The sequence below is a fragment of the Acomys russatus genome, chromosome 11 (genome assembly GCF_903995435.1).
Source record: "Acomys russatus chromosome 11, mAcoRus1.1, whole genome shotgun sequence".
In the NCBI taxonomy this organism is placed as follows: Eukaryota; Metazoa; Chordata; class Mammalia; order Rodentia; family Muridae; genus Acomys; species Acomys russatus.
Genome location: NC_067147.1, coordinates 19,070,877 through 20,224,309, shown reverse-complemented (window position 1 = coordinate 20,224,309; position 1,153,433 = coordinate 19,070,877). Strand labels below are relative to the sequence as shown.

The 1,153,433-nt window shown below is 40.7% G+C and overlaps 10 protein-coding genes and 1 non-coding gene across 13 annotated transcripts; 4 read left to right on the top strand and 7 right to left on the bottom strand.

Annotated features, from left to right (window-relative positions):
• Positions 1-141,353: 141,353 nt before the first annotated feature.
• Positions 141,354-141,647, bottom strand: LOC127195164 (cytochrome c oxidase subunit 6C-2-like). Its single transcript, XM_051152586.1, has one exon. It carries the CDS (start codon positions 141,594-141,596, stop codon positions 141,369-141,371), a length of 228 nt encoding a protein of 75 aa, XP_051008543.1. The 5' UTR covers positions 141,597-141,647; the 3' UTR covers positions 141,354-141,368.
• A 64,991-nt stretch (positions 141,648-206,638) lies between these two features.
• Positions 206,639-742,925, top strand: Kcnq5 (potassium voltage-gated channel subfamily Q member 5). Of its 3 annotated transcripts, XM_051152963.1 has the most exons (15): positions 206,639-207,041; positions 556,578-556,668; positions 602,795-602,921; positions 630,534-630,709; positions 630,978-631,103; positions 649,992-650,102; positions 656,964-657,059; positions 667,634-667,728; positions 670,665-670,691; positions 675,418-675,474; positions 679,527-679,747; positions 719,002-719,110; positions 738,470-738,601; positions 739,496-739,622; positions 741,121-742,925. In XM_051152963.1, exons 1-15 carry the CDS (start codon positions 206,647-206,649, stop codon positions 742,081-742,083), a joined length of 2,853 nt encoding a protein of 950 aa, XP_051008920.1. In that variant the 5' UTR covers positions 206,639-206,646; the 3' UTR covers positions 742,084-742,925. The 3 variants fall into 3 exon arrangements, with proteins under 3 accessions (XP_051008920.1, XP_051008918.1, XP_051008919.1); XM_051152961.1 differs by lacking the exon at positions 675,418-675,474; XM_051152962.1 differs by lacking the exons at positions 670,665-670,691; positions 675,418-675,474.
• An 8,145-nt stretch (positions 742,926-751,070) lies between these two features.
• On the bottom strand, positions 751,071-753,148 carry LOC127195163 (KH homology domain-containing protein 1-like). The gene is made up of 3 exons (XM_051152585.1): positions 753,043-753,148; positions 751,512-751,694; positions 751,071-751,209 (listed from the first exon to the last, which is right to left on the bottom strand). Exons 1-3 carry the CDS (start codon positions 753,146-753,148, stop codon positions 751,085-751,087), a joined length of 414 nt encoding a protein of 137 aa, XP_051008542.1. The 3' UTR covers positions 751,071-751,084.
• Positions 753,149-785,781: 32,633 nt separating this feature from the next.
• On the top strand, positions 785,782-802,242 carry LOC127195525 (glutathione S-transferase alpha-3). Its single transcript, XM_051152960.1, has 7 exons — positions 785,782-785,923; positions 789,900-790,006; positions 790,605-790,656; positions 795,234-795,366; positions 796,508-796,649; positions 800,379-800,510; positions 801,875-802,242. Exons 2-7 carry the CDS (start codon positions 789,920-789,922, stop codon positions 801,992-801,994), a joined length of 666 nt encoding a protein of 221 aa, XP_051008917.1. The 5' UTR covers positions 785,782-785,923; positions 789,900-789,919; the 3' UTR covers positions 801,995-802,242.
• A 15,767-nt stretch (positions 802,243-818,009) lies between these two features.
• LOC127195524 (glutathione S-transferase A3) lies at positions 818,010-846,273 on the bottom strand. Its single transcript, XM_051152959.1, has 7 exons — positions 846,130-846,273; positions 830,729-830,835; positions 825,724-825,775; positions 824,634-824,766; positions 823,364-823,505; positions 819,641-819,772; positions 818,010-818,385 (listed from the first exon to the last, which is right to left on the bottom strand). The coding sequence occupies exons 2-7, from the start codon at positions 830,813-830,815 to the stop codon at positions 818,266-818,268; spliced, it is 666 nt and encodes a 221-aa protein (XP_051008916.1). The 5' UTR covers positions 830,816-830,835; positions 846,130-846,273; the 3' UTR covers positions 818,010-818,265.
• A 4,844-nt stretch (positions 846,274-851,117) lies between these two features.
• Tmem14a (transmembrane protein 14A) lies at positions 851,118-866,809 on the bottom strand. The gene is made up of 5 exons (XM_051152958.1): positions 866,639-866,809; positions 861,213-861,298; positions 855,637-855,738; positions 854,811-854,898; positions 851,118-851,602 (listed from the first exon to the last, which is right to left on the bottom strand). Exons 2-5 carry the CDS (start codon positions 861,280-861,282, stop codon positions 851,563-851,565), a joined length of 300 nt encoding a protein of 99 aa, XP_051008915.1. The 5' UTR covers positions 861,283-861,298; positions 866,639-866,809; the 3' UTR covers positions 851,118-851,562.
• Positions 866,810-878,736: 11,927 nt separating this feature from the next.
• LOC127195522 (glutathione S-transferase-like) lies at positions 878,737-892,531 on the bottom strand. Its single transcript, XM_051152957.1, has 6 exons — positions 892,435-892,531; positions 887,552-887,603; positions 885,851-885,983; positions 883,521-883,662; positions 880,816-880,947; positions 878,737-879,141 (listed from the first exon to the last, which is right to left on the bottom strand). Exons 1-6 carry the CDS (start codon positions 892,519-892,521, stop codon positions 878,971-878,973), a joined length of 717 nt encoding a protein of 238 aa, XP_051008914.1. The 5' UTR covers positions 892,522-892,531; the 3' UTR covers positions 878,737-878,970.
• Positions 892,532-951,796: 59,265 nt separating this feature from the next.
• Positions 951,797-951,925, top strand: LOC127196054 (small nucleolar RNA SNORA17). Its single transcript, XR_007831451.1, has one exon. It is a non-coding gene; the product is annotated as a small nucleolar RNA SNORA17 (small nucleolar RNA).
• A 32,210-nt stretch (positions 951,926-984,135) lies between these two features.
• Positions 984,136-1,056,126, top strand: Tram2 (translocation associated membrane protein 2). Its single transcript, XM_051152956.1, has 11 exons — positions 984,136-984,368; positions 1,022,208-1,022,271; positions 1,043,005-1,043,114; positions 1,043,634-1,043,750; positions 1,049,672-1,049,730; positions 1,050,359-1,050,443; positions 1,050,926-1,050,996; positions 1,052,232-1,052,336; positions 1,052,588-1,052,731; positions 1,053,572-1,053,735; positions 1,055,142-1,056,126. The coding sequence occupies exons 1-11, from the start codon at positions 984,249-984,251 to the stop codon at positions 1,055,213-1,055,215; spliced, it is 1,113 nt and encodes a 370-aa protein (XP_051008913.1). The 5' UTR covers positions 984,136-984,248; the 3' UTR covers positions 1,055,216-1,056,126.
• Positions 1,056,127-1,067,265: 11,139 nt separating this feature from the next.
• Efhc1 (EF-hand domain containing 1) lies at positions 1,067,266-1,103,438 on the bottom strand. The gene is made up of 11 exons (XM_051152955.1): positions 1,103,247-1,103,438; positions 1,099,081-1,099,302; positions 1,094,491-1,094,778; positions 1,093,837-1,093,986; positions 1,091,231-1,091,423; positions 1,085,154-1,085,374; positions 1,082,881-1,083,018; positions 1,080,704-1,080,917; positions 1,079,967-1,080,136; positions 1,076,592-1,076,604; positions 1,067,266-1,067,482 (listed from the first exon to the last, which is right to left on the bottom strand). The coding sequence occupies exons 1-11, from the start codon at positions 1,103,307-1,103,309 to the stop codon at positions 1,067,277-1,067,279; spliced, it is 1,878 nt and encodes a 625-aa protein (XP_051008912.1). The 5' UTR covers positions 1,103,310-1,103,438; the 3' UTR covers positions 1,067,266-1,067,276.
• A 17,608-nt stretch (positions 1,103,439-1,121,046) lies between these two features.
• On the bottom strand, positions 1,121,047-1,122,220 carry Paqr8 (progestin and adipoQ receptor family member 8). The gene has a single exon (XM_051152954.1). The coding sequence runs from the start codon at positions 1,122,179-1,122,181 to the stop codon at positions 1,121,117-1,121,119; it is 1,065 nt and encodes a 354-aa protein (XP_051008911.1). The 5' UTR covers positions 1,122,182-1,122,220; the 3' UTR covers positions 1,121,047-1,121,116.
• Positions 1,122,221-1,153,433: the final 31,213 nt, after the last annotated feature.

Sequence of the window (1,153,433 nt, the reverse complement as noted above, 5' to 3'; positions counted from 1 at the left end):
TTTAGTTTTTTTTTCAACTGCACCCTGCAGAGAGGTTCAAACCCATGTAACTATGTCCATTTTTAAATATTTTCCCGGCCTGGAGAGATGGCTCAGAGGTTAAGAGCATTGACTGCTCTTGCAGAGGTCCTGAGTTCAATTCCCAGAAACCACATGGTGGCTCACAACCATCTATAATGTGATCTGATGCCCTCCTCTGGCCTGCAGGTATACACGCATGCAGAGCACTGTATACATAATAATAAATAAATAAAATCTTAAAAAAATATATTTCCCCATGGTTTAGGTTAGTATCTTGTTATAATTCCAAACATCAGTAAGTAAACAATGCCTCTAGGGAAGACATTTCTTCTTAGCATCACACACCGATTTAGCTATAGTGAATTACTATAACTTTGCTGTTGTTTTGCAGAAAGGCTTATATTCAAGATTACTTTTGGTTTTTGTCTTCTGGACAGTTACTTTCCCATTAACATTATTACAGACAGCACTGATTTTACTTGCCATATAATGTTTTCAGAGTCTTTTATAGGCAAGTCATTTCATTGTATATTAATAATATACCAAGAACACAGTGGTGTCAAAACAGAGGGAACACCACATCAAAGAAAATCCAAGAAAACTAGATAGCCCACACTGAACACTGAGTTCCCAAAGATATTTTAGAGCTCTGAGTGCATAAAACACAGACACTGATTGGTATCCAGGAAGCTCAGAATATGGTAACAGAATGAGTCATCTTTGATCTTGATTAAGTGGCTCACATACAGTATGGGATACCCAAAGGCTTACATTTTTATTAAGTTTTCTATTAGTTTGAATGAAAGGTCTTGAAGGATATCTAACAAGGGTTGAGGTTTTGATGGAGAGGTAGAAAAGAAAGGGGGTTTGGGAATGTATGTTTCCACTTCTTCCTTTAGTGTCTATGAGGCTTAGAACAAAGCATTGGACTCTTGTAAGCTCAGGTTAAGAAGTCTATGGACTTAGGGACCCCTCTCACATCTACCTTGCATGTTTGCTATTGAGTTACAGGTAAGGATTCCTATATGTGACTATTTAATGTGGTTGCTTTGTTGTATGCATATAAGACTCTGAAGACTTGGTGATTTTTATTATTATTAGACTTATACTGGATTCTGGAGCAAGGCAAACTTGTGACTTGTGGTGGGGGACTTATGTAAGCACTGGGAAACAAATGGGTCAAGGCTTTTAAACACAGACATCTCTCTTTATGACTGTTTCCCAAAAGCAATAATTTCCATCTCACTCTTTGGAAGTACAAGATGGAGAGATTTTTTTTTTTAAATGACAAGGTCCACTTCAAGACACTGGTGGCTTTTACACAGGGAGTAACTAGAAAATCAAAACACCATCCCCAATTTCCTGTCAGGTATTGTTCATGTCTCCCTGTGACCTACTCTGCTCTGATGCAGACAGAATGCTGTCACTGTGTAGTCTGGAACTTTTTAGATGTCCTTTTAGATTGGAAGGAAAATTATATTTTAAGTTTCTGTGATAGGAAAAGCACAATGCATCTAATTTATTTATGATTCTGCTCTGTCCAGTTCAGTAAGTATGTGTTCTAGGTGTCTACTGGAAAAATAAAACTATGGATTTTTTTACCAGGAGGACCTGTTGTGATTCTGAATCACAACAAGAAATTCACTGTGTCTCCTGAGAAAAGCTCTCTCTGTCTCTCTCTGTCTCTGTCTCTGTCTCTGTCTCTGTCTCTCTCTCTCTCTCTCTCTCTCTCTCTCTCTCTCTCTCTCTCTCTCTCTCTCTCTCTCTCTCTCCTCTCTCTCTCCTCTCTCTCCTCTCTAACATAGAAAAAGCGATAGCAGCAATCCAGTTGCCTTTGGAAGGTTGACAAAGACAAGGGCAATATAATAATAACTGTGGCTGATATTTATTTAGCAAGTTCCATTCTGTCACTTCAAACATAGTTAAGAGTGTTCAGTTCTTATAACAACCCTACATGAAATCTTTTAGAATTACTCATTTTCAGAGAAGAAATGGAGACCTAGCGTCTTTCATAACAGACCTGAGGTCATTGAGTGGAGAGAGAATTCATGCACCCTATACTCACAACCCACATCTCAACCTTGGTGCTCACCCAGCGATATGGCAGGTTCAAGTTCTCATTCACAACACGTTCCAGTGGGCCAGCAGACCTGGTGAGTTTTCAGTGCCTGACTCGTCCCCAAATTTTGCCCGCTTATATCCTCCTTGTCTTTGGCAAAGATAGATAGATGGCTAAATGCTGTGAGACACTTTTTCCATCCACCCCACATTAGGGAACTTATGGCAGACCATCACTGTGAAACAAAGGCTACTAGGTCACCGCGGGGTTATGGATGAGGGTTTACCTAGAGGATCGCGAATGTCTCAGAGGCAGTGGGGCTTATGAAAAAGGTCACCGCCTGTTGGGGTGAAGACCTGAAACGCTCAGCCCCACAGAGCTCTGCATGCAGCTGCAGGAAGCTTCACAGATACCAGAGCCCTCTTGTCCAGCAGGTGTTTACAGTTTTCATAACCTTTGGGGAGGGACCTTGTATATCTTGTTAACTTAAGGGACTTCACGGGTCCCATGAGGCTCCCTCCTCCCTCCTCAACTCAGAGGAGGTTGCTATGCAACAGCTCCGTCATCACATGACAAGAACACAAGATTCTTTATTGCTATCATGACCAAAAGGTACAATACTGTTTTCACAGTGTCCTTCGAGTCTAAGGTTGCATTTTCTATTCCTTGTAAATTTCACACACACACACACACACACACACACACACACACACACACACACACACACACACACCTGGCAACCAAGTCTTGATTCAATAGAATGGTGTACATCTCAGCATTCCTCCCTGACACAGGCTCTCCACTATGCTGGTTCCAGCTGTGGGTACTACTTTTTGTTTTTGTTTTTGAAAATTTCCCTTTCTCTTGGCCATATTTTATTCTTGAGGCTATTTTACTCAACTGTAGGCAAAAAAAAAAAAAAACCCACACACAAACATTGAAACAGAATCCTGCTCAGATAGAGAGGAATTGAAGTTGATGCTGCATCCCTTGATGTCCTTTCTGTTCCATAGCACATTGTGTGGCCAGAGCTACTTCTCTTGAGTACCAGCCAGCTTTATCGATTTCCATTTTTTTTTCTACCACAGGAGATGCCTCACTTCCCTTCTAGGCCTTCTTGATCTAGTCACCCTGACATCCGACCAGATCCATCTACTTCCAGTCGGACCTCATTCTCCTCTGCCATGGTTTTCAGCTTCCTGTTCAAATAGTCTACCTCTCTCAACCAACTTCTTTAACTACTCTTGAGTGTCCCCTAAATACAAAGGATGGAGGAAGAAGCTGGTCAAGTGTGACTTCTTAGTTCAATTCTTTTTTTTTTTTTTTTTTTTTTTTTTTTTTTTTTTTTGGTTTTTCGAGACAGGGTTTCTCTGTGTAGCCTTGGCCATCCTGGACTCACTTTGTAGACCAGGCTGGCCTCGAACTCATAGCGATCCGCCTGCCTCTGCCTTCCCGAGTGCTGGGATTAAAGGCGTGCGCCACCACGCCCGGCTTAGTTCAATTCTTACCTATATTTCAAACCCAGCACTCATTGCACTATTTCCATTGCTACTGACTGAACGTTTACAGGATTCAATCATTTGCTTAATTTTTGTCTCTTTCACGATGCTTAAAAATATTTTCAATCTCCTCAATGGGGTTATAGCCATACATAGGCTTTAAATCTAGGTGCCCTTTATTAATCTGAGTGGATTGTAAATGAACAACAACAGCAGCAACAACAACAAACCACAGAAGAACTCTAACAAATGCTTTGACTTAGCAAATCTCCAATGCAGCTAAAGTCTTCAGCTTCTACTTAGAAAGTGATGATGATTTATTGCTGCCAACTGTGCAGATGCACGTGAGGACACAGAGTTACTTCTACTCTTTGAAAGCGGATGGTGTTGATGCTTCTGGTCTGAGGACAGCGGGGGTGGGATGCAGCAAGAGGGAAAATGTACTCTCAGCTTACAGAAACCCTGTACAAATCCCTTGGTCTTCTACCTTGGTAGAACTTTTTGATGTTTTGTTCCATTTTAATTTTCTGCATTTCTAAGCACAAAATTTACGATTCTTCATATTAGGGATCGGTAACTAAGGGATCCCTGCCATATTTAAAGAAATGTATGTGCTTTCTGAAAGCCTTCCTTCATGCTAACTCCAACCTAAACTTCCACATGCAATAATTTCTTCATTTATTTTATGTTAGCCTAGTCATTGCCAACATACTTTTGTACTGTAAATACTCTGGCTTACTCATTTAATCAAAAGCCCACTTTGTTCATTTTACTTTGTAATTCAGTTTCAACACATCTTTTACAGCACAATTGTTATGAATTTTCAATTTATTTTTACATCTATTTTTATAGCTGCCACTTCTGCAGTATGCAAGTTTTTTTCCCTCTTAGCTTTAAAAACATCGTTTCTGAAAGAAAGCTGTTCTAAAATCTGGCTCTTTCAGCAAACTGAACACCCACACAAGGAAGACAGAATGACAGAAGTTAAAGGTGGAAATGATACACAAGGTCACCTTGCCAGATTTTTAAGCAAATACAAAGATGTATGTGCAGCAATAACTAAATAACATAATTTTCCGTGTTAATCTTAGAAAATATTATTGACCCTTATTTTATACTCTCAGTTATGGGTTTTTTCTCAAAATTATGAGCTCTGTTAATAGTTCACACTTTTGTTTAAAGTCAGCTTGTGTTGGTATGGTGGAATTGTGTGACTACTATATATTTTTTTTCTTTTAAAGAATGATATAACTTTTTGCTGTCTTCAGGAAAAAGGTCCTTGTTCCCTCTGGCTTCATATAACCTAACTCAAAGCCTGGGCTAACTGAAAATAACTCTGATCGCTTGCTTTCCTGCTGTTTGGCAAAGAAGCTAGGCTCACAGTGGAAATCTTGTTCTGGATTTCCTTGTAGCCTCCACAGATGGAGGTGACTGCTGAATCATCTTCAAGATTTTCTCAAACATGTGGCTCTTCAGGAGAACCTCAGCTAAGAATGCCAGACGGGATACCTGTATTTGGTTTCTCAAGGTGCCTTGGGCTTCCCCTGCATGTGGTGGCATTTCCCCAGGCACTGTGTCAAATTAACGATAGAATCGAAATTGTCCTCTATGACCTAACCTCAGAAATTCCATAGACTCATTTTCACCCCACAGACACAATAGACCACTCAGGTAAAATGAGAGAGTGGAAGAGCTGAGGATAAAAGGAAAGGAGGTAGAGATATAGCTCTTAACTCAAATAGGTTAATGTAAGATAGAGATGAGCAATTTTTTGCTGTCATTTTTTTGAAAATTTAACCTAACACAACTAGTTACGTAATTAACCACTTATTATTCAAACTGATTAAAGAACAACATTTTTAGTTTAGATACCACTTTCTAGCTCTTTTCATTCCAAACCACACATAGTGTCACCAAGGAGATCTAGCTAAATGCATAGCTTTTTATGTTACCTATTTTGTCTTAATGCTTCCTAAGCACTTCTTTTAAGATTGGTGCAGTCATTGAAAAGGAAGAGGAAGAAAGGACATTCTAATCCATAATTTGTGCACCCCATCTTTGATCAATGGGTCTAACTGCAGCCTGCAGTGAGTGTGCACTGTTTCGCTACTAGTTTTTTCAGCTTAAATGTCAGACGGTGCCCTTGTGCTTCAGAGCAGTAAAACTCTCGCCACATTCTCTTAAAAAGTATGTTCTGCGCTGGAGAGATGGCTTAGAGGTTAAGAGCGCTGACTGCTCTTCTAGAGTTCCTGAGTTCAATTCCCAGCAACCACATGGTGGCTCACAACCATCTATAATGTGATCTGATGCCCTCTTCTATGTCACAGGTATACATGCAGGCAGAGTACTATATACATAATAATATATAAATAAATCTTTTTTTAAAAGCTAATGTTCTTAGGCCAATGAGATGGCCCAACGGGTAGGAGCTCTTGCCATCGAATCTGATATCTATAATTCTATAGACTATACCAACTTGGAGGAAGGAGAGAATTTCCTTCTACAAGTTATCCTCTGACCTCCACATGCAGACAATGGCTTCTCTCTCTCTCTCTCTCTCTCTCTCTCTCTCTCTCTCTCTCTCACACACACACACACACACACACACACACACACACCAATAAATAAATGTAATGAAATGCTTTTAAAATAGATGATATTCTTGAATCATGATTCTTATATTTTCATGTCTGGAACTGTATCTCCATCTATTATTTAAATATCAATATCAGCACCCACAGATAATTACCCTGCAGAATATGTACATGTTTATTTTACTGTTATGAACTCCACAAAAGACCATAAACCAAATTCCTATCACATGCTTTCTTTAAAAAAAAAAAAGTCAAAAGGATCAATCACATTTCCATTTAAAATTGGCTTTATCCAAATGATACAGGTAATTTTTTCTCTCCACCAAACATAATTTGTACTAACACGATGCAGTGAAAAGGCTGGCTTCTATTAGAAGTATGAAACATACTTGGGAAAGGCATGGTTACTGTCTATGACACATTTGCAACATAACACAAACCTGGTGAATTTATAAATGAACCTAAGACTTGAGAACATCTACTGGAACTTTCTAAGACTATGTTCAGTAGAAGTTGATCAAGCAGTGGTTGACATTAGTCAGGAATATCACTCAGTAATAGTCTGTTACTCTATTCAGTCTCTGAGCCAAACACTCAGTGAAATAGCCAGAATTCTCTTCCCATTTCATTTATGATGCTGAATACATAAATCACATTTTCCTGCGTCTTCAAATATCTTTTGCCCTGTCCTTCAATTTAAATTATTTCCTCTGCCTCACCCTTTCCAATGCAATGGCTTTTGTACACTTCCACATTTCAATATGATCTTTGTAATTTCTGGCATTGAAATCTGTGTGAACTTTCTCCATCTTTTATGCAATAAAAAGTTATTTTTCTTCCTTCATTTCTATATCTCATCCCAAATTTTCATCCTAGGTAAAAATCCTCTGAGGATGTTTCTGCTTACATGTATGTCTCCAGGGACATGTATGTGTACTGACACATACAAAATAAATACTGGGGAAATATTGTGGAACTTCCCTATTGTCTTTTGGGAGATTCAGCATCAGCCCTGACTATGCATTCAAACTGTGTGTGGGAGCTAAGCCGGTAGTGGCTGAGAAGCTTTCCAGCCTGTGTTGGAGGACCTTGCTCTTTAAGATTGCAGTCCTCTAGCCCAGATAACCTTTCTGAGCCTGGTGCCTCCTCCTTTTGTCTATGGGATAGTTGGGTAATGTGCCCCTGCACAGGCAATAGGACCTTTCTGTCTAATGCAAATAAAGAACAACATGAACACCTATCAGAGTACCTGGCTGCTTCCCTTTTCCTATATATTCCCCTCACTCCTGGAATAAAGTTGATCTGCCTCCCCGCAGCTAGTTTCTTTGTGTTCACCACCTTCTGAATCCTGTACCCTGCCTCTGCTCCTCCTGCTTTCATGTGCTGGTGGCCAACAGCCTCCCCACCCCCACAGGGAAGAGGAGACCCATTAGTCTGGGTCTTCGAAAGCTACTGATCAAGGCCAAATTCACCACTGGACACTCAAAGACGACAACGAGAAAGCAGATGAGGAAGCTTCTCCCTTAAAACACAACACAGCAAGATCCTGGGAGGGAAAGGCTCTGCTGGCATCTTCTTTGATCGCTTATGTGTCACCATTCCTTGTAGGACAATGTTTTCAAAGACAGCTCGTGATTTAGGGGACAAAAAATGACCCACAATGAAAATGCCACTGTGCTCATCACAGCCTGTCATCCAGATAAGCATTTGGAAAGTGGATGGACCCTGTTGGTGTTCTCTAATCTTGTTTACAGAATGATATCATTCAGCAATATGTGGCCATGGATGGGATGCAGCTGCCTGATTCTTGCAATAGGCCTCAAACACCCTGGCAAAAGCTTAGCAGCCAGGCACTGAGTAGCATTCCTGCTGTATGCAGAAAGAAGTCAAGCCTTCTTATGCACTCCTGCCCTAATGAAGTTGATTCTTTTTGCTGGGAAAGAACAGTTATTGAACAGCCCACTAGGGAAAAGAATTTCTTAATGGCTCTGCCTTGAACACCAAACTACTACTTTAACTCTATAAAACAAAACCTGAAAAAGTATAAAAGTCAGCATTGCTATTTTTGTGTATTTTCTACTTACCCCTGATAGCTCTTCTTCTTTAATGTCCAATGAATACATAGACATAATTGGATTTAAAAATTACCCTTCAAAGTGACAGGACTAATGTGAGAATATTCTGTCAAAGAGAAAAGGAACATATGATTTGCCTAAGCACGGTTATGATAAAAATGGGAAAGAAAATTAGAAGGAGAGGCGTATCACAGCACACACTTACTCTAATTAAAACTCAAATCAAAGCATTCTGGAAAATGCTAATAGATCTGGCTGATAGGTTTTTTTAGCTTATCATTTGATGTCTAGTGGCAAGGAAGTAGGAATTTAAAAAAGCAATTAGGAGCCTTGAGAATTAGCGGCATTTCAGATGTCTCTTCTCATTTTAAACAATACGTTACATTGCCAACAGGTTTGCCTCAGTGGGAGGTGTTGGGGAGAGCTTTAAAATATTCAGAATTGAATTGCAATTTTAATGCATCTGATGGGACCAGTGCTTCAGAAAACAAATATGGAATTGAGTTACTGGCAACCTCTTGACAATGCGGCAGTGTTTCCATGCTTAAAAAGACCTGCTGTGCTGCCTACCTTGCCTGCGCAATGCTGTCCTCTAAATAGCTGGTTTGTCCCTCAGAGCTGTAGACCTGGACTTCAGGTAGCAGAGGAGGGTCTGCTTTACTGTTGGGTAAACACACAGTCACTCATGGTCTCAAGCATGCACACAGCCTTTCTATGTAAAGTGCTGTATGATAGAGTACAAATTCACATCTTGAGTAGAATAGTCATTACAACGCTTTTCTTCTTAGTATGGAGAACACTTTGGACAAACCTTACAATTAAGAAGGATATAATATTGACTTCTCAAATGTCAAAATTGCCCAAGTTTGTAAACCTGGATAGATTTCTGTGCTTCTGTTTCTAACCTTTAAAGAAAAAGGAAAGAATTCAGGCAAGACTTAAAAGTAATGGATGTCTCATTCGTCTGTCTTAGTGTGATAGAACTTACTTACATGAGGCAGCTACACTGACATAAGACTTTTGGTCACTCCTAATTAAATTTGGCAAATGATAGTGAGCTCTAGCCTGCATCTACAAGATGACTTTAGATCAGCTTTTACAGCCTAGTCTTTTCTTCCAAAACCAGCCTCTTCAGAATACCCAGTATTTATGTAGTGGTTAAGACCTGCAAATAGAAGCCAGGCATCAAACTGCCTTTGACACCACCCTTCTTCAAGACAGTCCTCTTTGGCTGTGAATCTCCATGGATTCATGAACATCTGTGACTGACCACTGTGAAAGCAGCATGGTTAACCATCACAAAATGGCATCTCTTTGCAGTTTCCAAATCAGCCAGTCTTCAGGATATTAGTGCACTCTGGGTTCTCTGAAAAGCTATGGACCCCCCGTTACCCCCCAGTCTAGCCTATCCTTTCCATCAGCTCCAACGCAGTTTCTTTGAAAACAGTTTCTCCCCAGTTGAATTATTCCCTCCAATAAAAACAGTTTTTGTCTTTCTTTTTCCTCAAAGTCAGAAAGGCATTACAATTTGCCTTTGAATTGTGAACTTTCCTAGCCAAATGGAAGCAATCCTATCCCCGACCCATGGCATAAAACTAGAGTAGATTTCCATCATTAATTTAGAGTGAAGCACTCCAAACAAAGGAGATTTCAAGACATGTCTTGGCATGAACTCACAATAGCAGTAGTTACCTGCAGAAGACTAAGGTAGTTAAAATTCTAGCACAGATAGGAGAGGGGCTACTGAGGGAACATGGCTAGTGGAAGAGCTTTTGACAGCTGATGGAAGGAGAGTCACTTTTCTTTGGGGGTATCCTCACTGATAAGTTGCTCCTGACCCAGGGATAGCTTCCCCACTCATGTGAATATATGCAGAACAAACTGTAATCAATGGTTTATTTTTAAAGAGGAAGAGGAAATGAAGTTGGGAAAGATGTATTGGAGCACAAAGAAGATGGAGGTGAGCTATGAAGGGATATGGTTAAGATACAGTGTATACATATATGAAATATCTAAAGAATTTATAAAAGCCTGAGGCTATGAGCATTTACTCATGAATGTGAAAGAGGTCTTGGGGTCTTACCAGTGCCTAGGGAAGTATTAAGAGTCAATAAATACTGGGGGCTTTATTGTCATTGTCCCGGTCCCGCGGGTTTAGTTATTCGGGTTCTCGAAGGGGGTCGCGGCCTGTAAATGAAGAATAGGCGGGAGAGAAGACATGACTCTAGAAAGGTTGTCTTATCAAGAGTCGTTTACTGAAAGCAGGTGTATGCTTTTTAAAGTGTGCTTCAGGAAGGGCGGGGGAAGGAGGGAGAGCAGTGGGAGAGTACAGAATCTTCTGGGGTAGGAACCCCTGGGACAATGTGTGGGGCGGGGGGAGGAGACAGGTGGCCCCGCGGTCCTCTCCCAGAGACCACAGCACATCAGGTGTTTATGTACCATGACTCCTGTGAAAGGCTACAAAGCCACGGTACACTGAGTGTTCCTTTTCTCAGGGCCAAGTTCCCTCTCCTGGGGCCAAGCACGACGTTTGCGGTTTGTCCGTTGCCAGGCAAAATGTTTGATAAGTTCTTTCTGTATAGGCTGGCTGGAAAGGGTCAGCTGGAGTTCAACGCAACCAGGGTCTCTCAGCTCAGCCAGGGTCTCTCGGCTCCCAACATCTCCCCCTTCCCTATTTAATAAGGGCGCAGCACACCACATGCCAAGGAAGGTCTCACACATTCCCAAGAGCACTCACCGTCGGGGTGGCGGAAGGTGAAAACTGGTGCCACATGTGGGCACAGTACTTCGCAGCCCTCCATAGGGTGTTATATGGGCAGTGAACTTAGGAAAAGGAAATGGTCCGATCAAGGCTGGAGCATGTCTCAGAGCCAACCGATAGAGGACCATCTTAGAGGTGCCACTCAGTGCCATCCCGCGTGCAATGGGCAAGCTTCCCTGCGGTGTGCAATGGCCACTGGGTGCACGCAGATATAGGGTGCCTTACAACGTGCAATGGCAACCAGGGCCAGCCGAGTGCAAAGGCCACGCAGAGAGAAGAGAGAGAGACTCACTGCAAGTTAGTTATGTAGGACTTACAGGCAGCCTGCCAGGCCTGGGGGAATGATCTGACCTCTAAGGCAAAAAGGCTCTGCGGTAAGAACTGAGGATGATGGGAAGGGGTTTGATGAGGTTACCAGAAATGCCTGGGGCAGAGTCGAGCCCTCCATTTGGCATCACGTAATGCCTGGAAATGTAGGGGTTGTCTATAGGGCTGCTGTGAAGGCCGTTGGACCTTTGAAGTCTCTGTTTCGGAGGCATTATTTTTAAGATCTTCTGAGGAGAGGCGGTGGTAATGGACCTGTATATTCTTGGTAGCAGAGTCAACCTGGCTTTTAACAAAGGTGGTTAAATGATAGAAGGCCCAAGGCCCAAAAGAAAGGAGGAGGAGGATCCCCAGAAAGGGGCCCAGGAGGCTGGGCAAGAGGGTAGAGAGCCAGGGGGAGGAGAAAACCCAATTTTGATACCAGTCTTCTTGTTTCTCTCTGGCTCGCCGACGTTCCTCCAGGGCCTTGGAAACTTTGTCAAGGCTCTTTTGTGCTAAGCCTGTTTTACTGACATAGAAGCAACATTCCTCTTTAAGAGCAGCACAGAGCCCCCCCTCCTTGAGGAAAAGGAGGTCAAGGCCTCTGCGGTTTTGAAGAACTACCTCTGCAAGGGAATCAAGGGAGTCCTTTACCTCCTGAATCCCATCTCTCATATTAGAAATATCTCTATCAATAATTGTCTGGAGTTCAGCAAAACCTTGTTTGAAGGTCACCAGGGAGGCAATTCCTGTACCTGCCCCCACTGCACCAAGGCCCAAAATAGTGGCTATGGTGAGGGTCGTAATGGGCTCTCTCTTAGATCGGGGGTGGATGGAGACGCCCTTATCTATAAAGTTCAGGAAATCTTCAGGGTTGTGGACAGAGAAGCGAGGGAATAAGAGGACCGTCACACACCAATCACGTTTGTGGATAAATAAAGAGGTAAAGAGAAAAGAGGCCAGGCCTGAAGAGCAGGCAAAATAAGTACCATTAGGGGCCAAGGCGAATTGGAAGGTGGTACTTAATACAAGAGTCTGATTGCAAACTTCCAATAGGTCTCTGGGGGGAAGCATATTTGGGCCCAGAAGGCAAGTGCCGAAACCAGAAATAGATTGAACTGTAATGGAGTTGTCAGGTTTGGACGTGGAAAGGGCGGGAGGTGTCTCATTGGTAAAGGAGGGGGTGGAAAAGAGTGCGATGCCCTCATAGTAAGGGGGGGTGGGGGAGAAACATATCCAACATTCTGGTAAGTGGAGGAGTTAGCACTTTTAAGGGTCTGGATAGAGGCATTAGCGAGATCAATAATGAGTTCTGCAGTACTAGGGGGACCAACAGGGATGGTGGGTTGGAACAGGGTAGGGAAAGAAGAGTGGAGGGTGGCAGAAGGATGAGGGGTTGGCTGTGGCTTAGGTGCAGGAGGCTTAGGGGCGGCTGCTACAGGCTTATGAAGCATATTATTGGGGCCCGCAGAGGCAGCATTTTTATTGGGGACTTCTTTTAAGAGCCTGATTTTAAAGGTTAATCCCATGTCATAACCTATTTTATAAAGGCGTAGGCCCCACTCAAAGCCTCTGTCAGTCCAAATTTGACATTTACCTGGGGTGGTGAAGGAGATGGATAGGGGATTGCACCAACCGAGGGTGGCGGAACGAGCACTATTGCAAAGGTTTTTTAAGTCATCAGGTGTATAGTAATTATTAACTTCAGGGTGTATCCAAGAACTAGTGACAGAGATATAATCCCAGGGGGAGGATGGCTTCCAATAAGTGGTTCCCGATGTCTCACATCCCCAAGAGGCACAAAAGAAATCATTAGAGCCTCCGCACTTGTAATTATTGGTCTGGGGACGATGAGAAGTGCCAGGGCAAACATATAGGCCTCCATTCAGTCCCCAGTACCCTTGTCTTCTTAAAGCCTTATGAAGCAGTATTCGTTCTAAATCATTGCGGCATCCGACATAGTCTCTTCCTCTTATGGGCTATTCGGGAGCCTTAGACTCATATGTGGGCCAAAAAATGTTCTCAGTACCCCAGTCGGGGTTAGCCCCGAGTGCCAGTGCACAGAGGTCTACTTGGAGGACCGGCCAATGGGGCTGAGCTCCCAGGTGGCTACTGGAATTAACGATGTCACCAGCCTGGTTTACAATGACCCATGTGTAATTGAATATCACATAGGGATTATGGTGGGGATGGGAGAGGGGAGTACTTACCACTGGGCTCAGGAGAACGAGGAAGAAGATGAGCAGGGACATTCTAGGAGAGAACGCATTTATTGATCTTTCTCAGGGACTTTCCCTGGAGAGGTCGTTGGGTTAGCCAGTTTGATTAGCCTTTCAGGAAGCCATCGAGCATTTTGTTGAGTCTGGTCATAGACACAGGCATGTCCTTTGCCCCAAATGAGCACAGGGTCTGGTCCATGCCATTGATGAGTCAATGGATCTTTCCATAGTACTTGGGCATAAGTATCGGCAGTTGAAGGATGCCAGAATCTATCAGCAGCCGACTTTCCCTGTCTATCAAGGGTTAAAAAATTAAGGACAAATAAGGCATGATTTAATAAATTTTTATGATTATTATTGATGGGGTATAATATCCCCCCAGAATTTTTGAGTTTTAAAATCATATTTTTTAAGGTTTGATGAGCTCTTTCTACTATGCCTTGTCCTTGGGGATTGTAGGGAATTCCAGTAACATGTTTAATTTGTAATTGGGCGCAAAAGTTTTTAAAGGAGGAGCTAGTATAGCCAGGCCAATTGTCTGTCTTAATAGTGGAGGGCTGGGGCATAACTGTGAGGCAGGAAAGAACATGGCTGATTACATTCTTTGTAGCCTCCCCGGACTGAAGGGTGGCATAAAGGAATCCACTAAAGGTGTCTATAGACACATGGATGTATTTTAGTTTTCCAAAAGGGGCAAAATGGGTAACGTCCATTTGCCACAACTCTCCTGGGGTGAGTCCCCGAGGGTTAACTCCCAGATGTGGCTCAGGGAGGAAGGTAATGTAGTGTTGACACTGACGTACAATCTGTCAGGCCTGTTCCCTGGTAATGGAGAACATTTGTCTCAGGGTTTGAGCATTTAGGTGGTGTAGTTGATGAGCCTGTTGGGCCATTTGAAGGGGGTGCCGTTCTTGGGATAACAGAATTAAGAAGGTGTCTCTGGTGGCTAGGTCGGCCAAATGATTGCCCCTGGCCAAAGGTCCAGGCAGACCGGTATGGGCACGAATATGTCCGACAAAGAAGGAGCATGTCCTTTGCTGGATACTTTTTTGGATTTTAGCAAAGAGGGGGGAAGCATTAGTATCTGGCCGAATAAAGGGCACAGTTTCTAACAAAGGAATGGAGCAAGCGACATAAGCGCTGTCTGTATATAAATCAAAGGGGTGGTCTTGTAGGGTTTGGAACACTTGGAAGACCACAGTCAGTTCCACCAGTTGAGCAGAAGATAGATTAGTCTGAAACCTGGTAGTTTGCCCATCAATAACATAGGCAGCTACACTGGAGGAGGAGCCATCAGTAAAAACTAAGGGGGCTTGTGGGATAGGGGTACTCTTGGTATGTTTAGGAAAAATTAGGGCTTGTTTACTGAGAAATTGGATAAGTTTGTCAGAGGGGAGATGGTTATCAATCTTTCCCTGGAAGGAAAAGCAATTGATGGCCCAGTCATCGGATGTTTGTAGTAGCCATTGGATTTGGGCGGGGCTATAGGGTTGGCTGACTATGTCTGGCTCTTTTCCAAATATTTTAAGGGAACTCTCTCTTCCCAACCTGAGTATTTTGGCCACTAGGAGGGGATATGGGGAAAGGACTTTTGAAGGGGTAGCGGGTAAATGTAACCAGTATAATGGTTTATTTTGCCATAGCAAACCTGTGGGCGAAAAAGTGGTGGGGAGGATCAACAGCCAGAGAGGGGAAGAAGGGGAGTAATATGAAATGGTCTGATTTGAAATAGCAGCCTCAACAACCTGTAAGGATTTTATAGCCTCAGGGGTCAGTTGTCGAGGGGAAGAGGGGTCAGGATCGCCCTGAAGAATAGAAAAAAGGGGCTTAAGATCTCCAGTGGTGAGTTTTAAATAGGGGCGCAACCAGTTAATGTCCCCCAGGAGCTTTTGGAAATTGTTTAGGGTGTGTAAAGAATCTCTTCTAAGTTCCATCTTTTGAGTGAGAATCTTATGAGAATGTAATTCATATCCTAAAAACAAATGAGGGGGCTGAAGCTGAACCTTTTCTGGTGCAATATGGAGCCCAAACTCTTGGAGTCTGGCTACTAGGGAGGACGCAACTCGCAGGAGCTCCTCACCATCCGCTCCTGCCAAAAGGATATCATCCATGTAGCGGATAAGGTAGAGATCAGGATGTTCAAGGCGAAACGGATCTATGGCCTGGGCCACATACTTTTGGCAAAGAGTAGGGCTATTAGCCATACCTTGGGGGAGTACCTTCCACTGGAAGCGAGGGGAGGGCCCTACCCAATTAACAATGGGTAGGCTAAAGGCAAAGTGCTTGCAATCCTCCGGATGTAAAGGGCAAAAGAAGCAGTCCTTAAGATCAATAACAATTTTTGAAAATCCCTTGGGAATGGCGACAGGGGAGGGGAGTCCTGGCTGAAGGGCTCCCATGGGAACCATAGTTTTATTTATTTCTCTAAGGTCTTGTAGTAGATGCCATTTACCCGCCTCTTTCTGGATGACAAAAATGGGGGTGTTCCAAGGAGACGTAGAGGGCTCAATATGGCCTGCGGACAGCTGTTCCTGCACTAACTGCATTGCCGCGGTGAGTTTTTTGGTGGGGAGGGGCCATTGGTCGATCCAGACAGGGGAGTCATTTCTCCAAGTAATCTTATCAGCCTGGAGTGCAGGGGGAGCAATGGCCCTTATAAAAAAGAAGTACGGTAACCCAATCCTGTTCGATCTAGTTTGGGAGTGGTCTGGACAGGGGTTGGGCATCCCTGACTATTTTTGCCCAAGCCCTGACCGGGGAGGAATCCCTGATCTAGCATTTGTTGTGTCACAGTAGGAGAGGGGCTGAAAAGGTAAACTCCCATCTGGGTTAATATATCTCGCCCCCAAAGGTTGACAGGCAGGCCAGGGACGATGAATGGCTGAACACAGCCCGTATTGCCATCAGGATCCTCCCATGTCAGAATCTGGGAGCTTTGGAGGGTGTTGGTGGATACGGCTATACCCTGGAGGTGGGTTAGGGAGGGATGGCACGGCCAAGAGGAAGGCCAGAAGGCCTGAGATAAAACAGTGGAATCTGCTCCTGAATCGAGAATGCCTTCAAAGTATTTGCCATTAAGTTTAAGTTTAAGGTGTGGGCGTTCTTTGGTAATCTTTTGGACCCAATAAATGTCAGAGGATCTGGGAGCAGAGGGCCCCCTGGGCGGCCCCAATGCAGGCATAGAGGTATCGAGAGGAAGGGGTAGGGCCTGAGCAATACGTTGGCCCTGACGGATGGTGAGGGGCCTTCTCGTGGAGGAGGCCAAGATTTTAATCTCCCCAGTGTAATCATTCTCTACAAGGGAGGGGAAAATGGTAATGCCCTGAAGAGCCACAGAGGCATGCCCTAGGATTAAATAATAGGTCTTAGGTGGCGGGGGTCCAAAGACTCCCGTGGAGATGACTTGAACGCCTGAGTCAGGATTTAATATTGTGTAGGCGGAGGCACAGAGGTCCAATCCTGCACTTCCGGGGGAGGTGCGGCAAAGGTTTGTGGCATTTGGGGCAGGGGCTGAGGGGGAGGCAACAGTGGGCTGGATTGTGGCTAGCTGACCCCCGAGGCTGGCAGGAATTGAATGGGTTCTGGGGCCTGGGGCTGGCCCCGCACCCCGTTTCCCGGGCGAGGGGAAAGAAGATTACCCAAGACATTGGTTTTGGAGTGGCAGGTGTTAGCCCAATGTCGGCCATGGCGGCAGACCGCCGTGGGGGATGGGCGGCCCATACCAGTAGCAGCGGGAGGAGTAGGTAAAGGTTTAGATTGGGGGCAATTTTTGGCAAAATGACCTAGCTGTCCGCAGCGGAAGCAGGGCTGATTGTTAGGCGGGGCCCCCGCTACAGCTCCCACAGCAAGGCCGACAGCCTGGGTGACTTTATGGGTAAAGGGATCTACTTCTTGGCAGAGCTGAACCATCTCATCAAGATCTTTACCCTTGTATTTTCCTCTGAGGGCAGCCTTGCAGGCAGAGTTAGAATTTTCATAGGCAAGTTGGTTTAGTAATTTATTTTCATTTTGGCCAGGGCCAAGAGACCTTTCAGTGGCTTCAAGGAGGTGAGCCACAAACTCGCTGTAACTCTCCTGAGCTCCCTGAACAATCTTAGTCAGAGGAGAGAGAACGGATCCCTGGGTGGGAATCGCCCTCCAAGCGGCCATGGCAGCGGAGGAGGACTGAACCAAAAGTCCCAGGGAAAAACCTTTCTGTTTATCATCAAGAGCATATCTGCCTTGTCCAAGAAGCTTATCCAATGTCCACCGTCTGGTGGAAGCACGGCTACTCTGGCTGTTAGACTGTGCTGTGGAGCGGCAGCGGTCTGACCAGTCTGCACGCCAAGAGAGAAATTGGACCCACGTCAATACGGACTGGGTGACAGTAGTCCACTCATTGGGTGTGAGATACCCGCTGCCGCTGAGGCTCTCAAGCAGGGAGAGGGTAAATGGAGCATTGGGACCGTAATTTCTGACGGCAGCATTTAACTTTTCCAATTTTTTGAAAGGGAGTTTGCGATAAACAGTAGGAGCGGGTGCCTGATCATCAGCGTTGCTTTCACTTTCACTGTTTACATTGTCGGAGTCAGATTGCTCCGCCTCGGAGTCAGAATGGAGATTAATGAGGGGAGGAGGGTCCCTGCGAGCGGACCGCTGCGAGGCAGAGGCGGGAGGGGGGAGTCAGGAAGGTGTGGAAGGGGGAGGAGGCAAAAGGCCCGCAGATCCGGAAGCAGAAGGTTGCGGCGGAAGAGTGGGAGGCGGGGCAGTCTCTCGGCCAGACTGGGGGCCGTCTGGGAGCGTGTGACAGGGAAGGCGAGACGGACGGAAGGCGGGTCTGAAAGGGGAGGCGAGTAGAGAACGGAGAGGCTAGAGAGGCGGTTTTGAAGTTGGAGGACTTCCGTAAGGCCTTGGATCGGCTGCGTCAGGCGGGATTTCATAGCGGTGAGTGGAGTGAAAGGCAAAGGGGGCGTGGCAGGCAAAGAGGCAGGTGCGCGGGCCAGCGGAACAGCCGACTCTGGCACAGCCGGAGCTGGAAGGAGAGGAGGAGGAGCGGCGGCGGGGAAGGAGGCACTGATGGGAGGGGGGAGGGTCGGGAGGGGCACGGGAGGCCACTCTTCGGAGTGGTAGCGGGCAGCTTTATCCTCAAGGGTCGCAGGGTCTCTGGGATCTAGGGGGTCGTCACCCTTCTGGGCAAGGAGCACGGCGGGCGGAGCAGAGGGAGAGTTTTTGGTCGCAGGAAAGACAGGGGCACAGAAAGGAGAGCTGCCGCGGTCTGCAGGAGAGAGAGGGTCATCATAGGCGGACGGGAAAGAAGGATAGGAAGGGGTCATAGAAGAAGGAGGCGGCGGCTGGGGAGGGTCCGAAGATGGGTCGACAGGGGAGTCCTGAGGGATATCTATGAAGGTGAAAGGAGAAGAAGCAGGGACAGAGGTGCGAGAGGAGGAACGAGAAGGTGACAGGGAAGACTTGAGACAGTACTCTGCAACAGAAAGGAGTTGTTTGTGTCCAGTCTCCGAATCGGAGGCTTGAATAATATCACGAATGAGACCCCAGTATGAAAAAATGTTGTGTCCTAGGGCCTCATTTCCATCCCTAGTTATGAGGACATTTAAATCACGACCGACTCGCTGCCATTTGTGTGAATCTATGGTCGGCCCATCAATAATGAACCAGGGACATTTCTCATCGACAAAAATGAAAAATTCAACCAAATGTTTCTTTTTAACCCTTATGCCTCTCTCTCTCTGAGTGCGTCTTTGAGGCCTTTGATGAATTCCACCTCTTTAGACAAAGTTTTACCCATTCTGAGAAATTGGACAGATGACTCACCTAATAGTTGAAGCGGCTGGGCGAGCGGCGACAACCATGAAGTCACAGGGGCGATCGCGATCTTAATCTGTCCGTGGGGCGACCCGTACTTCGACAACCACATCTGGGCGCCACTGTCCCCGTCCCGCGGGTTTAGTTATTCGGGTTCTCGAAGGGGGTCGCGGCCTGTAAATGAAGAATAGGCGGGAGAGAAGACACGACTCTAGAAAGGTTGTCTTATCAAGAGTCATTTACTGAAAGCAGGTGTATGATTTTTAAAGTGTGCTTCAGGAAGGGCGGGGGAAGGAGGGAGAGCAGTGGGAGAGTACAGAATCTTCTGGGGTAGGAACCCCTGGGACAATGTGTGGGGCGGGGGGAGGAGACAGGTGGCCCCGCGGTCCTCTCCCAGAGACCACAGCACATCAGGTGTTTATGTACCGTGACTCCTGTGAAAGGCTACAAAGCCACGGTACACTGAGTGTTCCTTTTCTCAGGGCCAAGTTCCCTCTCCTGGGGCCAAGCACGACGTTTGCAGTTTGTCCGTTGCCAGGCAAAATGTTTGATAAGTTCTTTCTGTATAGGCTGGCTGGAAAGGGTCAGCTGGAGTTCAACGCAACCAGGGTCTCTCAGCTCAGCCAGGGTCTCTCGGCTCCCAACAGTCATCATTGGTGTAACCATTAATGAATCTCTGTGCTCTCAAGTAGATACCTCTATATCCAGGTTTACACAGGCCCTTGTAAGTCAGAAAACAATTAGCCAAGAAATTGTGAGAGGGGTGTCGATGAGGATGGGAAGGGGATAGGAAGGGAGTATGGGAGTAAGTGTGATCAGAATGCATTCTATACATGTATGAAATCATCAAAAACATACTTAATAAAAAACTGTGAAAAAAAAGAAAAAAAGAAAAGAAAACAACAACAACAACAAAACCCTGAAAACTAAGTACAATTGTATATGTAATAAAAGAAAAGAAAATAGCTAGGGGATTGCCTCAGTTTCTACCACAAACCTTATAGACTTTGCTGGCTTAATTAAAAGGATTCTTAGACACTATGCACTACTTCCCTCGCTTAGGTCTCTGATAACACATGGCTTTAAGTGATGGCTTCAGTTCTTCACTGTTGCCAAGATTCTGAAATGATGGATCTTTGTACACTTTGGAAATCAAACTCCTTTAGATTAATGCTTGTGAAGCATTGTAATATGGAGACATCTATCCTGCATGAGCTTATACCATAGAAGACAGATTCACATATAAATAATTCAGCCCCATGGTACTCTGTATCCATGGTTATCTGAAGAAAGAAGAAAATAATGGTGTTCTTAAGGAGAATTCTTGGATAGGTTGAATTATTCTTAAGCTTTGATGATGAGTGTGTGAAAAGAATGACCAGCAGGCATCCCTGAGAGGTAATCTGGTGGGTCAAGTGCACGAGACAGTGGGCTGGATAGTAAATGAATGATTGAACAATATGAAGAGAAAGGAATAGCATGAAAACTAAAAGTTGTTTGCTGGGAAACTAAATTGCTGAGATACCAAGCAACTCAATAACATCTTTACATTTTGTCTTCACTTAAGTGACTGAATATTGAATTTTCAAGGCAGATATCAAACTTAGCTTATAAGAAAATCATCAAACCTACAAGCTTCAAGATAATAGGTCCACTTAAAGTATAGAGAAAGAAGGGGAAAATGTTTAACAGCTTGTCCAGTGCTAAAAGCAACTGACACATAGTCCAGTCACATAGCCCATCTGGTTTGCCTCACGTACCCAATATTGAAGGCACTTACTATAAAATGTGTCAACATCTTTGCTAAGCCCAAACTCAAATATCGATGACTTTGATTCTTTTCTTTTCTTTTTTTAAATCCACTTTACATCCTGTTCACTGTCGTGTCCCTCTTCACCTCCCAGCCCCATTCTCCCTCTCTCCCATCTCTTCCTCCCCTTCCCATCCATCCCAGCTGATCAGGTAACATCTGTCCTGAGCTCCTCCTCTTCCTCTGTGGCCTGGCAAGGCAGTCCTGCCATGGGGAAGTGATCAAAAGGCTGGAAACAGAGTCCATATCAGAGACAGCTCCTGTCCTCTTACTAGAGGACCCATTTGAAGCCTGAGTTGCTCATGGACTACATCTTTGTAGGGAGTCTAGGTCCAGTCCATGCAAGGTCCTTGGTTAGTGTTTCAGTCTCAGCAAGCCACTTTGGGCCATGGTTAGTTGGCTCTGCTGGTCTTCTGGTGAAGCTTACAAGAAGACTTTGTTTCTTGAGAATAGAGCAAAGATGAATATTGTGCTGTGTGAATTATATAATGTTAAATAAAGCCCATTTAAAGACAAACTGCCATATTTTAATGGAGTCTGTTTTCTTCATAGGGTCAGATTGTTGGTATAATAACAGCTGTGGGTTTGCTTGCATGAATCAGGGTGAACATGCTTTTGGACATATTTTTTTTACCACATTACAGCAGTCTAGGGATATTTTCAAAGATGTTTTCTTTTGAAATTTACTAATATACTACTTGACCATGAGCTATGAGGCCAGCTGAAAAATTACAAATAAAATGCATGGTATTTTAAAATGCATGGTATTATTCATAATAATAGCTATGATAAGCAGGCTGTAGTCAAGTGCCAACCTCATACAGAACTACATACTGTCCCAATGATGTTATTGTATAGCTAAGCCAAAACAAAATTGCCCTCAGTAAAATCAAGAATCCTTGCCCCAGAGATTTGAGAAATGGCTCAGTGGGTGAAATGCTTGATGTGCAGTCATGAAAATCTCAATTTGGATCCCAAAAGCCCTTCTAGAAAGCCAAGTGAAATAACAGCATCCATTTGTTACCTAAGCCTTGAAGAATAGTGACAGAAACTTGTTAGCCAGACAGCCTAGCTTATCAATGAGAGATAATGTTCAAATATTAAAGTGTAGAGTAATGGAGCAAGATACTCATGATTATCTTGGGACTCCACATGTGCATATATACACACTGTGCACACACATATGTGTGGGTATAGAAATATAAATACATATGTATATATGTATATATAGACATATATATCATACACACATTTGTACCGACACATATTTATACCACATATATGTATGTTCACAGCACACACACATGCAACAAATGCACTGGCATGCATCCATGCAAAACACACACAAACACACACACACACACACACACACACACACACACACACACACACACACTTTTTGATCCAATTTTCAAAGCAAATGTACTCATGAACTTATAGGTGGAACTAGAAGATTTACTCACAGAAATGTTTCTATCCTTACTGAATTGATAAAGTGGAATATAAGTCTCAAAATCTTAATCCCAGCTCACAAACCTCACCATCATTATAAAGTCAGGGGCTATAACACATAACTGTTTGAGGCCTGATGGATTATTCAAGTAAGGCACACCCAGTTTTTGAAAAACTCATGTATTTAAAAATGCCCAAAGCAGTTTCTTAACATCCTGCTGTTAGTCCTTAGAAATTCCCAGGCACTCTTGCAGCCCTCATGTATTGAACACATTCTCCATATAGTGACAGTATTACATTACTAGTGGCTTTCCATAGCACAGGCTTTGTTGAGTTGATGGTACTTAACCTCACAGCAGCATCAGAAATCTCCAAGCCCATGAACCAAATCTGGCCTGCCTCATATTCATGAAGGGATGAGGGGAAATAAAAATAGTTTTTAGACATTTTAATGGTAGGAAAAATATTAAAAGAAGAATGGAATTTTGTGATAAGTGAAAATAATATAAGAGTCACATGCTATATTAGGTCTATATTAAGCTATTATGGGAAAATAGCCAATCCTGCCCATGTATCTTAATTTTTTTTTTAGTTATAACAGTAGAGAGGAATAGTTGGAACAAAGACCCACATGGGCAAAAATATTTGCTCTGGATTTTTATTTGCTGAGCACTGATTTGTAATTCTGCATGAAACAAGCAATCAAGAGTCAATATTTTGAAGTCAAAAGATTTTAGAATTTATATTTGTCTAACTAATGGGAGCAAAAATCAAGTTTTCTTTAAAAAAGATTTTGGGGAGTACAACAGTAATACAAAAATTCTCACTTTGGTACTCAAAAATATGTGATTTTTGAACTGTGCAGAAAATATGGGTAAGCAAAATAATACATGAAAGGCCACAGTGTAGGCCTGAAATCTCTGCCAGGCTTGAGGAAATACCAAGTTACAGAATGCATGCCTGTCTCCCTTTCTTCCTGGCAGCCACATAAAACTGAACTATTTATAGTGGGTCAGGCAGTGGACAAACACTTGATAGCCAAAGAACCACATTGGAGCATATTGAGAACCGTTCTTGGTAGTGGTCAGGGTCATAAAAGGCCAGCATAAATGAAGGAGAATAGAAAACAATCCAATTAAAAGATCATGAAACAAATGTAAGAACATAGGAAAGCATGACATTGCCCTGAATTGCAAAAGTTTGGATTGAAGCTATTCCTGGGGCCTTCATGTTCCCTTTGGAGGACCGCTCCTGGATGTTTACTGTTTCAATCCCAAAGAAGTACCAATGCCTATGTGTATGCAAACAATGTTGTTTGGACCCAGTGGGTTACAACTTTAATAGGGGGACATGAAACTGTGAGGCGTGCTACTTTTCTATTGCTTTAGTTACTCTTCTATTGCTGTGACAAAAAACATGGCCATGGCAACTTATAAAAGAAAGGATTTCATTGGGCCACTGGTTTCCGAGGGTTAGCATCTGTGATAGCAGATCAAAGGCATGGGCACAGGACCATCTAAACGCTCTTTGTTGTACCACAAGCAGGAGGCCGGGAATACACTGGTAATAGTGAGAATTTTTGGAAAGACTGTCCCCAGAGGTACACCTTGTCCTAGTGGGTCACACTCCTAATGTCTCCCAAATAGTACCACCAACAGGGCATCAAGGATTCAAAGACATGAGACTACGGGCATCATTGCCCTTCAAAGTACCACATAGCTTGTGTGTGTGTGTGTGTGTGTGTGTTTGTGTGTGTGTGTGTGTTTGTGTGTGTGCAGTATAATCCAAATAAACAATATATATGTATGAAATTCACAAAGGATGGATTTTTAAAAATCTAATATTAAACAAAAAAAGTACCTTGAGCCTATTTTGACACAGGTAACTAGTTTTTCCAGTTTCTTTCTTGAGATATTTCTCTGACAGGTCTCAGACATTTTCATCAGATGACCAACTAACAATGTTAGACTACTTTATGGACCTGCCGTGGTGTAAAGAGAAGAAGAGAAAGAAGCAACCCTCCAGTGTCTGCTTTCACTCTCTGTTTCACACTGATCCAAAAAGCAAAGCCAGTCTAAATGACCTTGGGCTTCCTCGCAGTTGCTGTTGGCATCATAGTACAAATCAAATGAGCAAATAAAAACCACTGCTTCTCAGAGCTCAGGGAGAGACAGTCATTCACTGTCCTCCAGCGGAACATGCTTCACAAAGGCTTCTGGAGCCCTGTGCATATGCCAATTTTAGCATATTTTAAAATGAGCTTCTAAGATTTATCATTTCCTCTTGAGGTCAAAGGACTAGTTCTGTATAAGGACTTGGTCCTCTAGATGTCTGAATAACAACTCTACAGCAGCACATGAATGTGTGGCAGAGAGGGACGACTGCTTTCCTAGCCCAGCCATGGATGAATTAACTGTCACTGTCTTGTGGCTCCTCATGCTTTGGGTTTGATTGTCCTAACATATGATTCAGCTTACTGCATATGACCAACTTCACCAAGATGTACTTAGACATATTTTGGTATCCCCCATCCTTCTATATTGATTCTTATTTATTGAATTTTGAAAAATGAAAAAAAAACAACTTTGGATAAACACAATATTTTCCATTTTCTGTATTGGTTTATTTTGTTAACCGAAGGCTCACATCTGCTTCTGTCCTGAGTTGAGTCAGGCATCATTCTGAGGTCTTGTTCTAGTTTACACAGTAGTGCCTAGTAACTGAACAACGAGTATACTGTAATTTAGCAATTCACTTTGAGCTGTTGGTTAACTCTTCCTCAAGTGGAACCTTTCAAAAGCTCCATTTTCCACTCCTGTGCCCAGTTAGAGCCATCACTTAAAGCTCCTATTTCACTGTGTGAAGCACTGCTGTTCTGTTGAAATGCAGGGAACTTGACAATCACCACCTGAACTGTAATAAAGCTAAGAAGAGAGGCAATAACTGAGAGACAAAATAAGTGCGGGGAGTTAGCGATCAATGACGAGTGTTCAGATCATTACTTGTTTTCAACAATAATGCTCTGTTGTAAAAACTCATATGCAGAGAACAAACATTAACTTCCATTCTAGTACATGCCAAACTCTCAAATAACCATTTACCTAGAATCTGTTGTCCTAGCGAACTGCTCAACACTATGTTGACAGGTAAAAAAAAAATAATAATAAATGATGCCCGTGGAGAGGCAAAGTGCAAGCTACCAAAAGAAAGTTATTACATAATATCATTTAGTAATCTACTAAAATGTGACAGATAATACGAATGGTTGGCTGGTGACCATTATGCAGTATAAAGGAAAACATAGCACATAGCCATTTAACAACTGTTATAGCCAACTTGAAAGTCAACACAGTTAGAATTAAGAATGTGTCTCAATCAGGCTTGCAATTGCTGCTAGGATCACCAAAGCAATTTGGGGAGAAAAAGCATTAATTTGGCTTAGGTTTCCACATCACAGTTCATCCTCAGAGGAAATCAGGACAGAAACTCAAACAGGACATGAACCTGGGGTCAGGGGCTGATGAGGCGGCCATGGGAAGGTGCTTGTTACTCGGTTGTGCCCCGTGGCTCACTCAGCCTGCTTTCTTTTAGAATTCAGGACAAACCTGTTCAGGGATGGCACCACACACAATAACATAGGCCCTCCCAGATCAGAAAAGAAATGTCCTATCTGCCTGATCTATGGAAGTGTTTTCTTAACTGATGCCTTTCTCTTTGATGCCTCTCTCTGTCAAGTTGACATAAAACTAGCCAGGACAGAATGAGGAGGGGGTAGGTATGACTTTGGATAAGTCACTTAAATTTCCATAATCTTTTTTATCTTTAATCTTCAAAGCAGACATATAAAATGTTGGTCCTTGCAGAGTTGGAGGTAATTATATGCAAGCCTTCAAAACGAGATCAATATATAAACGAGAGATGACTGGGCAATGTGATTTCGGTTAGACATTGCAGGCAGTATGCACAGTCTTGAGCATCTGTTACATACCACGGGCCCTGATTAGGTCTCCTTGGATGTTCTCCCAAATTTATGTAATAACCCTGAGGCTCACATTGTTATACTATGCTTACAAGGCACTTTGCAAGGATATTTTAAAACATCATCATCAACAACAACAACAATAACAACAATAACAAAAGCAGAGCCAATTAAAAAAGCTCACCCAGGTTTGCTTACCATTCTAACTCTATGATGTGGTCCTTTCCTAAGACTCTGTGCTGGGTATCATTCTGCGTTATAACACAGGTAAACACACATCCAGCTCAACTTGTTTTGGAATATGCATGAGGAAGAATAGCACGAGGAAGAAAAACTCTATACCTTTTATGGATCTGTCTTGTTTATTTGTTTTAGATTGGGGTCTGAAGGAAAGAGGCTGGAAAATGGAATGTACAATCTTGGAGCTCAGCAGGCCTATCAGGGACAGGACCTGACTTGGGTCCTGAAAAGCATCTCAGCTCCTACCCAGCCACTGGGCTTTCTAATAGTTCCGGGAAGAGATGAGTGCTTTCCCTAGGGAGAGTACCAGAGTGTGCTGGTTTCAGTATCTTCCTTCTCTCCTGGCTGTTGGTAAGAGAGCCTTGTTTTTATTTAGTCCAGGGACATGAGCAGGTAGAAGGCAGCACTTTCCAGCTTAGCAGGCATTTGAATCTCGCCTAGGCTACTGAGATGGTGTCAGTACTTAGGTGAGACTTCAGGTAATAGACACTAAATAGCGAGGAGGACCAGCATATCACTCTTCCCCTCCCCCTCCTGATTTCCCTCCCCTCCTTCTACCCTCCCTCTCCCATGCCCTTCCATTACTATTGTTTATTTCTTTCTGGAGTTTGGACCTCTTCTTGAATCTTCTGACATAGAGGTTGGCAACAATGTTGAGAGTATGTTGGATTTGTCTTTCGATTTGGATGTTCTTCACTGTGTGCTCTGCAGAATGAATGCTGTGACTCCTGGGGAGAATGTGCATGCTAATGAAGAACAGGGGTACAATGCCAGTGAAGACAAGGACTGAGATGTGGGGAGCAGTCCCTGCCCTTGCTCTGGTGATGTTTGCTGATGTGATACAAACGCCTAGGTGCTCACCAAGTCTACGGACGTCCTCATGAAGCTAAGCAGTTGCATGCTGTAGCTGTGCCCTAGGCTGCCACACTGGGATTTTACCAAGCAGAAATGCAGTGTTAGAAGAAATGTGATGAAATGAGTAAGGAACACAAAATTTATGAGTGAAAACAGAAGAGTCCCTACACAGGGGTTCTTTTTCACAAAGACTAATTACAGAGACATAGCTCAGCCTTAGTTCTATTCTGACTAAATATTGCAGCAGCTGTTGAAAACTACCACTTATAAAAGTGGGATCAGTGGACCTGATATTCATTGGCTTTATCCATTCTTCCATTTTATATTATATATACATTATGTATATGTATGTATATACTGACTGAGTTGGTACAAAGATGAACATATTGAAGTTATGTATTGTAAAATTTCATTTGCATTAAATATTTATTCTCTTCTGATATTTTTGTGTATATGTTTATGTGTATATACTAGTGTCTGCAGGTGCACCAAAAATTAATATCATTCCACATACTCTGGTGCCTCATATTTTACCATGTCCCTTGAATGGGGAGACCTGGTAACACTCAGAGGAAGGATAGCAGGCTACCAAGAAGAGACTTGATACCCTATGAGCATATACAGGGGGAGGAAGTCCCCCTCAGTCACAGTCATAGGGGAGGGGAGGGGAGGGGAGTAAGGGGAAAATGGGAGGGAGGGAGGAATGGGAAGAGACAAGGGAGGGGATAACCATTGAGATGTAATATGAATAAATTAATAAAATAAAATTTTAAAAAAGGATCAATATGTGTTTTAAATTTTCTTTCTCTGATCATATTTTCTTTTTTTTAATTTTTTTATTAATTTATTCTTGTTACATCTCAATGTTTATCCCATCCCTTGTATTCTTCCATTCTTCCCTCCCCCCCCCCCATTTTCCCATTATTCCCCTCCCCTATGACTGTTCCTGAGGGGGATTACCTCCCCCTGTATATGCTCATAGGGTATCAAGTCTCTGATCATAGTTTCATATGAAGGATTTGCTTCCTTAATGAAAAAAAAAAATAGCCAACATCTCTACTGTTAAGCAACTACATTCTTTAAATTCTATGAGAATCATTTTTACTTAGGATTAAAATCAACTATAAAGTTTTTGTTGGAACACAATTGATGAAGAGAAATCACAACATTTCTACTCCTTTGCTGGTTACTAGCCTAGTACATGCTGACTCTTCTGTGAAAGCAAAGTTTCCTAGGAACATTTTTATGTTCTTAATATCTTTATTTTTATTAGCCAGAATTAACATATTCTGTGCTTCTAAATTTTCATCTGCATTTGATACAGTTGGTTGTTTAATATTTCACATTCTCAATATTCAGATGCTCTTTTTCCTTTTTCCCTTCATGTGCTATGCCAGAGACTGGCCATTTAATCACCCTTTCAAGTGAGAGCTTTGAGGTTTCTTGATAAGTTCTCTCATTATGCATCTTAAACATTTTCTATTTCTATTTTATCTTTTTAAAGGAATCCTTTCTTTCATCTTGGGTCAGATGCTCTGAGGATGGGGTAGAGATAAAGAGCCTTGAGACTATGTTGTAATCACACATCATTGATTCCTTTTAGCTAAACAGATGCATTTCTAATTTTTCTATTATATATATTTATCATAGTGCCTTACTTACAAATAACGAGCCAATACGTGTTAATACAGTAGGTGCATTCCACATGGTAGTCACATATGTCTTCCCTATCTCAAAGCCCCAGCACACAATTAATCCATTTTATCTTTCCCTCCAGATTCTCAAACCAGAATATCTGAACCTACTCCTTAAAGTGTGGCTAAAGACAGTAGCTTTCCTAGTAATTTCACTGCTCTACAAGTCTGTAGAGATTAAATTAGAAACAAAATACATGTAAGGCCATTTCAATACTAGTCACCTACTACTGTCTAGTAGCTAGTCTCATCTTTTTATGCATTCACTGAAGAGGTTAAATTATTCTGTTACAAATAGCAGTCTCTGTGAACATCTTTGATGATGTAATGTCCGCCAGGGACCTTGGAAGCTCCTGGAAGATGCACAGACAGGAGTCATACCCTAGGCAAAGACTGCATTTTTCTTATAACTTGTAGAGTGGCTCATGCCACTTACTTGGTTCATGGGCCCAATATGCCTTCCTTTAAGAAATAATCCGTTTCTTAGATGATTTCTACAACACACAATTTTTGGTATAGTGTGATTTCATGAATAATTAGCAAGATTTTTATCAATATAAATTTGGTTGTGTGATAATTATAATACTGATTTGTAATACTCAGAATTTTTATTATATATATATAGCATAATTATATAAAATTATGGAATTTATACAATCTGAACAATCTACTTTGATCATATATTCAATCCCCAAATTGCCATCTATTACTCTCGTCTGTCTTCCAAGCCAGATCACATTGTAATCCAAGCCATGCCTGCATTCCAACAGGATCATACAGACCTAGAAGAAGGCTTGCAACAGCAGCCATGTTGCTGGATTTAAATTCTTCTACAACACACATATAATATCCCAGGGACTTTTATCAATCTTTTTTTAATTTTCAAATAATCTACTTACACATATTGTGTAATGAAAAACTGAAGCTCATAAAAGGTAATGAGCTAATAAATGTAAGAGCAAGAATTGAATCTACATTTACCTGACTTTATTACACATGTCTTGTATGAAAAAATTCTAAGGCAAAATGTTTAAAAGACCCCATCCTTGAATTTAGAGGTTACTAGTTCATTAACTGTTTTATAGAATATTTAAAAACAAAGATCACTATGTGCAGAAAAACATCACATTCAACCTAGTTGTCTATTATATATATATATATATATATATATATATATATATATATATATATATATATATATATATATACGTGTGTGTGTGTGTGTGTGTGTGTGTGTGTGTGTGTGTGTGTAATTTCTTTAAAGGTAGGAATAAATGGAGGATGAGAAAATTAAGTTAGGAGGCCATGTTCTGATTGGTATTGACGTTGGATGTGACTTAACTGTGGTTTCAAGAACATCCAGTTTACTGGAGGGTTGGTATGAGGGTGATGGTGCTACAAGTTGTTACTGAGTTTGCAGGAAGTCAAGGAATGCATGAGAGAAGATTCCTGGAGTATACTCTGAAAGGCAGTTCTCCTTTTTATGGGCAAGAAAGTTGTCAGAGAAGAAACAGGCCTGGTATGATGTGCCCTCACTCTGCTCCTGGAATCAAGGTGCATTCAATCACCTTATACCTCCTTTGAATACCCTATTGTTACTATCAACACCATGGAGTGTTAGAGCTAAAAGGCAGTATTCATGAGCCTATATTATGCCATTTTGACATTCAGTCTCCAAAATGATGCACTAAATAAACCTCTTTTCTTCATAAGTAGTCTGGACCAGATATTTTGTTTTCATGACAAAATCTATGTAATATAGATAGACGTATCTTGTTTCCTAACTAGTAATAATTAACACTTATGCTAGGCCAGCCATTAGGAGATGCCCAACCTGCTGTGAGCTCTAAGTCAATGAATGTAAAATGATATATCAGGAACACTAAGGGGAAATATGTATTAATTTTGTCTCACATATGCTTCTCCCCTGTGCCTCATCTTTCCTCCTCCCTACCTTATCACTCCTTTTCTGTCTGTTCTAATTCAGTCACTAGCAGTTCAAAGAATAACTCTCCACTCATTCCCATTATAAAATACATGACAGTCATAATAAAAAGGGAAAGGATATGTATATTTTCTAGGGACCTGACAGCCTAAAGAATATGTTCTTAGAAATAAAAAAAAAAAAAGACAACATTGAGTTTACACTTATTTTTATGAATTTATACTGCCTTTTCTTTTAATTTCTTGATTGGATTAATTCTAAATGATATACAAGAGTATTGCATAAATATCTCATTTCAGTAAATGTCCCTTGTCTGTAGATAATTGTTCTTAGTGGGTTTTGAGTGCAACTTTTATTTGTAGACAAATAACAGCTTCACACTGCTTCTTACACAACCTAGAGGCATTGGCTTCAACATATGTGTTATCAATGTCGTGATGAGGAATATAAATGTTACTAATGCCATAGGTTAAACATAAGCAGCACCTTTATTATTTTTAATTGATGACGATGCAGACATCAATTATATCAAAGAAGGAGTCAGAGAGAAAATGTTTGATATTATAAGTGACTTTTGCTCTAAGGATATGGGCACCATGCTGGCATAACATGCATCTGCCCCTTTAACATACAGACAAATATATGAGGTAGAGCGACTGGCATATGTGACATAAGCATGTTGTAAGATATAGATATGTATGTAATTTATTAACATGAAATAAAGTCACATGTATGAATACATTTATATTTATAGATAATTCTTTCTACCGTAAGATGGATAAGCAGATACTAACATTTTTCTCTAGAGGTGTGCCTTCTAACTCTTTAAGAGGCAGTGTTTTGAATTATTAAACAGAATGCTTCTCATTCATATTTGAATATCTTATCTGCAAACAGATAAATTGGATGGCACCAATGTTCCACAGGATTTCTCACCTTGTAAACAGAATCTAAGGTTCCTCCTTGTGTCTTTGTTAGCATTACTTAATAAAACATTAGGTATGTAATAGGAAGAGGATCAAAAAACTTAGTTGAGTAAATATGAATAAGAAATTTAGATGGAACATAAAATTACTAGTGATAAACCTCTCTTCCTATTTTCAGTTCTCAAACAGTTAAAGTTGCTCTTCAAAAAATTAATAATTAAGTTTTATTACTCAAAACATGCATTCCTTTCTGTTCAAAAAAAGAATTAACAGTCCCTCTGGATATACATATGAGTGATCATGTGACTGTTATCTTCAATTGAACAAAATTTGATTAGAAGAGACTCATTAAAAAATATACACAACTCAATTTTAGAACCAAATTCTTCAAATTGAAATAAAAAATAAAAAATCCATTGCCTCACATCCACATTGCTAAGGATCAGCATAAGGTTTTCTCTCGCCCCTCTTAGAGAGCTGCTGTGAAAAATAGCTAAATGGGATCCTGACAGTACTTTCCTATTCAAAACAAAAATATAAATGACAGTATTTTCATTACTGCTAATATTGAAAATATTGGTGTCTAAATATTTATACTCTGGAGAAAGATGAAAGTTTGACTGAATTAGGAGGGGACAAAATATAAAACATGTGCTAATCACCAAAATAGATTTTTAGAATTTATGAATCAATCAACATTTAATGTCCTTTGTAGAGTTTCATTTTTTTTTCCTCACTGACATTTAGGGAGAAAGTTACATTGAAAAAAAAAAAACAGAGTGAAACAAATATACCAAGAAAAATGATAAATTTAATAAAAGTCTTAATGAGATGATTCATGAGGCCTCTACTTGCTCCCACCCATGGGTCAGTCAATAAATAATGTACTAGAGAGACCTTGTGTAAATAGTGTGTTGGCACCAGGGGAAGGTAAGATTAAAACTCACTCCTGGAATAAGTCTTGGCAGCTGCACGCCACTGAAGCTGTGAAGTGGTGTGAGTTGCTGCGAAACGGATTCTGTGCAGGACAGCTTGTCCTTTGAGAGTATCAGTGTTGCCACAAACACACGGAAGAACACCGCTTGAAAACAGTAAACGTTTTAAACTCTTAGAAGTATTCCTTGCTTTTGCCCTATGGTGGAAATTTTTACCCTATGGAAACAAAATTACTGCAAGGCAAGGACAGGCTGATGAGAATTAGTGTTTTTTTTTTCTTGGCTGTTTTGAGAATAAGCACAGCCCCAGTTGACATGTTTGGAGTTGTTGGTAAGCCCTGTCAGTTAATAAACACTGGACATCTACAAGGTCAGACTCCCTGTAGGACACAAGACTTAAATCTTAGTGATAATTATTCCAGAAGAATTTGTCTGCTTAGAAAGGCATAATTTCCTTCAGAGTAAGCCATTTCCAAAGCATTAGTCATTATTTCTCATTTTGAAAGGACCATTGAAATCTAACTTTTCCTTGGAACACTTTCATGGTGCTTCAATATTGCAAGCACACCCTATTAACTGCCAACACCTACACAGATAAACTAATTTTAGCACTTTATCTTCTAGATTAAGGAGGAAGATATAGGCCATTGCCTTCCAATTTATGTTTATTCTTGAAACACATATCATCAATTTACTAGTGTATTTGCCTACACATACTATAACACAGGACCAGTCATGTTTATACATATTTCTTTGAGTATATACAAGTAACAAACTATTTCTAATTCTCTGAAGCATTAAAGTTCCAAGGTTTTAGTTTTGATACTTTCAAACAACTGTGCGTATTCATGGCATTCTACTGTAGAATTGATTTGTGTTGCATCTTTCCACCTTCAGGGAACAACTTATTTTGTCCAGTTGAATGCACTTAGAGATTTCTTCTAGTGAACATTAACACATGTTGTATAGCCCCGTAATTCTGATGAAGTGGCTAAAAGATAAGTTCTTGGAAAAAATGGCCACCAAAGAATCTTCAGACTTCTGGAGGATTTCCAAGGAGAACATGGAAAGTAGAATATCAAATACTGGGTCTCCTTGAACTGAGCAATTTCTTGTCCAGATTTCACTCTTCTAGAGACTTATGAAAACATCTGTATTAGCATTATGAACTCAGGTTGTCAAAGGATCAACTCAAGTAACACTTTTCAAAAATAAGTAAATGAAAAATTACAGTGGTTCACATAACTGAAAGTAAAAGAAATGGTTTCCAAAGTAGCTTGGTACACACTGGGGATCACTAAGCCTCTTCTGGCTTCATGCTTTATGTGGGTGGGTTCTTTGATGAAACAACTTGTATATTACATCTCCTTATACTTCAAAACCATGACCATCTGAGAGCTTCATTGCATCTGAGCAGTTGTAATGGTACTGTTTATCAAACCTTCACTCCATCACTGAATACAAGAATCCAACACCCTCTTAGGTATAGATTTTAGTGATATAGTCCACCTTGAAAGCTCAAGATGCAAATTCACTCGTACTGAAGAAAAGGGGGGAAAAGTGAAACTGTAAGCTCAGTCTAAAGTCATTTTCCAGTATCTGGGAACAGAAACCATTCTACCTTCTTCGGGGTCTTACCACCAGCACATTATATCCAACCTCATCTTGTATAATCTCTTATATGTCAAAGATACTTAAAGGTCACATATGTAACTATACCTTTAGAGAGTGATAAGCCACATTCTGATAAAATAAACTTTAGTAAGATTGTTGACTCTACTGTGTTCATTATTAGGGTTTCCTAAACACATTTGTCCATATGGATGAGTACGAATACTTGTAACTTGAACTCAGGATTCAATCTTATTTTTTTCAATTTATGCAGATGTTTATATCAGGATAGTTTATAATTGCATTTGCATGAGCAGAGTCATGATGCTCTTTCCTCCATTCACCAAAAACATTATGCAATGCTACTTTTGATTTCATCAAAAGGAATTTGAAGGTAAAACAACTAGAATATACATTTCGAAATACAAGAAGAGGGAACAGAAGCATATTTCTAGATACAAGCATGTCAAGTAGTGCATAAAATATCGTGTAAAATAGGTAGTGAATTGTCATGGCTTTAAAGGTCCACAGAGCTCCTTTAATCATGAAATTATCAATACACTTACCAACATTTTCTCCATGAATTAAGGCAGCCAGGAAGGCACATTCACATTAGCTCTTTATGAAAGACATTAATTTAAGGACTTTCCACTCATCCAACACACACAACTGCACCTCACCCCAGGCAGATATTTCATGAGGCCTTTATTTATCCTAAGGACTGTTGAACTGCTCATGCTCCTAGTACTCTGCTAAGTGCTAGGATGCAATGATGAGTAAGATGGAAGCTACTGTGATTTCACAGTGCTTTCACTCCACCGAAGAACACAGGCCAATGCTTTGCTATAACACAATTATACTTATTGTACTAAAAATACTTCAGTACAGATGTAAATTAAGTTCATTGTATGTGGGGGTTATTTTTATTGTTTTATGTTCACTCAAACAAGTAAATGAAAATGTAAAAAAGATGCTATTAAGGCTAATTCTTCAAAGAATTCTTATATAGCACTGGTAAAAGTGAAAGTAAATTTGTTCTTCTTTTTATTAATTAATTAATTTATTTATTTTACATCTTGATTGCAGCTTTCCCTCCTTCCTCTCCTTTCAGTCCCTTCTCCTCCCCTTACCTCTATGCTAACCTCCAGTGCTCCCTTTCTCCTCAGAAGAGGCTGAGAAAAAAGTGAGGGTTCCCATGGACTTCAGCCCATGTTGGAATATCAAGTTGTAGTAGGACTAATCACATCTTCTATTATAGGTATGCAATGCAGCCCAGTTAGGGGAAAGAGATCCAGAGGAAGGAAACAGAGACAGAGACAGAGACAGCTCCTGCTCCTGCTGTTGAAGACCAAGCTGCAGAACTGTTATATATGTGCCGAGGGCCTTGGTCCATATTATGTATGCTCTCTGTTTAGTTTCTTGGTGTCTTTGGGCTGCTATATGTCCAGGTTAGTTGTTTCTGTAGGTTTTCTTGTGCCCTTGACCTTTCTGGATCCTTTATTCCTTTGTCCCCTTCTTCCATAGTGTCCCCATGCTCTGCCTAATGTTTGGCTGTGGGTCTCTGCATCTGTTTCCATCAATTGCTGGGTAAAGCCTCTCCTCAGATGACAGTTATGCTTGGCACCTGTATGGGATCATAGGAAAATATCACTAATAGTGTCAGGGATGGGCTCCCTCTCATGGCATGGATCTCAAGCTGAGCCAGTCATTGATTAGGCATACCCTCAGTTTCTGCTCCATCTTGACCTGTATATATCTTATTAGAAGGACAAATTGTGTGCCTAAGCTTTTATGGCTGGGTTGGTGTCCCAGTCCCTTCATTGGAAGTCTTTTCTGGTTACCGGATATCGCATTTCAGGCTCCATGTCCCTCTTTGCTAGGAGTCTTAGCAAGTGTCACTCCATAGATTCCTGGGAGATTCCATTGTCCTAGATTTTTAGTTCTTTCCAGAGATGTGCTCCCTATTCCAGTTCTCCTTTACAGTCTCCTACCATCCTCCCTTCACTTGATCCCTCCTGCTCCCCTCCCAGTCCCTTCCCCAGCCTGGTCCCCCCCCCACCAACGTCTATTCTATTTCCCATTCTCAGTGAGATTTATGTGTCCCTCACTGAGCCCCACTTGTTACTTAGTTTCCTTGGGTTTGTGGATTGTAGTATGACCTGAACTTTATGGTTGCCATCTACTTACAAGTGAGTACATACCATGTTTCTGGGTCTGGATTACTTTGCTCATGATGATTCTTTCTTGTTCCATCCATTTGCTTTCTAATTTCATGATGTCCTTGATTTTAATAACTAAGTGGTATAACTCATTTTCTTTATCCATTCTTCAGTTGAGGGACATCTAGCTTCTTTCCAGTTTCTGGAGATTAGAGATAAAGCAGCTATGAACATAGTTGAGCAAATGTCCCTGCAGTATGGTGGAGCATCTTTTGGGTATATATGTCCAGGAGTGGTTTATCAGGGTCTTGAGGTGGAAAACTTCCCAATTTTCTGAGAAACGTCCAAATTGATTTCCCAAGTGGTTATAAAAGTTTGCACATCCACCAGCAATGTAGAAGTGTTACTCTTGGTCCACATCCTAGCCAGCATGTGCTGTCAATTGAGTTTTTTATATTGGTTATTCTGACAGGTGTAACATGGAATCTCAGTGGTTTTTTGTTTTTGTTTTTGGGTTTTTGTTTTTTTATTTGATTTGCATTTCCTTAACAACTAAGGATGTTGAGCATTTCTTTAAGTGCTTCTTGGCCATTAGAGATTCTTATGTTGATAATTCCCTATTTACCTCTGTACCCCATTTTTTATTTTAATTTGTTATAATTTATTCAGATTACATTCCAATTGCTTTCCTCAACTTGTATCTTCCTGTTTACAGCCTCCCTCCCTTTCTTGCCCTATTCTCCTTCTCTAGACTTCCGACATAGGGGAATTTCCTCCCTCACCATATGACCACAGCCTATCAGGTCTCATCCAGATAGCCTGCTTCCCCTTCCTCTCTGTGCCCACTTGGCCTTCCCACCAAAGGGAAGTGATCAAATTGGAGGCACCAGTCCCTGCTCTCCCCACAACCATGGAGAATGAGCTGTCCATTGGCTATATCTGAACAGGAGTCTAGGTTTACTGCATGCACTGTCCTTGGTTGGTGCAATGGTTTGTGGTGCAGCCCTCTCCCTCCCCCATCCAGACCCAAGGGCCTTGATGGTCTTTCCTCAACTGAAGAATTGATAAACAAACTGTGGTACATTTTCTTTTCTTTTTTTTTTTCAAGTCCAAATCATTTTTTATTAATTTATTCATATTACATCTCAATTGTTAGCCCTTCCCCTGTTTCCTTCCATTCTTCCCTCCCTCCCATTTCTCCCCTTCTCCCCTCCCCTATGTCTGTGACTGAGGGAGACCTCCTCCCCCTATATATGCTCTCAGAATATCAAGTCTCTTCTTGGTAACTAGCTATCCTTCCTCTGAGTGCCACCAGGTCTCCCCATCCGGGGGACATGGTCAGAAAAGGGGCACCAGAGTTCGTGTGAGAGTCAGATCTCACTCTCCACTCAACGGTGGAGAGTGTCATGTTCGTCGGCTAGGTCTTGGTAGTACTACTCAACTACTGAAAACACTGAAAATTTGAAATTTGTAGGCAAGTGGATGGAACTAGTAACAATCATCCTGAGTGAGGTAACCCCCCAGATCCAGAAAGACATGCATGAGATATACTCACTTGACAGTGGATATTAGCCCAACATAGATGTCCTCTGAGAGACTCCCTCCAGTGATTTTGACAGACTCCAGGTGGAGCACTGAGAGCAGTATGGAAGAATGGGTGGAAGTAAGGACCCAGAGGGTTCAGAAACCCCACAAGGAAATCCCTACACCATTTTTAATTGTGTTATTTGGTTGTTCATATCTAGTTTCTTGAGTTATCTACATCTTTTGGATATCAGCCCTGTTGGCTGTAGGGTTGGTGAAGATCTTTTCCCATGCTGTAGGCTGCCATTCTGTCCTACTGATAGTGCCCTTTGCCTTACAGATGCTTTTCAGTTTCATGAGATCCCATTTATTAGTTGTTGATCTTGGTGCCTGTGCTGTTGGTGTTGTATTTAGGAAGATGTCTCTTGGGCCAATGTGTTCAAGGATATTTTCCACTATCTGTTCTTTAAGTTAGTTTATCCAGTTTTATTTTGATATCTTTAATCCATTTGGATTTTACTTTTCTTGCAATGTGGTAAATATGGATCTATTTCTGCTCTGCTACATGATATGCAGACATCCAGTTTGTCGAGCAACCTTTGTTGATGATACTTTCCTTTTTCCATTATATAGTTTTGGCTTCTTTGTCAAATTTCAAGTATCCATAGGTATGTGGGGTTAATTCTTGGTCTTTAATTTCATTCCATTGATCAACCTGTCTGTTTTTATGCCAATATACCATGTGGTTTTTTATTACTGTTGCTCTCTAGTGCAGCTTGAAATCAAGGATTTCTGGGAGTTCTTTTATTGTACCAGATAGTTTTAACTACTATGGGCTTTTAGTATTTTTTATATGAACTTGAGTATTGTTCTTTCAAGGTCTGTAAAAAAGTGTTTTGGAATTTTGATGGGAATTTCCTTGACTCTATATAGATTGCTTTTGATATGATGGTCATTTTTACTATGTTAATCCTACTGATCCATGAGCATGGAAGATCTGTCCATCTTCTGGCATCTTCTTCAACTTATCATATAGGTCTTTTACTTGTTTGGTTAGAGTTGCACCAAAATGCCTTATGTTATTTGTGGCTATTGTGAAGGGTGTTGTTTCCCCCAGTTACTTTCTCAGCTTGTTTATAAGTTGTACATAGGAGAGCTACCGATAATTGTTTTTTGAGTTAATTTTGAACCCAGCCACTTTGCTAAACATGTTTATCAGCATGAGGAGTTTCACAGTAGATTTTTTGGGGGCCACTTATATATATATATATATATTATCATATCATCTGCAAATAGAAATACTTTGACTTCTTCTTTTTCAATTTGTATCCCCTTCATCTCCCTCAGTTGCCTGGTTGTTCTAGTTAGAGTTTTACGTACTATATTCAATAGATATGGAGAGAGTTAACAGCTTCGTATTGTGCCTGATTTTAGTGGAATTGCTTTAAGTTTCTCTCCATTTTATTTGATATTGGCTATCTGCTTGCTGTATAATGCATTTATTATGTTTTGGTATGCACCTTGTATCTCTGATCTCTCCAATACTTTTAAGGTGTTATATTTTGTTAAAGGCTTTTTCAGCATCTAATGAGCTGATTATGTGGTTTTTTTTTCCTTCAGTTTGTTTATATGGTGGATTACATTAATGAATTTTCATATATTGAACAATCCCTGTATTCCTAGGATGAATTCTACTCGATCATGGTGGATGTAATTTGATCCACCACATCGATGGTGAACTATTGACTGTGACCTCATGAAATAAATTTGGCAATGTTCTTCTGTTTCTATTTTTTGGAATAATTTGAGTAGTTTTGGTATTAGCTCTTCTTTGAAAGTCTGCAGTAATCACCTAGGCCCTGGTTTTTTTGCTTATTACTTAACTTCTTTGGGTCTGTGATTTGTAGTATGGTTATCATGTAACATATGGCTAATATCTGTTTATAACATAGTACATACCATGTCTTTCTATGTCTTGATTACCTTGGTCAAGATGATCCTTTTTAGTTTGCCTACAAATTTCATAATTTCCTTGTTTTTAATAGCTGAGTATATTCTGTTGTGTAAATATATCACATTTTCTTTATCCACTCTTTGATTGAGGAACATCTAGGTTGTTTTCAGTTTCTGACTACTATAAATAAAGCTACTGTATATATAGCGGATCAGAATGCCTTTACGGTATGGTTGAGTATCTTTCGGTTATATGCCCAGAAGTGGTATAGTTGGGTCTTAAGGTAGTACTATTTCCAATTTTCTGAGGAAGTGACTAATTTCCAAAGTGTTTGCACAAGTTTTCACTCCTATTAGCAATGAAGAAGTGTTGCCCTTTCTCCACATCTTCACCAACATGCGCTGTCACTTGAATTTTTGATCTTAGCTATTCTGACAGCTATAACATGGAATCTCAGAGTTGTTTTGATTTGCATTTCCCTGATGACTAAGGATGTTTAGCATTTAAGTGCTTTTTTGCCATTCAAGATTCCTCTGTTTAGAATTCTCTGCTTAGCTCTGTACCCCATTTTTAAACTTTTTCCTTTTCTTATTATAATTTATATAGTTTACATTGCAATTGTTATCCCCTCATTTGTATCTTCCTGTTCATCCATCCTCCCTCTTTTGCCCTATTCCCTTCTCCTAGACCTCTAATAGAAGGGGACCTTCTCCCCCACCATATGACCACAGTCTATCAGGTCTCATCCAGATAGCCTGCTTCACCTTCTCTTATGTGCTGCTGGGCCTCCCCACCAAAAGGACGTGATCAAATTGGGGGCACCAGAGTTCATGTCAGATATCAGTCCCCACTCTCACCGCAACTGTGGAGAATGACCTGTCCATTGGCTAGATCTGAACAGGGGGTCTAGGTTTATTGCCTGCATTGTCCGGTTGTTACAACAGTTTGTGCAGAGGCCCCTGGGTTCAGATCTGCCAATCTTGCTATTCCACTTCTGGGCATATACCTGAAAGATGTTCCACCATACAACAAGAACCTTTGCTCAACTATGTTCAAAGCAGCCTTATTCGTAATAGCCAGAATCTAGAAGCAACCTAGACATTCCTCAACTGAAGAATGGATAAAGAAAGTGTGGTACATTCATACAATGAAATACTACTCAGCTATTAAAAACAAGGAAATCTTGACATTTGCAGGCAAATGGATAAAACTAGAAATGATCATCCTGACTGAGGTAACCCAGACCCAGGAAGACATGTATGGTATACACTCACTTATAAGTGGATTTAAACAACATAGATGTCCTCTGCGGGTCTCCACTCAAAGGGACATTAGGACAGATGCTGGAGTGCTACTGGACTCCAGGTATGAGTGGTATGGAAGAATGGGGGTAATAGAAGGGTTCAGAGGGTTGAGGAGCCCTACAAGGAGACCATTAAGGCCAGTGGATCTGTACCTCATTTTTAATTGGATTATTTGGTTTTTTTATGTTTAATTTCTTGATTTCTTTAAATATTTTGGAAATTAGTGGTTTGTTAGATGTAGAGTTGGTAAAGATATTTCCTGTTCTGTAGGCTGCCATTTTGTTCTGCTGACGGTGTCATTTGCCTTACAAAAGCTTCTCAGTTCCATGAGGTCCCATTTATTCATTGTTGATCTGAGAGCCTGAGCTGCTGGTATCACTTAGGAAGTTGTCTCCTATGCCTATCAGTTCAAGGATCTTCCACACTTTCCCTTCTAAGAGATTTGGTGTTTCTGTTTTTATGTTAAGGTCTTTGATCCAGTTAGGTTTGAGTTTTGTGCAGGGTAATAAATATGGGTCGATTTGACTTTTTCTATATGTAGACAACCAGTTGGACCAGGACCATTTGTTGAAGATGCTTTCTGTTTTTCATTATATGGTTTTGGCTTCCTTGTCAAAAATCAAGTGTTGATAGGTGTGTGGGTTTATTTGTGTCTTTTAGTCTATACCATTGATCAACCAGTTGTTTTTACGCTAGTACCATGCAGTTTTTATTACTATTGATCTGTCCTACAGCTTGAAGTAAGGGATGGAGATACCTCCAAAAGTTCATTTATTGTATAGGATTTTTTTTTTTTTTTTTTTTTTAGCTATTCTGGGTTTTTTTTCCATGTGAAGTTGAGAATTGATCTTTCAAGGTCTGTGAAGAATTGTGTTGGCATTTTGATAGGATTTGCATTGAATCTTGGACTTGATTGCTTTTGGTAAGATGGCCAATTTTACTACGTTAATCCTACGGATTTATGAGTATGGGAGTCTTTCCATCTTCTGATATCTTCTTCAATTTATTTTTACAGAGACTTGAAGTTCTTGTAATACAAGTCTTTCACTGGCTTTGTTAGAGTTATACCAAGATACTTTATGTTATTTGTGGCTATTGTGAAGAAGGGTGTTGTTTACTTAATTTTTTTCTTAGGCCATTTATGGTTTGTATACAAGAGGTCTACTGATTTTTTTTTTTTAAATCAATTTTGTATCCAGACACTGTGCTGAAGGTGTTTATCAGCAATCAAAGTTCTCTGGTAGAATTTAGGGGGTCACTTTTATATACTATCATATCATCTGCAAATAGCAATACTTTGACTTTTTCCTTTCCAATTTGTATCCACTTGATCTCCTTTACTTGTCTTATTGCTCTAGTTAGAACTCCAAGTACTATATTAAAGAGATAGGGAAAGAATGGGCAGTCTTATCTCGTCCCTGATTCTGGTGCAATTTCTTTGGGTTTCTTTTGGATGTGGACAGGCTACTGGATCTTTGGAAGTAGCCCACAGTTTTACTCCAGTGGCTGTTTCCCAATTAGACTCACAGGCAGGGAACTAGAGTCGGAGGTGTCTTGCCTATATGACCCCGAATACAAGCAGGTCTCTTCAGGAACCTAGAGTCCTCCTTTTGTTGGGGGAACTCCCAGAGTCAACAGCTCCAGCACTTACTTGCTCTGCTCTGTGATCTCTGAGTTCGAGCTTCCCAGAGACTGATCATTTGGGCTGGGAGCCACTATTTTGGAGTGAGGTCCTGTATGTTCCTGAGATCTGGTCAGTCTCTTTAGGGGAAATGGGCAGAGCCATGGACCAGAAGCTGAGACCATTTCCCTGTTGTACGGTGGCCATAGCCTGGGACTCTGTGCCTCCTGGAACCTGGAACTCTCAGGATGGTTGGAATAGCTGAGAGGCCAGAGGTTGGACTTGCTGCTTCCCAATATCCATAGGCTTTCCTTTCACCTGGGAAACATAGACGCTGGTGTTTTGGCATCCGCAGCACATCTCTTGCTTGCTCTGCGGTCACTGAGATCCTGCTGCTCAGAAACCGTGCATGCTGGATGGCGCCATCTTGGATCTCCCTACAAGTGAGTTTTAAGTATTACAATTCACGGTATCTTTTGATACTTTTTCTACAACAATTTTATTTTTAAAGTGTTGGCTAGTTCTGGTCAGTTTTTGTCAACTTGACACCAACTAGAGTTACCTGGGAAGAGAAAACCTCAGCTGAGGGAATTATACCCATTACACTGACCTGTGGGTTGGCAATTTACGTGGAGGCGCAGTCCACTGTGGAAGGTGTCAGCTCTGAGCAAGTGGTCCTGATCTATGTAGCAAAGCAGGCTGAGCTGACCATATAGAACACGCCTGTGAGAAGATTTTTCTCCATAGTACCTGTTTCTGCTGCTGCTGCTGCTGGAGTCAGTTCCAGCCCTGATTCCCTCAGAAGTCAGTTGTGATCAGGATCTATAAGTTAAATGAACCATTTGTTTTCTTGTGTTGTTTTTGGTCAGTGTTTTTAATCATGCAATAGAAAAACCTAACTAGCACATGGCTGAGAGCCATTAACTGACCATTTGAAACACATAGCTTGCCTAAATATGTGATCCCCTCAGCCAACAGCACCGCTGTATCTTATCAACAGTAAGTTGTCTGTTATGATCCGCTCACACTGAAATCTCAGAAAGCAGCTGAGTAACCTGAAGCAGAAAAACACACCCCTTATGGATGATTCCCACTGCAGTCTTCCATGTTAGCTAAATGCTGAGCTTCCTGGTGTAAAGGAACCAGATATATGATGGTGCTTTGCATCTATCAGATGTAGTTTCTTTACTTTCCAATAAAATACAAAGTTCAATTAAGAGGATAACTTATTTCAAATAGTCTCTGTTTACAATTGTTTATTTACCCTGTCGACGTGTGTGTGTGTGTGTGTGTGTGTGTGTGTGTGTGTGTGTATGTGCATGAATATATGCTACAAAATTCATGTGAAGATGAGAGTACAACTTGAAGGATTTGGTTCTCTCTATTCACCACATAGGTCTTGGGGCTCAAACTCAGACCATCAGGCTTGGCAGTAAACACCCTTATCTTTTGAGCTATCTCACTGACCTGGGAATAATTTTCTTAAAATAAAAATAGTGATAAACATCAATTCAAAATACACACAGGAAACCATTCCAGAACATTAATCCTTTCTTCTCTACTTTTATAAAATTATATTATTGTTGCTAAATTGCAAATATCTATCCAACAGCCATGATGTCTAGGAAGTAAATTACCCAACATTACTAGCAAGAATAGTGAGCACATATCAACTTCTGTGTTCTTTCATGAAAAATAACATTATAATTCATGTGTCAAAATTACAGTGACCCATAAATGAAATATTGCCCCTTATTTTCCTAAATGAAAGGTGATTGTAAATATTAAAAATATTCAGAAACATGAAGCTATTTGTCACTGTTTTTTTCTAAAAACATTAGTTATTTTTTTAAAGCATGTTATAGGAACTACACCAAAATTGACACATTTATTATAGTATGTCTTCACAACTAAGGTTGCCAATACCTTAAATCATGACTTTTAAAAAAGCACACTTATGTAAATAAGTGTTTTGCACTTAAATTATTCATTTTTCAAAATAAAATTTAGCTGCATAGAGATATTTGTCAAAATTAAATTTCTATCTCTATCCTCCTGCTAAGTTTAGTGGCACAGCTGCCATGGAGCCTAAATTTGAACACACAACTTTTATAAGTGGGGCATAGAATGCCACTCCATAAGTAGAATATGGGGTCCTCTTGAAATGTTTCAAGGCCATAAATTCCCTTCCTACATTTCATAGTTCTACTGAAACTGAAAGTTGAGAGTGGTGTGATGAGGATTCCATAAGATATTCATATCCCTATAGATATCTTTCTAAAAGCATTTGATGAATTGGAGAATTACATAAATCAGGAAATTTATTTATTTCACCTTTTAAATATGGTTTGACAGACATGGAGATGCTTTTGCATTAAGAAGACCATCCTACATAAATGACATCAACATACAGGATTAATTGAGTATGCTCATAGGAAAAGCAGGGCAGCAATACTCAATGCTACTTCCAAACTTACGTGGGGGTACCAAAGGTTAGAGCACAAAGAAGATGGTGAGTACAGTGGGGATGTTGAGAGCTGTGCTGGAAGCCGAAGGGAGACTGGCCTCACAAGGCATGTCAGAGCAAGAGTAGCAAGAGAGGAGCATCAGTGAAGTGTGGCAGAGACATGCCCGGTTAGGAAGACAGGACCTGAAGAGATAAAAAGGTGAATTACCAGAGGTGGAAGGCAGGTTTTGTTTTGCTTTATCATCAGAGAAGGGGAGAGTAAGCAGGCAGAGAAGGACAGAAAACCACAGTGAGCCCTGTGATTATTCGGAGACAAGGGATAAGATTCTGAGCTATGAAGAAGGATGGAGACGTGTGCATATCAAAGCGCTCTCCACAGAAACGAAGCCAGTCAGGGTATAACAAGGTAATCCCATCAGCTGATGAGATTATGGAGAGATCTATAGTGTGGTTTCAGTATGAAGGCCAGAAGCTTGCACAAGCAAAGCACTACTACGTTTGGTTACAGTACGAAGACTGTAAAATGAAAAAAACAAAACAAAAACAGAAACAGCTTAAAGATCTAAACTTACAAACAAGCAGAAGGAGACCCCTCCGCTGTGTTTACAGGAGGACCAACATTTTTGTTCTATTGAAGTCTTCTGCTGACTGGCTGAAGTCCATTTACATTATGTACGGCATTATGCTTCCTTTAATCTCACCACCCATGTTTACACTCCGTAGGAGACACCGTCATGGGCTCCCTTAGTATAATACTTAAATAAATATCAGGGTATACATGTCTAAAACCCCTGATACCTAGATCTTGATCACTAAATACTATTTTCCTGAAAACAAGGCATCCTTGGAGAAATAGCTTAATTTAGGAAAGACTTCGAGGTGTCTGAAGAACTTAAAAGAGTTTATTGTGCCATCAAGGGTGGGGGGAGGTAGGACAGATGTAAAAAGGACGCAAAGCCAGATCAAAGAAGCTCCCACTAGCCAAAATCTAGCACAAATAATGGTAGGGACCGATTTTAATACAAAATAAGAACTCCTGAATCTATATTCATGAAAGAAAATCAATTCACTGACAGTTCAATAAAAGAATAGGCATTTACATGATCACAAAGTATGTGTTCACTGAACATGCAATAATTACAGAAGGGAAATGTGTAACTTCTAATGGCGAGTTCCGGCAGACCCTGTTGTGAACAAGTGGTAAGTGGTCACACAAATAAGACAAACAGAATCATAGACTGGCTGATAGAACACAGCAAGGCAAATGCAATATTTACCTCTACAGCATTCTGACAGGAAACAAATGTATAATAAATAAAAACGAAGTGTACTCATATTGAGGGACATTCTAAAAAATAGGTAGTTTCCCTCTTCAACCATGTCAGGACAACGATTTCAAGGAAAACTTGAAGACTTACTACTACACATCAGAGAGAAAAAAACAGATGTAGTGATTTAATGTAACATTTGATTTGGAATGGAATCCCGCTCCTATAAAGGAGACTGTTTGAGTACTTTATATACCAATGATCTGTATGATTATATAAAAACAATACATTTGCATTGATTTTCTGACATTGATGGTAATATAAGGTAATTGCTTTAAGAAATATTCATTTGTGTACTCAGAGTGATCATTTTATTTCCATATGCAGGAGGCAAAGACCTTTGTTCTGCTTTTACGACATTTTTTTCTATATTCAAAACTGCTTAAATACGCTCAATAGTTTAATGTTCTTGCAATTAGAAATATGAGTCTCGTGTCTATTCAGGGTGAAGTGTGTGTGAGTGGTCACTACAACACTTATAAAGTACTGTGTATGAAGTTTTAAATTTTTATTACTCAAAAAGCCTAATCAAGTAGTAGGATTTGAATATATGTAGTCACAGGGGGAGCAGTCCAATTTTTCATCCTGGGAAGAGTCTCTGTATTTTTAGGGACTGTCCCTATATGGTAAACACGCTTGCTCTACAGCAACCATAAAACTGCCTTAGTGATTGTTCACACCTATCTGTTTTATAGCTATTAACGTAAAGTACACTCAGTCCTTAGTTACTATCTCTGAAACTTATATACTCCTGGGCTCTGCTGCCTGGAAACTCGTATCTAACTTGACTACATACCAAGATTTCTTCACTCTCCTCCTACCTCTCCAGAACTTTCTGCTTAAGGCTTTTCTTAGACTCTTTCCTTTCCGACAGCTCTAAAACCCTGATGTCTCTCTGAGCTTCAATTTCAGACCCTGATCAAGTCCCCATTACACTTTTCCCATGACATCTTGTTAAAGTCTTGATCATTACCCTTGTATGGATGACTCTGCATCTGTGTTGCAGACAGTTGCCTTTCTCATGCTCAGACTTAAAAAGCCCACTGCTTAGTAAACACAAAACCAAGGCACATGATATATAACTTTCCTGGTTGCTGTGGTTTTGTTTTGTCAACTTGGCACAAGCTAGAATTATCTGGGAAGATGAACCCCAATTGAGAAAAGGCCTCCACCGCAGTGCCTAAAGCAAGTCTGTGGGGGCATTTTCTCAACTAAAGATTGAGGCTGGCAGGCCTATCCTGAGGGGGCAATGTCATACCTGAGCAGATGGTCCTGATTCATATAAGAAGGCAGTCTGAATAAGTGAGTAAGCAGAGGTCCTTTTTCCCTGGCTTCTCCTTTAATCCCTGATTCAATTTCCTGCCCTGACTTCCCTTAGTGATGTAGTTAGCATTACTTGAGAGATATAAGATGAAATAAACCCTTTCAGCATCAAGTTGCATTTGGTCATGGTGTTTTCTTACAGCAATAGAAATCTTGAGACAAAAATTGGTACTAAGTGCATGGGTTATTGCTTTGACAGATGTGACCATGTTTAGGCGGAGTGGATTTGAAAATCCATTGAGTATTCAGACGTTAATGGACTATTGTAAGAACTTGGAAGATAATGCTGATGATGGAGGTCTGGCGTGTGGAGTTTCAGATGGATGTTTGAGTCTCTTAAAATTCTACTGTGTCCATTCCATATTTTGTATTAAGAATCTGTAGTTCTGTGCACTAATTGACTGTACCACGAGAGCCTAGCATAGCTGTCTTCTGAAAGGCTACACCCAGCAGTGGATCAAAACAAATGCTGAGACCCACAACTGAACACTGGGAGAAGAGTAGGCAGTCTTGTGGTAAAGTGAGGGGATTGATAGAAGGACCTGGAGGGGACAGGAGTTTCACAAGGAGACCAACAGAGCCAACTAACCAGGGCGCAGAGGGGCTTGCAGAGAAGCACACACCAAGGACCATGTATAGACTAAACCTAAGCCCCCTGTACAGAAGCAGCCAATGAGCAGTTCAGACTTCAAGTGGGCCCCTAGTAAGAGGAGCAGCGGCTGTCTCTGACATGTACTAGGTTGAGGTTGCCTACTTTTGATCATCCCACCCTTTGGGGCTGCCTTGCCAGGCCACAGGGAAAGAGGACTTGCTCAGTCCTGATGTAACTTGACCCACTGAGGTGGGTGGGGGCTTCTCTTTTCTGAGGATTAGGGGAGGAGGGATGGATGAAGAGAAAGGGAAAATGGCTATGATCAGGTTGTAAAATTAATAAATCAGTATTTTTTAATCAGCAGTTCTAGTTAGCTGAACCCAAAGAACCAATTGAGAGTAACAAGAGAGCAGAACCACTAAAGGAAAATATTTGCTTTGCTTTGACAATGATACTGAAAAGCTGGGGGTGAAGAACTAGCTGTGATTAAGAAGAAATCAGAGTCATTGAGGTAAAATCTTCTGAGAAGTGTTTACTCAGGGTCAGAAGGGAAAAGCTGTGGTCCACAGGATTCCATGACTGTTTCTTGTAGTAGCACCCAAATTTGGTAATGTGTAAATCTCCTAGGTGGTGCTGGTTTTGAAAGCACGAAGAAGTCAAGGAGAGGAACTGAGGCTTAGCACTGTGAGAGGCCAAATCAGGTCATTGATGAGAGTACAGTCTTAGTTATAATAGAAGGCCCAGGATTATGGGAGTCATGGTGAGGTTTTGAGATGTGGTACTGTGTCAGGGTCAGTGTCCCAGGAGAGAGTGAAGGGGCCGAGAAATTGCCATGGAAACCTCAGCATGATGAAGATTACAGTACTATTGCAAAAACAACAAAATCTGTAAGTGTAAAAGTGGAACTGCAATGAGCCTAAGACACAAGCTATGTGTACTGTACTGTAAAGGACACATCAGGAAGAGAGAGCTACCTTGGCCCTTGGGAATCCTGAATACCATGAATGAATCCAGATGTCTGACACTGACATTTTCATACTGTTGCACTTTTGTTTTGCTTTGATCTAATTATAACTACGCCCAAGCTCTTTTGGAAATAAGAAGGATTTAAGTTATTTTTATTTTATAGGAGCCCATGGTTAAGACACTTTGAAATTTTAGGGAGACTTTCAAATTTTAGGGAGACTTTGAACATTGAAAGAGACTTTGCATGTTTTAAAGAGATTGAACTCTATAAGCATTTGAATTTTTAAACATTATGAGACTTTTAAAAGTCAGAATGTGTTTTATGTTGAGAGAATGATATTAATTTGAAAACTTTAGAGCAAACAAAACAGAGAAGCTTTCAGTCTGACAGGGAAGTGTTTGTGTGTGAACTTGACAAGTGGTAAATTTTTTGTCATTGAATGGTTAGCTTTGTGTCATTGATAAAAGCTACAGCCATTTCAAAAGAAGCGGTCTCAATTAAGAAAATAATTCCACAAGATCCATCTGTAGGCAAGCCCTTGGGGGCATTTTAAAATTTATAATAGGTATGGGGAGGCCCAGTCTTCTGTGGTTAGTGCCAACCTTGGGCAACTGGGCCTGAGCTGTCTAAAAAGCAGGATGAGTAAGCCAAGAGGAGCAAGTCAGGAAGTAGGACTCATTCGTGGCCTTTTTAATTCCTGACTCCAGATTCTTGCCACGAGTTCTGGCCCTGACTTCACTCAGTGATGAAGTTTGACCTAAGGGTTGTAAGATGAAATAAACCCTTTGCTACCCAAGTTGATTTCGGTTATGGTATTTCGTCACTGTAATAGACTACATTAAGAAAATAATTATCCCACCAGCACTCACCTCCTCTACATCTTGTCTCATCTTATTCACTCAGTAACGACATGCTGTTTAAAGGCCAGAAATATTTCTAGCCCCATTTCTTTTCTCTTTCTTCACTTAATGTTATCCTCTTTCAGAGTTTCGTAGATTCTTGTCACTTCCACTAGAGTGAGTTTTATGCTGTATTGTTTACGTCTCCATGGTCAACAGTTATGATTAAACTTAAAGTTCTTCAACAGTTTTGCCCAACGCTCATAATAAAGCTTATTTCCTAACTCTGACTCAAAAAAAGTCTAGGTCATCTTAACCTTCTCCAAATCGCCCATCTTGTCCAGCACCACTCTCCATCTCCAGGAGGTTCCCTCACTGTGTAGCAGCCTCCTTGGTCATCAGACTCACTCTCTTCAGCTCGTGGATCAGCTGTCACACCTGGCTATGTGGCCAGAGCATTCCCGTCACTCCTACCTAGTGCCCTTGCTAATATCACTAAGAGTTTGTTAGGGGTGGGTGTAAGCAGTGTTCTAAGCCACTTGTTTTAATTCTTCCAGCAAGCTCTATTCTTGATCCTTTCCCATTGTTCAGTTTGCCTGACAAAAACAAACAAACAAATAACAAACACCTTCCCATTTTCTAATAAATTAACCTGATTACAAGTAATTGGCCTGTGATGGAGATTTGAAGTTTGGAAGAAATTATACTTCAAAGCAGAAAATGTTACCAGCTTGTCCTGCAGTTTGATTTTTTTTTTTTTTTTTTTTTTTGCTTTCAAATATTATGTTTATTATTAGCATTCTATTTTTTATTTTATTTTTTATTTTTTTATTTTTATTAATTTATTCTTATTACATCTCATGGTTATTCCATCCCTTGTATCCTCCCGTTCCTCCCTCCCTTCCATTTTCCCTTTATTCCCCTCCCCTATGATTGTGACTGAGGGGGACTTCCTCCCCCTTTATATGCTCATAGGGTATCAAGTCTCTTTTTGGTAGCCTGCTATCCTTCCTCTGAGTGCCACCAGGTCTCCCCATCCAGGGGACGTGGTCAAATATGAGGCACCAAAGTACGTGTGGAACTCTCTACTCAACTGTGGAGAATGTTCTGACCATTGGCTAGATCTGGGTAGGGGTTTGAAGTTTACTGCCTGTATTGTCCTTGGCTGGTGCCATAGTTTGAGCAGGACCCCTGGGTCCAAATTTGCCTATCATAATGTTCTTCTTGTAGGATTTTAGGACCCTCTGGATCCTTCTTTACATCCCAATTGTAGCCAGCTCTGTGATCCCCTCCCTCCTCCCTTTTCCCTCCCTCCCCTTGTTCTTAGAAAGAGGAGCCCTCCTCCCCTAATGTCTGAACTCAGCTTACACAGTGTCCTCTGTGCTACCTCTTCCTCTGTGGCCAGGCAAGGCCACCCTGCCAGGGAGAAATTGAACAACATTAGGAGGCCCAAGTCCATGTTAGAAGTAGTCCCTACTCCCCATATTGTGGAACCCACGAGGAGACTGTGCTGTCTATCTACTACATCTGAGAAGAAGGTCTAGATCCACATCCTACATGGACCTTGGTTGGCTCATCATTCTCTGTATTGTAATGTGGTTAACCTGAATTAAGTGGCTAACATCTGCTTATGAGTGAGAGTTCGTCATGTGTGTCTTTATGGTTCTGAGTTACCTCAGGAAGATTGTCTCTAGTTTCATCCATTTGCCTGCAAATTTCAAGATTTCTTTGTTTTTAATAGCTGAATAGTATTCCGTTGTGTAAATGAGCCACAATTTCTTTCTCCATTCTTCATTGGAAGGACATCTAGGTTGTTTCCAGATTCTGGCTATTACGAACAAGGCTGCTATGAACATAGGTGGGCAAATGTCCTTCTTGTACTGTGGACTCTCTTTAGGGTATATGCCCAGGAGTGTTATGTCTGGGTCTTGAGGTAGACTTATTCTCAATTTCCTGAGATGGCACCAGATTGATTTCCAAAGTGGTTGTACAAGTTTGCACTCCCACGAGCAATGGAGGAGTATTCCCCTTTCTTCACATCCCCGCCAGCATGTCACTTGAATTTTTGATCTTAGCCATTCGTATAGGTGTAAGATGGAATCTCAGAGCCGTTTTGATTTGCATTTCCCTGATGACTAGGGATGTTGAGCATTTCTTTAAGTGTTTCTCAGCCACTGGATATTCCTCTGTTGAGTATTCTCTGTTTAGCTCTGCATCTTATTTTTTATTTGGGATATTTGGCTTGGTGGTGTTTAATTTCTTGAGTCCTTTATATATTTTGCATATTAGCCCTTTGTCAGATGTAGGCTTGCTAAAGATCTTTTCCCAGTCTGTAGGATGGCATTTTGTTCTGTTGACTGATTCTTTTGCCTTACAGAAACTTTTCAGTTTAATGAGGTCCCATTTATTAGTTATTGACCTTAGAGCCTGGGCTGTTGGTATTCTGTTCAGGGAGTTGTCTCCTATGTTAATGAGTTCAAGGCTCTTTCCCACCTTTTCTTCTCAGAGATTTAGGGTGTCGGGTTTTAAGTTGAGGTCTTTAATCAATTTGGACATTAGTTTTGTGCACAGTGGTAAATATGGATCTATTTGCATTTTTCTACATGTAGCCATCCAGTTAGATCAGCACCATTTATTGTAGAGACTGCTCTGAGACTGGCTGAGATAGGAATGTCTATGCACAGACAAGGCTTCATGTTGGTCACAGATTCTCTGTGACTTATTATGCAAGGCCATTGTTAGTATGGCATGAAGGAATATTTGCAGATGTCTTACTTCTGTTCGTACACTGAGCAGAGAACCAATCTTAATTGTTCTGTGCATCTCGCACACCTCATACAATTATAATGTGAGAACTGTATAATATTTGGGAAAAATTATGTTTTTAGAACAAAAGAAGAGGACACTGACACTGGATCAGACCTGACAGGATTCATTCCTTTCAGCATGCTGCATGTTGACATCCTGCATTCTCCGTGTTCCATCCCCAGGAGCCTCAGTTCCTGTTACCCATCAGAACAGGACAGCTTCCAGGACAGCATTGTAGAAAGCTTCTGATTCCAATTGGTCCAGCATTTCAGACTGTCCCATATAGAAATCCTATTATTCCTGGAATTCACAACATTTGGAAAATGGGCCACAAATGCTATCCCTGGCTTGCTTAAACATATTCCCCAATTTTTGTTTTTTTTGGCTCCTTCTAAGGTATTATTTGCCCTAAATAAGCCTGAGGAAACCTTAAGAGAATGATGTCTCATTTCCTCTATGGGTAATGGGGTGCGGTTGGGTAGGTTTCTGTTTGCTCTCTTGGTCTACAGATGCGTATTTTCATCAGGAGTAGGTTATAACTTATTATTGCTCTTACACAGAGATAAAACAAGTTTGAATTCAGGGACTCTTTTCCTTTATCTTTCTTTTGTAGGTAAGAAGATAGGAGCTGAAAAGAAAGAAAGGGAGATATAGAAATATAGAGGGAGGATAGAACAAGAGGTAGATTATTGAATCTACTCATTTCAAGGCCTTAATTGTTACTCACAAATAAGGTCATTTTTAGTTCATTCATATAGAATTTTGTATATTGATGCAAAATAAATGTAATTCTGATACATTGGTATAGAATTCAATCTAAGATTATTCTTCACAATATATATATATATATATATATTCCTACTCTAATATGAGTTATTATACCCATCCAACTCAATTATAATACAAGGTTTACTTCCAATACTTTGAAAGTGACGCTGCAGCCTATTTGGGATAATTAAGCAATACAAGACAATTATTGATTGAACAAATCATGGTCATGTCAAATACTGGTCTAATTTTATCACAAGAATATATATCTTAGGTCTAACAGATAGATATGGTTCTATAGATGTATACGGTACAAGAGTTAAATAAGGTCTTCAAAAGCCTGAGAGACATACAGAATATGGCATTTAAAGATGTTTTTATTATTCTAAAGATTCTTTGACAATGAGACAAATTAATTCCTAGCAACACCCAGCCTACCTGAAAGAAGATGATGAGCATTTAAGAACCTCCTTATGGAGTTGGCTTCAAATGTGGGAAAACAGCCACTAGGGAAAATGTCCTTGTTTCTGCCACAGACAGATTTCTGCCTAAAAATGGTCAAGCTTAGATGCAGGTAGAGTCGATGGCCAAACTCTGACAAGACAGGGTAAGCAAGTCCTCAATAGTTCCTGCCTCACAAATATGTCTGTCAGATATATTGGGCTAAAAGACTGAAGTTGATGCTCCAATGTTATAGACAGTGTTGGGTGACTGTTTGGGCAGTAAACTGTCTCAGGTGTTTTTTCATTTTGGAAGCTGCTAACCTGAACTTCAGGTTCATTCAGATTTTTAAGTTTTATTCCTTCTCAAGTCTCTGATGAAATTGAAGACCAGACAATTAAGATGTTTTTAGATCAGTATAGATGTTTTAAGTTAATAGAGATGAGATATGATAGATATTAATATCCATTCAGAAATTTAGACTCAAGAAGATAGGAAAGATGTTTACTTCAAGTTTGCCAAATACAAATAGCCAAATCACTATGAATGTAACATTTATATAAATCCTCATGGTCTCATGGTTCTTCCTGCTGTATGTAGTTTATTGTATTTATATGTAATGATATAAATGTATATGTTAAAAAGGAACATAATAGAAAAATTAAAAAAAAGCACAGACAAAAACCCAAAAATGATCTAATATAGCAAGTTCTCTCCATGTTCCCCACCAGACATTGATCTTCTCAACCAGAAAATATGTATTATATTACAGTCTAGTCTTCACCGATAAGTGTACCCATTTTACTCACTAGGGAAACCTTAGTATAATTTTCTTAAAAGAAGAAAAATTGTTAACCAGTAACCCTGTTTATGCAGAAGACCTTTGTCATGTCCCTCATTCACAAGATTGATTTCTGTCAACAAAGTCCAAAACTGTATTTAGCTATGTGAAATGCCTGGGCAGTTAACTTATTGAAGCCATTTAGACTGAAACATTTAAGCCTCCCACAAAAAAAAAAAAAAAAAAAAAAAAAAAAAAAATCACTTTCAACTGCATCCCAGAGTCTGATTTATTTGGTTGGAACTTTGTCCAAAGCACAGAGATTTATCACTGTTATGTTTCAACTTATTATATTTGGCCCATCATTTCAGCCTGTCAAGCTCTTTAAAATCATGGTGCTGGCATGTAGTCTATTCTTTATCTATGCCACCTTCATGTCATGTCATCTCACTTGACTATATTCTCCATCCTCACATAAGCCACTGAAAATGGCTAACTGGCATCTCCTGATTTCTACTGAATTCAATGAACAAAAAGGAAGATGAAACTACAAAGGGATTCATATAAACACTAGTTACTTTAAATTCTGAGCAAAGGTCTCATGTGCAGATATGCGTCTTCTCATCAGTTCCTACACTACTTATCTTGAGGGATGGGTTGATATGGTGAGAGAGTAAAGCCTCAAATAAGTGGGAGCCCTAAATGTATTTTAATGTACTGAGAGCTAAGATATGGAAAGTGAGAAGCCAAAGATAAAATACGTGAGGAAGGTACTTGGTCTCAAGATAGCATAGATGCATATGAAGACTTGGAATAAATGCCTTTAGGTTTTGTGCCTCAGATTTTTCACTTGCCTTTAAACTAGCACACAACACCTTATATTGAACCTATAGTTGCTTTCTTTGTTCAGATTTATCCTTCCAATCAGAGAGTAAGCTGTGATGTTAGAACTTTCCTCATTGTTCATAAGAACTCCAGTAATTACAACTAGTATAAGTAGTGCTTAAATTTACTCTAATCTCAGAGCATTTCTCTGGTGAACTGAGAACAAAACTACAGAGGGGAATTCCCAATAACAGAAATAATAATCAATAGGTATAGTCACATTTTATTCAGGGGCATTCATTTACTCCCCCTTTTTTAAACAATAAATACAATGTAATCTAAACACAGGTTTTTGTCCTTCTGCTCCTCCAATTTGTCCACCTCTTCTTCCATACAGATCCACTCCTTTTCTGTCTTTCATTAGAAAGAAGAAGCTTCTACCAGCAATGGAGGAGTGTCCCCCTTTCTCCACATCTTCTCCAGCATTTTCTGTCAGTTGAGTTTTTTATCTTAGCCATTCTGACAGGCGTAAGGTGGAACCTGAGAGTTGTTTGATTTGCATTTCCCTGATGAATAAGGACGTTGAACATTTCTTGGTTTTTCTTTTGTTTTTTTAACACATTTTTATTGAAAAATAAAATAATTCATATTACATCTTATTTTCTATCCCATCCCATGCATCCTCCCATTCCTCCATCCCTCCCACTTTCACCCCAATCCCCCTTCCCTATGACTGTGACTGAGGGGGACCTCCTCCCCATGAATATGTTGCTAGGGTATCAAGTCTCTTCTTGGTAGTCTGCTACCCTTCCTCCGAGTGCCCTTGGGCCTCCCCAACAAAGGGACATGGCCAAATATGGGGCACCAGAGATCGTGTGAAAGTCAGTCCCCAGTCTCCACTTAACTGTGGAAAATGTTCTGTCCCTTGGCTAGATCTGGGTAGAACATTGATAGATGAACATTTCTATAAGTGTTTCTAAGCCATTTGATATTCCTCTGTTGATAATTCTGTTTAGCTCTGTACCCCATTTTCAATTGGATTATTTGGTTTAGTGGTGTTTAATTTCTTGAGTTGTTGATCTTAGAGCTTAGCTTGTTGATGTTTTGTTCAGGAAGTTGCCTACTGTGCCAATGAGTTCAAGGCTATTCTCCGTTTTTCTTCTAACATATGTAGTGTGTCTGGTTTTTTGTTGAGGTCTTTAATGCACTTTGAGTTGAGTTTTGTGCAGCATGATAAATATGAATCTCTATATTTTTCTACATGTAGACATAAAGTTAGACCAACACCATTTGTTGAAGATGCTGATTTCTTTTTCAAAGATCAGGTATCTCTAGTTGTGTGGGTTTATTTCTGGGTCCTCAACTCAATTCCATGGATCCACCAATCTGCTTCTGTTCCACTACCAAGCAGTTTTTATTACTGTTGCTTTACAGTACAGTTTGAGAACAAGGATGGAGCTATCTCCATAAGAATTTTTATTGTACAGGATTGGATTAGCTATTTGAGTTTTTTTTTTTTAATATGAAATTGTGAATTGTCTTTCAAGATCTGTAAAGAATTATGTTGGCATTTGGGTGGGAATTGCATTGAGTCTGTAGATTGCTTTTGGTAAGGTGGCCATTTTTACTATGTTAATCCCACAGATCCATGAGCATGGGAGATCTTTCCATCTTCTGTTAGCACCTTCAATTTCTTTCTTCAGAGACTTAAAGTATTTTTCACACAAGTCTTTCATTTGCTTTATTAGAGTTATAGAAAGATATTTAATGTTTTTGTGGCTATTGTAATGGGTGTTGTTTCCCTAATTTAATTTTTAACCTGTTTGTCTTTTGTTTACAAGACAGTTACTTGATTTTTTTTTTTTTTTTAAGTCAAATTTGTATCTGGCCACTTTTCTGAAGATGTTTATCAGCTGTAGGAATTCCTTGGTAGAAATTTGGGGTCACTTATGTATACTACCATATCATCCATGAATGGTGATACTTTGAATTTTTCCTTTTCAATTTGTATCCCCTTTATCTCCATTAGTTTTCTTATAGCTCTAGTTAGGATTTCAAGTACTGTATTGGAGAAAGCAGATGACAGCCTTGTTTTGTCCCTGATTTTAGTGGAATTGATTTTTGTTTTTTCCATCTAGTTTCACATTGGCTAGAGGCTTGCTGTATATTACCTTTACTATGTTTGGGTATGTGCCTTGTTTCCCTGATCTCTGGGAATACACACTTGTACAACCACTTTAGAAATCAATCTGGCACTTTCTTAGAAAATTGGCAATAATGATACCTCAAATACCAGCTATACCACTCTTGGGCATATATCCAAAAGATGCTCTCCTACACAACAAAGACATTTACTCAATTATGTGCATTAGAAGCTTTATTTGTAATTGTCAGAATCGGGAAACAAGCTAGATGCCCCTCAACCAAAGAAACTGTGGTTTATTTTCACAAGTGAATACTAATCAGGTATTAAAAACAAAGAAACCATTAAATTTACAGGCAAATGGATGAAATTAGAAAAGATCATCCTGAATGAGGTAACCCAGACCCAGAAAACATACATGATATGTACTTATAAGCAGATATTAGCCACAAAATACAGTATAACCACACTATAATACACAGACCTAAAGGAGGACTCTAGGGAGGATGCTTAATGCTCATTCAAAAGGGCAACTAGAATAGACACTGGAAGTGATTGAAGAGAGGGAGCAGAATGGGGGCCTACCATAGAGATCCTCTGAAAGACTCCACCCAGAAGGGGATCAGAAGCAAATGCTGAGACTCACAGCCAAACTTTGGGGCAGAGTACAGCGTGACTTAGGGAAGAGTTGGGGGATAGAATGGTTTGAAGATGACAGGAGCTCCACAAATAGAACAACATAGCCATCAAATTTTGGCCCAGGGGGAACCTACAGAGACTGATGCACCAACCAAGGACCATGCATGGCGTGGACCGAGACCATTGTTCAGATGTGGTTAGTAAGCTGCACAGTCTCTATGTGAGCCACATAATACTGGGTGTGGGGGCTTCTGACATGGACCCTGTTGTCCACTCATTGATCATTTCCTCCTGGAGGGGCAGCCATGCCATCCCACAGAGGACGAGGATGCAAGCAGTTCTAATGAGACTTGATAGGCTAGGATCAAATGCTAGAGGAAGAGGGATCCTCCTCTCTAAGTACTAGGTTAAGGGGAGGTGGGGAAAGAGGGAGGAGAGTTGTGACCAGGAGGAGACAAGTGAGGGGATATAATTGGGATGTAAAGTATAAAATTAAATATAAAAAAAGTAATTAAAAAAGAAAGAGTAGGCTTCTAAGAGATAACAATAAAAGATAACAAAATATAAGGTTTTATAAAATAAGGTAAAGTATCATATTGAAATTAGACAAGACAAGCCAACAGAAAAATAAAGCAGAACAAGAACAGGCAGAAGAATAGGAAACCCTCTTGTCTACACTTTCAGGAGCCCCATGAAAATACTAAACTGAAACCTATAGTGTTGAGGCACACAAACATTGATACATGTCCAGGTATATCTAGGCCTACTGCCTAGCATAATCACAGCTGTTTTGTTTTTTAAGTCTCCAATTTGATCATATGATTTAAGTTCAGGTTTCAGGTTCTGCCTGCCTGGGAACTTGAATAGCCTTTTATTTATAATTCAATACTTGTTAAATATTCTGTTTCAATTAATGTTATCTGTTTTAAGTGAACAAAAATTATAATATCTTGCTATGGTCCCTTCTCCCAGAATGATTGGAAACTAGAAAGGCTCCAATCTTATACCCTAGCCAATCAGCTTAAAATGCTTTGGCTAGCTACCTAAATACAATGTACTCAGAACAAAATTGATTCTTCTTGTGTTTAGCTAGTCAAAATGATGGAATGTTGCCCTCCCCTTGCTTCCTTCTTGGTCACCTGTTTATTTATTTTTTTCTTATAAAAGCCTTGCATTAGAAACTGGCCAGCATCACAGTTTGGTTCCCAAGTCTACTGTGTCCCTGACCATCGTCAATCTTGGGGTGTTTCATTCAATAAACCATCCACATCTGACTGAGATTGGTATCTGAGTGTTCTATGTGGCTATTCATATATTACAACAATAGTATATATGTAGAGGACTTGGTTCAGACCCATGTAGGCCCTGTTCTTGCTCCTTCTGTCTCATGAGTTCATATATGTTTTGCTAGGTTGTTTAAGAGGGTCTCATTCTTCTAGAATGTGTTTATCTCCCCTACTAATTCTACCTCCCCTTTCTTGGATTTTTCCTGACCTCTGAGGGGAGGGATTTGATAGAGACAACTCCTTTAGTGTGTGTTCCAAGGTGTCTCTCCTTGCATAATATCTGGTTGTAGGTCTCTGCATTTGTTCCCAACTGCTGCAGGAGGAAGCCTCTCAGACAATGGCTCAACAAGGCATCAGTCTATGAGTATAATGGAATACCATCCGGAGGCATTTTATTGTTTCTTTCCACTCCTCCAGGTTTCCTTACTGCCCCTCAAATCTGTGGAGAGCCCCCAAGGACTGCACCCTAAGATGGCGCCTGGCCCATCTCCAGAGCTGCCTCTGTAGAATACAAACATGTCCTTATTTGGATATAGCCCACTGCCTGCGGTAGTTCCGCCTTCGTGGACCTATGAGGATACGAGACGTGGTGTGAATTGATTGGATGATAGTACGCTTAATTAGTGTGTGTCGGGTGTGGTTCGGGAGAGTTGCTTGCATGAAGAGCTTGAATAAACTGCTTGGAGAAGAACTGGTGGTCATGTCTTTCTTGCTGGCTGAGTGAGGCGCAACAAAATTCAGTTCTATCTCTCCTCTCATTCCCTCCTTTAATCCCATCTCCCTCTACTTCCCACGCAATCCTCCCATACTCATTATCCCTGACACTCCATTCCACTCATAAAATATATTTTATTTCCCCTTCCCAAGAGATTCATGTGCCCCCTACTCCCTTGCTCTGTCATTATCCTCTCTGTGCCTATGGTTTGTAGCTTGGTTTTCATTTATCTAACAGCTAATATCCACTTAGAAGTGAACACATATCATATTCATTTTTCTGGGTCTGTGCTACTTCACTCAGGATGAATTCTTTTAGTTCCATACATTTTCTTGAAAAACTCTTGATGTCATTGTTTTTAACAGTTGAATAACACTATATTGTGTGAATGTTCTACATTGTCTCCATCCATTATTCTGTTGAGATACATCCAATTTGTTTCTAATTTCTGGCTATTATGAATAGAGTGACAACGAACATGGTTGAACAAGTATGCTTTTGGTAGGACGAAGCATCCTTTGGGTGTGTGCCCAAGAATAGTATAGCTGGATCTCGAGGCAGATCAATTTCCATCTTTCTGATGAACTGTGGTACTGATTTCCATAGTTGTTCTACAAGTTTCCACTTCCATCAGCAGTAAAGACTTCCATCAGCTCTACTTCCTTGCAAGCATATGCTGCTACTTGTGCTATTGATCTTTCCCATACTGACAGGAGCAAAAATGGAATGTCAAAGCAGTTTTGATTTTCACTTCCCTGATAGCTAAGGATATTGAACCTCTTTTTGTCTCAGTCATTTGAATTTGCATTATAGAAAATCTCTATTTAGATCTGTACCCTATTTTTAATTAGATTATTTTTTGATATCAATATTCTTGAGATTTTTAAATATATATATATTGGATATTAGCCCTTTACCTGATATAGAGTTGGTAAAAAAATTTTTTTTTTCTTATTCTGTAGGCTTCTGCACTGTTCAAATGACAGTGTTCTTTGTCATGCAGAAGCTTTTTAGTTTTATAAGGTTTACTTAATAATTGTTAATCTTAGTGTCTGTGCTACTGATGTTCTGTTTAGAAAGCAGGCCTCATCAAATTCAAGAAAATTGAAATAACCCCTTGTATATTATCAGACCACCATGGATTAAAATTGGACTTTAAATATAACAGAAACAACAGTAATCCTGAAAACTCATGGAAACTGAACAACTCTCTACTCAATAACCACTGGGTTGGAAAAAAATTAAAGACTTTCTAGATCCAGTGACAATGAAATCACATTATACCCAAACTTATGGGGCACAATAAAATCAGTGCTAAGGGAAAAAAAGTCTTTTCTTGTGCCAATGTGTTCAATGCAATTCCCCACTTTCTCTTTTATCACTTTTAGCATACCTGGTCTTATGTTGAGAACTTTGACCTATCTGGAGTTAAGTTTTGTGTAGGGTGATGCGTATGGATTTATTTTCATCCTTCTACATGCAGCCATCCAGTTTGACTAGCACCATTTGTTAAAGATGGTATCTTTTATCCAGTGTGTATTTATGGCTTCTTTATAGAAGATCAGGTGTCCATAGGTCTATGAATTTATACATAGAACTTAAATTTGATTCCACTCATCAATATGTCTGTTTTTGTGCTGATACTATATTGCTTTTATTCTATAGCTTTGTAATAGGTCTTGAGATCAGGAAAGGTGAGACCTCCCACAGTACTTTTATTGCTCAAAATTGTTTTAGCCAAATTCAAGTATAATTCTTCCTTAGTTAAGAGTTTCACTGTTGTCCTGTGATGGTACTGTGGTGGTAGCTACAATTGATTCTGCTTTGGAGAACTACTAAGTTCTATTTTTAATTTTTATTTTAGTTCAAAGATTACAGTGTAATTAAACAATTTTCCACTTCCTTTTCTTCTTTCAGACTCCACTTATATAAACTTCCTTGTTCTCTTTCAAATTCATGGCTCCCTTCCAAATTCCTCTCCTGCCCAATGTGTGTAATGTATGTTTTCAGGGCTGATCATTTGATATTAGACAAGGAATTGGTGTGCTCATCTCCAGAGAAGACTAATTTCTTGGGGAGTCTAAATTGTAACTCTTTTTCCAATCTCTACTCCCAAGATAGAGTTCTAAGATTGGGTAGCCTAAAGCCAAGGCACGTCTCCTCTTAACCCTGTTATTCTAGCACTAGTGTGTCTGTGCATATGGTACTATTCATTATGAAATCACATGGTGCTTTGTTTCTGTGGGTTTTATGCAGCAGTTAGTTTATTAGGTTCAAATCCTACATCACTTGTTTTATAAATGTTAATGGTTTTGTACATATTTAATAAATGGATGAATGAACAAATGAGAATGAATAGTATGGACTAGATATACAGCATTCTAAAAGCCATAGTATAATTACTTGAATTGCTAATACACCTTGCCTTCCGTAAATACTAGGGGTCAGGCAGAGAGCAACAATGAAATCTAGGCAATCCCCAGATAACTACTTACCAACTTTAAGCATCAATTAGCTTATGTAATCTAGTTGGTAAAAATCACAAATAGTAATTTCAAAGCCTAGTATTTAGGTAAAATTAATGCAAATGGTATTTCTTTATAAAATTGCAGTGGTGTGTTATTATTGTTCATGGACATATGTACACATATAAGCAGTAAATAAATGCACAGCTAGTTCCACAGTGGACAGTTCTATTTGTCATCTTCTGTTACTTCTACATCATCTTTATGGTTATTGAAAAACAGTTAAGATCAATCACATTAAGTTCTATAAGACAGACTATATTTCTATTTAGTATTTTGAAGTTTAATCCAAATGGATTAACATTTATTGGTTTATATTTCTATTTTAATATTCCTGTGTCACTTTTTTCAGAAGGCCTTATTTCTCCTTCAGCAACTCTACCACAAGATACTACAGAAATATACTATAAGTGGAAATAGTCATAGTTCATACATTCATGAACTTGATAAACACAAGAGATGGAATTGTCTTATACTTGAAGAAAATTTGGTCAATAGTGCATTATAATATATCTTAAATCAAAAAGTTCCATTAAAATTATATAAGCTCACTATTTAGAAAAAAAGTCATGAACAAATGAGAGGTTTTAGTGAGCTTGCTATCTGCATTAAAGAGATGAAGAAATATCTGGTGAGTGACTGTAGAGTGAATCCAAACCTACAATGCACATGAAATCTTATGTCTAAACTCTTCTATGAATCTAGTATTCTAGTAAAAAAAAATGCTGCATTAAATTGAGGAACGTTAGACATGGGACCGAAAAAAAAAGAGGGAAGAAAGAATGTGTATATTTGCAATAGTTGACTGACCCTGTGCATGTGTATCTTTCTCCATCCAAGAGAAATATTCTAAAAGGAAACAAAACAAACCAAAACAAGTTCTATGTATGAGAAATGATGACATTTCTTTAAGAATGTTGAAAATTCCCAGAGTACATAACTTATTTAAAGTTTCTCCAGAGCAAGATTCTTGAAAGTAGAATGCTGTCTGCTCTCAGTTACTCAAAGTAAGTGCTTCCTGTCAGCATTGTCAGCGTACATTGAAATACTTGTCAGCTATTCTGGTCCCTGGTTGGTGCTTCAGTCTCCACAAGCCCCTCTGAGCCTTGGTTAGTTAGCTCTATTGATCTTTTGTGGACCTCCTGTCATCTCCAGTTCCTTAATCTATACTCCTACTTTTACTCAAGACTCCCTATGCTTTGCCCAGGGCTTAACTGTGAGTCTCTGAATCTGTTTTGAACCACTGCTGGGTGTACCCTCTCAGAAGACAGCTACGCTAGGCTCCTTTCTGCTAGCATAGCAGAATATCTTTAATAGTGTCAGGGGTTGGCTCTCCCCCATGGGGTGAGTCTCTGGTTGGGCTATGTATTGGTTGGACATTCCCTCAATCTCTGCTCTATCTTTATCCTCATATGTCTTGTAGGCAGGGTAAATTTGACCTAGGCCTCCTACACAGATATAACAGATGGGCAGCTCAGGCTTCAAGTGGGTATGTGGGCATGTAGGTACCCTTTTAAGGGGAGCTGGTTCTGTCTCTGACATGTGCTCTGTTTCCTGCTTTTTGATCACACCCCCTGGTGTGGCTGCCTCACCAGGCCACAAGGGAAGAGGATATGCTGTGCCCAGTCCTGATGCAACTTGATGAGTGTGTGTGTGTATGTGTGTGTGTGTGTGTGTGTGTGTGTGTGTGTGTGTGTGTGTGTATGAATGCCCTTCTTTTCTAAGGAATAAGAGAGGAGAGAGGGTGGAAGATGGAGGGAGGTGGGACTTGTAGGGGATCAAGGGAGCGAAGATCAGGATGTAAAGTGAATAAATAGTAAATAAAATAAAAAAGAAAGAGAAATACTTGTCAGTATCTATAAGATTGTTTGTAGAGATTAATACATTCAAAAATAGAACGATCAAATTCTCCAAATTAAAAGAAGCTACTGATTATCAAGAACCCTTAGTACTGAAAGATATTTATCTGGATTCCTTAATTCAGAAAATATGATAATTTAAAGATATAGAAAAGGTTATGAAACCAGAGAGAGAGAATTGTGTACTAGGTGTGAACACTTTCCTTTTGAAATTTATTTTTACTGGCAACAAATATAATAGACAATGGAGGAGTGATGTCATAAGGAGCTATGAAAAGTATTGTTCAAATTATATATATCTTTGTGATAGATTTCTATGCTCTATAACATGACATAATAAGCCATTTTTTAAAAATTGAGGCATAGGAGGAAGGAGAAATAATCTTAAACCAGTAGCCAACAGAGAAAGAGAAGTCTCTAGATACATACCACGTTTAGAGAACAAAAGAGTACGAGAATCAGAAAGATGGAGTATATATACAACAGGGTAAATTTGTACAGTAAATCATAGCTCACCAATAGAGACTTATATATGCCATATGTTATCATTTGTGACAGTCATAGTACCCTAGGTAAAATATAAAACAAAACAAAACGACGATCGCAATATGATTTGCTAAAAACAATGATGACTCTATCTATTTATCTTTGCACTGTCATGCATAAAATTCTGAAAGATTAAACTCTAAAATTTAAATACCAATATTTTTCTAGGGACCAGTCCAGCAGCTCAGTGGCTGTGCCTAGTATATGTGAGGCCTCCAGTTTGAAACAAAAATTGAAAATATTTTTCACTGGTATTATAGGTGTTTTCTGCTCTAGTACTCATTTCCCAGGGAGCATCTTTCAATTTATGCTCAAGCTACAAATCAATATTTTATGGTTCTTTGGTTTGGTCCTCAAAAGCCTACAAATGTTCCTATAACCTTTTCTTTCTTCTCATGTATACTTAGGCCTCTGCAATGTTGTTTCAATCTGGAGTTCTTTCTCAAATATCTCTTTGGTAGCAAAAGGCAATAGGTGCCTTGTCAATATTTATTCTTCCCATGCCAATTGTATTATTAGTTATTCCTCCAGTCGTTAAATCCTCTCTCCCTTGACTTCTCAGATACTGCATTCTCCTTGATTCCTTCCTACCATTCTGTAGCTATCTTTGTTTCTAGCCTTCCTTCCTTTGATGGTGTTGTTAGTGTTGCCAACATTGCATTGAGCCAAAATTAACTTGCATTCATGTTACTCTCCACACTTCTTCTGGAAGATGCCATGCATTCCTATAAACTGAATGCTCATTTATATATGTTACTAAATGTGGTACCTATACTTTTGTTCAGCTTTCTCTTTTTGTCTCACATTCTTAATGCCAAATCCCCCCCAAAAAATAAGTCCACTTCATGAAAGTGGGTTGATTGCCTTCATCCTTGCCTCCACACAGACCTAACTCCATAGAATCTTCTGTCTCAATTTGGTGGATTTTCCCCCTCTTATTTATTATACATGGTGTTGATATAGCAAAATCATTCTTACTTCTCTGGGGTTGGTTCCACCTCAGCATTTCTATTCCAACTGCCTTTATACAAATCTTTCAACAACTTTTCAAGCCTCTCATAGTTACACAATGACTTTCAAATGACCTCCTATTTCTATCTCATGAACCTCCCATGATATCATAATCCTCATGAGTGATATAGTGACCTTCCTAAAATAAATACTTCCCTTTTCATACACATTTAACATGCCTTGTATTGGTTACTTTTCAGCTAGTGTGCTAAAATGTTGTGATCAAAAGCAACTTACAGAACAATGAGTTGATTTGGGGTTTTTGTTCCAGAGAGATAAGAGTCATGCTTCCATCATGGCTGGAAACATGGCAGCAAGCAGCAGCTATGATGGCTGTGGCAAGAAGCTGAGAGTTCACATCCTCAACTGCAAGTATAAAGCAGAGAAAATAACCAGGAAGTGGGTCAGAGCCCAGTGGCATACTCCTCCAGCAAGGCTATACCATCTAAACCTCCTCAAATGATGACACCAACTTGGAAGCAAATGTGAAAGTACTGGAGGCCATGGAGACCATTTTTCATTCAAATAATCACATCTCATGATAGCCCTTAGTAAAAATTCTGTTAAATACATTATGTCTTCTATCAAGTAAAGATTCACCTTTTCCCACTGACACCTAGATCTTCTATTCATTATGTGATTTCTTATAAATTCTGGAACAAATCAGCTTTCCAAAGTGCCTCCTATTTTTTTCACTGCCACTTAGCTCCTCTTACACATCTTTCTGATGCCAGCTTACTCATTTCTGAGATGGCTTCCATACTGTCTCTGACAACAGCAGACAAAAGCAAATTAAAGGAGGAAGAGTTTATTGGGGCTCAGATTTGCATTTCAGTCCACCATGGTGGGAAAAGTAGAACAGCAGGAGTGGCCCAACACTTATTTGCAAGAGCATAAAGTAACTGGTCATCCCACCTGGGAGCAGAGATAAGACTCTACTGGGTCATAGCCATCAAAATTCGACTCTTTCTAACTCATATCTTCCAATCAGGCACCATACCCCCAAGGTTTCACAAACTCTACGAGCAATTCTATTGTCCTGGGACCAAGTGTTCAAATACAAAAGCCTTGGAGAGACATGTCAGATTCAAACCATAGTACTTTGTGCAATCAAATTTATAGTTTTGTTTATTGGTAAGTTTCTTTTACCAAGTTGTGACAGCTTCATGGAAGAACCTACATTTCTCATTCCTGTTAGATAGAACAAGCATGTTGATTTAGGGGTAAATGAAATGCTGATATAATATGCAATATAATAAAATTTGATGTGTATTTTATTATTTAACATAATATTTAGCTGTATAATAATACAGTTAAGAGAATGGATAGATTTTTAGAAAAAATGAAAAGGAAAGTGTCTCTTGATATCTAAGTTTGAGACATATGAAAAAATATAAGAGTTAAAATTCAAGGCTTCGTGATAGGATTTTTAAAAATTAGCATTCTAATATTAGAAAGTCGAGTATTAAATTTTGTTTAATTAATCAAATTATTAATTACAGGATTCCTGACTATTAAAAGTTCAACCACAAGATAACTAATCCAAGGAGACAATGACTGTCTGGGACTGTGACATGTTAAGAATTAAATAAAAATGTATTATTGTTCTCAACACCTAAATTACATGGTACTTTGCATTAACATGATCTGCTTAGAGAACTTTTCATATGAGAGAGAGAAATTAACTTGCTATTGAGTCATCTGACTTCTGCTTCCCTGTAGTTAATTTTCACCTAACAGTATGTGGTAAAATCAAATGCAGTTTTTAGTTATTCTTGGCTGACATGGTTGCTTAAAAGAAGGCTACCTGCTGAATTGGGAATGAAAAAAGTATTGATTGTATGTAGCAAAATCGATCGGACCTTTTAATGGTTTACATCTGTTTGTTGCCTACAAAGTTTAAACCGGTTGACTGATTTTGATCAAATTTCCTGAACTTCAATTTTAAGCATAAAGATAAAGGCCAATTACAGGAGAAATTTTTTTCAGTATGCAAGGTTTGTCCTCAAGAAACTCTTAGTCTCTATATGAGATGAAAATATTTTTGAGCAAATTTATAAAATAGACTCAATATATATGTCCCCAATGACAGCATATATCTTTCTTTCCAATTTCCCCACTGCATGGTGTCTATTCTGTTCAGTCTCGTGATGAGATACATTTCGAGCCAGAAATTGAAGGTCTATCTTCTGCTGCCTTCAAAAGCATAAGCAACACCGAGAAGAGAAAGATGCATTCAAGGAGGGAGACAGGTTTCCTGCTATGCTGTGAAACACCTCAAGTGCCTTATTTTTGTGTGGGCTGTCATATTTACTTAAGACGTCATCTACTTTTCCATCACTAAATGAATTAATAAAATCTACCTATCTTGTTAACTTGAACATAATATAAGAGTTCTCAATTTCAGAGTAGGGTGCCTATCATATACTTTTTTTTTTTTGACTGTTGCTACTTATGGATATCACTGATTCCCAACAAATAGTGTTTCCATATTAATTGAAACAAAAAGCAAGTCTCTATACTTTTATTTTACTTAATTCCTCTAAAATTTCATTTTATATTACTACCATTACCGCCGCCGCCGCCGCTGCTGCTGCTGCCTTTATTAGTAATTTTGTGAGAACATATCAGATGACCAAACAGACATGGAGAAAATCTTTGGCAACTATACTTCAGTTAAAGGTGACATTAAATACAGAAACCCACATTCCACTCAATATATGGACCAATCAACTGGAAAGTTCTCAAAATAACAGATATAAATGACTAATAAATATTTTCTAAAGTGTCTAACATTTGTAGCCATTGGGGAAATGCAACCCAAAACTACTCTAGAAGCCCATCTGATCCCAGCCAGAATGGCTATCACCAAGAAAAGAAAGGGCAAGTGCTGGCAAGGAGAGATGAAAGGGAACATGTTGAATGTAGAGTATAAACTGGTTTGGCCACTTCAGAAACAAGTGAGGAAGTTTCTCAAAAACTGAATGTGAGTTAACACATAATCTTGCTGTACCACTCTCGGACATATACCCAAGAGACTCTATAGTATACCACAGAGACACTTGTACACCCATATTTACTTCTGTGTTTCACAATAGCAAAGACATAGAATTGGCCCAAATGTTTTTCAACAGCCTAATTAATAATAAAAACATGGCTTATATACACAGTGGACTTTTATTTACCCATAAAGAAAGATGAAATCAAGAAATGTGCAGGAAAATGGATGAAACTAGAAAATATTATACTAAATGAGATAAATAAGACTTCAATAGATGAACTCCACATTTTCTCTCTCATTTGCGGATCCTAACTTGCAGTGTTAATATGATACTGTAATAATGTGGAACTGAGTGTGATAAAGCATAGGAAATTTAAAAGGGGGTCCATGAGAGGCAAAAGAAGTTTCATGAGTTAGGTGTGGGGAGAGTTATGAGACAGAGAGTGACATGAAAGTGCAGAGAGGATACTGTAGGCAAAATGGTACCAGCAGAGAGAGAAGGAAGGAGATGGAGAGGAGCAAGTATCAGGGAAGGGTCAACCAAAATCAAGTACACATCAAACTGTCATAAGGAAATCTGTTACTTTAGATACTACTTCAACACTGAAATAAAATAGAATAAAATGGAAATCATGAAATCATTTCCTTTACCAATAAATAATATTACACAAATTGAATGAAATGTTATTTATATAATCTTTTCTTTTTAATTGAAAGTAGAGTCTTTTTCATAAAAATTATTCTCAGTATAGCTTCCCCTCCCCTAACTCCTCCTAGATCTTCCTCACCTTCCTACACACACAAATCCACAACCTTCCCTATTATTCTCTGAGAAAACAAACAGCCATTTAAAAAATAATAAAATTGATAAAAGAAAGACAAACAAACCCAAAGAGGATAAATCAAAAGAAAATCAACAACAACAACAACAACAAAAACTTAACAACAAAATGAATTGCCAAAGAAAAAGCACAAGAAACTCACATAGATATAGAGATACTTCGGAAAACAAAGAAACAAAAAACATAAAAACACAAAATCAGAAACCATAATATGTAACATCAAGGGTAAGAAAAAAATTGTCCAGTCAAAGCATTATGAGAAAGAAAAAAAAAAATCTTCAAAACCACCATTGAGTTTGTTTTCTTTAGCTAATCTTCTGGACACGGGGTCTGCCCTTAAGAGTTATTTATATACCACTCTTTGATTCATTGGAGAAATGTAGGTTTTTTGTTTGTTTGTTTTTTGTTTTTTTTTTGTTTGTTTGTTTTTGTTTTGTTTTTTACAAGTGGAGGGATAGCTTCTGGATTAGGGAAGAGAATTTGTGTCCACTTTTCTCAGTATTGGGGACTCATTTGGTTCAGACGTGTACAGGCCCTGTGCATGCTGCCACAGTCTCTGTAAGTTCATTAGCCGTGCCATGGATAGAAGTCTCATTTCCTTGGTGATCTCTATTCCCTCTGGTTCTTACGGTCTTCCTGCATCATATTCCACAGGGTTCTCTGAGTCATGCGGGGAATGAATTGATGGAGCAATCCCATTTATGACTGAATGCTCTGCAGCCTCTCACTGCAGATTGCTTGGCTGTGGTTGTCTGTATTTATTCCAATTTTCTGCAAGAGGAAGCTTCCTGGATGATGGATGAACAAGATATTGATGTGTATGTGAGCAGAACATCTTTAGGACTCATTTTCTTGTTACCTTTCGAGCAGAAGTATTTGGTTATTGGTATTTGGTGTTCCCCTAGTCTTGAGATCTTGGCTCCTGAGCCTTGTTGTGGCTGGGTTCCATCTCATAGATTAAGCCTGTGATCCAATCAGATATTGCTTTATTACTCTTACAAGATGTGTATCAGGACACTTTGCATGCAGGCTACCCACTTACATTGAAGTGTCTGCAGTTGAGTTGGTGTTTACCTTTTGTTGGCTATAGTAAGGCACCAGCTCAACTTCCCCATGTTATTGGAGTTGTGTCGGTGTTGCCTTCAGCATCAGGTCTTTACAATCAGTTTGTGGATAATAAGCTTGGCAATAATCTGGGTTGTTTAAGTCTTCCCATAGGGCCCATTTGGCCAGCATCTTGAATTCTATTTCTCCTTCCTAGGGTGATCCAATCTTACTCCTGTTTCTTTATTCTAAACTTAACCTCTGTGGTTATATAGACTGTAGCCTGCTTATTGAAGACCTAGCAGCTAACACACACATATAAATGAATACATACCATATTCGTCTTTTTAAGTCTTGGCTATGCCACTCTGGATGGTTGCTTTTTCTACAGCTCCATTCATTTACCTATGAATTTCATGATTTCATTTTTTTTACAATAGCTGAGTAATACTCCATTGTATAAATTTATTTTTATCTATTCATCCATTAACAGACATCTAATTTGTTTCTAATTTCTAGATATTATAAGTAAAGCATTGATGAATGTGGTTAAACAAGTGTTTCTGTAGTAGGATGTAGTTAGTGTTCTTTGCTTATATGCTGAAGAGTGATATAGCCGAGTCTTACGGTGCATCTATTCCCAGATTCCTAAAGAATCATCACACTGATTTACGTAGTGGCGTGCCAGTTTTTATTCCCACAAGCATTAGATGAGTGTTCCTATTAATCCCACACCAGCATGAGCTGCTGCTCATTTTATTGATCTTGGCCATTCCTACCACTATAAGATGGCATCTCAAAGTACTTTTTATTTGCATATCCCTGACGCTAGGGACTGAATGTTTCTTTAGTGTTTATTCACCTGTTTTTAAAAATAATTTATCCAGATTGTTATCCCCTCACATGTACCTTCCCATTCCCCCTCTTTTGCTCTGCTCCTCTAGACTTCTGACAGAAGAGGACCTCCTCCCCCACCACATGACCACAGCCTATCAGGTCTCATCTGGATAGCCTGCTTCTGAGTGCAGCCAGACCTCCCTATAAAGGGAAAATGGTCAAATAGAGGACACCAGAGTTTATGTCAGAGCCAGTTCCCACTCTCCCCACAACCATGGAGCATGAGCTGCCCACTATCTAGATCTGAATGGGGGGGTCTACATTTCCTGCATGCATTGTCTTTGGTTGGTACAGCAATTTGGGAAGGCACCCCTGAGTCAAGATCCACCAGCCTAGATGGTCCTCTTGTGGGCCTCATGGACCCTCTGGGTCTTTCTATCTCCCCATTCTTCCATCACACTATCACTTGCAGTACAATAGTGTCAGCATCTGTCCTGAACTCCAGTTGAATGAAGACTCTCAGAGGACAACCATGTTGGGCTAATATCCACTTCTAAGTGAGTATATACCATGTGTGTCTTTCTGGGTCTGAGCTACCTCACTCAGGAGGATCATTTCTAGTTCTATCCATTTGCCTGCAAATTTCAAGATTTCTTTGTTTTTAATAGCTGAGTAATATTCCAATGTGTACATTCCAATGGATACATGGAAATATCCATTCTTCAACTGGGGGACATCTAGCTTATTTCCAGACTCTGGCTATTACAAATAAAACTGTTATGAACATAGTTGAGCAAATCTCCTTGTTGTGTGGTGGAGCATCTTTCGGTTATATGCCAAGGAGTGAAATAGCTGGCTCGTGAGGTAGCCCTATTACCAATTTTTTGAGAAAGCACCAGATTGATTTCCAAAGAGGTTGTACAAGTTTGTACTCCCACCAGCAATGAAGGAGTGTTGCCCTTTCTCCACATCTTCACCAGCATGTGCTGTCACTTGAGTTATTGATCTTAGCCATTCTGATGGGTGTAAGATGGAATCTCAGAGTCCTTTTGATTTGCATTTCTCTGATGACTAAGGAAATTGAGCATTTCTTTAAGTGTTTCTCAGCCGTTTGATATTCCTCTGATGAGAATTCTCTGTTTAGCTCCGAACCCCATTTCTTAACTGGGTTATTTTTATTCCATTTTGAGAACACTGTGTAGATCTACACCCCATTTTTAATTGGGTTATTTTTTTTCATGGTGTCCAACTTTTTGAGTATTAATATATTTTAGATACTAGTGCTCTATGGGATGTTTAGTTGGTAAAAATATTTTCCCACTTGGTAGGCTGCCACGTTGTCTAAATACGGTGTCCTTTGCATTACAGAAGCTTTTCAGTTTTATGAGGTCCCATTTATGAATTGTTCTTACTGCCCATGCTGTTGGGTGCTTCTCTCAAAAGGAAGTATTTTCATAGGCCAATTTGTTCAGGGCTATGTCTCACCTTCTCCTCTATCAGTCTCAGTGTATCTGATCTTATGCTGAGATTCTTAATCCCTTTGGAGTTGAGTTTTGTGTAGGATAAGAAGTATGGATCTCTGTGCATTCTTCTACAGAGAGTCGTCCATTTTGACCAGCACCACTTTTTTTTTGAAGATCTTGTCTCTTTTTCTATGTATATTCATGCATTCAATATAAAAAAAAATCAGATGTCCATAGATATATCTGCTTTTATGCCAATACCATGCTGTTTTTATTACTATAGCTCTATAGACCAATTGGATGCTGTGAATCATGATACTTCCAGGAGGTCTTAGATTATTGTGGATTTTTTTTTTTTTAGCTACATGAGGTTTTATTTTTGCGTGTGTTTCTATATGAAGATGAAAATTGTCCTTTCAAGTTCTGTGAAGATTGTGTTGGAATTTTGATGGTGATTTCATTGAGTCTATAAATTGCTTTTGACAGGATATGTATTTTTACTATATTAATAATACTAATCCATGAACCTGAGAAATATTTACATCCTCCTATATCATCTTCAATATCTTACACATTTTATTATACAAGTCTTTTATTGTTTAATTATAATTATCCCACGGTATTTTGTTTGTTTTTTTTTTTATTGCATTTTGAGGCTAGTGTTGTAAGGAGTGTTTCTGTGATTTCTTTCTAGGCCCAATTTATCATTTGTATAGAAGAAAGATACTGATTTTGTGTTGTATCCTGCTACTTCACTGCAATTATTTGTCAGCTATAGGAGTTACCTGATAAAATTTTTAAGTCCAATATGCATATAATCATATCATCTGCAAATAAAGATTCGCTTCCTAATTGTATCTACTTGATCTCCTTCAGTTGTTTTATTGCTGTATCTGACTTCACGTATTATTTTGAGTACGTAGGAAGAGAATAAACAAACCTTGTCTTGTTCCTGATTTTAGAGGAATTTCTTTAAGTTTCTTTCCATTTAATTTAATATTGGCTGTGGACTTGCTCTTGTTTGCCTCTACTATGTTGAAGTACCCTTGTATCCAGGACTTTTATTATGAAGGGGTGCTGCAGTATGTCAACTGCCTTTTTTGCATCTAATGAGATGATTATCTAGATTTTGTCTATCAGTTTATTTATATGGCAGATTGCTTTTATAGATTTCGGTATGTTAAACCATCCCTGCTCCTCTGGGATGAAGCCCACTTGATCATAGTAGATGATATTTTTCATGTGTTCTTGAATACAGTTTTGCAAGTATTTTATTGAGAATTTTGCATTTTTGTTCATAAAGGAATTGGTCTGTAATTCTCTTTCTTTGTTCAGTTTTTGTGTGCCGTAGATATGAGGGTAACTGTGGTCTTATAGAAAGAATTTGGCAGTGTTCCCTCTGTTTCTATTTTCTGGAATAAAATTGTCACTAATTCTCTTTTGAAAGTCTGGTAGAATTCCCTGCAAACACCATCTAGCTCCGAGCTGGTTTTGGTTGGGAGACTATTTTAAAATTCTTTATTTAAATAATTTATTCATATTACATCTAAATTGCTATTCCCTCACTTGTAACTTCTCATTCCCCACTCCCTCCCTCTTCTACACTATTCCCCTCCCCTAGGTCTGTGACAGAAGGATACCTCCTCTCCCACCATATGATCACAGCCTATCCGGTCTCATCCTGGTGGCCTGCTTCCCCTTCCTCTGAGTGCCACCAGACCTCCCCACCAAGAGGAAGTGGTCAAGTAGAGGGAACCAGAGTTCATGTCAGAGTCAGTATCCACACTCCACACAACTGTGGAGAATGTGCTGTCCATTGGATAGATCTGAATAGGGGGGTCTAGGTTTACTTCATGCATTGTCCTAGATTGGGATAGTAGTTTGAGCAGACCCCGCTGGGTCGAGATCCACCAGCCTTGCTGGTCTTCTTGTAGGGTTCCCTCTGAGTCCTTCCATTTCCCCATTATCCCATACTTATCTCACCTGGAGTTCAAATAGGAGATCCCAGTATCTACCCCAATCTCCCACTAAATGAAGACTCTCAGAGGACATCTCTGTTGGGCTAGAGTTCAATTACAAGTGAGTATATTTCTGGGTCTGGGTTAACTCACTCAGGATGATAATTTCTAGTTTCATGCATTTGCCTGCAAATTTCAAGGTTTCCTTGTTTTTTATAGCCGAGTAGCATGCCATAGTGTAAATGTACCACAGTTACTACATCCATTCTTTCATTGAGGGACATCTAAGTTGTTTCCAGATTCTGGTTATTACAAATAAGGCTGCTATGAACATAGTTGAGCAAATCTCCTTGCTGTATAGTAGAGCATCTTTTGGGAATATTCCAAGAAGTGGAAAGCTGTGTCTTGAGGTAGCCCTATTCCCAGTTTTCTGAGAAAGCACCAGATTGGTTTCCAAAGTGATTTTACAAGTTTGTACTCCCACCAGCAATGAAGGAGTGTTGCCCTTTTCCACATCATCACCATCATGTGCTGTCACTTGAGTTTTTTATCTTAGCCATTGTAATAAGTGTAAGATGGAATCTCAGAGTCTTTTTGATTTGCATTTCACCAATGACTAAGGATATTGAGCATTTCTTTAAGTGTTTCTCAGCCATTTGATATTCCTCTGTTGATAATTCTCTGTTTATTTCTGTAAGCCATTTATTAATTGGGTTATTTGGTTTGGTGGTGTTTAATTTTTGAGATCTTTATATATTTTGGATATTAGACCTTTGTCAGATGTAGGCTTGTTGAAGATCTTTTCCCGGTTCGTAGGCTGGTGCTTTGTTCTGTTGACAGTGTTTTCTGCCTTACAGAAGCTTCTCAGCCTCATGAGGTCTCATTTATGAATTGTTGACCTTAAGGCCTGGGCTGTTGGTGTTCTGTTCAGGAAGTTGTCTCCTGCACCAATGAGTTCCAGGCTCTTCTCCACTTTTTTTTTTAAACATAATTGGTGTCTTTGGTTTTATGTTTAGGTCTTTTATCCACTTGGACTTGAGTTTTGTGCATGATGATAACTATGTATCTACTTTCATTTTTCTACATGTAGACATCCAGTTAGACCAACATTATTTGTTGAAGATGCTATCCTCTCTCCATTGAATAGATTTGGTTTCTTTGTCAAAAATCAAGTGTGCATAAATATATGGGTGGATTAATTTCTGTGTCTTCAATTTGATTCTGTTGATCAACCAGTGTATTGTTATGGTAGTACCATGCTGTTTTAATTACTGTTGCTCTATAGTACAGTGTGAGATCAAAGATAGAGACTCTTCTAGAGGATCTTTTATTATATAGGATTGCTTAGCTATTCTGGTTTTTTTTCCATATGAAGTTGATAATTGATCTTTCAATGTCTTTAAAATTTGTGTAGGTATTTTGATAGGGATTGCATTGAATCTGTGAATTGATTTAGGTAAGTTGGCCATTTTTACTATGTTAATTCTGTCAATCAAAGAACAAGGGAGATCTTTCCATCTTCTGATGTCATCTTCAATTTCCTTCTTCAGAGTTTTGAAGTTTTTTTTCAACCAAGTCCTTATCTTGCTTGGTTAGAATTATACCTAGTTACTTTATATTACTTATGGCTATCATGAAAGGTATAATTTCCTGAATTTCTTTCTCAGCATGATTGTCATTTTTATACAGGAGGGCTACTGATTTTTTTTAGTTATTTTTGTATTCAGCCACATTGCTGAAGGTGTTTATCAGATATTAGATTTCTCTCATGGAATTTAGGGGTTCACTTATATACACTATCATATCATCAGCAAATAGGGATAATTTGACTTCATCTTTTCCCATTTGGATGCCTTGATCTCTTTTTGTTGTCAAATTGCTCTAGCTAGAACTTCAAGAACTATATTGAAGAGATTTGGAGAAAGTGGGCAGCCTTGTCTAGTCCCTGACTTTAGTGGAATTTCCTCAAGTTTCTCTCCATTTACTTTGGTGTTGGCTATTGGATTGTTCTATATAGCCTTTATTATGTTTAGGTATTTGCCTTGCATCCCTGATCTCTACAAAACTTTAAACATGAATGGGCATTGGATTATGTCAAATGCTTTTTTGGCATCTAAGGAGATGATCATGCTGATTTTTTCTTTCAGTTTGTTTATATAGTGGACTAATTTCCTGGATTTCTGTATATTGCACCATCACTGCATGCCTGGAATGAAGCCTACTTGGTCCTGGTGAATGATACCTTTGATGTGCTCTTGAATTCAGTTTGTGAGTATTTTATTGAGTATTTTTGCATCAATGTTCATGGGAGAAATTGGTCTGAAAATCTCTTTCTTTGTTGGGCCTTTGTGAGGTTTAGGTATCAAAGTGACTGTGGCCTTATAGAATAAGTTTGGTAATGTTCCATCCATTTCTGTTTTGTAGAGTAGCTTGAAGAGTATTAGCCCTTTTTTGAAGGTCTGGTAGAATTCTGAGTTGAAACTATCTGGTTCTTGGATTTTTTTTTCGGGGGGGGGGGAGAATTTTAATGACTGCTTTTATTTCTATTTCTGTAGGAGAAATAGGAAATTTTAATTTGTTTATCTGATCTTGATTCAACTTTGACAAGTAGAATCGATAAAGAAAATTATCTATTTCCTTTAGATTTTCAAGTTTTGTGCCGCATAAGCCTTATAAGTAGGACCTAATGATTCTTTGTATTTCTTCAGTGTCTGTTGTTATGTCTCCCTTTTCATTTTTTATTTTGTTGATTTGAATAGTGTCTCTCTGCCTTTTAGTTAGTTTGGCTAACAGTTTATCTTGCTGATTTTCTCAAAGAACCAGCTTTTGGTTTTGTTGATTCTTTGTTTCTAATTTATTGATTTCAGCCCTGAGTTTGATTATTTCCAGCCATCTACTCCACTTTGGTGTTTCTATTTCTTTTTTTCTAGGGCTTCCAGATGTGTTGTAAAATTACATATATGAGATGTTTCCAATTTCTTTATGAATACACTCAGTGCTATGAATTTTTCTCTTAGCACTACTTTCAATGTGTCCCATAAATTTGGGTTTGTTGTATCTTCATTTTTATTGGATTTTAAAAATGCCTTCATTTCTTCCTTGACCCAGTTGTCATTGAGTAGAGAGTTGTTTAGTTTCCACGTATATGTAGGCTTTTTGTTATTTCTGTTTCTATCTCTTGTATCTGCTGAGGCTTGCTTTGTGACCTACTATATGATCAAATTTGCAGAATGTTCCATGAGATTTTGAGAAGAAGGTATAATATTTCGTGTTTGGGTGAAAAGTTCTGTATATAATTGTTAGATCCGTTTGTTTCATGACATCGGTCCGTGTCATTATTTCTCTGTTTAATTTCAATTTCATTGACCTATCCTTTAATGAAAGTGGGGTGTTGAAGTCTCCCACTATTAATGTGTGGGGATCGATGTGTGGTTTAAGCTTTGTAATATTTCTTTGATAAATGTAGGTGCCCTTTTATTGGGAACATAGATGTTCAGAATGTTTTTTGTCATCTTAGATGAAGTTCCCTTTGATGACTATAAAGTGTCCTTCCTCATCTCCTTTGATTAATTTTTGTTGAAAGTCTATTTTATTAGATATTAAAATCCTACACCAGCTTGCTTCTTGTGTCCATTTGTTTGGAATACCTTTTTCTAGCCTTTTTACCCTGAGATAATGTCTATCCTTATGGCTGAGATATGTTTCTTGAAAGCAGAAGAATGTTGGGTCTTGTTTATGTATCCATTAAATCTGTGACTTTTTACTGGAGAATGGAGACCATTGATATTGAGAGATATTGATGACCAGTTACCGTTAAATTCCTCCCCCCTCCATTTTTATGTTGTTTGCAGTAGAGTGTTTGTGTGGTTATGTTTTGCAATAGTGAAATTATCTATTTCCTGTGTTACCTTGGTTGTACTTTATCATTTTGGGTTGGAGTTTTCCTTCTGGTTACTTCTGTAAGGCTAGATTTGTGGATAGGTACTATTTGAATTTGTTTTTGTTGTGGAATATCTTGTTTTCTCCATCAATGGTTATTGAAAGTTTCAATGAGTATAGTAGTCTGGCCTGGCATTTGTGGTATTTTAGGATTTGCAGGACCTCTGTGCAGGTTCTTTTGGTTTTTATGTTCTCTGCTGAGAAGTTGGGTGTAATTCTGATAGGTTTGCCATTATAATTTACTTGGATTTTTCCCTTGCCACTTTTGATATATTGTCTTTATTCTATATTATGTGGTGGTAGGATTTTCTTTTCTGGTCTATTATATTCAGTGTTCTATAGTCATCTTGTAAGTTTATATGCATCTCTTTCTTTAAATTGGGGAATTTTTCTTCTATGATTTTGTTGAAAACATTTTCTCGGCCTCTTTCGTCCATTGCTATTATTCTTATGTTTCCTCTTTTCATGGTGTCCTTGATTTCTTGGGTATTTTGTGTAAGGAATTTCTCAGACTTAATATGATGGACAGATCTGGGCCCAGGGGGTCCTGCTCAAACTATGGCACCAGCCAAGGACAATATGTGTAGTAAACTTCTAACCCCTACCTAGATCTAGCCAATGGATGGGACAATTTCACAGTTGAGTGGAGAGTGGGGTCTGACTTTCACACGAACTCTGGTGCCCCATATTTGACCACGTCCCCTTGATGGGGAGACCTGGCGGAACTCAGAGAAAAGATAGCAGCATACCAAGAAGAGACTTGATACCCTATGAGCATATACAGGGGGAGGAGGTTCCCCTCAGTCACAGTCATAGGGAAGGGGAGTAAGGGGAAAATGGGAGGGAGGGAGGAATGGGAGGATACAAGGGATGAGATAACAGTTGAGATGTAATATGAATAAATTAATAAAATATATTTAAATTTTTAAAATTTATCTCATAATATCTGTTTTTATCCCCATTCCATTCAATACTGATTGGTTCAGTTTCCAAGTTTGTAAGCTTTCTGTTCTTGGTATCCAACTTTAATCCATGTTGGTCAGGTAGGATGTAGGGTGCTATTTCAATTTTCTTGTGTCTGTTGACACTTGCCTTATGTCCAATACAGTCTTCCTTCCTCACATCAACCTTTTTTTCTCATTGTCCAAAACCTGAGGCAGGATCTCCCTGGAAACCAATTTCATCTTTTCAAATCAACATGTCTTCAAATCATATGTGATGTTTTAGAATATATAAGGAAATCTAAAAACTGAACAGCAAAAAAGTAAAGAAACACCATGTCAAATGAGAAGTAAATCTAAACAGAGAGTTCTTAAATGAAGACATGCAAAAATTATGTAATGCACCATAAATGTTCAATGTCAAGGAAAGATAAGCTAAAACCACAATGAAATATCATCACATGCCATTATGAATGATTATTATAAAAGGATTTACTGTAGCAGCTGTCAGTGAAGAAGTGGAGAAAAGGAAATATGTCCACACAGTTGATGGAAATTTTGAATTAGGACTCCCTTTAGAAAATACAGTATGCAGTTTTCTTAAAAATAATTAAGAGTAGACGGATAGAGAGATGATTCAGTGGTTAAGAGTTGTTGGTATTATTTCATAGGGCCTTAGATTTGTTACCTGTACCTACAAATTAGCAACTCACAAGCATTTGCTTCTCCATCTTTGAGGGACTCTTGTCTCTCCAGATACCTGAACTCACATGCATATTGCCTACATTCACACACATGTTATTTAAAAATAATAAACATAAATATTAAAAATAATATTCTTCAACAAAAACAAATGATAAATATTTATTGAAAGAAAAAAATGATTACCCTAATTTTATATTAAAGTTTTAGTCAGGCTCACATGCACAGATATTCCATCTTGTATCTTGTACTGTGGAATTCTGCAGAGGCGAACAGGGACTTAAACCTAACTCATTCTTCTGTGTGTCTCCACTCCTTTTATCAACCAGATGAGCTCTGACTCTAAAAGCACATAAAGGCCTGTTTCACGATATGCATAATAATTCATTGCTATATTCCATTCTTATTTCATACTTTAAACTGTGATTACTTTTTCTTTCCATATATTGTATAAGAAATAAATCTAAAATATGTATCTTCTTTAATCCTTAGAGTTAAGTGTTGAGGGAAATCTTGTAAGTTACTTCAGTTTATCTAGATTTAATCTGGTATGATCTGAGGTACTATAAACCAATATCCTTCCTAATTTAATAAGCAACTGCTCATGAATGATTTAGAAAACAAACTCTTTTTTTGTTCATTTTAAACTTTTTTAAAGTTATACAAATGACTTTATGTATTTCATGTAAATGTTTATTGGAAACTATATTTTAATGGTTACTATTAATGTACTTGTAACTGATTTTTTAAAATTACCTTTCCTATTAAGGTTTTCCAGAGAACATTAACAGCATTTTACCCAGCTGGGAGCACTAACTAATTAGAATTTTAAGATACAAATTAATTCAGTGATTTTTCTCTTTTTAAGATATCCCACACATCTTGGCAGGACAAGGTGGGCTACCCTACTGCTTCAGTTTTCTTTTACATATTTTTAGCAATCTATTAAACTTTTATTAGTACTTGTCCAATCTATTTTTCATTATGTTTAACTCTAAAAATTTTCTCTTATCTAAGTTGTACCATAAGTGAGACATTTCTCAAAAAGCTGATGACCAGTTCCCACTTAGGAATGACACTGCTGTATGAAATGAGCCTAGTAAGGTGGAGTTCCTGAAAAGCAGGGGCTGCTGCCTTTTATGGATTAGGGTCTCTGGAGGGCAGGGTCTCTGAGCCACCTTAGGCAGAGCTCTCTGACAAAGCGAATATTTGAGCCCCCTCAAGGCAGATATCTTCGAATTGGCATGGAACAAACCTCAGAAGGTTGGTGAGGCAGTTCTTGGAAGGGTATGAAAATCTCTGAGTCCTTTCTGGGCAAGGATCTAAGAAAGGGGTAATGTCCTACAATTGTGCCCTTGCGTGCGTGCGTGCGTGTGTGTGTGTGTGTGTGTGTGTGTGTGTGTGTGTGTGTGTTTAACAGTTTATAGAGCTGTCATTCACAAATTAGCATTCTATTAATAGATTCAATTTCTTCTTTGCTGCTCTGACTAAACACCAAGAACATAAGCATCTTGGGGGAGGAAATGGTTTGTTTGCTTTACACAAACCTATTTAGTATAGTCCAATGCTGAGACAAGTCAATATAGGGACTCAAGGCAGGAACAGAGGCTGTGGAGGAGTGCTGTTCACTGACTTGTTCCCCATGGCCTGCCCAGTGTGCTTTCTTTTACCTCCCAGGACCACCTACCCATGTTTGGCATCACCCAGAGTTGACTGCCCCCTTCCACATCAATCATTAATAAATGATTTTAAAAATTGCCTCACCAACTTGCCTACTAGCTGGACATTTTCTTAATTGAGACTCTCTCCTTATAGATGACAATGGCTTGTACCAAACTGGAAAAACTAAGGACCAAAAGCAGAGACTATCATTTGTAAGATACCATAAACTTTTCTTTGTGGCGCCATTAAACATGTCACTGAAACAGTTGATCCTATAGATATTTAATTAGCTAATACATTTCACAGGTTGCCACTATAACCGGACCACTACTGTGTAGTCTATGATAGATTGTGGGTACTCACTCAACTATTGAATAATCTATAATTGAATAGGGCTCTTTTTAACTACTGAAATAATGAGTGAATATGTTAATGAATTATTAATACAGACTTCCTACTCATAAGTAGGTGGACCACTTTGGAAGAGTTTGATTACAGAATAATAAAACTTCCGGTTGCTGTCTTTAAAAGTAGAAAGAAACAGGTAATATTAGTTTATGTTACATTTTCACACATACTTTCGTCTCACAGTTGAAAGAACAAAGTGGTTCTCCTTTTTTCCCTCGCTTAAAGAGAATTTTCATGCTAGGCAATAGAGCAGGCAGCTGTTGGTCTGCTTAGGATCTGCACCCAGGTCAGTAGCCCCCTTTGCAGTCCAGTGTTGTCAGATGCTAGGGAGAAAAAGTATTAGTAGGATGATGACAGTGAGCAGTGTATGAATCCTATTCTTTTCCCTTGATTTCTATCTAGTAATACGTTTCCCTGAAAGGAAAAGAAATACATATGCTGTTGTTTGTGCATTACTTGTAGTTCTGGGTTCGCTTTTCCATCTGGACGTGAGACATTGCTGCAGAAAGTGCTCTCTATTTTGACATCCGCTTTATCATCCCGTAGTGACCCAGAAGGTGCAGAAAGTTACCAGCTACAGATCTGAATCTCAGGATGTCTGTGATTTACTAACAGGTGCTTCTTATGAGAACACACACACACACAAAAAGGGTTTTGTCAGAATCAAGTACCCTTGTGTTATTAGCCTCATAACTTTATGATGCTTCTCTGCTTGTGACTCCAGTATCCTTCCACATCCCAAAGATGGACAATAGGTCAAAATCTGTATGCAAGATTCTCAGGAAATGAGTTAGCCTTTGGCACCAAGATCAAATCTGTTCATTGGAAGGAGTATTTTAAAACATTTTGCTTCAAAACTTAATTTAGGACTGGGCTTGCTAGTATTTTATCAACATGACAAGCTACTGTCATCTGAGAGGAAGGAATCTCAATAGAGAAAATTCCTCCACAAGATCCACTGGCAGGCAGGCCTGTGGAAGCAGTTTCTTAATTAATAATTAATTTGATAGGACCTAGCTCATTGTGGGAGTGCTAACTCCAGGTAGCTGGTCCTGAGAGTATAAGAAAGCAGCACTGGCAAGCCATGGAGAGCAAACCAGTAAGGAGTGACCCTTTCTGGCTTCTGTTTCAACTCCTTCCTCCAGGTCCCTTTCCTGGCTTCCTTTGATGATGGACTATGTTATGGACCTGTAAGATGAAATCAACATTTTCCTCCCCAAACCCCTTTTTGTCATAGTGTTGTTATTACAGCAATAGAAACCCCAAGACAGTGGCGAAACAAATTTATTTGCTGGGTGTGTTTTTTATAGTTTAGATTACATTGTTTATGTGATTTTACCAAGAACTATAAAGCACAGAGATGTATGTTACAGTTTGTGTGGCTATTGCTTTCAGACCCTATTCTTTTTTTTTTTTTTTAACCCAAACAGAAAACAACCAATGGTTTATTATGTCAGGGATGCATCAGGATTCTTGGTTTCCACAGAATATTCTTATTCTGAGTCTTTTTGTTGTAGATTTTGCTGGTTATGCTCCTCAGCATCAGCTGAGGTTTCTGACCATGCATGCGTTATATTTTTTTCCTTTTTTATTATTAATTTATTCAAATTACATCTCAGTTGTTAGCCCATCCCTTGTATCCTCCCATTCCTCCCTCCCTCCCCTACCATTGAACCTCTTCAGACCCTATTCTTACTGTTATTTTTCCTTAATGAGGTTCACGGAAGAGGGTTCAGGAAGGTAACTCTTACACAGAGCCAAAAGAGAAGGATAATCTGATTAAGGTGGCTGTAAGTGCTGTTTAATATGTATCGACTTATTTAAAATAAGTCTTTGTTATGAATAAAAATAACAAAGGTATCTAATGTTATAATTCTGTCACCAAGAAGACAAAAATATTAATAAAATTATTCTGTCAAATGAAGGTAATGGGACCTATAAAATGTCTCATATTATGTAAGGGGAAACTAAAAGTGAATTGACTCCAGTGTTTTCCTTTTTGGAGAAAGTGAATGGAGAGACTGTTGAGTCAGGCAGCAAATAGAAGGGAAAAAAAAAGCAAAGTTCTCTTCCTATGCCTGTTTCCCAGGGCTCTGCAGGATACCTGCCAAGACTCTACCCATCAGCCAGGAAACAGGCTGATTCTTTGCATGAGCTAGACCACCCTGGAGGAAAAACACAGACCTGACAATTCCAGCTTTTACATGCATATTGCAAATGTTGCTGGCCTCTGATCCCAGCTACACACAGACCTTCCAAATGAGCACTTTTTCTTACTGCTAGAGTCTCCACGGTCATCAAAATTTCAAGGGAAGCTGTGGTTCCTTCTGTTAATAAATACACCCCCCTAACAAATGGATACACGTACACATCTCAAACAGGAGACTAACCCAACTCAAAGTACTATGGGTTCCCATAGTTCCATTCTCAATGTCACGTTTGCGTTATACATCAATTCAATTCAAACTTTTCAACCTTGAACCTAGATTTTTTCTGTGCTTTCCCCTGTAAAAATCACTTATTCCAATGCTTGTGCAGACACATGCCTTTAGTTCACCTGAGAAGTTGAGATGAGGACAACTTTTCCTTTGCCTGACATAAAATGCATCAATGAAGAGAGTGGAGAGTTCCTTTAGTCATCATGCCCCAGCTGAAGGTGGATGAAAATACTAAAATATAGTAGTCAAGAGTGTTAGGATAGAATTCAGTCACCAGAAGCATGCCCTACTCTCTCTATAAGCTCTCCTCAAGGATATCTGTTTGTGGTCCAGGTAAAAAATATCTATCTAGGTAAAAGTCTATCTGGACAGGGGAGTGCTGGGACAAATCTGAGTCTAACTCACCAAAATTAATATGGATCAAATGAAATAAATAATTAGGCCTGGGTATTTATATATTTATATCATCTCATATATTCTCTTTCCTACTGCCTTCCCCCAAAACCTCTAACCCACCACTAACACCTGATATCACAATGATACACTGTGTATAATCTTCAGTCCTGTAAATTAATAATGACACATCATTATGAACAATTTGTCATGGTTCACATTAGAAATCACTTTTAAGGCTATATTTCCTACATAGATTGATAAGTATGCATACAGTGCATCATTTTCATAGTTTGAATATTTTAAAAATTTTAAAAATCATTTCTTTTTACTTCTTGAGATTAAAATATAATCACAATATTTCTCCCTTGCCGTCCTCCCTTCTCACCCTTCCATAAGTTACTCCTTTCTCTTTGTTAAGTTCATGGTTTCTTTTCTCTTTAATTGTTGCTACATATGTCACATACATATATTTCCTAATATATAAGTACAACCTGTCCAGTCTCTATAATGTTACTTCTATGTGTGCTTTCAGGGCTGACCGTCTGGTATTGGATAACCAATCAGTGTGCTCTCTCTGGGGAAGATTATTTCTCCCGCTTTCAGAGCTCCTTAGTTACTTGTAGTTCCTTGTGTAAATTTGAGGCTTCCTGGGCCTTCCCAGCCCACAGTAGCATGTCTGTTGTGTCCTCCTTGTTCGGCTTACACATAAGCAGTCCTGTTAGTGAAAATTTTAGGTTCAGCTTCTGACATTCATAGGAGACACAATCTTACATAAAACTCCTTGTTCATTTTATTCTTGCAATCTTTGCAAACTTTTCCGACAAGGCTCCCTCAGGCTTAGGTGTAGGGGTTGTATTGTGGGTGTATCCTTTGGGACTGGGCTTCACAACTCAGCAGTCTGATTGTTCGTGTTTTTCTGTAATAATCTCCTTTTTTCCAAAGAAAACTTTCCTCGATGAGGTATAATGACTACGCTTATCTGTGGGCATAAGGACAAATATTTAGAATGCAGCTAGAGATTGTTGTTGGCTAGTAAAGTGGCCGTTACAGGTTCTCCTTCAAGATCCATGACTTCCCACTCTGGGAAGGTGTCTTGTAGTAGGCATGATTTCCCATTTGCTGAACTTGTTTTAAGCTCACTTGTAGAGCTGTGGCAACGTGGTGATAAAAACACCAGGAGAGTTTGTTTCACTTACACTTCCATATCACAGTTCATCATTAAAGGAAGTCAAGGTAGAAACTCGAGCAAAGCAGCAATCTGGAGGCAGGAACTAATGCAGCATCCATGGGCAGTGCTGCTTACAGGCTTGTTACCCACGACTTGCTCAGCCTGGTTTTTATAGCACCCAGAGCCACCAGCCCAGAGGTGTCACTGTCCACAGTGAGCTAGGCCCTAGAACATCAATCATCAATCAAGAAAATACACCTATAGGAATGCCCACAAGCAAATCTGGTAAGGGCATTTTCTCAGTTGAGCTTCTTTCTTCCAAAATGACTTTAGCTTGTGACAAATTGACATAAAACTATCCAGCATATGAAGATGAGGCAGTCTACACTGGCCGGGATTGTCCTATCTTGGACATTCATTGAAAAGTATAGAAGGACCCAGGGGTGGTGCTCAAAAGCCCAGGAACCTTGGCCGGTATTCTGAAAAAGCATGGGGTAAAAAAGAAGAGACCAAAGAATTTATAATTTCAAGCTTTTATAAAAGGATATATTAATTACTCCTTTGTTACATGTGAGTAGGGCAAAGGAAAAAGACTGCTCTCATTAGTCAATATTTTTCTTTTTTGAACACTGGTTTTCACTGCACACATGAAATACACGCAGAGTATGTGGCATGCTGGTACTCTCGCATGTTTTCATAAGTTCTAAAGCAATAGCTCAGTTGCCCTTCTGCTAAATTCAAAAGAAAGCCAGTATCTCTCCAGCTTAGGCAACTGGCTTCCATTCTCTGAACTGATCCCTAGACCCTAAAAGAAATCTTTCTAATCATCTCAAGAGGCTCAGAGGCCTGTGAGCTTTGTATATGGTAACAAGCCTGCAAAGCCAAAAGAATCCTTTGTTGTCTCTAAGGAAACATGCAGTTCTATCTTGGATAAGAAATACAGGCAGTAAACTTTAAACCCCTACCCAGATCTAGCAAATGGACAGAATATTCTCCACAGTTCAGTGGAGAGTGGGGTCTGACTTTCACACGAACTCTAGTGCCTCATATTTGACCATGTCCCCTGGAGGGGAAGACCTGGTGGCACTCAGAGGAGAGACAGCAGGTTACCAAGAAGAGACTTGATACCCTATGAGCATATACAGGAGGAGGAAATCCCCCTCAGGAACAGTCATAGGGGAGGGGAGTAAGGGGAAAATGGGAGGGAAGAATGGGAGGATACAAGGGATGGGATAACAATTGAGATGTAACAAGAATAAATTAATAAAAACTTTAAAAAAAAAAAAGAAAGAAATTGAGTTACCAGTTTAAGTCCAGCCCTGAGAGCCAGGGTAGGACAACGGAAAGCAAAACCAATGTTACTAGAAATTACTTTATTTGTCTGTGTTTACTGCTACGCTTATTTCCTTTGATGAAGTGAGTCAATGACTTTGTACTAAGGCAAAATGATGACTGTGAACACAATGACTCAAAAATAAGAGTTTATCATCCTAAGAGTCAGACACTGAAACTTCACTGTGGGTGTTGTCTGGCAAGAAATGAACTAGGTTTTTTTTTTTTTTCAGTAGATGATGTGACAGTGATTGATAATAGCAAGGAAATATTTATGAAGAAGAATCTCGAGTTCCCATATAACTTTCCCCTTGCATTTCCCCAGGCCTCTTGAGAAAGATATAGTGGTGATTATGAAGAGGAAGCTATTAGCAAGCAGGATATTTAAAGAGAACAGCCTGAAACATGACTTCTTAGGAGAATTGATTACTAATAGCCTTAAAGTTAGAGTGACATTTAGTGCGTTTCAGATGTTACTTTTAAAAGGGAAGTTTCTTTTCCATTTTACATAGAAGAGATCTTATGATCACTTTGTTCATGTAAGCAATCCTACTTCAAAAGAATCAGACAGGCTTAGGACTCAAAGTATTTTGCTCTTGCAAGGGGAACATGAAAGGTTACTCCTGGTCTAAGTGTTTTTCAAGTCTTGGAAAAATTTCTCATTATTTCATTTTGTTCTTTACCAAGTATTTCTCACTTACCAGCTTTCTTAATTCCCAAGGGGTGTTTTATTTTTTTCCTTCAGTTTCCACTTCTGCAGCCCTTGTCAGGGAGAAGTATCATTCTCACCATTGTTGCTTTTTTTTCTGCAGGAGCAGAGAATTCTAAAATCATTTCCGTATACCAGGTGGTGAAGTCTTTTTCAAACTCTAGTGAACTTCTGGTCATAAAAGTTAAGCCATGAAGGATGAGTCGAACCTCATTTGGTAGAGCACTTCCCACAATGCATGAGGCCCCTAGTTTTATCCTCATCACTACATAAACCACAAGTGGCGATGCTCACCTCTAATCCTTTCATTTAGGAGGCGAAGGAGGATCAGGAGTACAAGGCCAGCTTCAACTATCTCGCATGTTCAAGTCCAGCCTGGCTGCAAGAGACTTTATTAAAAAAAAAAGATAAGAAGAAAAACAATGAAGGCAGGATTAGAAGATGTATCCTATAATACTATATAGCTGTTTTTCACATGCCATGTTAATTTTATTCTTTTTCCATTTAGGTCAATGTAGTGTGTGGAGATATGGGGTTTGGGGATGGGGTGCTAGTACATGCTTGCACATGGGTGGACTCGTACATGAAAGTCCTAGTATAATTTCAGGAATCATTTGTGATCTTTCATCCTCCTATTCACGAAGTCAGGTCTCTTAATCAAATGCAGAGCTCATCAATAGGACAGGTCTTGAGAGCCAGCTTGCTCTGGGGAGCTCCACTTCCAAGGCTGGAATTACAGGTGCGGAGCCATGTCTACCAGTTATTCACATGTCTTTTTGGGGATCCAAAAGTGATTCTCACCTTTACAAGCAATCTCTCTACCCTGCAACTTTATTCCTGTAATACACTTTTCAAAAACTCAATTCCTAGTTCAGCTTGGTTACACAAAGTCAAATAATGCTTTAATAACAAATACTATTTCCCCCAATTACCCTATTCCTTGGGTTTCTGCCTTCCCTTTAATTATAACTGTGTAAAATATCCATGGCCCTCTTCCAGGATGCCTGTACACTTCCAGTAACCATTCCTCACAGTGAGTCGACTTAAACTCTGCAAGGGAAAACTAAACCACCTTCTGTAATGAAAACAGCTTACAGTCATGCCACTCACCACAACTCCCTCTCAGCCTTCTCTCTGTTACTTAAACACTCCATCCCAACCCCTCCCACCATACATACACACCATAGAGTAGGTTTTTTAGATCACTAATTATTTCAAACACTTTCTGCAAGGCTTTCCAGAATCCCTTTAAATACCATAAAATGAAAGATTCCTAGTGAATTTTAATCCACAGAAAATTCCACTCTACCACTTGGACTCTTTCTGTAAACCCAGGATAAGCCACAGCAGTTCTTCTGGCAAATGTATCTGCTCCTTACTCATTGAACTCATAATCAATGCAACCAAACAACTCTACCCAAGAGTGATACAGTTTAGCTCTTGAGGTCCAACATACATTCTTTGAATTCAGACCTCTTATATATTTTCATATCTTCATCCCAACATTCTGGGTTCTTTATGTTTTATTCAATTTTTGATCAATGTCTTATTATGTTTCCCTGGCTGATCTTGAATCCCTAGGCTCATGGACTTGCCTCCAGCCTTTCAATTCTCTGAGAGTATGTTTTTGTACCACAACACCCAGCTGTGCTTTCTGCTTTGTTACCCAACATATTAATAATAGTCTCTTGATTTAAAAGGAAATCATTGTGTTAGATTGATAGGCTACTGACATGTTCTACTTGCTGATGCTGTTGAGTAGGACAGTCATTTGCATGTATCTACATACATCCATCCACTTATCTTGACCTCAACCCAGTGGTCTTTCCACTGCTATAACCTGAACTTCATAAAGACCCACACTTGTCAGCTGTTTCCTTTAACTGAGGAAGAAAAGACAAAATTCTATCAATGTTTTAATAATGTTTAACAGACACATCATCACTTCCCCAGAGGAGTGAGGCAGATTAACACAATGTTGGTTTTGCACCAATGAGGTGGCTCAGAGGGTAAAGGCTTTGCCTGCCAACTTGAGCTTGATTCCTGGAAGCCAGGTGAAGCTTAAAAGAGAGAATCAACTCCACAAACATATTCTCTGACTTCCACACACAAGCAATAGAATATATATGTCCCCTACCCGTCACACACACACACACACACACACACACACACACACACACACACACACACACACTCATGATACTAAATAAATTTATCAAAAACAAAATTAATATTATTTTAGGCATGGGGGCATAGCTGCACTTGTGAATCATGTTTTAATGCAGGTTTTATTTTTGTTTGGCATATTTTGTATATATATAGACCTTCCTTGCTGTCCTGTAGTCTTATAAAGAGGAAAATAATGGTGTTTGATGATGAAGAATGTTCTGGGTGGTACATGGGAGTAAAGCCAGACTCAATAAGTTCAAGTTTTAAAGTAAGGGGAAAGTTGCTGGCTCATTGCGAGGAACAATACCAGATAACATGAGGGTAACATTCCAAGTGGACTCAAGATTTATAAAACACAGTCATAGGGGAGGTGAGTAAGGGGAAAACGGGAGGGAGAGAGGAATGGGAGGGTACAAGGGATGGGATAACAACTGAGATGTAATATGACTAAATTAATAAAAATATATATTTTTAAAAAGAATTATAAAACACATTAAAGGCATCTGGAAGCTAGAGATGTAGCTGGATCATAAAACACATGCCGAAGCCCTGGATTTGATGCTCATCAGCACCAAAATGAGTGAATGAATAAAGAAATAGATATATTGCTAATGTAGTAAGTCAAGCTGTTAGTGTGTGGTATTTATGCATAAAGGCCATGTACGTGTCAGAATGAACATGGCGGTACAAGCTTGTAATCCCAGGACCTGCACAGAAGGCTGGATTAGGATCATGAGTTTGAGGACAGTCTGGATTATAGACCAAGACACAATTTAAAAAGACGTCACCAATCTACATCTGTAAAGGAAGATGAAATGTAGACACAATACCACTGCTAAAATCTACTCTGTGTCTGAGAAAACGAAAGGGTATTCTCATCCTAGCCACTGTTTGTCTACTCCCATGACCAGTCTCACCCTCCTAACTCAGCATTGTCTCGTATGCCTCACTTTTATCAACTATAAATACCATCCACACCCTGAGCACATAGTACATGGTTGATAAGCTTACATGATGAACTTTTTAGCAGAGCATAGCGGCTCAGTCGAGAGACTTACTGGGAGGTTGACAGGAGGATCAACCTGATTGGGAAGCCAGCCTCGGCTATCCAGAAAACTTCAAACAAGTCTGGGTTCAGAGTGAGATCTCGTGTAACAATAGCAGCAGCAGCAATAACAATAATAATAACAACACTACAACATGCTCAAGTATCTTACTAAGTTACTTGCACATAGTACTTAGGATATTTGTGTTACTAACTAACGGCTAACCTACCACTTATAAACTTCATGTTAATGAAGGCTGTTCACTCCCTAAACCAAAGGAGTAAACACTGATGTTTACTATTTCAGTATCCTTTACATCTCTTCAAGGAAGGAGCCAAATACTTCTACCTACATGCACCACCAACACAGAAACCAAAGGCCCCTCAATGAGGCTGAAATCCTCCAGTATGAAATTAACTATTTTCCTTACTTATATCTATGTACTAACAATAAATGTTCTTAGTCTTTTCTAGTAAGAATTTTTAAATTTTTTTTATTAATTTATTCTTGTTACATCTCTCTAGTAAGAATTTTGAAAGTTAATTTTAGCTTAAAATCTGACTGTTTTAGTAAAGGAATTTTGATCACAAAGCTTGGCTTCCAGTTATACTTAAAACGTTCTAATTGAAAACTTAATGCCACAATGATTTCAAAAGCAAAATTCAGGATGCAATTATCTGCAGAAACAATAATAATAGCATCCTCAAACCAAGGCATTGTAACAACAAGCCCTGAATGTCAGCTTTCATCATAGCTCACTGCCACTGCCTGCATCTTGTCACCAAATTAAAATGTAATCAAATTTTTAAAAACTGTCATGGCAACATCTGTTCCCAAGTAATAATTTATCAGAGCTGGGGTGTTTAGGATACTAGTCACCCATTGTCTGAAATTAAACTATATATATATCTTACAAGAAATCTTTTTTTTAATTTTATTTTATTAATTTACTCTTCTTACATCTCAATGGTTATCCCATACCTTGTATCCTCCCATTCCTCCCTCCCTCCCATTTTCCCCTTACTCCCCTCCCCTATGACTGTGACTGAGGGGGACTTCCTCCCCCTTTATATGCTCATAGGGAATCAAGTCTCTTCTTGGTAACCTGCTATCTTTCCTCTGAGTGCCACCAGGTCTCCCCCTTCAGGGGACGTGGTCAAATATGAGGCACCAGAGTACATGTGAAAGTCATACCCCACTCTCCACTCAACTGTGGAGAATGTCCTGTCCATTGGCGAGATATGCTTTATTAATAATAGAACCTTAGGACAATCCTAAGCAAATCTAAAAATGAAAGGTCCTTGTTCAGGGGTTTGCATCAAACGATTTGTTTTAAAAAATTGATCATTCAAATGTATAGTGTCACAGTGTAGTAAGGATTCATCAAGGATTTTGAAAAGTCTTCTTAGACTCAACTTTATACACTGAAGACAGTGGTAAATTCAAAAAGAGGGGAAGTCATTCTTTGTTTATGGAGACTAAGAAAACACAAGAGCTTCCAAATGTACCACCATCCTAGCTTTTTAAAAATGTCTCTTATTGGTGCGAGAGAGATGGCTTAGCAGTCAAAAGCACTCACTGCTCTTTTGGAGGAACTGAGTTTGATTCTAAATACCCTGCCAGGCAGCTCACAGACAACTGACGCACCCTTCTGGCTCTGGTGCACAGCGCCACTCATCAGTACATACTCCCACGTAGACACACATACACATAATCAAAAAGAAAAAGGAATTTAAAAACTCCATACTGAATGAGCAGGAACTTTAGCTCTTACTCAATGAAGTTGTTGTTTTGGTGACCCTGGGACGTGCAGAAAGAAGAAAGGCATCCCTTTATCTAATACTCAGTGATGTCCTTGCAGGACCCCATTCGGCCTATCCTTTTCCTAAAGTCACTTTCAGTATGGAACCCAACACTGGATTTTCACAACTTTAAAAGAAATAGCATTTTTTTTTTATTAATTTATTCTTGTTACGTCTCAATGTTTATCCCATCCCTTGTATCCTCCCATTCCTCCCCCCCTATTTTCCCATTATTCCCCTCCCCTATGACTGTTCCTGAGGGGGATTACGTCCCCCTATATATTCTCATAGGGTATCAAGTCTCTTCTTGGCTACTTGCTCTCCTTCCTCTGAGTGCCACCAGGTCTCCCCCTCCAGGGGACATGGTCAAATGTAAGGCACCAGAGTACGTGAGAAAGTCGTATCACACTCTCCACTCAACTGTGGAGAATATTCTGACCATTGGCTAGATCTGGGAAGGGGTTTAAAGTTTACCTCCTGTATTGTCCTTGGCTGGTGCCTTAGTTTGAGCGGGACCCCTGGGCCCAAATCTGCCTATCATATTGTTCTACTTGTAGATTTCTAGGACCCTCTGTATCCTTTTATTTTGCTGTTCTCCCATGCGTCTCTCATTTAGAGTCCCAATAGGATGCCTTCCCCTCTGTCCCAGTTTCCTGGTAAGTGAAGGCTTTTGTGGGACATGCCCCTTGGGCTAGTATGCAGATATAAGTGAGTATATACCATTTGATTCTTTCTGCTTCTGGGTTAACTCACTCATTATGATCATTTCTAGCTCAATCCATTTATCCACAAATTTTGGGAATTCCTTGTTTTTAATAGCTGAGTAGTATTCCATAGTGTATATGTACCACAGTTTCTTTATCCACTCTTCTACTGAGGGACACTTAGGCTGTTTCCATGTTCTGGCTATTATGAATAAGGCTGCTATGAACATGGTTGAGCAAATTTTCTTGCTGTGTGCTGGAGCATCTTCTGGGTATATTCCAAGGAGTGGAATAGCTGGGTCTTGAGGAAGCCCTATTCCCATTTTTCTGAGATAGCACCAGATAGATTTCCAAAGTGGCTGTACTAGTTTGCATTCCCACCAGCAATGAAGGAGTGTTCCTCTCTCCCCACATCCTCACCAGCATGTGGTGTCGCTTGAGTTTTTGATCTTAGCCATTCTGATGGGTGTAAGATGGAATCTCAGAGTTGTTTTGATTTGTATTTCCCTGATGACTAAGGAGGTTGAGCATTTCTTTAAGTGTTTCTCAGCCATTTGATACTCCTCTGTTGAGAATTCTCTGTTTAGTTCCAAGCCCCATTTCTCAATTGGGTTATTCGGTTTGGTGGTGTTTAGTTTCTTGAGTTCTTTATATATTTTGGATATTAGACCTTTGTCAGATGTAGGGTTGGTGAAGATTTTTTCCCAGTCTGTAGGCTGTCGCTTTGTTCTCTTGACAGTGTCTCCTGCCTTACAGAAGCTTCTCAGTCTCATGAGGTCCCATTTATTAATGATTGACATTAAGGCCTGGGCCGTTGGTGTTCTGTTCAGGAAGTTGTCTCCTGTGCCAATATGTTCCAGGCTCTTTCCCACTTTTTCTTCTAAGTGGCTTAGTGTCTCTGGTTTTATGTTGAGGTCTTTAATCCACTTGGATTTGAGTTTTGTGCAAGGTGACAAATATGGGTCCAGTTTCATTTTTTTACACATCGACCTCCAGTTAGACCAGCACCATTTGTTGAAGATGCTATCCTTTTTCCATTGAATGGATTTGGCTTCTTTGTCAAAAATCCACACACATATGGTCACTTGATTTTTGGCATTTTCTTATATATGTGGAGTACGCATGCTGCAGCGCCTGAGCATAGGTCAAAGGACATCTTGCTGCCACAGCTTGCATGAGGTGGTCAGAGGACAACCTCTGGTGCATATGATATGAATTCAAACTAAATCAGCGTTGGTCAATGACGTTGTTTAACCTCGCAAGTCATTTAAATGTTTAGATTCCTGTCCCCTCGTTATCTAAACAGGTGATAATTATAAGGCTGGTGTGAAAAAGGTCATAGTATGAGGAATGAGAGTTAGCAAAATCTGAGTGTATATAAGTAAACATAAACATCATTTATCATTTAGTTAAATAATGTGGGTTGTTTTGTTTTGTTTTTGAGGTTTTCTTGTTTTTGTTTTTGTTGCTGTTCTAGGTCAAGGAGTATAGCTTCATGCCTTTCTATATAATGTGATCTTTCCACGATACACAAGATAGAAGTGAAGAAGAATGTGATATAAAATAAGTTAATCAGAACCCTTAAGGTAACAAGTACAACAGCATCAGGAGCCAGCATGGCCCTGTGAACTGGTTTTAGGGTTATGCTGCCAAGTTCATCAACCACAAGGGAGACAAACTGCCACATTCCATAGTGTGTACTCTTACTGTTCCTTACCATGTTGTGTGTCTTAGATAATCCTATGCACACTGTCCCCGAACATGGGTCTGAAAAGTGAATTGTCTACCCAGATCACTCAGGAAAGAAATACGAATCTGTGGTCTTCTGCTCAGCTCTCTGAGTACTGTGGCCAGTTTCAACTTTTGGAACCTCACTTCCAACTACAAATGATTTGCTTGGAAACTGGCTTTTGTTTCTACAGTCTTCAGCAGTGAGTCGATCTTGCTCAGTGAAATGGGCTTATTACATTTCTCCATTTTCATTGAATTTCAGGAATTCCTTGATTTCTTTCTTTATCTCTTCCCTGACCCAAGTGGCATTAATTAGAGAGTTATTTAGTTTCCATGTATGTGTAGGCTTTTTGTTATTTCTGTTGTGTTGTTGGAGTCCAGCTTTAGGCCATGGTGATCTGATAGGATACAAGGTATTATTTCAATCTTCTTGTATCTGTTGTGGCTTGCTTTGTGACCTACTATGTCATCAATTTTGGAGAAGGTTGCATGGGATGCTGAGAAGAATGTATAATCCTTTGTGTTTGGGTGAAAAGTTTTGTAGATACCTGTTAGATCCATCCGATTCATGACGTTGGTTAATGTCGTTATTTCTCGGCTTAATTTCTGTTTCAGTGACCCATCCTTCAGTGAAATTGGGGTATGTAATCTGGTATGCATGTAGAAAAGAATTTTATTTTTCAAACGACTATTACCAATTTATTTTAAAATTATTTTGTGCATGTGTATGTGTTTGTGTTATGAGTGTGCATGTGTTCACGTGTGTGCAAGGAGGTTTGTAGGGACACACTCAATTAACACATGACTGGAGGCCGGTCTGTGAGTCCAGGGGTCCTCTGATGTATGCCTCCGTAGCATGATTATAGCTATACACGGTCATGCCTACTGTTGTCATATGTGCTGTGAATCAGAGCTTCGGTCCTTAATACTTGCACAACAAACACATTGCCAACGAGACCATTTCCCTAAGCCATAAATTTGCATTTTAAAATTGATTTTCCTTGAAAATGTTTGATAGTTGGAAATCATTTCACTACCCTAAAAGAAGGAGGAGGCTTGATTTTTATGCTAGCCATGAGCTTTTAGCAGGTCCTAAATTGCTTCTAATAAAAATCTCCCTTACTGCTGATCACTTGGATAAGGCTGACAATTTACCAATTATACAGCCACAGCATTGCTTTAGTCAGCATCCTATACTACTATAATCTTGGCTTGGACTGTGAATTTCCTAAATAACCATTATTTGGCTGCATGCCTTTCAATTTACTTGGTTGAGTCCAAACCATGACAATCTTCCCCTCCCCTCCCCCACCCCATACCTTCAACAATCTATGTTCAGAGTGCTATGTCACCCTCGGAAGATTTTTAACTACAGAATACTTGCCTATACAAAGCCTCTGTATACCGAATGAGGATGGGTTTGTAAGAACGTCAGATTATCTTAGGGATATATGTAATGGCATTCACAAGTGCATTTATTAATACTTGATGCACTCATAAAATCGGAGTGAGGGGAAAGCATATGTGGTGAAATGAGCATATGTAACAACTTTGTTCATCACTCAATATGTGTGTGTGTGTGTGTGTTTGTGTGTTTGTGTGTTTGTGTGTGTGTGTGTGTGTGTGCGTGTGGTAATTACTCAACTTGTAAGTGTTAAATCTGAAGAATCTGCTTAGAGAAGAGAAACAATGAAGCAGAGTTAGTGTTCAGTAACAGACAGTAAAATCTATAAAGTTGGTCTTGTTCAATCATAGAAGAAACTACAAATATTTTGTTATCACTTAAGAAAGGAAGAAGGGATAAGGCGTACTATGCAGCCTGGGATGAAGCCCTCTGTTAAGTTCTGTTGCTGCTTCCCATGTACTGTCCACACTGTGAGCAGTTCTGCAAAATAGCAGTAAGTGGCATGAGGCTGTGTTAGTTTCAGAAGAGCAAGATGCAAACACAAATGTTTGTGAGCCATTTGGGCCTTGTGTTGGGACAGGGGAAGTGGACGAGTGTCTAATGAATATCATCTTTACTTCGCAGAACAGGACTGGCACGGGGAATGTGCCTATCTTAAAAGTCTGCATTCTGACTATAAGCTGCCCACAAGGTTAGTTTTCAAATCTGGGCCTAAATAGACACCATCAGCAAGTTTGTAGTTCATCTCCCAGATGTCTTACCATATTAAAATTTGCTTTATGTCCAGATATTTTTGGAAAACCTTCATTCCTTGGCAGCACCCTATGAGATGACTCTAGTTTGATTTTTAAGCCATATGTATTTCCCCAGAATGTTGGCCTTAAACAAATATATTGTAATTATTTTGATATGATATATGGCCACTTTTCAAGGTGCTATATTAAATGAATTAATCATTAAAACCCATTTTGAATCTTCCCTTTTCACAAGTAGGAGACAGCTAGAAATCTGTCATTACCAGATGGAGAGGGGGAGGATATATGTCCAGGGTTGTGAATGCCACCGTAATATCAATGGATGGAAGACTCCAGAAGATGGACTGAGGAGGTGGTCAGTGGTTAAACATTTGCCATGCAAGCATGGGGACCTGAAATGCTGGATGCGGGTGGCAGCTGGTCTCCAATTCCAGCCTCAGAAAATGGAGACAGAGTATCTTAGTGCAAGCTTGCTAGCAAGGTAAGAGACTAGCCACATTGATTTGCCTCAGGTCTGAGAGACCCTGCCTCATGAACAACATGGAAAAGCAAAGATAATTCTGGAACTGGCAGTCTTGGGCATCCATGCATGTACACCCACATGAACATGTTTTCATACACATGCAAACATGAACACACACACACACACACACACACACACACACACACATACACACACAGGGAAAAATAAAGACAAACAAACAAACAAAAACTAAAGAAGTTTCCAAAAGATTTAGTGAAGAAAAGTTGTCATTCTCCAATTTCTACCACTTGTCATTTGGATATAGATTAAAAACTGTTTCCCCGATTATCACCGTGAAACAAGGGGCGGCAATACAATAACAATAACCCGCCCCAATGTGTCATTTTTCTCTCAGGAGAGGAGTACATGTTGGCTTGTCATGTAACTCCACTGTGTTGTCAATCTCTTTACTCTGTAGCATCCTTTCTCTCTTCCAGGACCATCCCTGCCTTTCACACTTGCCAAGGTGTATCCCCAGACTGCCGGCCTTCTGTGGCTCTCCCCCTCCCATTTCCATAGGGTACATCACTGGCCTCTGTCTACATGAATGGCAGCCTTCCTTGGGCAAAAGTCAGTTTATTCTATGCTCACTGTCAAGACCACTAGCCTGAGGTAAAATCTGAACTTTGTCCCGAGAGCTACATCATTGAGGAGAGACTTCTTTGTATTGCTCCAAGTAGAATTTTTACACTTCAAAATTTACACCATTTTCTACTCACAGCTGTGAGTCTTCTCTATTAAGGGGAACTGGAGATAGAGGAGGCTCTTCAACACTGAATTCAGAGCCTGATATGTATGGCTTTCCTTTTCCTTCCCATCTTTTGACTTTTCCCCAGTACTTTGTGATCCCCTGCAGCTCACCGGCATCATGATTCTAAGTGTTCTTTGTGTCCTTTGAACATTTTTTCCCTTGAAATTCTCCATGAAGAACATGAAGGAAAGTGAAACTGATTCAGCTCTCCAGGGGTATCATATTAACACGTAAGCAGAACAGAGAGAAACAAGTAGGAGGTAATGTAGTAATGCCTTCCTTAAAGCTAACTATGAAAATCCACAGCCAAATATATCAGTGCTGATGCATGTCTGTCTGGGCTTCAGACTTCTTGTCTCTCCTATTCTTTCTCATAATTTCCCCAAAGCAGTATTTGCAGCACTTTGCTTTTTGGATCTTAATGTGGCACGCAACTGCTCCTTTCATAGTGCAAAAGGCTCCAAACAGCATCTGGGGAATTGGTCCTGGTTCATAAATATGTTTGCTTTGCTTTTATTGTGTTTAAAAGTTCAAACTTGAGGACTATCAGATAGACAAAATTATGCCAGAGTTAGCACTATTGTACCTTGCTTTTCAGATTTCGTTTATTGACATATTTTAGACCCCTCCCTGCAGATTGTATACACCCTTTGGAAAAAACAAAAAAACCAATTGTCTCTTTCTCTACAGAAATACTTGTATGTTAGGATAGTGAAAATAAGTATCAAACGAAATAAAACCATTGTTTGGAGGGGAAATTATGCATGAGCATAAAATTCAATATAGCATTGACTATAATAATGAAGAATGCTAACATCTGATTACAAAGTCATATGCACAACTAATGCATGATTATCATGCTATACTTGGTCTCAGTGCGTCCCAAGACCTCTATATCTGATGTTTAGATCCATCAAGCACATCACCATGTTCTCCAATGTGCCTCAGTCATGTTCTTTGTTCTCAGTCTTTCCAGTGTTTTAGTCTTAAGGCTTATAGCCTATTGTGCACAATACAACATTTCATTTATTTATCAGACTAGATCATGTCACTATGTATTCTTTATAGAGAGGGAGTCTATCATAATCATAGCTGAATATATAGTGTCCAAAAATATGACCTGCTATCTTTTTTCACAATTTTTTATTTTTATATTTTTACATATACATTTATATTACACACACACACACACACACACACACACACACATATATATATATATATATATATATGAAATAAATTAGATACAGCAAGAAGAACCACAAAACCATCCAGAATTATATAAATGTTACCTTTATAGTGTTTTGGCTATTTGGATTTGCAACCTTGGAGAAAACACCTTTCCTCCTATCTTGGTGAGTCTAAAATTCTGAATGTAAGTCAGTATCTATCATATCTCATCTCTATTAACCTGAAACATCTATCTAGACCTAAAAACACCTTAACCCCTAAACAACCAAGCCTAATTGTTAAACTAACCTACTGTCTTACAGTTTGTGTTTTCTCAATATCTGTCAAAAGATGACTGGGTGATTTGAAGCTTTTCAGCATCTCAGTCTTTTGATTTCTTGCTCTTTATATTTGGCAGCAAGGGAGAGTCATAATAATTACTTTTCAACAAAAATATTTGAGGATACATGTCTATCTTTCTTTTCTTATAGTTTAGAAATCTTACTATGACTTCTGGAACCCTGAGAAGTAAAGCTTAATATGTGTGTTTGCGTACGGAGAGACCAGAACTCCAGCTTGAGCTCTAGGTGCAGTTTCTCCCAAGACAGCTGCCGAGGCAAGCACAAAGAGTGCAGGGAATCAGCTAAAATTGTGCTCACCTCTCAGCTGTGGGTTCATTGGTATGCCAAGTGAAAATGGCCTGGACGTTAAGTTATAAAGCCAACTTGACCAAGGATAGAGTGACAAAAATGTAAATGAATGGAAGATTTTTCAACATTCTAAGTTGTAAAGAAAAAGGCTATTAATAAAAACAGAGGCTGTGGAAATAACAAAGAAAGAGAGAGAGGGAGGGAGGGAGGAAGAGAGAGGAGGGGAGGGAGGGAGGAGAGAGAGAGAGAGAGAGAGAGAGAGAGAGAGAGAGAGAGAGAGAGAGAGAGAGAGAGAGAGAGAGAGAGTAGAACAATATTGGGGTCACATCTAGATGATCTAGATGTGAGACTGTGAGAGTAAGTAACAGTGAGGGAGCCCTAGATCACTAACTGAATTCAAATCTAGGTCTGACTGAGGTCAGAGGATTCTCAGAATGGTGAGCAAAGATTTAGTTTGTACACAAGGTCCCTTTTCACTTGTGTGTGTGTGTGTGTGTGCATGTGAGCCATATGTGAGGCCATATGTTAACAGGAGAACATGAGCCACCTTTATGCTGAAACCAAACCCCACTTCTACATAAGATCAACAAGTGCTTTTAATTCCTGAGGCATCTCCCCAGCTCCTACTGAAGGTTTTGACTTATATTTTCTTATAACCAGAAAGAAGGTGGAAGCTGGCCTTCTTCCCTCACTCCTGGCTGCATTGTTTTACTGTCTGATTGCAAGTTCCCCGCATCCTGTCTCCCAGCCTTAACCTGGGCCTTAGCCTTTGCAGCCTTCTGCTTTTCTTTTTTTCCCCCTCCAGTTCTATCTTATCTTCCTTAATCTCGTTATGTTTTGAATATCATGATGTCAAAATGCTAATAAGATATCTTTAGGTCCTTCTTAGAGAAATCAGGAAGGGGAGTACATACTAGATAAATACGAACCTGTATTTGTAAGGAAAATAAAAAACCTAAGATAGATTGAGAATTCTCATCCCAACAGGACCCAATATCCCTGTCTTTGATATCTTTAAGATTTGTTGGTATAGGATGAGAAAGAGGCAAACTGATTCCTGTTTATCTAAGTGGATTGTGATTCTAATTAATCTAAGCAAGGCAGGAGCATCAATAGGACTCTTCTGGAACTGTGAACAAATCTTCTGGATCCTTTATTTTTGGCCTTTCATCTGAATTCTACCAGAACCCACTGCACTTTGTTTTTTCATCTGTGTATGATCTTGCATACTGTCCACAGCATTCTCATATTTCTCTCACTGGGATGACATAAATAGAGTCCTTTCATAGGGCTTTCAGTCTCAATATGCACCTTCCTGTAGCACTGGATTCCTAGTGGTTGGGGGTTCAGTTAGAGATCTGATGCATGATCTTGGGGTTTCTTCTCCCTTCTCTGTCTTGGCTTGAATTTGCATAGTAGACCAATTATCTACACAACTGAATGTGTGTCTATGCCACTTTAAGAGACTTGAAAACATTTGCCTCGAGGAACATCTTTGAATTGAACATTTCTCCTTTAAGACCTATACATCAATATGGAAGACAGTGCACTGTCCTTCAGTGTGGCAGATTTGATGCATCTTCCTCATTTCCAATGTCCAATTAAAATGCATACCATTTGAGAACATCTCTGCTTCTGAGATTAGGTTTTTCCAAAGGCTGCATAGAGATTGTCCTTGATAATGATATTTTATCACTACCAGTGTGTTTGTAAATAGGACATTGATTTCAATAATTTATAGTTTGAGAATTGGATTCCTTTCTGTGAGTAAGGCATCTTTGCTCAATGACATGATCTAAAATGTATGAAACCCATTTCAGACCTTGATATGCAAGGGGTTTGGGCATCATGCTCACTTCGAAGTTTAATCCTGTCATTTTTATCCAGATCTCTCATCTTTACTATTTACAAGTCTTGATGAACTTCTATTTGTGGTTTCTTTGTGACATATTTACCACAAATCAGAGTTTTAATATTCACAGGTTTCAGTGAAGACCAAACAACATTCCTAAAGGCTGTTCTCAAGAACCGCAAGGCTACAATAATACATACTACGTGCCAGGATGTTTGGGTTGCATACACTTATCGACTTATTGAACTCCCACATAATTCTAGATAATAAAAGCATGCGCTTACAGTACATGTTTTAGAAAACCCCACAGATTTACACGTTTGTAATTGGAGAAGCGAACCTGTTGTTTCCATGTCTTTCCGTCCTTCAACTTTCAATTCGTTTGTACATTTGATTTTGATGTACCTTAACATATTTATATCATATAGTTAAATCACATTTTGGGGGAGGAGGGCTGATGTTTGGACCTCAGGTTTTTTGAAAGCATATATTTTACCATTTGGTTACACCTCAACTCTGAGTTGTTATGAAACAATTAGGTGAGTTTCTTCCTTCTCATTAGAGTTTCTACATTTGATATGTTTCTTTGCTGCATCTTGTCTTTTTATTCTACTGATCCTTTGTAGAAGAAAAAGAGGAAGAAGAAGAAGAAGAAGAAGAAGAAGAAGAAGAAGAAGAAGAAGAAGAAGAAGAAGAAGAAGAAGTCATTCATTATTAGAGAACCGCTAATTAAAACAGCAGGAAGGCACTACTGCATTCTTCTTAGACCTGCTAAAACCCCAAAGCCCATCAACTACATTTGCTAGTGAGGATACTAAAAGGCAGAACTCTCCTGCATTGCTGGTGGTATTAAAAAAATGTAGAGGCACTTTATAAGAAAGTTCAGAGCTTTCTTATACAGCTAAACAGTCTAACAAAATAATACTGCAACCATGATTCCTAGTGCTCACCTAATTGTCTTAAAAAGACTTGTGCCACACAAAACCTGTCAGGTGAATACTTATTCAAGATTTAGTCACAAATACCAAACACGGGAAATGTCCAAGATCTCTTTTAATAGGTGAATAAAGTATGGTATAGCTGGTATTGGAATTTCTAAGGTGTGGATGCTGGAACTTCATTGTCAATGTGACAGTATTAGGAACTGTTAGACAGTATTAAACAGTATTAGGAGAAGAGGCCCTCATGACATGATTACGCTCTGCTAGCAGGAATGTAATTACATCATTATCCACCAAAATGGATGACATATGAGACTTTAGTGCTCTTTCTCCATCTTGTGCATCAGGCTTTCTCCCGTTCCATGCCATGATGCAGCATTAAGGGCCTCATCAGATCTGGTGTCACATTCTTTGACATCCCAGCTTCCAGAATAAAAAGCCAAGTGAACAAATAACTGTTTGTTATTTCCCAGATTTCTGATAGAGCAGCAGCAGCAGCAGCAGCAGCAGCAGCTGAACTAAAGGGCAACATTATTCACATTCTCTCTCTCTCTCTCTCTCTCTCTCTCTCTCTCTCTCTCTCTCTCTCTCTCTCTCTCTCTCTCTTTCTCTCTCTCTGTGTGTGTGCATGTGTGTGTGTTGTGATATGTGTGGATGTGTATGCCCATGAGTTCATAGAGCCCAGAGGAAGAGTTTGGGTGTCCTGGTCTACCACTGTCTACCTCTATTAGTCAGGGTTCTCTAAAGAAAAGAACTGATGTATCCAGTATGTTCATCAAGAGAGGCTTTATTAGCTTGGTTTATACAATCTGTTCTGGGTAGTTTAACAATGCCTATCCCACACTGGGTAAGCAGAGAATCTGGTAATCACTCAGTCCACAGTGCTGGATGTCTCAGATGCATTAATAAGGATCAGACCGCATGAAACATTCTTGGAGAGCTGCTGGTCTTCAGTCTAAATAGGAAACTCAAAGAATATGGTTCAAATATAAGCAAAGGAATGCCATAGTAACAAAATAGACGAACTTCCTGTAAAGAGTGAAGGCAAAACTCAAAGTTTCCTTTTTATCTGGGCCACCATCATTTAGAGTGAGCATGCCCACTTCAAATCATCTGACCAAGAAAGTTCCTCATGCAGTAGAGTGTGCAGTGGCTTATGCTTTACCTCAGATCCAGGCAAATTGACAGACAACATTTACCATAAAAAGGTCCACTCTTTGCCATCTTGATATCCAATCACATCTCCTATGTCATGCATACTTTCCAGATGAAAACAATAACAAGGTCACACTTATTCTTGATACAATGCCATGGTCTAGATGAGATATGCCCCCAGTAGCTCATGTATTGAAACACTTGGTTCCCTTTGGTAGTGCTATCTGAGGAGCCTTTAAGAAGTGGCACTTTCTAGAGAAAGTATGTCACTGGGGTGGGTTTTACAGGTTTATAATGTCTCCCTACTTCCTATTTGGTCATTCTGCTTCTTACATGGATGAAAATGTGAGCTCTTTGTTTCTTATTCTTCCTTCCATACCTTCCCTACAATTATGGATTCCATGTCTCTAGAGCCAAAAGTTAACATAAACCTTTTATTCTTTAAGTTGTTTTGGTCACATTATTTTGAAAAAGCAATGAAGAAGTAACTAATATATTCCCTTAAACACTTGAGACAATGAAGAAATAATTAATATATTCCCCTAAACACTTGAGACAATGAAGAAGTAACTAATATATTCCCTTAAACACTTGAGACAACGTCTTTCTCTGAACTTGGGCATAGGCTATAGTCCCAGTGAGCTTCCTGTCTCTACCAACCACACTTGTGTTACAGGCATTCACAAGACTATACCCATCCCTTTATGTAGGCCTGTAGGTTTGCTGTCTTGGGAGCTATCCTCTTCTGATGAGGAACAGCAACTGAAGCCTTTGGTCCTGGAACATGAAGGATGCAGGATGTCATTGTCTAGCATGCTGAGAGGAATGAATCCTGTCAGGTCTGATTTGATGTTGGTGTCCGATTCTTTTGTTCTGAAAACATATAGTTTCTCACAAGCATTATTCAGTCTTACATTTATGAATGCATAAGGTGTGTGCGATGCACAGAACAATTAAGGCTGGTTCTCTGTTCTCTGTATGCACAGAAAAAAGACATCTGTAAATCTTCATTCATTCCATACAAAGAATGGCATCTACTAACAATTCCCACGGATTCTGTAGCCAATGAGAAGCATTGTCTGTGCATAGACATTCATGTCTCAGCCAGTCTCAGAGTTATTCCCATGTAGTGGGATTAGCAATATAAGTTACCTGCTTATTCTGCAATTTGAAGTCTTCATATCCTGATTATATCCCCCTCCCTTATTCCCTCCCAATCCCCCTCCCTCCCTCATGCCCTTTCCCTCCCTTCTCTAGTTCTCAGAAAGGGGAGCCCCCCTCCTCTAACATCTGACCTCTACCTATCAAGTCTCATCTATACTACCCGTATCTTCTTCCTCTGTGGCCTGGAAAGGTCGCCCCACCAGGGGGTAGTGATCAACCTTGGGAGGCCAGAGTCCGTGTCAGACGTAGTCTCTACCCTCCATATTGTGAGACCCACAAGGAGACTGTGCTGCCTATCGACTACATCTGAGCAGAGGGTCTAGGTCCACATCATGTATGGTCCTTGGTTGGTATATTAGTCTCTGTGCTGCAGTGTAGTTAACCTGTAATATGTGGCTAATATCCACTTATAAGTGAGTATACACCATGTATGTCTTTCTGGGTCTGGGTTACCTCACTTAGGATGATCTTTTCCAGTTCAATCCATTTGCCTGAAATTTTCAAGATATCTTTACTTTTAATAGCTGAGTAGTATTCCATTGTATAAATAAATGTGTCATAGTTTCTTTATACATTCTTCAGTTGAGGGACATCTAGATTGTTTCCAGATTCTGGCTATTACAAATAAGGCTGCTATGAACATAGTAGAGCAAATGTCCATGTTGTATGGCAAAGCATCTAGCGTGGGTTGTGGCACACACAGGTCCGCTCAGCCTGTCTGCTCGGTGTCTTAGCTGGGTCAGGCCAGTAGACTTCAGAAGGGTGGAGAGAGATCCAAGCCGGGAGCTGGAAGCAGAATGGCATCTAATATGGATTGTGGCAGGTGCCTGGACCCAGCTCTGCATTTATGCTCTGCATCACAGATAGGCCAGGTTGGTAAGCAGTTGGTGGACTGAGAAAGAACAGAGCCCAAAGCTGCTCTGGTGGTCCACAGGTCTTTTCCAGATGGCAAGGCTCTGCCTACCTGTTCTATATCCCAGATGGAGTGTGGACAGTGCTGCCAGGACTCAGCTCTGCCTGTCTGTTCCAGATCCAGTAAGTAGCAGACGGTCAGAGAGATCTCAAACCTGCTCGGGTGTCCCACAGTCCTTCTCAAGATGGTGGTTAATGGGTGTTGTGCCCTGGACTTTTCTGTGGGTTAGCTGGGTGACCAGGGGTTGGACACACCCATACTGGCACAATGTGGATCCTTCTCACCTGGGAATCAGCAGCACTGTTTTTGGGTTTTTTGTTTGTTTGTTTGTTTTTGTTTTGTTTGTTTTTTGTTTGGGTTTTTTATTTGTTTTATGTTTTGTTTTGTTTTGTTTGTTTGTAGCTCTCAGTGTAGTCTTTAAGTTGCTATGTAGTCCTGCTTGTCATGCTGATCAGAAGTACTGTGTGATCGGCCCAGCCATCCTGGATCTCATGTCAATATATTTTTAATACTTTGCCATTTTTCTGTATTTTAACTTTATTTGTCAACTTTGAAGATGTTTTTTGTTAAGCATAAAAAGGGACCTTTCCACTTATGTTTGCTTTAAATTTAACCCTCATTTTTCTAGAAGAACTATGTAGTAAGCGTACTGACGTCTAATCCAACTGGGTATGCTTAATCCTCTATGTAGAGCAAAATCTGTGAAGGAAAATGTACACTATTTTCCCCATATGTGTGTTGCCTTGGGGGCGGTGGAGGGAGGATCTGGATTTTAGAACAGGGAGTCCAGAAAGCAAACCTTTTAGATAAAGACACTCTATATTGTGTCCTGTGTTATTCTTCTCCCATTTCTAGCTACCACTGTATGTGAAACTCGTTCTAAGAAATTACATAAAATTTCATAGTAGTCCTGATTTTAGTGACTGTTTACTTCACTGCTGTTTTAAGGTTATAAAAGGTTCCTTCTGCTGAGATGAAACACCATGACCAAACCAGCTTGATGAGAAAAGGGTTTATTTGACATATATATTCTGAACCACAGTCTATTAAGGGGACCATAGACGGGATCTCAAACCAGGCAGGAACCTAAAGGCAGGATCTAATGCAGAGGCCAAGCCGAGCTGTGACTTATTGGCTTGTGTCTTTCTCAGCCAGCTTTCTTATAAAACCCAGAACCACCAGTTCATTCCTATCCCCTCCTACAATGGGTTTGGATCTCCCAGATCAATAACTAACTATGAAAATACCCTACAGGCTTGTCTGCCTACAGCCTGATGTAATGGAACTATTTCTTTTTTAATTTAATTTTATTAATTTATTCATATTACATCTCAATGGTTATCCCTTCCCTTGTATCCTCCCATTCCTCCCTCCCTCCCATTTTCCCCTTACTCCCCTCCCCTATGACTGTGAGTGAGGGGGACCTCCTCCCCCTGTATATGCTCATAGGGTGTCAAGTCTCTTCTTGGTAGCCTGCCGTCCTTCCTCTGAGTGCCACCAGGCCTCCCCATCCAGGGGACGTGGTCAAATATGGGGCACCAGAGTACTTCAAGTTGGGTTCCCTCCTCTCTTATGACTCTAGCTTGTGTCATGTTGATATAAAACTAACCAGGACAACTACACCTCTTCTTTACAATCTTTAAAGAATTTTTCTTATGTCCCAGCTAATACAGCTGATTGCTTAGGAAGTTATATTTTCAGCCAGAGCTTTAAGTGTTTAATAGGAAAAATCCCATTGGGTGCTAATGTATAGTGTCGTTACAAAGAGCACTCCTGTGAGTTTTAGGAACTATTATTTTTGACTTCTGTATTTATATTTACAAATAATTTAAGTGTTAACTAAGTCATAGGGCAGAAAAATTTATTGTACTAGGGCAAAAGGATCTTGGGTTTTCATAAGTCTACTGACATGTATATTTTGTACGACAGAGGGTCCACAATATTGGGAATCTGTTTTCACTGTTTCTCAGGCCACGCCTGGATTTCACATTCTTGTGTGAGGTGATCAAATGTATTGATTATTTATGACAGTATTACCAATTTCCATGAAACAAATATGATGGTACCACATAGGTATAAAAATAGCTCAAATTAAGTAAGGCTGTTAAAGAATAAAATTGTATCTGTTTCAGGAAGGAACACTTGTATTTCTGGGAATTTGTGGATTCAGGGAGTTAAGACTAGAATAAAATGATACAAGCACTTCACAAAAATGAAAAAGGACTCAAGTACCCATCAAATCCAGTCACTTATCTCAAATGAAATAACTCCCCAAATCACTTTCATACAAGAGAATGTGATCAATATAAAATTTCCGAAGAGAACTGTGCTCTAAAATATATGGCTGTAAAACCGGTCACCTCTGGTGATTTTCTGAGCTAGTCCACCTGACATCCTTATTTATTGTCTCTTTGTCACCTCATCTATGATCTCAGCCACCTAAGGAGAAACACCACAGAGAGTCTGTAAGCATATTTTTGACAGTGACAAAAATTCTATCCATGGCCAATAAGAAAATATCACTACTCTAAGAGATAAGATGGCATAATTCTTTTTGCTTTTTCTTGCAGTTGCCGTGGCAAACTATCACACCACCATACTTGGACTTCCCTTTTTAAAGTAGTTTGCTAAACTGTGACTAAGGAAAAAAAAAAAGTTAAGATATCAATAAGAATCCAGCATTTTCTTTGTCTTCCTAGACATGTAAGCTTTCTTTTCCTTCCTTAGGTTATTGTATATAGTGCAATACTTGATGCCAGATGTTAAATCATTCTGCACTTTATTCTCTAACAGGCAGCCTAAATCCTTATTTTGTTCACCTCTTGTCATAACTTTTTTTGTGGGGATCCTAATTTTTTATTGATCAATAATTTCATGCATGCATATAATGTGCTTGATCAAGTCTACCCACATTCTCTCCCCCTCTGACTCCTCCCCCCACGACAATTTGCTCCCAAAGCCACGTGAGTGCTGCCAGTGTGTGCATGTTGTAGGGCTGTCTACTTAGCTACTGAATCATGGGTAACTTCTGAAGGGGGGAGCATTCCTGAGAAGAACTGACTGTCTTCCCTGAAGCCATCAACTCCCAATAGTTCCTCAGTCCAATTTTCTTATCCTTCAGTTTCAGTGGTATTTCTTTGAAAACTCCTTCAGTCTATGCTCCTCTCATGATGAGTCATTGTGAACATCCTATTGCGCCTCAGCATATATATTTATATTTAGCAGTTTGAAGGTCAGTGGTATACTAGTATACACAGATGTTTCTGTAGCATTTTTTTTCTCTTGGCTTCTTTATAGACTTACAAACCTTATTAAATATTGACAACTAAAATTTCTTTTTCATTTCTTTTTTTTTTATTAATTTATTCTTGTTACATCTCAATGGTTATCCCATCCCTTGTATCCTCCCATTCTTCCCTCCCTCCCATTTTCCCCTTACTCCCCTCCCCTATGACTGTGCCTGAGGGGGACTTCCTCCCCCTGTATATGCTCATAGGGTATCAAGTCTCTTCTTGGTAGCCTGCTGTCCTTCCTCTGAGTGCCACCAGGTCTCCCCCTCCAGGGGACATGGTCAAATATGAGGCACCAGAGTACGTGAGAAAGTCATACCCCACTCTCCACTCAACTGTGGAAAATGTCCTGTCCATTGGCTAGATCTGGGTAGGGGTTTTAAAGTTTACGGCCTGTATTGTCCTTGGCTGGTGCTATAGTTTGAGCGGGACCCCTGGGCCCAAATCTACATAAAAGTGGGGAAGAGCCTGGAACATATTGGCACAGGAGACAACTTCCTCAACAGAACACCAACAGCCCAGGCCTTAATGTCAACAATTAATAAATGGGACCTCATGAGACTGAGAAGCTTCTGTAAGGCAGGAGACACTGTCAACAGAACAAAGCGACAGCCTACAGACTGGGAAAAGATCTTCACCAACCCTACATCTGACAAAGGTCTAATATCCAAAATATATAAAGAACTCAAGAAATAAAACACCATCAAACCAAATAACCCAATTGACAAATGGGGCTTGGAACTAAACAGAGAATTCTCAACAGAGGAATATCAAATGGCTGAGAAACACTTAAAGAAATGCTCAACCTCCTTAGTCATCAGGGAAATGCAAATCAAAACAACTCTGAGATTCCATCTTACACCCATCAGAATGGCTAAGATAAAAAAATTCAAGCAACACCACATGCTGGCGAGGATGTGGAGAGAGAGGAACACTTCTTCATTGCTGGTGGGAATGCAAACTAGTACAGCCACTTTGGAAATCTATCTAGTGCTATCTCATTTCATCTTTTAATTTTACTTTTAATTAAAATGTATTCACATTATATCCTGATTGTTATCTCCTTACTCTTATCTTCCCATTCTCACCTTCCATCGTTTTTGTGTCCTATTCTACACCCCTAGACCTCTGGTGGGGGGTGCTCCTTCCCCGTTGTCTGGCCACAGACTGTCAGGTCTCATCAGGATAGTCTGCATCCCCTTTCTAATATAATCTCAGAGTCAAGAGCAATAATGAAGTAGAAATGGAGTCAGAGGTTAGGGTGTAGAACCTAAGAGTTAATAGGGATCCACCTATGCAATGTTTCTAAATCATATCAACTTCCTCTTTTTGTAGTTCAGCACACAAACACACACATGCACACACACACACACACACACACACACACACACACACACACACACTTCAGTATTTTAGCCATTCTAAGGGTAGAATGCACTGGCCTTTACTCTGTTGTGTGGCCATCAGCACTGTACAGTTCCACAGCAATTTTTAGTGATTTTTGTCTCTCTGTGCATGATGTAAGTGAGTACGGTGTATGTGCAAGCATGTGTCCATCCATGTGCTTGAGCAGAAGCCAGAGGAGCGTCTTGGGAACCCTTCTCTATCAGTCTCTATCTTGTTCACTTGAGACATGCTCTCTCACTGAACCTGGATCTAGGCTAGCAGCCAACAAACCCCACTGACTGTCCTGTGTGTGCCCATGACAATTCTGGGCTTGTGCTTTGTGCAGCCACAGCAGGCTTTTATGCAGGTGCTGGGACTCAAGTCCTCATGCATGAGCAGAAGTGCCATTGCCCAGTGGGGCATCTCTCCAGTACTGCAGGGTGTCTCCTATCACGCTGAACTAAAACTGGGTAAGCAGTCTTTCTGCTCCCTCCTCTCCATTTCCTGGCTATCATTTATTTGTTTGATCTCTCTATTAATACATTTCTCTGAGTACGTCTTATGAATATTGTCATCAAATTTTGCATCTTTTATGTCTGATATTTTTAGCATATGTCTTCAAGGTCCATCCCAATTTAAGTATATATCAGAACTTCATTTCTTCTGTGACTTATTAATATTCCATGGTAGGGATATATCATATTTTTATCCGTTCATTAGCTAATGGAGATTTAGACTCTATCCATTTTAAGTTATCATGCATAAATATTATTTTACACATATTTTTGCTTGCCTGCATGACTACATATTTTTATTTTTATTTTGGATATAACCCAGGAGTGAAATTACGGGGGGCATATAGAGATTGTCATTTAACATAACTTTGTGAGGAATTACCAATCTTTTTCATAGCAGTTATACCATGTACAAGGTCAGTGGCAATCCACAAAGTGTCTGATGTCTTTTTGTGCTCATCAACAGTTATTTCCCATAAAAATGTAGTCATCTTGGAGGCTATAAAGTGACATAGAATTGCGGATTATGTTTTTATTCCTCTAATGACATATATCACTCACTGAACATATTTTTTTGTGCTTATTGGCTACCTGTATGCGTTCCTTTCGGTGTTTAAGATGTAATGAGGTGAGGTTGTTGTTTGTTTTCATTGTTTTTATAATGTGTCAATGTTTGCAAGTTTTTATGTGGACACCAAGCTTTTAACAGATACATGACTTGCAAATATTTTCTTACTAATTGTAACTTGCCTTTTGGTACTCTCCCATAATGCACAAAATATTTACATTGTAACAAAGTTGAACTTATCCTCCCCCTGCCCCCAAACTTTTGCATTATAATAAGAAAATTCAAATTCAACGTCACTGTGAAGACTTGCCAGTTGTTTTCGTCTATGGATTTTTGTAGTTTTAGATTCATTTGTCTGCTGTCCTTCCAGACTTTTCCCAGAGATTTCTGTTAATGGGCCCTGTGTTAGCAGCATCATGGAGGTTATTTCTTTTGGATATTTCATCCATGGTTATAGGAGTAGTTGCACTACTGCATTTCTACCCTGAAAGACTTCCATATTAGATAAATAATGAGTCCCTTGTGATAGGTTTCAGGGACTCAACAAGCAGGTCAAAACACATACCCACAATCATCTGTACTGCTTTTCCAATGCACACACTCACACAGGGCATGTGAGCTGTCACCTTCAAGGATACTGATCCAGAAGAAGTGGAGGTAGGCCAGTGGGGATTAAATGTGAGAGACGCAGTTTACAGTTGCCCTTTTGATAACTTATATTGAAATCTAATTAAAATCCACACTCCAAGAATGTTGGTTTATATAGACTTTTCCATGATTTCCAGAATTTTTATGACATAATGGGCTTTTCATGTTTCCTCCTCTGTCGTTTTGGGAGTGTGTAATCTATCATTGCTGAAAATTTTATAACCTTTCCTTGTGTATTAAATTTGTATGATTAAAAATAGAATACATTTTGGGTGCTTTAATCTGTACATTCAGGAAGCAGAGGCGGGTGGGTCTCTGAGAGTTTGATGCCAGCCTGGTCTACATAGTGACTTCCAACACAGACAATGCTGCATAGAGGTCATGTCTTGAAGATCGAGAGAGAGAGAGAGAGAGAGGGGGGGGGGGGAAGGGGAGAGAGAAATAGAGATACAGAGACAGATACAGAGATACAGAGAGATAAAAACATTATTCATTATACTTTAATTGTGTACTTGCTATATTAGAAAAACTGTTCTAAAGATGAATAAAATCCAGGAATAAGATAGTGTTCCAAACCTGTCCTCAGTTTATAATGCTTTTGAAAATGTGTCAAATACCTAGGGACTGGGTTAGCCAATAAGGGCCTAGGAATCAATGTCTGGCTTTGCTAACATAGATGTATTGTTACACATCCACACCATTCCTTTAAGTATCGTCAGTGTCTGCCTTTGAGTTACCACAACTGAACTAAGTAATTCTAACAAAATTTAAAATCTTTATTATCTTGGAACTTTTAGAAAATGTCTTCAGACTCCCACAGTAAGGTATTGCTGCTGAGTTTTCCAAAGAGGGAAAATTGACTCCCTGTTACATATAGAAACAATATACATCATTTTCAGCATCTTATACTTAAAAGAACAAAAGTATTAGGAGTTCTTATTTGGGAACAAGATCTCTTAATACCATGAGAGAAATATTGATAAGTTCCTTTTCCAATTGGCTCTGTCTGAAATTCAATCTCTATCTCTGTGTGTGATTCTGAGATTTTTTTTTTTTTTTTATTCGAGACATGTTATGTCCTGGACTCACTTTGTAAACAAGGCTGTCCTTGAACCCACAGCAATCTGCTTGGCTCTGCCTCCCTGAGTGCTTGGCTGAGATTCTTAATATAGTTTGTACCACACATTATTGTATTTTACATGTGATTCTGTACTGAAAAAAAATCATCTGACTATTGACAAAAGAGTGACCCTTAAGTAATATAGCCTCAGAGGAGATATATTCAAATTTTACAAGGTAGATTTTAACCTAAGTGCCTTAGCATTTCTCTTGCTGCAGTGAAAGACCATGACCAAAAAGAAATCTGCCAAAAAAAAAAAAAAAAAAAAAAAAAAAAAATCAGCCTACACTTCTATATTGTAGTTCATTAAGGAAGCCAGAACAGGAACTCAAATAGGGCTGAAACCCGGGACAGGAGCTGATGCAGAAGCCATGGAAGATTGCTGCTTACTGACTTGCCCAGCCTGCTTTTCTTATAGAACTCAGGGCCACCAGCCCAGGGATGGCACCAATCAAAGGGTGGGCCCTTCCTCATTGATTGCTAGTTGAGGAAAATATCTTACAGCTGGATCTCATGGAGGCATTTCCTCAACTGAGCCTTCTTCCTTTCTCATGACTCTAGCTTGTGTCAAGTTCACACACAAAACCACCAAACCGGCCAGTATGTTTAGGTGAAGAGAATTGTGAAGCAAAATTATTATACTGTTTCTTGAAGATTATTGGGAGAGTAGACTGATGTACCTAAGATTGAAAGATCCAAAAGCGTGTACTTGTGTGTTTTGGGAGCCTTGGGGGGCCTCCCTGAAGGACAACTCAGAAGGCAGCACTTCATACCTAGCTCTGGACTTTTTCCTTGAGCAAGCCTGAGCAGCATCCAGACATGCAGGATACTTCCTTTCTAACTTCCTCTTGCTCTTATGCACGTGTATTTTAATTAACTTACAAAGCACTAAGAATCCACATGGCCTGCTCATGCCTCCTTAGTTTTGGTTAATCGTCCCTCCTGCCTCATATCCCACCATCCTCATCCACATCCCTGGTTACATTGCTCATAAGCCAAATTTCCCATCTGCTCTCTTCCTATGGTCTGCTCTCTCGCCTCTCTTAAGGAAGCCTTTACCCCAATGGCCCTTTTCTATTCTTAGTTATATGGGTACTCTAAGATGAACAGATAAATCTAAATGTTTTAAGCTAAGATGTATGCATTGAGAAGAACACATGGTATACATTTTTTTGAGTTTGGGTTACCTTGCTTGGTACATATTTTTTCTATTTTCATACATTTACCTTGCAAATTTCACAATTTTGTTTTTTTTTAAAGCTACAGAAAACATTGTATATATGTAGCACATTTGTATTATCTATTCAGTTGATGGACACCTAGGCTGGTTACATTTCCAAGCTAATGTAACAAGAGCAGTAAAGAACATGGTTGATCCGGAATCTTTGCAGTAGGTCCTTTGGGTATATGCCCATGAACAATATAGCTGGGTCAAATGGTAGCTCTTTTTTTCTATACAATACTTTTATTTTATTAAAACATAGCTTATTATATATAGGAGGAGGAGGTCTCCCTCAATCACAGACATAGGGGAGGGGAGAAGAGGGAAAGTGGGAGGGAGAGAAGAATGGGAAGAAACAGGGGAAGGGCTAATAATCGAGATGTAATATTAATAAATTAATTTTAAAAAAAGAATGTAAACCCATAAAATTATAATTGAACATTTCAGATTTCTGCTTCAAAATGCCAACATTAGGAGTTTTGCTTTATGTTTCCATCTTTTTATTATTTTTCATTTAAAAAACTTAATGTAGCATATTTTAATCATGTCCTCACTCCTCCCCCGTTTGTCCCAGCCCTCCCTCTGTACCTACCCATCCAACTTTATATTCTTTTTCTCTATTTCTTTAAAACTAACAAAAAAAAAACCCACAAACACAGAAATCAAAATAAATAAACCACCAAAAAATGACTAAACGAACAAAGAAAATGACCTCAAAAAGCAAAATGAGACAAAAACTCTATAAAAATGGCATTGAGCTTGCAAAAAAAAAAAGACATAGCTTATTAAAAATTACAGGAACACAATTTTAGATTTTAGGCAGGCTTGGAAGTGAGTTGTGCCTTAATTCCTTACAGCCAAAATCCCAACACCCCTCGGTCTAGTTTAAATTTTATAAAACGTAATACAATTTTTAAATATTATTTTTAAAGGAGACCTCAACTTTTCTACAAAATTTAAAGTTAGAACTGGATTTGGATATTGAATTAACAAATTATGATCCTGGACACCCAGCTTTTCGAGCATTGTGGAGAAGAGGGCAAAGAAAATGTAAGAGCAGAAAGTAAGGAGAAGGACTGTGAAATGCAATCTTGCAGGCATAGTGCAGCCAAAGCAGGCAGGACTTCACAGCAGCTATGGCTGCCTGCAATAAGCCTGCATAGACTGGCCTTAAAATATCAACAATGAATCTGGGAGGGGCTTACAATATTCCCACCCCTCTCTGCTGAATGATTGGCTGCTGTAGATTGTCTCTCAGAGTAATGTGGTCATGTCTTTGCAGACTGTGTGTTTTGGCAGTGTCAGAGGGCCTTCTTGAAAGACAGCTTATAGGGAGGTATCTCACGGCTGGCACTGGAGTCTTTCTTTAGCAGCCGGTTTTTCAGGAATAGCAGCACCCAGACATGCAGGATACCTACCTCCCTTACAACTTCCTCTTTCTCAAGATACCAGTGAATAGTCCCAAAGCCCAGGTCACACAGATGATCTTGGTTACACTCAAAGGGTTTCCAAAAAAAAAAAAGAAAAAAAAAAGAAAAAAAGAAAAGAAAAGAAAGGAAGGAAGGAAAAGAAAAGGAAAAAGAACTTGTAGGAAGGAGGAGATGGAAATAAGTATAGGGAGGGAGATCAGAGAGAACCGTGGGTTTCAGGTACCAGAATGCACTTTATGCATGCACAAAACTGTCAATAAAGAATTAAATGCAAGTTGCAAAACAAATTATTCTGCTTATCTGTTACTAATGACACGTGCTTCAGGAAATATACATCTTTATTTATGGACAAGAAAATAATATGAAAGCGTTACTGGTGAAAACATAGTAAGTAAGAGATAGTTGTACAAGAAAAGTCATTGTAGCAGCAATTCTCTTCGACATTCTTTTAAGTCATGGAATTTTTCACCTATAAGCATAGAGATTATAGATAAGCATTGAATTCTTATCACCCTAGACAACTAAGATCAACTAGATTTTCTAGGTAGTGCTCTAGAAAATGCTTGAGCTCACCCAACTAAAATCTGAAAAGCAATTATCATACAAATAACTGAGCTATATATTGTCACAAAGCTCTGGGGCATCACTGGTTCATAAAATGGTGGAAACTAATAATCTGCATATTGTTTTCCTTAATCTTAAAGGAACTGTGATTTTATAAAAACAAAATTAAACAGACCTTTACAGTAAGTCTCAAATATTGCCTTCGTATAAAGTAGTGTGCTTTTACAGCTCCTGAGGCTACCACATTGAAGTCATCCTTTAGCACACCCTAAGAACCATACAATATCAAACTAAATCTAAGATGGATGTGCTAAATTCCTGTTGACTTGGAACGTTGTATTCAATGTCTTTAAGCATGCCCCTTCTAGAGGTGCCCCTGGTAATTATTAAAGATGCTGTGTCCCTGAAGGTGGGTCTGTATTGCTTTCCAATCATCTCAGGTGTTAAAATTTTAACTGAAAATTATAGGTGGTGATACTTGTGGAAAAGGAAAGATGGCAAAGCAAATATTATGCAAGCACATGAAAAATTAGCAGGAGACATTAAACAAGGGGCAACAGTCAGTGGCAACATGCGGATGTTATTTTTATGGTGGATCATTGTTTGGCTGTATTTTGAAAACCTCTGGTTAACTGGCAATTCATCTGCTCAAAACCACAAATAATTACAGAAGGACATAATTTAGAAAATATTACTTCTATAATACCTGGCCTCAGGGATTATAAATGCGTTTTTTTTTTCCATAAAGTTTACTTTTGCTTGCTTCACATCTATGCTACACACTTGAAAACACGAGTCATGCCTCTGTGTTCTACTCGGTCAGTGTTTGCTCTGGCTTATTCCTTGTTTTCACCTGGCCTTCCCTGACATGGAAAGTAGCAGTAATTCTAGATGAGGAGGGAGATTTAGAGGCAACAAGACAATTTCAGCAACAATAGATATCTAATGCCGTTGGTGTGGGGTCAGGCTGGAGAGCTAAGACATCTATGGTTTGTTCGTAGATAACATGATCATCTACTCCACAGAGAAGTAAAACTGACTGACTAAAACTCACCTTAACATAAAGCCAAAACCACAGTTCCTTAAAGATTTAAAAACAGAAGCTACTGAGTGACTGGTTATAAGGGGCAGTGACCTTGGGACACACAGAGAAAGCTATGTTAGAGAAAATAGAAGCTAATTTTAATCTGAGGTATATCCTAGATAAACAAATGAAATATTCAGTTAAAAATCAGTGTTTTAGTTGAAGTACAAGTCAACGCACACATCTGTACATGTCCTTTTGCACTTCTAAAGTATGATCAAATGTTTAAAGACGAAGAGAATGATATAATCCTCTTCTAAACCTTTCGGTATTAGGTTAAGAAGTAGCCAGGTACATTTAGTGATTAATAGGTGTAGAAATAAAGTTTTAACACCACAACTTCATGCATAATTATTTCCCTGTGTTATCACTATGCGAAGACCACAGAAACAGAATTTCTTTCTATGGCATCTACTACAAAAGCAGGCATCCTATAGTGTTACAATTATTATCCATTAAATTCTCTGAAAGATTTATAAATCACTAGAAAACTAAAATCTTTGTGATGAAACAAATGCACTGTCAGACACACAAATATTTCTCAAGTATGCTAGAAGTAGATAAAATATAGAATATTAATCCAGTGTTCCATTTAATTTAATTGGATCTGTGTAAATTTGACAGGACCCAGCATTAACTTATGATGTTGTGTGCTATAGTTAACAAATTGGGTATAATTTTATATCTGATAATTTCAATATTGCTACTACATAACACTGAAAGAAGAATAAGAACAGAATGTTTCCTTATATAATTCTTTCATTATATTCTTTAGCAGGATGCATTTAATTCCCTTGGGTCCTAGACCTCACAAGCCAATTTAAAATGCATACGCATGTCAAAGGCATGGTATTCCAGAAACAAAAAGGATATGTTGAATATCTAATTTTGTTTTCTTTAGATGAAATTATAACAATCATAGCATGAATTTATTGACTTCAAGCCATCACACACACACACACACACACACACACACACACACACACACACACACACAAACCCCACAGAGGCATGTATCCTTATTGCAGTCAAAATAAAACAGTAAAAATGCATGTTAAGAGAAGTAGGCATCCAGTGCTTCATGAAATATTTAAGACCTAAACAAGAGTCTGTGTGTAATATAGAAATGCTATTGTTTATCTCCTCTGCTTGCAAAACCTTGCTTTCTCTTAACCACCAGCATCACCCAGTACTTTCTAATTACAATTAAATTCTTAATGCTGTTCTTTGTAGATAGGGCAATATTACCACTAATGTTTTTTTGTTTTTTTCTTTTTTTGTTTTGGCCAGTTCCCCCATCATTCATTTATAAACTTCCTATTTTCTGCCCTCCTCCTGTGACTAAATCAAACCTGTAAAGTCCTGCTGTGCAGTTCTCCTTCATCTTGTATTGAGAAGTGCTCTTCCCTCTGCAGCCCAACATGCAATTAAAAATCCAAACTGCTAATAAGCAGCATGGATTCCTAGGCTGGAGCGCAGGCCATCTGTGCAGCAAGCACCTGAGTGTGAAGAGTGAAGCCTTGTGTGATTGATTCAGAAGCTGAATGTGAACAGAAAGCGTGTGGAATATTATCACACCCCGTACACTCCGAGATGCCAATAAACTCCAGCCCCGCTCAGTACCTTACAGACGGTGCTTCCATCTCTCTTCAGCTTTTTCTCTCCTTTGTTCCTTGTAAGATTGGGCTTCCACGTTCTTGTAGCTCTTACCTGCAAGTTTAGCTTGAATTAAGGGATTTGGGGGGCACCATTGAACTTAATTATGCTGGTTTTGGAATGTCTGGTAAGAGTAGGGTCAGCACCAAAGCAGTATGGAAGGCTAGGAGATGGGGTCACACCTACCCGTGTTCCTATGGAAACTTTGAATATTTGTTTTATGTGGATTGTTATTCACTTTTCAGACATGATACTAAAGGGTACCCCCTCAGATGCTGGGCAAGCATTTGTAGCTTGCACATTGGCAGAACGGGCCAAAAGCTTATGCTGTGACCTGTTTTGAAAATAAAGTATCTTGAAAAAAAAAGACTGGGCATCCAGAGTTGGCAAACAAAAGTACAGGATGTCCCACGTGACAGACATGCTTAAGTTAAACATTCTTTGTTGTCTTCATGAATTTCAGGCAGGCATCTTACCTTTTTATATGCCAGACCTACTTATACAGAAATGCCTATAAGCCCTTTCTAAAAATAATATGGTCTTTCCTATTAGTTAATATGAAAATTTCACACAATTTAAGAGGAGAGATGACCAATGACTGAAAATCCTGTAAACATTACCTCAAGAACTGATATGGAAATTTGCTGGATTTAGTGTATTGGGTAAGCCCACCAGTAAGCCAACATTTTAGACAGGTCTGCTAGCAAATACTTTATACACATGTGTACACATACAGCTCCCAACAAACTCTTCTACTCTTCTTTTGTAGCATGAAATGGGTGTAGCTATGTTGCAATAAAGTTTTAGGCTAGATTTGGTCCATGGGTAACCATCTCTGACCAGTGCTACAGTTGAATTGTATCTATATCATGGTCCTATAACATTTAATGTACCTTGCTGGAAAATCAAACCCACTCATAGGATATATACTTAAAATCTCATACTTTATCAAAATAACAAGATTGTTATAGGGCAGTGGTTCTCTCAACCTGTAGGTCACGACCCTTTGGGGGTCAAGTAACCCTTTCACGGGGGTCACATCTAATATTCTGCATATGAGATATTTACATTACGGTTCATAACAGTGGCAAAATAACATTTATTAAGTAGCAACAAGAATAATTTTATGGTTGGGGGTCACCACAACATGAACTATATTACAGTGTTAGGAAGGCTGAGAACCGCTCTTATAGGGAATGGAGAGCAAATTTTTCAACACTGCTATTGAAGGGTGGTGAAATTTACCCTACAGTCATTATGTGTGTGAAACAACTTGAACTAATTAAATTTAGCATACAATACTGTTACATAGTTCATTCTACAGAGATATGCTCTCGTTTCATCAAATTATAACTTTAAATAAACTACAGACACATTTAAAAAAAAGAGAAGGGAAATAGGGGTCTGGAAATTCAGAGATGGAAATTTTAAACAAGAAAAACAACATTGAAGGAGGCAAGGGCAAAGGCATCTTGTTACCCAAGGGCAGCTGAAAGGCAGATGAATAACAGGATATGGCTAGAAGGATAAATAGTGAAAAGGCAAGGCAAGTCCTTTCCGTGACTCACGCTGAGCGGCCGTGGGGGATCAGAGCTGTTTGAAAATGGACACAGGGAAGGTGAATATGGCACACAAGAAGGGGGGGGTGGAGTGCACGGGGGGGGGGGGGGGGGAGGGAGGTGGAGGCGGCGGCAAACAGAGCCAAGCACCGAGAAAGAAATAAATGGAGTGGTGTCTAGATCTTTGGCAAGATGGGTGGAAAATAGAAGTGAAGATTACTTTTGTTTACGATCCCTCGCCAGCAACCACCCGTTTACAAAAAGAGGGTTAAGGCCAAGATGATGGGTGTACCTGATGATGACAGGCAAGGCATTTTTACTGTAAGTGTGGTTTGCTGTCCCTGGGATTTGGTTTGGTAGGAGAGACGTAGGCATACATATAAAATCAATCATGCATGTGACAGCCAATGATGTTTTTCTATCACTGAAGCAAAGGCTAAATTTGAGACAGATAAAGAAAGGCAAAAGCAAATTGAGTGGAAAAATTACTTTATTAAGTAAATTCTTTCCCCCTTTTCATCAGTTTGATACAATAGTAACTATGGAACTGACTGAAATTAAGTAAAGCAGTTACTGTCATTAGATATCCCCATGGCAAAAGAAATAGACTGCTTAGACTGGAAAGAAAGAACCAATAGTGAATTATAGCAAAATGTGTCCTGGGAGATCAGTGAGGATCTGTTGGAACAGAAATAGAAAAGTCAGACTTTGGAAATGACCAATAATCGCCTTTAGGTAGAATTGGAATATCTGTGAGATAAAATTCTCCCCAAGTTAGGATACAAATTTAGAGGCTGTGGTTGTTTGAATGAGGATGTGTCCCACAGGCTAATAAGCTTAAACATTTGGTAATTACTTGGTGGAAGTATTTGGGAAAGGTTTAAGAAGTGTAGCCTTGTGGTGGGCTTTGAGATTTTGCCATTTCTAGCGCGTACTCTCTCTCTCTCTCTGTCTGTGTCTGTCTCTCTCTGTCTCTCTCTCTCTCTCTCTCTCTCTCTCTCTCTCTCTCTCTCTCTCTCTCTCTGTCTCTCTCTCTCTCTCTCTCTCCAACTTACAAATGAAGATGTGAGCTCTCAGATGCTCCTGCAGCCATGCCTTTCTTTTAAAATTATGGGCACTAATGCTAACACTCTACAGCTATAAGCCCTAAATTAAATGATTTCTTTTTTTATTTTTTAAAGATTTATTATTTATTTTATTTTTTAATTTTAATTTTATTAATTTATTCAGAATACAACTCAGTTGTTATCCCATCACTTGTATCTTCCCATTCTTCTCTCCCTCCTGCTTTGACCCTATTCCCCTCCCTGGGTCTATGACCGAGGGGGACCTCCTCCCCCACTATATGGTCGTAGGCTATCAAATCTCATATTGGTAGCCTGCTTGTTCTTTCTTTGACTACTATCAGGCCTCCCCATCAAGAGGAGGTGGTCAAAAATGGAGTGCCAGAGTTCATGTCAGAGTCAGTCCCTGCTCTCCACATAACTGTGGAGAATGTCCTGTCCATTGGGTAGATCAGAGTAGGGGTTCGATGTTTACTACTTGTATTGTCCTTGGTTAGTGCAATAGTTTGAGCAGACACCCCTGGGCCCTGATCCACCCATCAAGATTTTCTTTTTGTAGGTTTCTAGGACCCTCTGGGTCCTTCTATTTATAAGTTGCCGTGGTCATGGTGTTTGACTACAGCAATAGAAAAGCAATTAAGACAGGAGCAAAACTCCAAGATAGGTTTAGCTACTGCCTGGTTATCATCATGAAAATGGTAACTGAACTCTCTCCCAGAAGAATTAATACACTGTGATCAAAATAACTTAAAAACATCTCTGGCTCCCAGGTAATTTATTTTGGCATTTGTCACACTGAAATATATTAGAAAGTCTCTATTCTAATGAAATTACTGTGTATTCTCAAAGGGAAAAAAATATCTTCGGAGGCATAATCACTAACCTTTGCTGAGCACTTTTCAAGTGTGAGACACTGTGTTGAGTGTTTTGGTATCAGCTTTACAACAATGTGGGGGAAACACTACTATTAATATCTTTGATTTTATATGGAAGCACACAGGTCCTGGAAAGGTTAAGTAATGGTAATGAACAGACTGAAGAAGAAGTACAGATGTTCTACTGAAAGCTGCCTCACGAAGAAGCCAGAGTCTTGTTCACATAGATATGCTAAAGAATTGTCTATGCTCTAACTTTGACACTGTCCCCTAACAACACAAGACAGTAAGGCAGCCATCTTTAACTCATATTTGCACCTGGATCCTGTAGATGAACTGTCCTATTCTGTGTGGCAAGTATATCCTCTCTCTCTCTCTCTCTCTCTCTCTCTCTCTCCCGCCCCCCTCTCTCCCTACTTCTTTTCCCTTCTCTCATTCTTTCTATCTCTCTCATGGGAAGACCTCCAGAAGCTCTTCTTTAGTTATGGTCCTCAAAACTATTAGGCTGTCATATCTGGGAGCTTGGGAGAAAGACAAGCCCTCACTCTTAAATTTAGATTTACTATCTCAGGTTCTTTGGAGTCCATAGAATATACATCTTAACAAGATCCCAGGGTGGATATTAACACAGAAAGGTGTAAAAAACACTAAGTAACATTTCTATGGTGATCATCAATTTTCCTCACCCTGGCAGATCCTTAGGCCTGCTTCCGCACAGTCTCCTGATACCGACAAGCATTTCTCTAGGAAGCCCCATCTAGGCAGTCACTGACAAACTCATCTTGCTAGAGAAAACACATGTTAGCTGTAACTACATTTTGAAAATATTTCCTCTTTATGAAATTATCAATTCCCTGGAAGCCTCACCTCTTCTCATATCCCTGAAGAAGTTGGTGGCATGGAAAATTTCACCTGAAACCAGACATGTTGGAGCACCCAGAAACTGCTGTGCTTGCAGTATACTTTACTGCACGGCAAAAATCATAGCTGAGTCAAAACCAAAACAAATAAAAAAGTCAGCCTAGAACTCAGCTCACTGTAAGATGCTGAGAGCCATGGAAAAAGAAAGTGATAAATCTAATAGAATTATTCTTTTACTTAGCTCTGGACTGTCTCAAAAAATCACCTTCCATGAAAGCTTACTGAATATCCAAAGGATTAAATTTATTATTGACCTGTGCTATAGTCCTAGCCTGCCAAATATCTTTTTAAATTAAAACATAATTATATCACTTCCTTCTCTCCCCATCCTTCTTACTCCTTCTCATGACCTTCCCCTCAACCCTGATCAGGGATGACCACTTGTTATTGGATAATCAATTAAGGGTTTCATCCTTAGGAGAGACTAATCCCCCCTAGTGTGTGTGTGTGTGTGTGTGTGTGTGTGTGTGTGTGTGTGTGTGTGTGTTCAATTGGCAGTAGTTCTTTGTCTAAGCAAGGAGCCTGGTGAGAATTTCCCCATCTTCGTTATCATATTTACTGCTACTGTCATTGATCAGATCCTTTCTAAGCAGCAATATTTAGAAGACACTTCTCCCAGCAGACTCCTTGGTCTGCCAGCTCTTACAATCATTCTGCCCTCTGTTCTCCAAGTCCTAGGTCCAGGAGTTGTGTTGTAGATGGCCCCACTGGGGTCTTTGTTAGCACTGTTATTGCTATGATGAGAAACTATGACCAAAAAGCAACTCGGAGAAGAAAAGGTTAATTGAACTTAGACTTCTGCATGCTGTTTGCCACTGAAAGTAGTCAGGACAAAAGCTCAAACAGGGAAGGAACCTGGATGAAAGAACCTGGATGCAGAGGACATAAAGGGGTGATTCTTACTGGCTTCCTTCACATAGCTTGCTCAGCCTGCTTTCTTATAGAACCTAGGACCAGCCCAGGGGTGGCTCCCCTTACCTTGGGCTAGGCTCTCCCCCATTGATCACTAATTGAGAAAATGCCTTACAGCTGGATCTCATGGAGGCATTGTCTCAACTGAGGCTCCTTGCTCTCTAATGTCTCACATAAAGTTATGTGTGGGTAGATGTATTAGTTTAGTGTGTGGTGGAGGACCTTTTGGGTATGTGCCCAGGAGTGGCATAGCTGGGTCTTGCAGTAGCACTAGCCCCAATTTTCTGAGAAAGCACCATATTGATTTCTGGTGGTTGTACAAGTTTGCACTCCCAACAGCAAAGGAAGAGTGTTTCCCCTTTCTCCACATCCTTGCCAGCATGTGCTGTCACTTGACTTATTTACCTTATCAATTCTGATAAGTGTAAGATGGAATCTCAGAGTAGTTTTGAGGTGCATTTCCCTGATGACTAGGGACACTGAGCATTTAAGTGTTTCTCAGCCATTCGATATTCCTCTGTTGAGAATTTTGTGCTTAGCTCTGTACCACATTTTTTAATTAGAATATTTGGTTTGGTGGTGTTTAGTTTCTTGAGTTCTTTATATAGTTTGGATATTAGCCTTTTGTCAGATGTAGGGTTGATGAAGATCTTTTCCTAGTCTGTAGGCTGTCATTCTGTTCTGTTGACAATGCCATTTGCCTTACAGAAGTTTTTTTTGCTTCATGGGGTCTCATTTATTAATTATTGATCTTTGAGCCTGAGCTATTGGTATTCTTTTCAGGAAGTTGGCTCCTGTACCAATGAGTTCAAGGTTCTTCCCCACTTTTTCTTCTAACAGATTTGGTGTGTCTGGTTTTAAGTTGAGGTATTTAATCCACTTGGACTTGAGTTTTGTGCATGGTGATAAATATGGTTCCGTTTACATTTAGCGAAATCTTGTCATGCTGGTCATCGCTGTGGTTTATCAGCATTCGCAACTGGCTGGGACTATTGTCTGCTTCTGACCCTTTGTAACTTTCATACTACCTTCTGGTACTATGAAAGCTAAACAAGAAGTAAGCCATCAGGTGAAATCTACCTTGAATCTTCAGAGTCATGTGACCTAAGAGCGTGCTGGTTTTGGCGATAGGGCCTCGCCTTCAACTTCTGAAAGGCAACCAAGGGCAACGGGAATAAACTATGTAGTTTTGAGAGTCTCTGACCAACATCTCAGGGGTTTCTTATGCTCAGTCCTGGGGTTTTCAGTAGGTAGGCTATGGCTTTCACAGGGAGCATTGTTTGCACAGGTGGCAGTGCACATAACTACAAAAAGCCGATGTTTTACAGAGACCAAAAGCATACACTGGAGAAAAGACATCTTCAACAAGTGCTACAGCGCGACTGAATGTTCATAGGCAAAAATAAGACAGTAGAATCTACATCTTTCACCCCGAGTAAAAAATGAACTCCAATTGGATCAAAGACCTCAATATGAAACCCGAAATGCTAAAACTGCTAAAGGAAAACATAGGTAGAACCCTGAAAGACATAGGTATGGAAAAGAACTTTCTGAATAAGACTTCATTTGCCTGGGACCTAAGGCCAACGATTGACAAGTAGAACTTTATAAAACTAAAGTTTCAGTAGAGCTAAGTAAACAACCAAGAGAGTGAAGAAGAAACTCAGAGTAGGAAGGAATGCTCTTTAGCTGTACATCTGACAAAGGATTAATATCCAGAGTATACAAAGTACTTTAAAAACAGTCTAGAAGACAAATGGCCCAATTAAAACTGGGATACAGATCCAAACTGAGAGTTCTCAATAGAGGAAATAAAATCTGCTAGGAAATATTTTTTTTTTTAAAGTTCATCATCCTTAGCAATTAGGGACATGTAAATTAAGCACCTTTGAGATTTGACTTTATGCCAGTCAGAATATTTAAGAGCAACGGAATAGATTGAAAATGCTAGTGAAGGTGTGGAGAAAGAGAGACACTCATTCACTGTTCCTGAGTACACAAACATGTGCATTCATTCTGGGCATCAACATGGTAAATCCTCAAAAAGTTGAAAATATACTGACCATGTGACCCAGACATTCCACTCCTTGACATGTGCTCAAAGCCTTGACGTCCTCCTCCACAGACAATCTCTTGCTTGTCGGTATTAATTGCTACTTTATTCACAATAGTTGAGAAATGAAAGCAACCTAAATGTCTTTCAGTAAATGGCAGTCCATAAACAGTATAGATACTATCAAGGTGTAGAGAAAAATAAAATCACAAAATCTGAAGGTAAACAGAATAACCACAGAAACTAGGAGAGTATAAAGGCACTGGTTGGCGCAGGAGCTTGAGGAGGGGCTACTAGATAAAGGTGACGATAAAGGGGAAATGAAAAAAATGAGAAGGCTCTAATTGTTTACCTAAAACTATACACATTGCATATATATACATATATATGCGTGTGTGTGTGACATGATATTTAGACTACTTGAAAAGATGTCATAAGAGCATAAATTATACAAACTATATAAACATAAGCAAGCAATGCATAAAAATCACTGATTTTTTTTCACCTCATAAGATGTAAGTTCTCCCCAAATAGAAGCTTGTGGTCCAGTTAAGAGCAAGCCTTGGTAAATAATCCAGAATTCATGAAGCAAGCTAAGCTTTAGTTCCAGGCACTCAGAACCAGGGACTGTCAGAGATTATAAGCAAACAAAATTTCTCAAAAGTAGTATTGGATCATTCTTATTTTAAAATGTTTTCTCCCTATCCACTAATTTTGCCCGGAATATATGCCCCACTTGTCTGAATATCTCTTTTCCTCCTTGTCTAGCTGTCCTTTCTCCTTGGACTTTTACATCTCTCCTTCTGATCACACAACTTATTTTAGATTTGGCCAGAGTTACTTCAGAAGGCTTTAGTCTGGACAACTCCCACTCAGAACTTAAGTTCATTGTATATATTTGACACAGTAGCAATGGGAGCTTTTTTTTTTTTTTTTTTTTTTTTTTTTTTTTTTTTTTTTTTTTTGACAGATATAACAGGAAAGCAGATGCCAAACATAGTGGCAAGAGCCAGTGTTGAGAATCTCACAGCAGAGATCATAGCATAGGAGCAGGGATGTCGAGTAGGTGACAAGGAGCATAAGGGATGGAAAGCGTCACAGGTCCTAATTATACTGACCTCTTGGTTAGGACATTGTTACCATAGGGTGGGAGGTGGCTTGCTCAGTATCTCACATGCTTTGCACCAGTTAGTGCCTCTAAAAGTGATATTATCGCCACTTGTATGATAAGGAAACAGCTTCAAAGAGACCACACAGTCAGCAGAATATGAATCTGACATTTAAACTAAAGCTGTTTTTGAAAAACCATATGCTTGTCTGATTAACCTTAGTGGTCCTTCATTCTAGCTTGACATTAGAATTGCTTGGAGAGCTATTTAAAACATCAGTGTCTGTATCTTACCCCAAGAGAGCTTATAAATTAGTATCTTTAAAAAGTGAAAATTCCAGTTAAATCTATCCAACATGATGGGGCCCCTCTTGTGAACTGTTGCAGGAAGATGTTCTGTTTCCCTTCCTACCCCTTCTATGGCTTTAGTAATAGCATAAATCAATTAGAAAAGATAACGCTGGCCCTTCGCCACTTCCTAACCTCTAATTCACCTTAGAAAAAAAATCACTTCCTGGCATGAGAATTGGCCATCTGTTGAAACTGCAGTATCGGTGAATCTACCCATTAGTTTCTATTTGGTGGATCCAATTTTTAAATACTCCACCTTCCTGCATTGTTAGACACAGTGAGAATTCCATTCTAGAATCCATGCCCCTGCCTTCCTATAAGCTATCTATTGAATTCCTCCATATTTTGTATGGGATTACCACTGCCTCCCCACTTGATTCACTTTTGTTACTTCAGAGTTCCATCTTCACCCTCCACTTTTATCATAAAGAGTTGCTGAGCTTCTGCGTTTATCTCAGTCTACTCTCACATTATCATGTTCCTCCCTAAGGAGAACTACCACCACTCTTTCAGCACCAGCCTGACTGCTCTCTGTGACCTCAATTCCAATATGCAGCTGCTCATTTGGAATCTAACCATCGGTGTTGCTGCAGATCAAGGGTGACTGGAGCTTAGAGGTGTTGTTGCCCAGGAGCCAGTGTCACTTTCAGTACAGGTCTTGCTCTATTCAATATGTAGGATGCAGAACTAAGAAAGATAGCCTCTTTAGCTCCTGAAGGGAACAAGAACCCACCATGCCTTTGAAGCTTATCTCCTAAGCCCTAGAGCATTAAATCAAAAGATTCCTTAGCATATTATTTTAATGGAATGTCAGGGAAATACAAACTAGAGGAGCTATGCTCTTGAAGTGTTTTTGCCTTCATCTAGTCCCTCTATATATTATTATTGCAAAACACAAACTGAAGGTATGATTGTTATAGCCATGGCTTATTGGCTGTTAACTGCATACTTTTTTTGTACTGGTACAAAATGGTATATAGAAATGGTTTTTTTTTTTACTTTAAATATATTGCTGTAAGACTGGTAAGATGGCTCAGAAAGTAAAGATGTTTGCTGCTAAGACTTGAGTTTCAGGAATCCACATGTTGAAAGGAAAGAACTGGCTTTTACAAGGTGTCGTCTGACTTCCACATGTATGTTGTGGCACACCCATGCACATATTCACTTTTCTCTCTTCAGTAATAAATGAATGACCATGTGAAGCAAATGAAGATTTATGTTAAGAAGTATGATTTATTAGTGACCTACAGTTTTCTCATTTCTGAAATTAGTCTTGTTAAATAAAACATGCCATTCTCAATAATGATGGTTCAATACATATATGCTCTTCATTTATGACAAGTGAATTTCATTAATTTTACTAGACAAACTGTCTAAGTCACTGTTCTATTGCTGTGAAGAGACACCATGACCAAGACAACTCTTATAAAAATAGAGCACTTCATTGGGAGCTTGCTTACTGCACCAACCAAAGACAATACAGGCAGTAAATATTGAACCCCCTACTCAGATCTAGCCAAGAGGCAGAAAATTATCCACAGTCATGTGAAGAGTGGGGACTGACTCTGACATGAACTCTGGTGACCCATATTTGACCACTTCCCCTTTGTGGGGAGGCCTGGTGGCACTCAGAGAAAGAATAAGCAGGCTACCAAGATGAGACTTGATAGGCTATGACCATATGGTGGTGGAGGAGGTCCCCTTTTGTCACAGATAGGGGAGGGGAATAGGGTGAAAGAAGGAGGGAGGGAGGAATGGGAGAAGACAGGCAAGGGGATAAAAGTTGAGATGTAATCTGAATAAATTAATAAAAATGTTAATAAAAATTGCTTAAAGTTTTAGACATTTAGTCTATTTTTATTATGGCTGGTGGCATACAGGCAGGAGCTGAAGCAGCCACTGAGAGCTATATATGCTGATCCACAGGCAGAGAGAGAGAGAGAGAGAGAGAGAGAGAGAGAGAGAGAGAGAGAGAGAGAGAGAGAGAGAAAGCCTAGTGACAAACTTCCTCTAACAAGGGTATGCTTCCTAATCCTTCTAATCCTATGGAAGAGTTCATTGCCCAGCAACTAAACATTCAAATATGTGAGCCTAGGGAAGCCATTCTTATTCAAATTACCACACAAGGTAAAATACTTTAAAAGTTTTTAAAAAGAATTATTTTTTTAAAGATTTTACAGCCTCTAGTTTTAAAATAACATTTTAATTTAAAATGTAATTATATAATTTCCCCCTTTCCCATTTCCCTCTAATCCCTTCCCTCTAACACAGCTGTTCTCAGTCTGTGAGTTACAACCTCTTTGGGCTTCTCAATTCAGATATTCTGTATATAAGATATTTATATTATGATTCATTTTTTTTAAATCTTGTTTTTATTGTTTTTGTTTGTGAGGTTATTTTTTTTTTAATCTAATCACTTTACAGCCTGATCCCAGCCACCTCCTTTGTATCCTCCCAGTCCCAGCCTTATGTCCTCTTCCCCATTTCTACTTTTCCTTCCTCTCAGAGAAGGGGAGGCTACCAATAGACACCAACCCACCATGGCCCCTCAAATCACAGCAGGATTAAGTGTATCCTCTCTCACTAAAGCCAGACAAAGCAGCCTGCAAGGGGAAGAGATCCAAAGGCAGGTGACAGAGTCAGATCTAGCCCTTACTCCCATTGTAGGAGACCTACATGATGACCATGTTTCACATCTGTTACCTATGTATAGGGGATCTAGGTCTGACCCATGCAAGCTCCTTCGCTGGTGGTTCAGTCTCTGTGTGTCGCCAAGAGCCCAAGTCAGTCTATTCTGCAGGTCTTCTTGTGGTGTCTTTGACCCCTCCAGACCCCTCAATCCAACTCCTCCACAAAACTCCCCAAACGCAGCCTACTCTTTGAATATATGAGTCCTCCAATAATGAATGATATCCACTCACTTATAAGTGGCCATTAGCCATAACATACAGGATAACTATGCTACAATCTACAGACCCAAAGAAGCCAAGGAGTGCCCAAGGGAGGATGCTTGAATCTCACTTATAAAGGAAATAAAATAGACATTATGATTCATAACAGTAGCAAAATTACAGTTATGAGGTAGCAACAAATAATTTTATCATTAAGGATATCCACAACTTGAGGAACTATATTTAAAAAGGGTTACAGCATTAGGAAGGTCAAGAACCACTCCTGTAACACCTCCCATGTCTCCTACCCTATTCCTTATCAAACTGATGGCTCTTCTTCCTCCTTCTCCTCCTCCTTCTCCATCTATTTGTCCTCCTCTTCCACCTACTCCTCATCCTCTTCTTCTTTTATTTTTAACACACACACACACACACACACACACACACACACAAACACACACACAAAACCTGCTTAGTCCATTTAGTGTTGCCTGTGTATATATGATTTCAGAACTGACCATTTGGTATTGGAATACCCTAGGAGAGACTAATTCTCCCTACAGAAGACTTTAGTTGTCTGTAACCATTTTTCTAGGAGTGGATCTTGTGAGATTTCCCCCTTCAAGTTAGCAAGTCTATTGGTGTTGTCATTCTTTGGCTCTTATATAGGCAGCCATATTGTCGAGGTATCATGAGTATAGCTGTCCCTGTCATTTTTACAAGGACCAATCTCAAAGTTGACTTCCTGTTTCTATGGCTCTTACAATCTTATTGACACCTCTTCCATGAAATTCCCTAAGCCTTGGGTACAGGAGTTTCACTGTAGATGCGTCCCTTGAGTCTGAGCCCACCATGATAAGTTTTTCTCTGTATTTTAACTATTGTGGGCTTTTTTTGGGTAATGGCCTGAATTTGCTGCATGAAGAAATTTCTTTGATAAGAACTCCATTCTTTTGTAGGTATAAATATGAGTTTTACAATACAGATAATGATTATACGAATCTGGTGAAGTGGTGATGGGAAATTCTTCTCTAAGATCCGTGACCTCACAAGCCCTGGATATTGGCTACATTCTCAGTACCAGGAATATTTCTCTCCTATTGATTTGGCCTTAAGTCCAGTTAAGCATCTGTTGGTTACAGCCAAGCCAGAAGCCAACATTGCGTCTTTAGGAAGATCTTTCCATTCTTGTTATTGTTTGTGATTCGTAGTTGTCATGGATGGATAGGAATATTGATTACTCTCTCCCTTGACAACTTGCCAAAAATCTTCTAGTATTATGAAAAGAAGATCTCAGAAAGGAGCTTTTCTGGTCAGATCCAGCATGAATATTCTAAACTGTAGGGTGTCTTCACCAACAAAACTTTAATACTTTTAATCTCTGGGAGATGATGATGAGCAATAAAAATAGGCTGTAATCCTTTGGGAATATTTTGCCTACTCTGACCAATAACCTGGTCAAAGGTTTCACAAGACTAATACTGTGGTGTTGTGTCAGCCAAAGTGTGTTCAACATGAAGTACTTATAGAAGATATGAAGCTACAAAGGGGCCATTGGAAGGGGAGGATGGAAAGCAGTTACTAATAATGTGGAGAGATAATAAGAAGGGCAAAGAGGTTTAAGCAGGGAGAAGTGAGGGATGGTGAAAATAAGGGGCATGGAGAAACAACCAAAACAAAGTGGGTATGAAAAAGTCATATTGAAATCTATTATCTTGTAATAAAAATTTAAAGTATAATATATTTCTTAGTTACTGTTCTACTGCCATGAGAGAAACTTTCTTATTTAATGTTCTATTGCTATGAAGAGGCACTCTGACCACAGAAATTCTTATGTAAAAAAAAAAAAAAAAAAAAAAAAAACCCATTTAATTGGGGCTGGCCTACAGTTCACAGTCCATTATCATCATGACAGGAAGCACGGCAGCATTCAGGCAGACAGGGTGCTGGAGAGGTAGTTGAGATTGTTGGGAAGCAGAAAGATAGAGTGATATTGGGCCTAGCATGAGCATCTGAGACCTCAAATCCCACACCCAGTGACACACTTCTTCCAACTAGGCCACACCTACTCCAATAGGGCCTTATCTCCTAACATGCCACTCCCTATGAGCCTATAGGGGATCGTACTTGTTGAAATCACCACATTTCCTCTCCCTGGACTCCATAGGCTTATAACCATATCATAGTGCAAACATGCATTTAGTCCAACCTCAAAGACCCCATCCAAAGGCTATCACAGTCAACTCTGTTTAAAAGTCCATAGTTCAAAGTCTCTTCTGCAGCTCATGGCACTTTCTTAACTGTAACCCTTTGTAAAACCAAAATGAAAAAAACAGAGCACATACTTCCAATATACAATGGCACAGAACATACATTACCATTCCAACAGAAAAGAAAGGAACATAGCAAGGAAATACTGGGCCAAAGAAAGATCGAAACCCAGCTGGGCAAACCCCAAACTCTGCATCTCCCTCCATGTCTGATGTCAAATCATTTCAGCTTTATTGATGGCAACAAACTTCTTTCTTATGGGCTGGTTCCACTTCCTGTTAGCAACTTTCCTTGACAAGCATCCCATGACACTTGCATCTGCAATATCTTGGGGTCTCCAAGGCAATTCAGGCTTTGCCTCCACAGCTTCAAACAATGTTCTCTCTCGGGCTCCTTACAGAAACAGTCCTGACATATGCCTTGTCTTAGCAACTTTCCTTTGTCACAAAGGGAGATTTCATAACCCCTTTATTGTATCCTTGATACTAAATTCAGTACCATGTGATTGAATCTGTCAATTTCTGTTACTTTCTGGGCTGGAATATGGCTCCCTCATTCAAATACATTTGCACCAGCTTTTTGTTTTTAATGGCTTCCTTCACTGTCTAAACTTGATGATCCTGGAACTCTCTCTCTAGAGCAGGCCGACCACAAACTCAGAGATCCCCCTGCCTCTGCCTCTAGAATGCTGTGCTTAAGGGTATGTACCACTATGCTGGCCCTAAGGTTTTCTTTAAACTCATTTTCATTTTTCTTTAATTTATTTTCACAAGTTGGAAGCTTAGCTAGGTGGGGTCTTTCTCTGAGGTCACCATTCCATCTACACCAACTAGCATAAGGCTTTTCTTTATTCTGCTATGGTTCACTGTGCCCCTTTCTCCACACACTGTACATTTTGTATTTTCCTTGTTCAGCATGCTCCTTTTCATTATAGATCTGCATAAGACTAATACCACAAGACACAGCTAACACTAAGCTATTTTGAAATAGCTTCTTCCAAAGCTGTTAATCCAAAACTCTTCATTTTAGCCTTAGGCAGATTGTTTGCCCTAGGGCAGAAAGCAGCCACATTCTTCACCAAGATGACACAAGAATGATCCTTAGGCCATATACTAATTTCTTTCTCCTCTGAAACCTCTTGAGCCAGGCCCACACAGTTCAATTTACTCTCGGCACCACTGTCTTCCGTGCTTGTACGAGTATGGCCCATTAGGCCCCACTTGAAACATTCAACTGATTTTTCTAATCCCAAGTCCACATTCCTCCAAACAAAAGCATGACCAGTCCTATCACTACAATACTGCAGTCCCTGGTACCAATGTCTGCCTAGCCAAAGTTCTATTGCTGGGAAAAAGCACAATAACCATGCAATGCAGATATGGTGCTGAAGAAGGAGCCAAGAGTCTACAGATGAATCAGCATGCACCAGGAAGAAAGTGATGCAGGGTCTGTCTTGACACATCTATCATATTTCCTCCAACAAAGCCACAACTACACCAACAAAGCCACACCTCTTAATAGTGTCATTCCTTATGAGCATATAAGGGGCATTTTCATTCAAACCACCACAGAAAACACAAACAAAAAAAACCTCTAGAAGAAATAATTTATTGGGGTCTAATAGTTCCAGACGGATAGAGTCCATAAGGATCACGGCAGGAAACATATTATCATACAGGCTGGCATAGTAATGAGTAATGAAACAATAGCTGAGAGCTTATATCAGACCCACAAGCAAAAAGCAGAAAAAGTATCTCATTGGGAATGTTGTAGGCTTTTGCATCCCCAAAGCTTGCCCCCAATGACATTCCTCCTCCAATAAAGACACACTTCTTAATTTTTCCCGAACTGTTCCACCCACTAGGGACCAAGTATTCACATACATGAGCTTGAGGGGACCATTGTAACACACCCACACCATACTTTACTCTCTAAGAACAGTACAATATTGTAGCATCCCATCTTTTGTTTTCACTAGTCATAAATAAGTAATAATTAGAAGATGCATAAGGTACAACAGCTGAGTCTGTTACTGAAGCCAAATTTTTATATGTGGTACATGCACAGGAGTTTTTTTTTTTCTTAAAATTAAGTAAAACTTATGTGAATGGGTATACCATTTCATTTATAATAAACACCAAATTCTTTGCAATTTATTTTAAGTAAAAAAATCCAATTAGAAAGTAATCATTTCATTACTGAATATATTAACTTTAGCATATTAAAATCATCTCCCCAGTGTTACATTTTTAAATCAATTTCTGTCATTTATTTCTTTGTTTACAAATTAATATTCATACCATGTGTACTGGGCATTATGAATACAATGACGCTAAATAGACTTCTCTCTCTTTGCTTCGAAAATTTAATACAAAACATCATTTTCTCTGTGTGCCTGTAAGGCTTGTAGAAACTTGTCTGTGAACACTAGAACTCTCCAGTACCTTGATTTTTTTTTTTTTTTTTTTTTTTTTTTTTTTTTTTTGCATTTCCATCTCAAGCTAAGCTCTAAACTGAAAGCATCAGACATGATGACATGTCGTCTAATTAATGGCTGAAAAACCTGAGTCAAGAATTGAAATACTTTACATGTCTCAATATTCATCTTGTTTACTGCTTAGTGAGAATGAGCACTTTTCAAGGACAATTCACTGCTAGGGATAATCTTGATGTAAATAATTATATATAAAATTGATGAAATAAGGATGCACTCTCCATGTCCTTGAAAAAAGAAAACTCTGTAAACTGTAAAGTCTCAGGACAACTGCCATTTGCTGAAGCCCTTCATTTGTATTTGTGAGTAACAGTTATAAGAAAGAACCAATATTACCTATTACAGACTAGTTATAGTTAATGTCACAAGTTGAGCATTTCGATGGTGTCTTTCAAGACTTCTATTATCTACTGACTTGACTTCTGCTACTATGATGCTATTAATCCCCCAATAGCCTGTGGACTGCAGAAATGCCAGTGGAGATAGATGCTTTTGCTTTGGTTATCTAGGAATAGGGTTATATTGAAACCAACTGTGTCCTATGTTCCATTCCTTTTTGAAAATATATGTACAGTTATTAATATTGTAGCAACTATGGTTTTATATGAGTATAAGATTGAACAGTAGCAACATAATAAATTAAGTTAATGTGTGTGAAAGTAAAGAGATGAATACTGGTCCCAGTGTATTTATCGACAAGAATCTCATAGTTGTGTGCCAGGGAAATAAAACTTCTGATTATTCAATGGCTCGGACAAAAGAAACCTGAGAAGTGCTATGCTCCTAGTTTATGAAACAGACTACTGGCATGGCTAAAGTGATGGTGTTTTATGGGAGAAGAGGCATATTTAGAGACCATCATCTACTGAAAAACTACTAAGCGAGTGACAGTCTGTATACTGCTTCTGTACCAACCCTGCATCCTAGGCACATCTGTTGAGAAGTCAAAGATCACGAGCCTCTGGGTTTCTTGATATTCTTCACAGCATATTTCTTGGACAATTGGTGGTCATGTGATAGAGTAGCTAAGAGCATTGGACAGCCTAGAATCCTTTTCATATTTTCTATCTGTCAAGAGACCTCAGGAAATAATTTTACCTTTAATATTCTTAGGTTTTTTTTTTCATTTTGAAAGTGAAAATAGCAATATCAAACTGCAAAAGTTGACAGAATGTATTGAGCTGTCCTATGCAAAGAACTTAGCTCTATGTCTTATGGACAATACATATTCACATAGCAGTTAAATTGCAAACATTTTTATATTCTTCACTGATTTTATTTTTTTTAGAAGGTAATATTGTTAGGAGAGGAGAGAATAAGTCTCTTTATCTTAATATTCTAAATTATAGCTTCCTCTCTTCCAGTACTATATTCTTCATTTCTAATAACCTATTAAAGTGTTTATTCCATTCTGAGTACATGAATTTGTACGTTCAAGGGTTTTCATGAAGTTGCTTCTTTGATTTCTGTTACTTTCCTTCTGGCATTTATTTTGTGGAATATATTCAATGGTCAAAGGAAAACTTTAAACACACTTCCTCCGTAAAGTTTTTCTCTCCCTTTCAGAATTATTGGCTTTCTCCCTGGTATTCTTGCAAAACAACATGGTGTTCCTTTTATGATATTTGGTCATTTGTATGCAAATTTCTCCCCTTTGATAGCATATGAGCTCCTTGAGGGAGGAGAGCGCAGCGTACTTGTTCTTATTAGACATAACCAGTAAAAAGAAAGCTTTAAAACATAGGCTTTGGGAAAACAAATACTGAGAATCTTTCTGGCCAACGATGTCGGTTGTATTAGGAAAGACACCAAGAAAAGAAAAGAATGAACAGACATGCTGTTTGATTTTCTGTGGAAATACAGCAGTAAAACACAACCACATGGGAAAGCCCATCGGAGTATCATTCTTTGCAGCAGCAGTTTCAGAGAGTGGTTGAGAAAACATATTTTATTCATGTATTATTTTCAAAGTCTATCCATGTGTAGTTATAAAATATCAGAAAATTGCCTTTTTAATGCCTGTAATTTTTTCTCCTCACATAAAAGAAAGATACCTCCAGTCATTAAAGATAATTCACTAATCAAGACTCTAATGATAATGCTGTATTTTGATGCCACTTCAAAATTCTCAAAATACAGAAATAACATCACTTAAAATGTATATTCCTAAAATACAGGAAAGAAAAACAAATTGTAATTATTATAATGCAGTCACAATCACAGTGTGGTTAATGTCATTGTGACAGACACTTGAATATGTATTCATAATTGCTGGTATAGAAACATACAAGCTTTATATTTTGAGAAACTTAGTTTTAAAACAATTACTTGTGATATTGTCAGTTATACATGCACTTTGCTAATGTAAGTGTGATCTTTTGGGGGAAATATTAAGGAAAAAAATTCTTTGAGAAGGTCAATCAACCGTCCCAAGAAGCTCATGTCCCTTCAGATACTGAAAAAACAGAATGTATAATTTTTTTTTATAATTGTTAATTGTTTATTGGGAGAAAGCACTCCGTAGCCCACATACTCATGTTTCACAGTTCAGGAACACAGGTCAGAGAGGAACTTCCATGGAGCTTCCAGAGAGCTCTCTGCATTCAGAAATCACTTAGCACTCTGAAAGATACCAGCCTTCCTCATCTCTTCAAAATCTTTCATAAAATCATAATTTCTGTAGAAATCTGCATACGCCTTCTTTCTTCGGTCAGCCACGCCAAACTTACAGGAAGCCGCAACTCCCAGGGCCACAATGAATGCGCCCACAATGTGAATCCGCAGACGCCTGGCCAGAAGACCACGCATCTGAGGTTTCGGCAGCACACTGGAACTCATGGTGGTGATTACCTCGCCTCCACACCAACGTCCTTGACTGGTCTCCCAGAAACGGCGACCAGAATGTATAATTTTTAAATACAGCTTCATGTTAAGTCAGACATCCTTCAAGAACAGAGTAATGGATGAATTGCAAGTAGTGACGTGACTAGTTCTCTACTTCCTCTAAAAACAATATTCATGGAACATTTTAAATGAACGTACAAAGCATTCTATAAGTAAAACTGCTTCTTAATTATTATGATTATTATGATGATGACTGTGTTTATGAGTTTTCTAAAACACAAATATTGGCTTTGGAAATTTTAATTAGACTATTAAGTCCAAATTTTTTCATGGCATCTGAAAATAATATTTCAAAAATAACTCCTTATGACTACTGCTTTCTGACAATACTCAAAAAAGTATAACAGGAATATTTGAAAATTTATTTTTTTCATTTTAAGAACAAAGAATAAAGGAAACAAAAACATAAACCTCAAATATGGTCAGTATAAAAACTACCTATATCAATAACCATTTTGAATGCCAATGGTCTAAGAACTCTAACTGCAGGACAGAATTTGCCAATGCATACCAAAAGGAAGACCCAACTAAATGTTCAAAACAAGAAAGCTACTTTACATATAAAATCATATATAAGCTAAAATCAAAGGCAGAGATGGTGATATGATGCTAACACTAATCGTAATATATGTATATGTATATTTCTATCTTAGTGACACTTTTTTGTTGTCAAAAGAAGGTTCAAAAACCCAGGTGAAATCAAATATTGCAGTAATCAGGTGTATTCATTCAACTGTTAACTACTGACTATTGCATCCAAATTACAAAACACATTCTTGACTTTTAGAATTATTTAATTCACACTCTACAAAGCCCAGTAAAATTTAGCAATAAGTCAATAATAGAAAACTGACCCCCAATGCACACTTACAAATAACATATGGGTCATGGGGAAAATCTCAGCAGAAGCTTCAAATTATTTAAAATGTCTGAAAATAAAAAAAAATACCTCAAATTATGAGGGATGCAACGAATGCAATGCTTGGGCAGAAGTTACTAGCACTGAACATGTATTTAAAAAAAAAAAAAAACAAAAAGATTGTTAAAATCAACAATCTAATCTTACCCCTAAGGAAACTAGGAAAGGTACAGTAAATCTAAGCCCAATATGAAGAAAAGAAACAATAAAAATTACATCAGACACAAGAAAAATTGAAACTGTAAAACAGGGAAAAAATAAACTAAACTGAGAACCAGTTAATTTTCAAAGGTCCATAACATAGATAAGCCTCTAGCAAGACAGAGAACACAAGTCAGTAACAAATTAATAGAAATAAAAGTGGGGACACAACTAAAGAGTGTAAACTAATTGTTAATAAGAGAATGCTACAAGCATATCTATGCTCACAGTTTTATAACCTAGATTAAGCTAAGCATCTTCTTGTCAAACTCATACAAGGAAAAAGACAGGACATAAATAGATCTGTACCTAGTATATAAATTAAAGGAATGGATAACAACCTTAAAAAACATAAAGCATTGTATCCACATAGCTTTACCAGTGAATTCTCTTAAAATATAAAGAAGAAATTACAACAATTAACTACAGTCTCATGTTCAAGTCATGGGGCTGCAGAGATGGCTCAGTGGTTAACAGTACAAACTGCTCTTCCAGAGGTCCTGAGTTTGCTTTCCAGTACTCATGTCTCGCCACCACCTGCAAATCTCTGGATTCTATCAACACTAGCACTTGATGCATATGCATATATAAACATACACAGGCGCATTCACACACACACACATAATCAAAAATATTCAAACCTTAACAGCGGAGAAAGATGCAATATTTATTATGCTCATTAGTCTCAGAATGTACAGACAACAGCCTTCACAGATCAAGTGGAGTATGAAACAACAGTGTGACTAAGAGTGATCCATACAGAATGAAAATTACTGTGAAACCTTCAGATGACATAACACGAGCAAATGGTCAGTGTTTGAATCTAATGGATGCAGCCATTCAAGCATTCCATCCTCTGGACATCCCAATGCTCCAATAAATAAACTTCTTCATTATTATAAGGTTTCAATTACTAAAACACGAAGGAAAACTGTTCCAAATTTTATAAAACATGTCAATACAAATTAGAATGTATGGTTTTCATATAAATGTGAGATACTGCTATGAAAGTATATAAAAGCTGTCTATGAACAAAAAAATCAATGTTAAAATTACATTGTGAGTATAAAGGGGAACAGTTAACTTAGAAATATGGTTGATTTTTATTTCCTGTGGCGGACATTAAACTTGTTTTGCCTTTTTCTGTGGTTTAGTTCTATATTATGGTTAAAGATGTCACAATTTACAAAATCCAGAGCTGCAACAAATAGCACCTTGCTGAAGGAAATCACCAAGTCAGCACTAACAGCACTTCTGTCTGAAATTTCTCTAGAAGCACTTCAAGGGATCACAGACATGGCAGTTAACAGCATGGGAACATGGCCAACATGGAGCAAGAAAAAAGCAAGCATGAGCTGGCTTCCTTTTCCTTACACAACACACATTGTGTTATGTGCTCCAAACTTAAAGCAACTGGACAAATTTGCTGGAAGGACAAAATCATAGATCTAAATGGATCAGATTTCAGAGATTTTCCCAACCCTGATCCCTGGAAGAGGCACCATGTGGAGCTGTCCACAGGCTTGCTCAATGTAGTGTGATCTATATGTTTTTCCTACGCTTGTAAATTCTTCCGAGTGGAAAGCACACCGTGTAAAACTTGTGATTTGCAGCAAGCAACTCATCTTGTGGAGGCTCCATTCAGTCAGCAAGTCATTTTTCACGTGGCTTTCTGACTGTGGAGCATTTTTAGAAAGACTTTCATATTGGCTGCTTTGGTAAGTGTTCTTAATACCATCTGCTGCTTGCTTCCAGCTGCTATAGGGAAGTGTTATAGTTTTACAATGGCTTAGGAAATTTGGAGCTGACCCTGTAGCTATTAATTTATAATCTATGTGTGGAAAAGAATAACATCATAATAGATTCTGACAAGGAAAAGTCTTTGAACGTATTGTAGAAATGGTTAGCATGTATGATTAGCACTGTTTTGTTTTGTTTTTTTTTACATTAAAGTATATTTTAATGAGCCCCATTTACTCTGCATTTAGAATGTGTGTGTAAGCAATTCATCTGTTAGGTGATTTAACATCACCTTCATCTCACCTATAGTGAAGGTATTGTCTTTCAGCTTGTTTAAACAAATAATTAACCTCTTGAATCTGGTAGCAGCAAAAATAACTCAGTGGAACTGGTAACGAATTTTATTGAGGGCTAATCGCATAGCTTAATTAATTGAAGGGCTTCTTTTCACTTAAAGAAAGAAATGGTACAGATATAGAAAGACATTAAAAAGCAGAAAAGCCTGTTACTCAGAAGAGACTTTCTCAAGATAGGTAGCAGTCAGTGAGGAGAAAATGCTGCTTTTGACTGGGTTAGTCTGAAGAACAAAGAAACTGGTATTGAAGTTTGCAGCCCTGACACCTCAGCCAACTACACAAACTGAAGACATTGTCTTTAACCCTTACACATCTGTATCCCTTAGATTACTTTTTTTACTTAATCATTATATAACATCTGTGCCGAAAGATCTGGCGAGTGCTTGGGTGTCTATTCAGGCCTTAATCTGTCCTGTTGCCCTCACTCTGAGGGTCATTTCTTAAGATTTGGGAGAGTAGGCATCAAGCAACTTCATTCTTCAGCAGATGTGCTTCTAGTGCTGGCATTGCCTCACCTTCACAGTTCCTTAGACTGTGTGCAAAGAGTTTGGTAATCTCAGTCAAATGTCACCCTGCTTTGACAAATATGATTGAATATGTTCTGTTAAGTTCAGTTTGATCCTTAACAATCTAGTTTATTGTCTAAAATATCTGCCTATTAGAAGATTGACAAATGGCTCAATGGGAAAAAGCTCTGGCCACCAACCCAAAAAATCTGACCTGGATCCTCAGGACCTGCACGGTGAAAAGAGAGAAGCAAATCCTTAAAGTTGCTGTCCTTTGATGAGCTCATGCTTGCCACAGCAGCCGCACACATATATACATATACACACACTCATAATAAAATAATGTAATGTAATTAATAACATTAAAGTATCGTGTGTAAGATAACTGAAAAGGATTGCCTCTGTCTCTTAAATGAGCAACTAGCTTTCCACAAGCCCTTTAATCAACATGGAGAAGCCCCCACGATAGAGATCGTTTCTTTCCTCCATCACTAGAGACCACTCTCCTCTGCCACATCATTGGAATATTCAAGAGTTCTGTTCCCCAGAGTGTCTTAAAACTTTAGCTCTCTAAAAAGTTTTGCTCGATATTGGAAATGAAGCAGACTGTGTAATAATACAAAAGGTGTTTAATTATGTATAAAACAGATCATAGTTGGAAAAATCAAAGGAAATTAGAAGCATTCGAGTGGTGAGAGGGAGCAAGGGTTAATGCAAGCACAAGCAGCAAGCATATCGGGAAAGCACTTACATCAAAGAGACCCTTAAAAATCAGCCGGGTTGCCCTGTCCAGCCTCCATATGGGGCTTTCCCCCTGTCTTATTTACCCTATTTGGGCCTGTCTGGCTCTTGTCTCTTGAAGGTCTGCTCGCTTCTGAAGAGGAAACAGAGGAGGAGTGGATCTAGGGGACAGGAGAGTTTGTGGGGAGCTGAGAGGAGGTGAGTGAGGGAAAACTGTCCTTGGGATGTATTGTATAAGAGAAGATTCTTTTTGAAATAAAAAAATTAAAAATCAGTCATTTCTAAAATAAATGCTATGAAAATGCTTAGATTTATCTTTTTAATTTTATATTTTAGTGTGTGTGTGTGTGTGTGTGTGTGTGTGTGTGTGTGTGTGTGTGTGTGTAGCTCATAAGACAACTTACAGAAGTCAGTTCTATCCTTCTACCACGTGAAACCCAGAGACAGATGCGGGTCATCAAGCTTGTATTTACACTAAGAATACATAATAACATTTGCACAACATAGAAATCCACAGTGTGCAATTCAAGTGTTAAGTACATTCATTTCTAAGAATTCTTGTCATCTACCCTAAGGCTACTAGGAAAAGAGTATTTCGGCTAAAATGTTCTGAAATCTGCTTTGTTTCTAAGACCTCATATTTAGGACTACAAAAATAAGACTATTAAGAATAGGCTGCAGAAATGGCTCTGTAGTTAAGAGTAGCTGCTTTTGTTGAGGACTCAAAATTGGCTGGAGCTACCACACCAAGCAGTTCACCACCTCCTCTTACTTCAGTTCCAGGGGATCTGGAACCCTCTTTAAGCCCCCACTGAAACAGCACACACACACACACATACACACACATACAAATGCCCACCCACACATGCACAGAGTCACTCACATGGAAATTAGGTAAATGTTTAAAAGAAACAATTAGAAAGCTACAGTGTCCTATCCTAAATCTTTCTTTCAAGTTCCTTGCAGTGTCCAAAGCGTTATGCTCTCCTACCACTCTTTTGTATCCAAATAATCTGATAACCTAAGATTTCACGTAGTGTAAACCTCTTTTTTAAGACATATGGATGGGGTGATGCCTTCATCCATGGACAGAGGGCAAACATAACCACATCTGTGCAGTAGGCCAGTCCACCTATTCTTTTTTTTTTTTTTTAAGATTTATTTATTATGTAAACAGTATGCATCAGATCACATTATAGATGGTTGTGAGCCACCATGTGGTTGCTGGGAATTGAACCCATGACCTCTGGAAGAGCAGACAGTGCTCTTAACCGCTGAGCCATCTCTCCAGCCCCACCTATTCTTACTGTCTTATACACATTATTTATTCAAGTGTGTTCACTCGACATTATTCAACCCACCCTTGCTCATGAGAAGGTGATAGTGAACCTGACAGATGACTGCCTCAATCCACCTGGCTCTGACAGATGTCTCTCAAAGATCTTCACCCCCAAATATAAATGTCTGCTTTACAAATCAATATCCAAATAGAACACTGCGTGAGGTCCTGAGGAGACCTTCTCCTACTGTGTTTAAAGTCATGGTCAAGAGTAAATAATTTGCCAGTTGTTTAGGCTTAGTTTTCTTTCTGAGATTTACCCTCATTCTTTAAACTATCCTCCTCAACTGCCTTGATCATGAAATACTTAATATTTTGTATAAATCCTTAAGTACATTACCCCCAAACATTTCTATAACTTATTTCTAGGCTCCATCTTAACACTTCCTTTAGTCTTCCCTTCCTTCCCTGGCCTCCGTATTCTTCTCGTTTCAGAGACCCTCCACCTCCATTGCCTCTGTCAACGCCCTTCTCAAAGTCCTCTCTCGTATTTCAGAAGCTAGGGCAGGGTGTCCTAAAAGCTTTCCAAAGAGAAAAGAGAGAAACACGTCAAGAAACAAATTCATTCCAATGAGGCAAATGCAGATACGTTTTTGAGGAATAAGTATAAAGCAGAAATAAGTTTGGGATTTTTCTGTGATTAAAGAATGGATTGACTCCCCCTCCTGGTGGTACTCAGAGGAAGGATAGCAGGTTACCAAGAAGAGACTTGATACCCTATGAGCATATACAGGGGGAGAAAATCCCCCTCAGGAACAGTCATAGGGGAGGGAAATAAGGGGAAAATGGGAGGGAGGGAAGAATGGGAGGATACAAGGGATGGGATAACCATTGAGATGTAACAAGAATAAATTAATAAAAAAATTTTAAAAAATGGATTGACTATTTTCCAGCCAATAGCGGCCCGATGAAACCAAAGGACCTTGGAGAAACCATAGTGATGTCAGGACCAAAATGCTTCTAGGAGTCTTTTTAGTGTTTTATCAAACATAAAATATAAGCATCTTTCAGCAGCAAAGGGAATACATCAGCAGAAAGATAAGAAGGCAGTCAAAGCAGTCCCATGGCTATTTTAGGTCCATTCATTGTTCAAACCTTACAATTTAACCTGGAGTTTAATATCACAAGAGCACACACTCAATTCTACACTCAAGCACTTGCAGGTCTTGTTTCTCTATCCCTCAGACAGACGGTGGATTTCTAAAGAAAATGTGAGTCTGTGGCAAGACATGCCTTCTCTACCTACTAAATCAAAGATGTCCAACACTAGACACACCAAGAGTGAGATACATCATTTGCACCTCTTATTTTAAAACAGTTATTTATTGTTATTTCATACAAATGGGGGCTTTAGCTTCTTAATAAAAATCTAAAAAAAAACAAGAAGAATACAAGAATGAAAACAAACACCCAAAATCTATATATTCAGTGAGACTAGTAGATAGATATAGTTCAGAATGAAAACACTTATAAGGCTTTCTAAAACTTTAAACTTAAACATTAAAGACTTTTACCAGTAGTACACAAGAATTATAGTCCCTCTATATCTCACCAATAATGAATCTTTTTAATTTGAGCCATTAAAGCATAACATTAATGCTATTTTTGGGTGCCAGATGGAGAAGGATTTTTATGAATTTGAGGTCAGCCTGCTCTACATACTGAGTTCTGGGATAGATAGGGATCCAGGATGAGAATCTGTCTCTAAGATGCATAGGTACAATTTGTATGGCTTTACTAAACAATGCCTTAATTACCACTGTTACTTTTGTACATTTCCCTATCCTCATTTGCTGAGTGAATATATTTTGTGAATTATTTCTTAATTAAGATATATTTTTCATTGTGTTTTATAGATTCAGATTTTGTCCAGCTGGTTGTAGACCATGATTAAATAAATTCTATCATTAATACTTCAGTTAAATAAATAAATGTCAACCTTTGGATATCGTTTCTTTGATTACGAATGGGATCAAACTAATTTTTAATGGTACATTCCAGTCTTACAACAATGTTTACTTGTATGTTTTTCCATTTTTTCCTCTTGAGTGTTATCTCTGTTGTTAACTTGTATGGTTAGTTGTGTATCAAAGGCATGAGTTCTTCCTCAGTTAAAAATACTGTCTTCCACCCTGGGCTTGATTTTAGATGATTTTTAAGTACCTTTCATTGAAAAGAATCTTATATGATAGATGGATATATTCATTATTTTGCCCTTGTGATTGGTATGTTCAGTTTGATGACCTTTTGAGAAACACTTGTTCCCGAATCTCATAGGAAAAGTATCACAACTTCACCCTTATATATTATGGTTCGCTTGTGTCACTTTGGTGCTTCCTACTAAGCCTAGTAGACATGCATGAGGGAGAAATACTCCTTTATTTATTTTTCAATTGTAGTTGCTGTTCTTTTCAGTTTATTTATGTAGTATTTATGTATGTGTATACATGTGTGTGTGCACACGTGTAGTGTGTGGGTGTGCATGCTTGCATGTGTGTGGACACATGTATGTATGCATGTGTGCATGTGTATGTATGTCGATGTGTGTACAACACTTGGTGGCAGGCTCCTTTACTTGATGAGCTATCTCATTGTACCTGTTTCCGTTTTTAAGTGTTCTTTTCCGCTTACGTGCTCCACTGACTTCTTAGTCCAATATCCGTAACGTAACTGTCTAAGCTTCCTATTTGTTACTTTGAGCTGGTTTAATTATTGTATAGCGTTACAAATTATTCATAAGCAGTACAAATCTATGTTATCTTTCAGTATTTTACAACTAGCATTATGTACAACAATCTTATCTTTTAGCCCCTTGTTATTCTTAAATATTCCACAGTAGGAAAATATTTTTAATCCTTAAGCATTTATTTTTAGTGCAGTTTTCATGACAGTAAATATTTCAGAAGACACCAGTACAGCTCTCTCTCTGTTTCAAACTGAAAATATCAGTGTTCTGCTTTCTGGCATTGCTGATGGCTGTTACGGATCTGACTGCGAAGCAAGCTGCCACTTCTTTGCCGGCAATACACATTTATTTACCTATTGCATTTAAACTATTTGTCTTTGTTTTAGATACTTGACATTTTCCCAATTGTACGTATGAATGATTTTTAGCTTGAATTTTATTGTGATAAACTGATTCATATGTAATTGTAAGAAGTAATATAGAGCATGTTTATAGACCCTAGTTGTAGTCAGTTTAAAAGTTTTAGAAACTCAAATGATAATGCCACGAGAAGAATTGACATTGATGTAATCTAACATCTCATTCAGATTTCTCTAGTTTTATGCAATTTTATTAGACATGTTTTTATTAGTCCAGTCAAGAGCTGACACTAAAAACCATGCTTTCCCTTTGCACACTCCTCACTCCTCTGCAATCTCATTGATTTACCAGGACAGATACAAAATTCAGCTGTGTCTAATATTAGTTTATGTTGTATCCCAGCCCTTCTCCATTTTTTCTTATGCTATTCTGAAACATTTATTTTAACCTGACATATTTATTTATTTATTTATTTTGGGTTAAGAAAAAGGGTTTCTTTGTGTAGCCTTGGCTGTCCCGGACTTGTTGGCCTCAAACTCAAAGATATCCATCTCCCTCTGCCTCCCTGAGTGCTGGGATTACAGGTGTGCACCACCACGCCCAGCTGACCAGTGAGTTCTTAACATTATAGTTTTATGACAAGAAAAGATAGCTTCTGTTTTTAAAACAAGTACATTTTTCAGATTTCTAATTCACAAGCTTGCTTGTGAATTACATTACTACTAATTACATTATTTGAAATCTTATTGATTTCATCTATTAGTTACTTTTTAGCTTTGGTGCTTTTCCTTCTGGCTCATTTCTACTGTGAGGGTTTAAATCTTACCATACTACAGATAGAAATTACCAGCTTTGTTATTTTTTGCAATTCTGAGAATTCACATCAGAGCCATGCATAAGATAAGCATTAGGTCTTTCAGTAATCTTCATCCTTAGCTTCAAAACTATTTCTTTGTGAGATGTTTCTTTGTGGTGGCAAATATCCTCTAGGTGAATATGCCTCAAATTTCTGAATGTTCAGAGTTCCCTACATGGTACCTGGTTAGTTCCCTTGCGCTTTACAGAAAAAAATTTAAACATTTTATTTTTCCACTTTCACTCCACATTTAAGATGCTGAAGACCTGCTAAATAGCATTTGTGATCTTTGAGAGTATGAGGCAGGTAAAGAATAGCACCTGTTCAAAAGTTACCTGTATGCATTCGCACGCACTCGTACACAGACACACACACACACACACACACACACACACATCTCTCTCTCTCTCTCTCTCTCTCTCTCATAAGTGTTTCTAAAGACACACTTGTAAATGAGTAGGAGAATTTGGGAAAACATTATGAGATAAAACCAGGCCATACTAGTCTACAAAATTAACCACATAACTATGGAATCTGTGTTTTGTTATTTACTTTTGAGGCTAAAAAAAAAAAAAAAGATGAACAGATTGCCAAAACTTCTTGGCACAAATACAACTAAAACACAGAATGGAACATGGGGGTGAGGGAGAACAGATTTATTTTCCATATTAAGCCCATAAGTTCATTTACTACTGAAGGTTTACGGCAATTGAATTTACAATAATTTACCAGCTGTTTCCTGGGTTTTTTCCCTTTACTTTTAAAATCCACACCTTTGAATTATCTACAAGAGAGTGCAAAAACCAGGGCTATTCCATTTAGGGCATCTTCAGCAGCCTGCTACATTTGGAGAAGGTATGAAATGGAATTTTGGAAGACACATGAGCAAGAATGCAGCCCTGCAGAGGGAAGCTCTTGCCTGGCCCTATAGTTACTTCAAGACAGATAACCACAAGGCTGCAGAAGGTTCTGAATACAACAGATAAGTAGTCCTCAAATAGGACTCCTTGATCAAGCAAGGAGTTAAAATTCTAAGCCTCTTTAAGAGAGGAACCATTATGATGACATTAGTAGGGAAAGGCATTAGGGCTCACATAAAATAAAGGGAGGGAGAAACTTAGGAGTTTGTGTTTGACAATATTCTCATGTAGAGTCTGTAAAGCTAAAACAGCTATGTTAAGTAGTTATAACATCAGGACTAGGCTCCTCTTCTCCTGTGGCCTGGGATTGCTAGGAGGCAATAAAAAAAAACAAGTTTAGGTAGTTATAACATCAGGAGTGAGCTCCTCTGCTTCTCCTGTGGCCTGGGACTGCCAAGGGGGCAGTAATCAAAAAACCCAAGTCACTGAGTCCATGTCAGAGCCCGTCCCAGCTCCCCTTATTAGGAAAATCATATTGGCTATATCTATGTAGGGGACCCAGGTCAAGTCTATGCATGGTCCTTGGTTGGTGCTTTTGTTTCTATAAGCCCCTCTGGACCCTGGTTAGTTGGTTCTGTTGGTCTTCTTGTGGACCTCCTGTCACCTCAAGGTCCTTTTAGCCATCCTCCACATTTTCATAAGACTGCCTACGCTTCACCCAATGTATGGTTGTGAGTCTCCTCATCTCTTTGGATCCACTTCTGGGTACAGCCTCTTAGAGAGGGCATCTATGTTAGTCTCCTGTCTGCAAGCATAGCAGTAGTGTCAGGGGTTGATACTTAGGTCATTTTTCTTTTTCTTGTAGATGTTTCAAATATAATATACTTGATACAATCTCAACTATTCCGCAGGTATATATAAAATATATAAATATGTAATATAAATATAATATATTAACTGTTATGGTAAATGCCTTCTAAACTTTTATTTTTATTTACTTTATCATTATTTTTAGTAGAACTTCTTTATTTTAAGGCACTCAGTGCATCTTGGGAGTGCCTTGTTTAGAAAGGATTCTTTATGCCATGGATAGAGTGATAACTCTCTACCATCACACTAAAGACAAACCACTTTGTGTGTCATTACCCCTTAGTTGTCTCAGTATCTTTTCTTACAACCTTTTTAAAAACCCTCAGTAATAGAAAAATCTCAACTTCTTATGAACTAAGTACATATATATTCTTTGTATTTAGGAGGGTTATTCAGGGTTGTTGATTGATGTGATCATTGCATTTTTCCAATTATTTCTTACGATTGATCAAAGGGATTCTATTTTTTCAGAGATTTGTTGCAGTTACATTTAAATTATGCTGCTTATCATATCCTGTAACTCATTGGAAACAAACAAGAATTATCTTTCACTAGAATTAAATTGAAATTATAAATTAATTAAAAAGAAAGTACTCACTCTTCCAATCCATAAAAACTACCATGTGTCAACTCATTTAGTTAGGTCTTAATTACTGGTCATGTTTATGCCTTCTCCCATTCATAATCTATTAAAAATGTAATTCATTGTTTGTAAGTAAAACTCCTATTTGTCTGATTCCACTTGAGAACTCTCTGAAGCTAATCCCAAAAATTTGATTGAAGTTTTTAGTTTATCCATATGTCTAGCAGTTTTGATAGATCATTCAATCATCCTTTAGCACTGTTTGCAATTTAAAAAATCATACCATCTGTGAAAAATATCAGTTTTGGACTGCAGCCAGGGAATCAGGTAGGCTAACCACAGATCTTCACCTCTCATCTCCACCAAACCTAGTCTCATCCCCAGCTCTGCAGCAGACTACTGCTTCAATCCCCTCTCCCCTGCCCATATCCAGTGGACCACACAGATCTTTTCCTCTTGTCATCTCTCCCTTAACTCATTCTTTATACAAACCTCAAACTTCAGCAGGCACTCACTGGAAACCCACTGGCCTCTCCAGCCAGGAAGCATGCAGGCTAACTGCAGATTGTCACCTTTCCCTTCATACCACCAAGTACAATTCCTAATTCTTGTTGCCAGCTCTTTAGGAGACCTTCTTCTATGGTTCCCTCATTCTCTGAACATCTGGCAATGAAAATTTTAGGAATTCAAACAGGAACCAAAGAGGCAATCCTCACAAACAGAATACAAGGTATGGAAGAAAGAATCCCAGGCACTGAAGACAGGTATTTAAAGGAAAATCAACAAAATAGACAAACCATTAGCCAAACTAACTAAAGAGCAGAGAGACACTATCCAAATCAACAAAAATCAGAAATGAAAAGGGAGATATAACAACAGACACCGACAAAATACAAAGAATCATAAGATCCTACTTCAAAGGCACATATGCCACAAAATTTGAAAATCTAAGGGAAATGGACAATTTTCTTGATTAATTCCACTTGCCAAAATTGAATCAAGATCAGATAAACAAATTTAAACCATCCTATTTCTCCTATAGAAATAGAAGCATCATTGATAGTCTCTCAACCAAAAAAAAAAAAAAAAAAAAAAAAAGCCCAGAGCAAGATGGTTTCAGTGCAGACTTCTACCAGATCTTCAAAGAAGAACTAATACTGATACTCTTCAAGTTACTCCAAAAGATAGAAATGGATGGAACTTTACCAAATTCATTCTGTGAGGCCACAGTCACACAAAGACCCCACAAAGACCCAACAAAAAACAAGAATTTCAGACCAATTTCTCTTATGAACATTGACACAAAAACACTCAATAAAATACTCACAATGAATACAAGAGACTTGAGAAAGAGTAAACTTGACTGTCTGAGTATGCCGGGAGTGCAGGTTAGTAGATTTCCAAATGAAAAGTTGACAGAGACAGTTTTCTACCTGAAAAGTCACCCAAAACTCTCTATAATGTTGGAGTATCTTCTTTACCCTTCTGGCCCAATATATCTGACAGACATATTTGTGAGGCAGGTAGTATTGAGGACTTGTTTACTCTGTCTTGGCAGAGTTTGGCTGTTGACTCTGCCTGCATCCAAGCATGCCCATTTTTTAGGCAGAATTCTGTCTGTGGTAGAAATGAGAAACTTTTGCCTAGTGGCTTGTTTGCCACATTTGAAGCCATCTTGATGCTCTTCATCTTCTTTTAGGTAGGCTGGGTGTTGCCAGGAGTTAACTTGTCTCATTGTCAATGGATCTTTAAAGTAATAAAAACATTTTAAAATGCCATATTCTGCATGTCTCTGGAGTTTTTGAAGACCTTGTCTTTCTATAGAGTCATATCTATCTGCTGTATATAAGATGTATATTCTTGTGATAAAAGTAGACTAGCAATTGAAATGACCATGATTTAATCTACTAACATTTAATTTGTATAACTTATTTCTCCTAAACAGCTTGATAGCACTTTCAAAGCATTGGAAGTAAACCTTGTATTATAATTTAGTTTTATGGGTACAATAACTCATATTAGAGTAGAAATATATATATATATATATGTGGTATACATATATAGAGTAGAAATATATATAACATGTGTGAAGAATCTTACATTTGAATTCTTTTTTTTTTTTTTTTTTTTTTTTTTTTTTTTTTTTTTTTTTTTTTGTTTGTCTGAATTTTTTTTTTTTTTTTATTTTATTTTATTTTTTTATTAATTTATTCTTGTTACATCTCAATGTTTATCCCATCCCTTGTATCCTCCCATTCCTCCCCCCCCCATTTTCCCATTATTCCCCTCCCCTATGACTGTTCCTGAGGGGGATTACGTCCCCCTATATATTCTCATAGGGTATCAAGTCTCTTCTTGGCTACTTGCTGTCCTTCCTCTGAGTGCCACCAGGTCTCCCCCTCCAGGGGACATGGTCAAATGTGAGGCACCAGAGTATGTGAGAAAGTCGTATCACACTCTCCACTCAACTGTGGAGAATATTCTGACCATTGGCTAGATCTGGGAAGGGGTTTAAAGTTTACCTCCTGTATTGTCCTTGGCTGGTGCCTTAGTTTGAGCGGGACCCCTGGGCCCAAATCTGCCTATCATATTGTTCTACTTGTAGATTTCTAGGACCCTCTGGATCCTTTTATTTTGCTGTTCTCCCATGCGTCTCTCATTTAGAGTCCCAATAGGATGCCTTCCCCTCTGTCCCAGTTTCCTGGTAAGTGAAGGCTTTCGTGGGACATGCCCCTTGGGCTAGTATGCAGATATAAGTGAGTATATACCATTTGATTCTTTCTGCTTCTGGGTTAACTCACTCATTATGATCATTTCTAGCTCAATCCATTTATCCACAAATTTCGGGAATTCCTTGTTTTTAATAGCTGAGTAGTATTCCATAGTGTATATGTACCACAGTTTCTTTATCCACTCTTCTACTGAGGGACACTTAGGCTGTTTCCATGTTCTGGCTATTATGAATAAGGCTGCTATGAACATGGTTGAGCAAATTTTCTTGTTGTGTGCTGGAGCATCTTCTGGGTATATTCCAAGGAGTGGAATAGCTGGGTCTTGAGGAAGCCCTATTCCCATTTTTCTGAGATAGCACCAGATAGATTTCCAAAGTGGCTGTACTAGTTTGCATTCCCACCAGCAATGAAGGAGTGTTCCTCTCTCCCCACATCCTCGCCAGCATGTGGTGTCGCTTGAATTTTTGATCTTAGCCATTCTGATGGGTGTAAGATGGAATCTCAGAGTTGTTTTGATTTGCATTTCCCTGATGACTAAGGAGGTTGAGCATTTCTTTAAGTGTTTCTCAGCCATTTGATACTCCTCTGTTGAGAATTCTCTGTTTAGTTCCAAGCCCCATTTCTCAATTGGGTTATTCGGTTTGGTGGTGTTTAATTTCTTGAGTTCTTTATATATTTTGGATATTAGACCTTTGTCAGATGTAGGGTTGGTGAAGATTTTTTCCCAGTCTGTAGGCTGTCGCTTTGTTCTCTTGACAGTGTCTCCTGCCTTACAGAAGCTTCTCAGCCTCATGAGGTCCCATTTATTAATGGTTGACATTAGGGCCTGGGCCGTTGGTGTTCTGTTCAGGAAGTTGTCTCCTGTGCCAATATGTTCCAGGCTCTTTCCCACTTTTTCTTCTAAGTGAGTTAGTGTCTCTGGTTTTATGTTGAGGTCTTTAATCCACTTGGATTTGAGTTTTGTGCAAGGTGACAAATATGGGTCCAGTTTCATTTTTTTACACATAGACCTCCAGTTAGACCAGCACCATTTGTTGAAGATGCTATCCTTTTTCCATTGAATGGATTTGGCTTCTTTGTCAAAAATCAAGTGACCATATGTGTGTGGATTCATATCTGGGTCTTCGATTCGATTCCACTGATCAACCAGCCTGTTGCTGTGCCAGTACCATGCTGTTTTAATTACTATTGCTTTATAGTACAGTTTGAGATCAGGTATGGAGATTCCTCCGGAGCATCTTTTATTGTACAAGATTGTTTTAGCTATTCTGGGTTTTTTTTTTTTCCATATGAAGTTCAGAATTGAACTTTCAATGTCTTTAAAAAATTGTGTAGTTATTTTGATAGGGATTGCATTGAATCTATAGATTGCTTTTGGTAGGATGGCCATTTTTACTATGTTAATTCTCCCGATCCATGAGCAAGGAAGATCACGCCATCTTCTCAGGTCATCTTCAATCTCTTTCTTCAGAGTTTTGAAATTTTTTTCATACAAGTCCTTCACTTGCTTAGTTAGGGTAACTCCTAGATATTTTATATTGCTTGTGGCTAATGTGAAGGGTGTGGTTTTCCTAATTTCTTCCTCTGCAAGCTTGTCATTTGTGTATAGGAAGGCTACAGACTTTTTTGAGTTAATTTTGTATCCAGCCAATTTGCTGAAGGTGTTTATCAGCTTTAGGAGTTCTCTGGTGGAGTTTTGAGGGTCACTTATGTACACTATCATATCATCTGCAAAGAGGGATAATTTGACTTCCTCCTTTTCCATTTGGATCCCCTTGATCTCCTTTTGTTGTCTTATTGCTCTGGCTAGAACTTCGAGTACTATATTGAAGAGATATGGAGAGAGTGGGCAGCCTTGCTTTGTTCCCGATTTGAGAGGAATTTCCTTGAGTATCTCACCATTTACTTTGATTTTGGCTATTGGCTTGCTGTATATAGCCTTTATTATGTTGAGGAAAGTGCCTTGTATCCCCGATCTCTCTAAAACTTTAAACATGAATGGGTGTTGAATTTTATCAAATGCTTTCTCTGCATCCAAGGAGATAATCATGTGGTTTTTTATTTTCAGTTTGTTTATATGATGGATTACATTGATGGATTTCCGTATATTAAACCATCCCTGCATGCCTGGAATGAAGCCTACTTGGTCATGATGAATGATATCTTTGATGTGCTCCTGTATTCGTTTTGCAAGTATTTTATTTAGTATTTTTGCATCTATGTTCATAAGAGAAATTGGTCTGAAATTCTCTTTCTTTGTTGAGTCTTTGTGAGGTTTAGGTATCAATGAGACTATGGCCTCATAGAATGAATTTGGTAATTTTCCATCCATTTCTATCTTTTGGAGTAGCTTGAAGAGTATGGGTATTAGCTCGCCCTTAAAGGTCTGGTAGAATTCTGCACTGAAACCATCTGGCCCTGGGCTTTTTTTGGTTGGGAGACCATCGATGATTGCTTCTATTTCTGTCGGGGAAATGGGACTATTTAACTTGTTTATCTGTTCTTCACTCAACTTTGGCAAGTGAACTTGATCAAGAAAATCGTCCATTTCCCTTAGATTTTCAAATTTTGTGGCGTATATGCCTTCAAAGTAGGATCTTATGATTCTTTGAATTTCTTCAGTGTCTGTTGTTATGTCTCCCTTTTCATTTCTGATTTTGTTGATTTCAATACTGTCTCTCTGCCTTTTAGTTAGTTTGGCTAATGGTCTGTCTATCTTGTTGATTTTCTCAAAGAACCAGCTCTTGGTTTTGTTGATTCTTTGGACTGTTTTCTTAGTTTCTAATTTGTTAATTTCAGCCCTGAGTTTGATAATTTCCAGGCGTCTACTCCTCTTGGGTGTTTCTGCTTCTTTTTTTTCTAGGGCTTCCAGTTGTGTTGTTAAGATGCTTATGTGCGATGTTTCCAATTTCTTTTTAAAGGCACTTAGTGCTATGAATTTTCCTCTTAGCACTGCTTTCAATGTATCCCACAAATTTGGGTATGTTGTTTCTTCATTTTCATTGAATTTCAGAAACTCCTTGATTTCTTCTTTATTTCTTCCCTGACCCAGGTGTCATTTAGCAGAGAGTTGTTTAGTTTCCACAAACGTGTAGGCTTTTTGTTATTTCTGTTGTTGTTGAATTGCAGCCTAAGAGCATGGTGATCTGATAGGATACAAGGTATTATTTCAATCCTCTTGTATCTGTTGAGGCTTGCTTTGTGACCTACGATGTGATCAATTTTGGAGAAGGTTCCATGGGGTGCAGAGAAGAAGGTGTATTCTTTCTTGTTTGGGTGAAAGGTTCTATAGATATCTGTTAGATCCATTTGACCCATGGCATTGGTTAATGATGTTATTTCTCGGCTTAGTTTCTGTTTCAATGACTTATCCTTCAGTGAGAGTGGGTGTTGAAGTCTCCCACTATTATTGTGTGGGGATCGATGTGTGGTTTAAGCTTTTTTAGGAGATCTTTTACATATGTGGGTGCCCTTGTATTGGGAGCATAGATGTTCAGAATTGTGATGTCATCTTGGTTGACTTTACCTTTGATAAGTATGAAGTGTCCTTCCTCATCCCTTTTGATTAATTTTGGTTGAAAGTCTATTTTGTTCGATACTAAAATGGCTACACCTGCTTGCTTCTTGTGACCATTTGCTTGGAATATTTTTTTCCAACCTTTTACCCTGAGGTAATGCCTTTCATTATGGGTGAGATGTGTTTCTTGGATGCAGAAGAATGTTGGGTCTTGTTTATGTACCCATTCGGTTAGTCTGTGTCTTTTTATTGGAGAATTGAGGCCATTGATGTTGAGAGATATTAATGACCAGTGACTGTTAAGAGTCTTAATTTTGATGTTGTTTCCAGTCGAGCGTTTGTGTAGTTGTGTTTTTGCCATGGGATAGTTATCTATTTCCTGGGTAGTTTTGGTTGTAGCTTGACCCTTTGGGATGGAGTTTTCCTTCTAGTACCTTCTGTAAAGCTGGGTTTGTGGATAGGTACTGTTTGAATTTGTTTTGTCATGGAATATTTTGTTTTCTCCATCAATGGTTATTGATAATTTTGCTGGGTAAAGTAGTCTGGCCTGGCATCTGTGTTCTCTTAGGGTTTGCAGGATCTCTGTCCAGGACCTTCTGGCTTTTATGGTCTCTGCTGAGAAGTCAGGTGTAATTCTGATAGGTTTACCATTAAATGTTATTTGGCCCTTTTCCCTTGCAGCTTTTAATATTTTTTCTTTGTTCTGCATGTTTTGTGTTTTGATTATTATGTGGCGGGCAGTTTTTCTTTCTGGTCAATTCTATTTGGTGTTCTGTAGGCCTCTTGTATGTTTATAGGCATCTCTTTCTTTAGATTGGGGAAATTTTCTTCTATGATTTTGTTGAGAATAGTTTCTGGGCCCTGGAGTCTGATGTCTTCTCTTTCTTCAATGCCTATTATCCGCAAATTTCTTCTTTTCATGGTGTCCTTAATTTCTTGGATGTTTTGTGTCAGGAGTTTTCCAGATTTGGCATTTTCTTTAATGGTTGATTCAATATCTGTGATTGTATCTTCTAGCCCTGAGATTCGTTCTTCCATCTCTTGGATTCTGTTAGAAAAGCTCACCTCTGTGTTGCTCGCCTTCTTCTCTGAGGTCTCACGTTCTCGTTTTTCTTCTGTCTGTGTGTTTATCATTGAATCCATTTTCATTTTCAGATCTTGAACTGATTTTTTGATTTCTTTCATCTGATTTTTTGTATATTCCTGAGTTTCTTCCATTGCCTCTTTATAGGTCTTCAGAGCTTGAACCGTTTTAGCTATTTCTTTCATCTGGTTGTTTGCATTTTCCTGCAATTTTCCAGTTCCACTCTATGTGCTTCTTTTATGTCTCTCACCTGTTTGTCTGCGTCTTCCTGCATTTGATTACGAATTTTATTTGTTTCCTCCATTATCATCCTCATTACTAAGGATTTGAGGTCATTTTCTTGTATTTCCGTTGTATTTGAGTTCTCTGGGTGGTTTTCTTTGGGATAGCTGGAAACTGGAGACGCCATGTTGTTTGGGGTTTTTTGCGTATGCTTTTTCGTTGTCCTTTAGACATCTTGCCGTCTTTGTTTTTGTTGGGTAGCTTCCAGAGTTGAATGGAGGGTGTCTGATGATAGATTCACTTGTTTTCTTACGATTTCCCTAGGCTGCGAGCTCAAAGCTTCACTGGTGTGGATGTTAGGAGGTTAGCCCTGTTGTTCTGGTCTCTCACAGCCAGTGATCCTCAGTCCCTCTCTGCTGTGGATCCTGCAATTGTTCTGGGTCTCTGAATGAGCGTTGGGTCAGGCCAAGGTATCCACAGCCTTCTGTGTTCCCTGCCAAGTCCAGCCAGGAGCACTGGGACCGAACCACGGGCAGAACTCAGCTAGATTCTCAGGGCCAGAACCGTCTGCCAAGCTCAGCTAGGGATTTTGGGCCCAAAATGCACACAGGGCCCAGCCAGAATTTTTGGGCTGGGACTACGCACCAAGCTCCACTAGGGCCTTTTGGCCCAAAGTGCGTGCTGTGGTCAGTTATTGACTCAGGGCCCGAACTGACCACCAATCTCAGCCAGGAATTCTGGATTCAAACTGTACACTGTGTCCAACCAGAGTCTTAGAGCTGGTGGAACCGAGAGCTCTGTCCAGCCTGTGCCACAGCAGGAGAACTGCGGCTGCTCTGAGTTAGCGCCAGTAGTGGAACAAGTGCTCCACCCGGACTGTGTCCCCGCAGGGGAGCTGCCGCTGAGCTGAGGTGGTGCCTAGGATGGAACCGAGCACGTCACCAAGCCTGCGCCACAGCAGGAGAACTGCGGCTGCTCTGAGTTAGCGCCAGTGGTGGGACAAGTGCTCCGCCCAGACTGTGTCCCCGCAGGGGAGCTGCCGCTGAGCTGAGGTGGTGCCTAGGATGGAACCGAGCACGTCACCAAGCCTGCGCCACAGCAGGAGAACTGTGGCTGCTCTGAGTTAGCGCCAGTGCTGGAACAAGTGCTCCGCCCGGACTGTGTCCCGCAGGGGAGCTGCCGCTGAGCTGAGGTGGTGCCTAGGATGGAACCGAGCACGTCACCAAGCCTGCGCCACAGCAGGAGAACTGCGGCTGCTCTGAGTTAGCGCCTGTGGTGAAACCAAGTGCTCCTCCCAGACTGTGTCCCCGCAGGGGAGCTGCCGCTGAGCTGAGGTAGTGCCTAGTGTGGAGCAGCGTGCTCAACTACGCCTGCGCCACAGCAGGGGAGCTATGGCCACGCTGAGTTAGTGCCTCAGGCAGAAGTGTTTGCTGGGCCGGGCCAATACCCGGGACTCTGGGGCTGAACTGTCCGCCGAGTCCAATCTGGGTCCAAAGGCTCCACGCGACCCAAATCCTGCCCCGAGTCCCCTCTCCCGCAGCAATTCCCACCAGCCACCACACCAATCGCCTCCACCGGAAGGCTATGAGCTGCAAACCTCAGCCGCCGCTGCTGGTGCCGCTGGTGCTGCCGCCTCTACCGCTGCCGCTCCGATCAGAGAAAAACCACGCTCCTCCCGTGTGCAGGGGCACGCAGGTCCACCGCACCCTGGTCCCTCCGAACCGTGGAGCACTCCCGCTGCCGTGATGTTCGGACCTCGGTGTTCCTGGCTCAGAAATCTGTGCAATTCCCTGAATTGTTCACTGGAGCCTCCAAACGCGGTCCACACTGCTCGCCGCCATCTTGGATCCCCTTACATTTGAATTCTATACGACTGTATCTAGAACTTATTTTGCATCTATATACAAAAATCTATGTCAGTGAATTAAAAATATCTCGTGAGTGACAATTGAGGCATTAAGTTGAGCAGTAGATTCACTAATCTACTTTTTGTTCTATCTTCTCTGTACATTTTTATATTTCCCTTTCTTTCATTTGAACCCCTTTCTCTAAACAGGATGTCAATGTCCAGTATGCTGCAACAATGCATCCTGTCAGGTCTGATCCAGTGTCAGTGCCTGGTTCCTTTGTCCTGAAAGCATATAATTTCTCACAGGCATCATACAGTCCTAAAATTATAAGTGTGTAAAAGGTGTGTGTAATGCATGGAACAATTAAGGCTGTATTTCTGCTCTTTGTATAAGCAGGAAAAGAAGACATTTGCAAATCTTCATTCATGCCCTATGAAGAATGGCATCTAGTAGGAATTCATAGGGGTTCTTTAGTAAAAAGGAATCATTGTCTATGCCTAGACATTCATGTTTCAGCCAGCCTCAGAGCGAGTCCCATATGGTGGGATTAGCAATATAAGTTAACTGCTTGTTCTGCAGTTTAAATTCTTCACATCCTGAATGTAGGCCCCTCCCTCATTCTCTCCCAATACTCCCTCCCTCCCTCCCTCCCTCATCCCCTCTCTCTCCCTCCCCTAGTACTCAGACAGGGGAGGCATCTTCCCCTAATATCTGATCTCAACCTATCAAATCTCATCTGTATTAGCTGTAACCTCTTACAGGCATGGCCATCCTGCCAAGGGGAAGTGATCTAAGTTTGGTGGCCAGAGTGTATGCTTGAAGTAGTCCTTACTCTCCAGATGTGGGATCGACAAGGAGACTGTGCTACTACATCCAAGCAGTGGTTCTAGTTCCACATCATACATGGTCCTTGGTTGATATTTCTGACTCTGTTTTGTAGTGTACTTATCCTGTATTATGTGGCTAATGTCTGATTATGAGTGAGTACATACCATGTGTGTCTTTCTGGGTCTGGGTTACCTCACTCAAGATGATTTTTTACAGTTTCATCCATTTGCCTGCACATTTCAAGATTTCCTTGTTTTTAATAGCTGAATAGTATTTCATTGTGTAAACTTACTACAGTTTTTTTTTTTGTTGTTGTTTTTTCGTTTTTTTGTTTTTTGGTTTTTTACCCATTCTTTGACTGAGGAACATCTAGGTAATTTCCAGGTTTGGCTATTACAAATAAAGCTGCTATGTACATTGTTGAGCAAATGTCCTTGTTGTATGCTGGGGCATAGTTTAGGTATATTCCCAAGAGTTGTATGGCTGAGTCCTGAGGTAAAGTTATTCCCAATTTCTGGAGAAAGGACCAGATTGATTTCCAAAGTGGTTGTACAGGTTTGCACTCCCACCAGCCATGGAGTAGTGTTCCCCTTTCTCCACATCCTCACCAGCATGTGTTGTCAACTAAGTTTTTGATCCTAGTCATTCGGGGAGGTGTAAGATGGAATTTCAGAGTTGTTTTGAGTTGCATTTCCCTGATAATTAGGGATGCTGAGCATTTCTTTAAGTATTTCTTGGCCATTCGATATTCCTCTATAGAATATTCTCTGTTTAGTTCTGTACCCCATTTTTAATTGGATTATTTGGTTTGGTGGTGTTTAATTTCTTCAGTTCTTTATATATTTTGTATATAAGCCCTTTGTCCAATGTTGGGTTAGTGAAGATCTTTTCCCAGTCTGTAGGCTGTCATTTTGTTCTGTTGACAGTGACCTTTGCCTTACAGAACTTTTTTAGTTTCATGAGCTCACATATATTGTTGGTTGATCTTATGGCCTGAGCTGTTGGTGTTCTGTTCTGGAAATTGTCTCTTATGCCGATGAGCTCAAGGCTCTTCCCCGCTTTTTCTCCTAACAGAGTTAGTGTGTCTGGTTTTATGTTGAGGTCGTTAATCCATTTGTACTTCAGTTTTGTGCAGGGTGATAGATATGGATCTAGTTTCATTTTTCTACATTTATCCATCCAGTTAGACCAGGACAATTTGTTGAAGATACTGTCATTTTTCCATTATACATATTTGGCTTTTTTGTCAAAAATCATATGTCCATAGGTATGTGGGTTTATTTTTGGGTCTTCAATTCAATTCTACTGATCAACAAGCTTATTTCTATGCCAGTCCCATGCTGTTTTTTATTACTGTTGCTATATAGTGTAGCCTGAGATCTGGTATAGAGATTACTCAAGAAGATCTTTTTACTGTACAGAATCATTTCAGCTATTCTGGGTTTTCTGGTTTTCCATATGAAGTTGAGAATTGATCTTTCATGATCAGAAAAAAATTGTGTGGGTATTTTGATGGGAATTGCATTTAATCTGTAGATTGCTTTTGGTTAAGATAGCCATTTTTACTATGATGATTCTCCCGATCCATGAGCATGGGAGATCTTTCCATCTTCTGAAATCTTCAAATTCTTTCTTCAGAGATTTGAAGGTTTTTTTCATACAAATCTTTCACTTTCTTGGTTAGAGTTACACCAAGATAGTTGATATCATTTGTGGGTATTTTGAAGGATATTGTTTCCCTATGTTCTTTCTCAGCCTATTTGTCACTTGTATACAGGAGGGCTACTAATTTTTTTTAGTTGATTTTGTATCCAGCCACTTTGCTGAAGGTGTTTATCAGCTGTAGGAGTTTCTTGATAGAATTTTTGGGGTCACATATATAAACTATCATATCATCTGCAAATAGTGATACTTTAACTTCTTCTTTTCTGATTTGTATTCCCTTGATCTCCTTTATTTGTCTTCTTGCTCTAGCTAGGACTTCAAGTGCTATATTGAAAAGATATGGAGAGAGTGGACAGCCTTTTTTATCCCTGATTTCAGTAGTATTGGTTTAGGTTTCTCTCCATTTAGTTTTATGTTGGCTATAGGCTTCCTGTATATTGCCTTTATTACGTTTATGTGTGTGCCTTGTATTCCTGCTTTCTTCGGAACTTTTAACTTGAATGGGTATTGGATTTTGTCAAATGCCTTTTCAGCATTTAAGGAGATGATCATGTGGGTTTTTTTTTCTTTCAGTTTGTTTATACAATGAATTACATTGATGGATGTACATAGAATTAGTTTAGTAATGTTCCTTCTGTTTCTATTTTAGAGAACAGTTTGAAGAGAATTGGTGTTAGCTCTTCTCTGAAGGTTTGGTACAATTATGCTCTGAATCCATCTGGTCCTGGGTATTTTCTTGTTGGGAGACTTTTGATGACTGCCTCTATTTCCATAGGTGTGATAGGACTATTCAATTTGTTTACCTGATCTTGATTCAAATTTGGTAGTTGGTAGCTATCAAGAAAATTGTCCATTTCATTTAGGTTTTTGAATCTTGTGCCACATAGGCTTTTGAAATAAGACCTGATGATTCTCTTGATTTTCTCAGTGTCTGTCATTATCTCTTCCTTTTTATTTTGATTTTGTTGACTTGAATAATCTCCTTCTGCCTTTTTAGTTAGTTTGGCTAAAGGTTTGTTAATCCTGTTGATTTTCTCATAGAACCATCTCTTGGTTGCATTATAATTTCTCTTTATATTTTGTCCCTTACCCAGATGTCATTGAGTTGGGAGTTGTTCAGTTTCCATGAGTTTGTAGGCTTTCAGTAGTTTCTTTGGTTGTTGAGTTCCATCTTTAATCCATGGTGGTCTGATAACATGCAAGGGATTATTTCAATTTCTTGTGTCTGTTGAGGGTTCTTTTGTGGCCAATTATGTGATCAGTTTTGGAGAAGGTTCCATGAGGTGTTGAAAAGATGTAATCTCTTGTGTTTGGGTGAAATGTTCTGTAGATATTAGTTATGTCCACTTGTTTCATGATGTCTATTAGTTTTCTTGTTTCTCCATTTAGTTTCTGTCTTGATGATCTGTCTATTTGTGAGAGTTGTGTGTTGAGGTCTCCCACTATTAATGCATGGTATTCAATGTGTGGCTTAAGTTTTAGTAACATTTCTTTTACAAATGTGGATGCTACTGCATTTGGGGAATAGATATTAAGAATTAAGGAATCATCTTGGTGTATTTTTTCTTTGATGAGGATGTAGTGACCTTCCCTATCCCTTTTTATTAGTTTTGGTTGAAAGACTATTTTGTCAATACTAGAATGGCTACTCCAGTTTGTTTCTTAGGTCTGTTTGCTTGGAATACAGTTTTCCAACCTTTTACTCTGAGGTAATGTTTATCTTTATTCTTGAGGTGTGTTTCCTGCATGCAGCAGGATGATGGATCCTGTTTTTGCATCCATTCTGTCATCCTTGGGAAATGAGGCCATTGATGTTAAGAGATATTAATGACCAGTGTTTGTTAATTCCTTTTGCTTTGATGTTGGTGGTGGTACAGTGTGTCTGTTTTGGATTTGTGGATATGAGTTATTTGTTTCCTGTGTTTTCCTAGGGCTAGTTAGCCTTCTTGGGTTGGAATTTTCCTTCTAGTACCTTCTGTAGGGCTGGATTTATGGTTAGGTACTGATTAAACTTGGTTTTGTCATGGAATATCTTGTTTTCACCATCTATGGTGATTGAAAGTTTTGCTGAGTATAGTAGTCTGGGTTGGTATCTGTGGTCTCTTGATGTTTGTATGACTTTCATCCAGGCCCATCTAGCTTTCATAGTGTCTATTGAGAAGTCAGGTGTAATTCTGATGGGTTTGCTTTTATATGTGACTTGACCTTTTTCTCTTGCAGCTTTTAATATTCTTTCTTTGTTCTATACATTTAAATGTTTTGACTATTTGTGGCAGGAGGATTTTCTTTTCTAGTTGAATCTATTTGGAGTTCTGTAGCCTTCTTGTATGCTAATGGGCATTTCTTTCTTTTTGTTGGGAAAGTTGTTTTCTTCTATGATTTGTTGAAAATGTTTTCTGGGCCTTGGAGCTTGGAGTCTTCTCCTTCTTCTATTTCTATTATTCTTAGATTTGGCCTTTTTATGGTGTTCCAGATTTCTTGAGTTTTTTGTGTCAGGAACTTTTTGTTTTTAACATTTTCTTTGACTGATGTATCGAAAACGTTGATCGTATCTTCCACACTTGAGATTCTATCTTCCATTTCTTGTATTTGGTTGGTGTGGCTTGTGTTTGTAGTTCCTGTTCTTTTCTATGTTTTCCAATTCTAAGATCGCCTTGGCTTATGCTTTCTGTGTTGCTTCTAATTCCCTCTTTAGTTCTTGAATAGTCTCATTCATTTCTTTTTCCCATTTGATTGAATTTTCCTGTAACTCTTTATAGGATTTACTCAATTCATTCATCTCTTTGATCTCTTTGGGTGTATTTTCCTGTATTTCATTAAAGAATTCATTCATTTTCTTCATCTGATTGAGTGTTTCTTCCTGTGTTTCTTTGAGTGATTTATTTTCCTCTTTCAAAGCTTCTATCATTTTCATCACCTCAGATTTAAAGTCTTCTTTTTTCTTTTCATGAGTGTTCATATCTCCAGGGCTTGCTGTGTTAGGATCACTGGTTTCCTGTGTTGTTATATGGCTCTCAGTTTTGTTGCTAGTCTTCTTGAATTGTCCTCAAATCATCTGGTTGTCTCTGGTGTTAGCAGTCATAGGGATTCCTCCAATGAAGTTGCTATCTGTGTCAAAGGTTGGTCAGGCAGATTGAGAGCAAGTAAGAAGAACCCCAAGGCAAAGGTTATTTGCTAGGGCTCCCCAGAGGCCTCCTTAGCATGTTGGACAGTGGGTGTTAGAGCCTGCACCCAGCTCAGCTCAGCTAGGTTCCTTTACTATATTCTAGTTGGGTCTGGCAGGGAAGAATTGAGCTGATATATTTCTAATCCCAAAGTTGTTCAGAAACCCTACAGTGATTTTTGAGATGGCAGGGTTCTGTCTGTCTTCTGTGGTACAGATGGTTCTCTATGCCCCATTTGGGTAAGGCCAATGGAGGGAGATTAGAGCTACAAGCTTCTCATGAAATAGCAGCAAATGTGGCATGTGGTCTGCACAAACCTCTAGTCTGTGACCTAGGTAGATCTAGCCAATAGGCTATAGGTGAGCGTGGTGAGATCAGGGCCAGATGCTGCTAGCAGGATTGTAGTTACTGTGTAATGTGGTCCAAGCTGGGCACTGCTCAGTGGGCTTGCCTTGTGTCGTAGATTTATCTGAGTGGTATGCTCAGGCAGGTATGAATATAAAAACCAAGGCCTAAAGTACTTGTTGGCTTGGCAGCAGGGCATGGGAGAAGGGGAGTCGTGAGAGCTGAGAGCTGCAAATATATCCCACAATTTTTCTGTCTGGGGTCCCACAGGCAGTAGCCAGCAGTGAGTGCTGGAAGCTGCAGAGATTTCCCATAGTTCCTCCCTAGATAGTGGCTAATATGGGCTGTCCTCAGGGATTTTTCCATGGGTTATCTGGGTGGCCAAGGGTCAGAACTACCTGTGCCCCACACAATTTGGATCTCTCTAACCTGAGAATCAGAAACACTGGTGTTTTGTAGTTCTCAGTTTGGTCTTTAGGTCGCTGTACAGTACTGTGTTTCCTGATAATCACATGCAGTGTGGGATTGGTGTCGCCATCTTGGAAATCTTCCTACCTCTGGTTTCTTTTATTGTTGTTGTTTCAGATAGACATATAATTGTAGTGAGGATTTTTGGCTTCTTTTAAAATAAGTCTAATATTGACATATTGGTATAGAATTCAAATTTAAGGTCAGTCTTCATATACATTATAGATATTTCTAATCTAGTATATGGTATTGTACCCATAAAACTCAATTATAATACAAGGTTTACTTTCAATATTTTGAAAGTGCTATTTCAGGCTGTTTAGGATAATTAAGTGATACAAGTTAATTGTTAGTTGGCCAAATCATGGTCATGTCAATTACTATTCTATTTTTATAACAAGAATATAAATCCTAGGTTTTATGGATAGATATGATTCTATAGATAGATAAGGTAAAATATTTTAGATAAGATCTTCCAAAAGCTTAGAGACAAACAGAATATGGCATTTAAACATGTTTTATTATTTCAAAGATACGTTTACAGTGAGACAGGTTAACTCCTGGCAAAACTCAGGTGACACTGAAGAAGATGATGAGCATCAGAGAACCTCCTTATGGAGATGGCAAATGTGGCAAACTAGCCACTGGGCAAAATGTTCTTGTTTCTAGCACAGATAGAATTCTGCCTAAAAATGGGCAAGCTTGGATGCAGACAGAGTCGACCGCCAAACTCTGCCAAGAGAGGATAAGCAAGTCCTCAATAGTTCCTGCCTCAGAAATATGTCTGTTAGATATAGTGAGCCAGAAGGCTGAAGATGATGCTCCAACATTATAGAGAGTTTTGGGTGACTATTAAGGCAGCAAACTGTTTCTGTCATCTTCTCATTTTGAAAGCTGCTAACTTGTACTCCCTATATGCTCAGGTAATTAATTTTAGTCCTTCTCAAGTTTCTGATGGGGTTGATGACAGATTAGTTTTACAATGAAGCTTAGTTGTTTAGAGGTTAAGATGTTTTTAGGTCTAGATAGATGTTTTAAGTTGATAATGGTGGGATATGATAGATATTGATTTACATTCAAAAATTTAGAGTCACCAAATAGGAAAGATATTTTATTCAAGGTTGTCAAATTCAAACAGCCAGAACATTATGAATGTAACATTTTTATAATTCCTGATTGTTTGGTGGTTCTTCTTGTTGTATGTAGTTTATTATATATAAATGTGTAATAAGATAAGTATATATGTAAAAAATAAATAAAAACTAAAAGAACACAGAAATGTTATGTGAATGAGTATTTGTTTTAATCCAGGTGTGGTACATAGGGCTGATTCAGATTATCCATAGCAGCTAACTATGATTTGCCCTGTGCTCTACCAGGGGTGTGATTTTGCCAGCTGCAGAAAAATTCTGCAATTGTATGACATTTGGAGATTTGGGGACTCTTGAGAGGTCATATAATTCAGATCCCCAAGGGTGGCTGCTGCTCCTGCTGCTCCTGCTGCTCCTGCTGCTGTTGCTATTTGCTATTTGCTGGATTTCTGATTGCTGGTTGGAGATACGCTGATGATGAAGATCAAACTCACCCCAAGGAACATGACACCCCTAATCAGCAGGAAGTATTCTAACAATATCAATGCTCTTTTCCCTGCTAACCTTCATTCTCTCCTATCTAGTGTTGGGGGTTTGGAAGGGTAGATAAGAATGGTAGACAAAAGAACCCAATAAATTGACAAAAAGTCCAGCTACATTATAGTATTTTATTTTGCTTTGCTCCAGGTCCACAAATTGACCATAAAATCTCTTTGGGAACTTTTTGTTGATTAACTTTCCCTTTACAGTAACCTCAATCAAAATGCTTTAAAACAGGAAAGTAGTTTTGAAGCAAGCATTTTTACCCTTGAAGTAAGCATACAAGAGAAAAAATAAAAGTTTGTGAAAATCTTACAAATTGTGACAACAAATAGGATACAGAGACACATATAAATGATTGAATTACTATTTATGAGAAATATTTACCTTCAAGATGTGTGAGTTTGTTGTAAATTTTTGTAAATACATCTGTTTCACTGTGAGCAAAGAACATATCTTATTGGACATCATTGCTCTATAACACAATATGGGGTTAACTGTGGAAAACCTACAAAGTTTATTTGAGTGGAGTAGCAACCGATAGTTGATCTATTTTGTTAATTCTGAAAATTGTATGATTCAAGTGTAGCTTTCCCACATTGGTCTTATGTAACTGGTCTTTGAATTACCTACATAAATGTGTTTAAATCTCCCACTCTTGTAGTTTCTGCCTGCCTTTTTTTCCATTTATACATACGACATAATATACATACATACATTTGTGCATATATCATATATATGCATACAAATATGTATTTTAAATAGATATATGGAAATTAATCTTCCTAATAAATTGAAAGTTTTTTCCACTTTGCACTCATCTTTTATCTTCAATATTTTTTTCTAAGATGAGCCCCCAGGCTCAACAAGTCTTTTGATTTTGTTGTTGTTTTTGTTTTTTTCTTTTTCAGTTGAAGCTTAGAAACTCCATCTAATAAATGGATTGTTAGTTACAGTTTACTTTGTTGCAAATCAAATCAGAAAACGCAATAAAAAGCATTTTAAACTCAGATCAATTTCTCCCAAATGACCAAAAACAGTCTAAAACTCACAAAACAAACCACCCAAGATGTTAGCAGTATATAAACTATTGAAAACCCAACTTATCACATTCTTAATGCTTTATTTAATGAACTCAATACTGAGAATACTGGGTCTAGTGTGTGTTCTGTGAGTATTGGATGCAACTTACACAGAATCGAAATTCATAAGAGAAATAGCTTCATTTGTGTAACTGCAGAAGAAAATGAATTAAATATGGTAGTGAAATGACCAGTACATCTCTGAAGTAAAGTGGCCCCTCTCTGTATCCATACCTTTATAACTCCTTCTGAATTCAATTTTCCCCTCAGAAACTTTGACGGCTAAATGTTGAGAAAGTCTTTGCTCTGTTACTACTTCTGTCCAGGGATCAAATGTCTTGCCCTATCTGATATAAGATGTACGTCAAAAGATCTAAGATCAAAGATTCATGATGGAAATTCATCAGAATTCCTTGATGGGAATGTGCAAGCAGGGATTCAAACCAATAAACAATAAAGCAAATAGTAGTAAATCATTATGACTAGCCTTACAAACACCACAGAAATAGAAAAGTTGCTTTACCATGAGGTGTCTGATAACCATGATGTTATTAACCCTTTAAAGAATAAGTCAGAAGCCAAGCATGAGGGTATACACCTTTAATCCCAGCACTCGGGAGGCAAGAGGCAGGCAGATCTCTGTGAGTTTGAGGCCAGCTTGGTCTACAAAGCAAATCCAGGACTGCCACGCCTACACAGGGAAACCCTGTCTCAGAACATGCCACCCTCCAAAATACACAAAAAACAGTAAGGCAGAGTCTGACAGAGAACTTAGCATGTAAAAATCTTAGAAATGAGCACAACATTGTGTCAAGGATATATAAAATGCTACTGTGTATATGTCTATTTATATGCCTAGACTAATGTCCTCTAATTATGTCACAGGTTCCTCTGTGATGTCGTCAAAATATAAAAAGCCATTATGTCTGGTAGAGAGCTGTGTTCATCTTAACTTGTGAACTTGTGTGTGAAACCACACCAACTGTAAAAAGAACACACTGATAGCTACACGCAGATGCTAAGACAAAACATAAATGAACAATGTCAAGAAGAAATTGAGTGATGGGGAAGACTTAACGGAAAGTGCTGTGATTTTTATAAAAATTTATTATATAAAAATAGTGCCTAAAAAAGAGGAAGCAAGGCACAACATAGTGTGAGGTTGTAACTATAGACAGTTAGAAATGAAACTTACCTTTGTATTTGACAAAAATGTCCTATGCTGTTGTTTTTATTTAAATAGACTTTTTAAAAAGCAGGTAACCATCTTAGACAATCTTATCCTTACAATGTTTTGAGGCAGTGAAGACTCGGAGGGGATAGGTTGTCTTGTAAAAGTACTTGAGTTTTTATGACCTGCATATGGCAGGCTCCTATCAATTCTAAGGACATTTCAGTAGACATAAGACAATATTTATGTACTTGATAGGAGATTATTTCAGTAAAACATGTCAATTTTTCTCTTGAAAAAACATATCTATTCTTTGTGCTGGGTTAGGAAGGCAATGGCTTAGTTTACTTCTTATTACAGAGACATGTCTCCTAGGTTGTTAGTAACTTTTGCATTGCAGACTTCATAGACTTTTCTTTTTATCCCCAAAGGTACAAGTGACTGAAATAGTTAATTCTTTTCTTTCCATGTGATTTAAGTCATTAATTCCTTTAGTAATGGCCTTATCTGTTTAGAAAAAAAATCTTATTGAATTAGCCATATAGTCAGAAAGGTCCATTTCTTTTCTGCCTCTGTATAAGATGAATTTGGCTTTTATTTGGCAAAGAGATTTTAAAAATAATATCTGTAGCCCTAAGCATTACTGACAGCTCTTATAGTCTGTGCATCCCGACTTTCTGAGTTGGAGAGTCTAGCCAGGACTCCCAATGCCGTGCTTTGACTCTCTGCAACTCAACAAAGCAAAAGCATTTGTTTGCTTTTCCTAAATCAGGAATTTACAAACCAGTAACAATCCTTTTGACTTTGTGTGTGTGTGTGTGTGTGTGTGTGTGTGTGTGTGTGTGTGTTTCGAGACAGGGTTTCTCCATGTAGCCTTGGCTGTCCTGGCCTCACTTTGTAGACCAGGCTGGTCTCAAACTCACAGTGATCCCCCTGCCTCTGCCTCCTAAGTGCTGGAATTAAAGTGTCACCACTGCCCAGCTTGAATTTAGAGAGTCCAATAAATGCTGCTTATTACATAATTTATTTTAAAAAGGATACTCCATTACCAATTAAAGTAGAGACAATGCACCTATTGGAAAGAAAGTTACTGTTTTTATCTGCTACATCAAGAAACACCCAACGAACTTGGTAGCTCGTTGAAGCCACTCAAGTGGGGATTCTACCAGGGATATGGCAACATCTTTAAAGGTATCCATCATTAAGACTGCAAGTTCACTCTTCCTTCTGCCCTCAGGGCAGCATCTCTTATGAAAGTATCTTTCTTTCCCCCCCTTTTTTATTTAAGTAATTTATTCATATTACATCTCAATTGTTATCCCCTCACTTGTATCTTCCTGTTCCCCCATCCTTCCCCATTTCACCCTATTCTCCTTCCTTAGGTCTTTGACAAAGGGGATCTCCTCCCCCACCATATGATCACAGCCTATCAGGTCTCACCCTGGTAGCCTGCTTACCCTTCCTCTGAGTGCCACTAGGCCTTCCCACCAAGGGGAGGTGGTCAAATAGGGGGCATCAGAGTTCATGTCCAAGCCAGTCCCTGACTCTCCACACAACTGTGGAGAATGTGCTCTCCATTAGCTAGACCTGGATATGGGTTCCAGGTTTACTGCATGCATGGTTTGTACAATAGTTTGAGCAGACCCCCCCTGGGTCCAGATCTACCAACCTTGATGGTCTTCTTGTATGTTTCTAGGATCATCTGGGTCCTTCTATTTCTCAATTCTCCCTTCCTTTCTCACCTGGAGTCCCATTAATAAGTCCCAGCATCTATCCCAATCTCCTGCTAAGTGAAAACTTTCAGGGGACATCCCTCTTGGGATAGTGCCCAATTATAAGTGAATATATATCACGTGTATCTTTCTGTATCTGGGTTAACTCACTCAGGATGATCATTTCTAGTTCCATCCATTTGCCTGCAAATTTCAGGATTTCCTTATTTTTAATAGTTGAGTAGTATTTCCAGTGTAAATGTACCACAATTTTTTTTATCCATTCTTCAACTGAGGGGACATCTAGGTTGTTTCCAGATTCTGGCTATTATGAATAAGGCTGCTATGAACATGGTTGAGCATATGTCCTTGTTGTGTGGTGGAGCATCTTTTGGGTATATTCCAAGTAGTGGAATAGCTGGGTCTTGAGTTATCCCTATTTCCAGTTTTCTGAGAAAACACCAGATTGATTTCCAAAGTGTCTTTCTTTGTAGAAAAGGCGAAGCCCTGTTTCTTAGACTCCTACAGTTAACTGTTATGTCTACTGTCCTGGTCTCACAGCTGTGGCAAACTTGCCCCTTTAGAATCTTCCTTTTCCCCATCTGGGGTGTCTCTGGGGTAGTTAGTAATTACCTGTCTATGGAAGGCTAAAGTTATCAACTGCATTCGTTCTTGTGTCAGCACTCGCTTTTCCTGGGCCTTTTGAAGCGCTTCATTTAGTCTCTGTTGCTGAGAACCCACAACGCACATTTAAGTAATGAGTAGTGTCTTGGGTCCCTGATGTCTCTTTTTGCATCCTCCTCTTAAAATGGCCTGAGCCAATGAAATAAGAACTGAGGATGTTTTTAACAGTTGTTCGCTACAGTAAGCTTCATCATATGCCTACTACCTTCCTTAGGGTATTTCCTGTTAGAGATATTTTCAGAATGGGTGTTGATCTGTACATCCAGAGATAGGCTTGGTTTTTTAGAATTCTGTCCTTGCTTCTATGTTCAACCTTTCAGCTGTCTTGGGAACATCTTTAGGGCAACACTACCATTCTTTAGCACCCTAAAATACCTTCTCTTGTTTCGTGTCCTTTACCCAAAATATATCTCTAATCTATACGTTTTCGTGTATTTTAAGTTGATGCTTCCTTCTTTGTTATGTTCTCTGAAAAAAAAAATTAGTTCTTTTTTTTTTTAATTCATAAAACCACTTTATATTTCCGTGACATGAAAGAAGTATGAGCTAAGCATGTTAACAGTCTTCGAGACATTTTCTTTCCTTACCAACAAACCCCGAGTAACCAATTTGTTAGCGATTTAAGTTCTATTATAACAAGCACTCAGAAACTAATTATGCTTTTTGAAAAATCAATTTCTCATTGAAGATCACCAAATGGCAAGATAAAAGCATGGCATCTCTATCTTTGTTTGGTATCTGTCTCTTTCCTTTTTGTTCCCTGAAAACCTTTTAAGGTAAGCACATTAATTACTAAAGGAACGTTAAAAGCACAGAAATAACTCACCTTCCCAGTCCTTGGATTTACAGACCAGCAGAGCTTAGGACTATCCACAGTAGAAGGAAATCATCATCTGTGAGTGTTTGACTTCACTCTACAGTGCAGCAGGAGCATTCTTCTGAGAACTAGGTCATCCCATCAGACAACAGAGTCTCCTGGGTAGAACAGGAATTGAGACAATGATTTAACATGTAACATTTGATTAATGTTGTCCAGTGATGTTTGCTTCTTGCCCTCTACTATTTCTTTTCTCTGTTTATATTTAAGCTCATGTCAGTTCTACCAAAGATGAACCTGGGGCCATCAGGGTCCTTTATTTGTTCCTCCAAAATGACTATAGTGATTAAATGTCCATTCTTTGACCCTTGTCATCACTCTGTCTCTTTAACTGGCATTTGACAATAGGTGACTGAGCCTGAACTGATGGGGTATCTGGAGCTGAGGCTTTCCTTAAAACTCTAGTTATCCTATGAACTAAAAGGAATCTGGGAAAATTTAACAGATTGAACCTGTGTGAACATCACTTAAAAGCCAATTTAGTACCATGCAAGAAATAAAATATATACATGTAGACAATGCATGCATACACATACATGCACGCACAAACATAGATTTTAAAAAACAGCCTACATATAGAAGAAAGCATACCAATTTGTCTTTTGTAAGTCTGGCTTATTTTGAGTGACATAATTATCTCCAGTTTCACTCACTTTCTTACAAAGGTCATGATTCTATTTTCTTGCTTCTGCTTTTCCTTCTCCCTTTTTCTCCTCCTCCTCCTCCTTTTTTTTTTTTTTTTTTTTTGTGACAGGTCTCTCTGTGTAGACTTGGCTGTCCTGTACTCATTTTGTGGACCAGGATGGCCTTGAACTTACAGAGATCCTCCTGCCTCTGCTTCCCTAAGTGCTGGGGTTACAGGTGTGTGCCACCACTCCCAGCTCCATTTTCTTTTATGACTGAATAAAAGTCTATAATGTATGTATGCCACTGTTCTTTTCCCATTCATCTGCTGATGCACATCTTAGTTATTGTGATGCCCACAGACCCACAAGTGTGGAGCTGTGTAACATGGTAGTTTCAGTTTTTGAGGAATCTCGATACAGATTTCCACAGTGGCTGCAGCAGCCTACTTTCCCACCAGCAATGAATAGGATTTCTCTTTCTCTAGCATAATTCACAGATTTAATCATTCCACTAACTCATTGTATCAAAATTTACAATAAAGACATATTAGTTATTACCTAAATATCAAACAATTGGGAAATGGACAAATAATTATGATAAAAAAACCAATTTAACTACACCACTTGTAAATTTAAGTTAGATTGTTAATCTGATTATTTTTCCATAGCACTAAGCAATCATTAATTCTAAATTTGTCCTTCAAAAAATAACATTTATTTTTCTTAGAAACAATACAATAAGCCTAACATCTCAAAGACAACGAGCATAACCTAATCACTAATAAGGATCAAGTAGACACCTGGTAAAAACTTTTAAATGTCCAACTATGTAGTTAGTTATGAAGACCTGTGTAAAATTCTTTCCCATGTAATGAGCTAAACACCAGAGAAGGAGATGTGCTCATAGAAGAAAAATATCTCTCAATATCATTTTAGGCCAAAGAATTTTTAGTTTATAATTTATCATGAAGCTCAGCTGTATTTTCTATGCTTGCTTTTGTAACTAAAATATGAAGGAAAGGGAAGATATTTATTCACCAATGAATGATCTTATATTAATCAAGAATCACAGAGCAGCCCCTGATATCCACTACATTGCAATATAACTGGGGCATTGATGCTGAGTTCCCAGACAGCATAAGACAACATCAGTCTATTTAGAGGATCCATTAATCAGGCATTGGATATCCCTACAGTCCTAGAGGCTGTTTTTTATCCTGAAACATTCTTATAGACCTGAGTATGCCTCATTGCGTCTCTTGACTGACAACAAGAACAACTGGGTTTTAACCTCCCATGAAACTATTACACTTGAAGTCTATATACAGAACTTTGTGTTTGGAAATTTGTGGAGGCCTTGTCCTCAAAGTATTATATAGTGAGAACTAAAAATGGGGGATTGGGCTGGAGAAATGGCTCAGTAGTTAAGAGTATTTACTGTTCTTTCAGAAGACCCAGCATGCATGTGGTGATTCACAATCATCTATAATTCCAGGCCTGTAAGAACACAGCATCCTCTTCTGACTTTGAAGAAAAGAGGCATAGATGTGGTACATACAGCCTTACAAACAGAAAAACACATATATACATACAATGAAAAGAAATATGTCTAAATCATTTTTAAAATAGGAAATATGTCTCATAAGGAAAAAAAAAGCTTTATGTTATAAATGCAGATTTATAAAGGAGCCCTGAAAAGGAAAGACCAGTAGGATTTCCCATTGTTGAAGGCTGTCATTTCTCACTGATGGTAAGAGCAGCAGCACACATCTCTAGGGAATGTAGGAATTAAGCAGGAATGCCTATAAGATTTAAGGATAAAGAAGAACTACAGAAACGTACATTCTTAAGGTGCTTTTTAAACCAGAATGTGTTGCTTTTGGGGGCAGTTGCTTCTGCTCTTATCCTTGGCAAGGGTAACATTGCCTTGAGTTGCTCTGTTGCAGCATACCTAAAGATCTTGGTTCATCAGTCTGTCTAGTGATGGCCTTCCTTCCTTATGGGTATCTTTTTTTATTGAAAAATAAAATCATTTATATTACATCTCAATTGCTATCCCATCCCATGCATCCTCTCATTCCTCCCTCCCTCCTGCTTTCACCTCATTCCCCTTCCCTATGACTGTGACTGATGGGGACCTCCTCCCCCTGAATATGATACTAGGGTATCAAGTCTCTTCTTGGTAGTGTGCTATCCTCCATCTGAGTGCCATCGGGCCTCCCCATCAAGAGGACATGGCCAAATGTGGGGTGAACTAGAATTGATCATAATGAGTAAGCTAACCCAGAAGCAGAGATACTCAAATGATATATACTCACTTATAACTGGACACTATCCCAAGGCGCATGCCCCATGAAAGTCGTCACTTACCAGTAAAGTGGGATAGAGGTGAGGACATCCTATTGGGACTCTAGATGAGAGAAACGTATGGGTATCTTTAAGGAGATTTCTAGTTTGGTGCTTGAAGCACTCATTAACACTGTAGCCTGTTAAGTCAAGAGTAGACTAGAATAGCTAAAATGGCATAGTCATCAATACTGCTTTTGATGGAGCTTGGATGAGTGCCCAAAAAGAATGTTAACAGTGGCACAGACAGGGTCACAGCACTAATGATAGCCTGAGGAGTTCTTTTACATGGGCCTCTACTCAGCTGAAATGAGAATCTCAGACATGCTGTGTGGAAAGAATGGACCAGGATGAAAGAGATATGAGTTAGTTCAAAATAGGAAGTTGCTTAGGGAAAGAATAAAGCCCACCCAAAGGGCATGAGTATGGGCTTCTCAAGGGGCACTCTTAAGTGCCTTAGAGGTAGATGTATATACTGGTTTGGTAACACTTAAGTTACATTTCAAAGGATTGCTAAGAAAACTTTATCTTCTTTTTTTGTTGTTGTTGCTGTTGTTTTTGTTTGTTTGTTTTCTTAATGCTACCATTTTCTTTATAAATGAGTTTCTCGAGTGGCTGCATTGAGTGACTTGAGTGGGCTGATATTCTGTTAAAATGACACCAGGACCCACAAGGATTGCAGAGAAGAGGTAAGGCATTTCTTCTTTCTCTAAATGAAATTTCTGTTGAGATCACTACAAAAAAACAGTTTTCTAACTGGGAAGAGAGAAAGGTCACGAGCAAATATTAAATGTGTTGGGATCTTTGATTCTCTGCTGGATCATGAAAGGTCCAATTAGAATTGTGAGGTGAGGGGCCCCTCTCTCTTCCCTTTGTGCCACAATTTTCCCTGTTTCTCTGACAAAAATTAATTTTATTACTAAATATTTAAACATGATGACTGATTTAAATGTAACTATTTGGTATTATAGTCCAGTCCTGTTATAATATAATATTGCTATTAATTCACCGAGAATTTCATACGTATTTACAGCGCATTTTCATCATACTCACTACAAACCCCCAACTACTCCTAGACCCATCTTCACCCTCCATCCTATCACTTTGTTTTCTTTTTAATAATTTATTTAATAGCATTTGTGCTGCTCATATATGTGTGTGTGTGTATGTGTGTGTGTGTATGTGTGTGTGTATGGTGTGAAGCCATTCAACATAGTGTGGTTGACTTATCCGGCATTAAATCCCCAAACAAAATAGCTTTTTTTCTTTCTAGTAATCACCAGCTGGCAATGGCTCCTCAACTATTGATATTCCATGCTGTAATGTGGATGGATTTGATCTCACTCAGGCCTTGGGCAGCTAGGCATAGCATCTGTGAGTTCATGGTTGCCATGACCCTGTCATGTCCAGGAGATACTGTTTTCTTCTAGTGTCCTCCAGATCTCTGGATCTTATGGTCTTTGTATCCATTCTGACTGTTTATTGTAGGAAGTATGAAAAAAAAAGTCTCATTTATGGCTGAACAATCCACAGACATGAATTCTTTTGTTCTTTGGATACTTCTAAGATCTGCATTAACCACTATCAACTTCAGAAACATTCTGATGCACTTAGCTGCATTGATCTACAGGTACAGAGAAATACATTTAGTGAGCAGTTGATCTATTTAGTGAAATAATAGGACTAGGTTCCCAGCCATGTAGATAGATTTACAGGGTCATGAATGCATTTCCTTTTTGAACTGGGCCTAAATCAATTAGAAAGTCATTGGATTCTCCCATAACTTCCATGCCATTATTGCACCCATGGGTATATCTTGTCACACTAGTCATTATTATAGGATACAGAGTTCACAACTGAGATAATTGATAACTCTTCTTCCCTAGCAATGTATACAGCATACCTTCTGGTACTGAGAAAGCTAGATGTCAGAAAGAAATCTTCCCATCTCTATTTCTCCATGTCCTATGACCAAAGTATATAGGATCTTACCAACAGGCTCTGGAGGATTACAAAAGGCAATGTCAGTAGCCTGTATTATTTTTTATGTCCCCAATGCACCCATCACCAACAACTCAAGGATAGGGATCCCTCACCTGGTACTGAGCTTTTTATTTTAAAACTTATAACTTCTGGTATAAGTATAATTCCTTGGGTAGGGTAAATGCAATTGAACTCCTTTGCATGGTTTACATTTATATGATGCTTATTAAAAAATAATAGGTTCCACATGGCTTATTCAAACTTTCTTTTTAAATCTATTACTCATTTAAATTTTATACAGTTTTTAATTAATTAAGTTATTTACTTTACATCCCAATAGTAGCTTTCCCTCCTTCCTCTCCTCCCAGAACCTCCTCCTTACTTCCCTTCACCTCCACCACCTCATATTGCCTTCTCCTGAGAAAAGAAGAGGTTTGCACCAGCCTTGCCACATAAACTCGCACTAAGATTCGGTACACCTTCTTCTATTGAGGTTAGATAAGGCAACCCAGTTAGAGCAAAGGGATCCCAAAGCAGGCAACATAGTCAGAGACAGTACCTGCTTCTGTTTTAGGAGTCTCACATGAAGATCCAGTTGCACAACTGTTACATGTGTGTAAAAGAGCCTACCCCTAACCTGTGTATACTTTCTGGTTGGCAGTTCAGTCTCTATAAGCCCCTATGTTCCCAGGTTAGTTGATTCTGTAGGTTTTCTTGTGGTGTCCTTGACCCCTCCGGCTCCTTCAGTCCTTCATCCCCATCTTCCATGGAATTTCCCAAGCTTCGTTTGATGTTTGGCTGTGGGTCTCTGCATCAGTTTCCATAAGTTTCTGTGTGAAGTCTCTCTGATGACAGTTATGGTAGGCTCCTATCTGCAAGTATAGCAGAATATCATTAATAGTTTCAGGGGTGTCCTACCTTTCATGGCCTGGGTCTCAAGCTGAGTCAGTTATTGGTTGGCCCTTCTCCCAAAATCTGCACCAATTTTTATTCTTCCACATCTTGTAGGCAGGAAAAGTTGTGGGTCTAAGATTTTGTGGCTGGGTTGGGGTCCCAATCCCTCCACTGGAAGTGTTGTCTGGTTACAGGAGATGCATAATGGTTCAGCCTCCATATTCCCCATTTCTAGGAGTCTTAACTATGACCACCCTCATAGATTTCTGATCTCAAGTTGCATTACAGAGCAATAGTAATAAAAACCTTGTGGCACTAGCATAAAAGCAGAAGGGTTGATCAATGGAATTGAACTGAAGGACCAGAAGTGAATCCAGACATCTATGGGCACTTGATTTTTGACAAAGAAGCCAAAACTACAAAAGAAAGCATATTCAACAGACTAACTGCATGTCTGCAAATAGACCCACATCTACCACCTTGCAAAAAAGCTCAAGTCTAAGTGGATCAAAGACCTCAACATAAAACCAGATACACTAAATCTGATAGAAGAGAAAGCAGGGAATACCCGTGCATATATTGTTACAGGAGACAACTTCCTGAACAGAACACCAATAACTAAAGTAATAATATCAACAATTAACAAATTGGACCTCATGAACCTGAAATGCTTCTGCAAGGCAAAGTGAACCATCAAAAAGGACAAAACAGAAGCCTACAGAATGGGAAAAGATCTTCACCAACCCTACATCAAACAGAGGGCTGATAGCCAAAATATAAAAAGAATTCAAGAGACTAGATATCAACAAACCAAACCACCCTATTAAAAAAAATGGGATGCACATTGAGACAGAGAATTCTCAACAGAGAAATCTCTAATGGCCAAGACGTACTTAAAGAAATATCCAAAATCCTTAGTAGCCAGGGAAATACAATCCTAGCATTCTTAGTATCAGTTATCCTTTCTTCGCTGCTTCCTCTGCCCTAACTATCCTGTTATAATCGCCAAAATACATATTATTTCAAAAATCAAATGTTATGAGTATTTACCAATACATTTACCACTTTTTCTTCTATCTTTTCTTCGTCATTCATGTGTAACCCTATATTAGATGGAATGCACATTTTAAATTATTTTTAGGTAATATCTTTTGCTTATAACTGATCGCAACTCTAAATTTATTCTCATCAAAACATGTTTTCTTTTTCAGTCTTCACAGTTAGTCTCAGCTATATATGTAATTCTAGATTGGCAGGTGTTTCCTCTTATCACAATGAGAGTATCCCATCTCATTTTCTGGCTTTAATTGATGTTGAGAAATCAACAGTCTAAACACAATTTCTAAATACAGTTGCTTTCTCTCTGGTAGTTTTTTCTGTATCGTTTGTTTCCTCAATTTTTAATTGGTTCTTTGAGAATTGCATACAGTGTATTTTGATCATATTCACTCCTGACATTTTTTCCCAGATCCAGCCCCTTTCTACTCACCCAAGGTTGTGTAATTTTTTTCAAAAAAAAAAAACCCATCACATACATTTTGTGTCACCCATATACTTTTGGATGTGTGATCTTCTTTGGAGTATGGTCTACCTACCAGAAGTGGTAGCCTTTAATGATTACTGACTATCCTAGCAACTAGCAATTTCCAAAAGCTCCTTAGCTTGGGTAGGACTTCATGCCCACTTCCCTTCTCCAGCTGAGATTTTTATCTGACTTGAGCATGTGCAGGCCTGTGCATACCTTAGGAGTTACAGCCCTAGTGGACTCTCTCACTCCTATTCACACACACTTCTCTGTTACTGATGACTGACTTGCTGTGCAGACACACAGTCTACCACTGAGCTATGTAGCCCAAGTCCTTGTTTGTATATTCTGAGATACAGTTTCACTAAGTTGCTTGAACCTACCTTTAACTTATTCAGTTGCCCAGTCAGTCCTTGTGAGCCTCCTGCCTCGTCTTACTTGGTATAACCATTATTTTTATTCCCATATTTTCACTACTGACATTTATATTTTATTGGTTTTCTAATTTATTTGTGTAGTTTTAGCACCTTCACTATATTATAATCCTTTCCTTCAAAAAAGCAAATATCTTGAAATACTAAGTGTAGCTGCTTTATACTCTTAACAAATCTCATGTCTAACATTTTCCCTTTGAAAATCTTTGTTATCATATATTTGTCCCATGTATTGATGATGACATTTTAATTGGAGTAGATTATGTATGTACTTTGATCAGTTTTGCCCTGCTGTCTTGGGTGTTTGTGGTTTTATAACTTGAAGGGTTAACTGAATTTTGGATAGCCTGCTTAAAATGTAGTTTTTCTGAATTCTTGAGAACATAACGAACATGGGACACCTCTAAACTACAATACTACTAATAGTGCTTTTTAAATTACCCAGTTGATATGAATTCAGTCTGCAAATTCTTGTTTTCAGACCTATTAAGAATTATTAGTACAGACACCCTTTCCCATAAATCTAGTCCCACATTATAAGGCAGGCAATTATTCTTCCAATCTTTTCTTATTAGTCTTTTAATTGTGATTTCAGCCACCTAAGGTCCTAAGTAGGGACAATCACTTATTAGACCCTGCCTTGACTAGTTTTGTTTGTTCCTACTGTCTCTCCTCAGACTCAACTCACTGCACAAATTGAATTTTGTGTTCCTCTCAACATTAGTAAATATTTTCTGAGTGATAGTTCGCCTTACCTGTCCTAGTCATCATTTTCATTATGACTTTTCTTCTAAGTTGGTTGGATCAGATTATATTATTTTCCAGAGAGCCTGAAAGAGAGTACTGATTGTACATTAACGTTTTCTTGTTAAGCTGGTCGGTATATGTGTCTGTAGTCACATGACATCTGTGAATAATAACATTTATGATTCCTTCATCATTAAGAATAAATAATTTTCTAAATTTAGCATAGTAATTGTGTCTGAGGATCACATTGTGAATTGTGTCCATTCAACAGTATTTTGGGAGTCTTTTCTATTTTCTGTTTGTGTTGTTATTTCTGGCTCCATAGATGCCCTTCAAGAAAAGAGTCATTCTGAAACCTGTGACCCATACCAGCTCCATATAATGTTTTTCCACTTCCAGAAAAGAGATAAAGGAAACTCAGAATACAAAGACCATATAGGGTCATCAATTCATGGGTTTTTCTTTTGGTTCGCTTTGGGATTGTTTGTATTTGCCTGCTTATCTTTGAAGTTACATTCATTTTTATTTTATGTTTCTATTAGATAATAAGAAACAAAATCATCTGAATGTCTCAAGCAAGGAATACATTTGTGTTAGGATATCACCAAGAATTCTATACTTTCCATCCAGGGAGGAGCAACACAAGATCCCTGTGCATCCAGCACCTCAGCTCATTTATCTGCCATCTTGAGTATGTTACTCCTGTGCCTGATCTCATCTCCAATGAGTTAGTGTCAACTCTGTATCACAGGGCATTTGTGTGTTTTAAATATTTTACCACAGACAGACATATAGGAATAGATTATACATAATTAAAAATTGGCAAAGTTCACTCATTAAAGGCTAAAGTGTGTGCGGAATTTTGAAAAAGCGTCTGACTCTCAGAATCTGAAATATTATTCTCACTATGAAAAATTTAAAAATATAATAAAAGAGTTGAATTTTGGCTGACCCTAAAGAAGACAGGAGTCTAATGGCTGAGGAAATTCTAAAACATCTACGGTCTCTGGAGTAGCTCATGGGTGCTATGGTATTTGAATAGTCTATGCATCAGCAACAATCTTAATCTGTCATTATCCAGGTAAAACTCCCATGAATAAAATGGAATTTACTCCTATATTCTTTTTTCTTTAATAATCTGAGTGTGATTCCAAGAGACTACTGATAGTGGGTGTGATTCTGCCTTGAGATTTGTGTGTATGTGTGTGTGTGTGTGTGTGTGTGTGTGTGCGCGCGCGTGTGTGCGTGTAGATGTCCACAAAGACCTGAAGAGGGTAATGGAAACCCTGATTGTGAGTGACTCAATATAGGCCCTGGGTACCAAATTCATATTTTTTTGGACTAGCAGGCAGAGCTTTGAACTGCTGTGTCACCTTTCCAGTTGATTCTGCCTTGAAACCTCAGGGACCACAAATGTGGAGCTTGGAATCTTACAGTTTACTTCCGTTTGTAGAGGATGTTGATGATGTACCCAGACATGTCAGTCTTTTTTGTGAGTTTATTTGAGGAATTTTCTACCAAAACACTGTGGGGTCTAGATGATGGCATGGAGGAAAACAACACAAGAAATTTTCTATTTAAGAACGAGGTTTGGAAATGAAAAATGTAAGGAAGAAAGCCAAACTCACCCTTCATTTTTCTGCTGAGGTAGTTGACTTTGTGAAGTAGCATTAGTTTTAAGGCCATTTGCTAGATAAGGCATCATGATGTTGAAAACAGTTGCAGTACAACAAAGACCAATTCCAGAAGATACCGATCTCAACTACGACATCAATATTATCAAGTCTATTTTGAATGGTTCAGCGTATTGATCCTAAATACTAAGGATTGAACTTGGTTGTACATTCATCTCCTCAGTAATGCATGTGACCCAATATTTTATGCATAAATACTTGTAAATTAATTAATCAGAGCTGCCTTGTGCTGTTCTTATATACAAACAAAAACTGAAATAAAACTTACCATTAAGAGGATTCCAAGTGACAATGAACTGAGTCAATAACAGACTGAAAAGCTGATGGCTTTTAATAAGTGGTCTTCTACAGATTTTTGCATATTTGACCTGAGTGAGGTCAATGTGCCATTTGAAGACTGAAGTCAAAGAAAATATGGAGTGGATTCAGCAAGGACTCAGTGGCTAGATTGCCTACCATATAAGCATCAAGACCTGAGTCTGGATATCCAGCACCTATGTAACAAACTGGGCATGGCAGCTTCCCACCACTGTGGAAGCAGATGGACAGCTTCCTGGAGTACCCTGATGAGCATAATCAGAGAGCTCCAGGTTCAGTGAGAGATCATGTCTCAAAAAAGAAGATAGAGAGCAACTGAAGAAGACATTTGACTTTGACCCCCAGCTCATACACACACATGAATGCAGACCTGCACTCATGCATGCTTACACACAATGTATGCAAATTTCAAAATGTTCTGTGTGGTGGGCTCACCTTTCTATTTATAGAAAATTCACATATATGTTTATATAGAATATATAAATTTATATGTATAAATTCATAAGCACACATACATATATGTGTATGGTTATAATTCATATTATATACATACATATATCATATACATGCTAACAACATTATATGGATTGAACATATATGTATATATGTGCTCGATAATATAATATTAAAATACATATATATATGATCTCAGGGATGGCCACTTGGTATTGGCTATCTGAAAGCTCCTGCTATCAGCGCTGCTTAGTCACTTGCCATTCTTTGTTTATTGTTAGTTGAGGCCTCTCCAGCTGTCTCCTTTCCATGTTAGCATATGCAATGGTGTCATAGTTGTTTAGGTCTTGTTTAGGTGGCCACTGATGAGACTTCATGTGTATAGCTTATCTGACATTTCTAGGAGACACAATCTCATAGCAAACTTCTTGTTCCTCTGGCTTTTACTTCTTTTTAAAGGGTAGGTAGCTATGGTGGAATGGCCTGTGATGATAATCTTGAAAGGTAAGCAAGCCATCATCTCTGTGGGCTGAAATAGAACCTGATAAAGTAGTCATCTATCAATTAATAGTTCTAGGAATAGACAGATCAAATCCACTAGACGCAATTCTAGCAGGAATTCCCAATCAATAGCACAAGCACAAGTCACCTACCGGCAAAGTTCACCATCAGGATATTCATTATTGGGTACTGCCTCAAAATATTGACCAAAGTATAGCCAGAGGGCTGGAGGGTTGACAGAAAAATGGCATGCCTTTCGTACTAAGGACTAATGCTATAAACAAAGCTTCTTCCTAGCTTCTGTCTAGCACACAGAATTTGTTAGAAACTAATAGACTACTCACAGTAATTATGGGTGACACTATCCTATTGAGCTCCCAAGTTTTCACCAAGAGAAACTGGACTACAGGAGTGAAGCCTTCTTGTAGCAATCAATTCTCTTATGTGTGTTACACCTCTGCACATGTGCATGTCTGTTTGGGGGGTATGTGACTATAAGAGTGGGTGTCTTCTGAAGCCAGAAACAGGGAATCTTCATGGAGCTGGAGAAAAAGGTGGTTGTAAGCAGTCTAATATGGCTGCTGGGAGCTGAACTTGGATCCTGATCAAGAACAGCATAGGCTCCTAACCACTAAGCTATCTCTCCAACCCACTGCACTTATTTTTACAGCTAATGACCTGCTCAGAAACCACAATTAGAGCCAATGAAGAAGAAGAACTCTCATTCAGAAATGCCCCACTGGAGAGTAAGTTAAGTATATTTATAGCATTATCACGGGTTTATGTCTGTTCCATGTATTTGGAGAGTTTTACAGATGTTGAGTTATCAAATGGATGAACAAATGGTGTAATTCATTGTTGATTTTCTATTAATTCCTTATTTCTTTTGATAAAATATATTTCAATTATTTTCCAGTGTGTGCAACTAAAATGATTTGTTTTCCTTACCTTATTTGCTGAGTTTATGGTTGACTATGTGACAGTTCAGCCAATGGGACAATAGGTAGGAATCTCTTGAGAAGACACTTTTTCTAAATAAAGGACAAGTCAATTTTTCTATTATTTCCACTGTTACCAGAATTCTTAGTGTCAGAGCCTTGACCTTGGCAGCTCTGACAGGCTAAGCTTGGCCTTCTGCCTTCAATAGGCCATTTAAACACATAAGTGAGAGGGAAAAGAAAAAAAAAAGATATTTATACAATGTGGTTACATTGGGTTACATTGGAAAGAGTAACAAAGTTCAGTGAACTTTCCAGTTCTATTCCTAGGTCTTGACATGTGGTTTCGATTTAAACAGTAGCCATGAGATACAGCTAGCTAAGTAGTCCTGGTCAAGGTTTGGTCTTGCCTATCATCGTTGTTTGGGCTCCGGTATCTCCTTTAAAGAGTCTGACAGGTTGTCCGAAGTGTAAGAACTCTTTTTCAGGACATAGGCTTGCCCTGAGGAGGGGAAGGAACACTCGATTTTTTCCTTCTCAGAGCATGAATCTTCTGGAGGAATTCCAATGTCTTGGTGTCCATTGCCTCATTAGTCTAATAGTGAGAGGGAAGAGCACAAGTGCCTTTAGAGTAACTTCAGTATCCTTGACAGGATGGAGGTACCATCTAGAAACTACCCTTAGTGTCTGGAGCTACAACAGACAAGTTATGACCATGGATATCAGTGAATCCTGCTTAGAACTCAGAACTGTAAACAGAAAATGGGAGGTCTTCACAGGTCTTCAAGCTTGCCTCCCTGGCTCGTCCTCTCTGCTTAAAGCTAATGGAACACACTCAACACAATGTTTGGAGAGGTCTTTGCATATGAACACATTCTTTTTTAATGTAGAATTAAAATTTTTATTTTATATTATGAGAATTTTGCCTGCATGTATGTTTAGACACCACCAGATATGTGCTGGTTCCAATTGAGGCCAGAAGAATGTGTCAGATCTCCTGGAACTGGAGTTAGGGCAGTCATGTGCTGCCATGCAGGTGCCACGACTCTGTGTAACTTTTGTTCTCTGCAAGAACAAGTACTTTAAACTGCCCAGACTTCTCCCCAATCCCTAACAGATCTATTCATGCTTATAATCTTTAGGATGAAAGCAGCTGTACTTTCCCAGACCCAGAGATCCAGGGATATGAGGTCCAGCTCCATATTGTAAGAAGTGATAATTTCTTTCTGTCTTTTGCTATTTTTTTAATGTGTTAGAGTGCATTAATTGACAAAACTGCATCTTTCAACCATGATGTTCTATAATACACATGCTGTAATCAGATTGTGTTTACATAGCTTCCTGTGTCATAGCTAAAATGAGTGGTCAGTATTTATAAGACTTCCTGTTTCATAGCTAAAGTGAGTGATCAGTATTTAGAAGATTTTTCTATTGTGTTCTTTTCCTCACTCTCCTCCCTGTGTCCTTTAGTAAAACCCCTAAGCAGATAACCTTCTTCTCCTACGAGCTTTTCCAATTTGAGAGGACATGATCATTAATGCTAGAGAATGCCACCCCTTCGAGTCAGCCATGGGTCTAGTCCCTGATTTCCTGGTATTGACTGTACAAGCGAGAGTACTCGTGTTACGTTTCTAGCCTGATTTTCATGCCTTAAAATTGGTAGGCACACAAATGTGTACCTCTCGTATTTACGAAAACTGCAGAAAGTGGAGAGAAGAATATGACTCACTTCTTCCCTCCAAGAGTTAAACTTAAATGAAGACATAATTTAGAATTTCTTCTTTAGTTTAAAATTATCTAAATTTTATTCCAACTCTAATATTGGTTAACTCTGCCAAATGAATGGAGATTCTGTCATAGCAACAGGGAGGGATGCAAGGGTAGAACTCAGATTAGGAACTTAAAAATGTCTAGTGGATGATAAAGAGACTTAGATTATTTATAGTAGTGTCTATAAGTGTTTGTGTAAATTCACTTTAATATTTACTTTAGTTTTAGGGCTATTAAAAACATGATATAATGGTATGAGTTCATAATACTGAATTTGCCACTTAATCATTTTCATTTATTTTCAAAATTAGCATATAGATAACCCTTTCAACAGGTTGTGGTTCCTAATTTTTCTGCTATAATATTCCCCCAAACAAAACTGGAAAGGCATCTTTAAGTGTTTCTTAACATTTATAGATTGACTTCCTGGTCCAAAACACCTTGTATGTATTAAATAATTTAGTTTACTTACCAGTACCTCTATATTGTCTACCAAGTTGAAAATGAAAATTAAACACTGAGACAGGTGCAATGTCACACATCTATAATCCCAGCACTCGGGGAAGCAGAAGCTGGTCAATCTCTGTGAGTTTGAAGCCAGCCTGCTCTATAAAGTGAGTCCAGGGCAGTCAAGGCTACATAGAGAAACCCTGTCTCAAAAAACCGAAAAAGAAAGAAAGAAAGAAAGAAAGAAAGAGGGAGAGAAGGAAGGAAGGAGGAAGGAAGGAAGAAAGAAAAACATGTTCTGCTCTGCTCATGTTTTAAGAAGAGTTGTTAGAATTTAAGCCTAACAGTGTAAAAGTCTTTTATTTTTCCCAGTAGAATTAATAACAGAAAACAAACCAGCAGAGGTTTTAACTCTTTTTGGAAGCAAAATTTTGTGACCTTGCCCATGGTGATAAGGAAATAGGAATACTTTCCCAATAGAAGCACCCAGAACAAAGAAGCTTAAGAAGTGTAATAGATAACGTATTTTATAGGAGGCATGTGAACAAATATATCTATACACTAAACATGGATATGCATTAACATAGCCGCCTATGGAAATCATATCTTTAATTACACAAAGACAACTTAAAAACATACCGTGTAATAGCAATAGGTATATTTATTTAGCAATAAAGTTACTAAGTTGCTTTTTTCTTTTTGCTATTTTCAACTCCCATTTTATCTTGCAAGGCAAAGGAAGACCATTGACATGAAGAACATTGTTAGCTACTGTAGTGTATTGTTAACTTAAACTACGATTATGATCAATTTAATACAATTCTTCTAAAGTTACACATGCCATAGGAATGGAGGTTTTTTTTTTTTTATTACAGTATCCTTAAAATATAGTGTACATCAAATTGACACTAAAATGATACTTAGATAAATGTTTGTCTTACAAAATATCCATGTTGAAGCAGTTAACAGGCAGCTTTTAGACCTGACAGGTATCTTCTAGCGCCCCACATTAACAGTAGTATGGGACACTAGCTGTGACTGAATGACGCTTATGAAACATACATGTTAGTTTTGAATTGTCACATTTTAATCATTCCATGTTACGTGTTTAAATGTGATCTAAAACATTTTAAAGTTTCACGAAATTATAATGAACTACAGGTTACACTAAATGTGAATAATGTGGGGTCCATGCTACCCCCTGGAGGCCATGTTGGTGTTCATGTTCCGTCAGCACTGGAAGCCATATGGATGTCGTGGCCCCTGCAGCTGCTAGAGGCCATGTTGTGTCTATGGGCCATGCTGTAGCAACGACCATGCTGAAGTCCCTGTTCCATGCTGCCACCAGAGGCCATGTAAAAAGTCCATGATCCATGCTGCTTGTGGCTATTATGTGTAAGGATGCTTATTTTGCAGGCGCACTGATGACTGCAAACTCATAATTGAGAATTAGAGACATTGGAGGCTTCTGTGAAACCAGCCCCCGACCCCTTACCCCCAAAAAAGGGCTAGACAGGAAGCCATTAAAAAGAGTCTTTAAAAAGTAAGACTCATAGCCAAACATTGGTCAATGCACAGGGAGCCTTGTGGAAGCATGGGGGGAAGGAGAAAAGGAGACTGGTGACAGGAGCTTCATAAGACCAATAGAGCCAAATAACCAGGGCCCAGAGTGGCCTGCTCAGACTGAAGCACCAACCAAGGACCTTGCGTGGACTGGACCTAGGTGCCTAGAAAGATGTAGCTGATGGGCAGCTCAGGCTTCATGTGGGTCCCCTAGTAAGGGGAGCAGGGGCTGTCTCTGACGTGGACTCTCTTGCCAGCTTTTCAATTGTTTGCCCTGGCAGGACAGCCTTTCCAGGCCACAAGGTAAGCGGACATGCTCCATCTTGATATGACTTGATTAGCTGGTGTGGATGGAAAATGGGTCTCCCCTTTTCTGAGGAACAGGGCAGGAGGGATGGGGGATAGGGAGGCAGGGTAGATGGAGGTGAGGAGAAAGGGGGCTGTGATCAGGATGTAAAGTGAGTTTTAAAAATTGTGAAAAAAATGTGATAAAGATGCCGAGGTTATCTTTTTACAGTTGGTGGCTTCTGTCAGGAGTCAGGTGGTGGGGAAAGACTCCATTATCTTCAAGGGGTGGGCCACTTTGGCCACTCTCCACTGAGTATGTGGGCAACACCAATTGAACTTATTGAATTTTTTCTTTTTCCTTTCATTTGGGATGGCCCAAATTGATGACAGTTATGGGATAGGCATAGGTACTTTAAAGAGATAGCTGTATTACAGTGTTCATTAGCGTTATCACCGGCTTTGGTTAACAAAGAAAAAACAACCTATATGCCCTTTGAATCCTTGAGAGTGGATTTAAACAAACAAACAGCAGCAGCAGCAGCAGCAACAACAACAAAACCCCTGTGGTATATATATCCCATTCAGCCTAATAAAACAGTATTGTGTACCCTATAATATTAAATTATATTAGGCAAAAGAAACAAAATTTACGTGAAAAAGAAGTTACATTGTTATTGTTTTACACACTTTCACTCATGCAAATTGTACAAATGACACAAAGCACCTGAGAAGAAAATAGATGCAGCCCGATTGTGGGCAGCAAAAGAGATAGGAGAATGTGACAATGCTAAGGAGTGGATACTATCTTAAAGCTAGACAGCAGAAGGAAGTTACACTGTAGTGTAGATGACCACATATATTGAATACAAGCAGGGATTGTGTTCTATACAGTTTAAAAAGCGATAGGAAAGGACTTTAACCAGTTCCGTCATTAAAAAAAAAACCACTGCAGCAGTGGAGGTGGAGAGACTGCAAAAGCTAGAGGTAGGAGGCATCTGCAATGAAAGTATTTGCCAGTTATAGCAGGGCTGAACTCACAGAAGTGATGCTTCATGCTCAAGACTTATAATAGGTCAAACCAACCAAAATCCCAGCCTGGAAGGGCTAAGGGATTATGATTATATTCCAGCAGATCGTCCTCCAACCATGGCCGTACTGACAACACTACCTGGACTCCATGAATTTAAAAAATAAAACACAAGGAAAGCACACACAGGGTGGGGAAAGTGAAAGATCAGAAAGAGATTGTTGGGGAAAGATTAAGGGGTGGATTTGATTAAAAACACAATACATGTATGTATGAAATTATCAAACAATACAAAGAATTAAGAAAGAATAAATGATAGAAGACTGGAGGGCAATGAATATGTTTTTTTTCTTATTTATTTATTTATTTATTTATTTATTTTATTAATTTATTCTTGTTACACCTCAATGTTTATCCCATCCCTTGTATCCTCCCATTCCTCCCCCCCCCCCATTTTCCCATTATTCCCCTTCCCTATGACTGTTCCTGAGGGGGATTACCTCTCCCTATATATTCTCATAGGGTATCAAGTCTCTTCTTGGCTACCTGCTGTCCTTCCTCTGAGTGCCACCAGGTCTCCCCCTCCAGGGGACATGGTCAAATGTGAGGCACCAGAGTATGTGAGAAAGTCGTATCACACTCTCCACTCAACTGTGGAGAATATTCTGACCATTGGCTAGATCTGGGAAGGGGTTTAAAGTTTACCTCCTGTATTGTCCTTGGCTGGTGCCTTAGTTTGAGCGGGACCCCTGGGCCCAAATCTGCCTATCATATTGTTCTACTTGTAGATTTCTAGGACCCTCTGTATCCTTTTATTTTGCTATTCTCCCATGCGTCTCTCATTTAGAGTCCCAATAGGATGCCTTCCCCTCTGTCCCAGTTTCCTGGTAAGTGAAGGCTTTCGTGGGACATGCCCCTTGGGCTAGTATGCAGATATAAGTGAATATATACCATTTGATTCTTTCTGCTTCTGGGTTAACTCACTCATTATGATCATTTCTAGCTCAATCCATTTATCCACAAATTTCGGGAATTCCTTGTTTTTAATAGCTGAGTAGTATTCCATAGTGTATATGTACCACAGTTTCTTTATCCACTCTTCTACTGAGGGACACTTAGGCTGTTTCCATGTTCTGGCTATTATGAATAAGGCTGCTATGAACATGGTTGAGCAAAGTTTTACTAAACAGAGAATTCTCAACAGAGGAGTATCAAATGGCTGAGAAACACTTAAAGAAATGCTCAACCTCCTTAGTCATGAGGGAAATGCAAATCAAAACAACTCTGAGATTCCATCTTATACCCATCAGAATGGCTAAGATCAAAAACTCAAGCGACACCACATGCTGGCGAGGATGTGGGGAGAGAGGAACACTCCTTCATTGCTGGTGGGAATGCAAACTAGTACAGCCACTTTGGAAATCTATCTGGTGCTATCTCAGAAAAATGGGAATAGGGCTTCCTCAAGACCCAGCTATTCCACTCCTTGGAATATACCCAGAGGATATGTTTAACCTGATTATACAATTTATTGTGAACCTATCACATGGTCCCTCAATTAACTTTTATAATTTCTGAATTTTGAAATGACAAAAAGAGGTGAAGTGGCAAGTTCTTTGTAATCCCAGCTCTTTGAGAGGTTGGGACAAGAGACTGCCTTCAATTTAAGGATTTGGGGTCAATATGAACAATGTAGTGAGATCCCATCTCAAAATAAATAGATTAATTTTAAAAATTTAGTCAAATATTTATAATCAAAGACTCATAAACAGGGCTTTAGTTAAACAGTATTCTTGTGCCTTTGTGTGAGTGTATGAAAGTGTGTGTGTATGTGTGTGAGTGTGTGAATGTGTGTGTGTATGTGTGTGTGTGTGTGTGTGTGTGTGTGTGTGTGTGTGTGAATGTGTGTGTGTTGTTTAAGATTCAACACTGAGCTGGGTGCACATGAGGTAAGCATACCACTGCTAAGCTCTGTCTCCAGCTATCAAATGCAGACATAGTAATTGTCCGCAAGAGTCAAGGAACCTCAGAAATTGTATGCAAATTTATTAGTATGCCTTTTTAAAAACCGACTTTCCTAAGACACTTAGAAAACCCTTAAATCTATGTTACCTAGGAAAACCTTAGAAGCATAAATTGAGGCAGCTCAGAGTAGTAAATTCAGCACATACCACTAATACATCTACAATTTTACAGATCAGAAGTAAATATAGAGTCAAGGTTTCTCCTGCTGTAACTAGTGACCACCAATAAATTATGCATCTATGAATGTACATAGCGGCATATTACCAGATGTAGCTACTGTCACCTGCTTTTAAACTTCGCAACCATCCACAATTCTGAATTTCATCAATAATCTGCAAAACTTAAAGTTTTACCTCTAATTTATCTTCAGTTTGGTCATAAAAACTGAATTATAGGTTTATGTTTCTAATCTTAGTTTACTGCTCAATTTAAGCCAAATTATATAAGCTCTTTTTTTTTTTTTTTTTAAAAAAAAAAGCAGCAACTACTCAAATCACAGGCTACAGCGCATACTAAACTTAAATTCTAGATACTCGTGTATATTGAGAATTATGTGTGTGTATGTATATAGAACTTCACACTTGGAGGAACTGAGATTCAGGGACCAGTATACTATGTTTTATAATTTTTTTCTCTCTCCAGTTTCTGAGCGTATTTATGTATTTTTGTGACTCATTACCCTTCAGTTCTCATTGTCCCAAATAACATTAGAATACATCTCCCAGTTTCTTCTTCATCTTTTTTTTCAATATAACAACTTTGATGCTCACTTTCTGGTAAGTTGTCATAGGCTGGTTGAGGTTACTGAGAAGCCTGCTTTGGAAGTGGTGTTGTCCCACCTCTCACTTTAGTTCCATTTATGTCAAGTGTCCTTTAGGACCCCTTGTCTTGGGATGGAGTGGTTCCTCTAACACCATGACATGGAGGGAAGACAACAGTGAAACAGCCCAAGACTTTAAAAATTCACGCCTTTGAGAACTGCTAGAAGTGAACCAACAGAATTTAGTTGTTTTATCCCATGACACAAAAATGCCTACAGTGTGGAAGAAAAGCTGAAAATTCAGCTGTGGGAAGCTGGTCCATGAAGAGAAAGCACAACTGGCAATTCTAGCTGCCTGCCACAATGTTCCAAGACAATTTCTGCTGTGTGTCATGTAGTTTTGATGTCATCTCTGCATGTTGCTATTTGTTCTTTTGTCTGGAAGGCTCACCAGAGGGAATAATGTGCTCTGTCCTAGACTCTATCAGGAATAAAGTAACTGCCTTAACAGGGCTACCCCAGTTGATTTCTGATGGACATTTTGAGCACATGGTATGATGCTTTATGATCTATCTATCTATCTATCTATCTATCTATCTATTTATCTATCTATCTATTTATCTATCTATCATCTGTCTGTCTATCATGTACATGTGTATGTATGTATGTATGATCTGTGTATGTTGTATATATGTATGTATCATCTATCTATCTGTCATTGATCCATATCTGTCTATGTCTGTCTTTCTATCTATCTATCTATCTATCTATCTATCTATCTATCATCATCATCATCTATTTATAATCTATCTACCATCTATTTACCTACCTCCCTATCTACCTGCCTACTGCTTATTCTTTAACTTTGGTTTGCTATATGTTAGTTTTAGTTGTTATCCTAACACAAACCTAGTGTCACTAGGTAAAGGGGAGCTTCAACTGAAGAATTGCCTGGATCTGATTGGCCTATGGCCATGTCTGTGTGCATTTTCATAACTATGAATGGATACAAGAGGTCAAAGCCCACTGTGGGTCATATCATACTGTAGCAGGTAGTCCTGATTCTATGAAAAAGTTAGTTGAGCGAGCCACAAGAAGCAAACCAGTAAGCAGGGTTCCTGCTTCCAGGGTTCTGTCTTGGATTCCTACCTTGGTTCTCCTCCATGACGTACTAGAACAGGCTAAAATAAACCCTTCCTCTTCAAGTCACTTGATGTCATGGTGTTATCTCAGCAACATAAAACTCATTTAGGACATTATATACTTAATAAATTCAATTATTCCATGACCAAAGTATCATGGCTGGAGACCGGTTTTTGGATTATGCAGAATAACACCAGAAATATCTTCTTCCTTGGAACAATTACAACCTTTCACTTTTTCCTCATTAACTCTCAGACTCATACACAAAATAGCACATAGAAGCAAAATACAAATCTTTACAGCACGTGCAGGGAGTGATGCTCTACCTCGCCAATCTCATGTTGTGACTCATCAAAAATTTTTCCACCAGGCTGGAAAACACAGCTTGTTTGCTATCTTACTTTCCTGCTCTTTTTCCAGACACTTACTTCTTACTCTGATGAATTATTTTGAATAACAAGAGTCCAACTGTGCTCAAGGTGGCCTCCCCTTGACCCCTCCCCACAATCTGGGACATCAAAGTCAAAGTGCTAATGACCTCAGGGTGGCCTTATTTCAGGACTATCTCCTCTGCCCCTCATTGGTCTTTTCTTTGTGACACCAATGGGCTATTCTGGTCATTTTATAGCTGATCCATGAGTGTAAAAGACAGAAAGTTTATTCAAAATTCCAACACACAAGGTTGTTTTTTCTGACTTTGAGAATGTTCAAAAACAATTTCAACAGACTTTCTGTTACTACAAATTTACATTTGAGCACATATGTAAAAGATAAAATAAACCCCCCGATTGACACTCCAGGACCTTGAACATCCTTTCTTCTGCCAAATTCAAACCTGTCTCACTTCTTCCCCTCTAAACAGCATTGTCATTGAATTAACAAGCACCAACCTTTCCCTTTCTTCATGTAATTTTATTTTCTCCTGAATGATTTGACTAGTATTTCAGTATTTCATTACAAACAAAAGCAAATAAAATATATACTTTACTCATTATGTATTTCCCACCAATAAAATTATAAAGAAAATATATATCACATATGGAATGTTTTGTCAAATAAAATCAAGATAAGGTTTCAAAAATGTCTTGGGCATCACAGTTAACTGTAAACAGTGTCAGTCAAAAGCACAGCTCAGTTCTCAAATGCTTACCTATATTCAATGGGCCACACCTACTCAGGCCCTAGGTTAGTCAACATGGTATTTTGTCTAAAACCACTCTCCAACCCATTTCCTCTTCTCACCAGTTCTCCCTCACCTTCAGAAAAGTTCTCTTCATTCATACATCTTCAAATACCTCCTCATCTTTATATAATTCTACAAAAAAAAAAAAAAATATGACATGCTGTCTTTATTGCTAAACTGAAAATGCCTACCTTGTTTGATCTCTTTCTGACATTTTGCCCTTGGGCTTCCTTTTCTTTCTGAGAATCACAGTAGGGTCTGGGTGGTACTTCCTCTTATTTAATTTCTGTCCCTTCTGCTCACTCTAAGTGCTCATGGTTTTCAGGCCTTTTCCTGTCTGGTTTGTTGTCTTTCTTTCTTTCTTTCTTTCTTTCTTTCTTTCTTTCTTTCCTTCTTTCTTTCTCTCTTTCTCTTTCTTCCTCTTTCTTCCTTTCTTTTCTCTTTCTCCTTTTCTCTCTCTCTCTCTTTCTTTTCTTCTTTTCTTTCTTCTGTGCCTTCTGGTTCTTCCATTCGTCCCCTCCCCTCCCCACCCAATCCCTTTCTGCCTCTCATTAGAAAATAGCAGGCTTCTAAGAGATAACAACCAAACATAACAAAATAAAATATAATAAGATTAAACAGAACTCGTCACATTAAGGAGGGACAATCCAACCCAAGAGAAGGAAAAGAGCCCCAGGAGCAGGCCTGAGAATCAGAGTTCCACTCATTCACATAGTCATGAGTCCCGCAAAAATGCTAAGCTGAAAAATGTAACATATGTGCAGTGGACCTTGTGCAGACCTGTATAGGCCCTGCGCTTTTTCCGCTTTAGTCTTTGTGAGCTCCTATAAGCCTTGTTTAGTTGATTCTGTGGAACATGCTCCCCTGGTGTCTTCCATCCCCTCTGGCTCTTACACTCTTTCTACCTCCTCATTCATGGGGTTCCCTGAGATCTGAGAGGAAGAATTTGATGGAGAAATCCCATTTAGAACTATGTGTTCCAAGGACTCTCTCCTTCTCTGCATAAAGTGTAGCTGTGGTTCTCTACAGGAATTAACTTTGATCCCTCTGACTTGGAACAAGGAGGATTCCCCAGAGGTTCTCAATTTGTACCAGGTGCTGTTCTGGAAGTGAAAACAGGAATAGGTTTCTTGCTCAATATTCTCCAATGTTCTATGTTTTTAAGGGCACAATCCTAGTCTTTGCTTAGTTCCTAAGCCGCAGAGTTCCTGTGGTAGTCCTCCTGCCTCCTGCTTATAGCTTTGTTTTCAAAAGCCACTCAGATGGAATGCAATCCAACTACTTTGTCATTCTGAAAGCACGATCAGGTGTTTCCTCCAATGTCTTCTTTTTGAAGAGTCTGCCCTCGTAGCTTCACTGGAGTCAGATTCTTCCTCAACACCTTGCTCATCTGTCACATTCTCTAGGAAATCCTCCGGTAGCTTGGTATGGCAATCTGCGTGACCTTTTCTGGTCTCATCACTATGTAATAATTACTTAATTTATCCATCTTTCCTATCTGACTTGGACATCTTAAAAACCAGGACTATTTCTATTTTCACCTTCATAACTACTGCAGCTAGTAAGGCACCTGTTTATTGATGATTGCATACAGAAGGAATAAACACATGGTAGGAGCTTCATAAAGGCTATGTCTTTAATTCCTCATTGAAGAATAATGGTAAAATGTCAGTACCACTAGGGGGCATAGAATTACAACAGAATATTCCAGTACACTAGCTCAGGGGAGATTTTTCACTTTTATATCAACTTGACACTTTCTGGCTATATGGATCTTGGAAGAATGTAATAATTCCATTCAGATTACTTTCCCGAAGAAGTTTTTAATAGTATCTAAAAGAGAGAAGCTAAGACTGGCATAGTGGCATGCTGGAATAGGGTAAAGAGGGCTTCTTTAGTGAAACTGAAGCTAGTATTAAGAAAAGGGTCAATATATAAATACAATGTCAAAGCGTTAGTACTATGAGATTGGGGCTGCCTTTAAAATTATTGATAAAAACATCTACATAAGGAGACCTTATTTTCATAGAAAAATGAAGATGACTACTGAAGCTGTTTCTTGTTTTTAAATATGACCAGAAATCTGACTTTAAAAACAACACATACTTATGAGGTTACTGTTAAAACAAAATGAAATAATTATTTAAACCAGTGTTAGCACATGCTGAACACATAGTAAGTATAATTATTTTGCTTTGGTAAGGTTGATCAGGACAATATTTGGGATGTTCTCTGTGGGGGGAAAAAGGCAGTTGTTGTAATGAAAACAGTGAGATCTTTTGAAGCCCTATGTCCTCGCTCCCTTACCAAAGCCCTCCTGACAACCACATATATGCTGCTGAAGCAACACTGCAGTGCTCACCTTAAAGGGAATGAGGCCTAGCATATAGTGGAGTCAAATATGAAAGGGCATGGCTTGAGAACACAGATTTAGGTGGCTGCAAAAACCACATTCCAATGCAGTAACAGCTTCATGAATTTTTTTATAGGGATGGAACAGAAAAAGTTATAAGTTAAGGCATTTAAAAACTACATCAGGGGAAATATCAGCTATTTCAGAAATAATAGCTAAGCATGGACGTCTTTGCTACAGGCCTCAGATAGCACAGAGGCCTGTAGCAAAGGCCCCAGCAAAGGACACAGTCTTTGTCTTTGGGGTGGTAGCAACTGAAAACAGTCAAAAGGAAGTTATGTCAAACACCAAGGTGGACAATCAATGACAAATGAGAGGTGAAAACAGTCCAGTACAACATTCCAGCTCTCCACAACCACACATCCAATCTGTCCATCAGCCTTGTAGAATGCTCAGCACAGGTGTGGCCTCTTTCCCAGAACTTCAGTCTACACCTCCTACATTCTTTATGTACCCTCAGGCCAGGCTTTTTTTTTTTTTTTTTTTTTTTTTTTTTTTTTTTTTTTGTTGTTTTCCCCTTCTGGTGGTCATTTCTCTCTGACAAAGTAATACATGCCTCAGATCCCAGTGATCAGAACCTCCAGCAGACTGGCCAGCCTTGCATGGTCTCCAAATATTGTGTTGGGTCTCTGGCCTTAGCTTGTTGGAGAAACCGTATCTAGAACTTTGTGTCCTATCTCTTAGAAAATAATTATTCTGCATCTTAAGAGGGTACTTTAGTACATCATACTGCTGTTTTTAATATGAGAAAATAAATAAGTTTACTGGGCCAATGGTTATAATGAGAGATAACTACGAAATGCAGCATAGCTGCCATGCTTACTAGCTTGCTTATGGATTGCCACAAAGGAAAGAAACGCTAGGCAAGAATGATGTAGTTTAAAGGGCATTTCTTTCCGGAGGTGGGGAGCTTCAGTTCTGGCTCCAGGCCTATTCTTATGACTAGGCTTTGTGCAAATCACTGAGTAACCATGGAGCTTCATCATTTTCTGTTAGTAAATGTTCTCACTGTTCTGTTTTGCGACTTCTATTATCACTGCTAATCTGACTAGCCCAGGCATCTCACGCTGCACCAAAGTGTATGTGTGTCCCTGATGTCTAGTACCTCTGACCTCACGCTAACTGATCAGAACAATGTATGTGACTTTGATCGTGAGTCTATGCTGTGTGAGAACAAGAGTAATGCACATAGCCATGGAAAAAGAAGAAAACGAAGAGGGAAATGGTGTCACTGACCTTTGACTGAAGTCTAGGGCTATTTATCTTGCCTCCATTCGCAGGTGCTAAGAGTCACGTGTGCATCTCTAGCCTACATGTGACATTTCTAATGATACTATTCCTAGTGCCTTTCAGAAAGAAAATATAACAGGACAGAAAACACAGTTAAATAAATTATTTTCTAGAAACTGTATGCAACCGAAATAATCTCTATATAGACTTTAGAGAATTTCATTTCTAAGGTCGTACACTTCAGGAAGGCATCACAACAGAGTAGTTGAAAACAAACTTTGTTTTGAGATAGGGTGTCTCTGTATGTCCCTGCCTGACCTGTAACTCACTCTGTACACCAGGCTGGCCTTGAAACTCGCAGAGATCTTCCTGCCTCTGCCTCCTAAGTGCTGGGATTACAGGTATATATTCCAACTGCCGGGCTAAAGCAGAACACCCTGAAAGGATGAGGGACTGCCAATCAACTCACATGCTACCTTAGCATGAAAGCCTGTTTGGTTTTAAGTAATTCTCTGGACAGGCCTTGAGGCCTTTGCCCTTAGTCACAGCATTCAGGACACAAGCAGCAAGGGCAAGTTAAAGGGCTGCCCAGGCTAACTGTGTGAATTCAGGATAGCCTGGGCTACCAAGTAAGATCCCGTTGCAAAAACCAAACTAATAAATAAAGAGAACTGTCACATCCCTTTACTATTACCCTTTCACAACATTTCAGTGCAATTATTATTCATGACGTTCACGCTGTTATTTTATGCATGGCTCACTATACCTAGTGATCCTTCAGCAAAAGAAATAAAAGGCAGTTTCCTAGCAACACCTGTATTCAAAGGAAGAGCAACAACAGTAAAAGCTTAATTACAAACACTTTATTTTCCTCAAAGTTGACTTTTGTCTATCTAGGGGAGTCACTGGGTAGCGAGGAAAGCATGGCACAGATCAAGGCCTAGGAAGAGGTATGAACAGACTCAATTGGTCTTTCCTTCTTGGGAAAGGAAGACCAAGATAACTAGTTAGGCTTTGTACCTAGAACCGCCTTTCCACACTGTAGTAGGCAGCCCTGCCTTGTGCTGTTTGCTCCATTACTGCAGACTGGGTACTGCCTCTGGGAGCCAGGATGCTGCGTTCCCAGTGGCCCAAATGTCTGTGGACATTCTCTCCACTTTTGACTAAATGGATGATACTCAGAAAAGATAAATACAGACGTCTTGTCTTCAACAGCTACAACCCTCACTAACTACAACTGCCTCTGCCATCCTCCCACCCCAGCATTTTCACAATAGACATTATAGCTTCCCTAGAATGATTCCTGCATCCTAGGAAAGCATCATTTGGACATTAAGCAGCTGACCTCCTGGGCCTTTCCGGAAGGGAAACGTGCCCCTGTGTCCTGCCTCTCAGAGATTTCCTGCCTGCAAGTGGGTCCCAGTCCCTGAATGAGGTAAAGAAGATCTAACCACAGTAGTAAAGTTTTCCGCAAAGAAAACAGCTTCTTTAAGGGGAAGTAGCCAGTTCGTTTTCCTATTTTCAGAAAAGCTAAGAGCTTTTTTTTTTTTTTTTTTTTCACATTGAAAGCGTGCACACGAGTCATTTTAAGTCCTCACATCTTTCACCCTGAAAGTCCCTGCACAGAAACTCCGTGGGGAGTCTAAATATAGCTGCACAGAACTCTCCCCTCTTTCAGCCCTGGTCTCTATGCAGCTCTAGGACTGACTCTCTCTCTCTCTCTCTCTCTCTCTCTCTCTCTCTCTCTCTCTCTCTCTCTCTCTCTCCCTCCCTCCCTCCCTCCCTCCCTCTCTCTGCATCTGCCTTTGAATAGCAGGGCACGGAGCAATCTCTCTAGCACCTCCACGGTGTGTGGGTGTGAAGTGTATTAGGGGAAAGCAGGAGTGACTCTGGGTGTTGGTGCTTGGCTCACAGTCACGTGGTACAGCTGCCAGCTGCACAGAGCTGCGAGAGTCAGTAGTGCCTACTGCCCATAGGCTTTAAGGGAAGCAAGTTCTTGCTGAGTCTAAGAGCCAGGGAGTGATCTTCCCAACACAATAACGATAAAGATAAAAGTAAAACTTTCAGCTGAAGCTATGACTGCAGAGAGCAGCTGCCCGAGGGCGTGGGTGTATGCACCAGGTGGGGTGTGTTGGTAGAGTATGGGTGAGACAACCCAGATAAGATTTTTGCTTAAGTATTGTTTGATATTCAAGGAAGTGAAAAAGCCACATGGAAGGCCACTTTGCTACTGTCTACCTTGGCTTTGTGTTGAAACCATTGTTCAGTTGAACTTGTGTTTTTTTGTTTTTGTTTTTGTTTTTTTAATTTCTTATTTGGAAAGAAGGCTTCTGTCTTGGAAGTAGTTTCCAATCCTGGCGTTTTTTCCCCAATGCTGAATCTTGTTTAATTGCTAGCAATGTTTTTGAAAGCCACAGTTCTGAGCCAGAGGCACCTTGGTCTCGCTCTAGGCTTAGAGTGCGGGCTTTGGGGCGCCCATCTGCCAGAGGTGGTAGGAGAGACCCAGTCAATGGTTAGCCTTAACAGGTCTCTAACCTTGTAAGTTACAGCCTCCTGGCTGAGAGGCAGGTCCAACCCTCCATGATTCCTCTCCCACTCACTGGGGACCCCACCGCCTCTGCGGAGACTTAAGCAGTTTTATGACTTTCTCCCACTTAAATGGAAATTTCTTGAAGGAGGGAAGTGGGTTCATTTTCCCAGGCTTCTCTGTCAGGAGGAGCCCCAAGGCAGCTCCCTCACCGCAAAAGAGCTACTTTGGAGTTCTACGCCCTCCCCACACCCCACCCTTGGGGATGGGAAGGATGTTCTGTGACTCGCGGGCTTGCTGTCTGAGGCTAGAATGGAAAGTCACAGCCTGCAGGCTGGATTGAGTCGCGGGAAGCGGCTGGGTCCCGGTCTGGCTATGTCCGGGTGTGTCCATTGAACTGCGGAGGACTGGTCTCCAGCGCGGGAACCGAAGCGCTACTACCCGAAGCTTTGCCCCCGCTGGCTTGCTCCTAGGCTAGCCAGCACCTGGAGGGCGGGACGGAGCCTCTCCTATCCACACCCATCACCGGAGGATGGCAGGACCAGGCGCAGCATAGCGACGGGAGAGACGGGAGAAGCCCAGAGACCCGCTTGTCCAGTTTGTTCAAGAGGCACCGGGCGGACTTCACCCTCCGGACAGCTCCAAGCTCCAGGAAGAACCAACTAAACTCAGCCTTGGAGACCGACTTAGGATCAAGCTGGTGGTCTGCGGGGGGCCTTGGGACAGACATACTCGGACACGGCTGGGTGTGCATGCCTGTGAGCGTGTCTCGGGGCACCCCGAACACCCCCCGCCCGGTACGCGGACACTCGGGGAAGGAGGGAGTGGCAGTCGCCAGACTAAGGGAGAGGGAAGGACATCTCTCAAAGTGACGCCCCCAACAGGTCCGGATTTGGAATTGGAAGCAGCAGAAATCTGGACCTCCCGGGGCCTGCTCTACACACCCGTCCGCCCCCGCCCGGAGCCAGGGCTCTCAACTTGCCCGCCCCCGGGGCGCCCCGTCGGCTGCGGGCTTCCTCCTGCAGACCTGAGGGAGCACATGAGGCCGCTGCCCCCGCCGCAGGCGCCGGCGCCCCCCTCGCGGTGCCCGTGGTGATGCCATGCCCCGCCACCTCGCGGGAGGAGAGGAGGGCGGTGCCGCCGGCCTCTGGGTGAGGAGCGGCGCGGCGGCGGCGGCGGGTGGGGGGCGCCCGGGCAGCGGCATGAAGGATGTGGAGTCCGGCCGCGGCAGGGTGCTGCTGAACTCGGCGGCCGCCAGGGGCGACGGCCTTCTGCTGCTCGGCACCCGCGCGGCGGCGCTCGGCGGAGGCGGCGGCGGCCTGAGAGAGAGCCGCCGGGGCAAGCAGGGGGCCCGGATGAGCCTGTTGGGGAAACCGCTCTCCTACACCAGCAGCCAGAGCTGTCGGCGCAACGTCAAGTACCGGAGGGTGCAGAACTATCTGTACAACGTGCTGGAGAGACCCCGCGGCTGGGCGTTCGTCTACCACGCGTTTGTGTGAGTATCCGCGCCCCCTCCCACGTGCGCCCCCAATCGTGCTTGCTGTGTGTGTGGGGGTGAGGCCCCTGCGCCTGGACCCCCGGGGCGCACTTGGCGCCCGAGCCCCGGCCCGAGGCGCGGAAACGCGCGCGCGCGCTCACACACACATACACAGATACGCTACACGTGGTGGTTTTTATTTCTTTGCACGTGTTTGCAGTTGGCCCTCTGGAACCTTCCATCTCTTGTCCCACCGCTCGCACTTGTTCATATTGAACCATTTTGCTCCCAGAGCACCCAGGGGACTGCCTGTCAGTTCCAGGTATTTGGGTGATTGAAGGCAGAAGCAGGACTTCCGCGACTCAGATAATTGGGAGCTATTAGGTCCTGACATACAGTAAACTTAACTGAGTGGGGCGCCCAGGAGCTGGGAAATGCTCAGGGAGGATGTGGACCAACCTGAGGCTAGAGAGTGTATTGGTGAGGTTAGAAGGGCATGGCATGGTGGAGTAGGAATGAAGGGAAGACAGTAAAGTCCTCAGTCAGCCCTGAAGTCCTGCAGAGGAAGCTGCTATGTGGTGGAGAGACTAGGTTTTAAGCGCGCCCGGAAACACGCTTGGCCACCATCACAGCTGTCACAAACGGAAAATCTGTCAGTGCATGTAGTCAATTGCCACAGAGAGGTGGCCTGAGTTTAGGAGTGCTAGCAGGCCATCCAAGTACTGCTGCACTCAAAGATAGAGGCAAGTGAGGGACCTGGGGTTAAGGGACCATGGACCCTAGCTTCAGTAGCACAGAATCACAGAGGCCAGCTCTGACCTGGATCAAGCAGTGGGTTTAGTTGGCATTTATGGCTCGGAGACAAAGTGGTGTGTGTGTGTGTGTGTGTGTGTGTGTGTGTGTGTGTGTGTGTGTGTGTGTGTGTGTGTGTGTTAAGTAAGCCTTCACCATCTAGTAGAGGATGGCTAATGAGAAAATGATTGGAAGCAAATGTTTATTTTTCCCTTAGGCATTAAAAACCTTTCAGAGGCTTTAAAGTTTACTACTGTTTTTCCCACAATGTCCATTCATTCGATCTCCTGTTAGAGTTGGTCTATCTGAGAGACTTACGGTTGTTTTTATGCCTTTACACCCTGTCTAATTTAATGTTTTTAAAGGACCCACCTATTTGCCCCCTCTCGGCCCCCTCCTTCTTTATGGTAAAATGAAATACAAACATATGATTAGCCTTAGGAGACCTTTAGAGAAAGTTGCAGGCACATACTGCCTGATTCTTTGTTTCTTATTTAGTAAGATACGTTCAGAACACAGAAAATTCGATCAGAAATGAGCCATGCCATCCTATATGTATCCCTCATCTGGAATGAAGAGTTGGCACCAACCCAGGAAACTTAAAAGAGAGAAAAGAAAAAAAAAAAAAAAAAAGTAACAGAACAGAAGGGACTGGTTTTTGTAAATAGGTGAACCTGAAATATGACCAGGTAGAAGTCAGGAAATTGATGGAGTCTGCACTCTGGGGCCCTGGTGTCTGGGAAATTTTACAGGTCCACATTGATGTGGACGTGTAGGATTAGGTGGGCTATTCCAGCCAGATTTATATGTTTGCAAGGCACACACAAGGACTGCTATGTTCTATCTGTCATCATTACATTCAAAAGTATAAGTTTATCATTTGCTGGTGGAAAAGTCACAAGGATTTTGATGTGGTCAATGATAAACACCACTGACACTCGTTAAGTGAATCTCCTTGGATTGATATGTAATTAATCTAGTCCTTAATTGTCTAATAAATTATTTTGTCCTGTCAGAATATACTATGAATTTTCAGCAATGATCAGGCTCAATTTGCAGCAAACATACACAGTATGGATGATGATATTTTTAGAACATGCTCAAAATATTCATGACTCTGAGTTTTAAATATGATGTAATATATTGCCTTTTATTTGGGTAAAGTACATGTTATGGGTTCAGAAGGGGCTTGGTGTAACCTCCACTGGTGCACATGCCAATGGCTCCTAACTAAGTATTGTTTACAAACATGAACAAAAATTTCTCAAAATGCAACATTTTATTTTTGATGTCTGATTGTTATGGGTTCCTGGTTTTTGTTTTTGTTTTTTGTTTTTTGCGCTTTGACAATTTTATTTTTTAATGTTCCAGTTTAAGTGTTTGCCTGCTAACCAGCTTTATCAGTGAATTCAGTTGTAGATAGAACATAAATTATGTGCTTGTTGGCATAGTATTGCCGATGTAAAGTTTTCCATAACGCTTCTAGGAGCCTTGAGGACTGGAGTGTGGGAACAGCTGAAGCTACATAGTGACGCTGGGTCCATGTTAGCACTAAGCCAGAGTGGACAGAGTCAGCTTCTGGAGGGACTGTACACAACCACTGCAGAGCCTGGGGGAATGGGCGGGGGGGAGTAATTGCTACTTACGATTTTTAAGTGAGGTTTTGAATAGCCGGAATTTACACATTAAATTAATAAAGCAAGACTACTTTGAGCTGTAAGTCTAATAAGACCATTACAGGAAACTATACAAAAATAATTTCTAGAGAGGTGTAACTAACTAATGCCCTGCCAGCCTGGGAATCCTCAAATCTTACTTTAATAACAGTTTTTGTAGGGTATTAGGGCTCTTGCCAAGAACAGGAACACAGTGATTAATGAGGCACTTCAGGGATGAATTTACTTGGTTAGCCCAGTGTTCGCACTGCCAAGAAATGAGAGAACTGTGCTTACTACTATGCTTCAGGTAAAGAGAATATTCTGTTAAAATGTGTAAAAATAATTATTATAATGATATTTTAATGGTTTAAAAATTGTGATCTGATGAGTATATAACCCAGCCTACTGGTAAGAATGCTGGCAAGAGCAGAGATGACCAGCTTCCAGTGATTTCTTCCTCTGAATTTGTGGCCCTTTGGAGATCCGGGCGCTTCCTGCTCTTTTGGAATCCCCAGGCAGCAGTGTGTTCTGTCTTCAGCTGTGATACAATTAACTAGATGAGCTCTTAAAATAGGAGATGATTTCTTGGAGTTGTTTGTTCCTTTTAAATTGCCCCTCTTTGGGGAAAATTTAGAAGAACTATGGTAGCTGTAGAGTTCGTGATAGGATTCCTAATGTAAATTTGCATTAGTGTAACAAATGTGGTCAGTCCCAAGGACTCACAGGAACGCCTGCAGGATGTAATCATGCAGCTATAGCCATTTAACCCATCACGTTGACCCAAGTATCTTTGTCTCATTTAGTACTGTGGATGAGAGTTCACAAATACTTTAAACTGGAATGTTCCAAGCACCCAAGCTAAGGACCCTGGAGTCACTTTTTTTTTTCTTTTTTAATACTAGCTACTACTGACCATCCAAATGTTCATTACATTTTGTTTATTTGCTTTGAAATATTTTTCCAGATATATGTCCCTCTGTCCTTTGCTGCTTTCTCTGTCCCTCTCTATCTCTTCTCTTGTTACCTGGCCATCCGGCTTCTATTTATAGCCCTGTAGCAGCCACTCTGACACACATTTTATTAATAAAATCCATATATGATTACATCATATATAGATTTTTTTTTCCACTTATACATATATGAGCACCTGAGGTATATGCTGATCTCCAAATTAATGATTTCAAGAGGGAAAAGCATTTGGGTGATTTTAAACATTTCAACAAGTGTGAAATGATGCTGTCAGTACTGTGGTAGAGGAAACAAATTACTAAGACAATGTTGCTCAGAACAGAAAAGCCAGCAGTATTCAAAGGGAAAGTGAGGCATGGACTGAGGTTGGACTATCAAGTAGTAGAAATGAGCAATCCTGACAGAGAAAAAAGCTTTAGTGAAAGTGTGGGCTCATGGCTATGTAGTAACTGTAAGTAATTTAAACTCCACGCAGGATAAAGCCAAGCTCCAGAAAAGGATGGCAGGGGGTAGCGAGGGGGGGGGGCAGGGAAGGCGGGGGGGGGCAGCGGGAAGGCACTTGGGGGTGGTTTGCACCTAAGTTTTAGTAGCCTATGATGATGAACATGAAATCTTGTTTGTATCCTGTAGGCCAAATCTGTCTTTATCCTGTAGGATTTAGGGGTGAATAAATGGTGAAAAAAATCAAGAGAATTCATCTTAATTTCGAAAATGAATTGGGAAAGGGGATTTTAAAATGGAGTCAGTATGGTGTGTACAGTACGGTGGGAACAGTTTTTCAAAATTTCCATTGATGCTTAACATTTTTTATCTATGTATTCACCTTGAAAATGTCTATTGTCTCTTTATGTGGCCTGGGATGCAATGGAAAAGCAGGAGATGATTGCCCAAGGAACTAAGGGAGTAACTATGGGGGTAAAAAGAAAGGCTTGATCAGAAAGCTTTCTTTTTCCTTTAAAATTCATCCTTAAAGACTTTTTTTTTTTTTACAATGTATTTAGTCATACCCACTCCCTGTTGCCCCCTCCAACTCCTCTCAGATGGCTTCCTACTTTCCCATCCTAACTTCATACCTTGCCCTTTTAAAAACCCACTGAGTCCAACTTATGCTGTCTCTATGCTGTGGGTGTAGGGAATGCACTGGGGTATGCACAACCTAAAGATGGAAAACACCCCCAAAGGGGACTTTTCCTCCCCTACCAGTCATCAGCTGATGAATAACCCTGCAGTTGGGGGAGGGACATTGCTATCCCAGCCATGATGCATGCTGGGATAGTAACTGATTTGATCTGGTACAGGCTACTAACACCTGATGTGAGTTTAAGCCATGCTCAGGAGTTGCTATTCTGCAGTAGTTCTTCCTATCTCTGGCGCTTATCGTCTCTGTGTGCCCTGTGACTCGAGGTTCTAGAGCTTTGACCATAGGAGAGAGGCGTGATGATACGCATCCAGTTTAGGAATGATTACACTGCAGTCATTTTGTTTTAATGTTAAAGATGCAGACTTCCCACCGATCTGATGGGTCCGTGAGGGTGATTCTCACCTGTGATTCGGGAAATAGATGTGTCATTCAGTGCTTTGTAATGTGCGCTGTGAAGCCCCAAGGTTCACAGAAATGTAAGGAGTTCCAGGAGAATTCCAGCTGTTCTGAGTCATCTGGGTAGGGATTTGAAGAAAGAGGAATAGGGGGCTAGACTCCATAGGCTGCTGGCCCTCAGCTCAACAACCTCAACGACTTCAAGAATGTAGAACTCACCGAAGAAAACATCTTAAAACAATCAATTCATTTAAAAGTGCCGAAGCTGATATCAATGCCTTGATCCTACACCTAGATTTTGAAACCTATAGCAGCTTGTGGTAATTTAAACCGATGAATCAAAACCAGTGAGGTGGGCCAGGAATACCGGGAAGAAGCCAATAGGATAGGATGAGCAGGAATCGCAGGCAGGTCCAGAACACCATAATAGAGCAATGCAAAGCCTAGGGAGGCAGATGAGACTTCACTGGATTTCTTCTGAATGAAGTTTCTAAAGAACAAGGCCTTTGTTGCTGAAGCCTATGTATAATTTTAGTCATAAGAATGATTTTAGTGAAGGTATGATTAGAATCCAGGTCTGTGGGAATCGTTTACAAGACCCCTGTGCTATATTGTTGGCTTATTTACAGTCACCTTCCCTAGATTCCATCCCCACTGATTCAGCCTTGCTGGGCTTCCTGTCCTGTGTCTCAGGACTATCTTTTGCTCTGTGCTCTGCTGTTGAATTTTTCCCACTTACTGTACCATGACTTTTCAACATGTTTTCCAATTTTCATCATTTCTTCAAACTACACTACAAAAGTGGCTTCTTAGGCACATTTTCAGGCAGTTTAGCAAAGGTGAGGTGGGTACCACTTGTCTTAGATGTCATTGCCTTCTGGCAAGCCCATTATAATGGTGCTTTGTCCACCTTGGTGGTGATGGTGTCTTCTTGCCCCAGCTGTTCAGTAGGAGAGGAAAATTCCCATAAAGGAACTCTTATTAATTCTGAGTCCTAACTTAGTGAGGTTTTATATATCTAACAGAGCCTTGTTAAGTGCTAACCTGACGACTGAGGAAATAGTTTTCTTTGGAAGTCAGCCATGCAGAAGTCTCAGGTGAGCCAAAGCTGAAAGAAAGGCCATGTCTTTGCATTATTCTTAGAGATGCCAGGAGTATCCCATAAGGTGAGTGCTTAACCTTTAGCTTTTATACTAAATAATTGATGGGAAGCGACCACTTGACCCTTTGGGTCCCTGATTATTTACCTGTTCGTGGGCATAACTGTGTCTGTGACCCAAGTGAGGTGGTGGAAAAGTATTTTGAATACAAAGCTACCTGGTATTTTAATTTTCCCCCTTCCTCATCTCTGAGTTGGGTGATTACCTCCTAATTTTTGGCTATACCTTCACATCTTACTCCTCAAATGCCCTCTGATTGGAGAAAGAATCTGTTTCTTGCTTCTCTCCACTCCATGTGCACACGGTCCTTGAAACTACAACCCCGGCCCTAAGTCATTAATACCCAGAATCCTGTGTGTTACACTGCTGTGTCACATGCCCATACATGTGTCTTAGTTCATTTGCCAATATTCCACATTTCCAGAATATACTAGTTCCCCTTTGGGAGATGGAGCTTTACTAAGTACTTTCTGCATCTGATGCCATTAGACATAATTTATTGTTTATTATTTGCATAAGAATTCTGCTTGAAATTAAGTCTGTATCTATAGAAACTAATGCATTTTGTTTAAAATGCCTCCCTTAAAAATTAGTTATTCCCTTTAGGTGCAGGCTGGCTCAATTTATGCTGCTTTATATTCAGCTAATATAGTGATATAAAACATACCATGGAAAGTCAGTCTATTTAAAAAAATATAAGTAAATACTTGAGGTCCATAATCCTGTTAAAAATGTTAAAATTATTGATATATCAACATAGTATCAGGAATAGTATGGCATAAAAGAAACAAAAATATGAGAACAGTATTTCAAAATGGAATAAAGTCATGGTGCAAGAAACACTATAAACAAGTAAGAAAGCCAGAAGCCTTTTGATGATTGCTTGCAGAGAAGTAATGCCAATATTAATTTTTAATTGCAAATGGCTGTTTTGGCAGGTGAAAATGCCAACAGAGCATGTTTTACCCTAGCCCAGTGGTGTGAAACTACTGGAAGCACAAACATTGACTAGCCACTGTCCAGTTATGCTGGATAATGTGCCTGTGTTTACACTTTAGTTTGCATTTTCCTCCAAGCAAATATAAGTGCACTCTCCCACATTCTGTTTGGTTGCATCATGGGAGACAGATTAGCCCTGTGACTTTATTTTGTCTTTTGAATTATTAGTGAAATACTTTGATGGGTTTCAGTGCTCCCTAGTCATGCCTTTTTAACATCCTTTGCTAGAAGAGTGAGTTCCCTAAGTGGTGTTTGACTCAGCAATTCTTAATTTTAAGAATAATTTTTACTTTTCTATTAGATATATATGTGTATTAGTGCACATGTAGTCTGTACACATTACTAAACTCACAGTATAAACACATATACTGAATTTGGCATCAGAGAGTTCACATTGCCTTTGCTACTATGCTGAAAGTCAAATGCGACAATTGAATCAAAAGACAAAGAAGAAGAAAAACCTTAAATTCACTCAGTTATGTTAAGATTGGCTGATAACTTTAAAGCTAATTTAACAATATAAGAAAATGTATGACTTTTCTCTTTCCAGTACGTAGGAGGCCATTCTAGACTCTTTCCCCTTTAATCCACGATAAACGATCTTTTATTACTGTAATATTACAGTTCACATTTCCTTGTTTGTAGCCATCCAGTTTACTGTATAAAAAGCCATTATATACAGAAGATAACATGTTCAATGCTAGTTATTCCACAAAGCATAGGAGAACATGGTTAGGTTCAAATTCATTTTAGCTTTGCTCCTACTGATGGCTATACGCAGGTTGCCTTCAATCTCAGCTTTCTTAATTTATGAAATTGTAATGGATATATTAAAATATAATATTAGTGTTGTATGTGAGAGCTGTGTATATCTACATATCTATATTTAAAATATGCATATTTTCAGTTAGTGTGGTGATTGCTTTTGAAACTGTAAATAAAATTATAAAGAACATGGTAGAAGGCTGTGTTTCCATTCTAAAATTCTAGGATTTTATCTTATACCTACTGGGCAATCTTTGAAACAGAACTAAGGCAGGCAATAATGGCCTCTCTATTTTTTCTATTTTCTTTTTCTTATTTTCTACTTTCTTCTCTTCTTGCCTCCCTCTTTCCCTCCATGCTGTCTGTCATTTTTTTAATGCCATTTCTTGATGTAGTCCAGGTTGGCCTCCAGCTCTATTCAGAACTGGTCGGTTTACTTGAAATATCCAAATTAGGTCAGCTTCCCTCATCCTGGGTTACAAGTGTGTACCACCACACGAAGCTCTCATTTCAGGTCTAGTACTCTACCAGAACTATGAATGATGGCTTGAGGCAATCCAAAGCAGAGATGATCAGCTTTGAAACTGTTAACGAATTAGGATGCAGACTGGGGAAACGATGCAAGAAAAGAGAAAAATATGGCACTAAAGAGGAATGGTATCTATGAATTATCAAATGTGGAAGAGAAGAAGAGAGAAACCCATTATTTCTGGTAGCTCAGGTGGGCTGTTTTTAGATAGTGGGGCCATTAACTGAGACCAGCACCTTAGGTGGTGCAACAGATTGAAGGGATTTAGGGGATGCTGAACATGAGTTTAACTTTAGAGATACTGAGCTTTTGCTGCTGGTGGAAGTTCTGATAGTGTTTAAGTAGCTTGTGAGTGCTGCTCTAAAACACTGGAGATAAAAAACAAAATCACAAGAAAGGTAATTTTGTTTCTCCAGAGTAAGCATCTGGCCATGGAGAAGCCACACAGTATGACCAAAGGTCACCTGGAGCACTCTGTCTGCAAACATGAAGAAAGGGAGAATAGTGAGACTTCAGAGGAAGAGCTGGATCTCTTTTTCCTGTTGGCTGCTCACAAGCAAAGGGAATGAAAGAATCAATGTTCTCATGATTCTGCCCATGTATGCCCATTCCCAAGCTGTAATTACTTGTTCATTTCTACATAGAGATGGGGTGCAAAGGTAGCTTATTTGAGCTTTGGGGAGGATTACCACTCAGCACTGTTGACATGTTAAATGAACAGATAATGAAAGTATCAGATAAAGTATACAGGGAGGGAAAACTGGCATTTTGGGAGGTGATAGGATAGAGAAGGAGGAGGAGGAGGAGAAGGAGGAGGAGAAGAAGAAAAGAAGAAGAAGGAGAGGAGGTGGAGGAAGAGGAGGAAGAGGAGGAGAAGGGGGAAGAAGAAGAAGAAGAAGAAGAAGAAGAAGAAGAAGAAGAAGAAGAAGAAGAAGAAGAAGAAGAAGAAGAAGAAAGTTATAGCCATAAAACATCCATAGGAGGGAAAGCCCCAAACAACCACATGACTGTTAAAGTACTAAAAAGAAGAAAAATAACATTGCACGTGTAAAAGTGTAAAAAGAGGCAGTGAAGTAGACCACCAGGATAAGTGAAGAGTAACTGGAAACCAATAGACATCTAGGAGCCATTAACATTTTCAGTACCTTCCGAGAGCGGGAACTCCAGTGTCACAGGAAACACACAAAATGTCCTAGACAAAAGGCATTAAAAACAACACAGCAAAGAAGTTATGCATGGACACAGTATCAGCATTTCCAAAGATACCTGAGAGTAAGGTGTCTCCTGAAGTGTGATGTGAAACTAGAATGCGGACCTCAGGGAAAGGAGCAACAAAGAACTGTCTTTGCCGGTGGGTAGGGAAATCTGGTGGGAACATAAATTCACCTTCGGTGAGAAAGAAGCTGATAAGTGCCAAGCAGTTCTAGGGAGATTGAGATAAGGCACCAGATGATGTTGTGGGGAGTGAGAAAGAGGAGACAGATTAGGCTGTGAAACTGAGAACTAAACGGGTGAAGAGAGGAAGGAGAAAGGCATATTAGGAAGCAGCAGGGTAAAGCAAAACCTTACATTTCTCCAAGCTGTGCTAGGACTGTCCAAATATAGAACAAACTGTATGGAAATTCTGTCTTAAAAAAAGGAAAATTGGAGCAATCAAAAGGAACAAGATACCAGAAAAAGAGTGTACTGAACTGAAGTTATGATTAATACAGTTTTGGAGTAAGTAAAAAAAAAAAAAATTAAAACCAATGAAATGAAAAAAGAAAATAATGGGAGTAGCAGTGTTTGAAATGTAAGAAGGCATCACTCTTGTGTTTAGGAACACTTGGCAGACCTTTAGCCTTCCTTAGCATTAACTGGAAACATGTACAACAGAAGACATGAACTTTGGGCTGTTCCTCACATACCTACAGATGATTTAAAAAAAAAAAAACCTTATTGATTGTGTGGGCTATAAATGAATGTTCAAATATGGAATCTGTGAATAATGAGGATTGTCAATGCAGTCATATACTGTGTGTGTTTATACTCTACAGTATTTAAACAATGTCTACATCATAAATACCTTCTTATTCCCAGTTTCCTGTCTTTCTGCCTCTCACTATCTCCCTTACTCATTCGTAGAGGAAACCCTGTGCTTTTTCTGGGAGGTGCTAGCGAACTTTGGTTCAAAGTTGTATTTGAACTAAACTGACCATAGTGATTCCCCTCTGGAATTCTTAGAAATGTAGTTTGTATATTTTTGCAGATGGATAGCATTCTAAAGTGACTATCACCATGACTTCTCAGAGTTAGTAATTTCTACCACATCATGTTCTCTTGTCTTCTAGAACTCGGATCCAGGAAGTGAGGGCACTTCAGATCTATAATACTCTGTTCTCTGTTTAAGCTCTTCTAACAGGCCATTGGGATTTAAAACAATATGTATGAAACGAGTAATGTCCTTGATGCTCTAACTATGAAGCAAACCGTAGACCATGGTGTTGGGATTCTTTTCAGGTAGACTTCCAGCATCTGGGCTCACTACTCACGGGAGCACAAGAGTGGTTACTTTCTTAGATTGGTCTCCACTGACTTCATGATAGCTCATACCAAGAGCTGTTGGCTACCATCTTTTCCAAGATATTCATAATCAACCGCATGCATTTCTGGCTCAGTATGATTGGCTTCTTGGAGTACTTTTGAAATCTTGCCATTTTAACCTGTTATTTCAGCAAACAGAGGCAAGCCATAACTTTTACATCACATTTCCTTTGTGCATACAGTGCAACGCTATTTTCTTTTATTGAAAGAAAGCCCCAAGAGAAAGTCCTGATAGCTTCCCTAGAATGCTCACACATACCTTGTCCCAGTTAATGTAGAGATTTCCACTTTGCTCCAGTTAATTTCTGTGATATGATGCACCATTTGCTACGAGTAAGCTAAGGCTAAGCTGGCAGTGGATGAAGAATGAATATAAGGCAAGTCTGTATTTTAATTACGGATTGGATATATTAGTGTTAGTGTCACCCATAGATCATCAGATAGTTTAGTATGTTGTGTGCATGGATTTCTGACAGCAATGCATTATTCTAGTTCTTCTTAAATATCGAGAATACTGTCTTTCACATATGTTTATATGCATGTACACACATATAATCAAAATGTGTGAAAGCACCCCTTCATTTAAAAACATAAACAAGGTTTGTATGAATAACTTCAGCAACAAATGATGAGTTTCTTTTAAGAGTAAGTTTCATAAATATATGTACCTCTAAAAATAAAAACAGTAAGAGTTCTAAAATGTTTATTTTCCACACTGCATGTGACAGTTGTGTTCAAGAGGAACAGCTTGTAGTTATTTATGATCTCATGTCTGAAGAGCCGCAGGGGCTTTTGGGAAAAGCTTGTGTGTATCTGTTGGTATATGTAACATATTTCAATGGCGCTGCTGTACACAGATATCCATGAAGACTAAAGGGAACTTTTCTCATGAGAAGCTGTGCATAGACAGCATGTCTTCCACCAGCCTAGGGGTGCTGGAACTTGGGATGTTCTCTAGCTAGGACAGAGTTCTCTGAGACTGGTTTAATGTTAGTTGCTCCATAATAATAGGGCACTATTGCCCAAAGACACAGCAGCCTATGCAAGTTGTCCCTATTATACATTGCCATGCATCCAGATTTATAAATACTAAGATACAAGTCACTATTGCTTTTGTCATGTTGGAAGGGGTTCATCTTATTTACTAGCCTTGTGAACACCTCAAATTAGTTAGAGTCATCAAAGCTATGATGCTTTGGTTTTTCCTCCTATAGGAGAAATGAGAAGCAGAATAAAACCATCAATAGAAGGTGTCTTAGTAAGGATAAGCACAGAACAACAGGGGTGGACTCAAGCCCTGCAGATCTAGAGGCCACCGCAAGTCATTTTTACTGGAACATCATAAATTCACACCTATTTCTGTGTTGTCCATGGTGTCCTCATCCTACAAGTACATACTTGGGTAGTGGCAACAGTGGTCTCGAGTCCACAATACCGAAAATATTTGCTATGTGGCCTAGTGTTATGTGTTGCATGTCCTTGTCCTGCAGGCAGGTGACTATGGACACATCCCTGGTGAGTTAGTTGTCACTAAGTTGAAGTAGAAAGATCACTGTTTAAAGTGAGTAAGAATGTGAGGTGTGTTGTAAGAAACAAGCAAGTGTAAAGTAAGCAGAAAAGATAGTCAGGAGACAGAGGAGAATACAACTGACTTAGAGTAAAAAGAAAAACACCAAAGTAATGACTTAAGATGAATGAGTGAGAGGATTGGGGGGCAGAATCTGGGGCTTAGAGACTTAGAAGTGTTCTTACAAAGCTTTCTGGCTTAGTGACAGCTGTGTATCTCACGGGTGAGCTTAAAACACCCCTCACCATCTACAGGAAGCAAGAGCTCTTATTTGTGGTCAAAAGAAAGGGATGCAAATTTATTTTATTTCTAAGCTCCCATGGGTGTACCTCTCTGCCACTAGATCTCAGTATTGACAGTAAGCATTTAAAAGGCTAGTGTGGATAAAAACAACACTCAATACATAGTAGACAAGAGCAGTTCTGACAAAAAAAAAAAAAACTTAAATATAATAAAGACTACAGTTCATGTAGTTTTTTTTTTTTACATGACATTACATAAAGTACGTTACACTTTCTGCAATTAGTTGACATTAAAACCTTATTTCCTTTGTTCACTGATTAAATATTGAAGACCTACTAATTCTATAGAACTTGTGAATGTGTCTATGACAAAACCTCCACTTTGGGAAAGTCAAGGTCATCATAAGGAAGCTGAGAAATGTGAAACAACTACCATAAAGAGAGAACTGTGACAATTGAATAAAATGAAAATTGGCAATAGACATGATGTGAGCATAATGGCAGCCACAATGGACACCATATTGCAGATGCTGCATCTTTGACACTTGAAAAGTTGCAGTGCTATCTATGAGGAGAACAGAGGGTTACTTCTCATCACAGATGGCAGGGGCATGTGGTCATGGGCCTTTATGCAGGTGGCACATGATACCTACTTAGAATGCTACTGCAAGCTCATTGCTAATAGAATAAAGCTCACAAAGAAAACACAGGTAACTGATAGACAGTGTCCTATAATAAATGCCATATGGTAGTAGAAAGGGATAAACTAGAGCTACTAAATTAATATCAATACCTCTGAAACCTAATGTTGAATCAAAACTAAATGACCACAGGCAGATATGCATCCCCAGCATGTGGCCATAATCTCAGCTCTCAGGAGGCCAAGACAAAGAGGCAGGATTAAGTGCCAATCTGGACTTTATAACAACAAATTTCTCCTTTATCAACAACAAAACAAGTGAATAGTATTTTACAGTGTGGAAGAAAGTATACAGAACTATTGAACTATTCAGAACTATTGAAACTGATCCTCACAATTTACCTAGCATGTGTATACTTGTAAAATGTTTTTAATTTTAGAATTGACCATTGGTATGTATCTATAAGGACAGCTTTGGGGCATGGAATTTGGAAAGTGCATGTAGCGTGAGTATATAATTTTTTTAAGATTTAGAATTGGTAATTGGTATCTATAAGATAGCTTTTGGAGTGGAATTGGGAAAGCAGTAAAATTAACCAAAGACTGAAAAAATATAATAAATGAGTGTTTATGTGTATGGGGTATATGTGAACATTCATTCTATTTTTCTCAGGCTATTTATGTTGGAAATATATCTGAAGAGAAAAATGGCAAAGTATGATTGTATGAAGACAATCCCCACAAAAGGAGATATTTTCCTGAGTTAATCTTCCAACTGAAGATTTTAAGACTTAGTTTTACTTCTGAACTTCCTATGTTTGTGTGTGTGTGTGTGTGTGTGTGTGTGTGTGTGTGTGTGTGTGTGTGCTGGGTTGTACTAGTCACCTGAAGGAAAAAAAATAGATTCACAACATGACGTTTTTGAGCAAATGAGCTTTTAGGATAATGAAGGCATGGCTTCCTTTAGCCAGACTCATGCGTGATGTTTGGAGATGTCTGTGCTTAAGCACTGACCTTGTTATGTTACCGATGGGCAGCAGCAAAGCAAGGCTGAGAGTGAGTGCCATACTGGTCATGTATACTTAATGTGGATTAAAGCCTTAGTTTCCACACGTTTGCTCATAGCTTTTACAGAGTGTAGTGCAAAGTAAAACAAAACTATGAGCCATGCCCTTAAACAAGCATGCACACATGTCTACTTACACATGATTATATACACTTCCAAGAGTTGCTATAACAGAAGATCAAGAACCCTTAGTTGAGAACCTCTTGAGTAAAGATGCTATCCCAGAGTAAGTTGGTTAAATCCTCAGTGGAGACAGCTACTGGGGAAGCGTCTGGGGATATGTTTAGTCATGGGGGCTGCAGACCCAGTGAAGACTTTGTGTGACTTAAGGAGCCTTTGTATGTCTGTTGGTCTAGATAATGTTAATGAACATTAATCTTGGAGAACAAATGACCAAAATACACAGTCAGCCATTGCTCTTGTTATATTTTTTCCCCAATGCTTCTTTCATGCTTAAGGAATAAAACATTGGGCATAGAAAATCCACCAACCTGTTCTGTTATCTATGTGCAACTATTCAGGTTGGTGTGATTTATCTGAAGCATTTTATGTGGAAAAAGAAAAGAAACTCAGATTATAAATAAGTTCTTGGCATTGAAACCAGGGTAGACCATGACTAAGGAATGAAAGTGTACAGTAAAGTCACAAACACTGTGAACTTCACACTTCTTATTCACAAAGGGGCAAGTAGGCATGAGATCCCAGAAGGGGGCTGAATTGACTGGCAACCAGGTACAGTTAATACAGCCTTGTTGCAAATGTTGTTCTTTTTATTTTGACTATTTCTGTTTGTGATTTAAATGCTCAATGAACTTTCAAAATACTAAAATACATTTTCAATTATCTCTCACACAAATATGTAATAGATTTTTGTTCTATTCAGACAATTAAAATATATTGTCTAAGAGGGAAACAAAGTTTTTTCTTGACTTTTTTTATCAAGTAATTTACATTATGCCATTCAACCTGTAATTAATAATGTAATAATTTACCTTAACCATCTCTTCTCTGAAGGATTAAATTAAATATATAAAAATAGTAACTCATGAATATATACTTTTAAAACAATCAATAAAAATAGATGTGATATTAAGACAGATTTTTGAAAACCTGCTTAGTCAAGTGAAATACAAGAAGAAAAATATGCTGCAAGTACCTTAAAAATGTGTTTCTCAAGCTGACTTTCAGATTATATAGCTGCGTAGAAAAGTAAGGAAAGGAAACTAGAAATTCCAGAATATTTTCAAACTGGCTTACACATTCTTGACACTTTATTTTTTTTTCTCTGCCAGAAGATTAAATGAATATAGTTACCTCTGTGGGGGAAAAAGCCATTTTAAAGATAGAATACTTAAAATTCTTAGCTTTGTAGAAGAAGAGGGGGAAAAAAGAGCAGCATCTTAGAAGGTCTCTGTGTCCTAGAGAAGACCGTGAAATAGATCAGTGCAGAGTGTTTATTTACAAATCTTGTTGTTCTCTCTCTGTATGTTATAGAAATTAGTTCCAGGAACCCCACATAAAAAAAACTAAGTCTCTTGGTTGTCATATTCCATAGTGTTTGTAGTTAACCAATGCACATTCTTCAACATGCCTTCAAGCCAAAATTACATTACTTATAATATCAATAGACTGTATAAATATTGTATACAGCTCTGCTGTATAATTTAAAGACTGATGATTCTGAAGAGACTACATATTTATTACAGTCAATGTTTCTTTTCAAATCTGTTACTCATGTAGAAATCAGATATGGAGGGCAACTATATATTTTTTCCTTCTAAAAATTCATCACACAGATAAATGGCGTCAATCTGTGGTATGAAGATGAAACCACTGGTTCTTGCCTTCAAGTAGCTTCAGTCACAAGCGAGAAACCCCTGCATTCACACAGTGTGGCATGCTTTAGAGATGCCATGAAAATGAATATGCAGGAATTAGTCCCATGGGAAATAGGGGAAGGTATCAGACAGCCTGTGTAAGTACATGTGAGGTGAGAAAAACTTAAAAAGCCTCAGAGACCTACAGAATATGGAATTTAAATATATTTTTATTATTCTAATGTTTCTTTGACAATAAGACAAGTTAACTTCTGGCAACACCCAGCCAACCTCAAAGAAGATGATGAGCATCAGAGAACCAACTTATGGAGTTGACTTCAAATGTGGCAAACAAGCCACTGGGCAAAATGTCCTTGTTTCTGCCACAGACAGAATTCTGCCTAAAAATGGGCAAGCTTAGATGCAGGCAGAGTCAACGGCTGAACTCTGCCAAGACAGGGTAAACAAGCATTGCGAATATGTCTGGCAGAGATATGTGGCTAGAAGGCCAAAGGTGATGCTCCAACATTATAGAGAGTGTTGGGTGACTGTTCAGGCAGTAAACTGTCTCAGTCATTTTTCATTTTGGAAGCTGCTAACTTGCACTACTGGTTTGCTCAGGTATTTAAGTATTATTCCTTCTCAAGTCTCTGATGGGGGTTGAAGACCAGATAGTTTAGTCTTGCAATCAAGTTTAGTTGGTTAAGGGATAAGATCTTTTTAGATCAAGATAGATTATTTAAATTAATAGAGATGATATATGGTAGATATTGATTTTCATTCAGAAATTTAGATACAACAAGACAGCAAAGATGTTTACATCTTGACAAGTACAAAATTGCCAAATCACTATGAATGTAACATTTATATAACTCATGACTGTCTCATGGTTCTTCCTGCTGTGTGTAGTTTATTTTATTCATGTGTAATAATATAAATGTATATATTAAAAAAGAAATATAACAAAATAATAATAAAAAATAGAATTTGCGAGTTGGAAATTTACTTCTGTATGGAGGTAAAGGACATGTGGAGATTTCTGCCTTCTTCATCTTAGTCTCAAACCTGTTCATCTATTTAATATAGCTGCTATTTAATGTACTGTAATTACCCCCATTAACTTTTAACCTGTACTATAAAGTCTTCAAGAGAAGAAATGCTCTATTCATCTCAATTCTCTAGAATATAACAGAGGCCCAAACAGCTGGTGGGTACAAGATTAATGCTCTGTTAGTCGAACAGAATGAATGAAAGAATGGATGGGTGGGTGGATGAAAAGTTATATGGAGGAATCCTTAAACAGATAGCACAGCGTGATGGCTAGATTGTCTGTATTTAGAAAGTCGTATACTTGGTCCATGACTGCTTTAGTAGAAAAACCTACATAGGAAGAAAAATGCAATACACAGGGTGTGGTAGAATGTAAAAATATTTTTACTAGAAATACACTTGGACTTTATTATAAATTGGAAATTATTTCCACCTATGTCTGGACCTTCCAAAACTTCCCATTCATGCACACACTAATATACTTGTTAAATTGCTGAACTACATCTTGTTTGGTTTAGACGTCTATTCTTTCATTAAGATGACAGTTTTTGACTAGCAATGAAAACCTTCCAATCAAAACACTAATTTTGCAATGTGTACCTCAATTATGTGAAAATAAACTGCTTACTCCACTGGAAAAAGTCTAAATTCAGTTAACCCCTTTAAAGTGGTTTTACATATCAAAGAGTACACCTTCAAACTCCCAATGGCGGAAAAATAAAACTGTTCTGGAGACACAAGTAGACCTAGCAGACAGCTGGAATTTTTGGGAAATGTCTGTGGCATTTGAGTTTATTTTTAAGGGAAAGAAAAAATTTTCCATTTAATTTTATAATGCAATAACATTTTAAAAACTTACACTCAATAAGAACATTTATAGTGCTGATGTAAAACTCAAATTATGTTTTATTCACATGAATTACAGATTTCTTTTCTGATGGGGTAAGCAGCATTTTATAAGTTACTTCCGTCTTCTTTAGTCCCTCCTCCTTTTGCCTCAATGTATGTACTCATACTCAAATCTACTATTTTTTTTTTTTAACTTTTCATGAGGTCCCATGTGTAAACAGAACCATATGGTATATGAATTGAGAAACACATCAAACAGTCTCTGGAACATTAGAAGGAAGCTGGACTTTCTATAATGTGTAGGTAATCTAGAAAGTCCTTGACATAGAAGTGATGTGGCAGTGCACTGTTGCTTTGTAACTTTTTCAGTTAGGTGTTTGTGAAGGTGAAGTTTTAGTTATGCGCTTCCTTAGAAGAGTCGAATGTTATTTCCCCTGAATTATTCTCGCCAACATTGAGTCCCAGTTTCATCTTTCCCTTTCTCCAGATCTGTCTTGCCTTCCTCTAGTCTTCCCTGCTCTTCCCCCTCACTTGCTTGCCTTTCATAGAAAACCAATGCTTCTTGGTAATAATCCCCTAAATTGGCAAAAACTTCAATTACATACCAGTCCTCTTTGTAATATCCTTACCTTATCTGACTTGCGTCGTTCTGGATCTTTCCGACTTACTAATACAATATCATCGTCCGCCTCTCCTCTTCTCCTGGCCTGGCCACTGCCAGGGACTTTGGAGACGGCAGCCTCATTGCTAACAACAAATGTGCTAAGTTCTTGTGAGATTTTAACCCTGAAGACAGATCCAGTGGGGCTTTGGAGGAGTGAACTATCAATCAGAAAACAAGAATTAAGTTTGGCCTTTACGAGTTTCTGGAGTATAATTCTAACCATGGGGACTGGTGAGATGACCCAGCTGGTAAAGATATGTGTTTCCCACAATTTTAAATATTTTAAGAAGGAAAATTTCAAGTCTCAGTTTTCTCCTTTTAGTGGACTAGGGATTCTGTGAAGAGAGGAGTATACAAAACCAAGATTCCTCCTGAACTTTCTTCCTTCTTTGTTGTTCCCAACATTTTGGACATGTTCTCCATTCCAGCTGTTGTTGCTACTTACAATCGAGCACATGTGTCCTTAGACATGGGGAGCATGGTAGCAGTTGCTCATTCTAGGTTGTCTACTCCACAACAGTGGCTCTGTCTGTGAAAAGAGACATGTGCCTCTGGGGTTTTCATTTCTCTGTTTCAGCTGCCTCATTTTCTGACTCTTTCATGTCTTAGCCTCCGTGTGCTATTTCACAACCAACCTGCGTGCTGTCAGGGATCAGTGAAGCAAGCCATATCCTGCTTCTCTCAGAAACACTGCATGGTTCTCTCGGCCCATTCTACTTTATTATTATTATTATTATTATCAGCCAGTAAGGATCCTTCTTTGGCAAATAGATTTTTCTCTGCTGTCTATAATTTTCACTGCTTGCAATTTTATCTTCAATTCTAAATGTGAAATTTATCTCATAAAGAGTGAATTTTCTCGCGTTACTACTCAGAGAGGGGAGAACAGAGGATGGCATCTGAAAGAGGAAACAAAATAATGCCTTTTTCTGATTTTTAAAACACATTTTGGTGACCTTTTAACAACTGTATTATTTTGAAGTTGTAACAGTTAGTTTAATAGAAATAATTATTTTAAATTATTTCACTGGGATCAGTTCCTTAATGATATGCATGACAATATAGCACTTTATTTTGAAAATGAAAACATATAAAAATAACATTCATATTGCTTAATGTGGACACAAAACAGTATATTCTCCTGGTAGATATTCTGATTATCAAGGTAAAATAGTTATATTTTAATTCTTCTTAAAATCAACCACTTCTACATATTTCCTACAGAAATTGTTTTAGAGTAAAATCAAAGTATAGATACCATGTACTTAAATACACAAACTTGAACATTAGACTATTTCAAATTCAACCATCTATCCTTATAGTCTATAAATATTGGAAAGACCAGTTTCATGTAAGTAAAAATAATTGCCTCATATTTATACAGAAACACTTTGAAACTCAATACAAATAATTCATATTGAAGTCAGTGTAGTCTCTGGCATATGGCAAGCTTTTAGCGAGCATTTCTTACTGTGTTTGAGGGCACACTATAAGCATAGTTCATTTTGAGGCTGTCATGACAAGAGAATAAGAACAGTTGATAGTTAAATATTTAAATATATGTGTGTGCCTGACTGAGTTTGTGGCCAGAAGAGGGGATTGAGTCCTGTGGGACTGGAGCTTCTGGCTGTCATGAGCTGCCATGTGCTCTTCACCCATAGCAACTTCTTCAGCCCCAAGAATATTAATATTTAAATAGCTGTAAGCAGAAAGGAAATACCCGGGAATGACTTAATGGTATTTGAGATCATGCAACATAAGAATGGAGTTGAAAGGAAGTTAGGGTTCTGGTTATTGGGAGAGTTTGGAGGCAAGACTCAGTTCTGCACTAGCTTGTGTTTTGGTTACTCTGAATTTAAAGTGACAGAAAGTCATTGTAGTGTAGATATGTCTTGTGGGTTGAAATAGAACCCCTATGTTGTAGAAACATAGGAGGGATGTAAGTTAATCATCCAGCCAGTCTCTTGAGAGAAATTTAAGCATGAGGAAACATTGTATAAGGCATGAAGAGTTACGAAAAGAAAAGAAGGAAGTCTCTAAGGCAGCAACACAGGAGGCTGAAAGAATATATCAAGATCATGCTGTGTGAGGCAAAAAGGAAATGTCAAATAATTGTAGCTGTTGAGATGAAAAATGCTTTCATAGGAACTGAATGTGCGATTTACAGATTAGAAGCCTCCAGATAGAAAGGTAACCACAGATTATTTGTTGCCTATAGTTATTTGTCACAGCTCTGCATCAAAATCATTATGTAAGTCTACCTCTTAGTATGTTTTTTATAAAAAGTATAGAAGTGGTGATTTGATGAATAATATAAATATAATTTCCCTAGATACTAATTAGACACATTTGAGTTGTAAAAAAAAAATGCTTAGTTTGTAGTTCCCCTCCCCCCCCCCCCACAATTTCTAGCAAATCAGACACATTTTTGAGAAGCAGCGCTGGCTTTCTTTTGGTTCTTGTTATATTTAGTAGACAGAATCTGTTTTAATTTTAAGGGAAAGAAATCTGGGTTCTTTCTTTGGTGGCTTTCTGTGAACAAAAGGAAGCCTACACACCAACTGTGATGGGCTTTTACATGTTACAACTCAAAATTCAGCCTCCCACAAAAACCTCAGACACCACTAGATTTAGACTGTCATTTTCCGTCTTTTGTTGTTTGTTGTTGTTGTTGTTTTATTGGGTTCTGCAAAACCACATTTACAATCTTCCAGCACAAGGACACAATTGTGTGCACAGCAGCAATGGCCTGCTATCACTATGAGACAATCTCGAAGATTTGTGAAGATTACAGAGAGAGGCAAGGTGAATTGTGAAGATTACAGAGGGGGCAAGGAAAGGCTCGTGGACAAAGTAGAGTCAGGGAAGAGTGAGAAGTGAGAATGGAGAGAGTGACCACCTTGACAGACAGCAGAGAGAGTGAAGTGTGAGCAGATGTACACTCAGTCCCTGCTTTAGCAAGGACTTATCCTCTTCACTGGAGGAAAAGTTGGGCGAGGAATAAAGAGTGAATGCACGTCCTGTGTATGCTGTGCTGAGAAGATCCTGTCTGCTCCCAAGGGAAGTGAAGAACCACTAATAGGTTTTGGGTAGAGGGACAGTAATTTAGAATACTGAGACAGCACCCATGTGTGGTATATTCTAGAATGAATACAAATTGGAAGTGTGGAAACTGGCTGGGAACCTACTGTTCTAGCCAGTAGTTAACAAAGTATGAATCAAGATGGAACAGCAAGGCAAGAATCTATCTGCATGTCTTCCAAAAAAATGCAAATGTCTGGAAATGTTCCATATGCCCAGATCTCATGTCTGTGTTTCACATTTCCATATTTTCCCCATTGATAATTAGCTGACCGAGCTGCAGTGTGATTTGGCACTGGCAGTGTCAGCTGTAGAGCTCTACTTTGATTGTGTATTCAGTGTCTGCTCAAATTTGTCAGGCCACCAGAATGACTGCAGCTTTTAGTCTCATCTTGGAGAGGCACACGGCCAAATTTCAGGGGAGATAGAAGATCACGCATAGCAGCATGATGTTATGAGCTGGTTACCACAGAGATTTAAGAGGCATCCTAACTGCTCTAAGAAGGCAGCACTGCCCTCCTTCATTGCACCCCGCACATTGTGTTGCTACCCTATGGGCTCAGTCCTGAAGTACATCACTTCTTGGTGTTCTTCCAGGAGCAGCAGATATGTCTGAAAACATTCCATGAGGATGACTTTCCTACTGGTTAAACAGAAAGACTCTCTGGACAGAAAACATTGCAGTTCCTCTATGTTTTCTATTACCATGATATTTTTTTAATACCAAATGTCACTGATTATGATAAACTCAATGAAATAAGAATTGTCAATTGACCATCTCTAGCCTTGTTATTTCTTCCTTTGGCCTATAAAGAACTAGATTTCGAAGTTTGTATGTATGGATCTAGTAAATATCTATAGATCCGACTTCCTTGGGTTATATTTGGGGAAGCTTTCTCCAGCACACAAATGCACATATACTGTACACCTCATATCTCTGACTCTTACACCATTTCGTCTGAACCTCACAATTTCTACCCACCAGTGCATTCAGGATGCACTTGACTATAAATGAGGCCTTTTATTTTTTCAATGAAATAGACTTGAGCATGATAATGTTTTCTCTAGACTGAAAGTGTTATTTTTATTTGTTCTGAAGGTTTTAGTATTTTCCCCATGGACTGTTGAGGCCTAAAGGAAAGAACAGTTTAGTTGGCTTCAGTGGTTCTTGGGAGACACCAAGAAAGTTTGCTAGAACTTTCGAGATGTTCCAGCACTATAAAACTTCTTCACACTGAAGCCTTGCACACAACCATTCGTAGCCTAGGTATAGATGATGCCACACTCATTCCACTTTTCTATGGTCAGGTATGTAACCCTTAGAACGTTACCGTGCAATGCACAGCTTAGGTGTAAATGATGCTGCACCCTTTACTCTTTTCTGTGGTCATGTCTGTCCTTACAGTGTTACCATTCAGCGAATCCTATAAAGCAGTATCAGTTTGTTGGTGTGTCTCAAGTCTACCCCCTTTCAGTTTGTCTTACAATTTAACTTCCTTACTCGGGCCCTCACAATTTAACACAAGTCTCTCATAGTAAAGTGTAGGTGGTCCCAGTGTTTGCATTGTAATTCATAACTTAGACTCAAGTGAATCACAGTTGTTTTCTGTACTGTGGGCTTCCACAAGCCTAGACTTCTGATAGGTAGCAGGAAGCCTTCTTAAAGTCTCTAGATCTTTCCTTTTGTATTTTGAAATGATGGTGTGACAACCAACATTTCCAAGAATCTGGTTGGAAAGAACGAATGTCCAGGGAAGGAAGGCCCTTTGAAAACAACGTTTGTTCTAAAGTTAAGATAAATTTATTTTTGGTTAATTTAAATGGCAAACCCTGCAGTTAAAGACAGTTCTGTTTTTAAAAGATTATGTAGGACAGGCGAGAGGGCTGAAGATGTGGAGAAAAGTGGATAAATGAGTGAACCTCATTGAGTTCTCCTTCTTCAAGCTTGCTATGTGTACACTGCAGTCTTAGTTGTGTGAGTTTTTTGTTTCCTTCCATTGGAACCTTATCTCCTGTCTTCCAAAGTCTGTCAGGCAATCCACACACCCAGTGACTGCCTGCTAGATTTCTTACTTCCTTGGTACCTGGGGAGGTGCTCAGTAGAACATGTGGGCATCTCCCTCATTACAGTTTTGGCTCTTTTTAGCCTTTTTTTTTTTTCTTGTATATGTGTGGCTGTTTTCCCTGCAGGTGTTTTGTGTAGTATGCCCATGCAGTACCTGTGTGAGTGAGAAGAGGGAATCGGATGCCTTGAGACTAAAGTGACAGTTGTGAGCTGGTCTGTAGGTGCTGAGAACTGAAACCCCCAGGTTGTCTGAAAGAGCAGCATTGAGTCATCTCTCCAGGTCCTGTGTTCTCATTCTTAGTCCCAGTGTCAAGTGGCTGGCTGGTGGAGTGAATACACAAAGGCTGTTAGTGGAGTGTATTGCTAGCTACATGCTGATTTCAATGATTAAAGGAGTTATTTTCTTGTTTGACTCAGGCAACTAAGCAATGATTAGTATGTCCTGGATCAACAGGTGAGATTTGTGAACTACACTGCTCTCCTTCCTGAGTGTTGACCACTTCCCGTCATACAGATGTATATCTCATTTAAGAAACAGTTCTTAAAACATGAGTATTTATAGTAGTCTGTGGCTTCAGTGCTTGAAATATATACACTTCTAAGTATGATATACACTCTACATTTATCCATATAGTTCAAGATTTTGAGAAAACCCATTTTGGAGACAGTTAGCCTTAAAATTAAATGTGCATTTTGCGTAGCTTTCTTTAAGACTGAGAACTCACATTGGTGCTTCATCCGTATGATATAGCTTAATCAATAGCAACTCTTCTTTTAAATCTTAATCAGAACTTTCCTCCTATTTATTCAGGTATGGCATGAAAACCGCTAAGAATATTATTGTTTTAGGATAGTGTCTCACTTTACAGCACTGACTTTTCTGGAAGTTGATGTTGTAGACACAGCTGGACTTGAGCTTCCAGAGCCTGCCTTTGCCTCCCAGTGCAAATAATAAAGGTGTGCTCCAGCACAACCCCATCTCCAGGAATTTTTGATTATTCTCTTTTTGAATGTGTACTAAAGTAAACTCCTCCTTCCTTCATTCCAAAGCTGTACTGCTATCATGTCCCCTGACTAAACATCCTTCCAATCTAGACCTCGTCTTCTCTGGCACTTATGGATGGAAAACTCAAGGGGAAAAAAGCAGGCAAGAGTCCTCTTGTCTTAGTTTATGCCTAGTACTCTAACAAAATGCCACAGGCTGGGTCATTTACAAATGTAGAAATGTTTTCTGCATATTCTGAAAGTTAGGAAGTCTAAGATAAAGGTACCAACAGCTCTGGGTTCCAGTGCTGATGTCTGTCTGTGTATAAGGTGGTGTTCTGGAGGGGACACATTATGTCCTCTCACTGTGGGAGAAACAAGGACTAGAGTGCTCTCTCGTAGCCTATTTACCAAGGATATTGAAATCATTTATCTCCCATTATTATTGTCCTATACATGAGAAAAACTGAGTTACTGCAAGATGAGGAACTTGATCAAGGTCTCTCAGATGGCACAAATATGCTTTCTTTCCTCTTTGTAATCACTTAGACACTTAGTGTGGCACATTTTTATAAACTAAGACCATTTGATTTCTTATATTGTAAATGAAAACAAAAAATATGCAGGATATGTGATTCTTTGAAATTTTTAAAGATTTATGTATTCATTTATTATTTATACAGTATTCTCCCTGCATGTACAGCTGGACACCAGAAGAAGGCAGCAGATCTCATTATAAATGGTTATGAGCCACCATGTGGTTGCTTGGAATTGAACTCAGGACCTTTGGAAGAGCAGCTAGGGCTGATAACCTTTGAGCCATCTCTCCAGCCCTGATTTTTTTTTATAATGGGCATATAACAATTGCACATGGCCACAGAATATAGTTTATCATTTATATATTTTTTTATGGTTTGGTATTCCAATCAGGGTGGTTAGCATTTCTTCCTTCTTAAAAAACGTACCATTTCTTTGTCTTTGGAGCAGTGCAATCTTCTGTCATAGGTTGTGATAAGTTTTTAGGAACTGTAATGATACACTTGTGCTTTGCAATACCATAACACATTTCTCCTATCTAGCTATATTTTGGTGTTTGATACATAATATCCTTCCTAGGAGTTAGTGACAAATGTTCTGCTCTCTTCTCTCTGCCTTTGTCTCTCTTTCTCTCTCTCTCTCTGTCTCTCTCTGTCTTTCTCTCTGTCTCTGTTTCTGTCATCTCTGTCTCTTTGTCTCTCTGTGTCTCTGTCTCTCTCTCTGTCTCTGTTTCTCTCTCTCTTTCTTGTGTGTGCATGTATGTGTGTGTGTGTGTGTGTGTGTGTGTGTCTGTGTAGCAAGCAATTTTTACTTGCTACTTCTATGGAAATCAACTTTTTAAGTTTCTGTTAATGAGTAACAGTGTTCTATTTGTCTTTCTTTCATTAGCATATTTTTTCTTAACAGAATATTGTGCTAGTCCTCTGTAGAAGAATGTTAATTCAGAACTTGGCTGTTCTGGCAAGAGATCACATCCAAAGTTCTTCTAGGTCATTGTGATCTAGTTGGAATACAAACTATGCCTTTGATCCAGGAGATAGAAGCTGACAGATTTGAGTTCAAGGCTAGCCTGGTATAGAGCAAGTATCAGGTAAAGAAAAGCTTAGATCAAGTCATGGTGATACATGCCTTTCATCTTAAATAAAGGTAAAGTTAATTTGTAGAAGGAAACACCCATGTTTGAAAGTAATGTCTAATTGAGAGACAGAAAAGGTGATGAATCAGGGAAGATTTGACAGAATAGGATACGAACAACTCTCAGGAGAAGAGAGTGGAAAGGGAAGCTACTTAAGAGAGAGGAGGCAGTTTTACGAGGACAGTAATAAAGAGATGGGTTGCAGAGAGTGAACTCAGGTAAAGATGGAATGAGCCAGAAAATGAGAAGAAGCCAGAATATTATAGCAGATTACTGAGTTAGTGTAAGGCCAAGCAGAGCAATTCTGGGCAGAGAAGCTAGGTTAAATAAGCCAGATGGGAGAGGAATTTGAGCCAGAACAGTTGAGTTGAACCAGATAGCCCAGAGCTAAGAAAGAACAAGTAAGGGTGAACTTATTAAGCATTAACTCTCACACAATGAAAGTATTCTAGGCCTAGGTCAGATTATACAGAGGCTAGAAGCTTCCAGGACTAGGCCTAGGCCAGCTGAAGGATGCAGTAAGCCACCCAGACAACAACTGAGCCAGGAGAATAAAGGCTACTTTTATAGTCCTCCATTTCCGTTAGTGATGTTGCAAATGACAAGATTTCATCTTTATAGCTAAATAATATTGCATTGCATGTATGGACCCAAGTTTCCTAATACATTAATCCATTGATTAACACTTGGCTATTGTAGGTAGTGTTTATATTTATTTAAGAGTTCGGGCCTTAGTTTGAGCGGGACCCCTGGGCCCAAATCTGCCTATCATATTGTTCTATTTGTAGATTTCTAGGACCCTCTGTATCCTTTTATTTTGCTATTCTCCCATGCGTCTCTCATTTAGAGTCCCAATAGGATGCCCTCCCCTCTGTCCCAGTTTCCTGGTAAGTGAAGGCTTTCGTGGGACATGTCCCTTGGGCTAGTATGCAGATATAAGTGAGTATATACCATTTGATTCTTTCTGCTTCTGGGTTAACTCACTCATTATGATCATTTCTAGCTCAATCCATTTATCCACAAATTTCGGGAATTCCTTGTTTTTAATAGCTGAGTAGTATTCCATAGTGTATATGTACCAGAGGAGGTAAACTTTAAACCCCTTCCCAGATCTAGCCAATGGTCAGAATATTCTCCGCAGTTGAGTGGAGAGTGTGATATGACTTTCTCACGTACTATGGTGCCTCACATTTGACCATGTCCCCTGGAGGGGGAGACCTGGTGGCACTCAGAGGAAGGACAGCTGGTAGCCAAGAAGAGACTTGATACCCTATGAGAATATACAGGGGGAGGTAATCCCCCTCAGGAACAGTCATAGGGGAGGGGAATAATGGAAAAAAGGGGGCGGGGAGGAATGGGAGGATACAAGGGATGGGATAAACATTGAGATGTAACAAGAATAAATTAATAATAAAAAAGAAAGAGTTCGGGCATCTTTTTGTGATGAAATTTAATTTTTAATGTCATTTTAAAATTTCATATCATATAACTATGCTCTGGGTTATGTGCCAGCTGGGTCATGGGTTAGTTCTATTTTTGTTACTCTGAAGTGCCTCCATACTTAGTTTTCTGAATGGTTATCATCATTTAGTCTCAGACCAGGAGTGTGAAAGCATTCTTCTTTCTCGACATTTTTAAATCACCATTTTTTATTTATTATACTCTTGATATATCCATTTTACTCAGTGTGATTTGAATGTTCATTGTAGTTTTAACTTGAATTTCTTATGACTGGTGCATTTTTATTAGCTAATTGGCCAATAATATGTTTCCCTTTTTGTTCTTGTTGCTAATGACTTTATAAAAATTTTTCATTTTTAACTTGTTCACTTTACATCCTGAATATAGTCCCCTCCCTAGCCACCTCCTGATCCTACCTTCTACCTTCCTCCCCAACTGCTCAGAAAGGGGATCCCAGCCTATCAAGTCTCATCTGGGCTGCCTGTATCCTCTTCCTCTGTGGCATGCTGAGGCCATCCTGCCAGGGGGAAGTTATCAATGTGTGTGGGGGGGGGAAGGGGGCAGAGTCCATGTCAGAAGTATTCCCTACTCACCAAATTATGGAACCCACAAGGAGACTGTGCTGCCTATGTTTTCTTTTGAGAAATATCTATGCAGATCATTGGCCTGTTTTAATATCTGCTTTCTGTTTGTGGGTCAAGATATGAACTCTTAGCTCTTCCCACCACCATGCCTTTCTTCTCACCCCCTGAAACTGTAAATATGTTTTTTTAAATAAATTGTCTCGGTCATAATATTTTTCTATAACAAAAAGAGTAACCAAGACAGGTTATTTAGGCTTTAATTTTTGCTCTTGAAGTCAGTGTTTTATTGTTGCTAAGATTTATTTATTTATTTATTTATTTATTTATTTATTTATTTATTTATTATGTATAGAATGGTCTGCCTGCATGTAATGCCTGCAGGCCAGAAGAGGTCACCAGATCTCACTATAGATGGTTGTGAGCCATCATGTTGATGCTGGGAATTTTTCTCAGGACCTTTGGAAGAGTAGCTGGTGCTCTTAACCTCTGAGCCATCTCTCCAGTCCCCTTAGTGTTTTTAATGTATTCTATATGTTTATATTTTATGCAATGAGTACTTTTCCAGAATTTGCTCCTATTCTAGAGATCATTCTTTTCTACCAAAAACTTGACCTGCTGTGCAGAGCTTGGTAATGTGATTCCCATTTGTGTATCTAGTAGAAAAGTTTACTGTCTATACTATTGTCAGGAAGTGTTTCCTTCTAGTAGAGTCATTGTTTTAGGTTTTACATTTAGGTTTTGGCCCCATTTTAAGTTGACTTTTTAATATGATAAAGTCAGGGCTTAGTTTCTTTCTTCTGCGTGTGTATATACAATATTCTTGACTCTGCTTACTGAAGAGACTGTCTTGTCTCTAATGTATGTTTTGATCTCTTTGCTGAAGATCACTTGACTATAGATGCATTGATTCATTGATCCATGTGTTGGTTTTTTTTATTACATGTACTGCATTTGGGTGTTACTTTAAGATGACATTTCTTAACATCAGTTATAAAAGATGTAGTTTGCAGCTCACTAGCAGCCAGATGATTCTTTTGACATTGATGGCCCCTGTAGTGCCTTGTTCTACAGGAGCTGCCAGTGCTTATAATTTAATGTTCATCTGATGCATGAGTTTTTAAATAAAATTATATTGTCAGTGAATTATTTTGACTTTTAGATCATGATTGTGTATGTATAGTTATTGTTCATTCATTTGAGAAATATATATTAATAATAAATGTTGAGTCCAGAAAATTACACTCATAAATTCCACTTTTCATGGAAATTAGCAAGAGCAAAATGGATGTAATTATAGGCAAAGATTTCACTAAGATGAGAACTGCTATTATATATTATCTAATTAAAGTCTGTAACCAAAGTTACCATAACCTAAATATCAGCATAGACTAAAAAGTGCTAATGAAAATATATAGAAGCATTTTGTGAGTTCTCAGGTATTTAAACACACTTGTTAATTTTTTCATGAATTTCAATAAACATAAATTTCATCTACTAAGCACTCTAATATCTTTCTTGTTTTCTAAATATTTACAGTCATGTCTAAACACCTGTTCTGAAGGCTATCATTGTGTATAGTGAGATTCAACCTGCTGCTATTTATAATTTCCTTGAGATTCTCTATAATTTGTTATTATTCTTATTTAAGCTATAGGCTTAAAAATGCGATTTCACTGAATAAAGTACAACATAAAATGATTCAACTGTATTATAGCCTTCCTAAAATTTACTTGTTATTTTTGTACTGTGAAGACCTATCCAATTAGTTACAGAATACCTGTTACAGAATTAGATCATCAAAATAATAAAGAGTATGTCATGCTGGGAATATTATTCCTAATCGGGGAGTTACACTCAGAAATAGACTAATTAAAACTCTCTCCATAATATTATCAAATTACTGCAACAGAGTTAAAAGCACATAAATGTTTATTCTTCCTAGACGTTGGTTTCCTAGACACATGCTTTTAATTTATTCAGCTTCACTCTTTCATACTGACTTATCCAAGACCTATTAAAATGTTCATCACTGCTTGAACAAGACACACATTACTGAGGACCACTAACAGTGTAATAATTAGATGGGCTTTGAAGACATAAGGTTAGAGGGAAGAGGGAGCATAGACCGCTTGAGACTACTTTCTGCAGATTAGGGTGTTACCTGGGGCAAGTCCAATCTTTGTTGTCAGAATATAAGACACCAGCAACCCAACCACCCAACAATAGCAACAGCAGCAGTGGTTACAAGCAGCAACAAGAACCAGCAATACCAGCATCAGCAGGAACCAGCAGCAGAGGGACAGCAGCAGAGGGAGGGCGGAGCAGTAGCTGCCACAGGCCCTCTAGGGGCTGTTGCATTTATACCCCCTCAAAAGTCCCCAGAATTCCAAACAGAAACTATCTAAAGCTGGAAAAAATTATGTTTTTCCTAGAGCATGAGAGAAACCATAGGTATTAGCTGTGGGTAATCTGAAGCAGCCCCATTACTCACACCTGGGATTAAAACAAAAACATATTCATTTAACATAACTAGGTTTTTAAAGAAACCAAAATTCTCACTACATCCATCTTTTCACATTTGGTGTTTAGTATTTTCTTCCATCTTAGAAGTCTCTATTCAGTATGATCATTATTATTTCCCCCCTCATGTGATCCGTTGTTGTCTGACCTTTTACAGATCAGTGTTTGTTTGTTTTGCTGTTGTTGGTTTTTGTTTCTTATCCTTTCTTTTCAATATGTTATACCCTGTCTTTTAGTTCAGCGGAGAATCATAAATTTTTCCATCACTTGGCACAATTCTTGGTTTAGTGATTAAAATATGATGCATTAAAGTAGTTGTTGATTCACTGAATAAGAGGAAAATTAATAGAAATTGAACATTCCATGTACAGTAAGATATTTACATTCTTTTCTTTGGGATAGCTGGGCTCTGGAGAGCCCATATTGTTATGGGGTTTTTTTTTCTGCATATGATTTTATGCTGTCCTTTAGTCATCTTGCCATCTCTGTTTTTAGAAGGTAGCTTCCGGAGTTGGGTGGAGAGAGTCTGGGGATAGATTCACTCATTTTCTCCCGATTTCCCTAGGCCAGAAACTCTGATGTTTCACTGGTCTGGATGGCAGGAGACTAGCCCTGCAGTTTGGGTCTCTCACAGCCAGTGATCCCCAGCTCCCCTATACTGTGGGTCCTGTAATTGTCCTGGGTCTCTGAATGTGCGTTGGGTCAGGCCAAAGTGTCCACAGCCTTCTGGGTCCCCTTGTAGCACTGGAGCTCTCTAGGGACGGAAGCAGGTTGGGTAGAGGGGGTCTAATAGCCACTCTACTCCCTGTCTCCCCAAGATTTCCTTAGTCCCGGAGCTTTGATGCCCCGCTGGTCTGTGGTTCCCGGTAGCATTTTGGGACCCAGACCACTCAGAGTCCAGGTTAGTGTCACGGAGCCTAAACTGCCCACATACTGAGTCCAGTTTGTGTCTCTGGACCCAAACGGGTCTCTGGGCTTAATCCACTCAGTTAGCGCTGAGTCCAACCAGGGTCTCGGGCCCAAACCACACACTGAGCTCACTGAGTTTAGCCAGTCTCGGGGCCGGACCACATGCCAAGCTCAGCTAGGGACTCTTGGCCCAAACTGCAATCCGGGTGCCGAGTCCAGCCAAAGTCTAAGGGCCGGGACTGTGTACCAAGCTCAGCTAGGTTCTCTGGGCCCAAACTGCCTGCTGAGTTCAGCTAGGTTCTCTGGACCCAAATTGCCCCGCAAGTTCAGCCAGGAACTCTGGGCCTAAAACGGGCGCCGAGCTCAGCTAGGGACTCTGGACCCAAACTACACACTGAATTCAGCCAGGGACTCTGGGCCCGGGACTGCACGCTGAGTCCAGCCAAAGTCTCAGGGCCAAGACTGCATGCCGAGCTCAGCTAGAGTCTCTGGGCCCAAACCGTGCACCGGCTCAACTAGGGTCTCAGGGGCCGAACCGAGCACTGAGTTCAGATAGTGTCGTGGGGCCCAAATCTTGCACAGAGTCCCCTCTCCCACAGCAATTCCCACTGGTTACCACACCAGTTGCCTCTGCCGGAGGGTTCCCAGCTACAAACCTCAGCTGCTGCCGCTGCCACTCTGGTCCAAGAGCATCCGCGCTCCTCCCGTGTGCACGGGTATGCAGGTTTTCTGTATTTTGGTCATTTTGATCTGTGGAGTATTCCTGCTGTAGTGCAGTGGGGAGCTTGGTGTTCCTGGTTCAGAATTCCGTGCAATTCCCTGAATCGTTTACTGGCGCTTTTAAACACCGTCCACGCTGCGTTCTACCATCTTGGATCTCCCTACATTCTTTTAAAATATTTTATTATTTTATATGTTATGAGTGTTTCTGTGCATCATACGGGTACAATGCCCATGGAAGCCAGAGGAGTGTCTTGGATCCCCAAGAACAGTAGTTACAGATGGTTTAAAGCTTCATATGGTTTCTGGGAACTGATTTTTGGGTCCGCTTAAAGACCAGTAGGCACTGCACTCCTGAGCCATCTCTCCAGCCTTTATGTTTTTTTCGCTTGTTTTTATTTTGTTTCTCAATAGTGTAGCTGTGATGTGATAATATAAATGACATCTCTGAAATGTTTCCACTGAGTGGAAAGCAATGTGGAGCAGCTACCAGACAGTCTTTACTTTGTGTTCCTGAGGGCAAGAAAGAAATTAACTGTTAAGTAAGGGTCTCAAAAAGGATCCACCAGAAGCATCTAACTGATCAAACACTGGAATACAGAAGATGCCTTGTATACATAAAAGTAAGATCTCCTATTATGTTTAACGTGAGGTTCTGACGTTTGTCACTCAGCAAACGCAGATGCAGGCAACTGAAGTACCAGCTCACTTCTCATATTTTAGAAGGCTGCTTTGTTCTTTTCACTGCCATTGTTTGTGCTTGAGTAAAGCACCCTAATTATTCATAAAAGAAAAGTGAGGAAACTTATCTTTGACATCTGAAACCTCAAAATATTGGGATGTTCTCTAATTATCAAACTTTCTCTGAACGTATAAAGTTACAGGAGTAACACCAGTGAGTCTTCTGTTGCTTTTTTAAAAATCTTCTAAGATGAAATATTGTAAAGGTCTTCAGGAAGCTTCAAGTGTGGATAACATTTCCTGCTCATTATAATGTTCGTGTTTCTAAAGGGGCTTAAAGTTTCATTCATTAAACTTTGCGCAAAGACATAAGGCATGATATTGCGCAGTTGCAATCACACTTGCTATTTAGCAAAATTCCCTTCTGAAAAGATGTGCTTTTGGGTCAGCAGTTGTAAAAAATTTTATATTCTGAATATAAACGAGAATACTCATACCCTGTGGTAAAGCCATCTTTTATCCACTGTCTTTATTTTCCATCTAAGACTCTGACTCTTCCCTCACATGATTGTAACCCCCAGTAGTGGCTGCTCCAAACATGGAGATGCCATTGATCCGCAAATAGAAAGTACAAGATAGAAAAGTAGGAACATTCTCAAGGTAGCAAGTCCTTGGTAATTTCAGACAGCATAGCTGACTGATTGAGTCCATACTGTCCAATCTACTTGACATTAATATTTCTCCTAAAAGTATATAACCAGTGTAATTAAAGGGCTCATCAATGCTTTTCTTTAATGTCATAGTTCTCTGGAGAGTCTTATGTCTAAAACCCATTCTTGGGATACCTCCTAGAGCTCAAAAGAACTAAACAATCACATGAGTTCTGCTTTACAAAATGTTACTATAACACAGCAGTGGAATAAAAAGAAAGCCTCTGAAGTGACTCATGACCCCTACAAGGTCAAAGGAAGGGCTGCTGTAATAATTAAAGGCTCATGGACATATTGCTGTATGTTGGCAGTGAACGGTGACATTGATATTCATGGATCAGTCATGATTGGATGCACAGTGTGAGACCTGCAAGGAGAAGCCTTATAACACATGGCAATTAATTCCAGACTTATCTACATACTGCATGGCAGGTATTTTGGCAGAAGACAACCAAACATGGTGGTCATGTTCATGATGCTTTGAGGGTTGTAGAAGACAGTTTCTGTGGGAGGAAAATAACATAATGTTCAATGTTGTCAAGAGTGTATATAAAAGCAACTTATCATAAAGTGAGTGAGCCTTAAGTTCCTTAGCTTTCACTTGTACAATCCCTGTTATGTGAGTGAAAACTGTCAATCGTCTTGTAAATCTTCCCTTCCAAGTAGCAAAAAACAAGAAGTGGCTAACCGCAAAGATATCTCATCATATAAGTGTCAAATTACTTACTATAAGCAAATGTACTTTAGAGTAAAAGCATTATTGTTTAAGAACACAGTATATACTTGGTAAGTATACAATCTAATCTCACTCATAAATAACAATCCTTCTTTTCACAAAGTGTTGTTTGTAGGTATTGATTGTTGCAATAATTAAAAGTTACAGTTTTAAGTCTATGATTTGGGACTAAATTCCATTGACATAGAAGCATGTCTTAAAACTGCTGAGCTCTATGTATCTCATTACCAACATTTATATCTACCTAAGACTTGCCAAGGATTTGTGAAAGAGAATCAACACTGTCTATTAAACATCTAACTAGCTCTTTGTGAATTACCCAGTTGCAGATTAGCAGATACATTAAGAAACCACTTTCCACAATGGGATGCACACTTGTAACCCCTGCACTCAGGAGGCAGAGGCATAGGCAGGCGAATGTCTGTGAGTTCGAGGCCAGCCTCCTCTACAAAGTGAGTCCAGGACAGCTAAGGCTACACAGAAAAAACCTGCCTCCAAAACACAAGAAAAACCACTTAGTGAACAGTTACTTTAATTGATTTGATATATACTATGTGGCATATTAGATAGTGACATTAAGAAGGCTAGATGAAAGTCATGGACAAATCATCTTAATTTAGCCAGCAATATAAGATTCAGATTAAAAAAGCAGACCTACTCCCCTGCCCCCTCCCTCTGTGTGTGTGTGTGTGTGTGTGTGTGTGTGTGTGTGTATCTCATCTGGATAGTAGATTTAGGAATACTTCCTGTAAGTTGGTCATGGTGGCACACACCTTTGATGCCAGCCCTCAGGAGGCAGAGGCATGCCAATCTATGGGTTCGAGGCCAGTCTCTTCCATATAGTTAGTTTTAGAATATAGAGATACACAGAGAGACCCTGTGTCAAAAACTTATAGAAAAGCCTCCTCTAAGCATGATATGAGATAAAAATTTGAAGAGTAGAACTTTTATCAGATCTTTATTATTTTTAATCATGTATTTGTGTGTGTGAATGTTGGTGCTGGTAGAGGCCAGAGATGTTAAATTCACCTGGAGCTGGACTTCAAATACGTTGTGAGACACCAAATACGGCTACAAGCAGCCACACCCAGGTCACCTGCAAGAGCAGTATTTGCTCTTAAATGTTGAGCTCTCTTTCAAGCCCCAGTAGACAGAACATCTGTGAAAAAGAAGCATTCAAATCAGAAAGGTTGATATAAGGAAAACTAAGGACTTTAGGCTGCTTGGGAAAAAATAAGTATCCTAATTTTCCAAAGTGTTGGTTTATACACATGATTTATTCTTGGGACTCTTAATTGGCTCAGGCTACTATACAAAACACAATGGGTAGAATGATTTTTGATGACATAGTTTGGTTTCTTCCTTACATTCTGGAAACTTGAGGCCCCAGATTAGGGTCCTTGTAGTAGTTTACAGATGGCTAGGCTTCTAGAGGAGGTTCATACATGGCAGGCTTCTGACTGCATCCTTGTATAGTCAGAAGAGAGTACATAAGCTTTATACCATCTCATCTCCTGAGGGAACTAATCCTGTTTTACCAGGGCTCCACCATCATGGTATAATTTAAACCTAATTTTCACTCTAGCCAACCGTTTACTTCCTGGCTTGTAAACAGCCAACCCCAAATTGTGTATTCATATGGCAGGGAAACCACGAATGGAATCTTGTTCCTCCTTTATATAAAAAGTCATTTTGTGGCTTTGGGTCCCCACATTTATCTCCAAACACAGTCAGATTGGGGTTTAGGGTTTCAATCTGTGAATCTGAGAAGGATGCAGGGAGTCAGTCTGTGCAGGAGGGCTGAGTGAATCATTGCTCAGGGAGTGACCAGGACATTCCGTTGCACAGGGAGTCCACAATGGGGTGCTTATCAACTTCTGATGTGCACCTCGTCAGAACCACCAGAAGGTTTCTTCATACCTGTGATGCCACCGTTTACATTGCATCTCACTGACTAAGAATACTCATCAACTACGTCAACTTTGTTTTAAGCACACCCTTCTGTGTGCTTTCCAGAGAGAGGAGATGACAGTGAGTGTAATTTTAATTTACCTCTTTAAAACTATGGTGCCTCTTGAGCTTAAGTTTAGTAATAATATTCAAGACATAGAGTTGATTGTATAAAATACAGTGATTTCACCCTTACACATCAAGAATATGAGAATTATAAAAGAGTAACCATGACAACAAATACTATTATAATCTAATTCAGGATGGCAGAGCACATGAGCATGCAGGAATTATTTGTCTGTGATGAGGCATATGTACCCAGCCAGAAATTCTGTATTCATGTACATACATTAGGAAGTCTTTTTAAAACTTAAGATAGAAAGAACAAGAGAGGGATACAAGGATTGTCTCACAGGCATACAAAGACGGCCTAATATGGTTTAGTGGTAAAGAACATTTGTTCTTCTTACAAAGGAATCATGTTCAATTTCCAGGCATCCCATGGTGACTCACAACTGTCCACAGCTTCAGTTTCAGCATGCACATGATACACAGAAATACATGCAAGTGAAGCATTCATGCACATAAAATAAATCTAAAATAAGTATTACAACAGAAGTCAGAGTTTAGTCTTTTTAAATTTAAATTTATGCAGGCAAATCGATGGGTTTAGAAAAGATCATTCTGAGTGAAGTAACTCAGACCCAGAAAGACATGCATGGTATATACTCAGTCATAAGTGGATATTAGCTGCATAATGTAGGATAAGCACACTACAGTACAGAGACTGATGCACCAACCAAGGCCTATGTATGATGTGGACCTAGACCCTCTGCTCAGATGTAATAGATAAGCAGCACAGTCTCCTTGTGGGTCCCACAATATGGGCCTTAGGAACTACATTTAACATGGACTCTGCCCCTCCCCCACACTGATCACTTCCCCCTGGTGGGGCAGCCTTACCAGGCCACAGAGGAAGAAGATACAGGTGATCCACATGAGACTTGATAGGCTGAGGTCAGATGTTAGGGGAGGAGGGATCCACTTTCTGAGGGCTAGGGGAGGGAGGGAGAGAGCTACAATCCGGATGTCTGGGAACAATTAAGCATGTCTTGCTGCATTCTCCATGAACAGAAGCAGGACTCCATCTTTCTCAGCTTTGCTCTCTGTAGATATAGGAAGCTGTGTGGATGGATGTAGGGTCCCATTGTGGGAGGAAGGAAACTTACTTTCCTCCTCACTATGGTTGACCCATGGAAAAGAAGCAAGTGATGGGGAAAAAAAAAATCACACCTTGAATATGGGCAACTAAATGTCTGCTTCATTCCTTGAAAAATGAAGTGTCTGTTACTTTAAATTTTAAGACTACTTTTTTTGTGTATTTACCTTGGCATGCATGAGTGTTTATGTGTGTGCCTCTCTGCATGCATGTGGCGGTTAGAAGGCAACTTGTGAGAGACAGGTGTCTCCTTCCACTACATGCATCCTGGGGATTGAACTGAAGTCCCCAGGTGTTGTAGCAAGTGTCTTTATCCAATGAACCCTCTTGCCAGTTTTACTTTAAAACATTGAGAACATGATTGCTCAACGAGGACGAAAGAGTAGAACAGTCTTTTCAAAGCCACAAAGTGATTTAGATGGACAAAGATCAATGATGAAGGTTGGCCTGCTTAGAGAGGCAAGGCAGGAACTGAGCCTGTGGAAGGGACTCAGAAAAGGATGGACAATGTCTATGCAGAAGAGGAAGGCAGAGAGAGGTCAGAGGAGGGAGGAGCTCAAGGTAAAAGTGAGTCTTTTCTCTTTTAGTAAAGGGCATATAAGACCGATCCTTTAGACTTTGGGACCTGGCCACAATCATCCTTTATCTCCGGTTTTTTAAATAGTTGGGGATTTCATACATTCTTATAATACGTTTTGATCAAGTTCACTTCCCAGTCTGTCTCCTCCAGAATCTTTCCTGTTTCTCCCATCACTTTCCCTTCCCAGCTACTGACAATCTCTTTAAAAGAACAAAAGGAGCTAACCTCATGGAGGTCACTTAGAGCTGCCTGTATGTGCACAGGTATCAGAGCATCTGCTGGAGTGCGTACAGCCTGCCAGGAGACCCATCCCAGAAGAAAACTGATCTAGAGACCATCAGTTGCCAATGGCTTCTCAGCTGGGTCTGAGACTTCATGTTTGGGGCAATGAAAATTAAAACTATTTTGAGATTTCATGTGAGCCCGGTAAGAATTACTAAGAAAGCATTTCTTAAATCTGAATATGAGTGAGTTGGTCATTCCCTATGTGTGGCCTTCAATTTTCTATTGCCTTAAGTTTGGTTCAGTAAGTTGAGTGGGGCCCAAGAGTAGACCTGGAAATATAATACACTATGATACCACTAACAACTCAGCCTTTTCTGGCTTGAATCATACTAAACATTCTCCAACAGAATCTTCACCTCAGCTGCATGAGCTTAGAATGAATGAGCTGCTTATTCCCAGAACTTCAGGCTGTCCTAGTTCGGTATATCGTACCAAACCATGGCACATAGTTGTTTTATTATATGGCAGTATGATTTCATCAGCTACATTTCTAATTTAAAGATTAAAGATGTATTCTAAATAACATATAACAGCGATGTTTTAAATGAAGGAAGAAAAATGTATCATTTGCCTGCATGTCTTTCTGTTTTTCCATTTATCTATCCATCTGTCATATATCCATCGTCATCTACCTGCCAATACTTTGGTTTTACAGAAAAAAAAAATTTTTTTTTTCAGCTTTCCCAAATCTTGATAAAAAAAATTCTTCAGGTAATTGGATTAGAGATGGATTCAAAGGATACTCAGTGGAGGTTTCTTAGGGTTAGGCTCAGAGCTGCATCCTTTACTATTCACAGGAAGTTCTGCTACCAGCTAATTCTGAGCTAGCTTCATAGACTAGCTGTTCACGCTTTGCTACTTAGTGAGGAAAGGTTTGTGAACTTGTGTCAACAGCAGGACAGGTGTTTTGCTTTGTTTATGTTTTTTATGAAACAACAAAACAAACCAATCTTTAAAATTCCTTTTTATGTTTTCCAGAGGCATTATGTATTGTTACTCAGGAACAGCTTGATTTTTAAAATTGAGTGCCTGAAACAGCCAGTCTTAGGGACAATATAAGGCTTACTCATGAACTGACATTAAATTATGAAGTCAGTTACATTTCTTAACCAAGGGATTTTTTTCAGAGCTATGAACATATTATCAATTGAAAGGAGAAGCTTAATCCCCAGGGAAACACATCAAACCAGTCCATATTAATTTATTTTGGAATGGCAATGATATTTAAATTAAATCCCTGTGCTTCTGAATTCTATTGTGGGACCTGGTATTTGTCAATGGGTTATAGATTTCCAACGTTCACTTCTGGTCCTGAAGTCTGAAGTTTTGCTTATTACTGTGACGAACAGCAGCCTTTTGAGATTAGCCATCTAGGCATCGGAGGCTGAGGCTGAGTGACTGGAGGGAAGTGAGACCTGCCAGTGGGATAATAGCTCAAGTCTCCTGACATGCTTCTCATACCAGCCTTCTGAAAGATGTGTCATCATTTTGCCGAATGACCCCCAGTGAACCTGTGGCTTTGTGGCATTTGCCTTTCTTGTTCACTCCAAGTTCTTTATAGCCAAGTCTCCGGGATTTATGCTCCTGCAGCTTTTCACTGTTAATCTTTTGAAGAAATCCTGGAGGTTTTCATCAGATGGGAGCAGTGGCTTAGAAAAATTGATCCTTTCTAGACTTAAGGGAGTAAATCACTGGATATTACCTAGGATCCTAGGATAGTCTCTTCTCTGTTTGGACTGTGTATCATATCTTAGCCTTTTATTGATTGAAGCGGCAGTACTCTTACCTACCTGTTTGAGTAAATTCAGAGAAGTGTGTCTTTGGTACAGTTGTCATGAGATCTACTTTTATTAACTTGCATGAAGGTCTTTTGACTTTTGAAGTGTCAGGCGATGGCTCTAACATGATCTGTTAAACGTATCATCTTCATTCCATGGAGACACCTGGTTATTCTCTTGAAAGGCAGACAACTCTTGGAATGCAAGGCAGCACAAAAGTGTGTGAAAGTCAGCGTGCAGAAAAGCAGAACTTTTTCTCTCTCATGCCTCTTGGTACCTTTGAAAGATTGCCTTTCACTGTCATGAAACAGTATAATAATAGCCCCATCTTAAAGCACCTAGCACCAACATAATCTCAGCCAGAAGATGCCGAGGGCTACCAGAGGCAGGGTGATATGTTCCTGTTGTAGGATCTCCATTAGGAAGCTGGTTTGTGTCCATGTCCCTGTAGTGGGGCTCCTATAGTGGTGGTGCCTGCCCTTTGAAGACAAGCATCCCAGGAGGAGCTTGAATCCCCAAACCTCCTGCCTCGGCTTCCATAGTCCTGGGGTTACAGCTGGGTTCTATCATAGCTTCCAAGTCTCTACCTGGGATTGAATTTTAAAAGCAATCCCTTGAAACTCTTTATGACTTGAGGAATAACACATGTCTGTATGAGACTGATAAAAAAATAATGCCCTGGCACTTAGCAGATTTATTGACTGATAGTGCAGCTCTTTTCCATTTACGTATAGTACTTTCTGATGTCAAGTAATCTGCATAAAGTTAATTTTGTTTATTTTCTGATTTACTTACAGCAGCCCTGGGGATTGAACTCAGAGCTTCACAAATGCTAGGTGAAACATCTATGTCCTCAGTCCAACTAACACTACTTAAAATAATGTTGTCATATCTTTTCATATCTTACTTTTGTTTCTTTTTAGTATTTGGACATTTATCGTTAGAATCTGGGCATATCCTTATGTTAGTTTCTTCTGGTTCTTTTATAAAATATTGATATTTTAAAGCCTCTATATAGAACTGGGATTAATATGTCTAGATCTTTCATTCTGTTTTCTTTCTAAAGCCTGCTATAGAATAACACAGGGCCAAATGTCAAGAGATCTGATTGGCTTATATACAAAATAGTGTTTTTATAGAACAGAGAGTATATATTTCTTTAGGGTTCAGTTACCTTTGTGCATGATGCTTGTATTTTTAGCTTATTTTTCAATAGAGATAGTGAGTGTGTGTGTGTCTATCTGTCTGTCTGTCTGTCTTTATTTGTGCTTCTATAGCAAATTTGGGATTTCTTTGGCCTACCAAACCAAACTTCTCCATAAGATGGAATTCAAGTTAATTTTGCCTTTCTAACAACAGGTTTATCTACCACAACTGGTTGGCGAGGTCAAATGTTCAACTTGCTACATCAGTGCCTGAGAACACCATTATCATGCTTGCTACAGAAACCATGACCAAGCAAGCCAGAAACACAAAATGGAGGCACTACAGGCCAGACCTCCCAGAGCTGTAATGTGGACTCACCTGTCCCAACAGTGTCTTTAGAGATGGTGAAAGGTGGAGGTAGAGCTCAGACAACTGTTGATACTCAGACATGGGAAATCTTACATTAGGATGATACAAGATAGTGTTTTCTTGAGGAGGGAGTGCCGGGGCCATGGCTGCCACCTCTGATTTCCATGCTATGAACTGTTGTAGACTGCTTTACCATCTGAATGTAGCCTCTGCCTCCTGTCTCAGAGGACAAAGCACTCTAACATTAGCATCACACTTAAGTTAAGACTTGTCTCACTGATTTTAATTCTAAACACAGTTTATCTCATCGTGAAAGATCTAGATAACGTAATCTGTCGCTTTAGTTGGTATCTATGACACTTAGCACAGTACAAGGGAGTTGAGCCATACATTTGTTCTATGAGACAAATGACTTTTGTAAGTCGTGATTGCTTCTAGAACAGAGCTAATGCCACTGAAGTGCAAGCTAAAGGGTGACATTCAGGTTGAATGGGAAACTCCTTTGCTTCATTTCATGTCTCATTACACTGAGAGTTGCAACATGTCTTCCCTAGGTAATTTTTTTTCTTCTGGGTGGCTAACAATTGTGGTTATTATTGTTTGTGATACAGCGTAGTGCAGATAGCAGCTTTTTGGCTTATAATCAGATGAAACAAGATATTTGGCTTTGTGTATGGAAAAAAAAAAACATATTATGAATTAGTGGTTTTAGGCTTGTTAGTAAAAAAGCATGAATGGTTTCTCGGAATTTGAATTTTCATAGCAAAAAGTAGAAGATGGACCGTCACTGCAGGATTGAATGCCTTTGTGCCCTTGTTTCTGCCTGAAACCCATGAACTCTGCCAAAGAAGGCACTGGGATAAGAAATGGCCCAATGACAGGGACGTAGCAGTAGAAAAGTAAAGAGTATGATGGTGGTGGTGGTGATGATGATGACGATGATGATGATGATGATGGTGGTGGTGGTGGTGGTGGTGATATCAATAGTTCAGCTTAGCAATGTGGCCACTGTTGACATTTTAAATCCATATATTGTCATCTTCACTTTAAAGATGAAGAATTTGAAGGCTACAAGGATCAAGAATAGTTTTCAAGGGCATAAATGGGAGAGTCAGGACTCAAGTCAGATAGTTTGAACCAAAGCTTGGCCTCTTATTGTCACATTTGTATACATATTATTCAGGATTATTAAAGAAATACTTTCATTAATGACACGTCTTTATTAGTACATGATGGTAAAACAACAATGAGCAAAGGAATAGTGGCCATATGTACACATGCGTATTTTATTAATTACACGATTTTTTTCTTCCTGAAAAATCTTCATTATACAAATTTAGAAGACAACAGAAATATAAAACTTGGCTTTTTCTCACCAAATGTGTAAGATGTTCTAATAAGTAGTTAAGATGTTTTCAGGATAACATTTAATTTGCAAGATTTTTTTTAAATTAATGGGCCCAATTAAGTACTTTATTTCCCAATTTGGATGTGTTCCACACTTGATCTGCTTCTGTTTCCAGAAGTCATACAATATCATTCTTATTGAATCCCATTTTGTTCTAAAAACAAAGAGAAAAACAAAAACCATGAAGAACTTCTTTGATCCCTTTGGAAAAGCTAATACAGTGAGACTCATCCAAAGCATTTGTTGTTTTCAGACTTGAAAATTGGCAGTGACTTTTGTTTATAGGACTTTGAAAACCAAACAGATTTGCATATAAGGATTTCCAACTTTGTTTTGCTAATGTGGTGTCACTTAGGAAGTCATTGAACCTCACACAGAAAGTTCCAGGGAAATATTTGTTTGGGAAAATGTTGATGATGACAGGCAAGGATTTTCTAGGTTACAAACTTGAGATATAATTCACATACATATGCATACCATTCCAATTATGTAATCCCAAAGTGCTTTTATCATCTCCCCCCAGAAGCCTGTGCCCATTAGCAGTTACTTGCCCCCTCCCCACATAACAAAGTCGAAGTCACCTCTTTTTCATATTGTTTGTTTTTATTTTATGTACATTGGTCTTTGAGTGCATGTATGTCTATGTGAGGGCCTTGTATCCTCTGGAACAGGAGTCACAGACCATTGTCAGCTGCAATATAGATGCTGGGAATTGAACCTTGGTCCCCTCTGCAAAAGTAGTCAGTGTTCTTACCCACTGAGCCATTCCTCCAACCCCTTCAAAATCACTTCTAACGTACTTTCCCTCTCAATGCATTTTCCTAGTCTTTGTGGTAGCAGAAATGTAATAGCTATGTTATTTTTGTCCTTTCATTTCACTTAGTATTCTCAGGTTATATGTTATCTATGCCCTAGAATATATATATATATATATATATACATAATTCTACTCTCCTGATAAATGGTATTTCCTTGTGTGGATATGCAGCAGCATATGTATCCATTAATTAGGTGATTAATGGTTGAATCAGTCTGTTTGATTCATAGTAAAATCGTGACCAGCAGAAGCAAGAATGCAATTTATACTAGCTTCCAGCTGGGGATGCATTGGCAGTAGTGACCACTCTTTATTTCTTTTTCGTGCTGAACAAAACTACACCTCATGAGATGACCATACCTTTAGGTTGGAGAGACCTTGACCTCTGTAGCTCAAAGAATTCTACAAGCCATCTTTACTCAGTGGAATGGCTCAATTTACCCAACATTTGGTAATAAAAATTTCTTGTGTAAAAAAGTGCCAAACAGTAAAACAATATACATTCATAAATCTATAAAAGGAAATATCTCTTTGTACTACTATGTACCACATTAAATCTGGAAGTAATCAACATACTTTTATGAAACCAAAAGTATGAGTTACCCCAAAGATTTCCATTGTCTTTGAGTAATCACCCCTGCTCTAAGAAAGAGAAGCATGTATTTCAATTTATTGAGACTTTTGTGATCTATGTAGTTATTTAACAAGTAGCAACAAAAGAAAGTGGGGTGACTGCAAAACATGAGCCCCTAGAATAAAATTCCCAGGATTTCAGCACTGACTCTGGACCTTGAGCATAAAGAGCATGAACTGGTATGAAAACTTCCTCTATCCTGTTAGCATATTTCTTGTGAATCACACTGTGTGTTGAGTAATCTGAGTGCTTATTCCATGTGTGCAGATGACATTGGTCCTTCTTGCTTACAGAATCTTGTTAAGGGCTTTCTCTGTGATGATGCCTTACTGTAACTTCTCCTGAGATAACAACAGATGATTGCTGCTATTCATTGAGTAATTACTGTTTGCTAGACACTTTGTGTCCCCATTTCACTTTATAATTCTCCTATGTAAGTTTTATCATCAATCCTTTGCAAGCAGGAAATAGCAAGAATGTGAAGAGTTCTTATCTTCATGAGGCAGCCAATTGGAATTTAAGTCATCTCCCTCTTTGAACCAGGCAAAGGATAGCACACCTTTGACCTCAAACTGTAGATAATAGTTGACAGCATATTAGACAACAGATAGCCAACCATCGGCCATCACCCACATCATGTTACAACTGCTTTTGTTATGTGTTTTGTCCCTTCAAGCTCATCCTTGTGGCTTATTTTCACCATGCTGTAATAATAGGACAGTCCTAACATACAATGTCTGTCTCTTCTACATGTGTTTTGCCTGTCTGTGAGTCTGTGCACCACAGGTGTGAGATGTCAGCGAAGAAGAGGGCATCAGATCCCCTGGGATTGGAGTTACAAATGGTTCTCAGCTATTATATATTTATATATATATATATATATATATATATGAGTTTGGGAATCGAATTCAGGTCCTTTGGAAGAATAGCCATTAGTCTTAACTACTTACCTGTCTCTTCATCCCCAAATGATAGCATTTTAATGGGAACAGCTTAAGAACCTTTCACTTTCAATACCTCAAGTGCTCATTTTAGAGAATCTGGAACCATTCTATGTTGTATTCTTCCACTAAGAACTCTTGAGATACTCTCTCCTCTTTCTTCTTGATTGCTATGAAGATTAAAGAGTATTTGCCCCTAAGGGAGAATGGATAAAGGGCAGGAGTTACTTAAGATTTGAGCATATAAGCTACTTTTCTCTCTGAGATCTTTTGTATTCACTTTGCTTTGGAGTCTATGAGGAAAACAACTTTAAATGGTCACTACCTATATCCAAAAGCACCATATAACCATATTGCATGCCTGCAACATTACAAGCATCTGCAAACCCCCTCATACTCATTCAGCCAGAATAATAGTTCTTTTTAATGGTAATGCTTTTAGGACTGATCTCCCTATATATTATTAAGACATAATCTGTTTTATGATATCTCCGGTCCACTTCCTTGATTAATGTTGCCTGCCCCTGAAGCCACTTGCTTCTAGGACCTTCTGTTAATGATAATTTTCTAAATTTCTTCATTCTCTTCTCTTCTTGTTTTTCTCCACCCCCAACTTAGAGTTAATACTAGGCATTCCTGACTTCCCTGAGCCCCACTACTTCTCCTTATCTGTCTTCCCTGAGCCTTACTCTTTTTTTTTCTGCAGCATTGAAACATGCAGTCATTAGGGTGCTTTTGGTTTTCGGTATCCTTTGCTACATTGTCTTTGTACCTCGTGCATTTGGTCCATCCCTCACTGTCCTGACTCTTAAGATATTCTTTACATGCGCTCACTCTGCATGTGTGCCTTACACTGTGCATAGCGAACTTCTTCTACTTCATCCTCACCATTAGCAAGGTGATTGTGAACTCCAATGAGTCTTATTTCGTAGATGGCTAAGAATGTTGATGGTGAAGGCATTGTGAAGGGTGCACTATTTTGTTTATGTTTTGAACACCAATTCCTAGGCCTCAGAGTGCTTCCATCTTTCTTCATAGAAAGGAAAAGATGAGCACTGTCTGACCTCCCATCTGCTATGTAGTTGACACTTCCCCTCTTAGGACCAATAGGCAACAGATGCAAGATACTCTATACTTGATTTCTCTCTCTCTCTCTCTCTCTCTCTCTCTCTCTCTCTCTCTCCTCTTTCTCTCCGTCTCCGCTCTCTCTCCTCTCCTCTCCTCTCTCTCTCCTCCTCTCTCTCCATCTCCTCCTCTCTGCTCCTCTCTCTCTCTCTCTCTGTGTGTGTGTGTGTGTGTGTGTGTGTGTGTGTGTGTGTGTGTGTGTGCGCGCGCGCGCTTACTTTTAATTCTATAACCTATTCTACAAAGTGTTTTTACCCAGTTTCATAAGTGGAGAAATTAAGGGTAATTAATTCACATTCATGAAATAAATAAAATGAAAATGTTAAAAGTAGTATTCAAAGCATTATTGAATTCCAAAGCCAAACCACCCTGGGCTTCCAAACTTTCTAAGGTGCCTAGAATCTCCTATTTTAAGATACTTGTGGTCAGAGAAGAGAGAAATCTATATACCACTACAGCCACTGTTGGACTCTGGTCTGCAGTGGAAGCAGGACAGTGCATTCTAGATGCACATAGCCTCTGTGCATGTTTACCTGTTCTCCATGATGCCATTTCTGAAGCAGCTCACCAGCTGACATGCTTACGTCACAGTATTTGAAACATCGTTGTTTCTCTGTTCACAAGTCTTTCCTTTACATTTCTATATCATGTTGTATCCTCGAGGAATGTTCTCCTTATAAGACATCTTTTGGTATCTTTACTTTTCTAGTATTGAAACTGAGATTTAGGATTTACTTACCTGCATAGTCCACGTCAGGGTACAGGTCTTTCTGTAATCTGTTCATGTATGTGCCTCACTGCCTGTTAACCCATGACCACGGAACCTTGACCACTGAATGATGAGTTCATATTAAGTACACTATGGCTTTTCTTCTTGTGATTCAGTATATTCCCACTGGCCATAGACACTACGGTCTTTATTTGTTGATGTGTTTTAGGGTTTCTATTGCTGTGAAGAGATGCCATGACCATGGAAATTTTTAGAAAGAAGCATTTCATTGGGGTTGGATTGCAATTCAGAGTTGAGTCCATTATCATCATGGCAGGAAGTATGGCAGGATACAGGCAGACTTGGTGTTGGAGAGGTAGCTGAGAGATCTACATCTGGATGGGCAGGCAGCAGGAAGAGAGTGAACAAGACCCACCCCCCAGGGACACACTTCCAATAAAGCCACACCTTCCTTTGTCTCTAAGGGGCCATTTTTATTCAAACCACCACACTCTGTGGGCCCCAGGAGCTTTAGTTTGCTGTACCAGAACCTCAACCCCACACTTCCCCTTCACCTGTGCTTAGTGTTAGACAATATCCTAACTGTTCACTCATCTCAAGGTGTGTCTACCTAGGAGAGTTGGGGCTTTTCTGGCAAAGTATTTCTGCTTCTTCCCAGCATGTTACATAACCTTTGCCTGGAAAACACCATCAACTGGGACAAACACTAAATATGTTAAGACAACTTTACCTCTCACACTCAAGCTTTAACTAGAGGCTTCTAAGCATTGCTTTGTTCCTTTCTAAGCTGATATGCATTTCCTGAAATGATAACAGTATAGACCTTATTTCTATATTATTTGTTAATACATTGAGTACCAAACAAGCAAGTGCAATAAATAAACACACAAGGCAATAAGGAGAAATAAGCAATATATTTGAGATGAGTGGAGGGAATATGGAAATGCGTGTTGTGCATTTTATGGATTGTATTCAGTTCTTGGAATTTGGATTAGATCTTTAGTCTCTATTTTATTTTATTTTATTTATTTTTATTTTTTAGTCTCTATTTTAATACCTGTAATTTGGAGCACAGATCCAAAGAACAGGGGTTCCCATAGTGTTTTCTGCCTGAGACACAACGTTTGTTGCTCACCCTTAGAATAAATAGTTCCATAAATTGAAACATATTTTTTCAAGTTGAAGATTGGTTTTAGTTAGCAAAATGATATGTATACCAGCTATACTACAGTGTTAGTTATTTTTCTCATTGATAAGCCAACTCTCCAGTCCCTGAAGTTGGCTGTTTATTGTTAAAATTATGAGGTTGAAAATAATTCATGAAATTGGTAAATGTCATCTATTTATCTCTCAGGAAATAGTTAGGTGGTCACTTTCTATCTGGAATGGTGGTCTTTTAAAATAGTTCTTGGAAATGCCTATGTACAAAACTTAGTACTTTGCATAGGCTTTAGTTAGTTTTCCAAGCTTATCTTTTATGTTTTGATTTTTCTAATATTTATATTTAGCTAAAATATTTTTCTGTACTGTCTATAGGCTAAGGTTATACAATACTTCTCTGACCCTTAATTTTAAAACTTTCTTGACTCTCTACCTGTCTTAAAGTCATTGGCACTTTCCAATTATTATTACATCCCTTATGAGGTAGGAGCCACTATTTTGTTTTTAGTTTATTTGTTTTTTATATCCTTTGAATATTTTTCACTCAGCCTGTGTTGATATCTTCAGGGGGAAAAAAAGGCATATCTGTGAAATAAGACAAAACAAACCTTTTACAATCAACATAGTGCTAAAACAACTGATCATACATGATAACATGCTGATTTATTTATTGGATGTACCACCTGAATAATTCAGATCAGATTGTGCATGCATGTGTATGCGTATTTTAATTGCTAGAATTACCTCTATTCTAGTCCTGTTAATCATTTAGCCCTTCTGTTTGAATTTGCTTGGTCTACAGATTCGTTTAAACAGTCAAAATGAGTTATCTCAAGCAGCCAGGAAGGCAGGAGTCTTAGGCTTCTGTGGCAACACTGAGTACATGTGAATCGTCAGCAACACTGCTCACTGCTCTGACTACATTGACGTCTGTTGCCTTGAGTGGAAAAGGAAAAAAAATCTATTTCCTCCTTACGTTATCTCTATCGTACAAAACTTATCTTTCCCCAGGAGAGATCTGAAGTCCTTAGCGAAGGGATCATGACTTATATTTCCATTTGAGTTCCACTAAAAACACTTACTGCCTGTCCGCCATATCCAAGCACAATTCCCGGGATTGAGAGAAGCAAAACGTGGAAAGATAAGTCTTGTCTTCAAGGAGCGTGGGGTGTAGTGACGACACAGACAGAAACACTAACAGTGATAGTGCACGTGACAGCCCATTCCTAGAATCTCCAGGAGTTCAGAGGAAGGCCATCCAATTTGGACTGGCAAGGATGCCTGTCTCGAGGAGATAAAGAGTAAGGACATCTTCCATTTAGACTAAGTGCTAGACAAATTATGGATGTAAAGTGGTTTAGGAAGATCCTTACCAGTATCTTTACTTCTGTTCATATTGTAAGCACCGTGCCTTAAAGCTGTTGGAGTTGTGCTTACTTTACTTGCGTTTTTTTCCCAGAAGAAGAAAAGACAGGCTCTCTCTCCCTGAGAGCCCATATAAACATGAATTTTCAAAACCTTAACTACTTAGTTGATCATTTTTTTAAAGATACAAATGTGTGTTACTTTGCTCTCTTAAGTTGTCTATTGTCGAGGGAGTTTTGACCTTAGTTAATGTGCCTGAAATACTCTTCAGGATATCTTCTTTTATACCTCAAAGTCCTTCAGGACATGCTTGGTGATGTGGTTTTGTTTTTCTTCTTCATTCTTCTCTTACACAATATATTCCCACTACTGCCTCTGCTCTCTTTCTTCCAGTCCCCATTCTCTACCTCCCTCAGGTCCACTGTTCCTCTATTTCCCTCCAGAAAAGAGACTGTTTCCCAAACATTTGGTCATCTACAGCTGACATAACAATGTGCGATCAGACTAGGTACATACCCTCATATCAAGGCTGAATGAGGCAACCCAGGTGGATATTAAAACCAGCCTCTTACAGCTAAGCATAGTGGTGCATACTTTATTGCTTGTACTTGGGAGACAGAAACAGATGGATCTCTATGAGTTCAAGGCTAACCTGCTCTATATAGCAAATTTCAGGATAGCCAGGACTACACAGAGACATGCTGTCTCAAAATCAGCTCCAGAGGGGTATTCCCCCCCCACTTTTTTTTTTTTTTTTTTTGCCATAGTCTACACTAGATCTAGATATTGACTTCTGTCATATCTTTTCTCACTTGCTTTATCTTACAATGTACTCTTTGGGAAAACATGCACAAACTGGTCAGAATTATATGAAAAGAAGAGTATATACAATGGCTGAGCTAGCATGGAAATCCGTCTTACAATAACTGTGAGTTTCAGCGGCTGGGCATCAAGTTTGCTAAGACTGATAATTTTTCAGCTACGTTGTTGAACATATGAGGTTGAGGCTTGTGTATCATGCACTACACTAGCCTCTCCCATGTGATCGTCTCACCTCTGTCTCCCTAAGAGCCTTGTCACAGGCACATGCCACCACACCTGACTGAAATTTCTGGATAACTTATCTCAGGCATAGACAGAACATGGTGAAACAAAACAAAGTATAATAGGGCTGCAGGGAGCATTTAATGTTATTTTTCTCATAAAGTATACAGTACGCTTATCTATAGATAATAATTATCATATATATCTAATGAACTTGTCTAAATGTTATAATACTGCAAAATACCGATAATCATAAAACATTAGTTAGAAAAAGTATTGGGTTGTAGTAGTCTATTTTCTCATTGTGTTCAAGTTGTGCTAAATTACAAAATTAATTTTAAAAGCTATTTTCTGAAGAAATATTTTATCCTGAAATATGTGTGTGTGTGTGTGTGTGTGTGTGTGTGTGTGTGTGTGTGTGTGTGTGTGTAAAAAGGTTTAGAGGAAAAACATACTTATGAAGGTTTTGAGCAGTGAAAATGCTGCATCAAGTCAGTACCCAGCCTTCTCTCATTAAAAGTTCTTTTAATTGAGAGCTTAATTTACTTATCATCTGTCTCAATGTATATTTAATTTTGAGAACATTCAGTTATGGGCCTCTGGAGCCAGTGGATTGAATAAAGCTGTGACTCCTCCTGTGTTTCCAAATGTGTTAGCAGTCAGAACAGTGAGTGAAAACACTGACTAGGGCCAGTGACTAATGGATCTTCAGTCACGAGTTCAATTCCCCTGTGGGCAGAGTTTGCCGTTGCACAGGAAAAACAACACAAAGTCTACCAAAAAAAAAAAAAAAAAAAACCTCAGGCAATCTCTACAAGCCGTCTATAACCTCCCACAAACATGTCCAAGGGGGAACTGGGTGAAGGAGCATTCACTCAGTCAAATAGCTTCAGACACATGGGAGAAGGGGTCCATAGCCCATGTGTCTGAAGCCCATCCTAGCCAAGGATAAATCACACTCATGATGAACCCATGCCACCCTTTGATAACCTTTGTGAAACAAGTTTCATAGCTGAGATACTTTATGGTATTTAAGACCTGAGGTTTAAATAAAAATTGAGGACAACATCCACTGGCACATGGAAAAGCTACCAGCAGCCACATACCCAAAGAAAAGTGTCTTGCCCCATCTACAGCCATCATGGTCCAGTAACTCCTCATTCAGGAATGAGGATCCTTTGTCTGCCCTGATCTTGTGCAGGAACCTATAGCTACTGTGAATTGGTGTGTGTAGCAGACACGTTATAGCTGAGAGAAACTTCACAGCTCTCCTCTCATCCATCAGCTCTTCCTTTCTTTCTAACCTTTCTTCCATAATGTTTTCTGAGCCTTGGACTCAAGGTCTGATCCTCAACTGGCACTCCATGTCTGCTACTGTAATCCTAGTCAAAAGACCATAAGTGGGGAGGACATAGGTGCAAACTGGGAACCTATTGGCAATTTGCTAATTGGTCATGGTGTCAAACTGCTCCCTAAATGTTTATGTTTGTATCCGTATATCTGGGCTGCTCTCACTTTGTCACAGAAGTTTCTTCTTGTAAAGGGCAGCAGCCAATACAGAGACTCATACCTGGTCAAAGTGATGACGGTAGGTGACTTATAAATGCTCAGCCCGGGGTGAGTCAGCTGTATCAAGCCTCACTTGGGTTTTTCAGCTGTTTCTGATTCTCTGTAATTAGGTCACCATTCTTCCATTCATCTCTTCTTCTTTACTATGACTTGTATTTTTGAAAGGAAGCCCTATTTTTTATTATAGGTAAGGTTCTAATAAAAGTTCTGCCCATGTATCACTCAATTGACTTAAAACATAAAAGTGCTGCTGTTGACATTTAGAAGGCATGTGCCTTAGTTACTTTGACATCACTGTATTCCTAGTACCTAACAGAAATAACTTAAGGAAACAAAGAGTCATTGGCTCCTGTCTTCAAGAGGGAAAGCACAGAAGAAGAATTTCTAGCAGAGGATTCTCACATCACTGTGGACCATAATGTATAAAAATGTTAAGCCTGGAAACAGCATGCTGTCAAAGGCCTGTCCCCCTGTAACATGCTTCCACCAATTAGGCACTTAATTCTAAAGATTCCACAGTCTCCAAAAATAGGAACACCCAATGGAGGACAGGTGTTCCAAATGGGAATCAGATTCCATAATCCAACCTTAAGAGCATCTTTCCATAAAAGGTTTGTAGTGAAAGAAGCAAAGCTGTGTCAACATGGATGGTGCTGTTGATGTCAGTATCCACTTCCCTGCATACCCAGAGTTTCTGAGCTGCTTAGAACTGTTGCTGCGGAATCCTGATAGCATAACGTCTTGAAATCTCAAGACACAGCACTCATAGGACTGTAGATGATAGTTGCCAAGGCTTTCCATTCTTCTCAGAATATACATGAATGTATATGGTATATCTTAAATATTACTCAGAACTCTGTATAGAGTAAATATAAGTTGCCTTTAAAGAGCATATAATGAAAATGAAATGTGTCCTTTACTTGCACTAATTTTCGTTAATGATTGTTATTCATCAGATTTTCTAGAAATGGGCAGATTCCTTAAATCCTTAGTCATATGACTGAATTACTTATACAAATGGAGGGTAGAACTCATTCCTTGCTGCAAAAGATCTGTTCTCAGAGGGTTGAACTCGAGTTAAAAACCAACAAATTCTTTTTTTAATTTTATTAATTTATTCAGATTACAACTCAATTGTTATCCCATCACTTGTATCCTCCCATTCCTCCTACCCTCCCTCTTTCCCCCTGTTTCCCTCCCCTAGGTCTATGACCAAGGGGTACCTCCTCCCCCACCATATGGTCATAGACTATCAAGTCTCATCTTGGTAGCCTGCTTATTCTTTCTTTGAGTGCCACCCGGCCTCCCTACCAAATGGAGGTGGTCAAATGTGAAGCACCGGAGTTCATGTCAAAGTCAGTCCCTGCTCTCCACATAACTGTGGAGAATGTCTTGTCCATTGGGTAGATCAGAGTAGAGTTTTGATGTTCACTATTGTATTGTCCTTGGTTAGTGCAATAGTTTGAGCAGACCCCCCTGCGCCCCGATCCACCCATCATGATGTTCTTCTTGTAGGTTTCTAGAACCCTCTGGGTCCTTCTATTTCCCCATCTCCTATATTCTGCTTACCTAGAGTCTCAGTAGGATGTCCTCACATCTATCCTAATCTCCCAGTAAGTGAAGACTTTTCATGGGGCATGCCTTTTGGGCTAGTGCCCAATTATAAGTGAGTATATACCATACAAGTCTTTCTGCTTCTGTGTTAACTCACTCATTATGATCATCTCTAGTCCCATCCATTTGTCCACAAATTTCTGGATTTCCTTGTTTTTAATAGCTGAATTGTATTCCATAGTGTAAGTGTACCACAGTTTCTTTATCCATCCTTTAACTGAAGGGCATTTGGGCTGTTTCCAGGTTCTGGCTATTATGAATAAGACTGCTATGAACATAAAACCAACAAATTCTTATCCTTAGCACTCTGGCTGGTTATTTACCTCTGCATTGAGTGCAAAAAAGCTTCTCTATCTAGTGCTGAGGTTTCCCCCAGGCATGTGAGTAGAATCCTAAATATCTCGAAGAAAATTTGACAGGATAACCATTTAGAAAAATAGCAAAGTGATTCTACCCAGAACCGCTTCCAGTCATGAACTTGGATTTCAGTGCCAGGCATGGGATTCTCTCTTGCCAAGCAGGCTCAAATCCAATCAGAAAGCAGTTGGTTCCCCATAATAGTTTTGATACTATTGAGTGAGGAGGCACATCTTTCCTGGCATGTGAGTTTTCTGGCATGTAGGATGAAGCACTGGGAAGACCGTTGTTTTTTATTTATCTCCCAGAAGTCCACATGCACCTTCTGGCGCTATAAAAGTTAGCAATCAGGGAAGAAGTTTTGATCAACCCCAAGTGAGACATCTTTAAGACTCTCTGTACCCTGAAAAGGCTGAGTGAAAAATTATGGATGAGGAAGCAGAAACAAAGTGGAATCCATGGGATGGTGCAGAACACAATGGACTGCTATCATTTAGACACACTACGCCTAATTCTCATAAATTCATAACTGCTATGATTACCTACGTGAGGCCTGTACAAGAGGAAGCCTGCCACATTTCCAATATACACTAGGGAGGTGTTCTCCAGGCCTCACCCTGTAATTTGGTGCTATTGCAAGTTTATGGCTTCTGTGGGGAGGAGAATTATTCTATTTTTGAGGTTGTTCCCACTATTCTATTTTTGAGGGTGTTGTATGGTCCTGTCGGTGTCTCCATACCAGTGCAGACATGAACAATGTGAATTGGATTTAGTAGCTCAACAAAAAGAAGAAAAAGAAGGAGGAGGAGGAAGGAAGGAGGAAAAGGAAGAAGGAGATGGAAGAAGAAAGAAGAAGAAGGAGGAGGAGCAGGAGAAGAAGAAGGCATGAAGTTTATAGTGAAACATGTTATAGTTATATGGGAAGAGGTGGAGGAGGGAAATGAGGGAAGGAGATATGATCATTTTGTTGCATAGAGATATGAAATCTCAAGAACAAACAGAAATATAATTGAAGCAGCAATTTCAAGTGGAACTACAATTTCAGAGTACTTGACCTAGGATATTTTAAAGAGATATTGCTCTCTTTGCCTGTCTCTCTGTTTACTGTAGAGTGTGTCAATTATAGCTCGTCTTCATAGCTTCAATAATGAGATTTGAAGTTGGAACGCATAGTTCTATTTTTACAAGTATCATTTAGAAACCAATTTATAAACCCTGTGATTCATGAAATATTTGTGAACAAAACACCCAATGTCACTGGAATGATCCAAATGAAAGAAGGTCTTATATTGAACAATTTTCCACTTTAAGACCTGCCTCACACAATTGCCCTGCAGTTGACCCTCCAGCCCTATTTTGAGTTACTAGATGAAAATAAGATTTCCCTTCAAGTGGTAGTTGCTATGGGCAACCGTACTGATGCCAAAAGATGAACACTCTACCTCCTTAGAATAATGCCTACTTTGTGAGGTAAATAAAGAGCTAAATTGTAGAGAAGGAAGGCATATAAATGGGAAATACCTGGGAAGAAATGGAAACAAGAATATTAGAGATGTGGATATAAGAAAAAGAATTACTTGCTGCACATTTTTGGTAACTACCTGGCAGGTTGCAAACATTTTATAGTCTCCTGGGCCCACTGTACTTCCATGTGTCATACCCAGCACTGTTTACCAGGCAAGCCTTTCCTTTATAACGTGAATTTATGTCTTTAGTTCTTAGAGGATTTGGAAAAAAATGGTAAGAGTGATGTTTTGAAACAATTGCATAGGGAAAACTTCCTGAGCTTGGGTTTGCAAGCAGAATTATTATGTGCTATTACAGTTGCTGTATATGCTACTTGATAGCATAAGTCATCTCCATTTTCTGAGTGTGTTGATTTGATGAGAGTGATTCCATTCATATGAAGTGTGTTAAACCAACATTCATAATTTCGTTGGCCAAATTGTAATATCTTAATATAGCTATTGCTATGACTACAGGATTAAAAAAAATAACCCTTTACTCATTGTATCCTAGGCATTTGATGCTATTGTAGACTGCAGTCATGATCCCTTTATTGGTTTCTGCCCTATTCATGGTGTTCTGGTCTATAAGGGGCTCACAAGCTGGTTGAGAAGTTGCATGAAAATTTAACTAATATCAAAGGCATAAATATTATGATTTATTGTAAGTTTAGAAGCTAGATGGTATGAGAACATAAAACATGAAATGTGTTCATAGAATAAGTTCTTTGGGCTCACAACGTGATTTGGGGTTTACAGGATTCAGGAAAACCACCTGTGTATAGGTATAGTCATGTCATTTCCTTCATTACCAGAATCCATATAAGTAAAAATGTCTTCACCTTAAAAATTACCTTGATCATGAAGGAAAATAATTCATTGTACAGAAAAGGAGATCCAGTAACATGGACACCTATATGAAAAGAAGGTTAGACTCTGTGACCAAGGCAAGACTGACCTCTAAAGGAAACATGAATTCTGTATTTTATACTTTCCAGGAGATTCTTTACTGTAAATAAATCCTTTTACCCTCAGTCAGGCCAGCCCAATGTCTGTGCTGTTGGGGTTCATTTGAAAGGTCTTAGATGTGTGGTGGAGAAATTAACTGTTAATTTTAGGGTAAGTGACTTCTTTGGAGACAAGAGAAGGGAACTAACGGAATAACAAAACAATACATTTTTTGAAGTTAAAAGAGAGTAATATTTTTTATATGACTTTCGTCTGCCAAGCCAAAACTGTGACAACCCTTTACCACAGTCCATTGTTTAAGTACCAAAGCTGCTGAGGATTACTGAGAAATGACACAGCTTTTTATTGTGTAAAATACAGGTCCTTTTCCTGGTGAGTCCTCTCTTGAGTTTTTGTATCCTGTCATTTTTGAGAAATAGTACACAAGAAATATGTAACATCTGTGACTGTGAGCTGGAGCGTCCAGGTGTGGCCTTAGAAAGGCTTTCTGCAGATGTGCTCCACAATGTGGCAGGACTTTGCAGATTCCTTAGCTAGATGGCTGGAAATGTCTTATTTTGTTAGAAAGGCTTGGCAAAGTGGCACACACTGTGTGTGTGTGTGTGTGTGTGTGTGTGTGTGTGTGTGTGTGTGTGTGTGTGTCCTTTCTCTCCAGGGCTGAAAAGGAAGTGGTTGAGTGGTGAAGGTTAAGAGGCTTAAGAGGGAGCATTGGGTCCTCCTGCTAATGCGGCTCTTTTTGACTCTGTGACTGCTTGTTGGCAAGTAGATGACCCACACCGACTCTAATGCCACATCTCTACCTCAGAAATGGCTTAGAGGATTCACAGAACAACCTGGGTTCCCCGAGTGCTATCACTACCACATCAGAACTCACCATCCCGTGACAGAGGGCAGAAGTCTACTTCATGGCTGTCACAATGTATCAAAACTAATTTGGGTAGAAACTGAAAGGTATTTCCAGGTAGTGCTTTTTGAAACTGAAATACAATATTCTCGTAATTTTTTTCTTACATAAAATGAAGTGGTAATTTTGTCACATATGCTTCAGATTTTCTTTTTTTTTTCTTTTTTTTTTATTAATTTATTCTTGTTACATCTCAATGTTTGTCCCATCCCTTGTATCCTCCCATTCCTCCCCTTCCTCCCCCCCCCCCATTTTCCCATTATTCCCCTCCCTTATGACTGTTCCTGAGGGGGATTACCTCCCCCTATATATTCTCATAGGGTATCAAGTCTCTTCTTGGCTACCTGCTGTCCTTCCTCTGAGTGCCACCAGGTCTCCCCCTCCAGGGGACATGGTCAAATGTGAGGCACCATAGTATGTGAGAAAGTCATATCACATTCTCCACTCAACTGTGGAGAATATTCTGACCATTGGCTAGATCTGGGAAGGGGTTTAAAGTTTACCTCCTGTATTGTCCTTGGCTGGTGCCTTAGTTTGAGCGGGACCCCTGGGCCCAAATCTGCACAAAACAACCTCTCAACAACAACAAAAGCCCTGGTTTACAAGTGATTCTACTAGCCCACCTCCGTATTGTGTTCTTTCTTCTCTTCTCTGAAGGCCATCACTCTGAAGTTGATGTCTCCCTCCCTATACTGAACCTCAACTACATGTGGATCTTCATTCCTATATATGTAATGTTCATATGTGATGTAATCTGTATCCATATACCTACTCGTTTTATTTGAAAATGTGGGTGATATTTCTCTTCTGCTACATATAGTTTTTCTTCATTTTAGTTTGACAAGAAAATATAGTCTTTAAAATTGCTGATATTTAGTAGGACCGTTTGAAAACAGGTAAATTTGAAGAGATGGGTATTTGTGGGACAGCAATCACATTTTCTTGTATAATATTGGAAAGATTTGACATAGATAAAAGGATGGATACAGAGTTGTGGAAAGCAATCATTTTCATAGAAAAACATGCAAGTAATCTATGGTCCCATCAATGAAACAAACAGTATAGGCCTATCAATAGATGAAAAAACATTCGAATCAAATAAGGGATGTAGAATTAGAAAAGAAATAGGACAATACTACAAACTACTTGGTAGAATCAAAGTGTGAAAAAGTTGAATGATGGAGAGTTTATAAACGAAAGAATGTTGTTTGCTTATACCCTGTCGCCATAAATTTTACATAATCGAGTTTTGTTTTAAGTGCATGAGAAAGTTACAGAAATTAAAGAACACTTCTCCAATATAAACAGAGGCTGACAAGTTAGCAAAATTATGCCACAGTATTTATTTTCATTATCTTTGATAACAGGTGAGAACATTTTGTGTTATCTTTAGAGAATCCACAATCAGAGAAGCCATTTACCTCAGTGTTATCCAAGGGTTCTATACTTTAGGAAAATCTGGTATTTTAAGATATTGACTTAACAATATAGGATAGACAGGGTCGTTTTATAAAATTGGAAAATAGAGATTTATAAACCAGAAGTAGCTTTTCCCAAGGGTACCCATGGGGGCCTTGAAGATGACTCTAAATATGAAATTATCATTCCAATCTTTCAAGAGTAATTTTACAAGAAAAAAGATAACTCCATTTGATGGAAGGTACACATTTATCCCTGGTTAATGACTGATTAACTCATATCACATAACAGTAGTGGTGATAAACTTTGTTAATGCAGAGAATCCCAGGTTACTCTTTACCATTATAAAATCTGATGAGTTATAAATAGATCATTACTGCGAAACAAGGGTTTGTACTTTGGGGGTTTTGTTGTTGTTGTTGTTGCTTTTTTCCATCATAATTTTGCTAGGTGATCTTGGCTAGTCTCAAATTCATGAACCCAAAAGATCTTGCTCAGCCATTCAGCAGCCACAGTTCTGATTACACACTACCATGATTGACTAGGGCTTCATTCTGTGCATTCATTCTGCTAAGAATCGATAAGCAACGTTTTCCTTGTGAAGTAGCATTTCAGAAAGCAGTTGTCCCACAGTTCTTTATAGGGTGGACAACGTAACTGGTCTTTCATACTGTCGTCTTTACAGCCGATGCTACTGATTTTGCCTTTGCAGTACTTCTGTCTACCACATGAACTGGTAAAGGACCACATGGGAAACAGGAGTAGGAAAGCCAATGTGGGATAGTTACAGAATTCAGTAACTCAGGATGGGTCACATCTTTGTTCAAGTGGCTTCTTCTGTTGAACTGTCAAAGAATTCTTGGTTTATTTGCAAAGAGAACAACAGAAAGTAGTCAAAAATGGTCAGTCATTCCAATATAATTTCAGTTTCAAAATTCTAAAAAAAAAAAAAGTATATGACTCTATAGGCTTGAATGTAAAATAGACATGAAAGGATGTGATGAAACAGTTCAGATGAAAGACCATTTAAAGTGTTTGAAATATGACTGTAGTTAAATAGTTAAAGCAGTCTCACGCCGATCTTTAAGTCTGAGCATTGAATTAGTTCATAGCTTTATATCTGTTCTTTGTTTTACAGGAAAGGTTCCTTTCAGCTTTACTGAAGTACAATATATAAGTAGGAATGTTAATTACTTTTGCCTTGTGATTGTTTAACACTATATCAGGACAACAAATTCACCTCTTAAATACAGATTATCTTTAATAAAAAGGACCTTGATAAAAATACAACACCTTTGAAAGGTAGGTCCACAGATGTTTGTAAATCATTTTCCACTTAAAAAAATCAAGTTAGTATTTTCAGAAATCGCTAATACTTTGTTTTTTAAAACCAAATGCTTCAAGAATCATTCAAATTAAATGTATTTGCATGGTTTTAGTTTCATGTTGCAATTAGACTATTCTACAGGCATGCTCTGAACATGTAGATGAATCTGAATATTGCAAAGAGAGAATATGTGTTTGATAATAATTCTGAAATAGACTTGTGATTTTTTTCAGTTTATTATGATTAAAAGGGCCAAGTAACATTAAAAATAGCATTATGAAAAAGGTGAGAGAGGTGGTTAACTTTTTTAGTGAGTGTTCCGATCTTTAAACAATGTTTGGCTGAAATGTGTTGTTGGTAAGGATGATGCCTTAGAAAAACTAGGGGTAACATGGATGGTAGCTGAATTCTCAGAAATCTAGAGTCATCATTAAGGTCATAAATAGAAGAGGATCATTGGCTTTAAACAATTTTTAAGGAGTAGAGTTTAGGCTAAAGAAAGACGCAGTTGGTAGAGGACCTAAGTTTAATTGATAAAGCCCATTTTTAAAGGCAGACATCTGTGTATGCAGACACACACTTGCAATCCCAGTGCTTAGGTAGCAGAGAGATGCAGATCTTCAGGGCTTGTGGACCAGCAAATCTAGCCTACTTGAAAAGCACAAGGTAAGTCTCAGAAAAAGCTCTTTGGTGTGCAAGGAATGATACTAGTTGTTATTCTATGACCTCCACATGTTCATACACATGTGCATGTGTATCTGCATATACATGCACACACAGGCACACACATACATGTGTGCACACACACAAACGTGCTGCAGAAAAAGGCTTTGTAGAAGCAGCAACAAGGGAATTCTATATGTCAGATGATCTGAACCTTCATTCAGGTTTAAGCCAATAAGGACTAAATGTGAGATCAGTGGTGGTTGAAGGCAAACCAGCAGGGACATAAAACCTGCTTCAGAGACCAGTGTGGACTAAAGCAATCCCCATCTTCATGTTGACTAGAGATGATCTTTCTCTGCTCTTTTCTTGATGTAAAGCAATTACTGATGAATTACAAACAACTGTCTTACTGTGAAAGTTATGCCGTACTACTTAGCTATTAGTAACAAACTAATTAGAAGATTGCCAAGTCTCCCTCTTGACTGTGGAGTATGTAAACATCTCAACTGGAAAAGAAATGATGATGGTTCTATTAATCGGAAAGATTTATAATTCTATGAGTTGATGTTTAGTTAATGTAAGAATCCCTTAACAACACAATATTTTATTCTTGGTCATTTTATTTTATGATGAAATGAAATGACTAATATGAACTCTGATTAATTTGATAAGTAATCAAATTTGCTAGTTCATGCTTCAGTGCCCTTATTTTGGAGCACTGCTCATTACTGACAGTGCTAGACTAAGATTGTGTGAGCAAAAATGCTAATATTTGTTGAGTCTGTACTTCAGGAGTCCTGCCTTCCAAGCATCACACCTTACCTTTTGGGTGTAATAAATTGTTCGTTTCTCCCACTTCATCTGTCTCCAAGGCTTGTTTGAGAATTAGGTGAAATCATGTGTCTAAAACAGATAAGACAGCTTTGAGTAAGTACCAAGTAAATATACGATGGAAAAAAAAATTAACTGTTTAACAGCCTTCAAAATGTCTCAGCTAGTCAAGTTGCTGTCCACCAGGTCTGAGGCGCTGTGTTTGATGCCAGAAACTCGCCTGGTAGAAGAAGAAAATCAACTGCCACGGTTTTTATTATGCATTCACGAGTGCGTCATGGAATGTGCAGATGCACACACATACACAAAATAAATAAACAAAATATAGTAAACAATTTCTAAAACAAGTCTGCTATTTTTGATAAACCAGCAGTCTAGTTTGGCCATGTAATTGTTTGAAGTAATTATTATTGTCCCAAATCTTAAATGTGTTCAGGGTATTTAGATAATAACCAAAATTATTTCTAAACCCAGTCTCAGAGACTAATCATTTAACCCTATGCCAAGATCTAAGTTGTTATAACACACACACACACACAGACACACACTGACGCAGACACACACACACACACACACACAAGATAGAAAGGAATATGGAATGTTAAAAGTTATATATTTTTTATGTTTTGGGGTGAGAAGTGACTCTGTGACTCTGTGTGTGTGTGTGTGTGTGTGTGTGTGTGTATCCATGTGCAATGACATACCTGAAGGGATCAGACAACAACTTGTGAGAGTTTATTCTTTCTTCCCTCTTTCCATGTCTTGGGAAATGGATGAAGGCATTAAGTCACTGATTTATTCTACCAAACCTGATATATTTGAGATATTTTTATTTTGCATAATATACTATGAAATAGACATTTAGTAAGTAATCCTTGTTCTATCTCAAGCACATTCAACTACTTATCTCATTCAAGTCTGGCTTCCTCCCTCCCTCCCTTGCTCTCTCCCTTTTTCCCTTCTTTCCTAATTTCCTTCCTTCCTTCCTCTCTCCCTAACTTCCCCCTACCTCTCTCTCAAGGTTGAGTTTGAAAATATCAGTGTCTAATTTTTTGGGCTCTATCTGAGCCTATGGTTGCATCTTGGCCACAATGTCAGTTTCTGGGTGCCTCACAATTGGTATTCTTCATCACAGTTTAATGATAAAGAAGAAAACTAACATATCAAAATGACTTCTTAAATGTAAATTCAAATCATGCAGATGTTTCCATAAACAACATCCCCTCCAATCCCCTACAAACCTTTGTCCTCTTGGAAAAGAAAAGGAAGGGAAGGGTGGAGTTGTAGCTACTCCTCTGAGAACATCATACAAAAAACATACCAGTGAGGTATAAAGAATTCAAATACAGAACTAACATATGAATTTTAAACACACACACACACGCACACACACACACACACACACACACACACACACACACACACACACACACCATGATAGTGATTATCATCAATATAGTGTTGAAATTATTGAACTTGGAGAATGTCTATTTTATACTATACTATGCAAAATCATTCTAATGAATTAAAAATAATTTTTAAAAAGCCTACACGGATCAATAACCCAGGACCATGCCCAGGAGAAGGAGTCCACGTGGCCCATCAGAGATGCCAGCCTGGGAAGGAGTAAAGTGTGCAAAGCCACATCTCAGTCAACTCTTGGCAGAATTTCTCCCTCCCCCATGTCAGCTGATGTGTAAACTATAAAGAATCATCTAGAATTATCAGACATTCTGTAAATCCAGAGACAGACAGCATTTTCTTTTAATCCCACGACTTGGCTACCTGACTGTTTGCTAATTTAATTTGTAGTAAGCAGTGATAACAGCAACACCTCAGGCTGGGGCTTTAATGACAACATTAGCAAGGGCAATTTCTGGTAGTTTTAGTAACAAAAATGATGCTTTAAGAGAGGAACAAGTTATAATTTCACATACTTTGTAGAAAACACTGTTTGTAGAATAACCTCTTAAGGTAAAAAGAAAACTTTAATTAAAGCTTTGTGCCCAACAATGCTTAACAAAGCTGTGAACCAATGTTTTAATGGAGCTGAACTAAAATCACATAAATTCCAATGCTTTTACCATAACTTCAGGCCTCCTGACATTAACACCATTTCTTTTTTGTTTCTGAAAAAGAGGAGCCAAACGTATTATCACTCTTGCAGATAAAATGCTGTTAACAAATTTGTGATAAGACTGATAACTTTGTAATGAGCACAATAAATTCTACAGCTTGAAATGACTGTAAGCGCGTGCATATAGAGAAAAGCAATTCAAAATGTAGTGGGATGGATTTTGGTGTGGCAAATAAACTCTGTATCGTTAAATCTTTATTTCCTAGAATAGTCACCTAAGCTGGGTATGGTGTCACATGCCGTTAGTCCCCGCACTCAGGCGGCAGAGGCAGGTATATCACTGTGAGTTCGAGGCCAGCTTGGTCGACAAAAGTGATTCCAAGACAGCCAGGACTGTTACACGGAGAAATCCTGTCTCGAAAAAACAAAACAAACAAACAAACAAACAAAAAATTAGTCACCTAAATTTTGCACTTCTTCCCCCATAGCACATTAGGATGATAGAAGACAAAAAATTGAGACAAATAGTTTTTCTTTGTGCGGGAGGGGGTAAAGATCTTAGTTTGTACCTATGCTCCTAGAATATTCATTCAGAGGAAAGCTAACATTCACACAAAATGACTTCAACAGAAGTACATCTTGAAAGTGAAGCTGAAGGAAGATAAAATCCCAAAATCTACTTAGCAATGAAGGGTTGGCTAGGTAAGAGTAGGAGCCAGATATGATTGCAGATTCTTGTGGCTCAAGGGGAAGAAAAGCAGACATTCTTGAGCTACAGGCCAAGGTAAAGGAAATAACGTGCCTTCTTCTTTTTTCTTTTTTCCTTTCATTTTTTTCCTCTGCCCTTTTCTTGAAGAGCATATGAAAGGTTGAAGGAGTGAGGTTTTTTTTTTTTTTTTTAACTGATAAAAATATTAAGCCTTGAGGGGATGCAATAAATAGCCATGGCTCAAGTACAGAAAGATGTTTTATTTCAAGGAATAAACCTTCTCTTGTTTTGAGCCACTCCGTGGAAAGACTTGGGGGCATCCCAGGGACTCCCCGGCATCAGATAAGCAGAGATGTTTTTCTCCCATGTCTTGCACAGTTGATGTTACAGCATACTTTCACCTCTTAGATCTGGCTGATGAGAGATGGTGGGTATGTCCTAAGCTCAACCCTCTCAACTCCTTGAACTCAAATTTGATAGCTTTTTTTTTAAACTTGTCTTCCTCTTTTCTTTTTATTGATCAGCCTCAAGCCACTTCCAACTTTTCTTCTATTAAAATTACCTCCTCCCTGAATGATGCCACATTATCCCAACCTTTGCTCAGCTAAGGAAATGATTTATCTTAGGAATAAGTTCTGTTATATCCTTCCTGCTAGAGTCCTAATCTGGCTCCCTACTACTAACAGAGAGGGCAGCTTCTAATTGTCGACAGGAGTGGTTATCACTCCCTGACCTGTGAACTGCCGTCTCCCCCGCAATCTTTTCGCCGTACTTCTTTCCCTTTATTCTAATTTCTTCTTTTATACTCAGCGCCCTTGTCGCCATCCGTAGATATTGGTTGGGTGCTATCCTGTAGATATTTTATGTTCTTAGGCTCCCTCGGTCTTGGTATTCATTTATTATTCTGGAATTGTCTGTTAAATATCTGCCTCTCTCAGTTGATTGTTATTTTTAGAACTGAGAAAAGGGTTTTACCAAACCACCAACCTATCCAGGCTGAAATTAGCTTGATAAGCCACTTATTAAAAACTATTTTATTTGGCAGAACCGTACACCTTAGGTAGACCTCACTTGTTATTGAAGGAGGTTTTGCAAATAATTCATCTCAGCCCACTCGGGTGATTTTAGATAGAGCATATGTCAGCAGTTTCAGGTAGTTATTGATTTGGTCTGACCTTTTAAAACGTGTGTTTCATTTACCCAATTCTATTCATAATTTGTGCTTACTTTTCAACTGAATAGAGAGGGTGTATCTGATCCCGCAAAGGACAACAAATGTTTATCAGTCTCCTGAGAGTGAATAGCAGTTAAAGGTGCTTGCCCTAAATCCCGAAAATCCAAGTTTGATCACTGGGATCCATTTGGTGGAAAGAGAGAACTGATCTTGTGAGTAGATCTCTCACCTGCACATGTGTGCTCACATGCATAAATGAAATGCATTAAAATCCTTTTACTCCACAGCTCACCTTATAACCCCAGACATAGTCTAATTATCATAATTCGGTGGTCATTTTAATGATAAATATCCCTTGTGGTTTCTGGCATTTGGATGCTGGGTCCTCAGTCAGTGGCCCCGCCTGGGGAAGCTTTGGAGGTGTGGCCTTGTGGATGAAGTGTGTCACTGGAGGTGGACTTTGAGGTTTCAGAACCCACATGCCAGTCCCACTTGGCTCTCTCTTCTTCCTGTTGTGGTTCTCAGCTCTGAGCTCCATCTGCCTTGACTGTCACCTTCCCTGCTTTGCCCCTGTGATGAGGATGTGCCCAGCTCTCATGAGCCAGAACCCAAAGCAAATCCATCTTTTTATAAATTGCCCTGGCCATAGTGTTTTATCATAGCAATAGACAAATAACTAAGACAGTCATTTTATATTTTGTTTTTATAGAGATAATAAAAGTGTTCAGATATGCATTTCAGTGTTTATATAGCCATACTAGAGTATTAAATTAAATATTTTCTAAAACTACATAAATATCAAACCAAAGCATTAGCAAGCCCATTGCTTACGTCTTTAAGCCTGACATTCAATATGCATGTTCTTCATGAATTGAACTGCTTTTCTAATTTTCTACCTGAGAAGTTGGAAGAAATAGATACAAGAGGTGCTTGGTAAAAAGTTTCTGACATGTATATTAACAGTTTTCTTATATTAGTATATGATGTTATCAACAGTTTTTCTAAAATAAAATCACATACAAAATATAATATGCAAATAATAATTTTATTGTTGACTCCCTTTTAATAAAAGTAGGAAATCATAAGAGCTCAAATTTTCTGCTCATCTTCTTACAGCTCTTAAAAATGTAATTTTAGTTTCTTTGAAAAATTATTGTAAGCAATAGAAGTGTTATTTCTATTACACAAAATATAATGTTCCCTCTTTGCTTAGATTCTTGGTTTGATCCAGTGGAGAACAAAGAACCTGCTATCTCCCTTTGTCTTCCAACTTCCCGTTAGTTACTACATTTAAGATATTGCAGCACTCTTGTGTTGCAGTACAAGTGATTTTTAGGAAAGACATTACATTTCCAAGTTTTATTATGCGCCCCCAATGTCTGGATGTAGAGAAGGCCCACTGCCTCCACAGCACCTTTGTCTACTTTTTAGGGTTTTTTATGCTTGCCTTTCTCTTGGTCTCTTTCTGAAAATAAACCCAACTAGTCATTGCTCTTCCAGTGATTTGTGATTTTATTGCCTCTCTGTTTTAGCTTAGTTTAGTTCTGCTACCTAACGGATAGCTTTGGTTTTCTTAGTCTAAGTCTCGGTCATGATCCCCTGAGCCACTGATGTAGGGAGGTAGCGTGATGCTTTCTATGTATCCTGAAGGTCTTGTGGCTTTATGCTTGTCTAGAGGCTAAACTTTACCAACACATATTCTGATCAGTAAAATGCACTGTGTGTGTGCCAACAGACTACGATATAGACACTTTCATATTGAAGCCATTTCCTAATTTTCTAGGGGTTTATTAAGTATGAGCAATACAAATGTCTTTTGTCAGGACAGGTGGTAGAACTGCCTCCATGGAATAAAAGAAACACTAGTTGCTTCCCTGTGGGGACATTGTTTCCTCCAAACAGTTAGAAAGCTTAAATAGATGAAGACTAAGGAACTTAAATCTTTCATGTAACTATTCTTAAATATGTGTGAAGACTTTGCTGTCAAAGTATGTTTCAAAATAAAACACAGGCAATAAGAAATACAGTTTGTAAGGGCAATTTCTTACAAGAGTTTGTAGTCTCTTTAAAATATAAGGCTGGAACAAACTCAAAGCAATTATCAGATCTGAATTTTAACACAAAAGATCGTTCATATTTTATACTTTAATTACTTCAATCTGGGATGCAATTTATTATATTGTTACAATGTTGACAGGCCCAATTTCACTGAAATACAATAAGATGTTTTGTATAACATAACCTTTTTATATTTTCTGGTGTTTCTGTATTATTAAGAAATGAAATTATATGTGAAAACTAAATGAAAATATAGAGCTATTGGAATAAGAAATTATGCTTACATAATTTTTTAAAGTTAGTATTTTGGAAATGTTTTCTCTATGAAAAGCTTGGTTAATTAACTTTGCAATTTTGTTTTAATGAGGCAGCAGAAATCAGAAATATCAAATACCATAAAATTTAATTTAATTAAAAATGTCATTCATAATGTATATTTTCTGCTTTCAAAATAATTATTTGGCTAGGAATGTATCTAAATTGTTAGATTGCTTCCTTTTGTATGCCTTGGGTTCAAACCCAATGCCTCCAAGTCATCACTGAACATTTCAAATCAGAAGCACATTAACCACTGCAAATGTGGCCAATCTTAACTCTTATAAAAACAGATGCATAAATAAACCTACAGTACAAAATGTAAGGTTGAAATGAGGTATTGGTATAGGTTATAATGGTTTGACATATCTTATAAAAATTATTTTGATAGTGGAAATAACATTTAGAAAATACTTTGTTGCTTTAGATTAATGTGGATGCAGGTACCTTAAGAAGCCAGAGAGCATCGGAGAGTTCCAGGCAGCTGTAAGCCACTTGATGTGAGTGTTTGGGATTGAACCGAGGCCCTCTGCAGTGGCAGTAGCTCTTAAACACTGAGCCATCTCTCTCCAATCCCTACAATTGAAATTTAAAATATATATCAATTTTAATAGCAGAGTAAAAGATGTAATCATCTGCCTGTTAGAGATTGCCTTGTATCTTCTCTTGCTTAGACACCAAGGTGCACACCTGGCATGAAGACTTGAATAATAATTAACTAATCATTATCTGCAGTGCCTGGAGAGGAAAAAGGCCAGGAACTGGGTAAAGGCAACAGACATAATAATTGTGTGAGAGAATAGTAGAATTAATAGTCTAGTTGTCTTCTTCAGCCCTGTGGGGGCTTCTAGAGAATTCTTTAAATATGTTACAATATGGCCATGAGAATGCCTATATTTACAATTTTTAAAAAGTCTAAGTACATATGTGGTTACATGTAACTCACACTTTTTTTAAAATTTTTTTATTAATTCATTCTTGTTACATCTCAATGGTTATCCCATCCCTTGTATCCTCCCATTCTTCCCTCTCTCCCATTTTCCCATTATTCCCCTCCCCTATGACTGTTCCTGAGGGGGATTACCTCCCCCTGTATATGCTCATAGGGTATCAAGTCTCTTCTTGTTAACCTGCTGTCCTTCCTCTGAGTCTCCCCATCCAGGGGACATGGTCAAATATGAGACATCAGAGTACGTGAGAAAGTCATATCTCACTCTCCACTCAACTGTGGAGAATGTTCTGACCATTGGCTAGATCTGGGTAGGGGTTTAAAGTTTACCACCTGTATTGTCCTTGGCTGGTGCCTTAGTTTGAGCGGGACCCCTGGGCCCAAATCTGCCTATCACAATGTTCTACTTGTAGGTTTCTAGGACCCTCTGGATCCTTCTACTTTGCTATTCTCCCATGCTTCTCTCATCTAGCGTTCCAATAGGATGTCCTCGCCTCTGTCCCAGTTTTCTGGTAAGTGAAGGCTTTCGTGGGACATGTTCCTTGGCCTAGTATGCAGATATAAGTGAGTATATACCATTTGATTCTTTCTGCTTCTGGGTTAACTCACTCATTATGATCATTTCTAGCTCAATTCATTTATCCACAAATTTTGGGAATTCCTTGTTTTTATTAGCTGAGTAGTATTCCATAGTGTATATGTACCACAGTTTCTTTATACATTCTTCTACTGAGGAACACTTAGGCTGTTTCCATGATCTGGCTATTATGAATAAGGCTGCTATGAACATGGTTGAGCAAATTTTCGTGTTGTGTGCTGGAGCATCTTCTGGGTATATTCCAAGGAGTGGAATAGCTGGGTCTTGAAGAAGCCCTATTCCCATTTTTTTTTGAGATAGCACCAGATAGATTTCCAAAGTGGCTGTACTACTTTGCATTCCCACCAGCAATGAAGGAGTGTTCCTCTCTCCCCACATCCTCGCCAGCATGTGGTATTGCTTGAATTTTTCATCCTATCCATTCTGATGGGTGTAAGATGGAATCTCAGAGTTGTTTTGATTTGCATTTCCCTGATGACTAAGGAGGTTGAGCATTTCTTTAAGTGTTTCTCAGCCATTTGATATTTCTCTGTTGAGAATTCTGTTTAGTTCCAAGCCCCATTTCTCAATTGGGTTATTTGGTTTGGTGGTGTTTAAGTTCTTGAGTTCTTTATATAATTTGGATATTAGACTTTTGTCAGATGTAGGGTTGGTGAAGATCTTTTCCCAGTCTATAGGCTGTTGCTTTGTTCTCTTGACAGTGTTTTCTGCCTTACAGAAGCTTCTCAGCCTCATGAGGTCCCATTTATTAATCGTTGACATTAAGGCCTGGGCCGTTGGTGTTATGTTCAGGAAGTTGTCTCCTGTGCCAATATGTTCCAGGGTCTTCCCCACTTTTTATTCTAAGTGACTTAATGTCTCTGGTTTTATGTTGAGGTCTTTAATCCACTTGGATTTGAGTTTTGTGCAAGGTGACAAATATGGGTCCAGTTGCATTTTTTTACACATAGACCTCCAGTTAGACCAGCACCATTTGTTGATGATGCTATCCATTTTCCATTGAATGGATTTGGCTTCTTTGTCAAAAATCAAGTGACCATATGTGTGTGGATTCACATCTGGGTCTTCGATTTGATTCCACTGATCAACCAGCCGGTTGCTGTGCCAGTAGCATGCTGTTTTAATTACTATTGTTTTATAGTACAGTTTGAGATCAGGTATGGAGATACCTCTGGAGCACCTTTTATTGTACAAGATTGTTTTAGCTATTCTGGGTTTTTTGTTTTTCCATATCAAGTTCAGAATTGAACTTTCAATGTCTTTAAAAAAATTGTGTCGGTATTTTGATAGGGATTGCATTGAATCTGTAGATTGCTTTTGGTAGGATGGCCATTTTTACTATGTTAATTCTCCCGATCCATGAGCAAGGAAGATCATGCCATCTTCTCAGGTCATCTTCAATCTCTTTCTTCAGAGTTTTGAAATTTTTTTCAAACAAGTCCTTCACTTGCTTAGGGTAACTCCTAAATATTTTATATTGCTTGTGGCTAATGTGAAGGGTGTGGTTTTCCTAATTTCTTCCTCTGCAAGCTTATCATTTGTGTATAGGAAGGCTACAGACTTTTTTGAGTTAATTTTGTATACAGCCAATTTGCTGAAGGTGTTTATCAGCTGTAGGAGTTCTCCGGTGCAATTTTGAGGGTCACTTATGTACACTATCATATCATCTGCAAATAAGGATAATTTGACTTCCTCCTTTCCCATTTGGATACCCTTGATCTCCTTTTGTTGTCTTGTTGCTCTGGCTAGAACTTCGAGTACTATATTGAAGAGATATGGAGAGAGTGGGCAGCCTTGCCTTGTTCCTGATTTTAGAGGAATTTCCTTGAGTATCTCACCATTTACTTTGATTTTGGCTATTGGCTTGATGTATATAGCCTTTATTATGTTGAGGAAAGTGCCTTGTGTCCCCGATCTCTCTAAAACTTTAAACATGAATGGGTGCTGGATTTTATCAAATGCTTTCTCTGCATCTAAAGAGATGATCATGTGGTTTTTTACTTTCAGTTTGTTTATATGGTGGATTACATTGATGGATTTCCATATATTAAACCATCCCTGCATGCCTGGAATGAAGCCTACTTGGTAATGATGAATGATATCTTTGATGTGTTCTTGTATTCATTTTGCAAGTATTTTATTTAGTATTTTTGCATCAATGTTCATAAGAGAAATTGGTCTGAAATTCTCTTTCTTTGTTGAGTCTTTGTGAAGTTTAGGTATCAATGAGACTATGGCCTCATAGAATGAATTTGGTAATGTTCCATCCATTTCTATCTTTTGGAGTAGCTTGAATAGTATCAGTATTAGCTCGCCCTTGAAGGTCTGGTAGAATTCTGCACTGAAACCATCTGGCCCTGGGCTTTTTTTTGGTTGGGAGACTATTAATGATTGCTTCTATTTCTGTAGGGGAAATGGCACTATTTAGCTTGTTTATCTGTTCTTCACTCAACTTTGGCAAGTGAAATTGATCAAGAAAATCATCCATTTCCCTTAGATTTTCAAATTTTGTGGCGTATATGCCTTCAAAGTAGGATCTTATTTTTCTTTGTATTTCTTCAGTGTCAGTTGTTCTGTCTCCCTTTTCATTTCTGATTTTGTTGATTTCAATACTGTCTCTCTGCCTTTTAGTTAGTTTGGCTAATGGTCTGTCTATCTTGTTGATTTTCTCAAAGAACCAGCTCTTGGTTTTGTTGATTCTTTGGACTATTTTCTTAGTTTCTAATTTGTTAATTTCAGCCCTGAGTTTGATTATTTCCAGACATCTACTCCTTCTGGGTGTTTCTGCTTCTTTTTTTCCTAGGGCTTCCAGTTGTGTCGTTAAGATGCTTATGTGAGATGTTTCCAATTTCTTTTTAAAGGCACTTAGTGCTATGAATTTTCCTCTTAGCACTGCTTTCAATGTATCCGACAAATTTGGGTATGTTGTTCCTTCATTTTCATTGACTTTCAGAAACTCCTTGATTTCTTTCTTTATTTGTTCCCTGACTCAGGTGTCATTTAGCAGAGAGTTGTTTAGTTTCCACGTATGTGTAGGCTTTTTGTTATTTCTGTTGTTGTTGAATTGCAGCCTAAGAGCATGGTGATCTGATAGGATACAAGGTATTATTTCAATCCTCTTGTATCTATTGAGGCTTGCTTTGTGACCTACGATGTGATCAATTTTGGAGAAGGTTCCATGGGGTGCAGAGAAGAAGGTATATTCTTTCTTGTTTGGGTGAGAGGTTCTATAGATAACTGTTAGATCCATTTGACCCATGGCATTGGTTAATGATATTATTTCTTGGCTTAGTTTCTGTTTCAATGATTTATCCTTCAGTGAGAGTGGGGTGTTGAAGTCTCCCACTATTATTGTGTGGGGATCGATGTGTGGTTTAAGCTTTTTTAGCAGATCTTTTACAAATGTGGGTGCCCTTGTATTGGGAGCATAGATGTTCAGAATTGTGATGTCATCTTGGTTGACTTTGCCTTTGATGAGTGTGAAGTGTCCTTCCTCATCTCTTTTGATTAATTTTGGTTGAAAGTCTATTTTGTTCGATATTAAAATGGCTACGCCTGCTTGCTTCTTGTGACCATTTGCTTGGAATATTTTTTCCAACCTTTTACCCTGAGGTAATGCCTATCGTTATGGGTGAGATGTGTTTCTTGAATGCAGAAGAATGTTGGATCTTGTTTATGCACCCATTCAGTTAGTCTGTGTCTTTTTATTGGAGAATTGAGACCATTGATGTTGAGAGATATTAATGACCAGTGACTATTAAGAGTCTTAATTTTGATGTTGTTTCCAGTCGAGTGTTTGTGCAGCTGTGTTTTTGCCATGGGATAGTTATCTATTTCCTGGGTAGTTTTGGTTGTAGCTTGACCCTTTGGGATGGAGTTTTCCTTCTAGTACCTTCTGTAAAGATGGATTTGTGGATAGGTACTGTTTGAATTTGTTTTTGTCCTAGAATATTTTGTTTTCTCCATCAATGGTTATTGATAGTTTTGCTGAGTAAAGTAGTCTGGCCTAGCATCTGTAGTCTCTTAGGGTTTGCAGGATCTCTGTCTAGGCCCTTCTGGCTTTTATGGTCTCTGCTGAGAAGTCGGGTGTAATTCTGATAGATTTGCCATTAAATGTTATTTGGCCCTTTTCCCTTCCAGCTTTTAATATTTTTTCTTTGTTCTGTGTGTTTTGTGTTTTGGTTATTATGTGACGGGAAGTTTTTCTTTTCTGGTCAATTCTATTTGGTGTTCTGTAGGCCTCTTGTATGTTTATAGGCATCTCTTTCTTTGGATTGGGGAAATTTTCTTCTATGATTTTGTTGAGAATGTTTTGTGGGCCTTGGAGTCTGATATCTTCTCTTTCTTCAATGCCTATTATCCTCAGATTTCTTCTTTTCATGGTGTCCTTAATTTCTTGGATGTTTTGTGTCAGGAGTTTTCCAGATTTGGCATTTTCTTTAATGGTTGCTTCAAGATCTGTGATTGTATCTTCTAGACCTGAGATTCGTTCTTCCATCTCTTGGATTCTGTTAGAAAAGCTCACCTCTGTGTTGCTCGCCTTCTTCTCTGAGGTCTCAAATTCTCGTTTTTCTTCTGTCTGTGTGTTTATCATTGACTCCATTTTCATTTCAGATCTTGAACTGATTTTTTTATTTCTTTCATCTGATTTTTTTGTATATTCCTGAGTTTCTTCCATTGCCTCTTTATAGGTCTTCAGAGCTTGAACCATTTTATTCATTTCTCTCATCTGGTTGTTTGCATTTTCCTGAAATTTTTCAAGTTCCACTCTATGTGCTTCTTTTATGTCTCTCACCTGTTTGGCTGTATCCTCCTGCATTTGATTATGAATTTTATTTGTTTCCTCCATTATCATCCTCATTACTAAGGATTTGAGGTCATTACTTGTATTTCCGTTATATTTGAGTTCTCTGGGTTGTTTTCTTTGGAATAGCTGGTAACTGGAGAAGCCATGTTGTTTTGGGTTCTTTTGCATATGCTTTTACGCTGTCCTTTAGACATCTTACCATCTTTGTTTTTGTTGGGTAGCTTGCAGAGTTGGATGGAGGGAGTCTGATGATAGATTTACTTGTTTTCTCACGATTTCCCTAGGCTGGAAGCTCTATTGCTTCGCTGGTGTGGATGGTAGGAGGTTAGCCCTGTTGTTTTGGACTCTCACAGCCAGTGATCCTCAGCTTCCCTGTGCTGTGGGTCCTGCAATCGTTCTGGGTCTCTGAATGAGCGTTGGGTCAGGCCAAGGTATCCACAGCCTTCTGTGTCTCCTGCCAAGTCCACCCAGGAACACTATGCCCAAACCACGGGACGAACTCAGCTAGATTCTCAGGGCCTGAACCATCTGCCGGGCTCAGCTAAGGATTCTGGGCCCAAAATGCACACAGGTTCCAGCCAGAATTTTTGGGCTGGGACTGCGCACCAAGCTCAGCTAGGGGCTTTTGGCCTAAAGTGTGTGCTGTGGTCAGTTATTGACTCAGGGCCCGAACTGTCCGTCAAGGCCAGCCAGGAATTCTGGATTCAAACTGCACATTGTGTCCAACCAGAATCTTAGAGCCGGGACTGTGCCTAAAGCTCAGCTAGAGTCTCTGGTCCCAATCTGTCTTCCAAGCACAGTTAGGGACTCTGGCCCCAAACTGCACGCCGAGCTCCACCCAAGTCTCCGGGGTGGATTTGTGCACCTAGCTTAGCCAGGGACTCTGGACTCACACTGTGCACTGAGTTCAGCCCGGGACTCTGGGCCTAAACTACGTGGATAGTCCAGTCAGAGTCTTAGGGCCGCCGAGCCTGTGCACCCAGCTCAGCTAGAGTCTCTGGGCCCAATCTGTCTGACAAGTCTAGCTAGGGCCTCTGGCCTGAATCTGCGTGCTGACCTCAGCCTGCGTCAGCACCCCAGAACTGCCCGCCGAGCTGAGCTAGTGTCTCGGGCAGAACTGCTTGCTGAGCCGAGACAGCGCCGCTGGTGGAACTGAATGCTCCACCCAGCCTGCATCACAGCAGGAGAACTGCGGCTGCACCGAGCTAGGGCCTTCATGGGACTGAGCGCTCTGCCCAGCCTGCGTCCACAGCAGGAGAACTGCGGCTGCGCTGACTCACACTCTTAAAATCAGCTTATTGATTGAAGTCTGTAACGATTTTACCTTATTCTTTCCATGCCCAAATTATTTTTTAATATTTAAGTAAATGAGAAAGTACAGTATCAGTGAATTATTTAAAAAAACTATTCTTATTTCATACAATACATCCTGAACGCAGCCTCCTCTCCTTCCCTCCTTTCCACCAAGCCCGTCACCTTTCCTCTTCCCCAGATTTACTTCTCCCCTATTTCTGTTCATATAGCATACCAAGGCTAGACACAAACAAACCCTCATATCAAGGCTAAGTGAAGCAACCCTGTAGAAGGAAAAGGGCCCCAAAAGCAGGCAAAAGAGTCAGAGTCAGCCCCTCTCCCACTATTAGGAGTCCTAGAGAGAGACCAAGCTAGACAACTACAAAGTATATGCAGATGACCTGGCACAGACTCATACAGGACCCTCGATTGCTGCTTCAGTCTCTGTGAGCCCCTTTGAACCCTGCTTAGTTGATTCTGTGGGCCATGTGTTTCTAGTGTCCTTGACCCCTTTGGCTTCTATAATTCTCCCACGCTCTCTTCTTGGGACTTCCCCAAGCTCTGCTTAATGTTTGGCTGTAGGTCTCTGTATCTGCTCACATCAGCTTCCAGGACAAGCATCAGTGATGACAACTAGACTAGATACCAATCTATGAGCATAGCAGAATATCATTAGGAATCATTTCATTGACTCTTTTTTTCTTTTTCCTAGTTCTGTTTGGGCCATCCAGCTTCTGGTTCCTGGCCATTCAGACAGGGTCAGGCATGGACTCCCTCTCATGGTGTGAGCCTCAAGTTAGACCAGTCATTAGACGTGCACTCCCACACAAGGCCTGAACCACCATTGCCCCGGCATATCTTTAAGAAGCATTGATTCTTATTGTCCATATCACGGACATTAGCTAGTGTAGACATACAAACTCATGCATGTGTTTACTCCCACTGAGATGTTTACCCGCCAGGACTTCCCACTAAGAATGGCAATTAGCTGCTTCATAGACGAGTTTTACATTCACATGCATATTCACAGGTCTACCTGCTAGACTTCTGTGACTCAATGAAACATTTTGGATCTCACAAAATTATTTCTATCCCATTATGGGACTACTGTCAATAACTTCTCTTCTAAATATCTCAAGCATGGCAATGTACTTCTCTAATCCCTGTATGTGGGAGGCAGAGGCAGGCAGGTAAAGAACTCCCAGCCCTCTCCTGCTACTTAGTAAGTTCAAGGCTGGCCTGGACAACATAGCAAGACCCTGTGCCTGGATGATTGGATGGATAAATGAGAAGGCAAGCCTTAATCAGATGATTATAATTTACTCTCAGTATGTTCTGGTAATAAAAGTTTGTTGTTTGTGACCAGTGCTTCCTTATCTGTAGTCATTATCCTAGGTTTTTATTGTAAGTGTGTTTTTGTCCATTTGTGGCAGAATATTTTAAGTGAGATTGTGATACTTCATGTCTAGATTATGTAGAAAATGCAATATAGCTTTAACTTTTAACTGAAATGAAAATGCTAAAAACCACCAACGAGTGCCTCTTGAGGAAAATGAAACTAAGATAGAAAAATGCATAAATGTTCAATCTCTTCCATGATCTTTAATTCTCTTGGAATTTAGATTATACATTAACTTAGTAATAGTAAATTCAGGACAGAATACAAGGTGGATATTAATTTCAGCTTTTATATTCACTCGCTTAATTGTTAAGCAGAGACAGGTCTTCTTAATAAAAATTGAATAAAAAAGATTTTGATTACATTAACTGGCCAGATGAAAAGATTAAGAGTCAGGGCCTACACCTGACATCCAGGAATTTGTAAAAATCCTTCATGATATTTGGTAGTCATACTCTGACCTAGACTTTTACCCAGATTTATCTCCCAAGCTTTCTTTCTTCATCTCTTTCTTCAGATCTAGAGATCTTTAATCATTCCTACCATCTGCTAATATAGGAGTTTACAAAGTCTCTTTGAGGAGAAATGATGCCCAGGTTCTAGGCAGAGTTTTCAGAAACATCATCTTTTCCCAAGCTCTGGCTTTTGTTCTTCATCCCCACTGGCATTCCTTCATTCAGTTTATGTCACCACTTACTCTCACACCGGTTTTACCTGTTTCTCTGTTTGGCCTTTTGACACTAGGTACTGTGTTCATATAGAATTTACCTTTCTCTGTTTTTCCTTTCAAATACCCTTCATACTCCCAGGTATACTCTAGGACACTCCATCCACAAAGCCCTCCGAATAGGCAACACTCCTCTCTGTACTCTGTACCATTGACTTGTTTACTCCAAACAGTAGTTATATCTAGACTCAGGGATAATGTTGACAAGTATGAGCTCTTCTATGGATTTAGGTTTTTAAGGGTTTAAGAGAAGGAACTGTGTTATATTCTTCTCATTGCCCTACTCAGAACACAGAGATCTAAGGGCTCAGTAATAATGCCCACTAAATGAGTGGAGTACAGAGACTGTAGTGATTACGGGAAGTGATGGGGCATAGTTTCCGTGATACCTTTGCAGTGTCTTAAGGTAGATGTTTATCATGGAGACTGAGTAAGATTTTTATCATAATTAGTACATAGATGCCAACAGCCATACTGAACTTTCAATAATGATCATCAGTCTTACAACAATTCTCTCTACCCTTCCCCGACCATGTCAAGATACCCTGCTTAGATGGCTGTTAAATTTGACTGAGAAATGAAAGATTGCTGTTTTTCTACTTCCTCACTCATTCTGAATGCACATCTCTGAAATATATACATACATATATATGCACATGTATGTTTATATGTATACATGTATGTGTATATATATATATACTCACTTTACATCTTAGTCATAGGCTTCTCCCTTCTCTCCTTCCAATTCTACCCTCCCACCCCCTTCTGTTTGACCCCCTCCTCAGATAATAGGACTGCTCCCAGCAACCCACACCAGCACATCAAGTAGCATCAGGACTGAACACATCTTCTTCCCTTGTGTCCTGGACATGCCTGAATAATCTAGAAAATCTGATAGTCCAGAGACAGCCAAAGTCATTTAAAAACAATACTTTAAAGCTTAGTTTGACTATAGTGTGATCACACACACACACACACACACACACACACACACACACACACACACACACACACACAAACACTGAACCAACACTGTATTTCTCAGAGTACATAAGGATCACCTTCATGTTTCATAGCGACTATCGTTATCTTTGTTAAATCTGTTCTTTTTTTTTTTTTTAATTTTAGGGATTTATTTTTATTTTTAATTGTGTGCATGTGTCTGTGTGGATACAGATACATTTTTTTGAAATGCCCCCAGAGGTCAGAGGAGAGTGTTGGATGGGTCAGGACTGGAATCACAGGCACCCAGATCCTGGGTGAGAGCCTGTGCTCTGAATCACTGAGGCTTATCTCCAACTCTGTTGTTCACCTTTGACCAACTCTGTTGTTCACCTTCAACTCTGTTGAAACACCTTTGTTGTTTCCTGCTCTTTCTTAAGCACACAGCTTCTATCACAGTGTTTTGTTTTCTTTGTTTTTCTTTTCTTTTTTGCTTGTTTACCATTGTGTTTGTTAATGCTTGCCAGTGCTCACATTTTAAATGCAACTAAAAGACAGAATTTTAATGAATTCATTTTTTTCAAGTAGTTGTTCATAGGAAGTCATATTTTATATGTGTTAAATATAAAATTGGAAAGAGTCATTCTAGAGAAGAATTTTCAAAAAAAAATTGTGGTACAGAAGGGAGACTCTATTTATTTATATGCTTTTATTTGTGTTTACTTTTCTTGCTTGGTAGGATTCAGAGTGCCTTCCAGTGCCATGAACGCTAGTCTCTAGAGGTAAAGGTTCTAGGTAGCTCAACAGCTCTGATCAGTGAGTGTGTAGGTGTCCTCTTCAGTAATAGGGCCTTTCCATCAGTTTGTGTGAGAAACCAATAATCTTCACAGTATCTGGAGTTGTTTGGGGTTTCCATGAGGCACCATTGGCCAACAACTTAATTAGATGTATGTTATTCCTGGTATTGGAAGATTCATTTTGGTGACCAAAGATGGCTACTTGGGCCTCTGTCCTCCATGTTGTTTGGCAATTTCATTTAAATAACATTCATTTATATAGATATATCAGGAATCTTCTACTGTATTAGGAAGACTTTAAAAATCCCTGAAGATATTAAATAAATTGGACTTTTCCTTCACAGCAAAGGAAAACAATAAATTTGCAGTTACTAAGGAAATGATTTTCTTTCAAGGTCACTCCGGCTGAAAAGATGAAGGACAGTAAGCACTGTTGGTCTCAGGCTGAGGAATTCACTTCACAAGTACTCAGATTTTTATCATGATGATATTTTAGAGAGAACCAATTCAATTCTGTAAAATCTTAAAACATTACATATTAAGTTGTAATAAAATTACATTAACCTTGATAAATTTCCAATAAGTCATGAAAACATGTTTTTTCTTCATTTTAGAGAACCTACAATAAAATAGGCAAAGAAAACACACTCTTTTTCTTGATAATGCAGGGTTTGCTATGATCCTCGTCTTGCTTTTAATGCACTTAAATTTAAATTTCACTTAAATTTGTATAAAACATTCAAATAATCTGGTCCTGTTACCCTGCTCACTAATGAACCGAAGTACCATCTTAATAAATAATAATCTCAAATTACACTTAAGGAAGTATTTCTAGAATGAATGTGTTATATTATTTTTTTTCTACTATAATTTTCATTGCATTCTGATGGCAGTTCTACAGTTCTAACAGAGATTTGGCCCAGAAAAGGTATGTTTAATCTGAAGGGTGTACCCATGCTAACTGAAGTCAATTGTGAAAAAGCCAGAAAAAAAATCACAGCTCCTGTTCATGGTTAGAAAATCATTTCAAAATGTGTTGCATAAACTTTTACTATTTTTGCCTTTAAAGAATCATTCTGCTATTATTTCCTAAGAACAAATCATGTACCAGTTATGAGGTCTCAGATGTTGGTCATTGATGAGCGTACCAGGTGCTCTTCTGTATCTTGGAGGTCACAATCTGGTGATACAAATAGCTAAGAATCAAAGCTATTCAAATAGTTGCATATAGTTTTTTTTTCCCTAAGGCGGCTTAAAACCTCCGTGTTGGAGGAAGCTCCTTGAGATGAAGATGTTTGAAAGGGAGATGATACATTCTGCCCTCCAGAAAAGCCTCTTGAGTGAAGGTAAAAAACAACTCAATAGCTTCAGGAAGTTGCTGAAACTGAGCAGATTCTGTAAGCCTCCTCCCTGCCCAAGCATATGTAAGCACTAAGAACTGATGAGATATGTACTTTCTGAGAAGCTAAATTGCCTGGAAGATTTAAGGTCCAATTAAGTTGCCTGAAAGAGGCTCATCCAACTTAGATATGTGGAAAGAACAGTCTCTAAGCTGTTGAGTTGCCTGTAGGTTATGATGTGAACTCTGCATGTCTGGCTTTCATGAGCTGTCACTCATGTGGGGTGATCTTTCAGTGATGCAGCTGTCTTTGAGTAGTTTCTGTTCCTGTGGTAACTGAATTACACATATTCCTAAAAGTAACGCAAGCAGCAGTCACCATAGTGGACTGTGATAGTATCCATAGGTCTGTTTTTGTTTTTCTTTGTGTGGTGAGTAACATTTGTTCATGTCTCCCCAGTAATAATGTTACAAAACACAAATAAATACACGTAGTTTGTTCAAGTATAGCTACTGAGTATGATCTGTGTCCTGAACCTAGACTATATATGCAATGCATGAAGCCATGACACAATTTGTGAGGAAATAAAAATGTAGGCAATGAAACACGGTTAGATTATGGCAATAGATGCTAGGAGAAAACTGAAACTACTGAGGGGCATCAAAAGTGTTTTGATTGGGGGTGATATGTATAGATCCAGCGATGAAGAAGTACTTCTGTATAAGTTGGTATTTAAGCATAAAATTGAGTGGAGAGAGGTCTTGTCCTGTCATGAGAGAAAAATCTAGGTTGATGGTACTGGGCACATTAGGCTATTAGCCAGAGCCATAGAATGCATGAGAACAGGAGGAGGCAGAGAAGCCAGGCTTTGCTCATTATCAAGAACTACAAAGTGTCTTGTGGCAAGTATGCATACTCAAAAAATAGGTGACAGGGAGATCAACCCAAACAGGAAGTCGCAGGAAGATAATTTCACAGACAGAATTGTGTACTCCAAAGTTCAAAATTCCTTTAGGTTTTAGTAGAATTGTATTTGTAGAAAGAATTTTTACAGAGTAAAAGTTGAGTGAGGTCAAAGAGGAAGAGATAGAAAGGACAAACACATGCACACAGAGAAAAAGTCATGGGAGGGTACACTGAGGAGGTAGCCACCTGCAAGACAAAGAAAGAGGGTCCATAGGAAATCAGTTCTGCCCAACACATTGATCTGGAGCTACAGGTCTCCAAGACGGGAGAACAAGCGTGTGTGTGGACACAGACACACAGCCTGTGTTTTTTAGTTAGGATATCAACAGCAGGCCAATACAGAATTTCCAAGGAAGTGGTCTTTGCAGTATGATTGCGACTTAGCCACATGAAGGGAAGTGGTCCAGAGCAGTGTTTGCAAATCTGTGGATTGGAAGATTGTTTGGTGTGTTTGGAACTCAGAGTGTTCAATAATCTGAAAGAAAGCCTGTTGATGGAAACAGTGCTAACTAGAGGGGGTCGTGGAGCGATGAAAGCAGTGACCAAAGGTCAACTTGTGCCAGGGCAGGTGGGGTCTGCTAAGGATTTATTTGTTATTTGTTCTAGAAATATTACTGAACAACTATAAGATGCTAGAAAAGTACCAAACCACCAAATGCTGTTATCATTGTTGTAAAGAGGTTGTGATGTTCAGATTTGCCTATTTAAAAATCCAGTTATGGCCAACTGGGTAGGGAAAGAGTGGATGCAGAGTGACTCCTCCAGAGTTCCAACAGAGATGAAGCAATGTAGACAGGATGTTGGCTGTGGAGAAACATGGATTGAAATTTATAGTTGAAACTGACCAGGGGAGGACTATTGTCACACTTGTGGTTTTATCAAAGAAAACATGATGTCATTTGTAAAGTGGAGAATACAGAATTTATAATTTTACCTCCAACATGACCTACTTCTTTTGAGACATGTGAAATTGGAGATACTTCTGAAACATCTAAGTAGACAGTAAGCAGTTGAATCAGAGGACAAACTGAAACAGGCTGTAGGGAACTTGGAGGTCAGAAGTAAATAGTAATCACAGCCTGCTCTAGCGTAAGTTCTCTGTGTCTAGGAGTTTTCTTATTGATTTGTGGGTCTATATCCAAAATCCACAGAATATCGCTGACACACAGAAGGCACCAAGTAGAGTTCTGAATGAATGGATGAGTGAGAGGACACCCATAAAAAGAGTTTGACATAAAAAAAAAAAAAAAGAAACTTGTATAAAATGAACCTTGGAGGAATGCCAACACTTATTAGTTTTGTGGAAGGAAATGAGTTCACAGAGGAACAGGAAAAGGGTTGTCAGAGATAAAACAGAGCAGCCTCAGGTTTGGAAGTGCAAGCAAAGGGAAGTTCAAGAAAGGGGAATTGGTCATTTGGGGTAAGTGACATGTAGCATCCAGACAAGAACATGAATGAATAGTCTTGTCTCTCTTCAGCAAGATGGGCTTTATAAAGCGTGAATCTGTTCATCTCTGTTGTCAATCTTTCAGTTAAGTGAGCTATAATTGTTTTATGTCTCAGACTTGCCTCGGATAATTACCTGTTGAAGCTACATTTGAAAGCATACCTCTGACACATTAACAGTATAAGTACATGTATAATTACACAATTATTTCTTGTATTAAATTATGACTTCAGTGGCAGTTGAAAAAAAATGTATCCTATATGAATACATTTAGACAACCAACATTCTTTCTTGACAAGCTCATTTGAAGTATCCCTTCTGGGATACAGGAGAGGTGGAAAGCTCAGCAGTTAAGGTACTTGCTGCTCCTGCAGAGGACCTGGTTCCTTTTCCACCATCTACATGGCAACTCACAACTATGTACATCTTCAACTTCAGGCAATGTGATGCCCTTCATGGACACCAGTCACCAATATTGTGCACATACATATATGCAGACAAACAATCATGCATATAAAAATATAAATATTTAACATGCCTCATCTGAGTGAAATTTCTTACCATTTTGTTTTTGTAAGAGTTCTGTTATATCACTCAGTGCTTCTCTATATTTTCCTTAAAGGCTTCATTAACTTCACACAGCTCCACGTGGTGAATTATAAGATTTTGCTCAATGGTAAAATTAATTTTATTTTAACATTTAATGCACTTTTCTCTAAAAAAATAACTAACCTAATTAAAAAAAAATCAAGTTAAGGTAAATATCTTAATAGTTGTGCATATTGTGAATATACTCTAGTCATTTCCATGCAGATTCTGTGCCTTGCAGCGGATCCCCATGTGAATCCACTGGGGGACTGCTCTGAACACAGATTGAGCATGGCTATCTTATATTTAAATTTGGGTCATAGCTCTCAACCTAGAGATTAAAGATGTTTACCCTAAGGTTCCTCTAGCCCATCTGATATGAATAAACAGATAACCCACTTGGCTTTTAGCTATTCTTATCTTCAGTGGAACAACTCAGAGAATAGTCATTAATTAGTCCTTGGTTTAATTCCCAACTGTAACATAAATATTTGGTTTAAGGAATAGTTTTTCCTCTCCCCCATTGCTCTATTTTTCTTCTGCAAGCTTATCCTACTTGCTGTTTTATTATATGTTTATGACTTACTTGGCTTTGTTCAATTTGCCTCTGGAAGACATTCTTCTTGAGAACTGGCATACTGTGTCATCTGTTTACTGCCTCAGTAGATCCCAAATCATGGTTGGCGTCTTGTAGGTGTTTGGTAGTATTTATAGAACAAATAAATGATTTGGTGCTTGAAATTTGATGGCAGGAAATAAATACAAAATGTTGGTTGGGTTGGCTTTGCAACTTAGTTGGTGATGCAATTCCTCATAGCACACATTTGAAATCCAAGCCAGAGTCTTGAATGGTTTCACCACAAGCTGATGTCTCATGAGTCTCTGACCCACACTGGAGGTTCCATGTGTAAGACAAATGACTCATTCTTTTAAGGTACAAAAGATGTTATTCCCATGTGCAGCAAACCACAAATGCTATTAATCTCCCTTCTCCTGGTATACTTTGTATCTTATTTCCATAATACCTTCATTTCTGCTATTTTATAAATTCCATTTATCCATTTGGTTTGTGGATAGGTTGAGGGGAGGAGGAGAGGAACATGTCACATCCATCACATGTGTGGAAGTCAGAGAACAACTTCAGGGTTAGTTTTGTCTACTATGTGAGCCCCCAGAGAATCTGACTCAGGTCATCAGACTTGGCAGAAAGCACCTTACATGTCACCTGTCTTCTGGTATCTTTTCTCTAGACAACATATCATATCATCACCCCTGGTTTGTTCAGGAGAGACAATAGTTAATTGATGTGTACATTGATCACAAGCAAGTTCCTTTTATGCAACTTCCTTGCCTGTGTCTATTTCGGGCTTAAGAAATGAGTATCTAAATCCTACAAAGGATGGCTTCCCTTACAGAGGAGTGATAAGTTTACATCAATAAAGCCTCATTGGAACTCAGAATGAAAATGAGTCCTTCACCAAGCTGCGACAAATGTCTCCTGAGCATATCTCCTGTAATATCACTAAACACTCTGTGTTCTCCTTCTTTACTGCTTTTAGCTCAGGAGCAATTGCTGGCGTGCGTCATGCTTAATATCATGTGGGTTTCAAAAGGACACGGAAATATCTTTCCATCAGAAGTGTGGATAGTGGTCGCCTCGGGCATTGTTTGAGCACCACTGTGTTGTCAGTATGACCACACGACACAGAGTTTAACTGTCAGCTGCTGCACATCAGGACTTTACACTGGTTAATTCCCAACAGTTTCTAAATGATAACCGCTAATGTCAAAGCAGTTCAAAAATAGTAAAACCTCAATTTCCCCACTTAATATACTGAGAGTCATATTCTTGGCATCAGGGAGTCTGGGCAATAATTTGGAAGGATTTTTGCCATCAAATTTAGAATAAACAAATTAATGCTAGAAAGAGTTTTCTAACAAGAGATAGTAAGAAAGTAGGAAAACAAAAATAAAATGTTACAAGGAGGAAAAGATATTCTCTGTTGACAGTGAGTGGTTTGTTCATTTTTTTTTTAAAGCAGGATGACACTTTTGAAAAGTTTTAAACATGTCCCAAGAAAGTCTTCACTAACCAGGAAACTGGGACAAAGGGGAGGACATCCTATTGGGACTCTAGATGAGAGAAGCATGGGAGAATGGCAAAGTTGAAGGATCCAGAGGATCCTAGAAACCTACAAGAAGTACATTATGATAGGCAGATTTGGGCCCAGGGGTCCCGCTCAAACTATATGGCACCAGCCAAGGACAATACAGGCCGTAAACTTCATACCCGACCCAGATCTAGCCAATGGACAGGACATTCTCCACAGTTGAGTGGAGAGTGGGGTATGACTTTCTCACGTACTCTGGTGCCTCATATTTGACCATGTCCCCTGGAGGGGGAGACCTGGTGGCACTCAGAGGAAGGACAGCAGGCTACCAAGAAGAGACTTGATACCCTATGTGCATATACAGGGGGAGGAAGTCCCCCTCAGTCACAGTCATAGGGGATGGGAGTAAGGGGAAAATGGGAGAGAGGGGGGAATGGGAGGATACAAGGGAGGGGATAACCATTGAGATGTAATATGAATAAATTAATAAAATAAAATTTAAAAAAGTAAAAAAAAAAAAGTTTTAAAATTACCCAACAATATCTGCACCTATTTTTTCAACAGTTCTTTTTTTTTCCTTAGGAGTGAATTTGGTATTAAAGTGTGTGTTCTCATACAATGAAGCATTTACAGTATTATTTACTGTGACTTTTCTTTAATTGGATTGATGTAAGTACTAATTTGATTTATCTCTGCAGGAGCCATTTCAGGCAGGTCATCATAGGGCCAGAAGGATGAACTCTGAAAGACACACATACTGTTTGTATCACTATGAATGTCCATGAGTGTGCTCTCAGTACTACAAGGTTCCAAATGCCCCTCAGCATCCTTGGGCCTACGGCTTTTACTTTGTACATGTTGGCTGCTGAGCAGTTCTGGGGTCCTGAGCACTATGAGTCTTAATAAAAATGTTTGGGTTTTGGTCATTACAAACCCTCTTGTAGCACAGAGATTTAGACAATACTCTGAAACGGGAGGAATGAGAGGAAGAAGCCATTTCCAAACTTTGTTAACATCAGATCCAGTCTGCATGATGCAGAGAATCCTTGATCCCTCACTAAGGCATAGCAAAGTTGAGCTTAAATTTAACTCTAAATGTAGATGCATTTAAACAAAAATAATGACAACACTTATTTTATTTTAAAAAATCCTTTTTAAGATAATATTTGGTTTTTCTGTATGATGTTTTAAAGTTATTAGCCAGGAATTCAATGTTTTGAAGATCTTATGTAGGTACTAACTAAGGTCTAAAACAAGTTAATTATACGACAAAATTAGGATATCCTGACATAATCATAATTTTTATCGTTCATTTCTTATGTCAAATCCAAAAGGTTATGATGGATACTTAAGGTATAAGTTTCTGTTGTTACATGTGAAAAACAGTTTCAATCATCCAGACCACAGAAATAAAAATTTACTGACTGTGTGTGTTTGTGTACTTATGAATGGCTTCCCATAAAGGAATGAAAAACATCATAATACTAAGAAGTTACCTGAAAAATCTTTCAAATTCTCTTTTAATTATGTTTTCACTTTAGATTATATATATATATATATATATATATATATGATTTGCTTTTGCCTATGTGCGTATATCTGTGCACACTTGTAAACAGTGAGTTCTTGCAGAGGCCAGATGAGGGTTTTGGATTGCCAGGGACTAGAGTTACAGATGGTTGTGAGATCTGTGGGTGCTGAGCATGAAAGCTGGGCTCTGGGCAAGAGAAGCCAATGCTCTTAATCACTGAGCTATTTCTCCACCACCTTATTTTCTTTTAAAAGTTCACTGTTTAGCATAATATTCGCTCAAGTTCAGTATTTTTAGTATCAACAGTATCTGCAAACCCACCTCAGAATCTTTTCTTCCACAACCCCACAAAATTGCTCCTGAAGCTTTCATTTACAAATTATTAGCTGCATTTATATAATGAAGTGTGGGGACACTCTCTCTATATAGGCCGCCTATATATATACTTAATACATGTATATATGCTATACTACCACCCAAAAGCATACACAGGGTAGCATCCATGATGCACCCTTATTTTTGAAAACGACTTTGGAGAAAAGCCAAAAGAGCCTTTTTCTTTTTTTCTTTTTTTTCTTGAACTTGAATTTTAAAAACATTGTCTTGAGTGGTTTTCCAAGAAACTGAGGTTGCCCTAACAGCCAGTGCTTGGTTCAGTTGAATTCCTTTAGATACCCTGACCTGATAGGAATGTATCTGAAGCAGATTTCCGAGACCATGAGACTAGTTAATTATGTCACAAGCATGTGCCTCGTCCTTTGCTGGTCTGCATGTTCTGCTTGCCAGTTTGCATCAGCAGTTGGTGGCATTAAGAAGCAGCTGGCTTCTTTTCATCTTGCCTTAGCCCATGGATTCGGGAGGTAAGCCAGGTCCCGGGGACTCTTTCCTTCTGCTGCCTCTTCTGGTCTCACACGAAATTCATTCACTTGTTGTGGTAGCTTGAATGGGGAAGACTAAAAATAAACATCAGTCATTTCTCCATCCCCCATTATATGTTTTCTTTTGGGTTTTGTTTTGTATGTGCTCATATTGTGTCAGCTGCTCTTTTTCGAATTTGGATATAAAAGTATTCTAGCTTTTCTTCCTGGAAGTAATTCAACCAGTAGTTCAAATACGAATGTAAAGTGCTGAAGTTGGGGGCCATTGAAGACGCTAATGTGACCAGTGAGTGGCAGTGAGTAATGATTGAACAAGGATCTCCTATTTGTTAGGATATGTAAAGCATTAAAAAAAAAAAAAAAAAAAAAAAAAAAAAAAAAAAAAAAAAAAAGGCCAGACAATTCTACTTTCATGGAATATGCTGTCCAGATGGATTAAAATTCTAAACTTGCCCTAACCTAGCACAAACAAAAATTGCTGCCCAGATCTTTAGACCCCCTACTTGGCCACGATTTCCTATAGAAATGTTTTTCTATCTTCACCATGAAAACTATTTTTAAAATTAGCAGTCTCCACTGCAGGAGAAGATGGAAGAAGAGCTGTATTTAATATTAGGCAAGCCCCCACCACCTTACCTCTCCCTTCCAAAGGCAATGCCACTCAGATGCCTTCTGTCACACCTCTTTCTTACAGCATCTAAACTTGTAATGAATGATAAACCAGATACCCAATTCATCAAATTTCAGCTATCTAATACAGTGTTTCACTTACTTTTCAAACTAATGAGATTGTTTGCTGGTGAAAAGCTGAGCATTGCCTGTGTCTGGTGGCTGAATCTTGTAATCCCAACTGTGTGGATGGAGAACTGGAAGTCAAGAGTTCTCAGCTTTCCTAGGTTACTCTAAAAGTAAGCTCAGGGCAGCCTGGGCAACATGTAATGATCACCTGCCTCCAAATAAAAGTAATAAAAGAACTGGCGGTGTAGATAGGTAGTAGTGTCCTTGATGAGAATCTACAACGCTGTAGATCTGAAAGGAAAAAACAAAACAAAACAAAACAAAACAAAACAAAACAAAAACAAACAAACAAAAAAGTGTTCACAGAGTCATGGTGCCCTCTGGCACTCTTAATCAGAAAGTAATTTGCTGGCCTCCTGCTCAGAGATTCCTCTCTAGACAGATAACATCTATTCTTGGCAGTGATGTTGCAATGAACCCTTGGGGGCAGTCTTCACTCATTCCTCCTGTGCGTCCTTGGTAACTCTGATTCCCAAACAGATCTTTATGGGTTGGAGAGTGCAGTGTTACCCTAGGCACCCTGGGGACACTCAAGTGTCAATATCATTTCTCCCGATCTGCCCTTGAGTATCTACTTTAAACCCAGAGCCTCCTGGATTGACGCCCTAAAGCTAGAGGCCATCATCATGTCTAGACTAATGAAGGACTTGGCAAGAAGCTCGTATTCCTTCCCATTCTTCTCTTTCCTTCTGGTACCTGATACGGAAACTGAAGTCAGGCTTTAACCCTATTAAGGGCGAGTCAGCGTGAGACACATAATCCAAAGCCCATGTCCCAGCACCCAAATTAGGAGTGACCTTTACCATGTGATCTTTTGTCACATAAGAAAGAGCTTCAGACCCTGTGCCTTTAAGTCATTATGCTAGTCCTTCCTTCCTTTCTTTTTAAGGCTTTACTATCTTTACCAGTAGTCTGCATTTGCATGAGCACACAGCTTATTTTATCTTCTGCTGTATTTGGTGCTTTACAATGGATGATCTTACTTCACCATATTTTGCAGATTGTCTCGAAAATAGCAGTAGGACTCACATGCAATGACTTCTCTAGGAGTTAGTGTCTTGAGTTTCTGAATATATCAAATTAATTATTTCCTTTCTCATAAATGTTTTTGTTTATATTATCTCTTAGCTATATTGTGTTATTTACATCACTGTATCTGTGGAATAGATCATCGATAAGGATATTTTCTATTTGTCTTATTCCTGTAGATTCTGGGCAGGGCGTGAACATGTGATTTCCTTTATTAAATTTAGCTATTCCTCAACCAAAAGAGTTTCTGCTAATATGTAGAATTAATTCCATGGGGAAGCTTTGGTCCTATTAATATGGCGTGATTAATTTTAGTACAAATCATAATTACTGGAGTCATAAAATGACTAGACTTGAGAATATGGAGAGTGGTGCGGTGGTTAAAATTACCTGTTACTTTTGCAGAGGACTGGGGTTCATTTCCCAGGACCTGCATGGCAGCTTCCAACCATCTATAACTCCAGCCCTTTAAAGGATTGGATATCTTCTTCTGGCCTCCACCTTCACTGTATGGACATGGTACAGAGAAATGCACACAGGGAAAACACCCATGCATATAAATAAAAACAAAACCTTAAAAATTCCCAGACATTCAGGAATTTGGGTATTTGTTTATTTTGTCATATAGCAAGCTGGCAGAACACAGAGTACAGGCATTAGATCTGCTCATGGTCCAGAGACAGTTCAGAGGGACAGCAACCTCAGTCCCTAGATCTTCATTCATTACTGTCACTTAAAAAAAAAAAATCAGGGGTAGGTGACTGAAAGTTGGCTCAGAGGTTAAGAGGACTTGCTGCTCTTCTAGAGGACATTGGTTCAATTCTCAGCATCCATATTGTGGTTTGAGCAGATTTTAATTCCAGTCCTAGCACCATGCACACATGTGGTACACTTGCATGCAGGTAAAATATTAATGCACATAAAAATAATTGAATAAAATGTGAAAGTAGTATCATGTGTAGCTATTCAATAATTGCTAATTTTACAATAAAATTCTATGAATAGAATTGCTAATCTGATGTGGATTGCCATCTTGCTGAGAACACAGTCATAAAGTAGACAATGTAGGAGTTTATTAACCAGTGAGACAATAACCAAATATGAATTTTGACTTTTTCCAGCTTTATGGTGTTAAAGCTATTTTGTATCTAAACTTTTAATCCATAAAATTGTTTTACAGTACCAAAACATGTAAAGGTATTGTGATTATGAAGCTGGATGAATTAATACTAATTAGTGCTTAGGACAGCATTGGTAAGTGCCTAGTAAATGGGATGCCCAACTGTCACATTTATTTTTCTCCTTTACCAGAAATAATAACTTATTTTTATGATTAGAAAAGTAGCTTCTAATACACTGTAAGTTTCAATTTTGTGATAAATTTTGTAGAGATATTAGTCCATAAAAGTAAGCACCATAGCCTAGTCTTTCTCAAATGATGATCTTAGACCTCTTCTGCAGGAATTATGTTAAAATGATGGCTTCAGGGCTCTGCAAATGAGCCAGTGATAAGAATCTTCAGCAATAAAAGATCTTTAGAAGTCATTTTATAATAAACCTCAAATACGACTTTTATAGATGCTAATTTTTGAGCACTTTTGCTATAGATGAATCATTCATCAATCACCAGTCTAGTCTACCTAATATATTACTGGAATTATGGTGTTTCTCTGCATGAGTAATCTCTACTATCTATGACTAATCTCCCATGAAAGGGCCATCCATCGTGATGCGCTGTGACCGTACCTGTATTCTCTTGTGATAGGCTGAAAATGCCCCATTCCATTTGCAAATCCTGGTCCTCAATATCAGAGAGTATGCTATTTCTCATTACAAAAGGACATTGAAGAATGTTTATATTTTATCCCAGATTATCTCAGTGGACCCAACATATTCACAAGCACCCATATGTGAGAGAGGCAGAGGATGAGGATTAGTGCAAAAGAGATTGACGTGGTACAAAGAGGGAATTCTGAACCAAGGAAGGTACCTGGCATCCAGATGTGGAATGGTGAGGGTGCTCCCTTTGCTCCCTTCAAAGCTTATAGAAGGCCTGGCCCCTCTGGTGCTTTAACTTTGTACAACGGGACTGACTTTGGACCTTTGGGCCTTAGAACTGTGAAGTGAGAGTTATGTATTGTTTCAGGCCCCCAACTGCACAGTGGTTTGTTAGCCCATAAGTCAATGCTCCTCTTTTTTTCTACCCCCTCATCGTTCCATCCCCACCTTCCTGGATCCTGCCTTTTCTCAGATCCGGTCTCTCGCGCTTCCTCATCTCCGAGCTGTGCTTATTTCCGTGGACTCTGTGCTCACCTTTCATTCCATTCTATTCATTGCATACGGTTTTTCAGTAAGTCCACTCTCCTTTTTGTCTAAAGCCTTCCCTGCCTTCCCTGATCATCCAAGACAACAGTGCTTTCCCTTCCTGTGAAGCACTAAGGCCACCAGGAGCTGTACACCAGGTTTGAGATTCAGAAAATGAAAAGCTCTGTCCATGAGTAGATAAATGAAAAAAACTCTCAAACTCCTGGGTTTAAATCTTGCCACTAGATCTTTAGAGATGTTTCTTAAATTTCTCCAGGCTTGACACATTGTCCTCCCTTATATCACCCTTCTTGGGCTGTGAAGTTTAGACAGGCTTTGCACAAAAATAAATGGGCACGGTGACCATCAATATACAGTCTAGACTGTACCTTTTTTGTCAACTTGATGAATTATTTTTCCAGTGTGTGTGACTATTGTTCCAAGCAGCCACCCAAAACATGATGTTTCTATTTAAAACGTGTTTTTGTTTCTTATTCCCAATTAAGCTCATAAAAGTAAATGTAGTCATTATAAGAATAGCAGAAATAATAATAATAATAAAATAACAATAGCAAAGTGTAATAGTGAGCTGAACCTGACACTTAAGCAGACCACCAGTTCCAGCTTCCCAATTTACTGGCCACTTGAAAAGAGAGGAAAACTGGTTTCTTTATTCATCTTAAGATGACACTGATTAGATCAGGAGCACAGCCCCCTTGGTAACTCACTTTACCAGTAATTACAAGGCTTCGGTTTCTCTGCAGTACAGACAGGTACATAGACAAGAGAGACATAAGTGATATGCAGATAGCTGAGTGTGTGTGTAGGGAGGCAGATTATAGAATTAAAATCATATTTGCCTTTTAAAGAAGTCTTGTCAACATAAACAGCACATATAGTATAAATTCAGCACAAATCGGTGGCGCTTATTTTCCTAGTCATTATTCTTGTACATGTAAATACACAAATAAAAAAACATATTGCTTTACATATGGCAAGGATATGAGAATTAGAAACAAATTAGATATCTACTTGATATTTTAACACCAAGCTTTGGTGTCATATTCCGTAGAATGTTAGTCCTACAGGCGTTCACTATATGTCTTTAGAGCATTGTTCACACAATAAAAAACATACAAAGCACAGATTATATCTAAACTCTCCCCTCCCCTCCCCTCCCCTGCTCTGCCCTTCCCTTCCCTCCCCTTCCCTTCCCTCCCCTCCCCTCCCCTCCCCTCCCCTCCCCTTCCCTTCCCTTCCCTTCCCTTCCCTTCCCTTCCCTTCCCTTCCCTTCCCTTCCCTTTCCTTCTTTTCCTTCCTCTTTTTCATGCCAGATATCTGCATGAACAGTTTGGTATTTTGGGTGCTTTAAATATATTGGAACTTTTTTTGCAAAAGAAAAAAAAAAATCTGTGATTCAATACTTTGCTATTAATCATTACCTTTCCTTACAACCCTTCATGCTATTTTAGTGCAGCTGAGCACACTCCTATCACAGCTAATTTGAATTCATTTTTCAGATGAGAGTTCATGAGCTTGTATGCTAAAATTAAGGGCTGCTACATCTCTGTACTTCCTTTGTCTACTAGCGTGGTAATATAATTCGATGTAATTGAATTTCTTTTGACATGCCTTCTTATTTAGAAACTCAGACTTATTAGCAGGCCTTTTATCTCTATAGATGTTTACACATTTTCTCTGTAGTTGTCTATCTTAGATGTGTGTATGCATGATTATTTACTTTTTAAAAAGCATCTAAAATGATTCCATATGAGCAATGTAAAATGATTCAGGAATATTATAAAAAATTAATGATAAGGACTGCATTTTGTCATTAGACATACAAAAGGTAAAATCAAGCTAACACATTTATAAGAGAAAGAATACTTATATGTGAACATAATATAAAGATGTCTTATAATTCAGCCTTTGCCATTTTTTAAATGGAAGAAAGTTTGCCTCGCTTTGTGGGAGTTTAAACAGGAATGGCCCCAGGCTCATATGTTTGAGTACCTGGTCCCCAGTTGGTGGAAAGTTCGGGAAGAGTTGGGATGTTTGGCCTTGAAAGAGATGTGTCAGTAGGAGCAAGGTTTAAAGTCTAAAAGACTTGGGCCATTCCCAGTGCACTCTCTGCCTCCTGTTTGGGGTTTGAGATGGGGGGGGGGGGCTCAGCTGTCTCTGCCACCATGCCTCCACTCTGCCATCATTGGCTCTAATCCTCTGGAACTGTAAGCCCAATTAAGTGATTTTTATTTATTCATTGCCTCATAGAAGTGCTACTATAATAATACCATACATTTATATTTTTAAAGTGCTAAAAGAATAGACTTTAAATGTGAGGTGATACATTTGTTAATATTTTGATTTAGCCATTATGAAATATAAGTGCATTAAATACCGTGCCCCATAAATATATCCAATTTTTATTCAAATTAAACTATAAAGAAACCATTATATTTGCCAGCCTCATATTTAAATTTTTCATATGTCTTTCTTTAAGGATTAAGACATTTGAATTTTATAGGATAATATCATATAAAGTCAATGATACATTTCTCAGATAGCTCATTATATCACTAGAGCAAATGTATTTCAGGCATAATGTTTGCATGGTTTCCCAAATTACCATACTTTACTCCTGAAGTCACATATATGCACCATGAATGGATTCAATCATTGTACATAAATGTTTTAATGTTGTGGGAAAAGCTGATCCACAGTTGAAGTAATCTAATTAATAGTAAGAAATGATCCTTTAAGGTTATCAGAAAATTACATCACATCAATAAGATGTATTTATTAATATTGCCACATACAAAACACATTTTCTTGACATAGATTTTAACGTTCAAGACAAACAGGACTTCTTTTAAAATTCTCACCAAAGGTGACTGTTAATTCAGTGGTGACAAAAGGAGAAGTAAAATGTTACTAAAAAATTATGTTTCAAGTATTTATAGATTGTGGTGTGGGCAAGATGGCACATGCCTGTAATCCAACACTCAGGGAGGCAGAGGAGAGGCCACAGTGGTCTACAATGGTCTATAAAGCAGCTCCAGAACACCCAAGGGTACACATAGAAACTCTGCTCAAAACAAAACAAAACAAAACAAAAACCAAAAACCAGAAAAAAAGAAAGAAAGAAAAAAGAAAAGAAAAGAAATATAAATTGTGGGATGGTTATTGAATATATACAAAGAAAAGCTAATATTTCCTTGATGCTAATCTGTAGTTAAACATGATAGAGAAGATGCAAAATAAAGAGAAAAAAATAAAACCTTAACTTGTAAGGTATGCTTATGACAATTAGATTGTTCATGTAAATAAGTGAAAACTCAGGCGAGTCATTCTTTCTGAACTGTAAAATAGTCCTGAGTTGAGGAGATGACTTGGAGGGTAAAGCACTTGCTGTACAAACATAAGGTCTTAAGTTAGGAGCCCCCAAGGTCACATGAAAACAGACACATTGGTGCCTGAGGGAAGATGGGAGGCAGAGAGAGGAGACTCACTGGTGGCTCACTAGCTAGCTCTCCCTGAAATATTCCACAGGAAACAACAGACACTGCCTCAAACAAGCAAGAAAGCTAGGACCAACACCAGAAGGTGTCTGCTCATCTCCACCCTGTGTCATAGTACATTTGCATCCATACACACAGGCACTCGCGCGCACACACACACACACACACACACACACACATTGTATATATGACAGTATTTAACTACTATAACAAAAATAATGAATCCTTAGCTGTGTGTCTTTAACATGGAGCACATATAATATTTAGTTTTCAGTTGATGAAGCATATCCCCTGAATGACACGGAGAAGTCTTTCTATAACCTGCCATAGGCATGGAAGTGATGAATGGTATGCTGAGTCTACGCAGAAACTTCTCACAGAGTTACTTTTTGCTCATGGACTTCTTCTCTTCCTCGTGACCAAAATCTGTGGGAAAATAAAAGGTGCAGAAAATGTCAAGTTCATCTGTGAGGGTAATGATTTCGAGCTTGTACTTGAAGTTTACTTTGTATTATTGACCTATCATTATTAGGATTACAACTGTTTGCACAGTCAAGTTCAATTGTGGTGTTTGCATACCCAGTGCCCTTCCTTTGAGAGATTCATATCTTCATTGTTTTCTGAGTGGTACCACATGGTTTCATATTTTTCTAGATTTCTTTAAACTTGCATGCGTATGAATAAGTTAAATATATGATTTCCAACATCTGCCTCTGAACTAAGTTGGGATCACTTACAAAAGACATATTCCTCGGTAATTCTTCATGTCCCTTGATTATCATATTAGTTTTCCGTCCCCATGATACTAGTGTGGAATAGATGACCTAACCCCCGTGGACATCCTGGAAGCATTTGTCTCTTTAGCAGTTGGTGACAGTGTGGCTGCTTTATATCATGTTTGCTGGGTGAGGCTGTACATTGCAAAGTTGAAGATAGACTATGACAGGTTGGGCCAAGACCGTTGCACCATCTTTTCATCTGTCTCTTGGAGTTGGGACCACATGAAACCTGGTGCCCTCATAGCAACAGTTAAAGTATCACAGGCCACCCTGGGCAACTAAAAATGAACACATTTCTAATTGACCAACAGTAATTGTGTATATGTGTGATGTGATATATGATCTGTATATGTATTTTTAGAAAGATCCAACAAAGCTTATTGATTTATTTTTAACATAAAAACTTTTTAAAATTATTTTCATAAGTTTTGAAATATACACTGTTATTAATTGTGGTCACAATATACAGCAATGTATCACTAGCAATTATTCCTCAGTGCAGCTGAAATTCTGCAATCTTCGATTAATAGCCTCTTCATTTTCATCTGATTCCCACCTTCTGGTAATGAGCTATGAACTCCGCTTCTGAAACTGACTTAATTTTATTAATTTATTTGAATCTTTCTTCACTCATTCATTCATTCACTCATTCATTCATTCATTTATCAATGTGTGTAAACTGAGTTCTGATGCTCTACTTCCATCATCTGTGTTCCAGGTATTGAACTCAGGTCATGAGGCTTGGTACAAGCACCTCTATGTGCTGAGACATCGCACTGATTCCAAGACTGACTTTCTAAGATCCCCCACACAAGTGAGATCATACGGTATTTGCTTCCCATCATAGCCCCACTGACACAAACAAGAGTGTTTTGAAGGCTATTTTGCATCCTAGGATACCTACATAGCGTATATTCTTTATGCATTTATCACTTGATGGCAATAGCGAGGGTGCTTTTCTATCTTGGTTTGGTATATAGTGGTGTGATAAATATAAAAATATGGATAATTCCTCAGCAATTTCTTTGGATGCATGACAAGTAATGGAATTATTGGATTTGACAGCAATTCTATTTTTAGTGTTTTTAATAGCTTCCATATTTTCCAAAATGTATGTAACAGTTAGCATTCTCATGAACTGTGCACCATAGTTTCCTTTGTCTATATCCTTGCCAGCACCTTTTGCCTTTTTGCTAACAGCCAGGGCAGCAAGTATTAAGTGATATCTCCTTGTTTTTATTTGAATTTCCCTGATGATTCTGCCGAGCAAAGGAAACACTTAAATCTCACAGATTGCGAGAAAATATTTTCCAATGCTATGTCTGATAGAAGGCTTATATCCAAAATTTGCAAGAAAATAAGCCATCCTATTTTTCAAAAGTGGGCCAAATATCTGAACAGGTAGTTCTCAAATGTAGATAGGTGAATTGACCACAGATATTGGAAAGCACATGTCAAAACATTTTGGAGCTAGAGAGATGGCTCATCAGATAATGTATTGGCTGTTCTTCCAGGTCTTGGGCTCTATTCCCAGCACCTATACAGTGGCTCACAACCATACATAATTCCTCTTTAAAGAAAAGCCAGTCTTCTGGCCTTCACAGGCTCAAGGTATACAATTGGTGCAGACGTACATGCAGGCAAAATACTCATAGACAAAAAAAAAATTAATAAAAATTTAAAAATAAGAAACCTTTAACCCTGTGATTTTGTTAATTTTTGCTTTTTATGGCAAATCATGTGAGCAAGTCAATGAATAACAAGAAGAAATTTCTGTTTTTCCACTTTTTGTGAGCAGTTCTGCCAAGTCACACAACACAGCTTTGCGAAAGAGTTACGAACAAGAATTCAGTCAACTGCACTAAGCCCTCTCTATCGCAAAATTTCACATGCTTTTCATGCTCAACTACCTTAATTTTGACAACATTCTGGCCAAAACATGCTTGAATTATCATTAATTTATGGAACCAGATTTAATCTCCAGTATCTTGATATTTGTGGCCTACTAGCCTAGCTTCAAAAAGTTGAGAATTCAATCTTCTTTCCCCACCAAAAAAACAGCCCAACCTGTGCCACTTACCCTTCAGTGTCCTTTGTGTTGGAGTGCTTGGTGTCAACTCTGTGAAGACTCCACTCAGTGGTGGGACTAATTGCAAGGTGTATAGTGGTGACCAGTTCATAACAGTTTTGATATCTCACGGGACACATATCTGCAGGTTCCCATCTAGAACAAGGGGATTTTTATATTAAATAGTGATTCTAGTTCATAATATTAGAGAGAAAAATATATCATACATTCTGGCAGAATACTCATATACATAAAACAAATTAATAAAAGGATTTTAAGCAAAAAACCTTTAATCCTTTCACCCTATAATTTTGATAAGCTTATCAAATCTTTGTGACTGTGTTCATAAGCCACCAGGATATTCAAGATAGGTAGAGAAAAACATTCTCCAATTTTTAAAAATATTTTGTGTGTGTGGTGCTTCCCGGTACATTGTTACATGGGTCTTCAAACATATAATATTTTCAGCAATATATTATTACCTTTATTCTATTAAAATTTTTTAGATTCTTTTGTAGGTAACGTATTGTTGTGACTCATATATCAAAATATGCAAATATATTAAATGGAAAGGTCATCTCCCAATAGGTTTCACTGTTTCTCTCTCTCTCTTTTTCAGTTAAATAAATAACAAACTATAAGTACTGTTCTTTGTTCTGTTTTTCTCTTATAAATATTAGAGTTTTTTCTACCACATTGACATGTGAGCATCACTATTTTTAGAACTATGTATTACCCTATTTCTTGACTATGCTATTATTTACTTATTCTTACCTACAATTTTATTAAAGGATGGTTTTTTTGACTTGGAAATCCCTCAACTGGGGGAACAATTGTATTTACAATTGAGTAATAACAAGTTTAATGTCTTCATTATTTTTTAACATTCAAAACATGGTATGAATTTTATTTGTTTGAGTTTTTGTATATTTTAAAAAATATTTGGAAAACATTGTTCTTATGTTTCTTGCACATTTTTCATTAGATGCTTTCTCTGATGATGCAATGCTAAAAGGAAGAGAAAGATTTTCTAGCTGTTTTACTTTTAGCTCTACCTCCAGAAAGAAACAAACAGATGGTTCTTGTAAAAGATGTATCAAACTCTTAACCGTAAGGGAGGTAGAGGCGGTACTTGGTATTACTTAGTTTTTTTGTTTTGTTTTGTTTTTTTGTTTTTGTTTTTGTTTTTGTTTTTGTTTTTTTGTCTTCTCCCATTAAAAGTCTCCCAAATTTATCTTGTATATATAGCACAAATAAGATACTTCTGTGGAGAACGAATCAACCTAAAATTATTATTTATTAGACTTCGCTGCATAGATATCAAAATAGTATGATAGGGATTTAATTTGTTCCTCATATAAAGGAATTCTGGATATAGCTATATCAGCAATGGCACATAAGTCTTGTAAAGGCATGTGACACATGCCTTTCTCATATTTTTCTACTCTTACTCTTAGCGTGACTTCCATATTCAATTCCCAAGTCTCATGCTTCAAGAAAGCTGTGTGACCTCTTACCAACATGTGTATATCAGCCACAGGGACAAAGAGAAGCAGGAGACCCTTTGTTTCTGCTAGTGAAGCAACCTCCTGCCAATAACTTTTCAGACGCCTCACTCTTTCATCCATCCCATCTCTAACTATGCAAGAAACTGCTCATGACAACATAAAGATTTTCCTGATAAGAAAGAAGATCAGAATGATCATCAGGAAGAGAACGGCTTTGTCCTTGTCACAATAATTAAATTTTATTTTTCTTCTCTCCTCAAAGTGTATTGATGTGGGTGAAAAACAAGAGAGGAATCAGATTACGAATCAGCTGAGTATAGTTGAGTTATCATTCCTATTAGTGGATCATTTAGAAAGCCTAGTAGTCAGGCAAATATGAGCTGGAAAGCACTGCATTGATCTGGAAGTTTCTCAATTAAAATAAAAGTTTTCTAGAGTAATTGAATCTCATGCTCTCTTTTCTTCTTTAGGATCTGGGGAACTCAACAAACATTTAAATTAGAAACCCCAACGTGTACAATTTTACACACCTCGGAAAGAAGATTAAGGCATAATCTTTGCCTTGAGCAGCGTGCAGTCTAATGTGCAAGGCTGACTGATAAGAAGTACTTGAGTGTAAGGTGATAAGTGATTTGACAGGGGTGTGCACAAGGTGGGATAGGACACAAACAGGAGGCACTTGAGTAAGCCTAGGTGGAGGATTTGTGTTACAAGGTGAACGCTGAGTTGAGATGTGAAGGTCAGGCTACAGGGTAAAATTGAAATATTTGGAAGCTGGAAAGATGGCTCAGTGGGTAAGAGTCTGTGCTGCACATAACGGAGGACCTGAGTTCAAATCCTAAGGATCCATGTAAACCTTGGACATGGCTGTGTGCCCTTCTGTAACTCCAACACTATTGGTCCCCGAGAAAGGGAGGCCTATGTGGTTTTCTGGCTTTCCTGCAATGCAAAGACCCTGTCTCAAGGGAATAAGACACAGAATGGTAGCACAGGACATCAACCATCTTTCTGTCCTCAATATATGTGGGTACATACATCTGACCACAAATGTGTACATAAACCACACACATGTCATATATATTTACACACACACACACACACACACACACAATTTGTTTATCTGATTGGCTGGGATGAAGAGCTAATGGGCAGCAAACAACCTGACAATCATGAACATGGCATATTTAAAACTTGGGATGTGAAAGGGTGAACCAGTTCTTATATCCTTTGTCCATTTAGAATGACTGCAGAAATGAGAGTGGGCAGGTGGCTAGAACATGGTGGATTCTATGCCAAACTAATCAAATTTTATGTTGTCCCTGATCATAGAAACAGAAGTGATGTGCTCAGCATTGCATGCCAGAGAATCATCACACATGTGAAATGAAAATACATTGGGGATAAACAGGATCCAAACAAAGGGAGTAGTTTACTTAATTGAGATAAGAAATGATGCCTTTCTTAACCAATGTCACAAGTTGGGAATGACAAGAAAGAAGACTCTGCAGGACTTGGGGGCAATGAATGTAGAAGCGAGGGAGTGGGGCAAATGAAGCAGGGAGATGTCTCAACTCCTGTCCTGCACAGCTGCATGAAATGCATGGCACCTCCCTGAGATTTTGTAGCTAAGATGAAGCATTTTTAGTTTCATGGGAGATTAATTTCAGGTGCTAATTAGGCATCTGTGCAGTCTAGAGAAGAATTTGAATCTAGAAAAGGAACAGAACATGTCTGTGTGATGACTTAGGTATAATATAAACTGTGCTATTCTTAAGGATGAGTGTGATGAAACCAAGAATATATGCAGAATAACCAGGTGTAAATTGTACTACAGAAAGAAGAGATTTCAAATACTATAGATACCATGTAAGTGGAAATCGATATACCTGTTGAATTTATCCACTAAAAAGCTATTGGGACTAATATAAATGACAAGAAATGGTGCTGTTAAAATGTAAATGTCTATAAAATGCTTGCAGACAATGGTACCTATGGAATTAGGGGGAAAGTGAGATTTCATATAAATCCTTTTAAAGGTGGAAGAATGTTGGATCAGCTTAAATTTTCACGAGAAAGAGCAACACACAGATGGGAACAATAGAAGAGAAAGATAATGTTTAAAAAGCTTCTGAGAAGTCAACAGGAGAGGATTGTAAGTTCTCCGCCCAAATTCCATGGCATTAGGAGCTATAAGTGGTTGGCCACGTTTCTAGTAACCGTGTTGAGTGTTACTGCCAAAATATGTGTGCTACTATTGCCCCCTTAAGGTTTATATGTTTAGCTGTTGTTGTTAATAAGTATCATAGCAGGGTAGGACTATTGATTGCTTTTCTTCTTTCTCAATTAAACAAAAGTTTTCTTGAATAATTGAATCTTACACTTTCTTTACTTTAGAATCTGGGAAACTCAGCAAGCATTTAAAATATAATCCCCTCCCCCCACTATAAGATCATAGGCTATCAACTTGGTAGCCTGCTCATTCTCTCTTTGAGTGCCATCAGGCCTCCGCACCAAGGGGAGGTGGCCAAATATGGAGCACCAGAGTTCATGTCAGAGTCAGTCACCGCGCTCCACATAACTGTGGAGAATGTCCTGTCTTTGGGTAGATCAGAGTAGGGGTTCAATGTTTACTATTGTATTGTCCTTGGTTTAGTGCAATAGTTTGAGCAGACCCCCCTGGGCCCCGATCCACCCATCACGATGTTCTTCTTTAGGTCAGATTCAGCTTTGGTCTTTTGGGTATGTCCAAAGTCCAAAGTACATGGTGTCTTCAGAAATAGGTACTCCCCCCACATATACAGACACACACACACACACACACACACACACACACACACACACACACACACTCAGAGCACATGGGGAGGAATTTGTCTTGAAGCACAGGCAACACATTTTTTGTTACAAGGGAGGAAAGGAACCCTGGAGGGCCATTACTAAGAGGTGTCTGTGTGCAGTAGCCACATAGAAAGCTAGAAAGTTAGTGACTGTCAGTCCCAAGATGGGTAACTCAGGGAAAAATAGGCCGGAACAGACAAGGAGGCTGATGGCAACCTATAAGAGTAGAAACCATATAGTTGTAGTTCTTCATTCCATGTGGCAGTGCCATTTTCTGCATCAATGTTCTGTAGGACAGGCAGAGGGAGTAATAGGGAACAGTTAGCTTAGTGTTTTCCCAAATAGGTGTAAAGGGAGGATGAAAGGACAAAAGTGCTTTTGGAAATAATGTGTTACATACAGTAAAAGGATGAAAGCAAGAGAAATTCAACACGTAAACATTTTATCATGTGGACTAAGAAGGAGATTGGAATGTATTACCACAAAAAAAATTGTTAGTAGTCAAAATTAGAAGAGTGACCTTGGTAATTGATGAGGCTGGATCTTTGCATTACAGTGATTTCTCCCAAGTTAAGTGATTACTGGGCAATTACAGACTGCTCCCAAGTAAGTTCCCCTCACTTGTTAATAACTTACTCATATTTAAAATATTTTTCTAATTTTCTTAACATACAATTTTCCAGTATATTGGGTTACATACAGCCATTTTCATGCAAGTATATTTTCTATGATAAGTTTTACCCTCTTCTTCTGTTTTTGTCTCCCCTCCCATTAATCTCCTTTGCTCCTTGACAATTCTATTCTTACTTTCATTAATTCACATTGTTGTGGAGAGAGACTTTTTGTATAGATCAGACTGGCTTGACTTGCACAAGTGCCCTGCCTCTATCTTCTGAGTACTGGTTTTATAGGCATGTTCTACCATACAGGTTTAATATGCAATATTTTTTTTACCAAGTATTAAAATGTTAAATCATTTTGTTTGACTTTGATTTTTAAGCTGTTAGTTGTGTGATGATTTGGGACCTCTATTTTGCTACCTAGTGGTATTAGTGTTAGCTGTTTTGCTTTATGACCTAACGTTCTGCCTAGAAGGCATAAGCTCTGTTAATGCAGAAGAGCCCAGCAAAACAAATAGATGCTCTTCAGGTCTAGCATTATGGACTATTAATTACTTTAAGGCTCTATCACATAATTTTAATGATTTAATTTAAAACTTAAGAATGATGAGTTTCAACAGATTGCTCTTTGATCACGTTTCTCATCTGTAAAAATCAAGATTTTTGGAACTTATGATTCTGCATTCTAGTCTTATGTTCAATTTTAATCTCATGAAAATTCTAACACTTATCACAGTTAAATGTTCTATATCTCAGTTTATGTGCTTTCTGCACCAACACAAGAGGAAGGTCACTGGTCAGAGAAGGAGTAATGTGGACTAGTGAGCAAATGTCCAGGACTTGTTCTTGGATAACCAGACCATTAAAACCCTTTAGTCAAAGAAACTAAACACTATATTATGGTCTGAAGTTAATGCGGAATTAAGCCTATCTGTAAGATGACTCCAGCATCATAATGTAGGCATCATGCAGCTAGAACTGTGGAGGTAAGCACGCTGTTTTGGCAGAATACAGTGTAATAATCACTATTTATTTTAAGAAATGCACTGAAATTATCGCATTCACTTTAGACATTTAGAAATAAATATTTCTAAAATGATGTTTAAGCTACTATTGTGATAAATGGTTTTCCTATGTCTCTCTTAAAAAGCTCTTGTTGTAGAAGGTTCTACTCATATTAGGATCCTAAATAAAGTAACAAATACATTGGTGTTTGTGTGTGTGTGTGTGTGTGTGTGTGTTATACAGTTTTAAATAACCAAAGAGAGTTTTCATTTCAGGATACAGTTTAGGTTCATTGAGATACCTGAGCAAGCTATAGCCAAGTCTGACAACTTGAATTTGATCTCTGAGACTCACAAGGTAGAAAGAGAAAACCGCCTCAAGTTGGGCACTCACCTCCTCAGGAACTCTGTAACTTGTGCACTTCCACGGACATGTTAAAGCAGGTGCATACACACCTACACACACACACACACACACAGACACCCATATACAACACACACACACACATGAGTGCACACACACCACACAAACACACACATACACACAACACACAAACACACACCATATACCTGTACATACTCAAACATACACACCGCACATACAAACACAGACACAATCTAAAAAGTAAATTTAGCCAGGCATGGTGAAGCACACTTGGAATCCCAGCGGAGGGATCTCTTTGAATTTGAAGCCAGCTTGGTCTACAAAGAGTGTCCAGATTAGCCAAGGCTACACAGAGAAACCCTGTTTCAAAGGAGAAAAGTATATTAGAAAGTACTTTAGCCCAAAGTTTTTAATTATGAATCTCAAGCACACCACAGCCTATCCTTTAAGATTAGATTATTGCTGGTGACTGTTTACTTACATGTTTGTAAAGCAAGTTACATCATTTTTCTTTTAAGGGCTTTATTAGAAACTTTCTGGATGCTTTGAAGTACAGAAGTAGAAATTTTACATTATTTGCTGCTATTTAAATAGCACTTGGAAACATTACTTATACTGAGGTGTATTTTTCAAATGCCTTTCTTCCTTTGTAATTTTTTATAACATGAAAATCATAGTTTGATACTTACACATTTTCAGAGATTCCCTGGTTCAACATCTTAACATAAGATTTGTGACATTACAGGGTTTTTGTCAGTGCATACAAAATCCCTGAACTATTCAGTCCTTTTGATGTTTAAATTATAGTCCCAGGAATGTACCCCAAGAAAAAAATTCAAAAACAGAAAAGTCACATTTTATATAAAGAACACAAGCAATGTTATATGACACTAAACACGGAAGCAGTCTAAATGGCCAACAGCAAGGACATGCATAAACGAGGTACAATAGACATGGGTATTATATTGGCAGACACATGATTAATCTGGCTTCTCAGAATGGGTCTGAGAATCTGCTTATACAGAAGCATTTAATAAAACCTATAAAATTATGATGATAAAAGTCTTATTTCTCATGTAGATACAGATTCAAAGGAACTATTTAAATAGTCAACATGTAAATATGAAAAGATCATCATTCTTTCATTTTCCACTTGGATTTTTCTTCTGTACTTCATACAGACTGCACAGTCTCATGTATGCTAACAAGACACTCCACCACTAAATTGTATACACTGTTCTTTCTAATTTCAATTTTTCATCTTACTACCTGGTACAGGCTGGCCTTGAACTTGTTCTAGCCCAAGTAAGCCTTGAACTTGTGATCCTCTTATAGCTGGGATTAATGGCTCAAGCCCTTTAAAAATTACTTTACTGTAAACTGATGTGATGAGAAATATATATGTAGAGTAGAGAGCTTTTAAAGATGGTTGTGCTGAGTGTTAAATAAAGCAATTTCCCATTAGTAGAAATTGTCATACTCCTTATGTCTGTTACTTAGTACTAATGAAATCTTTAATATAAAACAAGGAAACCAATTGGATGACATGATGGAAAGAGTCTGCGATCACGGGCAGCACTGCCTCTGACAGTGAAGTGACAAAATACATGCGTGGGACTCGTTTCTAGAAGTTACAGGTGGCTTTGTCCTAGTTGAGAAAAAGAACAACAGTGTGACATAGGCAGAAAGAAGGCATGACTAAACTTTGGTGTTTTTTTGGTTTTTTTGTTTTTGTTTTTGTTTTAATCTCATGAGCTTTTCTTCATTTAGAGGAATGCCATCTCTATGGTGCACAGGCAAATAGATACTTGTTTCTTTTTGCCAGTTTGTTTTAACTAGTTTAGTTTTCAGAATGTTTCCTTTTAGGATATATTTAAATGTCAAGGAAACCACATTTTATAATGACCCTGTGTCCTAGTTTTCTGTGTTTTGTTTGTTTGTTTGTTTGTTTGTTTTATAAAATAATGTGACAAAAGGCAGCTTTGTGGAAAAAGGGTTTATTTGGTCTATAATTCCAGGGCATAGTCCATCATTTCCGGGAAGTCAAGATGGGAACTCAGGTCATATCACATCTACAGTCAACAACAAAGAAGGGCTGAACAAATTCTTGTTTCCTTGTCCACTTATCTGGCTTCATTTTTCTATACTTTTGAGGAACCCCTGTGTGGGGAATAGTGCTGCCCACAGTGAGGTAGATCTTCCTATATCATTTAAGACAGTCCCCAACAGACATGCCCGCAGACCAATCTTATCTAAATAATTCCTTATTAAGATTTTTTTTTACCAAAACCCCTTAGGCCAACGTGGTCTTCGACATTTTGTGCCAGCAATCAGCTGGATAAGGGTAGCTCTCGCCTTTCAAGGAAACATCACTTCACAACAGAAAAACCACTAAAGAAATTACAACTGCTCAATATACAGAGAACAAGTGATCAGAGATCGACTAGATCCAAGGCTCAGAGAATGTCAGAACCAGAAGACCAGGAAATCTTCGGGGGGATTGTGTCTCCTAGAAATGACAGAGAAGCTTCAGCTATGATACACCAACAGGGTGGCTGCCTCAATAAGACCCAAAGATGTGCAGTAGACATAATAACACCGAAAGGTGAAATTTCACAGGGCCCTGCACATAGACAAAGAACAGCAGGAAGGAGAGTCCTTGCCAGTGACTCACAGAAGTCTGCTTATCCCTGCTGCCCCAGCACTGGGCTTACAAATGGCTAGGCCTGCTTTACATGTGTGCTAACCCAGGCCCTCATCCTTGAGAAGCAAACCTCTTACTGACTAATGTATATCCTTAGCCATCCTTAAATATTTTTAAAGGAACTAAGGATTTGCATGAGAATTTTGAGCAGAGGGTAATTGTTGTAATTATAGAAATAAGTTCTTTGTTGTTCAACACCACTAAGTGACTTTGCTAGAAATTTAAAGGTATTGGTACATCATCTTTATGTCTGAATAGGTTGTTTGTCACATTTTCTGGGGGACTGACAAATAAGACATGAGGAGGGGTATCTTAGTGGTTACCACGTGCTGCTCTATTAAGGACTTTTGTCCTAACCTCTCATTTTACCGTCACTCTGCTTGGTTTATATTGCTTCTGTAAGTCTTTCATCTCACACAGGAAACTCTCGGCTTTTGCTCCTTCCCTACACTTTATTTTAAACCTAATCACTCTTGAAAGTGATAATGCAGATACCACCTGTACACGTACAGCGTTTAAAGGAAATCATGGTCCCTGAATAACTTGTTTCTCTATCAGAGAAGGCAGGAGAGCTGCAGATGGTGTGGTCATTGAGCCGAGAAGTTGGGACAGGGAAGCTATTAATTCTCACAGCAGCCTTTTGCCATTTTATGGTTTCAAGAACTGTTATCATTCAGAGTCTACTTTATATAGCACAAATCCATAAAGTGAGAAAATGAAATTAACTTATATATTTTTGAGGCTACTTACCGTTCTCTAGGTGTATGCTATTTATTCGTTATCTGTGGCTAGGTAATAAGTCATTTAGTGGCTACAAGCAATGTAAATGTCTAAACTTGTAGTGTTTGCAAATTGTGCATCTATATGCGACATTTAGATTGTCTTCTCAGGGTCTTACTTGGTTGAAATGAAACTGCTTAGCAAAATATTGCCCCTCCCCCACTATTTTTAATCAGAGCAATGTCATTGCCATATCAATAGGCTTTGAATCTTCCCTGGATATTGATACATGCCCATAGTTTCTCTAATTTTTCCAACAATTCTAGGCTCAAAAATATTGCATGAACATCTCCTATTTCCCACTTCAACTGTAGAAAATCAAGGGGTTATTGTAAAATTTATTTTTATAAATCTGTGTTTCTCTCTCTCTATCTAGTTATCTATCTATATATCTATATCTATATATATATAGTGGTTTTTTATTTTAATTATTTTAATTTTTTATTAATTTATTCAGATTACAACTCAGTTGTTATGCCATCACTTATATCCTTCCATTCCTCCCTCCTTACCACTTTCACCCTATTCCCCTCCCCTAGGTCTATGGCTAAAGGGGACCTCATCTCCCGCTATATGGTCATAGGCTATCAAGTCTCATCTTGGTAGTCTGCTTATTCTTTCTTTGAGTGCCTTCAGGCCTCCCCACCAAGAGGAGGTGGTCAAATATGGGGCCCCAGAGTTCATGATATTTTTCTCTTTTTATATATACCTTTATATTATTATACCTATATACAATAAACTACCTACAGCAAGAAGAATCATGAAACAATCAGGAATTATGTAAGTGTTACATTCATAGTGTTTTGGCTATTTGTATTTGGCAACCTTGAAGAAAACATCTTTTCTATCTTGGTGTGTCTAAAATTCTGAACATAAATCAATATCTATCATATCTCATCTTTATCAGCTTAAAACATCTATCCAGACCTAAAAACATCTGAACCTCTAAACAACTAAGCTTTATTGTAAAACTAAACTATCTGGTCTTCAACCCCATTAGAGACTTGAGGTGGAATAAAATTAATTATCTGAGTAGACAGGAAGTACAGGTTAGCAATTTCCAAAATGAGAAGATGGTAGAGATAGATTGCTGCCTGAACAGTCACACAAAACTCTTAATAACATTGGAGCACCATATTCAGCCTTCTGACCCAATATATCTGACAGACATATTTGTGAGGCAGGAAATATTGAGGACTTGCTTACCCTGTGTTGGCAGAATTTGGCTGTCAACTCTGCTTGTATTCAAGCTTGCCCATTTTTAGGCAGAATTCTGTCTGTGGCAGAAACAAGGACATTTTGTCCAGTGGCTTGTTTGCCACATTTGAAGCCATCTCCATAAGGAGTTTCATTAATACTCATCTTCTTCTTTGAGGTAGGCTGGATGTTGCCAGGAGCTAACCTGTCTTATTGTTAAAGAATCTTTAAAATAATAAAAACATCTTAACCCTGCTGTAGCACAAATAATTGAGACTCATATTATTTTAATAAGCTCCACAACACAAGAACTGAGCAGTTATTGCACTATTCTTAACCTTCTAAGCAATTTGGTTTCCTCCCAGCTTATATCCCAAAGACACTTGTACTTTGTAGCTTCCCTGTTCCGGCACCTCTTTCCTGATATCTTCTGGACCTCTGCAGTGGATGAATCCCCCATTTTCTCCTCTAACTCTTCCTTCTTTGCCTGGCAGGAAATGCAGTCCTATTCTATCCCCTGCTCAACCATTGGCTGTAAGCTGTTTTATTGGCACACCAGGGGACAATTGAGGATCAGTGTTTACACAACATTGAGACAGAAAATTCTCAGAACAAGGATTCTAACCAGATATGGGGGTAAAGAAATCAGCATTTGAATTACACAATGATCTAATTAACACCTACTTGTAACTATAAGAACAAGGTCTCAGGGGATACGTGATAGCCTCCTGATGCAGTCTCAGGAAGAATGTGTTGGGATACCATGTCATGCTCAAATCCTTTTGGGAAGACGAAAAAGCAACTCAAAGTGGCTTCTATATCAACGTGTACAGGGAGAGCCTTCTCTATTTGTGAGTGGAAATTCTCTGCAGGTGATAGATGGACCATGGATAGTTGTGGTGTTGGCAGACTGATGAAGCAGTCATCAGAGGTTATCAAGTTGACAGTGGCGGCCACCAAGGAGTAAAGCTAAAATGAGACTCTAGAAGAAGGATCAAGTCCACATGGCCATTTTGTGACGTGTATAGAAGATTCTGAGAGATGTTCTATGAGTATTAACATGAGCAACGTGCTCATGAGATCCAGACTCACACCTATGCGTTACCCAGCACAGTACAGAAAAGTCTGAGCAGAAGATTAGAAGGTGAACGAAGGCTTTTCCAAGAATAGTTAGGCAATAGAGCAATAGCTGAACATCATAGCCCTGCGGGAAGACCTGGTTCTGCGGGCTTCCGCCAGAGCTCTGCAACCCTATTGTTCCTACCCAGACGCAAGGCACTGGCCCTGCTCTCCTGAACGAGAGAGCCTAGCTTGGGATCCTGGCCCGAGCAAGGCAGGCAATCTCACATTATCAGGAGAGGAGATGTGGGTGGGTAATGTTTGCAGTGTCTAATTGCTGACCTAGAGCATTAGTATAGCATCATAGCCCGGCGGGAAGATCTGGTTCCGCGGACGACCGCCAGAGTTCTGCAACCCTATTGGTTCCAGGCGCCCAGCTGCAAGGCACTGGCCCTGCACTACCAGAACAAGAGATCTCCTTGCTCCTGGCCCGAGCAAGGCAGGCACTCTCACCTTATCAGGAGACAAAACGTGGGTCTGGCTTGCAGTGTCTAATTGCTGACCAAGAGTGACCTTGGTCCCTCCAGGCATATAGTTCTAGGAGAGGTTGGACACCACTACAGGGTATAGAAACAGAGCTAAAAGACAGCTACACCCCCAGAAGATCTGATCTACCTGGGGTCTTGACTACAAAGCCACAGGAAGGACAGGCAGCTGGGATCAACCTACACAACCAAAACGTTTGTGTGTGGACCTTATTCTAGGTCCTAAAACTGCTGATCTGAATTACAGCAGTAAAGTCCAAACAGATATCTACTTTGGCTGACTCAGCCTGGAGCCCACGGTGCAGAGGAAAATCACCAGGAGTGAAACCGGATCACCTACCTGTTCCACGGAAATACTCCCTGATCCCCACAGGCAAGAGCACCTGACCTATAATCAGTCATCAATTCAACACTCTCAACCACCGAAGGTCACTACAAAATACCTGCCAACATCAGAGCCATCAAAATGACAAGAGGACAGTGAAAGAATGCTAGCAAAAACCAAAACAGTTTGGCATCTCCGGATCCCAACATCCCCAAGAAAAACAACCTGGAGAACCTAACAGCAATAGATAGTCAAGAAAATGACCTCAAGTCCTTAGTAAAGAAGATGATAATGGAAGAAACAAATAAAATCTGTAAACAAAGGCAGGAGGAGGCAAACAAGAGGGCTGAAGAGTTAGAAGAGTCATATAAAGAGGCACTTGAAGAATTTCAGAAAAATATAAATAACCAGATGAAGGAAATCATTAAAACAGTCCAAGACATGAAGATAAAAATTGAAGCTATGATACAGGAACACACAGAAGAAAAACGTGATCAAGAGGCATCAGAGAAGAAAGCAAGCATCTCAGAGGTGGCCTTATCTAACAGATTGCAAGAAATGGAAGAACGAATATCGGGACTTGAAGATACAATTGCAGAACTGGAAACAACCATCCAGGGAAGTGCTAAATCTGAAAAGTTCCTGACACAGAGCATTCAAGAAATAAAAGACAACATGTAAAGACGAAACTTGAGAATAATAGGGATTGAAGAAGGCAACCGACTCCACAGCCCAGAAAATATCTTTAATCGAATAATAGAAGAAAATTTCCCCAATTTGAAGACGGAGATGCATACGAGCATACAAGAGGCCTACAGAACACCAAATAGAATAGACCTGAAAAGAAAATCTTCCTGTCACATAATAATAACAACACAAAATATACAGAACAAGGAAAAAATATTGAAAGTGGCAAGAAAAAAAGGCCGAGTAACATATGAAGGCAAACCTATCAGAATTACTCCTGACTTCTCAACAGAGACCATGAAAGCCAGAAGGGCCTGAACAGAGGTTCTGCAAACCCTAAGAGAACACAGATACCAGGCAAGACTACTATATCCAGCAAAATTATCAATAACCATTGATGGAGAAGACAAGATATTCCATGACAAAAACAAATTCAAACAGTACCTAGCCACAACTCTGGCTTTACAGAAATTACTAGAAGGAAAACTCCACCCCAACTGGTCAAACTACAACCAAAACTACATAGGAAATAGGTAACTATACCATTGCAATATCACAACCTCACAAATCTCGACTGTTACAAATACCAAAAATGAAGGAACTTACCAATCACTGGTCATTAATATCTCTCAATGTCAATGGTCTCAAATCTCCAATAAAAAGACACAGACTAACAGAGTGGATGCATAAACATGACCCAACATTCTTCTGCATTCAAGAAACACACCTCAACCACAAGGACAGAGATTGCCTCAGAGTAAAAGGTTGGGGAAAAATATTCCAAGCAAATGGTCACAAGAAACAAGCTGGGGTAGCCATTCTAATATCTAATAAAATAGACTTTCAACCAAAATTAGTCAAAAGAGATCGAGGATGGACACTTCGTACTCGTCAAAGGTAAAGTCAATCAAGAAGACATCACGATTTTGAACATCTATGCTCCGAGTACAAGGGCTCCCACATTTGTAAAAGAGTTATTAACAAAGCTTGCCCCACTCATCGATACGCACACATTAATAGTGGGAGACTTCAACACCCCATTTTCACTCAAGGATAGGTCTTTGATTCAAAAACTAAGCCGGGAAATAACCTCATTAACCAATGTCATGAATCAAATGGATCTAACAGATATCTACAGAACTTTCCACCCAAACGCAAAGGATTATACCTTTTTCTCAGCACCCCATGGAACGTTCTCTAAAATTGATCATATAGTTGGTCATGAAGCAAACCTCAACAATACAAGAAGATTGAAATAATACCATTTATCTTATCAGATCACCATGGTCTAAGGCTGGACTTCAACAACAACAGAAATAACAAAAAGCATACTAACACGTGGAAACTAAACAACTTTCTACTTAAGGACACATGGGTCACAGAAGAAATAAGAGAAGAAATAAAAGACTTCCTGAAATTCAATGAAAATGATGGAACAACATACCCAAATTTGTGGGGCACATTAAAAGAAGTGCTAAGAGGAAAATTCATAGCACTAAGTGCCTTTAAAAAGAAAATGGAATCATCCCACATAAACAACTTAACAACACATCTGGAAGCTCTAGAAAAAAAAGAAGCAGAAACACCCAAGAGGAGAAGATGCCTAGAAATAATCAAACTCAGGGCTGAAATCAATACATTAGAAACAAAGAGAACAATCCAAAGAATCAACAAAACCAAGAGCTGGTTCTTTGAGAAAATTAACAAGATAGACAAACCATTAGCCAATCTAACTAAAAGACAGAGAAACACTATCCAAATTAACAAAATCAGAAATTAAAAGGGAGACAACAACAGACACCGAAGAAATACAAAGAATCATAAGAACCTACTTTAAAGGGATTTATGCCACAAAATTCGAAAATTTAAGGGAAATGGACAAATTTCTCAACTGATTCCATTTGCCAAAATTGAACCAAGACCAGATAAACAAATTAAATAGCCCTATTTTGCCTATAGAAATAGAAGCAACCATTGATAGTCTCCCAACCAAAAAAAGCCCAGGACCAGATGGTTTCAGCCCAGAATTCTACCAGTCCTTCAAAGAGGAGGTAATACCGATACTATTCAAGCTATTCTGAAAGATAGAAATGGACAGAATATTACCGAATTCCTTCTATGAGGCCACAGTCACATTGATACCTAAACCTCACAAAGACCCAACAAAAACCGAGAATTTCAGACCAATTTCTCTTATAAACATTGATGCAAATATACTCAACAAAATACTTGCAAAGCGAATACAACAGCATATCAAAGACGTCATTCACCATGACCAGGTTGATTCATTCCAGGCATGCAGGGATGGTTTAACATATGGAAATCCATCAATGTAATCCATCATATAAACAAACTGAAAGAGAAAAACCACATGATCATCTCTTTAGATGCAGAAAAAGCATTTGACAAAATACAACACCCATTTATGTTTAAAGTTCTGGAGAGATCGGGAATACAAGGCACTTATCTAAACATAATAAAGGCTATATAGAGCAAACCAACAGCCAACATTAAATTGAATGGAGAGATTCTCAAAAAAATCCTTCTAAAATCAGGGACCAGATAGGGCTGCTCTCTGTCCCCATATCTCTTCAATATAGTCCTTGAAGCTCTAGCCAGAGCAATAAGACATCCAAAGGAGATCAAGGGGATCCAAATGGGAAAGGAAGAAGTCAAATTATCCCTATTTGCAGATGATATGATAGTGTATATAAGTGACCCCCAAAATTCCACCAGAGAGCTCCTACAGCTGATAAAGACCTTCAGCAAATTGGCAGGATACAAAATAAACTCAAAAAAGTCAGTAGCTTTCCTGTATACAAATGAGAAACAGGCAGAGGAAGAAATTAGGAAAACTACTCCCTTCACGATAGCCACAAACAATATAAAATATCTAGGAATAACTCTTACCAAGCAAGTGAAGGACTTATTCGAAAAAAACTTCAAACCTCTGAAGAAAGAGATTGAAGATAACATCAGAAGATGGAAGGATTTACCTTGTTCGTGGATCGGGAGAATCAACGTAGTAAAAGTGGCCATCTTACCAAAAGCAATTTACAGATTCAACGCAATCCCTATCAAAATACCTACAAAATACTTTGAAGATATTGAAAGATCAATTCTCAAATTCATATGGAGAAATAAAAAAACCCAGAATAGCAAAAACAATCCTATACAACAAAAGATCCTCTGGAGGAATCTCCATACCTGATCTCGAGCTTTACTACAGAGCAACAGTAATTAAAACAGCATGGTACTGGCAAAGCAATAGACTGGTGGATCAATGGAATCGAATCGAAGACCCAGAGATGAATCCACACACATTTGCTCACTTGATTTTTGACAAAGAAGCCAAATCTATTCAATGGAAAAAGGATAGCATCTTCAACAAATGGTGCTGGTCTAACTGGATGTCTACATGTAGAAAAATGCAATTAGACCCTTATTTGTCACCGTGCACAAAACTCAAGTCCAAGTGGATTAAAGATCTCAACTTAAAACCAGAGACATTAATTCAGTTAGAGGAAAAAGTGGGGAAGAGCCTGGGACACATAGGCACAGGAAACAACTTCCTGAACAGTACACCAACAGCCCAGGCCTTAATGTCGACAATTAATAAATGGGACCTCATGAGGCTGAGAAGCTTCTGTAAGGCAGGAGACACTGCCAAGAGAACAAAGCGACAGCCTACAGAATGGGAAAAGATCTTCACCAACCCTTCATCTGACAAAGGTTTACTATCCAAAATATATAGAGAACTCAAGAAATTAAACACCACAAAACCAAACAACCCAGTTGCGAAATGGGGCTTGGAACTTAACAGAGAATTCTCAACAGAGGAGTATCAAATGGCCTAGAAACACTTAAAGAAATGCTTGTCCTCGTTAGTCATCAGAGAAATGCAAATCAAAACGACACTGAGATTCCATCTTACACCCATCAGAATGGCTAAGATCAAAAACTGAAATGACACCACATGTTGGCAAGGATGTGGGAAGAGAGGAACACTCCTTCATTGCTGGTGGGAATGTAAACTAGTACAACCACTTTGGAAAGCTATCTGGCGCTTTCTTAGAAAAATAGGAATAGGGCTTCCTCAAGACCCAGCCATCCCACTCCTTGGAATATACCCAGAAAATGCCCTATCACACAACAGGGACATATGCTCAACCATGTTCATAGCTGCTCTATACATAATAGCCAGAACATGGAAACAGCCTAAGTGTCCCTCAGTAGAAGAATGGACTAAGAAACTGTGGTACATTTACACTATGGAATACTACTCAGCTATTAAAAACAAGGAATTCCCGAAATTTGTGGATAAACGGATTGATGTAGAAATGATCACAATGAGTGAGTTCACCCAGAAGCAAAAAGAAACAAACGGTATATACTCACTTATATCAAAACACTAGTCCAAGGGATACGTACCATGAAAATCTTTACTTACCAAGAAAGTGGGTCAGAGGAGAGGATATCCTATTGAGACTTTAGGCGAGAGTAGCATGGAAGAATGGGGAAATAGTAGGACCCACAGGGTCCTGGAAATCTACAAGAAGAACTTTATGACAGGCAGCAGCCAAGGAGAATATAGGCAGTAAACTTCGAACCCCTACCAAGACCTAGCCAACGATCATGATATTCTCCACCGTTGAGTGGAGAGTGAGATCTGACTCTCACACGAACTCTGGTGCCCCTTTTCTGACCACGTCCCCTGGATGGGGAGACCTGGCGGCACTCAGAGGAAGGATAGCAAGTTACCAAGAAGAGACTCGATATTCTAAGAGCATATATAGGGGGAGGAGGTCTCCCTCAATCACAGACATAGGGGAGGGGAGAAGGGGGGAAGTGGGAGGGAGGGAAGAATGGAAGGAAACAGGGGAAGGGCTAACAATCAAGATGTAATATGAATAAATTAATAAAATAAAAAAAGAATAGTTAGGCAAATAAATAGAAAGACTCTGGAAGTGTGAGTCTAGAAGTGCTCTCCATTTTGTGCCTAAGACTAGGTAGTTGAGCCCTGTTGTTGCTTACTCCTGACAGCACTTATTTTTTTTTTTTTTACTGTAGTTCTAATGAAGACATAATTGTTGTTGCACCTGAACTTCTGTGACAGATGTGCAAATTGTTCTAAGAATTTTGGCAATTATAAAACTCCCAGTCACTCCTTGCAATATAATCAGCCTGGTACTGGAATAAAACCACTAAAGGGCTCTTTTTGGGAGAAGGGCCTCCAAATGTGAGAATGGCATTAGTTAGATTCCTGTTAATGAGGGAGGCGAGCACATAATACGGGGTCATGTTTAATCGTTGATGCTTTTTGCTGTGGGGAATGTATAATATAAAGGTCTATCTACGCACTGAGCAAAAACTTAGCTGGGTTGAGAAAACTTAGCTGGGTTGAGGCAAGCTAGACTGCCGACAAAATTTGCTCTCAGATAGCTTTCCATGGTTAAGTCTAAAAGTGTCACATCTGAACACACAATGTTCCATTTTTTCTGCCCTTGCTGAAAATAATGAATAAACTGGGCAAACATTGCCTTGTAATTGAATGGTTGATGTCCTTTCATATTCTGTTACTGTCAGTAACCAGCCTGCAAGAAAATCCTGAAGTAAATGAGACTCTTTGATCTGAAATGAAAGAGATAACAAACATCTTTTCTGACAGGAATTCTCAGTGCTTATATGACCTATCCACCACCTAGGTATGTGCAAAAGTATCTTTTCCTTCTACTATGTTAGAGAGATGAAAATCTGCGTTTCTAAATTCCAAAGTGATTCAGATAATAGTGTGCTATAACAGGAAAAATATACCATAGATAAGTGGTTTTTCACCCTGTGGGTCACATATCAGATATTAACAACAGGAGCAAAAGTATAGTTATAAAGCAGCAACAAAATAAATTTTATGGCTGGGGTTTACCACAACATGAAGAACTGTATTAAAGGATAGCAGCGTTAGGAAGGTTGAGACCTACGCCTTAGATGATTCAGTAAGCCTGCACCATAAGAATCTCAGTTTTTGCCAACCAGCGAAATCAGGAATTATAGAACTCTTTGGGAATATTTATAAATCTATATAGAAAACAAAACAAAGCAAAAACAAACAAGCAAACACACAAACTGGTGCTGGATAAATGGCTCAGCAGGTAAGAGCTCATTCTACTGTCCCAGAGGCCCCAAGTGTGATTCCAAGTTCCCACAGCATCCACCTGTAACTCTACATGCAGTGATTCAGATGCCTCTGGCCTCCGAGAGAACCAGCACTCGTGTGTGTACATACTCTGCCACAGTATCATGTACCTAGAGAAATAAAAAGCTAGGGTGTTTGTTAAGACTAGTCTCTGTCCTCCTAAAAAATGTGCCATGGAAAAGCAGAAAATACATAGTGGCTAGAACAGGTAAATCAATTTCACTGCCCCTTACTCTGGAATTCCTGACCTTCTGTAATGAGATTCAGCAGTCGCTTTTGTTTTGCACCGCAAGAGATTGAAGGCAGGGTCACCCCCCCATGCTTGGCAAGTGACCCACCACTGATTACATCCAGGGGTCACTTAATGCTAGTAATCCCCAGATCTATTCCATGCTCACCCTCCTCTTGCCCTGTATTGACCCTGGACCTTCCCCTGGTTCTCTCTTAGTCTCATACAGTGGAGAAGCAGTTGCAGGTTGACATATGGATGAACTTTATATGTGTATTTCAAGTCTTCAGAGAAAAGAGACAGAGAATCTTTGGAAGGATGAAGTGATGGTGGAGGCCTTCGTGAGATGACGCCTTTGGTCTACTTTATTGTACATTGAATATTGAAGCTGGGGGAATTCTAGAATTATGAAACATTTTCCCTCTTAACTAAGTAGTAGCATTTATTAAAAACCAAATACAAATAGCCAAAACACTAAGAATGTAATATTTATATAATTCCTGATTGTGTCTGGCTTCTTCTTGCTATAGGTAGTGTATTGTATATATGTGTAACAATATAAATGTATATGTAAAAATAAAATATATTAAATGCTTAAGAATAAAACACTGTTGGAAGTAGTTTTCAATGTTTCTAAGGGCTGTTAAAGCCCTGCCCAATCTGCTCACACATACGAACATTCTTCCCCTGTTGCTCATTCTCCTGCTAATTATAACAGCTAATGTACAGAAGATAAGCTCTCATCTTAGTGTCTAATGCTCAGACTATGATCTGCTGAAGAAATCTAGGTAGCTTGTGTATAATCATAATGCAACACTCTTATGTCTTCGATACTGATACGCTAATATTTTTCAGATAAAGCGCAATAAAAGATTCACCTTACCCCAGTGACATTTTCATTCAAATGCCAGTGTTCCTAAGTTGAGTTGAGCTCTTACAGGTACAGTCATAAAGACACTTCTGTCGTGGTCTTTGAGGCTGTGCCTTTGCGTTGGAATTTTCCCTGAGAATGATGTACACATGTAGAGGTGACCATAAGGAACTCAGTGGGATGCAGCTGTTTGGTTCTGCCCATATCTGTTCTGCCATCTTCAGACATAGGAGTGTGAGCAGCTTCTTGTTTTCATAGTCCTTATTTGTAGCACAAAGAAATCTGGAAACATCAGATAAAAAGTGAAGCATGTAAAACATCCCCTTTAAGGATAAAAACCAAGATTCTTTTTGCCCTAAAAGGATCTATCTTAATGGCGCCCCTGTCTAGCTTTTGCCTTATATTCTTCATAATCCTCTGATCCCTTAACAACTTTAAAAGAACCTTAATATAAAATCCGTGGTAATTACTAAATACTTATACAATATAAAAACCAAAGTTTTTGTCAGGAATAAAATTTAACCATATAAATAAAATTGTTACAAATAACCACACTATTTTTAATACCACTAATGAGCTTAAATATTGTTAGACCTAAGTAATAAAATATTTTATAGTCTAAATAACTCATTTGCTTAAATATTTTTATTGTTTAAATAATGAAACATTAGTTATTTTAATAGTAATTTGATAGATTTAAAACAACACTACTGTAAAGCTTCATAATTTTAAAGTGAAGTTATAATTAAATACAAACTTATTTTCACTTTATAATATTATGAATTATAGCCCAATGTAAAGGCAATTTGCCCATCTCATTTTATTAATATCATTAGCAGTGACCAACCAAACTTACTAATAATAAGCAGAAGTTCTTTCATCCTGTGCTTGCTGCCAGGACTGTGCCCAGATTCAGTTTGCTTCTGTTACAGAAAACTGAGTAAAGAAACAGTGCTGGACCCTGATTCAGCTTCTGCAATGCTATCTTTGGTGAGCTGATGGTCCTAATAATAGCATGCCCTAGCATACTGAACATATTAAATGGCATGAAAGTAAAGTATTGGGTGTGATGTGAATTTTTATTACTAAAGCTCTCATGATAGACTTGGGGTCTCTGAAGGCACAGAAGCAGCAGCTCACATCTTGGTGACTGGGCATGTTTCCTGAATGCGGAAGTTTGTCCCCTTGGCATGCTTTAAGTCTACAGGAGATTGGCTCTTGCTGATCCCTGTGTGATCAAATGGAAATCCCATATTACCAAGAACTTCTGTTTTTTTTTTTTTTTTCTGGGCTAAGGAGAGATGCTGACAGATAATACACTGGTAACTAAATCATTTTTGCAAAAATGATGCACCTAACTGACCTCATAGTCCATTACCCAAAGTCAATACCACAGCTACACCTAAGTTCAGAGCCAATGGGGAGGTCCCCTGCAGCCAAGTGACTGGGAAGGAAGAAGTGGCTTATTTATTAGGCTCATAGGTATTTAAATAGAGAGCTAATCTACTCAGCCCAAGATTAATTTAGTAAGGAAATTATCTTTCCCTTGCATGGCCAGAAAGAATCATTAACTACTGTCTACTGTAAATGATGGATGTTTGAAGCCAAGATTTGAGAAGATGAGATGTTTTCATTTAAAATATCAGAATAATTTTTACTTTATAAGCACCATTATGTTCATAACACAAAATATAAAATGCATGTGAGAGTAAAATCTAGAGAAAGCATAGTAGAGAAATGAAGTAGAAAGCCTGGTAGAAAGAAGAGGAAGAAAAAAAAAGAGGATGAAGAAGAAGAAGGAGGAGGAGAAAGAGGAGGAGGAAGAACAGAGAGACACTGAACTTTCAGAAGAACCCTCCTGACTGTGAAGCGTTTGGAAAATGTGTATCAATGACACTGTTGGAGCCTGTAATGGTAATACATGTGTTAGTCTCAGCACTTGGGAGGTACAGGTGTCTACTCAAGGCTTCAAAGGCATCTTTTGATACTTAATGCATTTGAGGCCGCACTGAGCTAGATGATCCCTTGCCCCAAAATACGTATAAAGGCAAATAAATAAAGAAAAACCAAATTAAATACAATATTGAAGAATGGAAGCTATAATCGAATTATCTAGAAGAAATGATGAACTACTATATGGAAAAGTATAATTCAGCACGGAAATTTTGATATAGGTTATTCTTAATGAGGACATTTATGTTATTTTTTTCCCCTAAAATATCAGGACCTTTTAATCTAATGACACAGCTTTCCTGTTCTCCAGTTTCTCTTGTACTTTTTCTTCATGCTTTGCCATTTAGGAGTCCAGCCACAAAAGACATTTTGGAAACTGTGTTGTTTCTATGTGTGCAATTTCACTTTAAAATTGAAAATATCAATTAATAAATTGTTGCCTCCGTCACACTTCTTTTATTGCCTTTCCTTGATGAATTGTTTAAATTGGGCTTTCTAGCATTAGCAATTTTTATACTATCAGATTGGTGGCAAGCTGAATGTTTAATTCAAGTTGAGTGTGTATTTTTCAGAGTATTTGAAATATCTAGGAAGCACCTGATGTTATGCAGGATCGTTGGTTATTAATGGTAGCAGTTAATGCTAAGGTCTCTACTTGAGTACTAGGAACTCTGCCCAGTTCCTCTTATGCTTAGCCCGGAACTGTAGGAATGTTACCATGTTGTGCGTTTGCTCTGCATTTTCAGTTAGCCTTTGAAAACTCCACACACGTATATAATGATCGTGAGCAGTTAATATTGACCATGTGGGGATTAGTGTAGGAGCCCCTGCTGGGCCAACAACTTGCCAGAGACCATATCCCCAGAGAGAAATGACTTTCTCAGCAGCCTGGACTCACCAATTGTTCTGATTGTTCTTACTAGCCCTAGGGGCCGGAGATTTGAAATCAAATGAATCACAAAGTCATGCTTCTTTTGTAGCTCACAGGAATGTTCTACACACACACACACACACACACACACACTTCTGGTGGTTCCTAGAAATGGTGACATTTCTTATCTTGTCACTCTCACCTGTTTCTTATCACCAGGCTGTTTTTCTACTCTGCTTGCATTCCAGACTACAAATCTCTCTCCTTATAAGGATACTAGTTACTGAATTTAGGGACCACTGAAGCCCAGGATAATCTCTTCTCAAATTCCAAAGCATGTCCACATCCACAGGTACCTGGAGCTAGGACTTTAACACGTGTCTTCTTAGGAGAGCTAGCTGAACACTTAGGAATGGCATAATTGAAATTGCTGCAATTCTTTATCCTCAGTGGGTAGGATTCTGTAAAGGACTCTTAAAACCCCTCTGAAAACACCCAAGTATAAAATATAATCTCTCTGTATGCTTCTCCAGGACCTCTGATTGCCACTGCATGGATAAATTTACCGTGCTGCTTATTTACCCTGAGACCTGGTTCCTGGATCAGCCCTTCCCTTCTTTCTCATGATTTTCTTAGCAAAACTTGTCAAGCATTACTTTTGCTCACAAGGCACTGGAGGCAGTTCAGATGTGCCAGAACAGACATGCTGGTGACCAGGGGTGAGTCACTATCTGCCTCCTGTGTCAGGGATCTGCTGACAGATACTAATGGCTGTTGTCATTGAACTAAATCTAAAGCCATGGTGGAAAAAAATAAATAAAGGGCTGGATCACATTTTGCCGAGACAACTTAGATATTGTTTTTTCCTTTTTTTCCTTCAACAGCTCCATTGGGTAAACACAGATAAAAGATTGTTACTTTCCAATCTAAAGCACATTTCAGGGCACTGTCTTTTTCTTTAAAATAATCATAATGTAATTTTGACTGTAGTAAAAAGGGGAAACATTAGAAAATGACGTTAAGGATTATGCACTGAAATCCAAGAGGAGCAGATGATAAATCAAGATTCAGTGACATCCTGTCATATTATCGTTGTGCTCAGTGATATTACAGCCTAATTAGCTACATATAACATGAATCCTCATTATTTGTATCTTAAAATAATTACTGATACTTCAGAAATGCCTTAAAAATATTCTAGGAAATCTGTCCTCCACAAGAACTCTTTTGACTGTTATCTACATGGTTTTCCAATGGGAAAGGATGATTTTCACATATTCTTAAATTCTTTAAGTGAAAGATGGTTTAAGAAAATAGGTCAGCTCTGATAAGTTGTAGCTCAGTGGGACTTTTCATACCATATCAAGATTTCTTTGGAAAAATAAAGCTTACATCAGAAAATCCTGTCTTTTTCAGCAGATTATCTGTGATGATTTGAATGAGAATGCCTCCCAAGACCCATATATTTAAATTTTTAGTTCCCAGATGGTAGACTGTTTTGGGAAGGATTAAGAGTCACGGCATTGGTGGAGGAGGAGGAGGAATGTCACCAGATGTGAGTTCTGGGATTTCAATAGGTCATGCCAGGCCCAGTCTCAATCTCTCTTTGCATCCTACCTGGTAACCTGAATGGAAGTTGACACCTACTGTTTCAGCACCATCTCTGCCTGAGTGTGTGTCACTATGCTGTCTGCCATGATGATGATCATGGGCTGGCCCTCTGAAACTGTAAGCGAGCCTCCAGGTAAATGCTTCCCTTTATAACAGGTCCCTTGGCCATGGTGTCTCTTCACAGCAATGGGACAGTATCTAGACACTGTAAGAACACTAAATCTGCAAGGTGACTTGGGAGTATATAGGCTGACCATATGAGGTGTAGATAGCCTAGAATAGGGGAGTCTAAGGAGAGAGTTAAGACAGAAGTGAGGAAGTAGTTTATGACAAAGACAGTGGATGTAGTTGGTGTATAGGTTTACTTCTTACAGAACAATCTGTTCTTAAAAGCAAATACTTCTCCTAAAGAATATAGGGTAAGGGATGGACCCAAGGTTAGATGAACTCAAGCTGGCTTCAGAATTAGCTGTAATGGCCATCCTATGAGAACCAGGCCCTAGGACCCTCTCCTTGAAACACCCAGTCATCTTTTCCATAACAGCAGCTTGTTGGGCATTATTTGAAAGCCAGGTTTTAATAAGAATCTTGAGCCCCACCTCAGGCTTACTAGGTCAGCATCTGAATTCTAAGGAAAATACTCAAGGGATCTGAATTCATATGAGAGTATGCGAGGCCCCCATGATTAGAAGTACAGCTGTCATAACTGGGAAGTTAATGAAAATGCCTACACCTTGTTTCCTATTGGTTGGGCACATTCTTGCTGCTTTCTGTCTTTATTGAGAGAAAGGAGGATGGCCTAAAATGTACTTAATAAGGACTTTAGGTGAAAAGCTCTTTAAATCAGGCTGTTGTTCCTTATACTTGTAAAAACAACCTTGTTTTTGTTTTTGCTTTTGTTTTCATCCCTAGGGGCACTGACTATAAGAAAACTCCATCTCTGTTAGTTTCACAGGCTTACCAGGAGAATTTCTCAGATGGGGCAGGAAGGCCCAGGTCCTGCCTTTAGACAGATCCTAAGTGCATGCTGTGCCAGGGAAAATGAGTGTTTTTCCTGCTCTTGCTCTGACATGTTCACACATGAATGTATTTCATTCAGAAAAAGTAAAGGCTCTAGAATGGCACAGGCTGCTTTAATGGGAAACAGATGTGTCATGGTTCGCCCACTCCCTGACCACCTGTGGTTTGCCCATGACTCAACTTTCTTCAATAAAGGGAGGTAGCTGTTGGATCCCGAGCAAACTCTAAATTACATATTTACTCTCTCCCTTCTCATATTTCTCTTCACTGTTCATTGCCATCACTGAATCTTACAACTCAGAGACATTTCAGTAAAGGACACAAGGAATCCTCCACAATCCAAGCATTTTTTGTTTAACAATGTCTTGCTCTGGCATTTAGATTGAGGTTCTGTTAAAAGTGTGGATAGAATGCAAATAGATCCAGCCAATTAGAAAATGAGGCTTGTTAAATATTTAAAGCCACCTGCCTATGAGGGTTTTGTTGTTGTTTTTGTTGTTATCTTATTGTTGATGATTTTAGTTGAGGGTAGAAATTATTCCCTTCAGAAATCTGCTTCAGAAGCCTTTGATTAGTTACTTATTCCTCAGCTTCCCCAATCATGGAATAATATAGACAAACTAATATAATTAATATTTTAAAAAATCTCACAGTGAACCATGCTCTGAAGTTACTAGTCAGAAGGGAGGATTTGAACTTCATTACACTTTATTTCCCCTGCCATGCCCTGCTCTGCATTCATAGAAAACATGCAGGGAAATGGCCCAACTACAGGTTGGCAGATGGAAAAACCCAAGGCACAAATAGCCCACATGGGAAGCAATTATGCCTTGAGTATCACTGACAATATTTTTTAAATATTTTTATTTCTATTTATGCCATCAACTTAGAGTGACTTTTAAACATGATGTTTAGGTATTTGTGTTTCCCTTTCATAGAATTTTCTTTTAAAAAGTATATTAAAACAATGTAACCTTCACGGAATTATATGCCATCCCTGGGTCATATTATAATTACAATGACAGCATAATGAGGAAAAAAAGACGCAAAAGCATTTTAAAAAACAAAAACAAACAAACGAACCCAAAACCCTCAATATTACTTTATTGTTTATGGCTTTCAAATACAAATGGCATAAAATTTAAATTTTACAAAACTTAAGCTTGTGCATCTTGGTGTCAAAATGTCTTCCAAAATGGCACATAGTAAATTTATGTACCTTTTGTAAATTTACAGACATAAGTGACAAAGAAACAAATAACCTAGCACTATGTGATTCAGGGGGGATTTGGTTCATTTCCTAAGCGTGTTTATGAGCCCACATGTGTTTAGCGTGCTGTTAGGTCAGATAGTAATGAACGGTTCCTGGAGTGTTTGTGAGCCCACATGTGTTTAGCATGCCTATTTAGAATGAAGAGATGGCCCGTGAGATGAGATAATAATAATCAGTTCCTAGAAGGCAACTTCAATATCATTTTGATATTTAATGTTAAAATTAAAACAGTGATAATTCAGAACAGTAGATTTTGAGCCACGGGGACATTTAAGAGTTCATTTAAGCAAGATGACTCTTAGTGACTTATCAGTGCCCATGGGGATACATTAATTTAGTAAGCCGTAAAACAAATGGAAGTATATTGTGAACCTAGACTGAAGTGTAAAAATGATGACCCCTCTAATAGCGAGCACCTTTTTAAAGTAAGTTAATTTTATAGTAATAGCCATAATATGATGCAATTTAAGTTCATTTCTTTAATGGACTTATAATATATAACATCATAGGCATTTCAGAATGCCATTCTATATGTTCAAATCTAGTTTTATGGGATACATTGATGGTATCCTAAAAAAGGACTTTTATTATTTAAGACTTTAAAATATTATGTGCATAAATATATTGTGTGTATATATATATATGTGTATACATATATACATATATGTATCGTGTGCATCCCTAGTGCCTTCGGAGGTCAGAATAGGAGGTCAGTCCCTTGCAACTGAAGTTACAGATAGAGTGAGCCACCATGTGGGGCTTGGGAGTAAAACCTGTGTCCTTAAAAGCAAGTTAAAAGTTAAATGGTAAAAGTGAGAACAAGTGCTTTTTAACTGCTGAGTCATTCCTCCAACCCTATTCAAGACTTTTAATGTCATTTCTTTAACATATATTTAGTGTGTTTTATCATTTTATATCATTAAAAATAAATTATCTTCTAAATCTCCCAGTCAACCCAAAACATTATTTGAGATTATTACGTAAGTTGTACTAGTAATAGGCTGCAGAATACGGCAACGAGATGGCTGCTAGCGTTAGAGGAAACTTGTATTTGCTAGAGAAAAACTTGTCTCAAATTAGCTTTATTTAAGAAAAAGTATTCAAAACAGACAAACACATGAGAGAGAGAGAGAGAGAGAGAGAGAGAGAGAGAGAGAGAGAGAGAGAGAGAGAGAAGAGAGGGAGATTCTAAAATAGCCATTGGATTCAGATTGTTGGAAGAAGGCAGTATTCTTGATAGAAAGCAGTTTCAGGGAAAAAGAACTATGTGATCCAAGGCTGTATTAAGAAAAGTGAAAATTGAATTTAGGTAGTGGCCCATTGGGTGTGATTTGGGTTCAGAACAAGAGAACTAATATATTAGAAAATATAAATGAAAACATAACTTGAAGTCATATTTGAGAAGGCGTGGAAGGTTATGCTATACGATTTAGACAAGAAGAATTCATGTTGTAAATCATATTACACTAGAAATTCTTTTTTTTTTTTAGGTGGATGCTGAAATTTTTTAATGTATACATCAGATACCATTTACATTATGAGTGAACAGTTAATGCATTTTATTTTATTTTATTTTTAATGTATTTTATTAATTTATTCATATTACATCTCAATGGTTATCCCCTCCCTTGTATCCTCCCATTCCTCCCTCCCTTCCATTTTTCCCTTACTCCCGTCCCCTATGACTGTGACTGACGGGGACCTCCTCCCCCTGAATATGCTCATAGGGTATCGAGTCTCTTCTTGGTAGCCTGCTATCCTTCCTCTGAGTGCTAACAGGCCTCCCCATCCAGGGGACGTGGTCAAATATGGGGCACCAGAGTTCTAGTCTCCACTAGAAATTCTTAAGTGATTCAAAAATAGAAATGAGTGAAAGAAGTTCCTATGTGTTATAATATCTGTAGAACTTAATGGGCACTCAAAAATAATAGAATTCAGTCAGTGCTTTTCTGCTGCTCTGATAAAACATTGACCAAAAGCAACTTGAGGGAAGAAGGAGTTGATTTTAGCTTCTGGTTATAGTCCTTCATGGAGCAAAGCTAAGGAACTCAAGGCAGGAGCCTTAAGAATCTACCACCTTTTTATAAGGGTTAGGACCTCCTAACCAGTGATGGCGCTAGTGGGGTGGACCTTCTATACTAATTAGCAATCAAAACAATTCCCAAGAGGCCAGTCTGATCTGAGATTCCAGGTGTGTAAAACTAACAACAAACCAGAATAGCCACTGACTTGACCTTAATTACTTATAGTTTTTATTCTTTTTGTTTGCTTGTTTTGTTGTTGCTGGTTGGTTTTGTTGTTGTTTGTTTTTGGGCGTGTGTGTGTGTGTGTGTGTGTGTGTGTATGTGTGTGTGTGTGTGTGTGTGTGTGTGTGTGTGTGTGTGTGTGTTTGCTTTTTGGAAACACAGTTTCTCTACATAGTCCTGGCTGCCCTGGAACTCATTCTGTAGACCAGGCTGGCCTTGAACTCACAGAGATCTGCCTGCCTCTGCCTCTTGAATGCTGAGATTAAAGACCACCCAGCTAATTGCTAATACTCTAATAAAACTTTTTAATTAAGTAATTCACTGTTAAATAAGCATTCCTAATTACAAGCTTACTTTTAAGGTGAACTCTACAGCACTGATGGCGTTTATTTTTGTTTACTTTTCAGAAAACAACCATTTCAAATAATTTCAACTATTTGGCAAATTAACATTCTAAACATGTATCTATAATTTACATTTTTCCTGCTCACATGAAAAGAAACTGGGTGAGATAAAGTAAGAATTGAAATTGAGTTTTTATGTGACGTGATTGCAAGGCAGCCATTGAAAAAAAATTAGTCACATCATATTGTAGCAATAGTGAAGTATACAATATAGTTTTCCAAGCAAGGCACCCTGAGAAAAAGCTGTTCTATGTCAGAATTCGATCTGTCTATACCAAAGGCATCTTAGGAAAATATGTGCATCTTTTGTGCATATCCTTTTAGTTGTAGAATATTCTTCCATGAAGAAATTAAGTAGCTAGGAAAACAACACTTCCTTTATTTGTTTTTTTTAATGATGTCTTTATTTGTTTGGACAGGGTCTAGCTATGTTATTCTGTTTGTTTGACCTAGAACTCACAGAGATCCATTTGCCTGTGACTCCTGAGTCCTGAGATTAAAAGCATGTGCCACATCAATCAGTAAGGTTGGTTAGGCTGTGCTGGTGGAGGGGTGAGGGTGGGGATGGGGGTGGAGTTTGTGTATGAAATGGGCTGATGGAGGCTGCACAAAGGGTTCTGTCTAACTCTTGTTTTAATATTTCTAAGAATAAATGGAAGTTACTTAAAATATTACTAACCATAGTGGTGTGTGTGTGTGTGTGTGTGTGTGTGTGAGAGAGAGAGAGAGAGAGAGAGAGAGAGAGAGAGAGAGAGAGAGAGAGAGAGAGAGAGAGAGAGAGAGAGAGCACGCTCAAGCATGGTTGGCATGTGGAAAATAGAATTTTCACAGGGTCCCAACTCTAGCCAAAGAATCATTGGCTCCTTGTGACTTCTGAGAGGAAAATTAGCCTCTCCCAGGAAAGAATGCTCTTCTGGATTGTCTAATGCAGAGTTGTCAACACTGAAAAGTCATTGATTTTTATGTGTTAATTTTGTATCCTTACTGAATTCATCTACCAGATTAAGTAGTCTTTTAATTTTTTCTAAGTAGAAAATTATATCACCTGTAAATGGCAATAAATTTGATTTTTTCTTTTCTATCTTTATGCATTTCTCTCTTTCTCTGTAACTGATCTTGCTAAAGTTTCTAGTATATTGAGGAAGAATAGTGAGAGTGGACATTCTTCTCTCATTCCTGATGGCAAACGCGTAGGCTTTCCTTATTTAGCATAATAATTTTTCTTATAATACTATAAATTTGTCTTAAGATGTTTTTATTATGTTCACATATAATCTTTCTATACCTTTTAATTTCAAGACTTCTACCACAAAACGATAGTGAATTTTACCAAATTCTTTCTCTGCATTTAATAAGATATTCACATGATTTTTTTACTTTTATCATATTAATACAATGTATTATACTTTTATATTTTCATTGGTTAAATTCTTTACATTATGGGAAAATGCCAACTTGATAATACTATATAATCTTTTGATGTTTGTTTAGTTCAATTTGTTAGTACTTTGTCAAGATTATTTTATAACCAATTTTGTCAGAGGTACTGGTTTATAGTTCTCTTTTATTTATTATATGTAGGGCCTATAGTAACCTTTGGCAGCTTATTCATTTACATTACATATTGTGATAAACATATACATACATACATACATACATACATACATTGCTTTATCGTTGTAAATATAAATAACCTGGTGTCTGTTGCAAGAAGGCATGTTGGGTTATGGCGAAGTCTTATCCTTCTAATTTGCTTGATCTGAAGCTACTATCAGTAAGTTATGATTATTAAAATTAAGCAAAATAAACAGAAATCTCAGTGAGTAATTACAAGCAAATTTGTTTAAACTGGAAAGTTGGAAAGTGAGAAGAGGAGACCTTTGGCTTTTATGAACTTTATATTAGACAAAACAACCTGAAACCAAAACAAAAATATAGGCACGGCATTTTTCCTATTTCAAATCACAACTCTTTTTGTACAACCTGAAACTCATCAATGAGAAACACCTCGAGCTACATGTAATCCGGTGCCTTTGGACATGAAAGATCTCCATGCAGACGATCTTCCATGAAACTAAAGAGACAAGACCTAAATGCAGAGACTAATCCATACATTTTAGAAACTAAATTTTCTTATCTCTAATGCCCTCTATACCTCTGTCACTCACATTATCATTACAAGATTATCTAAGGGAATAAAGAATCATATTTTCAGGTTGGTTTTGGCTACGGTTAAGGAGGATTGTTCATAATTTCAGCTTCATGCTATATCTGCCTCTTTTAAAAAATATTTACTTAGCTTCCAATAAGGGTCATGTAGAACATTCCAGAACATATGTTTTTAGTAGAGATACTCATTGCCCAGATCCCATGTGTCTACACATAGAGGACTGTCTTATACCAATGTGTAGATAGCCAGTTTACATGGTTTAATTCTAGCCCATCTCTCCTACATTTGCAAAATAGCATGGTTTAAATGAAAATATAATTGTTACTGTGTTACCCTGGTGGATGACATCCATCTTAGGCAGTAGATAAGCATTTTTAAATCACTGAAAAGTGAACCTTAAATATTTCAGTCAAATTAAAATAGCTAATTACTTTTACATTGGTAGAATGATTATCTACTTATAGGAAAGATAAAGGAGTGAGACTTCACTCGTGTAGACACACAGGCCTTCTATACCACTCTCTTTACTAAAGAGAAGAATATAATATGATAAGGAAAGAGAAAAGACTGAACAGAAACTACAAATATTACTGAACAGAGCATAGAAAAACACTGCACTTCTGCCTCAGTATAAGACAGAACTCTTGAGCCAATGAGTTCATAAGATGTAGAAAGGAACTGCTTTCCACATGACAGGATTTCTCTCCATGATGATAACATGTAACTGCTGGGCTTTGGCTGTAGTTGGTGACTTTTATTAATAAACTAAGCCCACCAATTCTTGAAGTACCAGCAAAGCCTCTAAGGGAAGAGATCCATTAGTTTCCACAGTTACACTTAAGAGATGTTCTAGCAAGGCCTCCTGGGTAAAGTTTTAAGAGCAATTACAGCTAATTAAAAAGACAGGCCTGTCAGCACCTGAACAGTGTGGGAAAAGAGTCGGTGACTTGGCTTGTCATTTTGAGTCGTACCCTAGCAAAGCTGAGTACAGTTGGTTCCTCAGAAGTATGTCTGTGAGTGTGTGTGTGGGGTGAGGGGGTGATCACCACAGACACAGTTCAGCTTTGGAATGAAAGCAAAAGGCATTCTCAGTTACTTTCAGATCCTCTAAAAATAGCTGCCAACCCCTGCCAAAGCTAATATAGATAGAATTCCCATGGAAACCCTAAGGGCTAGAAGGGGCAGGTGTTATTTTTTTTCACCAGTTATTGGTCAAATTAATCCTGCCCAGTTTTTCTAATGGAGAAACTGATAAGCCAACCCCCCAACCCAAGGCCAAAGCTCATGCCCTGCTTATCAGCAGTTTGTATGTATCTCGGCCCAGAGAGCTGGACGGGAGGAGAAGTGTGTGGCACCTTGCTTCACCTTGTGTGTTTGTGCTGAGGGTTTGCTTTAGTTTGCAACTCAATTTTTGTTTCCTTATATTATTAGCCCTGCATATTTGTCTACCACACATATCACCTTTCTTTGCATTTTTCCTTTTGAGGACATGCCTCTTTTGGATGTATTTATTAGTTTTGGGGAGCTAAGAAAATTAAAGGGTATGAGACTCATGTGGAATTTAGCTGTGTAATGTTTGCTTTTGAACAATCTACTTTTCATTACTCTAAGTATTAAGACCTAAAATCATCCATGTCTTATTTAAAGATTTTCATATCTTGATGGTATTATGATTGTGATCTTACAAATACAGGAATAAGAATTTTAACATATTTTAACTTTAAAAATGAAGAATAGGGATAAAATTGCAAATTACTTTGCAAATAGTTTTAGTACAAAATTAAACTGACTTAATGCCTATTGATGATTTTTTAAAGTAAAGCATCAATTCTTTCATTTATGTTCCCTATTTGTATTCTTACTAACAATGTGTTTTCTAAGCTACATTATAAATACCGGTAATAATTAGCTATCAATATGGCCTTTAATAACCTCCAAAGCCTTTCATATAGATGAGATCTAATCATCACACACATAGTAAACTTGGATGGTTGTAGTCATAGTTCTGTAATTTTATAATTCAAGGTAATGAGTTCCCTTCATTTCTTCATGTAGTTAATGTTATTTTACTCTTCATTCCAAAGGTTCATTTTGTTGCAGTAGCCTCGCCATGGTTTTTTTTTAATTTTCTTATATTTACATCTTTAAATAAAATGAGTTGCAAAACCCTAATATATGACAGCTCAAAAAGATATGTCACAGTGCTACTTACTCAATGTTCTTATTCCCAACTGCCTATACTAGGGCCTAGAAACAGCTTGTAGTAAAAAGTCCCCATGTTTCCATACTGTATTTGCAAGTTCCAGAACAAAGGCTTATAAAATTTGGGGGATTGTTGTTGTTGTTTCAGTAAACCCCAAGGAGACAGGTTATGGGTCCCATATGGGGCTGACTACTACAGCCATAGCCAAGAAACACATTCTTTGCTCTACTTGTTAATTCTGTTTTAAATCTAAAAATATTGGTACAGGGATGGTGGAGACAGCTCAGCGGGTACCACAATTGCTGTAAAAACATGAGAACTCAAGTGTTGATCCTCAGTTCATATAAAATGAACAGGAGTGTTCATGCCTGTAATTTCAGTGCTTGCTTATGCAGCAAGATGGGAGGCAGAGACAGGAGACATCTCCGGAAGCTCCGTAGCCAGCTAGTCTGGTTCATGCAGCTGTGAAGAGCAGAGACACACAGTAGAGAAGGCCAGGACGGACCTCCAAGTGTTTTCTCTCTGGCTTCCACATGTGCTATGTTGCATGTAAAATCTACACTTAAAATCGCACACACATCATGCAATCACCACACACACACACACACACACACACACACACACACTTTATATTTTGTTCTATTCGTATAAGAAACCAAGGGAGATGACAGAGGGAGAGAGGAACAGTTTAAAAAGCACCAGGTCTTACATGCAGGCAAACCTAAGTATGGAACCCATTTTGTTCACAGACTATCCAGGGGACCTAGAATTTTCTTTTAAGGTATCTTTCAGAGCTGTGGATCTAGGTCTGTTGGTAAAGTGTTTGTTATGAGGACGGGGACCTGAGTTTGATTAATGGGATCCTTGTACAAAGTACAGCCTTAATGATGTTGGAATTAATACCAGCACTGGGGAGGCAGAGGCAGGTGGACCCCTAACACTCTCCTGATGGCTAGCCTTAACTACCTGGTGAGCTTTATTCCAGTCAGAGAACTTATCTTGTAAAACAAGGTGAAAAGCAACTGAGGAATGACATCACGGTTATCATCTGGCCTCTGTGTATAGGCTAACACACATGTACACATATACCCAGTCTTTTAATTCGTTTTCTCTGGATTTCTGTTCCTTTGTTTTTTGAGACAGGTCTTACTTGTTAAACCTGCAGTTCTTCTCAGTATTCAGAGAGCCTGGATTACAAATTTGTACCATTATAAACCCACTGTTTTTGACTGAAAGCAATGCAATTCTAAATATGATATCAAATTGTTTATCAATTATCAATACCTCAGTGTTCACAATGGTCAAACATAGCGTAGCAATGAAGCATTTTGAAAATATCAGGACTAGTGGCTGGAGGGGATGACTTAGCAGTTAGGAGCATGCACAGCTTTTCCAGAGGACTCAGGTTCACTTTCTTGAATCTACATGTTGCCTAATACGTATATCTAACTCCACATTTAGGGGATGTGACATCCTCTAACTCATGAGCACCAAGCAAGCAAGTGGTATACATTCATCCACGCCAGCAAAACACACACACATACCAAACACACACACACACACACACACACACACACACACACACCAATCAATCAACCAACCAACCAATACTTAAAAGCCAGAAAAATAAATATCAGGACCAAAAGATTCTACACTATGGCCAGGTCAATATTTCTGGGCAATATTCCCTAGGTATTAGCCTAAATGCAGCCAATTATCCAAGTAAGAAGTAGATGATTCCATCCCATGATTAAGTGAGTAATGCTATATGACATTTGCTGCTATTTAAACAGGTAGAATTTACTGCTGTGTCTTGCAAATTATTTAACTGAATTGCAATTCTGCATTTTAGTTAAATTTTCTTTTTACATTTCGTGCTAAATTGGTCTAACATTGTCATTTGAATCTCATATGAATGTTTACTCTCCTGTTCCCAAGATAGATAACAAATTGGGCAACACTGAACCACTTTAGTAACACAGTGGCAAAACACAGAAAAGCCTACACAATTGGATTGTTAAATTATTATTCAGAAGGAGGTCTGCTTTCATAAGACACAATGCAAATCTCTTCCAGAAATGGTAGAATTTCAGCCATGTGTATCGGGGTATGCCTGTGCTCGCAACACTTGAGGACAGGAGGAAGGATAACAGGAGCCCAAGACCAACATCACTCAGTTCCATTACAAGATTGAGGCTAGCATAGGCTGTATGAGAAGCCATTTTAAAACACAAAGTAAGAGGCAGACTTTACTTACTGTGAATATGAACAATGTAATAGTCATAACAATAGCCATAACAATTCATGTTTACATTTATATTTTACGTATTTCCCTAAAGTGTCATAGTACCCTAAACTCTGACTGTATCTCTCCCAGAGCACATCACGCAGTACTAACAAAACACACATTAATTGTTTCTTGAACAGGTTTGATCGCTTCACAGGCAATGTGGCCTCAAGGGGATGAGTTATTATACATACTATCTGCATAGACACTTGAAAGAAACAGAATGGAGGGGGGGTGGGTAAAATTGTAGGCTCAAGAACCTACTTTTTCTTTTTTCTCCCACACATACACTCATCTCATATTTCCCCCCAAACTTTGTCCATGTCTAGTTTCCCCATACATTTTTTAGATAGGTGTGCATACTGTCAGTTGCTGGTTGTGTGGTGCCCCTTATAGTGTTGTGTCACATCTAAATGCTTAGAATTCAAACCCCTAGAGCTCTGATGCTCTATGCCTGGCACAAAGCCCCTAAGAGTGGACAGGTGCTCACTCGTCAGTCCCTCTGTTGTTCTCTGTTCCACTTCTGCATATCCCTCAGCTGGTCTCATTAAGCGGTGGCAAGTACAGGGAAGGGAAGCCCATGAAGAGGAGCATCAGTAGCTGGATGTTTTTGAACTTCCATCTTTCCCATTTTTTCTCGTAAGAGATCATGTGCTATTATGAACAGAATATGACAAATGAGAGAAAAATAAAAGCCCTGGTTTTGTCTCCAGAATTTTGGTTCTTTATCCTCCGGGAACGCCACTTAATATATTTTCACTTTTGATTCTCTCTCAATAAGCATACTAATGAAAACAAGTATTTTTGAGCAAATCCAGAACTCTTATAAAATAACTGTAAACTCTAATCATGTGGGTAGAAAGTCTTATATTTCTTATTTTGATAATGTCTCCCTAAGAAAGAAAAAAGAATTCTAAGCAAGTCAGTAAAATGGCTTTACTTTCTAAGGTCATACTCAGAACTCCTAGAAATGTTTTCAACATGTGGTTTTAATTAAAAGAAGCATTCTAGTAGTTTAGTTGGAAAATTAGTCCAAATTTTAAGTGTATTTATTTGGGATGACAAAAACAAAAGTAAAAATAGACTCTGAGGTTTTATCAGAACATTTTTACCTTGTTGGTTATAGATTGATGCAACACACATCCACACATAAAACAAACAAACAAAACAACCAGTTTCCAGTAGTGATAACTGACAGAAAAGTACCAAGTTAAAGTTCTATTTTAAATAAGGACAGCACATCCCTGAGCTTATATAAAATACGTTAAATTGTAATTGCAGATTCTATGAAGTGAGTGAAGACCAGTGCATAAAATCATGATTAAATATGTTAGATCAAGATAGGTGCTACACAGGGACACGAAATAGCCACTTGTCCAAATGACCATTGTGTACTTGATGCTGAGTGGTCTTTAAATTCTCTTAATATTTAATATTAAATCTCAGTCAGCAAACACAAGCAATAGTAATATTCCATGCATAGAGACCAGATCCCCCACAAAAAAAACCCTAGTAAACCAAGCAAGCAAGCAAACAAACAAAACAAACAACAAAACAAGCCAGCAAAACACTTGCCATGACAATGTAATACCCTAGCATAAGAGTGAACATGGTGTTTTAAAGGTTCAGCAGGAGTGAACTGCTCAGGAGGAAAGGAGAAGACGTGTGAGAAGCATAAGAGTGAGGGAGCTCATATTTTGCTCTACTGCATTTAAGATTTAGATTTAGATTACAAGCATAGTGAGTTGCCCCTGTGAGATTTTACAAAGGAAAATGGCTTCTATTAGTATACATGATATATGCTTTCTGCTCCATAAAATTGGTCTGGCTTTAGGAAATATGAATGTGAAGTAAACCAGGTTAGAAAATAATTGATGTTTAGGCAAGAGACCACAGTGACTTAAAATAGGCATTTCATCCCTTCACTCTTTCGTTAGATTATGCATTTACTAATGGATTACTTTGTACCCAAACTGGTAGTAGACATTCATCAAGAACCAAAATCAAAGATCCCTCTGGGGGCTCTTATTCCACGGTAGACATAGATAACCAAGAGGAACCAAGAGTGCTGGGAGTACTGGTAGGCTGCTCAGGGAGCTTTTCTGGGGAACCACCCATGAGGATGAGCATATAGTTCTTTGGAGTCATAAGACCTTGGGTATAGGGATATCCTCAAAGCCTCAGGATAGAAACAAAGCTAAGTGGAAGGCGAAGGTCAAAATTTAAAGGCCAGATAGGGGCTAAATTATGGTGCTTTAAGCAGGTCATGTTAAAATTTTAAATTAAATTGTAAATTTTATGGAAATCCATTGAGTGCTTTGATTAAGAGAGTGACTAACAACTGACCTGTATTAAAAAAAAAAAATTATTATGTGAAGAAAGACAGTGGGTGTGAGCTCTACACAGATAGTAAGACAGGAGAGTTATTGGAAGACCCTCTGAGTAAACCAACGTGTGATAGTGGCAGATGGGGATACACCGTTAATAGAGAGAGTGATAAGAACTAAATATGATAAGTTAGAACACGCACTGCTTGCTGAGACATTAGATATTAGAGTGGCACTAAGGAGACAAAAATAGCTTCCAGGGTTTTATCCTGAGAAATTATAGAAATGAAAGCACTGTTTGGTGAATGTAGGAGGCGTGAGCCTAGTATATAGCAGGCAAGAACTGAGGATCAATATAAGTGTTTGGAGATGCAAAGTCTGCAATGTCTCTGGGATATTTATGAGTTGTAAAGACAGGATAAACGTAGGTTTTCAGTATGGATTACTGCAGCGTACAGATAGGAGTTAAGGTGCAAAATAGGCTGACATCCCTTGGAAATGGAGCCGGTATAGAATAGGAGAAGAGGAGAATAAGTTCTGAATTGGTACTGAAGGCAGAAAAAAATAACTTGCTGATAGGCCAGAAAATAAAAACAAAGACAAAATTTTTGCTTACGCTACTAAGTGGACAACTGTGTCAGTGGCTGAGTTGGGAAAGAAGGGGAAGAGACTGGCAGTGGGCTCAACAAGAAGAAATCAAGGTTCTGTTTGGCTTGATTAGGACATTTCAATATGTAATAGTAGTTACTTAGAGTCAATAGGGAACACCATGGGGTAGTGGTGTTAGAACAACTCAATAGCCATAGCCATGTGAAAAAAAAAAAAAAAAAAAAGTTATACGCTTATGTCATGACACATGAAAATAGAAGAAATGAATTTTTGTAAACTTGAATCATGTCTTATAGGTTAGGACAAAGCTAGAATGTTCTCAGAAAATGGATAAGTAAATAATAATAACTCTAGACATTGCAAAAAAAATATTAGTTATGATACCCTAAGCACAAGTAACAGAAACCAAAGATAAAATGAATTCTTATCAAAATTTTAAAAAATGTTCTTCAAAATACACCGTTAAGAAATTGGAAAGATATTTCAGAAATGGAAAAATAGTTGCAAACTCTATACTCGATATTGGCTCAATGTCCATAATATATAAAGAACTCTACTATCAAACAATGAAGAAAAAAAACCAACCCAGTCTAAAAAGTAAGTAAATGGATTCAGTAGAACTTTATCCAAAGGAGAAAGAATGTATGTTTTCCTTTGTTGATTATATCTTTCCTTTATGAGTGGCCATGAACCCATCTTCATATGGGCAGCACTAATTAAACTTGGTTAAACAAACAAAGAAAGAAATGAACAAATAAGACATGAAGTTGGGAGGAAAATATGATCAAGGATCTGGAGGAGAACTTCAAGGAGTGAGGAAGAGATGAATAAGGCCAAATGCATCATGTAAATGTTTGAAGAGTTCAAAGGATAAATGAAATAAATTAATAAATAAATATGAGACCTAAAAAGTGGCAAGAAATTTAACCTGTATCTTTTAGTAATTCAAAATGGCTTTTATAGGCCCACCAACATGATTATCTTCTCCTCTCATTCTTTTTTAAATATATTTTATTAATTTATTCATATTACATCCCAATTGTCATCCCATTCCTTGTATCCTCCCATTCCTCCCTCCCTCCCATTTTCCCCTTACTCCCCTCCCCTATGACTGTGAATGAGGTGGATCTCTTCCCCCTGTATATGCTCATAGGGTATCATGGTGCCCCATATTTGATTTTCTCTCAGTCTTATTCTCTGTTGTCAGCTCTTGACTTTTAGGGATGAGTTACTAGCATAGCGTTGCTTTAACTTTTGTTTCTCTGATGATGTTTATTGATGAGGCAGTTCATTTAGAGGACTTTGTTTTGGGGCATCACTACAGCTAGGTGTGTGAGTCTCGTAACAGACTGATTTAATAATTCCCATGAATTGAGAAACATAGTAGGAATACACAAAGGGTCCTCTGTGCATGTGGTAAGGTCTGTGGAAGGAGTACTTATGGACACTGAGAATCTCTAAACTATTGCATGTAAAAAATATGCTTGTTTATTTTTCTGGGAAGATAGCCTTCAATTTTCAACAGATTCTAATGCGATTCATAGCACCAGTAAAGGTAAAATCTTTTGTCTTAAAATAAGGGCTTATTTTTTATATATTATGAAGATTTTCAGTAGCCCAGTCAGTATCTTTATTCTTGAGTTTGTAAGACAGATTGTACTACATAATCTAGCCATAAAATGTTGGGTCCTGTGTGTGGTGATATATTATTTTTCATACACTTTTTTCATGATTTATGTCTTCTGGAAATATAAAAGACTGTAGCTAGCATATTGATCTAGGAGATTATACACTAATTGTAGCAAAGGGCGAAACTTACAATTGGTCGTTGAACTAGGCTGTGACAGCATTTTCTAAAAAACAGTGGTGAGGAAGGGATTACTTGCTAAATGCAGTAATTAACAAATTTTAGAAAGAGTACGTGAGCTAGTAACATTTCTATATGCTTAATTGTAAAGTGGTCACGTGATTTTATACATTGAGTAGCTAAAACATTTTTTATTCTGATAAAAAAAATAATAAATGACTTCCTATGAGTGAAAATTGCTTCTGGGAAAACGTAGGTGAGCCTTTTGTTCATTTTAACAAAATGGAATTGTCACTTTCCTCCCTCCTGAGTTGCTAGACTCACATGTCATAATATAGGAAAAGCACTATGCCTCGAACGTGCCATCCAGCATGAATTCAGAACCCGGCTAAACATTAGTGGGCTTATGGAAGAGGTGTATATGTTGTCACTACTCTGTTTAACCTACTCATTTGCTCAGGGCCACTTTACTGTTTAGGGTGACCTCACTGAACTGCAGCTTCCAGGCACAGTGTAGCCTGAGTTGAAAGCACTGAATTGAGTTTTTTCTCAAACCCTGTAGTCCCCCAAGGAACTAGTCTTTTGCTGAGTAGATAATGCCCTAGCACCTGCTGTAGCTGAATCAAAATGACTTTCATGAATTTACAACCAGAAGATTATAAGACTGAATTAAATTGCTAAAGGATGTCTGTCTTTGCATGTCAATATCATAGATCATACAGATTTGTTCGTTAATGTTACCCTTCATGAAACACAGTATAAACATTAACAATGTCAATATATTATCATATGAGCATATAAGCAAACTATACTTACAAAGTAAGTTTAAAGAATTTTGAATTTTAATCTCATTTTGTTTGAAACATTTTCTTATATTGGAACATATATACTTTTTTATTTTTTACTTTAAAATATTTTATTTATGTATTATATGTGGGTGTTTTGTTTGCATATGTGTGCATGTATCATGTGTGTGCTAAGGCCTGAGGAGGCCATAAGAGGAGATTAGATCCTTTGAAATGAGACCAGAGTTGCAGACAGTTGTAAGCCACTACGTGGGTGTAGGGAATCAAACCTGTTTCCACTGGACAAGCAGCCAAGAGCATGGAGCCATCTCTCCAGCCCCTGAAAGTATGCAGTTTTAAAAATGGCAACCCATTTTTCTACTTGCCTAGTGATACATGACAAAAACCTACATCAATTTGTCTGGCATGTATATGACAGTGTAATTGGAGACACAGTCACGATCTTCTGGTCCCTCAGCCATGAAGCCTACTTTGTATGCCCAGGAATGTTCTATTACTTGAACACTGGATTCATGCCTGTTTAGCTTGTGAAAATCACTGAATTGTACATATAACTCTTATTCTATGAGCATTTTACTCTGATGACATTTTTCGTACAGAGGCTTAACTGAATTGAAGATAATTAACAAGTAGACAACAGAATTGCTGGTCCTCAGCTTCCTCTTCCAATCCTTGCTTCGTATTAATTTTGTAACCTTTGATGTAAATTTGTTCTTTCAAAAATAATACAGAACTCCACATTGCATAAGCAAACTGTTCTTCATGAGCAGCCTTGATATGACCACTTCCATCTTTGTGTCAGCTTTTATATCTATAGTCTCGTTAAAATTATATCACACCTGTACAAGCACACACACTCACATGCAACTGAAATGGCGTTCCACAAGATAGTTTGCTCAGTACCCTGTAAAATGGTTAAGACTATCAAAAACAAGGAAAACTTGGTGACTGAAAGACAAGGACAATCTCTGGAGACTATTCATCTCCTAATTGTGATGTGGTGTCAGGAATGGCAACCAAGAGCAGAATGCTAAGTTCAAAAATCTGAATCAAGTAATGGATGGTGGCACTCATCTTGTATGAATACTGGTCCATTGATTAAGGCCCATGTACCATGTAAAATATTAAAAACAGTTAAAGCTTGTGTGGTGGTTTGAATAGGTATGCTCCCATAGACCCATGCGTTTGCTTGGCCACAGGGAGTGGCACATATCAGAGGAGGTGTGGCCTGGATAGAGGAAGTATGTCGCTGTAGAGGTAGGGCTTTAAGGTCTTAAATGCTCAAACTGTGCCCAGTGCAAAACACACCCAGGGTCCTCCTGGCTGCCTTCAGGTCAAGATATAGAACTCTCAGCTCCTTCTCCAGCACCCTGCGTGCCTGCTCTCTGCCGTGCTTCCCAGGAGGATAATAATGGGCTAAACCTCTGAAAGTGTAAAGCAGCCACATCTAAAGGTTTGCCTTTAGAAGAGTTGCCTTGGTCATGGTGTCTCTTCACAACAGTGGAAAACCCAAACTAAAACAATAGCTTGGGGCAATGCAAATACTGAGCTCTCTGTGACAACTTTGCAACCTTTTTGCATAATGCAACATTACTCTAAAAGTGACAATAAAAATAGCACTCACAGTAAGTGCTGAGTTGTACTTAACTGAGAAGTCTGATCTGTGACTTTAAGTAATCGCTGGTGATAAAAACATGAAGACTGGGCACAATGACTAGATTTCACAGCCCAATATCCCCTGGATTTATTATTTACCTTCTCGGCGACTTTGAACAGATATTTGGTGATTAAGCTATATATGTGAATTACCTGTTTACTCCAGCACATCAAGATGGCAGCTGTGTGAGTTATTAGTTACTCACAGATATTTTAAATTAAACTTTTTATATGCCACACTTCATGCAAAGAGCTGAGTGATGAAATGAGGAATGTTTTGTTAGTAATTACAGTCTATTAAAAATTAATTTACACTCCATTACACGCTTTCAACAAATATAATAGAAACCTCATGGAATGTTGGAACCAAAAGGGACACTTAAGGGATTAGTTCAGCTCCTTAACTTTCTATCAGATGTCTTAGTGCCAGGAAGTCTGGGACTTGCCCAAGGTCATAATAAATTTGTGGGATTTGGTTGAACAAGCATTTACAATACTTCAAGAACTGGGATGGGTCCTAGACATATAACAATGAATAAAAACTTTGTCCTTTTATAAGGATAGATGGGAACAGGAAGAGAAGACACATGCAATTTAGTAGCAAGACAGAAAACTGAGTACAGGGCACCATGGAAATTAGGATACAGACAGGCCACAGAGCCACCTTAGGCATCCTCAGATGTTGTGCACGAGGGAACAAACAAACATTTGGAAAACAAGGTGCAGATGGGTATTCTGAGCAGAGCTGAGCACAGAGGTCAAAGGTGAGAGGTAACGTACTGACACCTTCACTAGGAAGCTCCTGCTCTTTGCTATTTCTATAGAATCATGTGAGCAGTGAGCGGGGGTTTATTAACCTGAGCATTATGTATGTCTGGAGAGGGCTGTCTGAGGACAATTAGCATCCTGATTTTTAATCCCTTAAGTTTGGAAATTCTGTCAAAAAAAATGACTGTAGTACTCAAGAGGTGGATGCTTAGGTGGTAGATAAGGTGAATGGTGGTAAAGTCAGAGGAGAGAAAGTTAGTCTGCGAAGTATTTAGGAAAAATACTTATTTCTTGAATGACAGATAAGTGAGGCAAGTGGGCAAATGCCCCAGGCAAAAAAAAAAAAAATCCTAAGAGTTCCATGGAATTACAGGTATCTGGGAGTGAGCATTAGCCCTCACCTGTTTCACTCATTTTTAAATCTCCACCCCAGCCTATGGCTCTGCCTGCAAACAAGTGAAACAGAAAACAACCCCCGACCAAATCCTTATGGCTACCCTATGGTATCCTATAACCAAAAGAACCTTCTGGATGTGGACACGTATTACCAAGAAGGACCATTGGCATGACTGAGCTGAGACAAGTTGCTTCCAATGCATCTTTCATTGCCTGGAGACTTCAGAGAGCACATCCAGAATTGAAATATACCCTCTAAGGTGCGCTACCTCAGACCTCCACCCCAGCACCTGGGTTAGACTCTCACAACTGGAAGATTTGGCTGCCTGTGGAAGAGGGCATATTAGTAATTGTGGTGATTTTAATGGACAGTTTTAATTCATAAACGTTCTAAGAAAGTAGATCTTCAAGTCCCCCACACATGCAAACAAGCACTAACCAGTTAGCTTGGTTGTGGTCATCATTTGTACAGTGGGTTTTTGTTTGTTTGTTTGTTGTTTGTTTGTTTTGTTTTTGTTTTGAGACAAGGTTTCTCTGTGTTATCTTAGATGTCCTAGACTCACTTTGTAGACCAGGCTGGCCTCGAACTCACAGCGATCCGCCTGCCTCTGCCTCCTGAGTGCTGGGATTAAAGGTGTGTGCCACCACGCCCGGCCTCGTACAGTGTTCTTATATGCCAGTCATTACACTGTACATTTTAAATACATATAATTTACATGTATTAATTGTACCTCCACAAAGCTGAATTTTTTTTTTTTAAACGAAGGTCAACACGACCCTAAAAAATCTACCAGGAAACTAAAACAGAGGCATCTTATCTCAAAACATAGACATTTAGAAAGTTTTCAGATCACAAGATCTGCGTGATCAATAGAAAGCAGATACAGAAGGAAGTGTTAAAATATCTATTAAATTTAATAATAGAGAAGCCACAAGTGACTTTAGTTTGGGGTATTTTTAGCAGCAATTTTCCTCCTTTGCAGTGAGGTTGGTTGAGGTATACAGGAGCGATAAAGCACAGACTGCCTATCTGGATTATGCTTTGAAGGTTTGGCCGAAACGTAAAGGGAAGAAGCAAGGAACTATCTAGAGGCAGAGCAAAAGGAGAGTGATTTTCTACCTGATCGAGATGAGTTGTTTAGCACATTTATAGGCTCCAGAGAAAGATGCTGGTGGAAAGCAGATGTTGGTGAAACAAAAAACAAAACAAACCAGGCTAGGCAGAGAGTCCAGGGAAAAGATGGAAAGGTGATTGAGATCAGAGGCCTGTGCAAGCTGGTTTGGCATCCAACAAGTGGAGACTTTTGCTTTTCAAAACCAGAAAGAGCTTCAGCCCACAAAGCCGAGTATGAAGGCAAGTTTTGTATGCAGTTGACTTGAGTGCGTAGATGGACAATCAATCTACATTTTCTACAGAGTAGTAGAGAACCGAGGTGTTAACAGAGGTCTTACAGCCTTCGACTGATAATGATTTAGCTATTCGTATTTTATTCTAGTAAGAGGGAAGGTAATCTGAGAAGGAGAGGAATTATACTCTTCACTGAGTAATATGGAGACGAAGACTACCATGGGAAGCAGGCAAGGGAAGTAGGAAGGCAAAGCAAACAACCAAGCAAACAGATCAAATGAGTGGGTGGCTCAATTTGAGGCAGCAATATGCTCACAGGCTAGAATGATTTTTTTTCCAGTTGTGTTCTTCTCCTTAAATATTTAAAAGCAGTTATTCAGCATAAGATACAAACATTACCTTAATCCCAATAGGCTGGTGATGGTGTGACCTCAGTCTACCGGGTAAGTAGCTTTGAAACGGTTGTTCCACTGGATAAAAAGCAGAGCCCAAATCTGACAAACTCCAAACCACCGTGGTGGTTCCAATAGGAATGTCACCCATAGACTCGCGTATGAACACTTGCTCCATAGGGAGTGACACTATTTGAAGGGTGGTGTGGCCTTTTTAGAGGGTGTGTGTCACTGTGAAAGGGTGCATTTTGAGGTCTTCCATGCTCAAGATAGGCCTCCTGTGGCAGTCTCTGTCTGCTGCCCCTCCATCAAGATGTACAACTCTCAGCTCCTTTTCCAGCACCTTGTCTGCCTGCACGTTGACATATTTCTTGCATGTCAACAGTGGCCTAAACCTGAGAACTGTACTCCAGCCCCAGTTAAATATTTTTCCTTTTTAAGAATTGCTATGGTTGTGTTGTCTCTTCACAGCAATAGAACCCTGACTAAAACAAATACTGTTTGTTTGTTTTCTTTTGTTTTCCCCTTGAGAAATTGGAGGTTTAAGAATTGCTAAGACCGTTTCCCTACCTTTGTGGAATTTCTAATGCAACTAAGGCAGATATGACAATGAAGAATTAGTGTGCTCAGAAAGCAGAACAGTGGGGTTCTTTACCATTCCAGAAGCTTTGCAACGCCTTCCCATTAAGCTGACAGCTGAGCACCGACCCCCACTGAGTTCATATCCACCAGAGGATCAGGGGTCCCTCAATTTCAGCATTAGGAAGTGGATACAAGAACCAAGAGGTATAAGAGGCAAAGCTTTTTGAGTCAATGGTTCTAAGGCATAGAGACATTTGCATGAAACCGGCAGGCTACGGACTCAGAAAATTAAGAGGCATTGTCTCCGCTGAGAACTATATCTAATAAGCAACTGGCGGAGTGTAAGTTCTCAAAGGAGAGAATGATGTCAGAATTGAGTTTTTGAAATATGGCCCTGTCAGTAATTAGCAGGATGGATTTCAGAACAAGGAACCTAATAATTATAATTTGTCACTCTGAGTCTGGCAACATGCAAGTAACGTTCATCGAATCTTCAATTTAGCCACAGAAATGTTATGAAGGAAGTATAACTTTGATAAACAACTTTGGGCTTGACCTTCCACCTTATGTGAGGTAAGATACCACCTTATGTTTTATAGGCTATCTGGCCCATCTTCCAGCCATTCTCCTGTCTCCACCTCACATCTTGCCATAGGAGTGGTATGGAGCCTCAAAGCATTTGCTGGACAGGTTCTCTCTAGGAGCATCTTGAAATGGAGAGATGAATAGCCAAGACCAAAAAGCCCCGCCTCTTGTTTTGGGCTCAAAATTCATATAATGTTACTTTATGTACGTTTTCAGGACTGACTATTTGGTATTGGATAACCTAGTGGTGTTCTCTTCCCTATGGAAGATCGTTTCTCCTACTCTCACCATTCCTCAGTTGCCTGTGGTTTTGTGTGTAGGGTTGAGGCTTCATGATCTTTCTCCAACTCACTTTGCAATGCTTATTGTTGTTCCCTTTAGCTCAAGACTTTATGATGTAGAGTCTGGCATTCCCTAAGAGACAAAAAACATTGTATAGACTGAGCTGGTTATATGTAAGAAAATGCACATGTGCACCTGTGTGTGTGTGTGTGTGTGTGTGTGTGTGTGTGTGTGTGTGTGTATGTATGGGAAATTATGTAATTATTTTATGATATCAAATTTTAAAATAATATTTTAAAAGAATGGGCAGACTCAAAAGGGAGATGAAATGCCAAGCCTCAATGGCGTATGTGCATTCCACATATTGTACAAAGAATGGTAATACGGGTGTCTGTAAATTGAGCATTTTTAAAGCTTATCTATAAAAGAACTAGTTGTATTTGCATGGTGTGTGTGTGTGTGTGTGTGTGTGTGTGTGTGTGTGTGTGTGTGATAATTTTTGAGATCAAACAAGGCATCGAGGGATATTAATAGGGGCTTGGATGGAAGACATAGGAGCGAGGGAAATGTAATTATATTTTAATCTTTAAATGTTGACAGGCCAATGGCGATGGTGTGATGGCTCAGTGATTATTATCATTTTCTATTAAAGAACTAAGTTTGAAACCTCTACCATGAGCATAAAAGTGAGTCATGATAAGGGACAGCTGTAATCCAAATTTTGGGACAGAGAGAGAAAGAGACAAAGAAGACACCCAGATACCATCTTCTGGCTTTTGCATGTGTGTGCATGGGCATACATACCCATACACAACTTGCACACACATGCACAAATGAATGCACACATACACATACAGAAAGGGGGACATATACACACCTCAAAGAAAAAAACATGACAAGCACCACTGTAGGCCATTTACAATGTGGTATACCTTTTAAAAAATTCTATATTTATGCTTTTGTGTTTACTGTGAAGATGAGACTATAGTGTATCAATATTGTAGTGCAGTGTCACACTAGGAAAAACTCATTTTACTAAATTGAAGTATGCAAGACACATTTTTAAAAAAAATGCCCAGTCACCTGGCAGTGGGGTATGCCTTGGCCTGTTCTGTCCACATGTGATTCTATGCGGCTTTATTGTAGAAAACAAGAGATGCTTATGCCACTCCAAATATCCTAGGTATGTGTTTATTGCCTGATGAAGAAACTGTGGAAGGAAAAGCAGAGGTTATAGCGGTGTTGAAAGAGGAGTGGAGAATTAGCTGTACCAACACTTCTCAGTGTCACCTGGTTACACTGAAAGGTTCTGAACAAACAGCTGCAGGGAGAAAGGCATTTCCCTTTCCTGAGTTCACCTGTCTCTGTCCTGTTGTCCTGGCATCTTTTCAACAGCCCTCTGTTGACTTGGCGGCTTGTGGACTGGAGGCTTCTTCTGCTTATCTGTGCGGAGATAGGTTTTCTTGCTAGTTTCCGATGGTTTTGCTAAGATGATGAAGCTGGTGTGGGTTTACACAGAACATACTAGACTGTGTAGCTCCCAAAGAGCTGAAGTATGTCTCACATCACAAAAGGAAGGAGGAGCAAACCCACAGGTAGCAGCTGCATCCCTCTCCTGCTGCCATCCCATAGCTCCCTCTGTGAGTTCATTCTCTCATTCTCCTGGAGTCCGGGGAAGGCTGTGGGCACACACTCAACAGTGTTCCTGATGGATGTTCTTCCTTTTAAGTAAAGCACAATGAGGCTGTCAAAAGGCAGAGGGATGGAGGGTAACATTGCCTCATAATTTTGAATCTGATAAGCAATGACTTGCAAGTTGAAAGATAACAAGAATAAAGACGTTTGAATGAAAGATGTAAGGGAGGCCCAGTTATGAAATACTAGCAGTAAGAAAAAAAGCCATTAAAAAATGGTTACTATATTGCTTAAGGTTGCATTCACTGCCGATATCTGAAAATTGGATTAAGAGTGGTCTTCTAAATTCAGAATTTATTCTTATATAAGAAGAAATCTTGAGGAAGTCAGGTACCCAGTAACATCCAGGACTTTAGTTCTGTCTTGTCCATTATCCATAGTGTAATGTCCTCATATTTTTTTTCCCTCACAGCTGCAATATGCATCTCATCTTCAACCCCAAATGCTATCCCACCTATGTAACAAAAGGACCAAGGAGCTCGTAGCAAAGCTTCACCCTTTTAAAGGAAAATATTTTCTTCTAGGAACTTCTGCACATGTCCAAAAGTGAGTCCTATTGGAGCGCATCCTTGTGTTTCCCTTCTCTGAGGTGGAGGCTGGTTCCAATAGATTTTTGAATGACCCATGGTGGTTTCATCTCATCCAACAATCAAAGACACACAATATATGGGAACAGCAACCCAAAGCTAAGTAACAAAATTACCAACAGCAACGTAAGTAGTAAGCAACATCAGCCAATAAAGATAAAGAAAATCATTTGTGGAAACAACAAATTATTATACAGAGTGTAATAGTAGCCACTAAACACAGGAAAAGCACGGTCCAGAAATGCATTTCAGTAGCAGGCATTAAAAAAACAGAGGGTACCAATCACTTCTGGTTCTTCTATTTAGTTTAGCTCAAGATGGGTTGCAAGAATGATTGTATTAGTCGAGGGTGCATTCCCAACACACAAAGTTTGTACTTGTATTGAGTTACCATAATGTATTCCATAAAGACATACAAAGTAAATAATAATAATAACAATAAGAAGAAGAAGAACAAGAAGAAGAAGAAGAAGATAATTACCAACAAAGGCATTGACTAATACCAAAACACTTTAGGTTTTCCCTGTTTCATTCTGCATCTTGTAACATGGCTAGAGATTATATAGCATAATGCAACTTTATTGAATACAGGCAGTATTGGCTCCCCAGGACAGTGAAAAAGGAGAAACCCATCTGAGGGTCCCTGACACTATTACTGTGCTCCCTGGTCTGGGGCAAAGTGTCTACAACAAGGACTTATAATGTCACAGAGCTGAGATAATATCTAAAAACACTTCCGACTGTTGGCAAAGAGTAGGAACATGGCAGAAATTGTTTTACTCATTTGCTGTTCTTTGGCATTGTTAAGTTCAAGCATAAACCTCATTCTTCCTAGAAGTCTGTTTGTTTCTCCTCTGCCTCCAGTGTCTCAAGAGAGTTGCCCGTGGTGTGTACAAACTTCACCACTGATGTATGCCTTCACCAAACTAGTCACTACCTCAGCAGTTACCAAGAACCTCAGCCCTGCTGTAAGTCTGAATTTAGAGTAAGTCGACCTCTGCTTTCTATAGCAATGTTGCCAAGAGAAATAGTATGTGAGTCCTCTGAGCAATTTTTAGTTTTCTATTTTTAAAAGTGGCAAAAGAAGGAATGGCTAAGGAATGGCTCAGTTGCCAAAGTGCTTTCCATATAAGAATGAGGACCTTTGTTCAGATCTCTAGCATCCAGGTAAAAATAGAAAAAGCCAGGTGCAGTGGTGCACCTCTATCCCCAACACAGGAGAGCAGACGCATAGAGATCCCTGTAGTTCACTGGTCAACACTCTGCCAAATTAATGAGTTCCAGATGCAGGGGCAGACTGTCTCAAAACATAGGCCCGAAAGTGATTGAGGAAGAACCCTGACTTCAATGTCTGATCTACACATCTGGAATCCTGCACGCATACCCCCACACAGCACCTCCCCCCCACAAGCCCATATAACACTCCCACTCCTCCCATATACACTAGTGGCAAAAAGAGGGCAGGCATGATGGTTCATACCTGTAATCTCGGCATCTGGGAGGATGAGCTAAGAGAGCTGCTGCTTCAAAGCCAGCCTGAACATAGTGCATGGCAAAAACGGATCTCAAAAATCAAAATAAGATGTTAAAAAATAGAAATCGGTAAAATTCTAAACTCACATTTAGTAATATGTTTTTTAGTCTATTGTGCCCAACATATCATTTTTTGACATCATCATTGCTACATTTTACAGTCATTAATAAGATTCCTTAAATTTTCTTTATCCTGTGTTTTTATACTTCTTCATGAAATTTACACATTAAGTTTGGATCAACACATCTCAAGTGGTCAGGACTTACACGTGATGCATGCCTACTATCTTAGAAGGCTTACCGACATGTTGATTATGCCTAATACATGTATAGTAGAGAGCGCTCATGACATGAGGACTTGTTGGATGCTCTTTATCTGAGGAGAGACCGCTGTTCAACTGGACAGGTTTCCCACGGAGGGGGAACATGAGTCTTAGGGATATTGTCTTTGCCCAGACTCTATAATTCAGCCACCTGGGCATAGAAGAACCTGATTCCATCAAAGTCTTAAAGTTGGAGCCAAAGAGACGGCTAGTGGTTAGCAGTACTGGCTACTCTTGTAGAGGACCTGGGGACAGTTGCCAGAACCTACACAGCAATCTATCTCCAGTTTCAGGGCATCCAGGAACCTCTTCTGACTTCCACGGGCACCAGGTACACGCATGGTGCAAATGTATACATGCAGGCAAAGAACTCATTTATATAAAATAAAAATAAATAAATCTTCTCTTTAAAGTCCTACAGTTGATATATCCCAGGATCCTAGCTCCTGCTGGTGGATTTCTGCATGCAAAGGTGAAATTTCCATTCCAACTGTGCTGACTCATTCTGTGAGGGTTGGGCATTGGATGCAAAGGTTTGACTTTTTCCTGCTGTATGTTAAACCTTGATCTTTTCTATTTTTGTAGAAACAAAAGCTGTGATTAATGTTTTGAACATTTTTCAATGGATGAAGTAAAAATGACATAAGTTTGTGAGTGAACTAAATTAAAAAGTCATTGTCTATGTCTTATTGCATTCATATTGGTATGGTCTATAGCTGCTTTTGTAGCACCATAGAGAAGTGGAGTTGTAACTCACACAATATGTCCCTCTAAGCCCAATCTATTAGCTTATCTGGACTACTTCAGAATTGTTTGCCAGTCTCATATTCTGTATGTCACTTGAGCTTTAGGGAATACACTCTGAAGTGGTTGTAAGTCTTTGCTGAGACTTAAATATTGGTATTAATAACAATGACAAGAAGATTCTAATACTGTAGCCAATCTATAGAGGAGACCAAAGTACATAGAGTTTGTACGGGACATATGCACTAGGCCTTGATCAAGGGAAGACAGTAAGCAGTCTTTATGCTCAACCTGAACCTGTCAGCGCAGGGGCCACCACTCAGCCTGCCAAGGCATGTTCTTCTGAGTCAGCTCAGTCCTGCTCATGTTTACCTCTGCGACCTTGGTCTTCTATATTTCCAAACTTAGCCAGTGCCTCTGCCAATTGGCACATTCTTCCTTGGCACTCACCAGTTAATCCTAGATTATCAGCCTGGGGGCCATTCTGTACAGCTCCAACATGATTTTTTTTTTCTGAGTCACTGCTGTTTTTATCCTTTCTTAAGACTAATCTGATTTTCTTTTCTTTCTTCTTTGTTCTCCAGTTGCCCTGAAATATGCCTTGGTTGCTTTATTGCCTCTCCTTTAGAAAACCTAATCTTTGCTTTCCTTGGTTATCTTTGAGTCTCCAGCCTGTCATGCACTAAGCCACTGTGTGTTTGATGGATGGGTTCACTGGTAATGGAATAAAAGTGAGTGAACATGAAAGAAAAGCTAGGAAAAGTATGGAGGAGTTTTGTGTGAAAGTCTCTACTTCCTCCTCATCCTCTTCCTCCTCCTTCTCCTCTTCCCTCTGTATAGGGGAGATTTTCATATTCCTAACTGGTCCTATTTATTTATAGCTATACATATTTTATCTTATTAAATTATAGAGCTAAAATATATGAGTAAAGATTACTTAGTAAATAATTTATATTTATATATATTATAGTAGATATTTTTAAAGAATCCTGGAAAATAAAAAAACAGCTGATTTTTCTTTATAAAAGAAATGCCACATGAACCTATTGATTTGGTGTGTCCTATCTTTTTTGGTAGAAAACTGCAATTCATTTTTTTTTTTCAATTCTTTAAAGTTTTGTGATAAGAAATTGCTTCATATTAACCCAGTTTTTTAAAACCTATATGCTTATAAAAATCATGAGCCATATAAAAATACGTAGCATTTTCCTATTTGTTGATTCCAGGATAGTCATAGATATCAAAGCTTTTTGACCTTAGCTTCACATGAGAATTATCTAAGGACATAAACAGTTGATGCCACGCTTCTCTCCACACCATGTTCTATGTACATAGAGCCAAAGCATTATCTGTTGGGTCTACAGGAGAGTACCAATGTGTGGCAACATCTGTGAGTCTCTGGTCTATCTCGCCCTTTGCGTGTTCCGTATCTGCATTAAGTGAATCTGGCAGTGACAGTACTGGTCCTATGAACCTAAGATGAGCTGGAAAAACAACCCAGTTTGCTATGCTGGGCCTGTGTTTCAGGACAAATGTGACCAGGAAATTTAGGCACTATGATCTTTTTTCTTAACTAACTAACTAATTGTATGTGTGTGTGTGTGTGTGTGTATGTATGTATGTATGTATGTATGTATGTATATAAGTGCTCTATCTGCATGTACACCTGCATGCCAGAAGAGAGCATCAAAATCACATTCTAGATGGCTGTGGTTGCTGTGAATTAAACTCAGGACCCTTGGAAGAGCAGACAGTGCTCTTAAACATTCTTAACCACTGAGCCATTCTTTCCAACTTGGCACTATGGTCTTGATGCATATAAAATTTCTCTAAATTAATATTGCTTAAATTAATGAGCATAAGAAAGTATCAGTGATAGAAGATTTAGCATACATGTTTAGTTAATTCTAATTGAATTCATTGAGCACATATTTATGTATTAAGCATGATGACATTCAGCATAAAGTGAAGAAGATATTTCTAATTTTTTCAGTAAGAGCGAATCAATTTAATGTAGCCTTATATATTAATGCACACAATTGCATGTTTCCCAATTATTAAACATTACCACAGTGTTCATTTCATGTATTATTGACCCACTGTTTACTGATTTTTCTTTTAATAGTTACATCTCAACTTTCCTTTAGGATAGTAGGAGAGAGTGATCTGCAAAGAAGTACATAAACTTATATTAGCTCACCTGGTTGGTAAGAATCACTCAGAAAGAATCCAAAATTTATATTTCTGATCCTAGAATTATACTTTTATATTTATTAAAATCTTTTACCTTTTATGATTTTTCTGAATAAATTGACACCTCAATATATTTTGTTCAATGATTTAATTAAAACCAGTTTGTTCATGTGAAAAACTGGAGCTGACTTGTAGTGGTTGCAGGTTGAACCTGGTATTGAAAAGTCATCCAAGACAGAGTCAGTGAGTGGTAGTTGGGGTTGGGGGTAGGGGGTAGGGGGAGGAGAGTGGGGGATGGGACAGATGGAGGACTTTTTGTTTTGTTATGCTACTTGAAAGCTGAGATGAAAAGAGCCTTTGGATAGGAATGGTGATCTGGATGAACTTGTATTTCACAAAGGACCATTTTATAATGAATTTGGAGGGAACCCAAAGCAAAAACTAAAACAATAGTATTGAGATGAAGGTATCCTGCAGTGGCCTAACAGAATTAGCACTAGACGCAACTTGTCAAGATAAATTTTTGCCATAGCTTGCCCATCAGTCCCAACTGCATCAAAATGTTGATTTAAGCACTAACAACTAAAAATAATACCATTGGTGCTTTAAGAAATATGCTCAGAGGTTTTTCTATGTTATGTCTTGACTTCTGTGATCTGTGGAATGACGGTGACAATATAAACTTCTACAGTAGAGAAAGTTTCTCTGTGGATATGAGAAATATGAAGGCTGGGATTGGGGCTCAGTGGGAGAGCACTTGTAAGAAGGAGAGCTTAAATTCAATCTCAAAAGGGGAAGAGAAAAGGTGAGGGAGGTAGGAAGAGTTAGAAAGAAGAAGGAAGGGAGGGAGGAAGAGAGAGAGAGAGAGAGAGAGCAAGAAAGAGATACATTCCGACTATAATATTTTTTTAAAGTAAATGGTGCATTTTAATATACTTATAAATTTTAGGAAGAAAAAATTTAGTTTTATACTTCTTTTAACTCTGAAACTATTAATGACCAAGCTAAATTACTTATTTTAACATCCTTTTAGTAACTAATAACTTGAACTCTAAGAATCTACCTGTGAATTGTTTTTCATTCTTCATTTGAAAGACATTTTCCAAGATGTCATTCATCTGAAATCCTAGGAAGGCAAATCCTATTTTTCCTGTCTTGAAAGTAACAGTTATGTTTTCTATTCCTTTTGCTACTAAAGCATTGTGCATATAAATCCATGGCAACTAGTGATCATTGTTGTTGTTTGGGGTTTTTGTTTGTTTATTGAGATGTCATTTTTCTATGTTTCTCAGTCTAATAGAGAGCTTAAAAGCTTAAATGATTCCTGCTCAGCCTCCCAAGTGTGTAGGACTAGAGGTCCATCACACCACACCAAGCTTAATAATTGTTTTGTTGAAAAGTATATATATATATTCATTTAAATATAATTACATCATTTCTCCTTTCCCCCTTTGTTCCTCCATCCCCTCTCATGTCTCCTCTATCCCCACTCTAATTCATGGCCTCTTTTTCTTTTATTGTTATTTTTACACACATGCACCCATACACACACACACACAGAGGAGGGGGGAGAGAGAGAGAGAGAGAGAGAGAGAGAGAGAGAGAGAGAGAGAGAGAGAGAGAGAGAGAGAGAGAGAGAGAGAGAAATAGAGCTATAGCTACTCACTTTGTTTACTGTTATATTATTTCTGGGTGGACTAATTGTTATTGGATAGGTAATTATTTGAGGTGTCAAGAGTGAAGTTTCCCTGTTATTTCTAGAAGACACAGTCACACAGGAGAGTTCCTTGTCTTCTGGGTTTGACAATCCTTCTTCCCTGTCTTTCACAATGCCCCACAAGGCCAAGGTGCAGGAGTTATGTTAACAGTGTATGAGCTTTGCCATGATCAGTTGTTTTGCAGATTTTGACTAGTTGTGGTCTTCTGTAATGGTTTTTTTTTCTGTTGCAAATGGAAGCCTCTTTATATTTCTTGATTTCATGTGGATGGGTATTTTGTCTTCATGTATGCTTATGAAGGCCAGAACAGGGTCTGGAACTCTCATTACAGACACCAGTAAGCTGCCATGTTGGTACTGGGGTTTAAAACCAGGTCCTTTGGAAGAGCAACCAGTGTTCTCAAACACTGAACCATTTCCCTGGCCATTAAAAGAAAAGTTTCCTTGATGAATTGTCAATGGGTATAAGGATAAATATGTAGAGTATATTTAGTAATTCATTTGGTTTAGTAAGTTGGCAGCAGCAGGTTGTTCTCTAAGATCTAAGGCATTAATAATTTCACATAGTTGACTGGGTTTCTAATAACAGACATGATTTTTCTCCTATTTAGTGGGCCTTAATCTTGAGAATTTTCTGTGGGAGAAATGGGATATTTTCAAATCCAATGTAAATATGATTAGCAACATAGGCCCGGACATAGTACCATCCAGTCATTAGCATTGTAGAAGAGAAGTCTTCAGAAGTTACTCAACAACACTACAAATAAGATCATTGTAGCCTCTTATAGTCTCGGAGGTAAGTGATGTTTCATCTTAGAAAATATCTGAGAGTGCCACCCAGTCACTGGTGGGTGACACTGGTTCCTTTCATGGATAGCTGATGAAGGCTTTGTAGAAAATGAAATGACTTGTAAAGCCAAAATAAGCTGTCCCAATACAGGCCCATAGAAGAGTATGTTAAGTGGAGGGAGTGGCTTATATAAATGCCCAGGGCAGCTGTTTAGTGCATAAGTGTAATGCAGAGGAGACCAGAGTGTACAAGAATAGAGACATGCATTCACATCACACATGCATGCATGCACATACATTGCAAACACCAGGTGGACTATCTAGTAAAGAAGATGGACATGTGTGTATGTATATGTGTGTATGTACATATATATCCTTCTCCATATTTAAAGTATGCTAACTCCTGTCTCTCCCATACATTCATCCTTTCATCCTAACCACTTACATCTAACTTTGGAAAAGATGAAAAATAACAATCCATGGAAAGAGGCAATGTTGTCTCTAGCCCAAAATGTTCTTTCAAATGACTCTGCTTATGCATGGTTAGTGGGTTGCTTTAGAAAAGTTATCTTTTTAAAATCAATCACTTTCACTGGAACTATATAGAGACGGAGAAGGTCACCATCTTTTCATGGAAAGGTAATACACGCACTATCTGGGTGTTGGCTTGTAATATCACTTTGGATACCATGAACATTAAATATATCGAGCGTCATTTTTATCATGGAGGTAAATCAAACTATTTGATACATTTATGACCAATTACTTACTCTTCAAGCATAAAGGAGACTTCCTTTTTTATACTACAACAATTTTAAATATATTTGCTTCTTTTGAACTACGTTTTTATCCCCAATATCTTTCAATAGTAATTCCTCTTTCATGCCCTTCTGTTTCTGGACATCAACGTTCATGCAACTTCCAAAACATCAACTTACCAGCTCAAGGTGCCTTTTATGCTCTTTCTGTCCCTTTTGGTGAAGATTTGCCACGTCATTCTTCTGCACCTTAAAGCACAGTGAACAAGCATAGAGCCCTCTTTTTGTACTAGTATTGTGGAATCAATGATTTTTCTAAGTCTCTCAAAAGTAAGTCAGTTCTTCAATGAAGAAAAACAAACTTCAAATAAATATAGTTCTTAAAAATTAATGTATTTTCTCAGAGGAAGGATAGCAGGCTACCAAGAAGAGACTTGATACCCTATGAGCATATACAGGGGAAGAGGTCCCCCTCAGTCACAGTCATAGGGGAGGGGAGTAGGGGGAAAATGGGAGGGAGGGAGGAATGGGAGGATACAAGGGATGGGATAACAATTGAGATGTAATATGAATAAATTAATAAAATATATTTTTAAAAATTAATGTATTCTATAATTCCAAAACCATGAGCATTTCAGTGATGGTTCATTTGTTTAATATGTTATTTTGGAATTACTCAATGGATGTTGAGATTCTATTCCCATCCACCATACCTCTGATGTTCTGTATTCCCTAAAACTTGTTGCTATTGTATAACATCTAGGAGCATAGCTTCAGAGTTCCAATGACTCTAGTAAAGAAACCTTATTATATTGTCTCCATATAGCCATGTAATTAGTGTCTCTGTGTCAAGGCCATTTCAGCAAACTGACAACTCAGAGACTATATGTAGAAATGCAGAAATGTGTATGAGGGCTTCTTAGGTCTTTACTGTAACATGTTCAATTGGAGAAAACAAGGAACCCAGAGAAATTTTTACAACACTGACCTGCAACTATAATATCAGGCCTATGAATGTGGCTTGAAATTAAATGAGGGGTGTACTGAGATGGAAAGACCCATCCTACATAGAAGTAGTTTCCTATCATTGGCCGACATCACAGGCTGAATAGAAAAGCTAGAGTCGCCTGAATGCCGGCTTTCATCCTTCTGCTGCTTGACTCCAGGAACAATGTGACCAGCTGCTTCAATCTCCTGCCACCATGGCTTCCATGCCAAGATGGACAATATCCTTGATATGTGAGCCAAAATAAACTGCCTCTTGAAAAAAGAAAAGCGCAGCGAAAGTGGTCTATATCTTTCCCTCAGGGAAAGTTTTTTAATGGGTGAGGGGTCTTCAGGTGGCTATAACACCTAGGTAGAGTTCAGCTATCTGCAATAAACGTATTTTTCTGTAGTTAGAAGATTGAAGATGTTTTCTTCAAGGCTGCCAAATACAAATAGTCAAAACACTGTGAGTATAACAATGGCATAATTCCTGATTGTTTCGTGGTTCTTCCTTACTGTATGTAGTTTATTGTGTGTGTGTATGTGTATATATGTATATATATATGTATATATATATGTATGTGTGTGTAATAGCATAAATGTATATGCTTAAAAAGAACAATGTAAAAATTTTTTATTAATTTATTCTTGTTACATCTCAATGGTTATCCCATCCCTTGTATCCTCCCATTCCTCCCTCCCTCCCATTTTCCCCTTACTCCCCTCCCCTATGACTGTGATTGATGGGGACTTCCTCCCCTTTTATATGCTCATAGGGTATCAAGTCTCTTCTTGCTAGCCTGCTATCCTTCCTCTGAGTGCCAACATTTTTTAAAAGATCAATTTATAGATTTTTTGAACTAAAACTGAATTTTATTTTGTAAATAAGTACAATTCTAATATGTAATAAATTTTGCAAGATTTCAACTAATATAGTAGTTACTTCTACTCTAAACTTTACTGAGGTTTTTTTTGTTTTGTTTTTGTTTTTTTTTTGTCATTTGAAAAAAATGCCATTGATGGCAGCACAGCTTGTGGTATTTGAGTTGCCAATAAAACAGGCTCACATTATTAAACATTTGCAGCAGCTGCAGTTGAGAGGATTCTGTGTCTATGTGCTACCACCCAACAGTTCAGTTATGTCTTTTCAACAGGAATACCCTGTCTAAACATTTACTGTCTGAACTACATTATTACTATAACTTACTTTGCTAATATTTTTTATGTTACCGGTCGAAGAGGAAATTACAGTTTTAGACAAAAGAACATGTATTGCCTTGTGTTCTTTAGTTGTCTATTTTTACTATATCATAAAGAAATTATATAAAATGAGAATCCTTTAAGGAAGTATTTTGTGAGATAAAGAATGATTTTAAAATATACCATGCCTTCAAAGAGGAGGAGGATGGTACCTATACGCATTCTAGACGGAAGAGGAACGAGCAGGGAAAAGCAATGGGAGAATCAGCTTGAATTCAGCTCAGCTGTGTGTCAGGCCCTGTGCCCAGCATTACAAATCCTGTGCCCGGCATTACAAATCATCCTGTGCCCGGCATTACAAATGCGTGTCCTCATTTGTGTGCATGGCACTATGAAATACTTCGAATATTGTGACCCTGTACTGCCACATTCAGACTTGGTGCTTGGCACTTGGCAAATGGAGAAAAAGAGGAGATGAATAGATGAATTTCTTAGCATTGCTAGGATGCCTGATTTAAGGCAGTTAATGAAATTTTCACAATGATGTATTGTAATGAGGTTTGAAAAATTCATGGTAGATGTACGTAGGAATTTACATGCATATGAATATAAGTGCACATTGGTGCACACATGCTTTCTATTAATAGATTTTGGGACACATTTGCAAGTGATAAATGAACATTGAAATGCTACGCATATGTTTATATCCACTTTTAGATATGGAGTTGTTTCAAAATGTGGTATTTTTCTGAGCCAAATCTCAGGCATTTGAAAAGGACAAAAAAATTAAAATTTCTCAGATAAACTAAAGACAAGAAGTAAAAGCTAAAGCTGAAAAAAACAAAAATACATTTGACAAAAAATAGTTGCACCACGGGTCCTAACCAATAATACTATTAGTTGATGAGAGTTTTTAAAATCTGGCAAAAGAGGGCCTTTAATAGATCAATACTGCCTTGGGATATTTTTAGCACTAAAGATAATTTTCCTGTTTAACATTTCAGACATGTCGGTCTAAACCCATTGTAAGTTTGGGTGAGTGATAGACTGCCTTTCTTTGAAAAGGCCAGGTACAGCTTTATGTTTGATAAGGGCTGTGTGACTGGGCATTTTGCCGTTTGCTTGGCAGAGTATTAACGTGAGAAGGCACTGAACAAGGAGGAGAGACTAAGTTTGAAAGAGAAGCTACGCATGTTTAAATGATGACATTTTGCACCCATTGCAATAAAATGAAAGAATACTAAAATCATAAAGCCCCTTGATAGCAATGGTTGGTAGCAAGTAGTTTTTCTAAAAATGAAGGTTTAATTGAGAAAGAGAATACGTTGGTTGGAGAGGTAGTTCAACTGAAAAAGGCTCCTGCTGCCAAGCCTGGAGACATGAGTTCAGTCCCCAGGACTTGCCTTATAGAAGGAGAGAACCAATTTAACAAGGTATCTTCTGACCCCTACACCTGCAAATTTTTGTCCCTTACACACACACACACACACACACACACACACACACACACACACACACACATTTACAAAATGTATACATGGATGCACACTCACATACTGGTTATAAATATTTTGTAAAAAAAAAAAAAAAAGACTATGCACATTGACCTAATTGGAGATGCTGTACATATTATTTTTTGAATTATAACTATATTTCTAAAAGGCTGACATTTCTTATTCTACCCCCACACCCTTTGCTACACTTTCTTTGTACTTACTATGTATTACATAGCAATCTCAACATGGATTCCTCAAGGTAGCATATCTAAAGTATCTTTATCTCATTAGAATGAAACTGAGCAACGCACAGAGATGTTTTCTTGTTTTATTTTATTTTATTAGTTTCTGTTTGCTTCCTGAATGGGTTTGGGTCACATGCCTGTGGTGGTAGCAGGGGTTGGGAGAAGCTCTATGTTTTGAGGGAATAAGTGATGCTAATTGGTGTGACTGAGACCATGTGGCTTTAAGTAGGAGGAAAAGGGTAGGGTTTTGGCATCAGCTGCACCACAGCCTGAACAGATGCCCTCAGGAGGGGAAATGAGATTCTGTAGGCCTTGGTTGCTGGCGGCCTCACCAGGGTGGCAGTTTCAGATACTGAGAAACTTTTAATACACTACAGCCATATGAAGCTAATCCCACTCCTCTTAATTTACTTTTTACTCTTCTCTTATACATTATATCCTGAGTGCAGTTTCCCCTCCCTCCACTACTTCTTTTCCCCTACTACCTCCTCTCTCCTCCAGTTCTCCTCCTCCATTGCTTTTCCCAGGGTTACCAACCAAACACGTCATAACAAGTTACAATAAGTCTAGGTGCAAATCCTCATATCAAGACTGGACAAAGCAACCCAGTAAGAGAGAAAGGGTCCCAAGAGCAGGCAAAAGAGTCACAGACACCCACCACCAACTCTGACTGTTAGTAGACTCACAAGAACGCCAAACTTCAAAACTGTAACATACATGGATAGGACCTATCCCAGATCCACCCACATAGGGTCTGTGTTTGTTGCTTCAGTGTCTGTGAGCCCCTATGAGCCCTGCTTAGTCGCTTCCGTGGGCCAGGGTCTCACAGTGTCCTTCACCCTTCTGGCTCCTATAATCTCTTCTCCCTCTTTTCTCCAGGGTTATCAAGCTCTGCCTAATGTCTGTTGGTGGGTCTCTGCACGTGCTCCCATCAGCTGATGACTGAAACCCACTCTGATGAGGGTTGGCTTAGGCACCGATCTAGTTGTCCAATTCCTCTTTAAGGTTGCATAATTTGGAGGTGATAGAGTTTCAGAACCAAAAGAGACTTTGTACATGATGTAGTTGAACACCACTTTCAATGTTTCTTGAGAATTTGCTCCTTTTTAATTGGGACTTGTTTATAGCCAGTGCAGCTCATGCTAAGCCAGTGAGAAGAGTAGTGTCAAATATGTTTCCAAATTTTACTAAAATCATCGACAATATATCTGCAAGATATTTTTGAAATTGTACTTTGATGTGGATGACATATTTTATTACCAAAAGTTTGTATTAAATTAGAAAAGCAAACCTCGTCATTTTCCCATTTCCAGTCACGTTACCATTTATGAAATTTCTGCTTTTCAGTACCTGGTTAGTCTAAACTATGGATTGGAAAATAATTCTACTTTCTATTTTTCAATCTTGCATTTTAGTTCCTAAGAACAAGATTTGTCCTAATTACTGCTGATGCACATAACCTCTGTTTCCAGAAAGGAACCATTCCTTAACCATATGAGCATTATAAATAATTGCATTTACATACTGTAAGAAATTTTTAAAATGTAATCCATGAAGGGCTTTCTAAAATGTCAAATGTATTTTGAAGTAATTGCTTGGGCCTTGCCTATAGGTATTTGAGGCTTTATTATTGCCCATTTTGACGCACGTTTGAAGATTATGTGACTGTAATCCCAGAAGTCAGATAGCATCTCAGACACACAGAGACTTTTTGTGCATGGAGTTGCTTATTTGAGCTCATGAGAGCTGGTGACACTGCAGCCAAGATTAGGGATCTGATCTCTGGAAATACCCAGAGCACCTTGAATCTGAAGGGGAGACTTTGGCAGTGTTGCTTTCACAAAGACAAGTAAAACTTGCAGGCTTTGTGTAAATAATGGTGATTGCTCCTCAACCCTGTGAGCATATGGCCCTGTGCTGGTAACCAGCCTCTTCATTTACCTCGAAACTAGGAATTACAGGCTGATGTTAATTTTCCTGATCCAGGACCACTTATTTAAGGATTCAGTGGAACTAGAGGTCTTAAGCATATTTAAGACCGTGTTATTAAATCTTATGAGAACTGCTGATTTTTTTTTTAATTTCAAAGGTCAAAATTGAAATACAAATAGATACTGTAATAGGATTAACAGGCAAGAAGAGAGAATGGTGAATTAGTTCATTGAATATAATGAGATTATACCCAGACAGATGAGGCCTTAGCTTAAGAAGAACATGTGCTACTGAAGGCAGATGTCGCTTTTTCAAGTTCTATGAACTCATGCCCTCTATGACTGCTGAAGATGTTAATTCTGATTTCCCTAAGGAATCAGAAATGATTGTGATAGTCTCACAAAAATGTCATGGAAATAAATAAATTTTTATGAATCTGAAGTTTATTTATAATAGCTATTTTCTTAATTATGGTAGTCAGAACAAAATATGAAGTCAAACACCATAATCATTACAAACCCTGCCATTTAAAAAATATATATTTAAAAAATTAAAGTCAAAGCCTCACACCATTGCCTAGACTAGTCCAGGACTTGGTAGGTGGTCTCAAACTCTCCCCAGTACTGTTGTCTCAAGCCACTCAAGCATTGTTACTCTAGCTGCGAGCCACCATGCCTGGGTCATCAAAATCCTAAATAAAAAATACTATTTGTTATAGTTACATTGGCAGGTACTTACAACAAACTATCAGAACACAATCAATTAAGTTAATGTTTTTATATGATGTTGTATAGATGAAAGGTAGTTTTAACTCTGTGAATAAGATAGCTTTCAAGTGTAGGAAGGTACATTTGATTTTTATATAGCATGGTGACTCTTTGTATTAGCTGTAATAGGCATTTATGATATGAATAAATAAGAAGAAAATATGGTCCAAATTTCATATCATGCTATAGTTTGGATAGTGTATTTTTGTCAAGGTCCATACGTTACAAGATTGGTGTACAGGACAGGAGGAGTGGGAGATAGATAGCTGATCTATAGGTGTTGAGGCCTTGTAGTAGGACTTTAAAGAGGAGTGTAGATTAACATCTTTTCCATTGTGCTTATTGTCCGTGAGGTAATCAGGAGATACACACTACATGCTTCTGCCCTTGCCGTCTAGTACCTGTGAGAGTCAAAATGCTGAGGGCTTACCCAGTCCTTGACTAGACTATTTAGAATATTGAGTCAGACAAAACTTTCTCTTTAAGTATTGCAGATGCTTGTTATAGTAACAGAAATATGATTTGCAGGTACATTTGTGGTAGTAAAAAAATCAATATATAAAATATTCAGAATGTTATGACAAAATATTTAGAGTTTTAAAGTCAACTGATTCTTTATTATTAAAATAGAACATCTACATTTAGTATTGATTACCTCCAATGAAAAGCTGAGTGTCTGAATGTTAGTGCTGCCATGTGTAGGCAACAAAGCCAGTCACATCGAGGAAAAAAAAAAAAAAAACCAAATATGACCATCAGTGAGCATCTTGATCTCCAGGTCTCATTTCTGAAGTGATAAGCAATAACTATAACAGAAATGGTCATTCCTAAATTGGCTGTGTCCATACGTAGCCTCTCCTCACAAACTGGGCATAGCGTGTACTTAAGAGCAGTGGTATTTCCACAAAGAGGCTCCAGGAAGTAGACACTTTATAGAGAGTCCGTATCTGAAGCTTAGTACATGTATATGGGAATGTTGCTATTCTCAGCTAAGTGATCAGGTATCAGATATCTGTGAAGCTAGGATGGGCAATCCATCTCTCTACTGACTTAGACCACAGGGGCCACCCCCATGACCTCCAATAACTTCCCTGTGAGAAGCTAGGTATTTAAGAAATGGGAAAAAGACTATTCTCCAAAGAAAATAATTAAATCAAAATTATAGTTTCAAAAAATTATAGGTTGGAGCTGAGAAGATAAGGCAGTCAAGAATTTCCTTGTCATGGAAGCATATGAGCCAGACCGCATTTGTATCTCCAGCAGATGCACACCAAACTGGGAATGACAATACACATATGTATAAGTACTGTCTGGGAGGGAGGGACAGGGAGGTCACTGGAGGTCACTGGTCAGCCATTATAGCCCCATCAGTGAGCACCAGTGAGAGACCCTGTTTGAAAAAAGTTAAGTGGCCATCAACATAAGGAATAAATCTGGTCACTATCTAACCTCCACATGGAGAGAAGCAGAGAGAGGGGAAGGGGAGAGGGAGAGGAGGGGAGAAAGAGAGTCAGATACGAAATATTTTAAATGATGTGACCAATATAAAATATTCTCTGATAGCTGGTGAGTGGTTTGAAAAAAAAAAAAAAAAACAATGCTCTATTCATTTGAAACAAAAGAGTAATCCTGGGACCTGAGCTAAGTCTCCAGAAATGAACATGCTTCAGAGAGTAGACTGTGTATCACAGTTCTCCGGTATGTATCTATGCTGCTTGTCCCAACACTGTCTTTCCAGCCTCATACTTCATCTTGAAATGTCTTCTAAGCTGCTGTTTTAATTTCAAGTGAGAGCTTTCACGTAGGCCCATTGAGATAGATAGCACAACTTATTTAAAAATGCAGATGAGAGACTATTTATCCCTCAGTTCATGGTATATTGATATTGCATTTCCACAAAAGCTATTTGCATTTTTATTTTTAAAACTATTTGTATTTTTGTAGTCTGTTTTTAATACCATCTTTACACACACACACACATACACACACAAACACATACACATCTTTGGTGCATATTTAATGCAAGACCTTACATTCTATTTTTAAATTTTCTTGCAGACAAACATATCTACAGACCCATGTAAATAGCATGGAATGTATGGGATGTCTTAAGATTGACATTTATTCATCTAAATGGGAAGGAAAGTTCTATCAGATAGTGCTCTTCAGAGCTGTGTGATTGGTAGGCTATTTATTATACGTATAAAGAGAAGAAGAGATGGAAGTATACAAACAGAAAGCCAGGGATAAATCAAGGAAGGGGCATGATATTAGTCTCAGGGGCTCAGTATACACACTCTGGAGTCAGATGACTCTAGGGCCCCCAGAAAAAGCTAGCAGGCTGCAGACATTAGGGTAGGAAAAGATGATGCAGAACTCGTGAGCTAAGTCTCATCTTCAGTCTTCAGGGTTGTTAGCTGGTTGGGTGGGGCTGGCCTCATGGTCAAGGCAATCTCCATTACTCAAAGTGGTCCAGTGACCAATCTTAACCACATCTACACAGCAAGCTAGACATTCCTGCTTTATTGGTGTCTAGGAACTATGGCTTGAAGCTAACACGAGGATGGATCAGCCACTGGCTATTGTCACAGTCATCCTTAACTTGGGACCTGCCCCAGAGGCTTACTATTGAATGACATAGATAACCAAATGTCACTGAACATGCCCCATGTACCATCCTAAAAGCCTGAGCCCTGCACGCATTCACTTGTCACAGCATCTCATCTAGTTGTTCCAGGTGGTGGAACAAAGATGTGGAGTTGCATCCATCTAAATGATGCCGAAGAAGCGGGTACTCTTCTACAAGATGAGTTTCTAGTTTTATTTAATTCCTTTACTGTTCTAATTACTGGATTTCTGTGGTGCTTTGAAATTCTGATTAAAGCAGGGCACAGGAAACTGTGCACTCTGGTTATTAATACTTTGTACATTTCTATCATGTGCTTTTACTGACCAGACTGATAAATAATTATTGGAGAAAAACTACCCTTTTTCTCCCCCACCCCATGCTGTGTTCTGTGAGTTACAGTTGGAGTTTCCAGGAGGAAAGATACCTTTCCTAGTGAAGTCTTATCTGACCTGTCTTCCCCTATGCAACAAAACAATAGTAGCACTTTTATATCGCCCACACATTTTCCTACCAAGAAATAAACAACTTTGAACTTAATGTGATGATAAAATTAGCTATTTGACTCAGTTCTGTTCCTTGCGTAGGAAAGAAAAACCCAGTCTCCTAACATTATTTTAACTGTTAAGAGATTTTGTTTGTATTTGCTCCACTTTTATTTCATCAACAGGGTTCATCATTTTAACTTGTGCTACCAAAATTTTATGTAACAGATTCAGGAAGACTCTGCGCTAACCACAGATACTTAGTGGAAAAAGCCTCCATAGTTTCTCTTTAGAAAGCTGTAAAAAACTGTATGTCAAAAAGTCTAGTATAGGAATTCATGGGTGTATACTCCAAGGCCTTAATTTCCATGATGCTTTTTCAAGACCTTTATACTTAATATTTTAAGCCTTAAAAGTATATCTGGTAACAAAGAGCTTTCTCCAAGATGCCTGTGCCTATATATTCTTTGCAGACATTGGATTTGTGTTACATATTAGTTTCATTCCAGCTTTCTGTGAGAGAGGAGAAGGAAATTTTAATAGAGAAGAAGGAAATATGTATGACCTTGAAGCAGAAGATGAGGACTATTTAGAAAATGGAAGGGACCATCAAGAGTGAGGAAGAGTGGTTGGCAGAGGGTGGCAGGAAGAGGGAGACAAGTGTGAGCAAGGGATAATGACCTATATGTGTTAAGATACCACAATAATACCCACTATATTTTTTAAAGGGGGATAGTGCCACCCTTTCAGACATTTTTCATAAGCCTAGTTATCTCAGGAAATAAAGTAGACAAAACTGGAAAACCTGTGCTCCATGAGGGAAAGGCCAGATATCCTCTAAGACTTAGATTCTAAGCATGTCCTTAGGGATGTGCTTACTTCCTTGTATGTCTTACTGACTACAAAAGCCATGTGGTTATTGAGTAAAATTCAAAAGCTAAGGAAAAGTATGAAAACAAAGCCTCACTGAACACTGTGATTTGTAATGTGTGACTGTATTTCTTGTTGATGTTTTCAGTGTAGGTGTTTTCCCATCTTTTTTTCATGATGTGTGTTCCATTTACATTCACTTAATTTTGCCACATTATTGTTTACCTACAGTATTGAATATTATTGGCAAATCTCACTCTTCTTACTGGCAACAATCCATTATGTGGAAATTCACTGGGACTTTTATAGTTTGAGTCACTCTAGTTTCTCACCATTATATATTTTTAAATGGTGTGTGCCTTTGTGCTAAAATCATTTTAAGTCTCTTTGGCCATGTGTGTATTTATATACCTTAGATTGTTTTCTTAGGATAGACTTCAAAGAGGAATTACTGACTCATAAACATAATTTCATGCATATTGTAAAATTGAGAACTCAAAGTTTTGCTGCAGTATAGCAAATTTACAGTCACCATTTTTACTGATGTCTTAAATTTGAGATCTGTGCAATATAGAGTAGGTAAGTTCAAGTAACAATATAAATAAGGACTTTATAAAAGAAAGAATTCAGATAAGAATTTATTGCAATGATAAATTTGGCTAGCATTCAATATTGTATGTCAAAGCACTAATATTAAGAGAAGCACTAATTAATGGCTAAGCACTAATGATTACTCTTACCAAATTGCATCATTATATTGATGGATATGAGCACTCTGAATCTAGACAAACTTAATATGGCATGATGACAAATAGCTCTGTTATTGCTTGTCATCCTGTTCCTGGTTTCTTTGCTTCATATTAATGATTTGTGTCTTTTCTAAGAATCTTAAAGTGTAAGCTGAAGAGTGTCTTTTTCCTTATGTAGTATTCATTAGTGGATATTTCATGTGCTTCGCTTGCCTTCTAAATGCCACAGATGGACTTCCAGGGAAAGTCTGTGAGCTCCACTTCAGAGTTCATCATGCAAGGGTACAGAAATGAGACTGATTTGGGGAAATGCGAATAGTAACTCAGGAGTAAAGTTAGAGACTCAATCAAATTTACAGGAGATGCAGGACACGCCTATGGTTGTGTAGCTACAGGTACAGTAGCAACATAGTTTGGAATCTTGAAATTTAAGAAAAAAAATTTTATCACTGTTATGTGACTTTTACTGGGGAAATGTGAACAGACTGTACTCAGCCAAGCCCATGTAATCATGAAAGATACGATGATGATGATGATGGTGGTGGTGGTGCTAGTTATGGTGATGATGATGGTTTTATCCAAGTCTAGCTTAGTAAATAAATAAGTTTATTCTTATTACTTATAAGAAAAAGAGTAATGTGAGCAGCTGAATTAATGAAAAGTCCATTTCTGCACCCATGCAGACTCTTGACAGCTGTATTCCTGGAGTTCCCCATACAACTTGCAGGCAGATCTACTGTAAAGTCTGTTCTCCCTAACTAGTTGTTAGCTGATTTTATAAACTTAGCAAATGACTTTTTGAGGCTTACAAGTTTCATGAGCTTTCTTCCGTGTCTTCCTTGCAGCCCAGTTCTGGGGTCTGATGTGTGGAAGACATCATCTGCCTGGGGGATCTTGTCAAATAGATGTTCAGGTCACAGCCCAACTCAGAAACAGTGAGGCTATTGGCATCGCCACTGAAGGTGTGGCAGGAGACACAGAAGAGAATGTGTGTGTCCCCTGCCGGTCGAGTGGAAGGTTGCCTGAGACAGGGTAGTATTTGAATGGTCTTGTCACTGACTGCCTTGCTATGCCAGTAACAGAAGGCATGAAGAGAAATGGACCAATGTCACAGGCATGTAGCATTATATAAGGAAGAAGTTTTAGAGCACAATTTTGAATATTCTACATCAGATGACCAAGTGCGTACTCCAAACATAGTTCCACTTTGGGTAAAATAGAGAAGATGGTTATAAAGAGACAGAAACTGAGCTGATGTCTTTCTTCTTTAATATCCAGCAATGGCATTGCATCAACCAAATCAAAACACATCTTTTAAGACTCTATGTCCCCATATAAAGCAATGCCATCACCAAACCCTATTACCTTTTAATTATCCATAAATTTCCCCTCATTTTCTATGTTTCTCATCTTAATTACCTCCTCACTGTACCTATTTAAAATAAATTGACTTAAAGTTGAAAAAAAATGAAAGGCCCTTTTCAGTTTTTTTTTTTTTTTTTTTAATGTCTGGTGCCCTGGCACTTGCTAAGAGCCTTTCCTGAACCAGGTAGTGAGTGGAGAATGACTGTCAAAGGGACACCACATTTTCTGAGTCACATCCATATTGACATGGCAAAACTTTGCACAGAGAATAACATGTGTAAAAACAATAATTGGAGTGGGGTGGATGCTGACCATATTTGATGGAAATTTCACACACACTTCTCTGCCATTTAACCTAATTATGCCAAGACATTGGGCAGTTAGTGACAGCCAGTCTGCCCAGGTAGCAGAGATGCATGGCTGGCTAATATTTCCCACCAGTTCTAGTTTTTCTAAGCTTCTCAGATGTGCTCTTGATGTGGTCCTGGTATTTTTGTGAACGGCTGGAAAATTTCACTCACACACTAATGGTTCCAATGAACACAAAATACTTCTTCCAGAAAGCAGTTGCCAATGAGCAGTATTTTTAGAGGCACATGTCACCATTCCTGTTTGCCTCTGTTGTGACTGTTAATGGCTCTGAAAGATTAGGAAAAAGCTTCCGATAAAAGGCACTACCCAACAGCTTCATTATATACTGTGGCCAGTAAATGTTTACTACATGTCGGGATCAAGCTAACATGTCATTAAACCGTGTTCTGGTTAAATCAGCTCCCAGGCCATAGCTGCCACTCCACTGTGTTTGTCATTTCCCTGTGTCTGAAAGAGCAAATTGTTCCTTCTGGAGTCCTACAAATAAATATACCTTAATAATGAATTCTCAACTTTCTTGTTATTATTGATGTTGTTTTCCAAAGATGCCATTGAGTTCTTTTTCTGTTGCTTATCTGTTGTTGAACACACAGTCTAACCTTAAGACTTTCTTCAATGGATTTCCTTGGAGAAAATTAAAATTTCATTTGCAAGTGGTTATCAACTTGAGATACGATTTTTGGTTAGGGATGAGAACATCTGTCCACATCTCTTTTGAGCTCTAAGACCCCAACTGGTGCAGACCTATGCAGTCCCTGTGCATGTTGATTCAGTCTCTGTGAATTCATATAATCTTTGATCAGGTTGATTTAGAGCATCTTGGTTTTTTGTTTGTTTTGTTTTTTGTTTGTTTTGTGTGTGTGTGTGTGTGTGTGTTGTGTGTGTGTGTGTGTGTGTGTGTGTGTGTGTGTGTGTGTGTCCTCCATCCCCTCTGGCTCTTACTCTCTTTTGGCCTCCTCTTCTATAGAATTCCCTGAGCCCTGACGAGAGGGATTTGATGAAGATATCCATCCTATTTAGGGTGGAGTGCTCCGAGGTCTCTTACTTTCTTCATAATGTCTGATTGTGGGTCTTTGCATTTGTTCCCATCAGCTCTAGGAGAACTTGAGAAAAGTACAGATCTATGAGAATAGAAGACTGTCATTAGGAGTCATTTTATTACTACATTGTGTTTTGTTTGATTGTTTGTTGTTAAAACAATTGCATTAGGTCTTATCCTGGGTCCCTGGGCTTTCTAGTCTCAGATTCTAGTCTCAGCAATGTTAGGTATGGGGTCCATCTCATTAAACAGTCCTTCAGTCAAATCAGATATTAGTCGGTTACTTCCATAAACTCTACCACTATTGCCTTAGCATATTTTGCTGGCAGAGCATTTTTGTAGATCAAATGCTTTGTGGTTGTGTTTTTGTTTACATATTTCCTTTAGTAGCGTGCAGAGTACCTTATTGTACCAAAGATGCTAGAAGGTAGGGGTGAAGACTTTATGTAGGTACCAGCTCAACTTTTCCATGTCCAGTGAGTTGTGTGGGTACTGCCCTGAACAATGTGGCCTTGGCATTAGTATATGAACATCAACTTACAGTCATTGCTATAGTCTGGCTAGTTTGGGTTACCAAAGGGCCCCTTTGGCCAACAACTCATTTATATGTACCCATTCCCAGTACTGGAAACTGTATTTGGTAATAACAGATGTCCAGTTGTGGCTCTGTTTGCCGAATTATTTCTCAATTTTACTTAGATGACCTTCATGTGTGTGTGTGTGTGTGTATATATATATATATATATATACTTTAGGAAGCTTCTAATGTATTAGGTTTCCACACTGTCCCTTAAATGGCCCTTTATTTTATCTGACTCTTCCTGTATTCCCTCCCTTGTTCCTCTCTTCCCCCTCTCCATCTGATCCTCCCATTTTAGTCTCCCCCTGTTCATCCACAACTATCTATTCTATTTCTCCTTCCTAGGGAAATTTATCTGTCCCTTCACCCCCTTATGGTATATTGAACCTTTGTGGTTGTATGGATTGTAGCTTGGTTATCACTGACTTAAATACTTAGTATCCAAATATAAGCAAGTACACACAATATGTCTTTTTCTGGGCCTGGGTTATCTCATGTAAAATGGTTTTCTTCTAGTTCTATCCTTTTACCTGTGAATTTCATGGTTTTATTTTTTAATGTCTGAGTAATATTTCGTTGTGCAAATGTACCTATGATAGCTATTTTTGCTTTTCAACTTCACTACATCTGGAATTAACTAAAACCTAAATTTCTGGGCCCACCTGTGAGGGCTTTTTTTTTTTTTTTTCCCTTAATTAAATTATTTGAAGTAGGAAGGCTCACTTCTAACCTAGATCTTTAATCTGTATCTTTTGAGATGGGAAGGTCAACTATTAATCTGGGCCACCACTCTGCTGATCATCCTGTGTTCTGTACAAAAGTAGGTTGAGCAAGGCATGGGGAGCAAGGAAATAAGTAGGATGCTTCCATGGCCTCTACATCAGCACCTGACTCCAGGTTCTCACCCAGTCTGATTTCCTGTCCTAATTCCTTTCACCAATGGACTATGGGTATGGAAACAGAAGGCAAATGAACCCATTCCGCCCCAACTTGCTTTTGGTCATGGTGTTTCATTGTAGGAATAGTAAACTAATATGGTGAGACAATACCATATTTTCTTTATTCATTCTTCTGTTTGGGACATTTAGGTAGTTTCAAACTGTTAGCCGTTATGAATAAAGCCATAGTGAACATAGCTGAGCAAGAGTCGGGTGTCCTTTGGGTATATGTCCAAGAGTGTAATAACTGGTTCTTGAGGTAGACCTATTCCCAGGTTTCCGAGGAGCCACCACACTGACTCCCATAGTGGCTATGCAAGTTTGCAGACCCACCAACAATGAATGAGTGTTCCCCTTGCTCCATGTCTTTGCCAGCATGGCCTGTCACTTGTCTTATTGATCTTAGTCATTCTGATGGGTACAAGATGATATTTCCAAGTAGTTTTAATTTACATTTCCTGATGACTAAGCATGTTTAACATTTCTTACAGCCATTTGAGTTTTGTCTTTTGAGAATTCTCTGTTTACATCAGCATCCCATCATTTAATTGGGTTATTTGTTTTCATGGTATTTAGTTATTTACTGCTTTATATATTTTGGATATTATCAGATGTTAAATTGGTAAAAGTCCTTTCCCATTCTGCAGACTGCTGCTCTGTGTGTTGGTGCTTCTTCAGGGAAGCATGCTAGTGGGCTGCCTGCATCATATGGTAAATTTTGCCATTCACTCTAGGAGAGCGTTCATCTTTCCTTTTATTTTCTCTAAATTCTGGAAAAACAATTCCTTTTCAGGAAGAAGTGGGGAGAAACAAAATTCCATGGATCTTATCATTAAAGTAGATAATTCATTGCATTATATAGAGAGTCTATAGTATGGGATTTTTTGAGATGGCCCAGAAGTAAATAGCACGTGCTATTTTAATAGGGAACCTTAGTTCAGTCTCCAGCACTCATGTCTAGCCACGCAGACTGTAACTTCAGCTTCAGGAAATCCAGAACCTTCTGATCTTCACAGGCACCTACAATAACATGGCCACACACTCACACAGATACGCATGCATACATCTAATTAAAGGAAATAAATCTTTAAAAATAAAGAATGCGCTCTTGGCCTCGGCGCCATCTTCTTCGAAACTCCTGCGCCATGAGAGCGAAGTAGCGGAAGAAGCGAATGCGCAGGCAGAAGCGCAAGAGAAGAAAGATGAGGCAGAAGTCCAAGTAACCACCTCATGCACGACGGAGGCTACAGGAGCAGAAGCAAAGGGTGCTATGGCTGTGACGCTGGTACAAGCTGTGGGACTGTGTGCTGCCATCAGTAATGAGCCTCCGGGCACCTGGAACACCATCTCCGCCGATACCACCTGACAAGCTGACTGCCTACCCTAACAAGAAAACAGTCCCTCTGGACCTTTGGCACTCTGGCCAAGTGTAGCTCATGTATAATAAATCATCTTTCTCACTGTCAAAAAAAAAAAAAAAAAAGAAAAAAATAAAGAATGCATATTCTATTGTATTCCACTGCAGCAGCCAGCATTGTTATCCTTTAGGGATTGAGAAACTGAAATTTGAGCATCTGACAAAAAAAAAAGGACTCTGTTTCCTTTCGTAGAGCAGTAGAGGATATCAAAAGAGCATTCCCATAAACAGTCTTCCGTTTATTCTACTATGTTTGGATATGAAAAGGGAAGCACATGTTTTTTAAGACTCCCTGATGCCACTATGACTATGATGTCATCATTACGAATTATGACTGCAAGCAATTAGAGGGGAAATGTGTTCTGGGTGCCATTTTGGCTCTCTGTAAGCATGGCCATAAAAAATAAACTGCCTGTTTGGACATCCTTAGTCATAAATTTGAGGTTAAGAATGAAGAAAGAACAGAAAAGCTATCAGGAGCATAAACATGCTTTTCATTCTGATGTATGGAGTTCAAACTATTTTCCACAATTCCAACAATGAAGAGTTGATAGCTTTTCAATCTGTCATTTGTCCTGAAACAACATGCTACCATTTTGTCCTGGTTAAGGTAAGACACTAAGAATACCATGTCTGATTCTCTTGGCTGTCTTGAGTTATCACTGAAAGTGACATGCTGGTACAAATATGAGACTTTTTCCTCACTTTCTATGCATGATAGCACTGATTGTGACATTGCCGAAGCAAAGACACTTCAGAGGGTTTCAAAATGCCAGGGAAGCCAGGGCTATGGGAGTCAGCTTGGGTGACAGATAAGCTGCCTGAGGTCACCTTCAGCTTTCATTATTTCCTTGACTAGGAAACCTCAGTTGATGGTCAGTTCTGTAAAGGATACGTCAGATTGAGAGGATCATGAAGGAAGATTTTCAGTTTCCCTCCCCCAGAAGAACATTTTACTTGCGATTCTGAGTCATAGGATGTCTTTATAAAATCCAAATTCTAGAGAGTTGACATGAAAGTTCATTTGATGTCATCTTCTGCCCAAATTCTTTCCATCTTCTCAGCAGAATGGATTATAATTGATTTTTCCTGGTTGTGAATAAATGATTTGTAAATGATGTATGACCTGTATTCTTCCAGTAGTCTTTTTTAAGAGACTCTTGTACGATTTTAATTTTCCATACTTCATTGCATGTCTCATGGTGGAGTTGGAATGTGCCAGGCTCTATGCATCACTCGTTCTAAAACATCAGTAATATCTAAACCGGTACTGCCAGTTATAGAAACTAGATTCTTGATGATCAAATGAAACTGTATTGAACAGGGAGCATACAGGGAAAACAATATATATCATACCAAAAACGATGTAGTGTTAAAACTTATTTAATGGCAAACTGCTGTGTATTCTTGTGGACTAAGACCAAACCATGACCATGGGTGTGCTTGGTGTGATCCTCATAAAATATGATTGAGAAAGAGGACACAATTCCTTTCATATGAAGACCTTCACCACTCAGGAATGGGAACAGAGGGACTTATTAACTGGAGACCCAGTTTGATCAAACTGGCTTAAAGGCTTGATCTACTAAGAATCCAAAGCAAGTAGCACTTTGAATGAGACCAACTTTGTTCCTAAGTGTACAGAAGATAATTACTTACAGGACAACTGGGAACAAATTACATGGTAAGCAGGAAGCTGAAGTTGTCCTGGTGTCTACTGCTATGAGAATTAATAGGAGAAAAAGGAATCTATGAAATGGGAATGATTTTTTTATTTAAATGGGTTAATTACAAATTTCCCTGGGTGATTTATAATCTAATTGAGAACGTGTTTGATGTTATATTACAATAAAGCATATACTGTTTTGAGAGTTCGCCCACGGTGACTGATTTCCTGTTGAATGCTGATTTTTATATTTGTGTTTGTATTTCTTCCCAAGATATGCACTTTATTCACATATTAGGACCTACAGTGTTTCAGACCCATTATTTTTCAGCTCACTGTATGTGTTTTTACTAGGCACTTACGGCTGAAGTGAACATCCTGAGAAGTATGCATCTTAAACAAAAGAGACTTTCTTTCCAAATATAGTTTTTCCAGAGGTTTGCTTCCAGGATTCTATGAGTGTGGAGGCCACATCCTGAAAATATGTAAGACCAACTAAGAAAAAAAAATGTTTGTAAGCTCACTCACATAAAATTAGATTTAGTGACAGCAGTGTGAGCACAGTGGGTTTTATTTTAGTTTATTGGCATGCTGGGGATAGAAAAATAACTCTATTTTTCCAACTAAATCTCTTTCTCAGGTTCCTAGCTCATGTCTATCTCATGTACCACCGTTTACAATGAAGGATTTCATTTAAATTACTGTTGTACTTCTTAATATAGTCATTTTGGAACAATCACTAGGCCAGTGAGGGCTATTCAGGGTTTGTTCGCTGCATTGTGCTCTGGTCTGTGCCTATGTTACCCAGAGAACTGGAAAGTTTTTCACTGTCATAGCAGGAAAGTGAGTAGACCAGGTTCTGTCAGAAGAAGGGTGTGGCCATCAAGCACAGAGGCTTGGGGATGCTCATAAGCATCAGAGTAACGCATAGAGAAGAAAAGAAGCCTAAGAGTCTCAAGACAGAACCTGTCCTGTAATTACAGCTAGACTGGCTAAAAAGGACCATGTTTCCAGATGTGAAACACAGAGGCATCACCCTTGGAGGTGGTAGTCCTGTTCACCATAGGAAGAGGCCACCTGTGAGGAGCATGTTTTTCTGTACCTGGGTTGTATCAGCTGCATTTCCGTGCTTGTCTTGAGTGAAATGTGATGGTTCATTTCCCAGCCTGCAGGTGTTTATTGCATTGCATGCTAATTAAGCCCCTCACCTTAGAGAGCTCACTCAAGCTCTCTGCTCTGACTTCTTCATCTGTAAAATAAGGGTTACACACTATTCCCAACTTCACAAATACCTCTGAAGATCACCTGCCTCTATAAAGTGCTCTAGTCCGCTTCTCTAAGGAGGAATTCCTGATATAGGAAGTTACTGCTTTTTTGTTTGTCGCGTTCACTTTTGGAACCAGGGACATGCCAACAGATTCTAATTTTTATACAACTTTCTTCCTAGCACCCACCATTGGTATCTGCTTCCATCTTCATTCCCTTGTTAATTCTTCTTCACTCAGTTTTAATTTTAAACCGGGTGGTTCACTTGTGTGGCACCCAGGATCATCTGGGTTTCATTTCTGCCTTTTGTCCCCTCATTAATTGACAAGGTGGATAGGAAATTCAGCAGTACAAATTGTGGTGACGATAGGGGAGGAACATTTTTCTCAGTTGTTTTTGTATGTCTTCTTTTCAAGAAGTATGTTCTTACTTTTGAGTTTTAGGTGGAAGGAAATTCGACAGAATAGAACTCTTAATTGGAGTTTTAAGTAGGAACCAATTTAGTGTACTGTTCACAATTTCATGTCAATTTGCACACAGGATCTTTTCAAATGAATTCAGAAAACAAATCAGTATCTGTCATGGAAGTGAATGGGGAAACTTATGAAATGTCTGGAGTTCCAATGAGTAAAAAAAATTGTGGATTGGTTCTGTTCTTCCACTTTGTTTTGAGGCAGAGGCTCTCTCTCTCTCTCTCTCTCTCTCTCTCTCTCTCTCTCTCTCTCTCTCTCTCTCTCTCATGAGGTGGAAACTCCATCTTGCCACCTCTAAGATTCAAATGACACTTCTTTTTCTGCCTCTTAACTTGTGCTATAAATCTTTGAATTACAAATGCATATCACTGCATCTGGAATTTTTAAAGAGGTCCTGGACTCAAACTCAGGTGGTCAGGATTTCATGCCTAGCACATTTGTCCATTAAGCCATCTTAGCAGCCCTTCACATACTTTTTATTCTCAAGGAGCCTACAGTCTCTCAGGAGACAAATGACATGCATGCAGGACTCTATAATCCAAGAGTTCAGCATGCAAATGGAGTGTTCTTTTTTTCTCCCTGGAATAGATGAAAATGAGCAAATATTATAAATATTAAAAGTATATTTTTATAAACACCATAGGAGAGGCAATGGAGGAGGGAGAGCAGGCAGTCGGGCTTAGTCTTCTATGGTTTTATGGGCATAGAAGACTCAAGCAAAGACTGTGATGTAGGATTATTCAAAAAGTATGGGAAGCATAGTGTGCAGTTTAGTTTGCTAAAAGGGCAGTGGTGAGAAGACAATGAGAAGCAGATCAGCTATTTGAGTCAAGCTTCATGAGGACAAAATAATTAAAATGGATCAGTAGATTTAAACGATGAATGCGATTAATATGAGTGCTGAACCATTTGGCAATGAGCTGAGAAATTAAAAATCTAGTGCAAGAGACAGAATTGATATGAGTCATTCTGGTGCCATTAGCATATCCAGGTGGCCAAGAGAGAAGGGTAGGATTGACAGGAAGATGTGGAGTTTAACTAGGGATGTATTAAGTTAAAAGTGTTGGCAGAACATTCAATAGCAGAATGCATGTGAATCTTTCAGTGGAGAGTGCGTTCGCACACAGGAGATGACTGAACCCTTGGAATTGCTGAAAGAGGCAGTCTTTGACCACAGAGGATTAAAGTCATTTCCTTGAACATCTCACTTAACAAAACAAGAGCACACGTTGATTGGACAGAAATAAGCTGAATGTCTTGAAGTGTGGCATGGGGTCAGAAACTGTTTTAAAAAAGAAATACTGTACAAGATCTTCCCTGTCACAATTATATGTGGAAACTGAGAAGAGATGTCAAATTTGGAGACTAAAATGAAATGTGCGACCTTTACTGAGACAAGAACAGGGGTGAGAACCCAAGGCATGCTGTAATAGATTACAGAGGGAACATGGAGTAAGAAAATAGAGGCAGTGGCCAAGAGACATTTTCCTCCTCGTGTTTGGTAGCACAAGGAATGAGAAAGAATTGTCTTAATTATAAAACTCCCTCCAGAGTGAACAACTTCACTTTGGAGTTTAAGGAAACAGTGAATTTTAGGTAACATTGTAAGAACTGGGACACTACAACAGGCCTGTGGATGGCTAGAAAAGATCCAGTGTGTGACAAGGATATAAAGCCACACACTTGCAGGAAGTGGGAGCTCTCTAAGCAAATAGGGAAACATGGCATCAAGGGAATAATTGATTCGTCCCAATTTTGTAAAACCTGTTACATATCCAGATTGCTGTAGCCAGTAGCATGGTCTCCAAGCAGTTTTGAGGAGAATGTAGGGGTGGAAAGTTTTTATATGGTGCATCTTTGTGAGGTTGCCCTGTGTTTCCAGGGATAAATTACATAATTTCTCTATTATCATTGTCTTGGTTGTATCAAAGGAATGGGCCAAGTAAGGTCTCTTTTTAAGACTTCCTTTTAAGAAAGGAGCCACATTCTCACAGTGTGTTCAGAGAGGAGCTAGAAGGAATTCTTCTAATGCTCACTTATACATTAAAACAGGAACCTTGTACACGTGCCTCCATGGCCTGAGAAGTACAGAAAAATATTTCTGGTATTGTCCAGGCTTCCAATGTCAGATAAACCTAATGAAAGTTTCTGTATTTCCATGTCCAACCAGAAATATATATATATATATGACTTCATCTTGGAAATAAAATCACACTCAAATTCTACAGAATATGATTGTATTACTATTAAAACTTACAGATACGGCAAAAAGAAGTCTTCCCACATATTTTCATCAAACTGAACAATAGTACATGTAAATATCAATTCTAGTTCAACAATGATACAATTATTTTATAAATCATCTAGGGGCCAGTGTAATGGCTCAATGGGTTAAAATGTTTTCAAAAGTTTATATGTTCATTGACTCTATGAATACAGTGTTTGTTTTAAGATTTATTACTCTAAATTAGATTCTAGATATTTCTGGAACATAATGTAACAGCACTAAAGCAAGGGTAATGGAGGATGCACTATTAACGTAGGAGCTATGATTCAGAAAATACATTAAAATTGAGAATAAGGTTAAGAAAATGCATCACAATTCCTGATTCTTTCGTGGTATCTTATTGTATATATGTATAATAATATAATAATATGAATGTATATGTAAAAAAATAAAAAGAGAATGCATTACAGAATGAGAATTGAAGATGGCAAAATCTAAATTGTGCCCTGGAAGACTCCTATTTGTACACAAGGAAACTGAGGTCTGTGGTACCAAGGAGCCCAAGTTAATGAATAACTACAGAGCAAATAAGTAAGGCCCCATGGTACAGAATGCCTGCTTACTAAGCTTCCATAGATTTCATACTTTTATATTCATGTAATAAAGAAAATTCTGAACTCAGTAGGAATGAAGCCTACATTTCACCATTTTACAGTCAAGAATTCAAAATATTTTTGAGTAGGCATGATTATTTAAACTTGTATTAAATGTGACAAAATGTTGACTTATGAAAGAAAGTTTATTGATTTTAACTGCTTTTATTAACATTTATAGACTAAATTGTTGCCAAGGGTTCTAGGGCATTTTTACTAATTTAAAAGGCTATTTTTGTTTGCCACGCAAAATAAGCATGTTACATGTAGCAGCTGTTGTGAAAGGACATTTTGCTAATGTTACATTTCTATTGTAGTTTTACTCATGAAACCACCAGTCTTATGAGAAGACCACTTAGTTTGACAGTTATAGAAATGTTATCATTAACAATGGCACTGTTTAAAAATAATATTTCACATTTGATACTTTATCAAAAGACACATATACATGAATAAACCTAAGTCCTATTAATGAGCAAGAATTTTATATATAAAATGAGGAATACTGTCAAGGAATATTTTTGTAACAGGACTAGTTAGTAATTATTTAATGAAGACTTATTTTACTTGAATAATCAAAATTTCCAAGGAATAGTAGAATGGCTGAGGTAGGAAAGATCATAGTTTCCAAATATGGCCCTGCCTCTGAACATGAGTATATTTTACTCAAATTTCATTTAAAAATATTTTCTGTTACTTTTATATTATAAGTGCTTTATATATTTAAATATGTAATTAATTAATACATAATGTTTTTTAAATAGTTAAATGAATGTTGAAATTTGTAGTTGTCTGTAGCATTTCTTCAGCTGGAGCTGCGGGTGTGATTTAAAGTTGATGCATGTTCTAAAAAGAGCGGATGTCTTTGCAAAGATTCTTTATCTGGGGAATGTTCTCATTACTCCCGATGCTCACTATTTCATAAGTTCAAGTGTAGTATAGTTGCTGGGAGCTTATACCCACCCAGCAATAAACCTACTTACAATCAGCATAATATATACATATATATAACAATATTAATATTTAAGGTGAAGTCGTGGTATTTTGCATGATTCACATACATTAATTGCAACCTAAATCATTTTTCTTTTCTTTCACAAAATATAACTAAAATAAAATAAAATAAACCTTTAAATTTATTCCAAGAGTATTTCCAAGTGAAAATGGACCTGCATTCCAGATGAAGCCTAAGTTAGGAATGGAACATGTAGACTGAATAGTTGAAGAAGCTGTTGGGCCCCAAGGGTGGATCCCAAGGATCCAGGAGAGAGTGCCCTGCCGCCTCCTCCCTTCCCAGGCCTAGACTCTGGCTAGCAGGGAAGGATTTGCCATCCTTTACCTGGGGCTTACTTCACTCCCTGGGTAGCTTCTTACCTCTCATCTTTTGCCTCCCTTCCTTTTGCCCAGTGGCTCCTCAGCTCCTCTGAAGGTAACTTAAGCTTCCTGTTTGCCTATTGTAGAAGCACCTGTCACGTTTCTCTCACTGCATAGACTTGCCTGTACCTTTGTTCAGTTTGATGAAAGTCAGAGGAAAGACATCTTTTCATCATATCTGTTGCTTCTGATACTAATACAATTGTAACATTATTCTGTAGCATTTGAATATGGTTTTATTACCAAGATGAAGTCTCATATATATCCTTTCTTGCACGTGGAGACACAGAAGCTTTTATTAAGCTTAACTAACATTGGAGATTAAATATACCCTAAAAGATCCTTGACAATAACAGAATTATCTTCCTTGCTTCTCAGGCCAGGGAGACACTTGTACCTCATTCCTGTTGTTAAGGGAGGTATTAGGAGAGTTCCTCGTCACTCCTTGTTGGGAGCACTGTCAGAGTGTGGGTTCTTCCCTAGGAGGGAGTCTTACTTGATACATTTCCCTGATATTACCAAGGCAATAATAGTAGAGATATGAGGTAACTTATCTTTGGAAAGACAGGCCAACGTCACAACGCTGTGTCATAAAGGCTCAGCATCCCTCAGATTCTCCTCCTTCTGAGATTACAAGCACAGTCTTATACTTGCTGTCTGTCCCTAAGGCCTCTCTGTACCCTCTCTGATCTTGTCTCTTGCCTTTCTTCCTCTACCAATTCCCCTACAGATCCCTTTGTTCGGGCTTCCCTCTGTTTCTCTTTTTACTCCAACTTTCTCGCTCTATGCCTGGGGCCTTGGATCACTCTGTACCAGTAAGTGCCAGTTGCGGTCATGCACTTTCATTTTCTGATATGGGAACCATCCCTTGGTGTGTATTTTTCTTTTGAGATACCTGCCACCTCTTGTTATGATGGGGCAAAGAAGTCTAGATTGACTGGATAGAAAATGTTTTTCCCACTGGAATACCTAGATATTATTATTGTAATTAGCTGGGTGTTTGGTGAAATAGAGGAAAACAGGGGTTAAGTCACATACACACACACACACACCCCAAAAACCACATTTACTCTATGAGAGCTGAGCTGGGATTCCAACACAAAGCATAAATTAGATAGTTGCCTTGACATACTGAGAGGCAGGCCAACTGGAACACTAAGTAGTCTGAGAAACCTAGTCAATTTTACATATTCCTGCCAGGTCCCTTCTCTTAGTATTTCTGTAAATAGGTTGAGTTTACCTATATAAAATAGTTTGGGTTTTCATACATAAAGTTATCATATTCTTTAATAAAGCATGTATTTAAATATTTCATTTTTCTACAGTCTGAAGAATAAAATGTATTTTAAAACAGGGAAGAAGGAGTCCTGTGGAGAAGCCCTGAGAAAATGGCAGGCTAAATTTTTCTCTCTCTTCTGATATCAAATCAAGAACAGACTCACAGCAAAAGACAGGCAGCCCCTGGGATATCAACAAAGTGTATCATTTTCTCTCTGGAGAGGCTCTGCTTTGCTCACCAATTGAGCCTCCAGGCCATGTTAGATGTAGCATTCACGAATTCGAAGTCTTATGGCAGCATTATTGGAATTGCTGCTTCCCAGATTGTGTTTTCTATGTTCGTCTTGTGCTTATTGGCTTGTTTAATGAGGTTTTTTTGTTTGTTTGTTTGTTTGTTTTATTCTACACACTGGACTTTTCAGAAGGAAAAGCTAATATACAGACAATGCTGTGGATTGTTGTAGGAACAGAAGAGCAGAGATAGGAAAGCATTCAGGATCTTCCAAGCCATGTGGCTCGGAGGCTGATGGAAGAGCAAAAATGTGAGGATCATGAGCTGGAAAGAGAGAAGAGAAGAGGTGAAGATAGTTGCAGTGGTTTATAAAGGGTATTGATATTCCGTATTATAATCCAATAGTCGTGGTTTCCGAAGCAACTGGAAATGTGGTCAACAAAGCTGTTTCCAACAGGTTTCAAATTCTACACACTAAAAACTCTTCTGCTGAAGCCATTCTGAAGAAGGTCTGGAGAAAGCCACCCCATGTTCCAACATCCCACCCCCTCACTCGCTCTTGTTTCAACACTTAAGATGTTTTCCTCTTCCCTGTGCTCAACTGCAGCATGCATATGAATGAGAGACAAATTTGCTTGTCTGCCTCCTAAACTGCCTTTCATTGAGTTTCACATATTATGTTCTGTCACTGTGGAAGACGTTGTGAGCTAAGTATTCTATCTTGACTGAAATGCTGCCGTCATTTATCTGTCCTTTTGAATAGTGTTTATTGCAGGGTGGACGCTCAGAAGGTTTCAAAGGATTTTTGAAAACATATTAGAGATTTCTGTGCATCTGATAAATCTCACATGACTCTCGATCCACACCTCCTTTCCGATTGCTTTTAAAGCAATTTTTAAAAGCCTGGCAGAGTAGCACAAGCTCTTGAGATGGTTAGGCAAGGGTTTCATGAGTCCCAGACCATGTACCCATGATCTCTATAGCACAATTATGTCTCAAACAATGACAGGACCAATTTCTTACTATTTACTTTTTTGCTTCTTTTCTGTTTCTTGGGACCTCAGTCCCTAGTACCATTGTACTTTATGCCTAGTATGTTTGTCATTATCAAATCACCCCAGGGGACTCTTAATTGTGTTATTTCTATGGTTTGTTTCTCTCTTCTGCATCCTTGCTATATTCTTTATTGCTTGATAATCCAGGGATAAGGAGCCCAGTTTCCATGTTCACACTCTTTACAGTCCCTGAATGGAACCCGCATACCTTATGCTTCTGAGTTGCTGCTCTTGGAAGGATGGTTACTGTGCCAGTCTGTATTTTTTTTTTTTTTTTTTTTTTTTTTTTTTTTTGGGCTGGGTGCATTTCATGTCAAATACCACCCTCCTTGTTTCTCATAAAGAAGCTTTCAAAATCTTTCTCTTAAGAGATACCCTTCGTTGGCTTCTTTGACACCCAGACTTCCCTAGCCCTAACACTTATTTTGTTTTTAAACCTTCAGAGTGAGTGTTATCATTCCCCTGGTCAGATCCTATTTGTATGCATGGTCATTTGCACGATTTGATTTCTGCAAGCTCTCCACTAAAAACTAATTGCCTTTGTAATTCGCACCTAGGATTTACTTCCTGATAAAATTTAGTGAAATACAGAGATAGAGATAGAAATAGGCATATTCTTTGCCAGTCACCTTTCCTTGTGAGGCTGCTATACATGATCACTTGGGTGGTGTTCACCTTCTCAACCAGGTCTAAAACTACTAATTATGGCAACAGGTGTGGTGTTCCCAGGATGCTTCTCTGAATCATGCCTTCTTAATTTTCTGTACCTAAGATCCTGTAGGTCATTCACTTTGTTTTGTTTTCTTGGATAAACTTCGCCATCTTTCCATTATTACTAAGTACCTCGTACTTGGCAAGCCTGGGACATCAAATCAACATATAGGCTCTATATATTAGTATGCAATTGCTCCTGAAACAAATTGTCTCAAACTTAAATGCTTAGGACAATGTGTATTTGTTGCTGAATTTCTCTGGAGGCCAGAAGTTCAAACTACATCACATAAAGATAAAACTCAGATCTAGGCAAAGTTTCACTCCTCTGAGAGTTCTTGAGGGGAGGTCATTCCTCTCCTCCCCTTCATTCTGAACACCCTGGTACTTGCATTATTGGCCTCATAACACATCATCAGTGACTTTCCTGATGCCTACTAAATCTTCTCTGGTTCTGTCTCCCCTGCTTCTTTTTGCAAGGACAATGATGACACTGGGTCTACTGTGAGGATTCAGAGTAATATCGCCATCCCACGATTCCTGATTAGCCATATCTCTGAAGGTCATCGGCAGTTAAAACAACATATCCACAGGTTCCATATATGAGAACATATATGAGGGTACCTGTTCTCACTGTGTCACTCTGTATAGTTATTAATCTGAGCATCTATCTGTTTCATATACTGAGTTGAGAATAGGTATATTCATTTTCAAATGAAAGGAAGAACATTTTAGTTCGTATTCTTGCTGTTATGCGGCTCGGTGGCCAAGGATGGCCTTGAACTTTAGGTTGCCCTCTCTCAGCAGAACTCAGGATCCCCCTGTCTCAGCCCCCTGCATGCTTTAGTAGTGGGTGTGCTACACAAAACCTGGACAGAAACTTTATTTTAGTTTCAAATGAAGCAGGCACTAAGTGGCTAGTGGAATGCCACTTTAAAAACTTTATGGAGGATATTTATCCAGTTTACTTAATGCACCATGATAATTATGTATAATATTGCTGTTGTTGACTGTTGTGTATTTATTAGAGAATTAAAATGAGCAAAACCTAAACTTTCCAGACTTAATTCAATATATACTTGAAAGCAATGACGACAATTCTCAAATGTCGAATTGTCACATTTCTAAAAATTTCAACCCAGTAACATTTTTCCTTTTCGTGCTTATTCTTTTTTTACTTTTCTTTTCTTTCTTTCTTTTTTTTTTTTTTTTTTTTTTTTTTGCATTGGTTTAGACATAAACACTTTGCCATGTTACCAAGCGGCCAGCAACAACTGTCCAGAGGAAACCGCACATGTTGTTGGCAGGTGCTGAGCTTGCTGGAGTCCTTGACCCAGGTCATTTCTGGTCTACCAGATGGATCACTCTTCTTTGGTTCTGGCTACTGTGACACACTCAAGGTTACACTTTATATTCTGGACTGACTATAGGCCAGTCAGGGACCCAGAAATGAGGAACAGTTGAGTGACAACAGTGCTTTGCTAACTGCGTAAACCAAATATAAGTCAGTAGATCATGGAGGTTATGAGGGCAGCATATGAGCATGCATTTCACACAGTGAAGTCTGACAAGCTTCAAATCAATTATTTTGATGTATTTTATCCACTGTGTCAATGTAATTCCATATAATGTAATAATCAAGCATTACAAAACATTTTAATGTATCTGTGTTAATTCTATTTTAATAGCTCCAAATTATTTTTATTAATAATTGCAATTTTATTGTTCTTTTGAAAAATTCTTGTTTTCTCTGGGGTCACTGCCTTCTGTTGAGACGGAAACTATACTTGGGTTTCCCATATTGGTTTTAGAAAAACTAGTCTCCCCTTCAAAATAATTTCTAACACTTGAAGATTTTAAATGATAAATGAATTGCAAGCTCCCACCTTCTACTTTGGGTCAAAGGGAGCAAGAGGGGGTGTTGAATATTATCAGATTTGACCTATAAGACAGAGTTTGAATTTATGAAATTAAAAAAGAAGAAAATTTTATTTTCTTTATAGAAGATAGAACTAAATTATAAAATTGTCAGTTTTGCTTCTTATATCCAAATACCCAAGTTGTTGGCACACACCTGTAGTTTCCACCAGGCTCATTTGAGACTTTCTAGGTAATAGAGTGAGGCTCACTATTAATTTACCTTTTAAGTAGACTTTGTGTTTAATATTTATTCTTAAGAAATGTTTTTGTTTTTTTTGTTTTTTTTTTTTTTTTTTTTTTCAAAATAAAAGGATACAGAGGGTCCTAGAAATCTACAAGTAGAACAATATGATAGGCAGATTTGGGCCCAGGGGTCCCACTCAAACTAAGGCACCAGCCAAGGACAATACAGGAGGTAAACTTTAAACCCCTTCCCAGATCTAGCCAATGGTCAGAATATTCTCTACAGTTGAGTGGAGAGTGTGATATGACTTTCTCAGGTACTCTGGTGCCTCACATTTGACCATGTCCCCTGGAGGGGGAGACCTGGTGGCACTCAGAGGAAGGACAGCAGGTAGCCAAGAAGAGACTTGATACCCTATGAGAATATATAGGGGGAGGTAATCCCCCCCAGGAACAGTCATAGGGGAGGGGAATAATGGGAAAATGGGGGGGGGGAGGAGGAATGGGAGGATACAAGGGATGGGATAAACATTGAGATGTAACAAGAATAAATTAATAAAAAAAAAAGAAATGTTTTCAATTATAAATCAATAACAATAAGCAAAAAAAAAAAAAAAAAAAAAACCAAAAAAAAAAAACAAACAAACCACCAAAATCTTATAATAGGTTTGTCTTCTCAGTATCTGAACATGTTTTTCCGAATAAAACAAAAATTAACTAAACTAAAATTACTTTTCTTATCAGCACTTCTCCTTTTTTACTTGACAATTTTGGATATTTTGCTCAAGTAATTTACAAGTCTGTACAAATTAACCTACTTTTCAATTGACACTTACTTGAGTAAAATCAATCCTTTTTGTCTTGCCTCAGTTACTGATCGTGCACATTGTCGTTTCATGTTATAGGGTAGCATCCCTCAGAAGAACAAAGCCATTTCAAGCAACTGCAGTGATGTCAAGGCAGGCAACAAAATGTGTCTTGTCACCTGGTTATTAGCTAATAGCTTGATAAGTCTGATATGTGATTGTATGCTCTCCCTTTTCCCTCCCCTACTGTCTCATCTTTAGTGTATTTGATAATGTTTGGAAACAGGAAAAAGCCTCTCACTTCTCTCTACCATAGTTCTGCAGTAATAATGCCTTGCCAGTGGGAAGCGCTTTCATGGTCTTCAAAGCCGTTTCCCCCTTGATCTCCACAATACATCTAAATGGTCGGGAGAGACAGCAATCTTCCCCCTTTCAACACAGAAGGAAAACTCCTGAAGCCTCAGCATCTTTGAGGACCTTATGTAATGTTGTCTGTTGTGTACTAGCCCAAAACTGCCAGGTGAACTTTGCCATAGGCATAAACTAGGGAAAAAACAAAAACAAAAGCAACAATGCACATTTGCCTGGTGTACCTTAGATATGACTGACCTCTCTATTTATTTACTGTTATTCAGTAAACAAATCCACCTCTTACTTCAAATGCTCCTTCTTCAAGCACTCCATCCTTTTAGTCTGCTTCTCAGATTTCAAAGTCTGATCTGCAAAAATAATGACTCTTATCCACCCTCTGCAACATTCTCAGCTTTCACTTGTTTGCTTTTTAAAATCCCCGCACAGCACTTACTACATTCAGATAGACTATGTATTTCATGCAGTTGTCACCTGGCTCTGTAGTCTAGAGTGTAAGACTCTGAGAATAAGGATTAGTTGAGTGGAGAGTGGGATATGACTTTCTCACGTACTCTGGTGCCTCACATTTGACCATGTCCCCTGAAGAGGGAGACCTGGTGGCACTCAGAGAAAGGACAGCAGGTTGCCAAGAAGAGACTTGATACCCTATGAGCATATACAGGGGGAGGTAATCCCCCTCAGGAACAGTCATAGGGGAGGGGAATAAGGGGGAAATGGGGGGGAGGGAATAATAGGAAGATACAAGGGATGGGATAAACATTGAGATGTAACAAGAATAAATTAATAAAAAAATTAGAAAAAAAAAGTATTGTCGTTTGTTGGTGCATGCCTCCCCAGCGGCTACAGCGATGACCCTGAGGTAAGGCAGGAAGAAATGCAACAAGGAAGCCCAGAATGTAGACTGCTAATGCAGGATGAGTCAGCTGGTTGCCACTGGAGAGTGCTTTCCCATTTGTGGTTGAGGGTGAAGATTCTTATAAGCAAAGCACGGACCGCTTGACTCAGAGTACAAGTGCGACCTTGGGTCATAGCTATTAATACCTTGCAACATGTGCAACCTGGAGGGTCTTCAATAAGCAGAACTTAGGAGTGGGATACTTGATGGCTTGGTGCTCAATGGACAGTGTCTTTTGTCCTCTCTCTCTAAACCTAGAACAGCGTTAGGGTCAATCATGTTTGTCTACTCCCCTGAATACATAAGAGACCTTGTGTGTTTTTAAGGAACAAATGAAAAAATGAAAGCAGCCATTCATATACTAGGTAAGTAGGTGGTACTCCAACCTTACTTATGATTTTTTCCAATGAAATCTGGTGCCAGGAATGTCAGCAAGCTAGAGTTATTTGGAGTCTAGAAGAGACACTCAGTTGTCTACTCACAGCTGTCTCCTTGAGGCCAGCTGTAGGTGTTATGCCAGAAAGGATGTGTACTCCCCAGCGGATAGAGCACTCTGAATCTGAGGTCTTTTCCTTCCCTGGCTTTCTCTCAGAGATTCATAAAAAAAAGTGCTCCAGGCCTGGAGAATTTGCTCTCATCAATTTAGGGAATAAAGTTAAACTACAAGCTAGCAAGAGAAACATACCATCTTAATCTGCCCTCTCCATTAAAAGAGACATGCACACGTATGTAACATTAGGAATACTTGAGTCATCAGTTATTCTTCCTGCAAGATTAGTCATCAGACCCCCTTATTAGCCTTGCTCATGCCTTGGGAAAAACCAGATAATTATATGGAGCTAAAATTAGAAACAACAGTCATTTTTGTAGATTAGAAATTGTGAAAGCCACTGCCTCTTTATCAGTCTCTTCATGGCAGAAGCCCTAAGAAAATTGTAAGAAATGGTGAATAGAATGAAATAAGCTATACTTCTAACTGAAGAATGGCATTTATTTCAGTGTCCATGTATGCCTATCTGCTTAAATGAAAGCATGTTTATGTTTGGTACAATTTCCTTAGGTTCCTTCTAGCATATTTTTTTTCAAACAGTGTTCTTGCTTTTTATTAAATCCATAAAAATGAATTTATTTATATAACACACACAATTCTGTATAGTAGAGGAATACAGTAACACACAATTGTATATGTGTATATGTATAAATATATACTAACTATGAACATATGTAACATAGATATACACAGTAATGCATTGCTTATTCTTAGGGTTGTTTTCTGAGATCTGTGTAATTAAGCAATTTTCTGTTTCTGAGGCTTAGGTGTCTCCTAGAAATGACAAGGAATCTTCATCCATGGTACCTAAACAATATGGCTACCTAATCAAGACATGAAGAGCTACAACACTAACAGACATGTTAACATGGAAGGAGTAAACTTCAAGGGGCCCCACCTTAGACAAAGAACTACACAGAACTAAAGTGCATTGAGAATGGGAGAAATAGTCTTCTTCAGGGATGAGCTTCAGTCGAATATCCAATACCAAATGAAAACTTGCATGCAAGAAATATCAAACAGACTACGTAGACTGTATGTATATGTCTAGACACATATACAGAAAGGCTCTTATTAACTCCATATTGCTTGTGTCAATGTTTTTACAGCCTGAACAGCCCCAGACATCAAAGGCATTTTTAAATTTTTGAACATTTGTTTTACTTTTAAACATTTGCATCTATTTGTATGAGTTCGTTTATACCACATGCATGTAGGAGTCCATAGAGACTAGAAGATGGCATCGAATTCACTGGAATTTGAGTTATAGTTGTGAGCCTCTGTGTATCTACTAGAAAACAAATAGTGGTCCACTTCAAGAACAGCCAGTATTGCTAAGCACTATGCTATCTCTCTAGTCCTGGCATTTATTTTCTAAGATGGAATCTCATATAAAAATTATGCTAATAAGATATCTTTGGCTCCGACATTTTCGTACCTCACACCATGTGGAAGAACCCATAAATTACTTTGCAAACTAAAGGTTTCTTTCCTTTACACCCTTACTAATTCAATGTTTCCTGAGTGCATTCTATGTGTGCTAAGTGACAGGAACCGTGGAAGACATTTTGTACTCGGCTTGCACATAGCTAAGACTCTCATGTATAGATTTCTCAATTCTGCAGATACCCTAGGTGTTGAGGAAGAAAGCAAGCTCTTGGGTTAGAGCACATGTAGAAAGGAAGTAGCAACCCAATTAACACTGAGATTAGGAAAGCTAAGGACAGCTTCAGTGTGCAAAGGAAAAGACAAAAGGGGATGTAGTAAGTCAAAGCACATATGTAACAAAGTGAGTAGGTAGTTGAAAACAGACATGTGAAGTCACGTGAAGGAAGGTTTCTCTAAGACTGTAGTGGCAAAGAGGGAATAAGAAGACCATGGTTGAACAGATAACAGACTAATAGCCAGAGAGATATTAGCTCTGTGTATATACGGGTAGGGCGGCCATTAATCATGCCTCTACTGCAGCCTGATGTCTGAGTTCCTGTATTATAAAGATCTGAGTGAGGTGTAGTAAGGTGATGAAGAGCTGATTGGGACATTTAATGACAAGGAAATGCTAACAGATCCAATGGGATGATGGTGGGGATAACCTAGGCAGGAAGTGTCAAACATGACCATAACATGAGCAATAGTGGTCAATTCCAAAGTAAGATAAGGCACTCTGCCTTTTCATGGAACAAAAAAAAAAATTAGAGAGAAATCTCTACTCTACAGGTATAAGTTGATCATATATACATATCTGGGAGGTAGCAGAAAGGACCGAAGTGGGACATGGGACAGATTCTGAGCTGAGGATCTAATTAGGAAACTATGCAGAGAATTGAGAATCAGTGAGCTGTAGCTGGCAGTTAGTGTTTGAATGCATAAAAAAGAGAACAGAATTCCATTTTTAAAACCCACATGTTAATGAGCTCTCTAGCTTTTAGGTATCACAGGTTTGAATGACTCTCTCCATGAAAAGCTGCCAACAAAGAGTATTTAGTCGCATGGGCTGATGCCTCTAACAGCCTTCCATGACTCCAAATAGTGTGTCCGAATAGCTGGAGGGTGTCAGATGAAATCCCTTCAATATTGCACTTAATCTAATATCATCTCCCGAATGTGCCTGTGTTCTATAATAACTGAAAAGTCACAATCATTTCAGAACCCAGTAAGCTTTCCTAAGACACTTTCTAACTCTTCCGTTCCATTTTGTGCACACCCACACACAGACACACAAATCTTCTCTCACATTTCCTATAAAAGAAAATCCAAAGATCGTAATAAGAATGACACATTAGAAGAAAATCATAAAGCAAGAAAGCCCTCATCTTCTTTTTCAGATAATTCTAGCTGTACACATATTATGTGCAATAAATACCATTGGGAGTCAAGTAGGAGTAAGCTTACCCTTGTCCACAGACCAGACGGACATGAAAAACAGTGAGCATATATCCAAGCAGGAGCACCTCCTGCCCGTGGGCCTCCTTAGCAACCACAGCGTTGGTTGGCCTGGGATACGATCCGAACAGACTTCACTGAGCAGATTCCTAGGCTTTCTCACTTGAAAATGAAGTTTTATCTTGTGGCTTTTTGTAATAGGTGCTTCATTAATTTCGATAAGATTAGAGCCATGTGAGTAAGGAGTCAAAATACTGATGAACCTTGTTGCAAGCCTCTCATCTTCTCTGATTGACAGCAGTTATGGCCAGAGCTCAGAAAAGGATGCACCTGCTCTTTGACGTAGCATCCCTTTCTCAAGCTCCATCATCTGCAAAGTTGCCCCTCTCAGAGTCACTGTGAGGTCTTCATGGAGTAGTCACCTGGTGTAGAGAAACCATGTATTATATTTTAGCTTCCATATTTATGGAGCAAACTATCATTAACAGGCTAGTTTCAAAAATTAAAGATGGTATCTGGAACGTAGTAAGCCCTCAACCAATATTGTCTGTCTCTTTTTATCCTTGAAAGCTTAGAAATATGTTTCAAAAATTTAATTTCATCACTTTTAATTATATACAGGTGCGAACGTGTGCATTCCTATATTGAAGCTCTTGATAGAATTTAAATATTCATTTAATTTTTTAGATAATAGAATTGAATGATTGTTTTTGCTTGGTTGTTTCTTAATTTTATTGAATTAATTTTTAGTAGAAAGTGGCACTATTTTAAGATTTTAGCATTCATATAGAAAAAATTTAAATATCCACAGAACAGCTGAAAATATATTGTGATATATTTACATAAGAGAATCACTACTCTGTACTTTTAAATAATGATATATCTACATTTGTCAACACCAATAAATATCAAAGCAAAGTTGAAATAAAAAGTAAGACAAAATATGTAAAACTATATTTGTACAAATTTAATAAAAGACATTATGCAACACTATAAATGGAGTGTGAATTTCAGTTCTATCAATGAGGAATGTATAGTAATAGGCTGGGGAAGAGGAAAAAACTCAGCTTTATCAAATGTCTTGTAGTCATTTCAGAAAACAAAATGAGTGCATAAGAAGCAAAATGACAAGACAGGAACATTGAATTTGGAGGTTGGAGTTTTTGTTATATTACGCTTTTATTTATTAAGCTTTCAGAAAAGTATTTTGTTAAATGGGGCTCGGAGGAAGAAAGAATTTAACAAACTGCATAGCACCATAAAATAAGGATGATTTGCCAAGAACTATAGTGCTCAAAAGGAATTCTTATTCTAATTCACGAAGGAACCAAATATTAAACAACGTGGACATTCATTTGACTCTGAAGTAAGTGCCTACTTAGGAGAAATCTTTTTTGGTTTCTGTGAAACTTTCAACAGAGTACGCTGGAAAACGCTTACATACTCAAGGCATGTCTGTGATTTGAGTACCACTGACTGAAGATGGGCCTGCTCTAGCCATGGGCTTGACATAAAATAAATCTGAATTACATAGATACCTTCTAGTAAAATCTAGGCACAAAAAATTCCTGCCCAAGTCATTCAAAGAAACTATAATTAGCCCTCTATTGTCAAATCCTTCTGGTCTCCCTCTTTATATGTGGGGGGAAAATTGTTATTCCATTTGGAAGAAAATAATCCAGTCCATTCTTTTCTCAATCTCCACAAATGATTTCTATTAACACATGTCAATAACAATATTCTAAAATTGCTTTTGTGGAACTCTAAAATGGAATACAAGAAACTAGCCAAGAAGGATTTTCCTTTGATTCTACGTTCCGTTTACTTTATATGATTTTCCATCCACTCTTCTCTCCGCAACACCTCTTTCCAAATAATTTTTGTTCTCTAGTGTTGTTCTGTGGCAGACGTTGTATGTTTCAAATCACCACCATATTAAATCAGCACCTATTTCAAATGAGTGATATTTACAAACTCAAGAATATGTTTAAATGATGATGTTTTTTTCTTTTCTATTTATTTTTATTAATTTATTCATATTACATCTCAATTGTTACTCCATCACTTGTGTCTTCCCATTCCTCCCTCCCTCCCTCCTGCTTTCACCCTATTGCCCTCCCCTAGGCTTATGACTGATGGAGACCTCCTCCCCCACTATATGGTCATAGGCTATCAAGTCTCATCTTGGTAGCCTGCTTATTCGATCTTTGAGTGCCACCAGGCTTCCCCGCGAAGGAGAAGTGGTCAAATGTGGGGCACCAGAGTTCATATCTGAGTCAGTCTCTGCTCCCCACATAACTGTGGAGAATGTCCTGTCCATTGGCTAGATCTGAGTAGGGGTTCAATGTTTACTACCTGTATTGTGCTTGCTTAGTGCAGTAGTTTGAGCAGACCGCCCTGGGCCCCAATCCATTGTCATGATGTTCTTCTTGTAGGTTTCTGGGACCTTCTGGATCCTTCTATTTCCCAATTTTCCTATATTTCTCTTACCTAGAGTCCCAGTAGGATGTCCTCACATCTATCCCAGTCACTTGGTAAGTGAAGACTTTCATGGGACATGCCTTTTGGGCTACTGTCCAATTACAAGTGAGTATATACCATGTGAGTCTTTCTCTTTCCGGGTTAACTCACTCAGTATGATCATTTCTAGTTCCATCCATTTGTCCACAAATTTCAGGATTTCCTTGTTTTTAATAGCTGAGTAGTATTCCATAGTGTAAATGTATCACAATTTCTTTATCCATTCTTCTACTGAGGGACATTTAGGCTATGTCCAGGTTCTGGCTATTATGAATAAGGCTGCTATGAACATGATTGAGCATATGTCCTTGTTGTGTGGTGGAGCATTTTCTGAGTATATTCCAAGGAGTGGAATACCTGAGTCTTGAGGAAGCCCTATTCCCAGTTTTCTGGGAAAGCACCAGATAGATTTCCAAAGTGGTTGTACAAGTTGGCATTCCCACCAGCAACGAACGAGTGTTCCTCTTTCTCCACATCCTCACCAGCATGTGGTGTCACTTGTATTTTTGATCTTAGCCATTCTGATGGGTGTAAGATGGAATCTCAGAGTCATTTTGATTTGCATTTCTCTCATGACTAAAAACGTTGAGCATTTCTTTAAGTGTTTCTCAGCCATTCGATATTCCTCTGTTGAGAATTCTGTTTAGTTCTGAGCCCCATTTCTTAATTCAGTTATTTGGTTTGGTGGTGTTTAATTTCTTGAGTTCTTCAATATTTTGGATATTAGACCTTTGTCAGATGTGGGGTTAGTGAAGATCTTTTCCCAGTCTGTAGGCTGTCTCTTTGTTCTGTTGACAGTATCTTCTGCCTTTCAGAAGATTCTCAGCCTCATTAGGTCCCATTTGTTAATTGTTGACCTGAAGGCCTGGGCTGTTTGTGGTCTGTTCAGGAAGTTGTCTCCTGTGCCAATGTGTTCCAGGCTCTTCCCCACTTTTTTGAAAATTTTATTAATTTATTCATATTACATCTTAATGGTTATCCCCTCCCTTGTATCCTCCCATTCTTCCCTCCCTCCCATTTTTTCCTTACTCCCCTCCCCTATGACTGTGACTGAGGGGGACCTCCTCCCCCTGTATATGCTCATAGGGTATCAAGACTCTTCTTGGTAGCCTGCTGTCCTTCCTCTGAGTGCCACCAGGTCTCCCGCTTCAGGGGACTTGGTCAAATATGAGGCACCTGAATACGTGTGAAAGTCAGACCCCACTCCCCACTTTTTCTTCTAAACAACTAATCCACTGTCTAGTGTCTGATTTCCTTTTACAACCTCTTATGTTTTCATTGTACAACGTTTTCATTTCTTTGGTGATGTTTAATCCTAGATACCTTATTTTACCTTCTTTTTGGTGCCATTACTAATGAAATATTTTTGCTAAGTCCTTCTGTGTAAATTCATTATTAATATATTTAAAGATTACTGATCTTTTAAAAACATGATTTTTTTTTTTTGTCCTGCAACTTTACTGAGTTCATTAAATCTAAGAATTTTCTAGTAAACTCTTAGGGCCTTCTAAGTGTAAAAGTGTATCATTTACATACATAAATAGCTTGACATCTTCCTTTCCTATTTTTACCCATTCCTCTGGCCTAAATGATGCAACTAAGAATTACACACTGCTTTGATTAAAAAGGTAAGAGATGACATCCTTGTCTAATTCATGATTCTAGAGAAAATTCTCTGAGTATGTCCCCATTTGGTATAATGCTAGTTCTAGGTTTGTTGTATGTACAGTAGTTTCTTTGAACAAGATAAACATAAACACAAATTAAGCTTCTGAATTGTATGTAATAATTTCTGATAAATCTCTAATCATAGTGGCCTTACCCTAGATAAATCTCCAACAATCAATAGAAGACAGATACATGGAGAGAGACCAGGTAATAGATGACAGTTAGATAAGAAATGGGCAAATAATAGATAATAATTAAGATTTGATTGATGCAGGGAGACACACACACACACACACACGCACACACACACACACACACCTATAGTTACAGTCTTCCCTGTGTAGCCTAGAGGCAGCCTGGAAATCCTTACTTATTCTTACTACAGATATATTCCAGGATGTATGGAATCCCTTCCGTCTTACAATCAGGTAATTAGATGTTGAGACCATTTTTCCTTCTCAGCTTTAGCAATAAATCACCTTGAGAAATCCAGGAGTCAAATTTGACCAGATTTTTACAATGCTTATGCCACAAAACAGGAACAATTTTTTTTTTACTTTGTGTTGTAGTAGTGACAGTTTGTAATGGAACACTGAGTGAATTATTATCATGAACTAAATTGGTTCAGTAAGTTTTCACTGAGAATTATGTTGCATTTCAGATATGTAGATATTACACATAATTCATACTTAATGTTTGCAGCAACTATTCTGATTAGACATAATTATATAGATTACAGCACTGAGTGAGTCTCATGGCAGATAAATAATTTGGAAGAAACACTGTATTTTGTAGCTAAAAATAAATAACAAATTCTTTTGGAAGTAAGGTTTGATTTTACCATTCTTTTTATAAATATTAAATAATATACTTCCTGCAAGTCAGCTAGAATATGGAAATGAATAATAATTTTATTGGCATTTTTCTTTGCCATATCATTTTTTATAACTACGATACCTGTGTCTTATAAATTGTGATAAAAATAAATAAGAAAGACTGGGAAGACTGCTCAGATGTTAAAGTGCTTGCCTGGCAAACATGAAGAATGGAGTTCACATAGATCCTCACACAAGTCAGGTAAATGAAATGTGTGTTTGACAGCCCATAGGTAACTCTAGGCTCCAAAGGTAAAAATGGATGACCCCCTTAGCAAGCTAGCTAAGGAGACTAAGCCTAATGTCAAGCTCAGGTTGTGACTGGGAGACTCTGCTTCAAAGAATAAAATGGAAGTACCACCGGGGAAGATTCCCAATGCGAACTTTGGAGCTTGACACACATGTCTACTTGGTGTTCATCCACTGAAAACATAGACATGCTCTCACGCACATGAAAATACTCATGATTTTGCTCACAGCAGGCATACACAGGAAACACACAAAAAGACAGAAAAAAAAAAACCATGAGAAATCATTATATCTGATTTGTTCTTTTTGTTTTTTAACATTGTAGTGCATAATGCAGTTTGAATTGATGCAACTAATATGGTGGCTAAACAGAAAACTTTTTATATGTGTATATGTAGTTTATCACATGCATTTACTTTGTCATATCATTTTTTCGTAAGTATGATACCTGCATCTTATCAAACTTGATAAAAATAAATATGAAGACTGGGAAGATGGCTCATATGTTAAAGTGCTTCCCTGGCAAGCTTGAAGAATGGAGTTCAGATCCTCATAACTCACATAAATGAAATGTATATTTGGCAATTCATATCTATATTTATATTATATATATACATTATATTACATATATGATATAATATATAACATAGCTTACCAATTAACTTTATATTATATATGTGTGTATATACACATATAATATGTATTTACATATGCATGTCTATATTATTAAATACATATGATATTAATATAAAGTTTATATATATAATATAATATGTATGTATATACATATATAATATAAAGTTAATTGTAAATTATTTGAAAAGTTATTTGATTACCCTTTGATCATTTTTCAGGGAATATTCTTAATCACCAACTCTCTGATTAGAGAATCACCATCTAATATTGCTCCTTTCTTCTCTAAACCATTACTGATTAATTCCCTTGCATTTTCTGGAGTGTGCCAGAACATTTTCATCAAAGTAGTTTACAAAATTGATCTCTGTATTCCCTGAAAATATTGTAAGCAATAATGTTAAGTTATTGTTATTGAATTATGTTTTTTATGTGTTAGTCACAGAGAAGATGATAAGGAATATTTGTGAAGAATTACCATGTCTCATTTTCCCACTTTTTTTCTACCCAGTACATGAACAGCATAACTGAATAACAGTAGTTTAACAGCATTGCTTATAAATTATATTGCTTTCATTTTCATCAATCATTTTTATATGCCGTGTATTATATAACATGGAAAAATGCCAGCATTTGAAAGCTAGTTATACTAGAAACTTTTGAGAAAATTTAAATTCACATCCCTCCACCCAGCCGATATTCTTTCATTGTACATGCTGTAATACATTGCGTGTTTGGAAGCCTGTTGGAATATGGTAATAAGTGGGAAATGTTTATATTTCTCTTCTCACATGAGGTTGCAAGCATATCTTAGTTCGGCATTTACATTTGAAAGAACCTATATGCTTAAAGGAAATTTTTCTTAGGCTAATTTGCATTATTCTCTGACCTTTTAAGACAAAGTACTTTTAGGTATTTTTTCGAGAATCTGCTTTAACAGCCTGGGGCCATTGGAGTAAAAATATCCAGACTAGCCAAACTGCATAGGAGGCTAGGCCGTATAGTCTTAGAAGCTTACAAGGCAGAGACCATGTTTTAGAGGATGGCTTGACATCCCAGGACTATATTTACTATACCTTACTGGCTATAGCACTTTCCAAATCAGAAAAGAAGAGGCAGAAAAAGTGTAAACCAGAAGTGATAGGGGACACTATGAAAACAAGGTTCTTTTAATCAACATGATCAAAACTCATATGAACACACAGAGACTGAAGCAGCATGCACAGGGCTGGCATGTGTCGGCACCATACTCTGTATGTGTAGTGTAGGTCCCAGCTTAGTGTCCTTATGGGGTTCTTTTTTTTTTTTTTTTTTTAATTTATTCTTGTATGGGGTTCTTGAGGATATAAATGAGTGGGCATGATTCATGTGCCTACCTTTGGGCTCTTTTCCCTCTATTTTTGTTTTGGTTTGGTTTTGTGTTTGGGTTTTGTTTTGGGTTTGTTTTTGTCCAATTCTGACTTGTTAGTTATTGTCATATTATACTTTTATTATACTATATGTTACTATCCCTTAGAGACCTGTTTGTTTTCTAGTGAGATACAGAAAAAGAGTGGATCTGGATCGGACAGGAGGTGAGAGGAACTCAGAGGAGTCGAGGGAATGGGAAACCATAATAAGAGTGTATTATGTGAGGAAAAAATTGATTTTCAAAACAAGGAAAAATATGGCTATCAACAACTTCCTATGCTTACAGGATCCTGTAACCAGAACAGTACATGCTCTGGTTGCAGAGAGGAGAGAGTTTTCAGTTTGTACAGCCCCTTTAAAAAGGGAAGAATATATGGTTGGGTAATGGGGTGGTGAAAGATGGGCATTTTGATCATCAGATGACTTTAGGGTTCTGTGGAGTAGAGTAGGATGGCACTGCAGGATGGAGGCATCTGGATGGGCCTGATTTGTATAGGAGTTCCCTGTGGATAAATTCCTGATCCACCAATCACTCACCCAGTATCTAATAACTGGTTAATATGCAATCAACTGCATGGTAGCTAAAGCCTTCGAACCAGTCAGGCACTTCCCCACTCAGTACCATTTCTTACCCTCCTATCTGATATTTAACAGCACCAATGATCTCAGGGATAATCACGATTGTGAGATGCTTTATTTTTGTAACTATTTTAAAGAAATAACTAGGTATTATAGAAAAAAATATGCATTGACTGAGAATCCCCTACAACGCTTTTGTTCAAATTAGTAAAAGAGACTTTCTTTTCCAGATGTTATTTCTAGTCCAGACACAAAATTGTTTTAACATACATTTCCGTCCGCTGAGATAGCATAGCATTTTCTTTACTATATGTACATTTATACTGAGTGTATTATGAGTTGATTAATTTTCAAAATACTTCCAATATTTTGGTCATTTTAATGCTGGAAGCTACAATTATTCCTTGAAAATAGGTCATGTTTTCCTGGGTTTCTGTCAAACAGTTTGAATTATATCCTGAGTGTTGTGAGACTGCTTTCTATTACATCGCTTAAAATGGTGTTGTGTTTTGACAGTAATGGGTAATTAACTTTGTTATCATCAAGCTGCATGTAATCCCTTCTATACTTCTTGGCCACTGAAATCACCATTTAGTTTGCTTTTATTTTCTTGCTCCTTGTTTTTGTTTATTTCTATCAACAAACTATAAGTGTACGTATTTACAGGCCACATGTGGCGATTTGATATAGGTCTACCCTAGAAAAAGACTACAAAGTCAACACTAACTGACATATTCAACTCTTCACATACTCATTTTTGTAGTAAGAACATTTGAAAGTCCCTGTCTTAGTTTTCATTATACACACACACACACACACACACATACATAAACATATACACACTCATATATAGATATATAGATAGATGATAGATAGATGCTTGTGACTATAATCTATACATTAGACCTCAAACTCATTCCTTGTAATATTCAATGAAGACCAGCAAGATTACTATTATGACATCATCTATTGAGTTACAACTTTCACCTAGTCTTAAAGGGGCAGTACCTGGTTGTATCCTGTGTATCAGTTTCCTCACGATAGTGTCAGGATTTTCCTCTCTGCCATTTAACTCGTCTATTTGGGCCTTTGCTCTATTTTAGGATAATGTAAGACATGGTTCTAGATTTATACATTCTTTTTGTGTTTATTCTTCCCCATCTACAATTTTTTGGAGTTTACGGAAATGTTATTCACAATTTAAAAAAAAATGATCATTGACTTCCAAAAGAATAAAGAATATACTGTATATGCACAGTGAAGCAAGCATAAGAAGAAGGAAATTTTATCATGGGTGATTTTGGGGATCCTTATGCTATGTGAGAAAAGCCAGGCACAGATAGACAAGTTCTGCATGATCCTACTCATGTGGAATGTAAAAAAATCCGATCACCAGAGGCTGAGTGAATGGGTAAGGGTGGGTTCTGCAATACACGGTTACTTAGTTACAGTTAAATAGAAAGAATAGGAAATTCAGCTGTACTAATGTGCACTACAATAAACATAGATAACAACAGTCTACTCTGGTTTTCACATACCTAATACATGCTTGGTTTGAAAGTTTTTAATCTTAAAGTTGATGGCTATTTGAGCAGAGAGATATTTCAATCTGATTTAAATATTACACACTGAAACAATACATTGAGATACCATTAATTATTCTATTAATATATAAATGTAATTGTTAGTATCATTTAAAATAAATTTTATTTTTAAAATTATCGTGCAGCATATCTTCCACACTTCACATACCCTCGTAGCTATTTTCTAGGAATATTGTACCTGCTTATTCTTTGATATTAATATGTGCACAAAAGTGTGCCTTTTCTCATTTAGATGTTGTGCAATCTGAACGTTAAGATCCAGTGCTTATTTGTTTAGTTTGTTCGATTGCTTGCTTGTTTGAGACAGGGCTTCTCTGTGTGTTCTGGTTGTCCTGGAACTCACTATGTAGACCAGGCTGGCCTTGAACTCAGAGATCCACCTACCTGTTCTTCCTGAGTGGTGGGCTGGGATTAAAGGCATGTGCCACCACTCCCAGAAAGTACTTTTTTGTTAAAAGATGTGGAACTCACATGTTCGTTAGCTGTCTATAACAGGCTTATTTTGCACGTCACTGTAGTTGTTGTTGGACACTGAAGGGGTGTTGTTATTCAAATCTAAGGCAATATAAAAAGACACAGCAAAAGTATAATATTAACTGTCATTTAGATGGTTGTTGGTGGACTTTGGTTGTTATGGCATCTCTGATTAGTATCATATTACCCCTTAATTAATACACATAAGTTGTTAAAAAGAAAAAAAGAAAGAGATATGCTTAATGCAAGAATAGAATGAATATTAAATATCACAGGCTTTGCAAATTCTCTTAACTGGTTACTCAGACACATCACATGACAATGATTCATGAGAGATCAGAATAAAAAGGGTTTCTGGTAGAGAAGTGTCAGCTCTGAGGAAAAAAAAACCATTTGGAAGTTGATGTGATGTTGACTTTTTTTTTTTTTTTCAGCTCCAATTTACTGATAGTTTATCTGTGGAAATGACTGCCGGAAAGGGAGAGAAACACTTTTCTCTCATTAAGTCCATTGTCGGGTGTCCCCTGTCCACCCTCAGTTGCCCCGTCTTTATTCAATATCTGCAGAGCACCCCCTTCCCCCGTAGGGCTTAGCAGCGGTAGCGATAACAAGGAAAATGATGTTCATGCGCTGGGCTCATTTGTGCAGCCAGACAACCTGTAACTCAGTTAGCATGATTCTCGTTTTCCTGATGCTCAGAAAGATCATCTGGTGTATCCGCCGTCACAGTGACAGATGTGGTGAGGCTGGGCCATAGCACATATCCATCCAGCTCCCCACCTTGCGCCTGTACCTGCTACATGGCAATACGCTGTTGAAAGGAATGAGTTCATCTCACTTGAACGAACTTTCGAAGCCTCTCAGGAAACTTCCACATTATAGATGCAGAAAAGCCGCTCGAGCAAGAGAGTGATGCAGAAACGCCATTCCCTCTAATTTGCTCGTTTTTCTTTGTTCTCCCTCTTTCCTTGCATCACACTTGGTAAACACATGAGTCACCCAAAAATGTGCACTTTGCCTTAGATTATTCTCTCCTTGATCTATTCTATAATGAAGCATTCTCCAGTGACTGAAGGCAGCATGAAAATAGTAGAACTGTGAGAAAATAAACCTGAGTTCCCCAAGCTACGTGCTAATCTGCGGTTTTTGTTCATCTAAATTTATGTGATAACTACAATAAAAAAAATGAAGACATCATCAACCTTTTAAAATTGCATGTAAGCAAAACTGTCATAATGGACTTTAAAAAACCCAGATAACATAATTTTTTAAGTAAATCAAATTATACACTACCCGTATTCACAGACATGGCATCCCTGACCTTCTCCTACGTTCCATGAAGGTTGTGACTGTTCGTGGCCACTGATGCAGCTAAATATAAGTGGATTATTCTGTGCGTGCTGCTTGTGCTTTCGCTGACTGACACGACAATTAAGGAAACAAGTTTCCTTCGTAAATTACAGCTCCATGCAGCTTTGAGTAAGCAAAAGTGTACATTAGAAATATTTTTAGCTTGACACAAAACTTTCCAAAGACTCCTAATTAAGCATTTAAGACCAGGAAACTATAATTGTAGATGCCAAAGTAACTGGGAAATCAGACCTTTTGGTGGGATCAATCTTAAGCTAACTCTGCTGCTTGGAAATCCTCCTGGAAAGGCTATGTTATGTCTCAGCATCTTCATAAGCAGCAGGCTACCTCTAAACATGCTCACATGATGAGAAATTCAGGTGTGCAGTTCATGTGCAGGAAGTAAAAACGGACAATGTGTACCACGTGCAAGTGAAAAGATTAGCTACAATCTCTGTCCACGTGGGGTTAGGAAAGAAGCCTCCAGAGCCTGTCCTAGGGAACTCCAAGAATGTTCCATGCCCTCAGGTCAGGTGTGCGTTCTCTCCATTGAAGTCACATATTAGAAATCCTGAGAGGAATCCCATTTTAAAACTGTCTCACCTGTAACTCGATTTCAAAACTGCTTAATGTCATGTGCCATGTTCTTAATATAATTATTAGGTGACGCTATGCCAACTATTCCTATTCAGCGCAGAGTCCATTTACTGTTATGCGAAGAAACTTTGCTTTCTATAGTTAAAAGGGAAACAACCTTCTTTTCAAAGATTCAGTTGATTTAGTGAAGATGTTCAGGGAAGGTATCGTAAATGAATTTGAATGCATAATCATTGAGCTACTGTTGTCATAACAAGTCATGTTGTGATCATTGGTGCAGTTACTAAGACAAATCTGTAAAAATGTAAAGAGGATCTTATATTCATGCAATTTCGCATCCCCAAACTGAAGCAATATTCTTTCACCATCACTATTTCTTTACTGGCTTTCTTGTTATTCCACTTAATGTCAACCCTGGAAGTAGGGTAGCTGAATGAGTGTCCCAGAAATATGCTGTAAGTAGAACTCTGTCAATAGCCAGCAACTTTGAGTTGTTTATGGTGGGTACCAGTATGAAATGCATTTACTCACTGAACTGCCCAGCACTAACACTGAACCAGCTCTATCTAGGTGAGGACACTGCAGTGACCTGGCCAAACAAAACCATACAAAATATAATAAATTAGATTTCTATCTAGCCTCGGTGACTGTAGTCCTTCAGATGACAACACTATGTTAAAATTTTGGTAACTCTACTTGGAAATGGTTGTCTGTGTGTTTGTTTTTGTTGTCGTTACTGATATGGGGCCCAGAATGATCTTCTAATCATGTAGTCCAGGATAGGCTATGATGTAGGGCAATCTTCTGCTTCAATGACCTGACTGTTTGCTTTATAGGGAAGGGCCTCCATGCTGGACTCTTTTTAATTGTTTTAACATTTATTTATTTTTCTTTGTGTGTACTCACTTCTCATGTGGAGATCAGTAGACAACCTTCTTCTACCATGTGTGGTGCAGGAATTTCAATCTTGGCAGCAAGCATCTTTACCCGCTGTGATATCTCGCCAGCATGTGATATGGATTCTTATTAAAGGAACAAAAGAGGAAAATACCAGAGTGTATTACAAGTACGTGGAATGTGGTGGTCAAACACTGAGACTCTCCATTTAGCATTACATCACACTGGGCTCATGTGTACACAGCTCCGGAGTAGGCCACCTTGGAGTGTTCTCAATGAGTCTGGGTATAACCACTATTTTTACGTTTCTTGGTCTATTCTTGGGAATTAATGCTAGGACCATATTATGTACCATACTTATATATAAACCCTGCCTCCTAACTCTAAAATCCTACTATAGTTTTGAAACAACATAAAAGAGGATTTCACACAGCTGGTTATTGACTTCCTTCCTCTGATTTGTCTCTCCAATATATTTGGCAACTAAAATACCAAAATCAACCCACAAAGGCCAGAGTGAGTCAACTGTTTAAAATCAATGGTACTGTTGACATTCACTTTGAATAATCCCAAAAAGACCCTGAGAAATGAAAGCATTGGAGTTTTTACTCATTGTCCACTAAACAGATAAAAGAGTTGCTTAGGAGAACCCAAAATGGGCCTAACTCTTTTACAGTTTGCTGTGCTCCGTGTTCTGTGCTGGGGAATAATAATGGGAACAGAGAGAGATGGGAAGGGGTATGGCCATTGAACTTATCCTAAATGTAACAAGATGAAGCCCTTCGTAAATGATTCTTTGTTTTCCCAGACTTTTTAGTGGCTGTGGTAATGAGAAAAGTCTCCGGAGAGAAAGAGGAAGGTGTGTTTATTTGCAAATTCACCTTAAGCAAAACTTAAAAGCCAAAGCTTTGATCTTCACCCTGCCTCTGTTTCCTATTCTAAATAGCTAATTGCCCAAACACTTAACACTCACTAGTTCCCAAGGAATTAATTTCTTATTCTATATTTGCTTTCTGGAAATTGCCAAGTAAAGACACCATGTTGTTAGGCTTATGACCAACCATTAATATCTGTACCCTATAAAGAACATTTCAATGAAGTAAAATGCAGCCTGCCTTTGACTCAGAAAAAAAGTATTTTTTACATTTAAAAAAAATGTATTAAATTTATTCATTTTATGTCCTGATCACAGCCCCCTTCCTCTTCTCCTCCCTATTCTACACTCTCACTCTCTTCTCCTTCCCCTCTTCTCCTTAGAAAAGTAGAGCCCCCCCCCACAAACCCACACGTGCACATCCAGTTGCATGAGGACTAAGCACATCCTCTTCCACTGAGGTCAGACAAGGTAGTCCAGACGGGGGAAAGTGATCCAAAAGCAAGCAACAGAGTCCATGTCAGATATGACCTCTGCCCAATCCGCTTGCTATGAGACCCACATGAAGACTAAGCTGCCTATCAGGTATACATGCATCCTAGATCTAGGTCCAATCCATACATGCTCTTTGGTTGAGGCTTCGATCTCTGTGAGCCCCTATGGACCCAGGATAGTTGACATTATTGGTTTTCTTGAGGAGTTCTTGCCGCCCAATGGGACATTCTAACCTTACCCCCACTCCTCTGCAAGACTCCCCAAGCTCCATCTACTGTTTGGCTGTGGGTCTTAGGATCGGTTACAATCTGCTGCTGGGTGGAGCCTCTCAGAGGACAGTCATGCTAGGCTCCTGTCTGCGAGCACAGCAGCATTATCACTAACAGTGTCCGGGATTAGCTTCCTCCTAGGGTGGGGGTGTCTCAGGTTGGGCCAGTCATTGGTTGGCCATTTCCCAATCTCTGAGACATCTTACTTCCTCTGCATTACTTTTCACTCACCAGAAAGGAGAAAGACTTGCAGTGGACCCAATAAAAGGCAACTTGCACACTAATCCAGGCAAGCAACTTGGAAAGGGTGTCATGCCTTTTCTTACAGGAGGGACAAAATTATACCTGCTATTAGAATAGCATACCCCTGGGCTGTAAATAGCTTAATAAAGCCTTGAATTCTGAAATTAGAACTTCATCTGGAAAAGCCAGGAAAAAAACAAGTTGCAATGAAAACCATCCATTTCCACAGGAAATATATTAGTCAAATCCATGTCCCATGGGAGGCAAGGATACCGGAGCTGTGATATTTGCTGAGCTCATGAAAGGCCAGCTGTGACTTACTGGTGCAGTGTCTTCATAATGAACTCTCCAGTCAGCCTTTTAATATTGATACTGTCTACTATTGATAAGAATAAATGTCCGTAGACACTGGCATTGACTGTGTCTAATTCACTATGAACAAATGTATTGAATTAACTAGATTAAAATTAAAGATTTTTGTACAATTCTGAGTAAAGATGGCAGAGTCTGACCTGGTTTCATATGTCAAATAGCCTTCAACCTTAAATTATACCTAACCCAAGAGAAAAATTACCAGCAAACACCATTCCAACCTCCAGCCATTTGGCAGAGGTTAAGCATAACTATCTAAATCATTATGCTTTGCTATTAAAAAAAAAAAAAGCCAAAAGATAAAAGAAAAAAAGATGAGTTTTAGTTAGGTGTAGGCCAGTTCAACTAACCAGACATACAACAGAATTTGAACTTTAAACTGTTACACTTAAGTGTTCCCAAAGCAATCATGTGTAATTAAAATAAGTGGTGAACGATCAAAGACATTGACCCATGTTATTACAGTTCAGGGGTGAATGAAGACAGGTATTTCAAATCTTGCAAAGGCGTTCTTCAGCAGATCTGAATATACAAGTGAATCATAAGCTTGTGCGTTTTCCTGTTAGGATGTAAAAACCTGATTGTATGGCCAGGCCCTGCATACACACACCGTAGGAACTACGGAGAGTATGTTCCAGGTGTGAGCACTGGGAGGTCCAAGGGAGTCAAAACCAAGTTGAGCTGTGATTTTTCTTAGGTATTCTTCCATGTGCGAAGAAACAGGAACAATCTTCAAGCCCTTCAATATGTGTTCAGATCGCTTTTTCACGCCTTACTTAGGAACCCACTTCTTCTACTACATGGAGGGTTTATTTCCAGTGACACACAAATGCCCCCTGAATCTTCAGCTCCTCATAATTTATACCAAACATTAAGAAGTAAATCTTAACTACTCTAAAATCCAAAAGCATATTTCTAGATCAACCATATTCTTTTCTGAGTATTTGTATTTATTCTTTGAGAATTTCATACAATATAATTTGGTCATATTATTTTCCCCTCTGGTTCCTCCCACCTCTTCCCCTACTTCCCTCCCACCCATCTTCATGCTCTTCCTCTAAAATGAAAAGCAAAACAAAAAAAACCCCACACACGTGTACACATGCACACACACACACACACACACACACACACACACACACACACACACACACACATACACACATCAACAAACAACAACATAGTCTGATTTGGGGCCTGTCTGGGAGTGTGATTGGTAGACCCAGTGGCACTCCCTTGGAGAACACTGATTCTTCCCTTTGCCAGCAGTGGCTATCCATTGAAATAGCTACTTGTTTGGGGATGGGGTTTTGTGTCCACTTCCCCTTCTGGGTGCTGTGATTTTGTCGGGATTGAACCTGAGCAGTTTCTGTACATGCTGTCACAGTCTCTGTGAGTTCATATGTGCATAAGACTTGTACCTGGAAGATGCTGTTTCCATGGAGGTGTCCATCACATCAGGCTCTTAAAATCTTTCTGTCCCCTCTTCCACTTAGATCGCTGAGTCTTACAGGAAGGAGTATGACAATGACATTCCACTCAAGGACGAGCATCCTTCATAAAAAGATTGATCTACATACTGATTGTGGTCTTTAATGATATCATTTATGCTCATACCCTTTTTGCAAGTTTCATCAATTTATTATTTAATGTAAGAGATTTTATAATATATTTTTACTTAAGAAAGAAAATATTTATTTAGAAATCTTTGTGATTTTTTTTTTTAAAAAAGAGATTTGTTGTAGAGTGAGGATTAAAAGTCTGATGTCCTATTAGAAAGAACGGCCAATCCTAGCCAAGCAGAGAGGCTGTCCAGCCCAAATGCAATGAGTCAATGTCTGGCTTTTGCTTGGACGTGGAGTAGTTTACATTTCCGGCATGACTTGCTCAGTTGGAACAACCTATAATAACGTGTGTCAGAGTTGCTCCAGGTGCTTTCTATGCACTAGAGAGACAGACCTATGGGATTTTAACTCACACTCTGACTCAGGTCCATTATATGCTGTTTATTGGGAGCCTACTATATGCACAGCAGAACCTGCGTCTCGTGTTCATTTTGAAACATACCAAACAGATCTCTGCATGACTCTTGCCCTCACTTCTCCTGTGGGAATACTTTTTCACACTTATCTAGTTCCTGGAGATTCTGCGAAAGTTGACAGAGAATATTTGTGAAGTATGTGAAATTCTCAGATGGATGTATTATATAAACATAGAAGAATGCTGCCTTTCAAGGCTGCAGGCAGAACCTAGTGCTTAACTAACACACTGTGTTTTCCTGGTTGGGTGCTATTGGCCTGAGGCTGTATTATTCTGGGATAGCTGGCACTTCTTTTATTAATACATATACTGACTCATGGCCCAGTAGAAGATAAGGATTTGAAAATGAAATTATATTTTGCAAAAGTATGGACTAAGGTCTCCTAATCCCTTTCAGTCATTTTGAATGGAGGACCTCAAATCTTTGTAATATATTGTACATTAAAGAAAAATAATAAAAGAATCTTGCTTTTTGTCTAACAGATACTCTTTGTACTCAGGAAAAATCATGCGAAAGATATTCAAAACCCCAAAGTGATTGACTGCTTAGAAGCTATCTCATAAATAATTTAAGGGGATAATTTGTAAAGCCTTTCTTGAATTCCAAAACAATTTAGCAATCTATTACACTGGGACAATCTATTATCAGGTTAAGGATGCCATTGTTAAAGGTGTTTCAAAATGTTTTTCATTATAAAGAAAATCACTGGAAAGTTTTAGTGGACACATAGAAGATCCTGATGAAAACATCAGCCACTAAACTTGTCAACATATGCCTGAAATTATTAGCTCAATGTCACTTTCTGTAAAGTACATTTTGTGCCTTTTATAATGTGTGAGTTTAGTGGTATTAACTGGTACCTGGCAGTCAGGAATGGATCTCATTCCCAATGTTAATCTAGAACCATCATAACAATGCTGCCTGTGGTTAAAATAAGCTTAGCTACTGGTCCTTCCACTCAAAACCTTCATAGTCTCTGGGCAAAGTTGTATGTTCAATTTTAAGTACTAAATTACTGCCACCCTGAGACTTACTGCAAAGATCATCTCCTGAAAATAATCTGTGTATATATATGCAAAGTTTATCTGAAATAGACTCCAAGTTGTTTTAGTGTATATAGAATTTATATACATTAAGAACTACGTATAATTTATGTATACTGACCATAGGTTGACTTGATCTGAATTCTACCAGCTTATCATTAATCCTTTTCATTAAATCAGGGACATGCTTTGACCACATAGGATCATAGTAATACTTCAAGTGATAATCTGTTCCTATTAATAAGTAAGACCATAATTATCTATAAATTTATATCTTATGGGATTGTTTATCTGAAAATAATAGAGGTAAGATTTCTAGAACATGCTTTTACTAGTATGTAGATTAATGTCAATGAATTTCACCACATTAAATAGATACATATAGGTAGATGTATCATATAAATATAGATACATAGATATAGAATTATTTCACTACATGTACACACACATAAATTAGTGGATAATACACTATGTCTCCTGTTTCCTTTTTTCTAAAAAAAAAAACCAAACAAACCTAATTATTAAATATCAAGCTGTGGCCTTCTAACAAAATTTAAATTAAATATAATATTAAAATTTAAAAGAATGAAAAGAATAATTAAAAAATGCACAAGTAGGATCTATTTCATATAGTTATAAAACATAAAAGTTGACATATTTCAATGGTGTGCTAGACATGGCTGCAACCTGATTATCAGAGCCCAATGTTAAATATTTAGGTTTGTGGATCAGTGGTTATAATTGTACACATTTAAAAAATATGCACTACGTGATTTCAGTTAAATAAATAACAACACGATATAGTCAAAACCCATCAGTTTCTAATATTTGTTGTTCATGTTCTTAAAGTCATGTATTACACCCACATTATGAATCCATAAAATAATAGTGAACTCTCCTCTCAGCTTCACATTCAGGACACATCAGACATGGAGGATGCATTTGCATCAAAGAATTCGAGAACTTCTATAAAAAAGTATTTCTTCTCAAGAGTAGATTATTGAACATTCACCAGCACACCACTTTTTTACTCCAGCATAATTATTGTTATTTAATTCTGCAATGTTTATGTCCATTTACTATTCTTCTTTTGATAAACTTTAGTCAAAGGAAGAAAATAGAAATATTTTACACTCTAATCAACTCTGCATTTCTCTACATTTGATGAAAAGTACTTTGAGATTTTTTTTTATTCCAGGTTGCTCAGGATTTCCTGTTTATATGGTTTTTGTGACAGTTAGTGAATAGGGTATTAATATGTAATGATTGTATGCACAGGCAGCATGTGCATAACGTTTAAGCACAGAGTGTGTTCTAAACAAAGCAAGAGTTTTGTGCAAGGTGACAAATATGGCACCAAGGACAATACAGGTGGTAAACGTTAAACCCCTACCCAGATCTAGCCAATGGATAGGACATTCTCCACAGTTGAGTGGAGATTGGGGTATGACTTTGACACGAACTCTGGTGCCTCACATTTGACCATGTCCCCTGGATGGGGAGGCCTGGTGGCACTCAGAGGAAGGATAGCAGGTTACCAAGAAGAGACTTGATACCCTATGAGCATATACAGGGGGAGGAGGTCCCCCTCAGTCACAGTCACAGGGGAGGGGAATAATGGGAAAATGGGAGGGAGGGAAGAATGGGAGGATACAAAGGATGGGATAACCATTGAGATGTAACAAGAATAAATTAATAAAAACTTTTAAAAAGTAAAATAAAAAAATAAACAAAGCAAGGGCCATGAAACTTCCCTCTCCTATACTTCTTAGTATCTGTAGACTTTGAGTTCCTCTAAAATCAGGCCCTTAAGCATTAGTAGCCAAGCATGCTATCCTCTGCAAAGCTATGGAGAGAGTGGCGGGACGTGTAGGAATGCAAATGAAGTCATTTCACTAGTATCCAGGTGCACTGGCTTTCCAAATTAGCTTTACAAATGAGATGCTTAAGTGCATCCTTTACATAGACAGCTATAGAATGGACAAAACACAGAATTATCTAGGCTAGAAAATGGTTTAGAAATTATATCTTTAATTGATGGAAAAATAACTTTTAATATGTATTCACTTATACAAAGAATTTCGAGGAGGAGGAGGAGGTTCCCCTCAGTCACAGACAGAGGGGAGGGGAATAGGGTGAAAGCTGGAGGGAGAGAGGAATGGGAGGATACCTGGGATGGGATAACAATTGAGATGTAATATGAATAAATTAATTTTTAAAAAGAAAAAAAAACCAAGTCCAGTACATTTAGACCATGTTGCTTGGGGTTTTGTTTTTTTTTTTTTTTTTTTTTTTTTTTTTTTTTTTTTTTTTCCAATACAAGGATAAATAAATATATGTTCTTTCAAAAAATGTCTCTATTGTTTTTCAATTCTGTAACAATTGCTTTCCACAATCAAAAAAATTTATAAGAAATCTATCATTCATTCTTACTAAGAATGAATATGGGTTGAAGATCGTTTTATTACATTTACAATTTTGCGGTTGCTATGCTTTCTTTTTTATGTTAAAACACGAAATAGGTCATACAGCATGCTTGGTAAGAAGTGGCATTGGTCTCCTCCTCTATCCTCCCGTTCTCTCCCTCCCTTTCTCCATCCATGTACTCATGCTCACACGCACATACTCACACACACACATATCACACAATGGTACATGAATGATTAGAACAGAAGGATTAATTCCACCATGCCAGTTGAGAAACATCATTTATAGGCTCTTGGTTTTCCTATTATAATTACATGGCCTTGTGAAGGAAAAGATAATTATCATATTCAGTGTCCCTGGCCTCACTGAGCAAATGGCTCTTGATATTGACATTTTGTGCCAAAGATAATCATATTCTTCCCTCATTCAGAGGAGCAAGAAGTGCAATAAAGTACTCACTCATCAATGGCCATTGTTTCATATCAATTATCACACATTTTGGACGAGAAACGTCACCAATCCTACCCAGTACAGAGTTATTATGTTCTCATTAAGCCTTTCCAGATGATCATATTAAGTTCATACATTTGAAAGAAAGATAAGAAACAAAGCCATTGAAGAGAAAAGTGGCCTTTTTAACTGGTTCTAACATTTTAAGTGGAATTAATTAAAGCTATTTCAAATTTCAACCTTTATTTTTATAGGTGATGAAAACTCTGCTTAAATTTAACCTGCTCTTTTAAAATGTCTAGTAAGTCAATTACTGTACGTGAATTACTTTACTACAGCTGAGTTAAAGTGAGGGATTATTCAAATAGTAATAGCAATGAAGAAAGGAAGCCTATGCTTCTGTCTGTGTTGCTATGTACATATAAATGCACATACCATAATAAGCCAAAGTAATTAAGTCTTAATTGCATACAACACAGTCCATTATGTCTGCAGACAAGTCTAGAATACAAACATTTTATTTATTTGGTAAAATATTTTCTGGTATTCTGACAAGACACCAAGAAAATGGTGTTCACATGGCTTGATGTCATTTGGAAAGGCTCTTGATGAAATTTTCGCTAATGTTAGACTTGGGGGAGAAAGAATTATAATGAAAACCTAGGGCTTGGAAGTGAGCACTTCATGAGTCAGAAACATATTAAGTGATAGAAATAATGAGTGCTACCAGCTGAGACATAAAATCCACCATGCCGATTCTACCCTCTGGTACAGATGAGATTTTAAATTAGATTTCAACTAACGGCCCATTTTCTGAAAATCTTAAATAAAAATGTTGTTTCAGATTTGTCAGTACAGGCAGTTACTCTGTAGATCCATAAATTCTGTATCCTTGAAATCGACCAACTGCAGATAGGAGCTAAAACAATGTGTATATGCTTAACTTACATGGATTCTTCTCATTACTCTTTAAATGGTACAACATGGGTATATGTGCTTGTGTGTGTGTGTATATGTGTGTGTGTGTCTTTTGCATTGTATGGGGTATTCTACTAAATCTAGAGAATAGGTGTAGGGTGAAAGTGTGAGGGAAGGAGGAATGGAAGGATACAAGAGGTGGGATAACAATTAAGATGTAATATGAATAAACTAATTTAAAAAATAGATGATTGAAACTATTAAATGATGTATATAGGTAGATTATACGCAAATATGCCACTTTTCTGTAAGTAACCTGAGCATTTTCAGGCTTGTGTGTTCATTGGGAAGGGTATCCCTGAAACCATCTTCCACTAATACCAAGCAAAAGCTTTATATGACCAATAAATAATCCTATTACACTCAACCACTGATAGAGAACGATCTGTAAACTAATAAATCTGACAGGGTAGCATTCCTTCCTTCCTAAGTAATCTCTTACTTTAGATAAACTGATTTTCCAAAGATTTGTCAGAGAAGTTATTTTCTGTAAGATTTATTTATTTATTCATTTTGTATATATGAGAGTTTTGTCTGCATTTATGTCTGTACACCACTTGCATTCCTGTTTGCCATGGAGGTCAGAACAATGCATCAAATTCCATGGAACTGGAGTTATACATGGTATGAACGACTGGATGCTGAAAGCTTATCCTGTGTCCTCTAGAAGACCAAAACGTGCTCTTACCTGATGAGCCATCTCTCTATTCCCCATAGAAGTTTTAACATAGGGGCTGGAGAGATGGCTCAGTGGTAAAGAGCACTGACTGCTCTTTCAGAGGACCCAAGTTCAATTTCCAGCACCCGCATGGCAGCTCACAACTGTCTATAACTCCCATTGCAGGGGATCTGACACCCTCACAGAGATGTACATGCAGTCAAAACATTAATGTACATTGAAAATTTTTTTAAAAAAGAAGTTTTAACATAAATGTGGCACACTATAAACAGGCTTCATTTCATACAGTTACAATATTCACAATCTCAGTTACCAAACAGTTAAATTAGAAGAGTCCTTAAAATATGGATTCAAATTCCTGCTGCCACGGTCTACTACCTTTGCCTAATTCTATAAACCATAGATTGACTCAAGGCCTTTGCTAGCTAGTTCTTCAGTATGATGATTACACTGTAGACAATGAACTGGCATCATCTGTTCTGTTGTCAACATTCTTTAGCTAATATTCTTACTTCTTTTGTGGTTAATGGAGGTGCTGATCCATTATTTGGCTCATGTGCAGACAGCAAGGAGTATAGTTGTGATATGTCTTTGTCTCCCAGTGGTAAACCATATAACACCATAAAAAGAGAAAATCTAATGTGGGGCTTCCAAAGGAGTATGGGAGAAGAAGTAAAGTCACACCTCCAATGGCAGGAGCCTCCAACTGCGCAGTCACTGCATGACAAAGCAACTGCCCTCTCTGCACCCCCATTTCTCAGAAAATTAGTTCCAACTCCATAGAATCACTTTAGGCATTGTTTGAGGAATGAAATCACAACATGGCTTGTTGTTTTTTTCCTTATAATGTTTAAATAAATAAATCAAAAGAAAGAAAGAGTGGCTTGTCCAACCAAAATTAAAATGTTGCAAAGAAGCCAAAATACAATACTATTGTAAATGAAATTGGAGTGGAACCTAAGTGGATTTATGGAGAAAAACAACTAGGAGCAGGAGTGATCACATGGCTAGTTTTCAGATGCTAGCAATGTGGGACTATGAACTTGGTGAGAGAACCAAGCCATTGGCACATATGAGGAAAGAGCCCCTTTGAAGAGAGTAATGAGTAATGATCTCTCTCTCTCTCTCTCTCTCTCTCTCTCTCTCTCTCTCTCTCTCTCTCTCTCTCTCTCACACACACACACACACACACACACACACACACACACACACACACACCCCAAACAAACAAAAAGCAACCATTCAGTATTAGTTCAAACCATGAAAAAGCAAAGCGAAAAATGCAGAAGCTATTTTAAATGTATAAGAAAGGAGAGTTTCCCTAGCCATAGCAAAGGCCCTTGCTCCACATCATATTTTCTCATTTACTAGGTGGCTAGACAATATGGCTAAGTTCAGAAGGCAGAACCTGGATCATAGATATCAGTGAGTGACTCACAAAGAAAAAAAAGCACTGGATTCAACTGTCGAAGTACTTACTCAAAGCAAGAGAGGAGGGAAGGCACAGGCTCTACCCTTCATCAGTGTGATGGTTCCTTAGAGAGGAGACACAAGCACTTGATAGTTGACTGGGGCAGTGTAGCAGCACATGCCACTCTTCCTGCTACAGTAAAAGCACTGTGAACTCTACCGTACCCCTCCTTTAGGGATCAGAGGTGCAGAAAGTATAGGGTGTGTCTGAGAGGTATAGACATACATGCTTGTGTAGAACAAAGGAATAGACACCAAGCTTGGTACAGGGAAAGACACTCCCTCATAAAGCAACAATCTCAGCACATTGCCCAGAAAAGAAAGTGCTCTGTGTCAAAACCTTTCTTAGCATGCAGGACAAGCTGTGCACAGATGCTCCTTCAAATAATAAATTTTATGACCAGAAGGAGCCAGGCTGGAGTCAAACTATTCTCTTTGGGTTTTATTTTTCATTTTTTTGCAACAACACATAACTATACATCCTTTGATGGTTTAGTGAAATATATATATTAAGAATCCAATCAGGACACTGTGTTAACTGAAATAAGACAGGCAAAGAAAGGTTGATGTATCATGGTGTTATTTATTTGTGAAATCAAAAGAAAAGCACACTTTTATTTGCAAGGCTTTTAATGTTTTAAATTGCAAGATTACTTTCTGATTTTTCATTTCTTATAACCGTCAATGAAAGTATCTTATTTATTTTATCCTAAAACCTTTAAAAAGTCATAAATCAATTTTCCCATCGATTATTGAAAATGCCACATGGTTTAAGTCTATAGTTTTGCTTGTAAGACTGCCTGTATCCATCCATCTCAGCATCTTCCACAAGGAGTACTTCTTTACCTGCACAGTAAGATTACAATATGAAGCTTTTCCGATGATTTCAATGCATACCTGTCCTTTGGACTAAGAGTAATGCTAAAGGACTGTCAATTATATACAGTCCTTGTCCCTGCAAAAGTGCTTGAGCTCAATGCCCATTAACAATTCAGGGAAGTGAAAACAATGGTCTCTTGTCCTACAACCTTGACCTGTAAGCAGAAGCAATAAGACCTTGGTCACTGTGTGGTATATCTTTTAATTGGACTGGTACTACTTGCTGGTAGTGCGCCACATATGCACAACAAGAAATAGAGGTGAGTGGCACTGTGCACAGTCTCAAAGGGCATTTACAACTGTGGCATGAGAATATGATCAATGGTTTATTCAATAAGGATATACTAATTTTCTGGTCTTTACAAGGCATGAGGCAAACTCTAGGGAAACATGAGCAAACAAAATCTGATAGTCTAGGATCAGTTGGTAAGGGAGGAGGACTACCCATTTCTGAGAGCTAGGGGACAGGGATGGGAGGAAGAGGGAGGGAGGGTGGGACCAGGAGGAGATGAGGGAGGGGGCTAAGATCAGGATGTAAAGTGAATAAACTAATAAACATTTGTGGATAAGAGTTCTACACCATAGAATTGCATTCTCAGCAGTCAGAAAGACAGCTAATTTTGAAATATGATGTACGCTAGAGAAACAAAGAGTAATAGTTTAGTGGGTTGAAGGAAATCATTGGAGAAAGCAGAACTTGAAAAATCTCATAGATGGAAGAATGATGCATGAAGAATATATTAGAATAAAATAATTCTAAATCTCTCTTGACAAGGAAATTTAATATACTCATCCAGTGAAAATATTATTGCCAAATATAGAGAAAACACTTGGGTAAGCCTGGGCCCAGTTAAATTTTTGTATACTACTTTTGAAATATATGTGTAGATCATTGTGATCTTGCTTATTAGATATATGACAACCTTTTAGTACCTCATTTCTATTAATCATATTTCCCATCAAGAGATCAGTCTGAGGTTCATGGACTTAAAGCATCCTTTCTGGATTTGAACACTCATTTTCTTTCTCCAGACAGGTACAAACAAACTGAGTAGATGCAATCTTTGAAGAAAATGACTATAGCCCCTCCAAAGTTGGGTTGTTTTCTTATATTTACAAAATCTCATGCTTTATAGACATGTACATGTATGTGATATATATATGTATATTTGTATGTATATGTACTATATGTGCATGTGTTGTATAAGCCTGCAGCATCATTCATAACCATAAAGCTAAAAGCAGTCTAAGTTTAGATTGATGCACCAGCCACTTTATTCCCTGTTTCTTAGAGGAGCATGCGTGGGGCTTAGCTACAGCATCATAGATGACTCAAAGGCAACTGTACCAATGTAAAGCCTGCACTAGCCTGACTGCATTCCTAGAGCTCTCTGCACAACTGGAAGACACCTCCATGGAAGACTCTTCTCTTCTCAGTAGTTGTGTCCTGCTCCTACAAAAGGGCCTTGCTGGTGACCATTTTATATGTTCATGTGCTTCTTGAGTCTTATGACCCTTCCTCTGCAGCGTTTCAATTGAGAGGAAATAACTACACACAAGTAAACACATGTACTTTCCCTTTTATTGTTCACTGGTATACACATATCTATGCCCAAGCATAGATTACGTGGTCTTCAAAACTAAGTTTGAAGTCTAAGGATTTTAAATAGCTCAGTTGGTAGAGTTCTTGCCTAGCCTGTCCAATGTTCTGAGTTCAATTTCCGGCAATGAGTGAACCACGCACAGAGACACAAGCCTGTCATCCCAGCATTTGGAAGGCTGAGGCAGCAGGGTTAGATTTCATGGTCATTCTCAGATATATAGAACATTCAAAGCCAGCTGGGGATACTTGGTACCCTAAAATGAGATCTTTATCTCTGTGGTAAAACGGACATATTGTAGTTATTCTCTGCCTATGGTCACTTCCGTGTCACGTACGGAAGGTATTTGGATTCTTCCAAGTGCTGGGAACGTAGACATAACTGCTGCATTCCTGTGTCATCTGGCTCCATAAGGACATTTGTTTTCAGTTACAAAATATAATGACTAATGGAATTAAAGTGAAATTCATTTTTATCATAACTGGAATCCCAGAAACAGGACAGATGTAAAGTATGTTTAACGATAAAACTATGGTTCCTTGTGTTTTTGGTTGGCCTTTCCTCATAGTTATAGAATAGTAACAGCAGCTATAAGGTCCTTGTCCTAACAAAGAACCAATAGGAGGGAGAGAAGGTCACACAGCCCTCTTTCTTGGAAGCCTTTCTAGCATGATTCCTTGCAACGTCCATCACGGGGACAAGGCTTGCACATATGTATTCCGACACTGGAAAACATGGTGACAAAGCCAGACTGACCTCAGCTGCAGGAAGTGGGCTCTGTTGGAAAAGAACAATTGGAATAGAAGTGGAATCTGCCTCCATCATACACACAACCATTGTACCAACTAGAAAAACATGATGTTTCCACACTGTCCCTGTGAAAACAGTGTCAGTCATGTATTTCTATCTCAGTAATGACCATTTCATCAATTTACACATTTTTTCTTCATTTCTACATGTCTATGTCTATATGAATTAATCTATCTTTTTTCCAGCATTTTATTGGACTCTATAGGCTTTGTGCCATAGTGGGTTTATAGAACACTTTGAGCATAGTCATTCCCACCATTTGCATTTCTTACCCCCAACCTCAGGCACCCTCCACATCTCTGTGTGTTTCCTCAGAACCGCTTTGTGTTTCCAAGAGGAAATCTGGAGTTCCTGCTTTTCTTACCTGTCACACCCTATTTTCAAGAAGAAAGGCAGGTTTTCTACCTTGTAAGTTTGGGAGCCAGAGTTTGGTCCATCTATCAGCATAGAATGCACCACATTTATATATTTATATATTTCCCCTTAGCATTATAAAAGCTGTTAGTTTTAGATACAATTTTACATTTTGATGCCCACGTCCAGTATTTATTTTTGTACTTTTAGTACATTGTTTTTTATTCTTTCATAATTTTTTCCCATTGTTTCTTCCATTTATTTGCCACTCTCAGACAAGCGTTCTTTCTTGGAACATCTTAGCTGCTCACTCTTCTCTTTAGCATGCACTCTGGTTCTGTATCCAGATATTGATGGTGCTTATATGAGTCTACACAGGTAACAAAACATTTGAGAAACAACATTTGTACGTAGAAAGAGTTTCAAAGAGATGAAGCAGGAGCATTAGCTGTAATTACTGGTATTGTACCTATGAGAACTTCTTGATTCTGCTAAAATAGTATAGTTTACTACAGTGTTCTCACTTGGAAAGTCTTGGGGACAAACAAACAGGTGTCTCAATACCAGTTTTGTTGAGTTCCATGTGCCTAACTGTCTCAAAACGAAAGTATTTTCTTAACCTGATCTTTATTATGATTAGGCCTATTTATGATATGTAACCATAGCAATGTCTGTGATTGTGTAGGATGGAATAGTCAAATAACATATATGTTCTCTCATTAAAAGAATCTTACTCCTATACTATTATAAAATTTTACTAAGATATTTCTATAGTAATATAAGCTTTTCTTTTAAACTATGTGCACCTTCATATTTCATAATGAGAAAAATGAGAAAAATCCCTGTTAAGTAACACAAACTTTTTATTAATCCAAAAGATTCTGTTTTTCAAATACAAAGAACAAAAAATGTTTAATCTTGCTTTAATACATAGGAGTGGTTGAAAGTAATGTTTAATTAGTTCCTCCATACATTTTAAGAAGTTCTTTCAATCATATGTCAGTTTCAGATCTAAAGTTTTATCTTTATATTTCTTTAATGAGAAATCATTTCTCTAGTATTTATTAATATAAGTGATGCTTTTTCTTACTATCTTACTAAGTACTGACATTTGCTTGTTTTTATTAAATTTTTTCTTTCATTTTTTTAACTTTTACATATATTTATATTATTAAGCATATATACTATAAACTACGTACAGCAAGAAGAATCATGAAGCAATCAGGAATTATATAAATGTTACATTCATAGTATTTTGCCTGTTTTTATTTGACAACCTTGAAGAAAACATCTTCCTATCTTGGTTAGTCTACAAGTCTGTGAATACAAATCAATATCTATCATAACTCATCTCTTTCTACCTAAAAGCATGGATCTAAACCTAAAAATAACTTAACCCCTAAACAACTAAGCTTACTTGTAAAACTAAACTATCTTGTCTTCAATCCCATCAGGCTTCAGAAGGAATAAAATTAATTACCTGAGAAAACCAAGGTACAAGTTAGCAGCTTCCAAAATGAGAAAAATGACAGAGACCATTCACTGCCTAGACAATCAACCAAAACTCTCTATAACTTTGAAGCATCTTCAGCCTTCTGGCCTGTTATATCTGGCAGGCATATTTGTGAAGCAGGAACTATTGAGGACTTACTTACCCTGTCTTACAGAATTTGACCATTGACTCAGCCTGTATCCAAGCTTGTCCACTTGCAGAATTCTATCTGTGGCAGAAATGAGGACCTTTTGCCCAGTGGATGGTTTGCCACATTTGAAGTAATCTCCATTAACTTAACCTATACATATATTAAAACACTGTGTAATATCTGAAACTGTTTAACATATTACTCTCTTTATGTAAGTCGAAGACTTTTCTGAATTACAAAGCACACAGTTGCTGTATATAGCTACCTACTGAAAGAGAGCAGCACACTAGAACCTCTTGTTCTCATTACCTGTAACCCAATACTCAGGGATTTATTTACCTCCCAGTGCAAGCTAATCTCCTTGTCCTCCAATAAAGACTATTCTAATCCCAGATTCCACGAAACAAATGCTTTTAGATTGCACATATGTGTAAGATAATGTAGAAGTTTTCTTCCCGTGCATGGCTTTTTCCACTTAGCGTAATTATGTCCACTTCCATGCACATTGCCACAAATGACAGGATCTCATTCTTCATGTGGCCCACTGGTATTTCATTGTGTATATGTGCCATGTTTTCTTTCATTTCTGTGCTTTGTGAAGAGTGGTGGAAGGAGCACGGCCAGCAGCTATCTTGTCACTGTTGAGTTACTTCTTTCAGCATAAACCCATTTGAGGGATGGTGAGATTGTTTACTGTCTTTGTGTTTAATATTTTGAAAGTCCTCACCACTGTTGTCTGTACTGTGTGTACTGATGCAGATTCCCACCAATAGTGTGACCTGATTAACTTTTTATCAGCTTATTTTCTAACACTTATTCTCATTCATTTTTTTAAAGTTAAACATAAATTTCATGAATGCTAGTCTGATGTCTTATTTTGTCTTTGGTTTGCAGTTGTGTTGAACAATAGGTATGTTGAATATTTCTTCATATACCTGTTGGCCCCTTGTATGTTTTTTTTCTAAAAAAAAAAAAAACCTGGAAAGATCTATTGCCCATTTCTTCACTAATGATACTTGCATTTCTTCTAGTGAAGTTATAAATTGCTTTTTATTTTGGATATCAGGCCTTTGTCAGATGAATAATTTGAAGGTATTCTGTGTCCACCACTGTAAGTAGTTTGTACTGCACAAACATTTACAGTTAACATCTCATTTATCTGATATATTTATCTGATATTTTCCTTTATTTCTTGAGCTCTTCTCAAAAAAAAAAATTCTTGCCCACCTCAGTGCCCTATTTTTCCCTTCTTATTACCTCAGAATTGCTCAATCTTTTTTTTGTTTTTGTTTTTGTTTTTCTTTTTTTTTATTAATTTATTCTTGTTACATCTCAATGTTTATCCCATCCCTTGTATCCTCCCATTCCTCCCCCCCCCTCATTTTCCCATTATTCCCCTCCCCTATGACTGTTCTTGAGGGGGATTACGTCCCCCTATATATTCTCAATCTTAATGATCAAAAATAATAGTTTTGCTGCTTTTTGTGTCTCTGGCCATAGTATGTAATTATTGGTATTTTCCTCTGTGTAAGAAGTCTTAGAATAAGTAGGGGTAATTTGCTTAAATAAAAATAACATTTAATGTATAACTGTGTGAGACTTTATGGATAAAACTATCTTTTGTCGCATTGTAGCAGTACCTCTGATTTACTATAAAATGGTTTGCTCTTTAAATAGTCTATAAAATGTCAAGCTTCCAAAATAACCTTTAGTAAACTTAACTTTATATACACCTGTGTAGGAAAATCAAAATACTACATACTGCCTGTGCCTTGTTCCAGTTCTTATGGTGACAGTGGCTGACAGGAGAGAAATTTTCTCATTCTTAGGATTCAGTTTTCCTAGATTTTTAGAGAGGTACTTACCTGGAAGGGACACTGGGTCTCTCACTTAGAACAAAAGCATGGTTGGTTGGTAGCTAAGGTTCAACTGCACTGTGCTGTAGTCTATAAATCAGGGTTTGTTTGGGGATGACAAAGAGGAAAGGGGAAGTTGTCTTGAGGTATCAGGACCTCAAAGAGGAGATGGTGCTCTGTCCTGAAAAACAATGCACAGTAAAGAGATCTCTTCAAGCGTAGAGACACAAATACAAACACTGTGGAACTCTTTATCCTAATCATCACAGTGCCAGCAACACTTCAACCCTATTCCCACATTTATTCTAACTAAATTTATCTTCTGATGACATCTTATCTCTAAGGAGTTGACTCTTAAGTCCTGCTGAGCCTCTACATCATCATGTCAGTCAGTCCTTTGCTAGATACTTGGGTTCTCTCAGAGCAAAGGCCCATTAAGCTTTGGGTTTCAGGAGTCTGAGGCTTGACTTGACTGTTTGCACAGTTCAAGCTTACCCTACTTGCTTAACGTTCTCTAAGCTTAAGGTTACACATCTGCACAGTTACACATCTGCACAGTTACACATCTGCACAGTTACAGGTACAGTAATAGGAGAGAAAGGCTATTTATGGAGGAGCTCATTAGAGAAATATGTAAGTCCACAGGAAGAACTTAGTATATCAATGACTGTAAGAGAATCAATTTATGTAATTTCTACTATTAAAACTTTAATCAAGTACTAGTTTCCATACAACAGCCTACCTGTTCCTGAGACATTGATTCTTTCAGAAATGTTATCTTTCATACATTTAGTGACATGAATTTAATTCTGGAGGTCCTTATTTCTATTTTTGGCTTGTATTACTTTTCTGGCTTGCCAATGTCCAGACTTGTGGGGGTGGGGGGGTGTTAGAGAGAGGGGAAACTGTCTTGAATAGTTTTCCTTTTTTACTGAATGTTGGCTGTATTTTTGGCCCATTTCCCACAGATTCTTTTCAATACACACACTCAGAAACTTTATCTGAAGAGTCCAGTGGATATTTGGTTGAAGAGCTCACATCTTTAGAAAGAAGCTAAAGGGTTGCAATTCAGTCTCCTACATTGCCAGAATGATAGGATTAAAGCATTCCCACCAGGCTACTTGACACCCTGCAAAGACATGCCCAGAATGAAGAAATCTAGCCAAAGGGGGAACGGCATGAGACTCATGAATTTTTCTTTTTATTCATAATGACTCAAGGCAAAAACAGGTGGTTGTAGCTGTGCAGACGAAGCAGTGAAATTCCAAACACACAAAAAAATAAACTTTATGGGCTGCTGAGAGGAGACTCTCAAATACAGATAACTCCCAGATGGCCAGGAGCAAATTGAAATAGGAGAAGCCGTGAGGTGTGTGTGGATTTAGCAAATTGGTCATGTGTGTGGCAACCCAAGTCTCATGAGCAGACAGGCTCTCAATGACTTTCCTCTCAGGAAATTTTTCCATGACCCATAATATCTCTAATTAAAGATTTTTAGTAAAAAGCTTCCTTAAAAATTAGTTTAAGATCCCTCCTGCCCTTGTAGAGAACTTTTAGATGTCTGTAAGAAGCTGTTTTGGTTATAAGAATATGAGAGAGAATGAACCAACAGAGCATAAATGTAAGGGTCCTCCCTTTTCAGAATGAGTCCACATCCATAGCTGATAACCAATGGTCTATGCTCAGTTTTCAGGTGGAGAAACTCCCTTGCTTAGAGTGAAGAAACTCTTCTTTAGTGGGGTCTCTTACTTTTTCTTTCCAGTTTCTTCACTAACTGTCAATTTCCTCCCTTCTGCAAAACAGCTTCTCAGTCTACTCTTGAACTTATACCCCTACTATGCCTTTTTTTTACATGTAGTTTTGGCTGGAATGGGTGATAATTGGACAGACTCTATGTGTACTTTCAAACCTTTTCCTTCCCAAGGCTAATAATTGACTCTTATCTTTTTCCTCAATTCCTTGGAAAGGGTCTTGATGGTCCAGCTGAATCAATTGTGAGCTTTTCCAGTCAGCTGTAGGTGAGCTGATTGGATGCCCAGTCAGGGGTTAGGAAGACTGCCTCTTTGAGGAGTAGGAGAGAGACAGCAGGAGCAATGCAATACTGACTACTGTATTTAAGAAGGACATTAACTCAACTTTTCAGTTTACATAAGACATAGTAATGAATGGAGAGGAACAAGAGCAAAATTTTCTGGTCTTGTTAGTATCCACATATGGCCAAGAAACCCTTTGTCTTGCTCAGTGATCTATCACTATGGAGAGACACCATGACTTTGGCACACAAGGAGACATGGTATTGGAGAAGGAAATGAGAGTTCTACATCTAGGTCCACAGGCAGCAGTTAAAGAGTGAGACGCTGGGTCTGGCTTGAGCATTTGGAACCTCAACACCCGCCCCCATTGACACAGTTCTGGCCACACATACTCTAACAAGGACACACTTACTCTATAGTGCACTCCTTAGGCATTCAAACACATGAGCTGAAGGGGGGGCATTTCTATTCAAACTTCAGCACCATGGTTTTCCTCCCCTATCTTCTCTTCCCTTCTCATTCCTTCTCTTCTCCCCTTCCACCTCTTTTTCCCTCCTTACCTAACATTTTTCTCAGCAAGTAGCCTTCAGTTTGAAAAAATTTCTGAGATCAGTTCCTAAGCTCATTCTGATGTTTGATGACCCTTTTAATTGAGAGGTTCTTGCTTGTATCCCATTGTGCTCAAGAATAAAAGAAAAACTGAGCAACGTGTTTTGTATATTCAACCACAGTATTTGTCTTTGTTTTTTTTTTTTTCCTAAGCCAAACACCTTGCAAAGTTATTTATAGGAACACCAACAGTTAAGAAAAATGGTATTGTTTTCTGAAGAATATAGACTAACCACTGGAGCAGGTTATGACAGATTAATTAGATCTGTTAATGTTGTTTGTATACACAGTTCTACAAGGGATAGAAAATGCATAGCTTAGCAAGTGGCAAGATACCTTAAATGTGTTCAAAGGCAATATAGGAAAGTTTTGAGCTTTCCTATAAACAGCTTCAGGTTGTTTCTTATTTCCTTATTTATATGTCTAAACTTATAGCCATGAAAAAAAAAAGTGATGGTTGATAGTGTTTCAAGCCTCCTGTAATGTTAGTACTTATGAACATGTAGCAGAATACAAAGTGGGTCAAAGGAACTGTTTTTCAGAAAGTAAGATACGATGACTGACATGAAAAATTATGTCAACTTTGGCAGTATTTCTTTGATCCAATTGCCCTTTTTTTGTAATAATACAACCCTAAAATTTATGTTTTTAGATTTCTGTTTTTGCATATGATTTTATAGTACTTCTTTTTCATTAGACATAATGTATTTTGCTGAAAAACATCCCAGAGGGCTCAAGGAGAAGAAATGTAGCTGCTAAGAAAGCCAGCTCCACAGCCATTCTCAAAAATAATGAAAACCATTTTTTAAAATAGCTCATGGTAGGTAAGGGAGAATAAGTAGATCCAAATAAAATAAAGGGCAATTTCTGCCCACACAATCAAGCAGAGATCCATAACCCTCTAGATATACATATTTATGTTACAAACATTTATTTTAGAATTACTCTTGTTACAGTAGTTTATTCATTCAAAAATATCTTTATGGTTGACAGTAATATAAGAAAAATGATCCAACTGAATATTTACATTTTTATCACACATACAAGTAGTGTGTGTTGTAAATGAACATTATGAGGAAAAGCTAATATAACCACGTATTGGTCCTACCAGGGGTATAATGGCTGCTTCACAGAAAGTTTGTCACTTCATCCCTTCTGTGCTAGTGCTTAGTGTCCAATTATCAAAGCTGTGTCTAGATTTCTGCATTTGTGTAAATTCTCCTGCATCAACATTTCTTTTTCCCGATTTCATCTTATTTTTAGATTTTTTTTTCTTTGTCCTTTCCTTTGTACTTTTACTTCTACTCATGATTGCCTTGAGTGCATATCCTGGGGACACTACTTCCAGCATTTTTTTAATCTTCTTGTCTGTTACTTTTCCAATTATAATCAGTAAAGCAATAATGTTTTTTCAGTACTCCTCAGGACACAAAACTACCTAATGCACAAACATAATAAATTAGTAAGTGCTAGCTAGTGATGTTGCGAATTTAATGTCAACTCTGAAGTTTCAAACTCGTTACTGAGAAATAGTGCTAACTCACTAAACAAAACAAAACAAAAACAACAAAAAAGCCCAGGTGTAGTGTTAAGGTATTTGTTATTCCCTCTAAATATCTATACCTCCTTTTTTGTCTTGCTTTCTTCCTTAATTTCTTCCTTCCCTCTTCCTCTGCTTTGTTGGTTTGGACACTTGCAAAATAATCTGACAGTCTCATAAGTTAACATGTAATAAATAGTTATAACTTAGAAATAATCAAAGCTTGAGTGGACTTGATTCTCTGAAGTCATGCAGGATTATTTGAATAGCTAGTTTCTACTGATAATAACATCAATGCATGATTTAATTTCAGAGCAAGAATAAGCCTCAAATCTCAGCACAGTTTTTATGGATTTGCACTTACTCATTTACTTTTATAAATTTTGCATAATATCAAATTTACTATGTTCAGCATTATGTGTTACAATAAAATAGAAGAAAAATAGAATCCAAGATGGGTGTGGTGGTGTACGACTTTAATCCTAGCACTTGGGAGGCAGAGGCATGTGGTCACTGTGAGTTCAAGCCCAGCCGGGTCTACAAAGTGAGTCTAGGACAGCCAAGGTGACACAGAGAAACCCTGTCTCAAAAAACAAAACAAAATATAACAAAAAAACAAAAACAAAAAAATAGAATCCAAATGCTTACATAGGGCTCTTCATTTCTGAATCAATATTGGAACATTATTATTCACAGATAACTAATAGTTCTGCTATTTTGAGAACTACCCTCTGAGGAATAGTTTGCATTCTCTGGTCATTATACACTTGTTGCAAACCTTCTTACCTTGAGTATCTGTGTTACAAAAGCCCTATTCCTGCCTTTGATCCTTCCTACATCTTTAGAGATGTGGGAATGCATAGCCCTAACCATAACCCTGAGTATGCAGATGAGAAACTGAAAGCCAACCTACCAAAATAACTTTACCACACTGCATGCAAGTTGTACATAGCTGCGCCTAAATTCTAAATACTCCAGATCTGAATATCAAATCCTCTCCACACCCATTCTGTCCTGTCTCTTTGCTGAAATTCCACTTATAGTTCCACTGTCATTCAAGTATAGGCAGATCTAAAAGCCATCATAGAATGTTTGGTGGAAAGCAGCATTGGCCACAACATGGAATGCTAATATGCAAAGTAGCTCAGTGATGTGATCTCCTTCATTCACCACAATGAAGCTACTAAATGCAATTAGGCATCCGCCACACAATAGTGGGCTTATCTCGGAGCTACATAAAGGTCCTGTCGCCACCATGCTCTCTAAAATGGAGTGCATTATCTCTTTTGCAGGCTAGTAATCCCTATTCTGAGTCCTTTGATCATAAGGGATACTGAACAGGATGTGTTGCTATCCAAAAAGAAAACCAGCACTACTCAGATGCCAGCTGGAAGCACGCAGTGTGGTCCAGAGTCCGGGGCCAACCATGTGTTGAAATCAGGGCATATCATTTACATGGCTCCTGGCTACATGGTTTTCAGCTAACAACTGGAGATTACAAATAATGTTTTTTGAGCATGTGTGCTTCATGTCCTGGAAGAGTTCAACTGTGTGGCAGTAAGTGGAACATGTTTTATTCCCTAGAATTAGATAGGAAGGAAGGATAATAGTAATATTGTCTTCCAGTAAGTGGCTGCTCTTTGTGTCAATGGAAAATGAAGTGGGTATTAATGTAAAGTGAAAGAATAATCATTAATATTTGTACCCAGTGTCAAAACCAAGCCAAGTGTCTTAGTTAGGGTTTTATTACTGTGAAGAGACATCATGACCACAGCAACTCTTATAAAGGAAAACATTTGACTGAGGCTGGCTTACAGATAAGAGACTTAGTCCACTATCATCATGGCAGGAAGCATGGTGACATGCAGGCAGATATGGTGCTGGAGAGGTACCTGAGAGTTCTACATCTGGATCTGAAGGCAGCAAGAAGAGAAACTGAGCTCCTAGGCCTGGATTTGAGACCTCAAAGCCCACTTCCAGTGATACACTTCCTCCAGGAAGGCCACACCTATTCCAACAAGGGCACACCTCTTAATAGTGCCAGTCTCTATGAGCCTATGGGGGACATTTTTAATCAAACCACCACAACAAGTTATCTAGATAGTCACTCCTATTCTCAACTCTCATACTGTTTGTATCAACTTTCTGACAGAAAAATAATAAGAAAATTATATATTATCTCTTAAAAGCTTTATATAATATAATCATAATTATTCCTATCATACAAAATGGCTATTATTAAGACCACTCAATAAATGTTACTACTGAGAATTGTATAAATTACATAACTTGGCTAAATATCACATCATATAAGATAACAGTGAAGAAACTCTCTGATTCTTGCGTTTGATATTTCCAAGTCCTTTATGGCTCTTTAAAAATCTCCCTTACCATGTTTACTCTAGTTTTCTACCCTCTTTGCCTCAAGCATTTCCTTCATATTCCTGCTTTGTCGGGGTCTTCATATAATTTACAAATAGAAGCTCCAGACATGTTTTGTATGTGTATGTCTTCTGCAAATGAGATTTGTCAATATTTTTGGCTTGAGCCATCCTTGCCGTGTAGCCACATTATCAACAGTCTAAAAGTTAAAGCAAGGAAGCAGTTCAAACTTAAAGCTTTACCATGTGCCTTGCTTGAGAGGTAGAGGACTTAGGAGTGTGGAAGGATGCATTTAGTGAATATTTTGGAGAGAACAGATAACCTCACCATTGAAGCTGGCATCAGGAAGAAACAAGCCGAGGTAACACAACACAGTCTTGGGAAATGAAGGAACAGGCAGAGCCTACATTCAGCCAGATAGCTGGAGGCAGAGAGGTCACGTGAGGGAGTGATGCCTTGAGGATCTGGAGGAGAGAAAGAGATGCATACTTCCTAAAATAGGTAACACAAAGAGCTGTGAGGCTGGCACGATGGGCCAGTGTCTGTTCAGAACTTTGACTCCAGTGTAGGATTAGAGCGGGATATCTGAGCAGGGTGAATGGTGCCCAGGGTCAAGCCAGAATTTCTGTTATCTTCAACATGGCTACTTGACCTTGGGCTGGGACGATGCCACAGGTGAGGAATCTGACTCACATGAAGAGACAATTTTGTGAGAACAGCGAACCAGTGGCATGTGGGTCTCTCAAATAAAATAAAGGGTGGACACTTGGACTAAAAGCCCCTTTAGATATTTTCCAGACTGGATATCCTGCCTTTGTGCTCTTACATAGATTTTCCAAGTCTTTCCTCTCCCCCATCTTTTCATTTTCTTCAGATAAATACCAGAGCACTTTTCTTCAGCAGGCTCCCTGGCTCATCTTTCACAAGCATAGCATTTATAAAGATGGAACATTTTGACACAGTCTTTTTGACATTCAGTCACTTCAAGACATAAAATTTTTAGAAAACTATTTTAACGGGTGGTACTTTTGAGCGAGGAGCACCAGGGAAAGTTGTGTTATTGTATCGTACCTTAGTCAGTTATACCCTTCATGAGGGAAAATCTGCAAACAGTTTCAATGTGACTTCCCATTAGTGCAGAAGCCAGCGACCCAAGGACAATGGTCAGGCAGAAAATATAGGTGGCTTTTGTGTGAAGAACTTGGTGTTGAAGAAGTCTCAAAGCCAGTGGGGTATTCTTAGGGCATATCAAACTGTTCTCGTGTCAAAATTGCAGCATTAAGAAGTTCATGTCATCAAAATGTATCTATCAAGGTTTCCCCTGCACAAGACCACACTATTTCCAAAGTGCTGACTTTGGAATTAAATTTCAATTTGATGATGCTAAAATATTAAACTTTAATATATTAAAATCATTACATGATGTACTTAGATACTTGGAGTTTTCTGGTGGCTAAATGACATCAGGACAAATACTCCAAAAGTTTGGGTGAGTATTTTGGGTCTTAATATTTCCAGGCTGGAGTTTTTATTAGCTAAGGAAAAAAAAAAACCTCAGTAAATTCATTATCCTGAAAGGCATTCACCCAAATGGTTGAAGCCATAACTCTTTTTTAAAAACCAATTCATCTTAATCCTATTCTGAAAAAATTGTATTACTTTACTGAATGCTCTTTTAATATCCAGGTAGAATTTTCTCACCCCTGGCAAACACTGTAAAAATGAGAAAATATTGGGTTCTTGTTGGTATTACCATGATGACTATTATTCATACTCTTTTTCATGTAGGCTTTTGAATATCAAGTTTTAGGAAAATACAAAGATGATAATGGTATCTTGTTTAGATTTTTGTGTTATTTTTCCTTTTATGTTTCAGTCATTTGAGAGCACTCTCTTTAGAAGAATTATGTTTTCTTTTTGTTCAAACCTCCTTTTTATTGGAAATGGATTCTTCTCCCATGCAATACATCCTGGCTGCAGTTTCGCCTCCTTCCAGCCTCCCCTCTTCCAGACCTCTCCCACCTCTGTTTTCTCTTCAGAAAAGAGAAGACCTCCAAGACATAACAACTAAACATGATAAAATACAAGACAAGGCCAAAGCCCTCACTCAGAAGCTGGACAAGAAACCCCAACAGGATGAAAAGAATCACAAAAGCAGGCAAAAAAAGTCAACTGTTTTCACAGTTAGGAGTCCCACCAATAAATCAAACTGACAGCCAAAATACATAAGCAGCATGGATAATGCAACCAGTAATGCAAGAAGCACAAAAAGACTACTGGCTACACTGTGCAGAAGGGAATCTACAGAAACAATAGGGGTTGGCTTTGTAACTTACAACTTAGTTTGGAAGAAGGATTCATTTAATTTTGTGTTAGATTTTTCATTTAAAATCTTGTTTTTATTTCTTCATATCACACATCCTGACTCTGAAAGCCAACAGTATGTTCTGGCAAAGAAATACAGAACCACTTGCTGTCATTTTTCCTGTTATTCCTTTCTTGGTGGTGATGGTGGTGGTGTTTGTGGGGTGTTGAGACAGGGTTTCTTTCTGTAGCCCTGGCTGTCCTGGAACTCACTGTGTAGACCAGGATGACCTCAAAATCAGAGAGATCAGCTTGCCTCGGCCTCCTGAGTGCTGGGATTAAAGGTGTGTATCACCACCTCCTGGCCATTTTTTCTCTCTTTCCTGTTGGGGACCTCTGGAAGCATCATGGTTGGCAGTGTGGATGGAAGTAAGGGAACACAATCTGAATGAGGTGAAGAGTGAAACTTCAGACGGGTCATGCCCTCAAGGAATTGACATCCTGGTTTACTTTTCTCACACATTTAACCATAGAAGAGCTTTGTGGTAAAGTCTCCGTGCAACAAAGCTTCAGGGCTGGCTACATGGAAGTTCCCTTGTAAAGTAGCAAAGCACCTGTGACCTTTATAAAAAGAATAAATTCCATTGGATGATAAACAGAGTTCAGAGCTTGGCCCTAATGGAAGGATTTGTGATTACCATGAGATGGCTTCGATTGGTGGAGGATGCAAAACACATCGGACCTCTTCCACAGGGATGTGTTCGATTCACTGAGAGACAGAGCTCTGGATATTGGCCTGAACAATTCTCAGGATATTGGGGGGATTCAGATAGAGGTGGCTTCTAAGAGAACAGAAAGGGATCATCAAATTGTTTGGCCATTTCCCGCCAGCATTCCAAATGACCATCGTTCATTTACTTCCTTTAAAGAAAATTGGCCCATGTGATTGACAATCTTGGTCTCTCCAATGCCTACTCTAAACTGGGCTTCCTACAATTTTCTACCCTTTGTAGTGTATGTACCTACTTATATAACAAATGTTGTTATGATCTGCCAATTATTTTTCATAATTAGAACTTGTTAAACAACAACAAAAAAAGATATTTACAATCACTTAGGAAAGAAAGAGCCTCTCATTTGAATTAAAGGTTCATTTTACTTGAATACATAACCCTTATGGTAGTTACTAGGAAAATGGTGCAAAAATACTGTAATTTATGTTCGCCATATTCATCCATAAAAGACAATATTTAACCCAACTGAGAAAGGCACCTTTTTAGTCCACTAAATTCAGAGATTAAAATCTTGAGTGAGGCCAAAGAAACTGTCATGGTTCCTTTAATTCTCTAAATGGCCTCTCTCCACCCATTCCTCTCTTCTTAGTAGGCACCTAATGATGCTCTTCCCCTGGCAACATCTACGATTGGCCAGACATTACTCTGTACACAGGATAGTACGGCTTGGAAGAGATGAATGTTTAATCTGAGGGAGTCAGATGGCTTCTACTGCTGGAGTGAGAACCTCTTAACTGTCATAGACTCAAAGGACAGAAAAACAGCAACAACCCTTTTTATCCAGGGTAGGAGATGAATTATACCGAACTGCCCTTACTCTTCACAGTCTCAATTAGGTTTTCGAGGGAAGGTTGATGACGAGACGTGTGTAGAGCTAGATGGATGGTTAGATGACTACGTGGACAGATAACTAATGAAAAAATAAGAAGGAATTTGAACGTCACATTTATCCATTCAATAGCTTGTGTTTCTCCGTGTACTTTTTACTTTTCCCTGTACTTCTAACAGAAATCTTTTCTGAACATGTCTGACTCATGGTCTACTGTGATATGTGATTAGCCTGCTTCTAAAATTAAATGTTCAAGTTTTAAAATTTACTTCTTATTTTAAATTGAAATAGACTCATGGATAATCTCTATATTCGTATCTCTTGTGTTATTTTCATTTCAAAATGGCACTTGTCAGGAGAGAGTACAAAGGAATAGATTATCAGTAAAGAATGAATCAAAAGAATGCACCGTATCTATGGATATTGTCTGTCTTATCACCCTCACAAAACCATGTTGATAATTACTGCCATCAAGTTGCAATCATAGATGATGCCTGAAAGATTTACATATGCTAGAAAGATCTTCTTAGGCAATATTTTATTCAGTCTTCTCAAAGATTCCTTATTGCATAGCCACATATGATGCAGTTGTCAGGCATCTAGAAAGCAATAAACCCAGAGTTTTCACCTCGGCCAATGCAGCTACTTTACAATAGATTCCCTTCCCCCCTAATTTATGAGTAAATGTGAGGGAATCAACATTCCCATTAACCAGTTTCCAGTAACCAGTTAGTTACTGTCTCCAAACGGTGTTCATGTTGTATAGTCTATGATAAAATTAAGGTGACAAGACCTTGAAATTGATGTCTATGTCTTATGTTGAATTATTTTCATATAAGATTAAAAATTACAGTACCTATGTAGCCCACATATCTTGACAAGAGGACCTTGCTACTGAAACAGGTGTAGAAAAGTAGATGAATTTTCTGTTTTAATTTTCCAGAAATAAAAAAAATCACAGTTATTGTCTATGCAGCAGGGTACTTTGTCAGGTCAGGGCCAAGGTGAGCCCCAGAGATCATACCACACAACAGATCTTATACAAGAGACTTATTGTGGTGAGGGGGCTTTTAAGGCTTATATATTTTGTATTTGGTGACTGGTGATAACTGAGTAACTGAAGACAGGCTAGGGCTAACGGTTTTCTTCTGGATCCAATCAAGCTTCTATATACTTACCTTTGTAGAGTCAATGTACCATCCACATTCTTTACAACAGAGTTGATCTAATTTTCATTCTCAATAAACAGATTATAGCCGTATAATTTTCCTATTCACCTTTTCTTTCCCGCACTAATATCATAAAAGCTAAATTAAAATGTGTCAATTTCCGAAGATATCCAAGTTTAAATTTTTAGTCAATCTCTTATTGGGATTAGCAGGATGTGCTCTATCTTTATTGTCATAAAATAATAATTAATGTAGTTTGTTATTATGTATTATATCTGTCATAACATTTCCCTATATTTAATAACAAAGATAACAGAACCTCAGACTCTGCTGCACAAACAGTTCTGAAGTTAAGTGTACAGCTGGAGTGAGATTGCATTTGCTCTCATCAATGGGTGTACTCTGATCCAGTCCTCCAACCTTTTATGAGTAGGAGAAGATAGAAATGCTTACATGGCATTTCTGCTTCCAGATAGCAGATGTGATTTATTACTGAGAGGAGTGGCCAGCACCAGTGTTTTAACTGGCTTAGAAAAGCCAACCTGTACTTTCTCCTTAATCGTATTAGTAGCTGTCTTAGCATTTAACTACATTTACAGAGACTTTCAAAAGGAATAGAGTGTTTTAGTACATTAAAAATAATCTAGAAAATCTTTTTTTTTTTTGCTTCCTAACTAATAAGATGAGCTCAGATTCCTCAGATGAAAGACACATTAAAATAGCAATTAAGTAGATGCATATATACATTTTTACATTCTTCCCCTACCAATATATACATATTACATATATATATGTCTGTGTGTGTGTGTGTTTATGTTTTTATATGTATATATGTATATATACACATAATTTACCAATTTTGTTGATATTAAGAGATGATAAAAGAGAAAATAACCATGATAGTGAATAGAGCTGAAAAATATATAGACTTTAAAGTCACTATTTGGATCAACGCTATCTATGGTAAGAAAATAAAATTAAATTCAACTTAAATTGCATTTAATTTATTAGTTGTTATATCTTCTAAGAATTATAATATGAGAATATATTCCTCAAAACATAATATTCTATACAATACAAATATTACAATAATACAAAAAATAATTAAAGTTGCTATATTCATCCTAGAAAATAAAGGAACATCATGGTTTTTCTTTCCTAAAAACAAAATATGAATACTACTACTAATATAGTTAACAAAGATAGACACTATGTTCTTTATTTAGAAATATTTGATAAAGAGAATTTACTTATTTCTACAGAAGAATAAAAGTATACCGAATTCCTTAGAGTACATAAGGCAGTAAATTATATACACAGTGAGAAATACAGTTTAGAAAGCTTGATAGACTTGGTATTCTGAGTGATTTAATAATTGTGCAAATGATATTTTCCAAGGAAACTGATTTTCTTTCCAAATGATGAAATTACCATAATCAAACCAGAAATGTCTGTTCATCCTCAAGTCTAATGGGGAGGAAGCGAAGCAGCCAGCCTTGGGTCAAATGAAGGATAACAATACTGAGTGGCCACCACAATCCATAGGCAGTTCTGGGTACCACACATCACCCCTGTTTCTCAGATCTCCCGTGTATGATCCTCTCTTCCTCCTTGTTCAGAAGAACCTAGCTTTAGTCCACTAACAAGCAGAATGCAAACTCTGTCCTTCCCCCATGTGCTTTATTGTATATGTACAATACAGAAAGACAGGTTCCTACAAAACAGGGCTATACACACCATATACAGATCCTTTAAATGATGCCCTGCACATTTCTTTCAGTTACATTTCAAAAATAAAAGTATTTTGGGAATCAGGCTTTGGATTTTCCTAAGAATCTCATAGTATAATTATCTCCAGTAGAAAGGTAAATAGAAAGTTTTGGATAAAGTTGAAGCCCATCTTCTAAGTACCCCCAAAGACAGAGGAATTGGGTTCTATAAGTAAATTGATTAATGTGATATGGCTCAATACTCCATTGAAGAAAGCCCATTTTCAAAGAATCCTAGTAAAGTCAGTGATGGTCACACAGCCTTAGCTTAGTTTTTACTATGTATATTATGTATATAATAGGTATTTTATAATTCTGTTACCACCATTAATTTAACTTAATATTTTACTCAGTAATATGATTTATTTTTTAATTTACCGTGCCTTTTACTCAAACATTTTTATTATAATCATAACTATGTGTTTGCTCAATGGAGCTGTCTAATAGTGGGTCAATTTATTTCATAAGAAGAACAACCCTCTGCCTCACAATATCTTTTCCTTAATGTTTTGCAAGCATGTATTAATTGTGCAAAGTGGGGTATATTTCCATGCGTGTATATAATGTACCTTGATCATATTGCTTTTTCTCTAGCCCTTCATGTTTTTACTGGTTTCTCTGTGTATAAAACCACTGCTTTCATTTCACTTAGGTTTATACAAGGAAGATTTTGGCCATATTGGCATTTTCACTTCTGGGCTTTATGGTTCACTTTCAAGTTTTCTTAAAACAATGGGTCCAGCTACTGTCTTTACCCAAAGCATTTCATTTTGTCCATTTCACTGGAAGAAATATCATAAATGTCAAGTTGTCACTCTGTTCATTCAACAGATGTTGTATGTGAGACATTATGGCATCTCCTTCCTTAGGTTGTCTTGTTTTAAATGCAAATTATCTTTATATAATCTTAATTACTCAGAAATCCTATTCACCATTATCTTAAAATGTGAATACTTGAAGTTATATCTAAATTCACTATTTCTATTCATTTCTTGATATCTGCAAAATATTTATTCAAGTAGTTTGATTAGAGAAATATTAACTTACTAGAATGAAGAAACACAGTGGATAGTATTTTATTCACTAATATGCTTAGTACTCATAAAATAATTCCAATGCTTTGATGCAACTGAGAACTGTTTGACAAGGGAAATATTTCAGATAAAATGCTATGTGTCTTGCATCCCCCGCCCCATTTACTTCTTTATATCTTTACTACTTTGTCTATGATTATTCACATATTTATGAATCATCTGTACTGCTGTTCTTCTATAAACACCATATATTATTTTCTATCACTTACTTTTTCATGTAACGTATCAATTTATTTTTTCATGCCTTGAAGAGACACAAGGTTGTTTTGTACAGAAAATATCTATAGGTAGTTATTGGTTTTTAAACATGACCCTCACTCAGTTAAGTTTATAAAGGCTGTCTTCCAAACTATTTAAAAATGAACCTGATGTATTATTGTTCAAACTAGAAAATTTGTAAATTATCTAAATTTTCATTTTTATTGAATAATGTTCATATTGTCTAGTATATCAATGCCCCCATGATTAAAATACTTTTAAAATGCAGCAATCTCTCTTTACAAAACAAAAATTATATAGTTGATTCTAGCACCTCACATACCTAAGGGGTAGACTTCTGAATTCACACAGGAACAACAACAAAATCTTCCTGGTTCTCACACAAATCTTCTCCACAACCAATCTAAATGACTATTTCTAATGAAGGGAATTGCCTTGAGCACATTAACATTGATTTAAAACTTATCTTGTGTGAGGAAGGGCTGCGGGCAGTTAATGCTTCTGAGTCATCACTCCCAGGAATGAGCCCTCTGATAGGTTATCCAATGCCACATGCTCACCCCTAAGCACATAGACGTATAAGCAACTCTAGATTGTCACAGAAGGTTGTGTGTGTGTGTGTGTGTGTGTGTGTGTACACACACACACACACACACCTCACACTTAATAGTAATTAGAGAAGGATTGGGAGAGACAAGACAGGAGTTGGAGGGGCTAGAAGGAAGGGTGAAAACTATACAAATACAGTAGTAGTCTATGAAAGTCTCTCAATAAACAAATAGATACATTAACTGTTCCTTTGTATGATGAGGCAATATCTTATATCAGCGTCCTTTGAAAAACAGCTAGCCAAACCAGAAATTAATGAAATGACTACAGATCATGACTGTGCTCTCACTGGATACAGGAACATTAACACCGAGCCTTTCTGTCACAGCTTTATCGTCTCCCTCCGTTTTCATGCCATCAAGTGTTAAAATTGCTTGCTGCTAGAGCACATTACCACCACACTGTAGCTGCTTAAAAAGTAAGCCTCGTGCTCTACAGAATTAAGGCATGTGTGTGTTTATAGCATTAGAGTGTTATGCAGAGCTTTGAGTAAAATAAGGGACATGGCTGACTTTCTTACGTGGCAGATCAACTGGGATCGGGTTGTGCATGTGCCACTCTCCGGCCTTGTCAGCTGGCCTTTGGGGACGTTTCTCATGGCCTGTTCTGTGGATCCCCGCTCATATGTATGTGTGTTTGTAGGTATGTATATATGTACAAAGGTTTATGTGTATGCTTTGTGTGCATGTATATATGTGACATAACACACATGTGCCTGCTGCTTCTGGCAGTCAGAAAAGTGTGTAGGAGTTCAGATCCTAGTTCCAGACAGTTGTGGGTCATCATGTGGGTGCCAGGAACCAAACCAGTGTAAGAGTAACAAGTGCTCTTCACTTCTGAGTCATCTCTCTAGCCCCCTATGTATATCTCTTAACTGTTACTCTTTGCTCTTTTCTTCCTGAAATTGCCTATACAGGCATGGCCATGGCTTCCTCATTAAGTTTTTATCATCCTACTCTTCATAAAGCAACAGATGTAATTAAAATACATTTTATTTAGTTTTAAACTCATAGTACATTTTCTGAAGTCACCGGTAAGACTCTGTAACTGCCATTGTCTCCATGTAGCTATGATAATCTATTTTGAGTAACATTTTTAAACTCATGCTTTTGACAGGACCATTATTTTCTTTTGGGGTGCTATTTTATAACCCCAGAAAGCTTATTTTGCCTGAGGCAGCCCACGTTCTAGCACAGTTCCACAATATCACTCTCATTTTCTGATAACCTCTTTTTCCAAATACAATCAAATTTTCCTGCCTCATGATAGAGAATTTATTTCTCTCCTAGAGTGCTGGATCCTTGGAATATAGTGCTAAAAATCTGGGCAGGAAAGGTACACAAATTATTGTTAATTATTAATAGATATGGTGGTGTTTCTCTGGATGACTTAACATAGCTGAGAGAGATACTTGTTGAAGTCCATATGATACATTCCTTACAGTTAATTTTACCTGCAACTTCACTTCTATTAAAGTGTTTTAAACTTTTTATTATAATATAAAATGTCATATATCATCTCTTCTCCCTTCTTGCATTTCTTACCAGTCTGAATATGCCATTTTAGGTTGTCATATTGAATAATGTGACTAAGTTATAAGATTATCTAACTTTCGTAAAAATGAGCTATGTTCCTCGTAGATCCTGCAAGTACCTCAGCAACATGTGAATCTTTTCTTTCTTCATATGTGTCAAAGTTCTACAAACATTTTTAGTGGATGTTACGCTTTCAATATTTTTTTTACCTCTACCTTGACTTTTGGAAACAGTGCTGTATTTCTGCCATTGGGTGCTAGAATTCCTCTGTTGTTTAAATCTGGAAGAATTAGATTATAAGTTCTATACTGGATATTGACAAAGCATTTTGCTAAATAGGCTAAAAACTTGCATTCCCACAAGAACCACATGCAACTTCCAGTTTCTCCTCATTCTTAACAGCACTTGATATTGTAAGGTGTTTTAAGTTTTTGTCACATCTGATCACAATAAATGTTCTCATGTCTCCTCCTCCTCCTTTTCCTCCCTTCTCACCTCCCATGACTGGAAAAAGTAAGAGCTCTCTCTTAGGCTTCTTTTATAAAGGAGCTAATCCCAGTCACACAGCTCCACTTCTGTTACCTAATCATTTTGCAAAGACTTCTTAATACCAACTGGGGGCTTAGGATTTCAACACATAAAAGGGGGTCTGCAAAGAAGGGAACAAGTCGTCCAACTATAGTCATCATTTGCTATTTTGTCTTCTTCAGGTTCTTTTTTTTTTAAGTTTTTGAGATTACAATGTAATTATACATTTCCCCCCATTCAAACTCTCACAAATAATCTTAAATTTTACTATGTAGCCTAGGTTGGCCTCCTGAGCAAGCTCTTGATTTGGATGTGGGGCTGATTACCAAGCATGACTCAGCCATCACATATAGCCTCTTCTTATATAGGCAGTATCTAAAGACACAAACAGATACATGTCTGTGCAATAGAAACCCATGGTTCTTTGGGTTTATTCATGTAAGAGTATCATTGATGTACTAAATATGGGCAGGGGTGCACTCAAAGAAACCTGAAACATTTCTTCAACGATGTATCCATGTTTTAAAGCAGAAAAATGAGGATGTGATCAACTATGAATTTTGTCACGGTTAAAGTAGTGTTGTAGGTAAAATTTACTTAACATGTTATAAAAGTCTGTAGACAGATCCCTTACTGACATGCCTTCTTTTTGGCCATTCTATAAATCAATCTTTATTGAATAATAAAATCACGTGGTGCATTAGTTCCTTTGGCAGCAGTTTACCAAGTAGTCTATGTTACCTTGATACCCAGCAGAGGGAAATATGGATTCCATATTTCCATAAGATTTACTCCAATCTTAACTACTATTTTGAAGTCTCAGATCATTATACATTATACTGAATATTCTGTGCGTATTCTCTTTGCTACAAAGAATTAAAGATGTCATCACAGAGTTCAATCAGTTTAAAAGACGTCTGAGCTACTGAGGCCTGGAGCTCATATGGATGCAGAAGGAGTCTCTACAGGCGTAGGATAAATAGCCCCGCTGAGATGCTACCTAGGCTGCTGCTTGAGTTCATGTCTGCAGGGTCAGAGTTACATCAACCTTCAGTGTTGAGTTAAACTACAGAAGCAAGGAACAAGACCATGGAAGCTGTAAAGGCAAATGATATGAGCCAGGTTTATATAGTCCTACAAACCCTTAGACATGACAATTTGAGTAGCCTGTTTCAACAGTGGGAACCAAGTCACCCATGTCTATGGTGAGAGTTAAGATGAGCAGAATCCTGTGAGACTTTCAGGAGGTCTCTGCTTAATAATCCCTTGATGTGCACATGGTATGGTCCTAGGACATGGCAGTGGAGGTCATCATGTAGTGTTAAGTGTCCTCTGTATGAGGTCCAAGTGAGGGCGCTACATGCTTTCTGGTACGTGGTGTAAGTTTCTCAGGGCTGGTTTCCCTGATGTGTTGTTAATACACACCTATGCTCATAAGATTCCAGTTTACTTTGATAAATTTATATGGTAGCACCTCTTGCAGTAATAACTGCTTTATCAGTCTGTGGCTTGGAGTGCCTTTTATATGCCTGTTAAAGTACAGAGTCATCCTTTTGCATTTTAACTCAAAGTGGAGTCAAATGCTGATTATATGTGTGTATGTATAACATGTATGTATGTATATATGTACATATATATTATTTAATTTATTTAATAAATTTAATTAATATATTTAATATATTAAAAAGAAAGAAAACATCCCAAGTGAAATGGAATGAAGGTCAAAACCCCCTGAATAGGTAACACACTCAGGAAAAGCTAAAGGCACCAACATTGGGCAAAACTAGGAAATTAGATTAAAAGCTGAGAATGTTTGATACAGTTATTTGACTTGTCTTTGACAGGCAGGGATCAGTTCTTTTAACAATCATCACTGTAACTCACATTTGAAGATCTTATGGTCATTGCCCTCATTCCTAAATATTGCTGTTATAACCCCCCCCCCTCTCTGCATTTCACTTGCTGGAGGTTGATTATGAGATGTCTTTCCATGTAATCAAGGAAGGCTTGACAACAGTGTATACGTTGCGATAGAAGCTTATTTTTCTTTAGCATTAGAAGCAACCTCTATTATTTTTATGTGGAAAATAGACCTCTATCTCATTGTATTTTCCACTGGATATAGATAGAGTTTTAGTGTGACTAACAAGCTATGACTCATGCAGTTGTTGATCTGTAATTAATCATACGCCTAACATCCATCAAAAACCTCTCTTCTAGAAGGTGCCTGGTGGTTGTAGGCCTTACTTTCAGCCATCTTCCTTCTCCACTCTTCAAGTGTGCCAAGTCATTATGGTCTGATGAGAATTGTTAACAGTAAGTACAGCACCTCAAGTCTGTACATCTCAAAATCTTAAGCAAGACAATGTCTCTTTTGATAGGCTCTGTCCATTTTGTTATGCTACCACTTCTCCTGTTCTCAAACAAAGTGTTTTTCCTGGGTGTCCTATCTTTGTAAAACGAAGTGTTAAGTTATTATGTGAAAAGTCCTGTTAAGAGGCCTTTCTTGCTGGACTCAGACTCTAATAAAAAGCACCTGAAGCATCCATTGTTATATTTTATAACCTCTTGCAAATTCAAAGCCAAACTTTTATAGCTTTTAAGAAAAGAAAGAAGAGGTGTAGAAGAAGGAGAATTGGGGGGATGTAGAAACTGAATGGGGGAGGGAGGGGAGAGAGAGAAGGAACGTGCTATGAAATAAGAAACACTTAGAAGGCAACTGACTTTGTAAGCAAGAGAAATCACAATCTAGCATCAATAATTAAGACAGAGATAATGTCATTGAGACCTCTGTGCATGTATAGATGCTGGAAGGTCCAGGAAAGCCCCCATTGCTACCTGCAGGGAGAGTCTTGCTTCAGCCCTCATGCAGCTGCTAGTGTGGAAGAGAACTAGGAACAGGCGGCCTGGCTGCTGCAAAAGATAAGGATGTAGAGGAACAAAGAATGCAAATGCCTGGAACCCAAAATAAGGCAGATGAAGAGGAATGCATGGTGGCCTAAAATGTCACAGAAGCACAATGAGTTGAATAAAGTACAGATTGCAGAGTTCAGCAAAATTATGTGTAACTGTGTGTTATACCGTGATTTCTGTTCTTATATCTCACTGTGTATTAATAGATCAATTCCCTAAGGACAAGTGTAATGTCTTCTTTGTCAGAATTTATATTGTGAGTTTACCTATGTTCATTGTCTGCCACATCTACTAAATGTTTGAAGATTGAACTCAAGTAAAATATGGATACATGGGCTGGAGAGGTGGTTCACCTGGTATAATCTATCAAGCTCTAAAGCCTAAGATCAAATCCCCAGTGTTCAAGAAAATACATGTGCTTATAGCTCTTGTGCTATGAGGGATGTAGACAAGGTCACAGGCACTAGCTGGCTGCCATATTACATCCAGGTTCAATGAAGCTCAGGTTCTGCCTCAGGAAGTAAGGTGAAGAGTGATAATTCTGGGTCTTCTGGCCATGCGTGATGCACCCACACCCACGCACGCGTGCACACACACATGCACACACACAAAACATATCTAATACAAGTGATGTCTAACTTCATTTTGCCAAAAGGCTTGATTGAATACAGTATGACTGAAACATACCGCAATTCAATCTAGGATAGAACCTGGAGTCTACGACTGGGTCTTTCTTCAAGGATGCTTCCTTGCTTTCCTTTTGATGTGTTCAAGGAAATCCCTCGGGTTTTCAATATGTTATGTCTGGAATGATAAGATCTCATTAAAAATTCATTACAAAGAGATAATTTATATTTTAAAACATTAGGCCATATCCCACTTTTCAGTGTTACTATTATATTTTTCTCTTGCGACACCCAAGTCACTTCTCTCAGCCTCTGTCTCATCATCTTTAACAAGTTATCACAGCAACAAACATAGAGTAGATTTGAAGATTAACACGGGTAAATGAAAACAGCATTTGTGAAAACAGTTAAGTCATTTGTTCAACTCCAATTGATAAGAAATCATGAGATTTAATAGTTAAAATTTTTCAACTTCTTAATTTTACAAAGGCCACCTCAATTTAGATGACCATTATATGAACTACTAATTTATGCAACAGAAAACTGTATGAAATAGCTAAACATTGGGGTTTGCTTTTTTGGGGGAGCATGTCGTGATCTCACTATATAGTCTTAGCGTGCTTGAAACACTTTCTGTAAAGCAGGCTACCTTTGAACTCACAGACATCCACATCAAGGTCCACATGTTCCCACAATGCCAGCCTGAAAGATATCGTTGGCTGAAAAAATTAGTACATGATATAAAAATAAAGTAGAAGATTTGTTAGCCTTTATTAAAGAAGTAGAAATTCATTGAAAAGTGTTTTAGCTAAGGTTTTTTTTTTTTTACTTTAAAGTTAACTAAACATGAAATTTTGCAGTGATGGGTGTGTCTGGTGATAATGGGTGGGATCAAAGTTCAATTTGCAGATAGTGTCAGTGAGGAACCATTCATATTTCTTGTCTCAGAATTCAGATGTGATGACAGTAGCTACTAAAGCTAGTCATCTCAGTCCACGTGGTGTAGGTTTTAATGTTCTCTGGAGGATCCAGAAACAAATCTCTACCACTGTTAGTTGTGGTTAATACCTGTCATTTGGCTAAGTATAGGAAGGTCTCATGTCCCTGCCATATTGTCTTCCTGGGGAGTCAAATATCCCCCACACTGTATGTTTATTTAATATGCATTAAGAAGAATACAAATTCTAAGTATTCATTTGTAGACCTTGGTGATAGAGCAGTGAGAAAAGTAAAAGATACTTTTGTTGTTTTAGAATCTATTTTCTCTTGCACTCTTTCACTCTCTTTGTATGTGCATATGTATACATGTGTGTGTTAATATGTGTGTATGTGAGAGAGAGAGATTTTGATTCTATCTGCAGTTTGTATATGTAAAATAATATATATAATTAACAGCATGTAAATAAATCATGTAGGATATTAGAAAATGATCATTTACATGAAATAATAAAATATAATAAATGAAGTAGAGAATTCCTGTTTTATGTTAAACAGGTGATATGTAGAAATACTTGAACTTGGACTTAAAACGGTGGTAAGATGAAATGTGTAAGTATTGAAGGCACAGGATTTAGGAAAACGCAACAAGGAATGAGACTCTGGATTGTGACAGGGCCTAGTGTCTCAAGAAACACCAAGAATGTCAGAGTGGCAAGAAGATAATAAGACAGAGGGACAGAAACACCTCTCAAAGATATTCCTAACGATGAGCATATTAGATTGGACCTTGGAGCTTCAGAAAATACTAGAAGGCTGTCAGCAGAGAATTGCCATGATCTAACTTAAATGTGTATAGTACCTTTTACAAACACCTGCGATATGCTCAAGACTTATATTGGATTGTACTTCTACCCTACATGTCATCTCTAGCTACTGAAGGTATAAAATAAAATAATTTCATCAATAAAAGGCCCAGGTGATGGGAGGAGAACAAAACTGATGTTCACTAGCAATCCGAACATGTGTCAAGCACTACACATAAACTCTAGGCTTTCTGTCATTTCTGTAATAAAATCAGTTTGTCGGGATTCAGTGACATAAAGTGATACTGTATACTTCAAAGAAGCACTTTAGAGATAATTACTAATTCTAAAAATTCTCAGAGACTTCTTGCTCAAAGCAAATCCTAAACAAAAACAACCATGATCATGGAGGGTCCAGGCAGCTGTATTTGCCTAGGATGATGCTGGGAATATACACAGCCTCCCAAGAGACAACCCACTTTCTCTCAGCCACCAATCACTGCATTCCCTGCCTTGGGACTGAGACTAGCATTTCCCAATATATCACTGATACTTAACTTGTATATTTACACATTTTGGTGACTTTGAGCATATATCTATTTCCATGATAAAATCACTACAGGCAAGACATTATACATATGCTTTGCCTGTCTGATTTTCCTTGTGTTCTTTTTGCTTGCTTGTTTTTATTCTGTTGTAAAAAACACACAGCAGTAGATGTGAGCTCTTCAGTTAATTCAAGCTGGGCAATAATCATACTGTTGGCTGTCAGAACTATACTGTACAAACGTGGTTTGTGTGACTGAGAATGTACACAAGACTGTTCACATCTATGTCAATCCCTTCTCTTGCGAAGACCTTTTGGGAGTATTGGAGGTGTCAGAGGTCATTAGTTCCACTGGGGAAAAAAATCATTAGAAAAATCCCAGTAACGCAGGGAATTGTGGCTGCATGGTACTGGCTTCTCCTGTACCATCTGGGTGCAAGGAATGCTGGGCCACAGCAGCATGAGAACTATTTTCCCTTAGTTCTCAGTCTTGCTGCAAATAGCTTCGTATTTCATAAATTATCTGATAAGAAGCCATCACAGCTTATATAAAGGTAAAACTGGCCTTCCAGGGAAAGCTTTGAAAGAGACACAGATCATATACAAGCACTCTAGAAAAACTGATAAGCGTTGACATTGACAAGAAACATCTGGCTCTTGAGAATCAGCAGCTCTTCCAATGGAAATCCAAGTACTTAGAATAGAATGAATTCAGTTCAAGTAGCTGCAAACCTCTTAATGATATTAATAAACCATTGTACAGAATATGGTAAGAATTTTAGGAAATGTAAAAGATGCTGGGATATTAGTGTCAGGCAATTGTGGTGACCGATTTTATTTTAAGGATTTGAACGGTAGAGAAAGGACCTAGGAGGAACATTTAATAGATGAACAGGCAAAACCAGTGCCCTTGAGGTCCTATATGGAATCACCAAGAATAAATCACACCAGACCTACTTTATTCTCTTGTTTAATAGGTTTATGAAACCTGAAACCCTAGTATTGTTAGAGTTAAATTGATTTTTGTAATGTAGTTGGTGAGATGAGATTGAGAAATCTTCACAGTGTCTGATTATTTAATTATATAGCTTACAATATGTGCAAATTAGATACTATAGAAAATCATTGAAATTTGATTAAAGGTATTTATATAGAGGAAACGTCATGGCCAAATAACCTGTGTTCCCAAGACTCTACAATCTAGGATAAAAATGACTTTAAAGTGTGACAAATTAAAATAATTTACAAAAACTCATATAACTAGAATAATCTTCCTGATAAATCCTGAAACATGACTATGTAATCCATGGTTATGCCATGACTACTTCAAAATCAATGAAACTGTGTGACTTACTCATTGAGTTTGACTGCCTGCAACCACAGAAACTGGAGCTCCACCATTATCTTTAATCCTTACTGTAATGAGGAGATATATTAACCAATTAAGGTGTTAGAGGTTTAATGTTAAAACAGAAGACTGTAATTTCTGCCATAAAGCAAAACCATTCTAGAATTTTCCACCTGTTAGTGTCTATTCTTCTTTAACCCTGAAGATAATTGGATGTTCACACATTGGCAAATAGACTCTCAGACACATTTGCAAATAGATGCTCAGATATTCTAAGATCTTAAGTCAGTAGTAATTATCACTTTTCTCACAATACCATGTGTACTATAGCTTATTGTCAATGTAAAGTAAGATTCTTTTTATTATTTGTATAGTTCACCTTTCCTATTACACACCAAGACTTCCCTTCATGCAAGGATCTACTCTAACATTTAATCCAAGTATATTGTATGTGCCCTATCAAAGAGCAATAGAAAATAACATTTGCATCCCTTATAAAAAGCAAAGCAATACAAAGTAATAGCCTAACAGAATGTCCCTCTAAAAGGTCAGAACTCACTTCCACCAACGTGATCCCCTTCTGTATACTTGAAAGTCACCCTTTTTGTCTTTTTTCTATCATGGGGACAAAATCTAGAACAGTGGTTTTCATAATATAGGAATTCTAATAATATAATTTACATTATTCTGATGGAACAAATGTTGCTTGCTGTTTTTTGAAAGCTATCATATATATCATCTAATTATACTGAAGATATTGTAAGACAAGGGTAGACCATGTGTTATATATCCCCTGCTGTAAATTTTCAGTAGTATTCACTGATCTAAGCAAGGACACTGGATTTGGAAACCTATACAAACATGTATGTGTAATAATAAATATTTGAATATAGCTTTAACTATCATAGTTTAGTATGTTGATATGTCTATTTTCACAGTTCTATTGCTTATGGTCACAGGTTTTGAATAAAATATGCATTCAAATGATAAAAAAAAAAGAACAGTGGTTTTCAATTTGAGGGTAAGAAGGACCCTTTCACAGAGGGTGCCTAAAGACTATCAGAAAACACAGATCATAAAAGTAGCAAAATTCATTATAAGGGAGCAACGAAAATAATTATATGGTTGGGGGCGGTCATCACAACATAGAAGACTGTGTTCAAGAGCCCAGCAGTAGGAAAGTTGAGAACCACTGCTCTAGAATTTTGTGCTTTCCGAGATATATGCCAGTCCTTCGTAATTTAAGGTCCTGTTGCTCTGTTATCTTATGGATAGCCTGGAAGGCGGGTGCATCTGTCATTTGGCCAGTCCACTGGCTCTAGTGCAAACTAAGCTCAGGCACATAGTTTGCAGTTTCTCAACGTGGCGCTTCCGTGGCCTTGAAATGAAAGCCCTTCAAAACATACTCAGGCCTTCCTGGGTGTGAAGAGAGGCACTGTGAACTCATGGCTGGTAGCCAACAACTGGGTTGTTGACTGAATTACGCAGGTAACTCTCTGACAGGTTTGGAAATTCGGAGCTAGACTTGGGAGAATGAGAGGAAGATTTCCTCCACCAGTTATAGCAGAGATGATGAGGGACTGTAATTTAACATGAATCCAGAATTTTTCAACTCAAACACAATTTGCTGACAGCCACTCCACTCAGGCCACAACAATTCCCATAATAGTTTGTAATTTGTATAGTGTCCACTTTGTAATGTATCCTATATTGTAGCTTGTCTAGATTTTGAACCTTCATTTACTTTGAATTAAAGCTCGGGTTGATTTCTTTCTTTCTTTCTTTCTTTTTTTTTTTTAAGAAAGAAGAAAGTCTGGTGCTCAGAACAAGTTCAGAGTTGATTGTCCCTCCTGGTTGTGTTTATGAAATAGAAGTTTGCAACCCCTGCAAAGTTACAATAGGAAGAAGAGTTACATGTGGCTATCCCAGGGGACAGGGCAGGCATTGACCTACATATTTCCCTTTACCTACAGCATGACTTTCCATATTCAATAAGATTAACCATTCCTTTTCGTGTCCAGATTTGACCAATGAAGATTGTAAAAAGAATCCTCTCAGCACAGTGCAAATGGTGTAGTTAGTCTTTTGAATGCTAGGAAAGCTGGGAAGCAGTGAAGCCATCAGGAAGCTAGTTGGGGAGTGGACATGAGACCCATGGAGACGTCTGTGCTCTCATCTGTTTTGGAGGTGGATGTATCAGCATGTTGTGCCTTAAAAAAGGGAGGGGGCAAATCCAGACTCTTTTCCTTTGTAAAGAAAACCAGTCAACATGCGTAGGGGATGGATAGCACATCAAGTCAGTGGGTATTAGTGACTGGCTAGGGAACCTGCCTGTCTTCAGTAGAAAAAGAGACTGGATCATCAAGATATTAGAAGTATTTCAAAAAAGAGCCTGAGAGAAAACTGTTGGCACTTACCCTCCCCATGCTAGAAGCCCAATTTTAAATTAAATTAAATGCTGACGTTGTTTCTTCTCTAAGTAAATATTGACTGTGTCTTGTAAGAATGGTGCTCTTCCCTGTATGTGATTTTTTTTTTTTGTCTGCCCTCTGTAAGAATGTATTTTGGAGGTCATTTTTCTTCTTGTAATAATGTTAGATTTTCATATTTATCCACACCATTTTGCTTCTGTTGCCAGTGATCAGTCAGGTGTTCCCAGGTTCTGGTATCTTCTTCAAAGAATTGTGGGAGTGAGATGCACAAAGATTGCAAAATGCCAAGGAAACTTTCTTCAGAAGCAAAGCAATAGTACAGATCACATATTTTTACCAAGACAGACAGTGGACCAGCTGAGTGGGAGAGTACCCAGAGACCCTGGGGACTGTTTTTGGCCTTATATTTTTGCGATTTAAGGGAAGGAAAGAATAGTGAGGGTCATGCAGTATTTGATTCACAGGTTTGCATTGTATGACCTTTCTCTCTGCACATGTCCCTTCCTATAATGCATCTGATTTTAAGGATGCTTACACACAATTATACACAGGCATAAAATATTAAATCAGAGATTCTCTTTAAAAGTTCACTCGGAGGCTCTAGTTTGTCTTGTTGCACATACACCTCAAACCAGTCTAGACCAGATCAGTTTCCTCATTTTCATATCCAGATTAGCCCAGTAATGTATTTGATTAGAAACTTTCATTGGTGGTTATTGGGGGCAGAGAAAGTTACTTCATCATTCAGAGTGTAGCGTGTTGTGCAGTGGGTGGGCTTTGTAGATTGATAGACATGTTCTCATGAAAGACGTGTATGTGTATGTGGTACATAGCAAATGTAGGTGAGGGTCCTAGGTCACCAAGGGTACTGTTGGAAGGGGGCTGTGTGCATAGCCCAAACAACTGGATTCCCAGGTTGCCAAGCTAGCCCCTATTCTTGCCTGCCTCACTTTGCAGTTAGACATTTCACAGTGGCAATCCACATGAGGTGAAGTATGCAATCCACAATTGTTTACTCATTTATTGGATTTTAATTAAGCATTGACTATTCACCAGGCACAGTGATTAGTGAAATCAAATAAAAATATTGCTGCTACACAAAGCCCATTCCTACTGCAACCCCGCTGGAGAGATTTCACCTTCAATGTCGTCCCAGAACCCTAGCCCTGCAGCTTTCTTAACAATAAAGTGGCTGCATTCAAATTTTGCCCATCCTCATCTGTTCCTGGACTCTAGCTCTTAATGTGGTGACTCTCAAACTTTCTGTTGATCCAGTTATATGACTGTGTATTTTAGTGAATGACTTTCACTTGAAAACACAGTTTGAGAGTCTGTCTATCCTATAAGTTAAATTGAAAATACTTTTGTTTAGAGTTTCATGGTAGCTCTCAGAATAACTGAGGGTATGCCGGAATAATCCCTCTACACAAAATATCCCTCACAGGTTCTTTTAACATCTGCATCTCTCAACATGACTCTAGTGAGTCAGAACAATTATTCTGACACTTAAATTTTTACCTTCTGTGCTTGCCAGGAAGTAGAGTCTTATTCTCACCCTACCTGTCACATGGGGCCTTTTAAAAAAGTAACCCCATGGCAGGCGTGGTATGACATACCTTTAATTCAAACATTTGGAGGCAGAAGCAAACTAATCTCTTTGACTTGGAGGCCATCCTGGTCTACATAACAAGTTTCAGGCTAGCCAACCTGCCAAGGATACATCACAGTGAGGTCCTGTTTCAAAAAAAAAAAAAAAGAGAGAGAGAGAGAGAGAGAGAGAGAGAGAGAGAGAGAGAGAGAGAGAGAGAGAGAGAGAGAAACAAACACAATCATGAAGACATGATTCTCTAGTGCCTGGATGTTTCTCTATTGCTCAGCTGGCATTCAACTTAACAGCTGTCACCATTACAACTGCATGAATTTGGCTCTTGTCCGGCAACTTGAGTGGCACTAAGCTTTGGCAGAAGGTCATAACAGCTTTGCTACAGATGATGTGTATGTTTTTCTAAAAGGTTGTATCTTGTGGGGTTTTTTTTTTTATTCTGAGAGCAAAAAAAAAAAAAAAAAAAAAAAAAAAGCTGCAAAACAAATTACTTTGTAAATCAGATATTAAAAAGTGATGAAAATGGATTGCCCTCCAGCTTTTGTCTTTGTTGACAGTTCTGATGGGATAAGGTTGAGGATGTTTGTAATTCCCTATGGAGATTGTTAGATTTGTTTGGCTGAGTGAAAGAATAGCATAAGAAAATTGTAGAAACGATATTGCTTGAGTAGATTCTTCCCTTTTAGATAATAAAAAATAAAGGGAAATGGAGTTACTTTCCTTTGTTATCTTACTTCGATTAACGGATGTAATATTTTTAATCCTGTAAGGTTATTCCCACGCTTTACAGAATCAACTGCTACTAGAGAGAATAAATTATATTATCAGATATTTATGATGTGGTGAGATGTGGATTTGCATTAGATCTTCCCCTAGAAGATAAAATCAATACTATGAAACGATAGAATATAAGCCTAGCTGTGTTTTTCTTTTTAAAATAAAAGTTACATTTAAAAATATATTCTTGTGAATGTGCACATATCTGTGCCACAGTATCCATGTAGTCAGAGGGCAAGTAGTGGAAGTCAGTCCTCTTCTAAATTATGGGCCATGGGTGTAAAATCTGATGGAAAATGCCTTTACCCATTGAGCCATCTTATTGGCACATGGTTTCTTCTTAATGAAGATGAATATTAACCATTGGTTGTTAACTGAGGATACTGAAGATAACACACACACACACACACACACACACACACACACACACACACACACACACACACACACACACACACACACTTGCCGGTGTCTCAATGTCCTAAATTTTTATCCAATCGCAGCTTCATTTACACAAAGCTCCACAACGGATTAAACGTCCATCCCACTTGACCTCCACCACACAGAGTGCTGCTTTAAATGAAGGTGGATAGTGAAATGGTACCAATGCTGCCCCTACACACAATCAACAGTTTAGAATGCCAGTGAGAAAAACAAAATTCAATAGAACATTTTAACAAGAAAAACACAGTAGCCAATCATGCGGTTTGCTTCATTTTGTTGCTGATAATGCTGCTCTGTGCTAGGATCAGCCCTGAGCATTGTGCTTGCTATACAAATGCTGTACCTCTCAGCTACGGCCTCAGCCTTGCATGGATTCTGTCAGAGAATTCAAAACCGAGAAGCACCAGGGTTAGAGGAAATATTACTGAGATTTTGAATTATTCATTACCATGCACTGTGTAATGAACTCAATTTACATGTTATTCAACCACTGAGGATATTTTGTTCTAACCCACCCATAAAATTTTTAACGCACTAACTTAATGTTTAGTTATGTATACTGAAACTGTTTGTCTTTTTTTCAAAAATTAGAAGAGTTTTAGACGCTTTAATCTTACACCTTAAATAAATTATATTAATTTTAAGGAGTATTTAAAGTGCTACATTTCAAAATTGTTCACACCCACTCTGTAAAATCTAGTGATGGCTAGGTATGATGGTACACCCTTTTCATCCTAGCACACAGGAGGCAGGATCTGGAAGCTTTCTGTGAGATCAAGACCAGCCAGGGCTACACAGTGAGACCCTGTCTCAAAAGAAAATAAAGAAACAAAGAAATAAAACTTCCACTGCAAAAATTTCAAGAGCTTGCATGGGCCTGACCTTGACCTCCTACATATAAGTAGCAGATATGCAGCACAGTCATCATGTCTGTCACCTGACTATGGGAGTAGGGGCTGTCTCTGACTCTGTTGCCCACCTTTGGATTCCTTTCCGCAGCTATGCTGCCTTGTCTAGCCTCAGAGGAAGAAGATACACTTAGTCCTGCTGTGACTTGAGGTGCCAGGCGTGTTGGTGTGCCTTCTTCGGGGCCTCCCCTTCTCCCTGAGAAGAGGGAGAGATGGAATGGGAGTAGGGAGCATGAGGATGGGACTGGGAGGAGAGAAGGGTGGAACATGGGATCAGTCTGCAAAGTGACTAAAAACATATATTTTTAAGTTAATGAGATCATTACTGGGTATTTTGGACAAATTCAAAACTTGAGAGCTGGATATTGCAGAAAAACAATTTGTATTTTAAAATCATGTCCTCAAATTTAATAATTTACAAACAAGGATGTTAAGTTATAATGAGATTTTGTAGTTTTGATGATATACCCAATGAGCGTTTGTAGAAGAGGTAAGAAGGTAATGGAAATGCCCTGTCCTTGTCCTGGCGAATACCTCAGAACAATGGCTCCGTGGTTGTTTAACAGTATTGTAAAGCAAATCTCTAAATTGGGCAGCAGTGGTTGCGTATGAAGCATTACAAGAAATATGAGAGACATGGAGAGAGAGAAGGAGGAGGAGAAAAAAGGAGAGGAGAAAAGAGGAAAGGAGAGGACAGGAGAGAGATTTGTAACTTAGTATAACTGTAACTTAATTACTTCAGTGACTGCTCATCCAGTAAACTACTTTGATGGTAACCACTCAGTATAGACCTTATCATAGTTTTTCAATGTGAAACATTCCCACACAGGATCGGTTTACTGAACACTTGGTTGCCAGCTGATGGCAGTGTTCTAAGAGGTTGTGGAACCCTTGGGGCATGAAGCCTTGCTGGAAGAGGTAGGACCACTGTCACGAAGCTCGACAAGGTTGTAAGTGCTCGTGGATCCAGTGCCAGGTCTCTGCCTCCTGACATGTAAGGATATAAGAGTTCACTCCACAAGCTTCTATACCACAGCAAAGCCCCAGTTGTCATGCCCCGTGCCATGAAACTGAGTTAGAATAAGCCCCTCTTCGCAGTTGTTTTTTCAGGCATCTTGCCCTGGCAATGAGAAGAGTAACTTTCATGAAGAAAGACTACTAAACAGAATTACACTGAATACTTAGACTTTTATTTAAAATCCTGTTACAATGGTGGCTCTCAATCTTCAAGTAATAAAGAGCTGAGGAGCCATCTAGCAGGCAGATTCCAGGCAGTAACTACAGAAATTCACACCGGGAAGGTCAGAAATCCAACGTCTACAGTCATAACAAATAAACAGACTTTGGGGAGGGGAATAGGGTTAAAGTAGGAGGGAGGGAGGAATGGGAGGATACAAGTGATTGGATAACAATTGAGTTGTAATCTGAATAAATTAGTTAAATTTTTCAAGAATTAAAAAAACAAATATATAGTATGCGGAGGGAAAGGCTTTTCTAAATTCTTTGTCTTGGTCTAATTTTGAAGAACATGGTAATTTTTAATAATTTCCTTGGTACATTAGTTAATATGACAAATTACGACTGAAATGTGGAGGAGCCAGAGTACCCTACTGTCTCCTGCACTGTAAAGTGCAGTGCTTGCAGAACCTTAGGAATGTCCTGCACCATCTATGTTGGCTTGCCATGTGGTATTTACAGAAGCGCCTGTCAAACCCTCACACCTGAGTTTCATTTCACATCTTTTACATTGCACACAAGCTCAGTTGCTGCAGGAACATTCTGAAAATAGTCTGTTCTGGAATGCTCTTAACAGGGCATCGTGAGTCCTTCTGTTCTTTTCCCATTAAGTTCTTCAGGACCAAAGTCTAGTATTAGAGTCATCTTAGGTTATCGTCCCAACTGGAGCAGAGAAAAAGGAGAGTCCTCATTAAAGACGGCATAGTTGGATGATTGTGATGAGAATACATAGGAGGGGAATGTGAGTGGTCACTGTGAGACCCAGGGAATGACTTGGATCCACTCGCTCCATTTTCTATGCTAACTAAAAGCTTGTATACTGTTGCTTAATAAACAATTATGGCCTGTGAGCCAAGGTCACCCAGCAGTCGGTAGAGACAGGACAAGAGACAGAGACAGAAACCAAAAAGTCTTCAAGAAGATAAAGTAAGGCAAGTGAGAGCAAGATACATCTATCTCAGCCTAGGCTTTCAGGGAAGGTGCAAATGAACTTTCTCTGTTATATTGTCATAATGCAATACATAATATCTTTTACTCCTAAATAAAATTGTGTTTACCTTTGGACACTACCCAAACTGTGAATCCTACCCCTGCTGCAGGAACAAGGGTTGAACATTCTCCCTGAATATTTGGTTTTTAAGCACAGTGTATTTTCTGCTTTTTGTGAGTAAATGCACATTAGGGAAATGTCTGCCTATTTCCATGCAGTAAATGTATAAACATTTCTGAGACATTAGGGAGTAGATAGATAATTTTTTCTGATTTTGTTTCCTTTTTAACCATAGCATTTTGTCCTCTTACTCTATCTTCTCAAAATTATTTTAATGCTTTCATAACCTTTGTATATGAACCACAGTTTCCACCCACCATTATCGTTACTTGACACATTTGAGGGTTTTTTGTTTTTTTGTTTGTTTGTTTAGCATGTTGTGTATGGCTTTAGGGAATTGACCTGAGTGATGGAGGAATGAAGGACAGACACGCATCCAAAAAAGCTGGGCTGTGCTTTCTTTAATGGATGGTCGCAATTGCATCTTTATTGTGTACATCTTAATCAGGAAAGTGGGCTTATTGTATAGAGAGAATAAGTAGGTGGGCTTTTGGTGTATAGCTGAACAAAGAGGCAGGCTTAGCCAAGTTCTATAGGAGGTCTCTGTAGGGGAGTAGTCTCCTGCCCTGCAGGAGGAAGATGTGGTTGATGATCTCTATGAATCGTCAGCATTCACACTCATACAAGAGGAAGGCTTTGCATTCCCCTGAGCCTAACTTTAGCAGTTCCTATAGGTTGGAAGCATTGGGAAGCTGACATGGCTGCACTCATATCAACAATACACATTCACTCAGGCTTCCTCCACTCCACAGTTTTTCTTCCAAAGATTGCTAGGCACAGGGTTTCCTTTCCTCAGATCATCTCCTAAACCTAGATCAACAGTAGTATGAATGCTAATCAAGCAACATAACTCTGAAGGACATGATGCATTTCTTCTACTCCTGATACTTTCTGCATCCTATGAAATTTTTACTTATTAAAAGTTTAGCTTTCTTAATAACAAAATAGTGTGTTTTTCCTTAACTTAGTTTGTTTTGATTATTAGCCAGGGCAAACATATTTACCCATCACCTCCCTATCTTTGTAACTTCTTTAATTATATTATTGTCAGTTCTCAGGTATTTGAAGTTGTGTAGTCTGTGGCTGTCCTCATATTATTGACCATGTTATATTCATTCCAATAGATTGTTATGCCTGTTAGATTTTAGTGTGTTCCTTTGGGTCACATAGAAATTTCAGGTTTTATTACTTTTGCTGTGTTATTTTTGTGTGCTTCTAAATGTTGACCCTCAAATTTATTTCCCATGTGTTTTAGACTGTTTTGAGGTGGTTTTTATTTACACTGAGTGCCAACATACATTGTATTTCTGAGATTTCTGTGAGACAAAGGGTTCAGGTGACTTTTTCTTAATAACCATATCGGTACTTAGGCTACAGTAGTTTGTTAATTCTTAGCATTTCTCAACTAGAAGACAATGAATTCTGTGTGTGCGTCTTTCTAGATCATCTCTGTTATCTTCTGATATGTTTATTTCCCATGAGATCGTGCATAATCCTTGATAACTCAATTAAAATAAATTTTTGAAACAGTTTATGATAAATTAAGATAAATGCTTTTTACTTCTGACCAAACTTCATCTTCAAATAAGCTGTTTGGAGCCTTGGTAAAAAGAGATTGTGTGTGCTTTTGTTTTTGAAGACAACGAGATCATTTTGAAAATGCAATGTCCAAAACTGACTTTGAGAGAAAACAGGTTTACTAAGACCTTTTCTGTATGAGCCATGTCTAACCATGCCCTGCTGTGACACCAGTGGAGGTGTAGACGTTTCCTTCCTGAGTGATCAGTGCACACAAGACACTATGACAAGTTATTTTCATGACACTTCACATTTTAGAGCATGGGAACACTGCCACAGTGCTAATTTTAAGGCAGATCTCTTAAACTGTTTTCTACTTATTTTTCCAATGACATGTACCTTGAAAACTCTTTGTCATGGAGTCAGTTCTAAATTGTCCTGAGAGAAGTTTGAATCTTTTTTTTTTATTATTAATTTATTCTTGTTACATCTCAATGGTTATCCCATCCCTTGTATCCTCCCATTCTTCCCTCCCTCCCATTTTCCCATTATTCCCCTCCCCTATGACTGTTCCTGAGGGGGATTACCTCCCCCTGTATATGCTCATAGGGTATCAAGTCTCTTCTTGGTAACCTGCTATCCTTCCTCTGGAGAAGTTTGAATCTTACTGTTGACAAGGAGGTCCACTGTTCCACCCTCAGTTGTACTGACGAATAGTGCTGCATAGAAATGTATCTAGCCACCTGGGGCTAAGCCAAGGCATGAGTATACAACCCTGAACTTCATCTCAGCACTATCTCAGTGAGATCCCAGCTTTCTGATTTTCCTAAGCTAATGCTTGGTTGTCTGGCTGAATGCACCACCATTCAAGATCTGTGTGTATTTCCATGTACCGGTGGCTGATAGAGCTGCATAACCAAATCTGAATAAGTGGTATTAATAGAAATGTGTTAACAGGCAAAGACAGTTTGTTCCACAAGTGCCTTCATGAAGTGTGAACATTAGTTCAACATTTCTACCATCAGGAATTTGCAATTTGTATCTCTATGAGGTCCCAGAACATTAAAATATATAAGAGACTACATTTTATCCACAGGCAGATTTTCCATATCCATTTAAACTATGTCTCCAGAAAGTTATCAACAGGAGCTAAACATATGGACTTTTTAAAATTAAAGAAACCTTTTTGGAACTTAAAAAGACACCAAGCCACAGTGAATAATTCAAGAGGAACAGGGCCATAGACTAGAGAAAATAATTTGATGTTCTACAGGCAAGGCTCTGTAAATTGATATGGGAAGCTATTCAGGATCATTTCATTTGTTGGCTAGCAAACAAATCAAATGAATTAAAGAAATTCTTATAAGTATTTCTGTCTTCCTTTTAAAAAATTAAAGATGTCTGCTGATTTAACTACAGCACCTGTGCCCTACACCAATATTCAGCAATCTCTTTTTAGAAGTCAAGAAAAAATACATCATTTTTTTTTTCACAAACATGCCCCATTCTCCACCATTAGAAAAATATAGAGAGAGATATAAAATCTTTTTAAAATGCAATATGTAAATAACTGCTCTTATTTTATGGCCATCTGTATAATAGTTTAAATTCTCATATATTAAAATTTGAAATAATGTTTCAATAGAGAAGTTTTCAAACAAAAAAAAAAAAAAAAAAGAGGCTAGATGAAGAGCCAAGGGCAATCGACAGTGACTGAGAGAATTATCTCCACTTCTCTGACAAGTTATCAAATACCAAGTGTCAGCCCAAACACATGCAATACTACATGGACTCAGTATATGTGTACATATATTATACATATAATACATATATATAATACGTTTATAACATGTATGTAAAGTAACAATTATAAAAGGATAGTTTACAAATTCAAGAGGGAATGGGGAGTGTGGGAGGAGTTGGAGATGGAGGAAGGAAGGGTTGAAATTATGTAAATCTAATACTTATCTATAAATTCTCAATAAGTTTAAAAAAGTAAGCTACAGAAGCATATTCAAAATTTAAATCACTTGAAAGAAAAAAATGTAGGTGTGAGGAGAAAGCTATAGATAACAGCATTTAATAACTGAAGGAAATAGGCAAAAACAGATAGCATCCTCTAAAGAAAACAGCTTCAGGGCAGAGAAGGGAAAAGAAGTGGGATTTAGAAATAAAAATAGCACAGGCTGTAATGGCAGAGGAAGAAAACGACAATTAGAAACCTGATCTCAAAGCCTTCTCTCATTAAACATAAAGAAATCACTAAAGTGAATTTTATGAAATAAAATTAGGTTCTGCATTTGTGGGTGGGGTTTGGGGAGAGCGGCAGTGTGACACCAAAGCCTGAATGTCCAGGGTACGTCTTCCAATACCCTGATGCAAACCCAGAGACAAAGAGAACCAATACCCAAACATAAGCCAGTAGGATCTTCATGCCTACTTTGGGCAGTACCTTGTCTTCCTAAGTTTAGAAGGCAAAATTTGAAGCAGTGATAACTTGAAAAATAATGAATGGAAGATTTCTAAACCAATAGACACACAACAACTTAGAAAATATTTAAACATGGTAACCACAAGCATTTTAAAAAACATTTCTATGTCTTTCAGAGATTCATTAATAATTTTGAGCATAGTCACCTCCACCTTCATCGTCACCCACACCTACCCTAATTCATTACTTACTTTGTGTTCCAGTTTTTTAAACCCATGGAGTCCAATTATTGCTGCCTATGTACTCTTGGATGTGGTGTATGTGGCTATCCACTAGAATGTGTTGGACCTACCAGGAGCCACATCCTTTAAAAGCAAGCCAATAGACAAAAAACCCACAAACTCCCCATTTCCCTGGAGCTATTGTCTCATTGTATGAATGTATGAATAATTATTATTATTCATTCACCCATTAATGGACATTTAGGTTATTTCCATTTACAGGCACTTCTGAGAAGATCAGCAATAAACATGAATCACCACATATCTCTTATAGTAAACTGTAGAGTCTTTGGGGTATATGCTCAAGTGTTGTATAGCTATATAATCGATTTTCAGAATTGTGAGTATCCTCCACATCAATTTACAAAGTGGTGCCCCCAGTTTACTCTCCCATCAGCAGTTCATTTCTCTTCCCTACCTTTACGCCATTGACATTTGTCTTCTTGTTTTTTTAATATTTAGTCATTTTGACTAGTATAAGGCCTCACATTCGAGATCCTAGCCCTCTGCCTGATGTGTAGCTGGTAAAGGTTTTTTTTTCCCCCATTCTGTGTCTCTATCTTCACTGAAATGATGTGTTTTTTGCTGTACAAAACATGTTGGTTTCACAAGGTCCTGTTCATTTATTATTATTTTTTTTTTGTCTTACTGTCTATTCTACAGTATTTGGAAAGTCCTTTCTTGTGCCTCTAAGTGCAAGATTAGTCCTTCTTTTCCCCTCTAGCAGATTCAGTGAATTCAGTCTTAGATTTGGATCCTTGATACACTTGGAGTTGCGTTTTATGTAGGGTGAGAAATAAGGATTGAGGTTTTTCTATGTGTAGTTATCTGATTTAAACAGCAGCATTTGCTGAATGGTATCTTTTTTTTTTTCCAATGTGTTTTGTTGGCCTCTTTGTCAAAAAGCAGGTATTTATGGGGTCTATGCTTACATAGCAATCTTTTAAAGCAGGAGAATGGAATGTATGCTTTGAGAGAACTCTGCTGGTTAGAAGGATAGAGAGACAGCTGTGCAGCAGGCAGAAGGGTTATGACCACGCAACACCCACATTTCTATCCTAACTCACAGCACGGTTTTGTTACAAAGAGGGGCTTCTAAGATATTATCAGGTCATTTGAATGGAGGCTTCGTTAGTGGGTTGGAGTCTTTAGGAGAAGTCAGAGGTCTAGCTGTTACTGTTTTGCTATGATAAACTGTAATCAGAAATCTGCAGTCTACAACACAGATATCGCCCTTCCCCTGAACCCCACTATACTAGTACCCTGACCAGATCTCCGGCCTTCAGGACTGTGAGAAATACATTTCTATTGTTTATAAACTGCTCAGCCATTAGCACTTTATTATAGTAACCTGAACCAACTTAGCCAAATGAAGACAGACAGAATTGTAAGACCAGTGCTTACAACGGTGTCTGACAAATTGGAAGTGATAAAGAAATTGATGTTTTATGACAGCAGAGACCAATTTTGATACTTAAGAAATTCAGGGAGAAGAGGTTATTGAGCCTGTGTGGTGCCTGTCACCAATGGTGCTGCAGTAAGAGCATCATGGGTATTTATGTGGTACGCTGAATCCAGAGCAAAGAAAACGTTCTAGTTTTGACTGTCAAGCAAATGGTTCATTTTTATCACATTCCTTAAAGATATTGTGCAGTTTCAAAACAAAAATTCCATTGCTTCTGAGCTGGCTGTTTGGCTGATGGTTTTTTTGTGTGTGTGTGTGTCCCAGAAGGCTAGCACATTCCTTTTCCAGTTCTCCCATTTGGCAATAAACATGTCTGCCTTCAGTCTTCCCTACAAGCTTCAAATAATTACTAACAACCAAGAGAGGATGAAGTCAGAGCACAGAAGAGGTAAGCTGCTGCAGAGTGTGCCTGGCTTAGTCAGGGTTTCCATCGTTGTGATGGAACGCCAACACCAAAAAGCAAATTGGAGAAGGAAGGGTTTATTTGTCTTACACTTCTATACCATCATTCATCATCAAAGGGCAGGACAGGACCGGAATTATGCAGGGCTGAGACCTGGAGACAAGCTGATGCAGAGGCTGTGGGGGAATGATGCTTACTGGCTTGCTCATCATGGTTTGCTTGGCCTGCTTTCTTATAGATCCCAGGACCACCAACCCAAGAGTGGTACCACCCACAATAAGCTGGGCCCTCCTCCATCAATAATGAACTTTAAAAAAAAAATGGCTTACAATCTTTCTATAGCCCAATCTTATGGTGGCATTTTCTCAATTGAAGTTTTCTCATCTCAGGTGGTTTTAGATTGTGTCAAGTTAACATGAAACTATCCAGCACAATATTCCGTAGTCCATGGCATTCTCACCCCACATGCTGCCAGGATTGAAAATCTCTACTCTCTTACCTGCTGGGATCATGTGTGCCAGCAAGATGGGGCTTTGCCCATTGAAGCAAACGCAAAAGACATAATGGGTTCATTAGTCTATAACAGTTTTTAATGGTCATGGATGGGTTAGATGTGTTTGTTATGCTAATACATACTTCCACAGTAAAGAAAGCTTTCCACTACCTTAATAATCTAGAATAATTTCCAATGAGTTTCATAGATGTTTGTGATTTCTCTTTATTAATAGTTACTACTTTGTTTTCTATGAAACTTCTGGAAGAGTTTTTTGTTGGTTTTTTTTTTTTTCTCATGTAATGTGAAATGTCAAGGAGTTGTTGGCACACTGATATAAGTTGAAATTTGAGCTGAGGACACATGAACTTGGTGACAGTAGCAATGTTGTCAAACCTCTGAGACAGATGACTTCTCATAATGGTCCCAATCTCAAAGAGGTGCTTACACAGTTTAGTTAGACTGTGTGTATGTGTGTTTCTTGAAAAGAATGAATGTTCACAACCATTACACCAATAAAACCGTTCTCTAAAGATTTCCTTCCTGTGTTTAAAATATTGGAAAACCAGAAGTCCCAGAGTGGACCACACTGGCTACATGTTAATTCTATATTACTACTTAGATGTCTTCATTAACTTTTTCTTTACAGTCACACATGTTCCTGTGTCTATTATTCATTATGTGTTAAGACTAATTTAAGTATAAATACTAATCTTTGAGGTATTAGCCACAATAGGAACTTCCGGAGACATCATTATAGCTTCTGCTTTCTCATTATACATAGGATATGATAAAGTGTCACTCAGTGGTGTTGCTGACATTGATCAATCCTAGGAAACACATAATCCATCCCTTGTAAAATTAAAGAAAATGTACAAATTAAGAGTCAAAGTAAATGGCCGAAACCAGCAGCTCATTATACGACTTTAAAAGTGGCATTAATTCAATACTGTTGCAGATGTTCTCCAGGGATAAGCACTGTGTCCTGAGGATCTCTGGAAGACTTTGAGTTACAGCTCATGATATCTGTAACCACAGAAAATCGCATTATAGATGATTAGAAAAGACAAGAGTTTTAGGTATCTTATATGTAGAAAGAGTTGTTTTCCCACGCATATAGATCTATTCCACTAAAATAGCAAAATTCATTCTTAAGTCTTTTCTTGGGTTTGGGTAGTTCTTTAAACATGATTTTTCTCACCAATAGTTATATAATGTCTATGTGTTCTCACAGAGAACCTTTCCACATCTTAAGTGATGTAAGGAAAAACCAAGTTATTTTTTCCTATCTTCATTCATAGTTGATGTCACTGTATATAAACATAAAATAAGAGATGAGCACACAAATTTGTTTAAATTTGCATGGTTTGAAACCCCATTTTAAGAGAATTAACACACAAAGAAATTCATATACTTTTCTGTTTTTATTGTTCTACCTGATGGAGAAGAAACAGTAGGGGGGAAATGTGATTAGATGATGAATGGGCGTGATCCAAAGCAAACACCAGGAGACCTTAGCAAACTAAGATGCTTGCTTTTCCACTCATGACCTTAAGCTATGAATGCTTCTTCCCATTGGAATAATGAAAGTAGCTCAGGAAACAGGGTCTTATGGTCTGCTTCAGTAGAGAAGCTAAGATAGTGTGACTTCCTCGGACCTGGTGCCTATTCCACTGTAGAAAACAAGGTGACCATGAGTTCTGTCACTTTGGTTTTGTAGATGTCAAGATGTTGTATTTGGGAGGAGACTGTTCAGAACTCATGAATGGAGTCCCTGTACTTGAAGGTCAGGGACAGGAGGGTTTTCACAGTGAGTTTAGAAAGTTGGAGTGGAAAACCTGGCACATCCAGGTGTCGTCTGGCAAGCCAGACAAGAAAATCACAAAGAATTTGATAAAATAGAGTAACTGAGGAACTAGAGAAATGCTGGGGTAGTTCCACTGGCCTATTTCATCAGTGATGGAAAAGGAAGTGAGGTGAATTTCAATCTATGAATGTATCAGTTTATTGTTCCTAGAAGGGATGCATCAGGGGTGGATTTTGCATGTTCAACAGAGGCCATCGAGGCCGGACCTTGATGATGAACACACCCTGTTCAGTGCCATTTTCATGCACTAAGGGACCAGATGCCTGCTGACACACTTGCCTCCCATGGGACTCCCTCATCCCTATTTAAGTCCAGGCTTTGAGCTACGCTAAGAAGGATCAAGTCATAAAGGTACAAAGAATAAACTTGAGTTTCTTTTCCAAGGAAAAGCTCTGACGATGCTAAATTAATTGAGAGTGGTAGTTCTTTATAGCTGTCAGTGAGGAGCCCTGGATGAGCTATCCTCTAAGTCCTCACTGTCTAGGCTCAAGCCAGGAACTTCCATGGCATGTGTTTATTAACCAGCTATATTGGCTAACTTTATGCCAACTTGACACAGGCCTGAGTCATCTGAGAGTCAGGAACTCCAATTGAGAAAATGCTTCCATAAGATTGGGCTGTAGACAAGGCAGAACTTACAGCTCTTTCTATCTTTCTTTCTTTTTCTTTCCTTCTTTCTTTCTTTCTTTTAACTGCAAAAATGTAGTATTTTAGCAATACTATTATACCTTTTGATTCTGTGGAATTTGTTTTATGAATTGGATTGAATTTATTTATTTATTCATTTTACATGCCAATTGCACCCCCTCCCTCCTCTCTACCTAGTTCCACCCTCCTATCCTCTTTCCTCTTTCCTATCTCCCATTCTCCACAGAAAAAAGGGAGCTCCCACCATCACCACCCCATACAAACCCACCCCATATATCAAGTCGTATCAGGACTAAGAGCATCCTCTTCCACTGAGGCCAGACAAGGCAGCCCAGTCAAGTGATTTAAAAGCATGCAACAAAGCCCATATCAGAATCAACCTCCACTCCACTTGCTAGGGAATGCAAATGAAGACCAAGCTGCCCATTGGCTACATCTGTGTAGGACCCTAGGTCCAGACAATGCCTGCTCTTTGGTTGGTGCTTCAGTCTCTGTAAGACGCTATGGGCCTAGGTTAGTTGACTCTGTTGCTCTTCTTGAGAAAATCTTGTCCCCTTTGGGATATTCTATCCTCCCCCCAGTCTTCCACAACACTCGCTGAGCTCTGCCGCCTGATGTTTGACTATTGGTCTCAGCATCTGTTTCCATCCACTGCTAGGTGGAGCCTCTCACAAGACAGTTATGCTAGGCTCCTGTCTGCAAGCATAACAGAGTATCATTAATTACATCAGCTGTTGTCTCTCTCTTGTGGGGTGGGTCCCAGGTTGGGGTAGTCGTTGGTTGGCCTTTCCCTCAATTTCTGCTCCATCTTCATCCCTACATGTATTTTACATAGGATAAATTTGGAGTCAAAGGTTTTGTGGGTAGGTTAGTGTCCTCCTCTCTCCACTGGAAGTCTTGGTGTGGGTAGGAGATGGCCTCTTCAGTCCCCATGTCTCCTGCAGCTAGAAATCTCAGCCAGAGCCACCCTACATCCTGTGTTTTCAATAACTGAATAGTATTCCATTGTGTAAATGTACCACATTTTCTTTATCCATTCTTTGGTTGAGGAACTTCTGGGTTGTTCCCAGTTTCTGGCTATTATGAATAAAGCTGCTATGAATGCAGTTGAGCAAATGTCCTTGTGGATCATCTTTTGGTAAGTCTATTCCCAATTTTCTGAGAAACGTCCAGACTTATTTCTAAAGTGGTTGTACAAGTTTCACTCTCACCAGCAATGGAGGAGTGTTTCCCTTGATCCACATCCTCGGCAGCATGTGCTATCACTTGAGTTTTTTTATCTTAAACATTCTGACAGGTGTAAGATGGATCTCAAAGTTGTTTATATTCACATTTTCCTGATAACAAAGGATGTTGCAAAGACATCAACATAAAACCAGGGTCACTAAATCTAATAGAAGAAAAAGTGGGGAAGAGCCTCGAACTCATTGGCATAGGAGACAACTTCCTGAACAGAACACCAACAGTTCAAGAACTAAGATCAACAATTAATAAATGAGGCCTCAGGAAACGGAAAAGTTTCTGCAAGGCAAAGGATACTGTAAACAGAACAAAATTGCAGCCTATAAATTGGGAAAAGATTTCACCAATCCTACATTGAACAGAAGGCTAATATCCAAAATATATAAAGAACTCAAGAAAATAAACACTAACGAACCAAAGAATACAATTTAAAAATGGGGTACAGAACTGAACTGAGAATTCTCAACAGAGGAATTTCTAATGATCAAGAAATCCTCAGTGTCCTCAGTCATTAGGGCATTTTCTTAATTAGTAATTAATGTAGGAAATCCTAGCCCATTTTGGATAGGGCTACCCATGGACTGGTGGTCATGGGTTCTACAAAAAAGTAGGCTTCTCAAGCCACTAAAAGCAAGTTAGTAAGCAACACCTCTTTGTGGCCTCAACACCAGCTCCTGCCCTCCAGGCTTCTGCTGTGTTTCAATTGTGATCCTGTCTTACTTCAGTGATGGACTATGATGTGGAAGCATAAGTCAAATAGACCCCTTTCTTCCCAACTGGCTTTTGGTCATGGTGTGTCATCACAGCAACAGCAACCCTATCTAAAACACCTGAGGAAGACCGAGCCTTCAGGAGAATGGTCTCCTAGACCAAGTAAGCAGACAAAACTCAATCAACTCCTTGCTCGTGGTCTCTTGCCTCTCCTGGCACGAGGGAATACTGCCTTTTCTATTGCTCTACATTTTGAAAACAGATATAGGAGAAAATTTATAAGACTAAAACAAGAATCAAATAATAGAACATATTAATTTACAGAGGTAAAGGGCTTCAGATTACTTAGCCAGGAAAAAAGATGCCAAAAGTAACAACTTAATAATTGGGTTTTAGCAAAAGAGAACAAATATATTTCAGTGGTTTTAACCCCCCACAAAAGAAAACCAAGAATTTGCCACATTTGGCAGTAAGATATATTTAGATTAGTCAGACTTCTCAGATACAATGGTGTCTATTCTAATTGTAAGGAATAGAGAGTGTAGCTGCTTAAGATATGGTCTGTTTTCAGGATCAATAGAACGACTATTGATTCTCATCTCTGAATGTTAAAAGTGCCAAACTGTCTTCACTTCTTTAAAAAAACACAAGAAGTCACAAAAAAGATCAAATAGTATGAATTTGAATAGCTATTCATATACATATTGTGAAAATCTTCCAGGAAATAATGTTTCTTTATCTTGAAAAATTAAATTTTACAAAAACTATATTTTTAGGTAAGAAAAGTTTATGCTACAAATCTGAAGACTTAAAACACAACAGACCTTATTCAGTAATCTCTCTCCTACACACACATGTATGCATTCTCTCTCTCTCTCTCTCTCTCTCTCTCTCTCTCTCTCTCTCTCTCTCTCTCTCACACACACACACACACACACACACACACACACACACAGAGAGAGAGAGAGAGAGAGAAGTAAGATGACGGGATATTAATGTTGTCTAGAATCTGCACCCTTAGTAAACTAATGGCTGCTAAGCATGGGATAATCAGCCTTTTTCTGTGATAGGCTATCCAATATGCCAAGCCTTCCTCCCTAAACAAATACATATGAACAGCCTAAATGAAATCAACAGGTTGAGAAGGCCTGTGGTTAGAGGATATAGGAGGAGTTGGAGGGAGAAAAGTGACAGGGAAATGATGTAAATATATGTGAAATTCTCAACAGTAGATAAAATAATAAATTTTAAAAGAAAGGGCCAATATTTGAAAACTAAAAGTCGTTTCTATAATAGTTTTAAAACTCTTCATCTATTACAAAAATGACAAGCTTATTACTATACATGTGTTTTCACATCTAACCTTATGTAACAATTTATGTAAGATCCTGCCTTTGAATATTCACACATAAAAATAAATCTGTCTTGAAATGTAAGATCCATGAAATGCATCACCCCTGCTAAAAAGCATATTCTGTACCAACCTGCTCACACTGTCTCCGAATTCACAGGGGGGGTTGTAGCGCAAACAGAGCCCCCACGTGAATCTGCTAATTGAATCCTCCCTAGGCTGAGGAAATGAGGTGGCTTTGGCTCTTATCCCTAGTAGATAATCTCGGGGAATTGAGTCATCACTATAGAATTGGTCTTTTGGAGAAAATTCGTTTTAATGTTAAATTATTAAAGCTGAGCTCTTTTACACAAGTCTGAGAACTACACTGACAGTACAGACTCTTCGGTGGTTTCTATGGCAGCCATTCCTCATTTTATGTCTCTTTCCCAGCCACATTATTGTTTACACAGCATTAATAACAAGTATTAATTCCTAAAGCAAAGCAAAAAGAATTCGGGTTTCGCTGTGCATATTATTACGAACTCATATCGCAGAAACAATCAGATTTCATTGCTGTCTTAAAATACTTGAGCTGCTTCTGATATCCCCCTTAATAGGAGATGATTTTCAAGGGGGACGATGGATTCGAAGGAAATAGGACTGTGCTGGGAGGGAATGAGGAACTGGATCTGAGCTATGATAAAGAGGAGAACTGCGATCAGGCGGCCGGTTCCCACTCGTTTTGTAGATGGCCCGCTTCCCGAACATCACCAGACAGCAAGGCCATGCTCACATGCGTGGTTCTGCCCATGGGTCTTAGCAGTGAGCGTTAGCTAATCAAAAAGGAAGGATATTTTTCCTGTTCTCGCCTTCACTGAGGTAGAAGTCAATTCACTTCCATTGCTCACCTGGAAGTAGTGCGAGGCCTTCAAATTATTACAGCCTTCTTCGGTTATTCAATTTAGAGAATTTTGCCTTTATTTCCCCCCCCACACACACACACAATGGATAACTTTACTAATTATATTAACAATGGCTATTACAACTATTACATAACAGGGATTGGAAAGCATCCTTGATCGTAACCTCAAAGGGTTGAGTGCGGATTCCCGCCATTCCTTTCTTTTGCAAAAGAAAATCACATGGAATAACAGCTAGCAATACGATGAGGAGGAGATAAGTGAGTACTCTGCCTAGAAAGCTGCCAACTAGATCTGGGGCTCTGGGGCTGAGGGTGATATATGTTCTAGGATTGTTTCATTCAAACTTGAACATGATGTGAGGGAAGAATGTGGCCACTCCATACACCAGTGGGGGCATCGTCTATTCCACATTGAGCGCTTCAGCAAAAGTCAGGGGACTGGGAAGCAGAGTTCCATTGTTCCATTGTTCAGAGACCTTCCACTGTGCCTCTGCAGCATTCCTTTCCCAGGGAACTTGTTGGTGGGAATTACTACTCTAAGGTAAATTAAAAGACATCTATGGGTAAGGAAGAGTAAGAACCAATAGGAGGCCTAAAGAAGTGTTCTAATGTTGTTCAGGACATGGAAAGCCCTGTGCTTTCTGGACCATTTCTTCCTACGGTTCTGATGCTTCTCACTGATGAAAAATAATTGTAAGTCATACTCAAGTATTGGAAGTTTCAGCTCCAGAGTTAATTCCAGGATGCCCTTGGGAGATGGGTGCTGCACTGGAATGTCCCTATGGATGCTTAATACTTCCGCATGAGTGTTCAATTTCTTGTTCTCCTCCTGCAGCACAAGCATGTTCTGTAGCCAGGCTTCAGCGTTCTGATGCATTCATAGAAATGAATCTTTTAGAGTTGATGCAATGCCCTGTGTCTGTAATCAGAGCACTCAGCATGGTGAGACACAAAAGGTTGGGAGTTTGAAGCCAGTCTGGCCTTTCATAGCTTGATCCAAGGTAAGAAGGAGAATAGTGGAAACTAAAGAAAAAGAAAGGGAGAGAGGAGGAGAGGGGAAGATGAGAAAGGGAGAGAGACAGAAGGAAAGGAAAAGAAGGGAGGAACAAAGGAATGAAGGAAGGAGTGAACAGAGAAAGAAATGATGAAGGGGGGGTACAGAAGAGGAGGAAAGTCAGCTTTCCTTCTGAGAAGCAAGGAAACCAGAAAGGAGTGCAGGGCATGAAGGAAGAGCTAGTGCAGGAGGGAGGGATGAAGGGGACAGCCCTGCAATAGCATCTCAGTGCAGAGCAGCATAGTTCTACCACTGCTTGTCTCTCAATGCATCTCTTTGAAATAAATTACACTGGATACATTTGAGAAAGCATGAAGCTAGAGAAAATACAGATACTTCACCTTACTTTCCATTTATGTTGTAAATTTGAGATATGCTTAGAAGAATGACTAAAGTGAGATTGAATACTTTTTTTGTGAATACATTTTCAAAAGCTTTTTTGTTAAACTGAGGACAATAAGCACTTTGAAGGAACTTCTTCTAGCAGATTCTGGGAGATTATAACTTGTTTTACCTGGGAGGCCACTGCCCTCTTCTTACACCATATGCCCAATAACTTAGATCAAGTTACTATAGGCTGGATGAAGATTACTCATTACTGGCTCCACTGACACTTATGTCAGGAGACTTATGGTGGGGACTATCCTGAGCATCTGGAGCTCCAGTAGCAGCATCCTCTACACAGTGACTTCTGAATTCTGACAAGCAACAATGTCTCCAGTCACTGTTGAATGTTCTTGGAGAAGGTCCAGGTGTCCATCAAAGACCAACCTGCACCCAATTTAGAATGACTGATACAGATTAAAACTTCCAAACCATGTGTTCTGTGTCACAGTGCTCCGTAAGAAGATAGCACATCTTGGAAACATGGTCATGGTCTTCTACACTGAACATGAGCACATTAAGTTCTATCAGAAGCCTTTGTTTCTGCCAGTGCCGATGTATTTAATCATAGAACTGGTTTTCAAGAACATATATCAATGATTAATACAACTTTTTGTGCTTTAACACTCCTTGCCTGGGATTTGAATAGCATAGAGCCTAGAACAGAGGAATTTTATTTTACTGTTATTTTTAAAATTTATTTATTTTTTAATTATTCACTTAACACCCTTCCTCGTCTCCTTCAGGTCCCATTCTCCCTCCCTCTTGCCCCCTTTTCCCCTCCACTAGTCCCCAGAAAGGGGCAGGCTTTCTCCTCTGTCACCTGACCCCAGTCTATCAAGTCTCATCAGGACTGCCTGCATCCTCTTTCTCTATGGCCTGGTAAGGCATCCCACCAGGGAAATATAATCAAAGAACAAGCAACAGAGTCCATGGCAGAGACTGTTTCTGCTCCCCTTACTAGGTGACCCATATAGAAACTGAGCTGCCTATAGGCTACATATGAGTGGGGGTGGGGCTAAGTCCTCTCCATGTATGGTCCTTATTTGGTGCATCAGTCTCTGCCAGCCCTCATTCCTGTGTCTAAAATTGTTGAGCGTGAAGGGTACTATTTGTGATCATGTCTCAAGATCATGAAATAAAGTCTTTATATGAGGCAAGTTTTTATTCTTTCCAGAACTTAATGAACTCAGAGAAAGAGAGAGAGAGAGAGAGAGAGAGAGAGAGAGAGAGAGAGAGAGAGAAGAGAGAGGAGAGAGGAGATGTATGGGAACATTCTTAATCATAACTTCAAAGGGTTGGGTGATAACAGGCCTGCATTTCTTTCTCTTGCAAAAAAATAAAAATAAAAAAAAAAAAACAATCACATGGGATCACAGAAATCAATATGATGAGAAGGAGATACATGAAAGCACTCTGCCTAGACAGCGGTTAAATAAACTGTGTGGTTCTGGGCTAAGGGTGCAGCTTAGTGGAAGTACATGAGCACATCATACACACAGCACTGAGTTCAGTCTTCGGGACTGTAAAAGCAAAGGCCTAGATGTCCAGGGTTCTGTGTACTACTCAGGGATCCTTGTGCTGTGTGTATCTTAATGATCCTGCAGAATGGGTGACAAATGAAAAATAGCATTCAGATAAATAAATATCATATATTGAAAAGGAATCTTACTGAGATGGGGAATGGAAACCAGAAAAGCCTTGAAAATGGTTTTTATCTGTTCTCTTCCTTCTCCCCCACTTCCTCCTCCTCATGACTTTTATAATAGCTCTTCTTTTCTCTTTGTGGGCAGCCCTAAGGCCTCTACTGTATAGTGTTTTAGGTTCGCTCATTGAGAAAGTAACTTCATCTGGCTATAGGTCTAGATTTAGCCCAGATTCCAGATGATCTTCTTTAAATGCACTGAGTTTTCCTAACTATCCAAGGGACTATTTGATTCCAAATCCAGTGTCTGGTGTCCATCATCTAATACCAGGGGAAGTAGACTCAGGCATAAAACATGTATCATCAGGTCACATATACAACTCATACGACAGGATTATAGAACAAGATAGTTCATCACAAACAATCATGGATGAAACAAAAAGCTGGAAATGTATGTACAGCCGTCCACTAATATGTTTAGTAATAGCTATAGCAGTAGCACAAACCATATTAATAGCACACAGCATTGTCTGGCATGTGTCATTTATCTTTCTACATGTGGCTTTTACTCATTTACTTAGTTAATTGTCATAGCAACATTTTGGTTGATGCCTTTTCTCATTTTAAAGTCAAGCAAACAGAAGATCAATAGAGATTTAGTTCACAAACAACCGATAAACAAGAGTGAGAATTCAAACTCACATGTCTGGCTCATTTTCTCCGAATCACTCTACTTAACTACTGCTTTGGAAAACAATTGGTATCAAATATGACTTCAGGCAACTGGGTAACTTCAATGTGGAAAATTATCTGTCGTAAGATGGCAACGCAGAACAACCATCAACCAATATTAAACATGCCTATGGTTATGGACCACCATGTACACTGTGGCTGAATGGATGTTTTTCTTGAAAGGTCAGTGTATTTTGACTTGCCTCTTTTAGATTTTGGCCTGATCATTAAATCCCAGCACCTTCACCCTGCCTTGCCTGTTATAATACAAGAATTGCCCTACAAACCACTTCGTCGCTAATCTCAGTGAGATATTGATGGTTTATTAGAATGCCATATCCCAAGACTGGCCATGGTCAGGGACACAGTGGACTTGGGAGCCAAATGGTGATGTTGGTCTGCTTCTAAGACTGGCTTTTTATAAGGAAACAGTAACCAGGTAACAACCAGGGCACCAGGTGGACAGCAAGAGGGAGGTCAACATTAAATCATTTTAACCAGTTAAACACAAGAAGAATTTATTTTGTTCTGAGCACAATGTCCATGTAGCCAGACAAAGCATTTTAAGCTGATTGGCTAGGATAAAGGCTCGAGGACTTTTCAGGTTCCCAACATTCTGGAAGAAAGGGACATAGCAGGCTATTGTGGTTTTGTTTAAGTAGAACAAAACTCATTAATTAAAGCAGAATGTTCAACAAGTATTGAATTGTAAGTAATAGGCTATTCAAGATCCCAGGAAGGTAGAACCTGAGACCCTGAACTTCATTTTACTTTTTGATCAAAATAGAGTCTTGGAGGTGAAATGGCTTTTGATATGCTAAGAGCAATAGCTGTGTTAAAACGGGAACTACAGTTATGCTATAAAATTTAAGTAGGTTAAGCAGGTTGCAACATTACCCAGAGGTGTGTCCTCACTACTCACTTGATGCTGTCTTGTGACAGTTGGCCTCCACTTCCATCCTCATGAGAGAGAAGGGGCTGTCTACTGATCTGTGAGCATACCCCGTCATCTCCACTGGTCTCTCAGATGGAATGGCTTGATCCCATCATATGCAACAAATCATTTAGACCAGAGATATTGGACTTTACACCTACATCCACATGCTTTGTTTTCTCCTTTAGGTGCTTTAGCCAACAATGCTATTTCTCATGGACTTCCACTTTTCAGGCATTATTTCAGGATTGGAAAATGCTAACCTTTCACATTTTTCTGACATTTATTTCAGGGAAGAGAAAGGTTGATGCACTTTTCTTTCTCTGTTGGTTCTGCTTACTGCCTAACTACTTCAGTAATAGAAGCAACTTTAGTAGAAGTACTCTCAGGCTCTATTTTTAAGTCAGTCAATAAAACTTCACCTTGCATAATTGTACTAAAGTCTTTGTCTGAACTCAACTAAATAAACATTTATTGAAACATGTAAAATGTGAAAATGAAAAATAATGTTGCTATAATGGGTTAGTATGACACCAATCCCATCAAAAGAGTTAGCTTTGGTTTGGGAATGAAAGACAATAAAAAATATACATGTTAAAGAAGCAGACCATGGTTCCAACTAAGGATATGTAATATCAGGGATAATATACATGTTTTAAGAACTCTATATTATATAATAAATCACTATATATTGCATATGTATTATATATGTACATATATTATATATTATGTATATAGCGTATTTATTGTTTTATGTGTATATATGTTTATACATATCTCTCACTGTAACAATGTCATTTGATTTGAAAGGAAATACTACTTGATAAGAAATGGACCAGAAAGCATTCATTGTAGGACAATATGCATAGATGGAAGAAGCAAATAGTCAAGAACTATGAGCAAACACATACATACACAAGCTAGAATGGTGTGATTAAGCTCAATGGGACTCCAAGTGTCAGGAAGAGTGAAAATGCTGGCAGAGTATTTGTGGAACACCATGTACAATGTGACAATAAACAAGACAGTAGTTCCTATCACCCTAGGGCTCCTGTGCTCATTTTGTTACTAACTAAATGTGTAACCCCTTCTGTGTAAGGTGATATATGAACTTCATGGTCTTCATAAGTAAAATGGGGAAAAACAATATTCATGTATGAAATTCTCCAAATTTTTTTAAAGTTACATTTTAAAATGGCTCTGCCTCACTAGGTTGTAAGAATTAAATGAGATAACCCATTTGAGGCTTATAAAGACTCAAAATTTCTTGCATCATCTCTGTCGTAGAGACTTTTGAATCAAACAATTTGATAGAAAATTTCTTAATAAATCAAATTGAAAGAGGACTTTTTATTAAATCATTTCATCATAGTGTAGGTTGGATTTGTGAGTCTAATGTTATGGAGTTAAGTCAGTTTAAAATGCAAGGAAAAGTTTAAGAAATACAACTCCTTCTACTTGAAATGCTTTTAAAAATTATTTTATGTAATATTTTACATGTATATTATGTTTGGATCCAGTCCACTCCTCATTCACTCTATTCAAATTATTTCTCTATCTCACTCACTTTTCACTACCAACTTCATGTTTTTACTCTTTATTATCTATCATCAATCTATCTATCATCTATGCATCATCTATCTGTCTATCCATCTATCATCTGTCTATCTTTTGTCAATCAACTTATCTATCCCTTTTAAATTTAATGCATACTGAGTTCATTTATTGGGGTCTGTATATGTATGAGTAAAGGACCATCTATTGATGCTTCAGTACCCTCTCAGGGTCTTCCTCCCTGCAGAAAAGTGACTCATTCTTTCCCTGTAGTTATCAACTGCTCATAGTGCCTTGTCTAGAGGTTGGGCTCCATCATCCCCTCCCCTTATCCATGCTGGGAAATTCCTTGGCTTTATCTTGTGCAAGTCTTTTGCATGCAGTCCCAGCCATTGTGAATTCATGTGTGCAATTGTTCTGTCCTGTTTAACAAACACTGTTTCACTACAGAGATCCACTCCCTCAAGATTGCACAATCTTCCTGCACACTCCACTGCACTGATCCCTGATCCCTGGGAGGAAGGGATATAACATAGATGCCCCACTTAGAAATGGACACTTTACAGTATCTTTTTCTGTATATTGATCCATTCTCAGTCACTAATCATCATTTTCTACTGTAAAAGAGGGTCCTTTTATGGGAGTTGAGAGATGACTAACTTATTAGCATAAAGAGGACTTAGGGGAATTCGTTATTGTGTGCCTTTCAGCAAAATGCTAATAGTAGTTTCTCCCTGGGATTTATTACCTAGCTAACCATGGATGTTCAGCCAATTGAAGCTACCAGGCATGGAGTCTATTTTATGGATCAGGTTTCAAATCCAATCAGGAAGCAGTTGATTGCTCCTATAGTATTTGGGCCACTGTTGCACCAGTGGATACAAGTTCTCAAGCCAGTCATTATTGTAGCTTATGTGGTTCATAGGTGGGTAAGACTGATGATGATTTTCCTCCTCTGGTAGCTTTGAAAAGTCCTATGAAACCTAGCTGTAGTGGTGAAGCTTCCAGATTGATTTCCTCATGTTCTATGATTCAGGTGTGCACTGTCTTCTCTTGATGAGGCTAATAAGATCTTTCAAACAGGAATGGGTGGGCAGCTCTTGGAAAACCCACCTCCTGGCATCTTACAAACAACGGTAATGCCAATGTAGCTAGCAATTTACTCTGAACATACTGAGTGCTGAACTAAAAAAATCTATATCATTCACTCTAAGGCTGCCATCATCTATCTTGTGTCTCATTTCATATCTGTGGCTGTATTTTATTAAACTTCCTAAAGAATCTAAGCATATAGCCAACAATCAATACTACTGGATTTTTTATTATAACCTCATATTATTTTGTGCCTTTGTTTACCAATATAATATTCTTACTTGTATATGATATTTATTATTTTTATCTTTATTTTTAATGTTGTATGATCTATGCATGAGTGCTCACATGCCACCACACATGTGTGTATGCCAGAGAACAACTTTATGGAGATAGTTATCTCCTTCTACCTAAAGTCTAGTGAAAAATATTCACAGTGTCAGGATTGAACAGAAAATTATTTACTCACTAAGCCACCCTCTAGCCCTTAATTTTTTTAATTGACAAATAGAATGGTATGCATTTGTTATATGTGGTGAAATATGTTGACATATGCCAGTGCTGTGGAATGACTACATTATGATTCACAATTACCCCTTGGGAGTGTGAACAATCTGGTCTCCTAGGAATGGGCTTATAGCTCAGTGGTAAAATGCTTATCTACCATGTGAGAGACTTTGGCTTCAATCCCAACATCTCAAAAATAAATAAACAAAAAGATCCACATTCAATAATTTTTAAGTATGCTCCACGGTGTTATTAACTATTGTCACAATGTTGTACAGTTGATTTCCTGAAAATTTTTCTTCCTAACTGAAAAGTTAATCTTTGACCAATATCTCCCCAATACCCTCTCCACAGAAGCTACCATCATCACCATGCAGCTTGGTGCTTCTATGAGTTCAAATTTCCTATCCCATTTGAAAACAAAAACAAAACAAAACAAGAAACTGCTAATATGTGTCTAAGCCTGGCTGATTTCACCTACCATCATATCTTATGGCTGGTGCATGTAGGTGTAAGTACACGTGCATTCATTTTATTCATGTGCTGCTTGTGGAAGCCAGAGGAGGGTCCCAGAGGTGGTATCCCGTAGATGCTAGTCACCCTGTTCTTTTGTTGTTGTTGTTGTTGTTCTTGTTGTTCTTGTTGTTGTTTTGGTTTGGTTCAGTTTTGAGACGTGATTTCTCCTTGACCTGAAGCTCTCTAAGTGGTCTAAATTGACAAGTAAGCCCCACGGATCTGCCTGTGTCAACCTCCTTGGTGTCTGGCATTTTATATGAATGCCAAGTATTGAGCTTAGAATCATGCTCTCAGGTCAAACACCTAACTGATTGAGCTTTCGGTCTACCCTGTATAATGTTATTTTATGCATCTGATGGTTTATTGATGAACACCTGGATTGACTCCATATCGGATTGACCCTTGTGAATACTGCCGCAGTGATCACTGAGATGAAGTTATCTCGCTGACATATGGATTTTTGAATTTTTGCTCATAAATTCAGAATTACAGCAGCTGGTTGGAGAGTTTTGTTTTAAGAGTTTTCACTCTATTTTCCATGCTAGCCAAATGTCTTTGCTTATATTTTCATCAACAGTGGCTGAGAGTTGACTTCTCTCCATTTACTTGTCCACATGCAGTATCTCTTTGATAGTACCTATTCTAACTGAAAACGGCTCTATGTCACTGTGGTCTCAATTTGCATTTCCATGAGGACCTCCCTTCCCTCTCTCTCTCTTTCCTTTCTCCTGTCTCTGTCTCTGTCTCTCTGTCTCTCTGTCTCTCTGTCTCTCTCTCTCTCTGTCTCTCTCTCTCTCTCTCTCTCTCTCTCTCTCTCTTTCTCTCTCTCTCCTCTCTCCTGTCTCTGTCTCTCTCTGTCTGTCTGTCTGTATATCTGTCTGTCTCTCTGTCTCTCTCTCTCTCTCTGTCTCTCTCTGTCTCTCTGTCTCTCTCTGTCTCTCTCTGTCTCTCTCTCTCTCTCTCTCTCTCTCTCTCTCTCTCTCTCTCTCTCTCTCTCTCTCTCTCTCTTACACACACACACACACACTGCTAAATCACTTGTCATCTTTTGAGAAATATCTGTTTGGATCCTTTTTTGATTTTAAATTGAGTTATTTGTTTTCTTGACATAGGAGTGTTTTAGCTATACACTTTTAATGAATGAGCATTAAAAGTACAGATTTGGTAGTTTTGAATACCATGGTTTACCTCTCAGGTCAAGGTGAGTCTGAGAAATGTTGAAAAAAATCAATCATAATTAGCTAAATGAGAACATTTTGCTTATACTTTATGAGTAACATGATTAACAATCAACTTAGGAGATTTTTAGACTGCTTTCCACTCTAGTTCCTTTATCTGGAAGAATCATTAATGTAAAAAGTTTTATTATAGCTCATCCTCTCCTAATAATTACACATCATAACTTGCTCATCTAAGTTCCACAAATCATTTTCATAACTTACAATGTTGCTGAGAAGTGAACTCGGGACAGCATTTTTAACTTTTTGAGCGCAAAGCACAGATTTCAAGATGAAATATTGAGCTAATCAGAGGGATTATGAAGCTGAAATACCATTTTTTTCCAAACAGAAATTAATATTGTAACTATCAAGTCAGTAATTTTAAAAACTCAAACCTACAGTCATCAAAACTTTATTCAGAGGTCTTCACTTTAAAGAACTGAGTAAATATGCCTTCTTAAATGAGTCCCATCCTGACTTTGAGTTATGGGTCTTCTCATATCCTATCAATCCTACAGCCAAATGTCATCCATGCTATATCTCCACCCCTACGACCAACTCAGTGTCATTCTTGAAAGCTTCAAGGGGCAGATTCCTGTCCTTCCAATTCAAAGCCACATGGGATCCATCTCTTCTCTTGTGTTCTTCTTCCACTCCAAAGCAGCACACAGCTCTTTAGTTGCCCATATAAGCAACGGGTAGTATAAACATGTAGCCCAGGGTCCCTGGTAGCCCTTCCCCCATCCCTTCCTCTATCTCTCCCTCTCTATCTCATTTCAAATTAATTTTATTCCCTGAAAAATCTCTCCTATGAAAAATGTACTCATCTGGAATCCGAACATGGGGAAGATGAGGCATGTAGCTTCTTTGAGTCTGGAGTCCAAGACCAGGCAGGGCAAGACAGTGAGAATAATTTCACAGAAATATGTGTGCGTTCACAGGGTAAAAGAATACTGTCTGAGAGACAGACATTAGAATATGTGACGAATAGCAGAAAGTTGGAAGAGGCCACTTTCAAATAAAATGATAGTTTGAGAAATTCTTCTCTGGGTGTGAGAAGGTAGATGTAAAGACCAAAGACTGTCAGCGAGTAGACTACTTTGCTTTCAAGGACCCACCCTCACCTATCTCACTGACTGTAAGGAAAAATGATAAATTTCTCTGCCCCACAGAACTTTATTAGTTTGGGACATAGGACTGACTAGGAAAGATTAATTAATATTACAACTGCAAGAAATTATCAACTCCTGTAAAGCTACAGTATATTAAAAAGCAAACACGCTTATACTGTTTATGGGAAACATCTGTCTAGTCTTTGCTGAGACAGCATTTCTTCCCAATAGTCTCTCTCTCTTGTGTTTCACTCTTATTTCTGGAAGGTGATATGCTGTGTAATCCTTATTTCAGATCATGTAGGTGGTAACTTAAGCAATAATAGCTAATGGTTCCCCAGGCCTCACTTATATTAAAAGCCAATGAGCAATAACGAAAAAGTGCCAACAATTTCAACGTTCTTTAGAATTTCCATTCTAATTCTTTGTGGGGAATAAAAACCTTTAATTTTGAATATTTGAAATGTCCTTTATATAATATTTTTTAGGCAATGAGAAGATATTCTGCCTTCATTAGAAACATGTAGAGACACATGAGATACTCTAGGTTTCTTGTTAGCAGGTGATGACCTGTCTTTTAGGTTCAGTAGATCACTTGGGTAGAGTTGAGACTCAAAGGCTTTGTTTAAAAAATAAAAAATTGAAGCTTCCAAAAATACTGACATAAGGAATTATATTTTACAAAGCTGGCTAGCTTTGGTCCCCCTGGAGGACAATTTATGGTCATTTTAGTGGTACTTGGTGGTTCTTTATTAGCCATGTGGAAACGCTAAAACTTTTACAACCAGAATTCTGTAGTTTTAATATGTGGCAAATATCCCTGGACTAATTCCCACTTAGCTTCTCAAATATTTCAACTATGACACACTTAAAACTTCTTTTTTTTCCAGAAAATATGACTTGCTCAGATCTCACTTTGGGAAAATGATATGGTTAGACTACAAATCAGACATGTGAGTCATTGCTTTTATGATTAATCACTTTTGTCATGTTTCCTTTTGTCCTGGGGGGGTCCTAGATATTGGTATAAGCAAAGGATTTTAAGGTTAATCCCAAGAACAAAGAGCCTAATATGGCTTCAATGAGTTTAGTCTCTCAAATAGAATAATTCTAATCGGCAGAAATGAAATCTGAGCACACAACATAGGTAGGAAAGTCTGACAGATGTCTCCTTGTTAGTGTAGAAAATAACGACAGTGTAAATGAATGCCTGTTCAGCTAGTATGTTTTTCCTTTAACAGTGAATGCTTTGTTTGTTTTCAATAGCCAATTTTCCTAAGATTCTATTCAGTTGATCAATTTTTATTGAAGATATTAGTATTAACTTTCAGTTGTTTTATATGGTTATTGCCACAAATGAGTTCTAATCTCAGATCTCTAAGCGCTGCTCCTGGTTGCACAAAACTCATTGGAACCACAGCTATCCTTGAGTCTTGTAAGTCGCAGAAGAAGGAACATAACTTGACTTTTGAAAAAGCTGGTTCAGAGAGTAAAATTTATTTTTTTTTTAAAGAAAAGTAGAAACTTTGTGTTTTAAAAATGTCTGCTATTTGAGAACTCCTTGAGCAATAAAACATTGTCTTGCATAGAAGCAAATAGGTGAGTTCTCCCAGTACCTTAATATTAATCTCATTAATGTTATCCTTGGCTATATAGCTGATTGTGAAGTTTTTAATGTTTCTTTTTAGTTTAACTATCTAAACTTTAACCAGTTATATTATAGAAACATTTATGTGGGTTCATTCTATTGAGAAAAGAAAAAAAAAAAAGATGTTCTTAAGCATGCCCCAGCATTTTGAAATAAGAAGACTGTAGTAAATGGAAGTAACTCACTAGAAAAATCCACCAAGGAGTCCTGAAGATAAACACACATCTTGAAGATTCCTCATTATGTGCATCTTAATTGCCTGTGGGCTATATTGTTTTAAAACCATTTTATCATAAGAAGAATCTTAGAGCCAAATAATTTTCAATTACCCCTTTAAACACTCTCATATCTCATAAAAATTTTTAAAGAAAATCCACTTTATCATATGAGAAAATGTAAACAAAGGGTCCCAGAACGTTCATATCTATGAGAGCATGAATGGTGTTTATTATACTTTCAAATCAGCCTCAATTTTAAAAATGAAATAAATAGATATAAAAATATTAAGATAAATAAGCATAGAGTGGGCTTTATAAATGCCTGTACCCATGAAGAACAATTAGTCTAACTGCTGTGGACAATAACTATTAGAATAAACTGCTTATATACACAACATGACTCCCCATAATATGTGAGTGTCATTAAGCTTTTAATTTTTCATTCATCAATATTTTATCCAGTCATCCAATACAAATTAAATATTCTGTATCTGGCATTTTGCTACATACTGGTGCAGTGAAGATAAGTGAACCTTGACACTTGTATCTAAAGACTGACAAAGACAAAGCATCCTGAAGTTAGTTCCCCATTCCAGAGCCATAGGCCTGGATAGAGAAGAGAAGGGCAACTGTGATGAAGAAGTTGTGCTTCCTCAGCTCTATTGACTAAAACATAACATTGTAACCACTTCATGCTTACTCCGAACAGAGGCTTTTTTCCTGGTCATAAAGCTATAATTCAAGTGCCCTAACCTATCAAGGCAGTTCGTAAAGGAGGGATGCTGGAACTGTTCTGTATCTGGACAGGTGAATGGGGTGAGCAGTATTGCATTCTCAGTTGATGTTGTTGAGGAAAGTATTTGAAATCGTGCATCAGTTGACCAAAGGACAAGAAAATAAAGTGCAGTGGAATAAGAGCAAGCATTCATGTTCCACCCATTGCTACCAAAGCACATGTCTGACTACCAAAAACGACATACAATATTGTCCTCTACGCATGAGGAACATAATTCTGTAGTCACTGACTTGTAAATAATCTTAAATACAAACAAAACATGTAAAACGTGCTTGCTGCTAACTAAGTAATAAACAAGCAGGCTTTTGGCTGATTTAGAGGTCATTAATATAATGTAGTTAATCACCTTAGTTTAGACATGTGGACAATTTACAAAAGAGAATCTGTGCCAATGCACCTTGAAATAAGGTTAAGTAGATCTGATTTTATGGTGAACTTTAATTAACCATATGTGCTACTATGGATAACATTCTTGCATATTCTTGCATATGTTGCCTACATTAATTGCTTTCATAAGTTAATTACTGCAAGGTACTTTGGCTTCTGTTCATTTGAAACCTAGCAAATGTTTTTACCAGCTGTGGAAGTGATCGAAGGCAATAAATGAACAAGTCAACCCTTGGATTATGTGTATAAATTAAGCCTGTTGTATCAAGCTGCCCCTTGTTTTAGTACATTAGAAAAGACACCTGGGAATCGTTGATCATGCTCTTTCTATCATTTAGTCACACTGATCTATGTAACAGAGACATTAAACTCATATTTGCTTGCTAGCCTATGCCCTCTCTAGGTGGTTAGGTTGTCATTAACTGGAACAAATTGTAGTTGAAATGACCTGTCCCATCATATAATCAGATAGAAATATAGAGGCTAAAAGTTTTAATATCTTCTATGGCCTATGCTATTTAGAATCTAAAGTTTATATCTTGGGAGATAATGTATAGTGAAATATGACATTTTTTAAATAATGGAGCTCATCTTTTATTAAAACTAAAGTTTATATTTCAAGTTATTTTTATAAGAGATTAATAGAATATGTATTACATGGAAAAGTAAGGAGAGCCGAGTGCGGTGACTCATGCCTTTAATTCCAGCACTCAGGGAGGCAGAGGCAGACAAATTGCTATGAGTTTCAGGCCAGCCTGGTCTACAAAGTGAGCCCTGGAAAGCCAAGGCTACACAGAGAAATGCTGTCTTGAAAAATCAAAGGGAAACAAAAAAAAAAAAAAAAAAGGAACAAGTAAGGTGAGCCATTTGGTATAACAAAGGGAATCAGGCAGAAAAGGGATAGCCATGGGGCATGGAGTAGGGGAGAGGTAAATTCAAACAGAATATATATGGATGTATGGCAATGCTTTAATGAAACCCATGAAACTTGGTAGGCTAACTTGTGCATACTACATGGTTTTAGTGATTGGCCTGGCTGGGGCAGCTAGGGAATGAGAAAAGACCAGAAAGACACACAGATACATATGCAGAAAAACTGGGACAGAGAAGCCCTAGACCCCCAAAAACTTAGTATGTTTATTATATACATCTGAATAGAGAGCCAGGGTCATTGCAAATAGCTGAACACAGAGATGGGGTTATTGTTTACAGATGAACAATGAGAGTGGCTCTTCATGAAGTTGGATCAAGGGGACAGGGTTAATTCATCTTAGTAGGAGCAGTAACTATTGAGGAGTAATTTTCAGGCAGTAAAGATGCAAAGGGTGAAGGCTATAGTGGACAATTTGCATGCAGTTAACATTTTCCCTGGCATGGTAAGAAGACTTTGTATTTCACCTGGGGAAGGTTTTGTCATTCCCATGGGGCTGAGGCATTGGGGTCCTTTACATAACTATGTCCATGTCAACAACACCCTGTCACTCAGGACACTACTCAGCCACTCACTCTTTTCACGAACTTAAAAATTAATAAAGTTTACTTTTATTATACCAGTTTGTTTCCCCAAATCTAGAGGATGTTCATTTGCAGTATATTAATCTGTAATTTATGGATCTAAAGTGTACTTTCGTATGATTCTAAATTACTCTTTGTTGAATTTTCATATTCACCTTATCTGAAAACACCCCTTCAGTCACGTCTGTTAATAATAAAAGTTAATGGCGTCTTGTTAAATATGGCAGGAGAAACCCTTGCATGAAACTCTGATCCTCATCTGAAAACACATAAAAGTGGCTATAGTATTCTTAAATCTTAAATCACTAGGACACAAGAAATAAAAGAGAACACAAAATGCCAACCCTGGAAAGCATGCGGACAAATGTTAACTGACTTAACAGAAGCTCGAAAGTTAAATCCTAAGTCAGCAGCTTAGAAAGCCAGGGGCAAGCTGATTTATGTCATCAAGAGGTTCAGAACTGGTGGCCATAGACAGGAAAGTAAATGAAAGTTCTAACAGAAATTTTTGTGTAGTCACTGATTTTTAAACTCTGTTTATTTTGGATTCCTTGAGCTCAACCTACCTTAGGCCTCCCCAGCCTTAGGTAGGCAAGAAAGAAGGTTAGAAGGGAATGGTGACTTAGATCCCGTTAGACTTACTTCTGGCTGGTTAGGGTCATCATATTCTTTGGGAAAATACCAATCTTGGTCCTCAGGATATCTAGGCAATACAGCATCAGCAAAGGGCAAACACAGAAGTAGGAAGAACCAGCAGTCTTCTTCCTCCTCCATTCGTCTCCTCCAAGCCCTTGCTCTTCTTTCTCTCTCTCTCTCTCTCTCTCTCTCTCTCTCTCCTCTCTCTCTCTCTCTCTCTCTCTCTCTCTCTCTCTCTCTCTCTCTCTCTCTCTCTCTCTCTCTCTCTCTCTCTCTTCTCTCCTCTCTCTCTCTCTCTCTCCCTTCTCTCTCTCCTCTCTCTCTCTGGGCTTTTGGATTTATACCCTCTCCCAGTTCTCAGAATTAAACTAACTCTGTATAGTTTCATATATATTTGTTTAAGATGCAGTAGGATGGTCCCATTTACCCTCGCACTTTTTCCATAACCAGGTATCTGAAGCTTCCAAAAGCTAATAAATTAGAAGGTACCCTCTCTGGAGAGCCATCATGAAATCAGGCTGTGGTCCCCAGGTAGGTGAGTGACGAATGCCAGATCAAAAACAGACAGATGAAGAGAAAGTAAACACATCTTGACTAAACCCTCTTGGCTCCCAAAACACTGACAAAGAGGATTGTACCCTCTGGGCAATAGGAACCTTCTCTGGAAAATCTGTATATCCAAGGCCAAGGCTGGATTCCATAGACATTAGGCTGATAGAAGGGCAGATTGTTAAAATGTAAAATGACCCATGCAGATTGCCTGCCCCTAAAACAAGTGGAGCGCACAGATCTCTGAGCAAGCTCTGCATTCCTCAGCACTTGGCTCGGCTGTGGACAGAGATTATATGGTCTTACTAATGAAAACACTGAACACAGTTCTCTCCAAAGGCTATTGTCTAACGAGAGAAGCAGAGACAGAAAGACAGAGAGCTCCTCTGTTGAAGGTACCCAGGGCAGAAGAAAAGAGCCACAGCATCTCTGTCTTCTTCACAGTCATTCAATAAAGGATGCAAAAACACAATGCAGAAGCTAAAGTCATGGTATTTAAGTTAGACCTGAATCGTTTGGCTTAGAAAATAAAGTTATACACATATATCACATAAGGAGAATAAAAATTAATAAAATTACATATGAATGCTTGCCTGCTTGCCTAGTTTGCACTTACAAGTATCATTGTACAGACTATGCAGATTGTATTTAGGAATATATGTATTTATGCATGAAAGAGAAAGTAATAAAAATGAGCTTGAAAGAGAGCAGAGAGGGAGAAGGAATAATATAATTATATTATAACCTCAAGAATTAAAAAAATAATAAAAATAATAAATACAGTAAGAAAAAGCTGGGTTTTTTTTCCTACTAATACATTAGAGTTGGTCTTTTAGAACACTTGCATATAAATCTCCATGATTGGCATGTTAAAATTTCAGAACCCTGGCAATGATGATATTTGTGCACCCTCTCCCACATCACATTCCGCCATCTTAAAGCACATATATACCATGTCAGTATAAATTACATATAATATAAAGTTGGAGTGCTTCTTATAAATCAGGTTTATGATATTATTGCTTCCAGGAATTCATCTTTTCTGTTTTGTTTGTTACTGTTGGTAGATTCTCTGCTTTTTCTTTTACAGAAAAACTGTTTTTGAAAACACCTGGAAAGTTCATGTTAACTAACTAACGGATAGCATTGTCTTCTCAACAAAGAGCATTAAGTCTCTCAGTTGGCTATGACTTACATAAACCATTAACTAGATCTGTTGCTTTAAATACATTTGAACATGAAGAAATTTGATGTCATTATTGCTTGTAGGAATAAGCAGGCAGAAAAATCTTAAATTTTTAATGATGCAATATAATTTTTGTAATAAAAATCATTTTCAGATGCTCAGATATGAAAGAATTCTGAACACTAATCATTATGATAAGCATTTTAGTTTGAATGCTTTCATGATATTAGTAGTCTACCTTGAGGGTTTGGAAAACCTAGTTGAGGATTGTGATGCTTTGAATAAGAATGGCCTCCATAGGCTCAAATATTTGGATCCTTAGTCATGAGGGAGGGGCACTATTTGAGAAAGATTAGAATGATTGGGGGTGTGGCCTTGTTAGAGTAAGTATGGCCTTGTTGGAGGAAATGTGTCGCTGGGGGTGGGCTTTGACATTCAAAAGCCCACAGAGATCCAGGCTCTCTCTGTCTCCCTCTCAGCCTGTAGGTCAGGCTGTAGCTTCTCAGCTACTGTTCCAATACCATGCATGAAGCCACGCTGTCTCCTTGATGATAATGGGATAAACCTTTAGAGCTATAAGCAAGTCCCTAATTAAATGCTAAATTTTTTATTTTGTTTTGTTTTGTTTTTTATAAGAGGTGCCTTGGTCATGGTGCCTCTTCACAGAACTAGAACAACAGATAAGATAAGCATCAAAGGAAGCCGTGGCATATTCTAGTACCACCCAGGGTGTTTTATCTCTGCATGAGCTCAGTCAGTCAACTATTGGAGGTTTGTGCCTTTGCTTCTGGCAGAATTCTCCCTAATTCTTAGAGAATGACCATGTCAGATTGTGGATGGGGAGTGAGGGAGGAGTGTCATAGGAAACACTCCTCTTCCTGAAGATTTGTGCCTATTTTCTGACCACTTTGTGTGAGATAAGTATGTTAGATAAATGAGTGCCAATTAATGATATCCTGCCATCCACCAGAGGCACCTAATTCTACTAGATTGTTTCAAATTAGCTCTAATAAGATGGTCATTATGTACCGTCTCCATAATCTTATGTCTTCAGATTTTAAGAATAACCACCACACTTCAAAAATGCAATTTCTAATAAATTGATTTCCCTTAGTTTCAAACTGCTACTTTCTTTAAAGCAGAGACATTATACATTTCTTTCCAACAGGGACTGAGCTCTTGGCAAAGGATAGCCACTGGGGCAGGAGAGTTCGTTCTCTTCATGGACGTGTCCTCTTAGAGAACTGGTATACCTTCCTTTTCAGGTATCCAATAATGTCAAATTTTCCCACTAGGTCTTTCACAAGCACAGCTTTCAGCAGCTGCTGCTCTGCAGAAAGACCCTGGAACTCCAGCCTGATCTCCAGTTAGCCTTCTCATGTCCAGGTTCTCATAATCTTCCTGACTCAACTGTCTTGTTTCACTCCATTAACCAAGCATAGGGTTAATTTCATAAACTTGGTTTTTGTAAGAATCACATTTCTCCTCCTGCAACATGTACTTTGGTGTTCTCTCAGTCCCAGGAAGCCTTGAGATCAATAGAACCTCCAAGCCAGGGACTGTGATACTTCACTCATCAACACCCTCCTGTGCTCATTTTATCCTTGTATCTAGTGTAAATTCCATTTGCTTTCACCCTGTCACTGCTGTCTTCATCAAAACCCCAGCCCAGAGTAAGCCCATATATTGGTCATCTCTTGCATGAGAATCTAAAATCACGCTTGAGGAAATCTCACAGCCATGCCAGCTCGCCTCCCTTTAAATTCAGCCCATCAGTCTCAGTGTGCGCCTTCCTCCCCTGCAAGCAGATTTGCCGACAGGACACGCAGAGGCAGCTACACTGAGTCTCTTTTGCATGAGTAGCTGTTTGCTTTCGACTACACCATTCTCCTCAGCATTGGAGAACATGTTCTCATATCTCTTATCAAAGATAAATTCTCTGTTCTCTCCCCATATCCCTTCAGCTTATGTGTATTCCTCTGGTCCTCTTCATAGCAAAACTCAAAGGGCTGGTCTCTCCTTTCTTAACCACTCTTCACTGAATTTGGCTCCGGCTTTGGTGAAATTCAAAATTTTTAAAGTGGCATCTCCTCTACCTGCTCACATTCTGTCTTGAAGTTCTGTAACCCACCCTGTCTTCATGCTTGTACTTCCGCATCCCTCTCTTGGGTGCCATGATTATACGTTACCTCCCGAGACCTAGCTTCAGTCACCTTGATGCTCCCCTGTGTTACTTTCAGAGGCTCTGTGTTCTTAGCTTCTTCTCCTCTGCTGGTTGGAGGCGTCACAGACTCCTTGTACACTTCTTCTGTTTAACCTACTTATACGCTTCAGATTGACCCAGGATGCAGCACTGATTTTACTAGCAAATTGTCCCTAAATAGTCTTATTTGATGCTTTGCCACTGTACTTAGAATCTTGTTTATGCTTATGCTACCCCTGTTTTTCCTCACTGTCTTGAACTTTCCAGGTAGTGGAGGCTTTGTCATTTCCAGTTGCTTGTCTGAGAACTATATAAACAGCGTGGTCCAAATGTCTATTAATGTATTTCAAATACATGTTTTCCAGAATTCCCATGTCAGCAACTGGCTCTTTCCACTCAGTTGTTTATACTGAGTACAGTCCTTGCAGTTTCTGGTCTCTTCATCTCCCCATCTTTCACAGTCCATCAGCAGCTACTGCCATTCTCCTTCTAAAATGGTTTCGGTCCATTTGCTTCTCTAACACCCTCCTCCTTCCCTAAGTATCCACACATTCTCTTTTCTTCTACTTGGATTATATAAATAGCATATTCCTTCTGAGCTTGCCCTGTGTGTTAGTTACTTTTCTTATTACTGTGGCTAAATGTCCGGCCAGAAGGCTCTTAAGGAGGAACAGTTCATTACAGCCCCTGGTTTGAGAATACAGTCTCTCAAAATGGCAGGCTGAGCAAGCAGCGACATCCTCACATGTCGAGAGATCAAAAGGTAGAGGGCAGTGACTGGCAGTGTGGCGAGTTGCAAGCCTCAAGGTCCAGCTCCAACTGCTTCATGGAGCTAGTCTCTACCTCCTAATGGTGTCACAGCCTCCCCAACCAACACTGCTATCTGGACACAAAGTTTTCAAACACACATAAACCCTGAGGAACTCTTAATATTCGGATCAGAATACTCCTTATTCTAAACAACATCCAAAACCACTCTAGAAACATAAAGCAGACCGTGGCTCTGTTTTGCTTAAATTTCTCTTAACCTTCTTTTGAATTTAAAATTTCAGCTTCTTTTCATGTCTTATGAAAATTCATGACCTCATCCTGATCATGTCCTCATTTTCTTTTGCCATGTTCCTCTGTCCCTCACTATTTCTTAGCCTCCTTGATCTCACTCCTCCTCAAGTATACTGATCTTTTTTTTTTAATTTTTTATTAATTTATTCTTGTTACATCTCAATGGTTATCCCATCCCTTGTATCCTCCCATTCTTCCCTCCCTCCCATTTTCCCCTTATTTCCCTTCCCTGTGACTGTTCCTGAGGGGGATTTCCTCCCCCTATATATGCTCATAGGGTATCAAGTCTCTTCTTGGTAACCTGCTATCCTTCCTCTGAGTGCCACCAGGTCTCCCCCTTCAGGGGACATGGTCAAATATGAGGCACCAGAGTTTGTGTGAAAGTCATACCCCACTGAGTCTTGAGTCTTTGTACATACAAATTGCAGGGAAAGCCCTTTGTGCTTTGCTTTTCTTAGGTCCATCTTCTCCAATCAGGTCTCTACTGCAATTCTCTCCTATGAAAAACTTTGCTGGATATCTTGCCTAAAATGACCTCCTTAGCAGCAACTACTTTTCCTATTTCTCAGTCTCACTTTCTTCATTGATTTTTTCCTGTGTTTGATCTACTATCCCAAAGAGTATAAGTCTCATAGGGCCGTAGAGCTCTTCTGATTTATCCTGAATATGTACTATAAATTTGTTGAGAAAATGAATGAAAAGTTGAACAAACTTTAATGCAAATTTACATGAGTTGTTGTCCAAAATAAAGTAAGAAACAAAGTTCAAAATTAGATGGTGTATTAAAATAAGTCACATGCAAAGTTTTAAATTTAGTTAGAAATTGATTTTAATTCCCAACCGAAATTACAGCCATGAAAAAAATGTTATATTGGGTATTTTATAGTTTAGTACAAAAGTGTATAGACATTAACAGGCCCTGTTTCTTAGGGTAATGGAAATTGAACTCATGGCTGCACAAATACTGTCCTTGTTAGCTTTTACTGTCAACTGATACAACCTAGCATCAACAAGGAAGAGAGCTCCTCAATGGAAGTATTGTCTAGATCAGATTGAGTAGTGGGTACATCTTTTAGGCATTTTTTGAATTGCTAATTGATGTAGGAGGGCCCAGACTACTGTCTGCAGTATACTTCCCAAGCACATGGAATCTCCTGGGCTGTGTAAGAAAGCTAGTTAAACATGATGAGCATGTGAGTGAACGGACAGTGAGCCAGCAAACAATGTCCCTCCATTGGTTTCTGCTCAAGTTCCTGTTCATATCGCTGCCCTGACTTCCCTCATAATGGACTGTGACCTGGGAGTGTAAGATGAAATAAACTCTGTCCTCCCCAAACTACTTTTCATCAGGGTGTCTTTTCAGAGCAACAGAGATCAAACTAGAATGCATACTAAGCATGTGTTGTATTACTAAGCTACAACGCTATCCCCTTGTCTGATTTTCAATTGATCAATCTTACTTAACTCATTAAAATATGAATTATGTAGCAAATAATTCTTAGCTCTTGTCAATGGCTTCTACTCTTCTTTATTTCCACTTAAGTACCCATGCGTCCTTCTGATTGTTTCATCCTTGGCTTCCTCATCCTTGAACTTGATGGCTTCTAATTTCCCAATTCTCTGTCTGAATCTCATCATTAGCATAAAATGAATGTACTCTGCTTCATGTGATGCTGGCGTCTGTAATTTCCAAGTAGTTTCATCTGTGTATTTTGCATAATTTCGTTAGAACAGCAGCTGAAACCGCAACTAGGCTTGTAAGAGTCCCAAGGGAGCTGAGGACACAAACATAACAGCTAGCTCATAAAAACAATTCATATTGATAAATTATACATGCTCTCTAGGACTGTAAAGAAATAAGGTGAAACTTTATTGCAGTAGTTTATAAATAATACTCCACAAAGAAGAATTATCAGTTAAGGTGTCCAGAGAGTCTGATATTCTTCATTAGTCAACTCTGCCCTCAAGTCTGGGGAAGTACATAGGGAACAAGACTTGAAGGGACTGGGTTGTGTTCTGTAAATACAGTACAAATTCAGCTGTCAATTGAAGCTCATTCCACTAAAGAAACTATGGCATGCTTTGCTTGCACCAGCTGGAATTCACCCAGAGACCGGGTAAGAAAGTGTCATAGGACTGAGCCAATCAGAATCACTTTTTAAAATGAAAGCTATGCTTGTTTCTACAACCAAATCAAAGGTCCACATAATGTATCACACATTGCCAAAAGAAAGTAATAAACAAGTTAAAGACTCGTCCTGTAAAAAGTAAGCTTTTTTCCTGTGCTTCTTTTAGTAATTATTTCCTCCTGTCACTTTGCTTGCTTAATGGTATATAATTCATCCTTGCTCGAAATGAAGGATGATTTAAGAAAACACACACACACACACACACACACACACACACACACACACACAAATGGGGTCCTCAGAAAGCTAAATGCTCTCAAATTTCAGGACTAACTTAGAAAAACTCTTATTTTTAAAATTATAGATTTCTTGCTACCACAATATTAATTCATATGTAGAACTCATTTACGAAAATGTTTATGTATTTCGTCTGTATGCATGACTGCACACCATGTGTGTCCCTGCTATCCTTAGAGACCCCTGGAGCTGGAGTTATAGATGGTTGTGAGCTACTGTGTGGGTGCTGGGAACTTAACTCAGGTCCTCTACAAGTGCAGCCGGTGCTCTTAATTGCTGAGCTGTCTCACCAGCACCCCTGTGAACCTCATTTTAAAATAAGACAATTTTATTGTTCTATAGAAATAAAAATTCAGTTTAAGGAGTGGCTGGCAAGATGGCTTAGATGGTACTGCACTTGTCATGTAAGCATGAAGCCCCGAGTTCAAATCTCCAGTGGCCATTTAAAAAGCTAGACACTTCAAGCGTATCTTTAATCCCAGCTCTGGGGAGGAGGACACAGCTGGATTCCTAGAGTTCACTGGCCAGCCAGCCTCATCCATGAGAGCTAGGTTTGCAGATAGACCCTGTCTCACAAAAGAAGGTGAAATGAACAATTGAGGGGCTATCCAAGGTTGACCTCTGACATCCACAGGCATATGCACATCCACATACACACACATGTACACCACACATACACACTCATCTAAATATGTTTTACCTTGATTCCATGTTTTTTACACCACACATATTTATGTAGAACTCATGTTTTGTTTTGTTTTGTTTTGCTTTGCTTTGCTTTATCACCTTACTTTGACCATAATAGAGTTAAGCTGGCTTTACAGTTAAACAGGACAGATTCACCACTCACAGGACAGCAGGAAATGTGTGCATGCATTTCATCCTTCCTAGCATACCTTATCATTTCAGGAAACATATGATAATGTCACAACTCAACTGGTTTTATGATGAAATTAAGCGACGCCAGATGAAAGCATGCAATACACATCAACAGTTAAGCTCTGGCAGCAGAAAAATGCTGCATCCTTAATATCCAGTTGCTAAGTAATTTAAGACATTGGTTGTATAAAATTTTGAGTAGCCTCCATTACCAAGGACTTCCTGAGACACTAAGACCTCAAAGTCAAGTAGGGCTGAAACAAATACTCATTTACATGAAAGCAATTGATGTGATTTCTGATTGGCTTGGTAGCAATTACGTGAAACTAAGATCATAGTAATTGTGCAGCGACATAAATTAGATAACAGAAGATCGTGTTTAATAAAGACAAATTTTGTGATACACTCATACTTGTCTGAAACTGTCCCTCAGAGATCTGAACAAACGTCCACTCACTCTACACAGGGAACTGACGACAGACCAAAAGAATGTTGTCAAAGTCCCACTGATGATCCAGTGAATTTTTCTGGGATAACTCATGATGAGACATGTGAGAAACTGCTTCTAGTGGCAGAAATTACTCAAGACAGCTTCATTCCCACAAATCCACCCCCAGAATGGCTGACAACTCCTAAAAGCTGGGAACCTGGAGCACACCTCACAGCCTGCAAGCAGCTTAGCAGATTGGAGAGTATCTTTTCAATATAGCTCAGTTGGTTTAGGTCTCTTCTTCCATGGAGATAGGCTTCTCAGAGAGAGTCTCTCTGCAGTTCTTTTTTTTTTTTTTTTATTCTTGTTACATCTCAATGTTTATCCCATCCCTTGTATCCTCCCATTCTTTCCCCCCCCCCCCCATTTTCCCTTATTCCCCTCCCCTATGACTGTTCCTGAGGGGGATTTCCTTCCCCTGTATATGCTCATAGGGTATCAAGTCTCTTCTAGGTAACCTGCTCTCTGCAGTTCTTACAGTTTATACATGCGTGGGAGGGGGAAAGCTGTTAATCTGCTCAGTTTCAAGGACTTCCTAAGGCTGTTGAGTCTTTCTGAATTTAAAATGTGTCCCTGGAGGACGGATTGTTTCACATCCCCCCTAGGACAGCCTGTTGTTTTACCCCCCTTTTAATATTCTGCATATGAACACTTCCTCCATGATAGACAGTTTTTCCTCAGTGGAAATTGCTACATGATTGTACTATGCTTCCAGAAAACTTAAAAATTTAGGCATCATGATTACCCTCAGGAGACTTGTAGTTGAATGAGTGAAAGCCAGCATGCTTTCATATTCCATAGGAACAAAAAAATGGTATTGGTTCACAGTTCAAAACTTTGAATGATTATTTTAAAATTAAGAATTAAAGTCTTGTTAATGTTATTAATATTGTGAGAATATATTCCATGCTCTCCAGATACATATAATATTTAAATTTTCCAAAATTCTATTAACCCATATATGAAACTTGGCCTTTGTATCTGTATTTTAGGGAAGAAGTCTTGACATACCTAGAAAAGGTAGCAGATATTGTCAACTTGATGTTCACCGAGCATCCCAGAATCCTCTGTGCTGTCTGGAGAGCAGGTGGAATCTGGATTGAGGAATAACATCTGGGCCCGAATGCTCTAGTCCACTTGAATCCAGACCCACAGAGACACAAGCTGGCTAGGTTCCCAAATGATCACAGCAAACAGGACAGGAGTGGACAGAGGGAAGACTTCAGACCCACACAACCATCACCTGTGCATTTCTGTGTGAAGCTAGCCTAGCTTACATCTTACTGTTGCTCTGAGTTCAAAGGAGGACCACATCTCTGCCAAACTTTTTACAATTTTAATAATGGTTCTACTTTAAATCTTAACTAACTCAAACCCCTAAACTACTTCATCAAATTTCAGACAGTTCCACCTTGAAGCGACATCTCCCCACTAAATATCTGTGTGTCACAATGTGTCTTTAATATTATTCATTTCCAACTGGATCATTACATCTCAAGTGAGGAGACCTACACATCCTCCACATGATTTTTTATGCATTTTCTTTCTTCCTTCCTTCCTTCCTTCCTTTCCTTCTTTCTTTTATTCTGAGACAGGGTTTCTCTGCATAGCCCTGGCTGTCCTAGACTCTATTTATAGACCAGGCTGGCCTTGATTTCACTAAGATCCAACTGCCTTTGCCTCCCCAAATGCAGGGGTTATAGACCTGCACCACTATGCCTGGCTTATTTATGTATTCTCTCATTTACTCAACAAGTATTTATTAGGCCATTTTACTTAAAGTTTATCCAAACCTGTATAATCAGATCCTATATAAACTGCATAGATCAGATGTGTGGCTATCTCCTCAGCCTCCCATATCTGTTGCATCCACCCCAGGTGTATCACTTGTTTCTCCCTTAGCAGCAAGAGGCTGGCATTTCTTTATATTTACTCCCATGGAAAATGAGAAGGAAGATAAATAGCAACAGTTATTTATTGGCTAGTCTGACCAATTTTGTGACTACGGGAAAATGGGACATGAAAGTGTTATTTTCCAGGGTATCATTCTGAGTTGTTTTAAGGTTAGAAAGAAATATTCATTTTTTTCCTCAAACTGACTCTCTGGGCCTTAATTTTTTTTTTTTTTTTTTTTTTTTATAACACAAGAGTGTTGAATTCACTGCCTTCAAAGCCTCTGTAAGCTTCAACATTCTTTGATACTCTGAATCTCACCCAGAAGTCAGTCCCGAGTTTTACAGTAAAAAATGGAAACCCTAGAACAGGCCTGATAACCTCCTTCCCTTCCCCCTCAAAGAATACTTAATAATTTGACTCTGTAAAGCAGAGGAAGCCTTTTTACCAATATGAATTATTTATGCAGTTTTGAGATGGTTATCGCTTTAGTCAAGTTATTAAGGTTTTAACGGGAAACTTTTTGCCTAGCTTTGATACTCATTTTCATGCACAGGATCAAGTCACACAAACTGGCCTAAGTCTCATCTGACTGGAGTGGAAACTACTCAAGTCACATCCAGGCACTGATGGAACGGTCCATTGACTCAGGGCTGGCCACTAGATGTGTCAGGATGGAGTGGTCAATGGACTCAGGGCATCCAGGCAATGATGGCATGGTCCATGGACTCAGGGCTGGCCGTTAGATGTGGTCAGGAATCTGGAAGACTTCCGGCTGTCAGTCGGTATTCCCATATATAACAGAGAAGGTATTTGTGGCATGCCAATAAAACTGTGCTGGGCAGAACAGCAAAGGCGACTCAGACAAATCTCTTAACTTCATTGCTCAATAATCTGTCTGCTTGAAGAAGAGCAGATATAAAGTGATGGTTAAGCACTGATCGAGGTTTCACTCACAGCTTCCAACGTACTAACTCCTTGAGTTGTTGGGAAAGGGGAGAGGATACAGTTTGGTCACCTGTGAGCTATCTGTGCATTGAATCTCCTGATGGTAAGAAAGTTAAAAAGAAGCCACCATGAAAAATAATATTTATGTTTATATTCAAGAAAGTATAGCATGATGTGACAAGCATTGGCATTGGGTACAGTCTTAATGATCAATAATTTGAAAGTCCTTGTTTGAGAAGTTTGCTATGAGACCAAAAGGATGTTCTTAAAATGTCTAGGCTGAGGTGGAGTCTCTCTACTTGTTTTTAATGTGTGCCCACATATGCTCATATGTAGCAAATCAGAGCCTTGTCTGTGCTAAGCAAATGCTCTGCTGTTGAGCTATATCCACAGCCCTCTCTCTCCAATTTCAATTATTGATTAGTAATTTCCTTGCCTGTGTCAAGTATTCTGAATTTTTGGGATAAAAACCACAAAACAAGCAACTCTGGCTCTGAAAAAAAAATCATATGAAGGAAAGAGGTCTTTCTCAGATGGCCTCACTAATGAATACTAACTTAAGGTAAACAGCCCCGAGTAAACAGAGCCTTGTTTTGTAAGGGTGTGTATTCGAAGGACCTGGCTCTTCAAACAGTAAAGGCTGGGCAAATGCTGTTGGGTTTATGGGAGGTGAAGGGCTTTTTCTTCGTTTTTAAAGCAGTGGCTAACACAGAGGTCCTGGCCCCTGAGCTACATTATAAGGATGTTATTAGCAGTCAGGGAGACAAACAAAACAGTGAGGCTCTTAATTGGCAACTTTCAGAAAATTCACTGTCTAACAGAGACTTACTTTTCCATATAGGTAGCTGATCCCAATCATTATCTTAGGAATCATTTTAAATAAAGCTGTATTTTTCCACTTAAATGTATTACATAGTTTAAAATAATATAAAAGTTATTCTTTAATTAACATAAATTATTAAAATTAAAACCACTGATCTTATTCTTTATAAATTATGTTAATGTGACTATCATTGACTACCAACGTTATGCAATGAAGTGCAAAGAATCATCACAATCCTATGATTCCTCTGAAACCTCAAAGGCAAACCATTCGTGACACCTCAGTTCTGTGCATGTCAGGTAGATGTCTGAAATAAGCTTAAAAATATATTTCACAGATAAAAAATATTTTTAAAAGATTGACAGATAAAAGAGTTAAAGAAATCATAATTTCAGTTGCAGAGAAATTCTTCTCTTTTAGAGTGATAATTGATTTCTAACTTTTCAAATCATTTGGGAAAAAATTTGACTACAGTTTCAAAAGAATAACTCTCCAAATAGAAACATAGGTGTTTGAAACCTGTGTGTTTGCCTTACTGCTGATGAGCCTAAGGTGTCAAGGAACTGCTGCTGTGAAAGGGCAAAATACATACATCTAAAATAACCTGCTTTATTCACCAAGATCACTTCAACACTGTCTGCATATGTGTGTGTGTGCACATGCGCATGTGCACACTCACACGCTGACCTGTTTGGCTGACCATAAAAGAAAAAGTATTAATGATTAACAAGAAATGACCTTTTGGAAGTTTCAGCCTGTCACTTCCCACCTCATGTGTTGGTTAGGTATGTATTAGAGACCACATAACTTACAAAGCTAAATTGCTCAGAAGAGTGAGGCACGGTGCCAATTGCCTCCAATTGTAAAGTTTAAAAGGCTGAGGGAGTAGTATTCCATAGTGTATATGTACCACAGTTTCTTTATCCACTCTTCTACTGAGGGACACTTAGGCTGTTTCCATGATCTGGCTATTATGAATAAGGCTGCTATGAACATGGTTGAGCAAATTTTCTTGTTGTGTGCTGGAGCATCTTCTGGGTATATTCCAAGGAGTGGAATAGCTGGGTCTTGAGGAAGCCCTATTCCCATTTTTCTGAGATAGCACCAGATAGATTTCCAAAGTGGCTGTACTAGTTTGCATTCCCACCATCAATGAAGGAGTGTTCCTCTCTCCCCACATCCTCGCCAGCATGTGGTGTCGCTTGAGTTTTTGATCTTAGCCATTCTGATGGGTGTAAGATGGAATCTCAGAGTTGTTTTGATTTGCATTTCCCTGATGACTAAGGAGGTTGAGCATTTCTTTAAGTGTTTCTCAGCCATTTGATACTCCTCTGTTGAGAATTCTCTGTTTAGTTCCAAGCCCCATTTCTCAATTGGGTTATTTGGTTTGGTGGTGTTTAATTTCTTGAGTTCTTTATATATTTTGGATATTAGACCTTTGTCAGATGTAGGGTTGGTGAAGATTTTTTCCCAGTCTGTAGGCTGTCGCTTTGTTCTCTTGACAGTGTCTCCTGCCTTACAAAATGGATTGAGCTAGAAATGATCATAATGAGTGAGTTAACCCAGAAGCAGAAAGAATCAAATGGTATATACTCACTTATATCTGCATACTAGCCCAAGGGACATGTCCCACGAAAGCCTTCACTTACCAGGAAACTGGGACAGAGGGGAAGGCATCCTATTGGGACTCTAAATGAGAGACGCATGGGAGAATAACAAAATAAAAGGATACAGAGGGTCCTAGAAATCTACAAGTAGAACAATATGATAGGCAGATTTGGGCCCAGGGGTCCCGCTCAAACTAAGGCACCAGCCAAGGACAATACAGGAGGTAAACTTTAAACCCCTTCCCAGATCTAGCCAATGGTCAGAATATTCTCCACAGTTGAGTGGAGAGTGTGATATGACTTTCTCAGGTACTCTGGTGCCTCACATTTGACCATGTCCCCTGGAGGGGGAGACCTGGTGGCACTCAGAGGAAGGACAGCAAGTAGCCAAGAAGAGACTTGATACCCTATGAGAATATATAGGGGGACGTAATCCCCCTCAGGAACAGTCATAGAGGAGGGGAATAATGGGAAAATGGGGGGGGGGGAGCAATGGGAGGATACAAGGGATGGGATAAACATTGAGATGTAACAAGAATAAATTAATAAAAAAAATGCAAAAAATAAATAAATAAATAAAAATAAATAAATAAATAAATAAATAAAAGGCTGAGGGAGAAGGATCACGAGTTTGAGGCCAGCCTCAGCTGCACGGTGACTTCAAAGCCACAGCAGGTTACGTAGACCCCCATGTCAATAAATCCAACTGAACTGCTCAGAGGGCAGATTTGTAGATCCAGAGAAACATTTTATTCTTACAAAAATGCATACCACTGGTTAAAGAGGCAAATTGACTTTAAAACCAACAGTTTCTCCACAATATTGAAATATAGTCTACACCATCAATGTTCGTTATTTTCCTATGGTGCTTTTTAAAATTAAACTTGTGGTTCAGCCATCTTCCAAAAGCGTTGAGCTTTTGCTTTTGAACGCGCGTTGATGGTAAAGGATGATATTGATCATGCCTGTGTGCTATAGAATTTAAATGAATACATTCTACACTCTAGCTCTGACTGAAGACCCATCACCTCAGCTGGAGAACTGAGCATAAAGACTGAATTAGTGTCAGATGTCTGTAAAGTTGAGCTTTATTTTTAGTTATTAACACTTTTTGAAGACTAAATTACAGAAAATAGCAATCATTTTCTATAACATTGGATCTTAAAATTAATCAGGCATCTGGGTTAATAATAGCATATTTTTATTAATAAACCAGAGAAACACCTGTACTTATTCATCAGAAGCCTTCAAAATGATATCCCAGTGAAGGAGTGTCAAATCATCAGTTCAAAATTCTTGAATAAATTGTATGAACACTTTATTAGTGAGAGTGGATTACATATCATTCTAACGTATGCATTTTAGAGTTAAATACCTGAAAGGTTAACAGTACAACGTTCCATTTAAAATAGCCTAGATTTTAACCTCAGTATTAATAACAAGTGGTCATGTGCTCTAGAACAAGTTGCTTCTCTTCGTAACACGTTTCTCATCTGTAGAATGAGGAAGATGATCATGGTGGTGATGGTGAAGGTGGAAGGGGAGGGGAAGAAGACAAAGGTAGATGATGGATGGATGGATGAATAGATAGATAGATAGATAGACAGACAGACAGATATGATATAAGACAGATACATTCATACACACATATACATACATACATACATACATACACCCATACATACATAATGACAGTAACATTCACACAGTTTCTACTTCGCATTTAGCTCTGACCTATGCCTGTTCTGTGAAAGCTAAGCTTTTGAAAAACTTTTATTTTAAAAAGAGAGAAAATTGGTAAATATTCTTCATACCATTCTAGGACCCCACTATGCATTTTATTAACTCACCCTGTTGCTATGATAAAATAGCCTGATAAAAACAACTTAAGGGAGAAAGGGCTTATTTTATAGCTCAGGGTTCACTCATTTCTGCATGGTCCTGGCAGCTGGAGTTCTAGGCTACTGCCTATGGCCTGTCCACGATCAGGAAGCAGGGAAAGATGATCACTTGTGCTCAGCTTCTCCCCCCCCCCCAATTTTTTTTTAATTTTGGATCTAAATACAGGGAATACTACTGCCCACTTTTAAAGTACCACCTTAATTAAGCCAAACGAGATCATTCTTCACAGACATGCCCAGTCTCCTGGGTGAATTCACATTGCAACTGACTGATAGTCACTAGTAACCAACATACCACATATTTCACTTTCACCACTGTTTGGGTGGCAATTGTCATCTCTCCATTTACAGATAAGTAAACTGCAGAAGCAAGAACTTAAACAACTTCCCCAGGAGCATCTCAGTATCAAAGCCTCCATTCCATCCTCAAACTGTGACCTTGACCTCTATACTATGGTACCTAATGTGCACATTAATATACATTTGGTATTTAGTAAGATTTTTTCACATGAACCACTTTCAGCCATCTCCAGCTTGTGGCCTATAGGCCACATATGCCCAGAATAGGTATGAAGGTGGCCAAACAGGAAATTACAAACTTACTTAATACATTAAAATATTTTTTGCAGTTAAAAAATTTCAACTACATAGTTGCTAAGCATGAACTTTGTAGTTGAAATTGTCATATTGCAAAGTCAAAGCATTGTATGTACTTGTTAGACCGTTGTGAGTACATTAAATATTCAATAAATATTTTATTAATTTGTGGCTATAAAACCATATACACATTTTACTCTGTTTTATTGTCTTGAAGAATTTCCCGCTATAATTTTATTAAGCACTTTCTACATGCCTGATATTATATCAAGACTTTCTCTAGGACCTTCAACACAGGAGAAGATAGGCAAGGTTTTCTACGTCACAGAATAAATGCCTACTGACTCATCCACCTTCTAATCTTTAGGATAGAAAGATAGAATCCAAATGAAAATTGAAATACTTGACCAATGAGATGGCTCAGTAGGCAGGTGAAGGGGCTTACTTTCAATCCCAATGGCCTGATTTTGATCTTTGAGACTATCTTCTGAAAGGCAGAACCAACTTTCACTGGCTGTACTCTAGCGTCCACACTCACACTGCAGGATGAGTATCCACATTAATAAATGTATGGACTAATAAAAGATAAATTAATCCTTTTTAAAAACTGAACTATTCCATTAATAAAACTTGGAATATTACCATAGTGATATGTTACAAGCCAGTCTTCTCTATTACTGGGTATTTCCCACACACTTAAGAAAACTGTCTGTCTCTGAAGAACCTTCCTGCCTGGTGTGACAGTCTTCTCAGACCAGCAGATAAGAGACAAAACAAAGATAGTTGAGCACCTTTCTGAACTGCATCTATCAGCAAAACCCACACAGAAAGGAAGTGTTGTGTCAGTATGGCATCCTCTAGGGGTACACAAGAGGGAGTTTCACAATCCACCAGTTAGTTTTTCCTCATCACTGCTTGAAGAAAAACCATCAGAGTTGCAAAATACCAGTGGAGGCTTCACACTTCTGAGAACATGATTTGACTCTTTATCTTGTTTCCTTACATTCATCCTTTCCAAAACCAGTTTGTGTCCTGTTAGTACCAATATAATGCAGAACAATTATCCACAAAGGTTATTCATATCACATTATCTCCTCTAATTATGAAGAAAATAGTTTGTTATTATAACAGTATCTGATATTCCATCATCAAGCATCTCTTAGTATCTCAAAGGAAACAGGTTTACAAAAATATGTTGTACCCTAAAATTTGCAAATGTGTACCGATGCCATTTCTGTATATAGGGAGAAATGTGATTTTTAAAGGTGTGTTTAGATTGTTGAATGATTATACCGATGTAACCACCATACCCATCCTCTTTATTCTGCTAGCTCAGGTATTTTCAAGAGGTAAGAAAAGAAACTGCACATACAAGCACTGGTCACTTACAAATTGAACCTATTTTAATATTTAAATATGAGAATGTGATATGTTTAATCTCATATAATTCTCATAGAATCTCTAATTTACTAAGCCCCAATTTAATGGCATGAAAACAGAGATTCATAAAAAGCCCTGAAACTGGCCCAAGTTCACTGAGTCAACAGACTAGTCTAACGATGCCAAATGTTAGAACCTTATCATGAAGCCCCAGTATTCTAATGAGAAAAGTCTATACAGATAGTAGTGAGGCCATTGGTACCCAAGAACAAAGAGTTCCAGACCATCTTTTATACGCTGTATCGCTGTCCATGCCACACCGACATCAGCTGGGAAAGCATCTCTGTGTGTTCATGAATCATATAAGATACCCTGAATTAACAGCCTCTTGAAACAACATGAAAATCAATTACACCTGTCAGATAAAGTGCTACATTTTTTACAAAGTACATAATGAGTGTATTGAGTGGAATAAAATGAATGGTATAGATTAGACTGGTGCTTCTCCCCCATTCACTTTATTATATAGCATTTAAAGCCATCATCATCAGAATCATAATGTTTATTACATAATACAATTTGGACTGGAAAACATAACTGAGCTGTAAGCAAAACTTACTGTTTATTTAATAAGTCATGGACAATTAACTGTTATTCAAGTGCTACGTTTTCTGTAGTGAGTGAGAAAGTCATTGGATTTAATTTCCAGAAAAAAACAGAGAAAGACCAAGAGCCTACAAATATCTATGTATAACTGTGAGTTTAGCTATTTCTTTTAAGAAATCAAATGCACAATTCTTTCTTTTTTACATACCATCTCTTAATTCTAATTGAGAAAGATGTAAAGGAAATAATTGTGGACTTGTTTATTGGATATGTTTGATCTTGATGTCAATTGTATCTTGACTATAAGAGAATTTTCACAGAAATATTAAAGAATTTCACTGAAATACTGAAGTCTTCCAAATATGTTTTTCACACAAGACATGGTCATGAAGAATTCTCTGCTCCCAACTTCCTCATATAATTGTGTGGTGGTGTGGATTAAGTTCCATGATAGACTGTATGACCCTCCCAAATCTGAGCCCAATAGTCTTGTGAAAGCACAAGTTCCACAAATCTTATTAGATTTTGGTCTGTCATGATCCTATGGGTGGTATCTTTAGTTATGTTTCTAGATGACTAGCATCATAGTATCTTTTGACCTGATACAGATATCACAACTCTGTCAGGAGGTTTTCATTGACAAATTTAAATTACGATATCGGTAGGAGAAAAAAATTTTAAAGTTTTCTTGTTGAAATGAATACACATATTTCATTTGTTTTGTAGTCCCTTAAGAGCTTCATGCATGAAAAGAATGTTGTTGTACAAGATAAGCTTCTGACCAGGTAATCCTTCTAAGGGGAGGTTTAGATAACATCATCAAAAAATATTTACTGCAACTTTTATATATATGTATATATATTTCATATCTAGAGAAATTCTGGTTCTACACCAACATAAAAGGTTATTTGCATTAGTTCTTATAGCCGATACCTATATCCCTCAGCCCAGGATCTTTATAGCATTAAACATAATAGCCATAGTTATTCTGAAAAGCATATAATGGAGTTATCAAAGCCTAACAGTACCTATAATCTGTTTTTAAATTATGCAAAGACATGGCATAGACACAGTTTATAGTTCATTTTGCCATAAAATAGAATTTGTAACCAGAACTTTTGGTTGTATATGATAAATAGAGTAAATATAAATATGTAGACATCATTAAAAAATTGTGAAAGTCTTAGAGGTCTGTTCATAAAATGGGGCTTTCCCATTGTATGATGATTATGGAGTTTTCACAGAGCTCCAAGAGAATTCAGTTATCATGGTGTCACATCCGTTTTGAAAGGCAGTTACCAACTTTCCCTAACAACCTAGGGTCAATTTTCACGGTAATCAAATACTTAATAGTTGCTAAACTGCACTTCAGCAATATCTCAAAAAGAAAAAAAAAAAAAAAAGCTGCCTAAAAAGTTCCTTGAAATTGCCAGGAATAAAGACCTAGGAGGTATAGGGGACTGCCATTCGCTTAAGGCCAGTATGAACTGCAAAGTAAGAACCTGTCTCTAACCCCAAAAGCAAAACAACAACATCAACATGTTCACTGTGGTTCTGAAATTTAAACAGCAGCAACAATCACAACAAATGTTCTGGCTTCACAACAGATAAGGTTTTCTGATCCCCACTGGCTTACAGACTCAACTCATCTGCCATGCCCTACGTTCACAGCTAAGCGTCGTGGGAACAACTTGTTCCAAGCTTGCTGGCCACTTCCCCAGAAGAGTGGGCACTGAGTGTCTTTTCTGACTAAGCACATGAGTGATCTCACTGGAGTTTGGCTTCTCAATCTTATGAAATGAGCAGTTATTCTCGTTTTCTTTATAAATGATTTTTAGGATATTATGTTTCCTCTGAAGGTGTATATTAAAAAGCAAGCAGGGCCTCATTTTGTATTATCTCCCTGTGTATCCGTCCACAAAAAGTCATGTTTTCATATTTTTTCTCCTGATTTTCCGGTTTTTAAATGAATTCTCCTAGAAGTAGACTAACAGATGATAGTAGTAATAAAACAGTTTGTTTTACTTTCAATAAGGGGGGAGTGTGAAAGAGCTGGGTTGTGAAAATAAATATTTCTGTATATGGTTGATGGTATTAGAAACATTATCTATTTGAGATTCCATAGGAATAAGAGAACTGCAACCAAAGCAACATCAAATAATCAACAAATGCACATATATCGCCTCAAAGCCTCTATTTTCCCCCAACAATTATATTTAAAATCCCCTCCCTTGCTCTTTTTTGATTAATATTGTAATTAAATCAGAACTAAATATAGTACTTTTTGATTGGCAATGTTCACGTTTACTAACATTCATTAAGAAAAAAATGACAGGAGGAAACATTTATTTTTAACTCATTACAGTGGAAAGAAACTTAGATACAATATTTTTACTCCTTTAGATGGCATTCCAGGCTGAAAAGTAAACCCCGGCTTGCAGTTAATATTACATCTCTGCGTCACTGTACAAGTCACCTGCCTATGAAATCACATAGGAAATATGAGTGATGAAAATACCATTTCCTGTCTTGGAATCATAGTAATGCTTTGTTTTCATGGTTTAGAGCCAAAGATTGTGAAATAGAATTACATATGACAAGTAGAATTTCCAAGTGCTGTGTAAAGTGAGCAGGGCACATTGATCTTCCATGTTGAAGCCAGCCTCCCAAGTACAGTGATGGCCAAGGACAGCTGTGCATGTCTGTGTACTTTTTTCTATCTCCCATTTCTATGAAGCATGGTATGAAAGATCATCATCAATCAATGTGATAGTTTTCTGAATTTTAGGATATACATATTTCATATGTGTATACTATAGTGTTCGATATTATAAGCTTTTTTGGAAGATGTTGACAACATTAGTAGTGCCTTAAAGGTCTTTTTCTTGGCCTCATTTTTACATATGTCACAAGTAAATATGTTATCCTACTTACTTTTGGAATTTTTCTCAACAAAATGTGGACATTTCTGCACAAATGAAGTAATTATTTTTTCCATCATCTTTCATCAGTGATGATTGGAATAAATTTCCCTTCTACCTCTGCCTTTCCAACATGTCTGATAAAAACTAAATTTATCTGGCTTTTACTGGTTACCATTTGAATGCAATATTTAATCATGAAGAAGGATCAGAAGTTCTTTTTTAATCCACCACACCCTTTCAAGATTTTTAAAACTCTACTGAGCAACCTTTCTATTATTCTTATTATTATTAAAAAAAATCTCTACCCTTTTCAAAGTCCCAGGAGAGATACAAGAAATTTGCATTTGTTCTTTCAGGAGTATAATTAGTATGAGACTATCACAGAAATATGTCTTGAATACTTTTTCAGCAAAAGTCCTGTTCAGCCACAACACTAAAAATAAAAAATAGCTAAAAAAAAAAAAATCAAGACCTGTACTCTCAAGGTCCACTAGAACTTTTATTCTTCTTTTTTTTAATTCAGTATCATTTCTTATGGCATGCTAGTCATGGAAAATCTTAATTCATTAATTTATTAGGATGGTCTGTCACCATTGGTTCTATCCAGGCCACTTGCTCAGCGTAGGGGGACTGTTCACAGTCACAGAAAAGAATTGGTGATACTAGTACAAAACTGAGAAGGAAGTTTAAATTGTCTGTAACTCGGGCAGAAAGCCCTCACTGATGACTGCCAAATGGTGGAAAGACACACAACTGGTTGTGACAATCCAACTGGATGGTCTTTGCACATGAGTCACAAGAAACAGTCTTCAGCAGAGCCTTTCAGCTGTCACCCTTGCCTGGAGTGGCATAAGCCAGCTGTTCTTATTGCCTTGCTTCCAGTTGTTCACCTTGTGATGGTGATCACTAGGATACCCTGTCCTGAGATAACAGTGACAGCTGTCCTGTGAGTAGTGAAGCCACAGTTCTGTAGATGTGAATACCAAGGATTGGGTAGTAGACCACAGCTAGTCTATTTTGGACAACCTTGAACTCTGAAGTCTTCAGAACATGAAAGAGGGCTGTTATCACAGAGTGAGGAAACCTCAAATGCTGACTCTTTTTTCCGGCTGCGATGTCATAGGGTTAATCACCCAAAGGCATCTTTCTGAACTCTATCTGTGAAATCCAGTTTCTACTAGTGATTAAATTACCCATCTGACCCTAAGACGTTAGAACCACCACCTCTAGCTTTCTCTATCATTGCTGCTGAGATCTAAGAATTTTCATTGGTTGCCTGAAAGTTTTCAACTTGGTTTCCATTTCCTCTGCTGCTTCTCAAAGGCCTCAAACCAACATTAAGAACATAAATGTTTTCACATACAGTGTCAGTGCCTAAACATAGAACAAGGTTAAATATTCTCTCTGTTAGCGGAATCTACAAGTTTCTTATTATTCCTAGGCCCTCCTTACCTTGCACACCAGCCTTTGTTTTTAGTGTGTTAACCAACTAAAGAACCCCCACCTGACATATGTAGCCTGTCCATTGTGAATGTATATTTCCGTTCTATTTTTGTCTAGTAGAGAATCTGCGGCCACTTCTCAGAGAAAATTTCAGAGAAAAATCAGATATTTAGAAATAAATATTATGTACCATAAATAAAGCTCCACGTCTAATTTCTTAGCAAGTATCAATGTTGTTCATCACCCTGAGAAGGGTAATGGTTGTTCTTTTTAAACTTCAAAGTCTTTTCAAGTTTGTCAAGTGGAGATAGAAGAAGCTGTGTGGAAATGCAGTTTGCATTTCACAAAATAAAATGAGTCATTTAGCTTTCTATAATTCTAGGTATATATATTAAAGGAAATTATTACTTAAAAAGGATATCTGTACATGGGGCAATTAGTCATGCAAAGTTTGTAACTTGAAGTTCGAAGAGAGTGTGGTGAAATGTAAATGGAAAGGGCCAATGAAATTAGTAAGATGTCCTGGAAGTAAGAACAATAATTGATGTGTCAGATAAGTAAGTCAAGTTCAAAGCTCGACTTTCTTTTGCTCGTACAAGCAACATCAGCACCGACACCAAGCATTTACCCTTTGCACATGGGTCCACATCTTTTCACTCTACTGAACATGTGTTTTTGTTTTGCTTTTAGGTATGTGTCACTGTTTATACCACTCGACATACATTTAATTGGACAGCCACAGTTATGATCTTGTGTCACATACTGCCTTACTATACATAACTCATAATGGGTAGATCACAGCAGTAGAGAAGATGCAGATTTTGAAATTCTCTGAAACAGACTAAGACATATTTTCTAAACAAAATATTTTTATCTTAGTGTGGTCATTTTCATGAGTCAGGAAATATCAGACAATATTTCCCTTAAATCAATGCTGTATTTTAAAACTTCATCTATTTTGTATATTATTTTCTCCCTAACTCCGTTCAGACAATGAGAGAACAAATCATCAGATGCCACCTCCTTTGAAATCTCTGCATTCAATTACAGCTGCTTCCTTCTTTGCAATTGTTATCCCCTCCCTTGGATCTTCCCATTCCTCCCCTCCCTCCCATTTTCCCCTTGCTCCCCTCCCCTATGACTGTGACTGAGGGGGACCTCCTCCCCCTGTATGTGCTCATAGGATATCAAGTCTCTTCTTGGTACTAGCCAAGGACAATACGTGCAGTAAACTTCGAACCCCTATCCAGATCTAGCCAATGGACAGGACATTCTCCACAGTTGAGTGGAGAGTGAAGTCTGACTTTCACAGGTACTCTGGTGCCCTATATTTGACCACGTCCCCTCGATGGGGAGGCCTCGTGGCATACAGAGGAAGGATAGCAAGCTACCAAGAAGAGACTTGATACCCTATTAGCAAAGTTCTTAATGGCCTTTTGGAGACCTTTTTTGCCATCTATTCTGTCTTTTGGGACATTACCAAAAATATTCCTAAGTAGAGGGCTTTTTCCCTTTAAATAGTTCAGTTTTGTTGTTTAAGTCAAAAGTCATAAATCTGTATGCTATATCTAGATTTTTAAATGTCAGAAAGCTGGAATCTGTTCTCTTCCTGGATTGTATTTTTCCTATGAAGACCCACTAGTATGTCATGGAACGCAGTAAAGACATAAAGACATGGAAATATCTCAGTAGCCTACCATGTGGTTCCTGCATCTATCTATTCAGTAGTCAAATTCTCCGTGGAGGTTTCACACATTGTTAGGCTCTAGTTACACAAGTGACAAAAGGTGGCATGGTCCATGTTCTAGTAGATCTCATAGTCTAGAGATGAGGCATTGTTAGTGGGAATTCCTCCTGACACATCCGTAAGCCAACAAAAATAAATGTATTAGTATATAAAATTAATTGACATTTTCCCAGGTGGAACTCAAGCCTGGCTTGCAGCCAACTAGCATTAAACTAGGATTTTCTCCTTATGAATAACAATTTTAGTTGGCGAGTTGTATATCATAAGACCATTCCAGCCCTGAAAATAAGAGCTAGGAATTCATACTATGTTTTCCTGGGGGTAGGAAAGGATGGGTGTGTATTAAGAATATGTAACCAAGTCTCTTCTTGGCTACTTGCTGTCCTTCCTCTGAGTGCCGCCAGGTCTCCCCCTCCAGGGGACATGGTCAAATGTGAGGCACCAGAGTATGTGAGAAAGTCGTATCACACTCTCCACTCAACTGTGGAGAATATTCTGACCATTGGCTAGATCTGGGAAGGGGTTTAAAGTTTACCTCCTGTATTGTCCTTGGCTGGTGCCTTAGTTTGAGCGAGAGACTTGATACCCTATGAGAATATATAGGGGGACATAATCCCCCTCAGGAACAGTCATAGGGGAGGGGAATAATGGGAAAAGGGGGGGGGGAGGGATGGGAGGATACAAGGGATGGGATAAACATTGAGATGTAACAAGAATAAAATAATAAAAAAAATTAAAAAAAATAAAAATAAATAAAAAAGAATATGTAACCAAAATTATTCAAAACTGAACTGCTGTACATTTCAGTTGCCACTTTTCTCATAGAATAGTGAATAATATCAATAAACTGAAGAGTGTTTCAATATTCAGTTATACAATTTTATTTAAATCTGCATCCAAATCTATTGAACTAAAGATACCTCTGTTCCTATATCTTCACAGATTGAGAGGTCCTCTTTAGGACATGATCCTCCAACCCTGGTCAACCTGTCAGGTTTCTCCTATGCATGCCTCTCTCTTAACTGAAATATGTTCACTGTTAGTATCCGGTTAATAAACATAAAGGAGACTCCCACCTTTTCAGTTACCCAAAGAGACAGGAATAGTGTGTCAGCTCAGGTCTGATTCTGGCATTCAGGGCATCCAGGCACCAATGCATATGGATGCTGGGACTGGGGTGCTGGGAATGTTTCATTTACATGGAGAGGAATTCTAGGTGCTAGATATCCACACAAGGAAACCTGAAACCTGGCCACCAGACTACCTAACTACCTCAAGTATGGCAGAGATGGGGGTCGCAAGACTACATGCACTGGTACACACAGGCCCAGAACAGGGAGAGAGTGATGCTTACTCCTACCATTCCCATGGTTTAGTTTTCTGGGTTTGGACACATCTTGACCTCACTCTTTTTGCAGGCTGGTTCCCCTGGTCACATGGTTTACATGTCCCACTGTAGTGTAGACAGCTTGTGGTGGAATGAGACCTGAGTAATTGGTGTTTTATCATGGTGACTTTTTAAGTTTTAGAATGTGTTGTCCATCCCAAACAAAATCAAGACACTTCATCCTATTCTTCACCTGAAAGCTGCTTGGGGTGCTTTATGCTTATCAACCATGCACCGGCAAAGAGCAATAGCAAAACTGATTCAATGACAGTCTTTTGTCACCTCAGTTCTATCTCCTTGGTACTATTTTCAGTGGTTCTTGTGTGGCGTATCTGAATACAACCAAGTAGAGCTAGATGTGTGGAAATTCATCATCGGGTAGTTCGTCAATCTTCTTTTTCCGTGGCATGGTGTGAGACTCACCCAGACAAGTCAAGGTCTAGTTCCACTACACGACAATGCTACCATCTCATCTGAGTATCTGTGTGTCACATCCAGTTTCAGTTCGGTTCGAGAAGAAATGAGACATACTGAGGTGAAGACTCAGGTGGAGGAAGGAGGAGAAAGAGCCAGGGGCTTGATGAGATAGACATGAATGCAAAATGATGAGTAAAAATAACTACAAAACAAGGCTGCAGACAGCAATTTGGGAAAGCTGAGGCAGCATTCACATGTACCCACATAAGGAAGGTTAGTTAAGGCAGTTATATTTTGTAGCTAAAGAGTTAATTCACTGTAAGTTTGTATTCTCAGATATCCCAAGACTTGTGTGAATGTGTGAATACACGAGTGTGTTGGGAAAAAAATCCCTCTTGGTAATCTCACTCATTGATTATAAATATATCATCCTATACTTAAGGACAGGGGGAATTTAAGTTCAAGGCATGATATAGCCACAGACTCTTCTCTTATGAACGTGCAGCGTCCCCCCCCCCTCCCAAACAAATGCAGCTCAGTAAGTGGATTTAAATGGAAGGTTCTATCTGTGTGATACAATTGTGTCTGGCATCTGTTTAAAACGAGCATGTGATGCTGGAAAAAAAGAGCAAGCCTCAATATTGAGTGAGACAGAATCTAAAGACCAAAGCCCTTTGTGTACATGTGGCAGCTCATTGCACCATTCACCAGGTTTGTTAGCAGTTATAAAAAGTTACCACTTTTTTAATCAGGATCTTGTTAACTTCAAATTTGTTCTTAGCTCATGGAAAAGGTCTCCCTTTGTTTTTCTCCTGTAGATAGGAGAAGTCTCTTGGCAGAGTTCTTCAAAGGCAGTAGCATCATGGAAATTTGGCAGAGAGTAAAGTACTAAGGCGGATTAAACATTAGTTTAGATTATTCTCAAAGGCAATTGTTCCATGATTTTTCATCCCTTTATTTTAGCAGTTAGCATAGTCACTCACATCTGTCCTTCCTAAAGCAAACCTGCTAGTCCGTGATTATCATTGTGCAGTCAACACAGTGAAATTTGAATTTAAATTGGATATATAAACACGGCAAAACATGAATAAATCATCCAAAAGCCTTCTTTTGAATTGTTCACTGTATTCCTCTTAAGATTAATACAAAAAGTCAAATTCAGACATTTGATTATTTAAAAAATTGAACAACTGGATTACTTTCTTGTACTTCATCTCTGTTAATTTTGTCCCTTTGCCTTTTAAATCATTTTTAATTGCTTTGAGTACTGCCAAGGTGCATGTCTGAGCTCATTTCTTTTAACTAGGGTAGGAACTAACTTCATGTCTTAATGTTAAAAAGTAGGATGCATGCTCTCGTTGATTCAATTCACCTTAAATTCATAGGGTTACTTAAGAAGTGTGGGTGGTCTAGAAAGCCTTTGGACCCAGCACTTGAATACTGTTATAGATTAACCATCTTGAAGCTAAATTATACTGCACTTCATAGTTTGGAATCATTATGATGCACCACAGTAACATAAGATTGGGTCTTCTGATGTTATTATTTTCCAAATGTACTATACGAAAATAGTTCTCAAAATTTACCAAGCCCAAACTTAAGACATACAATCTTTAGCCTAAAATCCTGTGTCACCATTGAGCAAAAACTCGTTCAGTGCTTTCAACTGAAAGAAAAATAGAAATTAATGGATTTTCATCACATTCTTCAGGCTGGATACATCCAGTGGTTTATAGTTGCTAAATCCTTTATTACATTTATTGTTTCTTGAGGTGCTGGCAACAACCTGGTGGATCATATTGACATCTTACATATTGAAGTAAAGTTTTCTCAAAGCCACGCATTGTGTAGATTATTAGAAAATGGTCAAACTAGACCCAAAACCCTTCAGCCACTTCACACTGAACTACCTTTGACACCTAATTCTCTTTTATATTTAATAATCTTTCAAAGATAGGAAGTGTAGGGAATGGGAGTAACTTGGTGGTAGTGTGCTGGGTGAGTATGCTCAATATCTGAGTCTGAATCTCCATGCCGATCCCTCTCCCCAAGAAGTAGTGGGTATTGTTTGAAAAACATGAAAACAAGTTTCAAAGTCATTGTATGGAAGATTTGAAGTGAACACTTTCAACTGGTGGTTTCTTACTGTCTTTCAGTAAGTTGCCTTTCTCCTTGGCTGGAGGAAGCCTTTCATAGAGAAGCAATGTATTCTTCACATCATGAGATCCCTTGGTTGAAGAAAGGGACGAGGACTTCAGACAGAACTAATGAGACTGTCATCTTGCCCCTCCCTACTAAGCTGAACTTTGGACATTTTAAAAGGACAAATGATTTATGTCATAGATTCTCTGTGTATAAAAGAACTACTCCTGTAGGCTACACAGAGGTTCCTAAAATGTCTTCATACTTGCAGATGTTTTATTTGGAAAACCAGATATTAAGGTCCATTGGCTTTTTACACCAGACTCTCACTAAAGACTCAGCCCTAATGTACAAGAGAGTGTCACTTAACCTTGTGAATCTCAGTTTTTTTTAGGGTCTAGATATGTGAGGGATGATCTACTGCATAAGCGCTCATCTTTGCTGTACACAAGTCTGACCCCCTTAAACAACATCCGGACCTAGAACCTCCTAAACGTGATACCAACTTTCTTTTCTCTCTTGCTGAAGCCCAAGCTGGAGCATTAATACCTCCATAAATGGTGCTAAAAACATATATCCCTGTATATGCTCATAGGATATCAAGTCTCTTCTTGGTAACCTGCTGTCCTTCCTCTGAGTGCCACCAGGTCTCCCTCTCCAGGGGACATGGTCAAATGTGAGGCACCAGAGTACGTGAGAAAGTCATATCCCACTCTCCACTCAACTGTGGAGAATGTTCTGACGATTGGCTAGATCTGGGTAGGGGTTTAAAGTTTACTGCCTGTATTGTCCTTGGCTGGTGCCTTAGTTTGAGCGGGACCCCTGGGCCCAAATCTGCCTATCATAATGTTCTACTTGTAGGTTTCTAGGACACCTCTGGATCCTTCTACTTTGCTATTCTCCCATGCTTCTCTCATCTAGAGTCCCAATAGGTAATCCCCCACAGAAACAGTCATAGGGGAGGGGAATAAGGGGAAAATGGAAGGGAGGGAAGAATGGGAGGATACAAGGGATGGGATAACCATTGAGATGTAACAAGAATAAATTAATAAAAATAAATAAAAATAAAAACATATGTCCCCAGTGATGAGCAGCCATTCAGGCTTTTTCAGTCCTTCTATTCCAAACTGGCTGTTGCCATTGGACGTTTGTAATGGTCTTGCCCATCTTGTTCCATAGCTCTAGAGACAAATGAAGGTCATTCTTTTGAAAACGTTTCATTTTGTATTTATATTTTAATCACATATATTGGCCTGTGCATGTCTGTGCATGGTGAGTACATGCATGTGAGTGCAGGTCCCTGTGGAGGCCACGGGTATTGGATCCTCCTGAAGCTGGAGGAGTTGCAGGCAGTTGTGAGCCACTCAGTTTAGGTGCTGTGAACCACACTCGGGTCGTCTGCAAGAACAGTGTGTACTCCTAAGCACTGAGTTATCTCTTCAGCCCAAAGGTCATTATGTCGGTGTCACTTTCCTTGATGCCCACTTATTTATGGACTGGATTTAATCCTGTGCCTGGCTTTTGTCCCAGAAAACTTGAGGGAAAGGATGACGGCATAAGGAGTTTCCCAGGAAAAGATTTTCATTCTTTTTTTTTTTTTTAACCTTTCTTTTCATTTCTGTTTTCCATCTACCACCCTTAAATATGCTATCAGGAAAATTGTGAAAAATGTTTAATTACTGTGACCTTTCTTAGGCATGACTACCTTATAATAGACGTCTCAAGATAAGTCCTGCCTCATGAACGTATGTGTCATTGGAACTGAGTAGAGTGAGCACCTGAGACATGAAGGTGCTCAGTTTTTGTTGTATTTTTTATTTTTTGCTTTTGTGAAAATGTGAAAAGCATCCAAATGTTAGCCAGTGGGGTCTTAATAGCCAGTAATAATACAAGGCTAGATTTCCTTCATGTAGTTTCAAATTACCCACTACAAGAAAACAGCTGGATGTAATAGAAAACAGTTGCCAGAAGTAGTCAGGTCGCTAGCCTCCCCACATCAGAAATGTACTAGTTGGTCAGATGAGTGGTTGACTGGATATAATAATGGTACTAAGGGCATGCATTAACCTAAATATCTGATTTATAGCATTGGTAGTAGACATATAAAACAATTGCTGTGTATGATATATAAATGCCATTTAACAAGTTTTATGTGAGGTTTAATATTGCCAGTCTAGCCTCAGAAAACCATTCTATACTTTCTTGTGCCACACCCATAAACAATAAGAAAAAAAATTTTCCTCTATGAAAAACATGCTCACTATCTAGGTTCTCACATTAAATTACCTCACTGTAATCAATTAACTTAAAAAACTGCCTATGTAATTAAACAATATGGTCAGGAATTGAGATTATTTTAAGTTGGTATATTAAAATACAACAAAAATATGAACTCCATATGTGACCATATACATGACTAGCCCAATAAGTATGTGTTTAACTGATGTTACACAGGCCTTACACTCAGGTCAAGAATCAGGTAACAATCACAACGTCATTAATACGAGAATTGCCCTAATTGGTACCACAGAACAAGTTAGAGAACTTTCCCCAAGTGCAATCCATTATCTGAAAACAGAAAAGCATGTGGTAACCATCCATTAGTGCCACATTACACAGAAAAGTTTGTGCTCCCATAACTCATTCTAGGCCCCACGTTATTAACAGAAACATAAGAAAATCTTTTCATAGAGTCCCACATATGTGCTGCTAAGTAAAGAGAAAGTTTTGGAAAGTGTTTGTCCCTTCCTTTTCTTCTGTATAATTCTTCATTGTATTTTAATATATTCCAAAGCTGTACCTAGCAGCCAGTATTCTTCGCTCATCTTTTTTGGGGAAAAAAAATGTAAACTCTAAGACATTTTTTCTTTGCAAGAGAAAATTAATCTAGCAATCTCTGTTCTTGCTATAAGGCAAAACGTGTATCAGTCAGCAGAATAAAATGTATTTAGCTCTCAGGCTGGACCTGGACAACAGTAATGCTGCAAATGAGAACTAGGAATATGAGATACTCTGCTTGGGAAACTTGCCCATGGCCTTCCTGGCTCTCCTTCTTGCTGTTTCATATTTGTTACTTTGTTCATATGCATCAAATTAACACCTTCATATATGGGCAAGAAAAAGGAGATGCACTTCAGCTACTGGAGTGAGAGAGCTCGAGGGAATTCTTGAAGGAGGACAGCCTCTGTTTGAAGTCTCAGGTTTCCAGACTTTTAGGGAACTTTAATTTACATTATATGAACTTTTGGAGAGACATTCAATATACATCCTGTAGCCTGGAACATGCTCTACCAGTGGTGGATTCCATGAAAGTAGTTTTGGTTTAGTAGAGCATGCCTGAATCTAATAAATAATAAACAATATTCTTTTATTTACACAAGGTGCTTGTAGCCCTAAGATCCAGACATGTTAAAGAAACTGCAACTCCTTCCCTGTAAATGAAAATATGAATAAACCATAGCTTTTCATTTTAGAGTTCGCCATACAAACTGATAGTTCCTGTATTTTTTTTTTTAAGTTGCTTCAGGGCAAACTCAAACTGAAATTGTTTTGGTGAATAAAGGTTTATTTATAAGCGTGAGGATCTAGGGATTCATGGTACAATTCAAATCTAATTACAGAAATGACATCCCAGAGCACAAAAGTACTGGAAGCATCCTGAGTGTCTTTAATTTTTAACTAAACCTTCAGCAATAACTCTTTTCATCTAACACTCTTAAAACAAATGTATAGAAGGATGTATTGCTACTAAGGACTTTTGGAAACATGACAGCAGAGGCATAGAGGAAGAAGAATGGTTGATGCCAACTACTTAGACTGTTGTGTGCACTAAGATCCATCCGAGACTGCTTGGGGTTACAGTGACAAAAGGTGACCACATGACGCTTCTGTTCGCATTGGTACCACATCTGTGCCTGTCAGACAATGAGGATAACCAACAAGAGACTGAATATGGCCGAAAGATTCCCAGTGACGATGTAAACATTCAACTACATTATCAGGAGCACACCAGTCAAGATCTTACAGTAGTTCCATGTCCTTTAAATTATTTATGGTGTAATTTATTACAATACAATTTACATTTTCTGTTTTCCCCTCTTACTAAAAATAGCTTCTCTTCTTATGTACAGTTTACTCTCTCTCTCTCTCTCTCTCTCTCTCTCTGCTCCACCTAATTCCATCCCATTTCCTCTCCTATCTGGATCCACTCCCTTTCTATTTCTTTTTAGGGAAAAATATTCAGAGTTCTAAGAGGTCATAACAAAATATAATAAGATAAAACAAAAACCATCACATCAAAGTTGGGCAAGGCAAACCAAGAAAAAGAAAAGATCCCCTAAAAAAAAAAAAGGCGCAAGAATCACAGACCTACTCATTCATACATTCAAGAGTCTCATAAAAATACTAAACTGAAAGCTGCAGAATACATGCAGACCTGGTGCAGAGGCATGTAAGGTTCATGCTGACTGCTTTATGTATGCATAAGGTTATTGTGTAACTCAAATGCTGATATCTGTACCCACCCCCCATGTCTGGTTGCAATCTCTTGTCTCAATGTTGTGTAAACACTGCTCCCCAATTGTCCCCTAATATGCCAATAAAGCAACTTAAAGTCAGTTGCTTAGAAGGGCTAGACTAGAATAGGGCTAGACTTCCTACCAGCCAAGGGAAGAGGAACTAGAGGAGGAAGTAGGGGATTCAATCACAGGAGAGTTCTAGGAAACAACTGGGTGGGGCTGGAACATAAAGCTACAAAGTGGGAGTATCTCTAGGATGTAAGCTGGGAGGAAGCCAAATTAGCTTAGAGAGTTAAGAATAGAGTAATAGCTGCTCAGTTCTTGTCCAGGGAAGCTTATTATTGAACAAACATAAAAGAGTCTCAATTATTTGTGTGATAGCTAGGTTAAGAGAGAAACTGAAAAATAAATACAATTTTATAAAAATAACCTTAACTGCTTCAGTCTCTATAAGTTCATACAATTTTTACTCAGTAGATTTAAAAGACCTTGTTCTCCTGGTGGACTGCATCCCCTTTGGCTCTCACACTTTTTCCACCTCCTTTCCACAGAGTAGAACTACAAAATTAGTGGAATTTTTGGATTGCCTGCATGGGAGGAGAGAGTGGTCCAGAATTTAACAAGAAATGACCCTTTGTGTTAGATGATTCCCAACTCACAGAAGTCTGCAAGTGGAGAACAGCTGTTGACGCAGCAAAATGGAAATTCCCTGTCTAGGTTATGTGTTGTGAGCCTGAGAAGCACCTGCATTCAGGTTCAGAGTCTATAGTGCGTAAATGAAGTTTGTTAGTGGGGAAAGGTGAATTGAAAAGGAGGGGCTTGAGGGCAGTGTGGAGACTATTAAGTGACAGAGAAAAAGGAGAGCTGAGTGAACTAATCGGGATTCAGCTGCAGTATCTGATTACATGACTTTGAAAACAGGACTGGATGGAGCCAATTTAACTGCCTGTTTGGACAGGGTACTCAGCCACTCTTCCATATTTAAAAATATTACTACCTGGAAATCCTAATGTAGACACGCTTTTCTTTTCTAAGAAAAAATTGTTGCCAACAAGTTGTACTTTTCATCAGTTGAAGTATTGCGTATGTTATTTGTTGTAGTTTGAATGTGAAATGTCTCCCATAGGCTCAAGTGCTTGACACCTTCATCCCCAGATGGCGGCACTGTTTTGGAAGGTGGTTAGGAAGTGGAGCCTCCGTGAAGGAAATGGGTCACTGGAAGTGGCCGTTGAGGCTTTATAGCTAGATCTAAGCTCCTGCTCATGTCCTGCTTCCTGCGTGCGGTTACAGTGTGACTAATTAGCTTCCTGGTGCTTCCTTTCCCGATGTTGCCATGCCTCCCTTCCTGAACTGTAAGCCATACTTTTTTCACTTACTTTGCTTGAGTCAGGGTATTTTATCATAGCAACAAAAAAGTAACTAAGACTAAGTAACTAAGTAACTGTGACTATTAACCTCAAGTCAACTTGATGAAATCTGCAGTCATCTCAGAGAAGGGCCCCTGGACGTACCTGTGGAAAGGTATCTTGACTATGTTAAATGAAATGGGAAGCCCCGCCCACCTTCCGTGGTGCCATTCCTGAGTGGGATCATGGATTGTATGAATGGAAGGGGAAAAGCAGCAGCAATATGCATTCGTCCCTTTCTGTTACCAGACTGGGGGAATAATATGACCAGTTGCTTTAAGAATCTTCACCTTGACTTTACCATGAACTATAAACTCAAACAGTTGCTTTCTCCTTTATCTTGCTTTTATCAGTTTTTTTTTTTTATCACAAAGGAGGAAAGGTGCAGACACTACTATTTTTTTAAAAGACATACCTAAGTGCCTAGGTTTATTTAGATGTATTCACAATAGAAAAACACATTCTAGAACTGATTGAGTTTGAATGAAATTATTTGAAAATATTTTGGAGTTAATTTCCCTTAGTGGAAAAGATATTGCTTGAAACCTACTTCAAATTGAAGCAAAATGATTTAGAGATGCCCTTTGGCTCTGATTGATAATCTTCATGAAGTTATTCAGTGGAGATGGAGAAGGAAGATGGCTCTTTGACTGACCAATGAAATACTTGGGTATAACATGGGGACCTTATACTTGTGAAAGTTCTGATTAAAGCATGGGTGACAAGGTGACTTAAATAGTATAATGTAGTGTCTGTTTTTCACACAGCAAAATTTTGACTTATTGGAATTAAATTTACTATTATTTTTTTCCTCTATTCTTGATAAGTGTATAAGAAACCTGTGTTTTTAATGGTGTAAAATGGCTGAAATATTGTTAAATAGATAGCCCTTACTTAAATTATAGTAGAACACATTCATTTTAAAGACTGAATTTGAAGCCTTCATTTAGATTTCTGAAGCTGTTGCTGGGACCCTTTATTTTTAAGATGGTAAGCATAGTGTGTCCTTTGTCAAGTCAGTTATGATAAGTTTCAGTGACTCATTGTTTTTCCCACAATTTTTCATTGTTTGTAAACAACTATTTTAATTTGTCACAATGATATTATACTGGCCACTTTTATGTTACCTTTCAAGACTGTGATTGCTTTGGCAGCTTCATACTTATCCAATCAATGAACTCAGGGGTTGATATTATACACTGATAGACTTTTAACTGTAAGCTGTGAAACATTTAGAATGATGGCATCATTTTTTCTCACTTTACTCCACTTGATCACCTTTGAAAATATCTGTGGATTATAATAAGGATGTGGTCAAAAGACTGGTGTTGGTCAATATTTGGAACAAGCTTTATTACTCTCTGGTTTCTGCTGCTTTTAGTTTTACATATTGATGTTCCTGTTTATGTATTGATGTCAAAACAAACCTTTATCTAGCAATAGTGTGTTCTAAGACACAGATAAACATTACTTATTTATGAATTATAAATATTGATTTTTATTACGCTGTGTTTAGTGAAGTATTATTTTTAAGCTTCTGTTTTCCATAAATCAACAGTAGTAATTCCACTATTTGCTTTTTAAATAAAGGAAGTTGTGATATGTAAGCATTTACTTATTTTGTGGTTTATATTCAGCCTATGCTAATAAGCATGCCTCGATGTCTATGGATACCATGCATAGAAATGTATTAACTCAAGAGAAATTAGCTTGTAAGACAAAAATCACAGTATTGATTTGTGAGATACGGTGGTAAAAATGAAAGATAACTTGGTCTTGCAATGTGCAGGCTCCCAGCTGAGTTCAAACAAGGGGACTCTGCTCCCTATGCTTCAGCTCTCAGGCATCAGTGGGCATCCCTCCAGACCTCTTCTCTTGTTTGCTCTTCTCATCCTTGTGCATCTGCTGATAATTTCACCACTTAAAGTGGTCCTTAGCATCAGGGTTGAAGTGCTGTATAATGTTCCAAAGCCCAAATTGGTGATGAGCTTCAGGAAGAAAGCATGTACATAGACAAAGTCTTTTCAGACACAAGTTATTGGTACTTGCTCTTGGCTGTTATTTCAACATTGATGAAACAACAGGTGCATTAAGCAAGATATCACTATACAGAAGGACATATGAAATAGGGCCTTTCATGAATCAGTTGATGAAACTAACTAAGTCTTGTGGGAAGTGTGTACTTTCCCTGGGAGCAATGATTATGTATTTGATAACTTAAGGAAAATTAAAAGAGAGCTACTGCCCATAGTGGTAAACAACTTAATATTCTTCCACTTTTTATTTTGTAAAGCTAGTCTCCTAATAGTTCATCATGATCCTTTCTGACTGGTTGGAAATATGAAAGTGAATATTCTTATCATTGTACTGCCTACCCATCCCACTCATCTACCTGTTTACAAGAGAAATGTGACCCCACAGTCTGCAGAGGGTCATATCTCTTTTTTCAACTTTCACAACCAGGATGCTAAAGGTTTAATTTAGTATATTTAGAAGTTATTGTTTATTTGTTGCTTCGAAAAGATTCCTAGCTATAGGTACATTCAGCAAAGCAGAGCCATGACACTCAAGATCTAACATGTTAGTGCCGTGTTGCTGTTTTGTAAAATAGAGCAATGAATAGGTTGCTTGTTTGTTTGTTTGTTTGTTTTTGCCTATCATGGAATAATACACATGGTCAGATTTTTCTAGAAGTAGGTTATATGTTATGTAGATAAACCTCTTACTTCTACAGAAAATAGGTGCCAGCCCAAAGGAGGTTAGGACTCTACCGAGGGCCACATGCTCAGCAGACTAGGGAACATTGTGCTACATTGTTCAACAACGCAACGTTGCTTCCCTCAGTCAAGTGCAGAAGGCCAGATGTCCTGTACCGCTGTGATTGCCACCCCAAGTGCTACTGATTTCCCTTGTAGTCTCATAAATATATTACTTATTTCCTTTTCAGTTACACCAGGCATATTTTATACAGAGAAGTCACATAATCCCCATTAACATAAAGTCAGAAAATTTATTTTGCCTCTTAATTATGAAACTGGGAGCAATATTTTGAAATGTACATTTCGCTTGCATGTTTGACAGCTTTCAAATATTTATAACCAGCCTGACCTTCCTTTAGGAAAACAAAGACTTGACTGAGTTCAATTTTAAACTCATAACTCGGTTTTAAGAAGTGAATGAAGACACTGAGAGACATAGACAAACACTTTGTGAAGTGTCTTCTACACAGTCTGTGCTCAAGAGCCCTGCACCCACTGTGAAACTCTGTAACTGGCACAGGTGATCAGTAGGGACTACCAACAGCTGGTTTCAACAAAAACTCCTCAGTTAAGCCTTAAAGAGTTGTCAGTTTGGAAGGAAATTGGAGAAATTAAGGAATGAGATCTGATTTTTTTTTTTTTTTTTTTTTTTTTTGGCTTACACAACTCAGAAAGACACATAGTGCCAAAGATATGTCTAAGATAAGCCATTTCTCCTATTGTACATTTTATTAAATGGTGAAAAATTCTAACATCACTCCCATCAACTATGATATAGGAGAATGCCTACAGTTATGAAGTTTTCCATTAGACTGTATTCACACAAAGGAATGGACTGCCAAGATGTGATGGCATTGCTCCTAAGGTTTTATGTACCACACCTCATTTTTATAGCCTTCTGTAGGAGAGACACGTTTATCGTCCCTATAAGGATTTTAGTGAGTAATGATTTAAACTTCATGGTTTTTTTTACTGATTAACATACTTATTTCCACCTGCCTCTGTGTGTGTGTGTGTGTGTGTGTGTGTGTGTGTGTGTGTGTGTGTGTGTGTGTTTGTCTCCCTGCCATGGAGGTCAGAGAACAAATGGTAGGAGTCAGTTTTTTCCACTTTGTGGGTCCCAGGAATGGAACTTAGGTCATCGGGCTTGGCAAAAAATGCCTTTACTCACTGAGTCTTCTTATCAGCCCCAGATTTCAACTTTTTTCAGAGAATTTGTCATCAACTCCTGATCTTTTCTGTGAAATTACTTTCTGTAGTGAACAATTGCAATCAGATACTAAATTTCTACAAGGGGTGAGAGGGGTACAGAGTTAGAAGTCATACGTGACACTTCATCAATATTTGAGAGCAAGTTCTATTTACTGAGTGAGTAGAGCAGAGAGACCATTATGATCTGAGCTGATGGGGAAAAACAGATTCAAAGGAGGTCAAACTTTTAAAATTAAAAGTACAGCTTACGTGTAAGCTGAACACTGAGTAAGGACAAAAAGACTCGAGTTATTTGGATGGGCAAGGTAAAACCACAGGCAGTGATATCCAGGGGCCTGGACTAAGTTCTAGATTTCTGTATTATTGATGTTCAATGCTTGTTTCAGAACAAGCACAACCTATTTTACTAATCAGAAAAGTTTCCCTAAGAGTCACTAGCATTTACCTTTGAGATTAAGTGATGGCAACTGTTGAGTTTTTGCTCCTATAATCACACATAAAGATGAATACAATATTTGCAAAAACCATGAAAGGTAATAAGGTTGCCAAAAAATAAGTTGAAGTACCAAGATCAACCCATGCTATAAACTTGAGCAGCACCTGCTGCTCACTCGTGTCTCAAGTGCAGCAGACCATTAGAATGAGAATAAACAATGTGGTCTCGCTGACAAGTTTCCCTTTGGCTACGCACCCAATTGGTATGTGATGACTACATACCTGACACTAAGGATTTGAGGCTGAAGCTGAAAATAGCCAACTGGGGTTTCCTAACTGTTCTTTGGTTTCTGTAAGAAGTCTTGTTATTTATTTGTTTACTTTTTGCACCTTAGTCTTGGCATATTTATTTTTAACCATATTTTAAAGTGAACAATCCAATTGTTCTTTGAGAGGTGGTAAACTTGTGCCCAAAACACAAACTATTTTAAAAGATTTACTATTTTTAAGTGTGTGTGTGTGTGTGTGTGTGTGTGTGTGTGCGCGCGCGCGCGCGTGCGCGCTCTTAACTACTAAGCCATCTCAGCAGCACCAAAATAAATGTTTGAGAAGAAAATGTAAACAGTTTGAAAAGGATATTTTTCTCATTCCTTTGAGAAGATATTCTTTGTAGCCTAGAAAGATGTGCCCAACCTTGATTCTGGATATAGATGTTTAGCATATGTCTACAACAATGTAGCATGTAAAATTGGCTCATGGGAAATTGCTGAAGTGCAATTGTTTCAGGCTGTCAGTAGTGGTCATTTTATGTACTTAAAGCTGAGGGTTTATTTCACTCCTTAGGTAGGTAAGCATCCCTCCTCCCTGATGTACAGAGCCTCTGATTGTGTTGGGTAGTTTGGAGAGCCCTGTCACATTTGAAACTCAAGTCAGACTTCACTTCTTTTTTTTTTCTTACATTTTATTAATTTATTCATATTACATCTCAATTGTTAGCCCTTCCTCTGTTTCCTCCCATTCTTCCCTCCCTCCCACTTCCCCCCTTCTCCCCTCCCCTATGTCTGTGATTAAGGGGGACCTCCTCCTCCCCCTATATATGCTCTTAGAATATCGAGTCTCTTCTTGGTAACTTGCTATCCTTCCTCTGAGTGCCACCAGGCCTCCCCATCCAGGGGACGTGGTCAGAAAAGGGGCACCAGAGTTCATGTGAGAGTCAGACCTCACTCTCCACTCAACGGTGGAGAGTATCATGTTCGTCGGCTAGGTCTTGGTAGGGGTTCAAAGCTTACTGCCTATATTCTCCTTGGCTGGTGCCTTAGTTTGAGGAGGACCCCAGGACCCAGATCTGCCTGTCATAAAGTTCTTCTTGTAGGTTTCCAGGACCTTGTGGGTCCTACTATTTCCCCATTCTTCCATGCTACTCTCTCCTAAAGTCTCAATACAATGTCCAGACTTCGCTTCTTGCCTCCTCTCTTTTTATAGCCTTCTGGTCTACCAGCCTAGGTATTAGTGGACAGGTTGTTTATACATTTAGTTGTTCACGTCCTGATAGGAATTCTCAGATAACTGAATCTCAAGGGCAAATGAAGTCACTAGGTTGAGTTCCATTTTATACACTAAGAATGAGTCAACTGTTGTCACCATTTTCCTAATACCTATCCTGATTTCTATTAACACTATCCAAAGCATCTATATGATCCAAGAAATTCAGGCTTTGTAAAAGAAATATGTCTCAGTGACAACCTCTGACAAATAATATGTGACAAGAGTTTCAAGCTTGCGTGGATTATTGGTTTTAAAAGTCCTCTATGATTCGAACATGTATAATTACAATTTTATATTCTTACTTACAATGAAGGCAGGACAAAATAACTACCAGCCTCAAGGGTTAAGAATCTAAGCTTTCAGCCAGGCTTAGTGGCACAGGTCTTTAACCCTACTACTACAGGAGGCAGAGGCAGGCAGATCTCTATGCATTTAAGCCAGCCTGATCTACAGAGTGAATCCAGGACAGCCAAGGTTACACAGAGAATCTGTCTCAAAACTTTTTTTTAATCTAAAATTTCACGTTACTGTTTAGTATTGTGTTCTCCCATGTATATTACATATGCATGCACACTGACATAAAAAAATTCAAAGCAGTTTTCCATATACATTTTCAATAATGATAAGTCCATTTACTAAAAAGAGGAGAATTAGCTGTTAGAACAGGCACTAAGTATGATCTGGTAAGTTTTAAGGAGATAGGCTTATTATAAATATGGCCTCACTGACTTTCTGTTAGTGTCAAAGGCTTTGCTGCTTTTCTGCCTACCAGAAAAGAAGCCTCTGGCCCTAACATTTACCACTGCCTTTTCCTTTGCAGGCTGCCATCAGTCTGTGGCTATCTACCATGCATGAAAGTCTTGTTTTTGTTTGGTTTTGTTAATATATTCTATTTCTTTTTTACATATACATTTATATTATTACACATAAATGCAATAAACTACATACAGCAAGAAGAACCACAATACAATCAGGAATTATATAAATGTTAAATCCATAGTGATTTGGCTATTTGTATTTGGCAGCCTTGACAAAAACATCTTTCCCATTCTTGGTGCATCTAAAATTCTGAATGTGAATCAATATCTAACATATTTCATCTCTATCAACTTAAAACATCTATCTAGACCTTAAATCATCTAAACCCCTAAACAATAAAGCTTACTTGTAAGACTAAACTATCTGGTCTTCAGTCCCATCAGAGACTTAAGAACGAATAAAACTTAATTATCTGAGTGAAAGGAAGTGCAGGTTAGCAGCTTCCAAAGTGAAAAAATGAAAATATGACAGAGACAGCTTGCTGCTTGAACAGTCACCCAACACTCTCTATAACATTGGAGCATCGTCTTCAGGTTTTTGGCCCAATATATCTGACAGACATATTTGTGAAGCAGGAACTATTGAGGTGTTGCTTACCCTGACTTGGCAGAGTTTGGCCCTTGACTCTGCCTACATCCAAGTTTGCCCATTTTTAGGCAGAATTCTGTTTGTGGCAGAAATGAGGACATTTTGCCTTAGGATAATTAAGTAATACAAGCTAATTGTTAGTTGATCAAATCATGGTCATGTCAATTACTAGTCTATTTTAATCACAGGAATATAGTCCTGGTTTAACAGATAGATATGATTCTATATAAATATAAGGTAAAACAGTTAAATACGGTCTTCATAAGCCCCAGAGACCTACAGAATATAGCATTTAAAGATGTATTTATTATTTTAAAGATTCTTTGACAATAATCTGGCAACACCCAGCCTACATCAAAGAAGATGATGAGCATCCAAGAATCTCTTTATGGAAATGGCTTCAAATGAAAGTCTGTTTATACTCTTGTTTTCAAAACTACAATGTAGAAATAGATACAACCTTGCAATGCCTTGCATTTTCTATTTGCTAGGGAACAGATGAATATTTCTTTGTCAATAAACACTTAGCTGATATAAGTCACCAGAGATCTTTGGGAAATGTCTTTCTGTAAACCATGGTGAAGAGTGTACATACCTTGTAGGCAGTCAATGAAATTTTCTTATATTGGAAGAAGTAAGATACAGGCTCGCTCTTGAGAACTTCATAATTCTCTGAAAGAAATACGACATATTTACACAGTATCTTCCTTTCATCTTATACATAATAAAATCCTATACACATCACAGGAACTAGACTTCTTTTTTACAAGTGAAGAAATTGAAGTTGAAAGGGGTTAAAACAATTGTCGAAGGGTCTTAAGCTAGGAAACAGCAAAGCTAAACCAGACTTCACGCCTTATAGTGCCTGACCTAATGCTAGTTCTACCAAATAATCTTAGCTTGCAAAGTAAATCTGAGAAAGAAGTAACCTAAAAAGTGAAATGATTCATTCATTGGCTCATTCATTAATTCATTCACTATTGCCCCAAGTAGGGCACTGCATAGACCATAGATCTTCCAGCTGGACTTTTCTTGGTCATAGGTTACTGCTGAGCATAGCTTATTCATATTATATTGAGGAGCTTAAATCTCTAATTAGTAAAAAGAAAATATATCTTAAATTTTTATAATACTTAATGAAAAGAAAATTTGAATTTCGAGGTCATGGGAAATCTCTGCACCTTCCTCTTAATTTTTCTGTAGAAACCATACCTACTTAAATAAAGTATAATAAAAAGTCTTTGGGTCAAGGATACATCTTTAAAGATGCCATGAATTATTCTCAAAGATAAAATGTTTCTGAGAGTTTGTTCTCAGAGATGCTTAAAAAGTTTCATGTATCTGTATACATACAAACATGTGTATTTTTTTTCCTCGCTGCAGGTAGGAGTTTTGTGAAAAATCACTTAAAAGACTCAAAATCTTATGGGAAATTGTTCTGAAATTGGAGAATAGGTTCTTTTATTTCCCAAAACCTCATGGTAAAAAAGACACGCTCTGTAGAACTTCTCAAGCTTAGAGACTTGTAGTCAGGTCCTCATTGCCTGACACCCATTACAGATAATAGTGCCTGCTTAATCTCCTATGGCTTTTGGTTCCAATTATGGTTTGCCACCAGGCAACATTAAACAGAAGAGACAATGATCAAATGCCCTTCTGATCAGCTGATGCTCATTTTCTGCACATGACAAAGCAGGAGCAATACAAAGAGCAAACCGCCTTCTTCCCAACTCTGCCAGTTGCAAAACATTAAGTACTTAGCATATAACCCCATCCGAAGCAGTGACGCTATAGTCAATTGTCAGCTGCAGGGACAGAAGGAGAGAACTGTCTCTAAGAGTCCCTGGAAACGCTGGCACTCGCCAGTGGAAGACAAAGAGACAAGAATATTTGGGCCGAATAAATTGGTCTCGAAGGTGTAAAAGAAATAAATGACAGGAAGTTGTATTATGAAAGTGTCCATATGAAGTTTTTTTCTTTAAAAGGACTTCCAAGAAAGAGAGGGGAAGGAACTAATTATGGAGTGGAATTGCGAGTGTGTGTCTAGATCAGAGTAGAATTCACATTGTTGCCCTTTTAAAAAATTAAGAACTTAATACAATGTATATTAATCACATTCACTCCCAACCCAACTCCATATAGATCCTGCTCCTTTCCCTATGTGTCCAACTTTAGATCCTCTTATTTTAATCTCATGGAGTCTATTCATGTCTATATACTCATGGGATCTTTCATTAGACTCTGTGGATATAACAAGGGCCACATCCTTAAAGAAAATGAACTCCCCTTGTCCCAGAAGATACAAATTTCCAATGACTCCTCCAGTAGGGGCAGGACTTCTTAACATTTGGACTAAAGCCAAAGATTACAGCTTGTGGACCAAATCTTCCCCCACCACCTGTTTTACAAATAAAGTTTTATCAAAACTCATATCCATTCATCTACAGCCTGTGGTTACTTTTGCATTCCAACCATAGCACTGAGTAGCTGCAAGAGAGGCCATATGGCTCCAATGCCTAAAATATTTACTATCTGATCCTTTATAGAAAAAAATGTTTGTCACCTCTGCTGCAAATCTACCTTCCCTTCCTTTTCTTGAAAATGGTAATAAGTAGTGAAGAAAACATAGCCTAGATTCTCTGGTTAGAAGTGGAAAGTAATGGTTTTTTTTCCTGGATTGTGCAGGTGATGTTTCTGGATTCCTGACAGCCTTATGCATTTTAAAAATCCCAGAACTGGAAACGATTTGTAGCTCTTCAACAGCAGGGCCCTTCCTTGCTACTGCTGTCTGAATGCAAGAGAGCAGTGTATCCAAAAACAGCTGAAATTTCAAATAATGGAGTTTGCTTCTAGGGTTTATTTTGTATCTCCGTCAGCCACTAATAAGAAAATTGAGTTACATTTCTATTAAGAGACACAAGAGGGGAAAGGAGTAGAATGAGAGAGACCTCTCAGCAGTGAAGAACACTTGATCTCTTGCACAGGCACAAGGCTTAGTTCATAACATCTATGACCTCAGTTCCAAGGGATTTAGCACCCTCTTCTGGTCCTCAGGGACACCAGGTAGGTACATGGTACACAGTCACACATATAGTCACTCACTCATAGACACAGAAAATAAAAATAAATCAGCTATTTTAAAAATAAAATTTAAAGAAAGTAAATATGAAGGTGCAGTCTAGAGGGACACACGCACGTACACACACAATTAAAAATAATCAAAATATATTTTTTAGAAAACAGAGATAAATGAGTGGCCATGAAGACAGAATTTAAGGCCAAATATCCATACAGAGAGCACTTTCTTTTTTACGTCATCCACATCCACCATCATAATGCATAGAAAGCAAAAAAATAAAGCTGAAGTAAAAGAAAATCTCTAGAACTCCCAGCGGCAAGTAAAATATTAGAGACACTCGGGTTTTGTCTTCCTGTTGACCGTGCAGTGTGTGTCTGCCTACAGAATAACACCACCTCTTTGATGACACAAAATATGTGCATAAAAGGCATCCTTACTGTTTATCAGTACAGCAACATCAAAAAGAAAATACACCATTTTGCTTAGTTCCGAGTCGCTGGAGGTGTCTACAGGTTTTTAAACCACCTGTAAGTGTATTTCTGGAGAGAGGCAGTGTGTGCTATCTGGTGTCTGTCACTGTTTGCCAACTTCTTTGGTCTATAAAATACGTCAATGACTCCACACACGTTGAAATTACCTTTCAGTTTCCTTTCAGCTCTGGTGACCAAGAGTAAGAAGTGCCACCGTAGGTTGGTCCCTAGAGCATCATTTATCGTCTGCGTTCCATGGGCAGACACTTGCATGTGTAGTAGTTTCAGAGTTTATAGTTATTGCTCTCTGGAGACAGTTGTCTGCTGGGTTTATTTTTTTTTTCCCAATGCTGTACCACATCATAAAGACTCAAGGAGTCTCTATTTTCCTTCTGTTCTGTCAGTTTACTACCTTATTTATATAAACTAAAGAAAGTAGAGGGAAGCAGAAGAAAGTCGCCATGCCTCAGGCCACATAGCATAACTTGTTTCAATTTGATTTCAAATTCTTGCTCTTTCACCACGTTATTAATACTCATATTGCACAAGATAGACCCTCTTCTGTACAGGTGTGACAAAGAACCCACTGAGATTTCCCCACGGAATGTGAATGTTCTAGAAATTCTTTCAAGGAAAAAAAACATAAGAGCTCTATATATGGCTCTCCCCAGTTGAAAGCTATGAAATTCATTTTCTAAAAGAATTAAGTATGGTACTGTGAGATAGCTTTTGGTTTATAGACCAAAAGCCATTTAAAACATGCTATTATCACCTCTTACTTTTATCTCCAACAGTAAATAAATGAATAAATACACTTCAGAAATTCTAGTTTACATTTTTAGGTAATGTGGTAGTAATGGAAATTGCAATGATTGCATGATTGGACACTCAATTTCATGAAAAAATTATTCCAGACAGACAACTGTGGTCAAACAAACGTCTCTGAAGGTCTGGCTAAACCTGTACTATAACTTATTTTTAGTCAGGAATAGACTCTTCAAAATGAAGCATGCAAAATTTAATTTACATAGATTTGTATTATCAAAAGTCCCACACTGGATTAGTTTTCAGGACATTGCTTTTCCATTAACATTAATGTCTTAAGACTATAACTTTATTGAGTACATTCCCATAGACTTTACCAAGGTCTTTTTATCACCCTTGTAGATAATGTTTATTTTATGAATAGCAATAATTAGTACAATGTTCTGAGATGGCCCCTTTCTCATTGTGTATTGTCTCGTAATTAACATAACAGACTGGTTCAGCAGGATCATTAGTGGCCATTTGAATAATTTAAAATGCCTGGTGAATTTCACTAAGACTCATTCCTGCATATCAACTGCAGCTAAGCTACTTCTTAGTGCCTCTGTGCCTTTATTTAAGGCAGCTGGGTTTCAGAGGAACTGGAGTCATCAAGTGCTGATCACTGAGGTCCAACTCATCATAGCTCATGTCTGTAGTTATAACACAGTAATGAATCAAGCTCAAATTTATGATTCCAGCCCAGCTCTTCCATCACCACTCTGCCATGCGTTCACTTAGACTGAGTTAAATAGTTTGAACACTTTTGGCCTTGCCGCACATTGTTTCATGTTTTTCACCCATAAATATCTCACTTTATAAAGGGATTTCAGATGCCAAAATCATTTCATTCATTGTCATAATTGTTGTCCATGTGAATGGACCCATGTAGAGATTGAGTGTCAGAGGAAATGTTTGACTCAGTTTGGTGTCTATGTGAGAATACATATTATCAGTGTGATGTTCTTGCACACATTTATTTTTTTTTAATTTTTTATTATTACTTTATTCTTGTTACATCTCAATGGTTATCCCATCCCTTGTGTCCTCCCATTCTTCCCTCCCTCCCTCCCCTTTTCCCCTTATTCCCCTCCCCTATGACTGTTCCTGAGGGGGATTACCTCCCCCCTGTATATGCTCATAGGGTATCAAGTCTCTTCTCAGTAACCTGGAGAGTGGGATATGACTTTCTCACGTACTCCAGTGCCTCACATTTGACCATGTCCCCTGGAGGGGGAGACCTGGTGGCACTCAGAGGAAGCACACATTTATTTTTAATCTTCATTTTGTTCCTAATTTTCAGATCAGCATACCAAATAATGGATTGCCTCATGGCATTTTCATTTGCTTGTGCCATTATGCATTGTTGTCAATTATTCAGTATGCCCTTTGACCCCCTCTAGCTGTTTCTTTTCTAAGTCAGCTAGGGGAGAGAGTGAGGATGTGTGAAGGGGTTGAGGATAAGTTGATGTAGAACTTGCTGACATGCAGGTAGGGGAAGCAGCATACAGAAACACAAAGACTCCTTATGTCACACTATTATGTTTTAGGATAATATAGGATAATAAAAAAAGGGAGATGGGCCTTCTTAGATGGTCTACAAAAGAGAAAATGAAGAGCTAATATTTCTTCTGCAGATCTTAGAAACAAAGGATTTGTGTAAAGTAAAAAAAGGGGAACCATAGCCATTTGGTTTGGTTTGGTTTTTGTCTCATTGGGGTGTGTCTGTCTGTGTGTGTGTGTGTGTGTGTGTGTGTGTGTGTGTGTGTGTGTGTGTGTGTGGTGTTGTGTATTTATGTGTGCAGGTGTATACATTTGTGGAGACCAGAAGGGGCCAATATAGGCCTCATCTAATGTGTCTTTCTTTTTTTTCTTTTGTTTTTGTTTTTGTTTTTTTCAAAACAGGGTTTCTCTGTGTAGCCTAGGCTGTCGTGAATTCCCTTTGTAGACCAGGTTGGCCTCGAACTCACAGCAATCCGCCTGCCTCTACCTCCCAAGTGCTGGGATAAAGGGCGTGTGCCACCACCGCCCTTTCTTCTTCCTGAGTCAGAGCCTGGAATGGAAGCAGGATCTCCCAGTTTGAGCTTTGATTTTTTTTTTTTTTTAACTAGGCTTCCTGGTCAGAAAACTAGGGGATCCTCCCTTGGTCTCCATTGCTAAGCCCTAGAATTGTGCACTCACATAACCACACTCAGCTTTGTATGGGAGGACTAAGGATCCAAACAAGGTCTTCATGTGCTCACTCCAAGGGTTGTTGCTCACTAAGGCATCTCTGTGGATTTTAAAGCGAAGCATTAGCATAAAAACAAAACAAAAAGAGTCTATTTGGGCACAAGTCTAGAAGACCTACAGGGGCTGACTACCAAGCCACCATCATTTGCCTTCATGGATCATGGAATTTATGTTTCAAATTTTGATAAATGTCACCTTTTCAGTGAGATGTTCCTAGGCCATCATCTTCAAATATTCTCTTCCTACTTCTTTGCCCAATCTGCATTCCATATTGTGTTTATTTGTCTTCTTTCTCAGTTTTCATTCTCCAGTACAGTCACAGTTTATGTGTTTAATGTCACTTATTAACCATTTTTCCTAATGCAATATAAGTTCTATAAGGTTAGAGAATTTTGATAGTTCTATTCACTACTGTCCCTATAGCTTTAAGATGTAGAACATTGCATGGTACACTTGAACCCCTGGTGAATGCATAGAACTTACACGAATAAATCAATTGATTAGTTCCTGTACCATGCTTGTTCTTGATAACAGACAGGTAGAGGTAAGCAACAGACACAGGAGTCCTGCTCTTACAGAGGTTACAGGCTAGCAGAGAAATCAAAACAAGCAAACAAATATGTAATTCCAGATGGAGAAGATTTCCCCAGAGGAAAATATAACAGGCTAACAAAAACATAAGCATCAGGTTGGCTGCTGTCTTCTTTCAAGCATTGACTATATGACAGTAGAAATGACTGCTTTCATTTTAGATCCCTCATCTCAGAACAATACAGTCTGAGCTTCAATCTCTATTATTTTTCCTAGAAAAGACACAGAAACAGCTTACAAAGACAATGCCCTAGTTGGTGGATTTCTAAATTGCAGACCTTAGGCCCTTTAAGAGAGCATTGCTACCTTGTTATATTAAAGACTATGCCCAGCCGTTACACTCAGACATTGTTTGTTCAACCTAGGAGGATGGGTCTTTTTTAAAACATCTATTGGGGCTGAACAAAGATGGTTCAGCAGTTAACAGCATCGGATGCTCTTCTGGACAGAACCTGGTAGTTCACAATAGTCCATAACTTCAGTTTCAGGGAATTAAATGCTCTCTTCTGGTCTCCTCAGACCCCAGACATATACCTGATGCACAACCATGCTTATGGACAAAACAGCCATACATATAAAAATTAATTCACTAGTAATTAACTTTTAAAACAAACTACCAAAGCACGCTATCCCACCACCCTCATGATAGCTTTCAAACCACCTACAGATCGATCTGACAACAGATATAGAAATTTTTAAGACTCTGAGGCAGTTGAAGAAGTAGAAGAAGAGGTGCTGCTCTTCAGTGCTGATGAATATATAGAATTAATATTGTGAAAATATGGCTAACTTACTGGATGTTATCTATAGATTCACTGCAATTGCCATCAAAATGCCAGTGTTTTTCATCACATAAGTAGAAAAAGCAATACTAAAATCCATATGGAATCAAGAAGAACCCAAGTAACCCCAGCAATCCTTAGAGCAATGTTTCTCAACCTTCCTAACACTGTGACCCCTTAAGACAGTTCCTCATGTTGTGCTGAGCCACAGTAATAAGATTATTTTGTTGTTACTTCATAACTGTAATTTTGCTACTGTTATTAATCATAATGTGAATATCTGATAGGGAGGATATCTAATATGCATATTATCATGACCCAGGGATTGAGAATCAGTGCCTTAGAGCAAAAATCAATTTTGGAGGAATCACACAATTTGTGCTTTCAAATGACACTACCTAACTATAGTAACACAAATAGTTTGGGATTGGTACACAGTCAAACAGACAAGTGATCTAGAACAAAGGGTCCAGAAATAAATACACACCTACATCCATCCAATTTTTAACAAAAGGAGAAAAAACATACAGTGGAGAAAAGGCAGCCATTTAACTAATGGTGCTGGAAAACGCTATATCCACATTTATAAAAATGAAACTAGATTCATCTCTCTCACCATGCACAGAATCACTTTAAAAAGGCATCAAAGAACTAAATGTGAGACCTGGAACTTTGAAACTGTCAAGGGAAATCAAAAGCAAATTGCTCACAGAGACAGACATAGGTAGGATTTTCTGGAAAAGACTCATAGCACAGGGTATGATCCAAAGAATTGACAAATGAGATTATATAAGGTTTAAAAGTTTCTTCGTAGCAAACAAAATGATCAGCAGAGGCAAGAAATAGAATGGGATGATGCCTTTGCATCATCTACAGCATATGAAAAAAAAAAAAAAAACTGCAGAAGAACCAGAACTCACTAATCCAGTCAATAACAAGTCTAATGGACTAAACAGAGTTTTAAAAGAAAGCAACACACATCATACAACAATGCTTTAACTATTAGAGAAACATAGATTAAAACATCTTTAAGACTCGATCTCACCCTCTTCAGAATGACTGTCATCAAGAAAGGATAGTACAACGATACTGGTGACCATAGGGTAGAAAAAAGGCCATGTACACAGCTGTTTGGAATGTAGACCACTAAAGCCAATGAGGAGATCAGTGAGAGGATACTCAAAAACTAAAAATAAGGCTACCATGTGAGCTAGCTGTTTGGGAAGTATACCTAAAGGACTTAGCGTTACACCACAGGGATAATTGTTCATCTGTGTTTATTGCTGCATTGTTCACAACAGACCAAAATAATGGAATTATTCTAGGTATCCATCAAGCTGATGAGTAAATAAAAAAACTGTAGGACATAAAAATATTGGAATTTTAACCATCACTAAACATAATTGAAATCATTATGCCAACAAGAAAATGAATATAGCCAGAAGGCATGGTGTTAAGTGAAATGTCAGACTAAGAAAGACAAACCCCACATTTCATCTTATAAGTTTAGGTTTTATGGTGTGTGTGTGTGTGTGTGTGTGTGTGTGTGTGTCTGTCTGTCTGTCTGTCTGTCTGTCTGTCTTTCTGTCTGAACATAAAAGTAGAAAGGCTGCCAGGAGAGGAGCAAACAAGAACTTAAAGAAGCTCAGGCAGAGCAAGAGAGAGAGAATGATACAACCCATGTATCATAAAAGCTTTCAAGACTGTACGTTGGGGAAAAGTAGACCAACAAGAGGGGATTGACAGGGCATGGATAAAGCATGATGCATCTGCATGAGACTGACGTAATGAAGTGCATTACTTTGTATGCTAACTTTGAAAATTAAATGGCAACAAAAGATGAGATTTTCAACATAATTTCATATTGCCTTTATGTAAAGTAAATTTACATATGTGTGTTTCATTAATTTAAACCTAAAAGCAATTACACAAAAAAACAAATTATACACGTTACTTGAGAGCCATGTGATATTTCATAGATTTCTATGGTATATGATCTATGTAGATTTTACTTTTATTGATTATTATTATTATGTGGGGAGGGTGCACATGCCATGATGTGCTTGTGGTGGACAGAGGACAATGTTGTGGAATTGGTTCCTTCCTTTTTTTTTTTTTTTCTTTAATGTAGGTACCAGATATTTAACTCAGGCTATCAGACTTGCGATGTTGGGTAGCAAGCCCTTTTCTGCTTTGCCCTGCCTGCCCTAGTCAATTTAGTTGTGATGAATCAAAATTCGTTCAGTATATCCAATCAACCTAAGTATCTTCAAGTTCAGATATGAGAATGACACTAAGACATGGGATGACAACTGAGGAGGTGGTCATGCTCTTAAGGAAGCCATGGCCCTCTTAATAGCCAGACTGAAGGAGAACAGAATTATAGCATAGAAAAGGAACAGAGGATAAAAAGTACATCATAAAACAGTGTAAGAAGGTGGACAGAGACCTGTAAGAGGGAGTAGGAAGAAAGACTGCAGAAAGAAACCAAAAGCACACTCAGTTTTCCTTTCCTTTTCTTTTTTAAAGGAAAACATTTCACTATGTAATCCAGGATGTCAACTTCTGTTCTCCTAGCTCAGCCTTGCAAGGGTTGAAATTGTGAGCATGAGTCACCACCACTCTCAACACTGTTTTGTTCTCTCTGGCTTCTTACAGTACTTTGGATTAACACCAGGGCTGTGTTCACACTCCCAAGTGCCCTGCAATGGAGGTGTATCTTTAGATCTTTATTTCATCATCATCACCATCATCATCATCATCATCATCATCATCATTTTGAGATATATCCAAGGCTAGATATTCAGTCCTTAAAGCCGTGATGCACCTTCTTTTGCTTTTCCAGTAGCTGAGACTGAAGGCTGAGCAATTATGCCCTGCTTGTATTGTTGTTGTTGTTGCTAGTGGTGATGGTTTTTTTTCAAGATAGGGTTTCTTTGTGTAGCCCTGTCTGCCATGGAATTTGTTCTGCAGACTAGTCTGGCCTTGTGCTCCGAGATCCACCTGCCTCTGCCTCCTGAAGGATGGGACAAAAGACATTTGCCACCACCACCCCTGGCTCTAGCTTGTGCTTTTAAATACTGAGAGAGCAGAAGTTCTTTTATTTTTAAAAACACACAGTTATAAGTATAATTTCAAATTTTAAGATTTATTTTATTTTTATTTATGTGTGCTGTGGGTGCATTGCCCATGAAGCCCAGAAAAAGGTATCAGATCTCCTGCAATTAGTTTCAGGTTGTTGTGAGTCACCCCATGTGGGTCTTGGAGTTCGAACTAAACCCAGGTCCTCTGGAAGAGCATGATGTGGTCCTAGCCACTTTAACCATCTCTCTAGCACAGTGACTTCATGTACACTATAAGCCAGATAAGCAGGGCATCTACCTCCCTCAAAATACAACTTCTGGGGGACTGGAGCAGTAACTCAGTGATTAAGAATGAGATATCTGATGGCTCTGGCCTCCAAGGACATCTCTCTTCACACAGAGACATGCATAAATACAGTGAGAGAGACAGAGAGAGACAGAGAGAAAGAGAGAGAGAGACAGAGACAGAGACAGAGACGAGAGAGGATTCAAAATAATGGAGGGGCAGTTAAAATAATAGTCTTGTTTTCTTTCTAAAAATATTTTATATGAACTTTAAATTAGCATATTTGGTCTTTTCTGAAAGGAAGAAAGATTAAATTGCTATAATCACACAGAAATGGCAAAGCTCTTAAAATCCTAACCTGGCCTTTTTTTCAATGAATCACATCATGATTTTTCAAACTCAAGCAGTTTTGTCTTGGTTTTTTTTTTTTTTTTTTTTTTTTTTTTGGTTTTCGAGACAGGGTTTCTCTGTTTAGCCTTGGCTGTCCTAGAGTCACTCTGTAGACCAGGCTGGCCTGAACTCACAGGAATCCGCCTGCCTCTGCTTCCCAAGTGCTGAGATTAAAGGCATACACCATCACGCCTGGCAACAGCAGTTTTTTCTAATGTGATAAAAGAAAATTAAAATATAAAATGGTTTAAAATGTTGGCTACTTGTGAGTTCATATTTCTGGCACAAGTTTTACTTTACCATTAAAAGTTCATGGTTGATAATGAGTGACTTTAATTAGTAACCTTTAATAATCCTGTAAAAATATGATGGGCTCCAAGTGGTCAGAGAGAAGAAAAATTCTCATCATCAGAAAACAAATAAAGAAAAGGAGGTGTGGCTTTATTCTGCATACTGATAAGCTCAAGAGCAATTCCTAGAAATTCTTCAGATAGAATATTAAGCAGTGATTTATAATAAATTCAGAAGAGTAACTATGATTACTAGAAAGTAACACAAATTTGCCAAGAGCAAGAACACTAAATTATGCTTATTTTTCCACTGAATAGTGTTACCAGCTTGCTGTGGCAGAGTAATAGAGTAGATAAAATGTCTTGATTTCAGCAAAGCATTGAAAAGCACTTTATAATGTGCTTAGGGAATAGAAAAAGAAATTTAGACAGGATGATAGGACCCTTCATAGAATATGTCTCCTTGGTAAAAATTCCCCAGAGAAAAGCACAGCATTAAGAGGGAAATCCAGATGACAATGTCGGGCATTTGAAGATGCTGAGAAAAGGCAGTTGGCAGTTCATTCTATGGATTAATTAATTGAGATTAGCATAACAATATATAAAGGAACAAATGTGAAAAGTTTTGAATCTAAGCAAGCAAAGTCCCTTCATTTGAATTTACTTTAAGTTTGAGAGAGTGTTTGTACTTGATTCCTATCAAAGAATGGAACCATAAGATGCACTTACAATCCCATTTCAAAGAGTGATGATATATGAAAACACATCTTCATCACTTGCATCCTCTGTCACTTGATTGAGCTTACCCTGAATCCTTCAGAAAAACATTAAGGATATTGACAACACACACACACACACACACACACACACACACACACAATTATAAATGGATAAAAACAATAAAAAGTTCTATCATCCTGCTGAAACAAAAAGCCTATGAGAGCACAATATGTCTGAGTTTGCAGAGTCTGGTACAGTGTCTGTAAACATTGGAAACAGGCACAGTACAGGGAAACACACAGAAATTGGAAAGGAAGAGCATCTGTGAACATGTGCGTCCTTGTTAATAATGGAATGGGCCACTGTCAGCATGGGATTCAGTTTTGTATCTGAGCATCCTAGCAGTCAAGGCAAGGATACAAACATATTCAATGACCCTTGTATCATACCAAACCTTCATTATTATCCAGAAGCAATATAGATACCTTCTGCAATACAATACTGGAAAGAATGTCTTGTGGGATGCCTAAGGAACAAACACAATGTGAAAGATTGAAAAGTTCTCAGAACACAGGATGTTGGCTGAATGTTCATTATTCTCTTTCAAAGAAAGAGCAGAAAAAGATCAAACACCGTTTAGTAAAAACTAATTACGTTAGGGACCAGTTTGGGTGTACTCGCAGGATACGGGTCAATAGTGTTCAGGTTCACTCCAGGCTCTGAGATGTCGTAGCAAAGAGACAGGAACTGAAGTGTCCTTAAGATAGTCCTTTTGAAACCAGAGTTTTGCCATTATCTGGGCAGTGGAAAATTTGAAGTTGAGTTTCCTGGCAAGAATGAACAGCGGAGCTATTTCATATCGGTAACTAAGTGCCAGGTCTCTTGCTTACATTGGAGGGTCACACGATGTTAGTATCACATCAAGGGATGAAGTAATAGAGATGGTATATTTAGGGCACAGTGATGGGGGGGGGGGCAGGGGTGTGAGAGATCAGACATCGTTCCCTGTGAAAAGTAGACAACAAGTAGCCCTGGTATATTCAGTCAGACCGCTGAAGAAGCCAGAGTAAAACCATCCTTAAATATACGAAGAACTTCCAGGGGGAGGTGGGAGCAAAGAAGCATTCATTCTTTGTGAGCCTGAAGGACCAAAGGCAAGGTTCTCTATGGAGTCGAGTCCGGCGAGGAAGCAGTTTACCAAGAGTGGGGCTGTTTGGTAGATTCAGGACGGACCCTGGAAGGATTTAAAGAGAAACTCAACAGATGTCTTTCAGTTATGCTTAAAGATAACCATGATGGGAATTGAGAAACTTGACCAGAGAACCTTTGATCACGTGCATTCACTGACCACTGAAGTACAACCTGCGCATGCCCAGGACTGTGTATGCGCACCGTCTAGCCTCAGCTCCGATAGAAGCCTCCTCCTGAGTCGCTTATGGATTTTCAGACCAAGTTCTAAGTCACTTACATTTGCCAGAGCCTTCTTCAGACACACAGACAAGAAGCAATAAGCACTATTCCCCAAGTCCCCTGATTACCTTTGATCATGTTAGAGCTTTACAGAGATTATAGTGATCTTCGTATTAGGGTGTTAATACATAGGCCTCAAGTTACCTCAGTGTGAAAAATACCAACATGTCATGTTAAGTTTTTGTTGCTTTGCAGTGGAAGGTGAGACGTGCTGCGGAGAGACGTCAGGTGAAAACCGTACATCTCTCATGGAAAAATCATGTACCAAGGACATTTCACAGAGCACTGAGTTTACATAAAGACAGATAAATTTAGGATAAAAGAGTCAAATAATGAGCTTCGGCCCTACTAATCTGGTCATGGGGCCTTGACTCATTAGATAGCTTATCCTCCAGACATATACATGCCATGCATGCCCCAAGAAGGTCATCTGAAGTCACTTATACCAGCCAGCTAGTGTAAAGTCATCATAATCTGGCATGCACATACAAACATCTTCCATTTAGTATACTGAAGTGCCCACACCATCATAGCAATACTTGAAATTTTATGAAAAATCATAAGTGTGGTTAATTTCTTCATATAAATGGTTCCCAAGGACTGCCTTTTTTTTTTTATTTAAGTAATTTATTCAGATTACATCTCAGTTGTTATCCTCTCACTTGTATCTTCCCATTCGCCCCTCCCTCCCTCTTTCACCCTATTCCCCTCCCCTAGGTCTGTGTGTTTCCATATGTCTCTTTGGCATGCTGTATTTTAATCCCACAATCCCATACCATGTATGCCTTAATGATTTCCCCTCCTCCAAAAGTTTCTCAGCAGAACTGGCTGTCCACCAAAATAGTTACGGAAGAATGCATTCTGGGGAGAAATGTGTAATGTGTCAGTATCAGCAAAGCACACTTGCTGAAGCGCCATGACATGTCCACATCAGATACCCGCTCTGTGTTGTTTCATTTACATTCACAGTTGTTTTGGGTCTGTGTGTGTGTGTGTGTGTGTGTGTGTGTGTGTGTGTTTGTGTGTGTGTGTGTGTGTGGCCATTGCTGAGGTTCCTTTGGCAAAGCATCAGCTGCGCTTTTTTTGAGTGCTTCATTTGCATGTCATTTTAATTCTAGCTAAGAGCACCTGCTCTGAAGTCACCTGCTTTGGAATCAGGACTTCATTTGTTCAAACAAGAACCTGTCTTTTTCTGCTCAGCCTTCTTGCTAAATTAAATTTAGGAAATTGATTCTTAATTAACTAAGGGAAAAAGTTGATGACACTTTTCTTGGCTAAACGGAGCAGCCTTGAGACTGGTAATATTTACTTTCTCATAAATACTCTTTTCATCTTAAAATAATCAGTGCCTTCCAAATGAAGAGTTTGGATAAGAATAAATTTTGTCTGAGACAAAATAGAAACACTTCAGATAAAATAAAGGCCAAATGCTGTTATGGGATGATTTTGAAGTAGTATGTTTATCTCATGGTCATTTTAAACTGATCACAAAGATCACCTTTGTAAGTTGTTCCTGAATACTGAACAAGGCTATTTTCCAGTTTGCAGCCCTATATTCATAGCCTTTCAATATTCAATTTAACTGTGTGTATGGGTGTATCAAGGCTACATTAGTAGACTATTGAAGTCCATAAGCCAGTTATCAGAATGTTTTTAAATACACACAATACACATAAATACAAAAGGTAAAATTATGATGAAATTCAAGGATTGAGGATCAAACATGCTTATGATATGGCAAGGCACATACATCCTTTATTATTAATGCATTTTTAAAAACTTAGCCAGGGTTTAATGACATCCATAATCTTGAAATAATGATTAGAAAAATCACTATTCAAGATGAGACAATTAGATTTTTTGTTTATGATATAAAATGTGATATGCAAATATCTGTCATTTCTGAGTAACGAAGCTGTAAGTGCTGTTAATTCTATCATACTGAGGGGAAAAGTCATGCTTTTTCCTACCCATGTTCAAAATGCCCTACGTTCTATACATATCCCTGGGAAACCTATGGACCTGGATGAAGACACCATTGTCCATGCTTATATTCAACTCCCCCAAAAGATGCTATGGAGCAAAAACATGTTCCTTCTGTTCTGTGAAATAGCAATTAATGGCATTGTAGCACACACTGTGGCTGAGCATGGATTGAAAGCCTGGAGCTGCGCTGTGGCGAGGTGCATACTATCAGACATGCAAGGGACATCAATGCTGTCTTTAAAATCTTCAATCGCTACTAAACTAAGTACAGAATCTACCCCGGGAGCTTCTCCTCTCCTGACTTGCAGCCTTCTCATGTTCAACTTCCTCCTGGAATGGATCACTCTAGTAAATGTCTCATGCTGAAGCATGCTCCCCGCCCCCCTGCAGTCCATCTCAAACACAAAGTGCTCATCTTCCCCTCCCCTGCCTTTTACCACCATCCTGTATATACCCCCCTTGTCCATTTCCCCACGTGTATAAATTCCAATAGGTAGAGACTCCTCAGATGATCAGTGAACTGGGCAGTTTTGGCATGGCATGTTTCCCAAAAATAAAATACTCCATGTACATTTTCTGGGCTGAAATGGCTGCTGTAGGGAAACTTGGATTTACAGGATGGGCCCTCTTGGCTCTTCTCAGCTGCCTTGCAGGTGTTCACTAGCTCCAGCTGACTGATAAGTTAGTGAACTCTAAGGACATTCACGCGTGTCACCCTGACTCACACAGTCCCGTGGCCTAGGACAATCCCTTCACTGCATCCATTCTGTTTCGTCTGCACCTTCAGGACTGTTTGGTCAGTGTCTTCTCCAGGGAGTCCCCTTTAAACCCAGGCTCAGTTCCAGGATGCCCCCACATTTAAAAGAGTCTCCAACTGTGTGCCATGCTTTCTTGCCTTCATCATGAGATTTTAGATAATTTTAAAAACCGTTCCCTCACTTTTATTTTGCATTGCATAACCTCTCAGGGAGTTAACTCCTAGAGAAATAAATTTCTCCCTTTCTCAGCAGCTACTGCCTACCTCTAATTTTTTCATGTAGGGGTAGGCCTTGAGAAACACCAGCGTGTTGACTGGTACTGCCACTTTCAGCTCCTGTTTAAGGAACTACTTTCTTAAGATTTCATGGATACAGCATGTCAAGTCTAAAAGACACCATGCAGCACCAGGTGTTCTGACACTCCAGGGTTTACAGTCTTTCTGCCTTCTCTTCCACAGTGTTGCCAGAGTCTTGGGTATTATAATGCAGATAACCAACTATCGCTTATCTTTTTATAAATAAAGTTTTATTGTCACTGGTCTGTTGCCTATAGCAGCTTTCATATTACAAGTGTAAAACCAAGTAGTTAGGACAGTTAGAATGACCTGACGGATTAAAATATTTGTTACCTGGCTCGTTAGAGAATGCGCTTTCTAACCTGTGGTTGGTATGTTTTTCCTCACTGGGGTGGAATGAAGTTTGAGACAACAGTTACCATGCCACTGTTTCACAATGCCCACCCCTACATGAAAAACTATAGGTAGACAGTGGCTGCTGAGGGAGAAGAAATCCATTTTCTCTGGGAGTTAACTTCTTGATCTATCTCAAATTGTGTGCCCTAGATACATACACGTATGAGCAACACGAAATGGATTCTGTGGGTTTAACATATATGTGTATACACACACACACACACACACACACACACACACACACACACACACACATATACATATATATATATATATATATATATATATATATATTTACAGAAGAAAAGGTCATGGCTTGGAGAGGGATTGGAAATAACATAGGAGGTCTTAAAAGGGAAGAGTGGGGGTTTGAAATAATGAACCCCATGGAAGAGACAAAGGAAAGATTGTAGGGTCCGAAGGGATGGAGGATACCAGGAGAATGTGGACCAATGAATCAACTAACCAGGCTTATGTGGGCTCACAGAGACTGAAGTGGCAAGCATAGAGTCTCCAATGGTCCGCACCGGGTCCTCTGGCTACATTAGAGTTGTTAGCTGGGTGTTTTTGTGGGGTTTCTAGCATTGGGAGCCGGTGTATCTCTGAATCTTTTTGTCTGCTCGTGGGACTCTTCCAGCCTCTGTATAGGTCTTTTGCCTTTCTTCTTTTATCTTATGTGTCATATTTGGCTACTGTCTCTTCAGGCCTGCTCTTTTCTGATGGGAAATAGAAGAAGAGCAGATATGGGGGAGAATGGAGGGAGGGAAGAGTTTAGAGGAGGGGGAATGAAAACTGTGATTGGGATGTATTGTATAAGAAAAGAATCCATTTTCAACTATATACATACATATATGCATATATATATACATATATATATATAATTTTCAACAATTTTTTAGATAACTATTCAGAGACAAACTTGTTATTCAGGCCATAACTAGCCAGTCCCTGACTAGAGATCAGGGCACTGCTAGTCTAGCATGATAAATAGACTTGCAAGTCTTTTTGGTGCAAGCCACAAGGAGATTGAGTTTAATTCCTCTGAATTTTCTGGATGTAAGTAATGATGAGATTTAGTCATTAAGGGGTTCTGATTTGTTTTGATAGCTTGTATTCCAATGTCCATTTTGAACAGACTCCTCTCTTATTTGAGCTTCCTTGGGAGCTCAGCCATCATCCTATCTCTTCCACAACCCTAGAAGTCTCATACTTGCAGATACATCATTACAGTGATTAATAGAAAATACTTGCTCATTACTTCTGACCCCTGGCATTCAAATGTGAGGAGAAAGAACTTCAAGCCCTTTTCTTTAGCAATTTGACTGCACCATTAGAAACTGCACAGGTGGCAGAGAAAACCAGGATTTTTCCATGTTCTTCCTATTGATATAACAAATTGTAAATTAGAATCCATAAGCACTGTCAGACCCTGGCAATGGGTGCTCAGCTTAGTAATTGTGACATGCAATGCCTGGTTTTTCCAACTTGGCAAACACCAAGTGTTTCCTGCTTCTTGGAGAGGAAAGTGGCTACAATAAGCTTTCCCAGATAGGAGAGCAAGAACCACTCTTCAGTCTTGCTTAGGGTTTCCTTTAGGTGAGGAGCTGTATGGGAAAATCACAGATCCCTAAGTGTTAACATTTAAATACAGTACCAACACACACACACACACACACACACACACACACACACACACACACACACAAAACTTAACACCTACAACCATGTCTTCATCAGTTAACTTGCAAAAAGAGCCCCATTTATACTAAATAACATACTTCACTGTGATGTTTAAAATGCTCAGGAATTGTTTAGCTCAAGCCTGTTCAGGTGGATCTGATGTTTTATTTGCTTTGTGATGATTAAGCACGGTTCTCAACAAACTTCTCTTTTTCTGTTCCTTTGCAGCTTTCTCCTTGTATTTGGTTGTTTGATTTTGTCAGTGTTTTCTACCATCCCTGAGCACACAAAATTGGCTTCAAGTTGCCTCTTAATTTTGGTAAGTGAAATATATATTTTTATATATATATTTATATATATATATATATTTAAATTATATTATATATATGTGTGTGTGTATGAATGTGCATGAAGTTTATGTAATATAGCAGTTGTGTATAATATTTATGCTATTCCTTTTATACTACTGTTTATCCAGAAAGATTGTTACTATGAAACAAAAAATTGTCAAAGATCACTGACTTGTTTTGCCATCAGTTTAACCTATAGTCAAGCATGGGAAATCCATGCAGAAATATTCAGAATGCTATTAGACAACAATATCATGTCCTGTGGGTGTATCCAGAGAGGAAGGCAATGCTTAAAGGCAGCTTCGATTATATTCACCTCTGCTAATAAACAATTACAACAAAAGTCAGCATGCATGTGATTTCTCATTATTGCTAAAAAGCTACAGGGTGGAAAGCACTTTCCAATAACTGAATTTAGCAATAGCTGACTATAATTGGCTAAAAAAGCTGTGTGCATGTGGTTCTTCATATGAAAACAGAAGGCCCTTTATGCTCTTTTCAACTAACCAACTGTATTATGAGTTCGTTGCTAATGCAGTTACCTGGTGAGAAGCTGCAGATTTCTGTTTCCATTATGCTGTCAGTCCTGAAACACACAGAATTATCCAATTCTCTTTAAAATGGAAAAAGACCCCAAGATATTTTAGTCTGGGTTATTCTGAGCCTTTTAAGCCCTTGTAGTTTCTATTACAATGAAACCATAGCACTGTGTGCTCCAATCACATCTGATTGAAAGGTTGGTTCATTTACATCCATTTCAACCTGGCTCACTTTGTCCAAAATTATTAGACTTGACAGCCTCAGAACTGTGTGAATGAACTGGAACAACTCAATTCTGTAAAGGGTGATGGAACAGAGGAAACAGGAGAGATGGTGTGAGATGGTTTCTGTGAAGTAACAGAGATTGGTTGCATATGACTCTCATTTAATTTGCAAAGATTCCATGTCATAGAGGTGGGAAAGGAAAGATTTCAATGCATGTAATATGAGAGGGTGTAGATGCTTTCTTGCCTTCTGTGTTCATATGGCTGATTTTGCTTGACGTTGCTAAAACAACACAAAGTCCATCAGTCTTATGTTAGGGAGCAAACATTTTTAATCGAGAACGAATCTACTACAACTTCTCTCCATATGCTTTGTGCTCAGTGCTATATTGCTAATGTTATGGATTCAATTTCTAAACACAAGGGAGGGAACAGAAAGAGGGAAAGCACTTCGGAGTTTGTTCCATTTGCAGTTTCCATTTGGGGAGCAAGTAGGCTTTTAGCTTGGTCCACCCCTCTTCTTATTACAAATGACTTTTCAAGCTTGAGATCTAAGACTCGGCTGATTTTAGGTTCACACAGAACCAGGAATTGTGGTTTGAAGATGTACATATGACTTTCAGACCTGGAATAAAAGTTTTAAAACATTTTTTTTAAAAAGCAAAATTGATCAACTGCATGAACAAGCATGTTTAGAACAAATCGGCCAGCAGGAATCCCATAAAGAGATTTAATTCATAGCCATGTCAAGAATCCTGAAGCGATGGCGTGTGTCCTTAAAATCCCTGACCACAGTGCCGCCTTCACCGGTGAGCTTCTAAGCAGTAAAATGGAAATCATGTAAGATGTGTGATTTTGGCCTTTGCACACTCCATCATGAGTCAAAGCCTGACTCTTCAAGCATGCTGTCTCATGAACCACTGATCAGATCTGACAACCAGGACATGTCTTAGTAAGTAAGGATGCTCATGGTTAATCATTTTGATCACGCTGAAGCATGATCCTGGGGGCATCATTCATCTTGGGCAGGTGCTCCACTCTAGCCACATTCCCCAGACCTGCCTGTGTCAGTCTTGAACATCTTAAGACTTCTTAGCAGGGCAGAACAAAGTGCTTGTGCAGGCGAGTCTTCATTTTGAGCAACTACCTCATGCTGCAGAAAGACTCTTCAGAGGGGTGCTGTCATAGTGTAGTAGAGGGAAGAAATATTAATTTCCTATTTGGCAGACTATATCGTCACATTATCAGAGTATCAGTTTTAAAACTAAAGTGTGTTCTAGAGACTTGCCTAGAAATAAGTAGGCTATTGCAAAGATAAGATGTCAGTGCTACCTCCAAAAACAAAAACAAAAACAAAAAAAAAAAACTTCAATAAATAAAAATTAAAATGAAATAATTGCTTTTTCTTTCTTCATTCGGAATTGACAAGTTGAAATTTTTTTCACAATGAGCACAGTATATACATTATATTTATAGTCTACATGCATTATATATAGTAGACATTGGATTATAGACTATTGGGAAAATATAGAAACACTGAATGACTTAGGAACTCTTTTGTTATCCTTTTACATGTATGTTTAAGATGGTTAACCAGATTTCAAGACTGTCTGCCCTATGTGCATATAATCAAATAGAATCTAAAAATCTCAGTTCTAGCTGGCTGGGCTTTTGTTGGTTGCTTGGTTTTAGCTGCCAACATAGAGAATACCTAAAATTTTATTATCCAAATATTAATAGGAAGGGCTATTGAAATATAAACAAATGTTTACAATAAATTATCCATTTCACCAGACAGGGTCTAGCTACATACTTTGGACTGGTTCAAACAATTCACCTGCCTCAGACTGTAGAGCCTTGTCACCATGCCCAAATAATGTGATGTTTTAATCCTTTGATGTACACAGTTGGTATACAAACACAATATTAGAGGAATATTTATAATCAGATATAAATAATGGATCACCTTGTATATTTTGTTATAATTATTTATTTTAGGTTTCCTTGAAAGTATGTTCATTATGGTAAGGTATTTTCTATAACTCCTGCACAAATAACAGGCATCTATACATCTAGAAAGAGCCCACACACTGTTGGCAAACCTGTCCATAAACAAACCTCCCAGAAATGTCTTGGATGCTCTATTTTCCATCTCATGGTTTCATTGAGATCAGCAGTGTAATGCATTCAGGCCATTGCATGACTGTTGCCTTGCTCACTCACTGGCCCCATGAAGATGATTCCAGTTCTTTATCTTGTTACACAAAGAGGACAAGGCAATACTCTCATCCATACTTACACTTCCAGGCATAGTATAAAACTGAGATCTATAAACTGGCCTCCATTCCAAACTGGGTTGATGCTTTGTTGATGCTCACTTTCAGTTTCTGTTGGGTAAAGTCCTACTTACCTGATTCCCTCAGTGATCTTGGACATAAATATCTGCAGACAGACCTTACTTGGTTAAACTCTATTTTGATCTTTGGTTTTTTTTTTTTAAACATTGCAATTTTGGAAATTAATTCTTCACCAAAGTTTTCTCAGTAAACAAGATTTCGGGAAAGTGGCAAAATAAGAAGCGCCAGTGTCACTCTACCTTGACCTACGTCAGCGTTATCTTAAGTGACTACTTTTAGAAATATGGGATCTGTTGAATGCTTACAATTCTAGGAAAAGTTTAAGACAGTTAGCTGTCATTAATTTCAATTTCAGCCTTTAGCACAGTGAGAGCCATGTATCCACTAAGGTCAGCCCACTGCCGGCAGCTATTTCAGTGTTCTAGACGTAGCCTACATCATGTTTGCAGGAGCCAGGTTTGGGTCAAAAATGATCTTATCCGTATATCAAAGATCTGGTTCTGATTTCCAATTGCTATTTCTCATCACAGATCAGGAGGGGAAGCAGCCACTGTTTCTGTTATATCTCATTCCATTAGTGCAGTCTACGCAGCTGAGGTGATTTCTAGAGGGAATTTAAATGTCTTTTTTTCCTGTGTTTCTGGATTTGAAGCACATTCCTTATGAATATAATTGTGGCATCAGCAACTAGAAGAAGCAGAGACAGGCCTGTGAAGGGCCAGAGCTTTCTGTATCATCAAAGTTATGCTGCTATCAGTTCAGATTAGCTGTACAACTTGAACATGTTCCTATGGTAACCACAAAAAATAGCTATAGAATGTACACAAGAGAAAGTGCAGAAGGTGTTTAGATACTTCACCACCAAATAAAAACCATTGAAACATTAAAAGAGGAAAAGATGTAGAAAAAAATATGGTGCATACAAAACAAAGAATGGTGTGGGAAAGGCAGGAATTCACTAATATTACAGACTTCTTTAAATATAAATGGGTCAAAGTTTCTAGGCAAAATGCAGGGTTTTGAAGAAGAGATTTTTAAAAAACATGTACTACCTACAAGATAGCTACTTTAGATCAATGACACAAACATCTTAATAATAAAAGGATCAAAAGTATATCCCATGCAAGCAGTAACTGAAAGAGGACAGAAAAAGATATGCAAAATGCAATAGACACAATATACTTCAAGACGGAATAGGGTTAGGAAAATAGAAATACCTTTTAAAATAGAAGGACATTATAGTTTCAAAGTTTCATTATAAAACTGTAAATATAAAGACTTCAAAATAACAAAGACAGTATTAAGACTTAAAACCTTGTACCCAACAACTGACTGCCAAATACAGCAAGCAAAAACCTGTAGTGTTGGAGAAACAAATAAGCTGTGAGTTGGAAGATAGAAACATCCCACTATTAGTTAGTAACTAGCAAGAAGAGAAATAAAGAAACATGAGTTGCTGGTGCCCCGTTTTTGACCACGTCCCCTGGATGGGGAGGCCTGGTGGCACTCAGAGAAAGGATAGCAGCCTACCAAGAAGAGACTCGATACCCTATGAGCATATACAGGGGGAGGAGGTCTCCCTCAGTCACAGTCATAGGGGAGGGGAGTAGGGGGAAAGCGGGAGGGAGGGAGGAATGGGAGGATACAGGGGATGGGCTAAAAACTAAGATGTAATATGAATAAATTAATAAAATATTTTTTAAAAAAAGAAACATGAGCTGGAGCCATAGTAAACAACTAGATCCAACAGGTGTGAACAGAACACTTTGCTCAAGAGCGAGCATACACATTTTCCCAAGGGCATATAGGACATTTTTCACAATGGAGAGATGTTAACTTGCAAATTAAGTTTCAATAGATTTTTAAAAGATAAATATTAGTCAAAAAAAGATATCTTCTCTTTTCATAGAAGAATGAATTTTAAAATCAGTACAGGAAACAACACTGAAATGTTCACAAATCTGTGGAAAATACACAATACACTCATAAACAACTGAGTGGGTTAAGGAAGAGATCAAAGATATGAATGAAACAAAACACAACTTATTGAAACTCATAGGACATAGTCAAAGCAAGGTTAAGAAGCAGGAAGAGGGGCTAGAGAGATGGCTCAGAGGTTAAGAGTTCAATTCACATGGTAGCTCACAAGCATCTCTTCTGGCCTGCAGGCAAAATGCTTTATACATAATAAATAAATAAATCTTAAAAAAAAAAAAAGAAGAAGAAGAAGAAGAAGAAACAGGAAGATATGTACCGCACTCCCTCCTCCCCAAGTTTCAGGGAATCATTGTGTTAGAAAGTCTGGAAAAATAAAGAGCGTGAGGAACTGGGTGACTATAAAGAAACAATATCTTTTGGACACGGCAGGATTGCTGTGCTTACAAATTCATCGTGGTTGTGACAAGATGCGCAAAACCTGTACAAGCAGCGTGGAGATGGGAGTTGAGCATGAAATCTCACCCCTAGCTGCAGAGCTTTGGACAAGTGTCAACTACTGGGAAAGGAGAAGATGGTTTCTCTAAAAGTTGATGCCCTGGAAAGTTGACCAGTAGAAAACTATACATCTAACAATACTTGGGCAGGCAAAAATTGGTCTTTGTGAGTTATAGGGAGCAGGGGTTGATATTGGTGGTAGATCTAGAGAGATCTGGAGTGGGTGAATATGATCAAAACACACTGTATAAAACTCTCAAAAGAATTATTTTTTTTCAGTTCTAGGGGATTTGTTTTAAGGAAATAATCTGAAATACAAACAATCATATAGATTGTATTTATTCAGCCTAGAATTACCTTTTTTCATTTTCTTAGATTATAATTTAATTACATTTCTCCCTTCCTTTTCCTCCCTCCAAACCCTCCTGTGTACTCCTCCCTACTCCCTTTCAAATTGTTACTGCAAACATATATGTATATGCATACATATATTAATAAATATAACCTGTTTAGTCCTTATACTACAACTTGTATCTATGTTTTCAATGATCACCATTTCCCACTGGACAACCAGTTGGTTTACACTTTCTAGAAAAAGAACATCTCTCCTGCTCCCAGCTTTCCTTGGTTGCCCATAGCAGGGTTGAGGTCTCATGGGTTTCTCATTGTCCAGTTTTGCATGTTCATTGGTGTCATCCTTTTTAAGCTCATTTTTAGGTAGTCTTGTTGATGGGACTTTATGGGTGTAGCTTCTGATATATTACTAGGAGACACAATCTCATAGCAAACTCCCAGATCATTTTTCAGTCTTTCCACTTCCTCTTCTATAATGTTCCAGGATTGTTTAGTGTAAGAATATGTTGTAGATGTAGCCATTGGGTCTGGGCTTCTCAACTCTGCATTTTGACTGGTTGTGGGTTTTCTGTACTGGTCTCCAACTGTTGCAAAGAGACACTTCCTTGATGATAGGTGAGACTACACTTCCATGTGGGTATAAGGACTTATGTTTATAGATTGTTGTTAGCAATTGTGCTGGCTAGGTACAATAGGTGTTGTAGAGTAATTGTTTTTTTTTTTTTTAAAGAAAACATATCTATAAACACATTTACAAACAACACCGAGCTCACATCAAAAATCCAATTTTACAATTTAAAGAAGAAAAAAAACAACAAACTAACCTGAAACTGTGGAAAAGATAAGAACATATCATTGAAATTGAGATGGGAGAAGATGAGGAGCAAGAGGAGGAGGAGGAGGAGGAGGAAGGCAGAAGTCAGTTATTTGAAAAGATCAGCAAATTTAACAAACCCTGTTTAATAAGGTCTTACTTATTAAGCCAAGGCTAACCTTGAGCTTGTTATGTAGATCAGGATTTCCTTAAATTTTTGGTTCTTTTCTAAGCTTCCTGTGTGATGGATTACATATTTAAGACACTGTGGCTGGCATTATTATGTGTGATTTCCCAGGATAAAAGGATGGAGGAGAGATTTTAATAAAACTAAAAAAAAAAAAGTTTATTTCTTTGACATGTGAGGAAGTACAGGTGAGCTGTGTTCTACTTTTTAGAAAAGAGTATAATTTAAAAATGGAAACCAAGCATGCTTAAGACATTTGTCATCTCATCTCATGGTTAGTTATTACTGACTTATACAATAGCACATTCACCTAACTAAAAGTGTCTCAGTGGTACACAGTCAGGGTGTGGTCTGTGTTATTTTAGCTTTTTGCCACTATGTCAGGTGACATGGTCAGAGCTTTGAAAACTCTTCTCTGAATAGCTGTTTGTTCACAACTGGACTGACTCACATATGAACTCACAGAGACTGTGACAGCATGCACAAGACCTACAGAGCTTCAAACCACACAGAATTCCAGCATTGAGAAGGGCCCCATATCCAAAAAGCAATATAACAAACCTAACAACCAGTCAACCAACCTAACAACAACAACAACAACAACATGGACACACTGAAAAGAAAAATGAGAAAAAAAACTAATGTAAAACAGAAATCTTACACCAAAAACATGGAGACCATTTGTGCTTACTAACTATCCCTGGACATCGGGCCTGCCCTGGGATGTGGTTGGTAGACCTAGGGACTGGTTTTCTCTTTCACAACAAACATCCATTGCAAGTAGCTCCTTGGTAATGGGTGAGACTTGGTGTTTACTTGCCCTTCTCACAGTTTTGTCTTATTCCTGATTTTAGTGGAATTGCTTTGAGTTTCTCTCCATTAAAGTTGATGTTTGCTGTGGGCTTGCTGCAAATTGCCTTTATTATGTTAAGATATGTCCCTCCAAGACTTTTATTATAAAGAGATGTTGGATTTTGTCATGAGGTCTTGGGCTTCTTCTTCTTCTTCTTCTTCTTCTTCTTCTTCTTCTTCTTCTTCTTCTTCTTCCTTCCTTCCTTTCTTCCTTCCTTTCTTTCTTTCTTTTTCTCCTTCTCCTTCTTCTTCTCAGTTATCTTCATTCTGTTTTATAAACCCCAGATACCAAATGGATTGTACTAATCATCTGAATGCATACTATACAAAGGGTCAAATGTCACGATCTTCCCAAAAATCTTAATGCATGGCCTCTTTTAGATAGAAACTGTGTGCATTTGCTTCTTGCATTTCAAATAGCAAAACAGAGATGGGTTTGTTTGTTTGTTTGTTTGTTGTTTTTCATGGTGGTTTAATTCCTGAGATGTGTAAAATCCAAATTAGGCAGATCTAATTATATCTAAAACATACTGGTAACATTTACTGTTTAAAGAAAATCTGTAGTGAATCTCTTTATAAAAAAGAAGCCCTTTGAAAAGCTGGTAACAGCATAATTAATCGGTATTATCTGTTTCTTTTGTACTTGTGGGTGTGTTTTTACTTGATGTATGACTGTCCACTGTGCAGTATAGTATTGAAGAATTAGAGATGCTGTTGCCATTTCCACCTTCCTGGATTGTTACAGAGCCACAAATACACTGGCCAGTCCTTACAATATGAAAAAGTTAGCACATGAAATTGTATGGATTTCATGTGGAATGATTTTCCATTATTCTTTGGATTTAAACTTTCTGGTACTAATCATTGTGAGAGAAGATAACAAAGTGTAAAGTGTAAAGAATCCATTCAAGGGTATAAATCATGTAATTGTAGCAGAAGTGACAGACTATGAGATGCCAAGCAACCGCATATAAAAAAATGAGTGATGCTTTCTGAGGTTCCTTGCACCCCTGTAATTTACTGTAGAGAGCTCCCAGAATATCCCAGTGAATACTGAAAACTGTAATTATTTTCCTGAGCTTTCCTTTTATCAAGGAAACTGAAAGTAAGCATGAGAATGATTCATGGAGACTAATGTCCCTCATCAATCTGCTGATGACTGAAAAGGCAGGAGCAGTTAAACACCTACATGGGACCATCACTGAGAGATAATAATACAGTAAGTAAGTTTCCCTGGGAAAGGCATTTCAGACACTAGAGGGAAGAGTTGTTGAGTTTAAGCAAATGAGGCTGTGCCTGGAAGACTATTAAGAAAGAACTTTCTACACTGCTGGTGTAAGTATTAATATCTAACCAAACAACCTAGGCATACCATAGAAATTATCTGTAATACAGCCCAGAAATTGTTCATTATTGAAAAATTCCCACCAATAGATAGTTAATGCAAGCAATTCTCAACCTATGGGTCACCACTTCTTTGGGGATCACTTTTCAGATACCCTCATATATTTACATTATGATTCAGAACAGTAGCAATATTACAGTTGTAAAGTAGCAACAAAAAATATTATGGATTGGGACTACCACAACGGGATGAACTACATGAAAGTATCAAAGCATTAGTAAGGTTGAGAGCCACTGGCCTATGTAGATGCTTAGCTCCATTCGAGCACCACAAAATTACATTCTACTGTGATAGACAGAAACAGGCAATACTGTAATTTTATAGGGTTTTAGAAAATACCTGACAAGATGTGATGGAGATTGATTTACATTCAGAATTTTAGATGCACCAAGATAGGAAAGATGTTTTCTTCATAGCTGTCAAATACAAATAGCCAAAACATTAAGAATGTAACATTTATATAATTCCTGATTGTGTCATGGTTCTTCTTGGTATAGGTAGTCTATTGTATGTATGTGGAAAAATATAAATGTATATGTAAAAAATGAAATAAATTAAAAAACAGAATCTTGCAGCACCAGTAGCAAGAAAAAGAAAAAAGGGGGTGTTTCTCTTACCTTCTTTACACTCTAAAATTTATTTGAATTTTACAGCACCTCATTTCTCTCCTAGACTTCTTTACCACCATCTTCTCATTGTGTCACCTTTATTATTCATTTATCCACTAAGTTTATAAATTATGAGAAGTATGCACAAGGATTTTCTCTTTCTCTTTTCATTTTTTAAAAATTTTACCTGTATGGGTATTTTATCTGTATGAATATCTGTGTATCACATGGGTGAAAGTTCCTGAAAGGGGGGTCAGATCTTCCTTGTCCGAAAATATAGACGGTTGTGAACTAACATGCTGGTGCTAGAAATCAAACCTCGATCCTCTGGAAGAGTGTCCAGTGTTCTTAACAACTGAGCCATATTTCTACCTCAAGGCTTTCTTTTAAGAACTGGAAGAGTTAACAAAGAACAACAAGAACAAAAAAAAAAGTCACAATCTCTATCTTCGTGGAGCACTGCCCCTTTTTCTGGGGAAAAAAGTACAGCAAGCAAATAAGTACATTGGTATTTTCAAAACATCTTAGAGCTGAAAAAATGGCTCAATGGTTAAAAATCACTTGCTGTTCTTACAGAAGACTTAAGGCTTGTTTCTCAGCATCCACATGATACCCCCAAACTATAATTCCATTCTCAAGAAATGAGATGCCCTCTTGTTGCCTCTGTGAACACTGGGTACACACATGATGAATATGCATACATGCAAGAAATATATTCATTCACATAAAATGTTTTAAATATGTTTAAAGAATTAAAAGCCAGGTGTGGTAGCAGATACATTTAATCTGAGTATTTTGTGATTCAGAGGCAGGCTGGTTGGACTCTGAGTTTGAGGACAACCTCATGTACATACTAAATTCAGGCCAGCATAGTAAAGCTATCTAGACATAGGTAGGTAGGTAGGTACGTAGGTAGGTAGGTAGGTAGGTAGATAAATAGATGATAAAGAGAAATAGATGACAGATAGATAGTTAGAAATAGACAGACAGACAGATAGTAGATGATTCATAAATGGATAATAGATAGATGATAGCTAGATTGTTAAAAGAAAGATAGATGATTGACAGATAGAAAATAGATGATAGATGATAGCTAGATAAGATAGATAGATGATAGATAGATAGACAGACAGACAGATAGATAGGAAATATGGGTGTGTTCAAGCAAAATGTTTAAGACAAGAAAGGCACTTTTTAGTAGTTTATTTATATTTATGTTTAGACAGATCCACTGATAATGCAGCATTTTATCAGAAAGTTAAATAGCACAAAGTGGAAAGCTACATAGTAATATTAGAATGAAAACATTCCAGGCAGGTGGAGTAAAACATAAAAGATACAGACAAGAGTACTCACTGAGAGAAAGATGAACAAACAAGCAAACAGAAGCACAGCAAGGGAGAAAAACAACATGGGGAGAGAAAAGTGGAGAGAAAATGATGTACTACCTAGTCCCTTCTAGTCTAGTCTGTAAATTTCTTTTTTCTTTTTTTTTTTTTTTTTTTTTTTTTGGATTTTGGTTTTTTTTTTTTAATTAATTTATTCTTGTTACATCTCAATGGTTATCCCATCCCTTGTATCCTCCCATTCTTCCCTCCCTCCCATTTTCCCCTTACTCCCCTCCCCTATGACTGTGCCTGAGGGGGACTTTCTCCCCCTTTATATGCTCATAGGGTATCAAATCTCTTCTTGGTAGCCTGCTATCCTTCCTCTAAGTGCCACCAGGTCTCCCCCTTGGGGGGACATGGTCAAATATGAGGCACCAGAGTACGTGAGAAACTCATATCCCACTCTCCACTCAACTGTGGAGAATGTCCTGTCCATTGGCTAGATCTGGGTAGGTGTTTGAAGTTTACAGCCTGTATTGTCCTTGGCTGGTGCCATAGTTTGAGTGGGACCCCTGGGCCCAAATCTGCCTATCATAATGTTCTTCTTGTAGGTTTCTAGGACCCTCTGGATCCTTCTACTTTGCTATTCTCCCATGCTTCTCTCATCTAGAGTCCCAATAGGATGCCCTCCCCTCTGTCCCAGTTTCCTGGTAAGTGAAGGCTTTGGTGGGACATGCCCCTTGGGCTAGTATGCAGATATAAGTGAGTATATACCATTTGAGTCTTTCTGCTTCTGGGTTAACTCACTCATTATGATCATTTCTAGCTCAATCCATTTGTTAACAAATTTCGGGAATTCCTTGTTTTTAATAGCTGAATAGTATTCCATAATGTAAATGTTCCACAGTTTCTTTATCCATTCTTCTACTGAGGGACACTTAGGCTGTTTCCATGTTCTGGCTATTATGAATAAGGCTGCTATGAACATGGTTGAGCAAATTTTCTTGTTGTGTGCTGGAGCATCTTCTGGGTATATTCCAAGGAGTGGAAAGCTGGGTTTTGATGAAGCCCTATTCCCATTTTTCTGAGATAGCACCAGATAGATTTCCAAAGTGGCTGCAGTAGTTTGCATTCCCACCAGCAATGAAGGAGTGTTCCTCTCTCTCCACATCCTCACCAGCATGTGGTGTCGCTTGAATTTTTGATCTTAGTCATTCTGATGGGTGTAGGATAGAATCTCAGAGTTGTTTTGATTTGCATTTTCCTGATGCTAGTCTGTAAATTTCTTGAGAGTAGAATCCAGAGCTGAGTTGGGGACATTTAATACAGTGATACCGGAAAGCAACTTACAGTAGCTATTTAATCAAAGATGTACATGCTGAAATTATCATAGTGCTCTGAATATAGGATAAGATGTAGGACCTGCCTAACAAAGATCTGAGCAAGGGAGTCAAGGAATGTAAGCTACTTAGAAATTCATTGAAGTCATTCATTGGAAAACAATGTAAACCTAAACCCAATTGCAGCAAGTGCAATAAAATGCTCCAAGGGAAGGAAGACTCTGAAGAAGACGTTGTGCAGCTTAAAAGTCAGGATAAACTCTAAATCTTGTACCATTGGTTAGCTTTTTTTCCCCCAGAAAGTCTGGGGGGATTTTCTCCTCAAAACTGGGGTATCCTGCCCATTTGGGTACCACATAACCAACAGTAGCTTGCATCCTGCCAGACACTTACTTTATCTGTGGTTTTGATCATTTCTTTCTGATTTAGACCTACCCTCTTTCTCTGATTGACCTATGGAACCAACTTTAGATTTCCCAATTGGTTTTAAGTCAGAACAGATGAGTTGAATCAGCCATCCAAAGTTCAGAAAGAACTAGATAGGATGAGCTTATTCAGCTGTAAGTCTCAGAGGCTGAAAACATTCTAGGTTAGCAGATGAAGGCTGGAAGCTGAAGCCTTCTAGGTCTGGGTTTGCAGATGATTAGATTGTATGGAGGTTAGAAGCTTCCAGGCCTAGGCCAAGGGTATTTGGAAACACTCTGGGCTTAGCCCAAGCCTTGTATCCATAAAGCTTGATGGGTCCATCTCTCATCTCATCCTCCTGTTTGAGGAAATAGAAACAATATTTACAGATTTCTGCTGATAGTTGGGTAGTTTCCTGGTTCCTCCTATTAATCTCCCTCCTAACTTCCCCAGGTCCTGTGACTTAAGTGACTGCTGTGATAATTCTAACATATTTTAAGGGTCTCCTCTATTCTAGCTTCTGTGCTGGGAGTAGAAGTCCCAAATATAATTAAGACATTAGCCTGGAAGAATTATTGTTCATAGCTTGTTACTATATGCAGTAACTCATAATCTAGAAAAAAAAACCTGAAGAATCTCAACATCATGAATTTAGAGAGTAAATGGTAAAGTGTAGGAGATGCGAACACCTTTTAAAAGCGCCACCATAAGCAAATCTACATGAGTAAACAATAAAAAAAATAAATAAATAATAACCAACTCACCTTTCTACATGCAGAAATATGTCAGAATCTCAGTTAAGGCGAGATAAATCTGAGCTGGAAATGGCAGCTTGACAAGCAGCATTACAGTCTAAATTCAATGAAAACACTGCAGACCTGGATTCCTTTGGGACTGTAAATGACAGTGAGTCCACAGAGCCTTCCTGAAAAACGGAGAATGGGAAAGATGCCCAGGCCTCCAGCTTTGACTCTCTGTGACTATTTGAGGGAGACTCAGGATGGCAACATCTCAGCATTCAGAAAGAAGTAAGAAAGGGGCCTTCCCTCGATCTGTGATGAAAATGTTGATGAACCCAACTTTGTGCAGGCCCTGTACAGATGAACACAAATGTAAGGAGTTCACAAGCACAACACATGCGATGACCAGAAAGCACTACTCTACAGCATGTTTCCCTTTGCTCCAGATATTTTATTCCTTCTGTCCCATCTTCCCGGTGTCTTTGATGGGGTTATCTAGAATCCCCACCAGGGCTGAACAGTCAACATTCACTTAGTCACAGCACTTTGACTACTTGTACATCTTTGCTATAAGTGCCACATACTCGAAAAAAAAAAAAAAAAAAAAGACACTTCTCTGACCAGAGGTGATGGCAGTACTAATCTATGGGTGTAAACATATACAGAAGGCAATTTGATGTGCATAACATTTATATTTAGAAAAATGGCAGTAGCTTCCCTACCAGGGCCCATGACCTCAATATTCACAGGCTTCTGCCTGGATTTACAGTACCAGACATGAATTTCCTCACATGGAGTGGGTCTCAAATAAAGTAGTTGGTTGCCACCACACTAATCATGCTACTGTTGCGCCAGTAGGCACACTTTGTCTGCCAGATTGCTAGGGTAGCATGTGGAGTCCACAGCTGAGTAAGGTTATTGATGACTTCTCTCCCCCCCAGTGTAGGATGATCCAGCACTATGAAAGCTTGATTCACTTAGGAAGGTTGTAGCTCGGTTCCAGCTTAGTTTTGCTGCCCTTCAACCAAAGTGTGGGATCTCATCAAAAACAAAATCTTTACCATCTAGTTCCAGTGGACCTCTAAGAGCAGTAGCAATAGCACGTACTGTTTGGTGGATCTCCTGATTCTACTCCTTGACCGGTATCTTATGGTACAGTAGCCTATGCCCAGCACTGGGATTTTGACTAACTATGGCTTCAGAGAGCATCTTTATCTGCTCATGTAGTGTAAATCTCCTTGAACTATTTTATTGTTGTTTTTAAATTAGTTTATAAAGTAACAGGTTTCCTTATGTTTGTTTTTCATATATCCTTAGTTTAGATTAATCTTCACCTCCTCCTCTCCCCCTTTTCCCTGGCTCCTATCATCACTTAAAAGTTCTACTTCTAATAGTCCCCTTCTTACATGACTTCTAATAGCATGTGTGTTCTACTATTCTCTCCTCTCTGAAGCCTCTTTGTTTCCCTCTCATGGCTACTTAACAGCATCTTGGACTCTACACAAATTCTCACATAAACACACACACATATATATATAAATTAGAAGCTTTTATCCATGTATAAGAGAGTGTATAAAGTGATTTTCTGAGTTGGATTAGGCTACTTCATTTAATACGGTATTTTGTTCTATTCATTTACCTGCAGATTTCATAATTTTCTTTTATTTATGGCAGAAACAACTCATTTGTATGTATGTGTATATATATATATATATATATATATATATATATATATATATATATATATATATATATGTCACATTTTCATTGTCCAGTCATCAGTTGATGGACCTCTAGGCTGATTCTATTTCCTAGATATTATGCATACAGCAGCAATGAACATGGGTGTAAAAGGATCACTGTAGTAGGGTATAGAGTCTTTCTAGTGAATGCCTCGGAGTGGTCAATGGGCATTGTGGAAGTTTTGGTTTCCTTCAAAACTCGGTTATGTTACATAAAAATGTTTTTGTTTTAATCCCAGGTGTGAGATATGGGGATGATTCAGAGTATCCACATCAGCAAACTATTTGCCTCATTGCAGGCTCTGAGAGGGACTCTTTGTCAGCTGCAGATAACTTCATTCTGAGGGCTGGGGTGGGGGTGGTATCTCCAAGAAGGAAGGAGGCTGCTGTTGCACCTCCCTATCACCACCATACATACCCTGTTCCTGGATGCTGTTGATGCACTTTGATGAGAAGTTGGAGAGATCCTGAAACAATGATTGGACTTGCGCCAAGAGATGCAATGACGCTAACCAGCAGGAAGTGGCTAATGAGAACTATAACCCCTCTCCTCACTAATCTTCTTTCTTTCCTATCTGATGTTGAGGTGTTGGAAGGGGTTGGGGTGAAAGAAACATAAGAAACCCCAATAAAATAAAAGAAATTTACAAAAACATTTGCCTGCAAATGATGCCCAGACATAGGCCTTGAAATAATGAAAAATCTGGTTTCCAGTTCTATAAAGGAGACAGCAGGGTATGAAGGAATGAACATACTGTTTCAAGATATCAGCAAAAGGTTTACTGCAGCTTTTACCACGGGGTTCTCTTCTGCTTTGCTCCCAGAGGAGCCTTTCTGGTTTTGCTTAGGCTTCTTCCTATATTTCATTTCAAAGAAGGTTGGGAGAATGGTTGAACACTTGGAAAAGCTGTGAGTGTTTATGGAGGAATCTGAGAAATGAAAAATAGATGAAATAAGAAAACTAGAAGTGTCACTCAATTCTCTCATTTTTTAAAAGATTGAAGAGTTAATTGTGTGAGTTTCCAGGTAGAGATGGAAATGCTTATGAAGTGAATACTGCTGCTGGAAAAGAGAGGAGAATGGGGGTTCAGACCTAGTAACTGAGAGCCAGGTTTTCCCGAAATTGCTGCCTTGCCCTGTGCACTTTTTGTGACAAGTTCTCACAGCCTCTGGGCTGGATGGGGAGCTAGGAGGAAACAGGCAGTTTTAAGAGAAAGGGTTAATCTTGAGCAAACTGAGGTGCCAGAAGAGCAACCTTGGGTTAAGATGTTACCACCATTAGCTTTTCCAGTAGCCACCAAAAGCCTTAGATAACAAAATGCTTTGTGCTTCAATGGAGGTAAATTCAGTCCTTTGAAAAGAAATTGTGGCCAAGGCACTAAAAGCCTCACTAAAACTGTATGGTACATTAACACTGAGAAATATGGTACATTCCACCAGAAAAGCAAATGAGCCATTTCTGGAAGCTATGAGTTCTCAACAAGAATTTTTAAGCCTCCCAGGGTTTGTAGATGCTGTAGTAAAATTCACCATTTGACTAGTGAATACAGGTCCAAGAGGGACATATGACGTAACTTCTTGTAATTAGGAAGCAGCTTTGGAGTCCTAGCTCAAGGCTCAGCTGCAAAAGTAAGAGCAGCCAAGAGCTACCAGGTTATAAAAGAAACTGTTGGTCCACAGAGTATTTGGTTCATTGATAATCCTCTTTTAAGAAATCAACAAGTCTCATTCATATAAGAGAAAAGGCCTTTTTTTTTTTTTTTTTTTTTTTTTGGACTAAAAGGAGAAAATGTAGTAGAAGTTTTGGTGTCTTTAAATATTCAGTTATGTATGTCAACATGTTTTTGTTTTAATACCATGTGTGGGATATAGGGCTGATTCAGATTGTCCATAACAGCAAACTATTTGCCTCACGCGGGCTTTGAGAGGGTCTCTTTGCCATCCACAGACAGTTTAATTCTGAGGACTCTGGAGGGGGAATCAATTTCAGTGCCCAGAGAGAGGAGGCCTTCAAGGAAGAAGGCTGATGATGCTCCCCATTGCTGCCGCTCATTGCTATGAATAAAGCTGGTGCTCCCCATTGCTGCCGCTCATTGCTATGAATAAAATTTGATGAGAAATTGGAGATATCTTAAAACAAAATTCAGACTTGCTCCAAGGAACCCAATGATCCTAACAGGCAACAAGTAGCTAATGAGAACTAAACCTCCTCTCCCCACTAACCTTCTTTCTCTCCCAGCTGGTGTTGGGGCATTGGAAGTGATTGGGGTGGAGTAGGGAGGTAGAGGTATAAAAAGCCAAATAAAATAGATTTTAAAATAGCGCTAACAATTGGGTAGTTCAATTTTCAGGGTTTTGTTTTTTTTTTTTTTTTTTTGATAATCCTCCATATCTGTTTTCATGGTGGTTTCACCAGTTTGCACTACCACCAACAATCAATGGGGATTCTTCTATTCCCACATTCTCTCCAGTATTTACTATCCTAAATTATCTTGATGACATCTAGTTTGACTATATTACAATGGTATCTCATCATGGTTTGAATTTTTATCTCCATGATGGCTGAAGATATTCAGCACTTCTAAAAAAAATATTTACTGGTCATTTGTCACACACATAGCTGGCAAAAGATAAATAGATAAATTCCAATCTCATGTGTATTTCTTCTTTTGAGAATTCTCTGTTCCATACTACAGCCCACTTTTACTACGTTGCTTTCTTTCTGTTTAGTTTTTTTTTTTTTTAACTCTTTGTGTGTTCTTATACACTAACCCTCTAGCGTATGAATACCTGGCAAAAATAGATAAAGAAATCAATCCCAACCTCTAGCTATCTTCACTCAGTTAACTGTTTACTTTGTTGTACAGATGTTTTAATTTCATGAAGTCAAATTTGTCAGTTTGTAGACTATTTCCTAAAAGACAGGAGTCACGCTCATAAATTCTTTATGTATGCCTATATCTTAAAGTGCTTTTTCAACTTTTTCCTTTATCACTCTCAAATTTTCAAGTGTTATGTCAAGATCCATTTCGAGTTGATTTCTGTGCAGGGTGAGATACAAAGCTCTCATTTTATTCTTCTAGACATAAATTTCCAATTTTCCCAGCAGCATTTGTTTAAAATGGCGCCTTTCCTCCAATATATACTTGTTGGTATCGTTGTCAAAATTCAGACAGCTGTAACTGCACAGACTTAGATCTGGGTCTCCTACTCTGTTCCGCGGTGGCAAATGTCTGTTGTACCAACACCAGTCTTGATTTTAGGGGTTTCTTTTTGTTTTTGAGGCAGAATTTCTCAGCTAACCCATGGCTCATCAAATTGCCAAGCCTGACAAACAAGTAAACACTGGGGAGCCAGCTGCCTTCATGTCCCAAAAGTGGGATTACAAATGTGAACCGCCATGCCTAGATTTGGGGGGGGGTATTGAATTCAGATCCTCATGCTGTGCAACAAAGCATATGAGGAATCTATCTCCCCTACCCCACCTGTAGTAGTTCTTAAAGGCATTTTCCTAGTTGAACCATGCGAAGAATATTCAATATTAGCAAATAGTCTGTCTACCACTGTCTTAGTTAATGGTCTATTTCTGTGATGAGACACTATGACCATGGCCACTCTTATAAAGAAAGGAAAGCATTTTGTTGGGACTGGCTTACAGTTCAGTGGTGTAGTCTATTATTATCATGGTGGGAAGCACGGTGGCATGTAGGCAGACATGGTGCTGGAGAGGTAGGTGAGAGTTCTGCATCCTGATTAGCAGGCAGGGGGGGGGGGGGGGGGGGGGGGGAAGCAAGTGAACCACTGGGCCTGGCTTAAGCTCCTGAAATGTCAAAGCCCACCCGCAGTGACACATTCCTCCAACAAGGCCACACCTACTCCATCAAGGCCACATATCTAATCCTTTTAAATATTGCCACTCTCAAAAAGCCTATTGGAGCCATGTTCATTCAAACCACCACAACCACTTTGCTGGTGCTGTAAATAGAATAATGGTGTCAATGTAACACGGAAATTAGGGGTGATTTTTTTTCTCAAATTATAAAATGACCATAAAGCACCTGCTCTAGCCAAATGCAATACTGCTCTTAGCCATTACTTTATTTTGGATACTTGCTCAGTCCTGGAAATTACTTTTACTACAATCCTCCATAGTCACTCTACAGAAGACATGAACAGAGGAAGACAGAAATATTTCCTCCTTTGTGCCTAACAAATACCTCTTTTTCTACTTTTGACTTAAAATGAGATTGCACCATCACTTAGTAGTCTGCCCACTTGCTGATGAACTCTCTTCAACTTGACATAAGTGGTGGTCATGGTTTCTGGAGCATTTCATTGTTAGAGTTGGAAACATCTTCTGGTGCTTTTATCATCAAGGATCTTGTTAGGATTTGGTTTCAGTTCACCTACCTGTGACGTCAATTGCTTACCTGCCATGGGGGTGTGGCCCTGCCCAGGTCTATATACAAGGACAGTCCTACCTCGCCCCTCTCTCTTACTTTTCCTTTCTCTACTCTTTCTCTCTCTCCTTCCTCTCTACCCCCTCTATTCCCTTTCCCCTCCTTTACACACTCTCTCTCTCTCTCTCTCTCTCTCTCTCTCTCTCTCTCTCTCTCTCTCTCTCTCTCTCGGGTACCCCTCCACTCTTTTCCTTCTCTCTCCATGCTCATTTGATAAATTGTGTATAATATAATATCTGGTACCTTGTATCTATCATCATCTTATATAAATATATAAAAGACCTAATGCATCATCACATGTCATATGTAGTATGTGAGGACTATAGAGTACAAACCTAACATAACTTTTTAAAAGTACCTATGTCTCACTGTTCTTCCTGGGGTTCTGGCTTCAGAGTTTGGCACATTTGGAATGCTTTACTATGGTTCTATTTTTATCACAATCCCTGTTGTTTTCTTCTGTAAAATCTTACCTACCCAAACTTTCCAACTATGCATCATATATTGCCTTGTGTTATTCTGCTTAGTTTTCACACACACACACACACACACACACACACACACACACACACTGGATTCTGTTTCATTTTGTTTCTTCAGAATGAAAAAAAAAAAGTAGTATAAAGGTGTGGTGCCATCCTTGTGTCAAGTAAAAAGGAGAAATGCCTCTATCAGATGAGATCATGGTTAGAAATACAGTTAATCTTAATTAAACTTTTATAAGTTGCCTTTTATCAAGCTATGCTAAAGTTTTAACACAAACAAATTTATCAAATTTGATATTTTTATTTACATTTATGTATGTAACAATAATAGTCAAAGAAAAAGAGACAATAAATTTTAGAGTAGAGATTTATGGGAGGAGTTAGAGGGAGGGTACCTTGAAGAAACCAGAGAGAGAAAAGGAAAAAGGGAAAGTGATATAATTCTGTTCTGATTAAAAATGTTTTAGTAATAAAATTAGTATCTTAAAATTAGTCTGAATTTTAATAAAGGGAAAATTTAGATACTTAGAATAAAGATACACTACCCAGTAAATAAAATTATGTATATCTGTGAATTAAAATGTTATTCAGCCATAAAGAACATAATCATGTTATTAGAAGAAAATGAATAGAACCTTAGATCATCATTTCAAACAAAATAAGAGACTAAGAAAGACAAATGCTACATGTTTTCTCTCATAAGCAGAAGTTAGATTCATATATTTAGGTTTCATAGATAGATAGATAGGTAGATAGATATATAAATAGATAGATAGATAGATAGATAGATAGATAGATAGATATGACATGAGCATTTATATTTATGCACTGTTCCAAACAATGTATACATTTACAAACCTTTTCACATGACAAGAAAATGTCTGCAAAATAGCAATGAATTAGATCAAATTTACAATTCTGCAAAATTTTTTCTTTCCTGTCAAGACTCAAGACTGTACACAGGAATCTACAAGTAGCACTCTTGTTCTTGTGTAAATGTTTCTGTGTTTATGTTCCTAGAGCCTTTATTTTGATTATACTGTGTCTCTCACTCCTCATACCTAGAAAATCTATCTAATAGTTTAACTGCTGTCTTCGAGGAGCTAGCATGCAGTGAGCTGTGCCAATAACTCTATCGTTCACTATTATATATGACATGAGAGTAGAAAGGAGACCATTAGGGGGAACAAAAATGAGTAGCAAGAGTGGGTGTAAGCAAAGCACATAATATATTTGTATGAAAAGGGCATAATACCATAATTTTTTACATTTTTTGTTTGCTTATTTTGGGCTCTTGTTTTGTTTTGTTTGTTCTGTTTTTCAAGACAGGGCTTCTCTGCATACCCCTGGCTGTCCTGGAACTCACACTGTAGACCAGACTAGCCTCAAACTCAGAGATCTACCTGTCTCTGTCTCCTGAGTTCTGGGATTAAAGGCGTGCACCACCAGTGCCCAGTTGGTAATTTTTAAAACTATGTGTGCATTATGGCTTGCACCTGTAGTCCAGGCAACTGAAAAGGCAGAGAAAAAAAGAATCAGTTAGCCCAGACACTGGAGGTCAGCTTGAGAAACAGAAGGCAACCAGTCCCAATATTTTAAAAAATATATTATTCTTTAGCAACGTTAGTAAAGAAATGTAAAGCTTTATTATAAACCAAATAGAGTACATTTTCATTTCAAAAATATAATAAGGGGCTAGAGACATGGCTTAGCACTTAAGAGCATTTGTTCCTCTTCCAGAGGACCTGAGTTCATTTCCCAGTTCCCACATGGAAGCTCACACAACCATCAGTAATGCTGGTCTCTGGGGAATCTGATTCCCTTCTCTGCCTTCTTCAGGTACTATACACATGTGGTGCTCAGACATACATGCAGGCAAACACTCATACACATAAAGTAAAAATCATTTTTAAAAATTTCAAAAAAATATAAAATTGACACAATGATTTTAACTTTTCTTTTACAACTCAATTCTGAGTGGATAGTTCATCTATTCCTGTTTTTAATGTGAGGCAAAATTCCAAATAACTTCCAGAATTAGACTTCAATCTTCCACTCACCAAATACAGTCTTCCCATGGCCATACTTTTCCTAGGCTAATTCTGTACCACTTTGCCCTGGAAGCCCAAATAGTACTAGTATAGAGTTCACACACACACACACACACACACACACACACACACACACGCCACTCCAACAGTAACCATTCATTCCCATGCATGCAGCGTATGTGCCTTTAAATGATGTCCATTCCAACAAAGAGGCCAGTTCGACCACAATGCTTTGTCACCTGGGAAATTACTGTTCCATTTCTACATTCTTGGTTCCTATCTTCTCTTCTCAAAACATTATGCCAGCTCCCTAAGGGTTGCTCTGCTTCTCCACATTGCTCAGAGGGTTCGGGAGCAGTGCTCCTGGTGCATGGTGGCTCCTGTGCATGTTTTGTTTCTACTCAGGCTGCAAGCTGTGTAAGAATAGGGATTTTATATGAGCAGTCTATATACTCTCTAGTGTACACCACAGTGACTTGCTTGTGGGGAGCACATAGTACATGTGTGGAAACTCAGTGGTCTGAGCGTTCCAGCTGAAAATAAATCTGTTTATTCATGTTGTGTCTTTATGGCATTTGTGACTATTTGATTCTTTATCTTGCTTTTTGTCATTGCTTTTTAATATTGGTTCCTGACATCTGGAGTATGAGTTCCCCAGGAGTTTGTTCTTGTTTTATTTATAGCTTTAGCCTCTATGCCCAGAACAAAGTAAGTATTCTGTGGCTGGGACAAAAGAAAGCTGAGATAAAATTCTCAACTACATGAAATGAATGACTAGATCTGGGTTTTGCTCTCCTATACGACTATCAAGCTTTTAAACCAAATACTATACAGGCTCAGTTCTTCCTGAAGACATGGAAATACTCTGGTTTCAATTAAGCTTGTAATTTAAAGAATAAATTCCAAAAACAATTTTTACTAATTTGGAAGGCATATAAAGACAAGTATAATTAGATATTATGGAACATAGCTTCCAAAATGTAAAACAAAGTGATTCTTTGCTAATTTTTGCCCTTCTAAACTCTTTCCTGTTTATTTTCTTTTGAGTTTCATTTAACTTAAGAATCTTAGCTAATTGTGTATTTACGTTATTATCACTAGTAGAATCATCAAATATCAAAGCTTCATTAACACTGAAGAATAAAAGTTAATTAGTCTGCAGCCAACAGTTAAAATGCATAGGGTCAAATAACAATACTGCGAACCCTAACCACTCATTCAATACTAATAAAATTTAAAGTCATTCAGTAATGACTGCGTCATTCCCTAAAACTATCTAGAGGATAGAAAGAGAGGGGGGTGGGGCAGGGAAGAGGGTATGTGTGTATATGAGAGAAAGAAAGAGAGGTGGAGAGAGAGAGAGAGAGAGAGAGAGAGAGAGAGAGAGAGAGAGAGAGAGCTTCCTGTACTACCATTTGAGATCAACACAACCTAATGAAACTAAGATGAGTTTATCACTACCCTCCCACTCCAATCTCATGGCAACTTCATTATGTTTAACACTCAAACATTTTTAACCACGCGTTTGAGTTTCTACTCCATTCTATACTCAATGTTCTATTCCACCTTTTATTTCATTCATGATTGATTTCATTAAATGAGAGAACCAAAAGTAAGTGGAATTAGAAGCTATGTGATTCATGAAAATGATGGAATAAAAAGGGCAATTGATTACAACAGAGGAAATGATTCACTTTCAACTAGGAGACTTGAAAAACTTCCACAGGTAGTGACATTAAAACTAGATCTGCAAGACAAAGGTTGGGGTCAGGATCGTTAAATTTTAGGGAAGTAGTGGTTGGACAAAAAAAACCTCAGAGAATATTGTAACTATTCTTCCACTATTTGTGCTCAACTGCTATCTGAAAATAGAAATATGACTTCTGAATTTCGTATTGTGTGTCATTCTCAGTTTATGAGGAAACTTCACTCTGTCCCACTAATCCAGTTGTGGTATGAGTCACATGTTTTTCAGAAGTATCTTCTCTGTATGTGCTACCCTCACATTAGTAATTTTGCATCTGCCTTGAATAAAGATCCACTATCATGGTATTACATACAGTACTTAGAGTCAGTTAACACCTATTTTACTTAATTATGTCCCTAAAACAAAAGTGTAATATTGCAGGAAATGTGTATATGTCGAAAAGAAACTGTAGAATACTTCTCTTAACTGAAAAGGTAAACATCTCCAATTTAATAAGAAACGAGAGATTATATGGTGAGCTCATTATACCATTCATTGCAATTCATCTTATCACATAGCCTCCATGCACTCTCCAAGCACTGAAGTAGAAAAGTAAATACAGTACAGGATATTTTAAACGACGTTGCTAGGGGACTGGGGGTTGCCTGACAGTTAAGAACACTGGCTGCTCTTCCAAAGAACCTGGGTTTGATTCCCAGCACCCAAGTAGCAGCTAACAAACTTCTGTAACCCTCATTCTATGTGATCGACGCAATGCACTCTTCTGGCTTCTGCAGGTACCAAGAATGTACATGGTATACAGACATGCATGTAGGCAAAACATCAATTTATATAAAAGAATGTTTTAAAGTTTTTTTTTAAGAGGGTGGAATAGAGAATCCTGTTCCCATACTTTTATCATAGAATCTTGTTAAAATTTCTTATTAGTCACAAATTTTCACTTTTATTTTTAAATTCATAAATTTATCTTTAACTTAGGGCTGTGAATAGGAAAACATCATAGTACAGAAATTTGGGTGCTATCTGCAGTTTTAGGTATCAGCTAGGAGACTCAGAACATATTTCCCTTGGAGAAGTCTTTGGAGTTTGTACTGGCAGTGACAGACATCAAAAGGAGATCTTTAGCATCAGACACTGATCAAATTTTACTTTGAGTGTAATAATTCTGACTACACCCTGGAGGAAAAGTGAAATGGAGAAGGACCACTGGAGGTCAGAAATGTAAGAAGCCACCACAATACCTGGGAGTTCTGTGCAGCGCATCTTAACAAAGGCAAAGAAGAAAGGAAAAGTCAGGCGACTGCTTTGAGCCCAAGACAGTAAGACGGGTGTTTGAGATGAAAGACCAGAGAGAGGTAAGGACATTAGACCTTCCCACCTGCTCTGAATGAGAACACAGAGCCTTAGGCGTGTTCAGAAACTCATTTTCTAACACCTCTTCTATTAAGTTTCATCTTTAGACATTTCATTTCAAACCTTGAATATGATTTACCACTTGCATCATCTTTAGCCAGCCCTGACACTGAACATTCTAGAACACCAGCTTCTACACAGCCCTCATCCAAAACTCTTGGTCCCACATGACAGATGCAGCACTGGGAATGGAACCATTTTCTTTTGAAGGAGCTATGGGTTGCTCCTTTCCTGAAAACTCACTGAAAGTCATGTTTTTAAAGCTAGATTTGTACAATAGCTCACTGAGACCTGTTGTCTTACGTAAGTCTAAGATTCAAAGCCATGGAACTTTACAGGAAGTTACACGGACATCTGCCCACCTATTTTCTTGCAGATTCAAGGGATGCAATGATTCAGGAAATGGAACCCAAAGACTGAGTCACTCTTATCTACCTACATACCCAACTCATATGGGATCAGTGCCTTTGCAGCAATCTAGCATCTCTCCCAAGTCATTTCATTTTGGCTTGGTTTGGTTTTTGTATTTTGGCTATTGAGACAGAGTTTCTCTGTATAGCCTTGGCTGCTCTGGCCTTGAACTCACAAAGATCTACCTGCTTCTGCCTCACTAAATTCTGGGATTACAGGTGTGCACCACCATGCCTGGCTCTGAGTAAATTTTTTCTTCCAACAAGATTCTAATATACAGCTAGTAACATCCTGCCTTCTTCACAACCACTGTCGAAGCTGTTGTGAACTAGCAAAAATAAGCCTGCCTACGTAAGCAGCTGATAACCTTGAAGTAATGTAGTTACTGACCCAATAGAATGCCTCCTGAAGACAGGATGAACAGATGACAAAAGTTATTGGAGAAATGGATAGAAGGTCTCTTTTCACCCGATGCTTATGCACCCCCACCCTTTTGCCATGTCATTGGACGATTGCTAGAGATAAAAATAAATTGAAGGTTTGAGATTTCAGATTAGGGCAGGACGGCAAAAGAGAATGGTGCTAGAAAGTCTCCAAAAAGAAACAAATCTCTGAGATAAGAGGGTTATTCCCTCTTGTCTCAGTAACATCCTACAATAGAGGGGTAAATAACATTTTAACAAAATTTAACCCTCGTTGGAACCAGGATTCATTTTTATCTCCGTAAACTGCCAACTTTCAAAACCTTTATACGATCATTGTCTTTTTTTAACTCCTGCCATGATAAGCCACTCAGCATTTCAGATGAGCTAGGGCATTATTCACATCTATTTACTTTCCAACAAAGCAAACAGTCCTATCACCCTGTGTGAATCAGGTCCTGGCCTGTGGGTGGTTAGCACACTCTATGTGACACCTGTGCCCACTGGGCTCTTTCCCACAGCAGAGACTGCTTGAAACACTCCTCAACAAGCAATGATGTAAGTAATCATATTAATTATACCCCAATACCTTTCTTTGTACCTTGAAAGTGCTTGAATGCGACCCAAGGATGCAATTATTTTGTACCTGATCTCCTCATTAATAGTCTCATTTTGTGCCTGCTTTCTTATATGCATCCTCAAAGCCAGACAGTAAGATACGAGTCAAGTTTCTCCTCCTGTTAGGTAAAGTAGAAAAACAACTGAATCCTCTCTATCCAATGTTCTCTCTCAACATCTCTGAATCAGCTTTGAAAAGAAAATAAGTTAGCAGTGTTACTAACACTGTTGCTGCCTGGTTGGTATTTAGATTGTCCTTCAAGAATCCAGGTGCCTGAGTGGGACACACATGAACTGTAGAGCTTTAGATCAAGCTTTTTTTTTTTTTTTTTTTTTTTTTTTAACTTTTTAACTTTTTCAAATTTCCATTTAAGTTCATCTTAGAAATATGTAAAGATAAAAGTGAGGTGCTATTCTTTAGGTCCATTTCTCATTTAATTAATGCTAATGAACACCATCTGTGCTGCTTAGTTTTTGTCAACTCGACGCCATCTAGAGTCCCCTGAGAGGAAGGACCTTCATTTGAAGAATTGCCTCCATTAGACTGGCCTGAGAGCATTCCATGGGGGGTGTTTTCTTGATTATTTGTTGAAGTGGGAGAGTATAGCCCACTGTAGATGGCCCATTCCTAGTAAAGTGATCCAGGGTCATTTAAAAAAAAAAAACAAGCCAGGAAACAGTATTCCTCATGGGTTCTGCTTCAGTTCCTGCCTCTGGGTTCCTGCTTTGTTTTTCTGCCTTGGCTTCCCTCAATTATGGGTTTACAGCCAAATAAACCCTTCTCTGACCTAAGGTGCTTTTGGACAGTGTTCTATCACAGCAATAGTGAAGCTAATTCGAACACTATCAAGTCTAACATTGCTCCTCATCTCATCAAAGCCAGTCTTGGGAAATCATTTGTTTATGACCATGTTGAAGAATGAGACCAACGATCTGTGGGTTGGCACTTGGCAGGAAGCAGAATAGTGGGTTCTACTCTGAAGGTTCTGGCAATTATGGAAAAGCGTTTAATGAGGATATGGGATATTTATGTTTTCAAGAGTCTTGTTTTAGAATGTGTGGGGAATGCCTTGTCCTCAGCTTAGAGTCTTATTGCTATACTCCTGCTCCAAGAAAGTATACAGACGAATCCTGTCCCAGCTTCCGCGGTATGCTCGTTGGGTCATCTGTGGGTAGCTGCTTCTTCTTGGAGACACTTCCCATCTTCAGGCAAACCCGCCGAGGGGCCCAGATCAGGAAACCCAGTATCCAGACCCCTCAGTAAAAGTGAGAGTCTGTACAGATACCTAAAAGACTCAATGGTGCCTATTTCTCACTCCCATCTATCCTGCTCCTCTACTTAGTCTCTTTCTTCCAGACTAGTCTCCTGTTCCTTCGTCACGTCTCAGAGCTGAACACTGTCTATCATCCTCAGCAAAAGAAGTAGGTATACTTGTGCAGGTCTATGTACCTCTTTATAGATGCAGGAAAAAAAAAGAGCGCAGGAGATGATGCAATTTCAGAGTAAGGAACTAGATGGGATGGAGCTGTGGACACAGATCTCAGGTCCCTTTTGGTTATCTATGGACTCTTCCTTCTCCAGGCTGACATGCTTCTTCTAGGCTGGGAGCCACATCTACAGATCACAGGATCCTCGGGGCCACCTAAGTGACAGACCAATACATATCTACAATTTACTGTGTTCTACATAGCTGTAGCTTATTAGAATAATAACCACGGTGCTTAGGAAATATTCAAGATGATTTGAAGTGGGTATTTTGAATCGGGGAGGAAGCCTACCTCTTACCAGTGCCATTGCATTGATACTTAGGGAATGTCTGCTAACAAACTGTTGCCAAATAAAGATCCTGCTAGGTTTTCTTTAATTAACAAGATGGCTTGGTTGTAATTATTCGAATAATTGTTGAAATGCAAATAAGTGCTATTTAGGATCTTGCAAAGCAGTTCCTCTTAAATACAATAAGCCCCCTCCCAACACACCCTTTCCCCATAACTGTTCTAAATTTGCCTGGCAAATCCTCTTTTTATCCATGGTTTGAAAATAAGTTTTGTTCAAATGCTAGTGAAGTTAAATTCTGAAGTAGAAGGGTCTGAATGGATGTAATGAGTTGAATCTCTGTGCCTGAAAAGGATGAGCTTCCATTGAAACCGTGTTTACCATGCAAAACATAAAACCAGAGGGAAGTAATGAAAGAAACCAAAATGGGGGAATTTCCAAAGCAAAGGGATGAAATGCCTATCTTGATATATGAAGGTAGTCTTTAGTTACTCTTAGGTGTGTTTCCTTCTTTGGGTGCAGCTTGCTTATAGCTCTGTTCCCTGTCTCTCAAGAGATGAGCTGAGAGTTTCAAACAGCACAAAAGCTCACAATCCTATAGAGTCTCATATTTGTGTCATAAAAAAGAGACTAAGATGCACCCATCGGCATAAGCAGGTTGCCCATAGGTGTGCCTGATACATTTCCTCCACAGAGGCTTCATGAACAAGCCTGAGGAGGTAAACAAGGACGAAAACTAGGATACAAGCAAGAGGGGGGTGAGAGAACTGTTTCCTTTTCCACCAAGGAAATTTCCCAGAGCTCTCCTTGTTTCCAGAGGAAAATACAGATTCCTTCTCCTTTTTCTTCCAGAACAACACTCCCAGCCTTCCCCCCCCTAACCCCCTGCTGCATTCACTTTAACCAGATGGTGAATTTCTTTCCAATGCACCTTGCTCCGGGATTCCTTTTGTCTAGATTTTACAAAAGGTCAACCTGACACTGCTGTATCATTTTGCATCTATTGAGGCCTTCGGTGCTGCCTAGGGAATTAGGGAATGGGAAGAAGTGTGCTCTCTCTCCCCGGTGCATTCTTTTTCTGGGGCAGACCCTTACTTTTAGGCAGTTAGTTATTTTCGTCCAGAACCTACTTCCTGTTAAGGTCCCATAGAGCCCACAAGCAGATAAGCCAGTTTTCATGGCTCCGATCATTAATTGTGTTCAGGATGCTTTATTGGTTAGGACTGTATATTGGTCTTCTCGTGTATAATTATACACTACTGTGCATTTACAATCAAGTATCATGTTGCCAGGTAGGACCAAGTCCACAGGCAGGAGCGGGAGAGCAGAACAGTTTCAAGTTACTGCGACGTATCAGTTGCCTAGTCCCCTGAGTGATTTTCCAAATCTATCCAAATGATATTGATCCATCCTAGAGATGGAGGTCATCACCTGTCAGGAGTGGCTTGAGCAGACAGTGGCTTGTTAATAAAGACAGGTTGGTGGTGTGATATTTGTTGGTGATACGGTTCCAAATACTCTTCTGGGCAAGGAAGAGTGATGGCATCTCTGCAGAAGAAGCCACATCTGTGTAAGATGGAGGCTGAACCTAGCAAGATGAAGCATGTTCTCGTCGAGGAGGAAAGTAGAGAGAAATAAATGGTGATTAGAAAGTGAGCTCGTGGAAAAGAGATTGGTGGTGATGGGAGAAGGGTTTGCTGGACTGATATGTGTTTGTCATTCAGGATGTTATATTTAGAAACACTAAAACTTGGTGTTCTAAAGCATTTGAAAATTTTCCCAGAGAGCTTCTTATTTGTACTCCTCATCTCCATTTTTCTTAAGTCAGTAGGTACAAAAGGTGTTTACCCTCCATCTGTTGTTTAGAGGTTGAGATGAACAACAAGCAGAAGAAAACATTAAATTAGCTCAGGAGTATCTGCAACCATGGCCTTTCTCGTAATTAGCTGAAGAGCCAACTTGATTTATAACATGGCTGGTTTTGAATGATTTTGATGGATGACTTGAAACAATTAGAAATATAAGTAAATACCTCAGGACTGTGACAGATTTTATAAAGGATAGGCTATGAATAGTTACATAGATAATAAAATTTAAGCTATAAAAATAAATGCACATATATTGAAAACTTCTTTGTCATCTAGATGTTCAAAATGATAGAAAACTTCAAATGTTCCCTCACTTTAGGAAATGTTATTAATGGAATATTGTTACCATGACATTGATGTATGTACTTTGAGAATAGTTAACTTTTTTTATGTCTACCAGAGATTGCACTGAAAGCCAATATGTACTTTCTGTTTGTGAATATATTTGATTTGTAGAACCCTTGTAGATGTGGGGTTTCTTTTTAAAATATTTTTAAATTGTGTGTATGAGAGAGAGAAAGTATGTGAGTGTGGGTGTATGTTTTATGTGTGTGTGTGTGTGTGTGTGTGTGTGTGTGTGTTCACCTGTGTGTGCAGATCTACTCATGCATACATGTTTGGAAGCCAGAGGTCTGCATCAAATATCTTCTTTAGTCTCTTTTCACCTTTTTTGGTGGAAAAAAACCATATATTATATTCTGATCATGTTCTGTCCTCCCCCAAGTCCTCCTAGATCCTCACCTACCCAACTTAATGACCTTTCTGTCTCTCTTCTGAAAACAGACAGTCAAGCAAACAGACACACACACACACACACACACATACACACACACACACACACACACACATGTATATGTAGGCATGTCCACACACACATGGAAAACTCATAAAAACACAAAATTAGGAACCATAATATATCAGAGGAAAAGGGTAGCCATCAACCCAGCAACAAACCCTACAATCTTCAATGGTGACCTGCTTCCATGATATGTTGATTCAATAGTAGTACTAATGTGGACATAACTAACCAACCACTTGCTAATTGGACTTAAGGCCTACTCCACAAGATGGAGCCCATGTATTGGTGGGACCCTGCTTGGGTAGCCAAAAACCTGAGACTTGATAAGCCACGGACATAGGAAGAAACCAAAAACTATTGTTCTGCTAAAGGAACATAGCAAATAAAATGACTCCTGATGTCAGTCTTGTATATCCATCGTGATATGTGTCTCTCGGGCATCAGAGAAGTATATGGGAACTAATGCAGAGGCCCACAATGCAACAATGTATACAGAGTGAGAGAATTTGGAACACCCAGTGCTAAACGGGATGCCTTCATCAAATCCACCTTCATTTTTGAGACCGGCTCTCTCTGAACCCAGAACTCACCACTTCCACTACGCTGGGTGAGCAGTGAGGGTCTGTGATCTGCCTGCTCCTGTCTTCCCCTCAGCAATGGGGTTGCAAATGCACACTGATACCCTCACTTTTTATGGTGGTTGCTGGAGTTCCATTATCAAGGCCTCACTCTTGCTCAGCCAGCACTTTATACATCGAACTGTTTGCCCAGCCCCCTTTCTCCTTACAGATTTTCACTCGTCGATATTTGCCTGCTCTGTTTGTCTGCATGAATCTCGCTGGCTGTGTCTCAGCATCAGGTTCTGAAATCTTTTGCGCATACAAGTTCACATGAAGTGTGAGCAGAGAGAAATGTGTATTTTCTTACCGCTAAAACTTACCAAAGGATATAGTGTTTACACGAGTTCCTTAACAACAGCAGTATGTGCTATAGTGATGGGCCACATATGTAATTCTAACTAATATAATGCACTTTGGTGCTTATAAGGGAAAAAGTAATCAGGAGTAAGAGATGAGGGAAGCAAGAATAGGCCCCTATTTTATAGGAGATCTAGAAGGAAGGCCAGGTGACATGGGAATTCATGAAGCTTCCTTCTCCTGATGACTGAATGAAGCAATGTAATGAATCCTGTGGAATAGGATAAAGGTCATTTTGATGGTTTGAATAGATATTGCTCCTATAGCTCTTGGTTTTGAATGCTTGGTCCAAGGGGAGAGGCACTATGAGGAGGTGTTGCCTTGTTGGAGTAGTTGTAGCCTTGTTGGAGGAACTGGGTCACTGTTGGGGCGGGCTTTGAGGCCTCCTATGCTCAAGCTAAGTCTAGCGTGACTCAGAGTCTCCTTCTGCTGGATGAAGATGTGGAAATCTCAGCTCTTCCAGCAACATGTCTGCCTGCATGCTGCCATTTTTTTCCTGTCATGGTGGCAATGGAATAAACCTCTGAAAATATAAGCCAGCCCCAAGTAAATGTTTTCCTTAAAAGAGTTGTCTTGGTCATGGTGTCTCTTCAAAGCAATAAAGCCCTAACTAAGACAGTCACATACTATGTTCTTTCTGCCTTTCTCTCACACTACATGGTCGTTTTCCTCTCTGAGAGCTGTGTTCTCTAAGACCCAGGCTGCTGTTTCCATATTCTACAAAGTAGCACGTTACAAGCTTATTATTAACAATTTCATTATCAACTCAACTTCCCAGGGTTTGTCCAGTTTAGTGGCACAACTTGGGCCTTCAGTGAGACTACAATAAACAGGCTCTTCCTGCTTGGCCTCCAGGAACTACCTTAGCATCATCATGAATTTCTATTTCCTCCAAAATGCAAGACGTTGAGGGAACTCTCTCTTAAACATGCTCAGCATGACAAGAGTAAACTGTCTCTTACTTTCTTTCTTCCCTTCTGAAGAACACGAGGTAAAAAAATCCATCTTACAGACATGGTTACATGACATCTTTTCCAGAGGAGACAGATTTCAAAAGCGAAAAAGTTAAAAGGCTGAAACATATTTAGAGAAATGTAAAGGGTTAATTACCCAAACGAGGGATGATTGACAGACACTGTGTTTTTCTGATTCCACTTACGAGTTTACCTGTCCGTGTTTTCCCATGCCTTTCAGCCAATGAGGGACCTCATTTGCATGGTTCAAAACTCTCTGAAGCATTTGTTTTCCAAGGCTGGAAGGAGCATCAGTGCCCCTTCACACTTCATTCTACTTTCTTCATCCGTATCCCACTCCCACTGATGTGTCCTCATCCACACACCACCTCCCACAGGCTAAGCACTTTAGAAAAGTTCCCTTGTCTGCTCACCACCACCTCCACCACACAGACCTGATTTTAAAGCTTCCATTTGTCTTCACTCCAGAAAGAATTGTTCTATTCAGTAAAGCATTAACTCCCTCTGATTCTCCTCAAATGCGTTAATAGTTTATATAATAATTTATGTATCCAAACTACGGAGACGTTTGAAAACTAAGTTGGTAACAGTATGTGGTTGTGTGTTCTGCACAGTTATATTTTATTTTTAACTATTTGTAAATTATTTTATGTGTAGGGGAGTTTTGCCTGCTTGGATATCTATGGATCATGTGCATGCAGTGCCTATAGAGGCCAGAAGAAGGAGTCAGGTCCCCTTTAATTGAGTTGCCTTGTGTGCTAGGAACTGAACCCTAAGTCCTCTGGAAGAGTACCTTGTGGTCTGAACTAATGAGACAGCTCTCTATCCCTAGAAAGCGTGCTTCTAAGAATATTTTTCCTACTATCCAAAAAGGCAAATTTTCAAGAAATTATTACTTTTTTGTTCATTTATTTTCATATTCCAATTTAAGCAAAAAGCCAATTTCCAGATCATCATGCCACCCTTTCAATTTTCCATGTGACAGTGAGCATAACCAGAAATCTTAACTGAAGCCTTTCCTTAACATTTATGTCACAAATTATTTTCTTATAGGGATTATGTGAGGAGGCATGCTGTCTCACTAGCTTTGTGCTTCTTTAAATGTATGCACACACAAAGAACTGAGCAGAAGTGGCTGAGAATTGATGAGGATGGTATTCTGAATAGGAGCAATGGTTTCATTTTGCGTGTTTAATTATCCACAGCTCTTTAAGAACTGGTGTAAATGTCAGGAGGTTTGTAATGTTAGCAGTTCATCTTTGCACACACGCCTGTGCACACACACACAGACGAGCTATTTGGTGGCAGAAAACAAGGAACAAATAACTAATGGTCCCATCAGACAGCTTGTAAATTAGATATAGGTCACTTTTAATTAACAATGCTGTTAGTTAAGGAGAAAACAACTAGAACATGTGCCTTTAGGAATCCTGGATTTGTACAAAAAAAAATAAATCTGCACCTAAAACTATTTTAAAAATAACTTCTAAACAGACTAACATCACAAATAGATTGTTAGTATCAAGCAATATACAACAAATCATTTTTATCAATGGGCAGGTGTCATGGGGTAGACCTCCTTATAATCTGGGAAGGAGGGCTAACCATAGGCAGTCTCAGAGACCATTAGACAGAATTCAGACTGCCTCTTGTATTTCTTGATTTTTATATACATTCTTTTAAAAAAGGTTAGCTGGTTGATTATTTGTACAGGGACTAGTGGGATGACTGTGTGACACTGGTGCCTGGGTACATGTGTGGAAATCATTTGTACAGGGACTAGTGGGATGGCTGTGTGACACTGGTGCCTGGGTACATGTGTGGAAATCATTTGTACAGGGACTAGTGGGATGGCTGTGTGACACTGGTGCCTGGGTACATGTGTGGAAACCATTTGAGAACTACAACGGGCATTTCTGTCTTTCCACCACATAGGTCAAGCTTGACAGCGAGCGCCTTTATCTACTGAAGCATCTCACTCATCCCTTTTTATTTAAGGAAAATGTGAAAACTGTCCTATGTTTACCAAAACTATGTGATGAATAATGGTGAAACAGGATAACTCCTTCAAGACAGATGATAAAAAATATTTAGTGTTGCCCTAGACTCTATAGAAGGTTCTCAAAGCCAACCTACCAGAGTCTTCAAGAGCTAATGGTAGATCCGTTGTTGGTTAACATCAATTTTACTTTAACCATTTCTCCATGGAGACCAAGTATTTTGAATATTGTCCCTAGATCTATATACAGTCATTGAAGTATATGGCGGCCAATTTAGTTCAACCAAGTGAGAACTGATTTAACCTAAGATTGGCCAGTAGAGCAGGAGGGCCTGCTTCACAGCTGCTAACGAATCACCTCTAAGTTCATCCTATGTGAGCATTTGAAGTCACTGAGTCATTTCAACTGAACAGATTTAACTCATTTGAAAGTAATATATGAAGACTCTACAAGGAGAATAACCAGCACATGGTGATGGTGAATCCTAGCCAACTGGACACAAAGAACATATTCCTCCTTCTGAGGCTACCCCGTGATTTGAGCACTGGCAGTGGCTTTCTTCCCTGAAATATTCATCAAGATAATTAGAGGGTCACATGTAGTTGTAAAGAACAGTAGATATACCCTGTGTCTACTTTACCCAATGTTCCCAAAGGGTAACATGTAATATTAACAACTAAGACAAAAGTGGAATCCTTGGTCTCATTCAGGTTTCTCTAATTTTACATTGTGTGTATGCATCACAAGTAGGGGCTTGTTTACTTAAGGCAACAGTCTAGGTCCCATCACACGCATGGGCGTGTGTGTGTGTGTGTGTGTCCAGAAGGTAACCTTTGGTGTCATTACTTTGGTGCGTGCATTTTGTTGGTGTTTTTGTTGTTTGGTTTTGTTTGGTTTGGTTTTAGGACAAGGTCCCTTATTAGCCTAGGACTTATTCATTAAACTAGGCTGGTTGACCAGCAAGCCCCAGGTCCCTGCATATCTCTATGTTCCCAGCAATGGGCTTAGAAGCAAATGACATCAAACACAGCTTTCTTTCTCTGTCTTCCATCCTGCCCCGCTTTTTTCTCGTCCCCCCCCCCCGATGTGCTGAGGCCTGAACTTAGGCCCCCCTGTATCTTCCCCACCTTCCAATGGCCCTTTTATAAGGGATCTCCTCCTTCTCTCCATCCACCCCTTTTCAGCAAACCAACTGAGCAACACTAATCTCCATTTCTAAACTGTTTTTATCTTCTAAAAAAAAAAAAGGTGATTATAAATTTGCTAGTGGTGTGGAACCTGCTAGAATTGATAGTACGCTACTCAGCAACATTTCCTGGTGAGTTTTTCCAATTGTATATATTAGTTATCTCATTTTTATTGTTTAATGGTATATGTTGGTGTGGATATGCCACACATAGCTTCTTTAATGTCCTTACCCAAAATGATACCTGAGCAGTTTCAGTCTTCAGTCATTATGCATAAATGGGCTGTCATTATTTATGTCCCAGTTTTCGTATATTCATGGTTTTATTTCTTTAGCATGAATACCCAAGAACACAATAGTTGCTCTAGGTCAACTCTGTTACTTAAGAAAGATGTTGCCAGTCTGCATTCTGAAGATGCTATGTTGTGCCCCCACCAGTAATGTTTGAATGAGTCTGCCTCCCCAGAGTCCCCGCAACACATTTTGTTGTTGCTGATTAGTATCTATTTCTTTTTTATTTTAGCAATTCTGAGTGCTGTGTGATGATTTCGCACTGAAGTTTTAATTTGCATTTTCATGAAGGCTAGTGATGCCAAATATCATTTCAAGTGTGTCCTTGTCACACATTTCTTCTCATGTGTGTGTGTGAGATATATATGTGTGTGTGTGTATATATGTATGTATGTATATATATTCAGTACATATTGAATATATTAATTATATACTTTGCCAAATTTGTAATTTAATTTTTGACTTAATATTAATTTTTTATGTTTTTTTATGTCTTCTAAGTGCTGTTTCCTCATCAGATTCATTGCTTGCAAATATTTTCTTCTAGTCTGTAATTTACCTTTTCATCTTCTGACCTGAGATTTCTCCAAGCAAAAATGTTTAATTTTGACAGAGTACCAGTTTGCTTATGATATATGTGTTTTTAGTGTCAACTCTAATACTTTTCTTGATTCAAACATATAAAATTTCTGTTATTCTTTTGTATAATTTATTATTAATGAATTTCATACAATGTCTTTTGATCATATTCCATTCCCTTCGCCAACTCCTCCCAAATCCTCCCCTACCTTCTTACCCACACAGCTCCATGTTCTTTCTCTCTTACACACACACACACACACACACACACACACACACGGAGTCAAGGTCTTGTTGGCCAGCAACTCCTGAGCATGATGCTTTGCCCTGGGGTGTGGTTAACACACCCCGTGTCACTGCACGTTGCTAGGACTTTTTTTTTTTTCCTGGCTTGAACTTATACAAGTCTTATGTAGGGTTTTCACTGAAGGTTTTATGGTGTTAATATTTTTGCCCTCTGCACTTTTGAGACAAGGTCTTACTATGTAGCTCTGGCTGGCCTGAAACTTGCTGTGTAGTCTAGGCTGGCTGTGAACTAATAGAGATCTGCCTGCCTGTGCCTCCTGAGTGCTGGGATTGAGGCTGTGTGCCACTCCACCAGGCTTATGCACATGACTCTTTATAACTGATCTTTAGTATACACTGTGAGGTATACATTTTGGAGCCTTGCTTCCTTCTCTTTCCTCACCTCCTGCTTTCTGCCTCCATCACTTCCCTCCTTGCTTATTCACTTCTGTCTTTCCTCCTTCCATCTTCCCTCTCTGTCTATTAGTATGGCTGTTGAAAAATTGTTCTTCCAATGCTGAATTGTTTTTGTACCTTTAACAAAAATCAGTAGAGCACATCTGTACAGCTCTTTATCTCACCTACTGTTCTTCAGGTTTGGCCTTTTGCAAATGCCACACAATCATGGTTACTGGAGCCATGTAATAGGCTCTAATATTGTATAATGCAATTCCTTTCACCTTTACCAAACTGTCTTAAGATTTCCAAGGCCTTTAAAATTTCCATACAATATCCCACATTTGGGATAAGTGTAAATACCCAAGAAAATTTCTGAGATTTTGACAGGGACGCCTTTATATTAACTACTCTGGTTAAAAATCTGGTCTTTTCCCACTTATTTGAGACTTCTCTTATTTCTTTCACTACTAGCTTGTAGTCATCTCTCTATATAAGCTGTGTGTGTTCTGCTAGGTGCATATCTAAATGTCATTTTTTGGAATGACTGTAAATAATATTATATTGTGAATTTGGGATACAACATACTCAGCCCATGCCAGGAGTTTGTGCAATATGATTGACTTTTTTGTTTACTAAAATTCCTTTTTCTTTTTTTGTGTTTGTTTGTTTGAGACAGGGTTTCTCTATGTAGCCCTGGCTGTACTGGACTCACAGAGATACACCTGTCTCTGCCTCCCAAAGTGCTGGGATTAAAGTGCCTCCACACTGGCTTTGTGTTCTGAATGTTGTACGACAGTCATGCACTAGGATACTACAGACTGTTTCTATTTGGCTTTCTAAACTGGATCTTTTATTTACTTAATTTGCTTCATTCCAATCATTATAATGTACAGTAAAATCTTTAATTAGGAGGATGAGTGCAGATATCTTGCCTCACTCTTGACTTTAGAAAATTACATTCACTTTCTCACCATAAAATATGTTAACTGCAGGGGCTTGTAGATAAAGTTTATCAAGTTGGTGATATTAATCACCCTCTCTTTTTAAATTGCCAGAAATTTTATAAGGAAAAGATGCCAAAGGCCTTTCCTGAGTTAACTGATATGTCTATGTGACTTTTTATCTTCTTTGGTTTGTTGATGTAATGCATTGGGTTAGTTTAAAACACTGAACCAGCCTTATATAATTTAATTAAATCCTACTTGGCATATTTTTTCCATACTAGTGGGTTTGGTTTGCTAATATTTTATTGAAGCTTTTATATCTAATCTCATGAGAGATAATTGTTCATAATTCTAGTTTATTTTTCAATTAACTTTAGGCACAGTTTCCATGCCTGTAGTTAGTCTCAGCCATCTAGAAAGATAGGGCAGGAAAATGGCCTTAGCCCAGCATTTCAAGGCCAGTCTGGACACCATAGCAAGATGCCATTTCTTTCTTTTTTTTCTAAGTGAATCAGGTGCAGGGCATCTGTTGATACATGCCTCTAGACCCAACACTCAGAAGGTAGTACAGCAGGAGTCTCAAGTTCAAAGCCAGCTCAGACTCCACAATATGCTCCAAGCAAACATAGTTTATCAACCAAGAATTTGTCTCTATAGGGTAAAATATATATATAATTAGGAACGTTTTATATTCTCTGGAAGAAATAATGTGAAGTTGGAGGAGAAATGGAAATTTTTTGTCTGTTTTCTGTATTCTAGAAAAAAAATATGGGTAGAACCAGCATAATTTTTCTCTACCTATTTGGTTGGTTTCAATATTGAAATTGTTTGGCCTAGACACAGCTTTTTCAAAAGCTTTTTCATTATGGGATCAATTTTTATGGATTATATAACTTTCGGATTATTCTTTTTCTTTTCATGGTTTCTGTCTAATTTTCTGAATTGTCAGACTTATCTTCACCCCATCATTCTTAGCACCTCTTTACCGTTTTTTAATTGCTTATTTTAATTCATGAAATTATAGTGTAACTATGTCGTTTTCCCTTCGCCTCTCCAAACCCTCCCATGTTCTCCTACTTGGTGTTTTTCAGATTCATGGTCTCTTTTTTTATTAATTGTTGTTACATGCATATATGTACAAACATATATTCGTAAATATGCTCATACTGTTTGTTCCTTGTATGTATGTGTGTTTTCAGGGCTAATCATTCAGTACTGGTGAACAGATTGATGTGCTGTCCCCTGGGAAAGACTATTTCTCCCACCCTTAGCATTCCCTAGTTGCCTGTAGTCTTTGTGTAGAGTTGAGTTCTAATGTGCATTTTCTGGTCCTTGTTCAGCTCATGTTTAGGCAACTGTGTTGGTAACACTTTGTGGATGTGTGAACCACACAATGACTAGCACACAATAACCCTAAAGGTCTAGTAGTGGTACACATACCTTGGCAGTAACCAACAGCTCTCTAGCGGAATTTAAGACCTCAACAACACAACAAGAAGGAAATCATGTCCAGTCCTGGAAACCTAGTGAATTACATAGTGCTAATGAAGTCATGGTTCTGGGAGAAAAACCTAAACCACTACGTTGCTAAACCAGCCCAACCCCAAACTCGATTCTAAATGTTGGTTTTTATACCCACAAGTCGGTGTAACCATTACTCTTCATCAAGAAAACCTCTCTTTACAACAGATGGAGAACACTACAAAACACCACAACCAATCAAAATGCAGAATTGTGGAGCTCGTGTTTTACAAACACATCTAGAAAACATTCCAGCACCTAAGGCTACGGGAACATTGCTGCATAAGAAGGCGCAGAAAGGTTATATGAGGCAGAGGATAAGGGAATTTTCTATGAGACTATGTCCTCTGTTATGGTCAGAAGGTACATTTATAAAGATGAATTATTGATTTTTCACAGCCACCATGCCTGTGGTGACATCTTCTATGACATTCCTTAGATTGGTGACTTCTATTATCTTACAAAAGATTTATTAATTTTATTGATTTTTTTGTAGAACCAGCTTTTTATTTCATAAATTTTCTGTTTAGTTATTATTATTTCTCATTATCATCTTCTCTTAAGTATGCCATTTCCTTTTTTAAATTTCTTTGGGCCAATTTTATTCTTCTATCTTCAGTTTCCAACTGTGGTCCTAGATTGCTAGTTTGAGAGCTTTCTTTCTTTCTTTTTCTTTGTTTCTTTCTTTCTTCCTTCCTTCCTTTCTTTTTTTAGATTTATTTACTTATTATGTATACAATGTCGGCATGTACACCAGCATTCCGTAAGAGGGCACCAGATCTCATTATAGATGGTTGTGAGCCACCCTGTGGTTGCTGGGCATTGAACTCAGGACCTCTGGAAAAGCAGTCCATGCTCTTAGCCTCTGAGCCATCTCTCCAGCCCAGGGAACTTTATTTCTAATGTGAGAATCTTGTTATATAAATGTGCCCCCTGCAGTGCTGCGGTTTTACCTGTTCATTTGATAGATTGTGTTTTCATTCTCTTTTAGATACTTATGTTTTGTACTTTTCACTGAGATTTTATTTTGACTAAAAAAAAAATATACATAAACATGTGCTTTAAATTTCTCCACATGCTTAGAGATTTGCTTATATTTTTACTATTGGTTTATAATTGAATTCCCTTATACGGTCCACATGATCTCATTCTTTTCAATGCCGATAGCTTAGAACATGCGCTATCTTGAATTTATTTTAATAAAAAAATTAAACCAAGACATTTTAACATGAAGGTCCATATTCTGCTATGGTAGTGGAAGATGCAAATCTCTCTCTAAGTCCCATCTCATACTCTTATTCAGATATATAGACTTGTTGCTTTACTCTCCATTAGTTCTGTTCTACAACTTCTGGGGAAGGGGGGTGGTGACGCCCCCCAAAATGATTATGGATTCCTCTGTTCTTTTTTTCAATTCTACCAGTTCTTGCTTCACAAGGAAAGCATGCTGGCATTTCTCCCTACTATCATTTAAAAAGAAAACAAACCCAGGAAGCATCAAGCCATATTCTTGAACTATGGGCATTAAATAACGAACTTGTAGACATAATTTATGCTGCCTCACTGCAGCATGGAAATGGAGCAGTGACTTTAGAATTTCTCCTGTTAAGAAGAACGCTCACCAACAGGCTGGTTGATCAGTGGAATCGAATCGAAGACCCAGATATGAATCCACACACATATGGTCACTTGATTTTTGACAAAGAAGCCAAATCCATTCAATGGAAAAAGGATAGCATCTTCAACAAATGGTGCTGGTCTAACTGGAGGTCTAGGTGTAAAAAATTCAACTGGACCCATATTTGTCACCTTGCACAAAACTCAAATCCAAGTGGATTAAAGACCTCAACATAAAACCAGAGACACTAAGTCACTTAGAAGAAGTGGGGAAGAGCCTGAAACATATTGGTACAGGAGACAACTTCCTGAACAGGACAACAACGGCCCACGCCTTAATGTCAACCATTAATAAATGGGACCTCATGAGGCTGAGAAGCTCCTGTAAGGCAGGAGACACTGTCAAGAGAACAAAGCAACAGCCTACAGACTTGGAAAAGATCTTCACCAACCCTACATCTGACAAAGATCTAATATCCAAAATATATAAAGAACTCAAGAAATTAAATACCACCACAACAGATAACCCAATTGAGAAGTGGGGGTTGGAACTAAAGAGAGAATTCTCAACAGAGGAATATCAAATGGCTGAGAAACACTTAAAGAAATGCTCAACCTCCTTAGTCATCAGGGAAATGCAAATCAAAACAACTCTGAAATTCCATCTTACACCCATCAGAATGGCTAAGATCAAAAATTCAAGTGACACCACATGCTGGCGAGGATGTGGGGAGAGGGGAACACTCCTTCATTGTTGGTGGGAATGCAAACTAGTACAGCCACTTTGGAAATCTATCTGGTGCTATCTCAGAAAAATAGGAATAGGGCTTCCTCAAGACCCAGCTATTCCACTCCTTGGAAATATACCCAGAAGATGCTCCAGCACACAACAAGAAAATTTGCTCAACCATGTTCATAGCAGCCTTATTCATACTAGCCAGAACATGGAAACAGCCTAAGTGTCCATCAGTAGAAGAATGGATAAAGAAACTGTGGTCCATATACACTATGGAATACTACTCAGCTATGAAAAACAAGGAATTCCCGAAATTTGTGGATAAATGGATTAACTAGAAATGATCATAATGAGTGAGTTAACCCAGAAGCAAAAAGACTCAAATGGTATATACTCACTTATATCTGCATACTAGCCCAAGGGGCATGTCCCACGAAAGCCTTCACTTACCAGGAAACTGGGACAGAGGGGAGGACATCCTATTGGGACTCTAGATGAGAGAAACATGGGAGAATAGCAAAGTAGAAGGATCCAGAGGGTCCTAGAAACCTACAAGTAGAACATTATGATAGGCAGATTTGGGCCCAGGGGTCCCACTCAAACTAAGGCACCAGCCAAGGACAATACAGGCAGTAAACTTTAAAGCCCTACCCAGATCTAGCCAATGGACAGAACATTCTCCACAGTTGAGTGGAGAGTGGGATATGACTTTCTCACATACTCTGGTGCCTCACATTTGACCATGTCTCCTGGAGGGGGAGACCTGATGGCACTCAGAGGAAGGACAGCAGGATACCAAGAAGAGACTGGATACCCTATGAGCATATACAGGGGGAGGTAATCTCCCTCAGGAACAGTCGTAGGGGAGACAAATAATGGGAAAATGGGAGGGAGGGAAGAATAGGAGGATACAAGGGATGGGATAAACATTGAGATGTAACAAGAATAAATTAATAAAAAAAATTGTAAAATAAATAAATAAATAAAAATAAAGTTGGTAAGTGGTACCTAAAAAAGAAGAAGAAGAAGAAGAAGAAGAAGAAGAAGAAGAAGAAGAAGAAGAAGAAGAAGAAGAAGAAGAAGAAGAAGAAGAAGAAAAGAAGAATGCTCACTGGGGAGGCCTCGTGACACTCAGAGGAAGAGAATGCTCACTGGGGAGGCCTCGTGACACTCAGAGGAAGGATAGCAGGCTACCAAGAAGAGACTTGATACCCTATGAGCATATACAGGGGGAGAAGGTTCCCCTCAGTCACAGTCATAGGGGAGGGGAGTAAGGGGAAAATGGGAGAGAGGGAGGAATGGGAGGGTACAAGGGATGGGATAACCAATGAGATGTAATATGAATAAATTAATAAAATATAGTTTAAAAAAGAATGCTCACATATCTCTTAGTGCTATCTGTCCATATGAGACAGAAGGCTCATTATATTGTCAGTGCCTATGGGACGAGGCACACATAAAAATTTCTAGGGAGAGAATGCTCCATAATATGGCCTCTCACAACTGGAGTATGACACTCCAGTTGTTGGAGTATGACTTCCTGACAGCAGGAGGAGGCTAGGGAAAGAAAATGGGGGTGGGGTGGGGACTGCTGATAAGTTTAGGTTGTGCACAGGCTCAGCTAATTGGGCACTTCATAATCAAGCATGGTTTGTATAGGTTGGAAAATGTACTATTAAAAACCAGGCGGTGGTGGCGTACACCTTTAATCCCAGTGCTTGGGACAGAGGCAGGCAGATCTCTGTGAGTTTGAGGCCAGCCTGGTCTGCAGAGCAATTTCCGAGTCAGCCAGAGCTATACAGAGAAACCAAGTTTCAAAAAAGGAAACTAACAACAACAACAACAAAAGATGTAGCATTCTGACACCTTAATAAATGAATAGACTGTACTCACATAAGCATCCAAAACCCAAATAAACCAAAACTAAGTAAAACTCCTGGCATATTACCACAGATTGGGCCATCTATGTATAAAGTCATTTGCAGGATTGGTCCAAGTACTTTGAATTAATAGTGAGTACTGACGCTATATGGGAATTTATCTCTCTTCATGAGAAGTGCCTGTGGGTTTCTTAGTGCAGAATAAACTGTAGGATGGTGTGCTGTGTCTCTGAGGGTGGGGGTGCATTTTAAATGCATATCATATCATCATATGCTCTAAAGGCATGTTTGCATAAAGCCTATAAAAAAGTGTAGCTTTCATGAATTTGCTACCAATTTACCTTGGTGAAAAATGGGTTGGAACTTTCATATTTCTGCAATCTACATTTCTGTGATGTTAGGCAGCTTTAATAAAAATTGTATATCAATTTTATAATTCATCCATTATAATAAAGTTAATTAATATGCATCATCTTATTATAAATAATGACAATCCTGTTTTCAAACAAGAAAAGCAGTTGTCTTTTAAAGCAAGCCAATTATAATAAACTTGAAATCTGTTTCTATAGGGACAAGTGACTTTGCTAGACTAACCCCAGAATTATTTTCTTTTGTAAATCTTTTCTGCTTTCCTCATTTAGTGACTGTTTAGGTGCTGCTATAGTTGACCTGTCCCCAGGGTTAACGCACAGCTCTTCTTAAAGTCTTCCTCCAATTCATTTTGCAAGCACAGGTGTTGTTTTCTAGGCAGCTATTGCCCAAGGGCAACATGATAATTAACAAGCTTCAGATTGGAAGGATTCTGAGTCTCATGACAGACGGCATATATGTGTGTCACACACATAGTTTTTCTTCTGAAACTGCCTGAGTTTTAAGGGGATTCTGACACTGTAACAAAAGGCTGAATACTCCAAAAGCTTGTCTCCAATTCTGAGACCACCTCTTCAAGGTTGAGAGATGATGTCACTCTTTGCAGCACCATGAAGCACTATTGTCTAGAGCACTCGCCATTGCATTTCACGGTGCCTGCTCTTTATTTCACATTATCAAGCAGGTAAAGCTAGCTACACTCTATATCCCAGGTGAGAAAACATGACTATTCCACCTGCACATTTCCTACGAAAACTGACACTTTCACCATGTTAGAGATTTGAGTAGGCATACATCCCATAATAGGAATCACAGAGAATAGGAGGCATCAGTAGCCTTCAGAGTAGTTTCGTGCAAAAGAGATATTCTTTACATATCAACCACTCGTGGCCAACACACTGCCTAAAGGTACAGAAATACTCACACAGCTTCTTAGAGCCGGCTGTTACTCCATCAATAATGCTTCTCTCTGACATGTGTGTTCTGACATTTTAGGAGTTCGTGATGATCGTCGTCTTTGGCTTGGAGTTCATCATTCGAATCTGGTCTGCAGGTTGCTGCTGTCGTTATAGAGGATGGCAAGGAAGACTGAGGTTTGCTCGGAAACCTTTCTGTGTTATAGGTGAGTATGAAAGCCTCAGGACTTATGGTGCTGCATATTTCCTTCTCTCTCTTGCTTTACAACATTCAGTTGATACTAGAAGGCCACATCCAGGAACTTCTTTCTATGGATTGGCTCTCTGTGCCTCTGTCTGCCTCCGTCTGTCTCTGATCTCTGTCTCTCCATCTTTCTGTCTCTCTGTGTGTGTCTCTCTCTGTCTCTGTGTGTCATCTCTCTCTCTGTCTCTCTCTCTCTCTCTCTCTCTGTCTCTCTGTCTCTGTCTCTGTCTCTCTCTCTCTCTGTATCTTTGTGTGTATGTGTGGTGTACGGTCTGTGCATGTGTGTTAACTAGCTCTACAGTATGCCAGCAGGTTTTCAGGTTTTATTCAAATTAGTCAAATGGGTATCAGTGTCCCCCTCTACCTTACATTGAGACCACAAGTGTGGCTTATGCTCTGGAAACTGCAATTCTAACCCTAAGTTCTACATTCTGAAATAGGACCCCTACCCCACCCCACAGTTCCCAAACAAATAACACAATTTTGTGTTGGTGGGCCCAAGCCTCTGGAGTTCCAGGAAGGACACCATTCTGTTGAGAATCAGTTTGACATGATGCCTCCTGTAGCATTAAAACCTGGCATCTCTTGAGAATATATTTTAAATCATATTATAAAACTAAAAACCCTGCATATCAAAGCTATTATTAGCCAAATAAATTTGGTTTTCCTGGTCTTTTGCCTTTCTTACTTCCTAGGCAACCATTCAAATCCAAATGCTAGAAGTTCTTGGTGAGGTTTACTCCAATTATTTCCAAGCTGAGAAGGTGGGATTTAATTCACAAGATAGTTTACCATCTTGTGTGGAGAGTTGGGAATGGAGTAATGCACTTGATCTTATCGCTTAATCTTTCTCCCTGTGGTGAGAGCTACAGAGTGCTCTCAAACAGTAGAGTCCCCCTCTCCAGGTGCTGCTAATACCAACCTCTCTCATCTACAAAATGAAGCTTCCTTTCCTTTTGGAAACTATAATGCTAAGGTACAGAGAAAAGCAAGTGGTAGCTCACAGCCCCCAAGAGCAAGGTATTAAACATTTGATCCCACCCCCACCCCAAAGATGTTTATTTTTTCCGCCTCATTCCAAATTCTCTACTCAAACAAGGTTATGAAGGATCATCACTTGATGTAAAACTATTGCAAAACATAATCACAAACTCTTTGTCCCATGAAAGAACCAAACAAAACAATTCACAAGTCAGGTGGTTGGCCAAGATTCACTCAGCTTCTACGGTATAAGGTCGGTTCATGGATGACTGCAGGAATGTTCCTATCTAGACTTTAAAACCAATTAAAAATTGGTTGTGTTCCAGTTCCAAGGTCAATGCCAATGTATTTCTGTTACTCATGCTAGAAAGAAAGTTCTTTTGCAGATGCCTTTTGCCTCTTGATCGCTCTTTCCAGCCACGGATGCATCAGCACACAGTAGTAGTCTCTTAGTCTTGCTCTCTCTGCTTCAGATCTTAGAAGACCTTTCTCAGAAAGCAATGGTCTGTTCTCCATCATCTTACTTGCCTGGGCACACCTCAGTGGTGACCTGGCAGATTTAATATGGTATGATATTGGCATAATTCAGGTTTGTTAACTCTGGGGATTTTTATTTAAGTGGATATTTTATATCTAGCAAATTAACTCCTTTGTAGGTTGACATGGGAAACTATATAATGAATTCCCATTTGAGCATAGATCAAATATGCATATGCAGTGAAAGTAATCATGCAGGACTTTCAACATTCTGTTTAATGTCCATGTGACAGTGTAATCTGTGGTTCAACCTAATTGATGCAATGGTGAAATATATCCAAATGTGACTTATTGATATTAGGTCTCTGGATTTATCCACACAGAGGCATCAAATGTCATCTGCTGAAGGCAAGGCCTATGCCCATTATTGTTGAGACCCTTCCTACATCTCTTTAGGCATCCATAAAAATGCTGTATAAACTTGTAAAAATGATGAAGTCAACCCTATGGTCTTGTTCAACCAAATTTACACTGCTGAGTGCAAAAGAGAATATTGCATCTTTCTCATATATCTGTGAAGTCTGAAATACACAAAGACTGATTACTATTTCATTTTGAAAGACTGTAATACTATGAATATGCCAATTTTTTAAAAATCTTGCACATTTAAGAACAGAATGTGGAAAGAATGACAGTGCTCCTGTTATGCCTTCAATGTGGAGAATGTTTTCTCTAGGCACACTCTCCTAGTTAACTTTGGCTATCAACTTGACATAGCCAAGCTCTCTGACAGAGTGTCTATTGGGGATTGCCTCAATCAGATTGGCATATGGCAGTCTGTGAGGCATTTTCTTGATTGATGTTTGATATAGGAGAGCCTAGCCCACTGTGGGTGGTGCTATGCTTGGGTAGGTGGGCCTGGGCTGTATAGGAAAACAAACTGAGGCTGAGTGAGAGATCAAGACAATAAAGAGAGTTTTTCCATGTTCATACCTCATTTCCTGTGTTGAGTTTAGGCCCTGACCTCCCTCAGTGATGGATTGTGAACTGGGAGTTATAAGGCAAAAAATGAACCATTTCTTCTGCAAATTGCTTGTGGTCAGTATTTTATCATAGCAATCAAAAGCAAACTAAAACATAGAACAGTGTTGACACTTCCTATTGGAAGCAAACAGAAGCTACTACCATGGTCAGATCTTGTATAGTACTAATCCTTATTTACCATTTGGACACTATTTGATAGAGGCCCCATGGCCTGATTCCAAAGACTGCCATTTCCTCTTTCTAATCACCAGCACTTTATTAATTAAAGAAATTATATAGTCATTGTGCACTTGTATTTGGAAAACATATTGTAAATATGTAACACTCTAAGAAAAACACCTTGTGTATTTTTTTCATGAATATTTTGCTTACTTTTCATGGTTTCCTTTGAAACCATTAAGATTGTATCTAAAATTACAAGCTCTTCTTTATCCCTACATATTCAACCAGCTCCACCCCTAAGACTGCTGGGAAAACCTTCCTACAGCTTTAGCTAATCCCTACCTTATTGTCTTGGAGAGTTGAGCATATTTGTAGCAGCAACCTGGGTTGGCTTCCTTGTTATTTTTCTATATCACAACAGGAATCCCTCCTTCTATAACCTAAGTGAGGAGATGCATGAACCACCTCAAAGACTGATAACACAGCCATTCTTTTTTATCCAGTTTGTCTTAATGGCTTATTTTAGAATGGCAAATAGTATCAAAGGCTGCTACTTAGATTGCAGTAATGAGCCTGATGTTTCTAAAGCCTCAGCCTCAGATGGTGGCTAATTTTGGATTCCTGGATGACTACTTATGAAAGCAGTCATAACAGGACCTTTTTTAAAAAATTCAATCTTGTAGTGTGTCTCAGCACACCAGAAAATGCCACCCTGTTATTAATCTTATATCTATATTTGATGTTAAATGTTGGGTGATTTCCTATCACCGTTTTAACAGTTTCCTGTGGCACTCCCACCAGAGCATGAAAAGGGTAAACCACAGCTCAGATGCTGCCCATGATCTAAGTATGTCTGTCTTTCACTTGAAACAACAGCTCCTCCGGAGAGTGCCAGCAAGCGTATTTTCTTTTTAATTAGAAAAATGTGGTCAGCTTCTGACTTGGCTAAAAGAAAAATAGAAGGCTTTATTAGCTCCACCACATGGCTGAGGCTATAAAATACATCTGCTATTTCATCGTATTATATGGCAAGTTAAGTTGTTAATGCATTCACAAGTTAGAACAGACACACTGAGAACTGCTGCTGGCTGGCAAACTAAGGAATTTTTTTCTGCTTCTCTGCCATCCTCAACTTTTCCTAGAATAGACCTGTTCTTGACCCAAATCATTTTCAGTGCCTTCATACCTTTTCATCTGCTTTAGTAGGAGCTTTTCTAACAGACTATTGTCTGGCAGTCATGGACTCTTTTGAAACCTCTCTCAACTAAGTGTGCACATCCTTCTGTAGCACATAGACTCTTTCCTATAGTTAACTGAGCACAGAAAAGGGCGTTTGAGCCCCTGAAACCGGAGTTACAGATAGTTGTCAGGCACCATTGAGTGTTGGGAACCAAATGTGGATGCTCTTAAATGCTGAGCCATGTCTCCAGCCACTACTGTCCCATTTTACACATGAGGAAGTAAGACAGTACTGAACAAACCTGTGAAAAGCTAGAAAGGAGGAAGGAAAACAAAACTAAAAATAGAATTCTTTTCTAATGATTTTTACTATAGAAAAAATGATTCTATCGCGTTGCTCATTGACAATTTAAAATTGAACTTGATTGAACTTTGTCCATTGGCATCAATGATGTCTAGCATTAGAAATTCAAAAAGGCAGAGTTTATATAAGATGACATTAATAGCAACATTAGCTTTATTTTTAGCATCTATATCTATTGCTGGTTTCTAACTTGAAGAAGTTAAGGAATAAACAGACTCCTGTGCCCAGTATCTACTTCTTACACTCTTATGTAATATCATTCTGAGGGTCCCTGGGTATTTACAAATTGGAAGTAAGTAGCTTTTTTGTACAAAGTATTTTGAAAATTCTAAGGTAAGTCCTCCACTCTTAGGAATGCCTCCAGCTGTTTATTAACAGTATGGCAGTTGCTTAGGTAATGGTTAATGTGGTATGTAAACTTGACTAATAAGGAAGATTAAAATGCTATTATTTGACTACATAGAAAGTATTCTTAGAAAGAAATGAAAAACTGAGATTGTCCCTTATTTATGCTATAAACTTCAGACCCTTATGATATATTTTACTAATATTCTCCCTATTGTGTGTTATATAAGAAAAAATATTCAAAGTCTTATCTGCCAGACACACTCTTGATGCAAAAGATGTAAATATGAATAAAAATAGTCCCTACTTATAAGAGTACAATAGTCCCTACTTATAAGAGTACACTTTCATGTGTTCTAAGAAAGGAGAAAAGGCTAACAGGAAAATGAATAGATATGGGAAGGATGATATGAACTGTCATGACCCAATGCATAAGACAAAAGAGCAAAGATCACCTCAGGTTTGAAACTTAGTTAGCCAGGAAAAAAAAATATTATATAATTCTTCCATGTCCAAGCAGAGCTCTGAGTACTGAGAATAAAAGCATAGAGAATGGAGGATAGATACATTTGATTATACAGTCCAAGAAAATCTTTCTAAGTAGTAGAATATTGAGTTGATCTGAAGATTTTTAACAGGTGTCAGTCTTGAAGATATTTAGCATATACCTGTCCAATCCAAGGAAAAACACTAGCAATGGTTCCTCAAGTCTTTTGAGCTTGGCTTATGCAGGAGGCACTGTGTGTTGTGGCTCACGATGAAGTACAGTAAGGACAGTAGGAAAAAGAGATGGTCAGGGTGGGCAAAGGTCACAACCTCTAGACAAATGGTTCTCAACCTGTGGGTCTCAATCCCACAGGGGTTGTATATCAGATAGATAGATAGATAGATAGATAGATAGATAGATAGATAGATAGAAAGATAGTTATTTATATTATGGATCATGAAAGTAGCAAAATTACAGTTATGAAATAGCAAGGAAATAATGCTATAGTTAGGGAGTGGGTCACCACAACATGAAGAACTGTATCTAAAGGTTGCAGCATTAGGAGGTTGAAAACTTCCACCGCTATAGACACACAGCAGCATTTCAAGACCTGGTACTGACAAAGGTCCTGGAAATTTTAGCCCCAATATGAATGTCCACAACTAGAAGTTAGACTTCTAAGTCCCTGGGTCTTTTAGTCATCTATGCCTGCTAGAACTTTGTATCCATAATGTATGTTATAAGGGAATAATTTGTAACAATCTGTGATTTTTCCATGTATGTATGGCTCTGCCCTTGAGAACATGAATTTTCCACTTTTTAAAATTTTAATTTATTATAATTTGTTTAGATAACATACCAAATGTTATCCCTTTGCTTGTATCTTCCCATTCCTACCCTCTCTTCTTCTTCTACCCTATTCCCCTCACCTAGACCTCTGATAGAAGGCAATCTCCTCTCCCAACATATGACCATAGCTTATCAGGTCTCATCTGGATAGCCTGCTTCCCCTTCCTCTGTGTGCTGCTGGGCCTCCCCACAAAAGGGAAGTGATCAAATAGGGGGCACCAGAGTTCATGTGATAGGCAGTCCCTGCTTTCTCCACAACCACAACCATGGATAATGAGCTGTCCATTGGCTAGATCTGAACAGGGGTCATCTAGGTTTACTGCACACATTTTCCTTGCAATCCCTATCAAAATACCTACACAATTCTTTACAGACTTAGGAAGATCAATTCTCAACTTCATGTAGAAAAACAAAAACCCTAGAGTAGCTAATAATACAAATAGCTGTATAATAAAAGATCCTCCATTCCTGATCTTAAGCTGTACTATAGAGCAACAGTAATAAAAATGGCATGGTACTGGCATTGAAATAGGCTGATTGATCAATGGAATAGAATTGAAGACCCAGAAAGAAACCCACACACTTATGGGACTCTTGATTTTTGACAAAGAAGCCAAAACTATACAATGGAAAAAAGATAACATCTTCCACAAATGGTGCTGGTCTAACTGGATGTCTCTATGTAGAAAAATGCAAATAGATCCATATTTATCACTCTGCACAAAACTAAAGTCCAAGAGGATTAAAGATCTCAACATAAAACCAGACACACTAAATCTGTTAGCAGAAAAAGTGGGGAAGAGCCTTGACTTTTCCACTTTAAAAAGGAAACGCGGGTCACTTATGTACACTATCATATCATCTGCAAATAGGGATAATTTGACTTCCTCCTTTCCCATTGTTCTCCTTGTTCCCTTGATCTCCTTTTGTTTCCTTATTGCTCTGGCTAGAACTTCGAGTACTATATTGAAGAGATATGGAGAGAGTGGGCAGCCTTGCCTTGTTCCCTGTTTTAGAGGAATTTCCTTGAATATCTCATCATTTACTTTGATTTTGGCTATTGGCTTGCTGACCATGTCCCCTGGAGGGGGAGACCTGGTGGCACTCAGAGGAAGAGACTTGATACCCTATGAGCATATACAGGGGGAGGTAATCCCCCTCAGGAACAGTCATAGGGGAGGGAAATAAGGGGGAAAGGGGAGGGAGGGAAGAATGGGAGGACACAAGGGATGGGATAACCATTGAGATGTAACAAGAATAAATTAATAATAAAAATTTAAAAAAAAAAAAGGAAACACGTTGTTTTCTGTGCACAACTGAGCAACTGAAATTATGATGTGATGGGAACTTTTTTACAGCCCTCTTGGCAACCGTCACTACCAAACAGTTCCCGGGAGCTTCCATTCCAAATGACTGTGCCCCAGACTCATTCATTACAATGATTGCAATGCAGATTTATTTCATTAAAGATTATTTATTTCCTTTGAGAAGTAGTCCCTTTTGCCTCAAGATGTTATCTGGAAACTCATGATCAATAAGAAGCATTAAGCTGTCACTATGGGGTAAATTTTCAAAGTGGTGCTCAGAATTTACCAGTATGAGTCCCATTAACGTCCGTGGAAGTCCTGCAGTTAAACCGCTACTCGTGGCTTTGAAAATGTTCTGCAGTATGTCTTTGTGGTACGTTTCCTTTAATTTTTAATAAATATCGCAGAGAGACTCAGGGTACAACTGATTGCAGTACTTAAGAGTGTGGGGGATGTACTATCTAGTAGGAGGCATTTACAATTTGATTTTTTTAATTTTTTTATTAATTTACTCTTGTTACATCTCAATGGTTATCCCATCCCTTGTATCCTCCCATTCCTACCTCCCCCCCCCCGCCATTTACCCCTTATTTTAAGAATCACAACAATATAAGTGTACCTCTACTTCTTCAAACAGCAGCCCTCTGTGAAGGAAACTGGGGCCCAGTTGGAATATAGAGCTTCAAAGGCAGAACTATATCCCACTGAGAGGTTGTTTATCTCAGCTCATAGGTGGAAGAAAATGAGACACCATGGAATGGGGTGCTTTTGTCGCCGGCTGTAAGTCATCACTGAAACTAGAAATAGAACACTGCCCCCCAAAGCTCACTGCCCCCCCATAGCTCACTGCTCTGAAACACTGCCTTTTATGAGTCAAACTTAATTACAGTGTAATCCACTTAATCTACACATGGAAGAATAAGGAAGGAGCAGGAAAAAAAGAATTTATTAATGGATTAGTGGAAGCCTAGGTTACCTAGATTTGTGGTTTTCTTTGTGCGGGGGGCGGGGGGGCGGCGGGGTCCAGGTTTTCAGCTTGTCCTAGAAGGTGTCCAACACTGAAATTTTAAGCTCTACTGGTTAGCACTGGGAAAGAAGTTCTGGATTTTTCTCACACTGAAACATAAGCAAAGTTTGTACTTGAAAATGTCACAGAATGCTCCTTTTGGTTAATACTAAGCCTGATTAAAAACATAAACATGCATTTGTTTTATAAATGGATCAGTTGCGGCTGGGCAGGAAGACTCTAAGAGCCAAACGAATAGAGTGTCTGTTATCAAACTTCTTCTTGAAGAAAATACAGGGCAGCTACACCCATGAAGTCTATCGACATGGCTGCCTAAGCAAGAGATGAACAAGGATGACGCCAATAGACATGCTAAGTTGAAGGAGGGAAATTTAATTATTTCCAGCCAGAGACAAAGAACTATAGGGAACCACAGAATGCTGTTGAGAGTGAGAGAAATTTTCTTCCTCAAGAAAGAACCCTCCAGTTAGTTAGTTACCCAATACAAAATGACCGGCCCTGAATAGAAATGCTTTTATATGGACTAAGCACACACACACGCACACACATGCACGCACGCACACACACACACACAGACACACACACACACACACACACACACACACACACACACACACACACACTGGCAACTAAAGAAAAAAAAGCCAGAGACCTGGGAATTTGAAATATAACAGGGGAATGGTGCATTTATGGGAGAAGATTGAGGGAATAAAGGGAAAAGAGAAAATAGTATGACTATATTTTTATTTCATAAAAATTAAATGTAAATGAAGAAAACGTAAACATTGGAGCTGGAGAAATGGTTAAGAACAATTTGCTGCTTTTGCAGAGAACATGAGTTCAGTTCCCAGCACCCACATTAGGTGTGTCACAGCTGTCTGTAACTCCAGCTCTAGGAGATCTGATGCCTCTGCCCTCCAAAGGCACAAGGCACATTTGCACACACAGGTACACACACACACACACACACACACACACACACACACACACACACACGAGGGACACTTAAAACAAAAATAGAAACAGAGCCTAAAAAGACAGTTCAGGCGTTAAGAGTCCTGGATGCTCTTCTAGCGGCCCCACATTCTATTCCTGACACCCATATGGCAGCCCACAGCTGTCTGTAGCTATAGCTCCTGGTGAACTGATGTCCTCCCTCTTCTGGCCATGTCAAGTATCAGGCATGCATGTGATACATAAACATACATATAGGCAAAACACCCATACACAAAATAATTTTTAAAATTTACCCCCCCCCCAAAAAAACCACCCTACATCGTAAAAGGAAGAGTGCATGTGTGCTTGACTCTCAGATAATGAGTGTGGGCTTCCTCGTTGGTTTCTGATGACTATCCATTTTGTATTTCCTGCATCTACATTAGAGAAAAGACAGCAGCATAGGAGTTTAATTTAAGTAGAACATTTCCACTGAAACTGAGCATAATAAAAGGTCAGTAACTAGGTTGCCTGGTATTACATCAGCAGGGATAAAACTTCATGGTTTTGATCATAAATCATAGATGAAATTTATTTCATATAATTTCTACAAAAAATTGTACTAAAGTGAGTAGGGCTTGTGATCCTGACTTTATGAAATAAGAAACTGGGACTTGGGTTAGAAGCTTTCATATACCATACACCAAAGAGCTGGGGGCAGCGGTCTGCTCAAATCCTGACTTCCTGATGCTTCACTGTCCTTCTGCCATGTATGCGCATCATGGAGTCAAATTAATAAAACATATGATGAGGCTTGAGTCTTATCCCTAGATCTCCCTCGTCCTGCTTGGAGACATTATGTAAAGTCCAAAGGTGAATACCTGTCAGTATCAGAAAAGGGACAATTCCTTCTCTAAACCCTTACTCTACAATCTGGATTTTCCCCCCAAACTATTTATATTGAAATATTGTGAGCCCTTCTTATATGTTTCCATGTTAGAATTTATCCTCTGTCTGGCTTCCCCCAACAGGAATGTCTACTGCTAATTGACCTTATTCATATTTCACCAGGTTTCGTACACACTGGTTTGTATATGTATGCCCCTATACATGTATATCATATGGACAGAATTTTGTACCATTATGATGAAGACATAGAATCTTCCCATCAATGTACAGAAACATGACCTTCAACCCCTCGCATTAGGCTTTTGGAGTCTCTCCTTCCCCCACGTCATAACCTCTGTGATCCACAAGTCTGTTCTCACTCATTTTCATTTGCCGTTCACTGGGATTTAGCACTGTATTCGTACAGTGACAAGCTCTCGAAATTCACTTCTGTTCACTCAAAATGATAGCAGTCATCATCATGAATAATTCACTTCTTTTTTATGGCTGAACAATATTCTGTGCTATGGGTTCATCACAATGTGTTTATCCATTTCCTTAAGGAAACTCATTTTGGTTTGTTATTTGGTTATTACTAATGAAGCTGCTATGGACATTTTTATACAGATTTTTATGTGAACATGAATTTTTATTTCTCTAGAGATTACTGGGTTGTTTAGTGTATTTATTTAAATTTATCAAGAAAAATAGTTTTATAATATGGCCATATATTTAAATATATATATATATATACTCATGGATGTAAATTATATTTTGGCTAAACTAAATGACATTTATGACTCCCTCAGACTAACACATTTAAAACTTCTACCAAGGCCCAGAAGTACCATCTAGATAATTGTAGCAGTACACAGGGTTCTGGTGTGACTTCTATAAAGGTCATTTGTTGTTCTTAATCCAACACCTTGAGTCGGATCCCTCTGTCTTACATCCAAGACTTCCATTTCTCCAAAGTCTCCCTTCCTTTTCCCAATGGCTTTTTCATCATAACCAACTGGAAAGTCTTGCTTCCCTCAGAAGTTAGTAAGACATCTCTGGGTGATCAGATGGATGGATTTCAACTTGCTAAGATGCCTTTTCCATGTTGCAGCCACTGGCCGCTCATGTGGGAAAAGGTCATGTAAGATCCATGCCTGTCTTACTTGAGATAAATTCCAAGTGAGCCAAAGATGTAAAACAAACAGGAAAAAGAAAAGTGGGAAGCAGAAATAGAAATCTCTATGACCTTGGAAGCCCAGAAGCCTTCCTAACTACAACTACAAATACAGACAGAAATGGCGAAGAATGTTGTGTGAGGCACAAAACGAAAAGAAAATCAACCCTGGGGAACATGGAGAAAGACATTTACACTTCCTATCAAAGACAAAAAACCTGATACCCTCAAGATAGGAGGAGCTCAGAAATCAAGGGAAATCTGACATCTCAGCACAAAATAAAGAACGAAAAGGATGGGATGAAGCGAATTCGCCGAAAGGAATGACTACACACTGTTACACTGCTGAGGAAGAAATGCGTACAGTCACATTCCCTTGCCTATCACAAGGACAAGAATCTGCCAGTTCCGCCAGACACCATGTCAGTGGGTCTGTGTTTGTTTGCTTCTCTGAACCCAGCCCACATATACAGCAGAGGTGCTAACTGGTACCACTTAACGGGAAAAAAAACATCCATACCTGTTTAAATCACATAAGCTTCTATTCTTCATCCACAACCTGGGCTTCCTGATAACCTTTTCACCACTAATCTATGTTCACTTTAGCTAATTCAACTGAGGAATGCCCACATCATCAACCACAGACATTTCTGTACAGTCAAGCTGAGCCAATTGTAAAGGACATAGGCAGAATGTATATATATAGTGTGCTAGTATTTGTATAAGAAAGAGTAAGTATTTATATTGGTTTGTATCTAAATAAAGAAAAAACTGAAAAGATGTTTCAAAGTGAAAATAATAAAAAACGTTCGCCTGAAGGCATTGAGGAAGCACAGGCTGACTGCGAGAGGCAAAATTTCTCATCATGTACCTCTTCAGCAGCATTATCATCACATTGAAACCATCTATACAGTATCCAAAAGCTGAATATATGAAAAGCGAGGCTCTTTGGATCACAGCAAGAGCACTCTAAATGCTGACTGTTATTTTCTTCGCCCGGCAGTACTGCAGTAGCCAGATTGGTCCATAGGCAGTTTGGTCGTACAGAATCTTATTCATGTCACAGGCATTTTGTCATTACCATGGACAATGCAAAGGATAACTTACCATAGGATTTTCATGTAAGTGCTCTCATTTTGAAGCGAAAGAAGCACCCTCTTAAGCCATTTTATAAATGGTGTTCTGTGATTTGCTTTGGTTTGGCCGCCACATGCTACATGAATTTTAAACCTGGAATGTCAGGCTTTTCGAAGAAGTCCCAGGAGAAACTGGAGGACAAATGAGATGACAAGTGTAAAGAGTGTCACCGAATGCCTGGCATCTAAGCAGTAACTTACCTGACAAAGCCTGGGTGTGGTGGAGTCAAAGTACTCTCCCATTAGCCCCTGGTTGGGAAGCATAAATGACACAAGGCTTTCAATGACAACTCAGCAAAACTTGTTTGACTATGTTTTATTATTTCTCCTCAGACTCTCACCGATAGTGTATTTCTACATTTGAGGTTTCTCATATGCTAATTAAGAATAGTTTGTTACAGAAGAGAAAGGGTAGGAAATAAGCTATCTACTCTCTTTTTAATCAGGAGACCATCAGATGCAGTAGCTTCAGGAAGGGTGTGTGTGTGTGCAGTAGCTAAAGAATTTTCCACTAACTGGAGCATCTTTTGAAACTAGTTGTTGGATTACAGTTTCCCCAGATTGGACCTGGGAGGGAATCCCATCTCTGCAAAGTTCTCTGGATGTTTCTCCATTGGAACATCCCTCAGCATAATTGCTACTAAACTTACAGTGTCTCTTCCACCAACTCTTTTTTCATCCTTGTAAGTATAGGCAGCCTGTCTCTGTTTATACTGGCCCTAAACCGTTTACACACCTAGCCCTAAACCCAAGCTCTGGAGGTTTCAAGCCACATTCAATATGCATTTAATGACTTGAGATGCCAGAAATCTGGTGGCTAGGAGGTCTCCACTGAAGAAGGCCACCCCTGCGCACCATAGCAAAACACACAAACACACACCCATGCACATGCGTGCATGCGCAGCAAAACCAACACGTCCAGCATGCGTAAGTGAAAGGGAGAATACGGCAAGTGATTCTGCAGTGCAAGACACCTCACTCCCTCTTCAGTCACAGGAATGACTTTTGTTTGGTTAAGATGCTCCCTTAAATTCTCCAGTCTTGCCATGTGAACATGGTTATTCTGTTTACTAAAGCACTTGTTTTATTTACTTTGTAATTCTCAATTCTTCTACAAGCAGATCTACTCCTGTACTGCCTTTTTTATTTTTCTCTCTTTTTTTTTCACTTCTGCCTTTTACAAAATGGTTCAAATATTTACTGATAGCAAATCCCTAGGACAGTTGCCATCCAGTGATTTCAGAATCTTTCTGTTATCTAGTATCTGTGGTTTTTCTGGAATATTTTCTGTTTAAAAATGTGCACAACTGAAACTATTTTTGAAATATTTCTCCATGTTGCTTTTCCACATTTAGTTATTAAGAATGTGTAGCTCCTGAGTGGTTTGAACTCATGAGGCCATCTTAAGCCTTTTTACAAGGGAATCCTAGATTGTAGTATCACATAGTTTCAATTGAAAACTTCAATAGACACACACAAACACACACACACACTTAAGTCATAGTCATAGGAGAGGGGAGTAAGGGGAAAATGGGAGGGAGGGAGGGATGGGAGGATACAAGGGATGGGATAACAATTGAGATGTAATATGAATAAATTAATAAAATATGTTTTAAAGGAGCATGGCTTACTGAGAGCTCATGACCTGAAAGGAATGGGTAATGAGGAGAAAGTGTATACCAAAGAGGTTTCTGCCTATAGGTTTTGCATATTTTTTGATCGTCTGTTCCAGTCTGAAGTACAGCTTCAGACACTAGATACTATGATTTCTAAGTCTCTCTCTGAAATAACTTACTGCAACAGTTTGTACAACCCTCTCTGGGGTACAGATTTTTTTCTTTTTAGTTGCAGATGAAAATACATAGATCTATATTGATCATAAACACTGGCACAAAGAAACAAGTAACAAAATTTAAAATTTCTAAAACTATTTATAAGATTTTATAAGAATGGGGCTTTAACAGATAATAAAACATGATTTGTGTGTTTAATACTCTCACTGAAACTACATGCATGTAGATATAACCTGTGTCTATCTCCAAACAGGAGGAAATGAGATTTCAAGGTTACAATGAGTGTCAGGCATTTATCAGTAACTGGTATTTACTCAAATTTGTTTCTTTAAAGCCCTCTCCCTTCATTCTGCACAGAAGGAAAACTTCATTTCCACACCCCAGTGTTTATCCCCAAGGATTAGCCAAGTGCCTAGACTGTATCCATTTCTTACTTCTAAAATAAGAAATTGCGCATTGGAAAAGATTGAGAGGCGGGTGATCCAGGTAATTCTCAATTTCCCAAGATGAATTGTAGAATAAGTTCCCACCAATAGGTTTCCTTTGCTTGGTGACATTTAAGCTCAAACCACAGCTCTGCTGCAAAAGCCAAATAGCCCAGTCCAGTCAAAGAGCTTCCTGAAGATGTCCTTTCAAACCCTTTTAGTAGTAGGTGATGAGTAATCATAGCCTGCAAGGCATCTGAAAACAGGGATCAAGTTTCTCAAAGAAAAAAAAAAAAAAACAACAACATATCCCAACACCATAAGCATGACCATCTGCCAGGACTCAATTATTCTCAGAGAATTGTTGTGGGCTAAACGTGAGTATGAAAAGTGAGGTGCTAGTGTTTGCAGACTACAGAGTTAAAGCTGCAATGCTGTTGTTACTGGTTGGTGAATAATCATCCGTGCGAGTTATGATCCAGCATGAGATACTGAAGGCTGAACACCGCCTTCAGAGCCAGGGGACTTCCAGTACACGTTGATATCTCGTTGATAGGAATCCAACTTTTTCAGTCTGTAGTCAAATACTATTTGGGGGATCTGTTCAGGAACTGAAACTGGTTACAGTTTTGACTTCTGATGCTGATGAAAACAGGTGCTTAGAAGAAAACTGTAAACAAGGTTGAACTGGTTTTTTTTTCCTAAAAGCCAGTCTTGCACTCTCTATATAAAATAACATAAAACCCTAACCAGCATCCTTAATCATCCAAAGACACTTGTGATTTCTCATCCTATTGATTTTGGATACTGATGGAAATATACTCAGGTAATTTGCTCAAGATGCTACTTGTGCCTTGCATAGAATGTGTTCACCATCGCTCCTACAAGGTGCCTATCAGGGACACACACTTCTCTGCTGTTTTAATGAAGAAATGCAGCTTCCTTATAGCCTCCAACCTGGGACATACATCTGAAACTAATCATTTATGGTCATATTTTGAGGCAATAGTTTTTTCAAATAATTTATTTTTATTTTGTGTGCACTGATGTTTTGCCTGCATGTATATCTCTGTGGGTGTTGGATCCCCAGGAATTAAAGTAGCAGACAGTAGTGGGGACTGGGAATTGAACCAAGATCCTCAGAAGAGCAGTCAGTGCTCCTAACCACTGAGCCATATCTCTAGCCTAAAGCAATAGTTTTGATAGGTTTCTGACAGTAAGGGAAATTAGTTCTATAGCAAAAGCTGCACACACATGGTGCCTGTATCTGCAGCCCTGGCTTCTTTCTTGCCCTCCACCCTTGTTTGCTATGTATCAGTTATCTAGCAGGCATGTCAGATTTAACAAGGTTCAAAGGATACTCTTAATTTGGCCCTTTAAACAGGATTCTCCATTCATAGTGCACCTCAATAAATGGCACTATACTCATCCAACTATTCAAACTCAGAACCCTCAGTGCAGCCTGGGCCTCCTTTATCTCACAGTGGGAAATTGAGCAAGCCTTGAACTCTCCATCCTCACATCCCTAGCTCAACTCAGTCTGCTTGCCTCTCCACTCTCACTCATGTAAAGCTGATGTCACCCTTTTCACAGAACATGCAGGACTCCTCAACTGGCCATCCAGCTTTCTCCTAAGCTGAGTCCAATGTCGACAACAACAACAAAAAGATCTTTATAAACTACTGATCTGCTATTCTTTACTATCTTTGACTCAAAGCACTTTCTCTCTTTTTCTTTTTTTCCATTTTAATTATTATTTTATATACATTTATATTATTATACATAAATACAATAGACTATATACACTAAGAAGAACCACAAAACAATCAGGAATTATATAAATGTTATATTCATAGTGTTTTAGCTATTTGTATTTGGCAACCTTGAAGAATACATCTTTCCTATCTTGGTGAATCTAAAATTCTGAATGTAAATCAATATCTATATTTAATCTCTATCTACTTAAAACATCTATCTAGACCTAAACACATCATACTCCCTAAACAACTAAGCTTAATTGTGAAACTAAACTATCTGGCCTTCAACCCCATCAGAGACTTGAGAAGGAATAAAATTAATTACCTGAGTAAACCAGAAGTGCATCTTAGCAGCTTCCAAAATGAAAAAAATGACAGAAACATCCTGCCGCCTGAACAGTCACCCAAAACTCTCTATAATGTTGGAGCATCATTCTTCAGCCTTCGGGCCCAGTATATCTGGCAGACATACTTGTGAGGCAAGAACTATGGAGGAATTGCTTACCCTGTCTTGACAGAGTTGGGCTGTTGACTCTGCCTGCATCCAAGCTTGCCCATTTTTAGGCAGAAATCTGTCTGTGGCAGAAAGGAGGACATTTTGCCCAGTAGCTGGTTTGCTGCATTTGAAGCCATCTCCATAAGGAGGTTCGTTGATGCACTTTCTCTTTAAATAAGGTCACAGCCTACTAAAAGGTCACATCCTTCAAGAGAGTTTCCCAGAGCATCACACTTCTACTACAGCCGCATGTTCCTTTATGGTTCTCCTCTCCATCAGCTCTGTACTTCTCCAGGATCTTCGCTACTTACATTATATCGTGTTGTTGGTCTGATGTGAGGCCAACCATGCTCTGTATAAGCTCTAGAAAGACAGAAGACATTTCTGTTCATTCATTGTTCTCTTCCTGGTACTTCCATCATCACTACAAAAGTCTTTGTTGATGGAATGTATAAATTATACACAGTAGCATCTTAAGTAAATTACCCGAGTGATTTTTCTACCAGTCCTCAATAAAGCAAATTTTACAAATGAGAAAAAAGTTATTTTCCAAACACTCTTGCTGATGTCTCATAATTCAACCATGCCTGTCATCCTTTAGAATTCTAGAAATTAAGGATTAGGACCCTTGACTGTTTCTGGTTTAATTCATCTCATCTTAAAGATAGGAAAAACAGCCCTGAGAGATTAGAAAAGCCCCAAGTACAGAGCAGAACTGAGCCTTACACCAGGCATGGTCGAGTGTTTACGCCTCCAAATCTTACCTGTCTGCTTCTTTAGAGAGATTAGAATTGGAAAAGGCAGTGAAACCACAAAATGCCCTGGTGCCAATAATATTCGTGCTACATGCCACATATAAAATAATAGCAAATACCTGCAGAAATGTTCACATGCAGATAAGGCAAGCTAACTTTTCTGTCATGTTTTGTTGTCCTATTGAAGTACCCAAAATATATGCGTGTTAAATATAAGAGTTTTGACTAAATTTTATCCTAATGGCAACCAAGTTTAAGTTGACATATCCCCCTACTGTTAATACTTTTTAGAATTCATTTAAGACTTAGTGACTGGCTGCATGGCTGACTACTGACATGCCTGCTCTGTGTAAGTTACTAAAGGGAATCCTGGAGTAACAATCATGCTGGGATCAGACAACTATGAATTCTATTCTTGACTCCACTAAAAACTAAATGACCTTAAATGTGGTTCTTAAACTTGTTTAATATCAATCCATGGTCTACAAAAGTGTCAAGGATTACAGGTATATACTTAACATTTTTTATTATTTCAGATTAAGAAGTTATCACGCTGCCAAGTACACTAAGGCAGAGTAATGTGCATCATTCATTTAATCCTTACATAAGCCTTATGAGAAAAGTAACTATTTTCCTTATTTACAAGTGAGAATTCTAAGACTCTGCAAGATCAACAGACCTGAGGCCACACAGCTAGCAAGAGGCAGGACTAGGGACTGCACACTGATAACCTCTGGGCCTCCTTGGAGATCAGTTTGGAGAAGTAATAGAATGTCTGTACTAAGCTCACCTCACAGGCTCACACATCAGAGGTACTCAATACACGCTGCCCATTTTCCTCTGCATTCCTTAGCTCTGACTACATCAATGACCTTGTCAATGTGCTAACCTTCCTGAGCCATAACTTCTCATTCAAAATTAAAAATATATATAGCTCTCCGTTTTTTCATTACAAAATCAGTACATACATGCTTGCTCTAGATCATATTATATATATATACACATGCTCAGTTTTACACATACTTCCACCCAAAGATGATCACCACTGAGATGGAAGCATGCACACATAGATAAAACAATTATTTATAAATATACTATAAAATTGCAAAATCACTTTATGAAGCAACTTAGAATCATCCTTTGTTTCCTGCTGTGAAATCAATTCCCCATCATCTTGGTATATTGGAATAAATTTATCTCATCTTCTAAAACATGGTATCTAGGTAATAATGATAGCAGTAATAAATTAGCTATTTATTATACATTCCCTAGAGGGAACTCACAACATAGGTACTTTTGAATATTTATTTTATAAATAATTTGAGCCACAGAGAGGTATAGTAACTTCACCCAGGAAGTCCAGATATTAAGAGGCACATCCAGGTTTGAAACCCAGACACACAGATGCTATACTCCTTGCTCCCTGCTTCCTTACGCCACACTTCCTAGAAAAGAAATAGCATACTATTTTCCATTAATCTGTTCTTATTAGAAACTGCATCTTCTAATTTTGATACTATAATAATAGTTGACTAATGCTAATTATTACAACATATAAATCCCAGAGTCACAGTAACTCAAAGTAGAAATAATGTTCTCCTTTTTGAACAAAGGTGCTTCCTATTGGAAGCAGAATGTCTTAAGGGCTTTTTCTGCTCCACATAGTCACTCCAGGAATTAGGCTGACAACAAGCTGCACAAGGCTGTCAGAACATTATCCCTCACAACATAAAACTGAAGCACAGGAAAAGAGGAAGCAGTATGTGTGTGTCCTTCCCCTCAGCCTAAAAGTGGCAAATACCATGTCCACTTGCTTCCTCCTACCGTCTAAATGTGATAATGCCACCCCATTCAGAAGGGCTGAAAGGTTAAAAAAAAAAAAAAAAAAAAAAGCCCCTGCTTTATTTACCCTCCTTTCAGGGATAGCTTTCTGTGTTGGAAGAGAAAAAGTCACCTGTGTTGACAGTTAAGAAGATAATCCTGACCAGCAATGATCTGAGGGAATACACAAGTTAAGCAGAATAAAATATGGAAAAATGGAGAGTCATTCTGGATGACTCTAAATATGAAATCAAGTAATCTGTGAAGCACACCCACGCATACACACACACACACACACACACACACACACACTGGTAAATGTTTATACACAGTGTTATGTGTGAAAATCTTATAACAGTTTAATCACCTTCATAACATAATAAACAGCATGTTTACTCTGTTACTATTGCTTTTAAGATCAATATTGCTTTTCACTAGCAAAGAGAGAAAAATTAGTTTCTTCAAACATTGTTCATTAAAAATAGTGCCATCATTTTGATGGCATTTTGAAATCAATCAAAATTCAGAATGTATAATAATTCTCTATCTAAAAAAAAAAATCTTTAAAAGAATTCTCCAGATGAGCATTCCTGAAAGCATACATACAAATAACAGTATACAGACTGATAAGGTTATATTATATATTCAAGAATATATATATGTATATGTATATATGCCAAATATATAAGCCAAAACTTCATTAATAAATTGATAAATAAAACAAATTTATTTCCTCTCTTCTACATACATATAGAATTTTTTTTCTTTTTGGATTTTTGAAACAGGGTTTCTCTGTGTAGCCTTGGTTTGTCTGGACTCTCTTTGTAGACCAGCTGGCCTCGAACTCACAGAGATCCACCTACCTCTGCCTCCCGAGTGCTGGGATTAAAGGTGTGCACCATCACGTCTGGCGAATTTTGATGTCTTAGTAGATATCTTGTAACTTTAAAATATATATTTCATTTAAAAAAATCAGTCAAGTTTAGCGTTATTGTAAGGCCACTCAAAATAGCTTAAAGCATTTGAATATAATGGGAGGGGAAAGAGGATATGGTCCATGACATTATTATGTTTGCTGTTCTGACTTTTTCAGAAAGAGTAAAATGAAAAGAATGAAAGGGTGAAATGTATAGTGGTAGGAGAAACTGTCTGAGAACTGTTGAAGATTTTCTAAGAATCTAGAAAAAGTTTTTATTTTTTTTACTTTTATTGAATGTCTATGATGTACATGTCATGTACCAAAATCCCTCTCCTCCCCCCAGTAAAATAAAACAGACAAACAAAACATCTTGTCACAGAAGCTGTCATGTATCAGGCAACACAGCCTTTTGTCCACATATGTTCATTGCTACGAGTCATGGGTCTGGCTGGAGGCCTACACTATCATTATTGGATCCTCACTGGGACTGCTGTTGAATATCCCATTGTTGCTGGGTGTCAAGGAGATTCTTAATCTTTGAGTCTGCAGGACCAGCCCCTTCATGTGTTCCAGCAGGTCATACATGGGGGTAGATGTTGGAGTGAGGTCCACTCAGAGCCCTGGATCAGGGGCCACTCCCTTGTCCTCAGAGAATGGCCCACTCTTCCATTCTTGTGTCATCAGGGCAGGGCCTGCCCTCCCAATCCCATGTCCTCAGGGCAAGGCCAGATCACCAGCTCCCATGTCATCAGGGCAGGACCCACTCTCCTGCTCCCATGTCATCGAGGCAGGGCCAGCTGTTATCACGGCAGGGCCAGCTCTCCTGACCCCGTGTCCCCAGCGTGGGACTGGTTCTCCCACTCTGTGTCCTCAGGGCATGGCCAGTTCTCCAGCTCCTGTGTCCTCAAGGCAGGGCCAGTTCTCAGGCTTCTAGAAAGAAATTTTAAAGCCTATATGTCTAGGGCTCCAGCTGGGACTGTTCTGTGGATTACTAAGTGCTCAAGTGTCCAGCTGTGCCTTCCTCAGCCCTTATAGTTCAGTTCTTCCCATTGAACTAAGTCCATACAGATACATCATGTAGTGTAGTCATAGCAACAAAACAGAACCTTCCAAGTCCAGATACATAACTGGCCTTGCCTTAACCCAGACATTGGGTTTATCATCCAGTAGCTTTGCATTGGATTCAAAGGCAGTGAATCTGCCTTTCAATACGAGCTATGGTGGCTAGGATCCTTTAGACACCATCTATAGTGATCAATTCATATTGATCTTGCTGACTACACAATACTGGAGCTAAGTTATAGGGATCTGATAAGCTCCTTCACAACTCAGTGTGTCTTAAATACCATTATAGATTTTACTTTGTTCAAATCATTTGCAGTTTCCTCAAATATCAAAGAAGAAAAATCAATGATGAATCTTTCTAAATGACTCAGTCCATTGTGAGCCTTCTCCAGAATATAGTATTAGTCTCTATTTTTAATTTCTCTCAGCTGCTTAGAATTCCTGAGTGTTCTTTCAACATTTCCCAGGTCCATTTTCCTGGGAAGAGGTAAGATTAAAACTACAGGTTTTCTCTTTTCATGCAGTCTTGAGCTCTTTATTTATTAGCTTTTCTATTTCATTCTATAGCTCAATTTTTCTTAATATATTCATAAAAGACCATCTGTTCTTAGCATCATTTTATGTCATCTCTAAACCCCCCTCCCCACACCACACTCTACCTCCTTTCAATGTTTTATATGATGATGATTTATTCCTGTTTAATTATACACCTTGATTTTTACAACCTCCCAATACTCTTTCTCCAAGTACCGTCTTGCCCTGACTTCTCAGCCAAAGACTGATACAGTATAGCTCTTGGCTTCAGCATCATCTATGCTACTTACACAAGTTGAGCCTTCGTTATTGACTGCAAAAATCCTCAGTTTCTCAACTTGTTCATAGAATGGTTTGAATGAATAAATACAGTAACACACACACACACACACACACACACACACACACACAATGAGGCTTCCTTAACTTCAATACTATTGACATTTGGGCCTAAGTTATTCTTTGTTCTTTGAATTACATTAGATATTGAAGGATGTTTAGCAAAAATTATTGCTTCTAACCACTAGATACCAGTAGCAACTTCCTCCCATATATGACAACCAAATTTATCTCTAACACTTTCAAATGACCCTTGGGAGTCAATTGAAGGATTTATTTTTTGACCCTCAGTTACTGCTTAATACATAAACCTATAAATAAATGAATTTGAATACTTTCTAATAACTCTATCTGCAATTAATCAGTCAGCTGCAGGAGCTGCCTGTAGGCTTTACTTATACTAAAATGGAATATTTTCACAAAATGCAAAGTCCCAATGTTTTTAAATATATCTATATATTAGCAGAATATCTTCTCTTTATGTTTAATTGCTTTGTTGAAACAATGAATCATGATCATATACACTCCCAGACCCCTTCCAGTCTACCCAGGAAGCCCCAACTCTTCCATCCCACTCTATCTAGGCACCTTTATACATCCCCATGTCCCTTTTATCCTCTCCTTTTCTTGTAGTTACTAAATAACTGATTCCAGTAGGTTCTTTCTCTTGTTGACTGGTCTTGGCTGGTAACTATAGCTGCTAGGCGGTTGTGAGTACAGTAGCTATGTCCTGTCCACAGCACAGGGCTTCACAGCACTCTTCCCTGTCTTCCAACTCATATGTTCTTTCTATCCCCTCTTTTGTGATGTTCTCTGATCCTTGGTGTTGATATAGATGTCTGATTTTGTTCTGAACATGCAAGAATCACTTATTCTGACACTCTGACCAATTGTGAATCTCTGAATTAAATACTAACTTGAAAGGGGACTATTCCCTGCCCAAGGCTGAGGGCACCACTAACCTGTGAACATAAACATAAATATTTAGAAGGTTGTATGATAACATGTTATTTACCAAACCAACAATAATGGTTTCCTCTTTAGGGTCTAGGACCTCCCAAACCATGAGTTTTGACTAAGTTTGCAGAACCAGAAATAAATTTCTTCCCGTAGAGCAGGCCTCAAATCCAATCTAAAAGCAATTGGTTACCACACAACCTTTGTCCCACTATAGCACCCAGTAGCACATGTTGCCTGGAAAGTTAGTATTTTAGGATAAAGGATTGGCCACAAGGTACCACTAATGTCCTTTCTCTCCCAGTGACCTACATAACATATCCCAGCACTATGAAAACTAGTCAACAGTAAAGAAATATTTGGGTCATTTCCAATTTGATTTCTCTGCATAGTGACATCAAAGTATATTGTGTCTTCAGCAATAGAGTCTTACCATCCAGCTATGATGAGCCACCAAGAATAATGGCAATATCTTGTGTTGCTTCAGGGCCCTTTGGATATTCCCTGACCAATAACTTACAAAGGATATATCCCACATCTGCCACCAAGGTTTTTATGTAATAATTCAATTCTTCTGGAGAACCATTGCCCACTCATGCAAACATATCTGTGTTTAACTCCTATTGATTTTTAAATTACATATTTTAATTAGCTTACAAAGTAGTGACATTTCATATGGGAGTTTTACGTTATTTTATTTATTACTTATTGGGAGGGTTAATACAGCATATGTGTTAATATGAGGAGACAACTTGTGGGGTCGATCCTTCCAACATGTAGGTTCTGGAGATCAGATGCGGGTCATCAGGTGTGGCAGCAGGAACGTTTACCTGCTGAGCCATCTCACCAGTCTTGCCCTGTAATTCTGAACTATATACATTATATAAACTACTTTTATGGGGTTTTTGTTTTTTGTTTGTTTGTTGTTGTTGTTGTTGTTTGATACAGGGTTTCTCTGTGCAGTCTTGGCTGTCTTGGACTTCACTTATAGACCAAGATGGCCTCAATCTCACAGAGACCTGCCTGCCTCTGCCTCTGCCTCTACTTCTGCCTCCCTGAATGCTGGGATTACATGCCAGTGCCACTGTGCTAGGCTGGGGGAGATTTCTTTTCTCTCTCTCTTCTTTCTTTCTTCTTCTTTATTTATTTATTTATTTATTTATTTATTTATTTATTTTTGGTTATTTTCAAGCAAGGTTTCCCTGTGTAGCCTTGGCTGTCCTGGACTCACTTTGTAGACCAGACTGGCCTCAAACTCACAAGATCCGCTTGCCTCTGCCTCCCTGAGTGCTGGGTTACAGGCATGTGCCACCATGCCTGGCTTTTTATGTGCTTTTTAATCCAAAGTTGTTTTATAAATTTCCCATTTCATATACTACTAGAAGTAATTAGGAGATTTAAAAACAAAAATGTTCTAAGGCTACAGAAAAGGGGGAAAACAAAACAAAACCTGAGTGATGCAAGACATTCTATAAACTAAATAAACTAACAGACAATAAACATAATAAATATGTGAATAAAAATTACTCCTAATTTCCATAGTATCCTAGAAAATAGTATAGGCAGTGCTGTTAGCGCGTGCGCGCACACACACACACACACACACACACACACACACACACACACACACACACACACACACCATGTGTTCTCTGCCCTTTGGCTGCTCATTTTACTGAACTCTGGTTTCCTCTTCTGATCTGAATTACAATGAGAGTATTAAATCTAATTTGCAGTTACCTTTGCATATTTTGTGACTTCAGACATTTAGATTATGATTCACTGTATGACTAATCTTAAACTTTCTTCAAACTAACAGTGTTCCTTTTACTTTCTCTACTTTTTCCGTAATGTGCTAACTTCATAGCGTGCTTTTTGAGGTATTAGTCTAACAGATTGACAGTTGGGTTTAAAACAACAATGCAAAATGTTCATTCCACACCTCATACCTTCAACCAGAAAATGAGATTTAAAACAATCAAGATAAGTTTATGGGGCTGGAGAAAGGGCTTAGTAGCTAAGAGCACTTTGTGCTCCTGCAAAGAACCCAGGCTCAGTTTCCAGCACACACACCTGGTGGCTCACAAACATCTAGTAGTCCAGTTCCAGGCTTTCTCCTGCCCTCTTCTGGCCTTTGTGGGCAACAGGCACACATGCGGTGACTTGCATGCAAGCAAAAAAATCATAAATGCATTCAAGGTCTGAAGAGATGATGCAGCAGTTAAGATAATACTACTTCACAGAGAACCAGAGTACAGCTCCCAGCAGCCAAGGTGAGTGGTTTACTACCGCCTGTAAACCCAGCTCCACATCTCCAACACCTGCTAACCTCTGTGGGTATCTGTACTCACATGCATATCTCCCCACAAAGACATAGACAGACAGGCAGGCAGGCAGGCAGACAGACAGACAGACAGACAGACACACACACACACACACACACACACACACACACACAACTTAAGAGTGTTTTTTACAAACAGTATTAAAATTATAGAGAATACCAGGCACATAGTGTTTTGTTGTTACACATTCTGCACTACTGTTTGCCATTTGCTTATTTCCCGTGTTTTCAGTACCTTAATACATAAAGAAAGTAGTGTGTACTTGGCAATATGCCAAAGAAAACATAAAGTGAGAACAAAAATATCTGCTAGGGTCATAAAAATGATGTCTCTTTTAAGTCACTGTTGTCATTTTAAGTCTCTCCAAATGCTGAATACCGTGATTTTTTTGTGTGTGTGCATACAACTCTTTTCAATGTTTTTCATTTCAAATTAGATATTTATGTTATAAAACTCTAACACTGTAGAAATATATAATTTGGAAAACAAAAAGGCCCTGTATTTAATGTCACCTGGTTGCCTGGCCCCTGCAGCTAATTAATTGTGATAATCCATGCAAATTCTCATGTGCTTTCCTAGCCTACACTAATTGATGCATATGCCTGCTAAAATAAGATTATATCACACATATACAGATGGCTTATACTCACTTAAAAATGACTTCAGTGTCTGAATCAACATATTTGGTACCTTATCAGGAGCAAAAAGGGATGCATTTGAGGCCCGCTGGTGCCTCGTCATAGGGTAGGGTCTGGGTCTGACTGGAAAAGCTCTCTGGCTGCTCCTGGCACTGGAAGGCACTGATCTTTTCTCTCAGACCAAGACCCTAAGAGAGGCACCAGGAGATGACTCAGACAGGTCTTGGCAGTTTACACAAAGAGGTCCCACCACTGGGAAGGAAAACCTGAATGAACAAGTCGCATTTATACATCCGACATTCCCGAAGATAGTAGAAACATTTCAAATGTCACACCCTACACCCTTGGAGCAGAACTCAGCCTCAGAGAGTGGAAGCCCAGTCATGCGCAACCTACTTAAAGCAGAAAGGAAATTTGACTTGAGGGTATTGAAGATGAATGAATACTAAAATTGCCAAAGGATGCCGTTCTGTGTCTCTCTGTTTTTACTATGTCTTATAAATTTTCTTTCAAGTGATTAAGTCCTCTTGGTCTTTTCTATGCCTTTGTTAGCTGCTTTTTGTTTTAATTACAAAAGTAGCTGTCATGTTTAAGCCAAATGCCAATACATCAAAAATTAAGTATCCATTCCCATGCAAAGCATGCAGCACACGGTCGCGTACTGTATTGTAACAGATGTAATATTTGACTTGTGCACCAAACTTTCACTTACTGGCAGACCAGCTAAAAGAGTATATTGAGAGCCCAGGGCACTCAGATTTCTGGAGAACTTTGTCAGGCAGTAGGCACCAACTGTAGACCCCACAACAGGAGAGAATGGTTGGCACAGAGAGGATGCAATATTGCTCAGCAATATTGTAAGAGGCGTTATTCTAGCAAGCAAGGACATTTCGTGAGTGCGTAGGCTATGATTCTTCTGACCTATGAACCAGAGCACCTGAACCATGGTGGGGGGGGGGGGGGGGGGGAGGGTGCCGGGCGGGGAGGAGGGCTGAGTCGGGAGCTTCTTGCTGCAGACTATGGAGTTAAGGAAAGCAGAGTCCTGCAGGAGCACTTCATAACCCTGCAGTGCCCCCAAGACACTGAACTCTCTGGAGGCCACTGTCCAATTTGTTGAAGTTTATGTGATTCAAAATTGTACAGGTAAAAGCGCAGAGAGGTCAATGGACTACGCTAAAGTGACAAATAGGTCGTGTTCTGGGTCTTTTAGCTATGCAGTCAGTAGGCACCGTACTAAATACTGGTAGGTGAGGCTGGGAGCTCCGTTCTGCTGACGCCTCAAGCTGACGCATGTGGACTTTTCAGAAATATTGCTTTGAGAAATAAAATGTATCAGTCATGTGACTTATAGCTGCCCCAACGTGTTTCTTTCAGATACCATTGTTCTTATCGCTTCAATAGCAGTTGTTTCTGCAAAAACTCAGGGTAATATTTTCGCTACGTCAGCGCTCAGAAGTCTCCGGTTCCTACAGATCCTGCGTATGGTGCGCATGGACAGAAGGGGAGGCACTTGGAAGTTGCTGGGCTCCGTGGTTTACGCTCACAGCAAGGTAAAACTGTGCTCTCCGCACTGTATAGGAAAAATTTTGAGATGTTTTGTTGATTTTGTTAATTACAATAATGTTTAATAAACTTAACACAAGCAGTTACTTCAGACTGTGGCTCAAGTCATTTGAAGCCCTGGTACATAATGCCTTACTTAAAAACCTTCATCCATTTCCTAGAAGTAGGAACATGGTTGAATTGTACAAAGATTTAATGTTTCGTATTTCAAAGATTCTTTTCACCTCTAAAATATTTCATCCTTTTTCTACCTAGGAATTAATCACAGCTTGGTACATAGGATTTCTGGTTCTTATTTTTTCATCGTTCCTTGTCTATCTGGTGGAAAAAGATGCCAATAAAGAGTTTTCTACGTATGCAGATGCTCTCTGGTGGGGCACGGTAAGTGTAAAAATCTGGCTTTGTCTATTAGTTATCATGAAATGTTTCCACTGAATATAACATAATGGTTTTCAGTGAATTGTCTTGGTGAAAATATTAACTTCCAAAAGAGATGAATGTAGAAATGTATGGCATTTATAAGTGATCTGAGGAATTTCTATGCCTTTGGGGACAAAAAAAAATTAAACTTACACATAAATTAACATTTATATAATTTTGAGTGCTCAGTTGTTTCCAAAGTAAAAATTATCATTTTGAAAATAGAAAATGTTAACAGGATTATTTGTTTTCACTTTACAAACTTAATGACTTTATTTTCCATTCCACAAAAAGGAAAATAGTTTCTTGGTTGTCAAAAGAACGAAAGAGAGAAACGTGGTGGCACATGCCTATAGTCTCAGCAGTCTGGAGTCTGAGACTGAAGGATCACAAGTTTAAGGCCACTCTGGGCAACATAACACAAAACTTTCAGAAAATAAAAGAAACAAAAAACACTGAATAGCATCTGATTCAAAGTGGGAAAAATTAAATGCACCAATCAGCCAAGAAGAGAATCCTGGCGACATTGGAGCTGAGAAATCAGAGATCGTGTATACTTATTATATTTTCCATTCAAAATCCTACATTGTTACAAGTATTTTCCAAACAAGTAAAAGTAAAAGTTACAGTTGTCATACAAATAGAAAATAACTGAGCATGGTGGTGCAAGCCTTTAATTCTAGCACTAGTGAGGCAGAGGCAAGCCGATCTCTGAGTTCAAAGCCAGCCTGGTCTACAGAGTGAGTTCCAGGACAGCCAAAAATACAGAGACACCCTGTCTTGAAAAGGAAGGAAGGAAGGCAGGAAGGAAGGCAGAAAAATGAAGAAAAGAAATGCATGCTATCTTTTACATTTAATTCATTTGTAAATTTTATCAATTAAGTGTTACAGTCAGCTCAAAATACGGATTAAAGCACAGAAAGACTTAGCTAAATGTCAGGATATTGAAACATAAGTACAGATAGAGAAAAATCTGGCTGCTTTGACAGTGTAAGAAATGTATCAGTGAAAAAGAAAAAAAAAGAAATATATCAGTGAACATTCACTGCTATATATATATATATGGCAAAAATTATTTTGCATTGCTGTGTGTTATCTACAACTTACAGAATTGTAAAATAGCATCAAAAGATGCAGAATCCAATAGTCTGGAAGGATGAACTGTGAATAATGTATTTTTCTTTCAGGCAAAAGTTTTCCCTGCATTGTAAAAACTTTACAAAACAGTCATTTGGAAAAAAATAAAAATAAATAAATAAATAAATAAAAACAGTCATTTGGAACTTACATCTTAATAAGAGGTTCACAATATATGGGAGCATTTTATACAATATAAAAACTACATTTATTTTATTTTATGCCTTTATGATGATTTAAAGGGGACTTATAAGGAAATATACAAGATTTGTAATTATGCAAAATGTTTTTATTTTATTCTTGAGAATATACTATCATTCCAACATTTCTTCCTTCCATTTTCTCCTCCAAACTCTCCCATATATCCCTCCCCATTCTCCTGCGAATTCGTGGCTTCTTTTTTCACTATTTGTTACTGCATACATATATGCATACATATTCCTAAATATTATCTGCACCATACATATAATGTTGCTTTTATATATGTTTTCAGGGCTGACCATTTGTGTGCTCTTGGTGTGCTCTTCTAGGGAGAAAAGCCACCCTCCCCCTTCCAGATTTCTTCAGTTGTCTGTAGTTCTTTGTGAAGAGTTGAGGCCTCGTGGGCTTTTCCTTATCTACGTTGCCATGCCCACTGATGTCATCCTTGTTCATCTCATGTTTGACCATTCCTGTTAATGAGACTTTATGTGTGTAGCTTCTGGTATTGCTAGGAGAAATGGTCTCCCAGCAAACTCCCTGATGCTCTGGTTCTTACAGTCTTACTGCCCCCTCTTCCACGCTGTTCCCTGAGCCTGCTGAGTGTTCTATAGATGTGTCCACTGGGGCCATGCTCTACGACTCTGTGTTTTGAGTGATTGTGGTTTCCTGTAGTAGACTCTGTCTGTTGCAAAGAGAAATTTACTTAATGAGAAGTGAAGACTGTACTTATCTGTGGGTGTAAGTAAATATGTTTATAGATTGTTGTTAGTGATTAGATTGGTTTAGTAAATTATTAGCTGTAGATTCTCCTACAATGACCAGGGCTTCACTAGCACTGAGTATTAAGCTAGGCATCCAGTACCAGGAATGGGTTCCCTCTTGTTAGCAGGATTTACATCCATATGGAGCTGTTACTACCAAGGTCTGCTTGCTGCTGCTGCTGTACCCACAGAGTTGTTGTGCCACGCCGTTCTGTAGATGTGATTCGTAGGCATCACAGTTGAGTAGGACGATTTATTGCTTCCCTTCTATGGAAGCTTGTCTGGTGCCTTCTGGTACCATGAAACCTAGTCATCAAGAAAGGGAAGTTCAAGTCAGCTCCAGCTCAAGAGTTTTTGAACCATGTGTCCAAAGTGCATGGTATCTTCAGCAATAGGGACTTGCTTTCCTCCTTTCTGGGGTAACCAAGGGAAACAGCAACAGACTATGTGTTTGAGGAGTCTCTTGAATAGGCCTGCTCAACAACTAAAAAGACAGATACCTCATGTCTGCTGCTGAGACCTTTGTTAGGTGATCCATGGCACTTGGAGGGAGCATCTTCAGCCAAGATGAGAAAAGTTCATTAAAACTATGGATTATGTTTATATATGGAATTAGATGTATTACAGTGTGAGTCCCTTAATCTCATTAGCCACTGTGCATCGGTGGTCTCAGGATGCAGAGCAGCTAAGGAGCAGGATGTCCAGTGGCAGTAAATAGAGCAGGTATGAAGGACGCAGGAGACCCAGGACATCTCCTTTCTTGAAATAGCAGGGCTACTTTATATAGCTTGAGTCAGGGGGCAGGGAAGACAGAAGGACAGAGGGAGGAAGTGCTACAATGGAGGCAGGGTCCTTCCAAGCATCATAGCAGCTAGGTTAGCAAACTGCTGATCAGATGATTTCTCAGAAGCCAGTTTTCTGGTGGGAAAACAGAAACCTAATTGGCTTTATCATGATGTGGCCTTTGTCTTTATGGTGTTGCGTAGTCCCAAGCCTGATTTAGGTAGAAAGTGGTTCCCAGTTCTGCTGTGCTCTCTGAGAGATGTCTAGGCTATAAACAAGACTCTACCATCCCTTATCTGGCTTGGGAACCCACATTACAAGTTTTTGTTGTTTTGTTTTGTTTTGTTTTGTTCTTGTAGATAAAGTTAGTGTGATTCCTTGTGGCTTTTTCAGAATGCCAGTATTTTCCTCATCTCCCTCCTTCTGTATTTACCTCCCTTCCTCCTTCGTCCCTAGACAATCCCTCCATTTTCCTTATTTCCTCTCTCACTGGTGATCTCAACAGATCACTGGTGCGCTGTTATTCCTCTTCACCCTCCTTCCATTTTCTTTAATACTTACCTCTTCTCTTCTCCCAAAAGAGTGCCCTTTTCTCATGTGTGTAAAATGTTTCCACTCTCTTTATTCCACAGAGGAAGCTTCACTTATAAGTCACTCTCTCTTGAGTGCTAGGCAGCCTTTTGCCAAACTGAGAGCATCTCATCGTCTTAAACCATGACTGCAGCACCATTAGGTTTAGCTACTTTGGGGGGAGTGCACGTTTAAGTCAAGGTTGTCTGGTAGCATACTGCTCATCCAAAACTCATTTGTGTGGCCTACAACTCCTCTAAGAGACAATGAAAACCTGTTAGGATTACATACATCAGGCAGGACTTGATATATTTCTATTATATAGTAGTAATTAAATAAATAAAAATTAGAGCTACATTCACCTAAATTTTAGGCTTTCAAAAATATTTTTTGAGTATATGTCTTCTTCAAGATGGGAGAGTAGTCTATTATGTTAGTATAATATTGTCTAGAACCACCCATGAAAAGACAGGTTATGCAATGAAAGAAAATAACCTTTGCTGAGTGCACATCAGTCAAGAAATCAATATCTAAAGTATATAAACTGTAAAACATCGACACCAATATTCCATCTATTCAGTAAATGAGCTGATGAACTCGACAGACAGTTCTCGAAAGAAATAATACAAGTAGCCATTAGATACTTGAAAAAAATTCAAAACTTAGCCATAGAAGAAATGTAAATTTAAGCTGTTTTGGGGTTCTCTCACATCAGTCAGAATGTCTTTCGTCAAGGAAACAAATGACAGTAGATGCTAGTGAAGATAGGGGGAAAGAGCAAGACTGTGGATAGGAATGTGTCCTCAATAGCCACTGTGGGAATCATTATGGAATTTCTTCCACAAACGAAAAAGGGCTGCATCACTACCAGGTATATTCACAAGGGACTCTAAGTCAACACACCTTAAAGGCACATGCACACTTGTGTTTATTATTGCGCTGTTCGTAGCACCTAAGAAATAGAACCAGGCTGGATGTACATGTTTTCATGTAAGGAGTCTAGATACAAATGAGCATGCGTGAAAGTGTGTGTGCACATTCACGTGTGCCCTCAGTCCCATGAAGTTAGAGAGAGAACTGCAGATTTTTTTCTGCCACGAAGACAAATGTAATGGTGACATCTGTAGGAAAGTGGATGCAAATGGAGAGCATCATAGTCACAGCGAAATAAGCCAGATGCAGAAAAACAAAGAGTGCATCCTTTATCTAATATGGGAAGTCTAGATGTGTGTGTGTTTGTGTGTGTGTGTATGCGCGCGTGCGCGCGTGCGTGCGTGCGTGCGTGCACGCACGTGCACACCGTGTACTCTTTTCCACATGAAACAGATAGAGAATCCAAGGAGGGAAGAAAGAGAGTGTATGCATGTGGTGGGGGAGAAGAGGGCGTAATGAAATATATTTGACATAACAGCAGAAAGTGGGGTTCTTTGTGGGGAGGAATATAACCAGAAAAAGCAACACAGCTGGGGTGACAGAGGAATGTGGAAGAGGGATAGATAAATAAGGACAAAATATAACGACATGCAAGTATGAGAAGTGCTATATGATAAAAAGAGAAAGGAAATGCCACAATGAAACTCATCACTTTCTATGTCACACACACAAAAAAATGATTTCCTCCCCTCCTTACATATAAGAAACATAGGTATTCTGAAAAGAGAAGGATAGAAAGCAGAAAGAGGCCTGACATTCTTGAAATTCCTCTAATACGTAGAAAGTAAATGAAAACCTGTTACTCATGGTGCAATACAGTATAAGCTGAGAAAATGGCTGGGTTTTCATGTGAGCAAGGGCAGGCAGTCTATAGTCCAGCCTGTTCGCTGCAGTCTGAATTCGGATTTAGTGTTGCTTCTCTTGGATAATTCAAACATGTTTCAATTAATGGAGACACTCAGGGACACCTTTTTTCCCTTTGAGATGCAGTTGCTGGTGAATTAAGCCTGGCAGCTTTTTCTCTCTCTTCCCATGATTCTTCTTATTCTTCTTATTACCAATACAAATGGCTGTATTGTGTGTTAAACTGTGTGTGGGAAACTCTTAATATACTCTTGCTTAGTCACCAGCTAGCTTCTCTCAAGAGCAACACACAAAGCAGGCTTTCAAAGGTCATCTCTGTGATTTCCAGGGAGAAGCGGCATATTTTCAATGATTTCCACTTCAATAAGGCTATTTTGACTGGTGTTTAACCTGTACTTTACAGGTTTCTGAATGGCCTAATTATGTTTCCGTTCTTTAAAAATATCTAGCCTTCACATCAGAGTAAAAATATAAATAAAAAGAACTTCCAGCATGCCAAGCTTCTAGGAATGAAAAATAAAGGCTTGTGGTTCCAAAGCGGATTTGTTTATGTTGGCTGACTCATTAACGGAGTTGTCTGAAGCGGGTGTATTATTTCTATTCATTGTAAAACAGCATATACTGGATCTTAGTGTTAAATACATTAAGATTGTTGTACCTCTTATTTATACGCCACTAAAGACCCTTGGGAAAGCTTTGCTTAGATAATTTCCCATTGAAATTGTCCATGTTGCACCCAGTGGGTGCCTTAATAACTCTGGAGTTGTCTAGATTAAATGGGAGAAACGAGACAATCTCAACCTGGAGTGTTTATGAGTTCTAGGCCTTATGAAAAGGGAAATTCTTTTTAGTAAGAGTCAAAAGTATCAGCATTGGATAGTGAAAGTTTATTTGTGTTCCCCCTACAACTATAGTGCTCTGGGAAATTCCAAATATTAAAAGTTAAGATCCTTGCTTCAAGATAGGGAGGGCTGTCCCAGACAACATCTTTTAGGGAGACATAGGAGTGTTATCAGCAGTGATCAATGCTAATATGCAATTTCATCAACTGAACACAATTCTACGCTAAGAAACAAATGAATGTGCCCACCTCACTGTGTGAGATAACAGATACTCAAAATCCGGTACCAAGACTACAGCAAGTGCGCAGACACGGACGGTAGCTGTTTGGAGCATGGACATTGATGTTAAGAACTTCAAACGGAAGTGTCTGCCAAGACAGCGGAACAAAGGAGAACCATATTCTTTACTGCTGATCCACAGTGCAAGCAGAGAGAGGCTTGGGAATTCCAAGGTGTGGTGAAAGGGTTTCTGGGCTCTAGGGTGGCAACTGGGGTTGATGTGGCAGGCGGTGGAGGAAGGATGAACAAGCTAACTCCTGCTTAGATGCTCCTTGCTTCTGGGTGCTAGCCAGAGATCTATGTGATGTCATTTCTTTTAATATTCCTAGCACTAGTTACCTCTTTTTCCAGTTGCCTCAGATTTATTCAGAAATAATTTGAGGATGGTATTTTCTGAAGTTATTTTCTGTTATTATCTCCCCCTTTCTTGTTATTTTTTTAACCTTTGATTCACTTTAGATTTATTCTGAAATGACTTAAGATCCTGCTTTTCTGAAGCAGTTTTTTTTTTCTAATAATAGCCTGCTCTGGGCAATCACCTTTTTCCTATTACTGTTCTCCTTGTAATAAGTCTAGTGCCATGTTTCTTAATGTGCATAACAGCTGATAGAATGGCATCAGAATACAGATTCCATTTGAGACCGTGCCCTCGAACAGATTATTTCAAACGTACAGAAGAATTTGTATCGGCCAAGTAAAGTCTCAGAATTCCTGCCAGCATTCTTGTGAACTCTCACAAAGCACGTCACATAGACAGCTTCTACATGCAGTATAGTGTACTGTGTATGCAATGTGTTTCACATCCCAAACCTATGTGTAAGATACATGCAGAATGAACAAGGATAGCATTGTCCTCGATAATACCAGTCACCCTTCAGAGAACCCTACCTTCCCTACCTTGGAATCACCTGTAAAAGTGTTTTCTGCATCACTGTACAAAGTATCATTTCCTGAATTAGTACCCATATGTGGAGTTAAAGGTAATGATTGCTTTTTTTTTTTATCATCAATGTTTTACCTAAATATATCAAAGATTTATTTAGCCTAAGAGAGTCAACACAGCAGCTCCTGATAATTCAAGAGCATTCCCAGCTACCAAATACCCGCGCACCGCCGCCAGCCAGACATAAGCACCTCTGAGTCTCACATTTACCTGGACAGCATGTGTTTATGAGATATACCACTCTGAAGGCTCTTTAGAAAATTCTTTATTAAGGATCCTGGTCCTTTAATAATGTGTTAGTCCACTTGTCCTTGATAGTATTATTCTATAGGCATTGGTGCATGCTCGTTTAAAAAGGGAAGAAATACACTCAAGAGATGTGAGTTCTAGACCCAACATTGGGATTTGCTGAAGTATTAGTGTTTGTTTTATTTCAGGTGAGTGTGGGTGGACATGTGAATGGGTATGGAAACCCGTGTACATGTGGGAACTAGAGGAGAACACTGGCTCCCCTGCTCCACCACTCACCATTTTATTACATTGGCATAGATAGGATCTCTCACTAAATCTGGATATAGGCTGATGGCCAGTAACCTCACTGTCTCCGACCCTACACTGATAGAGCTACAGATGTGTAGAGCCACATCCAGGTACTCACATAGGGGATTTGAGCTCAGGTCCCTGTGCTTGTGTATTGGTCTAGCTTACTCAGGGAGCCATATCTCTAGCCCATGGAGATTAGTATTAATCATTCCCTATATTACAATAGAGACACTCATAGTAACAAAATACAGATTTTTCCTGTGGGCATGGAGTGACATTAGGACATGAGGATGGTCTGTCAAACACTAGGAAAATATCAGCCATTACAATCATTATATATTTGACCTCAACCCCCTAAAAACATTATGAAGGATAATATCCCAAGGAACCTACCATAGAAAACCCAAATTATCTGATGCCACCTGCTGCAGGACATTCTGATATTTGGACCATAGAAAACCTTTCGGAGTCAATAGTTCAAGTCCCAAAGCTGACTGTCAGATTCAAGGAACACACATTCTCCAAAGCCAGATGTTCATGGGGAAAAGAAGGAAAGGGAAGCAAAGAAAGGAGAGGAAGTGGGAGGGAGAGTGAAGGCGGTTATTACTGATATCATCAATAGAATTGGTGTTCTTCAAAGACCCCCTTATGGAGAAATTATGCCACACTCTGAAATACCAGCAGTCTATTCTTAACTTGTTCACATGAATGTATTATCTAAAAACTAGTATTGGTAGTTGTATTTTCATAATTGTATCAAGGAATGTTCGTTGATTTCTTCCCTGAAGGAGAGAGACAGAAAAAAAAATATGTTTTTAAATGGAAAATTATCTAGTTGAAAGAAAAAATCTCTAGCCTCATTGGTGTGGAAATTTGACCACAGTATCTTCTGTTCTTGTTTACGTTGTTGTCATTGTTGTTCTTACTTTGTTTTGTTCTGTCGCTTTTCTTTGTTGCTTTTCTAATTGTTGCCTACCTTATTATTAGTATTGTGTCTGTGTATGGTATGTGCCTGTGTTTGGTATGTGTCTATGGCTACATGAATGCACATACCACACATGTGTGGTTAGAAGACAATTTTCAGGAGTTGGTTCTCTCCATCCACCTTGTAGAGACTTGTCTCTGCCACTGTGTAGATTAGCAAGATATTAGCTTCCAGATGATTCTCCTGTCTCCACTTCCATCATCCCACAGAAATGCTAGAATTACAGATATATATCACTGCATCTACCTTTTTAATTTAGCATCTGTGGATGAGACTCAAGTCATCTGGTTTACACTGAAAAGCATTACTATCAACTGAACCATCTCACTAGACTGTTTTTCTGAGACAGGTCCTTACTAAGTAACCCAGGCTAGCCCACAACTCACAATCTTCCAATTTCAACCCTCTAGGTATTAAGATTATAGATGAGTACCAGCAGACTGACCTCTCTCGCTCCATTTTTTCTCTCTTCTTTTGTATAGTACATCCCAGCCACAGTTTCCCTCCCTCCACTCCTCCCTCCACTTCCCCCATACACACACACACACACACACACACACACACACACACCTCTCCTCTCCCCTAGATCCACTCCCTCCCCTCTCTCCCCAGAAAATAGCTGGCCTCCCAGGCATATTAACCAAACTCAAAAAATACAATAATATCAGGCACGAATATTCAAATCAAGGCTTGGTGAAGCAACCCAGTAAGAGAAAAACAATCTCAAGAGCAAACAGGCAAAAGAGTCAGTGACACCCCAACTCCTCCTGTCAGGAAAGCCACAAAAACACCATAATACAGGTGCAGATGATGCAACACAGACACTGCAGGCTCTGCGATTGCCACCTCAGTCTCTGTGAGTCCCTCATGAGCTCTGCTTCGTTGATTCCACAGAATCAACCACTATTTTTTTTAAACCAAGAAAACTTCTACCAGAATTTGAATTTGCTGTTATACTATTCCGAAGGAAGAATTTGATTGCTAAACATTATAAGGCACCTATAACTCCACTTCACACAATAATTATTCATTTAAGCCAAAGTTCTCAGACCACAGAATTTGACAAAATGTGTGGTTTTACTTGTATGACTACAACTTGGTATATATAACATGAAGCAAGAACTTACCTAGGCTTTTTCCCATCTGCCCAGTCACTTTCATCAAATATGGCTGAAGAGGTGGCACAAACTGCCAAGGATTGGAGACATGCCAAAGATAGGCAATGGGCAAAGTGATCTGTGTGGCTGCTGACCCTGATCTACCTGCTAGACTATAGCCAGGGATTGCACCTGCCACCTTCCAGGCCAGGTTGTAAGGCATAGGGACAGTCAGAACCTTCTTGACTCAGAAACTGTCATGCCAATAAGAATAACATGTAACAAGATACCAGAGAGTTGTTTGTAGAGTTTTTAACTTTGTGTTTATTCAGGAGTTTTGTTTGTTTGTTTGCTTGCTTGCTTGCTTGCTTGCTTGCTACAATTTTATTTTTGCTTCCTTATTCCCCTTGGATTGCTCAGCCTGCTTTCTTACAGAATGGAGGACCACCAACCCAATCTACAATAGATGGGTCCCTCCCCCATCAATTACTAATTAAGAAAATGCTCTGCAAGTTTGCCTACATCCCAATCCTGCACAGGTATTTTCTCAACTGAGGCTCCTTCCCCTCTGATGACTCTAGTTTTTATTAAGTTGATGTAAAACTAGCCAATAGTACATGGTACAGACAGGTAGATGGTTTACAAAGATGGACCAGAATGTCTTTTAGAATCTCAAAACTTCAAAATACGAAAATATTATTACTATAAAACCAAGTGTGGAAATCGGTTAGAAGAAAAAGTGGGAAAGAGCCTGGAACTCATTGGCACAGGAGACAACTTCCTGAACAGAACACCAACAGCCCAGGCCTTAAGGTCAACAATTAATAAATGGGACCTCATGAGGCTGAGAAGCTTCTGTAAGGCAGAAAACACTGTCAACAGAACAAAGCAACAACCTACAGACTGGGAAAAGATCTTCACTAACCCTACATCTGACAAAGGTCTAATATCCAAAATATATAAAGAACTCAAGACGTTAAACACCACCAAACCAAATAACCCAATTGAGAAATGGGGCTCAGAACTAAACAGAGAATTCTCAACAGAGGAATATCGAATGGCTGAGAAACACTTAAAGAAATGCTCAATCCTTAGTCATCAGGGAAATGTAAATCAAAACAACACTGAGATTCCATCTTAAACCCATCAGAATGGCTAAGATCAAAAATTCAAGTGACACCACATGCTGGTGAGGATGTGGAGAGAGAGAAACACTCCTTCATTGCTGGTGGGATTGCAAACTAGTACAGCCACTTTGGAAATCTATCTGGTGCTATCTCAGAAAAATGGGAATAGGGCTTCCTCAAGACCCAGCTATTCCACTCCTTGGAATATACCCAGAAGATGCTCCAGCACACAACAGGGACATAGGCTCGACCATGTTCATAGTGGCCTTATTCATAATAGCCAGAACATGGAAACAGCCTAAGTGTCCCTCAGTAGAAGAATGGATAAAGAAACTGTGGTACATTTACAGGACAGAATACTACTCAGCTATTAAAAACAAGGAATTCCTGAAATTTGTGGGCAAGTGGATTGAACTAGAAATAATCATAATTAGTGAGTTGACCCAGAAGCAGAAAGAGTCAAATGGTATACACTCACTTATATCTGGACACTAGCCCAAAGGGCATGTCCCATGAAAGTTTTCACTTACCAGGAAAGTGGGACAGAAAGGAGGATATCCTCTTGGGACTCTAGGTGAGAGAAGCATGGGAGAATGGGGAAATAGAAGGATCCAGAAGGACCTAGAAACCTTCAAGAAGAACATTATGATGGGCAGATCTGGGCCCAGTGGTCCTGCTCAAACTATGCCATCAACCAAGGAAACTGGGAGCAGTAAACTTCGAACCCCTACCCAGATCTAGCCAATGGACAGGACATTCTCCACAGTTGAGTAGAGTGGGGTCTGACTTTCACATTAACTCTAGTGCCCCATATTTGACCATCCCCTGGATGGGGGGCCCGGTGGAGTTCAGAGGAAGGATAGGAGGCTACCAAGAAGAGACTTTATACCTTATGAACATATACAGGGGGAGGAGGTCCCCCTCAGTCACAGTCATAGGGAAGGGGAGTAGGGGGAAAGAGGGAGGTGGGAGGAATGGGAAGATACAAGGAATGGGATAACAAATGACATCATGACATATCTAATGATGACTTACCTAATCAGACTATCTGTGACTGAGCAAAGTTTTTTTTTGTTGTGGCTTCAGTTATTCACTGGAGCTTGTGATTATTTGATAAATAATAGGGGGGATTTTTAAGGATATTTGATTAAACTGTATTTTAAGTAAAAAAAAGAAATAGCAATGTACATGATGAGGTATGATTTTGATTTCTGAAGACTGGTATTATGAATTATATTATGCTAATAAAACTCTACTTAAGCAAGGAAAAAAAACCAAGTGTGAACACACAACTCTGTTGAGGAGAAAATTCTACAAATCTAGAGACTCTGTATATTCAGGTCATTGCATGAGACTTAACTTCATCCTAGACACACACACACACACACACACACACACACACACAAACATGGGATAAATAAGTGTTTTAAAGCAGTTGTTCTTACAGAGGTACTGGGTTTAGTTCCCAGCACCTACATGGTGACTCACAACCTTCTGTAAATCCAGTAAAATGGAATCTGTTATCCTCTTCTGGCCTCTTTAGGCACCAGGCACATACATGCATGAATGCATAGATGCATGCAAGCAATTCACTTCATGCATAAAATATAATATCTTTTTAAAAACATAAGTTATAAAAACATAAAAAATGGATTCATTATAGGTGATTTTTATGAAAATAAAAATATGAAGTAGAATCTCAGTTCCTCACAAACAATGTTAGTAAATGAATGTACCTATATGTGTCTTAGGGGGAAATAAAACATTATATATCTTTATTATATATTTTAATTTATATAAATGTATTATATATATGGTTTAGATTTGTGATGATGTGCTGACGAACTATCATAGAAGTTTCAATTAAGAAGCCTTCGCTGAGGCTGAGGACATAGTCCAAAGATAGAACATTTGCCCATTAGAGAAAGTCCCTGGATTTGTCTCCCATGTAGGGGAGAAAGAAAGAAGTCTTCTCTGTGCATAGTCATATATTAATAAAATATTAGAAAATCATTCCACCTACAAAGAATAACAGGACTCTCATAAGAAGACTTATTTTTCATTGATTATGCTGCACTAAAGTTCAACTCATTCCTTTTATATTTGCTATGCAAAGCAAAACTCTGATATATTGTGATTCATTTCTAATACTGTATGTAATAGGAAAGAACGAAATGCTTTGACTCAGGAATTATCCAAAATGTCTTAGTACAAGCAGAACCCATTAACCAACCACACTTTGGTTCTCTGTTCATTCTGGACCCACCCAGTAATCCCTGTCATCCCCGCCCACCAGCCTGTATGCAGCTCTGAAGCATCCTCATGACTCACCCAAGATGAACAGAGGCGTTGGATCTGATTCCAGCTCCATTACCACTATTCTCAACCCTTGCATCCTAATGTCCTATGCACATAAAGAGCTGACAAAGAATTACACAATCCAGGGGCTGGCAGGGTAACTGCAAAGGAGGAACTATATTATTTATTTGATGTTGGATTCCTGTTCTAAAGAGACTGGCATTTAAAAGAGGTGCCTTATTTATTGTCTCTGTCATACAGTGCTCCGTTATTAGATTTAGGTTTTTTTTTCCCCCAAAATCAATGCTTTTTAAAACTCCAAGCATCCTAAATCACGATATTAATTGCATACTATAATTAACAGTCATCGTCTGCCCTTATGACTGAGAGTTGCTGAGATACTCTATGTATGACAAGTGGTTGCAATATGGAAAAGATGTGGCATCATAAAACAAGTCATCTTATTATACTAGACCATCAAAACACTGCTGGGGTCTTAGAAATCTATTATGTGTTTTCCAGAAATCACATCAATTGCCTTATCTCCCAGCTCAACTCTGAAGCCCATTGCAACTTCCTCACAGCCTCTGACAGTCCCCTGTGCAGCCAGGCCAGGTTCCCCAAAACAAGCTGTTGCTCTAGGAGTCCCCTAAATGCCCTGAGCACTGGTGTCTGTGGGCACTTCCATTTCTACACCTCTGAACCTACATGAATAGTTAATGGACCCAGCCAAAGCTCGGAGGTCTCTGGAAGGGAGAAATGTTTAATGGTTTAGCAGAAGTCTAGGATGCTAAGCATCAAGAGGGCTCTGTCTCTTGGCTCCCACGTAAAGGGTGAGCTGGCTAATACTATCACAGCCTTTCAGTGTCTAAGAAGTATACTAGTTACAGTTAACTTGTCATCTGTAACTGAACAACTCAAAAGGACAAAGGATTAAAGTCATAGTTTCAGGATAGTCATCCCATCACCACTTGACCCAGTGGTCTTGAAGAGAGGATCCTGGCAGTGGGAGCATGTGGAAGAGAGGATCTATTCATTTCATGGCCAACTTAGAAGCCACAGAGGGTTCATGTCATCACAAACCCACTGCAGAGAAAGAGGAACTCACTGCCATCTAGTTTTCTTCCTCTTTTTTCTTGGTCTCACAGAATGATGCCACCCACAGTCAAGATGGTTCTTCCCCCTGAGGTGACTTTTACAAAATAATTTCGTGGACATACCCAGTGGTGTGCCACAATCTCCTAGGTGATTTCAAGTCTAATCGAGTTGACAGCAGAGATAAACTGTGCACACAGTGTGGTTGTGCTGTTCCAGAAAAACTTGATGGGACCTAGAGAACAGTTTCACTTTAACATCCAGGAATTCGTGAAAACCGATGCAGGTCTATGTAATGTTTGATTTAGAGAATGTATCAACCCTTGTGTCAGAATATTGGTAGCTACATCAACCAGACAAGTAACTATGAATTCCTCAAGAAAATTCATTTTGTCATTGTAAAGTGCACCCAAGACGCTTCATCATTTTTTTTTTCTGGACTATATTTTGCGAGAAGGTGTGTTCCATTGAGATGTTTTCATACATACATGCATGTTATTTGAGTACATTCAATCCCCACCCCATCCCCATTTTCCCCTCTGCTACTCATTCACCCTTTCTTCTTCTCAGGAATGCCCCATGTGTTTTTATAAGACTTCATTGTTTTGCTATTCACGGGATGAGACCCATCATTTCCTGTACATCTACAGACATGAAAGGCTACACTCTTGACAAAGGAACAAAAGTAATTCTCACCAAGTCCTTCCCTGGTATAAAGGGAAGGAATTGGCCACCCAGTTGCAAGATCCATCCTGAGCCTGCCCATGCCTGGTAGCAACAGGTCCATAAGCATCCAACCAAGAAATTCCTGAGTTTCTTTGAGTTCAGAGAAGAGTGATTAGTTTAGAGAAGAGATTCAGCTACTGGCTCCACCAGGTGCTTTGGATGTGTTTCTTTCAGAAGCCTGAATTACTGTCCCGACAGGGGCTGACTCATCATCAAAATGCAATGGGAATTGGGCTGCTTTCTCTGACTCTACAACACTTTACCTCAGTGTCATCACCATCCATGGGAGATAAAAAAAAGTCACCAGGATAAAGCACAATATAGCCACTTTACTGTGTTCCATTCTGCAGATTTAACTATAATGCTCGAATTCTACTCTTTGAGAATCTGGACTTAGCAGAAAAAAAAAAAAAAAATCAAATATGTTAGAGAAACACAAACCAACCAGGAACTGCCACATTTTCCGTATGATGAAACCATAAAATATTTCCTTAGTGGGTTATTACTAATAAATTATTGTAAAAAGAGTAAACTACTTGACAGAAAAACAATGGTTGCTTAAAATGCAACAAAACTGAAACACAACTTTGGTTTTGGTATTATCACGAACTATATTTGAGAGTCTCATACAGATATAGCTGAAATTTGACTCTGTTGGCTACTAGATGTCAGTCCAGCTCCCTCTCTGCAGCCCTGGAGGGGCTTTTCCACCCACAAGATTCTTACTGCCTTGCACCTGATGCCCTCCCACACCTCACTTTCCCCTCACTTAGGCCTCTGGTTTTCTTCAGAAGTTTCCAACTTCTTCAAAGTGGTTAAAGGCATTGTCAGAGCTTTTCCAATTCCCATCCCCTCTCATACTGTGCCTACATTATCCCCCACAGAAAATCTGTCTGTTCATCCTGCCTAGGCCAACACCTGCAAAAAAGTGTTCTTGATTCCATGTCCCCTGCCCCCTTGAGTAATCTACCCCATCATAAAGGCATTATCCTTTCCTTATTCAGTTTTACACTTCCTAAAACACTATACACACCCATTCTAGGAAGCCTCCCCTCAAGTGAGGGGTTTACAGTAGTTCTTGCCCTATATTTCTCAATCCATTTCTTTTAGATAATTTTGAAAATATCCTTTAATTATTTTCTAAATACTGAGTTCTCCATTATTGGTCTCAACCATCATACTAGATGTTGGGAAGATAATAAAAAAAAAACCAGGCCTTTTACCCCTTCTGGTAAGAATATAGTACTTGTTATAAATACAGGTACTACCATAAAGCAAGGAGCGCAGACCATTATGATGTGTCTCTGTGATTCCATCACTTGGGACACTGAGGCAGAAAGATTGCAAATTTGAAGGTAGCAGGAGAGCTATGGAACAAGACCATGTCACAGAATGGAGGAAAGAAGAAATGAAAGCAAGAAGGAAAGAAAGAAGTAAGGAAGTAAGGAAGGGGGGAAGACAGGGAGGGAGGGAAGCAGGCAGACAAGAAATAGCTGACATATACAGTAACAAGAGATGCTTTCATAGACAGGGTGGAGAAGCCTTTCTCCATGGAGGAATAGTTGAGAGAAGACCTAAAAGACAGTAAAGAGCCCTGGGAAGATTAGGTAAAGAATAATTTCACTGACAGAACAGCATCACTAGAAAGGATACCCAGGCTTACCATCATCAACAAGATTCTAGATTGTTTGAAACGCTGGAATACCATAGTGATTAATGTACTCCCAGCAAATGTGAAATAAAAATGGTCTCTAAAGAGACCAGATCATATGAACCATGGTTAGAAGTCACTTTTTCTAAACTCAAGCAAATAACAATTGAAATATTTTCTATCAGAGAGGAGTGAGAAAATGCCATCTCTTTCAGTTATAAAGAGAAACAGCTAGAGGAAAGGGTAAATAAAACAGAAAAGATAGAAATTAAAGTAGCAACCTGGCCTGCCAAAGTGATAGTGGTAACAGAAGATTGGGATGAATTTATAGCTTCCTACACAGAATCAATGGGACCTGATGATAAGTTCAGTGAAGGGGGAAAGGAGAAGGAATAAATTGGGATGCGCCTAAGGCTTCTGATATGATGGTGGGGATTCTGACTACAATGGGAGGGACTATAACAGGGATTTCATAGGGAACATTGCAGAAGAGGATGTAGAAAGATTGTAAGAGCCAGACGAACAAGGAGTTTGTTGTGAGATTGTGCAGCCTAGGAATGCTGGAAGATACACCCATAAAATCCTACCAACATGACTGCTTAAACATGAGCTGAACGACGATGGGAACAGATATGCCAACGTGATAGGAGAAAGCCCAGGCGGCCTCAACCCTACAGAAAGAACTACAGACAACTGAGGGCTGCTGAGGACAGGAGACGTAGTCTTCCCCAGGGAAGAACACATCAACTGCTTATCCAGTCAGCCCTAGAAATGCACATACAATCAACTTTATACAGACTGAGCAGGTTGTACTTATGTATGTAGAAATATATGTGTGTGCACATATACACATGTATATGCAGCACCAACTAATGAAAAAGAGGGCAAAAGGAGGTGTGTAGGAGGGCTTAGAGGGAGAAAGAGGAAATGAAATGATGTAATCATATGTAATCTCAAAATTAAAAGAAAAAATTTAAAAAGGAAAACAGCATGTGATATTTGTCATTTCATGCCCAGATTATTTCAGATAAATATATTATATTCAGAAAACTTGATGGAGTGATGTTTTGATGGCCACAATGGTTTAGTGCTGTTCCAGAGGACCCAAATTCAGTTCCCAATACCAACATCAGGTGGCTCACCACCACCCATGGCTCCAGTCTAGAAGAGGACTATAGTCTCTAGCCTTTGTTGGCGCTGTACTCACTAGCATATATCCAAATATGTGCATGAACACCCAATTGAAATAAAATCTTTTTTATTATTGAAAATATGATAAATTTTAAAATTAAAAAATATTAAAGATAGTATGGGAGATCATTTCCAGAACAATTAGGTGATGAAGAAAATTAAATGTACTCAGATTAGAAATGAAGAATTGAAAGATTTAGTGTTTTCTCACGACACAATTTTTTGACTGAAAAACTACAGATTACACACATACACCTATATAGACATACTCAAACACACATGCACATGCACACACACACATACACACACAAACACACGCAAACACACCAGTAGAATTCTTGTACACCTCTATTTCTTGTCTTAGTTGTTTGTATAGATCATGCCTCCCTTCCAGTGCCATAATTATCTCAGGACAAGAACTATGTGCCTTTCATTTTCATTCCACTACAAATCACAAAACACACCTTGAGCACATGAGGCTTTAAGAAAATGCCAGTGATGAACAGTCTTAGTTAGAATAAATCATTGTTTGAGGTCCTAGCTCATAAATCCACAGAGCTATCTCTTCCACATCAGGGATTATGATCTTCTGACCCAAATAACTTTCCTTTGAATACACATGGGCAAGCTAGAGAATAACCAAATATGCAGGGTATTACTTCCCTTCAACAAACAGAAGTTCTGTTTTGCGTCATGGGAACCGAAAGCTCAGTGACAGAATGTGCGTCGTGACTTAGTGAAAATACTGTTTTGCCCCCTGTTCCTGGGGCCTAACTTCCTTCTCGAGTACTTAAGCTGGATGTTCTATTGACTTTGTTTCTAGATTACACTGACAACCATTGGCTATGGAGACAAAACGCCCCTAACTTGGCTGGGAAGATTGCTGTCTGCAGGGTTCGCACTCCTTGGCATTTCTTTCTTTGCACTCCCTGCTGTGAGTATCTTTGCAACAATAAATCAGCCTCCATTGGAGCGAGCCCTCACACATCAGTGCTCTGAAGAACGGATCTATTTCATTGACCGATACTATTGTTCTAATAAATGTTGACTTTTTAAAAAATGTATTCAGGTAGATGATGTACAAAATATGATCCCGAGTTTTCAATATCAGCTAGATCTGTATAAACAAAAAATTTAGACTATTTCAATCAACCTGCCATTAATACAGTTTAAATGTTTATAAAGATTTTAAAATGGCTTCATTTAAACAGATTACTCCAGTTTAACTTACAATGTACACAAATGAAAAGATGGATATGCACAGGAGTTCTTTCTTCCTCCTAAACACTTGAATGAAAAGCATCTGACCTCAAGTGTTGTAAATGTGTCAGATGATTTATTCCTGTGTCAAAGCCATTGATTTTTTTTTTTTTCGTAATGAGAAGTTTCTGCATTTTGTCAGAATGAAGACACATTTATCTTCTTCCTCCAGGCTCCTGATTAGTTTCTTTTCAATGGACGAAACTTGACTTCCTGATAATTTTAGCCTCTTGTTTCTTTAAAGGCAGTTGGACATGACATTACAATTTGCCTCTACCCTCTGGACATCATATTTGGCTCCTCCATCTGAGATGGAGCTTGGCACCAGGGCATCAACAGTAAGAAGTGAGGGTCCAGCCACAACAGGTGTGCCTAAGGAAAACAGTCTCATCCTTGCTCCAGGCAGCAGGCCATGCCATGTGCAAACCTCTGTCGAGCACAAGCCAGAAAAAGCTGAGCGCACGGAGGTCAGATGGGGATTTTCAGTACCACAGACTGGACTTCACAGTGCTTGCTCTTTGACTGTAAATGGCCTCTGCAGGCACTCCTGTCCTTGCCACACTTAGGTCCCAGCTTTCCACGGGCCAGGTGCTTCAAGCACAGACCACTCAAACCCATGGCAAAGACACTGCACCAGCAACACAGAAACTTGGGTATTACCCCTCAGTATGAGTAACATCTGTCACTAACTTGAGGTAGAGAGCTTCATGCCTTATGTGCATCTTTACAACATTTATATCCAAATTTATTTATCTTACAAGGACATGATTCGTATGATTCGGGCCCATCCTAATGACTTCATCTGACTTGATTACCTCTGCTGAGGGGCCTATCTTCAAATAACTCACATGCTGAACTGCAGGCAACATATGAATTGGGGTAAACACAGCTCAGTGATGCTTTGGTTTTGGTTCTGGTATGAGGGGCTTGTTTCTTGTTTTGTTTTGTTTTCATTTTTGTTTTAGTGTGTTTCTTCACTAAAATAGTGGAAGAAGAATTAATGAGTCCAAATACGTACTGGGATGAATAATGTGATAATGTACATCAAGTGATTACTATGAAGAAAACTAAGAACTCTTCGTAAGGCTATAAAAATGCATTTTTTTCCTGATGCAAAGTGGTAATAAGACAAATGGGGGCCAGAATCTTCCATATGCTAAGTAAACTCTTTTTGTTGTTGTGTTTTGTTTTTGAGCTAGGATTTCTCCATGTAGCCCTCGCTGCCTTGAACTACAGAGCAGGCCACCACACCCAGCATAAAGTCAGCTTTTACGGCTGTGCCAACAATTCAGAAAAGAACAGAGAAAGAATCAATCATCTTGGGACTCTAGATGAGAGAAGCATGGGAGAATAGCAAAGTAGAAGGATCCAGAGGGTCCTAGAAACCTACAAGTAGAACATTATGATAGGCAGATTTGGGCCCAGGGGTCCCACTCAAACTAAGGCACCAGCCAAGGACAATACAGGTGGTAAACTTTAAACCCCTACCCAGATCTAGCCAATGGTCAGAACATTCTCCACAGTTGAGTGGAGAGTGGGATATGACTTTCTCACGTACTCTGGTGCCTCACATTTGACCATGCCCCCTGGAGGGGGAGACCTGGTAGCATTCAGAAGAAGGACAGAAGGTTACCAAGAAGAGACTTGATATCCTATGAGCATATACAGGGGAAGGTAATCCCCCTCAGGAACAGTCATAGGGAAGAGGAATAAGGGGAAAATGGGAGGGAGGGAAGAATGGGAGGATACAAGGGATGGGATAACCATTGAGATGTAACAAGAATAAATTAATAATAAAAAAAAGAATCAGTCATCGGATTTTCCACTAAGAAAAAATACCTTTGGAAACAGTCAAATGCAGACTGGGTTTTCTTCCCTGAAAGCAATGGCACGAAATCCCTGCTGTTTTATGTTTATGTTTGCCCTGAGGTCACAGAGATAAATGGGCTGTTAAAATAGACAATCGAGTCCAGCAGGACCAACACTGCACAGGAAGAGACATTGGGAGCCTAACAGCCAGGGCAGGAAATGAAATTTGGCAATAAGCAAGAAGGGATCAGTGTTCAAAATGTGTGAAGACTTGGGGTCAGGTAGAGTCAGGGTCAGGAAGTCCCACTATGAAACACAAGGATCCTATCAAGAAACTCTGAGCCATTACAGGGAGGTGAAGCTTTGATATTGTGTTAGGTTACAGGTCAGAGACTAAATAGTCATTCATGGAAATGTTTCCAATAAAGTGCCATTTTCATATACAAATTAAATTAACCTATGTTAGAAATTGGTAAAAATGTGCTTACGCTGAACATAACATTTTGTACAATGCCAAAAAAGAGAAGCCTTTACTGTGAAATGTTTTACTGCGGCCTCAGGATAGATGCTGAGTCGTCACTTTGTTCTCTATAGCTGCCAGCCAACAGAGATGCCTGATTGAAAATTTGGAGAATGCATCAGTATTGTGCCAGGGAAGTATCCTAGTTAGGGTTACTATGGCTGTGATGAAACACCAGGACCGAAAGCAACTTGAAAAGGAAAGGGGTTTATTTCACTCACAGTTCTATGTAACAGTTCATCAAAAGCAGGGAGGGTTCCTGGCAGTGGTGGCACAAGCTTATACTCCCAGCACTCAGGAGGCAGAGGCAGGCAAATCTCTGAGGTGGAGGCCAGCCTCGTCTACAGAGAGAGTGCCAGGACATCCAGGACTACGTGGAGAAACCTTGTCTCAGAAAACAAAAACAAAACACAAACAAACAAACAAAGGCATGGAGGGCAGGAACTCCAGCAAGGCAGGAACCTGGAGGCCAGAGGTGATGTAAAGGCTGAGGTGGGTTGCTGCTACCTGGCTTGCTTCCCTATAACCTCATTATTTGGGAAGCCTGATTAACTGAAGTTCCCTCCTCTCAGATGACTTTAGCTTGTGTCAAGTTGACGTAAAACTATTCAGCTATTCAATTGACCCCTTGTCACCTTGATACACAAAACAATCACTGTTATGCCACAAACTTTCCTCTCTTGTTCACCCCCAATATTGTACATTAACATTAATATCCCAATGTAAAATATTTCCAAACTTAAAAGTTCCACAGTCTTGCAAATTCAAACACTTTAAAACTTCAGTCTCTTTAAAAAAAAAAAAAAAAAAAGTCCAAAGTCATTTTTTAATCCAACATTTCTCAACCATAGGCGCGTATAGAATCAAAAATAAATTAAATACATCCTTACCTCAAGATGGAAGAACTAGGTCATAGTCACAATCTGAACAAAGCAAAACCAAACTCTACCTGTGTAAATAACTCAATAGCCAATATGTGAGATTCATTCAGAATCTTCTGGGCTCCTCCAATGGACTTGGACCACTTCTGCAACTCTGCCCTCGACAGCACACACAGCTTGTCCTTTAGGGTCCGACAGACTCACTCCATGGCTGCTGCTGTTCTCGGGGCTCACCCCATAGTACTGGCATCTCCAAAACACTGGAGTCTCTTGCTACAACTGGGCTGCAGTGTTACCAAGGAATAGCCTCTCCTGGCCTTTCTTTAGATACTCAATCCCCCTGCCACACGGTGGCAGGCCTCAGCTGCTCTCCATGACCTCTTCATGCCCTCAAAAACCAGTACCACCTGGGTGACTCTTACATTACCAAGTTCAGCTACCAAGGATGAGGTACAACCTTGGCCGCCTCTGGAATCCAGCTCCTGTGTGCTGACTCTGAGGAAACATTTCCCATAAGACTTCGCATCAATGATCCTGGTTTCTTCTGAATTGCAACTGACTCTTCAGTCCCAGCTGACCAGCATCCACTGTCCCAACAATGGTTTTGCCTTAGTGATCCTGGTCTCTTGTGAATCACAGCTGATTCATCAGCCCCAGCTGACCAGAACAACAGAATCTTAACCGAAAAAAAAAAAAAAAAAAAGGCCCAGTGGAGTCTTTGCCTCCTACTGAAACCTAATATGCCAGGTTTCCATTCTCTTCTGCTTTGCTCTCAATATTCTTATCTTCCAAGACCCTGGAACAGTAGCTGAGAGCTACATCCTGATCCACAAGCAGAGAGAAAGGGAGTCTGGATTTGGCATGGGCTTTTTAAAGCTCAAATCCTGCACCAGTGATACACTTCATCCAACAAGGCCACACCTCCTCATCCTTCTCAAATACTGCCACTCCCTAATGACTACGATGAACCTCTGGGAGCCAGTCTTCATCAAACCACAATAGAAAGGTAAAAGAGGATTGTGAGCCTTTCCTCTTTGGGGTTCTCACAGCTCAGGAACTCAGTGACCACAGTTTCCCATCTTACCTTGACAGCAGAACTCTCTATATAAAACATATATATTTTTTACACATATTATAAAGACACTTTGTGTTTTCTCCTACATATTTATACTTAATGGGAAATGAAGTTAGAAGAAAAATCAGTTGATCTTTCCCCAAATAGTCTCATTTAACAACAACAACAACAACACAAACAGTTCTAAATGACTAGAGTTGACCTGGATTTAGAAGTGAAGAGCATTTCTGATACCAAGTGGAGAAATGTTATTTAAAACTATAAACAAGACCATATAAAGCAGGTCTTCTAAGACTTGGCTTATGTAATCACAATTTGTATGATGTGGAGATATTGCATAGTAGAAGACCTGCACTGAAAGAGAGAAAAGGAGGCCCATGATTTAATTCAGGGCACAGTCATTTATTCTAATTAATAAGAGAGGAAGGCACTGCAACTAGCAGCAAATAGTATTTTGCGATCCTGTTTTTTATACATGATTGCATTACTTGCCTTGGTTCTTGTCACCAAAAATTGTGAAATCTCAAGGTAAGATGGAAGGTTAAAAGTTATCTAGTGCCTAAAAATAACTCAGCCAAGTTGTCACTTGGCTAATATTTAATACCTTCTAGAGATAAAATAAAATTTAAAAAGCCACCACTTCTCCAAGAGGTGTCACCTTTGAGCCAATGAGAAGTGAGCATTTTTTACCTGCAGATGATACTGGCTGAGATGATACTGGCTGAGATGATACTGGCTAAGAAGATGCCCATCTCTAACCTAAAGGTTAGACTCCTTGAAGTTTAATAAAAGGCTAATAATTTATAGCTAGCAAGTAAAATCCACAGACTTGAAAGCATTGGCGCTCCCAGCATCATACTAATGAAGTCAAAAACACAGACCCAGCCCAAAGACTGAATTTAGCAAGCTCTGAATGTGAACCCAAGGTTGAGACAAAAGGCATCTGGGTTTCACAAACATCAGACCTAAAGAAACTGAAAAGAGAAGTAACCATCAAAGAGACAGAATTTTTTGCAGTTCCAGACAATAAGCAAAAGGAAATCAAACTAGCAACAACAAAACACTTGGGGCCAGAGATGGCTTGTCAGTTGAGTAAGTATATGCCACTCTTGTAGAAGACCTGGGTTCAGCTACCATCACCCATACTGAGCACCTTGCAATCACTCTTATATCCAGTTCCAGGCTATCTGACTCTATGTTCTGGAAGCCTCTTATCTGTGTACACACACACATACACACACACACACACACACACACACACACACACACATTCACATATACACATAATTTAAACTAAAATAAACATTTAAAAGAAGAAAACAAAACAAAAACTGACATAAACAAAGGAGGATATATTAATCTTACTAACTCCAAAATCCAAATTGGTGAACCAAAACAAAGCAACAAACATACAAATTACATGCTGAAAGTGCCAGATTAAAACTGAGGAAAGCAGGGATGGGTCTGTCAATGAGCCATGCTCTTGTTTTTGTCACAAAGCCAGGCAGAAACTCCAGCTCCAAACCTGAGAGCCTCTCTTCAGAGGCTACAGCTGGAATAGATCTGCACCTTCCATTTTTCTGGATTTTGTACATGATGCATGTGCAATTCCAGAGTCCCGTCAGTGTTAAAAAGAGGGCCATGGGCTGGAGAGATGGCTCAGTGGTTAAGAGCACTGGCTGCTCTTCCAGAAGTCCTGAGTTCAATTCCCAGCAACCACATGGTGGCTCACAACCATCTATAATGTGATCTGATGCCTTCCTCTGGCCTGCAGATGTACATGCAGACAGAGCACTGTATACATAATAATAAATAAATAAATCTTAAAAAAAAAAAAAGGATGGCCATATCTACAACAGCAAGACTTGAAATCTCCCAAACTCAAAACCCAGCCTTGTCAAAAGCACAATCCATATGCCTAAATTCTACCTCTTCAGACCACTCACTTGAATTTCATGATCACTTCTATTCTGAATAGGATGCTTCCAATGATACCTGAAATCAATTGATGATAATGCCCAGTTGATTTACTACAGAACAAGACTGATTATCTCTAGGCAGTATTTATTACCCAACAGCTCACCATTGCCTGACAGTGTTTTAACAAAGATTAACAGTGGGGCTTTTTTTAAATAAGTAATACGGTTATTACCAACAGATTACATACCAATTGTCTTTTACGTAGATGCACTTTAGAAATGTTTAAGAATTTTGTTCTTTAAAATGCTATTATTTTGCATTTTGTTCCAGGGCATTCTTGGCTCAGGTTTTGCATTGAAAGTCCAAGAGCAGCACCGCCAGAAACATTTTGAGAAAAGAAGGAACCCAGCTGCCAACCTCATTCAGGTAAACGTCAGTGGTAGGTAGATGGCAACGTCAGTCTCCGGAAGAACGTGTTGGGTCATTTTCCAACAGCTGTGGTTCATTGCCTCCTAGAGCTACTTTCCGTTTTGTCTTAAAAAAATAAAGTCCAATCAAAGTTTAATGAACTGCCTCAAATTTGAGCAGGTGTTATTCCCAAATAACAGCAACAAAGTGTATTTTTTCAGAAAATGGTCTATGTGTTGTTCAGATTAATTAACCAGTACCCGCAACACTGTGCAGAGGTCACCAGCTGTGTCACTCCTGGAAGGACCTAATGTATTTTATGAATCACACACCATCTGAAACATAATTGGTCATTAAGTGATGAAGCAGAACCCAGCACCATTCCTGGCATTCCTGTGACTTTCTCTAGCCCGTTTTATGCTACTGCTGCAAAGAGCATACATGTTTAAAAAGTTGAGGTTTAGTGTCTATAGAATTGCTTTTAACACATGTAGGGAGATGGCCTGAAGTGCATTAATGTTTGAGAATATTAGTTAATAAACACGTTGTTTGAAGCTAGTTCATAATACAAGTTTTGTGTTTGCATTTAACGTTCTATTCGATAGCCCAGGATTTGTGACACTATTCTAAAATATGTTTTTGGATCTGCATTAGTGGTATACTGCGGAGTATGTGGGTCTTCCATGTCTTTTGGGAATAAAACCAGGTTAAGAACTATTTTTTTTCTAGATCAATGCTATGAAGTTAGCATTGCGCAGTCGACACAATAGTCCGTCATTCTAAGGTTATCTCTCTTCCTGGCAAGTAGCTGAAACTCCCGACTTTGAACCTAGATGTGGATCTAGCAAGCACACTGCTCTAATTTAGCTCTCAGGGTTGAGTGGCTAAACTCCTCAGTTTAACCACAGTGAACCAACCATCCCATTTGCCTTGGCCCGTGTCTGTCGCATACGGTACCTTCCAACAGAAAAGAAGCTGTGACAGGAAGTGTGTCGCTTAATTATATCTTGAAGGAAATATGTATCTAATGACCAAATAAGGACACTAGTTTCAAACACAATACTATTTTACAACTGTAGACAAGAAATGGACCATTGGAAAAGAATTCCAAGGCAAGCCACTGATAATCATTATTGTTTCAAGGGTTTGAAAAGTAAATAAAAGTCAGGCAGTGGTGGCACATATACCTTTAATCCCAAGTCTCAGAGGCATGCAGATCTCTGTAAGTTAAAGGCCAGCTTAGTCTACATAATGAGTTCCAGGACAGCTAGGACTACACAGAGAAACCCTGGCTCAAAACAAACAAACAAAAACAAAATAAAAGATAAATAAATGAGGGGTGGAGATATGGCTCAGCAGTGAAGATTGCTGGCTGTTATTCCAGAGGACCCTGGTTCAATTCCCACCACCCCCATGATAGGTCATGTCTATCTGTAATTCTAGCTTCCTCTGGCTTCTGTAGGGATCAGGCATGCACATGGTACACAGACATCCATGGAGGCAAAATACCCATACACATAAAAATAAATGAATGAAAGTGTTTTTTAATCACAAATGAGAAAGTAAAATTGCTTTCTTGCAGAAAGGTCCCTAAGGTAATAAACGCTTAAGCTCTTTGGCCAGGAGCTGGGAACGTAGTTCAATGGTGAGTGCTTCTCTAGCCTGCATGAGGCCCTGGGTTGAATCTCCAGGATTGAAAAGTGTGAAACCAAACCACTAACAGCATAATGCTAGAAGTGCACACGTGCAGGCACACAGCTACGCACCACCCTTCCTCTTCTCGCCTGCTTTCACATTCCTATGGGTTATTTCTCTTTACCTTCAGTTTTCCTTCACTCTAGCACAGCTCTCCAACCTGTGAGTCCACAACTTGTTCAAGCAGCTCCCAGCATTTCACTGAGCAACAAGCCCTATTTCTGTATAGAACCAATAAAACATCTCCCACATAGTAAACCTCCTAGAACATGAGCTGCTCTGTTGGAAAGCAAATCTTTGCAAAAGTCTCCTGGGAACATCCACTGTGGTGATTGAGAGCTGTGCTGCCAACCCAGTAACCACTAGCTCTAGGCCAGTATTTAAATCTAAGTGAATTAGAGATTAAAAACTGAGTTCTATGGTGGAACTAGACATATCAAGTGTTCAGTACCTTTAAGTGGTGCACAGGACATAGCTTCAAGAATCATAGCAAGGACTTTTCTCAGCTGCTATGTCCTTATCAATTACTGAATTGTGAGGAACAGTTTCCAGCTGGACTTCAGAACAAATTGTTTTCCCTGAAGCAAACCATTAGAGAAGTGGGATTTCTATGTCTATCATCAAAGTAAGACAACCTAAAATGGTGTGGACATCAACTGAACAGTTTAGCTCAGAGGCCTTGACCTCCAATTCATGCAACTTGATTATGTAGCATTTTTATGATTAGCAAGTGAACATTTAAAAATGAAAGTAATAATAGAGTGAAATTGTTAATTTCACTCAAAATTCCAAACTCTGTGTGACAGAAATGAGCACAAACTATAAGAATTAAGAGGCTTAAGAGGTTAAAATCTACACTTAGTTTCAGGAACCAAATACTGAATTTGCTAATTTAGGAAGTGGCTGCCAGCTCATTCCCAGTGAAATTTATTTATTTATGCTGCATAGGAATAACATAATATTCACTTGTTCATTAAATCTCCTTTGTATAGTCTTTGAACATTATCCAGGGGATTGGACGTTAGTTTGACGTTGTAGAAATCTATTTTTTAATTTAAAGGTGAATTTTTTTAAGGAAAGATTAGGTTGAAAGCAAGCTTTATCTGCTGATTCTTTCATTTCTTACCCCACAAACCTGACTGAATATACATAGCAGAAAGACCGAATGCAATTTCATTTGTGTTTAGGCTGAGCCACACTCTTGCCACCAAGGCAAGTGAGATGTGCAAATTGCTTTGTCATTTGGTTGTGAAAGAACTAAATTAGCCAGCATCTCAAGGATTTAGAGGGAAAAAAGTTTAAAAGCCTAGGAGCTCACAGCAAACTTAACTGTGTCAATATCTTTGCGTGATTCACTTAGATTAACTTTTTGTGTAAAGCAGTCTGGGAAAAGAAATCAGCTCTTGGTGACATTCTGAATACCTGCCCAAATGTCAAAACTTTTATTAATAATGCCTAAGACTCACAGAGTCTCTTTTAGTTTGCAGAGTCCTTCCAACACATTATTTCACTTGATCATCAAGACAGCCTATTCTGAGTTAAGTCTAAATCTTTGCTGTCCGAGTCTAAGTCCAGTGGTCCCTAACTTTATTTCTGAAAATTTTCATACATGCATACAATGTATCTTGGTTATATCCACCCCCACATCCTTCTTCCTACTCATCCTGCTCCCCACCAACACATATCCCTCCCAACATTTTTTTTAACAACCCACTGAGTCCAATTAGTGATGTCTATTTGTACCTGAGCATCGGGTCATCCACTGGGATCCTAGCACCATCCACCCAAAGAAAATTGGATCTCCTGTGCTATCCATGCTAGAACTTTTAAGCAGTTTGATCTTCTGCATGAAATCCCAGTTGCTATGAGCTCATGACTGCCTTGGTCATGTCATGTCCAAAACACAATATTTCACAGCCCTCCTCCCCATCTTCTGGCTCTTCCATTCTTTCTGGCCCCACTTCTTCAGTGTTTCCTGAGCCTTGGAGCAGATCAGGGATAGGGCTGTGCCCTCCACAGACATTATTGAGATTTTGGGTAGACACCAACAAATTCATCAGAACTCCATAAAAGTCTTTATTTCAGAGAGACTAAAGCAGTTCAATGTGGACTAATACTAAAAATAAATAAATAAATAAATAAAGACATTCAGTGAACTTTTGTAAAATCAGCCCTGACAGACCAGCGAGAGGGTAGCTGGCAGATTATCCTGTTGCCATTAAGATATCTAACTCCAAAGAAGGCAAACGGCATATTGAAGGGTTATCTTTGTCTGGTGAACTAACATGCTTGGTCTTCACTCCATCGTCCAGTTATACAAGTTGATGCTGTCTCATCCCTTCACTCACAGAGAACAGATTCCAAAAACCAGACCCTAGATATAAAAATACAAAAGCAGAAAAGAAAATAGAAGGAAACATGGGATTGTAACAGTATCTCAGAAAGAGCAATTAAAAGGCAAGAGAAAAAGAAAATCAAAAGAAGAACCTCAACTTTTTGTTGAAGTTCAAGACTCAACTAACACAGGTACCTCGAACAGTGTACAGGGAAACTAAGAAGAGGGTTTTTACCAGGAAAAAAAGCACCCTGTGCTTCGCTAGACCCGAAAAGCAGTAGTGGCGTCAGTAAAACACTCCGCCAAATGCCTGCACTATGAGCCAAAGACTTCATACCAAGATTATCACAGAAAGCCATCAGAACGCTTGAAAAATCAGGCATCTTAAATGCTTTCTGAGCTGAGCATATCCAAAGAGTGAAGAATCAACTGACACTGGAGATCTGTCTAGAAACTCAACACTAAGAACTCACAGGAACAGATTTGTTAGGAAGAAAACCTACTTGCAACCCAGCCCTCTGCGCCAAGCCAAACCATTCGTGGAGTATGAAAACAATGGAAAGATGTCTAGAAACAGTCAAGAGCCCCAAAATTTACCTACGGTCCTAGTTGCTTCCTTTTGCTGTGAGAGAACACCATGACCAAAGGCAACTTCGGGAGGAAGGGCTTTATTTGACTCACATGTCCTTATCACACCATCTAGGAAAGTCAGGGCAAGAACATGGAGTCAGGAACTGAAACACAGGCCATGCAGGAATACCAACTACTGGATGGCTCCCCATAGCTTGCCCAGCCTGCTTTCTTATGACTCCCAAGACCACCTGCCCAGTGGTGGTATCACTCACAATGGGATGGGACCTTCCATAGCACTCATTAATTTAAAAAAAATGTCCTGCAGACTGGCCCATGTGCTATCTGATGGAGGTATTTTCTCAAGTGAGATGCAGGGATACCAGCAGAGTAAGCAAAAGCTGAGCACACTAGTGGAGAGTACTCAAAGGGTACAAACAAATGTAAGTAGAGCTGATAGATTCTGTTATGCATTTGACTCACAGGAATCTTCTGTTTTCTTTTGGAAAGATCAGGAATGCCATAACTTTGTAATAGTTAATAAAAGCAAACCACAAAATGAAACAATGAAATCATAACTGTAAATAAAGCAATGTGTATATATTGTTACATTTATATATGAATGAAAAGAAAAGTAGTAGCATTTAGTAGTTAGTCAAACTGAATACTCCTGGGCCCAACATACACACATACACACAAAACTGAAGTACATTGACATTTTTACATTAGCAACCTGGAAGCTATGCTGTGAGATATATAAAAATGCAAGTGCTAATAACCAAAAGTTGAGATATAAAAATGCTGGCAGGATGAAAGAACACAAAGATAGGATGTGAGTGGGCTATTTTACTTGTCTTCTGTAATCCAAAATTAGTTAATACTGCCAAAAATTGAAATAGGAACATAAAGCCAGGCATGGTGGCGCACGCCTTTAATCCCAGCACTCCAGAAGCAGAGGCAGGTGGATCACTGTTGAGTTCAAGGCCAGCCTGGTCTACCAAGCGAGTTAAGGACAGCCAAGGCTGCACAGAAAAACCTTGTCTCACAAAACCAAAAAAAAAGAAAGAAAGAAGGAAGGAAAGAAAGAAAGAAAAGAACATAAACTGTAAAGGTAACGCTTCTTAAAAGTAGAAGAACTTCATTATGATTCACTGACTCACCTGTGGGTATATACCTGAAAGAACCTAAATCAGCACATCAGAGATGTTTGCCCATCCATGTTTGTTGCATGTGACACACAATAGACGAGATGCGCATCCAACCTAGTACCCATCAACAGATGAATGAATAAGGGAAAAGGGATGTATGGACATATATAACATATACACATAAATATGTATATACACAGGACGGAATTTTGTTCGTCCATGAGGACAAGGATTGTGCCATTTTCAGGAAAAAGAATGGGACAAAAATGTCATCCAGTTAAGCACAATAAGCCATACTGCAAGGAGAGCCTATATTTAAATAAATTCATCAATAAATATATTTACATCATAAAAGTAAAATAAGGGACTATTAAGAAGAAGAGAGGAGTTGTGGGATAGGCCAGAGGAAACAAGAGAGGGTGATGGGAGGCTAACCATGAGCCAAGCACTTGGTATGCGTGCTTGAAGATGTCATAATGCAAGGTGTTTTTAGTATATCCTATCCATTACTAAGATAGAAGTTATACACAAATTGAAGAGTGTGAAAGGACCCGTGATTGCTAGTTGACATGCTGGGCCTTTCAGGATTAATATTTTAAAACATGCACTTTGAAAATGTAAGCTCAGTGTTAGTCTACCTTAGGATGGTCAGCTGAAATTTTCTGAGCTATTTTTAGAAAGAGTCAAACTAGTTATATGTGTGCTGCTTCAAACAAAATGAGCTGAACACTCCTAATGCAAAGAGCTCTGTGGGTTTTGTACTTTCAACTCTAGACTGCACTGCCAGAATCGCCCAATGAATAGGAAGTTTGGCTTTCATTTGCTTTCTGTTAACTTGTCCTATGCAGTTACATATGCCATGTAAATTGGTTAATTTGGATCCACAGGGATCTCTGGAGGGAACTATTTTATTTTATACTGTGTGATTTGGGCTTTAAATACAGGAACATCGGGTATTGTGGCATATGAATGGGGACTTGAATTTGAATTGTTAGAAGCAATTAGTAGAACTCAAGGGCAGGAGGAAGTTACTAAGAACACAAAAGTATGTGGAAACACATGTATAAGTAACATATACAGACTGAATAGGTTGTGTTTAGAAAATATGTGCGCATACATATATAAATTCATATATCCATGTAACCACAACTAATGAAAGAGATCATGGGTTTGAAAGAGAGCAAGGATGGGTATGTGGAAGGGTATGGACATGTGAAAGAAAAGGAGGAAATGCTACTATATTATATATTATATATTTATTATATATTATATGTTATATAAGCCTCTGAGATTGAGTCCCTGGCAGTTCAGTTCATGGAATTAAGAGGCAGTTTTTACTAGGATAGTTTTACAGAAAGAGGTTGAAGAGAGAACAAGCTAAATACAGATGAAGACAGAGCAAGCTAGAGTATGAACCAGAAAATTAGGACATATTGCCATAGTTAGTATAAGGCCAAGCAGAGCCATTCAGTCAGACGCTGAGAGAGGCCAGTTTGAATCAGTCAGCTTGAATAGGAGTTTGAGACAGAACAGCTGTGTTGAATCAGCTAACCAGAGGTCAGAAGAGCTAGAAAGGGTGAGCTTATTCAGCAGTATGTCTCAAAGCCTGAAAACATACTAGGACTAAATTAGATTTTACAGAGACAGTAAGCATCCAAAACATCTAAATCAGGCAAATAAAAGTTACTTTTACATCTGCGGACCTTTGGTGGGTGCAAAATGTTGTTTTTAACAAAAATCTCAAAGGTTCGATTTTTACCAATAAAAACATGGGAGCCAGATACAGGGGTGAAAGCCCCCTAGCTTAGAGAGGCAGTCAAAGCATCCAAGTGACCTTCCTCCGCAGCCCACATTCCAAAAGAAAAATGAGAGAGCTCCTTCCCCTGCCACCTAAAAACAAAAACAAAAACAAACAAACAAAAAAAACCTCCAACCTCCCTTCCTTCTATTTTCTGTGATCTCCATCTGTCTTCCTGACTTCTTATTTTCTATAGGGTTTTTCCTATGTTTATGCCCTGTCAACATGGTGCTTACTTTGCCTCTTGACCTTGGGTTGACTTTATTTAATCTTGCTTACAAATTTCAAGCAGAGAGCTTTGGATTAAAGGTTTGGTGCTATGACTGAGCCCACCACAACTAGAAACAGGTTTTTCCAATAAATAACACAATTTCAGGGTTCACAGTGTGATCAGATATTCTGAAACACAAGAGAATAGTACAGTCGACACTCTCCACTTCCATGTTGCCCATTAACTAATCTCAGCTCTAGAATGTCAATTGACCCTTCGGTGTGTCTCACTTACAAGATAATTTTTTTACAAGAGAAGATGGGACTAAAAGCCCAGCTATTGAGCACAATTTGATTTAAAAAAAAAAAAAATCAAGAAACTAGGTTATATTGTAAGACAAGCCTTCAATTCTTCAGGCTCTATTTTCCCCCAATGGTTTGTGTCACATAACAGGTGATATCTGTCACCTGTGCCTTGTTTGATGTATTGTTATGAATTTTCCACTAGTGTTCAATGACACAGTACTGCCAATTGTGTCTAGATGTATACAAGTCTTACTTTCAGAGTCCTGATCTTATATATGCCTCATGCCTCTATGGAAACTGTTTAAATAAAGTAAGCATCTATACTTTCCCACCCATTGAGGACCGTCGGTCCTCACTGCAACAGAAACAAATTCATTAAGTCCAGCTTGTAACCTCAGCACTTAGGAGGCTGAGACTGGCAATCACCACATGTCAAGGCCAGAGTGTGCTACAGTAGTGAGACTTTGTCTCCAGTGACCAAAATCAACAATAATAGCAGTATATCTGTGTTTTGTTGGTTTTTCTAGATGACTCTAAGCATTTTGTGTAAACAACCCCAAACATTAAAATTTCAAGATAACGTAAGATGGCAAACTCCTTAATATCTATAAGGTGTCAAGGTGCGTAGCACAAATCTCCACAGATTTGTCAGCTCAATCAACACAATCCATGTGGGTAAGCATTAAGGCAAAGAATCCTGCTTGAAAATGTAAACAAACAAAAATCTTTGGAAACATAAAATCCCTCAGGTTCTACTGTAATCCTTTCTAATTTTTTCATGTCACTTCCTGAGTATTTTGCTGAAGTATAATGTGCAGGCATAGATGAGTACATCTCCTAGGTGAACCAAGCAGCCCTGATTAACCAGCACTGAGAAAACCAAAACATGACCAAAATAGGGCTTCTCGGATACCCTCTCTCCATCACTATCCCACCAGGGGAACTACTATGCTACCTTCTGACAGAATAGAGCATGACTCCCTGTTTGCACAACTTAATGGAACGTGATCTGTTTTGTCTTATAACACAGAGGATCACTCACCAGGAGCCCATGCATTCTACCATAGTTACAGTGACCTGTTACTATGTAGACACATTGCAATATGTGACCATGTTACAAGGTTTCGATTTACACTACTATTGATAGATATGTGGGCATTTCCAGCTTTAATTGAAAAGCTGAAATGGAGTGGATACCTTTTGGTGAATGTATTTAAGTGATATCTATTGAATCTACCTGAGAATGAATGTCTGTATCATAATGCAGTCATACATCCAACCTCAATAATACTGCCAGACAGTTTTTCAAAGTAGTCATAGCAATTTTTAATCTTTGTTCAACTCAGTGTTATTCTTAGAATATAGAATATTATAGAATATAACTAGATCATTTTTTTTCTTTACTATGTTTCAAAGTATTGACTGATGGCTGTACAGTAGGGAAGAAGCCCATGTGGATGATTTTACCACATAAAACAGAATGCTTCAAGTAATGAATCATAATATAAGGTTTCTCCAAAGAAACTGGAGCAAATTCTTGACCGTGTATTTAGAGGTATTTGCAGGCTCATTGTAAAATAAATAAACTTACCAAACTCTGCATGGAAAAGTAAGTGTAGGTGATTCCTCAAATGGACAGTTCATAAGTTCTTCCAACCACTTCCATCAAGGAGGTCAGGAAAATGCACAGTGGAGGTTATGACCAAGAGTCACTCAACTGAAGACACCAGCTCAGCCTTCCCAACCTTGATTGAACCCTTTACCTGACATTCATGGCCTCATCTACAAAGATGAGGCTCTTCGTTCACTTTTGTTGTAAGGATCACATCACATTGCTTATATTTTGTATGCCAGAGATGATCCTGCAATGTAGATAAGCCTACGTTTGATGTCAAAGTCACATAAACATTTTCTTAGATGATAATATTAACTCCTTGTGTACTTTTCGATTATAACCTGACAGAATATTTCCCCTTTATCTTGTTTTAGTCAATTTTTTGTTATCACTACCACTTTTAAGCTTAGAAATGTTGCATAATTCTACTCACAGATTTAATTGATTAAGTCATCACTACATTCTAAAGGTTGTTGGTTCATGAGGCCGCTAGTTTCATGTGATTTCCTTGCCTCTATCCTGTCAGCTATCAACTAAACACCAGCCCCTGAAGTGCACCTTCACGATCAGACAGTTGAACCAGTATCTAGGACATTAGTATTCGTTTTACCAGTTAATCATCCCTGATTTTGTTTCAGACAATGCATCCTTTTTCCTCACCATTTCTAGACTTGTCTTGCCTTAGTATTTAACACTTTTGCTTCTTGATGTAAGTTGTTTTGAAAAGTCATTCTGATGAAACAGAATATGTGTAACAACCAACTGAAAATGCCAAAGTGGCCTCTGGATCTGCTTCTTCTTTTGGACATGTATCAGGGCTACACATAAAGAGGAAAAGAGTCTTAACATATAGCAACTAACCAATTTTCCATTCTGTTCCCTGCTCTTTCTTGCATTCCCATGTGTTGTATGCAGTGCGTTTGGCGTAGTTATGCAGCTGATGAGAAATCTGTTTCCATTGCAACCTGGAAGCCACACCTGAAGGCCTTGCACACCTGCAGCCCTACCAAGTAGGTATCAGTGGGATGGCTGGTCCTAGAGTTGAGTCTTTTCTATTTTGTTAAACAAACCATGTGTGTGCAAAAAGTCCCATCCTGGGACTGGTCTTACTGTCTCTATTGCTTTCAAAGATGCTTAAATAACTATTTAACAGCAACTCAACCATAGCACAATGTAAAATCGGCATCGTTCCTTATCAACCATAGGCCATGACTGAAGTCTTAAAGAGCATGAATTATACAGAGATGTAGTACTTTTCTAGTATCTCATCTTATGAAACAATAGTTCCTGAAAGACAACAATCACCTGATCCATCACCCAATTTTACAGGGAGATTGCTTGGAATCATATGCATATATGATATTTATACATATATATATATGAATCATCTTTGGGACATTTCCTGGATAAATTTATAAGAGGAAGCCCAGTTGGAAACCTGATGGAGGGTCTCAAGTGACAGAAGGCAATGATCTGTTGCCATATGTGATTATCTGGCATCCCACTTACTGCAGTTTTGGATTAAAAGTCATTCCAAGGTCTGAGAACACTTAGTGATAAATCAAATTCTCTAAAAGAGTCACCTAGTATGTTGCTCATATGCTACTTCCCTCTAATATGTTCCCTGTTTGCAGTGGGGCAGAGGTGGGAGAAGATTGATTCAAATGCCCACCTTTAGCCTGATCCCTTCAGCCCGTCGGCCATGCCTTCACTCACTTGTCCCTGCAGCCTCATGTTTCAGCCTCATTTACTGAAAAACCATGACTCATCCCACACACAGCAGTCATTGGTTCCATGCACAGAACCTGGATTTCCTGACACAAATCTCCCCAGAGATACTTCACTATTCTTGTGGTTCATAAGCATTGCTGTTGTGATAGTTGCTCTTTGTTAAATCAGTGGAATGTGACGGAAATCATGGCCTCTTCCCAAGAATAATATCCAATGCACACACAAAAATATCAGAACTCTGCCTACAGTTTTAATATATTCTCAGACTCCCTGAAGCTAAGTTCAGAACCTTTGCTTCAGAAAGAAAACCTACTTCAGTCAAGTTTCTGTTTATGAGAATAATTTACAATAAGCTAGAGGATAGCTTTATTTAAAATTACCTAGTTTACTGAATGCAAGGTGATGTAATGAGAAAGACTAAAACCTCTTTAATTTTATATAGTATATTTCTCCTGGGTATTCATATTTCAGTGGCTCTGCAAAAGAGAGCATTCACTAATCGGTGTATCCATTCTGCAAGTGCTCACCACATACTTACTATGCACAGGGTTGTGTTTCTGAGACTAAGCAGGAAGCAGTCAGAGAAAAAGCAAAATTAAGTTAAAATCTCATAGCTCAGGAACTAGACACTCAAAAGATGCCAAGACTGAAGTGCAGTGCAAGTAAATTTTAAGGAGAAATGTAAATAAGAAAGCAAGTTAGGGCTCATGGGGCTAAGATGTTCAAGAAATGATCACTGTCAACTTCATCTTCGCCCCTGCTAACAATGGCATTGTTGTCATCAGATAGCACCAGACTGGCACTCTGCTTCCTCCACAGTTCTGGGGATGTGCTTCGCTGCTTTCTTTCCCCCAAGCTCATCTCAAGGAGTAGGGTGAAAGGCAGGTCAATGAAACAACTCTTGGAGTCTGGGAGGTGCAGGGTATTAGTGATGTTTCTTTCTCTTTCCAGGCTGTGGTTTTCTTCTTATGTACAGTGAACATGAGATCAGAGCTATCTGTGTTTCAAAGCTTTGTTTTAGTGAGAGGAGGATTTATACAGGAAACTATTTTCCTGATTTTCCTTCTCAAGATGAGTGAAGGCTATATAAAGGGTGAGCCCAGGGAAATATGGTGTCTGAAAGCATGAGTCAGATATTTTAAGAAGCTGTGGGAAATTACCAAGCTGCAAAGATGCTGTGGGGTGCTGTGAGAAGTCACAATTCGGACACTAGCTGATATAATACCTTCCTATTTAAATGTAATACTAGGATATACAGAAAAGGAAGCCACTTTGCCCAAAGCCCATAACTCATTTGTAGGGAAGTCACACTACACCATGCTACCACTGCCCAGCCCTGCCCAAATGAGTGGTTGGTTGCAAATGCCACCCACTTGGAGCTCAGGTAGATCGTCTAGACACCTTATTTACTCCAAGGGAATTCATTCTTCATAGAAAATAAAAAAAAATCTCCCTCAGTAACTGACTGAAAAACTAGACCACAGCCATGGATTAATTCTCCCAAGCCTTGGTCCCAAAAGTATGCCCAAGACACAGGGACTGCAGCTACATTGGAATCAGCAACACTCTGAGAGCCTTTGTCAAACTTCTTCGAGCAGGACCATGGTTTTCTTTTTTTTTTTTTTTTTTTTTTTTTTTTTTTTTTTCTTTTTTCTTTTTCTTTTTCTTTTTTTTTTTTATTAATTTATTCTTGTTACATCTCAATGTTTATCCCATCCCTTGTATCCTCCCATTCCTCCCCCCCCCCATTTTCCCATTATTCCCCTCCCCTATGACTGTTCCTGAGGGGGATTACCTCCCCCTGTATATTCTCATAGGGTATCAAGTCTGATATGACTTTCTCACGTACTATGGTGCCTCACATTTGACCATGTCCCCTGGAGGGGGAGACCTGGTGGCACTCAGAGGAAGGACAGCAGGTAGCCAAGAAGAGACCATGGTTTTCTTAAGCAAACAGTGTGTGGTGTTCTGCTGTGTGGGGGCAGTACTGGATTTGTCAAGTAATGTTGTGCTGTCTCCAATCTGCCGCAAAGAACATATGTTTGAAAGCTATGTGCAGTTATTATAAATAGCATTGCTTCTATGGACTGTACTTTTAAAGGGGTAACTTAAGGGTACCTGAGTCCCCTGTCTCCTGTTTGGGCCATTGTCCAATGCTGTAAATGTATTCACTGGTTTATCATCATTTCTCTTCTGTCTCTGCACGCACCTGAAGGAAAGAACAAGGGGAGGCATCAAGCAGGTTTGTGATTTCTCTTTTGCTATGCCTTTGTTTATAAATCAGATGCCTAACAGATGTTTTAAATGTGCCTCATGAGTAAAAAAAAAATCGATCAACAAATACAAGATGATTAAAAGTGACCTTTCACAAGATGGCCTGCAAAGTTTACTACGTTTTATTGATTTCTTTTTCCCTCCTCGGGAATAGAAGCATTCTTTTTCCTAACCCACTCGGTGTTTTTTAATAGTCTGTAAGGCCTGAAATGTGTGTGGGTAAAATAATCACAGCCTTTGGTTATTATTGTCTGCCACTGTCCCCAAGCAGAAGTCCTTCCAAAAGTATTCAAATGGAGTTATCTAAATTGTTTCGGATTTTTTTGCAAGAGGTACAGTAGTGACAAGAGACAAGAACCACCTGTGTGGGTTGTCTCCAGCCCATGGAGCAGCACAGTTTCCTCGGGTTATCAGTTTCACCGAAGGGGTATCATCTTCAGGAAGAAGCCACTCCCACCCCCACTACTTCCCCCAGGTGACTCAAGGCTCTTCCTTCTTGAAATACCCACAGGGACCAGAAGCCAAGAGTAATAAATCATAAGTACCAGGAGAAGTCTGAACTGGGGAACAAGGCCTGAAGGGCAAGGCCAGATAGATCCCCACACTGGAGTGTAAGCGGCAAGAGAGAGAAGCAACAAAAAAATAGGAGTTGCCTGGAAAAAAAAGAAAGAGCATGAGGCGTTTTTTTACCTGTTTCCCTATCACTGCCATTTGCTTCAGTAAAGAGAACACAAGGCATTCTCTTGCCCTGAGCCAGCTACTAGTGAGGGTCTATGATGACATCAACTATAAAATATTTATACAGTACTGAATTAGTTCTAAAGCTTGGAGTGGTAGGACTTTCTGTGTTAGCTATTTCTGCAGTAATTCTTTAAAAATAAATTCCCAGAGTAAGACATGCATGCTGGCAGGTGCTGGATATGGTATCTGACATAGTTTCAAGTTCTCCCTGTGAGCAGGTGAGCCAATGCATTGAGGACTCTTTCTTATTTCAGAATGATAAGGGTTAGAGCAAAGGATGCTGGGTATTAGTGAGTGGTGATTTCAGGAAGTGTTGCTACCCAAAGACTTGTTCTTTTCAAGAGATATTTCTAATCAAAGAGAAATGTAGTCTTCAGATCAAGCACCATGTTTTCACAGACATCCGAGAGTCAAGTTTACTCTTCTTGGTGATATTTAAAAGGCTTTGTTTCAGCACAATTTATCTGCAGTTTTTCCAAAAGGTAATTTGTCTCCAAGGCCTAAGAGCAGAACTCTCTTTGGCATGGATTATAGAGCAACTTGGGGAGACGGTCACATTTCTTGACTTCATCCTTCAAAATGGAGCTTTCATGACCAAAGAGGAAATAAAAAATCGTGTATAGATGCTTGAATAAACATGGCCTCTTTCACAATCCTGAGACAGGGGACACCTTGGCCCAATAATAAACACGTTTCCCCAATGTTAGCATATCGTAAAACAAAGACAATTTTAAAAATCAAGCTTCTGCTCACTAGAAACACACACACACACACACACGTGCGCGCGCACACACACACACACACACACACTCACTCACCACCACCACCACAAAATAAAAAGAATCTTTAAGTCAGCTGTCGCAACTCAAAGTTTAGCAATCAGATTTCCAAAGTTTCCTGATATCATGTCTATCTAAAATGTTAAAATCTATTTAACAGACTTATGACTAAGTTTGTTAAAGATAGTTCACTTGTAGATTTGAATGTGTGCAGAACCACTCAACTAGGTTCCTGCCTTAGAGAATGACAGCATGACATGCTTCAATTCTCCACAGGCATTGAATATTTGAGAAAACCAACCCTGAAACCACACCTATACCACCACTTAATTTTTGAAGCTTCCTACCTTTCATCCTCTTGCTCCTCCATCATTTACTGCATCTCCCATGTAAGGTGATAACAGAGAATATGGCTGATAAATTATTCTTAGTTGGAAGAATAAAGTTTTCCTGACTCCAAGTACTTCTTGAAAACCACAGCCAAAAAAAAAAAAAAAAGAGAGAGAGAGAGAGAGAGAAATAGAAAGAGATGATATTAACAACTAGAAACATTGCAGTTGGGCTAGAGAGATGGTTCAGCAATTACGAGCACATGTTACTCTTGCAAAGGACCCACACCCAGTTCCCAGCACTCGTGTCAGGGGACTCACACATGTAACTGTAGCTCCAAGGGATCCTCCACACTCTCTTCCGGCCTCTGTGGTCACTGCATTTAAAGTTAACATACCCATACATAGGCACACATATACACATAATTTTAAAAATCACTAAAAGCCAAGACACTGAACCTGAAGGAAATAAGTTGGAAGAGTCTTTATTTTCTATTCATTGACACATATTATTTTAAGGAGTGTGTATTTTGGAGCTCTCATTGTATTATTGCCTTAGCTTTTCCCATGTACTCCATCAGCAACCGAATGTATAATATTGCAATAATGAATGCAGATAATGGTGATAACAGCAGTAGCATCATAGAAAGTTATTTAAAGGCCCCTACTGAGGCAAAATATGCCCAACAAAAAGTGTATTTATAAGGATGCTCTTCCTAAGAGAAGAGCGATTATGAGTTTGGAATAATGTTAATTAAAGCTTGACCTCATTTCAAGTGAATGAATTAATTGGTACCACCCAAGTGCAGAGTCCTTCGCTGACTTTGTGGTCATTGGGTTATTGATGCCATTTAGATAAACAGAACAGGCAAGTGTCAGCCCCAGTAGGAGCTGATTTTTCTCTAGTTCTTTGGATAACTCAGAGCCTGGAATCTCCTAAGTCCTTCCTCATGGTCTTTCTGGTGGAAACTGCAGATAAGCTCAACAATGCAGGCAGCAGCATTCTCACAGGCAGCTGGCCACTGAATAAGAGCCCTATACACAGACAACACAGAATGCAAATGGATGGAGGTCAAACGCATTAATGTCACCCTTGATTAATTATGTTCACTGCTTTGGAGAGTTCTTGTTAAAGAGAAGATTTGCTTTCATGAAGTTAGGGCATGCTTTAAACAGAGTTTATGACACTTCGGGCTAAGCAACTCTGTGAAAGATACATTTAAAACTGCAAACTGTAAGACAGAAAAGAAGCTTTTTATAGATATAGCTCAACTTGCTGAGACCATGATGCCATCTTCCTTGGCATTATTATTTTATTACTCTTCTTTCGCCCCTCCTTCCTACTAGAATAGTTTTAATCAAAAATATGTGCTGATGTGTTTACTGATTGTATTCTAATTAACCCTCTTTTTGAGTAGCCTTTAAAACTCATTTTTAAATGGGACAGTACTGTAAATGGAGCACACTGTAATTTTTCAGAGAAGAGAATTTGCTTGTGAACCCATCTGGCCAGCCTATCACAGTGTTTTGACCTAGAGTTCATATTTTTCCTCCCTTCTTCCATGACTAGATCATCAAACAGTAGCCAGCAAGCCACTGCACTGCTATAAGAAGGCTTGACTTCCTCCTGCCTAATGTGTTACCCCACCCAACAATACCAACTGAGGCTGAGGGATTAATGCAAATCTCACCTCCTCTATCCTGTCTTCTCAGTGAGCAATGGCTGACCCTGTGCCTGCTTCAGTTATACTGCCTTATTTTACAATTATAAAGCACCCCTAACACTGCTTCAGCCTCTAAGACAGCTGACTATCTAAGATGCTTTACCAGCACCCATGATGCCGACTTCAGATGCATGTCACACAGGTTAAGACACAGGTGGTAGTCCTATGACTTTATACCCATGTACTATGGCCCATTGAGAGCTTTGTGCAAACCACTCCAGTGTGAACACACTGTGTGGCTCCTGGGAAAGAACTCTAGACTGCTTGTGGGAGAGATGGTGTGTTCTTACACGTCTTCTGCACTTATTTTCTACTACTGTCTTTCCTTTTGCATATAGTGAATGATCTGCATGTATTGTTGAACTAAACTCTGTGTGAGACTAGACTTTACCTTCCACCCAGCATCATCCGCTGGCTAATATTAGATTCTTTAGAAATAGTCTTTCCATGTGTTCACATTGTTTATAGAAGGAAAGGACTTATTATTTTATAAACACCAAGGACGTAGCAAGTAAACAATTTCTGACTTTACACACTAGGAATTGAGAGTCCTTTCGTCTGTTTCTTTTTGAACGGGGATTCAACCTGACAACCATTTACCTATACTAGCCATGACTTTAGCTTCACACAAATCAAGAACTTGTGTGTGTGCATGTGTATGTGCCTGTGTCTGTGCCTCTGTGTGTGTGCGCGTGTGTGTGTTTAACTTCAGAGCAACTGTTATCTACTCTGTTGACTTATGCAACTATTCATTCTTAAATTTACCAAAATACTTGATCCCCCATTACTTATACTATAGTCCTTGATAGTTTGTCCAGAAGTTGCTGTATTCTACAATATTTAATTTCCCATTTCATATGAAACAGACCCCAACACATACTATCATTTATAATGCTTAGTTCCACTCTAATTGTTTCAGCCTAGCCAGAAGAACAGTTGTTGTACCTCAGGCAACACAACTGCACTTGCCGCTTACATACTCTGTCTTCTCATATACAGAAGGGAAAGAAAGAAAAGAAAAAGTAAAGTCAAATGGCTTATCCTTAGAAAAAGAAAACCCTCGGCACTATGCTGGTGGAGAAATGCTTAGTAATGCGCTGCTCTATTTCCCTCACTCCTAGTAAGTTCTGTAGTAATAAGCAGAAGTTCTTCAGAATGTACACCTCACGGAAGCAGAGGTACCCAGCATCCCAGCTGTTGACATGAGATTTGAGAATGCCAACTAACCTCAGGTGCATGGCCAGGTTCCGCCGCCACTACACCTGGGCCCTGTTTACACACTCACTCTCCTAGGGACTTCATGAATGAGGTTTTCAGCGCGCTTGTAATTTTCCTTATTGCCTGTTGCCTGCTTTGATACTCTACCACTGGGGCCAAAAAGAAAAAAAGAAAAGAAAAAGCAGGCTTAGTCCTGCCAGTCAGCCTGTTGGCGCCTCCTTGTGGCTGGACAACTGCTAAGCTGTTGCACGCGCTGGTTTGTTAATGGCTGGGTTGCCATATTGTGCCTGAGGCAACAGTTTATAGAGTGCTTATCCTATGAAGGGCTAAACCGCTAAGTATGTATAGCAGTAATGGCGTGGAGTTATGATGTCAAAGATTCCCTGGCAGGGAGCATCTAAAGGTCGAGTGCATGCTGGGCCATGAGAGTGATTTGGACATCTGGTTCTAGAGAAGGATGGATTGCCTCGCAGAGCAGTTGTGTGGGCTCCCTTGAGCATGGTGCTCAGCTGGGAACATGGGATTGCTTACTAAGATGCTCCAATCAGTGACCATCTCGACCTTTTGGTTACTTTCGCCACAGAGAGACTTCCTTGTTCTCCTGGGAATCGTCTTTGGCATGCTTCCTAAAAATGCTGTGACAGAAAATCTTCCTCAAAAGTCATAGTTATAAATGTCAACAAAACCCAAGAAAGTAATGGAAACTTTTTATGTGCCAGTGAAGTGTCTGTAATTTTAATTGATGTGCATTTTCAGTAACAGCCACCTAATCAGTTTATTAGTCGTCTCATCAAGATGCCCTGTTGATTTCCAAAGGGCAAATGAAGTAGAACAACCAATAAGGGAAAACTTTCCATTAGAGGGCACACAAACAGAACTTTTTTTAAAATTTTATTTTTATTTTTTATTAATTTATTCTTGTTACATCTCAATGGTTATCCCATCCCTTGTATCCTCCCATTCTTCCCTCCCTCCCATTTTCCCCTTATTCCCCTCCCCTATGACTGTTCCTGAAGGGGATTACCTCCCCCTGTATATGCTCAACTTTTCCCTGGGGGAAAACTCGCTCTGGCTTAGGCAGCTGTTCTAAACTTCCCTATTCATGTGTCAAAAGATAGAAGAGAACACTACATTTTTATCTATTTTAGTATGTAATTTGTTGAATTTAATTAAAATTTGTATTTTGCTTTGGTCTAGTTTTGGCTTTGGTCTTTGAGACAAGATCACCCTGTATAATGTTGCTTGGCCTAGAACTTTCTATGTAAACGAGCTGGCCTTAACTCACAGAGATCTATGTGTCACTGCCTCCCAAGTGCTAGGATTAATGGCATGAGCTACCATGCATAGCTGATTTTACTTTTTAATGATAGACATTAGCAAATATTTCTAAAGTTTAGGAAAGCCAAAGGAGAGGGATTGGAGAGATGGCGCAGCGGTTAAGAGCATTGGCTGCTCAACCCAGGTTGGATTCCTAGTACCCATACAGTGGCTCACAACTATATGTAACTTCATTTCCAGGGGATTTGATGTCCTTTACTGGCCTCTCAGCACCAGGCATACACAAGGTACACAGACAGACAGGCAGACAGACAGACAGACAGACAGACAGAACACTCATATACACAAAATAAAATAAACATTAAAAAAAAACCAAAAAGGTAATGGTATCTAGAATTAACACAATATTTTTTAACGTGCTTAGATTTAAAGAATGCGTCCCCATTTTTCGTTGTAGATGTAGTGTAAATATATTTTACAGGAGCAATTTTTGAACATTTTGTTATCCTAAAATAAATCATGGGAAATTTGATGCTGTTTTACTTTACAAATTTTTTGCCTTTTTCAAATTGCAGTTCTTAAAAAAGAATAAAATAGAATCTATATTGTTTCATGACTTTTTTTTTTTTTTTTTACTAGTTTCTTGTTCATTTAGTAGGGATAGGAAAGAGCTATAGTTTTCTGGCTTCCAAATCTACCTTCTATCTAATTAGCATTAATTCCAGAAAGGTAAGAGACAAGATCAAACACACTGAGGACACTTGGAGTGGTGGCTGTGTCCAATCGAGTCAGCCATTTATTGAAATAAAAGTGCAATATTGAACATGTGTTTCCTGAACTATATCATCATAAATTTAAATTATGGTACAGATACACTGAATTAACAAAAAAAAAAAAAGAGATTGGAAATGATTATACTTAAAAACTTTTTAAGTTAAAGTAGAAATTTTGACCTATCTCTTTGACAGATTTCTCTAAATAATTTATGGATTTGGGATAATCTAGAGAACCTGGTCTGAGAGTAGAAACACGTGGTCTTAAGATGTTTTCTGTGGCTGTTGTTTAATGTGACGTATCGTTTAGTCACACGGTCGTCAAGTATAGATAACCCTTGTGATTGATGGGGCTGTTGCACAGAACTCTTGAACTCACATGACCTCACCACAAAACTGCCCAGCCTGCATGTGCCTTCAGCTGGTTGTGCTGGAAGTGGCTGTGCCTGCCTTGGGGACAGGAGATGTCAGCTGCATGGTCAACTCCCTTAGTGTTAATGAGTCTCTCTGACCACCATTGTTCATGCCTTGATTTGTTTTCATGTAAACAAATTCACATCAAACATGGTACCTCTTGAGAACAGCAGATGTTAAGCAACTAGGCTTGGGAAAACAAATGTTACTATCTCTTGTTAGCTGCCAAACACATATCCACTAAACACATTTGCTGTTGGCATGCTGCAGCTGGGGACAGTGGACACTGCGGTAAGTGGAAAAGACGGGGCCTTCACTTGGTCTCAGACAGTCCTTATCCATAAGCACGCTGCCTTCATCCCCCACAAAGGCCACAGCATGACTCACGGGAGCTGTGCTAAGCAATTCAGCCTCAGATCCATTGCCCATTATTTCTTCAGTCCCTGAGGAGCACTGGGCCCTTCACATTGATAACAAGTGTGTTGCTTTCTAATGAATAGCACAGCAGTCTACAAAAGAAACAAGAAGACAAAGTCGGGGCGCGTAACACTTTCCACAGTTCATTTGATTGCTATAAAAGTCCTTAGAGATGTTTACTCTTGTCCTCACATGAGCCAGAGCAATGCACAGCATCTGTCTCCACAATTTCTACCTGCTCCTCCTGGCACATCACACCAGACACACATCTTAACCATGAAAGGCTGAAGATGCGTTTTGGATTTTTGTTGTTAATACATCCTTGATCATCCCACGGCAGCTCGATCCTGCCTAACATCAGAGAACAGAATGTTTAAACGAATGTGATTTTGCCAGTAGCTGCCACAGCAAATCAATAGCTTGTTTCATGGCAGGAAATTGTGCTAGTGAACATGGCCATCTCTTTCTGTCAATCATCTCATTCATTACACGTCAAGGCCGTTCCACCCTGTGTGGTTTCTTTTGCCAAGAATGAAGAACAGCGTAATGTCAAGCGTCACGTGTTTTAGTATATGTGTGCAGTGCTGTCGATTGCTTTGAGATTGCATGAATTTATGGATATCATAATCTTGCCTGGGATATACAATGCATGCTGAATGTAGGTACATATATACAATCCCTGTTTACCTGTAGAGGTGCTTAGGAATTACAAAGAAAAATCTCCCAAACAAGCAAACAAAAGGAATTAAAAAAAAAAAAAATCAACAATGGAGGGGAAAGCTACAATCACCCAACAATTTTTAAAGTGAATCCCAAACTCATTCTTGGTTATCTTCAGTGAAATTGGGTACAAAGCGCTGTACCTCGTCATTTTTCCTTCCTTCATAAATCCAAGAAGCATGCTTATATTCATAAGAGTGAGAGTGATCCCAAATGAATACCAACACCATGACTGAATAAAGTTCATTTTTTTTTTCTCAATAAGGGAAATCTATCTCCACGCTCCTACTTGCTGAACACGCTCTTGCCTATCGATGTACATGACCTTATTCGGTTTCACCCTACCATTTGCCCGCGAGGGATGGAAGGAGGTTGTTGAGATGGAATAATCACGGCTTTGTTCTCCACAGTCAGAAGCTGAGCTTTAAGGAGCGAGTGCGCATGGCTAGCCCACGAGGCCAGAGCATTAAGGGCAGACAAGCATCCGTAGGTGACAGGAGGTCCCCGAGCACGGACATCACTGCCGAGGGCAGCCCCACCAAAGTTCAGAAGAGCTGGAGTTTCAACGACCGAACCCGCTTCCGGCCCTCACTGCGCCTCAAGAGTTCGCAGCCAAAGCCTGTGATAGACGGTAAGCCTGGTTTTATGACTATTTTTAACTTGATAGGCTGCTGTGTGATTATGAAATGATTCATTCTCCATGGTGCCTTTAAAGGTACGAAGAAGTAATCCGGGGAAAGAAATTGTTTATTCTTACTGAAAATGTATTCATTGCCCTGGGTGAATATACAGAGCATAAATTGGTTTTCAGAAGCAACTTGGGCAGCTAAGCCTCTATCTCAGAGAACGCAAGGGCCTGGAAATACAGAGCAATGTTAGGCCTTATCCTGTGCAAGGCCTTGGGTTCCATAACTGGTACCACATTTTAAAAGAATGGAAGAGAAAAAAGAAAAAGAAGAGAACCATTTCATTAATTCTTTGCTCTCGTCGACACTGCATTTACTTCCGTGACACTGTGACCTCCTTGATGGTGGGTGTGTTATGTCTGGCCAGCCAAGACACAAAGTAGAAAGACTAGCAGGCACTTTGTGAGAGAAAGGACCTTCTAACCACAAGGAAAAAATGTTCTTCTCCCTTCTCCCACAGTCCATCCCCCACAACCTCAGAGACTGCTGCATGTGGTGGAGTTTTCCTGTGCAAAGCTCTGCAGCCTTCAAATGATGCATGAGGTTCTCTCACAAGAAGAATTAACTTCTTTTCTTTATCATCTCACGTGGCAGAAGGTTTCTTGCCAACATTTTATTGAGTGACACATAATTTTCATGTTTATAAAATACTTTTTTTCATTTAGAAATTACTTAGTTTTCCTTTTAAGTGTGCCCCCCCTTGGGATCCCTTACACTGGGCAAAGAGCCAGAACCAAATAGCATCTTCCATTAACACACATGAACTGCAAAGGCCACCAGGCCTTATGCTCTCACTCTCTAGCATAACCTGTGTTTTCCCAGGCCCTCAAAGCTCATGGGATCAGATGAACAACCAGGGGTCACGGCTGCAGTGATCACAGCTCCCTGTAGCGAACCCCTGGAACCTCAGACTGCCAGCCCCTCCCATCTTCCTTAGAGGTCCTCAGGGTCCTCCCTTCCACTCTCAAGTGAGCAACATAAGTCCTTCCTTCACACTTATTCACCCTCAACATTGCTACTGGTGTCATGTTCTCCAAATAGACTTCTAGATGCTGACCTGATGTGGCCCTACCTGGCAGAGATTATGGCTCCCATCTCAATGGCAAGGACATGCTGATCCTGCCATGCTTTGCTTTCACCTGTTACCCTGCTAAGCTGGGGGAATGCCTTGCCCTCCGGTGTTGTGTACTCCACATTAAGCCACTTGCAGCATCTTGAATCACTGCTGGCAGAGATTTTTGGTCACTCTAGTTTCCATACTTTGCTCCCTTTGAGCAGCCGAGTCTACAGTTACTGGTAATGGGCTTTCTGCTGCACTTGAAATAGACTCACTAATAGAAATGGATACATCCTTTCTGTAGTCTGGCCAATATCAAAGCCATAGCATACACCAAGCATTAGACATATTCACCTACCAGAACCATCTCTACAATACAGCTGCTTCATGAAACAGTATCAGATGATAGAAATGATTTGTACTGATGTGAAACGGTGATCACAGGCCAGATGTCATGGTGCATGCTTGTAATCTGAACACCTAGAAAGCTGAGGTAGGAGATCATGAGTTCAAGGACAGCATGACTTACATGACAAGACATGACGCTATCATGACTTTTGGAGCTATGTACATTTACATGTATATTATGTACCTTGTATATAGATTTGTGTGTTTGTATGAAAAATTCTGGAAAACAAATGATATCACAAATATAGTGTTTCTACATTTTTTCCCTGTATTTCTCAGTACCTTCTACAATGAACTTGCAACACTTTTGTACTTAGAAATGCAAGGAAGACTTTTTGGTAGATTAAAAAAAAAATGTATTCCTTTCACATACTGCCTCTCACTTCCTCCTACTCTGACAGCCTTTGAACTATTGGGTACCAAACTTCTCACTTCAGGTCAATCTCTTCAGAGAAGTGAAAGGAAGATCTGGTCTCTTCTATGGACCAGCTTTCACTCAGTACGTACACAGATCCTCCAAGGATGCTTAAGAGTTGCAAATACAGATTGTATGAGTTCCTTGGGTTGTCATAGCTGCGAAGTTTAAACATTGTCTCGCTATCTGGGGCTACAAGTCTCAGCCCAGGATGTTGGCAAAGGTGATTCATACTAAGAGTGTCTTTCCTCATGGTCCTGTCTTTGCATATTCTTTCCTATCTACTTGTCTGTGTCCAATTTTTTTGTATGGAACATAAATCATATTGGTTTGTGACCCACCTTAATAACTTCATTTTAACTAAATCACTTCTTTAAATACCCTATCTCTGAATACAATAACATCTAGAGGTTCTGGGCATAAGCATTTCAACACATGAATTGTAAAAAGGCAAAAACAGTTCAACACCTGGCAGAACTTCTGCTTATATAGCACGTCGCTTGGCAGACTGAAGGTAGCCGTGTCTTCCACCTTGACCCTGGGCTCACACTGTTCTAAATATATAATTATAATACATTTCAATTGACACTAATTCTGATAATGTGGGATTGAAAACCTTTACTTGTCTCCTTGCTGTGAAGTAATTATGGTTGGCTGAGCACACTTAATTGTAAAATTCATAGAAACAGGTTTTGAACATAGAAAGTATATTCTAGTTGTAATGTTTGGCCAGAAGGAAAGAGAATTTCAAAGACTTAGTAGAGTTGACACTACCTATCCTAGAATGTTCTGTTTCTCCAAAAGTATCTCAGAAGTCAGATATTAAAAAATAAAATTAAAACATCTAGATCATTTCATATAAGTGCAATTCTGTTTGCTTATAAAAGAATTACTTTTCCCTGGCTGAACCTCTTCTCAATTGATGACAGAGCTCCCCATTGCTACCCTGTTGAAGTAGCTTTGAGGGCTCCTAAGTAGCAGGAGATGGTAGCTCCTGACTCCTCATGTAATCCAATAGCCAAGAGTCTTTACTTATGACTTAGCTTGAAATTGGATCTTGGAAATTTTTGAAGTACATTTTTCATAGAAAAAATAAAATAGCTATCAAGTAAATGTGGCCTTGAATTTTATATAGAGAGATAATCTTCAGTGTCTCTCCAGGTTATAAGTATGTCTAAGATCCACTCAGTGCTCATAGAATATAACACATAACAACACTACAGCAGACTCCTAATTATTGCACGTCTGTTCATTTGTTCACCTCTGGAGATCTCTTCAGCTGCTCCTTTACATTTCGTTGCCTATTAGCATTCTCAAGGAGCATGCATGAATAGAAGAAAAAGAATGAAAATTCAGATATGCCTGTGAGTTAATGACTAAAGGTTACATTTTTAAAAAGACTCATCCTTCAAGTACTATATTGAATAGATACAATGAGAATGGACAGTCATGTCTTGTCCCTGATTTTGTGGAATCACTTTAAGTTTCTCTCCATTTAATTTGATGTTAGCTATTGGCTTCCTGTATATTGCCTTATTGTATTGTATCCCTGATCTCTCCAAGATTTTTATCATAAGGGAGTGTTGGATTTTGTCAATGGATTTTTCAGTATCTAATGAGGAGATCATGTAGGCTTCTTTTTTTCATTCAGTTTATTCATGTGGTGGATTACACTGATGTGTTTTCATATGTTGAACCATCCCTGCATCTCTGGGATGAAGCCTACTTGATCATGGTGAATGGTATTTTTGATGTGTTCTTGTAATTGGTTTGCAAGTACTGTACTGAGTGTTTGTGCATCAATGTTCACTAGGGAAATAGGCTTGAAATTCTCTTTCTTGGTTGATTCTTTGTGTGATTTAGATATCAAGGTAACTATGGCCTCACAAAATGAATTTGGTAGTGTTACTTCTGCCTCTATTGTGTGGAATAATTTGAGGAGTACTGGTATTAGCTCTTCTTTGGATATCTGGTAGAATCTCTGAATTTGAGGCCAGCCTGGTCTGCAGAATCAATTCCAGGGCAGCAGCCAGAGCTACACAGAGAAACTCTATCTTTTTTTTTAAATGGAAGGAAGGAAGGAGGGAGGTAGAGACAGAGAGAGAGAGAAGGTCACAATTTGTCTCCCAGTATCTCAAACTAATGGATAACAAAGAAGTGGCAAGTAACAGACAGATATTTAGTCTAGAAATGTACAAATGGCAGAAGAAGGAAAACCAATTCTACAGACTATGCTATGTATTCTCATAGCAGATATATTTTAATCAAGGTGACCTGAATGGTATCTTTTAATCTATTCAATCCTATAATAATTGGCTGAAATGTTCCACTAGTAATTTAATACCCTTTGTGTCTCTGAATTTTAGAATTCACATAACATAGAAATAATATTTTTATGATGAGAACATAGGGATTATAATGACAGAGATAACATCTGTTGAATCCTCTATGCCATATATTCTCCTAAATGCTTTATCTCTGTGAATCTGTATCATTTTCTTGTTATGAAATAGTTAACATTGTTGCCACAATTTCTTAGAGGAGAAAATGAAGACTTAAAAACAAGAAACTAGCCTGAGACCTAATGGGTATAAGGAAAGGCACTGCAGCACATGCTCAAGCAATCTAATTTCAGTTTTCCTGTACATGCATAGCTAAGGTGGGTTCCAAACAGATGTGCTAATTTCTCCTAATGCACATTGCATTCTTTTCTCTTTCCACTCTTAGCTGGCCCTTGCTTTCATTCTTCTACTTTCAGTCAGTCCAGATTGAACTGGCCTGAATTTCAAGAAGCCATGTTACCTTGTCACTGTTCCATCCCCTCTTTCTCAAAGCCCCAGCTGCCACAAGCATGAGCCAGCATGTGTGTTTTAACATGTTCAGCATTGCTTCTGCTTATTGGGGGCAATACTATTCTGCTATGCAATACTCAAGGATACTGCTGACTTCCAGGAAAGGTACTTCCACCCTCACCAGATGTTTGTGAGAGATTGACACTGTCTCGGTGCAGGGCATAAGAAGGGACCCGTTGAGTGAAGTCTAAGTGAACTAAAAATGTTGAATACCTTTTAAAGCTTGAATTCCCTTTGTTCCTGCCACTATTGATATCTCTCCTCTCTTCTCTTTATATTCTGATCCCTCCTCAACTAATGTATTATCACACATGCACTTTGTACACAGTGATGGGTTGTGTAAGAAATTTTTCTTAACTGGTATCTTCTGTGAAGATAGCAGGGCAGTCTGATTTTCAAGGCTAGCCTCGGCTATATAATATGTTAGAGACCAGCCTGGATTACATGAGATCCAGAGACCCTATCTCAAAAGAGGAAAGGAGGGAGGGAGGAGTACACTGAAGAAAAGGCTCATTGGCTAAGAGCAGTTGCAGAAGACCTGCGTTTGGTTCCCAGTATCCACATGGTGGCTTATAAGTATAACTAACTCTAGTTCCAGGGAATCTGATACCCTCTTCCGGCTTCATGGGCACTGCATGCATATAGTGCATATACATTCACTTAGACACACACTTATTAATTAGTTAGTTAGTTATTCTTTTGAGACAGAGTCTCACTGCCTCACTGGCTTGCCTGGAACTCACAGAGAACAATGGGCCTGTGCTTCTTCTATGCTGAGACTAAAGGCATGCATGACAACACCCAGCTAAGTAAATAGTTCTTTAAATCAGAGAAAGAAGTTTTCATTCAAGTATAACATGTAATTTATACAGCTTATGTATACATTCCCGGCATCTTCAATCGCCACTAATCTCCTTCATTGTCCCAAACAGTTATCCCTCTGGATTTATATGCCTATATTATTGAATCTAGATGATCTATAATACCTGTGCTTGCAGTTTTGAATGAATAGGTTTATTAAGCAGCAAACAAAAACAAACAAACAAAAATCAACAAGTAACAGATAGGAACAGCAAACAGATGCCAAAACATTATCAAATCAGTTTCCAACACCCAGCAAAGATGACGGAGGTATCCTTGCTGAGAGAACAAAACGTAGCTTAATTACATCAGGGGCATATAAAAATCCAGCATAATACAAATGGGGAAGTCGAGGCAGTCAACAAGTCTCTCTGCTGAAGTGCGCAGATGAGCTTTCAGCTTCTATTTTCTACCATGAATATTTTTATCCAATGTGATGAACAGTAGTAACCTTTACTACACATTCTTTGCCTTCTAGCTGTTCTCAAGGATGCAACGTTTTTAATCTCTTAGAGCTGCTTGCTGTTTACTGTGCTTGGGATGTGGTAGGAAGGAACAGCCCGCTAGGATCTTCATTATTTCTTTTTCTGCTAATCCAGAATTCAATTTGTTGTTGTTGAAAGTTCTTGAGATACGTAATAGGTTATCTGTTTAAGACCTCTCTGATTTTTAAAATATGTTTATTGCTGTAATTTTCCCTCTCAGGAGCACTTTTATTATATCTCAAGTTCTGAAATGCTGCGTTTTCATTTTCATTTTCCCTCCTGATTTATTTGATGGCCCACTAAAAATCAGTGTATTATTCGGTCTCTTTAAGTTCCTCTATTTTTGGCTATTTCACTTGCAGATGATTTCTAGATCACCTCTTGTGATTAGACAGAATAAACAACTTTTTGTTCTCCGGTTTTGTTGTTTGTAAGACTTGCTTTATTGCATTAAATACAAGAAAATGGAAAAAATAAAGGTACCATATAGTCTATGTTGCTGAAGGTTCTAGAAGCTGCTAAGAAAATATGTGTCTGCAGCTTTGGGGTAGACTGTTCTGTAGATGTAAAGGCCTGTAGCTGTCTCATGCTCCATAGGATCATTAAACTGATATTCCTTCTTTGCTTTTGGTTTTTTGGTAATGTAATACATAAGTGCTGTAGTTATATGATTTCCCAATTTTCCTCTCTTCACCTCCAATCCCCATTCCCTCTCAAGTTCCTGACCTCTTCATCTTTACTATTGTTCTATATTTGAGTGTGTGTGTGTGTGTGTGTGTGTGTGTGTGTGTGTGTGTGTGTGTGTGTGTGTCCTGAGTCCACTTAGTACCACTCATATGTATACGGCTTTAGTGCTGACCACTTGGGATTGGGTAACCTAGTAGAGCAATCTCTTTTTTGTTTTGTTTTTTGTGTGTGTGTGTGTTTTGTGTTTTGTTTTATTTTTGTTTTTGAGACAGGTTTTCTCTGTGTAGCCTTGGTTGTCCTAGACTCGCTTTGTAAACCAGGCTGGCCTCGAACTCATACAGATGCTCCTGCCTCTGCCTACCAGAGTGCTGAGATTACATGTGTGTGCCACCATGCCCGCATCTTTTTTTTTTTTTTTTTTTTTTTGGTTTGTTCATTTTGCCTACCAATTGCAGCCCCGTCCCTCATTGCCTCCCGGTCCCACCCTCCCTCCCTTATCCTCCCTTTCCCCCTCCCCTAGGCCTCAAAAAGGGGGGGGGGCCCTCTTCCCCTATCATCTGACTTCAGCCTATCAAGTCTCATTTGGACTGCCTGAATTTTCCTCTGTGGCCTGGTAAGGCCACCCTGCCAGGAGGAGGTGATCAACATGTGGGCACCAGAGTCCATGTCAGAAGTAGTCTCTACACTACATACTATGAGACCTACAAGGAGACCGTGGTGCCTATTTACTACATCTGAACAGAGTGTCTAGGTCCTCACCATGCATGGTCCTTGGTTAGTGCATTAGTCTCTGCAGCATCACCCTCATCTGCCCAGATTTGTTGGCTCCATTGGTCTACTTGTGGAGCTCCTGTAGAGGAAATTTTTGTGGAAAAGATTCTCTCTCTTTGTTGATATTTTAATTCTGAGTTACCTATTAGTCAGAGTACAGTACCAGTGTCATCCTTTATTAATTTGTTGAAGGTGATTATTGATTTTACCCCCAATAGTATTTGTTTTGGTAAGTAAAGACTTACATGGGACATGCCCCTTGGGCTAGTATGCAGATATAAGTGAGTATATACCACTTGAGTCTTTCTGCTTCTGGGTTAACTCACTCATTATGATCATTTCTAGTTCAATCCATTTGTCCACAAATTTCAGGAATTCCTTGTTTTTAATAGCTGAGTAGTATTCCATCGTGTAAATGTACCACAGTTTCTTTATCCATTCTTCTACTGAGGGACACTTAGGCTGTTTCCATGATCTAGCTATTATGAATAAGGCTGCTGTGACAGACGGGAGGACGTCCTATTGGGACTCTAGATGAGAGAAGCATGGGAGAATAGCAAAGTAGAAGGATCCAGAGGGTCCTAGAAACCTAGAAGAACATTATGATAGGCAGATTTGGGCCCAGGGGTCCCTCTCAAACTATGGCACCAGCCAAGGACAATACAGGCAGTAAACTTCAAACCCCTACCCAGATCTAGCCAATCGTCAGAACATTCTCCACAGTTGAGTGGAGAGTGGGATATGACTTTCACATGAACTCTGGTGTCTCATATTTGACCATGTCCCCTGGAGGGGCAGACCTGGTGGCACTCAGAGGAAGGATAGCAGGCTACTAAGAAGAGACTTGATACCCTATGAGCATATACAGGGGGAGGAAGTCGCCCTTAGGAATAGTCATAGGGGAGGAAAGTAAGGGGAAAATGGGAGGGAGAGAAGAATGGGAGGATACAAGGGATGGGATAATCATTGAGATGTAACAAGAATAAATTAATAAAAAAAATTTTTTTAAATAGTATTTGTTTTATTAAACTGGTTTTCCTGATGTCCAAGACATATATTATTTGAATTACTATCTCCCCTTGATGGATTGTTCCCTGCTGTGATGCTGCCTCAGTGATCATGAATTCCTATAGTTCGTGGTTATCATGGAAAGGTGTTTTCCCTTCAAGGACAGCACTGCTGAGTACAATAGTCTGGGCTAGCAGTTGTTTTCTTTCAATGCTTGATACACCATTCTATGCTCTCCTGGATTTTAGAACTTCTGTTGAGACACCTGCCATTGATGGGCTGTGTTTACATCAATTTTGACTAGACACCTCTCTTGTAGCTCTCAGCAGCCTTTGTTTTATGTACTTAGTATTTTAAGTATAAGATGATGTAAGAAATTTCCTTTCTTCCTTCATCCATTTGATGTTGTAAATGACTCCTGGGACCTGGACAACCACCTCTTTCCAAAGGCTTGAGACAATTTCTTCAATATTATCGAATATGTTTTATATGGCTTTAGCTTACACTTATTCATTGCTCATGCTTGATAAGCTTTGACTTTTACTGGTGTCCAGGAATCTTGCACATTCCATTCATATTTTGTTTCTTTCCTTAGTGTTGCATGAATTTTCTAATTCATCTACCTTATCTTTAGGGCATGGCATTCTGTCCTCTGCTTCATCTATTCTGTTGAAGTTGTTCAACTATTCTACTGAGTTGTTCAACTTGTTGGTATATTTGTTCCAAAAGTTTTAAATTTTTTTCAGTGTTTCTATCTCTTTATTCAATCCCTCTTTCACATTCTATATTGTCTTCTTTGCTTTACTCAGCTGTTTATTTATGCTATCTTTGAATTAATTTAGGAGTTTATTCAAATCCTTTTTGACTAGGTTGAGCATCATTATAATCAAACTTTTTAATTCTTTAGGGATTTTATCTACTTCACTTTCATCGGAATCCATTACAGTAGCACTATTAATTTTTGAAGAAGTTGTATTGCCTTGATTTTTCTTATTTCTTGTGTTTCCATTAGGGCTGAGTTCTTGTTTGGATTTCTTTTGTTAATGTAAATTATTTTAATGATCTATGAGACAGACATCCAGGGCTGACTTCCAAAAATGAGTCTCCAGAGGCTCAGTGTATTTAAGCTGCTGCTGAATCAACAGTTAAGTGTCAGATGTCTGCCAGAGCTCTTTCCATTGGACGTTTCCCTTCTTGTATAACAGGAGCCTCTACTGGCCACACTTATCATTGCAGCTTATGGGCTGTACAGCTTCTTTTATGCTCACAAGACTCCCCAGTTCATACACCCTGAGTGGTTGATGTTTTTTGCCTATGAGGGCAAACCCAACAACAGCACTGAAAACTGTATATCTGTCTCTGTGCTTTTGAAACCCACATAGCATTGAACTGCCTGCTAGAAGGATGAGGCCGTGGGCTTAGATGGAGCTTCAGAGTTCTCAGTCCTAGTAACAAGTAAATTCATGGCAGATAGGTGAGCCAGAGATGAGGTTTTTATTGATCCACTATTTCAGATTCCATAGTTTTCTTCAGTGGTGAATACAGCTGAGGGTTGGGCTACAACCACTGTACACTTCAAAGCCTTCATCTTGAATCCTTTTGATTGAACATGTTGCAGTGTCAATGTCTAGCCTTTATCTTCTATGACAGCTTCGCATGGCTCTCTCGAACTCTGTGGCTGTGTCATGACCTCTTGTTTGATTCTGTCCATTAATATGTTCACTTCTTCAGGGTAGAAGCAAAATAGACAAAGAAATTCCAAGCAACTTGTAGTGTTTCCAAAGTCAGTAAAATAAAAAGGCTACCTTATACCTGTGTTTCTTCTAAAAGGTGCTATAATGTATCTATCCATTTTCATCTTGTAAAATTGTACTATTCTGGAGAATAGAACCATTGTTGGCAGCCATGAGTCAGCAGCTTGATTTGAGATCAGGCTGTCCTAGGGCATATGATCAAGTAAGAGGGGAGGTAACTGGATCCATTTGAAGGCTAAGGTCTAAGGATTGGATACTGAAGAAATGACCTATGGCAATTTCTGATTTAGTCAAGAAAATATTTTCACCTTCAGGTGAGGGAGCTGATGCTGAACATATTCTGTCCTAAGTATTCTGCCCATGTATACTTTGTTCATGTAAATGTCCAGTCTTCTTAATTAAGTTTTAGAAATGTCATACATATAAACAATATGCTATGATTACATTTACCTCCAATTACACCATCTAATCATTTCCTTCTCCCTCTAAACCCTTTCTTCTGTCGAGTTAGTCTCTTTGTCACTTTCATGATTTTTTTCCTTTTTTTTTTTTTTTTTTTTTTTTTTTGTGAGCCACTGAGTATACTTTAGGTTGTTTGCATAGCATGGATAGGGGTTAATTTGCTTGAGATCTGGCAAATCAGTGGTGGATAAAACTCTCCTCTGGCAATCATTAATTGCCAGTGGTTCCTCAGGAAGGCTTGAGGACTCATTAGTGGTACCCTGTCCATGGTAGAATGTTGAAGAGCCCAGTCATGTGCCGAACCTACATGGATACGCATAACTGCTCCACATTTGTGACTACAGTGGCTGTGTGATATCTAGGTGGAGGTATTTTACAGTATTGCTCCCCATCATCTATCCCTTAGATTCTTTCCTGCCCTGCCTCTGCAACATTACCTGGGTGTTGGAGAAGATGCTACACATGCTCCGTTCATAACTGAACACATATTCTCTTATTCTCAGCACAATGGCCAGTATAAGTCTCTGTGTTAAATTTCACTGGGTGAGAAGAGAGAGAGAGAGACAGAGACAGAGACACAGAGAGACAGAGAGGGAAGAGAGAGAGAGAGAGAGAGGAGAGGAGAGAGAAGCGCTTCACAACCATAAGGTTTTGACCTTGGCTTGCAATACCAGACAAGTAATCCTTCCCATAGTATTGGCCTCAATACCAATCAGAAAGCAATTAGTTACCATCACCAAGCCCGGCCACTGTTGCCACCACCAAAAGAAGGAAAGAAAGAAAAACCTTATGGCAATGCTAAGCATGTTGTGCCTACCAAGCTGATCTTACAGTACTCATGGCCCATATCTGGTGTAAAACCGTTGATGGGTTTTCTCCTCCAGCAGCCTACATAGCAGCTTCCAGGACTGGGAACACTAGGCATCAGGGAAGGAGCTTCCAGCTTGGTTTCTCTGTCCTCTAACCAAAGTGTGTGGTGTCTTCAGCACTAGGATCTTTACCATCTAATTTTGGAAAGCAGTTAAAAGCCATCACTGGCAGCAGCCTGTATTGTTTTGAGAGGTTCTAAGACACATCTAGCCAACAACTCATCAAGAGGTGTCCTTAGCCTGACATTGAGATTTTAGTTTAAAAACACGATTTTTGGAAGCAGTGCTTTCCACCCATGTATTGTACTTTTATTCAAAGCTCTTTTTTTTTTTTTAATACTACTTTTTTAGTTAGCATATAAAGTAGGAGGTTTCCATATGGCCCCTTCATACATTCTTTGTTCTTGTTTTCCCTCTGTTCTACTCCCACCCCTTCCCCATCCTCCTGATCCATTTTTATTCAAGGTTGCTCACATCCATCATTCCCTGCCTTCTACTTTCATAGACCTTGTCTTTTAGGATCCTCCCCCTCTTAGTGCTTTCCCCCATCTCTGGACTCCTTTCTTGCTTTCCCACCTCCAAAAACAGTCCCCCCAGCTTAAATGCAGAAATCTAAACCTCTCAAGCTAGGATCCATATATCAGAGAGAATACAGTGTTTGTCTTGCTGGGCCTGAATTACCTCATTGGGTGAGTATCTTTTCCAATTCTATCTGTTTCTTTGCAAATTTCACAACTTCACTCTTTTTATACCTGCACAAAATAGTACTGTGTGTATGGTACTGCCTGGTACTGCATGGCCACTATCCACTCACCAGTTGATGGACTTCTAGGCTCTCTTCATTGCCTATCATGACAAGAACAGCAATGAAGATGGGCATGCATCTCTGTCATGGAATATAGTTTCCCTTGATGTTGGTTTTGGTTTAATTCAAGAGCCAGATATAGGAAGGGGAAAAGGGTTTCTTTCTCTTATCTTCTGTTAGAGGCTGTCCAGGAGACTGAAAACACAAACGATCTTAACTCCTTTAATTTCAAAAGAATAAAGTGGGTAAAGGAAAGATGGAGAAAACATAAGTTACAGACTAGGCATGACTGCATGCTTGTAATATGTGTACTGGAGAAAGAGAAGCAGAGAAATTGCCAGTTAGAGACCAGCGTGAGATATACAGCAAGGCCCTATCTCAAAACACTTAATATGAAAGAATTTCAACCATGTGTACATCCAGTGTGTTTTCTCAATCCGAGCACTACTAGAAAACTGACTCAGTTACCTTCCTTTCCACCAGATGAGCAACCCTACAGCACCTCACTCCTCAAGCTACTTCCCTTAGTAATTCTTTCCTTTGACATTGATGGCTATGATTAGCTGTACTCTGCCTAAAAGAATAGCAGAAGGGTCAGATGTATATCTCAGTTGTGAGCATTATCTAGCATGCATTGGGACCCTGCAATGAAAAACCAAAACACAGCAGTACAAATATCCAATGCAAAGTGCTAAATCCCTCAAATCCTTTTGAAAGGAGTGCATTCTCTTGATCTCTTCTTTAACCTCTGCCTGAATCCAAGACTCACCGGTCAACTAAAAACCTGTGGGATACTGATGTGAAATCACTGAAAACACTGACAAAGGGAAACGGTTTTGACACAATGATTTTAACAATTACTAGAACCTAAACCCGTATTCCCCTATACTCCAATGGGGGATATTTTCTTCCAAACAATAGAATCACAGAATCTCATTTTATCTTTGACTAGGTCATACACAGGTGTGTGGCCTTCAACGTCACTCTGCTATTTACACGAGTTTTCCTCTAGCATCTTCTTTTGCTTGTGTTTTTCTCAGACTCACCAGCTGACATTTTAGTGTTTCCAAAAATGACAACCACTGCACTGCATGTTACATTTTCCATGACTTGCCATAATGATGACCCAACTTCATGCTGACCTTGATTGTAATATTCTACCATAGATGGTGTTGCTTGGCATTATCTAAAATCAACTGATAATAGCTATGCGTTGTGACAACGGATAATTTTTGATGTTTTGTAACCTATCTTAATATGTAGCCCTGGCTGCCCTAGAACTCACTATGTAGACCAGGCCGGCTTTGAACTCACAGAGATCTGCCTGCCTCTATGATTAATGGCATGTACCACCATACCCAGCTATGAAGTTATGATTTTTAAGGAAGCCTTCTAGTAGGGCTTATACATAGCTATTTGGTATGTGTGTCTAGCCTGAGATTCTGACAGAAGATTTTACACGTGCCTGTAAACTCTGTAACAAAAGCTGGGGGCTTGCATAAATAACAAAAACAAAAGGGTTTGGTAAGAGTGTCTGGATCTAAAATCTGGACATTTACACTCCGCATATCTTCCTGTTACATATTCAGCTTGACTGTTATTCTAACTATGAAGAATATTCAAAATTCATTGGGATTCTAAGAGGCAATTTCAGCCCTTCACTGTTATTAGTCAAAATTACTTCCTCGGTAGGTTGTTTCAGTTGCTCCTTGGTGTTCTTTTCCCCCTTGCCTGCCTTCTTTCTTCATACACACTCCTTATTTTTCTTCTGTGCTGTATCCCCTCCCCTACACTACTCCCCCTGTTATTTCCCCACCAGCACCCCTGGTGCCCACAAAGATCTTGCCCAGTGTCTCTGGCTACAGGCTTCAATTAATAGCATTGTGTTTCTGAGAAGCATTGTATCTTCAACAATGTGGATGTTATAACAATCATGCCATAAACTATATAAAGTATAGATAGTAAATATTTCTCACTATTTTAGAGGATAAAAGTGTAAATTCACCATGTTGGAATATCCTTTGTCTGATGAGAGGGCAAGGAAGCTCTTAGGTCTGCTTGACTTTTTGATAAAGGCCTTAATTCCACTCATGAAGACTATGTCCAAATGGCTTATTCACCTTCCTAAAACTTCACCATTTTTTTATTTTTTAAAAAATTAAAATATAATTACATCATTTTCCCCTTTCTTCCTCCAACCCTTCCAATGCACTCCCTTGCTCTCTCAAATTCATAGCATCCATTTCTTTAATTGTTTACACATGCATATATATATTTATGTGCTTAGGAATGTGTATATATATACATATACACACACACATATATATATAGGAATATAAATATGAATACAGTCTGCTCAGTCCATTAAAGCTACTGCTGAAATCATACTGCATATGATTTCAAGACTGACCACTTCGTATTAGATAACTGATCTGTGGGATCTTCTCTGGAGAAGACTCTGTCTCCTGCTCTCAACATTTCTTGGCTGCCTGCAGTTATTTCTCTTGTTTTGAGATGCCAAGAAATTTAGCCTTTTGATACCAATGACTTGGGGACACAAATATTCATAGGCCATAGCCCACCTTTGTTGTATTCGGTTTTATGAAGCATCTTTCAATGGAAGAAATGTTTCTCTATTTTAGCTGGATGGAAGTTCTACCTGAATTTCTAACCTAGTCCAAGCTCTCTGTGTATTTTCAAATATGATTTCTGTCAAACAGCTCTAGGTTCTGCTTCAGTGTTTGTTGTATCCCTGCTACGATAAAAGAAACTGTTTTTATTGGTGAGAAATATAATTCCCAGCCTGTCCCACACACAAGTGGATTCTACAGCCTTCCTTCCTGAGGAGTCTAAACCACTACATGACCTCTGGATATAACCTTAAATCTACTCTGTGGCTTTTGAGACCCAAGTTTCATCAAGAAACCCAAATTTGAAAATTAGAACTATGTATTTAGAGTCATCTGCAAAATGTACCTGTGCGCTATACAGGTCACTTTACTTGTTGTTGCAAGCTCTTTACTTAGTGCTTTAAGACATGCACACTTTAAAAGTTTGCATTTTCTATGATTGGTATCCCAGAAGCCTCTTATCTGGCAGCTGTCACTCATACTCTAATGAGATTACAGTCTAGTACCTGGCAAGAGATGCTGCCATCTTTAAGCCAAAAATGGAAGAGGTCCCAACTGCAAGTTCACTCAAGCGTGTGCCACATCAGCCACTCCATGCGCTGAGTGCCCAGATGATAGTCAAACTCTGCGGTGTTTTATACCTAACCTCAGGTGATGGCTATCCCTTCCTCTATATGATAATGACCACACAAACCATGCAAAAGAGAAACACCAGGACACGGAGGGCATTATAACTATCTAAAAGACTAGATACCACATATTTCTTGTAATCTATTTTCTTTCAAGCCATGTTTCCACCATTGCCTTTTGTCTTTAGTATAACCAAGGGTCTCATCATATCCTTCTTATTATATATAAATACATATATATGCATATGTATTTGGATGTATATATGTGTGTATATATCTACATAAAGTCACACCTTGATTATATGCCCTCAACTTTGATTATATAGCTAGGTAATTATATTCTTTTCAATGCAACCTTTTAAAAATAATATTATTAAAAATTTATCATAGTGCAACAAAAGATAAATAAAATAATGCACAGAAAGGAAATCAGCTACCCAGTTGCCAAACCAATATTTCTGACTTACAGGATACGACACTTCCTTGTGCAATGCATAGCCCCTTTTCAATCTCATCACAGGGTGTTTTATATATATTCTTGGTCATTTCAAAGAGCAAGATCAGAACCAAGAGATAAGAAATACATTTTTTTTTTTAGTTCAATATAATGAAAACCTAACCCCAGCTGTTAAACATTCCACACCAATAGGACGGCTTCCACAAGTGGAAGTATTCCCGCCAAGCCTGGGAGATCTGCAGTAGGGGACTTCTGGACCCTAAAGGAGATCAATCAGGCATCCTTTAAGAAACTCTAAGCCTGAGTTTCAAAAGCCTGCTCTGCTGTCCTGATGGGAAGTTTACACCCTTGTTGTCATCCTCACAGGCAGTTCCATACTGAGGAACAGAGGCAGGAAGGGAAGAGTCAGTAAAGAATATTAGAAATAGATTATCATTACCTGGGCTCTGTGTTCATGGACACCCTTTTTTTGTGTGTCCAGTTCTGTTCTTCTGTGCCCTTCTCAAGTGCCACACTGTTTCCAACTTTTCTCCAGGGCTGGAGATGGCCCTTAATGTTCTGAGAATGATGGGAGATTTCCCATGAATCACTGTGAAGTACACATATGCGCACATAGTGGTGGTCGCCATAAAATTTGAATAAGCCCTCACTTGGTAGATTCCAATCAAAGCCATTTGCAAGGTACTGCTCAGAGGTGGCATTTTCCTGGACTTTTCAGAGTGAGGGGCTGTGAAAAGATGTGGAGTTTGTAAGCTTTACTGCTGCCCCTCCTCCATTACAGTACTGATTTGCACTGGAATGAACAAAGGCATCTTCTTCACTCTCAGGTGCCTGACTTTTTAAAAAATAACCTGTGTGGCCTCTGAAATTTGCACAAAATAAGCATGAACTTAACCACTACCCAAATCACAGAATTTAGCCCATGTTTAAAAGGAATACTTTTCAGCTCATGGAGGTTTTTTTTTTTTTTTTTTTTCTGTATGTCTCAATTATTTCCTTCAAAGGCACACTTAGTCATCTGCTGCACAAAAAGAAACCAATATGACACAATTTTAAAATTATATTTAATAGAGTTCAAGGTCTATTCTACTTGGTAAGGAAGAAAAAAAGGTGAGATAGAGGCCAAGGTCCTTTATCTGCAGTGGACAGATGACAGAGAAAGAAAGACAAGTTATTCAGTCCTTGCTTTATACTGTCTACAGCAGGGTACTTTCTTACCTTGCCCCAAATTCCCTTTACTGTATTTTCAAGATCCAGCCTTTCCAAATCTTTCTTCTTTCTAGTGCTTTTTTCTCCATTGCATGTTCAGTGCATAACCACTGTTCATATATTCCAAAAAATTATGAGGCCTCAGAAGACTATTGCCCCCCAGTTACACAATACCATTCCCACACTCGTGACAAACTTATATCTTTTACTAATCCAAAGCAATCACAATGGGTATGCCACATCATTCTGCTAGACTTGGTAACTTACCATGGCCAAGATTATTTCAAACTTGTGTTCCCCTCTTTTGGGTCTGGGTTGAAAAGTTTCACGAGTAGCTATCTCCTGACTTCTACATCAGTTGTCTACTCTCTCAGATGAGTGATTTAAAACAGCAGCCAGTTATTTAGCCTGCGATTCTGTTAGGCAGTTCTTCAAATCCTGGCTGGACTCATTCATAGTCTGTGTTGATCTTGCTTGGTTTGCTAGAGGCTGAGAAGAAGGTCTGCCTGACACGACTCACCTCTGACTCATAAGGTCTCTCACCTTCAGTAGGTGGGTTGGGGCATGTGGCGGTGAAAGGTTCTTAAGTAGGACTTGCAAGGCCTCTAAAAGATTATGTTCAAATGTTCACTGTGTGTGCCAACCTTCTTTAGAGCTTGCCAGCATATTTGATGAAAGAATAATGCAGATTTGCAGTGTGTAGTTTGCTTAACCATTATAAAGCCTGACTTCTTTTATTAAGCCTGGAAATCCCTAAATACGGTTCATAGAAAACAAATCACATCCCTTTAGGGGTTGGATAAAATAAGGCCCTCTACATTATCTCTTCTTTAATTCAGAAGCATTCTAAGATGTTTAATTGTAAGTATGTAAGAGAAATTCATTCCCGTCTTCTCCTCTGGCCTTGTTCAGTGACATGGCCCTGTGAGGAGGGTTCCTGAGCCAATGCTATCCAATGTGGAGCAATGACTGTCCCTGAGTTCTGAATGTAGTTTGTCACTTGGCCAGAATTGCCTCAGTATTTCTTCTCATAGAGGCAGTCTCTCTATGCTAGAAATTCACTATGCTTTTGTTGCAAACACCTTGATTATCTGCTAGGAGACCATTAAAAAAAAAAGAATATATATAAATGATTTTTATGTGTGAACAAAAAATGTTTCAGAAGCCATGAGATTTGTGCTTTTGATTTTAACTGGAAAGACTCATAGACAAGAAGATGGTGAAGGTAAGTTCAGAGGATCTTTTATGAAAATTGAATTAAGTACATACAGTAGCTAGGATCATGACTTTGGAGCCAAATAAAACTCACTTTAATCCTAGTATCCCAACTAGATTGAATAAGGTGAGGCAATTGACAAACTACTGTACGTTCATATTCTTTCTCTCTGCTCCCCTTTCTCTCTTTCTCTTCTCCCCTCTCTACTCTCTATTGCTCCAGGGATCTCGGTACTATACCTGTTTAACATGGTCATATTAATAGTAATGAAATTTTTTATTAAATTTTTTTACATATACATTTCTATTATTACACATATATACAATAAACTACCTATAGCAAAAAGAACCATGACACAATCAGGAATTATCTAAATGTTACATTCTTAGTGTTTTGGCTATTTGTATTTGGCAGCCTTGAAGAAAACATCTTTCCTATGTTGGTGCGTCTAAAATTCTCAATGTAAATCATTTATCTATCATATCTTGTCATTATCAACTTAAAACATCCATCTAGACCTAAAAACATCTTATCCCCCTAATCAACTAAGTTTAATTGTAAAACTAAACTATCTGGTCTTCAACCCCATCAGAGACTTGAGAAGGAATAAAATTGATTACCTGAGTTTACCGGGAGTATAGGTTAGTAGCATTCCAAATGAGAAGATGAAAGAGACCGTTTGCTACCTGGATAGTCACCCAAAACTATGGAGAATTATTGATCAATACCAAGCACAATACAGGCCCTCAAAATTTGAGTAGCTATCATTTAATAATTTCCTAGTACTGTTGACATATCTGTTTAGCTATTTTATTTGGGTCCTTATATCTGCCACCCTTCTCTACCCCAATCCCTTCCAACACCCCAACACCAGGTAGGAAAGACAAAATGTTAGTGGGGAGAGGGGGGATTGAAATCCTTTTAGACTACTTTCTGCTAATTAGGGGCATTGAGTTCTTTGGGGAAAGTACAATCTTGCTCTCATCAGGATGTCTCCAACTTCTTCTTCTTGTCTCTTTTCTTTCAACCACTTGACCAACCAGCAACATCAGTAGCAGCAGGAGCAGGATCCAGCAGAAAGAACATCTGTACCCCTTCTCTTGGGGCTCTGATCTTTTTTCGGGGGGTTCATATTGTAATTATTATAATTTATTCAGATTACATCCCAATTGTTATCCCCTCACTTGTATCTTCCTGTTCCCACTCTTCCTCCCTCTTTCGCCCTATTCCCCTCCTCTAGACCTCTGACAGAAGGGGACCTCCTCCCCCTACCATATGACCACAGCCCATCAGCTCTCATCTGGATAGCCTGTTTCCCCTTTTTCTGTGTGTCACCAGGCTCCCCACAAGGGGAAGTGATCAAGTTGGGGACACCAGAATTCACGTTAGAGGCAGTTCCCACTCTCCCCACAGCCATGGAGAATAAGCTGTCCATAGGCTAGATCTGGACAGGAGGTCTAGGTTTACTGCATGCATTATCCTTGGTTAGTAAAACAGTTTGTACAGGACCCCCTGGGTCCGTATCTGCCAGCCGTGATAGTCTCCTTGTGGGGCTCCTGAACCCTCTGGGTTCTTCTATCTCCCATTCTTCCATATCATGGTATAGACTTACTTATAAGTAGATATTAACGCAACCTAGATGTCCTCTGAGAGTCTCCACTCACGGGGGATTGGGACAGACACTGGAACTTGCTGCTGGCTCTGATCTTTTTATACCTACTCTGGAGTCCCCAGAATTAAACTATCTTCAGCTGGCAGAATCACATCCCTGCCAAAGCGTGCATGAGGCAAATAGTCTGCTGCTGTGGGCAGTCTAAAGCAGCCTCATATCCTAAACCTGAAATTAAAACAAAAACATGTTTACATAACATAACTGGGTTTTTCAAAGACACCAAAGCACATGCCTTTAATGCCAGCATCCAGGGAGACAGAGGCAGGCAGATCACTGTGAGTTCGAGGTCAGCCTGGCCTACAAAGTGAGTGCAGGACAGCCATGGCTACACAGAGAAACCCTATCTTAAAAAACCTAAAAGTACAATAATAAAGATACCAAAATTCTCACTGCATAGTACCAACTTCTGCACTGATGTTGAAGACTTGAAGTCTTAGTGGTATTAATTTGATTGTCTTCCTTCTGCTTTCTTCCCATACATGATGAAGTTCCCGTCATGGGAAGGGGAAGTCTTATGTCCTCACACTGAATAATTCATGGAAAGACAGAAAGAATGGTTTTGTCTTTTTTATATCCTATGCCTTGACTACATCTCAGGACCATTGGCTTTATTAAAGATGACACAGATAATTGTTCTGGAAGAGAGGCCTTGGCATACAATATAAAATGCACAATGCATAGCACATAACAAATGCTTAGAAATATTTGGTGGCTGTGGATGCAGCCCACAGAGTGGAGTACTTGCTTAGCCATGGGTTCGATCCCCAGAATTGCATAAACCAGGTATGGTGGTGCATGCTTATAATCTTAGCACTCGAGAGGTAGAGGCAGGAAAATCAAATATTCAAGGTCATCCTCTGATACAAAGGAGCTCAAGGTGAGCCTAGACTATGTGAGACCTTGTCTCCAAGAATATTAACTAAATATATATAATAAAAAAGAAAGTGTTCATTTTAAATGAGTGAACAATCAACAGGTTATGAACAGATAAGTGACTGAGTATTATTCAGGATCCAATTAGCTAAACTTAATGATAAAAAAATGTCTTTGGGGACCACAGACAAATTCAATGTACCCCTAAACCAAAGGCTGTGTTATTGAGACTGGTGCCTCCTAGCCACTGAGTGCTGGTGTGCATAGTAGACGGAATCATAGTGGTTTTAACTTCTTAATGGAACTCCTGCCTTCGGTTAGGGTTCAACAGTTTTTGCTTTTTTTTTTTAAGTTGTGTGAGTGTGTGTGTGTGTGTGTGTGTGTGTGTATGTGTGTGTGTGTGTGTGTGTGTGTGTGTGTGTGTGTGTGTGTGTGCATATAGGTACCTGAAGAAGCCATTGGATGCCCAAGAACTTGAGTAACAGGTAGGTATAAGCCACCCAATGTGGGTGCAGGCACCCAAACTCTGATCCTCTGGATGAGCAGCAAGCACTCTTAACTGATGAGCCATCTCTCCAGCCCCTGTAATATTTTTTAAGAACCTATAAATGATTTCATTTGAATAAAGATAAAGAATAAAGTACAGTTTTAAAGAAAAAGTACATTTTCCCTGTTTCTCCCTTTTACCTGATTGGCAGTTGCTAAGCCATTATGATGCTGAGATCAGCAGGTTTAGCAATACCGACTGTACTAATTGTTTTTGAAACCTCTCTAGTGCTTCATGTCATCCCTCACAGCAAAAAGACTCCTTTAATTAAGTGTCAAGAACTATTCCATGAAATTTTGCCAGCCTTTCTGCTAGCCAGTAAAGTTAATTGACAACCTTTAATAGAGAATCTTAAAGAAATTCATATCGTAATTAACATAATTTAAGGTGCTGAGGGTGCATGAATTATTCACAAATGGCATCTTTGATCTTTAAAATAAAGTGCTCAAATGCAGCAGCATCTTCCATAATGGATTCGTGTAAATTAGTAGTTACACTCATTAGTGTAAATTAGTATTTCTGAACGACGCTAATTAGCGAGCCTGAGAACAAACACAATACGAAACAGCATCACTACTAATCAATGAAATGCAAATCAGAACCACTGTCAAGTGGCACCTCTCTCCAGTCAGACAAACAATTGCAAGTGTCAACAAGAAAGTAAGGAGAAGGAAAAAACACGGTTGGTGGGATACAAATCATCACCACCACTATGGGAAACAGTATGAAAGTTACTTTAAAGTTTTCAAATAGAGGATGGAGAGATGGCTCGGCAGTTAAGAGCACTCGCTGTTCTCGCAGAGGACCCAGGTCCAGTCCACAGCACCCACGTGGCAGCTGCAGACCATCTGTTACTCCAGTTCTAGAGTGTGCAGTGCCCTCTTCTACAGACACCAGATGCACACAGGGTGCACAAGTGCACAAGTGGACAAACATTCAAACACAAAATATGAATAAATAAATATTTTCTAAATTAAAAAGAAAAGACTCATGTGACCCAGTGATCCCTTTGCAGAGTATTTGCCCAAAAGAAATGAAGCCAATGTGTAAGAAGTTATCTGATTCCTGTGTTTATTGCAGCATTATTGACATTAGCCAATTATCAAAACAACCTAAGTATCCAACAAGAGGTAAATAGATAAAGAAGATGTGGTGTGTGTGTGCACAGTGGAAGACTATTCAGCAATTTGTAACAAAATGAGTGAACTTGGGATATTATACCCCAAATAAACAGCCCAGAAACATCTAACTCACGTGTGGAATCTAAAAATGTTGAACCTATTTACAAATAGAAGAAGAGTGGATAGCAGGGGGCGGCAGGATAGGGGTGGGGCAGACGTTGACTAAAACAGCCATAATTAAAAATTAGAGGAGATGTTCTATGAATTGATTTATATTAAAGTGACTGTAGTTAATGACTTTAGTTAATTTTCTTAGAAAATAGAAATATTGGATATTATGTATGTGCTCTGACCACAGAAATGATATTTGTGTTTTAAATGACAAAGATTCTGGGTTTTATAGAAAGATGTGCTGAGATAGTTTTGGGTACCCAGACCCTTCAACAATACACAGGAGAAGATGGTATCAGAGAGGCAACAGGAACCGCAGAAGTAAGAGAGTTCTTACATTTTCAGACTTTAGAGGAAAGGGGTTCTGAGCTTAGAGGGGAAAGATCCGCAAGCTTATCAGGTTAGTTAAAGGTACTAGACAGGATGCGGGAAGTATTTTGGAAGGCAACCCTATTGTACCATCTTATATTAGAACCATTACATAGTAGAAGATGAGCAAGCATCTTAGGAACAGTACTGGATGGGGTAGAAGGTGCAGCTGGTCCCTTCTACAGGTTAGTCTCACTGTTCGAACAATTTGGTAATTAGCCAGGCTTAACTACCCAACAGTAAGGATATATCTCCCAAAATGCCATGTTGTGAGCAATTAATTGGCACGTTATCTCTCAAATTATTAGAAATAAGTAAAATAAAAACAGTAATATTGCTGTGTCCTCACTGCTACTGCCAGGCACCACAGTGGAAGTGCACACATCTCTTGCAGGCCAATCCCGGCACTGTCGGCTTCCAGGAACCTCAGAGTCTCAGGTTCCCCTTTTTTTCTGGAATGTCTAGAGCACTCAGAGTGAGGTCTGTGCACAAGGCTCCCAATTTCACCAGGGGTGTGGAAAAGAGTTTTCCACTGTATTACAATTAGCTCTTTTTATTTATTTATTTATTTTAATTCTAATGAGATTGCCAGTACCAGACAGCAGAAAGCTGGTGGTGATACCATACTGCAGTGTTACAGCCCTTGAGCTAAGCTGTCCTGCTAATGGCAGAGGATGCAGGGAAGAACATCGGTTCCTGGTCAGTTCAAGGCCAGAACACAGGTCCACCTACTGCTCCATTGGTAGTCAGCAGCTTGCCTCCATAGATAAGCACTGAGCTCCCTGCGATTGGGCAAACTTCAGTGGCAACCAAGACAGCTATAGCTGCCTGGTCAGACGCCAAGGCCAGGGATACAGAGGAGAATTCTTCAGGGAGAAAGGTATCCCTTCCATCCCCACAATAAATGACGAGTCTCAGACAGCCATGGTGAAAGAGATGATGGCAAGCCATTTATTTCTAGTGAAACAGGGACTTATAAACCTTGGGCAATGGGAATGGTTTTGAGGGTGAATGTGTTTGATTCGATGGGACTACAGGGGTGCCAGGGATACTCCATTTACATGCAGCAGTACAGTCCTATCACAAGAAGGGGAACACTTAATGATCCTATGGACATCAGGGATTGGGGGAAGAGCATGTATGGTTAGAGGTATGGAAAAAGGTCATTGGTTGGAATCCTAGACACCAAGACATCTCATTAGCATGGAGGGTATTTCGGAATCCCCAGGTGCACACTGGGTGGCTTTCTTGTTGAGAAAGGGTTGAGCCTGTAATCTCCCTACGGACTAACTGATGCTCATTTAGAGGATCTGGGGTTGTGCCAGATCATGGGAAGAGGAGGGAAGACAGCTGAGGAAGGGAACCAATGGTTTTAGCACTGAGCTCAGTGGCTATCTGGTAATGCTGAACTTCAACCCTAACAGCAAGGTCCAACACAGTAAAATAAAGAAAGGTCAAATAATATGAACCCTCTATGAGAAAATGTGATAGATTTTTTTCTCACTTCTACCCTACCCACTGGAATCTTTGTCAGAAACACTGACCTCAATGTTTAACTATTTCTTAAGATACGTATATATCTGTCTTTCCTATCAGTTCTGAGCATTATAGTTTCCTCTGGTCAATGACAACTTAACATTTATTACTCTTTTTTCCTTCTCAAGAAACTCCTATCCTTCTAATACAAATTACAATAATTTTAACATATCAAAATCTTAACAACTTCTTTATGTTAATAGTTTATTCTTGCCAGAGAGCACTTACTTATCTAATCCTTTACCCAGTGGATATGGAGTTTACTGTCATCACTACCGCACTTTAGTTTCATCTGCAGTTGCTATGTTTAAAACATTCTGACACATAAAACTTAGGGTAGATGGGAGGCGGTGTTTCCACTCAGGGTTCCAGGCTACAGTCTACCCATCGCTGCTAGGCAGTCAAAAAAGCAGAAACTTAAAACAGTCAATCTTGTCCACAGCCAAGGGCAGAGTGAGAGAATGCAGAAAGGTCTGTGTGGCCAAGTGTAATGCAGATTATATTCAGTCTTCCTCATCTTAACAAGTTCCCATTTGTTCTTGCATCGAGAAGAACCCAGTGCTGCCAACTCCTGAGAGTCCTGAATTTTCTGAAGTGTAAATCTTGGTCTCTCCATTTAGCCTGTTGCTGATAAGGAGTTTTCTTTCTGATTTCAGCTACTCAGTTACCTAACTTGTCCATCTGCTTCCCACCTCCAAAGTTATGTCTCTGCTGCCTTTTCTCGTGTTCTCTCTTTTTATAGTTTATCTTTTAAATTATCTCATCCCTGTATCTTAGTGAATTTTCAGAGGGAACAGGACTAGGTATGTATATTCATTTTGTTATCCTCTTGTCTTACTAATGTGTGTATTCATATCTATGTGTGTGTGTGTGTGTTTGCAGGTGTGTTCATGTGTGTGTGCTAGATCACATAGATAAAATAAATTTATTTTTATAGGTAGACATCAAAAAATTCTGAAAAGTACTACAGAATAAGTTAACAAGAACTAAAGTTCAGCTAAACACTAATCATATTTTTCTTGATATAAAAATCTTTAGATTTGAGTAGGTCAGTCATAGAAATTTTTAGATTTCTTTTTAGAGGGAAATTACACTTTCTCTTATATTTGAGTGTGTTTCCTTATCTCATTGTCTTAGGTTCTGGACTGTTTGTTCTGAGTTCTATGTGTATCATTTTCTGTCAAAAGAGTTCATGACACTAAAGTAGGAAATAGGAAACACATCCACTGAGTCACACCAACTCTATTAATCTATGTCTCCCATTGTGCTAGCAGCATTTGCCAAGTATACTGTATCTGCTTTGGACATGCATGTACATGTATGTAAAAGTAAATACCTTTTAAAAGGGTTGAAAGGGGACCTTTAATTAGAATTAGTCTTTAAAAGCTCAAAAGGTTATTTTATTATGAAACTAATATATTTCATAAATGTGAATAGACTTGTTTTCAAATAAAATAAATTTTTCATTTTTCAAAATTATTTCAAAAGTGTACTTTTTAGTTCTATAGTCTTTAAACTTGATGGATATATATTCATAGTTGGAACAAACACACAAAAAAACATTTCCTCACCACTCTCATACTGTAGAGAAACTCAGTCAGATGGTTTCCTAACACTGCATGTAAGCTATCCACTCTCATAGTAAGATTTTTGGTTTTACTTAATTATGAGTGGTCACCAAAAATAAATAAATAAGTAGATCATAGACAGAAGATAGGTAGAAGATAGATAGATAGATAGATAGATAGATAGATAGATAGATAGATAGATAGATAATGAAACCAGGTAGAAACAACCAGCTACATGAATAAGAAGACAATGCCCAGCTGCCATAGAACTCACTGAGTATCAAGTAAGAGGCCTTCCAAACAACCAAAAATAATTCAGTGTAGTAAATTATCATTGCACAAAGGGTGTAGTTCAGTGGTAGAGATATTTGCAAGGTTCTTGGTTCACCCAGGACCTTATTCTGAGGTTCACCCTTTTGTGTGTTTCTTCTTGGTACCCAATGTACTTTACAATCCTGCAATTGCAAATTGAGCATAAATATATGGCCAACTAAGTAAAAAGGGAAAGGAAAAGATGGTGGATTGGATGTGTGGACAGCACGTCTTGAAGATCATGTAATATTAGTGATGGCTGTACAGTACCTGTAGGGACTGAGGATCATTTGGTATCCTAGAGCATGGGATGGAAAGATTGTGAAATCATAAGGCAAAGCAGGAGCTCTTGGAATAAATTTCTCTCATATGGCAACTGGACATGCTTAATTTCAATCTCCTAAGAAATTGACTTTAACATAAAGCATCAGCTGATGCAGAGGAAATGTGATTACAGAGGAATGTGCCAAATCTTAATAAGATTTACCTTAGAGTTTTCAGACCAAATTTTTTTCTTATACTTTATGATTTAATTTAAATAATAAAGGGAGGAAAGATGCAGAGACGTGGTCTAACAGACGGAATGCTAACAGTAGATAGGAGGCATGAGTGCTGGTGGTTTGTGGCACGCCCTGGTGAATGTGGTTAATCTTAATGCATCGTAATCCAAGGATTACATGAAAAACATTAAAACCAATGATGAGATGGAGCTTATTTCCTCATGAAATTCCACATGGACCACGAGAGAAATCTTGGTACAAAGTATAAGAGCAGCATTGGTGATTTGAGGAATTAACCTTGTTGAAAGCTCTTCAAACTATAGTGTTGGAAGTGTCTGTATAGGTTTGAATATGCCTCTACAAATGATGGAGAATTGCATTGAGTTGTGAAAGTGTTGAACTTGGCATTTGTTCATTCCTACAGTGCATGACAATGAAATTAGAGTGTTATTAAAAATAAAGAGTAGAAATTTTGCTTTGGCTACTGGAAAAGAAGATGAAGCCAGATGAATTTCCCTTTACCCAGCTGTATCCAGATTATAATATGATCAATGGATGTACTATATTGGTCCCTGCTGAGTTGGATACTTTGGACACATCTACAGAAACCAAAGCTGGAACTGGTTGCAAATTAGATGTTGAAATAATATCCCATTTCCTAGATAACCAAGAAGTCCTAAATAAAATAGGAACTCCATATTAAATTCTTCTGGATAGAGTATAAACATCAAAAGCAAGCCTCAAATAAAACTACCTGTTGATATGCAAAATGATATTTGACTTACTACTTGACCATGAACTTCAAATTCCAGTTAAATGAGGCTATAGCTAAATCCAGGGCATCTGTGTTTCCAATTTGTTAAAGCACTCCTGCAGTGGAGGGGGAAATGGTTTTAAAGAACTCTCTGTGTCCTGCAAATTCATGAATAAACACACTGAGGTGGATTTGAGGCCAGCAGCTGTTTGCATCTTCTGATGGATAGCTGTCGCTGAGATAGGGTGGCATGCTCCTACTCCCATTTTTCTCAGCTGCCATGACTGTGCAACCAGCTATCATCCTGATGCTCAGGGTGCTTTAGTTTGGGTTGGTTTTCACTGTTTACTAACAGTGTAATCTCTGTCATTTGAAATCTAGAAGAGTTCCTTTCAGGGTAGCTTTCAACCTCATACCAATATACCTACCCTACGAAATCATCTCTTACCATCCAAATGAGCCCAAGCTGTGAGCTATAATGAAGATTATGCTCTAACTTCTCCTCTGTTTTGAAACAACAAGGAGGTGTTGGCTTGACAGGCTTAACATTGGGATGTAGTACATATTACCACTCCCTGAAGCACTGATTGTTTAGGTTAGATGCTTTCTTATTCTTTTATATACTATCACTAGTTGATTAAAAGGAACCAAATAGTTCTAGGAAAAAAAGAAATGTAATCCAGGCAGTGGTGGCACACGTCTTTAATACCAGCACTTTGGAGGCAGAAGCATGTGAGACTGTGAGTTTCAGGATAGTCAGAGAAACCCTGTCTTAAAAAAGCAAATGAAAGAAAGAAAGAAAGAGGAAGAAAGAAAAAAGAATGTAAAGTCTCAGGTGATGATATGCTAAATACTCTTATTTGATCATTTTCCACTGTGTATATGAATACAAAATCATATCATGCTTGCTATGGGTGGTCATGGCTACATTCCAGCATCCTGGAGGTCAAGGCAAGGAGGTCAAAAATTCAGGTTTAGCCATGCACCATGACAAGATGCTAAGTCAATAATGGAGACAAAAAAACCACCATATTGTGCCTCACTAAAGCATACCAATATTATGTGGTCAGTCAAAGAATAAAATTGGTAAAGGATAAATTTTAACGGCCATGTACTGTTATTATTATGGGAGAAAAGTAGAGTTAAAATACATATTTGAAAATAGAAAAGTCTGAGCCAAAATATATTATCTTTTTTCCTAGGCTGGTTATGTGTTTATGCCTGAGAGTCCCAGTCAATCTGTTGGTGAGTTTGCTACAGCTAGCACAGGACTGAAAAAGGGCCGAGCCAAAGACATAGAGAAAAGAGATTGTGTTACTACTTCAGGGCCCAAGCTGTCACTCTAAGCTCTACTTGGATCAAAGAAATTGTCCTTGGCCTAACACACATCTAACATGAACCTTCTAAATTTAGGAAGGTATTTAAGGTGCTGTGAGATGCTAACAGGTGTCAGAGCAACTTTGGTCCAACCAGCAGCAAAGGAACCCTTGGGGAATAAATTGTAACTCTTGACAGAGTGTAACAAATTGTTCATCACAACCACTGATGGTGGCTGCTCCAATCTGTGTTCCCTATAGCCCAATGAAAGACAGCCTTTGTAGGTTTCATTTCTACATTGTGGGCTGGGATCTCTCACACTCATACTGTAAGCCTGTACCACAATTCTGGATGCTTTGAACTTTTGCATCTTTCAAAAATATTCCTTCCTTCGTTCTATTTTTTTTTCTGTTTTTTTTTTTTTTTTTTTTTTTTTTTTTTTTGAGTACTTTGTACATCAAAAGCTATATGCTGTTAGTGGCCAGAGAAGCCTTAGTTCATTCTCTACCTCCCTTTTCCCCCAAAGAAAGTCAGTTTTGGAGGTTAGAGAAAAACGTTCTTTCATTCCCTTAAGGAATTGATAAATAAATACATATAATTTAGAATCTCCTGCCCTAGTGTAACTAATTTCACTTTCATATACTCTCCTCTCTTTTCCTTTTCACATATTGTTGTATGTAATCAACCTGGGTGTTTAGCCACACGTTATAATTTAATCACACATTTTGAATATTTTCTTGTCATCATATGCTACTCATCTTTTTCATGGCTACTAATTCAGATTGATAGTATAATAGTATATTTTACGACAACATGCAACTTCCTACTTGGGAATATTTAACCTGTGTAACTTAACTATTTATAGTCAGCATCAATATGACAAACCTTATTACATTAATTTTCTTCCTTTTTTTGCATGTAAGACTATTTTATTCTATACTATTTCTTTTTTATTTTTTTTACATATACATTTATATTATTACACATATGCACAGTAAACTACCTATAGCAAGAAGAACCATGACACAATTAGGAATTACGTAAACATTACATTCTTAGTGTTTTGACTATTTGTATTTGACAGCCTTGAAGAAAACATTGTTCCTATCTTGGTGCGTTTAAAATTCTGAATGTAAATCAATCTCCATCCCATCTTGTCATTATCAACTTAAAACATCTATCTAGACCTAAAAACATCTTAACCCCTAAACAACTAAGCTTCTTTGTAAAAATAAGCTACCTGGTCTTCAACTCCATCAGAGACTTGTGTCCTAGTTTCTACCACAGACAGAATTCTGCCTAAAACAGGACAGGCTTGGATGCAGGTAGAGTTGATGGCCAAACTCTTCCAGGACAGGGTGGTCAAGTCCTCAATGGTTCCTGCCTTACAAATGTGTCTATCATATATATTGGGCCAGAAGGCTGAAGAAGATACTCCAATGATATAGAGAGTTTTGGGTGACTATTCAGGTATCAAACTTTCTCTGTCATGCTCTCATTTGGAAAGCTACTAACCTGCATTCCCGGCATACTCAGGTAATCACATTTATTCTTTCTCAAGTCTCTGATGAAGTTGAAGACCAGGTGGCTTAATTTCCCTCCTTTTATATCATAAAGTAAGCTTTCCTGAACTAAGATTGTAAGATTGCTTTTTTTGTTTTTTAATTTTTAAGGTTTTTTTTTTCTTAATCTGGTGTGTGTGGTGGATAGTTAATGAATGTGGGTGCACATACTCAAAAGTGGCATGTGTGCATGTAGAAGTCATAGGATAGCCACAGGTGTCAGGCAGTCTTTGCCCTCTGCTTTGAAACCCAGTTCTTCTTGGGCCCTTGGGCTTGCTAGCCACTCTCTGCTCTGCCACTGCCCAGCCCAAGTCATCTTTGTTAAGGAATTCATTTGCCCACTATATGGATATCACAGTTAACTTTCCTAAGTATGATAGACATATAAATGTTATTTATATTTTGCAGGTTTTCCAAATCAAACCATTTTAGTATTATTATGCTATGTGCCAAGGCATCTGACATGGAAACTTCTGGGTCTTCTCCTGTCTCTACCTCCCACCTGTCCGTGGGAGCACTGGGTTTCTATGTGATTTCTTGAAATCCACACTCAGGTCCTCACAATTGTGTTGCCATCTTCCCAGGGCTAATTTTAAGCCTTAATAGCCATAAGAAATGCATTCCAATTCATGTTTATTGCTATCAATGCTAATGTGCACTAAATCCATCTGATTTTGTCATTACTAGTTACTGTTCTTGTATAAATTACATAGATAAAAGTCTCTGATTTTAATGTGTGGATTCTTATTTGTAATAACTGAATAGTTTTACTACTTTTTAAATTGTTGTTTTAGTTTCTTTTGGATAAATACATTTTTTATTTGAAGTAGTAACAGGAAAACTCGTCACCTTTTGCTTGCTAGCTGCACTCTACCAGTGAACTATACCCAGAGCCCAGGTCATCTCTGTTAAATACTTTATTCACCTATTTATATAGATATCACAATGAACTGTCCTAGACATCATAGAACAGAAATGTTGTTTCATTATGAAGGTTTTCCAAATCAAACTTCTTTGGTGTTATTATGATTTCCTTACTATGGGCACTTATTTTCTGTCTGCATAATCAAAGCTATGACTCTCTATTATAATTTCTCTACAAACCTGCTGACCCAATTCTTCTTCCACAGAAAGAAAATAAATGTTTCCTGCTAGGTTTCTGACACTATCATCTTATGTTGTTCTGTGAAGATGTAAACTTCTCATGTGCAGAACAGCACTTACGCCTCTGAAGGGGGAGTGTGACGCCTTCAGAAGTGAGGTCTCAGCAGCACTTGGGACAGGAGATAGTGTCTGGAATTCCACTGAAGGCTGACACCTTCTAGCTGAATTACACAGTAACTAATGTTCCCTGGTAGCTCTAAGCCTGGCTGTTTTATTATCACCAATTCATCTGGGGATTTATTTTTTAAATGTGGATATTTCCTGTTGTTTTGTGAAGCACTTAAATTGTCTCAAATTGCAGCTCTAAAACCCATATCTGCAGCACACACATGTGTGTGCACATACACACACACACATGCATGCATGCACGTGCAGATGTGCATGCAGGTGCACGCGAGCACACACACAGTAAACAGAGAATCATAAAAACATTCTTCTGCTGTGGCTCAGATAAACCTGGTGTCATTAGTCCACCCGTGATCAGTGCTTCTTGCCACTGGATGCATTGGAATTTCTATAGAATCTGAAAAAGATTTCTTTTTAGTCTGATGCCTGTTTGTGGTGGGGGGGGTGGTGGTGGTGGTGGTGGTGGCATGGTTGTACTGGGTTAGAATCAGGGCTTCCATCAAGCAAGGCAACTACTCTTTGGACAACCTGTGCACCACTTCTGCTGCCTGGCTTCAGCTGAAGTTCCAGTGATGGCCCTAGGGTAGCTGGGAGTTGGCCTTTTTTGTTTTTTGTTTTGTTTTGTTTTGTTTTCATATTCCCCAGGCGATTCTAATATGCAGTCAAGACTTCAAAACTGCCAAGAGGGGCAGAATCTTAAAAGGTGTTTTACTAAGAGAAAGAACTAGAAACTTGTAGCCCTTTCACAAACACCCCCACTTTGATATTAGATTTCCATGAAAGAAACAAAAATATTTCAGATCTAGCATGTTTCCAGAATTTCTTCTCTTCTGTCTTCTTCCTTCTTTACCTAAGGACAACATGATCCTCATCAAATACTATAGAAAGTGACTATGTAAAATAGAAGGGGTTTTTCAAGCGTTTATTTTCGATTTTTTTAAATACAAGGGAACAAGCCACCCCCTCCCCCAACACTGATAATTAATGAAACAGGACTAAGGGTACAGTTCAGAGGCAGAATGCCCACCTGGCATGATCAAGGCATTGATGAACGTAAAACAAAACAAAAGAAAAAAGGAAGGGAGGGTGCGGCAAACAAAAAAAATTATTATATTTTATACATTTGTTCTTTGTTTTGTTTTTCTATGCCAAGCATGAACAGCATGAGGTTGGAATATTGTCCAAAGCAAGAAGGCATTTGGAGCACTTTATTGACTGATACTTTGACACTATGGCTTGGTTTTTTTCCAATGTGAGACTCCCATGAACTCGTGTCCCCATAAGTAACATCTGCCAGACTTTCACAGGCCAACACGTGACTGGAGAGCACAGACCCAGCCTCCACAGAAGATTACATAGCCCCAGCTGCTAACACTCAGAGAGGGCTCAAAGCTGTTAGGAACCACAAGTTTTAATGAATTATTAACTTAACTAGAATGAAAATTGATGTCCCAAGAGACAAATGAAGCAAAACAGTGTTGACTTCTCAAGTTTTGTGGCTTTGGAATAAGAATGAGAATAATATCTAATTCAGCTCCTACCTCCACACACACCAACAGAGGTGTATTTGATTTGTTGTTGTTGTTGTTGTTGTTTTGTTGTTCTAACAAAACCTCCCAAAAGAACAGAAATGAGAGCTGGTGAGGTAGCTAAGCCAATAAATGTATTTGCTGCCAAACTTTATCACCCGAGTTTGATTCCCAAAACTCTCATAGCAGAAGAAAAGGTTGTCCTCTGCACTTCAAATACATACTGTGGCACATGCATGTGCATACACACACATGCGCATGCACACACACACACACTAAATAAATGTAATCTGAAAAGCAGACATGAGTGTTTAATTTGTGCCTGAATTCTGCCCAGTAAGGCATATCTGAATGGAAAAACAGTTGGTGTTTGGCTCCCATTTTCCGTCTAGACTTCCCCTCAAGCAGGGTAGTTGGACCATGTGTCTTCCTGACATCCAGGCTGGGGTTGAGGAAGTACACCAGTAAACTAGGAAACAAGTGTCATGTAATCATTTGGGAGAGTCCCAGCTCCATCTGCAGTCAGCCATGAGCACTGGTTTCATTATCTTCACTTCATGATTATTGTGACAATCCGCGTGCTGTTCTGGGAGGGTAAAGTCAGTTCTCTTCATGTACGCAGCCCCCGAGGGACTGCCTGTGCTCCAATAAATGCTCCTATTATATCCATACACGTCCTGGCACTGCTGAGTGGACTCAATGGGGGGAAAAGAGGATGAAGCGGGGAGGGAATAATAGGTCAGGGAAGAACTGACACAGAAGGAGTGATGGATTATACTTGACCAAAACTCACTGCCTGTGAAATTTTTCTCAAACAATATATATATAACATTTTATTTAAAAACAAATGACCCTACATTTTAGGCTGCTTAATATAAGGTTGTGGCAAGTTGTGCTACATTTTCAAGAGAGGTCATCAATATGAATATTGCTGTATCTGCCCTCTCTATGTGCTCTCCAGTGTCTCCCAGTTTTCTGAAACATAGGATGAGAAGTGTCTCTCACTAGAGTTCAGATGAGAGAAAGCAGTCACGTGCCTCAATATTGAAGAAGAGTATAAAACGCTCCCGAGAATTTTATACTGGAAATCCTGAAAAGCGTTATGATGTTATTGACGTTGCCACTGAGTAGGTAATATCTGGGCATCTCACAGGGTGGTAGTCTTAACTCTGTCACTCAGCTGGTCTGTAGATACACATAGCCATAAGAAAGAAATAGTAATACAGAAGGGAAGTCAGAGGCCAAGAGGAGAGGTAAAAAGGGCAAATAGAAGAGGCCGAGGGAAGCTAGGGCCTGGGATGAACAAGATTAAGCTCTGGTTCTATCACATCAGTCTTCATGTGTCCTTGGGCAAGGTTCATAGCCTCTGTGCTTTATTCACACACTGTGAAAAGCCACGAGTAATAACAGACACACCTCACAGGGGTTTGTAGCAGTTAATTAAAGCTCTTGGCACATAATTAGATTTCCCTAAAAATCCTACTGCTATTATGGTCATCGTCATTATTTGTCCCAGAGTAAAAATGTCTCCAAGGCTGTCATAGCAGATTGCCCCATATTGGATGGCTTAAAGCAAGGGAAACATATTGTCTCACAGGTCGGGAATCCCAAAGTCCAAAGTCAAAGTATTCCTAGTGTTGCTCATTCGGAAGGTTTGTTTTTTTTGTTTTTGTTTTTGTTTTTTATTTATTCTTGTTACATCTCAATGGTTATCCCATCCCTTGTATCCTCCCATTCTTCCCTCCCTCCCATTTTCCCCTTATTCCCCTCCCCTATGACTGTTCCTGAGGGGGATTTCCTCCCCCTGTATATGCTCATAGGGTATCAAGACTCTTCTTGGGTACCTGCTATCGTTCCTCTGAGTGCCACCTGGTCTCACCCTCCAGGGGACATGGTCAAATATGAGGCACCAGAGTTCATGTGAAAGTCATACCCCACTCTCCACTCAACTGTGGAGAACACTATGGAATACCACTCAGCTATTAAAAACAAGGAATTCCCGAAATTTGTGGACAAATGGATTGAGCTAGAAATGATCATAATGAGTGAGTTAGCCCAGAAGCAGAAAGACTCAAATGGTATATACTCACTTATATCTGCATACTAGCCCAAGGGGCATGTCCAATGAAAGCCTTCACTTAACAGGAAACTGGGACAGAGGGGAGGACAGCCTATTGGGACTCTAGATGAGAGAAGCATGGGAGAATAGCAAAGTAGAAGGATCCAGAGGGTCCTAGAAACCTACAAGTAGAACATTATGATAGGCAGATTTGGGCCCAGGGGTCCCGCTCAAACTAAGGCACCAGCCAAGGACAATACAGGCCGTAAACTTTAAACCCCTACCCAGATCTAGCCAATGGACAGAACATTCAGAAGGTTTTTAAGAAGAACTTACCCAGTGGGCTTTCACAGTGGAGTGCATAACTCCATTGTTGGCGTCAGCTCTTCTGCACCCCTATTTCTTCTTCTTTCTGTTTCCTATGAAGACTATTTTATTGTATGCAGTTTTATCCACCCTACCCCAATGTGATTTAATCTCAATCCATATCTTAATTATGTCTGTAAAATCTTTATTAGAAATAAGGTCATAGTCCCCAGCAACTACCAGTAGAGTACGGTCAAGTAAGAGGAGTAATACCTTTACTCTCAGACATGAAGTTCATGGGCTAAAAAGACTGTCATATAAGTGAACAATTAGGCAAAACAGGCCAGCTACCTTCCAGATCATTCTTGATTCTGAAAAACTGTGAGTTCATCAATATCCTCTTGTTTAAACGGTGACAAACGTCAGTGGAGGAAAGATGGAGACACCTATCAGGGCCAATGGACCTCGTCTGACCCTATGTTGTCTCTTCTGACATTGCCGTTTTACTTTATTCTATCTTATTCCTTTATTTTAACCTGTTCTCTGACACCAGGTGAGCAAAAACGGAGTGCATAGACTTTGGATCCTTGGGAAAATAGATTGTAATAACAGATTCTACAATTTCACAGCTTCACTTACCATTTCATGGCCACAGACAATGTGCTTGCTTATCTTGCCCAAGCTTTGATTTCTACACAATACCACCAGCAGCATGTGGCATTCCTCTTGTTTGTAAACACTGACCACACATAGAGACTTCACCAAAGAGCTGACATTCATTTCAGAAAATGATTGCCATTTGCTTCAGTCCGTGCTACTGTAACAAAAGATGCCCTAATTATATAAAGGCTAGAAATGTATTTCTCACAGTTCTGGAAGGTAAGACATCCAAATCAAGGTACCTGTAGGTTCAGTGTCTCAAAAGACTGGAGCTCTATTTAAGATATTGCTTGATTGCTGGCTTCTTCTGAGGACACCAGCTCTGTACTCAGCTGGTGACATAACTCAATGTGCACCTGGTGACAGAAGGCACTCTAGCACTCTCGTACATTTTCCAAGGCCATTCATGCATGTGGCCTCCATCACCTTCCCAAATGCCTTATCTCCCACTATCACACTAACAACCGAGTTTCAACACATGTATGTGTGTTGACATTCAGACAGCCCGCGTGAGATCATTGTCATGCTATCATTATTATGATAGCAGTTTGACTTTCGCTTATTTTGTTTGAGAGAAAAGCAAAGACAGGGACCCTGAAGAAAAATCTAGGATAATTCATTGGCATGAGTCCCACCCTCTCTACCTCCACTAGCTTCCATCCCAGCACAGAGTGCATGGACCAAACACTCAACCAGTATTGGTGTAATTTAACGCCACACTGACTGCATTCGCAGCACAAACACAGTCTCAATGAATGAACTTCCAACAGCCGTTTGGATTTGAGTCCAACCAGGACAGTCTGTGGCAAATCTCTCCCTTTTGAGGCAGTGAGTCGACTGCCGAGCGAAGACAGACTAGCAGTACAAGGCCTGTGATGTATGTCAACATTCAAGAAAGCTTAGACCAAATAAAGGGCTGCATTACCCACATCTCACTTTGTTAAAGCATATTCGTTGTAGATACTTTATAGATAGATAGATAGATAGATAGATAGATAGATAGATAGATAGATAAAAAGTATAAAATTCTTCCTGATCATATGTAATTTTTCTTTAACAGTTAACATTTTTTTTCAGTCATTGGTCAGCAACATCAATTTTAACAGCTTTATAATATCCCCTGTATAAACTTTCCAATATCTGTTTAGCCCTATTGCTCATTACAGGAATTTTTCCTTGCTTTTAATATTTTTGGTTGCTGAAAATAAAGACGCAATGATGTGAGTTGCTTATTCTCTATTGGTCTTATAAAGTGTCAATAATGTGGTATTTATTGTATCCCTGTTCAATTCACCCAGTGTTACAATTAACCAACAACTTAACTTGATTGCTTTATATGGACCTGATTTTCATGTGCAAACTGGTCTTCTCTTAGCTTTGACTGTATTAGCTTAAGTGAGTTTTCTCTTGACCCCACCATTGCCAGGCCAGCAAGCAATATGTTGTCAGCCTTCTCCATTCTGCTGCCTAACTAACTTGTTAGGCAACAGGGCTAATGAGGTCAATGCCGTGGCATTTGAGCTCTGTGTAGACAGACTGGTGAATTAAGAGTCCAGAGACAGTTTTCCCAACTCTAAACAGCTGCAATTCAAATAATGGCTATTAGTTTCCGAGGAACAGGGCAGAGAGCAAGGGTGGATCAACACAAATTTGTCACCACCGTCCTCCAGATAGAGATCAACTCAGGAAAATATCCACATCTAATCACCAGAAAATGAATGAGGTTGTACTTGGATAAGGGGACAGAGCGGAGGACTTCCTATTGGGACTCTAGATGAGAGAAGCATGGGAGAATAGCAAAGTAGAAGGATCCAGAGGGTCCTAGAAACCTACAAGTAGAACATTATAATATGCAGATTTGGGCCCAGGGGTCCCACTCAAACTAAGGCACCAGCCAAGGACAATACAGGCAGTAAACTTTAAACTCCTACCCAGATCTAGCCAATGGACAGAACATTCTCCACAGTTGAGTAGAGAGTGGGGTATGACTTTCACACGAACTCTGGTGCCTCACATTTGACCATGTCCCCTGGAGGGTGAGACCTGGTGGCACTCAGAGGAACGATAGCAGGTACCCAAGAAGAGACTTGATACCCTATGAGCATATACAGGGGGAGGAAATCCCCCTCAGGAACAGTCATAGGGGAGGGGAATAAGGGGAAAATGGGAGGGAGGGAAGAATGGGAGGATACAAGGGATGGGATAACCATTGAGATGTAACAAGAATAAATTAATAAAAAATTTTTAAAAAAAAAGAAAGAGAATAAGTGAAGAAACAAAAATAAAAGATATAAACTATACCATAAGAAAAAAAAAAAAAAAAAAGACTTGGGAAGGCAATCTGCTGGGCTTATTCCCAATCAGTTGGTTATATGCTCCGTCTGCAAGTGCCCCCACCTTTCCTATGTAAGACAAATAACACAGTATATCCTAAACAAGAAACTGGTGGTGGGTGTTGAGTGTTGTTTTCTCTTGCAGCTGACACAGCCCTTGGCACCGATGACGTATATGATGAAAAAGGATGCCAGTGCGACGTGTCCGTTGAGGACCTCACTCCACCACTTAAAACTGTCATTCGAGCTATCAGGTGGGTAAAACCTGTGGACAAAATGATTCTGGGACTTCTCTGATCATTTGAATTACAGGGAGGCCATTATTTTTTTCAGCGGTAAGTCTCCTGGAGTATCCATTTCCCCTTTTTGTGTTTATCCACAGGCCTTTTAAGTCAAAAAGTATTTTTTTTTTCCTTAATAAGGAGCTGCAATGCATTCAACATGAAATATGTTAGAAAAGGTGGGTGGGATCTGAAAAGCTAAGCCACACCAGAGAGATTTGTAAGAACTACCACGCTGTGTTTTATTTGTTGCTTTGGGGACATTTGGTTTATTGATTCAACTAGATTTTTAAAAATTATTTTATGCCTTTATTCAATGATACATGTTTCATATTTTGTACCAAAGGAAAAACCCTATAGTCTATTTGAAATAAGGCCAAAACTCTGAAAATGGGCAGCCCAAGGTTCTCTGCAGTGACTCTTTCCCATCTGAAAAGTAATTGTTCATTGGGACTCTTAATCTGCGACCTGTGGGATGGCATAGAGCTAAGAGAGGACTCACTCATATCAGTGTGATTGATCATTTCCTTATAGTCCGTGTTGGTCATTCAGCAAGATGTTAGATATGACTTTGTGGGTTTATTGGGGAACACTGGGCAAGCAGAAATCAGTTACCTGTAAATGCTCGTGGGAATAAAGAAAAACATAATGTTATGAAAATGTATGGACTCCAGAGGATGTTTAATTGATCTGTATATTCACAGTTTAACCAGAAGTGCAGTAAAGGTCAATCGCCCTGCAAGAAATAGGGTTCCTATTTGACCCTGATGGTCTCAGGTTATGCCCCACAACTCATTGTAACTGTAGCTAGCACTATCAGACTTCCTCACTGGATACCAATTGGAGCAACCAGTTGCATAATCACCATATATGACCTAGACGTTCTAAGTGACATTTCAGTGAGGCATGAAAGCACATGCCTATAATCCCAGGCCTCAGAAGGCTGAGGTAAGAAATTTGTGAAATTGTGAGTCCGATGTGAGGCTGGACTATATAGGGAAACCCTGACACACACACACACACACACACGCACACGCACACGCACACGCACACACACACACACACACACACACACACACACACCAAAAATAAAACAAAACAAAGAACAAACCTACATATGTGTTAAAATCCAGGAAACTCAGCATATGTAGGGAAATGATGTCAGAAGCCTTCAATTAAAGGATAGTGATGAAGCTGGAGAGATAGCTTAGGGGTTAAGAGAACCGATTGTTCTTCTAGAGGACCCAGGTTTGATTCCCAGTACTCACATGGCGGCTCACTGTAATTTCGGTTTCAGTGGATCCAATGACCTCTTCTATCCTCTGCAGGTACCAGGAACATATGTAGAGCACAGAGTTCCATTCAGGCAAAGCATCCATACCCATAAAAGAAACGTTTTTAATTTTAAAAGGGAATAGTGAGGACCTAGAAGTTCACCCTCCAGTATGGTAGCTACTTGTTACAAAAGGCTACTTAAATTTGAATTAATTAAAATGCAAAACAATTTAAAACTTAATTGCTCAGTTGCACAATATACATTTCAAATGCTTAGTAACTACAGGCACCCATAGCTAGTAAACAACCATATTGGACCAAAAAAAAATATATATATATATCAGCATCATTCTGTCATCAGAGGAAGTTGAATTGGACAGTACAACTCTGTAAGTTACCTTCAGATTCTCTGCACCCGTTGACTATTTCCATAACGGGCCCTAACATAAAAGCAGAAGAGTTTGGTCCACAAATTCATCGGACTTGCAACAAGTACACTAAATCTTATCTAACAGAAACAGATCAGACTCCATAAAAGTCACAGTTTTGTGTCATTTCTGCAGACTTTCTGAAGCTTTCACTTCTGCTTAATAACTATAATAAAAGGATTGTGGGCTGCAAGAAAGAAAATGAGATGGGTTTATTCTGCTGCCTTAAGTACTTTAGCAACAGTTTAAGATTTACTTTGCTCTTCCTGAAATCGGCTGACGTTTGTAAAGTCTTTTGCCGAATTCACTTGTTCTTCAGAACTCTTTCTCAATGTACTTTTTTTCTCTTGACTGTTCCATCTGGACTTTGTATTTTTTTTTAATTTACTTATATATTTTTATGTATATGAATGCTCCTTTTGCATATATGCCTGCATCCCAGAAGAGGGCATTGGATCCCACTAAAGATGTTCTTGAGCTACTGTGTGGTTGCTAAGAATTGAACTCAAGACCTCTAGTAGAGCAGCCAGTGTTCTTAGCCACTGAGCCATCTCTCCAACCTAGGGTTTTGTATTCTTGTTTGGGTTTTGTTAGTGTCTCATGTGGCTCAGGCTGTTCACAAACACAAACATTCTGTGTAACAAAAGCTAGTCTTAGATGGCTGATCTTCCTGCCTCTGCCTCCCAAAGGCTGGCATTTCAAGCATTTACCACCACTCTTGGCTTGCTTCTTATTTGTATGTGGGCTTGGTGCACATGTGGCTGCATGGGCTAGAGGGAGTCTGTGCACGCCATTGTGGCATGTACAGAAGCCAGAGGAAGATGTCATGTGTCCTTCTCCATCACTAACAGGAGACAGGGCTTCTCACTAGACCTGGAGCTCGTGATGTTTTAGTTAGGATATCAGGTCAACAATCTCCAGCAATTATCCTGCCTTCACCTTCTACCCATCTCAGGCTGTTGGGGCTCCAGGCTGGTATAGAAACACCTGGAATCTGAACACGGGTCCTCTCCTTGGGAAGCAAGCATTCTTACCTGCTTAGCCAATTCTTCAGCCTTTAGTCCTTATTTTTAACTGAACTTTATGACTTAAGTATCTGGAGTGTGTGTGTGTGTGTGTGTGTGTGTGTGTGTGTGTGTGTATGTGTGTGTGTGTGTGTTGACTTTTGATGAGAATACACGGTAACTGGGGGGGGGAGGCATTTTTTTCTCCCAGGTGTTGTGATTCTGCCTAAAGTTCTTTAAACCACTCCTAAATTCCATTTAAAAATAATTAAATACCATTACAGCTTAAAAGCCACTACACTAAGGAATTCAAGAGCAGCGTGACGTTATCCATCCATGAAGTGTGTAACGTAAGGATACAGGAGTTGAAGAAATACTTAGAAGTTAAGGCTCCAGGTTCATTTCCTAGCACATCAGGTGGCTTCGAGTGGCCTGTAACTCCATCTCCAAGCGAACTGACACTCCCTTCTATACTTTATGGGTACTGCACATGCGCGCGCACACACACACACACACACACACACACCATTTAAAATAAAACTAACTACTTTCTTAAGATGTGATTCAAAGACCCACTCAATACAACTAGTTCTGAAAAAGAAATTTGCAGTTATGTGCCCCTAAACCTTATGCAAAGGTCCCCTTCCAGTAGAAGTATTAATTGCATAAATAAGTTCAAAATCAACTGGCTAAAAAGTCTGTCAGACATACCCACCTCTTGCAACTCATCTGAAATAGTGTTTGTAAGGGTCTAAGGATCACTGAAGGGAGACCGCAGACTCAATCGTATGCAAAAGCAAAAGCATTTACTCTGCAGAAACAAGTCAGCTTTCAGGAGTCGACCACTCACTCAAAATGGCAATGACCATGAGTGGAGGGACCTCACAGGCTCCTTTTAAAGCCAGAGATGGGAATTCCAGTTGCAGTTAGGAAGTCTTTACTAGGTTTGGCCAGGCTCATCGTAAGGGGTACTCATGCTTATTACATTGGTTTGGACCTGAGGGAAGGAACAGTCACCTCATATCTAGTGCCTGAGGGAAGGAACAGTCACCTCATATCAAGTGCCCCAACATTTAGGCCCAGGCCAGATGTTGGGGCACTTGCTGCTTGGTTGTCCTTCTCCTGTGGTTTGTTCAGAAGCCCAGCTATTGCTTCTGGGAAATGGAAACTTAGGCCTAACATGAAGGCCTCATTTGAAAATGGAGTGAGTTTGGACCTCTCATGTTTTATGTGTTTATTACTGACTCCAAACAGGAGCCAACTTTTACCCATTTCTCATCTAACAACTTTGTTTTGACATTTTCCTTGGTGATCTTGATTGTTAGAATATTTACTATGGATTCATGGATATGTCTTTTGTAGCCCAGAAAGTTTTTCCTTAAAAGACAAGTTCAAGCCAGGCAGTGGTGGTGTGCACCTTTTAATCCCAGCACTCAGGAGGCAGAGACAAGTGCGTCTCGGAGTTTAATGGCAGCCTGGTCTACATGTAGAGTTCCAGGACAGCCAGGGCTACACAGAGAAACCCTGTCTCAAAAAATATAAAACACTAAAAAGGCAAGTTCAAATTAAAACAAGGAATAAAAAAATGTCTTCCACCACAAAGGTGACAATGTGGAAAATAACATTACTACATTCACAAGTATCAAGGTGCCAATTCTTATGTTCAGTCATTAGTTTTGTTTTTTTTTGTTTTGTTTTGTTTTGTTTTTTTCAGTCTTTTACTTCTTTCTTTCTTCTTGACCTTATAACCTGGGCCAGAGCCTCGCCCACAAAGTGCCTGTGCCAGAGCCCTCTGTCCTGCAGCCAGCGACCTCCATGAGCTTCCGACTTGGTTTTCCTCTCCACTGCCTCGAAGCTTCTGTCTTAGTTACTCCTCTTGTCCCTCTGGCAAACCACCTGGCAGAAGAGGGAGAGGTTTATTTTGGTTCATGGTTTGAAAGCTAAAACAAGGCATCATGGTGCTAAAAACATGGAAATGACTCAGGCCAGGGACCAGAAAGCATGGCGCTTGGGTTGGAACTGCAGTCATTAGTTTTTATTAAATATCTCCCAACATCTCAGGAAGCAAGATGACTATCACTCCTACAGTATAGATTCTAGTTACTTTTTAATAAAGGTTGGTACTTCTTGTTGATGCACTTTATTTGTCTGTCAAGGTTGTTGCTGCTGCTATATTGAAGTACTGGGACTCAAACCTGGGGTTTTGCACACACTAGGTAAATGCCCTACCACTGAGCTACATCCCCAACTCTTCAGTGTCACTCTTTACAGTCGGTTAATAATACTATTCTCAGATAATTTCCAACATATGTCTTTTACTCAAAAGAAGACTTGGTTTTGTACATTTCCTTCACGATTACCACAGACTTCTCTAAATATTTCAGGGACAGGTACACACTTCTGGACAAGTGTATTTGCCTCTAAGAATGGAGGCTTTATTTCCTTTGAGCAGGCAATCTATGTCTTATTAATTAGTCAGTTAAATCAATGCCATTTTCACTCATTTATGAAAATTAATTTCTGAATAGAAAGATACAATTAACAAAGAAATTTTTGATAAGGTATACAGCATTCTAAGGCACACCACTTGCCTTTGACTATTTCGTGGCAAGACGCTTGTTTTCCTATCACTGTTTGAAGAACATCAACCATATTCTACTCATCACAGCCAAGTTATGAAATCAGCCTACATGCCATGTAGCAAATTGGTGAATCAGGAAACTGTAGAATATATACACCTCAGAGCATTACTCAGTCATAAAAGAAGAATAAAATGTCATTTACATGACCTGGGTTGCATGTCAAGTGAAGTAGCCATATCCTTAGAAGACTGATATGACATACTTCCTTCCACGTGTATAATCTACATTTTAAAAAAACACATGAGGTTGTAGGAGACTATTTGGAGAAGGAGAGGGACCAGTAATAAGAAGAAAGGTCCATGAGATGTTAATAGAAAGTGGTAAAGTCCACTACAGCCAGAGCTACGCAGAGAAACTCTATCTTGAAAAACAAAAAACAAAACCAAAAAAAGCAAATATAATTGGAGCAAATTGTATACATGTATGGAAAATATTATAATAAAATCAGTTGTTTTATATGATTGATTTATTAAATGACAAAAAGAAATAAAAGGAAGAAGATAAATAAATTACCTTGAAATTGTCTTCCAAAATACAGAGAATCTGAATATTCGGGAATTTCTGAAGTTGAATGACAAATACATTTCATGCTTGTATCAGGACTGCAACCACTGTAGAAATGTGAATCAGGGCCTGGTGAGATGGCTCAGTGAATTAAACCCTTAATGTTCTTATGGAGGAACCAAGCTCAGTTTTGAACACCCAAATTTACTGGCTCACAAGTGACTATAAGGCCAGTATCAGGAGCTCTACTGCCCTCTTATGGCCTTCATGGGTACCTGCACTCATGTGCACATATCCACACAAAGACCAATAATACTCTTTTTTAAAAATCATGAATATTTGGCAAATTAACACAAAAATGAATATATGGTTTATATTTGTTTTGACAAATGTTTGAAAGTCTTATCAATGCAATGAGATGTTTATTTTAAAGTCCCAGAGTTATAACCTTTTTAAAATGCAAAAGAAGTTTTATAGCTTGTCTTCTTTCACTGCACTAGGTTATTTCTCAGATATGCACACCAAGGCAGCATGATAGTATTGTTTAAAGAATCATGCATTTGGAGAAAATGCTTTGCTCACTAGACATTGTGGTGTTTATATACTTCTTAGTGTGGTTGTCATAGAATTACTACATCTAGGATGAGAGTAGCTCTTAATGAGGTCCTCAGTGACCATTGTTCTTACATAAGTTGGTTTTATATATGCAGAAAGTGTGTGTCTTTTTATATGATTATCTCAGTGACAGAGTTCCCACCTAGCCTGTGTGAATTCCCTGGAACTGATCCCCAGGACCACAAAGCAAAAATCTGAACAAGAATACTGTGCAACATATTTTTCAACTAAAGATAATTAAAACAATCCAACTCAAAATGCTCATTATTTTGAAAAGCTACAAGAGAACCTTTGAGTTTTATTATGTTTCTAACTTCTCTTATATTTATACGCAAGAATCACCATGCCTGTTACGTTTCGCTACAGGCAACCTTTTATATCCCAAGTCAAACCAACTATTTAAAGAAGCAAATGAAGTCAAGAGTGAAAAGTCAAAAAATTCTCTTTTTGTATGCTTGCATGCAGTACTGAGGCTGCAGCCCAAGGCCATGTGCATAATCAGACAAGCAAGCACTCTACCATTGAACTGTATCCCTACCCCCTCAAAGAATTCTTCAGCTGACTGTATCCTTGTATTATAATAGATTATCCATCCTACTTCATTATCCTACCAGGCTGGCTGCTCAGGATATTTGCTTCAAGAGACAGGATATCCTATATCCAACCCGAGCCTCTCATAGGGATGGTGAGAATATTGTCCTAGTGGAGCTATGGAGAAGATTAAATGAAGTAATATTTTCAATCCCTGAGAGCTGCACTGACTTATGATAAGCACTATGATTAGCCCTTGAGTTGATTGGGCTCCTTAGGGCCTTTCAGAGTGCCATATCTACTGCCTTTCCTCCACTGTGAAGGCAGGTGCTGGCATTTTCCTCCATACCTGCTTCCATGACAAGTCACTTGAGCGGAATGTTTCTTTCCTTTGGCTAAGACATGTTTTTAGTTCCCAAAATGTTTACAGCCTTGATCACTTGCCTCCCTTCCCAGAGGTATACTGTAACCCCTCTGAAGTTACTGATCTCTTATCTAGACTGGTCAATTGCTCAGGATTGCAAGGTTTTTTGTTTTAACCTAATCATAAGTTAATGTCCCAAGTAGATCTCTCCTCTCTTCCTGCTCATGATGTGACCACCCACTCCCCACTCCAACACACACACACACACACACACACACCACACACACACACACCACACACACACACACACACCACACACACACACACACCACACACACACACACACACACCACACACACACACACACACACACCACACACACACACACACACCACACACACACACACACACACACACACACACACACACACACCACATACTTCTAAAGAAGAATAAATTTAGGTGTGCTTGCATGCAATTCCAGCATTCGAGAGGCTAAAAAAGGAAGATGGTAAGTTCAGTGCCAATCTGCCCTACATGGAGGAGGAATATAAGAGAGAGGAGGAAGAGAAACAGGAGGAGGAGGAGGAAGCAAAGATAAGGGTTGATAGCCACTTCTTTCCCTTCTCCTTTCCAGAGGTCTAACTACAGATTCTTTGAACTTCCACCCAGGAAGTTAGTATGTGCACTTGAAAATTATAAGTTGAGCTTCTACTGTGCACCAAGCACAGAGATAAACATTAGCAGGGGAGACAGATCCCTGCTTACAGTCATGAGGGCCAGCAAGAAAAATGCAGCCAATCATGATGCCAAGGCAGGCTCCTTGGTGCTTGCATAAACCACCAGGTCTGCAGGATACAGCATTCAGAGACAGGTAGAGCAACAACAAAACCAATAAACAAAAACCCTGGTTGGCCGGTAAGTAGGTTATTTAAGGGACAATTTACTAAACATGGTTGAACAGCAATCGCAGAACAATGCAAAAGTGAAAATGGCATTAGAAAGAGTATGTGTTAAGGGAGGGTAGCAAACCCAGAAAGTACAGGCAAAACTGAAGACGGAGCCTGCACTGGTTTAAAGAGTAGGAATGTGAGGAGTCTTTGAACACAAAAGCAAGTTATCTTATGGGCGCTTTATTCTAAAGTTTGAAAAGACGCTATGGTGCTAATCACATCATATTGAATATCATATTGAAAGGCAGGCAGGAGTGACAGCCCACCTGTAATCCTCATGCTCAAGGGTCAAAGAGAGGGGATCCCTCGGGACACACCTGCTAGTTAACTAGACCAGCAGGATCACTGAACCCTGGGTTCAACCAGAGACCTTACCTCAGTAAATACTGCAGTGAGATCGAGGAAGACACCTGACTCCAACCTTTGGCTTCCTTACACATGAACCACACATACATGAACACAAATGTTAGTACTTGTCAACTATAGTACACAGACGGGAAATCCTAACATTCAAGAGATAGAGGCAAGAAAATAAGCTCAGAGCCAATCAGGGCTACATAGTGAGGCTGTGTCTTAAAACAAAACAAAATAAGTTGCAGAGTATAGGGAAGTCTGGCATGAAAAAGCAGAAGGAATCAAGAATGGTCTACCTGGCTTAGGAGAAGCAAGTATTGACTTTAAAGAGTGCCAGGAGAGCTCAGCAGCAGAGTGGACCTCTGGGTCTGTGGCTTATTAGAACAACAACAACAAAAAAAAAAAAAAAAAAAAAAAAAAAAAACAGAACGGGGACACAAACATTGTCTTACTGATGTCTCGGGAAGATAAAGAAGTAAATAAAATGATCTACACAGATTCAAATGCTTAAAAGCTTGCAAGAAGCCACAAAGGAAAAAGGGAGTGATTCAAAGTGCGCTGACAGGTGGAAATCGGGGAGGCGTAGTGGAAGATAATGTGGAGGAACCAGTTTGAGCAGGAGACAGAGGTGAAACATGCTAAATGCTGTTAAGAGCTCAGAATGATGGAGTAAGAAGAGCCTTGGAAAGTGTCCATCAGTGTTAAGACCCCAGAGGAAAAACTTGGGTTAGAGGAATTGGGTTTGAAGTCAGGTGGCAAAGAGAGCACCTTCTGGAACTCAATATTGCAATCTCGCACTCTAATATGAACAAGGGTGTCAAAAATGTTCTTTATGTCTAGCAAAGATTCATCAGCTCCTCTAAAATAGCTCACATCTGATCAGCAACTGAAGAGCCAGTGATGGAATGTCAAGCCTTCCCAAGTGGATATGCAAATCCGACCTCACTGTCACCCTGGCTTGGATGACTGAGTTTTCCAGGCTTCTTTCGCTGTGAGACCAGTGCTGAGTGGCACACACACGGGACCATTCTCTTGGCCCCTTCATAAAATGCAGGGTCAACTCTGGGCCCTTCTTAAGTCTCATTTTGTATTTCAGATAAAAATACTGCCCAGAGAAAAGGCGACATTTGTCATTGTTGTTGTTGTTGTTGTTGTTGTTTTTAAGTCTACCAGCTGTTTAGTCACGACCAGCTGTGAATCTTGCGAAGGTAATGGTTCTTTGTTTTTAACTCACTATTAAGACATTCTTGACAGCCATGCTACAGTAAAGGGTGCTGCCAGAAGAATGTTGTAAGGATCATTTAGCACATATTTTTAAAATCAGCTAATATATTCCCTAGGATATTCTTTGTTTGTTTTTGTTTTGAAGATAATTACTTGTGGCCAAATTTTCATTGAGGCTCAATTAAACTACTGTTCCTGTTGATGACACACTGTGATGACACGCAGAGATTTTCCTTTTTTACTTTTTATTTAGTTATAATTTAAACTGAGTCTCCTTTGGGTGGGGGCTGGGACAAAATGATTTACTCCTTTTCACACTTTAAAGTTTATGCAGAACTTTGTATTCCTAGAAAAGCAAAATCTCCAAATTTAATTGCCATATCAAGGTTAAGCACATCCTGGGAGGAAAGTTAACTATTTATAGACATGCTTGAATCTGCAAGTTTCTGCTTGAATTTTACTATTTTATTCTTTTACTAAGAAAACTCACCTATAGAATACACTATAGAGAAACACAGAACATCCTCCTCAATCTTTCAGCTACAGAGCAAAAATAATTTAGGCCAGACATGACAGCACACACCTTTAATCCCAGCACTCAGGAGGCAGTGGTGGGCATATTTCTGAGTTCAAGGACAGCCTGATCTACACTGTAAGTTCCAAGATAACATTTAAAGATGTTTTTATTAGTTTAAAGATTCTATGACAAGAAGACAAGTTAACTCCTGGCAACACCCAGATGATGAGCATCAATGAATCTCCTTACAGAGATGGCTTCAAATGTGGCAAATAAGCCTTTGGGCAAAATGCCATTTCTGCCACAGACAAAATTACGGCTAAAAGTGGGCAAGCTTGGATACAGGCAGAATCAATAGCCAAACTCTGCCAAGACAGGGTAAGCAAGTCCTCAATAGTTCCTGCCTCACAAATATGTCTGTCAGATATATTGGGCCAGAAGGCTGAAGATGATGCTCCAACATTATAGAGAGTTTTGGGTGACTGTTCAGGCAGCAAACTGTCCTGTCATCTTCCCATTGTGGAAGCTGCTTACCTGCACTTCCTGTCTATTCAGATAATTAATTTTATTCCTTCTCAAGTCTCTGATGGGATTGAAGACCAGATAGTTTGGTTTTACAATTAAGCTTAGTTGTTTTGGGGTTAACATGTTTTTAGGTCTAGATAGATGTTTTAAATTGATAAAGATGAGATATGATAGATATTGAGTTACATTCAGAATTTTAGATGCATCAAGATAGGAAAGGTTTTCTTCAAGTTTATCAAATACAAATAGCCAAAACACTATGAATGTAGCATTTATGTAATTCCTGATTATTTCATGGTTCTTCTTGCTGTAGTTAGTTTATTGTATATATATGTGTAATAATATAAATGTATATGTAAAAAATAATTTTAAAAACATGAAAAAAAAGAGATACACAAAGAGACACTGCCTCAAAAATGAAGAGGAGGAGGAGGAGCAAGAAAATGAAGAAGAGATGGGGTTCTTCTGCCAGAAGTAGAAACTATGTAGTCACCAAATTTGTTCTAATGTTCTAAACCAGCCAACTGGTATACCTGCCTACAGCCTCTAGGGAGGACTAGGCACATTGTATCCAAGTGAAGCTAATTTGTCTACCTCTACTAAAAGCTACTAAAGAGTGGGGATAAAGAGATGGCTCAGTGGTTAAGACCATTTGTTGCCCATGTAGAGGACTCAAGTTAGTTCACAAAAGCTACAGGTAGCTCATAATTCCACTTCCAGGGGATCTTCTCCCTTGTTCTAGCTTCAACAGGCACCAGGCATATACAAAGTACACATAAATACAAGCAGGCAAAATTTCCAAATACATAAAATAAGTATTTTTAAAAACTAAACAGCTAAAAAACAAGAGATAGATAGAGGGACAGGCTCCGTCAGGGCATCTAAGAGCTCCTGTGCTTTCCTAGTGACTAGTTCACTAGTATCTCAATCTGAGATGGAAAAAGAGGTAGAGGAGTCTCAGCTATATGTTTCTCTAATTTGTCTTGCAGGATCTTCAGAAAATAAATACTGTACCCACAAATATAAACATATATTATTGAATTATGTTTATATATTAACAGGAAATCACTAATACCATAGTGAGTAACACGTATACTTACAATAGGAGCACAAATTATCAAGACATGCAGACATGATGGCCTACTAATTTTGCTCCATGAATATCACCATCCTTGAGTTAAGGTCTAAAAATTGAGAGAGTGCTAGCTTAGGATATGATGGGGTTATTTGATGATCTAAAGTCTTTATGTAACTCAAGAATAAGCAGCACCATGCCAGGATAGGACTCTTGGATTTGAGTGATTGAGAGCTTTTCGAAATAAGATTTCACTGGGTAGCCCAGGCTGTCCCGGAACTTGATTTGTAGACCATGCTGGCCTTGAACTCACAAAGATATGCCTGAGTCTGCCTCCTGAATACTGGGACTAAAGGCCTATGTCACCACTATCTTGAATCCTTTATTTTAAAGGGTTAGATTCTGTGTTTCTCATGGAGACTTAAATATCAGAAGATACAGTTTTCTAAACATGGGGGGGGGGGAAGGCTGTTAAATACAGAATAACAGAGCATAATGAAGCCAAGAAGCCAAGACAAATTAGGGAGATGATCCAGAGAAGATCCACACATGTATTTCAGAAACATACCACAGGAGAATATATGGTCAGAAGCCTTGGAGATGGGCACACAGAGCCTGTGAAGGGTTGTCACCTCCAGAAATCATATCCTACCATCTCCAGTCTAGCTGGACACTCTTTTCTGCACCCTCATGTTGACCTGTGCCTGTCCCGCTGCCTTCTGCTGACTTGTCAGCTGCCTTATAAGGCTGAAAGTGTCATGGCTTAAGGAGATTGTCTCTTACATTGGCTTCCCTCAGTGATGAACAGATGGGTACATTGAAATTAACCCTTCACTGCCCACACTGGTGTTTATCACAACAGCGGGTAAGCAAAACAAAGAATTTCATTAAATCTCTGCAGCTTAGGGTGTAGCTCAGTGATATCTTCACATTCATATGGCCATGGGTTCGCTCCCTAGCACTACAGAGAGAAAAAAGTGTGTGTGTGTGTGTGTGTGTGTGTGTGTGTGTGTGTGTGTGTGTGTGTGTTTAGTCTGATGTTGTAGCTACAGCCTATATTTCTAGGTATTCTAACCACTTGAATCCAGGAATTCAAGTCCATCATGGGCAACACGGTGAAATTGTTTCCAAATAAGAGGAAAAAGGAAATCAAAAATCTCTGCTTCGTATCTTAGACCAATTAAATCAGAATTAGAGTCAGAGCCCAGCTCCCTGGGTAATTCCTAAGAGCGGCCAAGCTTGGGAAGTAGTGCTGTCATCATGTCAGTCAAGCGCCTTTCGGGTTCACAGTCAGCTGCGCCCTCTCTGCCCTGCATGTGGTTTGGCTGCCTGCCGGCAGGACCATCCATCTGTTGGTGGCAGCAGTCGTCTGTGCTGCTTCTGTTTTCCCATCATTCTCTCTGCATATTCATATTCTTCACCCTGATTTAGAGGACTGGAATAAGACACGAGATTTTATAAGTTGTGGCAAGACAACAAACGCACCTAGATTTCCTTAGATCCTCAGAAATGCACATGTGCTTGTGCGTATTTATAGATATAATTCTACCCAGAGTTTAACTTCACTGTAGTTCCTCCCGTTCTCAGAAAATGTGTGAGCAGGCTTCCTCAGTTTCTGGAAGAGGTGCCAGTTTGGGCTCTGTGGTGAGTCTTTTCCACCCTCTAGTGGTGTTATTGGAGCACATCAGTTTTGTTCAACAGGATCACTTCCATTCCTAGCCTCTCCAACAGCATCCAAGGAGACTGAGATGGGGAATCCTTAACTTTTGTCCATTGCATTGACCCAATGATGCAACTCATTCATATGAGGGAGAGAATTCACTAAGCATAATTGACTTCTCGGCCTTTTATTTGTCCTCCAAAGACCAGCCAGAAATAGCCATAAGAACAGGTCATTCACTTGGCAAGGGTTTATTGAGCATGTTATGAGTTCTGACAGAATGAAAAGAGCCCTAGTGCATCAAAGTATCAAAATATTAAGACAGTGGTAGACTGTTATAAGTTAGGGCTTAACATTGGCATCAAACTGACTCATTTCCTATCCCACACTTGGAAGTTCTTTAATATGAGCCAAGTTATTTATCCTCTCTCTATACAACAGGTCCTTATCTGCAAAATAGTCATACAGCTCTCTCAGGGGATATTAGGAAGTACAGTCTAATACTATCATCATTCTAATTATCAAAAACATTTTAAAGGTCCTAATTTTACTCTGGAAAAATGTCCTCAAACCTTTCTTCTTCTTCCCAGGCAATGCACGAGCTATAGTCAACTTCTTTTGTAAACATGAAAGAAGACCCCAAGGTCTTTGGCCTCTTTGACAAGTCAGTTCATAGAATTTAATTTGTTCCTGGTTTCTTGGCCCTTCCTCGTAGTTCCTATCTAAACCAAGGGTCAGAAATGACAGCTAAAAGTCAAAACTCTAACCCAAAGTTTGTTTGGTACAAATTGTTATTGGGTCATATCTGCATTTGTTTGTTTATTTTCTCCAGAGGTTTTTCTTTCTAGCAGAAACAACAAGACCTGCAGGACACACAACTTTCACTTGCTGGCCTCTCATCTAAAATACCTTAGTGCCCTTCATCTAGATTTTCTGGTTTCTCTGTATTTACATCCACCTATGTCTGGAGAGTTGAGACATAGAACTTCCAAGCTAGTCAAAGACACAAAATCACCTTTCACCCCTTTTCTTGCCAACCAAGAACTTCCCAAGCCCAACGTCTACCTTCTTTCCCTTATTTTTATAACCAAAAGTCTTAGTATCTGAAATACAATGGTTGTGGAGAGGGGAGAAAATGGGTAATTTTAAAACCTTTCAAATTCATAATGAAATAGCTTCTCTTAAGATAGTCCTCTTAAGAGGCCTGGCGGCACTCAGAGGAAGGATAGCAAGTTACCAAGAAGAGACTCGATATTCTAAGAGCATATATAGGGGGAGGAGGTCTCCCTCAATCACAGACATAGGGGAGGGGAGAAGGGGGGAAGTGGGAGGGAGGGAAGAATGGGAAGAAACAGGGGAAGAGCTAACAATCGAGATGTAATATGAATAAATTAATTAAAAAATTTAAAAAAATAAAAGACAAGGTCTCACTATATATAAAAAAAAAAGATAGTCCCCTTAAGCCAGGCATGGTTGCACATGCCTTTAATCCCAGCACTCAGAAGGCAGAGGCAGGAAGATCTCTGTGAGTTCGAGGTCACCCTGGTGTACAGAGTGAGTTCCAGGACAACCAGGGCTACACAGAAACCCTGTCTGTAAAAACAAAACAAAACAAAGAAAGTAAGGAAAAAAGATATTCCTGTTGATATTTTTTTAAGCTAGTTTACTGGGTTTTTATACCTCGCCTCCCTTCCAACCCTTATTACACCCTAAACCCTTCCAAACCCCAACACTAAGTAGGAGAGAAAGAAGGTTAGAGAAGAAAAGAGGCATAGACTTCTATAGGCTACTTCCTGCTAATTAGGGACATTGGGACTTCAGAATATCCAGCAGTCCAGCAAACAAGCAATCCAGAAAAAGCACACAACACAGCAAAATCAGCATCAAGAGCAACCACCACCAGCAGCAGCAGCAGCAGCAGCAGCAATGACAGGTGGAGAGGTAGCAGCCCCAGATCCTCTTGGGGATCCCCCATTTATACCCTCTCGAGAGTCCCCAGAATTAAACTATCTGTAGCTGGCAAAGAACATGCCCCTGCCAGTGCAAGAGCCAAATCATAATCACCTGCTGTGAAGCAGCCTCTTATCTATACTTTGGATTAAAGCAAAAGCATATTCACATAACATAAGGGTTTTTGTTTTTTTTTAAGAAACCAAAACTTTCAATACATATTCCTTCAATTCCCAACACTCTCATTTCTTTCTAAGGTTTAGAATTATTAAGCCATAAACTTTATTTCATCCCCTAGGTAACCAGAAAATGGCCTACTCTCTCTTCTCAAAAACTAATAAAATAGCTTTTTAAAAAAATAATGGTACTCTCTGGGAGATAATACATTTCAAAGCAAAATTGACAGACTACAAGAGTAACGTGTATATCCTGAAATGGCATGCAAATCAGAAGAGAATCCCTATATTTGTTGAAAAGGAAAATATTGCAATTAGTATGGTTAGGGAAAGCTTTGATACATAGTAGTTGCTTATTTGGGGGATAAGAAAGGGTCACTCTAAGATTTTTGTACTTCTGTTTCCCAAAATATGCATAAAGCAAAAAAAAAAAGGCTAAGGCATAATGTATTATGTATACAAGTGTGTGTGTACATGTTCATTAGTGTGGGAACATAGAGGTGCACATGCCCCAGCTGTGCCTGAATTCTTATGTCCATACTAGGAATATAGAGTCAGCAAACAGTTTACCAACTGAGGCTTGTTCCCAGCCCCACCAAGACTCCCTTTACTTTCTACTAATTTTGCCAAAATGCCTTTAACAAAGAAAGGAAGGAAGGAAGGAAGGAAAAGAAAGAAAGAAAGAAAGAAAGAAAGAAACAATACTCACTTATATCTGCATACTAGCCCAAGGGGCATGTCCCACCAAAGCCTTCACTTACCAGGAAACTGGGACAGAGGCGAGGACATCCTATTGCGACTCTAGATGAAGAGAAGCATGGGAGAATAGCAAAGTAGAAGGATCCAGAGGGTCCTAGAAACCTACAAGTAGAACACTATGATAGGCAGATTTGGGCCCAGGGGTCCCGCTCAAACTAAGGCACCAGCCAAGGACAATACAGGCGGTAAACTTTAAGCCCCTACCCAGATCTAGCCAATGGTCAGAGCATTCTCCACAGTTGAGTGGAGAGTGGGATATGACTTTCTCTCATACTCTGGTACCTCACATTTGACCATGTCCCCTGGAGGGGGAGACCTGGTGGCACTCAGAGGAAGGACAGCAGGTTGCCAAGAAGAGACTTGATACCCTATGAGCATATACAGGGGGAGGTAATCCCCCTCAGGAACAGTCATAGGGGAGGGGAATAATGGGAAAATCGGGGGGGGGGGGGGGGGAGAATGGGAGGATACAAGGGATGGGATAAACATTGAGATGTAACAAGAATAAATTAATAAAAAATTTTAAAAAAAAAAAAAAAGAAAGAAAGAAAGAAAAGACATTGCTAAGTGTGGTAGAGCACCTTTAATCCCAGCAGTCAGGAGGCCGAGGCAGCCTGATCTTTATGAGTTCAAGGCCAGTCTGGTCTACAAAGTCAGTTCCAGGACAGCTAGGGCTATTCCACAGAGAAATCTTGTCCTGAGAAACCAAAAGGAGAAAAAAAAGGAGGAGGAGAAGGAGGAGAAAGAGAAGAAGGAAAGAAGTGGAACAAAAGGAGGAAATGATGAAAAGTGAGGAAGAGGAAGAGGAGGAGGAGACAAAGAGGGAGAGGACACAAAATCCATTTTCTAAATAAGAAGAATGGTGAGAACATACGGTAAAGAGAGTTAGAATATTGTGGATGAGTGACTCAACAGTGATTAGAATGTAATTAATTTGAGTTTAAAGATATAATGAGAAGATAGTTTGGGGTTTAAAAACTTTTAAACTACTTGGACTCAGTGAAATAATCTATCACCTCAGATAGGTAATAGATGTTTTCTTTTTAAACCCTAACCTCTCCATTTTTAGCCAAGGGATGATAAATTTTAGTTTTTAGAACAGAGACCAGTTCCCTGCGTGGAATCCATGATTGTGATAGTAAGAATCAATGAACTATTTAATAGTTGAAAAACACCATCAGGTTTAACATTTACCATCAATGAGGCTGCACAGATTAATTAAAATGTCACACCCCTTTGCTTTTAGCAGGCACTTTATGACACTACTGCAGTAACTGATTATCAAACCAAGTGACCTACTGACAGCATCATGAAAGTGACTGCTGGAATATTGTTTTAAAGTCTGGGGCTCATGCTAAAGGAGGCATTGTAGTGAATGAGCTCTTATTCCTTTAAAAAATGCTTATATCCAGGTTACACTGAGAATTGTGCTTTAAAAAAAAATTTTAAATGACTAGCTAATCTAATACTGCACTACAGAAATAGTTTATGGAAATGTTTACAAATTTCAAAGCTAGAATGTATTACCTTAGAAAGAAGAACTAAGATTTGCAAATATATTTGCATCTCAAAGATACACACAATTAGCAGGTAAAGATGCTTGCAACCTAGCCTGACAACTTCAGTTTGACCCCTGGGACCCACATAGTAGAAGAATGGACTACTGCACGTTGCATTCTGACTCCACATGTGTGCTGTGGCATATGTGTACACGCACACACAAAGACAGAAAGGGAGAGGGAAGGAAGGAAGAAGGGGGGGGGGTAGGTGTAATTTTATAAAAGACCACTTGGCCAGCTATTCTGTTTATGGGCGAAGAGGTGCTTGAGAGTCATGTATCTTTGTTTGTCTCAGTGTGCCTGTGTACACACCTGTGCATGTGAGTGCGTGCAGAGTTCAGAGGTCAACACCAAATGTTTTCCTCAAAATCCATCATATTATTTTTGAATAAAATCTCTCAATAATCCTGAAGCTTATCAATTCATCTATACTGGCTGGCCTCTCAGCGACAAGAACCCACCTGTCTCCACCACCCCAGCGCTGAGATTACAGGTGTGTGCCACAACAGCCAGCTTTTTACACAGATGCCAGGGTACCGAACTCAGGTTTGCATGCTTGTATGGTGAACATTTTCCCAAATGAACCATCTCCCCAGTATGTTCTATTTTTTTTTAAGAGAGATTTTCACTCGATGTCATGGTATCCTGGATGTCTATGGTCACACAAGAATTGCATTTGACTCTGGTTTTAATTGGAGATTTCAGTGGGTATTAAAAAGGTGTAACGCTTATTGTTCAGTTTCTTTTTTAGTGTGTGTTGCTATGCTGAAGGCATGTCTCACATGACATGTTCTTGATAGTGCCCTCTTTAACGTCTGCCTTTTATGTTGCATTACTGTAGGCACATAAAATAATTTGATACATGATTTTTGATTCCCAGAGTTTCATATATGCACATAGATTCAATAGTGGGGACTGAATCTAGGGCTTTACACATGCTAAGCAAGTGTTCGAGCACTGAGGTGTGTTCAGCTCTGCTTTGGCCTTTTTTTTTTTTTTTTTTTTTTTTCCCTGTCCTGAGACAGGATGTTACTAATTGTCCCAACCTGATCATGTACCCCAGGCAAATCTTGAGCTTGCAATCCTCCTGCCTCGGCCTCTAGAGTAACTGGGGTGACGGGTCTGTACCACTGTGAGTTTTTGTATTTGCTGATAAGTGTGTAGTAACTTATATCAACAAAGTCGTGGGAAATAATACTCACTGTGTGTTTGTACAGAATTATGAAGTTTCACGTTGCAAAGCGGAAGTTTAAGGAAACGTTACGTCCATACGATGTGAAAGATGTCATTGAACAGTATTCTGCTGGTCATCTGGATATGCTGTGTAGAATTAAAAGCCTCCAAACACGGTATGGAAATTACCTGGGGTTTTCTACAATCCACGAAAACCTCTCAGTTCTGTATTTCTGGTTAGTTTTTGGTAGGTAGCTGAGGGGCTATGCATTCTTGTCTCCATACAGACATATATAACCCATTGACAGCCTCCACATAGCTCAGTTCCCTCTTCTGGACGGCGAAGAGAATGCCTAGTAGGATTGAATAAGCATTGATTAGTCACTGTGGTGTGGAACAAGCAGTAACCCTGGCGTGGCTGCTCAGTAAATGTTAATGATGGGCTAACAATGGAGCATAGTAAAAAACCTTATAGTAGGCCATAGCTTTCTTTACCTGCTTATCATATTTGGTATGAAACCCATCCTGATTGAATCTGTCTAACCAGTGTAAAATAATCACGACTGTGATTTCACCATTTTTATGGTTGAATTCAGAACTCAAGTGCTCCAAGATGGAAACAAAGTATTCTGCCTATACAGTTTTTCCTCTAGAAATGCTTTCATATGTGACTTCATTAATTAATCTTTTGTAATCTTGTGTTAAGAAAGTCATCAGGAGCTGGAGAGGGGCTTAACTAAGAACAGTCACTGCTCTTCCAGAAGACCTGAGTCCAGATCCCAGCACCCATGTCAGGTGGCTCACAACTGCCTCTAACTCCAGTTTTCAGGGAGTCTGACTCCAAAGGTCACCACATACTTGTGGCACACACACGCACACACACACACAAATAATACAAATAAATCTCTTCTAGAAAGAAAGATAAGCGTATCAACTGGCACACATTTCACCTTATTTCATCTTGTTTTGTTTTTTTGTTGTGCTTTGTTTTACCAGCATTGCATTTTTGCCCAGTGCAATGTTCTCTGTACATTTAGTGCTTATAGCCAGGTATGTTCTTTGTTTGCCAGTGTTGACCAAATTCTTGGAAAGGGGCAGATCACATCGGATAAAAAGAGCCGAGAGAAAATAACAGCAGAACACGAGACGACAGATGACCTCAGCATGCTTGGCCGGGTTGTGAAGGTTGAAAAGCAGGTACATCTCAGCCACTCTTTACCTTCAGCCATGATTCATTAAGCAAAGCTGAGTATATGCAACTTAAGTGTTAAGATTAACATTGATCTTCTTAAATTTTATTTTATGCGCATGAGTGTTTTGCCCACATGTCTGCACACCAAGATTGGTACCCAAGGAGGTCAGAAAAGGCCGTTGGCTCTTCTGGAACGGGAATTGTGAATGGTTGTGAGCTGCCATGTGGATGCTGGGAATCACAGCCTGGTCCTCTGAGAAAACAATAAGTGTCCTTAACCTGAGCTATCTCCCCAGGTCCTAAAGTTAATCTTTTTTGGTTTTGTTTTTTGCTTTGGTTTTGTTTTTGTTTCTTGACACAAAGTCTCTCTACGTAGCTCTGACTGTCCTGGAACTTCCTATCTGCGCCAGGCTGGCCTTGAACTCACAGAGATTCACCTGCCTGGAGGCAACTATCGAATTTCCGTGATAATATAGTAAAAACCTATTTGTTGGGTATGGTTTATTTTCATTGTGTCTCTTAGTTTCCTTCATTTAAAACAAGATTTAAAATCTCACCGTAATTGTGACAAACATTGGTTATTTCTTAACCCTGAGACTGCATCTTTTGGAAGAGTCTTCTCAATGGAATTCAGTCAAACGTATTTATTTATTTACTTACTTACTTACTTACTTACTGGGGGGAGGATGGGGTTAAGGCCTCACTATGTAGCCCTGGCTGGAAATCACTATGTAGACCAAGCAGGCCTAAACTCTTAGAGATCTGCCTGCCTCTGCCTCTCAAGTGCTGGGATTAAAGATGTGCACCATCAAGCCTGAGTTTAAGTTTAAATAAGATTGATACTTTTAAGTTTCTTAATTCCAGTATAGAGCAAGTTCTTACTAAAATTCACTAGCATTCCAGAAAGGAAATCAGTCATTGTAGCTAAGAAAAACATGCTGATTGAAAATCATCTTGAAATTGCATTTTAATGGTGCTTATTTGATATTTAAAAAAGAAAAAGAAAGAAAGAAACATATATTTAAAATGTTGAAGAGTAGAGTTGAAGATGTGGTGCACAGAGGGTCACACAGATGCCAAAATAACCCTCTCTGTTCCCTCCTCTAGTACTGTCACCACCATTGTGACACTCTTACACAGTCAGAACTCCATTGACCCTCATTGTATTTGTTTGACTTTATCAATACAATCTTCGGGAGGGTGGGTATTTATTTTTTTTTCTCCCCTTTTTTTATTTTATTGTTTTATTTTTCATTTAGTTAATTTATTCAGATTACAACTCAATTGTTATCCCATCCCTTGTATCCTCCCTGTTCCTCCCTCCCTCCCACTTTCACCCTATTCCCCTCTCCTAGGTCTGTGACCGAGGGGGACCTCCTCCCCCACTATATGGTCATAGGACTTGATAGCCTATCAATACAATCTTATTTCACCTTTTAAATCGCAAAAGTAAGGTCTTCATAAGAGGGTATTCTCATGTGTAACCGTTCTTCTCACGTTCAGGTCCAGTCCATCGAGTCCAAGCTAGACTGCCTGCTGGATATCTACCAACAGGTCCTGCGGAAAGGCTCCGCCTCAGCCCTCACCTTGGCCTCATTCCAGATGCCGCCTTTTGAATGTGAACAGACATCAGACTATCAAAGTCCTGTGGACAGCAAAGACCTGTCCAGCTCCGCACAAAACAGCGGCTGCCTAACAAGGTCAGCCAGTGCCAACATCTCAAGAGGCCTGCAGTTCATTTTAACGCCAAATGAGTTCAGTGCTCAGACTTTCTATGCGCTTAGCCCTACTATGCATAGCCAAGCAACACAGGTGCCGATGAGTCAAACCGACGGCTCCTCCCTGGTGGCCACCAATAACATTGCAAACCAAATAAGTGCTGCACCCAAGCCAGCAGCCCCAACAACCTTACAGATCCCACCTCCTCTCCCAGCCATCAAGCACCTGTCCAGGCCGGAAACTCTGCACCCAAATCCCACTGGCTTACAAGAGAATATTTCTGATGCCACCACCTGCCTTGTTGCCTCCAAGGAAAATGTTCAGTTTGCACAGTCAAATCTGACCAAGGACCGTTCCCTGAGGAAAAGTTTTGACATGGGAGGAGAAACTCTGCTGTCTGTCCGGCCTATGGTCCCCAAGGATTTAGGCAAATCTTTGTCTGTACAAAACCTGATCAGATCAACAGAGGAACTGAGCCTCCAGTTTTCAGGCAGTGAGTCCAGTGGCTCCAGAGGGAGCCAGGATTTTTATCCCAAGTGGAGAGAATCCAAATTGTTTATAACTGATGAAGAGGTGGGGGTGGAGGAGACAGAGACAGATACTTTCGACGGCACCCCACAGCCTTCGGGGGAAGCTGCTTTTACATCAGACTCTCTAAGGACTGGAAGGTCAAGGTCATCTCAGAACATTTGTAAGACAGGAGACAGTACAGATGCCCTCAGTTTGCCTCATGTCAAACTGAACTAAGTTCTTTGTTTTTCGTTCTAGGCATAGCTGTTCTTTTAGCCATACATATCACTGCATGAACTACTCTGAAAGCCCTTCTAAAAAGTCGAAATTGCAAGATGCAGGAAGAATATGAAAGGCCATTTATAAGCCTGTTATATTTTAATTGCATGAAAATGCATGTTTAGGGATGGCAGAAACTCCAAGGTACATCGACATTAACCCATGCATTTAATTATGTACCTTGAGTCTAAAGTCCCAAGCAAACAGTTGCTGCTGATGCTATGGGGTGTGCGAAGATATCGGCATTAGTTCAATTGCAAGAATTGACACTGTACTTTGAAATTGTGAGAGTAAACACCTTCAAATTTCAGGCATTTCTGCTTTATGACTAGATACAAAGTGCATTTTCAAAATTAGGCCATAATGTATGTTTAGACACAATGGCTATCAACAGCTGCTAATAACACAAGTAAAGCAGATTTGGAATATAGCAGAAAAGGCTGCTTATTTCAAGATACCTTTGCCAACCTCCTCAGTCATTTTATTAATGTAATTTGAATGTCAATCTGTGTGCTTTTGGTGACTTAGCGCTGTGGCAAGCAATTTTGCACATTGTTTTCATGTTGTCCTTTATGCTGAGAATGTTTTCTAATTATAAAATGGGCAGATAATGCTATTCAGGGCCAGTGGGGCAAGAGACTCACTCTCCCTTGGACACCTTCAACTCCATGAAAAAGCATAGTTTCTAATGGAAGAGTCAACCCTGTCAATGATCAGCCTCTTTACAAGAATAGGAAATACTGATGGATGTAATGGCCTGTGCAACTGGGCTGGTCTCTTGGTGAGGATACAACCACAGGTCAGTCAGTCTGCCCATCCTCGTCACTCAAATGGCCAGTGTGACCTGCTATTCCCATTTAGCAGACATAAAAGCGCCTGAGGAAGAGCCTGTGTACTTGAGACTGGGGGAAGAAGACTTTCAAATGCTACCACAAGATTACTACAAGTGGGGGACATTAAAGGAGGTGACTCCTACCCACCCCCAGTGGGCAGTGAGGAGAGAAGCCAAAATGAAGTAACTAGATTTTTTAGAAAAATAAATATTGCTAAGAAATTCAACTACCTGAACATCCCTTATTCTTGTATAACAGAGAATTTTGCAAGTTATTTATTTTTAATATGCCCTGAATGTCTTTTGCTATAATGTAGTACATTTTGCATATGAAAGGCTAGAACTAAACTTCCTTTACTTTTATACTAGAGTGAAAACGTTTCTATTCTTCCCAAAAATACTATCCCAAATGTGAAATTATTGGCTCAGTTTCCAGGTTATGAACCTTAATAATTACAAGCCAGAAAGCACTGGATGTGTCTACAAATCAAAGCTCCTTAGTAATATATTATGATGGAAAAGAAACAAATAAAAATATGTATTAAAGTGTATTTATCAAAAGACAAGCAGTACTAGCTGCTTGTTGAAATTCAGCCCACACCCATAATCATAAGCACAAAGCTAGCCTGGATTATACAGCAAGACTGGAGAGAGGGACAGAGAGAGAGAAAGAGAAGAGAAGAAAGAGAGAGAGAGAGAGAGAGAGAGAGAGAGAGAGAGAGAGAGAGAGAACAATGTAGATATCTTGGACCATCAGAATATTAACCAACATTCAAAGCAGCTTGGAAAGCCTAGCATATGTGCATACCCATAATATTATTTGGAAGGTAGAGGCAGGAGATTCGGGAGTTCAAAGCCAACATTGGCTGTGTGAAACCTAGTCTCAAAAAAGGAAGGAAGGAAGGAGGGAAGGGCTGAGGGAAGACCATAACTGCCATTTAAATTATCTAAGCTTTAATGACTGTAGGATTCATGAAAGAGAAGGTGTTTTCCTATTTGTTCTGGGAGGTGGGGAGAACCCTTTTCTACCCTCTTAGCATTCAGGACAAATAAGCAGAATCTAGGGATGTCAGGTGATTGTTGAGAGAGAGGAGGCCTCCGGATCTACCAGGCCTCGCCACACCTCTCCCACAACAAAACCTTGTCCCCAGCTGTCCTTACTTTTCTTTCCCCTTAACTGTTTGGTGATTCCACACCACAATTTCACTTTAGAACTTCACCAGGCCTTAACCCGCCTCCATCCTCAAGCAAGCCAATATTCTCTTCCTCAAATGGGCTTCCCAACCTTTAAAAAATTTTGTTAATTCTTGGCAAACAGTGGAATGCTAAAAAAAAAAAAAAAAAGTCTTCCTCGTCCTCACTCCCCACTCTCATGCTTCTAACAGCATGCGGACATGGTGTGGTCTCACACACACCTCTAATCCCAGGACTTGAGAGGCTGAGGTAGGTGGATCTTTGTGAGTTCAAGGCCAGCCTGATCTAGAAAGTGTGTTCTGGGCCAGTCAGGGTGACAGAGAGACCTCTTCCCTCCATCACACACAATACACACAAAACAAACAGAAACCTTTTTAGATCCTACTATAGTCTCTTATAGTATAGCATTCAGGATCTTTTGGCCTATGAAAACACTTATAAAGCCTGAATTTTACACTCCATTAAAATGTTTGGCAAGCCTTTAAAGCTAGCCTTCTCATTTTCCAAGCAGAATGCTATTCAATTATTAATATGACTTTTTTTTTTTAATTTACCTGTGTGTCCAACCAACCTGAAGTAATGATGTACTCTCCAGAGGATACTACACACACATGTGTGTGTATTTACGCACAACACATCCCTCCATTGAGCAAAAGCCAGAGATGCCCGGCACTGAACAAGGCTCACTCCAAATACTGGCTGAGGAAGAAGAGGGAGCTAACAGCTTCCAGACAGCACTGATACTGTCTCAGGTCGAACCCCACTGGCAGCAAGAATTGTGAATGTATTGGGGACCCCTTCTGAGGCATCCTCCGGCCTCAGACACAGTACGGTTCATCTAACATAGCTGAAGACTGAAGATTCAGAGACAAAGCCTAAACACATCACTGCAGTCTTAAGCATAGCAAAATGTGAAACATGTTTGTACATTGAAGCCATGACCATTTTGTGTCTACTTTATTCTAGCACAAAAACTCTTGGATGTTGAGAGATACGTTTTTTGGTGTGTGAACTTCGGGGTTCTGTGTATTGTGTTATTCTCTGGGGGTGGGGAATGGAGGAGGGGAGTCTCCCATTTATACTTAGCAGAGACCCGCTGTTCCACCCCAAAGGGTGTCTAGGAGCACAGTGCAGCTGAACACACTGAGAAGCCTTGTGCTTTCTCAGCTCAAGTCCATCTGCCTTCTGCAATGCATGTGGTTGATGGAGCTAGTATGTACCAGTAAGCATCCCATTGTTAGAAGGTCATCTAAAAAATCGCCATGTCTAATCTAAGTGTTTGCATTTTGTTGAACCAAATTAATATCTGTAGATTGCAAGTTCCTTTAAATTAAGATGCTTTATTGGTTGGGTTTTCTAAGTACTTAGCTCTTAGATGCCTTTCTGGTCTCCCATTGGCTCAGTTTGTTTTTTTGTTTTGTTTTGTTTTGTTTTTGTTTTTTTCTGAAAGGTTCTTAAAACAAGTGTAATAGAGGAGTTGAGACATAAACCAGCTAAATATCATCCCATTTCCACAGCAAAACTATAAAGAATGATGAGATCCAGGCAACAGATCAATCAATCAAGGAAATACCATCAATGCTCACTCCTCAGAACCTTATTTTTTTTTTTTTTTTTGCCTTAAATGACATGGTTGTGTTTATGTAAGAAAAATTTAATATAATTACGTGCATTTACGTGAGCAGTTCCAAAAGTCATGTACAAAAACAATGCAATTGTCTGTTTCCTGAAAACAACTAAATCAGGAATCTCATACCCATTTCAAGCTATCGTTAAAATGTAATTTCCTTTGCTCTTTTACTGAGATAATTTGTTTTAAACTAAAACATTAAAAAAAAAAAAAGATGTCTATAAACAGCTAGTGAGACTGTTTTTATCTGGATCGAACTGGTTGGATCTGTTTTAAATATCTGTGATGAGCTCCATGGTTCCAGTACTGCAGACCTGACTGACTGACTGACTCAAGTAACTCAACTATGCACAGATTTTTGAAGGGTAGTATGTATGTGACGCTGCTAAAGAAACTGTCACATTTAGGGGAATGTAGGAGATTTGCATATGTTCTCAAGGATAAAGAAAAAATATGTAGATAGATAGATATTGACTACTGAGGATTCAACTCAAGTCCCTGACCATATGAGCCCCAATACAAGAAAAATCAAATTTGATATAGATCACATCTCACACACCAGACCGTGTGGTTGGTTGTTGCCCTGAGTACAAATTGAATAGCCCTTATCTACACTTCCTGGGAACAGAAGTGGTTTAGATTACAGATTAATGTTGATTTTAGGATATTTGAGAATAAATAATAAAGTTTAGGGATGAGATCCAAGTCTAAACACAAAACTCATGATGCCACATACACCCAAATCTAAATCCTTCCAAATGTCAGTTAAGCACACTACCGTGGAGCTCACCAGACACTAATGTACTATTTTTAATAACGTGAGCCATGGAAGAAAGTTTCACGGGATGGAATTTCCTATGTATGGTGTTCGTGTACTCAAAAGCCTCTGGATTTGAGAGCCTTTGGGGAGTCAGCCTTAGAGATACCCAGCCAGTTTAACCATAGGGTTTGCTAAACAAGTGGCAAGAAACAAAAACCATGTAGAGACTACATGGGAGCAGGTACCTGGCTCTTCCTTACCAGGAAAATGTTCCTGCCTCAAATGGACAGTGTCCTTTCTTCCTGATAAACTCCATTGCAGGATCTGGAGAGGTGGTGGATGGGGTTACTGCTCTTACAGTAGACCCCGCATGACTTCCCATCACCCACCTCTGAGCAACTTCCAACATCTTGTATCTCTAGTTCCGGGGGATAAGAGACATTCCTCAGGCCTCCGAGGGCATTACACATACGTAGCATACATAAACTCAAGGAGGAATATACATGTAACGTTTAAGAACAAATAAATCTTTAAAAATAAATAAATAAATAAATAAGAAAAATAGATTCCACTACAGCCAAGGAGCCTCGTGCCTGTAGTCTTAGCTCTTTGGAGACTGAGACAAGACGCTTGCTGTGAGTTGAAGACCAGCCTGAAACTACATAGTGAGTATCTTTGTCAAAAAAACAAAACAAACAACAACTACAACAAGAAAAACACCAGTAACGGTGAAAACTCCTATTAGCTTTAACTACTGGCAGCCCTATGCCAGGAGGCTAGTATTAGTTCAACTATTTTCAAGGAAACTCAGACTCTTACAACTCCAGACTGCGCAGGCATAGTCCTGAGGGAGGCGGTTTTAGACAAAGGGGAAGCAGAATGACGTGTTGAAAAGGAAGCTCCCACCTTAGCTTTAAAGACATGACACAGGAAGGCTTCTCAATCGCTAACTTAGAAATGATTGGAAAAGCTGGGTGGTAGTGGCACACGCCTTTAATCTCAGCACTTGGGAGGCAGAGGCAGGCGGGTCGCTGTGAGTTCAAGGCCAGCCTGGTCTACAAAATCGAACCTAGGACAGTCAAGGCTACACAGAGAAACCCTGTCCCTCAAAACTTAAAAAAACAGAAAAGAAAGAAAGAAATGATTGGAAACAAAACCGCGGAAGGCCATAGTCTACGGTGTCAAAGAGCCTGCCAAAAGCAGCTTCAGGAAGGGCTTGCTCTCGTTCACAGGTCGGAAGATAGTTCCCCACGGCAGAGAAGCCAAGGTGGCACAGATTTACATCCGTGATCATTAAGGAGAGAGAAAGGAACCTGGGCTGAGGCTGGCTTTCTCCTTTTTCTGCAGCCCAGAACCCAAATTCAGGGAACAGTGCAACCCGCTTTTTTTTTAATTTTATTAATTTATTCATATTACATCTCAATGGTTATGGTTATCCCCGCCCTTGTATCCTCCCATTCCTCCCTCCCTCCCGCTTTTATTACAGGGGTTTTTTTTTTTTCCCTTCATTAAACTAATTAACATAATTCCTCATGCCCAGGTCCACAAGTTAAAAGATCTCTCACAGGTGTTCCTAGAGGCCCTACTTGGATGAATTCCAGCCATGATGAGAACACTCTCAGGTGTAAGTACTGAGCTAGCCTGCTGTCTTTTGAGCTAAGATTGTGTCTAATAGCTCAGAGAGATGGCTCCAGAGTTACGAGCACTGGCTTGGCTAGGCTAGGCATGGTGGCACTCACCTTTAATCTCTGTGAGTTCGAGGCCATCCTGGTCTACATAGCAAGTTCCAGGCCAACCAAAGCTACACTATGAGACCCCATCTCAAAACAAACATACAAATAAATAGCGCTGGCTACTCTTGCAGAGGATCCAGATTCAAGCCCAGCATCCACATGGCAGTTCACAGCCATCTGAAACTCCAATTTTGAGAGATCCAACATCATCTTCTAGCCTCTGTGAGCAAGGAGTCCACACTAAGCAATGAGCACTGAGAACGCTGCCAGAACACCTACACACATATTAAATATTTTAAAACTGCTTTAAAAATTTTTTTGAAACTAGCAGTACCTCCATCCTATCCTTTAATATGAAAACAATTATTCTGTCCTAACCACAAATTTAAAAAAAAAAAAAAGAGCCAGGCGTGGTGTCACACGCCTTTAATCCCAGCACTAAGGAGGTAGAGGAAGGCAGATCTCTATGAGTTCAAGGCCAGCCTGGTCTACAAGGAGAGTCCAGGACAGCCAAGGCTATAGAGAGAAAACCTGTCTCAAAAAAACAAACAAAATACAAAATACAAAAAAAAAAAAAAAAAAAAGAAAAAGAAAAAAGTGTCGCTGGCACATTTGAAGTGGCAGGCATTATATTCCTGGTTTCAAATGCTTCAAGTATTATAAAAGTATAGCTCTGGGGGAAAAAATTGAGCCCAGCATGGTAGCACATGCCTTTAATACCAGCACTGCACTCCAGAGATGGAGGCAGGTGGATCACTGTGACCTCAAGACCAGTCTGATCCAAAAAACCTGGGTCCAGAAGAGCCCAGGATACAGAGAAATCCTGTCTGGGGGGAAAAAAGAAAAGAAAAAAGGAAATTGGGGGGAGGGGCACGTTCTTTTTTGTTTGGTAGGGTTTTTTTTTTTTGGGTTTTCATTTTTGATTTGTTTTTTGTTTGGTTATTTTGGGTTTTGGGTGGGGTTTTTTTTGTTTGTTTGTTTGTTTTTGTTTTTGTTGTTTTTTTGTTTTTTTCTTTTTTTCTTTTTTTCTTTTTCTTTTTCTTTTTTTTTTTTTTTTTTTTTTTTTTTTCTTCTTTTTTGGTTTTTGGTTTTTCAAGACAGAATTTCTCTGTGTGGCCTTGGTTTTCCTAGACTCCCTTTGTAGACCAGGCTGGCCTCAAAGCCACAGAGATCTTCCTGCCTCTGCCTCCTGAGTGCTGGGATTATAGGCGTGAGCCTCTACTGCCAGTGAATGCTGAAATTTTTTGAATTTTTCATTAACTGTAAGAATACTCCTTACAACTCATCTCATTCTAAATTAGGGAGTTTTGATATTTTTAATTTGTTCTTTAGGTATGAGTGTTTTGCTTTTGATCATGATCTTTATTAAAGCAATAAAAGTAAACTGAACACAACACCAAGCTATATAGTGAAATTCATGCACTAACAATTATATTATACCAAACATATTACATAACTATGATGAGGCAGCTAGGCGGTTTTTTGTTTAAAGCATACTAACACCTTTGCTGAAAAAAGAATGAGGAAAATGTTTTTTTACAAAAACAAGGAGAGAGAATGAAAAAGAAAAAACACTAGTCAAGCAACCAGAAACAGAGAAATTTCCACAACCAACTTTCAGAGCTAGAGAAAAAGGCAACACGTCCTCTAATCCACTCCCTCATCAAGCTTCCAAGCTCTTCCTGCCTCTCCTGTCCCTGTCCCTTGGACACTGTTGGTGTTTCCTCTTGCTGGCCACATGACAACTGCTGGTAAGCATTAGCACAAGGGGTCTCTTTAATCACTAACACAGAAGGTAGACTCAAAATGCTTTCCTGGCACCTAACAAAACCAACAAATGTAAACAAGTGTAAATTCCCAAAGTGGTACCATCCCAAAGTACAGGATCTGATTGGCTGAAGCCTCAGCCAACTCAGGAGCTGGGTATATGGAGCAGTCAGAACCACAAGCACTCATCTCCAAAGAAAGGCAGTGAGAAGGCTGGTGAGGTGGTGCCCTCCTTTATCCCACCATTCAGAAGGCAGAAGCAGGGAGATCCCTGTGCGGTCCAGGGCAGCCAGGGCTACAAGGGGAAAATAAAAAAGACAGTAAAAGACACAGACAAAAAAAAAAAAAGTTACACAGGCCGAGGTACTTCTTATTCTCATTGCTATTTTGGAGATCATAAAATCTATTCACTGAGAATTCTTTTGGCATCTCTCCATAGAGGACCAAACTTCAGAGGAAGCCACCAGGATCAGCAAACTGTCTCTGCCTTGTCCCCCTCAAAAAACACTCTTATTTTCTAGCCCAAGTTGACCCAAGCCTGCCTCTGTCAACCCAGTTCTAGGATTAAAGGCGTACACCACCACACCTGGCTTTATTTCTTTTATTTTTGAGATTGTAACATAATCATATTACCGGGCAGGGTGATGCATGGGTTTGATCCCACCTTCGGAGAGGCAGACAAATGCAGACTTCTATGAGTTCAAGGCCAGCCTGATTCACAAAGTGAGTTCCAGGCTAGCCAGGGCTAATAATGCACAGACTACAGAAGAGACAGTATAGTCTGCCCAGACCTAGGAACACAGCTAGCAAATATATCAGGTGGGATAGTTTGTCCAAAGGAAAGAGAGTAACCCATAAAAGGCATTGAACATTAGGTAACTGAGTTTACTGGGTGTTTTCCATCACAGCACAGACTTCTCTCAGAGAGATGCATGTGAGTGACAGGATGGTGCGCCAATTCAAGTCCCTTCGCAATCCTTCAGGTTTTTCTCAAAGGCTGGTGAAAATCCTCACATCCTAGCTTATACCAGGAGAAATCAGTCTTAGATGGGCCCTTTCGACCTGATTACTGGAGACAGGCCCCAGCTATGTGTCTGCACCCTGAGAGCGGCATCCAAGTCAACTGTGGTCAGGGGTTGATTCTGGACACGCAGTAACATCTGTTGGCCTGGGGAGGGAATGGCAAACCATGGTGAAGCAACGTTTAAAATTAGGCAACCAAATATTCTAGGGAACCTGGCAGGGGAAGATGTCAGCCAAGCCCAGCCACCACTCACACCTCCCCATGATCTTAGGGACTTCATGCAGTAAAACCTGGCTGTAACATACAGCTGTTTTCCTTCGAATGGATTTTGAGGACCATGGGGATCCCCAAATCCCTGGGAGGCTGGGTGAGCATTTAGGGTGCCACACAACAATTATTAGACAGCTAATCAACCCCTCGATCCCAATTCTGCCAAAGGTACCCACCTCGAGCCTGGTGATAATTCTCCTGGCTACCCAAACTCCAAATCATATCCATCAGCCACTGCCTTGCTCTCAATGGTCCAACCACAGAGACTCGGGTCTGGCCTGAGGCTGTGAACCAAGCCTCCAGTTGAATGAAAGTGCTGCTGTGTTCCTCGATGCGTCGGAGGTATAAGTCTCCATGGCCTGTACACAAAAGAGATGGTAGGGGGAATAGAAGCACTAGCATTTGCTTTATGGACAGGAGCCCAGGAGAACAGTAGTCTTGTGTAGCAGTTACCTCCAAGAACAAAAGCTTCTGTTTGGCCAGGTGTGGTGGCACACACCTTTAATCCCAATACCTGGGAGGCAGAGGCAGGCGGATCTCTAAGGTCCAGGCCAGCCTGGTCTACAAAGAAAGTCCTAGACAGCCAAGGTTACATGAGAAACCGTGTCTCGAAAAACCAAAAAACAAACAAACAAAAGCTTCTGTTTGGCCAGGTGTGGTGGCACACACCTTTAATCCCAATACCTGGGAGGCAGAGGCAGGCGATCTCTAAGGTCCAGGCCAGCCTGGTCTACAAAGAAAGTCCTAGACAGCCAAGGCTACATAGAGAAACCATGTCTCGAAAAACCAAAAAACAAACAAACAAAAGCTTCTGTTTGGAGTAAAGCTGTAACACAGTGAGTGGAAAAAGGAGATCAAATAGGTTGTGCCAATCACTGTGGTATATTCCTTTAATCTAAGCATTCAGGGGACAGAGGCAGGCAGATCCCTTTAAGGTCAAGGCCAGCCTGGTCTACATAACTAGTTCCAGGCCAGATAGCACAACATAGAGAGACACCATCTCAAAAAAACAAACGCTCTTTCCTGCAAGAAAGCCTCTTAAGACAGAAACAAACAACTTCTAGAAATCTCTCAGAATTGACTAGACTCCCTGGCTACCAACACCACAAGATTATGTAAGCCAGAAGGTTAGCTGTAGTGGCACATACCTTTAATGCCAGCACACCATGGCTCGAAGATAAAACCAAACAAACAAAAACAACAACAAAAAAAACCACACAAACAAAATATGTAAGGAGAAAAACATGCCAATAGTCACTCTCAAGACAGACTGATCACTGAGAAACTCAGTCTCAGAAGCTGGGAGAAAGTAGAGACCATCTGAGGTACCTGAAAGATGCTCACACCAACTGGTCCACTAGGAAAGAACACACTCCAACCCACTGAACTGCCTGCAGGCTTTTCAGGGTGCTCGGGGCCTCTAGCTTTGCGATCTGGAGTGTGCGGTCGTGATACAGCTGTCTTTCTACTCCTATGGACAACCCTCACCTGTGTTCATACAAACAACCCAACAAAACTCACAGTGTTCTCCAAGTCCTACTTACAGTTTTCTTACTTGGCTATTCTTTGGTTCCCTGCGTCGGGTGAGTGGGTATTTAGTCACACCTCCCCAGGGTGACTGTCACACAACTGAGCAACTGAGGCTGACAGGAGGGGGAAAAAGGAGAAAGGTGGAAACTATGAAAGGTGTAGGCCGAGGCTACCTACCAAATATGAGCTCCTCCTGGCTTTGGTCTATGAATAACACCAATGGGGCATCAAAGTTTTCAGGGATCATCCACCAGGCATTCTCGCTGACCACACCCATTTCCATTTCAAATCCTCCCCCAACTTCAGAAGAAGGCAAGGCCAAGCAACTGATTGCAGAATGGTGTAGACAAGGCCTGGACCCTGCTTTATATACTGGAGCTGAACACTCCACCCTTAACATACCTTAAGGTAGGGACCCACCCAGTGGGGGATTTTTTTAAAAAGATTTACTTATTTGGGCCTGGTGGTGGTGGTGGTGGTGGTGGTGCACGCCTTTAATCCCAGCACTGGGGAGGCAGAGGCAGGAGGATCTCTGTAAATTCAAGGCCAGCCTGGTCTACAAAGTGAGTCTAGGACAGCCAAGGCTACACAGAGAAACCCTGCCCCAAAATCACACACACACAAAAAAAAGATCTTCTAACCTCAAAGATAAATACCTTCTAAAAATCAATAAAATAACAATGCACTAAGTTCTATGAGTTGGAATTGGATCTCCTATTCCAGTTTTAGTTGAGTAGGGTGTCCCTAGGTATTAAAAGATTTGGATCTTTATTATTGAAAGCAACTCAAGTGACTTGGCCTTGAACCCACATACATGAATACAAATAAAGTATTTTGTTTTTAATTCCTCGTTTTTGACAGGGAGTGGTGGTACACACCTTTAATCCCAGCACTCAGGAGACAGAGGCAGGCAGATCCCTGTGAGATTGAGGCCAGCCTAGTCAACAGAGATAATTTTTATGGACAGCCAGGGATACACAGATAAACTCTGTCTTGAGAAACCGTAATAGTACTAGTAATAATAATAATAATATGATAATAGTCATCATGATCTTTGGTTGATTTAATTAATCAGAATGAGCTAGGGGCAGCAAAGCTATACCATATAAATGCAGGCTTGTTGGAAGCAGCAAAGGAGGGAGGTGGGAAGGGAGAGCAAGCCCTGGGGAGGGCAGGGAAGGAGAGAGGGCAGGGAGGTGGAAAAATGGCAAGAGGATCCAGATTGAATCCACATGGCAGCTCATAACCATCCAGTTCTGAGAGATCCAACACCATCTTTTGTCCTCTGTGTGCAGAGAATCCACACTGAGCAATGAGCACTGAGCATGCCAGCAGAACACTTATACACATACTAATTTTTTAAACTGCTTTTAAAATTTTCTGGAACTGCTTTAGCAGTACCTCCAACCTGAAAACAGACAAAATTATTCTGTCCTAACTTCTGGCTTAAAAAAAAAAAAAAGAAAGAAAAAGAAAAGAGCCAGGATGTGCTGGTGACACACGCCTGGAATCCTAGTACTCAGGGAGGCAGTAGGAGGCTGATTTCTGGGAGTCCAGCCCAGCCTGGTCTACAAGGCAAGTCCAGAACAGCCAAGACTACACAAAGAAATCCTGTCTCAAAACAACAAAAAAGAAAAATCTGTCCCTGGCCTTGAAGTGGCAGGTATCATTTCCCTGGTTTTAATTTGTTCAAATCTGATACCAGCATAGCTCTAGAAAAAAAAAAAATTGAGCCAAGCCGGGCATGGTTGCACACACCTTTAATTCCAACAGTTGGGGGGCAGAGGCAGGCAGATCCTTGTGAGTTGTGGGCCAGTCTGGTCTAAAAGTGAATCCTGGACAGCCAAGCCTATATGAAGAAACTGTGTCTCTCAAAAAACCAAGGTAAAAAAATTGAGTGCTGGGATTATAGGCATGCGCCAATGCACCCAACTGTATCTGTTTGTTGTTGGTTCTGTTGTTGTTGTTATTGTTGTTGTTTTTTCATTAACTGTAAGAATTCTCCTTACAATTCATCTAATTCTAAAGTATTGAATTTTGATTTTTTTTTAATGTATTCTCTGGGTCTGGTGACTGCTTTGTTTTGGTCATGATCGTTATTAAAACAATAAAAAGTAATCTAGAACACTACTACAAGCTACAGAGTGAAATTCTACATGTTTTTTTAAAACACTCAAAAAACAAAAAAGATTGCCCAATATTATCCTAATACCTTCCCCTACAGTCATATTACATCAACTATATTACAAAAAAAAAAAAAATGATGAGGCAGTTAAGGTTTTTGGTGCAAAGCATACTAACACCTTTGCTGAAAAAGAACTGGGAAAATGTTTTTACAAAAACAAGGAGAGAGAACAAAGAAGGGGGAAAAAAAAAACGCAAGTGAAGCAACCACAAACACAGAAACTTCCAAGCCCTTCTCACAGAGCTAGAGAAAAAGGCAACATGTCCTCTAATCCACGCCCTCATCAAACTTCCAAGCTCTTCCTGCCTCTCCTGTCCCTGTCCCTTGGACATTGTTGGTGTTTCCTTTTACTGTCCACATGACAACTGCTGGTAAGCACTGGCACAACAGGTCTCTTTAATCACTCTAACACAGGAAGAGACTTCTAGCCCTTCTTCCAAATGAAGAATAAAGATGCTTTCCTAGCACCTTATGTAACCAACATCAGTCAAATGTAAACAAGTGTAAATTCCCAAAGTGGTACCATCCCAAAGTACGGGATCTGATTGTCTGAAGCCTTGGCCAACTCAGGAGCTAGAGCCCTTATAGGCAGGGTTCATGGTTGTTGGTCATTAGGGGGCAGGGTGGTGGTTGTGGTTGCAATTTGTTAGTAGTCCTGCTCAAAGAAGAAACAAGAACCAAGAAATTAGATTTGGGATCTCTCTCTCTCTCTCTCTCTCTCTCTCTCTCTCTCTCTCTCTCTCTCTCCCTCCCTCCCTCCCTCTCCTCCTCCCCCTTCCCCTCCTCCCTCTCCCTCACTCCCTCTTCTATCCTTTTTACCTCATATCTAGTGATAGGGGGGGAAACCAGGGGGATAACGGGTGTGGAAAAAGAAGAACCCACAAAATAGAAAAGACTCTGCCACTGTAGAACTCAGGCTACTCTGTGCATGTCCTTGAAGAGAGGGCTGCTAGCAGCAAGGGAGTAATTTGGTGCAATTTCAGGATAGTGGTCCTTGGAGGGTGAGAATCTGGATCAGAAGTCTGACTGACTGGGATTCCTAGCAACCTTGTCACGAACAGATACAGATAGTTCCTCTGTATTATTAAACATAATCCCAAAGTTCATTTAACTTCTATACATTCATTCATTCATTCATTCATAATTACTGGATCTAAGAAGCTACAACTACGGAGGGGAAGCCCTTATTTCATTATGACAAAGTTCAGGGTAGAATGGAGTCTGTCAAGGGGCTCTCAGTTGCAGCTGGACTAGAGGTAAGAGATGGTTTGCCCTCTGATGAACCTAAAACTGACTGTGTCAAATGATATCCTCACACCATCCAGGAGGTGTTTCCCACTGAGTGTCTTCTAAACAACTGCACCTGTGATTCCAGAAATCTAGGCAGGTGGGTTGCAAGCTCGGGGGGCAGGGGGGGGGGCGGCGGTAGGCTGTGCTATAGAGTGTAACCCTTGTCAGTTCGTGCTCTAAAATAAAATGACCAGTTTTAAAGATACGCATGAATAGATGTGACATAACAGATAGTTGAAATTGTTCTCTTCACGTGGCACAGACCGTAAAACAACTTCAAGGCATTAGTCATAATATGTGCACCACATTTGGATGGAGATTTAGAGTATGAAAAAAGAAAGAGCCCCAACTATATAGACATACAGACATACATTGAGTTGTATAGTTTTGGGGTCTGATTAATATCAGTGTGTGATTTTCTTTTATTTATACTTTCATATAATAAAGTTTAAAATGAAAATTAGAAGAAAAATATCCATGGCACTTATATAAGAAGTAGAAATATAATATAAATATTGAATATCTAATAGCACAATGAGTCATTGTTTTATATATGACAATGTATTTATGGGAGGTTACTCCTCTAAAAACAATAATTATGGTGTGGAGAATACATTTGAAGTATTTAGAGACAATATATATGATATCTGAAATTTAGACAGGGTGAGTAGCAGTTTGATAGGGTTCTGCTCAGAGCACTGTAAAAGAAGGGTCCGAAGGAACAAAATATATATTGATTATTATCCCACAACAAAATAATTAATTTGTAACATTCTTGTAAATGAAAGTAAAGTGAAAATACAAACAGCTTGTTGAGAGGCGGTCGGGAGCAGACTGCTTGTTCAAGGTGGGGCGGATTCTTCTTGCCATGGTTTTCTTGCACACCTAGGAGATGCCAAGTTCTTCTAAGTCCTGAGGATGCACAGTGAAGAAGACAGTTGATCCCTGCCCTATATCATCCTACATATCTGTGAGAACACAAATAAGTGGAAGAGATTGTCCATCATTGTTTGTCTGTAAGAGGGTCTTGTTTTATAACTCTCACTCACTGTGTAGCTTGGGCCAGCCTCAAATTCCATATCTGGCTTTAAAGAGGAGATTTAAATGAATAGTGGAGCATCTAGGAGAATGACCAAGCATTTCGTCTTGTTATAATTCCTATACCTCCTAACACTTAAGAGATGCTTGTAGGTTGCTGAGTGCTGTCCTTGACAGACATCATGGAGTAAACCACTCCTCAGTAAGATGCCTGTGAGGAATTTCCTTGGATGGAAGTCACAGACTCAGGAGATTTTGTCCTTGGATAGAAGCTGGGAAGAATGGTAAAAGGGTGAAGAGGTTTCCTGTGAGGGAGACTGGCAGGGCACTTTCACCCTCCTGGCACTGTTTACCTGACCCTGAGGATTGCATTCACACTTGTCCCTGGCATCCATGAGACTTGAGCTTGGTCCTGTTCAGTTTCAAAGGCAGCAGCACACAAACACAGATGAGTGCCCCACTCACTTTGTGTTCTTTCTATGAGGAGTCTGGTTTCCTGTCATGCAGATGTCCACCTTGTGACTCAGCCTTTGGAGAAATAGGTTCTAAACAGAAAGATGGAGTAGTAGAAGCAATGGACTTGGTATCAAGGCTTCCTTTCACCTACTCCTAGCAGACTCAAGAGGGAGCTGAGCACAGAATACCCTCAGACCCTAGCTCAGAACTTCTGTGTCGTCTGTGCCCCAAGGCTGCTCATGGCAGGCCCATGAATCTCACCATCCCTACTGTAACCACCAAACTCATCAACTCCATCCAGCCTTGGTGACCTTCTTCTAATGACTACCCATCCTCTATGTGTTTCCTGCGGTGGCATTCAACACCTCACTGTCTCTATGACTAAGGCAATATAACAATGTATTTCAGTAACCAAGTATTCCAGCAAGCATGACAGAAATGAAAATACTCCTGCCTATCACTATTTACAACTATAACAAATCACCAGAGCCCTTGCAACCAGACCTATTACTTATTGTCCAGTTCTATGTGGGCCCCAAGCCCACATGTATATTTTGAAAACTATATTTTATTTAAGAAAATGCTCAGCTGGATGCAGTGGTGTGTGTCTATGGCCCTAGTTACTCAAGGAGGCTGAAGTAGGAGAATTGTTTGAGCCTATATTGAGCAACACAGTGAGACTTTGTCTCACATTTTTTAAAAAAATCAATAGAAGAATAGAAAACATTCTTCATATTACAAACAAGGAAACAGACACTGGGAGATTTTTAAATGATTGTGCTCAAATCACATAGCTATTTATGAGTCATAGCCTAGATCATAAATTTATATGAACATCAAAATGCAGAGATGTTCATAATCATTTTTGGTAGATCATATCAAATCAAATATAATTCTATATTTGATAGCTGATATAAATTTGTAATGATATAAGAACTAATTTGAGGTTTTTCGTTTTATATGTATGGATACTTTGCTTGTATGTATTTCTGAACCGCAAGCATGACTGGTACCCAGGGAGAGCAGAAGAGGGCATCAGATCCACTGAAAGTAGAGTTACAGACAATTGTGAGCCATCCCTGTTGGTGCTGTAAATTGAACCTGGATCTTTTGGAAGAGCAGACAATGCTTTTAACCACTGGGCAATCCCTCTAGCTCCTGAATTGAGAGTTTTCATGCTAGTTTTGCTGTGTATCCCAGGCTTGCTATGAACTTGTCATCCTCCGGCTTCAATTCCAGAATGCTGGCATTGTGTAGGCATGTGCAACTATGTCTAGCCAAACTGGTTGTTACATTTCTAGCAAATACTGGCAACTGCTTGGAACATCAGATCAGTTTCTGATATCCCTGTCTTGGGCTGCCTTTCTTTCCAAAGTGATTTCTTTCAGGGTGATTTTTACTTTCTAGAGACAGATAAAGAGCAGCGTAGATGGTCACCAGTATTCAGTTGCTTTAAAGAAAAAGGAAAGGAAAAAGATAGCATGAAATAATAGCAAGGAATCCATTCTACTTTATTTTTATTTTTATTTTTTAATGTGAATTGATGCTTTGCCTGTATGTATCTGTGTGAGGGTGTCAGATCTTGGAATTACAGACAGCTGTGAGCTGCCATGTAGGTGCTAGGAATTGAACCCGGGTCCTCTGGAAGGGCAGCCAGTGCTCCTACGTGCTGAGCCATCTCTCCAACCCCAAGGAATCCATTGTAATTCTGACACATCATCTGTCTAGAGCAACTTGCAGACATACACACACACACACACACACACACACACACACACACACAGAGAGAGAGACAGAGAGAGAGAGAGAGAGGGTGGGGCATGAGGACACTCAACATTTCTAAATGGTTGGAATGGTTTAGTCGATCATTTCTCATAACAAAATAAGACACAGGCCAATACAAGTGTACACATAGATTAGAATATTAAGAACAACAGTTAACAATGATTTCAAGGTCAGATGAAAACACAAAAACTGAAGTGCTATAAATAAACCCAGGCTATCATTCTAACTCAAACTTTTTGGTTAATATTTTCTACCAAATATCTTTATTTTGTGTATGTGTTCTTGTGCATGTGAAAACAAGTGCTGTGGATGCACAGGAAGAGGCTGGAGGATAACCTGTGGGAGTTTGTTCTAGTCCTGTACTTTGTGGGTCCCAGGGATCAAGATCAGCTAAGGCATCTTGTTGACCTCGGTTTAATATTTGTGAGAAAACGTGTAACCAAATACACAAAGTCATGAAAGTCATCCTTTCTGTTATTACTTTACTGTGAGTACTATGAAACTTTCTTTACTTCTTTCATATTTTTTAAATTTTGTTTTTAATTTGTTCACTTTACATCCCAGTTGTAGCCACCTCTCTCATTGCCTCCTGGTCTCTCCCTTCTTCCCTTATCCCTCCTCTCCTCCCTTCTCTCATCCTCAGAAAGGGGGAGAGCTCCTCCCACAACATCTGACCTCAACCTGTCAAGTCTCATCTGGACTGCCTGTGCTGCCTATCTACTACATCTGAGCAGAGGGTCTAGGTCCTCACCACGCATGGTCCTTGGTTGGTGCATCAGTCTCTGCAGCAGCGCCTCCTTCTCTACCCAGGTTTATTGGCTCCATTGGTCTCCTTGTGGAGCCTCCTCCTGTCCCCTCCTGCTCCTTTTATCCACCAACTCTTCCATAAGACTCCCTGCACTCCACCCTGAAGTTTGCCATTGAGTCTCAGCATCTGCTTCAATCCCCTGCTGGGTGGAGTCTTTGAGAGGACCTCTAATAGGAGGCTCCTGTCCTGTTCCTTCTCTCTTCAACTGCTTCTGGTATCTATTATATTAGCCCTTCCAGCGAGAAGTAAACATTCTCCCTAGGGTCCTTCTTGATATTTAACTTTAGGTCTGTGTATTGTAGTGTGGTTATCCTGTATTATGTGGCTAATATCCACTTATAAGTGAGTATAGATCATGAGGGTCTCTCTGGATCTGGGTTGCCTCACTCAGGATGATCTTTTCTAGTTCCATCCAGTTGCCTGCAAATTTCGTGATTTCCTTGTTTTTAATAGCTGAGTAGTATTCCATTGTGTAAATATACCACAGTTTCTTTGTCCATTCTTTAGTTAAGAGAGACATCTAGGTTGTTTCCAGATTCTGGCTATTACAAACAAAGCTGCTATGAACGTATTTGAGCAAATGTCCTTTTATGGTGGTGCATCTTATGGGTATATGCCCAGGAGTGATATAGCTGTGTCTTGAGTTAGCACTATTCCCAATTTTCTGAAAAAGCACCATGCCACGCCAACTCCAGTAGCATCTGTGTGACCTGTTCTGCAGACAGGCAAAAACTTCAAAAGAAGGACATCTCCTTGAGTCATGGTGGTCTTGCCTTAGGCAGTGTACTTGGCTATAGTTTCTTGGCCATTACTTTTATCTGTTCTGTTCTCTTTCTGTTTCATGAGATGTTCCTGATAGCCCAAGCTGAGATGCCAAGCAAAAAACAAGATACAAAAGTGACCCCTGAGACAGAGTCACCAGCGGTGACCATACCTTCAAAAAAACCCAGCGCTTTATCATGCTATAGAAAAAAATGCTTTGCTGGGGATCTCATGGATTATTTACAGAACTCTTCCAACAGCAAAAATTCCATATGGCAATGCATATATCAAAAGTAGGCTTTAATATCCTCTCAGATATAGAGGTCCATATAGATTAGCTATTAGTCCACATCCACCTCTGCTTTGTATGGGAATTTATGAAGAGAACAATAGATGGATCGTAATTAATGGAAAGAGCTTGTCTTGGCTTTCCCTAAATGGGGCTGAGCGCCTTGAGCAGGCTCGTCCTCCTTGGTGTCTTCTTTCTAAAAAGGATCAAGAAAATTTAAGGAAATAAATGTGCTGGCCCAATTAAATGCTATAGGACGAGTAACAGTAATTTGGATTATTTAGTGGTATGATATGGGCAGAATATTGACCATGAAGTACCTACATATAGAAAAAGAAGCCTCAAATAGAGTAGAATTAAAGTAGTTTAAATTCACACTTTGAAGGTTCACATAAGACTTAGGCACTAGGTGTTAGACAATAATTAACCACTAGAACTTATTAACCTTCACCTGCTCTTGGTAGTATGTTATTAACTTTGGATAATCTCATGCTTTACTATTCCAAGTAATAAAAAACAATGATGTTATCTCTTCTATCCGTGATTGCTTCACTGAACCCATCTTCTAAGAGTTGTAACCGCAAAGACACACTTGTTTCACTATGTATAAATATCCTTGCCTGAAAGCTGCCAAATACACTCAAATTCAAACTGCCTCTGTGTTTATTTCTATTTGTCACCACAGAATCCTTTTCCACCTACTCTTCGAGGACCCTCATCCCAGGGACCCCCCATACTGGGCTGGGGTGGTCCGTGGCAGCATCAGATTGATTTTCAAAGTGGTTGTACAAGTTTGCACTCCCACCAGAAATGGAGGAGTGTTCCCCTTTCTCCACATCCTCACCAGCATGTGCTGTAACTTGAGTTTTTTATCTTAGCCATCCTGATAAGCATAAGATGGAATCTCAGAGCTGTTTTAATTTGCATTTTTCTGAAGACTATGGACATTAAGCTTTTCTTTATGTGTTTCTTGGCCATTTGATGTTCCTTTGTTGAGAATTCTCTGTTTAGTCCTGAACCACATTTTAAATTGGATTATTTGGTTTAGTGGTATTTAATTTTTTGAGTTCTTTATTTACTTTGGATATTAGCTCTTTGTCAGATGTAGGCTTGGTGAAGATCTTTTCCCAGTCTGTAGGCTGTCACTTTGTTCTGTTGACAGTGTCCTTTCCCTTACAGAAGCTTTTCATTTTCATGAGATCCCATTTATTAATTGTTGATCTTAGAGCCTGAGCAGTTGGAGTTCTGTTCAGGACATTGTCTCCTGTGCCAATGAGCTCAAGGCTCTTCCCCCACTTTTTCTTCTAACAGATTAATGTGTCTGGTTTTATGTTGAAATCTTTAATCCACTTGGGCTTTAGGGGTTTTTATCATTGTGATAAAAGTTTAATACATAATATAATAAAAGTTTTAACATTAATTTGCATAAATTAAACACCACTTGAACTTCAAAAGTTCCTGACTTATGAATGAGTCTCAAGCTCTCTCTCTCTCTCTCTCTCTCTCTCTCTCTCTCTCTCTCTCTCTCTCTCTCTCTCTCTCTCTCGCCCTCTCACTCTGTGTGTGTTGTGTATATCTGTGTCTCTGTGTGTGTATGTGTGTCTGAGTTGTACATGGAGGCCAGAGGTCAACATCAAGTGTCTTCTTCAATTGTGGTAAGGTGCTTTGAAGAATAGAGACTGTTAATTTAGGTGGCCAAAGGCCCCAAGGATTCTCTCGTCTCTGTTTCCCCAGAGTTAGGTTTACAGGTACACACTGCTCTGTCTGGCATTTTATTTTAAACATGAGTTGTGGGTAGTCAAAACTCATAGCCTCATGCTTGTAAAGTGTACATTTTTACCAATAAACCATCTCCCCAGACTTTCTGATAGGATCACTCAAAATTTTTCTGCATCTTCCACATATTTGTAAAATGATTTTTAGATCTTTAAATTAACTGAGAAATAATTGATACAGCACAGCCCTTCTCCCTAAAGCTCAGGAAATATTTTATATTGACGATATCTAACTTGCATTAATTGAAATATAATTTCAACCTTTTAACCTGGATTACTTGTTATAGCATCAAACAAAGACACAGAAGACAAACTAAAATACATCTTTTTTTCCATAAAATTATAAAAAAACAGAGAACCAAAGCCATCATATTGGTCCATCCAATCAATGAAAAATAAACTGTTGTGAAATTTTATTCAAGAAGGTCTTTTTTAAAGGGTGAGGTTTAAAATAAAATGATTTGACATAGCATTAGTTTCTTTTTTATTTTGTGCCTTACCCAGAGGTCATTGAGTATATCTGTGTACCATATGCATGCACTATCCAAAGAGGCTAGGGAAAAAATGTCTAGCTGGGTGTGGTGACACACACCCTAGCACTTGAAAAGCAGAGGCAGGTGGATCTCTGTAAGTTTGAAGCCAGCCTGGTCTACAAAGTGAGTCCAGGACAGCCAACATTGCACAGAGAAACTCTGTTTTGAAAAACCAAAAAGATGTCTGATCCCCTGGGACTGGAGTTATAGGTAGTTGTGAGCTGCCATGTGGGTGCTGGGAATAAAACCCAGGTCCTCTGGAAGAGCAACTAGTTTCCTTAACTGCTGAGCCATCTCTCCAATCCCCACAGTCAGATTTTTTAAAAAGAAAATAAAAGGTGGTATACTCAACACAATATGTATGGGACACAATTAAGTGCAAATATTCTGAGATGAGACAGGAAGAAGTATAAAGGCCTGTAGTTGCAATAATTGCTGATCCCTTTCCTTATCTTAACAAAGGTGAAAAAATCTAACTCTGATTATTTATCCTAGATCAGTTCAACAAAACACATCTTCTCTGAAGCTTAGTATACCCAGTATGTCAAAAGTGAAAGAGCATAAAAACAGCCTAAGTCATGTCAGGTCACCTGTTTCAGAAGACACTAGACTGTCTGAAACAAAATTACGAGAGTTCATCACCTAAGGCGAGATTTGGTGCCACTGCATATGCTTAAGAGAGTCTTAAACTAGAAGCCAACTGATGATGGTATTAATAACCTCCATCAGGAAAGCAGAGGTAAGTACAAAAGGCAAAAGTTGACCAGAGCCACAAAGGTGAAAGAGGACGGAATCAATGCCAGTCTACCTAGAAAACTATAAAAAACACAGGTGAACAGAAGTGGAAGCCAACAAAAGAATATGAGGCATAACTAGGAAAAATAAATAGAATTACGGGGGCATTCCACTTCTTAGCCACAGCCTTGAATGTGAACGACTCAAATTTCCCAATTAAAAGATGTATAGTGCAAGATTGTCCAAGATGGTGGCAGCCAGGGTGTCTGAATCTGAGTGGTAGAGGATCAAAGACTGTCGATCTGATGGTGTAAGGTTCTAAATGGCCTGAACTCAGCAGTGTCATTATCAGCTAATGGAAATAGTGTTTCATTATTAGCTAAGGAAATGGGGTTTTTAGTTGAGAAAATATAAAATTACGGGACTCAGCTCCCATGACAATAGCATTGCCAGCCGAGCAAGCTGCAGGCCGATAATGAGAGCAAACAAAGCCATATCGAACTAAGGAGAACAATTTAAAAAATTTCCCTATCCCCTTCCCATCTCAACCCTGCCCCTGGGATTTACTGCTCTTATCTCACCCTACTTAGAATTTACCACCCTAGACCTCCTATTGTTACCCTAGCACTCTTTAACTAACCATTGTCACTGAGTTTCTATAGGATGGGGTCTTTCTATCTCCCCAGAGTTTGGTGGACCCTGACACATCAGATTAATAAATGCCTTTGCTTTTGCATATACTCTGGACTCTGTCTCTCAATTGGGTTTCCAGGGATAAACTCAGACAACCTGAACTTAACAACGGCTGACTCCAAAACACCAACTTCAGTGTTTACCAGACAGGAGGAGACATCTGGGAGCAGGGGATGCACAGTTCCAGGCCTCCAGTGGATGAATCCTAGACCGAACCACCAGACCTCAGATTCCTCCCACTTCCTCGAGAGCAGCACCTGGATATTGGAGGCAGCATCCCAACCTCTAATCTATGGTTCTACTGATCTCCCTGTGGAGACTGACTGGACAACAGGAGTATGCAGTGTCCCAGTTCCAAGATGGTGGAGCCCAGTGGAATCTGGGTGCTGGGAGCACAGTGTCTGGTCAGCAGCAAGCAGCTATGCAGCTGACTCCAAAATGCCAGAGCCCATTTGTATTCCTCCAGACTTCCCCTGACATCCTGAAGATTGCTCCAGACTTCAGAGAAATGCAGATCCAGCCTTCAGTTCAGCTCTAATAGCTGTCTTGAGGAGACTACCGTGACCTCACTGGATCACAAAAGGCCCAAGAAACCCAGAAGGTTTAGGGAACAAACAGCAAATGCCATGGGCAACCAGATGTCTAAAGGTCAGTGTGACAACACAATCAACAAAAACTAGGGCAATATGGCTCCACCACAACTGCACCAAACAAACAAACAAACAAACAAACAAAGCACTGAATATTCTAATGTAGCCAAAACACAGGAAAATGGCCCGCAATCTAGAGGCATTTGAAGAGAATAAATCCCTCAAAGAAATACAAGAAAATAAAATCAAGCAGGTGAAGGAAATGAATAAAATGATTCAAGAATCAATTAAAAAAAAAAAAACACAAACCGCAGATGAAAAACTTAGAGAAAAGAACAACACCACAGAGGTAAGCATTACCAACAGAAAACAAGAGATGGAGGAGAAAATCTTGGGCATACAAGATACAATTGAATAAACTGATACATCTGTCAAAGAAAATATTAAATTTAAAAATCCTGACACAAAACATCCAAGAAATCAAAAATACCATAAAAAGACAAAATCTAAGAACAACAGGAATAGAATAAAAAGAAGATTCAAGGCTCCAAGGACCAGAAGATATTTTCAAGAAAATCACAGAAAAAAAAATTCCCCAACCTAAAGAAAGAGATGCCTTTAAACATACAAGAGGCTTGCAGAACAGCAAAGAGACTAGACCAAAAAATAAAATCCTCCAGCCACATAATAATCAAAACACTAAATCTACAGAAGAAAGGAAAAATATTAAAAGCATCAAAGGGAAAAGGCAAAGTAACATATAAAAGCAGACGTATCAGAATCACACCTGACCTCTCAAGAGACATTATGAAAACCAGAAGGGTCTGGGCAGAGGTCGTGCAAACAGTAAGAGACCACAGATGTCAACCCAGACTACTATACTCAGTAAAGCTTTCAATCAACATAGAGGGAGAAAACAAGATATTTCATGAGAAAACCAAATTTAAACAACACTAAAGAAGATATTAGAAGGAAAACTCAAACCCAACAATGTCAACAACACCCAAGAAAACACAGGATATATATCACTTCACAACAGCAAAACCAAAAGAAGGTAAGCACAAGAACACACTATCACCACCAACACCACAATAAAAGGAACTAATAGTCATTAGTCATTAATATCTATCAACATGAATGGACTCAACTCTCCAATAAAAAAAAAAACACAGGCTAACAGAATAGATGTGTAACAGGATCCAACATTCTTCTGCATACAAGAAACACACCTCAGCAACAAAGGTAGATATTACCTCAGAGTAAAGGGCTGGAAAAAGGTTTTCTAAGCAAATGGACCCAAGAAGCATCCTAGATTAGCCATCCTAATATCTAATAAAATATACTTTCTACCAAAATTAGTCAAAATTTAAGGAAGCTTCATTCTCACCAAAAGAAAATGCCACAAAGAGGAAATCTCAATCCTGAACATCTATGCCCCAAATACAAGGGCATCCACATTTGTAAAAGAAACATTGTTAAACCTTAAATCACACATCAATTCCCCCACACATTAATAGTGGGAGACTTCAACACCCCACTCACACCAATGGATAGATCATCAAAACTGAAACTAAACAGAGAAGTAATGAAATTAACAGAGGGCATGAATCAAATGGACCTAGTAGATATCTACAGAACTTTTCACCTAAAATCAAAAGAATATACTTTCTTCTCAGCATTGCACAAAACATTCTCCAAAATTGACCATATACTGGGTCACAAAGCAAACTTCAACTGATACTAAAATTGAATTCATCCGCTGTTCTTTCTCAAATCACTATGGATTAAAGCTGGACCTCAACAACAGCAGACAGAACAAAAAGCCTACACATTCATGGAAACTGTTTAGTGACCATTGAGTCAGCAAAGAAATAAAGAAAGAAATGAAAGGTTTCCTAAAACTCAATGAATATGAAGGCATAGCTTACTCAAACGAGCAGGACACCATGAAGCAGTACTAAGAAGAAAGTTCATAGCACTAAGTACCTTCATAAAGAAATTGGAGAGATCCCATACTATCAACTTAACATCTCACCTGAAATCTTAGAAGAAAAAGAAGAAGAAGAAGAAGAAGAAGAAGAAGAAGAAGAAGAAGAAGAAGAAGAAGAAGAAGAAGAAGAAGAAGAAGAAGAAGAAGAAACACACCCAACAGGAGTGGATGGTAGGAAATATGCAGGGCTGAAATTAACAAACAGAGAGAACAATACAAAGAATCAAAACAAAACAAAACAAAAAACAAGAGAACATTTTTTGACAAAATCAGTAAGATAACCAAACTAACTAAAAGTCAGAGAAAGAGAGGACCCAAATCAACAAAATCAGAAATGAAAAGGGAGACATAACAACAGACACTGAGGAAATCCAAAGAATCATTAGATTTTACTTCAAAATCCTGTATTCTACAATAGAAAATCTAAAAGAAACAGGTGCTTTTCTTGATAGATTTCACCTACCAAGGTCAAATCAAGGTCAGGTAAACAATTTAAACAGTCCTATAATTCCTAAGGAAATTGATGCAGGTATCAAACATCTCCCAAAAACAACAACAACAAAAAGCCCAGGGCAGGATGGTTTTTAATGCAGAATTCTAGCAGACTTTCAAAGAAGAGCTAATACTAATACTCCATAAACTATTCCACAAAATAGAAAAAGAAGGAACACTGTATAAACCATTCCATGAGGTCACAGCCACTCTGATACCTAAACCACAAAGACTCAACAAAGAAAGAGAATTTCAAACCAATTTCACTCATGATTATCGATGAAAAAAAAAAAAAAAAAACTCAATAAAATACTCACAGACTGAATCCAAGAACACATCAATTACACCATTTTCCATGATCAAGTAGGCTTCATCCCAGGGATGTAGGGATGTTTCAACATATGAAAATCCATTAATGTAATCTACCATGTAAGAAAAAACCCTACATGATTGTTTCATTAGATGCTGAAAAAGCCTTTCACAAAATACAACACTCCTTCATGATAAAAGTCTTGCAGAGATCATGGATATAAGGCCCGTACCTAAACATAACAAAGGATAAATACAGCAAGCTGATAGCCAACATCAAATTAAATGGAGAGAAACTCAAAACAATCCCACTGAAGTCAGGTACAAAGCAAGGCTGCCCACTCATTGCATATCTTTTCAATAAAGTACTAGAAAGCTTAGCCAGACCAATAAGACAATGAAAGGAGATCAAAGGGATATAAATAGGAAAGGAAAAAGTCAAAGTATCACTATTTGTAGATGATATTATAGTATACATAAGTGACCCCAAAAATTCCACCAGAGCTAATACAGCTGATAAATACCTTCAGCAAAGTGGCTGGTTACAAGATTAATTAAAAAAAAAAAAAAAAAAAAAACTCAGTTGCCCTCCTGTATACAAACAACAAATGGGCTGAGAAAGAAATTAGGGAAACCACACTCTTCACAATAGCCACTAGTAATATAAAGTATCTTGGTGTAACTTTAACCAAGCAAGTCAAAGACCTATATAACAAGAACTTCAAGTCTCTGAAAAAAAAAAAAAAAACTGAGGAAGATACAAGAAGATGGAAAGGTCTCTCATGTTCATAGATTGGTAGGGTTAACATAGTAAAAATGGCCATCTTACCAAAAGCAATCTACAGATTTGATGCAACATCAACCAAAATACAATCACAATTTTTTACAGAAAATGAAAGAAAAATTCTAAACTTCATATGGAAAGATATAAGAATCAGAATAGCTAAAACATTCCATGAACAACAATAGAACTTCTGGTGGTATCTCCATCTCTGACTTCAAGTTATACTATGAAGCAAGAGCAATAAAGGCTGCATGGTACTGGCACAGAAATCGACTGGTTGATCAATGGAATCAAATTGAAGGCAGTAATTAACCCACATACCTATGGACAACTGATTGATGACAAAGGAGCCAAAATCCATACAATGAAAAAAGACAGCATTTTCAACAAATGGTGCTGGTCTATCTGAATGTCCACATGTAGAAAAATGCAAATAGATCCATATTTATTACCCTGCACAACACTCAAGGCCAAGTGAATCAAACACCCCAACAAACCAGATACACTAAATCTATTTGAAGAGAAAGGGGTGAAAAGCCTTGAACTCATGGACACAGGAGACAACTTGCTGAACAGAACACCAACAGCTCAGGACCCAAGATCAATAATTTTAAAAATGGAATCTCTTGAAATTGAAAAGCTTCTATAAGGCAAAGGATACTGTCAACAGAACAAAAAGGCAGTCTACGGATTGGGAAAAGATCTTCACCAATCCTATATCTGGCAAAGGGCTAGTATCCAAAACACATAAAGAACTCAAAATTTTAAATACCAACAAACAAAATAACTCAGTTTAAAAGTGGAGCAGGGAGCTCAACAGAAAATTCTCAACAGAGAAATCTTGAATGGCTGAGAAGCACTTAAAGAAATGTTCAATGTCCTTAGTCAACAGGGAAATGCAAATAAAACCAACTCTGATCTTGAATGGCTGAGAAGCACTTAAAGAAATGTTCAATGTCCTTAGTCAACAGGGAAATGCAAATAAAACCAACTCTGAGGTTCCATCTTGCACTTGTCAGAATGGCTAAGACCAAAAACCCAAGAGGCAGCACATGCTAGTGAGGATGTGGAGAAAACAGAATACTCTTCTATTGCTGGTGGGAGTGCAAACTTGTACAACCACTTTGGAAATCAATCTGGAGTGTTCTCAGAAAACTAGGAAGAGCTGTACCTCAAGACCCAGCTATATCACTCCTTGGCATACACCCAAAAGTAGCTTCATCATACAACAAGGACATTTGCTTAACTATGCTCATAGTGTAGGGGAAAAAATGATCCCATATCCTATACGTAATTTATATTCTACAGTTAATGCCATGGTCTGTGAGAAAGTTGTCCTCTGGGTGATTGCACTGCTTCCTGTGTTTCAGGAATGATCACACACTGTCATAAATTGGGCCTGCCAGCATTCTCTAGAAACTCCACCAGAACAATTAGATAACAACTTCCCTGGAGATTCAGCCTCCTTGACCCAACCTGCCTGAAGGTCCACATTCCTGAGACTCACAATTTTCCCTTGAGACCCAGCCTCCACCCAACCTGCCTGAAGGTCTACATTCCTGAGACTCATGACCACCGCTTATGGTTTTTTTTTTTTCCTTACTTCCCTGTGACCCCAACTGCTAATTACAGTTTTTCCTTATAAACCCAGTACCCTTAATGCTCTGGTATCATTCTCCTATCCTGCTCTGTCAGGAAGGATTGTGATCCAAAGCTCTGAGCCCATAATACAGCACCCTATGTATATTGCATCGGTATTGAGTCCTGGTGGTCTTTTTAGGGGGTCTCGTGATCTGGGTAACCTCAGAATAACAATAGAAGCTTTATTTGTAGTAGCCAGAATCTGGAAACAACCTAGATCTCCCGCAACCGAAGAATGGATAAGGAAAATATGGTACATTTACACAACGGAATACTACTCAGCCATTGAAAGCAAGGAAATCATGAAATCTGCAGGCAAATGGATGGAACTAAAAAAGACCATCCTGAGTGAGATAACTCAGACCCAGATGGACCCACATGGTACATACTCAATTATAAGTGGATTTCATCCATACAGTATAAGATAAACATACTAAAATACAGACCTACAGAAGATAAATAACAAGGAGGACCTAAGGAAAGATGCTTAAATCTAACTCAGAAAGGAAAATAGAATAGACAGAGGTAGTGGTTGAAGATAGGGGAAAAGGTTGGAGAGGGAGCACAGAGAGATATAAGGGTGGAGATTAGACCTGGGGAGAATGGGGGTGGGAGGACAGAAGGCCTGCAGAGAAAAGAGAAACTGTGGGTGGGGCATCTCTATATCAAGCTGGAGACCTAAGTCTTAATAGATCTCTAGCAGGATATGAGGGGTGCTATATCTGAGACTCCTAGTAGCAGGGGCCATGTAGATTAAAGAGGACACCATCTAATTAGAGAAGACTCCTAGTGAAGGGAGGAGAAGAGCAACCCACCCACAAAAACTTGGATCCAAAACTTACTCTGCCTACAAGAGGTGCACAGATAAAGATAGCGCAGATAGAGCAGAGATTAAAGAAATGTTCAACCAATGCCTGGCCAACCCAATCCCATGCCATGGAAGAGAGTGAACCCCTGACACTATTAACAATACTCTGCTATGCTTGCAGACAGGAGCCTCTCAGAGGACAGCTCTGAGAGGCTCCACCCAGTAGCACTTTGAAACAGGTGCTGAGACTCACAGCCAAATGTTGGGGGAAGCATAGGGAGTCTAGTGGGAAAGTAGGGGGGGTGAAGGATAAAAGGACCTAGAGGTGACAAGAGCTCCACAATAAAAGCTACAGAACCAACGAACCAGGGCCAAGAGCAGCCTGTAGAGTTTGAAGTACCAACCTAGGAGCATACATGGACTGGAACTAGGTCTTCTACATAGATGTAGCTGATGGGCAGCTCAGGCTTCATATGGGTCCCTTAGTAAGGGGAGAGGGGGTTATCTCTGTGTCCCCTTGCCAGGCCACAGGGGAAGAGGACAAACCTAGTCCTGATGCAATTTGATGAGCTATGGTAGTTGGGTAGGAGGCTCCCCTTTTCTGAGGAATAGGGGAAAGGAGATGGGGGAAGGAGAGTGGGACTAGAAGGAAAGGAGTGGGATATGGCCAGGATGTAAAGTAAATAAATAAATGAATTAATTAATTAATAAAAAAGATATATAGTGCAAATAACTCCCCAAAAGAACAAAGTTGGAGGCAACAGTACTTGAACTCAAAATGTACCACACAGGTATGACATCCAAACTAGTACGGGTCTGTCATAAAACCAAATATACAGTGCATGGAATGGAATTGAGCTCCCAATAGCAAATGCATGTATATCTACTCAACTGCTTCCCAACAGACACATAAGAGCCTATACTGGAGTTATGGGGTATCTATTTATGTAGGCATGAAACCAGACCTGTATATATGCTACATTAGACCTATATGTTAGTCTTTACAGAAAATAAAATGAATAAAAGACATATATGCAAAACTTGAAACTATAAAATTATTGAGAGAATTTGTAACATTTTTTAAAAATGTGTTTGTACTATTTAGCAAATGGGGAACAGAGAAGCCTTTGAGTTCTTCCAAGGGTTTTCAAACACTCAACAGTTTTTACTCCTGATACCCACACCCTGTTTGGTCAGTAGAACAAGCCAGAGCATTATCAGTGGCTCTCACCATTCCTAAATTCTGTGACCCTTTAATATGGTTCCTTGTGTTGTGCTGACCCAGGCCATAAAATTATATTGTTGCTACTTTATAACTGTAATTTTGATACTATTAAGAATCATAAAAGATACACATGGTATATACTCGCTTATAATTGGATACTAGCCCAATATGGATGCCCTCTGAGAATCTTCACTCAGCGGGGGAGTGGGACAGATTCTGGGACATGCTATTGGGACTCCAGGTGAGAGAAGTATGGGAGAATGGGGAGCTAGAATGACACAGAGGGTCCTGGAACCCTATAAAAAGACCATCAATGCTGGCAGATCTGGACCCGAGGGAGGGGGAATGGGCTACACAAACTACTGTACCAACCAAGGACAATTTATGCAGTAAACCTAGACCCCCTATTCAGGTCTAGCCAATGGACAGCACATTCTCCACAGTTGTGTGGAGAGCAGACACTGACTCTGACATGAACTCTGGTGCCCCTATTTGACCACGTTCCCTTGGTGGGAATGCCTGGTGGGACTAAGAGGAAGGGGAAGCAGGCTGTCCAGATGAGCCCTAATAGGCTGTTATCATATGATGGGGGAGGAGGTCCCCTTCTGTCACAGGTCTAGGGGATGGGAATAAGGCGAAAGAGGGAGAGAGGGGGAAATGGGAAGATACAAGTGAGGGGATAATAATCAGGATGTAATCTGAATAAAGTAGTTAAACAAAAAATAATCATAGTATAAATATTTGGCATGCAGACCTCCAAACAGGTTGTGACCCACAAGTTGAAAACCACTATTTTAGAGCATGTCTTAGTACTAGGCATTTGCTTAAACACCATAGATTATGTGAATTGTGCAATAGATGTTAATTTTTAACAGTTCTGGAGAGTGGAAAGAAGATCAAAGTGCTGGCAGATACATTTACTGATTCTGTTTCATGGGTTGCCAACTTCTAGCGTGTCCTTACAAAGCCATTGGGTTAAGGAACCCCCCCCCCCCCACATCTTTTGGGGTCACTGGTGCCATTCCTCAGTCTCCTATTAATTTGCTAATGCTTTTCAAACTGATTCAAGAAATAGAAGACAAAGAATGGTACCACACTGAACCTATAAATGTAGTCAGTATTACACTTTGAATGTAGTTACTCTTCTGTTAATGTGATAAAATGCCATGATAAAAGACTCTTGGTGTGCTCCTCCATTGGCAGGCCCAACAGGCTGGGAAGGAACTGAGATGGAAGTGTTGGGGGTAGGGATGGAGCAGGTCTTAATGTTTTGTATGATGGTATTCCTCTTTCTATTTTGTTAGTCTAACTAAGATCAAATGTATGACATGAAATGTGAGTATCTTTTCAGTCTGAATCCACCATTGCAGCTTCTACATCATTAGTTGTTATGGATCTGTTTAAGTTATTTACTTCACATTGATTTAACTTTGGTAGGTTATGCACATCTAGAAGTTCATCCATCTTTTAAACTAACCAGTTTAGAGGAATGTAAATTTTTAAAATATTTCCCCTGAATTTCCTCAGCAGCTATTATCTTTAAAATTATCTTTTAAATCTTTAATTACATTAGCATGGATTTTATCTGGTTTTTATATGGAAGCTATAGTAGAAAAATAATTAATAATTGGGATTTGACAAGTAAAATTATCATTAACTGTTTTCACCAATTGTATTATTCTGGAAGGTTGACACTAAGGAAATTAGAATTGAAGTCAATGATCCTGTTGTTTCATCATCCAGTGCAGGCTATTTTCATTCTTAGATTCATATTCTTGTCTGTCATCAAGATTCCTTGTGGTGGTAGATGCTTAGCTTTTTTTGTTTCCAAACAAACTCCAACACACTGAATTTATCATTTCTTAAATTCATAATAACCAGAGCTTTGATCTGATTTCTATAAATTCTCATATCTTAATAGTAAATCAAATATACTTTCCAAAGAAGAAAGTTACATTCAAAAATTTTAATTCACATAATGCAAACTTATACTTTAAATAATGTACAAACTTTTCAATCTGTTTCTGTTGCAAATGGAGTTTTGAATAATTGTTAATAAATACAATGTTACTCTTAGAATCTATATTTTTGATGGAAAACAAAATTATTTTGAGTTATTTGTAGACAAGGTTTAATAAATTTCTTTGCTTTCAGATATGGCATCTGCTTGAAAGAGTATGAAACGTTACTTTAAATTTAATAAAAGATATTTTGCCAAAGTAAAAAAAAGATTTTATTTTTTGGCATATACATTTATATTATTACACATAAGTAAAAAAAAAAAATAACTACATACAGCAAGTAGAACCACGAAACAACCAGGAACTATAAATGTTACACTCAAGATGTTTAGGTTAATTGTATTTGGCAACCTTCAAGTCTCTGATGAGGTTGAAGACCAGATAGTTTAGTCTTACAATTAAGCTTAGTTTCTTAGGGGTTAAAGTATTTTTATGTCTAGATTGATGTTTTAAGTTGATAGAGATGACATATGATAGATCTTGATTTTCATTCAGAATTTTAGACTCACCAAGCTAGGAAAGATGGTTTCTGCAAGGTTGCTAAGATACAATCTTATGAAAATTGTTACAACAGATCAGCAGTTTTTTATATACTGTTATTCTTCATCTGCTGGGTTTATGCATCTAATTCAGAAAAATATCATTGCAAGTCTCTTCAGAAATCCATTCCCCCACAACTTGCTAAGACAGCAAACTCAACCTTAAATTTTGAAAAGGAATATTAAAACCAGTTACTTCATGAAAATACCAACCATCCCTCTTCTAATGTGGTATGAAAAGTTGTGGTCCCTTGAAATATGTGGGAGTGGCTTTACTCTGATTAGGTTCAGCCTCTGTCAGTAAGGAGGAGTTACTCAGATCAGCCAATAGCTTACAAAACAGTCGAAACAGCCTCATGAACTGTGGAAGAAGACAGCCTTTTGCAAGCTCGGCACTGGTTTTCTCAGTCTCTATGCCACTTCACAACATCCCAGAGTTATATGGAAACTGACTGCTTTGTAAAATAATTAAAAATACATAGTTTAAAATTTTTCAAAAAATTGAGTTTAAATAGATATCTCTGTACAGTTGAATTATGTTGGTCCCAGAAGCCATATGTTATTATAATTCCCAATGCTAAGGGTAGGCTAACTCTCTAAAGCTCCCAAAGCAATAAATTCCATTGCCTACCAGAAGTAGATGATGAGACACCGTTTTTTAAGACACCTCATGGTGGAAGTTATCTAGACTCTTCCTCCTTTCTGGCTAGCTTTCATAGTGCTGGCAAGTGCTAGGGAAATCAGGGCAGGACAAATGACATGCAAAGGCTTTACCCAGCTGCAGATTCTGCATGTTACACAAAAACATGATGTCCCAGGCAAGTTGTGTCCACTGATCAGTAATGACATGACTGTTATTGGGTGACCAACTGCATTTGAGGCCCACTCTAAAGGGCAGAATTCATGGCTGGGCTACTGTAAAAATTGGTCATCATGGCTGTGAAAGTCATAGGTCGTCGTGATGGAAGCTACTGTTTTGGAAAATTAATTTGTTGTTATCAAGCACCGTCTAAATATGTTTATGCCTTACATTAGTGCTGCTCTCAGATTTGGTCAGAAAAGTTTCATTTTATAGCACATATCAATAATTGTGGAAACTCAACCAATTTTTCTAAATTTTATGCCTTAGTTTTTCAATGTCCACTTGCTGCAATGGGCCCAGTTTCTTTTTTTATTGGTTCTGTATAAACTGAAAATGGTCTCCGATAAAGAGGATTTATATACCTAATACCACCTATTATGTAATGTTTCTAGGTATTAATTCTCAGGAAGAAAACTATACACTTGTGTGACCTCTTGGGTACTCTGCACTGCTATTCTAAGTTTTAAAATATCAGTGCTGCTGCAACACAGCTGTGTGCAACATGTTGCACTTACCCTGGAAAATCTTCCCCTCACATCTAATGCCGAGTTCAGGACCTGGGACAGCAGAGAAAGCCCACTTACAGAGACCCAGTCAGGTATCCTGTCCATTATCTCAAGAGTCCTTCAGGAAAAACAAAAAAAAAACTTCCTTTTATTTTTACGAAAGGGCATTGGAAAGCAGAGGCAGGCAGGTCTTTGTGAGTTTGAGGCCAGCCTGCTCTGCAGAGTGAGTTTCAGGACAGCCAGGGCTACATAGAGAAACTCTATCTCAAAAAATGAAAGGAAGAAAGAAAGAAAGAAAGAAAGAAAGAAAGAAAGAAAGAGAGAGAGAGAGAAAAGTGAGTGAGTGAGTGAGTTAGGGAGGGAGGAAAGATATATAGATTTGAATTGCATCAACTTTTCCAAGTTTACACAGCTTTTCAAATTCAGAGCTGGGGTTTATCTCTAAAGCACCCTTCACTCAGCTATGAAAGATGGTACCTTCAAAAATGGAATTCCTTGAACTTACAGCTAGAATTGACATAAATCATACTGATTTCAAAACAAGCCCATTAGTTTATAAAGATAGATGCATACCCACAATTCAATTGTTTTTTGTTTGTTTGTTTGGTTGGTTGGTTGTTTTTTGTTTTATTTTTGGTTGACAAAGGAAACCCAAGCTGAGGTTTACTAATTTTGTATTCCATTAAAAAAAATCCCTTGGACAGGCAGAGAGGAGAGAGTAGCAGCATGTTCAGACCAGGCTTGAGCGCACGTGGATCAGCGAACAGGCTGGACCAACATGCAGGCCAGAGACACCTAAGGACCCGTCCTGTGGAAGGGATACCAGAAGGTTCACTCTTTTTTCCCTTTAACCTTTTTTCCCTCTTGTGTAAGCTAGTTGGATTGTATAATAAAGTTTAATTGTTAAGAAACAGAGCCTACAAAAAAAAAATCCCTCAAATGGTGGTGCTTACCTTTGATCTCACCATTGGCGAGGCAGAGGAAAGTGAGTCTCTAGAAGTTCAAGGTCCACTTGGCCTATGTAGTGCTTTCTGAGCCAGCCAGGACTATGTACTGATATCCTGCCTCCAAAAAACTAAGTTTAAAAACAACAGTAATAAAAGAGGCCATATGAATAAAGATGATTGGGATGCTTCCTTGTCCCCTTTTGTTCCAACCTGTACTTGGCTCAGATACTCTGACTGGGAAAATCTGGAGCAGCTTTTCAGAGAACTAGGAGGGCTCCATCGAGGAGTAGAGAGGCTAACCTAAAACCAGGGGCAATTGTGTACCTGACATGCACTGTGTGAGGATGGCTGAGTGGCTTTCCTTTGAGCCTTGAGCACTCGCCAATAAACAGAGTACATGTGCCTGTTTGTAGGGTAGTCATGGAGAGGACAGGCACTCCTGTGCACTGAGTATGACTGAGAAACGTGGATGAGACACTGTCTGCTAATGTCCCTAGGTCTCATTTTCTTTGTTTCTTTTTTCTTTTCTTTTCTTTTCTTTTTTTTTTTTGTTGTTTTTGTTGTTGTTGTTGTTGCTGTTTTTTATTTTAATTTTATTAATTTATTCAGATTACAACCCAAATTGTTATCCCATCACTTGTATCCTCCCATTCCTCCCTCCCTCCCGCTTTCACCCTATTCCCTTCCCCTAGGTCTATGACCTAGGGGCACCTCCTCCCCTACTATATGGTTATAGGCTATCAAGTCTCATCTTGGTAACCTGCTTATTCTTTCTTTGAGTGCCACCAGGACTTCCCATCAAGAGGAGGTGGTCAAATACGGGGCACCAGAGTTCATATCAGAGCCAGTCCCCACTCTCCACATAACCATGGAGAATGTCCTGTCCATTGGGTAGATGTGAGTAGGGGTTCGAAGTCTACTACTTATATTGTCCTTGGTTAGTGCAATAGTTTGAGCAGACCCCCCTTGGGCCCGATCCATCCGTCAAGATATTCTTTTTGTAGGATTCTAGGACCCTCTGGGTCCTTCTATTTCCCCATCTCCTCTATTTCAAAGAAACTATATGCTCACCTTAGCCCCCAGTCATGACCCAGGTTTTGTAATCCTCATATTGATAAGTAGAAGAAAGTACTTTCTTAGGAAGAACATTGGGATAAAACACTATGTAGTGGTTATTTCATTTTCTTTCTAACATGACCCTCAGTCACCAGAAAGCTGGTGGTTTCTGAGCATTAGTCCCCAACAAGTCACACACCTCAGCTATTAGAGTCTGCTTCACTCTCCCTTGTCTTCTGTCGGACTTGGCTCTTCCGCTTCCCTGACCAGAAAGAACAAGGCACAGAATGTCCAGTTACAAGGAAAACAAGCAAAACATACTTCTAAATGGCTTCTTTAAAAAAAATATTAAGCAGTGAGCCCCACATTTAGAAATGCAGATATTTAAAACATGGCCACACATCACTGATTTTAAAAATTCCTCCTGGTTATTTAGAAATGTTTCATCAAAAACTGCATTTACAAACATGATCTCATAGCAGCTGCAGTTGCCTGCATAAATATGGCACAAAACTGAACCCGGAAATAACCAATCATCCGATTAAGGAAGGGGCTCATGAGGCAGAACCATTAGCAATAGATGGATCCTGTGGAAGGGGCAGTGTTTGTCTTTAGTTGTTTTTAAAACCCATAGTGGCGAGCACACGAGATCCCAATGGACAGTTACAAACCCATGGCCGCACTGATGGGTCTGTTTAAAATTGGTGGGTCACAAAAAAAAACAAAAAGGCGTGAGTGTGGAAGTAGACTTGTAGGGAGGAGGATGGGGAGACGATGGGTATGAGAAGGAGATTTCTTAAAGGGTGGGAATGAGGGGAAACAGAATGCGATATACACATGTATAAAAATTTCAAAGAATGAATTCAATTTTTTAAAAAAAGAAATTAGGCATTCATTAAAAATTAGAGCTCTGCATGCTGTACCTTTTGATAAAATTTCCTGCACGATTCCTAAGCACACTTGTACTTTGGGTTGTTATGTAACAGTATGGGGAAGTTGTGTAACCATTTCTCACCAAGTCCAAGCCCTGAGAGTCCTCGTGTTTCTGTTCAAGCCACAGTGTCACTGGAGCCATTGGTTTTCATTGTCAACTGCTTTGCCATGTTCCACTTTCCACACTGCTGAGACAGAATATCCATTGGGGTTCCTTTGGCTGGTATTTGTCAACATGTTTCTATCCTTCATGAAGCCCACACAGCAGTCCACATGCACACTTTCACATGCATAAAGCAAATAAAACTAAAGTACAGTTTGTTGTTGTTGTTATTTAAAAATCAAGCAAGCATAGTTTTGTATGGTGTTGAGAAATGGGTTGGCAAGATCATTGGCTGCACTTCCGGAGGACCCAGCACCTGCATATGACTACAAGATCTTTATACACAGTTTTTGGAGGTCCAATACCCTCTTCTGGCTCCCCTGGGCACCAGGCTCACATATGGTGTACAGACATACATAAAGAACACTCATACACATAGAATAAAAATATTTTGAAGCTCCAACAATGGTAAACTGCACCCCATACCCTGATGCCCCTTTTCCTACCCCACAACCCTGCCTGCCTTCCCAAAGGCCTATCAGACCCAGGGAGAGCAGACAGGTGCCAAGCATAACTGTCATCTGAGAAGCTTCACCCAGAAACTGCTGGAATCAGATGCAGAGAACCACAGCCAAACCTTAGGCAGAGCTTGGGAAATCCCATGGGAGAATGTGATGAAGGACTGAAGGAGCCAGAGAGGTCAAGGACACCATCAGAAAACATACAGAGCCAACTAACCTGGGCCCATAGCGGGCCACAGAGAGTAAACCACCAACAGAGAACATACATGGGATGGATCTTGGCCCTCTGCACTTCTGTAACAGTTGTACAGCTCAGTCTTCAGGTGGGAGTCCTAACAGCAGGAGCTGTCTCTGTCTTTGGATCCTTTCCCCTACCTAACTGGACTTTCATGCCTAGCTACAGTAGAAGAAGATGCACTTAGTCCATATCAAGGTGCAACTTGAGATGCCAAGACAGGATGATGAAAATGGGAGGCCTCCCTTCTTCTGAGGAGAAAGGGAGTACAGGAGGATGGCAAAGAGGTAAGGTGAGAAGGAGGAGAGGAAGAAGAAGCTTCCATTGAGATGTAAAATAAATTATTTAACTAAGAAAAATATTTTGGAAACTAGTTCTAGAGCTCTTCCTGCCGATATATTGCTGATTGATATTTAATTAAGTATAAGTCTGCTTCTGCTTGCCAGCAGGTGCCTCATATGGATTCAGTTAACTACCTCCCAATTATACATATCAAGAGGCCCTGTGTAATCTCTGACCTCCTCCATCTAGGTCTCAGAAGTATATTTTATGATGTCAGTACAATAAACAGAAGGAAAGTTTCATAGTCATTGTCTTGGTTTTTAATGATGTACGCCTACAGTTCGCTGAACTTTTCCACGGACTAATGAAAAACACAAGAATTCACAAGAATTCATAAATTACCTAACACTGAGGTGGGATTATTACAAGTTTTAAAATAAATACTGCTTCTTCAGTCTTTTTTTCATCACAGTAATCCTTATACAGTCATTATTACTGCGGTCTCTCACCTGAGAATGTGCAGAGCGCAGTCATATACGTGGCTTGTTTGATAAAATCCCAGTTTGGCAATCCATAGGTTCCTACCAAGGAATGCATTTCAGAAATCCCTCTGAGACTACCATAAAGTAGAGTTTATACTGCCAAATCAACCATGGCATGCATTTATGTTGTCATGGTTTGGTTCACTGACATACGTGCTTATGCGTGTACAAGTAAATAGAGAGACTGTTGCTGTGGACAGAGCAGAATGGAGTGCACCTGATGGCGCTTGCCTGTCCCTGTGTGAGACACACTCTGACTGGAACAGCTTAAGTCAGTCCTCGGAGTGACGCTAACACTTTTCTCATATCAGTGGGAAGGCATTTTTGCTTCAAGATCTCTCTAGAGTTATGCCTTACATTAAAATTTTCAGTTTTGAAGATACATGTGGTTATAATTAATCTAACGGTTGTATTTTTACTTATCAATGAGTATATACATTAAACAACTTCAGAAGACGTATCACAGTTTGATATCCTTATTTAAACATGATTTAAGCAAATCACAAAACAATTCATGCACATTATTCTGGAATTAGAACTATATAATTAGTGACTAGATATGTAATGACATTGCTGTATTATTACTTTTTGAGAGCTGTGGATTCAGTTTAGTGGTAGAACAGTTGGTGAGTATATGTAATGCACTGAGTTCCATCCCAAGGCCTGTTACAAGAAGAAAAAGAAAAAAAAATCTACCTATTAAGGTGTGAAAATCTAACATCACCACTATGTCTTAAAGAGGCACATTGATGCAATTAAAATAACATATATGTGACATACATTATTTGGCCATCGGAAAAAAAAATGAAGGACTGATATATGGTGCAACAATGGTGAGTATTGAAAACATGACACCAAGTGAGATAAGATAGAATAGTCGTGTATTGTATTCTGTTTATATGAAACAAAGAAACCATGGAGGCTGTCGGGAAGGGAGAGTGTCTGCTGAATGAGTAACTGGCAAGGAAACTGTTCTGAGAGACAAAGTGCTTATCACCACTGGAATGTGCTAAATAACACTGTCATCATCACTTAAAAATGTGCAATGCTTTGTGAATTTTACCTTAAATAAAATCTCCCAGAAAAAAAGTGGTAAGGCATGGAGACTTAAAAATGTGGCTCAGAAAACAATATGGATTGAGCTAGAAATGATCATAATGAGTGAGTTAACCCAGAAGCGGAAAGAATCAAATGGTATATACTCACTTATATCTGCATACTAGCCCAAGGGGCATGTCCCACGAAAGCCTTCACTTACCAGGAAACTGGGACAGAGGGGAGGACATCCTATTGGGACTCTAAATGAGAGACGCATGGGAGAACAGCAAAATAAAAGGATACAGAGGGTCCTAGAAATCTACAAGTAGAACATTATGATAGGCAGATTTGGGCCCAGGGGTCCCGCTCAAACTAAGGCACTAGCCAAGGACAATACAGGAGGTAAACTTTAAACCCCTTCCCAGATCTAGCCAATGGTCAGAATATTCTCCACAGTTGAGTGGAGAGTGGGATACGACTTTCTCACATACTCTGGTGCCTCACATTTGACCATGTCCCCTGGAGGGGGAGACCTGGTGGCACTCAGAGGAAGGACAGCAAGTAGCCAAGAAGAGACTTGATACCCTAGGAGAATATATAGGGGGACGTAATCCCCCTCAGGAACAGTCATAGGGGAGGGGAATAATGGGAAAATGGGGGGGAGGGAGGAATGGGAGGATACAAGGGATGGGATAAACATTGAGATGTAACAAGAATAAATTAATAAAAAAAAAAGGAAAAAAAAAGAAAACAATATGAAGTTTTATATAAATGAAAAAAGAATAACATACTGTGATATGTACATATTTACATGGAGGAACTTCCTTTAGGTTGTTATTATGGAGGAGAGCAGATGAGAGGACCGATGCCTTTCCTGATCTCACATCTTCATCCCAGGTCTGCCTATGCTTTGCACTCTGTGTCCATCCCCTCTCCATCTCTCAGCCCATGCTGTCACTGTAAGATACATTGCTGTTCTCCGCTTAAAACCCATGTACACATGTGCCTTCACCCACCTTAATTCCACAGCTGTATCTGTGAGAACTGCCCACGATGGCCGTAGTTAGACTTTATCCATCCCTACCTCATGTCCATCCCCAGGCTCTATGTCTACATCTTACCTACTTAGAGATCCCATGAGTCGGCGTCTGACACGTGTCATCCCTTTTACAGTAAAAGATCATAAATGTAAGAATCTAATGCACAGCAGAGAAACAAGACTTACTGGAAATCACTGTCTGTAAAGTATCTTTGTGTGTGCTAGAGATAGCTGCTCTTCCAAAGGACCCAAGTTTGATTCCCAGCACCCACGTGGCAGTACACAGCCATCCAAAACTCTAGTCTGGGGGGGGGGGGGGGGGGGGATCTGATGACCTCTTCTTGCTAATGTGTGCTTCAAGGTGCAGCAAGTGCACAGAGACACCTGCAGACAAAACACTCCTGTGAAATTGAGGAAGAAGTCTGTGCAAAGTGCTGTCATGCTCTGTCTGTTTTTTCTACCAGTCTTTCCCCAGATTGCAAATTTAATATGGGTAATTAAAGATGGACTCATCTCAACTTCCAGAAATTAATTCCCTATGTATGCACTTTTTCCAAATTCAATTCATATATACAAGATCCTGGGGTTTGGAGATGGGCCTATCTTTTGAGAGGGACACATGATAAACTTAACTTTACAGTGTAGGTGACAAAAACTGACAATTTATAAATGATGGATAATTTGAGGTTTTGTTTTATATGGTTTCACTTTTATATTTGTTAGACATTAATGTAAACATTCTAAGTTAATTAACTGAATTGGTACTGTGGTCATATCTCTGCCCATTTATAGGGACTAGACACACACCATAGCTCGTGACAGAAGCACTTGCAACATATAATGTGAAAATAATCCCAGACACAATAATTGAGAATGTGAAATAGCTGAGGGTGTAAGAGTCTAATTGAACACAGAGCATGTCCAAAGGCCTTTTAGCTGAAAAGGTAAAACCCAGGACACCCATGTCGATTTGAATTTCAAAGGAAATATCTCTTTTTAGCATAAGCACATTTCCACAATATTATTCCACATACTAAATTACTAATTATGATTTATCTGAAACTCAACTGTTTGTTCTGTACTTTACCTGGTGGCCCAGTCAACAGAAATACTCCGCAGTGCCACCAGCTTGCTTTTCACAGCGTCTCCCAGCTTAGTAAACAGAGATTTCCCACTTGCTTCAGCCCTTGCCTGCACCCATGAAAACCTCACGGGAAGTTTCTTGCAAAGGCCGGTCCTCACTGACACCCAAAGGGTTAAATCTGCCTAACTTGTGTTCTTCCTGCTTTCCTCTGGCAGCACTGAGGAGCAAACATATTAAGCAACTAAGGCATGACTTTGCATTTTTCCCCCTAATACTCAGTATAGTTGACAAAAGGTGTCAACTCATGATTTAAAGCAATGGACAATTTGGGGTTTGTTATACTGTTTCATCTTCTGTTAGACATTAAGGTAAGCACTGTAAATTACTTTGCTCAGTTGGTAGTATGATCATATTTCTTGTCCGTTTATAGGTGTGTGACACACATCACAGCTCATGAGAGAAAAACTTTAAACATATATTATGAAAACAATCCAAGACACAATACTTGAGTAAATGAAATAATAGCTGAGGGGAGAAGAGTATACTTAAACACAGAGCATGTCCAAAGGCTTTTGGTGAGAAGGTAAAGTTCAGGATCCCCATGTCAATGTGAATTTCAAAGCAAATACCTCTTTGTCGCATAATCACACTCCCACAATATTAGCCTCACATACTTATATTAATAATCATTATTTATCTGAAATGCAACTCTTTGTTCCTTATTTTTCCTGGTGGCTCAGTCAACAGAAATACTCCCTAGTGCCACCAGCTTGATTTTCACAGCATCTCCCAGTTTAGTAAACAGAGATTTCCCACTTGGTTTGCTCTTGCTTGCAACCATGAAAACCTCTCAGGAAGTCTCTTGCAAAAGCCCATCTTCCGAAGAGTTAAATCTGCCTGACTTCTGTTCTTCTGGCTTTCCACTTGTGGCTCTCAAGAGGAAACACATTAACCAAGCCTTGAGCAACTCAGGCATGACTTTGCATTTTGCTTCTAATCTCTCACAGAAACTTCTGGCATGTGGACATGGTGGGAGCAGCCTTTCCCTTATTGGATTGTCTCCCATTAACTGGGAAGGGCTTATTCAAATTAAGCAATAGCTTATAAAACATCCAGAACTCTTATGTGTTCTGAAACTCAGAGGGAACAGCTTTGTACCAAGGTAAGTACTGAATCAAATCAATTTTCCAATGCCACACAAACACACACACACACACACACACACACACACACACACACTTTGGGCACACCTGTTATAGACTCACATTTTGCAGACTTGGTGTGCTGTATTCAGGACAATGTTAGAATTGTTGATACATTGTTTCAGAGATGTAAAAATGAAGGATTTTTGAGATTTATGGCATGAGAACTTAATAGTAAGAACCAAATTAACTTCCTAAAGAGAAGAGAGGAGAGGTAACAGCCTAGGCAAGCTGGAATTATGTCCAGGGAAGAGAAGCATGGGACTGATACTATAATTGCTTTCTCTATAAAAGAAACCAACATGTGATTGTGAATTGTGATGCTGAGGCAAGATGTAAGGACAAGGAGAATCAGAGAGATGAGGAAGAAAAATGAACTCCTTGCTGCTGCTGGCTGAGAGTTAAGATTGTGAATTATGTGTATAGTCAAAACATGTGTCTTAGTTATTGACCTTTTTTGGCTTGTATTCTATCTTATCAGCCTATAAATTAGTACGATAGGCCTCATAAACTGCATAAAATCTAGTTTTATGGGAAACACTTTGGATAAAAGTAAGCATGCCTAAACATGTTGCCTATCCTTTAGGCAGACATAACTACAAATCTAGCACAAATATGTATGAGTAGCTACTGTTAAGATAGTTACCTTCTCTCTCTCTCTCTCTCTCTCTCTCTCTCTCTCTCTCTCTCTCTTTCCCTTATATATATATATTTATATATATAAAGTATATACTTATATATTATACATATAAAGTAACTGAGTTCTTGATGATACTTTCAATCAAGCATATCATTATATTTTGACCATATTTATCCCTGCTACCTTCTCTTGCCCTCTCTCTTCTGTTAGTTTCCTTCTGTGTCCCAAAGAGTCCACCTCCTCCCTCCATCTTTCTCTCTTTCTCCATTCCTCCCTCCCTCCCTCCCTCCCTCCCTTTCCCTTTCCCATCTCTCTCCATCCCTTTCTCTAATTAAATATATACCAAAATCCTTTATTTTGGGTTTTTTTTTTTTGACAATGTTTTCTCTGTGTAACAGATCGGACTGTCCTGGAACTTGCTTTGTAGGCCAGGCTGACTTCGAACTCACACAGACCCACCTGCCCTGCCTCCCACATGCTGGGATTAAAGGCATGTGCCACCACACCCAGCTAAAACCACCTTTTAAAAGACAGTAACTTTTCTTTTTATCTTATTCTCAGTATATGTACAAGGTACCTTGACCATATCCATTCCCCACTCCTTCCTTCCAACCCTGTCTGCTTCTCCTCTCAGCACATGTCCCTCCCAATTGCCTGTCAGCTTCTTGCTTTACTACCTATTGAGTCTATTAGTTTTTGCTCAAATGTACATAGATGTGCAATCACCCACTGGGTCATGAGCAACCTACCAAGGGCATCATCCCCAAGACAGAAGGTACACTCCCTGCCTCAGCAGCCTTAAGCTCCCAATAGCTCTTCAAGGAGAGATGGAGCACTGAGAACCCCTCCCCATCTTACACTTGAATATTTATCTGGCTTGACTTATTCAGGTGCCCATGGCAGCTTTGCTTTCAAGTGTACAATAGACATGTCATGTCAAGAGGAGTGTACTTCACAGCACCCCTCTTGTAGAGTTTTTCTGCCTGTTCTTCCATGATGTTTCCTGAACCATGAGTGGAAGGCAGGGCCTTTTCTGAATGAACTACAGCTTTGATTTATGCTGACGTATCCTGATATTCTTCTCTGGGGCCTAAGTCCAAGAATCCCAACTTTCAATGAGTAGAGTCTCAGTGAAACTCCTTGAGCTGCTATGGCTGCACCATTAAACCACATCATCCACTGCTGGAAACGATGCCATAAAACTACACAGGCTAGGACAATCCAAATGGAGGTTTATTGCTATGGAAACAATTCATTCTAAATATCAGGAGTAGCAGATTTTCATTCAGTCTTTGTCACTAACTAAGTATATCATCAGTGACATCCTCTTGGTAGGATTCAAACATCTCCTACCACAGAAGAAAGGTGGCAGGAACAGGGTTCCCCAATCTCAGCACCACTGTCAGTTGTGTGACCTTTCCTGGGGAGACTGAACAAGTGTCTGCTCATGGCAAATAGAGCACCATTGACAAATAAAAGAAAGGATTTCACTCACATCTAGCTTGGTGAACCATGGACTTTATTGGGGTTACTTATAGGAGCACGGGTGACTCAAGGACACTGGTAATAACTAAGCAGATGCACCATAGAGCTTCCTGCCTAGCTTGCAGGAAACTCCACTGAAGACAATCCTTTCATAGCAATTGCCCATTCTTTTTATAACCTTGTGAATCTTGTAGCTTTTATGATCTTCCTGGGGTCTCTTATGCCTCCTTACCTTCCTTAGATTTATACATTTAGTTCCTTCCTTTGCAAGACTGTGTTTTAATTCAGAGGAAATAGCTACTCAACTCGGCCCATGTTGACTGGCTCACTCTTTCTATGACGGGTTTCCCTCTCTGTTTGAAGATGCTGAGATGGATCCCTGGCTTCCATCACCCAAGAGTGTGATGTTTCCCATGCACATTCCCTACCCTCTGGCTGTGACAGCCCAATGTGTGTCCCCAACCTCAGCAGTGGGGAAGCAGCACAAACCCTGGCTGAGGGTCAATGAGGACCTGACTCCTCAAGGGTTAACACTTCAGAACTATGGATAGAAGGGACCATAGCTGGTGCATTTGGCAGTTAGCTAGAATGTACAGGTCATTAGAATGTAGAAGTCTACAATGCCATGGGACAGATGTTAACACTGGGGGAAAGGAACCTACTATAAAAGAGATTGTCAGATTTTCTGAGAGCCCAGATGTCAAAGTAACCAGGTCTAACAATTAATAGGATGTAAATTTGTGGAAATGCATGGACATTATAGAAGAGCAGGCTATGAAGATGCTACTAAAATAATGTTTAGGATAAATGTGGTCCTGATATGAAGGAAGGAAGGGAGACATCTCAGACTTTCAATATCTACTGTATCTGGTAAGTAGCTCCCCAAATCCAATGTGAAAAGAATAGTGTTCCTTTTCCAGGCAGTGGTGGCACACGTCTTTAACCCAGCACTTGGGAGGCAGAGGCAGGTGGATTGCTGTGAATTCGAAGCCAAATTGGTCTACAAAGCGAGTTCAGGACAGCAAAGGCTAATACAGAGAGACCCTGTCTCGAAAAACAAAAAAAAGAAAAAAGAAAAAAGAATAGAGCTCTCCATTCTTAGCTGGCTTCCGTTCTCCTGTTGTTATCACCTGTTGGGCGAACTGAATCAGGATCCGTGGGATGTGGTTCCTCAAACATATAATGTGAGGCCACTATTGTGAACATTCTGCTCTGCCAGTCTTTATGTCAACCACTGATTTTGATGTGCTCATAATCACTACTTTAAAGTTATCTGATATCCAGTTTCCTTAATTGAAACAGGGAGAAATAGCTGATTCATGTGGCCATGTGACTATTAAAGGCAATGTGCCAGAAGGGACCTGGGCTGGGGATGTAGCTCACAGACACAGAGCTTGCCTAGCATGTGCAAAGCCCTGGATCAGACCTTCACCAAGGGAGGGAGGAGGAGGGAGATGAGAGGAGGGGAAGGAAGACAGAGAAGGAGAGTGGGGTACAACAGGTGGGACCATTAAAGGTCTACAAGAAACTAATTTTCTGGTACTTTGTTTTGTATTATGTCCCACACATTTCCTCCATTCTGAACTATGATTTCTTTTAAGTCACATATTAGCCAGTGGAGACACTAAACTGGTTTGGTGCAGTCTGAGGATGGTTCTCCTTGGGTACCAATTTGGACCAAGGATCATATTCCTGGAATGTCTCCAACCCTGCCACAAGGAAGGGAGATACTTCTTCAGCATAGCGGCTGCTTTCCAAACACCCACATAGGTCAGACTTTTAAGAGCTCGGTGTGTTTCATTCCTGTTTAGAAAAGCCAGCGATTGCTGCCATGGCGGGGAAGCCAGTCCTTCACTACTTTGATGGCAGGGGAAGAATGGAGCCTATCCGGTGGCTCTTGGCCGCAGCTGGAGTAGAGGTATGCTCTGACCTGAGTGATTTTAAGTTGAACCTGAAATTGATTGTATGAAACACTTTAATCACGTGAGCTGTCCAAGTGTCTACTGACCTAAACCAAAACCTGCCAACTATTAAGTGATTGACAGATTTATCCTAATAAATCATTAATTGTTTTCATCAGCAATCATTAACATTAACACAAGGGCTGGAGAGATGGCTCAGCAGTTAAGAGCACTTGTGCTTCCAACAGACCTGAGCTTCTTCTGAGCCCACTTGGGGAAAAGAGGGAATATTACAAATGCATAGTCAGAAGAAATGATCAGCATATCCCTCCCACTGGCATTCCTGTAACTCATGACTTAATCACCAACACAGGAATAGTCCTGGGAAAAGTGACATCAACATCAATTAGGAATAGCGATGTGTTGTGACCACCGCTCCTTTGTAAGAGATCTGCTATAAACTCCCATAATCCATTAGCTCACGTACTTGATAAAATTAAAGACAACATGCTGCTTTTTTTTTATATTATCTATAGAAAGGAGCCACTACAGAGGAAAGCGTAGAACACAATGAAATTAATTAATAAAGATTTGTTTATTCCTATGGTTTTCTAGTTTGAAGAGAAATTTCTGAAAACTCAGGATGACTTGGCAAGGTTAAGAAATGGTAAGCGCGAAGATTTGCATGTTCTTGAGAGGGTTTCTTGTGGAAACTTTAAATATGACTACCTATACAACAGTGGTGTTCATTGATGAAAAGGCAGTAAATTGTGACTCATTGGTCTCTGTGAGCAGATCTGGTAATCTCTCAGTTAATTGGGCTGAAACTTGTAATATTATAGTTTTTATGGCCACCCTTGCTCTGAATAATGACATGGAGACCTATTATATTTATTAAAAGTTTCAGGCACTATAGCTGGGCAGACACTCAGCTATGCTAATCCAATAATACTGCCGTGGCCTACTTCCCAACCACATGGCATTACCTGGCAGCTCTTTTTTCATCCATGTCGTGATGGTGACTCTTGCAGTCCCCACCTGAGTCCATCTCTCTGTCTCTGTCTCTCTGTCTCTGTCTGTCTCTGCCTCTGTCTCTGTCTCTCTGTCTTTCTGTCTCTCTCTCCACCCCCCACCCACCCACCACCACCGCTGGAAGTCCAGCCTTTTCCTCTCCTGCCCAGCTATTGGCTGTTCAGCTCTTTATTTGACCAATCAGAGGTGATAGAGAACAACATTTACAACAGGCAACACTTCAAAATAATTACAGTTCCAAAGTCAGGGTTATAGCCAGTTCTCTGGGTACAGAAATCATCATCTGAAAAAAAAAAATGCTCCAACAGAAACTCTCTTTGTATTTTCCAAGAAACCACCGTCCAAAGCCCATGAATGTGCTGTCTCTGCTTTTCCATGCTCCCTGCAGTTAGCTCAGGCTCCCACACTGCCCTCCATCTGCACACAATTCACTAGATGCCAGGAGCAAATATAAGTCAGCCACTTATCTTCAGTTCAAACAGGTTTAAGTAACCAATTCTCAGGAAGGCTGTATTATAGGAAAGATTATGATGGTTAGATGGAATGCTATGAGAGAAGACGAGGGCGAGAGGGGGGGAGCAGGAAAGCCAACACCTATGGGTGAGGGACGCCGAGCCTACACACAGGTACCATGTCTTAGTGTTAGTAGAAAAGCACACAGGAACCTACATAGAAGCAGGTTTATGGTCTTGCTTTGATGTCATAAAATAAGATTTTCTTTTTTTATTACAAGGATACAATTGTACCTTCTTCAACTACTTACTAAAATGTACATGACCACGAATTAAACATTCCATCATTATCCTGTGCAACAAATAAAGAATTAGTAAATTAGTATTCATGATAAGAAATAGAAACATCAATAATCAAAGTAAATGGTGAGATACTCAAGGAAATTCCTCTAAAATCGGGAACAAGGCAAGGCTGCCCATTCTCTCCATATCTCTTCAATATAGTACTCGAAGTTCTAGCCAGAGCAATAAGACAACAAAAGGAGATCAAGGGTATCCAAATGGGAAAGGAGGAAGTCAAATTATCCCTGTTTGCAGATGATATGATAGTGTACATAAGTGACCCTCAAAATTCCACCAGAGAACTCCTACAGCTGATAAACATCTTCAGCAAATTGGCTGGATACAAAATTAACTCAAAAAAGTCTGTAGCCTTCCTATACACAAATGACAAGCTTGCAGAGGAAGAAATTAGGAAAGCCACACCCTTCACATTAGCCACAAGCAATATAAAATATCTAGGAGTCACTCTAACTAAACAAGTGAAGGACTTGTATGAAAAAAATTTCAAAACTCTGAAGAAAGAGATTGAAGATGACCTGAGAAGATGGAATGATCTTCCGTGCTCATGGATCGGGAGAATTAACATAGTAAAAATGGCCATCCTACCAAAAGCAATCTACAGATTCAATGCAATTCCTATCAAAATACCTACACAATTTTTTAAAGACATTGAAAGTTCAATTCTGAACTTCATATGGAAAAACAAAAAACCCAGAATAGCTAAAACAATCTTGTACAATAAAAGGTGCTCCGGAGGAATCTCCACACCTGATCTCAAACTGTACTATAGAGCAATAGTAATTAAAACAGCTTGGTACTGGCACAGCAACAGGCTGGTTGATCAGTGGAATCGAATCGAAGACCCAGATATGAATCCACACACATATGGTCACTTGATTTTCGACAAAGAAGCCAAATCCATTCAATGGAAAAAGGATAGCATCTTCAACAAATGGTGCTGGTCTAACTGGAGGTCTATGTGTAAAAAAATGAAACTGGACCCATATTTGTCACCTTGCACAAAACTCAAATCCAAGTGGATTAAAGACCTCAGCATAAAACCAGAGACACTAAGTCACTTAGAGAAAAAAGTGGGGAAGAGCCTGGAACATATTGGCACAGGAGACAACTTCCTGAACAGAACACCAATGGCCCAGGCCTTAATGGCAACTATTAATAAATGGGACCTCATGAGGCTGAGAAGCTTCTGTAAGGCAGGAGACACTGTCAAGAGAACAAAGTGACAGCCTACAGACTGGGAAAAGATCTTCACCAACCCTACATCTGACAAAGGTCTAATATCCAAAATATATAAAGAACTCAAGAAGCTAAACACCACCAAACCAAATAACCCAATTGAGAAATGGGGCTTGGAACTAAACAGAGAATTCTCAACAGAGGAATATTAAATGGCTGAGAAACACTTAAAGAAATGCTCAACCTCCTTAGTCATCAGGGAAATACAAATCAAAACAACTCTGAGATTCCATCTTACACCTATCAGAATGGCTAAGATCAAAAACTCAAGTGACACCACATGCTGGCAAGGATGTGGGGAGAGAGGAACACTCCTTCATTGCTGGTGGGAATGCAAACTAGTACAGCCACTTTGGAAATCTATCTGGTGCTATCTCAGAAAAATGGGAATAGGGCTTCCTCAAGACCCAGCTATTCCACTCCTTGGAATATACCCAGAAGATGCTCCAGCACACAACAAGAAAATTTGCTCAACCACGTTCATAGCAGCCTTATTCATAATAGCCAGATCATGGAAACAGCCTAAGTGTCCCTCGGTAAAAGAATGGATAAAGAAACTGTGGTACATATACACTATGGAATACTACTCAGCTATTAAAAACAAGGAATTCCCGAAATTTGTGGATAAATGGATTGCGCTAGAAATTATCATAATGAGTGAGTTAAGCCAGAAGCAGAAAGACTTAAATGGTATATACTCACTTATATCTGCATACTAGCCCAAGGGGCATGTCCCACCAAAGCCTTCACTTACCAGGAAACTGGGACAGAAGGGAGGACATCCTATTGGGACTCTAGATGAGAGAAGTATGGGAGAATGGCAAAGTAGAAGGATCCAGAGGGTCCTAGAAACCTACATGTAGAACATTATGATAGGCAGATTTGGGCCCAGGGGTCCCGCTCAAACTAAGGCACCAGCCAAGGACAATACAGGTGGTAAACTTTAAACCCCTACCTAGATTTAGCCAATGGTCAGAACAGTCTCCACAGTTGAGTGGAGAGTGGGATATGACTTTCTCACATACTCTGGTGCCTCACATTTGACCATGTCCCCTGGAGGGGAAGACCTGGTGGCACTCAGAGGAAGGACAGCAGGTTACCGAGAAGAGACTTGATACCCTATGAGCATATACAGGGGGAGGTAATCCCCCTCAGGAACAGTCATAGGGGAGGGAATAAGGGGAAAAGGGGAGGGGGGGAACAATGGGAGGACACAAGGGATGGGATAAACATTGAGATGTAACAAGAATAAATTAATAATAAAAATTTTTTTAAAACATCAATAAAATAATAGGCTAAGAAGACTACACTGGATATGCCAAAAACAAAAAAAATTATATAGATATAATTATATATATAATTAAATATAAATCACACACACACACACACACACACACACACACACACACACACAGAGCCAGGAGTTATCCTTGCCATTGACAGAGTGGTCTAAGAAGAGATAAAGAGTCGGTGAGGGAAAAGTAAGTCAGGCACAGTGGTCAGGGGAATCTTGCAGCTCTGAGTGACCAGAAGTCAGGTTGCCTTTTTATTTACACAGGTTTCACAGAACAAAGACAAACTAATAATTATTCAAAAAGTACAGATTATATTATTTTGTCTCTGCACATGTGTTTGATTTTTCATTACATATTCAGGACTCAATTTCTCCTGGCCAGTCAGACTTTGTCAATTACCTCTGTTTACCCTGAACCAATTGTACTGTTTGAATTTGCTTAGGGGAAAACACTCCAAGAGATTCCTGCAATTTTGACCTCATTTAGAAATTTCTAGCATTTTAGTGTTTATCACAATCCCTAGGGCATAAGGAAGGCTTCCAAATAGGGCCAAAAAGAATGTTATTGCCCTAAAAGCAGAAGGGATAGTAAGTTTAGGACTTTCCTTAAAAAGGCTAAAACACTATTTACTTGGGTAAAGAAATAAAATAAACCGTTGTGCAGAAAGTCCCCAAAAGTATAACACAGAAAGACAAGAAACTAAAAGTAAGAGACAGAATGACAGCAATCACAGCCTTCAGCTCAGCTTTGCTGGAACTGTGTCAAACAGCTGTGCTGGCTTCCTAACCTTCACCGCTTCCAGTGGACATGGTTGTGCCAATACACATCTTAGTCTCCTTTCTCTTTCTCTTTGCTTCATTCAATAGATGGGAGTCTGATGTTCCAGCAAGTGCCCATGGTAGAGATTGATGGGATGAAGCTGGTGCAGACCAAAGCTATTATGAACTACATTGCCAGCAAATACAACCTCTATGGGAAGGACTTGAAGGAGAGAGCCATGTATGGTACAGTTTTTCTCATTATGGGACATATATAGGTCTTTATCTTGAATGAACAGAACCATGGCAAGGGACTCATGAACACACTGGGGCTGGATGTTTGGACGTACATACACTGGCGTCACTTAGGAGGACAACGACAGAGATGAGGGAAGATCATGAGAGGAGAGGAAGGAAGAATGTGAGTCATTAGGCATGTGTCACTGTTGAATAGGAGATGGTGGAGTCCTGTTTCCATTTGGTTAGTCTTTAGAAGCAATATTCTAGCCAATAGGTTTGGACAAAGGGCAGCTCTTTGACTGACAGCTCCAAGGAGCTGATCTTCTAGTTCTGGCAATTGCAAGACACACAACCGTGACCCTATGCTACCATCTAAATCTACATACAGCCAGGCTGTTTGTGGCTCACAGAGTCTGCTGCAGAGACACCAGGGTCACGTGAAGCTTTTCATGGGAACTGAAGGCTGCTTGGAGCTGTCAAGACTGACTGTCAGTCAGGTTTCCTCTGTCCTGTGATGGAAGGAACCACTCCACTCAAACTCACATCTCCTGTGGAATGTGGCTTGGTTCTCTAAGTTAAACATCAACTCATCAATAACCCAGCAGTTCCATTACCAGATAAATACACAAGAGAAATGAAAATACAACCTCAGGAAACATTCTACAGGAATGTGCATAAATGTGCTATTTATAATGTTAAGAAAGAAAGAAAGAAAGAAAGAAAGAAAGAGAAAAGAGCCAAGTGTTAAGAGAAGAAGGGATGAAGAGAGGAACATTGCTTGCTATTGCTAGCCATTTTGCTCATTTGAAAGGGATTATTACTAAATGTGGTGGTATTTGCCTTTAATCCATGTGCTCAGTGTCAAAGACAGCACATTTCTGTGAGATTAAGGCCAGCTTGTCAGTGTAATGAATTATGTGCCAGCCAGGGCTACATAGAGAGATATTGTTTAAAACAAAAGCAAACAAACTAAAAAAACTCCAGCTCCCTAAGGATTGCTAATTTGGAAATAAAAATCAGATTATTATTACTGGCTCCATAGGCCCGTCAGAGGTGAACTATTTTACCACCCCCTTTACATTTGTTAAAAGTGTAACATATGAGGGAAGAGAGCTTTGACAGAATGCTTGTCTGCTTTTCAGCATTGACATGTATGCAGAAGGTCTGGCGGATCTGGATGAAATAGTGCTCTATTACCCTTACTTTCCCCCCGAGGAGAAAGAGGCAAACCTTGCCAAGATCAAGGACAAAGCAAGGAACCGTTACTTCCCTGCCTATGAAAAGGTGAGTGGAGGCTGACTGACCTTCCAAGCACTCAGAGGCTCTGCTCATCCTCAAAGGGCATCTGAGCAGGTAAAGTTGCTGTAACAAAAGTGCCAAGCACTGTGTGGGATAAACCATGGTATCAAGTATAGAATCAAGACCCCACAGATTGGTGTCTGGCCAGACACACTCCTTGGGTCATAGATACCTGCCTTCTCTCTGGGTCTTCTATTGCAGATGCACTATGGGAGCTCTCTGGAGTCCCCTTGGTTTTAGCAGGAATGTCATTCATGAGCACTTGACCTGTAGGCTCTATTCCCCTCTCAAGGGTCCTATTACAAAAAGCATCGTGCTGTGGGCTGTGGTTTGTACCACCTTGATCTGGGCAAGACACAGATCCTCAGTCACAACAGAGGCAAGGAGAAAAAGGCCTGGATGTTCGTGGGTCATTCGTCTTGACTTCCAGAATGTACTTCATTATTGTTCATTAGCCCCTAAACACTCCCAAGTATTTGTAGAGTTAAAGAACCACTGAGATAGTTATAGCAGAGATAGGGTTTTTTCCCCACAAATTTTGTTTTGCTGTGACGCACCCTAAAATTTTTCGGATAGATTTCACAGTCACCATTAGTACCTGGGGTATGTAACCATCACACTAGAGGGTGGACTTCATTGAACAGAACAGCCTCATCTTTTGACTCAAGAGCATCAAGATGACCGTAACACATCAGAAAATACTCTGCCCCCAAGAATAGAGAGGCCTGAAACAGGTGCCCATCAGGAGAGTATTATACTGTTTCAAGATAGATGTAAACTATCTACACAACACTGACAGAGGCATGGAAAGTAAGAGAAACAGTGTAGAAAAAAACTGCCAGGATTAGCAACACTGGACTTTGCACAAAATAAGGGGATAAAGTTCTGCCTCACAGTATGAGTGTCTGTTGTATGCATACAGCCTACTAAGAGTTCCAATTTACAAGTGAAAAGGCCACATTTCAGAACCAAATTACCTGAGGCCAAACTGAACAAAAAAGAAATAAGTCCAAGCATGTAACTGTGGTAGGAGCCTTGCAGATAAAGGAGGAACCACTAACTTCCATATATTTCACTTCACTGACCATGAGTGTTTTCCTCTTTACTCTTCAGGATTTCAACAATGTTAGAGTATTTTAGCAAATAGCACACAATACCCTCCTTTTTTGTAAAAAAAAATTATAGAGCATTAGATTATTCCTTCATTCATTTACTCAGCAAATATTAACTCATTGCTTGTGTGTCAGATCCATGGTGCAGATAGGAATATAAACTCTCATATCCTCAGATTCTCCCCCCAACCCTGTGATGCCAACAGATTGTGACGTATCCCATGAAAAGATGTTCTCTATTTATTGCAGCATGTGCATTATCCTGTAAAACCAAACAGCCCCTTGACTATCAATGAAAAACATAAAATACAGTATAAATAAATCATTTTATTATTTTATCAAGCTGTCATTTTTTTTTTGTTTTGTTTTAATTGAAAATTCCAAATCATTCTATTTTACTAATTAAGACTTAAGAGCTAGATGCTGGGCTGAAAACCCTGCCAGCTCAGAGAAGCAGAGAAAGCACCCATCTAACCTTCTTACTCAGCTCATGTCCCAATGGAAAAGGCCCAAAAGGCTCTGCTGACAGCCCATGAAGAAAAGACCAAAAATTCCAGGGCCAAAGGCTTGCTAGCTCAAAGCCCAAAAAGCCAAAGGCCAAGGAGCTGAGGAGCTCAAGAATGAAAGAGCTAAAAGCCCAAGAGCTCAATGCCAAGGAGCTCCTTCTACTTCTACACCTGTCTTAAATGCCCCTCAGCTCCAAGTCCCTCCTAGTCTTTAATTTCTATCAGCTGGTTTCTTGCTCTGCCTCTTGACCTGGGGTTACCTTTATTAAATCCTGTGCTCAGAAAGCTCTTGGATTAAAGGTGTGTCATAAGGCTGGCTGAACCACACCTTAATCACCTGTTTTCAATAAACAGAAAGTTCTTGAATTGTGTGTGTTAGGGCTCAACCATGCTAAACATATGACAAGTTTTTTACAATCTCAAGAAACACAATGGGAGCAAAGACAGGTTTTTGCAGTTCACAATCTCAGGGATCACAATGAGATCAATTATCTTGAAACTGTCATGCATATTTCTATATGCATACATAATCTAAAGTGTATTTGACTACACATTATTATTAATTGGTAGTACTATGTATGTTTTTCTTCTTCATTCCTCATGGTTTTAAGACCAATGGATTATTTTACCAAATAGTACATATTCAATACTTTTTATAAAAACTTTCATCCATCTAGAAAAGTTGAGTATGGTGGTATACACCTGTAAGCCTGGCACTCAAGACACAAAAGCAGAATAATCAGTTCACGACTGTCAATGTTCTGGGCTACCGACAACAATTGATCCAAGAAACAGAGACGCTGCAGGATGAATTGGGCTTCTCAATAGCAGGGAGATTAGCTCTGATGAACTGAACTCCAAACCTGTTTTTTTCAGAGCTTCCTTGTTGTTACACAAAAGGCACTTTTAGCAAGTCAATTTCCACATTAAAAAAAAAAAAAAAGAAGAAGAAAAAGAAAAAAACCAAACAGTCTAACGTGATCTAGGGGTTGTCTCTAGGAACCTTTGCCTAAGCAATTCTCAATAAGAGACTTCCTGGTTTGCCAGGTATGTTTTGGGATTAAGTTATGCAAAGGCTCTGAAAATTCTTCAGAAGAGAAACTTCATCAACCTCAGATAACAATCACTGACTATTCACAAAAGGCCACTTCAAAGCCTAGATGCCATCACTCTGGAATTCATGCCAGATATGATGACTCTGCTAAAATTCTGTGACACAAGACAAGGCTAAGAACATTGTGAGTTTGAGGCCAACCTGGGATACATTAAACCCTGTCTCCAAGAAATAATTATAGGAGGGAGGGAGAGAGAAAGAGAAAGACAGAGAGAGAGAGAGAGAGAGAGAGAGAGAGAGAGAGAGAGAGAGAGAGGGAGAATGAATAAGAATTAGTTTAAACAACACATGGTTATCGTCTACTTGATAGAAAAATCAGCATCCTATGGTTCTGACTTTGCTGGGTGTGCCCGTTCCTCCACTTCCCTGCCCACACACCCTTCTTTCCCTCAGCTAATAATAGTATTTTTTCCTAGCATTTCAGATTTCATTGGAAACATATACACAGTTAACCTCTTCAGGCTTCAGCACTACAGGGGATCCCATAGTATAAAGAGCCTGAGCCAATGTTACAGAGATGATGATTCAGGCTTACTCTAGGGGCCATAAATGTGAGGACACTGGGAGATGAGAACAAGGGGGAATGTAGTCCCTGAAACAGTCTACTCATGAGTGAAGGGTGCGTTCACACAGGTGAAGCCACTTCCCACTAAGAGACTACAGAGCATAGTGAGGAGTCATCCTCAAATATCAAGGCTTTACCCCGTGGGTTGGGGGAGAGCAGGAAGTAATAGCGCAGCGGGAGCTTGGAGATTGGCACCTATATAAAATGTAGTGGACAGATGACAAAATGATGGGCAGAGATCAGCCTCTTGTATTTTATCCCAAGTCAGGGCCTAGAGGCTAGGGCCTCTAGGGAGGCTCATACACACCTGAAAAGGAGCAGAAGAAAAATTTTATTTGAGAGCTTGAGAAAAATTCAAGGGTCCCTAGTCTGATGGCCGTTGTCTTAAAGAGCTAACCAACATCTTGAATTCCTCAGGTGTTAAAGAGCCACGGACAAGATTATCTCATTGGCAACAGGCTGAGCAGGGCTGATGTTTACCTTGTTCAACTTCTCTACCATGTGGAAGAGCTGGACCCCAGCATTATGGCGAACTTCCCTCTGCTGAAGGTATTCTATTCCAAGCCTCCTGTTGAGCAGCCCATATCTTATTTCACGGACTCCAATATTTTGACCATCAGACTCATAGTGATGCATCCTCCAGTTTCTTCCTGCTGTAATAACAAACCCTATCCCCAAGCCACACCTACAAACTGAGACCATAGACCTGGTTCTGAGACATAAAAAGAATTCTGTTACATGAGGAAATCTGAGGTGGATGGTATCTCAAGAAATATATTTTGCCTTGTATAGTGGAAAGAACCCAGGGCCCCACTCTCTCTCCCCACATCCTATTCCACCTTTGGCTCTGATCCTGATTTCAATGAGCTTCTCTTTATCAGAGCTGTAGCCTTGTCCTTCCACACTGAACCTATCTGGAGTGGTCGTTTTCAAGCTTCAAATCATCAAACAATGTGTTTCTCGCTACACTGGCCTCCTTCACAAACATATTTCTACAGTTCAGCAAAAATTCCTGTGCCTGTATGTGTGTGTGTGTGTGTGTGTGTGTGTGTGTGTGTGTGTGTTAGACAGATGTGTTCATGTTGGTGTGTGCACATGTGTTTGTGCATATGGAAGCCAGAATTCAGAATTAGACATAGAATGTCTTCCTGGATCTACCTCCATCTTGTTTGTTTGTTTGTTTGTTTGTTTGTTTGTTCTGAGATACAGACTGTCACTGAGCCTGAAGTTTATCTTTTCAGATGGGCTGGCTGACCAGTGAATTTTAGAGTTGTCTGTCTCTACCCTCTACAGCACAGCACTGGGGCAAAGACACATACTACTATACCATGTGGGTTCGTGGGATTCAAACTCTTGTCCGCATGCTTGCACAGCAGGCACTGTGCCCATTGAGCCATTCCTCAGCCCTCCTGCTTGTTTTATTTGTCTTTGTTTCCTGTGGTGTTAGTGGTTAAACCTGGCAAGTGCTGTACCACTGCACCACACGGTCAGCCCCCAACTACTCCCATTTTTCTTCCTCAGTGTGAAAGCTGGTTGTGACTGGACCCTCGTTTTCCTGTTCTACTTTCTATGACCATTTCTGACTCTATTATCTCAGATCTTTATTTTAACTATCAGTGTCTGAGAAACAAATTGTTCATGCTTAAATTCTATAGAAGTCATGAGTCTACAAGGTTAAAGTCCAAAGAAGGAAAAGAAGTAAAGGACTCAAACAGAATAAATCTTTAAGATATATTGAGGGGAAGCTCTATTTTCTTCCTCTCATCTTCATTTTCTCTGGGTATCTGTCTCCATCCTCCTCCCTGATGCTGATGGAGGGCTCGGGTGGTCCTTTGGCTGGCAGGGGCACAGGGCTGTGCCAACAATAGCTTTCTCTTCTGCTGCTCTCTGAGGCTCTGGTTTGTTTGTTGCAGGCCCTGAGAACCAGAGTCAGCAACCTCCCGACTATGAAGAAGTTTCTTCAGCCTGGAAGCCAGAGGAAGCCTTTTGATGATGAGAAATGTGTGGCATCAGCAAAGAAGATTTTTAGTTAATTCAGGCAGATATTGACACATAGCCCCTGCAAGGCTAGCCTTCTATGCTTTGCAGCAATGAAGTGTTTTGATTAAATGCTGGTGTTACTTATTGGGAGGCTAACAAGCTTTCTAAGGCTTATGTGTTAATTCATATAGATATGACTGATGCAGAATTGCTGGGATGCTATTTGCTTATAGTCAAAATTGATATGATCACTTCCTAGGATTTTTCCTTGAATTTCAATAAAACAGAAGAACTTCTTAGACTCTGGAGTATTCAACACTGTCACCAAATAGACGCCACATCCTTGTCAAACAGAGTTAAGTAGAAATACTCACATCAAAATCTGGCCTATGCCAAAATAATCTTTCCATATGGATAGTGCCCTTTTTGACCAAATGCACATAACTGAACGAGTGAAGAACTATTTTCTTTCAACTACTTAAGTTTGTTATTATCCTATTACTCAAACAGTTATTTATATTCAGTATAGAGGAATTATTTCCCCCTGGGCTGCATAAATGATAAATATAGATGATACAGTCATTCACCCAGACCCAGAAGCTCTAAATTGATTGTTACAATAGTAATAAAAACTCAAGTACTCCTGATACAAAATTAGACATTCTGTGTGCCCCATTCCTAAGGCCTCTATAACAATGTACCACAAACTTTGTACCTTAGAATAATATAAACCTGTTCTCCCACAGTTCTGCGGGAGGTGCACATCTGAAATCTAAGTCTGATATGCACCAGGTTCTCTCTGAAGGCCTTAAGGAAGGACCTTTCTTAGCCTCCTCCTAGCACCTTTTTGTGGCCAGCCATGCTGAAATTCCTTGGTTTGTTAACATAGAATCCAAATCTCTACCTCCATGGTAGCATAGCAGTGTGTGTGCACGTGTGTGTCTCTGTGTGTGTGTGTCTGTATGTGTCTGTGTGTGTGTGTGTCTGTGTGTGTGTGTCTGTGTGTGTGTGTGTCTGTCTGTGTGTGTTATATAGCCCTTCTACCATGGAACTGGGAGGAGCTGGTCTGAAGCAGAAGTAGAGTAAGTAGAGTATAGTCATCTCCAACCCTATAAACCTTGTCTCAAGAGTAGTAGGAACAAACATTGCTCTCTCCCCTGCCATGGGCCTAAATATCCCAGTGCATGTAGTCCTGTGCCTCCCACCTTTGCCTAAACCGCATAGTTACAGCCAGGTTAAACTTGCTCTCTCCTTAGAAGGTCATGACCAGCAAGTACCTGGAATTCTTCTTCATGCAGATAAGGCATTCCAGGCTCCTTACCCCTGGCCAATGGTGTACACTCACCCCAAAAGTCTCTACCCACTCCCCAAAGATTTAAATAGCCTTGGTTCCCCCCAATTAAACTTGCTGATCAAAGATGCCTGCCTCCTGAGAGTTAGTTCTCACCTGGCTCACCCACGCACTAAGGTCTCCATCACCCCCAGCCATTCCTGCTTTGCTCTCCCTCTCAGACCCTCAGTCCTGATCACAGGTGATCACACCGTTAAGGTGGGGGTGAGCGGAGTGGGAATGACAGTGTATGTGTGTGTGTGTGTGTGTGTTTGTGTGTGTGTGTGTGTTACATATGCATGCAGTGCTGACAGAAGTCAGAAAGGGGCGCTAGATCCCCTGGAGCTGGAGTTACAGATAGTTCTGAGTTGCTATATTGGTCCTTGGAATTGAATTAAATTGAATTGAATTGAACTTATGTCCTCTGAAAGAATGAGTACTCTCTCTCCAGCCCCTCACTTGTTTTGCTAGTTTGTCCCTCTCACCTCTCCGTCTCTCTCTCTCTCTCTGTCTCTCCATATCCCTTTCCTTCTCTGCCTCTTCAATCCCCCAAAAAACACATGGAGCAAAAATTTTCCTTAGATACCCTATATCCTTCAAAAAGTAAAAAGTGAAAGAGTTCAGAGGCCCAGGAGGGTCTGCTCACACTGCTGTACCAATCAAGGACAATGCATGCAGGAAACCTAGACCCCCCTATTCAGATCTAGCCAATGGACAGCACATTCTCCACAGTTGTGTGGAGAGCAGACACTGACTCTGCCATGAACTCTGGTGGCCCCTATTTGACCACTTCCCCTTGGTGGAGAGACCTGGTGGTAGGTACTCAGAGGAAGGGGAAGCAGCTACCAGGAAGAGACCTGATAGGCTGTGATCATATGGTGGGGGAGGAGGTCCCCTTCTGTCACAGGCCTAGGGGAGGAGAATATGGTGAAAGAGGGAAGGAGGGGGGAAGAGGAAGATACAAGTGAGGAGATATCAATTTAGATGTAATCTGAATAAATTATTTAAGTAAAAAAATTGAGGAAAAAAAAAAGGGCCCAAAGGTTATTCTTTCACACAGGAGCTGTATTTAAGCTTGATACAAGTTTGTTTTGCAGTGGATTTGAGAACCTGAAAGTGGGCACTCACAACTTTCTGTCTCTGTGCCTTAGTCACCAGCTATTCCCAACCACACACCATAGGCTAAACAAACACAGTCAACAAAAACTACTGAGAGAAGAGGTTAAGGAACACAAGGGCGTTCCTTATTGATAGATTCTTCTTAGCAGGTCAGAGAAAAGTCTTTACCTGGAGTTCATCAGGACTGGGAAGAAGGATACACAAGTTTCCTGCTCATGATTTGGAGCAGCCAGTCCCTTGCTCACAATGGCTTCACCCCACCACCACCACCTCCCCCAATTCTGTATCAATTTCTCACTTTGTCCAGCACTTCCTGTAAAGCAAGCAGGACATGAGGTCTAGGAAACAACAAAGAGGTTTGGGAAGGTGAGAGTAAGAAAGAAAACACAAGGAGAAAAAGGGGCACTTTGGAGTAGAAGAGAAGAGAGGGAAAGGGGGAAGTCTGGACAAGAGGGGTTGGGCGAGATAAAGCACAGATGCTATCTACAGCACAATCCCTCTAGTGATTCTTTCATCATCTTTCCTGGCCAGATGTGCGAGAACTCGCATCTACTCATTATCTCACACGAAAATGAAACAGGTTTCTATCAGTCTCATCAGAAATCCTGGCAGACACTGTTCCTGAGATGTGAGTTTTCAATCACACAAGATATATGTATATTTTAAACTGGGGTTTGCGGGGTTGGGGGGAAAGAGGGAGAGCTGTGCTTTCTTTTGAAGTTGCTGTGATCCAGGAGGTCTTGCTTTAGAGCACATGGAACTATGAGGTGCCCTGTCCCTGTGGCCTTGGCCTGGAGCTGGCCACCAACCATTGCTACAGGCCACCCTGTGCTGAGGCTCCTTCCTCTGAAACAGCCCCTCCCCCACTGCTCTCACCTCCCCTTGCTCCAGTGTCATTCACAGCTTCCAAGCTTTCTCTTCAACATCTGCCTCCCCTCAGTGTACCTTTCTCTCAAAAGCATCTATCTGAAAGGTGTGGGCCAAGGAAAGAGCATATTTGTTCTCAGCGGAACAAGGCTCGGGCAGCCCGCAGTCCAGAAAACGGAGTGGGTGGGCACCATTTGCCTGTGAACTACAGCCCCGCCGCCCTGTGTGCGGGTCCCCATAGCAAGCACCTCCTTTCCCTGGGAAGGCAGCCAAGGCCTGGAGCCCAGGGTAGGAAATCCCCTGAGAGAGGCCCTTCCTGAGCCCCACAGAAAATGGTTCTCTTCATACTCTCTGAGTCTCCTCGTTTACAGCTGTAAATGTCCACACTGCACCCTCTGTCTTGGCCTTCTCCACATAATTTGCTTGCTGCTATAAAGACACTTGTAGGGGCAAACTCTTGCATCAATACACCTTTAACTCTCCCACAGAGCAAAGCCTATGTGCCGTCTTCACAAGAGGAGATGAGCGCGCCTAAACGGTTTCGCCTGTTGTCTTGTCCTTGTAAACACATGCTCCCTGAGCTTGAGCTAAAGCATAACAAACACCGTCCTTCATTTTATCCCTTCTTGAACTATGACCCTAACCTGAGCATGCTCAGGTGCGTGCTGCTTAGCATGCTGAACTGAACAGTAGAGTCTGCCCACACCTCAAGTGCTTTCCTACGTGGGTAGGAGCACGCCCCCTGCATCAACTCCCCATGCTTTCTTTGCTTTTTGTGGGGGGCGGGGAGGGTGCGGTGGCGGGCGGTGGGCGGGGGGGGGGGGTAGCGCAGTTGGCTTTTTAAGACAGGGTTTCTCTGTGTAGCTTTTGCTGTCCTGGAATCTTGCTTTGTAGCTAGCCCAGGCTGGCTTTGAACTCAGGAATCTGCCTTCCTCCGCCTCCCGAGTTCTGGGATTAAAGGCGTGCCCTGTCACCACCTGGCTGATTTACTATAACTTAAGCAGCCTCAAATGCAAAGCTCTGACTCTCAAATGGGCTTTGCTGAGGGAGGCAGAGTCATCCCCATGCCTTGGCTTCCCTTTGGAGGCCGGACAACTCCCGTTGCGTATAGAAAGTCCCTCATATAGGGCCGCCCCAGAAATAGAGGTAGGGCAGGGCGCAGCTGGAGCAGTAGGGACTCTGTTCGTTTTAGGTGAACCTCAAGGACATGTGAAAGTCACAATCCCTAGCATCCGTACCACCTGAGGAGGGACGGGAAGGACGCTACATGATGAGCAGATCTGGGGGCGTTCGGAACTGCATTTCTGATGAGTTGATGCTTAACGAGGAACACTTTGGCGGAACAAATATGGCTCTCCTCTTTTTAGTGCCCTCCTCCACATATCTTCATTTACTCCTTGAACACCGCCCCGCGCCCCCGCCCCACAATCTGTGGAAAATAGTATTTTCTGAAGACTTCTTACATAATCCGAAACACTTGAGACCAGACTGTGATATTGTCCTATGGCTTTTCGTTCTCTCTCCACTTGATCTGAGAGGTTGCTGACGCTAGGCAATATGTGACTGCGTCACATTCTCTGCAAAAAGTCCCTAAGAGGCCGCTGTATGGAGCGGTGACTCTGAGGCCTTGTGATGGGTACATGTCAGGCCTGAAGCAAAGCCGGCCCAAGAGAGAGGTTGCAAGTGCTGTAGTTGCCAAGAGCTGGCAAGGTGAGGCTACCAATGTTTATCAGAGCCCAGATGAAGCCACCACAAGCTCCGTAGGCCAGACATGGAGATGCCAGGCTTGGTGTTTGCCCTGCTGGCATTCAGTGTGCTTTTAGTCCAGTCAGTCGGTCTTTGCCGTCTACCCATTCTTCTCGATTGTAACGTGAGCCTTTATTCTGTGCCTTGACGTAACGGAAGTCTGTTCTCCCTTTTCTTATTTTACAGGGGCTCATAGTGAAGAGATCACACCGAGCCTTAGAAGGGAGTTTAGAAGAAGAATCCTGAAATGTGTCTCCCATGTCACATCATGTGTACCAAGGACTCTCATGCTTCCTGCACTGGTACAGGCGGAGGGCGGGTACTGAGCCCTACCTACCTCCAGGGGTCCAGACTTATGGAGTTTAGAGTAGGGCCTGAGAGCCTGGTTTTTCTAATAATCTTTCAAATGGTGCTGATTCTGGTCTGAGCACCACACTTGGAAGATTATCGACTATATCTAAGCCTATCACTCCAAGATAGCGTAGCTAGGTAGCAAACAAGCAAAGTGTTTGTTTTCACTTCAAAATTATGGCCCACTTGGCAGAAATAGTCACCAGGTGCCATCCTGGGGCCTGGGGCTTCAGAAGAGCTTCAAAGTGAAGGGCATTTGAGAAGTGGAGAACCTCTGTGATAAGCTTACAGTCATCGCAAAGGACCTGGCTGACACATGGCTGGTCAACAGGCAAGCTGGTGAACATAAAGTAGTTGGCTTCCTGTGGGGAAATGGAATATAAAATCTTGCAGTGACTGGGAAGTAAAGTCATGAGTATTCTAGCCCCAAATCCATTGCAGAGAGGAGAAAGAGCTTGATGCCAGCACATTGAACTGACACAAGGACGCAGTATAATCCTGGCTTGAGAGCAGGCACAGCAGAGTTTATGCATCACTGTACTCGCTGTTAAGACTTCCTGTGATAAATCATGTCCTTGGGGCTAGAGTTTTTAGAAGTATCATTGAAAAGGAAAGTATGAAAATATTGCTCTTTCCCTCTGGTTTTTAGAGACAGAGTTTCTCTATGTAGCCCTGGCTTTTCTGGAACACACTTTATAGACCAGACTGGCCTCAAACTCACAGATTCTCCTGCCTCTACCCCCCCCCCCCAGTTGTTGGGATTAGTGGCATGTGTCACCACCACCCAATGAAAATATTGTTCTGTGTCATGAAAATAAGTCACTTTTTACACTGAATATAGAAAAGGTTTGTTAATTAATCCTCTAATATTAGTATTCCCACTTTATAACCTGTTTTTCCGTATACTTATATTAATAACATTTACAGTATTAGCACAGTGGTATGTGGTGATTTTAAAATAAATCATAAACTAGACTTGGTGGTTCACAACTATAATTCAGCCTTTGGAAGGCAGAGGCAGAAAGGATTGCTGTGGCTTTGAGGTCAGCCTGGGCTACACAGTGAGTTCCAGGCCAGTCTGAGATACAGTGTGAGAATCTCTCTCAAAAACTAAGTAAATATTAATATTCTGTATAATATTCAGTATTCACACATGCTCATTCAACATATCTTTTTCTGATGAGCTTTGCAAAAATAGCCATATGGATTGGAAAGAATCAAGATGCTAATGTTTGCATTTGTTTTTCTTTAATATCAGTAAGTCCCTTATGGTTTTACTTGTTGTAAATAAATCTTCCAAAAGCAGAGTACACCTGGAAGATCTGAGATAAACTGAGTTTCTCAATGGTTGTTGAGAACCAGGCTTAGAACTCAGTGAAAATTAACTCAGAGGGTCCTGATGGATCAGATAGTAGGCTGGACGGCTGGGCTATTGACCTGGCTCTCCTTTTATTTCTTCCTGTCCTTAATCTACGAAAATGCACATAACTATAAGACTAGAATCTGTCCTGTGGGGTCTTCAATTCCAGAATGGTCCAGAATCAGGAGGTATGAGAGTCGGGCGGAAAAAAGAAATTTCTGTTTCCGCTAACCTCTAGCTTAAGTCCACCATGTCCGTTAGAAAAGCAGACATCGAACCATGGCAGCACTAGTATGTGTCTTTTATCAGCAGGGCCACAGACAGTCCCATTACAGATGCCTTAAAATAGACCAGTACTTACACTACCTCGAAGCTATGCTAATAGACATAACCCCAAGTATTGTACTCTTCAAAAACTGAGCTTCCTTTGAAATCTTACATGTTTTATTTGGGGCCTTTCTTCAGAATTCCAAAAAGCACTGAGGCCACATGGAAGTGTACATCTCTGTTGCTGTGGATCACAAATAGACAGTTGGTCTTAGAGTCTATTACTGTGATGAGAGATCACAGCCACAGCAACTTACATGAAGAAAAACATTTAAATGGGGCTGGCTTACAGTTCAAAGGTTTAGGCTAATGTCATAGTGGCAGGAAGCATGGCGGCATGCAGGCAGATATGGTGCTGGGGAAGGAGCTGTGAGGTCTGCCTTCCCATCAGAAAGAGAGAGCAACACTGGGCCTGGCTTAAGCTTCTGAAGCCCCAAAGTCCACTTCCCCCAGTGACGCACTTCCTCCAGCAAGGCCACACCTTCTAACAGTGCCTCTCCCAGTGAGCATATGGGGACCATTTTCATTTAAACCACTGCCCAGTATTAGAAGTTGGCAAGGCTACAAGGTTTTGCTGCACCCTCATCCTGGGCTCCACCCTGACCATCCACCAAAGCAGGTAGCAGCTGATGGCTTGACCTCAGGTGACAGGGGCCCTCTCCCTAAGAACAATCCTATTCCACATATGTGACAGCATGCAATCCCAAATGCCATGCAGAGAGATGCTCTCTGAGGCTCAGTTAGAACAACTGACTGGGAGCGAGGCTGCGTCCATCTTCCGACGCTTCAGTATCTGGATCTCAGAGCATCTAGCCTGGCCATATCTTAGCCCTGCTCCCGGGCTGATGGCATGTCTCGGTGAAGGGCTGTTTGAGTGCACTGGAGAGACGGTGCTCCAATTCCCAGCACCAAACTGTGTAAATCCAGGGTGAGATCAAATGTGCCAATCATGTCATAAGAATAATAAAGAATTCCAAAGGGCTCTTATTTTACTTTGCGTAGGGAATGTGTTCTGTGAGTCTGAGGAGGGAGAGAGAAGGCGGGGGTAAGGGTGGACAAGCATCGCTGTATCTTGCTGTCAGTGCTCTCATAACTCTTCCTTAAGACCAGTTTAGACTTTCCAATTCTTTTTTGTTGTTGTTGTTTTGTTTTGTTTTGTTTTTTGGTTTTCTGGTTTTTTGAAACAGGGTTTCTCTGTATTATCTTGGCTGTCCTGAACTCACTTTGTAGACCAGGCTAGCCTTGAACTCACAGAGATCAGCCTGCCTCTGCCTCCCAAGTGCTGGGATTAAAGGTGTGCACCACCACGCCCAATTCTTTAATATACAGTCACATTACTGTATTTTACTCCCTCAAATACTTTGGCAGGGAAGACAGATGTGGACAGAATAGAACCAACAAATGAATGCCACACGATTTAATATATGTATTAGGATCATTTGAGTTTGGGGAGGGGTTCTATTATTCCCCACCCCAGAAAATTCTGGAGCCTTCCTCTATACCTGGGCTACTGTTGTATAACAGAGGGCAGAGGCTCATCCTAGTAATTTTTAGCCCAGAAGGCCAAACTGGAATGGCATAAGATTTTACCAAAGGAACAATTTCTTGTCAATTCAAGCTTCTTTTCTGGGAACTGATTCGCCTGGAATTGCAAGGCTCAAAATGCTGCCCAACTCTGGCGTTCTGTACCATTTCTCCTGGACATCTAAGGCTGGTGTTCCTGGTCTCCCAGAGTAAAAGCTATGATGCTATGCCCACACCTGCCTACATGGTGAGCTGTAAGGACACTCGGGCTTTGAAACCATCAACTTGATCTCTGACTTTGGACATCTTACTTCACTTTTTGGAACGTCCCCAACCTCCCCTGAAGATGGAAACAAATTGTAGACTGTAGATATGTTGTTTAACTTCCTAAAAATCTTACCCCTTAGGGGGAATCCCAGCTAAACCTAGGAGTCTCGCTGCAATCGTCGTCTTGGCCGTGAGGGGGCAGCAGACTCCATGTCTGTGCTCCCGGGCCGATGCAGCAGGGCGGGGAAGCAAGTTCCCAGGGTCTTGGTTCCTGCAGACCTAGAGCTGCACCCAGGTCCTAGCCCAGGGACAGCAGAAGGATGTGCGATCAGGAACTTTGCTCTATGTTGCATAAAACAGCCCGAGAGACAACTTGGCTCTCCAGGATGTGGTAGGCAGCAGTGAGGGAGCGCGCCTGCGCAGTACTGGTTCCAGAGAGAGAGGTATTACATTTGCCCGTTGCTTTTTTTTTTTTTTTTTTTAGCTGCAGCAGCAAAGTGGCAAGGCTCCAGGTGAGCTATGCACCTATTCCTTAAAGGAAACTTTTCTTGTAATGACATGAAAATAAACCGGACTTTGTTAAGCACCCTCCACAAAAAAAACAAAACAAAACAAAAAACCAAAAAACAAAAACAAAACCCTCTCACTCTTCACAGCAAATCCAAAACCAATTCAGAAGGAGGAATGACAGCTTCCCTCCCACAGATCTTTCCTGTCGGCATGCAATTTCCTGAATTTCTGCCCACATAGGGCCCTAAATCTTTTATCTATTTTGCCTTCCATCCTCCCGGAGGTAGGGTGTCATGGTAGATTAGGTTCAATCAGACTTGCTTCAATAATTGCTTTCATATCCATGCAGGTCAGAGATTGGCAACTGTTTTATTTTTCTGTGAAAATGCTTTGTGTATATCTATCTACAGTACTCTTAATCAGGCTCCAGATTTTGGAGGACTGGGGTTAGGGCAAGGCAGGGCATTGCCATTCAGTGTTGTGTGCCCAACAGTAACTCATTGTGGCTTGTGTCTGTTGCAGGAAGACACAACGGGCATGCCTCCCAGCCGCACTCCTTCTTACCGCCTTTCACCTAAATGCTTGGTTATAGTCAGGACAAGTGGCCTCTGCCATGCAGAGGAAGCAAGGAAGATAATTGGCTACTCTGTGAATTTTCTCAGTGAGCAATGGTTTTGGAATGGATTTGTTTTTAGCCTCTTTAGAACAGCACTCAGTTCCCTATGGAGATGAAACAATTGTGGGTTTCCTGACAATGTAGCCAGGGATGGTGGGGCAGTGGAGGGGCATGGAGACAGCCACGGCATAATTTCAGCACAGGTTGTGTCTTTGAGTCACCCACGCACCCATTCACTCAGAGCAGGTGTGCTTGGTGCTGTGTGCAGGTCAGCAATCACTCGATGACTCAGTGTGAGTTTGCCCAACATGAGTTTGCCTGGCTGAGAAAAGAGAATTGGACAGGCAATACACCACCAACAGTCTTACACCAAATAAAAGAGATTTATCTCTCAAACAGGGTCACAGAACCAGTTGGGGACTTAAGAAGGTAAATTCATTTTTCACACTTTTGGTAAGCTTAGAAGAAAAACTAAGGCCTCAAGTTACTATCCAATGATGATTGATCTGTTTTGCCAGCATTGGATTTATTAAAAAGGGTGTCTTTCTGACTGTTAGACACTTCAGTCTGCATCCTCAAACCCTTACTATCACAGGCACATGCATGCGCACACACACACACACACACACACACACACACACACACTTGCCCTAAGGCTCTGACTCAATAAAAAGCATTGATTACTCATCTCTACATCTCCTAGAGGTCCAAGCCAGAGACCAGGAGGAGAGCCATCCTTGTAACTTCCCTGCCTTTCCCCACCTCCAGGCTGGGTTCTAAGAACCTCTCACCACCCAGCTCCATCTTGATCGGCCTTTCTCCAGGGTGGGTTACTCTCATCAACCAGTTAGTTTACAGCACCCACTTTATGTCCCGGTTTTCTTAAGTCCCATTTAAGACCACAGCTAGGAAACATTTGGTAGAATGTTAGTCTGACTGGAAGGCTTGCTTATTTAACCCTTCACTGACCTTGGGACAGGAGCCCCAGACTCCTTTACAGGGCTGATGTGAGTGCAGGTAATATTTCTGAACAGATGCTCTTTTCACAGCCCATTTGTGTTTCAGCCTTTAAGGTTGCCATTATTAGTTTTCAATTATGTATGTCTCTGTGTGGGTTTGTGCACATGAGTGTCCTTGCCCTCAGAGTTCAAAGGTCCTCAGAGCCCCTGATGCTAGAGTTACAGGCATTTGTGTGTTGCACAACCCGGGTGCAGAAACAGCTGAGGTTCTTGCCAAGCTATCCCATCCTCCCTCCAGCCTTTGCGGTTTACTTTATTTGCAGCATGCCTTGCTCTCTAACCCCTGGAAGCCTTTGCACGTGTGTTCACCTGTCTGCCCGGAACACTTGCTCACTGCTTATTCCTGCTTTCCCCTAGGTCCCAGCTGGGACCTGGCCTCCCCTGGACATCCTGCCTTAGGCTCCAGTGTCCCTCAGATCTGTCCCCTTGGGGCTCTTCACCGTCTGCTCCTCCCTGCTCTGTTGTACTCTACACAAGGCTGAGTCTACAACCTTTCTGAGACTGCTTCCCACTGCCTTGCACAAAGATGATGCTCAGTACACACGTGTTGAGTGGAAAGGGGTTTAAATGTGCTCCATTGAATGTTCAAGTGACAGATTTCTTCCACACCAGTGTTTTCTTATTGTGCTGAAACAAGAATGGGCTTAAAAATAGGAAGGACAGTGAAAGAGTATTATTATTGCACAGCTAATATTTGTCTTAAAATGTAACTTAACTTTTCATTGACACATTATAATTATACATATTTATGGGATAGAGTGTGGCATATCAGTACTATGTATTTAATGTTTAACCAGATTAAGAAAGGGAGTTGGTGTAGCCATTACCTCAGACATTTATTATTTCTGTATTCAGGGACCATCCAAAATCCTGTACACTAGCGACTGGGCTGATAAACAATCACGTGCTCATATCTGAAAAAACCATCTTTCTCATCACCCCTATTACTCTTTCTCAATTGTTTAGTTTTAAATTTTGTTTATTAGTTAGGTACTCCCCATGCCCGCATATGGGGCATCTCACTATGCAGCACCGGATGGCCTTAAACTCACATATATTCACCTACCTGGGGTTGAAGGTGTGTGCCATTATGCCTTGCCTAATACTTTGCATGCATGTGTGCGTGTGTGTGTGTGTGTGTGTGCGTGTGTGTGTGTGTGTGTGTGTGTGTGTCTCAGCACTGTGCTTACATATTTCTTCATGGTTTTTTACCACATCACAATGTGTTTCTATTTTTCAGGGAGGGGGGTTGTTGCATGTTTGTTTTGGGGTGTTTTACCTGTATGTATGGCTGTGCACCAAGAGAGTGTCTGGTGCCCATGAAGGCAAGAAGAGCGCATCAGATTCCCTGGGGCTGGACTTACAGTCATGAGCTGCCATATGGGTTCTGGAAATTGAACACTAGCTCTCTCTCCAGGCCAACTGTTATTTCTGCATCTATACTTCAGTCAACAAATGTTTTGAAGTCAGCTCCTTCCTACATATTATGCATGTAGGGATGTCTCAGGATAACCCAAGATCGAGTTTTCACCACAAAGAAGATTTATTTGTCCCAGAGAGGCAAAGGTTAGGGAATAAGAGACAAACAGGAGATAGAGAAGGGGAAGGGAACAAGGGGTAGGAGGAACAGGCATTTGTCCTAGGTGGTAGAGATGGGCCACAAAGGACTGCCCCTGGATAGAGAGGAGACAGGCATGGACCATAGGGAAATGGTGATTTATAAAGGGGAAAGAAGAAACTCTGTGTCGGGTGAGGTGTTTAGTTTTAATTGGGCAGTTTTAATTAGGTGAACCAAAGGGGGCTTTGATTGCTGGACCTCAATACTTGACAGCTGGGCCTTGGTAGTCAGCCTCAGTGGGAGGAAGTGGCTGAATAAGGGACTAGACCTCGGTGGCTAGCTTTAGGAATGTCATCTAATGGTTTGTAGCAGGGCAGAGGGAATGGGGAGAAAAACAAAGCCTGCCAGAGTCATGTTTGCCATGCTCAGGCTGGCCAGAGTCCCTTCAGTGCCCCTTCGTGCCACACCTTGGGCTCAGATAAGATTTCCTGAGTTAGTTCTCTCTCTCTCTCTCTCTCTCTCTCTCTCTCTCTCTCTCTCTCTCTCTCTCTCTCTCTCTCTCTCTCTCTCTGTGTGTGTGTGTGTGTGTGTGTGTGTGTGTGTGTGTGTGTGTGTGTGTGTTCTGCTCTGCTCTTAGCTTGGTTGACCTAGAACTCACTCTATAATTAGGTTGGCCTTGAACTCCTAGAAATCCTTCTGCCCCAGCCTTCTACTGGGATAGCTAAAGCTATGTTTTAATCTTAAATTACTGTGCTTAAAAGATTTATAAAAACAATAATGCCTCTAACCTGTAAGCCCAAACTTGACCAAGGGATAGATAACTTCCTGGAATGTTGGGGGCTGTTTATGTAAGATACCAAGCCCAGTGTTGTCACTTCTATAAACAAGCTTCATTGCACTAACTGCCCAGGATGTGTGCTTGATCACACTTAGGGAGGCATTATGGAGAGAGGGAGTATGTCAAGATATATACTTGACCCTGATTGGACAAAGACAGTAAGTATGTAGCCTTGTGGGTTTTGCCTTTATAAGCTCCTGTCTAAGGTAATTTGATTCTGTACTCTGAGAATTCTGGGTATGGGCTTGACCAGTATTTAATAAAACTTGCTTCAACTTTGACTCAAAAACTGTGCTAGTGTTCTTATTCTTGCCCTGTAGGATTAACACTCCATGCTGAGATTACAGGCATGAACATTTGGTTTCCAGTAGACTCTAAGTGACTCTGAGATCAGTTGGCACCTGCCCTCTTCTGAGTCAGTCTTCTGACACTGGTTGCTCTAAAGGAGGAGCAGTGAGAATTAAAACAGTGCACAGGAGAGCCAGGAATGCATCTCAGTGGGGCGCTCCTGCCTAGTATGTGCAAGACCTGGATTAAGTCACCAGGGAACATACACACACACACACACACACACACACACACACACACACACACACACAGAGAGAGCCAAATGCACAGGAAACCTTATGCACCATTACTACTTTTCACATTTGCTCACATGGTTATTTTTCCATGTGTACAAATAGATGTAAAAGTAGTGAAAATACAAAAATGTCAGGATCCTGTGGCTAGATAGGTTATAGTCCCCATGGACAGCTCACTGGGCTCTTCTGCTAAAAGGACATGGCACTAAAATGACTTCTAATAACTTGTCACCATACCCATAGGTTGGCGTCTCCCAGCTCTCATCAGAGAAACTTCTTACAGTAGTCAGTGTGACACTCACAGCTGGCCAACATGCGGAGAACAAGACTGAGGAGTGCTCAGCACTAAGTGGGTTGTCTGTCACACCCCTCCCCAAAAGGCTCAGGGAGCAGCTGAGAAGGGGTAAAAGACTGTAAGAGCCAGAGGTCTCAGATGACTACAAGCAAACAGTGTTTTCCAGACACAGCAGAGCAGGTGCACATATGAACTCACAGCAACTGTGCCCACCCAAGCCGAACAGAACCCCAATACGGAGAAGGGGCAATGGATGCACACAAAGTCCCGCCCCTACCGGAGGAGCTATGAGCACTTGTTTTCTGCTGGGTAAGAGGAACTCAGTTTCCTGTAAGGATGTAACACCTGGTGGGTCAGCCACTCTTTAGGCCCCACACCCAATAGTATTTTAGTAACACAAATTGGACTCTTTGGGGGAGAAGGAGATGGAGACACACACAGAGAATACAAAGTTGGGAGGGTATGTAAGTGGGGTGGGTCTGGGACCAGTCAATGGAAGAGTGGATGCATTAAGAATACACTGTATGGAATTCTCAAATAATGAAGAAAAACATTATTTAAAAAACACCAAAGAAGAATTTAACAAGCTGAAGAACTACATCACATCTCATCTCTCTCACTTTAGGGGGCATGGGAAAGAAAAGGGCGTGGCCTATGGACCCACAGCTAGCTGGAGGCTGACTCTATTTCCTGGGGCTGTCTTCCATTGCAACTTGGGTGATTGAGGGCAGGGTTTCAATGGGACCTTTCCTCACCACTGGAGGTACTTTAGCTGTTGCATGATTCACAGCAAAATGTCACTGACAAAGAGTTGATTTGGGCCCAGGACACCATTATAATGCATAGTGATTTACTATTGGTTATAAATGAGTGTGTTGGCTACTGGGAAGTTGCTATGGACTATATCCTCAAAGTGTAAGCCAAAATAAATCCTTCATTCCACGAGAAACTGTTTTCAGGTGTTTTTGTCATAGCAGAAAGGAAAAGAGGAAGTACCATTTCTCACATTCAGGGTCTAGCAGAGGTGTCCCTATTAGGTACGTACCCAGAATTAACTATTTTATAACATAAGAATCAAGATAAATTCTGTCCCAGAGAATGTTTCAGCCCTAGCTATAACTCCTGACTGTGACCTACCTCATCTGGAAAGACGGTCTCTACAGATGTGAAGATTTGGTTACTATGTCAATAAACAAAGGAATTTCAGCATGGCTGGCCACACAAAGGTGCTAGGAAGGGGCCAAAGAGAATCTATCCTTAAAGCTTTCAGAGAGAACCTGGTGCATATCAGACTTAGATTTCAGATGTCTGTCCACCTCCCCCAGAACTGTGGGAGAATAGGTTTATATTATTTTAAGATACAAAGTTTGTGGTTTACTGTTATAGAAGCCTTAGTAATGGGGAACACAAAACCTCCAATTTTTTATCAGAAGTACCTAAGTTTTTATTACTTTTGTAACAATCAATTCAGAGCTTCTGGGTCTGGGTGAATGACTGTATCTGACATATTCATCACCCATGCAGCCCAGGGAGAAATGATTGTTCTACGTTGACCATAAATATACTGTTTGAGTAATTGGATAAGAAAAAGCTTAATTAGTTGGGAAAAAACAGTCCTTCACAGTGTATGTGGACTCATCTATGTGTGTGTTTGGTCATAAAGGGCACTATATAAATCAGAGTTTGACATGCATATTTCTACTTCACTCTGTTTGACAAGAATATGACAACTCTTTCATGACATTATTTGAATACTGTAGAGTTTAAGAAACTTGTCCTCTTTTATTGAAACTCAAGGAACTATCACAGGAAGTAATCATGATTTCATTTTTTACTACAACCAAATAGCATCCCAGCAATTCTGCAGTGGTCGTGTCTATATAAAATAACACATAAGCCTTAAAAATGTGTTAGCCTCCCAATAAGTAACACCAGCATTTAATCAAAACACTTCATTGCTGCAAAGCATAGAAGGCTAGCCTTGCAGGTGCTATGTGTCAATATCTGCCTGAATTAACTGAAAATCTTCTTTGCTGATGCCACACATTTCTCATCATCAAAAGGCTTCCTCTGGCTTCCAGGCTGAAGAAACTTCTTCATAGTTGGGAGGTTGCTGACTCTGGTTCTCAGGGCCTGCAACAAACAAACCAGAGCCTCAGAGAGCAGCAGAAGACAAAGCTATTGTTGGCACAGCCCTGTGCCCCTGCCAGCCAAAGGATCACCCGAGCCCCTCCATCAGCATCAGGGAGGAGGATGGAGACAGATACCCAGAGAAAATGAAGATGAGAGGAAGAAAATGGAGCTTCCCCTCAATATATCTTAAAGGTTCATTCTGTTCCAGTCATTCTCTTCTTCTTCTTCTTTGGACTTTAATCCTGCAGACTCGTCACTTCTGTAGAATTTAAGGATGAACAATTTGTTTCTCAGACGCTGAGGCATAGACAAATATGTATAAATAATAGTTAAAATAAAGATCTGGGATAATAGAGTCAGAAATGGTCATAGAAAGTAGAACAGGAAAACAAGGGTCCAGTCACAACCAGCTTTCATGCTGAGAAAGAAAAATGGGAGTAGTTGGGGGCTGACAGTATGGTGCAGTGGTACAGCACTTGCCAGGTTTAACCACTAACACCACAGGAAACAAAGACAAATAAAACAAGCAGGAGGGCTGAGAAATGGCTCAATGGGCACAGTGCCTGCTGTGCAAGCATGAGGACATGAGTTTGAATCCCACGGGCCCCACATAGAGCTTAATAGAGTAGCATGTGGCTTTGCCCCAGTGCAATAATAATAATAATTATAATGATGATGATGATGATGATGGAAGTGATCCAAAAGGATATCCTATGTCTACCTCTGGCTTCCATATGCATAAGCACATGTGCACACACCCACATGAACACATACATACATCAAACATACTCATAAAGTAGGAGTTGTTAGATTGATAAAAATATGTTTGTGAGGGCTCTACTGTAGAGAGAAACACAATGGTTGTTACTGTAGAAGCTCGAAAGAGACCTCTCCAGATAGGTTGACTGGGAAGACAAGGCTACAGCCATGATAAAGAGAAGTCCATTGAAATTAGGATCAAACTCAAAGGTGGAACAGGGTGTGGGGAGAGAGAATGAGGTCCTGGGTTCTTTCTACTATACTAGGCAAAATATACATCTTGAGAGAGCAAGAAGTAAGATTTTCTTATTTAATATATTTTTTATGTCTCAGAACAAGAGTCTAGCGGCTCATTTTGTAGGTGTGGCTGGGGGATAGGGGTAGTTATGAAGGCAGAAGAAACTGGAGGATGGATCACTATCAGTCTGATGGTCAAAATACTGGATTCCATGAAGTAAGATATGGGCTGCCCCTCAGAGGACTTGGAATAGAATACCTTCAGCAGAGGGAAGTTCGCCATAACGGTGGGGTCCAGCTCTTCCACAAGGTAGAGAAGTTCAACCAGGGAAACATCAGCCCTGCTCAGCCTGTTGCCAACGAGATAATCTTGTCCATGGCTCTTTAGCACCTGAGAAAGTCAAAATGTTAGTTAAATCTTTAAGACAACAGCCATCAGACTGGGGCTCCTTGAGTTTTTTCTGAGGATCTCAAGTAAAATTTCCCTTCTTCTATGTTTTCAGGGACATATGGGGCCCCATACTTTCCTCTATACCCTGAGCCATGATAAAAATCAAGAAGGAGATCTCTCCCTATCATTCTGTCATCTGTTTATAGCTATGCTGAGCTCAGGGCTCCAGCTGTACTGTTTCTTCATGTGCCTCCACAAATAACAGGGTGAAGCCCTAACATTTGAGGGTGACCCTCTCTGTGCTCTGCAGTCTCTTAGTGGGAAATGGCTTCCCCTGTGTGAATGCACCCTCCACACATGAGTCAACTGTATCAGGGACCACATTCCCCCTTGTTCTGCTCTCTCAGCATCCTCGTACCTACAGCATCTAGAGTAAGCCTGCACTGTCATTTCCTCAGTAACATTGGCTCAGGTTCTTTAGAGTATGGGATCCTCTGCAGTGATGAAGCATCTATGGGTTCCCTGCAGCTATGTCTGTGGTTAATGTTGAAGTGCTAGGAAAAGATGAGCTGGTAGAAAGAAGGGTGTGTAGGAAGGGAAGGGGGGAGGAACAGACACATTAAACACACAAGATGTCAAGTTTGAAGTAGATGATACCCATGTGTTCCTTAAACTAATTCACTATGTCAATGCATGTATGTGTGTATGTATGTATGCATGTATGTATGCATGTATATATGTATGTATGCATATAAAGTCAGAGTTTCATGCATAGGAGATGGGTCTCAAACTCATCATGTTCTGAGCCTTGTCTTGAACCGACCCTTCTGATTCTGTAAGCCACAAGCACTCATCACCATGCCTAGCTCAACTTCTCTACATGCATGAAAGTTTTTCAGAAAAAAAAAATATTGGGGTAATATGAAATATTTGCTAAAATAGTTCATCAGTGTTAAAGTTATGAATAAGAAAGAAAAATGTCCATAGCACTACTAAGTAGAGGTAATATGTTGTCAAATACATATTAGATTATGTACACATATAGAAATAGATATCATGCCTTGGTTTAAGAACAAATTGATATACACTGAGATTTACTTTTCCCTTGACATTCACAGGGCTGTTTGATCTCACAGTACAGATGACAAGCTGTAATGATAGAGAGGTAAGGATGGGGTAACATCCTTATATGTTGTCGTCACAAGAGCCAGAAGTGAGAATCTGAGGGTATAAAAATTTATATTCTTATCTCCACCCTGGATCAGATGCACAAGCCACAAATCACAAGTTGTTGAATTAATTAATTAATTAATTAATTAATGCATACTATGATGCTAAACAAATTTTTATTTAAAAAAACATTGGGAGTAATATGTGCTATTTGCTAAAATATCCCAGCAATATTGAAACCTTGAAAAATAAAGGGGAAAACACCCATGGTCAGTGAAGTGAAATATATGGAAGTCAATAGTTCTTTCATCTGCAAGCATCCTACCACAGTTAAATGTCTGGACTTAATTGGTTGTTGTTGTTATTGTTGTGTTTTTGTTGTTGTTGTTGTTGTTGTTGTTACTGTTGTGTTTTGTTGTTGTTGTTGCTGTTGTTGTTCAGTTTGACCTCAGGTATTTTGGTTTTTTTGTTTGTTTGTTTTGTTTTTTGTTTATGTTTTTCTTTTCTTTTTCTTCTTTTTTTTATTAATTTATTCTTGTTACATCTTAATGTTTATTCCATCCCTTGTATCCTCCCATTCATCCCCCCCCCCCCATTTTCCCATTATTCCCCTCCCCTATGACTGTTCCTAAGGGGGATTACCTCCCCCTATATATTCTCATAGGGTATCAAGTCTCTTCTTGGTTACCTGCTGTCCTTCCTCTGAGTGCCACCAGGTCTCCCCCTCCAGGGGATATGGTCAAATGTGAGGCACCATAGTACGTGAGAAAGTCATATCACACTCTCCACTCAACTGTGGAGAATATTCTGACCATTGGCTAGATCTGGGAAGGGGTTTAAAGTTTACCTCCTGTATTGTCCTTGGCTGGTGCCTTAGTTTGAGTGGGAGCCCTGGGCCCAAATCTGCCTATCATATTGTTCTACTTGTAGATTTCTAGGACCCTCTGTATCCTTTTATTTTGCTATTCTCCCATGCGTCTCTCATTTAGAGTCCCAATAGGATGCCTTCCCCTCTGTCCCAGTTTCCTGGTAAGTGAAGGCTTTCGTGGGACATGCCCCTTCAAACTAGTACAGCCACTTTGGAAATCTATCTGGTGCTATCTCAGAAAAATAGGAATAGGGCTTCCTCAAGACCCAGCTATTCCACTCCTTGGAATATACCCAGAAGATGCTCCAGCACACAACAAGAAACTTTGCTCAACCATGTTCATAGCAGCCTTATTCATAATAGCCAGAACATGGAAACAGCCTAAGTGTCCATCAGTAGAAGAATGGAAAAAGAAACTGTGGTACATATACACTATGGAATACTACTCAGCTATTAAAAACAAGGAATTCCCGAAATTTGTGGATAAATGGATTGAGCTAGAAATGATCATAATGAGTGAGTTAACCCAGAAGCAGAAAGAATCAAATGGCATATACTCACTTATATCTGCATACTAGCTCAAGGTATTTTGGTTTTGAAACATGGCTTCTTCATTTGTAAATGGAACTCTTAGTAGGATGTATGCGTACACAGACACACATACATATGAAAAGGCAGAACTTTATTTCCTTAGTTTGTGCAAAGACCAATGTTGCTAATTCTGGCATTTTTTTTCTCTCACAACATCTCCTCCCTGTCTCTTCCTTTCCAAGCCCCTGTCAATGTTGTGTAGATAATCTACATCTATCCTGAAACAGTGTAATACTCTCCTGATGGGCTCCTCTTTCAGGCCTCTCACTATACTTGGGATGAGAATATTTTCTGATGTGTTGATTTCATTTTGATGTTCTTGAGTCAAAATATGACAGTGCTCTGTTCAATCAAGTCCAGCCTCTAGGATGATGGTTACATACCCCAGGTTCTAATTGTGGCTGTGAAATCTGTCAGAAGAATTCTAGGAAGGGTCACAGCAAAATCAAACTTTGGGGAGAAAAGCTATCTCTACCAAAACTATCTCAGTGGCTTTTTACATTCTACCTTTACACATCTGGAGCATTTAGGCACTAAATAACAATAATGAAATACATTCTGGAAGTGAAGACCAATAACCAAAGAACACCCAGGCCCTTTTCCTCTTGCCTCTGTTGTGACTGAGGATCTGTGTCTTGCCCAGATCAAGCCCACAGCACGATACTTTTAGTAATAGGAACCTTGAGAGGGGAATAGAGCCTACAGGTTCAGTGCATATAAATGGCATTCCCGCTCCCAACAAGGGGACTCCAAAGAGCTCCTATGCTAGAAGACCCAGAGGGAAAGCAAGTATCTATGAACCAAGCAGTGTGTTTGGCCAGACACCAATCTGTGGGATCTTGATTTTATACTTGATACCATGGTTTATCCCACACAGTGCTTGGCAACTTTACCTGCTCAGATGCCCTTTGAGGATGAGCAGAGCCTCTGAGTGCTTGGAAGGTCAGTCAGCCTCCACTCACCTTTTCATAGGCAGGGAAGTAGCGGTTCCTTGCTTTGTCCTTGATCTTAGCAAGGGCCTCCTCTTTCTCCTCAGGGGGCATGTGGGGGTAATAGAGAACCATTATCTCCAGATCCGCCACACCTTCTGCATACATGTCAATGCTGAAAAGCAGACAAGCATTCTGTCAAGGCCCTCTTGCCTCATATGTTATACTTTTAACAAATGTAAAGGGGGTGGTAAAATAGTTCACCTCTGATGGGCCTATGGAGCCAGTAATAATAATCTGATTTTTACTTCCAAATTAGCAAACATTTTCGATTTTTAAAAATATATGCAGTATCTCTTTATGTATCTCTGGCTGGCCTGTAATTAATTATGCTGACAGGCTAGCCTTAACCTCACAGAAATGTGCTGTCTTTGACACTGAGCACATGGATTAAAGGCAAATACCACCACATTTAGTATTATTCCCTTTTGAATGAGCAAAATGGCTAGCAATAGCAAGCAATAGCAAGCAATGTTCCTCTCTTCCTCCCTTCTTCTCTTAACACTTGGCTCTTTTTTTTTTTTTTTTTTTTTTTTTTTTTTTACTTTTTGAACATTATAAATAGCTTATTTATGCACATTCTTGTAGAATTTTTCCTGAAGTTGTATTTTCATTTCTCTTGTGTATTTATCTGGTAATGGGACTGTTGGGTTATTGATGAGTTGATGTTTAACTTAGAGAAACAAGCCACATTCCACAGGAGATGTGAGTTTGAGTGGAGTGGTTCCATCACAGGACAGAGGAGACCTGACTGACAGTCAGTCTTGACAGCTCCAAGCAGCCTTCAGTTCCCATGAAAAGCTTCATGTGACCCTGGCGTCTCTGCAGCAGACTCTGTGAGCCACAAACAGCCTGGCTGTACGTAGATTTAGATGGTAGCATAGGGTCACGGTTGTGTGTCTTGCAATTGCCAGAACTAGAAGATCAGCTCCTTGGAGCTGTCAGTCAAAGAGCTGCCCTTTGTCCAAACCTATTGGCTAGAATAGTGCTTCTAAAGACTAACCAAATGGAAACAGGACTCCACCATCTCCTATTCAACAGTGACACATGCCTAATGGCTCACATTCTTCCTTCCTCTCCTCTCATGATCTTCCCTCATCTCTGTCGTTGTCCTCCTAAGTGACGCCAGTGTATGTACGTCCAAACATCCAGCCCCAGTGTGTTCATGAGTCCCTTGCCATGGTTCTGTTCATTTAAGATAAAGACCTATATATGTCCCATAATGAGAAAAACTGTACCATACATGGCTCTCTCCTTCAAGTCCTTCCCATAGAGGTTGTATTTGCTGGCAATGTAGTTCATAATAGCTTTGGTCTGCACCAGCTTCATCCCATCAATCTCTACCATGGGCACTTGCTGGAACATCAGACTCCCATCTATTAGATGAAGCAAAGAAAAAGGAGAATAAGATATCTGTGGAATATGAATATATATATATATATATATATATATATATATATTATACGTTCATCCTATAATCAGACACATTCAAATCAGAAGTTGTTGAAGTGACTGAAAATTTTTAAAATAACTAATTACTTGGTAACTTTTAAAATGAAATCCCATTCATTTTTTTGTTTGTTTTCTGCATATTTAGTGTCTACTACCTTTTAGCTTATTATCTTATTGAGGTTTTTATTTCCTATCCAGAATACTAATTCTACATCTGTTCCACAGAATTTAATAGAGTGATTAATTTATGTTCATGTATATTTTAGGAAGAAGATGAGGGGCATCCAAGCCAACGGTCAGAAGGTTCCATTAAAAAAAGAGAGTCTCAAAGTCTCTTGCTGCTCATGACATCAAGGCAAGATCAAAAACCTGCTGTTTTCCACCAACAGCAAGCGACTGTATGTCTGGCAAAGCCTGATGTCCCTCATCCATAGGTGTTGGCTTTCCTGCTCCCCGGCCCCATCTTCTCTCATAGCATTCCACCTAACCAAAATAATCTTTCTGTTAGTCCTATAATACAGCCTTCCTGGGAATTAGTTTCTTAAACCTGTTTGAACTGAAGATAAGTGGCTGGCTTATATTTGCTCCTGGCATCTAGTGAATTGTATGCAGATGGAGGGCAGTGTGGGAGCCTGAGCTAACTGCAGAGAGCATGGAAAAGCAGAGACAGCACATTCATGGGGCTTTGGGGGGTGGTTTCACAGCAAATACAGAGAGAGTTTCAGGCTTCTTAACAGAGATTTATCAGATCTGGTGACAGAGACCCATGACTTACACTTTCCCACCTTTCATTGGTGAACACTACAATTACACAGGTACTGACTAATGTTTAAGGCTCTTACAGGACACTGTCCTGGGAGCATGCAGATCTTTCCTCTTACCATTTCTCAATCTTGTCAAGTCATCCCGAGTTTTCAGAAACTTTTCTTCAAACTAGAAAGCAGAAAGAACAAACAAGTCTTTATTAATTAATTTCATTGCATTTTATGTTTTTCACTTTAATAACTTCTGTCTATAGATACTATGAAAAAAGAGTTTTGTTTTGTTTTTTTGTCCAGTACACAGGTGAGATAATCATGAGAGTTTATAGCAATCTCTTACAAAAGGAGCTGTGGTCACAACACATCCATTGCTTCTCCTAATTGTGGTTGATGTCACCTCTCTCAGGACTATTCCTGTGTTGGTGATTAAGTCATGAACTACAGGAATGCCAGAGGAAGGGAAATGCTGGTTGTTTCTTCTGGCTATGTGTTTGTAATATTTCAGCCTTTCCTCAAGTGGAATCAGAAGGAACACTGTGGGTCACCCACATGGAGTATGGCACAGGCCAGTGTCTAACATCCTGCCAATGGCTTCTGATGTGTGGGTGGAGCAAATCCTGTCTGCTAGAATACTTTACTCTTGCAAGTAAAATTGCCTCTCCTGGAAAATGGGGCCACAGTTATATAGAACTCTCGATTTAAGGAGAAATTAGTATCTCTGTAGTTTTTTTGGTCACTAAGATCTTTGGGTTCTGAGGTGGCTTTGTGAGGTGGGTGTGAGCTTCTGAGTGTATTAGGTTCTTTATATGGGCCCTGCCACTGAGTGTTCTTGTGTCTCAGTACCTTAATCCACTGCATGCATTTATACACAATGTCAGTTTCGGGGAGATCTCAGGACTAAGACAGGCAAACTACCTGTAAGATCACCAGTTGTAGATTAAGTGTTCAGTAAACAAAAATACATCATTGGGATTTTAAAAGATGGACTAGTATATACAAAATACATCTCTCAACTCAGAGGGGCAAAGTCATAGTCTGTTTAGGATCTAAATTTGAGTGGCCATGAACTGAGAATGTGGATTTAGATTACACCAAGGTCAATTGCTCCAACCTGGACAGTTTCATAAAGCTTTTATAGTAACAGAACAAAGAAGTCACAAGTCAAGGCATTTTAAAAATATGATTTTGGAGCTGGGCGTAGTGGCACACGCCTTTAATCCTAGCACTCGGAAGGCAGAGGCAGGCAGATCTCTGTGAGTTCGAGGCCATCCTGGTCTACAAAGTGAGTCCAGGACAGACAAAGCTACACAGAGAAGCTCTGTCTCAAAAAACAAAAAACAGGGCTGGAGGGATGGCTCAGTAGTTAAGTAGTTAAGAGTGCTGCCTGCTAAAGGTCCTGAGTTCAATTCCCAGCAACCACATGGTGGCTCAGAACCATCTATAATGAGATCTGCTGCCCTCTTCTGGCCTACAGGCAGAACCCTGTATACATAATAAATAAATCTTTAAAAAAAAAAAAAAAACGAAAAAGGAATACATAAAAAATAAAATGTGATGTTGTAAACATTACAGCCAAGTAGAGGACTCGTAACTGTAGGCCTCTGGTGCTATCTGAGAACATTCTCGGTCTTTTGATTGGTAGAGAGTCAGCTTTTGTTAAGTTAATACATTCCAAATGTTTTCACCTGTTGATTGGATGTTCTGTCCGACACAGAGGTAAACAAACAATGGCTCCTTAGGGAGCTAAATATTGCCCAGAATACATAGTGATTAGCCCCTGAGACTATGATATGTGAAACTCTGCACGGTTGCAATAAGCTTCTTCAGACCCTGCTTCTTTGTAGGAATTCTTATTCAGAGGTGCCTTTTGAGATCATCCTTTTTTAAATATATATATATAGTTTAAACTAGTGTTATATTGATGAAAAAGTACTTTGTCTTCAATCTATATCCAATAATTTAAATGTTTTCTTGAAATAAGTCGTTGTATTTATAATGTCAGCTGCTACAGCTACAGTAGCCATGCATATCTCATAGAAACAGGACAGTTAGATTTTACATTAATGTTACAAGGTGTTTTGTAGGCGGAGTCTAACCAAAAGCCCATGAAAAGAGTCATCCATCAAAGCATCTGAATCGACATTGACATGTATGGTCTCCCTTGTGGCCATGTCTCATGATAGCTGTGAGATGGTATAATCAACCAATTAACATGTGAAAGACTTCTTGTAGTTAGAGGAAGTATATTCTTCTTTAAAAGAATTCTGGAATGTTTCCAAAACAATGAGTGCCTCTCTTGCCAAGTACCATTACATAATACAGTGCTCTTATTTTCAGTGACTACTTGACTTTCATGGAGTTCCTGGTTGTCAAAAGTTAGGGCTTTGGGCTTATTTAGCGTACTCTGTGGATCAGTTTCCTGTGGGTGGATATGAACACATGGTATCACTCTTCAGGGACAATAAGATAGTGTGGTAACAATTTGCCAAACACCCCGTCCAGGAAAAGCATAGAGGGTGGAGTGTGGTCATCCCACAAGGGTGAGCAAGATGGGATGGGGCTGGGGTTTGATATTGATGGTGAGGATGATGGTGGTGACGGGGCTATAATGATCATCCTTTGTACACGGAAGGGCTGAGCCAGAGGATCCAGGGAACTATTCTCAGCAGGCCTCCAGTCATGCTGAGAGGAAGCTGGCATTATTGCTTCTTGCTCTTTCTGAGCTTACTCTGCCCAGAGGCTTGGACATTTTGAAACACAAGGCTGCCATCTGGTTGCTTGTATAAAGAAAACAATCTATATGATGGTTCTGCAAAATGTTTGTCTTGTTTCTTCATTCAACTGAAACAGGATTAGGCCACACAATAGGCACATTCACAGCATTGGTAAACATGTTGCTATGAAACCAAAGAAGCTCTGGAAGTTCAGGTGAAAGATAGGACCTCATATTGTGGCCCTCCTTTCCTCCCCCTATCTCCCAGGGAACAAGATCTCTCTCTCTCTCTCTCTCTCAGTGGTTTCCATGACTTCCTTTTCAGAAAACCGGTCACCCAGTTATTGCATCCCTCTATCTGGATTGAGAATGTTTTTTCTCTTGTGACAGCTGTAGAAAGCGATCCTCAGCAGAATCATAAAAATCCCCACTGGATTCCTGATCAAACAGTTGGAAAAATTGTCTCTTTCCCCCATTTAAAAGCTTTTGGGGAGGGGGCAGGTTCCAAGACAAGGTTTGTCTATATAACATCCCTGGTTGTCCCAGACTCTCTTTGTAGACCAAGCTGGCCTTGATCTTACAGGATCCACCTGCCTCTGCCTCCATGCCCATCAAGAATTTTTTTAAAGGCATTTAGTGTTGCCTGAATGTAAAGCATCTGTAACAAGTCAGTGCTATACATGTGGAAGTCTGCCAGCCTCTGATACTGTAGTGAGTATCTGAGATAGTCAGTGGAGAAGGAGAGGTTTATCTAGGCTCATAATTTCTTAGGTCTCAATCCTTGGTCAGTTGTCTTTATTGTTTTTGGATCTGGCTATAACCTTCAGGCAAGAAGGGTTGTCTTCGAAGAGCAGACATCCTAGGACCTAATTTCCTCCAACCAGGTCTCACTGATGCCCAATACAGCTACAGGCTCTGGACTTGAATGCTCAGACCAGTGGAAAGCATTCTAGGTCCACACAATTGCAAACAATAATGCCTTGGGCTTTCATTTTCTCTCCCCGCTCAGTCACTGATTCACAGTTTCCATCCTAAGCACTATGCAGGGCAGGTGCTCTACACATTTATTTCTATGTTTACAGGCATATGTACTTATCATGGTGTTATAATTCCCATGGTTCAATAATACTCTTTACAGGTTTGTGGCCTAGAAGCATTATTCTATGCCCGTGGGCCTGGGCATAGTTTATAGTATACCCCCCATTTTCCTCTAAGTGTAGGATGTTTAAATAATAACTGAAACGCCAAACCATATAACCTCATTGTTAAAGAGTATGTGACTCAACCAACGGGATTGGTTATTTATTGCTTTGGTTAACTTATTAATCTTATCTTTTAATTTTTAAGCTAATATTTAAAGTGGTTTGTTTTATTATACTTTCACACACACACACACACACACACACACACACACACACACACACACACACACACACATATGTGTGTGAATGTACTTTGTCCTCATTCGTCTCTATTACCCGCTGCCTTGGCCTCATCTCTTCTGCCTCTGTTTCATCCTTAAATAGTTCAAATTGTTTCTCTTAAACATTGGAACTTGGATGGAACAACTTATTTGGAAAAATACATGCATGGTGACCTGAGTTCGAGCCCCTTATCCCATGTAAAATAGCTGGATGTGATGGTACACACTTGTAATCCCACAGTGGGAGAAGCAGAGACAGGTGCAAACCTGAGGTTTCTCTGGCTGTGCTTAGTAAACTCCAGGCCAGGGAAACAGTCTCTCTTTGGGGGTGTGGGTGGGGGTGTGGGGGTAGGGGGGTTACTTCAGAAATCACACTTAAGGTTGTCCTCTGACCTCCACACATTTCCACCTACTTACATCTATGTATCTGCAGATGCAGACGAACATACATATAAATTAGAGCAATCTATGGTAAAAACTATAATATGTGATCATATAAAAATCATTAAGATAACTTAACATCAAATAGACAATGTTCACGCTTCTATTTTTCTCTAAATATCATGTTTTGTTTTTGTTTTACAGCTCATTTACATTTAAATGAAGTATATAAATTTTGATAAATGACTTGCACACATTTTTGGTATTTTATTCTCTCTCTCTCTTTCTCTCTCTCTCTCTCTCTCTCTCTCTCTCTCTCTCTCTCTCTCTGGTTTATGTGTGTGTGATAGTGTGATATGTAAATTTAACTCAGGTCCTCTGGAATTGCAGGAAGTGCTCTCAACTGCCAAGCCATCTCTCCAGCTTTGTTTTAATGTTAATGATTGCTGATAAAAACAATTAATGATTTATTAGGATAAATCTGTCAATCACTTAATAGTTGGCAGGTTTTGGTTTAGGTCAGTAGACACTTGGACAGCTCATGTGATTAAAGTGTTTCATACAATCAATTTCAGGTTCAACTTAAAATCGCTCAGGTCAGAGCATACCTCTACTCCAGCTGCGGCCAAGAGCCACCGGATAGGCTCCATTCTTCCCCTGCCATCAAAGTAGTGAAGGACTGGCTTCCCCGCCATGGCAGCAATCGCTGGCTTTTCTAAACAGGAATGAAACACACCGTGCTCTTAAAAGTCTGACCTATGTGGGTGTTTGGAAAGCGGCTGCTATGCTGAAGAAGTATCTCCCTTCCTTGTGGCAGGGTTGGAGACATTCCAGGAATATGATCCTTGGTCCAAATTGGTACCCAAGGAGAACCATCCTCAGATTGCACCAAACCAGTTTAGTGTCTCCACTGGCTAATACGTGACTTAAAAGAAATCATAGTTCAGAATGGAGGATATGTGTGGGACATAATACAAAACAAAGTACCAGAAAATTAGTTTCTTGTAGACCTTTAACGGTCCCACCTGTTGTACCCCACTCTCCTTCTCTGTCTTCCTTCCCCTCCTCTCATCTCCCTCCTCCTCCCTCCCTTGGTGAAGGTCTAATCCAGGGCTTTGCACATGCTAGGCAAGCTCTGTGTCCCTGAGCTACATCCCCAGCCCAGGTCTCTTCTGGCACATTGCCTTTAATAGTCACATGGCCACATGAACTGGCTATTTCTCCCTGTTTCAATTAAGGAAACTGGATATCGGATAACGTTAAAGTAGTGATTATGAGCACACCAAAATCAGTGGTTGACATAAAGACTCACAGAGAGGAATAAAAATAAGAAGGATCGTTCCTCATAAGTGAGTGTATCAAACCCAGAGGACATGGCCAAGAGCAATGGCCACAGCAGCAGGCACTGTCCACACTCTCTTTGGCTTCCTCTTTCTCTCTCCCTCCTCTCCCTCTCTCTGCTCTCCCAAGCTAGCTAGCCCTTCCCCGGGCCCCCCTCGCTCTCTCCCTCTGTTCTACTCCTGCTTTTCTCATGGCCAGGTCCAGCCTGGCGGCCATGTTCAGGCCACTGCTTTCCCTCTCTTCTATGGACTCTGACACCTCTGGCTGTTTGCTCCCTCATTTCTAAAAGTAAAAACACCCCCTTAGCCATGCCATGGAGCAGTCATGCCATCAATTTATCCTATCTTAACTCAGGTAGGGCAAAAATGGACCCCTTTCCAAGAGGCCAGGGCCTCACAAAACCAGAGCCTGATGCTGATTAAAACTCTGTTACACAACCTCCTTAGTCATCAGGGAAATGCAAATCAAAACAACTCTGAGATTCCATCTTACACCCATCAGAATGGCTAAGATCAAAAATTCAAGCGACACCACATGCTGGCGAGGATGTGGGGAGAGAGGAACACTCCTTCATTGCTGGTGGGAATGCAAACTAGTACAGCCACTTTGGAAATCTATCTGGTGCTATCTCAGAAAAATGGGAATAGGGCTTCCTCAAGACCCAGCTATTCCACTCCTTGGAATATACCCAGAAGATGCTCCAGCACACAACAAGAAAATTTGCTCAACCATGTTCATAGCAGCCTTATTCATAATAGCCAGAACATGGAAACAGCCTAAGTGTCCCTCAGTAGAAGAGTGGATAAAGAAACTGTGGTACATATACACTATGGAATACTACTCAGCTATTAAAAACAAGGAATTCCCGAAATTTGTGGATAAATGGATTGAGCTAGAAATGATCATAATGAGTGAGTTAACCCAGAAGCAGAAAGAATCAAATGGTATATACTCACTTATATCTGCATACTAGCCCAAGGGGCATGTCCCACGAAAGCCTTCACTTACCAGGAAACTGGGACAGAGGGGAAGGCATCCTATTGGGACTCTAAATGAGAGACGCATGGGAGAACAGCAAAATAAAAGGATCCAGAGGGTCCTAGAAATCTACAAGTAGAACAATATGATAGGCAGATTTGGGCCCAGGGGTCCTGCTCAAACTAAGGCACCAGCCAAGGACAATACAGGAGGTAAACTTTAAACCCCTTCCCAGATCTAGCCAATGGTCAGAATATTCTCCACAGTTGAGTGGAGAGTGTGATACGACTTTCTCACATACTCTGGTGCCTCACATTTGACCATGTCCCCTGGAGGGGAGACCTGGTGGCACTCAGAGGACGGACAGCAAGTAGCCAAGAAGAGACTTGATACCCTATGAGAATATATAGGGGACGTAATCCCCCTCAGGAACAGTCATAGGGGAGGGGAATAATGGGAAAATGGGGGGGGGGGGAGGAATGGGAGGATACAAGGGATGGGATAAACATTGAGATGTAACAAGAATAAATTAATAAAAAAAAAAAAAGGAAAAAAAATAAAAATAAAAATTAAAAAAAAAAAAAAAAAAAAAAAACTCTGTTACATTATGGATCATTTGGTTCTCCTGGTGAATGTCACCTTGGGGTTGCCTTCTCTGCCTCTGTTGGTTCCTGAACCTACTACTAGGAGTCTATTACTGCTGTCTCCTCACTCAGTGCCTCCTGGAGCTTACTCTGTTTCTAAAACTGTCACAGTTGGACCAAGCAGCTTCTCTTGCCAGAGTGGGCACCCATCACATTGAAAGGGATGATTCTCTTTGTGGTTTGGAGAAATGGAGTTGCCTTTGAAGGTGACAGTAAGGTAAGGGTTTCTCATGTCTGCCACACTGGGATTCTCATCAGTGCATTTCATGCTAACCTAACGTAAAAGTCACCTAGTGACCTAGTGGGACTTTTAAAACTTATTTTCAGTGTAGAGTTGGAAACACAGAGATTTCTTGAGTACCATACCCAACATGAAGAGCTGTCCTAGCATCACTCTTCTATTTAAAATCTAAGCCTAGGTTTTGTGAACTATGGTACTCGTTTTCAATATATGTGTGGAAATCTCTAGTGGGCTATGAAATCCATTTTTTTTTTTTTTTTTTGATGAACTAGAAAAGGACAGAAAGTACCAGAGTACAGAAAAAATTGAATAAGTGGAAGTATTTGGAGTGTCAGTGTGTGTGCGCTGTATGTGTGGATGTATGCATGTGTGTGTGCCCATTTGGTCGTTGTGAATAAATAAGAGATCCTAACTGAGTCCATTAAGGAAATGTGACAGCTCCCCATCTCAGGCTGCTTCGAGGCTGGACACAGCAAAGAACTCGAGAACAAAAACCAATGGCTCCTGGGACCAGTGAGATCAGGAGTGTAAAGCAAACACCCAGAGGCTCCAGTGTTGGACTTGGGGGAAACTCACTCCCCCAACAGCCCCAAAGAGCTGCTATGAAGCACTACAATTCTTCTCGGAGAGCCCTTGACATTGTAAAGTTTGAAACATTATCCCTGTCTTTACCAGCAGGTGTATTTTTTTTTTAACGTGTGTGTACTTGGATTTAAGAAGCTAGCTACTTTAAACACCTCACTTAAAATACAGAGCTCCTAAGCCCCACACTCTGTTATAAAAGCTGGTGGAAATGCAATCTCTCCCTCATGCTCACAACTGTGGAGTGTGAGTTTTGCATGTCATTAGGTGGAATGATCCAGCAGGAGGAGGGGAGAGGAAAGCTCACTTGGCTTCAGGTATTTGATTGTTGGGGACACAGAGCCAAGGGATTCAGATCTGCTCACTAATCCTATTACCACTGACAGAGGATCATGTTACAGAGTATTTCATCATCATGCTCCTCACGCTAACATTCTCCACTCTCCAAACAAGAGCCTTGCAATGGTCAGTTCACGCCTGGGACAAAGGGACACAGGCTCTCAGGGTCAACAGAAGATGAGAACAACAGAGACTGGATGATCTGATGTGGTCTCAGCATGCTCCTCAGCCACAGCCAGGTCCAAGGAGTAACTGCCCTGTCAATCACCACCATAGGAACAGCTCCAGCTGCTCTGCTGCTGAGTGACTCATGAAGTCCAGGGAGAAACCACGAGCTCCCATTCTTACAGTATTGGATTGTTCATTTTCTCCTGGGTACAGCTCAGGGCTTCTCCACTCCATCCTGGAACCTCCCTGAGCTCCAGGCTGCTCTCCTGAGAACCTACTGCCCATTTCCCAGAGTCCATCAGCCAAGCACAAGTTGGAAGAGCGAACAAGAGAAGCATCTAACTTATGCCTTTCTGTGAGCAGCTTTTCGGAAACCTTAGAGAAAGAAAAGATTGATAAAGTTTCCAATGCTTTACTTTGAAAACTGGCATCAGCGTGAGGAGGAGTAAACATAGCTCTATCCGTTCCATTAAGAGCACTGGCTGCTAACCAATGCCTGGCCCAACCTGAGAATCACCCGATGAGAGAGAGCCAATCACCAATACTGTTAACGATACTCTGCCATGTTTACAGACAGAAGCCTAACTTAGCCTCTCTCTGAAAGGCCCCACCTAGCAGCTGATCCAATCAGATGCTGGGACTCACAGCCAAGCATTTGGCTGAGCTTGGGGAGTCCCGTGGAAGAGTGGGACGGAGGATAGAAGGACCTGAAAGGGGTAAGAACACCACAAGACCAACATAGTCAACTAACCTAGACCCATGGGAGCCTAGAGAGATGGAAGCACCAACCAAAGAACATGCATGAACAATACCTAGGCCCCCTACACATATGTAACTGATGGGCAGTTTGATCTTCATGTGGGTCCCCTAATAAGTTGAATGGGCTATCTACAACAGGCACTCTGTTGCTTTCCTTCAATCAATTACTCCTAACGGGGCTGCCTTGCCTGGCCTCAGTGGATGAGTTCAGTACTGATGCAACTTGATGTGCTAAAGTGGGCTGGTGGAGGGGGTCTCCTCTTTCCTGAGTAGAAGGGGAGGCAGGGACAGGGGAAAAGGGTGGAGAAGAAGGAATGGGAACAAAGGAGGGAGGGAGCTACGATCCTGATGTAAAGTGAATATATAAATTAAAAATAAATTTTAAAAGAATAAAACACTGGCTGCTGGGTGTGCTGGGCATGACTGTAATCCCAGTACTGAGAAAGCTGAGGCAGGAGGATAAGAGTTTAAGTACAGATCCATCAGATGTCTCAAAATAACAACAAACGAAAATACAAGCAAAGAAAAAGAACATGAAGAAAATGTTCAAGAAATAGACTTCTTTTGAAAATAAAACATCTATAGTGATCCCAGTAGTAAATTGAAGGAGTTACATCTCTGGTGAATCTTAACATCTGGTTAACATCTGACACAACCTTAAAGGTACAATGAAGTTTTGCAGATTCAGTCCTTCTGTCTAGAGACATATGAACTCAACAGATTACTAAACCCGATCACTTTCTCTTCTGACTACAGAGACAGTTACACCTCCCCCCAGAAGCTAGTGAGCAGTACAGTGAATTAATACATACAGCATTCATAATAGAGACTTAGTACAAGCATGCTCAGCACTGCCCAAGTTCCTGGGAGATGAGTGCATGTCTGAACACATCAGCCATCGTATCTGGAACAACTGTAATGACAGGGAATGATGGCTGTCTGATTTGGTCCTTTCCCTGTAAGAGTTTAAAGATACTCATGCGCCTTATAAAATCCTGGCAGAGCAAATGTTCACAATAGTGGCCTCACATTATATGTTTGAGGAACCTCATCCCACGGATCCTGATTCAGTTGGCCCAACAGGTGATAACAATAGGAGGACGCAAGCCAGCTAAGAGAATGGAGAGCCCTATTTTTTCTTTTTTCTTTTTTTGGTTTTTCGAGACAGGGTCTCTCTGTATTAGCCTTTGCTGTCCTGAACTTGCTTTGTAGACCAATCTGGCTTCGAACTCACAGCAATCCACCTGCCTTTGCCTCCCAAGTGCTGGGTTAAAGACGTGTGCCACCACTGCCTGGAAAAGGAACACTATTCTTTTCACATTGGATTTGGGGAGCTACTTACCAGATACAGTAGATGTTGAAAGTCTGAGATGTCTCTCTTTCTCCCTTCATATCAGGACCACATTTATCCTAAACATTATTTTAGTAGCATCTTCATAGCCTGCGCTTCTATAATGTCCATGCATTTCCACAGACTTACATCCTATTAATTGTTAGACCTGGTTACTTTGACATCTGGGCTCTCAGAAAATCTGACAATCCCTCTTTTATAGTAGGTCCCTTTCCCCCAGTGTTAACATCTGTTCCATGACATTGTAGACTTCTACATTCTAATGACCTGTACATTCTAGCTAACTGCCAAATGCACCAGTGTTGGTCCCTTCCATCCATAGTTCTGAAGTGTTAACCCTTGAGGAGTCAGGTCCTCATTGACCCTCAGCCAGGGTTTGTGCTGCTTCCCCACTGCTGAGGTTGGGGACACACATTGGGCTGTCACAGCCAGAGGGTAGGGAATGTGCACGGGAAACATCACACTCTTGGGTGGTGGAAGCCAGGGATCCATCTCAGCATCCTCAAACAGAGAGGGAAACCCGTCATAGAAAGAGTGAGCCAGTCAACATGGGCAGTGTTGTATAGCTATTTCCTCTGAATTAAAACTTAGTCTTGTAGCTGGGCGCCTGTAATCCTAGCATTCTGGGAGGCAGAGGCAGGAGGATCTCTGTGAGTTCGAGGCCAGCCTGGTCTACAGAGAGGCCAGAACAGCCAAGGCTGAAAAGAGGAGAAGTCTGTCTCGAAAAACCAAAAACAAAACACAGAAAACAAATAAGAAAAAAAACCAACACAACATAGTCTTGTAAAAGGAAGAACTAAGCGTATAAGTCTACGGAAGCTAAGGAAACCTAAGAGGCCCAGGAAGATCATAAAATCTACATGATTCACAAGGCCCTTCCCCAAGGTTATAAAAGAAATGAGCAATTGCTGTGAAAGGATTGTCTTCAGTGGAGTTTCCTGCAAGCTAGGCAGGAAGCTCTATGGTGCATCTGTTTAGTTATTACCAGTGTCTTTGAGTCACCTGTGCTCCTATATGTAACCCCAATAAAGTCCATGGTTCACCAAGCTAGATGTGAATGAAATCCTTTCTTTTATTTGTCAATGGTGCCCTATTTGCCATGAGCAGACACTTGTTCAGTCTCCCCAGGAAAGGTCACACAACTGACAGTGGTGCTGATATTGGAGAACCCTGTTCCTGCCACCTTTCTTCTATGGTAGGTGAAGCTTGAATCCTACTGAGAGGATGCCACCAATGATCTACTTAGTGAGAAAGCTTAGATGAAAATCTGCTACTCCTGATATTTAGAATGAATTGTTTCTATAGCAATAAATCTCCATTTGGATTGTCCTAGCCTATGTAGTCTTATGGCATCATTTCTGGCAGTAGCAGATGTGGCTCGATGGTGCAGCCATAGCAACTCAAGCAGTTTTACTTAGAGACTCAACACACTGACAGCTGGGATTCTTGGACTTATGCCCCAGAATATGATTTCAGGATAGGTCAGCATAAATCAAAGTTGTAGCTCATTCAGAAAAGGTCCTGTCTTCCCCTCGTCCTTCAGGAAACATTGTGGAAGAGCAGGTAGAGGGAACCTACAAGCTGGAAAGTGGGAAGGGGTGCAATGAAGTGCAGCCCTCGTGACATAGCATGGCTATTACGTGCTTGACTTTATAGCACCCATGGTTATGAGTACAAAATCAGGCCAGTTAAAATGCCAACATTGGGAGTAGGGGGTTTCTAGGCTCCATCCCTAATTGAAAAGCTATTGATATCTCATGGCTGCTGAGGCAGGGGGCATACCTGTCCTTGCAGAGATTAAGGAGGCACTCTTGGTAGGTTGCTCATGACCCACGGGATGATTCTACACCCATGCATATTTGGGCAAAACTAACTGGACACAGTAGGTAGTAAACCCAGAAGATGACAGGAAATTGGGAAGGAGATGTGTTGGAGAGGGGAAGCAGGTGGAGTTGGAGGATCAAAACATAAAGGGGGGAGAGTGTGGGGTGAACGTGCTCAAGATACCTTGCAAATAGAATGTGAAAAGGAAAATAAAATAAACTGAAAAGTTACTGCCTTAAATGGTTTTGGTATAGATTTAACAAGAGAGAGAAAGAGAGAGGGAAGTGGGGAAGAGAGATGGAGAGGGGGATGAGGCGAGGGAGAGAAGAAGAGAGAGAGGATGATGGAGGGAGAAGGATGACTATTGGGGCAAAGAAGGAGACTAACAGAACAGAGAGCATAAGAGGGGGAACTGGCAGGGATGAATATGGTCAAAGTATAATAATATACTCAATTGAAAGTATCTTAATGAACTCAGGTACTTTTTATGACTATTATACACTTAATTTTTATGAAAAATGAAAAAATAGTTGTATATTCCCAAGTGTGGGCTGAGAGAGGGAGAGAGAGGGAGGGAGAAAGAGAGAGGGGGAGGTAGCTGTCTTAACAGCAGCTATGCATACAAGGTTGTGCTAGATTTATAGTTATGCCCATGTAAAGGACTTAAAGGTTAGGCAGCGTGTTTAGGCATGTTTATTTTTATCCAAGGAGTTCCCCCATAACACTAGATTATGTGCAGTTTATGAGGCACATTGTACTGGTTTAAAGGCTGATTGAATAAAAGTCAAAAAGGTCAACGATCATGGCACGTGTTTTGACTATACACATAATCATGATCTTAAATGTCAGCCAGAAGAGGTGAAGAGTTCATTCTTCTTCCTCATATTTTTATTTCTCCTTGTTCTTACATCTTGTCTCAGCAGCACATTTCACAATCACTCATTGATTTCTTCTATTTAAAAAAAAAAAAAACACTCTAGCATAAATGCATGGTAAAAGGTCCAAGCCATTTTTGGATGGTAAAACTTATCCAAACCCACCAATCCATGAACATGAAAACCACTCCCTGAGCAGGAGACCAACCAGTCCCTGAACATGAATTCCCACCAATTCCCGGGTTTGCTTCAAGATCCGGGGTCTTGAACTATCGCCAATACCCACCCTGGAAATCCCCACCCTGAAAATGTCCATGCCCCGAGATAACTCTAAATAAAGCTTGTCTCCTGCTCCGTTCCCTGCTGCTTCTACCTCAGAGCAGAGGCAGCCACCCTCTTGCCTCTTCCTTCAGAGCCCTAACAGTTCCATAGGGGAAGCAAACCCCACCCCACAGAGCTGTAGCACCTCCATTGGGAAAGCCTTTTCCCTCAGAGCTGTAACACTTACACTGGTGCCATAACCTGGAATGGGCTCCTGGTGCCTAAGCTCCCCCTTGGGATCTAAGCCTCACCAGGACCCTATCTATCTCTCATCTCCAGTCTGCCTGCAGCAGACACAGCCTGCTGGCTCGCGATCTCTCCTAGGATCCAGCTTTGGTTGGATATAAATGCTTCCCCAAGTCCAAGGACATAATCGTTGAGCATTTGACACCCCTCTGGTACTCCTGGAAGCAGGAATACCCCGAGCCATAGTCTTTAAGGCTACAGCTTTCCCTCTTCTCCTGACCCTGTCCTTCCCACTACCTTTGGAGCTGCAACCCTGAAGTTTCCTTAGATTCAAACAGGCAATTGCACCCCTCGCTGCCCTCTTCCCTTCGGAGCTGCCCACAATCCCACAGATCCTCTAGATCCCGTTCCCAACCCTTGTCTGTGGATGAGGCACAGCTCAGGCTTAGCCAGGCTAAGTCCCTGACACACCCTTGTTGAGTGCAGTGACGACAGACTGAATGGCTCACGTTTTCCTCCATTCCTCCGAGTCCTGGGGATACCCACAATGACGTTTTTTCTCTCCCTTCCCCCTCTCATCCCTGGGACTAGTGTCTTTCATACCCTTTCATTTCCCCTTGGGATGGCTTTCAGAAAACCTCCAGCCTCTCCACCTGGTGCCTAACCTGAAGGGCCCTAGATTTATTCCCTTTTGCAATTGAATCTGGCCTCAATGTCCCTTAGATAATCAATCCAAAAGGCTGCCTGATGACACACTAGGTCCCAATATTATTTGGGACCTCTACAAATACTGTGAGTAGTGAGGGAAATTGAAAGAGATTCCCCATTCCCTGCCTTTAAGCTTTCTCTTTTCATTCCAAGTCCTGTTTGTTTCTATATGGTGTCTCCCAAACACACACACACACACACACACACACACACACACACACACACACACACACACACACAAATGGGAGCCAGCAAACGGACCTGGGGGAGGGGGAAGTGCAGGAGGAGGCCAGCTCTCTCACAGTCCTCCCACCAAGGAGGAAATTCTACCCTTCCTACAGATGACCAATCTCCAATCTCTTAGGCTTTTGATTCCTTCCTTTTCTTTTCTCACCCACCGCCTATATGAGGTGGCCCTTGGTCCCTCACACAAACTCCTTGCACCCACCACTAAGGCTTTTTGCAAGCATCAGCAGGCTCTTCTCAAGGCCCTGGCCCTACGTCTTCCAGATTGTCTCGCCTCTTCTCACTCTATGTCATAAAGGAGGAAGGATTTGTCCTCGTGGTCCTAGGTCACCAACTGGGACCTTCCTTTGAGCCTATAGCAAGCATACGTATAAAAAAAAATATATTGACTATACTATCCAAGAATGGACACCTTGCCTGTGTGCTCCAGCTGAATTTCTCATATACAAATGAAAAAAAAAAAAAAAAAGGCTAGCCTTTGGGTCACCCAGTAGCATCTTCTCTTTTCACCACCCATCCCATCCCCTAACATACAAGGGTCTTCAAACACTACCCCTTCCAGAGTTCTCTCTTCAGGCAGTGTCGGAAGATGGTTCCACACTTACCTTTCAGCCATGCCCATACCTTAACATTTCGAACTGACATTATGTTGCCAATCTGACTCTCTTTAGGTGTGCAGACCATTTGTTGCTGCTGGCTTCTGCCTCGCATCACATTTGGTTGCAAATTCTAGAGTCCGCCTCTTCAGTGGCTTCCTTCTTCAACCTTCTTTACCCATCCCGTCTCTCCCCACCTACTCAGTAAGTGAGTGGCCTCTCTCTGACTCCTGGAGGCTGCTACCCACTCCGGAGCCCCACTGCATGGGCAGCCCTCTAGTTATTAAGACACTTTGCTCCTCTCCCACTACTGAAACTCTCCCTGCTTCCTAGCCTCCTCCCCTTAGCAGCTGCCTGCTATGTCCCACGGCTTCCCTGAGCCTTTCTGGACCACCACAACCTTGTCCTTCCTGTCTCTCAGCTCCCATTTGGAAAGTAAAGAAACTCCCTCTGGTGGAGTTCATTTTCTGCCTCTCCTCCTCCATGGACTCAGATTTTACTAAAGCCATACTCTGTCACTACAAACAGCTCGAATTTTAGTACAATTCCATAGACCAAACTGGCACGCTCAATTTTCAAGGGTGGCAACTTCTGTCACTGCACACACAACTAAACTGAAGATCTCTTATAGCTAAACTTGTTCTTTTCCTTGTTTATTTCTTCCTATCTACACTTATCCGGGTGGCTCTCCCCTCTAACTAACAACCCGTCCTCACAGGGTCAAGAAAGTACTGTCAGGCTGTCAAAGGCCAATTCAGATCCTTATCAGCTCCCTTATTGGTCCTTTCTCCTCTGACGCTCACCCCCATGCCTGTTTTCTCCATCATCAAAAGGAAGATTACTGTAAAAACTGGCCAGAAAGTTAAAGAGGTTGCCCATGTTGGTCCTGCAAATGCCATGGGGCAGATCTGGGCCCTCTTAATTGCACACCAGCTACTGAATAACACCCTGCATGGCTGCTTTGGAAAATGTTGGTTTTGCGTTCCTTCTAGGTCAAACTCATGATCACCATTTGTCACCTCAGTCACTGTCTTCTTAGACCCTCTCACCCTGTCACTGGCTAGTTGCTTTAAGCCAAATCACTACCACCCTTTATCTCTCCCACATCTTTCTCTTTGGTACCTCAGACTACTCCAGCACCTCCGGGATACACCTTATGGGTACACTGGATTCCTCAGACTTCAATAAGGCCCTCACCCTGAGCCTTGCATCTGCTACGCAGTCCTGTGTATGAACGGTCACAAGCCTTGCTTCTCTGCAGCACTAGAGTTTATGGCAGCCTCCCCACTGGGTGGTCTAGGACTTGTGCACTGGTGCTCCTTTTTCCAAATGTAGGAGTGGTACCGGTGAGCCTTGTCAGTTCCCATCACAGGGCTTATGGTGTCGTGGTTTGACAAAGGAGTGCTTCAGGTCTTATACCTTCTTGTTGCCCTGGGAATAACTGCGGCATTGTCACTGATAAAAATGTGACTATTTCCCTATCTATTATCAGTTTTCTCCTCGGTTCATTCTAGGCCTCCAATGGATGACACAGACCATCCTCATCCTCCAGGGCGGGGGACTTGCTGGCTACCATGTTACTACAAAATCATCAAGGATTAGATTTACTAAAAGCAGAGAGGTGGCCTTTGTCTCTTCCTAGGGAAGAATGTTGCTTTTATGTTAACCAATTGGTTATAGTAAAGGATAAGACCCAACAACTCCAGACATATCTATAAATAAATACATACATACATACATACATACATACATATAAAATGAAAGAGAAATTTAAAAACCAATAAGAAACAGCTGAATGTCTTCGGCCTGTGGATCATTGACAGTCCAGTATGGAACAGGATACTGCCTTTCTGAACCCCCTCTTCTCCTCCTTTTCTTAATCCTACTAGTTGCATTCTGCCTTATAAACTTCTTGTTCAGATTTCTTCAACAACAGATCGGAAAGATTCCTAACCAGACTTTTAATCAGTTCTTGTAACACAATAGCTCCTAGCTATGGAGCCAGAGGCCAGGAAGTCCGACCATACCCTGATGGTGAAGATCAGATTCGCCCCCAAGAACTTTGGCATCCCCAATCAACAGAAAGTAGTCTGATGCTAACATTGTCCTCTTCCCCTGCCCCTGGTTGTTTAACAAGAACAAGAACAACAACACAACAACAACACAACAACAACGAGGGAATGTAAGGTAAAAGGTCCTAACCCGCTACTGGGTTATAAAACTTACCCAAACTCAAACAATCCCTGAGCACAAAATCCCATCAATCTCTGGGCTTGCTCCAAGCTCAGGACTTGAAATCTCTCTAGACTCCACCCTGGGAAACTCCTTCCCACCAAATTCCTCCCCCTGTACAAACCTGCTCAGTTCTCTGCTGCTTCTCACCTGAGCAGAGGCAGCCGCCCTCTTGAGTCTCTCCCAATAAACTTCCGGTGTGAGGTGTGTTGTGCAGCGTGACTCTGGTATTCTAGCACAGCCATATCCAGTAGAAACAGCAAGAGTCATTGTGAGCCTTTGTTTGCAGGCCTGAGGGCCTAAGGACGCTCCCTCCTGGTAATCTATGTGCTGGGATTTAGGTGAGTGGACCCCCTGCTGGCAACAGGCCGCCAGACCCAACTGTGTTAAAAGTTCCTTACAGACCCTAACCCACACAAAAGGTGTCAAAAGCTGGCTCTTTGAAGAAAACCATATCAAAAGTGCCCTGGAGCAAGCCCTGGGAAGTGTCCTGGGCGTGGCTCCTGCTCTTCAAGTTACCTTAGTTTAAAAACCCAGAGGCTGGAAAGGTCAGCAGCTCAACCTCATCCCTTCTCCATAGCTCTCTGCCCTTTTTTAAGCTTGGTGGATTAAAATCTAGTTGTTTGACTCTTTTTGTCTTTATTTTAATAAAGTGCAGTCTGGTCTTTGACAAGCCAGAGGCTGCCTTCCCCCTCTGGAAAGGACACAGATTTCTCCTGTCTCAACCCCGGCTGAGCACAACTGCCCAGCACTCCCTGCCCAGAAGGCCTTCTCTGCAACCGGTTCTCAGGACAGAGCATCCTTCAGCTAGCCTCCAGAAGGCTGGGGAAAAAAACCTCTGTGGCCAGATTCTCAGCCCAGCCTCCTGGAGAGAGGAAGCCACAAGTCATGAAGCCACCGCAGCTGCTTGACCCAGTTCCAGCAGAGCTTGGTGGATTGCTACAATCCCTGCCATTCACTCTGTCTGTTTTTCGGTTTGGCCTTTGTGTGTTGCATTATTGGGGACTTTCTGCATTATGATTCAATTTATGTCTGCACCTAAAATTAACTTTATCTGGCCACTATTTGGAAGGCTTCTTATGTCCTAGAGATCATTAAGCACAGTTATCTGCCCCTGAGCTAACTGAAGCAGTGTACTGGTGCAGGGTAAACAGAGACAATTGACAAACCCTGACTCAAGGTCTCTTTTTATTGTAAGCTTAGAGCTCTCTGAAAGTGTAGTTTAAAGATAGGGGTCATACAGGGCACGCCCCTGGAAGAATAAAATTCAGTAAATAAGATAGGTTGACTAAAATAAACTTTTCTTACTTTATAGCATAGATGACTTTACATATAGTAAAAGGAGTTAGGTATTAGTATTTGCTATTCATAGAAAAAACGAGTTCAGATATTTTCTGTTTGTCTGGAGTACTTTCAAAAGCGATCGCTGCCAGCCTAAAAATAGGCTGTCGTATATAAAATGTGTTTGCTAGATGGGCGTGGTGGCACACGCCTTTAATCCCAGCACTCGGGAGGCAGAGGCAGGCAGATCGCTGTGAGTTCGAGGCCAGCCTGGTCCACAAGGTGAGTCTAGGATCGCCAAGGCTACACAGAGAAATACTGTCTTGGAAAACCCAAATAAATAAATAAATGTGTTTGCTTTGGAGGAGGCACTCTTCAAATTAAATTGTAGTTATGGGGTTAATAATAATAACAAGATCTGTTCTGCTTGTATCTTTTAATTGTAACTGAACTTCTAAGCCTGGGCATGTAATGAAAAATCAAACATATACTCTGCACCACTTGGATAACCATTATTCTGTCTTTGTTCTGTGAAACCTGTATAAAGAAGCACACGGTTGCCGGAAAGTCAGAGCCACAGAAATGGCCTGATTGCTAGAAAGTCAGAGCAGCTACATTCCCCTGACCATTGCCTGACGACTCCCCACCCGCAACCCACTGACCCTCCCTACCAAGTCCATATCCTCTGCCAGCCGCTGCAGCTGCCTTGTCTGCAAAAAGCCTCCAACACAACACCTGCCAGAAAAGGACCCTCTCCCTGGTGCCTCCAAGAAGGCCCCCCAGAAGTATCCTTGGCTCCAAGGGTGGTCAACATGCCTTTCCCTTCAGAGCGGCAATATTTCCACTGGGGCAATCGGAGCTATAGCACGTGGATGAGGAAACTCCCCCCCCCCCCCCACGCCCCATCCGGCCTCCTCGCTGTAACAATAGGTCCCATGCTTCTCTTCCCTGGATGTGATTCCAGGTTGTCTAGGCTGTTACCTCCTATTGTCTTCTTAGGAAGTTAATTTGTCCCCTACCATTAAATTCTCATGTCCCAATTCTCTAAATCCTTCATTTGTACATGTCTGTAACAGTGCAGAAACGGAATCAACAGTTCTGACTGTTGACGCAGCACACTAAGTCTGCAAAGTGTGAGTATAAAACAGATGTTTTCTTGTTCTAAATTATTTTCTAGGAACCTAAAGGGTGTGTGTGTGTGTGTGTGTGTGTGTGTGTGAGAGAGAGAGAGAGAGAGAGACAGAGAGAGACAGAGAGAGACAGAGACAGAGACAGAGAGAGTACATGCATGCGTGCACGTGTGCATTGTAGGAAAATTGGTTTGATTCAGTACTTACCTTGTTACAAAGCTGTCCCTCCAAAAAGCTCCACAACACAGAAGAGCTCCTGGTGTTTTATAAGCTATTTGTTTATTTGAATAAGCCCCTCCCAGTTACAGAGAAACAATCCAATAAGGAAAAAGCTGCTCCCACTGTGTCCAAAGGCCACAAGTTTAGATAAGCGATTAGAGGGGAAAAATGCAAAGTCATGCCTGAGTTGCTAAAGGCTTGCTTAATATGTTTGCTGCTCAGTGCTGCCAGAGGAAAGCAGGAAGAACACAAGTCAGGCAGATTTAACCCTTTGGGTGTCAGTGAGGACCGGCCTTTGCAAGAAACTTCCCGTGAGGTTTTCATGGGTGCAGGCAAGGGCTGAAGCAAGTGGGAAATCTCTATTTACTAAGTTGGGAGATGCTATGAAAAACAAGCTGGTGGCACTACGGAGTATTTCTGTTGACTGGGCCACCAGGTAAAGTACAGAACAAACAGTTGAGTTTCAGATAAATCAAAATTAGTAATTTAGTATGTGGGATAATATTGTGGAAAAGTGTTTATGCTAAAAAGAGGTATTTCCTTTGAAATTCAAATCGACATGGGTGTCCTGGGTTTTACCTTTTCAGCTAAAAGGCCTTTGGACATGCTCTGTGTTCAATTAGACTCTTACACCCTCAGCTATTTCACATTCTCAATTATTGTGTCTGGGATTATTTTCACATTATATGTTGCAAGTGTTTCTGTCACGAGCTATGGTGTGTGTCTAGTCCCTATAAATGGGCAGAATATATGACCACAGTACCAATCAGTTAATTAACTTAGAATGTTTACATTAACATCTGACAAATATAAAAGTGAAATCATATAAAATAAAACATCAAATTATCCATCATTTATAAATTGTCAGCTTCTGTCACCTACATTGTAAAGTTAAGTTTATCATGTGTCCCCTATAAAAGACAGGCCATGGCCAAACCCAGGATCTTGTATACATGAATTGAATTTGGAAAAAAGTTCGTACAGATGCAATTAATTTCAAAACAAACCTTTTAAAATTAACATGTTAGAGATTACAGATAACAGCATACTCTATATTCTTATAGAAAGCTTGGTGTGTCTATTTACACTAAAATTACCACAATTCTGGGCCCAATGTGCTGTATTTTGATTTCCAATGGCTACGTTTAGCTGATGAAAAGCATGCATCGCCACCCTAATCACACAGTACCACTGTCAACTCTGAGGCGCATCATGGGCTGAAACGGTATCAGGTGCACGGCCACAGTTGTTGCTGCTTCCGTCTTGTAGCTGATGTAAAGAGAAGGCAGAAGCAAAGTCCTCCCTTACACACCGGTCACTAATGGACATGAAAATCCAGGCCTGGGTACAGGAACAGAACAAGGGTAGATGTGGGACTCATGGAGGCCAAGGCCCTGGAGACCAAAGGCTGGCCCTGCTGGCACCCCAGCTCTAGGCTGCTAAGCCACATTTGAGTCACAGTAGACCTCAGACTGAGTTACATGCAGTTCACAGTTGCAAATTTTAAGCCCTTTGCTGATTCCCTGCTCATGCCAGGAGTCCACGTCTCATCCCTAGAGGATGCACTTGGCTTCAGGATTTAGGAATGATGGATGCTCCGGAATTCACTTACATGTACTAGCAGAGTAGACGATTGGGACAAAGATGACATTAGTTAAGTATCAGTCATATGCTGGTCAATTTCACATATTTACATTAATTTTACCCTAGAGTCATCAGTGAAGGTAAGGACTGGTCTACTATGTGGGCTGTACTAGCAATTCACACTATGAGAGGAGAGGAGTCCAAGGTTCAGGTAATGACTAGGGCAGTGCTTCTCAACCTGTTGGTCATGACCCCTATGGGGTCCCATGTCAGTCACAATTCACAACAGTAGCGAAATTAAAATAATGAAGCAGCAACTTAATAATTTTCTGGTGGCGAGTCACCTCAACATGAGGAATTGTATTAAAAGGCTGATGCATTAGGAAGTTTCAGAACCACTGGCCAAGGCAAAGGTTGGCATACAGTTTGCCGGATCATTAGAATATGAGACCAAGAAGGATTGAACACAGGGGCCTCAACTATGTTCTTCACTCACCGTCAGTACGCAGGAGTGACTCTCCTCTCCATGGTGAGGTGTCCTGTGTCTGTCCAATTAAGTCCTTTTTGGTTGAAGACTTCTCCACACTTAGTATGCTGAACTCTAACTTGATGTGTAATGAGATTGCAACCTACCCTTGAAGGCAAATCCCAGCCACTCAGGTTGCAGCAAAACACACCTACTGTGTAACGGAAGGTCATCTCTGGTCCTCTGCTTGCTGGGCGTGGCTTCCCTTGTCTGTTTACAATGCACAGGGCCCATGCCAGGAGCCAGAGCAGGCTGATCCTCTTGCTTCAGACTGATACCATATATGCACTAAGGTCATTGGCAGGAAGGTCTACAGAACTAATTTCCGAATATGTTTATTTTATGCGTATGGCTATATTGTGTGCATGTCTGTGTACCATATGTGAGCCTGTCGCCCACGGAAGCCAGAAGAAGATATTAGATTCCCCCAGACCTGAATATAAAGATCACTGTGGCCACATGGGCTGGCCGGGTCCTCTGGAAGGGCAGCTGGGTGTGCTGGAATTTTTTTTTTTTAACTGTACTTTAGTTTTATGTACTTTATGCATGTGAACGTGTGCGTGCGGACTGCTGTGCAGGCCTCATGAAGCATAGAAACATGTTGATTAATTCCAGTCAAGGGAATCCGATAGATCGTCTGTCTCAGCAGTGTGGAAAGTGGGACATAGCAAAGTAGCTGACAATGAAAACGGTGGCTCCAGTGGCGTAGTGGCGTGAACAGAAACACAGCGACTTACTGGAAGTAGCACTCAGAGGTCCAGACTCAGCTAGAAACGGTTACACAGCTCCCCATGTGTTACATAACAGCCCCAAGTACAAACTGCTTAGAAGACATCCATAAATTTTCTTGCAAGTTAAATTGTGCAGAGCTGTCATTTTTATGATGGTCCGATTTCCTTTTTGTCAACTTAATTCATTCCTTGACGTTTTTATACATGTGTATTACCCATTGTTTGCTTCAATCCTTTTCACCCCCACCATCTCCCCATCTCCTCCTCCCTACAAGTCCATTTCCACACTCATGCCTTTTTTATTTGATTTGTGACCCACTGATTTTAACCAGAACCAGCAGTGTGGCCACAGGTTTCGAACTGCCCATTGGAACCTGGTGTGCTCACCTTCGTGGGCTTCATACACAACTGAAGACACACACTGTCCCTTCCCCAGGTCTACCCTTTGCTAAAAACTGAGCCCCTTCCTAATGCATGTTTGGCTGTTGACAGACCCAATTTTATGCCAGCCCAGTACAGGGAACTGCAACTGCTTTCAGATGTTTGCAAATGTAGCTTTTGAAAAAAACATATTTCTACACAACCAGGAGGAGTCTCTAAGACAACAACAGCAACAAAGTATGACCATGTTTTAAGAGTCTGTATGTTTAAATGCAGAACTCTGCAGTTTAGCGCTTTTTTTTTTTTTTTTTTTTTTTTAAGAAGGCATGGAGAAGGAGCCATGTTAGTAGGGAATAACAAATATGTATGGAAATAAACCACTGGACACCTATCAATAAGCTAGAAAAGGCTACCCTGCATTCTATACAGTGCTAGAATAAACTGGTATGTAGTAAGTATGTATGTGTGTGTGTGTGTGTGTGTGTGTGTACCTGAGCTTGCTGTGGCACATGTGTGGTGCTCAGAGAACAACTGACAGGCACAGGTTCTCTCGTCCTACTATGTAGGCTCTAGACATGGAACTCAGGTCATCAGATTTAGTAGGAAGCAACCTAGCCGGCTGAGCCACCCTGCTCACCCTCAGATTATAAAACAAAACTCAGCAATAACACACACACACACACACACACACACACACACACACACACACACACACACACACACACACCACACCACCACCATTCACTTTCACTGCCTTTTGGGAAAAGTCCAGGGAGCAGCATAGTTTCAACTAGCTTCTAAAAGTTTCCATCACCGGGGTACCTCACAGATATAGTAAATGTTTCTACACTCAATCAATCTGGCTTTATTTCAGTGTCAATCACAGCATGAGTAGAAGCCCTTGTCAACCCTGCCTGTTGCTGAGGAAACAAACCACCCGCCACGCCCAGCCTGGCTTGTGTTAGACGTGTCTTTGGCATTGCTGGGATCAATGCGGATTTTCTTTTCTTTTTAAACAGGTCTTTTAAAGCATAGCAAAGACCTTTGTATGGATTTCCTAGTCCTTCTGCTAGTAGGTTTGCTTTCTCCCTCCCTCAGTTCCTTATGGCTGCTTGTAGGTCAGCAGAGAAAGTACTCCTGCCTACCAGGCCAGCAGCTGGAGCTCTCCACCCCTCTCCATGTCAACAAGGGCCACTGTCTGAAGGCCTGAGGCTGAGAGCCTAGTGACCTGGAGGGCAAGCTAACTATTAGAACCCCTTGGGGGATGAGAAACTGAGTCCTCAAAAGAGGGACAGAATTCCCAGAGACCACACCAGCCAGGAGAAAATGGGCATGGAACTCCAGATGGTCCATCTGCTCCTAAAACTGCCTAGGACATTACAAGTTATAACTGCACTTAAAATGGAGTGGTGGTTTCATGGGGGGGGGGGGGGGGGGGGGGGGGGGGGAGGGGGTGAGGAGGACAGGGAGCTGCTCCTGAGGAGCACGGAGATCTGGTGTGAACAACACTCCCGTGACAGCCTTTTTACTAAAAATGAAGCATGTTAAAGTCAAAGGTGATCGAGCGATTGCGTTCCTAGAAAAGACAAAAATGAATGAAAAGGCTTAAAATAAATTGTATTTTATTTGAATACTAAATACATTCTGTTAGGACACTGATGCACTGAGAACAGAATTCCTTCAAGGCAACCTCTTCCCCACCTCCCTGCTCCCCCCCACATACACACACACAACTCCCACCACCCCACACCCACCCCAACAACAATGAAAATAAAATCCCTAGTGTACCAAAATGGCATACAACTCATTAACACCCTCTGTGGCTCCCTCAAGGAATCCCATTACCTGAGAGGCTGCAGTTTAACTTAAACTTATTTGAGTCATAAGTGTTTGGAATTGTCAAAATCAGAGAACAGCAAGCCCCCAAATTCCATACATGACATGAGACAAAGTAAATGAACATACAACAACTCTTTAAAGACCAGGATTAATGAACAGAAACAGCTAAAATTTGTGCTTTCAACAAAAGGGGGGAGGGCAAACAAACATGGCTGATTATTTTAAATATTAGGACGACAACACTATTTTCATTTCAATATAAGACGTTTCCCATGTATTTAAATTGAAGTTTTAAGTGCAGAAACCTGCTCCGCCCGGCACAGGAGCATGATGGGATTTGGCTCTTGGCTCCTCTAGGTGCTAAAGCAACAGCAGGACAAGTCTCAGGATCATCATAAGGCTGAGGGAGAAGAAGAGGAAGAAAGAGAGAGGGTCACTCTGGTGGACAGGAAGGCCATGTCCTACCCTGTCATGGTCCTGTGCTGTGTCCTCAGGGAGCTTTATCACAGCCCTCCTTAAGGCAGGAGGGAATTCATTTGTCCTGTGTCAACTTCAAAGTATTCCCTGCATGATGAAGAAAGCCACACCTGCTGCTCTGAACCCTCACAGAAGGGCTTAAGGGAGAAAGGTCAGGGTGAGATACAAACTTCCAGAAGCCACCGGAGAAGAGCAACTCAGAAGAAGTAATCAAGGCGCTGAGAGATGGCTCAGCAGTTAAGGACACTTGCGGCTCTTCAGAGGACCAGAGTCCATTCAGTTACGGTATCCATGGCAGCGCTCATGATCAATGATCTATAGCTCCAGCTCCAAGGGGTCTGATGACCTCTTCTGTACTCTTAGGGCACCTGCACATTCATGGCGGCAAACACACACACACACACACACACACACACACACACACACACACTATGGAGAAGTCATTCAGTGGCAGTATTGGTTACAGTATCAGGAACTGGGTCCTCTCTTTGTCACTAACCCCCACTTTTGGTCCTCCCCAGCATCAACGATCATCTCAGGGCAGGGACATAGCTATGAAGTTGTCTTGGCAACTCCTCCCCACAAATAAAAATCACCACACTAGATAAGCAGAGAGCCACACTAGAAAAGGCTACAGCAACAAAAGACCACGAAACTGCCCAGGAGGCCATAACCCACAGCAATATACTGCTGACACTTGAAGTATTTCTGTCTTAGCTTGGTTTTTGCCACAGACATCTTTATATACTGGATCAAGCTATAGTTGGTAGGTTTTGATCCTGTTTTTATATTTTATTATGACATTATTAATTTACAATGACACCAACTAAAAGCATGATATGCACATGCCTGCTCAATATTCCATTATATAGATAAAATATTTATGTTTCTTTCCTGGTGAATTTCTAGGCAGATTTAGTACTTCAGATCATTATATTTTCTATTATAAGCTTATTATATTTTCTATTAGAAATACAGCCACAGTATTTGTACACAGGCTTTGTGTACTTCTTCTTTGAAATAACTGGTGAAAAATGAAATTGTGTACCAAAGGAAGGCAATGTTAGGGCTTTCAACACACAGAGGCGGTTTCCAGGAGGAATCAGAAACAGTTTCTCTATCTTTTATTTGGTAATATATATGTAATTTCACGGACAGAATCACAGGATCAGGGCTGTGGCTGCAGCTCAGTGGTAGAGGGCTTTGCCTGGCATGTGCAAGGCCCTGGGGTGAGTCCACAGCATTGAAACAGTAATAGGAAACTAACTGATAACTAGCTGTGGGAAGGAGAAGCTTTCCCCAAAAACCCGAGTGTGTGTGTGTGTGTGTGTGTGTGTGTGTGTGTGTGTGTGTGTGTGTATACACTTGGTCCCCAGCTGGTAGCGCTGTTGAGGGAGGTTTATGTCACCTGAAGGAAATGAACCTGGCTGGAGGAAGTACATCACTAAGGGGCGGGCTTTGAGGTTTTGTAGCCTGTCTGTCTTCCTATTCTCTCTCTGTAGCTAGAATGTGGTCACTCTACTTCCTGGTTCCCAGGCCTGTCTCACCCAAACCAGCTGTGCTGCACCTGAGGTGATGGACTGTGTCCCCTCAGCAACATCCTCCCACCACTCCCTGGGACTAAACCCTCTTCTCTTCTAGGGTGCTTTCTTTCTGTGGGGGCATTCTATCACCATAACAGAGAAGCAACTAATATACTAAACACCCAACCAAATAAATAAACAAATTCCCAGGCATCGTGGTGCACTCGGACACACACGCATGCTTTTAATCCCAGCACTCTGGGAGGCAGGGGCAGGGGCAGGCAGATCTCTCTCTCTCTGTTAAGTTCCGAGGGCCAGCCTGGTCTACAAAGAGAATCCAGGACAGCCAAAGATACACAGGGAAATCCTGTCTCAAAAAAAGAAAAAAAAACCTAAATAAATAAATAAAATTAATATGCTAGATCCACTTAAGAGAAATTTAAGGCAGTCAACAGGCAGTACACACTCCGTGTGAGCCCTATAATATGGGGAGTAGGGACTGCCTCTGACATGGACTCTGTTGTCTACTCACTGATCACTTCCCCATGGCTGGGCAGCTATGCCAGGCCACAGAAGAAGAGGATGCAGGTGGTTCAGATGCAACTTGATAGGCTGGGGTTAGATGGTAGGGGTAGAAGGCTCCCCCTCTCTGAGGACTAAGGTAAGGGAGGAGGGGTAAAGAGGGAGGGAGGGAGAGTGAGGCCAGAGGAAAGGAGGAAGGGGGCTACAATCAGGATGTAACATGAATAAATTAAAAATAAACAAACTTAATTAAAAAAAAAAAACCCTTCCTTCAAAATTCAGTGACTCAGACTGTCAGTCACTGTACAGCTCTTTGAAAGGGTACTAAATGAATTTACCACTAAAAGCAGGTGGAGCAACTGAGGAAGAACTTAGCTCTTTATTCTGATAAATGTTTACATCGGATTGAACACTACAAAGTGCATCAGAGAGCAACATTGCCACAGCAAAGACTGACTGAGTCCATGGCGGCTTATGTCTGCTTTGCTTATACTTACCATACTAATCATTTGACATTTCAAATGAAAATTACTTCTCTTTAAAATGTTTTTAAAGAGTGATTCCAGTGTGTGTGTGTGTGTGTGTGTGTGTGTGTGTGTGTGTACATGTATGTGTACATGTGTGGGTACCTACAGAGACACTTCAAGATGCCCTGGACTTGAAGGCACAGGTGGTTGTAAGCCACCTGACGTGCATTGTAGAAACCAGCCTCAGTTCTTACAGGAAAGCAGCAAGTGCTCTTGACTCCTGAGCTGCCTCTCCGGCATGAAAATTAAATCCTTTTAAAAACATTTCGTGATTTTTATTTCATTTGTAATAATGCTTTGCCTGGCAGCGTATGTTTGTCTCTGGTGCATACGGAGGCCGGAAGCGTGTTAGATTCCTCTGGAACTGGAGTTACTGATGGTCGTCAGCCAAACCTGGTCCTCCACAAGAGTGGAGCCATCTCCACAGAGCCATGAAAACTAATTCTTCACAAAAATTACCAGCACTTAGCCAAGACTGGGCATACTGAGTGATATTGCCACTGACTGTCACATCTCTGAAATGCTGTCGTGGGAAAGCGTTGACCAGAATGGTCCTTACCTTAAGCCTGCAACCAGACCAGCAGGCATTACTTTCTTGGACCTCTTGAATCTCACACCCATTATGGTGGCCAGGAAGAAAGCTGTAACTGAAACCCAAATGCCATGAATTAGAATTTCAGACATTATCAATGCTTCCTAGTCAAAAAAATAAAACCAAGTAACCTAGGGGTGGGGCAGGGCTAAACAGTAGGCATGCTCTTACAAAGTGCAGGGAAAAAAAAAAAAAAAAAAAAAAAAAGAAGCTGGAAGTAAGGCTTCTTCTTTTGGACAGTCTTAAGGCATAGCTGTACATAAGAGCTATCTGTGCTCTAAACACGATGCAGTAAGGCTACATAAGGGTATTTTCACAGTAACTTGAAAACCACATTCAATGTACACCTAAGAGAGCTAAAAGAAAGTCTAGTCACCTGGCGTGGTGGCACATGCCTTTAATCCCAGCACTTGGGAGGCAGAGGCTGGCGGATCGCTGTGAGTTCAAAGCCAGCCTGGTCTACAAAATGAGTCTAGGACAGCCAAGGCTACACAGGGAAATCCTGTCTCAAAAAAACAAAACAACAAAAAGAAAAGAAAAGAAAAAAAAGAAAGTCTAGTCACAATCCTGTGCCTTTTCTGATTTGGTTTCTAGTAGCATGTGTTATAAAAACGTGAGGTGGAAAGCTGCGAATGCTAATATTTTTTATCAGTTCCCTCTAGAAAGGAATGAGAGTTATGCTCAATCTTGACAGATGGGCTCACAGACACTTCACTTTGACAGTTCATTTCCTAGTAAGCCTGGTACAGAGCATGACTCAGGCATCTTCCACTGGGGAAGACATTTCACTTACACAGTGACACTTTGATATCCCGTTTGTCATTGGAGACACGGTAGGCTCCATAGCCAGCCAAAAGTCCAACAGAAACGCCAGCAATCAAAGATGGAACTCCACCTGTGGGAGGAGAGAGAGAGAGAAAGAAAGAGAGAGAGAGACAGAAGGGAGGGAAGGGGGAGGAAGGGAGGGGAGTGAGGGAGAGAGAGCAAGAGAGAGGGAGGAAGGGAGGAGAGGGGGAGAGAGGGACGGGGGGGGGGGGGCCAGAAATTTTACATGAGCTGGAAAAATGGCTTAGCAGTTAAGAATTAATACAGCTTCTTTATCTATTCTTCAGTTGAGGGACATCTAGGTTGTTTCCAGATTCTGGCTATTATGAATAAAGCTGCTAATAACATAGCTTGGCAAATGTCCTTGTTGTGTGGTGGAGCATCTTTCGGGTATATGCTCAGGAGTGGAATAGCTGGGTCTTAAGGTAGCATTATTCCCAATTTTCTGAGAAAGCACCGGATTGATTTCCAAAGTGGTTGTACAAGTTTGCACTCCCACCAGCAATGGAGGAGTGTTCCCCTTTCTCCACATCCTCCCCAGCATGTGCTGTCAGTTAAGATTTGATCTTAGTCATTCTGATGGGTGTGAGATGGAATCTGTCGTTTTGATTTGCATTTCCCTGATGACTAAGGATTTTGAGCATTACTTTAAGTGTTTCTCAGCCATTCACTATTCCTCTATTGAGAATTCTGTTTCGTTCAGCACTCCATTTTTTATTTGGGTTATTTTGTTTGCTGCTGTTTAATTTCTTGAGTTCTTTACGTATTTTGGATATTAGCCCTTTGTCAGATATAGGGTTGGTAAGGATGTTCTCCCAGTTTGTAGGCTGTCATTTTGTTCTGTTGACAGTGTCCTTTGCCTCATTCAAAGAATGAATAAAGAAACTGTGGTACATTTACACAGCAGAAACTATTCAGCTATTAAAAACAAGGAAGTCTTGAAATTCTCAGGCAAATGGATGGAACTAGAAACGATTGTCCTGAGTGAGATAACCCAAACTGAGAAAGATATGCATGGTATATACTCACTTATAAGCCCAACATAGATGTCCTCTGAGAGACTCCACCCAGCAGGGGATTGGGACAGATGCTGGGACTCCCTGCTGGACTCCAGGTGTGAGCGGTATGGAAGAATGGGGGTATGGAAGGACTCAGAGGGTTCAGGAGCAACACAAGAAGACCACAAAGGCTGGCGGATCTGGACTCAAGGGGGCCTGTTGAAACTGTTGTACCAGCCAAGGACAATGCATGCAGTAAACCTAGACCCTGTTCACATCTAGGCAATGGACAGCTCATTCTCCACAGTTGTGGGGAGATCAAGGACTGCCTCTGACATGAACTCTGATACCCCCAATCTGATCAATTTCCCTTGATGGGGAGGCCCCAGGAGCATACAGAGGAAGGGGAAACAGGCTATCTGGATGAGACCTGATAGGCTGTATTCATATGGTGGGGGAGGAGGTCTCCTTTTGTCAGAGGTCTATGAAAGGGGAATAGGGCAGAAGAGGGTGGGGATGGGAAGATACAAGTGAGGGGATAACAACTGTGATGTAAGCTGAATAAATTATAATAAATTAAAATGTTTAAAGATTTTTTTATTTTTTATTTTTAAAAAGCACGAATACAGACAGCTCTTGCATGCCCTCCTTGGGCACTTACACTCATGTGCACATACCCACACAATATACACAATCTAAAATAATGAAAATAAGAATTTTTAAAGTGAAGAAGGTGAAAAGAGAACTGCAGCCAAATGTGGTGGCATATGACTTTAATCCTGGCACTCAGGAGACAGAAACAAGTGTATCTCTGTGAGTGCTAGCTCAGCCTGGCTTATATAGTGAGTTCAAGTGAGCCTGGACTTTATAAAACTACCCTGTCTCAAAAAAAAAATATATATATACATACATACATACATACATACACACACACACACACACACACACACACACACACACACACACTGGGGGGGGGGGTGCTGAAAAATAAAAGGAATTCATTCCAGCACTTTAAGTCTAACACATACACTTTCTTACTTGGGCGCTATAAGGGGACGAAGGCAAACTAAGCATGGACCTCTTCATAGGTGGTTTCATGCAAAAGACTAAATGCAAGGCAGAGAAGCACGAACAGACAGCACAGCAGAGGCAGGCATCACGTGGAAGAGGAAGAAAGGCTTCTCCCATTGCTCCTCTCCCACTGTATGCCCCGTCTCCCTGGTGCCATCTTTTCACTAATAGGTTGTGATGATAGGACATGGGTATCAGATGTATTTTTTATCTTTATTTTTTATTCTTATAAGGAGAGAAGTGCTGTGTAAGTTAAGCAGTGGCTATACCTTGAAGAATTATCTTCCAGCCTTAAGACATCAGCATTCAAAAACAAAAAGAGACTACACAGAGAGAGCAGAAGATACAGCCAGCCTGTGTCTGGTCAAGCCTCCCACCCCAAAGCACCAAAGCTCTGTGATAAATACTAGGTACTTCCTGTGCTCTGGACAGAGAGCTGCACGCTGGACACACTGTGAATAATATGCATGCAGTTCTTGCTTTAGAGAATTCAACTAATTTAAAATCATTTAGGTCACAGTACTATAAAAAAAAGGCCTGACCCATCCAAGTCCATACAGTTCTGGGAAGGTCTCAAAAATGTACTAACCTTGCTTTTTAGCTTCTGCCTAACTGGTTTTGTTAAATGAAGTATGTCATCCCAGGACATGGATTTTGTGCTTAAAAGCTCACCCTGAAAAAGGCTGGGCGCTACAGTTGAGTCCTGAACACCCAGTGCAGTCACAGGCCAGCTAATAAAGACTTTCAGCCTAAACCCATGTCCAAGCAGTCATCTCTGGTGAATATTCCACAACAACAGACAGACAGACAGATACAGAGACAATCAGAGAGAAGGCGGGGGGGGGGGGGGGGGGGGGCGGGGAAGAGAGACAGAGACAGAGGCAGAGACAAAGAACCTAACCACCCATTAAATATGAAGGCAGAAATATTCAGGCATTCTTTTCAGGTCTGCAATAGAAGATATTTAGAAACATCTTTGGCAAAAGTTATTTCAAAAGTAATTCTATCAGGGTTTATGAAATTTCAGCTTTTAAGTAATTAGTTTCCTGTCATGATGAAAAAAAAAATACTTAAAAGTCCATCTAAAGGAAGAAAGATTTACTTTGACAGAGATTTCAGCCCAAGGCTGGGTTGTTCCATTGTTTTAGGCCTCAGGTGAGAAAGAATCAGGAAGGTGGGCACATGTGAGACAGGAAGCTTCTCTCTCCTCATAGTAGTCAAGAAGGAGAGAGAGACAGACAGACAGAGACATAGAGAGAGAGAGACAGACACACACACAAACAGAGAGAGACAGACAGACAGAGACACAGAGAGAGACAGACAGACAGAGACACAGAGAGACAGAGACAGACAGACAGACAGACAGACAGACAGACAAAGACACAGAGGTAGAGACAAAGAGAAAGTCAGACAGACAGACAGACAAAGACAGAGAGACAGACAGAGACACAACAGGAGAGAGAGTGTGAGGAGGAGGAAGAGAGAGAATGTTTCCTTTGAACCAATGATACCAACATAATATATATATATACATATACATATATATATATGTATATATATATATGAAAAAACATCCTTGCCTCAAAATAAGCAAATTCTGTGTAAGATAACAAACTAGAAGTCACCTCTGTATAACCCACTGAAGGAGAAGAGTCGGAAAAAAACAAAAACAAAAACAAAAACCAACAACAACAAAAACCCTCTATTCTAAAGAGAACCAGAGGGAGAGTTTTAAAAATTTATGGAGATGGTGATGAGACACCCAAAAATTCCAGAGGAATCTGTTAGCTCTAGGACAGAAGAGAAAGAAGGTGGCTCATCCACATGGACACGGCAAAGGATGAGCTACGTGACAGGAGGAGATGAACAGAGAGGTGGGAAGGAGTCTGTGACACCCAACAGCACACCCACCTCCCCCCGCCGAGACACCCCCCCCAACCCCGCCAACCCCTACCCCCACCCCCATAACCCCATCTCCCCCACTCCCACCCCCACTCCCCCACACCCCACTCACCCTGCCCCCGACATGCCGCCCACTATCAGGGGAGACAGAAAAGAATAGACAATAACCCAATCAATCAGACAACAACCACAAATTTACAAGAATTAGGCCAGATGTGGGGGTGTAAACCTCTAATTCCAGCATTTGGGAGGCAGAGGCAGCGGGATCTCTGTGAATTTGAGGCCAGCCTGGTCTACGGGGTGAACTCTAAGACAGCCAGGGCTACACAGAGGGTTGAACAAAGAGTGTTGAACTCCACCACAGATCAAATGGACGTACACAGATACTCAGAGTACACTCTCCTATCCATGCAAAATATAGACTCTTCCCTCTGGTCTACGGGGCCATCTCTGAAATGCTCCACAAGCAAACTACACCTGCCTATAATTATTTTTTAAAGAATTACTTTTTAGGCTAGATATGGTAACATATGCCTTTAATCCCAGCACTCAGGAAGCAGAAGCAGACAGAGCTCTGTGAGTTCAAGGTCAGCCTAATCTACATAGTGAGTTCCAGGCCAGCTAGCACTTCATAGTGAGCCTGATTCTAAAATAAAACAGAACAAAACAAAACTAATTATTAAAAAAAGGAATCTGAAAAATAAAATAAAAAAATAAAAAATAAAAATATAAAAAAATAAAAAAGGAATCTGCCTATAAAACACTGAAGCTTGACTATGGAGTTCAGAAAAGTCTAAATATTTATAACTGTAAAAACTAAATAATTAAGTACTTTATATCCTCATTAACTATTTTGTGGGGTTATTATAAAAACAATTATTATTATAAAAACAATAATATTACTAATAGTTACATTATGAAATATAACATTCTCAGGACCAGAAAAGGCTCTAGTTTCTGCATCTTGTTTGTTTATAATTAAGTATCCTTAAGGAAAATGTTTTATTCCTTTTTAAATGGGGGTAGGGAGAAGTTGCCTTGAAGAAGGTTAGTTAATGATGAAATTCTTTTTATTTTTTATTAATTTATTCTTGTTACATCTCAATGGTTATCCCATCCCTTGTATCCTCCCATTCTTCCCTCCCTCCCATTTTCTTCTTATTCCCCTCCCCTATGACTGTTCCTGAGGGGGATTTCCTCCTCCTGTATATGCTCATAGGGTAATGATGAAATTCTAATTGCTAGTGAAATTAGTTTTGTGGAAAACAGGAATGCTCTGCCATGCCTGGCCCCACAGAACTGACTTCTCTCCATGAGTCTCTTCCAAGGGGTGCTGGTTCTCAGCCACCCCTGAAACATCTTTAGCTTTTTGTCCTGCTCAGGATCCACAGGAGATTCCAACACAGCCACCAACTCCCTACTAAGTTCCTTCGATGAATTTGTGCAGGACATGGTGGGGCCCACCTATATTCCCAGCACTTGGGAGATCAGGAGTGAGTTTGAGCTACATGAGACACCACATCAGGAAGGAAGGCAGAGAAAGAGAAAGGGAAGGAGGAAAGTTCCGACTTACCTCTTCGCTTATATCCCAAAATACTTCCAATTGTCACGAGGGCTGCATAACCAAAACCAACCAGGTCCATTGGTAAAGATGCAAGTCTAAAGAAAGGGTGAGGGGCGCATTATGTAGTGTTTTCGAAAACAACAAATGTATGTACAAATGAGAGGCATCCCACAAAACTATGGGATTTCCCGGGCCCACCAAAGAAAGGAGGTTCAATCTTTACCTCTTGTACCACCAAGACACTATCTCCCATCTCATCAGTACACACACACACACACACACACACACACACACACACACAGTGGGGGCGGGGATACACCTCAGCCAATTCTGTGTTGCCTGTTTTCAACCACCCAGACACTATCTCCCATCTCATCAGTATACACAAACACACACACACACACACACATACACACACACATACACACAGCGGGGGCCGGGTATCTCAGCCAATTCTGTGTTGCCTGTTTTCAACCACCCAGACACTATCTCCTATCTCATCAGCACACACACACACACACACACACACACACACACACACACACACACACACACAGCGGGGGCAGGGATACACCTCAGCCAATTCTGTGTTGCCTGTTTTCAACACCTGCTATTCCCTCAACTGTTTGTAAATAAGACTTCTGTTCTGACCAAGCTGACTAGACTTTAAAATGCATACCAGTTCCAGGCCTGCAAGGCCCTCTTCCCCTCAACCTATGAGACATGGCCAGCACCTGCACCCACTGCACTGTGCACCTGCTCTCAGGGACATCTTCATCACCTCTTTGGACTTTGTCTGTCGAGGGCTCTGCAGTGTTGGCTTCTGCCTCCTCTAAATAAGGATTTATTGACCACTTGCTTCCCAGTCAGTGGTTAAGACATTCACTTGTAAGTTAATCAACAGCAAGTCACTGCGCCTTAAAACGGAGCCCTTCTGCAAAGCTGTGTGTCCCATGATCTTGGGAGAGGCAGAGAACCTCCAGTGTTGAGGAGACGTTTTCCTTCAGACTCTACCCTCAATTACCCAGGATGCAACAGAAGTAAGATAGCCTCAGGAGAGAAGGGATCTGCCTCTAGCTCAGCTGCTTTCAACCCCTTTTGGGGGTGAATGTCCCTTTCACAGGAGTCACCCAATACCAGATTATCTACATGACAATTCATAGCAGTAGCAAAATTACAGTTATGAAGTAGCAACAAAAATAATTTTATGGTTGGGGGTCACCACAACTTGAAGAACTGTATTGAAAGGTTGCAGCATTAGGAAGGCTGAGAACCAATGACCCAGCTGGTTGTGGACTGTGGGCCTACAGGCCCTGCCCTTGTCTCCCCATGTCTCCCAGAGTGTGGGGTGCAGATGAGATGAGATGTGATGTAATTCTTTAGCTTGTTAAATTCTATGTTAATTGGTGATTCTTAAATAACATTTTATTAAGTCTTTGACTATTCTGTATCATGTATTTTTAACATACTGGCTTTCCTACCCACCCAATTTTGTACAAACACACACACACACACACACACACACACACACACACACACACACACACACCATAATGTCCAATTTGTGTTAATAAAATACTCTTGGGTGTGGGGCCTAGAGAGTGGTTGACCTACCAGGTAGTACATCCTTACAGGAAACTGAACACCCACTCCCAGTGACAATCAAGTGCTCATAGCTCCTCCGGTATGGGTGGGACTTTGTGTGCATCCATTGCCCCTTCTCCACACTGGAATTCTGTCTGGCTTGAGTGTGCACAGGTCCTGTGCACAGTAAACAACCACTGTGAGTTCATATGTGCATCTGCCCTGCTGTGTCTGGAAAACACTGTTTGCTTGTAGTCATCTGAGACCTCTGGCTCTTACAGTCTTTTACCCCTTCTCAGCTGCTCCCTGAGCCTTTTGGGGAGGGGTGTGACAGACAACCCACTTAGTGCTGAGCACTCCTCAGTCTTGTTCTCCGCATGTTGGCCAGCTGTGAGTGTCACACTGACTACTGTAAGAAGTTTCTCTGATGAGAGCTGGGAGACGCCAACCTACGGGTATGGTGACAAGTTATTAGAAGTCATTTTAGTGCCATGTCCTTTTAGCAGAAGAGCCCAGTGAGCTGTCCATGGGGACTATAACCTATCTAGCCACAGGATCCTGACATTTTTGTATTTTTTACTACTTTTACATCTGTTTTTGCACATGGAAAAATAACCATGTGAGCAAATGTGAAAAATAGTAATGGTGAATAAAGTTTCCTGTGCATTTGGCTCTGTGTGTGTGTGTGTGTGTGTGTGTGTGTGTGTGTGTGTGTGTGTAAGTGGGTGGGTGTGCTTCCTGGTGACTTAATCCAGGTCTTGCACACACTAGGCAGGAGCGCCCCACTGAGATGCATTCCTGGCTCTCCTGTGCACTGTTTTAACTCTCCCTGCTCCTCTTTAGACCAACCAGTGTCAGAAGACTGACTCAGAAGAGGGCAGGTGCCAACTGATCTCAGAGTCACTTAGAGTCTACTGGAAACCAAATGTTCATGCCTGTAATCTCAGCATGTAGGAGGCTTTCCAACCTCTCTACATAGGGCATTCCTGGCCAGTAAGGCTACAGAATAAGACAAACAAACACAAGCCAGAAAGGGGGGTGGGGGTGGTGGAGAAAGAGAGAGAGAGAGAGAGAGAGAGAGAGAGAGAGAGAGAGAGAGAATAAGGCAACAATGAAAGAATCCTCATGAAGAACTACCCTGGTAGAGTTCATCTGTGCCCAAGAAGGGCTACCAAGGCACAGAAAGACAAACCCCATGCACTCTCACTTACACGTGGAAGCTAAAAACTTCTCAACGCCTGGAAATGTGTGAGGAGGGAGGAATTAAGGGGTACACACTGTCACTGTAAAGAAGGGACAATGTCTAGTGTCCTACAGCAGTGGGATGGCTGTGATTGGCAATTCCACAGATTCCTCAATAACTAGTATAGAGGATTTCGGATGGTCCCTAAATAAATAAATAATAAACATCTGAGGTCATGGCTATGACAATTGCCCTAATCTATTGATTAAACATCAAACACATGACACTGAAATGCCACACTCTATCCCATATAACTACCGTGTCAATTAAAAATAAAATTACATTTTAAAATAAATATTACCTATACAGTAATAATATTCTTTTACTGTCCTTCCTATTTTTAAGGCCATTACTGTTTCATCATAATAAGAAAACACTGGTGTGGAAGAAATCTGTCACTTGAACATTCAATGGAGCACATTTAAACCCCTTTCCACTCAACACGTGTGTACTGAGCATCATCTTTGTGCAAGGCAGTGGGAAGCAGTCTCAGAAAGGTTGTAGACCCAGCCTTGTGTACAGTACAACAGAGCAGGGAGGAGCAGATGGTGAAGAGCCCCAAGGGGACAGATCTGAGGGACACTGGAGCCTAAGGCAGGATGTCCAGGGGAGGCCAGGTCCCAGCTGGGACCTAGGGGAAAGCAGGAATAAGCAGTGAGCAAGTGTTCCGGGCCGACAGGTGAACACACGTGCAAAGGCTTCCAGGGGTTAGAGAGCAAGGCATGCTGCAAATAAAGTGAACCGCAAAGGCTGGAGGGAGGATGGGATAGCTTGGCAAGAACCTCAGCTGTTTCTGCACCCGGGTTGTGCAACACACAAATGCCTGTAACTCTAGCATCAGGGGCTCTGAGGACCTTTGAACTCTGAGGGCAAGGACACTCATGTGCACAAACCCACACAGAGACACACATAATTGAAAACTAATAATGGCAACCTTAAAGGCTGAAACACAAATGGGCTGTGAAAAGAGCATCTGTTCAGAAATATTACCTGCACTCACATCAGCCCTGTAAAGGAGTCTGGGGCTCCTGTCCCAAGGTCAGTGAAGGGCTATATAAGCAAGCCTTCCAGTCAGACTAACATTCTACCAAACGTTTCCTAGCTGTGGTAGTGGGACTTAAGAAAACAGGGACATAAATTGGGACGCATAAACTAACTGGTTGATGAGAGTAACCCACCCTGAAGAAAGGCCGATCAAGATGGAGCAGGGTGGTGAGAGGTACTTGATCCCTGGTTAGAACCCAGCCTGGAGGTGGGGAAAGGCAGGGAAGTTACAAGGATGGCTCTCCTCCTGGTCTCTGGCTTGTGCCTCTAGGAGATGTAGAGATGAATAGTCAATACTTTTCCCTGAGTTATAGCCCTGGGGCAGCTGTGTGCATGCGTGCGTGCGTGCGTGTGTGTGTGTGTGTGTGTGTGTGTGTGTGTGTGTGGTGTCTGTGTGTGTGTGTGTGTATGTGTAGGTGGCATATATATTTGGAATATAGACAGAGGTGTCTAACAGCCAGAAAGACACTTTTTTAAAAAAACAAATCCAATGCTGGTAATACAGATCATTCATCTTTGGATAGAAACTTGGCACCCTAATTTTTCTTCAAACCTAACCAAAAGTGTGAAAAGTTAATTTACCTTTTTGTTTAGTCTTCAACCGCTCCTGTGTCCCTGTCTCAGAGATTGAGCCCTTTAATTTGGTGTAAAACTGAATGTGGTGTATTTCCTGTCCAATTCTTTTTTCTCAGCCAGTCAAGCTCATGGAAGGCAAACTCACACTGCATCATCAGTTGCTAACCTGCACACAGCACCAAGCACGCTGCCCTGAGTGAATCTATGCTGAAATTATGCTGTGGCTGTCTCCATGCCCCTCCACTGCCCCACCACCCCTGGCCACATTGTCAGGAAACCCCCCAATTCCTTCATCTCCACAGAGAACTGAGTGTTGTTCAGAAGAGGCTAAAAACAAATACATTCCAAAACCATTGCTCACCGTGAAAACTCACACTAGTCAATTCTCTTTCTAGTTTCTTTTGGACACTTGCCCAGTACAAAACAAAGCATGAAGGCTGTAAGAATGTGAAAGGAATGGGGTGTGGCTGGAAAGGGAGGCATGTTCATTGCATGTTCCTGCAAGAGACTCAGGCTAGATTCTGATACAAGGCCAGAAAGCATCCCGGGTGCAATGCGGCAATATGACTTAAGACAAACCCCTGTCTTTCCCTTTTCCAAGTCCTCTAGAAGTTGGCCAACAAATATACACAAAGCATTTACATTTTCATATAAAAACAAAACAGTTGCCTACCTCTGCGCTACGTGGGCATGAAAGCCATTTTTGAAGCAAGTCTGGTTGAACCTTACCTACCACCACACCCCACCTCTGGGAGGACAGAAGGCAAAACAGATGAGAGATCTAGGGCCCATGAAGGTAGAAATTCAGGAAAAGTGTCAGGGTGAGCCAGGAAAGATCCCTGGGAGGGCAGCCTCCATCCCTCCTTCACTAAGTCCTCCGAATTGTTTTTGGAGAGATTGAAGGAGTGGGCAGATGTTCGGCAAAGACCCGTTTATTTTCATGCCTTGGTAAGAAAAGTTTACTTAACGGGATGGATGCACAGCTCACCTGCAACCTTGAGCCCTTGCTGCATCTGGCGAAGGCGGAAAAAGGCAGCGGCGCGCAAGCGCAGTACCTCACTCCGGAAGCAGTACTGCGCCAGCGCACTCCCTCACTGCGACCAGCTGTAACGTACACAGGTCGGAGTCCACCCGGGAGCTGGTTTATGAGGCGTGGAGTTCCTGATCCCACGTCCTTCTGCTGTCACCGGCCTAGGAGCGGGGTTACAGCTCTGATCTGCGGGAGCTAAGACCCTGGGAACTTTCTTCCCCACCCTACCGCGTCGGCCCCCAGAGTGCAAGGCTGGAGTATGCTGCCCCCTCCCGGCGTGGCAGACGATTGCAGCGAGACTCCTGGGTTTAGCTAGATTCCCTCCCTCCCCCTTAAAACAAAACAAAAAACAACAACAACAAAAAAAAAACCGCTGTTAAGAATTTTAGGGGTGGGGGGGTCGTTTAGGAAGATAACATACAGGCAGTCTACAAATTGTTCCTGTTTTCTATGGAGATAGGGAACGTTCCAAAAGGTGAAATAAGATGTTCAAAGTTGGACTGGAGGGATGGCTCGGGTTAAGAGCACTACCTACTCTTCTAGAGGTCCTGAGTTCAATTCTCAGCAACCACCTGATGGCTCACAACCATCTGTACTGTGATCTGATGCCCTCTTCTGGAATGTAGGTTCACATGCAGATAGAGCATTCACACATAAATAAATAAAGAATTTGAAAAAAATGTTCAAAGTCAGAATCCAGGTTGATGGTTTCAAAGCCCAACTGTTCTTACAGCTCACCACGTAGACAGGTGTGGGCATAGCATCATAGCTTTTACTCTGGGAAACCAGCACTGCCATGCCTTAGAGGTTCAGGAGGAGTGGTACAGAAGGCCAGAGTTGGAAAGTCTTGCGAGTCCGGGGCAATCAGTTCCCAGAAAAGAAACTTAAATTGACAAGGAATTGTGTCTCTTGGTAAATTCTCATGCCATTCCAGTTTGGCCTTCTAGGCTGAAAATAGTAACTAGGACGAGCCTCTGCCCTTTGTTATACAACAGCAGTCTAGGTATCAAGGAAGGCTCCAGAATTCTCTGGGTAGGGAATAATAGAACCCCTCCCCCAATACAAATGATCCTAATACATACATTATATCTTGTGGCATTCACAAGATATGCCTTGTTGATCCTATTCTGTCCACATCTCCCCCTCCCTGCCATTGAGGAAGTAATGTGACTGTATTTTGAGAATTAGAAAGTCTAAACTGGTCCCAGGGAGTTAACCAAACTCCGGAAGAGTCACGGGAGCACTGGCAACAAGACACAGTGATGCAGTGCAGTCACATCCTGAAGTTTGCCTCCAAGTTCTCCTGCTCTCCCTCCCACCTCCTGCTTATCCACCCTCACCCCAGCCCCCCCTCGCCTCTCTCTCTCTCTCTCTCTCTCTCTCTCTTCAGACTCACAGAACCCTTTCCCTACTCAAAATAAGAGCCCTTTGGAATTCTTTATTATTCTTATGACATGATTGGGCACACGATGGCACATTTGATCTCACCCTGGATTTACACAGTTTGGTGCTGGGAATTGGAGCACCGTCTCTCCAGTGCACTCAAACAGCCCTTCACCGAGACACGCCATCAGCCCGGGAGCAGGGCTAAGATATGGCCAGACTAGATGCTCTGAGATCCAGATACTGAAGTGTCGGAAGATGGACGCAGCCTCGCTCCCAGTCAGTTGTTCTAACTGAGCCTCAGAGAGCATCTCTCTGCATGGCATTGGGATTGCATGCTGCCACATATGTGGAACAGGATTGTTCTTAGGGAGAGGGCCCCTGTCACCTGAGGTCAAGCCATCAGCTGCTACCTGCTCTGGTGGATGGTCAGGGTGGAGCCCAGGATGAGGGTGCAGCAAAACCTTGTGGCTTTGCCATCTTATAAGACTGTCTATCCATGGTCCAGAGCAACGGAGACACAATTCCAATGTGACCCCAATGCCTTTGGCATTCTGGGGAAACGCACAAAATAAAATACATAAGATTGCAAAGAAATCTCAGTTTTTGAAGAGTACAATACCTGGGGTTATATCTGTTAGCATACTTTCAGAGTGGTGTCACACAGAGTACTGGTGTGTTTTAAGGCGTCTGTAATGGGACTGTCTGTGGCCCTGGTGATAAGAGACACACACTAGTGCTGCCATTGTTTGATGTCTGCTTTCCTAATGGGCATGATGGACTTAAGTTAGAGCGAAAACAGGGATTTCTTTATTCCACCTGACTCTCACACCTCCTGATTCTGGACCATTCTGGAATTGCAGACCCTCCCCCCCACAGGACAGGCTCTAGTTCTACAGTAATGAGTGTTTCCATAGATTGAGCACATGAAGACACAGAGCAAGGGAGGGCCAGGTCAATAGTCCAGCTGTCCGCCCCACTACCTCATTAGTCAGTGCTTTTTGAATCCGTTGGAAAGTCAGAGCTGTTGTGCTTGATGCCAACTCTTAAGTCACAGTAAATCATTTACCTAGAGGGGACAGCAGGGAGAGTCACAACACAAGTCTTTAAAGCCAGCTAGGGAGATTCCCGCAGTTCCCTGTTCCCTTCCCAAGGTGATCTTTTCCTTCCTGACCCAGATGGTGTTTTTACCCTTTGGCTTCCACCAGGGGGCGACAGCAGGCACTGGCAAGGCGGATAGGTTGGCTACCGCCTCCAATTAGATGAGCTGAGATCCAGAATGAGTGCATGACTGGTGATAGAGGAAAAACAGAAACAGCAGAAGCCAGAACAGTAGAGTCTGTCTGGGCTGCCAGCCGCAGCCATGTGCGATCATGAGAGCTTGTCAGAGTGAGAAGGGCCCAGACCGTACCTGCTAAAGGTCTGTGTCCCTCAGATCTATGCTCTGACCCTAAACCAGGCAGCCATCTTTGGCCCAAACTGGAGCAGCACTCTTCTAGAACTTGCTGCTCTTGTGGGAAGTGCCAGCTTTCCCTCGCTGGGTTTGATTTCTTCCTGAAAATCGACAGCCATCCCAAGGCTGCCATGTGTACTACAGTCTGTAGCCATCCCAAGGCTGCCATGTGTACTACAGTCTGTAGCCATCCTAAGGCTGCCATGTGTACTGCGGTCTGGACAGTAACTGGATGCTAACAATACATCTCTATGAGGGTCAAGCAGCTACTACGTGAAGGATCTGGGATTCTGAACCAGGAAGATGCTGGTGTGGTGTTTCATGCCTTTAATCACAGGCTCGGAGTAGGGGGGAAGGAGGAGTGGGCAGCAGTTCTCTGTGAATCAAAGGTCAGCTTTGGTCTATGTAGCAAGTACCAGGACAGCCAAAGCTACATATCCAGACCCTGTCCTAAACAAACAAACAAAATATCCACCCACCAACAACAACCCTCCTGCCCCCCCAACCAACCCATGCTTGCATTCTGTTACTGTGAACCACCAAATAATGCAAGGATTCTGGTTGTGCCTGGAGAGGGAAGCCCTGGGTCTACATGACAGACCGGGACTCCTTTCTCAGCCTCTTGAAATTTGTTCCTTGGCAATTGTAGGACTGACCTGCCCTAGCAGGTCCTTCTCCAGTGACAGGGACCTGAGATGGAGGTGCCAAGGGAAGAGAAAGGTAGAAAAGATCAATGCTGGGGTGGAAGGTCCAGCACAAGCCTGGTCTTATGCCAAGCAAACTTATTAATCATTAAAGCACTTTATGTACTGTTTCCAGAGGAGAAATGGGACAGTGTTGGGAGACCCCATCATACTACTGGACAAAGTCAGCGAGAGGGGGCGCTAATGCAGCACATGCGAAGGAAACTGAGGCCATCTCCAGAGCTGTTGGAGACACAGCAGCCTTGGGACTGATAACTCCAGCCTCTTCAGAGAGAAAAGCCAAGTTAATTCCTTCAAGGCCCATGCCTCAGCCCCAGATTAGCCCTGCCAAGTCTGCTCCTGAGCAAGGACAGAGCAATGCTTGAAGGAGAGAGAAACCTGTTTCTTAGGATTCCAAGTGTGGGATCGGAACGATCTTGTGAGAGAACAGGTGAGGTTAATGCACTAGGAGAGCAACCACCTCGTGCAGGAGCTTAATTGTTGCCAGCTGAAAAGATCCCGTGAACAGACTCTGGGAGGAGATATATAAATGAGCCCAGAACTGGAGGTGGGGCTTTTTGGAGACTTGGGATAGATTTGGCTGTTCCTCACTGCACTTCAAGAAGCTCCTAGAGAGAAGCGCTTGAGGGAAGGCTTCAGGGCTCTGGCTCCTGCTGAGATTCTGGGTTCTGGTTACCCCAGGTTCCAGCAGAAGAAATCCTGCAGCTCATGCCCGGAGAATCGTTCCTCAGAACTGATATCTTTTTTTTTTTCCTCTGTTAAATTAATGTTTAATATTGCATTTATCATTGGGCTTCCAACATTTGAAACAAGAAATACTCAAATATGGCAAATGGTAAGGTTTCTGTAGTTATACACGGAGACAACGTTGCCTGTAACTGTTTTTGTAACATGTGGTAGCATTGTAGAAACTTAACATGTAATACCTATAGCTGTTGCTTTCTTTCATGCTACTATAGCCGGAATACCTTGTTCTAAAATGCACACGGTTATGTGTTCTGCATATTAAATTCTATTAGATGTTTTAAAATGAGATTATGAGTATATCAGTAATTTATGCAGAACAAATATGAAAAGAAATCTATAATGAATGTTTATGTTATCATATTTGATTTACTTAATATACACTTAAAGGAAAGCTTCTTAATTGCTATGTCTTCAAACAGATTAGCTCTTCAAACAAACTAATGGAGGAATTCCTGCCATTTCACTCATGTGTACATTTTAGAACTGATATCTTTAAGGTTTTGTTATTGTGCCCATTAATCCTCATTTCCCGTTGTTTTGGTTAGTCGAGTTATAAGTGATGTATGCTTGGTCACTAAGTTGTTAATAAAATATATTGGTTAAGAAAATTGAGCCTACAAATGCTCCTTTGTCCTTTCCTGGGGACCTCTGAGAAAGACTTGGATCTGTCTGGCTATGTGGATTCTGTTCCCTACCCCATTACTTCTTTCCCCTCTTTCTGAGATCTCCTGATTCTTTCTTCCTGACTGTTGGCCTGGGCTTTCAGAAGGCACTGGCCTAACTCATCGTCATCTTAAGACAAAGCCTTGAAAGGAATGCCTGGGCACCAGGGACCTTGTTGGCATCACAAAAGCCCTCAGCGGCAGATCCAGAGGTGATGGCTGATCAGTACTCTGGCCAGGGCATCCAGCGCTCCAGGCTCTGCCCCTGCCTTGAGAAGCTAAGGTTTCAAGTTGACCTCAGAGGGAACGCTGACATCCCAGCTATGGAAATGAGAGAAGAGTCTTTCTGAAGACACTGGGGACAGGAGTGGGTGTGTGGGTCAGGGCACAGACACATTAGAAGTGACTCTGAGTGATAAGGGACCTGATAGGGGTCCTTGGCATGTAAGTCTGTACCTGAATGCAGTGGGTAGGCACCATGGAGCCTGCAGGCCCCAGCACAGGCAAATAGCGAGAAAGACTGCTGCTGGTGAGTAGAATAGCTGCAGTATTTCCAAATTAATGTCTTCTTCAGACAAAGCAAGTATGGGGAGTTGATGCAGGGGGCCTGTGCATATCCACGTAGGAAAGCACTTGAGGTGTGGGCAGACTCTACTGTTCAGTTCAGCATGCTAAGCAGCACGCACCTGAGCATGCTCAGGTTAGGGTCATAGTTCAAGAAGGGATAAAATGAAGGACGGTGTTTGTTATGCTTTAGCTCAAGCTCAGGGAGCATGTGTTTATAAGGACAAGACTGCAGACAAAATCATTTAGTCGTGCTCAGCTCGCCTTGTGAAGATGGCAGACAGGAAGGCTACAGGCTTTGCTCTGTGGGAGAGTTAAAGGTGTATTGATGCAAGAGTTTGCCCCTACAGGTGTCTTTATTAGCAGCAGGCAAATTATGTGGAGAAGGCCAAGAAAGACAATGCAGTGTGGACATTTACAGCTGTAATGGAAGGTGTCAGTCAGCATTCAGCGGTGGCCTAGCTTTCCAGTCCAACAGGCCAGTCCAGGGTCCAGGCGCTGCTTGCTTTAGGACAAGAACAGAAGGACCTCAAGATCAAAGGTCCCATTTCTATCTCAGGAGTGCCTTAGAACACTCAGGATGAAGCCTGTGCTCTAAGCAAGGCTCCTGGTCTCACTGGGGGGATGTGGAAATAAGTTTTCCACAGAGTGTTACAGTTTAGATCTTTTAGAATGAAATTGCTGATATTGGAAACTCAGGCATTCCAAAGGCCCGCGATGATGCCACAGTGTTACAGCTCTTTGGTTAAGCTGCTGTGCTAAGCACAGCAGAGGATGCAAGCAGATACCTGGGAAGGCAGGTCCGGTGAGACTCAGGCCAGGTGGGTGCTTCACTGGTGGTCAGCACTGATCTTGCTGTGGTAGAGGGGGCTTCATCAGCTGCCGAGGCAGTTCCATTATCACTGCCCCAGCAGCAATCTCCAGGGAGGAGGGGAGCCCTCCCTTCCACACAGAATAAATGGAGTCTCGGACAGTCATGATGGAGGAATGTTGGGAGCACAAGGGAGCAAGCTAACCTTTATTTTCATGAATCAGGGATTTATAAAACTTGAGCCATGGGGATGGGTTTGTGGGGTGAATGTGTCCGATTCACTAGGGCTAGAGGTGCCAAGATATTTAACTTACATGCAGTGGTACAGTGCTCCATTTACATGCAGTAGCTTGGAGTCTTATCACAAAAAGAGAACACAATACTTAATTATCCTATGAGTGGGGGAAGAACTTCCAGGTATGATTAAAGTTTCATTAGCATACGGTGGGGTACTTCCAGGAATCCACAGGTACTTAATGAACAGATTCTATCAGGAAAGAATCAGGTCTGTAATCTTCCCTGAGGCCTATGTGCCCCTCCTTACAAGATCTGGGATTCTCCAGATAAGATGAAGAGAGAAACCCTCTGAGAAAGGGAGGTCACTGTTATAGACTGAGTTCAGAGGCTATCAGGAAACATCAGACTTCAGCCTCACCAGCAGAGTCCCACAGGAGGGAGCTTCAGAGGGTATGAAAAGAACCATTTTTAGTGGGGCTCAGGAAGGACCTCTCTCAGAGGATTTCCTACACAGAGCTCCAAGCCTTGGCTACCTTCCTAGGGAAAGGAGGTACTTGCTATGGGGACCTGCACACTGTACAGCTGTGGGTCAGAGGCAAATGATGCCCACTCTGTTTTCTACTGCAGGCTGCCTGAGCCTTGTTCAGCTGGGAACAAATATGCTCTTTCCTTGACCCACACCTTTCAGATGCTTTTGAGAGAAAGGTACACTGAGGGGAGGCAGATGTAGAAGCTGTGAATGACACTGGAGCAAGGGGAGGTGAGAGCAGTGGGGGAGGGGCTGTTTCAGAGGAAGGAGCCTCAGCACAGGGTGGCCTGTAGCAATGGTTGGTGGCCAGCTCCAGGCCAAGGCCACAGGGACAGGACACCTCATAGTTCCATGTGCTCTAAAGCAAGACCTCCTGGATCACAGCAACTTCAAAAGAAAGCACAGCTCTCCCTCTTTCCCCCCAACCCCGCAAACCCCAGTTTAAAATATATCTTGTGTGATTGAAAACTCACATCTCAGGAACAGTGTCTGCCAGGATTTCTGATGAGACTGATAGAAACCTGTTTCATTTTCGTGTGAGATAATGAGTAGATGCGAGTTCTCGCACATCTGGCCAGGAAAGATGATGAAAGAATCACTAGAGGGATTGTGCTGTAGATAGCATCTGTGCTTTATCTCGCCCAACCCCTCTTGTCCAGACTTCCCCCTTTCCCTCTCTTCTCTTCTACTCCAAAGTGCCCCTTTTTCTCCTTGTGTTTTCTTTCTTACTCTCACCTTCCCAAACCTCTTTGTTGTTTCCTAGACCTCATGCCCTGCTTGCTTTACAGGAAGCTGCTGGACAAAGTGAGAAATTGATACAGAATTGGGGGAGGTGGGGGGGGGGTGAAGCCATTGTGAGCAAGGGACTGGCTGCCCCAAATCATGAGCAGGAAACTTGTGTATCCTTCTTCCCAGTCCTGATGAACTCCAGGTAAAGACGTTTCTCTGACCTGCTAAGAAGAATCTATCATTAAGAGGGCACTTCTGCCCGCCTATTGATTTATAAAGTAATGGAATGGAATGTTTTATTGCAAGTACAAAGACTCTGAATGTGCGGCTGCTTTTCAAGGTGTTGTGGAGACGCCCTTGGGTTCCTCAACCTCTTCTCTCAGTAGTTTTTGTTGACTGTGTTTGTTTAGCCTACGGTGTGTGGTTGGGAATAGCTGGTGACTAAGGCACAGAGACAGAAAGTTGTGAGTGCCCACTTTCAGGTTCTCAAATCCACTGCAAAACAAACGTATCAAGATTAAATATGGCTCCTGGGTGAAAGAATAACCTTTGAACCCTTTTACCTTTTACTTTTTAAAGGATATGAGGGATCTAAGGAAGATTTTCTTTGTATGTGATTTTTTTAGATTAAAGCATATTTGAAAATAGTAGAGAGACAGTGGGGGATGGAAAGACAGAGTCTAGAAATGCAAGAAAGGTTCTGAAGGGATGCCGCAGTATTTAAGAGCACTGGTTGCTGTTTCAGAGGACATTGGTTAAAGTCCACGCACCCACCTAGTAGCTTACAACTATTTATAACTCTATCTCCAGGAGGTACATCATCACCCCCTTCTGGTTTCTGTGGGTACTGCATGCATATGATGCACACAGTGACAGACACAGAGACAGAAGGCAGATACACACATGCACGCATGCACGCGCGCACACACACACACACCTTAAAAGCAAGCAAAAGAAATGCAGGTGATTGTTGACAAGACTGATAGTGAGGCTTGTGTGTTGTTTGGCAATCAGACAAGGACAAGAAACAAAACCTTGAAACGGAACAGGGACCTGAGCGTGGTTGGATATGCAGCTACCTCTAGAGGAGGGGGCAGTAATAAGCCCTCAGTCTTAACACTTCCTTTGCAGTTGGCCTGTAAGGAAGGAAGACAGAGATTCGCGCTTCTTTCTGTGGCTGTTCTGAGACACATGGATGACCAGGGGGCCACATAATTAGTGAGCAGCTCAACCTGGGCTCTGGAGCCAGAAAGCCACATTGCTGTCTAAGTGGCTTTACTCATTTTGGAGGAGACTGAGCATGGGGCATGTCTAGAGATGGAATGTGAGGACCACGAATGAATCCCTGACATTGAGTGTTGAGTCACTTGCACTGTTGGGAGTTTCATGTTGTCTTCTCTAGATGGTAGCTGTGCCCCTTTTCTTCCTTCTTGAGGACTGATATTGCAAAATCCCACAATTGAGTGACTGTAAACTTTTTTAAATAAAATTTTGGAGTTATACAGAAAATGTTCATTATAAGGCTATAGGACATTTTAAATATGGCAAGTGCTTTATATTATGATGTCTTTATTAATATGTAATCTTAAAAATATAAATAAAAGGCTTAGGAGTTAAGGCCAAACACTAAACACAAGAACTAGGGTATTCCTATGTTATGATTCAGCAAGATAATTACCTATAGTCTATAGAATGTCTCTTCTTACCAAAGGTCTATTCAGATTAACAGAGGCTGACTTCAGAATGTATGACTACCCCCCTTGTCTTTTCTAACTTTGTTAAGCTTTAGATATTTTGATACACTGAGTCATATAAGAACCTGTGATATTCTGCTATGGTGCACTATGTAAGGAACAGGAAAGTACAGTTGCCAGTCTCCCTATGGACTATATTTATGGTTTAAAGTTTTATTTTGATGCTAAAAGGACTTCAATTCAAAAATTGTTATTGTTTAAAAGCTAAACTTAACAGGGATAAAAATGTGAATCTTAATCTTATAAAAGCTACTAACTTGTTGTAAACTGTGAAAGATAATTAAGACATGTAAATTAATAGTCACTTTATGAATGATTAAATTCTTTAATGTATTCAGAACTATGTTTGTAGTCGTGATAAGTACAAATGTGATTTATTTACACAAATAAGCTTTGCTTGGCCTTCTGTATGTTTTTAAGGCTAAGCCTAAAGCAAATAACTGAAAAGAAGTAAAGTTTATTTAAATACTTAATAGATAGTATGTTTAATAGAAGGTCCTCAAAACTTTTCAGCGATCTCCTGAGCATGGTATTTTAAATGTTTAATGCCAGCTCCTAGAGGCAAACCTAAGGTTTCCAAAGAAGACAAATGGGGAACAGCCCTGCCTGCCAGAAGAGGGCACCAGATCTCACTGTAGATGGTTGTGAGCCACCATGTGGTTGCTGGGAATTGATCTCAGGACCTCTGAAAGAGCAGCCAGTGCTCTTAACCTCTGAGCCATCTCTTCAGCCCAGAAATTTTGTTTGGTTTTTTTAGAAAGGGTCTCCCTATGTAACTCTGTCTGGTCTGAAATTTACTATATAGAATACATTGACCTTGAAGTCATGTTGATTTGCCTCCTTTTGCCTCCTGAGTACTGGGATTAAAGCTGTATGTCATCTTACACAGAATACACTTATTTTGAGGTAAACTTTTTTATGCTTAGATAAAATTATGTATGAGACTCAATTATATTGATATGTGTTCTAAGAAAACTTTCTCCATCCCGTCTTCTCCCTCCCTCCCTCCCTCCCTCCCTCCCTCCCCCCCCCCCTGCTTCTTGGCTACTATCAGCTGGGAAGCCTCCTGGGTCCCATGTTCCCACCATGCAGATACCCTGTCTCAGCTCAGGGCTGAAGCAATAGAGCTCTCCAACCTTGAGCTGAACTCTCTGAAGCTCTGAAACCAAGCCAAAGGAATTAAGCCCGCCCCTTACTTCCTCCAGGTTCCACTTAACCTCCCCTAACAGCGCCACCAGCTGGGGACCAAGTGTACACACACACACACACACACACACACACACATGCACACGCTCACGCACATGCACACAAGTCTCTGGGGAAAGTGTCTCCTTCCCACAGCTAGTTATCAGTTAGTTTCCTGCTACTGTTTCAATGCTGTGGACTCATCCCAGGGCCTTGCACATGCCAGGCAAAGCCCTCTGCCACTGAGCTGCAGCCACAGCCCTGATCCTGTGATTCTGTCCATGAAATTAAATATATATTACCAAATAAAAGATAGAGAAACTGTTTCTGATTCCTCCTGGAAACCACCCTTGTGTGTTGAAAGCCCTAACATTGCCTTCCTTTGGTACACAATTTCATTTTTCACCAGTTATTTCAAAGAAGTACACAAAGCCTGTGCACAAATACTATGACTGTTTTTCTAATAGAAAATATAATAAGCTTATAATAGAAAATATAATAATCTGAAATACTAAATCTGCCTAGAAATTCACCACGAAAGAAACATAAATATTTTATCTATATAATAGAATATTGAGCAGGCATTTGCATATCATGCTTTTAGTTGGTGTCACTGTAAATTAATAATGTCATAATAAAATATAAAAACAGGATCAAAACCTACCAACTATAGCTTGATCCAGTATATAAAGATGTCTGTGGCAAAAACCAAGCTAAGACAGAAATACTTCAAGTGTCAGCAGTATATTGCTGTGGGTTATGGCCTCCTGGGCAGTTTCGTGGTCTTTTGTTGCTGTAGCCTTTTCTAGTGTGGCTCTCTGCTTATCTAGTGTGGTGATTTTTATTTGTGGGGAGGGGTTGCCAAGACAACTTCATAGCTATGTCCCTGCCCTGAGATGATCATTGATGCTGGGGAGGACCAAAAGTGGGGGTTAGTGACAAAGAGAGGACCCAGTTCCTGATACTGTAATCAATACTGCCACTGAATGACTTCTCCATAGTGTGTGTGTAGTGTGTGTGTGTGTGTGTGTGTGTGTGTGTGTGTTATTGCTGAGTTTTGTTTTATAATCTTTGAGGGTGAGCAAGTGGCTCAGCCAGCAAGGCTGCTAAATCTGATTACCTGAGTTCCATCTCTAAAGCCTACAGGATATGAGGAGAGAATCTATGCCTGTCAGTCATTCTCTGACCTCTCCACACACGTGCCACAGCAAGCACAGGGATGCACACACACGTACACACACACACACACACACACACACACACACACACACACACTCACTCACTACATACACGTTTATTCTAGCACTGTATAGAAGCTGGCGGACTCTTGCGTGGGTTCTCTGGAGTCATTCTTGGAAGCATGTCTTATTTCAAACAGGAGTAGGCTTTTCTAGCTTATTGTAAGTTTTCAGTAGTTTATTTCCTCATATTTATTATTTCTTTACTAACATGCTTCAGGGCGTTTTTCTGGTCATTGATCCAAACACACTGTGAAGTGTCAATCGAGTAGCCTTGACCTCTGTGTCTGCATCTTAATACTCAGCTACTATTGTGCTCATGTTCTTAAGAAACATGCCTCGTTCAAATTTGAATATGTCCTTCACAGTCTTGATGGATTCCTCATCCAGCGCAAGTTTCCTCTGGCTTCCAGGTTGGAGGAATCTGTTAATTGTAGGGATTTGGCTGCTTCTGACCTTGAAGTCCTAAAATGTAAAAGGCCACAATCCATGAAAAAAGAATGCAGCAAAGTAAATACAAAGGAGGCGTGTCCCTACAAATGAGAGGGAAACATGGGAATTTGTATTCCCTGGAGAGGTGGTATGTTGGCTAAGAGAGCTTCTCAGTCTTCCAGAGGACCTGAGCTCAGCTAGCACCATCAGGCTCCTCACAATCCCCTTAACTCCTGCTCAAAGGGATGTGATACCCTCTCCTGACCTCTTCCAGGACGTGTGTGTGTGTGTGTGTGTGTGTGTGTGTGTGTGTGTGTGTGTGTGTTTGAGTATGTGTGTGAATGTGTATGTTTGAATGTGTGTGTGGCAGTGTGTATGTGCGACTCCGTGTATGTGCAAATTTTGAAAGAAACAAATAATAAAATGTGCATTCCACACTGTGGGACAGAGGAGAATAATGGAAATACCCTACATGATATATTATTGCCACGTGGTGCTGACCTTGAAAGAAGCAAGTTGCAATGTTTCATGAGCAACAAAATATTCATAAGCTATAACCAACTGATCTAATCTTAAAAAATATATCCTAATGTCTTAAATGTGTGACAGCCCATACCCACAATGCTGTTGATGATGTATTATATATAAAAGCAAATATCAGAGCATCACAGTAAGGGCCAAGTAAGGGGAGTCCTTATTTTCTTAGACAATCGGCATTTTTCATGTAATATGATCTTTGAAAACAACTTTAGGTGGCTGCATAAAGTTATACAATGGATGCAGTCTCATTTGTGTAGCCATGTCTCAGGTATTAGATGCTTCTGGATTTCACTACTTTTAAAAAAAGCACAATAAATGGATCAGTATATGATCAGCAAAATTTCCAGGAATACAAAATAGGCAACATTGAAAAAAAGTGAAGTTAACCAAATAGCAATTCTAAATAAGTTTATAGTGTAGTGTGTTTTGAATTTATAAAGTTTGAGGGTTCAGTTGTATAATCAGATAAAGTCTGAATCCCAGTCCTTGCACCAAGTCACAATATAGACATTTCCTAACCCTTCACGTTGAGGATGAATAATGAAGGAGTAAAAGTGTGTTTGGTTCTTGGTACAATAAGAGGCATACGATAAGCATCATCAGTGGTCACTGTTGTTGTTAAGTAATGGCTATGTCATATCCTATTGTCTTAATTGCCCAACCCACCCCCAGAGAACAAAGCAAATCTTTGTCTATTCTTGAGAAAGGGATCTTGCTATGTAGCTTGGGCTGTCTTTGAACTAAAGATCCTCCTGCCTCAGCCTTCTTCAGAGCTACAACTACAGCTTAGAAAGCAGCTTTATTAAGGTTCTGCCACATCCCAGGCCAAGCCCTAGAGATTCAATTCCTGCAGGAAGCCTCCCTTGGATCTCTGAGATGGTCCAGGTGACACTTACTTGCTTTCTCATTGTTTTAACTTAGCACATTATATGGAAGGTACCTGCCTGTTTTCTGGACTAGATGCATTAAGTGGCGGCATCTTTATATTTCTATCAGAGGTTGCAGGATAAGGATGAAAGTGAGTTCTTAAACGATGAAGGACGACCAAGTGAAGGAATAAAAAGTAGCATACATCCATTCCCTCTGAAGTCCCCATGAGCTGTTAGACAACATTACCTGTGGCAGAGAGAAGCTCGAGCGAACATCGGGCTTGCATTTCAGCATTACCTGTAGCAGAGGGAAGCCTGAGAGGACACTGGGTTCACATTCTTCAGCCATTAAGATGACTTCAAGGAGCTGTACATCAGCCCAGCTCAGCCGATTGCCCACAAGAAAATCTTGTCCGTGGTCTCTTAGGGCCTGCATGGTGGGTTGGGACGGAGGAGGCAGAAGGTGAGAACCACTCTCGACATAGAAATTAAAGTATTAAAGCACTCTTAGTTTGTGAGATCTTTAAGAAGTTAAAGCTTGTTGCTAATCTGTTCTTTGCCGCAAGCCAGCAGCATGAGCTTAAACCCCACCCTGCGTCTCTGAGGCTTTCCGCTTAGTTTGAACCATTTAAGTCAGGAAACACTCTTTATTCACCCTTCTTTGCTTCCTTTCCATCTCCTTGCACCTGCCCTGCGAGTTACACAGCACCCTAGCCTGGTGGCTCTTCTTGGTATGCAGTGATACTCTGTCCTCACCCCATCTCGGACAGTTACCGTAGGTATACAGGGAGAATCTCCTCATGGGGAGACATGAATTTCTTTTCTTCGCAAGTGTTCCTCTAATACGGTTGTAAATTATATGTCAGGTTAAAATTGACTGAATACAAAAAATGAAAATATGGAATAGATCTCACTAATATATATTCTATCCTAAAAGTTTATGCTCTTTATTATAGACTTGGACATGTGGTCAATATTTATAGAGTTGTGAATGCAAGTTTTGACTCTTATCAATTATATGCCATTGGTCACATTATTCTCAGTTATGACTTTCTCATCTATAAGGGGAGTGATAATAACACCTCTTTCTTGTAATTACTGAGTATTAAAAGGTAGTGCTTGCAAAATGCATATGGCTTTATCTTTGGCCCTCAGTTGAGATGAGTCATCACTGTTGTTGGTGTTGATAGAAATGTTAATATCGTTACTGCTTTTAACCCTGAGAGAAGCCTCTGTGTCTCATGGCAATATAGGGGAAAAGTCTGACAGAGCAGTGTTTGAGGATATAGCCTTGTGTCCATAAAGCCCTGGGTTTTATCCCCATGACTGGCACGAAAAGACAGATTGACAGAGATAGTGGTATTAAACATCTATGCTATTGACTCTACTTTTAAAACTAGAAGACTAAATATCTTAAATTATGTGCTAACTACAGATGAGTATATGTCAAATGCCTTTGAAAGAAAATCTGTATAGAGACAGTCTGCAGTATATAGTATTTATAATTTTATATATTTTGGATCAAAAAGACTGATAACTTACTAAATGTCATTAAGAGAAAACCATAGCTTAAGAAGGTTGGGTACCTGTAATTCATGACAAATGCACAGTAATAAATAATATGCATGACTTGGTATGTTCATGATCAATACATTTAAATGTATGTACTAATCACTCAAGGCAAAGCTTGTCATCCAACTCAGAAAAGATAACAAAGCCAGTGATGCTAGTAAGTTTGGGAAAATGCATCTATTTTTTTTTTTAAAGCAAGAATCAACTTTTCATCATCCTTCTCCGACACCTGTACTCATGATAACAAATGCACCTGGAAGAAAAAGCACTTGTCACTGAAGAACCACCCAGCCCTGGAGTTAGGACGGCCGCTTTAAATGTGTGTGCGAGGCACAGAGTTCTCAGGAACCATTTTGCAGAGGTGAGCAATGTGAAACAAAACACACTGTTACTTTTTAAGTCGCCATGACTCCCAGAGGCCTGCTAACCTTATGGACTCCGTGAGGCTCTGGTGCTGACCAGAGCATTTGAGAAAGATGTTGGTCCTCACTCCCCTCTGTGGGATGTCCTGGGGGATCCTGTTTACAAGGCATTATTTTACATAAGAGTGAAAGTCTATCAGCACCAGAACCACAAACAGACTGGAGTTATGCTTAAAATCCTTGAAAACAAGATAGATTCAGGAAGGACTTCAATAGGGGCTGGAGAGATGGTTCAAAAGTTAAGAGGGTTTCTTTGCTTCCTTTTGTTTGTTGGTATTTTGTTTTGTTTTTTGAGACAGGTTTTCTCTGTGTAGCCTTGGTTGTCCTGGACTCACTTGGTAGACCAGGCTGGCGTCAAACTCACAGAGATCGGCCTGCCTCTGCCTCCCAAGTGCTGGGATTAAAGGCGTGTACCATCACGCCTAGCTGAGAGGGCTTTTTCTTGGAGACTGGAGTTGGTATCCCAACACACACACAATAATTGGGGCACCGCCCAACACCCGGAAGCCCAGCTTTAACAGGGATAGACACAGAATAGCACTGAGGCTTGCTGGCTTCCAGCCTAACTGTGAAAACACATGTTCTAGGTTTAGGGATAACACTTTGCCTTAAAGGAGTAAGTGCAGAGTGACAGAGGATGATACCTGATGTGTCCTTTTCTGGCCTCTGTGTGCATGCACAGGTGTATTAATCTGCACACTCACACAGACACACACACACACACACACACACACACATGTGTACACACAAAAATGAAGAACGGAAAGGAAGGAAGGGAGGGAGGGAAGGGGGAGAGAGGGAGGGAGGAATGAAGGGAGGGAAAGGGGAGAGGAAAAACCTTAGTGGAAGGAAGGAAATAAGGTTTGTTTCAGACAAGTAAAAAAAGAGTGTCAAGTTTTCACAGAGGGTTTAAAATCTTTTATCCACCAAAGAAATTCTGTTTTCAATTTCGTTTGATGTTTTTTTCTCTTTGATGCAAGCCACGCGACAGGCCACGTTCAATGCTCACCTTCTCATAAACAGGAAAGAATCTCACTGTGGCTCGTTGGAGGATGTACTCAAGATTCATCTCCTTCTCTTCCGGCAGGGAGAGTGGAAAGTACATTATCATGTCACTCAGGTCCCTCAAGCCTTCTACGTACATATCAATCCTAGAGAAAAGATGAGCATCAACCACCATTACAAGGAAGAACATTTTGTGGACCAGAGACACATTTTACACAGTATCTCCATTTCATCTGCCTGGTTATCAGGGTTCCCACGGGATCCTGCTCCATGAACTCCAGTCAAGTATTTATACCAGCAAGTGGTACCCTGAGGGTATTAATAAAGCTCAGGCTGAAACCAGGTACAATGGTACAAGCCTGGAATCCCAGTGCTTGGTGGTGGGGGGTGGGGGTGGGGTGATCCTGGGCTGTGTAGCAAAACTCTGCCCCCTCTAGATTAATCTAGGAAATAAAAATTACAGCCCAAAGTGTGTGAGCAAATTACATGTATGGTTGTACTAATTATTCAACACCACTACAAATAAAATGCAATGTGTTCACAGGAAGTATAAAGTAACAATAAAGTAATACATTGAGTAAATATAGTGTTTGTGGTATTTGTTTAAATATGGTATACATCTGCTTCATGCGGGAGAAGAGGTATCAAGGGACCTCTGTCCTGTCCAAAACCTCTCCATAAGGATCCAAGATTCTCAACTGCTCAGAGCAGCATGTTAAAGGGTACAGACTTCACTCCACAAGCCCCTACTTCCTGCTCCCTACAACTTTCCTGGAACGAATGGGAAAAGTGGGCATCAAGACACAGTGAAGAGCCTTTTGGGGTCACATTATATGTCTCTGTCCTGATCAAAGACAAATCTCTGCTCTTTTTGAACCACGGGTCCTGAAGCTTCACCCTGAGACAGCACTGAGCGTCTTGAAGATGCTGTAAAGTCTTGCTGCTTCTGCCTTAGATTGCAAAGGGCCTCAGAGACTCTGGAACAAGCGAGGATATGACGTCCTGTAGCTTCCAGCAGGTCGTCATTTTACATTGCTTTAAGGGAAACTAGCTTCGGTGTAAGAACCCCACAGTGAGAATCACAGGATTTGAGGACGCCTCATCCAGCCACGTGGAAAGAGAAAGAAATGTCCGGTCCTGCCCACGTGTTCACATTGCCCAGCCCAGGGCCCAGACATAAGAGCACCATTGCATGAGACGTTCTCAGGACTACCCAGCTGAGGAATTAGCTCACAGGACTGAGAGAGCGACTCTTCTGTACTAGGTTTCCAAGAGTTCCACTCAAAGTGTTAGGGCCATTGTGGGATTATATAGGTATGAGTTGAAAATATAGCTGGGTGTGGTGGCCCACACCTGTAATCCCACCAAGGCTACACAGAGAAACTCTCTCGAAAAACTAATAATAATAATAATAATAATAATAATAATAATAATAATAATAAAATTGGTTACTGTTATAGAATACAGGTGAATCAGCTCATTTTGTGAAAAAACAGGTAAACAAAGGACGTACAATTAATGTACTTTTTTAAATTGGAAACTATACCTCCATATATGAGATAGTAAATGAGGGGAAGCCATTTTTAATATAATTACTCTAAATACTAAGTATGGACAAAAATGATAGCATTGAGCACCAACAGCTACTAATATAAAAAATATGGATGCACGGTTTCTACTTCATAGAGGAACAGCCATAATAGTCTGGCATAACACCTCAAGTCTGACAATCTCTCCAAATGCAGCCAGCAATTCACAAAACTACAAAGACAGAGGTCGGGCTGCCAATCATCAAAGGCCTACAGCATGCCCAAAACATTTAGATTGTGTCTAGGAAGCTGGGGTTTGGGGGCAGCTGGTGTAGAACAGCGGAAACCTGATGCGGCGGTTTCCTACAATGACTTCCAGTCTTGGGTTTACAGGGTTAGGTGAGCCCCTCTTTCTAAAAAATGTGTGAGTCAGAGAGTTCTTGTGCTCTATTCTTGTGTCCCATTCCCACATGGTAGAGGCAAGCATAGATTCATGAGAAAATACCTAACTCCATCTATTAATGAAAGCCAAAATCACAACTAGGAAAAAAACATAGTAGTTACCCAAATTAGTCACTGCTAAGGTAAATGCTGTGGAGTGGGGTCTATAATGACAGTCTTTCTCTTTAGAACTGGACATAGCAGAATCTTCCAGTCAAGAGTAGGCTTTCTATCAGTCTATTAATAGCTATACCATGATTCTGACTTCTAAGGCCTTTAAATGTTAGTGTTCTGGTTTGGGGTGGTTTTGTTTTGTTTTGGTTTGGTTTGGGCTCTTGCTCTAAGTAACAAAGGGTCTTTGTACCAGGCTTGTTCTTCCAGGTTCCTTCCATACAAGTCATACTTCGTAGCTATGTATCTTAAGATGGCTCTGGTTTGCACCAAATTCATTCCATCGATTTCAACCATGGGCACTTGGTCATACATCAGTGCCCCACCTTAAAATACACAAAGGGAAACTAGATTATTTATTGGTCTTCAGAGTAGTAACTCCATTTCCTTTCATTCTACAGGCTCTAAGAAATAGGACCATATAATCCATTTATCAATGTATATGTTAGAAACTACGAGAAGAAATATGTGTGCACTTATCTACAAATTGTATAGAATACAAAACATATATGATACTTTGGATAAGCGTTTAGCTATCTTAGGACATTTGGATGCATGTGGATACAAAGCATTCCTTTGGACCAGCTTTCTCCTTTTCTACATCCTTGGTGTCTTTTCCTAAGGCCGTGCCCCTCATTTAGACACCTGTTACCTTTGAACTCTGACAGCACCCTTCGTTGTAATTCTGAGTCCAGGCAGGCCTTCTTACCCACCCCTCCTCCCCATCTGCTTGCTTCCTGAAGCCACGTGCCATGGTTGACATCTTTCTATCACTCACCGTTGCTTGTCAGAGAACACCCATAAATAATGACCCTCACTTTGAATTCAAAGTCTTTCTTGAAATTTGCTCTTTATATATCTTCTACAGGTGAGCACCCATCTGGATGACAGTTATTTGGGTCTTATTTCTTCAACTTTCCCAAGACGCTTTGTAGAAAAACAAACCAATGAAGAAAAAGCAACTAGATAAGGAATGCAAGATAGCAATGATTCTTTGATTAGAAAGAATACCACCTCCCAGCACTCAGGAAGCAGAAGCAGGCGATCGCTGTGAGTTCGAGGCCAGCCTGGTCTACAAAGTGAGTCCAGGACAGCCAAGGCTACACAGAGAAACATTGTCTCAAAAAAACAAAAACAAAAACAAAACAAAAAAACAAAAAAAACAAAAACAAAAAAAGCAAGAAAGAAAGAAAAAGAAAAAAGAAAGAAAGAATACTGTCTCTGTCTCTCTCTGTCTCTGTCACTCACTCACTCGTTCACTCTCTCTCCTCTATCTCATAAGGGCAACAGTGAGGCTTGCCCTACACTTTTCCATTTATAATCCTTAAAGTTGCATGAGTTGGGCTAGTCGCCAAACCACACAACGTACTTTAGCAGAGAGAATTTAATATAAAGAAGTTAGCTGTGTGTGGTGCCTTGCATCTGTAATTGCAGCACTCAGGAGATGAAGGTAGGAAGAATGGATGTCCAAGGTCACACACGGCTACATAATCAGTTCATGTAGCCTTCCTTGGTTATGTGAGACACTGTCTCAAAAAGCCAAAAAATTCATCTTAAAATAATAAACAAATAAGCCTATATACTGGAAAGCTGCAAAGTACCAACAGGGCAGTACCATGGAGCAATTACAGAAGCTTTCATCTCAAGTTGTAGGCAGAAATGGTGAGAGCCATAATTATCACAATTTAAAAAGTTAGTGGTGGCCGCCTCCTACTCACAAGATTCAGGTGCTGCCTTCCTTACATAGAAACAGGATCCTGGTAGTTACTGTCCAGCATTCCCACTGCTCTCTTGGAACACTGGAGCAGCGAGAGCAGAAAGGACCTTTCACAGTAGCAGATGACCATCTCTGATCTCAGGCAACACTAGAAGTAAGAGAAAGGTTTCCTCTCACCTTGGATTAACTTCTCAAATTCTTCACGAGTTTCAAAAAGTTCTTCTTCAAACTAAGGAATGGGAAAAAGAACGTAAGAATATGGTGCTTTTAGTTGATGGCATCGGAAAGTTAAATAGGATTAAAAGCTTAAGCCTCCTGTTAGGCCAAGATTTCAAGCACACCACAACCTTGCCTCAGCATTTCTGAATACTGGGACCGTGCTAAATTCCAGTATGAGGTCATTTTCATTTCTGATTTCTGAAGACAAGTGTGACCTGAACTCTGAAATTCAACAGCTATATTACAGATTATGAGGAATTATACCATCTTTTATTTTAAAAAAAAAATCTGCCCTCTTATTCTCTAAAAATAGTAACAATACTTTTACACAAGTTATAGAATGCATTATAAAAATCTATACTTAAAATATTTATTGTGGTTTTAGTAGGTAAGTATTGAGTTCACTCTATCTGCTATGTATGCTTTATAAAATTTCATATTCTAAAGAAAGAATGCACAAAAATAAGGTTTAAAATTATTATTAAAGTATTATTAACATCTCTCTCACTCTCTTACAGACATCACTCCATATCTCTTTAATCATCTGTAACTCTATCATTATCCAACTGAGAATAAGAAGAAAAAGATACAAATGACATAAAAAAAAGGGGTCATTTACATGAATCGTTCCCAAAGACACACAAGAATGGGTTGGGAATACAGATGAAAGTGTAAAACTATAAAGGCTGAACTGATGGCACAGATTTATGCTCAGTGATACGATGGTCCTGCTGGGCTTTTGGCTTTGTTGTTAATATTCCTTATTAGAGAAACAAAGTATAAATTTTTATAATTATAAATATATACAATTATAAATCATTTTCTCTACTGTCTGGGGGGGGGGGGGAAGGCTAATTAGTGGCAAATGTGGGGACTCCTCATATGTTCCCAGATCAAAAAGTAGAATAAGAAACACTGGCATTTAACTGGCTTCATTATTTTTTGTTCAGTCTCGAACCCCACTCCACATTTGGTCCTACTCCCTCACTTAACGTTCTCCAGGGACATTATGACAACCAGACTCCCAGGTTTGCCGCATTAATGCCCTAGGTATGTTTCTTCCCCAAACTTTCATTTGTTTCCCTACATTGTCAAATCTTACATTCTTTGTCACTGTTGAACTGGGTTAATGCAGCAAGCAATAACCATGCCACCACCTTGATATATGCAGCTTTGGAATTCCCTGTACCAAAAAATACTTGGTCCATTATTTTAAAATTCAGCCTTCCTCATATTGTCGGGACATGCCTCAAATACAGCCACATTCACTACCAGGAACAAGTAGGGCTTTCTAAATAAGACTCCAGTAGCATTCAGAGAAAAGACCTAAATCAGCAAATGGGATTACATAAAATAAAAAAGGCTTCTGTAAATCAAAACAAATGGTAAGCAAGTGAAGAGGCAGCCCACAGAATGGGAGATCATCTTTTCCAGATATTCACCTGGCAGATGATTACTATCTAGGGTATATAAAGAACTAAAAAAATTGAACATCAAATAAATAAATAACCCCATTAAAGATGCACTCAATAACTGAATAGCGAGTTCTGAAAAGAAGAAATAGAAATAGCTAATAAATACTTTTTTTTTTAATGTTCACTATCCTTAGATACCAGGGAAATGCAAATTAGGACTCCTTTAAAATCCCATGTCAGAATTATCATTATCAGAAATAGAAATGGCAAAAATGCTGGCATGGATATAGTGAAAGCATAACTCTCATTGATTGTTGGTGGGGGTGTAAAGCCTCTTTGTAAACCAACCTGGACTGTTCTCAAAAATTTTAAATTAGAACTGCCACATGACCCAGCTATACTACTCCTGGGCATACAGACAAAGGCTTTATATCCTACTACACAGATACGTCCATATTCATTTATGTAATTATTGCCATAGAGTAAGAAGGGGGTAATGGGTTTCTTCAAAGTAGTTAAGAAATCAAATTAACCTAATATCTGTTAAAAGAAACATAGATAAGGAAAATGTGGTGCATATATACAATTGGATATTACTTAGCTGTAAAAAAAAAATGAAATTGTGAAATTTGTAGCTCAGTGAATAAAACTGAAAAAAAATAATATACTGAGTGTGGTAACTTGGGCCCAGAATGACAAAACACTGCACGTTTCCTTTTCTGTACAGACCCTACTAGCTTCACATCTCTTGTTTTGAGTGTTTAGCTTAGAGGACAGATGGAAGCTAGGAAACTACAAAGGGACCATTAGGGCTGACTCCTTAAGAGAGGTAGGATAGTAGACGGCAGGCAAAACAAAAGGAGAAAGGGAGGGTACTCAGGGTGGAAAGAGTTAAGGAAAAAGACCTACTAGAGCATGAAGAAAGACGGTCGGGGAGGGCGCTAACCCAAAGGAAGGATATATGACAAGCCGACCCAATGACAAATATAATTGGAGAGAGAGTACAATCATGTGATACATAAAAAGGGAGGGGAGTACAGGGGGTTGAAGGATTAAGTGCTGGTGGAGGCATGCGGTTGAGGAAGGTGAATAGGTAATGGGCTAACCAAAACTAAGAATACAAGAGAAAACCTTGTGGAGATCTACTAATAATAAGCTAGCTTCAAAATATAACTGTAAGAGAGTAAATAGAATTTTCATGGAGTTACCTTCCGTTGGCGGGGCAATGCCGCCAAAAAGTCATGGGTTCTTAAAGGAAAATCACAGTCCAAGACATGGGACACCTCTCTGCAGGTTATTGGCCGAGAGGCCCCAGAGGTCTCTAAAACAACACAGGCTATCCATAACTACATGACAAAATCCATTGCTGAAGATACGGCACACTTTGTTTACAGAGTATACAGAATGCTATCTCAGCCCCACTGGTAAACTTCTTCCCCGTTGGCTAGCTTTCATAGTACCAGAATATGGCATGGAGCCTTCTGGGAGAAGAAAAGACAACAGTAGTCTTGCCCAGTGATAGATTCTGCATGCTATATTACAAATCTGTCAGGCAAGACATTCCATAGTCCAATAGTAGCATGTTATGGAGGTAACTAACTGCATTCTGGTTGTATTTGAGGCTTGCTCCACAGGAATGAATCTCATGCCTGGGAGTGCGATCCTGGTCAAAAGCATGTGTATAGGAAAATCATAGGCCCTGGTGTAGAACCTGATGTTATTTTGCTAAATGTTCATGTCATTAATTTCCCTTTGAAAATATGTGTTTATACACATATACTCTGGACCTCTCTCAACCTTCGTCAGAGAGGCCTCTTTTTGCAGTTGACATCAGTCAATAGAGCGATGAACAAATAGTCAAAGTGCTGAGGATAAGATACTGAGTGCTCTGCCCTAAATGGGACATTTTTATCATCCCTACCACCATCAAGGCTCAGGGAACATCACAGATGAGGAGGTAGAAAGAATATAAGGCCCAGAAGATGGGGAAATGCTGCGAAATGGTGTCTTCTGGATATTACATCACTGTCACACTCCTGAACCAACAGCAGCTGTGGTTACCTGCATAAGCCCCACACAGGATCAAACCGGTCAAAACTCCAGCATAGACTCGGAAAGTGTTCTCCAGGCCCTGTCCTTTACTGAGGAGCTACAGCAATTGATAGCTACTGGTGGAAAGAGAATTATTCTTTTTAGAAGGTTTAGCCACTGGTAGGTTTCCCGTGGAACACAACCACGCATATATAGGTAGCACTAACTGGAGTTAGTGGGTTACCAAAAAGAAAAATATGGATAATGAGGTGGAGGAAGAGAAAGAGAAAAAGAAAAATGAAGACATGAAATTACAAAGAAGAAGGAATGCTTAAGGGGATGCTGGGGTGGGTATGATCATTTTTCTTTGCATACACATATGAAATTCTTTAGAATAATAAAATATTATTCATTCTTAAAAAGAGAGAGAGGAGGATGAAGACCAGTTTGGGGTTACATCATGAGTCCCAGGCCAGCCTGAGCTACTAGAGAAACCCAGTCTCAGATAGACAGACAGACAGACAGACAGACAGATAAATTAAAAACAGAATTTTAAGTAATTTTAAATTTTATCAAAGTGTATAACAGTTACAATTTTAGTAGCAAGTGGTTTGATCTTACACCAAGCTCTTCTGTTGCTTGGTTTTTGAGAAACTGTCTTATGCAGGCTCGGCTGGCTTTGAACTTGTGATGTAAGAGAAGATGACATTAAACTCTTGATCCCCTTGCCTCCACATCCTAATTTCAGAGTTTACAGGGATGTACTGCTAAACCTGGTTCCTGTGAGACATTCTACACTTTTAAACAAACTGTTAGGAGGCCAGCAAAGCAGTTCAGTGCTGAAAGGTGCTTGCTTCTGAGCCTAAGTAGCAAGATTCGATCTCCAGGACCCACATGGTGGAAAAAGGAAGCCAACTACCACAAGCTGTCCTCTGGCCTCCAGATATGTTTGCCACATGTACCCTTCCATGCACACAAATAATGATAAAAGTAAAAAAATAATTAAGTGTTCATTTCTCGATGCTCTTGAGACAAATGTGATTAGATGATGGTCTCACTGTGCTGCTAAGAACAAACTGAGAGAAGCTTGAAGCCAACTGAGATCCCTTCCTTCTCATACTTTCTTCTTTCCTTCCCTCCTTCTTACCTCTCCTTATTAGTTATTATAGAGCACTATTTATACTATCTTGGATGAGCATAATATCCATAATTCATCACCTGTTTAAAAAAAAAAAAAAAAAAAAAAACTAACTCACTGGCAGCCCAGCATTTAAAGAGTATTTGTCAAGAGCAACTTTTTCTTTGGAAAGAGTATAAAGCTTTCTATGACTTTTAACCAAGTAAGTGCTCAACAAAAGACATGCAAACCAAAATAACAACTCCAGGGCATCTTACCTCTACCCCAGCTGCCGCCAAGAGCCACCGGATGGACTCCATTCTGCCTCTTCCATTGAAGTAGTGAAGCACGGGCTTCCCAGTCATGCTAAAAGATTCCTGACAAATGAGGGAGGGAGGGAGGAAGAGAGAAAGAGGGAGAGAGAGAGAGAGAGAGAGAGAGAGAGAGAGAGAGAGAGAGAGAGAGAATATGACCCACAGAAAGACAAGAGTCTTGGAGAATGAGTTTACAGAGCAGAAGCAGAAGGCTCAGAAAGCTTTGACTAGAATTTTGACCCCCTAAACCAAGCTGCTCCTCTGCCCCAAAACTGCCCGTGCCCTGTTTCCCTCTACCAATGAAGTCTATCTCCATAGGCAGATTCCCAAATGCCTTCCCAAAACCTAAGCAAATAACTGATAAAAAGAAGAGGAAGACAAGTCTACACAAGCCAACAGATGGAAAGAATTCAAGAGCAAGACAGATATGCCTCTCTTCCCCCAGCAGGTGGTTCTGATCAAGCGCTCTGATCATCTCTCTCTCTCTCTCTCTCTCTCTCTCTCTCTCTCTCTCTCTCTCTCTCTCTCTCTCTCTCTCTCTCTCTCCCTCCTTCCCTTTTTATGTCTCCTCCCTTCCACAAAGGCAAGCCTAGACTCAAGAGACAGTGTGAACAAGAGGGTAGGATTTTTGGTGTTTTTTGCTTTCTGAATTATTCCTGACAGTTTAATCATGGTGTTCTCTGACACCTACAGCAGTTTTAGTGTTTTGTGGGGATTTTAATAATAAAAAAATACAGTTAAGCCAAGGGTTGCTTTTTTATACTTTTTCCTAGGAAAGCAAAATTTTCTTTCAGAGACCTAAGCCATGTTCATTTTAAGAAGTTGAAATAATACAAAAATCTAGGCAGCAAAACCCCATGTCCAGGTCCCAACATAAACTGTGTTGGGCTATGTTGGGCTTGGGCAGGCGATAGATCCTGGGTATCAATGCTACCTTGAGGTATCTGGACAGAGAGTGCCAGAAATCTAGGGGGGCTGCAGAGGGAGGGTAGTGTCTTTATGAGAAAGATAGTCTTCATGATATAGGTGGGAACTGATTTGTTTTACAGCATATTAACTGGCTCGCCTTCAAATCCCAAATCTCCACACATGAAAAGACCAGTGAAACAAACGTAGAGAAAAAGATAGCTTGTGAAAATCACTATTCTGAAATTCAGAATTAAAATATAGTAATAAAACAAGAGGTGTTGCACCCTAATGAATTATTCAATCCTACTGCTTCAGATTTTAATTACCTAAGGGGTTTAAGGTTCAGGATACAGACCAGTGTCTTTATCAGCAAAGTGGTCACATCAATATCATAGGTTACCGAGAATTGCAATCTTCGGTCATATAACTACATCTTTAAAACTAAGACAACGAGCTGGAGCTCCAAAGACTCAACCTGTCTTTCCTTTCTGCCTTTTTCTACTATTTTCTTTCCATAACCATTGGCAACTCTAAACATTCTACATTAGAGCTGCAGCAAGTGAACAGACACTGGGGTAAGTTTCTTGACCAAATCCAAAGCTTTAAAACAAGGAACTGACCAACTCCTCGGGAACATGCGACTGCTAAGGGGGCAGGGGAAGGAGAATAGGACCATGATGGAATTTTCCTACTCCTATGGAAGTTATGGAGAGTAAAAGAAGTAAGGTATCTCCTCAGAGATGTTTATGATTATGATAGAACAACCGATTGAATTTGTATTTCTTTGTTGGGTCGCACTCACTATGTAGCCCTGACTGGCCCAGAACTCATTATGTAGACCAGGCTGGTCTCCAATTTACAGAGATCTGTCTCTCATGTGTGCATTTCTTCCTTATTTAAATGAAGGACTCTTCTAATACTTTATTTTTATTTAATTTCTTTTCATACAATGTATTTTGATCATATTCTTTTCCTTCTCCCAACATCTCCAGAATCCCTGCAACCTCCCTACTCTACCAAATTAATGTGCTTCACCTCTCAAAAAAATAGTAACAAGAAAAACAACAAAAACCAAAATGAGGATCAAAACAGACAAACAAGCTAAAAAATAAAAATCAGTAACACACAAAAAAAAATCAATCGAACAAACAAATAAACAAAACAAAACAAACAAACAAACAAACCCATGGAGTCCATTCTGTGTTAGCCAACTGCTCCAGAGCATGGGGTCTGCCCCGGAGTGTGGGTGATACACCCATTGACACTCCATTAAAGAAAACTGGCTTTCCTTTTTCCAGCAGGCATCGAATACAAATAGGTTCTTGGTTGGGGGTGGCACTTTAGATCTACTCCTTGGTGCTGAGCTTTTCTTTGGTTTGACTCTGTGAGGGTCTTGTGCATGCTGTCACCCTCTCTGTGAGTTCATATATGTATTGGTCCTTTTGGTTTGGAAGAGGCTCCTTCTTTGGAGCCACTGGCCACCTCTGACTCTTCTGTTCTTGCTGCCTTCTCTTTCACATAGATCTCTGAGCTTTAAGAGGAGGTTTTGATGAAGAGCTCCCACGTAAGGCTGGGTGCTCCAAAGCTTTTTTGTTCTCTGCACACTGCCTGGTTGTGAATCTTTGTTACCTAACATCAACTATAAGAAGAAGCTTCTCTGATAACAGTTAAGCCACGCTCTTACCTATGGGCATAGTATTATTATGTCATTAGAAGCCATTTTATTTCTATGCTCCTTTCACAGAATAATAATAGTAGTTTTTCCTCTAGACAAAAGACATATTTTTCTCAGGTTCTTGGTCACTTTAACATTGCCAGGAGGTATGGGATCCATCTCATGCAGTGGGCCTTAAATCTTATCAAATAAGTGACTTGCTCCCATAACATTTGAGTCACTCTTGCACCACTATATACTGCAGGCAGGTCAGTGTTAAAGGTTGCAGTGTTAATACCTGTGTGATGTTGGTGATGATTTTTCTCCTTCTGTGATGTGAAAAGTACCTTCCAGCACTATGAATGCTAGTCAGTAGAGGTGAGGCTTCTAGCTGAGAAGCAGCTTGGTTCCTCCATGTTCTATAACACAAGTAAGCTGTGTCTGCAACAATAAGCAGAGCCTTACTATCAGGTTATGGAGAATAACCAAGAGGTTTGGCATCGTCTTGTAATGTTTGCTGGGGAGAGCCTGTGGGAGCCCTGCGGCCAATGAGTCAACAAGATAGAACTCATTCCTAGACCTGGAGTTTTGACATGGTGGTATAAGATGTCTGCTTGAGGCATTGTCTCCCCCATTATATGGTGACTCCACTTAAATTCCTTTCATATATGCTTATGTTTTAGGGAACTTCTACAGTGAGTAGTAGGTTTGGACGTGGCTTTTCAAAGTACCTTTAGTGTTAGTTGCTTCTCTCCATAGCCCCTCCTTCACCCGGCCCTCCCATCTGCCTTCCCATTTAACCTTCCTGCTCTAGTTCCTGCTTTATCTCTTTCTAGCACTATACTCTATTTCCACTCCTCTTCCACCTGTTTACAATCCTTGAGACCCTGACCAAAAATTTCTCCCTGCTTAGTACAATTCTCTCTACAGTTACAGCTGTGCATGTTACTAACTTCCACCTCGTCTTTGCTCAATTTGTCCCTCAAAGCACTTTTAAAGGACCACACTTAGCGACACTCACCACATACTATAATTGTCACCCCACAAATGGCTCTCTTTCAGTCATTTGACGCATTCATAAAATTCTACAGTTACTAATCTTCTGGTTCTAGGATACCCTTTTCACCTTGAGCGTGATGACAACTCTACAACAAAACCCACCTATATGCTTCGTCAGCCACTCGCCTCTCACTGCCTCCAGCTGTAGTCAACCACTAATCTACTTAACTGTCTGTAGGAGCTTAAAGGATGTTGACTTCCCACAAAGGGCAACCATACAGTACAGGCACTTCTTGTGAAACATGGATTTTCCATGTAGCAAGCTCCCTTGTATTGATAGATATTTGGTTTATTTCCAGGTTTTGAATGATGCTGCTGTAAGCAATTTTAAACAAGGATTCGAGGGGTGTGTTTTCCTTTATCTTGGTTATATTGTAAGTAGCGCATTTTTCTGGGTCGTTGGTAGATCTTTTCAATTTACTGAGTAACTTCTTACAATTTTATACATTTTATTATCAATCAAGGAAGAGGACCACATGCTTTGACAGTATAGACCCTCTCTGAATGCCTTAGTCTAATAAGAAGTCCTCCAGCTAAACCCTGACTTTTGCATCAGCCTGTAGGAAACATTGTCAACACATCCATATATTTATGTCTTCATTCTTGAGATGTCTGGAAATGGAAACTCAACTATTTTAATCCTTCTCTTCCCCTGTCTTGATGTGGAGACAATCACTTCACTTATTGAACAAAGCTTTTGGCTGGACCCTAGCCTCTGAAGGCTGAGCCCCTGCACTTAGGATTTCAGCATCCCTGATATTCCTATTACAACTTTGGGGGGGGGGGCCTCTGTCACTGTGCTATATGCATGAACTGCATCCAGTTCAGAAGGGTCACTCATCTGGATCCACCTCAACTGTACTCTTCTCTCATCTCATATTGATGATGCCCAAGCATATGCCCAATGCCCAACTTGATACCATTCATGGTCCCCTTGTGATTATTCAACTCACTCCCTGTGGGACCCAAACACTTCCTGGCATACCAATTGAGGTAAGAGTGGAAAATGTACCACCCACGGCTCTTTCCTTGTTTTCCCACAGAAGTTCTGTTTGGTAGCAATGAATTGAGAGTGGCTCCGATCTGAACTAGCTTCATCCCTTCAGAGTCTACTGAGGCTGTTTGCTGGAGCATCAAACTATTTTTTGAAAGAAGGAAAGGACAAAGAGTAAGATGTCTATGGTTCTCACTCTTTCAAGATGGGAAAAAAAACGTTTCCTGAAATGACAGACCAGGAAATGAAAACGACAGTTACCCGGTAATCTCACCAGTTTACAAAAATATCAACAGAGTCAGAACATTTTGTCTTCCTCATTTCATCCCTTTGCTTGTCAATATTCTTTTATTTTCACCTGTTAGTTTATTTATTTTTTAAAGATTTATTTATTTATTTATTTATTTATTTATTTATTATGTATACAGTGCTCTGACTGCATATACACCTGTAGGCCAGAAGAGGACATCAGATAACATTACAGATGGCTGTGAGCTACCATGTGGTTGCTGGGAATTGAACTCAGGACCTTTGGAAGAGCAGGCAGCGCTCTTAACCACTGAGCCATCTCTCCAGCCCATCCTGTTAGTTTATTAATGCTTAATACTCCATCTTGGTACCAGAATCTGGTTCCTGACTTCTTTGCGAATTTAGCGCAACTCTTTGTTTTGTGGCTTAGTTTGTTTGAGACAGATCTCATATAACCCAGGCTGGCTACACACTCAATATATAATAATAGCCAATGCTGACCTGTATCCTCCTGCCTCTGTCTCTCTGGTGCTGAGATTGCAGGTATGCACTATGACAGTTAACACAAATTAAAGTCAGGTTTTACTTGATTCAAAAGAGTATCTGTGAGTTTCAGGACTATTGACTGTGGCATCAGAGGAGGTAGTCATGAAGATTTGGTGGATTCTGGGTTCGTATGATTTTCTTCTAATTCTGGTTCTGTCTAAGCTCTGTCGTGCAGATAAAGCTCAGCCTTGGTTTCTTCATTTTGGATGGGAGTGAAACCTTGGTTTGTTTGGGGTTTGGTTCTTTTGTTTGTTTCGTACCATGCTCTGTGGAGTAGTTTAACATTTCTACATGGACTGTGAGTAGCTGTGAGTAACAGGGCCTGTCTGGGCCTGTGACTTACACACCAGATATGCAAGTAGAACACAGACAGCCATGAAGATAAGGCTCCTATGCTCCAATTCTTCTTTTATGGGCCGCTATAGGCCTGGCCCAGGTAGAATGAGTCATAGTTGGCTTGCTTTTGCAGCCTCTGTTCCATGTGCTGTGGGAATGCAAACAGAGTTTCCCAGGTTTTGCCACAAGTACCTTTCCAGATCTTAGAATCCAGAGGCCTTAAGCAAAAAAGACATAAACTCCTGGTAGGGGAAAAAGCTTTGGAGTGGGGTAGGATGATGCCCTCGCAGATTTAGCTAATAGGCAAATCAAGTAACCATCAAAAGCATCATAGAAACAAGAGGGGTTTACAGTACCGTGTCTGTCAGGGCCCACACAAGCTGAGGAACAAATACAAGCAAAATGCTGACAATTGTACACAAGTGTTTGTCTTACCAATTCCTTTAAAACTCACTCTATTTACCAAGGGTCTGTTAAGTCACACAAAGTCATTTGGATTAATTACTACATATACTTTCTAAACGGTTGTTCTACTTTATTGTAATTCAATGAGACAAGGCCTCACTGTGTTATGGAGGCCTTGCCTGCCTGGCATTTGATATGTAGGCCACTCTGGTTTCAGACTCATAGACTTGCCTCTGTCACATTCTCTGAGTACTAGGACTAAACGTGTGTGCCACCACACCCAGACAATTTTTATTTTCTTGGTGCCTAACTCATCTGAGTAAATTAAAATAGGTCTAAATCTATTATAAAACACAGCATGGACATAGACACAAAATCATGGACTAAAAGTTTTGTCAATAACAGTCGTGTCTCAGGTCTCATAATTTAAAATCTATTACTGGAGTTTGGTAAATGAGACAAAGTATGCTAACAATGGTACCTTAAAATGTTATTTGGTCAAATTTCAAAGTCAGTGAGTATACCAAGGGGGCTTTTTAATTTTAGACTGGCTTCGGGCTTTAATTGACCATTTGGTTGGTTCATTTTAGCTCTGTCCATTAAGCAGGTAATATACAAACAGAAAGAAAAAAGTATAATCGCTAACCTTTCTGGAGCCAAAGCAGTCTTCTAAGAATAAGAATTTAGAAACTGTGTGGATTGTCACGTGCTTGCTTTGTTTTGTTTCTTACAGGGACGGGGTTGGAGCGCAGGCCTTTGCACACGCTACGCTATCATAGTGCCGCTCAGCTCCGTCCCTAGCTCTGGGTTCTTGTATCCAAGGCCGTGAACAGCAACTGAGAGCCAGAAGAGCAGAACGTGGGTGGAGAGTGAGCGAAAAGAGCTAAAAGGGGCCCGTGACTGCCCTAGGTATGGTGGGGGAGGGGGTTTATTGTTAGATAAAAGGGAGAGCATAGCCAGAGGCAAGAACATCTGAGAAAGTCCAGAAGGGTTGGGTAACCCAAATGGATGGATTAAATATGGAAGGGCAGCTAGGTGAAAGGCAGCCCAGCCCCAGGGCTGGAGAAGTTCAGGGTAGGGGCAGGGTATGCCAGCCATATCGTAACATGGAGGGACTGAGAGATGCTAGGAGAACCTGGTGACCAGATCTGCTTTGAGATGTTTAATAGGCACCTCAGTTAGCCATGTGTCCCAGGCTTGAGACCCAGCAGAAGGGTTCCTCTGAGAGACCTTGTTTGTGGCGGTCATCTTCTGAGAGCCTACTACGCAATCTGAGAATTGCCGCTGGGGAAGCATCGGTCGACTCAGTTATTTTATTTTATTCTAAATTCCAGTTTCTTTTGTTGGGTTTGGACCCAACATATTTGAACCTTTGTTCCCCAGCTCGTGGTGCAGCCCAGGGAGGTGGTGGCACCCTGTCTGTGGTGCAGACTTTTGAAAGTCACAGCCTGGCCCTGTTTCCAACTCTCCTATTCCTGATCATCCAGATGTCAACAGGTCCTACAGACAGCTCCCACTGCCACCAACAATGCCACTCTGGCCATCACGCCTTCTGTACCACAACTACTTGAAGTCACTGAACAGTGAGCCAAGACAAACTTCTTTCCACCCCTCAATTTGTTTCCTCCAGTTGGGTGCTTGGAGAGACAAGAAAAGTATCTATACATCACCTGAGCCTGAAACGTAAATAACTACCACACCAAGAATGTATTCCCCCTTAATTTTCACACTACTCAGTGCTCCAATTCCTTCCGTGTCTCTAAAGAAATTTCTCAAAGTCAAATCACTTGTATCAGGATTGAAACAAGGCCCACAACAAAGCTTTTGGACATCATGTGTGATCATGAGGCTGGGGGAGCCTGAGTCCTGCTTAGGCCTGCTTAGGTGACATTAATAAAAGTATTTGATGTGAACACTGGGAAAACTGGAGGGATTTGCTAAGTTAGAAAGCCCTGAGGGACAGGGTTGGAAAGGCTTCTGCCTGAGCGAGTGCAGACAGCTGCCTGAAAGGGGTTACTGAAAAAACGTATACTCCCTGGAGGCAAGACTGGGCAAGCTCAGTGCTGAATGTGAGCAACAGCTCCCGAGGAGCCAGCTCTCTGGTACGAGGGTACCAAGGCTGGCTAAGGGGAGGATTCATCATCCCACTCCCTTGTCATGCCCTCAGCTTGATGTTTTTCATCTTAGCCATTTGGTCTAGGTCACCCCCTAGCATACTGAAGAGTCATTGTAATAGATAGCATAGCTCTCCTAAAACTCATCCATAAGAGCCCATTTGTATCACAAAGAAAGATGACTCCCCAGAAAAAGAGGACAATTTCTTCATGCCATCACTCGGAAGGACCAGAGAACCCATACGAAAGGGTCTTCTGTGCATACTTGAGTCTGTCGGAGATAAACTCTATCCTGTACCATGGACCTTGTAGAGCAGGTCTTGGGGGGGGGGGGGGAGGACCATGTAGATCATTCGATCTACTTTTAGTGCTGAACTTAATTAAATTCTAAGAATGTATATGGAAGTCTGATTTAATTTTTTAATCTAATCCAAATTAATAAGTTGTAGTCAATATGAAAATAAGATCTTTATATGTAGCTTTAAAGATTTTATTTTTAAAGTTTTACTTACCTTTATTTTATGTGTATGCATAGTTTGCCTGAGCATATTCATGTGTACAACATGTGTATCTGGTACCTATAAAGGCCAGAAGAGAGTGTCAGAACCTCTGGAGCTGGAGTTACAGACAGTTGTGAGCTGCCATGTATGTTCCAAGAATTGAACCTGTGTCCTCTGTAAGAGTGGCCAGTACTCTTAACCACTGAGCAGTCTCTCCAGCCCAAGGTTGTGATTTTATTTTATGTCAGTGAGTGTTTTCCCTCCATGCACGTCTATACCACATGCGAACTTAGTGCCTACAGAGGCAAGAGGAGGAGATCAGGTCCCCTAGACTGGAGTTGCTGGTGATTGTGACCCTCTTACATGGTCGCTGGGAAATGACCCCAAGTCCTCTGCAAGAACAACCATTCAACTCCGCAGATGAAGCTTAACTGTGAAAGGTCTGCAACGCTGCTTCCTGGCTGTTGTTGTTTATCATTGGTGGCCCCTGATTTCAAGGCCCGTGGGAAGCTCCTAGCATCTTTCTTCTTTACAATTTGTCCCCCTCCTCTATTGTTTGAATTTCATTGTCTAAGCAAGCAAAAAAAAAAAGGATGTTGCTAACTTCTTGTTACAGTATATAAAGGGGACCTGGCAGTTCTTCAAAGAGTATTCACAGGTCTGTCTTTTACTCTAAAAATATCACCTAAGAGGACATCTTTTGATATTTTTATTTTAGGTTAAAGATATTTGAGGTTTCTAGGGAGACCTGCTCAAATGAAATGCAACTCTAAGGTTTCAAAGTAACTTCTATCTCAAACCAATCACTTTCATGGACAGTGGTGTTCCAAATGCTTGTGGCAATTCCCATGGAAACAGAAAAGGACAGGGAATAGGGAGGTGCAGAAAAGCAATACTTGATGAGCCTTCAACTTCACTTGCCGCACGCATGTGTGTGCACATGTACATCTCACCCTATCATTATAAATCTTAACATACATATCAACTGAGCCCAGCAAGACAGTTTTGCATTTACTTACTAACACACCCAGTTCTTAAGTCTTTCTTATGAACAAAATTTTAATGCTTTTGATGAGTGATTAAACCTGGTAAGTTTGATGGGTCACAAAGGGGAGGTGTTTCCCCTCTGGCCTAGGTGGAAATGGTTGCTGCCATTTTGGGGTAGTTTTTTCAAGGGATTTGTAGAGAGGTCAGAATGAGACGTAGTGGCATAAAAGTACTTAAGCTGGCTCTTGGGCTGACAGTTCTGTTGTGTAAGGCACCCAGGGCAGCAAGAGACATCAAAGTCTTTGCTTAGTCCCAGGAATAAGAACAGTAAAAGGTGTGTTTACAGTAAGACCCTGAAGGAGTTGTTGTTAACATTTATTACTGGGTTTTTAGCAGTGTTTTAATTTGCTTAACATCTGCCCAGTGCCTGGGGGAAAGGAGGTGTGCCAAAGCTCTCGAAATGACAGGGACTTAACTCACAAGAAATGAAAGCTCTGCCCCTGAGAGCTCAAAATCTGTGGTAGAAACTGGTATTAAATAAGTAATGTCATAAATAATTCAAGGAAAGTCTAAGTTGAGAAAATAGAATACAAGAGCAGCTGAAGGTAAACAGACAAATCAGAACCAACAACTTCTATAAAGGTGCGTAGGCCGGGAAGGTCCTGTGAGTCAGACAGAAAAGGGAAAGTATGCAAATAGTTGCTACATGGATCAGATAAAATTCTGGACACTCATGTTTATGTATAGTTCGAAGAAACAACGCTTTGGTCTAAGTTTGGTCCATGCAATGTTTGAGACATACTTGGATTGATATTACTATTTGTTTGTCTGAAGTTCTTATTTTAACTTAGAGTTCTGCATCTTAGTTGATAACGCAGCAAGAAAGTATTCCAGCTCACCAACTGGTTGCTTTTTACAAATATTACCTTCCAGCTGAGCTCCAAACAGAGGCTTAGCAATTGTCATAGTCTGCATTACATTCATGAAAGCCACACAACTCAGGTTCTGGGAAAAAGCCAACCACATAGACAGACCAAAATTTAAGAGAAATGTTGTCAAGTTTTAATTGTAACCTTGAGAGGAAAACGCTAGCCAGTTGCTGCTAGCCAGAGTAGCAGGAGCAGTGAAGGGCCAGTGAGTGGCAGGGGAAAGAGGTCATGGCACTAGAGGACAGCTTCAAGTTCAAGGGAACAGCCACAAGAAAAGGGATGGAAGTACAGAAAAGGCAAAAAACTAAAGCTGTGGGGAGGACACAAAGTGGAGGCTGAAGGGCTGAGGATGTAGTTCAGTCGACGGAATGTTTATCTTGCGCAGAAGTGGCTCTATGTTCAAGCTCTAACACCACATAAAACTAAGCATTGTGGTGCATGCCCTATAATGCCAGCACTTGAGAAGTATATCAGAAGGGTCACAAGTTCAAGGCTACCATTGGCTAGTTCAAGTTCAAGGCCAGCATGGGCTACATAAGACCCTGTCTCCAAAACAGAGAGCAGAGCCGGGGGCAGGATGGGGGTTGGGGGAAGAATCCAGGATACAGAAACTGAAGGATAGAAGATAAAGGAAGCGACTAGAGCTATGGAATAAAAACTGCAAGCTCAGCCAGGTGTGGTGGCGCACGCCTGTGATCTCAGCACTTGGGAAGCAGAGGCAGGCGGATCTCTGTGAGTTCGAGGCCAGCCAGGTCTACAAAGTGAGTCCAGGGCAGCCAAGGCTACACAGAGAAACCCTTTACCAAACAAAAACAAACAAAAAGGCAAGCTCTCTCACTAGAAGAGCTCCAAAGAGTAGCCAAGTTTTCCACCACAAGGGTCTCAAATACTTTAAGCCAGTGGCTCTCAACCTTCCTAACGCTGCAACCTGTTAATACTGTTCCTCGTGTTGTGGTGACCCCCAACTATAAAATGATTTTCATTGCTACTTCATAGCTGTAATTTTGTTACTGCTGTGAATCATAATGTAAACGTCTGATATTTCCAACAGTCTTAGGCGACCCTTGTGAAGGTTGAGAACCAGTGCTCTAGGCTGAAGACTCTGGAGTTCTTGGAGCTACACAAGAGTCTTAACACTAGAGGGCACCACCTGCTCCCTCTACTTACTGCCAAAGGTCCTTACTGGCAGGACATGTCTTAACCTGTAGAGGAATTCCCAAAACAGGCAAGGGTAGAGGACCCACCCACCCTCAAACTTATTGCTAATGGTTTGGGATATAGCCTGACTGTAGAAGCAACACAAAAAGTTAACTTTGGGGGCTAGACAAATGGGTCAACAGGTAAGAGCACTGGCTGCTCTGCCAGACAGCCTGGGACCAGAAGTCACAGGTGGTTCAAAACCATCTGTAACATGCTGTGACTGCGACTCCGTTTAGGAAAAGGTTCTTGGCAGATACACTTAAGGGATGTTATATGAGAGTCTGGCTTATCCAGGTAAACCTTAAATCTAATGATAAGTACCTGCTTACGGGTGAGAACAGACTGCAACAAGGCGAGGTGGTAGAACAGGGATTAGAAGGCTGTGGCCACATCCCACGTGTTGAGTGACTTTTCCTGAAGCGCCACTGGCAGGGAGCAAAGCATTCCAGCGTGCTGAGCCAATGTGTGGGGTTTCTTCCAGCAGCACCGATGAGGAGTGATTTAGAGGATGACGTGAAAAAGATTTTTTTTTCCCCCCTTGGAGTTTCCAGAGGCCTGAGGACCCATTGACACCTCACCTTATACTTCTGGCCTTCACAGGTATAATGAGAGTCATTAGATGTCAAGAATTGCATGGCAGGGGCCAACGAAACTCATATACAGTCCCGTGTAGTCCCCCTACTATTTCAGGACTACCCTGAAACAGTGTCAGAAACGACAGCATAGTACTTTAATATTATCTAAAAATGAAGAATACTTTTTTCTTTTTTTTTTGCTAAACATAATTATACAATTTTCTTAAAATTTAAAATTCCATAATTTTGGCTCTGATTTCCTCAATTATACAACAAGGATTCCTTCCTAATTTAGTTTAGTATTCAAACTCAAAGAAAGCCCTTATGAAACATCTGAGTGATGTGAACGAACGTGTTTTATAAAAGTGAACGAATCAAGACCAAGACAGGCACAGGCTGTGGGTATGTGAGAGGAACGGCCAGAGCCCAGACCCATCCCCCGGGATTTGATGTGCGCATGCCCTTTCTCAGAAGGCATTGTCCATCCATGCTGTGTGCACGGCCACAGCTGGCCACCCAGACGTAACTGGACTCACAGAAGTGTGGGCACAACACAGCGGCCTTTGGGTGCTTTATCAAGCTTCCTAGGGCTCTGTGCAGAATCAGAGACGAGCCCCATACAGTCTGAGGAGCGGGAAGGTAGCGACGTTAAACATGGCCAAGTGAGAAGGATTTCAATGAAGGGTCAGACAGTGTGCCTCACCTGGGAGCAAAATGGTGTCAGCGCCCACCTATACTACTCAGCTATTAAAAAACGAGGAATTCCCGAAATTTGTGGACAAATGGATTGATCTAGAAATTATCATAATGAGTGAGTTCACCCAGAAGCAAAAAGAGACAAACAGTATATACTCACTTATATCAAAACACTAGTCCAAGGGATACGTACCATGAAAATCTTTACTTACCAAGAAAGTGGGTCAGAGGAGAGGATATCCGATTGAGACTTTAGGCAAGAGTAGCATGGAAGAAAGAGGAAATAGTAGGACCCACAGGGTCTTGGAAACCTACAAGAAGAACTTTATGACAGGCAGATCTGGATCCTGGGGTCCTACTCAAACTAAGGCACCAGCCAAGGAGAATATAGGCAGTAAGCTTCGAACCCCTACCAAGACCTAGCCAACGAACATGATACTCTCCACCGTTGAGTGGAGAGTGAGATCTGACTCTCACACGAACTCTGGTGCCCCTTTTCTGACCATGTCCCCCAGATGGGGAGACCTGGTGGCACTCAGAGGAAGGATAGCTAGTTACCAAGAAGAGACTTGATATTCTGAGAGCATATATAGGGGGAGGAGGTCTCCCTCGGTCACGGACATAGGGGAGGGGAGAAGGGGAGAAATGGGAGGGAGGGAAGAATGGGAGGAAACAGGGGAAGGGCTAGCAATCGAGATGTAATATGAATAAATTAATAAAAAAATACACTGAAAAAAAAAAAAGAATTCAATGTCAGGTTTCCTGTCAGAGGCGTTATTTTATTCTACCATCACTACTATCCCCGATCGCTAGGCCAGGGAGAAGCGACGACACCTAGCTTCAAAACTGATACAACTACTTACGAGCTGTGAAAACTAGGCATATCCTTTAACTCTTCTGATATCTCAGGTGCATTTTTCCATGCTAAGGCTTTCGCCATCACATTCCCTTGAGGTTCCCAGACACGAAAGACATCTGTATGATTTCGAGATTAGAATTCATCAGCTCACCTTCACCAAGACCCCAGCACTAGGAAGCTGGAAGGGCGGTGGGTGGGAGGTTTAGGTCTGTGAGAAATTAGAAAGTTAGAACATTGCCCGTAGGTGGCTTGGGCGGGTGGCCGGCGGGCTGTCTTGACACCATGCGGTCAGGAGGGACAGCAAAATACAGTTTATTTCTGTACCTTAGCAAGACAATATAGAGCGGGGAAGTCCGCACGGTGGGAATGTATATACAACACCAGCGGTCCTGGGCCTCAACTGTGGCTAAAAAGAGAAACAGGGCCGGGGTGGGGGGGCGGGGGGGGGGAGCAACACGCAGGCGCAGTACCTCTTTTCGGAAGCAATCTAACCGCAGGCGCACTTTCGCCCTTCACCCTTTATGCCTTGGGACCGGACGACCCCGCAGAGCGCATGTGCGGGTCACCAGCCCCTCCCAGGAGGGTGGGTGCTGCTCAGTCACAGAGAGAGTCGCAGCTTGAGAATGGCTATTAGGTAGATCCAGGCTGGATCGTGCTGACTGCTTCCTGCTGCCTGCTGCCTGCTGCCGGGTTGGCTGACACTTGGAGCAGGTACATTATCTTTTGCATTGTCGGCTAGATCACAGAAGGAAGAAAGATTTTTAGCTGGGAAGTTTTTTCTTTCAAGGGACCCTGGTGGAACCTCTACCGAAGCCAGAAGTACAGGCTGTCTATAAGCTGGTATTATTGTTGGTGGAGGGAACTGACGTTCTACGACGAGGTGAAGCAAACTGTCCACAGTCAAGAGTCCAAGCTGATCTGGTTTCAAAGCCCTTACAGCTCACCACGAAAGCAGGTGTGGGCATAGCATCATGATCCTGCTTTTACTCTGTGATTCCAGGATAGCCGTCCAGGGAGGAACCGTACAGAATGCCAGAGTTGGGAAGCATTTTGAGTCTTGCGAGTCCAGGGCAATCGTTCCCAGAAAAGAACCTTAGATTGACAAGAAACTATGCCTCTTGGTAATTTCTCACGCCACTCCAGTTTTGCCTTCTAGGCTGAAAATCGTTACTAAGATGAACTGCCCTCTGTTACACAACAGTTCAGGTATTGAGGAAGGATCCAGAATTCAGTGGGGTGAGGAAAACCAGAATTTTCCAAAACACAAACAACCCTTAAATAGATTAAATCTCTCCCTCCCCCGCCCCAGTAATGTGACTGTATTTTGAGAATTGGGAAGTCTAAACTGGTCCTCGGGAGTTAATCAAACTCTGGAAGAGTCACGGGGCACTGGCAGCAAGACACAGCGATGCGGTGCAGTCGCATCCTGAAGCTTGCCTCCAAGTTCTCCTGGCTCTCCTTCCCACTTCCTGCTTGTCCACCCTCACCCCAGCCTTCTTTCCCTCCTCAGACTCACAGAACACTTTCCCTACTCAAAATAAAATGAGAGACGTCTGAAAAATTCCTCATTATGACTTGAGCGTACCTTTTGCTCTGGGAAAGCACTTTTCCTTCTAAGGGAATGTGTCTCAGACTACCTGCTCCAAGATCTCTTTCTGCTTGCCACTAAAAACTGAGGAAGATGGAAACAGGTGCGTGATGTTTCTGTTGGACAGACATTGCTTAAACCATTTTTTTTAAAAATCTCTGTACACTGTGAGAATTGCACACTTGCAAATATATGGGAATAGGATCTTCCTCAGGCTTCCAATTCCCATAGGCAGCAAACCTATATTACAAAGTGATAAACAGGTGCCAACTAAGGCAGCTCGTGACCACCAAGCTGGCACTGCAGGAAATAGGTACAAAAATGCTACACACAGAAGAGGAAGAATGTTTCAATCACTTGACCACAGGAGAGAAGAAATTAAGGAGAGTGAGTGAACAAGGAGAATCAGTGTGAAGTCGGCTGTGCCTTCCACAGTAAACCAGCAAAGCAAAGAGGAAACAATAGTCCCCCTAATAAAGTCACACCTCTCGATAATAATTTAAATGTAAATGGCTTTGGTGCACCAAATAAAGGCATGCAGACTGGTTGATTGGATTTTAAAAACTAGATCCAAATGGGTAAAGACACCTATGGGTGGTGAACCAGAGAGTGGGTGACAGTCTACCAAGTGAAAGGAAGCCAGTAACAAATTGACATGGTATCCTGATGTCTACTAAGTATACAAGTCAAAATTACAAGAGATTCTAAAAAGACTATACTATTAATAAGGGGAACAAATTCATTAAGAAAATATAACAGTTATAAATATATATCCGCCAAACATTGGAGCCCTAATTTCATAAGCAAATATTAAAGACAAGTCAGATACGTCCTGATAAAATAAGAGCAGATGACTTCAATACCCTACCCTCGTCTTTAAATACTGTCCAATACTGTGTATCAGCTTCCTCTGAATTGAAGCATTCCTTCCTGGAGGGAGGCTCCTTAAGTCTCAAGACATTCTAAAGCAGTGGTTTTCAACCTGTGGGTCACAACCCCTTTAGGGTCATTAGATAATTTGGGGTCCCTGGGAGGAATGGTATAGAATGCCAGAGTGGGGAAGCATTTTGAGTCTTGTGAGTCCAGGGCCACATATCAGATAGCCTGTATATTAAATATTTACATTATTATTCATAACAGTAGTGAAATTACAGTTATGGAGTAGCAATGAAAATAATTTTATGTTTGGGGGGGGGCAGTCACCACAACATGAAAATCTGTATTAAAGGATTGCAGCATTAGGAAGGTTGAGAAACAGTGTTCTAAAGAGATGCTCAAGACCACTGGGTAAACAACTCACAAGTCTTAGGAAATCCCTGAAACTTATCAGATTCATAAGGACATCCCCCCCAAGGTTATATAAACAATAACACTCTCCTCTGAAAAGAGGAGAGTCTCCAGTATATTTAAATGCCTACAGGTGAAACAGAGAGCTCCAAAAATGAACCTTTTATGAGCAGTGACTTCGGGGGATGGAGCTGCCTCTAAAACATTCCTATTCCTGTAAGTGACCCCTATAAACTCACTGGCTCACCAAGTTGAACCTTGGTGGAATCTGTTGACTGGTCTGTAATCAGTGCCCTATCTGGGATGAGAAGAACTTTCTTCCCATGTCCCATGATATGCAGACAAGAGTTTTTTCTGTGTAACTAGCACTAACACAACCAGCTCAGATTATACTCCAATGCCTTTGTAAGACTCACATGTGAAAAAGTGAGCATAGTGCCCAACCAGGCATACAAACAGGTCCTAAATGCCAAGTGTCCTCCTCCTGGACACTGAAGCCCAGATCCCTGTGGGAACAAGTCCCTGAACTCTACTTAGCCCCTATGTACACTTGACCACATCTGCTGCTCAGACAACCCAGTCTTGGTTCTTCTCCACACTGCTTTCCTCATTCTAGAATAAACTTCCCAGTCCTGTTGGTCCTCCAGTGCTGCTGTCACTTTTGACAGCCTAGTCAGGGATCACTTCAACTTGGCTGAATAATTTTTAAAAGATATTCCAGCTCAGTCTATCACTGAAAGAAGTCGAGGCAGGACCTGGAGGCAGGAGCTGACGCAGTTACAGTGGAAGAGTGCTGCTTACTGCCTTGCTCTCCATGGCTTTCTCAGCCTGTTTTCTTATAGCACCCAGGACCATCGGGTCAAGGATGGCACCCACAATTAGCTGGGCCCTTTAAAATCAGTCACAAATTAAGAAAATGCCCTAAAGATTTGCCCGCACCCTAATCTTACAGAAACACTTTCTCAACTGAGAGTTTCTCTTCCCAAGTGACTCTAGCTGGTGTCAAGCTGACATAAAACTGGCTAGCAGGTTCACCAAGAACTTACCTCTGAAAGATATTCATAAGTCTCCACTGCTCTTCCTGGCAAAGACCATAGCATCCCCCTGGTTTCCAAAGGGCAAGGAAAGAGTCCAGGCACAGTGTTGACCCTGGGCTCACTGGCAGTTAATCCCCCTTTACAGAGAGGCTTGCTCTGGTCCCTTTGGTTTCCTGGGAATCCCAGAGGTAGCTTAGAGAACTGTCTCCCTGAGCTCAGAAACTGGGGATTGACAAGAACCGGTGGTGGTTTGAACAGGTTTGGCCCCCAGAGACTCTCCTGTTTGACCGCTTGGCCCACAGAGAGTGGCGCTATTAGGGAAGTGTGGCCTTGTTGGAATAGGTATGGGCTTGTTGGAGGAAATGTCGGGGTGAGCTTTGAGGTTTCCTATGCTCAAACTCCACCCAGTCCGGAAGAAAGTGAGTCCAGGACAGCCAAGACTACACATAGAGACCCTGGCTCGAAAAACAAAAACAAACGAAAGAAAGAAAAGAAAAGGAAGCCACCTCTTGGCTGCCCAGGGAAGACAGTCTCCTGAGATCAAGACATAGAACTGCTCATCTCCCGCCATGATGGTAATGGACTGAGCCTGTGAAACTGTAAGCCAGCTCCAATTAAATGTTTTCTCTTATAAGAGTTGCTGTGGTCATGGGTGTCTGTTCACAGCAATAAAACCCTAAATAAGTCAGTACCCTGCTACTGATCATCTGTTGGGCCTTTATTTTCTGGCTTCAGGTGAGGTGTCATTAATCCTGGCAGGCAGGTAGCCTAGTCATTGCATGCACATCATCATTATTACTATTGTTGTTGTTGTTGTTATTATTATTATTACTACTACTACTTTGGTTTTTTGAGACAGGGTTTCTCTGTAGCCTTGGCTGTCCTAGACTTGCTTCCGAGACCCGGCTGGCCTCGAACTCATAGTAATCCACTTGCCTCTGCCCCCCTGAGTGCTAGAATTAAAGGCATGCACCACCACGCCCGGCACATTCTTGACAGGTCAGTATTGTGAGCTGCTCGTTGTCGTCTGATTCTGGCGTATACTAGCCCTGGTGGTTCTCCCACCACAGTCTTGCCACAGAGCTGCTCGTCCACCCTTCCCAGCATTCTAAGGTGCCATCTCCCGTCAAAGGCAGCTTGGTTCTGGATTCTGGGGGCACTTTGTGTTGAGTTTATTAGCGGCACAAGGCGAACCCTAGTGGCCCAAAGCCCTCTCTGGTCAATTCAGTCCACACAACACACAATGTAGCTCCCATTTGCTACCATAAGCGCCTGCACTAAATCCAGTTTGGTCCTTCTTAGACTGCTTGAAGTCAGCGACCTGCAGAGGTCCCCAGAGCCACTTGTCCCCACTCTCTTTGGAAATGCCATGGATGCAGTCATGTGCCACGTCATACTGCTTACTGAGCTTTGCAAATGGAAAAAGAGACGAACATAGGACAAATTTTTATATAAAACAAAAATATCCAAAAATCAAGGAAAACAAAAATACACAGGAAATGGCCAATAAGGAAAACAACAAAATTTGCAAAGGAAAGACAAAGAGATGAAAGTCAAACTGGATACACCAGGACAAAATAAATAGAAATCTAATTTCAGGTTTAGTACATTTACATGGAATTTTTATTAGGACCTCGGGAATCAAATATGGTAAATAATGCTTTTCTCATTCAATTGCATTTTCCAATGGAGAGGCACCAGAGGGCGCTAGAGACTGGTGCTTCATTGAGCAAGTTGATTCCTACCCTTTCTGGAGTACAAGGATGATGATCTGTGTGGAAGTCTGTGCAAAAAGGGTGCGCGATTTCTTCATTACGTTCTGTTTAAGGAATACAACTTCCTGAAATGTTGTTACAGGATATGAGATGGAACTTTAAGCAGAACCGTAGGGAATGACCAGTACAGGGTCTGACCTGTTCTCGGCCAGACATCTTGACTCATAATAGATTTTTGCCAAAGCGGTGGGATCTTTCATGCTAACACTGGGGATAAAGGTTTGTTCAGGACAGAGAACATTCCAATAAAGCAACAATAACAGTATAAGAACAGCTGATGATAATGAGCATCTTTCAGGCCACCACTTGAAGAATTTTATAGATATCAGCTGTCATCTTCGCCCCCACCCTCTGAGGAAGGAGCCACAATCATCCTGATCTTACAGAGGAAGGAACAAGCAGCTCACCCTAGACCGTGCAAAGAAGCATCAGATCAAGGTTTAGGAAGAACGTGTGCAGACTGTGGTCATTCTACCTGAGTTTGTAACGTGTAGCCCTACACACTCTTATAGAGGAAAGCACTGGCTGATAGTAGGAAACACACATAGTAGGAAATACACAGTAGGAAATATGCCGTGTTTGCTTTTGTTATTAATACAGAGATTGATATGTGTCCTCTAGGAGTTTAATATCTAGTTAAGGAGTTTGGCAAGACTGATAATGCAAAAGAGGCACCATATCAATGAATCAATCAGTCAGTCATTGAAACCAAATAGGTGCACATCAGCATCCCAGGGAGGGGAAAGACATGCAGTAAGGGCATCAGGCCTGGGTCAGAGCTGGCTCAGTGTAACATCTGCTTCAATTTTTATGTGAGACGCCCCTGTGACACTAATAAAAAAGCAATTTCTATTCCTAAATGTCTGAGATAATTGTTACATTCCGAATGTTTGATTTGCATGTATTAAGCACATTAAAGAATCCTCAGTGACAAGAGGAATCAAAAGTCAGTCATCTTGAACACATTTATAATAAACTCTGGGTTAGAAAAAAGAAATGTGCTGGTGTGGTGTTAAGGAATGAAATCAAAGCTTTTGCGGTGGCGTCACTTTGACTTTGTTCCTGTACTTCAGGTTCCTGTGTCTTCCTCCTGCTTGTCTGTGCTGTGTGAGTTTGGATCTGTGCCTGCCTGAAAGCTGTCTTGTGAGGCTGTCCCTGTGTCCGGGTGAATGTGTCTGTCTTAGAGTGTCTATTCCTAAAAACGTGCTTTCCTTTGTATTTATTGACCATCACATAGGGAAGGAAGGAGGGCCTACTGTACAGAAATCTTCAGCAGAGCTTTATGAGGGATGAAGTCACTGACTCCATCATCCCAACTGACCCAGCTAACAAACATCATTGTTTTTCAGGCAATCGCCATCTATTGTGCTTGATATTTATGGTGGATACTCATTTTATAAGATTGCTTTGAACCTCTATTCTTGCTGCTTTCAGCAAATGATTATCAGAATACACATGCATTGTTCTAGGTCTGACATGGAGCTGAACATAAATTAAGATTACAGCTATACATTAGCTTAGGTTGTAAAAGGAGATTACCCTGTTAATCCAAGGCAAGTAAGGTTGGTTGTTGTGCTGTTCTCTTAAAGAAGGTTAAACAACAGACTGAGCACACAGTAGGACTGCAGTCTGAAGTCTTAAGTCACTCTAGAGTGTATTACTAACTTTGTGGAGTTGAGCAAAAGACCCAATCTTTTAAATCAAGAAACTATCTTTATTATAATACATTGCCACATTTGATGATCATATGCTTGTGGGTGTTTGACCAAAAACGTCCTCGTCACTAAAATTCACTAGAGCAATAACATGATGCCTACATTTTGGCCAAAGAAAGCAACTAGTTGCTGATTTTGAGGGTCCATTTATTTATCTTCACAGGTATTTTTTCTATTAGTTCTGGAATAGAATTCAGGCATGAACAGAATGCCAATTCACAGAGTGTGGAGGAAGGGACATGGACAGGCCTGTCATGTTAATTGAAAGTTGAAGTCTGAGAGGGAGCCAACAGGCACTGGGCCAGTTGGAGCACATACGGGAACCCCCTGGGTACACGGAATGGGCTGCACAAGGGTGCTGGTGGGGAAAGGGCTCTGGAACTGTGAAAACAAAACAAGAGCCCTTGGGGCTGCAGAACTGTGAGTTAGAAGCACAGTGTATTGATTCAGCAACAGGCTGTATTCATAAAAGACCTTGGCTGAGCACAGTTTCCTGCCCCTGAGTCATCTATTCAAGTCATCTGGACTTTGCTGTCACCAGATGTTGCTGGGTGGAAATTCCACATCATGGGGTGAAAGGTATTGTGTGTGTGTGTGTGTGCGCGCGCGCGCGCGAGTGCGCACGCACACGCAGCTTGCTTTTTATTAGTTGTCACTAACTGAACTCAGTGCTGTGTGTATTTGTGCACATACAAGTGCAAAAGAGCATTTGTCTTAAATGGCCCCTTGCTCTTTTGTTTTGTATAACAGTAAAAGAAGGGGCTGGCAAGATGGCTCAGCAGGTAAAGATGGTTATGCACCACCTAGTACCCTGAGTTTGGTCCCAGAACCATATAAGGGTGAAAATCAAGAATGGACCCCACATAGGTGTCCTCTGACCTCCACATGTGCACCATGGCATGAGTATGCCAGCACACATGCACCATCGCACATACTCCTGATAAATAAAATGTTACAGTTAAAAGAGTGTTCTTCTCCACAGCCAATGAATTGCATGCACTCACGGGCACAAGGAGCACATAATTTCATCTCACCCCAAATACATTTCTTGAAAATAAAAGACAAACACTTGAAATAACTCAAGTTTCCTGCTCTGCTAATCTCCACAGGGCTGCGACTTTCCTTGTGAATCTCAGGATAAAAACATCAAACAGAAAATCGGATGGATGGTGAGGAAGAGAACCAGAAGTACAGGGTTAGTTTTGACTTCTTCCTCAAATCATTCTGAGCAAAGTTATCTTAACGCAATAAAATGGGCATCCTACAGGAAAGGGTATGGTGCGTTGTCTCTGATAAAGCCGCCTCTCCTCCCTATAGTATTCCACTAATGGTTTGAATGATGTTTTTTAATCACCCACAAGAAAGCTTAAGGGAAAACAAGAAAAAGAAAGAAACAATATATAGACACATCCACCTCTTGGTGATGCAACAGGAGTTACTATTAAGGTCCAGTCTGGTACGAGTTTAATGAGAGGGAAGATTCCAGCCCATTTCCTCTGCTTTGTTTTCATGGTGTGATATAATGTGCTGCTTTGTCAGAACAGGTTGAAGAGGAATCTCTAAGAGTTTTCTTGGAAAGAAAGGAAGTGAATGTTAAAGGCATCGGAAATGCTAGCCAGGTGCTGCTGTGGAACTAACACAGCTGTGATACAAGCTCTGACATACGTCAAAGAAATTGTATTAGCTCAGGCTAGCCGTAGTAAAGAGTTAGAGGGGCTGGCAAAGTGGTTAAGGCCATGTGCTGCTCTTATAGAGGACCCAACATTGGGTCCCATGTACCAATATCAAGAGACTCATGAATGATGACTACTGAAGTATGAGGACTTTCATTATAGATATCAGGGAGAAATCAGGCAAGGAGAAGAGGCCAGGCTGAACATGGCCAGCAGACTAACCTGACCATGAGAAGATAGAGGAGGGGGAGGGAGAGCAAGAGAGGAGCCAAAGACCAAGAGAAGCCACCTGGGCCAAGAGACTGAGTTATATAGAGATCTGGTGGGAGTGAGGGAACTGGGACAGGGAGGCGGGGAGTGTAGCCCCTGGGACGGAGGGGTTTAGGGTAGGGGGCAAGTGCTGGGAAGGAGCCACAGGAACTGAGTGAGACTTGTCTCAGGTTTCTTTGAGACCTACCAGCAACCACATGTGACTCCAGCCCCCATGGATCTGATACCCACTTCTGGACTCTGAGAGTACCTGAACTCAGGTACCCAAGAAGCTGCAGATAAACAAGGAATGCCCATGGCATCTCCTTCATACTGACAGGGAATGTGGCCAAATCATAACTGGATGTTTCTAGTTTCCTTTGACAAAAATGGCTCTTCTTCTTCTTCTTCTTCTTCTTCTTCTTCTTCTTCTTCTTCTTCTTCTTCTTCGTCTTCTTCTTCTTCTTCATCATCATCATCTCTTCTTTTTGTTCATCTTCTCAAAGATCTTCTTGTCTCTGTGCTGCCTAAGTCAATGATTCCCAACCCTCAAGGGAATCATCTTGGAAAATAACTAGTGTCTGGCTCCCAATTCCAGACTTTATTTTTTAATTGGTATGAAAAGCAACCTAGGCATGAAAAGCATTTTCTAAATTAATATTTCTTTATTGTGACATTAGTAGATTCACATCTGCCTATAAATAACAATGCCAAGAGACTTCTTATATACTTTATTCAAGTTCCTTTAAAATCAAGAGTGAGACAAGGATGTCCACTCTGTGCTCTTATTCAAGTGTTCAACATCTTAGCTGAAGCAATGGGGGGAAAAGTAAGAAGAATAAAGCAGTAAAAGAATAAATCAGAGAATCTCTTTTTACAAATGGCATAAGACTATACTTAAAAGATCCTTAAGACTCAACCAAAAAAACCCTTAGATATGAAACACACATCCAACAAAATCAACCTATAAAAGCTACTTTCTAAAAATAAATATCAAGAAATAAACCAACATGGTGAAAGGCCTATACAATGGATACTTTAAGACACTGAAGAAAGAAAACGAAGAGGACACCAGGAGATGGAAAGACCACCCATGCTTATGGATTAGCTTAATTAACGCTGAGAAAATGTCAATATTGGGGGAGCCATCTATATATTCAATAGAATCCCAAACTAGAAAATGTAATTATCAAATTCATATGGAAAGGCTCTGGGACCATTACTTTCCACAAGGGTGTGGAAAGACTGTATGGGACAGAGGTAGGGGAAGACTAGACTTAAACAGTGTTCTCTGGACATGAGGATGCCACTATACTCATAAACACACAGCAGATGTGGTTGCCTGCTCAAGGTCAGTCTAGTCAATATTCCAACACGGTAGTGAACAGGTACTCAGGAACCTCCATCCCCAACTGAAGAGATGAGGGCTCATGGGAGTTGGTGGATTCTCTGGAAGAAATAGTCAGTTCTCTTTCAGGGTGTCGCCCCCAGTAGGTCAACCTTGCTCCAGTGGATGGCTGCACACCTGTCAGTATATGAACAACACACATTAGAGTCAATTGGTTATTTATTATAAGTCGTGAGGGGTAAGGAAGTGAGAGTATTCCTTGGAAGAGTGGAGAAAGAGGCAAATGAATATAATAAAAATACACTGTATGTACAAAATTCTCAAAGAATTATTAAAACATTAAACAGATAGAAACAGTCCAAAGCAATCTTAAATAGAAAGAACAATACTGAAGGCATCACAATACTTCAGCTCAAATTATACTACAGAGACACAGTAACAAAAATAGCATGGCCTGGCACAAAAAAAGACTTGTTAACTAAAGAAATAGACCCAGAAATAAATGAGATCCAGCCACCCAATTTGACAAAGATGTTAAGAATATGTACTGGAGAAAAGCCAACCTCTTTTAATGAGTGTATTTCGGGGGCTTTCGCAGATCCTGCTTGAGGTTCATTTAAGGCACAGAGACTTCTGTAACTTTGAAGCTGTTGGCCTTTTGCTGCGGCAGTCTCTCAGCCAGCTATCTAAACTTACCCTGACTTCTCTGCCATCCTGTCTCTCCACATGGTTCTCATTGCCTGCTTCCAGCTCCAACAGGCTCCCTTCTGCCTCCTTCCTGTCCCTTAGAGTCTCCTTGCCTCCGCCTTCCCGGAAGCCCCACCCCCATACATCCTGCCCCAGCCCTGGCCCTCAGCTCTTTATTATGCAAAAAGCCATATTCCAGTTTGAGCCAATCATCAGTAAGACAACGCCAGCTTCATCTCTTGGAGTTGATTGCCTTTTGGAATTGGAGGCTGTTTGATCTTCACCACTGGCAGCTTCCGTTTTAGTATGATAATCTCAGAGAATTATCTTTTTGGACAGGTGAGGAAGAGCAAGGATTTATGTAAGAAAACTGGTGATGGACCATAGAAATGACAATACCAGATGGGCGGTGGTGGTGCAGGTGCACCAGCAATTAGGAGGCAAAAGCAGGTTGATCTCTGTTCGAAACCAACATGGTCTACAAAGTCCAGGACAGCCAGGGCTGTTGAGAAACTCTGTCTCAAAAAAAAAAAAAAAAAATGTGGAGGAGGAGGAGGGGTGGGGCAGAGGAGGAGGAGGAAACAAAGAAAGAACGGAATGAAGGAAGAAAGGAAGGAAGGAAAGAGAAATGACTATCAAAATTCTGCCAGTGCTTATCTCTCTGGTGACATAGCAATTAACAATTGAAAATACAAGGACACACCTTCATTAATGTAAGGGAAGGTCAACCTAACACAAGTGGTTCTGAGAAAGTGTGGCTATGCACATAAAAACAATTAAGCTAGATCCATATCTCTCTTCCTGCCCCCAAATCAAAACATATCAAATAACTTAATGTAGAATTGCAAACTCTGAAACTGCTGGATAAAAAACATTAAGTAAAAAAGTTTGGTCAGGGCTTCCTGAAAACATCTTCAGTGGGGATAGAGAACCATCCCAAGAACTGGAAAACTGGACTGCATGAAATTTTTAAAGTTAATATACAGCAAAGGAAGCAATCAGTATAGTGAAGAAACATCCAACAGAATGGGGCAAATATTTGTCTACTATAAATAAACCAGTGATTTTTTATTTTGTTGTTGTTGTTGTTTGTTTATTTTTGGCCTTTTGAGCTGTGTAGCTCTGATTGCCCTGAAATTTTCTCTGTAAATCAGACTGGCCTTGAACTCATAGACTGCCTGCCTCTGCCTCCCAAGTGCTGAGAATAAAGACATGCACCACTGCTGCCTGGTCCAACATAACCATTATTCGATTTTCAGGTGAGACAGAAATTGTATGTGTTCAAAAGGAAGAAAAATTTGTAAAGAGAAATGAAAAAATAATATCAGCAAGAAAATTCTTTTCCCTGCTATGACTTAACTCTTCTGAAAACTGGGACCCAACTCAATGAGAACTTAAAGCCACGTCTGGAGTATACAGATTCATCAATAAAATACGCTTATTTTTATTTTACTTCATTTAAAAATTCATTTTATTATTTATGTGTTTCCTCTTTTTTCACTGATTGTTGTAACATAGACATATGTATATGTATATACATTATTCCTAAATATAATCTTCCCAGTCTGGATAATGTTACTTAAATGTATGTTTTCAAGGCTGACCATTGGATATTGGATAAGCAATTGGTATTCCCTGGAGAAGACTATTGATCCCAATTTCTGCATTACTTAGTTGCATGTAGTTTATTGTGTAGGATTGAGAGCTTGTGGTTTTTTTTCCAAGTTCTTTTTGGCATGTCTGTTGTTGTCCTTGTTTGTCTCATGTTTAGGCAGTCATGTTGATGACACTTTATGGGCACAGCTTCTGACATTACTAGGTCTCACAGCAAAGTCCCTGGCCCTCAGGCTCTTAAAATCTTTCCACATCCTCTTCGGAAATGTTCCCTGAGCCTTAGGAATGGTGGTTGTATTGTTGATGCATCCATTGAAACTAGGATCCACAACTCTACATTCTGATTGGTTGTGGCTCTCTGTAATGCTTTCCATGTGTTGCAAAGGGAAGTTTCTTTGATGAAGGGTTAGGACTATACTTATCTGTGGGTATAATGACCATGTAGTTAGGGATGGTGCTGGTTTAGTAAGTGATGGTCACAAGTTCTCCTCCAAATTTGTAACTTCATTAGTTGGCTGGGTTTCCAGTACCAGGAATGGCTACCCTCTCGTTACTAGGGTCTTATGTCCAACCAGAGAGTCGTTGGTTACCATCAATGTATATGTGCCATTACTGCACCCCTGAAGTTATGCCATACTGGTCATTGTGGTTCATAGATATCATTGCTATGTAGGACTGTTGGATGTTTTCCTCCTTTGGAAGATTTGATGGTGTTTTCTGGTAGCTTAAAAGATAGTCCTCGAAGAGGAGCATCCAGGTCCCTCTGGGTTCTGTGTCTGAAGCTCAGCTGTGTGTTCAGCAATAGGGACTTCCCTTCCACCTCCAGGGTGCAATGAAGGACAATAGCAATAATTTAAAGTGTTTGGGGATTCTCTTAGAGACTCCTGACAAACAACTTGAAGGATGGCTTCACATGCCTGATGCTGGCGTTTATTTAGTTAGGTGGCCTTTAAATCTTAGAGGGAACATTGTCAGAAATTTTCCTTTAAACTATATGTGTATACTTATACATGAATTATGTGTATTATAGGTTTTATGAGATTTATTAATGATATGATTACATATGACTTTTTCAAACATCCTTGCTGTTCCTTTACCCACCTCTCTCCTTCTGTCCACATAAAGTAATAAAAAAATTGCTCTGAGATCACATCTTACCCCAGTCATAATGACTATAAACATGGAAATAAATGACACCTAATGGTGAGGATGTGGGGAAAGAAGCCATACTCACTGCTGGTAGGGATGGAAAACTGTTCTGTCACAATGGAAATTGGTGTGGAGTTTCCTCAAAAAACTTATGCAGTGCTCTTGGATGAAGAGCTCTAGGTCCTGGGTCATCACTCAAAAGAGATTATTCTATATTCACATTGGCATTCATGTTTCCCAGCCCATATATCCATCCCCAAGCTTCTGGGCCTCTCTCTTCTCTTTCCAAGTATCTCTTCTATTTTTAATTATTTTATTTTATTTTTGTTGGGGGGGGGGTAGTGTCTTACTTTATACCCCAAACTAGACTAGAGACAAATTTTTAGGCAGTATACTTGCCTCTATGTCACAAGTGCTAGGTTGCAGGTATGTGCCCAACTCTTCCTTCTGCATCCATTTGTTAATTCTCCTTTGAAAGCCTTGGCTGTGCTTTCTTAGATCTCTCTCCAGTCTACAGGGTGAAGTATCAGCTAATGGCAGCTAATGGCATCTGGCATCTGGGCAGCGGCCTCTCCTAGGTTTATTTCACAGTTAATCATGGTCATGGTCAGATCCAAGCATGCCCACCTTTGAGAATAAGCACACGCTCTTCTTCTGCTTGGTGGGAACTTCCCCAGCTCCCTCTCTGAATTCTCCCTGCTTCTTCTGGCTCCCTGAAGTTTCTCTGCTTTACTTTTGTGTGCTCTGCCCTTCCCAGCTGGCTGCATTTCTCCATTTGAAGCGGTTGGAGTCACTCATAGAAAAAATGGTGGACCCTGAGCTGTTGTTGTAGAGAAAAAGAAGAAAAACTAACATGAGAATTTATGATCCCCATTTCCCCTCCTTTATCTGAACAAATGTCCCCATTGCTCTCTGTGTTTAACGGTGCCCACTACAGTGCCCACCACGTCCAAGGGCTACATGGAGGTCAAGCCAAGAGATCCCAAAGTAGGAAAGAGTGAGAAAATTGCCACCAGGGCAATAGTAATTTAGTTCTGGTCTTTCCACAGTCCATCTATTAACTGGTCAGTTTTTGAGCAAACCTCTTGACACGTTTCATGACTGCGTTGAGTGGGAAAAATAAGGGCACGTACTCTCACTCGATATTACCACAGAAGCACAGCCTATCACAGTCGGTCTTGTTGTCACTGTCATTTTCATTTTTAAAAATGTGTGTGTGTGTGTGTGTGTGTGTGTGTGTGTGTGTGTGTTTTGCCTGCATCTGTGTATGCCACTTGTGTGTCTGGTGCCCACGGAGACCAGAAGCCAGCATCAGATGCCCTGATGTGTGTGAACTACCATGTGGGTTCTGGGAATCAATCTTGGACTGTCTGGAAGAGCAGCAAGTATTCCTACCCTCTGAGCCATTCCTCCAACCCTAAATCAGGTAAGTCTTACAAACCCCAAAAGTTTCTACGTCTCTAGAAAGTCTAGATCACCCTAGTTTGATTACACTTTCTTAAACTCTGCCCCCTTTTTCGTATTTGTGGGTTAAAATGAAGCAAGACAATATTGACAAAACTTCCTGACACAAACATTCGCTTTAGTTTATAGATACCAATCAAACAAGAGGAACCCTGTGTTTCAAAAGGCCGCTGCTTGCTTCCCCTCAGTGGTCTGCATATGAATTACAGGATCCACCTACAGTCTGCATGCAAAAGCCCCGAGCACTTGACCAGCAGGTTCTTTTATTTTTGCCTCCTTGGAGCTAAGTGGCTCTGGACTGTGACTTCATCCTATCTTAGTCAGACTGCAACACAAAATGGATTCCAGCTCATCTTCCTTCTCGAGCCTGGCTTTGATGAGGACCACAGGGTCCAGTGCAAACGCTGTTTGTGGATGAGATTCCCAGGGCAATAGAAGGGCCTGCCATGTCCTGACACAAAGCACCCCAGTGGGATTCGTCTTCTCTTTTGATTTTGTGGTGGATTTTGAACAATGATGCCGATAAAGACAAAATTCCCACCTGGATCCCAATACGGAGGAAACATGAGATCCTGAGAACCACATCCTGGGGCCTTTGAGTGGAGGCTCCATCAATGCAGAAGGCGCGCAGCCAAGAACGGTGTTCTGTCTTCAAATGTGTCAGGATGTGACGCCTTCTAAAGACGCTTTCCCCACTCTGTCTGCTTCTGAGAGAACAATCAGTTATCTCCTCTTAGTCATCAGACACCACTGTGTCGGAGTCTGACTTTCATCGTTCCTTTGGCTCCGGGGACAATCGAGCCCCTCGCATAGTATCTTCTGGCTTGGCTTATCACAGAGGCGAGTTACATCAGTGCTGGGTGTCCTCTCTCACAGCAGCTCTGACGCTACACAGAAAGAAGCAAAAACCTTCCCTGAGTCGAATCTAGGCCCCTGGAGCTGCGGGGAAGCAGCCGCACACTCTCACATAGTAGCATTTGTTTCAGTGCTTTGAATCTTTCACTGCAATGTGGAATTTGTCTAGTTATGCGAGCATTTTCGCAGGAAAAGGGTGAGTTAACCATAGAATCTGTCCTGGCATCACAGTAGCCCACTATGGTTCATTCTGCGAGTAAGGCTCTGGGATGGCTTTGAACCTCTGCAGACCTGGTCTCCTTCCTTGCTTCTGGCTGCTCACTGAGTACTGTCCTTTCCTTTGTGGCTGGGTTCAGCTGATGGGGAAGAGAATGGCACTGTCTGTTTTGTTTGTTGTTTTTATTGCTTTGTTTTTAATTTCCTCTATTTTTTTTTTCTCCATTCCAAAACACAGAAGGAGATTGGATTGCAGTCATAAGTTCATTTTTACTAGAGGAACCCTAAGTTGCCTTTCATTGAAAAACAAGAGGGAGGGAGGGAGGGAGGGGGACAGACAGACAGACAGACAGACAGACAGACAGAGATAGAGAGACAGAGAGAGAGATCTCAGTTACCCTAGTAACCAGTTTAAAAAAAAATTCCCCACAGCACCTAGTTAAGTTACTTTAAGTTTTCTTCCAGATAAAGTAAAAAGGAGAGAGAGAGAGAGAGAGAGAGAGAGAGAGAGAGAGAGAGAGAGAAAAGAATAAGAAGGGAGAGGGAGAGAGGGAGGAAGGGGGACAGACAGACAGACAGACAGACAGACAGACAGACAGAGAGACAGAGAAAGACAGAGAGAGAGAGATCTCAGTTACCCTAGTAACCAGTTTTTTAAAAAATTCCCCACAGCACCTAGCTAAGTTACTTTAAGTTTTCTTCCAGATAAAGTAAAAAGGAGAGAGAGAGAGAGAGAGAGAGAGAGAGAGAGAGAGAGAGAGAGAGAGAGAGAAGAATAAGAAGGGAGATAGAGAGAGGGAGGAAGGGAAGGAGGGAGATGAAGAAGCCGCCTTCAAACTCATGAACTTCCACCTCAGCCTCCAGAGGGCTAGGACTAGAGGCCTGCACCATCATACCAGGCTTTCTCCAGTAGCTTCTACCAGCTTTGTCTTCAGGTTTCTTGACCCTTGAGAATTTGTGGCTGACCTTGGAGTGTCCTTCATCATCAAGACTTGGTTGCTGGCCAGGCAAAAGCAATCTAGTCCATTCTGCCTGGCTTTCCTTGATGTGAGAGGCTTCCTTCCTTGAATGATCTAAACACCTTCCAACTTCCCTTTAGGAGCTGTAGCACATGTAAACCTCGTCTATGAGCATGAGGATATAACAAATTTAATATTCCTTATTTTTTAATATCCCAACTTATTTTCCCCTCCAGGCCTCCATATCACCCAATCACAAGTGGTTAATCCAGCACTACGGAATTGAGAAACACTATTGCTCTCTTGGTGGTCGTACACCATTTTGTCTGAGTTGCTGTTTATTTATACAGGCCTCTGCTGAGGCCTACCTGTTCTGCTCCCCCTTAGACTTTAACCATCTCGGTGACTATTACAACATCCTGGCCCTGAGATTCCCAGTTCCCCCTCATTCTAGAATAAATCTCTTGTCCCCACACAGTGCTGGGGAGAGTGAACATTCGTCACAATGAAACATCATTTTCTCTGCAGCTCTTGGTTGCAGAGGTCCCGTGGGTTCTTTCGGGCCTGTGTCAGAACCTTTTAGACCTAAAGCAGAGGGAAAACTGAAGGCTGAGGATTGGAAAAGTCAACCCCCTCCTCCCATGAGCCCACAGCAGGCAGGCAATCTCAAAGGAAATCATAATTCCTGGCCAAACACATTCAGAGCCTGGATTGAGGCTGGAGAATTCCAACAAACAGCCAAGGCACCCAGAGCTTAGGGCCAACAGGATAGGATGCTGCCTCTACTTGCCTCTCTCTCCCATGATGCAGTGTTGGCCTCTCTATGCAGACTTGACCTTGGGTATACCAGTGCCCTGGTCCCTGACAGCTGTGGAAGGAACAGGCCCAGGGAGAGAAGTCAAGCTGGCACAGCACACAGCCCAGCAACTTCAAGGGGGAAAGAAACCACCATGGGAATCAGTGGAGAATGCGAGTACACAGGCTGAAAGGCTCAACGCCCTTGAACCACAGATCATCCATTGCTTTACTAGACTTTTCAAGGCACACATTGGGAGACACAATCATAATGATTTGCAAGATGTCAGAAGAAGCATAAATCTCAAGTTCAGAATGCCTCCCTTTTAAAAATTAATTTATGTATTTACCTCATATCCTGACTACAGTTTCCTCTCCTTCTTCTCTTGCCAGTCTTTCCTCCCTCTCTCCCCTCCCTCCCATCCACTACTCCTCTCTTTCACTTCAGAAAAGGGGAGGCCTACTATGGATATCAACCAGTCGTAGCATATTGAGTTACAGTAAGACCAGGTATCTATCCTATGAGGCTAGCCAAGGCACCCCAGTAGGGTAAAAGGGTCCCAAAGGCAGGCGACAGAGTCAGCAACAGACTTTATTCCTGCTGTTAGGAGTCCCACAGGAAGACCAAACTACACAACTGTTACATATGTTCAGAAGGCCTAGATCAGTCCCATGCATGTTCCCCTGGTTGGCAGTTCAGTCTCTGGCCCTGTGGGCCCAGGTTAGTTGATTCTGTAGGTTTTCTTGTGGTATCCTTGACACCTCTGGCTCATACAATCCTTCCTTTGTCCTCTTCCACAGGATTCCTCATGCTCCACTTAATGTTCAGCTGTGGATTTCTGCATCTGTTTCCATGAGTTGCTGAGTGAAGCTTCTCTGATGAGGGTCAGTTTTCCCTCAGCAATTCCTAACCTAGGAATCTTGATGAGCACTGCTTTGCACTAGAAGTTACATGAAAGACACATTTCAGGATCTTTCCAAGACATTTGTGTGTGTGTGTGTGTGTGTGTGTGTGTGTGTGTGTGTGTGTGTGTGTGTGTGTGTGTGTGTGTGTGTGTTCCAGAATGGCAGCAGACTTCTAATATTTGGTGACTCTAAATAGTTTCGTCTCCTCTTTTTGGTTTGGTTTTTTGAGACAGGGTTTCTCTGTGTAGCCTTGGCTATCCTGAAACTCACTCTGTAGACCAGGTTTGCTTTGAGCTCACAACAGAAATCTACCTGCCTCTGCCTCTTGAGTGTAAGTGCTGGGATCAAAAGTGTATGCCATGACCACTCAACTCAGAATTGCTATTATCAAGAAAACATCATCTTGGTGGATTTTTCCTTTGATGAGTATGAAGAGTCCTTCCCCATCTCCTTTGATTAGCTTTGCATTGAAGTCTATTTTGTTAGATATTAGAATAGCTATATCAGCTTGATTCTTTTGTCCATTTGATTGGAAAATCTTTTGAACACCCTTATGTAATGTCTATCTTTGATATTGAGGTGTGTTTCTTGTATGCAGCAGAAGGATGGATCTTGTTCTTGCATCCATTCTGTTAGCCTGTGTCATTTTACTGGAGAACTGAGTCCACTGATGTTGAGAGGTATTAATAACAAATGAATGTTAATTCCTGTTATTTTGTTGTTGGTGGTGGTGGTGGTGGTGATAGTGTGTGATAGTGTGTGTGTGTGTGTGTGTGTGTGTGTGTGTGTGTGTGTTTGTATGTGTGTGTGTATTTCCCTTCTTTTGATTTTGTTGGTGTGAGATTATCTATTTTCTGTGTTTTCATGGCTATAGTTAACCTCCTTGGGCTGGAATTTTCCTTCTAATACTTTCTGTAGGGCTGGATTTGTGGATAGATACTTTTTAAATTCAACTGAGTCATGGAAATATCTTATTTTCTCAGTATTGTAGTCTAGGCTGGCATCTATGGTCTCTTAAAATCTGCAAGACATCTGTCCAGGTATTTCTGGTTTTTAGAGTCTCTGTTGAGAAGTGCAATTCTCATAGTTACTTGGCCTTTCCCCCTTGCTGCTTTTAATATTCAGTCTTTTTTTCTGGATGTTTAGTGTTTTGATTATGTGGCAGGTCTTTGTTTTCTGGTCCAGTCTACTTGGTATTCTGCAAGCTTAAGGTTAGGAATTTTTTTCTTCTATGATTTTGTTAAAAAATATTTTTTCTGGGCCTCTGAGCTATGATTGTTCTCCTTCTTCTTTTCCTATTATTCTTAGGTTTGGTCTTCTCAAAATGTCCCAGGCTTCCTGGATGTTTTGTGTCAGGAACTTTTTTTTACTTAACTTTTTTTTGATTGATGTATCAATTTCTTCTATTGTATCTTCTTCACTGAGATTCTCTCATCTATATCTTGTATTCTGTTGCTGATGCTTGTGTCTGTAGTTCCTGTCCACATACCTAGATTTTGCATCTCCAGGATTCCCTCAGTTTATGTTTTCTTTATTGCCTCTGTTTCCATTTCCTTCACCTGTTAGTTTTTCTGTGGCTTTTAAAAAGGGATTTATTCATTTCCTACCATTGTTTAATAGTGATTTCTTGGATTTCTTTAAGGGACTCATTAATTTCTTTTTTAAAGATCTCTATCATCAGAGACCAAGGAATCAAACAGGACTGGTTTTAAAAAGTCAATGAAATTATTCCTAATGATATTCTGCTATACTTGTAGACATAATCATCATCAGAAAGATTTCATCCAACAAATAATGGGAGCAGATGCAGAGATAGAGCCAAACATTAGGCCAACTTCAGGGTCCCCTGTGGAAGAGGGGGAGAAAAGACTATAGAAGCCAGAGGGGTCAAGGACACCACAAGAAAACCAACAGAATCAACTAATCAGGGTTAATAGGGGCTCACAGAGACTGAACTGACCACCAGAACTCATGAATAGTTCTAACCTAGGTCCTCTGCATATGTGTTATGGTTGTGTGGCTTGGTGTTTCTGTGGAACTCCTAACGGTGGGAATGAGGGTTGCCTCTGATTCTTTTGCCTGCTTTGGAGACCCTTTTCCTCCTACTGGGTTGCCTCCTCTGGCCTTAATACGAAGGAAGTGTAATATGCCTAGTCTAATTGCAACTTGATATGCCAAGTTTGGTTGATATCTCTGGGAGGCCTGTCCTTTCCTGAACAGAAACTAAGGAGGAGTGAATCTGAGGGAAACAGAAAGTAGAGGGATGAGACTGGGAGAAAAGGAGGGATGGCAAACTGTGGTCAGGATGTAATATATGAGAAAAGAATAAAATGAGAAAAATAAAACAATTACTGGTGAGGATGTGGAGAGAGAAGAGCTGTATTCACTGCTGGTGGGAATGTGACTTTGTTCAGACAGTATAGAAATCACATGTTTTTTTTTAAAAAAACAGATATATGCTAGGCACAGATATATCACTCCTGGATATATATATATGCAAGGGAATCGAAATCAACCCACCACAGAGATATTAGCACATCAGTTTATTCCTACACTCCTCCCAGTTGCCAGGAAATGAACCCATTCTAGATCTCCATCCACAGATGAATATATAGGGGAACTGTGAGTGTATGCAAGCTTGCTCATCACACACACACACACACACACACACACACACACACACACAGGTAAGGGGATGGGATATAGCTTGAAAAGGATCATGAGGATAGAAAGTCATCTTAAGGGAAGGAGGAAAGAGAGAGGGTAGTGAAATGCATGTGGTAAGAAGGCAAAGGGTCAGAATATCCACAATAAACAGTTGTTTTGCTGACTGTGCACGGTGTGAAACTGTCTTCTAAGTATTTGTGTTTATAACCATACATTGGTGCTGCTCTCAGCTTTGTTCAGCGAAGCTTCTGTTTGTAGCAGGCAACAGCTAACGCACAGACTCCTGACTCCTCAGGGTGCTTAGCGTGATGAGATGTGTTTGGCCCTGGCAGTATATTTGTATCACAGCCCTCAGGACTCAGGGAACACAGCAGAGGAGGGGGAAGGAATAGTATAAGAGGCAGAGAAGCAGAGGGAATGCTCTCGAGTGCTGTCATTTGGACGTGACGTGGAATCTGCTCCCATGAGCTCCTAGGGATCTGCGTAAGATGGGACCTGTGAACACTCCATGCTGGATGGGGATTAGCAGACTCCATCATTCCTGAGGAACTACTAGGGGAGAAAGACTCACTTCTCCAGTGGTATAGCCGTTAATAACTTGTCCATACTCCAGCCACAGTCACACATGGAGGCAAAACACTTGTACGTGTTCTTCAATGAATAAAATAAAGATTTTTGCTGGGTATGGTGGTGCACACTTTAAATCCCAGCATTTGAGAAGCAGAGGTGGGTAAACCTGTGTGGATTGAAAGCCATACTGGTTGACACAGAAAGCTCTGGGCCAGCCAGAGCTACATAGTGAGACCACGTAGATGATATCTAAGCGATTATGTTAAGAAGGATTTAGTTGTCAGGATTTACAGCCTAAACTGGCCTAGTTGGCTTTTTGTTTTCTTTTGTTTCTAAGTAATCTATTGGCTTTTGTAATAAAAAGCCTAAAGATGATCTCGAAGGCTCTGTTCAGAAAAGAGCTCAGTTGTTCATCTGGTTATCTGCTGTTCTGTGAGCCACCTTCATTGCCAGTTCTGCAAGGATGCATGATACAGCCCTGGTCCAGCCAAACACATCTTGATGCTTTAAGTAGAGATTTGAGGGCAAACCCCTGCAACCCCACACAAGGGAGCCTAATGGGCTCCCGCTTCTTTTCCTGAGTTACGTGGTTATCCCTGAAGCAATCGCTGCCTCCACTGGGAAGTGAGGTGTGGTCCCATCAACTCCATAGACACCACAGAGACTGAAAGTAGGGTAAGGGTGGTTATGCCTAAACAGAGAAGGCTGTTACTGGAAACAAGGTGAAAGGATAAGGGACTGGCCAAGAAGTCACACATATTCACCTCAAGGACCTCAGTTCCGGTCCCTTGTAACTCTGTAAGGTCGCCGTGGCCTAGTGCTGGAGAGACGCCAATTCTTGAGACTCCCTCCAGACAGAGTAGGCATAGAGATGAGGAGAAGGCATCCCGTTTCTGTGTAGGAAGACTACATTCACACTCTACAGCAGCCCTGGTGGGAGAGGTCGACCTTCAAGACAAACCATATCAGAGCGTGTCTTCTCCGTGAGCTCTCCACCGTGCAGCCTGGCTGTACCACCCTGTGGCCTCCACCGGCTGCTGCCCTCTGTACTCAGCAGGTCTGTGTCTCACTGTGACTCTGTCACTGTCTCCAAACCTTCTCTGACTCTCTCTAGGCATCCCCTCCCGCCCCCCCCAAAACCATCCTGGCCTCCCCACCATCTCTGTCTCTCTCTGTTTTCCTCCCTCCCCACTCCCCTCTCTCTCTGTGTTCTTGTGTAAGTATGCCCCTGTCATCTGGCTGCCAGGGTTAGCCTTCAAGTTTCCCTTTCCCCATCGGCTTTTGTCTTATTTTTCTTTTCCTCATAAAACACTTTGCACTTTAGCAAACAGGACTCTAAAATGTTCACAGGGTTTGCTTATTCAAAAAGGCTTACCAGCAGACCAGCCATCTTTGTGATGATGGAGGAGAAACCCTTAGAGGGGGAAGAAAGGGAGACAGGACACAGGAGCCATTCAATCCAAAAATTACACACACACACATACATGCACGCACGCACACACGCAAACTCCTACATGAGACAAGCCAACTAGCCTGTGACCTGGCACTGGACTTCTCCACCACAGCAAAAGTTGGATTCTGTTGAAGACTTTTCTTAATGATATAGTCAACCCCTGGATCTGTCTGTGGTTCACATACCTGTAATCCTGTGACTGCCACAGGCTCAGTGCCTCAGGCTGACAACCTATGAGGACAGTGACACCTAGGTTTACGGCCTCCTGTGCCTCAGTGATTCTCACCCGGACAGCACAGGCCCCATTTTCTTTCCTGTGCTCACTTTCTGCCCCCACTCATTTACAGCTGGTCTCAGCTCTAATGCTCAACACATGGAATGCCAATGCTGAGTTCTCTTGAGCACCTGTCTGTAATTCCCCAGTCAACAGAAGACATTGGTGAGACGCCATTGTCTTCATGATCCAAGATGGATCCATGGTCTTCTTGCAGTCATGAGCATGCCTTTTAATCAGCAAGTATAAGTAGTAAAAGGTTATAGCAGTCCTAAGGCTTCATTGACTATTAATGGGGACAAGCCAATTAGTTTCCACAAGCACTAGTCTTTGTGTTGGTCCAGCGTGGGTCCCGGTGCTTTCTGCGTGCTGAATAAATATATTCATTCATCTGAAGACACTGAGGCCCAGCTTCTGTTATGCACTAGAAGTTACTGAATTGCTTAGAAAACTCAGAAGTCCAGTGTCTTAGTTCTGATAGAAAGATGACTGTGTTCATTTAAAAATCCTACTGTGGGGCTGGAGAGATGGCTCAGAGGTTAAGAGTACTGCATGCTCTTCCAAAGGTCCTGAGTTCAATTCCCAGCAACCACATGGTGGCTCACAGCCATCTATAATGAGATCTGGTACCCTCTTCAGGTGTGCAGGTGTACATGCAGGCAGAACACTGTATACATAATAAATAAATAAATAAATAGTTTTTTAAAAATCCTACTGTGCATCCCACTGCAGTGGAAAAGCAAGTCTGATGACCACCGGGCTTGGAAAAATCCATTAGCTCTGTGATTATTTTACACTTAACAGCCAGCAGCTCCTGCTCAAGGACACAAAATTGAAACTTGGACCATAGTTCACAAGAATTAATTTCTTCAACTTCCAAATATTTCCTTTTCTTGTAAACCCATTAAAAATGAAGCAAAAGGCTCATAAAATGTTCTGTATTTGAAAATAAGCGCATGTTGAACATTCCATTCAAAGGTATCCACTGAAAATTTTTCCTTACAGAATAAGTGTGGCTTATCCAAAACCGTGGTAGAAGAACTGCAACCAAACACATAGCCAGAAGGTAATTCCATGAAATGTTCTTAATGTGTATTCCTGTGACGTAACACCAAGTGAAGAATTTTCTACTATGATATCATTTTGATGCTCAAAAATGTGTGGGGTTTAGAGCCTTTTGGTGAGTGTGTGTGTGTGTGTGTGTGTGTGTGTGTGTGTGTGTGTGTGTGTGTGTTAAATCTGATACAGAACTGACCTAAACCAGAAGGTCTCTGTCTTTTAAAAGCAACCCCTACCTTCAGGAGGCACACCACAAGAAAAACACTATAGAGAAGAGAAAAACAAACAAACAAAACATAAAAGCTTCCTTCCCTTAGAAGTTGAAATCTAAAATCATACACCCTGCCAAGTTAGTTTTCTGCTGATTGTCAGCCCTCTTGTTGCCTGTAATGACAAGTCTGAGAAGAGGAAGGGCAGCTCACAACAGAAAGCTTGCAGTGTTGTGGGAGGCTTATTGAAAAATGTCGCTGCTCAGGAAAGCATTTGATGGTCAACACTGAAAACACACACACACACACACACACACACACACACACACACACAAGAGGGGTTGGAGGGAGGGATGGAGGGATGGAGGGAGGGAGAGAGAGAAAGAGAGTGCTCTGGGACATAGTGCTGTGTTTTCCTGACTTTGAAGCATTTAATTTCATAAGCATAGAGGTACTGTTATGCATAGGAAAATAGTAAAATCCCAATATATCTAAAAGCTTTGCTGAATTCTTATTAAACATTGTGATAATGTCTTAATTTAGCACAAGGATCCAATATATTTCCACAGCTTTACTGAGATATAATTGATAAATAAATTGGTGTATTTTTTTTTCTTTTAATTGGCGTATTCTTAAGGTATAGACCACAATGTTTGGCTATCCTTACACTGTGTCATAATCGGTCCTCTTAAGCTAACTAACATATTCATCACCTCATAGAGTTAGGATTTTTTTTCTTTTGGAGTGAACATATGTAAACTCTGCTCTCAGGCAATCTTGAGAGCATATACCATACAAATGAGTTCAACCCTCTTGCTGCTGTACACTGAATGCTGAGTGACTCACCCTGCATCATTGAAACTTTGTAGTCTTCAGCAATCACCCTAATCCTAACGATCAACCCCCAGCCACCGGCAACCACCATTGTACTCTGTTTCTGGAACTCTAATTTTAAATCTAAAGTCAGAGAGGAGTAGAGATGTTTTATGTGTACATTTATGAAATTCTAATTTAACTGTTGGCGCTCTTGAGATGCTCTAGAAAAGGGATGTGTCTGCTTGTCTCTACTCCCCACTCTTCATCAGTTGTTCTCAGTTTAGAGGTGAGGTGTAAGCACCAAAGAAGATACATAGAAGAAGATCCAATTCAAGGGCCTCCACAAGTGTCAGGTTGAAAGTCTGTCCTGCATGACAGTTGCTGGGACGTTGGTGGGTGGTGTCTCGGGTCTGGTTCCTGCATCTTGACTTCCATTTATCACATACTATACTGACCCAGGCTTGTTTTGCCAGACCACACCATTGAAATGCTCTGCAAACTAACTGAAGGTTCATCCAAACATGATGGCCAGTCTGTTGAGAAAGATGCAAAGCCAGGAGGCCAGAGTTCGAGGCTTGGGTTCGGTCCTTGCCTTCTATACAAGATAAAGCAAGCACACAAGCTCTTTGAGGCTCAGTTTCCTCATCCTGAAATGAGAGGTCCTATACTCATCATTTGTCATAACAAAATACCTAAGGCTAGGTGTGTTGTAAAGAAAGAAAGATATGTAGCTTCTAACTGTAAAAGCTGAAAGTTCAAGACTGAGCAGTTCCACTGTTTGAACTCTGATAAAGTTCTCCCTGTCACAGCATGAAAGAGACACTGGGAAAAAAAAAAAAAACAAAACGTGGGCTGGGCGTGGTGGTGCACGCCTTTAATCCCAGCACTTGGGAGGCAGAGGCAGGCAGATCTCTGTGAGTTCAAGGCCAGTCTGGTCTACAAAGTGAGTCCAGGATAGCCAAGGCTATACAGACAAACCCTGTCTTGAAAAAAAAAAAAACTTTAAAAAGCAAACAAACAAAATTGAAAGACAACTTTAGCCAGGCATGGTGGCACATGCCTTTAATTCCAACACTCAGAGGCAGAGACGGGTGGATTTCTGAGTTTGAGGCTAGCTTGGTTTACAAAGCAAGTTCAGGACAGCCAGGGCTGTTACACAGAGAAACCCTGTCTCGAAAAGCCAAAAAACAAACAAACAAACAAACAAAAAACCAAAACCAAAAAGAAAGAAAGAAAAGAAAAAGAAAAACAGCTAACTTTGTGAAGAAGTGGGCAAACACTTTGAATGGTCTTACTTTAAACAACACAATTTAAAAAGGGCAGCAGAGATGGTTCAGAAGATAAGTACTTGTTGTAAGTACTAATTTCATGATTTAAAAATTGAGGAAAATGGAAGTATTTGCATCAATTGCTGTTATAAAACATTTATGGTGCTTTAATACAGTGGTTCTCAACCTATGGGTGGTGATGAACCCTTTGCTGGGGGTCAAGCCAACCTTTCACAAACATTGCCTAACACCATTGGAAAACAGAGATCTTTACATTATGATTTATAACTAGCAAAATTACAGTTATGAAGTAGTAGTGAAAATTATTTTATGGTCTGGAGGTGGGGCATGGTCACCACAACAGGAGGAACTGTATTAAAGGGCTGCAATGTTAGGAAGGTTGAGAACCACTGCTCTCATGCAATAAAATAGCGGGGACGTCTCACTCTTCCCAACCTCACATTCCCTGGCTCATTGCCACCTTTTTCTGAAACAGTTCAGACAGATGTGTATAGTGCCTGAAAAGAATGTCCAGATTTCTGAGTAGCTTGGCTCTGGTTTGGAGAGCGAGGGGCAGTGTTCTTCTTAATTAGGGTTTCTAGTGTTGTGATAAAATGCCATTGCCAGAAGCAATTGCTATAGGAAAGGGTTTGTTTTATCTTATACCTTATACGCCGCCATCCAGGATTGTCAGGCAGGTACCTGGAAGCAGGAGCTCATGCAGGCAATGGAAGAATGCTGCTTACTGACTCTCCAAGGCTTGCTTAGCCTGCTTTCTTAGACACCCAGGACCACCAGCCCAGGGGTGGTACCATCCACAGTGAAGTGGACTACCCTACAACAACTGTTAAGCAAGAAAATGCCCCAAAGACCAATCTGGTGGGGGCATTTTCTCATTTGGGGTTTCCTCTTGCCCAATGAGACTAGATGTGTCAAATTGACATAAAGCCAGATATCATACTGTTCTTCCTTCCTGCTTTTTTTTTTTCCCATTCAGTTATTTATTAAATCACTTTACACCCTGATCCCAGCCCCCTCCCTCCTCTCCTCCCAGTCCCACCCTCATACCTCCCTCTCCTTCTTCTCAGAGAAGGGGAGGGCCCCAAGGCATATCAGTCCACTCTGGTATCTCAGGACTAACCTCATCCTCTTCCAATGGGGCCTGCCAAGACAGCCCAGCTAGCGGAAAGAGAGGCAGTGGCAGGCAACAGAGGCAGAGGCAGCCCCTACTCTTGTTGTTGGGGAGGCCCACATGTTGATCCTACTCTACATCTGCTACATACGTGGGGGGGGGGTCCAGGCCCAGTCTAAGCATGCTCTTTGGTTAGTTGTTTAGTCTCTGTAAACCCCCATGGGCCCAGGTTAGATGACTCTGTAGGTCTTCTTGTGGAGTCCTTGACGCCTTCTAGCTCCCTCTATCCTTAGTCTCACTCTTCCACAGAGCTCCTTGAAGACAGCCTATTGTTTGGCTGTGGGTCTCTGCATCTGTTGGGTGAAGCCTCTCAGAAGTCAGTTATATGCTAGGCTCCTGTCTTCAAGCATAGCAGAATATCATTAATAGTGACAAAGGCTGGCTCTCTTCCATGGGGTGGGTCTCAAGTTGGGCCAGTCATTGGTCTGCCATTCTCTCAATCTCTGTTTCATCTTTACCCATGCACTTACACTTCTTGTAGGTAAGACACATGAATGGGTTGGTGTCCCCCTCCCTCCACTGGGAGTCCCACCTGGCTACAGGAGGTGATGACTTCAGGCTCCTTAACTCTCTCTCTCTCTCTCTCCTCTCTCTCTCTCTCTCTCTCTCTCTCTCTCTCTCTCTCTCTCTCTCTCTCTCTCTCTCTCTCTCACACACACACACACACACACACACACACACACACACACACACATGCAATGCTTGGAGTCTCAGCTAGGGCCCTCCCTCTCCCTCTTCAGGTCCTGGATGCCTGCACTCCTGATCCCCACCCCCATTACTCTCTCCTGCTCATCTCCCACCCAGTTCCCTCCCTCCATCTATTTCAGATGTCTATCTTATTTCCTCTTCTGAATGAGATTAAAGCATCTTCCCTTGGTCTCTCTTCGGCTTTTTGGGTTCTGTGGATTGTATCATGGTTATCCTCTACTTTATGGCTAATATCCACGTATAAGTGAGTATATACCATATGAATTTTTCTGGGTCTGGGTTACCTCACTCAGGATGATTTTTTCTAGTTCCATCCATTTACCTGCAAATTGCATGATGCCTTTGATTTTTAATAGCTGGGTAGCATTCCATTGTGCAAACGCACTACAATTTCTTTGGGCTGGAGAGATGGTACAGCCATTAAAGGCTCACAATCTTCCTGCTTTTTCATGAAGAATTAAGGAAGGTCAGGGAACCATGGCTGAGTTCTCAGCACATAGCAAGGTGCTCTCGGGGTAGAAGTTCTTATGCCTGCTAGTGTGGAAATATGTGACAGTCAGAAATAAGAAATATATTGGAGATCACACAGTAAATAGTTAGATGCCATAGGTTTCTCCACAATCAGCAGTACCCAGTGCTGTAGCTTTTCCCTTGGTATAATAGCACAACTATCAAGCTGACTTCACAATAAATACACCAATGCAAAGTATTCCCTTCTAAAAGACAACAGTGGCTAAAAATGCCCTAAGCATCAAAACCTTGCTGATATTTGAAAATGACAAAGATTTTTCAGTAGACCTCCATGGGCCAGACTATGACATTCCAGTGACATCCCTGGGAAGACAAAGTAGCACCATTTCTCACACCATGAGTAGAGGGACACAAGAAGTGTTTCATTAGAAAGTAACCACACAACCAGAGCAATAAGACAACAAAAGGAGAGCAAGGGTATCCAAATGGGAAAGGAGGAAGTCAAATTATCCCTATTTGCAGATGATATGATAGTGTACATAAGTGACCCTCAAAATTCCACCAGAGAACTCCTACAGCTGATAAACACCTTCAGCAAATTAGCTGGATACAAAATTAATTCAAAAAAGTCTGTAGCCTTCCTATACACAAATGACAAGCTTGCAGAGGAAGAAATTAGGAAAACCACACCCTTCACATTAGCCACAAGCAATATAAAATATCTAGGAGTTACTCTAACTAAGCAAGTGAAGGACTTGTTTGAAAAAAATTTCAAAACTCTGAAGAAAGAGATTGAAGATGACCTGAGAAGATGGAATGATCTTCCTTGCTCATGGATTGGGAGAATTAACATAGTAAAAATGGCCATCCTACCAAAAGCAATCTACAGATTCAATCCAATACCTGTCAAAATACCTACACAATTTTTTAAAGATATTGAAAGTTCAATTCTGAACTTCATATGGAAAAACAAAAAACCCAGAATAGCTAAAACAATCTTGTACAATAAAAGGTGCTCCAGAGGAATCTCCATATCTGATCTCAAACTGTACTATAAAGCAATAGTAATTAAAACAGCATGGTACTGGCACAGCAACAGGCTGGTTGATCAGTGGAATCGAATTGAAGACCCAGATATGAATCCACACACATAGGGTCACTTGATTTTTGACAAAGAAGCCAAATCCATTCAATGGAAAAAGGATAGCATCTTCAACAAATGGTGCTGGTCTAACTGGAGGTCTATGTATAAAAAAATGCAACTGGATCCATATTTGTCACCTTGCACAAAACTCAAATTCAAGTGGATTAAAGACCTCAACATAAAACCAGAGACACTAAGTCACTTAGAGGAAAAAGTGGGGAAGAGCCTGGAACATACTGGCACAGGAGACAACTTCCTGAACAGAACACCAACGGCCCAGGCCTTAATGTCAACCATGAATAAATGGGACCTCATGATGCTGAGAAGCTTCTGTAAGGCAGGAGACACTGTCAAGAGAACAAAGCGACAGCCTACAGACTGGGAAAAGATCTTCACCAACCCTACATCTGACAAAGGTCTAATATCCAAAATATATAAAGAACTCAAGAAATTAAACACCACCAAACCAAATAACCCAATTGAGAAATGGGGCTTGGGACTAAACAGAGACTTCTCAACAGAGGAATATCAAATGGCTGAGAAACACTTAAAAAAAATGCTCAACCTCCTTAGTCATCAGGGAAATGCAAATCAAAGCAACTCTAAGATTCCATCTTACACCCATCAGAATGGCTAAGATCAAAAATTCAAGCGACACCACATGCTGGCGAGGATGTGGGGAGAGAGGAACACTCCTTCATTGCTGGTGGGAATGCAAATTAGTACAGCCACTTTGGAAATCTATCTGGTGCTATCTCAGAAAAATGGGAATAGGGCTTCCTCAAGACCCAGCTATCCCACTCCTTGGAATATACCCAGAAGATGCTCCAGCACACAACAAGAAAATTTGCTCAACCATGTTCATAGCAGCCTTATTCATAATAGCCAGAACATGGAAACAGCCTAAGTGTCCATCAGTAGAAGAATGGATAAAGAAACTGTGGTACATATACACTATGGAATACTACTCAGCTATTAAAAACAAGGAATTCCCAAAATTTGTGGATAAATGGATTGAGCTAGAAATGATCATAATGAGTTAACCCAGAAGCAGAAAGAATCAAATGGTATATACTCACTTATATCTGCATACTAGCCCAAGGGGCATGTCCCACAAAAGCCTTCACTTACCAGGAAACTGGGACAGAGGGGAGGACAGCCTATTGGGATTCTAGATGAGAGAAGCATGGGAGAATAGCAAAGTAGAAGAATCCAGAGGGTCCTAGAAACCTACAAGTAGAACATTATGATAGGCAGATTTGGGCCCAGGGGTCCCGCTCAAACTAAGGCATCAGCCAAGGACAATACAGGCAGTAAATTTTAAACCCCTACCCAGTTCTAGCCAACGGTCAGAACATTCTCCACAGTTGAGTGGAGAATGGGATATGACTTTCTCATGTACTCTGGTGCCTCACATTTGACCATGTCCCCTGGAGGGGGAGACCTGGTGGCACTCAGAGGAGGGACAGCAGGTGGCCAAGAAGAGACTTGATACCCTATGAGTATATACAGGGGGAGGAAATCCCCCTCAGGAACAGTCATAGGGGAGGGGAATAATGGGAAAATGGGGGGGGGGGGGAGAATGGGAGGATACAAGGGATGGGATAAACATTGAGATGTAACAAGAATAAAGTAATTTTAAAAATTAAAAAAAAAAAAAGAAAGTAACCACATGACTACTCTTGGCTGAAAGCATATGGGAACAAGTTGTGACGTGCGCTTCAAGCAACTTATTGCCAATAGCGGGTGTTAACAAATGATTACTTGAATAAGATGGAGTGCCCGGTCTAGTGTCTGTCCTACTCTGTATATGTTTCACATATTACACAATACAAAGATTTCTGGTTTGGTTCTTTTTAATTTTCCCCACTGCAATTTAAAAAATCACACTCAGTGAAATAACCAACGGAAAGTGTTTTAGCAATTATACACATCTGTGTATCACACATTGCATTAACTTGTTCACAATGAGGGGCTGGAGAGGTGACTCAAAGGCTAGTGATCGCTGCTCTCACAGAGAACCCAGGCGCCACAACCACCTGCAAATCCAGTTCCAGGGAATCAATGCCCTCGTCTGTTCTCATAGTGCTCAAGCATACATACAGCCGGGGCCACATGTCACATTGTTATTTTTTAAGATAGGCATGTTGAATACAAATCTGTGCCGTACCAGATGCTCTATCCTGTAACTCCTAAAATATCCTTTATACCTCATCCTAGACCATTTCTTCTTATTCCAATCCCATTGGTATATCCCACGCCTGATATTTTTTTTTCTGCGACACATTTTTACTCGGCACAGAACCTCATAAATATAGAATCATACACAATTACCCTTCTCTGTCTGAATTCTCTCGTTCACTATGAGAATAGTGCGTTCTTTTCTTGTGTTATACGCATTAGGACTCTATTCTCTTATTTCGGTGTTGAATTCTTATAAGTAGACATACTCATAAGTTGATTAATTGTCTTCTACTGAGCAATCAACCCATTCCTATTTATTCAGACCAAGGATGGTAAGGGGGAAATTTTGTGTGTGTGTGTGTGTGTGTGTGTGTGCATTTATGTGTGTGTGTGTTTGTGCACACACGCGCGCATGCACGTGTGTCTTGGGAATTGGACTATGGGCCTCATGCTTGTGAAACATGCCATATTCTTATCTGGATAAGGTTTTGAAGTCTACTTTTCCTCCTGGAGTATTCAGCATGAATAACACTGCTACGAGGATTTATGTACAAGTCTATTCTGTGTCCAGGGTTCATTTCGTATTGTGCTAAGGATTGGAATCTGGGACTTGTGCATGCTACTCTACCACTGTTCTAGAACTCCAGCACTGAGCTACATCCCCAGCCCCAAATATTTTCATTTCTTCTGTGTAAATCCCTAGGAGTAGGTTCGCTGGGCCATAGTGTAGGTGCGTGTTTATGACCAGTTCCCAAAGTCATCACACCCTTTTCTGTTCACACCAGAACAGTTTGTTTTCATTGTTTTGTGCTCTTCCTCATATTTAGTGCTGTTCAAGAACGTAGGGACTTCAGTTTGCCTCTACTTGATGACTAATGGTATTAGCACCTTTTCAACGTGTTCATCTGCATAGCTTCCTTTGTGCAGTGCTTGTTCATTTGTGTGTGTGACATACATGTGCATGTGTGTGTAAGGGTGCACTCATCCATGCATACACACATGAAGGCAGGAGGTCAACACTGAACATCTTCTAAACACTCTCCATCTTACTTTTGAGGTCAGGGTCCCTCAGTGTGCCTTGAGACCAACGATTGTCTGGCCAGGGATCCTCCTGCCTTTTTTTTTTTTTTTTTTTTTTTTTTTTTTTCTTAGCACCAGTATCACAGCCATGTGCTACCACATCCAGCTTTTTGCTTGGATTCTGGGGATCTGATCTCAGCTAGCTGAGATGGGAGGATCTTGAATTCAAGTCCTGCCTGGACTACGGAACAAAACCTCATCTCAAAAGACGGGGGAAGGGAGTTCATATAGCATTACCTATGTTGTAATTGATTTTTCATTTATCAACTGGTCAAAAATATCTTTCCCTATTAATAAGTATTCTTATATGCCTTTGTGTTTTAACACAATAGCTTAAACTGGAAAAAAATGAATTACATTCACCTAGTGAGTAGACAAACAAAATGCAATGCCTATCTGTACAATGGATATAACCCAGCAATAAAGGGACCAGCAATGAAGGGAGCATCCATACAAACTTCCCTCAAAATCCTGCTGACTGACAGAAGCTTGACACCTCTGAGAGCAGCGCCTAACCCTGTAATGCAAATGTTGAGAGAGAGCATCCTTACCTTCATTCTAATTTATGGGGAGCGTTCTGACATTGCAACATTAGCCACATTAGCTACACACAGGCAAGTGTACGAGGTTTCCTTTAGTCTGGGGTGGGGGAGGGAAGAGAGAGAGAGAGAGAGAGAGAGAGAGAGAGAGAGAGAGAGAGAGAGAGAGAGAGAGAGAGAGAGAGAGAGAGAGAGAGAGAGAGAGGAGAGGAGAGACTGTTGTTGTCTTCATTTAAGCCGATCGAATTTTGACAGATGTTTCTCTTGTATCTATTAAGACAATCATATGGTTCGTGTTCCTCTCCTTAATTCACCTCAATTCCTAGTTAAAGTCCTGCTAATGTAGCCATCCTGTGATAAACCCATCTATTCATAGTAGGTTCTTCTTTTTCTGTGTGCTGAATATAGCTTAGGTAGCAATTCCAGACATCTGCATCTAAGTTACTGACAGTGTAAAGCAGTAATAATTTTTAATAAAGTGCTTCTGTGGTTTTGATATGACTAGAATCCTGACCTCAGAAAATGAGCTCTTAAATGTTATCCCGTGACCTTCTCTTATAAAAAGTTTGTGTAAGGTTGACATTATTTTCCCCTTCATCTTTAAATTCACTGGTGAAGTTATGTTTTGTGTTCAGCTTACCTGTCTGTTTCCCTTCTGGAAATCATAGTCTCCCTATTGTCTACTGTCACCAAATGACCATTTCATATGCACACTGCATGGTATTGAGGTTGCTTATAAAGCAGGTTGCCCTGTGTTGTAGCCTGTAGAGATTAGCAAGATGTCTCTAGTGAAAACCATGTTTATACTAATGCTACTTATTATTGGGACAGTTTTAGATTAAACAGATTCATTATTACCCCATGATTCAACTCTAATACATTGGGCTTATTGCATTTCTATTGAGTCTAACATCTCAAATTAAATATATAATTAGCATAATACATTAGTCACAAAAACTAGTACAAAGAAAATGAGTCATAAGCCAGGTGTGGTAGCTGAGGAGGTAGAAGGAGGGCCACAAGTTCAAGACCAGCCTGGATACAGAGTGAAATTCTGTCTCAAAAATCAAGACAAACTAATAAATTAAAAGCAAGAGGGTTATACCCATCACTTGGATTCAATCATTAATGATGCTTTTTGTTCTTTGATTCTGATATGCTTTCTTCTATGAATGAAAAGCAGTACAGGTAAGAGTAGTATTGTGTTGCAAAATTTCAATCCCTTTCAAGAATATTTTGCATTAAATAAAATTTGAAAGTCATTATTTAGATATTTATATGACCCAGAAGGGCCATCATTTCAATACATAAAACCTCCCTACCCACCCTCACAAAGACGTGTGTTTAATTCTAGTATCATAGCAGAAATATTTCCCAGGGCCTGTACAAGAGATGTTTTAAAAATCATTTTATAAAATGGCTCATATTCAACATAAATGGGAGATCTTTTCGCCTTAGGGCTACCCACATGGCCGCCCTGATGAAAACATAGTCATTTGCTTATCAGGGTTCCTCTGAGCACGACTTTACTTTCTTAGGCAAACAATGAACTACAGTTCTTCCACTTCCTCTTTGGAAATGAAGTTCTAATTTAAACAAATGACAACATAAAATTAAAAGGCACTCAGCAGTGTGGTTCCTGCCTTTTCACTTAGAGTAAACAGAATGGCCTCTGCTCACTTAAAGTGCCTGTCACCCCACCTTTGGACCACCTGTGTGTCGTGCGGTTGGGGTTACCATGGTGTAGCACTGTGAACTTCGACATGGGAATAAATAAAAAAGAAGAGCATTACAGATGGTTATGTTGACACTGTGGTTAAGAAGAACATTGCATCCTTTGAAAATATCTGAAGTGATATCACCATGTAGAAGACACGTTGCCTGAACAGCTAAGGCAGGGAAAACAATATTTTAAAGTCTGCACTGATGTCACTGGTTAATACCATGACTGATGTGGGTGTTTTTGGTCTTCTGGTGTTATTTGTCCCCAGTCAGAAAAAAAAAAAATCACTGCAACAATTTGCCTCAACAAACTTATTAATCTCTCTCATCCACTTTGGGGTCAAAGGTGGGTTGACAGCTTATGTAGTGGGTTGCAAAAATTACAGTCCCTTAAAAACCATCAAATATGACAAAAAGTAAAATAGTGAAATAAAATGCTCAGACTAGGTCCCTAGATATTATAGTTTTCACTGAGAATTGATTTGTGTCACACCAATAGAGTGAGATTTTTGTTTTGTTTCAAAGTGAGCTGACTAGATATTCCTTAGATGGTCTCTCCCAGTAATGCCTCCCGTGCTAAGTGGCTCTCTTCTGAAAAATCCTTATGTATCGCCCTCAATCCAGCACTTTGTTCCTGTTCCTAACTAGATTTTGAATCTCCTGGACTCTCTATCACACCTGGACACACCTCTATGTACTTAGCCGGCCCAGATCCCGAGGACTCCAGCTCCACGCTATTTCTGAGTAGATCTGAAAGTGACTACTCACAATATCCTTTCTGTTGTTTGTTTTGGTGTTTGGATCATTGTTTTGGCTGTGTTTACCTAGAGTTGTGTCCTTTAGGTTCTTGGTTTTCGACTCTTTGACCAGACCTCCATCTGGGGTTGACAATACCACTCTTGAAAAGCTTTAAAACCCTTAAAAAAATTGTTGGGCATGGTGGCGCATGACTTTAATCCCAGCCCTGGGGAGGCAGAGGCAGGAGAATCTCTGTGAGTTTGAGGCCAGCCTAGTTTACAAAGCAAGTCCAGGACAGCCAAGGCTACACAGAGAAATCCTGTCTTGAAAAAAAAAGCAACACCAACAACAAAGTTAACAAAAACCCTTTAAAATTGCAATCAAGGGCTTGGATCAGCAGTAACACTTGCCTAGCATAAAAAAGGTCCCGAGTTCTACTCCAGCACCACAACAGTGAAAAGGTAAATTTTATTTATTTAATTATTTATTTAAAATAAGGTGAATTTATGATCTGATATTAATAGCTAAACATGAAGGTTTTTGTTTGTATTTGTATTTGTTTTGTGAGAGCAAGAGCTGCTATGCAACCCCACACTGACCTCAAAACTGCAGTCCTCTTGTTTGAGCATCTTGGGCACTAAAATACACATTCCTGGTTAATTTGTGTACATCACATAAGGGTGGGATCTAATCTCACTCTTTCGCTTGTGTACATCCACTCTCGAAGCACTGTGGTCTTGACTACCTGTCTTAGTTCCTTTTCTATTGCTGTGATCAAATGCCATGGCCAAAGCAACCTACAAATCAAAAGTATTTAGTTGGTGCTCACAGTTTCAGAGGGTTGATCATGGTGGGAATCTTGGCAAGATGTGCTGCTGGAGCAGTAGCTGAGAGCTCACATCTTAAGACATAAACACAAGGCAGAGGGAGGGGTCAGGGGACTGGTTTGAGTCTTTTGAGACCTCAAAGCTCACCCCTAGTGACATAATACACCATTGAAGCCACACCTTCTAATCCTTCCCAAACAGTTCCACTAAGTGCTGATTCAAATACGTGAGCCTATGAGGACTGTTCTCGTTCAAATCTCACAGCACTTTTGTCAAACATGACTTGACTCATTGTATGTGAGGGCTAACCTCTAGACTCTAGTCGGTTCCACTATCCTGCGTGCCTTTAAGTTCATCCTGTTGTATATACTATGTTATCATTTCATGTAATTGTTTTGAACAATAAGTGACGTTAAATACGTTTTTTTTTTTTTTTTTTTAATATATTGTATAATCTTTCTGGCCTACATAGTGAATTCAAGGCCTGCTTGAGTAATTTGCTGAAGCACTGTCTCAAAAGTGTTTTTATGGGGATAGGGAGGCAGCTGAATGATGGAGTCCTTGCCTAGCCTGTAACAGACCCTGTGTCCAATACTCTGCGCTGAAAATAGAATCATTTGCTCATATCTTTATGTTTTGAATTCAGAACTATCGTGAGAATTTTTGTTTTCTCAAAAAAGAAACACAGAAATAGTATGGGAATCACATACACACACACACACACACACACACACACACACACACACACACTACGAGCCTGCACACAGCTATGCAGGTTTCAAGAATTTTGGGTTCTTTCCCTGCAATCTTACAACCCCAAAACCCTTAAAAACGTGACTGTTGTGGCCAAGCATGGTGGGGGCATCTTTAATCGTATTGGTTGGTAGACAGAGACAGGAGGGTCTCTGTGAGTTTAAGGTCAGGCTGATCTGCATGGAGAGTTCCAGGCCAGCATGAGCTGTGTGGTGAAATAATATCACATAAAATGATGCCACTTTTCTCTAAGCTCAAAATATAAACTTTCTATTTTAATAACTTCTTTATTAATTATTTTAGTTTCTATACTAAATAATGGGCTTCAGTGTGACATTTTTATACATACATAAAATTATACTTCACTCATATTCCCCTCATTACCTTTACCCCTCTTGTTAGTTTCACATAAGTAATTAATTAGTTGTTTATTTATTTACTTTAAGACATCTCATTAGGTAGCTCAGATTAGCAGAGAATGCATGCTAAAGTCCATGCTGGCCTTGAACTCAAAATCCTCCTGTCTCTGCCTCCTTTGTGCTGGTATTGCAGGCAGGCATGTATCATCATGCCTGGGCAATTTTTTTTAAATATATCAGTGGAAACATAATTTTTCTTCTCACCGCTGGAATGTCATATTTCTGATTCATTAGTAGACAGACAAAGTTATTTGGAGGCCATATTCTATTCTGTTGCGCCGGCTCATTTGATTCTTTTTTTTTTTTTTTTTTTTTTTTTTTTTTTTTGTCAAAATTAAAACTATAAAACTTGAAGCTCTGTGCTGTATTTTAAAATAGAGCAAATCAAGAAGCATCTTGATTTTTCTCATCAACCTGCTCTTTGAACTCAGAATGATGTCTTCAAATTAAATAAACAAAATTAATAAGATGACATTCCACTGGGATTTCCTGACTATGTAATAAGTTGAAAAAGGTTTTCTCATTGTTTTCTCATCAAGGAGCAGTCTATGTTCTCTTGGTGAGTTCAGTTTTCCTGTGCAATTGGTATTGAAGTCTTGATCTCATTGGCCCTCTACATTCATGACAACTTGTTCTTTTTTCTGCTTCTCTCACAGACAGGTATTCCCATTGCCACATTTTTAAAAAATCAGTAGCTACTCAAATTGGAAAATAAAGCAAAACACTGGGTATTTCTCAATTTTACTTAATTTAACGGAGATTATTTACTGCTCCAGTATATTTATTTAGTATTTGCCAATGACAACATATCTTCAGGATGGGTATAGTGATGCATTCCTATTGTCCCAGAACTTGGCAGGTGGACACAGATGAACCAGAAGTTCAAGAGCAGCCTGAGCTACAGAGCAAGTGAAGGTCCAGCCTAGGCTATATAAGACATTGTTTCAGGGAAAAAAAAAAATAAATCTCATAAGAAAATCTTCAAATTTCCATTTCATTATCAATTTAATAACATCAGAAAATTTACAATTAAATTTTTTTTCTTAAGTTTTTTTCTTCTTTAACATCAATTTTCTGAGATTTGTAAGCCCTTTGATGCGTTTAGCATGTGTAGGGCCAAGAGTTCAGTCTTGAGTGCCACCAAAAAAGGAGGGAGAGAGAGAGATTTCTTTCCAACATGAATTTGGCAGGGTAGCTAAGTAGGATTCTCCGACTACTAACCATAAGATCTCCTTTCCAGAAAGTTATGTTGTCATAATGTATTTGATAATTATTACTAATTTCTAATTGTAAAGCAGCAGCATACATATATCTCTTTGTAAAAAATAATTATTATGAACGACCTCGAAATCCCTGCTTTCTTCTCAGTCCTGTTCTGTCTTCTCCAAACCTATCACATCAACCAGTTTTCCAAGTATCCAGGGCGTTTGCTCCCAGATAGGACAGAGATGCTCAAATTTAGTTCCACTCCGCATTTCCTGATGCAGATATGTGAGTGTAAGTGTGTGCCTGCATGTGTAAGTATGTATGCATGTATTTACATACATGTGTGTATGTGTGTATATATACATATGTATGTACATATGTATGCATATAGCACCAAACTTAGTTTTGTGTCATTGATTTGTTTTCTACTCTACCAGGAACAGGAAGATGAGCACTCATTGGTAGCATCACTGCCTTTCCTGACCATATTCTGCTCAGCAGCATGACTACTGTAGTTTACAAGTGCTCCCCGTTGGGGATATTTAGGTTTCCAGTTTTTTACACTCACACAGAACATGGCAGCTGCCATTTACACCCTTGCCTCTAGAATGGATGAAACAGAAATTCTGATTTTTTTTTTCCTTTATTGCCTAGGGGTTTTCATTAAGTTTTGTACTCTTAAACTGTAAAATAACGTTGTGCACGCACACACACACACACACACACACACACACGCACGCACGCACGCACGGCAGAGTTTACCCTCAGACTTGAACTGGTTAACTTGCAGACTTGGGCGTTGTTTTCTTTACTGGGTAGGGTGATTCCTGGAAACATCATGCGAGCGAGGCGAGCGAGCTGCTGGTGTTTGTTTTCCGGCCTGCACCGTTTGGCTTGGAACATTTGTGAAGTCACTCAGCTCCTATCAAGATAAATGAGTGACTGTTTCTGGGTACAGGTTGGTTGGTGGTTTTTAAAACCTGGCCATAAGCCCGTGTTTTTTTGGAGGCTTGGTTCTGTGCCTTTGGTCAAAATGGACAAGGGAGCCTTATGTAAGGAGCCATTCATTACGCTTCTCGAATGGTCCACGGGAGAGGAGCCATCTCACTCCAGCCCACTAGTTATTACCATAAAGCCTGGATATGATGTGAAGTTAGCAAGAAACACTAGGCCTACTCACTCTGCATAGTTGAAATTCTGCTAGCCAATGCCCCAGTGGTGTGGTTGCTCTGGAGGGCCCCTCCCCCACTGCCTTTGCTCATTTCTTTAAAAATAATTTGTTATGTGTATGTTTTGTTTGCATGTGTGTTTGTGTACTATGTCCATGCCTGGTGCCCCCAGAGGCCAGAATAGGGTGCTGGACTCCCTGGACTGAAGTTATAGATGGTTGGGAGCCATGAGGGGGTACTGGGAATCAAACCCAGGTCCTCTAGAAGAGCAACCAGTGCTCTTAACCACTGAGTCACCATGCCCTTTTACTCATTTTTTAACCCATTGTTTCATATGTTTGTTTCATGCCAACCACTCTAGACAAAGTACAGAGTAACCTACAAACCTGGACGTGAGAGGACGATGGTGGAAAAGAGATTCGGAATGTCCTGGAAGCCAGGTGTGGTAGCTAATGCCTGAAATTCCAGCCTGAACAAGCCTAAGGCAGAGACGATTGCAATGAGATTGAAGCCAGCTGGGGCAATATGGAGGACATTTCAGACCAGCCTGAGCTACATACAGAGGGAGACTCTCCTTCAATGTTTTTGATTAGTCAAGTCCAACTAAACTAAACTTTAAACTCACCATCGTTTGAGGTCAGAGAGTTCTAGGTTTGAGTTCCAAGCTGAATTGCTCCAGGTGGTTACTGGTCCTAGACTTGATTTTCCAACTCCAGAATGGCACTGTTGTACACATGTGTGAAAATGGATTCCCAAAGTACTAATGATATCAGATGTGGCCTTTCAAGGGATGATTACATCGTGAAGAGTCTGTCCTCACAGTGGATAAATCGCACTAGCCAGTGAGGCCAGTGAGTGGGTTAGTGATCACAGGAGTGGATGAGACAATGAGAGAATGGATTCAGTTCTCTCTCTCTCTCTCTCTCTCTCTCTCTCTCTCTCTCTCTCTCTCTCTCTCTCTCTCTCCCCCTCCCTCTCTCTCTCTTTCCCTTGCTATGTCCCCTAGGTACTTCCCAGCCTCCAAAATAGTAAATTAATCTCTGTTTTTATTATAAAATATCAACTCTTAGATATTCTATTATGGTAATATACAAATAGTCTAAGAAGAGTAGAGTGTGCTGGTACACACTTGTAATGCCAGCATTTGGGTACCAGACATAGGAAGGTCCCTTTGCCTCTATATTTACTGCGGAGCTTCAATGTTCCCAAACCTTATAAGCCTGAGGCTCATGTACAGTTCAGGTGAATTTCTTAGACTTTCAAGATTAATGTAGGGTAATAGTTCAAATAGTTTTAAAAGATCATTAACAATGGGGCTGGAGAGATGGCTCAGTGGTTAAGAGCACTGCCTGCTCTTCCAAAGGACCTGGGTTCAATTCCCAGCACCCACATGGCAGCTCACAACTGTCTGTAACTTCAAGATCTGACACCCCTACACCAATGCACATAAATTAAATAAAATATTTTTTTTAAAATATCATTAACAATAATCCTGGGAAGAAAAAGCCTTGCTTGTTAATAATACCCTAGAGCAATCAGTCTTTGCATCTGAATTTGCCTCATACAATCCATTTAAACACTTGTTCTATGGTGGCTGCTACAGACGCTGTGAGTTATGGGTTATCAATTACATCCCTCAGGACAAAGCTGACATGCCGCTGCCTCCTCTTATAAAGTTTTATCAAAACGTGACCATTTATTCTGTATTTGTCTATGGCTATGACTCAAGCTACGTGTGGCCCGTTCCTGTATTTTTATGTGGCTAATAGCTACGAATGAAACTACATGTGGCCTGAAAAGTTTAAAATACTATTTGAAGCTGGGGGTGGTAGCACACAGCTGTAATCCCAGCACTCAGAAGGCTAAGATGGGACTACCTTAGGCCCCAGATCAACCTGAGCTACATAACCAGTTTGAACCTAACCTGAGTTACATAGCAAAACCCTGTGCTCCACAACATTCCCCACTCCCCCAGAGTTGTCAAGCCCTTTTTTTTTTTTAAGGTTTATTTATTTATTATGTATACAGTGTTTTCCCTGCATGTGTGCCTGCATACCAGAAGAGGGCACCAGATCTCACTATAGATAATTATGAGCTACTATGTGGTTGCTGGGAATTGAACTCAGGACCTTTGGAAGAGCAGTCCATGCTCTTAAGCTTTGAGCTATTTCTCCAGTCCCCTCAAGCCCTTCACTTTAAAAGCTTGCTTAGGAGATACATAATGACGCTCCTACTTTGGCAGTATTAACAGCATTGTTGCAAATATAAGACAAACACAGCAAGTTGAACATTCATGCAAACTTATGCACGGTTAATACCTAATAGTGTGAGAGAAACAATACACATATGAACGAATACAAAAAGGGATGTCTGTCTGCTGATGTAGATTTTTTAAAAGGTGGGAGGGAGGCATTCTAGGATGTGAGGTTGGAGCTTCACAGTAGAGGAAGGTTTGTGAAAACAGCAGCACAGATTGACAGGCACAGCCATGATGGTGAGACAGTGGTAGTAAGGCTGTCCCAAACACAACCCAATCTAATCATGGTGCACTAGAGCTCCAGACCTGTGCAGCTAGATGCCTTAGCTGGCTTAGTTTTCTGGCCTTGCTTGCCTCTTCACCTCCCTTCTTACAGTTTGCCTTATGTGACATATACACACGCATATACATACGTATGTGTGTACTTTCCATCCTGAATTCCATTCTGTGAAATGTTCTCACACGGCCATTGAAAGGTTTTTTGCTGCAGGCTGCTTTCAACTTGTGCTAAAACTTTTGCCCATTCTTTGTGTCTCCCCAGATCTCCCTCCTCTCTCTCTCTCTCTCTCTCTCTCTCTCTCTCTCTCTCTCTCTCTCTCCTGCATTCTTTAAATTCTTCAAGGCTAGATTAAGTGTAGTATAGACTCCCTTCACAGCTCCTCCATATCCTTGACTAAACAAGAAGCTCCTTGCCCACAAGCGCCTCACATCACAGCCTGGCCCCACAGAGGACAGTCACTGCATTCTTGACATGTGAATGAAGGAGCGGAGTGCATGAATAGAGATGCACCTGTAGTATCATGACGCGACATTTGACCAAGCAGAAATTTTAGGATGGGGGACTTGTGAGAACCTGTTTTAGTGAGGGTTACTATTACTGTGATGAAACACCGTGACTTAAGGCAATGTGGGAGGTTTTACTCGGAGGATCACTTTGCCTGCATTGCCACACTAGAGTTTATCATCAAAAGAAGTCAAGGCAGGAACTCAAACAGGGCAGGAACCTAGAGACAGCAGCTGATGGCAAGGCCATGGGGGAAATGTTGCTTGCTGCCTTGCTCTTTATGGGTTGCTAAGCTTTCCTAAGAACCCAGGATAGCTAGCCCACGGGTACTACCACCCATAAGGGCTGGGCCCCCCTGCCTCAATGAATAATTAAGAAAATGCACTGCAAACTTAGCTATAGCCTGATCATATGCAGGTATTTTCTCAATTGAGGTTACTTCCTCTCAAATGACTATCGAGTGGATTTTACATTTAAAACCAGGTAGTGCTGCCCCCAGAGGCATTGATGGTGTTGCTGCTTTGCCACATGTGTAGTAAGTGGCAGAGAAGAGAGAAGCTATGTCTATCCTCAGTGTTCTGACCTGTCAACATCTGAATGATTATCTGTCTAACATTCCCTGATGAAAAAAGAAAAAAGAGCCTGAGATGACCACCAGTCTGGTACCTTGTAGGCCTAGGAAGCAGAGACAGACCATGACGTAAATGACCCCTGCATGGTGCCATAAGATGACCCCTTCTCACCCTGATTTCATCAGAGAAAGAGAGCTGACCCTGCCCCTCACCTACTACAGCACTCGGGAGAGTGGGCCCTGAACTTTGCTTGGTCAGCGTACTAGAGTGGCCCTAAATGTAGGGGTTGGGAGTGAGCTGGCCCCTAGGGTGTGAGCACAGAAGAGCTAGTCCCGCCCCTTTTCTACTCTGCAGTGTAGTTAAGGGAAAGATGCTTTCCTCCTCCCCCTCCATCATCCCTCTCCACCTCTGGTAAACAGGATGGCCTGCCCCAGGGTCATGAGAGTAAGAGAGTTGGCCCTGTCCCTCACCAGCTGCAGCACTTGGCAGAGCAGAACCTGCACCTCACCTAGGTAGCAGGGTAGAGCTGACCCTGAGGATGAGTGATCTGATCAGCTCAGATAGCTCTCAGGCCCAGATCCAAGTTGTTGAATTGGCCCACCCCAACATCTACCCCATTGATGAACTGCTGGAGTACATGAAGGGGCCAGTCCTACAGATCCAAACTAAAGGATCTCCATGACAAAGAACAACAGCAGGATGTCTGAGAGGAACCCCAGTGAGGTTCCAGTATTGATAGAGTAGCAGAAGCCAGAGGTCTCATACCAGACCAATTGAATCATTGCAATAAACATCTGCAAGCAAAGATGTATTGACAAAAGGGTATACTGTGGGACACACCGTTAGATGTTACAATTCCAATGAAGTGATTTTTTTCTTTCTTTGTAGGAGGAGGTTGCAAGGGTGGAAGGTGGGTTTGAGGGGAGTGGGAGATGAATGATGTGAAATTCACAAAGAACCAATAAAAAGTTAAAAGGAAGGAAAGAGGGAGGGAGGGAAGAAGGGAAGAGGGAAGGAAGGAAGAAAGAAAACCAGGTAGCATACCAATTTTCGTCTTTTGTATGGAGTCCAGGACAGTTTGAGCACAGGGAGAAAATTTCTCCACAATCCTATCTTGACAGTGTGGTCCAAAATGGGAAGAACAACAGGGTGATTTCAGATGCAAGGTCAAGTCAAAGCTCCTTATTTACTCAAGTGTCTTCTTGTGGAACATTCATGGCTGAACCTTATGAGTCACCATTGCTCCTTGACCAATCTTCTGCAATAGCATATCACATTCCAATGCAATGAAGTATTCTCCTATATGAGCTCCTCTGTGGGTAGAGACTCTTTTAATCACCTTTAGCTTCTCAGTGCCCATTTTGGGCCTGACACACTGTCAGTATTCAACACTAACTACTGCACAGGAGGGAGGATGCTCTATATTCCACCTGTTGTGCATCCTTTCTACCAGGGTTCGGTACAGAGGATAAAGTGGTACCCTTTGATCTTTCTTTCAATGTCAGTGTCTTAGCACTGAGGTCACCTATCTGGCATATTCTGTTAGTCTGCTGGATCCTCTTTGATAAGCTGTGACCGTATAGAATTCTGTGATGAATCAAATTTGCTGACATTCATCCCTATTGAATGAATACATCATTGGAGGAAAATTAGACACACTTGAGACCTTGGAGACCACCATGAGGATGTGCTAAATCAGCCCTGATGCTGCTTCTTCCTTCTTCTTCTTCTTCTTCTTCTTCTTCTTCTTCTTCTTCTTCTTCTTCTTCTTCTTGTGACTCTCTTGCATTGTGATAGATCTACTTTTTATCAGTTTTATAGAGTGGAGATTCCATGTCAGTGTCTGTTAGTCCTTAAAAGGCAGTAACTTTGGGGAGAAAGAAGAGCCTATTGTGCTGTTATTGGATCAAACAAGCTCATTTAGTAAGGTGCCAGGGGACCCTGAAGGTGACAGCATTGTCCCAGCATGATCACTCAATACTCTATCAAAGGACCCTGGAAGAGACAGCATTATCCCAACATGGTCACTCAGTACTCTGCCCCAGGACCCTGGAGGAGACAGCATTGTCTCAACGTGGTCACAGTCTCAGATTGTCTGCAGAGTAGAGAACAGACATCAGGAGAAAGCAAAAGGTGACCCAAGAGATGTTCCATGTCACTTATTAAAGGCCTCTGTTTGGTCTCTGGTTCTCAACCAACCCCAGAATGAAAACCATGAGATCCCTCCTGCTTCTCTTACTCTACCCATCCCCTCACTCTGAACTCCAGACACTCCCCGTCTCAAATCCAGAGTGCTCCTTTCTCAGCCTTTGTACAGGATGTTCCCTTGGTCAGAGGAATCTCCTTCCTCCCCTCTTGTCTTAGTCTGGGATTCCACTGCGGAGATTAAAGAACATAACCAAAATCAACTTGGGGAGGAAAGGGTTTATTTCCCCCTTATAGCCTGTAGCCCAGCACCCATGGAAGTCACAGCAGGAACCTGGAAGCTGGGCTTAGGCAGAAGCCATGGAGGAATACCGCTTACTGCCTTGTCCCCTTCCTGGCTTGCCCAGTTTGCTTTCTTATACCACTCAAGACCACCTTGCCAGGTATTGCACCGCCCACACAATGGGAGCCCTCCTACACTAATAACAAGTACTACATACTTGTCCAGTCTTATGAAGACATTCTCTGAATTGGCGGTCCCTCTTCTCAAATGACTCTAGCTTGTGTCACGTTGACATGAACCAGCACATCTCTCTTTTAAAAGCACATCTTCTGGACTCCATCAAAATATCCCTGCCTTCTCCCATCCTGGATAGGTGGCCCCTTTATCTTGTATATTCCCATCTGTATTGTTTGTTGTATATGTATGTGGGCATGCCTATGTGTAGGCGCATTTGGGGGCCATGGTGCACATTGGTTCACATCTGCTAGGGAGGTGCCCATGTATGTCGATTCCAAAGGTTGATATTTTATGTCTTCATCCTTTGCTTTTCCTGGAAGCCAAGGTCCCTTCTTGAACACAGAACTCACAATTGGCCCACTCCAGGTAGCCAGCTTGTCCTGGGGAAGCTTGTCTCCACATCCTGAGCTCTTGGATTATGGAGGGGTCACCAAGCCTCCCTGGCTCCAGTTTTCATGCTTGCATTGCAAGCATTATGTCCACTGAGCCATCTTCCCAAAGCCCTTGTATCTTTGTGCATGTTTATCAAAGTCATGAAACTCACTTGTGCCCCAGAGGGGAACCTACTAATATTTCACTAAATGGACAGTGGCATCTCCCTATCCATATGATTAGTGAAGTTCTCAGACCTCATTAGAACAGTTTCCTCAGGCAGTAGATGGCAGTTAATACAGAAACTCATAACTGATCAAAAGTATGGAGAGCCCCTCCGGAGTGCTCAGTCACGAATGGAATATCTAAATTGCCACCACCCTCCAAGACCCACGGACCATGGTGGAAGGGGGTGTGAATATTATAAGACCCAGAGGTCTGGGAGGACCAGAGTGAAACAGCGTCTTCTGGGTCTAATAGGACTGCTATCTAACAGTCTCACAGCATGTATAATTGCTGTAGTCAACATTCTATCATGGAGAGGAAAAGGGCTCACCAACTGCACCCCTAATGGAGGAGCTATGGACAGTTGATGGCTTTTCAGTGAGAGGAGGTCAGTTTTCTTTTTAAAGATGTAGCTCTGTTTGGTTGACAATACTCCAGTAGTTGGCCTTACACCCATGAGTACATGAGCAGCACAAATTAGACTCAATAGGATATAAAGCAAAATAGGAGGACATGAGTGGGGGTGGATCTGGAAAAAATTAAGGGGAGAAGTGAGGGAGGTGAATATGATCAAAATACATTGTGTGGCATTCTCAAATAATCAATACACACGCCTTTAATCCCAGTACTTGGGAGGCAGAGGCAGGTGGATCACTGAGTTCAAAGCCAACCTGGTCTCTACAGAGTTAGTTCTAGGATAGTAAAGGCTACACAAGAAACTCTGTCTCAGAAAAAAAGAAGGAAGGAAAGAATTAAGGAAAGAAAGAAGGAAAGGAGGAAGGAAGAAAGAAAACAGAAGAAGAAGAGAAAGGTATGATGCTGGGAGGCATAGAGGGTGGGCGGTGGGCTGGATCTGGATCTTGAGATGTCAGGCAGAGCAATGTCAGGAGAATATGAACAAATTACATTATATGCATGAATGTTTATCAAAGAATTAATAAAAACATTATATTAAGGAGCTGCAGAGATAACTCAAAGGTCAAGACTCTGTATTATTCTTATAGAAAGCCTGAGTTCAATTACTAGCACCCACATCAGGCAGCTCATAACTGCTTCTAGCTCCAGTTCCATGGGATCAGATGCCTCTGACTGCCATAGTCCCCTGCATCCATATTCACATACTCACACAAACACACATGTGCACAATTTTTAATTAACAAAAATAAATCTTTAAGGAATATTAGTGGATAAGAACGCTTGTTTACAAGCATGAGTACTTGAGCTCAGTTGCTGCCCAGAACCCATGTGAAAAGCTGGGCATAGCTGCATGTGCCTGCAGTCCCAGCACCATGGAGGATGCAGGCAGGATGGGGTTGACAGCTGCCAGCCTAACTCCACACTCAGCAAGATGATGTCTCCAAGGAGTAAGGCAGAGACTGATCAAGCTAGATACCTGATGCCTTCTCATGGCTTCCATGTGTGTTCCCAGGCACGCGCGCGCAGACACACACACACACACACACACACACACACACACACACACACACGCTAACACAGACAACATACACATCATTACAATGTTTTTCACTGTAGAAAAAGGGGGAAATCTTAAAATTCATATGAAAACACAAATGGCATCAAATATTCAGGGCAATCTCTAGCCAAACACACACACACACACACACACACACACACACACACACACACACACACACACATTTCATTGTTTTGAGTCATAATGCAGAGTTTTAGTAACAAAGATAGCACACTGTTGGCAGAAAAACAGATGTGTCTATCAGTGGAATACAATAAAGAACCCCCAGATAGACCTATGTAGGTATGGCTGCCAGATCTTTGACAAAGATGCAAGATGAAAAACATACCTGGAAAAAAAAGACAGTCACGTCAATGAACGGTGCTGGGGAAAATGGGTGTCCACATGTAAAAACAATGAAGATAGATCTCTATCTCTCATGCTGCACAAAAATCAATCCAAAATGGGTCAAAGAACACTTCAGGCTACAGGCGCAGGCAAGGTCCTTCTGATAAGAGCTACAGAAAATCAGAAAATAAAAGCAAGAATTAACAAATAGATTATACCATATTAGAAAGCTTCTGCACAACAAAGAAAACAATCAGGAGATTGAAGAGACAGCCTATGGAATTAAAAAAAAAAACAGTATTATACACCTGGTCAGGATGGGCATCTGAAATATCTGAAGAACAACAAAACAAACAAACAAACAAAACAAAACAAAAGCAAAAAAAAAAAGGATGAAAAGAAGAACTCCAAAAACAGAAAGAAAGACATGCTGCAGTCAATAAATGGGTTAATGAAGTCAATAGATCAAATGGTAACTCTCAAGATGTGAAGTACAAATAGCCAATAAGTGTATGAAACAATGTTCAACACCCTTGGTCATCAAGAAAGTCGAATACAAAGTACACTGAAATCCATCTCACTCCAATCAAAACGGCTAGCATTAAGAAAACAAAGAAGGCCTTGTAGGGAAAGTGCAAGCTGCACAAACCAGATTCCCCAGAACCAAAAGACAAGTGTGGCAGGTCATAATCCCAGTGTTAGGGAACAGAGGCAGGAGGGTCCTAGAGGTGACTGAGCAGCCAGTCTAGCCAAAGTGGCGAGCTTCAGATTCAGTGAGAGACTGTTTCTCAAGGGAATAAGGTGGAATGCAATTAAGGAAAGGCATCTGCATGTCAGCCTCTGGACTCTACACCTGTTTCTAATGGGCAAGTGCAGCAACACATACATGTGCATCCACATGCATCACACACACACACACACACACACACACACATTTTAAAAGGAAATAAACAATAAATGCTGGCAAGGATGCAGAGGGAAAGAGGAGTGATGTGTTTGGGGGGTGTGGACTTGTATGTGTATCTACACACATACATATATGAACATGCAGAGGCTAGAGAAGGGGTCACATGTCCCACCCCATCATCCCCCTCCATACTCCTTTGGCATAAAGTCCCTCACTGAACCTGAAGTTAGACTGGCAGTCAGCAATCTTCTTGTCTCTGCCCTCCATAGCACTGGGGCTGCAGGTAACACCTGAAGCTACAGCTTACCTCTCTCTGGGTACTGGCAATTCAAACTGGCTCTGCATGGCTGCACATTGAGTGCCCTTACCCACTGAGCCCTCTCTCAAAGGTAATTGTTACACGTTATGGGTCCAGGGACTAGAAAGATGATCCCACAGTTTAGAGTAAATATTTCTCTCGCAGAGAACCTGGGTTCAGATCCCAGTACCTACATGGCGGTTCAGAACCACCAGTAGCTCCAGGAGATGCGTTGTTTTCATCTGGCCTCTACTGTACCAGGGATTACGTGGTGGACATACTTACATGCAAGTAAAACACTCATATATACAAAATAAATATACTAATAAAATAAATCTGAAAAAAATCTGCATCTACATACTATGAGAATAACTATGAAAGCTCCTCCAAAAGGAACTATAGATGAATCATAAGACCGAGCTACACCACTCTTGACTATATACCTGAAGACTTTGAGTCAACTCAAGAGAGAGACTTGCACACTCATGTTCATATCAGTGTTATTCACAGTAACAGTTAGGAGATCAACCTCGCTATCCATCAACAGATGAATAGATTAAAAAATGCTTTATATTTATGATGGAACACCAATAGGCCATAAAGAAGAGCCAAATTCTGATGTCTGCAGGAAGATGGATGCAATTGGAGAGCGTTATAGAAAGCAAAAACTAGTGAGATTTAGAAAGACAAATGCTGGCCAGGTGTAGTAGTACTTGCCCGTAATCTCAACATTCTGAGGGTAGAGACAGGGGACTGGGCTACATAACAAGTTTGAGGCCAACATCGGCTATATGATGAAGGCTGGTCTCAGCAAAATAAAAACAAGAAGGAAGAACATGTTCTCTCATTTATACAGCTATTTAAAATTATTTACATATATATGGTCAAAGTAATTGATATACTTGTACAATATGAAAATGTCTTTTCAAAACCCATTTTTATGTACAATGAAGGTATACTGATTAAAAAAAATTTAAAACCTGGGGGCTGGAGCTGTTGCTCAGCAGTTAAGAGCACTTAACTGTTCTTTCAGAGAGTTGGAGTTCAATTCCCAGCATCCAGTTGAGTAACTCACACCCACCTGTAACACCAATGGCAGTGGTCCAAAGCCCTCTTCTGGCTAGTCTACACATGCACGCATGTACTAGATGTACATTCTCATGTGCGTGCACGAGTGCACAAGCACACACACATAACAGACACATACACACACACACATTTATGCATGCGCAGGCAGACACAAATGAATCACAAAATAAATATTTTACACTGAAAACCTTTTTGATGATGTTGTTGTTGTTGTTGTTGTTGTTGTTGTTGTTGTTGTTGTTGTTGGGAATAGTGGCACGTGAACGTGATCTCAGAACTTAGGATATGTAGGCAGGAGTACAAAAGTTAAAGGTCACTCATGAGTACATGCTAGGGTCATGGCTACCCTGGCCTTTTCTCAAAGAACCTAAAAGTTAGTCTTTATATATATATGTGTGTATATATATATAAAATATGCTCTCTTTTAAAACTTTATTTGTATATGAGTGCTTTATCTGCCAAAGAGGGCATCAGATTCACATTATGGATGGTTTGAGCCACCATGTGGTTGCTGGGTATTGAACTCAGGACCACTGGAAGAGCAGGTGGCCCTCTTATCCACTGAGCCATCTCTCAAAGCTAGTCTTAAACAGGTATGGTAGCCCCTGCCCGCATTCCCACTGTTCCCAAAGGCCAAGACTGAGCATTGCTGAGTATAAGCCTAGCACGGGCTACATAGCAAGTATAAGGCCAGCTTGGTCAACCAAGCGAACAAGCAAATGGGCTAGCAAAACTCCTGTGCTTAACAAACCCCAACTTTGCTTTATATTACTTTTTAAATTAAAGATAAAGGCTGGTACCTTTAGATGATACGGTGAAAGACAGTGCTGTACAGGGCCAAGGCAAAGCTGCAGAGAAGGGGCTCTGCCAGAGCTAGGGGGTGTCAGTGGTATAATCAGAGTCAGAGAGGCACCTTAACCCTTAAACAGATCTAGCCTTAGGAGACAAATGTCTGTCCTTCTTTGGCCTGGGGAAAGCCAATCTAAAACTCGAATCTGTTATCAGTTATTTATTCCTCCTTTTTCCATAAAAGGAAACCATGGCAACAGGGGACGCCTGGAGAGAAAGAAGTGGGGGTGGTGGGACTTAGCACACTGAGGACAGGAGACACAGGCATCAAATGAGTCTATTTACTTTTGTAGCCCAGTGAGGGAAAGAGCAGACACCTTGGCCAAGGTTGGGACACAGGGCCAGGCTTCATTGCCCCCACAGTGGCTGAAAGGATCCACAGATGGCATGCTTCTTGAATCTAGTTTCTTCAAATATTAGAAGTCAAGGGCTTGGATCTGTATAGCCGTCTTTGATGTTTCAGTAAAACAAAACTTTACCATTTTCAAAGTTGCCTATTTCCTGTTCTTTGTTTTCTTTTGCTCTTCTAATCAACCTCTAATCATATTTCTTCAGAATTCTTTTATTATGGTTAAAAATCTTACTGTCACCTGTAGGAACGGTAAAGTCCTAACACTGCTCTGTGCTGTATGCTTGGACTATTATTTGGGGGACAATTTTTAAAGAATTTTTTTTTTAATTTATCTGAAAACTGAATCCAAGCATGGTGACAGAGTCTGTGATCTCAGTACTTCGGAGGCTGAAGCAAGAGAATTGCAAGTGTGAGGCCAGCCTGCTTAAAAAAATAATTAGCAAGTACGTACTGTATACTAAATTATAAAATCTGATAAGAGAGAGGGTGTTTACCCACAGGCACACTTCCCAGGCACATCCAATGATTAACAGTGCCTTATGTACAGGCAATGCCATAGACTAGGATACTGAGCCAGGAACTTCTTGTTTCCATGAGTGTCAGCACCTTGTCCAACCTTCCTCTCCCCATCCATAAAACACACATGACCATGGATCATTGATTTGGATCATCTGCTCATTGATCTATAAACATGCATCACTAAGTCAGATAACTACTCATGCAGATTGGTTATTCTCCCAGACAAGGAAACTAACATAAATCAGACCTTGGGTCAGCGAGCAGTCAGCGTGTCCCGAAGAGGCTAGACTGGGTGCCCTTCACTGGCCTTCTCTATCCTCCCCTCAGTGCCAGACAAAGACTCGATACTGCTGCCTTGCCAACTTTCTCTTTTTATCGCTAGAGGACTGGTCCTCCCTGACTCCCTCACCCGTGAAGGTTCAGCCACCTGCAGAGGATGCCTGTGTCTATAATTTCAACCCTTAGATGGTATAGATCCCATGCTGGTCAGCAAGCACCAGGGAAAAGAAAGGGCTGTGAATGTCAACGGCTAGTGTACACCTTTTAAAAAAGAAAAAAAAATACAGATTAATTTGATGAAAATTAAAAAAAAAAAAAAACACAGACATATTAAGGTTGCTTTTAACATTTGTCTGTCAAAACCATTTTTAAAGGTATTTTGAAGTAAATAAAAATAGTAGTTAAAATAGTATGCTTGTTTAATAAAATTGCACAAGTTGGGGAGGGGTGGGCAATAGCAGTGACATTCTTTTGGTTTTACTTTGTGTGTGTGTGTGTGTGTGTGTGTGTGTGTGTGTGTGTGTGTGTGTGTGTGTGCATAGCTTGCATGTGGAAATCAGAGAACAACTTTCAGGAGCCAGTTATCCCCCAACACGTGAGTCAGATGGATTAAATTTAGGTGACAAGAATTGGCTAGCAGCAAGCTCCTTTTCCCTGTTGAGTCATCTTTACCAGTCCCCCCAAAGTAAAAGATCTTCACGGAACACCCCTTGCCAGTTGCTTGAGATCTTGTAAGCTATTTCCAGGAAATGCAGTTTCCCAGCTTTTTGTTTTGTTATTCCTAGGCTAGAATGCTATAGGGAAGGGGTTCTAGGGGACAGGAGGATTTCATCTCCAGCAGGGTTCTCTTGAGAGTTGGAAAGACCTCAGGTCCCACCCAGACATCCACTCATCACAAATCTACAGTTTGCAAGATCCCAGATGCTTGGGTGAGAAGCCAGACACTTGGAGCCCCTTCCCCTGTCGCCCTGCCTTCCCCAGGGCCATACTGATAGTCAAGATTTGTGCATAATTTTCACACCTCCTTGATGTTGACCTAGCAATAAAAATCTCAACCCTGTGGGAGTAAGTGCCTCCTGATCAAGTCACAGCCCTGAATTCTGGGAAAGCCCTGAACGTATGACCTTCTAAATCTCATGAGGGTTGTAGATCCTCCAAAGAAAGCCTAGGTAAAAACAAAACAAACCAAAACCTCTCTGCCTCCCCCATCACAGTCCATTTGAGCATCAGAGCTTTTGTGTTTGCTGCTCCTTAAGTCACAGTAAATCATTTACCTATGGGGGACAGCAGGGAGAGGCACAACAGAGCTCTTTCAAGTCCTCTGGGAAGTTCCCTTCCCAACTGCATCTTTTCCTTCCTAACCCCAGATGATTTTTTTTATCCTTTGCTCTTCCACCAGGGGGCACCAGCATGCACTTGGGTTGGCCACCACCTCCAATCAGATCCAGGACCTTGAGTGCATGCCTGGTGATAGAGGAAAAATAGAAACAACAGAAGCCAAAACAGTTGTGTCTGTCTGGGCTGCCAGCCATAACTATGTGTGATCATAAGAACTTGTCAGAGTTAGAATGGCCTAGATCATGTCTACTAAAAAGCTGTGTCCCTCAGATCCACTCAGTGATCTTAAAATGGGTAGCCACCAAACGCTCTGACAGGCGCAACGTTCGCCGCTCCAGTGGGAAGTGCCAGGCTTCTCACCTTGAGTTTGTTTTCTTCCTGAAAATCAACAGACATCACAAGCGTATGTGGCCAGACACTTGGTCCCTTGGCGTTCTGGCATCTAATACTTCTGTCTCTTCCCAATCCAGCAGGCCCCCAGGCCTGGCCTTGCCTACCAAAGCTCACCTGGCATCTGCCTCTCCCAAGCCTGGCTTCTTAAACACTTTGGAAACTGACGTGCAGATCCTTCCATGGGAACATATGGGTCACCTGTGGGGGTCCAGTGCCTGATGCAGAGGAAGAGATGAGGGATGGGTAGCAAGGACCTTGCCTGACCTTGAGGAGCTCACAAATGTCACCCAGTTTGTCCTGGCAGTTTATAAAGTAGCAGTTATTGAGACCGTCTTTTTTTTTTTTTTTTTTTTTTTGAGAGGCCACTGAATATAAATGGTTGAAACCTCGGGCTCTGGGGCTGTAAAGATTTTATTCAGGTTCTGGCTGCCTGTTACTAGCAGAATGACCCAACTTGCCTTCTGTATTCTTTGAATTAATTCTCTCTCTCTCTCTCTCTCTCTCTCTCCCTCTCTCTCTCTCTCTCTCTCTCTCTGGGGTGTGTGTGTGTTTGTGTTTACAGGATGTGTGGTGTATGTGGGCACACAGGTCAGAAGACAGTTTTCATGGAAATTTTCTCCTTTCACCTTTACTTGGGCTCTGGGGGTTGAGCAAGACATTGCCGGCTCTGCCTTCTGCTTAGGCCTTGGCATTCCCATCTCTAGAATGGGGATAACAAGGATTGTAAAGCTAGCTCAGCAGTTAAGGGTGTTAGCTATTCTTCCAGGACAACAAAGTATGTTGACGGACTCCCAGATGTCTTTAAGTCCAGCTCAGGTGATCTGACACCCTTTCCTGGCCTCTGTGGACAACTATATGCACACACACAAATAATAATAATAATAATAATAATAATAATAATAATAATAATAATAATGTCAATTTTTATAAATAAATAGATGGGCTGGAGAGATAGCTCAGCAGTTAAAAAGCACAGGCTGATCTTCCAGTGGACCCTAGGTTGGTTCTCAGCACACGGTGACTAACAACCATCTATAACACTAACTCCGGAGTATCTGACCTCCTCTTTTGGATTTTGAGGGTACTACACACGTGTGGTAGCAGACATATGTGCAGGCAAAACACTTACACAAATAAAAATCTTAAATACCCCCAAATTCAAAATAAATAAATAAAACATGGATAATAGTACATTCCCTCATGCTAAATTGATTTTTTTTTTTTCTGTGAACTTAAAAGAATAAGGCTAGGGCAGTAGTTTGGGTGGTTAGGCCCTAGCATGTTCAAGACCTCTAGATTAATCACCAGTTCTGGGGAGAAAGAAGGAGAAAACACCCAAAAACAACAAATATATACATATATATGTACGTATATGTGTGTATGTATGTATATATATGTATATATACATATATATATGTATAGAAAGAGAGAGAGAGAGAGTGTGTGTTATTATATGCCTACAATCTTAACACTTGGGAGACTTAGACAAGATAATCATGATATGAGACCAGCCTTGGCTACCTAGCCAGACCTTTAAAAAAAAAAAACCAAAAAACCAAAAACAAAAAACCCAAAAAACTAATAAAACAAAAACAAAAAAAACTAATAATAATAATAATAATTATGATAATTAGGTTTTTAAAGACTACTTCATGTAATATTATGAGGACTAAGTGAGACATTATATGTAAATTTAACACATGCCTACCCCATCCTCTGTGAGAGTTCAGCACACAGTAATAGAGTCATTCTTATTATTGTATAAAAGCAGCAGCAAGGCATGCAAGGTGACCCACCAGCACAGAGGGTCTGGGATTTGGTTGTGGGTATAACATAACTGGATTGTATATACCTCAGTTTCCCTATCTACAAAGTGCCCATTGCGCTGCCTGCCTTTTGTTCTTGTTGTGACTAGTTTTTGTCATATGTTAACTTTGCGGCAGGCCCTGCTGTCAGTTCCCTTTGTATTAGTTCATTCACTGTGTCCTACATGCTAGTTTTGCATATAAGGAAACTGGGACACAGAAATTGAGGGTCAAGCAGCTCGTCACACATGGAAGTGGCATTCCAAGCCCAGCCCTGTGCCCAGAGCCGGCCTTCTTCTACTGTTACCAGGAAACCTCAAATAATGCATCGATTCCAACTGTGCCTGGGGAGCAGGGAACATTGTGTACACATGACAGGTTGTGAGTACATACTCAGCATTGTGGTGTTTGGTCCTCAGCTGGGATCCTTAACCAAACAAGGCATGGAGTCAGGGAGCTGCTTGCTCTAGATAGATGGCCCCGAAGCCTTTGTCTCATAAGCTAGCACTTCTGTGATTGGGGAGCTAAAAAAGAAGTGTGATGGGTCCCTAAGCCCCACTACTGCACAGTGTGATCGTGGCCGGAAGCAGAACCCTTGCAGATGTAATCAAGTTGAAAATGAGTCTCTGGAATGGGCCCTCCCACATACTGCTGGTGTCCTTTCGCAAAGAAGTCTGGATACAGTCATGTTCTGAGGGAAGTTTCTGTGGAGACTCAAGCAGAGCCACGCCTTGGAGTGACACCAACAAAGCCAGCAGCCTCTGAGGCTACAGGAACTAGGAGCCAACCATGGAAAAGATGTTTCCCAGACTCCCCAGAGCAGGCAGAGTCTTGCGGACACACCTTGACCTCAGGCTTCCAGTCCCCACAACTGTGAGAGAAAATTTTCTGTTGTCCAAAGTCATCCAGTTGGTCATGATTTGCTATGGCAGCCTGGTGTGGCAGGCATTTATTTATTTTATTATAAATTTTATTTATTTGTTTTAATATATATATAGTATGTGCTTTTTATGTACATGTTCATGTGAGCATATGTGCGTGCGTGCATGCATGCGTGTGTGTGTGTGTGTGTGTGTGTGCACTATTGTTCTCTATCTTATTCTTGCAGATAGGGTCACTCATTAACCTGGTGCTCACCAGTTAAGCTAGACTCACTAACCAATGAGCTTTAGGAATCTTCAAGTATCACTGCGCCTCAGCAGACCTCAGACCATATTTTAAGTTGGCAGGCAGGCCTTCACTTTTCCTATCAACACCAGTTTCACAAGATTACATTCTGGTCGCCTGCCTGCCTGCCTGCCTGCCTGTCTGCTGGCCTGCCTGCTTTCCGTCTTCCCTGCCTTCCATCTTCCCTGCCTTCCTTCCTTCCTGAACAGTTGAAATATGGAACATGCAACAGTGGTACAGATCATTAGTGGATATCCAGCATGCCCGCATCAGTGTAAGCAAGGCCAAAGGACAAAGACATAAGCAGCACCCTGGAACTCTCCAGCTCCTTCCAACCACTGGCCAACAAAGGAGTCCCCAGCCTGACTTCTAACAGCACAGATCGGCTTTGCCACAGTACTCCGCGTCTGGATCCTTTGCTGCATATTATATTTGCGAGAATTGCCTGCATTTTGCATCGCAAGCCATTCATTCATTCTTAAAGTGTAGTCGAGTGCTCTATACTTCCAGATTGTGGAACACAATCAACAAGTGCAGAGAGAGAGAGAGAGAGAGAGAGAGAGAGAGAGAGAGAGAGAGAGAGAGAGAGGAGCTGGAGGGAGAGACGGTTGTCGGGGGTGGTGGGGGTGGGAAGGCGCGACAAAGACACAGGACTAAGTTATTAACACACAAAACACAGGCAGGGGGTGGGGGGGAGGAGTTGTTTCATTTTTAGATTGAATGCATTGTAATGGATCTGTTAAGAGCCACTTTCCTAAACCACTACCCCATCACGCCTGTTCCCCCCACCCTCATCTCTTTCCTTAGATTCCTAAAGTCCTAGTTGTCTCACACTAGGCTGTCTCTGTCTGACCAGATAGGAAGGGACTAGCAGATAAGTAGCTGTGTTCCATGTGAATGAGCCTGCCTCACCCCAGATACAATCTAGATGTTGGACCATCTCCAGTTGGCAGTATGGTCCCTGTGGCTTCAGTGGCTTCCTAGCCACCTTCACCCACAGCCAGAGAGGCTGCCTGTCTTACTCAACCCTTAGGAGTTGATCCACTCAGCCCCTCTGATGCTGATCTGAGTCTGCCTCAGGCCATCAGTGGCTGGAGGTAGACAGCAGTGGGGATGGGGGTGGGGCTCCCCTTTGAAACCACTGCAAGGAATCACTCCCCACAGCTTTCTCAGGCTTAGCTCTTCACCTGCAAGCACAGCTCGACTGCACCAAGGCTGTGTCCCTCCTCCTCATCTTTGCCAGACTATAAATCATGTCAATTTTTTCATACTCATCAACTTTTCTAGTTGGGGGGAGGCAGTCTCCCTTTTGCTGGGAACAATAACCTAATCCCAAACTGCAATTTTAGAGAAGCCCTAAGGCAAATCTGCAGGCCTGCTAGTCCTGAGCCTCAGCCCATATATGGTACAATCTCTGAGCCAACAGTAGACTAGACTATAATGCAACACAGCTGATTCACCAGCTGTCCTTCTTGCTCCCTAAGCTGTGCTAGCCCACTCCAGTTTCCAATGAGGTCGGCACGGCATCCATAACAAAAGGTTAAGAACGCTAAAGCGCAGGGGGACTTTGTGCTCTGGGGGGGGGGGTGGGGGTGGGGGTGTCTCTGCAGTTTACTATTCAGTTCTTTCTAGGATCCCAATTTTTGGGAGGCTGTGCTTTCTGGAACGTAATAGAATAATAACAATCTGTTATCTTGTGGGAGTGCTGGGAGCTGAGAGGACAGGAGACACAGCAGAGATGCCTTGCTCAAGCCCAATTGCGGCAGAGCTCAATTCTGAACTGGAAGCAGCCGGAGAGCCCCACCCTCACCCTAGGCAGAGGTCAGTTTTTACAACCCAAAACTGGGGCAGTAGCTATTTTGTTCAGTCTCCGCCTTCAAGTGTGTTTTCTTCATTTGGGTTTTTGCAAAGTATGAAGGATTGAACCAAGCGGTCCTCACACAGCAAAAACAACTCAAGCCTGGGTTGCCAGCTTGTGGGAAAGCTCTTGAGAAGATAACCACATTTTTTTTTTTTTTTTTATATCCCAGCCTCCCCACCACAGCATGCCTACTGAAAAGCAACCCATTATATTAGAATCTACTAGTAGCATGCTGAGACTGGCTCAATCCAGTTTACCAATCTTGTTATATTTTCAGGAACTTTGCAAACAGGCTGTTAAACATAATTATTACAAGGTTGAATTACACATAAATTACAATTGCATAAATGAGATTTAAAACAGCTATAGCTGACAAAATGTTATGTGAGTAAAGGCATTTGCCACTAGGCTGATGATCTGAGTTTGATTTCCCACCTAGACCCATGCATTGGAAAGACAGAACCAAGTCTACATCGTTGTCTTTGACCATTTTATGTGTGCTATGACACACACACACACACACACACACACACACACACACACGATTTAAATTTTCAATAATTTTAAACAGCTGTAGAAAGACTGGGGAGATAGCTCAGTTGTTAGGAGCACTTGCTACACAGTCAGAGACAAGGCCTCACTCTGTATCCTAGCCTGACCTCAAACTTACCCGCCATCATCCTGAGGGCTATCATTGCAGATGTGAATTGTCACATTCTGGCTGGCTAACAGCGTTTCTGATTAAAGGACTAGAAATGACAGGAGCACTAAGGACTAGCAAGAGAAGAGAGAAGGGCCAGTGGTGTAGTGCATGCGGAGATACAAGGTTAGGTCCCAGCTATAACTGAAAACACAGGGGTTTCACTTAGCCATTAAAGAGGGCACCAGAAGTAAGAAGTAGGAATCTTAGTTAAACTTTGGAATGATGAACATATTGGTGCTGTAACAGACTTAGAATGCTAGGTTGAGCAGGAGACTAAAGACCATGTGGCAAATCAAGGCATTAGTGGAATAGACCAATGATAAAGGGATTGAATCTCTCAGCTGGGAGAAAGTCAACTACCAGGGCTAGAATATTTAACTAATAAACAAAGGCTACTTGAGCATCTCACAAGAGTCTGGAAATGATGGTTGAATTGGATCAGTGCTCAGCACTGCCATCAGTGGGCCAAACTCTTCATTCTGATATGGTCACTGCTGTGGCTGGTAGTCAGCTTTCACTTCCGTGGTTGACTCCCTATGGTCATAAGACATCTGTCACAACTCACAACATCTTGAAGCAAAGCAGATAATGCCTGGGGGGAAATCCAAACACCTCCGTAATCAGGGAACAATGCTTTCCTCCCAGTCCCGATCAATTTCCCAGAATGGCTCACACACTTTAGTAGACAGTTAGTAGACAGAATAGCCTCCTGCAAACTCCTGTGGTTTCTATTGTTAAGTTGTGTTTGTCGTGGTTACTGAGAAAGCAATGTAAAAGTGATGAACGTGGGCCACTCCGAAAGCCAATGATGGCATAACTGTCGGACCCTGCTGTTAAGGTCAAAGGTTGCCATTCCTGGAAAGTCCCTGAGCTTGGTGCTAAAAAAATGGACTCAGCTGGGTTCCCTCGGCCTGATCTGGGGAAACCCCAGATGCTCTAAGGAGTGTCACATAGCCCTCAGGAAGAGGCCTAAAGCTTTCCATGTAAAGAAGCCTGTTGAGTATGCACCCGGGGATTCCCGGAAATAACCTCCCTTTGCTAATAAGATGCCTTAGTATCTTGGCTTTGAGCCAATGACCTTTTCCCACGCCTCTAACCATACCTAGAGTTGGTCCCCCACCCCCACTGCCCATAGGATAATTAAGTACTGCATTCCCTGTCTTATGATAGGACGCTGGGGCTGCATGTAAATGAAGTATCCCTGGTACTCCTGGCCCCAGACAATCAAACACTTTCACCATCGAAAACCCTTCCACTGCCCAAGGTTTAGTGTCCCTGATTCACAAAATAATCTCCCTCTCTCTCTCTCTCTCTCTCTCTCTCTCTCTCTCTCTCTCCTCTCTCCCCCTCTCTCTCTCCCTCTCTCTCTCCTCTCTCTCTCCTCTCTCTCTCTCTCTCGCCTCTCTCTCTCTCCTCTCTCTCTCTCTCTCTCTCTCTCTCTCTCTCTCCTCTCTCTCTCTCTCTCTCTCTCTCTCTCCCTATATTCCTCCACCAAGATCATTTGAGGCTTCTCATTTATCATTTATTCTGGGACCCGAAGGAGTCGACCATCCCGGGCATGGGTGCTGGCCAGGCAACCATAGCTGCCTGGGTGTAAAGCCTGCCTGACCACTTCGAGCTCAGTGCCCATGTGCAGGAAGGCAAAGCAGCTGCCAGACTTCTGTTCCTGCCGTGAACCACCAGGCACAGGTGTCCGCCCTGCACCCTCTACCGTTAGCATGGCGGCTTAACTGAAGTACCGTTACACTGTGGCATCACCGCCAGCCGCCTTTGGAACTCCGCAGTTGCACCAGCAATCTCATTAAGAAGAGCTGCACTCGGGAGACAGAGGCAGGCGGATCGCTGTGAGTTCGATGCCAGCCTGGTCTACAAAGTGAGTCCAGGACAGGCAAGGCTAACACAGAGAAACCCTGTCTCGAAAAACCATTAAAAAGAAAACACACACGTACACACAAGAAGAGCTATTCGTAACACAGTGGAAAAACTTTTCCGCATCCCTGGTAAGACCAAGAGTCTTGTACACAGATCCCTCACTCTGCTTGCTTGAGCTGTTCTTAAGGGAAGCAGAACCTGGGACTCTGAGGTTCCATCCATTCTGCCTAGAGGACAGCTATGCTCAGTCCTTCTCTCGAGAGAAGTACAGGTGCTCAGCCCGGCAGTGGTGGGAAAGACAGAATGCCCTATAACCACATATAGTTTAGACCAACTAGGATTTGCCTGGGATTGGAATGGCAGGCTCAATTCTGTGCATGTGATGATGTCAACTCTCAGTTAAAGCTTGAGGGCAGATAGGTGAAAGATTGGGAATCAACATTAATAAGCGTGCCAGGCAGGCTGAGGAGCAGCAAGTGAGGTGAGGTCCAGGACAGACGTGCCAGGTGCATTTGTGTATCTTCTGTTCTGGTTGTCATTAAAACCTTCAAACATCCCCCATGGTTACGACTAAGGGACGCCTTAAAGTACCCAGAGATCACTCCATAACCCGGAGACCCATCCTTATCCTGGGAGGAAAAGTCTAAGAATGGTGGTACCAGTTCCCAGGCTCTGGCTGAGCAGCTGGCACAGGAGTCTGGAGAATGATGTTTATTATTATACTTTATTAAATATGAGATGTCTTCAGTTGTGACAGATGATATGATTACATTAATAAAGCAAAAAAAGGGAGCCGTCAATATGGCTTCCTGAGCAAAAAGCATGCAAGCTTGACAGACATAAGTTTGATCCCCCAGAACCTGGGTAAGGATGAAAGAAGAGAACAACTCCCCCAAAAAGCTGTTTGCCTTGTGATCTCTATACTGTGGAACTTGCACACACACCTAAAATGCATACAAAATGAACATACATATACACACAGGGATAATAAATAGAAATAAACCATTTTATTATAATTTATTCACATTCCATCCCCATTGCTATCCCCTCACTTGTATCTTCTTGTTCCCACCCTCCCTCCTTCTTCTGCCCTACACCTCTAGGTGGGGGGTTCCTCCCCCACCATCTGACCACAGCCTATCAGGTCTCATCTGGATAGCCTGCATCCCCTTCTTCCGTGTGCTCACAGGGCCTCCCCACCAAGGGGAAGTGACCAAATCATGGGTAGCATAGTTCACGTCAGAGGCAGTCCCCAGTCTTCCTACAACAGTGGAGAACCATTGGCTAGATCTGGAATATTACTCAGCTACTAAAAACAAGGAAATCTTGAAATTTGCAGGCAAATGGATGGAACTAGAAAAGATCATCCCGAGTAAGGTAACCCACATCCAGGAATGTTCTCTACACTGAATCCTAGTCCCAGCCACCTCCCTCCCCACGACCTTTTACCATGCAATAAAAATCTATAACTTTGATAATGATTGAAACAATACAAATTTCAAAGCAAACCCAGTTGATTTTTTAGGGGAAAAGTATCATTTTTTAAAAAGTTTGCCTTTATTTTTAATGAGTGTGTGTGTGTGTGTGTGTGTGTGTGTGTGTGTGTGTGTGTGTGTGCGCGCGCGCCAGGGGAATATGTGTGCATGTTTGCAGGTATCTGATGCAATCAGAGGATCTCCTGGAGCTGGGGTTTTAGGGGGTTTCAGTGCTGGGAACTGAACTCCTGTCTTCTGTAAGAGAAGTATGGTGCTCTTGTCCTTTGAGCCATCACTTTAGCCCCGTCTCCATTTCATAACCGCATTTACAGGATGATTACTGCTGCCCTTCAGGGCTAGACCCCCCCCTCGTTCTCAAGACCTGTCCAATCCTATGGTCTTAACTTCCACACCTGTTCCATCAACTTCCTTCCCTTCACTCGCCTCTTGCACAGATGGCACCTGTGTTTTCTTGAATGTCTGAGACAACTTCACCTTGAACCTTGAATGCCCACAGCTGACGGCTGAGATAATTCCTTGACCTTGGTGATCCTGTCTCTCAACAAATCCATGAAGCTGGGCTCCTGTGGGCACTTGGTCTTATGATGGCCACGAAGATGTTCTTAGGTGTTTTTAAAGGGCGACTCTGGGAAGCCCTGTGTCCAGTAGGACCTGGACTGATGATAAACTCCAGCTGCTGCTGTTGTCTGAGGGTAGCTTGCTTTTTTCTATTGAGGAGCTCATGTGTGTCCGTCCTCACGCACAGCGCACCCTGTGCTTTGCCCATTCCTAATGGGTGAGTCCTCGTTGTCCATCAGCGCCCTGAGACTGGTGGGGTGCAAAGGGCCAACCAGGCCTGCCTCAAGGGCTTGATCTGGAGAGAGGGAATATTGCACAGAAGGGAGCGATTTGGTTCCTTTTATCCCTTTGCTTGTGCTTGGCCCTGAGTCCAGAGACATCAGAAATTGTTCTGAGCGCTTTTAACTTTGGGACAAAGCATCCTAGCTATGAAGAGGACCTGAGGAAAGCATTTCAAATCCCATTACTTTTCTGATAAGGAAATGGAGGGCTGGAAAAAGAAGGGTTGGGCTCACGTAACTCGTTTGAAGGGTGACAGGACTGGCCTGGAATTCAGCCATGAACAATAGTGCAGAGCTCCTTCCCTGGGGAACACTCAGCCTGTCTCACTGACCTAGTCCCTCAGGTAAGTTCTCTTATTGTATAGTCACCGACTGCTGAATTTGGTGCTGGTTACATTTATTTTTTATTATTTATTTTATTTTGTTTTTTAGTTTTTTGAGACAGGGGTTCTCTGTGTAGCCTAGACCAGGCTGGCCTCGAACTCAAAGCGATCCACCTGCCTCAGCCTCCCAAGTGCTGGGATTAAAGGCATGTGCCACCACGCTCGGTGGTGCTGGTTACACTTAAAAGCCTCTTGTGAAGGGTTTAGGCAACTGCTGCCTGCTGGTGATTGCTCCACAGAGAGTGGCTGTCAGCTTTGTGATTTCTTTCCTGCCTTCTCCTAGAGCTCCTGTTATAGCATGATTTCAGGAGTTGAACTCTGAGAATTAAAGGTAGAGAAATCTATGGAATTTGTTCTTCTTTCTAATCTCAAAAAAAAAAAAAAAAAAAAAAAAAATATCAGCAAATCATTTCTGTTCCAGCCAAGAGGGATCTGAGATGGTCGGTGATAGCGCAGAGGTTCCATGGGAGAGGTACTGGATTCTGGCTGCAGAGACAACATCAGCAAGGCTGGGAGAGGGGGGAGGCCTTCTTGGGACAGTTGAGTGTGGCGAGAAGGAGAAGGGCATCTGTGAGCCTTGCAGGCGCCTAGGTTGAGGCACTTGGCACATGAATGGGGAGGGGAAGGCCAGGAAGGGGGATGTGACGTCACCATTTACCGCTATAAAGGAAGGAGGTTCAGAGAGTATGAAAAGAACCATTTTCTGTGGGGCTCAGGAAGGGCCTCTCTCAGGGGATTTCCTAGCCGGGGCTCCAGGCCTTGGCTGCCTTCCCAGGGAAAGGTGGTGCTTGCTATGGGGACCCGCACACTGCGGGGCTGTAGTTCACAGGCAAATGGTGCCCACTCCGTTTTCTGGACTGCGGGCTGCCCGAGCCTTGTTCCGCTGGGAACAAACAAGCTCTTTCTTTGAACCATACATTTCAGATTATTTTGAAAGAAGGTACACCGAGGGGAGGACAGATGTAGAAGAGAAGCCGTGGAAACTGTTAATAACGCTGGAGCAAGCGGGGGTGGGGGGTGGGGGGAGAGGGGGCAGGGGCGGCATAGTTTCTGAGCCTTAGCACAGGGTGTAGTGTAGCAATGGTTGGTGGCCAGCTCCAGGCCAAGGCCACAGGGACAGGGCACCTCATAGTTCCGTGTGCTCTAAAGCAAGACCTCCTTGGAACACAGCAACTTCAAAGGAAATCATAGCACCCCTGACTGCAACTCCAATGAAAAACTCAATTACATACTATGGAAAAGGAAAGCATATCTCAACCATTGAGGATACGATAGGATGTGCAGGGCCCAGAGTTCTGTATACACGGCGAAAACAGGGAAATCTCAGAAACAAGGTACACTTTCTGTGAGTGTGGCCGGGATTTCTGATGGGAGTGATGGGAACGTGGTCCGCTTTCATTGAGGATAATAAGTAGCGGGGAGTCCTTGCACATCTGTTCAGGCAAGATAATGATAACATTAGTGGAGGTATTGTGCTGTAGACGCCATCTGCTTTTCAATCCCTCTCACCCGCTGCTCTTTTCAACTTTACTCTTTCCCTGTCTTTTCTCTCTCTCTCTCTCTCTCTCTCTCTCTCTCTCTCTCTCTCTCTCTCTCTCTCTCTCTCTCTCTCTGCTTCCTGCCTCCTTTGTCGCAGTTCCCTTTGTACTCTTTCTTTCTTACCTTTCCCACAGCTTTCCTCTCCCTCTCTCTCCATCTCATCTGTTCTCTTTTCTCCTTCCTTATTTTATTCTTCTTTCTTTTGTGATTCTGAGGAAAGGTCTCATTATGTAGCTCAGGCTGGCCTCCGACAACTCTCAATGATGCCCCAGGGGTTTCAAACACAAGCCAGCCAACTCTGATTTCCTCTTTTCTTTTCTTGCCTTGTCTTGGTACCCTGCTCAGTTTGTTTAAAATGCACTGGACAAAGCGAGGAGTTCTCATCGAAATCAGGAGCAGGGGCTGCTGGGAAGTTGTTGAGACCAGGGACTGGCTGCCCAAATTCACGATAAAAGTCAATCTTGAGTTCTTCCTGACAATGATACTACTTGGAAGACCCTTGCCTTGATGGGAGGTCATGGCACATGCCTTTTAATCCCAGCACTCGGGACTTAGACGCAAGAGGATCTCTCTGAGTTCAAAGCCTGCCTGGCCGACAGAGTGAGTTCCAGGATAGCTAAGGCAGAAAAACCTGTCTCGAAAAAAAGGAGGGGGTGGCACTGGAGAGACGGAAGACCCTTGCCTCTCTTTCAGGGAGACTGCGTCTTAATCAAAGAACTATCTGGCCCTTCCCCACATTCAGCCTCCTCAATAAAGAGTCAATCAAGACAGGCAGCAGTAGTTTGACCAGCTAGTTCTCACCAAAGACAAAACAGACAAAGTTTAATGGGTTTGCTTCTTTCTTTGTCTTGGTTGTGAGCCTGGCCTTTAATGGCTGAGCCATCACTCTAGGCCAGGTCTAACGGTTTTAAACACCCAGGATTTGTGTATTATCACTGGGATCTCCTGGATGCCAAAATAATTATTTTACTTAGTTAGGTTGCTTTTTGTTTTTTGTTTTTTTGTTTTTTCTTTTATTTGTCGTGTTGGTCTGGTTTGGCCTTAGGTTTGGTGTTTTTGGTTTTTGGTGTTGGGTTGGGTTGGGTTCGGTTTTGGCTTTGTGACAGAATCTCACTCTGAAGCCTAAGCCTGGTGGGGAACAAACTATGCAGCTCAGACTGCCTTTAAACGTGAATCGATACTACAGCTCCGGCCTCTGACGTGTTGGCATTACAGCCAGGAGCTACTATGCCAAGCTTAATTAGCTTATAATGTCATTTTAACTTTAGCACATAAACCAAAGTCAAAATGTGGGTTGCGCTTAGTATCAGTAGGAGTGCCTCTTATGTGCTTCCTTCCTTCCTTCCTTCCTTCCTTCCTTCCTTCCTTCCTTCATTGTCCATTTCATCTGTAACACACAGGCTAGAACTGGCTGCTTCCTGAGGCTCACAGATAGAAACCAGTGACTCCTGCCTTTCAGGTTTAGGGTCCACCCTAAGCCAGATTTCAGTTAAGCCTAAATATGGCTTTGGTCCTGGACATGCTTCCTGAGGGAAAACAGAATCCTTTGAGGTCCCTACACTATCAAGCATTCTGGCTATCATTGTGAAAATATGGATTAGTACACACGGATCCGATCTGACAGCTCTTCCACATATCCAACTGCCCTTCATTTTGCCATCTATTTACTCATTTATCTATGTAGTAGCTGATCTCTACCTAGCTATGTACTCATCCATATACATCTGTCTACCCACCCAGCAATCCCTCATCCATCTCTCTCTCTCTCTCCCTCATCTATCTATCCAACTCTCTCAATATATATATGTATATGTAACCATACATTTATAACTTCTTTTTATTCATCTATTCATTTATCTATCAGTCTCAGGCTATACCTAGGTAATTACTTTAAAAGTTATCAGTGCAGAACAGAACCTGGTAGCTTGCATACAGTGCCCATACATTATACTTCCCAACTAAATATTTTCCCAGCACCGGGCAGAGGCAAGGTGAGAGCAGACATGATAGGATAAATGTGGAGGGCTGCTGGTAACTAAAGTCCACAAGGGACACACAGCTTTAGTCAAGATGGCATCTAAGTTTCCCTGCAGTCTAAAGGGAGCCGGTCAGAGAGCTGGCAGGCAGGCACATTTTATCAGGGCAGCTCTAAGAGGCCTCTTACTGCAGCTTCTCCTCTGCATGACAGCCCACCCCCACCGCATCATAATGCTGACCATTTCTTACTTTCTCCTTCACTATCTTCATTTATTACTGAGGATAAACAGTTTATCAGGCAGATTTAAGTTCCCAATCTGTTGTTTGGCTTTTCTTTTTTTTTTTTCTTTTTACATCTGTTAAAAATGATCCCACAAGTTGGAGAGCTGCGCGTCTGGAACTGTTTCCCAGCTTCACGGATGTATATTAGTATTTTCCTGGGAACTCGGGCTGAAGTTTACTCACCTCTAATGTAGAGTCTCATTCTTTTCTAGGGATATAATGCTCTTCCCATCAGGCAGTACAGTTCTTAGTCACCTGGACTTTATCTGGAAAGGGGAAGTGAGGCACAGTGGCTAGAGCCCTGGAGCCGTCAGGAGAGCGCTTCCCTTAGTCTGGTACTGAGTCACTAGGCTCTGCTAGACAAGGAAGTTCATTTGTCAGAGTAAATGCAGATGCAGAGAGAGGAGAGGGCAGCACTGGATGCAGTCAATGTGGGAGCCACACACCAGATTGCAGGGGTTCCTGCTTGCAGTCAGCGCTCCAGGTCTTTATTAGTAACAGCAGACTTCTGGGTCCATGTTTTTCTAAGCATGGGGTCTTAATTGAGGGATGGGGAGCAACTACCTACATTATCATTAATGTTGCTTGTAACAGGCAGTTTGAGTAATAACAAAAGCAGACCAATTTTCAGTCCACTTTAATGTAAAAAAATGTAGCTTTACAATTTTAGGTTTATAGAAAAGTTGGAAAAATAGTATGGAGAGTTCTCATATGTCTGTCTTTAAGTTTACACAGCCATTGTGCATGAATCAAAGCAGACACCTACACATGATCATCCAAACTACAGACTTTATGTGGCGTCCTCTGGTGTTTCCAATATTCCAATACAGTATCTCCTCTACTGCAAGTTAGTTCAAGAATTACATTACATTTACAGGATTATTGCTGTTTAGAAATCCTTAACATACCTTCCTAACAAAGCCTCATTACAGCCTTGGGAGATGACCACTCCCCCCATCCTCTGATCCTCATTATCCCGTTAATTCCTGTAAGTTGTATTACTTCAAGCCAGAGGACTGATTAGCCCACTCACTGGTCTTGGAGACTTTAATCAAGTCTGCCAGTGCTTGCTCTAGGACTGAATTTGGCCAATGACTTACAGGAAGTCTGGAGTTCCTGGGTAAGTTCCCTTCAACCACCACTCAAATTACTCCTTCCCTTCTTGTCTGAATTTTGAGCCTTATTGTTTGAGTTACCCTTTGTTGAAGGACAGAATGCTGGGAACTGGTGCAGCTAATTTATAACCATGACGGACAAACTTGAGACAGAAGCAAATATGATATAGGGAGACTCTTATCTTAGATACATTATTTATTCTCTGGAATGAACTAACTCCTGACTTTTTCTTACATGAGGAAATGAATTTTCCTCTTTGGTGGGGAACCTACAGTTACTGACAGCTAGTGGAAACCCTCCCTCACCAAGAAAGCACTCTCTGCATGGGTTAGACATAGCGCCCCTACATATGTAGCAGATGTGTAGCTTAGTCATCACATGGATCCCCAAACAATTGGTTGGGGGCTGTTGCCCGCCTTTGGATCACTTTCCCATAGCTGGACTACCTTGTCTGTCCTCTGTGGAAAAGGATGCTCTCAGTCCTGCTGTAATTTGATGTGCCAGGGTGAGTTGGTACCCTTAGGGACCTCCCCTTCTCTAAGAAGAGGAAGAGGGGGAATGGGGGAGGGGGTGGGAGGGTGCGACTGGGAGGAGAGAGGGGCTTTGGTCAGGCTGTAAAGTGATTAAATAAATTAATGGAAAAAAATGAACAAACAAACAAAAGCATGCTCTGAGGCTGGGAGTGAGCACACCTTTAACCCTAGCACTCAGGAGGCAGAGGCAGGCAGATCTCTATGAGTTCCAGGCTAGCCTGATCTACATAGTGAGTTTCAGGACAGATGGGACTACATAAGGAAACACTGCCTCTCTCCCTCCCCCTAAAGCATTCTGTGCTTCATATAGACATCTAGAAGAAGAGATCAGTTTTTTTTCTTATAGAGCCCACAGCAGAAGCATCTCTTATTCAATCATGAATTCAACACTTGATAGGACAGAGATGTGCACACCTAATGCAGGGGGGAAGCTTGGTGCTAGCTAGGAGGTTAGCATAAGGTGCTATCGATGCCCCAAGACTGGAGCACAGAAACTTAGTAAAGGCAGCAGTACAACTGTCTTGAAGGATGCATACCTTCTAGGCAAAGGGACAGGGACCATAGGCACAGAGGCAAATGAAAATGTGGGGATTGGCAACCATACAGTCCCTTATAGAAAGTGAAATCTGTCCAATTTCGATAACTTTTAGTTGTCTTATTGCTTTTCATGCGTTTATACAGTGAATTTTAGTCACGTTTACCTCCTAGTCCCTCCCTTATTCCTTTTTCGCCCCTGCTGGAACCCTTCTTCCCGACAAATCCTTCTGCTATTTTGAGTCCTCTTTTTGTATGTGGCCCCTTAAGTTTAATAGAAGCTGTTCACTGAATGTGGCCAGGAGGCTAACTCCTGGAGCTAAGACAACTTACCTGTGGCTACACCACTGAGAAAATGGCAGCCCCTTCCAACTACCATTAGTTGCCAACAGTCCCTCTGAGAGGAGTGAGGCCTCATGGCCCCTCCCTCACCCATAGTGAAATGGGTCCTATCTTTTTTCTTTCTTTCTTTCTTTCTTCCTGGGGGGGGGGGTTCATGACAGAGTTTCTATGTGTAGCCTTGGCTGTCCTGGCCTCACTTCGTAGAACAGGCTGACCTCAAACTCACAGAGATCTGCCTGCTTCTGCTTCCCCAAGTGCTGGGATTACAGGTGTGCATCACAGTGCCTGACAATGGGTCCAAGCTCGTACAGGTCTTTTGCAGGTAATCACAGCTGCAAAGAATTCATAAGCACAACCACTATGTCATACCCAGAAGGCATCTTTTTTGGCACATCTCCCCGATCTCAACTCTTATGTTCTTCCCACCCTCGTCTGTGATAGTCCCAGAGCTTCTGAAGGGGTGATTAGAATACCAGTCAAATTGGTAGCAGCTGTCACTGGGTTGGCACAGTGGGATCCCTGGAGCTTACCTGATATACTTATCACAAGTATCAGTGTGGTCCAGCACCGGGAGCTAGGTACTGAGACCCTGACTCAAGTGCCTGAGTCCGGGTGCAGTTATCCACTAATTATGTGGCCCCTAGTCATGTGTATGTCTTGGAACAGCCACAGGAGGAGGTTGCCAATCACTGCCATCCTTGCTCACAGGGCTCTCGCAAAGTGCAGTGTGAGTGTAAGGGGTTGTTATTCCCTCTGCCTCCAGAGGTAACTGCACAGCTGCCTACTCTGAGGTCCCTCTTCTGTATCAGAGTTTTCCTTCTCTTTAAAACAATTTATTTGGGGTGGGGGGAGAATGTTCTCATTCAGTAATCCTGTCTAGCCTAGAAATATTCAGTAACCCAGGCTGGCCTCAAACTCATAACAATCCTTCTACCCTAGTCTCCTCAGTGCTTTAAAATTTCCCATTGGTTCACAACAATCTCTAATGTGATCTAACGTCCTCTTCTGGCCTGCAGGTGTACATGCAGAACATTGTATACATAATAATAAATAAATAAAATATTTTTTAAAATTCCCATTGTTTCAGACAAAAGTCACAATCCTTTGCATGGTTCTCAAAATGTCTTAAAAGTCCAATTCCATCTCCAAATTTATCTCCCAGTTTCTTCATTTGTTCTCTCTCTCCCTCCCTCCCTCTCTGGGTTTGTTTGTTTGTTTGTTTGTTTTGTTTCACAAGAACATCTACCTGAGTAGTTCAGGCTGTTCGTGAAACCCCAGGGCTTCTGCTTCAGCCTCCAGAGTGCTAGGTGAATAGCCATGCCCTTCCACACACAGCCTATATTCTCTCTCTTTAAAAACGAGTGCCAGGGGGCTAGAGATTTGGCTCAGAGGTTAAGAGCCCTGTCTGCTCTTCCAAAGGTCCTGAGTTCAATTCCCAGCAATCACATGGTGGCTCACAACCATCTATAATGAGATCTGGTGCCCTCTTCTGGCCTGCAGGGGTGCATGCAGGCAGAACACTGTATAAATAATAAATAAATAAATCTTAAAAAAATAAAAATAAAAATAAAAACGAGTACCAAAGAAAGACCCAGCCCAAATTTCCCCCTCTTCCTCAAGCATGATTAGAATGAGTCTTTACACTCAGAGTGTACCTATTCCAAGTCAGCAGAGCCACCGCCATCCCATTGAATTGTTAATGATGTCTTTATCTCCTAAACAACACTGTAAACTCCAGCAATGTGTACTAGTTATCTGTTGCTACAAAACAAATGGCAAGATTCAGTGACTTAAGATATCAAACTATTATTATCTTATCATTGCAGTGGGCCAGGAATTTAGGTGTGGCTGACAGAGGCTGTTTACAGGCTGTTGGGCAATAGGCTAGCTACAGGATTCACAGGGTAGGACAGTCTTCTTCCAGGGTAGCTCCCTCCCATGCATGAAGTCAGTGCACTGCTGACAAGAGGTCTCAGAGGTTGCCGTGTGATTTCTGCTACAGGTCTTTGAGTAGTCACCAAATATGACAGCTGGCTCCTCCCAGAGACACTGATCCAAGCTGAAGGACAAACCAGAAAGGCCTTTTGAACCTAGTATTAGAGGTAAAACAAAACCGAAACCACCACTCATAGCAGTTTCTGTTAGAAGTAACCCTGCTAAGCCTAGCCCACATTCAAGGGACCAGGAATTAGCTGGATCTGAAGACGTGTGAAACCACAGCACCCGAACTGTCATATATGTCTTTGCTATCATTAACTAGCTGTGTCTGCCAAATGCTAGGTGCTCCATGGACATTGGAAAGGAAATGGCTAATGCATAGGATAATAACAAAAGCAGGGACATTTATGGGTGATTTGTGTGTGGGGGTCACATGTAGTATAGAAAGATGAAGACGGGGGACTGCTAAGACAAATTTTGAGATGAGGCTTTACAGGACCCCATGACTGAGTGAATAAGAAGGCTTGGGAATGGGCTTGCAAAATTCCTGCAAAATGCAGGACGCTGTCAATTCTTAGTATTAAGAGTGTAGACCGGAAGTACTGGGAAATGTTTAACCCGTTGTTTTTGTTAAAGATGTCTTGGGGAACTTGGACTTAGAGATGGCTGTGATGGTTTTTGGCACTTGATCCACAAGTGTCAGTGTGGTTGCTCAATTAGACTGCAAAGGGAAGAGCTGGCATATTTATAAATGGGGAGGTTCTACTGTCTGTTTCCCATGGTTCTGGATGGGCACCATTACTCATTCAAAGGAGATTCCTACAAATTGTGAAATGTATGTATGGCTTGGGCTGCATCACTTCAAACAGTAGGGTTCCAGTTTTCACTTTTAAGAACTCAGCTCCCCAGGACTCAGGGTAATGGGCACAGCTGCAAGTTGACCATTTGGGCATTTCCACATAGAAAGTCAAGGCGATCCGGTTCTCTTAATCTTCCTGTGCACAAATAGACTTCAGACTGTCCCGAGGCTGGGGGCCAAATTTCAGAAGAGTCTTGACTGGGGAGATGACTCAGTGAGAGATAGCACATGCTGTGCAAGCAGAAAGACCTGACCTTGAATTCCCAGAATCCATGTAAAAACTGGCCACATAACCGGAGCATTTCTACCAGGAAATGGGAGGTGGAGACAGAAGAGTGGTGTCTGGAAGCTTAGAGAAGAAGCTAGCTCGGCATACCCAGTGGAAAACTCAACAAAAAGAGAGACGTTGAATCAAACAAGGTCGAAGGTGAGAGAGGGTTGATACCGGAGGTCGCTGGAGGGAATGCCTGCATCAAAATACATGAACACGTGAATTCATACATACACACACACACACACACACACACACACACACACATACACATACACACACACACACGATGTGCCAGTCGATCAAACAAGGCTTAGTGCAGTATAGACATTAATATATCTGTTAGTTTCCCTGGAAGTTAAAAGACCCGGGGCTGTCTGCTAAATAGCGCACAGTATAGAATACAGGAGCTAAATTTCTTTAGCAACTTCATTCAGTTCCAATTACCTTCAGACTGCCATTTTTGCAAACTCATATTTACTCAGCAGTGAAATACCTGCGGAACTGCTTTAGAAAAAGAAATTAAACATTTCTTTGTTCATTTTGCATTTCTGTACATTTAGAAGTGATTAGTTGTTCCTTTATTACTGGCAGGATTAAATCCATTATTTACCAGTATAATTTATTTTAAAAGACCTTTGTCCTTCCGGAAGGTTTTGTTTTTGTTTTGTTTTGTTTTTTTTGTTTTGTTTTCGAGACAGGGTTTCTCTGTGTATGTGGCCTTGGCTGTCCTGGTCTCACTTTGTAGACCAGGCTGGCCTCACAGTGATCCATCTGCCTCTGCCTCCCAAATGCTGGGATTAAAGGCGTGCGCCACCACGCTCGGGTCTGGAAGTATTTTAAAAACCTAATATTAAATAGAAACTTCAGACGAGAAAGTTCTTTTGTATTTCTTCTGTACTTATTCTTCTACTTTTGATCAATTAATACTGACTGTAGTAGATCTTGAGTGAGCCTTGGAAAACTAGTTCAGGGTTAAGTGAGGGGCTATCTGCCCTCCATTGTAAAGTAAGCTCTACTAGGACAGGGCCTTTGGTTAGCTGCCTGCAGCTTCTGAGCTCTTGACCCTAGCCCTGTGCAAGCCCTCAAACATTGGAGTAGCCAAGCATTCATTTAAGGTCCAGCGCAGGGCTGAGGCCAGCGCGAAGCTTCCCGCTACAAGCTCTTCCTGCGGGAAGCTGGGCGCGAGGAGGAGTAGGATCCTGGCCCACTTCCTGTCCGGCTGGGCGGGCGCCGCCTCCTCCCGGAGACGGAGGACAGGGTTTCCATTCCTGCGTTTCGGCGAGGTTCACGGGCGGAGCGCACCCCGGCAGAGCGCACCTAGGAAGAGCGCACCCAGGCCGAACGCTCCTGTCCCGGCTGCGGGCGAGGCGCGAGGGTTAAATGCTCGCCCAGGGGGCGTGGTCGGTGGCGCAAGCCAAAGAACTGGGGGGGCGGGACAAACGGAGGAAGGGGGTGTGGCCAGAGGCGCGCGCCTTTGCGGCCTTGGGGTGGCACGGACTGAGGAAGGGGGTGTGGCCAGAGGCCCGCGCCTGTGCTGCAGCTGCGAGGAGAGGGCTGTGGCCGGGGGCGGGTTCCGGGCGTCAGGCCGGGGGCGGGGCGGGCGGAGGAAGGGGGCGGGGCCCGAAGTTGTTCCGCGCTGGGCAGCGGGGCTGGCGGGCGGACCGGGCCGGGCCGGAGAAGTTTTCGCTGCGGCTGCTGAGCGAGGGTGCGGGGCCCCGCAGGCAGTGCACGCCGGCTGCCATGGCTTTCCGTAGGAGGACGAAAAGTTACCCACTCTTCAGCCAGGAGTTCGTCATCCACAACCATGCAGACATCGGCTTCTGCTTGGTGCTCTGCGTCCTCATCGGGCTTATGTTCGAGGTGAGTAGAGCGGGGAGGGGTTGCTGTAGGGACAGGCGGTCCCAACTCCCGTGCTCCCCGGCGCAGACAGGGGTTCCGGACCTCATCTGGGCTGGAGCCCGCCTGGCTGTCCCGCACGTTATCAGCACCTCTGGCTTTGTGCACTGTATCCACCCTGGCCTGGACCTAGGGCAGTCCAGACAGCACCCCTAGCTCCTCACTGTGAAGGCCTTGCCATGCTCTGTCGCCCCCTTGGGCACCCACTGTATCCTGCAACTCTCTCTCTCTCTCTCTCTCTCTCTCTCTCTCTCTCTCTCTCTATCTAGCGCTCCTCCTCTCTCCCTCCCTCCCCTCCCTCCCTCCCTCCCTCCCTCCTCCCTCACCGTCCCCCACTCCAAACCCGTGCCTGGCCTCGAACCAATTTCAGCTCTGCCTTCCTGGCCTCAAGATTGGGGTTTCCTTTCTGGTGTCTGGGTGCCAAGCTGGGAGACTCCCAGACCCGCAGTAATTGCACAATTCCCCCCTCCTTCTCCTAAATAGGGCCTGCCAGATCTTCTAAGTTCTTCCATCGGAAGGTACACTAGGCCTTCTGCACCTCTCCTGTGGCTTTCTGGGTGTTCATCATTTTGGAGTCCCTGGAGCTTGCTCCAGGTCGTCACATGTGGCCCTGGCTCCATTCCAGTGGGGGCCTTCTGCGACCAACCTCTCTTTAAATATGACTTCTAAAGGTCTAGTTTTAAGATATCCTTTGGCACTTTGGACTGACTGTCCCTGTAGATCAATGTGTGAATTGGACCCAGATCCTTATCACCTTTGTAGGAGCCAGGAGAGGAAGAGGGATTCCCTCAGCTTTTGGGTGAAAGGTGATTTCTCCTGTAGCTGCAGGGATGTGGGATGGGGACGGAGAATGGGTAGTGTGCTGGTGTAGGCCTCAGAACTGCCTGCGGTAACCACTCAAGGGTTGGGAATCTAAGGGGGAGAGGGTCTTTCCTACGAAGAGAGAGAGAAAAAAAAGTGATACTGAAAAGTGAGAAGGCCTAGAGGAAACTGAGTATGGGTCGTCCCCTGTGGTGTATATTGTCTCAAGAGCGCCATGTGCTACGATGAAGTGGTATGTGACACTCCCTCGGCTCTCACTGTAGTCTCCTGGTCCTGAGCACACTCTGCTCCTGTCCTCCCTTCTGGGGGTAGCAAAAAGTGGTACCTTTTTAAAACGTTGCCTGTCGTCTCTCTTCTGTTACTGTTACCTGTTACACAGGTCCTGTTTGGCTGATGAACCTGCCCCTAGCTGGGGACATTCTTGTGGCACTCAGGTCTGAGCTGGATGCACGCTCTTAGCCGGGCTGTAGGGTTTATGGCGGCGGGAGAGAATCTGGGGTTGGGGTTGGTATCCACACTCTCTTGGAAATGATGTCACTTCACTCATTCTCCCCCCCCCCCACATCCCACCACCTCCACTCATGTTTCCCTTGAGGCTCTGGAAAAGGATGTCTCAGTGGAGACTGCAGCCTCAGTTTCCCATCATTGAGGACGCTGTGAAAACCTGTCTTCCTTACAGAGTGATTGTAAAGCTTAAAGCCGGGATTTTCAGCAGCAAAAAAGCCATTCCTCTGTACCAATGAGAGAATCTGTTTCTTGCTCCTGGACCCTTGTTATTATTTAACATAATGGCTTAATGAGAAAGCAGAGGACCTGCTCTGCTTAGCATTTGCCTTAAGTCTGTTTGCTGTCGGCCATTCTAAGAGGCCACGCTCCGGTTCTTGGAGGGCAGGGCTGGAAAGAGACATGTGTCAGTCTTAAACCTCATAGCCATGTGCTCCGCAGCTGGCCAGAGTCTCTTGCATAGCCTGTGGCTCTCTGTGGTATCGCTAGCATTTGTCTAGATTTATTTATTTATTTATTTATTTATTTATTTATTTATTTATTTTGCTTTACCTGCCTTATTGTTGTGCAGAAAGAGACACCTAGTGTTTGTACTCCTTTGTTCCCTATCTCTAGCCTTTTGGGAAGCCCTTTGTATTAGATCAGTGACGACAATCTGTGGAAACTGACAAGTGTCATTCCTAATACCTGATGGAAGAGAAAGGACTAAACCAAGAGGGGGAAAAACCATTTCCCCGTTTGATTAGGACTGACCCTAGGGCTGTAGAACAGACTTGATTGTGATGCCAACAAACCCCTCTCTTCACTGCCCCATCTTCTTCTGTAGTACTTTAGCCCTATGGAATTTACAGGACAGATGCTTCTTTCTGAAGTAGCGTTGAGGACTCACCAGGGTGAGCTGTTTTAGGAGGAAGGGGGCTTTCCCCTGAACCTCCAATATCAAAGACTCCTGATCTGTGCTGGTTGTAGGAGGTCTTCACTAACTGTTCCTACCTAGTGATTGTACAGAGATATATGAGAGAGAGAGAGAGAGAGAGAGAGAGAGAGAGAGAGAGAGAGAGAGAGGGAGATCAGTTATCAGCATGTGTGCACTTAGAACTCTGCTGTCGTTACTAAAAGAGAACAGAGACATCCCAGAAAGAAGGAGATAGGGAGACACCTAGCACAGGGCAGATTGAATATTTCTGGGATTTTCTGGCGTAGCGGTGTTGGTATGTGTGTGGTGTGGTGTGTGTGTGTTTACAGGTAGGCATATAGTGGGAAGAAGGAAGTGTAGGGGGAACAGGGAGAAAAGTCTTCAGGCTCCTAACTCCGGTTTTTGGTCCAGGCTAGGATTCCTTCATTTAGAAAGCCAAGCCAGGAAAACTGTATTGTAATTCTTCCAATAGAATGTAACTCTTGTGATCACCCCCCTCCCTTAAGTCCCCTGCCTAGCCTCTGCTGTTCCCTGTAATACCCCCCCCACACACACACACACTAGCAAGCTGAGGCCTTCATATCCATGTCAGCGTCCTTTGCTTGTTACCTCTGCAACACTCATGGGTTTTGATTCCCCACCCCGCCCCAAGGCTTAGGCTCTGTCTTTAGGGAGATGTTGATGCCAAATTCTTTCCCTTGGGATCACTTCCTTTTGGGAACACATGAAAGGCTGTCTGGCCCCTGTTCCCCCAAGCTGTGCTCAGACACACTTTTAGTTTAGTCTTGGGTTATCTTCTTTTCAAGGCAGGGACTGCTTCCCCGGCCCAGGTTTTGTCCCATCTTATGTCTGTTTGGAATAGAGCTGTTCTGTGCAGCCACACTGCACTTGGCTAAAAAATGTCAGGAATGTGGGACTTTATCCCCCCCCCCCACCCCTTCCTTTCCAGCTTTCTCTTTCTTAGCTCTGCTTCAGGAGAGGTGGTGCAAGGGGCAGTTTTGTTCTCAACAGTTTGGACTTTCTTAGGAGGAGTGTGGTTCTTCAGGGTGTGGGTGGCCAGTTGGGATGTGTGTCTAAGTCAGATTTGAAAGTAGCCAAGCCTCCCTCCCCTCTTCCCTTCGCCTTCCAGTGCCTAGTGCCACGTTTCCAACTGAAGCCGGCAGGGGAAGAGGGAAAACTCCTCCATTAGCCAATGGAGAACGAGAAATAAGGGGCGCTTGGAAGAGAGGAAGCAATATCTGTATCACCATGAAAATGCCATCGTAAGATGGAAACTAGTTTCTTCTTCTTCTGTTTCTGCCACTGCAGAGAAATGTTTCCGAGATTCTCAGGGTCGTTTAGAGGTTTGGGGTTTGGTTTTTGTATAGGCCATGGTGATGACGTAAAGGGAATAGGACCCAAACAGGTTTCTGAGACAGGTATGGAAGATAGCTCTTCCCCCCCACCCCCCGCCCCCCACCGCCCCACAACCACTCTCTTCCCTGTTCCTGACCCCACGACAGAATTTGTCAGGAAGGAATACTTGCAGAACATGCAGTGGGGGCCCACTGCATGTGTCATAAGTCTTTGGATTGAGGGGTCTATGGCACCATATTATACTCCTGTATGTACCTGTGGGTATCATAGCCTGGAACCAGGCAGCCAGTCCTGTCTCTTGATGCTAGGTTAGAAAGTTAAGTTACGCATTGTGAAGAGATCTTTTCTAGTGTGTAAGTAGAAGTGCATGAGCGGCACATAGAAACACCCGCGGATGTCAGTTGGTTTTTGCTAACTTCTAATGCACTTTTGAGGATGTTACTTTGCCAGCTTTTGCGATCCCTGACTTGATGCCTCTATCCCTGGAGCTTTGGGTGCAGTGTGCTGGGGATGTCAGAGTTCACCAGGAGAGGGTCCCTCATTCTCATGGGTGCCTTGTTTGGTGGGATTCCTGCATGTACAGGCACTCAGTGACTTGAGCAACAGAACAGAGATTTGGAGCTTTGAGTTTCTCTTGATCCCTATTCTATGGGATGAAAGGACGTGTTCATTAGTCTTCTCTTCTTTGGGCGAAAGTGAAAGATGGTATTGGTCAGTCTGACATGCTAAAAGACCCCCCTAGCATGGGGCTGCTTTCCTGGTGCTTGAGACATTCACACTGATGACTGTTGCCTCTGGTTTCTGTACTGGGTCTGAGGGTGTGTTTTCCATCCTTGGACCACTCACTGGGGGCCCTGGCTGGATGTTGTTGCAGGGATGATGCATTTTGAGATGAATACCTTTCTCAGCACCAGCCATCTACTGTCCGAATGACTTTCCCTTGGTTCCCCTCATTTCCCTTTGCCCCAAGGATCCTGCGCCACACACAGCATGCTTTTTTTTTTCTCTCAGACATTTATCTTATTAGAACACACGGGGTGAGTACCAGAGGGTTTTGGTGCTGCCTCTGTCACTCCTGGGGCAGTAAAGACTGAGAGGAAACAGCCCTGGAAGCTAAATAGGTGTCACTTCTCCTGCTCACTCTGTTGTCTGGACCCTCAACGGCTTATTTCTCAGAGGCACTCTCCAGGCTGGTCACAGCAGAACGCCTTAGTCCCAACTGTTTGTGGAATAACATGTGTTGCTATGGTGAAAGCTTCACTCTGGCAGGCATGAACTCCTTTTTGATCTGCTTTGTCGTCGTCGTCGTGGGCAGGGGCGCCAGAAATCATTCTGTGGCGTAGCTGATGTGCTTCTCGTTCCCACCCTGATAAGTGATGAAGCCAGAGGTCTGATAAGAGCGGATTAGAATTCCCACATGACAGAAATGCTTTCTAATCAGCCAGTGTGCCATTAGCTTGCTTTGGTGGGAAACGTTCCCCGATGCTATCTCGTAGCCTTCTTATGCAGTGCTTAGTATCTGGTATCCATTGGTACCTAACGGGTAGAGGAAGGAGGGGTGAGGGGAAAGAAAACAGCAAAACTACCAGTAGAGCTCCTGAGCAGCTCTCCTTGTTTCCCGGGCAGCCCTGTATCCTCTATGTACTCTTAACTCTGCCCTGATTTACCTCTGCTGTCTCAGATGTCCTGCTGTGGGGGAGATCCAAACCCGGCTTACACACAGCTGGTTAGTGTTGTGAGCTAACTGTGCAGTTTAAAGAGCTTTGCAAGGAGTTCTTCTGCATGGTGTAAGTTCATATAACTTTTCTTGCTTTTTGAACAGAGGAAATGGAGCCAGATTGTGAGTTAGGAGGTGCCAAGGCCTCTGGGGCCCTCCGGTGAGTTTGTTGGAGGCCAGGCTTAGGATGGGGAGGGGGGCCACGTTGCCTCTTGATGTCTTCTTTCGTTTGTCTGGAGGAATTGGCAGTGTTTTGCATCTGTGAAATGTTTTACTGGCCTCACCCAGTAATCGGGATGGTTTATGGGGCTTGCCATACCCATCCAGAGCCTGGCTTCTAGAGGAGAGATTTGGCCAATGACTATCCACTCTACGTTAGAGCCAGAGCCCAAAATAAGAAGCCAGCAACGTCTGGCTCACATTTAGAACACAGCTCTGATGTCCCCACTACTGGGTCGTCTGTGGAATGTAGCCACAGACAGCTTTATTTTCTCTTTGTCTGAATGGGTCTGTTTATTACCTGGAAGTAATATCTGTGGGCCTTTCCACTCGGAAGCCTTTCTGCCCAGAATGATCATGGAAAGTCACATCTCCCTCAAGGAGACTGCAGAATGACCCAAATGTGTGTGTCTGTCACATGTGATCACAGATGAAGGGACAGGAGCTTTGCCCACCACTGTAGTCACTGCCTGCCATTATCCAATATTTGTGTGAGATAAGGGGTTTCTGGTTGTAGTTTGCTCGCTGACCTTATCATCAAGTTAATATTTGTGGTCATGGCTCAAGGGCACATTTTCTGTTTTATGAGTTCATGACCTTAGAGGGCAACCTAAGAAATTATCTACTGTGTTTGCAGAAGAGAAAAATAAGCCACACCCCCAAAAGAGGTTGAGAAATTTGTCCAAGACAATTAGAGTAACTGTTTGACAACCTGAAGCCACACCCAGGTCCACCTCTGGCGCATCTTCTGTGTCTCTGCCTTGAACTCTAGACTCTGTCTTTGAATGCCAGTGTGTGTGTGGAAGCCTTGAAGGTGATATGTGACACTTAAGAGCACTGGACTCGCTCATTTGCTAGATGCTCATGAAATGGCAGAGTACCTGTGATGTGCTTGCACGAGCTCAGGGAATGCAGAGATGAGGGTCCCGCCCTCAAAAAGGTCACAGTGTGCTACCTTAAAGCTGCTGGCACTAAGGGGGTCATAGTGGTCCAGGCCCGTGAGCCCAGCTACACCGGAGGCTGAGTCGGGAATATTAAGAGTTCAAAGCTAGCCTGGGCAGCATAGGGAGATACTGCCATAAAAATGCTGTGATGGAGCTCTTTGGCATGCTTGCCAAGCATATGCAAAGCCACAGAGGGGGAAATAGTTGTGGGTGGGAGTCAGGCCTTAAACTTCATGTGTGTGACAGGTGCAACCTTCCATAGACTCTTGGGCCTCAACCCTGAGCCACTGTGCTTTGGTGGAAGGACAGTTATTAAGAACAAGCGCCCTGAGCCAGTTGTGGTGGTGCATGCTTTTAATCCCAGCACTCAGACGCAGAGACAGGTGGATCTCTGTGAGTTCAAGGCCAGTGTGGTCTACAAAGTGAATCCAGGACAGCCAGGGCTACAAAAAACAAAAAAACAAAAACAAACAAACAAAAAAAACCCCTGTTTCAGAAACAAACAAATAAACAAAACAGAACAACAACAAAAAACTAGCACCCTGGCTGTGGGTATGGCTGTGACGGTCACACCTGGAGATATTTATTTATTTATTTATTTATTTATTACATATACAGTGCTCTGCCTGCATGTACATCTGCAGGCCAGAGGAGGGCATCAGATCACATTATAGATGGTTGTGAGCCACCATGTGGTTGCTGGGAATTGAACTCAGGACCTCTCAAAGAGCAGTCAAGTGCTCTTAACCGCTGAGCCATCTCTCCAGCCCACACCTGGAGATCTTGCGGGGCACATCTGGCACTCATCCGTATGTTATTACCCTGAGGCAGGACGTAGGACCTTATATCAAAAGTCCCATAGGCACGGGGGCTTTCAAAAGCAGCAATTCTTTATCACTGTTTTAAAGTCTGAGTAAACCCAAGACCGAGGCCTTGCCTTGGGGGAGGGTCTGCTTCCTGCCTTGTAGTGACATCTCTATGCCTTTTAAAGCTGAGAGAAGGGAAGGAGAAAGGGGTGCTTGATGTCTGCGGTCTCCCAAGGGTTTTTAAATTGTGATTAATTACTCCCCAAAGGTCCCACCTGCTGATGCCACCGCACTGGAGATAGGTTCTTAGCCTAGGAATTTTTGGTGGCAGGCATCAAAAGTTCTATCCATAACAGACTGGTGTGTGTGTGTGTGTGTGTGTGTGTGTGTGTGTGTGTGTGTCTGTGTGTGTGTTCTGTTTATTTGTGTGCATGAGTGCAAAGGAAGGCCAGAAGTCAATTTGGGTCTCTTCCTCTATCACTCTCAACCTTATTTTTTGCGTCAAGGTCTCTCATTAAACCCACAGCATAAGGATTTGAGTAGCCTGGCTGACCAGGGAGCTTCAGAATCTGCTTGTTGCAGTGACAGACACTTGCTGCTGTGACCAACTTTGACATGGGTGCTGGGGAACTCAGATTTAGGTCCTCATTCTTGTGTGGCATGGAGGTTACTGACTGACCTATGTCCCTAACCTGTCATAAGGTGCCTTAAGATTTTTGTTTTCAGGACTGGAAATGAAACCCAGACCCCGCACATGCTAGGTAAGTGTCCTTCTACCTGTGAGACATATCCCCTGTTCTTGGATTTTGTGGTGGTTATTGTTGTTTTGGGTTTTTTTGTTTTTATTTTTGTTTTTTGAGACAGCATTTCACTCTGTAGTGTTGGCTGGCCTAGAACTTGCTAGATGGAGCAGGATGGCCTCCAACGCACAGAAATCTGCCTGCCTCAGCCCTCTAAGTGTGATTAAAATATGTGCCTGCCTCTCTGCTGTTTTTTGTTTTTTGGGGGGAGGGAAGGAGTTGTTTGTTTGTTTGTTTGTTTGTTGAGAGAGAGCCTCACTAGTAGCCTGGCTGACCTTAAAAGCAAGGCTCCCGTCTCAGCCTTCCAATTATTGAAATTACAGGCATAAGCCACTGTATGGGTGGGGCAGGACTTCTCCACAGAACTGGGTTGTTTAGGCAGGGCATTCCACATCTTCCTCATAAAGTTAGATTCTTTACCAGGGAGTGATTCTTCTTTTTCTCCTCAGAAGATTTTAAAAAGAATTTTCTTTTTACAGGGAATTCTGTTGAGTGGCTTCCCACCAATAGATGTCTGTGGCTTCAGGGGAGAGAGAAAGGCGTGCCCACCTTCAGGACTGTGGGTAGATACAGACGGAATTTATAGTGCTGGCTCCCCAGCTCTCGATGGCCTCTGCTCCATGAAAGGGGCACAGTTTCTGTTAGTCAGCACATATTGGCTTCTGCTTAGTACCTAGTGTGGGGCAGGAATCTTCACGAAGTGGGTATTGAGTCAGTAAGAGCATGAGTTGTGTTTAAAGGTGCCACAGCTAGGGTTAAGGGCAGTGTATGGGGGGGGGCCGCTGTTCTTGAAGATCTAGTCCAGCCGTTCTTAGAGTTCAACAGGAAACACCGAGGTCTGCTCCACTTCCGGCTGAGACGCATTCCTCAGAACCGGGAGCAGAGTTGAACTTCTCGAGCTAGAGTATGCCGTTCTCAACTCGTACTTGGTGCCGCATCAGCTTTTGACCTCACTGGACAAGGGGGATAACTTGCTTCTATGGATTCTGCCACTGCCGTGTGAAAGGCAGATGGCGACCTGAGCAGGAGTGTTTGATGGCTGATTTATTGATTTCGTTTTTCATTAGCAGTTTTGTTTTTAGTTTGGGCAAAACATCTGGCGAGAGGTCCTCACTGTTAGATTTGTGGCTAGCGCCGTGTGGAGGCCGGCAGCAGGGAGCTAGGTGTGTGATAAGAGACCCAGAGCAGTGGGGCATGGATTCTTCCTGCAGATTGCTGTGTGGCCCATGCAAATCCCTTCACTCCTCTGGACTAACACTTGCTTTATGGAGCAGGGGGTGGCTATGGGGGTAGGGGGTGGAGGATGGCAGGTGGGAGGCTGGAAGTTTGGGGGCTGGAGGGTAAGGGGTGGGTTGACTCTCCTGTAGCTCAGCTGTGTCTTTTTCACTATGGACCTGTACAAGGGCAGAGGATGAGCACAGAGCCTACATTGCCAGGAAGGAAGAGGAAGGGAATAGAAGGAGGAACCTGTCCCCCCACCCCCCACCCCCAGATTGTGACATTTAACTTGAACGCAGCTGCGCATCCATTTGATTTAAGAGCCTCTACTTTTCTTTTCGTTTTTGATTTGCATTGGAATCCGTTTTGAACTGAAGTTTGGACTTCTCACCTAATTACGGGGTAGCAGAACTTAGGTAGATGGAGAAAATCCATATTTAAAAGGAATCACAGTCAGACCCTACTGTCTCCTGCAAGGTTGACCCGGGAAGAGAACAGGCTGTACATAGCCTGGTCCCTATCCGGCCTGACTGTCCTATGCACTTTGTTCTGCCAGCTTAGGTTCTCTCACCCCAGCTCTCTGAGTGTGGTCTGGGACCTTAAGACTCAAAAAACTGTTTTTCACATTTAATGATAGATCCATGTCTGTCTGTCTGTCTGTCTGTCTGTCTGTCTGTCTGTCTGTCTCTCTCTCTCTCTCTCTCTCTCTCTCTGCGTATGCGCATGCGCGCCCCTCTGTCTGCCTCTCCCCCCCCCCCCCCCCCCCCCCCCCCCGCCCCATGCCAACCTAGTGTCCTATCCTGACCTTACTTCTTACCCCATCTCTGCTTTGTTACTCTAACAATGGCATGGTTTCTTCCTCACAATATTGGGAATGAGTCCCACACAACAGGAAGAAGTAAAGTTTTTGTTTGTGTTTGTTTATTTGGTTTGGTTTGGGTTGGTTGTTTTAGGTGGGATCTCACTGTGGTCCATGCTGGTCTGAAACCCACTTCTGAGTGCTGGATTGCAAATGTGCCAGGCTCACTGTATCGCATCGTACTTAACTATCTTCTAATGCCTGGTTTCAAGTAAGAAGGCTACACAGAAAAGCTCTGTCTCTAAAAACCAAACCAAACCAAAACAGAATCAGCCATTACATCTAATATTTAAAACACTACAGTAATTTGGGGGACCAGTGAGATGGCTTGGTGGATAAAGGGCCCTTGCTGCAGGTTGTCCTCTGATTTACACGTATGTGCGCGCACGCACGCGCACACACACACACACAGTATAAATAAGTATAATAATAAAACGAAATACCACTTTTTTTTTACTAACTCCAAATTAAAAAAATAAAGTTGTTCTATCCAGGCAGTGGTGGCACATGCATTTAATCCCTGCACATAGAAGGCAGGGGCAGGGGGATCTCTGTGAGTTCAAAGCCAGCTTGGTGTACAGAGTAGGTTTCGACATAGCCAGGGCTGCACAAAGAAATACTGTCTCGAATCCCCTCCCAAAACAACAACAAAAAAAGTTGTTCATACTTATGACTACCAAAAACAATAGCCATTCAATTAACTATCATCAGACCTAGCTATTTATACATTAATTTGAAAATACTATATAAGAAGTTCAGTCTTAGATAGAGAATTTTTTGACCACAGAACGTTCTCTTGGATGCTGCTACTTACCACATTGTTTTCTGACTTTGTTTTTGTTTTCATAGTAACAAGATAGGAAGAGACCTTTGTGACCTGGCTGTGTTAGGAAACTATTACAGGCCATAGTTTACAGAGGTCAAGGTCACTCTGGCAGCTAGGTTGCCAGAGTTTGCATTCTGCTCCAGCCCTGCCATATTGGTAAATTAACTTTCGTGTGCCTCAGTTTCCTCATCCTTAACACAGGATTAATAATATGTCACAGAAATTTTAGGAGTGCTGGGAATGTTCTTATAAACACATAATACATTATATACTTATATTAATATATTAATTATATTAATAAACAGCACATAATATACGGCACAGTCACCAATAAGGTGTTTCTTATTGTTGTTAAGCTGAGACAGTGCTGCCTGGTACCTCAGCTATGTGTAACTCTTCTTTGTGTCTGTAGCATCCATTTGGAACAGAGTCAAGAAACAGGATGCGGGTCAGAACTGATGATGGCCCTAAACTGCTGCCAGGAGCTCCATGCTCAGCTTGCCCTCCAGGTCCAGTTCACATCTTACTTGCATGGGACCTGAATATGTTTGTTGGTTGGTACTATGATGGAGGTTGAACGCGGTGGATGCTAGCAAATCCTCTACCACCAAGCTAATACCCTATCTAACTAAATACAAGTGAATTTCATTTTTGCAGCTGGGTCTCATCCCCAAGGTATCTCATTACATAAGTGCAAATATATCCCAAGTTCTGAAGAAAGAAAGAGCCTAGAATACTTCCCAACCTGTGTATGGGCATAGATTTCTATACATCTGTAATAAGTAATATTAGAGTTTTGAACCTAGACATGGCCCTATTGAAAGTAAGGCTGCCCAGGGCGATTCATTTCTAGAGCTTCTGGGAAGTGCCAGTTTTATCACACTGAAATAAGAGTGTCTTCTGCCTAGTTCATTATCATTCACAGAATGTGAAAGAAGCAGTTTAGGTTTCTTATCAAGCTGCCTGGGAGATAAACTAATTAAGCAGTGTTCACCTACCTGGCCTCTTCCTTCCCTCCCTTCTTCTCTCCTCCTTTCCTTCCCCCACTCATCAAATGCACCTAGTCTATGCAAGGCTCTGAAATCTGAATGGGAAAGCAGCTGGCATATTTGACATACGTATCTTGATAAAGAAGAGAAGCTGATAATACCTTGTGGCCACGTTTCCCGGAGTTGCTTGGTTGGAAATTACTCCAGGTATGACAGTTATGGCTTTTCAGGTTGTGACAGATGACGTCTTTAGCATACAGCTGTGCTGTAGCCAGGTGCAACTTTTCCAGTGCTATTGGCCTCAGGGAGGTGAGTCTGGAATGAGCTGGTTCTTGTCCCTCATTCTGCAATGTTGGTTGAATGGTGTTTGTCTCAGTCAGGGTTTCTATTGCTGTGATAAAACACTAGCACCCAAAACAAACTTGGTGGAGGGTCGTGTTGGGGTGGGGGTCGTGGTGGGTATTTCATCTTACAGCTAGAATTCTGTCAAGAAGGAAAGTTAGGGCAGGAACCGGGAGGCAGGAGCTGATGCAGAGGCCATGGAAGAATGCTGCTTACTGCTTGCTCTTCATAGCTTGCTCAGCTTGCTTTCTTATACATTCCCAGGACCATGGGCCAGGGCGGGGGGGAGCCCACCCACAATAGGCTGGGCTCTTCCACATCACCAGACAAGAAAAAGCCTCAAAGGCTTGCCCCATAGAACAATCTGGTAGGGCCATTTTCTCAATTGGGGCTCCTTCTTCTCTGATGACCTTAGCTTGTATCAAGTTGACATACAATTAGCCAGCACAGGGTTTTGTTTTGTTTTGTTTTTTCAAAGCCATCAATTTTGGATGCTGAAAGCACAGTGGAAAAGGATACATTATATAACCAGAAAGATCTTACCCTTCCCCCTGGAAGGGAAACAGGTCAGAAACAAGCAGTCACTTGAAGGTGAGCTGCCATATTGGTATTCTATGTGTAGCACCAAGTGGAGAGGATGCTTTGAAAGTATGAAGGAAACAGTCCTAACTAAGGAAGGCCAGGAAATAGAGTGGATATGGAAGGACCTAGGGAGAGGGACTTGTATCCCCATGAAGGGTGGGGCTGGCTCAGAACCCGAGTGCTCAGCCGGTGGCTAATACAGGTTATTCTAGAGGTAGGATGAAGGGCAAAGAAGTTGTAAGGGGGAAGGTGAGGCTGGAGCACAGAGGCCTTGGTGGTCACGCCCAGAGGTGAGCTCTTGTCCTGGAGGCAGACAGGAACGTTTGAGGAGTTTTTGGGAGCACAGTGGTGGGATGCTTTCCTTTGGAGACAGTTGAGAGAGGTGGGGAGAATGCGATTGGACATAGAGTCTGGGCAGGTGGCTGTGGGGCTGGTCCATGTGGGAACTTCCATTCGGGAAATGTTTCTGTGCCATCTTCTGGCCAGGAGGAAAGTTGTAAAAAGCAGCAAGGACCGGAGTATTCCCCGGTGTTGAACCTCAGTCGTCTTTTCTGTATGTTTTGTACACCACAGGCTAGTAGCAAGGCCCTTGTGGGGAGGGGAGTGGGCTTGTTGGGTTGTGGGGTCGAAACTGTTAGGTACCACCTGGAGACTGGACTGACATAGGTCTTTCTTGCTACTGAACAGGAGTGTTGCTTCCTGAGTGTCCCCCGTCTTTCCCACCTTTGCCTCAGACACCCTGCCCCCTGCCTCTCTGAGTCTCTTCACCCTGTGTTACCGCCTTGTGTTACTTTCCCATGGCCATCAATCCCCCAAGTGTTCTTCAGACCCATGGAAAAGTTATTAATTTGCATATAGCATCTGTGAGTTTTTTTAAGGGAGGGGCCACATACATTACAACATCTTTTCCTTCCGCCCTTCTATTATCTTTAGCTAATAAGCCGTAGTGAGAGTACTGTGTCCTTACTGCAGGATGGTGGAGGCAGTGGAGGCAGGGGGATGGGGATTTCCTTTATGGAAGAGTTTGTAGGAGCAGTGGGGATGAGGTGGGACAAGGTGTGGCTGGATACAGGGATTTGGGTGTGGACTGCCTTCAGGAAAGGCAGTAAGCAGTTGCCTTACTCTGTAGTCTATGTGTGATTTGCTCTAGGGAGTACCAAGGAGTGTCAACACATAATTTTATTTTCTGCTTTGAGATGAGGCTAGGGGTCTTCTTATTGAAGCTAGCTTGGGACCCTCACAGTTTTAGCTCCGTACTCCATTTATGTCCTCAGAAGTGTGAGCACCAGCAACAACCCATCCCTGTTAGACCACATCTCCATGACCATGCGGCCTTTTCAACATCACCTCCTGAGTGTTTCCCAATTCTCTTCTCAGCTATAATTCTCTTTGATTTTTTTTTCTCAAGATGCTTATTAACCCTTGGATGAACTGCTGTAGGGCAGTGGTTCTCAACCTTCTTAATGCTGCCCCTTTAGTACAGTTTCTCATCTTATGGTAACCCCTCCCTCATCATAAAATTATTTTTGTCGCTGCTTCATAACTGTAATCTTGCTGCTTTTATAAATCATAACGTAAATATCTGTTAGGCAAGGTCTATGATATGTGACCCCTGTGAAAAGGTCATTTGATCCCCCAAGGGGTGGAGACCCACAGGTTGAGAACCAGTGATGTGGTCCTGACTTAGCCCTGGCCTCTCCTTATCCTTACCTCAGTTATCCTCAAACAGAGTTGAGGCCAGGTTCTCTCTCCTCCTTCCTGGTGCCAGCCCTCCAGACAGCTGAGCAGCCTCGTCCTGTCTGGACCTGTGTGCCTCCCAGACATCCCGTGTCTTTGTTGCCTTTCCCTGAACATCCCAGCCCCCAAATCTCCTCCTTTTCTCCTTTTATTTATTTATTTTTATTTTTTATTTTTACTGACACCTGTTTCTCCTGTAACGCTCCCCTTCAGACCTTACCAAATATAGCCCTGCTCAGGACTCTACTGAAGTTCATTCTGCCTTTAGGCCATCTTTGCTGTTTGTTATTCACCCAGTCTGCCAGCCTTGCATTGAGATTGGATTGCCAGAGATAAAACATGACTAGAAGAGGTGACAAGGTTATTGCCGTCTTGTACATATAAGGTCCAGTGGCAGCAATGAAGGGGTTACCACCCCACTAGTGTAAAAAGAGATGTTCATCCAGGCCCAAAGCATGTTGGCTAAGCAGCTTTGTTTTGGAGAGACTGGGGAGAGAAGCCAAATTCTCAAAGTGTGCACTTGGGATATGTCTAGAAAGGGTCTCGCTTTGACGCTGAAGCCAGCCCTGAACGCATGACCCTGCCCCCTCAGCCTCCCGATGCTGGGATCACAGGTGTGTGCACCCCACCTGGCTTCCAGTGTGTGTTCGAGTGGGGACTAAGAAAGGATGTAGCGAAAGATGAGTCCACTGTACCTGGGATGCAGCTGGTGAAGACTGTGGACCGGGAAGCCTGGATCTAGGTGCTGGCTTAGGTAATAGGGAGCCATCAAAGACTTCTGAGGAATGGAATGACTAAGCTACATTACGAACAATAGGACCAGTGTAGGTCTGTGCACTTGCTAGGGCCTCTCTCACAGCAAGGGATAGTTTTGCTGACTGTATCCCCTGCAGGTCTGTACTGATACGAAGGTGTGGATGTGAGTTTACTGAGGTGGTCCAGGGTACTCACAGGAAAGCATGTGTCATCCATGTTTTTTCTGCTCCTCATGACCATATTGAGGTTCTCTCTCCACGTTCTTGGGTTGCCAGTGAGAAGTGCTTGATAACACATGAGAGATGCTAGTTACTCTACACCACACATACGGAGAACTTGCATTCTTAGCTTTCAAAGACAAGGGTGAGTGAGTGGGGAAATTGCAGTGGATACCATTTGGTAATGCACCGATGATTCAAAAACATAACTGTACCCCTCTCTGCCCCCCAACAACACCTGTTCTCATCCGTCTCCCCTCCTCCACCCTCTCAGGAACTACTTTCGCTATTTTTGGTGTTTTCTTGTTGAGTTTATTTATGCCAATGTAAGCAGCCACAAAAATGTTCTATAGGGCCAGCAAGATGGCTCAGCAAGTAAAGGTGCTTGCCCCACAAGCCTCATGGCCTGAGTTCGCTCCCAGGAGCCCACAGAAAGGAGAGAACTGACTCCACAAAGCTGTTCTTTGACCTCAGCAAGGATGCTGTGGCACATGGGTTTACACATACACCAGTCTGACAGACATTCACAATTCACACATAATAATAATAATAATAATAATAATAATAATAATAATAATAATAATAATAATAATAATAATAATAATGTAACAATAAAAATAATATGGCAATAATTGTCATACTAAAACATGTGATATCAATTCAGTGTATCAGTATCTATGCACACATCTGTAAGTATGCATTGTTGTCTAATTTTTTTCTTTTTGAGACAGAGTTTCTTTGTTACACAGAGCCCTGACTGTCCTGGCCTCTTTTTGTAGACCAGGCTGGCCTTGAACTCACAGAGATCGGCCTCCCAAGTGCTGAGATTAAAGGTGTGTGCCACCACACCTGGCTATTGTTGTCTCCTTTCTGGTGCACAGTGAGACATCGTCATCTAAATTGATTTGCACCTAGTGATTCCTTTTAACCAGAAGTCTGGGAGGACTTGCTGTCAGTGCACAGGCAACTCTCCTCACTCACGTGTTAGGACAGATAGTGTCCCATTGTGTGAACACACCTGGATCCATTCACTGAGTTCCCTTTTGATGGGCATGTGGGCTTGTTTCTAGTCTTTTGTTCTTACAAAGGATGCTACAGAGAATATGTGGGTACTTGCCTCACCTTGCTCTTGTGGGGAAACATCTTACAGGGTGTTTCACAGAGATGAGGCAGTTGGGTTAAAGTATACTTGTATTCGTAGTTTTGAGAAGTGCTGACATTTTCCCCTGCCCTTTCAATGCTATGTTCAAATCCATGGGTCATTTAGCTACATGCCAAGATACTATAGTCTGTAGTTTAATACTAAAAGCTCTGCCAGTTTCCACATTGAACTTGTTTGCCATCACATTTGTATTCTCACAGCCCATGTACATAACATAACAACAACAACAACAACAATCCTTGAATTTTTACAAAGTATGCTGCTTCCTGCCTTAGGATAAGGGGAATGTTTCCTACTGGTTTTCCTTAAAATTCTTTAAAATATATTTCTTATTTATTCTTGAAATTTTCATACATCTATACAATGAAATATGGTCACATTTGCCCCCATTCCCCTTCTCTCTCCTCAGCATGTCCCCTTCCAAGCATCTCTCGTTAAAAACAACCCACTAAGTGCAGTCAGTGCTGCTCGTGGTGTGGCATGGGAAACCTACCAGTGGTCACACTCACAAAAGAGAACGATACCAGGCTGGGCAGTGGTGGCACACATCTTTAATCCCAGCACTTGGGAGGCAGAGGCAGGTGGATCACTCTGAGTTCAAGGCCAGCCTGGTCTATAAACTAAGTCTAGCATAGCCAAGGTTACACAGAGAAACCTTGTCTCAAAGAGAGAAAGGGGGGGGGGGGACGAGAAAATGATATCTACCCCCCCTCCACCCCCAACCCTCCCCCCTACAGTTTCTTGCAGATCTTCTGGTTGTTTCTTTTGCTCTGGTACTTCATATGAAGTCTTTCCTTGGGGCAAAATCCTTTCCCTCTGCAGCAGTTTCTTCTTCCTCGGGATCCACACATGTTTTCTAGAAAGCCTTCTTTTTCCCCCTGGGCTGTGTGGTAAGTCTTCCCTGAGCTCCTAGTTTCCCTGTGCTCCCTTTCTGATGACACTACCCCCAAATGCCACCCCTCTGCCCCATACCTCTTGACTGGCAGTTCCTGGAGGATAGACGAGTCTCATTTTAGCAGTTGGCAGAGCATTCGACACCCTGGTTGTGCTCATGTCATATTCAGCAAGTAAGTGGTGAAGTAGGATTACCAGTTGGTAACTGTCTTTTCAGAAACTTTTGCCTCCATTTTAAATCATGATACCAACTCCTCATTCATTTAGTTTGAATGCACGCGGGTCTGTGCTTCTTAGAGCGTTCGCCAGCTTCTCTCAACTCACATTATCATGGTTTAGAACGTTTGCATCATTCCCCAAAGAAAAGTTAGCCTGCGTTCCTCAGTGCTGCCTCCCATCCCTGTCACCACCCCAGAAACCACTAATCTTTCTCTGGGCTTGCCTATTCTGAACATTTTATACAAATGCAATCATACAGCACATGGCTCTTGTGTCTGGCTTTTATTTAGCATGATGTGTTTGAGATTTATGCATGCTTCAGTATTTCATATCTCAGCATTTCACGAGTCAGTTCTGCGCCTGACTCGACCCGCTGTGTGGAGATACCGTGTTTGTCGTGCCCATGTGTCAGGCGATGAACATTTGGGTTGCTTCTACTCTTTGGAAAATTGTGAGTAATGCTTTTCTGAACACTCCTATGTAACCATTGGTGTAGAGAGCGTGTGTTCAGTCCTCCCAAGTCTATTTCTACAAACGGAAGTGCTGGGTCAGGAAATAATTTCCATGCAGGCAAGGAGCCAGGGCTGAAAGTATATTGAACAGTTTGTCCTTTTAATTCAAGAGTTTTATCTCCAGGCCAGTATTGTGTATTGCCCATTATTCTGCCTTCACACAGCAGTTATTGAAGTTATATTTGATGGACTGTGGGGCACTCATCCGTAATTCACAGGCAGATGTCTGAGTTCATATGACACCATTTACTGCTTCCCAGGCACACTGTGCCTTCCTGGCTATGGAGGTTGACAAACACGTATCTTGCCCCAAAACCGTAATTCATTTCAAGCCATCTAAATACCCATCTGTGTTGAGCCACTTAGTAAATTACGGGTATAGCCATGCAGGGGAACACTAGCTGTTTAAAACGCGATGAGGCCATGCTTTATGTATTGGCATGGACTGATGCCTGTGGAAAGTATTGGCTGTTGATTAGCATGTTGGTATCAGCCCACTTTAATTCAAAACTTATGTTTATGTATGTAGAGGCAATGCCAAGAAAGGTCAAAGCAGACTGTCAGCGTTGATTTTATTTCCAGGAGGAAGGCTAAAGAAGACTTTTTAGCTTTTAGTGATTCTTTTTTTTCTCCCCCAGTAGGTGTGTATAGGTTTTAAATTGATTTCTCCCCCCTCCCCCACACACTTCTCTTTTGCAGAAACAAAGCACTTAAAAAAAATTACATCGGAAGCACTAGGCACCAGTGTAAGGTGTGGGCTCCATTGCCAGCTCTGCCTTGGGGGCCAGGCCATTCAAGATAAACACAGTGTCTCACCAGCTTCCTCCCAGAGGCGAGAGAGAGCTTCTAGATTGTAGCCTGCAGGAAGTCTTCCTGAAAGAAATTGGGCTTGGGGTTGGCCCTCAGAGGGATGGGGGCATGTGTGTGGCAATTGACAGTTGTAGAAATGGGGCTGGGGGGGGGGGGTAACAGACATGCATTGTGTTTGCTTCCAACTTGCAGAGCTTTGTAATAAGCCCTTTGCCCAGATTCTCCCATTTGGTCCTCAAAGCATCCTGGAATGTAGATATTATCACCCCTGCTATACACAGGAGTGAACAGGGGGTTAGAAAGAAAGCAAGCTGAACAGGAGACTCTCATTACTTATAAATGCTAGTTCCAGAATTCAAAGCACATGCCTCACCTCTCAGTGCTGTCCTGTGCTCCATAGTAAACAGGAGATTGAGGCCTATAGAATGCCATGTGCTTGCCCCAGCTGACAGCTCTATAAGTTGGGGAGCATACTGAGTTAAGGATTTTTCCCAGAAGCCCGTCATTTCTGTTACATGCCTGTTTCCTTGGAAGTTCCCAGAATTGGCCATGGGAGCTGGTAGATTCTGGTCAGAGAGGCAATGCAGGACTCCTCTTGGAGATTCAAGTGTCATATGCATTTGGGGATTGTTTGGGGCTTTTGTTTTGAGACAGAGTCTCATGTAGCCCAGGCTGGTTTCAAACTTACTTGCACAGCTGAGGCTTTGAGCTCCCAAGGGCTTGCCTCCACTTCCTAGTGCCGATGCGATAGGCATGCATATTTTATTAAAGCAGAATCCATTCCTCTCAGACCTGAGTGGCCATCTCTCTTCAAGTGGGAGGTGGTGTTTCTGACATGGCTCACTTGGTGGAAGACCTCTTTGAAGCAGGCGCTGTCCTCTGAGCGAGCAGCACTTGGTCATGTGTACAACTCTCAGTGAACGAGGGTGTCAGCTGACACTGGGCTGGGTTAAACCTGAAAAATAGAGTATGGGTAAGTTAGGGAAGGCAACTTGCTGGGTGGGTTGGACTGTGTGTCTAGCCTTCTGTATGTTTTGTTGGGTGGGAGAGATCCCACCTGCTTGTGTCATTTTGTTCCCATAGGACATGAGTCATTGATGATCGGTTACTTAATTGATTTCCCTCCATAGATCCTAAATTCTTCAGCTCACAATATCAAATTTCATTAAACCAACCATTTCTTCTTCCTCCTCTTCCCTCCTTCATTGTCATCCTATTATGGATCATTGTGTTCTTAGAGAGATTGCAGCAAAATCTATGTAATGAAAAGTCAGCCATCCTCGCCATTTTGAGGTATAGTTACATGGTTCTGAGTACAGTCGTAGGGCATGGCCAGTCTCCATCCAGGACTGTTGTCATTTGTGTCTTAGGCGTTTATTGTGTACCTCCTGGGAAATGGTGAAGAAAGACTTCCTGCTGGCTGTGTTGCTGCTCACTTGTCATCCTTGCACACTTGTCATCCCAACAGTTGAGAAACTGAGGCAGGAGGATTGTCTGAGTTTGAGGTGAGCCTAGGCTACATACATAGCAAGTTCCAGGCTGGTGTCAAAGAAACAAACCATCGGAAGGGGTCTAGGCCTGGATCGGATCATGTCCTCATCCCTCCTCAGGCTTCCTGTCTCACTACAGGGATTATCTCTCACCCTGTCACTGTCTGGAAGGATTGCAGTTTGTGCTGTGTGGAGCCCTGGGGAGTATTGGGAGGGGGGGTGGAGCCTCTGTGATTATCCGGAACTTTGCCCTGTAGCTGTGCCCATGTGGCCTCCAGTGGGGGCAGGGCAAGAGAGGGGCACCTCTGCCAAAACCAGAACTTTACCAAACCCCAAATCAACAGTTTGCCCAAATATAGTCTCCTAGACCTTCAGCCTTGATGCTTTAGCTAAATATACTGTCTCTCAGTTTGGAGGGCCAGCTTCCTCCAGGAGAATGACTGCTGTAATTATTATAAAGTGCCTTTTCTCAATTTGTCTTGGAGAAATGGCCATGGTGATGTGGCCCAAGTCGTAGACATGGACCACGTGTAAAACTAAAGTAGATTAAAGAAGTCTGGCTCTGGGTGGAATCTGGCTTCGTGGCTTTCCACCGTGACCTCTCCGTATTGATGGAGAGTGGTGACACTGTGTGTGGGGCATAGAGTCCCGTGCAGAAGGAGGCTGTCACTGTGGAGGCCATCCTTGCAAGCTCGTCCCATAGAAGAGACAGACTTGAGTCCCCCTTGCTTTCTCTGTGGATGTGCACTTTGAATCTGTACTTTGTGTTGTCACGTTGTATCAGGCTTATAAACATGGCAGCCACATGTACACAGCGCCACTGCCGAATGAATCCAAAGCCCTGGCTTTCCTGCTAGCTCCCTCCTTTAAAGAGATACCTTGGTTAAGTTACTTAATCTGTCCCATTTTCTTCTTAGTGAAAGGGGCTAAAAATGCCTGTACTCCCTCTTTGAGATGTTCACAGGGGTAAATAAACTCAGGGTGTATGTGTAGTGTTTTTACCAGCTGGATACATAGTGAGGGCTCAGTCCATCGACTTTCACTGGGTGTAAAAACTAATTCCACAAATATTGCCCCCTGTGTCTAAGCTGTCGTTTTTCTGCATCTCTTATTTTCTTCTTTTGAGACAGGGTCTTTTACTGAGCCCTGGTTGGCATGGTACTTTGTAGCCCAGTTTGGTCTCAAATTCACAGCATTCTTTCAGATTAAGCTTTATGGCCGCTGAGATTTTATGGCTATACTGCTGTGCCCGGTTCTCATTTGCATAGATATTCCATGCAGCCTGTTCTTTCTGGTGTGTCCACTCCTTCCAGACACACTTTTTACCCCCAGCATTGCTGGACAGGTTACTGAGGCTGTGTGAATGTGTGGCCTGAGTAGCTCTGCTTGAGGGTTCTCTTTGCTGGGCTATGAACCCCTTTTTATGCTGGGTCCCTGGACCTGAGCCCCTGCCCCCCCCCCCCCCCATCTATGGATGCCTCTTACAAGTGTGCTATGCCTCAGTTATCCCTTCCCAAGGGTCATGTGGCTTTGTCCTGCTATCTTTAGCCCTGGGAAGAAAACTGAGGTTAAGTCATAGGGGATCAGCTGCTTGGAACATCTTATATTGAAGCACGACCTGATCACTATAACTTGGATTTTACAAGATTATTACTGTTGAAAGACTGTATTTGCTTTTTAGTTATGACTTCTCTAACCTGTTTTCCTCAAGTTTTTGTTTTGTTCTGTCTTGGTTTTTTTGAGGCAGGGTTTCTCACTATAGCCTTGGCTGTCCTGGACTCGCTTTGTAGACCAGGCAGGCCTCGCACTCACAGTGATCCTCTTGCCTGCCTCTGCCTCCCAAGTGCTGGGATTAAAGGCATGTGCCACCACCACCCGGCTTCCCTCAAGTTGTATATATGGTTTAATGTCTACATTTTGTTGGCTGGACATTATGGGTCTTCATGCTTTTACTAAAAATGCACAGACTGAATCCAGTTCCTATCCCCACCCCCTTCTCAATAGTGTGTTCAAATACCTAGAGATGTTAACATTCTTAAAAAGATGAGGTTGGTCCCAAAAGATTGATTAGTTAGTAAAGACTTGGTTAGACCAACTGATAATGATGACAGGTTTCCGGATGTAGGGTCATCAAATGAGGCCCAATTTCTAGGCTTATGGATTTTTTGTTTTTGTTTTGTTTTGTTTTTCTTTTAAAAGCAGATTATAGAATGTCACATTGGTAAGAATTTCTTCTTCATCATCCCTTCTTCCTCCTCCTTCTTCTCCTTCTCCTCCTGCTCCTTCTTTTTCTCCTCTTCCTTATATTAAAACGTGGATTTTGTTAAAACATGGATTCCAGTGGCTCTCGGCAGTGCACACCTTTAACCTCTGGAAAGCAGATTCTGTAAGCTGGGACCAGCTTAGTCTACATAGTGGATTCCAGGCTAGCCAGGGCTACACAGTGAGACGCTGTCTAGGTTTAAAAAAAAAAAAAAAAAAAAAAGTACATTTTTCTTCTAGGATGATATCTATGTGGATGATTATCAAAATAGTGTCATGGAAAGTCTAGGGTTGGCCACAGCCCAGAACCTTTGCCTAGCTCTTGAGACTGACTCCCACACTTCCTACACTCTCAACAAACAACAACAAAGTTTCTCTGCATGGTAGAATTTCAGGTAATGTAAACATGCTTCTCTGTGGGTGTATCTGTCCACACACACTCCTGTTTGATGCAGAGGACTGTTAGTGTTGATGACTAATACAGTAGTCAGCTCCTTCTCACCATGACAGAATACCTGGCCCAATGAAGGAGGAAACGCTTACTTGGGTTCACAGTTTTAGGAGTTTTGGTGCATAGTCCTTGGCTCTGTTGGTTCTGAGCCCTTTGTGAGGCAGAACATTGTGGCAGCAGGAGCTTGTGGCAGAGGCTACATGGTGAACAGGACATGTCTTGGTGACCTTATCTAGTTTAACACTCTCACCTCTTAAGTTTCCAGAACTTGAAAACTCAGTAGTGCTGCCACTCTGGTGGTCAATACGTGCGCCACGGGAGACATTTCCTATTTCAACCACAGCGGTCAGAAAAAGGTCCAGTTAGGTTACTTGGTGATGGATGTGTGAGGGAGCAGAGTTTGGACTCTTGGCCGAGCTCTTTACTTGGAGAAGGGGAGAAGTCCATGGGACAGGGTGGGTGAGCTCTCACATAGGGAGGTGGGAGAGACAAAGGACTGCAGAGCAGCTGGGAAGAACACACTTTGTGAGGAAAGCTTTGATTTCCTCAAGTTCCCAAGAGTGGCTCAGGTGAAAATTGGGCATTCAGAACCATTTAGTGAATCCTTTTTGTTCACAAGACCATCAAGAAAAAAACCTCAAGATTGTTGAGGAGTAGAAAAGAAACTTCTGTCTTGTTACTGTTGAGACAGTATTTGGCCTTCTGTCTCCACCTCTACAGGGCTGAAACTGGGTTACAAGCCTACACCGCCACAGCTGGTTTTCTGTGGTGCTGGGCTAGTGCCATGAAAACACTGTACCACCTGGGGTACATCCCCAAGCAGAAGGGAAACTTCTGAGTTCCAGATATTAAGCGTATAACTCGGGGGAAGGAAGTGGCCTGTGGTAAATTCTAAGCTTTAAAAATAGGAATTGTGAGCTGGCAAGATGGCCCCAGCTCATTTGGTAAAAGGTGCTGGTCACCAAACCTGGTGACATGAATTTGATCCTGGGGGCCCACATGGTACAAGAAAAGAGCTGATCTTACAAGTCCTCTGATCTTCACACTTGCACACATAACAATAAGTTGTATGTATGTATGTATGTATGACACGCCCAGCAGTGGTTGAATAGTTAGAAGTGAGTTACCCAGTTCACTCATGGGTGAAAAATGTTTCCTTTGGTCCCTCTAGCTGGGAGGAACGGGGAGCCCTGGATGGGGGCTGCCTGGCCACTCAGTTGTGGAGCCCTATGTATGGGACAAGGACGAGAAGGAAGACCAAAATCACAGGTGACAAAATGATGATTCTAACAAGAGAAATGAAGCCAGGCATGGTAGCTTACCATGTAATTCTGTCAACACAAGAGACTGAGGCAGGGGGATTGCTGTGAGTTTAAGGCCAGGGTGGACTGTGTTGTGAGTTCCAGACTAGCTTGGGATACAGAGCGAGAAACCCATTGAAAAAGAAAAAGGGGCGAGGGGTAGACTTTAATTTTTATTTGTTGAACGCCCACGATGCTATACCCACTCTGGATTTGACCCTTATAATTCTGCTAACCCTCTCAGCTGTTGCTGTGAGGGTAGTCTTTCTTCACCAAGCAAGCTGAGCAGCTCTTGATTTAGATTTGGTGCAGACAGAGCTGGGGGCTTGGGTAAAATCCTGGCTTGAAGCCACTGCACTCTGTCATCTCTCCAGGCCTCGTGTACTTAAAGTGTGAGGTGCCCATGGGGGCTGAGGTCAGGACAGGAAGAAGGTTTCTAGTGGTGAGGCTAAGGCTAGCCCTCACAGGAAAGCCAAGGCAGGAGGACAAATGCAAAGCAGACCAGAGAGCTGGTGTTGCAGGCAAGAAAACACATTCAGAGAATCATTGGAAAACAGTTAGCCGGCTTAAGCTGGAAAAAAAAAAAAAAAAAGTTTCTCCAAGCTGGATGGGCTGGGCTACACATTTTCTTTATTGCAGGACTTGTCGAAGCATTTAACATAGCCGATCTTGTGTCTATACCAAGGATATTCACTGACTCTGGGAAGCATTTCATGGGACACATTTCATGGGAAATAGCATTTATATACCCAGGGCAGTGGTACTGAGTGTGTAGGGAGATGTTACAATCAAGGATAGACACAGAAGGAAGGTACGGTGAGCCCTGAGCAGATAGTCTAGTGCCCTCATGCAGTCCCCTGCTGTGAGTGTGACTGTCACAGCCTTGAGCGGAGAAATGAAGGGAGAAAACAGTGAGAGAGGGAGCTCTGGAAATGGCTCAGTGGTTAAGAGCTTGTACTGCTCTTGGAGAGGCCCAGAGTACCCTTCTCAGCACCTGTGTTGGGTGGCTCACAATTGACTGTAACTGTACCCACAGGGGGATCCAAAGCCTTTGGCCTCAGTGGGCACTGACCCTCCTGTGGACCCACATACACAAACACATACCCATAACTGAAAATAAAAATCAAATATTAAAAAAAAAAAAAAAAAAAAAAAGCCAAAACAGTGAAAGCAAAAACCATTGGGGCTCGAGGGAAGGGCGGAACCTGGACAAGCTCCTGGGATACTGCCTCCTGGGTGCCAGCACCTTCGGGTCTTGTGGGAATAGTGGGGACATTGCTTAGGAAGGATCTGAGTTAGAGAAGCTTAGTTGGGATGTCATTAGAATAGAGATGGCCAGTGGAACAAGAAGAGCAGGGGCTTGGACCCTCATCCTGGCGGGGCATGTATGTCCCAGAGGCCCCTGGAAAAATCTACTGAAGCAAAAGGATGCTGGAGAGTGTCCTTAAGAGACAAGGATGTGTGGTGTCGAGAGGGGAGTGGCCAGAGGCTGCAGAGAGCAGGTGCTCTTGCTGCCTGCTTCCTCTTCTGGCTAATGGAGATTGTATATATATATATATATATATATATATATATATATATATATATATATATCCTTTTGAAGTTGAGGTGGTTTCAGGCGGCCTTCCTGGCAGATGTGTTCACACAGTGCGCACCAGGATGTACAGTTTCATTATTTCTTTTCTATCTGTGCACCTGCAGGACAATTGAGGTGTGAGGGGAGGGGCACTGAGGGAGTGTGGCTGGTTGATCTTGCCCACTGACCTATCCTTTCTAGATATTTGCCCTCTGGGCCTTGCCAAGAGAGCGGGAGCCTCCAAGGCTGGAAGCCGGTGTGGCTGCCTGGGACTGCTGCTGCTGGCTCTCAGTGCTCTCCCCTCTCACCCAGCCTCAGTTGGAGCTGCTGGTGGCCGAGGGCCCTGCTTGTCAGCACGTGGCTTGGGTTTCTGTGTTACAGGTCCCAAATTGGGATTGGTGGGGATCAAGTGTCCGTGTTGTGTGATCACGCTGAGCCTTCCCATGCGGGCCAGCTGCAAACTCTTCAAAGGGCTTGTGTGTATTTCATCTGGGAGATGGTACAGGAGACGGAGACGAGGACAAAGATGCCTGTTTTCCAAAAGTAAAGAATAGAAGAGGGCAACAGCCTTGGCCTCTGGGTTTCGGGCAGGGGTGCTTGGGCACTTTGAAACCCCTTCCTCTACATAGTTTCCACTTCTCTAGCGCCTTTGGCCAGTCTCTGCCTAACCCCACAGACCCCGCCTGTGTAAATACAGCCTCTGTCTCCCCCGCCCCCCCTTCTTCATTATGCATTCCTTTAATCTGACCCATCTTCAGGTCGCCAGCTGGCAGAGACTGCAGATTCCAAACCCCAGCTGGTGCCAGAGTGTTTACACGGGCGGGAAGCTTGGCAGACAACCTGCCCCCAAGCTACTCAGCTGGAGGAAAAGGTAGAAAGACAACCCCAGCGGGTGTGGTGGCTCACGCCTGTACTCCCAGCAAGGCCAAGGCAGAAGAGCTACTGAGAGTGCAGGCCAGCCTGAGTTACATAGTGGGAGATCCAGGTCTGCCTGAGCTACACTGCGAGACCCCCCTCTCTCTCCTTCTACCACCACCCCCTCCAAGAACAAAAAAGGGAAAGCCAGCCTTGTGATAAGTGGGCTCTTGTTTATAGTTTTTCTTTTTCTCTCAGCCCTTTGTGAAAGGTAAATGGTGGGGACTCTGAGTACCCCTCACACTCCCCCCCACCCTTATATAGAGTCTGAGCCCATGATGGTCCTTGCCTCCCAGCTGGCTGTGGCAGATTACAAGACATTATTCAGCCATATATAGCCAGTTCCCAGTCATGATGGGTGTGGCCTTTTCTAAAATAGTAATAAAAGCTATGTGGCTGAGTGTTAAGCTGGAGCTGGGACTTGCTTCTGCATCCTCCACCTCCTTTTGTCCCCAGCAAGGCCCCTGAGGCACCTAGGGGATGCCAGCCCTGGTGATGATTCACCATGAACAACAGTCTGTGAGAGGCCAGATCCAGGGTGTTCTGTACTGGGACATCGTGACAGGCGCTGGTTATCAGCACTCAGCATTTGGGTGGCTATTTCACTCCCATTGTACGGGCATGTATGTCAGGAAGACAGTTGTCCCGTGTTAGTGTTGTCTCGCCTGTGGTGCTATTGACTGGGTAGGTTACTTTCATGTGGCGGTATATTGTGTTTTGCTTGAGAAACATGACTATATCAGTAGGGTCCTGTCAGGAAACCAGGGGGATCCGAGGAATGGTTATTGAAAGCACTGCTAGCTAAGGCATTGGCTGAGGCTGAAAACAGATGAGGAGTGACAAAGTTTTCAAGAGTGGGGACATCCTGTAAAAACATGGGGCGGTGGCAGATAGCTGCTGCAGGGCTAAGGTGGAAAGGAGCTGGATGAAGAAGACTATAGCACTATAAGAGTTGCCTGTCCAGGAAGGAGCCAAGAAACGGATACTGCGAGGGTTTGAAAAGGGGATGGCTTCTAAAGGCTCATAGAGTTGCATGCTTAGTCTTGAGGGAGTGGCACTGTTTGAGAAGGATTAGAGGGTATGGCCTTGTTGGAAGAAGTGTGTTGCTGATGTGAGTGGGCTTTGAGCTTTCAAAAGCACATGCAATTCTAGGCTCACACTCTCTGCCTGTGGGTCAGAATTTGAAGTCTCAGCTACTTCTCCTCCACTATGTCTGTGCGCTGCCATGCTCCCCATCATGATGGCCATGCACTCACCCTCTTAAACTGTGAGTTAAACGCTTGCCTCTGTAAGAGTTTCCCTGGCCACAGTGTCTCTTCACAGCCATAGGGCAGTGCCTGAGATAGACACCCTGCTCGCGGCCTTTAATCTGCTGCACATCCAACCTTATCTAGTCAAAGCCCAGCTCTGGCTTCAGGTTGGAGAGCACTTAGATTCTACCTTGTTTCCTCTGGGACTCTTCACCTCATCTGCAAGGGAGGCCACTGAGACGAGGTCTGTGAAACGCCATACTCTCCGGCAGCAGGCTCTGTGGAGAGGCATTTTTTTCTGATTGTAACACTCCAAATAATACCACACATCTGTGCAAAGATACTTACGGCCTTGATTTCTCGCAGACAGAATCACTCTTGCTTCTTAAAGTGGTAGCACGTCAGATGCCCCCACTTCCATCCTCTGTAGCAAGTTCAGATAACACTCAAGTGCCACTTAAATTCCTTTCCTTTCCTTGTCTCTGTGTTGTGCACACGTAGCCTTGGAACCAATAAGAGCTTTTAGTGTAGCCTGCCTGGGGCTCTGATCACTGAGACAATGACCAGTAGCTTTCAAGAAATGTAAGTATGTATGTATGTATTGAGACAAGGTCTCACTGTGCAACCCTGTCTGCTGTAGAACTCACTCTGTAGACCACCCAGGCCTCCAACTAACAGAGCTCTGTCTCTCTCTGCTTCCCTAACGCTGGGTTAAAGCGTGCGTCACCACGCATGGCCAAGGAAACTACTTTTTTGATGGGCCTCACAGGGAAGCTTGGACTGACTTACCCATTAGACAACCAGTTCAACTGGTGAAGTATATAGGAGGCATTTGGAACTTTGTCACAAGGTGGCCTCCTTTACCTTGAGGGAAGCTGTCACACCCCCTTTGAAATATCCTGGACAGCAAGGCTTTGGAATGTGAGAGGTGCTGGGACAGACGGTGTCTTAACATGAACGAGGAGACAAACTGGTTCCACTTTGGGGCCTGGAAGCCAGCTGACTAGCTTTCTGCTGTTTTTCCTTCCCTATTCTGTTTCCTTTCTTTTCCCCTCCTCGTGTGTGTGTGTGTGTGTGTGTGTGTGTGTGTGTGTGTGTGTGTGTGTGTGATCATCCTTAAGCTTTGCCTCTGAGGTACCCTCGTGACGATAGTCCTGGGTGGGTCTTTGCAGACTCAGGGTTTATGCCTGGCAGGATATTCTGAAGCTTCTTCCATTGGTGCTGCGTTTGCTGTGGGAGGTAACGGTGAGTCAGAACAAGGCTCGACAGGGCAGAGCTCCTGTTCGGACTACTGTCTTCTAACTCCATGCGCCTGTTGCTTATTCTCTCACCAGCTCTTACCCTTCCAAAGAGGAGCGCAGTGCTTAGCTTTTGAAAACCTCTCGTATTCAAACCCAGTAGGATTAGACCACTCTCTTCTGTAGATCCTCACACAAGCATCTAGGACAGAGGTTCTCAACCTGTGGGTCACGACCCCCTTTAGCTTCTGTCTTCCAAAATATTTGCATTACAATTCATAACAGTAGCAAAATTACAATTATGAAGTATGAACAGCAATACTTTTATGGTTGGGGGCCAGCACAACATGAGAGACTGTATTAAAGGATTGCCACATTAGGAAGGTTGAAAATCACTGACTTAGGGACTCCTAGGGCTTCCTGTGAGGATAGCCTTGGCCCTTCTAGAAGGCCAGTTTATTGCCTCTGCCCCACCTCCCACAGGAATGCTTCCCTTAGCTCTGACTATGTGAACTCAAGGCTCATTTTCCTAGCAAGCTCCAATCCATACGCCAAAACACAGGGGTTCAACATGCTGCATGGAGAGCGTTGCAGATGGCCAACGGTTCCCGAAAGTAATCATAGTGTGTCACCAAGGACCCAGGTGTCTTCTAGAAATGTGAAAATAGGCAAATGCAAGCGAATACACCTGGGCCTTGCCTGCTCCTGCTGTTCCAGGTCCGTGGACCCCATGAAGTGAATTGCTCTTTTATTTCCACAAATACCAGGCAACGCCAAACATTCCTCTGGATGTTTTTCCCTGGCATCCAGTCATAACACTTGCCAGCAATCAGTGACTGGTTGGCCCTCTCTGACCCTTCTGAAATTCTAGCCACCCCATTCCCACCCCTCCGTGCTTCATTTTCGTGATACTGAACATTTTAAAAACAACACTCGTATACTGGTGAGGTGGTTTGTTTTTGTTATCAAGTCTGAAAATGTTGCCTAATCTTGATTCTTTACCAAAACAAAACTAAAACAAAACAAAAAAACCAATCACTCACAACCCCCAATTCAACACCCCAAAGTTCCTATCCATGTTTAAATTCACTGTGAAGATAATACTGCATCCTGCTTTGGCTTGTGTTTGCTTATATCCGTCCATACACAGCCAGCCAGCGTTCTAAACCCCGACAAGTGCATATGTGTTCAGAACAATGATAATTCTTTTAAAAAAAAAACCATTTTTATGTGAGCATTTTTGTTTCTATTTAGTTCTTAACTCCCACAAGGAATGTTTTGTAGACATGTTGTAATATCAAAACAAGGAGAAAAGCTTTGGGGGTGGGTTTAGGTAGAAAGCAGAATGAAGTATATGAACGAGTAAAAACTATTTGGCCAGTTGTGGTGGCAGAAGCAGATGGATCTCTGTGAGCTCATGGCCAGCCTAGTCTCCATGGCAAGCTTCCAGCCTGCTAGGGCCTATGTAGTGAGATCCGGTCTCAACGAGAAAAGAAGATAATAGGAAATATAGGAAAGAAAAACATATTCTAAATATCTACATAGGGCTGTTTTTTGGAGAAGGGGTGTGTGTGTGTGTGTGTGTGTGTGCACACGCGCTCGTGTGCGCGCGCATGCGCTGTGCCTGTCTGTGCCTCTAGGGGCCAGAAGAAGGCAGCAGATCCCCTGGAGCTGGAGTTACAGACTGTTGTGAAGTGGGTACTGGGAATCGAACTTGGTCCTCTGAAAGAGCAACAAATGTTCCTAACCCCGAGGCAACTCTTCAGACCCCAGATCCCTATCTCTTAAACTTTTTTCCCTTTTATTTTAGGAATTATATAATTACATTATTTCCCCTCCTGTCATTTCTTCCTTCCAAACCCTTCTTGTTCCCTTGTAAAGTTATGGCCTCTTTTTTATTGATTATTGTTACATACATTTATAAGCATGTATAATAAGCATGTAATACACATAAAAAGCATATGCACTTTTAGGGAAGGATTGTACTTCCTGCAAAAGCTATGAGATTGCATTAAAAAACACAATTCTCTGAAGTTCATATATTGTAGATGTAAATGAAATGGAGAAGGTGTGTGACTACCTCACACTTTATAGCACTTGAAATAGTGAGTGTAGTAAAATAGCAAGTCTCTTTTTTAAAGCCCTTCTTTAAAGATACGAAAAGAGCTAGAGAGATGGCTCAGTAGCTAAGAGCTCTCCTGCTCTTGTAGAGGACCCAGGTTTGGATCTCAGCACCCACATGGTGTCTCATGACCATGTGTAATTCCAATTCCAAGGGTCTCCTGTCTTCTTCTGGCCTCAGCAGGCAGCAGGCATGTACATGGTACATATATGTAGGCAAAACACTTACATAAAATAGAAAAATTAAAAAAGCGTTAAAAGCTCTTCCTAAGGCAGGTATGATGGCCTTATGGTGATGCATAGTCCCATAATGCCAGCATTCCAGAGGCTAAGGCAGGAGGAGGAGGATGACTTCAGGCCCTGAGGCCAGCCTGGGCTAAATAGCAAGCTTCTAAAATTACCAGCCAAACACCTCTCGTTTTGCTCCAGTATAAATTCCTTTTTATCCTCATGTAGTTTAGACTTTGGCCTGATGAATATAATCAGAGTCATCTAATGTTATCATAGCCAGGGCAACAGCAAGGTTTCTCTTCCACCCACACCATCAAGTCTGTTCAGTGTCATTACCTCAGGGCAGGTTCTAGAGAGCCTGTGGGGTCTGTCTATTCGGCTTGGCCCTGTTCTTGTATCAAGGCAGCCTTTCAGACGAGGAACCAGAATCCCCAGATGTTGCTAACAGGCCACACAGAGAGGCGCTGTCAGAACTGTGTCCCCTACGTCTCAAGCGCTCAGCCCTTTCCAGTCATCCAGAACGGAGGTCCGCTGAAAGCCAGTGTGGAAAGCATCTTTGTCCCAGAGTCTATCTTCTGCCGAACTGTAGACCATTGCAGGCCCACACACATTGTGTCCCCTTCTGTGTGTAGGTAATGCTAGACGCACCAGTGTCTCCTCAGGAAGCAGGAAGCTCCGGGTACCCATGCCAGAAAAGAAGGCTAGAAAACTTGTCCGCTTATGGAAAGCCTTAGAACCATACCTGGCACCAAGCAAGCACTTGATAGGACCAGTTGTCACCATCGTTAGTACTGGGAATGGTGTCCACAGAGATGACATGTCTTACCCAAGGCCACCGCGCTGGTCCACAACAGCCTCAGGGCTGGATTCCACATCCAGTGTGCTTCATGGAAGCAGCAATTTCTCTGGCAATCTTAGTATCATTGCAACCAAGAGCTCAGGCCCGTGTGCCTCTAATAGAACATGGCATGTGGAATGATTTTGGCTTTGTTATGGCTGTGTGGGCACACTCAATATCTCTGCCTTTGTGTTCCACATCATGTTCTAGTTAAAACTGTACTGAACCCCCCCCTCTCTCAACTTCTCTCTCTCTCTCTCTCTCTCTCTCTCTCTCTCTCTCTCTCTCTCTCACACACACACACACACACAGAGACAGACAGACAGACCCCCCTCTCTCTCAACTTCTCTCTCTCTCTCTCTCTCTCTCTCTCTCTCTCTCTCTCTCTCTCTCTCTCTCTCTCTCTCTCTTCTCTCTCTCTCTCTCTCACACACACACACACACAGACAGACAGACAGACAGACAGACAGACAGACAGACAGACCCTCCTATGTAATTTAGTGCCTTCCTTCTACATAAGCATATTACCACGCTGTCACTTTTAACCTTTCACCCACCCAGCCTGGCATTTAACATGCTATTAAACTCAATATTGTTTCCCATAAACAGCCTTAGAGGGATGAGAAATAATTGGAGTGACATTTTTAATAGGCCCCTGTTTCTCAGCCTCTGCGCTGTATGAACCCAGCATTGCACAGAGGGGCTTGTTAGTTGTTTGGTCCCTGACCTCAGGTCAGGAGAGAGTAATGGAATGAAGATTTGGAGTGCCAGAGGGCCTTTGAAAGCGCACAGAGTGGTTTTTATGAGGGACAAGTAGGGTTACCCTTTGCAGCTACTGCTGCCCTGCTTACTGTCCCCCTCGGCCCCTCTATTTCCTCTCCCCCCACTGCCTTCCTTTAATGGTGTGGTGAACCAAGGAGCAAATCTTAGACTGGTCAGCTTGAGATGATTCGTAGGCCCTTAGGGGATACACTTCTGTGGACCAGCCTCATCCTCTGTTCCATCTTGGTAGGCTTTTGGCATGTACTCACTTTGGTTTTGGTCTCCTAGTTTTGTTAGCATTCTGTTATGTGTTGTGTTGTGTGCCTCATAATGTTGTTTTTGGAACAAACTTGTAAGATCCCAAGTTGATGGTTGGCGTGTTACTCTTGCTCACTGGATGATAGACGGCTCTTCTGCCTCACTGTGCCTGGAGTTTAACTTCTTTCCTTATGAAACGAGGAAACTGGCATCTGGAGTACAGTAACACAGAAGCAAGTATGGGTACGAATTTGTCTCTGCTGCCCCCACAACCCAGAGGGCAGGTATGGAAAAATACCGGAACCTAGTACATTTGCTTTAACTCTCTCCTCGTGAACTTATGTTCAGAACACGTGTGTTAGACATCCGTCTGTGGCTCCTGACTGCTACAGCTGCTCGTGTTACAGGATGAGTTCATCCAATGGGTATTTATGAGGTGCCTACTGCATGCGCAGCACCGGGATGGACACAGTGCGAGAGAACAGTTGTGCAGAAATGTAACTGTGAGCAGGTGACACGGTGTGGTGCAGATCAGATAGCTCTCCTGTGGCGTGGCTGTGTCCCTGTGATGGGCATTTATTACCCACTCTACTCTGTCCCCTCAGCATTTCAGGCTGTGTGTAGAAGGTCATCAAAGCCAGTAGGTTCTACATTCTTCTGAAATTTAGATTTGGTGATGTCAGCCTCTGCCTTGGTAGGGCTGCTTAAAAAAAGTCATGAGGATCAGTGAGATACCAGGAGGTATAAAATGCTTGTCGAACATGCTTGATGGCCTGAGTTTGATCCCTGAAACCCATAGTATAAAAGCTGAACTTGGTGGCTAATGTCTGGAATTCTAGCACTCTTATGGGGAGATAGAAGGGGAGACAGGAGAATCAGCTGTAAGCGAACATATGCAGTTGCAGCAGAAACAAGAGATGCAAGTCAGAAGTAAGGTGGAAGGTGCGGCCCAACTCCTGAAAAGTTGTCCTTTGACCTCCACATGTGCCCCCCCCACCAAACAAACAAATCTTGTCCTCAATAGAACTGACTTTCAGGTTTGTCTGATATGTGCATCCATCACTGATTGTTGATTTCATCTTTGTGAGCCTGCTTACTTTACTAGAATTTACTTGTACTCTCCACTGTTTAACTTGCTGTCCTGCTGGCTCTCAATTGCTCACAGGTTCAAAACCTTGAATGCCAGCACAGGTGGAACAAGACTGTGCTCTCCTTCCTGTTTCAGCTCTCGTATTGTAAACAAATCATCCTTTTCGTAGTCTATTTAGGGCCATCGTTTTGCATTCTGTGATGTTTGTTGGAGTTTCATTCCTTAAGATGGCCCCAAAGTATTTTGCTGTAGTGCTGTGTATATTCCTAATCTTAAGAAGGAGGGAGCGTGCCTTAGGGAGAAAGCATGCCTTTAATCACTCCACTGGACACGAGCTACAGTAGTACTGTTGACCATGAGCTCAATGTTAATGAACCAACAATATGAATTAAAGACGTATTAAAAAGGTGTCTTTTAGAGGCATGCATAAAGCAAGGTTTTATGTTGATCTCTTGGTGAAATGTGGCTGTGGTTTGTAGCACCCCAACTCTGTACTTCTCTTGTGTGCAGTGTTTCACAGTGTTTGCGAAGTCCCCATAGAACTGCCATGAATGAAAATCGACTGTGTATATATGGCTAGAGCAAACATGTATGTAAGTCACATATTAAATGCCTGCTTCCTGGGCTTTATTTATCTTTCTTGTCTTGTCTGTTTGTTTTAAGTGTAATGGCTCCCAGACTTGGCTACATGTTAAAGCACTCTGGGAGCTGGACAAAATGCTGATGAGCCAGCTCAGCTGTAAGGGTCTGGTTTAGTTGCCTGGGGTGTATGGCCTGCATATAGAAACATTTCAAGTTCTTTCAGGGACTCTGTCACAGGCATGGTTGAACAGTGGTGCTCCACACATAGAATTACAATGCTTCTGACAAATGGACACTGGCCAACAGAAAGAGGCCCTCCAGGGGCTCACACCAGTAAAACCCCACCGCTCTGGGGACAGGATGGCAGAAGCCACTGCAGAAAATGGTGGCCACTTGTGGCACTGACCTGCACATCCTCCAGCCGCAGCCAGGAGAGGGTGGCCTTAGAGTTTTGGTGGCTGGATGAATCAGAAAGAAAAGGCCTATGGCGGCAGAAGGCAGTTCCCGCCAGAGACTGGGGACTTTGAAGGAAGTGAACTGCATTTCATTCTTCACCTGATTCAGTGCTCAGCACCTGAGCACTCACCTTAGTTAGGTTAGCTCTGTGAGAGGACATGCAATGAACACTGAGATGGCGGGATCCCTACCTTCATCTAGACGGCCGTAGCCCGCTGTGTAGAAAAGATAGCACAACGTCCTCTGCTATGGTCTCTGCTGCCTTTGAAGGCGTGACCTCTAGGATAGCGAAGGCCTTTCAGAGTGCACGGGATGGAGATAGATAAGAGAGACACATGCTGACATGGTGTGAGGAGTAGTAGAGGACTATGGGTAGAACCTTGGGCTGGAGCCAAGCATGCTATTTTAAGGAAAGTGCAGGCATCTGGGCTATAAGGTGGTTAGGAGTGCTGATCAAGGTCTTCGGGGCTGAAGGAATCAGTTCCGGGGGTGAGGGAGTGGAGAGGATCGCCTTCTCGTGCCTCACCTCATTCTTCCCCTACACACCTGATAGAGCCTGTGTAAGGCACCAGCACCAATGTACTAAGACTCTGTATGTAGCTGCCTATAAGAAGTAAATGGTTGCTCACTTCAGAGTAACAGCGAAGTCTTTTCTAAAGGAGAGGGTTGAGTCTGTAGGATAGGTTAAGGGCAGTCACCTGTCCCTGGCATGTCTAGAGAAGGCATCATTCACCACACTGATGTGGCCATGGCCTGGTTTATTCCTCCCTCCTCCACCCCCACTCCCTGCATACAACTTGCTGACCTCCATACAACCCCTAACTGAGGAAGTGTCTTTGAAGCCTCTGGGGAAGTGACTTCTCTTCACTTGACCTTGTTTGTGTCTCACAAAGTGCTTCTTGATCCCGGCTGTACGTCTGCTCAGTTCGAAACAATGGCAGTAGAGAGGTCCAGTACTAACCCATCTTACAGCACACAGGCGAGGAACTGCACATCTCCATGATTTCATAGGCAAGGGATTGGGTTCAGGGTGCAAAATGACTTCCCCATGGTTGCATAGCTAGCAGAGTCAGCATTTGAACATAGACAGTCAATTTCTGCATTTCAGCTTTGAACCCTCACATTTTGTCACCACACCCCTGCTTTAAATGCTCTCAGTACTGATTTGACTTTTAGTAACCATATGGGGACCACAGCTGTCTAATGACAGCTTTCACAATAAATATGATGATGATGATGATGATGATGATGATGATGATGATAATAATAATAATAATAATAATGTGGGCTTTGGTTCCCTGTTCAATAGAAAGGTACATGTGAAATTAACTGCTAGAAGCCACTGTTCTAAAGTTTGGGTTTAAAGCCTCAGGGCTGCTGTTCAGTGTGCAGGCAATGGAAATGTCCAGAAAGTCCGCCTTCGGAGCCTTTGAAAGCTGTGACTTTCCACAGAGCTGGGTGCCCAGAACTGAATCAATACATGAGCGAATGAACAAATTGTTCTTCCTGTCGATACAGCTTTCTCCATCCCATCTGCAGTGAACACAAGTGTAGCCATCATTTGGGGCCCAGGATTGCTTTGCTTTTTGGTGCAGGTCCTGGGAGGGGTGGATCAAAACTGGTGTTAACTGTGGGGTAGGTAAAAACCCTGCATCCTGGAGTGGGAGTAGGTGTAATAAAGGGATGGCCCCAGGACAAGGGAGCAGCCTCTGCTTTTTTCCCCTTTTGATGTGGCCAAGAAAGTAAACAGGAACTTTTGTCCTTTGTTTTCCAGGTCACAGCCAAGACTGCCTTCCTATTTATTTTACCTCAGTATAACATTAGTGTGCCTACAGCAGGTAAGAAAAGCATTGTTCTTTATCTCTCCTGGTCCTGTTAACCCTGAAGGACTTGAAAAACTTCTTTTTTGCTCTGTGTCTGTGACCTCTTAGATATTCTTCTTCTGGCTCCTGCTTGCTCCCCCAGTCGGTGGCTGGGCAGTGCCTTCCCTCTGTTCTGTACCATAGGACCAAAAGAAAAGCAGTATGCTACGGTGTGCTTAGTGTGTTTATGGCCACTTCCTCCGAAGTAGGTGGTGTTGATTTCTGTTGTGAATGGAACTTAAGGGCCATGACCGCTGGTCAAGAGCGTGGCCTTCTTCTTAAAGTTTTCCATGAGGAAAAGGGATTAGATGTTGTACTTCCATGGAACGTGGAGACATGGCGGGAAGGAGCTGTGTACTTTGACTAGGCTGAGGTTAGGAGTAAACCATGCCATTACCCTTCATGAAGGCCACTGGCTGTAGTTGTTACATGACAAGCTGGCCTGCATCCGATATTTCCAAGAGCCTGCGGAAAGCAGGTTCAAAGTACCACGTGGTCTTCACAAGCAGCATGCAGTCCAGTTACCGGTCTCCAACTTGAGGAAGAGGAGGAAGAGGAGGAGGAGGAGGAGGAGGAGGAAGAGGAGGAGGAGGAGGAAGAGGAGGACCACACAGGAAAAGAGCAGGGAGAGAGTGGGCTGATTCTAAAATGATAGCTGTTGCTTGCTTCCAACCTGCCCAGAGGATGTTGTAAACCCAGAGTGGCTGTATAGTTGCCTTTATAATCACTGTGATCAAATACCTAACAGAACCAACCTCAAGGATGAAAGGTTCATTTGGGCTCACCATTTCAGAGGATTTTTTATTGTGGCCACTTAATTCTGTGTACATAAGCTGTAATGACGGCAGAAGCATGTGCCAGATAAAGGGTGAATACCGGAAGGAGACCCAGGCCACGTACCTGCAAGGGTGCACACCCAGGAATCGACTTGTTCTAAGTAAGCCCCTGCTCTTTTGACCATTTTGACTGTATCATTTAAATAGGTTAGTGTCCTCGTGATCTGACACCATGAGAGACACACCAGAGCCGTGATGCTAATTTCCAGGCATTTCTCAATCTATTTAAATAGATAATCAAGTCATCATAGTCACTGAAGTGGTTATCTTGAGATAAATTTTATCCCAAGAGAGTCAGGAAACGTTTCTTCTTATGTAGAAACACCTCATTATTTAAATGTTGGCGTCTATTTTTGTGAATGGCATGCCGGGAAGTCAACAGAAAGAAGTCAGTCCATTTGCCAGTTCAGCTTTGGGGCCGTGTTTCTGTTTTCTGGCGACTCAGCCTAACAATCAGCCATTGCTGTGTCCCTTTGATGAAGGAAGGAGCGAGTTATGCTTGCCGGATCTAGTTCTCTCATCATCATTTGGTAGTAGAGAGGTGAATGGTCTTGACTTTTTCATGAGGATCTTTTCTCTGGCTCCACCACATATACCTCAAGAATATTGGCGGGGGTGAGGGTGATGAGTGTATGACTCTGTGGCCCATGGAGGAGTAACCATAAATTTTGCCTGAGCGCATGTCTTCAGCCAATATAGCCAGACACTGAGGGAATCCTTGCTCCTGGGCATGCAATACAGTTCCTTTTTTTGTTTTTGTTTTTGTTTGAGAATCAACCTGAGAGACTGTGACAAGAGAGGAAGGAACAGGAGGAGCACACAGCTTTGCTGTGGGAAGAGAGACTTGAGAGTGTCTCTCAGCCTAGGGAACCAGGAAATGCTGTGGCCAAACACACATGCATTCCAGTACATGCTCTAAGACCCATGGGCACAGTGAATTTTGTTGCTCAGTGCCACGTGGTCCAAGATTGAAGTCAGGCTTATTTCACTTTTGTCACCATCAGATCTGACATATTCATAGAACCTGTTCTTACGTAGAACCTGTGCTACCATTTAAATCATTTAGTTTTTAAAATGTGATAAAACAGCTGGGTATAGTACTGTCTCCCTGGTAGCTGGACATGTTGCTCTGTATCTAGCCCCAGATTTATGACTGATTCCACTTTTAACTGTGTAGTGTTGTTGTATTAGCTACATTCACATTGTGTTGCTTTCCATAGCAAGAACTCTTTTCATCTTGCATAACTAAACTTTTAATCATTATACAATAACTTTTCTTAGTAACCACCATTCTCTTTTCTCTATGAATTTGTTGTAATAGCTACCTCATAAACTATTGTCTGTGTTTAGAGTTTTGTGACCAGGTCTCACACAGTATTAAGCTAGGCTAGCCTTGAACTCAAGGCAGTCCTCTGCCTCAGCTTTCCAAGTGCTAAGAATACAGGTGGGTCACCACACTCAGTTTTATAATCATATTAGTTAACCTTTGGGTACTGGTTTAAAATGTAAATACATGGGTTTAAAATGTAAATACAAGCATTACATAATTCTTGGAGAATATGTATACAGTACAAACAAGAAGATAACGATCACATATGACCTCACCACTCAGCAAAAACATTAGCTAAAATATTTTTAGATGCTGATTCATAGCTTGTTGCTTTGGTATTACAATGTGATGGATGCCTGTCATGTGATAATAATTGTTCAAGTCTAGTAACATTTTGAAAATCTTAAAAGTAAGTAGGTAACCCACCATTCCCTCCTCTCTGCTCTCTTCCTTCTTGGAAGAGGCGTTTAATGCAGATGTCTTGGTTGGGAACATTTTATTTTTCTTCTTCCTTCTCTCCTGAAAGTCATACACAACTTTAGGCATTCCATTAACCCTATTGAATTATAAGGCAATATCTCTTCTCAGGGTGACAAAATGTGAAGTGAAAGGAAAATGGCTTCATGATGATCTCATGCAACTGGCACCCACACTTGGACTCATTGCCTCTGTTCTTTTTTCCTCTCTCTTAATTAAAAAAAAAAAATAACTATTTTATGTGTATGGGTATTTTGCCTGCATGTGTATGTACCATGTACATGCAGTGTCCTCAGAAGCAAAACAGCATTGGATTCCCTGGAATAGGAGTTATAGACAGTTGTGAGCTGCCATGTGGAGGCTGAGAATCCAATCTGGGTTCTCTGGAAGATCACCTATGTTTTTTAATCCCTGAGCCATCTCTCCAGCCCTAGTTATTATTATTTTAAAATTAGCCTATAATGATTTTCATTGGCATTATTATACATTCGTGTCATTGTGCTTTGTTATTTATCCCACTCTCCTTTTCTTGGTCCCCTTCCTTCTCGCCACAGGCTCCCTTTGCTTTCCTGGAACAAGTATTACATTACTTTCTTCCTTCTTTCTACTTTCATAACCTCCACACATGCATATGTGCAAACATCACACACACACACACACACACACACACACACACACACACACACACACACACAGCCCTATATAAAATTTAATGGATTCCTCAAAGGAGACAAAGCACACAGCATTTATCTTTTCGAAACTGGCTTGTTTTATGTAACATCCTCTCCAGCTCTGTCTGGTTTATTGTCAGTATCATGATTTCATTTGTTTTGATGGCTAAATAACATTCTGAATTTACATTGTCCACTCCTGGTGATGGACATCTGGGCTGGTTCCATTTCTTAGCTATTGAGAGTTGTACAGCAGTTTCACATGGATACGCCAGTCAGTGTCTGTGTGGGATACTGACACAGAGGCCCTTGAATGAACCCTTTTACTGTGGCTGCATGGGTTTATGCTCTCAGCAAAACATTCCCTACATCCTTGCCAGAACCGGGTGGTGGTGGTTTTCTTGATGATAGCCATTCTGTCTGGAGTGACAGTGGGTCTCAAAAACAGTTTTAACTTGAATTTCCTTGATGGGTGCTGAACATGTTTTCAAATATTTTTTTTTTCTTTCGTGATTCTTCCTTTGAGAACTGTCTGTTTCGTTCACGAGCCTGTTTCTGATTGGGTAGGATTGGGTTAGATGTTTAGTTTTTGCAGCTCTTCGTTCATCCTAGCTATTAATCCTTTGTCTGATGCGTTGTTGGGAAAAACTTCTTTCACTGTGTAGCCCTGCCTCATCTGGACCGCACTAGACTCAGTAAGCCTTGATCTTGTGGGCATCCTCCTGCCTCCGCCTCTCTGGTGTTGAGTTACTACAGGTAGGCACCAATGCAGCTGGCTTTTTAAACTGTTCCTGTCAGGTGTTGCCATAGCAATACAAAAGTAATAAAACTTTAGGAACTTCATCTTCGCTTTATAAAGAACCTGAAACCGGTCCATGTCGCAGGCACTCTGACGGACCTGCAGCCAGGTTGTACAAACGCCGACATTTCGGAACATGCCTGTTCCTAAAGCATCCTTTTAACTCATTCTCGGGGAAATTTAGAGAGCAAGCAGTGCTTAACCATCCACCCCACAGTCGGGATGAGGAGCAAGTAGACTGTTCCAGGCTAAGCCCTGTCAGAGCCGCTGGCCATAAAGAACTTCCCGTTGAATCTTGGGAATGTGCCACTATCATGTGATCATTAGTTTAATTAGTTAATTGTTCACTCTAGACAAATGTTTCTGTGTCTCTTGTTAGGCGGCCGTGGTGTAAAACGATTTAAAGGAGGATGTGTAATAGTGAGTGGATAATTATAATTGCAACAGGGTGATGAAGGAAATGCACAGAGCCATGAGGTGAAGGAAAAACAAAACCCTGGGTCGTATCCTCCCAAAAAGCCGACTTTATAGTGGGATTGGAGTGCGAGCAGCTGTGCACATAAAAGACGGGACGATCCTAACTGAGGGATGAGCCCGTGTAGGTACAGAAACTCTCACATGCGGTACAATGAGTGTAGCCAGCAAGCCCAGAGCAGTGGGCTCCATGTCTTTGGGGATGTAACTATTGAATTCTGCTCCTGGAAAGCTCCTCTGTGTGTGTGTGCCCGGGGTGAAGGTGCATTAGAGTGCCTGTGAGATGGAGTAGGTATCAGTTACTCTAGAAGGGGAAGGTAAGCTATCCGTCAGTTGCCTATCTGTCATGGAAATCTTACCATCTGGGGCTGCGTGAAATATGACAGGCAACAACTGAGGGACACGTGAAATTGGACTAACCTGCTTGATTTTGTTTTGAGCTCCTGTGGTGACCAACCCAGTATGGTAATTAATGCCGGCTTGCCTGGCCTTCGGGAAAGCAAACTTCTCATGGGACAAAAACATTTTACAATAACAGGTTTGTTAGGGTTATGATTTCTAAATCCCCCCTCCCAAATCTCCTTAGGGCTGGAAGTGCTTAGAAATCTATCATCTGGTTTTTCTCTTTTCTTTCTTTCTTTCTTTTTTTTTTTTTTTTTCCTGTGTCACTAGAGTAAACGCTGCCTTCTAAAATGTCTTCTTTGTAATGTGTATCTTGCTCTAGTCAGTGTTTAAAATTGTATTTTGACGGAGCAGTTGTCTGGAGCTCATGGTACCCTCTCCCTTCTAACTAACTCTTTCCTCCACCTCTCAAGTGCTGGCCTAGTAGATGTGAGCTACGGCACTCAGCTCTCACCTGTAAGTCCCCGGCTCTTCCTGGATGGGGTTTTCAGCTTTTAAGGAACTCTCAGTGTATCCATGGTGTTGAAGAGGCTCTTTTCCTGACTGGTCTCCTTTGCTGTGCTGCTTTTCTCTACTCACTGTCTCCAGCTTCAAGACTCCTACACTTCTCATCCCGAGTAAACCTAGTAGCCCAATCATCAATCCTTTCTTCTCTCTCAATTTGGGGTCTTGACATCTGAGATCCACAGGACTCAGGACCTCTCTGCCTCCAAAGACATGAAGGGAGATCTGTTCCCATCCTCTTTCCACATCAACCTCACATGCCAGTCCCTCTGTGTGCATGCCAGTCTTTGTCGAATTTCTCTAGTCCACTATGGCACCATCTTAACGAAGAACATCAGTAAAGAGCCTGTTTTCAAACAAAGCCACACCCCAGGGTGCTCAGATATAGGCGGTATATCAAAGCATAAACTCTAGGAGACACAAATTAGCCCCGACCACATCCCAGCCCTAAGCTACACTAGCTACAAATTGATGGTTTTGTTCCACCATGGTGAACAAATGAGGCTGCGGCGGAGGTGACCACAACAGTGACTGGGACAGGTTGTGGTGGCTGTCATGCTGACACCCTGAAGGCTGACCTTAAGGTTGACAGTAATAAAACAGGAAGTCACCCTGCCCCCACCTATAAGCCAAATCCCAGTTCTCCTTACTACTGCTTGGCATCCTGTCTGGGTGCCAGACTTTGCAAACAAAAAAGCCAGGACTACTTGAATTTCACACAAACACATTAAAAAAAAATACACACACACACACACACACACACACACACACACACACACACACACACACATCAAGTAATGCATGGGACACAAATATAGAAAATATAATTATGATTATAGAAAATTTATCATTAGTGGTTTTGCTTTGTGGGAAATGAGATCTTGATTGGCAGGCTTGGCTGGCCTGGCATTTGATCACCCTGTAGTCCAGTCTGGCTCAAACTCATAAGAATCCTCTTGTTTCATTTTTTCAGGTGTTGAGATTACAGACACATGCCATCACACCCAACAAAAACCAACAATTGTTTATATGACATTCAAACTTAACTCTATGGCCTCATTTTTGTTTTGTTTCATTAGACACTTTGGGTCTGACTTTCTACTTAAAATTCCACAAAGTATCTGGTATTGTAGTCAGAAACATATAGACTATAATAGGTCTTATCTATAAAGGAAAAATATTTATTTCTTTCTATAGGGGACTCCTGACTTGCTGGTCTCCCTTCTGATATAGAATAGATGAGCCTCTGTAGGTCCCAGCAGTTTTGTTTTGTTTTTTAGACAGGGTTTCCTGTGTAGCCTTGTCTGTCCTGGAACTCTCTTTGTAGACCAGGCTGGCCTCAACTCACAGAGATCTGCCTGCCTCTGCCTCCTGAGTGCTGGGGTTACAGGTGTGCACCACCACACTTGGTTAGTCCCAGCATTTTTTACATGGATATTTGGGTTATGCCTTTGATCTACTAAATGTTCTTGGCAAACAATTTAATATCTGGGACACACCCATCCTTTGCAAAATGGGGGCTGATGCTCAGTGCCTCAACTGGAGGTCCCCTTAAGTATTTGCAACATAGATTTTCATTAAGACCTTTAACATGACCTAAGAACTCGTTTGAAATATAGACTTTTAGCTGGGTGATGGTAGTGCATGCCTCTAATCCCAGCAGAGGTAGGCAATGGTGTAGTGCAGCCAGCCTGGTCTACAGAGCGAATTCCAAGACAGCCAGGGCTACTCAGAGAAACCCTGTCTTGGAAAAAAACGAACGAACGAATGAACAAAAGAAAGAAAGAAAGAGAAAGAAAGAAAGAGAGAAATGTAGACTTTTAGGCCTCCTTTAGAGCAACACTAACCTTTATCAAGATCCCCAGTGAAAATTGAGGAAGGTAACTGAAGTTGGATAAGCCAGGTATAAATTATTCAGGTGAAGTGCTGCAGGTGGTCCTCCAAATGCTCTTCTGCTCTCCAAGGTAAGATGAGGAGAGTCACTTAATCTAGTGACTCATTTGTCTCTTTTTTTTCTTCATCCAATTTTGTTTTTTTCATATGTCTTAGTTAACTTTTCTATTACTGCGGAGATACACCATGACCAAAGGAACTAGTATAAATAAGCTCATTGGGGGCGTGCTTACAGCTTCAGAGGATTAGAGCTCATGGTGGGAGTATGGCAGCAGGCATGGTGCTGAAGCAGCAGCTGAGAACTTACATCTGAACCACAGGCTCCTGGGAGGGAGGGGGGAAGAGAGAGAGAGAGAGAGAGAGAGAGAGAGAGAGAGAGAGAGAGAGAGAGAGAGAGAGAGAGAGAGAGAGAGAGCTCTAAGTGGGGTGGCATGGGCTTTTGAAACCCAGCCCCAGTGACAGGCCACACCTCCCTAGTTCTTCCCAAAGAATTCCACCAATTGGGGACCACGCCTTCAAATCTATGTGCCGGTGGGGGCCATTCTCCTTCAAACCACCGCACTGTAACTATTTGGCGTGGGTGGGTGGGAGAGGTGGGGAGTATGACTGAGTGAATCTGGGTTTCACCTGGATCTGGAGCTCCCCAGAAGTCATGAACACATTTGTGGATCAACGTATGTGTGGAGTGGTTTTTGTGTCAACTTGATACAAAGCAGAGTCATCTGAGAGGTAAGGACATCAGTTTAGAAACTGCTTTAGTAAGATTGGGCCGTAGGCAAGCTTTTAGGGCATTTTCTTAACTAGTAACCAATGTGGGATAGCCCAGGTCATTCTGGTGCTGCTACCCTTGGGCTGGTGGTCCTGGGTGCTGTAAGGAAGCAGGCTGAGCAAGTCATGAGGAGCAAGCCAGTAAGCAGCACCCCTTCATGGCCTCTGCATCAGTTCCTGCCTCCAGGTTCCTTCTTTGTTTAAGTTCCCACCCTGACTTTCTTTGATAAAAAACAGTGATGTGCAAGTGTAAGCCAAATAAACCCTTTCTTTCCTCCCCAAATTGCATTTGGTCATAGTGTCTCATCATAGCAATAGAAACCCAAACAAGAAAGTGGAAAGGGAGTCCTGGTTGCTTTGCGGATCCTGGGCCTGCTTGCGCCTCTACAGAAAGAACAAGGCTGGTGTGTTGGAGATCTCTTCCAGAGGAGGGCTTATTTTACAATGGTTAAAGAAATAGATCCATCCTCTTGTTCTGTCCATTTCTGTTGGATTGATCACTAGTATCTACCGGCTTGTGTTTTGCTGCCCAGAAGAGGTAGAAAGCCTGGGAACCTCCTACAGCATACCTTGGCCATTGTTTTCTAGCCCCTTCTGGGATGAGACATAACTGCCCGTGAAACTAGCCTCAAACAGGTGCTGTTAAAGCCTCATTTAACCCAAGGCTTGTGTGTAGGATTTGAGTGACTCTTGTCTCCTGCTTGTGTCGTACACTTGAAAGATTGTCTTCACATAACAACCTGAGCCCCTGCTGTAAGATGAGCCCAGAGAGAACAAAAGAAGGAAGGACAGGTGGGCAGCAGTGGCTCTGGAGATGGAAGTGGTTTAGTGACCAAACCTCAGCCTGGACCTGTGACCTTTACAGCTGTGGGAGATTGAGAGCTGCCTGATCCTTTTACAATGAGTGGAACTGAGGCCAGAGAGTTGGTCGATGTTCTCAAGGATGGGCAGGAAGGGCAGAGAGAGGCTGGGCTGCCCACACCTCATGCAGCACCAGCGCAAAAAGGCTTGGCCTGTCACATGAAGATGCTAGCTAGGGAAATTTGGAGCTGCCTTTGTCCTCAACTTGTGCTAAATGGCTACCAAGACCATTTTGGGCTCAGGGTCCTTATATATAGATAGAAAACTAAAACAAGTCCCTCCCCCCCCCCGCCAACTCCCCATTGTGTCAGCCATGGGGAAGCCTCCTCCCAGGGATTGTGGGCAAGTCTGAACTTGATTTTCATTTCAATAACTAAAATCTAGCAGTCAGAACAGCTGTTGGGAAGGTGGTGGGGAGCAAATCATAAGCACCCGGCTTCACAGTGCTTCAGAAACTGAGTCAGCTCATGCAAAACTGGACGTGTCACCTTCTAACAGAGCCTTGGTCCCACCCAGTTCCCTGTCTCCAGCCCAGAGAGTCTGTGCCGGTGGGTCTCACCATTCCCAAATGCCACGAATCTTTAATACACTTCCTTGTGCTGTGGTGACCCCCAACCATAAAATTATTTTTGTTGCTACTCCATAACTGTAATTTCACCACTGATATAAATCCTAATGTAAATACCTGACTTGCAGGATATCTGATCTGTGGCCCCTGTAAGAGGGTTGTGACGGTTGAGAATTGCTGGTCTATGCCATTCAGTGTGGCATTTTTTTCGGGCTTAACTAGGCGGAACCTCTGAGCTGCCAGGCTATCTACTGCTTGGCTTGACGCTTGAGGTATCTTGCTGTTTCCCTGCTCACGGTACCCTGACCCAGACCCCGACTGCTCAGGATTGATTTAATTTTGTTTTTGTGATCTTTACCTCCCCTAGATCAGAACTTCTTGTCTTTTTTTTAATGCTACCTAGCTAGAGTATTTTTTTTCCCCTAGTCAGTCATTTTTATAAAAAAATTTTTTTTTTTGGTCCTTAGATTAAGAGGTTCGTCAAAATTGTTGCAAAAGCTCTGATTTAACTTCTTACATTTAAAAATGTAAAGGAAAAACTCTACTCTGTTGTGCTTGTTGCGGCTTTTACCTGTGATTCTGCAAGAAGTGATCTATTCTTCCTGACTCTTGGTGACTTTTTTTCTGAAATCCACAAGCCCCCAGCTGTAAGTAGTCTGCCCCGTGGCAGCCTACTAAATGGTGTGTCCTGTCCAGGGTGTGTCAAAAGAAGCCACAGACTGAATGCAGAGGGACCAGAAGTGTGTGCCTCACCCCTACGAATCCTCGATAGATTTTCTTGCAGGAATGTTTCCAGCCTTACAGAAAGGGCTGGTTCTTCAAGGAGACAACAGAAGCCGAGGGCTTCTATTCCTGAATCCTCTTTAGGCTCTTCTCACAGTTCCTACTTATTTTTATGGTTAAAAAAAAAAGATCATTTGTCTTCTGGTGTTGCTATCAAATGGAAGAAAGTTGATTATAAAACATGCAGTAAGAGGCTGAGGATAGCCTGGGAGATTGTCACGCTTATTCTGTGACCCATGCATAGAAAAAGAATGTGTTTCTTTTGTTTTATTAAGTATTTTTTATTTTTTATATATGCATTTATATTATTACACATATGTACAATAAACTACCTACAGCAAGAAGAGCCATGAAACAAACAGGAATTATATAAATGCTATCTTTTTAGTGTTTTGGCTATTTGCATTTGGCAGCCTTGAAGAGAACATCGCTCCTATCTTAGTGGGTCTAAAATTCTGAATGTAAATCAATATCTATCATATCTCTTCATTATCAACTTAAGACGTCTGTCTAGACCTAAAAACATCTTAACTCCTAAACAACTGAGCATAATTGTAAAACTAAACTATCTGGTCTTCAACCCCATCAGAGACTTAGGTGGGGGCATACAGGTTAGCAGCTTCCTAAATGAGAAGATGACAGAGACAGTTTGCTACCTGAGCAGTCACCCAAAGGAAAATGTCTAACTGAAGCTGGCTGATAGTGTCAGAGTTTTAGTCCATTACAGTCGTGATGAGAAGCAGGGTGGCACACAGGCAGACATGGTGCTGGAGAAGGAGCTGAGAGTTCTGCATCTTGATCCCACAGGCAGCAAAAGGAGACTATGTGCCACACAGGGCTTAGCTTGAACATGGGAGACCTCCAAGCTTGCCCTCACTGTAACACATTTCCTCCAGTAAGGTCACACTTATTCCAACAAGGCCACACATCCTGTAGGCCAAGCAGAGAATGTGTTTCTTAAGGCTGTGGATGCAAAATACCACAAGGCACAGTTCTGGAGCCTAGAAGTCTGAACCCACGGCATCGTCCGTGGTGGCTCCTTCGGCATCTGCCAGGACAAGAGCCCTTCTCATCGGCTTGTGGGTGGCTGCCACCTCCACAGCTCTTCGTGTCACCTTCCTCCTGCGTGTCTGTCTCTGTGTCCATATTTCCCAGGTTTTTAAGGACACAAATCATATTGAAATGGGTCCCAACCCTAATGACGCCATTTTAACTTCTTGCTTCTGTAAAGACCCTATCCAAGTAAAATATTATGCACACGCACACTCTGGAAACATCTTGGTGTTTATAATTAAGAGGTCACTGCCCCTGTCTTCCGTCTTCCAGATTCGGAGGTCAGAGATAGTGAAACAGAGTGGAGATCAGAATCCTGCTGGAGGCCGTGTGTGTGTGTGTGTGTGTGTGTGTGTGTGTGTGTGTGTGTGTGTGTGTGTCCCCGTTCGTCCGCATCCCTGTTCCTGCATATTCAACATCCTTCTCTCTCTTGCTGTCTCAGGGAATGGATTAAGCCTTCAAAGATTTAAGAAATGTACTCTACCTCTGGGATTTGAAGGGAAGTCGGGAAGCAGGGCGACCTAGTGAGGAGAGGAAGGGTTTGGCCCATGGCTTCTGTGGTTGTAGCCCACACTGTGTACAGATCACTTGAGCACAGTTCCTGCTGTCTCTGAGCCACAGCTGCCATGTCAGTAAACAGGGGTAACACTCAGGATCACAATGAGGCCTAAATGATGTCATTTGCCAGACATGCTCAGTGTCGTACTGGCTGATAAAGGGCTTATAATTGCCACCTTACATACCACAACTTAGAACTGTTCTGTTCATCGTCTTTCTGTAGGAAATAGTAATAATAGTTTCCTCTATTTGCACAGCACTTTACAGTTTTGTAAATTAGTTGTCTTATTCTTGGAGCGTTATGGTATTTTATTTTATTTTTAGGGTTTTTTTTCCCATTGATTTTTAATTAGGTGGATATATGGGGGCGGGGGTATGTGCATGTGAGTGCAGGTGCCCAGAAAGTCCAGAAGAGGGTGTTGGATCCCCTCAAGCTGGAGTTTCAGGTGGTTGTGAACCATCTCATGTAAGTGTGGGAATCAAACTTAGTGTTCTGGAAAAGCAGTACATGCTCCTATCCACCACGCTATCTCATCAGCTCTAATATGCATGCATGCACATGCACATACATCTGTTTACTTGGTTGTTTATTACTGGGGAGGGTGCCATGTATAGAGGTCAGTCCTCACCTTTTATCTCCTGAGCCATATCACTGACCCTGTTTTGTTTGTTTCTGGACAGGGTGGAGAGAGGTCTCATATTCCATGCCTGCCATGAATTCCTCTGATCCCCCTGCCTCTACCTCCCCCATGCTGAGATTACAGGCATACACCAGCAGGCCTGGCAAGTAGTCTGTTGTAGTCTCCTTGTACACAATGGGTAACTGAGTCAGAGAAAATTAGATGCGTGGTGGCAAAGAGCAGCTCTAGAAATGAGCATTAGACTTTTTCATGCATGGCCTTTATGAAAAAGGAAAATAAAATAAGGCAACGAGGTGAAAAAGATCCCACCTTGATGCTTTGCAAAGACATCTCGAAGTGTAGCCTTTTGTCAGTCTTTGAAAACTTTGTTGCATAGCAGGTTGAACCTTGCTTGCCCTAAATGCTTTTTATTCTCTTAAAGTGATTTTGTAGTGTTACTAGTGTGCTTGCATTTTAACTGCTGCCCATCATAGACGCTTAGCTGTGAAACTGTCCAAATGTAGCTTTATATCCATACTGAAAATTTTTCAGAGATTTCAAGATTTTGGATTTCTGTATTAAGGATAGTCAACCTCTGTGTCTATATGTACCAGTTTCCTAAAGGTGAAAACAGTGCATTGTTGTTTCACTCTTGAACAGTGCTTTAGTTTGTAGCTGGGAACATAAGCTATGTCACCAAGGGGCAAGTACTATCTAAAGGGTAAGTCCCCAGAAGTGGAATTGCTGTATCAAAGGGTCAGAAATGGCCAAATGACCCTCCACTGAAATGGGGCCACTTCCCATGTCCACCAGTACTGTATCAGACAGAGGTTTCCCCATAGCCTCAGCAAGGCTGCATTGTTAGGCTTAGGAGTTTTGCCCATCTGATTGGGTATGAAGTGATATCTCAGTGTGGTTTTAATTTACATTTCTCCTCTGGGTAAGGCTGAGCATCATTTTCAATGCATAAGAGCTATCTGTGTTTCCTTTTTCTGTGAACTGTCTGTTCCTACACTTTGCCCATTTTTCTGATGACGTTTGATCTTTCATGTCAATTCCAGGGCCTTTTTTCCAATTCTGGCTGGATGGACCCTTTGTCTGGGAACTGAAACACTTGCCTCAGGTGGTCATTTGATGCCTGTCCTTTCTTTTCTTTTATATTCTCATATTCTCTTTGTCTCTCTCTGTCTCTTCTCTGTGTGTCTATGTCTGTCTGTCGTCCATCACTCCCCTCCCTTCCCCTCTCTCACCTCCTGTATCTCTCTCTCTCTCTGTCTCTCTCTCTGTCTCCCTCTTCTCCTCTCCCACTCTCCCTCTACCTCTCTCCCCCTCCCTCTCTCTCCCTCCCTCCCTCTCTCCCTCCCTCCCTCCATCCTTCCTGTTCTTTCTCTCTTAGCAGGACAGAGGCTCAAGCATCCCCTGTTCCATTTGCCTCTTGATTTTACTCGCTGTGATTTTTTTCATGTCCATATTATGGATTTATATATAATAGAAAAGGTCTGAAATAACATGGAAACAGAGTTGACTGTCAGCACAGAAACCCATAGAATGTTGGTACTGGGAAGGGGTCAGGGGTCAGCCAGGCCATGAGTTACAAACTGGTGGCTTGTGGTTGGAGTCTTCCTGTAGATATATTTTCATTGGCTTATTTAGTATTGGCCCCTGCAATGTCTTTACATTTTGTGAATTAGTCTCCAGTATGGTAAAATCGGGAGATCTCACTCTGCTTTAAAGTAGCAGGAATCTCGACCTCCACCGGATTGTGCCTCTCTGGCCACAATGGGGAAAAGGAGCAGCCTCCCCTCTCATCCCCACCCTGAGCAGATGCTCAGCTCTGCGTTCTCTACCCCATCCCCCTGCATCCCTAAAACAGAGGGCGCCCATCATTCACCATTCATTTATCCCTGCTTAGCTGTGTGTTTGTCTTTATAATGATGAAAAGGAGGGGACCCTTTTGTGAACTTGTTTCTTTCTCAAAGTAGACATGTGAGAGATAGACCAAGATGGAGGCATGGAAAGGAAAAGGGTTAAGAGCATATTCCTTGGCTGAAATGCAGCCCATTGGCTGACTCCTGCAGCAGGCCTCTGTGCAGGGCGTATGCACTGAGGACACCGGGGCCACTTTGATTGCTGGTCGCTGGAGACATTTGACTGTGACTCTTGACCACTGATTCAATAGCCTAAAGATACCACCCTTCTAGAAAACACACAGAGTCACTGCCAACACTGTGTCCTTCGTGAGAGCGGTGGTCTGCAAGGACCACTTAGATAATAGTAAGAGCAGTGTGATCTGCTTTTGGCTTTTCAGACAGGGTTTCACCATATAGCTATGGCTATCCTGGACCTTGCTCTGTAGGCCAGGCTGGCCTTGAACTTAGAGATCCACATGCCTCTGCCTCCCCAGTGCTGGGATTAAAGGTGTGTGCCACCACCACCTGGCCAGTGTGAATTTTGTTGTTGTTTTAACAATTAAAAAAAAAAAAAAAGATTTACCTTTTAAATTTTATGTGTATGAGTTTTTGCCTACATGTATGTACGCAACATGTGTGCAGTACCCACAGAGGTCAAATTGGGTCATTGGATCCTCTGGAACTGGAGTTAGAGAGATGATTATTAGCCAACATGTGGGTGCTTGGAATGGACCTGGGTCCTTAAAAAGAACAGTCCTCTCAACCTTGGAGCCACCTCTAGCCCAGAAGCTTTGCTATTATATGTGTTAACGAGCAACTGATTTTAAAATACTTAAAAAAAAAAAAAAAAAATCAGGTATTTGTTTGGGCAAAGTTCCAGTTCCCATAGCTGGATAGTAGGAATCAAACTATTTTTTTCCTTCTTCTAATCAAACAAGAAATAGATAAGAGAGGAAGCTGGAGAGGTGATAGGTGACTCAGTCAGTGTATCTTTCGAGAAGCTGGATGGGATGCTGTTCCTTACACTTGTGGGAGAAAGACTCAAAGGGGCAGCATATGGCCAGTGATGAAACCAAGGATGGCATGGGGTGGGGCTGACCCTGAGGCAGCATTTGGGGGCTGGGCTGAGGCTATAGAAACTAGGAGAGTGTTCCTCTTTCTCCATATCCTTGCCAGCATGTGGTGTCACTTGAATTTTTGATCTTATCCATTCTGATGGGTGTAAGATGGAATCTCAGAGTTGTTTTGATTTGCATTTCCCTGATGACTAAGGAGGTTGAGCATTTCTTTAAGTGTTTCTCAGCCATTCGATATTCCTCTGTTGAGAATTCTCTGTTTAATTCTGAGCCCCATTTCTTAATTGGGTTATTTGGTTCGGTGGTGTTTAATCTCTCAAGTTCTTTATATATTTTGGATATTAGACCTTTGTCAGATGTAGGGTTGGTGAAGATCTTTTCCCAGTCTGTAGGCTGTCGCTTTGTTCTGTTGACAGTGTCTCCTGCCTTACAGAAGCTTCTCAGCCTCATAAGGTCCCTTTTGTTAATTGTTGACCTTAATGCCTGGGCTGTTGGTGTTCTGTTCAGGAAGTTGTCTCCTGTGCCAATGTGTTCCAGGCTCTTCTCCACTTTTTCCTCTAACCGATTTAATGTCTCTGGTTTTCAAATGGTATGTACTCACTTATATCTGGACACTAGCCCAAGGGGCATGTCCCATGAAAGTCTTCACTTACCTGCAAAGTGGGTCAGAAGGCAGGACATCCTGTTGGGACTCTAGGTGAGAGAAGCATGAGAGAATGGGGAAATAGAAGGATCCAGAGGGTCCTAGCAACCTACAAGAAGAACATTATAATGGGCGAATCTGGGCCCAGGGGTCCTGCTCAAACTATGGCACCAGCCAAGGACAATATGTGCAGTAAACTTCAAGCCCCTACCCAGATCTAGCCAGTGGAGAGTGGGGACTGACTTTCACACAAACTGTAATGCCCCATATTTGACCACGTCCCCTTGATGGGGAGGCCAGGTGGCACTCAGAGGAAGGATAGCAGGCTACCAAGAAAGACTTGATACCCTATGAGCATATACAGGGGGAGGAGGGCCCCCTCAGTCATAGACATAGGGGAGGGGAGTAGGGGGAAAGCAGGAGGGAGGGAGGATACAAGGGCTAGGATAACAATTGAGATGTAATATGAATAAATTAATAAAATAGTAAAAAAGAAAGAAAGAAAGAAAGAGAGAAAGAAACTAGAAGAGCTGAGAAGTGTCCAAAGCAGGAGGGAGGGAGGATACAAGGGCTAGGATAACAATTGAGATGTAATATGAATAAATTAATAAAATAGTAAAAAAGAAAGAAAGAAAGAAAGAGAGAAAGAAACTAGAAGAGCTGAGAAGTGTCCACATCCTTGCAACCACCTTTCTTGCCCATCTCCCAAGATGGTTCCAAGGGTTGCCTAGATCTGAGACTTGTTCCTCCAGCCAGTTCATCATACTTTGTCCCCTTGTCCCACTCCTGTCCTAGGGCACACTCCTGCCTCTGTCCTACCTTCTGGAGACACACAGGTACTGACTGATGGCTGTCTCCCTGCCACCCTTGTAACTATATGGATCTTTGTAAGTCTTCTGGAGCTTCCTGATGCCTTAAAGAAATCCACAGAACTTGCTGTGGTCTGTAAAAACCTTTGTAGTCTCCCACCTTGCAGCCCCTACCTCTAACCACAGCCTGAGTCTACCTAAGCCTCCATCGTTCCTGGCCACTGCCATGCTGTCATGTTTTAGTTACAGCAAAACACAGAGTGAAATTTCTCCTTTTAATTATTTTCTAGTCAATGGGTCAGGAATGTTAAGTATGCTCACAGTTTGTTCAGCCAATCTCCATACATTTCACAAATAATCTTAAACTATAGCCATTAAACAGCTGCACCCCATTTCTGCTCCTGTCCTGAGTGACTAACATTCCACTTTCTGCCTCTGAGAATTTGACGGTCAGTCTTTGGGAGGCCGAACCAGTGGGACTGTATATTTCCTACCATTTTGTGCCTGGCTTATTCCACCTGGCATAATTTCAGTGTTGAAGCATGTGTCTCAGTTTCCTTTCTTTGAAGGCAAAGAAACATTTCAGTTTGTGGATATACCACAGTTTTGTTTGTCTGTTCATTGATTGATGGATACTTGAGTTCTTCCTACTTTTTTGTTTGTTTGGGTTTTTTGTTTTGTTTTGTTTTGCTTTGCTTTTGTTTGCTTCCTTGTTTGTTTGTTTTTGAGACAGGGTTTCTCTGTGTTGTACTGGCTGTCTGAGAACTCAATCTGTAGACTATCCTTGAACTCAGAGATCAGCCTGCCTCTGCCTCCTGAGTGCTAGAATTTAATGGTGTGTGCCAACACTGCCTGATTCCTCTTTTATTTTTTTTTTTTCCATTTTGAATACCACTTCACACATGTCATTTCTTTACATTGGGGGATATTTACATATGTGTATTAAGAAATCACATGAGGGTACCCTTGTCTGGACTAGATTTCATTTATGTTTCATATTTACCTTTCATTCACTAAAAATGATTTTGTACCATATGTCTAGTCTTGTTTTCTTTGTAAGTAGATGGATGTGTCTTTGTGGGTGGATATGTGTATCAATGTGCGTTGGGGTCAGAGGTCAGCTTATCATTCCTCAGGAGCTTCAGACAGAGTATGCTGTTCGCATGGAACTTGCCAAGTGGGTTAGACTAGCAGGTCAGCGAGCCCTACAAAGCACAAGCCACCATGCCCAGCCTTTCACGTAGGTTCTGAGGGTGGAACTCAAGTCCTGATGCCAGAAATACTTTGCCAAGTGAGCCATCTCTGCAGCCTGAAATCCTGTTTTCAGTTCTTTTGACTTTTTTACTCAGTAGTGATGCTGGGACCTATACTAGTTACTTATTTTTAAAACTTTCTGAGGAACTGCCATACACTTTTCTGCAGTGGTTGCACTGACTTATATTCCCACCAGTGAGGCGCATGGTTCCAATTTCTTCGCATCCCCAGCAACACATTTCATTTTTATTTTTTAATTGTAGCTATCCTAGCAGTGGGCGGGTCCCCCGTGGTTGCAGCATGCATGTCCTTGATGCTTGATGATGTCACACACTGTTTCCTAAGACTGCAAGCATGCATGTCGGACCACACTACACTTATTTCACTACTTTTACACTATGCCCACCTGGTTGAATATGGGTTCCTTTTTACCTACTGTTGATTTTGGTGATGAAACTCTATGAGCCTAGTTCTTCTGTAGCTCCAAAATGTGCCCTAGTTTTGTCCCATTTGACCCTTCCTTATGAAGAAGGCAGGAAAGCAGAACCTAGTCCAGCAAATGATATTCCCATTCCTCCCCCCTCCCACCCCCGCTCTCCTCTGTAGCTTGTTTGTCCCCTGTTGGGTACTTTCACAGCTCGTTCTCCTTCTCTGCCTTTGTCATCCATCTTCTGTCCTTCCTGTCTCACCTCCTGCCTGGATTTGGGTCCTGCGGTTCCTCCTCCGCTGGGCCCTGGGGTAACTTTCTGACAGTGTCCTTATCTCTAGGCCTGCTCCTGTTCACTGCTGCCGAGTGTATTCTGTAACACTAGTATCACCGCTTGGCTGTTTAATGCAAGTTCTTGGATGATTCTTCAGGATAAGGACCACACATGTCAGTGGCACATAGGCTGTCCATGGCAGCCCTGTCTTCACCTTTATCTTGGGCACCTGTCTGAGCCTTGGGCTGGGAATGCCCAAACAACCTCTTGTCTGATTGTATGCCTGTACCCAGATATCCCCAACGTCCTGGTCTTCCTGTCCAGTGAGACTCCTAGCCAAGCCCACCCTTGCCGGCTGCAGTGTCTACCTGCCTCTTGACCGTGGGGCCTGTCTGTAGTGTGATTGTTACAGTTTTCCACCTCCAGTTGGGTCTGGCTCCCAAGAGCAGAGGCAACATAACCCAGTGCCTCTCACAGTGTAGGTGTTTGTAGAGAGGAGGAGGGAAATAGAAATGGAAAGTGTGATGTCTCTGATCTAGGCACTGCCCTCTGTCACATTCTCCCAGTCCAGGGTAGCTGAAGTTAGCAGGAACTCCCACAGTGACCCAGTTCAGAATTGCTTCTTTCTCTGGCCACCCTGAAACAAACTGACCCCGGCCTACCTTCTGGTAAATGAATCCCAGCACGGATGACTCATATGTGTGTGACTCAGGCTCAGCCGCACAGCTGGAAGGGCAGCCAGCACGTCTCCTGGGGAGGGCAGGCTGCTGGGGAGAGTCCCAGGCAGGCATGTGGCAGGCAGCCTCTTTCACCCCTGTGCCTGCTCCCTGGAGCAAGTGTCTAAGCTGTCCTTTCTCAGCCTGCATGGCAGCACTGTGTTCTGGTCAGGAGGCAGAGGCAGGAGGATTGCCACAAGTTAGAGTTCTATATACAAGATCCTGTCTGTACAAAGAAACAGTTCTTCTGCCTGACCTATATAATCGCCCACCATTTGCTAAAGGCCTATTGTAATTTTAGACACTACACTGTAGACCTCATCTTGTAAATCCTCAGAGAAACCCAGCAGCATAAAGTACGAGCAAATATGTACTCAATGCCCCCAATGCACATGCACACAGTTTCTTGAAGTGGCGCCATTTGCATTCAGGGAAGGTCTTCTCTTTTCAGTTAAACATTTCTGGAAACACCTTCACTGATAGACCCAGAAGTATGTTTCCATGGTTATGGTTGTCAGCATCATCCCACAACACTTAACATTACTTCATCTATTTTGTTATAAAATCCTGTAATACAGGAGCTCTTATCCTTACTTCAGAGGTAGAAACCCAAGGCACTGCAATAGACATAGAGGTGCCTCACAGTGACATAGCAGGTAAAGGACATAGGGGAGGAAACCGAGGCCCAGAGAAGTTAATCATTGACTCAAAGACACATGGCCAGGCAGTGATGGCCTTCTGTGCTCTCCTCCTGAGACTGTAGAACCATGTAGACATGATGATGAAGACTTGGTTCTCCATGGCCCTCCCCCACGACTGCTTCCCAAGGACCAAGCCCTGAGGTGAAGCAGGGTGCTGGGACCAGAAACTTTCTTCTGAGCTGGGACTGCAGGATACGGGGAGCACTTGAGAGTACACTATGCTTTCCATCTCTTTCCCCTTTTGGGGTATCATAGCTCCTCCTCACCTGGGGGATGCTGATAAAATCCTTCTTACCCCACAGACAGCGAGACAGTCCACTACCACTATGGGCCAAAGGACCTGGTCACCATCTTGTTCTACGTCTTCATCGCCATCATCTTGCATGCTGTGGTTCAGGAGTACATCTTAGACGTAAGTGGCAAGCTTGCATTCCGAGGTCAGAAACTGGGGTTCCCTTAAGATAGCAAGCCTTACCTTGGAGAAAACCACAGCTCTGATTCATTCTGTCTCCTAACTTAGAGTCTATAGTTAGCCCAAGAGGCTAGACTCCTTTGCCACACTTTGTCTCTTTTCTCTCTCCCTCCCTCTCTCTCTCTTTCTCTCTCCCTCTCTCTCATAGTTCTTTAGTTCACACATAGGGTAGCAGTTCATGGGGGGAAAGCTGTCTGAAACACAGCATTAGCAAGCATATCCTTGGGGGTCTTCCAAACACAGCATAACCAGAAGATGTTTTCTCTATGCAGAAGCTAACAGCTTTAACACCTGCTTTCTCGAAGTGCTTGCCTGAAACTCAGTACCCAGTAGGCTTATGCTAAATAGCTTGGGTTGTAAGGAGTTCAAACTACTAACTCTTTCTCATGAAGGAATGTACAATCTGCCAGGTATCCGCATGCTCACATACTAATGTGTGGAGTTTTCTTTCTTCTTTAGAAAATCAGCAAACGCCTTCATCTCTCCAAGGTCAAGCACAGCAAGTTCAATGAGTCTGGACAGCTGGTCGTCTTTCATCTCAGCTCGCTGGTATGGTGCTTCTATGTGGTAGTAACGGTGAGTAGTCCTCATGACTGCTGGAGAGTGGAAAGGCGAGCCACCAAGCAGTCCCCTTCATTGCTGATGAAATCAGTACCAGGGGCTTCAAGGGAAGAAAAAGAGCCAGGAACAAGAATCTTAGGATTAAAACTCATTTTGCATTCTCCTGGTATTGTAGCAAGAGGCTAGATGAAATACTACAGATGCCAGTTAAGCACGTGTTATGCTTTTTACCCATATTACATGATACCAGTGTCCACAAAGCTCTGTATTGTTCAACCAGCCTTGTCTTCAAACACCATCCCACAAGGTAATTTTCCCTCAGTACTGAACCTTGTACATGTAAAGAAAATGCCCTTCGCCTGAGCTACACCCCCACCCATAAGACAAACTCATATTCACTCATACCCCTGATGGTGACTTAAGGGTCCCAAGCTCATTTTTTTCCAGTATGTCCACAGCCATGCACTTCCAAAATAGTGAGCATGGAAGCATAGCCTGGCCTCAGAGGTCTGGGTCTAACTATTTGTGCCGCTATGACAAAATACCTGATGTGAACTACTGGAAGGAGGGAAGAGTAATGCTGGCTCATAGTTTCAGCGCTTTCCGTGTGAGATGCCTGAGTCCATTGCTTTGAGCCTGAGGAAAAGCGAAACATTGTGCTGAAATGTGGAGCAAAGCAGCTCCCCTCACGGTGGCCAGGAAGCAGAGACACAGAGAAGGAACCAGGGTCAATGTACCCCCTTCAAGGGCATGTCCCAGTGACCTACTTCCTCCAGCTAAGTCATAGCACTCAGTCAGGTCACTTCTCTGAAGCCACAGGCCTGAGTAGTACACCTGGAACCAAGCTATAAACGTGTGAGGTTAAGGGGTGTATTTCATGTCTGACCAATTAACAAAGGCCAGCGTCACCCTTCTGCACTTCAAATCATTTGATAGAGAAAAATAAATCCTCCAGACTCTGGATTGGCTGGGCGTGGTGATGCACGCCTGTAATCCCAGCACTCAGGAGGCAGAGGCTGGTGGATCACTGTGAGTTCAAAGCCAGCCTGGTCTACAAAGTGAGTCCAGGACAGCCAAGGCTATACAGAGAAACCCTGTCTCAAAAAACAAAACAAAACAAAACAAAAAAATAAACAAACAAAAAGAACTCGGGATTGCCATTCGGGGTTCACTATAAGGCAAGCCTGCCTCTTTTACTGTCCCATTAGCACCCACTGTCATCTGGAACACCTCTTGTCTGTAACCAGGTCCCAGCAGAAACCCAGGCCTGGGGTTTGCTTCATCAGCTCTCTGACCTCAGAGACTCTTCACCGTTCAGCTGCCTCCCCCTCTGCTCTCACTGACAGAGATGGGCCCTCCCATCGTGAGGAACCCTTGTTTCCAGAGCTGAGTGCCTGCTGCATAGTCTCAAAGCAGGAAGCAACACGTCTTTCTTGTGTGTTGCTTTTATTCCCATTATCGGTTCATCTCTGAACACTTTTTTTTTTCCAAGCAGCACACTAGGAATTTTAAATAAGAGACCAAAGACTTCCGTCCTCTCAGAGCGAGCTCACACAGTCCACTCCCAGGGACAGAGCTACATTGCACCAGAAGGGCCATCCCCTTTGTGTAGTGCAGATGGACACTGTCCCTGTGGACCTTGGGATCTCAGGCCTCTCCCAGCTTCCTGACACTGAGTCCATGCCCAAGTGGACTCTTGAGACAAAAAGGCCTCAGAATACCAAAGACGCTGGACTGTTTGCAGGAGTTCAGGGGGCATTGCCTCATCTCTGACGCCCTTCTTTTCTTGCATCCTCACCCCAACATCCTGAAACTCCAGCTGTGAAGACAAGCCTCTTCTTAGGGAAGTTCCCAGGTTTTTCATCTTGTAGAGAGCCCATCCCTGACTCAGCATGTCAGCCAGACATGGAGACCAGGGGAGCCATGCCGGCTTCTAGGTTTAGTTCCAGCTCTGGCTCTCACCTCCTCTGTCCCGACCACCTGCATGGGAGGAAGGACACTGAATCGCATGAGGAGTTGTTTTTTGTAAAAGGAGTGAAAGCACCTGGATTTCAAATCTTAGATTTCTGTTGCAGTGCGAGTTTGACATGATTTTTCTCTTTTCTTCATTTCCCAAAGTCAGAAAAAAAAATCTTGCCTGTTCTACCTTCAAAATTCTGAAATCCTCAGCACTGCTTTTCTATGTGTGTTGCTCCCCTGAGTCCCACAGGCCCCCAAATGGGTCAGATGTTGGTGATATGCCCCCTGGCATCCCTGGTAGGGGTCAGGGATGCTCTTTTCCTTCAGTTCAAGGGACAGTCTCACAAGCAAGCTTATCTGGGTCCAGTGGTTACTAATGTAAAGGACACAGAACCAACCCTCTCTGCCCTCGGCCTACACTGAGCTGTCTGCCTTTACTGCAGAGACTGCTTCCATTCTGGGCCCTTCACCCAGCTCATTATCTGTTCAACCAGATGGCTCTCTTTAAAGCACAAGTGAAATCATGTGGTCTCCTAGTTAAAGAGAAGCTCCCCCACCAGCTGCAGCGAAATTGTTTTCCTTGCTTGTGTGACCTGGGCCCTAGTGCCTCACTGGTGACATCTGCGTTGGACTCAGCACTCTAGGCTCACCTCTGCTCCCCTAGCAGCTCTGCTGGCTGCTTCCTTCGCTGGAGTGCTGTGTCCGCAGGCATCATTCATGTGGCCAGCCCTTTCCTGCTGTCCAGCCTCCACCTAAGTGTCACTCCCTTAGAGCACCCTCCCCGTTTGTATTTTCCACATCATGCCCTTTATTGGTGTTTTACTGGTGTGTGTGTGTGTGTGTGTGTGTGTGTGTGTGTGTGTGTGTGTGTGTGTGTGTGTGTGTGTGTGTGTGTACAAGAGAAAGAGAGAACGTATGTATATGGGTGCCCATGGAGGGCAGAAGAGGGATGTCAGATAGATATCCTGGAACCAGAGCTGAGGGCGTTTTGAGCCGCCTAACATGGGTGCTGAGAACGAACTCTCTGGAAGAACAGCAAGTGCTCTTAACTGCCAAACCATCTGTCCAGCTCCCTTTTATCAGTTTCTTAAGTAATGAATTGATTTTCCGAAGCATCATCAATGATCAGGTATTTGTTGCTGTTGCAGTTTGAAAAGAAAGCAAGAATGTACATCAAATTCCTTATCGGAAATGCCAGTCTTGCTTGAGTATTTGACACAGATACCTTTCCTGGATGATATACAAACGGAGCACCGAAGAGTGTGGATGATTTTTCTAAGAATGTCAAGGAAAGGGGAGAAAAGCAGAGAGGGACTAGGGGAGGAAAAAGAACCAGAGCACCCTGCTTAGTGGAAGATGCACAGGGCCTGCATTTACTATCCCTCGTCTCACCAGATGTATGACCTCATATGTGAAAACTCCAAACCCAGTACAGAGAAAGCCAGGCATCGGAACGGGGTGCTGTCTACAGGCTGGTTGCCTTGGGGTGATGTTGAAATACCTGCTTGTTTCTGATAGGCAGATGATGACACTGAGGATATCAACATCTAGGTAGCAGCTGGCTGTGTTATGTCTGAGCTCTGCTAGTTTTGTGGTTCTTGTTTGAACAGCAGAAAAGGAGGCTACTAGGAAAATTGCTCCAGCATGCCGAGGCCTTGCACGGGTAGATGTCAAGAATCCAAAGAGAGCAAAGTGTTTCACATGTAACCCCAAGCCGCCTGTCCAGGTCATGGTTTGGGCTGGAAGGGGTTACAGCACTTGCTTTGTCGTGTGTGACCCCAGAACTCATGCGCCTTGGCATGCCTGAACTCGGGAGGCAGCCAGCCCCAGCCCTCCTTTATCCTCCTCCCTCAGACAGCTGCCTAGACTGAGCTGGAAAGGGCTCCTCACAGAGCCTGGTGAGTCACTTTTCCTTTGCTCTGCCTCCTCCAGTCCCAGTGGACTGGACATTTGCAAGCTGGCAGCATTTTTCTGAGGAGGATTTTTTTTTCCCTTGGCCTGTGAGCTTCCAAAATCTGACCTCTCTGTCTCCTAAGTGAAGAGGCCAAGCGAGAAGTTCCTGTTTAAACATAGAAGCCCATCTAGGCCTTGGGTCTGTGGGGCACCACGATTCCTGGCCAGTCTTTTTGGCAGACATCACACACACACACACACACACAAACACACACACACACACACACACACACACCCCACCCTCAGTCTAGGAAGTACCACTCTTCTTGTTAAATACATAGCTGCTTCCTCTAGGAAGGGACTATCTCATCCTTTGGGGTTTCCTGGAAAGAGACTGAGTGTGTCACTGTCCCTGAGGGCAGAGGTCTGACAAGAGCACAGACACGAATGGCATAAAGGGAGGTGAGACAGAGCAGAGGGGTGGGCGTGTCAAAGCTCACCACCACCACACACCGCCATCCCCAGTTCCCGGAGCCCAGTGCCCCTGTGCTTCCCTGTGTGTGTGACCCAGGCAAGAGGAAGGTAGGGATGAGCAGAGATGATGGTTGAGACTCTTCTTTCCAGTGTAGGTTGCTGTTTCTACAATGATCCAGGTATCTGATTGGCCCCATCACTTAGACCACTTAGCTCACTGTGCTCCTGGAAGGCCAGGGTACACAGATGCCGCAGGTGAGAGGGCCTTGATGACTCGAGGACAGGTGGGGGCCCTTCACTGGAACCAACCTTCATAGGAAACAGCAGCTGCAGCTCTAGCACACAGTAGCTCTGAGTAACGAGCTCTGTGGACTTTCTCATTCTCCAGCCTTGAAGAGGCCCCACCCTGCATCACAGGGTGACATGTTAAGGTTCTCAAAAACTTCTCATCCAAGCCACCACTCAGCTGATGTCGTGAAGTAACCTGCCTGAGGTTCTGGGGTCAGGAGGTTGGTTGCGCAGCTCAGATTGTAGCTGGGATACTAAACAAACCTCATTTCAGATCTTTCCTATCTGTTCTCTCATTCCCTTGTTTTGTTTTTTTCTTCTGCAAGAGGTGACACCTTGTCTGGGTGATAAACGCCTCTCTTGATTTGTTTGTTTTTTCCAAAAAGAGTTGTTGAACGCGCTCACTATTTATTCACTCATTCGCTCCATCAAGTGACATTCTTCGTGGGCTCCTGCTGGATGCGGGTGTTTCCTCCGCTGTCGTGTAATCTTATATTAGAGGCTCTTCTCACCGGCCCTTGGGATGCAGTAGATCTTTGGCCGAGGGGATGTCTTGCTTGGGATTTCTATTGCTGTGATAAAGCACCACGAGCAACTTGGGAGGAGGGGGGAGGGTCCGCTTATGCTGTCACAGCTCGTTGTCTGTCATCCGGGGAAGTGAGGGTCACAGGGTGCCTACAGTCTGGAAGCAGGACAAGATGAACACCAGTGCTCAGCTCTCTTTCTCCTTTCTATCCTGCCTGGGAGTACAGTCCCTATGGAGGTGACACCCACAGTATGAGAGTCTTCCTTTCTTTGCCCAGTTTAGAAACTTCCTCGTAGACATGAGCAGAGGAAGATTCTAGATTCAAGAACCTGCCAAATTGACGGTCGACATCAACCGCCATGATGATGTGAGAAGCTTTGGTCTCCAGTGGGTGTCACAATTGCTTCATTATGGAAGCAATTCCTGAATGTACACACGACAGATACTGCACTAGACGCTGGCACACGAACTTGCATTTATTTCCAACAATAGCTCTGTAAACTTATTATTTCAATTTACACATGAGCCTGGGGAACTGCCACGCTGTCTGGGTAGGCATAGCTTCTTTCAGACCCCTCTTCAGACACAGCCTGCCGGGCCCCAATGCCTGACACGTCCCTTGACAGTTGGACAAGTGCCAGTGGCTCTTGCACACTTGGGTCCTTTGTTTCCAAAAGCTGTTTGTTCCTCCTGAGAGTGGACGGAGGCCGGGTGTTTCAGTGATCCCTGGGCCAGTCAAGGCCCCAGCAGGCCACATGGCCACATCTCTAAATGCCTTCTCTTCTCACCCACGCAGGAAGGATATTTAACAAACCCAAGAAGCCTCTGGGAAGATTACCCACATGTGTACCTCTCGTGAGTATCTCGATGACTCATTAAGGCCAGTGAGGACCAAGCTGGGGTTGCGGGCAGTAGGTCTGTCTTTGAGAACCTCCACTGTCTGTATTAGCTTCATCCATAGAGGTGCCTAGACTGCATGTGACAGATACAACAGAAATCTCCATCAGGGCCTCTGGCTTTGTGCCTTATTGGAGACCCCTTGAATTCATAATGCATCTTCCCTTCCACACTCATGTCCCTGGTTGTGATGCTGCCAAGGCCTGTGCCTACCTCCCCCCAGAGGCCACCCTGTGTCCCTTAGACCTCTCAGAGTAGCAGCAGTGAAGAGTGTGGAGCTGAACAACTGAGAGCCTTTCTGTTGTTGTATTCAGTGGTCCCACACACAGTGTGCTGTAATCAGCTCCCGCCTTAGCTTTTCTTTCTGGAGAAATGTGTTTGGCCGCTACTGCTTCCTCTAATGGACATGCGTGGCCCTTTAATTGGTCCTATACATGGTGCTGTGGGTGTGGTGATCTCTTTACCAACCCCTCTCTCCCTCCCTTGCTGGTCCTGCTTGTCACCCACAAACATGGCTTAGGCCTTTCCTTGTGTTCTTAGCAAATGCCCTGGGCATGTTCTTGTTGCCTGACTCCCTCATCTCCAGCTTCCAGGTGAAGTTTTTCTACTTGTGTCAGCTGGCCTACTGGTTGCACTCACTACCTGAGCTTTACTTCCAGAAGGTACGGAAGGTGAGTGCTCCCTTCCCCTGCCCACCTTGGAGGCCTCTCTTCCCTCCAGCCTTCCTGTTGTTCCCAGTGTCCTCTCCTCCCCCTTTCTCGGGGAGCATGATGTGTTGGCTGATGATGGAGTCAGCCTCTGCACCTGATGTGTGGCCATTGGCAAAATCTAACCTAACCCAGTTACTGGACAGAGAAGATCTTGCTGTCCCCACTTCTTGTTGTAGTCTCCCTCGGAGTAAAGCTGGACGCCTCTTCTTACTTCCAGTATCTTCTTTCCCATCCCTGACCTGCCTTTTGGCAACAGGCTTGAAGCCAGCACCTCATCCTTCTTGTTACTGACCCAGTCTGTGGGATGCCTATGTGACACCGGACTGTGGGAGTAGGGAGACCTGGCCCTTCCTTCTTCCCCTTACATAACACCCCCCCTCCCCCTTCTCTTCTTATTCATTTAGAGAATGCCCATGCTCACTGTCCGCCCATCTCTTTTGCAGGAAGAAATCCCCCGTCAGCTGCAGTACATTTGCCTGTACCTGCTTCACATTGCTGGGGCATACCTCTTAAAGTGAGTGAGAGCAGAGCCAGCCCCATTCCCTTGCCCTTTTATGCCCCTGTGTCTAGCCACGTGACCACTCCGCTAGCAGGCATTGAGTAGACACCAGCTGTTTGAAGGACTCCCAGGCTATGACTTCGAAAGTGCAAGACCCTCTTCTTTCCAGGGTCCATTCTCCGACTGGTAGGGAAACAGCCACAAGAAAGGCAGCCGTGATACATTCTGCTACAGTTTGTACCACTGACCACCAGAACCCAGAGTGAGGGTTAGCCGCCCCAACTGGAGGCAGAGCCAAGGGAGTCTTCTAGTGAAGCAGTCCTTTGAACTGTGGCTTTTCAGCCGGACACTGGGCTCTTGCCACATGGACTGCAAACGCTGCTGGAGCATAGAGCCCTAGAGTTCATTTCAGTTTGACTTGTAAGGAAGTAGAGCACAGTTGGCTGTTTGCTTGGTCCTCAAGTGAGAGGAATTCCTGTGTTAGGCCTCCAGTGTCTCTTACAGACAATATATTAATGAATGGGCTGCTCCATTGGTAACTGGTCTTCCCAAGAGTTTTTTGTGTGTACAGAGTAGGACCCACACTTTATATAGTGTAGCCTTTGAGAACTTTGCTATGGTGCTCCGACATCCTGGGGCCCCGTTTCTGAGGAGCTCACAACAGGCTTCCTGTGACAACTGATATGGGTGCAGTTTGTGTGTGTGTGTATGTGTGTGTGTGTGGGGGGGTCCTCCAACTCTCAAGCTCTGGCTTTCTGTCTCTGGAGGTGGAGGGCCATGGCAGCTGTTCCAGCTGTGCCTGATGTCAGGTGCTCGCAACCCACATGCAGAGGGATTGTGGCGACTGCTTTGCTCCCCAGCAGTGTGTGTTCAGCACCACACAGTGGGAGAGCTATCTGAGGAAGCAGGAAGTCTTCATATATGTACCCGTAATCCTCAGCAACATTGTTCTAAGCCCCTTCTGTGTGATTCCTGTGGAGTGAGAACAGAAGGTACCAGATAGCCATGACGTGTAGGAATTGGGTTCATTGTGGGGACAAGCAAGGGCAGCTGGCCCAGGTGAAACAGGCCAAAGACTAGGGCATCGGCACAGGAAAACTGCCTGAAGGTGCAGCAGCTAAACTCACGAAGGGGAAAGTGTTGTCCCACCCCCAGAATGGAAAGCAGAAGCCAGGCAAAGGGAGCAGCCTGAGCTGCTCTGGGGCTTCGTGCTGAGAAGGTAAGGCTCTTCTATCCTTCTTTCCTTCTAGCCTGAGCCGCCTGGGCCTGATCTTATTACTGCTGCAGTACTCGACTGAGTTCCTTTTCCACATGGCTCGACTCTTCCACTTTGCAGATGAGAACAACGAGAGGCTGTAAGTGGGGCTGCTGGGTGCTGGGCTGTCCAGAGACCTCTAGGGTGGGACCTGGGCATCTCCTGTGGTCGGAATGGTTGGAGAGACTGTCTCTGGGTGTCAGCTGCCTCCTTGTGTGCAGGCAGTGCCCCACGCTTATTTCTCTTCTGGGCCCTGTTTGATTCCCTATCCCTGGGTTGCCTCTGGAGAGCAGGTGAAGGTTCCCTGAGGGGCTCTCAAAGCTGACATTCCTTTTCCGTCCCTGTGAGCAGGTTCAATGCCTGGGCTGCTGTGTTTGGGGTCACGCGCCTCTTCATCCTCACTCTGGCTGTGTTGGCCATTGGCTTTGGATTGGCTCGGGTGGAAAACCAGGTGTTTGACCCCGAGAAAGGGAACTTTAACACCTTGCCTTGCAGGTGAGTTGGCAGAAGCCTGAGGTGGTGAACTGGGGCTCTCCGAGCACAGTCAAGCGCCTCTTGAACATGGCACATCTTCACAGAAGGTTGGGGAGCAGACGACCCTTGAGTCTACCATATTTAGGGGGCAAGTCTATTGACAGCCGTCTCCTGCTCCCATCAAACGTGTCACTTCTCAGCTTTGCTGCCCTGGGACTACAGTCAGGACCCAAGTCCAAATGTGACACAAAAGCCCTCACGGTCATTCAGCGCATCACGGTGCAGGGGACATGTCTCTTCCAAGCCAGGTTGACTGTGATACCCTCGTACGACTTTGGAGCTTCTTCCTCCGTGTCTTGCTCTGTGGCCTTCCGTAACATCAAGGAAGGCAGCCAGGCAGCTAGGTGGTCCACGGAGCTATAGGTACTAGAGTGTGTGTGGCCTCTTTAGGGTGGCTCCCCTGACATATGTGACTGATGTACTAGAAAGGAATTATTTTGGCACTCTTGTAATCTAGTTCGTTTGAATGTTACCAATATTTCTGTAGCTTGTATTGGCCTTATTATGAGCCATGCATATGGGAGAGAGAACAGCCGAGGAGGATCTGTAGGTATGGGATTAGTATGGTTGTGATGTTGGGTATGCAGCTACCATCACCTCCCTCCCATCACCTCTGGGCCTTCACCTTACATTGCTGCATGGTACAAGAACAGAGGCTGACTGAAGAACACACTCTTCCTGGTGCTAGTGTCTATGGGGAGGGCAGGAGCTACAGGGATCTGGCCTGGTTTCCCCCAGACCCCCTTCTGCAGGCTGTGGAACCCGAACCTTACCCTTAGATCCGTTTCTGCCCCTCCACAGACTCGGCATGCTGCTGCTAGTGTGTGTTGCCCAGGCCTGGCTCATGTGGCGCTTCATCCACTCCCAGCTGCGGCACTGGCGGGAATACTGGAAGGAACAGAGTGCCAAGCGCAGAGTTCCAGCTGCCCCTAGGCTTCCAGCCAGACTCATCAAAAGAGAACCTGGTGAGTGCCACAGCTGTGGCAGAGAGCAAGCGAACGAGCGGGTGAGGTCTGTCTGGGATGGAGGAAATAGTTGGGACCGGCTCTTAGGTCCTCCATAGACCACTCCTTCTGGCTCCTCCTTCCAGACCCTTCTCTCTGAGTTTGGGGCTCAATGACCAACATGTAGCTGGGCATAACCAGAGACCCAGTGTGCACAGGCTGGCCTGGCTGTAACAGGGCCTGGGAGCCCTGGCCACTGTGATTCATGTCAGCGCTGGGCGGGGACTCCTGGAAGGAAGTATGTCCTCCGGGTAGCTTCTGGCATCCAGCCCAGCCCTGCTGTTGTTGTTGCTGCTGCTACTGTCACCCTGTCACCCATGTTCTGTGCTACCCAGTGGCCGTGTCCTCACCTTACCTTATGCCTAACATCTCGGCCCACCCCGGCATCCCAGGCTGTCAGCTTCCCATCTCTCTTTAGGAATGACTCACAGTGCTAGGGAGGAGCAGCAGGGATGGGACAGCTCCACCTCCTCTGGCTCCTGAGCATCCTCGAGTGATCCCCTATGCACACACAAGTCTTCAGACATCCCAGCCTTAATCTACTGCCCCGCCTGGGGGCCTGTCTGCATGCCTGCTTACTGACTCACCTGCATTTTTCCAGGCAGCTGCCTGCCTGGCAAGAGCTCGTATGTTTGCTTCTGTGCAGCTGTGTGTGAGAAAGCCTGAGGGACAGGGGTTTGGAGGAAGGGTTTCTATGTGGCTATAACTCTTTGAATTTGTGGAGGCTTTTTTCTCTTTTCCTTTTTTTTTGGGGGGGGGGTTGCTGTTTGTTTGTTAGTTAGTTTTTGGGTTGTTTTTGAGACATGGTTTCTCTGTAGCCCTGGCTATCCTTGAACTTTCTCTGTGGACCAGGCTGGTCTCAACTGTCTCTGCCTCCCAAGTGCTGGGATTAAAGGGGTGTACCACCACTGCCAAAAGAGTGTCAGACTTCGCCCCTGCAGTATCTTGTTCCCCATCTTGTCTCCTTGTCACCATCCCTGTTGCTGAGACCCATTGGTCCCCAGCAGGGCTGAGGGGCTGGGAGTACTAGAGGAGCTGAGGGATTCAAGCAAGCATTGCTCAGACCTGTGTTGCCTGCTGCCTGGTCCTCAGTTTTTGTGTCACCTTAGATGCCCTTCGCTAAAAGGTAGTCACAACTAAACACCTGAAGCAAAGCCACTTATTGAAGACACTAGGTCAGGCAGCATTCTGCTCCAGACTGTCTGCTGGCTTCCATTGGCTACAGCCTACTTACTCTTTGGATGGTCTGCATGCAACAAGACCATGTCCCCATCCATCAGACACTCCTGCCTTCCAGTGCCTGCCTCCATTTTCCCGCCTCAGTGTCAGCGGCAACACAACGTACACCTCTTCTCTCCATTCCCCAGGTTACCATGAAAATGGAGTAGTGAAAACAGAGAATGGAACCTCCCTACGGACTAAGAAACTCAAGTCTCCCTAAGGCCCAAGCGCTGAGAGCAGGGATCCTCTGGGTGAGGGCCCGGCAGGGAGATGAGGAACCCTGGCCCCCAGCTCAGCCTCTGCATCCTCCCGGCCGTGCTCCATCTCCCTCACAAAAACCCTTGGCATCAAAGGGAGAGTCACTTTCTACCTTCTGGTCTTTCTCTTCTTTCATAAATCATTCTCAATAAAGCCAAAAAAATGCTCCTCTCTTGCTCGCTAGAGCCACCTCCTGGCCTCACCTCTGTCCTGTATTGGCTTTCTCGGAGGCCTCCATTTTCCTAGTCATCTTTCTGCTCCTTGCTCTCTCTTCCTTCACAGCTGCTTCTTTCTCTCTCTCCTTCCTGACTTTAATGTGCAATCTCTCTGATTTTTACAACGGGAGGGAGCTAAGATTGCAGCCCTGTCCCTCAGAGCCAGGACGTGTCAATCTGGAAACCTCTTGCCAAGGAGCTTCCCCTAGAGCTGGTGGCGGATCCTCTGTGGCCCTTGTGTGGCCGGGCAGGAGGCGGAAAGGCTGTCCCTCTCGGATCACAAGATTCTTGGTGCTGACTGTGACTAACAAGACGTAGGATTCTGGTTCTACACGTCTGATCCCAAAGTGTTTCGCTTTGGGACATGGTGACTTAATCCAGAAAGACAGTGTTAATTAACTATTGAGTCCCAGGACTCCAAAGAGCTTCCAGTGCTGCATCTGAATTGGAAACCAGCCTGCCTTCGCTCTTGGGTGGGGGTGGGGGGGTGCTAAGGAGGACGTGCCTCCCCACTGCTACCACAAGAGCAAAGTGGGTCAAACAGCTGCCTCTTCTGGAAAGGTGGCTTGATGAAGATGACAGAAGAGTCGCTTTGGACAGTTCTGCAGCGGCGCCAGCTGCTGGGCTTTCACTACCCCATCCACCAGCATCTACAACCAAATGAGACGGCAGTTACAAACCTGCCCAGGACATGCTGTTCCCAAATCCATAAGCAGGCTGTCCCACCCCGGGGCCAGGCTTGCAGCCTTGACTTCATCTCTCTACTGCAGAAACGTGAAGCCTCGAGGACTCCAGCCCCTCGTGGTCCCCTGTTGTCCCAGGGAAGGTCACCTGGCCACTCTCCCTCTGGCCTCACCTGAGTGTCACTTGCTGATGTTGGTGAACACACCCAGAGCCTGATACCGGGATGCCTCAGGGTCACGCTGTGTCGGGATGAGCAGATACAGCCATGTCTACAGGAGTCTGTGGCCTCCTTTCCCTTCAGTATTCTTCTTCTTTCTTCTACCTGAAGATAGGGTCACCAGGTCCTTACAGTAGTACCTTGAGAGGACCTCCCGAAGGGATGTAGGCCTTAAGGGGTCCACTGGAGTATTGGGGAGCACTTCTTGGTGACACAGGAATGTTAATATTACCTGATAACACTGGTCTTCTGTTGACATCACAGACCAGAGCTTGAATTTTCACCCATAATCAGAGAGCTGGGTCTTCATCAAGGCAGCTTCCCCACTCCAAGTCACTAACAATGTATGTAAAATCTAGCTTACCAGTAGTGAGGAATTTTGTTCCAGATATCATCATGGCTTTCCCCCACTCCCACCCCCACCCTGGGTCCAAGTTAAACAGGAAGAATAGGAATGAGGTCCCCTTGGCTTCTCTTGGGTGAGCTTAGGAAGCAAGGCGGAGTTTTGGAAGTACATTTCTCCATTTTCTCTGTCTCCTTCCCTGGCCTTTCTCTGGGCAGCCATGAAGAATTGATCCAGCACCTTTCACCCAGTGCAGCCCACCTATCATGGTGATTTTAATTGAGCTTAAGCTTTGTGATGCTGTCTGCAGCTCCCAAATGGCTCCCAAGACCACCTCACCTCATTATTCAAGGTGTCCTCCTGGACCCTCCCCAAGCTATGTCACTGGCAGGCCCTTGCCAGTTCTCTGCCAGAGCGTTGTCCCCAGGCTGAGCTATTGAGTTACTCCTTCAGTAACTACTTGTGACAAGCACATGCTGTGTGGAGGTTTTAGAGAAACAGGTACAAGGAGCATCTGACAGCTTGGATCCAGTGGTCCTTCCTGTCCGTGGGGTGGATGTGGGTTGTCCCTTCCTATAACACTTAGATGCCTGAGATGATGTGGCTCCGTTGTCTGTCTTGCAAGCTTCCCTTGTTGCTCGCTTGTTGGATGTATTACCAGGAATCCAGTTGTCAGAACAGATGGAGGTTCTTCTGGAACATCAGGGTCTGCTCAGTGACAGGAGTTCAGAGGGTTCATTTCAGAGAGAAGGCCTCAGACCAAGGGCAGCACCTCAGCAGCCTCCACTTCTGGGGTGTGTGGGGGCTTGGGAGAACTATAGGGTACTTTCTCATCCACCCAGCCTCTCTGGCATTGATGTCATAGGAAATCCAAGACTTTGTGAAGCTGGCACAGACCATGTTGAATGACAGCAGCCAAGTCCCACAGCATCCTATGAGCATGCAGACTAGCTTGTTCTCATTTGGGCAAAGTGGCTTCATTCTTCATTTCTATGCAGTCTCTTCTGTCCCGAAAATACCACAGCCCTAGTAAAGGGCCTGCCACACTCCTCCAAGTTGAGGATGCTCAGCAACACCCACCAAGATCAGATGATGCTAATCTCTACTACCTCAGCAGGCACTGCCTGTCTCTCAGCATCCCTGGGATGCCAGCAGGTATCAGCGGCAGGAGCGGTGGATGGAGAACTCCCTGCTGCCAGTTGTCCGCCTCAGAGGTTTGGTGATGGGACAATTGTCCAGGCTTGGATGCCTACACTATGAACTCTCCTCGAGTTCCTCCTACATTGGGAGGTGGTCCTGGGGAAAAGAGAAGCAAACTAAGGCCAAAAGGGAGGCTTTCTGCCATTCTAGTCCTAACCCTGTATGCTTACATGGTTTCAGACCAGCATCCTCTGACTTGTCCAAAGGGTGAATGTAAATCACTTAAATTTAGATGCCAGTGCTCTGGCTACTGACATGCTTTTGTGAAGTTCCTGGGACCGTAAGGGTTCCTGAAGATGGAGATCTTCTTAGTCCCTTTGGCATTTTTTTCTTAGTGGTTTTTAAAAATAAATAAATAAATAAAAGTAGGGACAGAAAGTGCATTTTCCAAAAAGTCCACAATGCTCACCTAGATTCCATGCATCCTTAGAGAAGCGTACTTACTCCTTGCAGCTAGAGACCACCTTCGCTTACATTTGTTCTTGGTGGAATTCAGCTTCCCAGTTGGGTTTACAGGAGTCTGGAGTGGAAGGCGGCATAGGCTCTGGCCACTGCTTAAAGGACCTCTGTGTCTCCAGAAGACATGTTTTCATTCTTGACCTCTGACCTCTACTCGTCACTGGTGTGGACCGGACTTAAAACCTGTGAGTCAGGGCAGTGAGTTTGTCTGATCTTCCTCCTCTCTCAGCCTCCTGAGCTTACAGCTTCTTTCCTCAGAACAAGATTTTAGGGAGACTCTTTCAGACTTTTGAAAACACCTGTAGGGTCCTCCTCCAGCCCACAGTTAGCATTAGGAGGATGCAGTCAACAGCTGCTTACCCTTCACCCTGCTTCTTGTGCCTGTGCTAATTCCATCATGTGCTCTTGTGAAGAAAGGTCATGCTAAGCATCCTCTGTCCTGGTCTTGTCCTCCGTGGGTCCTTGTTTTTTCACATAAAATGTGCCTTATATTGCCTTGTGGCCTTCACTGGTACTGTGTGGCTAGCCCCCAGCTGCCCAGGGCGCTGGGGCTGACTGGCATATACAGCCAATGATATCATACCTCAGCATAGCTCCAGGTAAAAGGGACATGGGTTGGCGGGTTTGCCTCGTTCGTTCTGACCTCCTTCTTCCAGCACACATAGTGTAAGATCTTGTGTTTCCTCAGCTTGGCTCTAGTTTCCCTCTGTTGCCTTCTGGCTTGGCTGGGTGGCTATGAAAGCCCATGGTGTGGCCCAGCTGCAGACACCTATCTACTAAGGGAGGCCTGGGGGTTAGGAAGAAGGTCACCGCTTTGTACCTCCAGCCCTATGTGGTGAGCCCTGCCCTTCCAGTCTTCTCACTACCACCCCAGATTAGAAACAGTACCCTCTTCCCATCTGTTTTACTTCCATGTAGCCCAAAGTTTGAATGAGGAATGTGTTTACTCCCTGGGTCCAAGTCTTAGCTCACTGGTAACCTGCCTGGCAGTGCCTGTGGTCTGGAAGCTACCAAGCTCCGGGATTCCTGTCAGAGTTACCTTCTGTTCCTAGCACCAACCCCCTTCCTGGCCCTTGCCTGCGCCTGCCTGCCTGTTCCCTCTCTTCCGGGTTGTGCAATAACCCTCCCAGCCAGTGGTTGTTTCCACAAGCTTTTGTCCTTTACTTTTGTCCTGCAGTATGGGGGAGAGGGGACCCGTGGGAGGGGCAGTCATCACCCCTCACAGAAGTGTCAAGCCCTTTCCTTTGTTGCTGTCGTTCTCATGATCTTGGGTGGGTTTCTGTGGCAATCTTACAGAATGTGTAGTATCGTCTTAGAAATCTTTATATTGTTTTTAAAATATAAAAATAAAATTTAAAAATGTGTTGAAGAAAAAAAAACAAATCCATCCTCAGACTGGGACATTGTCGGTGACTGGGAATAAGATCTTCTCTGGTGTTCCTGACATCACCATCACCGCCAAAGGCATTCCAGGGTTTCTTGTGTCTGTGCAAAGGATCGACATGTTTCCGAGAATCAGCCACAGTGGTGAGCCCTGTCCCCCGACAGGGCCTGGCTGTGGTGGTGAGTGTCGTCATTCTTTGGGGTACAGATTTGTGTGTGATTAAACCTCACTTTTCAGTTACTCAGTTTAGCAAACACCCCGAAGGATGAGCCGGGGAGCTGGTGCGCCTGCGCAACTCATAATGCAAATGTGGACACATTGACTGTTTTTCTACATCAGCCTGTTTATGTTATGGACCAAATTCAACAAACCTGCCGTATTTATGCTTTCATATTAAAGGGTTGGGGGAGGGGTATCTTTTTACTTTGGGTGAAATTTTTTTCAAAGTCCTTTCCCACTGTTTCTGTCTGGTTTTAGAAACAAGCTACAGTTTTGTATGGATATTTTTAAATGTACATTTTGAAACAAATGATCAAATATTTTCTGAAATACCTGAATAAAGGGCATAGAATTATTGGTTGTAGTGGTCGCTGATAAAAATCACTGGTGCGTTCTTACATGGTAATTTTTCTAGTGTTGATTCTTCCATTTGTTTTCACTTTGAGAAAAAACAGTCTGTGTCAACTTTAGCTTTTGTGTCTAAAATTTTTCACTACGTAGTAATGGGGTTTTTGTTGTTGTTGTTTTGTTTTGTTTTGTTTTGTTTTGTTTTGAGACAGGCTCTCACTATGTATTTCTGGTTGTTCTGAAACTCACTATGTAGTCCAGGCTGGCCTGGAAGTCACAGAGTTGTCTGCCTGCCTCTGCCTCTGCCTCTGGAGTGCTGGCATTAAAGGCGTATGCCTCTATGTCTGGCTGGGTTGTTTGTTTGTGATCTATGGGTCCACAGCAGTAAATGGGAGTTAGTGGCCTGGAATAGGGGTGGACAATTGCTTTTGCCCAGTCTTGGGTAGTAGTATGCATCACTTTTATTTCATCTATAACACTAAGTTAGAAAAAGGGATTTCCTAACAGGGTATATGTAAGCTGGATCTACCGGAAGCCAGGCCTCCACACCCCTGTAAAGCCATTCAGCTTAGAGGGCGTGCTGGTCTTGGTCTCCATGAATGCACTGTCCCAATTTAGTAAGAACAGGGGCAACAACAGCGGCTGATGTCATGTATTTAGCCTGCTATTGGATGCAGCTGTCTGCTGCACTTTTCCAGAACCATCCTTGGGGATCGCTGAGGAGATGCATGCAGTTTCAGGTGGCGGTTGGCCAAGGGAAACCCACAGTGGGTAAATATCACCCAGAGACTTGCTTGAGGTGAAAGTGAGTGGGGCTGATGGCAGCAAGCTTTGGTGCTGATGGGTTTTCGTCCTGCTCTGCATGGCATTCTGGCTGATATCCAGCAGTTAACAGGGTTAGCTCAGCCTGTTTCTCATCCGGCAGGTTTGTTTCTTGGGATATGGTGACTGGCAATGGTGTTAAGTTCGTGGTACAAATAAATCTATATATAATTTGTTTTTGAGACTCGGTGTTTCTACATAGCCCTCGCTGGTCTGTTACTGGTTTTCTAGCCCAGGCTGGCCTCAAACTCATGGGAATCCAGCCTCTGCCTCCCAAGAGGATTGCAGGTATGTGCAGCCATGCCCACCTTTAAATTGGTTGGTTTGTATTAGTTTTTGAGACAGGGTCTTGCAATATATAGTCCTGGATGGCCTCAACTGCATTGCAGACTAGATTGGCCTTGGACTTAAACAGTCCTACCAGGTGCTGAGATGGCAGGTGTGCACAACCATTTCTGGCTAAATTGATCTTAATAAACATATTTGTGCTTATGTGCCAACAAGATATTAAAAACCCATATACCAAGGGGCCCTTGGAAACAATGTTAGAGAAATCTTTACCTGTTTGCCCTGAATAAACTGAAAGCCTGTTGACACAAAGTGAAACCCCTTAATTACCAGACAGTATGTTCTAGGGCCCCTAGTGGTGTATTTGGGGTACTTATTGTGGACTGAATTAGTGGCTCAACACCAAGGCTGGCTTCACTCCCAAAGCAGCTTTTTCCCCCCCTGCCCCAAAGCAATGAGCTTATCCTTATCAGTCTTGGATCCTTTAGTTAAATCTGACAGCCAGTGTGCTGACCCTGCAGGTGGTAGCTAATGGGACCCATTCTGCTCCCAGTCCCCAGTGGCTTGTTTGAAGGGATGATCATCTCTTAGTATTGCTCACTGCAGGTGTCACTCGGCTGCCATCCGTCACCTGAGCCCAGGCTTCCAGATGCATGCCAGTTGTGACAGTATCATACAGTACTTGGTGGCATCTCCTGGCTCAGGGTCTCAAAGAGAAGTGAGATCTGTTCTGATTGTATGGGCAACAGTGAGGACGATGTTTTCACAGAAATGCCTTTCAGCCCTGGTCACCTATGGAATATCTCTCCTACCTTATCATACCTTTTATTTATCCTGTCTTCTCAATCTTGGGTCAATTTGAAAGGTGCAAGGCGAGGCATGGGAAGCAGGTGTATGGAACATGAGTGTGCTAAACGTGCATACAATCACTTTCTCTTTTGTCTGCAGCGAGCAACCGAAAGATCTATCTGTATGGCATCCGGTAGAAAAGGTAAGAGAGCAGCGGTCAGAACTCAGACTGGAGGGTGCGGTGCTTTGAATAAGAACAGCCACCATAGGTTCATCTATTTGAATACTTAGGCAGTGGCCCTCTACTTGAGAAGGATCAGGAGATGTGACCTTGTTGGAGAAGATGTCACTGTGGTTGGGCTTTGAGGTTTCAGAAGCCCAAGCCAAACCCAGTGGCTCCCTCTTTCTCTTCCTGTGGACCCAAAGGTAGAACTCTCTGTTCCTTTTCCAGAACATGTCTGCCTGCACGCTGCCGTCCTCCACACCATGAGAACAACTGGACTTAAACCTCTGAAACGGTTAGGCAAGCCCCAATCAAATTCTTCTCATTGCAAGTGTTGCTGAGGTCACGGTGTCTCCTCACAGCTATAGACCCCTGGCTAAGACAGAGGGGGTACGAGTGCTGCAGCTTCAGAGGGGAGGAAGAGGACCTAAAAGAGAACACCCCGATTTCAGGAAAAGTCCAGAGCTAATGGGAAAAGACTGAGAAGCGTTTCCACATGCAACCAACCATAAGTATCTGTGAAAGACTGGCAGGAGCCGGCCATAGCTTCTGTAAGTGGTTATCTTCTATAGGAGGCAATGATAGTTAAGAAAGATTAGAAAGTATGGATTCTCAGGTGGTTGGGGGGCACAGGTTCAGAATGCTGTGTGTACTGTCACTCAACTTGCTTAAGTTTAAACTTTAAAAAAGGCTAGTGTAGTGTCTATGTGTGTACATGTTTGAGCAGGGCAGGGGGAGCATGCTATGGTGTGCATATGGAGAACAGAGGACAACCTTCCTTCTACTTTGAGGTGGCATCTCTCAATTGCCATTGCATTGGGAATTCTGGGATAGTTGACCTATGAGCTTCCTGGGGGAGCTCCAGTCTCAGCCTCTCACATCCCTGGAGAAGTATTAGGATTACAGAAGTGTGTGACTGCAGCGGCTTTTACTTGGACTCCATGGATCTGAGCTCAGGTCATTACACTTTTCACAGCTAGTGCTTTTATCCACAGAGCCATCTCCGTGGCTCAGTTCTCTAGAATTTAGAAAGCATACTTGGGGAGGCGGGGGGCGGAGCTGATTCTTACTTAAAATAAGTCTAGAGGAAAAAAATTGACCTCCCTAACTACAAAACCATGGAAGGGCATGCCCATCTGAGACAGTCCCTCCCAAAAGACTCTTCTGAGGAAGCAAAGGAGCCTAGGGAGTGTGCCATTGAAGTTAAGCAGTTGGGGACCAGGACCATGCACAGGATATCTGTGGAAATTGACCTCGAGCTCCATTTTAAAAAAAAAGTGCCCTGTAAGGGAGAACAAGCCAGGCTTTGGCACATGCCCCTCAGCCAGCCCTGGCTCCAAATGATATTATTAACCACTGAAATAGTAGGTTGCTTCCACTGCTTCCTGGTTGTACTCTTTAGCCTGTCCTTTGTATTCCAAAGGTGAGAAATGGGATACAGGAGCCAGAGGAAGGAGGGCACTTGTCCAGCACACACTCTGCTGAAGGCTCCCAGGCCTGGGTAGAGCAGGTAGGATAAAGCTTGACTTAAATTAGACAAACAGATTTTCTAAAGTACTTAAAAATAAAGCTTCTAACAGCTAGAAACAACGGGAGAAACCAAGGCATGGCTTTTTCCTGTGATAGTCTAGAGCTGAAAAGGAACCCTAGAACAATCTAGTTAGATGTGTCTTAACTTCTTGCAAAAGGCAACACCAGGAAGTATCCTTGGCAGTTTTGAGAGGCCCTTGGCATTTTGGGTCCTGCATGGCTTCATCCTCACCATTGTACAATTTGGGTGGCAGGAAGGAATCTAGCGTGGCCATCTTCAAACCAACCCTGGCTGTCAATCAGAGCTCATCAGAAAACTAGAAAACACTAGGCTTGCTAAAAGAAACTCTTTTCTAAACATATTTGCACTATAGCCCAGTTAATGCACAAATTTTATGACAATCGGCAGCATAGTATGTACACCACATTGTTATTTATTGCATTTTTAAACGTTATCTTTGGTGATTGAATCTAGGGTCTTGTATATACTAAGAAAGGACTATGTCCACTGAGCCAGACCTCAGGCTTCTAGTTTTTATTCTATTGGTGGGCTGAGAATTAACATCTTAAAATCATGTCCTATACCCCTTACTTATGGGTAGGTAGAGAGGCCCATGGCTAGCAGCAACAGAGCTGCTGGGAACTTCATGTTCAACATCCCAAATCGTTCTAGACGTGCCTATCATTCCTTCTGTGCTTTCTCCTTCCACATCTGCATTAAGCTTTTCCAGAGAACCAGAAAGCTGTGTGTGCTGTGGTATGAGTGAGCGGGTATGTTTTTGCAGGCTATGTCTGTAAGCTGGGAAAGAGCTGAGGGTCCAGCTCAGGTCTGTTGGCTGAAGGCTCAGGACACAGGAAGTTGACATCTGAAGGCCCGAGAAGGCCATGTGGCAGTTTAAAGGCAGCTAGCTGGGAAGAGGGATTCTCTTACTCAGGGGTGGGTCAGTTTAAGTTTCTATTCGGGATTTCAAATTACTGCTCACGGTCTCCTTAAGATCTGTCTTACATGCCTATCAATTCAACAGCCTTATCCCAAGCACCCTCCTAGACATATTCAAGATATTGTTTGATGAATTCTAGACTTCCCTGGGTATAAAATTAACTGTCATAAAGATGACGCTCCTACATTATAGAGAATTTGGGGTGACTGTTCAGGCAGCAAACTGTCTCTGTCATTTTTTTTTTCCAATTTGGAAGCTGATAACCTGAACTTCCTATTTACTCAGGTAGTTAATTTTATTCCTTCTCAAGTCTCTGATGGGGTTGAAGACCAAATAGTTTAGTTTCACAAGTAAGTTTAGTTGTTTAGGGGTTAAGATGTTTTTAGGTGTAGATGTTTTAAGTTGATAATGATGAGATATGATAGATATTGATTTACATTCAGAATTTTAGATTCACCAAGATAGGAAAATGTTTTCTTCAAGGTTGCCAAATACAAATAGCCAAAACACTATGAATGTAACATTAATGTAATTCTCGATTGTTTCATGGTACTTCTTGATCTATGAAGTTTATTTTGTATATGTGTAATAAAACATGTGTAAGTAAAAACAAAATTAACTGTCATAGTACCACTGCCACTCCAAATAAGGTACTGGTCTTTGATTCTTTGAAAATCAGTTTACTTTAGACTTTAGTAATAGTGAAGTAGGAGAGCAAAAAAGAAATAGATACAACGTCAGGAGTGATGTAAATGCCTGGATGGTAGATACAAAGTAGCTTTCTCAGGGTCGGTTCCATGTCAAAACTTTATATCGCATTCCCTCATTCAGGTCAGTTGGAGAAAGCGCGAACAAAGTTATAGTAGTTAATCTTGCCTTCCCCGTGGGTGCACATCCTGATTAACTGAAATGGGACAAAGAAGAAAGGTAAGACAAGGATCTGTCAGCTTAACTGCAGAGCGCACTTACGCAAAAAGAGCCCCAGTTCTTGCCAACCCAAACAAAGTTCAGCCTTTATATCCTCAGCTGACTCTGCAATAATCCTGTGATCCTGGGAGGCAGGTCAGACAGTAAGCTCCATATTATACATAATGAAACCACAGCGGGAAGATCCATATTTATAAGGCTGTACTTATTATCACAGTGCTTTCCCTTTTCCCCTTATCTTTTAAGGCAGTATTTCATTTTATAGCCTCTGTTGGCCTTAAACTCATGGTCCTCCTGCCTCTGCATCCCAAGGTTTGAGAATACAAGCATGTACCACCAGCAGACCCAGCTTCAAAATGCTTTTATTACTGTCTTTAAATATAGATGCTATTGCTCCCGCTCCTCAAACCAAACATCCTTAAATAGCAGGCTCATACTGCTGCAGTCTAGTCGAAGAATCTAGTTATATATCTAGATTATATCTAGCTTTAAATGTCCTCTGGACTCACCAGTGGTAGGTAACAGTGAGGCTCTGGCTGTCTTTGTAATGTGCAAATCTGCTACACCCACCCCCTCCTTGCTCCACTTCTCAATGGCTGCAGTTCCTCTCTCATGTCTGCTCCCATGTCACACAGTATGAATGACTTGGGGAAAAAAGAAATTAGCCCTGCTGTCAATCAAAGGCTTCTAGAGCTGAATGGGTGTTTAGCCCACAGGAACAATTACTCTTCTATCTGTCCGTCCCTGCTCCTTGTCAACAATGTCTTTAAAAAGACAAAACCTTGCATCCTAACCTAGTTACTTAAAACCATTTCCTAGATGGACCTTAATTTCCAAACATTCCCTCTTGCTTGAAGACCTTCAAAAAAGGTCAGTAAAGCTTCCATGGCCTTAATCAATGAGCATGTATTGATACTAAGCTAGAGAGTCCTGGGCAGGGTGGGGACATTTTTTTTCTGACTTCCAAGGGGGTCCTGGATAGTGGGATTTGCAATACACAAAAGAAATGACACCCCTGTTTAATGATCATGAACATTTTAGAAGGAAAACTATCATGCCTTCTCCCCATCTGCAGCTGGCCACGCTAGTCCTACAGATACGGCTGCTGCCTTGGGCAGTGGTCCTATCAACTGCAGCTTCTATGCTAGTCCTACTGATGAGCTGGCTTTGAAAGGCCTCAAAGCCTGCAAACAACTTGTTCAGTTAACTTATCTTTATGTCCCTTCTTGGCAGCTGCTGCCCCAGTGTCACCTACATGACCCCCCGTCCCTGACAGGCTTGTCTAGCAACTACGCTGCTGTCTGTCCCCAGACCCATCTTAAGAGATTCCCTGCAGCAACAATTAGATGCGGGAAATCCCACCATCAGAGCAGAGCAAGGGACCTGATTCTTGTAACTCTTTAGGAGGGGATAACCAGTGCTCAGCCTCTCCAGTCAGCCCAAACCACAATTCAGACTGACCTCCTTGACCAAGGAGTCATCGACTGGGACGTTAAGAGTGTCGCAGATTTTAAAGAACACCTCTTTGTCCACATATCCTGAATCATCCTTGTCGTGTACTTTAAACGCTTCCTGGAGGTTGTCTTTGCAGGAATAGTCTTTCAGGTGCATCTGGAGGGCGTCTATCAGGATGTCCAGGTCTGGCGCCTTGGGTTCCTCCGTAGCTTGTTGGCTATAGAGAAGGAAGAAAATGATCGGATATATAGACTCATTCTTGACCAGTCTTACCTCAGCGACCCAAAGGTGTTATCTGGGGAAATCTGGGAAGCTTCCAACAAAAGACAGTTGTAACACAGAGCTGACAGGCAGCTGCTGGTGGGCCACCTTCCCCCACTGTAAGGGCAGGTCTGAGACAGTGTTTGAGCTGTCTTCCTTCTTGCCGTCTGTTAAATCACTGCACCACAGAGCTTGTCTCTTTCTGCAGACTAACATTACCTCATTCTTATCCAGCTGTGGGTGTACCTAGAGCCTATGCGTGGGAATGCCGACAGGAAGCTCTCACAGTTTTAACATTCTCCCTTCAATTCTCAGCGAGTTTTGTGGCAGGCCATCTATGGGAGTGTAGACACTGCTCTGAGGGGGGGGGGGGTGGCATGGGGGGGATGGGCAGGAGTTTAGGCTTCACATTACTGAGCAATTACTAACAGAGCGTTAGAAAGTGGGATGCCCCTTCCTGCACAACACGGCCGCCATAAGGAGCAGCTCAGTTTGTACTTCCTCTGAGCACAGAGCTTGTCATAGAACTGAAGAGAGTTAGCGCCAACAAAGACTCCATCATATTCCTAAGTCCTCTCGGAACAAAATTCACTCACGGAAACCCACTAAGCACTTATGCTTTTCAGTGATGAGAAAATGGACTTGAAGATGCTGTGACGTAGTCCAGATCCCAGGGCGGAGGCAAGACCAGAACTGGTGCCTCCTCCCATTCTCCACCAAGTTTTAGAACCCAGCTCCCTCCATGACTGCAAAACCCCAACTCTGGCATGCTTTCTCTGTTTTTCTTGGGCTGACATGTCATTCCTCTTTGGAGCTTAGCTCTTGGTTCATTTTGGTTCTGAACGTGTTATTTGTGTGTGGTTGTGCACACATCCAGAAGAAGGTGTCTGATCCCTCAGAGCCAGAGCTCGATGGTTTCAGGATGCCCAGTTTGTTTCAGGGATGCTGGGTCAGAACTCCTGTCCTCAGGCTTGCACGCCAAGCTCTCTTTACTGCTGAGCCATCTCTCCAGCCCTGGATCCCCCTTAACCTGCAGCTGCCACTGTGGGGTCTGAGGAAGGTGAAAAGTGTGTGGTCATTCAGGATCTCTTGTTTGGAAATAAGAGACAAAAGTCTAGCAAAGACCTACTTATTTTTTATCTATTTATTTATTTTCAGTCAGTGTCTTACTATGAAGACCTAGTTGGCTTAGACTACGGAGATGAGGATGGCCTCGTATTCATAAAGGTTGCCTGCCTCTGCCTCCTGAGTGCTGGGATTAAAAGTGTGTACCACCATGACCAGCTCCTAGCCCTCTCAAAAGATCCAAATAATACATCTTGATAAATAACCATAGACTGCATGGAAAGATAATCCACTAGACTGTTCGAAACATGTTAAATAACGTATACTTTAATGAGGCAATGCAATAGTGATATGGCCATTGACAGTGCTTCAGAAAGAAAATGTAGTGTTAGAGGCTTGAGGCACAAGTGTGTTTAGAGTGCTAGCTTTTGTCTAAGACTTACAGAAAAAATGTATATGTACACACATATATACATATATACACATATATACATATATATTTGAATTTGCTTTTTGTGTAAGGAAACTACATTTAACAGTAAAAGATATGGGGGTGGGTGACGAGCTGGGTCAGAAGTTAGGAGCACTTGCTCTTTCAGAGGACCTGGGGTTTGCTCCCATCACCCACACAACAATCTCTAACCAGTTCTATCAGATCCAATGCCTTTGTCTGGCCTCTGCGCCAGATACCCACATGATGCATATACATAGTCAAGAAAGACATACAAATAAATGTTTAAAAATAAGCAGAAGACGCGGGCCTGGAGAAATGCACACTGCTTTTGATACTGACCTGAGTTTAGTGCCCAGCACCCGTGTCCAGCTGCTCACAACCATCTGTAACTCTAGCTGCAAGGGGATCCAACACCCTCTTCTGACCTCCGTGGGCCCTGCACTTTCATGTGCAAGCCGCCCCACTTACACATATGCAAAAATAAATATAATATTTTAAATGAAAGAGATAGTCATTTGTAGACAGAGGATAGACATGCATGGATGGAAAATGTGACTGTAAGGTTTACTCAAAGTATTAAACTTTGGTGCTTCATAGAACATTCTATGACATCTGAAATATTCAGGATAGACTGCAAAAGCCAGTAAACAGCATTCAAGAAGTATTGCATTTTATATGTATATTAATTAACAAAATATTAGAAGTTGTTATCTCTGGTTTATGAGCTTTCTTTTCAAATAGTTGGGCTCACTTCAACTTGCATAACCTAAGCTTTATTCCCTCTGTTTCATTTTCTTTGTTCTTGTTTTTGAGACACAGTCTCCCTATGTAGCCCAGGCTAGCTCTTAACCCCCAGGCCTCCTGGCAAAGATTCCAGGTGCTGGCATTACAAACATGTGCCACCATATCTGGATTACTCCCTTAAAATTTAAACAGAGATTACTTTTCTAGCAAGGCAAAAACAATAAAAATGTCCTAAGATTCCACAGGATAGAAATGTTCTCTCGAGTCATTTATTACAGAGGCAGAATATGATTATCTGATTCATATATACTAAAATGTAAGTAAACAGGCAGGGGGCTATTTAGTGACAGCAGCTATTCAACCCTTCATCTTCCACATGCTTTCACAAGAAAAGGTGTCCTACCTGTCACATATCTTAATGTATATGATTGAAGATAGAGTTATCAGATCATTTGAGAGAAAAGAATGTAACTCTCTCTTCCCCAAAGAGTCAAGGTACCCATTTCCCTTCTAACAGAGGAAGTGCCCAAGCAATGTGGAAGAAATGCAGGTGGATGCAAAGGGCAGCACGGCTTAACTCGGTGCCAAAGGCCCATGTGGATAGTTGGTGCAGGGGTTCCCTAAGGCCAGCTGCTTCTCTGAGTTGTTTTTGTTGCTTTTGTTCACAGATGGCTTTAAATAACACACACACACACACACACACACACACACACACACACACGTATATATACATCCTGATTCCTATTTCAAAGTTAATTTCTACATACACTCAAGTTCTTCTGAATATCGGCATATCATTTAGACATTTTGAAATGATTATTTTCCTAGACAAGCTTATTTTATAGTTCTCTAAAGTGCCCTTCTTTTACAACTGAATCCTCCTATTGTTTATATTTTTACATACAATGAATTTAAATTGCCTCAAAAAGTCATCAACTGTTTTTGTTTTTGTTTTTCTGGGGGGGGGGGGAGTTTGGTTGGTTTTTTTGTTTTGTTTTGTTTTGGTTTGGTTTGGTTTGGTTTTATTTCAGGTGAGATGTGTTTAGGGCCAGAGCTCTTCTTAATATTTGATTTTTTTTCTTATTATTTGTTTGAAGTGATATAGGGCAGGCAATGAGATTTTAAAAAAGCTTGGTACGTATGAGATTTGGGGAAAGACTTTTAAATTTTTAATTATTTAATTATAGTTTTTGTTTGGTTGGCTGTTTTTCTGTTTTGTTTGTGACACAGAATCTCATATAGTGCAGGTTGGGTTCAAACTTCCTAAATAGCTGAGGCTGACTTTGAACTCCTGTGTCCAGCTAGGAACAACTGTCTGCCTCCAGCTTTTGTGGTAAATAACTGCATTCTGGGCTAAGCCAAGGAGAGCTTGTTTCTGCTGTTACCATTGGCGGTGACAAGTGCATGCAAATACAACTCTCATCGACAGCCTGCCATAAATCAAGAAGTGGTGAGAATGAAAAGGGGAAATCCGGAGCAAAGGGTAGTGTAGAATCAGACCAAAGAACGCAGCAGCTTATTGGACCTGGCGTAAGATCTAAGAGGCTGGGGTGTGTATCTACAAGGTTCCTGTCAAGGAGAGAAAGGGTGGGGCTAGCCTGCGTGGACAACCCCCTCGCTACCATGTGCAGGTGACTCACCTGTCACCACAGCTCGTTATTTCACCCGAGAAGAGAATAAGCAGAAATAAAGACGGGAAGAGCAGGTGTGCTGGGAGAGGAAGTGACAAACGGCTTTTCAGTTGTAACCAGCATTTCTAAAGACACCAGAAACAGACAAATAGCCATTCAGTTTGGGAGAGTGGCTAGGACAGAGAGCAACTCCCACACTGTGTACCATGCAGAGAGTTTAGAGGAGGCAAACAAGAGAGCAAACCCAGGATCTTGAGAAACAGCAACCTGGGTGCTCTAAATCGGAAGAAGATGTGCCTGGCAGGCTCTCAGAGGGGGACGCCAGGCTCTTGCCTCTCCAGATCAAAGGAGAGGTTTCAAAGGAAGATGGTGAAAGATAATTAATACTGTATGCACACCAAACTAACTAACTGGGACAGGATGGGGAGGGGTCTGGAAACTGGAACCAGCCAAATCTAGCTGAAGACTGCTCTTTATTCAGGAAGATCTAATGGAACACACCCACTCCTATTCATTTGCCTTAGTTGGTGGCTGATTTTATATTAGAAGGGTGGGGTTGGGTTTTCCCAAGAGATGCTCTGACCGAATCACTCAGCAACCAAGTCTCTACAAACAAAATGCTTACCAGGCTCTGCTCTAGGTCACAAGCCCCTATTGTTTCACATATGTGCATAAGCTAGTACTAATGTAAGGCCCAATGCAGGCTGTGAGCTGAAATACCTGCTGAACTAATGAGTGAGACTTTCCTGCCCCTTCTCCCCCCTCCCCGCCCCCCAGAAACGGTTCCTCTGTGTAACAGCTCTGGCTGTCTTGGAACTCTCTTTGTAGACCAGGCTGGCCTTGAACTCACCAAGTGCTGGGATTACAGGCAAGTGCTGGAATTACAGCATGTGCCACCACACCCGGCTGGAGTGAGACTGTTTTTAACTGTTTAGCTTCATTTATTTATTTACTCATTGCTATTTCCTTTTTATTTTCTTTCTTTCCTTTTTTTTTTTTTTTTTTTTTGAGACAAGACCAGATTTCTCTGTGTAGCCCTGGCTGTCCTGGAACTTGCTCTGTAGGTCAGGCTGGCCTCAAACTCAGAAATCCACCTGCCTCTGCCTCCAGAGTGCTGGCATCAAAGGCATGCCCTGCCACAGCCTGGCTGAGACCGCTATATTTGAAAACCATCAACAACCTTCAAGAAAGCAATTCGTGAAGAGGGTTGGATTCTCAAGCAGTCGTGGAGCAAAGGGTCTCAGATGCCGAGTAGTAGCCTTGCCTTTAGAGAAGGTGACAGGGATGATGACATGGACATTCTGAAGTAAAGATGGGAACTGCAGAAGTGCCACACTGCTTTACCTTACATTTGGCTTTTGTGGGGGAGCAGGTAGGTGTGTGTGTGTGTGTGTGTGTGTGTGTGTGTGTGTGTGTGTGTGTGTGTGTGTGTGTGTAGGTGGGGGGCTTACCTATTTAATGCAGATGAGTATTTTGTATGTGTACCACATGCGTGTCTGGTACTCATGGAGGTCAGGAGAGAACAGCAGCTCCAACGTAACTGGAGTTAAGGATAATCGGGAGTCAGAGTGTGCTGCAAACTGAACTGGACTAGTGGAACTCCGGCTGTCGCCTCATTGCTGAGCCACCTTTGAGTCCTTGATTTCACATTTGAATTGTAAGGTGAGCATCAAAGACTGGGGACTTGGAAGACAATGGGAAGATAAAAAAGCCACTACCTGGAACATCTCCAAGTGAGAGAGGAAGGGCTGCAAGACTCACTGAGCAGAACAGGACACCCACCCCCACCCCACCCCCCCCCCCACCCCATCCCTGAAGCTGAAGGGCACCAATGTACATGCTAAATAAAGGACGACGCAGTCTATGTGCAGATGTGTGTTCGTGCTGGTCATACGGGCAGGCTTGTGCACAAGGTGGGCTTATGAGCCATATACATGTTTTTAATCCTTAAATCTGAGTTCACAAAATTACAGAGAAAGGCCTGGAGAGATGGCTCTGTGGTTAAGAGCACTGGCTGCTCTTTCGGAGGCTCCAGGCTCATTTCTGATCTCCACATAATGGCTCCCAACCATCTATGACTCTATTCCTACGGGACCCCGTGCCTTATTCTGGGCTTTATTGGGCACCAGGCAAGCACACGGTGCACAGACATATATGCAGGCAAAACAGCCATACATATAAGTTAATTTTTTTAGTTGCAAAAGAGATCCCAGACTCCCTAACAGAACTTCAAGGTGAAATCAGTATTCAGTCTCCTATGTTGTATGCTAATTTTCTGATCCAGAGAAAACAATGGCTAGCTGTTCCCAAATCCACCCTCTTGGGATTGTTACCTGCTATATACAACACAGCCAGGCCTGACAATTCTTGGACGTGTCTTAAGATGACCAGACGGATGGAGGGTGAGCACTTCCTAGTGTTGGCTTTGTTACAGACTGGGAAAGATAAAGAGCCAAAGCTGGAAGGGCTTGAGGACGCGGAGTAGGACACAACAGGAGGACTTACGTCATCTTCAAGCATTTCCTCTCACAGAGAAGAACTGGGAGACTCGAGGAGGATCAAAACAAGGATGACAGCAGCCTTCTTAATCAAAGCCCGCCTCCCCCTTACTTTTATTGATTTAGAGGTCTCAGAGCCCCAAGTGCATCTTCCCCTCACTACCAAATATAACGTAGGATTTTGCTGGTAGCGTGCTTAAGCAGATAGCTCCCAGGCTTTGCTGATATTTGCACAGACACAGGAGAATAGAAGGGGACCCTTTTGAGAAGTAGTTGAATTGAACGCAGTGGCCGTGCATACCAAGTGGGCCCTAGTCCTCACCCTGCAGCCTCCTCTTCCCTAGACAGCCACGCTCCTACAGTTCTCACAGATCTCACCCCCTGGCACCTGCACTACGCCTCTCACTGAATGGCACCAAGTCACCTGCAAAGGATTAAAGTCCCAGTTTTGGGAAAAATCTCACACACAAGGTACGGAACAGGCTTATAATCAAGACACGTGCCTTGGCTCTGTGTGACCTATGGTACAGTAAGAATCCCTTTGGCCTTTCTGGGCCTGTGGTTTCAACCAGAGCTCCTTTTTTTTTCTTTAAGCATTTATAATGCACCTCGTAAACTACTTTATAACCTCGTTTAATAGAGATCTATTTGCTTATTTATTTATTTATCTACTTCTTTCTGCAGTACTGGAGATTAAACGGCAGACCTCACACATGCTAGGTGAGTGCTCTATCTGTGAGCTACATCTCCAGCCCCATTTTACTTTGTTTTTGAGACATGGATTTATGAAGTTCTTCAGGCATGCCTTGAAGCCACGGGTAGCTAGGGCCACAGGCCTCTTCCCTAAAGTCTGGCAAGGAGAGCTCTTTAGAGAAAATAATTATGCCAACTTGTTTTTATTTAATCTTTCAAATCCTTTGCGTTTTCAGTAGCCAACAAAATCAGATGTATACACTGTTATAGATATACTGACATAGGGTTCCCCCTACAGATGCCTGAGTCCTCCCTAGGGTACTTATAACAGTCCTTTTTTCAAATCTCTCTCTCTTCTCTCCTCACTTTTCCCCCTTCTCCCCTCTCATCGCTCTCCCTCCCTCTCCACTTCTCCCTCCCCTTTTCCTTCTCTTCCCTCTCTCCTCCCTCCCTTGCCTTCCCACCTACTCTCCTCTTTCTCTCTTCTTTCATCCCTCTTTCTGTCCGTCATCCATGCCTTTGCTTAAATACATATTAAAATTTCTCTTTTTATAAACAAATCTCAACTTGGCTTCAAACTGACTCGCCTACATTTTCATCCCATCAGTGTGAGGCTCTGTCTGCCCCTGAGCAGAGGTCCCTGGGGAGAACTCCTTGGGCCCCACATCAGGTGTTTGAGTGACACAAAAATTTCCTCCACATTTCACATTTCTAGAATTAAGATGCATTTGGTTATACATACATATATATGAATAAAATAACACTGTATCTTAATTTGGTGCTTTCTTTAGGCTCAACATATATCCTATATATTCAATAAAATAAAACACTTCACAAATTCCAGTTCCTACTATACCCCGCACTAACACAATTAGAAGGGCTTGCCAGCCACATTTACCTGTCCACCTGTGCCTATTCCCACAGGTTCTGACTTCCTGTCACCAAGATCAAAGTTTCAGAGAACAATTCCTGGACGCCTGGGAGCTCATAAGACCCTTGTAAAGAAGGTTCTATATGGTGAAAAGCAACAGTGCTGCTACTATTTATCTCTTCACTCCTCTTTTCTCACAAGCATACAAGTATTTTCCCAAATATTATACAATAAATGATGTTTTTCAGGCTAAACTTAAAAGCATTAAAAATTTAACTATTTCCTCTTAAGAGAGCCAGACATTAAAGATAGTCTCAAAAAAGTAAAATGTAATTCTTCCGAATATGTGCTTTTATTTGAAAAACAGAAAACAGTTTTGGCAAAGACTTTTCTCTTACTGTGGATCAGTTCATAGTGTGCTTGACTAACGTGTGAGGCCCTGGATCCCACGCACCACATAAAATCAGGAGGTAGAGGCAGGAGGATCCTAATTCTAAGTCAGCCTCAGCTACATATGTATTTCAAGGCTAGCCAGGAATGCACGCACATGCAACCCTGTCTCAAAAACAAAGACAAAACACCAAGTTACCTTTGTTGTTATATTTTAAAAATAAGTAGTTTTATATTTTCAGTTATAATTTCTACTATGTTTTTTTGTTTGTTTGTTTGTTTGTTTCAAGACAGGGATTCTCTGTGTAGCCACGGCTGTCCTGGAACTCTCTTTGTAGACCAGGCTGGCGTCGAACTCACTGATCTCTGCCTGTCCTCTGCCTCTCTCTCTGCCTCCCAAGTGCTGGGATTAAAGGCATGCACCACCACACCTGGCTCTAATATGCTTTGTATAAACAGATTAAAAACTCTTTAGATCCTACTGTGGTTTGAATGTCCCTGTGACAACAGCCGTTCTTGGTTGACAACTTGACAGCATTTGGAATTAACTAAAACCCAAGCATCTGAATACAACAGATTATTTACTTAAATCATTTGAAGTGGGAAGACAAGTTTTAATCTGGATTTTTTTGTATGTTTGTTTTGAGGTAGGGTTTCGCTGTGTAGCTTTGGCTATCCTGGACTCACTCTGCAGACCAGGCTGGTCTCGAACTCATAGAGATCTGCCTGACACTGCCTTCCTGAGTGCTGGGATTATAGGTTATAGGTGTGTGCCGCCTCCCAAGATTTTTGTTTGTTTGTTTTTGTTAATTTTAAAGACAGGGTTTCTCTGTGTAGCCTCATCTGTCCTAAAACTCACTCTCTAGACCAAGCTGGCCTGAACTCAGAAATCTGCCTCCCTCTGCCTTCCAGTGCTGGGATTACAGGTGTGTGCTGCCACCACCTGGCAATTAATCTGGATCTTTTGAGGCGGTATTGACTTTTAATCTGGGCCACACCTTCTGCTTACATCTTACATAAAGGACTTGGAAAAGGGAAGCTTGCCATCTTGGCTTGCCTGACTTCTCTCTCAGTGGCAGGTCTATTGCTTCACTGGCATTACAGCCTAGTTCTTTGGGATTCTGGTGTATACTGAAGACAGGCCAAGACAGCTAGCCTCATGGACTGAACAATTACTGGATTATTGAACCTTCTGTCGATAGACAGTCACTGCTGGACTATGTAAGCCATTCTAATAAATGCCTTCTCCCTCCTCGCCCTCTTCCCTCCCCCTTCCCTCCCTCCCTCCTTACCCCCTTCCCTCCCTCCACCCTTCCCCTCCCTCCCTCCCTCCCTCCCCCATCCCTCCGTCCCTCCTCCCTTCCCCTCCCTCCCTCCCTCCCTCCATCTGTTCCTTCCCCCCTCTCCATTCTCTAAGTCCTGTTCCTGTAGAGAACCCTGACAGTTCTCCACTGTTCTTGTAGAGTTTCCATTAGGCTCATGTATTTAATCACTTGGTCCCCAGATGGTGGCACTGCTCGGGGAGGTTGCAGGTGTGTCTCCTGCTCTGGCCACCATGCCTGCAGACAGGGTAGTCCTTTAAAAGCATATGTCAAAACCGTGCTTTTCTTCTACTCAGAAAGTCCCAATGCATCTCTGCTTCATTCTGAGAAAAGCTGGTATCTTCCCAAATACCCAGTGGATTTTTTTTTTTTTAACTTTTCAAAATTAATTTATTCATATTATATCTCAATTGTTATCCCATCCCTTGTATCCTCCCATTCCTCCCTCCCTCCCATTTTCACCTTATTCTCCTCCCCTATGTCTGTGACTGAGGGGGACCTCCTGCCCCTCTATATGATCATAGGGTATCAAGTCTCTTCTTGATAGCCTGTTATCCTTCCTCTGAGTGCCACCAGCCTCCCCATCAAGGGGACGTGGTCAAATATGAGGCACCAGAGTTTGTGTGAAAGTCATACCCCACTCTCCACTCAACTGTGGAGAATGTCCTGTCCATTGGCTAAATCTGGGTAGAGGTTTGAAGTTTACTGCACGTATTGTCCTTGGTTGGTGCCATAGTTTGAGCAGGACCCCTGGGCCCAGATCCACCCATCATAATGTTTTTCTTGTAGGTTTCTAGGACCCTCTGGATCCTTCCATTTGCCCATTCTCCCATACTTCTCTCACCTAGAGTCCCAATAGGATGTCCTCACATCTATCCCAACTTCCTGGTAAGTGAAGACTTTCATGGGACATGCCCCTTGGGCTAGTGTCCAATTATGAGTATATACCATTTGACTCTTTCTGCTTCTGGGTTAACTCACTCATTATTATCTTTTCTAGTTTCATCCATTTGTCCACAAATTTCTGGAATTTCTTGTTTTTAATAGCTGAGTAGTATTCCATAGTGTAAATGTACCACAGTTTCTTTATCCATTCTTCTACTGAGGAACACTTAGGCTGTTTCCATGTTCTGGCTGTTATGACTAAGGCTGCTATGAAATGGTTGAGCATATGTCCCTGTTGTATGCTGGAGCATATTCTGGGTATATTCTAAGGAGTAGAATAGCTGGGTCTTGAGAAAGCCCTATTCCCAGTTTTCTGAGATAGCGCCAGATAGATTTCCAAAGTGGCTGTACTAGTTTGCATTCCCACCAGCAACGAAGGAGTGTCCCTCTCTCCCCACATCCTCGCCAGCATGTGGTGTCTGCTTGAATTTTTGATTTTAGCCATTCTGATGGGAGTAAGATGGAATCTCAGAGTTGTTTTGATTTGCATTTCCCTGATGACTAAGGAGGTTGAGCATTTCTTTAAGTGTTTTTCAGCCATTCGATATTCCTCTGTTGAGAATTCTGATCCCCATTTCTCAATTGGGTTATTTGGTTTGCTAGTGTTTAATTTCTTGAGTTCTTTATATATTTTGGATATTTAGACCTTTGTCAGATGTAGGGTTGGTAAAGATCTTTTCCCAGTCTGTAGGCTGTTGCTTTGTTACCCAGTGGATCTTATGCAATCTAGCTCCTTGTTAATCTTTTTTTTCTTTCTTTCTTTCTTTTTTTTTTTTTTTTTTACTTCTTAATTTTTTTTTAATTTCAGCATTTACCCCTTCTGATCTCACTCACTCATCCCAGCCACTCTCATTGGTATGCATATCTCTTGCCAGTCACTGGAGCATGCTAGGCTGAGCATGCTCCCTGGCAGGCCTTGGTGCTCACCAGTCCCACAGCTTGCAAAGCTCTACACGTCTACCCAGAGCTCTCCCTTCCCCCAAGGGTTTGCTCTGTGTTGCCCTCCAAGGTGCCTCCCCTTCTGCCAAGCAAGTACAAACCACTGCCAACCTCCACGAATGCCTGCCACCTACATTTTCTTTATTTTTGGATGGTATTTATCATAGATTGTACTGTATGATAAATTTGTGCTGCTCTCTAGCAAGTCCTGTTTAGGTCAGTGCAGAAAGACAGCAATTTTGGAAATGTTTTGTTTACTGATAAGACCAGCAGCCTAGTGATAACATCTAAAGCAGACTTGACAGGCTTTCAGTCAATAATTTTTTGCTACAAGGATTAAAAACTGGAAAATTTCTAAGATAGTAGTTACTATGTGGAGACTAAACAAACAAAAAAACAAAAACAAAAAAAAAACCTTGCATGTCTGCCCAACAATTTCTATCTGGTAAAGGAAAATTGAACTCTAAAACATGATTATCTGGTCATTTATCTGGACAAGAATTAGTTTCAAGGGGGCTGCAGAGATGGCTCAGTGGGTCCGAGTGCTTGCTGTGTGAGCCTGTGGGGCTGAGGAGCTCAGGTCTCAGAACCTACAGAAAAATGAAACAATGGGTGTGGCTGCAGATCAGCTCAGTGCTGTGGGAGCAGAGCCACCAGCATAGATCCAGATACACTGAGAGACTCTGCCTCGAAAAATAAGACAGAGGGTGATAGAACAGGACACTTAATGTTCTCCTCTGGCCTCTGCACACGGGAGAACAAGCACGTGCACATATACCATGTGCACATACAACACACGCAAAGAGGAGTTGCTCTCTAAGTATCCTGTCCACGTCAAATCCTGACCCAATCAGACATACTTTTCTGGTTCTGGTTCTGGTTCTGGTTCTGGTGCAGGAGCATCCTGCTTTCGGATACGGTTCTGGATCGAGGCGAGGGCTTCTGGGGAGTACTGGGATGCATTGCTCTCCATGTACTTTAAAACATACTCATCTGTATCGAGGATGACGAACCGATGACTGAACACTGAGGAGAGAGTAGCACCACACTTATTTCAGCTTTGTTTCTCTGATGCAATCAGCAGCATAATAATGTTACAATAATGTTATCCTAGCAATAAATCCACAGGTGAGCAGTTGTGACCCAGACGAGTGAATGGGTTTGTGCTTTGTTTTGTTTTGTTTTGTTATACAAGGTCTCCCTACAAAGCCCTGGCTGTCCTGGAACTCACCATATAGACCAGGTTGGCCTTGAACTCACAAAGATCCACCTGTTTCTGTCTCCCAAGTTCTTGGATTAAAGGTGTGCACCACTACATCCAGCCAGACTAATAAATTTTGAACAGCTGTATACAGTGATTTCCTTGGATTAACGTCTAATAAATGGAGCCAATGTAGTATCAACAAGTGCTGTCAACTTACAGTTTCATTGATAAGCAAGGAGATTAAGAAGTGATAGCATGAATACAGTCATATTAGCATCATCTTAGAACACAGCCAAATACCTCTTATATGGCTTAAGAATGCATTAAGTCACAGCTGTGATGAATCCGTTTTCTAAGCTAACTGGAAACTGAGCCATATTTAGGCTTACCCTCAATCACCGCACCGATGTAGAAGTCACTTGGTGCATAGTAGATGGGGTTGTCAACTGGAGAGAATGGTTTAACAACTTTAGTCCTGCCCAGGAATTTGCCTCCGAGGATACCAGAATTTCGAACAGGAGGCTCAAAGATACTGATCATATCAGTGGCCAGAAAATAGGAGAAGACAAATCGACGGTCTTTGTCTTCTGGGATAGGTGATTCCTAGAAAGATGAGGAAAGGAGAAGATCAAGGCCCATGATCTTTATAGAAACCCTCAAATGAAACCAAGTAGGATTCATATAAACATGCATGTGTTGAGACTGGGACAGACAGTCTTCATCGAGGGAAGGCCTCGCCAGTGAGGCCATCTTAACTCTAGTTGATTGCTTCCTTGTGGGAGTGTAGACCCAATGTTGGTAGATCTTCTGGTTTTGCAAGCTAAAAAGAAAACCAGGGGCTTCTATTAAGAACCTCTGGCTTTCAAATGTTGACTTGAGAGTTCAAAGACAGGAAGTGCTTTGGCAACTCACAAAGGGGGTGATGGGGTACAGAAGAGAATCAGGACACAGCACAGGAAGAAACCAGGCTGAGCACAGCCGCAGTCACATAGCGCCCCAGCAGTGGGAGAAGTCTCACTCAGAAGGTAAGCCAAGCAGCCTGACAGGCCCACACACCTAACTCACAAGGCTCAAATAAAGTACAGAGGAGTCCCCAGCTCAGAGGGAAAACGCTGGGCACAAATCCGAGTATCTTGTATTAAAACTTGACTGTGGTGGCGCATGCCTTCCATCCCAGCACTTGGGAGGCAGAGGGAGGTGGATCTCTGTGAGTCTGAGACCAAGCTGGTCTACAGAGCTAGTTCTAGGACAACCAAGGCTTCAAAAAGAAACTCTTGTTTCCAAAAACCAAAACGAAACCAAAATAACAGGGAGAACAGGGAACAGACACAAGTATGGGGCCTGAGTCAGCTTGCCACAGCGCTAAGGGGAGAGACAACTCCAATTAGCAGTTGTGGAGAGCTGGAAGGCTGGATGTTGGAAATCCAAAAAGTACAGGTGGGAAGAGTCTCAACTTAGGCAGAAAAACATACAGGGAAAACAGCTCCACCCTTGCAGACTTCATCAACTAAGAAGTCTTTGCAGCCTTGAGCCTCAGGGCCAGGAATGGGTCAACATCTGGGATCGCCTATTTGTCATGAGGTTCACTGCTGGACAGTCCAAGAACTCCGCTATTCCAGTGAACTATTTGTACGTCCAGAGCTGTGTCCCTCCCATAGGGTGATTGTATTTCCTCTCTGTTGCTGGGATAAAACACCATGAACAAGGCAACTTACATGAGAGTTTGTTTTGGGCTCACAGTCCTATGGTGATGGAGCAGAGGTAGAGAGGACAGCTGCTGAGGGATCTCACCTCTAATCACAGGCAGGAGGCAAGTTGCATTTGAACTCCAAAGCCCCCTCTCCACCCTGCTGTGACACACTTCCTTCAGCAAGACCATACCTCCAAAGCTTCCTCCAATGGTGCCAGCAACTAGGGACCAAGTGTTTGTGACTTACTGGGAGCATCCCATTCAAACCACCACCGTGATCAATACTTAGGGGTCTGGGAAGTATGGGACAGGACTTCAGCCAGTCCAGGGCTCAAAGGCATTGAACTCACTCACAGCTCCAATATTAGCTACCCTATAGCCATTTTTGTTTCCTTCTCCCTCATACATAGAAAATAATTTCTAAAACTGTCAAAAGGCAGTGTCTATTAATCTAGTATAATTAACTTCTTATACTTAATATAAAACATATCCATGTAGATATCACAGCAAGTGCTAAAATCAGTAAGACATAGTTTCTACTGATCAGGGAATATACTCTGAAAATGTCTGTCAGTACACAAATGACTCGAATATGTTACAGAAATTTGCAGTTGCTTAACAGAGGCAAAACGGAGGTATAGAAGGGAGATATTATGGCTCTTGCAATGGCTTAAGGGGAGTCAGGAATTGAGTTTAGGTCTTGGTTTAGAAGCACTACACTTCGTGCTACCTAACCTTTCCAAAGGCTGACTACCAGATACAGCGTTTGCTGGAGAGAACACGTGACTCTGACACTGTCGCTCTATAGACAAAATGGCCGTTGTCCAATGGATTGAGACAGAAGATAAACATCCAAGTGTGCAGCATTCGCCTCACCAGTGCAGCCAGATAGCGGAGCACCTTGTCATTCACCAGCATTTTAATGACGTCTTTTCTGGGAGCCTTGGGAATGAGAGCAAAACAATTCTGAGCAGAGTCTTCAATCAGCCCATAGCCGTTATATGGAGGCAGCTCCTAGAGAGAAACAAGAAGAAAGAAGTAGGGCTATTGGTGTTAATGTTACACTAGAGGTCACTGTCTTCTTAAAAGTCAGCTCAGAAACACTCAAATGCAACTTCCGGGGATTGCAAGTTCATGGCCAACCCAAAATCACAAGACATATGAAAGAACTAGGAAACTGGCACATTTAAAGGGAAAAAATAAACGGATGTTATCCCTGAAAAAGATCTAAAGGATGTGTATTTGACAATGGCTTTAAAAACTGTCTTAAAAGTTTCAAGGGCTGGAGAGGTGGCTCAGAGGTTAAGAGCACTGTCTGTTCTTCCAAAGGTTCTGAGTTCAATTCCCAGCAACCACATGGTGGCTCACAACCATCTGTAATGAGATCTGGTGCCCTCTTCTGTCCTGCAGGTGTACATGCAGGCAGAATACTGTATAAATAAAGGACTAAACAAATATTAAAAAAACAAAACAAAAAGAAGAAAGAAAAAGTTTCAAGAGGGCCTGCCCACAGGTGATTTAGCAAGAGGAAAGCACTTGGTACACAAGCCTTAAAGCCTGAATTTGAACCTTGAAATCCACAGTGGAAGGAAAGACCAACTCCCAAAGTTCTCCCCTGATCACACACATGCCGTGGCACGTATTCAAAATATAAGAAGAAATAAAGCGCCCCGACCGGGATTTCTGTACAAAGCAAAGTTGTCCTTCAGAAATGAGAGACAAGCTATTTCTAAATGAACAAAAGCTGGGGGAGTTAGTTACTCCTGCACCTGGCTGGCAATCAGTGTGCCAGGGAGTCCTTCCAAGTTAAGCAAAGGGACAGGCCAGTAGACCACACTTTAAGGGGTCCTTAACGCTCAACACACAGAGGTTACTTGAGAGACATATACAAACTAATATACAAGTAAGTGTTATTATAATGTTGGATTGTAATGCTATAATGCCTCTTCTATGCAGTCTGAGAGAGCTAGAGATATAGCTAGGCAGGAGAAGACCAGTCTGCCATGTGCAACATCCCAGGTTTGATGACCAGCATTAAAAACAAGACAAAACAGAAGAAAGCCTTCATGATATGGAAAACGAATTAACTTAAAATAAGTGGGGAAACCATTTGGCTTTAGAAAATACACTTTGATTTAGTACCATTGAACTAGGTACTTTAGTTAAGGTAATATGCTGGACGGATTTGAACATAATTTAAAAACTTGGGGAAAACTGGGTGGTGGTGATGCACACCTTGAATCCCAGCACTCAGGAGGCTGAGGTAGGCGGAGACCTATGAGGTCGAGGCCATCCTTACCTACAGAGTGACCAGGACAGACACAGCTATACAGAGAAACCCTGTTTCAAAAGAAAATCTTGGAAAAATTTTAAAATCATTTTTAAAAACTAATCCAAGCTCTGCTCTAAAAATAAAAACTAGAGCTACCAAAGAACTATCAGAAGGCAGTTCTCCGGCCATACCCTCCCACTTTCTACCTTTCCATTCCCACAGAGAGAAACAGTGCCATCCTGACCCCTGTGTGCCATCCCGAGCCCTGTGTGCCATCCCGACCCCTGTGTGCCATCCCGACCCCTGTTCCTTAGCCATTCTAAGCAGAGGCCAGGTACAGAACTGTGGATATTTATTCACTTAAAAACATGCCATGGACATTTTCCACATTAATATGCATACACTTACTTTATATTCTACACACCTTACAATTTTCTACTAGTAATGGATAGGTGTATTTTGTCAACCTCATTCTTTATCCTGCATAAAACATGTGTTCCTTTATAGTCCTCAGGGCATATTTGTAGACCAAAGATAAACAATATTCTAAAGAATTAAAATAACAAACAGCACTTCAGATAGGTTATTCTAACTGGCTTTCCTATCAAGAGTATATGAAAATTGCATTTTTTGTGTGTGTGAGACAAACACTAGGTCCTAAAAATCTTTAAAACTGAGCGGATTATAAAACCTCGTTCTTGTCGCTCTGGTTTCTTTGGTCCTCGCTAGGCTGTGGGCATTTTCCTATGCGGATGGGCTCTTTGCATCTCTTCTTTTGTGAGCCTCTATCACATGGAAGTGGTTTCTTTTTTGTTGAGTTCTTCCCTTCAGCTTCTACATATTTTTCTTACCACATTCGAGACTTCTGTTCCTTTACCTGTTTTACAGGAGGAGGCTCCTTCTTGCTCACGTCGATGCGTGGTAAATCGGGCATCCCGAACTTGTCTTTGTAGAACTGTCGGGTGAATGGGTCACAGTCGTAAATGAAGAAGGTCCTCCCGAGGATTGTGAGTTGCTTACCCACAATGAAGTCCTTGGCAGTGTACCACTCCAACACCTCTTGGTCAGAGATCTCCAGCACACACTGTGGGAAGTTCTCTAATAGGAGATGGGGTTAGAAGGGCAAAGGGATAAACATAAGAAGAAAGCCTGACTCAAGAGCTGTGTATTCTTGAGGGCTGGCTCTAGTTAAGGGGTGAGTTCCCACTGATATGTCACAAGGCTGTACATTTCAATCCTTGACAGAATACATAAATAATATGCCAGATTTTTAAAAATAAAGTCTCTCTTCTACACTCAGCTAGCCCAATCACCACAAACCTCCAAGACCCACAAAATTAATACTTAGTCATATAAAGTACATTAGGGAGTTGGTTTTGAAAGGGATCTAAGTCACTTGGTTCCAACTCACCACCCAATATTCCACCCACCCACAATTATTAGAGACTACCTGTATACAAAGGGCACTGCTAACCACTGAGGTTACACAACTAGTTGTGCAAAAACAACTTCTATCTCTGTGTAGAAAAATGTCCTGTTTTCTGAGATAGTAAATAATAACAGATAATGGGTTACCCACCCCCACCCCCAACAGTCACCACTGCTATGAGAAGAATATGACTTAGCCAGACACATGAGACAGGATCACAGACAATGAGATAATTACAATAATCCACTCATGTAGGAATCACCTTCAAATACTAAATGAATCTTGAATTTTGGGAATAAGCCCAGTTTTGTCAGTGTTTTATGTGAACTAAGGGTTATCTTATTTCAGATGGATTTAAAGCAGTGTGACCTCTAGGAACATCACAAAAGCCATTCGATTCTAGTGGGGCACCACATTACGTAACTGTAACCACAGAGCTGAAACACGTGGAACCAGAAGCAGGCCAGGGCTCTCCTGACTGGCAATTACTCAGATTGGAAATCAGGGGAAAAGACAGAATTTCCAAGTTCTGATAAGTAAATGCTCACTTAGCAGCCCTTTCAGTTTTCCAGCAGATCCACTAAAAACATAAAACTGTACATATTAGGCAGGTGTGGCAGCGTATACCTTTAATCTCAGCACTCGGGAGGCAGAGGCAGGTGGATCTCTGTAAATATGAGGCCAGCCTGGTCTACAAAGTGAGTTCAGGGCAGCCAAGGCTACACAGAGAAACCCTGTCTCAACACGTCCCCAAACTGTACATATTAATGGGGTACCATGTGATGTTTTGATACATGTACATATTGTGTAGTGATTAAATCAGGTTAAAAATGTGTTGATGTTTTATTTCTCTATGGTAAAATATATTCTAAATCTCTTGGCTTTCATTTTTTGTTTTGTTTTATCTTGTCCTGTTTGAGACAGAGTCTTATTATGTCACACAAGCTTCCTTGTTTTTGTAGCCTCAGCTTCCTGTGGGTTTGCACAGGCACGGCCTGGTGTGGCTGTCCTAGCTGCAACATACAATGTGTATCTGTGATCTACAGCCATATTTTGGTGTGCGGTAGTACTAGCCAATTTCTTCCCATCTCTCCTCTCCATTTCTCTGTTCGTGTGTGTGTGTGTTATGTAGGTGTAAATATTTGCATACACGCTTGTAGGTGCACATTCATGTGTGTGTGCACCACCTAGGTGCGAGGGTAGGAAAGAGTCAACATTAGGTATCTTTCTTGACTGCTCTCGTCTCCTCTGTTTGAGAATGGTCTCTCACTGAACCTGGAGATCACTAACCAGGCTGCCCAGCCCTGAGGATACAGATGGAATAAGCTGTTGCTTCCACCAGAGTTTTGTGTGGTGCTAGGGATCCTAAAGTGGATTCTAATGCTTACATAACAGACACACTATAGAAGGAGCCATCTCACTGGGCGGTGGTGGCGCACGCCTTTATCCCCAGCACTCAGGAGGCAGAGGCAGGAGGATCTCTGTGAGTTCGAGGCCAGCCTGGTCTACAATGCTAGTCTAGGACAGCCGAGATTACACAGAGGAACCCTGTCTCAGGGGTGGGGGGAGCAGACTGAGCCATCTCTCTAGCATAATTACCATTTGATGCCCAACTTCTGTGAGATCATTGTTCTTGTTATTTTCTTTTTGTTTTAAGGCATGGTCTCACTATGAAGGCCAGACTGTCTTTGAATTAGTGGCTATCCTGCCTCAGCCTCCCAAGTACTGTAAATTGCGGGTGTGTGCCACTGAGCCCCAAGCAAGAGCAACTTCCCACTCTATGCACGAGTGAGATCATGTGGCACTTATCTTTCTGTGATTGGTTTACGTCACTCAACAAAATGACCTCCAGCTTTCTATCCATGTTGGGACGTATGGCATGTTTCATTCTTTGTAAGGATGACCAGTATCTTATTGTGCATGTACCACATTTTCCTTTGTCCAAGCCATAGTTGATGAACACTTAGATTGTTTCTATTTCTTAGACACTATGAATTGTATTGCATTAAACATACACGTACGGATACTTTCTTATACATACCAATTTCACTTTCTCTGAGCGCGCACACATACACACACAGACACACAGAGGATTGATGGATGTTCCAACTTTAATCTTTTGGAGGAATCTCCATTCTATTTTACATAATGGTTGTATTATTTTTATTCCCACCAGGACCTTGTAAATGGAATTACTGATGGCTGTGAGTTGCTATTATGGGGTGCTGGGAATTGAACCCAGGTCCTCTTAACTGCTGAACCATCTCTCCAGCCCTCAACAAAGCACTCTTATTGGAGTGAGGTAATATCTTTTTTTTTTTTTTTTTTTTTGAGGTAATATCTTATTACAGTTTTGAGCTCAAATTTTCTGATGATTACTAATTTTGAACACTCATTTATCTAACTATTGGCCAAGTGTCTTTTTAAAAATGCATTTATTTATTTATTTATTTATTTGGGGAGGACATGTCATGGCAAATTAATAGAGGTCAAAAAATAACTTGCAGGAGTCAGTTCACTACTTCTTCCATGTGTGTCTCAGGGACAAGATTCAACTTGACAGGCATGGCGGCGAGTGCCTTTACCTGCAGAGCTATCTTGTTGGTCCTGTACGCCCCTTTTGATAACGTTTCATTCAGGTCTATTTTCTATTCATAACTGGGTCACTTGCTGTTTGCCTTTCTGTTTGTTTGTTTGGTTTGGTTTTTTGTTGTTGTTGTTTTGTTTTTGCTATTGAATATTTACCCTTTTGTTCTGTGGGTATTTTAAATAATAGCCCCCTGCAGAAATCTAGTTTGCAATTTTCCCCCATTCTATATATTCTTTCTTCACACTTTGTTTCCTTCATGGAACAGAACTTTTCAACTTTATAAATCCCGTTTGTATAATTTTGTTTTTGTTTCCTGCTTTGGGGATCTTTTTTTTTTTTTTAATCCTGCTCTATACGGTTTCTTATGTCATTTTTCATTGTTTGTTTTATATCTTGAATTTACATCACTAATCTCTTTTGGGTTAATTTTTGTAACTGGCAAAAGTGAGTAGCCATGCTTTAGAGAACAAAGTGTAGCTTCTGCACATTCAGAATAATGTCAGGTTTTTATAAATGATCTATATTGCATTGAAGCAAATCCCTTCTAAATATAAGTTTATTTCATGATCTTTTTTTTTATAGGAAAAGATGTTGACTGTTACACAATGCATTTTCTGCAACTCCTGAGACGCTCATGTGGTTTTTTAATGAAGGACATTTACTGCTAATTCAGTCTTGGCGCTTGTCATTGGTCTGCTCACTTTTAAATATTTTTTCTTACACTGATTCCATCTTGAAAAAGTTGTATAGAAGTCCACCTATCTCTTCTAGAGTATCCAATTTTTGGCACATAATGATCTGTAATAAACTTCAAAAATATTTATTTTATTCCTGATTATGTGCATATATGTGTGTCTGTGGAGACCAGAGTTTAGGTCCTTGACCTGGAGATACAGGCAGTTGTGAGTCCCCCTACATAGGTGCTGAGAACTTAACTCGGGTCCCCTGCAAGAGCAGTGTGCACTCTCAAGCACTGAGTCAGATCTCCGGCCCTGTAGTGAGCTCCTACACTGCTGTGGTGTCTATTGTGACGTCTCCCTTCTCATCCATGATTCGGAGCCTAGTCTCTCTTTTCCTTAGTCCAGCTACAAGACTGCCAATTTTGTTTGGTTTTTTTTTTGGAGAACAAACTATTTTAATGATCCTTGTGGATTTGTTTCTTTTTTTTTTTTTTTTTTTCTTTTTTTTTATCTATTTTGTTTATTCTCTCTTTCTCTCTCCTCTCTCTCCTCTCTCTCTCTCCTAACTTAAGGATTAGTTTGTTCCTTGTTTTCTAGTTCTCTGGTATGCACGATTGCTTATTTGAGATCAACATGAACCCGAGAGTATGCAAAATGGTTCGCCATCTCCCCAAGTCTCTACCTAGGGTAAATATAGGTCTGGACACTTCAGTCAGAGGTTCCTGTCTGTGGCTAAACTCCAAGTTATCTGTCTGTGTCTGGACAACAGAGAAACCAGCTTTAGACTCCTATACCACTAATATATAGCTTTTCTTAAAAACTATTTATTTGTTTATTATGTATACAGTGCTCTGTCTGATGTACACCTGCAGGACAAAAGAGGGCGTCAGATCACATTCTAGATGGTTGTGGGCCATCATGTGATTGCTGGGAAATGAACTCAGGACGTCTGGAAGAGCAGACAGTGCTCTTAACCTCTGAACCATCTCTCCAGCCCCATATATAGCTTTTTAAATTAATGTTAATGATGGATACTAAGACTGGATTTTACTTTGTGCAAATGTAGTTATCATATCTCAGTTTACTCTCTGCTTTTACACAGCCTAATGACGCTTCTTTAATAGCTAACCATTTGCTTTTTCGTGTAAATCTTGTTTATTGCTTCTAATTATGGTATAGAAACCAAACTATAAGGTGATGCCGACCTTTAAATCCCAGCACTGGCAAGGCAGTGCTGCTCTACACAGTAAACCAAGGCTATATTGTGAGATTCTGTCTCAAAACAAACAAGTAGTCGATTTAATAATCAAAGGCTAGGGCTGGAGAGATGGCTCAGAGGTTAAGAGCACTCTCTGCTCTTCCAGAGGTCCTGAGTTCAAATCCCAGCAACCACACAGTAGCTCATAAGCATCTACAATGAGATCTAGTGCCCTCTTCTGGCCAGCAGGCACATAAGCAGTCAGAACATTGTATACATAATAAATAAATAAATCTTTTAAAAAAAAAATCAAAGGCTAAAAAAGCATACAATGAAATAATTTAAGATTGGTGCTTGTGGGGCATTGGTGACACTCATCTTTAATCTCAGCGCTTGAGAAGGAGAGGCAGGGGATCTCCAAGTTCAAGGCCAGGCCAGCCTGGCCTACTCAATGAGTTCCAGGACAGCCAGAGCTACAAAGAGAAAACCTGTCTCGAAAAACAAAAACAAATAAGCAAAAAAAGAGTATTGCTCCATGGGCCTTGAGTATAGGCCTGCAATCCCAGCTACTTGAGAGACAAAGGCAGGAGTAAATTATCAAGCCAGGGCTGTGCTGTGGAGGGAGGTGAAGGGCAGCTTGGGAAATTCAGTGAGGCCCTGTCTCAAAATAAAAAGTAGAAAGATGGCTGGGAGATCGCTGGGTGGCAACATGCTTTTTTGGCACGCACAAGAAAGACCCTGAGTTTAGTCCCCAGTACCACCGAGGCAAACAAAGGAACCCAACACTGCATGGGTTCATGTCGGAAGCCATGCTCCATCGGCCTTTAAATGAATCTCCTGTTGTGTTTTTGTTTTGTGTAACAAGTCATTTCTACTAGGGTATCCAGGAGGCACGTCTAGACTAAAATGCAAATTTTAGAGGAAGGCTGTGGGGAAACCATTGTTAACAACCCAAGAAAGCACGCACAGAAGAATAGCCACACTGACCACTAACTCCCTCGAACCCCGGCCCCCAAAACCTCCCCAAGCAATGGAGGATACATTGAATCAAACCTACTTGCATTCTCCACCAAAACTTTGGGCATGCGCTGGCGGTTCATGAGGAGCGGGAACGGATCTCTCCCGTTGTTCCGCTCGTGGACCTCCCGAATCTCCACCGTGTCGTCCATGAGGTAGTAGTGAATGATGTAGTGACGGCATTCCCCAAACAAGCTGTCCGTGTCGTCCCAGATGGCGTAGAACCGAAGGACCTTTCAGGAGTCCAAAGTGATAAGTTAAGATTCGTGCTGGAGAGGTGGCTCAGTGGGTAAAAGCACTGTCTGCTTTTCCAGAGGCCTGAGTTCAATTCCCAGCCACCACATGGTGGCTCACAACCATCTGTAATGTGATCTGGCGCCCTCTTCTGGCCTGCGGGTGTACATGCAGGCAGAGCGCTGTATACATAATAATAAATAGTTAAAAAAATATATTTGTAAAGCAGTTTTTGCTCCACTGCCTTGAGATGTGTCTACCACACAATAATGAAAAGTAGCTGAAAATACTTTCAGATAGGAAATTAGAACATCAAGGATGTACAAATATCCAAAAACCATGTACTACATATTAACAGCTGGAAAGAATAACACAGGGCTTCCAAGTCTAGGCCACAACAGAAGAGCCTTCTGAGGCCCCAAACATTACTCTGGGAAAGAGATGCTGAATAATTGGCGCAAAGTAACACAGATGCATGGTGAAGTGTGTGGACAGAACTGCTGGTGTGGGAAGAAGAGTTCTCATAATCAATTTGTTGGCACCGTCAAAATGCATCTACTCGTACTAGGGTGGACAGAATCTTCTAATTTAAATTAATGAGAAAAATGCAGGGGGTGGTGGTACATGCCTGTAACGTGGAATGCAGAGGCAGGGAAAACATGAGTTCAAATCCAGCCTGGGAGACACGGAAAACCTGAACCAGCCTGCGCTATTTCGTGAGACCTTGTCTAAAAAAAAAAAAAGTAGGGTGTGGTGTGTATCTTTAATGCAATAATTCTGGAAGCACAATGTCTGTGAATTTTAAGCCTTGCCCCGCCCTGCCTTCACTATAGAGCTCTGAGATAGCCAGAACTACACACCGAGACTCTTTCTCAATAAAGCCAACAAACCAAACAACAACAACAACAACACAACCACAATGCGAAATCCATGCTAACTCTGGGTAGAACTTTCTCAACTTAAAAAAAAAAAAAAAAAAAAAGCTAAGCTTTTAGGAAATTAAGACAAATTTCAGAGTAATTGCTGTTGTTAATTCTCTTTCCCTTTGTGCATGAAAGAAGAGTCAGCGGCTCACAGCGGGTAGGGCTGGACGGCTGGGCCAGAGTCAGAAGATGTTCTGAACTTTCTGTGCTAAACATTAATGCAGTGTTGAACAGGGACGACTTCAGGTGGGCTCCTGGGAAATCAATGACTGTAACTATTTTAATTAACTACTTAATTTTATTGTAATAACTATGTAGCACTGGAATAAATGTGTCACAGCTTTAAACTTTCCCCTAAATTTATCTAAGCCTGCTTAGAGGCTTCTGTGAGATTCACTCATCTGGGGGTCAGTGTGGTAGCTGGCTTTTATGTCAACTTGACACAAGCTAGAGTCATCAGAAAGGAAAGAGCCTCAGTGGAGAAAATGCCTCTGTAAAATTAGGCTGTAGGCAAGCCTGCTAGGTTTTTCTTTTTTTCTTTTTTCTTTTCTTTTCTTTCTTTTTTTTTTTTTTTAAATATTTATTATTTTGTATACAGTGCCCTACCTGCATGTACACCTGCAGGCCAGTAGAGGGCACCAGATCATGTTATAGATGGTTGTGAGCCACCATGTGGTTGCTGGGAATTGAACTCAGGACCTCTGGAAGAGCAGTCAGTGCACTTAACCTCTGAGCCGTATTTCTTAGTGAATGATTGGGGAGGGCCTGGATTCTATAAGAAAGGAAGCTGAGCAAGCAGGGAAGACAACACATTAAGCAGCAGTGCCCCTCCCCCCCAGGCCTCTGCATCAGCTCCTGCCTCCAGGTTCCTGCCCTGTTTAGTTCCTGTCCTGACTTCCTCCAATGATGAACTGTGATGTGGAAGCAGAAGCAAAGGAGACCCCTTCCTCCTCAAGTTGCTTTTGGTCATGGTGTTTCATCATGGCTATAGCAACCCTAACTAAGATAGAGGAAAACAAATGGGGAATTTGAAGTGGAAAGAGAGGGGTAGATGTACGCGGCTCAGGAATTGCTTTCCCGTGTGAACACATGGGGCGATTCACAAGACAATGCTGCAGCCTCGTGTATATGTCTAATAATAAAGCTGAGGGCCCATTAGGTAAAGAAACATGCTGCCAAGCTTGATAACCTGAGTTCAATCCCCAGAACCCACAGGACAGAACAAGGGAAGCATTGTCCAGACGTTGTCCTCTGACCTTCTGCAGTAGGCAATGGCGTGCACAACATACACTGACACATACAAAAAGTAATAAAATCTAATAAGTTTAATATATTAAAAAACGGAAATCTAGGTACTGGCATACTTTTGGTCCTACATAGAGCCACTATGTACCAATGGCTAAATTATATGCAGGATATCAAAATAGCTTTCCAACAAAAACACATCCACATTCAAACAGGAGTAAACCTACTCAGTTAGGTCACTTACTTGTTTGTCAAAGGTGAGAAATTGCTTCAGTTGGTCAAAGTCTGATGGCGTGATGTATTTACGAACAGGTTCTTTCCGGAGTTCAGTGTAAGGATCGAGAGCCATCTTCTCTGGAGGATTTAATTCAATTCCTTGACTTTCCAAAAATTCCTAAAATTTCAAAATGAATGTCAATGCCTTTCCGAAGGCAGCATCTGGCATTGTTTTTAGACAAGCATCTAATGTAATAGGCATGGTTTCACAAACTGTATGTTTCACGTTTGCTATGGAGGCAAGTGCATCAAGGCCAAGTTAATATAGATAATGTTTTCAGAATTTCTAACTCAGTTAAATTAAGTATATAATTACAAGAAGAAGAAGGAGAAGGGAGGAGGAGGAAGAGGAGGAGGAGGAGGAGGAGGAGGAGGAGAAGAAGAAGAAGAAGAAGAAGAAGAAGAAGAAGAAGAAGAAGAAGAAGAAGAACTTGGCATTGGTCTCCTGTTTATACTCTGTAATGAAGAAAGGGACACATGTACACACTCACACAAATACTAACCTGCTTAGTAAGTAACACACACACACAGTCACCAGGGTCCTTCCCCACCCACAATCAATGACGTGATGAAAATGTATCCCACTGGTGTGGAGTCCTAGCCCATGAAGAACAAAATGTACCTGTGTAAAACGGTCACAGTCAACAATGTGGAAAGTTTTGCCATAGATTGTGATGTTGATTCCCCGATTGAGGTCTTTCCAATGGTAATGGTCACCCACATCATTCTTGGCTAGCCGCTGGCGTTTGATTAGCTTGCCCTGTGGGATCCCAGAGTTCTCCACAACGGGCTCAATGACAGACATGCTGTCATCCTCCAGATAGTAGTAAATGTTCACTTGGCGGATTCGATAATGTTCCTCTGTTGACAAAGGGACATCTTCTTGGAAGTAGGCGCTAAATCTCAGCACCTGTAACACACAAGAGAAAGTTCTTCATTGTCTTCCGAGAAACACCCGTTACTGTCCTTCGAAAGAGAAGCATGCAGGGAGAGGCGAAGGCCCTCGCTGTGTTCAGAAGCATGTGCATTCTATACAGACCAAAGCTGAGTCTTCTGAGGAGGAGTCACTCAATGTGAGGTTGGGTAGCTTATTGAGTTCCCATCCAAAAACAGCAACCTGTATTATAAAAGCAGATATTGACGTGCTGTGGGATTACTTTCCATTTATGGCACTTCATCTTGTTTAGTGTTTCTGTTCAGAGAGACAAAGCATCTGAAGTACATTCTAGGTAGGCAAAAGAATGTATCCAAGCCTCTACTTAAAGGGACAATGGAGGAAAATTAAGATCCTTAAATCAAAACACACAGGTGTCTTAATTGCTGAGAACATAAGAGCACCGATTTTAAAGTAGAAAAGCAAAGAAAAACTATGAATGTAAAGGAAGGATGTCCTAAAGATTCCAAAGAGAAGGATGAAAAGGAAGTATTCAGTCAGATATTTAAGGGAAAATAAAGGCGGAAAAGGGCAATCTTACACTAATATTTTAGACCAAATGCAAAGAATTCAAATTGAGAACACCACTGCAGTAACTCACACGAAAGAGGGCGTGTTTATGAATATACAAAATATTTGTATATAAATATACAAAACCCTAATGCCAGAATCCACCAGCTAGTCCAACACCACTACTTTTACAGAGGAAAAGACTTAGAATCGAGACTGGTGCTGAGGCCACATATGAGCCAGAAGTGGGATGGAAGCTCTACTGGGCTCTAGCTCTCTTCATGTGCATCATCACTGCTTAGATGACCGGGGCGGGGGGGGGGGGCTGACAGTGAGTCAGAAGAGGGGACTGTATGGAAAAAGTGGCCAAGAAGGGTCAACTTTGAGGTAGGAGAAAGTTTTAGATTAAGCTGAGAGGAAAAGGGAGGGATTCTAGGCAGTGGTGACAAAAGGCGGAGGTAGGAGATATGGGAGCGATAAGCACGGAATGGAGACTAAGGAAGTACCCGGGCCCTTCCGAGGAACAGGTCTGCAATAGTGAGTGACCACAATGGAACAGCAGAAGCAGCCAGACTGGATTGCCGATGAGGTATGTGAGGGTGGAAGGGAATGGAAGCCAGGTGGTGTACTGAGGACAATACAGTGTGAGGTGTAGTGCTGGCCTGGGAGACACAGAAGCGTGGCTTTAAAAGAAGATGGCTTTAACAATGAGCGCGGTGGGTGAAGTCTGAACTCATTAGCTGATGCTGTAGGGAGTAATTCAAGACACTGGACTGGATTAGGGGAAGGAAGTTGGTACTAAGGAATAGACAAGGGTGACTCCGGCATTTTGACCCAAGAGACAGAAAAATTAGTGTTCCCATCAAATTAACAAGAATGGACAAGATGGCATGGCAGCAGAGCACATCAGAAAGAGTGAAGTGTGGATAGGTAAAATTAGCAGTTCCATTTTTGACATGCTTCGTTTGCGCTGTGCATTAGGGAGGTAGCAACATAGGTAATGGCATACACACATGTGTTTAGGGGATACCTTCATATCATAAGGAAACAAGGTCCCTCATCAAAGGAGTGAGCTTAGAGATAAGGGCCATGACTAAAACTGGGGTGACAGCCATGTTCCTCTGACATTTGTAAGACCCATAGGAGGCCTTGGGTGAAATAATGGTCTTAACTACCAGATAAAGTGCTACAAGCCCGTAGTCCCATCACTCAGAGGCAGAGGCAGAGGCAGAGGCAGCAACGGTTCAACGCAAGCCTGGGCTTCATAGTGAAATCCTGTAATAAAAGCATAACTCTATATGTCAAGTACTTATTTGTTTGACAGTTGATACTCATGCCTGGGACATATGGAAGCAAGAAGATGTCACAGTCCTTGGAACTGGAGTTTACAGGCAGTTTGGATTTGAGCCACCACAAGGGTATTGGGTTGACTCTGCATCCTCTGGAACAGCAGCCAGTGCTCCTAACCACTGAACTCTCCAGCCCACTGACTGCTAATCTTCAAAGTCATTTTCCCCTACTCTTATTAAGAATAGAGTTCAAGGCCTCCAGAGGAAGGCACTGGGTACAGTGTTAAGACAAAATGCTCTTAACAAAAAGTGTTGGGCAGGACCCCTGGGCCCAGATCTGCCCATCATAATGTTCTTCTTGTAGGCTTCTAGGACCCTCTGGATCCTTCTATTTCCCGATTCTCCCATGCTTCTCTCACCTAGAGTCCCAATAGGATGTCCTCCCCTCTGTCTCACTTTCCTGGTAAGTGAAAACTTTCATGGGACATGCCCTTTGGGCTAGTGTCCAGATATAAAGACAATACATGCAGTAAACTTCGAACCTCTACCCAGATCTAGCCGATGGACAGGACATTCTCCACAGTTGAGTGGAGAGTGGGGTCTGAGTTTCACACAAATTCTGGTACCCTATATTTCATCACATGCCCTGGATGAGGAGGCCTGGTGGCACTCAGAGGAAGGATAGCAGGCTACCAAGAAGAGACTTGATACCCTATGAGCATATAGAGGGGGAGGAGGTTCCCCTCAGTCACAGTCATAGGGGAGGGGAGTAAAGGGAAAATGGGAGGGAAGGAGGAATGGGGGGATACAAGGGATGGGATAACAATTGAGATGTAATATGAATAAATTAATAAGATATATTAAAAATATTTTTTAAAAAGTTGGGAAAATATCCGCTGTGCTGGCTAGCGTGAGAAGGTAGAACAAAGAAGAAAGGAAGGAAAAAATAACATTTAGATACTCTGTTTAAAAATGGATCTTTCCACTGAATCCTACAGTGGCCTTGGCTCCTGGTGGTGTGTTCTAACCTTCTGAGTTTGAAGAGATCATATTGCTTGTTGGAACTTTGAAATCGATGGAGGAAATGAAAGAGAAATACTTGGCTTGGCATCTCACTGAACGTGAGGGGAGAAAAAGCCAAGCATGGAAGCGTAGAACCCAAACTGAGAGAGCAGACCTAGTGGTCCTCAGGGCTGGGTTATACTGGGAGTAAAAAACAATATATATATATATGTGTGTGTGTGTGTGTGTGTGTGTGTGTGTGTGTGTGTGTATGTGTGTGTGTGTGTGTGTGTATGTGTGTATGTGTGTGTGTGTATGTGTGTATGTGTGTGTGTGTGTGTATGTGTGTATGTGTGTGTGTGTGTGTGTGTATGTGTGTGTGTGTGTGTGTGTGTGTGTGTGTGTATGTGTGTGTGTGTGGTGTGTGTGTGTGTGTGTGTGTGTGTGTGTGTGTGTGTGTGTGAGACGAATGCAGAGGCCATATGTGAAGAATAGCTCACCCAGCAGAGGAGACCCCTCTGTCAGGAGCAGCCTATGGCTAGGGTTGGGAGTTCAGTGTCGGAGTTGAAAACGAATGCTGACAATTGTCTGCACTGAAAAGACAGTTGAATCCACAAGAGTGGGTGAGATCTCCTAAGGAGGGAAATCCAAAACTGAGAACAGAACCTTGAAAATGCTTACACCAAGGAGGCAGGGAGACCAGAGAAAAAGCAACCAGAGAGACAGGAGTGAGAAACCAAGAGAGTGACCAGTCATGCGCACAAGCAAAGACCAGAGGCTCGGTGCTTGGAGCATAGGGTGGGGGGTGTGGGGGTGTGGGGGGTAACAGAATCAAAGAGCGGAAACAGGGTGGAGAACAAGGGCAGTAGATGCCTGTCCAAACTCAGCGAACAGCGCCACTGTTGTGTCTGGGAAAGCAGTTTGGGGCCCAAGGATGACATGAATTTCTCTTCCTAAAGGAGTCATAGGGAGGAGGGGTTCTGTTCTTGTTCTTTTGTGATAATATGAACTTTAGTAGGGCAAATATTCACTAAAGAGTTTGAATAGCACCAGGGATGAAAGGGTAGCTGAGTGAATGAATGAATGAATGAATGAATGAATGAAAATGTAAAAACAAAACCACTGGCAAACAGATGCAGATGTTGTTTTCACACTCTCTTCCGGTTCATAGTGATTAAGGGCTCACTGTTGCAGGCTAGGTGGGAAACAGTCAATGAACACAGGTCAGCACGGATGTGGGATTCAGAATTCAGGCAACTTTTAACTGTGCTTGGAAAATATTCTGGGGGAAGACCACAGGGAATTATTTTCTCTAAATTGTTTCCTGCCTGGAGAAAGCATCTTCGGAGGCTCACTTCAGCTGCCTGTGACTAAGGGTTAAGGCCTCTGAGCAAGTTTCTCAGAGAGTGCTCAGGGAACCCTGTGGGTTACTGATAACATTTCTGCAAGTGGTGAAGATTCAGACAGTGGGTGATACCTTTTTGTCAAAAACCACATGAGCAGGAACAAACTCTGAAGGCGGCGCCTGCTTGGGTGGGCCGTAAGTTAAGATGGGTGCCTTATTGGCTAACTCTTCCAGCTCAGCCTGAGACAGCTGGTTGTAGGGGAGCCGGTCTCCACCTATCCCCACGGTTGGCCTTTGGACCACTGCGTAGCCATTCCTGTAGCCGAGCGTCTGGCTTCTGTGGAATGTTGTTTTCTGAGGAAGAGAAGTATATCTGTCATTAATAACCTCGGATAAATCTTTAAGTAAAGCAACTAACTTCCTGAACTTAAAGTTTTGCTTTAAAAGTACATTTTAAAATTATGTGGATGTATGGGGATGGATGCATGTGAGTGCAGATGCCCGCAGATCCCCTGGACCAAGAGGTACAGACAGCTAGGAGCCACCCAGTGTGGGTGTAGGGATTGAACCTGGGTCCTCTGCAAGAGCAGTTCTTGCTCTTAAAACACTGATCCATCTCTCTAGCTACAAATGGTTGCTTTTTAGTGCCACAAAAATATATGTCAAAGCATTTCATTGTATTAAAAGGGTCTGTGTTTTAAGCTGAAACTCTTGTTAGGAGCAAATTTCACTTAGCGGATTACTATGCAGGAATTAAAATAGTTTTAAGTACCATGCAGCAGCCTGGCAAAGTATTTACAATTTATTAAGACGAGAGAGAGAGAGAGAGAGAGAGAGAGAGAGAGAGAGAGAGAGAGAGAGAGAGAGAGAGAGAACCAATAAAAACTATATAAATGCATTATAAGTATATGAACTGAATTTGGTAAAGATCTTGAATTATGTGTTTCTAGATTATGTCCATTTTCTGCCATGAAAAAACATTTGTTTGCCATTGGAAATATAAAAGATTAAATAACGGAACAGAGCAAAGTTGAAATTATATTAATTCAGCGGGGTTTATACAGTTACTTTCAAATTGTATACATGTAATATAGGTTACATATTATGCATATGATTTGCAAATAATCATAAACTTTATTAAAAATAAAAAGATTTCCTTCCCTATCCCCTCATTTCTTTGGAGTCTAGCCTATCATCTCTATCATCTTTCCAGATCTTACCATAAAAGGTACAGCAGTATGGACTTCTGCTGCTAAAACAATATGGACCACAGACTTTTCTTTAAGGAGCATGTGCTCTGGGTTAGAAGCCAGTTGGCAGGAACTGTCCCAGATGCATAAAACACAAGACGCAGAGTAAGATGTACTGAGTTGGGCAATGTGCATAGCTTCCGGTTCCTCTTTGCAACCTCTAATGATAGGCAATATCACTAGAAGCTGAGAATAAGGCTTGGTTGATAGCGTCCTTAGCATCAAAGACCTAGGTTCAATTCCCAGCACCAAAAGTGGGTAGTGGGGCTGGGAGGTGGCTTGGTAGCTAAGGGTTACTTGGCACCAAGACTGGCCAGTGAAATTTGATCCTTGGAACCCATATGGTAGAAAAAGAAAACTAACTCCCAGACGTTGTCTTACAATTTCCACACATGCTCTGTGGCAAACCCTCCCCACCCCACCCCATCCCACACCAAACCAACCCACATAATATCAAAATGAAACCAGCAGCAGTAACTTCCGTTCACTTTCCTTGTGGTTAACAGATGGTTCTACCCTCAATCAACTATATCATGGAGGCATCACAGGCAAGGCACTTTCAGGCCTTCCACCCTTCTTATTCATGTGGCTTCGCCTTCTGGACACATCCTCTTTGGAGTTACAACATTCCTTCACTGATGAAGATGAAGCTACCAAGCTTTTCAAATTTCGGGATGAATAATTAGCTGACAGTCACTCAGTATACTTCATAAGAAGTATGTTCAAGCCAGATCATCTTTCCACATAAATATTTGAAGTCTGGTATTTCTATCCACACCTCTATTATAGTCTCCCAAATCAACTCAACCCTTGCCTTGTGGGTAACCCACACTCAGTAATAGCAAATGCTTATGCTGATTCTGTACAACATAGGAAAATATCTTCAATATTGTAATTATATATATATACATATATATACATATATATATATATATATATATATATATATATATATATATATATATTTCATTGAAACAAAAATTTTATGACCCCAGCCAGGCACAATGGCTCATGCTTTTAATCCCAGCACTTTAGAAGCTAGAGACCACTGTGAGCTTGAGGACAGTTTAGGTTACACTGTGCACTTTAGGCTAGTCTGGTTAAAAAGAGAGAGACCCTGCCTCAAACAGACAGACAAACAACAGAAAAGAAACACACTTAGTAAGCCTGCAGCCTTGAAAAGTGACCACGGTATATCTGCATACAGGAGTGGAAGAGAGCCTGAGGCCAAATGCCCTTCACACTTTTGAAAAAGAAATTTATGTCCCCTAGAAAACAAGTAGATGAAATAATTCACCTTCAAAAATGTGAATGGAAGAGTCTGAATTACTAAACTATACAAATACAAATTACTGGTGCACGCCTTTAATCCCAGCACGCAAGAGGCAGAGGCAGGTGGAGTGAGTTCAAGGCCAGTCTGGCCTACAGAGTGAGTCCAGGACAGCCAGGGTGATACAGAGAAACCCTGTCTCGAAAAACAAAACAAAACAAACAAAAACCCAAATATAAATCACTCCCGGTTCACCTACTGAATCTCAATGCTGATTCTGCAGAAATGGTTCTGTAACTCTGATAGAATTTTTTTTAAACACTGAGTGCTTTTGAGTGCTGGGTTGTAGCTCCGTTGGTAGACTGTTTGCTGGGCACTCACAAAGCTCTAGCTTTAGTTTCCTGCCTGTAATCCTACACTCAGGAGCCCAGAGGATCAGTTCAGGATCACTCTAGACTATACAGTAACTGTAGAGCTTACCTGGGCCCCATGAGACCCTGTCTCAAAATAAATGAATAAATAAAAATGTTAACCTACATTAAGAAAAAAACAGGAATCCAAATTACTGTTGTTCCTGGGTGTTGAGCTGAGGTGTTTTTATTTTGTTGTTGGTGGTGGGGTGGTTGTTCTGTGTGTACATGTGTGCATGTGTGTGCATGTGTGTGTGTATAGTGCACATGCCTGTTTCCATGTTTGTGGGCATACATATGAAGGACCAAAGTTGACATGGGGAGCTGCCTCAGATAAAGGCCAGTCTAACTAAGCAGCTTGCTTGGGCTCACATGGGTTGTAGTGATCGCAACTCCAGTCCACCCATGTGAGCAGCAAGCGTTTTATCCTCCGAGCCACTTCCCAGCCCGAATAATGGTTTCTTTTCATGCCATTTTTGGATTGGATTTGCTGTGGTTTGGAGACAGGGACTGGCTATGTTGCCTGGGTTAGGCTTAAACAGGCCATCCTTATGCCTCGGCTTCCAGAGAGCTGAGATCTCGAATGTTGCACCGCCATCTTGGACTTGTTTTTATTAAATGTCATGTAGACAGTGAATAAAAACAGCTGGAGGTAGGAGTAAAATACAATCTGGATGGCAACCCAGTTTGTTGGCATGCTTTCACTCCCAAGCATTCTGGAGGCTGAGACAAGCGCTTTTCAAGTTCAAGGCCAGACTGGGCTGCATGCAAGATAAAACAAACACCCCCTGCCCACTCCCCCCCCCCCCCCAAGAGACTGAAAAAGAATCCTTTATAAAAAAATGTTAAGAATGTAAAAGCCAGGTTATGGAAAGAAAAATAGCAAGTGGTCCCTGTGGTTGAGTTAAGTGAGATGGGAGAAATACAAGGCAGAGAAGAGGAAGGTGTTTTAAAGAGAACTGCAAGACAACCAAGATGGAATTCAATTCTAAAGAAGGCTGAAGCTGGAGAGAAAAGTGACCCTTAACTCAGAAGGCCAAGAGCCTAGGGGGAAAGACCCACCCGGAAAGGAGAGCATGGACAGGACTGAAATACACACAGTAAAGGGAGGGGGGGGGCTGAAGGGCAGCGATCTTGAGGGTTCAGAAGAGGACCGGACAGGTCAAGAATGCGGTTGCTGGGGAGAGAAGGCAGGTAGATGGGGCAGGAAAGTAAGAACAGGGTGGCAGTGAGGATCCAGGAGGGTAAGTGGACTACCAAGAGGCTGAGCAAAGCCCGCAGAGGCTGGGACGTCGAGGACGGTGGCGCCTGCGGGATGGAAGCAAGCAGAGGCGCGCCGAGTGGAGAACCCTTTGAACTAGCCCTCACCGTGGAGTCCGTAAAGGACGAGCCCGGGAGAAAAGGCAGGCCGTGTACCGGGTTGGTCACCATCGCAGCCCAGCAGCGGAGCAGCCGCCGCTACGGTAGCCCTCTGCTTTCTGGGGTTACCCTGGCAACAAACAGCGTCCGCGGGCCTCTCCAGACACCATGGTAACGCCAAACACACTGCTCGAGGGAGGGGAGAGGAGGGGAAGGGAGGGTGAGGGTGGAGGTGGGGAGAGGATCAGGGAATAGGGTGAAATGGGGAGGGGGAGGGGAAAAAGAGGTGAGGAGCGGGGGCGGGGTTGAAAGGGAAAAAAATGGGGCCAAGTCTGCGCGTGCGCAACAGGACTCCTGACGTTCCTGGCCACTGGCTGAAGTGTGTGACAGAAGTGGCTCCGCCCCTTCCTTCCCCACCCCTCCCCCTTCCCTTAGCCCTCAGCCTCCACTTCATGACTCCCAGAGGATGCAGCAGGAAGCGGTTTTTTTTGTTTGTTTGTTTGTTTTTTGCAACGGTGAAGGGGGCTGGTGTCTTCAGGCCTTGGCTGACGCGGTGAGGTCTTGGGATTGGAGCACGTCCTTTTAGATGAGTTAGAAATTCCTTCTCGCTCTACCTTAGTCTTCCCAAAAGCTCCAGCACTCTTTCCCAACTCTAGGAAAAGAGCTGCTGCCGTAGTGCACACTCTGTACAACGGTTGCTGCCCAGTGAAAGCGCTGAAGACTTCAAACTCATACTAATTGGGGCCGTGGGTTCTAAGATGCCCAGGGGTTTGGATTCCTTATGTCTTAAGTTTTCCCAGGAGTCTGATTTTTAAGACGTGTTTTCTGGCCTAGGAATTTAGAGATGCGAGAGAGTAGTAAGCCTGAGGGAGAAGTCACAGCTTAGCGCCGTGGGTCAATTGGCTGCCACCAGTTCAGATGGCAGCTGTATTAGAGTTTTCTAGAGTAACAGAACTGATAGAATGAACACACACACACACACACACACACACACACACACACACACACTTTTGATTTATTAGAGTGGCTTACAGGCTGTGGTCCAGCTAGTTCTACAATGGCTGTTTACCAACAGAAGGCCCAAGAATTCTGTAGTTGTTCTATCCATAAGGCTGGATGTCTCAGCTAGCACTAACTGGCATAAAACTCCAGGGACCAGGATAAGAATACACAGCGAGTGACATCTAAAGCCGTTACTGGTGACTGTTACAGCTACCCATAAAATTTTCTTCTAGTGCCTCTTCCTTTCTCCCTACTTTGGTTTCTTGTTCTTTCCCATGTGCCTCCACCTCCTCTTCCTCCTGTCTCCTCCTTTCTTTTTTTAAATTAAAAATAAAAAAAAATTTTGGAGACAGGGTTTCATCACGCCTTGCTGGCTTCCTGGAACCCTCTATGAAGACCAGACTCGTGGAGATTTGTCTGTCTTGGTCTCCTAATTCTGGGATTAAAGCCATGCACCGTCACACCTGGCAGTGCTGCCTCCTCCTCCTCCTGCTCCTCTTCTTCAGAGAGTCTGTGTTGTGAGTGCCACCATACCCAGCTCTTGTCCCTTTTTTAATTTTATTTTTATTTATTTATTTTATTATTAATTTATTCTTGTTACATATCAATGGTTATCCCATCCCTTGTATCCTCCCATTCTTCCCTCCCTCCCATTTTCCCCTTATTCCCCTCCCCATTTGCTCAACCATGTTCATAGCAGCCTTATTCATAATAGCCAGAACATGGAAACAGCCTAAGTGTCCCTCAGTAGAAGAATGGATAAAGAAACTGTGGTACATATACACTATGGAATACTACTCAGCTATTAAAAACAAGGATTTCCCGAAATTTGTAGATAAATGGATTGAGCTAGAAATTATCATAATGAGTGTGTTAACCCAGAAGCAGAAAGACTCAAATGGTATATACTCACTTATATCTGCATACTAGCCCAAGGGGCATGTCCCATGAAAGCCTTCACTTACCAGGAAACTGGGACAGAGGGGAGGACATCCTATTGGGACTCTAGATGAGAGAAGCGTGGGAGAATAGCAAAATAGAAGGATCCAGAGGGTCCTAGAAACCTACAAGTAGAACATTATGATAGGCAGATTTGGGCCCAGGGGTCCCGCTCAAACTAAGGCACCAACCAAGGATAATACAGGCAGTAAAATCTTGTCCCTTTTTTTTAAAAAAAGGAAAATCCTCTTTTAATTTCTTTTCCTAGTGTACATTAGCATAACCAGGACTCCCCAGTCAGTATTTCATTATAACCCTCCATGAATTGATTAGCGTCATTGCAGTCACTGAGAACTTTCAAAGCATCTGCCTTTGCCCTGTACCTGAGCCACTAACTAGGATGGTGACGTGGAGACTTAGTCATGATGATAAACTCAACCCTTCAGCTTCCCACTCCTCTGTACCTCACTGCTGCTGAGTACCTAGCATCACTGGTAATGGACTCTTTGTGATAAGCATAAACTCTTTCAGACCCACAATCTCTCCATCCATGTCAGTTCTCTGAAAGGAAATCCCAGGACATGAACACATGCCTAGAAGCCTTTCTGGCTGAACTGCCTGGCTGCCCTGGATCTATCTTCCCTGGTTTGTGCAGGGAAGGAGCTTGTGGGAGTAGAAGGGTAATCCACCTCTGAGCCTATTGCTCATGAAGACTCCATGTTTGAGGAGTGACGTCTGTCCCTGTACATTTCTTTTTGAGAAATGGGGTGGTGTCTTTGGTTTACTTTTTGTTTGTTTGTTTGTTTGTTTTTGTTTTCAAGACAGGGTCTCTGTTAGCTTTGGCTGTCCTGGAGTCACTCTGTAGACCAGGCTGGCCTCGAACTCACATTGATCCGCCTGCCTCTACCCCCTGAGTGCTGGGACTAAAGGCATGCGCCACCACGCCTGGCTTGGTTTACTTTTATACCACAGAAGTGCCCAAAAGGGTAAAGACACCGTCTGTGGTCTGTGACCTTTAAAAATTGCCATCCATCCTGAGGGAAGAAAAGCCAGGCAGAGTTGCTGCAATGGGTTGAACATGGTCAGTCCACTGTGGTGCTTAAATTGAGATGTAATTGCTCTGGTGATAGCGGTGATGGTGTTGGTAGAAGGTTTTGTCTTTAAGATGACTAGGTCATGGGGCATCTGCTTCCTAAATAGATGAATGCCTTTGTCTGGTGAGGGATTTGTGGCTCGTGCTTATAAGAAAGGGTTGCTATGAATCAAGGTGCCTTTTGTTTCCTTTTTGACTTTCTGAGGACTTGTATGTAGCACATTAACAGGTAGTAGATGCAGCCACCACATTCTTAGGTTGTCCTAGGCTCCAGAAACTTGAGTCACAAGAGACTCGTCTCTTCTATCTGGGTGTGGCGGGTACATGCCTAGGCCCCCAGGACTCGGGAGAGTGCAGCAACTTTGAGGCTAAACTGTACTGTACAATGAGTCTGTCCGAAAAACCAAACCAAACCAAAACCAAACAATCCCAAGATGGAAAAATTGTAAGAACTGAAGGAAGGGGTGGGGGTGGGGCCCTGCGGAATGCCGTCTTCAGGGCATGATGTGCATTTGCATTCATGAATGGCAGCAGCTTTAATTTTCTTGCACAAGATGTGTACAATATTGGGCACTTCAACACTCCATCGCAGAGGGAGGAGGACCTCGTAAGGCTGGAAGATGTTTCCCAGGGAACCTGATGTTACTGGGCATGGCGAGTCCCTTCTAGGAACTATTAAATTTAATATATATAGCACTTCCTTTTACCCTCTGTCCAGAACTGACTTTACAGTTTTCGATCCCACGACCTTCCTACTCTTCCTAAATTCTCAGGAAAAATTCCAAGGGCCTGTGTCTGTGACCTAGTTGATTTCTCCAGTAATTTTGGTATTCTCCTTTCTGCTGGACAAAAATAGCATGCCCCGACTTCTGGGTCAAGAGGGACAATTGGCCAGTGGCATGTCCTCAGGGTGAACTCTCACATTCATTTCCACTATCCTTGTCCCCTGGAACACTTTATCTTAAAAAGGGGCCAACCTTGCCAAGTGTCACAGCTGTGATTCCAACATTCTGGAGGAAGGAAAAGAGAATCACAAAGTCCAGGCTACCTAGTAAATTCCAGGATCCACAGTGTGCTGGCTAGTTTCATGCCAACTTGGCACAAGTTAGAGCCATCTGAACAGATCAATTGAGAAAATACCTCCATAAGATCCAACTCTTCTGACCTCTTCAGCAATAGACTGTGACGAAGAAATTTAAGCCAAATAAACTCCTTCCTCCCCAACTTGTTTTTAGTCCTGGTATTTCATCACAGCACAGTAACCCTAACTAATTTGCACAGTAAGATTTTGCCTTTAAAAAAAAAAATAGGGGTTGATGGGGGATGGCTCAGTTGTAAAGCACTTGGCAGGCAGCCCTGAGGACCTGAGTTCAGACCCCTAGCACCTATGATGTCTAGCAATTAGATAAGAAAATCCCAGTGATTTCGCCTACTGTAAGTAAAAAGACAGAGCCCAAGACCGACAGAATAGCTGGGTGTCATTTAGTGTCACCTCTATGGAGGGTGGCTAATCAGTAAGTACTTTCACTCCTGTTGGAATAACGACGATTATAGTAGCCAATAGAAAGTAAGATGGAGTGTCTGTGTCTAGACCTACAGTCAGTATATGATGACCTTAAACAGGAAGCAAATTGATAGGATAGCTCAGACTCTCCCCCTTGTGGTGGCTTGGATAAGAATGGCCTCTACAAATTCATGTATTTGGGTGATTAAGAATCAGGGATTGATACTATTTTAGGTTGATAGATATAAGCTTTAATAGATATTGATTTAGTTCAGAACTTTAAACTCACCAAGATAAAATAGATAATTTCTCTTTAAGGTTGCCAAATATCTTTTGATTAGACATTATGTATTATATAGTCTTACCTATTGGTTTTAATAGTTTTTTCATAATTGTTCTTACTGTATATATATAAAATGGCTTTTTACTTAGAAAAGGGGAATTTTGGGGGGACTGCCTAATGTATTTTGATGCTAATTACTGCTTGCTGTCTCTGTGACCCACTTTTTGATTAATAAAAAGCCATCCCACCTGAGCAGGGCAGAGGAGATAGAGGTGTGGCTAAGGTTCCCGAACTGAGGGAGGGGGGAGAGAAAGAAAGGAATATTGGGAAGAAGAAGAAGAAGAAGAAGAAGAAGAAGAAGAAGAAAGAAGAAGAAGAAGAAGAAGAAGAAGAAGAAGAAGAAGAAAGACCACCATGAGGAAGAAGGAGAAAGACAAGAGGAGAAGAAGGCCACCATGGGTTAGATGGAAGAGAAACATGTGGCCAGTGTGGATGGAGGATTTGGCCCAAATAAAGAACATTAGCAAGTATTTGGGATTATGGATGGGAAGTATCTTGATAGAAGTTATTAGAAGCAGATGACATGGGATTGGGGCAGGTATCACATACCTGCCCCACTATGGGAAGTAGTTTAGAGGATTAATGTCTGCCCTGCCCCAGGTTAACTAGGGATGCTTTAAAATATAATGAGTGTCTGTGTCTTAACTGATTGCTAGCCAGGAATACTGATAATACTACTAATACAGATAATTTAAAGACAACAAAATTCAGTTAGGATTAGAACATATATTTCTGAATATGCAAAGAATCAAAAAGATGCTGACATAAAATGGGATCCCCTACTCCTGCAGGCTCAAAATAAGTTGTATTAAAGTTTTGTTTGGTTCAAAGCATTATAATGGCGGAAGATAGGATTGATGGCGAGAAAATAGGTACAGCTGTAACAAGAACTGATCATATGAATTTGGATTTTGATAACGGTTGTGGCATGGGTTTATACTAATCACTGTAGTAATAAAGTTAATTGCACCTATAATTGAGGGCACACCAGGTAAGTGAAGAGAGAAAATGGTTCAATAGATGCTTTGTTATAGGCTCGGTTTCCCACTAACAGTGAATATTGCATTTATCCTGCACCTGCTCCTGCTCCAATCATGGGATGAAGTCAGAAATGTGTATTATTAATTTGAAGGAGAGCCAGGAGAGCCAGTCACCCAAGGCACCAATCAGTTATGAAAGCTTGATTATTGTAGGTATTACTATAAAACAATTACAACAAACTCATGGGCTATGATGACAACATTGTACATTTAGCCATCATCTAAGAGGCTCCTGATTGATCTAATTTTTCTCATATTAGAGAACTTACGGTAGTTCCTTCTTTCCCTGCTCATGCCTCAAATAGAAGCTAAAAGATCCCCGTATCTTGAGAATAATTATTCTCATACACCTACATGAACATAGGTGCTTTGGCCGAGAAAGCATTAAACTAAAAGTCCAAAGTGAAAGACATTCCTCATTTAGCTAGCACAGGAGAGATCACTGAAAGCAGCTCCTGCTTCGTAAATGACTTTGGAGTAATAAAGCTTTCAGCCGTACACACACAGAGGGTTGTAAAGATGATGCGAAAATAATATTAAATATAATTTGGGCTTCCAAATATGGACAGAAAAAAATGTTGATTTTTAAAAAACAACAAGGAAGCCAGGCACTGTGATTAGGAGATCCCATTCCACAACACTGAGGGCTGGGACGTAGTTCAGTGGTAGGGAGCTTGCCCAGCATGTACAAGCCTCTGGGCTCATCCCCTATGGGATCCCTGCTCACTGCCCTGCCAAAAGTACACAGGCTTTAACAGCATCCGAGAACCCGAAACACTTCTATTCCCCTGTCACGCATGCAGTATGGAATGGAAAAACCAAAGAGCAGGTTAGATTCTTGTAGCCATAGTCTCACCTTAACTGGGTTATGGAGATTGTGAGTGTTTGTATAAACTGAAGGCAACTGCCTTCTTGAGTCTCCTGTTTCCTCATCCTTAAAATAAGATGAAAAGTAATGCTCACTAGTTGTTTTTGAGTTACAGAACTGTCTTGGTTTCTTTTCCCATTTCTATGATTGAAAAACAAACAAAATGAGAAGAAGGAAAGAAAAGCAACCAGAGGAAAGGTTTGTTTTAGCCTGCAGTTCAAGGCAGAGTCCATTGAGGTGGGGAAGTTAAGGAAGCAAGAGGTGCCTTCACTTGGTCACTTCACGCCCACAGTTGGGGAGCAGAGAGGGGTGAATCGTGACACTGGGTGTTGGGATTCAGACCTGGGCCAAGCAGCCGAGACCTGGCCTCCAGATTCTCCCAGCGTCCATCAGTTCTACCTGTTATAGAGCTTGGCTGGCATACTCTGCCCTCTACCCTGAGCTTTCCAGCCCAGGGGCGGGACTTCCTGTCCACCAGAGGCTCTTCACTATATAATGAAGACATTCTGCTTCCCTTCTCTCTCCCTGTTTCTGCATTTTCTCTTCTTCCTTCTCTGCTTTTGCTCCTCTCTCTCTCTCTCTCTCTCTCTCTCTCTCTCTCTCTCTCTCTCTCTCTCTCTCTCTCTCTCTCTCTCCCCACTCCCTCCTCTCTGCTTGTGCACTTTCTCTGCCCCCCCTCAACCTCTGCCTCTCCTTTTCTGTCTCCCTCCACCTGCGACATTAGTGAACCCGCTTGCAAGTTGCCCTCAATCAATAAACCTGCCTTTATATACTCTATTTTGGCTTGAATTGGCTCATTTCGTCGGCAGAAAGATACCCATCACTGAGCAACCCTACCTCCATTTACACAGTCCAGTATAATATGCCTGGCAGGAAAGGTGCCAACCACAGCAAACAGGCTTTCCCATCTCAAATGCAGCCAGGATGATGCCCCATGGCATGCCCAAGGGGCCATCTCCCAGGTGAGTCTAGATTTTTTCAGGTGACAACACTAGCCAGCATGGAATCGTGTTAAGAAATCATAGTCACCTAAATCAGTTATTTATTGCATGTGTGAGTGTGGGGGTGCCATGGCGTGTCTATGTCAGAAGACAGCAAGAGGTCTTTGGTCTTCCACCATGTGAGTTCCAGAAATTGGACTCAGGTCATCAGGTTTGGTAGCAAGCACCTTTACCCTCTGAGCTCCTCTCACCAGCCTCCAAGCCAATGTGTTTACATATATAGATTTTACTCATAGTTTCATGCAGTTGGTGAGTGAGTTCCTGTGGGTCTATTGATGCATCAAACTCATCCCTGAAACTGGTGCTATGAGAGGTGCTGGGGGAAGCCTGAGACAGGATGAAGTAGCTGGTTGGAATAGTAACTTTTCCAGGTTGTGAGATCTTGCTCTGTTCAATGGATTCCAAGGGGTGTGGCAGTCGGGAGTGAAGTGAAATGATCTCACAGATTAAAAAAAGCATAAGCAACAGCCAACCCATGGTAGTGTGGGCCTTGATCCAAACAAATAAACCTGCTGATGGTGAGTTATGACATCTGTAAAGTCACTTAGAACCAAATATTAGATATTTAATGATGTCAAAGAGTTGGCTACTATTTTTAGACATGGTAGAAGTATTATGATTTTATTTTTGAAGACATGTCACATTAGCCAGATGTTACACCCTTATAATCCCTGTGCTGAAGCAGGTGGATTGCTACAAGCTCAAAGACAGTCTAGGCTACATAGAAAATTCTAGGCCAATCTGAGGCACAGAACAAGACCCTGTCTCTGAGTAAGTTCAAAAGTAAATAAACAAATAGATCAAAATCAAGAAGAAAATTTCCATCTCTTGAAAATAAACAATGAGGGGCTGGAGAGATGGCTCAGAGGTTAAAATCACTTCCAGAGGTCTGGAGTTCAATTCCCAGCAACCACATGATGGCTCATAATCATTTATAATGAGATCTGGTGCCCTCTTCTGGCATGCAGGCATACATGCAGGCAGAACACTGTACATAATAAATAAGCATATAAATAAATATTTAAAAATAAACAATGAACTATTATGGGGGAAAGTGCCTGGTCTGCTTCAAAATACTATGTAAAGTAGCAAGGGCTATTCTGAGCCAGGCAACGGTGGTGCACACCGTTAATGCCAGCACCCACGAAGCAGAGGTAGTCAGATCTCTGTGACTTTGAGCAGAGGGAGTTCTAGGACAGCCACGGATACACAAAGATGGAGTTAACACGTGTCAGCTCTTGCAGTAGTTATTGGCATCTTGTAAGTACAATGACTGTGGTAACCATTGGCTGGTGGAAAATTCCAGTTTGAAGAGTGACTGGGGACTGGGAAAGCTATAGATGATAAAATTAAGGTACAACTAAAAAAACAGATGAAGGGGAAGGATGAGAGGTTACTTTAAAAGTATTTTTGTGTGTATGGGATTTTGCTTGCACGTGTGTCTGTGTGCCGTGAGTGTGCTGTGCCTGAGGAGGCCAGAGTCGAGCATCGGATCCCTCAGAAATGGAGTTTCAGGTGCTGGAAATTGAACTTTGGTGCTATCCATAGTTTGGTTTGTCAATGGTTCCCTATTTTATTCACAGCTCCCCATGAAGCACATGATGCTGCACACACTCAAGCATGTGAAGGCTAGGGACCAACTTCAGGGATCCCTCAGGAGCTCTCCACTTCATTTGGAAACAGGGTCTCTCTGTAGTTTGGAGGCTGCTAACCAGACTGACTGGCCAAGGGGCCGAGAGGTCCTTCTGTCTCCAGCTCCCCCAACACTGGAATTATAAGTGTGTACCCTGGTATCCATTTCTAAAAACATGGGTTCTGGGGATTGAACTCAGGTCCTTGGGCTTGCACAGCAACGTATCCCCTCAGTGGCATACTTTTTGTGGAACCCAGCATAAAGCAGGTGGGAATTAAGATGGGAAGAGAAAGCACACTGTGAGGGTTCCCTGTAGACTGAGAGCACTTGGGGACCACAATGAGGGAGGATGGGTAAGCCTGTCTCTGGTTTGGGGAGCCTGTCCCCTGATGCCTATGAGAGTCTGTGATCATGGGGACTGACACTAAGGAAGAAATATAGAAGAAAACCAAAGAAATTATTCCCCAAGACACAGCAGAGCATATTCTCTCTCTCTCTCTCTCTCTCTCTCTCTCTCTCTCTCTCTCTCTTTCTCTCCCCCTCCCCCCATCCCTCCCTCTCTCTCTCCCTCTCCCTTCCCCTCTCCCCTTCCCTTTGCCTCCCTCTCCCTCCCTCTTCCTCTCCCTCCTCCATCCCCCTCCTCCCCACCCTCCCTGCACGTTCCTGGGAGGATGAAAAACATCTCATTCCATACTGGTAAAGAGAAGGCCCTCCCAAAATCAAAGGTCTCCTGTTCTGGAGAGAGATGGCTGGGACCCCAGAGAGAGAGTGCTGGCCTTTACATAGAACCCGCAGCATCCTGCTCACTGTGACGTGATGGCAGTAACTGTAATGGCAGTGACTGCCAACAGCATTTGTTGAGAGCAAGCAGCTGCAAGAGCCAAGCTATGGTATTTTTCCTATAGCAGAATCCAGGAGAAAGCCCATGGGATGTTTGACACATTTCTTTAGCTGTCTTTGAGCAAAAGAAATCGGCTCAGCCTGGAATAGCACTCAGGTTTGCTTTAACGGATAATGGGATGCATTTACTACATCCTATGTATTGGTCCACTTCAGTCATCTTATGCACACTAAAGAAGTGTGGAGAGATAATTCAGGGCCAGTTGGTCGTTCCTTAATCAGGTTTACGGTCTGGAAAGTCTTTCTGGTGATTTTATCTGAATCCCAGCACTGAGCGCATATGGAATTTCATTCCTAGAATCAACCAGCCCAGCGGCGTCACTTAGCAGGAAAGTGCTGGCAGTGTATGTAGGGATGCATTGAGAAATGCACACATGGGTTCTTTTTACTTACTGAGGGATGTGGTGGGGGATCTGCATCACACCCTCCTCTCGATTTGAAAGCTTTTCTAGTTCACACAATGACTAGAAGAATTTTCTAGGTTTGATTGATTCTGATGGGGAAGACTGGGAGCTTCACATCCAAAGGCCTGGGTTTCTGGGGAATTCTGTTACCTAACCAGATAGTCCTGAGTTAACTTATTTGATTTATGCCTAATAAAAATGCTAGCTACTAACAGTTTTGCTATGAGGGTGGGGCGGGGATCGGTGAAGGAAACGGAGAGACCAACTCATCTCAGGCCAAGTCAAGTTCATGTAAGATCATATATAAGCTGTTACTGTTATTTATATACTCTGCCGAGGGTGTGTCGTTCCATGTCTGCCCAGAAGATTACCCAGAGTACAAAACAAATGCTAACAGAATGAGGAAATGTTAGACGGCTTTCTAGGAAGTGTAACCCAGCATTCCTAGGCAGTTTAAAAATACTCGGAGAACAATCTGCTACACCCAAGAGTGTGCCCATAGGAAGGCAGAGCTTGTGGGGCAAGACCTATGAATCAAAGAACTTAGCAGTAACCTGGTGTTTGTGTAAAATGAAGAAAGTAGAATCATAATGAGTGATCGGTAACTTTAAAAAAATTGTCAGTGACCTGAACACCCATCCCCACATTTCCTGAAGTTGCAATAAAGTTCACCCTCACCTCCCACCTGACAGTCTCCTTTCTAATCTGGCATGCTTTGGACAAACAAGGCTAGCTTTCTCACCTCCCTTTCAGTTGCCTTCTCTCTCGGGATGCAACTCAGTTGGTAAAACGCTTGCCTAGCAAGCAGGAAGCCCTGGGTTCGATCATCACCTCTGCATAAAACCTTGCAGGGAAGCACAAGTGTATGGTCCCAGCACTTTGGAGTTGCAAGCAGCCGGACCAGAAGTTCAAGGCCAAGACAAGCTGTGCCACCTGAGACTCTGTATCAAAGGCAAACAAGGGCTGGAGTGATGGCTCGGCTGCTACAAGCACTGGCAGCTCTTACAGGGAACCTGGGGCCAATCCTCAACACCCACATCTGTAAGTCCAGTTTCAGACAATCCAATGCCCCTTTCTAATTCCCATAGGCTCTGTATAAATCCGGAGCACAGATGCACCTAGAGGCAAACCATGCACACACAGCATAAACAAAGCAAAACCAAACCCGCACCCCAACCCGAGTCCTTCATTCCACGTCTCTTCGCTCTTTTCCTCCTGGCACCAACACTTCATTTACTTGGTTTTCTGTTTCTCTCCAACTAAGGGGATTGTATGTTTTGTTTGCTACTGTGTCCCGGGTGCTTAGAGCAAAGCCTGGTACCTGGCAGTCCTTGCTGTTTGCAGGATGGCTATCAGCAAATTCACATCAGCAGTCTCCAGCTGGGCTGGCTGGGCTCCAGCGAAAGTCTCTCTAGTACAGCAGCCCTGGCTGTTTGAGGCATTTCACACAGTTCTTTCCACAGGAGAGCCAGTGTACCAGTGGCTTCGTTCACTAGCCTGGCATCCTCAGGTTACCTGCGTAGTGTAACGTCAGGAGGGAGTGTAATGGAGCTCTTGGTATTCCTGTAAACTGAAGACCATTGGTTTTGGACTTTATAAAACAAAAGTAAGACGTTGCTTAAAATTTTTAGTTCCTTTTTCCCCCAGGAAGTTTTACATTGCATTACTAACTTACATTTTATACTTGAAAATGTTTTGATAAAAGCTTTACTTTTCCCCCCAAAACATTTTATGTTATTAATGAGTCCACAGATTATCTTTTCTTCTCACTTTTCTACATTTTCTTCAATAATCAGATATTGCTTTAAAAGAAAGAAAAGAAAAGAAACACCTTTGTACTAATCTATGACGAGTGCACAACTTTTTGAAAGATTTTGATAAGGATATAAAGATGGAACCGTGTCAGCTGGGGGTGGGGTGGGGTGTAGCCAATTGCTTGGACAACAGACAATTGCAGTGAAATGTGAGGAGGATTTGGGATTTGGCAAGATTATCAGACAACTTTCTTATATAAGGATCCAACAGTACTTTCAAGAAACTGAGTGGAGCTGGAAGTGGTGGCACATGCCTGTAATCTCAGCACTCAGGGAGTCAGAGGCAGGCAGATCTCTGTGAATTTGAGGCCAGCCTGGTCTCCAAAGCAAGTCCAGAGAGAAACCCTGTCTCAAAACAAAACAAAACAAAACAACCAAAGGTGTGTGTGTGTGTGTGTGTGTGTGTGTGTGTGTGTGTGTGTCTGCAGGATTTGACTTTGTAATCCAGGGTGACTCTGTGGTACACACAATGCATTTTTGGATACCCAAGGATACAATGTGGAGTCATGTCACTTTAACTGAAAGAGAAATGGCACAGCTACTGCCAGTTGTGAGGTGCTCAGGGTCAGAAGTTCTGGTGAGATTATGGAAAGGCATATGCTGCGCAGAACTGTTTCATACACACTGCAAAAGACTCCACAGATATTGGGAGCTGGTGCTTCAGATTAGCTGGGTCCTGAAGTTTTCTGAAGGGAAACACTTAGACATTACAATGAGTCATGTGGCTTTGAAACATCACCACCTTTCTCATGCTATAGATCAGCAATGGGTTCCGACCTGTGAGTTTCAAGCCCTTTCACAGTCAAAGGACCCTTTCACAGGGTCACCTAAAGCCATCAGAAAACACAGATATCTGCATTATAATTCACAACAATAGCAAAATTGCAGGTATGAAGTACAATGAAAATAATTTTATGGTTGGGGTCACCACAGCACGGGGACATGCATGAAAGAGTCACAGCATTAGGAAGGTTGAGAACCACCGCCTGCCGTTTGGTTTCAATAGAAACCATTTGGCCTTACTTGCCCCATACTTACTCAGAAGTTCAAATGGATATAGAGGGGAAAGCATGGAGTGTGTAAAAACATGACTTGGTCAGACTTCTTGGAGACTTAAGATACCATCTTCCTGTGAGAATCGCGATACAACAAAACCTTAGATATGCTAGCAAGATGACTCTGGTTTTTAAGACTTAACAAATCAGAAACAGGTTCTCTGGTGGAAAACCCTGGAGCGAAAAGGATGAGATATCATGTTCCTGAAAATTCTATAGTGTGTTGTGTAATTATATTTCAAAGAATGTAGACCATCAATTCAGAATGTCAAAATCTTTAACATGATTGTAATGCGGCTAGGAATATTATGTAATTATATTGAAATCTGCTGAGAAATCAACTTCACGGTTCTTCAAAGGGGAGTTTGTTCTGCCCACAAGTAGAGAAATTATCAGTAGACTCTTTTTTTAAGGCTTTTATATTTTCCTACTTTTAGATGGATGTTAAGTGTCCGGTCTCCTCCACCTGGTAGTGTCAAACTAAATAAAACCTGTCTTTAGAATGAGCTTTGAGTGCAGGCAGCCCTTGTCAATGGGTCAAAGAAGGTAGCTTTCTTTACATTGTCAACACGACAAAAATCCACGTACAAAATCCGTTTAATGATTAATCATGTAAGTAGATTTGTAGAGACAGAAAATAATCTCACATTTTCTTTACCAAGCAAACAAGCAAAACAAGGTACAAGTAGCGGGCGAAACCTTGGTAACAAGGGCTTACAGAGCACTGAGTAAGACAACATCGCCATCTGGAGGATTCAGGTGGAACTACAGAGCAGTAACCAAACAAATGGAGGGCAACAGAGACAGGCATAAACTGCCCTCATGTCAGGGCTCTGAATTCTATTTCACGCTTCCAGTTGATGACTTGCACGGGTGCTATTGAGAGACTTAAAGACCGAAAGTGTAAGCCTGGCATCTTCGAGAACTTTGAAGTGAGTTCATTAGAAATGGGTATGGTGTTGGTACGGTCTGTAATCCCAGCGCCTTGGCGGACTGAGATGGGAAAATCGGGAGTTCCAGGCCATCCTGGGAAACACGGTGAGATCCATCTCAAACAAAACAAAACAGAACACCCCAAACTAGAAATAACAAAAAGAACCTCCACCAGCAAATGAAACTCAGGGTTCTGAAATGAGAAACACACACCCCAAATGCATCTTGCTGGCCTCTCTTCTGGAACCAACTAGGGCTTTATATAAATCCACAAGAATTTCATGAGAAAGGGTAAATGACTGATGTGACATTTACAGGTTAATGGGTTAGAAATCTTAATTAAGAGAGGTACTATCTCCCTTATTCAAGTTTTTTCACATTATACTGTTTTTTGGGGGGGAGGCAAACCCCATTATAAATCAGGAGAGTTAAATCTGAAGAGTTAAAATGACCCATTTTGTAAATACCTTTACATTATTCTAATTAGATACCGGTATTTTCAGGGAAGACCACAGTCGCCCAACTCAATGCCTCCCAAATATCTACTATACACACACCGTTCTTTGGCCTGGGGAGATAGGTCAATGGAGGAACTCTTGTTAAATGCTCAAGGTCTTTCTCGGGTTCAGTCCCAGAACCACAGAAATAACTTTCTTTCTTTTTTATTTATTTTTTCTTATCAGTTTCCAAATCACTAGTTAAGAATATTTGTATAATTAAATGAAAAAAAAAAATTGAACGCCTCCATCTCACTTTTCACAGCTACGGTGTCATGGACCTGTCAGGAACAGAGTTCAGCTTGGCACTGGGCTTCTGGAGTGAACTGAAGCTCACTAGATCTTGGTCCACAAGAAGAGGAGTGGTGGTATGAACTTTTAATCCTGCCACTTGGGGGGCAGAGGCAGGTTGATCTCTAGAGTTCCAGGCCAGCCTGGGTTGTACGGTGAGATCTTATCCAAAAAAAAAAAAAAAAAGAAAGAAAGAAAGACAACCACAACCACAACAAAAAAGAACACAATGTCTGCTCACAAACACTGCCACAGTTACAGTCAAGAACACCTTCCTTCCGCCTTCTTACTCTCACTTCCCCACCAATTTTTTAAAAGAATACAGTCTTTATTCTTTTACAGTCTTTGAACCCACAACAACTAGAATTTCTAACACTTTCTGGTTCTCATTTTAAACAGACCCTCTATTTGTAGCATTTACACACCACCACCACCCCCTCCTTCCCTCCAAAAACAAAAACAAAAAATCTTTGTTCAGTCTAAACCAGTTCAGTTCTGCTACCATCCCTTGCTTGGCTGAGACAACCAGAAGCTTGGGTCACTCAGCTAGCATAAACATTTATATTCTTGGCCAAGAACAAGAAACCCATCTAATAAAACAATGCAGCGGTCACATGCTTTTTTGCTCTAGATGCAGTAGTGAAGTCTCAGTTGGCCCCTCCCCCAAAACACAGATTCAGAGTTGATTGACAAGTCACTCTAGTTTTCTGAGGTTCTTCTATTTTCCGAGTCCACATGTGCATACATTAAATAAAGTGTTTAGACATTCCCATGTATAAGGCACAAAAACTCACAAATATCTCTCTCTCTCTCACACACACACACACACACACACACACACACACACACACACAAAGATAGAAAATGAAGGTTTAAAGATGAGCAAGTGACCTAAGAGTGGTGAGGCTCATCAAACTGGAGTTGAAACAGATCACTTCCTTTTTCAGTACACAGGGACCTCATACTGATAGGAACTACAGCCAGCCTGTGACTAGAGGGCACCTCAGCCCTTCCTTGGCCACAACCTCCTTCACTGGATTAGTGCAGAAGTTGGTCCTCGGTCCTCGGTCCTCGGTCCTCGGGGAGAAGCTGTGTGGCCAGAAGATGTGGGCGGCAAGCACAGCGCATCTCACAGGGCCTGCTCGTAGCAGTATCACAAACCGTGCATCTGGCCATCCGGTTCCTCATTCTTAATCAAAGGACCTTCAGGGGCCAATGACAGCGACCACACATTTCCCTGTCCTAGGACCTGTTTTACCATTTCTTCTCCAATCGGAGGCGGAGGTGCCTGTTTGAAGACCCTGCATTGGAGTAGCTGTGCCGGTCCTTCATAGGACAGCATCCGATGGATATTTGAACCATGGATCTGAGGAGCCTTTTGAAATAATCAGATTCCTCAGCCATGCTTTTAAGGAGTCTGTTCAAGCCTTCAGATAATTTCCTGGCCTGCAAGGCAACCCTGAATAGCTTGCAGTTAATACTGTGGTCCAGAGATATGAACCAAAAGGACCCCACGGGCAACAACAGGCAAGGGCATCCATGTTTGTTGCCTGGGTCCCCCTATGGCAGCACTTGGCACTGTTGCTTTATTTATTTATTTATTTTTAATGTTTCTGTGTTACACGAGAAAGAACCAGCTTCCTGAATGTTCATATGGCTCCAAGCATTTCCCGAAAGTGTAAGAGCTTTGGAATCCTTTATATTACCATGCAGACTAGGGGTGGGATGGGTACTTCAGGCAAATTAGCCAGCTAGTTGCTTGTTCTGAGGAAAAGGGCCAGAGCCGCAGTGGATGAGACCAGAAATCAGAGAAATTGAAAAGTCCATTTTGTCTAAGAATTTCCATGAATCTTCTTGAGTATTCTGACAATCTGAGATCCTAATAAGAAGACAGAGTCCATGGGTCAATGTACTCGGTTACCAAGACCAGCAAGGGGGTGGTGGCGGCGGCTCTTCCGTAAGCGTGAGGAACAGCCAGGATTACTTGGCAGTCTGATTTGATTATCTGTCCAGTTTTGGGACTCAGCTTTGGAAGCTAGAATTCTGCTAAGTGTTTCTGGGTAAAGACAGTTCTCTTTAGTTTGGGATATCATGAATCCTTAGCCAAGATCTCTTCCTGTGCAAGACTATAGCCCAGACAGAAAATAAATGTTCCTTTTAAAATCTCTCAGTTGCCTTGCGCTTGAAGTTCTACAGTCATACCATGTTCTTGAAAATAAGTAGTAATCTTTTTTATTTTTAAAGATAAGGTATTATGTATTAAAGGCTAGCCTTGAACTCACTATGCATGGGAGGATGACCTAGATCCTCCTGCCTCTGCCTCCTTGAGTGCTGCTATCCTGATTTGTGTGGCACGGGGGATCAGGCCCTGGGCTTCCTGCGTGCTATACGAGCACTCTCTACCAACCGAGTTGCATCCCCTGCCTGTAATACATGTTAATTAAAAAAAAAAAAAAAATCAAGCCCTAAAAAATAAGAAAGTAAAAACGTCTATTATTGTGTCAAGTCCCCCCCCCCCTACATCACAATAGCCCACCTTACACCTTTCCTTGTCTGCAGAGCTCAGGAATCCTTCTTAATCAATCTAGCCTTGACTTTGTGCCTCAGGAGAGAGGCAGTGGCCGCACTGCATGCAGCTAAAAAGAAAAAGGAGAGGCAGGCGGTGTAGACGGACAGGGGCCCATGGCGCTGCAGGAAGATCTCATGGCGTCCCTGGTAGTCCAGAAGAACGGCCTCCAGCTGAGAGAGCGTGCAGACGGAGAGGAAGGCATGGAAGATTTGATGTCCGTGGCCCACGATGTCACAGGAACCGGGGAAGTACTTCTCTGGCACAGGGCAGGAGAAGAAGTAAGCGCTAACAAGGAAGAAGAGGATTTGGAGGGTGTGGTACCAGGCTGCCTGCTCCTGGCAACCTGCCAGGTGACAGAGAGCTACCCGATGCGCCACCGGGCTGATGTCTAGGACGAAGGCCAGCCCTGCTGGTACCACTTGACAGATCTTCCGCATAACTGGATAAGGTCTTCGATAGCGATACTTGGCATAGCAACAGCCAGCACAGGATAGCCAGCCACAGAAGGCAGCCGCTGGCAGGAAGAAAAGCCAGAACCGCTCATACCAGGCCTGGTCGGAGCTGTAGAAAAAGTGAGCCAATGCACTGCCATACTGGTAGACGCTGACCCCGACGTAGTCCACAAAGTAAAAAGTGTAGTGGGACAGCTCTGACTTGGACTGCAACAGGTGGGCCAAGAGGCTGCAGGTGAGGTAAGTGATTGAGGACAGGATAAAGAGGAGCAGGGGTAGGGTGTGGGGAGAGGCCCACTGCAATGCCCCTGCCTCCGCAAAGGCCCAGAATCGCAAAAGGACCGCTAAGGCGGCCAGCAAGTGGGTCCAGACGTTGACCACCTCATTGTGCTTCTGAAAGAGGCTGAAGAAGTAGTAGCGCCACTCGTGCCCTGTCGGGCGGTAGCCTGCGTGGATGTAAGGCTCCCGAAAGAGCTGGGGTACGTCCGTTTCTGGGACAGTGCAAGGCATCTTGGGCAGTCCCTCCTCCAAAATCTTAGGCAGCCGGCGCAGCTGCTGCCCGCTCACAGACAGGGTGCTCAGGCGCTCCAGGATGGCAGTCGTCATGGCAGTGGTGGCTCCCGGGCTCCGCAGGGCTCAGCAGGACAACCTGAAGGAAAGCGAGGAAAACTGAGAGACAAATACAGCTAAGGTGGCCAAGGAAGGAACTGTATCTTTCCGCGATGGAGCACGGCCTGCTCAGATAGCAGGGAAAGCAAGGAGGTCCAGATGGATTCTCTGGACCTTGTTTTCTTTATCTGTACTGTGGAGCTAAAGCATCCTCTCACCGCGGCAGCATTCCTACTCCTTGATTACAATTCTCTACAGTGTGACTATACAAGAGGCATCTCTTGCTTAATGGCTGCTATAACGTGTTTGCCTAGCATGACTTAGTGATAAACAAGATGAAATGATACCTAGAAAGTAAAGGTACTTTTAAAGATCAACATATTACTAAAATATAACCATCAGATATCCTTGGATTATTAAATACAAAGAGCCAAAATAATTTAATAAATAAATAAATAAATAAATAAATAAATAAATAAGGTGTCTATTTCTTTAGCACCCACCTAATCTTAAACTATTTCATCAATTTTACTGGAAACTTTAAAATCTAAGACAAGCAATGGGCTGAAACTCAAAGTAAAGGCAGATTATTTGTCAGTGAGATTTGGAAAGAAGCAGTGCCCCATGGGATACCTTAGCAGTGTAAAACCCCATAGCCTGTAAAACAAGCACGGTGGCTATGCTGGGTACCCCTGTTTGCAAAGCCTTGTCATGTTCTAGGACCATTTCTGCAGTGCAGCCTCTAAGTGGGGCAGTCACAGAAGCCCAGACTCACGGATCCCTCTGCTGGCCGACGGTGGAAACACAGCTTAGCCTTTTCTTTCTGTTTCTGTTTCCTTCTGTCTTCTGCTGGTCATTTTCTCTTCCTTCCTTCCTTCCTTCCTTCCTTCCTTCCTTTCTTTCTAAAAAATATTTATTTGGGTTTTTTTTTTGTGTGTGTGTGTGTGTGTGTGTGTGTGTGTGTGTGTGTGTGTGTGTGTATTCATGTACTTGGGCACCATAGCACACATGTAGTGGAGAGGACAACTGTGGAGTCCTTTCCTCTCCTGCCATGTAGGTTCCAGGGATCAAATCCAAGTTGTCAGAATTACCGTTACCATCTCAACAGCCGCTCTAATGATCACTTTCTTAGTTCCACACTTCCTCTCGCTGACCAACTCTGAAACCCTTAACATTTTTAACTTCAATGCCTGTGTCAAGCCTTAGCTCAACAGAGGAATTCAAAGCATGGCCTAAATACAACTGGAGTCTAATTGCAAAGAATGTTCTATTTTTTCTTTAGGTGCTGCTCAGGAAAGCAAGCAGCTTGGGATTTGCCTCTCCCAGGTAACTACGTCCGTACGTGATAAATTTCAGGCCCCTGAAAGGCTTGCTTTACACTCAGGGCTTCCAGGAGGTGATAAGGCAGATGCACACTATAGTTATTTCATAGAATCGATGGGTTTCCGTGTGCGCTCACTGAGTATAATCCGTTTTAACACACAGGTACTTTCTGTGTCTTTTATTGTCTGAGCTTTTCACTCTGAAGAAAATTAAGCTCTTGTTTTACCTAAATGGCCCCCTTCCTCCAAAAGTCCTCAATGGAAGGGGATGTGACAAGTGCTGCTCAGGAAATGTCATTCTCTCCGCTTCCCATTTCTTAATGATGAAAGGAGAAGGTCTAGTCAGGTTTTTAAAAATGTCAGGAACGAAAAGAGTAGAAATGTGAAAGAAGTTGAGGAAAACCTGCCGCCAAGCCCTGGGTTTGCTGCTTCCTGAAAAGGCCAGCTAAAACCTTACAGGCCTCAGTCTCTTCCTCTATAAAATGAGGGTAATAATTTCCCCTACTGCGAACACTGCCGTGAGGTCTACGTTGCTGGTCTGAGATGATGGCCCATCAATGTTAAGTAGCTCTGGGCTGGGCTCTGTGTTGGGTACTAGTACTCGGTAGCAGGGGCACGATGGCCCCAAAGGCAGGCTACTTGCCTTTGTAGAGGTTATGTCTGTAGTGTTGCGTAGACAGGTATGTAGTGGGCTTATGACAGAGAAGTGTGGTCCATGCTCCAGGTGAGGCAGGCAATGACCCCCAGGGTCTCTGCAAACAACTCTGCAGGGGGGTGGGGTTGGGAGACAAGCTGCTTCAAGTGTTTCAGTCAGGACTTGAAGAATTCCTGGAAAAAAACAGACAAATGAACCGAAACATAAGACCAAGCAGAGAACAAATTATTTACCTTAAAAATTATTTTATGCATGTTTTAACTTAGTGTTTTTCCTACATGTGCACCACACATGTGCCTGGTACCAGTGGAGGTCAGAGAGAATGTGGTTCCCCTGGAGCTGGACTTACAGATGGTTGTGGACCACCTTGTAGGAACTGGGAATTGAACCTGAGCAACAAATGTTCTAACCACTGAGCTATCTCTTCAGTCCCTACTTTTTTAATTTTTATTTTTTGAGACAGCGCTGTGCTCTGTAACCCAGGCTAGCACCTGAACACATGCAACCCCTACTTCAGCCTCCCAAGTACGGGACCCCACTGTACCCTCCAACTCAAAGAACTTTTGTTTAGTCGCAAACCCAGTGAACCTAGTCTCTGAGCGAACTCCTTTGTGTGGCAGTGGCAGAGAGGCCTTGAGCTCCAGTCCTGAACACTACTGTTCACACCTCATGTGCCTACAGCCTGCAACCTTTCATCTATGAAGTGATTAACGAGAAACTGTCTCATACACTATTCAGCTAGATAAGCTCAGGGCAGTCATTTTGGTCAGTGAGAACTTCCTTACAGCAGCAAGAATTTAGCTGGTAGCCTACCCCAGACTCCAAAGGCCACAGAAAAAAGATTAAAAAAGAGACCCCTTTCCTCAAAAGACTTATTCTAAGGAGATAATTCAGGCCAAATCACTAGTTAGCCCAAAATCAAGTGTAAAGTGGAGTGAAGCACAAACAAATCTCTGTGGAACAGACTAATGGAGGCTGGTCATGAGGAAAATGGGTTGCTGTTGGGTCTAGAGGGCTACAAAGGGACAAAATATAAACAGAGGGGCGGTGTGGCTTTTTTGGAGGGTCCATAGCAGAGGGACTATTTGGAAATAGTAAGAAAGAGAATGGGGCAAATCTTTTAATGCTTACTTCCCCTGAGTATGAAAGAGCCCCACTGTCACTCTCTGTTTCCTTCTCTCACCATCCCCATCGGGTGTGATGGAGCCCTAGGCCTCCCTGCACACCCTGCACACCTTCATCCTGCTTAGAATTCAGAGTCTTTTCCCCAGGCCCTTATCTTCAGCTACTGTCTATACCAGAACTTTCCAAACATTTCTCTGGCCAGACCATTCCTGAGATTGGTATTTTAGCCGCTCAAGGAAGGGTTTGCCCTGAATGCTGCATGGGCACGTCAAAGCCAGTATCTTTGAGCATCTTTGGTCCAGGCTTGCTCCTCCCCTTCCATTGTGGGACATCCCGGCCTGATGGTTTCAGCACGTTTCTAGAATCTATTCACGCTTTGCATTTCTGCTTCCTCTCTTTAATTCACAACGCTAACAATAGCTTCCACCATAGCTACCATCAGTCCAGAGAGTATCCTTTCTTCTGTTGATGAACCTTCTGCCTCACACCCCCAACCTTTGGTATGGCCTCCAACCACTTCCTGGTGATGGTTAAAGCAGAACCGCTGTCTTGTTCTTCCTCAAGTGGCCACTTATTCACAATATAAACTGTGTGCCGTGCCTTTCAACCTGCTCCTTTCTCTGCTGACTTAGTTTACCTCCTACTGCCTGAACCCACACCCCCAGGCAATGTAAATAACCTGGAGCCTGGATCCCAGCAGTAGTCAATCTTCCTCTAGAGTGCCCAGCACTCTCCATCTCCCATGCTTGCAATCCAACTATGTGCTAACCATTCGACTCCAGCTCACTTGCCAAGAAAAACTCCTTCCTAATGGTGTGCCTCCCTTATGGCTTTGCCTAGTTCTTGTAGTATGCCGTTTTGCCTTTCTCTACTCTCTTCTCTTGAACCATGGTCATGGATGTCCTCTGCTCACTTGCTCATTAGTCACCACATAGTTGAATGCGGGGATTGTTCGTTGCAGAAGTTTCCACAGTTAAAATAGTATCTAGCATACAGAAGACACTTCATAACTATTTACTGAATAGATCTTGGAGGAGATGGGGCGGGGGGGGGGGGGGGGGGGGGGTGGTGGCTACTGGGTTGGTAGGAAGAGCAGCTGCCAGTGTTTGTTGTAATCAATTAGCTATGTGTCCCTGGCCGAGATGATGAACTCCTCAGTGTGGCTGCCAAATGGGTAGGTAAGAGGAGATGACTTCCTCTCTACCCATGTCTCAGGAAAATAAGAAATAATGGTAAAGTGGGCAGAAGTGGATAACGTATTAAAGATCTGTTGACATTTAAAATAAAAAAGCCACCACGTGGTGTGACAGGCACCTAGGAACTGCTTTTGCTGAAAAACCTCAAAGACTTAGCTCTTCACTTGGCTCACAAGGTAACCAAATGCAGGATAACAGCCTGGTGCGTCTGTCTCCAGTTTGCCTCTATCGCCCTTTGGCATTTACTGCCGGCTTTCCCAGTGCCCTGTTCCAGGTCTTCAAAAGACTCCTTCAGGTGCCCAGTGACTGCTCTAGACCTGCAGTCACCTTGGGTTCCAGAATTATGCAGCCATGTCACCCTGAGCAGAAAGGATCATCTTATGGAAGCGGCTGGCTTATTTCCTTAAGATAGAAGGATTTCCTGTAGAACCAGCCAGTGGTCAACCAGATCAGTTTACCTAGATGCTGTATTTATGATTAGCTCCTGTTCCCTGACTGATTCTTAGGGCAAAGCTACTATGGGCCTTCGGAAGGCAGACTTGAGGTCGCCGAACACTTTGACCTATGTTCCCAGTGTGGCGCCATTGGTTACCATCAAGCAGTTCTTTAACAGGCACACTGAAATGGGTGGCAAAACCTCATCAGTTGGTAGTCTGGGAGCTGAGCCTTTTGCTCTCAACTCTCATAACATATTCATACCCATATCACCCGGATCACCATCACAGTTGTCCCTCTGTGTTCGTGGGTTCTGCAGCCAGAGTCCAGTGCTTATAGATTATATACATTACTGGGCTTTGGTGGCACACACCTTCAGTCCCAGCACTTGGGAGGCAGAGACAGGTGGAGCTCTGTGACTTTGAGGCCAGTCCTGATCTACAGAGTAAGTTCTAGGACAGTCAGGACTGTACAGAGAAACCCTGTCTGGAAAAACAACAATAGCACAAAACCACAAAACAAAACAAACATTTTAATCATATCTTTACTGAGTATATAAATGTTTTCTAGTTGTTTTTAAATAGTGCAACATGATATTTACATATCATTTACATTGCATTAACTATTGTTAAGTAACCTAGAGGTGATTTGCAGTACATAGGAGGATGTGCAAGGCTCATAAGCAAATAATGCACTATTTTACATAAAGGTCTTTAGTGTCCTCTGATTCTGAGATGAGAGATGGAACCAATCCTCCACAGATACCATAGGCAATTTTTTTGCACCTTAAACTTATTTTAATATACTTCTTGAGTGTTAAAAAGGAACACATTTTTTCTGTTGTTTTACTCAGGGACCCCTTACAGCTCTCCTCACAATTCCTTTAAAGGCTCGCTCTCCTCTCTCTCTCTCTCTCTCTCTCTGTGTGTGTGTGTGTGTGTGTGAGATGTGTTACATGGGAGTGAGTCCATGGCCTTATATTTTGTAAAAATGCACCCTGCCACTGAGCTACACCTACAGTCCAAAATTAATTGGATGAAGATTAAAATAAGATTGTGATGAAAAGTTCTGCCAAACATAGTATGTGTACCATGAATGTATTATAAAGCTCCATTCTGAAAGCTTTACACTAAAAAACTCTTTAAATTATTTAGAAAAAATGAGAAATGAAGACAAAATAGAAAGATAAAAGTAGGGTAAATCTGGTACTCATGGAAATAATTTTACATTTTAGTTAAAACGAAGTCTTTAGATATTTTTAAAAAGGTATCACAGGCTGGGTGTGGTGGCATACACCTTTAATCTCAGTACTGTTGGAGGCTGACGCAGGAAGGCCATTGTGAAGCTGAAGCCAGCCTGATCTAGATAGTGGTCAACTAAAGCTACATAATGAGACCCTGTCTCAAACAATAAACAAAAAAGAAATCACAGCACTATACAAAGTATTTCTTAAAGAGATAAATGTATTATTGCTGTTGCTATTATTATTATAATATTTTATATGCATGGGTGTTTTGCATGCATATATGTCTGTGCACCATGTGAGTGCCTAGTGCCCTTGGAGACCAGAAGAGAGTGCTGGATCTCTTGGAACTAACTACAGTTACAGATAGTTGTAAGCTGCCCTGTTTGTGCTGGGAACTGAACCTCGGTCCTTTGGAAGTGCAGCCAGTGCTATTAGCCACTGAGCCATCTTTAAGTGTAAGGCTTGGTTTTGTTTATCTAGGTTAGGCTGATGAAAACTACATACAATACAGTTGGCAAGGACAAAATGCTGAGTTTCTGGAGAGCGATTATAATCCCCTGGAAACAGTTAAAATACGTGATGACTTAGAGGAAATCCATCCGACTCCCTCCTAGTGTAACTCTCACCTCACTTGTGTGATCCTGGGGATGTGTAGCGGTTTCTCACAGACTAGGGTCATGGCCCCTGGAGATTTCTCAGTTGTGATTCTAGTGTGGGGGGGGGTAGGGGAGGGGGGGCTGGAAGTGTGGGGGAAGGGCAGAAGAGGGCATCAGATCCTCCTAGAATGAGGGTTTACAGGGAGTTGTAAGCTACCCTGTAGGTGCTGGGAATTCACCCCCAGGTCCTCTGCAAAAGCAGACAAGTGCTCTTTAAGAACCGGGTTATCTCTCCAGTCCCATTGTGACTCGGTTCACAAAATGAATGCATGGAGACATTCCAACCTAAAGATGTGGGTAGAAAGCACGCCAATACAAAAACACACGTAGGAAAATGCCATAATGAAACCTAGTATTATGTGTAATTAATGCACAGTAATAAAAACTAAAGCAAAGAACAAGTACTGAATTCTGCTACTCATATTCCATGCGATCCAGAAAGCCTCTCCCAGATCAACAAAGCAGAACATTAAGTAGACTCTATATTTGAGAAACTGACATAGCTTGGTATGAAAGACATTTTAACCGGTAATCACCAAGATGCCCAAGAAGCAATGGTGTTCCTTGACTCACTCTCCGAAAACCCCACACAATCCAGCCTCAGCCTTGGACTTGCTGGTTGCATGGGATGAACAATGAGATGTGAGATGGTCCAGCTGTTGGTCTGGCTCTACTCTCATGAGGCAGCTTGTGGCATGCAGCCCTTCATCCCTGTGTCTCAGCATCCCTGCCCATCCAAGCTCAGCTACAGTATGATTTTAGAATGCACCTCAGCTATAGTTTGCTCATACTGAAACCATCAAGAAACAGATTCTGTGACGTCACCCTGTGCCATTATGTGCAGGACACACAGATGGCAGGAAGGTGGCCCTGCTGGTTGTCTGGCAAAGAGCAGAAGAGCAAACACTCTCAGCAGAGGTCAAAAGAAATGCTTCCAGAATCCCCAGGTCAGTCAGCCTTGCACATCACTGCATAACCATAGGGGCTGAAAAGAAACAGCAGCTAAAATGACAGCATGGGCTCAGTTAGAAGCCTCGAAAGCTGAGATACAGCAGGGCACAGACCCGAGTGGTTCCAGAACCTCCAGTCATCCATCAAGAAAAGACTGCTGAGCCTGCCCAGATCTTTGCAACTTCTGCCAAGAATCATATCATTGTTTATAATGTCATATTTGAAGGCTCAGTGTTACCAACAGAATACTATTATTAGCAGAGATAATTTTAACTTAGATTCACCAACAGTTGGTGCATGTTTCCCTTATATTTGAGGAAACCCAACGAGCAGCGTCTTGAGATCCAAAAATAGAGGACTAGACTGAATAAATTATAAATCTATACAAAATTTATTACATCTCATTTCTCAAAGTATGCACACAGTAGAATTGTATGCTCCCACTTCCCTCAGAGTGTCCCTGCACTTTGAACAGTGACTGACAAGCATAGTAAAGACTTGTTAAATAAGTACATTAAGTCCTATTTTTACCAACACATAAGTGTGACACAGAAAACATAGCTATGCATAGAATTAATGAAACTCTGATGTCACTAAGTAGTAGGATTGGAAAACTCAGGATATTTCCACTTGACAAATAAGAATATTTGGCATAAATGTGAAAAGATTGGCAAAACATGATTAATTAGTAAAATAAATATTAGCAATTAAACCACCACCCTTCAAAAAGCACCCCGACATTTTAAAGGAGTTGACACATTGTCTGTGGGTTTTGAACTCGTCTGGTTAGCATGCTAATGAGGCTGTTTGGAATAACTGACCAAACCTGCTGCAATATAAAGCTAATGATGGGGAGACTGGAATAGGAGGGGATGAAACACATTTGTTAAAAGCAACAGCCATGTGTTTTGTTTGTTTGTTTGTTTTAGATCAAGAAAGGCTGGACACACGGGAACAGAAGACCTTCCACATAGCACACAAACCCAAGGGGCTCTAGCAACCAAGTCAGTCCTTGACTGAGAGAAATCCTCCCTTTAAAACTACTCTTTGGCAGGGCACAGCGGCGCACACCTATAATCCCAGCACTCAGGGAGGCAGAGGCCGGCAGATCTCTGTGATTTTGAGGCCAGCCTTGTCTACCAAGCCAGGACATCCAAAACTACACAGAGAAACCCTGTCTTGAAAAACCAAACCCCAAACCAAACCAAAACCAGCCAAACCATCAAGCAAACCAACAAAAACCCCAAAACTACTCCTTTGATGGGCATGCCAAGACACTGAGGAGCCTTTTTAGCTTTGTGTTGGATTTCTGGCTGGAGGAATGCCCTGAGCCCTGTGCTATGGGGCTTCTCACTTAGGGTGGGTGGTAAGGTTTTGTTGTATTTGTTTGAAGGTTCTGTTTTACATTTTATTTTCATTAATTTTTTTTTTTTTTTGTAGATGAACTTGAGCTCTATAACTTAAACCTGGAATGTTAGAATTGGTGCCAGTATGCCGGGCGCGGTGGCGCACGCCTTTAATCCCAGCACTCTGGAGGCAGAGGCAGGCGGATCGCTGTGAGTTCGAGGCCAACTTGGTCTACAAAGCAAGTCCAGAACAGTCAAGGCTACACAGAGAAACCCTGTCTTGAAAAAAACAAAAAAGAAAGAAAGAAAGAAAAAAAGAAAGAGAGAGAGAGAGAGAGAGAGAGAGAGAGAGAGAGAGAGAGAGAGAGAAAGAATCAGTGCAAGTATCGATGGCCAAACCATATAGGTCTTTGTCTTTTCAAATACTTTTAATATTAAACAGACCCAAAGGGAAAAAATGCTTGTAAAAGTCCCCCTGCCGAGGACGCTACATTTGTTTGAGATTGGTAGGAATCCTTGCTGTCTTCTAGTCTCGGCAGTCTTTGAGCCTTCCTTTGCGACCTTATATATAATGAGAGACAGGAGAAAAGAGAGTGCCATGTTAGTTTGCCCCGACACCCCTGGGAGAAGATGACAATGACTCCTCAGAGTGCCTTCCCTCCAAGGAAGCCCCCCAGCTAGAACTCCTGTCTCTGCTTTGCTCTTACTTGCTTTGCCACCCACATCTCAGCTAATGTCATTTGAGCAGGTGTTAGCCTCAAAATGCACCACTGTACACATGGAATGAATGTACCCCAGGTGACAAGCAGTATCTGTGTCACCAGGGAGAAGACTTCAGAGGAGCTGAAAACAATTCAGAAGAAGAGCACACAGAACAGTGTGAAGCCATCAGCCACGAGGTCAGCTGGGTAAGGAGGCTCATTTGTTCTTTCTAGACTTCTTGTTTGGGCCACGGTAAGCCCAGCTGTCTGCAATACCTGCTAATTAAAGGCTAGGGGCAAGGAGTCTCCATAGACTTCCCTCACCAGCACAGCTATTGGCTTCACTGGGTGTGGCTCGGCTGCAGTCAGGCAGCCTCTCTGCTTGTGCTAGCTGCTGGCAGGCAGGCAACTTCCAGGCATCTGCAAACCTGCTGGGACCTGGGCCAGCTCGGGTGAACTGCAGGGAGCTGCTCATCTCCACTGACAGGGGTCAGTCTCAGGAATGTCCTTGCTTTCTTAGAGTCGGGTTGGAGCACCCCGACAGCCCTATGGTTTGCATCACCACATCTACGGTTGATAGGGTACACTCTTCAGACGGTCCCCAGATGTGGCCTTTTTGTGTGCTATCAATCCGAGGACATCACTTGAGTCTCACGATCTCTTTAGATAACTTGAAGGCTTTGGTTCAATTCTGACTCACCAGGAGGAAGCCTTCTTCAGGCCATTGTGGCTTCTCTCCCTCCCGGAATACTTGCCTACCTGTTTTACATGCTAGGGCCAGATGCACGCGTATTTTCACTGCTGTGGTATAGGGAGCTTTGTCCTCCAGCCCAAGCTCTTAGAGACTGTAACATGGACTTATTTCTCCTTTCTCCTGTTTGTAGACTAGCAGAGTAAAGGAACCCCAGGATTCATCAACAGACAACAACTATTCAAAGACAAAATGATGTAAGAAATCCTTGGCTTGCTACATAGGTGGTACACCCCTACAGTGCCAGCACTTGGGAAGTTGAGGCAGGAAGACTGCCATGAGTTCAAGGCCAGCTTGGCCTGATTAGTGAGTTCCAGACTAGCCCAAGAAATATAGCAAGATTCGGGCAGAGATAACTAAAAATAGTGGTGGCTAGCAAGATGGCTTAGTAGGTAGTGGCACTTGCTGCCAAGCCTAATGACCTAAGTTCAATTCCCCGGGACCTGTATGGTGAAAGGACAGAACCATCTCTCAAAAGCTGTCCTTTTACTTTTGCAGGTGGCTTGTGACACACTCCTGCTCACATTCATACACAAGGAATGAAAGTTTAGTGTGTATTATAAAAGGAAGCAATGGGTGTATTGGATGCAGGAATCTGTGTGTGGTTCATCCACACAGCAGATATCCACAACAATATTTAAATTGTTGACTGAATTACAAACCACCAGCTTGCTTTTAGTCTTTCATCTCCCATCACTGGTAATTTTGTGTTCCAAGAATGCCTAATAAGGATTCAGGGAATGGAGAGTTAGGCGGGGTGGGGGGGTGGGGGGGGGGTGGGGAAACAAAGCCAATAACACTGGAGAAGAGAGAAAAGGCAGGAACCTAATTTCTTATTCTTGGTGCATAAAGAAAGCCAGAACAGCCTGCCCTGGTTCCCTGGGCGAGCCACTCACTCGACACTGCCAGTGCTACTGTATACCCCACTGTGCCTGGCAAAACCTGCTTCCTGCTTAAACTTAGGCTCAGATAGAACCTCTCTGTGACATTGAGGACAGCAGAGCTGATGAAGCCCTTTCAAACTCCCTTCCTAAGGCATTTCAGGTTGGGATAGCATGATAGCACAAAACAAGTGGATTTTAAACAACAAACATCCATTTCTCCCAGCTGTGCAGCTTTGAAGCCCTCTCCTAGCTGGGCCCTTGCAAGGCACAAGGGCCACGGATCTTCCAGAGTGTCTTTCATAAGGGACTTGGGGGGACACATTCAGTCTATAACACCATCTTAGCATTATGCTGCTGCACTTGCTTGGTTCCCTTCACTTGGAATTCTGAGCTTCACTGAGATGGCTAAGGAAGTTGTTCATTTATAATTTTAATTAATGAGTGAATTAACTAAATTTAGTACAGTGCTGGAGATTGAAGCTAAGGCCTTGAGCTTGCTAGGCAAGCACCCTATCACAAACATGCCCCTTTACCCTAGTTTGTGGCACTTGGCTGTGAGAAGAGTTGAGGCACAGAGCCCTTAAGCCTTAAAGCAAACTGACGCCCGGTGCTTTCAATCCTCCCATCCCAAGAAAAGCAAATCCATCAACCACAAACGAATGATCTAGATGGCCAGAGGATGGCCGGCCTCTGAGCTGACACTGGGTGAAGAATCCTGCCTGTCACCTACACAGACCTTCATTTCCCAGGTCAGTCTATGGAGGCTCGCTTACTGGCGCCTCTGGAGTCAGGAGTCCATCTCCTGGTGTGGCCTTTTGCATAACAGTTAGTGGTGATCCATAATCAGTATAGTTGAAATGATTAAGTCATTGGCTATTTGACCTAGAGGCGTCATTTGAAAAGTCAGTGTGCTCAATTCCGACAAGTAAGAGCTGCCACACAGGGACAGCTTTCTCCTCCATTGTACTAGCTGCCCACTGGCTGCCCTGCACTGCTGACAAGACACCAGATTTATAGTCCCTTCTCCCAATTACAGGGATCCTGACTGCTACCTGTGTCTCTGTACACCTTGGGTTCCTTATAACCACCAGCCCCCCCCCCTTCTTTTCTTCATCCAATCACATGACTTGAGCCAGTGGTGTATTAATGTGACCTGGGGCCAGCCATTTCACTTCAACACTAGCCAGCATACCCCAGCCTCCATTGTCATTGGCTGAGTCTGCCTGCCTGCTCCCACCCTAACTATACATAATTTCTCTTCTTTCCTTTTTTCTTCTTATCCAGTGTGTTGTAGGAAGTCCTAACATAATGGGAAACAAATACGGCTTCAACTTTTTTTTTTTTTTTTTTTTTGCCATGACTTATCTTTATCTACCTAGGTGTCCACACCAGCACCACAAGCAAACTTCTCCTGGCACACCTACTTTTGTTATCGGTATGGTCAATTTCTCACTTACAGACCCTTGAAGTCTAGATTGAAATCCATCACCAGGTTTGGTGGTGCAGGGTTATTGTCCCTGCTCCACAGGAGACAGAGGCAGAAGGGCGGGACATCTAAAGCTAACTGCTACAGTGTGATCTCAAGGGCAGCCTGTGTATCTCAGTAAGATCCTGTCTCCGAATAAAAACTAAGATGGTGGGGACTGTATAGAGCTCGGTGGTAGAAATGTCACAAAGAAAGAAACCAGTCTCCTTCCCTTGCCTCCAACTTCCCGTAAAGAGTTCCAGTCACTAAGACTTAAATAATTCTTAGTATATAAAAAAAACCCTGTCCTTTCTGAGCAGGGCGGTGGTGGCGGCGCAAGCTTTAATCCCAGCACTTGGGAGGTAGAGGCAGGTGGATCTCTGTGAGTTTGAAGTCAGCCTGGTCTACACAAGTTCCAGGACCGCCAGAGTTACATAGAGAAACTCTGTCTCAAAACAAAACAAAAACAAACAAACAAACCTGTCCTTCCTGACAAGATAAAGCATGTTCTGGGCAGAAAGGCTGTAGAGAAAACCTGCCACTGCTGCTTTATTTCACATCTACAGACCTGTATCCTGTCCCAGCTACAACAGTGGTGACAGTTTCCTGACTGTTCTCAGCTCCAGTTCTATTTTATTTGATTGGCTAAGATTCAGCTCAAAATCCAATGTGCTCCAACACCTGTAGTAGCTCCCATCTGCCAACTAAAGCTCACACTCCCGAGCCTGTCAATCAAAGCATTCCATGACCTAAGCCCTGGTCCACATCCCTGGGAATTGTCCTCTCTGAAGTTATGCAGGACAAAGGAGAGTAAACAAAACAGAACACCAGAGGCCAGGGATTTCTTTCTTCCTGTCTCTCTGCCACTGTCTCCTCCATTCCCTAGTGTGTGTGTCTATGTGTCTGTGTGTCTGTGTGTGTATGTCTATATGTATGTGCATGTGGTCTGGGTGTATGTGCATGTGTGTGTGTTTATGTGTGTGTGTGTGTGTGTGTGTGATTTATTTGTTTGACACAAGGCCTCCAACATATTCCAAGCATGTGAGTATGTCTCTGTGTATGTGCATGTGCGTGTATGTGTGTGTGGTTTATTTGTTTGACACAAGGTTTCTCACATGTCCTAAGAGAGCCTGGAGCTCACTAAGTAGCCGAAGGTGTTCTTAAACTTACACGGCTACCTTCTTGACACAGCATGCTGGGCTTCAAGGGACATTGGACATCATCTGTAGCTCCCTATGCACTGTGACTTTCTCTTTCATGAACTTCTGGTTCTCCTGCCTCTGGGAACCACAGTACTGGTTTCCAAGTACTGTGACTCAGGCGTTACCACTTATGTTCATGTTCTTCATTTTAAAATTATTAAATAGTTCAAGTGTATAGAAATATAGACAATAAACAGGAGTTTGACAAATCTTAGTGTGTTGTACTTACTTCATATTTTAAATATATGCATGAGTTAAGTGTGTGCAATTTTCTATTCTCCCTGTCTGGAAGATAGGTATAGCTGAAACCTTTCTCTTCCCAGCAACACACACACATACATACACACACACACACACACACACACACACACACACACACACGGAGAGTAGAAGAGTTGACCCTGCCCCTCGCCAGCTGCAGTACTCAGGAGAGCAGCCCCGCACATTGAGGGAGCTGCAATGAGGATACAAGTACGGAAGAGCTGACCCTGCCACTTGTCTTTTGTGTGGTGGCATCGACAAGGGAGAGATACTCTCTTCCTCCCTCCTCCCTCACCACCTGCAGCAGGCTGGAGACCTATCTCCGGGGTCATGAAAGCAGGAGAATTGGCCCTGCCCTTCACCAGCTGCAACACTTGGGAGCTCAGGCCCTGTATGTCATCTGGGCAGCACAGTAGAGATGACCCTGGTGGAGGAGTAAGGACTAGCTAGCCATGAGGGCATGAGCATGGGGAAGCTGACCCTACCACTGTCTACCCTGCAGTGACATAGGCGAGGGAGGGATACCCCCTCACCCCTTGCCACGTACAATATGCAGGAAAGCTAGACCCAAGGTCATCAGAGCAGGAGAGCTGTCCCTGCCCCTCACCAGCTGCAACACTTAGGAAAGCAGACCCTGTACCTCACCTGGGCAGCATAGTAGAGATGACCCTGGATGTGGGGGTCATAGGTGAGGTGGCTCCAAGGGCATGAGTGTAGAAGAGCTTGTCTGCTGGGTGGTGGTATGGATGGAGTGATGCCCTCCTCAACTCCCTTGTCCCTTACCATCTATGGCAGATGGGAGAACTGGCCCCAGGGTTGTGAGAGTGGGAGAACTGGCCATTTCCCTCACCATCTACAATCCAGAGAGCAGGCCTTGCACCTCCAATGAGCAATGGCCCTGGTTGTGGGGGTGGGGTGGGGGTAGGGGGGTTGGGGGTAGGTCTGGTGAGCCAACTCTGAGGGTGTGAGAGTGAGAGAGCTAGTAGGCTGCCCAGCTCAAATACCCCTCTGGCCCCAGATCCAAAGCTTTGAATTGGCCTACCCCAACATCTACCTCATTGATGGAGTGCATGAAGGGGTGGAACTAGGTATTCAAAACTACAGGATCTCTATGACATAGGGTAAAAACAGGATAACAGAGAGGAGTCCCAGTGAGTTTCCAATATGGATAGAGTAGCAGAAGCCAGAGGCCTCATACTAGACCAACAAGTCATTGTAACAAACATTTGCAAGTGAAGAAGTGTGGACAAAAGGGTATACTGTGGGACACACTGTGACACACTACCGCTTCCACACTGAGTATTTTTTTTTTCTCTGTTGTTGAGGGAGGGTGCAAGGATGGAGGGCAGGTACAAGGGGAAGAGGAGATGAGTGGGATTGGGATGCATGATGTAAAGTTGACAAAGAACCAATAAAAAGTTTGAGAAAGAAAGAAGAAGAGAGAGAGAGAGAAAGAGAGAGAAAGACAGACAGGAAGAAAGAAAGAAAGGAAGGAAGGAAGGAAGAATTTTGTTCACAAACGAAAGGAAACATTAGACAGACAAACATTAGGTAGATTGGCTACAAAAAATTAGACTAGGAGGCCATTTTTAAGGTTGGTGGTATGTTTTTTCAGTCAATCAACTATGATTGCTATAGTGTAGAAAGGACACGTAGTGAAAGAAAAGAACCTGTATCTATCCTTATCCCATGCCTGAAGTGTTGTTTCAGAACCCTTGGCTAAAAGACAGGATTGTGGGAGGGGCACAGTCATTGACCATCCATATGTGTTAATTAGTTCCTCAAGTTCAGCAGTGTGTACTGTGGCCAGGCACCTTCCTTACTTCAGAGCAGAGATTTGTGCTCAGCACACATTATCATTATTACATCTAGAAAAATGATAAAAAAAAAAGTGACTTGTGGGAATCAGTTCAAGACTCCAAATGGTATCAATTTCTTCCAAATTTTGTCATAAATACCAAGTATTGTCTTAAATGGTGTTAGGTTGATACCTGTTTATACTGGCCTTCTAAATTCATGATACAGACTTTTCTAGGCTAGGGGGTTCACCATTCCATGCCATAGGATTTATTAGGTAAAGAGTAACTGAAATGTGCATATCTGAGCTCCCTCCTTACTCAGGAGTTGACAGGAAGGTCAGCTGAAGCTTTGCAAAGCTCAAGCTTAGGAGGGGCTTAAAATTCATACGGGAAATGAATGTTTTCTCAGCTCCCAGGAAGCCAAGACTCCTTGGGCTAAATCACAACCCGCAGGGATAAGATGAGAGAGAGAGAGAGAGAGAGGGAGAGAGAGAGAGGGAGAGAGAGAGAGAGAGAGAGAGAGAGAGAGAGAGAGAGAGAGAGAGAGAGAGAGAGAGAGAGAGAGAGAGAAGAAAATCACACCTCTGTTTTTTTTCCTCTTTTAGGCTATAGTATGACTTTAAAAAGGGTCAGATATAAGAACAAGCGCTTGTCATTACAGTAACCTGACCTGCGGTCTCAGGTGGCATCTCATTAAAGCCAGTGCAGGTGCCACCTGAGCTCCCGGCTTGTCTTTCTAATCAAGTTGAAATGCATCCAGCCCCAGCTTCAACGTCAGCTGCCTCCCAGTGACACTGCTTGGTCTTTGTCTGGGCTTTTGCCACAGCACCCATGGGCCCTGGAAGATGTACACAGAAATTACGATTACTACAGCAGCCAGGAGACGAACAATTCCTTCTGGGCCTTCCTCAGCTCTCCCCTTCTCAAAGAGTTACCCAGCTGCCCTCTTGATTTAAAGCTGTTTGACACTCCACCTGGCACCCTGCTGTACTCCTTTGTTTAATTTTGGATTTATCCCCCCACCCCCATCCCATAGCTTATGTATTACTTTCTTTCTCTGTCTGTGATCAAGTACACAAAATTTACCACCTTAATCTCTTTCTTTGCCTCCTTCTCCTCATCCTCGTCCTCCTCCTTCTCCCACCCCTCCTCTTTTATAGTCTCCCAGACTAGCCTCAAACCTCCTGCACAGGCTTCTTCTAAACCCTAGAATCCCAAGTATGCACCCCTGATTCCAGTGTCCCTCAGAACGCAGTTGAGCACATTCATTTGTCTAAGTCAGTCTCCACAGTTTATTCTCTCCTTCAAAACAAAAGTCCAACAGCTACTGACCAACCCTCTCCCCTTCCTTCTCTCTGGTCCCTGGCAACTATTTTTTGGTTTATGGACTATTCCTGGGACATCACCTTCATGAAATCATAATCTTTGGGTACCTGACATTTCACTTGGCATCGTCTTCCCTAGTTTCACCCCTGTTCGTAGCAGGTTTCAATATTTTTCTTCTTTTAGGGCCAACATTTCATTGCGTATATACATCACCCTTTGTCTATATGGCAACAGACACTCCCACCTTTTGGCTCTTGTGAGTGATACTGCTATGAACGGGGGTGTACGAATGTCTTTTTAGTACTGTGCTGTCAATGTTTTCATACATACAGACCCTGAAGTGGGGTTTCTGGATCATAATCATTTTATTTTTAATATCTTGAGAAGCCACCAATACCATCTTCAATGGCAGCTGCAATTGTTTTTCTTCATCCCACTAGAATGTCCAAGTTTCTGCACATCCTCAATATTTATTTTCTATTTTTCTTTCTTATGAATATTATTTTATTTTCATCAGGACACCCCCACCCCTGCATGTGTATCTGTGTACTAAATGTATGTACTACATGTATGTAATGCCTCTGGAGGCCAGAACAGGGCATCAGATTTCCTGGACATTGGAGTTCTACATGTTTGTGAGTGGCCATATGGGTTCTAGGAATGGAACCCGGGTCCTCTGGAAGAGCATCTGGTGCTCTTAGCCACTGAGCCCCATTTTCTTAAGTAGCAGCCATTTTGTGCATTATGTTTCGTGTCTGTTCTCCCAAGCCTCTCTGCTGGCCCAGACTACAGGCCTCATCAGCAAAGAAATGCTTATCTGTTGTATTCACTGTCTCACCCTTGCCTAGAGCAGTACATGGTTTACAGTCGGTGGTCAGTGAACAATAGTCTCTGTATGAAGGAATCTGGGCCTAGTAAAGGAAGCCTGTAATGCAACTTGTTCAGGAGGCTGAGGCAGGAGGATTACAAGTTCCAGGACTGCCAGAGCTGGATCAGGAGCTCACATAACCTGGACAACTTATCAAACTGTGCCTCAAATAGAAAGTAAGAAATTGGCTGGGGATGTGCTCAGGGGTACCACCCTGGACTACCATACACAAGGCCTCCATTTAGTTCCCAGCACAAAAGCAAGAACAAACCAAGAATGAACCAATTGAGTAAGAGAAATACACACAGAAGTGGACCGTTCTTTTTCTGGTTCCTATGTCCAGTCTCAGCGCTGCTTTGATCATGGTATTGCTGAGGTTTATGTAAGACACTTAGGGCTTTTGGAGAGAAAGCCTCTTTTTAACATGTAGTTAGTGAATTTTTAATATGTGCCATTACCAACTTCACTATTATTCTTGAATCTGAAACTCATGGAGTTTGGGGTTGTGGGGAGCTCATAAGAATCTGGCAGGGAAACCAAAGAGAGTCTGTGATACATAGAAAACTGACCTATCATCCACTAAGAGGCATGCCTGCTGCCCACCTGACATCTCTGCTGACCTGTAACAAAGATATTTCAAGCTGAACATTCCCTAGAGACAATCAAACTTCCCAACTAGCCTACTTCTGTCCTATGTTCCCTATCATCTGTCTGTCTGTCTGTCTGTCTATCTATCTATCTATCTAATCTGTCTGTCTGTGTATCTGTCTATATCTATATTTCTATATCTATAAAGATAGATAAATAGATAGATAGATAGATAGATAGATAGATAGATAGATAGATAGGGTCTCAAGTAACTGAGGGTGGCCTCAAAATTTCCATGCAGCTGATGAAGGTCTTGAACTCCTGATCCTCCTGCTTCCACATCCCATAGGCGTTCACTAGCACACTCAGCGCTCCTGTACTCCTGCCTGAGGAGATGCCTCTCCTCTCTCCTCTCTTCCTTACTCAGCACTGTCTCCCTCCACCTGCAGATAAAGTACCATTGTGACCCACAGACACTGACTGCTCAACCTATGCTGGGCACAATTTGAGGTCTACTCCATGCATTAACTCTTTATTCCTTTTAAGTAGATGAAATAAAAATTTACTGCCTTTTAGCTGTGATCTAGATAAGAGAACAAGTTAAGCCCTTTGTCCAAAGTCACCAGAGAGGAGGTGTCAGAGCCGGGAATCACCTGGCTTCCCAGCTCACTCCCTAAGCTTCCGGACACGCTCTCTGTTCCAAGCTTATTTACTGGAACTCACCACAGAGTGTCTACGTCTACTTCCTTCCATTGATATGAGAGCGTGATTCTAACAAGGCAGACCTGTCTACATCCTCCTTCTCTACAGAAACTTTGGGCAACGAAGATAACAATAGTCAGCTGCAGACTGTATCTACAGTGGCTCTAAGACTGCTGGGATGTGAAGCAAAAATCCCGGTAGCGCTCGGTTTTCCTGCATTTTGATGGATACGTCAGTAAAAATTGAACCAAAGGCTGTACTAAATAAACATTGTGGGAAATCCATTCATTAATGTCAATGAGGCACATCTGTGATAAACACCAGGTTTTGCTTTTTTTTTTTTGGGGAGGATGTATTGATCTTGGAAGGGAAGTAGGCGGCAAGGCAGACAGCCCAGCCCCTGCTCCTGTCACATTAAATGAAGCACAGACTTAGAATACACCACAGCTTTGCTGGCCCCAGCAGTGCCATCTCTAAACTAAGAAGGGGGTCGGTCACATGTCAGGGCTGCTGAACTCCCTGGCTGCAGGTGTCAAGACCACTACAGCGTTAGCACATATTATGTCTAATCTTCATGCTTACTCTGTGTCTAGTCACCCACACTACATCAGATGAACATTCAAATGAGATAGGTTTTATTTAGCAAGACGCCCTGGCTTGTGCCTGCAATCCTAGCCCGGATCTGGCTGAGGCAGGAGGACAGCAAGTTTGAGGCCAGCCTGAGCTCAGACTCTGATCCTGTCTCAAGCAAAGCAAAACTAAACAAAGCTTCGGTTTTAGAACCAAAAGTGCACACTATAACGGCCCCAAGTTCCCTTCAGCAGACAAAGGAGGCAGCACCAACAGAAGCTGTTCTCAAGTCCAAACCCCGGGCTAGGAACAGCCAAGTACTCAGTGTTACCAGGAAATTCAAGGTCAGCATTGCAGCTCCATTCCCATCACCCCCGCGCTGCCTTTGACAAAGCATTGTCCTATATTCTGGAGAGCTGCATTCATTTCCCCAGCTCACTGTTTCGGCTACACACAGAGTCCAGTTACTTCAACATCCCCAAATGGTGTCTGCACTTTTCCCTTTTCCCTTTCGATGGCACCCAAAAAGACAAAGAAAAGAAACAAGAACAGTGAGCCTGAAGTGATTTCGGCTAAAGACTTTTAGATAAGCATTCCCATATGGGAATATACAGCCTTCATAGAGCAGGGAGCATCCTCTAAATCCTACCTGGTTTCTATAAAATTACCCTTAAGCTACTTTGGTCAACGGAGTGCTGTCTGACCTTTATGGGCTTTTGCCTCCTCCCTTCTCCTTTCCTAGTATACAATTGAGACTTTTCAAATGGCAGAGCATCTCTGTCAGTCCTTGCAGCCAAACCAGGTCCTCTTCAAAGAGGCTGGGTTTGACTTTGTCTTGAAAAAAAAAAAAGAAAAGAAAAGAAAAATGTGCTTGTGAGTAAAACAACAAAAGCAAATCTCAGGCATTCCGGAGACAGCCTGGTACCCTGTCAGTCTTCCTAGGGGCAGGCAGTCCTTGTGAGGCAAGACCTGCAAGGTCCTGCCTGCACAGCTGACTGGTGGCAATCCTTTCTAGTGAGTGCGGACTCAACTTAAACCATTCCTATAGCCCTACATGGGTTACATGAACTATTGCCAGGTGCACAGTAAAGAGCTTTGGTCAAGGAAGTCTCATATTCTTTCCTTCTTTCTTTCTTTCTTTCTTTTTTTTGCCTCCTTTGGTTTTTTTGAGACAGGGTTTCTCTGTGTAGCTCTGGCTGTCCTGGAACTCACTCTGTAGACCAGTCTGACCTACCTCTGCCTCCTGAGTGCTTGGACTGAAGACATGCGACACTACTGCTAAGTCCCATTTTCTTAACACTGCAATTTCTTAAAAAAAAAAAAAAAAAAAAAAACCAACAGTGCTAGCTGTCAAAGAGTTAGCCATAACTGGGCACTAGATTTTTTGCTTTCTTGTCTCAAGAAACTACAGTGAATCTAAATCCAGCCAGGTATATAATGTCTCCCATTGATTACGAACTCTGTCAGGACAGGCTGCGGGGGTGGGAATCAGAGGAGGGGAGCTGACGGGGTCTGGCTTCCTTTTACCTCCGTGAGCACTGCCATAGTTCTCTTCCTAAAAGATGGCTTTATTAAAGTGGGTGAGATGGCACATGACTGCAATTCCAGCCTTCGGGAGGCTGAAGCAGGAGGATGGCCAAGAATTAAAAGTCAGTCTGGGTTAAATAATGAAAACCTGTGTCAAAACCAAACAAACCAAACATCAAAATATAAGAAGAACGGCCATACCTGGTCTTACTGATTACTCTACAATTTCTTGAAGGACCTACTGTGCGTAGAAAGGAAGCACTCAAAGCGCAAACCATATAGGAAAGGTTACCACTTAAAACAGCCTCTCTTCAGCTGGGCTTGATGGCTCATGTGAGTTCCAGAATGGCCAGGGCTACACGAGAAACCCTGTCCTGAAAAAAAAAATCTTAGCTGGGTCTGATGGTGCACCAGCACTCTGTGAGTTCAAGGGCAGCCAGGACTACACAGGGAAGCCCTGTCTCAACAAACAACAAACATCTCTCCTGACATCTGTTTTCCAGAAGTGTGTTGGCTTCCTTGAGTGGTAAAATCCCCCCATCATTTGCTCTCACTCTCAGGACCACTTTCCAAACGCTAAGGAAGGAACTAAGTACAGGCCAAGTCTGGTTTAGCAAATGGCATGCAGGTTTCACTGTTCTTGTCATCTGCCTAATAAAGGCTTTCTGGAGTAATGAGGGATGCCCTAGGCCTGGGCAGGACCTAGGAAGGAAAGGTATTGTGACTAAAATATCTACCGTAGGCACTTATGGATGCCAGTGTTGGGGGAGCTTTGGAACAGAGCTGTGGTGTCAAGCCCAAGCCCAAGCCTACTCTACTGTCAAGAGTCTTATGGGAATTGTTTTGCCCATTAGACTTTTTAAAAACTTAGAAATCACATCAATAATGAAAAACTACTTAAAAGTATTTGCAACAACAGATGTTGAAAGGGAATACATGTCAGGGCTAGGGAAGACATCTCAGTGGGTACAGTTCTTGCTGAGCAAGCATGAAGACCAGGGTTTGGATATCCAGATCCACATAAAAAGCTGGGCCAAGTGGCATGTGCTGATAACGCCAGTGCTGAAGAGCAGAAACAAGAGGATCTAGTTGTGTGTGTGTGGGCATCCATGCCCACTCGTGCATGAGTGCCCGTGTGTGTATGTGTATGTGTGTGTGTGTGAGAGAGAGAGAGAGAGAGAGAATGAGAGAGAGAGACTGGCCATCTAGTCTAACCAATCAATAATGTCTGGGTTCAATGAGAGACTGATTCAACATCTAAGGTGGGGTAAGTGATAGAGGAAGACACGTGATCTCAATCTCTGGCTTCTGCACATGCACAGAGGACACACTCACCCTCACATACACGTGCACACCCACATACACCACATGCACAGAGGGGAGAAAAAAAAAAAAAAAAAGAACATACATATTTCCTGGAAGGGACCTTGACTGAGGAACTAGTTGGTGTTTTTCATGAAGGGCATGAGTGGAATTTGTTCTCAGCCTCAGGAAAAGCATGACAAAATATACCCCATAGTGCTCCCTAGTGAGGGACATAAGAAGGCACTGGGCAGCCCCGCCCCTGCCCAGCAGTTATAGAGCCTCTGTAATGGGACTGGGCAGGAAAGAGGGCAGGGGAAGAAACAACTGATTCAAACACTGGCAAATGTCAGAGATCTCAATAAAAAAAGGAAGCAGAAAAATCAATATGCTGCTTGTTTGATGGGAGCAGCTTAGATTTGAGGCAGCAAACATGTCTTGACTGATTGATAAATAGGATTTGTTGCTGCCTGAGGTGTCCTTAAGCATGAGGTGGGCCAAGCCGATGCCTCCTTAGGGAAGAAAAGTATAGTTCTTTGTTGGTTCATCCATCCCCCTAGGGAATGTTTAGGCGGGGCCTGCCAGGTCAGGCCTCTGGAGGGGTAGAATCCACCTCCCTCGATCTTCTTTGTTTTGTCAGCCAACTGGCTCCCAGGTAGGGGAGACATTTCTGGCAGTGAAAGCAGTCCTCAGCAGGCAAGAGACCTAAGAAAAGGCCAGGGAATGAAGGCAGCCATGTGACTCGGGGAGGCAACACAATTAGCAGTGCCACAGACAAGCTGAAAAGCCTCAGTGGGAAGAGTGACTCCCTCTGCCAAGACAGAAAAGCAAAGCAATGGAGAATTCATTTGAAAAGGAACCTTTTCGTTCCCTTGGTAGCTGCAGCCAATAGCAATCACATTTCCTGGTACCTCCCACCTCGGTGTGGATGTCTCCAGCATTTCAAACTATCACAGCAAGAGTTTGCCTGCTTCATCAACACTCCTCACTAAAGAAAATCCACTAGTATTTCAAGCCCCAGTGCTTTCTTTTCTGAGGATGGTATGGGAGCCTCTTACAGCTGTCTGCTCATGTGCTTACAGAAACCCAGAGTGCAGCACCGTCTGGGTAACTGAATTTGTGGAAACCAATGTGGCGATTATCTTTCTGGAATTCAGTCACAGCCCTGTAAGTTTGCTTCTCTGAAGATCCTGTCCTTTAATGTGAGGATGAGGTATCCATCACTTCCTTCTAAGCTGGGTGACTGAGCATGTCTGTTTATGTAGTCTTGCTGTTGCTTTACAACATAAATCATAAAGGTGCCCTGTTCATAGGGTTGTTGTAAGGGTGAAAGAATTATAACAATGAGCCCTTATCTTTTAAATCACATTTCAGAAGATTGACAAATGATATGTGGGGTGTACTTCAAAATAATCTGGAGGTAAGGTTCACGAAAAAACAAACAAACAAACAAAAACCCTTGGCAGGTGGGTGTGGTGTCACACATCTTTAATCCCAATACTCAGGGAGCAGAGGAAGGCAGGTTTCTGTGAGTTCAAAGCCAACCTGGTCTACACAGTGAGTTCTAGAACAACCAGGAATATGTAGAGAGACCCTGTCTTAAATCCTGCCTCCCCGGAAAAAGAAAGAAGGAAAGAAAAAAGAAGGAAAGAATGAAAGAAAGGAAGGAAGGAAGGAAGAAAGAAAGAAAGAAAGAAAAAGAAATTTGGCTACAGCTATCCAGATTGAGTTAGGACCTGGGGAAAGGGTTACTGCCATTCTGTCCCAAAATATTTATAATGCAAATTTAAGAAAGAGAGTACAATGTGCTAAAAGTCTTCAAACAACGCATACTTGTGTGCTCAATTAATATCATCTGTTAGAGATCCGGGAGGGTCTCTAAGAGGCTTTGTGTACAGTCACAGCGTCATCAGGAGTTGAACCTGCCTCTGGACACCACACAAGGGACATGGGTGGATGCACTGCAGACTTCACTGCCATCCATGACTGCCCTGGCTTTCTGTTTGGGAGTTTGCTAACACAACTGAATTCATGAAGAATTAGTCAAAACATGCCCATACACACAGCTACACAAAGAGCTATAGATTCACTGTGTTTTCAAATAGTTGTCACCCCAACCCAAAGCAAAACACTTCTAAATGTCAACGACCCTGTGCAGCTCTTTGACGCACCGATCTGCGGGATTGCAGGCATGTGAAATAATGGAATGAAAAATGTGTACTGAAGACTCCCTCTTAACCGTACCCTATGCTGCTGCTCGATTCAGGGAACCACTTACACCAATTCAGTCGGCACCAGAAACACTTTAACTTTGGGAATGTCTTCGATAAGGTGCTGAGCTGGACAGGAAGCCATACCCTGAAGTAATTCGAGGTTGGATAGTCAGAGGGACCTTAACTTAAAATTAAATCAGCATTTTCCGACCACAGGTCCCATCATTATGAAAGAATTTGCCATGCCAGCCCTGATACAAACCAACTTGGCTCATTTGGAAACTGGGATGACAGCTCTCTCATCAAGTTGCTACAGGGATTAGAGAAAATACAAATAAAATACATTATTATCTCCTTTGGAATTCAGTTAGTATGTAAACCCAGTGGTTCTCCAGGCATAGTGACAGATCCTAATCGCAGACACTCCAGTGTTTTCTATTTCTTATGGCAAGATTTTTTAAAAATTATTACATTTTTTTACATATACATTTATATTATAACACATAAGTAAAATAAACTACATACAGCAGGAAGAACCATGAAACAATCAGGAATTATATAAATGTTACATTCATAGTGACTTGGCTATATATGTATTTGGCAAACTTGAAGAAAACATCTTTCCTATCTTGGTGAGTCTAAAATTCTGAATCAAAATCAATATTTATCATATCATCTCTATTAGCTTAAAACATCTATCTAGACAGAAAAACATCTTGACCCCTAAATAAATAAGCTTAATTTAAGACTAAACTATCTGGTCTTCAACCCCATCAGAGACTTGAAGAGTGAACCGGAAGTGCAGATTAGCAGCTTCCAAAGTGAGAAGATAACAGAGACGGTTTGCTGCCTGAACAGTGACTCAAAACTCTCTATAACGTTGGAGCATCATCTTCAGCCTTCTGGCCCAATATCTCTGACAGACATATTTGTGAGGCAGGAACTCTTGAGGACTTGCTTACTTTGTCTTGGCAGAGTATGGCTGTGGACTCTGCCTATACCCAAACTTGCCCAATTTTAGGCAGAATTCTGTCTGTGCCAGAAACGAGGACATTTTGCCCAGTGGCTGGTTTGCCACATTTGAAGCCATCTCCATAAGGAGGTTCTTTGATGCTCATTATCTTCTTTGAGGCAGGCTGAGTGTTGCCAGGAGTTAACCTGTCTTATTGTCAAAGAATCTTTAAAATAATAAAAATATCTTTAAATGCCATATTCTGTAGGTCTCTGAGGATTTCGAAGACCTTATCTAAATATTTTACCTCATCTATTGATAGAAGCACATCTATCTGGTAAACCTAGAATATATAGTCTTGTGAAAAAAATAGACTAGTAGTTGACATGACCATGATTTGATCGGTTAACAATTAGCCTGTATTACTTAATTACCCTAAACAGCCTGCAATGCCACTTTCAAGGTATTGGAAGTAAACCTTGTATTAGAATTGAGTTGTATGAGTGCAATATCTCATATTAGAGTAGAATCTCATGGCAAGATTTTTATGGAGGAGGACTGAAAGGTGGGAGTAAGGAGGGAAGTTATAAAGAAAAAAGGAGGAGGAGAAGGAGGTCAGGAACCCTGTGTATCAGGAACTGGGGGGAGTGGGGTGGGGGAGAATGGGGGGGTGGGGCAGGGGGCAGGGCGGGGGCGGGGGGTTTGTAATCTGAGAAATACCAAGAGCACTTCCCAAATTAATCCAAACCTCTTGTGCAGAGAAGCCAACCTTCCTGACATGCCACCCAGCATCCACAGCACTCTGGAATCTGCCTGTGTGGCACTTCAATACTGTAGCCATTTCAGTATTAGTCCATGCAGAAAATGAACTCCCCGTTCCTGGCAACTCAAGAGAAATACTGCTAACACTGCTGCTTCGCCGATGTGCACGGCTCAGGAAGCTAAGGTGGGATTTCTGCACTGAATCTGTTTTTGCAGAACATACGTTTTGTAATTTGTGTAGCCTTGCCTTCCGTTGCTGATTTCATGCTGCCCTCTGCTTGTGGTTTCCCCGATGCTCTCTTGAACAAGTCCAAGGGGAAAACCAGAAGACAGCTTTTCCCAGGAAAAGGTTGGTTCCCCACAAGGCCATCGTCTGTAGCAGAGTAAAGCATGTTTGCTCCTGTCCATCTGCAGTTGGTTTGAATAAGCACAGCCTTCCTCCACTGTCCAGGCTGCAGCTCTAGTGAAGATTCCCTTGAACAAAAGGATGTGATTCTTGTGGATGGGGCGAACACACAGTTTTAAGGCGCAAATGGAAAGCTGCGAACCCTCTCTTATTTGAAGGTACAGAATGTGCTCTCCTAACTTTTTCACCTTTTAATCTTTGACAACATTAGCTGAGAAGGATAAATGTCACCACCTCTGCTGCTAGCTGTGTCTCAAGGTCAACAAAGAAGCCTCTTAAATCAGTAACCCTCACCCTGGTCTCCTGCACCTGCATACATGCCTCCTAAGGCAGGGGCTAATTAAAGTCTGAGAATCAGGTTGGCTAGACTAGGAGGCACGCCAAAGTCATTTAGGTTAACACTTCTTAAAATCTGGATTACTACTACACCTATGACATATTAGAATGTATTATAATTAGTAGTATTATTATTCATTCATTCATTCAATGATTATTGCTCTGATATAGTATTGAACCCTCTTCACACAGAAAAACAGGGTTAGTCTGTGATAGATACATCTCTCTTGTGAGCTTGACTGGACTTTAGAACCTCAAGGAGAGACACACACGATTATGAGAGTGATTGCTGGAGGTTTCACTTAAGTCCCCACCCTGAAATGCTGTAACGATCTGATGGGCTGCCATGCCAGAGCCAATAAAAAGGGGGGAATGGGGAGCAAGCTGAGCCCCCCCCCACCTCTCTCTCTATCTCTCTCCTGTTTTCCAACAGTAGCCAGGCTTCTAGGTCATGATGGATCACATCTCAAATTGGGCACCAAAATAATCTCTACCTTTTTATTTTCCCAGTTCTGTGGGAGCTGGAGGCAAAGTGCATGTATGTGTGTGCACATGTACGTGGGTGTACATGCCTGTGTATGAACGTGCAGAAACCCAGAGGTCAATTTGGAGCACCTTCCCCAATTTACTACTTTTTGAGACAGGCTCTTTCATAGAACCTGGGGCCTCACTGTTTTAGCTAGCCCGGAAGGTCAGCAAGGCCCCTGAAATAACTGAGTCACTACTGTCACCGCAGCACTGAGACTCCAGATACACAAGGTTGTGTCTTCTGGGGACCTAAATGCCTGCCTTATGTCCTCAATGCTTCTGCCCCAGGCACCTGAGACCTACTGAGCTATCTCCTGGCCCTTTTCATTCCGTACGCAGCTTCTGTCACGTAGTTCATCACGGCCTTGAGAGTCATAGCTAATGGAGTCTGTTAGCCCCATGGATGCTTATTATTGTCCCGTAGGCATGCAAAAAAAAAAAAAAAAAAAAAAAAAAAGAACTACCTTCCTTCACCACCACGAGCTTATCTCAACCTGACTGTCCAACTTGCTTAACTTGTTACAGAGTGCAGTTTCTTCACGTTTGCAGGGAGGAGTCTTTTATAATGAAACAAACGTGAGATAATGTGCCATTTATTTAAGCTATTCTAAACTTCTGACTGGGTAAATGACGACTGCCCCACTATTTACTGGTAGTCCTTGTTTGGCGCACAACCCATGATCTTTGAAGGCCAAAGAGGAAATTATTTCGGGAGAAGAAGGGGACCAGCATGAGCAGCAGAGGTGGGAGAAGGAGGGAGGGAACCCCAAGGGCAGTGTTGTCTCAAAGTCGTCTCTAAACTGAAGCCCTCAAGAGAAGCAGAGATTGCATTTCTGCTCATCATTGCATCCACAGCGATGCAAGCTTGTACACACCTGTCACTAAAGCAAAAGCCCAACGGAAACAATACTTTTTTTTTAAGGTTTAATGTGTGTGTGTGTGTGTGTGTGTGTGTGTGTGTGTGTGTGTATGCACGCCAATGTACATGTGGAGGCTAGAGTTCATATCAGGTGTCTTATTTCTTGAGACAGGATCGCTCAGTCAGAACTTAGAGCTTACTGATTGGCTAAGCTGGTGAGCCAATGAGCTGCAGGGATCCACCTGGCTCCATGATCCTTCCACCCTCACCCCCTAGTACTGAGTTAATAGTGGAAACCTGTCCACATAATTTCTCATGGGTTCTGGGGACTAACACGAGTCTTCATTATCTTATGGGGGGACCTTAGCAACAAACCAATCTCCCTGACCCTGAATTTTCATTTTTGTTTTCGATTTTTGGTTTTTCAAGACAGGGTTTCTCTGTATAGCCCTGGTTGTCCTGGAACTCACTGTGTAGACAAGGCTGGCGTCAAACTCATAGAGAGTTCTGTCTCCCGAGTGCTGGGATTTAGGGTGTACGCCACCACGCCCCGCCACCCTATATTTTCTATTTTGTTTTCCTCCTTCTTCTTTTTTTTACTTTTTTGTTTTTGTTGGTTTTTGAGGCAAGATCTCACTGTCTTGCTCAGGCTCGGCTGGGAACTCATAGCAACTCTTGGTTTCAGCTTTCCAAATATTGAGATTATAGACATGAATCACCACAACTCAGGCCCCCTTGCACATACACACATTTTTGTTTGCTTGCTTGTTTGCTTACTGCAGGTCATTAATCTCACAAGGCAATGACCCTTGACTTTCAGAATCATCTGAGAAGCATTTTAAAAATCTGATACATAGGCCCTGCCCAGAGTTTCCCAAGGGGCAGTTTTTGGTGGGGCTGGGGCACTCCCAGGTGTGTCTTCGTACAACAGAAACAGAGCTTCAGCCCCAGCAGTTTTGAGCTTTCAGCTATAAAGCCACTCTTAGGAACAAGCCTGTCTATGAAGCGCGGTGCCATCTCTGGAATGTGCCCTACCCCCACGCCAAGGAAGAGCTGCCTACTCACGTGACTACTTACCCACATGACTCCAGATAGAAATGAAGAAAACAGCAAGGACTAGAAATCAAAATACAACCAGGGCTTTTCCCTCCTAGAGGGCAGGGCAGGCCATGCAAGGCCAGAATTAAGTGGCTAATAGTAATTTGCGGAAAGAAAAGCGACTCCTGCGTGAATTCCTTGCTGAGGGCGAAGGGGCTAGGGAAAAGCAAAGGGACGCAGGCAGGCCACCTTGCCTGCTCACACCTCAGAAGCCTGAACCCTGGTGGAGAAGAGTCTTCATGAGGAAGAAAAAGAAGAGCCTTCAGTGCCGGGCAGGAAAGCACAGCAAAGGGTGTGGAAAGGCTACCTGGAAAGGAAAAGCCTTTCGTCCTCATGGCATCTCATGTCTGGGGACTGTCCTGCACAACCTACAGACTACACTCAGCAGTCTGGCCAAGTCTGGGGTAGACCTCAGAAGGAACTGCTCATCCATGTCTGCCCTACTTTGGGGCACGTGGGTGGATCATGGATTCTTTCTGTACACAGGTTAAAGAACGCAATGCTGTGTCTCTTGGAAGAATGGAGCCAGGATTTTTGATTGGTCATATTAAAAGTGATGGTTTATTGGTACCCACGGTACCTAAGCATTTCATATAAATTATCTCTTCGTTATCTGCATTGTATCCACCTTATCTGAATAGCGTCTGAATAGCTTTATAGGTATTCACACCAAGCAGCTCACCCAGGGTGGTGCACTGAACACCTGGTAGTGTCAGGATGCTGGCACTGGCTTACTCTGACACCAGACATGAGGTTCTATCCTAGGGCTTCTTGGCATTATTGACAACTTAGACTGACATTTAGACAGTTCTGTGGTGGGAAGGAAGGACTCTCCTGTGCTTTATAGGATGCCTAGCAGCATCTCTGGCCTCCCTTCATCAGAGGCCAGCAACAACCCTCCCTATGGCTATATAACAATCAAAAATGTTTCCAGACATGGCCACGTCTCCAGAGATGAGCAAGAGTAACTTCTCTCCTCATTAATGGCTGCCACTTTGGGTTGAGGCACACTATGTATTGGTTTCCTAGTGCAAGTACAAGGGCCATTACTCAGAAGAGGAACTGCAAGAACAAACCAAACCAACAAAAAAACCACAACACCCCACTCTTCTCCGGCAGAATATGATATTACAATGATGCAATCCCTTACTACGAGGTCTCCCCGCGTAGCACAGGGTGGTGAAGACTTCACAATTCTACTGTCCCTATCTCCCAAG

What these genes read in the sequence shown, in the direction of transcription:
- LOC127195164 (XM_051152586.1), bottom strand. Translation starts at nt 141,596, where the DNA reads ATGAGTTCCAGTGTGCTGCCGAAACCTCAGATGCGTGGTCTTCTGGCC.
- Kcnq5 (XM_051152963.1), top strand. Translation starts at nt 206,647, where the DNA reads ATGCCCCGCCACCTCGCGGGAGGAGAGGAGGGCGGTGCCGCCGGCCTC. An exon ending in ATGCTCTCTGGTGGGGCACG is followed by an intron (nt 631,104 to 649,991) that starts GTAAGTGTAAAA and finishes CTTTGTTTCTAG; the next exon opens with ATTACACTGACAACCATTGG. An exon ending in GCCAAAGCCTGTGATAGACG is followed by an intron (nt 679,748 to 719,001) that starts GTAAGCCTGGTT and finishes TTTCTCTTGCAG; the next exon opens with CTGACACAGCCCTTGGCACC.
- LOC127195163 (XM_051152585.1), bottom strand. Translation starts at nt 753,148, where the DNA reads ATGGAAATGGGTGTGGTCAGCGAGAATGCCTGGTGGATGATCCCTGAA. An exon ending in CCAGGAGGAGCTCATATTTG is followed by an intron (nt 751,695 to 753,042) that starts GTAGGTAGCCTC and finishes TTTTGTGTACAG; the next exon opens with GCCATGGAGACTTATACCTC. An exon ending in GAATTATCACCAGGCTCGAG is followed by an intron (nt 751,210 to 751,511) that starts GTGGGTACCTTT and finishes TTCCCTCCCCAG; the next exon opens with GCCAACAGATGTTACTGCGT.
- LOC127195525 (XM_051152960.1), top strand. Translation starts at nt 789,920, where the DNA reads ATGGCGGGGAAGCCAGTCCTTCACTACTTTGATGGCAGGGGAAGAATG. An exon ending in TGGCCGCAGCTGGAGTAGAG is followed by an intron (nt 790,007 to 790,604) that starts GTATGCTCTGAC and finishes ATGGTTTTCTAG; the next exon opens with TTTGAAGAGAAATTTCTGAA. An exon ending in CTTGGCAAGGTTAAGAAATG is followed by an intron (nt 790,657 to 795,233) that starts GTAAGCGCGAAG and finishes TTCATTCAATAG; the next exon opens with ATGGGAGTCTGATGTTCCAG.
- LOC127195524 (XM_051152959.1), bottom strand. Translation starts at nt 830,815, where the DNA reads ATGGCGGGGAAGCCAGTCCTTCACTACTTTGATGGCAGGGGAAGAATG. An exon ending in GACTTGAAGGAGAGAGCCAT is followed by an intron (nt 823,506 to 824,633) that starts GTATGGTACAGT and finishes TCTGCTTTTCAG; the next exon opens with CATTGACATGTATGCAGAAG. An exon ending in CGAACTTCCCTCTGCTGAAG is followed by an intron (nt 818,386 to 819,640) that starts GTATTCTATTCC and finishes TGTTTGTTGCAG; the next exon opens with GCCCTGAGAACCAGAGTCAG.
- Tmem14a (XM_051152958.1), bottom strand. Translation starts at nt 861,282, where the DNA reads ATGGACCTGGTTGGTTTTGGTTATGCAGCCCTCGTGACAATTGGAAGT. An exon ending in TTTGGGATATAAGCGAAGAG is followed by an intron (nt 855,739 to 861,212) that starts GTAAGTCGGAAC and finishes CTCCTCCCACAG; the next exon opens with GTGGAGTTCCATCTTTGATT. An exon ending in GGTCTGGTTGCAGGCTTAAG is followed by an intron (nt 851,603 to 854,810) that starts GTAAGGACCATT and finishes CTTCTCCCTCAG; the next exon opens with CCTTATGATGATCCTGAGAC.
- LOC127195522 (XM_051152957.1), bottom strand. Translation starts at nt 892,521, where the DNA reads ATGACTGGGAAGCCCGTGCTTCACTACTTCAATGGAAGAGGCAGAATG. An exon ending in TGGCGGCAGCTGGGGTAGAG is followed by an intron (nt 887,604 to 892,434) that starts GTAAGATGCCCT and finishes CCCATTCCTTAG; the next exon opens with TTTGAAGAAGAACTTTTTGA. An exon ending in CAGGCTTCCCTCTGCTACAG is followed by an intron (nt 879,142 to 880,815) that starts GTAATGCTGAAA and finishes TTTACATTTTAG; the next exon opens with GACTTCAAGGTCAGAAGCAG.
- Tram2 (XM_051152956.1), top strand. Translation starts at nt 984,249, where the DNA reads ATGGCTTTCCGTAGGAGGACGAAAAGTTACCCACTCTTCAGCCAGGAG. An exon ending in ACTTCCAGAAGGTACGGAAG is followed by an intron (nt 1,050,444 to 1,050,925) that starts GTGAGTGCTCCC and finishes TCTCTTTTGCAG; the next exon opens with GAAGAAATCCCCCGTCAGCT. An exon ending in TTTAACACCTTGCCTTGCAG is followed by an intron (nt 1,052,732 to 1,053,571) that starts GTGAGTTGGCAG and finishes GCCCCTCCACAG; the next exon opens with ACTCGGCATGCTGCTGCTAG.
- Efhc1 (XM_051152955.1), bottom strand. Translation starts at nt 1,103,309, where the DNA reads ATGGTGACCAACCCGGTACACGGCCTGCCTTTTCTCCCGGGCTCGTCC. An exon ending in AGTTTTGGTGGAGAATGCAA is followed by an intron (nt 1,085,375 to 1,091,230) that starts GTAGGTTTGATT and finishes ATCTCCTATTAG; the next exon opens with AGAACTTCCCACAGTGTGTG. An exon ending in AGCCTCCTCCTGTAAAACAG is followed by an intron (nt 1,083,019 to 1,085,153) that starts GTAAAGGAACAG and finishes GTTTCTCTCTAG; the next exon opens with GAGCTGCCTCCATATAACGG.
- Paqr8 (XM_051152954.1), bottom strand. Translation starts at nt 1,122,181, where the DNA reads ATGACGACTGCCATCCTGGAGCGCCTGAGCACCCTGTCTGTGAGCGGG.